The following is a 1,153,433-nucleotide window of genomic DNA, read 5'->3' as shown; positions in this document are numbered from 1 at the left end:
CCCAGCACCTCCCTCACGAACCAGACCCCTGCGGTAGTAGTGGAAATGCCGGTAGCCATCCCCTTGGCAACACCAGACAGGTACAGTGGGGATCCTAACACAGTGCAGGTATTCCTCACACAAGTGGCGCTACATTTATCGTGCAAACCAAAGGCGTTCCCCACGAGTCAGGCTCGTGTGGCTTTCCATATATCCTATTTGGCTGGAAACGCGGCACAATGGGCCGTACTTCTGGTGAGCAGGGACGACCCCCTCTTATGTGATTGGGGTGCTTTTCGCGAGGAATTCCTGAAGGTATTCAACAGAAGGGCTGACTCGTACACGGCGGACCGTGAAATGCTTGAGTTGAGACAGGGATCCAACGACCTGGTGCAGTATCTCAACGCGTTCCGAAGGCTGGTTGCGGAAACCAAGTGGCCTGTTGCTAAACAGACGGCGCTCTTCCATCAAGGGCTGTGCGATGAGCTCAAGGACGCCGTGGCTCATATTGACCCTCAACCCAAGACATGTGAGGGCCTTATCAACCTGGTATTACGGCTGGAACATAGGCTAAGTGAAAGAAAGGGGGATCATGGGAGAAAAGGAAAATCCCTTCCATCCTATATGACGGTGGGAAGTCCTGAAACTTCCACCGCATCCAAGGGAGAACCCATGGACATCAGCGCAATACGAGCGAGCCTCACAGCCACGGAGAAAGAGTCACGCCGTAAACAAGGATTGTGCCTATATTGTGGCAAAAAAGGCCACTACGTACGTGAATGCCCTGCCAAACCGAAGACGTCACGTTATCGGGCCAACCGGTCGGTAACAGCCGTGGTGGACATACCGGCGGAAAACTAGAGGACTCCAAGACCAGAGAAGGGGCATCTCGGAGTCACTCATCCATCCCTTCACTTTCCAACTCGGTCACTAAGGGACAACGACACCTGTTTATCACGGTGCACGTGGGAGTGCATGACCAGTGGATACCCGTTGTGGCCATGGTGGATTCAGGGGCCACTGGCATGTTTATGGACCACAACGAGGCATGCAGGCTAGGGCTAGTGCTTCTTCCCAAAGCAGTACCCGAAGACTTCTATGCGGTAGACGGAAGGCGATTGGTGACGGGGCCCATCGGACAGCACACGGGGGTCCTTCCGATGAGATATGGGAGGAACCATTTGGAACAAATCGATTTTAACATCATCCGAGCGCCCCAATATGGCGTCATATTGGGATTGCCGTGGCTACAGAAACACAACCCCTTTGTGGATTGGCCAACACATCGCATCGAAATGACGTCACCGTATTGCATCCTGCATTGTGGAATAAGAACGGAATCCCTTGACGCAGATGAGAGCGGGAGTCAGACGGTGGCTACAGCGGCAGAAAAAGATGTGGCTCTCCCCCAGGCTTATCACAGTTTTGAGGATGTATTTGATGAGGTGAAGGCGGAAGTGCTACCACCACATAGACAGTTTGACTGCCAGATCGACCTGGTGCCAGGGGCCAGCGTTCCCAGCGGCAGGCTGTATGCCCTGACGGAGCCTGAAAACGTGCATCTCCGGGGGTACCTGGATAAACTCCTCAAGCTAGGATTCATCCGCCCGTCCAAGTCTCCGGCCGCCTCGCCACTCTTCTTCATCCCGAAGGCTAATGGGGAGCTGAAAGCCTGTGTGGACTTTAGGGCATTGAATGCGATAACCATAAAAAAATCGGTACCCCTTGCCTCTCATCAGTGTACTTCTGGAACAGGTCAAGAAAGCTCGTATCTACACCAAGTTGGATTTGAAAGGGGCATACCATCTGGTGCGCATGAGGGACGGAGACGAGTGGAAGACCGCCTTTAAGACCAGGTTCGGCCTTTTTGAGTACCTCGTCATGCCGTTCGGTCTGTGCAACGCCCCGGCAGCCTTTCAGTACTTTTTGAATGAGGTATTCAGAGAGGAGTTGGATATCTACGTGGTCGTATATATCGACGACATCCTCATCTATTCGTCCAGTGTGGAGGAGCACGTACACCACGTCAAAGCTGTGCTCCAAAAGCTGAGGGAAAACATGCTGTTTTGTAAACTCAGCAAGTGTGACTTCCACGTCACATCCGTGGAATTCCTCGGAGTGATGCTGAGTCCAGAGGGACAGGAGATGGCAGAACGAAAGATCAAGGCGGTGAAAGAATGGCCGGTGCCCCAAAGCGTGAAGGACGTCCAAAGTTTCATTGGCTTCGCCAACTTTTACAGGCGGTTTATAGATGGATTTTCAGGAGTGGTGGCCCCAATCACACAGCTACTGAGGAAGTCCAAGGAGTTTGTCTGGTCCCCTGAAGCGAACAAAGCCTTTGAGGCCCTGAAAAGCGCCTTTGGTAAGGCGCCGGTGTTGGCTCACCCCGATCCGGATCTCCCCTACGTGGTGGAAGCGGACGCGTCGGATGTGGCGCTGGGGGCTATCTTGTCCCAACGCAACCACGACACAGGGGTGCTTCATCCCGTTGCGTACATGTCCCGCAAACTCAACGACGCCGAACGCAACTACCATATTGCGGAGAAGGAGCTTCTCGCAATCAAGGACGCCTTCACCGAATGGAGGCATTGGTTGATGGGGGCAAGACATGTGGTATCGGTGTACACGGACCATCGAAACCTACAGTTCATGACGGCCACTAGACACCTTTCTCCCAGGCAGCTGCGGTGGATGATCTTCTTTGCGGGGTTCAACTTCCGCATCACATATCGGCCGGGGACGGAAAACCGGAAGGCGGACGCCCTGTCCCGTCAATCTGCAGTTAAGGAACCATTGCCTGCAACCGAGCGTTCCATCATTTCCCCGAGGATGGTATTGGGGGTTATCCAACCGGATACTTTCCTGAGGGGAATAAAGAGAGGGATCAGGTCATTCGCATGGCGGAGGTGGCTCCTCAGTCACAGAGAATGGCAGCTGAAGGACGGGATACCCCTGAAGGGCAGGTGCCTATTGATACCCACGCCTAGGCTAAGGAAACAAGCATTCATCTGGTGCCATGACTCTCCATGCGCAGGTCATTTGGGCTTTGAAAAAACGGTGGCTAGCATGGGACGGCATTTCTGGTGGCCAACCATGAGAGTGGATGTCAGGAGGTGGGGACAGGAGTGTCCTACGTGTGCTACCATGAAGGCCGACCATGGCCGAACCCAAGGGCTCTTACATCCACTTCCGACCCCGGATAGACCATGGGATAGCATATCACTGGACTTCGTGGTGGGCCTACCGGTAGACCAGGGGATGACGGCAATACTGGTGGTGGTGGATTACTTGACGAAAATGGGGCACTTCATCCCCTGCAAGAGAGTCCCTACGGCCGGGGAATTGGCGTCACTACTCCTAAAGAATGTGGTACGACTGCATGGATTACCTGGGGTGATCGTGTCGGACCGGGGGTCGCAGTTTACTGCGCAATTCTGGAAGACTTGGTGCACTGCGCTGCATGTTAAGACCGCCCTGTCCACCAGCTACCACCCTCAAACGGACGGCCAAACCGAGCGCCTGAACCAAACGCTCAAACAGTATCTGCGATGTTTTGTGGACCAGGGCAGGGAAGAATGGGTCGACTTGCTATGGGTTGCAGAGATAGCCTATAACAACGCCACTCACAGCTCCACACAGTCATCTCCGTTCTATAGCAACTATGGCCAACATCCCAGGTTCTTGCCATTTCTACATCCGTTCAGAGAGGACAGGATTCCCGCCACAGCGGACAGGGTGGCACACATAAAAGACACGTTGATGCGCTCAAGGGCTGTCCTAATAGAGGCCAAGAGAAGATACAAGGCTGCGGCAGATAGGAAGAGAAGGCCCGGGCCACTGTACCGCACTGGAGACTACGTCTGGATATCCACAAGAAACATGAGGTTTCGAAAGAACAGTGTGTTCCATTCCAAGTAGGAATTCTCGGTTCAGTCTTCTTGCTTTTGATTGGGGTATCGGTGACGCATCACCAGGAGGTGACTCCGCGTCCCGGTGCAGTCTGAGGAAGAGGTTGAGCGGCTGCTCCCTTCAGGTAGAGACCCCGGCTGGGTGTTTCCCTGACTCCTCGATTCTCCCCAACACTCTTCGTGCCCCTCACAGCCTACCGATTGGCATTGTCGGCCATTTCATTTCTGCCCTCTGTTGGCATACGCCGGGATCGGCGTATATGCAGAGGACGGTTAGGACCATCCGTGCTGTGGGCTGGTAACGTACTTAGCCTGGAGGATTCCAGTGACTATAACTTTTGTTTGTTCTTTGTATTTTATTTGCCTTCATTAAAAGAACTAACCCTTCACAAGTGGTTGCGTCCTCATTGTCGTGTCTGTTAAACGATCCTGAGACGTTCAGGGCGTTACAGTATTCAACCCACAAACACAGTTCCCTCCTGTACCAATTATTTTTGCTTTTGCAATAGCACTTATCTTATAAGGGTTGAGTCCAATTCTTATTCTCAGTACTTCGTTTCTTAACAATGTATTATATAACACACCGTTTCCCATTTGTAACAGAATGGAAATCTAGCAGTATTCAATGTGTTAAAGATATGTCGGACAGTGGTTTGACCACAAGGTGTACAAAATCACTGGCTGTATCACCCATCCTATTAATTGCTGCAAGAATGATTTAGAAGGCATCACTAGTAAAAAAGTTAAGGAAACTGAGTTGTGATAACACGCTTTCTTTCTTGGTCCCACATAAACTACTGAAAAGGTATGGCAATAGCTTTCTTTTACTTTATGACATCTTTATAGGATGCCAAAAAACTGTTAGTTTGGGGAGCAAGTTCAACTCCAGAAAGTCAATTCTTCTGGGTATAGGTAATGTAGGAAATGAGGCTGTCTCATTTCTTTCTAAGTAAAGCACAGATAAGCCATTATTACTAAATGAAATATACTTCACTTTCTTTAAAGAAACATTTTTTCTGCTATACACTACAGTGCATGATTCACCAATTTGGCTATGGATTTCCGATCTAATCAGCATTGAGGTTGTGAGCAAAAATGGATACATTTTGTAAAACAGGTTTTTACCCCTTTGATTTAGCCCAGACGCTTTGTCCTTCAGGAATTGAAAAAATATTTGCAACAGTCCCAAACTATACTTGCATATGGTCTGATGGACATTTACTTGAAACAGGGAACACTATTCTACATTAAGACATCAAGTAATTGAATCAACTTACCTGATGACAACCTCATTTGTATTACTTAGTTCTACCACCAACACAGATGGAGATGCCTCGTTAGGAATGACTAACTGGGGTGGGTCCAGGACTGGCTCGTTTTTCTCAGACTCTAATTCACATTCCATGGAATGTTCTTTTCCAACTAGCAACCCTGGATCTTCATTTTGCGTCTGGACATTGCTGTTCGTTTTTGTCTTGATATAAATAATTGCCTTCCTGGGGTTGAGACATACATAGTCCACAGTGCATGAGTCAGACAACAAATCAAGGTTCTGCAAGACAATTTCTGGAAACTTTTCTTTGTATGTCTCCTCAAAGATTTTCGGGAGAGCATCTAGCCACAAGCCGCTGCTGTACTTTTGAAGCAGTCCAATTATTTTCTCTTTCAGATTACTGGTTGTTGAGTCATTACTAGCTGGAATACTTTGTTTATTCAATGGCTCTGGCTGGGCAGATGAAGTGTGGACCCTTTCCTGGATATTGTTACTTTCAACTGCAGACGGCTTCTTTTCGATGGTTTGCAGATTTCCTGCAGGATAAAGAAGAGCATCTGAAGCATCCCGACTGGGCACCTTTTCAAACTACAACAAACAAAACAATCCATTAGAAAGAATACAAAAAGATCCTTCAAAACAAATTCCACAATACAAACAGTTATCGGGTAAGAGGGGATTAATAACATCCAGGTATTAGAGAGTTAAGCTTGCAAACAGCTCCTCACTCAGTGACAGATATTTTGCAGAGATTGAGCAGGATCACCAAGAAACAGACCAATTTTATAACCAACCATAATGACCTACTTGTAACAAAACATGTTCAGGGTTGGCACTGCATTCAAATGAACATGTTACAAATGGTACCAGTAATTAAGGATGATTGTTTATTTTTTTAAGTTGTGCGCACTCTGTAATAGCTAAATGACTATCAACATATTTTGCCCGAGAGAGTGTTCTAGAATCCAGATTTAGAGCTTTAGCAGCTCTATCACCAAAGAAGAATCGGAGGTGTCAGAGCAGCATTCAATTTCAATTTCCTAGACAGCTCAATTTACAGTTCTCTTGGTGGATAATATAATTTTACATACCATAACATCTTCGGTCTTAACACATTTAAGGGAGGACACGATTGAGAAAAAGAACTCGCAAGACTCCCAGCATGTAATGAAGATGAACTTCAGAGTCACAGAGAATCATTAGTCAAATTCATCTTTTTGCAACAGTCTGCCAGTCTCCGGTCAATAAGGATATGTGCTGGACTTGCCACATAAGGGGCCATCTTTCCACTCAACATGCACTGCAGCCTTCTTTTCTTGTATTTCCACAATGTGAGATTTCAGAAACAGAACTCCTGCAGGTTCAGTCATTACACTTTGATAACCGCAGTCTGTTGTATTGACAGATTTGCCGTGTGGACCTCCTGGTATTTGCCATGTTCTAAAATACTGGCTTCTCAAGAGCCTGGCCTTTTATTCGATTATAATAAATTATCCAGTACACAATGTTCAACTACTAAACTTGAACTACCCGAAATGGTCTACATCAGATGCTGTAGAGTATATGTTGGCCATTATAGACTACCACAGTACTGTAGTGTGACAGATATTGCAAATAAACATCAAAAGTAAGTTAATCTTTATTTATTTATTTTTTTAAATCGGTTGGGTTTCGCCCATTAACTTAGCGAGTAAAGGAGAAAAAGATTGATTGATGAAGGTTTTCCCGATACGTTACGGAGATAATGTTAGCAATAAATCATTCTATCTTGTTTACGCTCTGTTTGGGGCAAACTTATTACTTGCACACTCCCCACCTCACTCCTGTCAGGCTCTTTCGTACTGGCCTTGCAACTGACCCTACCTGCTATGTTGTTCCCATAAGCCTGCAGACTTCTTTCACATGGTGTGGTCCTGTTCTAACCCATTCTTGGGAAACGTGGTGGCTGAATTATCAGCAGGACTGGGCCGGACGCTGAAACTCTCCCCTTTGCTGATCCTCTTGGGAGCAGATAATCGTGTTGGGGGTCTAGGGTAGACAGCCTTGATGGGCTAAAAGATGTATTGCACATTGGAAGGCTCCTGTGGTACCATCGCTGGCATTATGGAGGTGGTGGGTGGAGAGGTGCACAAAGGTAAAGCCTGTGAATGAAGCCTGGGGTTGTCTGGCTAAACATGTAAGAGTCTGGGGTAAATGGCTTGGGGTGTCGACACTGGAGTAGAATGAGAAAGCAACAATTGCCAGGTTTCTTTTTTCCTGAAAGTGCGGAGTTCATCATGTTGATGAGCTAACTGCTCATCTTACTTGTCACTGCACGGTATGCATCATGGACTGACTGCGATTTGTTCATTTAAAAAAGCAGAATAAATTGTTTATTTATAATAAAAAATAAAAAAACATTCCATCTCTCCAAAACACACTAATCAGGGAATAACTGATTCGTCTTCCAATTGGCCTTGGTTCAGGGGTTAGCCTTAATGAGAGAGAAAGACAGTGCAAGTTGTACTCGCAAATCAGCCAGAAAAATGCATGGTTTATTGTGAATTGTTGTTTAGCAGACATCGTTCTAACAGTCACAAAGTTAGTGTTCCTTGCTATAAAATCAATAAAACAATTTTTAAATCAAGCTCCTAAGTAGTCAATAGTATGAACACATTCCAAAAGCCATCTTACTTGCCCTTTCTCAACAAGAAACACACCTTTCATGAACAGACAGCTGTGCTATTTTGGCAGCAAACAAATCGTAGCTAGCTGACCTCCACAGATAAGGAAGATATTTCATACAATTTGCATAACAGATGTGTCCTTTGTTTTTAGGAACATACTGCTGCTTCAGTCTTAATTTTCCCTTCTAGGACCCAGACCACCCAGGTGGCCTTTTCTGTTGATGGCAGCAGCACTTTTGTATTATGTCAACCGTAAATCTTTTAAGCTTTATATACCTTGAAAGGTCCACTCATTTTATGAGTCTCTGCAAGTACGTTGAGTGGTCTCCCATCAGGTTATCCTGATATTTATGAAACGCAGATGGGCCATTAAAAAAAAACAACTGTATGTATAAACGCATATGGTATTTCTAATGCACGAACCTAGTCGAAAGGCAGCGGAGCGCTGTACATGGTGCATGTCAAGCATAAGGTCAATGAGTGAAAGGACAGGATGTTAGGATGTGAATGGTTAAAGCACTGTGATGTATTGTTCTTTAAAGAGGCAATTCTTCAAATCTTATCTAAACCGAAGAAGCGCTGAAGTGGTTCTGATTGATAGGAGGAAGTTGTAACAGATCCTACATGCATAGATGGTAAATGGAAAGCAATATTTTAAACATTCCTCAAGCACTGCAAGTAGGTACTGACAATGTAATATTCATGGGCTTATACATTAAGTGGAAACATTGAAAACCACTTCTACTGATCCAGAGAATGAGCACACAGATATGCACACTTACAGTTTCACAAATTTCACACACACCAGGTACCCCCCTCCCCATCTGCTGAGCGCCAGGATTCGTGTTGTAGGAAATGTAAAATATGAACATACAACAGAAAGAATAAAGCACATAGAAAATGTAATACAAAACAACATAGCACAACAACAAACATGTGTAGAAAACACACAGCTGTATGTGGTTTAAAACCACTCCAGGCCCAAGGCTTGCGCTGACAAGAGGAAGGTAAAAAGTTCACTTGTGTACACAATGGGATAGGTAACTTGAAAAGGTTTCAGTTGAAGTCCAACTCCTGTTTAGCAAGGATGAAAATATTTGTATGGGTTTAGCACACAAGATCACCAGTAAGCACTCCGTGCTTCCAAACAGATTGTAACCTGTTTAGACAATGAGTGCAGGAAAATTAAATTAGCTTAGAACACACGGAGGTCTTAGGTGCACAATGATGAAAGCGCACACTCCATTTAAAATCACATTTACTGTGAAATACACATGCATTCACTAGTAGAAGAATGCTTAATTAAGCATTGTTGGAGGTGCAATAAAGAATGTGTAGAGTATTGGGTCATAGTTTGGGGTCACAGGTCTTTAAGTGTTTTTCCATCTTCAATCTATAACCTGCAATTCAATTATTATTTACAGTTTGTAATAGTGTTTTGTGAAAGATGTGCATAAAAAGAACTGCCCGTGAAGCAGCAATTTGGGCGAGACCAGCAGAGTGTGAGAGAGTGTGATGTGAGAGAGTGTGATGTGAGAGAGTGTGAGTGAGAGAGTGTGAGTGAGAGAGTGTGAGTGAGAGAGTGTGAGTGAGAGAGTGTGAGTGAGAGAGTGTGAGTGAGAGAGTGTGAGTGAGAGAGTGTGAGTGTGAGTGTGAGTGTGAGTGTGAGTGTGTGAGTGATGTGAGTGAGTGATGTGAGTGAGTGAGTGAGTGAGTGAGTGAGTGAGTGAGTGAGTGAGTGAGTGAGTGAGTGAGTGAGTGAGTGAGTGAGTGAGTGAGTGAGTGAGTGAGTGAGTGTCTGTGTAAGTAAGGAGGGTCTTTCTCACTGATGCGATAGTCAGTAAAGAGCCGTCTTTGCATTGCCAAAAGGAGTCTATCTTTTTGGTTTTAAATCACTCTGCAACATTTCTCAAACACAAACCTATTTTTGTGTAAGATATTTCGATTTGAATTAACCAGAATGGAGACGGGTCACTTCCTTTTAAATCCAACTGATATTTTAGTTTTGTCAATTTGAGTCAGTTGTAAGGTTCAACAGGGCCCAGGTTCCTTTTAAACCACACTTTTAAAATTGAGATTTTTTTTTAGACTGATAAGTTTTACAGGTCTTAAACTTACATGATAACATACTTAGAAAGTATTCTGCTTGGAGCATATTTCTTAGTAAGCTTTTTATCATGTCGTTCGTACACTCTGTCCAAGTCTGACGAACACTGAGCACAATGTCCTTTATTTTGGTATCCGGTTGGAGACAGCTCTGAGCTGCAAGACAAACATTCACATCAGCACTGCACCTCTGACAGTGCGACTGGAACAGTGCTTTTATTATATAAACCTTCTCCGACCCACATTCAGCAGAGAATCCCAACCCACTGATGTACGTACATGACAAAATTGTTGTCCAGAGATTTTCATTTTTGATTTGTGTTTTTGGATCATTTTAGAAGTAAGTTAGCTTGGGTACACATTGCTGACCAGGGAGACATTTTTTGGGACAACATTTTTTAAAATGGCATATGTGTTGCTTTTATGATACAATATTTCAGTAATCATGACACCTATATAATTCATTTTGGTGTCAAAACAGGTTTTGGGGGGCAAGTAGTCTTAAAGACAGAAAATAAGTCCTCTGAGCAACCCTTCCGCCATTTTCCAAAATGGCGGCTGTAACAGAGGAAGAACATATACAGATATGAAACAAATGATAATGGTTTTTAATCCTTTTATGTATACACCAAACAATGTTTATGATCTGAATATGAAATAATGTTTATTGTATCGTAATTGCATTTGTACAGCGCTTACTATCCCTGACGAGGCGTCAAAGCGCTTTTTTCGGCAAGTAGCACGCTACTCCGGGACCCATAGAGGATTAGTGTTTAATGAGTATACTGAAACATGCAAGTACATTGTAAGTGGTGGATAGGTTAGTCAGTTATTTGGATTCGGAAGCAGCGTACATTCATAATATTCCTGCACCGCTATTGCCAGTGCCATATCTTACGTGGCCATTTAGGCAGTCGTACACAGCTTGTGAGCCCACATCCCAGAGGCCGGGCAGCGGTGGCAAGTTTATCATTGTACTGAACCATATTTCATTCTGTGCATTTGCCGCGAACATAGTAGGGTGTCTGCGTTCCGCTTTGAAGTTTCCTCCCCCCTTCTCCCCCACCCCATCCCTTCCCCTCCCCAGTCCCTATCCCCCAGCCTCCTCCTTCTCCACCCGCCAGTGCCCACGCCTACGACTGACTGTTCCCGGCCTTAATGTATAGTCTGGGGTACATCTCAGAGGTAAATAACCATTTACTGTGTTTGTGTGGTTGGAATGCTCCGGGGAGCAACATCAGGCTCAGAGGGCGCCTCATCCTCCTCCGCCACGCTGCTGCGCAGGGCCTGCACCAACCCCTCCCATGCTGTGGCCGCCGCCAGTGCCCTATCGTCAGCCCTACAAATCGCTAGTTGGTATCTAAGCGTGCTTTCGCTCGCCGCCCATTTCTGTAGTTCCTTAATCCACCTCCCATGTGTGGGGCCCGCCTTCGACTTCCAGAGTCTCGTCACCTCTCTCTTTGCCAAGAGGAGGCCCATATCAATAAATTTACTTGTGGTCTTGTTCTTGGGTGTATGAGGAAACCAGTGCAGGACACAAACCGCCTTGGTGTATTGTAAGTCCCTGTCCGTCACTTCAGCCAGTGTTTCGCCCACTTCCCTCCAGTATTCGCGCAGGTGAGGGCAGTCCCATAGCATATGTCCGAGCTCCGCTCCTACAACACCGCATCTAGGGCACGCTGCATCTACCACCCCGAAATACTTCCCAAGTTTACCGGGTGTGAGGTAGGCCCTGTGGAGGATATAAAAGTGTATCAGCTGGAAGCGTGCGTTCCTAGTACTTTTCCTGGCCCTCCGCACTATACCCGCCCACGTGGTGTCAGGGATCTCAGTTTGTATATCCAGCTCCCATTTTGCCTTCAGCGCCGCCAGCGGCTGCAAGGTTTCGCGCAACATTCTGGAGTACAGACAAGTCACCGCTTTATAAGTGCCGGCAGACATCATGGTATACTGGCAAGCCGCGGATGTAGTAGGCTCCAGGAGCCCCTCTCCCCAGTGCGCCTGCATCGCTCCCGTCACCGCCGCGTGCAGCAGGAAATCTCCCCTCGGAAGATCGAACCGCTCCTGCAGAGTTTGATAAGGGATCAGCGCCCCCTCTTCGTATAAGTCGCCCAACATTTGGAGGGCCGCCTCCTCCCACACCTGCAATCCCGATCAGTCTCCACCGTGCGGGAGCGCCATCACCATTCCCAGCGGAATCTCCGGCGCATACGGGCGTCGCACTCCCGCCCGACGCTGCGATCGATTCCAGCAATGCCGGAACGTCTGCTCCTCCAGGGATAAGTCTCCCAACAACCAGCCTCTGCTGTAGCGTAATATACGCCATCACATGGCGAGGGGTGCCTCCCTCCCTGTCCTGCTCCGGCCCCCCTTTCAATGTACTTATGGATCTATATATTTATCACTTTCTTCTAATTTGGCATTTCCAATGCACTACCCTATCTCTCAGCCTATACTTCTCTCAATATATCTTCTAGCCCAACTTTGACTCATCTCTAACTACTTTCTACTACTCTTTCCAATGCACTACCCTATCTCTCATCCTATACATCTATCAATATATCCTCTACATCAACTCATTTATCCTAAATCCCATACCACTACTATGATCCCCAAAACAACACGTTCTAGACTATCTCCTACTCTACCCCTCCTTGCATCATCTGACACCTCTTTATCACTCTTGTTTGAGACACATTTCCATAGTTCACTTTATTTGTTTTGGCAATCACTCGTGGTGCATTTGCAGAATGTTGAACATTTGAGAAGAGCATATCAACAGGGACATTTTTTGTAGCACAGGTTTTTCAGGTACTTGTACATGCAAGTTCTGTGGGTAGATACTTTAGAGATTTCGTAGGTTTTAGCACCCCATCAATATCTTCCCCAACCAAATTCAGACCTCTACATATGCATGATCCAAAACATTTATACATCGTCTGATCAAGTGGAACGCTCTTTTAATGTGTCCATGCACAGAATATGACATCTGTGGAAGGTCACTTAGCGGGACTGATCTCTTGAACTCACTGTACTGAAGATAGTCTAATGTGTGACAGTCAGAGCTAATTTTCCCAAGACATACATGGTATTTTTCTATGTCTTTAAAATCACATTCTTATTCTGTTTCAGCAAATCTTTTCAGAAACTTCACAGGTTCGGCAGTTAAAGCTCCAAGCTTTGTTCTAATTTTGCTCAGTGTCATTACCCGTAAGATCATGTGCCTTGATAAGAACACTGGACATCTATAGGTTAAGTTTCTTGCACAGATTATGAAGTAGGATGACGTTTTTTTTCTCGCCTGTTCCATAACATATCCATAACTCTGACAATCCTTGACTTAGAAACATTGAAACAAATCTAAGTAGCACAATAACAACATCTGTGTCATTTGACAGTACAATGACTCAGTAGGAACCATTTTGAACAGCCCACTCAACATGTGGCACAACACGAAGGTCAGCTTCCTCCAATTTGCTGTTAAGTTCTACAACAATATGGCCTGTACCCTTTGAATATCTTTCGGCAGGCACCAACCACCCACTGACAATCATTCCAGGTGCAATAATTGGAAATTTAGTGTTCACTGAAGCATCAGCAATGTTTGAGGAGTTAACATCTCAAAGTTCATCTTGTTCGATGTTGAACAAAATTTATCAAGTTACACATGTATAGGTGTCAAATGTTTTATGCAGGCAAGGTCAATTGTTCCACTTGTAGACATTTGCTGATTCTCTCACATTTTTTGACAAATAGTTCAAGAGAACTGTCAAAGAGAATGTGCATTCTTGCAAGGTGCACACTGACTTTCATATCTGTAGAACGGCCTCTCCGAAGTTTTGTATGGATGAAATCTTGACCATTTGCAATTGTGACATATAGTCCACACCAGCAGTTTTCAATGAGGACACCTTTTTCAAATACATTTCTTCAGGTGAAAGTTTTTTTTCGAACTCTTGTACAAGTTTGTGCTTCATTGGTTTGGTTGCAGCATCCCCATCAAATAATGTGTGTGTTGAAAGTAGATCATGCAACAGAATGTCCTTGATAAATGCATCCCTTTCTTTTTCTCCATCCATCTCTCTATGTGCTTGCGAAAGTTGGTTATTTGTAACCTGTTTTGTAGTGGCTGGTTGGAGAAAACGTACTAAAGCAATTAAAGTGTGGAAGTTTCACTTTAGTGATTGTCAAACAGCTTTTTCTCACGTTCAATACAAATCTCTCCTGCTTCAATTCTGCATATAGTTTCGATCCATGTTCTAGGACATTCAGTAGACATGTCTTTAAATCGTTATCCACATGCTGTTTGGCCATGAAGTTGTGTAGTCCCAAGGCACAGTGGTTTCGCAGGGGTTTCCTTGCTGCTGCATGACAAAGAAGGCTGTCAACATGTTTAATAAAATGTTCCCCTCTTTCCCACATGTTTGTGGTGAGGAACAGTTTCACAATGGTCCTTCAATTTTGAATTTGTCATCTCTCTGAAAACAATCCAACTAGAAAGGACTTCATGGTAAACTAGCTGTCATTGAACAACATTCACTTTTACGTGTCTGACCAACAATTCCCTTGGAGCTTTTCTGTGATCTCTGGATAGTCTGTTCCAGTTTCATAGCTGGCGCCACAGCATTGAACCATTCTTCCTCTGTCTTTCACCACAAAATGTCTTTGGATTCATTTTCTATAGGAGGGATGGTTTTTCCACCTCTAGCTTCTTTACTCTTTCCAAATAAGACCCATATCGCAGGTTGATAACGCAATCACGGAACACAGACTCCACAGTATTCACGTGCAGCACTCAATCACCTTCCCAATTGGCATGTACCAAGTTTTTCCACTATAGCTATCATGTGTAAAACATTTCCCCCGGACTTGCAAAGTTCTGATTTTTCTTCAAATTTTTTGACAAACCCTACAAACTTGGTGTTCAGGTTCTCATTTTGATCTGAGTGTATTGAACACTGCTTTGCTTTGCATTATGTCTTTTGAATGAAGTGCTCCCTGTGCCTTGCTCACTTCTGAGATAAGATATGCAAAACCTAATTTATCATTCCTGTTCCAGAAAGCATCCCAACACAATGTTTCTATAGCCTTAGATATGATGAGCATCCCTTGTAACAAACTAACAATGAGTTCTGCTCAATACTGACTGGAGAATTTTGCTTCTAAAGATTTCCGCCTCAATAAGTGCCTCTATGCCACATGACTGAGTTAACTTACTGCACACCGCAACACAACTTTTGTCATGTGGAAAACACCCATCATTTTATAAAGGTCATTACATTCTACTGGATTGCTCTTAAAATTGTCAGCTACAACTCAGAAAACACCTTCATCGCAGAAAATTGGCAGGATAGGCTGGTCTTCAAGGTGAGCTGTTTATGCAGTTGTGTAGTTTGTGACTGGAGATTGTATTACTAGTAAAAACCCAACCTTCTTTAGTGGGACGGTATTCTGGGAGATCAGAGCATGAGTTCCAGCCCACAGAGAAACTGACTTTTGTTCATCCTTCAGTCCACACCGAATAAGCAATACGATAAATTCAGTTAAATCAGCTTTGCAGACCGCATTATCAGGTAGAAGAAGATCCATGTCCTCAGCCACTTTCAAACTTTCTGGTAGACTTGGACGTGTTGATGGCTTGTAGCGATTTTGCACATGTTGGCAAGGCAGTTGGGTTATAAGTTTGCAGCTTCGTTTGTTTATGCCTACAGCTTACACAGCTTGTTTTCCAGAAGCGACTTCATTGGTACAGTCTTGAAAAAGCACCATGGCAGTATCATGTGTGCTAGATGTTCCATAAAAAAAGAGCCGTCTTCAAAATCAAAATGATCAAGACCAGCAATTGGAAATCCTTTCCTGGAAAAATGAATTGGAAGTGGTGTGTCGGATTCACAAGATTTTACAGCACGAGTTGCTAACAAATTCCTGCTTCATACTAGGTCATTATAACTTGTTGATACACCAATCCCATTCTTTGAAGTGATTAGCACTACTTTTGCACTTCAATCAATCAAAATATCTTTATTCGGATATTGAAACATCCAAGAAAAGAACAGTACATTTACACATTTCACAATACAATAATATGAGCAAATGATCTTAAAATATTTAAAATAAGTCATTTCTACAGGGTTTGTCCGGGGCCTTAATAACAGGATTACACGAGAACTTATAAAAAGGCTGCGAATTCATAGGATTTTAAAGTGCAGGGTGCTAACAGCTATAAAGTACGAGATACCAACACAGTAAAATTATTTAAAATGCATGATCATAGCCAGTTTAAGACAATACCTTATAAAATAAGCTATAACATATTAAAACATCATAAAACATCCCAAATACACTGTACCATACAATTCATAATTTACATACATCCTTGGTAAGGTCTACTGTTATGTGCAGAATCTATATACCAGTTTTAAGAGGGAACTTTAATCATAGAACCCAATCCTCAGTGCCCAACAAGCAAAGTTGCTTACCCCTCACGTCTAGACTTCCTTAATTTTGCAGCTAGTCTTAAAAAGTTCACGGTGCAAAACAAGGTAAGGGGTTCCGAGGAGAGTTTCAGGTATAAGAGTGCTACCCCTACCTGGGTAAATTTATTCACTCTTAGGATAGTTTTTAAGAAAACTGCCCGTGGGTATTCATATAATGGACAAAAGAATACAAAATGGAGGGTATCCTGCGGAGATCCCAGATCGCAGCTGCATGGACCCTTTGATCCAATATCTCTTGTGAACCCTGCGGGGACAGCTAATATGTGATGTAAAAGATCCAGTCTGAATCTGGTCATTAAAAATCTATCATTTTTATTATATATCTGCGCCAGGTACGGTTCTAAACCTGCAACAGATTTCGTTAATATATGTGATCGCACTGACCCTTTCAGTATTTCGCTGTCTTCCCGGGCGCAGGCTAGATGCCTGAGGTATTCTGCTTTTATAACTACTTTTAACTGGGGCGTCAGGGACGTGGGCTCATCAAAACAACTAGCAAAGCCCAGCCACTTCAACGTATCCTTCACATATTTAAGCCACAGTATCCTATGTCCTTTGTCCCTATTAATACAATCTTTGATTATTTTTCTACTTAGACTAGCCTCAGGGTTGGTCCAAATTTTAATCCAACACATTATTGGTTTAATGCTTAGTCTGTCAGTAATGTAAGGGAGCCCTAGCTCCTCGTGAACAATGTGGGCCGGGATACTTTGAGGGACTTGCAGAATCCTTCTAAGAAACTTGTTTTCCTCCAGTTGTATCATGGAAGTATTTCTGAATCCCCAAACCTCACTCCCGTACATAATTTTGGAGCAACAGATTGAGTTATATAAATTCAATATTTCATTCAGTGACCAGCGGCCTAATCTCGTAGCTCGATTCATAATTGAGCCCATTGTACTCGACTGTTTACATTTTTTTGAGATTAGTGTGTTAAAATTGAGGTGTTTGTCGAAAATTATCCCTAGATAATTAAAGACCTCGACCTTCTCTAATTTGTGACCCCCAATTTTAAAAATAAAGTTCCTCGTTGGTCTTTTTCCTGCTTCCATGACGTATGATTTTGTTAAATTGGGAGATAGGTCTAAATTTGCCATAAACCCACAGAAGCCGTCAATAAGAGACTGCAGTCCCCTCCCTGTGCGTGACAGGAGTACTGCGTCGTCCGCATTTAAGAGGACAGGTATGCTTCTATTGGCCACTCTAGGACAATCTACCCCCAGCTCTCCAAGTGCTTTGTCCAAACCGTTTATATATAGTGTAAATAAAAAGGGCGCCAGGATGCAACCTTGTCTCACACCCCTGGTACATGAGAAATGGTCAGTAAGATTCCCCTCATTACTGTATCTGACCTGGGCTGTTGTGTTCCTATGTAATGTTTTTAAGATGAATATCAAACCTGAATCGGCCCCTAACAGCTCTAAAATCTCCCACAACTTTTCCCGGTTAACCAGGTCAAAAGCTGCTGTCAGGTCCATAAAGGCTAGAAAGACTGTCCCCTCGCCTGCCACGGTGTACTTTGCCACCAGGTTGTATAGGTTAAGGCATTAGTCCGAGGTGGAACGGCCCATTCTAAAACCGTACTGGGTATCGGTAATGATTTCATGTTCCTCTGCCCAGTCCATTAGGCGGTTTAGGATTACCTTCCCTAGAACCTTTGCTGACACGTCAATTAGTGAGATCGGGCTCTAACATTGAGGGTCGCACTTGTTGCCCTTTTTAAATAGGGGAACAATGCTAGCAGTTGACCAAGACCTGGGCATTCCCATTTCAACTGCCGTGTTAAAAACTCTCGTGAGTATAGGTGCCCACAGGTCAACCTGGGACGAAAATAAGTCGGGGGGAATCCCATCCGGTCCTGGGGCCTTATTCCGTGTCAGGGCGTGTATTCCGTCTTTAATCTCACCAACTGTAAACTGCGACCAAGAGCTTGGTAAAATGCCCACAACTGTAATTTGTCGGGCAGTGGGGCTGCCATGATTATACAGATTCTTAAAATGAGACCCATGCTTCAGGCAGGACATGGCAAGCCACCTTCTCATTGTTCGGTGCCTGGAAACTGTGGTCATTAATCACCTTCCAAAATCTCGACATGTCTCTCTTCTCAGCTGCCTTCCTCAAATTCTCCCAGGCCTCGTAGTGGATAGTGTGTTTCCTCTTTTTTATGGCCAGTTTGTATTGCGCTCTGCATTCCACTATCCTATTCCTATCCTTGGGTACCGTTTTGAGTGCCCGTTTCAATTCTTTTTGGGCTCTGGAGCATGCTTTGTCGAACCATTTTGGTAAAAGATTAGGCGTAGACGATGATTTGGCCCTCAGTAACCTGTCAATGTCCCTTGCCATACTTTCAAAAGCACTTATCAGTTCTTTACCCTCAACTTCCTGATTTAAGCACTTCCATATCCCACTTTCTGAGGATGCAATGAGTTTTTTATAAAATGCTTCCCCATCTATGTTGGTCCAACGTATACGCCTGCCCTGGTCCGTTGCTTCCAGTATTCCCCTCGTCATCCTAATCCTTGGCTGCATAGGTAAATCCAAATCCCTCAGAGACATCACCAAAGGGTTATGATGACTAAAAATACTGATTTCTATACTAAAATCTATGATCTTACATTTAAAACAATGTGAAACAAAGATAAAATCAATAATTGTATCCCTGCCCCTGCCTTTAAAAGAGGGATTAATGGTATTAAAGTACCTGGGCTTGATTAAGTCCATCGTGGGGGATAAATCATAATACCCAGGATCTTACTTAGTTCGCTGCCTTCCATTGTGTGCTCTAAGTGCCAATCCTTTATAGATGGACAAGAGTCCCATTTTCCCCCTCCCCATTTCAAGTATGGGCATTGGTGACAGTTAAAATCGCCCACTAAAATCAAATTAGGGGGGCTATTTCCACTGCCGTGCACGTCTGGTAATCTGTCCTTGAGCTCGTTCAACCTCTGCATTGATTGGCCCGCATTATAAAAGTTTATCAAAACAAATTTTAAGCCCTTCTTGCAATAACTGATGCCCTGGATATTGTCCGAGCTCCAGCCCAGGACATCCCAGGACCCTTGTAGGGAGAGAGACACATACGTTATTAAACCCCCTTTAGCTCGGCCCATTGTAGATTTTCGGGCGGAAACAAAAAACATTTTATACCCCTCTAGGTGCGGGGCACTAGTGTCTGTCTCCCACGTTTCCTGAAGGCAGATAATGTGGAATTTTTGACTGAAATCCAACCATTCCTTATTTTTTAATTTGGTTGAGATCCCTGCGATGTTCCACGATACCACCCTAAGTTCCTCAGCCTCGTGATTTATCTTTCTCCTAACTGGGATGGCCTGTGTTTGAGGAGAGAGTCCTGCTAGACGACTCATTGCCAATACAATACTCTTATCTGAGGGGTTAAGCAAAACCTCATTTGGGGGGATAACGGATGAAAGAGGATTTCCCATGGGACCCACAATATCCCTTAGCATTGGGCTAGCTGGGAGAGGGGAAATCTCCCTGTTCGCACCTTGGGCCAGTCAATCTAGTTCATCCATCACTGCCGCATCAAACAACGGAATGAACCCGTTTGATACGGAACCCAGTCTGTTGGCCCTTGTATTGGGAATTTCCCCTCTTCTGCGTGTCACTTGGCCTGACTCTTTTGAGTAGTCCCTATAAAAAAAGTTCAGGGGGAGCATCTTTATGGTCGTCCCTCTGTCAAAGACCCCGTAACTGGAAATAAGCAATTCTTTTACCAGCTCCGGGTGTCTGACATTGACAATAACGCAGTCTCCTGCAAACTTTTTCTCAGAGGGACCAACCCAGGCTACCCTCTTTGCCATAAGGATGTGGCTACTCTGTAGCTTAAACTCCTTCACATTGTTGTACATCCAATGATTAACCTTATTTATCAGGGAGCTAGTAGACTCTTCTCTATCCTGGTTATGGGCTGGAACCCCCGCTAAGACTATCGTGTAGGGACAGGAAGCTGGGGGTAAATCCAACGTCTGCAGCCCCGGTGTACAATGTACCTGATCATCTAGGGAGCTGTTGACTGCTACGAGCCCTTTTTTGCTACCCTCATGTTGTGGTCCATGGGGCACAATAATAGCGGGAGTGCCTTTATCCTTACTGGAAGTGGGATCAAAGCTCCGCTTATTTCCTGCCAACCTACTTCTGTTTTCACGGGGACTGACAGGGCAAGGTACAATCCCTAACCCTTCATGTCTCGAACTCAGTGGGGGCACCGGGGGTTCACCGCTATTCTGTTCAAGAAGCCTACTAACTTTCTCCTCTATTCTCTTTATATGTTCCACTATGGGAGCCAAATGTTTAAGAAAAAGGGCTTCCAAATTGGCCTCTAATATTTTCATTATCTCCCGCGACCCTTCCGCCACATTTACAGGAGAGCAAATTTCACGGTGTTGACAGGCTGACCTATTTCTCCCGTCCTCAACAACTTTGGGATCTTTTCTAGGCCCACCTCTTTTCACTTTATTTTCTATTCTATTTTTGTTGGTCCCGTTGCTTTGTGAGATAACCGTGGTCCTTGTGACCTCTGAGGCAGCAGTTTCTAGGGGAGAAACTGGCGCCAATAACGCTTTTTTTGAGCGGGTAACCACTTCCCTTTCCCTCCTTATAAATGCGTTGGGCTCCCTCTCCCCTCCAGGTGTGATACCCTCCTGCTCTTGGTCTCCCTTTGCCCCATTGCCCGATGTTTCTACCACCAAGTTTCCCTCCAATCTCACTAGGGAGAGTTCATGTTGGTGAATAGTGTTTACAGACCCCTCCAAAATCAGTGGCTCTCGTTCCCCGTGTGCTGGCGTGTTAGTATGGACTTCTGCCGTGGTAACACACTGGGTTACGCTATGGACAGGGAGTCCCTGACTTGCTAGGGTACTTGCCCCTGGCGTGGCACACTCAGCTATTGTCCCCAGCGACGAACCTTTATGTGCCAGAAGGGAATCAAGGGACAGCCTACGCTCAGTTAGTTGTATTTCGTGGGTCAACAGGGATTCGGCTCGTGTAATAAATGCATCTAAAGTTCCCCTTACTCCACCCCCTGATCTAATTGGAGTTTTTTTTAGTTTTGCCCATATCACAACTTCAGCCTCACGAACTTATATTGTCTTGTATCTACTTCCTTGGCCTGCCAAATCTCAAGAAGACACTTGGGGGTAACCCAGAGAAAAGTTACGATGAGTACTAACCAACGCTATCAACCCAAGTTAACAGCCGAAACACAAATAACAATGCACCTCGGCAGGCCCCCTACTGGAAGTTTGAATACCTGTATCTGGGGCTCGGTGTGCCAAACAGTGGGTAACCCTCGAGGCCCCTCCCTCGACTTGTCTCGACAGTCCTCTAGTAAATACGAAGCTGTAAATGACAATCTTGTTACGGGAACCAAGAGAATCGGCCCAGCCCGGCCTCCCTCGGCCCCCGACGGCCACAGACGGTCCCGCCCTTGTCCCGGGCTTCGTCCTATTATTGTGCCCCATAGACCACAACATGAGGGTAGCAAAAAAGGGCTCGTAGCAGTCAACAGCTCCCTAGATGATCAGGTACATTGTACACCGGGGCTGCAGACGTTGGATTTACCCCCAGCTTCCTGTCCCTACACGATAGTCTTAGCGGGGGTTCCAGCCCATAACCAGGATAGAGAAGAGTCTACTAGCTCCCTGATAAGGAATATGCTACTTACCAGTATGCATCTGTTCTTGGCATGTAGAGCTGCAGAGTTGTACACTTAGCATAGGTCGCCATCTGGTGTTGGGCCCGGATGTTTGCAGTTTGTTTTTCTTCTTGGACAGTCTTTGGAAGTCACGAGTTTGGTGACTCCTCCTTCGGTCCGTACTGCGCATGGGCTTCGGCTCCATCCTCAGATTGTTTTTCGCCAACAGGGAAATGATGGAGCGTAGTAATAACAGTGAGAAACCCATGTGTTGTATCTAAATAAGATGTACTGGAACGGATACAGGTAGCCGGGGAGGCGGGTGGGCGTGTACAACTCTGCAGCTCTACATGCCAAGAACAGATGCATACTGGTAAGTAGCATATTCCGTTCGAGGCATATGAGCTGCAGATTGTACACTTAGCATAGATTATATAGCAGTACCCAACCTTAGCGGCGACCACCGGTATCCGTTGCAGCTGTTTGAAAAAGTGTCTTTAGTACAGCCTGGCCCACCCTAGCTTGCTGCTTGGAATGCACATCTACACAGTAGTGTTTTGTGAAGGTGTGCGGTGTAGACCATGTGGCTGCCTTGCAGATGTCATCTAAGGGTATATTCCCTAGAAAAGCCATAGAAGCCCCTAACTTTCTTGTAGAGTGGGCTTTAGGGGGAACAGATAATGTTCTCTTTGCCTTTTGATAGCAAATTTGTATGCATTTTACAATCCACCTAGCTATCCCTGATTTTGAAATGGGGTTGCCTTTATGTGGTGGAGAGAAGGAAACGAACAATTGTTTAGTCTTCCTGAAGGGTTGCGTTCTTTGTATGTAGTATAGTAACGCCCTTTTTACATCAAGTGTGTGTAAGGCCCTTTCTGCAACAGATTGGGGTTGCGAGAAGAAGACAGGTAATTCCACTGATTGATTGAGGTGGAAGGGGGAAATGACTTTGGGCAGAAACTTCGGATTTGTGCGAAGTATGACCTTGCTGTGATGCATTTGTATGTAGGGTTCCTGTATGGTGAACGCTTGTATTTCACCAACCCTTCTAAGGGAAGTGATAGCTACAAGGAAAGCTGTTTTCCAGGTGAGAAACTGTAGCTCACATTTGTGCATTGGTTCGAAGGGCGGACCCATTAGTCGTGTAAGAACTAAATTTAGATTCCATACAGGGGAAGGTGGTGCCCTGGGAGGAATTACTCGTTTAAGGCCTTCTATGAAGGCTTTAATAGCGGGCACTCTGAAGAGTGATAAATGCTGCCTGTTTTGTAGATAAGCAGCTATCGCTGCTAGGTGTAGGCGTATGGATGAATATGCCAGGTTACACCTGTGAAGATGGAGCAGATAGCATATGATGTGCTGTATGGATGCATCTAGAGGGTTGATTGTATTGTTACGGCAGTAAATTACAAATCTTTTCCACTTTGCGGCATAGCATGCTCTAGTGGTAGGACGTCTGGCTTCCATGATGATGTTCATACAATCAGGGGGAAGGTTAAGGTATCCGAATTCTAGGATTTCAGGAGCCAGATCGCCAGGTTGAGCTGAGCTGGGTCCGGGTGCCTGATTTCTCCATGGTTCTGGGTTAGGAGGCATGGGGATAGATGCAGTTTTTGATGTGGTACCACTGACAGTTGTAGTAGCGTGGTGTACCACGGCTGCCTGGCCCACGTCGGAGCTACCAGAATGAGTGTGAGGGAGTGCTGTTGTAGCTTCCTGACCACTAATGGAATTAGTGGGAGAGGTGGAAAGGCGTATGCAAATCTGCCTGACCAGTTCATCCATATCGCATTGCCCTTGGACAATGGGTGTGGGTATCTGGCGGCGAAGCTTGGGCATTTTTTGTTTTCGTGGGTGGCGAAGAGGTCTATCTGAGGATGCCCCCACTGTTGGAAGAATGGGTGAAGAACTTGTGGATGCAGTTCCCATTCGTGTATTTGTTGCGTTTGTCTGCTGAGCAGATCTGCCATGGTGTTTTGTACGCCTGGAACGTGCTGTGCCAGGAGAAAGATGTTTTGGGGAATTGCCCATCTCCATATGCTCTGGGCTAAGCGGGAGAGCTGGGGAGAGTGTGTCCCCCCCTGTTTTTGGATATAATATATTGCAGTCATATTGTCTGTGCGAATGAGGACTGCTTTGCCCGAAATCTGTTTTTGGAAAGATTTTAGGGCTAGAAAGATCGCCAAGAGCTCCAGATGGTTGATGTGGAGCGATTTTTGCTGTGGCGTCCATAGACCTTGCATGGTGAGGTGTAGAAGGTGCGCTCCCCAGCCGGAGAGCGATGCGTCCGCTGTTAGAGTCACTTGAGGAACCGGGTCCAGGAACGGCCGCCCTTTGGAAAGGTTTGTGGTGTTCCACCACTGCAGAGAGTGATGTGTGCGGCCGTCCACCAACACCAGATCCGTCAGCTGACCCTGGGCCTGGTTCCACTGTTGTGCTAGGCACTCTTGAAGTGGACGCATGTGGAGTCTTGCATGGGGCACTATGAAAATGCAAGACGCCATCATTCCTATGAGCTTCATAAACACTCTTGCTGGAAGAGAGTGCTGAGGAAGGAATGTTTTGCGTAAGGCTTGAATGCTTGTGATTCTGGCTGAGTTTGGATAGGCAATACCCTTGGAGGTGTCTATAGTGGCCCCGAGGTATTGCTTTGTGTGAGATGGTATGAGGTGGGACTTTTGGTAGTTCACCGTGAAGCCTAGCTGGTGGAGCAGTTGGATGGTGCTGTTTGTATGCTGCACACATTGGTGGTAGGACGCGGCTTTTATCAGCCAGTCGTCTAGGTAAGGGAAGACGTGAATATGTTGACGTCTGAGGTGTGCTGCTACTACTGCTAGGCATTTGGTAAACACCCGTGGTGCGGTGGTGACCCCGAAGGGGAGAACCGTGAATTGGTAATGTTGCCCGTCCACCACGAACCTGAGGTATTTCCTGTGAGAGGGGTGTATTGGAATGTGAAAGTATGCGTCTTTCAGATCCAAGGTTGTGAGAAAGTCTCCCTGGCAGAGGAGTGGGAGGACTTGTTGTAGAGTGACCATGTGAAAATGGTCTGAGTGTATGTAGGCATTTAGAGGCCGGAGGTCCAGAATGGGTCTGAGGGTCTCGTCTCTCTTTGGTATTAAGAAATATAGAGAGTAGACCCCTAGATTTCGTTGGTTGACGGGGACCTGCTCTATAGCATGTTTTTGCAGGAGTGAAAGTACCTCTTGTTTGAGCAGTGTGGAATGTTGTTGAGACATTGGACGGTGCCTTGGTGGGATATTGGGTGGGGTAGATGTTAGCTCTAGACAGTACCCTGACCGAATAATTTGGGTCACCCATTTGTCCGATGTTATGGACTCCCATACGTGGATAAAGTTTTGTAGTCTGCCCCCGACCGGAGTGGAATGGTCTGGGGGGAGCGGAGGGGAGTCATTGTGCGGGGGGGGTGGCAGAACGGGTGTTGTTGGTTTTGCCCCTGCCCTTATTGTTGTTACCCCTGTAACCACCTCTGTGATTGCCCTTTGAAAAGGTATTTTGAGGAGGGGACTTGTAGGAGGTAGAGGCGTTATCGGTGGAGGAGCCTCTACCTGTGCCACGAAAGGACGAGCGTCGAAAGGAACGTTTGGAGGCTTGTGTTTGGAGTGCCCCCATAGACTTTGCTGTGTCTGTGTCTTTCTTCATCTTTTCGAGCGCTTCGTCTACCTTTGGCCCAAAGAGTGTTTCCTGGTCAAAGGGGTGATTGAGTATGGATGCCTGGACTTCAGGTTTGAACCCTGAGATCCTGAGCCAGGCGTGGCGACGAAGCAGGACACTGGTATTTATGGCCCTAGAAGCAGTGTCGGCTGCATCGAGGGCACACTTAATGGAGGTGTTTGTGATTAGTTTACCCTCCTGTATGAGGTCATGAGCCTTGTGCTTGTATTTTTCTGGAAGGTGCTGCATAAGAGCCTCTAGTTCGTCATAGTGTGCTCTATCATATCGCGCAAGCAGTGCTTGTGTGTTTGCAATGCGCCACATGTTTGCAGCTTGGGAGGCGGTGCGTTTACCAGACGCGTCCAGAAGTTTAGATTCTTTGTCTGGCGGTGGGGCATCTCCTGAGGATTGGGAGTTAGCCCGCTTTCTAGCTGTGGAGACAACTAGGGAATCTAGGGGAGCAGGGCCCTTGATGTAAGCAGGGTCTGTGGGTGCCGCCTTGTACTTCTTCTCTATTCTAGGGTTCAGTACTCTGGCTCTAACAGGGTCTTTGAACACCTCTGTAGCGTGCTTGGTGACACCCTTAAGCATGGGTAAAATGGAAGTAGATTTGTCTTGTATATCAAATGTATCCAGTAGGAAGTCTTCTTCTACTGGTTCACTGTGCATGTCCACCCCATGGTAGCGTGCTGCTCTCTGCACTAAATGATGAAACCCTAAGGAGTCCTCTGGAGGAGACGGCCTTGATGGGTATAGGTCGTCCTGAGGTACATTGGGTATATCAGGGTTATTGTAATCCTCCCATGGATCTGGGGTCCCTGGTGGAGTGGGATCCATTGGGGGGTCCGCCGGGTAATTGTCCGGATCCCCATCATCTGGATCTGGGGATGGGGCCGGATCGTAGTGAGGTAAAGGTGGCGGAGACCTGTGAGGTGGAGGCGGTGGAGGAGGTGTGGGTAGGGGAGGCGGTGGTGGGGAGGGCACTCTGAGGGGAGAAGTAGCAGAGTCCTTCCTTTTGGGTGGAGGAGGAGGAGCCGGAGCATCAAGGCGTCTTTTCTTGGTAGTTAAAGTCAAAAGCCCAGTCTTTGGATCTTTGGACAAAGTCTTTTGTAAAGGGTCTGGTGTAAACAGAGCCAACGGTGTCGAGTCGTCTGTCGGCACCGGGGGTTTCGATGGTCTGTGTGCGCCATGCTTTTTTGAGGTCTCCGGGTGTTTCGGCGTCGAATGATGTTTCGGCGCCGGAGCGTCGGTGCCGACAGATTTGTGTTTGTGTTTGGTCGGCACCGAGTGTCCAGGCTTCGGCACCGGTGGTTTCGGAGTCGAGCTGGATTTTGCAGTCTTCGGTGCCGGATGCTGTTTTTCGGCACCGGGTGTCGGCTGGCTCGATCCCGAGCTGCCATGAGACTTTGGGTGCTTCGACACCGGGCCCGAAGGTGGGGTGATCGAAGTTTTGGTTTTGGTTTTGCCCAGGCCGGCAGGCGAGGGAGTAACCTGAGTCTCTTTGGTTTTCGGCGCGGGGGTGGGAGGGGGCATAGTACTCACGGCCCGCTGCGCTGGTGTAACGTCCTCCACGTCGGAGTCGTCGGCATCGGAAGCGCTGACGACGTCTTCCTCCTGCTCGGTGTGTGTTTGCCCCGAAGCTTCGGCGTCGTCTCCGAAGATGTCCGGTGGAGCTGCTGAGGATGAGTGCGCCATGGTGCGTCGAGCTCTTCGATCTCGGATGGTCTTCTTCGATCGAAAAGACTTGCAGGCGGGGCAGTCTCTAGCCTCGTGTTCCGGAGAGAGGCAAAGGTTACACACCTGATGGAGGTCGGTGTGGGGAAATTTAGACCCACATTTTGGGCACTTTTTGAACGGAGTCCTTTCCATCGGCCGGGACCGGAGTCGCGGAGGGCCCGAAGGCCGGTGTCGATGTACGGGATGGAGAAAAGTGCCGCTTCGAGAGATGAAGATGATGAAGGAACTCGAAGAATCGAGGATTTTCCGTCGAGGCTGGAACCGTAGAAGTTCGAAGCCGGAGCACGAAGTATCACATCCGAGCCCGATGGCGGAAAAAAACAATCTGAGGATGGAGCCGAAGCCCATGCGCAGTACGGACCGAAGGAGGAGTCACCAAACTCGTGACTTCCAAAGACTGTCCAAGAAGAAAAACAAACTGCAAACATCCGGGCCCAACACCAGATGGCGACCTATGCTAAGTGTACAATCTGCAGCTCATATGCCTCGAACATAAGGTTAATCATTGGATGTACAACAATGTGAAGGAGTTTGAGCTACAGAGTAGCCACATCCTTATGGCAAGGAGGGTAGCCTGGGTTGGTCCCTCTGAGAAAAAGTTTGCAGGAGACTGCGTTATTGTCAATTTCAGACACCCGGAGCTGGTAAAAGAATTGCTTATTTCCAGTTACGGGGTCTTTGACAGAGGGACGACCATAAAGATGCTCCCCCTGAACTTTTTTTATAGGGACTACTCAAAAGAGTCAGGCCAAGTGACACGCAGAAGAGGGGAAATTCCAAATACAAGGGCCAACAGACTGGGTTCAGTATCAAACAGGTTCATTCCGTTGTTTGATGCAGCAGTGATGGATGAACTAGATTGACTGGCCCAAGGTGCGAACAGGGAGATTTCCCCTCTCCCAGCTAGCCCAATGCTAAGGGATATTGTGGGTCCCATGGGAAATCCTCTTTCATCCGTTATCCCCCCAAATGAGGTTTTGCTTAACCCCTCAGATTCCCCTCAGATTCCTCAGCAGCAGTTTGTTTTTCTTTCAAATTAGTTTGGCATATGACACATTTTTCTTTGTTGAAGGATTCCTCAGATTTTGTAGTTAGCAACACTCTGTCAGGAGGTAAAGATTCTCTGCTACCACCTGCTTCGCTCATGTTAACGAATTTGAATGAACGGAATACCTGAACCAATAAAATAAATTAGCAACATGATCATTATAGAGCTGCCATTTTGGGGGCCAACTATCCCTCCTGTTACCTCAAGTAAGTCCCACACAGTGGTTTTGCGGAGAGGTTTTTGGTGGCCACGTCCATTTTCTCCTCCACTCTGCAAACGCGCCTCCTGGCGCATTACTAGTTGGTGGTTGTAGTCCCCTTAGCTCTTAAGGGTCCTTAGGGGCCAACTTGCCCTCCTGTTACCTCCAGTAAAATTCATACAGCTGGACTGCAGAGAGGTCAGAGGCCATGCCCCCTTTCTCCACCACTCTATAAAATCGCCTCCTAGTTGGGGGAATAAGTCCACTTTAGTCCTGAGGCCAGCAGGAGGCAAGGGGATCTCATCTCCCCACCCCCACCCCCACCCCCGGATGATATCAGCCCCAGGGACCCCATTCCCCGGATTTCTTTTTATATTATTTTTTCAATTCTTAAAAGAAAGGGGGGGGGGGGGGGGGGGAGTCGCGTGGCCCCTGTTACGTGGAACATTTTCAGAGTGGGTGAGAGAGAGTGAGTGTGAGTGTGTGTGTGTGTCCTGGTACCAACCCAGGGCACCTACATTTTCGACATTGGGGACCACGGGGGAGCCAGCACTGCTTTGCCCCCTAGGGAGCTGCTAATATGCAGCTCCCTGGGTGTCAAAGCAATGTGTCTGTTTCCCTGCTCACTTCACAGCGAGCTTTCAGGAAACCGCATTTTTAAAAGCAGAGCAGGTTTGCTATGGCTTTCTCCAGCCAAGCCATAGCAAACTGGAATTCCCAGGACATTGCTGGAGCCGGCAAGAGGGGGTGCCAGTCCCCAGGTCCATCTGCGGCTACTGAAAGGGGCTTGTGTGCCCCCTCCGCCTTTGTGAATTAAGCCCCGGGGAGGTGGTGGTCCCCAGGGAGGGGAGCTACAACGAACACCCTTAATTTTTGTATATGTGCCCCGGGGAGTGCAGCATTTTGTATTAATGAAAAACAGATTGCCCCGGGGAGGTGGCTGTGTGTGGTGAAGTGGATCCCCCCCCCCAAAATCATTATAATATAACTTAGCCCTGGGGAGTGGCGAACCCGGGGGCTGCGGGACATTGCTCTGGTCATCAGTCCCAGGGAAGTGGCGGTCCCTAGGGCTGCGGGGGGGGCATGATTATTTTCAAATGCCCCGGGCCCTTGCTTAACTGGGGGACTAAATTAGACAACACGTGGGAGCCCGCACTTTGTTTATTTTTCCATTCACAGCATGACTCCCGCCGAAAGTTTGAAAGAAGAAAAAAACTAAAAAACTTTTGGGGTCCGGGGGAGTGGGGCCCTGGGGGATTCTGCTCCCCATCCCCAAGAGGCCTAGGGGGTCAGGCTGGTTCTATCCTGCCGCCTTTTCTTCTTTTTTTTGTAACTTTTTTCTTGTGACTTGGTTCAACCGAGTCATAAGACGGCTGCCAACACTTCCTGATTTGAAGTGTTGACTGCCAATCAGATCTCAGACACAAGATCGGGAGGGGTCATGGATAAACTGCGTCTCTATATATACAACTGGGAATTTCTTTAAATTTCTCCACAACTACTGAATAGATTTACACCATTTAACAAAAAGGGCTCTTTTTAGACCAAGAGCTACTTTTCTGCCAAATTTGGTATAACTCCATTCAGCAGTTCGGGCTGTAGCCATGTCCAAATGGAGAAAAAGCATTTTGGGACCCTCCCCCCCCCCACATTTTTCTCAGCCCCCGGTTGGCGGATCACCACATAATTTAAGACAGAAGCTAAAGTGATTGGTGTATTAGTTTTGAAAATTTTGTGAGGATTCGTCACACAACGCCAAAGTTATTGCCAAATGAAAAAACGTGCTTCCTATGGAAACTACAACCTAACTATAACTACCTACTGGTGACCGCCAGTTGGTATTATATATAGTTATATAAATCATAAATCAGTAAATCTGCATTATTGAGGCTTAAAAGCATTGTCAAAATACAGCTCAACAGATTAACTGTAAAGCAACTAAAATGAATTTAACATGATCTAAAATGATGGTCCTGGTTTAGAACAAAAACTTAAATATGTTTTCAGGTGTATTACCATATGCAGTTGTGAGGTCTTGAGTAAAGCTCTTCCTTAGTGGGTAATCTTTGGGTCTGTTATTTAGGTAAGCATTTACCATTCCTAGAGTACAACTTTTTACTACTAATAATAAACATAATCGCAGCCCTTCTGTCAATGGCAACTCTACATCACATGGAGGGGGGTACCATACTGATGTATGTGGTACCACTGGTGGCTTACAAGCCATGGCTATACTTAACTCAGCCAGGATACATGCCAGGTCCACAAACTGTTGGATCTTTGTTTTCTGGATCCAGTAGTAAGCCCAACAATCATGGTTTGGGCTGACACGTGAAGGTTCGCTCTGTGATTTCGGAGATCGTGAATACTATCTTAGCTCACTAGCTTTGGTATTAAGGCCTTGTGAGACCACAAAATGGAAACCTCCATTAGAAGTTTTACAGGACTGGTAGAAGTTATCTTCAACCTCCTTCATCCTTTTGATATACTTGGGGTATAGGTAAGTTTGGTCCATGCAGTTGAATATATTAATTTAAGTCTCACAGTTCTGAATATCTATTTGGTGTGCTCCAGTACAACGTTTGAGTGTCAGTGCTCTTCTAGTATTCTAATATTGTTCTGAAATAGTCCCAATAGTGACCTATAAAACAGGAATACAGCTTTGCTGCCGTTTATGCAACAGAATATGCAGCATGGCAAAGGTTTGTGGTTGATTTAAATTATTTCATCATTTCTCAAAAGCAAACTGTATATCATGAATACAACCACCACAATAACAGAGCATGAAAAGACTGGAGCATTACAGCATAAGTTACCACAGCTGATGGAAGAAAAGGTTGGAGGGCAAAACAACACAAAAGATCCAAAAATAACCTAAGACAGAAGCAAGTGCTGATCTACATGATTGAGCAGAACAATTGGAATTAGTGAGGGTGTGCGTATGCACGTGGCTAGTGGCTAGCTGCATATGATAAATGCATGCGTGCGAGGTAATGGAGGACAAAGATCTGTTTTAGCAGCTAAATATGAATTTTCAAAATACGCCAAAGATGGCAAGAACACCAAGGAGTTGAGAATGATGAAGAGTCCGTACATAGGAGCAATGGTAAAAAGAGATCTAGATAAACAATAATAATGGGGGTGAGGGGAGCGAAGACGATAAAAATAGAACACAAATTAATTAATTTGAGCAAAACTTAGTAAGGGCCTCCCTTCCTACAAAGCGTTGATCAAGCCCATAATGGGGCCTACCTTCCTACAAAATGTTATCCAGGCCCATAATTGTACCAGACTAACCGAAAATATGAATAGAAGAAATAATCTTAACAGATTAAAGTTGAATTCACTAGCTGTGCTCAAAGGTAGGTTAGCCATAAAATCTTCGTGTTTCCAGTTCTTGTGAACAAGTGCTGAAAGAAACTAGTGTGCATTTGCTTTTTTTAATTTATGTATGTACTGACTTTCTCTTATAAAATGAAACAGGAAAATGTTACTTACCCAGCAAGCATCAATCTGTGGCATATTGTGCTGAAGATTTACATGCCATTAAGTGCTGAGCCTGGATGTGTGCAAGTTGCTTTTCTTCAAAGAAGTCCGTTGAGTCACGAGGTACTGTGACTCCTCCTCTTGCTGGTAATGAGCATGTTCATCAGCTCCAATGTTAGTTTGTTTTCCCTGCATGGCCAGTGAGGATGCAATGTGAAGCAAAGCAATAAATGGGGAGATGCCATGCAAAAAAGAGCAAAGTGAGATAGAAAGATCACAGCAAGGGCCATAGGCGTGGGAGGAGGGTGGGTCCATGTGAATTTACAGCACTACATGACAGAAACAGATCCTTACTCGGTAAGTTTAATTTTGCATTCAAGGCATGCTTGGCTGTAAATACACATGCTGTGCACAGACTTAAAAGTAGTCCTCCCAGAAGCAGCCCGCGGTAGTTGCAGTAGACTGAAAAAGTGTAAGGAGTACTGCCTGGCCAACATAGCATATCTGGATGCACTTTAGGATCCATCTTACAATGCATGATTTGGCTAGGGCCTTCCCATTGGAGAAAGCAACAAACAGATGTTGTTTCTTCCTAAACGGTTTAGACCTGTCAAATACACAAGGGCTCGCTTAACATCCAAAAAAGGAGAGCCCGTTCTGCAACTGAGTCAGGATGTGGGAAAAAGACAGGGACTTCAGTAAATTGATTATGGTGGAACTGTGAGACCTCTTTAAAGAGGAATTTGGGGTTGGTGTGGAGGACAACTCTATCCCTGTGTACCTGGAAGAAAGGTTCTTCTAAGGTTAGTGTCTGAAGCTCATCTCTTACACTTTGCAGAATAAAAGACACAGGTAGTAGGCCTTCTGACTTCCTTGAGAATGCTCATGAGTTCCGGTGAATGATTAAAGTACCCAAATTCTAGGAGTTTAGTAGCCAGATTGCAAGATTGAGACACCTCGGATCTGGGTGCCTGATTTGTCCATGGTTGTGAGGTAAAAGTTTTGGCCTGCTACGTAGCCTCTTGTGCGGAACACAGAGATCGAGCAGAGTGCTGAACCAGGGTTGGTGGGCCCAGGTGGGAGCCACCTGCTGAAGCCTCCGAATCACAAACGGAAGTAGTGGGAGAGAACAAGCATAGATTAATATCCCTGACCAACTCATCCATATTGCGTTGCCCCAGGACTGTGGGTGTCTGAACCTGAAGGCGAAGCTTGGGCATTTGGCATTTTCTGCTATGGCAAAGAAGCCCATCTCTGGGAATGCTTAAAGGCGCAAGTACTGGAGGAGGACGTGCGGGTGAAATTCTTACTTGTGAGAAGGTCAGCATAGTTGTTGTCCATTCTCAGAAGGTACTACACTAGCAAATGGTTCTTATGGTTGAAAGTCCACTGCAAAATGCTCTGGGCTAGGTGAGAGAGCTGGGGAGATCACTTGCCATCTTGCTTCTGAAGATAATACATGACTGTCATGTTAACTGCCTTGATTAGGACTACCTTGACAGTAAAGTGAGGAAGGAAAGCCTGCAACGCAAGGTAAACAGCTAGTAGTACAAGGCAGCCGATGAGGAGACTCTGGTGACTGGGTTCCCACTGGACCTGGAGAGTCAGATCCTGAAAATGCACACCCCATCCCATAAGGGAGGCGTCCATTGAAATGGTCCTGTGATACTGGGTCAAGGAGAGGCCACCCCTGCAACTTGTTGGTGTTCCCCCACTAATGAGAGCTACAAGTGCTGCGGCTAATCAATAGTACAATACTTGAGACCTCTGGTGCGTTAAGCACTCCTGCAACAGATGCATGTGTAACCTGGCATGGGGCACTATGCCAATACAAGAGGCCATCATGCTTAGGCGGCACGTGACTGCCCTGGCCGTGACTTGGTGGTCTGGTTGAACATGAGGGATTAGTGCCTGGAAGGACTAGCCCGGCAGCGTATGGATAGGCCATGCCAACTTCTGAGTTGAGGATTGTCCCTGGTAGGGCTGCATCTGGAGGGGTTGGATTTAGGGTTTTGTGCACCCATTGTCCAGGTCTGCGGGCTCAGTGGACTAATGCATCCACGGCAGTGCCTGTTTTCAACCTCATGGTCACAGGTTCAAATGCTGGCAGGTCCACTCAGCCTTTTCATGCATCGGAGGTCGATAGAATGATTGCCATTGAGCTGGGTAACAAACATGTTATTCAGCGCCAAGATGCCTACAGGTGAACGTGCACTAAATACACGTTATGTTGTAGCGCCGATAGTAAACACTAGCTTGTGAAGGAGTTTCATTGTGAGCTGTGTGCATTCACTGCAGCTCTAACGTGTGGCACTCTTGAGGAGCCGTCGTCCAGAAAGGGGACGACATGGTCGCACTGTCTGCGCAGATGAGCAGCCACCACAGTGAGGCACTTGGTGAACACCCTGGGTGCAGTGGTGACTCTGAACGGGAACACCCTAAACTGGTAATGCTTTCTGCGGACTATAAACCTGAAATACCGGCGATGTGCTGGGTGGACTGGTAAGTGTAAATAAGTGTCCTTCCAGTTGAGAGTCCATGTAGTCACCTTGTTGCAGCGGCGGTATGACATCGGGAAGACTAATGTAGGAAGCAGACTCTGAATATACTATACCAAAGTAAGGCATAGTGTGGACCGAGTCTGCATAGTGTGCACAGAGTCCACAGAGTCCCCAGAGGTATAGCAGAGGCTAAATTAAGTAAGTACGAACAGCTCTCTTTTTTGTAGTGTGGGCGAGCAGTTAGGCTTATCCAGAGGGTGTGTTAAGCATTTATTGTATTCACTCAATCAAGACTGATGCACACACTCAAACTGAAACCAGACCAATTGGGTAAGTATAAAAATAGGTATACTTGCATTTTAGTTCTAGAAACAAGCAGGACTAGCTACAGGTAGATAAAATATACTTGGAATGCAGGATTTCACAATTAAATACAGTTATGATTGAATTTTTCAATAGTTACAGGTTGGTAATGATTCAGAAATCAGTTTGCATTTAACAACAATTAATTTTAGAATATGTTTTAGTTACTTTTAGATTACTTTGAGTACTGGGGGGGGTATGCCAAGATACCACACATAAGGTTCTTACAATACATGGTAAGTAAGACTTTTTAGACTTTGCATGGAGAAAAGATAACTAAACAGCAAACATCAGTTTAACACTTAGGACATTTCAAGCCCAAAATCTCATCACATAGGTTCCCACAGGAGAAAAAGCGTTAGCAGTTTCTCAGGTAAGTACACGACTTACGAGTGGGAGTTTTGGGGGTTTGGACTAAGGTTCCCCAAGGTCTAGCTGGGCACTCTAGTTGCACCACCAGCGGCACTGGGGCGGCCGGTACGGTGAAGAGTGCAGGGGCCCAATGTTAACTTGTGGGGCTAAGGGGGGCTTTGGTTAGGGACTGCTTACGAGCAGGCCACTCTGGTGTGGGAGCAAAGCTCCTTTGGTTAGGTCAGCACTGCAGGGGCCAACAACCAGCACAGAAGCGGCACCTCCAACTGCACTGGAGCAGCCGTGTGCAGGGTGCCAAAAAGACGCTGGGGACCCTTTTTTTTCAATGGAGACCTTCGGATCTGTGAAGTTGCTGCAAGCTCCGGCAGAGAGACTTCCTGAAGGCGACCACCAGCTAGAGAGATAAATTGGGATCTTGAGGGATGCCTGGACACTGTTGGTTGGGCCACCCAAGGCCAGGGGGCGTTGGGTGAAGGGGTGTCTTCCGGCGTCAGCTTTTCTTACCAGCTTCAGTCGCGGTCTTGGGGACTCTTTAGGTTGAAGCTGCAGGCATCGTCTTGAAGTTTGAGGGAGGTCTAGGATGACCAGAACCCAGGTCAGGATTGCTGGGGAGACCTCCTCGAACTTGGGCCATGGGCGTCGGGTGCAGAATTGTGTAGTCCCCTGAATCCGGAATCTAGTTTTGAAGATTTTCTTGAGCAAATCCAGTGCTAAACAGGTCTGCGGTGTCGCCACAGATCTGATTGTTCCAATGGCATTGGTAACTGCTGTTATCAGCCCCCATCAGAATTAAGTCGCCCTCGAAATGAGGTCCCAAGTGTCTGACCTGGCAGATGAAATAAGAATTTTCAAACTCTGTGTAGGAACTGGAGTGATGGGTATTCTGATGTATGCATCTGATTTAAAGATTGTGATCAGGCTCCAGCTGGACGCAAGAGAAGACTAGATAAGTTAGTGATATACAACAGTGAAAACCTTTTAAAAGGGAACACCACCACCAAAGTTATGGCGTCTCATCACAAAAATGTTTCCAAATGTTTCAAGGCTGAGGAAACTCAAAGTGGCAGGCATTAATCAAATTTAAGAATGATTATGACCCAACTCTTGAACTGGAAGACTCAGGGTTTTGGTCTTAACTAGAGAACGTTATTTCCCACAAAAGGTTGGAAGACATCTGATCAATTACCTGGTGAATCTTCCATGCTTATGAAGCTAACACTGGCCTTCTGTGCTCTTGAAGCGAAAACTATTAGCTACCATAGTGTCTCTAAAATTTCTCTGAATCAATTGGAGTGGCATGAATAAAATGCTATGACAAACCCTTTCCCCTAAACGGTTCATCTTCTAGGTAACTACAAGACTGAGGATGAGAAAAATGAGCATGTCTGCCAAAAGATTTCCATTATTTCAAATTAAATTAACAAGTTTACTTTCAAATAAACCTGTTCAACTGACAACACATTGTTCTGATTTACCACTATTGTAATGTGATGCATATTAAGTGTGTTTAGTACAAATTAACGCTGTGTATATATTTCAGTGACATGTGTTTCTAAAAATAGATCAAATTTCATATTTTGTTGTTGGATGGTGCTTTGGGTTGCACTAGATAAGGATGAAAATGGTCTTCAAATTGAACTCTTAGAACATATTATGCTGAAATGTATTTTTCATCGGATACATTTTTTCCACTCAATTAGACAAGCTACTTTGTTTTGAATGCTGTTTACATGCAGTGTATACGACTTACTACAGTATTAAAGGGTATAAACTATTTACAAACATATTTATGCAATCACAAAAGAACAGGTTGGGAAAATGTTTTAGACCTTTTACTGGTATTTTCCAAAAGCGTGTTTCTCTGTTGTACTCTAAAGTTGAAAAGCTCCAGAAACGAAGATATATGTTCAGAATCACAAGGGTCGAAGATTTTACATGCAGAAAGTCTATAATCAATACAATGTTATGTTCCTTTTTGGATGGAGAAGTCCGAATTCTAGTAAACCGAGTGAACAGTCTCCTTCATAACCTCCAAAATCAAGCTAATAGTGCAGTAAAGAAAGGGGTCATCACTGTTCAGTCTTCCTTAAACTGTCTGCTGTGGAAAACGATGGGGGTTGGACGTGTAGCAGCCACCAGAGTGTGTTCACAATTTCCCCTTCTAGCCAGCAATGGTCACTGGAGGCAAGTACCAACCACTAAAGCAGAAAAATGTTTTAATTAATTGCTGGTTTCAGTTCCAGGTACCAGATGTGTCTCTCCGTAACGGAGCATTCTTAACCCAAATCTAAGTTTCAGAGACAGTTCATCGTTGCTTCTGTGCTATCACGGCATTCTACTAAAATACTAGGGAAATGTCACCTTCCTTCACTATTGCATCTAGGCCATCATCCTGGTGTATACACAGAATTTAAATTTGCTTTAGAAGATATTTTCAATGGCACTCGCTACTCGTTTCAGAGCCTTCTTTAGGGAGCCCAGGTGGTAGTTTGCACTGTCGTGGAGGAGGGGTCTGAAGATTCGGTTTGTACCTACAACCTTACAGCCAAAAATTATTATTTGAAGGCTAGAAACACAACCAGGAATGGGAAAGCTCTTGATTGGTTTCCTTTAAGCTTTTAGGAAAATAGGTGGAGATATAAGTTTTTGGAAGCATATATGAATCTAAATGTATTGCAGGAAAGGAAAGTAGGATTTATGAAAGAATGGTTTAATGGCATTCCAAATAAAGGTGTGCCCCTGTAGTGCGCTAAGGAAGCTTTATATGACAAAGCAACATGGACGTTAATGACACTAATTCCTATTGTAAACCCAGCCTTACTTAATCCTGCTGTAAAAAACATCTTATCCATGTAAAGGTCAGTTGTCTTACCTCACCTGTGGCACAAAGCATTTGTGACAAAGGAGGATATAAAGGTAGGACATGTTACTACAACTTCCTTGGGAGCCTCTACTTTAATAAACACCTGCATGATGGAGCCACCCATGACTGGCCAATATGCATGGTGAATGTACCTGGAACACAGTTGTTCTCTCATTGAGATAAAAACTGATAAACAATAAAAATGGTGTCACTGAGGATTTATCGATCCTAAATACATCGATTATTCTTTATTTTACTTATGATTTTTGTAAAGTGCTGCAAACCACTAAGAGTTGGTTTAAACTGCTGGGGAAAAGGAGTATTTCACTTAGAAATAGCAGTCAGGTCCCAATACAGGAACAGAGCAGTGACCCAATCAGGCAGGACAATATGATCTCAGTGAAGTGGTGAAGTTTTGAAGGAGAAGAGTCCAAGGCCCTGGGTGGATGGGCCAGTTACATCTGACAGATGTATATGGTGTGGCAACTATGAAGCAAAAGCCTAGGTGAAAAGATGAGTTTTTAAGGAATTTCTGAATTTGAGGCAGTCTCTTTCCTGTCTCAGATGAAGGATCAGAAAGTTCCAGAGGGAAGTGGCATGGTGACCAAACCTACATCTGAATGGTCAAATCAACAGTAAGGCTATACTGGTGAATCTGATAATTCTATCTTGTTGCAATGCAGCAGGGAAGGGCATCCTTTCAGCAGCCAAAGGTGGTGGAATGCCAGTTTGCATACTGCATTGATCTAGGGGGTGAAGGAGATATTGACACTGAAACCATGCCAGCACAGTACCACTGATGCACACTGATGAGGAGCGCCTGTTCATCAGCACCTGGTGGTCTATGGTATTGAAGGCAGCTGAAAGAGCCAATAGAAGCAGAGTGCAGGGGTGTGGTTTCAGTAAGTGTAAGGCTTTCTAGTAGGGACTTCAATCATTTTGCCTTCTGCGGAGGCCTCAAGGAGAACCAAGAATGGGATTTTTCTACCTATTTAAGGCACATTTTTGTGCTTGTGAGAGCTTTTATGGAGCAAAGTCGTCTTACCAAAGGATTATGCTGAAGTGGCTTGGACTTGACCAGCACACAAGGGTTGTAAGGACCATGAAAAAAAAGGCGGTAGACTCCCTGCTTAGCTGGTAACAAGGATTGTCAAAGAGATGGGATTTGGGAGGAGCTATATAGAGAAATTTGCCACAAGTACAATTAATCAAGGAGCTACTCGAAACTGTGTTCAGCGATTCGGGCCCCTTTCTAGCATCAAATAAACCAGATCAAATATGAAAACATAAATCATGATCAAACTTTATTCTGAAGTACGCAAACGTCCATAAAAGCACATACGATATTTCAAATTTAATTCATATTATTACATCAAACATAATTATTAAAAAGTTGAGTCATGTGTTAAAATACTTATAAGACCGCATAGACCTACGAGCATGCACGGCAGATTTAAAAAAGGCCCCAACATAAAGGACAGTTTCAGCATTGGGTACAGTCTAACAGTTTGAGAGCAGGCCTACATTGACAAATACCACTAAAACACTTTTTTTTATAACGGAATTAAAAACAACCTTCTGTACTTTACATAAACTTTGCTGAAAAAATTTAAATGTAGCATTGATTGGCCCGATACATTATCGCAGGGACATAGTTCGGCCCCTAGACTATGGGTAAAGCCCTGGGGAAAACAACAGATATTTCATTGTGTCTGACAGGAAAATAATTGCAAAGATTGTTTCCATCTACATCGTGCATTCCAAATATAATCTGTTGAAAAGTCAAGTTCACATAGACCTATTTATACAGATACCGTTGGCTTTGTCGACATACCTTGCAAACGCGGAGATTGATAATGGGAATAAAGTGCATGTGCTACTATTCTTTTGTCTAAATTAGCGCAAGATGACGGTTCTGTAAAAGCAGATTCCATTCCAAATTTACAATATTCAGCTTTCACATAGCCCAACCAAGGAATAAGTAAACCCTTTTCCAGCGAAAGACAATCCATTATAATATCCTGTGTTAGCCCAGCCTCACCGTTCTTCCAAATTGCGTGCCACAGTAGAACGGGACGGGCCTTAATGCGATAAGCTAAAAACGGAAGGCTAAGCTCTCTAAGACAAATATAGTGTGAGGCAGAAATGGGGACAGACAAAAGTTTCCTACAGAACCTATTTTTCCAACAATGTATAGCCTTGCAATTCGAAAAGCCCCAAACCTCTGCACTGTACATAGCAATTGGTTGGGGCAAGCTGCACAAGGAACCATTGGCTGAAGCGAATTTCATGGTGCTGTGCGTGGTATTAGCTGACCAAGAACCGCGACTCAAAAAGATCACACCAAGATAAGGAAAAGTGCTAGTGTGGCTCAAATGCTGAGAGCCGATCGTCATATTAATAATGGGAATAGCCTTAGGCCAGCAAGACGGAATATGTGATTTGGCAAAGTTTGTCTGCAGGTAAAGTGAAGCCATAAAATCAACAAAAGCATGCACTCATTTTTGCAGTGCCCTCGAGATGCGTGCCATGAGCACTGCTTCGTCAGCATATAATAATGTTGGTAGCAGTTTCCCCTTTATTTTTGGTACATCTATGGTTGGCTGCATTAAAAACAGATGGAGCTCATTAATATGAAGTATAAATAAAAAGGGAGCCAGTACCCACCCTGGTCTTACCCCTTGATGTATACTTATGTCTCCAGATACTTCCCCTTGGGTACTAATGCGTACCCTTGCCCTCATATCCATATGTAAATATACTCAAAACTGGACTAACACAGTATCCATGCCTCGGTCTCTAAGAAAAGACCACAGTTTTGCTCTATTTACACAGTCTAAGGCTACTGAGGGGTCTATAAGGGCTAAATAGAGGCGTGATTTTTTTAGCCACCTGCTCAATGGTACCCACTTTAAGCCAGAACTCATACTGACAAGGGTATAACACAGACTCCTCTTCAGCCCATTCTCTAATCCTATTATAGATTGTTCTCCCCAAAATTTTAACCAAGGTATCAATTAAAGAGATGGGGTGATAATTTAGGGCTTATCGATCACCGTTCTTAAAAATGGGTACAATAATTGATATGCCCCATTATGCAGGGAGTGGAGAGTATGCAGAGAGATTAAAAACTTTCTTAAGTAAAGCGCCTTCGGTGGTGCTTCTGCAGGAAACCCACTTGGTAGGGACAACCTGTAAGGCTCTAGATAGATGGGGCTTTAAATTGATAGTCCACTTGAATTCTCATCCGGTTCTCGAGGGGTTGGGATCCTCATTAAGAAACAATGCCCACTTATCATCAAACACACGTAGACAGACAAACAGGGCTGTTTCGCGGCCATGTCCTGTCATTGGGAGGGTCATTCGATTAACATTGTGACCGTATGTATACCCCCAGCGCTTCACTCTCTGGCATTCCCAGCGCTGAGCACATTCTTGCTCCGACTTCCAGAAGGAGACCTTATCCTTGGAGGTGACCTCAATGACATGTTAGATAGGACACCCCTCCGACAACAACACCAAACACATTCTCCCCTGGCCGACTTCCTTGACACAAATCGGCCTGGTCAACGTTTGGCATTCGCAATTCCCACAAACAAAACAATACACACACCACTCAGGTGCACATAATAGTCTCTTTAGGATTGACTATATACTGACATCAGCGGACAATGTGGGGAAATTTGTTGGCATGACATCTCCCATGGGGAATATCAGACCATACGCCAATAATGGTGAAATACACACGAAATACCTCTACTCACAATCGTATTTTCCAGATATATGCAGGCTACCTCAAAAATCCAAAGATCGGGAAGGGCCTAAACGTAACCACGAAGCACTATTTCAATGAAAACAAATCCTCACTTACCTCTCCCCTTACCCTATGGGAAGCATACGTTCTCAGGGGACAGGCCATATCCCTCATTACAAACCACAAGAGGAAAAAGGTGAGACTCGTATCAACACTCAAGCAGGAATTGAAAGACTTAGAATCAGTGCACTCACAGGACCCCTCAGACTCCAACACACGCCTGCTTCATCTTAAAAAACAAGAATACAAGGAACATTTATGGCAAGAAGCCAAAACTCAACTGACAACCACGTTTCACACAATTTACGGAACAGGGGATGAGGCGGGCAAGCTCCAGGCGTGGCTGGATAAGCGAGAACGAGCAAGTCGTTGGGTTGCAGAACTCCAAAACCCTACAGGAGAAATAGTAACAGAACCCCAAGCGATAGACACATTGGCACTTCACTATACAGACATCTATACCCCCACAACTCGACAGGAGGACGCAGCAACGTTCCTCCGAGACATACGGCTCCCCAGGCTCACGGAAGAGAATATGTTGTTGCTGGAAACAGATTTCACTACCTATGAACTAACAGCGATAGGGAACATACAATCTGGGAAGGCTCTAGGCCCGAACAGCATTCCGATTGAACTATATAAACAAAATGGGACGGCAATTACCCTACACCTAATAAATATGTACAACACGAGACTAGAAGTGGGAGAACTCCCCAAAGATCAGAGGACAGCCACAGTGGTGGTTATACACAAGCCGGGGAAGCCTGCCCGGGAAAGCACCTTCTAGCGGCCCATCTCCCTAATTAACGCTGAAGCTAAAATCCTGGGCAAGGTATTGGCCAATAGAATGGCACCTTACCTAGCTAAGTTAATACACCCGGACCAGTCCGGATTCATGCCGGGCAGAAACACAGCCCTTAACCTGCAGAGACTACTTAACGTACATGGGCACAAACATACAATACAGGAAAAGGCAGTTATTTTGTTCTTAGACGCCCGTATGGCATTCAACACAGTTGAATGGCCTTTCCTATTTGTGGTGCTCGAGCGACTGGGATTTGGGCCCAAGTTTTGCTCCTGGGTAAGCTTACTATACACGAACCCTCTTGCACACGTAGTGGCGAACGGCCGTATAGCCAAAGAATTCCCACTGGGACGCGGCACCAGAAAGGGCTCCTTTTTGCACTCGTGCTGGAACCACTAGCCGCATGGATCAGACAAGACCCGATCATCTGGAGACTCCGCTGGACCGAGGGCTGGGAAGACGGCATATCCCTATATGCGGATGATATCCTCCTGTATATGGCATCCCCGGATCGTTCAATGAACAGGATTCTGAATATCTGTGACTCCTACGGGAATCACTCCGGTATTACGATTAACTGCACCAAATCAACATCAAATGTATTGGCATGTCCACCGCCGATACTGCCGAGGGGATGTGCAGTAAGCATAGTTGAGGACAATTTCAAATACTTGGGAATTCATGTCACTGCAGAACAAGAGGACTTTATGACTCTAAACCTACTAACCCCTAAAAAGATTTTAAAAAGGTACCAAGCAATGGCAAGCTTTACCATTGACACTGCTGGGGAGAGCAGCGTTCTTTAAAATGATGGCGCTCCCTTGGTTTCTCTATGCTTTGCATAACACCCCATTCCTAGTCCCCCTGTCCTATTTCCGCTAAATCGAAACAGAAGTAACTAAACTCCTGTGGAATGGGAAACCAGCCAGGATAGCGATGACCAAATTAGTCAGGACCTGGTACGATGGAGGCATAGCGCTCCCCGATATACAAATGTACTACAGGGCATCCCAACTAGCAGTAATAAACCAATGGGTTCATGTTCCACAAACAGACCCAGCTTTTCGCTTGAATGGATTGGTCCTGGGTCCAGAGGGGGCTCAACCGGGCACTGTACAGCACTAATCATAAGATGGCCTTACTGGGTCCGACAAAACACACGATTCAGCTTTGGCATATAGTACAAAAAAAGATGGGGTGGAACAAGGTACTCACGCAGGCAACACCCCTGTGGGATACGGGAAAGTTAGGTAAATTGTGCAACTCCAAAGGATTCCAGCTATGGGACGCTATAGGAAAATCAAAGTTGGAGATCTCTGGGACAAGGGGAAAGTACTTCTGTTCACTCACCTCCAAGACCAATACGAGATGACACCTACGGAACAATTCCGTTATTTTCAGATCAAGCACGCTCTAGAAGCGGCCATCCTTCCGGACACTACCCTCCCTGAAGCCTGCCCTCTGGAAGACAGGCTTCTCACAGACCATATGGCCAAAAAAGCCACGTCCTTAACATACCATAAAATAATAAACAATCACCCTGACCCCACACAGTCTCTATGGGAGAAATGGCATAAAGAGGAAGGACACCTAGACGAGACGGACTGGCAGGCGGCATTAGCATCCCCAAAGGAGGAAGCGATCCCCTCAAAACTCCGCTTAGTGCAACTAAAGGTGCTCCATAGGATATACTATATAAGGCCAACACTGTGCAAAATAGTTAAGACTGACAGTCCACATTGCCTTCGACAATGTGGAGAAATAGGGAAATTTATCACATGATGTGGGAATACCCAGCAATAGCGGTGTTCTCGGAGAAGGTTATGTCTACAATTACTCGACTCAGTGGTTCCCCTGTACCACCAGAACCTAAACAATGCCTATTGAACATATGGGAAGCAACAGACCGTAACACTTCAGCGCAAACATGGGCGATGCTGGGTATGATGGTGGCTAAACGCAACATAGCCAGATTGTGGGGAGCTCGAAATACTCCCACGAATCGAGACTAGGGCTCAGACATGGATATGGCCATGGTGGCTGAAAGAGCGGTGTATATAAATAGGAGATGTACCAATAAATTGGAATGGTTATAGGGAAAATGGAATGCATTTAGAGGAGGGATATGTACCACACCTACTATAGAATCCTCACAGGAAGATAGTGAAGCATTATATAATGGGGCAATGATTCTGTTTAGTAGATTTCATCAAGATATGCTTATGGAAAGTCCAGGAAAAATAAGAAGAATGCTGTATAAGTAAGCGGTTCTACTGATTCCAGATTGTAAATGCATGCTGTTTTTGCACCAATAAAACAAATTAAAAAAAAAAACATTAAGTGGTGTCCAAAAAATAATGTTACTTTTAATCAGACCTATGGGGACACCATCTGGTCCTGGAGCCTTCCCTCCCACACTTTGATTAATAGCTTACTCGGCTTCCATCAAGGTTACCTGAAACTGTTTGACACGACTGGAATCTATGTCAAAGATATTAGATGTTAAGCATATATCTTGCTTAGTTGCTCCTCCCGTAGTTCAGAGGGGATATGACATGTGATAATACTAAGTGGCCTATTTTTCCGCTTCAGCTCAGATATAGTAAGCTAAAAAGATCTACTATTTGTTACTGATGCCTGTACTAACAGCTCCCATCGGTTCACAATTACTTCATGTCTTCTTTTAGAAGTGGTTTCTTTATATTGCTTATGCATTTGCAATACTAAGGCTGTGTCCCTGGGTTTGGAGGTCAAGGCTGCTCTTAATGCTCTATTCACCACTGAACACTCAGTGTTGAACCATCTGGGGGAGTTCTGCAAGGGTTGTGCAGGTTTTCGTAGGGCCATCCTAAATATCACATATTGTGATATATGCATCTACCACTGACCCATCATTGGCCTCTGTAGTTAAACAATGCCCAGCCACTTCCTGATTTGCTCCGATTATAGTGTTAAAAATTGGATAGGGTCCCCTAATCTCCAGACCAGACTCAAATTATCAGTTGAGGGTTCAAGATTACGAGCGCCAACATCCAGCCTGAGCCTTTCCTTCGGACAGATAGTGATAGCTCAATAGGGTTATGATTACTAAAGTTGGAAGGGACCACAGAGCCATAAGCTAGTAGATGTTCCGGACTACTACTAACAAAGATATAGTCAATTGTAGAGCAGCTACCTCTACCATGAAAGGTAGGGAGTATACGCTCATTTTGCCCAACATCTAGCAAATCAACCAAATCGAATGGAATAAAAAAATTAGGCTAGCACCGCAGCACGTGGATTACTATTAGCAGTCAAGTCAATAGAAGTCAGCATATCACATGTTACATTCAGCCGAGGAAGATGAACATTAAAATCTCCTGCCAGGCAGAGATATGCAGTATACCCAGAGTTTCCCAACTACTCTAATATTTTAGAAATAAAATGAAATAGTGGAGGAAACTTTGTGTTTGTCGTCCCGATAAAATCCTAAATTATAAAAATTCCCAATGTGTAATCTAACACCAATCAAACACTATTACTTGGAAATTGATATCTGCTGTCTCCAAAACTCTAGCATGTCCCCCTAGGGCTACCCCTTATCCATCTAGTAAGCCCCCCTGAAGCTCTACCACATCGCGATGGAATAGCTGAAACATTAAAGCATAAGAAGCCGTCCACTAATGAGGGGGCTAACTCCCAAGTTTCCTGAAACAGGATGATATTGTAACTCCTAATAAAATGTTGCCAGTCCGGTAGATTAAGCTTTCCCCGTAGGCCGGCCACATTCCAACCTAATATTTTTAGGAGAGGCCTCCCTCCATCCGTGACAGGGGTCTCTTGATCAATTGCAAACATTTTTGCAACAGAATCTGTATTAGGAGTGACGCAGGGAGGGGCAGCTTTCACCCCGGGCTGTTGGCCTGCCTGCAGACCCCCTAATATAGGGGTAGCCGACACCCCAGGCTGTTTTCCTTCCAGTAAATTCCCTGGCATGTAATAGCTAGGTGTACCAATTCGCCAACATTGAGAAGAAGATGCAGCTCTGATGGATCACTAAGGCGTCAATCAATATTTTCAAGTCCGCTAAGAGTTAAGAACCTATTAGTGCATAGTGTTTCAAATAATGATTGTTATAATACCCTGTTTCTCTGGAGCATGGTAGGAGGTTTGCAAAAATACCCTAAAGACAGGGCAACAATCTGGGTTTCTGTAAGGCAATCATATTCTTGTGGACTTAGAATTCTTCTAATACAAACAAGGTACGTGATGTTTACCACAATACAGTCCCCCGCTATGTCCTTTTCAGATTTGATGAGCCACCCCACTCATCTCACCATTATAATCCAATTGGTAAAATCCCATGCAATAAAATATTTATGAATCCAATGGCCCACTTTATTTCAAAGCTGTGTCCAGGAGTCCTGCTGACCAGCCAACAGCGGTGGGACCCCAGCCAAGAGTAGAACATTAGGGCAGGCCGCAGGTGGAAGATCCAGCATGTCATGACGTTGTGGGGTAACAATATTCACAGTATCCAGAGGGATTGAGCGCGAGGATGCCAAGTCAGGCTGGCTGGGGTTAATTGAAGGTCAATACCTTGAATTCCAGCTTTCTTAGAAATAATGTCACCAGTTCCTGTTACTGAATTAGTCGTCCTGGTGTTTGCATCAGTGCTCTTATCCACATTCAATGCAGGAATACGTTGTGAATTTTGCACAGATTGTTTGTTACCCCGCGATGAGCAACTTACAGGTGGGTCAGGATTTATATGGTCAGAGCCATTAATCAAAAGCCCCTCAATTCACTCCAGCCATTCGGTCAGTGGTCGAATTTTCTCAACAATGAGAGCACTCAGTCACAAACAGTTTGCATCGCATGTCTGGCTGGCAGAGGACTGGGTTATCGACTGCAAGGATCATGCTGAAACGGCATACTTGTACTTGAACAGCAACCAGCACAAAAGAGCTGTGAGGACCATGAAACAAAAGGTGCTAGATTCTCTGCTTAACTGGCAGCGAGGATTGTCAAAGCGATGGAATTTGAGAGGAGTTAGATGGAGAAATTTGGCACAAAGGACACAGGTGAAGAAAGAAGGCTTCTTCTGGAGGCCGCCGCGATCCTTCCCAGCAGCGACGAGGTCCGGGATCGAAGGTGCGAAGCGGTGGGGCACCGGTAAAACAGGTGGGGAAACACTCCCCTTTTTATCCTAGCACGGCTGCCCCACCGACCAAAAGTTGAAAATGGATGCCCACTTGGCGCCGCCTGGTACCGGCCCGCATCAGTCCTGTGGGCCCGCCATCGGTCGGCGTTGACCCCCCCCCCTCCTCAGGTGGTAGACCGGCACAAGACCTACCCTAACCAATACACCCCCCCCCCCCCCCCCACCCGAGTCCTCCCGAGTGGAAATTCTTGTGGGGGTAACAAAGGGACGCAGACACCATTACTGCGCAAGAGAATATACAATTCTCCTGACGTATTTATTCCATTTCCATAAGCGCGACATTCTTATCAGAAAATATCAAAACTTTCAATTGTTATTTACAATTTGTACATCAAGACACTTTTGATTGCAAGAACCAGCCTGCCGTCCATCAGTAGTTGCGCAATTTCGTAACGTGGATACCTATTTAACCAAGGGATTAAGGCCAGGAGAGATACGGGTGATGGATCGCCTAGCGCCAAGCCAAGGGCGCTCTCATTTTTGCCCTCCCATCTCCTTCGATTTTTTAAAGCATTTGAACTCGGTGTGCCCAGATGCCCCACAAAAGGAACAGCTGTGTTTGAATTTGCAAGATCCCTGGGGTCTGGGACAGGCTTTTTTGGTGAAGGCCCAACATGTCCCCGCTCCCCCCTGAAGCCCGAAAGGGCAAGTGGTTCATGACCCCTGGTTTCTTCAGCTCATGCAACGCAACCAAGCATTCACATCGGTTTGATCCCAACACATAGAAGGGTTTGTGGTTTTCTTTAACCTAAATGCCTTGTCAGTCTTTCCAACTAGACCCCCCCCCCCCCCAAACTCTTTCTAAGCTCCTACTATTTTATTAATACAATATGAAGTCTGGGGGCCTAATTCTGGCGATCCATTAAGTAGGACAGACTGATAAATGGTAAACCCTTTGACCCAATTAATAATTGTTTTGTCAACGTTAGGTTTCTTCCACTTCTGTGTACCCTCCTTGAGTTCCTTGCCTTCCCCATCAACTGGTCTCACAATAGTGAGCTCAAAAATATCCATGTATTCCCCTTTCCTAATCTTGTCCTTGAGATCTTCGGACAGATGCAAGCCTAACTGATCCCTGGGAGATAATACGTGGTCGTGAGCGCTATTAGGTTGGCGTGGTTCCTTACCTCTTGTCCATGTTGCTGGTACACAGATTAGGTGGTAGCAAGAGCCACTGAAGGCTCAGGTGGCACCACTGCCGGGACTTTCAGGGCCTCGGTATATTGCGCCTGGCCCCCCCTGAACCCCCGTGATTGTTCCACCCACCGTGTTTACTGCAGCGGGGGATCTCCCCCTGACTAGGGTTACTCAACCTTATCAGCCAGGGCATTACTTTAGCGAGGCTGCTAGCTAGGTCTGATTGTGACGGCTGGTCAACCACTAGCCCCACCCCACCATGATTTGGGCCCTCTAGTACCGTGCCTGGGGAGATTGAAGGTAAGATGTCCGCCCTTACTTGACCCTGGGAAAGTAAATCCCCAGATACGGGGCTAACCGAGGGGATTTTTGATCCTGCTGCAAGGTGTTAGACTTCCTAGGTTGCTTCGCTATGGGGCGGAAAAGGACCTAGGCGGTACCCTGGTGCGCTTTGGGCAGCTAGCTCCTTCTGTTCCCTGTCCTTCTGGTACTTGTGGGACCTGCAAGTCTGTTTATGTTAATACACTTTGGATATTTCATTTTCTTTTTATGTGGAAAGGTAAGAGCCATAAAATAAACATTTACTCAGTAATCAAAACATTTCAACGCATTATTCGTCTTATCAAAAAATTATATTGTTTCTTTTGTTTTTTCTTTTTCTTAGAACAAAACAATTATTACAAACACAAAAGACTTACTTCAAGGACAATTGTACTTAAGGCTCTATATACAGTGAAACATCAAACCTTAACATACATTACAAATTTTCATTGTATCAATTAGAATAGCCCTACTCTATGTTTGTGATGCATCGGGCCCTGTTGGTTTATACCTCCTCGATACAAACATTTTTCTTGGGTCCAAAGTGTTGAGGTCAGGGAAAAACCTGTAGAAGTCCGTAACAAAGCTGTCTGAATTCAGCTTAGACTTAATGTCTTTTAGGAGCTTGGTTTTTCATACACGGGAAACCCTTGGCCTCAGTGTAGGGGGGGGGCCGACGTGTTTCGACCTTCTTGTGGGGACCAGGGGGATTTTCGGAAGTTCTTCCTCAGGGCTGGGAAATTCAGCGTAGGACGCTGCAGTGAGGTAGGAAAAGGGGCAGGTTATTCTAATGTCAAGAAAAAGTATGTAAAAATACAATGTGCTTGTTCATTTTTAAGAATTACCCGTACTTAGGGGACGCCCAAGGAAACACCGTGCAAACCGCCATGAAAGGAACGGCTTGGACTCCAACACCCAGCAGCCCGTGAGGCAGCGACGCCTCTCGCCACGCCTGGAGGCGCGATAAAGTCTGCAGCGGGCTCTCGCAGCGGGCCCGTCTGCGACTGGAAGAGGCTGGGCTGGGACACCCCTCTTGGCTCTGGTCAAAGAACTAAGCAGATTTGGCTTCAGGACACAACTTGGCTCCAGGTCAGTGACCCATTAACTCTACATATTTAGACAGCATTGGTGGGCTCATTTGATTCACTGGGCTGTACTGCAGGGGCCCAATTGGAATATTTTTCAGAACATTAGCGGTGAACCCACAGTAACGATAGCAATTAAGCAATTGGAACCATTTTTTAAATGGGCAAGCGAACATGTATTGAAAAGAAACAAAAAGTTCCCCTAAAACCTAAACCTAAAATCCAACCTACCACCATTGATAAGATGCTGGAGAGAGCTATAGGAGTGGTAGCAACTGAAATTGAACGGACTGAGAGACGGCTATCACTCACTCCAAATTTGGACTTCCCCTTTACAGATTTGGAAGCATAACAAGATTCACAAGCCTCCGGCCCATTGACTAGCAACACCCCTAGGGCCCCGACATCCATTGATGACGCGCCTAATGCTGAACCACACATGGAGGCGATTCCCCCGTGCCAAGTGAAGAGGGGAAAACCGAAAACTCCAACAAAAAAAGGGCAAAAAAGAAGAAAGTAGAAGAAATTATGGACGATAAAGATAGAAGGGAAGGGTGTTTGTCCAGTAGCACTGAAAGGGGTAAGGAACAACCGGCATGGGTTACAAATCTAGCGGTGGATTACAATTTCAAGTAAGGGCCATTGTAAAGGATGAACTTAAAATGTTGATAGAAAGGGTTAATAAGCTGACCACACTGCTAGAGGCTAGGGTAGGGGTCACTAATGGAAGAGAAGGAATTGGTAGTAGTAATGTAATACAAGCTACACACAATACTAGTAAGGCTGGAACGTTCACATCCCAGAATAGCCCCCTACCCTCCACTGTTAATGATCAAGCAAGACAGTGTACTGCAGCCCCTAGCAGGGCAAAATCAGAATCTGTCCCTCCACAGAACAGTGGCCCGCAGCAGGAAAGTAGACAGCGGGAGAGGGTAGGTTCCACTAAAATTGCTGAAACCCTTAATCCACCACCGTGCATTAATCTACCACCAGCTTCAACCCCCTACGTTATCTTGTCGGGCATCCCCGAGCTTGGGAGGGGGCAAAAGGAATCACACCAGGAACTAAAAAATAAATGCATGTTCTGGGTAGTTAACAACAAGCAATTCCATTACGAGGATGTTGGAGAAATCTTAACGACCCGTTGAGTAGGTTGGGTGGGATGGAGACCCAATGTTTTATAGGGAGACTGTGCAGTTATTAATTTTAGAAATCTATCAGTCGCCCGAGCAATCCTAACCAGGGACAACTAGAGACAGGAGGGGACTATAAGAGCTGTCCCGCTGGGTTATTTTTTATCCCCCACGGGGCCCACAACACTGTAGAGATGGATGGGAAGGGAGGCCTCAATCAAAATTATCAAACAAACACTTTGGGATTCCAACTGCCGAGGCAATCACTTCACCATTCCTACATCTAATAGGTTCGGGGTCCTTGAAGGAGTGGATTGACTTATACCCAAGGGGTGCGGGGTGAAAGAAAATACACGCCAAGCAGGGGTGACCACAGAACAGTGCATGACAGCAGAAGAGGGTGAGCCCAGTAGGAGGCAGAGGGGGACAGCAAGAGGCAATAAGTTAGAACCCGAAGGGGCTAAAACTAACAGCTAACCCCGCGTCTCCAATTGTGAGTCTCCCCAGAAGTTAGGTTTGTGCAAAGGAGGGATTGTGCCCCCCCCCCCCCTCCCCAGAATGTATGACCAATGATAACTGGCCGGGTCTATTGGGGCTGCGAGTTATTTCTTGGAACGTGGCCGGCCTTGCCCCCAAGATGGATAGTCCTGACTGGGGGAGCTTTATTGAACCAACACGAAATTTGCATGTTCTTAGAAACATGGGTAAGGGGGTGATCTCTTCAAACTAGGTTATGCCACATATACCATACCAGCGACATCAGGAAGAAAAGAGGCCGTCTGGGGGTTGTACACTTGGGTGGGGACACACCTGGGTTGTACATCTACTCAGAAAATGTCTCAAACGATATATTGTGTGTCCTCCTTAAATTTCCCCCAAGGGCTACAGCTGCTCTAATGTCTTTTCAAGACCAGTTAGCCGTAGTCCAGAATCGAAGAACCTTGACGAGCTAACGACATTCCTAGCTACCATCCCTGACAACTACCTGTTAATTGTAGGGGGGGATTTCAACTGTCAGTATGTGCCCCTAGATGGTATGACTAGGGCTACCCCGTGTGAAGAAGATCGACATTGGGCTGTACCAGACACAACCTGTCCATTAGTAAGAGCATGGACTCCCCTGGTACTCCAGATGAATTTTCGTGTATTAAAACATTCACTAAGGCATGTAATGGCAGAACTAAGTCTGACACCCCTGGTAAGCAGACTTTTAACAGAATTGGCCAAGGCTCCTTAATCAATTATATTCTGGTTAGTATAGCTTCATGGCACAGGGTTGTTGATCTTAAGATTGTGCAGCGCCACGATAGTGACCACGACGCACTCGTTTTAGAACTACTTATACTAACCCCTAAGAGTGCCGACAATTTGGCTATACCTGCTGATGGCAGATTGACTATTACAAATTGTAGGAAGAGAGTCCAATTGGCCGAATTGAGTAAATCTCAAGAAAAGTTAGGCGTCCTGTATCAAACAGTTATCCCATTCCTCATGGACTCTATTCAATCTGTCTTGGACGATAATACACAAATTGAATTAATGAAGGTTGCCTCAAATCATACCAAGCTAACAGCTAATATGGCTGACTTTTTCTTTCCAATAAAAAAAAGTTAACAAGAATAGAATACCTCAACATCCATGGTTTAATGGAAAATGTCGAAAGGCCAAAATAGCTCTGGTCTCTGCCATCAAGGCTAAAATTGATCATTGATTAAAATCAGCAGAGCGGCCTATCGAACAAGTACTGTGGAGGCAAAAAAAGGAGTGGGAAAGTGAAAAGTGGGAAACTCTTAGAAGTTCCCTGGGAACCCGGGACATGAAGACTTTTTGGAACTTGGTGAATACGGGTTGCCCTGAAGGAAAACCGGCAATAGAGCCAAAACTAGGGGCAAACGTGTGGAGGGATCACTTTGAGTCCCTCTACTCGAGAGCAAAGTCAGAGGCTAGTGTAACGAATAATACAGGTTACTCTCTGCATCCAGACTGCTCTAAAGTAATTAAGAATACCCCTAGAGCGGTGGATGATACCCCAATGATTACCCTCATAGAGGTAACTGGTGCTCTAAGCCAAATTGCGAATGGAAAGGCACCAGGGTTAGATAAGAAACCCGGGGATTTGTTCCGAAGTGAACCAACTATCTGGGCTCCGTATTTCTGGGTGTCATTCAATGCTGTTATACAAGGTATGGCAATTCCTTCAAGCTGGGCCGGGGCTGAAATAATTCCAGTTTTTAAAAAGGGTTCCCCAATGTTGCCCACAAATTATAGGCCCATAAGTTATTGCCATCAGCCAAAAAATCTTTGGATGTGTATTCCTACACCGTCTGCAGAGCTGGATGAAGGAACATGAAGTTCTTAGTCTGTTTCAAGCAGGGTTCAGAGAAAAAATGTCCACCTTAGACCAGATCGTTAGATGTGTATAGAGGGTGGCAACCTCTATCTATTTTTTGTAGACCTAAAATCTGCATTCGATCTGGTCCAAAGAGAAAAGCTGTGGGCAGTCCTGCTAGAGATGGGGGTTCCACCATACTTATGTCAAGCAATAAAACGGCTACGCGCAAATAGGATTTGGAAAGCATGGGGAACTCACTACACCCATCCTTGTAGATAGAGGAGTACGCCAGGGCTGTGTTCTCGCCCCGACCCTTTGTAGTCTTTTTATAAATGGGTTAGTTGATTTTTTAAATTCTGAGAAAGATTTAGATGCACCTAAGCTGGCAGCACGAAATATCCCGGCCACGATGTTTGCCTGTTATTATCTAAATCTCCAATGGGTATACAGAGGGTTTTAAATAAATGTGATTCCTTCGGTAAAGAAAGGGGACTTGAGATTAATCTGCAAAAAAACAAATTTATGGTATTTAACTCAGCCAAAAGTACCCGATCAAACCCATGTTTAGACGGTAGACACCTAGAGAGGGTATCCACTTTTGATTACCTCGGCATTACTTTTACGGAAAAAATGGATTGGGGAGCACAGATTAAACAACAAGCCTGAAGTTAGTACAATCAACAGGGGGTCTGTCCAAGGTGTTCCCAAATTCTAGCCTCAAACCAGTGGGCCCAGCAGTAGAGATATATAGGGTTCAAGCTAGAGGTGCCACCTTAAGTGGAGCTGAAATTTGGAGCCACGACCGCACCGATAGTCTAACACAAACAGACAATCTTTTTGCCAGACAAAGGTCTGGTCTTCCCCGCTGCACCCCACTTATTCCGCTACGATTAGACCTGGGGGTTAGGTCAACTGCAGATGAAGCCTCTCTGAGACCACTTTTATACTGGAGGCGCCTGTGGGATACTCAAGAATTGTTCGAGTATAGGGAAGAACTAAGAGAGGTGATGAACCTACCAGGGGCACGGAGTCTACCTTGGTTTACATACGTCAGAAACATCCTTTATTTATTTATTTGGTGTTTTCTATAGCACGAACATGACTCTGCGTAGGGTATCAGAGCGCTTTACAATTGCATTTCCAAGAACAAAACCATTTATGTTTCCAAGTCATCAGTTATTGTACCATGACTAGAACAAACATGACTAGAACAAAACAAGCTTAAAATACATATATACAAACCCACAAAGGGTCATGACAGGTCAGTAGACAATAGCTATATTGTTGAAAATTAAGGAAGATATTTCCTCGTATAGACTATTTTGCTTCCTTTTTGAATGCTGCGCTGGATGGGATTCTTTTAATGTTAGGTGGGAGAGCGTTCCAGATTCTAGGAGCTGCCCCGGAGAAAGCTCGGTCATAAGTTCTTTTCTTACAAAATTGAGCCAGTTTCAGTAGTAGGTCTACGTGGCTCCTGGAAAACCGGCACCCTCCTGATAGAGTGAGTTTCTGGGCTAGGTAACCTGGTGTTTTGTAACGTATCGCTTTGTGAGTGATGCATGCCAACTTGAATTGAATTCTTGCTTCGAAGGGCAACCAGTTGAGTGCTTTAAGATGAGGGGAGATATGGTCGATTTTTTTTTATCCAGATATTAGTCTTGTGGCTGCATTAAGACAAGCTTTCAGTGGGACTGTTGAGATCTTGGGCAGCCCAGCCAGAGTTGTGCATCCATACTCCATCCTTGATATGACCAATGCCTGAACTGCTGTTTTGAGATCTGTCTTATTTAAGAAAGGTTTTAGTTTTCTAAGGTAGCTTAAATGGAAACGGGCATTTTTATGTGCGAACATGTTCAGATTTTTGTCCAGAATAATTCCCAAAGATTTAGTAGAGTCAACAATCTTCGGAATACACTTTAGAGCCGTGATTAGGTTGGTCCATTCTACTATATTTGATTTGCTTTTCTGGGGCATAATCAGCAGGAATTCGGTTTTCTGAGGGTTTAGCTTCAGGTGGTTGATGGTTAGCCATTGGAGGGTTCTCAATAGTGCCTGGTTCATGGTACTTCTCTTCTGTAGATGTGACTCTGATGTACAGCTGAGTGTCATCTGCATACATGTGGAAAGAAATGTTTGCTTTTTGTAAGATATCGGAGAGTGGTTCTACATATAGATTAAATAACGCCGGAGATAGTGTTGACCCTTGCGGAACTCCGATTGTATTTCTGGTTGGACCAGACAATGCTTGGTGGACTATGAATTTTTGCGATCTGTTCTCAAGAAAGGAACTAAACCATTTTAGGACTGTTCCCTCTAGCCCCATTCTGTTTTTCATGCGACCCAGTATTTTAGCATGGTTTTCCGTGTCGAAAGCCGACGAAAGCTCCAGCAGGATTAGAAGACATGTTTCGTTGTGGTCGAGGGCAAGTAAAGCGTCAACGATGTGCAGAATTTCTGTTTCTGTGCTATGGTTTGGTCTGAATCCTGATTGGAAGTCATTTAACAGATTGAATTCCGAAATGTGAAGGCTCAATTGTTGTTGCACACATTTTTCCAGGACTTTGGCTAGCATGGGAATGTTTGTTACTGGTTTGAAATTGTTGGGATCAGAGAGGTTTTCTGTTGGGTTTTTTTTAAGAGTGGAATGACTTGACCAGTTATTAGGCAGACCGGTATTTGGCTTTGTGTCAACGAAGCATTGATGACCTTTGTTCATGACGGGATGAGCAGATGGTTTATAGAAGACCAACACTTTTCAGGAAAAGGATCGTTATAGTGATTGTTAGGTTTAGTGGTCGACATGATCTTTGCAATGTCTAGTTCACTGACGGGCTTAAATACTGACCATCGAGCATTGTTTTTTGGTTTTTCTAATTCTAGTTGCAACTGTTGTTCATCTAAAGTACTCATCACTTTTAAGGTCTTCGGCTGCTTTTTTGAGCAGCCCCTCCAGTGAATTTGCTTTGTCTGTAAAGAAAGAGGAGAAATCTTCACTATTTAAGATTGTTTTTATAGTGGCTGGTGCCGATTTGGCAGATTTATTGGATTGATCTTTTAGTAGATCGAATAGTTTCCTTGGTCTGTTTATTGCATTATCCAGTTCTTTCCTGAAAAAGTCTTTTTTTTTTTTTTTTTTTTTTAACTTTAGAATGCTTTTATTGTAGGCTTTCCTGGACTGTCGCAGTTGGGTTAAGTGGGGCGATGAAGGGTATTGTCACCATTTTCACTCTGAAAGTCTCAGTGAATGTCTTTCTTCATTAAGGGCACTATTAAACCATTGTCTTTGTAAGAGAGCCTTTTGAATTTTAAAGGGGCTATGTCCTCAATAATGCTCGACATGGTCTTGTTCTAGTGCTTCGTGAGGTCACTGACGTCAACCATGCTCTTAGGTGGTTGCAATTCTATTTCACAGCGAGCTTCGACGTTATCCATTTTGATTCCTCTAGTGTCACAAGTCAATTTTTTGGGCTTAATAGGTTGGGAGGACGTTTTGGTTTTTATGAAGGGTATTTCGAAGGTAATGATGTGATGATCAGACCAATCGCAGGGGGTGATTACAATTTTATCTATAGCTTTTTCTTTAGCTATGATTAAATCTAAAGGAGAACCTTTGGAGTGGGTAGGTAAATGACATCCTCGGACCAGTGAGTGATCTTCCAGGAAGGCTTTGAAAAGTGTGATCTGACTGTCAGTATGATCCTCCCAATGAAGATTGTAGTCTCCTAAGAAAATATCATTAGACTACAGATTAGAGTTGGCAGTGATGATGTCTATCATCTGGTCTATGAACTTGTTCTTTTTACCCGGGGGTGGTAGAGTGCGTCAAGTTAACAGTTTTGGTTATCAGACGATCTTAAGGACATGCCCAGATATTCACAAGACTCTAAAGGGTCAGATTGTATTTTTGGGATGGTAATGTCTGATCTATGTATGCAAGCAATGCCTCCTCCCGTTTTGTCACGTCTGTCCTGTCTCAGAACTCAGTTATTCGGGGGGACTAAAAGATCTAGGCATGAGGAAGAAGAGTCAGATAGCCATGTTTCAGTTAATATAGTTACGTCAATTTCTTGGTTTAGTATGAGGTCGGCTATGTCGGCAGCATGTTTTTTTGCTGACCGACAGTTGAGTAGTATGCAACTAATGTGTTTCTGTGGATTGATCATTCACGAGACAATCTTGTCGGAAATTAATAACACATTTTTTAGGTGGCTAAAATTTAGCCTTCTATTGTTAGTCTTAGTAGTTCTGTCAGTATTCGTTGGGACTGTTTGGATATTGTTTTCACCTATCTTAGTGGGAGTAGTGGGGGTTGGTTCGTATGAAGACTATGGTTTGGATCTCACGGTCTGTCAGATAGCGGAGTTGCTTACGGGGGCGGTATATTCTGTTTGACGCAGCCATTGGGGTAGAACGAAGTTTAAATTGTGTTTCATGAATGGAATTCTGAAGAAGCTCCATTTTTGAAAGCCATTTTTCTGATAAGCACAACAGGTTCTTCATATCTCTAATAGTGAAAAGCATGGCTTTGTAAGTCTTGCTAGATTGCGAACTAAGATTATCAAATTCCCTATTAAGTTGAGGGCTTCTAATCTTTTCAGACTCTATTCTAGGTTGAGTAAAGGTGGGAAGTTGGGTGGGTGCCCCTGTTGGAGTGCTAGCTTTGAATATCTCTAAGGGATAGGGACAACTGTTAAGTTGTTTTGTGCATGTTTCTTTGTGTCTAGAAACAGTTTCGCATATCCCTGTGTCGGTCATATGCGTGCCTCTCCAGTTAACCTGGTCAAATACTGTTGATTCCAACCTACTAACTGTTCCCAGTAGCAGGTTGTGATCAGTGTTAGGGCTTGGATAGGCGCTAGAATCACTGTGGTTAGCGGTGGATGAAGTAGCTATAGATAGATGTGGGCTGATAATCCTATCTTTAGAATTACAGGCTTCCTGATTCAACTGTTGGGGCTCATCATTGTTGATTGTGCAATCTAATACCATAGCTTGATTCGTCTGTTGGGGTTCTATCGCGATGAAGTTTTCAATCACAGCCGGTTGATTCCCATGTGAGGCGATGGCTTGGGAATTCTTATTTGGTTGGATTCTTGAGGGGGGGCTTCTAAGAACATGATTGTTTAATGTTGAGAAATATTCGTCAAATCGTTCACGGTCTTTGTAGGCAGCTTGAATGAGAAACGTGGCGTTTTTAGGTCTCGCCTGCGCAGCGCGCATGCGCTGCATTGGCAAAAGACCTTTAGCAATCGCTTCGGCTTTTCAGCCAAAAACGTGCACGCGTTCCTTTGCCTTCAATGGCATCGCATGCACTTTGGCGATTCACTTGCGGGAGAGAACCGCGCCATATGGTAGCAATTATCGCTCCTGGCGCCGCTCACTCCCGCAAGTGAAACGCTTTCACTTTTGGCAACACTTTTTTTTTTTTTTTACTTTTAGCGCGTATTCTTCAAAAGCAAGAGAAAATTCACTCGTTTTACTGTGTGCTGTGTAAATGTTTATCAGTAGTAATAATATGCTGCTGTTTACTTGTTTGTACCTAGCTTTAATTTTTCGTGGCTCTAGATTTTTGTAAAGAGACAAAATTGCAATGCCTTCTCTCGAAAACAATTCCCTCCCTGTGGAGAAAACCTGGAGTCGCAAATTGTATTTATAACAGGCTCATGAGCCGATTGGGAGGTCAGAGGCACACAATTATATTGCAGTGTGGCTTTCATTGACCTGATAAATTAATAGAGGCACGAGCAGAAATTGATCCCGGGCTAAAATGTCAGCCGGGTGCGAGACTACTCAATCAGATCAAAGTGAATTACAATCAAGGCCTGATCAGGAAGGGACACGTCTCGCTTGTTCCTATGACCTTTTCAAGCTCCTGCCTCGTGTTTCTCAACAGTGTTGTTGTCCTGGAGGGCTGCATTAATAGGGTGCATTCAGAAACTGGGGCTGTGGGCGATGCGTTCCGGGGGAGGGGGGGTACAAATAGCTACAAATCCATCACCATAAATATAGGCTCAAGGTGTCGGAAAGGAAAAATGGATTCTAAATTGTGAAACATTTCGCCTGGTTACAAATGACAAGGAGGTGGCTCATCCTGTCGAATGATGTGTGGGCGCTGTGCGTGATGGAGTGATGAAGAGGACCAGAGTATTAATCACTCAAACACCTTTGCTTATAGGCTCAAGGAGACACTAACTTTGCATGCATGCAAGAGGCCCAGAGCTGCTGCTATTATGCACATATGCCTGATGCAGGGCCCGCTTTAGCGCTGGTTGCGCCAGGGGCAACAATCTCTTTTGGTCCCGCCCCCCCCTAACTTCCTTCTCCTCGGGTTCCCTCACTACCACTCTTCAACTAGCAGGGTTGGCACTTTGCCGCCATTTACTATCTGCTGGTGGAGATGCTGAATTCACACCGGAGCAGCTTCCCTGTGGAGGCACGACTCGATGGACACCAACTTCAGCCCAGCTCGTTGGCGGAACAAACGGTTGCGAAGGTAACGCACCATTAGCCCACTAATCCCATAAGATCTCGCTGCCCCCACAGCCACTTCTGCGCTGCACCTCTGTAGCATTCCAGCGTAACAACATGTTTGGCCTCGCCTCCTTTTAGCGGGTGGAGTGGTCTTTTTAAAGAATATAACCTTTACAGAATGCCCTGAAATGGAAAGCGGTGTTGTGGGAGGCGGTTGAAGTGCGTGTTCTCGCTTCATGCAGGCACCAGCAGGAGGCAAGCATACTTTTCTCTTTTTCCCGATCTGTTCTGCTATTTTCATAAAACCAAGAATTTGACAATTTATGAAACCCTTTAATTTTCGTCAACAGAAATAAACACATTTAAAAAAAAAAAAAATCAACTTGTCAGTCAAGCAACGCAATCAAATGCATGACTCCAGCACCTGATGACAGTTTTTTTAGTGTGCACCTTTTGTCGACGGTTAATTGCAAAACAGAGTAGTTAAAATTGTGAGTGCCTACAGGAAGCAAATAGGCCCACATAGCGTCAGTTTACCGTGATGTAAAGAGACAGTGTATCTAATCAAATTAATGCACCAGCAGTTAGAAGATTATGAAGTTGAATTCTTGAGTGTCGTGGAGTTCTGTCACTAAACCGTGGCCACTCTGCCCAATAGTGGTCCTTGTTGTCATTATGACATTAATACTTTTTACTTTTCTCTCTCCTTCCTTTCATACACCTCCTTCGTGTTGCCCCCTGTCTGTTGCAGCTTCCAGCCTCTTCTGGCTGCTCTTGTGTTTTGGCTTTGTTTTTTAAATTTTGGTAGGGTTTATTTATATTGTGCCAATTCGACTCAGAGGTATTGGAGCGCTTTACCTAAGCAGCTCCATTTGCAGCATTGCTACTACAGCAGGCGCGATCTGGTACTAGGGAGGGGGGAGGGGGTTAAGGGCAGGCACGATCTGGTGCTAGGGATGGGGGAGGGGGTTAAGGGAAATGCTGCCCTTCACTAAAGAGCCCGTCAGCTCAGCTGGCTTATCAACTGTCTTTGCCGGAGCACTTTGATAACATCTTTATTTAATCACAATAGAGCCCAACGCCAAGTAAGGGGAGGAATCTTCATCAGCTTGTTTTTGTCTCACCTCACTGAAAACACAAGCAGCTTGATTTTCTTTAGTCCATTGGCAATTAGTTGGCTTAAACTATATCGAGATGCTCTCCGTTTGTTGTACCGTTAAGGCAGGTAGACGATTTACATCTGAATTTTCATGATGTTTTTGTGTTCATGCCCCTCTCTCCCTCCTTCCTACCCCGCGTCTCCCTCGTGGTACCCCCCCTTCCTCCCCCCCCCCCTTATATCTGTTGTTGCTGCTCCCAGCTTCCCCGGGCCTCTCTTGCGTTTTGGCATCGTTTTTTTTTTTTTAATGTTGGGGTGTTTGTTAATTATATAGTGCAAATTTGTCTCGGAGTTATATTGGAGCACTTTACCTAACCCCCCACATTTGCAACCTCATTACTACAATATTATTTCAAATTCACAAATAATCATATTGTAATTAATAAAAGTGGAAAGTGGCACCCAGTATAATGTGAGGAAAAAACAAGCTACTCTCTGTAACACTTTGTGTGGCTTTTGGCAAGGAGTTTTCATCCCACTGTCATTGCTTAGGTTGTAGAATGACAAAGTTCATGTTGCACGCCCACTCTCCCAGATGCCTCCCAACCCACCATCCCACCAACAATTTAAGAAACAAGCATTGGCATAGCCAATAGGTCTCGCTTTTGGGACCTTATAAGTATTTAGTTATGCAGCACAATATCCTTGGTGCAACAACATCAACTGTTGCATGGCTAAACACTTATAAAGTACCAAAGGCGAGACCTATTGGCTATGCCAATGCTTGTTATACCAAGTTATGCTTAAATCTGCTCTCAGTTTTCGAGAGGGTGTTATTAGCAACTTAGTGCCATAAGGAATGTTTTTCGATTCCTGTATTTTTAGCTAGTTATTTAAGGTATTTCGCCATTTAAGCAGTAAAGAAAATAAAGTTGTTCATAATCGCACCTTTTTTAAGTTGAAAGATTGGTCTAAGATTAGAGTTTCTGGGTTTCTTCTGAGTAGGTTATGTTTAAACGTTTTGGAGGCATTGTTGGATAGATTAGGAGGGTATAGTATTGAATATGAATTCCTTCCTACAGGTTTTAGATGATGCCCTGACATGGTTATGATTAAAAGATTTGGTACCTTATTATTAAATCCACTGTATTTAAGATAATCTTGTAACAGGAGGGTGATCATGGCTGAAATGCTTCTGTAGGTAATGAGACTGCAGTACCTAGCTTCCTTAGCTGAATTAGGAGTCTATGTATTTGACTACAATAGGGCTTAAAATAAGTGCCTGAATGCTCATGGTCTTAAAGTGGACTAATTGTCTAAACAAAAATGCAAATGTTAGCAATGACTTGCCCCCACCAATATGGCTGCCATGAAAGCATCAGTCTGGTGCGTAGTCCTATGACTCTTTCACTGTTCCTAGCTTCTCTGAAATGTAGTCCTCTGTTACTTTCTATTCACCAATTCCAGAAATGTAGTCCCTTACATTCATGGGTCTGAACAATCTTTGGAATAACCCAGAAATTACATGCCCTACAGTCCCAAGGAAAGAGCTAAAGGGTCGTTACTGGGAGAATAAACTGACCCAGCTACAGGGGAACCATTTAATGGGGAAACTCAATGTAGCATATTTGGAAATCAAAGACCAGTACATATTAGAGCCGGCGCTTAATGACAAAGCTGGCTGCCGCAAGGAAGCTCTATTTACAGTTTAGGCAAGGGGTATTGCCACTGCGTGCTTTTACGAATAAATGGGTGGGCCTACAAACACTGGGTTGCCTGGCATGCGATAGTGCAGAAGAATCTGAATGCCACGTATTCTTGGTCTGTACTGGCTATAAGAGAGCAAGAAAACGATGGCTGGTCCAGATATGTAGAAATTTGGGAACTAGGCAATGCTCAGAGGCCTTTAGGCTACTGAAATATAATGCTAGTCTCCCCATAGCTTATTCAGTGGCATGCTTATTTTCCATGTGGTGTACTCAAAGAGTATTCTGAAAAATGCCCCCCATAGATGGTGACTAAACTGGCGTATACCCTGTTCCGCTTTTTAACTGATGGAATTTATATGTACGTCTATTTTAGCAGCATTTTAATAATGTATTATAATTAATGTATAAATCACTTGGTGATAAAGACTACCAAGAAGTAGTCCTGGTGGTAAAAGATCTACAACAATGGCTTTAACTACTTTTTGGTTGAAGTCAACTGTCTTTATATGAACTTTTTATCTATATTTAAGGTTCTGTAAATTCTCTATTATATTTTGCACCAGCACTTTATTGTAATCAGTGATGCTGCTAATTGTCTTATTGACTGGAATAAGCACTTTATAAAAACTTAGATATGATCGCTTATGAGTTAATTTGAGTGTCATACTAAGTGCAGAAAAACATCTTATTATAAATTGAACCCAAGTACTGCATATATAGGTAATTACAGACCGTGATACCAGCACTGACTGCAAATTAGTTCTTTGTACGCTACACTATGTACTTAGTTACAATGTAACTTAATGTATGCATACCATTTTTATTTGTTTTTTTAACACAAATGAGATGTGAGAATTTTGTTTAAAATGCTTTTATGGTCATATTGATCAAAATAAAGTATTGTGAAGTGAAACCATAGAAACAAACTGAATCGATCAATCATTTACAGGGGAGCCACTGTTTATGGACTGGCTTGACAGTAAAGCTGTCACAAGACAATGAGAGAACAACAAGGAGAGGGGCGTTGGCTCCGTCCACATTTTGGGAGTCCAGAGTACATGTTTTGATTGGGCATAAGTTGCGTGCTTCTACAAAAAAGTTCTTGCCCTCCACACAGCTGTGATCATTTTGTTTATTTATCCACCTGACTGAGCTTGAATTTTCAGGGGCACACACGACATTCTAATGCTATTGAAGTGTCTTAAATAACTAGATAACTGATAGTGCTGTTCTCTAGAAGCAGCAAGGAGGGCACTCATTAACCTACATGGAGTGTTAGGTCTGGCCTACTTACAAACATTATTCTACAGTTCTTTGTTTTCACACAAATACATACCCATTCCCATGCTATTTACTTTTAGTGTTTCACACTGCCATACAACATTTCTTTAAACCATTGCCAATGCGTGTTTCTTTATATGGCTTACTAGCAGGACTTAATAGCGAAACGATAGCGACATCTAGTGGTTGAAAAATATATAGCTCAAAGTATCGTGAAACTCAATATCTTTGCAAAGTTACATGGTAAAGTGCAGGTCACAGAACTACTCACTGACTTCTACAACAAGCATTTGCAATGCAAAAGGTCTCGCATTTTTTTTTTTTTAGAGTTAGAGCTATTGGTGCTGTAATGGAATTTTTTCACTTATGTGAGAGTGCATGGATGTGAAAGCGAAATAGATGGTATATAGAGAAACAGGTATTTCCATACATAAGTGAGAGGTAGAGTGAAGAGAGAAAGAATGAGAAAAAGTGAACGGGAGTTACAGCAAGGTAGAGTAATAGAGTGGTGTTTCGAGGTAGGTGAGGAGAAAGAGCTAGGGGGGAAAGATGATAGGATAAGAAAAAGGTACTGCGTTAGCCCCCCATGAATTTAAACTTATGCCCTGCTGGCTACGTGAATATGTTTGCAGCAGGCACACAACCTACTGATCTACTCAAGAGGAAAAGAACTTGCGACCAGCAAACTACACTAGTTTATATGCAAACAAGCTGGAACCCCCTGTGCTATTTTACTAGGACACAAACATGCAAAAGGCAGTTCACACACGGTTTCCTGCAGCAGGCCACTTAGCACTCTACGATCATTTATGACTATACAATCCTGTGACCGACAGACTGCACATAGGTATATGATTAAAGAACTGAGCTATACTGCCAGGCTTGCACAACGAGGCCTGCATTTAGCATGGCCAGGGGTAGAACAATGTGCCAAACCCGAAAGTGCGGGTCTTTCATTTAGAACGATTTCTCTATTTAGAGAAAAGGGAAATTACCACACCCAAAAATGTGGAAACCTCTTCACTGCTTGCGAATACTGTGCCCATCAGTTACAGCAAAAACAAAAAATAAAAACAGATATCCACATGTATATATAATTTCCACAAGTTGTATCCCATTTAATTTTAAATAATGTTAATAAAATGGTTCCTTCTGTGGTAAATTGATGGCAGCGTACAGGACAGCGATTGGGATCTTGTGTCAGTTCAGGAGTTTCATTCTACTCGTGTGGATAGACAAACAATCACCGGGGGTCCTTCATATCACTGCAAAAATCCTTATTGGGACGCAATCTCCCAATTTTATCTGAATCAGATTACATCTATTGTGCAAACAGCGCTCCACACTCTTTTTTCAACCCATGATTTTTGCCTGTAAACTTGGTGCAAATCATGTTGGTAAATCCTGAGTTCCTGCATCTCCGAACAGGGGAAGACTCAAGATTATTGTGATGGCTTCCCATGTGTGACACGCACCATCGTGGTCCTCTGACTGCAAGGACCACTTTTCCTTAGGGACCCAACAAAGGAACTATAGTGATATTTTATCCTTATTTGTTAACCACACAGTCAGCATCGGCTGCGCTCACACCCTCCCGCTGCTACGATTTTTAAGTACGATTCCATTTTAATTTAAGATATATGTTTTTAACTTTATTTTGTAATGATTTTAAGTAAATCACACAATAAACGTATTCATTCATTCAGTGCTGCCCACTCTCGCCACAATAATTTGCTCTGTTGATTAAGCCACTGGTGGAATAGTTGAGTAAAGATGCATTGATACACAACTGAGGTATGAATATGAAGGAACACATGCCTCTCTATACAGATGATGTGGTACTCTTCCTAGGTGATTCTCACACCACAGGAAAAGATCCCACTTACCGGCTGGAAACACAGTTATTAGACAACGAGGGTGCCCTTCGGTCACAAATACCACACTGTTGGCCTGGATAAGAGCCTTTCGACATATTACGTGGTTTAAGAGACCCACAGAGGAAACCCAGCAATGGCATGGAGACTGGCGTGCAAGCACTAATTGGGCCAGGGATCCCACACATTCTCCACCTGAATTTAACCCTGTTAGAGGCTAAACTGAACATAGAACTAATCGGTCCTAAGGGCATTTCCAGATTATACAGCACCATCAAAGCTAATGCCCTTGAACCATGCATTGAGTTAGGTACCAAACGTCAGGCTGACCTCAGGACGTTAGATGATGACTGGAGGGAGGCGAGAATGCCCCCATGCACGTTAGCTATTTCGGTATGGCTCAGACTAAGTAAGGAAGTAAAGCATTAATAGAGCGCTACGAATGCAGAGGCGTCTTGGCACGGAGTTGTAATGAGTCATGGTAACAGCTGCAGAGTGAACATGATTAAATTAGTTTAGTTGTAAACAACTAGGTTTTAAGCATTCTTCTGAACAGGAGTCTGTTTGCTTGTAGCTTCATTGCGACCTAATCCGATTTAACTATCTTCATAGGACCGGCTATATAACAGGGAGGTTCTGGTAGATGTACAGCACTGCAGCCTCGGCCTCCACTCATTGCACAAAAACACTGGGCATGCTCTTCCACGCAACTTGGGATTGTACGGTCATACAAACATTCTGGGTATGGGTGGAGCTTTCTCTGGCGGGGCTTTGGACATACCCCTTACCCCCAAAAGGACTGTGCTGGGACTACTCGAGGTAGTGGGTGGATTACTCAGTCACTACCCACCCAGCCTAGTCCTATAACTATGTCGAACTGCCTGGACATGACACCTTTGCACCTTGGAAGAGTGATGGTCCCAGGAAGTGTGGACCAGTACCAGCCTCAAGGTGTCCCTATCACGTATATGGACAGAAATACACTAGGTCACAATGAGGGTTTTCATATGCTATGTCAGTGTACACGTTTAATATTTTGGGCGTCTAGGCAAAGTAATGAATCGGGGGCGGAGGGTCCCTCTCTGAGGTATAATAAACCTGGAATGTTGGGAGTAATGATGGAGGGAGTTTTTCCTTCTTTTTTAGATCTGGTGTTAGCCAAGACCTTTTGATTTTACTAGAATTATATGTATAATATACTTAGCTAAATGGGCTTTCAGCCACCTCTCTTCATCCATTGGTCTGTTCTTGTGTCAATTACATTTTGCGTCTTCCCACTACAGCATGGGGCAATGGATAAGTCTACTTTACCACTGGCTAACTTCACTGAGTTGCTGCATTTATCCCTTTCACAAGGAACACATCCACAAACAAGGTAGTTAACTTCAGTGCCAATGTTTTTGTTTTTACTTAATTATTACTTTGATATTGCCTTTGTTTGTAGAGTCCGATGTGATAGCAGGATGCTTTTTACCACATGAAAGCAGGCGGCACATTCCAGTTTTATCAGTTCATGTCTCCTGCCAATGCTGTTGTAAATTCCTTTAAGTGGCCCATATTTATCTGACTGCTGTTTTTCCAACCCATACCAGCAGCGCACATGAACTCTGAATAGAAGCTTATATGGGGTGCTCTATCTTTGCAACCATGCGTGTCATTTATTCTTTCTTTGCTGCTTTCCTTCTTGACTTTTCTACTGGTCTTTCTTTTGTCTCTTTTTATTGTCTCCCTCCCTTTCTTTCTTGACTTTTTTGTATTTGTCCGTTTCTTTCTTTCTTGTCTCTTAATCAACGTCCTCATTTTTTGGGGTCTTTCTTGCCTCCCTCTATCTTTCATTCTCGGATTCTTTCCCAAAGGCAAGAGGCTGGAAGTCAAGGCAAAGATTGGCTTTTTAAAGTCCATTTTAGCCAACAACCTTTTTGATTTGACTAAAATGATGTATATAACCGTTATCTATAGGGGTTTTCAGCCAGCATTCATCCAACAGTCTCTGGTTCTGTCATTCACATATTTTATTCACCCACTCCAGCATGCAACACGGAGGAATAGGTCAGCCCATTTTAGCAATTGACTGACATCACTAGGAGTTACAGCTTGCTGCCCTTTCACAAGGAGAAAGTCCATACAGAAAATAGTTACCTTCAGTGCCAGGGAGTACTATGCCAAATGTGCTTTTTGAAACCAAAACATTTGTGCCTTAAGCCAATGTTTTTGTTAGATTTTAATGGCGCAGCAGCTTCCTTAACAAATTAAAAAGCCTTTTAAACCAGCTCTTCCCCATGATAGCCCGATGAGTCCGCTGGGTGATGGTAGATGTGGACGTTGACAACTCCTGCTTTGGGGCACATTAAGTCTTGGTTGTGGTGGCCTCTAAGGCTTTTTCGGTATGATGGCTTGAGGATATCCTGGAGATGGCCGATTGATCGTCTGATTCAACTTTTAGGAAATGTTACTTTAAGTCTTTCATGGGTATGGCAGCCTTAGTGGCAAGTAAGCTTTAAATCAGTATAATTCGAGCCTCCGATCCGGATATAGCACACAAACTTTTCTAGCTACTGTGAAGTAAAGTCTCCATTATGGAAAGGGACAGCAAGGATTTTCCCACGTGATGAGGATCAAAGCCATCCTTTCCAACCTTATATATGGAGTGTTTTGACGTTATTTGGGAACTAGCATGGTTCTTTCTATTATAGGTTTCAATAGTACTCTCAAGAGTAGTGAGGTTATAGCTCATGCTGTCATTTATATGACAGTCTGTTATGTAAGAGAGCTATGCTAAACTGTTGGATCGTTTTAGGAGCTCAGGGGAATTACTTAATTATATTATGTATTTTTTGGTAGGAGCCGAACAGAAACACTGCCAATTAAGGAAATATCCCAATTGGACCTATTGCTTGAAGGATGAGGAAGGACGGATCCTTGGAGATATTCATATGTGGGGCCTGATCTGTCTGATTGGTTGATCTCTGACTTTTTTGCTTGGACTCCTGAGATTTGTAGTCCCTCACTTTAATGTTGGTTTTGCATATATGTTAGGCTGCTGACCTAATAAATGGAGGAAAGTAAAATATATTCCTTGGCTTTGTGTCCTTAATTGGATTGAAACATTTCTTCACTATAGCTAGGAAGGCTTTAATTAACCAATGCACTCATAATTGGAGTGGAAGTGACTGTTGCCCTGCACAATCCTTTTACAGCACTTCATTTATCTACCTTTGCCATCAAAATGCTTTTAAACATAGGTCTGGTAGAGAATCTCAAATAACCTCATCCTCTGTTTGAATCTATAGAGCTTCCTTTTCCTACTACAGGAGTTGGCCTATGGAAATGAATCCTGCCCCCAAGTTACTGGTTACTGACTTGTTACTGAAGAGAAGACCCAAAGTCCTTTCATTTGTTTGAGAGGAAGGAAATTATAATATCACTGTACTCATACCAAGTAGCCATGTGACAAGAACAGCAATGGAGTGGCTCATGGAGAGAGATAAAGGCCCTGGTATTCACAATAGCCCAGATGAGTTTACAATTGTAAAGAGCACATTTTGTCACACAGTCCTTCACACCAAGGCAATAGGTCACCGTGGAATACCCATAACTTTAAGACTGTCACCTACTAGCATACCAACAAGCCAAGGATACAAACTACTCTTGCTCTGGAAGGGCAGTGGCTCAGAGTTGGAGTTCACTTCTTTACTCTACCTGTTTGTAGCAACATACAGGGAGGTCAACCATCCCCCACACAGTTCTTCCCTCTTCACATCATAACCCCATATACTCCTTCATACATAGCAGGCATTATGCCCCTGCTGAGTCATTCCATGCATGCAGCCCTCCAGCAATCAACCTATTTGTACAGAAGCTCCTACATTAACAATTAAACTGTGGGTGAACCCAGGCGTCCAGTGGGGAACAGAAAGGGCACAGGCTTCTTCATTTAGACTGATTTTTTTTTTCTTAATGCAGGGGTGGGGAGAAAAGAGGCAGGATTATGTTTCCCCTGAAAAATGCTTATTAAAAAAAAAAAAAAAAAAAAAAAGAAGAACAGAGTAATCAAGTGGGTGGAGGAGCCCTCAAAGAGTCTCTCCCATTCCCCCTTTTTTATAACGAAGCAAAAAGACAGAAAAAACATGAGTAATAAAATTATGCAATTGATACTGAAACATTTAAAGCATATGGACATGAAGTGCAACCACATTAAAGTGATTTTTTAGAAGGAGATTAAACAGTGCTTCTGCCACTGGAAAACAACCCCATAAAATTTTGGGTATTCCACGGTGACCTATTGCCTTTTAAAGAACATGGCAGTATATCACATGACAAAATTCAAACAGCTAAACCTGTTATTTCTAAAAACTTACCTTGCAAACATGTGGCCATTTCTCAAGCTGCCCAATAATCTTTTCATCAAGATTATGGTCAAAAGTTTCTTTGTAAAATCTTGGCAATTTTGATAACCATATGCCGTAACTATATTTCTTCAATAATTCTTTCAAGTTGTTCTGCACTACAGCCACATCACTGGAATCAGAAAGTGACTTGCTTCTTTCTTGGGTAGAGTTGTTAACTAGAAGAAAAAACATTTATGCACTTTAAAATAATAAAAAGAAACAACATATGATGGACAATTCAAATGCATCTTGCAATTAAAAAAAAAATCAAAAAAGTACGTAGTCCAGCTTTCAAATTCTTGGTTTTGTGCATGGTCGCTAACCATAAATGGTTAACAATATAAACTGTTACTACAGGAGTATAGCAACAGTAGCTCTCTACTTTGCAGCAGGATCATTATGTTAGGCCACAAATACCTGTGGTCCCTGGGTGTAATTCTCAGTGCAGGTCTGAAACAATTCTGAACTAGCTTGCCCCTCTACATAGATACAACCTTACCATTATCTTACTCATGAAAATCAAACAACTTCTCTAATTAATAAAGCAGATCTCTAGAAAGATAAACGGAGAAGGAACTTCACCTACACCATGACCATGGGGTACGACAACTTCGCCCCTCCAGAGACTTAATAAGCATTCATGAGTGTACAAACCGATGACAGGTGCATTCACTGCCTAGAGCTATGCTAAGCACAAACCCTCAATATCACTATGCCAACCCTACTGCATACAATTTCTACTATGTATTAAACATTGAGCTTGCAAACAATATGGTCCTGCAGGCACTGACTCCTCCGCATGTGGATGGTAACCAAACAGTTCCTAGCTACCGTAATGAAGTTTTCAATTTCATTTTGGAGATGGAATCAAGGATTATGCTTTAACTGTTCCTTAATAAACATCTTAACTAGCACATTTACAACATCAAGCATCAAACACTAAAAACTATATTTTCCAAAAAATCCTGGAACTCAAGTACAATGAAAGCATAAACCCAGGAATTAATCACAATAGGACAGTTCATACACAAGCTACATTTGGCTTCACCGCAGCCTTTCCCTTTGCCCAGACCAATACTTGCATCCAAAAATCACTTGTGAACCATTATGTTAAATCCCCCTTCTTTTCCAAATATGGAACAATAAACCAAAACTCAAAATCACTGCTGCCAAAAATTCAATTATTCATTTCCAACATTTCATCAACAACCAGTTCACTTTCATAAAGCTGCATGGGTTAAAAGTGCATTCAATAATCAATGCCATCAAAGCACTTCATTTAATGTACTACGCAGATACCAAAAGTGTACAATAATCCTTGCATCTCTGGCCTTCTTGCAATAACTAGGACATTTTACATAGTGTGGCAAAAACAGAGGTAAGCATTAGGAATGTGTATGCTTATTCATAAAAAAAAGCAACATCTGTGAAGGGCTTAAAATAAAACATCCTAAATTTATAATCTGATTATCTATCCGCATACCTCAGTGTAGTCTTGCATGCATCATATCTTTGAAGCCCTGGCTGCTCTCATCCATTGGGCTTCAGACATAGATGTATTACTATCCCTCCTCAATGACACTTCTAAACTCTTTGTTCAAGGGTGATGATTAGACTAACACAAAATACTTTTTAACTCCACTTGGCTACAACCATTAAATGCTGTATGTCCCATTTATTTTCAGGCACATAACAATGCACAACTTAGATTGGTTAGGAAGCAGTTGATAAACCATACATGTACTGAACTTACATTTTCTTGAAATAATACAGGTTAACCCTTCAGGGGTAATCATTCTACCATTCAAATCAATGCTTCTACAGATACTCTTAGAAGAAAGTAGACAAAGCAAAATGAACAGCTTTGATGACAACTAGATTCATTTTAACTCTATGTTGGGGGGCGTGGCTTGCCGGGCTGCGGAATGGCTGCTCCCTGAGAGAGCTCCGCCGGCCGAGACATAATCCGCACATTGATCCGGACAAATATGGCTTGAGCTTGCAATAGCTCTGATTTCCTCACGTCGGAACACCTGTGGCATGTAGCGGTGACGTCTTTGTTTGAACAGCTGCGGCGGAACGACCATTACCAGCCTGCGATGAGGTGAACGACTCACGTGCAGCGCGTTGTGGAGCCCGGAAGCGGCCAGCGTGTGTGGCTGAGGCCGGGGTTGCGGCTCGGGCCTGTGAGCGAAGGTATCGCGAAAGCACGGAGGGGCGTTGCTCTGGGCCCGGGTGCGCGTCAGAAGCCTGGGTATTAACTTTCAAGTGGCACCGGCATCCTCCAAGGCGCTGACGGTGGTCTGAGCGGCGGGAGAGTGGCGGGAGAGTGGCGCTGGGGAGAACCATGCCGTCGAGGCAGACATCTTGCTAGCAGCTCTGGGGCGGACTGACTGAGGCAGAGAGGCGGCAATTCACTGACACGAGGTGAGCTGCTAGACGGACCTTCTGGAGCGGGGGACTGCTGCCTTGGTACGGCGGCCTGCCAGATACTGCGGGTAGAGGAGCTCCGGTATTGAATGAAGATCAGGTGGGACAGAGTGAGTGTTTCCACATTAGGGGTGGCATAGAGGGCCTGTGTTGAAACTCGTGAGGAGGTTTGTGGCTCTTCCAGCCCCAGGCTATAATCTGCATACTTCTGGTGAGAAATAAAGGCACCCGGTACCTCCTTGAGTGGCCCCAACTGCCGGATTTTACTGGAGTGTGAGGAGGGGGTGTAAACTGAGTTTCACGGGCCCGCTGGGCGACTCTGACCCTACATTTTATCGGGCCTCTCGACGGGTGGTGTTGCCCAGGCAGGCTTTGAAGGTACGGTGGTGCAGGAGGGGGAGCTGAAGCCGGCTGCGGTTTGGGACACCTGAACAAATTTGCGACATGGGCAAGCAGGACGCAAAGCAGCCCAGACTCACTTTTAAACAGCGGAAGTCGTCTAGACAGCTGGATCAAGATGCGGACACGGCCTCCGGAGGAGCAACGGATGGCCGGCAAGAAGAGCAGGGTGAAGACATGCGATCCCTAATGCTAGAAATGCGCTCAAGCCTGCGTACCATAGATGCGAAACTGGACAACCTTACATCCCAGATGGAATCGGTAAAGACTCAGGTGGGAGTACATGAACACCGTATAGATGCCCTTGAGAATAAACAGTCAGACTTCCACGATTTTCAGATAGAGACAAAAGATCAACTTTCGCAAATGGACAGACTCCTAGGTGTGATACGGGCAAAGAACGAGGACTTGGAGGCCAGGTCACGACGCAACAACGTGCGCGTCACTGGTGTTCCAGAGACCACAGCCATCACGAAAATGGAGGTATACATCTCTGACCTTTTGAGGGACCTATTTGCGACCTGTCACCGCAGTTTGCTGTGGAAAGGGCGCACCGGTGGGGGTACCGCCACGATCTATATTGGTACGGATGTTAAACTATCAAGATCGAGATGCTATACTACGCCAGGCTCGCACGATGGGGTCCATACAATATCAAGGGAACCAAGTGGCCTATCCGGATTTCACACCGGCGGTCGAGGCGGCCAGAAGGGAGTTTCTACCAGCGAAACGGATTCTCATGCAATCACAGATTCCCTACTCCTTGCTATATCCTGCCAAACTGAAGGTATCACACGATGGCACCGCGCACTTTTTCACCGACGCCAAGTCTGCCCTGAAGTTTGCCAAGCATGTGGGAGGGAAGCCGAAAAAATCTAGCTCTCGACCTAGCGGTGCTACTGAAAACCAGCTAAGTGACAATGACTGAATCATGTGATGAAGCTTGCCTTTTTGCTCTGCTGTCAGCACACTGTCCATGTTGGGGAGGGCATTGTTGGGAGTCTGCTTAGTGGGAGTGATATGTCATTAATAGTGTGCTTTTAACATCGTGGATTTTTCAATCTGACTCTATATAGTCCGTCTGGAACTCATTATAGGAACTGCACTTGATATTTCCTAGTCCTTTTGTCATTATAGCATCGCGCGGGTGCTCTGTTCACGCGGTGGACTGAGGAAGGGGAATTTAATTTGATTGTAACCGCAAGTGAAGTCGGAAGTTATCATACTGTTTAAGCCATTGAGTTGTTCATGTTATGTCCCAGTGCAAGTCCTTCCATTGCAGTTTCTTGGCCACCCTGCGCAGGTAGGGGTTACCGCCTGGCATTCTCTCGTCCCCATGGGAAGTTTCCCGGGTATTTTCTATTGTATGTGTTTTGAAGGGAGGGGGTATGCTTCAACCGAGTTGGGGGGTTGATGTGGGTGGATGGGTGGGAGGGGTCAAGTTTGTTTGGTTTGGGGATGTATGGCATCGTCACGGTGGGTATGATATACACTATTACGAAACACAACAGTTTACAGAGGGAAGTTTGGATGCAACATATTTGACGGACATAAACTGCACGAGACTACCGTAAATTGTCTAACCTGGAACATACGCGGCCGTAATGATGGTAGGAAATCCCGCATGGTCCATGCCTATCTAACAAGACATAACATTGACATATGCCTACTACAGGAGACTTACCTCAGTATACCAACATCTGCAAGGCTTAGGCACAGCAGGTGGGGGTCTTCGTACTCCTCAGTATACTCAAATTATGCTAGAGGGCTGGCAGTTCTTATAAAGCGTGGGTTGGACTGGAGGGAACGTGAGGTTCACACAGATACCGATGGTCGTTACATTATACTTGTGGGATATTTGGGAGGCACGCTGCTTACTCTGGTGGCACTGTATGGACCAAATGTTGACTCGCCGGAGTTCTTCCGGGAAGTTTGGGCAAAAGTCAGGGCCACGGGATGCGCCACGATTCTATGGGGTGGCGACTTCAATGCTATACTTCATGACGATCTAGATAGACAGGGCACGGCTAGGACGCACCACACCGCGGCCAGTAAGGTCCTGAATGCACTGATTGAGGATGGTGAAATGGTGGACATTTGGCGTTTGCGTAATCCGTTGCTTAGGCAGGGTACGTGCTTCTCGGAGCATCGTCGTGCTTGGTCTCGACTAGACTATTGGTTACTGTCCAAAGATAGGACTGGCTGGGTGGTCGAGGTCGGACACCTGGCGAGAACAATCTCAGACCATTCACCTTTTCTTCTAAAGTTGTCTCTTCCCAATACTTACCGTGGGGAATTCAACAGGAGGCTAACCCCAAAGGTGCTCCTTGATGAGGCATTCGAGGAAGAAATACATACAGACATATCCGACTATTTCGCGCTGAACGCTGGGTCGGTGGCCACGGAGGCGGTCCTCTGGGAGGCCTTTAAGGTGGTTATTAGGGGGAAATGTATCTCCAGGCAGGCGGGAGTCTTGAAGGCTATAAGAAACACCTTGGGTAATATTGAATGTAAAATAAAAGAGTTGGAGGCCCGCATACATAGTGGTGAGGGCGTGGCCTTACTTGCTGATTTGAAAGGCAAGCTGTTAGAATATGAGGAAGAAGCTCATAGAGAAGTAACATTTTTAGGGAAATACACGGAAGCACGCAGATATGGTGAGGGGGATAGACCAGGCCGCACGCTCGCGGGCCTGCTTAGATCCAGGCGGGCTGCGGCCTTTATCCCAGAGTTGTCTAGCGCAGATGGTAACAAGATAAGAGGCTCCCCTGCCATCTTGGAGGCGTTCTCCTCGTTCTACACGCAGTTATATAAAGCAAGAGTCGTAGAATGCCCGGAGGGCATGCAGGAATTCCTCGACTCAGTAGCCTTGGCGTGGTTTAATGACAGACACCGGGAATACATGCACCTGCCATTTACATTAGAAGACGTTAAAAATGTTATCATGAGCCTGCCCTTGGACAAGGCATTGGGCTCAGACGGATTAACTGCGGCATTCTATAAGGCATACCTGGAGGAATTTGCTCCCAGACTCCTGGCAGTCTTTGAGGAAGCACAAGAAACGGGGATTCTGCCTCCATCTATGCGTGAAGCTATCATAATCACTTTACTGAAGCCGGGCAAACCTGATAATGAATTGGACTAATACAGGCCATTATCACTTATAAATGTAGATGTCAAAATATTGGCTAAACTGATAGCCAATAGGCTACAGCCTATGCTCCCTATGATCGCCCTGCCGGATCAGTCGGGCTTCATTCCCGGCAGATCCACCTCCCACAACCTTCGTACGGTATTTTCAGTGATACACTACCTCCATCCGGATGTGCAGGCAGCGTTGGCATTTTAGGATGCCACTAAGGTGTTTGACACGCTCGAATGGCCTTACCGGTTTAGAATTCTGGAGAGGATGGGATTTGGCCCGCTGTTTCTCAGGTGGCTAAAGCTGTTGTACACTAGCCCGCAGCCCGGGTGCGTGTAACCGATCTTATCTCAGACCCTCTCCCAAACACGCGTGGCACACGTCAGGGGTGCCTGCTGTCCCCGTTGCTAATCGCAATAGCGATGGAGCCTCTAGCTGCGCGGATTAGACAACACCACACAGACAAGGGGATCGGTTTTAGCGCTCGGAGTCTGCGAATATCTCTTAACGCAGACGACGTCACACTCTACATTGCGGAACCAGAGCGCAACTTGGATGTGGTACTGAGGGAATTTATCAAATTTGGGGGCCTGTCCGGTATATCTATGAATTAGAAAAAGTCGGTGCTTTTCCCCCTTACAGATAACACCAGGGTGGTCACCTCGGAATTTCCGCTGCGGTGGGAGAGTGATTCGGTAAAATACTTGGGTATCTGGATTAGCCGAGATGTGCAAGAGCTTTGGAACCTTAACTTTGGCAGGGCAGTGAGCTGGCTGGAAGACCAAGTAGCATTGTGGAGGGGGCTCCCGCTGACGGGCAGAATCACACTGACCAAAATGGTCATCCTGCCTAAATTCCTATATCTATTTGTGAACCTGCCACTCATACTCACTCAGTCATTTTTTAATACGCTGAGGGCGTTGCTGCTCTCGTTGGTGTGGGCAGGAGGGCAGGTTAGGGTATCATGGGACCTTTTGACGCTACCGACTAGGCAGGGTGGGCTGGGTGCCCCAGATATGAAGTTATATGCTCTTTGTACATAGGCGCAATTCTTACAATATTGGGTCCATCAGACACCTTTTCAGCCGCATTTAGCAGTAGAAGAGGATGTGGTCGCTCCGGTGCCGCTGCATGTAGCAGTATATCAAAAATATGGACGCCCCCTAGATGGGTTGGATAGGACCGAAACGCTCAGATTGGCATGGGAGGGGCTGCATAGAAGGGCACATATACCGGTACTATATGCTCCCTCGATCCCAATTGCGCAAAATCCACTCCTGCCTAACATTCGAGACGAGATAAATAATAAAATTGCACAGGCAATGAAACTCCATATCTTTGCAGACCTATACCCAGGGGGGATATTCAGAGACTACCAAACAGCCGTGGAAGGTGAAAGGGTACCTTTCAGCGAAATGTTTTTGCACCACAATCTCAGAGCGGCTTGCCGTGAATTGCACGCTAGCTTCCCATCCCAGCCGCCAATGTTAAATGCTCTGGAGAACCTGGTTACACCGTCACCACGAAAATTGATCACCCGCTTGTACACACTTATGCAGACGGACGCCCCCGCGGCGACCTCCGGAGCCTGCCCTAAATGGGACGCCGAATTACCCACACCTTTGTCTGACACTGAATGGGCCTACTGCTGTGCCCAAATGACTGAGCTCTCGCCCAACTACAAACTCCAACTAATTCATTTAAAATGTTTGCATTGCTATTATAGGACGCCTATTAGCCTACAGAGGATGGGATTAAGGGACAACGACTGCTGCTGGCGCTGCGGAGCGCCTGCTGCCTCGTTCCTACACATGGCTTGGACATGTCCGGACGTTGCTGGGTACTGGACAAAAGTCTTCGAAACAATAAACCAGATCCTTGACGTCCAGATGCCTCCATCTCCGTTACTGGGCCTGTTGGGATTTGTCAAATGCACCCACGTTAAAAAGCGTAGGCTACATGCACTACTTTTGTTATTTGCAAAGAGACAAATTGCTATTGGTTGGGGGAAGCGTAGGAAACCCACTGTCAAAGAATGGCTGAGAGAAGTCACATATGGCCAATCCCGGTGTTTTGGGAACTTATGCTGCCAACATCTAGGCACAGGGATATTTGGGAGCAGTTTCTAGACTGGACCCGGGCGCAATCTATTGATTCTGCTCCGGACATGGGCGTTGACGTAGTCACGATGCCTGGGGATCCTCAGGACTGAGGTGTATAGCTGTGGGCCCCTACGGTGCTTTGTGATAGACAACTAAAGGGTGGGGGGGGGGGGGGGGGTGAGTTACCCTCCCGGATGGTTAGTTGGGATCAGCTATGCCGGTATAAAAAGTAGAACAAATTGGTTGTGGGCTGCCTGCCAACATTGGGTAGAACGTGCATCATGTTGAAATTGATTTGACAAAATGCTTGTGTTTCGCATTTCAAGTATGTGTATGGCTGTTTCTCACCACTGTGATGCTATGTTGTACGCCCTGGTTTGTATATTTTATGTGGAAAATTAATAAACAAATAAAAAAAAACTAAAAAAAACTATGTTAAAAAAGAAAGACTACATTATTCAAATCTCTCAGCTTAATGTGCCTGCACTCTGGAAGAATCAATAATCCAATACCCAACATTATTACAGCGGAGATGGAGTTCCCCCACAACACTAATGCAACAGAGGAGGACCAATGTATCAGTCAATCTGTAAGAAATAACGAATCTATAAACCACACCAATTAGCTAATTAAGAAAAGAAATTACATTAAACCCAAGACCGCGATCTCCATATATCAACTATGCCACAGGTTCAAAACTGATTTGTACTACTTGTTGGTGCTAGCAACCCAAATCTGTAACCTGAAGAACACAGTTTATTTAATACGGCTTGGGACTTGGCAAAGTCTTTAGAAATTTGATTCACCATACAAAAATCAGGGGCAGGACAGTTTGTGCTTCTGAAAAACCTCAGTTAAAAGATTTGCGCATAGAATGCATGCTTTCTCTAATGACATATAAGTATGAACAAACTTGTTCATCTCTTAAGAGGGATCTGCAAACCACCATCCTACACCACTAATTCTGCCTCTAAAGTAGCAGGCTTCCTGAGATGGGGGTTGGGGCAGAGATAGGGCTGAATCTAAGAAGTAGGGGCATCAAGTAACCAAAGAAATTTCACAATTAGTGTTCCCTGACAGGCACACCACCCACCCAGACAAAAACCCAGGATTCACAAGCGCCCCTCTGCCCTTGGCATCCTCCAGCATAGGCAAAATCTTAGTTAGCGCCCGCCACATTTAAATATTATCCTGGTGTTCCTTTCCTGCAATATGGGCGCCATTCTTGGAATTGGCATCCATGTATAATAGACCATCTGGAACCTCAAGTTGCACGCACTGTTTGAAGAAAAAAAACTCTCCCTGGGCACTGAACTAAAGTGACCAATGTACTACATTCTAACTGAGACCAACTTTTTAACCCCATCTTCTAAGTCGTCAGAGCTCGACTTGCAGCCAACACAAGAATAAAGGAAACTAAGAGGCTTGGCTAACCCTTGCAAGCAGAAAACGCAGTTTCAGCTTTGATTCTGCTCAGTACTCTACAAACGCACGAACCAATAGGAAAAAGGCACAAAAACACAACATGTAAAGAAGCAACTTCTCCACTGATTTCGCTTTGTTTTTGGGCTAATTGTCTGAAGGAAGGTGTCATTTGTTTTAATATATTGTTCAGCCCTGAAGTCTGCAGCACCAAACACCAGAGAGGAAAAACAACTGTCCCGGATCCAAACAAGGAGGCAAAATTATGTCAAACTTTTAAACCTTTAACAGATTCACACTGCAAAGCTAATGGAAAGTCCCAGCTTAAGTCTCATTAATTTCACATTTGAGGTGGTAGTCCGTTTCGCCAGACGAAACTCTTTTGGTGTAAATTACCCACTGTGCCATTCTTAACACATGAACAGCTCTCTCAGTCTATATGCAATTACTAAACATAGAACAAGCGATCACAGATATCTTGTCTGAAAGAAGGGTTAAAGATCCTAAGCAAATTGAAAACATACACGGTTAGCGAAATTACTGAAGTTACAAAATGTGTTCAACAGATATTAGGAAATGCAAATGCTCCAATAACCGAATGGTGGGTATGAAAGTGGGTTCTTAAGGAAGACTTTTTTGTAGAGAGCAGGGTAAAGAATAACTTTGCACAAGTAACAGAATCTGCATTTAAGATGCAAGTCTAAAGTACGTCAGGGCAACATGGAAAGTGTGGCCTGAGTAGCAAGAACTTTTTTTTACTGCCAACACTTGCAAGCTCATAAATCATGTCACAAGGGCACAACAAATGAATGAAAATCCGAAAACTAGCTTTGAACTATGAAAGTAGAATAGCTTTCTCCGTGCTAGGGTATAGGGAATACTTCTGCAGGATTGTAGAAAAGCATGAGACCATAATAACATGGTGGCTTTAGAACAATTATCCACTAAATGAAGTAGTGAATTATTAGGATTTATAAAAAGTTTAAGCAATTTGGGTGGAGAGAGCTAAATAGTTCTTTGTTGAGGAGTTTGCAGTTTGAGATTATTAATTCGTATGGGATAACCGTGGGCAACTCAGCCAGCCTGGCATGCTATGTCTTGACAAATTAGATTGACTCAAAGGATGCACAATGTATTAGGATGGACTCAGAAGTCCAGAAAGACAGAGGGCTCTGGGGATTGGCCTGTTCCAACACCAGAGTGAGGTTTTCCACTTAGGATGGAAATCAGTCAAAAAAGGGGTGGGAACAAGTCACTTCACACTTTGCTGTAGAATTTTGGTGGACTTTTAAGCTAACTTACAGTTCTAAGTGAGTTTCTTGGTGGTAGAAGGGAGGCCATTCAAGGAAGTTGAAACGATGATCCAACTACTACAGACTTTGATAAATGCCACTGCTGACATGGAACATTTTGGCCGAAGGGGCCAAGATCTGGTCCCAATCACATCCTGAGCTGCACATGTAGGATTATCCCCCCATGTTGCAGGCTGGAGACCCATCAGCCTTTGAAACCACAAACCTAGTATAAGCAGACAAGGTAGGAAGAAACGGTTCACTGTAAGGCAGAGGTTACTTCTAGTTGAAGAAAAATCAGGGTTCCCAAAGAGCCCCAATGAACAGGACCGATTTAGATGCAATCAGAGAGGACTAGTGAAGATCACTGAAAAACAGAAGGCAAAGAGGGTCCAGGGGACCGTAGCTAGATTGGAAGAGACCACTGCCAAGCATGAGCTGTTATCCACAACACAATGAACCTTCTGAAGATGAAAAAGGCAGCTACTCCCCTGAGAGAATCTCAGGCACTGATTGTGGGCCTACAAAATGTAGACTTGAAAGCATATCTTTTTTAAATGTTGAATTTCAGGAAATTTCCCGTCACTAAGGTCGAATGACCTGCAGTCGATGGCTGAATAGCTTTGAAGCCTTCAATGGTTATATCAAATATTGTTCATATAACAACATATGCCAACTTTGCAAAAATAGAACAAATCTCCAATACTTTGTGAGGGACATTATTGCAGCCTAATTAAAGCAGTTAGTGCTATGGCAACATAGGCACACTAACAAATATCTCAGAGTGGCTTATGGAGAAAAAGGTTTTCAGGAGGTGCAGAAGTTAACTTGCCTTTATGAACATTCCCTCTTGGAGCATCCAGATTTAGGAATGAAGGGTGCCTTGAACAGTGGGGTGAAAGCTTTGCTGGCCACAACACTTGGCAAGCTGCACTGTGCATATTAATGACATGGTGGAATGTAAGATTGCGTACAAAATTCAAACACCTAGTGAAAAGCATGTACTCCACTGAGTACAAAGGAGTAATTTCCTTAAATGAAAAATGTTTCTTACAAACCAAGGTTCTGGAAAGTGTGGCAAATGAAAGATTATTCCCACCAAAACATATTAAAGAGCACACACACCGGAGCCAGAATGATGGAAGGGTGGAACAGACATCCACACACATCACAACTTCATTACCCCCGCAGGACATTGTACACAGTACCACAGGACAACAAACTCCTATGGAAAAACAGACATATAGAAGCACAAAACACACACACACCGGGACACAATGGAACACCGATACAGGGAGACCTGTTGTGAGAGTGGACAAAACGCTGCATACAAATTGGGACACATATCCTGCAGCAGATCAACTAAAAAGCGTTGGGGAGCAAGCGAATCACACAACGGTACACCACAACATACTTGTGCAGATGAACAACACTAACACTGATGCACAGAGACAAAAACAAACTGGGACAGGGATACAAAAACACAGCCTCCAGCACAACAAGGTGATGTACACCAACAGCCACCCTCACTTCCCAACAGCGGCATCACCACACACACAGCCATAAAAATACATGGACTGCGCTTCACAAATACACCCACCCAACACAGGCATCGCCATTCATAGTTACACAAACCGCCACACAAACAGGATATTAACAATAAAAAGGTTGTCAGTTACATAACAATGTTAGTTAACAAGCATATATTGTCATGGATTAGAACACCTTTGACATGCAAGAGGGAAATCTCAAATACATAGGAATTGACTCATATGCACCGGCAATAGCTTCAGAAGGTCATGCATAGACTTCAAACGTCCAGGTCAAAATTAATTTCGTCAGACAGAACTTCAAATGCCAAGTGCAACCACAATGTGAAGGTAATGCTTTGTTTGTTCAGTGCATCCCGTAAAGTCAGGTGTCCCCGAAAGTTTCCGACACAGGTCCAAATACTCAGTAGCGGTGCACAAACAGGTATAGGCCACTGTTGACAATGCACTTCATATGCAAGAGTACAGCACCCATAAGCACAGATTTAGCCGAAATAGCCCTGAACCATATGAACTCCAAAAAGGTTTCCAGACAGTGGAGAGAAAATGCAGGGGCAGCAGACCTGTAGAACAAGTTACTTACCTTCGGTAACGATGTATCTGTAAGAAACATTAGTTAGTTAGATTCCTCACCTTAGAATATCCCCAGGCGTCAGACTGGATCCGGAAGATTTTTCGTCAGCAATACCCCTTGCGCGTCGCTAGGCATCGTCTGCGTCTCCGCGTCAGTCGTCGGCGTCGTGCGCCGGAATGACGTCGGAGTACTTAGACGCCGCACTCGCGCGCTGACGTCAGTTCTTGTACATAGCCTTCCGCGCCAGGAACGCAGAGCCATGCAAGATACCGACACTGGTGCCAAAAAAATTCTAGGGCCCTGAAAGGGATAGCCTTAACCCTAGATGTCAGTTCGCAGAACGGGGAGGATGGGTGGGTCGGTGAGGAATCTAACTAACTAATGTTTCTTACAGATACATCGTTACCGAAGGTAAGTAACTTGTTCATCTGAAAGAAACACGTTAGTTAGATTCCTCACCTTAGAATAGATACCCAAGCAATACCAACCCCGGTGGTGGGTCTGCGAACCAAGATCACACCAGAAAGTCCTGGAGGACAGAACGGCCAAAGAAGCCATCCCTCCGGACTTGGCAGTCCAGGCAATAATGCCTGGCAAACGTGTGCAGCGAAGCCCACATTGCCGCCTGACGGATGTCCTGCAAAGGGACCCCCCCGTCCCAAAGCAGTAGTAGCCGCTGTGGCCCGAGTAGAATGGGCGCGCAGCCCAACAGGCGGTTCCTATTTTGCCAAGGAATAACAGATTTTTATACACAAAACTACCCACCGGGAGGGTCCGTTTGTGTACAGCTTTTCCCTTCTTTGCACCCACGTAGCCAACGAAAAGCTGGTCGTCCACCCGGAACAGTTTAGTGCGGTCCAAATAAAAGGAGAGCGCACGTTTTGGGTCCAGACGGTGGAGCCGCTCTTCCTCTTTGGAAGGATGCGGAAAGAAGGTGGGCAAGGTGACAGATTGCCCAAGATGAAAGGGGGTCACCACTTTCGGTAGAAAGGAAGGACGAGGCCGAAGGACAACCTTGTCCGGATGAACAGATAGAAAAGGAGGCTTGCACGATAGAGCCTGGAGCTCACTCACCCGTCTAGCCGAGGTGATGGCGACCAGGAAAGCAGTCTTAAGAGTTAGAAGATGAAGAGGACAATTGTGAAGAGGCTCAAAGGGAGCGCACATCAGGAATGTCAAGACAAGATTCAAGTCCCACTGAGGCATTACGAAAGGGACAGGAGGGAACGTGTGAGTAATGCCTTTAAGAAAGCGTGACACTACAGGGGACTTGAAAAGAGAGGGCTGATCTGGAAGCCGTAAGAAGGCAGAGAGAGCAGCAAGATAACCTTTCAAGGTGCCCAGGGCAGAGCCCTGCCGGGCCAAAGAAAGAAGAAAGAGGAGAACCTCAGAAAAAGGGGCGGAAAGGGGATCCACAGCCTTTGCTGTGCACCATGCCACAAATTTGTTCCACCGGCAGGCGTATACCGTCTTTGTGGAGGGACGCCTGGCTGCCAGAATGATATCACAGACTTCAGGAGGCAAGTCAAATGGCATCAACTGCCGCCGCTCAATCTCCACGCATGGAGGTGGAGGCTGGACAGGTTCGGGTGGAGGACCGTCACCTGCTGCTGCGACAGAAGATCCTCCCGAAGGGGCAGACGTATCGGAGGATCAGTCAACATACTGAGTAGCTCGGGATACCAGTACCTCCGTGCCCAATCCGGAGCCACCAAGATGACTTGGGCCCGGTCGTGCTTGATCTTCTTCAGCACTCAGGGCAGAAGTGGTATAGGCGGAAAGGCGTACAACAGACCGCAACTCCACTCGCGACGAAAAGCGTCGCCGAGCGAGTGCCGCCTTGGAAATTCCAACGCGCAGAACTGCTGACATTGCGCGTTCTCGTCGGTGGCGAATAGATCTAACCAAGGCTCTCCCCACTGCTGAAAGAGACCTTGCGCCACCTCGGAGTTCAGACGCCATTCGTGATCCATCATGCACCGGCAGCTGAGTTCGTCTGCTCTGGCGTTCAGAAAACCCGCCAGATGTTGAACCACCAGGGTGATGCCCTGGTGTTCCAGCCATGTCCAGAGGCGCAGAGCCTCCTGACAAGGGTACACGACCCCACCCCGCCCTGTTTGTTGCAATACCACATAGCGGTGGTGTTGTCCGTGAACACCTGCACGACACTACCCCGGACAGAGGGAAGGAAGGCTTTCAGTGCAAGTCGGATCGTTCTCAGCTCGAACAAGTTTTTTATTTTTTTTTTGTTTAATTTTTTTTTTTTAACGTTTCCAAAACCTTTATTCAGCATGAATACGAAATACACAGCCCCACGCCTACAACCATCCTGTGGCCCGCGGCTTGGTACAAGAAGGAAAATGAATGTTAAACACAGCTGCCTGCCTACAACCCTCCAGGGGCCGGCTGCGGCATAAGAAGCAGGATAATTAGCGTGCCAGTATGAAAGACCATCACCCATCACCCCCGAAATACTTTGCATTGAAACAGTCGACCCATAGTAACATGCAGCAGTGGTATACAGGCGCCTGGCAATCGCTCACAATGACCGTCTCAACTCTCATCCCCGTGTGCTGCCTGGCCAAGGGGCAGAAGGTGGGCCACTACCGCAGGAGCGGTGTCTAGGAAGGTTAAGGGGAAAGCGGGAAGAAGGCCCGCTATGTCTGTGGGTGTGACAACAGATATGCCCGTAAGGGACCCCAGATGTCAGTCGGCCTTGAAGCGGAAGGCAGGAGTTCAGCATATCGAAGTAAAGTATCCTGACAGTGTACCATATCACCGATCCAATCCTTAAACTTGGGAGCTCTGCCCCGTCCCCATCTACAGGCTATCAGACGTTTTGCCATAAGAAAGGCGATAGTGGCAAATCTGCGGACCGGTTTTCGTATAGTTCTTGTATAGCCCAGGAGTGCCTGTGTCGGAGAGGGTGCCAGTGAGACATCTATCATTTCGGAAATGCCGGAAAACACTTGTTGCCAATAGTCGGCAATTTCCCGGCAACCCCACGTCATGTGAAGGAAGTCCGCCCCCGGAGCGCGACAGCGCCAGCATAGATCATCCTCTCGAAGGCCCACCCTATGCATGTGTGCTGGAGTACAAAAGAGCCTATGTAAGAACCTATAATGAATCACCCTGAACCTGCTACTGGAGGAGATCTGTTCGGTTTGTAAGCAGCAATAGCTCCAGAGTTCGTCATCTATGGGCAGTCCTAGGTCTTCCTCCCATTTTGAACGTGCCTTGCAAGGCAAGAAGTCTAGAGTGGTGCGTAGCGAGTGGTATAGGGTAGAGACTGCATGAGCCGGAGTGGTAGCCTTAAGTAAACGATGCAAGGGTTCCAGCGTGGGTGGCTCACTAGGAAAGTCCCCTGTCGATGCACGAATACCACTACGAAGCCTGGTATATAGGAAGGTGTCCATGAAAGTGGGTGCAGAGTGAGCGAACATATGAGATTGGGAACGGAATTGTCCGCTATGATAGAGGTCTCCCCATGTTGTAATGTGGAATTTGGCCATAAAGTTTTTAAACAGTTGTTCCTGTAAAAGGGGCAACCGGGGATGGTATGCCAGAGGAAGCAGTGGGGAATAGAGCAGCGGTGCGCATGCTACCTTCGCAATGTATCGCCACGCTAGAATGGAGCTCGAGATCGTGGTGCGGTATGCCGTATGTGTCTCTGGTGTACTGAGTATCGCTCCCTCAAGTGGAATAGGCGCAACCAGCCAATGTTCCACAGCCGTCTGCGGCAGGAAGGGCGTGGGGCGAATCCAGTGATGAATGTAGTGGGCCTGCGCGCTGTGATAATAAATCTCAAAGTCCGGAAGGTTGAGCCCTCCCTGCGCGAATGGACGAGTCAACACCTCCCAACGAAGACGCGGCCTCCTCCCTCCCCAGACCAGGCGAATGAGCTCAGACCTCAAAAGACGAAAGAAGGACTTGCCAGGGTAATATGGGATGTTCATGAAAAGGTACAGGAGTTTCGGAAGAACCACCATCTTGATTAAGGAAGCGCGGCCCGCAAAGGAGAGGGGCAGCGTGATCCATCTAGACACGCATGCCTGGATATAATCAAACGTGCGGCCATAGTTCATCCGCATTAGCTCTTCTCGGTCATGAGAGAGGAGTATGCCCAGGTAGCGGACCTCATCCATTTCCCACCGTAGAGGGTAGTCCAGAGGGAAAGGCTGGGCGGCCGCAGTCAGGGGAAATATAGTGGACTTTCCCCAATTGATATGGATACCAGACATACCCGCGAAGCAAATAAACTCACGGAGGATAGGGTTGAGGTTGGCAGCGGGGTCACGTATGTAAAGCGTGATGTCATCCGCGTATAGGGAGACTAGGACCTCTCGCTGAAGACAGCGCAGAGCCTTGTCTCGGTGATGTTGGCGGAGCCGGGCCGCCAGAGGTTCCATCGCCACCGCAAACAGCAGCGGAGATAGTGGGCAACCCTGCCGGGTACCCCGCGACACCACAAAGGCGTCAGATATGCGCCCGTTCAACCCCACCCTAGCGACCGGCCGGTCATACAGGAGATCAATCCAGCGCGTGAAGCCCAACGGCATGCCCATATTGCGCAAAATACAGTGGAGATAGTCCCATTCCAGAGAGTCGAAGGCCTTGGTGGCGTCCAAAAAGACCGCCACCAATGGCAAATCCGGATCTACATTATGCATGATGGAGAATAGCGTCCGGAGATTATTGGAGGTGGCCCTACCAGGGACGAAACCCGCTTGATCAGATAACACCAGGACTCCCAGCAACAACTGCAGCCGGTTAGCTAGTATTTTTGTCAGGATTTTGGCGTCACAATTAATTAGCGAGAGTGGGCGGTACGAGTCGCAACACTGAGGCGGCTTCCCAGGCTTCAACAAGGAGGTAATCAGTGCCTCCTGCATTGACGGAGGAAGCGTGCCCGATTCATGAGCCTCCATGAAAACCTCACGGAGCAAGGATATCCATATACGCCTTGTAGAAGTCCATAGGTAACCCGTCCAGGCCAGGGGCCTTTCCCGGAGCCATCTGTTTGATCGCATCTCTAACCTCCTCCAGGCCGACCGGCTCTGCCAGGAACTCCCGGTGACGGTCAGAGAGCCATCCCAGTGTAAGCTCCCTAAGGTAGTCGTCCATGTCCAGTGCACCGACCCTGGTAGTAGAGTATAGCGTGGAATAGTGTGTAGTGAAGGCCGCCAGAAGCGAGTGAGTGTCCCGTAAAGGAGTCCCATCCTCCCCTTCCAGCTCCAGCACAAAATTAGAGCCTCGCGGTGGGCGGACCGCTCCCGCCAAAGATTTACCGGGTCGTTCCCCTTCCCCGTACGTACGAGCTTTGAAGTACTTGCCCCGGAAATTTACCTCTCTTTCAGCGGTGGACATGTAGTCCGATAGCGTTTTGCGGTACTTTGCCTGCGCATCTGTATTGGTGGTGTAGTCTGGGCTATGTTCTAGAGTGTGGAGTGTAGTTTCCAGTTTGCGCAATGTATCTCGCAAGGTCCGTAGTACCCCGGAGCTCTTAGAAATGCAGAAGCCCCGTATTGTGACCTTTAGCGCCTCCCAGAGAGTGGCCACCCGGTCCACCGTTCCCCTGTTACGGGATAGGAAATCTTCTAGCTCTTGACCCAATTCGGTTCGAAATAGTTCATCAAGTATGATGGTGGGTTGGAGTCTCCAAGTCTGAGGTCTGCCCATGATGTCGGGTAGTCGGAACTCGGCCAGTACTGGGGAGTGATCGGAGTATGTACGGCCCAGATGTCGCACCTCCACCAAGGAGGGGGATAGGGCCCTATCCACCATAATGTAATCTAGTCTGGCCCAAGTGGCATGTGCATGATTCCAGTGCGTGCCTTCCATAGAAGTCAGGTGTAAGTGTCGCCAGGTATCCACGATCTCATGGGTGTCGCATATGTCCCTTAGGTATCTGTGTGTATTAGTGTAGTGGTGCATAGAAGGGTTCGACCTATCCAAAGCGGGGTCTAAAACAGCGTTGAAATCTCCCCCCCAGATGAGGTGTGTGGATCCCACTTCTCTGACCTTGTTCCAGAGAGCAATGAAACTGCTCGGATTATCGCAATTGGGGCCATAAGAGCAGGCAAGGGTGAAGGTCTCGACCCCTATCCTACCCCACGCTATGCAATAACGACCCTCGCGATCCGTGGCGGTGCCTATGGGAACGTAGGGAACTCCCCTTTTAACTAGGATAGTAACGCCTCTTGCATAAGACGAGTAAGGCGCATGAAGTGAATGGGCAGCCCATCTGGCAGCAAAGGTGGCATTGCGAAGAGGGTCCATGTGAGTCTCCTGAAGAAATATAACCTGAGCATGCAACCTGTCTAAGGCACCCAAGATTCGCCTGCGTTTCCTGGGATCCCCCAGGCCACGAACATTCCAGGTGATAGCAGTGAGCAGTCCTCCCCCCCCTAGCTCAGTGCGTGTGGTGCGGGTCATGTGTGCCGAGAAATGAATTATGGGTTAAGAGGTGCAACTGGTAGCAGGGCCATAGATGTATTGGTCGAAAAAGGGTGGCACAGTGTGCTATTTCAACAAGTATGTTCGCCGTGTTCATGCTGAAAACCAACAACAACCCCAAAACAGTCCCTGGAACTCCCACCCCCTCGCCCACTTCAACATCCCAATCATGTCGAGCATCCCCAACCCCCATCCCACCCCCTCCCACCACTGCAGCCCAATCCTGCCGGAATTCAGACCCCCTCCCAACCTTTACAACAAACATATACGCAAAAGTGGGGTATACCCTATAGGGGACTCGCCGGTGTGCCGGACCTGCCCTTCCCAATCCCTTTTTTTCACCCACCACACCATCACCCCAGTGGGGGAGGAGTTCAGGTGGGACAGGGGGGGAGTGCCAGGGCGAATCCAGTCGTCAATGTCCAGACCAGTACCCTGTTAACAGTAGGCGATAGCATATACAGGGCCCCAAACCGTAATGACTGTTCATCCCTTACATCTTAGTGAGAGGGCGAAAGGTAAATGTAGTCCTACCGTGGGCCAACGGAAACGGTCCCTCCCAAAAACATGATCCCCCCAAGCTCCCCAGTCAAAGTACAGGTCACTCAAAGAGAAGAATCAAGAGCGAGGGGGGAGCCGACAGTGCCAAGGAAGAAGGAAAGATACATGAAGGGGTAAAGAGACAAAACATAAACCAGAACAGCGGTACTCATCAGTCTGGTGCAGACGTCGGAGAGCTGGAGCCCGATCCCGTTACAGGACCGCGTCGCCGAGGGGCCGCAGAAGGCTGTTCCTTCAGAAAGTCCTCCACCTGTTGCGGATTGCCAAAGAAAAGGGGCTTGCCATGATGTGTAACCTTGAGCTTGGCTGGATATTGCATGGAGTAAGGAATGTCTCGTTGCTGTAATTTCTTCTTTACTCCTGTAAACTTTCGACGGGCATCTTGCACTGCCTGGGTAAAATCCGGGTAGAATGAAATGGTGACGTTTTCATGTAGGATCGGTTGTTTCTCCCTGGCCAGGCGCAATACGGTGTCCCGATCCCTGTAATTCAGAAATTTGATGAAAACAGGGCGTGGCGGGGCCCCAGGAACTGGACGAGGCCCCAAGGAGCGGTGGGCTCGCTCCACCACCAGTTGCGGCGAGAAAGAGTCCCTTCCAAATTTATCGATCAGCAGCCGCTCAATGAAATCCTCCATACGGCCCCCACCGCTGGACTCCGCAAGGCCAATCAGGCGAACGTTGTTCCGTCGGGAGCGTGCCTCTAAATCTTCATTTTTGTCGGCAATGACCTTGAGCAGCCGGTCCATCTGCGTCAACTTAGTTGCACCAGCCACTGCGCCATCCTCCAGCTCCGATATTCGCCCCTCCGCCTCTTTCAGGCGCTCTCCGTGTTGGTCCAGCCGATGCACCACCGCCTCCAGGCGTGTGTTCATGTTGTCGATTTTGGTGTCAATGGACGTTAAGCTCTTCTGCATGCCGAGAAGGATAGCCTTCCAGTCCACTTCCTCCTCCTCGCTGGGACCCAAGTCGCCACTCTCCGCAGGCAGCGCTCGCGTTTTCTTTTTTGGGGGGTTGAATTGTAGAGTCGCTTGTTTTGCGTCCGCTTTGCCCATGGCTGCTTCAGACGAGAGCCTAGGTCTCAGAAAGTTAGTCCGCCAGATAAGTTCAATATTGTAGGCGACTGCGTGAGCACCAAGTCGAGGGGCCTGCCACACTCCGCAGTGCCAATACCAGCTCGCCAGACGAGCAGACCCCTCTAGACGCCGGGAGCCTGCAGGTCAGCTTGGCCTCAAGGCGCTCTGTGCAGCCACAGCACCTCCTCAACCCCCGCAAGTACAGGGCCGCGCACCTCCGCTCCGTAGGCCACGGGGTCCAGACCAGAAGAGACGTCCGTCGGGCAAGGGCCGCTGCCACTCCTCAACGCCAGCGGAGGGGCTCCGCTGACAGCCCCCCCTCGAGGCAGCTCCCGGTGCCCCCGGCCACGGCACCTCCGCGGCCCCCGGGCTCAGAAGCGCGCCCCCCCTGCCTCAGTGCGGTCCGGTCGGGCGGGCAGGGCACCTACACGCACCACGTCTGCAGCCTCGATGCAGCAAGGTCCTCTCCACGTTCCCAGCACGCCCGGCACCGCAGGTAGGCACCGGCAGTCGCGATGCAGGGAAGGGGACGTCCAGGCCCACTGTGGCCGTCCAGCAGAGCGTCCGTCGCGCCAGCCACAGTCCACGACTCCCTCGCGGCCCGCAGGGCCCGATGAATCCCCGGTCTCGCATTGTTGGGAGCCTCCGCTCCGAAGGTCCGCTCCTCTCGCTGCCCCATCCGCGACGGATAATATCTGCACCGTCAAGGCGCCCACAGACTCGAAACTTGCACCGAGTGGACCCGCGACCTTCAGCTGTCCATCGGTATCGATTAAATATCGGTAACTGGCCTGTAGGATGTAGTTGCAGGGTTTATTGTCGCCCGGCTGGCGAGAGCCTCACTAAAGCGCGGCCATGACGGTCCAGCACCACCTAGCGCCCCCCTCAGCTCGAACAAGTTGATGTGGAGGCGAGACTCCGCCGGAGACCAGAGGCCTCTGATCTCCGCCTCTCCCATATGGCCACCCCATCCCAGGAGGGACGCATCCGTCACTACGACATGCTCCGGTAGGGGTAGGGAGAGGCTCTTGCCCGTGACCCAATCGCGGTCCGTGAGCCACCACTGCAACTGCTGTGCAGTGCCCTCCGAGATCAAGACATGGTCGGACAGGTTGCCGTGATGCTGGGCCCACTGAAACTTCAGGTCCCACTGCAGAGCCCGCATGCGCCGCCTGGCGTGAGGCACTAGTAGGATGCAGGAGGCCATCAGCCCCAGAAGCCGCAACACTAGCCTGACCGAAACCCAGGATAGAGGCCGAAAGATGGGAATCAGGGCCTGTATATCCCGGACCCGCTGTTCCGGTGGATGAACCCGGAACTGCGCCGAATCGAGAACCGCTCCGATGAAAAGGAGCTTCTGAGAGGGACTCAGGTGTGACTTCGGCACGTTGATGGAAAACCCCAGCAAATGCAGGAGATCCGCCGTAGTCTGGAGGTGGGAGACGACTGTCTGGGGCGAGCCCGCCTTCAACAACCAGTCGTCGAGATAGGGGAAGACTGGAACCCCTGATCTGCGCAGATGAGCTGCGACCACCGCCATCACTTTCGTGAACACCCGAGGGGCACTGGTAAGGCCGAAGGGGAGCACAGTAAACAAAGTACTCCTGACCCACCGTGAACCGCAGGTAACGCCGGTGGGCCGGCAGGACAGGGATGTGGAAATATGCGTCCTGCAAGTCCAACGCTACCATCCAGTCTCCAGGGTCGAGGGCAGCTAGAACCTGAGCCAAAGTTAACATTTTGAACCGTTCCTTCCGGAGGAAGGCATTGACGTTCCGGAGGTCCAAGATAGGGCGTAGGCCCCCTTTGCCCTTCTTGGGAACCAGAAAGTAGTGGGAATAACAACCACGACCTACTTCTGGGCTCGGAACGCGCTCGACGGCCCCCTTGGCCAAGAGGGCCGAAACTTCCTCGTGGAGAAGATTCAAATGATCCCCCGAGATACGGTGGTGCTGCGGTGGCATGGCTGGAGGGGTCGTCTCGAAGGGGAGGGAGTGCCCCTTCGGACGATTTGCAGCACCCACCTGTCCGATGTGATGGACCGCCAGTGGAGCAGGTGATGGCGAACTCTGCCGCCCACTGGCGTGGAATGGGCCTGAAAGCTCGGACTAGGAAGGCTTTGAGGCGGATGCTGCCGGGGTGGATGTGGACTGACTGCGTCGTCCTCCAGTACTGCCTCGGCGGAAACCACGTCCGCGACCGCGTGCAGGTTGGTTCTGCGGCCGGTGGCTAGGCGGACGTGAGGAGGAGCCCCTTCCTTGGCCACGAAAGGAGCGAAAAGCGGAAGTTTTTTGGCCGCGGGGCCAAGAGGCCCAAGGACGTGGCCGTAGCCCGGGAGTCCTTGAAGCGAGCCAGCGCACTGTCCGCTTTGTCACCAAAAAGGCGAGCGCCATCAAAAGGCATGTCCATGAGGGTGCTCAGGACATCCCCTGAAAAGGACGTGGACCGCAGCCAGGCGTGACTTCGAAGCGCCACCGTGGTAGAAATCGCCCTACCCAGCGAGTCCGTAGTGTCAAGCCCACATCGGATTGCATGGCACGCTGCATCTCTCCCATCGGCCTGGGCCGAGGAAAGCCGCGCCCGGGCCTCCTCCGGGCACAGTGGCAGCACGTCCTCCACCGCATCCCACAGAGAGTGGGAATAACGGTCCAAGAGACAGGCGGTGTTCAAAGGCCGCAGGCCCAAACTGAGCGAAGAGAACAGCTTCTTACCAAACTGTTCCAGTCTCTTGGAATCCCGGTCCGGAGGAGCGGACGGGAAGGAGGATTGGGAGGTAGAGGCCTGGATAATCAGACTCTCGGGGTGGAGTGTTGGGACAGAAAACTGGGGTCGCCCGGAGCAGGGCGGTGGCGCCTGGCAACGTTCCTATCCACAGGAGGGACTGTGGAGGGCTTGGACCAGGTGCCCTGCAGAACGTCAGTGAGGGCCTCATTGAATGGCAGCAGAGGCTCAGTGGAGCATGCGGCAGACTGAAGCACCTCAGTGAGGATGTTAGTCCTCACAGCCACGGCAGGCAGCTCGAGCCCAAGGGCTTCGGCTGCCTTGCGCAGCACCACAGAAAAGGCTGCACCCTCCTCCGAAGCCACAGTCGGAGGAGAGATGAATCCAGTGTCTGGTGAGGTATCCAACCCACTGGCCTCCCCCAGTTCATCTGCCCAGTCCTGAGCAAGTTGGCTCTGAAGGGCCATAGGGTCATCAGACCCCTCCCAGTCACCCCCGTCATCCGATTCCTGGTAAACAGGAGGAATGATCGGAGCCGGTCGATAGACAATATGTGTCTCTAGCGGCGTCGGGCGGCGCCGCGACCAGACAGGGGCTGAACCGGGGATCGACGTCGACCGGAGCCGGCGTCGGGGGTGGTATCGGTGTCGGCGCCGGCGGAGGAGGCGTAACGAGGTCGACCGGCGTCGACGGGGGGCCCCGACCGAGAGGAAGGCACTGACCTCCGCCGGCGTCGCGTCAGTCCCAGGGACCGTCGGGTATGGGGACTTGCGCGGAGCCGCGGGGGTGGAACCACCCGGACCCTCGGCCGAGTCGCGCGACCGGCGAGGGGAGTCCGAAGAGCGGTGTCGCCTCTTGGACTTCTTGGAGTGCCTCGACTTACCCGAAGACTTCGAGCCAGACGAGTGACGATTTCGAGTGCGGCTCCGCGACCGATCCTGGACCTCCTCCTGGACCAGGATCGAGAGCGACGCGGAGCCGAGTTGCGAAGCTCGAGAAGCTTGCGGGACCGCTCCCGCCTAGCTTTCGAGGTCAGGGCCATACAGTCGGAGCACGACGCCGCGTCGTGGTCGAGGCCCAAGCAGTACAGGCACCGGCGGTGATGATCGGTCACCGACATCAGTCGGTGACAGTCGTCGCAGGCCATGAAACCAGGCATCCTACCGGCACCAGAGTCGAGAATTGACCAAAAAGAGTCAAAAAAGTTAGTCAAAAATTGACTAAAGGGGTAGCTCTCCCGGATCTGCGCTTACTGGTGCGGAAAAAAAGAAGAACTGACGTCAGCGCGTGAGGGCGGCGTCTAAGTACTCCGACGACGTCATTCTGGCGCACGACGCCGACGACGGACGCGGAGCCGCAGACGGCGCCTAGCGTCGCGCAAGGGGTATTGCTGACGAAAAATCTTCCGGATCCAGTCTGACGCCTGGGGATATTCTAAGGTGAGGAATCTAACTAACGTGTTTCTTTCAGATGCACCAGAATAAGACCCATAATGCAAGAATGAATTCAGCGCAGTTACAATACAGAGGTTGATAGAGATGGATAACTTCACATTTCTCCCCCCAAAAATCCAGCGTTGTCGACACTGACACAGGTGCAATAGAAGGAAACGAGTCCTTAACAGTAGGATACTTATTTTCTTGTTTACCTGAAGCATGGGAGTCCTGGAGATCAAGAAAGGTGGGTGACCTACTCATGGCGCAATAACTCACTGATACTGGTTTGTTTGGTGATAATTTGCATTCATCCAGACACGAAAGAGAAAGAAACAGCCCCCCTAGCGTCTTTTCTCACTTAGTGAATTTGACCTTTAGCAGCTATCAGAAGGAGGCTGTTGATGGTGGGCAGAGTAACAAAAGATACATTTTCTGTTCATAATCTTACCCTTAGCTCTTCAGCAGCCTAAATGCTTCTAATGGGACAGGTCAGGTCAACAGTGATGCCTCTTCCGTACCCACTTTACTTCCCGTTACTAGTGCTAACCTGACCGGTAATGAAGAGGTAGCAAGAGTGGCGCAAAGAAGATATGGTCAATTGTTGCACCCTTTGGTAAACCTTGTCCCCGGATGAAACTGTAATTTAAAGTACTTCATCCATCAGTATTAGCCACCTGTGGAAAATAGGAAAACAATGTTTTATATGGATGCTGTGGAATGCGGCTGCTCAGAGCATCTCCAAAATTCATGTGTTTGACTTCTAAAGAAGAATGGTAAAACATATTATATGGCTTTAACTACCCAAAGAAAGCTGCATTCTTTGTGCAAATTGAGTGGTCCTGCAACAGATTGGTTCCCTGATGGACCACAGGGGTGTAGAGACTCAAGGGGGTGACGGTGTCATCACTGGAAGCGACCATTAAGTAGTGCTTATTGGTGTTAATACACCCATCAAAGCAGTGCCAAAATGTGGTATAGTCTTGCGATCCTGGGGCTATTTCTTGCAAAGAGAAGGCTAGCCAACCACTGGCTATCCTCTGCTACACCCCACATTCTTCCTGGAGAACAGACCTGTGTAAATGGGCTGTGGCCGAACTAAGGAGGATCCATCTGGTGAGGTCGTTTGAAATGTGAATCAGGACCTCATTATGTGGCACGATATAATTGATCAATTCATGGGCTCTGAGGACGACCATCAAACGATGTTGATGGAACGTCTATCCAAGTAGTTCAATGGTCAAGGGGAACGTGGACAGCTAACGGGGAGGAGGGGGAGTAGGAGTTTCACAGATGGACTGCAGGGGGAACACCGGATTCCCTGGGCGAGGGTTAAAAGGGGCACCAGATGGGCACCGTATTGAACAGATATATTGCTTCTTTAAACTGGAAGCTCATTTTTAGGCCTCGCCTAGCGTTAGAGCGTGCATGCGCTCCTCGCTCTGCGAGGCGTCCTGTAATCGATAAAATTTCTGTAGTGGAGTTGAAGCCACGCCCATCTTTTTGATTGGATGGAGTCATCGTTTATGCTAAACGCTGGCCTCCGATTGAAAATGAGGCCTCTTTGTTAACGCCCTGTCTCCTTTCTGGACGGCCCATCCTGACTGGATCATTTACTTGTGGCGTTACACGGTGGGCTTTATCTGGTGGGTGAGCACTATTTTTATTTAAATGTACACTGATGGGGACAATAGCGGCTGCAGCGCTATGCGCTCTAAATTATATGTTATTAATTACTTTATTTCTGAAAACACTTTCTCCTTCCTACCTGTTGTGCGCATCTTTTGTTACGTGCACTTCCCTGCCGCCGCCACCACCCTGCATACATTATCAGCGCGGCGCCTTTATATTCAGCTTTGGCAAAGGCAGCCACGTGTTTATTTTTGTATCACGCTTTCACTTTAACTGCTATTGTCCTTAATTATCCTTACAGCAGCCCATCTATGTTTACTTGTATAAAAGCCCCCCACCCACCGATATCCTGCTCAATGCAGCACATTATAAACACTGTGCTCCATTGCGGTCTCTGAAAACAAGCGCCCAGACACCCTATGCAATGCAGTAGGTTTTATTTTACTGAAGTAAGAGCTATTGGCGTTGCATTATTATGTGCAACGCCAATATCTCAAACTTACAGTAATGCCCAGTGGCCAAAAGACATCCGGAGTGGGGCGAGGGTTCGGCAAGTATTTATTTTGTAATGTTATATGCAAGCCCCCTCCTAGATGCCCACGACCCCTGAATCAGACCCATAGGCCGACAATCTACCTTACTCGCTGCTGTTTCTCCTTCGTTACTTGCTTTAGGCGTAGCTGTATATTTCATGCAGGCGACCGTTACTGGATGCCCATAAAAATTCACATGAAACGTGCAGCCATCGATGAGCTTATCTGTGACGATCAGGGTACAATGTGAAAATAATAAATCAACAGCTCCTGAACAGCAAAAAGGTTCCATTTTCTGGCATGTCTCTTGAGACTTCATTTCCGTACTAATGAGAATTCTCTGCAAGTCAGAGTTTGTGTCACGCTCAGCCTTGGATTGTTATGAGCATTATGCTGTTTTATTCTGTAATGCCTGGGAAAAGTATAACATGTCTGAGCTCGGGTGACGGCGCAGCTCCCCACAAATCACACGGTGTGGTTAGTACAGCCCGGCCTAGGGATTAGGTATTTCCACAAAAAGTTGAGAGGTTTCCCTCTCCCTCCCCAAGTTTATTCTTTTATCTTGCATATGATTGTGTGAGAGTATACTGCGGTTGTATAAATGATTGAATGCACGAATGAGTCAGTGAGTGGATGAATGAAAGCATGAGTGCTGAGTGGCAGAGTGTATGTTTGATGACTTTTTGAATGCCTAAGCCCTTTGCTGACTGCAGAGGCACTTCCCTTTAAAAGTCAGATCAATTGGCATTGACAATGCTTGTTATGGAATGTCTTCATTTGGTCTGTTTCTTTCCAAAACTTTCTGATGTTTACAACTGTTCAAGGACAAAAATCCAACGCCTACAATGCATGTCAAGCCAGCCTGCTATGCGCCACCACACCCTGCGAGCACCATTAAAGGAATGTGTGAGGCACACACATCCAAAAACATAACAGAGCAGCAAAAATACACACAGTATTTGAAATCACACAATGTCTGGTTAGTACGGCCAAGTCTGGGGATTAGGTATTTCCACAAAAAGTTGAGAGCTGTTTCCCTCTCCTTCTCCAAGTAGGGTGCTGCCCCATCTGAGCATAACCGAAGTGCTCAGGAAAAGCTAAACGGGTGCATTTTAATTAGCACGGGAAAGATATACCTGCTGGGTCCCTGTATGCTGGGAAGACTCCTCAGGGCATCATACACATTTTAAACAAGCATACAGTAATGTTTGCAAAACAGGAAGACAGAAGCAGCCAAGCCTGCGGGATATTAAAGAGAAGGCAGACAAACAGGGCTGGCTTAATTACTGAACTGCTACGACAATGTTTGCTGCCCTGCTCCCGTCCAAAAATCTTTTTTTCCACGAATTCCAGCTAATAATACATTGGTAATATTAATAATAAGATAATTATGGCGTCTAATGCACTTGCTGAAGAGATGTGTCTTTTGCCTACAGTCACAGTTTTAAATCAAAATACCTTAAAGGGTTAATGTGCCAGTGGGCATTTTGCTGACTGCCTACTTAGGTACGACTCTCACTAGAGTAAGGTCACCCCCTGCAGTATGGTTTTGAGCCATACCTCCACAAGATATAGCTTGCGCTCCAGGATTTAAGTGTGCCAGGTCCCTCCGTGTTCAAGAGCAATTAGAAATAAAACAAGCATTTGTAATGCAATAGGTCTCACATTTACGCAAGCTTAAGCTACTGGCATTGTGAATCACAATGCCTTTTATTTATGTTTTAAAAACGAAAACAAAAATAAAAGGCAGTGTCATTTGCAAAGTCAATAGCTCAAAATCGCGTAAATACGTGACCTATTGCATTGCAAATGCTTGTTCAACTGTAATTCAACTCTCACCTCCTGTGATGTACTTCTCAGCACCAAAGTTTCGAAAGATGTGTACTGATTACATTGCAAGGAAGATACAGACATTGTCGTTTGCTGCAAATCATGTCTTTCGTTTAATGTTGTTAAATAACTTCAAAATGATTACATAAAAAAAAAAACTACCTAAAGAATGTAAAATTAAAGTTTATTTCCCTCAGGTTAATACATACTGTTTGGACTTTCACCCGGCTTCTTTGAGAGTTGAGTATTCCGATCTTTTGGAACTTGAGGTGGAATCATTGGTCTTCTTTCTGTCCTTTTAACGGAAACAGTGAGAGTACATGGGTTAAAAAAAAAAAAGCCAAGTTTGCAATCGTTGGCATGATTTGTAACTGTTCAAAGGGTACTTCCTCAAATGACCTTTAAGCTTATAAGATTGCACAAAATAAACGCAAGGTTGCAGACCAGAACACATTAATAAAGTTATATACTTCTTAAACAGGTACACACGTCAAAAACATGAATAAATGTACAACGAGCTCCTATACAATTTATTCTTAAGATACTAATTGTATGAAAACACAATTATTAAAAAAGATACTTTAGGTCAGGGAAATTGGTTTAAAAGACCAATGTATCACTCATTTTTTGATTATATGACCTATTTGAATATATGATCGTTTTTGGTGAACAATGTGAATGACCTCTCCGGATGCGCCTTTTTGAACAAGACAAATACTATCTCGTAAGCAAATATTAGCTGCAGGAGGTAGCCTAAGCCTTCTCAAATGGGATTAAATACTAGAACTGGACATGCTAGGTTCATGCACATTTTTGACAGATAAGCCAACGTTTGAACTTATGTTGAGTTTCTATAGGTCATTATTGCCCTAGAACAGGACAATGAACACTAACCACTGAGCAAGCATAGATAACAGATTTGTAACTAATATGTTTGTATCAGGCATGTCAACACAGCTCTCGTGCGATTGTTTTACTAACTCTAGCACGATATGAACACAGTAGGCGCATTTGTGCACCTATGTTGAAAGAATCACCAATGGGAGTGCTAGGTGCAATCCACGTAGCGTTACTTCTGGGGATCTAATCCATTTACATCAATGGAAGTCCTTTACTAATCAAATAAGCTCTCTCGTGTGTGTTATGGTGCTAAATTGCTGGCACGAGGTTTCTCTTGCATGTACGTTTTTAGATCCTGTGTTTATAGTTTCCAAATTACATAAGTACTACTGATCCTGTTTTTTTTCTTGCAGAATATTTTCAAATTAAAGATACTGGTGAAGTGTGTTACACTAAACCAACTGAGAGTAATTCTCCTGTAGCAACAACAAAGTCAAAAACTCAAACATATTGCTGGATATGCCCATTATTAAGGACATCCTAAATTAATTTCACCAAGAATGTGCATACTTGGAGGTCTGAAGCGCCCAGACAAAGAAGGTGGAATCTTGATACACTTCTTGATCTTTTGCGACTAGTATGGAGGTGTCATGTGTCAGGGCACCAAACCAGTGCAGACTTTATAGCTACACGTTGTTAAAACACATTTACTATAATAATTTTCAAGAAGTACCATATGGAGTTATCGATATGGACTCATAATACAGCTAGCTCTCATTTCTATATTTTCCACGATGCCCAATGCTATGTGAGACTTGGGGGCAACCTCATCTGTGCACAGCCTTCACCTGTAGCCTTGAATGGCCTGGCCTGCAGTGCAACCCTTCAACCAACCCATCTTGGGTCTACTCTCACTGCCTATGGCGACCGGCTGTGCTCAGTGGGTGTTGCCAGAAAGCCATGACCTGCAGCAAGCCCTGTACCCTACACCTCTCATGTGGCCAACCACGTACTACACAGTCAATGGCCAGCTACCCCCTTGCCTGTACCACTTTGTTGCCATCATAGGAGCATCTCTGCCCAGACTTAACCATGTGCCCTACTTTACCACTGTGCATAATGCAAGGGCAAAGCAGCAGTACTCCACCATACCCTACCGCAAGGTGTGAGCTCCTCAGCATAGTGCTCAATGGTAAACTCCTGCAAAGGCCACATACAGAGGACTGAGGCGGCTCACAACTGTCACTGTGCATTGATCTCAACAGCAAAATGGCAGAGGTCATATGCGAATTGCTCCATCCCACCATAATCCACAGCATTTATTTGGCCACAGACAGCTTATATCTCCTCTGGTGGAGTCTTTGGAAATAAAAAGGAAACATCAGTACAGCTGGTAGTTGCCACAAAAAAGGAAATGTTGCCCTCTCACTCGTGGGCAAGGAGGACTGGGAAAAGAGCCATCAATCTGTCCATTAACCAGTGCCTTTCATGAACTTACAGAATATTAGAAGGGTATAACTTCCCACCCTTACAGAAGATGGGGTAGGAATATGCCCCCCTTCCACACCTTGTTCAAGCAGGTGGACAGAAATATACCCACTTTTGGATGCAACAGGATGTAGAAATATACACCTTCCCTGCTCTTGAGCGCAGCTTCGGGCCTACATACCCTCAACGTCTTTGGGTAAGGCTAAGGTTTAGGGGGGAAAAATTTACTCCTTTATCCTTCTGCAAAGTGGGGCCAAAAAGCTGATAATGCCCATCACCCCGAGGCATTCAGCAAAGCGTGGAGAACAAATATGCCTCCCTGGGTTAGATCTTAAATACCCCCATGTCCTTGGAGAAGGAGAGGGGGCAACACTCCAACCCCACCACTGTGAAGGAGATGGTGAGTAAATAAAAAATAGACCACGCTCTTGGGCAAGGGAAAGGCAAGATTTTGACTAGATACCACAACATCCACCCTTAAGCAAGGCAGAGGGCAGGGAAACATAGCAACCTGCCATTGAGCAAGCCTCAAGTTGGCATGGGGTAAGAGGGTCTACACCCCATCTGCCCTTGAACAAGGCGCAGGGGTGCTACACACCACTCTAACTGAGCCTTACTACCATGCCTTGGGCAAGGCATGGCGGCAAGGCTAAGGAGGGATGGCATATGTATAACTCGTCTTGAGGAAGGTGCGATTATATAAAATAAACACACAAAAACCCAAAGCCTTAGACAAGGCACAAGCAAGAAACACCACTGTCTGATCAGGATGAGGGAATATACTCCACTGTGCTATGTAACAAATTTAAAAACCATGGCACTGTTAGCTGCAAAGCTCTGCAGCAGGCTCTTTAACATTTTAATCTAATCATGATTTGAGGCTACCACCATACCCTCAGACTAATGCACACGCATACAATTCTACATCCTCTGCTTTCATTGCATTAGCGGACTTAAAATGCATTCGATTAACAAATTGTAATGCAAGTCCGAACAGCTTCATTATATTTGTTCCCACCTAAGCAAGGAGAAATAGGGCTAGGAGAGCTGACGACTGCTCAGGCACCCCGTTTGCAGTAGAGAAAAACATATTTCAAAAAGGATTGCCAAATACATTACAAGAGCCTTATATCTTTATAGAAAATGCTATCAGGCAAAGGTACTTTCAGTTTCGACACAGAGTGTAAGCTCCCAGGAATAAATCAGCAGGCACCAGGGATCTCTCTATCTTCGAAAAACTTTCAACACATTAGGAGTCCTCCAAAGGCCTGCTGTCATCTATATACTCCATTCTTACAAGCACTCATCATAAATGACGCTACATGCAAAAATGGGAGAGGGCATTGGTGAAACACATCAAAAGAATGGGAAAGCCTGTGGGCTGATATCCAGAAGATGAATCCTAGCGTCCGGCACTAGATCCATTGTACAAAATTATGTTTAATTGGTACCACGCCTAAGTAAACTCAAACGAATGTTACCACATAGTGATAAGATGTGCTTGAGGATCTGTGGTATAGAGGAGATGAAAACAGGTGAAGTGGTCGTGCCCTGAGTTTGAACTATATTTGAAGGAAGTGTTGAGTTATATAAAGTTTAAGATGGTTTCATATTCCTACAGAGCCCTGATCCCAATCCAGGTACTTTGCCCTTCACACTCAAAGGGCCTCAAAGTATACGTGTGGACATTTATCTCATTTATGCTCCTGGCTGCAAAACAAGAATAAGCTACACACTGGAAGAAACTAAAAGCACCACACATCTCTACCTGGTCGAGAAATGATAAACGAATTGATGGAAATGATCATACGACTTGCGTGACGAGTTATTTGAGACTAGGTGGAGGCCACAGAGGGATCCTTTTCAATCGGATTTCCCGGCCCGGTTTTGCCTACAAACTCAACAGGCATTGAGATCAAACTGGAGTCCAGATACAACCTTTGGGGTGAGGACATGTGCGGTGGGAGGGAGAGATTGGTTTTATCAATGGGAATTACAATTCTTCAACAGTGAGCGACATTACTAAAGACATAGGGTGTGAGATTATCTGTGTTTAGAGAGTGGGTAGGTGGGGAGATCCATGTTCAATTTTGAAACATCACTGCTTTGTTATATATGTGAAAAGAAAGTAAGTTACTTACCTGTAACTGTAGTTCTCCAGTATTGGAATCTTACATAGATTCACATGTTTCAATCATTCCCCTTCGTCAAGATGGGAGTCCCCAGTACCTTACAATAGTAATGTAACAATAGACACTGAACAAAGAGGCCTTAGGCCCTTACATATCAGTTATTATTTAAAAAAGGACTAAACTTAAAGAGTCAACCAATCAGGTGACACCACTCTGTTAAACCTTCCTGAGTGAAGCTGCAGTGCCTCAGATTTTCAAAACGTAGTGTGCAAATCTAGTAATGAACTGATAGGAAATAAAGATGAGCTTCACTGGGGAGGGAGGTGGGTCACGTAAATTTATTAAAGATTCCAATACTGGAGATTTACAATTACAAGTAACCTTTTTTCTTATTCATGTATTGGAACTTTCATAGATTCACATATTTGAATCAGAGTAGATCGCAGTATTGAGCAGATTTTATATAGGCAACAGATCGTTCAGAGCAAGAGAGTATATATATATATATATATATATATATATATATATATATATATATATATATATATATATATATATATATATATATATATATATATATATATATATATATATATATATATATATATATATATATATATATATATATATATATATATATATATATATATATATATATATATATATATATATATATATATATATATTCACTGAAAAAACCATAGGTTTCACACACGTTATAGTTACGAATTAGCATTTAAAAAACCTTGCAAATTCACTTAAAAAACCATAGGTTTCACACAAGTTCTAGTTAGCTGTACATTTCACTCGTAAAAAACCAATGAACTTCCACGTTATAGTTAGATCAGGTAACTATAACTCGCGCCCCCGCACGCAATGCACTGCTGATGACGTCACATATTACATCACTTATGACATCAATGAGGACATCTGAAATGACACATTGTGCATTGCGGTCGCGCAAGTTATAGTTACCTGATCTAACTATAACGTGGAATTTCATTGGTTTTTTACGAGTGAAATGTACAGCTAACTATAACTTGTGTGAAACCTATGGTTTTTTTAAGTGAATTTGCAAGGTTTTTTAAATGCTAATTCCTAACTATAACGTGTGTAAAACCTATGGTTTTTTCAGTGAATTTGTACGTTTTTTTAAATGCTAAGTTATGTATTTATTTTTAATTTTTGCGCGCACGGTGCGCTTTGCGCACCGTGCGCGCGCTGTGGGCGGTCGGTGCACTTCGCGCCCGAGCGCCCAACGTTGCGCATTTCGTACCGTGCACGCCTCGCCATTTTTTACAAAATATCAATTGTTTTTTTCTCCCTTGGGGGTCCTTAGATTTATATATTAAATGTGATTGTTATTTTTTTCTTTTTCTTTTATTTTTTTTGTACCTTACGCGCACTCCGCGATTTTTTTTTTAAATTATTACATTTATTTTTCATACTTTTTGGTCCTTCGTGAACCCCCTGACGAACGCTAGGGGGTCTGCAACTCTCTTCGTTGCCCCCTTTTCATGTTATCAACCTTTGTTTTTCAGTGCGAGAGACAGAAAATGGCGGCCGATACTTTCTGATTTCGACCGATTCGAATGTTTACAGTCATGTAACCACCAATCAGAATTGAGCTCGCGCACGGCACCGTACGCGTACGGTAAGCTTACCGTAAGCGCACGGAGCGCGCTTACAGATATATATATTGATTTAAATGCTATTTTCTCAGGACCTACTGAACAGATTTACACCAGACCTGCAAAAGGCACATCCCTGACCTGAGGACTACCTCTCTGCCCAATTTCAAGTAATTCTGTTCAGCCGTTCGGGCTGTAGCTCGGACTAGAGGTCCTATGGGAAAATGCATGGGGAAAACACGTTTTGGGACCCCCCTTTTTTCTCAGCCCCCGCTTGACGAATCCCCCCGAGACTTTCAGAGTAGGAGTGGAGCGTAGCGTCCCATTAGTTTTGAAAAATTTGCGAGGATTCGTCAACCGGCGCCAAAGTTATTCCAAATAGAATGTTGCGGATTTCCTATGGAAACACGGTCCTAACTATATACTGGCGACCGCTAGTAGAATGAATATATCCCCTAGCCTGAAACACCTCTATTGGCTTCCCATAAGGAAACATACTTGTTTCAAAATCCTCTGTCTAGTACATAAACCTATGCACGGAAGAGGACCCAGCTATTTGGCAAAAAAACTTGGCTGGTACAGGCCAACGAGGATGCTTAGATCTAGCACTAAATCCTTTCTTACTTCATTCAGAGCGCGTACCGCAAAAAATGGCGGGAGAGCTTTTTCCTTTCTTGCCCCCACTTCTGGAACAAACTTCCATCCCATCTACTCTCTATCACAGAGCATAATCAATTTCACAGAGAATTAAAAAAAATGGTTGTTTGATCATTAGTAAAATCCCATCTTTCCCTCAGCAGGTTCTGGAGTCGTACGCTAGCGCCGCGAGACCCTCGGTGATATGTGCGTTCAATAAATATACTTGACTGACATGGTGTTTATGGGAGAGAGACAGCATAGGCTACAAGTGTTTAAAATAAGGAGCAATCTAACTAATAGAAGGCCAGGAGGAGGCCCCGTGGTGTGGAGGAAGAAGGGGAGTGAAGCAAACCCGCGCTGTGGCGTTAGAAGGCCAGGAGGAGGCCACGTGTTGTGGAGAAAGAGGGGGCGTGAAGCAAACCCGCGTTAGTAGAAAAGAGAGGCTGACAAAAAGAGCATCTCTGTGCGGCCTAAAACATTGCACACTCAACTTCACCATATTATTTGTAAAAGATTTCAGGACCTCTAAAAGAAAAGGTGCAGGATTTCTCTTATTTGCCATGGATGAAAGCATTCATCTTTCCAGCTGTTAAACAGCTGGCAGCTTGACCTCCCATTTTGGATTTCTTAACTTTGAGGAGCACAAGATTATGAGCGGGTGGGAGTAGGAGAGTAGGATCTGCTTCACATGGGTACCCCCACTTTTTGCTGGTGTTTCACTGTTTTTCGACCTTAGTCTGGCTGTGGCCCTGCTAATCAGGACCACAGCCTAGCTGCTTCCTCTATAAAATGGTTTGCATGTACATTAGGTACATATCTAATTGGATTCTGGAGTGCCTTATAAGCCCCTAGTATACGGTATACTATGTACCTAGGGCATAGGTACCTCAGAGGCCTACCAGGGGCTGAAGCATGTATTATGCACCCTTGGGAAGCACTCCAAAATGGCAGCACAGGTCTGCTACTGCAGCCTGGGTAAGGGTGTGCTTCCACCCCTTACAGTGGTATAGGCTACCTATATCACTACCATTACACACACATATAAAACCTACAAGTCACTCCTATGGCAGGCCTTAACAATCCTGAAGGCAGAGTACTTGGTTTTTATGTGAGAGGGTGCCCCTGCATGAGCAGAGCCCCTCTGCAGCGTTCGGAGTATCTCCTGTGATACTGTTTGTGGTGCAGCCTGACCATATACTCTTAAGTGCATTATAACCTTGCGGTAAATGCTAACTTTGGGATGGCTGCACGGAAACATGTTGTGTTTGGTGTCAAACGCTTTGGAATACTACGCCCCCGCCAGTTCTGGCGGCGGGGGTAGCATTCCACCCTTCTAGAGGGAGAGACATGTTCACACTGGTCTAACCCGGTAGGATTTCTACAGCCCTGGCATCACAAAATGGATGCCTCTGCCACAGACACGGGTCTGGCCTCCTGCTGCTGACCGAAACTCCTGCAGGGGAGGCCTGGACAATAGGTTTCCTGTCCCAGGGAGGTGTAACCACCTCCCCAGACAGGCAGATGTGTATTGGGGCTGGGCGGGACCACTCTCTGGTGCTTTGAAGTCCTGCACTGGGGGCACACTTGGTGTCCCTGTGAATAGTCCAGTTCAAACCGGTTGCAGTGGCTACCTGCCCCTGCTCGGGCGCGAAAATGGACAAAGGAAATGGGTGTAACCACCCCTCTTTCCAAACCCTCCCATAGGTGGGTCCCTAGAGTATGTCCAACCCCCAAACTTAGTATAAGTATGGGAACCCAGTCCTTGCGACTTTAGATTACCCTGGACGAAACTCTGCAACATATATCCTGGACCTTCGACTTTCTATCTCGAAATCTCCCTCGGGGTCAAGGAGTGACTCCCCTGCTTGGCAGGCACCAAAGAAGCAACTGACCGGTCTGCATCGCTGAAGCTCCCGCCCGACGCCGAAGTCTTTGCATCACCAGAGGTGGATTTCCAGACTTCCCCGAGGCTACCCTGAGTCCACAGCAAAGCTGAGGCCCGTGGCTGTTGTGGGTGACGTAGAACTGTGACCCCTGGACACCGTGAACTTTTGCAGCAGCACCATCTTCTGGGACTTCCTCGAAATTGTGTTTTAGGCTCTGGGTAGCCCCAGCCTTGAGCACCTCCTGCACCGAAGATTGTTGGCATCCACTCCACGAGTGACCCGTGGTCCAGTTTCAAGTACGACCGCTCGAGGCTCCTTCGTGATCGCTAGCCCGTTGGCTAATAGGTCCCCACAAAGGCAACTCCTCTTCTAATTGGGCTTTCCTGGTTGCTCCAGACGTGCCCCGACTTACCCTCGCTAGGTGAGTCCCTCAGACCTTGCTGGTCTGCACCGCAATCCTTTCTCTGATTTCCAGTGACTTGTCGTTGCCAAGGCTTGTTGGGTCCAATCTGGTTGCCGTCACGGCAGCACTCGACAGACTTCATGGGACAGCTCGAAAGCAGCTCGTGGACTTAGTCGACACCTCCTGGACCTCGTGGCTGAAGAGTCAAGACACCCATCAACTCACCTGAAGCACCCGACATCTGTGGGCATTGGTCCATCCTGCCCTCGGTCACTGGCTATTGACCCAGACTCTGTCCCCTCTGCTTTCAGGTTCCTTCCATCCTAGATCCAGGCTTGGATCTCTTCGGACACTTCTCTTCACGGCAGCAGCAGTTCTTCGCCAGCTTCCATTGTAATCGACGACGCGACCCGACACCAAAAGACACCTATGCACCCGGCTTCCCTGGGTGAGGTATCTAGAGTACTCCGGTGCTCCCGTGGGTGCTAGCCCTAGAACTTCCTAAGTCCAAAAGGGCTTGGTCCTGACTCGATTCTAAGTGTCCCTAATCTTTAAATTTCCAACCGCAACATTGACCATAGAAGCTAACGGGAGCCCGCGGTTGTGTTTACACACTGCACACAGTCCCCGTGGGTCCCCTGTGTCACTACCTTGGGTGGTCCCTTGGGGTCCCAGTGATTCTACAGGCTCTAGGCCTTGTGTCTAGTTCAGTCGTGGTTCTTATACCACTTTTTTGGTATATGGTTTGGTACGCCCCTAGGGCCCAACCGTGTATTTGTGCTATTACTGTTGTTTGCTAACTTGTAAATTAAGTACTTCGAACTCCAGTCTCATAAAGAGACTAGAGGGTTGTGTTTTATCCTAAATACATACATTTTGAATATATACCTGGTGTGGTTGTCCTTTCATTTGATCATCCAAGAGATTATAGACTGGTAAAACAAGCTGCTTTACATCCCTTCAAGACTTAGCCTGAAGGCTGCTCTCCATAGTTACCACTAGGATATCTTTCAATAAAGGTTGTCTTTAACCAATTCACCATAAGGGGTTGTTTGAACTGATACAAGGTGCCCACTAGAACTAGTGGACAGCATATATCAGGCCACCTTCTCACAGTCGGCAAATGGGTTGCTACAGGTGAAAGTTTGTTGGGAAAGGGGCTCTCTTCCATGGATTGCATAAGAAACATGGCAGACTCAAATGAGATCCTGCTCAGTTGGAAGCCAATGTAATCTATGAATGAAAACAGACACATGCTCCTGTCTCCTCAAACCAAGTATTAACTGGACGATTGAATTATGTACTACCTGAATTTTGGACAGCCCAGCATTTGAAATGCCAAGATAGAGACTATTATGATAATCCATGCTTGACAGAATGAGCGCTTGTACATCTAATTTCTGACTCTAGAATGGAATAAGCCAGTTGATAGGAGTATTGTGCCCCGTTTTCATTTTTATTGTGCAACACTGCATCCTTGGTGGTTGGAATGTTATAGCCCTTCACTGTCTGGCTATACTGATTGATGGCTCAAGTAGTCAGTGGACCATATTATGAACCACATCAATTGAAGTAATCTACCAAGGGAACTTAGCTAGCGCGGTATTACAATAGGTGCAACTGTAACGAGCCCACAAATGCTCTATGAAGCACAAGTAAAGTTAAAAGCTGACGTGTAATGGTTGGAATAGTGCTATTTGCTACCAACACCCTTTAGGACACTTCATTAGTCAAAAATTAATTGCGATTTTCCCCTGAATGTGCTTTCACGCAAGTAAAAAATAAAATCATAATAAAAACTTTGACACATCGAGTATGTTGCGCTGCTGGCATTTCAGTGACAGCAATCGGTTAAAGTCATGTGTGGCACGAAATTTCCCCAGCAAACGTTTCCTCAGATGGATAGAAGTAAATATCCTAAGCAGGGAAAATGTAGAATCCAGGACTGCTTCAGGTATCGGGCTGCACGCTGCTAGCCACGATGTATGATTTTAGACAAACAGTTTTACAGCGAACCCCTTACAAAGGCAATTCCGACAAGGCAACCATCTTACATGACTGACCTTTCCTGTCCAGCATTATTAAGTTAAGCAGCAAACGTGCACTATGTCATCGTATCAGCAGGAGATGGCACATGGTCACCCAGTTCTTGGAAATAAAAGAGCATAAAGTAAATAGGTGTCAAAACATATCCCCAAAACGAGTGGCGTAAACACCATTGGCCCTTATGTAAGCTTTTCTTAATTCTATTAAGACAATCCATATGACACGCGGATACATACAGCATGCCAATAAAAGGAAGTCACTGGGTGGAAATAAGCTCGTTAAGTAATGGCTGCACACAATAAGATAACCTCAAGGAGCTCTGACACCGACTATTACCAGCATAATTGACCAGCAAACTAAAGGTTCAGCAAACTGATGAACCAAGATGGAGAGATGCGAGGCACGTCTGTCAACAAATGGACCTCATGCACAGAGCTTTAATGGGTTCAAAACAGTGCCTTTTGGGCTAGTGTTCTCCGGTGTATAAAAGCAAGGACTCAACCCTTTAAAGCTCCAAATCAGGTACAACACTGCAGCTAGATAATCTCAATGTTAAACAGATCTGGAAATTGAGCCATAGACTTCAAGTTCTTATCACTGGGTCAATTTACGTCTGGCTGCCCGTGAACAGGAAAGTCTTTTTTTTTCTTTTTTAACCTGAGGAGTTCTGGTTTTCAACAAGCAAGCAGTGCACATATGGGAGATTGGAGTACCTCATGGCGCTGTACAGTGCCTGCTCACGCCAACCCAAAAATATCTCTATAACAGACAATAGGGGCCTTAAAAAGACTGATACCTCCTCACAAATATCAGTCGATCTAGGATTTATGAAACACGGGGACCACCAAGAATTACATGGTTCTGCTGTCAAAGGCTATTTTAAAGAACCGTTCATAGTAAAATATTAACAGACATTCATCTTTAAAAATGTTCCGACCTTTAGACTGGAGAGACCTTGCTTTTGGAAACAGAAGTACTGCACATACCTCGAAGGCACAAGAGACCTGCCCTGGACAAATGCCATTAGTTTTCATTAGCACCCTGAACAGCTTTATTGGAAGGGCTTGCATATTGTTTTCATTGCATCAAACGCGGGCCGTGAGTCACTGTCTGGCGCGGCTCCACTTACTCAGGGTCTTCCCCGCACGAGCACCTGACCCAGTTGTCTGAGTAGGTAAAAGGAAACACAGCAATAATGAAAACGAAAAACAGTGCCAAAGACTAAGAAATACATCTGCCGGAACTCGGGAAAAGTCCCCGACTCCCACACAGTGTGACATGAGCTGTCAAAACAGCAAAAGCAATGCAGCAGTGTAGTTCCCGCTATGGCGGCGTGGCCACGGTATGCACAGAGCAAAACCAAAGGCACTTCTAGGTGACCATTTACGTATTTACTGAACACTCTTGCAGCATAGACTAAACTGTGCATGTGTATTCGGTGCAGTGAGGGCCACACACGTCAGGGTTCAATGCCATCAAGGAAGGCAGTAATAGACTAGCGGGATTGTGGTAGGTGCCTGGAGGTTTGTGCGAGGCAAGACCTAACAAGCAAGAAACTTGAGCGTGCCGCCTCTTTCTCTGGTGCCCGTCCCCCATCGCCCACTCCTTTATTAAGAAACCCTTGTTAAGTAAATGGTCTTTTGAAAGACCAGTGAAGTACTCGGGTGCGGCCGCAGTAAGACAGACGACAGACCACAACAGATCCTCTCCCCCCCTCACGTGAGCCAGGCAGAGGGCCTGGTGTTGCTCTGGCCCTTGGGCCGTTCACACCTCGGTTCCCCATTTGCAGAGGCAGTGTTTTCCCCTGACACCACAGGCAGGCCAATGGTTTCTAATGCTTTGGCTCCATCAAGTGGAGCAACAACTATGAAAATCAGTGAGACTCGGTTTAAACCGGGTCAGCTGATTTTCATCTGGTAGGGTACTGTCGGGTACAGTCGGGGATGATGGTTGGGGCGGTAAGGAATCCATAACGAATATACGTCTTACAGATATATCGTTACCGAAGGTTAGTAACATGTTCATCTGGAAGAGACTATTAGGTATGGATTCCTTACCTTAGAATAGATACCCCAGCAATACCAACCCCGGAGGTGGGTCTGCGAACCAAGTTCACACCAGGAAGTCCTGAAGAAAGGAGCGCCCAAAGAAGCAGTCTCAGGACTTGGCTGCCCAGGCAGTCATTTTTAGTGAATGTGTGTAAAGAAGCCCACGTTGCTGCCTTGCAGATGTCATGATGGGGGACTCCACATCCCAAAGCAGTAGTGGCGGTCGTCGCCCTGGTGGAACGGGCACGCAACCCTACTGGATGTTCCTTTTTCACCAAGGAATATCAAATTTTAATGCAAAGAACGACCCATCGAGAGATGGTTCATTTTTGCACGCCCAACCATCCTCCCAGAATTGTTTTGTGCAATCCATATAAAATGAAAGCGCACGTTTTGGATACGGCGAAGGAAGGCCAAAATGGCAGAAATAGCCTTTAAGAGTGCCCAGAGCAGAGCCCTGCTGGGCTGAAGAAAGAATGAAGAGGGGCAGAAAGCGGATCCACAGACTTTGCTGTGCACCATGACACAAATTTGTTCCATCTACAGGCGTATATCGTTTTGGTGGAGGGACACCTGGCTGCCAAGATAACGTTACAGACTTCGGGAGAAAGGCCGAAAGCAGTCAACTGTCGCCGCTCAATCCCCACACAAGGAGGTGAAGGCTGGACAGGTTCGGGTGGAGGACCGTCCCCTGCTGCTGCGACAGAAGATCCTCCCAAAGGGGTAGTCTCAGAGGATCGATGGCCAAGCTTAGGATACCAGAATTACTTGGGCCCGGTCGCGCTTGACCTTCAGCACTCTGGGCAGAAGTGGTATAGGCGTATAGAAGACCGCAACTCCACTTGCGACGAAAACCGTTGCCTAGCGAGTGCTGCCTTGGAAATTTCAGTGCCCAGAACTGCTGACATAGCGTGTTCTCTTCGGTGGCAAATAGATATAACCAAGGCTCTCCCCACTGCTGTAAGAGACCGTGTACCACCTCTGAGTGAAGACGCCATTCGTGATCCATCAAGCACCGGCGGCGGAGTTCATCTGCCTTAGCGTTCAGGGAACCTGCCAGTTGTTGAACCATCAAAGACACACCCTGATGTTCCAGCCAATTCCAGAGACGAAGGGCCTCCTGACAGAGGGTCCATGACCCCATTCCGCCTTGTTTGTTGCAATACCACATGGCGGAAGTGTTGTCTGTGAACACCTGCACTACTCTTCCTTTGACAGGAGGAGGAATTCCTTCAGAGCTAGACGAATTGTCCGGAGCTCCAGAAGGTTGCTGTGGAGACCGGACTGCGTCAGAGGACAGAGGCCTCGGGGATCTCCGCCTCTCCCATGTGGCCGCCCCGTCCCATGAATGACGCATCCGTCACCACTGTGAATTCTGGTTGGGGGTAGGGAGAGGCATCTGCCGTTGACCGAACCCTGGTGTGCAGAGCGAATGCAGGAGGGTCCCCCGTAGTCTGGAGGTGGGCACGCCTTTAACAACCAGTCGACAAGATAGGGAAATACTGGAACCCCTGATCTGTGCAGATGAGCTGCGACCACCACCATCACTTTCGTGAACACCCGAAGGACACTGGTAAGGCCAAAGGAAAGCACGGTCAACTCAAAATGCTCATGGCCTACCGTGAACCGTGGATAATGCCTGTGGGCCGGTAGGACGGAGATGTAAAAATAAGCGTCCTGCAAGTCCAACGCCACCATTCAGTCTCCAGGGTTGAGGGCAGTCAGGACCTGAACCAATGTCAACATTTTTAACTTGTCCTTACAGAAGAAGCGGTTGACGTCCCTGAGGTCTAAGATAGGACGCAGGCCTTTGTCCTTCTTGGGCACCAGAAAGTAGTGGGCGTAGCAGCCACAACCTACTTGTGGCACAGGGACCAGCTCGATGGCTCCCTTGGATAAAAGAGTCGCAACTTCCTGACGGAGAAGGTCCAAGTGATCCTCTGACATGCAATGGAGTGTAGGTGGCAGGGAGGGAGGGGTAGTCCCTTCTGACTATCTGCAAAACCCACCTATCCGACATGATGTTGTGCCTGTGGTGGAGGTGAATGCGGATCCTGCCGCCCACTGGCAACTGGTGGCCCTGAAAGGTCAGACTAGGAAGGTTTGGAGGCTGCTGCAGAGGGGACACTGGTGGATTGGCCCACCCGCTGGCCCTCAGACCCACGCGGTGGGTCTCACGTCCCTGGCCCCAGAGGCTGCACAACTTGCGCTGGCCTGTGACTCTTGGCTGAACGTGTTGGGGCACCCCTTCTGTAGCCTCGAAAAGGTGAAAAGCAGACTTCGGAGGGGCGAGAGGTGGTAGCGAGGCCCAAGGATCTGGCCATAGCCCTAGAATCCTTGAAGCGCTCAATAACATTGTCCGCCTTGTCGCCAAACAAGCAACGGCCATCAAAGGGAATGGCCAAGAGAGTCGATTAGACATCGTCCGAGAAGCCAGTGGACCTCAGCCAGGCGTAGCATCTCAGGGCTACAGACGTTGAAATCGTTCTGCCTAGCGAGTCGGCAGTGTCCAGCCCACAGCGCATGGAAAACTTTGTTGCGTCCCTCCCGTCAGCAACCGCACAGGAGAGTACGGCCCGGGTCTCCTCCGGGCACTGTGGCAGCACCTGCGCAACCGTGTCCCACACAGAGTGGGTGTAACGGCCCAAGAGACATGCAGTGTTCACCGACCACAGTCCTAAGCTGGAGGAAGAAAACATCTTCCCAAAATGATCCTGCTTCTTGGATTCCCTATCTGGCGGAGCAGTAGGGAACACTCCTTTGGACGTTGAGGCTTGGAGCACCAAGCTCTCAGGGGTAGATGTTGGGAGAAGAAAGTGGGGTCGCCCAAGGCCGGGCGGTGGTGTTGGGCAATCATCCTATCCACAGGAACCCCTGTGGTGGGCTTGGACCAGGTGCCCATAAGGATGTCTGTGAGGGCCTCACTGAACAGCAGCAGGGGCTCCGAAGAGGCTGCTGCTGGTTAAAGCACCTGAGTCAGGAGGTTAGTCCTGACTGCCACCGTAGGTAGCTCAAGGTCCAAGGCCTCAGCCGCCCTACGCAACACCACAGCATAGGAGGCTCCCTCCTCTAACAATGGTAGGGGAGAAAGCATACCAAGGTCTGGAGATGTATCCAGACCACTAGCCTCACCCAGTTCCTCTCTCTAGTCCAGCTCTTCCAACTGGTCTGCTAAAGGGTCAATAGACCCCTCCCAGTCCTCCTCACCCTCCTTGAGCTGCCACTCAGGGAGATCGGGAACGCAGGGATATAACAGGGGTCCAAAACTACTGGTCGGCGCCAGTACCAGCATCGGTCGACGCCGGTCCGGCTTAGTGTCCAGGGGGAGACCGGGGTCGACGCCGGCTGGGGACACAACCGGAGTCGCAGGCCTAGATCCCTGCAGCGCCGGAGCCGAAGCTGCCGGCATCGAAGGCTATAACCCCAGCAGAGTCCACAGGGCCTGAAGGGGCGCCGGCAGAGTCGGACTGCCCAAATATGGAGTGGAGGTCCTTGCAAAAGCTACAAAGTTGGGCATGGGTCACACTGGCTCCCAGGAAGGGAGGAAGGTTCTGAGTCGACCCAACAGGCTCCACGGGCAGAGCCAGACAACTACTTTCTGCATCTCGTGTCGCAACGGCCGATGGACGGGGAGAAGGTGAAGAGCAACGGTGCTTCTTCTTGTGCTTTGACTTACCCGGTGTCAAAACTTCGAAGAGGAGTGATGGTGGTGACTCCGCGACCGGTATCGCGAATTCCCTCTCGACCGGGACCTCGAGCGGCCCGGAGCTGACTGCCAGGCCTTGAGAAGCTTTCGGAACTGCTCCAGCAAAGACTACAGGTTAATGGCCCGGCAGTGGGAGCACGACTTCACACAAGATGAGGGTTCGTGACCGACATAAACTTGTGACAGGAGTCACAAGGTTTGAAGCTGGTCCGTCTATGCGACATCGCTTGCACAAGGAGTCAAACGACAATGTGTAGGAAGTAGCTAGCACCTGGAGTAATTCATTGCCGGTATGGAGACTTTGCCTTGCCGTCAGTTTTTTCCTCTGACGGGGTATTTGCTGTAGTCAGCCATTGGTGGTTGTCATTGTTGATACTGGGACCGAAATTGCTAGCTATAGGAGGTGTATGTGGGCTACCAATATTTTTGGTATTCCCCTCTAAAAGATGGGTTTCTGCTTCCTCTAGCGCAACGAAAAGGCACTTTCTTGTATTGTAAGGTCCCCAATGACTTGGCCATGTTTGTGTCTGTTTTTAAATTTTTGGAGAGCTTCATCTACGCGTTTTCCAAACAAAGCTTCTCCATTGTAAGGTAAATCCAAAATGTTGGTTTGGATCTCCGGTCTGAATGAAGTTGCTTTAAGCCAGCCTTGACGGCTTAAAACCGCTGCCCCCGCCAGCTCTCTGAATCCGATGGAGGCAATATCCATCGCGTAATCTATGATCTCGGAGGACGAGCGCTCCCCTTCAACCAATACTTTCTTTGACTCCCCTTTGATGTTTTCAGGAAGTTTGCCAAGATATGTGGCAATATCTGACCACATTTGTCTATTACATCAGCCTATTAACGTCAGGGAATTCGATACTCTGAGTGCTGACAACGTTGAGAAACATTTCCCAATATTATCGAGTCATCTACCCTCTTTGTCGGGGCACTGAAAGGGGTGCAGAAGGATTCTTGGATCTGCGCTGCGCCACTTGAGAAATGATGGAGTCTGGATTGTGGTGACCCATCAGGCAGGTCGGTGCATCCTCCAGGGACTTGTATTTTTTATTTTTTTATCTAGCATTGGTAACAATGGTGGCACTGTAGCTGGATTGCGCATAATCTTTAAGCCTTCCTCCCAAATATAAACTATAAAGGCCAAGGATCTGTCTGTTTTCCTTGAAGGCTTCATAAAATCATCAAGGAAGCAGTCCAGTTGGTGTGCGGACATCGGGAATCCAAAACATCTCGCCCCTTTCTCCAATAGGTTGTGGAAACCTCCAAGATCCTCTGGAAAAGAATCAGCTAGAGACGGAGATGGCGACGCCGGGGGTGATAATATATAATCGCCCCAATCATCATGTTGATAGTGAAGTTCTCCTCTTTCATCTTCAGAAGAACAAGGGACTTACCTTTGTTAAAGAATTATCTGCTAGAGACTATCTAGTTGCAGATTGTTTTACCTTTGAATTTCCCAGGCATCAGGCCGGATCCAGAAGCTTTTGCTTGAGCAATACCCTTTGGGCGTGCCTTCCGGTGGCTCCATTCGGCTTGGCGTGACGTCGTCATTAGCGTCCGTGATGACGTTGCAGTCACCTATATAAGCGCCACCCAGGCACACGGAGGTCAGTACTTTTTGTTTTTTCCACGCCAGAAGCGCATAGTCATGAAGTAACTGATGTAACCGTGTGCAAACTAGGGCCCTGAAACAGGAATTAACCATAGCCCCAACAAAATCAGTCCATAATGCGGGAAGGCATGGTTGGGCCTGTAAGGAATCTACAGCTACATAGAGTCTCTACCAGATAATGCGTTACCGAAGGTTAAGTAACTTGTTTCATCTGACAGAGACTTCTAGCTGCAGATTCTTTACCTTTGAATTAGATACCCAAGCCATGCTCTCCCGGCAGTGGGTCGCGGACCAATTCCGCACACTAGGAAGTCCTTCAGGACCGACCAGGCAAAAGGCCCGTCCCTCCGGACCTCCCTGTACAGGCAGTAGTGCTTGCAAAAACATGTGCAAAGATGCCCGCGTTGCTGCCTGACTGATGTCCAGGACTGGGACACCCGAGCCAAGCCCGTAGTCACAGCATTTCCCCTGGTGGAATAGGCCCTTAACCCCTAAGGGGACTGCTTCTTAGCCAGGGTATAGCAGATCTTAATGAGAGAATGACCCAGCAAGTAATGGTCCTTTCTGCACAACCTGACCCTTATTAGCTCCTACGTAGCCCACAAAGAGTTGGTCATCTACCAGGAACTCTTTTGTGTGGTCAAGGTAGAACGCCACACTTTTTGGGTCCAGGCGTGATAGACTAACCCAGAAGGAATGGGGTTACCACTTTGTAGGGAAAAGACATCATGTAGGGAGGCAGACACGATAGAGCCTGAAACTCACTCACCCACCTGGCAGATATTACCACCACCAGAAAGGCAGTCTTGATGGTAAGCAGCCGGAGGGGACAACTGTGCAGAGGCTCGAAAGGAGCACACAAGAAGAGTGAGGACTGAATTAAGGTCCCACTGCAGCATAAAGGGCGTGGTTGGAAACAAGTGAGCCAGCCCCTTCAAAAATCTATTTACAATTGGAGACCTAAAGAAAGAAGGTTGGTCTGGAAGCCGCAAAAAAAGCAGATAGATCAGAAACATAACCCTTAAGAGTACCCAAGGCAGAGCCCTGCTGGGCAAGGGTCAGAATGAATAGAAGAACCAATCAATCAATCAATCAATCAATCAGGGCATTGTAAGCGCGGTACTCAGCAGTGAGGGTCTCAAGGCGCTGAGGGGGGGGGGGGGGTCCGCAGATCTGTTTAGCCAAAGAGCCAGGTCTTGAGGGTCTTCCTGAAGGTGGTCAGGGAAGGGGCGCATCTGATGTCTGCCGGTAGCTTGTTCCAGGTCTTGGCGGCAATGTGAGAGAAGGATCTTCCGCCTGCTGCTCTGTGGATGCGCGGGATTTCGGCCAGTGCGAGGTTGGAAGATCGGAGGTTTATTTTGGGTACGTGGAAGTTGATTCGGTCGTTGAGGTATTTGGGTCTGTTGTGTAGGCATTTGTAGGCGTGAGTCAGGATACTGAAAGTGACTCGTTTCTCCAAGGAGAGCCAGTGGAGACTTCGTACGTGTTGGCTGATGTGTTCGTGTCGGGGGATGCCGAGGACGAGTCTGGCGGTGGGGTTCTGTATTGTCTAGAGTTTGGTGTGGGGAGTGGGGACCTGGTGATGAGTGTGTGGGTGACTGTCTTCCTTGACTCAGTGGGGATCCACTTGAAGGTCTTGAGGAGGGAGTTGAAGCAGCTGGAGGTGACGGCGTTGACCTGTCGGTTCATGGTGAGTGAGGAGTAAAGTACGATGCCGAGGTTCTTGGCGTGGTCTGAGGGGGTAGGTGGGCTCCCAAGGGCAGTCGGCCACCAGGTGCTGTCCCATGCAGAAGGGGTGGTACCGAGGACGAGGACTTGAGTCTTCTCGGCATTGAGCTTCAGGCAGCTGTTGGTCATCCAGACTGCGACGTCTTGCATTCCTTTCTGGAAGTTGAGTTTGGCAGTGGTGGGGTCTTTGGTGAGAGAGAGGATGAGCTGGGAGTCGGAGTAGGATACGATGTTGAGGCCAGGTTGTCGGAAGATGTCTGCGAGGAGGGCATGTAGATGTTGAAGAGGGTGGAGCTCGGGGATGAACCCTGTGGGAGTCTGCAGGTGATTTTCGTGGGGTCGAAGAGGAAGGGTGGGATCTGATCCTTTGGCTTCTTCCGGTGAGGATTGATCGGATCCAGTCCAGGGCTGTTCCTTGTATGCCATCGTCGTTTAGTCTGGCGACTAGTGTGTGGTGCGAGACTGCGCCGAAGGCCGCTGATAAGTAGAGTAGGATGAGGGCTGTGGAGTGGCCTTGGTCCAGGAGGGTGCGGATGTAGTCTGTGGAGGTGAGTAGGGCGGTCTCTGTGCTGTGGTTGCTTTGCAATCCGGATTGGGATGGTTCAGGGACGGCATTCTCTTCAATGAATCGTGTCAGTTTCCTGTTGACTGTTTTCCCTGCAACTTTGGCTGCGAAGGGGAGGAGCGAGATGGGCCGATAGTTCTTGAGGTCAGTGGGGTCAGCTGTGGGCTTCTTGAGCAGGGGTCTGACTTCTGCGTGCTTACAGTCGTCTGGGAAGGTGCCTGTTTTGAAGGTGGTGTTGATGGTGCATTGTAGTTTGGGTGCGATGGCGGCTGCGGCTCTGTGATAGATGTGAGGGGGGCAGGGGTCAGTGGGGTACCCCGAGTGGATGCTTTTCATTGTCAAGGTGGTGTCTTCGGCCGTGATCGGTGTACAGTTGGAGATGGTGGGCTGGCTGGTGTTTCTGGGGGCCGGGGGCAGTCTGTGGCACCTGGTGGATGGTCGAAGAAGTTGTCGTAGAGGTTTTTGATCTTTAGGTGGAAATAGGTTCCAAGCTTGTCGCAGAGGTCTTGGGATGGGGTGATGTCTGTGGCTTTGCTGCGTGGGTTGGTGAATTCTTGAATGACACTGAAAAGTTCCTTGGAGTTGGTGGAGTTGGCCAGGATTTTGTTGTGGATGAAGTTCCTCTTGGTGGTTCTGATCTGGTTGTGGTAGTCAGTCATGGAGTCCTTGTAGGTGGTGTGGTTTTCGGTTGTGTTGATGTTTCTCCAGTTCTTCTCCAGGCGTCTGGCTTCTTGGAAAGCGGTGGTGAACCAGGCAGCTTTCCTCGGGTATTGTCGGTCGTTGGAAAGAGAAGCAGAAAGATGGTCAGTAGACCTTTCTGTACAGTATGATACAAACTTCTGCCAATGGCAGGCAAATACTGTTTTAGTGGAGGGCCGCCTGGCCGCCAAAATAAAGTTGCATACTTCAGGAGAAATGTCAAAAGCCATCAACTGCAGTCGCTCAATCTCCACGCATGGAGGCGAAGAGTTGACAGGTTCAGGTGGAGGACCCTACCCTGCAGCTAAGACAAAAGATCCTCCCGAAGGGGCAGCCTGATCGAAAGATTGATGCTCATTTTCAGAAGATCTGGATATCAGACTCTCCTCGCCCAGTCAAGAATGACTTAGGCCCAGTTGTTCCAGATCTTCTTCAGAACTGAGCAGGCGTGGCATGGGTGGAAAGGCGTACAACAGGCCTGAGCTCTACTCGTGACAAAAGGAGTCGTCGAGCGATGGCCACCTTGGAAACTCCAGTGTGCAGTATTGCGGACACTGCACGTACTCTTCGGAGGCGAACAGATCTCCCCACTTCTGAAAGAGACCTTGCGCCAACTCTGAATGGAGACACCATCTGTGATCCGCTAGGCATCGACCGCAGAGTTTGTTCGCCCTGGTGTTCAGAGAACGTGCCAGGTGTTGAACCACCATGGTTATGCCGTGCTGTTCCAGCCATGTCCAGAGATGCAGGGCCTCTTGGCAAAGGTACCATGAACCCACCCCGCCCTGCTTGTTGCAGTTCCACATGGCAGTGGTGTTGTCCGTGAACACCTGCACTAACTTCCCCTTGACAGAAATGCCTTCAATGCCAATCGAATCACTCGAAGCTCCAACAAATTGATGTGAAGCCCCGACTCCATTGGAGACCAGTGTCCCCTGATGTCCACCTCTCCCAGATGACTTCCCCATCCCATCAGTGACATCTCAGTCATGACTGACATCTGGTTGGGGAAGGGGGAGGGGTCTGCTGTTGACCCAATCACGGTTCGTCAACCACCACTGCGGATCTCTAGCAGTTCTGTCCGAGATCTGGACCACGTAGGTGAGATTTCCCTGCTGCTGTGCCCACTGGAACTTCTGGTCCCACTGCAGAGCCCGCATGCGCCACCTGGCACGCTTTACCAACAAGATGCAGGCGGCCAAGAGGACCAACAGCCTCAAGAGTCAGTCAAATCAAAATACAGGATAGAGGCTAAAACAACGGAATCATAACCTGGACTCGCTGCTCAGGAAGAGAGGCCCAAAACTGCTCAGAACGGCCCAGATGAAAGGGAGCATCTGAGAAGGAGTCGGGGTGTTTTTGGCACGTTTATAGAGCACTCAAGTGAATGCAGGAGGTTTGCAGTAGTCTGAAGGTCAGAGACGCCTTCAAAAGCCAGTCGTCGAGTTAGGGGAAAACAGACACCCATAACCTGCGCAGATGAGCTGGGACCACCGCCATCACCTGGTTTAACCCCCGAGGGGCACTGGTAAGGCCGAAGGGGAGAAAGGTAAACTGAAAGTGCTCATGACCTACCTTTACCCGCAGGCAACGTCTATGGCCTGGCAGGATAGGGATGTAAAAATACGCATCCTGCAGGTCCAATGCTACCATCCAGTTTTCTTGATCTAGGGCATACAAGACCTGAGCTAAAGTAAGCATCTCAGACATCTCCTTCTTGAGGAAGAGATTGACGGTCCGAAGAGCTAAAATAGACTGCAACCCTTTGTTCTTTTTCGGAATCAGAAAGTAGAGGGAATAAAAGCCTCTGCCTACTTCTGAATCCGGGACCCTCTCTATAGCTCCCTTGGCCACAAGAGCTGTAACTTCCTCTTGGAGCAATTTTAAAAGATCCTCTGCCAGACGTTCTGGATTTGGCAGAATGGGTGGAGAAAAAGAAAGGAAAGGCAGAAAATAGCCCTATAGATATGAAAGACCCACTTATCCGATGTTATGGACCTCCAGTGGAGATGATGATGATGGGTTCTCCCACCACCTGGAGTGATGTGGTCTTGCAGAGTCAGACTAGGAGTGCTTGGAGACTGCAGCTGCCAAGGGCAGGGTGGCCGACGACTTCTGGCGTCCACTCCTTGGAGGGAATGAACCACGTTCACGTCCCTGCACAACTTGGGAAGTCTGCGCAGGACTGTGGCTGGGATAGGGCTGATGCGGCTGGAACCCCCTTCCATTGCCACGAAAAGGGCGAAAGCTAGACTGACCACGAGGTGTGGATGTGAGGCCCATGGATCTGGCCATAGCTCGAGAGTCCTTGAACTGCACTTGGGCAGAGTCTGCCTTCTCCCCAAAAAGACGGGATCCATCAAACGGCATGACCATCAAGTTTGCCTGGACATCGCCTGAGAACCCAGTTATTCTAAGCCAGGCGTGGCGCTGCAAGGCCACTGTCGATAAAATCGCTCTGCCCAGCGAATCAGTCGTGTAAAGGCCACACTTTATGGTGAATTTTGCTGCATCTCTCTCTTCCTTAACTGCCTGAGAGAGCACTTGCACAACCGTATCCCAAAGGGAGTGGGAGAAACGGCCCAATAAGCATGCAGCATTCACCGACTGCAATGTCAGGTTGGAAAAGAAAACATCATCCCAAGTGAATCCAGCCTCTTGGATTCCCTATCTGGAGGGGCAGAAAGGGAGGCGCACTGGGAGGTAGAAGCCTACACCACCAAGCTTTCTTGAGTGGGGTGTTGGCTTAGAAACTTTGGTTTACCTGGAGCCGGGCGATGGCGGCGTGCAATTGTCCTATTCACAGGAGCCCCTGTGCTAGGCTTGGACCACGTGCCTAGAACGACATCAGTAAGTGCCTCATTGAAGGACAAAAGGTGTTCATATGTAGAAGCCCCAGGATGAAGCACTTTGGTCAGGAGATTAGTCCTGACCTGCACAGGGGGCAACTCTAGTCCGAGGACCTCGGCTGCTCTCTTGACCACCATGGCATAAGATGCACCGTCCTCCATAGCCACAGTTGACGGAGAGAGCATGTCCGTGTCTGGGGAAGTGTCCGGCCCACATAATAGTCCACCTGCTCTGCAGAAACATCCTGGTGTTCTAATGGGTCCATAGATGCCCCCCTCCCCCCAATTTTCTCTTTAGCCTAAAACATGATCCAAATGTTCAAGCAACAACATAGAACCCTTGTGTTCTATCGGTGTTGCAATCAGCGTCAGTAATAATAAGGGTGCTGGAACTGCTGGGGGAAGGGGGGGGGGGGGGGGTGATGGCCGCACCAGCAACCCCGAATGCACAGACTTCGGGTCAGACGCTGGGGAACGTCGTGTTGCAATGACCGGCGCCGCCCCAGATACAGGAGTGGATCCCCGAGGCCCCACTGATGGCTTGGCCGGAACAGATGGCGTTGAATCCAATGGGGCCCTCTTTCAACCCCACTGGGCCCGAGGGCTCATCAGAAGGGTCGGCCCGCTCAAATACGCAGCGCATGGCCTCGTAAAAATCTTATCTGAGTGAGGGTCGCTCTGGCTCCCAGAACGGGAGGGAGGCGCAAAGTCGACCCTGGCACCAGCTCTGCAGAACCGTGCCTAGAGAGTCAGGGTTCCTTACCTAGTTCGTCGACGGACGACAATCTAGGTGAAGATGAAGTCCGCTTGAACTTCTTCTTGTAACCTCGTCCTGATGACCTCGAGTGGGACAAAGAGGACTTGGGGCTCCAGGAGTGGGCCTGCAACCTCCTCCTCTTCAATCGGGACCAGGACCTCTGTGAAGTCTCGCTGGATGGTGATGACTGCCTGGCCGCAAGGAGCTTCTTAAGCCCACACCCACAAGGCCTGCAAAGCCATAGACCGACAGTCCAAGCACAACTGGGTTGTGGTCGCACGCGAGACACCAGAGACAGATGAGGTGGGGGTTGGTTACAGACATCAGGCTGTGACAGGCACCGCACGGCTTAAGCACTCTGTACCTTTGGGTCTAGTTTGCGCTATATAAAACTTCACACAAAAAAAACCCTGTCTTCCTAGAGGACATCCTCGCACACGATGGCAAAGAATTCCGAAGTCGACAAAGTCTAAAAAAGGCAAGTCAAAAAGCGACAAGGGTAGCTCATACCGAATCGGCGCTTAACTGGGGCGGAAATAAAAGAACTGACGTCTGCGCGCCTGAGTGGCACCTATACAAGTGACCGCGACATCATAGCTGGCGTCACGGGGAGCCGAATAGAGCCACCAGACAGCAGGCGCATGGGGTATTGCTCGAGCAAAAGTTTACGGATCCAGCCTCATGCCTGGGAAATTCAAAGGTAAGGAATCTGCAGCTAGAAGTCTATCAGATGAGGAGGGCTTGTGCAGAGGCAGATGATTTGACAAATGGCATTAATGGAGGAGATCGTTGTGCCGAAGGGGAAGTTGGTGGCTGAAGAGGCACTGAAATTGGTAGAGAAGGACTCTGGTGACCAAGAGCAGAAGCTGGGGGAAACCTTTTCTTGTAATCTGCCATCATAAATTGCAAATCCTATACCAGAGTTGATGGAAGACATACCATTTATTGTTGGTATTGTGGAGGGTGTTAATGTAGCGGAGGATAATAATACTCATGTTTGCAATAGTCCTGTTCATCTGAATCTTCTTTGTATTTAACATGAAGTTCTGAAGGGCTATGTGCGGTCTTAAAGAGACTGTCCGCTTCAGATTTGTCACCATCGAGAAGATGTGAAGGTAGCAATGATTGCACTTAACTTAGAGGAGTATGACATGATGTTTACCTTTTTGGCTCATCTTTTGCTTTAAAATAGGTCTGGGTCGACTATGAGAATTTCCCTATTGTTAAGGAGGGATCCACCATAGACAGGATAAGGGTTGTCAACAAGGAGCCCTCTATCGACAGAAACGGTGGTGGAGCGGTAGTCGACGAGAGAATCGTACACGAAAGCTTTTCAGTCTACTAAATTGTTGACCAGAGACTGATTTTGACCGTTGATGATACCCAAGATTGGCTCGTCGAGGAGAGTGCTGCAGTGGACACTGATAGTATTGATGGTAGGTGCTGTAGACACTGCTCATCCTGGGTATGGTGGTTGAGGATTTCTTCGTTGACCGAGATGTCGTCGACGAGCCATCAGACAGTGGAGCACAAGAGGGCTTTTTGAAAGCATTTTTCACTTTGGGTGGGGATGTCGGAGGCTCCAAAGTAGTTTTTTTAAGGGCTTTTGAGGAGGAACTTGCCTTTGTCTTCTCCTGCCGTAACAGTAGTAGTATGCTTTTGAGGCGACCGGCTCCGAGATCCGTCAGAGGTCTTTCTGGGCGCCTTTTTTGGTGGTTCATGAGACGAATGACCTACAGTGCCATCTAAAGGTCTCTTGAGAGGCATTTTGGCAGATTATCTTGAAGATGTGTCACTTTACTCATCAGACAGGATTTTCTCCGTTTTTGAGTTTCTGCAGCCACAAGAGAAGTCGCCCTTCACGGTCTTTTAACATCTTGGTAGAAAATGTGCGACATACCATGCAAACCTTGGTTCTGTGGTCTCAATAAAGACAGTATTATAGAGTCCTGATGAGGGTCGTTGATATGCAGTCTCTTATTCCTGCAAGTGCCACAGGCTCTCAAAAGCCCATTTTAGGTGTGTCTGACATAATGGGCATCACTTTGCTTCACATTAGAACACATACACAGAGTTCTTAAGTATATCTGATAATAAAAAAAGAGAAAAATATTTTTAAGAGTTGTGATAAAAAAACGAAGCAGAGCTTAGTGGGGACTCTCTAGCATGACATGCAGTAGAAAATCTGAGGAAATGCAGATTCACTCAAGAAGTGTTCCACAGGGTGGTGTCACCTGATTGGGTGACTCGTAAGTTTAGTCCATTTTAAAATAATGACTCATGTTACTAAACAAAAAGGCCTACGGCCTCTATGTTCAATGTCTATTGTTACAATTCTATTCTATTTTAACCGGATTTCCATCTCGAGGACGGGGAATAATTCAAGCATGCAAATACTAGAGTAAGGCATGGGCATTATTGTTTGGTTTTGGAAAATAAAATATACCGAAATAAAGGTGATATTTCCTAACAATCAAGGGGATTGTGGTTCAAAGATGTAACAGTTCCTGCTGTGCAAAACCTAAAAAGAACATGAAATTACCATGGTGAGGTGCTATTGTAATCTTAGTTTCCACTCACTATGTAGTCACTTGACATTAACTTGCAGCATGTCAAACAAATTCCAACATCAAACGGCTAAACATCTTTTCACACATTCAGTAAGTAGCATATCACTCAGTGTACAATATTAGAAACTGCATCTGCATTTAAAACACAGGGAAGGTGTCCACATTTACAGAACCAAAAATGTTTAACACACCAACATCAAAAACTGCTGTTATGCACTAGCATAACAAGAACCGCACACGTACTGTCATCAGTCTCCACTTCTTTGACAAAATACAAATCTTTCACAACCTACAAAAAAAAAAAAAAAATGTGCAACCGTTATTTCAATTATTTTCACTGCTACTACTCAGTCAGACCGTCATGCAAACTTACACAATTAAGTGATTTCAATGTGATAACAATTTGGTGTTTGTGTAGTCTTATTTTATGTTCCTTTCTTCATACAAGTTAAACTTTACTGCCATTTACAGTCAAGTTCATGCACTAATGTAAGTGATCTCTGTACAAACGCAGTGTTTTACCAATCAAAACCGATAATGAAAAAGATGTGAGATCTGTACTTGGTCAATGATGCTTTCATATCTCTCTCAACCAATTGCAAAGCGATTCTACAGCCCACCCCCTTTAACAGTCCTTTATAACCGTATTCATTGATTAGTGAGCAATGACACTAGTGCCAATATTTCAACTTTAAAAAGCCAGCAAACAATGGAGTCATTCCAACCTTTAAGAGATTTTAAATGTTCATTTTACATCATCAAACAAGAGTGGAGCCTCATGTCTTGGCGCACCTTTTCGAACGCACAGCTGAATGCCTTAAAAAAGGTTACTTCGTTTTTTAATTTACTTTTTCCTTTATTGCCAAAATCCAATCCTTTAGACAGTGTAGTTCTGAGGTGACAATCACATGTGTGACAGTTCAATGTATTCTCAATTTTTCAAACGTTGCAGTTTGCCCGTACAGGCCTTTTCTTCCTGCAACATGACGAGTACATTTTAACATCCTTAATCCAATGCATTTCGGGCAATTTATCTGCCCTTCGTCAGGGATTTCACTGCAGATGTTTAAAAAAAGTGTTACAACATGTGGCCTATTACATCAGTTCAATTCTAATTTTATCGCTGCCTAGTTTATCGAAGTTCCTATACCACGTTTTCCTTCTATTTTACACAGCACTCCATCAGCAAATGTACTTCAGCAGACCCCCTAAATTTCGTATTTCACGTGGTTTAACATCCGAGTGCGGGGTAATAGATATGTTAATCATTGGCAGCGTGTTTTATCGCATCAGAGAAGTGTTTAGGGGGATTGGGGGAAAAGTAGTTTGTAAACAAGGGCAGTCAAATGATTGGAGGATTAAGGGGGTGGAGAGTAGGTTCACGTAATATAAAGAAACGAGACGTTGTGAAGAGGTGGTTTACTTATTGGCAGAAAGAAAGAAAGGAAAGCACTGCGAAGATTTGTATATGTAAGTACGAGGAAGCTTTGACTGAGGGACTGTTTAGTAACATAGAAAGAGGGGAATAATCTGGTATTGCGCTGAGATTTATAAGCGTTCTGGTGGGCAGGAAAAAGTCTGCTGAAGTACATTTTCTGATGGAGCGCTGTGTAAATAGAGGGAAAACGTGGTATAGGTACTTATATAAACTAGGCAGCGATAAAATTAGAATTGAACTGATGTAATAGGTCACATGTTGTAGCGCTGTTTTTTTAAACATTTGCAGTGAAATCCCTGATGAAGGGCAGATAAATTGCCCGAAATGCACTGGATTAAGGATGTTAAAATGTACTCGTCGTGTTGCAGTAAGAAAAGGCCTGTACGGGCAAACTGCAACATTTGAAAAATTGAGAATACATTGAACTGTCACACATGTGATTGTCACCTCAGAACTACATTGTCTAAAGGATTGGATTTTGGCAATAAAGGAAAAAGTAAATGAAAAAACGAAGTAACCTTTTTAAGGCATTCAGCTTTGAGTTTGAAAAGGAGCACCAAGACATGACGCTCCACTCTTGTTTGAATTGTCATGGAAGTGGTTGCAGGGCAAAAACCACTATTTCCAGGCTGCACGCAAAAGGATTCAAACTCGAAACTCTAACCTTCTGTATTAACTTGGTGTGCATTTCGTCATTCGTGTATGCATTTTACATCATCCTCAGGGAAATGGTTGTAATGGGCGTTTGCCCAACTCAACGCTTCTAGGTGAGCAATACAGATAAAGGACACTTCAAAAATATTTCAACATTGTGTCCAACATTTAATCAACATGTTATCTAAATAGTAAATTATTCTAAATAGCTCTAAAGCAATCTTTATAATCAAATACGTCTTTTTTGGTTGTCCAAAGCCAATGTGTCTACTCATAAGTTACAGTATAATGGCACAGAAGGGGGCTCAGCACAGTACAGGTTATATTCAAATTTTCGGTGCAAACCATACAAATAGCCTTGATTTCTGTTAAAAGTAGCAGAGGACGTCCTTAATTCTATTGCTGGCACGTAATCCTGTACAGGTGAACCTCCATGTACCCGCTATTAATAGTGGCTGACGGCGTACCCCATCCAATTGCTCTTGCAGAGGCTCACTGTTAATCTAGACTACCCAAACAAACTAGGCACGTGTTCTCACTCGCACACCCTATCGTTCCACATAACTAACCTGATTGCTCCGTGATCTGGCACCTGCGCCAGCCACGTTGTTCTGAATGAGCTGGGCCCTGGCAGAAATGCAGACGTCCTGGCAGAACGCAAGTCGGGTTTTCCAGTCCATTGAACAGTCCCTTTACTTACTATCGGTAACTGGATAGGCCGATGGAAACCCATTTGGGCCGAATTCGAGAAACCCGGAGGTCTCAAAGTAGCTTTAGGTTTTCCTGCAAAACAGAGAATAAAGAACGCATGTTTAGTCAAAACAGCTATGACTTGGACCATATTATAATTTATGATGGTATAAATAATCCACATTATCGAGTTTTGAAGGAAAAAATGAACATGAGATGGAACGCAACTAAGATACAGGCGATAAGACTTGTGTAACTTCACGTTTGTAAGTTCCATAACTGGTATCTTTAAGTATTGCCAAGCGGTGGTTGAAGTGTATACAAAAAAAAAAAAAATGGGGCTGTGCGCGATAGATAGATATATTTTTTTAATTGTATTTATTTATTTTGCAGGTGTATATAGCGCGAACTCGACTCGAAGGTACTTGAGAGCTTTACATGAGCCCCAGTTACGTTACACAAGTACACATTTATTTTTGCTAGGTACGGGGAGACTAAGTGATTTGCCCCGAATCACAGGATTCTGAGCCGATGTCGTGGCTCGAACCCGGGTCCCCAGCAGGGCCGTTTCTAGGTGCTTTGCCGCCCTAGGCGAGAATTGAAAAATGCCGCCCCCTCCCTTTTACTACCATCACTCTCAGGCCTGATCACTCTCTTCCCCTGTCATCCAAGTTAGAAGAATGAATGCATTCAGCCCTGTCAAGAATCACGCATCAGGCGTTAGACTAATGCATTTCAGTGTGGTGGTCCGCATCACCGCACTGAAATGCAATGTCACGCCTTATAGTGCTCAGAGTCATTTAATGAAGTGACAACAGAATAGAACCAAACAACCAGCCGACACGTGTTTCTGATTATGTAGTGTAGAAACGCCGGGGCGGGTATGCCGCCTTGCGAGTGGACATAGTAGGCCAAGTAAAAGTGTTAGAGGGAAGACGCCACGGTACCAGTGTCCTACGACCAGCTCCGTACAGTTAACAGATAGGCGCACACACCCTCTCACTTGCCCGTCATACAGGATGGCCATCTATACGGAACAGACTGGCTTTTGAACTCTCTGCTGAAGCACGGTGCCACAGCCATCTCGCTCAAAGACACTGGACGATCCCCCATCCCTCTAACACTTTTCCTAGGCCTACTATGTCCACTCGCAACGCGGCATACCCACCCCGGCTTTTCTACACCAAATAATCAGACCTCCTGACAACCTATCCCTGACAACTACTCTCCCGCGCCATCAACTTTTCATCCACACGTAATCCCTGAGACGTGTCTACAAAGCACGAGAATGCATCCTGCTCTCTTCTCCATCACTCACCACTAATTCCTCAGGCTGGGTTGGAATTAACACTGGCCCTGTGGGACCTTCTACTCTTCCTTCACAAAAGCCATACAGCCCTGAAGAGTCACAGGACAATCTTCTTGTGATGAAACACGAGTCGGCTGGTTGTTTGATTCTATTCTGTTGTCACTTCATTAAATGACTCTGAAAATTATACTGGTGTCGACCGCAGCAACTTTGATTCTAAAGAGACTTTAATACCATTGTCATACCTCCATCACATGTGCTTATATGTCTAGTGTGGGTTCCTTGACTCACACACCTACGGGGGTTATTGGGTAACTCCCCCCGACCTGGCAGCACCGTGCATATTGTGAGCACAATCCACACAACGCATACTAGTCTGAGCGCCAATCTTTCTGATTATACTGAAAACCCTACCCCTAGATATCACGCCTTATAGTGCCTCAGCTGTCAAGCGCCGGGCAAAGCTGCCAAGGTGGGAGGCCAACAAGCGAACCTGCGCCACGGCAAATAGCGGGGCTCGTGGTGGCCGCATGAAGTCACAGCAGAGGTGCAACTAGAGACATTTTGGGGGGGGGGGGGCTAAGAACAAATTCGGAGGGGGGGGGCTAATTCTTCCAGCAATATGCAGAGTGGAGATGCAGGGGCACTAAGAAGGGGTGAATAAACAACAAAGCCTCATTAGCAAGCCAATGGTCTTTTAAAGACCTGTGAAGTACTCGGGTGCGGCTGTGTGTGTGCCCGGGACGCTGTCACAGCCCGGGCTGCCACACACGACGGGGGCTGAAGCCCTTTGAGCCCAATGGACGTTGCGCGCCAGAGTCACAGCGTGGCAATTCTGGCTCGGCACTGAGCTCTCGGCTGGACAGCACAATAGACGCACTGTTTCAGCTAGGTCCTTCGATGGCAGGATATCAGATGTTGGCATGCGGTGCTGCCAATGCCATATATTCATTGCCAGACAGCAGGCCAGTGTGCGCCGCCAGTAGCATTGAGCCTGGTGGTTTGAGGCGGGTCGAGTCCATCACAGGAATCGCCAGCATTGGACCGTGATACTGCGTAGGGGCAAGGTGTGTTGCATTGCTCACTCTCTCGGCATTGCAATTCAGGCACGCAGGTTATCGGTCCCGAGACCAAGCAGTGTGTGGCCTCCACGCTCCACATTATACATGCTGCCGTGCGGACCAGTTGCTTTGCCCCTTAGCCCCCCGCACAGAGTCGGGGCAGCAGCACCTGCTCCAGTCCAGGCGCCCTGAGGCTGGAGTCTATGAGTGGCTCAGCCAATCCCTGCAAGCGGTGCAATATAATCAGCCCCGCGACCCTAGTCGCCACCAGCCGGGGCGTCTCCCGGCCGTCTCACCTCCTATGCAGTGCAGGGACGCACGCTGGAGGCCGCAGGCAGAGATATCATCAGCACCCCTCCGGGTAACAGTTCTGGGGCGTGACGGCCATGGCTCTGAGGGAGCCTCTGCGATCTCGCGGCCTTTGTTCCGATCGTAGGGTGGGACAGGCTCTGGCTGGCAGTCTCCATTTGTGAGGCCGGAGATCTGCCCCTGAGCTGCACTGCTTCTGAAGAACTGCCACGGCGACCCGCATATTATTTCTGAAACAACTCTGACGTCTATTATTTACTTTGCACCACTTTGCAGGCCGAGCAGCTGAGCCCGAGAGCCCACAAGCCTGTCAGGAGGACCGCACTGCCACTGCAGCTGTAACTGGTGCATTATAGCAGCCCCTCTTACTCCCCAGCTCCTAAGTCGGCAGTTGTTACGGCCAAAACTATCCCCAAATGCAACGGGGGAGGGGTCTTTGGAATGTGGCTTGAGGCGTTCCTAAAAAGAACAAAATATTCAGCAACTAATTTGCTGGCGTTTCAGCTTCAGGTAAATAAATCTAAAACAGCGTTTTCTGAACTGTGGGTCGGGAGACGATTTTTGAAGGTCGCGAATGTCCGGCCAATAAATAATGCCTTTAAATCCTGCATTCATCTTGTCACACTTGCTGCACTTCAAATACCGAGGTCAAATCTATAGCTTCGGAAAAATGTTCAGTAAACATTGCTGCTCATTTTATTAACAAAGTGAAGATTGGTGTTTACAAACTTCTCTCTCTCACTTTGCAGTCCAAGAAAGAAATGTAAGTTTTAAAGTCTATGCCACTGGCGAAAGGACAACCAAACAGAAAGGACGTATAGGCTGAAGAATTGATACGGCCTGCACTCGAATGTAGTCAGGAAATCTGAAAGCAGGGCCAACGGGCGCAGGGGTTGGGGCCAACGGGCGCAGGGGTTGGGGCCACCTTGTTGGTGCCCAGCTGGGGCCCCTAAAGGCTATTATGGGCCTTTAGGCGCACCATAGTTTAGATGGTTTCAGAAAGCCAGTACTGCCTGGTTGAAGGCCACTATTTGTGTGTAGTTAGGGCCAGGGAAAGCTGGAAGCGGAGCAGTAGGCTCGGTGACTGGAATTGGCACAGGGCCTACTCCGGCAGAGGCTCCATTATGTCCATTCCCAAAGTCAGAGCCAGGGAATAAAGCCACCGACAGCGAGACCTACCTCTAGAAAGGCAGCAACACTGGAAAGGGGAGAGTTTCTCCTGTGCCTTTTAAGCGAGTCTTCTGGACAACTTCTCTCGGTCTTTGGAACAGGCCTGCTTCAAAGATGTGCCGGTCAAAGTTGAGCGAGTGGTAACTGGACTTCGAGCAACACTGCTTCCTATGGCGTTCACCCAGAGCCCGCATCACAAAAAACATACCCTCCTGCTTCTAGAGGGCCTTGTCATTTATGCGACCAAACGTCTCGCACAACCTGAAATGTGTTTGGGCCTAGGCACCTTTAGCAGAGATCACGGGTAAGTGTGGCATCTCCCTGCTATACGAATGGCACTGCTTAAAACTTCACAATTTTGGGGGCAACATCCCTAGTAAAATGCTTAAAAAAAACAATGTTCTTGCAAGAAAAAGTTCATAAGTAAGCAACTCCTATCCACTTCGAGGGTGTGGAAAAAATGAACCACCCATCTGTGTGCTGAGATGGCACCTAATACGGATCCGTGATCACATCTGGGGTGAAACTCAAGACTGAGAAGGAGCCAATGCACCAACTGTTAGCGCAAGAGAAACATTTACATTACCCAGGCCTGAATTGGCACCTGGAAGGGATTCAAAATGTGAGTAAACTGCAATTAGAAGTGTCCATCAGAATCAACAACTGTGGTGGCAAGGCAAAGCCTTGCCTGACAGCATGGTTACAAGGACGACTATGCTGTTTCCCCATTTTTCATGTATTGTAAACACTTGTTTTTATAAGGTCTTGACTGCTTGAATAAGCCAGGTGGGTAGTAGGTGTCACGAGTTGTGGTGTGTGTTGTGTGCGTCACATTCCATTACAGGTGAATTGCATTGATTTTTTGAGTTGGAGCTTATGGGAGGTGAAACAGGAGAAAACACCTCTTTTGTATCCCATCCTTCTCCTCCCCCTTTAACTCTATTCCCCTTTCACGGGTCTGCATGAAAACTGGTATGTCGTTTCAAGATTCTAGTGAGTGGTTTTACAGAAGCCAAACGGGATAGATAGAAACAAACTCTGGAGGAGCAGTGATCCCCCCCTACACCGTTCGAGTGAAGAAGGGTATGGACAACTGTGCAGTAGCAAAGAAAACTAAGGTGCGAGGCTGCCCGCAAAGTATCAAAGAATTTGGGGCTATGGACTAGATTTAATGAGTCTCTTGGACAATAATGACTGCATACTTCAATTTAACACCAGAGTAAATAAAGAGGGAGCAATTATATTGACGGTGTGGGAAAAGCATTACAGCGTTGGGGTCCACTCTTGTATTTCTGCATGTATATGCAACACAATTATGCCTTTTCTTAGCCGTCTGATGTTGTGAGACACCGTTAATGTTTAGTAGCTCTGTTGATTACCTTCATAAGAGCAATACAAATTTTATTAAAAAATGAACATTGGCATGTCAGATCTTAGCGGACTATGCCAAGCAACTGTCCAATTTGGTGCTGATCCATTCGCAGAGCCAAATGTTATAAAAAAATACTTTAAAGCGTAAGGTGCACCTAAACTAACTACACAGTAGTGACTACTACTATGTAAAACGTATAAATAGGAGGTGATTTGATTTGGAATTCTCACTAGTTTGAAAATTAACTGTGACACATCTTAAGTGTTCCCAGTTACTGAGATAAATTCTACAAGATTTGAATACCCCAAACAACGTAGTGCCAAATGAATAAAGCATTCAAGTATACATATTAGTAGAAACCACAAATAAATCATTCATGTAGTTTTCGTGAAAACAACGGTTACACTCCCTGCTCAAATGGACCGATAATCACTATGCCCAGCTTTACGATAGGGAAACTAGCAATAATAACATGCATTTGCAATGCAATAGGTCTCACATGTGTGCTAGTTTGAGCTATGGCCGTTGCAAATGTTAATGCCGGTTAGATTTTTTTTCCTTAAAATAATATCCCAACAGTAGCATAGTAATAGAAGAAAAACGAATGGAAACGGATGCTCGGCTGCAATCTTTGTTTTTGTAATTGCATTAAGGATGCAGCACCTTATGTGGCTAATACAGGTCCCTTTACAACTCCACAGGGACACTTAGGAACAGCCTTTGGTATTGCACCCTTGACTTCCTTTATGCATTTTATTTTATTACTTATGTTACTGCTGGGATATATTTTGACAATTTTTATTTTTTTTACAAACATTATTTGCAAAGCCAAAAGCTCAGCTGCCTAGAGGGAAAGTGAGAGTCAAAAGGAGCGAGAGAGTGAGAAGATTTGAAATATAGAAATAGTTAGAGCAATTTTAAGAACTAAGTGAGAGATAGTGGGAAGATAAATAGTTAACTGTGTGAGAGAATAAGATAAATACATTCAGAAAAACAGTGTTAAAGAAAGGTGGAGAGAGATGGATAGTGTATAGATAGTTTAATAATGATGGTTTTATGAAAGTGAGGTAGATTGAGCAGAGATAAGCAGGTTATAAATAGAGAGTGAGTAGCTTTAGGAGAGAGTGAGCGCTATATATAAGTTTGTGAGATGCAGGCAGTTTTTGTCTGACAAACTGCCCGCCTTAATAATTGTCACTAAAGATTCATTAACATCATTGAATGGTGATTTCTGCAATAACAGGAAGGTCCATGCAAACCGCCTGAGGCTGGTTTCCTGTGGGAGCTGCTGCTTAGCTACACCAATAAATACAATCGGCTGCATAGATGAGGTAGAGATCAGTGATACAAATTGGGGGTTGGTGGGTCACTGGTCAATGGTTCTTGAAAGTAAATAAATGGATAGCCTGGGTCATTAATGTCCCCCAGTCTTTAAACCGCCTCAGGAAATGTAATTTCCAGGCTCAGTAGCAGAGGAAATAACTCTTACGATTTTTTTTTCATCACAAGTTCAAGAGTGAAAACAATCCATTATTAAATTAGTTCTCACTGTCTCAAGTCATTGCCTTAATGAAAATATTAGATGAATTATTAAAGCTTTTACGGTGTAAAAGCAAAACACCCTAAACAAAAGCACTCAGCCACCTTACAGACTAGCTGTCACACAGTGAAAGATTCTTACTCATCACATACTAGCAGTCTAATTTTACCGACTCCCACACTGACTAAAATTTCCACAAATTCGCACACTAGTTGACGGACTCTGCACCTCTCAAAGGCCATTCATCTAGCAAAGAGCTAAAAGGGCTTGGTAGGAATGAATGCAAATTGTGTTCTGAGCTGCGACTAACCCGTGATTAGGAAGACCTGCCAGACCAGGATTGTATTTTCATTTACATCGGAATCCAAACTGATTGGTATTGCTGATGCTTTAGTTTCGAACAGCTGGTCACCGAAGCACTACGGCAAACCACTGTGACATGATGGGACTGATTTTCTACGTCCAATAATTTGCAAAAGGAAAATGCAACTTACCCAGTATGCATCTGTTCTTGGCATATAGAGCTGTAGAGCCATATGCTAGGCATAGATCGCCATCGAGTGTTGGGTCCGGATGTTTGCACTTTGTTTTTCTTCGAAGAAGTCTTTCCAGTCACGAGGAAGGTGACTCCTTTTTGGTGAGAGTGTGAATGGGCATGGACTCAATTTAGATTGTTTCCAGCAGAGGGTGATCATGGAGATAGTAGAAGTAGTAAAAGGAGATGTCCATGAATGCATGTATCTCAGTAAGATGTTACTGCAACAGGTATAGGTACCCGGGGAGGTGGGTGGGCGCACATGACTCTACAGCTCTGTATGCCAAGAACAGATCCCTACTGAGTGAGTAGCATGTTCCATAGACTATACAGTTATCTCTCAGAGCGGTGGCTAACCTGTATCTGTTGCAGTGGTCTGAAATAGTGTACGTAAAACTGCCTGGCCCACTCTAGCTTGTTGTCTTGCTAACACATCTACACAATAGTGTTTTGTGAATGTGTGCAGTGTAGACCATGTTGCAGCTTTGCATATATCTATGGGTATATTTCCTAAGAATGCCATAGAATCCCCCAGTTTTTGTGTAGATTGCGCTCTCGGGGGAACTGTTAGCGTTCATTTTGGTTTTGCATAGCATATTTGAATGCACTTGACTATGTACCTTGCAATTCCTTATTTTTATATGGGATTGCCTTTGTGTGATGGAGCACAAGCGACAAAAAGTTGACTTCTGTTACGGAAAGGTTTTGTCCTTTACATGTAATACAGCAATGCCCTCTTTACATCTAATGTATGCAGGGCACGTTCTGCTACTTAATCTGGCTAAGGGAAGAACACGGGTAACTCAACCAATTGATTGATGTAAAAAGCAGAAATTACTTTAGGAAGGAATTTAGGATTAGTGCGAAGAACCACTTTATTTTGGTGCATTTGTAAAAAGGGTTCTTCTATAGTTAATGCCTGAAGCTCACCCACCCCTCTGAGTGATGTGATAGCCACAAGGAAAGCAGTTTTCCATGTGAGAAATTGCAGTTCACATTTGTGCAATGGCTCAAAGGGTTGACCCATTAGTCTTGTGAGAAAAATGTTGAGATTTCATACTGGAGCAGGTGGACGTCTCGGGGGAATTACTCTTTTGAGTCCCTCCATAAAGGCTCTGATAACAGGCACTCTAAAAAGAGATAGATGTTGCCTATTCTGGAGTTATGCAGCTATTGCAGCAAGGAGTAAATGTATTGACGTGTATGCTAAATTGGAACATTGTAGATGTAACAAATAGCATATAATGTTCTGGACAGAAGCATCAAGCGGGTGGATGTGGATGTTATTACAGTAAATAACAAACCGCTTACATTTTGCTGCATAACACGCTCTTTTGGTAGGACGTCTAGCTTCCTTGATAATATTCATGCAGTCTGGCGGTAGATTGAGATAGCCAAACTCTAAGACTTCAGGTGCCAGATCGCCAGATTGAGTGGACTAGGGTCTGGATGTCTTATGTCTCCATGGTTCTGTGTGAGGAGATTGGGTGTTAGACGTAGTTTTTGATAAGAAACTACCAAGAGTTCCAACAGGGTTGTGAATCAGGGTTGACATGCCCATGATGGAGCAACTAGGATAAGTGTCAGGGACGCTTGTCTGAGTTTTCGAACCACTGATGGAATGAGTGGGAGAGGCGGAAAAGCGTAAGCCAATATCCCTGACCAGTTCATCCATACTGCATTGCCTTTGGACAATGGGTGTGGATACCTTGACGCAAAGTTTGGGCATTTTGCTTTTAAGTGTGTGGCAAACAGGTCTATGTCCGGAAAGCCCCACATTTGAAAGAATAGGAGGAGAACTTGAGGGTGTAGTTCCCATTCGTGGATTTGCTGTGTCTGAAGACTTAGTAGATCTGCCATCTGCTGGTCTACTCCTGGAAGGTGTTCAGCTAGGAGATAGATTTTGTGATGAATGGCCCATATCCAGATGTCCTGGGCTAGGTGGGACAGTTGGAGGGAGTGTGTTCCCCCCAGTTTTTTTATGTAATACATAGCTGTCATGTTGTCTGTACGAACCAGGGCAGCTTTGTTTGCTAGATGGGTTTGTTTGCTTGAGGGCTAGAACTATGGCGATAAATGGTTGATGTGGAGCAACGTTTGTTGGTGATTCTATAGGCCTTGTATTGTGTGTTGCTTTAGATGAACACCCCAGCCAGTAAGAGACGCATCCGCTGTTAGTACGGTCTGTGGAACCAGGTCTATGAAGGGCCGTCCGTTTGACAGATTTGGTGTGTTCCACCACGGGAAACAACCTTTACAACGCAACATCCTTTACATCGAATGCCATTACAACGCAGCCATTACATCGCATGTCACTACAACGCATGCCACTACAACGCATGCCACTACAACGCATGCCACTACAACGCATGCCACTACAACGCATGCCACTACAACGCATGCCACTACAACGCATGCCACTACAACGCATGCCACTACAACGCATGCCACTACAACGCATGCCACTACAACGCATGCCACTACAACGCATGCCACTACAACGCATGCCACTACAACGCATGCCACTACAACACATGCCACTACAACACATGCCACTACAACGCATGCCACTACAACGCAATATAAGGTAAGTAATGGGGAATAGTAATTTTTACCCCTACACTATCCAACACTTACCCTACTGTTGCACTCACTGGAGTGGGAATAGTAATGTATACCCCTACAGGGGGCGTGGCCGAGCCAGCCAAGATGGCGGACTCCTCTTCCTGAGGCTCCTGCTCGGCGGCCCGTAACACACTTATTCCTACCTGCCCCGGGCGTCCATCGGCCCCGCAACGAAGCGCACTGAATCCGACCGCAGCAGCGACACACCTGACAGTCTCCGGATCCCCGTGATCGGGGCCGGGACGGCGCTGAAGGCTCCGTGTGTGGCCTCGAACAGGCTACACACAAGATGGCGGACGGAGCGGAACGCAGCGGTGATGAGATGAGGGAGCCGCAGTGTCCCAGACGATGTGTGTGACCTGGCTGGGGGTCGCGACCGCCCGTGGAGGTGCACTGCGGCGCTGAAGCAGGAGCGAGACCCGGAGGCTCCGGGAGCGGGGTGACGGGAGAACGCTGCTCCCCCTGACCTTCCCCCCTGAGTCAGTGGATAGAAGGTACTCGGCGACCCATAACACCATCGACCCTGCCTACCCGGGCGACCATTGACCCTGCAGCGAAACGCACCGTGTACAATAACAGCGGCGACCCACCGGACCGGCTCCGACTCCACGCGGTCAAGGCAAGAACGACGCTGGAGGCTCCGTGTGTGACCTCGGACGGATTACACACAAGATGGCGGAAGGAGTGGAGCGAAGCGGCGACAAGATGGGTGAACCGCGGCGTCTCAGCCGAAGTGTGTAGCCTGACCGGAGACCGCGACCACCTGTGAGAGTGCACAGCGACGCCGAGGCAGGAGCGGGACCCGGAGGGTCGATCTGGGGGCCCCAACGGCTCCGTGAGAGAGACGGCGTTGATCCCCCTGCCCTTCCCCCCAGTGGCGGTGACCGGAGGATACCGGGCTGGATTCGAGCCAGGACGAGGACGACACGACCCACTCAGCAGGTGAGCCCCGAGCGGAGCGCGGACACCGGAGAGGCTCCAAGGGCCCCCCCCCCCCCCAGCGTCCTATATAAGGGAGGGAGCTGGTGCAGCGCTGGACGGGGGGGGGGGCGAGGTGTGGTCCGACAGAGAACTCACGACGAGGGACCCCAACCACGACCCTATCGGGAAACCTCGGACTGGGACACCGGCAGGGGAGAGAGGGGCGCCCCGACCGTGTGCCGGCACCGGACTGGTCCTGTCGAACGTGCCACGCGACCTCCGCGGGACTGGCAGATCGGGAGGTGCGTGCAGCGTGTGGCCCTGAATTCAAGAGGCCCAACGGACTCGACGGGCCTGGTCGTAACACCTGGGGACAGACGAGGAAGGCACGCACATCTCCGCCCTAGGAGCGGGGCGGACCAGCGGGTGCTGCGGGATCGCGGCGCCCCGTACACCAGCCCCGTGACCGAGCAGAGGATAGGAGGAACACGGGTGGTGCACTTCCCGACGAGACGGTGGGACGTGACCCGATGGGGATGACCGCCTGACGTGCCACGACGGCGAGAAGAGCGGACCTTCCGGACGAACCAGCGTGTGAGCATCGGTGAGTGGACGTGTTCACAGACGCGAAAGGACCCCTCCCCCTCCCACGATGGGCCGTCAAAAAACGGCGGGGATGCCGCCAGCCTCTCATCAGACTAGGACGACCGAGTCGACACCGGCGAGACCCCCCCACGCCGCGGAGCCCGTCAAGGATGACCCCATGTCAAGAAAACTGGACCAGGTCCTGGCAGCCATAGAACAATCACGAGTGGCACTAGAAGGGAGATTCGGCGAGCTGTCATCGGACCTGGGCCTCCTTCGCGACGACCACAGAAAACTGGCGGACAAAGTGGCGCACAACGCGCACGCTCTCCAAACACTGGAACCGCAGGTGCAAAAGCACGACACCACGCTCCAGGACCTACTCGCTAGGGTAAAGGTATTGGAGACTAAGACAGATGATTTGGAAGGGCGATCCAGGCGAAGCAACATCCGGATCATGAACTTGCCGGAAGGCATTGAAGGGCCCAATCCGGTCAAATACATCACGGACTGGATAGCCACATTCACACCCGCAGACGCACTCACCGCGTTTTTCTCCGTGGAAAGGGCTCACAGAGTACCGGCTCGCAGACCGCAACCGGGTATGCCCCCTCGCCCCTTCTTGCTTAAACTCCTCCATTATCAGGACCGAGACGCTATCCTACGGGCAGCCAGACAGCGGGGACGGCTACAGCTGGAAGACAAACAAGTTATGCTGTTTCCGGACTACTCCCGTGCAGTCCAGCAGCAACGGGCCACCTTCCTGGCAGTGAAGCGTTCCCTGCGCTCGAAGAACATACAATATGCGCTCCTTTTCCCGGCCCGCCTCAAGATCATCTATGGAGGTGAGACACACTTCTTCACGGACCCGGGTGCCGCGGCGGTCTGGGCGGAGCAGCACACACAACAACCCGAGGATGGCCCCGGCCCTCGCCTGTCCACGAAACCCGGGCGCCCGGGCCGCCGGACCTCGCTCAGATAATCGCGGAGCGACGGAGGGCGCTCCAGGCGGTGGCCACCTTGAGTCCCCAGGATAGGGGCTCGGATCGGAGCGAGGCCCTCACATCTTTAGCTCAGATGACGAAAAGAGCGCAACGCCAGGATCACGAGAGGGCTCGGTGACACCCCCTGTGGTGACCCCCCCAGACCGCGGACACGCTCATCTAACGAGGGACCCACGGATCGGGTCGGCGACAAAACAAGCACGACCAGCCCCGCAGACCACGAGGAACAGTATAACCACGAAGCCCGACACCGGGCAGGACATGTATAGACTTCAATGATTTACGGATGACCGCCGGAGCAGGAATCGGCAGCCACTAGATTCACCACCCCCGCGCTTACGAACTAAAGCTACGCCATGGCAACCAGTTTGGGCGCATCGCTTCGCACGATGCGCCCCCAGCATTGGGACTGTTTCCCACCCTTGTTACAGTTCATTTCCTTACCCCCTATGTTCCTTCCCTGTCATTCCCAGCGCGGGCAAGATAACCTTCGCAGACGAGGCAATACACAGATGGATGATAAGTGGTGGACGAGAGACCGGGGGCAACGGCCGAAGGGCCCACACTACTACAAGGACGTATACACATGACCTCCCACAACATATCTCACAACTCTCCCAACACGGACATAAAATTCCTGACACTTAATGTTCGGGGGATGCATACAGCCCGCAAGCGTTATTCCGTTTATGCCTACATCAAGCGACAAAAGGCCCAGATAGCACTCTTACAAGAAACACATCTGACGGCAGGGGAGGCGGACCGACTACAGAGAAAATGGCGAGGCATCATCTGTGCCACGACCTACTCCGCGTTCGCTAGGCGTGCGCTCGTCTGGATCAGACCGGGGGTACCCTTTAAAGAGCAAAACAGACTTGTGGATAAAGAGGGCCGCTATGCACTACTGACGGGACTGCTAGAGGGCCAACAACTACTGATAGGGAGTATATACGCCCCTAACACAGAGCAGGAGGGTTTCTGGGGCAAGCTCACCCACACATTGGCCCCCCACACATCGGTCCCATGGCTCTTGGGAGGGGATTTCAATTGCACCCTGGATCCACACCTCGACCGCTCACACCCGCCACAGGCCCACTCGCCAGCATACAAACAAGCCACGGACCTTCGCAACTGGGCAGACAGATGGGGACTGACCGACATTTGGAGAGCACGCCATCCCACCACGAAGCTGTACTCCTTTCACTCGATCCCACACGATCTGAGGGTCCGGTTAGACAGATTCCTATGTTCCGCGTCGCTCCTATCCTCGATACAAGAGTCGGACTACCTAGGCAGAGTAGTGTCGGATCACGACGCACACACGGCGGTCCTCAGATGGACACCCCCTCACCCCCCAATCCCAACATGGAGGATGCCCCGAGAATGCCTGACAGACCCGGTATTCCGCCAAAGCCTGGAGGAATTTATGCAAGGCCACTTTAGACAAAACGATAACACGGCGACCGCACGATCATTTGAATGGGATGCGTTCAAAGTAAGCGCCAGAGGCCACTGCATTCAACAAGTAGTGGGGGTCAGAAGAATACTAGATAGGACACTGCAAGGGGCGGAGACCCGGCTCGCGGAACTCTCAAGACGAGTAGACCAAGGAGCCGCCACCGAGGCGCAACTATCAGCGGCCAAATCCTCCCATGCCTCGGCGATGCGAGATCTGCGCAAATATAACTTTCGAGCATATGCAGCTCGGACACACAAAGAGGGGAATAGGACGGGATCCCTGCTGGCTTGGCTAGCCAAGCAAGACACAGTGTCGCGCCCGATCACTGAACTCCGGACCCCGGACGGGCAACTCAAAGGTACACAGACGGATATCCTACACATCTTCCGCACGTACTACGCGACCCTGTACCGCTCCCCACGGGTCGAGCCCTCGGGAGACCTTACCGGATTCCTGGATGGCTTGACCCTACCCCAGATCCCCCCCGCGATCGGGAAAGACCTCGACAAGAAACTCAAACCGGTTGATGTAAAACAAGCGATTAAAGCCCTGGCACGCGGGAAAGCACCGGGCGCGGACGGATTTCCGGTCGAGGACTACCACACGTTCGCGATGCTCTTAGCACCGCGGCTGGTCTCCATATACGAAGAGGCGGTGACCCGCCAAATGCTCCCGGACTCGATGCGGACGTCGATATTAGTGACATTCTTGAAGCCATATAGAGACCCCGAGCTCCCGGCGTCCTATCGGCCGATAACGCTTTTGAACACGGACTGCAAGATCCTCGGGAAAATCTTAGCGGATCGTTATAGCCAAATCCTTCCCGCACTGGTCCACGCGGACCAGTGTGGATTCGTTCCCCGGCGTAACACCTCACATAATCTGCGTCGCCTCTTCCACATTCAGGATCAGACGAAAGAACGATATCCCCGGGCGGCATGTCTGGTCCTGGACCTGGAGAAGGCGTTCGATACCCTGCTGTGGCCGTACCTCTTCGAGGTTCTACAGCTCGTGGGTGTGGGGCCCACGCTGCTGGCCTATACCCGGCTGCTGTACAATGGCCTCACCTCCAGAGTGCGACTCGGTAAACTTATATCGGCGCCGTTTCCGGTGACCCGTGGGACCCGGCAGGGATGCCCTCTCTCTCCTCTCCTTTTCGCCCTAGCAATGGAGCCTCTGGCAATACGACTACGACGGGAGGGGGACGCATGGGGGATACCCATAGCGGACGTTACCCACTGTGTGTCACTATATGCGGACGACCTCCTGATATATGTCCGTGATATCTCGGCCGACCTCACGCCCATCTGGGCAACGTTGCGAGAATACGAGGAACTCTCGGGACTCCGGGTCAACTGGGAGAAATCGTCCATTTTCCCTTTGAGCACCCGCACGGAACCCCTAGAGATCACGTTGGGCGATCGGGCGCTGCGATGGGACGGGACGGCCCCCAGATACTTGGGGGTGCGCCTATATCACTCCCCCAGTGACCTCTTTGAGGGGAACCACCGAAGAGCGCGGACGGGCCTGCGGTCGGCGGTAGGGTTTTGGAAGACATTGCCGCTAGCCCCCATAGGGCGCGTCGCTCTGGCAAAAATGATCATGGTCCCAAGGATGCTCTACTACTTCGCGAACCTCCCCGTCATACCGCCACGTTCCTTCTTCCGGGAACTAGACGCGTTGCTGACGACCCTGATTTGGGGGGGCGGCCGCCACCGAGTAGCGCTGCGCACACTGTACCTCCCCACGACCGCCGGCGGCCTGGGAGCGCCATCCTTTGAATCGTATTTTCTCGCAGCGCAGCTCCAGTGGCTGTCACACTGGACGGCGGAACGACATGTAGGGGAGATGATCACGGAGGGCGGCAAACTTCCTCTACCGATGATCCGCCGACTGCTCATGCCGGGCTCCAAACCGGCACGTACACACCCGCTCCAGGTTGCTATAGCCCGCAGATGCATGATGAGGATACACCGCATGTCGAGGGGCCAGCCAATATATTCCCCTCTGCTCCCCCTTGTGGGCTTCCCCCGACGGAGCGGATACTACACTGCGGAGGCCCTCCGGGTGTGGACGGATCACGGGGTCACTGAGATGGAGGCGCTGTTCCAAGAAGGACAACTGCGGACGTACGCACAGCTGGTGGAGTGGCATGACCTCCCCCAAGGGCAGTTTTTGAAACACAGACAGCTGCTGGAGAGTGGCGGCCAATTCTGGCACACACGCGATGGGGAACCACCGACGCATCCGGTGCTGCACACAGTGCTGCGGATGGGGGCGGGCAGCCACCTCATCACCTGGCTATATAAAGCGATTCGGGAGCTCACGGAAGTCTCCCTAGACAAACTCCAAGAAACATGGGAAAACGACGCCGGCAGAGTATTCAACGACGCGGAATGGCGTAAAGCCCTGGAATCTCCTAAAAAGGTGTCCAGGAACGCGCGTTTTAAAAATATCCAATTTAATATCCTACACCGGGCATACCTCACCCCGGACAGGCTCCACCGATTTTACCCCGATACGCGATTGGAATGTCCCCGATGCCACCAGGTAGACGCCGATTTCAAACATATGTTCTGGGCCTGCCCGTCCATACAATGTTTCTGGGGGGGGGGGGGGGGGGGGGGGGGGGAGTACACCAAGCCCTTCAAGCAACGACCGAACTCCCGCCCGCCACCACCTGGGAGGAATGCGCGTTGGGGATGACCCAGAGGAGAAAATCCGCGAAGGTACCCGGGAAGTTCATTTCCTTGGCCCTTCTCCTCGCAAAGAGGAACATCGCGATGCATTGGAGGGCCCTGGAGGGACTCTCCAGCCCGGCATGGGTGGGCGCGGTGCTCAAGTGGGGTGCAGCAGAGGAGGAGCTGCTGCGAGAGGAGGAGGCGAACGGCGCCCGCAAACACCCGATATCTATGGAGTGGGCTCAGCTCCTCATCCTTTTTAAGCAAACAGGAGCAACGGGGGAAACCCCAGACATGCCACATTCCGCCCCCCACGCCCCAGTGGCCCCCCCCCCCCGACTGCCCCGATGCGACAGGAGACACAGGCGACCCATAAGGCAGACAACATGCCTAGACGCGAGGGCAAGTATGAACCCGACCCCCCCGCCTCATGCCAAGTAGCGGGCCCGCCGCCCCCCCACCCAGGAATACCCGGGACACGCCACACACACCTACCACCAGTCCATACCTAATCTACCACGAGATTCTCTCGTCTGCCGACCCCGCACTCCCTCTTCCCCCCATACTTCCCCCCATCACCTCCTTCCCTCCCCTACTCTACCCAGTTCCGAGACCCCTCCCCTACTCAAGGGCCCTGTTCAAGCCGCCCCGTAGGCAGCAAGAGCCCCAGTTAGCGGTTTCAACACCGTTGTTTGTAGTTACATGACATGACAGGGAATCCAGGAAGGAAGGTACCGCAGCTCGGACCTCGATGGGAAGGTGCAGCCGACCCCCGACCGAGGCCGAAAAATGTAGGCACGACCAGGACGACATACATGGGGGCCAGATGGAGCCGACCACTGGGAAGACGAGTCTCTCAAGACACCATGGGAGATCTTAGCCACTGACGGACTACAGCACACGCACACGCTAACTTCCTTACAGATCCCTAATGTTATGTTGTGCCGTGGTACAATAACTTACACTTATATTGATGATTATTACTTGTAATGCATTACATGAAAAACCCTAATAAAAACATGTCAATTAAAAAAAAAAAATGTATACCCCTACACTATCCAACACTTAACCTAAAAGCAATATGCGTTGTAATGGAATGCATTGTAAATGTAGTTTCTAAAAATGCGCTGTGATGGCATACAATGTAAAATCATGCGTTGTAATGGAGGTTACGATGTAAAAACTGCGTTGTAAAGGCATGTGTTGTAAATGTTTGCGTTGTAACGTCATACATTCTTCCACCACTGTAGAGCCACTTACCAACACTAGATCCGTTAATAGACCGTGAGACTTGTTCCACTGACTGGCTAAGCATTCCTGAAGTGGACGCATGTGGAGTCTGGCATACGGCACGATCATGATGCAAGATACCATCATTCCCAGCCACTGCATGTAAGCCCGAGCTGGAAGAGATGGATTGGGTTGAAACTGAAAAACTAAAACCTGAATGTTCCGAATTCTGGCTGCGTTGGGGAAAAGCCAGAGCCTTTTGAGTATCTAAAGTGGCTCCTAGGTAGTTCTGAATATTGGCAAGTTGAAGATGTGACTTTAGCACATCGACTGTGAAACCTAGTCGATGTAACTTGGTGGTTATGGAAGTGTATTTGAGACACTGTTGGTACATGCTGGCTTTGATGAGCCAGTCATCTAAGTATGGGAAGACATGGATGCTTTGTCTCCTTAGAGGAGCAGCTACTACTGGCAGATGTTTTGTGAAGACTCTGAGGGCAGTGGTGACTCCAAATGGGAGTACGTTGAACTGGTATGGTTGGCCGGCTTGCACAAACCTGAGAAATATACGATGAGCAGGGTGGATTGGAAAATGAAAATAGGAATCTAGAGTGGACAGAAATTCACCTTTTTGCAAAAGAGGTAGTACCTGTTGAAGTTATCATGTGAAAATGATCTGATTGTATGTAAAAAAAAAATGGAGTTCTCTGAGATCTAAGATTGGTCTGAGACACCGTCCTTTTTTGGTATTAGGAAGTAAAAGGAGTACATGCTCAAACCTTGGTGTTGTAGTGGTACGGGCTCTATAGCTCCTTTTAAAAGTAGAGACTGTACCTCTTGTTTGAGGAGGTGTAGATGATCCAGTGAGAGTTTGTGTGACTTTGGGGGAATGTTTGGAGGAGTGTTGATGAACTCCAGGCAGTAACCAGAACTGATAACGTGTAGAACCCACTAGTCTTATTGACCGCCAAACTGGTAGGAAATTTGAAAGTCTTCCCCCGACAGGTGTTAGATGGTCGGGGGGGGGGGAGAGGTGAGTCACTCTGTTGTATCGGCGGAAGTGATGCATGCATGTGTTTGAACTTCTACCTCTTCCCTTACCATCATTTCCTCTGTAACCCCCTCTGAAGTAGTTCTTAGAGCCAGAGGGTTGGTTATTACCCTTGTAGGTGGAAGTATTTTCTGAGGAAGAATTCTTGGACCCCCGCTCAATAGAAAGAGTGTTGAAAGGAACCACAACCTTGTGGTGACTGAAGCGCCCCCATGGATTTGGCCAACTCAGAGTCTGTTTTCATCTTTTCGAGTGAGAGTCTATCACTGGGCCAAAAAGGTGTTCCTTATCAAAAGGTGTGTTTAAGATAGAGGTTTGAACCTCAGGTTTGTATCCAGAGATACGTAGCCAGGTGTGCCTTCTTAAAAGGACACTGGTATTTACTGCTCTGGCAGCATCGAGGGAGCACCTGATTTGATTGTTTGAAATAAGTTGTCCCTCCCTCATCAGGTCTTCAGCTTTAGATTAATGTTCTTGGGGAAGATATTGGATCAATTTATTCCATCTCGTCCCAATACGCACGGTCGTATCTAGCTAGCAACGCTTGTGTGTTGGATATGTGCCAGAAGTTTGCTGCCTGAGATGCGACTCTCTTCTCCGAAGCATCAAGCAGCTTAGATTCCTTATCTGGGGGTGGAGCATCTCCTGTGGTTTGGGAGTTAGATCTCCTGCGTACATTAGACACTACTAGCGAGTCCAACGGTAATTGTCCCCTAATGTAGGCTGGGTCCGACGGTGCCGACTATTTTTTGTCTTCTCTAGGGGTAATGATACGTGCCCTGACAGGATCACTAAAGATATCATCCACATGTCTGATCATACCCTTGAGCATTGGTAAAGTGTGTGTGATGACATTTGGGTAGTGCTAAGGGTCTCGAAAAGGAAATCCTCTTCGAGGGAATCTTTGTGGAGCTGCACCCCAGGGTAATTGGCAGCCCTACCCAGCAATTCAATGTAGCCTACACAGTTGTCTGGTGGTGAGGGTTTGGTAGGATACAAGTCAGGATCATTGCCTGTGGGCGAGGTAATGTTATAGTCGTCCCATGGGTCTGCAGGTATTGTCTGACTATCATCATCCCCATACCCATTATTAACCAGGTTGTCAGGTGTATGTGGTGAATGCTAAAGTGAAGTAAGCAGGTATAGACTGTGGAGAAGGAGGAGATGGAATAGGAGGAGGAAGAGGAGGAGGGGAAGGGTTAGTTCGGACAGTTCTCTTTTTCAAAAGGAATATGAAATTTCTCTTCAGCCCCAGTTCTTGTTTTTAGAGTCACTGTGGTGGTGGTATGTCCAGTTTTTAGATGAATGTACAGCATTTTCTGTTTCGGGTCCGGTTTATCGAGCAGGTCGTCAAAACTGTGGTTTTTTTTTTGTGATTTCGGGGTCTGAGGCTGTTTTGCCACCGAAGGTTTCGGTGAAAAGGGTTTAGGGGCTGGTATTTTCTGATCCGATGCTTGTTTTGGTGCAGAGAGTTGAGGGTCGGAGACAGATTTAGATTCCGAAGATTTCGGCTTGGTGCCCGATTTGGCGTGAGGTTTTTCGGAGCCGTAAGACTTTTTTGTAGGCTTCGGGACGAGGCGGCGTAGGCGTATTCTCGGTGTCTACCGGAGCCTGAGGGCGTAGGTTCATCCAGAGCCTTCTTTTTTGGTTGAGTTGGATTTCGGGGCGAGGGAGGATCTGTACTTACAGTACGCGGTCCATGTGTGATGTCTTCATCCTGGTCGGAGCCGTACTCTGAAACGGAGATCGGTTCCTGTTCCTCCTTGGCCCCGATAGCATCACCGGCTTCTTCCTCCGATTCAGTTCCGAAGAGGTCCGGAATGAAGCCTGTGTGCTGGCTCTGCATGTTGCGACGTCGAGCCGGACGGTCGCAAAGCGTCTTCTTGGAGCCGAAAGCTTTGCACGCGTCGCAGTCCTGTTCACTGTGCTCAGGGGACAAGCATAGGTTACACACTTCGTGCGAGTCGGTGCACGGGTATTTCGCGTTGCACAGAGGGCAGAATTTAAGTGGAGTTTGTTCCATCGACTGCAAGTCGCACCGACGCGGGTAGGCCTAACAGCCTACCACGAGCTCGCCGATCAAAAGAGGGTTTTTGTCAGTAAACACGACATGCGAGGAATGGAATACGTGATCAGAAACAATACAGTTGAGTTAGAATGTCTTGCGCACCGAGGGAAACCGAAGGTATGGTGTCGAACCGGAGCGCATCGAATAACATCCAAACCCGATGGCAGAAAAAAACAATCTAACAATAGAGTCGATGCCCATGCGCACTATCACCGAAAGGAGGAGTTGCCTACCTTGTGACTGGAAAGATTTCTTCGAAGAAAAACAAAGTGCAAACATCCGGACCCAACACTAGATGGCGACCTATGCATAGCATATGATCTACAGCTCATATGCCTCGAACACAAAGTTACCACTCACAAAACTGAAGCCCTGAGGTGCAAGCTCCTCAACGTGCTCTCCCTGCACAGACACACCGTCGAGATCTGGGACCTCTTAGACACCCTCTCACCAGACGTCGCCTTCTTTACAGAAACCTGGACCAACGCCTCCTCCGCACCTGATATCGCCACCGCCATCCCTGACGGATACAAGATACAGAGGAAGGACCGCCCCAACCACCAAGGAGGAGGACTCACCATCATACACAAGAGCTCCCTCTGACTCTCCACCTCCACCACAAATGACTCCTCCACCACCGAAGACCTTCACTTCCAGATCCAAACCAGCCCCAGACCCACACTCCGTGGCATCCTCACCTACGGACCCCCCGGACCAGACGCTTCGTTCGTCACTACCGTCGCTGACCTCATCGCACCCCATGCAATCGCCTTCATGGACTACATACTCATTGGAGACCTGAACTTCCACCTCGACAACCCCTGCGACCCCAATTCCACCACCCTCCTGGACAACCTCACCAACATCCGACTGAAACAGCTGGTCACCAGGCCCACCCACAAGGCAGGACACCTTTGACCCCCATCTTCGCAGGAGGTAACAACATCCATGACAGCCACAACACGCAACACCTTGGACGGACCACCACTGCGTACACTTCCACGTCGACAAACCCACGAACTCCAAACCTGCACCATGCCCACTACGAAGGAACTGGAGCTAAGCCAGTGAGGAGCAGCTCAACTCCACCCTTACCAGCGATGCCCGTGACGCCCCCACCATCTCAACAGACGCAAACCTCGCAGCCAAATAACTCCAACTGTGCAGACGAGCTCGCACCCCTACATAACCCCGACAGACAGCGCCCCAGGAAGTCCACCTGGTTCACCGCCGACCTCCAGGAATCAAGACGCACCTGCAGAAGTCTCGAGAAGAAATGGAGAAATAGGAAAAAAAAGTCAGAAGATCGCACCACCTACAAGAACGCCATGACTGAATACCACCAACACATCAGATCCACAAAAAGGACCTTCATCCAAAACAAGCTCCTCGCCAACTCCAGCAACTCCAAGCAACTCTTAAGAGTCACCCAGGAATTCACCAAGCCCCCCAGCGAAACCACGGACATCACCCCTTCCCAGGACCTCTGCAACAAGCTTGGATCCTTCTTCACTTCAACGATCAGACACCCAACTCTGAAACCACTTTCTTCTCCAGCAACGTCAGACAGCCCACCATCACCTCCTGGACCATACTCACCACCGAAGACACCGTCAATACACATCTAACCAAATTCATTGAAGAAAACTCCATCCTCGACCCCTCCCAATCCAGATTCCGCAGCAACCAGAGCACGGAGACCGTTCTACTCGCCGCCACAGATGACATCCACACCCTTCTTAACCAAGGACACATGAGGCCCTCATCCTACTCGACCTCTCGGCAGAGTTCGACACAGTCTCCCACCGCACACTCACCGCCAGACTCCAAGGAACAGTCCTCGACTAGATCCGCTCGTTCCTCACCGGCAGAACCCAAAGAATCAGACTGCCACACTTCCTCTCCGAACCCACAAAAATGAACTGCGGAGTACCCGAAGGAGAGTCGCTCAGCCCAAAGCTTTTCAACATCTACTTGACCCCCTCTCGCCACCATCATTAGACAGCACGGACTCAGCATAGTATCCTATGCAGACGACACCCAGCTAATCCTCTCCCTCACCAAGGACCCCATCACCACCAGACAACTTCCAGGAAGGAATGAAGGATGTCACATCCTGGATAAGCAGCAGCTGCCTGAAGCTTAACTCGGATAAGACAGAGGTCCTCGTTGTGAGAAGGCAGCCTGGAATTAGTTGTCCACTAATTAAAGTGGGCACTCTGTACCAGTCCACACGACACTTATGATGTATGAGGTCAAAGATAACCTTTAGAAAGCTATCCTAGTGGTAGCTGTGGAGAGCAGCCTTCAGGTGTAATCTTGAAAGAATGTAAAGCAGCTTGTTTTATCAGAGTATCACATCCGAAATGACTAAATGAAAGGAGAAACACAGTAGTTGTATAAAAATATGTATTTATTAATATAACACTCTCTACTAGTCTCAATACGAGATTAGGATACAAAGTACACTATACTGAATCAATAGAACATTTGTAAGTAGCAAATTACACAGCGGGCGCCAGGGAGAGACAGAACCATATCCTAAAAAATTGGTAAAACAATAACGACTTGACTAGACACAGTGCCTAGTGCACGTAGAATCGCTGGGACCCCAAGAAGGCACCCAGAGGAGTGACACAGGGAGCCCATGGAGGAAACACGACCACGTGCTCTTTACAACTCTATGGGAAAGTCGTGGTTGTAAAGTTACAGTTTAAGGACACTTCTACAATGACTCTGAGCAAACCCTTTGTAACATAGGAGGTTCTAAGGCCAACCCACCAGTGAGTACAGAGGTACCCGTGTTACCTATCCCAGAGGAGCCGGGTGCATAGGGGTCAAGTGGCGTCGGAAACCTTCGTCCTTTTCAATAGAGAGTTGCAAAGAAGCACTGCTGCCAGGAAGGCGAAGAGTGTCCGGTGGAATCCAAACCTGGATTCTAGGTGAGAAGAACCTGAAAGGAGGGGGGACAGAGTCTGGGTCACTTCAGGTGACCAGGGGCTCGGTAGTCTAATGCCCATCGATGTCGAATGCTTCAGGTGCGAAGAAGTGTTGCTTGACTCTGCAGCCACGGGGACCAGGAAACATCGAAGACGACCAGGATCCGGAGGTGAGCTGTCCCATGAAGGATGTTGAGTGCTGAGGGGTTGATGTCAGGCTAGAGCACCAACAAGCCTTGGCAAATGCAACACACGCGGTTAGAGTAAACAGGTTACGGTGTGGACCAGCAAGGTCCAGGGGACTCCCCAAGCAATGGAGAGTCAGGGCACGTCTGGAGCAACCAGGTAAGCCCAAGAACAAACAAGGTGACCCTCGCCAGGACCCACAGGCCAACGGACGAGGGATCGCGAGGAGACCTCAAGCTAGTTTGTAAAGTACCAGCCCACAGGACACTCGGTGAGTGGAGGCCGGATATCTTCAGTACAATTACTGCTCGGGGTCAGGACTACATGGAGTATAATGCACAAGCTCAGGGATCACCAACAAGCATATGCACTTGCAAATGTATGCGGTGCACAGGGGTTTGGTTTGCACGGCCCCCACGAGGGATACTGGTCTCAGAATCGCTGAGACGTCAGATCTACCTCAGGGACCTTCGGGAACCCACCTCCTGTGTTGCTGAAATCGTCGGAGTCCTCAGGAGCTCGGGAGAAGCAAACTGGTCAAATGCGTTTAGGTGCCTGCTTTTGCAGGGGAGTAACTCCTTCACTCCAAGGGAGATTCTTCAGTCGTGCAGGAAGTCGAAGTACTTAGTTTCTTCTTAGCAGAATCTTGTCCAGGTAAAATCTAAAGTCCTGTAGCCAGGTATCCCACTTTATACCCATGGGAAGGGGTTGGAAAGATTATGTGGACCCTTCTAGGGGAGGGGCAGGACAGAGGGTTGGCTACACACATGTCCTTTGTCTAGTTTCACGCCAGGGCAGGAGTCACTGGCTCCCAGAACTGGTTTGAGCTGGACTATGCACAGCGACACCAAATGTGCCCCCAGTGCAGACTTTCTGGCACTGAGTGCACCCACCCAGCCCCAATACACTAAACCCCGTCTGGGAGGTGGTCACACCTCCCTGTGACAGGATGCCTATTGTCATGCCTTCCTCTGCTCAAGCTTGGCTCAGCAGCAGGAGAGCAGAATCGTGTCTGTAGTAGACAGTGTCCATTTTGTGCTGCCCAGGTCGAGAAAGCTGGTACCAGGTAGACCGGTGACCCAAATATGTCCCTTTGGAAGGGTGGAATCATACCTCCCATCCGTCACCACTTACCCAATACAGTCTCATCCAGCAAACAACCTACCACAAATATTACTGATAGGTCCAACTTACTCAATGTATCAGCACAAAAACCTAAACGGTTCAATATATAACAACCCAATTTATTTCATAAAAAGACTTTATAGAACATGAAAAAAACGTACTTAAGTTAAATAGCTCATTCTACCACACAACCCCAAACCTCATATTCTACAAGGAGAAAATGTTTGTTACCAACACAGTGATCAGTTGGAACCCAACAGTACCACACATGCTCAACAACACAGCTTCCAGCAGAATTAGCTAATCCCAATCATATAGCTCCATTAACCTACCTACGACTGAAATATCTCATCACAATCACTTGGCTCCATTAGCCCACCCTCATACCAGCATGTGTGTTACTAAAGAGTGATGAGAGCGTAATCAGAGCATACTTACACAAAAGCCACTTTCAGTGGTAGTATGTCTACTTAGGAAGTTGCTGCAATGATCCAGTTCCCAGACAATAATTAAAAGACCTGATAGGCACCTAGTCAAAACCACTTGTGGGACACCCCCGCGCCGCACGGCCACCAGCTGCTGCGTGTGCCCCTTGCCTGCCCTGCTGCCTCGTTGAGCCTCGTTTGCCGGCTGCCGCCGCTGCGAGTGCTTTTGCCGCTTTTTTCCAGGTTTTGTCAAGCATTTGTGCTTGTCTTGCCGATCTGTGTTTTCCTCTGTTTTGCCCGTTTTTTGTCGTTTATTTTTGCCTGTTTGTATTTTAAAGTGTGCGCTCTCCTTCCTTGTTGCCCGCCTACCACGCCACCCCCCGCCCTCCCTTCCCGCCACCGCCGCTTGTCCCCGCCCCTTTTTCTTCTGTAACCCTCCCCGCTCCCGCCTCCCAGCTGCCCCGCCCACCCGCGCACTTCGCCTTAAATGGCGACCGTGCGAACGCGCAGCGGTCACGCGCAGCGGGCGCGCCGATTGCGCGCCGAAGGCGCGCCAAAGGTAAGCCCGTCTGCGCCCGTCCGCGACCGGATCGCGACCAGCGCCAGGACCCCTGGCCCCCGAAGAGCCCGACCGACCCGCCTGACGTACTCCGCCGCCACCCTCATCGCACTCAACACCGGCCGACTCCCAGAATGCCATCAAGCCACACCACGACACACCCACGGACCTTTCAGCTGCCACGCCTGCAAGTTCTCCTGCATCCGGACCAGCCCCGCACCAGCACCCGACAAGTCGAACTCCAGCAGCACCCACCTCAAGTGCATCCTGCTCAACACCCGCTCCGTCCACAGACACGCCATCGAACTCTGGAACCTCCTAGACGCCACAGCCCCTGACGTTGCCTTCCTCACGGAGACCTGGATGAACGCCTCTTCAGCTCCCGACATCGCCATCGCCATCCCAGAGGGCTACAAGATCATCCGGAGGGACCGCAACGCCAACCAGATGGGAGGAGGCATCGCCATCATCCACAGGAACACCATCCGTCTCACGACCAGCACCGACAACACCCTGACCAGCGCCGAACACCTGCACTTCCAGATCCACACCAACCCGAACACCACCCTCAGAGGCACCCTGATCTACCGACCCCCTGGACCACGCACGCAATTCAGCGAGGACATCGCCGACTTCGTCAGCCCGCATGCCCTCCCCTCCGCCGACTACATCCTCCTGGGGGACCTGAACTTCCACCTGGAGAACAACAACGACCACAACACCAGCACCCTGCTCGACAACCTCGCCAACCTGGGACTCAAGCAACTGGTGTCCACCCCCACCCACCTCGCCGGACACACACTCGACGCCGTCTTCTCATCCAGCACAGACATCAACTTCAGCCACGCCACAGAGCTTCAATGGACGGACCACAGCTGCGTCCACTTCACCTTCAAGAGAACGACGACCCACCAACACCAGCAACACACCGCCCGCAGAAGCTGGAACAAGATCACAGCAGACCAGCTCGCCACCTCCCTGAGCCAACACCCTCCTGCCAGCTCAGCGAACCCCAGCCAGGCCGCCGACAACCTCACGAAGTGGATCACCACCTGCGCGGACGAGCTCACCCCGCTGAGGACCCCGCCCAGCAGACCCGCCAGCAAGAAGGCCCCATGGTTCACCGACGAACTCAAGAGCTCCAAGAAGAACTGCCGAGCCCTCGAGAAAGTCTGGAAAAAGGACCCGACACCGGACAACAGGACCTCCTACAAACTGGCCACCCGGAAACACCACCAGCTGATCCGCGCCGCCAAGAGAACAGCATTCAAGGACCGGTTGGACAACAACGCACACAACAGCAAGGAACTCTTCAACATCGTGAAAGAGCTTTCCAACCCCAGCGCAGGAAACAACGACATCACCCCATCGCAAGACCTCTGCAACTCCCTCGCCTCATACTTCCACAACAAGATCACGGACATACACAGCAGTTTCAACAACCAACCAACGCACACCACGACCGACCTGCCACCCCCCCCCACCACCACCCTCCACGCCTGGACCCCGATCAGCACAGAAGACACCATCCGCACGATGAACTCCATCCACTCCGGTTCACCAACCGACCCCTGCCCTCACCACGTCTTCAACAAGGCCGACGCTGTCATCGCACCCCACCTGCGAGACATCATCAACACATCCTTCGACACCGCCATCTTCCCCGAAAGCTGGAAACACGCCGAACTCAGCGCTCTACTCAAGAAACCAACAGCGGACCCCACCGACCTCAAGAATTACCGCCCCATCTCGCTTCTACCGTTTCCAGCCAAAGTCATCGAGAAGACCGTCAACAAGCAGATGGCCGCCTTCCTCGAGACGAACGGATCCCTCGACCCCTCACAGTCCGGCTTCCGAGCCAAACACAGCACCGAGACCGCCCTCATCGCCGCCACCGATGACATCCGAGCCCTGATGGACAAGGGAGAAACAGCGGCCCTCATCCTCCTAGACCTCTCCGCGGCATTCGACACGGTCTGCCACCGCACCCTAACACGGCGCCTCAGCAACATCGGTATCCAGGACAAGGCGCTGGAATGGATCATCTCCTTCCTCGACGGAAGAACACAGCGAGTCCGCCTACCACCGTACAAGTCAGAGGCCTCCGAAGTCATCTGCGGCGTCCCCCAAGGATCATCACTGAGCCCCACCCTCTTCAACGTCTACATGAGCCCCCTCGCGGCCATCGTACGCAAACACCACCTCAGCATCATCTCCTACGCCGACGACACCCAGCTGATCCTCTCCCTGACCAACAACCCCGCCGCCGCCAGAGCCAACCTGCACGAAGGGATGAAAGAGGTAGCCGAGTGGATGACGACCAGCCGCCTGAAACTGAACTCGGACAAGACGGAGGTCCTCATCCTGGGCTCTTCACCCTCCGCCTGGGACGACTCCTGGTGGCCTCCCGCCCTGGGCACCGCGCCCAAACCGACAGACCATGCACGAAACCTGGGCTTCATCCTGGACTCCTCCCTCTCCATGACCAGGCAAGTCAACAGCGTCTCCTCGGCGTGCTTCAACACCCTACGCATGCTACGAAAGATCTTTTGGTGGATCCCCTCAGAGACCAGGAAGACCGTCACCCAGGCCCTCGTCACCAGCCGACTGGACTACGGCAACGCCCTCTACGCCGGGACCACCGCCAAGCTCCAGAAGAGACTCCAGCGGATCCAAAACGCCTCAGCCAGACTCATCCTCGACATCCCACGATCCAGCCACATCTCCGGTCATCTGAGAGACCTTCACTGGCTCCCCATCAACAAGAGAATCACCTTCCGCCTCCTCACCCACGCACACAAAGCCCTACACGACCAAGGCCCGAGCTACCTCAACAGCCGAGTCAACTTCTACGCTCCCAAACGCCACCTCCGATCAGCCAACCACGCCCTCGCCGCCGTCCCCCGCATCCGAAGAGCGACTACAGGAGGAAGGTCCTTCTCCTACCTGGCCGCCAAGACCTGGAACTCCCTCCCGTCCGACCTGCGCCTGACCCAAGACCACCTCTCCTTCAGGAAGAAGCTGAAGACCTGGCTGTTCGAGCAGTAGCGGCACCCCCCCTCCCCAGCGCCTTGAGACCCTACGGGTATGTAGCGCGCTTTATAAGTGTCACTGATTGATTGACATAATAGCTGTGTCAGTAATCACACAGAAAAGGAGTTAGCCTATGCTACTCCCTTTTATGAACAATCTGTATAGACAGATATGGTCTGTGATGACAAAGATTAATATCTTTTTTTAACTCTCGTCTTGTGTTTTAAATTCTGTTCTTTTTTCATAGTATGAATTTTGTGCAAATGATATGATTACTGTCTGCAATGTTTTTAACTTTGTAAAAAACGTTTTAAGAAATTGGGTTGTTATATATTGAACTGTTTAGGTTTTTGTGCTGATACATTGAGTAAGTTGGACCCAACTGTAATATTTATGGTAGGTGATGACTGTATTGGATGAGTGGTGACGTGCGGGTTAACAGGTCTCTATTAAGTATCAAAGGACACATCTTGTGCTCTTCTACAGAACCCTAGTCCTTCGGTTTGCAAAGGGTCCCTCTCACATTGTTTAAAATCTACTTCCCACACCAGTTACTGGTGTCGAGTAATGATTCCAAGATGTTTGACACCAAACACAACATGTTTCTAAGTAGCCGTTTTACAGTTAGCATTTACCGCGAGGTTATAATGCACTTAGACATACATGTCTGGCTGCATCACAGACAACCACGGAGAAGGGTCTCCGAAGGCTGCAGAGGGACTCGGCTCATGCAGGGGCACCCTCTCACGTAAAACCCAGCACCCTGCCTTCAGGATTGATGAGGCCTGCCATAGGGGTGACTGATAGGTTTTTAAGTGTAGTGGTTTAGAGAGATCTAGTGAACGTATATCTAAAGTAAGTGGTGCAAGCACCAGCTTACACAGTCTGCAGTAGCAGGCTTGTCGTGTCAATTTGAATGCCCTCTCGTGGGTGGCATAATACATGCTTAAGCCCATGGGAGGCCACAGGGGTACCTATGCCCTGGGTATATGATGTACCATATACTAGGGACTGATAATGGTACCCCAGTATCCAATCTGGAGTGTACCTAAAGTACATACATAGCAATTTAAGGGAGAAAGCAGATAGACTGGGGTCCTGGATGGCAGGATCCCAGTCAGACTTGTCCAAAAACAGTGTGACATCAGCAAAAAGTGGGGGTAACCATAAGTAGATACTACTTTTCTACACTCATCCCCTCCATCTCTGCAGGGGAGAACACCGGGTGGACCACCACCCTCGGCAGCCCCCCACGCCCTAGGACCACGTCCGAAACCTCGGCATTGTACTCTACTCCTCCCTCTCCATGACCCGACAGGTCAACGCCGCTGCCTCCAGCTGCTTCAACACCCTTTGCATCCTCCGAAAGACCTTCAAATGGACCCCCTCCCTCGTATCAAGGAAGGCAGTTACCCATGCACTCAAACAGCAGACTAGACTACGAAAACGCCATCTGCGCTCTTTTTTACCGACCCCCCCCTCCACATGCCCTGTTTCCCCCAACTGCTTGGGGAAATGCTGTCCCAAATAGTTATTAACAATGCTAAAATCATTATCATTGGAGACTTTAACTACTGGCCCATTGATGTTAAGGAGAGTACCAGCTCCTTAGAATTCACGGACCTCCTACCCTGTATGAACTGCACTCAGTATATACAGGTCGCCACTCATATTAAGGGACATATCCTAGACCAAGTCTGGACCTTCAACTTGGAAATTACCCAACCTCTAATCTCTCCATGCCCATAGTCAGACCATCATATTATATTCTGCTTGGACTGTACCCCTCTCACAAAACCGCCTCTCGCAGGCAACCACCTGGCAAGAAACTGGAGTCAGGCCAATATCGCTGAGTTCTGTACCGTTCTAAAAGCCTCATCCCCTAGTGAACAGGACTCTCTATGCGATCAGGCAACTAGCATCAAGCACTGGCTTGACTCAGCCAGCAACATGGTCGCCCCTTTTAAGAGAACCAAACTCAAACTTCCCCATGATGCTCAGTGTTGGTTCTCCGACGAGCTGAAAATAAAGAAACCAGCACTCAGGCAAGCAGAGCGTAGTTGGAGGCGAGAGAATGCCCCAGAAAAAAAAAGCCAGTTATATCACTCTGCTAAAAGGCTACAAAAGCTACATTCTCCAGACTAAGACTATGCATTTCTCCTTAAAACTCACAAACTCAGCTACTAAGACCAAAGACATCTTTTCCATAGTCGATGAATTATCACAACCGGACAGAGTAATAGCTAAACCTGTCCCTTCACAAATATTATGTGACTCCCTAAATTCGTACTTCACGGAGAAAATGGTCACCATTAAAAGCAGTATTCCCCTCCCACACCCTCAACAACTTTTCCCATCTCATTTAAAAATCCCCAGGCGTTGGACCAAATACCCCTGATCTCTAGAGAAGAGTTTCTCGCTCTACTAAAAAAAGTTGGATCAGGCTCCCCCACAGATTGCTGCCCCCCACACATTTTACGAGAAGCCTTTTCCACCTGCCCAGACCCCCCACTTCGCTCCTTAACAATTCTCTTAGACAAGGCATGTCCACGATACCTTCAAACTCGCCGAAATTGTTCCCAACCTGAAGAAACCCAACGCCGAATACTCAATGCTGTGCAACTTTTGTCCTATCTCGTTACTCCCTTACCTTAGCAAACTTCTAGAAGCCCATGTCACTAATTGCCTCAGCTCTTTTATCGAACACTCACAGTTCCTTGACCCCCAGCAAGCAGGATTTAGACTAGCACACTCTACGGAGTTAGTCATCCTAGCAGTCATGGACGAGCTTAGGAAGGGGGCGGACCATAACATCAGCCAGGCCTTAGTTCTCCTGGATCTGTCAGCCACCTTTGACACGGTCGTCCTGATCGACCGTGTCAGGAATGCTGGCATCCAGGGGTTGGCTCTGAGGTGGATCTCCTCCTTCCTTAGCAACCGATACCAGGCAGTCAGTCTCAACTTCTCAGCGGAGAAAGTTAGGCTGACCTGCGGGGTACCCCAAGGGTCCTCTCTTTCACCCCTTCTTTTTAACCTATATATGTTTCCCTGATCCGGTCCCTACGCAACAGCAACGTTGCTGCTTTCAACTACGCAGACGACATCCAGTTGGTGTCTGAGATTGACTCTTCCACCATCTCAGTCGCTAACTTTCAGACCACCATGAACCTTATCAGCGACTGGATGTATGCCAACCAACTAAAGCTCAACCTCGACAAGACTGAGTTGATTTTGACCGGAGGCACTTCCATCCCTTGGAACTCTAACTTTTGGCCTCCCCTCCTAGGCAATCCTCCTCGCCCAGCAGAATCCGTAAAAAGCCTAGGGGTCATAATCAGCAAAGATCTGTCTATGAAATCTCAGATTGGCGCGGTGGTATCGTCTTGCTTCTTCCATCTTCGAAGAATCCGGAAATTTCTAGATTCCTAACCACCGAGGCCCTAACTCTTGTTCTTTTGGCCATGGTCATCTCCCGCATCGACTATGCCAACTCACTCTATGTTGGCATCCCAGCCTATCAGCTCCATCGCCTGCAACTGGTTCAAAACCAAGCAGCTAGGCTCATCTTCCATCAACCTAGACACCTAGATTTAGTGATCTCTGGGAACTATACAGTTGAGTTCATGGGGTGTGATCACACTGATCCTTCTAGTTTCTCTCGAGGATTTAACACCAATTGTGACATTTTGCTTAGCGCTTATAGAGTCCTAGGTGGTTTTAATGTTCACTTGGGGGCTTTTTCCAATTCTGATACGATGGTTCTCCTTTCTACTATGTCAGTCCTTGGTCTATCCCAATGGATTTAGCTGGCCATACTCTTGATGGGATTTTTAATTCAAACAATCCCTCTTTAGCTAATATAAAAACTTTGCTTGTATCTTGGTCCGACCATAGAGCAATTTTCTTTGCGCTCCAGTATTCACAAGCTGATCAGGGCCCTATTGCTCATCCTATTTGGACATACTATCTCGCATGGCATGAAATTCATGCCGAAGAGTTTTCTCAACGGTTGGAAAGTACTATCCCCAATCTCTCTAATGATACAGAGTTAGCAGTTTCGCAGTACACTCAGTGGTTAGATACTGCTTCTCGCCCTTTGTCTACTGTTAAATAGACTAGGATTAAAATAAATCTATCTGCTCCCTGATCTCGGAGGACCTTAGGGCCCTCAAGCAGTTCTGCAGGATGCAAGAGAAAGGAAAAAGCTACTTACCAGTATGTATCTGTTCTTGGCATGTAGAGCTGCAGAGATTCACACTTTGTGCATACATCGCCATCTGGTGTTGGGCTCGGATGCTTGCACCTTGTTGTTGTCCTAGAAGAAGTCTTTCGTAGTCAAGAGATAGGGGACTCCTCCCTTGGACGAGCACGGGCATCGACTCCATCCTCAGATTGTTTTTCGCCATGATGGGAAATGATGGAGTTTGTTAGAAACAGAAAAGATGTCCATGTGAATGTATCTAAGATAATACAGGAACAGATACAGTTACCAGGGAGGTGGTGGGCGTGTGAATCTCTGCCGCTCTACATCAGCAGTGTCTCCCCTAGCAGTGGTCGCCTGTATCCGTTACAGTAGTTTCAAAAAGTGTCTTAACAGCAGCCTGGTCTACAAAACTTGTTGCTTCACTTGCACATCTACACAATAGTGTTTGGTGAAGGTGTGTGTAGTAGACCATGTTGCTGCCTTACAAATGTCTTCTAGGGGAATGTTCCCTAAGAATGCCATGGAAGCCCCTAGTTTGCAAGTTGAATGCGACCTAGGGAAAATTGTTAATGTACGTTTTGCTTTTTGGTAGCATATTTGAATGCATTTGACTATCCACCTCGCAATTCCAACTTTGGAGATGAGGTTGCCCTTATGAGGTGGAGAGAAAGCTACAAACAGTTGTTTCGTTTTTCTGAAGGCTTTAGTCCGGTCTATCTAACAAAGCATAGCTCTTTTGATGTCAAGCGTGTGAAGAGCTCTTTCCGCTACCGAATCAGGGTTTTGGAAAAATACTGGTAACTCTACTGATGGATTAAGATGGAAAGCAGAGATTACTTTGGGAAGGAATTGTCCTAAAAACCACCTTGTTACGATGCATTTGTAAGAATGTCTCTTGTATGGTTAAAGCCTGGATCTCACTTACTCTCCTGAGAGGTGATTGCGACAAGGAAAGCTACTGTCCATGTAAGGAGTTGTAATTCGCATTTGTGTAATGGCTCAAATGGGGGACCCATGAGTCTCGCAAGAACAATGTTTAGGTCCCACACTGGAGAGGGTGGCAGTCTTGGGGGAATTATCCTTTTAAGGCATTCCATAAAGGCTTTGATAGCAGGTACTCTAAACAATGACAAATGTCTGTTTTGTAGGTAGGCGGCAAGGGCGGCCAGATGTAGTCTTATAGATGACTATGCCAGATTGCATCTTTGTAGATGCAGCAAATAGCAAATTATGTTTTGAACTGAAGCATCTAATGGGTCAATTGTGTAATTGCAGTAAATAACTAACCTTTTCCATTTAGCTGCATAGCAAGCTCTTGTAGTGGGGCGTCTGGCTTCTTTAATAAGGTTCATACAGTTAGGCGGAAGGTTGAGGTAACCTAACTCTAGGATTTCAGGAGCCAGATTGCTAGATTCAGTTGTGCTGGATCTGGGTGTCTTATCTCTCCATGGTTCTGCGTGAGCAGCGTTGGGGAGAGACGTAGTTTTTGGTGTGGAACTACTGAGTTCGAGTAGTGTTGTGAACCATGGTTGCCGTGCCCATGTGGGAGCAACCAGGATCATCTTGAGAGATTACTGTTTGAGCTTGCGGACTACTAGTGGAATGAGTGGGAGTGGCGGAAAAGCGTACGCAGATTTGCCTGACCAGTTCATCCATATCGCATTGCCCTTGGACAACGGGTGTGGGTTCCTGGCAGCAAAGGTTGGGCATTTTGCGTTTGCGTGTGTGGCGAACAGATCCATGTCTGGGTGGCCCCACATGTGGAAAAAGGGTGGCAGAACTTGCGGATGAAGTTCCCATTCGTGTATTTGACGACGCAATCTGATGGTTCACGGCTGGAAGATATATGTTTTGTGGAATGGCCCATCTCCATATGCTTTGCGCCAGTTGAGACAGCTGCAACGAGTGTGTTCCTCCTTGTTTTTGTATGTAGTACATTGCTGTCATATTGTCGGTGCGGACTAGGGCAGTTTTGTGGAGGAGATGTACTTGGAATGACTTTAGCGCTAGAAATATTGCTAGTAATTCTAGGTGGTTGATGTGGAGCTGTTTTTGTTGAGTAGTCTACTTGTCCTGAATTGTGTGGTTTAGGAGATGGGCTCCCCAGCCTGAGAGTGATGCGTCCGGTGTTAGCACTATCTGTGGAACTGGCTCTAGGAACGGCCGCCCTCTGGAAAGGTTTCGTGTGTTCCACCACTGCAGAGAGCGATGTGTGCGGCTGTCCACCAACACCAAATCTGTAAGTGGACCTTGAGCCTGGTTCCACTGACGTGCTAAGCATTCCTGCAAAGGGCGCATTTGAAGTCTTGCGTGAGGTACAATGAAAATGCCAGAGGCCATCATTACTACGAGTTGCATAAACACTCGGGCTGGAAGAGTGTGTTGGGGCTGAAATTTGGTGATGAGGGTTTGCATACTGGCTATCCTGGCCGGATTGGGGTATGCTAGAGCTTTGGAAGTGTCTATTGTGGCTCCTAGGTACTGATGTAGGTAGGAGGGTTGAAGGTGTGACTTGGTGTAATTCACTGTGAACCCCAAGCTGTGTAGCAGCTTAATAATTTGCTAAGTGTGGTGAAAGGAGTGCCGAAAGGAGCCTCGTGTAGATGGAGACTGTAATGCTCCCATGGATTTAGCCGTCTCCGTGTTCTTTTTCATTTTTTCTAAAGCTGTATCCACAGATGGCCCAAAAAGTTGTTCGTGATTTAACGGCTGATTGAGGATAGTAGTCTGCACTTCTTGTTTGAACCCAGAAATGCACAGCCAGGCAGGTCTTCTTAGCAACACACTAGTGTTGATGGATCTAGATGCAGTGTCTGCTGCATCGAGGGTACACTTAATTGATGCATTTGTGATCAATTTGCCCTGCTGGATCAAATCATTAGCTTTGGCTTTATATTGGTCAGGCAAATACTGCATTAGGGTTTCAAGCTCGTCGTAATGAGCCCTATCGTACCTGGCAAGTAATGCCTGCGCATTAGCTATCCTCCAGTGATTAGCTGCCTGGGCGGCAACTCGTTTGCCCGAAGCATCTAGTAATTTAGACTCTTTGTCTGGAGGTGGAGCGTCACCGGAGGTCTGAGAGTTGGCACGCTTTCTAGCATTGGTCACTACCAGGGAGTCTAAGGGAAGTTGGCCCTTAATGTAGGTGGGATCATTAGGGGCGAGTTTATATTTATCAATACGAGGATTGAGAATTCTAGCCGTTACAGGGTTTTTAAATATCTGGGGCATGTTTAATGACGCCTTTTAACATGGGTAAAGTTTGTACTGTCTTTTGTGACTGTGCAAAAGTGTCTATTAGAAAGTCTTCCTCTGTGGGGTCCGAATGCATTTGAACACCATGGTTCTGGGCAGCCCTATCCATGAGCTGACTAAAGCCAATATTGTCATCTGGGGGAGATGGCTTTGTTGGGTATGCATCAGGATCACAAAGGTCTGGAGGATCTACTGGGTCATCATAGTCATCCCATGTGTCAGGGTCAGTAAAAGGATCATTGCTGCCTCCCCCACCCCCTAAATCATCATCCTGTGGTGGTGGTGAATATGGGGGAAGTATGGGAGATTTTGGAGGAAAGGAAGGTTTAGAAGGAAGAACAGGAAAAGAGGGTCATAAGGGTGAAGTTGCACAGTCTTTTCTTCACAGGCACCTCGGGGATGTGTGGGGTGTCCAATTTCCTCTTCTTGTGTGGAACGCAGACAATATGGCCTGTCTTAGTGTCCACTTGGAGGGTTTTTGGTTTCCGATCGATGGGATCTGGCAGAAAAAGTTCTTCCGCTTCGATAGTCGCTTTTGTCGCAGATTTTTTCGGTCGGAGCGGGATTTAAATTTCTGCTCTGGAGCCTTTGAAGGGGTTTTTGGATCATTCAGCTTTGGTGTCGAGTCAGAAGGAATATGCTACTTACCAGTATGCATCTGTTCTTGGCATGTAGAGCTGCAGAGTTGTACACTTAGCATAGATCGCCATCTGGTGTTGGGCCCGGATGTTTGCAGTTTGTTTTTGTTCTTTGGACAGTCTTTGGAAGTCACGAGTTCGGTGACTCCTCCTTCGGTCCGTACTGCGCATGGGCTTCGGCTCCATCCTCAGATTGTTTTTCGCCAACAGGGAAATGATGGAGCGTAGTAATAACAGTGAGAAACCCATGTGTGTTGTATCTAAATAAGATGGACTGGAACGGATACAGGTAGCCGGGGAGGCGGGTGGGTGTGTACAACTCTGCAGCTCTACATGCCAAGAACAGATGCATACTGGTAAGTAGCATATTCCGTTCGAGGCATATGAGCTGCAGATTGTACACTTAGCATAGATTATATAGCAGTACCCAACCTTAGCGGCAACCACCGGTATCCGTTGCAGCGGTTTGAAAAAGTGTCTTTAGTACAGCCTGGCCCACACTAGCTTGCTGCTTGGAATGCACATCTACACAGTAATGTTTTGTGAAGGTGTGCGGTGTTGACCATGTGGCTGCTTTGCAGATGTCATCTAAGGGTATGATCCCTAGAAAAGCCATAGAAGCCCCTAACTTTCTAGTAGAGTGGGCTTTAGGTGGAACAGATAATGTTCTTTTTGCCTTTTGATAGCAAATTTGTATACACTTCACTTTACAATCCACCTAGCTATCCCTGATTTAGAGATGGGGTTGCCTTTATGTGGTGGAGAGAAGGAAACGAACAATTGTTTAGTCTTCCTGAAGGGTTGCGTTCTTTGTATGTAGTACAGCAAAGCCCTTTTAACATCGAGTGTGTGTAAGGCCCTCTCTGCAACAGATTGAGGTTGTGAGAAAAAGACAGGTAATTCCACCGATTGATTGAGATGGAAGGGGGAAATGACCTTGGGCAGAAACTTCGGATTTGTACGAAGTATGACCTTGCTGTGATGTATTTGTAGGAAGGGTTCCTGTATAGTGAACGCTTGTATTTCACCAACCCTTCTAAGGGAAGTGATAGCTACGAGGAAAGCTGTTTTCCAGGTGAGGAACTGTAGCTCACATTTATGCATTGGTTCGAAGGGTGGACCCATTAGCCGTGTAAGAACTACATTTAGATTCCATACAGGGGAAGGTGGTGCCCTGGGAGGAATTACTCGTTTAAGGCCTTCCATAAAGGCTTGAATAGCGGGCACTCTGAACAGTGATAAATGCTGTCTGTTTTGTAGATAAGCAGCAATCGCTGCTAGGTGTAGGCGTATGGATGAATATGCCAGGTTACACCTGTGAAGATGGAGCAGATAATATATGATGTGCTGTATGGATGCATCTAAAGGGTTGATTGTATTGTTACGGCAGTAAATTACAAATCTTTTCCACTTTGCGGCATAGCATGCTCTAGTGGTAGGACGTCTGGCTTCCATGATAATGTTCATGCAATCAGGGGGAAGGTTAAGGTATCCAAATTCTAAGATTTCAGGAGCCAGATCGCAAGGTTGAGCTGAGCTGGGTCCGGGTGCCTGATTTCTCCATGGTTCTGGGTTAGGAGGCATGGGGACAGGTGCAGTTTTTGATGTGGCACCACCGATAGCTGTAGTAGTGTGGTGTACCACGGCTGCCTGGCCCATGTTGGGGCTACCAGAATGAGTGTGAGGGAGTGCTGTTGTAGCTTCCTTACCACTAACGGAATTAGTGGGAGAGGTGGAAAGGCGTATGCAAATCTACCTGACCAGTTCATCCATATCGCATTGCCTTTGGACAATGGGTGTGGGTATCTGGCGGCGAAGCTTGGGCATTTTTTGTTTTCGTGGGTGGCGAAGAGGTCTATCTGAGGATGCCCCCACTTTTGGAAGAATGGGTGAAGAACTTGTGGATGCAGTTCCCATTCGTGTAGTTGTTGCGTTTGTCTGCTAAGCAGATCTGCCATGGTGTTTTGTACGCCTGGAACGTGCTGTGCCAGGAGAAAGATGTTTTGGGGAATTGCCCATCTCCATATGCTCTGGGCTAAGCGGGAGAGCTGGGGAGAGTGTGTCCCCCCCTGTTTTTGGATATAATACATTGCAGTCATGTTGTCTGTGCGAATGAGGACTGCTTTGCCCGAAATCTGTTTTTGAAAAGATTTTAGGGCTAGAAAGATCGCCAAGAGCTCCAGATGGTTGATGTGGAGCGATTTTTGCTGTGGCGTCCATAGACCTTGCATTGTGAGGTGTAAGAGGTGCGCTCCCCAGCCGGAGAGCGATGCGTCCGCTGTTAGAATCACCTGAGGAACCGGGTCCAGGAACGGCCGCCCTTTGGAAAGGTTTGTGGTGTTCCACCACTGCAGAGAGTGATGGGTGCGGCCGTCCACCAACACCAGATCCGTCAGCTGACCCTGGGCCTGGTTCCACTGTTGTGCTAGGCACTCTTGAAGTGGACGCATGTGGAGTCTTGCATGGGGCACTATGAAAATGCAAGACGCCATCATTCCTATGAGCTTCATAAACACTCTTGCTGGAAGAGAGTGTTGAGGAAGGAATGTTTTGCGTAAGGCTTGTATGCTTGCGATTCTGGCTGAGTTTGGATAGGCAATACCCTTGGAGGTATCTATAGTGGCCCCGAGATATTGCTTTGTGTGAGATGGTATGAGGTGGGACTTTTGGTAGTTCACCGTGAAGCCTAGCTGGTGGAGCAGTTGGATGGTGCTGTTTGTATGTTGCACACATTGGTCGTAGGACGCGGCTTTTATCAGCCAGTCGTCTAGGTAAGGGAAGACGTGAATATGTTGACGCCTGAGGTGTGCTGCTACAACTGCTAGGCATTTGGTAAACACCCGTGGTGCGGTGGTGACCCCGAAGGGGAGAACCGTGAATTGGTAATGCTGACCGTCCACCACGAACCTGAGGTACTTCCTGTGAGAAGGGTGTATTGGAATGTGAAAGTATGCGTCTTTCAGATCCAAGGTAGTGAGAAAGTCTCCCTGACAGAGGAGCGGGAGGACTTGTTGTAGGGTGACCATGTGGAAATGGTCTGAATGTATGTAGGCATTTAGAGGCCGGAGGTCCAGAATGGGCCTCAGGGTCCCGTCTTTCTTTGGTATTAAGAAATACAGAGAGTAGACCCCTAGATTTTGCTGATTGACGGGGACCTGCTCTATAGCATGTTTTTGGAGGAGGGAGAGCACCTCCTGTTTGAGCAGTGTGGAATGTTCTTGAGACATTGGACGGTGCCTTGGTGGGATATTGGGTGGGGTAGATGTTAGCTCGAAACAGTACCCTGGCCGAATAATTTGGGTCACCCATTTGTCCGATGTTATGGACTCCCATGCGTGGATAAAGTTTTGCAGTCTGCCCCCGACCGGGGTGGGATGGTCTGGGGGGAGGGAAGGGGAGTCATTGTGCGGGCGGGGTTGCAGAACGGGTGGTGTTAGTTTTGCCCCTGCCCTTATTGTTGTTGCCTCTGTAACCACCCCTTTGGTTGCCCTTTGAAAGGGTATTTTGAGGAGGGGACTTGTAGGAGGTAGAGGCGCTATCGGTGGAGTAGCCTCTGCCTGTGCTACGAAAGGATGAGCGTCGAAAGGAGCGTTTAGGGGCCTGTGATTGTAGTGCCCCCATAGACTTTGCTGTGTCTGTGTCCTTTTTCATCTTTTCTAATGCTTCGTCCACCTTTGAGCCAAAGAGAGTTTGTTGGTCAAAGGGGTGATTTAGTATGGACGCCTGGACTTCAGGCTTGAATCCTGAGATCCTGAGCCAGGCATGACGACGAAGCAGGACACTGGTATTTATGGCTCTAGAAGCAGTGTCGGCTGCATCGAGGGCACACTTAATGGAGGTGTTTGGAATTAGTTTACCCTCCTGTATGAGGTCATGAGCCTTGCGTTTGTGTTTTTCGGGGAGGTGCTGCATAAGAGCCTCAAGCTCGTCGTAGTGTGCTCTGTCATAGCGCGCAAGTAGCGTTTGTGTATTTGCAATGCGCCACATGTTTGCAGCTTGGGAGGCGGTGCGTTTGCCAGACGCGTCTAGAAGTTTGGATTCCTTATCTGGCGGTGGGGCTTCTCCTGAGGAATGGGAGTTAGCCCGCTTTCTAGCTGTGGACACAACTAGGGAATCTAAGGGAGCAGGGCCCTTAATGTATGCAGGGTCTGTGGGTGCCGCCTTGTACTTTTTTTCTATTCTAGGGTTCAATACCCTGGCCCTGACAGGGTCTTTGAACACCTCTGCAGCATGCTTGGTGACACCTTTAAGCATGGGCAAGATAGACGTGGACTTGTCCTGAATGTCAAATGTGTCCAGTAGAAAGTCGTCTTCCACTGGTTCGCTATGCATGTCCACCCCATGGTAGTGTGCTGCTCTCTGCACTAAGTGATGAAACCCTAAGGAGTCCTCTGGAGGAGACGGCCTGGATGGGTATAGGTCGTCCTGAGGCATATCCGGTATGTCAGGGTTGTGGTAGTCTTCCCATGGGTCTGGGGTCCCCGATGGAGTGGGGTCCATTGGGGCGTCCGCCAGGTCATAATCTGGATCCCCGTAATCCGGATCTGGGGACGGGGTCGGGGAGTGATGAGGTAAGGGTGGCGGAGACCTGGGAGGGGGAGGGGGTGGAGGAGGCGGAGGAGGAGGTAGTGGGGAGGGCACTCTGAGAGGAGAAGTAGCAGAGTCCTTCCGCTTGGGCGGTGGAGGAGGAGCCGGTGTGTCAAGACGTCTTTTCTTGACAACTAAAGTCAATAGCCCAGTCTTTGGATCTTTAAATAGAGTCTTTTGCAAAGGGTCTGGTGTAAAGAGATCCAGTGGCGCCGAATCGTCCGCTGGCGCCGATGTTTTCGGAGCCGAGGGTTTCGATGGTTTCTGTGCGCCATGCTTTTTTGGAACCTCCGGTTTTTTCGGCGTCGAAGGAGTTTTCGGCGCCGGAGCGTCGGTGCCGACAGATTTGTGTTTGTGTTTTGTCGGCACCGAGAGTCCAGGCTTCGGCACCGGTGGCTTCGGAGTCGAGCTGGGTATCACTTTTTTCGGTGCCGGAGGGTGTTTTTCGGCACCAGGCGTCGGCTGGCTCGAGCCCGAGCTGCCGTGAGACTTCTGAGGCTTCGACACCGGGCCCGAAGGTGGGGTGATAGAAGCTGTGTGCTTGGTTTTGCCCAGGCCTGCAGGCGAGGGTGTAACCGGAGTCTCTTTGGTTTTGGGCGCGGGGGTGGGAGGGGGTACAGTACTCACGACCCGCTGCGCCGGTGTGATGTCCTCCACGTTTGAGTCGTCGGCCTCGGAAGCGCTGACGACGTCGTCCTCCTGCTCGGTGTGTAGTTGCCCCGAAGCTTCGGCGTAGTCTCCGAAGATGTCCGGTGGAGCTGCGGACGATGAGTGCGCCATGGTGCGTCGAGCTCTTCGATCCCGGATGGTCTTCTTTGATCGAAAAGACTTACAGGCGGGGCAGTCTCTAGCCTCGTGTTCTGGAGAGAGGCAAAGGTTACACACCTGATGGAGGTCGGTGTGGGGAAATTCAGACCCACATTTTGGGCACTTTTTGAACGGAGTCCTTTCCATCGGCTGGGACCGGAGTCGAGGAGGGCCCGAAGGCCGGTGCCGATGTACGGGATGGAGAAAAGTGCCACTTCGAGAGATGAAGATGATGAAGAAACTCGAAGAACGAGGATTTTCCGTCGAGGCTGGAACCGTAGAAGTTCGAAGCCGGAGCACGAAGTATCACATCCGAGCCCGATGGCGGAAAAAAACAATCTGAGGATGGAGCCGAAGCCCATGCGCAGTACGGACCGAAGGAGGAGTCACCGAACTCGTGACTTCCAAAGACTGTCCAAAGAACAAAAACAAACTGCAAACATCCGGGCCCAACACCAGATGGCGATCTATGCTAAGTGTACAATCTGCAGCTCATATGCCTCGAACATCTTTTTCGGTTCTGAGTGTTTGGGTTTCGGATCCGAGACCTTTTGTTCTTTCGGTGCCGAGGCCTTTTTTGGAGACTGCAGGAGAAGGATGTGCTCCCGACTTCGATGCCGATGGTGTCTGTGGGACTCTGACATGCGGCTTGCTGGGTCCTGAGCCGCCTGAAGGCTTTTCCTTTGTCTTCGGAGCCGCGGGCAGGGCTTCTGAAGCTTTGTTTTGGTCTTGACTGGAGCCTTCTTTTTTTCTTGTGGGGTCGGGGCAGGGGCAGTTGTACTCACTCGTTGACCGGGAGTGATGTGGTTGTTGGAGTCGTCTGGCTCGGAAACGATTATTCAGATCCTCCGAATCCTCTGCCTCCGGAACAACCGGGCCTTCATCGAGATGTCTTCTGGCACCGGAGCAGCCTGTTGCACCATAACATGTCGTCAGGCCCAGCGATCACAGATAGTCTTCTTGGACCGGAAGGAGGCGCAGGCTTGGCAAGTTTTCTCCTCGTGCTCGGGCGAGAGACAGAGGTGTCAGACCTTGTGTTGGTCGCTGTGTGGGAATTTAGCTCCTTTCCATTAGCCGTAGGCCCGAAAGGCGACGATAGGCCCAGCGGTCCGCATCGACGACTGGAATCTAGTATTTGAGCGAGCGCGTCAAAAGGCATGCAAACGAAAACAATACTGTCGAGTTTGCAATGGTTTGCGAGTCGAAAAGGTTTGGATAACACGGTACCGAACCGAAGCACTGAAGTTACGTCTGAACCCGATGGCGGAAAAAACAATCTGAGGATGGAGTCAATGCCCATGCGCACTATCGTCCTAGGGAGGAGTCACCTATCTTGTGACTACAAAAGACTTCTTCCAGGACAACAACAAGTTGCAAGCATCCGAGCCCAACACCAGATGGCGATCTTTGCACAAAGTGTGAATTCTGCAGCTCATATGCCTCGAACTGATGGAGATTGGGGTACTACAAACTTGAAAATACTAAATATAAAAACTGCCTATCTAATTACAAGGCCCTGATTCGTAAGGATAAAACATTATACTTTACAGGCAAGATTGAAGAGGCGAGTTACTGGTCTAAAGAACTGTTCTATACTATTCAAAAACTGACGACAGACACCTCTAACACTCTCAAGGACTTTACTCAGTCCTTTTGTAATAATTTGGCAGATGCTTTTTGCCTTAAAGTAGAGGATGTCTAACAATTTCGCAACACTTACTTCGGCTGCTATCTCAGCTGTGTATACGTATACTCGTCAGATTAATCTCACAAAGCTAGAGCGTTTTACTTCTCCTAGAGATGAGGCTACAAAACTGATCAAATTTTCAAAGTCTGGTTCGCCACGCGATCCATTTTTGCCAAGGGTAGCTAGTCTAGCAACAGACTATTGCGACTAAACTGACTGATATTTTTCATCTGATGTGCGGGTCGGCCTCTTCCCCTTAATGTGGAAGAGTCCCTCGATTCTACATTTAATCAAGAAACTATCTCTTGACCCACAGGTACCCAACAACTTTCCTCCCGTTTGTGATGGGAGCTGCAAAAGCCTAGAATGCTCTTCCATTTTATATTAAAACTATGCTAAATCTTTTGACGTTTAGGACAGCCTTGAAAACTTGGCTCTTCCCTGCTAAATAATTTCTTTCCTTGGGACATCTTCTTTCTGTAGCTCAGCTAGCGCCAAGACTCCTTCTGGGTAACTGGGCGCTTTAGAAAAATAAATAACTTAACATAACATTTAAACTAATGAATTTCAAATTTATGCACAGATTTTACATTACACTTCGGACTTTGGTGAAATATGACTCAAGCCTTTATAACAACAAGTGACGTACTAGAGCTGGTGGGTTTTCTTCATCTTGTATGTAAATGGTAGCTTTTGCTAAATACTGTAAGAAAGTTTTCAATTCGATGATTGAAATTGTGGATTTGTAGTCAACCTTTTATCTGTTAATGGCCTCACTATATTAAATGAAAGCTGGCACAGGTTCCCATAGTAGATGTGTATCATGGCATTATTAGCTAATTGGAGTGCATCACCAAGAAATGAATGAGCAAACTATCTCCTAGATAGGATGACAGGATCCATGACCTGATATACCGCAATGAGAGGTCAGACAATTATTCATTCGCAATACATTCTGCAGCCAGGCCACATGATTTCCTGGACCCACTTCGTAAATACTTAGTGAGAATGAGAAACTAATAAAGAACCATACATTGATAATTGTTTTAGGAATTCTTTAGGAAAAACTGGTATGCAACGTGATGTAACATATGAACAAACAACTAAAGCATTCAGTGCGCATGCCAACAACATGTAATGACATACATGAAAATGCCTAGGGAAAGGAGGATAATGTATGGACTGTACTTGTACATTACTAAACCTTTAAATAAAGTTATATAACAAAACATAGTTGGGTAGCCCAAGCTTTGTCAGATTATGCCACAGTAAACACTTATTGACATCAACAAAGTGAGTTTTCAAATGAATAAATGTGACAAAATAAACCAACTCTTCCTAAATGGATATCTTTCAGGTGCAAGAGTTGGAAGCAGATTACCCATTTTTTAGTTCTCCTAAAAATGCAAACCGTATTGGGAGATGCATATGATAATGTCCTCCCATCCAACGCTCCTGGTCAATAATCCCAATTAAAACGGTCTTTGTACTTTCCATCTCATCCACACAAGAGTACATTAACTCCCGATGTGAATGGGGCTCCAAATCATCTGAGCACTAAAGAATTAGTTTGCTGAACGCTTATAGTTGCTGATGATCAGCTACTTTTTCCCATTCTGCCTTTTTATTTTAAAATAGTAGGCCAAGTTTAAATCAGAGAACTGCTGTTCACTACTCATTAAGACCCACTAGTCTCCACATTTTTCTATGTGCATCATTCGCATTACACATCCACTTGCTGCTCAAAACAGTCATTGAAAAGAATGTTATCACAACTTCCATGAGAGTAGGAAGAGGATTCTTCACGTTCAAGATTTGGAAATCTGCATCACTTTCCATAAAATTAACAAAACAGAAAAGTATTTACATTGTTCTATATTTGAGCACTATTAAAACATGATGTAGTAAATATTTCGTGGGATTATACTGTTCACATGTTATGGGTCAACATGGAAACTATCTTTTATAGAACCCAGACCTCCTTTCTAAAATACACCCAAATCTATCCATCACACCATTGCAGAATGGTAACCACAATTTAACAAAAAATTAAATCTATGAGAGTTTAAAAAAAAACTACAGTTTTGTATCAAAATAGTAAGGATGCACGTTTATAGGTAAGGAGAAAGGAAAGAAAAATATTTTGTATGCACAAGTGTCTCATTAAGCCTTACCTACTAGTGCGAAAGGAGACGTGCTCTTTAGTCTCATCTGGCAATTCACTTGACCTCCGGTTCTCTTTTTTGAACTCCTCTGACGAGCCACAAACTTCGCAATTTGTTCAGTCTCCTTGCACACCATTGCATAGCAAAATACCTGATCCCCAAAAAGAGAAGATAAAGAAAGTGAATAATTAGGAGACCATTTTTGACATAAAGATGGTAAAAAAAAACACTCTTTAGCAATATCTAGTCACCTACGTTCTATGAATTCTACAACTCAAAATACCTTAACATTGCTCAGAAGAAAAGGCAGAGCACCTCTGAAAAAGCTTTCCTTACCCTCAAACTTATAGAATGTTTGCAGCCAAATCACAGGTACAATGCACAAAAGTCCCAGGCTCTTCGAGACCCAACTCTTATCCATCTTAGTTTTGAGTTTTCAGGAAATCGATCATTGAGGAAGTGCTCCAGTAAAGAATGGGAAACGGCCTTGCAATGTAAAATTAGAAATCTAACATAGCTAGAGAGCTGCCTTAGCCGTTCTGCTGGTGGGATCTACGTTATCAGGTACTTCAAGAAGTTGGATCTGAGCTTTACACAGAGTACAGTTGGTCTCTTCAAAAGTAATATAAATGAGGTGACCCAGGCTCTTGCTTCATGATTCTATAACTTAAGAGAGCTGCTTGAAGTCCAGCGTTACTGGCCATCATGATTGATGGTTAGTGTGAGAAAGTGCCTCTTTTGCATAGTTAGCCCCTCACTTCTTGCCTGGTTTTGATGTGGTTTCAAATATAGTGCACAGTGTCTCTGCCATCCAGGTCCCCTGTGCCAGTGCTTCTTCCCTAAAACAACCCCCCCCCCGCCAATTGGTACTTCTGCCTCCTGTAAGCCCCTAGTAAATGATGCCCTGGGTACCTAGGACCAGGAAGCTGAAGTGCGTACTCCATGTGAGTTGTGGGACACCATTTCCCAATATTGTAAATGCCTGTGAAGCCATTGAGAGTACATGGGATGGGAATCCGACAACTAGAGTTCTATAGCACCAGGATGGCTTTACTGAATACAAGAGTGTTTGGTACCAAGCTACTCCTCTCATTCAATCCTCACTGATGCTAGTGTGGGATTAATTGCCCCATGTACCCAAAGGGCACCTCAGAGGGGCCCCCAAGTCTGTACCAACGCTGGTGTGGTCTATGACAGGCTGTAAGCAACCAGCTACCACCAGACATGCTCCTGGACCCCTGGGTAGAGAGCCCCTGCTCTCTGGGACCAGAAACAATGCACATCTTGGGGAGAGCCGTCATGCATCCTCCCCGAGCATGGGCCAGTGCTCGAAGAGGGAAGCTTGAAAGGCCTGCCGCCTTTGTGATGCGACCCCCACAGCCTCTGCTGCTAGCAGCAGATGTCAGCCCCTGATTTACACCCCTATTTTGGGCGGGAAAACTCGAAAAGGTAGGAGGCGAGTCCACCTCTGCCAACCCCACCACACCCTTAAGGTGGGGTGGGGGGGGGGGGGGGGGGGGGGGGGGTTTGGGGGGGGAAGAGGGAAGCGAGGTAAAGCACAACTTTCAGTCCCTGCCATCTTAAAGATGAGGGGGACCTCTCCAATCAGGGATAGGTCTATGCCTCCTTCCATGGGAGGGTTGAATAATAGAGGGTGTAGCCACCCCAGGTAAGATCCCAATTGGCCATAGCTGCTACTCCCCTAAAGCTCGTTCTAAATTTAGAATTTAGGGGCCTCCCTCAGATCTGCAACGACCTAAGAGCAAAGAAGACACCCTGCAGCAGAAGCCTGAAGACAATAGCCATGGCCCAGCCCTACCGGCCTGTCTCCAGCTTCAACAACCCTGCAACATGTCTTGCAACAACTACCTCAAAAACCCTAGGGAGGATTGTTGCTTTCAATAAGACTAATGTCCTGAGGACAGTGGACATGTCTAGAAAAAACAATTTCAAAGATTTCAGAACCAGACGGATCTGTATCCCCAGCCCACTCTGCACCAGACACCCACGGCGCGAGTCTGAGTGGCAGTGAAGTCTCCCCGGCGATCCTGACCTCACGACCAGCGTTGGCAGACCTCTTCTGCCCTCCACGGCGGCACCTGCAGTGTGAATCCAGAGGCTACCCTTCACCCGAAGCCCCTGGGCCTTGGTAAGCTGAAACGACGATGCCTCTACGACCCCCTACATCCCAACTTACTTCTGCGGTCATTGGTCTTCCTCCTGCAACCTCCGGTGCAACCTCTTGCCATCAGGAAAATCCTCAATGAAAAGCATTGGGTTCCCAACGTCGAATTTGCACCCTGCACTCAGCTGCCCTGGGTCTTTAGAGTACCCCCTACCTGAGCCCCTGTAAGGCACAGCCATACAGTTTTTGCATTTCTTTATGAAGTCAGAGTCCAAAGACAATTGACAAAGATATTTCATCATCCCAGACAGTCTTTCCTTAACCCCTTGCCTGCTCATGACGGAACCACTCCGTCATGAGCCACGGGCGGCGTGTGCTCATGACGGAGTGGTTCCGTCATGCTGCGGCCGTTGCGGCCGCTCCGCCCACGCGGCACTGATTCCCCGCCTGTGCGGGCGAACAATGCAAGTGGGCGGAGTAGTGACGGAACCACTCCGTCATGAGCACAGCGCGCCCGTGGCTCATGACGGAGTGGTTCCGTCACGAGCATGGCGGCGCCGCGCTCACCCCGAATCCCTCCAGCGCCGCGGCAAAATTCGTGCCGCGGCGAAGGGGTTAACAAAAACGCTAGGGATCATAGATAAGCTTATCTGAGCCAGATTCCTCAGCCTTTGTGCTGGTTAACATCTAGCATAGAAAAAGGATAATAACTTGGATAAAAAAAATGAAAAAAAAGAGGATGCATGGCCAAGATGGCGCTGGAGTCAGACGCTTAGATACAGAGTTCTGGAACAGGCCTGTCAAAATCCTAACATAATCCTAGCCTACGCTGGGCTCCTATACTCTGTACTTACCTGCCGGGTCGCCTTGCTGCCACGGGAGTCCTGCACTGCTCGTGTCCCACCAGAGACTGTAATGCAGCAGTGAGACGGGAACACGGGTCAGAGCTTGGAGGCCTGCTTCACTCCTCCACTGTGTAGGCCCGCAAACTTCTGAGCCCCAGCGACTTCCAGCATAGAGTCCCCCTTGCCCCTTCCTGCCCCACTGTGGCCGCTCTGCGGCTGAATGGAGGCGACGACAGGAGACAGCGGAGGACTGCTGGAAAAGGGAGCAGGGCCTGGCTGTTGTTGGCCGCGAGGTCTCCCCGACGGGTGGCAGGAGGACGCAGAGGATGTGGGCTGGCCCCCGAGGCCGCGAGAGGAGGGGGGTGAAGGCCACCTGACGCTGCGCGACGCGGTGCCTCTGGAAGAGGCGTTCCCCCTGCTTTCTGCAGCCTGCCATCTCAGTGAGAGACGGAGAGAGTGGTCCGGTGCGTCAACCGAGTCTTCTGTACTGGAGGACCTAGTGGGGACCAGAGGAGACTTGGTGTGACGTCGGCAGATCGTGGCCTTGGAGAATCTGGAACGGAGCCTGTGAGTGGGGCCGATTGGGGGCCGGTGTGTTTGTGTACTTGGCACGGAGCTTCCCCTGCTCTAGGCGGAGACTGCTGGTGCTAGGCCGGTGCAGTTTGCTTGGGCGGAGGTGCCTACCTGCCGGCCCTGTAAAGACACAGGCCTCTTCTCGAGGTGTGGGCCCAGAGTGTACGGTGTATGGATTAGCGGCGCCATACCTCAAAGTGATAGTATCCGGTGGCGTACTCAAGCCCCCCCTCCCCTCACTGGTGCTGGCACAGAGGGTGGAGTGGCAGCTGCCTGGAGCCTGTTGAGCGCCGCCTGATGTGCCTTATGGTGTGACCTCTGGATATAGCTGTACAGTCAACAGAATACAGAAACGCTTGAAAGACTTATTGTCAGACCGCCTGCGGTTCCCTGTGGAGTGGATCAGCTTGAGACACTGGTGGTGGCCTGAGAAGGTAGGGCTGCTTCTGGGGGGGCAGACTGAGGGGTTTGATACCGACCTGCAAGTCATAGATACTGGTTCTGTGGTGACTTCTTGGGGACCATTAAGGCTAAGGACAAGGACCCTAAACTCGCCCACTAATGGCGCCTAGACCAATATGCTAGAATGGTTAACCCCTCCCTCCCCGGAATCTGTGCCGTAGCCCCCGTGCGACTATGCTAGAGGATACAGTGGCGACGCTCCGGAAAGAGGTTACGGAAACCTGTGCACGCAGACAATCTGGCTCGCAAGAACAAGCTTCGTTTTATGGGATTTCCCAAAGGAGTTGAGGACTCCGACATTGTGGAGTTCCTGGATAATATGCTCCACCTCATCAATCCCCAAGACAAGTTTTTCTCTTGCTTGGCTTTCTGGGAGGTAGACCTCTACCAGGGGCTCCCCCTAGGACTGTAATTGCACATTTTTAAACCTTTCGTGACAGAGATCTGATTCTCACAGAGGGGCACAAACTGGGAGAGGTGCAATATGACAACACAAAAATCCTAATTTTCCCAGTTTACCCCAGGGAGGTACAGAGGCAGAGCCGCACCTTTGATGAAGTGAAAGCGAGACTGCAAGGCCTCCAGCTCCAATACATGCTCATGTTCCCGGCCAAGTTAAAAATCCTGTTTCAGGGAAAATCCTTCCTAACACCTGAGAAGGCATGGGCTTGGCTGGAAGAATGGCCTCAGAAACGAAGGGAACAGAGCCGCGACTCACGTCCTTATACAATAGAGGGAACCCGTCCCAAAACTAAGCAACGATACAAGAGACGAGACTCGTGGCGACCCCTCTGCGGAGTCGGGCTCTCTGGTGATACAATAGACCTCTTCGTACTCAGAAGAACAACAACCTGTCGCTGGGTGAGATATTAACACAAACGGAGGACGCCCTCTCGAATCAAGTCAAGTCAAAGTATGCTTTATTCGAATAACATTCATAAAAGCAAAATACAATTTACAATAATACATTTCATAAAATAGGTTAAAAAACGATTAAATTCAATAATAGTTCGATTCATGCATACATAAACAAATTCTGACTTGATTACGTCCATGAAGGAAACGTTATAGTCGATTAGCGACAGGTGTTGTTTGTTGACTTCAATCAATTAGACTAGTTTGAGACCCTGGGTAAAACATTCCGCGTTAATAACAGAGGATGTTGATTATTAAAAACAGAAAGAATTAATTAACAATGATTTTAAAAACAGAGTACAAGTAATAAAATACAAGAAATAGCAAGGGGGAGAATAGTCGAAAGACTAGCAGTCTCTCCCTGTTCAAGAGAATAGTCAAACGACTAGCAGTCTCAATCTAATCATCCACGCCCATCCTAGATATTTTGCAGTGGCAACCGAAATCCAGGTCAATGTACTGGTGCATATAATACGTAGAGCTACAGTGCTACTAGTAGTTCCTATATTTTTGCACATCGGGGACAGCCATATACGCCTTGGTAAAGCATAAGCTTTACAGGAGAATAAAAAATGTCCGATGGTTTCTTTGTTAGTACCGCAGACAGGACAGCCATCGCTAGATCCCACTTCCCACTTTGACGTCAAAGATCTGAGGGGGAGTGCACCTGCTCTCAATTGGAAGAGAAGCTTCCTGTCTCTGGGCTTTGTTATAATGTCCCAGTAAGGTTCAAGATGAGGATACATCTTGGCCTCTAGGAACTCTCCGGTCATGTTACCGGTGCTGGAGCTACTCCAATGCCGCTGGGCGACCATCTCCCAGTAGATAGTCTTAAGTGTACTTTTAGAAGGGAAGGTAGAACCTGCAGGATCGTCCCAGAGTGTGCTCAAACCGAGCTCAAGCAGGGATGTCCTGAGAGCTTTTAACCAACCAATTTTATGATGGACATCGGTTCTTATAATATCTAAAAAACCTCCTGCATAATGAGAAAGCGCGGGAGTTGTCCATAACCTGCGCCAGTACAATATTGGGCGAAGCCGCGCTAAATCTGAAATGGCTTTTCTGCCCAAATCATACTTGAGGGGCAGTAGTGGAGTGCTTTTGGGAACACCTGTTATACCCCTAAGAAATTTATTCTCTGAAGATTGGAGAGCAGCCATCTTCTCAAAACCCCACAGCTCTGCGCCATAGAGTACAGAACCCAGAGCTTTTGCTTCATAGACCTGTAAAACAGGTTTTACAGGTTTAGTCAGGGATTTTCTGTGCTCTGAGCTAATTGCACCAGCCAATTGCCTATGTTTAATTGTTGCAATTTCAATATGATGTCGCCAGCTCTTCGCATTAGATATGTGCATACCCAAATAAGTGAAATTGTTCACTACCTCTAGCGGACGATTATTTAAGGTAATTTTTGTCTTAGAACTACGATAAGGGTTAAAAGTCATCAACTTGGTTTTGGCAATATTTACCTCTAGTCCGTACTCACCGCAGAATTTGTCAAAGATAGACAAAGCACACTGCAATCCACTAGGGGTTTTAGCTAGGATGAGCGTGTCATCAGCAAACATTAAAATGGGGATTTTAATCCCATCTAAAAAAGGAGCATCCACTTGTGCAGAAGTCACACGTGTTACAACATCATTGATATAAAGTGTAAAAAGAACTGGGGCCATCGAACAACCCTGTCGGACGCCCCTCTCAACAGGGAAATCCGAAGTTACCGAACCTAAACCACCCCACTGGATTCTGGCATAGTTGGATTCATGAAGCCTCATTATCATAGATAATAAATCGCTTGGAATGCCCTGCTTCTGAAGGACCGTCCATAGCTTTAGTCGGGGGACAAGATCAAAAGCGGCCCGTAGATCGACAAAGGCCGCATACAGGCTTCCTTTGCCGAGCACAACCGTCCTCCATTGTATCAAGGTAAAACGGAAGACCTGATCCACCGTACTTGTGGATCGTCGAAAGCCAGCCTGGAAAGTTGAAAGGGCATTGGTCTCTTCCGCCCAATCCAGGAGCCTATTGACGATCACACGACCCACTACCTTTTGGATGGTATCTATGAGGCTTATAGGCCTATAGTTGCCCGGCAGTGATCGATCACCTTTCTTAAAGACCGGAATAATTACAGCACCCTGCCAGGATTTTGGAACTGATGCACCCATAGCGATAGCATTAATAAGGTGGTGGATATACAAGCACCAACGCTCCTTATCATTAACAAATAAATCCGCTGGCACTCCGTCAAGGCCGGGGGCACGACCACAAGCAACCGTATCAAGGGCCGTCATGATTTCACCAGGACAGAAGAAATTTTCTTTTGGGAGATCTACACTAATTGTCTCGTGCGGGTTTACGATGTTAAAAGCAGCATATTGATTTTTAAAGAATTTTATCCATTCAGCTTCAGGGACATTGTTATGAGGGGACTCAGGGCCACCTGATTTTCCCCATCTAACAATGTGCCAGAACAGCCGAGAATCCCTGCTGTCACTAGCTGCCTTCAGCTCAATCCAATGGTGCTCATCCCAAGCTTGTTTAGTCTTGAGGATACTAGTTTTATAGTTTTTCCTAGCAGCTTGAATTAAAGCTGTTTGCCCTCCCTTGATAGCGTTACCCAGAGCAAGTCGTGACTCCCTACATTCTGCGTTATACCATTTAGCAGGCTTTAGTGCTCTGTCACCTTTGTTTTTCACAGGTTTAAGGAAATATCCCTTGATTATATCAAAAAGAGAATTATGAATTCCTTCTACCTTGTCTAAGCCATTGCTAAGTGTATTACAATGCTCTATGTCTAGTATAGCTGAGTCAACATGACTATTGATGCTAGCAATAGCCTGATGGTTAATTGCTACCTTTTCCCATCTTAATCTCCGCATGTCGTTAGTAGGAACAATCCGGGGGGGGACGGGCACAGGAGATCCTGCGGGCAAGTTGATGTGAGACCACCATTTATGCGTTAGGCACAAGGGGTTGTGGTCGCTCTCGAGCCTCCCTTCCACCATCATATCACAAATTAGTGGCCATAACTTCAAACTACATAACACATAATCGATTCTGCTGTTATGTCGGCCATTGTCAAATGTGCTTGCACCATTCCTATCTCCACTGGTCCTGCCATTTAGGGCTCTTAGACCTTTTTCGTAGCATAGGGCGTTTAGGCCAATAGCATCAGCAGTCCAGCGCGCAATGGGAGGGAGCTCTAGTTTAGGGACGCCCCATAGTCGATCCTCCTCGTCTCCAAACAATTCATCATCACTTATCAGGGGTTCAAATGTGCTATTAAAATCACCCGCAATGATAATGTTATTGTTTGACGAATGTGTGTCATTAAGACTGTCCAGGGCTCCTAATACCTCAGACCTCCCTCTCCTCTTGCTCCGAACATAAACATTGTAGATGTCTACACTGCCCAGATTATCTGAATCCAATCTAATTAGTTGTATATCCTTATTTTTGGTATCAACAACTTTGATGGCCAGCTTTAAAGATTGGCGAGCCCATATTGTTAGGCCCCCCATTGGTCTACCCCTTAGGCCTTTTACCGCAGGGACAAAGTAATTCAGATAACCCTGCGCGAAACAGGGTTCACAAGACCAAGTCTCCTGGAATATGCATAGGTCAAATTTGTTAACATAGCACATCCACTCCATAGATTCCACTTTGGAGGTCAACCCAGCAATATTCCATGAGAATAGATTCCCCGTTCAATCCTGGGTATTGACCATGACATTATCTGGTGTAGGCGAATCAGGGTCAATAAGATGGTTGGAGCTATACTCTACCCCTGCTGCAAATGGTACAGTCCTAAGCTCATTGCAGTGGATGTGTGTATTGGTCAGTGACTCATCAGATGGTTCTGTCATAGACTTATAGTTATTAAGTCAATCTACATCCTCTAAGCTTTCTAACACCTCAAATCTGTTTCTCAGAGGAATCAAGGGAGTATGTTGGGTATTAGATAAGCCCCCCAAATCAGAGAAGGCAACTGGCCTCGGTCTTGGGAAAAAATAGGTTAGTTCCCGTGTTGTAATAAGAGACTTCCTATAGTATGTGTTCCAATTTAAAATATGAGCAACAGCTCTTGGATCCCTAAAATTAATTAGGATAACATCCCCGTTTATGGTTTTTGGTGTATTACCCAGCCAAGGTAGGAGTCTTACGTGCAAAATTTCCCCGTTGATATGTGGAGGAAGAGGGCGATTTTGGCCTAGCCAATGGATGACCTTGTTTTTTAGTTGTAGGTACCCTTCAGCAGCATCTGTTTTTATCGTAGGAACCCCCGCAAGCACGACTGTCAAAGGGACAGCTTCTGGTGGCAAATTAATAGAAAACGGACCTCGTAACTTAGCCGAGGAATCCGTATTGTGACCTGGTTTAGCAGGCAATGGGCCCCCTTGCTTTGGGATGTTTACTACTGCACTATTCCTAGCCGTAGTTGGGCAAGATAATTTAGAATTAATAGTACTGTCTGTATAGCTATCCCTTCCCTTGCTTGTACTTGTATTAAGTTGAGAGACTATCTCACCTAGTGGTAAATTCGAAGATGATGTAACAGAAGCTGAGCCAGTAGAAAGTGTAAGTGGGGGGCCTACAGAGCTCATAGTTTGGTCCCTCTTGTTACCCATTAGAGTTTCTACTTTCTCTAACCTTCTTTCGATAGACTTTAAACTCTCAACAATTGGCAACATAAGTGTATTTAATAGTTTATCAATTTTATCCAATAAATCCACAGTAGTTGCATCTTGGATTGAACGAGAAGCAATACTACCGGAAGAAGATTAATTCACAATGCAAGGAGTAGGATCTTTTCCAGGACAAGCTACAGTGGAATTACTACTAGATGAGTTTTTACTTTTGCTTTTAAGTGGCTCAGAATCTATCTTCCTCCTTTTCCTGGGCAATGGTCCTGACAATGTAGGCTGACTAGGTGTAATGTCAATAGGGGGTAGCGACTCGATGACTTGAGTCAACAGCTCATTTGGTACAGCCGGGATATTACTTATGTCAATTGGTGAAGGAAAAGCAGTTAAGGACAAATCATTACTTGAAGCCCTCTCGAATCAATAAACAGGGGGAGGTCATGAAACGGAGACTCCGCACCCACTGGCGGATGTCATCACTGCCTTAGAGTCCTTGAAGAGACTTCTGAGGGCGTGCCTACTGCACTTCCTTCGGCAGGACCATGAAATACTCCTTACCCGGGGCCAGTTGACTGCTTTTCAGCTTCACTTCCATTGGATGCTGGCCCACTGAGTGCGGCAACGAACCCTTTTGGTCATCCCTACCGGATCTCTTATCAGGGATAGTGTAATGAATATGCTACTTACCAGTATGCATCTGTTCTTGGCATGTAGGGCTGCTGACATTCATATCTGTGCATAGATCGCCGCCTAGTGTTGGGTCCGGATGTTTGCACGTTGTTGTCCTGGAAGAGTCTTCGAAGTATCCTTGGATAGGTGACTCCTCCCCTGGACTACAGTGCGCATGGGCATCCTCTCCATCCTCAGATTGTTTTTCGCCATTGTGGCAGTGATGGAGTAGATACAGAAAGTGATGACCATGCTTGCAATAATTCTGAGTGCTGCAGCTGCGACAGGCGCCGGGGAGGAGGGAGGGCGATATGAATGTCAGCAGCCCTACATGCCAAGAACAGATGCATACTGGTAAGTAGCATATTCAGTTCGAGGCATGTGGGCTGCTGAATTCATATCTGTGCATAGAATACATAGCAGTGCCCTCTATTGGCGGCGGCTACCCGTGCCAGCTGCAGCGGTCTGAAAAAGTGTTTTGAGAACAGCCTGTCCTACAGCTGCCTGCTGTTTTGACTGCACATCTACGCAATAGTGTTTTGTAAATGTGTGTGTAGTGGACCATGTGGCTGCTCTGCATATATCATGCAGGGGAATATTTCCTAGGAAGGCCATGGAAGCCCCCAACTTGCGTGTTGAGTGGGCTCGTGGTGGAATAGTTAATGTGCGTTTTGCCTTTTGATAACAGATTTGAATACACTTAACTATCCATCTGGCTATCCCTGCTTTGGAGATGGCGTTACCTTTGTGGTGTGGGGCAAAGGCAACGAACAGTTGTTTTGTCTTCCTGAAGGGTTTAGTCCTGTCGATGTAGTACATGAGGGCCCTCCGTACATCTAGTGTATGTAATGCCCTCTCTGCAACAGTTTGTGGGTTTTGGAAGAAAACGGGCAGTTCAATAGTCTGGTTCATGTGGAACTGCGATATTACCTTGGGCATGAATTTGGGGTTGGTACGTAGTACGACCCTGTTGGCGTGAACCTGAATAAATGGCTCTTGAACGGTTAGTGCCTGGAGTTCACTAACTCTTCTTAGGGAAGTGATCGCTACCAGGAAGGCTACTTTCCAGGTAAGGAATTGAATCTCGCATGAGTGTAGAGGTTCAAAGGGTGGACCCATCAGGCGTGTGAGGACCAAGTTGAGGTTCCACATTGGAGCCGGTGGGTGACTAGGTGGAATGACTCGTTTGAGTCCTTCCAAGAATGCTTTGATGGCAGGCACTCTGAAGAGAGAGAGGTGCTGCCTGGTTTGCAGATAGGCTGATATTGCGGTCAAATGGACACGTATAGAGGTGTACGCCAGATTGCATCGGTATAGGTGTAAGAGGTAACATATGATGTTGTGGATGGATGCGTCCAGCGGGTTAATGTCATTATTACCGCAATAAATGACGAACCGTTTCCATTTGGCTGCATAGCAAGCTCTTGTAGTGGGTCTCCTGGCCTCCTTGATGATGTCCATACGGTCAGGTGGCAGATTGAGATAGCCAAACTCTAGGACTTCAGGAGCCAGATCGCCAGGTTCAGCTGTTGCGGATCTGGGTGCTGAACCTCTCCATGGTTCTGCGTCAAATGCGCGGGTTTGATCCGCAGCCTTTGATGCGGTACCACGGAAAGTTCGAGGAAGGTGGTGTACCACGGCTGGCGTGCCCACGTGGGAGCAACTAGGACGAGTGTCAGGGAGTGTTGTCGGAGTTTGCGAGCCACCAGCGGTATCAACGGTGCTGGGGGAAAAGCGTACGCAAATTTGCCGGACCAGTTCATCCATATCGCATTGCCCTGCGACTGCGGGTGTGGGAATCTTGTGGCGAAGCTTTGGCATTTTGCGTTTTCGCTTGTCGCGAATAGGTCTATTTCTGGGTGACCCCACTGCTGGAAGTACGGTTGGAGTACCGATGGGTGTATCCCACTCGTGCATCTGGTGGCTGTGTCTGCTGAGCAGATCCGCCATCTGGTTGTCCTTGCCGGGGAGGTGTTCCGCCATGAGGAACATGTTCCTCTGAATGGCCCACTTCCACATGCTCTGAGCCAGATGAGACAACTGTGGAGAGTGTGTCCCTCCCTGCTTCTGTATGTAGTACATTGCGGTCATGTTGTCCGTCCGGATCAACACGACCTTGTTGCACAGATGTACTTTGAAAGCCTTCATGGCCAGGAAGATTGCCATCAGTTCCAGAAGGTTGATGTGCATCTTCTTCTGTTGTGTCGTCCATAGTCCCTGCACTGTGTAGTGGAGTACATGAGCTCCCCATCCCTGGAGAGACGCGTCCGCTGTCAGTACTATTTGTGGAACAGGCTCTTGGAACGGTCGGCCCTTGCAAAGGTTTTGTGGATTCCACCAATGCAGAGAGTTGTATGCCCGACCGCTCACCAACACTAGGTCTTTCAACTGTCCTTGAGCCTGATTCCACTGACGTGCTAGGCACTCCTGAAGTGGGCGCATATGTAATCTCGCGTGCGGGACTATGAAGATGCAGGAGGCCATCATGCCTATCAACTGCATAAACACTCGCGCTGGAAGCGAGTGGTTGGGTCTGAACTTGGAGATCAGCGCTTGTATGCCGTTGATCCTCACTAAATTTGGCTGAGCTGTGGCCGCCAGAGTGTCTATAGTCGCACCTAGGTACTGTTGTACGTGTGCGGGCTGGAGATGAGACTTTGGGTAATTTAGTGAGAATCCCAGACTGTGAAGAAGGTGAATGGTACGGGACACGTGGCTTGCACATTGCTGGGCTGATCTCGCTTGAACGAGCCAGTCGTCTAGGTAGGGGTAGACGTGTATGTGCTGTCTCCGTAAATGTGCCGCCACCGTAGCTAGGCACTTTGTGAAAACCCTGGGCGCTGTTGTCACGCCGAAGGGAAGGACTTTGAACTGATAGTGCTGCCCCTGAACAGTGAACCTGAGGTATTTTTTGTGTGAGGGGTGGATGGGTATGTGAAAATACGCATCCTTGAGGTCCAGTGATGCTAGGAAGTCTCCCTGCTGGAGAAGCGGAAGGACTTGCTGTAGAGTGAGCATGTGAAAGTGCTCCGAAAGAATGTACTGGTTCAGGGGTCTCAGGTCTAATATAGGCCTGAGCGACCCGTCCTTTTTTGGAATTAAGAAGTAGAGGGAGTAAACCCCCGTGCCCCGCTCGTGGACGGGTACGACCTCGATAGCGCCTTTTAGAAGCATACTTTCTACCTCTTGCTGTAAGAGCGTCAAGTGCTCTGAGGACATAGGACGGTTTCTTGGTGGTATTGTGGGTGGAGTGGAAGTTAACTCCAGACAGTAACCGTATTTTATAATATCTTTGACCCACCTGTCCGTGGTGATGGAGTTCCACGTGGACAGGAACCGTTGTAGCCTTCCCCCGACAGGTGTTATGTGGTCGGGAGGAAGGGAGAGGGCGTCACTGCTTGTTCTTGGGGGAGGACCTGGTGTTGCCGTAGCCACGTCCTCTGCCCTTGGTACTGGAGCCACGATAGCCACCTCGGGTGTTCTTATCGTAGGTGGTCTGCGTATTACCCTTGTTATATGTTTGTTGTGACCCCTGTCCTCTGCCTGCTCCCTTGTTTCCGGGGCGACGAAAGGAGCCGCTCCGAAAGGACTGAGTTTGTAGGGCGCCCATGGACTTTGCAGTGTCCGTGTCCTTTTTTATCTTCTCGAGGGTGGCGTCAACCTCAGGCCCGAACAAAAAGTCGGGGTTGACGGGCTGATTAAGGATATTGTTTTGTACCTCAGGCTTGAATCCTGAGATACGTAGCCAGGCGTGACGTCGTAGGATGACGCTAGTGTTGATGGCCCTGGCAGCCGTGTCAGCAGCGTCTAGTGCACATTTGATGGCAGCATTTGTGAGTAGCTGTCCCTCTCTGATAAGGATTTCTGCACCTTCTTTGTAGGGGTCAGGGAGGTGTTGAAGGAGTTGCTCCATTGTGTCATAGTGCGCCCTATCGTAGCGAGCGAGGAGCGCTTGAGTGTTAGCTATGCGCCATATGCTTGCAGCTTGTGCGGCAACTCGCTTGCCGGAGGTCTCCAGCACCTTGGACTCCTTGTCCGGGGGAGGAGCGTCACCCGTTGTCTGCGAGTGTGCCCTCTTGCGGGCATTCGCCACAACGATGGAGTCGAGTGGTAATTGTCCTCTGATGTAAGTAGGATCCCCAGGTGCTGATCTGTATTTCTTATCGATCCTGGGGTTTATCACTCGTGCCCTGGTGGGTTCCCTGAAAATGTCAGTGGCTGGCTTAAGGACCCCCTTCAACATTGGCAGAGTCTTTACATGTCTTTCTGAGGATGCAAAGGTGTCCATTAGAAAGTCATCTTCGATGATATCAGAGTGAAGCTGTACATCATGGTTGTTCGCCGCCCGTTCAATCAGAGCGTTGAACGCCGCAGTATCCTCTGTGGGTGACGTTTTTGCCCCATATAGTTGTGGGTCCTGTGCATCAAGAGGTGCACTGGGGTCTGCAGGGTCGCCCCAAGTTTGGTCAGGGTCCTGCTGGTCATCAGGGTCCGTGTCCACATGGTAGGGGACTTGTTCACCCATGTAGTCCTCCAATGCATCCGTGTCGGAGCGTGTGGGGGAGGCCCGGTGTGGATCCTGGTAGGGTGAATGAAAGGGTTCATACAGGAGAGGTTCTGTGTCCACAGGCAGCTTCCTCTTTAGCGGGATCCTGAAAGGTTCCAATGGCGGTTCCGAAGTTATCCTTCGGTCGTGGAGAATCATCCTGCCAGTGTCGGCGTCGATGACGCGTGACGGAGACGGCTCGACAGGCGTAACCGCAGTTTTGGTGGCCTGTGTCCTGAGTTGAAACGCCTTCGGGATTGTGGATGGAGGCAAGCCGAAGGTAATGCTGGTCGGCACCGACGAAACCGCTGGATCGATCGAACCCGACTGGTCCTGGAGGTCAGCCTTGGTTTTGCAGCCTGGCATTGCGCCAGGCCGTACTCGGGGCGCCTTAGAGGTCGTGGCCCCCGCCAGGGTCGTCGAGGCGGCTGCAGATATCTTCTGCGCCCGTGGTGCATCGAGCCGAGGTGCGGAGATCACCGTCGACGTCTTCGACACGTGAGGTTTCGGTGTCGTCGAGGGAGTGCTGCGAGGCGTAGCAGGCGGGACGGCCCTCGGTGTCGGTGGCGTCGACGCCGGTAACCGAGCAGGTTTTTCGGCGCCGATGGCCTTCTTCCGTTTGTCGACTCCCATGTCGCCCGTCTCGAGTTCGGCACCGAAGTCCCCCTTGGTGCGGTCGGTGCCGACACGGTGCGCCGGCGTCGAAGGTGTTGAAGGCCTCGATCCGACTAGCGCCACTTTCAGTTTCGGTTTCGTAGGAACCTGAGCAGCTTTCGGTTTCGGTTTCGTGGAAGGGAAACCAGCTGGCTTAAGCGGTAATGGCTGCCGCTGAACGTCCGAGGCCGGGCCCGAGGGCGGGGCCGAAGGACTGCGTGATAGGTCTCGGGTAAGGCCCGAAGGCGATCCCTCGACCGGAGCCATAGTCTGTGGCACTGGTGAATTCTCGGTTTGAACAGGTAGGCCTTGTTCATCATCGGAGCTACTCTCTTCGGCCCCTAAGGCCTCCTCGTCGTCTCCTACCTCGGTGTCGTCTTCACCTCTGTGGAAGAGTGACTCGTCGGCCTCGTCCGATCCGGGTTCTTGGTCGGAAACGGGACTGGAGGGTAAGACTGCTACTTCTTCGACGTCGTCCGCGTCGTCGAAGATGTCAGCTGGGGCCGGTGCCGCGTGCTGCGCTTCGAGCCTCGCCGCTCGACGATTCCGCAGAGTCTTCTTTGAACGGAACCGGGCACAGGCCATACATGTCGACTCGTCGTGGTCCGGCGAAAGGCATTTGTTGCACACCGGATGGACGTCGATGTGTGGGTACTTCGCATTACATACCGGACACCTTTTGAATGGCGTCCTCGATTCCATCGTCGAAGTAGTTGATGGACAGGTAAATGCGAACAAAGTCGGTGCTGAAAGTTAGTAAACTAACAGAGAGTATCGAAAACCGATCGATAAACAGTACCGACGCGAACTAAAGGCCTTGTGGCCTCGACAAAATTTTTTCCTAACTTGAGCTAAGATAGCACATCCGAACCCAATGGCGGAAAAAAACAATCTGAGGATGGAGAGGATGCCCATGCGCACTGTAGTCCAGGGGAGGAGTCACCTATCCAAGGATACTTCGAAGACTCTTCCAGGACAACAACGTGCAAACATCCGGACCCAACACTAGGCGGCGATCTATGCACAGATATGAATTCAGCAGCCCACATGCCTCGAACACCTTGTTACAGTTGTGAGGTGAGTGAGGTTGGGTTACTGGGTGAGGGTGGTGGGCTACAGGCCTCTCAAACTCCTTGATGAGTAGTTTTCACATTTTGTGATGAGGGGTTTCCCTCGCAAGGATTCTTGTGGGTTAGGGTGGGGGTTATTCTGGAAGCTGTTGGGAGTTTTTTTCTTATTAAGTTTGTAAGAATGTACCTTTGTTATACCGACAAGTGCCTACACCGTTAATTGACAGTCATCCAGTTAGAGGAACAAACCCAAACAGTCCACCGTGTCTACATGGGCCGCCTCTTGGCCCCGGATGGGAACCCACATCGCCCCCCTCCTTTCTGCCTTCACAGCGATGGTCCGGGGACCCAAGCGGAATTCTTTACTAATAGCCTAACATGGTGACTGCCGGGATGGTAGAGTAAGGGGTGTTTTCTGTTTTGTCCTGGAACGTGAATGGCCTTGGCGATAAGAGTCAAAAGGGGTCTAGCTTCCAAGTCTATAAAGCGAGTTAAACACTCCATAGTACTCATAGGGGAAATCCACATCAAGGGATCACAGTGTACATTCCGGGGGGCATACGTCACACTCGCACACGGGGGATACACATCTGGGTCCAGAGGAGTGGCTATCCTTACCTGAAAGAACCCTCCCTTTGAGGTAATCAAATCATGGGTTGACCCGCTGGGTCGATATGCTGCTGTGAACGGGCCCTGGGGACGCAAGAATATTAAGGTAATCAGGGTCTATGCTCCTCCTCGGCTACAGGTCCCCATCCTGGAAAAAGTTGCTGCTATCCTACTTTGTTCGCCATAAGTTGGCAGGGTATGCTCAGACGTGAGTCCCTTGCTCACTTTGCCACTGGATTCAAGCAAGCCTGGCTGAAGACGGCTGAAATGCCAGAAACCGGTCCTAGGAAGCTTGTTTCCGGTCCAGGGAAGACATGGCTTGGCAGTTCGGGCTGGACTGTTCCCATGAGGCACAGGGTCAGACTGATTTGCATATGGCCATGTCTGAACTGGGGTGGCAGAGTGGGCTAAAGAACGGTGATGGATCAAACCCAGATCTGTTGACTGGGTGCGAGTGTTTGATTGGTTCTGATGCTCCGTCCATCACCACCCCCTTTTGTACCGCTTTGTTCGCCATAAGTTGGTAGGGTATGCTCAGACGTGAGTCCCTTGCTCACTTTGCCACTGGATTCAAGCAAGCCTGGCTGAAGACGGCTGAAATGCCAGAAACCGGTCCTAGGAAGCTTGTTTCCGGTCCAGGGAAGACATGGCTTGGCAGTTCGGGCTGGACTGTTCACATGAGGCACAGGGTCAGACTGATTTGCATATGGCCATGTCTGAACTGGGGTGGCAGAGTGGGCTAAAGAACGGTGATGGATCAAACCCAGATCTGTTGACTGGGTGCGAGTGTTTGATTGGTTCTGATGCTCCGTCCATCACCACCCCCTTTTGTACCGCTTTGTTCGCCATAAGTTGGCAGGGTATGCTCAGACGTGAGTCCCTTGCTCACTTTGCCACTGGATTCAAGCAAGCCTGGCTGAAGACGGCTGAAATGCCAGAAACCGGTCCTAGGAAGCTTGTTTCCGGTCCAGGGAAGACATGGCTTGGCAGTTCGGGCTGGACTGTTCCCATGAGGCACAGGGTCAGACTGATTTGCATATGGCCATGTCTGAACTGGGGTGGCAGAGTGGGCTAAAGAACGGTGATGGATCAAACCCAGATCTGTTGACTGGGTGCGAGTGTTTGATTGGTTCTGATGCTCCGTCCATCACCACCCCCTTTTGTACCGCTATCCTACTAGAAGCAGAGTCCTCTCCCCATATAATTAGTGAGGACATTAACAAAGTCATGGCGCCAGACCTGCACAGGTAGAGTTTGGTGGGTTCCCATGTTCGCACCACACCGTTGGCGGCCTTCATGAACACACTGGGGCTTTCTAACTTATGGAGGAAAGTACTACCCATTGATGGGAGCTATTCCTATTTTTCAGGAGTGCACAAGGTCTTTTCCAGCTTAGATTTTGTACTGTCCCCGGCAGGAGAAGCATATGAATACCTACGCACCAAATACCTCGCTAGGGATCTCTCAGATCACTTGCCCTTGTTGGTGAGGCAGAGAAAGGGAGTTGGGAGCGAGACAGGCTGGAAATTGAATGCCTGGGACCCAGAGGTGGCGATTGGACTTACGGTTGGCACTGACCTCTATTTTATGTAAAACGCGGACTCCGTCACCTCCAAAATAATACTTTGGGAAGCATACAAAAAGGTCCTCCAGGACAGAGCACATAACCTAGTCTCACAAAAGAAAAGAAGAGCCTCTAACTCTATGGAACAGCTGGAAAACTGGCTAACACGTGAAAAATCCCTGGGACACGAACCCGACCCCTTGGCTCTCCGCTGGTTGGCGTTACTATGTGAAGAATATCAAGCTCTGGCAACAGACACTGCCAAGACTCAAATGATGACTACTCTCCATAGATTGTACGTTGCTGGATACAAAGCAGGAAGATTACTTGCCTGGCTGGAGAGGAAAGAATTAGAGGCCCGATGGGTACACCGCACAATCCAGGCAACGGAGAGACTGCAGAATCGAATAGTGCAATTGCCAACGCCTTCACCAGCTACTACACAGACCTATACATGGCTAGAAAGCTGCAACCCCCATCTTCGCTGGCATGTTATCTAGACTCAATAGCAGTCCCCGTTCTAGACGATGCTCGAATATTTTTGACCCCCCCCCTCTCCACCATCAACTTACACATACAACAGTGGGATTTAAATACCTGGGGATTTTTTTGACAATATGTTTTAAACGCAAGCTGGGTAGGACCATGAATACCTGAAGTGGTGAAATGGAGAGTTCCACCCCTCACACTACTCGGGAAGGCCGCAGTGTTCAAAATGGTGTCCCTGCCCAAGCTACTAGACGTCCTCCAACACACATACTACCCGATTCCAAAGGTGACGCTCTCTACGTTAGAAGGAGACCTGCGGATCCTGTTGTGGGAAGGGAAACACCCTAGAGTGGCCCTACTAACCCTTCAGCAAAATCAGTATAACGGGGGCATCGTTATGCCTGATATATGGGCCTACTACCAGGCATCTCATCAATGTTAATGATTGGATTTATGCCTCCCAAGACCATTCTCTTTTTACATTAGAACGATCCCAGTGGATATCGAAATGTTTACTATTAATTATACGGTGGCCGCGAAATCAGCCAGCTCCTCCCAGAGGTTCCTTTTTCCACACAATTTGGAGTTCTCCCTGCATAAAAGACTATTGGGGGGGCAACACTGGGGAACTTAATGCCATACTTGCAGTATCCCTTCCTTTTGACCCTAAATGCCTTATTTTGGGCATCACGCTGCAGGAGTGAAAAAGATATACATATATATATTCACTGAAAAAACCACAGGTTTCACACATGTTATAGTTAGGAATTAGCATTTAAAAAATCTTGCAAATTCACTGAAAAAACCATAGGTTTCACACATGTTATAGTTAGCGGAAATTTTACTGATAAAAAACCAATGAAATTCCCCCGTTATAGTTAGTGCAGGAAACTATAACTCACGCGACCGCAATCCTCTGCTGATGCTAATACTGTATTTAGACACTTATTTGCCCATGTCTTCTTCCATACATTTTTAGCTATACATATATTACAAATATTTTTTTTTCATAAAGACACATATGTCATCAGCAGAAGATTGCGGTCGCGTGAGTTATAGTTTCCTGCACTAACTATAACGGGGGAATTTCATTGGTTTTTTATCAGTAAAATTTCCGCTAACTATAACATGTGTGAAACCTATGGTTTTTTCAGTGAATTTGCAAGATTTTTTAAATGCTAATTCCTAACTATAACGTGTGTGAAACCTATGGTTTTTTCAGTGAATTTGTACGGTTTTTTAAATGCTAAGTTACTTTACGCCATTCGTGGCGTGCGCGCCCACTTAACGCAGTTCGTTCCGTGCGCGCACGGTGCGCTTCGCGCACCGTGCGCGCACAGTGAGCACGCGGTGCGCTTCGCGCGCCCACTTTACGCAGTTAGTGCCGTGCACGCACGGTGGGCACGCGGTGCGCTACGCGCACCGCGTGCCCACGTTACGCTAGATGGGCCATGTACGCACGATGCGCTTCGCGCATCGTGCGCACATGGAGGACATATTATGCGCTTCCTTGTGATAGGTAATCTGTTGAAATTTTTTGGGGAAATGCTGTGCTCTTATATGCCATGCACAAATGGTGGCCTTCGGCCACCATTTGCACACGGGGTGGAGAGTGGTTTTTTTTTTTTTAATAATTTTTTACCGTACGCGTACGTTAAGCGTAATCGGCGAAATTTTCGAAAAATAAAAAATTACCGTTTTTTGCCTTGGGGGATCTTTGAAGACTCAACTAACATGGTTATGTGCATGGGCGCTGTCTAAACAGCCCCTTTATATGTTTTTGGCATTTGTTTATCAGCTCCCCCCTCAGAGTGCGAGAGAGAAAATGGCGGCCGCCGCTTCCTGGTTTCGACCGATTCGAATGTTTACTAAGATCTAAGGGCCAATCAGAATCGCGCTCGCGCACGCCACCGTACGCGTACGGTAAGCGCACCGTAAGCGCACCGTAAGCTGGCTCAGATATATATATTGATTTAAAGGCTATTTTCTCAGAATCTACTGAACAGATTTACACCAAACCGACAAAAGGCACTTCCTTGACCTGAGGACTACCTCTCTGCCAAATTTCAAGTAATTCTGTTCAGCCGTTCGGGCTGTAGCTGTGTCTAAAGGTCCTATGGAAAAATGCATGGGAAAAACGCGTTTTGGGACCCCCCTTTTATCTCAGCCCCCGCTTGACGAATCCCCCCGAGACTTTCAGGGTAGGAGCGGAGCGTAGCGCCCCACCTATTTTGAAAAATTCGCGAGGATTCGTCAACCGGCGCCAAAGTTATTCAAAATAGAATGTTGCGGATTTCCTATGGAAACGTGGTCCTAACTATAACTACCTACTGGCGACCGCCAGTAGGATATATATGGATATATATATATATATATATATATATATATATATATATATATATATATCTCCCACGAAAGATGCGGAAAGTCCTCGGACAGGTACTGAATGAAGAAACTTTTGACTGAGGGGGCACGAAGAGACTGCCACTGGTGTTGGACCAGCTGTTTTATTTGTCCGCGATTCGATGTGCTCTTTCACTATTATGCTACAGCTAACCCTTGTCGGAGTTTGAGGAGGGAGGGGTGACAGGGGCTATACAATTGAGTGGACCTGTACAAGCTGTGGTTTATGAGAAAGAACGTCTGTATCTTGTGGGATTCGTCCTTGTAATGTTATTCTCGAAAACTAGAATACTTTTTTTCTTTTAAATGGAAAAAGAAAAAAGGTGGTAATTAAAAGCAAACGCCTAACAATGCCAAATGCAGTGCCTCAATGACCCTGCAGTGATCGATCAAAAGGTTGGTGTTCCTGAAATTGTTTAAGGTGTTGGAGAGAGAGAGAGAGAGACAAAGTCTATTTAGAAGATCTAGTTTCCTTTTGAATCTTGGTTTAAAAAATGTATAACTGATTTAGAGGATGCCATGTATTTTTTATTTTCTGATATAATTTGTGACCCACATACAGGGTAGTGAATAGACAAGCTAGAAGCATAAGCATGTCCTCTAGAATTTATGACCTTGCAACACCCAAACAAATGGCGTTGGCATACCGTCTCAGACATGCCAAACAAAAGAAAGAAAAAAGAAAAAAAAAAAAATCGATTTGCTTAGCATTAACTCTGTTTATACAAAATAATGGGGTAACCCTGTGTCCCTCAGAACCTGGGTATATGTATTATACGGATACAATGGTTCTGTCGGGAAATTACAATTGCTTTGGGATGTTCTCAATATAAATGCATTACATGTAACATGTATCCATGATTTAGGAAAAGCAATGACAACACCCAAGCAATACTTTTGAATCGATATTTTTAAGAAAGAATAATGAATAATTAGGGCTACAAAAATACAATTGACAGAAATGTGAAGAAGAAGTGACATGTAAAGGTGAATACAAACGATACACTTAATACACTTAATATAACAAACACGATTGGGTAGAAGTCATTTTTGGAAGATTGAGTCCATATACTTGATCACATACGCATCCTGTTCATGTATGAATTGGTTTTGGAACTGAGACGTTGTGTGGACTCATGGTGTACGTCGACGTTTCGACCCTATGTTTAGGCGCAAAATTTAAAAAAGCGTCACGGCGGGTCTTCCTCGGGACGAAGGGGCAGAAGTGTAGCCCTGCGCAAAAATCAATCACTGCGCGTGAATTGGACTTCTAATTAACGAAGGTCGGTATGAATTGACCTCCAGAGTGACACGGGTCATGAAAGTCTGGGAGGGTTGCCAGGTGATTAAATCCTTTAAAGCCAGTCGAGTAATTTTACATGATCTGGTGAAAAAGCATCTCTCCAGCTCTCAGTCCGATGCAGTGAACGCTGGACAAGATACCTTTCTAACGCAAGACTAAAGCTTCACGGCCATAGACTAAAGTAAGCTGCCACACTCAGTGCAGTGATAACTCTCGGGGAGTGCCAGAGCTCCAGGAGAGATGTTGATTGTTACACCTTTACCCGCATCTGGGCCGGGGGGGGGGGTGGTTTTGAGCAGGGTTGACGGGATGCTCAGAGCGGGCCCAGGCGGCAGAAAGCCACCCGCCCTTGCCAACTTTAGGCGGGGTGAGTACTGTATTACCTATTCCTACCCATGCTGAGTGCAGGTTGCAGGAAAGCTGCCAGCTCTTGTGCTAGCCCACTAACGCTGTGTTGAGTGCGCAGGGAGACATTGGTGAGCAGAGAGCATGTGAGGCACCCCGACAGCCCCCAGTGCGAGTGCCTCACGTGCATGATTGATTTGGGGACCGGATGCATAAATTGAAAAACAGGAAAAAAAGAACCCTTTTGGTTAAGACACGGGGGTGATTCAAAAAGGAAAACACTACTGGAGGGCAAAAGAGTGCCCCAGAAGCCTCTGTGGAGCTTGGAAACTGTGTATATTGTGTTGTGTGGTGCTCCAAAGAAGGCAGTGGCACCACCAAGATAAAATTAGTGTTGGTTTGCCTGGAGCACAGCAGCTGCCATTAGAGATCTCCTTACGAAATCGTAAAGTTGCCCTAAGTGTTCAAGCAATGTTGGCCTGAGGAGGCTTTTGCGTACATTTGCAGCACTCCTGGAGCTGGGGCTTTCAGGCTTAACGCTCTAGGATGTTGGGACCTTTGTTGTTGGGACCTAAAATAGAATTGAAGTAGTGCAAAAGAAGAAAAAATGCTTAAGAGCACAGTGTTATGAATCAGGTAATGCTGGATTTACAATGATAAACTCAACAGTGAATAATTATGACCGCTGCTTTGCTTTGCGACAGATCCTACGAGAGACGACTGCAGAGACTGACCAGCGCCGAGACTTCCAGACACCTCTGACCCAGATCCACATCTCCAGCGAAGCTGAGACCCGTGGAGGCGACGAGGAACGTGGGACCGGCGACTTGGGAAAAGTGGCTAGTACCCGACTAGCGCGACTTCCGAGGCTCCCTCGAGGCTGTGCTTTGGGAATTGAGAAGCCCCCCATCCCGAGCACCATCTGCAACGGAGATCAGCTCCCCACACTTCACGTGTTCTGCGTGGGGCCCTTCTGCACCTGAGTTGCTCGACATGTTGTCCGGTTGCTGGCCCGTTGGCTAGTGACCTCTGTGACGACGAACCTTTGTTTTCACCTTGCTGGTCCGGCTCCTCCAGACTGGCACCCGCTCCTCTGTGAAAGAGAAGCACCCCAGACCTTCCTGGTCTGCACCAGAAGCAAGTCCCCCATCCTGCGTGGGTTCCGCTTGCCAAGGCTTGTTGGGTCCTAACTAGACATCGACGCCGCAGACAGCAAGAGCCTTCGTGGGACAGCTCACCTCCTGGTCCTGGTCGTCCGCGACGCCTCCTGGTACCCGTGGCTGCTGCGACAAGCTTCACCTCTTCACCTGCATCTTCACGACATCGCCTGGTTCCTTCCTGGTTCCTGCCCGGCTCCTGGCTGGTGACCTAGACTCTGTCCCTTCTGCTTGCAGGTATCCTTCCTTCTTGATCCCATCCTTGGCATCCACTGGACACTCTTCACTGACTGCCTGTCAGCAACTTTCCTTCAGGCATCCATAGGAGTCAACGACGAAATCCGATGCAAGTTCACACCTATGCACCCGCAGCCCGTGGGTTAGGTAACTTGAGCATTTCGGTGCTCACAAGGGTATTGACTATCCAAGGGTCTAGTTTCCGAGTCTCGACTTCCTAGCTATACCAGAAGTGTCCTAAAACTGCTAATTTCTAATAACTTGCATTTCTATCTATTTTTACGCATTACGCGCGAGTGTTTCCACTCTGCACCTGAATCCCGTGGGCCTCCCACTTCCTAACCTTTGGTAGTATAGTGTAGCCCCAGCGATTCCCTAGGCCTATCCTGTGTTCGTGACAGTGGTTCTTATACCACTTACTTAGTATATGGTTTGCGTGGCCCCTAGGGCCTAACTGTATTACTTACCTGTGTGACTTAATGTATGCTTAAATAAGACTGTGTTGTACTTACCTCGAATCTCATAAAGAGTGCTGAGGGTTTGACTAGAATAAATACATTCTATTTTTATATATATCTGTTGTGGTGTTCTTTCATTTGGTATTCAAGGGATTACATATGGTATAACAGCTGGCTTCACATGCCATTCAGAGTTTAGCCTAAGACTGCTCTTGTCCATGCTACCACTAGGATAGCTGGTCTATAAGGTTGACTTTACAACCAATCACCATAAGGGTTGTTTGGACTGATACAAGGTGTACACTAGAATTAGTGACATCATATATCAGGGCAACTGCTCACAACCATCAAAAAAGTTAAGACAAGATTAAGGTCCCACTGTGGCATTAGAAAGGGAGTATGTGGAAACCGGTTAGTAAGGCCTTTGATAAATCTTAAAACAATAGGAGACTTCAATAACGACGGCTGATTTGGTAGACACAGAAAAGCCGATAAGGCTGATAAATAGCCCTTAACCGTGGCCACAGCACAACCTTGCTGAGCCAAGGAAAGAGGAAACTGAAGCACATTGGAAAGATGGGCTTTTAAAGGGTCAATGGATCTCTCCACACCATTTTACAAACTTAGACCACCTGTAGGAGTAAATAGACTTGGTGGAGTGTCGCCTGGCCGATAAAATAACATCCACCACATCAGGCGGGAGAGAGAAAGAACTCCGGTGGCCCCGTTCAATCTCCAGGCATGAAGGTGCAGGCTCTGGAGGTGGGGGTGAAGAACCTGCCCCTCCGACTGTGAGGAAGAGGCCTGCCCCGAGAGGGAGACGGAGCGGAGGGCGCGATGAAAGGTGAAGTAGATCTGTGTACCACACCCTTCTTGGCCAATCCGGGGCGATCAATATAACTTGGGCCCGGTCTTGGCATATCTTCATCAGAACCCGAGGAATCAAGGGTATGGGAGGAAACGCGTAAAGGAGTTGTGAGCCCCAACTCAACTGAAATGCGTCCCCCCAACGCCCCCTGCATCGGAAACAGCAGAACGACTGGCAATGCGCGTTCTCGTGAGTGGCAAACAGGTCCACCCGAGGTGTCCCCCAAGTCCGAAAGACGTGACTAACCACCTCCGGATGGAGCCTCCACTCGTGGTCGGCGGAGACTGTCCGCACGTACGTTCAGCACCCCGGCCAGATGATTCACCATCAAGCAAATCGGATGGTCCTGAGCCCAGGACCAGAGCCGCAACGCCTCTCTGTAGACACGGTAAGACCCTACTCCCCCCTGTTTGTTGACATACCACATCGCGGTAGTGTTGTCCGTCAGGACTTGAACCGACTGACCGCGAAGGGAAGGGAGGAAGGCCTTGAGCGCCAAACGTATCGCCCACAATTTTAGAAGATTGATATGAGACAATCTTTCCTCTGGAGACCAAAGACTCTTGATCTCCAGATCCCCCAGATGAGCAACCCACCCTAAGGTGGAGGCATCAGATATTAGTGTGACCACCGTCGGAGGAAGATGAAAGAGCTTTCCTTGAGACAGGTTGCCCTCCACGTTCCACCAAGACAGATCCGCTGCAGCTTCTCTGGAGATCCTGATCGACTCCCTGAGATCTCCGTTGTGCTGATACCACTGCCTGCGGAGACACCACTAGAGTGCCCTCATGTGCCAGGGTGCATGGTTGACCAATAGAATGCAGGAGGCGAATAGACCGAGCAGGCGAAGGACCTTCAGAACTGGAACAACCGCTCCATTGTGGAATAAAGGGATCATCTCCTGAATGTCGAGAATTCTTTGCAGAGGAGGAAATGCTCAACACACAGTAGTGTCCAGTACCGCCCCTATGAACAGGTTGCGTTGAGTGCGCACCAGGTGAGATTTGGGCACATTGATCGAAAAACCCAAGTCGAATAACAGTTGAGATGTTACCTGCAGACGACATTGCACCATCTCTGGGGACTCTGCTTTCAGAAGCCAGTCGTCCAGGTAGGGGAAGACCGGAATCCCCGACCTCCTGAGATGAGCAGCCACCACTGCCATCACCTTGGTGAAGACTCGAGGTGCAGTAGTAAGACCAAACAGAAGAACCGCAAACTGGTAGTGTTGCGACCAAACTGTAAAAGAGAGATACTTCCTGTGCGACTTCAGGATTGGGATGTGGAAATTCGCATCCTGCAAGTCAATCGACACCATCCAGTCTTCTTGCTGCAATGCTTGAAGAACCTGTGCAAGGGTTAGAATCTTGAATTTCTCCTGTTTCAGGTAAAAATTCAAAATTCTGAGGTCCAGGATTGGACGCAATCTGCCGTCCTTTTTGGGAATCAGGAAATACCGGGAGGAGCATCCCCAACCCCTTTCCTGCTCCGGAACCACCTCTATCGCACCTTTCTGTAGTAATGCAAGAACCTCCCTGCTGCAGAAGTGGATGGTCCTCTGAGCAAAAACCTTGGCAAGGAGGGTAAGGGGGAGGAAACTCCCGAAAGGGAAGGGCGTACCCATTCTCCACGAGGTTTAAAACCCAAAGGTCCGTTGTGACCGAATTCCAACCTCGCAGAAAGTGGGACACCCGACCCCCAACAGGCCTCACATGATCTAGGTTGGGGAGGGGGGGGGGGGAAATAGGGCTGCTTCCCTGAAACTTCATTGGGAGCAGAGGAGGCTGAAGAGGAGGAGGGATTGCGACCAGAACCTCGCCGACCCCTTTGTCTTCCCCTATATGATCTATAGAGAGGATTTTGCTGCTGTTGTTGCTGCTGCTGTTGAGGTTGACGGAAGGAACAAAAGGATGACCTCCCAAATCCTCTATACTTACTGTAGCCAAACCCTTTTGCTTGTGTCTGCAAACCTAAAGATTTCGCAGTAGCCCTGCTAAATGTAAATCTTTGTAAGGCGGAATCAGCTTTTTCCCCAAAAAGCTTTTCCCCATCAAAGGGTAAGTCGACTAGGGTGGCCTGAACATCAGCAGAGAAGCCGGAAGAACGAAGCCAAGCCTGCCTTCTAGTGGCTATAGAAGATCCCATAATCTTAGTCACGGAATCAGCCGTATCTAGGCCCGACTGAATAACTTGCCTAGCGGCAGCTTGAGTGTCTACAACAACCTCCATAAAAGAGACCTTCACCTCATCAGGCAGTTTAGGGGCTAACTGCTTCACCGAGTCCATTAAAGCATGAACGTAGCGCCCCAATAAGCAAGTGGCATTTGTTGACTTAAGCGCCATGCTTCCAGATGAAGACCTTTTTAGCTGACTGTTCGATCTTTTTAGAGTCCCTGTCAGCTGGTGCTTGAGGGAAGGCACCTGAAGATTGCTTTGAACAGGAAGCTTGCACTACAAGGCTCTCTGATGAAGGGTGCAAAGAAAGGAAGCTCGGGTCCCCCAGAGCCACTCTATACCTCCTTGCCACAGCTCTGGAGACTGCAGGTGAAGAAAGTGGCATGCACCAAACGCCCATAACAGGCTCTAAAATAGCCTCATTAAAGGGCATCAAAAGGCTCAACGATGGAAGAAGGTGAATGAAGGACTTCAGTCAAAATGTTTGGCTTGTATTCTGCAGAGGGCAACTGTAAGTCCAACAACTCTGCAGCCTTCCTAGTGACTAAATGGTAAGGAGCAAACTCTTGTGGAGGAGATCTGGCAGAAGAATGCTCCCATTCTGGAGTAGTATCTAGTCCGCTTGCCTGAATGCCCTCAAATTCATCAGTGGAGTCACCAACTTCACCTTCCTCCACTTCTTCCCTATATTGCTCCTCCTCCATTATCCTCTGAGCCTCTCTTAGAGTATGGATCCGAGGACACGCGGAGTCAGCGGCACCGAACGTGGAGTCAGCAGCGCCGGAGGAGTCGGTGGCGCCGGAGGAGTCGGCGGCGCCGGACGCAGTGCAGATTGAGTCGGTGCCGGAGTCGAGGGAGGCTCCGATGAAGGCAAACGATCCAGTCGAGGCCGGGAGGAGGGATCTCCAGACGGCGCCGGGAACTGCCATGAAGGAGCCATCGGCAAGAAGGGCATAAAAGGTGAATGAGCATAATGTTGCGGCACGCCCAAACTAAACACCATTGGACCCACGGGACCAGAAGGTGCGCCGGATGGGAAGGCAGCTCTTGAGAAAACCCCATACATTGCATTAAGGAAATGCGTTGGATCCGCACCCGGAGTCGGGAAATGCGGGTATGGGTTCGAACCCGAATCCGGTCGAGGAGTAGCTGGAGCTGGAGCCGAAGTATCCTTAACTGGAGCCGCAGGTTCACCTTCTGGCACTGGCGAAAGATCTTCCACCTGCTCCAGCTCAACGTCGGAAGCTGGAGAATCCACCGGCGCCGGAGACTACGCCGGAGACTGCGCCGGAGTCAACTTGGGCGAAGGGGTCTTCTCCGGAGACACATGAGGAGAAGGGGAAGGCGAAGGAGAAATGAATTCCTTACTTCGACGTCGAGGCGACGGCAACCTCAAAGCCTTACTCTTAGACCATCGGCGCAGAGAGCTACATTTGCTCCTCTTTTTGTGCCTTCTCGACTTCGAAGAGTGCGAAGTAGACGACTCCGGCTTCGACTTCTTTATTCCTACCTCTGCTCTCCTTTTTCGCCTTGGCCATGAAAAGCTTTGCTTCCCTCTCTTTCAGGGCCTTGGGATTCATCTTTCTACAGCTGGAACAGTCGTCCACATCATGGTCCGATGAAAGTCACCATAAACAATCTTCGTGGGGGTCAGTGATGGACATGTGACCCCCACATTCCCTACATGGCTTGAAACACGACATCCTCGTCGAAGAAATCGCAAATCCAGAAACAGTAACCCACAGTAAGACTACAAAGTAGCAGGAGAGTGCTGGAAAACAGTTACGCGTCGACGGCGCGGAAAAAAGGGAACCCACGTCATCACGCCGACGTGGCTCTCTTATGGCTCCGGTGACGTCATACGGAGTCGCGAGCGGAGCAGAGGTATTATGATGTCCACGTCGGCGTGGAGAGCTGCCGAAAAATTCTGTGGAATGCTGGCACAGGGGATATTCACAAGGTGAGGAATCCACTGGCAGATGTATCCATCAGAAATATCGTTACACAAGTAAGTAACTTGTGCATCTGAAAGAGACACGTTTGTAATAGATTCCTTACCTTAGAATAGATACCTCAGCAATACCAACCCCGGTGGTGGGTCTGAGAACCAAGATCACACCAGAAAGTCACAGAGAACAGAACGGCCAAAGAAGCCGTCTCCAGACTCGACTGTCAAGGCAATAATGCTTAGTAAAAGTGTGCAGCGAGGCCCACGTGGCTGCCTGACTGATGTCTTGCAGGGGGGACACTATGTCCCAATACAGTAGTAGCTGCTGTCGCCCTGGTAGAATGGGCGCGCCACCCCACCGCGGGCTCCTTTTTAGCCAGAGAACAGGCTTTGATACAAAGACGACCCAGCGGGAGATAGTCCTCTTGTGTACAGCCCGGCCTTTCTTGGCACCTACGTAGCCAACAAAGCTGGTCATCCACTCCAAATTGTTGCGTGCGATTCAAATAAAATGAAAGCGCACGTTTTGGGTCCAGATGATGGAGCCTCTCTTCCTCTCTGGAAGGGTGCGGAGGTGGAAAGAAAGTGGGCAAGGTGATAGTCTGCCCGATGTGGAATGCAGTGACAACCTTTGGCAAAAGGAAGGACGAGTGTGGAGCACAACCTTGTCCGGATGAACAGACAGAAAAGGAGGCTTACAGGAAAGAGCCTGGAGCTCACTCACGCGCCTAGCAGAGGTGATGGCAGCCTGGAAAGCAGTCTTCAAAATTATTAAACGAAGATGACAGTTGTGAAGCGGCTCAAAAGGAGCGCACATACAAAGTAATAACCCGATTCAAGTCACACTGCGGCATCTAAAACAGAATAGGAGGGAAAAGGTGAGCAACGCCTTTGAGAAATCTATTAACAGGGGACTTGAAAAGAGAGGGCTGATCAGGAAGCCTGAGAAAAGCCCAAATTGCAGAAAGGTAGCCCTTAATAGTGCCCAGAGCAGAGCCCTGTCGGGCCAGAGAAAGAGGGAACAAAAGGACCTCTGAAAGAGGGACAGAAAGGGGATCCACAGCCTTTGCTGAGCACCATGCCACAAATTTGTTCAACCTGTAGGCGTATACAGATTTAGTGGAAGGACGCCTGGCTGCCAGAATGACATCACAGACTTTAGTAGACAGGTCAAACTGAATCAACTGTCGCCGCTCAATCTCCACGCATGTAGGTGGAGGCTGGACAGGTTCGGGTGGAGGACCGTCCTCTGCTGCTGCGAAAGAAGATCCTCCCGAAGAGGCAGTCGGATCGGGGAATCCATGCTCATACTGAGTAGCTCAGGATACCAAACTCTTCAAGCCCAGTCCGGGGCCACAAGAATGACTTGGGGCCCAGTCGCGCCTAATCTTCTTCAGCACTCTGGGTAGAAGTGGTATAGGCGTAAAGGCGTACAATAGACCGCAGCTCCACTCATGACGAAAAGAGTCTCTGAGCGAGTGCCGCCTTGGAAACTCCAACGCGCAGAAGTGATTACATTGCGCGTTCTCTTCGGTGGCGAATAGATCTAACCAAGGCTCTCCTCACTGTTGAAAGAGACCTTGCGCCACTTCAGAGTGAAGACGCCATTTGCGATCCATCAGGCACCGGCGGCTGAGTTCGTCCACTCTGGCGTTCAAAGAACCTGCCAGGTGTCGAACCATCAAGGAAATGCATTGACGTTCCAGCCATGTCCAGAGACGCAGAGCCTCCTGATATAGGGTCCACGCCCCACCCCGCCTTGTTTGTTGCAATACCACATGGCAGTGGTGTTGTCCGTGAACACCTGCACCACCCTCCGCTTGACAGAGGCAAGGAATGCCTTCAGTGCAAGAAGGATCCCCCGAAGCTCTAGAAGATTGATATGGAGCCGGGACTCCGCCAGGGACCAGAGGCCTCTGATCCCCGCCTCTCCCATGTGGCCACTCCATCCCAGGAGGGACGCATCCGTCACCACTGTGTGCTCTGGCAGGGAGAAGGCTCTGCCGCTGAGCCAATGCCGATTCTTGAGCCACCACTGCAATTGTTGTGAAGTGCCCTCCGAGATCTGGACGTAGTCGGACAGGTTCCCCTGATGCTGCGCCTACTGGAACTACAGGTCCCACTGCAGAGCCCGCATATGCCATCTGGCATGGTTGGTTAGCAGGATGCATGAGGCCCAGCAGCCTCAAGGCCATCCTGACCAAAACCCAGGACAAGGGCTGAAAGATCGAAATCATAGCCCGAATGTCTCGGACTCGCTGTTCGGGAGGATAAACCCGAAACTGTGCCGTGTTCAGAACCGCTCTGATGAAGAGGAGCTTCTGAGAGGGAATCAGGTGCGACTTCGGCACGTTGATGGAGAACCCCAGCAAATGCAGGAGGTCGGCCGTTGTCTGGAGGTGGGAGACGACTGTTTGGGGCGAGCCAGCCTTCAACAACCAGTCGTCGAGATAGGGGAAGACTGAAACCCCTGATCTGCGCACATGAGCTGCGACCACCGCCATCACTTTGGTGAACACCAGAGGGGCGCTGGTAAGGCCAAAGGGGCGCATGGTGAACTGAAAATGCTCCTGCCCTACCGTGAATCGCAGGTAACGCCAGTGGGCCGGCAGGACGGGGATATGAAAATATGCATCCTGCAGGTCCAACGCCACCATCCAGTCTTGCGGGTCGAGGGCAGACAAGACCTGAGCAAGTGTGAGCATCTTGAACTTCTGCTTCCGAAGGTCCAAGATGGGACGCAGGCCTTTGTCCTTCTTTGGAGCCAAGAAGTAGTGGGAGTAACAACCACAACCTTCTTCTGGCATCGGAACGCGCTCAATGGCCCCCTTGGCCAAGAGGGCCGTAACTTCCTGCTGGAGAAGTGCCAAGTGATCCCCACACATGCGGTGAGACTGAAGTGGCATGGCTGGGGGGGTTGTCTCGAAGGGGAGGGAGTAACCCCTTCGGACAATTTGCAGAACCCACCTGTCCGATGTGATGGTGCGCCAGTGGTGGAGGTGATGGCAAATCCTGCCACCCACTGGAGTCTGGTGGGCCTGAAACACCGGACTAGGAAGGCTTGGAGGCATGAGGGGTGTTTGACTGACCTGCACGCTGGCCCCGTGACCCGCCTCTACGGGTCCCACGTCTGCGGCTGCGCTGAAACTGTTGCTGCGCAGGCCTGTGGCTCTGAAACTAACATGCCTGGGCGCCCCTTCCCTGACCACAAAAGGAGCGAAAAGCAGGAGTGCATGTCGCCGAAAGGCCTAAAGACTTTGCTGTAGCCCGCGAGTCCTTAAAACGATCCAACACGCAATGCGCCTTATCGCTAAACAGGCAAGTGCCATGAAAGGGCATGTCCATCAATGTGTTCTGAACTGCAAAGAAAAGGGGCCCCCTCGTGCTAATGTGAAGTTCACCTAGACAGGGAAATACATATTATAAATGATCTAAGGCAACTTCAGAACAATGAAAATATAACATGTCAAATAAAAGTATGAGTATGAGTATTAGATTGTAGTGTGAATGTGTGATGGATGTATGTAGTTAGGATGTTGCACAAAGGATGGTTTCTGTAGGATTGTATCCATCATGTCTGATTTTAAACATAGTTATGAATTTTGAATAAATTGTTTTTGTATTTTTCTAAATACTAGTGTCAATACTTTTGACATGTTCTGATCTTTTCATTGTTCTAAAGTTGCCCTAGATTATTTACAATACATCAATGTGTTCTGGACATCCCCAGAAAAGCCAGTCGTTCTCAGCCAGGCATGGCGGCGTAGCACCACTTTCGTGGAAATCGCCCTGCCTAGCGAGTCAGTAGTGTCAAGACCACAGCGGATCGCGAACTTGGCTGCGTCTCTCCCCTCAGCAATAGGAGAGTACAGTCCGAGCTCCACCGGACACTGAGGCAGCACCTGCACAACCGTATCCCACACAGAATGGGAGTAACGGCCTAAGAGACATGCGGTGTTCACAGCCCGCAGTCCTGAACTGGCGGAAGAAAAAATCTTCTTCCCAAACTGCTACAGTTTCTTGGATTCCCTGTCCGGTGGTGCGGAAGGGAACACGCTCAGGGACGCAGAGGCCTGGACAACCAAGCTCTCAGGGGTAGGGTGTTGGGAGAGGAAAAGGGGGTAGCCCGGGGCCGGGCGATGGTGTCTGGCCACGTTCTTATCCACAGGAGCCCCTGTGTTGGGCCTGGATCAGGTGCCCAAAAGAACCTCCGAGAGCGCATCATTAAAGGGCATCAGCGGCTCCGTAGAAAAAGACGCCGGCCGAAGTACTTCTGTCAGGAGGTTAGTCCTTGTGAGAAGTTGGCCTGATGTATGATGTCACTAGTTCTAGTGTACACCTTATATCAGTCCAAACAACCCTTATGGTGATTGGTTGTAAAGTCAACCTTATAGACCAGCTATCCTAGTGGTAGCATGGACAAGAGCAGTCTTAGGCTAAACTCTGAATGGCATGTGAAGCCAGCTGTTATACCATATGTAATCCCTTGAATACCAAATGAAAGGACACCACAACAGATATATATAAAAATAGAATGTATTTATTCTAGGCAAACCCTCAGCACTCTTTATGAGATTCGAGGTAAGAACAACACAGTCTTATTTAAGCATACATTAAGTCACACAGTTAAGTAATACAGTTAGGCCCTAGGGGCCACACAAACCATATACTAAGTAAGTGGTATAAGGACCACTGTCACGGAAATAGGATAGGCCTAGGGAATCGCTGGGGCTACACTATACTACCAAAGGTTAGGAAGTGGGAGGCCCACAGGATTCAGGTGCAGAGTGGAAACACTCACGCGTAATGCGTATAATCGAGGAAAACAGTACAGTTTAGAAATAATAAGATTTAGGACACTAGGATAGTCAATAACCTACTGAGCACCGGAGTACCCAAGTTACCTAGCCCACGGGCTGAGGGTGCATAGGTGTGAACTTGCGTCGGGTTTCGTCGTCGACTCCTATGGATGCCTGAAGGAAAGATGCTGACAGGCAGTCAGTGAAGAGTGTCCGGTGGATCCCAAGGCTGGGATCAAGAAGGAAGGATACCTGCAAACAGAAGGGACAGAGTCTGGGTCACTAGCCAGTGACCACGTGGAACCAGGAAGGAACCAGGCGATGTCGGGAGATTGCAGGTGAAGAGGTGAAGCTTGTCGCAGCAGCCACGGGTGCCAGGAGACGTCGAGGAAGACCAGGACCAGGAGGCGAGCTGTCCCACGAAGGCTCTTGCTGTCGGCGGCGGCGAAGTTGGACTAGGACTCACCAAGCCTTGGCAAGCGGAACCCACGAAGAATGCAGAACTTGCTTCTGGTGCAGACCAGGAAGGTCTGGGGTGCTTCTCTTTCCCAGAGGAGCAGGAGCCAGTCTGGAGGAGCCAAACCGGCAGTGGAAAATTGAAGGTGTGTCGTCACAGAGGTTATTAGCCAACGGGCAAGTAACCGGACAGACGAGGCAAGCAGGAAAATGCAGAAGGGCCCCACGCAGAACTCGTGGAGTGTGGGGGGCTGATCTTCGGTGCAGATGGTGGGTTGGGGCTTCTCAATCCCCGGTGCACAACCTCGAGGGTGCCTCAGAAGCTGCGCTGGAAGATACTCGCCACTTTTCCCAGGTAGCCGGTCCCACGTCTCTCGTCGCCTCCACGGATCTCAGCTCAGCTGTGGATGTGGATCAGGGTCGGAGAAGTCTGGAAGTCAAGGCTCTGGTCAGGCTCTGCAGTCGGTCCCTTGTAGAACTTCAGCAAAGCAAAGGGTAAGTCTCTTGATGGTGCCTGTTCGCACAGGGTGGCCACTCGTTGGCCACAAGGGAGATTCTTCAGTCTTCTTCTTTCATCGAATGTCGAAGGTCCAGAGTTTCTGTTCAAGTTGCAGGTTCAGGATAATCTAATCTAGCAGGGCTCAGCTACCTACTGATATACTGGGCTAGTGGGCTGGGCTACCTGCAAGGTCCCTCCTATTGGTGGGACCAGGAAGGGGAGTGGTTACACCCCCTTTCCTTTGCCCAGTTTCGCGCCAGAGCTGGGGCTGGAGTGCCCCATCACCGGTTTGAACTGGACTATGCATGGAGCACCTTGTGTACCCCAGGCATGTCTCATTTCAGCCCTCCCTGCCCCAATACACTAAAGTCTGTCTGGGGAGGTGCTAGCACCTCCCCAAGCAGGAAACCTATTGTCCAGGCATCCCTGGCTGGGAGGGCTCCCAGCTGCAGGAGGTCAGACTCGTGTCTGTGGCAGCAGCATCCATTTTGTGATGCTGAGGCTTTGGTCAGAATTAAACAGCAAAGTAGGATTTTAACATGTCTCTCCCTCTAGAAGGGGGGAATAATATCCTCATCACCAGAAATGGTATGGGGGTATTCATCCAAAGTGTTAGACACCTTACTCGACATGGTTTGATAAACCCAAACCATAGTTACCATAACCGTTTAAGATTATAAGGCACTTTAAGAGTATATGGTAGGCTATATCATAGAACAGCTATAAGGACATGGTTCCGAAAGCTGCAGACAGGCTCAGCTCATGCTAGAGCACCATCTCACATGTTACCAAGCACTCTGCCTCCAGGATTGTTAAGGCCTGCTATAGGAGTGGCTGATAGGTAGGTAGGTAGGTAGATATATATATATATATATATATATCAGCAAGGGGTGATTACACAACCTTGCCCCAGCTGAGTGATCAGCCAGTGGTGTCTGATTGGAAGGCCAGACCAGGGGTGGCATAATACATGCTGCAGCCCCTGGGAGGCCTAGGGTAAACCTATGCCCTGGGTACCTAGGGTACACTGTACAGGGTCCAATAAGGTGATCCTTACCAATTGTGTATGTACCTAGGGTACATGGAGTCCATTTTAAAGGGAGAGCAGACAGCCTGAGACCCTGAATGGCAGGATCTCAGGACAACTAAGTCGAAAAACCAGCTAGACACTAGGCAAAAAGTTGGGGGTAACCATAGTCAGATATCCACCTTCCTACAGTCCTGACGCCCACGGTAGGAAGCTCGAGGTGGAGAGCCTCTACGGCCCTAAGCATCACCATAGAGTAGGAACCACCCTCCTCCGTTGCCACGGTAGAAGAAGACAGTGAGCCAGGTTCAGGAGTATTATCCTGGTCACCTGCATCCCCCGGATCCTCATCCCAGTTCAGGTCTAACTCGCATTGTGCTGCGTGAGGGTCCTCAGACACCTCCCAGTCCTCCACAGCCTACCGAACAGGTGGTACATAAGGAGGTAGGTGAAGAAAGGGAAAGAAATTCCCAATCGGCGTCGGTAGACACCCTTCCGGCACCGTCTCCATGTAGACGTCGATGTCAGTGGAGGTCGTACTGGGCCAACCAACATGGATGACGATCCATGGGGGTCTCTTGGCGTCAAGACCGAAGTCGTCGGGCCAGAGCCGGCGACGTCGAAGAACGAGGACCACCAGTTGGGCCCGAAGGCGCCGGACGGTCCGAAGACATGTGCCATGGCTGACAGGAACTCCTGCAGCTGGGCTGGAGTCGCCGATGGACCCGGAAAGGGCGGGTAGGCCATCGGCAACTGCGGAGGCTCCGCCTGAGCTGCAGGGGCGGTGCCACCTGCACCCTCGGCTGTGTCGCACGACCGGCTAGGGGAAGACAAAGAGCGATGCCGCTTCTTCGACTTCTTGTGCTTAGCCTTACCTGACTCAGAGTGCGAAGACTTGGAATGGTGGTGATGGCTCCGCGGCCGCTCCCTTGACCTCCCACGGGACCAGGACCTTGAACGGCACGAAGCCGACTCCCAGGCCTCTAGCCACTTTCTGGACCGCTCCCACAAACTTTTCAGAGCCATGGCCCGGCAAGACTTGAAACGTGGTATCCCTATGCACCTGGTGTGCAAGTATTTAAAAAACAGAGACAAAAGTCCCAAAAAGCTCAGTCAAAAAATGACTGGGGGTACCGATCTCTCCGGATCTGCGCTTGCTGGCATGGTAAAAGAAAGAACTGAGGTCAGCGCGCTTGGGCGTGTCTAAGTAGCTCCAGCGATGTCATCTCGGTGACTGCAACGCCAACGACGTACGCGGAGCCTACCGACGCGCAGGGGTACTGCTGACAAAAACTTTCCAGCTCCAGTCTGACGCTGGGCATATTCTAAGGTAAGGAATCTATCACTAATGTGTCTCTTTCAGCAGTGTCAATTTGGTGTCCTGTTCCTTTGGGGAGTAGAACCGCTCTCTATTTTTGAGAAATTACTTGACAGACTTACAATTCTATGTCAGGACCGGAGGCGAGGATTATGCTTTACTTTCTCCACTTTATTAACAAGCAGCCATTTTAAAGAAACTGGTAAAAACTAACATAAACCATAGGGAATGGAATAGAGTTTTAACAGTAGAGTATACAGACGATGTACAGAGTGTCCGTGGGAATCCACCAATCACAGGGCTTGCAACACCCAATAGTCCTCTGTCAGCCTCTACTCCCCCTCTTTCTTCGCTGCTTGCAGCCAGATAAGTGCCTTCTTTTCTCTCTAGAGAATGTTTGATTACAACAGCCTTTGATTATGTTGTTGACTTACTAGCTCACGCATTCAGCTTGGTGATATTAACCTTTGGTGTTATTCTATTGCTCTCAGTGTCGTTTTTTTCTTGGTTTCCTCAGTGACAGACATTCGCAAGCACTCGCTAGCGGTTCTATTCATTTTACCACCGCGAGTGCCTCTGAAGGTTTTATTTTGCTGTGTGCTCTCTTTTCCTGACAGGTTTTTGCTGACAAACGCGCCCGCAACTAGTGCTGGTTTGTTTATGGCCGTGGGAGCGTCATCACCCTAACGCCCGCTATTGGTGCTGGCTCATGGTCCGCTCCTCCAGCCGCTAGGGGGAGTTTGTGTGCCCTCTTCTGCGGCGCGCGCTCTATCGGCATTCCGCGCATTTCTCAGCTGTTGAGCAGCGCCGCGGTGGAGCCTTGATCTGCCTCACGCCCGCCTGGGTCTGTTCTCTGCCGTTAAGCAGCATTTTTGTCTCTGTGCACGCCCCTTTGTTGTACGCTCGTGTTTGGGTCTGTAGACTGGCATTAGGCAGTGGCTCTGTGGCAAGGGGTTAGTATTAGGCCCGTTTCTGGTAGGCAGATCGCCCATTAATATTGATTCTTGCTGTTGGGTCCTGGGCAGTAGCCCTTTTTCAACGCAAGCTCTGCTTGCCATAAGTGTAGGCTGACACCCAGCCTCCCCATATCTGACCTACAGGTCTAAACTTACCCACTTACCTTTCGAAGGTTGTTTTTTCTGCCTGGGGTCATGGATGCCTATCAGGAGACTTACCAGGATGACCAGTGGAAGGAAAAGCCCCTTAACGCCCTGCCTTGGGATGATTCTTTTTATGACAGTGGACAATTCCATTCACACTGCGGTCGCGGAAGCTATGGCGCCGTTAGAGGATCGCCTGACCCGTAAAATGGATACGGTCTGTGCGCTTTTGGCCAAAGCTGCCCAATTTGCGCCAAACCCTTCACCAGGTAATGCTGTGTCTGATGCTCAGCCCCCACCTTCTAAGCGACCTAGACTCGGGCGTCGACGCGGATGCATTCAGTCGCCCTAAGCAAGCATTCCTGGCTAGCTCGCAGGCGCCCTCAGACACTGTTCCAGCAGCACCTGTTGAACCCTCACCTCCTGCCCAGGGGGCGGATGATCAGGGCGACGCGGATGATCAGGGCGACGCGGATGATCAGGGCGACGCGGATGATCAGGGCGACGCGGATGATCAGGGCGACGCGGATGATCAGGGCGACGCGGATGATCAGGGCGACGCGGATGATCAAGGCGACGCGGATGATCAAGGCGACGCGGATTATGCTGGTTCCTCTCGCCCCTGGCGCCCTACTCGCCCATCCCCGGACTCTGCTGACCCGGACCTATGTGCTTATATGTTGAACCCCGACGGCATCCTCCACCCTCGGTCTTCGGACTGGGCCCCTTCGGTCAAGGTAGCCCAATATGTGGCCAGTGTATTCGGCGACTGTTGGAACCGGGAGTTTGCAATTGCCTCCGGGCGGAGTGTCCTCGCCCGTCCCTGGAGGGGAAGGTGGCAGCGAGCCCGGATATAGATGCCAGCATGGCCACCTTCCTACAGAAATTTGTGAATGACCTCAAAAAGGGTATAGACAGGTCTTGGCGGGCTTGCCAAGACAAGCTGTTGGATGCTTTGGGCCCTGCCACCAAAATTTTGGACATGGCCGAAGAAGCTAAAGTCTCAGGTTCCCTTATTTCCCCTGATCACCTCTCCTCTTGGGCGCAGAGGGTGGTGGTTTTCCTCGGGAACACCAACTGCGCCCCATCTATGGAGCGGCGGAGGTCCCTTCTCATTAAGATAGACACCAAGCTTGGGGACCTCGCCGATTCAGAAGCAGGCCCGGTCGCCCAGGGAGGCTTGTATGGGGAACCATTTATCAAAGAACTGGGGCGGTTTGTTAACACTTTTACATCGTTAGACAAAGCTCAGTCTTCGATCTAATGAGTGTTTCACCCTCGGGTTTTCCGCGGGGCCGAACGAGGTAGGGGCCGCTCGTCCGGCCGCCCTTATAAAAGGGGATAAGGCTCCAACCAAGGCTGTTACCAAGACCAGGCGAGATTTGGGAACTTCTACCCAACAAGAGGTCGGCGCGGCAAAGGTCGAGGCGGCAGAGGTGGTGGTGCCTCCAACTCTTCCGGTGAGTGTTCTCCCTTATTCCCATCTAAGTGTGGGGGGCCGTCTGGTGCCTTTTTACCAGGCTTGGACTTCCATCACGGGGGATGCTTGGGTGTTGCAGGCGGTACAAGGGTTCCACATCGAATTCCAGGGGGATCCGGTGCAGCCAGTCCGCCCAAGACAGCTCTGTTTTTCGTCGGCAGACGCCGCGTTGGCAGACTTAGAGGTGAGCTCCCTCTTGGAGAAAGGGGCGATCGCGGAAACTTCCCCTCATCCCAGAGGGTTTGTCAGCAACATCTTCCTGGTGGACAAACCAGATGGGGGCCAACAGCCCGTACTCAACCTTAGGGAGTTCAACGAGTGGCTTGTATATCGCCACTTCAAGATGGAAGGAATCCATCTTCTCCGCGATATTCTTCGCCCCAACGACTGGATGGCACGCCTCAACCTCAAGGACGCCTACTTGGCAATTCCCATTTTTCTGCCTCACAGGCGTTTTCTCTTGTTTTTTCGAAGGACAAGACCTTCGAGTTCACCACTGTCCCGTTTGGCCTGTCGTCAGCCCCTTGGTGCTTCACCACGGTCCTTCGGCCGGTCATGGAACGCCTTCGGCCTCAGGAGTTCGCCTCAGTCTACCTCGACGATATTCTCCTGATGGCGCAGTGCCCCAGGACATTGGTGGCTCAGCTCCAGTCGGCGGTGAACTTCCGGCAGGGGTTGGGGTTTGTGATCAACGAATCCAAGTCCACCTTGGTGCCTGCTCAGAAGGTCATCTTTTTGGGTTTCCCAATCGACTCGGTAGCATCCTCCCTCAGCCTTCCCTCTCGCAAGTTGAAGAAAATTCGTCACGAGATTCTGAGGACTCTGACCCAGTCACAAACCTCCCTCAGGCAACTGGCTCACATAGTCGGCCTGCACTCAGAATCCATCCAGGCCATCTTACCGGGCCCCTTGCATTATCGGGCCCTCCAGCGCCTCAAAGAAATGCATCTTCGCCGTGGCCTTTCTTATTCGCAAAAGGTTCCCCTGTCCGAGGATGCCAGGGAAGAGCTCCAATGGTGGCTTGCCAACATGGAGGCTTGGACCGGGAGAGCGATCTTTGGATCCACGCCAGATATCGTTATCGAATCCGATGCCAGCAGGTCCGGCTGGGGCGCGAGGTGTGGAGAATTCACCACGGGTGGTGTGTGGTCTCCTCGAGAACAATATCACATCATCTGTCTGGAGCTCTTAGCAGGCTCTTTCGCGATCCAGTGCTGGACCAGGGACTCGATACGGTCATGTGTCCTCCTTTAAATGGACAACGTATCGGCAGTCCGCTACATAAACCATCTTGGCGGCACGAGATCGAAGGACCTCTCCGATCTAGCAGCTCACCTTTGGTAATACTGCCTGGACCGTCAGGTCTCTCTCACGGCAGAGTATCTTCCTGGACGGAACAATCAGGTGGCAGACTTTCACTCTCGTCATCTTCACGATGAGTCTTTGGAAACTCCACCCAGAGGTGTTCTCGGATCTCCAGCACGTCTGGGACCCCTTCTCAGTGGATCTGTTTGCCCCCCGCCTGGATCACCAGTTTCCTCACTTCTTCAACTGGATACCAGATCCCTTGGCGGAGAGGACGGATGCGTTTCTGCAGGATTGGCGGAATGAGGCAGGCTATGCCTTCCCCCGTTCGCCATGATAATGAAAGTCTCCGCCCAAGTTCGCCGACAAGGGGCGACCTTGGTGCTGGTCACCCCAATATGGAGGTCGCAAGTGTGGTTTCCAGTTCTGCTTGAACTTTCTTGGGATTCTCCAATGCCCCTCCCCCACTTTACAGCCCTCCTGCTCAATCCGGACAAGGATCCTCACCCGCTCATTCTGCAGGGCTCTCTGGCCCTGATGGCATGGAGGATTACCGGGGACGTTGGAAGGTCCCAGGTCTTTCGGGAGCAGCTGAGAAGTTCATGTCCAAGGCCTTGGCTGACAGTACAGCTAAGCGGTACTGATCCACTTATCCACTTGGAGGAGGTGGTGCCGTTGGTGTTTGCAACGGGGTTTCAATCCCGTGGCAGCAGATGTGACTGCCTTTTTACATTTTTTGGCTGTCCTGGCGGAGGACTGTTTGGCCTATCGCTCGATCAATAACATCCGTTCTGCGATCTCAGCAGGTCATGTCATGGTGGACAGCTCCCCAGTGGGGAGGCACCCCCTGGTGTGTAGGTTATTGCGAGGCATTTGCCTGTCCTTACCACCGGAGCCGAGGTACTCTGTCCTTTGGGATGTAAATCAAGTCTTGAACTTGTTCCTGTCCTGGCAGCCGAATAGATTCCTTTCCCGCAAGGAGCTTTCGGCAAAGTTAGCCATGCTCCTCTGCCTAGTCTCCTGCAGGCGAGTGTCTGACGTCCGGGCGCTTGATGTGTCTGGGAGAATTTTTTCCCCTTTGGGAGTCACGTTCACAATTCATCAGCGGACTAAGACGGGCACGTAAACTATTTGCTACCCTGCCTTCCCGGATTCTCCTAAGCTCTGCGTGGTATCTTACCTTAAGGCGTATGAGGAGATGTCTGAAGAATTCCGCCCTCCGGGTGAGCGGCAGCTGCTTATCGCCCTTAAGAAGCCTCACAAGGCTGTTTCCTCTCTAGCAATAGCCCGCTGGGTCCGTTGGGTGATACAGGAAGCAGGCATCGACCTTCGGGTTTTTGGATGCCCATTCGGCTAGGGGGGCAATGGCCTCTAAAGTGTTTACCCTGGGAGCTCGTCTGGAAGACATTCTGAATGCTGCAGATTGGTCTTCAGACTCTACCTTCAAGCGGTTTTACTTTAACCCGGTGATTGATATGGCTCACTTGGTGGCGAGTAAGCTTTAAATGAGCATAATCCTCACCTCCGGTCCTGACATAGAATGAAAAATTTCCTAGCTACCGTAACGTAAAGTTTCAATTCTATTAAGGACTCAGGAGGCGAGGATTATCCCAGCCAGGGTACACCTACGTGTAACTTCCCACCCTCGTATCAGGGTAAGTAAAGCGTATTTTGTTTGGTTGTATTCCAGTTATAGTTGTGTTGGATTTTGCCTTTCCCCCTACAGGGCCCTGTGATTGGTGGATTCCCACGGACACTCTGTACATGGACTGCATACTCTACTGTTAAAACTCTATTCCATTCCCTATGGTTCACGAGAATGTTAGTTTTTACCAGTTTCTTTAAAATGGCTGCTTGTTAAAGTGGAGAAAGTAAAGCATAATCCTCGCCTCTGAGTCCTTAATAGAATTGAAACTTTCCGTTACGATAGCTAGGAAAGTTTTCATTACCCACTATCACAAAGACAGAAAAGAAGTCCCTCAGCTTTCCTGTGACCCAAGATGAAATTGTTGGGGCGATTAAATCTCTTAAAACTCAAAAAGCTCTGGGACCAAATGGTTTCACTGAAACTTAAATCATTTGCTTCCATACTCAGTCCTATACTTCTCAATCTTTTCCTCCATTTCCCACAATCAGGCTCTGTCTTAGGGACCGCTAGCGAGGCCACCATTGTAATGATCCCGAAAGAAGGAAAGGATCCGACAATGGCAAAAAACGAAGGGCTTATTTAAGCTAGATGCAAGGGCTATTTAACCTAGATGCAAAAATCTATGCCAAAAGTTTATACAGAAGGCTAGAACCTCTTATCGCGCTCGAATGGCTGTTCACAAGTGGGTTTCATGAAAAAAAAAAGAATGTCTAATAATAACACTCACCTTACTATAGAAAAGGCTAAATCTATGAATTCTGATACTGTGGCGATACCTTTAGACGCTAAAAAGGCATTTGACAGAGTCTCCTGGACATTCCTACTTGAAACCCTTCTAAAATTTAATCTAGGCAAAGTTTACATTAAAATGATCATGGCTCTATATAGTGGTCCCTCTACAGAAGTGGGAACTGGTGGTCTTTTATCTTCCCTTTTAGTTAAGCGAGAGGTCCTAGACAGGGCTGTCCCCTATCCCCTTTATTCATTCTGTCTCTGGAGTTACTTTTATTAAAACCACTATAAAAGTGGCAGCTTATGCTGATGATATTTTGATTGTGACTGAGAATGCCAGACAATCTATTACTGCACTATTGCCGATTGAGGATTATACTTCAGCTTCCTTTAGTTCAAATGTCTGATTTGCTCCCGCCGATCATGTAGTGTGTGGATTCCCGTGATCCCGTCCATTTCTTGTGGCTCCTTCGACTGGGAGATTTGGATCCACGGATATCAGTACTATGTCAACGGTGAGCAAGCAGTTCTTCACAGCACAGCTGTTCGCCAGCAATCCAATCTTTCCCACACCTCCTCTGAGGCCATAAAGAACCATTCTCAGCCCACAGAGAGCACTTTAAACATTTGCTCGAAAAATCATTATTGGATGTTACGTTTACACAGTTAATTTTTGCCTTGTCGAACGTGTGCCCTCGCTCCTGGACCTCTGGGTATAGTCCGGAAACACCATGAGTGTTTGATTAATGAAGATTCTTGGGCTATGTGTTGCTCAGAGGATCACAGTCCGATCTCTATAATTAAGCGATCTAGCAATTAGTGGCCTATGTAGCGCTACCAGTTTTGGCAGCACCCCAGGAATTCTATGTGCATGTTCTAAGAAAAATTGCACAGAAAGGTCTGTGGGGCAAACCACGTTTTTGAAAAGTGTTCTACAAAGTGTTCAGCCTCCCAGCCCTCGTTTTTTTCGAGGAGGCCTACTAGGCGGTTACTGTTGCGCCAAGATCTGCCTTTTGTGTCTTCCACCCTAGTATGCAAATGTGATTTTCATAGACAAGTGGCGCATCTCCATTTTGAGGGTGTTAGTGTCCGAATGCTCTGTCAGGGTGCTCTCCCCCACAATCACCCTGGTCGTTATTTTGTGTAAGTTCACTCGTAGCAAGTTTATATCAATTGCCACAATGTCAATTTTGGTATCAAGGGCTGAGCCTTTCCTGTTCCTCGGGCAGCCCAGCTTTCTTCCTAGGGATGTGTCGGAAAGCGTACTGTTCCAGACTGGTGGATTGCACCTGTTAACGAGTCTTGTCCCGACACAGGACAGGTTTGACAATGAAAGGGCACAGTCCAGGCTGTCCGGCCTGTGACTTCCCCGTCATTTAACGTGTTATAATACACAAAGGCCCTCAAGTTCCATAGAGAGATCTGTTTGCTTTCTCTGCTTAGCTTTCATCAACACTTTAGAGTAATTCCTTTTATAAAGGCTTAGCTCCAACCAGGATATGGGGTTTAGGCACATCTCCGCCCATTGTAGTCGGCGGCTGTCCGGTTGTGCTTGGGGCACCTACCTAGCCCAAACTGCTTGTTCCTCTCTCTAGGGACCCTAGCTCTTGCACCTGCCGTAGATGGAGAATAGGCACTCAGGTGCCTCTCCACGGCACTGCTGATGGGTTCTGATCAGAGATGGTTCATGACCACAGCCTCTGGTTGTTACCACCAGCGAAAGAGGCTGGTGCTCCGCATTCCAACCCTTGCGTTGGTTTACTTTACAGGCAGTGGTGGATGGTGACATTTGAGAGAGCCCGTACATTATGAGGGGTGTTCTGGGAGTCCTCCCCTTGAGCTAAGTTTCAAAAATGTGGGTGCAAATGGTGCATTTTCAAGCAGATTTGAGAAAGCGAGGTGTGCCCCCTGTCCTGCCACTTTTGTGCAGCCATTCATACACCTGCAGCCCGAAAAAGGGTGACACTGGGTAAAGAGCTTGCACCCCCCTTTAGCTCAGAGGATTGAGTGAATGTTGCAGTGATCATTGAGTTCGATGTTCAAATCACTGCCAGGCTGACTCAGTCTTTCAAAAGTCAATTTGACAATAACTATAATAACTACATACTTACCAGGCAAGCTAATTTGTGCCCGGGTTTTTAATATTAGAAACACAAACTGACAAACCAATGACATTGCACTATAGCGGCACAAATTTATTGTTGGAAATATGTATTCAGACCTGAGGGGTATTGGTTGTAACTTAAGATGTTTTCAGGTTTTTTACATTAAATGGAGGTGCACTGAACATAGAAAAGAAGTCCAAAAGTGTTTTCTATTTTTCTTTGTTTAATTTTTATTTCAGATAGATAGATACACAACCACAGCCAACGCGTTTCGTTCCTTAAAGATACAATTTCTTAACGGAACTTCTTCAGGGCTGCAATAAGAATAGAAAAAATATATATATATATATAATACAATCATTAAAACTGACGGACGTACACATATATTTACGAACATTAAAAACAAATTTCGTGTCATTTAAATCATTCCAGTTGTACAGAAATGGAATTGATATTTACAAAAATTATACACATTTTTCTTCCTATACACGTCCACCTATATTATATAAACACACAATTTCCAAAAATGTATAGTGAAATAATGAAAAAAGAAGGAACTCTAATGCACCAATAAAGTATTTCAAGACTCCCTAATTTACGGTTTTTATAAATTCTAGACAATCTCTCGCTTTGAGTCTATTTAACCAAAGCTAAAACTCATAATGTGCAGGCCATCATCTTACCTCAAAGTGACAGCAAATTAAATGCAGGCTTTGGAGTTCAAAAATTGAAAAATGACGAATAAGTAGTGTATCCCACTTGACAATGGAACTATCCAGAGATCAGAAGATATTCTAAAAGAAATTATGTGACATAATTTCTTTTAGAATATCTTCTGATCTCTGGATAGTTCCATTCTGAATAAAAACCGTAAATTAGGGAGTCTTGAAATACTTTATTGGTGCATTAGAGTTCCTTCTTTTTTCATTATTTCACTATAAATTTTTGGAAATTGTGTGTTTATATAATATAGGTGGACGTGTATAGGAAGAAAAATGTGTATAATTTTTGTAAATATCAATTCCATTTCTGTACAACTGGAATGATTTAAATGACACGAAATTTGTTTTTAATGTTAAATATATGTGTACGTCCGTCAGTTTTAATGATTGTATTATATATATATATATATATTTTCTATTCTTATTGCAGCCCTGAAGAAGTTCCGTTAAGAAATTGTATCTTTAAGGAACGAAACGCGTTGGCTGTGGTTGTGTATCTATCTATCTGAAATAAAAATTAAACAAAGAAAAATAGAAAACACTTTTGGACTTCTTTTCTATGTTCAGTGCACCTCCATTTAATGTAAATTGTTTGTCAGAATTTCCCCTCTGAGGCATCACTAGGTGAATGGTGCTGGAGATTTTGTGCACTAACAGCCAGATAAGGCAGCAGCATATTGGAAGTGAAGTGCTACCATTTTGAGTCCGTCACCTTTGTTAGTTTTGATATTGTTGTTTTCAGGTTTTTATTTCAATCAGATCAAGATTTCTTGAACTACAAATTAAAGATAAACAGTGGTAACCCAGACCCTCCTGAGTGGTAATCACTCATTTGAACAGTGATCCATCGAAGCCACTTGACACTCAGTGCTACCATGGAGTCTGCAGTTTGTCATCTAAGAGTTTTATGATGCCTTGTGATACACAGTGTGCTCGCTGCCTGTGAAATCTCTACAGCGTACAGGTTTATAACATGGTTTGAACGGGTCCATGCTTCCTCAACAGGGGGTGGGGAACCTTTATAATCCAATACTGAGGAACTACCTCAGTCATAAAGTAACAGATAAAGTATGTTTTTTATTTGTGCGGTAACCCCTCTCACATCACATATTATGCGCACTCTGTAGCAGAGCCTAAAGTGTTATTGATCTGCCGTCATAATTCGGTTGCAGAACAGGTGGGTGTAAATTCTTGACCCGGCTATCCTGATGACCAGGTTGTGTGATCCTGGTTCATCACCTTATTCTTCTGTACCTCTGTTCATTTTGGTAAACGGAAAGGTGCGAGAGTGAGGGGCAGAGGCAGGAGATTAAAACTAGTTCCAGCTACTCTGTATGATTTATTTGTGGAAATGCACAATGCTTTCACTTTTTGCCTGTTAATGGGTTTAGCCTTAATCAGTAAAGTTAAAACGCATCCCTGAAGGTTGATCAGGCTGGCTCACAAAACTACAGTATACCAGTGCAAGGCTGCTAGGCTGTCAGAGTACACGGTAATGGGTGTCATGGCTCTGCTTCAACAAAAGCAGCAAATAATGACACCAGCAGAGTGCCAGGCTGAGTGAGACTAGAGACAATTTGTTTCTCTCTTTCCTGGCAGGCGCTGCTTGAGCAAGAGAGTCAGAGCTAATGCACATGCTGGACTTGCCCAACATATCTCCTGCCATGCAGATACGTATCTGGCGTCACACACCCATCACAGAACACCATACTTATCTGATAATTATAATCAACAATTGAGTGTTTTATCCATATCAATGACATTAAATGGCACATATTTAGTCAGCAGATATCCAATTGTAATGTACAATTGACTTTTATATGTGTGTGCTGTTCTATCGTGAGTGCGAGTAAACTGAGAGGAGGGTCACCGGTCATGCTCTGCCATCTTCTTCCGTGGCACACACCAGGCAAAAGGAAGCGAGGAGGTGTGACTGGAAACAGATCAAAAGCCAGGGAGGGGACATGGAGATTCCATGGGCACAGGGCTTTGCTCTCAGCAGATTTATGTCAACCACTTTAGTCAGATTGATGCTTTAGAAGCACATTATATCACAGCCGCAGGTCCTATGAAAGTGCATCATATAAATAATAATAATGCCTTTCACAACGCAAACGGGGGAAAACCTACCAATCCCCGCCAGGCCAGTCCTCAACTTGCAGCACAGCATGGCCTCAAGTTTCTTACCACTTCTCGATCCACTCAGGGTCGGGCGGATTGTGCAGGCCACTCAGGTCCATCCTTGGAGATGGGCGAAGGAAGTCTGATGCAACTGAATGAGGGCTGCCGATTTCAAGCCATCACAACCAACAATTGTCGCAGTCTCAACAAACGAATCACATGAAAATGGAGGAGAGACTAGAGAGACAGCCTCCTGCGCCCACCCCGCGCAGCCTTACGTGCAAAACACTGCATGTAGACCCCTCCACCGTCTGACTCTCTAAGCCAATTCAGGCGCTGCTCCTCCTGTTCGAGCAGCACCAGGATGGGTTCAGGCAGGGGGTCTCACCGCTCATTACAGAGCCCGGGGGTGCAGCTTTAAGTCATCCCCCAGCTCGCCAATGCGTAGACTGAGGCACCTCTAGTACGCATGTCTGGTTGGCCGGAGAAATGCAGCCTTCCAACCTGACATGGGCACCTAGGCCCAGGTGCCCGCTGGCTATCTTCACCAATGCAAGTGTCTGTCTGTCAGTATAAGCCCCACCCTCTCAGGCCTCTTCTATATGCTGCGGGGGTGAATCAGTTTCGAGAATGTAAAAGTTTTCGGTTAGTGAAAACTAAATACTAGTGGCATACTGGATACTTGAATGTAAGTGGGGGCCAGAATATGAGGGGCAACACCCCAACACCCTAATGGAGGTGCCGCCCCTGCTTATAGGGTGAGCCCAGACAAACGCCCACAACCCCACCCGTCACAGGAGATCCAGCCCTGCAGAAGGCCTTTGTTCCAGCATCCTCTTCTCAGGAGCTGCGCTGCGGTTCAGGGCCTCACACTTGAAACTTTTCCCCGCCAGCACCCCACCATCTCAGGGAGCCTTAGTGCATAATAAGGAAGAAGATAGCCAGATCGTCGCCAGATGGCGCGCCTCCAGTGGTTTCAGTGCCGTATGCAGCCCTACCCGTCACAGCGGGTCAGGCTCTGAAGATGATATCCGCTGCTGTCTGGTTCTGAAGAATCGCTCCACGGGTATTCAAGACTGCTCACCCAAAACCGCTCCCCGCCATCACCCATCTCGGGGAGCTTTAATGCTCAATTGAGGGGGGAACTATGAAACAATGAAGCAGCTCGACACAACATGCTACTGATTTAACCAATATCTTCCAGCACTTGTCTGTTGGAGATTCAGTACTTGATCACCCAGCTTAAGCACCTCTCAGCAGGTATTACCATTTCAAATGTGAATTCGGCATAGATTCAAGGTAACATGGGTTGCTGGTTTTAGCCAATTTTCCTTTCTTCTCTTTAAAGAGCCCCTGACTAACAGATCTTTGTTTGTGGGCAGTTTTTAGAAAATCAGCAACACTCAATCCACTGACCCAGTTTTTGCTGCTTACATTTTTATGAAATGTTTATCTAAACATGGTTTGGACATTGAGGCACCTTGATCTTTTGACTCTACTGTTGTATATTTTGACCCACGTTCCCCTGGATTATAGCCTTGCTGGTCAAGCCATGTTACGATAACTAAGCCAAGGATAACTGAAAGACACTGGTTTATCTTTGTAGAATGGACTGAGGGACAAAAACTAACAGATCAACTCTTTGCACTGGGATACACATAAAATGTATTGCCAGTACTCACAATATTTAATAAGCCATCTACTAGCTCCACAATTTGAAAACTGGTCCCAGCTGTGTATTACTTATCAAATGCAGCACATGGTTATTCAATGAATCAAAACACAAGACATCACATACAGCATTAATATCATAAACTGAGCATAGTGATGCAATCTTACCACGCCACGAATACTTTCAAGTCGAACAACAGATGGAACGTTTCTCACATATGCCTCCAAAGAAGGATAACCTAGCCTCTTGAATGGTATCCAATCTCCAGTCAAGCTATGATACTCAGTTTGAAGACGGTCTATGGCCACTCCATCTTTATTTGATTGAAGTACTGCTCGCAGCATTTTAGCCACTAGATCTTTCTCTGCTTCCACCATCTCGACCTGCAATTAACACAAATGATTATTCTCAACAACTGTGCACACAAACCCAGTATTTTCTGCTGTATTCCTACTATTTAGTTGCAAACCATTAATCTGCATTAGAGCGTAGCAGTTTTATTACAATTAGTTTCTGTAGTTCACCAGCAGTCAGTCAAAACATGTTTATTTAGACCTTAGTCTTTAAAACATTCATTGTAAAAAATAAAAAAATAAAAACTTGCATGAAATAAAATTATTACAAGGAATTATAAAGCCATTCCTAGCTAAAACCATGTCTATAACCGCAGCAGGTAGCATACAATTCCATCAAATGTGTACACCAACCAATAAAATGCTCAAATATTTGATAAAATTAGTTTAGACAATAAAAAGAATCGCCCTAAGACACAGACTACATCTAAAAACGCATGTTCAATGGTAATTTGGCTACTTGTCACATTTCTCTCATACCATTTTTTTGTAAAATTGGTCTCAGCAATCTTTTTCATCGTGCTAAAAAAATCACAAACCATCTAATAAAATGTGCATTAAATTCCCTTTCATATTAGGGCAATGTAAGAATTGGGCGTCTCTAGTTGGCAATGGTTTGCACCCTGTCCAAGTAGGGATCCTTCCTTCTAGTCAGGATAAGGGAGTTACACACCCAGATAACCGCTGCTCACTTCCTTGGTATGAGCTGACAGACTTATCTCAGAGGCAATGTGTAAAGTGTTTGTACAAAACACACTAACAATGAAAACACTACAAATGGACACCACACCAGTTTAGAAAAATAAAGTATCTTTACCTAAACCAAAAAAGACCAAGACTAAAAAAAAAGAAAATCAAACCTACATATATCAAAATATCACTTAAAAGTTTAAGCAATTCTATCCATAGAAATCTATGGATGCGCGATTTTACACAATGTACCTCCAGATGTGTCAAAATTCACAAGGTCAAAACAGCCGCAGAGAAGGCATGCGTCAGAAACACACCGCGATAGTCCATTCCTGAGCCCTTGGGGATGCGATGCGTCAGTTCTGCTGCCACGCAGGAGAAGTGTTGCGTCAAATTCGGACTGTATGGGGAAGCGATGCGTCGAAATCCAGGTGATTCTGGTCTGCGAGTGCTGCGTTGGAATACTTGTCGTACAGGTGCGATGAAAAACAGGCACTGCGCAGATTTCTTCAGCCGCAGTCCCACGATGCATAGATTCTTTCAGCCGCACAGTAGGGCCTGTGTCTGAGTCAGTGCAGTGATCTCGGACTTCGGGGGTCGGTGCACTGAACTCTGCGTGCAACAGATTTTTCAGCCGACAGGCGCTGCGTCAATTCTTCGGCGCATGGCAGCGATGCGTGGAAATTCTTCCTACACGGCGGTGCTGCATCAGAAAAACGGGCGTTGGAAGATGATGCGTTGATTATAAGATTTATTTATTTGCAGTTCTCTGCAGCAGGAACAACCTACATGGGCCCAGAACTTGAGATGGTACCACAAGGCAGGTCAGAACTCCCAGCATAAATGTATGTAAAGCTTTGTGTGAAATAGAGACTTATAAGGTCTTACACCGCTTGGTTCTTGGCAGCCGCCATCTGTTATTCGGCAAGTATTTCTGTCATTTTATTTATTTGCTATTAGCCAAATACCTGGTCTCTTAATTGTGGCCTGCAGCCACTTTAGTTCAATGTACGACGTTTTGGGGAATGTAACAGTGCAATAACTATTTGCCACTACAGCTTCTTGCCACTGCCCCCAGTGCTGCCTGGACTCCCGTCTCTTACCACTCCGGGTTACGTTCTATATCTGGCCTCCAGCTAATGTCTCTACGGCTGTCTCCGGCTCATGACACCCCTTTCTGCTGCGAATGTCACGGCAGGCGGTGCCCTCCGCTGTGTGCCCCACCCGTCGCTGCACTCTCAGCACAGGCGATTGATGCTATCTGAGGCCCGGCCCGACGTCAGTCATTACGCGAGTCCGCGGCTTTCAGGACTCGTCAGGCCGCAGAACGTACTCTTCTCTGGCTGCATTCGTCACCTTCCCTCTCTCCGATCCTTCTGCTCCTGCAACGGTCCAGAGTGTGTTTTTATTGGAGACTGTGGATCTGTCTATCAGATTACTGGCAGGCAAAGACCAGGTTATCGCAGAGCCCTAGTGATGAGCGGCCATTTCGCTCGGCGTTCAAGCCACGCCCCACTGAAAGTTACACTTGTAAAGTGTTTCAAGGCAGCTTCAATGTCAGCCTATAGGAGAGCTAGCCCTTGCAAAAGTGAAATACTGTGCATTTAATTTTTCACTATCAGGACATGTAAAACACACCAGCACATGTCCTACCTTTCACATACACTGCACCCTGCCCATGGGGGTACCTTGGGCCTACCTTAGGGGTGCCTACATTTAAGAAAAGGGAAGGTTAGGGCCTGGCAAGTGGGTGCACTTGCCAGGTCGACATGTCAGTTAAAACTGTGCAGACACAGCAGTGTCAGGCCTGAGTCACACTTGAAGAAGGCTACTTCGGTGGGTGGCAAAACCAGTGCTGCAGGACCACTAGTAGCACTTGAGTTACAGGCCCTGGCAAACACAGTCATTTTATTAGGGACTTATCAGGAGATCAAATATGCCAAATCGTGGATAACCAATTAATCATAATTTACAGAGGGAGCACTCGCACTTTCCCACTGGTCAGCAGCAGCAAAGTGATCAGAGTGACATAAACCAGCAAAAACAAAATTCAGCGCACAGTCAAAAATACAGGAGGTTGAGGCAAAAAGTCAGGGGAACCACGCCATGGATGCCAGGTCTCATACGCCACATTTACACATGTCCTAGTCTAAAAATAAAAAAAAATAAAAAGAAAAAGGAATCCTATGCTTGAGAAATTAAAACCTGCATCTAAATTTCAGGAGGCTAGATCTTAGAAATGCATGTGGTAGGCTATCTAAATAGGGGAATGTTTCCTCCTCAATTCACGAGGTCATCAGAGGGGATACAGAACTCTTGTTCCGTAAATCTCTATTCACCATCTCTGGCTTTAGCTTTTGTCAGCTTTCCAAACTTTGCTTTACTAACTTTTGATAGGTCTGTCATAATGCTTTTTGTCAGTTTCTCGCCCTAGCAGATCTAGCCCAATATAATTCACTATCCATAATTTCGTTTTTACAAAGTGTTGATATTTTTAGGGACGGATTCCTGCCTATTCTGTTCCAGAATTTTAGCATTTCCGCCAAACTAAATAACTCCATGCGGTTAGGCCTACTTCAATCCTAATAGCCTGGATCATAGTAGAGGGTGGTAGGGACAGTAATCTTTTTAAACATCTACCCTTTGAGATCCCAATTTGATTTCCCATTTATATAGAGTACCACCACACCATATTGGAATGGTGGCCTAATCATCTCCCGATACGCCACCAATACTGGTCTTAGAGAGGAACCTCCATACAATTTGTCAGAGTTCTTGCCCCCCCCTCCCCCCCACACTGAAGAAAGGGCTTTTGCCTGGAGAGAATTAATGTGCTCTTCCCACAATAGGTTCCTCAAGAACTACATCCCCAAGTACTTGTAACTATTACCAGTTTCGATTTTAGCATTATTTATATATCAATTACATTTTTCTTTCTTAGAGTCATACAAAATTTGAATAAGGCAACGGGATTGGCCCGCAGGAGGTACTGCGGAGTCCGATCCTTGCCCAGTCAGGGAAAAGGCTTACCTGAACATTTCTGATGCTGGGCCTGGTGCTGACTAAGCGGCAGATCACCGTCAGTTGGATGGGAGCACAGCCTCCCAAGCACAGCCACACAAGTGGGTGCAAGATATGTCCAAATAGACAGTGGCTGAGAAAGTCAGAATGAAGCATGCGAGACGTGATGATCACTTAGAGAAAGATTTGACAGCATGGAGGCAGATACAGATGGACCTCCAAAGTGTCAAAGCGGCCGTGGTTGGCATTGGCAGTGAGACATAAGGTACAACACATTATGTGTGTGACACAGGTAGTCAAAGTTGAGCAGGAATAGTGCAGTTCTGCACATGCAGGACAGAAGGCCCACAGACCAGTGATATGCAAACTGGAGCTGCATGTACGGGTCTACGACTAAGGGAATGATGGATACACCACAAGCTTACCGATATGTTGATTAAAGATGGTAACAATGTTTATTTTATACCATATGTGCAGTCAAGGGGGGTAATGAGGGGAGTTGGGGAATATGCAAATATGTGTTGTTATGGTCTAATACTGCAGCTGTGTAAGTGTTACACTGTGTAACATTGCTGCGATGCAAACTTCTTTGAAAACATGATGTTCCAGCTTTTTTCCCCCCCGATGGGCCTGTTTCTTACTAGCTATCAAACTTTTAAGCTTTTTCATAAGGTCAATGAGTCAGGTTTTACCCTCATTAGTCTGTGTGCTTTGTAGACCTTTCTAATTTCCTTATTCACCTTTTTAAATTTCTACATTGTGCATCAAACCGAAGGTTCCTTGTTTGTTTCTCAGGCTTAGATCTATTTATTTTATTATTAAATGCTTTGAGCTCTGCCTTTAAACATACTACAGCTTGGTTTATGATTTCCTCAAACCAAGTAATAGATACTGAGGATATCTCTTCTACTTTAAACTCCTTATAAATTATATTAGAAAGCCTTTAACAGATTTAAGTATTTCTCCGATATTATCGTATGTAAACGAACCGGAAAGCCGATTTTTAGTGGGAGCACTTGATTTCTTTTACATATTGTATCCATATGTAGCGTTGTATTTGGGGGATAATGGTCACTCCCTTCAATCTGTAATAGCTCAAATTTTTCTACATGACTGTAAGCCCAAGCTTGGACAAGCATGTATTAACTGGGCAGTTCTGGCTGCCATAAAGAAATGTTTTCGTTGCCAGTGAATCTGTTGGCATTCGATGGTTAAGACTGAAAAAACCATTTGAGGCGAAGAAAGTTAATAAAGATATATTTCTTGCTGTTACAACATTTACCGAAAATATGGCAATATTTCTATTGAATGTAGATAGTAAATCTTCATACATTTGAACAGTTATCTAGGGAATTAATGTATGTTTAAAATCACCTAACAATACAAGCCCATTTTGCGGGTACAATTAACATTTTAACATTTTAACCCTATCCTCCTTAAACAAAACCATATTCTCCTCATAAACAGATACATTTTTCACTTGCAGGTAAACATTGAGAACACAATTGAATCCCGACCGGACATTGGACAACTTCACTCCACAAGCTAGGATCCAATTACTTCGGGCATTAATTTCCCATATCTTAGTTGATATTAACATTAACATGCCCCAAGAGGGGCGTCCTATGGGATTATTTGATGCTCCCTTTGTAACTTGCAGGAACCCATCTATTTTGTGGGTGCTCTGTTCACAGCCATGTTTCCTGGAAACACAAAATGCTGCACCGATCAATTATTTGTTTGAAAATAAGAGTGTTTAATCCATTTGAATCAATGCGCGATCCAGGAAAATTGTGTAATTCTGTGCATTGAACTCCATCCCTAGTCGATCTCACTAAATTCACCCCATTCTTCCTGATCTTCCTCTTCCCATCTCGGGGGGGGGGGGGGGGGGGCGAACATATTCTACACTAGATAGTACGGTCCCTCGATAATGTGCCTTCCTTGAGGCAGGGTGATTTTCAGTATCCCCTCTCTCTCGTTTAATATACACCGGGTCGTGATCTACGCACCAAATGTGTCCAATTGTAACTTGTTTTTCGAAGACCACCATGGAATTGCACAAAGCCCCCCCCCAAAGGGTGAGGAATAATTCTATCCGTGAAGCGGACCACTATTTCTTGGAGTAACAAGAATACACTCTGGCTTTTGGATTGAATTTACGCCATATGTTTTCCAGCCCCAGCCGATTACAAAGATCATTCAGAAATACTTTCAGTATTCTTATGTTGCCTGCAATTTGTGTTTGACAAATCTAACCCTGGTATGGGGAGATACTTAAAATCATCCCCTAGTATAGGCATCCCAGGAAGATTGCACAGCTCTCATAACATTAACTGAGAGCCCTAATATCGTGAATGGGACCATAGAAAGAAGCAATATGGTATCTCACGTAGGAGACTACTAAAGGGGCTATAACTCAAACCCCCATAACCCGATATGGGGGAAGACAGCTACCCTGAGCTTTTCAACTAATCACCACCGCTATCTGTCTTTGGGCTGATTCTGCAGATGGAAAAAAAAAATCACTGGCTAACCCAAGGATAGCAGAGTTTGTTGCCGCCCTTCCCCTGAATAAAATAGGATCTCTTGTACAAGAATAACAGAGGGATCATACTGCAACAAACTCAAATAGACAGCATCCCTCTTACATCAATTATTTAGCCTATTTACATTATGACAAACTATTGTGAAATCCACTGCATTTCCATTACATCTATATGTGTATATTGTATCACACTAAAGACCAATTTCTCGACTTGACCTCTTTACAGTTCTCGACCATACTTGGCTACTGTTCCCAAGCATATGTTTTCCCATTCAGTGACTCCCCTTAACACCAAACATCCAACTTCCCCCACCTTTCCTCCACCATCCCCCACTCCTTCACCTCCCAACCTGTGCATCTACCTACCCCATTATACCCCAGAAGCGGGGCACTAAATAAATCAGTTAACATGTGGTGTGTTTCTTCCTGCACCGATGGCGGCCTAAAGCATATCCAAATGACATCTTGGAGGTCCCCCCCTTTTGGGACAGAAAAAACGCTACATCGGCAGGATTGGTAAGCATATGGAACCTCCTGCCCCACAAAAGCTTTAATTTAGCATGGTGCAATAATTGTGTCTGGGCACCGTTAGCTTTGAGCGTCTCTGACAAACGTTACAGTTCCCAACACTTCCTGGAGGTTTCATATGCCAAGTCTGGAAAGGCTTTCCTTAAATGAAGAGTCGTCCCCCACTTTTACAGATTTCAGCTGAAAGGCTCTTTTAAGGATCTCCTCCCGTACTGTGAAATCTTGAAAGCAGACCAAAATAGTCTGTGGTCTGGCCACATCCTTAGGTGCCAATGGGGTTGGGGCGGGACCTCTGTGGGCCCCTTGCGATAGAAAGGTCTGAACATGAATCAGATAAAACATATATTGACAGCAACTTAATGATCTCATTAGGCAAGACTTGGTTCTGGCCAAAGGTTTCCAGGACCTCAACGAGCCTTACGTTCGATCGACAGGATCTATTTTCCAGGTTCTCTACTTTAGCCTTCATCAGCTGCACGTCTTTCAGAATACTGGTTGGAGTCTGTGAAGGAAGCTGCTGAGCATCCTCCAAGTTGGATATCCTTTCACGTCTTTGAGAAGTCTGGTTGTAGTCTCTGAATGAAGCTGTTGAGCATCCTCCAAGTTAGATATTCTCTGCTCGGCATCCATGCGCCATTTTCTCAACGTTTGCAGACCTTTAGCTATCAAATGCAGCCTCCTCTCTATTTTCTCTGTCATTTCTTTGTATACAGCTTTCATATCTTGAACCTCTACCAACAGCTGTTTAAGGATGGCACAGAGCGGAGCACTGGAATTTAAGATTCCGCTCAGCTCCCCTGCTCGCTGATCAAAAAGAATAATTTGAGGTGGCACGGAGCAAACTACTCTGTCCCGAGCAGATGGTGGATTGTCAACAAGAGGCGTTTAATTAAGCATGCCCTCTGTATTTCTGCTTGACTGAATGAAGGAGGCCACCTGTTTTGCTTGTGAATTCTCGCCATTGTCTGCCACCATATCAGACTTGGTGAGGGAAAGAGATGTGCTCACATTTGCCTCCTGTGAATCTTGTGTCTAGTTTCTGTTGAACATGGGATATTGTGGCACACGTCGGGCAGAACGTAAAACTGCCATCTGAGGGAATCATTCAGGGAATCATTGCAGGGCAGTTGTATTCAGTTTTATTGTACCGGCTACTGCAATCTCTTCCTGTCTACTCTTTATGCCAGACTCCGTTCTGAGTGAGCTGGATCCAAAGATACTTATGGGATTTACTGATCATTCCACCTGGGTAGCCCGATGAAGCCAACCTCTGATACTCTGGACTGGGAGAGCTCTACCTGGGGCTGTTGCAACAATGGCTCTGGTATCTCAGTCCATGTTTGAGGGCTTTCTAGTTCCTCGGTCATCCTCTCTTTCGACCACTCTGCCACCTGGAATTGGTCCCTCTCGCTGCTGCCACCGGCAACCATTTTACTTTTGCTTATGGAAGCCTTTACTTTGACATGAATCGGCTTACTGCGCTAGTCTATTTGAGATTTGAGGCTGCGTACCACCCGGACATTTCTCCCACAAGAAGACTTCATATCTTGAAAAAGGAGATTTTCTCTTGAAGTCTGTCTATAAGGAGGTATCAATTAGGCTGACATAGATTTGTATTAAAAGAGAGGAATAACGAAAAGAGCCTAAACACACAAGAGACCAGAGCTCAGGGTCCAGAGTGTATTGCTTTCTTCAATGCAGTTGGGGAAAAAGTGGGAGGGGGTACTAAGAGACGCAGTGATTACAGAGAAAACAGAACGGAAGAGTGCCAAGCGAGCCTCCTCTAGCTGAAGAAAAGCAGGAGCTCACTCGCCCGTCTCTGCTTCACTACATAGCCCTTGCATCCGCATAACAACTTTTCAAAGACCGATCCTCCAAGGGCCAATTAGTAAGAGACTGAAATCCTTGCACAGTGTTAAACCAGGCCACAGGTATCCTACACAGTACACTGGTTTATTACACCATGTACTGCTATAGGGCCCTTGTCATACAGGCTGCGGTTGTGAGCTTCTCCCCCTTCCCAAGATGTGGCGTTAATTCCTGGGCCCCAGTGATCCCAAGGCAAATGGTAGCCCAAGCAACTGCTACTGAGAGGAGAAATCAACATATTGGCGTTTGAGCGGACGCTGCTTCAGGCTGCCATGATGTGATCAGGCAGTGCACTTCATTTTGAAAATATCTGAAGTAACCAGGACCTATTTAGAGGATTTAACTGACCACGCCTTTTGCCACTCATTTTTTAGGTCATGTTCCATAAACCCCATAGGCTATTTGAGTCTTTACTTCGAGTTAATATTTTCATTTTTTGCAGTATGTTTTCTGGCATCCTGTTCCCACCCAATTTATTGCCCCTAACCGCGTTTGAGACAACCTGTGCATTTAGTTCAAGGATATTCTGGATATATAGTGCATTTTCCTTTCTCCCAAGCACCCCCCCGCCACTTTGCTCCTTGCCATTCTGTTTTCTGGCATTCCTCTGATCTCCTCTTAGCGTGTTGTTTCCTATTCTTACTGTATCCCTCCTACTAACCTGTAATGTCTCCCTGAACTTAGCAGTTACACTTCTTTCTGGGGCACTCTCTACAGCTTTTCTTGCACATGTCTGAGCCTGAGCATGTGACTAAATTATAATCAGGGATGCCTGTTTTTTTTTTCTTTTTATAAAACCTTTACTCAACAGATAAAGTCATCCCACAGCATTTTGCCTACATCCACTTCGGGCCGGCAGCAAATCCTAATAAGCAGAGAAAGAAAGATGTACACAGCGCAGTGCCAACAACCCTACAGGGCTGGCCGCGTAACAGTATATATGGGTTTTGCATTTTAGTAGGACAAAGATACTGTTGTCCAAAAATTAAAAACAACTAAGGGCCCCATCCCAAACTAGCCTCACGGTAAGAAAAGTAGTCCAAGAATGAAAATCTCAGAGCGATCCAGGAAACATCTTGGTCAGTAGGACTCAGTCTTAAACTCGGTACCGTGCACATCAACAGTATTATTATCAACTCTTTAAGCAGCCCCTCTGATACACCAAAATCAAAGCCGGTCGCGCAAGCTCCCCGACTGTCCCCACACCCAACTAGCCGCTACAGACGACCCGACTCCAGGAGGCCACAATAGCAGGGGGTAGGCTCGAAAACCCAGGATGCCAAAGAAAAATCCCCAGTTTCCCCAGCCAACAGCCAATCCCCGAAGGCATCAAAGATCGTCCACACCTCCTCTGTACGTTATGCAGTCTCTAATCCAGTCGGGGAGGGGGGGGGGTCGCCTCATCAGGCAGCAGTGGGTTCATCAATAGGTACGTCTTCAGGGGGTCCCATATGTCCCGGGGTCGGGAACCAGTCGGAAGGAGGTCAGAGTAAAGGGCAAGCTGATCTTGCCAAAGGATCATTGTGTCTAGCCAATCTTTGAATTTAGGTGCCCTCCCCCTTCCCCATCTACAGGCCACTCTGCATTTGGCGAGGAGGAATCGCAGCGAGGCAAATTTCCTATGCAGCATTGGGAGTGTTTCCGTATATCCCAAGATGCCCATCAGCGGAGTCGGCGGGAGCGAGGCACCCAACATTTTCCCAACTGCCTCAAAGACCTGTTCCCAATATAACTGAAGGGCCGAGCAACTCCAGGCCAAGTGCAGCATATCGGCACAATCTGTCCGGCATCTCTCACATCTAGCATCCTCTCGCAGCCCAAATCTCTGCAGTCTAATGGGGGTGTAATAGTATCTTTGCAGGAACTTGAAATGCGTGATGCGCAACCTGCCACTAGCAGACACTCTCAGTTTGTGTACAGCAGTAGTGCCATTCCCGGTCCGTGATGTCCTGTCCTAGTTCGCTAGCCCATTTAGCCCGAGCTGGGCCATGTGAGGCGCCAAGCTCGACATATACAGATCGCTATAGAGTGGACACCAAGTGGGAAGCCGTTTTCGCTCCCAGCAGGGCATGCACCTGAGGGAGCACCGTGGTTCACGTGGGTAGTCCGGCGTACAGGCCCGTATCCCCTTCCGCAGACAGGCATAAATGAATGTCTCCATCACAGTCAGGGGGGGGGTTCAGCACATAGCTAATGGAGAGTTGCGAACCTCCCATCTTTATATACATCTCCCCACATGCATGTCCCCTGCAGTCGCTGGAACTGTTTAAAAATGCCTTCCTGTAGAAGGGTCAGTTGGGGATGAAACGCCAGCGGCAGGCGGGGGGAGTAGATCATTGGGGCTTGCATTTTGCGTGCAATCCAATTCCATGCTCGCACCGTGCAGTCTACAGTTGTGGGATCTCGCTCGCGCCGCACCGCATGAAGTAAGAGCGCACCCTCCAGCGGGACGGGCTCCGCCAGCAAGTGCTCCGTGGGCACATGGGCCGTATATTTCGGGCCGTGAAACCAGTAGTGCGCATAATGCGCTTGTGCACAGATGTAATAAAGATCAAAGTTAGGGAGCTCAAGACCCCCCAGCGCATAGGGGCTGCCCAGCGTCTCCTAGCTAATCCGAGGTGGTTTGGCACCCCATACAAGGCGCAGAAGTTCGGTCCGCAATGTGGAGAAAAAGGTTCGGCCCGGATGATAGGGGATGTTCAGGAAGTAGTAAAGAAACTTAGGCAATACAGTCATCTTAACCAAGGAGATTCTGTCGGCGATGGACAATGGCATAGCTATCCACCTCGTTATTGAATCGCGTAATGAGTCAATGGCTCGGCCAGAATTATCGCGGATCAGCTCTTCCCGATCCAAGGCGACATTCACCCCCAGGTACCGAACAAAGGAGTCGCACCATTCCAAGGGAAAATCAACCGCAAAGGGGACGGCAGCAGGAATGAGGGGCAGGATCTGAGATTTCGCCCAGTTAATGTGTATGCCGGAGAGGCCACCAAAGCGTACAAATTCTCGTAGGAGCGGGTTGAGGTTGTTTATCGGGTCTTTTACGTACAGGGCAACATCGTCCGCATATAGTGAAATCAGGATGGGACGCAAGAGGCATCTCAGGGCTTTCTCCGGATGGTGCTGGCGAACCCTAGCCGCCAACGGCTCCATCGCCAGGGCGAACAGCAGCGGCGATAATGGGCATCCCTGTCTAGTGCCCCGCGACAGTGATATCGCTCGAGACATGTGGCCGTTGATCTGCACACGGGCCACTGGGTCAGTATAAAGCAATTTGATCAAGGCGGAGAAGCCAACAGGGAACCCCATACATCGAAGCACCGCGTGCAGGTAATCCCATTCCACCGAGTCGAACGCCTTGGTGGAGTCCAAGAAGACAGCTGCCAACGGCAATTGCGGGGCCACCTGTTGGATGATCGAGAAAAGAGTACACAGGTTGTGGGATGTGGAGCGTCCAGGAATAAATCCCGCCTGATCAGGCAGGATTAGTTTATCTATCAGGAGGTTCAGTCGGTTAGCTATCATTTTAGTGAGAATTTTACTATCCACGTTAATGAGGGACAGCGGCCGATAAGAGTCACACTTGTTAGCCGGCTTACCCAGTTTCAGAATGGACAGGATAAGGGCCTCTCTCATCGTGGGCGGCAGTGCCTGTGTCTCCTGCGCCTCTGCATATACTTCCTGAAGAATGGGGGCCAGCTACTAAACTCTCGGCAACCTGCTTCGGACTTTAGGATGTTGAAGAAAGTCCTCCCTCTTCTACCTGTGGAGGCAAAGCAGGTGGCCATTCAAGGCTTGATTCAGTCCCGTTTAGACTTCAACAATGTCCTTTATCTCGGTGCCCCGGAATACACCTTGCGCAAACTACAGATAGTTCAGAATTGTGCGGCTCGCACACTGCTCCAGCTGCCGCGCAGACAGTCAGCCAAACCTGGACTGAGCAGGCTGCATTGGCTACCAGTGCGACAAAGAATCACCTTTAAGGCCATGTGTATTTCTCACCAGGCCTTTTGGGACACAGGACCGATGATTGTCCGGGACCTAGTAAAACAGTACCAACCCAGCAGAAACCTCCGCTCTAGCCAGGCATGTATGGCCATAGTCCCCAGAATAAAAAAGGTAAGAGCTGGCGGCAGGACGTTCGCCTACAATGCCGCCAAGACATGGAATCGACTTCCTCTTCATCTTAGGACCAACTCCAACCTCTCCTCTTTTCGAAAACAGCTGAAGACTTTTTTGTTTAATGCCCCTCATTAACTTCCCGCTATTTTTTCCTCTGGCAAGCAACTCACTCTGGCCTCTAGCGCTTGGACGCCTCTGGGCAGCAACTGCGCTATATAAATTTCCTTTTCATTTCATTTCAATGAACAGCTTGTAAAAATCGCTCGGCAGCCCATCTGGACAGGGCGCCTTGCCAGACCGCAGCTGGAGAATCGCCTCTCTAAGTTCTTCGTTCGTAAAGGGGACACATAAGAACTCTCTCTGATTGTCTTCCAAATATCCCAGCGTGATTTCTCAAAAAAACTGCGGGAAATCCGCCATGTTGGTCCCTTTTGAGCGGTAAAGCTCCGTGTAAAAGTCAGTGAAGCCCTGCAGTATCTGAGCACTATCTTTCTGGCAAGTGCCGTCCCCATCCTCCACCTCTAATATATAGTTAGCATATCGAGGCTTTCTGATGTCCTGTGCTAAGGCTTTCCCGGGCCTCCCTCCCTCTCCGTATCGGCGCGCCTGGGCGTACTTTCCCCTAAACCTCACCTTTCTGTCCGCCGTGTCCGTATATTCATTCAATAGCTCCCTCATCTTGGCCTTGCCATCTCCATTGCCCGTACGCCAAATGTCTGCCTCGAGATCCTTGAGCGCCTTCTCCAGCAGGTGTAGCCGCCTGCGAATGTCGCGCAGCACCCCAAAACTTTTGGCCATGCCTCGTATGGTGGCTTTGAACGCCTCCCAAAGCGTGCCCACATGCTCAACCGATCCCCCTATTCCGTTCAAAGAAATCTGTGATTGCCTCCCCCAGTTGGGTTCTAAATACCTAGTCCAGCAACGCCTCAGGGGCAAGTCTCCAGCACCAGACACTGGTAGTCAAAGTCGGGACGTCGACCGTGAGGCACACCGGGGCATGGTCAGACAGGGTTCGAGCCACGTGAGTTGCATTCCGTACCCAAGAGCATACTCCCCTGGACCCCAGCCAGTAGTCCAGTCTCGACCAAGACTCATGCATTGTTGAATGAAATGTCCCCTCCCGCTTCCCCGGATGTCTGTGCCTCCACAAGTCCACTAGCCCACCGTCCTCCAACAATCCCCTTAATGCGCCCTGGCTTCTCGTATAATGATGGGGCATGTGTGAAGAGCGATCCATCATCGGGTCACAGACTGTGTTAAAGTCGCCCGCCCAGAGAACATGAGTGGCTCCTACTTCAAGTATCTGTCCCCACATTCCATTCAAGATGTCCGGGTTGTCAATGTTGGGGCCATAATAACTAACGATGACCACTGACTGCGCACCCAGGGCGCCCCATATCATGTAAAACCTCTCCTCCCCATCGCTCCGCGCACCAGCTCATCTAAAGGGGGTACCTCTCTTAACCAAAATGGCTGTACCTCGCGCATATGTAGAGTAAGCAGAGAATATCCTATACAAGGCCCATCTACTACCAAAGGTGGGAGAGGTTCTAGGGTCAGTATGAGTTTCTTGTAGTGCCACTATGCTAATGTCGTGTCGGTCAAGGTAAGAGAGTATCTGCCATTTCTTACTGGGATCTCACAACCCCCTTACCTTCCATGATAAAAGCTTCAGGCTATTTCTACGATCTCCATGGTCATATATCAGTGCATAGGAGGTGCGTCCCCTCCAACCCAGTGCGCGGTGCATCAGTCTCTAGTGTTGCACAGCGTGGCAGCGTGGTAGTCGCTGTAATGTAGTGTAGCATCGCCCTAACAGTCTCCCTCCCTCCCTCTCCTCCCACAACAGTGCCCCAAATGCGCCTGCATCCCATAACCCTCCCTCCTTATCCCCCTCCCATAACATGAATCAAATAAAATCAAACAGTAGAATGCAAACAAAGTAAGAGTGGTCCAATCCCTAGACCTTGTCTATCCCTTAACCTTTGAGTGTAGGGGACCTCCCTCAGTGGGGCGCTAGAGAGCCTCCGAAGCCCTCGTGTCCCACCATGCAGTAGGACTCTCTGCCTCCACTCCAGTTAGGCTGGTATGGAGGAGGGTTAGAGTCTAGGGTGCCCTCCCCAGTGAAGCAGACCCCTCCGAACCCAGTGTAGGCCCGCAGTCAGGCTACTTTTAGCATAAGCGTGGTCAGCGCTGCCTATGCGACTCCAGGGGTCCCTCAATTCAACATCACACAATGTCTGCCAAAACATTACGTAAAGTACTCATCTGCCGATGACAGCTCAAGCACAGGATCCTTTCAGCCCAGGCAGGAGTCCGGCGGCCCAGCGCATCACAGCGGCTTCGGCCACATCCCGCAGCGAAAGTTCTGTCCCAAGGCGCCCTCTCCCCCATCCTCTAGCTCATCGGAGGAGTCGGAGCATAACAATTAATCCTCGGCCATGGGTGAGTGAGAACCAGAATGCACAGCATTATTTCCGTGTGTCGGAGGCGGTCGTCGCAAGGTCTTAAGGAAGTCCTCCGCCTGCTGCGGGTTTGTGCAGATTATTGTGCGATCCAGATGTCGAATCCGCAGTTTGGCTGGGTATAGCAGAGCGTATTCGACCTTGGCCTGGCGCAGTTTCTGTTTCACCGCTAATTATTTCCGTCGAGCCTCTTGGACCGCCAGGGTAAAGTCTGGATAGACGGAGAACGAGTTACCTTCGTATTGCAGATTAGGAATCTCTCTCGCCCTGCGGAGGGCCACGTCTCGGTCTCTGTAATTAAGCAGTCTTGCCACTATAGGTCTCGGCGGTGCTCCAGCAGGAGGCCGCGGGCCCAGCGCCCTGTGTGCCCGCTCCACTATCAGATGCGCCGAGGAGTCAGCACCCAGCGAGGACGCAATTTCTCTACGTAGTCCTCCATCCTCCCCGTGGCCATGGACTCCGGTATTCCCACCATGCGTATGTTATTTCGTCGACTGCGCACCTCTAACTCTTCGCTTTTAGCTGCAATCACCTTCAACAGTTTATCCATTTGAGCCATTTGTCGAGCCATTTCGAGGGCGCTGTCCTCAGTGGCGGATATTCGCCTCTCCGCCTCCTTAATCTGCTCGTCGTGCTTGTCCACCTTAAGCACTAGGAAATCCAGCCGATTGTTCATGGTGTCCCTTTTCCCCGAGAGGGCGTTTAGGCTCTGCTGCATTGCGACAAGCATGGTTTTTAGTTCGTCACTGGGGAGGGCGGCCTCAGGGGAGGCAGACGGCCCCGGGGAAGGCACCTCCGCATTTTCGGTAACGGGGCGCGTGGACGATTTTTTCTGGTCATAAGGGAGCTTGGACTGACGTGCCTCCGCCTTACCAAGGACGATAGTCTCTCAGGCTTCGCGCACAGTAATGGGCCTCAGTCTCGATAGTTCAGCTCCACCTCCGCAGAGGCCCCACAGAGCCGCGTCCCAGGCGCCAGCCGCTCGCCGTCACCTTGGCCGTCTGCATGTATTGCGGCCCCGTGATATGTGCTCAGTCAGTGGAGTGCCCGGGTCCGATATCGTGGTATTTACTCTTCTGCAAGCAGGGGGGGTGCGGCAACATCACCCAGTAGCCACCCCCGTTGGCTAATGTCTCGTTTGCCTTCCCTTAGCTATGCGCTGTCGCCTGTCGATCAGACAGCATCCCCGGAGGGCCCCAGGGGGAGGCCGCCCCCCACGAAGCAGATTCCCCCTCACCAGCACACGGATCAGGGCCCACCGGCGCAGCGCGGGCCCATCAGGCGTCCAGCCCGCCACCTGTTCCCACGTTATGTTCGCTGACCCAGCACCGTGCCGCGGGCACTATGGGGTCTATAGCTTGCACACCAGTGCCCCAAGCTTGTCAGTCAAGTGGTCAGGGGGTATGGATGTATAGTCTCGTCCCTCCATGCAGTTCCGAAACCTCCCCGACACCGTCAGAGCCCGTTGTCTGGCGCTCGGTGTGAGAAATTGGCCTGATATATGATGTCACTAATTCTAGTGTACACCTTGTATCAGTCCAAACAACCCTTATGGTGATTGGTTGTAAAGTCAACCTTATAGACCAGCTATCCTAGTGGTAGCATGGACAAGAGCAGTCTTAGGCTAAACTCTGAATGGCATGTGAAGCCAGCTGTTATACCATATGCAATCCCTTGAATACCAAATGAAAGGACACCACAACAGATATATATAAAAATAGAATGTATTTATTCTAGTCAAACCCTCAGCACTCTTTATGAGATTCGAGGTAAGTACAACACAGTGTTATTTAAGCATACATTAAGTCACACAGGTAAGTAATACAGTTAGGCCCTAGGGGCCACGCAAACCATATACTAAAGAAGTGGTATAAGAACCACTGTCACGAACACAGGATAGGCCTAGGCCTAGGGAATCGCTTGGGCTACACTACTACCAAAGGTTAGGAAGTAGGAGGCCCACGGGATTCAGGTGCAGAGTGGAAACACTCACGCGTAATGCGTAAAAGTCGATAGAAATAGAAGTTATTAGAATTTAACAGTTTTAGGACACTTCTGAAATAGCTAGGAAGTCGAGACTTGGAAACTAGACCCTAGGATAGTCAATACCCTTGTGAGCACCGGAGTACTCAAGTCACCTAGCCCACGGGCTGCGGGTGCATAGGTGTGAACTTGCGTCGGGTTTCGTCGTTGACTCCTATGGATGCCTGAAGGAAAGTTGCTGACAGGCAGTCAGTGAAGAGTGTCCGGTGGATCCCAAGGATGGAATCAAGAAGAAGGATACCTGCAAGCAGAGGGGACAGAGTCTAGGTCACCAGCCGGGAAGGAACCAGGAAGGAACCAGGCAAGGTCGTGAAGATGCAGGTGAAGAGGTGAAGCTTGTCGCAGCAGCCACGGGTACCAGGAGACGTCGAGGACGACCAGGAGGTGAGCTGTCCCACGAAGGCTCTTGCTGTCGGCGGCGTCGATGTCGAGTTAGGACCCAACAAGCCGTGGCAAGCGGAACCCACGCAGGATGGAGGACTTGCTTCTGGGAAGGTCTGGGGTGCTTCTCTTTCACAGAGGAGCGGGTGTCAGTCTGGAGGAGCCGGACCAGCAAGGTGAAAACAAAGGTTAGTCGTCGCAGAGGTCACTAGCCAACGGGCCAGCAACCGGACAACACATCGAGCAACTCAGGTGCAGAAGGGCCCCACGCAGAACACGTGAAGTGTGGGGAGCTGATCTTCTTTGCAGATGGTGCTCGGGATGGGGGCTTCTCAATTCCCCAAGCACAGCCTCGAGGAAGCCTCAGAAGTCGTGCTAGTCAGGTACTAGCCACTTTTCCCAAGTCGCCGGTCCCACGTCCCTCGTCGCCTCCACGGGTCTCAGCTTCGCTGTAGATGTGGATCTGGGTCAGAGGTGTCTGGAAGTCTCGGCGCTGGTCAGTCTCTGCAGTCGTCCCTCGTAGGATCAGTCGCAAAGCAAGCAGCGGTCGCTGGATGGTGCCTGGTTGCCCAGGGTGGTCACTCCTTGGCCACAAGGGAGATTTCTTCAGTCTTCTTCCTGAGGTCGGATGTCGAAGGTCCAGAGTTTCTGTTTAAGTTGCAGATTCAGGTTAATCTCATTTAGCAGGGCTCAGCTACCTACTGATATACTGGGCTAGTAGGCTGGGCTACCTGCAAGGTCCCTCCAATGTGTGGGACCAGGAAGGGGAGTGGTAACACCCCCTTTCCTTTGTCCAGTTTGGCGCCAGAGCAGGGGCTGGAATGCCCCAGCACCGGTTTGAACTGGACTATGCATGGAGCACCTTGTGTGCCCCAGGCATGTCTCATTCCTTTCAGCCCTCCGTGCCCCAATACACTAAAGTCTCTCTGGGGAGGTGCTAGCACCTCCCCAAGCAGGAAACCTAGTGTCCAGGCCTCCCTGGCTGGGAGGGCTCCCAGCTGCAGGAGGTCAGACTCGTGTCTGTGGCAGCAGCATCCATTTTGTGATGCTAAGGCTTTGGTCAGAGTTAAACAGCAAAGTAGGATTTTAACATGTCTCTCCCTCTAGAAGGGGGGAATAATATCCTCCTCACCAGAAATGGTATGGGGGTATTATTCCAAAGTGTTAGACACCTTACACGACATGTTTTGATAAAGCCAAACCATAGTTACCATAACCGTTTAAGATTATAAGGCACTTTAAGAGTATATGGTAGGCTACATCATAGAACAGCTATAAGGACATGGTTCCGAAAGCTGCAGACAGGCTCAGCTCATGCTAGAGCACCATCTCACATGTTACCAAGCACTCTGCCAACAGGATTGTTAAGGCCTGCCATAGGAGTGGCTGATAGGTACACATGTGTCTATTTAAGGGTAGATATAGGTATACTATATCTAAGCAAGGGGTGATTACACAACCTTGCCCCAGCTGAGTGATCAGCCAGTTGTGTCTGATTGGAAGGCCAGGCCAGAGGTGGCATAATACATGCTGCAGCCCCTGGGAGGCCTAGGGTACACCCTATGCCCTGGGTACCTAGGGTACACTGTACAGGGTCCAATAAGGTGACCCTTACCAATTGGGTATGTACCTAGGGTACATGGAGTCCATTTTAAAGAGCGCAGACAGCCCGAGACCCTGAATGGCAGGATCTCAGGCCAACTAAGTCGAACAACCAGCTAGACACTAAGTTGGGGGTAACCATAGTCAGATATCCACCTTCCTACACTCGGTGTCCAGGCAGCGTCGTCTCTCCGCACCACTCTGGTCCCAGCAATTAGTCGGGGCATACACGTACCGGTCTCAGCAGTTGCAAATCCCAGGGCATTGCACGGGGCACTCAGCGCTGCGCCGCCGCTCCAGCAGCTCCTCCAAGAAGTCCCCTCGCTCTCGTCAACCGGATCTACGTTCGTTAGTGTCCCGTGCGGTCAAAATGAATCGAGACTGATTAGGGTGCCATTATATGAGGGACAGCAACCGCAGGGGGCCCACCAGCATCACTCAGCCCTTCGCCTCTCGTTATCTCCGCAATTAGTCAGCGAGCGTCTCCTCCGCGATCACTGCAGCAGCCAGATTTTGCCGGCAGGCCTAAAGCCTCGTGGCCGCACCGGCTCTCGAGTAGCTCACGCAGCCGTAGTAGTCCTCCACCAGAAAGGCGCGCTCCGCCCCCGGGCCAGGTCCGGGCCCGATATCTCCGCAGCAGGCTGACACTGCGTCTCCAAACTTACAGCGAGTCTTCTTTCGCCCTAGGAGTCCACTTTGCCACGCAGTGCCCTTGTGGATGAGGGGTCTTTATTCGGATTATTGGCAAATATCAGGGTCAGGCGTCCAGAGCCTCACATCAGTGCGGCCATCTTGGTTCGGCGCCACCTAGCGCCCCCATAATCAGGGATTCTTGTAGTTTTCGTTTTTCCTCCATTGACCAATTGGCATGTTACATTCTTTACCCTTCTTAGCTTTTTCAGTACTTTTCCTAAGTTAATCAATTCTGGGCGACCCTTCCTTCTTCCCTGACTTAATCGCACTAGAACAAAAGGAAAGCCAGTGGGGTAGCATCCCTACCTCTTGTTTACATTGGACATTTTGATATATATAAATTGTAGGTGTCGAGGATGTTGCATCTACCGTAATTGGTGGGTTGATGGTGGGTTCTACTTCCACCATCCCTACCAGTCTCACAGAGGCAGACATTGTCCTCCACGTTTTCTACTGGTCTTACCAACCTCAGCATGCAGCTATTTGTCGTAATTCTGTAGCTATAGCATGTAAATGGGTTTTATGTGAATTTAGGGTATCCGTATTCAATACTATAAGCCTCAAAAACACCTTGCAATGTTTACTGCATCAAAATCATTATATCTAGCATGGAGGAGGATGAGCAGGGTGTTATATCTAGGTTGAAATCTTAATTGGGGGGTAAGACTTTGTTGGCGGCATTCTTTGGACTTAATGTCAGATACAAATATTCTGTACCCCTGGATCCTCCTGTACTGTATGTAAGACATTGGGACTGTTGGCCCTATTGACCCCATTGGTGTGTATGCCCGGCATACTGCCTCTCGTTAACCCAATTGACAGAAAAGGCAAGGCTCCAAAAGCTGTATAGCCGGCTCCATTATGGCAAGAATCTCGCTCATGTCCAGGGAAGAGAGGGATGCATCTGTTTTTTTCTTTCTTTGCCACTCTGCTCCTGAAGTGTCTTACCATGAAGTAATTTAAGGAATTTACCAGAGGGGATGCTTTCATTCCAGTACTTATTACTACATTTGAATCACTTGAGTCCTCTAGGATTGTTTTTTTCTAGTCCAACCCCTGAACTTTCAGCTTTGCCTGTTCCGTTTTGCTGACCTTTGATTTTTCCTTTGCCCTCCGGGTCACCACAGATTTGCCAGTTTTGCTCAATGGCATTCTACCTGTTATGAATGGGCACACAATGTAACAGAACCTTCCTTCAGTTGTCCGGTATAATGTCTATCTCTACACTCCTTTACCAGTTATTATAGCCGTTACTATGGCTGCCACCGCCGACACTACCGCCGAAACCACCACCACCACCACATAATCACCGTATGAGACGTTTTTCATCGTTATTTGATAATAAGCATGCAATAGATTAGACTTTGTCAAATGAACCAGATTGTTCAAAACTCCATTAGAGCCTAAGCGGAATCTATATCAAAATAGTCCTTACTGCCTACTAAACACAGACTGGCTTAACTATACAGGATTCTCAGCGGATTATCCACATACACAAACAGACTGGGTTCATTGGGGAGCTTGCTGCCATACCGCAGCACATCAAAACCTCACCCTAGGTCCCCAAAATAGGCTGGCATGGTTACGACAGGCTCCCCAGGTTCAATTCTCCCAGGTACGGGGTAGATCTTTCCACGCTGTGGAACAGCCTACCTTTCGCTATCAGACAGAGCCCTGACCTTTTCATTTTCAGGAAAAGTCTGAAGACGTGGCTCTTTCAGCTGTGAAACTCAGAGTCGTGGTTGTGCATGGTCTGATGTTGTGGTCTTCGCTTTTCTCTTTAGCGCCGGGGCACTCCTGGGTGTAGCCGTGCACTATACAAATATAGATTAACATAACATAACTTATGCTGATTGTGCCCGATGGCCGACCTGAATGTTGACTTCTTGCCGGCTGCTTACAAAAGCATATCCAATCGATGGCAGTCGCTACGGCAGCTCCTGGTCATGCATTCTTGGAGTTGACCAGCCAGGGGGCTCAAGCTGTTGTCTTTTGGTTCTTCCAGGCTGTAATTCTTTACCTGCCAAAGCCCAAATTCTACGCTTGCCAACGAGCATCGGCTGGCATCCTCCAGTAGAGAAGGGATTCTGTGGCAGGCAGGAGTGCCCACAGGAAAAACTGGATGGAGAAGGGATTTGTTCAAGTGAACATCTCTAATATGGAGGTATAAAGGGCTGTCAAGTCCTAAACAGTCTAAATGCCGTTAATGCGCCAAGTAAAAAAAACATTTTGTGGCTTTCTAAGGTCATGTTTCTCACTCACTGTAATGTTATATCTTAGTCCAGTTTAATTCATATATTGAACGGCCACTGAAACCCAATTAGAGCTGCATATTACTATGAATCCTAGGGTGGGCACAAATTTTGTTTTTTCAACCAGCGCCCATGCAATGCATGCTATTCCACTGGATCTATAGCCTCCAGTCTCAAACTTATTTCAAAAGATTAACAAAAGTTACTTACCTGTAAAAACTGTGGTTTCTCCAGTATTGGTGTCTTTCATAGATTCACATGCTTGAATATTCCCTGTCGTCGAAGTGGGAGTCCCACGGTACGCAACATAGCAATGTAGTAATAACATAAGCCTAATAGGCATAAAAGAAAGTAAAACCATAGCATAGAGTTTTTATAGATAGAAAACTTGTCACATCTATAACATATTACTGTCATTATGTTTTAGTCCAAAATCCAGCCAATCAGGCATCGGCACCCTCTAGAACCCTCTCCCCAGAGGCTCAGGCCCTCAGATTTTCTACTGCACGTCGTGTGAAGGGAGTCTCCCTGAGCTTGCTCAGTTTTTCTTCTCATATCTCCTCAGAAGATTACCTCTATGATATCTACATCCAAGAAATCCCTCTTCAGACCTTGTGCAAGTTGTGGTAAACTGAGGCTTCATTCTGAAGACCCTTACAAGAAATGTATTTATTGCTTATATCCTGAACATCAGGTAAAGGGTTGTAAAATGTGTAGAACCTTTTCTCAGAAAACTTTAAAGGACAGAGAAGGGCGTCTCCTTTTGTGGCTACAGAAGTTGAAGACTTCAGAAAATCCTCTTTCAGATGTGGAGAGTGTGTCTTCAATCAAAACTGCTCCCTCCTTGAAGAGAACAATTGGCTCTCAGAAAGTTTCTCCAAGACCTAAAGTAGTGAAGAAACATCATGTTCATAAGCCCACTACCCACTACCCAACCTTCAACTTCAAAAGGAGGGGGCTTTCCCTCCGAAACTACTCCCTGGTGTCCAAGGCGTGGATCCCTATTTGGGGATCGCCCTCCTGAGGGATGGATGTATATAGTTTAACCACTGGCAATTGCTCAGGGAAACATTCTAACCAATGTATTTTTTGCAATAATGCCACCTCAAATTAGACCCAGCGCCATATGCAAATCAGCCTTGAACCTGCTCCAATAGGAACCATCCAGCCCAAACTGCAGTGTCAGGCAATCAATGCAAGAGAATAGCCAACACTAAAAAGCCAAGTCTTGTACGGAAACATATGGTTAACAATGAGTTCAAGGACATCTGTGAGTCAAGAAATGTCAATAAACCTTTCGTAGTAGTGTATACACTGGGAAAGACACTCCCAACCTTTCATGGTTTTCCCGACCAAAAACATCTTCACTACCATGTGAAAATAAAACAGTAGACAACAGCCTTTTACCTAGAGCCACTTCCTTGAACCATAATCTCTACATTTACAGAAACTTTGGGGCCCCAAATGCTCTAACCTGGTTTCCCTGTTTCTAGTGTGAAATGACTCATCATAAGCACATTACTCACTTCATAAGTACACATGGTCCAAGGGATCAGTGCTGCCGAGAACAGTTCTGGGGCAGCGGGACACCAAGCTTCCCCAACTCCCTGGAGAATGGTGTCATATCCTTGGTCACTTATGGTAAACTTAAAACAGGATAGGTCATCAGCCACTATGTTTTTATCCTCAGAACATGCTTGCAGGAAAAAACGTAAACTGTGGAACTGGATCCAGATACAGAGGTCCTCTCCGACTTCCTTGGAAAATCTTGTGTTGTGGTGTTTTGCCTGGAGACCTGGTATGACCCTTGCAACATTTTTTTAGAAGACTCGCCCCACTGGAATCACGCGAAGGGTGTAGCTGAGTTGGCCCATTATGACCTGCTACTGGTGAAGCAACAGCCTACATTTCTTGTAACCAATCTGACACCCAAAGAAATCAGAGGTGGCCCTATGCATCTGGGACAAGTAATCAAACAACTTGTTGGAGGGGGGTTCGGGGGGAGGTGAGGACTAAAGCAGGGAGATTTCTTGAGGGGAGTTGCTGCATATATGGAAAAACCGGTCACTCGGTTCTCAAGTGAACCACTAGACCCACAAGTTATTTGGTTTCGCCACCCTTCCCAAACTTCTTTTCCTGTAACCAACCACACCTGCTTTAATCAAATCAAACACATTGCAGGATTCGTATTTGTGTATTCTCTGCCTTCTATCCTATGAACATGACATGCCCCAGATGAAGGAACAGGGTAGCTGTGCTACTGCCTAACAGCATTGAGCTTGCATTTGAAATTGCCGGCACAGAGCCTGCAGTGGCAGGCTGGGCACTTGGAGGGCGTTGTGCTGCTGGGCTACAGGAACAACCATTAATGCCCCTATGACCACAGTTAATGGGCTGGAACAGCCAACCTGTGATGTCCAGACCTCAGTCCTGTTGAGGAGGAACCCTTCCCCACACCACAGCCTCCCTGATTCACCTAAAGGATCAAGTTAACCATAAACTGTAACTCAAAACTCTTTTCTGGGTATAACAGATTAACAAAGGGATGGACGAGTTAACTCCTTGTATTCATGTTAAGTTGCTCTCAAATTTACTTCTCCATGCCGTTGTCGAAGCTGAGATGGTGATAGGACAGGTTTTGGCTAAGCAACGTAGTGTCCATGTTTCTGTCTCTCAAACTAACTACTAAAAACTTGGTTTGCCTTTCCGGTTGCATCCAAAATGATTTGTATATCTACATACGAGGATCAGGTTGCAATATAAAGAGCAGAAGAATCCAGAGAAAACAAGCAAGCAATACGGTGAAGAAAGTATAGAAACTCTGGCTGAAAATCATCAGAAGTGCACACACAGATGAGGATACCCCACTTCGGAAGTCCTCCTCTCAGCATTCTGGTAACTTCAGGCCTCATTTTCAAAACGAACACAGGAAAAATAAACAATATGGAAAAAAAAACATTAAGCGCTTTGTTACTAATCTCCCCGAATCAAGCCCACATCCAGGAAAAAAACTAAAATTGGATGAAATCTTCTGTAGCCCTCTCCAAATGTCTTCTCCCTTTCTCCTTGGAGGTAACTATAACAGTCAGAATGTTTGCAAAAATAACTCACCCAGTTCTAGGATGAAGGACTACGAGGTACTGAACACAGGAAGAGACACAGTTGAACACTAATGCTCTTTGCAGAACATTCCAGTCCATCAGAATGACGGACTGTGAATTTGGTCAGAAATCAAAACTAATAAAAACATTTTTTTTTTTTTTAAAGCAGAATACAGAAAAGATATAGGAACTTCTGTTAAATGTCCAGTAACCGGAGATCGGAAGAAATGTTGTGCATTTCGAAGATGTGCACAATTAGTAAGCTCCTTTGCTTAGTAATGAGATTAGCCTTCCCAATCACTCTACTGTAAATCCTGCGCCAGAGAACGTGTTAACAGTAAAATGTGATCGTTAGGAAAATACCAAGCAAGTCACAAAGAAAAATCGAAACCGATAGTAAACAAGATTTCGGTTCTGGTAAGTTCCAAGGCAAAAAAATCTGGTGATGAATCTCACTTTTTGCGACGGCGGATCGCACTGAATAGACCACATTTAGCCGATCTACGGAAATTCTATAGTACCACTTTACACAGGTGCACCGGGATTTCTAGAAGCACCAGACTGTATCCCTTCAGATCACGGGGAGACTAGCATTCACGAAAAAGAATTGGGCAGATACACTTTGTGCCAGAATAAAGAGTAACATGAAGTCAAAAATGTAAAGCATCTTTGATTGGGAAAGAAAAAAAAAGCATAGTTCAAAAAGACAACAAAAGCTAAGAACTCCGTGTGGGACAAAGCTAAAATTGAAGCTCCTTGTACTTTTCCATTACACACCAGTCCAGGGATGGGGTTAATTGCCAAATAATCTAAGATGTTTAACTATTCAAACAATCAAAAGCGGCATTCAGATACACAAGTGAAAAGGAATTTTTTCCAATGTTATTATACCTTTACTAATAGTCATGCAATCCTGACACTCTTCAACTCCACTTCAAAACAATGTCGAAATATGAATACCAATTAGCGTCAATGAACTAAATAGTTTTACTAACATGACGGTTTCCATGTAATCCTTTTTTTGTAGAGTGAGGTTTCTTCACCTTGATAAGATGAAACGTGCTCACTGCTTAACAAAGAAAACAGAAATCTGTATATCATAAGATTTCACATACAATTTGCAGTTTGAGGCACTTACAGCCATATCAAGTTGTAGATTTTACACACTCAACTATTTTTACTCCTGGAGACTGCCTGCGGGGCGAACAGATCACAACGGTAAGTACTTCGGAATGTGCATTTGCAGCAGTAATTTAATTCAGTTTAAAGCACTTATTAAGTATGCAAATTGCCCATGAAAGCCTATTAAAAACATCTGCGAACACCACATTCTCAATTGTTGTACCCGGTCGCTTCGATTAAGCAACCAAATTCACACCCCAAAGTCTAAATGTTCACTAACCGCCAGACCAGTGCATGCCAGTGAATTCAGATTATATGGCCCATCATTTTTGGTCACAAGTGGCACATTTGTGTTACCGGGTGACACGTTTGCGTACACAGGTGGAACATCCAGACATAACGTGTGAATCAAGCCACTGGGGTAAAAGCAATGCCAAAACTACAGGTTCTGCTCAAGCCACATGTACAAGCACCATAATCATAACTTGGTGCCAAGTCGCGGTTTGAGTCAAAACTTTAGTTACAACCTTTAGCAGCAGAAGTTGTGAATCCTCTACGGCCAGAAAGGCCACTGGGTTGCGATTGATGCATAACTGAGAAGTGCAGAATCCATGCTGCTGTGGTAATATTACCATAAGAACCAGGGAATGCTCGGATGAACATGCCACAACCCATCACAATGATGTCCTAATATTTACACGGATGCCTGGCTCAAAAGTGATTCAGTAGTGAATTATGATGTTCCCAATTCTTAATTCGCACAAATATCTTGCAATCACTACACAATTACCTGGTTAATAAACCCAATCCACACAATGCACTTCCTGATTTTTTTTACTTATTTTTTTTCTCATACCACCCTACATTGGCTAGTGTTTTATTTGATTTGGGTTCACCAGCAGTAGGGTTTATAAACATCTGGTAAGTGGTAAAATCTGTAACAATTAATTGTGAAAAGGTTAAGCAACCCAAATGATCAAATTTGAGCTTTTAGTCATAGATGACCACTACAGAGCAGTTCACTCTTTGACTACTGACATTTTATAGGTGGTGTACAATGAAGTCGGTTGTGGGTTCATGGATACGAGGCATTTCAGCTATGGTTGTAGGAATTATTGGTTGTTCCAAGTTTCCTCAGCTATGCTTTGGCTTACAAATTCTGAAATATAAAAGTCAGCCTCTGACTCCAGGGCTGTGGTCACTTGCTGCTCTCACAGCTTCTGCCATAGCCTTGACTGAAGGGGAGGTGTGACCACTATCATAAATTCTTGTTAACCCTTTCCTTAGGAAGTAGCCACTTACAATCAATTCCTTAGTTTGCACTTATCCAGTCCATCTGTGCCATATTTCAAAAGCAGATGCCAATGTATAACCATTCTCAGTTGCTTTGAGATTCAACTGATAGTGTGGTTTACTTGGGGGGGTGGGGGGCACCGTATGTTTAGGAACCAGCACGCGATGGGGTCTAGTTTAACGAGGAAGGGTAAGCAACTGTAGATTAAATGGGCTTCGTACAGCAATACCTGCAAAGAATTAGAAAGAGGACACATCACCTACTTCACAGAAGAATACTTACATTGGTTACCATCTTTATATAGAAGATATCCGAAAAAGGAAATATTGGGGGGGTAATAATATCTTCTTTGCATTTGCAGGATAATACCAGATGGTTTTAAATCATGCAAAAGGTGGTGTACTGATGATTTGTTGCAATAATTGTCAAAAGAAGATCTTTGTAGGTTGAGAAAAGTCTTGTGTCTGTATCTTGCCATTTTGGTACCGTTAATGCTCTTGATAAAATAAAAAGAAATAAGAATAAATATTCAAGATAGCTTGGTACACTGCAGAATACCTACCACTTTTTTCCATTAAAGTGTTGAGAGCTGCTCAGATTCATGTTGGGTCAGTTTGTCAAAAATGGTCTTGTATAATTAATGTAATATCTTAAAACACATGTCTAAGATTAGCAGTGTACAAAGTGTTGGAGACCGGAAACAACCCAGTAATGTCAGAAAAGTATCAAGAATGCTGTGGTTTGGTATCACAGGTGGTACAGAGCATGTATTTATGGAATGCTTGTTGTTTTATGTACTTAAATCTCCATTCTTATTAATCAGATTTTATCCTTAGATTTTTTCTATGGAATTATGATACAACACTACCATTTCTATCAACCAGAATTCAGGTATCCAAAACTACTACTCTAATCTACTATCACCAAAAGCTTTTTCCATTGATGAACTCAACTCCAACTAGCCCCCATTGGCCATCCCTTCTGCTTTATCCGAATGAGAAAACTGAGCAACATCTGTCCTGAATTTCTTCTCCAAGCTTTTCCATTCAGTTAACTTCTAATGTGCCCTTCCATTCGGTGATTACCGTCCCAGACATTGCTGCCTACCATACGCATCAGGCCACATGGACACAAAAGTAACCCCTACCACTGACTAAGTGGTACCCCCACACTAGATACAAGGCCAAATTAGCCAAAGACTGAAGTGGTGGTTGAATTGAGAACCTCCCCTCTAACAGCAAGGAAATATCGTGAAAGTCTTATGTTGCTGCCAAGTGAATAACAAGTCTTATACATTCCCCATGGCTCTAGCATCTTTGTTGTCACTGCAAGCCAAAAGGTTACTTCTAACCCTACATTAATAACCCCAACAACTCAAAATAACATCCCAAGAACTGGGAACTATTCCACTGCCTTTCACAGCGACCCTCACCAACAAATATCCAACAACATATCTTAATTCAGAGACAAAACTCAGCCAGTAACTTTGCCAATGACATTCCAAAACCAATGACTACGACTATAGAATCCCCTTGCATTCCTATAATTTGTGAATTCACTTCTGCTCAGGAGGTTTGATCGCCCACATTCATTAGCGAGTGGCCCCTCTCACAAATCGTGTAATCCCCAGATTATAAAGCTTTCTCGACCCACCCACAAGCATCTCAATAAAAAGTTAATTAATGCCTCACACAATTAAAAAATGGAACCCTGCACGGCTCAAGAATGCAAAACAATTGCCTTTGCTAAAAAAAAAAAAAATAAAAAAAAAAAAAATAAAGTCAAACGTTAACACAAGCCTCTTATGCCGAGCCAAAGTATACAGGGAAGAGGTAAACACAACACTTCATCCATTGAGAAAATAATAATCTGAAGAGAGACTATCATTCTGGGTTCTGTCTGTGAAAGTGTCAAAGACCTCCATGTAGAGCCTCCGAGTCTAACTGTTCACCACACTGGAGCAAAGCCAGGCTTATTCTCCTTAACAGCCCAGCAGCATTCAACACAGCCAACCATAATATACTTTCAACATGGCTCTCATATATCTGCAGTGTCAGAGGTACACCCTCAAATGATTCACCCTCTTCATGTCTAAGTTCTCACCAAGCAAAACCACCCTTCAAACCAACTCCATCTCCCAATGCCACCTGTGAGGGTCATAGTATGGTCTGTGTTACCACTAGCACTTTCCAATAAGCACATGCACTCCTCTCAAATATCTTCAAGCTTCACCAAGGGATATCAACTTTATGCAATGTCCAATAAAAAAACCAATACTGCCATCAAAGGTTGAATATATCCACAAGGGAGGCTACCTCTGGTGGAATCAATATATTGAAACATTTTCGTAAGGTAGTAACAGTAATGAGGCAAGCCAAGGGTAGAGCTTGAAAGAAGATGAAGCAAGATTATCTATATTGCTCAACTACTTCAATAGGGATGGAGAGCAAATCACCAAGTCAGCCCAGGACAAAGACATATCACTTGGATAAATAAAGTGTGCACCAACAGGAAGATACAGAGAATTGATAAAGTGTAGACATTTCATAAAATCAAGAAAAGAATTATCATTATAGAGATTAACTGCTGCAGTAAGTCAGAGCTGTAGTAGCATCAAATGAAAGCTGGAAAACTATACAAGATGTCCTGACATTGTTGGGGTTGTGCAGATGCTGACAGATGTGGAGAACAAGGTATGACCGATCACTTAAATATACCATGCTGTGAATAAACCAAGAACATTGAATTTAACAGATGGGGTTAGAGTGGGGGGAATGGTCCCAGGCATACATCCTTGTAAAGTCAGCGCCTGGAGATAGCCATGATGGTGGGGAGTTGGAACTAAGAAACCAAAGCTCAGAATGAGGGGTCACGGTTGGCCGTCATACTACAGAGACATGATTTCTACCCGTTCCCGTGAAAGCGATCATTCTACTGTGATCTGGAAAGATGGAAAAGTGTCTGCAAGCTGCAGGAGCAGAGACACTGAATAGTACACTGTCTATTTGTGCAACATGCCAGCTGAATGGCCATGGGGGAAGACGGAGGAGAGGAGCCAGCATTTGAGGTCTCTAGTTAGGACACTGCAGGCTGCTTTATTTAAGGGGGTGGAGATTCACTGCCCTAGAGAACAAAGGAATGCATCATGCAAATATTTGGGGACAGGGGTTTTGAGCCTGGTAGCATCACAGAGGAAGCTGCTGAGGGCATGGAAGATTTCAATGCTATCACTCTCCACTTACGCCAGTAACTGAAGACAGCGGTGCGGACAACACACAAACAACTAAAGTGGGATTCTAAGAGCAGGAGATCTAGAGCTGAGAAGGTGCATTGCAAGTCTTCTTGAAAAAATTGGTTCCGACAGCCCATACGGATATGCAGGCTTAAAAGAAAGACACTGGCCTTCAGCTTAGGGGAAAAGGGGGTCGTGGGGAATGTCACTGCTCTGGGTTGAAAAAGGTTCATATCAGTGGGGTACAGTTGACTCCAACTGCTCCACCTCGCCCCCACTTTACTTAATTTTTCATGCTAGATCCCTTAGCAATAGCTTGTACTCCTATGTGTGAGGGACAACCCTGGTTGCATATTGCGTGCTAGTTGCTTGTTCAATAGCGATCCTGCAGTGCTGTGTGGCCTTTTTAATAGCCGAAAGAGTGTCAATAGTGAAAGTGAGCTGCTGGCATGAGCTATGGTCAGGGCTACTGAAATTACGTAGCAGGGAAGTGCCAAATTAAGCGGCAGGGTTGAGTTAATTTTGCGACAAGATAAGGCAAATTATGCGGCGTAATGCGCCACATTTTGTGACAATATTACTTATGTCATTTTTACACTTAACACTGTCTAGATATTGGTTGCACCTCACTGCGCTGTAACACTTGTCTCTGCACTTTTAGTAACTTTTGAACGGTTTGAGCTAAAAATAAATGTTTTTTAGACTAAAATATGTAAATTATGAAACAGATGATGTAGTATGTAGCAAATGTGGCAGATCTATAGGTATGCGAAAAAAGAAGCAGCCCCACAAATGCATAATTCCAGTGGCCCTGGCTATGGTCCACTGTCGGGATGATGTACATCTTCCAAAATGGCCCTTTTATTAGGTCTCACCTAAGACAGCGCATGTGCTGTAGTTTGTGAGATATTTTATATACATACATGGGGCTTAGAGCCCAGCACATTGTTTACCATTGGCTGGCTCCATCGTCACTCATTTGGGCACTTCCTTTTAGAAGCACTTGCTGTCATCACTTCTTGTGTTTAGCCTTCCCTGGAGCATGGCCAAAGAACTAGAGTCCTTCAACTGCTTGCGCTTTTGGGAGTTTGTTTTTTCTTTTTTGTTGAAGCCCTCTACAGAGGACTTCTTTTACAGCTGTCTCCCTAAAACCTTTCCTCGACTTTTCAGTGTTTGTTTGTTCCCTACCGTTGTCCATGTTGCTCCCTAGTATTCTCAGTGTTGCTTTCGCCCACCCTCCAGTTATTCGTTTCTTGTAGTCCCTCCTACTTCCCCGAAGTCCGTGCTGCTTGCAGTCTCCGATGTCCGTGCTGCTTGCAGGTCCTCTTTCTCCCCCCGATGTCCGTTTTGCATGTAGTCCCCTTTGTGCGCGCCGCTTGCAGCTCCCCTTTGTCCGCGCCGCTTGCAGCTCCCCTTTGTCCGCGCCGCTTGCAGCTCCCCTTTGTCTGCGCCGCTTGCAGCTCCCCTTTGTCTGCGCCGCTTGTAGCGACCCCTTTGTCCGCGCTGCTTGTAGCGACCCCTTTGTCCGCGCCGCCTGTTGTCCCATTTGTCCCCGTCGCCTGTGGTCCCATTTGTCCCCGTCGCCTGTGGTACCATTTGTCCCCGTCGCCTGTGGTCCCATTTGCCCCCGTCGCCTGTGGACCCCCATTTGCCCCCGTCGCCTGTGGACCCCCATTTGCCCCCGTCGCCTGTGGACCCCCTTTGCCCCCGTCGCCTGTGGACCCCCTTTGCCCCCGTCGCCTGTGGACCCCCTTTGCCCCCGTCGCCTGTGGACCCCCTTTGCCCCCGTCGCCTGTGGACCCCTTTGTCCCCGTCGCCTGTGGACCCCTTTGTCCCCGTCGCCTGTGGACCCCTTTGTCCCCGTCGCCTGTGGACCCCTTTGTCCCCGTCGCTTGTGGTCCCCTTTGTCCCCGTCGCTTGTGGTCCCCTTTGTCCCTGTCGCTTGTGGTATCCTTTGTCCCTGTCGCTTGTGGTCCCCTTTTCCCGGTTGCTGGTAGTCCCTGCTGTGTGTTGCTTGTAGACATCCTGCACAGCAGCCGTGCTATTGTACCAATCTTTGATGGAAAAAAACTCTGCCACTAGAAGTGAAGAGACATGATCGGTCGCTAACCCCTTTAAGTGGAGAAAGGGCTAGTGAGACCTACCATGTTGCAGGACCTGTTGGTTGCTGAATGGAATGCTAGACAGGAGGACCAACCTGAGCAGCACCCCAAGCCTGGGCAGAGGATAGATAGGAGTCTACTACACTATTGTGAAAGGCCTGGAACTAGACACTGCAGACAACTGAGACTTTTGGAATAATGGGTAAACCAAAGGGGCACACTGACGTTAATCCTCAATGTATGGTGGTCTCCGAGGTGACCATTACAGAGCAGACTGCAGACACCCACAAAGCTGTGCAGAGTGATGTGGTTCAATAGGCAAGCATTTAGGAAAAATCTGATCACATACTGCAAGCCATTCAGGAGACACCTGTGGCGAAAGAGATCAAGATAGACACTAACTACTGAGGCTAACCCTCTGTGTGCTGATGGGTGTAAACTAGAAAAAAAGTGGAAGAAACATTATTGCAGACGGCCCCAATGGAACCGGATATAATGGGCCTCTGTGGCCAGTGCTGAATTTTTATAAAATATAAATTCTTTTATTATTTTAGATTTTTTTTTTTTATTTCAAAAACCTTTATTGGTAAGTTCAGGCACATACAGGAAGCGACCTATTATGAAAAGGAAGAGCATGCGTGTGTACCGGGAAGCACACCATCTGAAAAGTGGTACAAGACAATATTATCCTGTTAAAGCCTACCAAAGTGCCCCTATGGGCACGCTTTAGACCATGGGGTCCAACCTGTCCACTGTTCAATTCTCGGCATGGTCCAGTGTAGTCGCATGGAGAAAAAGGGCTGCAACTAAGCATCCAGTGAAAAGGAGGGGCAAGAGGAAAGGGAAGGGGGGGAATGGGGGGGAACCTCTTTGGCCGCATCGAAAAAGCAAAAGGAAAAGCTGTTGGGGCGCAGGTGGTGGTGGGGACCCCTCCCCATTGGACGCCCATCACAGCTCATTCTCCTCTACCTCTCTACCGCAGGGTCTGGGGCTTGGTCGCTACATTGTTCTTGCAAATACCTCTGCAGGGGTTCCCATATATCCATGGGCCGCGCTTGCGTGGGCTTCAGATCCCAATACTCTGACAACTGTGTATGGCAATACACTGCATCAGACAGACAGTTATCTCTCTGAGGCCTAGGCCTACGGCCCCAGCAGATCGCCATGCGCCTCTTCGCCAACAGCAACATCATAGCAGCGAGTCGCCTGATGCTCTTAGGTAAAGGTTTCACATAGCCCAACAGGGCAAATAAAGGGATGAGCTGTACTCTATATTCCACCATTTCATCCAGAACATAGAATACACACCCCCAGTAGTTCGCAACCTCCCGGCACTCCCATGCACGGTGCATGAATGAGGCCTCCGACGTTCCACAACGCACACAGCATGCTTCCGTGCACAGCCCAGCCTTACACATCCCTACCGGGCTTCTATAGAGTCTGTGGAGAAACTTGAAAAGGACTAATCGAAGTCTGTAGCTGGGCGACAAGTCCCTAGATTTCACGCAGCAGTAGGTCCACACTCCTTCCTCAAACGGCGTTCCCAGGCACTCCTCCCAGGCAGCCTGAGCCAGGACCTCAAGCACAGGATAGTCTTGCTGCATACTGGTGTACAGACGCGTTATGAGTTTACGAGGTGAGGGGTTTGATAAAAATGCTTCCAAAACATGAAACGTGGGTGGAGCCAGAGGGAATGAGGCCATCTTCGCCCTCCTAGCCGCACGGAGCTGAAAATAAGTCATCCTGTCCAAGAGTCCCGTATGCTCCTCACCCAGAGCGGTGTCCAGGGCTATGAAAACCCCATCTGGGAATGCCCGACCCAGCGTGTGCACCTGCAAGTTGCGCAACTGCCGGCAGACCCCTGCTTCCTCCGCAAAGGGCCGTTCTGGATGGCCCGTAGCGGCACTGAGGGCACAAATAGGGTGTCTAGACCCGCTCGTCGGCGGGGAAATATTAATTCTTAAAGCAAGTTATGAAGATCCTAAGGAAAGACTGCATTATGGGCCTTCCCAAGAATTTTTTTCCCCATTGAAAAGGTGCACAAGGTGCCAGTGGCTCTGCCCAGTCTAGGATTCAGACCACAGCCATACATTGCAAAACTTGACTTACAGGAAATGCAGCCATATCCTACAGAGAGTGCGGACACCTGTGTCTTAAACACTATAAAAAAATAATTGTGCACATCTACCCTGACTATACGCTTGCAGCACAGCGTGAAATAAACTCTTAATTGGTGGTGTAACCTGGACTTCAATTACATTTTGCTTTTTCCTGCAAAACTATGCCAGAGAGAAAAGTACCACAGAATGACACTGGGCAGGAGGACACCCTATAGTAATGGTAAAACAAGAAACAGGCAGTGCTGAGAGTGGAAAGAAGACAAAAGACGACACAATCGGCGAAATACAAAGCTAAGCCAATTGGCCAAAATGAGGGAAATGAAGCACAAGGCATCTGTGACATTGCAGCATGGCTCTATGAGGTGCACTGCAGATTTGAACTCTGATCAAGAGGACTCTGCAGCTAGTACAACTGGAGAATCTTGGGAGGTTGCATTGCCTGGGGAAAGATTGTTTGACTAGCATAGGACTGCCACCAGGCATCCTGAGGTACTGGAGACTAGCCATTTGCGCCAGCTATGTGTATCAGATACTTTATTGATTCACAGAAAAGAGTGTACACTCACTTCCATACACTGTTATAACAAGCCAGAGAACAGGTGGGTGAAAAGCAAGCACTGCAGAAGAGTGAAGAACATCCCCACTCACCTTCTTGAACTTCTTGGTAGGATAGCTTATACTTTACGATCTTAGGCAATAATGTTGATGTTCTGTTTTTTCCCCATTTTTCTATTTTATTATATTTGTCCTGCTCATTTTTAGGACATAGTAGATAGCCTGGAGTCTTCTGGATGTGGCACCCTGCCAAGGAAGGCCGGAGAGAAGGAGTTCATGAACATGTGCTTAGAGTTGGTCTGTATTGTGAGAAGTTGGCCTGGCATATGCTGGTCACTAGTTATAGTGGCCACCTTGCACCAGTCCAATTCGACTCTTATGGTGATGGGTTAAAGACAACCTTTAAAGAAAGCTATCCTAGTGGTAGCTGTGGAGAGCAGCCTTCAGGCTAAGTCTTGAAGGAGTGTTAAGCTTATTGTTTTACCATAGATAACCTCTTGAAAGAGTAGTCCACACAGGTATATATATATATATATATATATATATATATATATATATATATATATTCACTGAAAAAACCATAGGTTTCACACATGTTATAGTTAGCGGAAATTTTACTGATAAAAAACCAATGAAATTCCCCCGTTATAGTTAGTGCAGGCAACTATAACTCACGCGACCGCAATCCTCTGCTGATGCTAATACTGTATTTAGACACTTATTTACCCATGTCTTCTTCCATACATTTTTAGCTATACATATATTACAAATATTTTTTTTTCATAAAGACACATATGTCATCAGCAGAAGATTGCGGTCGCGTGAGTTATAGTTGCCTGCACTAACTATAACGGGGGAATTTCATTGGTTTTTTATCAGTAAAATTTCCGCTAACTATAACATGTGTGAAACCTATGGTTTTTTCAGTGAATTTGCAAGGTTTTTTAAATGCTAATTCCTAACTATAACGTGTGTGAAACCTATGGTTTTTTCAGTGAATTTGTACGGTTTTTTAAATGCTATGTTACTTTACGCCATTCGTGGCGTGCGCGCCCACTTAACGCATTTCGTTCCGTGCGCGCACGGTGCGCTTCGCGCACCGTGCGCGCACAGTGAGCACGCGGTGCGCTTCGCGCACCGCGCGCCCACTTTACGCAGTTAGTGCCGTGCACGCACGGTGGGCACGCGGTGCGCTACACGCACCGCGTGCCCACGTTACGCTAGATGGGCCATGTACGCACGATGCGCTTCGCGCACCGTGCGCACTTGGAGGACATATGATGCACTTCGTTTTTAAAGGTAATATTTTAATTTTTCGCAATAGTTATAAGCCATGCACAAATGGTGCCCTTCGGGCACCATTTGCATACGGGGTGGAGAGAGTGTGGATAATTTTTTTTTTTTAATATATTTTTTTTTAATATTTTCGTTTTTCACTTCGGTGATAAGCCATGCGCAATTGGTGACCTTCGGTCACCAATTGCACACGGGGTGGGGTTAGTGTGGATAATTTTTTTTTTTTTTTAATATATTTTTACCGTACGCGTACGGTAAGCGTAATCGGCGAAATTAGCGAAAAAATAAAAATTCCGTTTTTGGCCTTGGGGGATCTTTGGGGACTCCCTCTACATGGCTATGTGTGTGGGAGCTGTCAAAACAGCCCCTTTAAATGTTTTTGTGCTTTGTTTGTTAATCATCTCTCTCAGTGCGAGAGAGAAAATGGCGGCCGCCGCTTCCTGGTTTCGGCCGATTCGAATGTTTACTAAGATCTAAGAGCCAATCATAATCGCGCACGCCACCGTACGCGTACGGTAAGCGTACCGTAAGCTGGCTCAGATATATATATTGATTTAAAGGCTATTTTCTCAGAATCTACTGAACAGATTTACACCAAACCTACAAAAGGCACTTCCTTGACCTGAGGACTACCTCTCTGCCAAATTTCTAGTAATTCTGTTCAGCCTTTCGGGCTGTAGCCCTGTCTAAAGGTCCTATGGAAAAATGCATGGGAAAAACGCGTTTTGGGACCCCCCTTTTATCTCAGCCCCCGCTTGACGAATCCCCCCGAGACTTTCAGGGTAGGAGCGGAGCGTAGCGCCCCACCTATTTTGAAAAATTCGCGAGGATTCGTCGACCGGCGCCAAAGTTATTCAAAATAGAATGTTGCGGATTTCCTATGGAAACGTGGTCCTAACTATAACTACCTACTGGCGATCGCCAGTAGGATATATATATATATATATATATATAGATATATATATATATATATATATATATATATATATAGTTACAATAAATAGCACTGGAATCACAGGGCCCCAGGGGGGGGACCAAACCATATATCAAAAAAGTGGTATAAGAACCACGACAATTCTACAGACAATGCCTAGGGCATTTAAGGTTGCTAGCCCCTTGTGAAACCACCCAAGGTAGTGAGGAAGGGGACCCACGGGAGACGCGTGCAGTGTCTAAAGCTACTGTCGGGATCTCTATTAAAGCCTATGGAGAATGTCGCGGTTGAATTTTACAAGATTAAAAACACTTCTAGCAGGAGTTCAAGTTCAATACTTTAGAGTTAAGCTTTTGAAGGGCCCACACCCACGAGAGTACCGAGGTACCACTGTTACCTGCCCCAGGGAAGCCGGGTGCATAGGTCGTTTTCGATGTTGGGTCGCGGGCTGATTTTCAATGGCAAAACGTGAAGAACTGCTGCTAGCAAGAAGCGTTGTCGTTGTCGTGAAGAATGAAAATGTAGATCTTGTAGAGAAGGACCTGAAAGCAGAGGGGACAGAGTCTGGGTCACGGCACAGTGACCAGGGGGCTCAAGAGAAGGAGCCCTTCAATGTCGGGTGCTTCCAGGTGGAAGAGGTGTAGCTTGGATCATCAGCCACGGGGTCCAGGAGGCGTAACCGAAGGCCAGCTTCTGGAGGGCGACTGTCCCACGAAGGATGAGGGTTGCTGCGGTGTTAGTGTCCGGATTGTATCCACTAAGCCTTGGCAACTGCAACCCATGCAAGAAACACAAAACTGCTACTGGTGCAGACCCGCGAGGTCTCCAGCGAGGAGACTGAAGAACAGGCCTGGAGCAACCAGGGGAACTCTTGGAATCGAAGATTGACCTCCGCTAGGGCCCACAAGTCGAGGGACCGCGGGAGGCAGCAATTTGGCGTGCGTAAAGATGCGCCCACGGGTCGCCGGAGCGGGCTAGGGTGTCGATCTTGGGCACAGATGATGCTGAGAGGTTGGCTCAAAAATGGCCGGTGTCCTGGGGTATTCGGGATCTCGGCACCCACGGGCTCCACGGTGCTGAGCTTTGCTGTGCACACTCACTGGCCTCTGGGATGCTTGGAAACCCACCTCAAGGTAGGAAAGAGTCGTCGATGTCCGAAGGAGCAGCGAGGTTCCAACCGGGTCACTTGCAGTGTTTCAGGTGGCTGCCAAGCAGGGGGGTAACTCCTTTACCCCAAGGGAGATTTCTTCAGGTAGCTGTGCGGCAGCAAGTCGAAGTTCAAGTCTGTGAAGTTCAAGAATAATCTGAGGCTCTGGGGACCCAGTATTCACCTTTATCCGAAGATTAGGGGAGTGTCCAGATCAGAGCCCACCAATGAGAGGTCAGGCAGGAAAGGGTGGCTACACCCTCTCCCCTTTGTGTGTTTCCCACCAGGGCAGGGGACAGGATGCCCCTGAACCGGTTCCAGGCGGTGTATGCAGAATGTAGGCACTGGAGAAGCCTACGTACAACTCTGAAAGGCATCCTATGGTGCACCCACCCAGTTCCAATCCACAGTCTGTCTGGGGAGGTGGGAACACCTCCCTGCAACAGGATCCCTATTGTCCAGCTGCCGTGGCTGGAGTTCTGCCCAGCAACAGGCAGCCAGAGTCGTGTGGGTGGCGGGTAGCATCCATTTTGTACTACTTGTGCACTTTTAAATTGGTGTCTAAATTCTGCCGCTTTTCCCATATCGCCCCTCTAGCAGGGGGGAATCATGCCCTCAGCCCCATGGCTGGATTGGGGGTATGATTCCTACATGTTTGACACCAAACAAGATATGGTTCTGTGCAGCCACTCTCAAGTTATCACGCTATCCCGATAGACTTATAATGCGGTTAAGAGTTTATGGTATGGCTACACTACAAACAACCCAGAAATGATTTTACGAAGGTTGCAGAGGGGCCCTACTCAGGTAGGGGTCCCCCCTCACACATATCTCAGCACCCTGCCTTGTAAGATTAGCAAGGCCTGCTTTAGGGGTGACCTATGAGGATATATGTGTTGTATTAAGTGGGATAAAGGACACCTATATCCCTGTAAGGAGTGCAAGCACCACCTTACCCACACTACAGTAGTGGTATGGTGATGTCATTTGGTGTGGCTGTCCCAGGGGTGGCACAATCAGTGCTGCAGCCCCTGGTAGGCCTCTGAGGGACCCATGCCCTGGGTACCATCTACAAGGGGCTGGTAGGGTGTCCTCAGTATCCAATTGGAAGGTACCTAGGGTACTCACATCAGTTTAGAGAAGAAGCAAATAGGCTGGGGTCCTGGATAGCAGGGCCACAGCCTGGCTAGTGTCATAAAACAGTCAAAACATCGGCAGAAAGTTAGGGGCAACTATGCAGTCGATGCCACTATCCTACATAACCCCCCACCAAACACAGTGACATTTAACTAACCTTGACCAGTTGAGTCTTCATGTTCTAAGTGGAAATATCTGGAGAGGCCATCTGCATTGGCATGGTTGCTCCCAGTTCTATGTTCTGCTGTATAGTCCATCCCCTGTAGGGAAATGGACCACCTGAGTAGTTTGGGGTTTTCACCCTGCATCTGTTTTAGCCATAGGAGGGGCTTATGGTCGGTTTGAACAAGGAAGTGAGTGCCAAACAAGTATGGCCTCAGCTTCTTCAAGGCCCAGACCACAGCAAAGGCCTCCCTCTCTATAGCTGACCAACGTTTCTCTCTGGGGGTCAACCTTCTGCTAATAAAAGCTACTGGTTGATCCTGGCCCTCTTCATTCAGTTGTGGTAATACAGTACCTACCCCCACCTCAGAAGCATCAGTTTGAACTATGAATTCTTTGGAGTAGTTGGGGCTTTGGAGCACTGGAGCAAAGCACATTGCCTGTTTTAGCTTTCTGACAGCTGACAGTCCACTGAACTTTCTTGGGCATCCTCTTAGAGGTTAAGTCATTTAAGGGGGTCACAATGGATTCATATCCCTTGACAAATATTCTGTAATAACCAGTCAGACCTAAGAAAGCTCGGACCTGAGTCTGGGTGGTTGGAGCAACCCAGTCCATGATGGTCTGGATTTTATTCTGTAGTGGTTGAACCTGGCCTCCACCTACAAGGTGGCCCAGGTACACAACCTGACTCTGCCCTATCTGGCACTTAGTAGCCTTGATAGTGAGTCCTGCTTTTTGCAGGGCTTCCAAAACTTTCCTCAGGTGGATCAGGTGATCTTCCCAGGTGGAGCTGAAGACAGCAATATCATCTAGATATGCTGCACTAAAGTCATCCAGGCCTGAGAGGACTTGATTCACCAACCTTTGAAAAATGGCAGGTGCATTCTTCAAACCAAAGGGCATCACAATAAATTGATAATGCCCACCAGGGGTAGAGAAATCTGTTTTGGCTTTTGCAGATTCAGCTAACCTTATCTGCCAGTAGCCTGCTGTCAGATCAAATGTGCTCAGATACTTGGCTGAGGCCAATTTATCTATGAGCTCATCTGCTCTGGGAATGGGATGTGCATCAGTCCTAGTGACTGCATTGAGTCCTCTGTAGTCAACACAGAACCTCATCTCTCCCTTACCGTCTTGGGTGTGAGGTTTTGGTACAAGGACTACTGGGCTAGCCCAGGGGCTATCTGAGGGCTCAATTACTCCCAATTCCAACATCTTTTGGACTTCTGTCCTTATGCAGTCCCTGACATGGTCAGGTTGCCTGTAGATTTTATTCTTCACAGGCAGACTGTCCCCAGTGTCCACTTCATGAGTGCACCAGGAGGTCTGACTTGGAGTCAGTGAAAACAGATGCCTGAATGAATGTAGAACTTGTCTGCAGTCAGACTGTTGCTGATCAGTGAGGCTGCCTGCCAAGGCTACTCCATCAACTGACCCATCAACAGGGTTGTGAGAGAGCAGGTCTGGGAGAGGGTCACTCTCTTCCTCCTGTCCCTCATCTGTTGCCATGAGCAAGCCCATGTCAGCCCTGTCCACATATGGCTTTAATCTGTTTACATGAAGTACCCTGTGGGGACTTCTGGGAGTGCCAAGGTCCACTAAGTAGGTGACCTCTCCCTTCTTTTCCAAAATGGTATGGGGTCCACTCCATTTGTCCTGGAGGGCTGCTGGGGCCACTGGCTCCAACACCCATACCTTCTGTCCTGGCTGGTACACCACCAGAACAGCCTTTTGGACATGCCAGGGTTTTTGCAGTTCCTGGCTTGCCTCAAGGGTTGCAGAGGGGCCCTACTCAGGTAGGGGTCCCCCCTCACACATCTCAGCAACCTGCCTTGTAGGATTAGCAAGGCCTGCTTGAGGGGTGACCAATGAGAATACATGTGTTGTACATAGGTGGGATACAGGGTACCTGTATCCCTGTAAGGGGGTGCAAGCACCACCGTACCCAGACTACAGTAGTGGTCTGGTGGTGTCATTTGGCATGGCTGTCCCAGGAGTGGCACAATAAGTGCTGCAGCCCCTGGTAGGCCTCTGAGGGACCCATGCCCTGGGTACCTAGGGTACCATCTACAAGGGTCTGGTAGGGTGTCCTCAGTATCCAATTGGAATGTACCTAGGGTACTCATCAGTTTTAGGGAGGAAGCAGATAGGCTGGGGTCCTGGATAGCAGGATCCCAGCCAGACTAGTCAAAACCATCCAAATACCAGGCAAAAAGTTGGGTCAACCATATAGTCAGATTCCACCTTCCTACATTTATTTAAGAGGGAGGGGGGGTATGTGGAGTCACTTCCTTCACTTGCAGATGCATGGCATCAGGTGCACTGCCCGTTATGACCATGTTACTTTGGCCCTAGGGCTAGACACAAAAGACTGGCGAGGGGTGTTTCATATATACAATAGTGACCTGGAATGTTTGGGGTATGGACAGCCCAGCTAAGCAGCAAAACATGCATGCCTATCTAAAGCAAAGGAGGGGCTGATGTAGCTTTTCTAAAGAAGGTACAGGTCACTGGTAGTGAAAGCACAGCCCTCAGAAGCACTGGAGGGAACAGGTGCTCTACATAAGATGCCCTGCATAGTCGAAGAGGTGCTAATATGAGTAAAGCTGGGAGTAGCTTTGCTTGTACACACAGAATGATGGATCCTGAGAGCAGGTATCTGATGGTAAAGGGCAGACCGGATTCTGAACCCACTGCGCTGTTGTCTCATTACACCTGAATGTAGTCTATGTTTTATGGCATTAGATTCGTTTCCCAACTGCTTTTGGAAGGACATGTACCTGTAATATATGGTGGACACGAATTGTGAGGCAAAACCCAAACCAGGCTAGGTTGCTCCCGCTGCAGTCAGGAGCACACAGTGGCATGACAGAAATATAATTTTGGAAATGAAGAGACAATTTTAACTTCAGAAATGTACAGAGAGACTCTCACCCCTTGGATAAAGAATATGTGTACTACATACAGGTTTATGATTTGCACAACAGGGCTAGATATATTACTTTTGTTAACACACTTGAATACCAGAATAACACAATATTCAACCATTATCCCCTCTCGTCGTTGCTGCTGCGGGGTAAACAATCCACCTGCATACCCACATGGCATCTGCAACAATATTTTTTACAAGACCTTCGAGGCCGAGATTCGAAAGGGGTGTGCTAACAAATGAAAATAAATTCTAGTTTGGTGGGAGACGTTAGGGCGGAGTGGCCAGTTTTTAATGGTTTTGGTCTGGAGTATGTGTATAAAGACCTTATGCATAGTCTGACCTGTCCTGCAGAGAGCGCTGATTCAATTGGGTAATAAGATGCTAGGATTTAGAAAAGGGATGGTTCACAATGTCTCACTTAGGGGAGACTTGCTGATATGCAGCTATGATTTGCTGTTAAAGAAATTCCGTTGCAGGAGCTATCACAGGGCTAGGTAAATGTGAAAGACAATAGACTGGGGCGGATGTTTGCTCATCTGTTTGGAACAGAAGGTACAGGCAGCTATTCCGAGACTAATATTCTTGGCTATATTCGTCTCCTGCTACTTCGACCATCTCCGAACTGGTGGCTTTTCTCAACGAGGCGCATCTTCCGGCCCTCTTCCGAGATGGTAAGAACCATCTAGAGTATGCCCTTACACCTGCACACACTAGGGGAGCCATACTGTCACTGAATGCAGTCAAGCTGCCATGTGATGTAAGAAGGCCTGTTGGTGCCTCGCTATGTACAAGTCATAGGCAGCTGCTAGCATGCTGTGTACTAAAAAAAGAGGCATAGTGGTAGTCCCGAGACTTGACTTAAACAGCTTAGCCAATGCATCCTACCCCCACATCCACATCCTATGTTGAACATAAACCATAATATTTTAGGTAAGGTACTAGAGACCATACAATTGAAATTTCTTCCATGCCTAGTCAACCAGGACGTGAGGGGTTTGTACGTAAAGGGAATACATCTCCAAATGATGAGAATATTCCACATTATACACGGTTGATGGACACTGAGGAGGCATTTGATACTCTAGGATGGAACAATATTTATATGAGACTCTGGTGCGCATGAATTTTGGGGCACACTAAATTCGCTGCATTCAACTACTCTATACACATCCACAGCATGAGGCAAGGTAGGACATGTTCAATCTGTCCAATTTGACTTTATTTTGGTTCATTAAAACCGCAAAAGTACACATTACAATTCATAAAACATAAAATCTCTAGATTAAAATTCAAAACAGTGCAAATATGGGCTTAGCTTAAGAACTAGATGCATCTCATAGAACTGTAATAGCATAATACTAAGACTAAATCACATGGGCAAAAACCTCATTAAACGACCTTCAAATCGGGCTTGAACTGATCCTCTATGCCATTTGGGAAGTCTAAGAAATACAAGTTAGGTTATCTTGTGGGTCAAGCTTAACCTAAAGCACACTGTGTATGGGCAACACCCGAAATAAACTTTGTTTTAAACTGTGGTTAAAATAAAAAAAAAAACATCAATTCATTATAGGATTCAATCGTCTGAACCGTCCAAAAATGGGCATAATTCTAGGCATCAAGGCAAGGGGTAGAATCCATACTAATTTAAAACTTAATTTCTGCCTTTATCCCAATTAACCATACAGCATAACAATGCTGACAGACCCCGTAAACAGCAACCTGTCCCACATCCAAGGGCAATATCCCATAGGCCTCTTAGAGGAGTTTCATCACAAGGTGACTGCACAAGGGTTTGACCCAAGTCTGCCACGGCCTTTGGTACCCAGGGCAAAAAAATAGAACATGTTCAATGTCCTCCCTTACACAGTTATAAAACTGACATGTTACCGTCATGGATGAATGTGATTTCCATTTGCTTGTAAATGTATTTACTAAAAGTGTGCCTAACCAAAACTCAAACAGTGTACGAACTAAAGGTGGTGAATATCATCTAGATAGGGTTCTTCCACAGGGAATGGTTTATGAGCTGAAAAATCCTCCACCCATACCCCCAGATTTGGTTTTACGGTGGTAATCTGTCAAATTCATCTCCCTAAAACCATTTTTGACTATACACTTTGCATCAGTCCCTATTGTGGTGGGATTATTCCAATAATCTCACAGGCCAAGATCTGCAAGATGGTACTTTACAAACTGGAACCAGGGAAAAGAGTGAACTTTACTCAGAGTTAGTACTTCTTCCAGGGCCAACCTATAATGTGAGAGCTCTTTGGTGGACCACAGCATAACCCAATATAAAAGAGTTCTCAACATTGTCAGGTCACCCACACTTTTTAGCCCAAGGTCAGAAGATAGAGTTAACATAGGAGTATTCTGGGGCATAGAAAAAAGATCTTATGAAATTATTTTCCTTTTTGACCAAGCTACTAACATTGGAAGCCCATCATGCTTCTGACCGGTATAGAGTTGAAGCGGGGGCCTTTGTCCTGTATACCTTCACTGCAGGAGAGAGAGATTTAGGAGTTGCTGCCCCAACTTTCTTGATTGCAGAGGCTAAGTGAACTAAAACCAATTAACTTTTTTCAATGTGAAAATTCCAGGTTCTACCTTTATCAATTCTGTTCCCAAGGTAGTCAAATCAATGAACCAATTGCAATAGCACTACTTTCATTGTAAAATGAGCTCTACAAGCTCTATGCCGGCTAAAGATCATAATCTTGGTTTTACTGGTATTGTTCTCAAGGTCACAGACATCACAGAATTCAGAGAACTTCTTTAATACATTTTGAAAACTCAGCCATGTCCGTGACAACAAAAGAGCATCATCTGCAAAAGGCAGAGCGGGTATACAGTAACCAGCTAGCCTTGGGCAATCATGGACGCACTCACTCAACATGTTAACAACACTATTTCTACGTAAAGAGAAGAGTGTAGATGCAAGGACACACCCTTGCCACACTGATATTACCTCTGTCAGATTTCCTAACATTACCCATCTGACTTGGGCAGTAGTAGTGTTATGAAGTGTTACAAGTACATCCCACAGTCATGGTCAATGCACCTTTTTAGCGAGGGACGACCACAGGAGCCGCCTCTGAACTAGATCAAAGGCCGCCCTTAGGTCCACGAAAGCCAAGTAAAGGTGATCCCCAGCCCGCCTCATATTTTGCCATGCTAAGATCAAATCGAAATACTTTATCAATAGTACTCACCCCTGCATGTAAACCCACCTGCAGGGGAGAGAGGATTGAAACCTCATCAATCCTAGCCTGTAGTCTATCTAGTATCTGTCGGCAAAAGATCTACTGTAGGGCAATTAAACAAATTGGTCGATAGTTACTAGGTGTATCCCCATCACCTTTTTTTAATACTGGTATGATTTCTGCATTTGATCAGGTTTCTGGCATTTCCCATCCTTTTATTATTTCATTTATGAGTGTATTTATATACGGACCCCAGACAGAGATCTCCGAATAATACAAATCCCCTGGGATTTCATCAGGCCCTGGGGCTTTGCTTGTATGGCTCGGATGATTTCCTGAGGTGAAATATAAAGTGAATGTCTCTAAATTACTATCAGATTCTGGTTCAAAGACTGCTGGCTTAGCCTTACTAGGGTCAAGAGATGGTGCAGCATAAATTTCTGAAAAGTGGTCTACTCATTGCTGGATCATAAACTCTAGGGAGCTTTTAGCTTTAGGACTGCCATGGTCAAGAATATGCCAGAATGTCTTGGAGTCTGTATTGTTAGAAGCCTTAACAAGTGCTACCCAATTTTCATCCACCCATCGTGGTTTGTGAGTGGAAATGAGCCATTTATAGCTTTCCGAGCATTCTGCACTACCTTTTTGGGCTCCACTTTTAATATTCTTAATAAGTAGTCTCTTGGCTTCTCGACACTCCTTATTAAGCCACATTGGAGACTGTGAGGTGAAAGCCTTTTTCCCTTGCATTCCTCGGTACAGTAATATCTTACAGCGACAAGTAGAGCTGTGTGACGGCTGATCAGTAATTAATTATCATGGGAGTTATTCTTTACAGTCAAAACGTTGATAAAACGTAGATACCTGCTAAATTTATTTTCTTCAGACTATTTTTCCCCATGCAATCCTCTTCCTATTGTTCCATAAACATATGTGGATTTTTGATTTACCCCTTACACCCCCCCACCCCCACCCCAGGGCATATTATATCACCTGAATGGCTGATTCAGAAATGCTCATAGCAGGGCTGTCCCCCACATACTCCTGCTATTTACATTGACAATGGAGTCACTTGTCTTGGCATGTAGCGAAAACCCAGACATAAAGATATGCTGATGTGGCACATGACACACCACATTGCACTGTAAACAAGCAACATACTTTTATACATGAGCAATCTATGGCCCGAAATAGCCTTAATTAACCATATAATTCACAAATGTGGATCCTTCTCAGGCTTACGAATTAACTGGACCAAGTCTTGGGTTTTGATGCAGGGGGCGATTGATCACTCTTCTTACTAAACGACTGTAGATTGCAATTGGCTCTGGATACCTTTAAATATTTAAGAATAAAGATATAGCATATAACTGAAGGTCATGGGGAGAAGCGTAAGAGTTGTTGCATCACTATGCACCATTACCAAATATCACTGATGGGACTAACGACTGACAAATATGATTGTATTTCCAAGACTCCTCCATTGCTTTGCCAACTTTCCAGTATTGCTGGCCTCAAGGTTTTTTAAACTAACTTAAAGCTTTAATTACGGACTTGAAAAGGGCAGCCCTTGATAAAAGTGCACCAGAATCTTTGAGGGCTGCTTCAGAGTCCTCGATTTGAGCACCTCTACTGGAAGTGCAACTTCTGTGGGAGGCAAAACCATTAACCAGTAATAAGACGGATGAGGCTAAGTGTATAGAGAGGCCCCTCAAGCTGATCTCATTGGCGACAGCCTTGTAGGGAGTAGTTCCCAAGGGACACACACTTTCTGCACTGGTTACAGTCACATGACAATGTTGGACTAGGTATAGTGTCAGACCCCGGTTAGGGGCCACGGAGTAAGAGGAGCTACTGGGCCTCAACCATAAGAGTGGGGGCCGTTTCACTGATGTCACTAGGTCCATCCTACTATGGCTCTTCAAACTGAACCAAGTATAACCCCTTCAGCACTTTATTCTCAGTGGCAGCAATGGCAAGCAGTCACAGGCATCTCACAGATAGTGTGGAGGTGCTCACGCTCAGAGCTCAAAAATCACACAACAGTACACTAAATGAATGCCTTAAACAGTGCTTGACTGTCAATAAAGAAAACTGTTTTGATTTGAATTTTGCATTTATCTAGTGCATGAATGCCCTGGGGCGTCTAGGCGATTATACCAGCGAGTTCAGTAAGGTGCCAATGGAACTGTAGATGAACATGTTAATTGGCAAAGAGCCAGGTTTTTAGCGATTTCCTAAAAGCTAACAGAGTAGGACTGTTCTTTATGCAGGTTGGAAGCGAGTTCCATGTTTTGACCGTCCCTAACAAAAAGCTTCTTCCGCCCCATCGAGTTCTCTTGATCCGGGGAGTTTGTAGGAGTTTGCTATGTGCGGATCTTAGATTTCTGGAAGGCGCACACCAATTCAGGTGTTTCTTCAAGAATGGAGGACCAGCGCCGTGCAATGCCTTAAAAAGGTAGGCATTGGGATTTAAACTTGATCATCTTGTCCACTGGGAGCCAATGCAGAGCTCTGAAACAGTGGAAAACTGGCTGGGACCTAGGGATATCCAGCAGTAGTCTAGCTGCTGCGTTTTGGAGGCGACGTAGCCTCTGCAGAAACTGTGATTGGATACCCACGTACAAGGCATTTCCGTAGTTTAATCGGGAGAGTGCTAATGGTGTTACAAGGGTTGTCAGGGAGTTGGTGGAATAAACAGGCGGACTTTCAGGATCATTTTTAAATTTGAAGAAAATATTAGAGGGGAGTGTATTTGATCAGATTATTGAATTTCAGTTTGTCATCAAAAATTAAACTTAAGATTTTCACCTTCTGCACTGGAACAGGATAGTCTCCCAAACTGGGGGACTACCATCTAGGTGAACAGAAGGAGGCATCTGTACCTAACGAACAAGTTACTTACCTTCGGTAACGCTTTTTCTGGTGGATACAGTATCTGCCTGTGGATTCCTCACCTTGTGAATATCCCCTGCGCCAGCATTCCACTGAACTTTTTTCCCCAGCTCTCTACGCCAACGTGGACGTCATAATGCTTCGGCTCCGCTCGCGACTCCGTATGACGACACCGGAGCCATAAGAGAGCCACGTCAGCGTGATGACGTCAGTTCCACCCATTTTTTCCGTGCCTCCGAGGCGAACAGGTGGACCGACAACAGATTCAAAGTATACACAGTATACAACATTCGAACAAATATACATAGTACATATATAAAAAAGAAAAGCTAAGGAACAAAAGCATTTCCCAAAAGTGTACCAGATAAAACAACATGTCAAACAAGGCATCCTTTAAGGTATACAAAGGTGGACAACGGGGAGGCGGGTGGGCCAGTGAGGAATCCACAGGCAGATACTGTATCCACCAGAAAAAGCGTTACCGAAGGTAAGTAACTTGTTCTTCTGATGGATACATCTGCCAGTGGATTCCTCACCTTGTGAATAGATTCCCACAGCAGTCCCACTCCCGGAGGAGGGTGTCCACCTTCCTATACCAAAAAGTCTTGCAAGACAGAGCGCGCAAAGTGGCCCTCCCTCCTCATCTCAGAGTCTAAGCAATAATGCTTTGCGAAGGTATGGAGGGAGGCCCAAGTCGCGGCTTTACAAATGTCTGCCACAGGAACACCCCTGGTCAAAGCAGAGGTAGAAGACTTAGCTCTAGTTGAATGAGCTCTAATACCCTCAGGAGGAACCTTACCAGCCAGGGCGTAGCAGATCTTGATGGCCAGGATGATCCATCTGGACAGAGTGCGCTTGTGCACAGCTTTTCCTTTAGAATGTCCAACATAGCCCACGAAGAGCTGATCGTCTAAACGAAAGTCTTTCGTTCTGTCCAAGTAAAAGCTCACAGCTCTTTTTGGGTCCAGACGATGAAGTCTTTCCTCCTCCTTGGAGAGATGAGGAGGTGGATAAAAAACAGGGAGAGTAATAGACTGCCCCAGATGAAAGGGAGTAACTACCTTAGGTAGGAAAGCAGCCCTGTTCCCGAGTACCATCCTTTCAGCATGCAAGGATAAAAACGGGGCTTTTGAACTAGGAGCTTGAAGCTCACTCACCCTCCTTGCCGAGGTTATGGCTACAAGAAAGACAGTCTTAAAAGACAACAGCCTCAAAGGGCAACTATGAAGGGGCTCAAAAGGGGACCCCATCAAGAAAGTTAAGACAAGATTAAGGTCCCACTGTGGCATTACAAAAGGAGTATGTGGGAACCTATTAGTAAGGCCTTTGATAAATCTTAAAACAAATCGGAGATTTAAATAAAGACGGCTGATCTGGAAGACACAGAAAAGCCGATAGATAGCCCTTAACCGTGGCCACAGCACAGCTCTGCTGAGCCAAGGAAAGAGCAAACTGAAGCACATTGGAAAGATGGGCCTTTAAAGGGTCAATGGATCTCTCCCCACACCATTTTACAAACTTAGACCACCTGTAGGAGTAAATGGACTTGGTGGAGTGTCGCCTGGCCGATAAAATAACATCCACCACATCAGGCGGGATAGAGAAGGAATTCAGGTTGCCCCGTTCAATCTCCAGGCATGAAGGTGTAAGCTCTGGAGGTGGGGGTATAGAACCTGCCCCTCCGACTGCGAGAGGAGGTCTGCCCTCAGAGGGAGATGGAGCGGAGGGCACGAGGAGAGGTGGAGAAGATCTGTGTACCACACGCTTCTTGGCCAATCCGGGACGACCAAAATAACTTGGGCCTGGTCTTGGCGAATCTTCCTCAGAACCCGAGGAATCAAAGGGTATGGGAGTAAGGGAGCCCCGACTCAACTGAAACGCGTCCCCCAACGCTCCCTGCATCGGAAACTGGAGACTGCAGAATGACGGGCAATGCGCGTTCTCGCGGGTGGCAAATAGGTCCATCCGAGGAGTTCCCCACGTCCGAAAGACATGACGAACCACCTCCGGATGAAGCCTCCACTCGTGGTCGGCGGAGAACTGCCGACTGAGATAGTCCGCACGAACGTTTAGCACCCCGGCCAGATGATTTGCCATCAAGCAAATCCGATGATCCTGAACCCAGGACCAAATTCGTAACGCCTCCCTGCAGAGACGAAACGACCCTACTCCTCCCTGCTTGTTGACATACCACATCGCGGTAGTGTTGTCCGTCAGGACTTGAACCGACTGACCGCGAAGGGAAGGGAGGAAGGTCTTGAGCGCCAAACGAATCGCCCGCAATTCCAGAAGGTTGATGTGAAGCAACCTTTCCTCTGGAGACCAAAGACCTTTGATTTCCAGATCCCCCAGATGCGCACCCCACCCTAAAATGGATGCATCCGTTATCACTGTGGCCACCGATGGAGGTAGATGAAAGGGCTTTCCTTGAGAAAGATTGCCCTCTGCGCTCCACCAAGATAGATCCGCTGCAGCTTCTCTGGAGATCCTGATCGACTCCCTGAGATCTCCTTTGTGCTGATACCACTGCCTGCAGAGGCACCACTGGAGCGCCCTCATGTGCCAGCGTGCATGGTTGACCAACAGAATGCAAGAGGCGAACAGACCGAGCAGACGAAGGAGCTTCAGAACTGGAACAACCGCTCCATTTTGGAATAAAGGGATCATCTCCTGAATGTCGAGAATTCTTGGAGGAGGAGGAAATGCTCGACACACAGTAGTGTCCAGTACCACCCCTATGAACAGGTTGCGTTGAGAGGGCACCATGTGAGATTTGGGCACATTATTTGAAAAACCCAATTCGAATAACAGCTGAGATGTTACCTGCAGATGATTCTGCACCATCTCCGGGGACTTCGCTTTCAGAAGCCAGTCGTCCAGGTATGGAAAAACTGGAATCCCCGACCTCCTGAGATGGGCAGCCACCACTGCCATCACCTTCGTGAAGACTCAAGGTGCGGTAGTAAGACCAAACGGGAGGACCGCAAACTGGTAGTGTTGCGACCCAACCGTAAAACGGAGATACTTCCTGTGCGACTTCAGGATTGGGATGTGGAAATACGCATCCTGCAAGTCGATCGGCACCATCCAGTCTCCTTGCTGCAACGCTTGAAGAACCTGCGCAAGGGTCAGAATCTTGAATTTCTCCTGTTTCAGGTAAAAATTCAAGACTCTGAGGTCCAGGATTGGACGCAATCTGCCGTCCTTCTTGGGAATCAGGAAATACCGGGAGTAGCATCCCTGACCCCTTTCCTGCTCCGGAACCACCTCTATCGCACCTTTTTGTAACAAAGTAAGAACCTCCTTCTGCAGAAGAAGCAGATGGTCTTCCGAGCAAAAACCCTGGCAAGGAGGGTAAGGGGGAGGAAACTCCCGAAAGGGAAGGGCGTACCCAGTCTCCACGAGGTTTAAAACCCAAAGGTCGGTCATAACAGATTTCCAACCTCGCAGAAAGTGGGACACCCGACCCCCCACAGGTCTCACATGATCTAGGATGGGGGATCTAGGGCTGCTTCCCTGAAGCTTCATTGGGTGCTGAGATGAAGATGGGTTGCGGCTAGAACCTCTTCGTCCCCTTTGCCTTCCTCTATATGACCTATAGAGGGGATTCTGCTGCTGCTGCTGAGGTTGCCGGAAGGAACGAAAAGAGGATCTCCCAAAGCCTCTAAATTTCCTACGACCAAATCCCTTAGCAGGAGTCTGTAGCCCCAAAGATTTCACCGTAACCCTTCTATCTTTAAATCTTTGCAAGGCAGAATCAGCCTTCTCACCAAAAAGTTTTTCTCCATCAAAAGGCAAGTCTACCAAAGTGGCTTGAACATCAGTAGAGAAGCCAGGAGAACGAAGCCACGCTTGCCTCCTAGTGGCTATCGAAGACCCCATTATCCTTGCCACAGAATCAGCCGTGTCTAGTCCCGACTGAATTACCTGCCTTGCAGCAGCCTGAGTGTCAGTGACCACCTCCATAAAAGAAGCTTTCTCTCCTTCTGGCAGCTTAGAGGCTAATCATTTCATAGAGTTCATCAGCGCATGAACATAGCGCCCTAGTAAACAAGTGGCATTAGTAGATTTACGCGCCATGCTCCCTGAAGAAAAGACCTTTCTGGCTGCTTGATCAGTCTTTTTAGACTCCCTATCCGCAGGAGTCTGAGGGAAGGCACCTGAAGAATGCTTCGAACATGAAGCTTGCACCACAAGGCTTTCTGGAGAAGGGTGGGAAGAAAGAAAGCTTGGATCTCCCGGAGCCACCAGATACCTCCTTGCCACTTGTCTGGGAGACTGCAGGCGAAGAGAGTGGCTTACGCCAAACATCCATTACAGGCTCTAAGATAGCCTCATTAAAAGGCAACAAGGGTTCAACATTCGAAGTTGGTGAATGCAGGACTTCAGTCAGGAGGTTTGGCTTATATTCAGCAGAGGGTAACTGCAAGTCCAGTAACTCTGCGGCCTTCTTGATAACTGAATGATAGGGGGCCAATTCTTGTGGTGGCGAAGACCTAGTCGAAGAATGCTCCCACTCCGGAGTGGTATCAAGACCACTAGCATCCTGAATGCCTTTAAAGTCATCAGAAGATGCGTCCACCTCACCTTCTTCCACTTCCTCCCTATAACGCTCCTCTTCCAAGACTCTCTGGGCCTCTCTCCTTGAACGGATCCGAGGAACCGGCGTCGGCAGCGGCGTACGCGGAGTCGGTGGAACCGAACGTGGAGTCGGCGGCGCCGGGCACAGGAGTCGGCAACGGCGTCGAGGAAGGCTCCGAAGAAGGCCGCTCCAGCCGAAGTCGAGATGGATCACCAGACTGCGCCGGAAACTGCCACGAAGGAGCCTTCGGCAAAAAGGGCATAAACTGGGCCTGAGCATAATGCTGCGGCACTCCCAAGGTGTATGCCATAGGACCCACGGGACCAGATGGTGCGCCGGATGGGAAGGCAGCCAGTTGAAAAATCCCATACATCGCATTAAGGAAATGCGTTGAATCTGCACCCGGCGCCGGGAACTGCGGATAAGGGATGGATTCTGAATCCGGTCGAGGAGTACCCGGAACCGGAGCCGAAGTGTCCTCACCAGGCGCCGCAGGATCAGCTGGTCCTGGAGAAAGCTCTCTCTTGTTCCTGTTAAGCGTCAGAAGCAGAAGACTCCACTGGCGCCGGAGACTGCGCCGGAGACTGCGCCGGAGACCGCGCCGGAGACCGCGCCGGAGACCACGCCCGGGACCACGCCGGAGTCCGCTTCAGCGAAGGCGACATCTCTGGAGACCTCCTAGGAGATGGAGAAGGAGATACAACATCCTTACTTCGACGTCGAGGCAACGGCGATCTCGAAGTCTTACTCCTCGAGGACCGACGCCGAGAGCTATGCTTCCTCTTCTTGTGTTTCTTCGACTTCGAAGAGTGCGAAGTCGACGACTCCGGCCTCGATTTCTGCTTCTTTCTACCTCTTCTTTCCTTCTTTGCTTTGGCCATGAAGAGTTTCGCCTCTCTCCTTCAGGGCCTTGGGGTTCATTCTTCTGCAGCTAGAACAGTCCTCCACGTTGTGGTCAGAAGACACCACAAACAATCCTCATGGGGGGGGGGGGGGGGGGGGGGGTCAGTCATTGACATGTGGCCCCCACATTCCCTACAAGGTTTGAAACCAGACTTCCTCGTCGAACACATGGTGAATCCAGAAACAATAACCACTACAAGACTACAAAGTAGCAGGAGAGTGCTGGAAAACCGTTACGCGTCGACGGCGCGGAAAAAAGGGAACTGACGTCATCATGCCGACGTGGCTCTCTTATGGCTCCGGTGACGTCATACGGAGTCGCGAGCGGAGCCGAAGTATTATGACGTCCACGTCGGCGTAGAGAGCTGGGGAAAAAAGTTTCATGGAATGCTGGCGCAGGGGATATTCACAAGGTGAGGAATCCACTGGCAGATGTATCCATCAGAAAGAAGGACATCCGTTTTACCGCCGTAAAGTTTTAGGCAATTGGACCTCATCGACCATTTTAACTGTGTTATGCAGCTGTTAAATGGATCTGATGTCTCTTCAACATTGCTTGACACTGACACCACTAACTGGGTGTCGTCAGCGTATGATACCACTGAGAAGCCGAGCAATCTGATGATTGTAGCTAGCAGGGTCACAAAGATTAAAAAGCGAAGGGCTCAGGGACGAGCCCTGTGGCACCCTGCAGGGTGTAACGAACACCACACAAAAATATAATCACAAAACAATTGAGTGCCCTGGTCTCTGATAGGCAGGGTTGCACATCTATCTGCTATCTCCCTGTTGCTCTCTCCCTATGGTCTAAGAATATCCTCCTTCGGGATGGGGTATTAGGATGATTATGGTTTAGGTGCACACCACCCCCTAACATGCTTGAACTCAGTCTCACACAGCTATTCTGTAACCGATCGCCATGCTGGCTGCTGGGGCACCCAGCACAGATTCAGCAGTCCTATTTCAGCACGGTCCATGGTGATCTTCTGCAGCTGTAAAGCAGATAGGAGCAATCGGCCCCGACCGAAGGCTTGATCATAGTGTGAACAGTTGATCCCCACGCAGGCCGCGTTTCAGGGCTTGGTGCTGCCACGTCGGGCTGATTCTCCAGGATTGGTTCACTCTTCTGACAGTGCACAAACTACCATTCCGACTGAGAATAACCCCACACAGGTAGCTCTTCTGATGGGTATGCGGCAGTGCTAAGGGCCCGCCTTCTGGTGGTGATGTGACTACCAAGCACAGGCTACCCTCCTGATAGAGATGCAACTAAACACAAGCTGCCCCTTCTGACTGCACAGCAACCACATACAGACTGCTCTTCTGGAGGCAAAACGGCCATGCCCAGCTCGCTTACCTGATCACAATACAGCCACACCTGGCCACTTATCGGACCATAAAATGGCCATGCCACACACAGGCTAATCTTCTGATGGCATAGCAGCCAAGCACAGGTTGACCTTGTAATGGCAATGCAGCCACACAGTGGCTGGATTAGGACTTAGGATCACAGCCCTGAATGGGATTCAACGATCAAAGTCGGAGTCTCCGCTGTTTTGTCCCGCAACTGCCATAAAATGACCGCAGAATCAGGGTCCAGAGATCGAACTCCCCAGTGTTCATCCTCAGGATGTCCCATAGATACCTAGAACACACTGCACCCTGGTCATCCTGGACAGACACTTCTCGTGCAAGGTTGGTAGCCGTCTTCTTTCTCCGAGCAGACAGGTGTCTAGGATCTTCAGGTCAACTATGCAGCTCTTCCAGAAGAGGTCAGCCTTAGGTGATGCCCCCTACTTCCCGGGAAAACGGCTGTCAGGTCCTCCAGCTATGTTTGCACAGAAGTCCTCCAAGTACTCTGGGGCAGGGCCGGCTCCGGGCGGTGCAACCAGTGCAGCTGCACCTAATGCACCTTGGGAGCACTGTGATTTGATATAAATTATGGGTTTAAAAGCACGCGCTGCAGAATTCCTTGGGTCTTGGGCAGTTTCCAGGCAACAGTAAAAATGTCAAGATAACTAGTGATTAATGTTCCTGCTAGAGAGGGATCGAGTTTGGTCTAGTGGTAGTTCGGACTCAAAAAAGTAGCGCAGAGGGTATGTATGCCTACTGCAGAGAAAAGTGCAGATTACAGAGCTGTATTTTATGGCGATAGCTCAGTGGGCTACTGGTTTTGTCACAGAGATCCTTTTGTTATTTGCAGTTAATAAATTTCAATCCTAATCTAATAAGTAAACTATGAATTGTCATCAATGAGCTGCATGCAAACTACAAGAAATGGGATTGAAACCATATGTTTTTCCGCCAGTCTTTCATTATCCTAATGTTGCTAAAAAGGGTTAGTTTGCATATGAATACATTCTCATTAGAAAAGCCAACCCCAACCAACGTGGTACATTTTAAATCCAGAGTTCTTGCTTCCCCACACCAAACAATCTTAAAGTATACTGCCTTCTAGTATGGATGACATGCGATTCCTACACCTTGTAATCCTCATTATCTTATGTAACATTTCTTATAGCCTGATTTACACACACATGAGGATTCACTGTCTCTGCATAATCTGCATATGTGATTTAAAGCATCCTGACACCCTACACTGGTATGAGTGGCGCTATAAAACGAATGAACCATGTGAGAGAGGGGTTAGGGAGAAATGAGAGGCACTGTTGGAGGGTGGTAGTGTGTGATACAGTGGAGAAGGTGGTCATGGGGGTAGGGGGCCCAAAAAGATTGTTGCACCGGGAGCTACCAGTGCTAAACCCGGTCCTGCTCTGGGGGGCACTCACTTCCTTTAAAAAGAGGACTTGAACAAAAAGTGCGGTAGTGGGGTCCCACTTTTATATAGCAAACTCAGACAGGGGATATATACCCAGTGTCTGCAGCTTCACAAACAGTTTAGGGTGATTCAACGTACAAGCATCCTTTTCAGGCTGCTCTTCAAACACAGCCTTGTTAAAAAAGCTGCTTCTCACAGCAACATAAATCACCCACAACAGAATAGAGCTGTGTGGTTTCTGCACATGGCTGTCATCAGCCAAACAAAGTGTAATCAGGAAAAGACAAAAGGATGGGTCTCACCTAAAGGTTTTCTTCACTTTGCAAAACAGAGCATACAGTCCAGCCTTTCACATCTGCCATCCCAAACCGCAGTGTTCAGGGAGATTGTAGGAACGTGCCTCTTGACATGGTTAGCCCCCACATTTTGCCTGGTGTATGATGTGATTTCGATTTGAAAATGTACTGGTTCCCTGCCAAGCAGGATCCCAGTGGCAGATCTCTTTCCTAAAATTGTACCATGGCTGGCACAAATTCAGCAATCCCTGTATGTCCCTAGTAAATGGTACTCCTGGTACCAAGGGCATTGGAACTGAAGAGGGCCACTGGGGCTGCAGCACAAACTGTGCCACCCCAGAGACCCCTCACCAAGACCATGCAAACTGCCATTGCAGGCTGCGTCTCTTTGTGTAGAGAAAACCGAAGAGTCGACATGACACACAGCCCCGTGTGCCATGCCCCCATACACTGTATGAGGTACAGGTAAGTCACGCCTTCTGTAGGCCTTACATCCCTAAGACAGGGTGCACTAGATTGCATGTGTGGACATATGATCCTACAATATCAAGTTCATTCTTTGATATTGTAATTACACAGGGAAGCGATAAAGAGTACATGGGCTGGATACTGGACTGGTCATTACATGTTTATTTTTTTTTTTTTTTTTTTTTTTTTTTTTTTTTAAGTTTTGAAAAACCTTTATTGAGACATTACGATACACAGCAAAGAGCCAACAACCCATCGGGCCGGCCGCGAAAAACACATTTGGATGAATATCTGATCACACAGCCCATTACATGTTTCTTAGCTTCACGATGGCTTCACTGTATAACCTAGGATGTTAGGTACCAAACACTTTGCCTTAATTAATTAATTATCAACATGTTGGATTTATTTATAAATGCACACAGGAGACCCTTTAGATGATCCCCTGAAAACCTACCAAGCACTAGTCTTAGCCAGCCTGCCTCCACCAAACATGTTTCTGACCTCATGGGGTGAGGACCAGAGTTCTCAGAGGCCAGGAACAAAGCCTGCCCTGGGCAGAGGTGCTTCACACCTCCCCAGGACAGGATAGTCTTCCAAAGGCAGGAAGTTTCAAAGGCGATGCCGCCTTTGAAATGAGACACAGGTAGCTCCAGCAAGTGGAGGAAGTCAACTCCTTTCCTGCTCCACATCCTGCGGGAGGACAGGTGGGAAAATTAGGAGGTGCGTCGCCATTCAGCCAGCACCAGCCCCAAGGTCGGGCAGGTGATGTGGAGTCCACTTTTCATTTTCCTCCATTGTTTGTTTGTAAGGTTATTAGCCAATTAGGGTCAGGGTGTTGTCCCTTCCCACAGAAGTGGTCCTATAGCAGGTGTAGATACCCTAAAGGTAGGTAGCCCATAGGCTACAACCTGTCGCCTACTTGAACGCCCCTAAATTTAGTATTTAGGTGGCATCCCTGGACCCCGAACTCCGGTTCAGACACAAAGAAGAAAAGCAAAAAGAAGAGCTGCCGACCAGAGTACTGAAGCTCCATAACTGCACACAAAATTAATTAATTTTGCGAACTTGAAAAATTCATAACCTAAAAAGTACTTAGAGGAACAAAGTTGTTGGTCTGAAAGAAAAAAAAAAGAAATCTGTTATTTTTATAAATTGGTCTCAGATTTATTCTCGAGTGTCTCATTTATAGCCTCTGTGAGTACAACAAATGCTTAGCACTACCCTCTGATAAGCCTAACTGCTCGCCCACGCTACTACAAATGGAGAGTATCATCTACATTTGCCTCTGTATAACAATCTCGGTTTCTCTGGACTCTCTGCACAGTGTACTTCATTTTAGTGCACTATATAGAGTGCCAGCATCCTACATTGGAGACTAATCAGCAGTTCCTTGCCAAGCAAAGGGCCTAAATGAATTCCTAAATGAGCCTTGCCTTCACTCCCCTCACTTCAGTGCCTAGGTCTAATCCCCCCCAGCTTCAGGAATGTCAGCAAAACAATTCCACTGTCTGGGAACCTCACCTCCATCTTGTCGAAAGGCTAGGTCTGGGTATCCAAAATGGATCCCATAGGTGTTCATTACTTTAGCTCACTCACACACCATGCATGTACCATGCTGCCTACACACACAACCATACACAACATACACTAGGGATGTTTTTGATAAGAGTAAGGTAAGAGCTCAGAAGCGGACCTTGTTAACAGTTGACCTGTAGTCCTACACTTTTGAGATACAGATAAAAAGGTCTGATTAAAACTATGGGTAAACAAAACACTGTATGCTCCCATCACTGCAGTAGTCACTGTGTCAATGAAGGCATGCGTGGTGCTCCCTTTCAGGCCAGGACTAGTACATCATTCATGTCAAGAGACAGATCCAGGCCTCTGTGCACAATCTATATAAGTGGGATGTCAGGGACAAACCCAAAAGCTAGGATATCAAGAGTCTGCAGTCAATCACTCACAACAAGTGGAACACACCAGTACACTATTTAGGGGACATCCATGTGCCAGCATATTCTAAACGTGTTGGTACAACGTGCATCTGACATGTTGCACAAGAGCCTCCATGGATTTGGAGCAGATGGACAGAGGCTTTTGAGAGGATATGGACAAGAGCAAGCAAAAATAGAGAAAGATAACTGTTAGAGGAAGGGCAACTTCTTACATTTGACAGCTTAAAAACACAACATGATACATGTAGCTGTTGGCCATTTTGCAAAAACAAAGTGCAGATATTATCACTTACACTGGGCATGGGGCTTAGAGCTACTGACAAATCTACTTCAGACCGCGACAGTGCACTGCTGTGCAGCTAGATGATGTGAAGAAAGGCCATGAAAGTAACTCGGATAAGACTTCCAGCGATACGGACTGTGATACCGAGGAGTGCACACGCATTTAGAAATGCCTGTTTTAAGTATACAGAATTCGGTTATTTAACAGCAAACATAGCAAATCAGCTATTGATGGCCGCTAGGGAAAGCTACTTTGGGAAGGCGCCACAGAACAGTGGTCCGAGTACCACATAAATCCTCCACTTAAACCACACTTACACATTTTCAGTGATGCAATCAATCTGGGACAATATTACAAGGATACGGATTGGCACTGTTCAATAGACACAGGTAATTGAACCCTTTTATTAATGTTCAAGAGGTTGCAATCACCTCAAGGGGCACACCCCGATACAACAGGAAAATCAAGATATATGATGCCGTGTGTTACTGCCGAGATAGCAATTGTTTCAAAAATTAAGAGAGGAAAATGCGGTAGAAGTACCCTGTGACAAACGAATACACACCTTATAACATGCTTCTAGTTTTACTATTAAAATGCTCTAATTTACGAACTGTCTGCCTTATGCATCTATGCGCTCTAGTGACAATATCACTCGCCTAGCGAAATAAAAGTTATGAAATGGGATCATACGTGGTTATGACTCGTTCATCGTGCTTCCTATCAGCATCAACACAGACGTGGTTGAAGCTCAGGATGGGTACCCACTGTTCCGTTAAACATGCGGTCTGACCTTCAACCAAATGCCCTCTGTTTGCGGCTTAAACAGCTTCTTAAAATTATATTACTTTCTCTTTCCGTTCCGAAAACCATTCTTAAACAAATGCCACTCATTCAGCAAGAGTAGGCGAAGATCAAGAGTTGGGTGGTCCGCAAAGAGAGATATTGCGCAGCTTTGGGGTTCCCAACGGCCTCCCACCGTGTCCCTATGGAAGGAGAACATGGACTGGTGCATGTTCAGGGAGAAGACGGTGTATGTGGCTCGTGGTAAACCGGGGGCGTGGGGTAGAATCTGGGGTCAGTGGAATGTGTATCGAGGGACTATCTGTTCTCCCCCCCTGGTGGATACGTCGGAGGTTGCCTTGTCCCCCTGATCCTTGAGGGTTCCTTGCTTACTCTGTTCATCTGAGTATAGATTTGGTTTTCCCGTGGCCCCCCCCTCCCTCTCAGACCCCCCTTTTATTGACCACCCTAGGGTGGTCCTATGTGGAGTTCCTCTGCTATGGTTAGACGCCCTTTCAATGTTTTTCGCCTTGCTTTTTGTTTTTCTTTACTTTGGTTGATAGTTATGTAAACAGGGTGTATCCTGACTTCCTTTATGTGCAGCTTGATCTCCTGTCATTTAGCGGAGCCCCTGCGGGCCAGTCATTGTTTTTGAACTGCTTGATAATTTCTGCATACTAGCGGCCGGCCCAGGAGGTTGTAGGCCCGTGCTTGTACCCTTTTTCTCTGCACAATAACATTTTTATAAAATTTAAAAAAAAAAATAAAAAAAAAAAAAAAAAAAGAGTTGGGTGGTCGAGCATTCGAAACAGAACGCGCAAAAAATACAATTAACTCAAGACAAAAGATTTGAATATGAAAACTCTATTGAATTCCACTTTATATTTCGAACACGGAATAAAAAGTATTAAACAGAGGACTATCAAATTATACTTACTGCTTAATAAACATGTTCTGGAACGAACAACAAATATATATTGCACCATTAAACAAGCATTGGCATAGCCAATAGGTCTCGCCTTTGGGACCTTTTAAGTGTTTAGCTATGCAACAGTTGCATAAAGTGAAAGTAATCGTGGTAAAGCGCGGCACGCGCACATGCACTGCAGCTCTAGGCTGGCAGCACTTTTTGGAGCCCTCTCAATAAGTCTCGCCAGACCAGCGCATACTCTGGGTCAGGCGAGACCTAATAAGTCTCGCAAGCCCAGCGCATGCGCTGGGTCAGGCGAGACCTAAAAATAAACGAGACCATGTGACTTGAAGAAATATTTTGGATTCGTGCCACTTATGACCGCTAGTGTGCGGGGGAAGGCCGGGGAACTGAATGAACCACTCCGCTTACGCTCACGTGATTCCCTTTCCCAGAAGCCTTCAAAGCCATTATACTCTTGTAATTTTCAGCAACCAGACACTTATTCTCCATTTTCCACACCTCAAATACAGAGCCAGATGGTGATCCCACCAGACCAGGAAGAAATAAATGCCGATGTAACAGTTATTTATCCTGTGCCAGCTTCGACTGAGCATCCATTTTAAGTGATATTTTGCCTCGTTGTATGCGTGCTTTAAGTAGGTATGATATGTATGCAGGTTAGGGTGGTATGGATGTCAACAGCCAAGAAGCCGTTTCTGATTTGGAACGGCCACTTCCACCGACGACTTTTGCTAAATTTCATAATTTTTCTACGTTCAGTACCCAAATGATCATTCTTCAAGCATTAATATCTCAATGGCATAATGTACATTTTTTCGAATATTAAACCCTACTTCTAAAGCATGTGAGTCTAACATTGACTAAGGACGCTGGATCTATCCCACATTGTGCCACATGTTGAATGACTATCTGGACGAGTCATTGTAGTAACTTGTTGTAATATATTAGCGAGTCATGGGGTGGAATGCTTTCAGTGGAATGTGGTTACATCACAGAATGTCTATATATGTGGAAACTGTGGAATGTTGATTCATTCCAGTGTGTCCTTGTTGGTACTACCAGCATCCTTATTCTCTGTACTACTTATCTTCAATAAAGAAGATTTAACAGGAATTGCATTGAGAGGATCATTTCTACAAATTTGGCGACGGGCTGGCGAGGATTCAAAGTGTGCAAAGGAAGCCTGTAACTCCCGATGTATACCACTCAACGGAACCTGTGGGAAGCATTTCGAGGAACGACGAAGAAAAAATGCTGGATGATTACAGAATCCGAAAGAAGTATTTGCGATAAATCAATCGTGAGGTGCGGTGAACCTTGGTCTTTACAAAAAATAAGTGCAACGTCGTAATAGTACTTACAGTTGGAGCAACTGCCAGCTCTTCGAGACTATTCCCGGCACGCTCGACCATTCCATGGTCATTTCAAATCCCACATCTTCCGCGCTCTGCAGTGCCATCTTTGTGTTTGCGCAGTGTTTGCGACGTCAAAGGTCATACCGCGGCCATTTTGGCTTCCATAGTAATCATTACAGCAGCTATTCGGCATCGGAGCTTCGATTTCACTTCAAGGTATTTAACAACATTTGTTTCCAGAACATTTCTTTTTCCTCAAGCAGTTTCTAAAGGGTGCTGTGCAGTGAATTTCCAAGTGAAAAGGAAAACATCTTAGAACATAAACTGTTCATTTTATGCATAAGGAACAAGTACACAGTTTTATTTATTCTTGTATGGCTACTTTACTAAATGCCTACTACGGCGAGCACAAGTGCTTCTTCTGGAGAAGCTTCTGGGCATGCTATGCACATTAGTTCCCCTAGAGAATTTTTACCCATTCCAGGTACACCACCCGTTGCGTGGAATGATTGGAAGGAATATTTCATTAATTATACTGCAAATCTAGAAGATGTCAGTGGTACCTTTTCACCTGAGAGAGAAAAAAAAATTCTTATGTTGTGTCTTGGTCCAGAAGGACTTCGGGTGTATATCAATTACAGAAACAGGACAGAGTTGGAGGTGATGTGGATGTATTCAAAGCTGCTATTCTTGATCTGGATGACAATTTTTCGCCAAGCGTATGCATAGCAATTACTAGACATTCTTTTTTTCAAAAAAAGCAAGAAAAACATGAGAGCATTGAAGATTACGTAGCGGAATTAAAGAAACTTGATGTCAAGTGCAGATTTGCTCAACTACATGACGAACTTATACGTGATCAGATTGTCATGTACACAAAAAACAAAACCATACAAGATAGGCTATGGGTAGGTGAAGGTACATTGAAAGATATTATTGCAATGGTCAAAAAAGCAGACCTTTCGGAACGTTGTGCTAAGGCTACGTTAGCTCATGAAAAAAAAGAAACTGAAGTTGTGAGTAAAATTTCTGAAGGAACAAACAGTCACAAATCCAGTCAAGATGTTAAAGTTATTGACAATAAGGAGAGTGTAGAATACAAGAAAGATAATCTGGTATGCTATAGATGTGGCAGCCGTTTTCATTCAGCCAATTTTCCTAAGTGTCCAGCAAGATCAACCAAATGTTTAGTGTGAAGTTTAATAGGACATTTTGCTAAGGTCTGCAGAAAGAAGATGTATAAGAAGTCAAAAAGGCAAGGTTTCCTGTATACAGGAAGCAGATCTTTTCACCGATTCTACGTCAAGCGAAGAAGATTTACGTACACAAATCAACAACAAAAAAACAAAAAAAAAGTGGTTTTAAACATCTCAGACACTTCTTCCACGAAGCCAATGTGTCAAATTTCATTAGGTGGTGTATCTATTCAGTTGGCTGACGACTCGGGGTCCCCGTATACTATTATTGCTCTGCATGTATGGGAGGAACAGTTCATTTCTCAGATTGGTAGTTGGCTGGAACCACCTGACATTACTCCTGAGAGCTATACGGGAGAGAGAATTGATATTCTAGCTTATTTTTAGATTTAAAGGCAGACACACAACTGGGAAATTATACATTGCCAAGGAAGGACCGTCCGTCCTAGGATGGAAGGACCAGAAAAACTTGAATATCATTCTTGACCCCAATAGCAAAGAACAGGTATTGATTTCTTGTGAAGGTGAAGACACTAAGAAATGGGTTCTTGGTGAGTTCCCTTCGTTCTTCTCAGGTCAAATGGGAAAACTCAAAGGCTTCACTCATAAAATTTGACTCAAAGATGGTGCCGTGCCAAAAATACATAAAGCACGCAACATACCTCTTATCATACGAACAGAAGTCAAATCTGAATTAGATAAGTTATTGAATTCCAATGTAATTGAAACAGTTGAGGCTGCAGAGTGGGTCGTTGCCCGCAAGGCCAATGGAAAGGCCCGCTTATGTGTGGATTTGAACTACTTAAACAATCATATACTTGTTGATCAATATCCACTCCCCAGGATCGATAAAATGTTGTCATTAACACGGAAGGCCAAGTGGTTTTCCACTTTGGACTTATCCGCTGCGTATAATCAAGTTGCTTTAGATCCTGAAAGCAGACATTTGACAACGTTTTGCACACCTTTTGGCCGTTTCAGATTTAAGCCTTAGCATCAGCGGCTGCGGTCTTTCAAAGGCTAATGTTTAAACTTTTTGGTCACATGTCTGAAGTCATATTTTTTCAGGGCGACATTTTGATCATGGGTGAAAGCAAATCACATCATGATGCTGTACTCAGAAAGGTCCTTAAAATACTAGAAGAGAATGATTTAGTTGCTGAATTAAACAAATGTAAGTTTGCAGAAAAATCAGTTACATATTTAGGACATGAAACTTTTAACATGGGCATCAAACCCAAAACAAAATTAGTTGATGCTATTGTTAACTCTCCAGCACCCAAATCGAAAGACGAACTTAGATCCTTTTTAGGATTAGCAGAATTTTATTCAAAGTTTGTCAACCAATTTTCACAGAAGACGTACGAGATGCGTGTATTAATGAAAAATAAGACCCCATTTGTTTGGAGTGATGGGTGCCAGAAGGCGTTTCTTGAAATAAAGGCAGCTATTGCAAATGCACCTATCCTACAAGGTTTTGACCCATTAGCTGATAAGTTTCTCACCACTGACGCCAGCGGCACTGGGTTAGGAGATGTCCTCGCCCAGATGTCTGCTCAGGGTGTAGAGATTGTCATAGCCTTTGCCTCACGTTCACTCTCACCATGTGAGGAGAAATATTCGGTAATTGAACGCGAGACCCTGGCTTGCGTATGGGCTATGGAACATTTTTGCAAATTTATTTGGGGCAAAAAGTTTACTCTCCGATCAGATCATAAGCCATTAACGAAACTTCTAACAACAGAAGGGTTATGCAGAGCTTCAGCAAGAATAGCAAGGCTGTCCATGAGACTTCAGGATTATGTATGTTTACGAGGTAGAGTATGTTCCAGGAGTCAAGAACGTAATTGCAGATTTCCTTAGCAGATTGTCCCTACCCCTCAGGGAGATTGATCAGAGCTCATGGAATGATTGTTGTATAGCTGGAGTAGTTTCTGATGCTGGTGGTTTATGCATGGATGAATGGGAACGAGAATTTGCAAAGGATGAAATCCTAAAAATTGTTAAAGATAAAATTACCAATGGTTGGTCCGCACAATCTAAATCTGATCCACAAATCAGACCATTCTGTGTGGTCAGAAATGAATTGAGTTTTGATAAGTTTTTGTGTCGTGGTGAAAAACTCATTCCACCTAAAGTTGTTTGTCAAAAAATTATTGACATTGGACATGAAGGTCACCCTGGAATTTCCAGAACCAAGAAGAATATTAAAGTTTTGTACCGGTGGTCGGGAATTGACTTCGATATAGAAAGACGTATTCGAGAGCGTGTAAGTTAGGAGTGTGCTGATAAAAGTCAGAAAACCTTTAATCCACCTAGGTTTTCAATTGGTTGTCCCAAGTTACCGTGGGAAGAATTAGCCTTAGACATTATGGGGCCTATTAGGTGGCAAGATGGTTTATGCAAGCACATCTTAGTTTTAGTGGATTTATTTTCAAGGTGGATTGAAGTGAAGGTAGTCGAACGCATAGACATGGACATTGTCATACGGTTTCTAAATGCATGTTTTATCAGAGAAGGATTGCCTTCTTCTATCTTAACGGATAATGGTGTGCAATTCAAATCAGAGGCAATGAAAAAATTCATGGATTCCACTGGTATTAAACAAAGGTTCACGGCACTGTACCATCCCAGGGGAAATTCAGTCGTTGTAAGAGTCAACAGGGTTATAAAAGGAACATTGCAACTTGCAAGTAAAGGTAAAAATAATTGGAATGCAGAACTAGATAAAATGATATGGTCTTACAGAATGACGATCCATGACACTTGCGGAGAAAGTCCCTTTGGACTCATAAGAGGAAGGTTTCCTTATTGCAAGATGAATCCTGTATGGATGGGTAGAAGCAAAAAGTACAAGTGGGACAGCACAAAGGTTAGAGAAAACATATACAATTCGCAAAGAAAGAACAAGTTGTATTTTGATGCAAAACATGGCACTAAGAATGTATTTTTAGAAGTTGATCAATTGGTAAGGATCAAAACTGCAAACCAAATTGGAAAATTACAACCACGTTTTTCTGAACCTAAGCCTATCACCAAAGTAATGCGCAATACTGTGATGTTAGATGATGGTAGTATCCATCACATGAGCCGCGTTTTTTTGGCTTGATTTTCTGGATCAAATCAAATGTCTAAAGAGGGAGGAGTGGGTCTTGATTACTGGTGGTTAAGCCCTACCACAGGTTCTGATTCGGTGACTGGGCAAGAAACCAGGCTCAGGAGTGATAACATTGAAAGGGAGTCCAGTGATACTGAATTAGATTCTGATGTGGTGCAGGACATAGGTGTTCAAGATACTTCTCCATCTTTGTCCACAGCAGATCCTGTCTGCGGTAAAAAGAGTAATCAGGTGTCTACCAAGTGTGGAAGGCAAGTTGTTGCACCTAAATTTTTATGGGAATTTGTGTGTGATTAAATTGCTTTACTCTTTTTCATTAGTATTTATTTATTACTTTCTTATTTCTCTATTGTTAGTTTTTTTTTATTATTAGAAAAGGGGATGTGTAGTAACTTGTAATGTATTAGCGAATCATGGGGTGGAATGCTTTCAGTGGAATGTGGTTACATAATAGAATGTCTATATATGTGGGAACTGTAGAATGTTGATTCATTCCAGTTGCGTCCTTGTTGGTACTGCCAGCACCCTTATTCTCTGTACTACTTATCTTCAATAAAGAAGATTTAACAGAAATTGCATTGAGTGGATCATTTCTACAGTCATTTAGAGCAGCACTTGTAAATCTATTTCACGTGAATAGCTTGGAAATGTTGCATGGATCCGGCCCTCCTGGACAATGCTGTTCTATGGAGATGCCATCCCAGCAACAGTCCTCAAACATGCAGAGAAATTTAACACCTTCATATGGTCTGTGCCTCTCTTACATACAGGGGGTTTTCCCTATAGAACCAAAAATAGGACGCCTTTCACTGTGCTTAAAAAAAAAAAAAAACAAGCTGGACCAGACTGACTTTGTGAAAACTCAAACCGGGCTTCAAACTTATTGTCCTTGCAAAATTAACAAAAAACACTGGAATTCCCCATTTCTTCAATTCTGGCTCAACGATGGGCATATATAGCTTGGTTCCAACATGGTTCACTTCTACTGTCAGACAGATGTCAACTTGTATAGCTCAAACCACAAAGGTCAACTGGCGCTACCTGCATATTAGAGCATCTTATGGATCCAGCCCATCCCCTAACTTAGTCAATACCCATAGTGAGGAAAATCTTTCACACTGACAGGCGAACCAGATCACGTACCACTGGCTATGGTTAATTCAAGCACTCCCGACTGTTTTTCCCCTCAGTGAGATGCCCTAAGAGTGGAGGATAAAGCCCCAAGTGTGAAGGGTATGCCCAGCAGTGGGTTCTGTGCTTATTGTGCCATAGGATTAACTGATCACTGAGGCCCAACCAGGGTTCAATCAGTCTGGGGTTTCTTTTGTTCTCGTTTAGATGCAAGCACAGTCTTGTGGTTTAGGCTGGAGTGTACCTTCTGCAGCAGGACCAGGACTAGTTTGCATAAGGTTGATCCCCGTCTCAGTAGCACAGTGAGCAAACGTAAGGATAGACTTAACTACAACAGCGCAACTGAAAGTTTCCACGTTTAAGTCAAGCATTCCAATCAACACAGTCTTTCTCCATACTACCACAAAGTTGCATCTTCATGCAGTGATATGCACATAACACGTTGGTTGAAGATGACCACCTAGGGAGGCTTCACATTAAAAAATTATCCTGGAAAAGCCCCAAATTGGGAAGGATAAATTCTTCTCCAAATTGAACACATACAAAAATGCACTGCTTACATCATATTAACGAATCCTCAAGATCTCATTTTGTAGACTTGGAATCTTTTGCCTCAGACATATAGCCAGTAAGATTTAGAGTGCCTCATGGTTCTAGCTTCTCACCCTACCAATTCAACCTCTAAATGGAGCTTGCTACTTCAAAACTCAATTAAAATTCTATCTAATCATACCAATATGTCGACGATACACAGCTTTACATTTGTTTCTTTTGAGCCACTATCATGTCAAACCTAGAAAAAACCTTTTAAAGAAACTAACCACATGGATGGACGTAATCTCTGTGGAAATGAAACTGTCCAGAACCGAATTTATTGTTCTCAAATGAACCCACCTCTAGTAAAGAAATGACGAGACTCCGCTGAACATCCCTTCTTTCGTCAAACACCCCTTAAGTCTCTTGGCTTCTTTATCAACCAGAATCCGAATGATGACTTTGCAAAACCCCAAAATCTCCCTCCTATCAACTTCATTAGCTCAGAAAATTAAAGCCATCTATCCCTTACTCAGACTTCAGAAACACAGTACAGGCACTTGTCCACACATATCTAGATGGAGGAAATGCAGCCCTTGAAGACCTTCCCAAATACTCTACTGCTACTCTCACAATTCTACATTCCATGATGGGGCTAGGCTTGCTACGGGTGCCAGAAAGTCAGACCACATCACTCCCATCCTGAATGAACTTCACTGGCATACCCTCAAAGTGAGGGTAGACTTCAAAATTACATTTCCAACCCACAAAACAATCCATAGTGGCCAACACTCCTACTTTAAGTATACACTACAATTCACAGGTGGATACTGGAATACAAACAAAAGAAACAAACCAGTTCTCCAAACCCATTTGTTTTTAAATGAAAGTACTACGCCTTATCAAGGAAATGTTAGGGAAGCACAAATTCCAGCAGAAATCAGTCAAATCTAAAGAAGACACTCAAGTTCTACTGATCTCATGTATCAATTATGGAGAGGCCTATTGGCGCATTACAATATCTCGCTCAGCAACCATTAAACACACATCATAACTCTTGAACTACAAGCTGCCTACAAAACTACACCCAACATATACAAAACAGACCATCTAAAAGGTGCCAGAATTGCAATCCCAGAGACATTAGTACAAGACTTACATTTCTGGATACAAGAAGTCATTCACAATAGAACAATAGTTCTCGGTGCATGTATTTAAAGATTTCAAATGCTCTTCCAGTGCACACAAGAAAGGCCTTTTTGAGTGGAGTATTCAAGGAGGTCCACAAACACCACCTGCTAAGCAAGATGACTAATCTTACCAAAACATACCGCTGACAGGCCTCGAAAAATCTACGGCCCATTCGCAATTGCAGTCAAATTTTATCAGGCTGAGCTATTTTTAGCACCTACTAGTCCCATCTGGCAAGTAAACTTAAGCTGGAAAGGAACATGTGTTCTGTTCATTCAGAAAGTGAATGAGAAATAAAAGGTGCCATTAAATCTGGTTTACCTTAAAACATTTGCTGTCTGTTCAAGAAAAAAGGTCAAATGTCAGTTTCTCTTTTTACTAATTGCTGTTTGGAAAATGGAGTTTATTTTTCTCTCTTTTACTACAGTTAGAGATTTTTGTCAAGTGAGCTATCTGAAGATACAAGTTCTTTTCTCTAACACATAACATGTAAATAAATACCCTGACAATAAATACTACAAATATTTCAAAAAAATGTCAGGAATTAGCACAGTTTTGTTTTTTTAAATTAAGAAGTGCGATGCAAACAGAGTTAAATGGGTGCAAAACAAATCAGAACACTTTACTTGGTGATGTTCAAATTACACACATTTGCAAAACCTCTATTCGCAAACATTGTGTGTACTACACTATATAGTTTTATCAATAAAACTGCATGTCAGTGAGAAATCTTGTGGCCATTTCAATGTAGAATCTGTAAATTACAGTGCGCCACCACTTCATGCTTTTAAGTATTTATTAAAAGCAATCGTTATTAAAACTAATTTGGAAAACATTCCTGCCCACATCCTGATGACAATGCTGTTAATGAACTCTGAGGTAAGTCAGGGGGTCATGTGTATCCTATATGTGGAGCAAAAGTTTAGTCTATTACAGTGGTACCCAAATTTTCCAACCCACGACTCCCTTGACCAATTGCCCATTGCCCGTAGCTCCCCACTGTTACTTTTTTGGCAGGGTGAGGTGGATGCAAGCCTGGCCTCGGGAGTACTTGCATTTTTGTCCTTGAACAGAACTGGGATGGAGCTGGTATAATCAAATACGCAGGGTGTTTCATATTACTTAGGCGCAGCTTCTAATAACATATTCCTACTTTCACTTCTTTGCCCATGCCTTTTTTAGAGTATCCCCTAAATGTTTTTACCCCACTTACAGTGCTAGATAGCACGCCTATGCATGAAGGCCGAATTGCCAAAGTGTTTCTGCCCTTGAAGAATATTTGCATGCACTTCCAATTCTACCCATCATACGTGCCAACACACCTGTCTCAGCTGGGTGACATGATTTTTTAAACCGCATAGAACTTTATTTTTGCTGTTTCCTCCCTAAAATTGCCTCCAAATCAATGCAAGTAAAATAAATTCCTCAGATTTTTTTTTTTTTTTACACATCCCCATTTCTTGCTTCCAAATGTTGCCATTATTCCGTAAATGGTGTTTTACTTCTCTGGGCTCAAGGAAAGAGCAGGCCTGTCTTGAAATGTGTGTGTACTGAAAGAAATTTGTACTGGAAGTACCTATCATTCAAGTAAAAATGTCAATACTTAATAATACTTGGTGTGTTTAATAGTCTAACAAAATAATTCAGTCATCTTCCGCTTACTTTGAGAGTGTTGGAACGTGGGGATCCAGTGAAATATGGAGGTCATCTCCCGCGAAATGCCATCAATTAAGCACTACGTTTACAGCTTTAGGCATGTCACTCACAAATCATCGACATCATGCGTTTAAGTCTAATCAGTTTAACTGAAGCCAACAGACCCTTCAATATTAAATGCATTAAAGTGCTTGGTGCACGGCTCCCCTGGCTAGTTTTGATGGCTCCCCAGGGAGCCATGGCGTAGTTTGGGAACCACTGGTCTATTCAATTAAACAAACAAGGGTTTTTTTACAGCAGACACGCTGAGCTCTCATATTTGAATGTGCTTTCATATATGATAATGAGGACAATGGCAGCTCAATGAATTAAAATATTTGCCCTCAATCACACCATTTGAAACTAGTTTATGGGTCAAGAGCATTACAATTAGGTCGTGTAGATTATTTAAGTCACTGACCTGCAGGTCTAGTACAATTTGTATGACTTTGAGAAATGTCTAACGTAACAATATATCTATCTGTGCACGTTCACTGTGCAAACAAGTTCTGTGCGTCTCATTATGCTAGAAGTTGTTATATATGTTGTCACAACTATGCTAATTCGCTATTTTTTCTAAACTACTGCGCTCCGAATGGTTTTCACTTTGTGCAGCAAAACCATTGTTATGAAATGCTCATACAATACAACCAGAACTAAATAAATACAAATATTTACAAATCTGCGAAGCCCAGAGTACCCAAAGTTCCTTTCCAGCCATGTCTTGGCACACATGGTCATTTCCTTTCTTCAGGCCTGTGAGGGCTTCACTGAATGCCTCCTCAAAGGATTACTGCTTTAACATAGGTTTAATTATAAACAAGTAACCAGTCGCCTGGCCAGGATCACTTCACATGGCATTTATGAACCTCACGTCCGCCTTTGACAGGGTCATTCCCAGGAAGTTGTGGGGCCTGCTTCTTGTGTGGGGATGGATCCAGATATTGTGCTCCTTTTATCAATCTTGCACTCTAACACCTCGGCTTTGGTGCAGTAGTCACTGGACGGATTGCCCCCAGCACCAGTAGGAGAGTCTGCCAGGGATGTATACTCGCCTCTTTCCTGTTCACCCTTTATATTAACGGGCTTGAACAAGCGCTTCTCTCAGTGCGGTTGGATTGCCCAAGGATAGGAACTAGACCGTTCCCAGTTTCATTGCACGACGATGATGCAGTCCACACGGGCCATACTGAGGTGGGACTGCAGTCATTACTGGACAAGTTTGCTCTTTTTATGGATAGTTTTGACTTGGCAGTAAACTTCACGACATAACATGTTATGGTGGTTTCCCCGTCCCACCAGTTCCAATAACTTTCAAGGTGGGAAATCACACATTGGCCAAAATTGGGGCTTTTTCTTACCTCGGGGTCCTATTTGATGTGAATAACAATTGGAAGCTTCCGATTGGGGGAAGGAGATGCAAGCTCGTTAAGGCCATGGGGGCAGAAGCCAGTTTTGCCCAGAGGTTTGGGCTCTTGGTCCCAAAGAACTTCAGTGAAGTTTCATTAGGCGAAGTGTGTCTCCAAGGTTCGATATGGCTGCGAGGAAGGGGATCCATGACGGTTGGTAAGATCCAGCTTGCGGAAAATATGCTTCTAAGATGCATCCTTCAGGTACCGAAAAGTACCCCAGCCTTCTCTGTCCATGACAAGCTTGTGGTAAAATATATAGGAGACATTGTTGCTCTCAGGCCTGTTTTTTAAATGCATTTCTTTATTAGCATTTGCAGGAAATATAAAACGCCACCACAAACTGGGGGTGGTTAACACTATCCGTACATAGGTTAAAATAAAGAAATATACACCACCCGCATCCTGTATGAATGCAAGGAACCCCTACACCAGTCAGGGAGTTCACCCCCAATACCTACCCTCCTCCAGACACCCGATAACATATCCCCACAGATACAACACAACAGGGGCCTGTAAATGTTTTACACAGTCAACCAAATCCACATCATATGGAGGTAAATCACTAGTTTAACAGATTGGGAACACATTATTACCCCTTCATTGTGTGGGGGAGGGGTGAAATCAGCCTGGGAGGTGGAGTCGTGGGGCCTGTGTAATGGATAGTAACATTACATTCCAAGCCAACAACACCTCTTGAGCCTTCTCATCTTGTCTAGTCCTGCTCAAGTGTGCCACCTCCACTCATGCCCACTCCACCACTTCCGCAACCCATGCCTCCAGAGAGGGAGGGTTGCACCCCCATTAGATGTATGGCTGTACGTCTCATTCTAACTATTAGGCCAGGCACCGCAAACCTTCTACTGATCCTCTTTTTTGGTAGGAGCCCCATGATACATTGCTCAGATGTACGGGGAATTTCATACCCAGTCACTCTCAGTAGGTGAGCTAGGACCTGAACCTAAAACACAATCAAGATAGGGCAGTACAACACTATAAGCAAAAAATCAGCCCCCTCCGCCCCACACTTGGGGCATCCGCTTACCCGTGAGGGGTATATCGCATGCAGTCTTTTTGGGGACAAGAAGGTCATATGAATCATATTGTATCATTTTAAATAAAGGTGCTGACCGCGACCCCACTGGTAATACTAGACCAGTCTTTGGAGCTAAGGAGCATAGTCACATCCAGTTGTAATGTACCTTCAACCTTGTGCTGCCTGGGTTGTCTATCAGAGCGAAGAGCCCAGTAAAAATGGGAGAGGAGTCTGCGTCCTCCCACCATAACGAAAAGCGCCACCAAGGTGTGTATGGGTTCTGGTGCCTTCGGAAACGTGGGCCACAGCTGCCGGGCCATTGTAACTATCTTGGCATATTGCAGGAACTGTCCATGTCCTAAATTAAATACAGCAATGGCATCTCTGAGGGACACATCGGACAGCATAATACAAACACCATCCTGCCATTTCTCTACTGACCTCACTGAGGCCACCTGAGCAAATGGGGAGATTAGCCAGAAGTTTGAGTTCAGGGGCAAATAGTGCCCTACTAAAACCATGCTTCACTACTCTCTCCCAGATTCGCCCCATCAGCCGAACCAAGTGTGGAAGGTCCCCGGGTATACCACCCACCGCACATCAGGAGGGCCCCCCGTTGTTGGTCACCATGAGTACCTGCCATAAGGGACCGTTACCAGTTGGGTAACTTGTCCAGCCAATGTATTATATGTTGCAATTGAGCTGCAAAATAATAGAGCTCAAGATCGGGGACCTCCACGCCCCCCTTATCCCATTCCCGCCTCAGAGTTGACAACCCTATTCCACATTTTTTGCCCTGCCACAGGAGCTCCAATAGTAATTTATCAAGCTCCACAAAGACTATCCGAGGAAATTCATAAAAGCAGTTTTGCATTATGTAGAGACACCGTGGCAGTACCATACTTTTTATAAAAGCTATCCTGCCCATCAGAGAGAGACGTAGCATGCCCCAAAACTTAACAGTAGGCAGTAGATTATCCAGTACTCTACCAATACTACAAGCATAGAACTGGTCACGGTGATATAAATACCTAGATATTTCACTCCCTCAACTGACCACGGCAATTAAACTCTTAGAAAGTGAGCCAGAGGACAATATCCCAGCAGCAACAGGACCGACTTGCTAGGGTTGAGTTTCAGTCCCGACATTTCCCAGAACTCTGACATCACCGCCAGGAGTATGGGGCCCACATAAACTGTTAACGCAGATAAATCATAGCGTCGACTTACAAGACTAAGTGTTCCGTCGGTCCCACCAAGATGCTCCAACTCTTAAAGGGCTAAAGGGTCCATCGCCAAGGCAAAGAGCAACGGGGATTGAGGGCATCCCTGCCTTGTACACCCCTTTAGAAGGATCTCCATCGATACATAACTTCCGGTTCACACCCTCGCCACTGGGCTTGTGTAAATTATCCGACACCATTTATAAAAATAAATAAATAAATAAATAAATAAATAAATAAATAAATAAGGGACCCAACCCCATCCGTGCCAGTACCAGGCATAGGTAATCCCATGACACGGAGTCAAAGGCCTGCTCAATGTCCAAAAAAGCAAGCGAGCAAGGAGGTCCCTGTAAGTCGGATGAGTGCAGAACATACGCTAGCCGGTGTTAAGTTATGCTGGGTGTTTCTATAAGGCATTGATCCTCATGGATCAGCTGCGGTAAACAAGGAAGCAGACGGTGTGCCAGGAGGTGACTCAGGAGCTTGAGGTCGACATTTCACATGGAGATGGGTCTGTACGACTCCAATTCTACAGGGTCCTTACCCTGCTTTGAGATCACTGCTAATAACCGCCACCCTCATTGAAAGCGGAAGAGTTCCCCTGTTGAAGGCTTCCACATAAACCTCCAGCAACTTATTCAACAAGGTCTGGGAAAAGCACTTATTGAATTCCACTGGTCAGCCGTCACTCCCCAGCGACTCAGCAGGTTTCATGACCCTCACGGCTCCCCACAGCTGACAGGAGAACGGAGCCTCCAGCTATTCTCTCACCGTGCATTCCAGAGCATGGAGTGGGAGCGGCTCCAAGTAACCCGACAGCTCTTGAGAGAGCACCATCCGCTGAGATGTCGTCGTATACACCCCCCAAAAGTGTTCCTCAAAAGCGGTATTAATGGCCTGCTGCGTGTGGCACATATTACCTGACCAATCAACTATAGCCAAGATACAATGCGGTGCAGCACCAGCCCTTATCAGACGAGCAAATATTCTGCATTCCCTCTCCTGCCACGTAATATCTTCCAAGTCGCTTGGAACCCCCACCTCCGTGGCCATACACCCCCCCCTTACCACCACCTTCATGGCGTCCCACTCCACCGCACTGCTCCCCGCTGTCCTCCAATTATCAAAATACTGGGTAAGTGCAGTAGAGACCGCATCCCGGAATACCAGTTCTGACAAGGCTTCGCTATTTAGTCTCCACATCGGGACTTTGGGTGGAAGTCTGCTTATGGAGTATGGAAGCATCAAAGGCACATGATCTGAGATATATCTGGCCAAATATCGCACATCCAGGATTCTAAAAGCAGCGAAGGACTGAAAGAAAAAGTAATCGAGGAGGTTATAAGTGCCCACAGCAGGGGTGTTCCAGGAAAACTCTTGTGTATTGGGATGGCGCTGATGCCAGCTGTCCACCAACAGTAGACTATACTGTATCTGAAGCAGGGTGCCTGTTGCTCAGGAATTGACAGCTCACGGGGCGGAGACCAATCCATGGCCCCATCCACCGCACAGTTAAGATCGCCCACCAGTATGGCCTCAGTGTCCGAGAACACCAGTAGTGCTTTTTTTAACCACCGATTCCAAAAATTCCCCATCATCTATGTTTAGTGCATACATGTTAACCAGACATGTAATGACCATCCAGCATCCCCTCTGGGATAACATAGTGCCCCTCTTTATCTGAGAACCCAAATGGGTTTAAATGGAACACCTAGGGCCACCCATATCAATACTCCTCGGGCATAGCCTGAGTTGGAGGTGGCAAATAACTGACCTCTCCAGCGCTTTTTCAAAGTGGCGATACAATCCCTCCCATCTGTGAGTTTCCTGTAAAAGTGCAATCGCCACTCCATATCTCTTAAGAAACTGTTGTACGCTATTGTGCTTTTTTAGGTTATTTAGCCCCCTGACATTCCAAGTCATGAATTTGGTTCCCATTTCACCCATGTACACACCCCGAAGGGCTGGCCTCCATATTGATGTACTAGTGGAGTCCTCCAATTTTGTATGGAGCGCCTCTTATCTGTGAAATCCCTCCCCAACTGCAAACCATATTGCCATTGAAACAGAGATGGCATGGTAACGAACTGTACTAAGAAACTGTATACCAGACACTCCCCCCACCTATGGGCAATAGCCCCCATCCACTCCTGGCACAACTCACAGTCAAGAGGGTCGTAACTCCCACCCCAGTGAACCATCCCACCACCCACTCCCTTCACCACAAACCCACTAGCGGGTAATAGGTATTGCAAAAATCCAGGTGGTTGTGCTACTGACTGGGACCCCTATACCGTAGATCGCAAGCCCCAGAGCAGCGCTCAGCAATTCTCAGCTGTCTGGGCCCCAAACCTCCCCAACCAGGGAAGCTATAATCCACATCTGCAATGCACATAAAATAATAAAATTAACTCATTTATATTGCCCTGTGCAAATCGACATAGAAATAAGGAGTAGTAGTTCAGAGCCATCATTTACATCCTCAAACATACCCCCCTACCATATACCATCAATGAAGATCCTCAGTAGCTATCTCAAAGCATGTACCAGTGCAACTCCCAGAGGGCAGACCATCACTTTGGGCTTCTGGGGCAGTGTCTAAAAGGTGCATAGGAGTTGTGTCTTGAGGGGGTTCCACGGTCGGTTTGAAGTGTACCATCCAGATTGACTAGGATCTGTCCCCTGCAAAATCCAAATTTGTTCTGCTGTGCTGAAGACTCTCAGCAATGTTGGGGCCGCCTCAGCCCTCTGCGCCTCTGTTCATGCCACTCGAAGCTACCATCTCCACACTGAAGGCCAACCAAGTCAAGCCACTCCAGTGCCTCCCTGGGAGTCTAAAAAAAGAACATCTTACCTTCATATTGAATAAGAAGATGCATGGGAAATATCAAACCATACATTATTTCTAGTGCCCGCAGTCGCCCTTTTAATTGGCAAGAAATTGTTACGTTGGTCCTGAACATTTCAAGTGTAATCTGGATATATTTGGAAAGGAGTACCCTCATAACTTGGTGGGCCATGGACCCGAACATGCTGTAATATCGCATCTCTATTCCTATTGTTAAATAGACAGGTTAGAATAGCCCGAGGGGGCACTACGGGGCGCAGTACCAGATCCAGTGCCAAATGGTCACATTCAACCATGAAAAATGTGGACAGCCTTATTGAGCCAAGCATTGTGAAGAACCATTTCTCTAAGCAAAGGTCTGCTGAGGGTTACCCCAGCCCTTTCTGGAAACCCAAGGAAGCGCAAGTTATTGTGTCAGGACCTCCCCTTGGCATCCTCCTGTCTCCAATCAATCTGTGTTGCTCTGCATTTGAGCCCAGTCACTGCAGCTTACAAGTAACGCACTGTACTTTTCATAGCCGCAACATCCTCCTCAGCCGACCACTACTTTGCGGAGGTCCGTGGGCAACAAATTAATGTCAATTGTCATTGCATCTGTTTTTTACTCCAGCGCAGCCCTTGACCCCTGAATGGCCTCCAAAATTACAGCTGTTTCCTGCTTCGTCTCACTGCTCCCCATTTGAGGATAGTCCCCTAATTCAGCCGCAGGCTGGCTTGACCCCGGGACTGTATGCTGTACTATCTTGTTGGACTGCCCAGTCCTTGGAGTTTAATCCTTCACCAATGTGTTGGCAGGGAGATGTCAGGAATAAGAGCAGAGACTTACAGGGTGGGGGGGTGGAGATACAGGGATTCCACCCCCTCAATTTGAAGGGTCCCCTGCGTTGGCAGTACATTCAGGTCTCCTCTGGGTCAGCACTCACCCACCAACAAAAATCTCACAATTTCTACTGCGGTCAGGCTTCCAATCCTCTTCCAATGCAAGCAACAGGAGACCAGAGACTATACCGGGTGCAGGTAGGCCCACTCCAGGAGTCCGGTTAGGACTACTGGCCCCGATCAAATGCAGGAAAGAAACCCTCAGGTCGTACCTTCTCCTGTTGGTCGGTTTGTCTGGAAGTCCCCTTTGTTCCTTTTTGAGCTGTTTCATGAGCAAGGCTCTGCCGCAGCACCAGGACGCGAGGGACCCAAGGTTACACCATCCAAACAGGTGGCCCGTAGCACCCAAGTTCCTTTTGAAACAGGGTTCAACCAGGAGGCAAGATGCACTCGCCGTCCAACACTTACAAAGCTTCCAGGAGGTAGGAGCTCCCCAGCCCACGCCACTTCACTGTAGCCAGTTATACAAATCAGGCTCCCTCCACAAACTCGGCAGGCAGCAGTCAGGGACCCCAACTCACCACCTCCACCTCCACGTCCACGTCAGGCCCTCGTACTATGGCTCTGACTTTATTTTCGTCCACTCCGACAGCTCGTACATCCAGAGTTGGCTCGACTACTGGCGTTCCCCATGCAGGTACCCGCTGGAACTTTGGGCATCTCCCGAGTCAGAGAAGCCCTCAGAGACTCCGGGGGGTTAAATGAAATCGGATGAACTCCCTCCTTGGTGCTCCGGCGTTGGAGTAGCATCCAGGTCACCTTTGCACTTCAATCGGCTACCCAGAGGTGCAGAGCAGCCGAAACGCCATCCCCTATTGGCTTATCGGTCGGCCGTCTAGATTCACCCAGCTCTGTTCCTCGCAAATCTATGTGGGCATCCTGGACTCTTGTAGGCTCCACCTACCTCACGTTACTAGCAGGCCGCAACTGCAGAAACACCTTTAGGGGCAGGTTCACGGCCCGCAGCACCCTTAAAGCTGCTAGGAGGCTCGGATTCCTGCTCAAGGATCACCTTTCACCATCAGGGCTTATGGTGCATGCAGAATACGGCAGGATGTGAGAGCCTGGGCTGGAAGCTTCACGGAGGCATGACTAGGCGGCCATCCTTGCAAGCCACACCACCCCTGCTCTGAGGCCTTTGCTTTGTTGGATTAAGATCTGGACTGGGGAGGGAGGCCAGCTGAACAGACAGATCCTCTCAGATTGTGCAGGGCTAAAAAAATCCACTGGCATTATTGAGCAAGATTTATTCAGGACAAGCTATTTTTCTGGACTACTGCCCTTTCTGCCAAGTTGAAAATCCTCTAACTTCAGGGTAAACTGACTTTTGACCTCAGTCTCTGAAAGCAGAGCAAATGTGACAAGATAACAAGATTTAAAGGCATCTTTATTGCTCACAAAGTGAAAAAGCAATAGAAAATGCCATTAAATCCTGTTATCTTGTCATATTTGCTGGCTTTCAGAGACCAAGGTCATAAGTCAGCTTATCTTATTACATTTTTTTTTCTTTCTGTGACTTAAATTAGAGGATTTTGTAAAGTGAACTGTGTGACAATTGAACTGTGCAAACCATGTTAAATGAAAGGCTGTAAGGTGTCAGGCTTTTTCCTAACACAACACTGAAATAGATAAGTGTACTGTTCAAACATTTCAAATATATTTCACTGGTTATGAAGACCCATTTTTGTACTTCTGTGGTGAAAAAAATATTTTAAATAAGTTTGCTGAAACCCAATTTCCAAAAATTGTTTATGCTCTAATATCGGTAAAACTACATGTTAGCGGCAACGTTTTGTGGCCATTTCAATGAAAAATATGATATTTGTAAATGACCATGCACTACCACATCATGCTTTGGTAATATACTTATGAAAAGTGAGTTTTTAAACAAACTGGGAATTATTTTTTCTCCTGTCCAGATGACAATGTTATTAGTGAACTAAGGCAAGCCAAGAATCGTGTGTACCCTATATACGGGCTCCATTTTTGTACACGGAGCAAACATTTTGTAAATAAAGAGGTTTTTTTTGTAAAACGGAAACAGTGAACTTGCCTATTTGAAGGTGCTCTCTTATGTGATAATAAAGAAAAAGGCAGCTCCATAAGATAAAATATTTGCCAAGGATCACACAATTTGAGACCAGTCCATGGGTCAAGTACATTACAGTTAGGCCGAGCAGATTATTAATGTTACTAGACCTGCAGATCTAGTAACATTTTTATGATTTTTCAAGCCCTGTTGTGATGGAGGGAAGAATGGGATGCATAAAGTAGAGACTCACGCAGATGTAAGACCCCAGACCCCCATGCAGACTTTTCGGGTTAGAGATAATTTAAAATCTAAGTAATTAGTGACAGGCCAGTACATGGAAACTGGTACGTGGTGCAATGCAGTGGGTTCAGCAGAAATAAGTCACAGCACACATTAGTTTAAGGAAACATCATGTGAATAATCTAGCTGAGCTGCAGTAGGACAATAGGTCACATTTCCCTCCAGATTCAGGAAACCTGACAGAACGTTTTGGTGGTTAGTTCACATAAGCCAGCGCACCAAATGTGTCACAGTTAGGTCTGCTAGAGGAACGAGCTGAGATGCACCAAACACATAAGAGCCCACATACTCTAAAGCGCTGTGGTCTCTTACGCCTTTTGCTTAAACACATATATAGGAAGGAACACCAAGTGTCTCATCCTGTCTTAGAACATAGTGAAGCACATGTGCATGCTTCTTCAGACACCACACGTCCACACCTAAACGCGAGATAGCTTGGCCCAATTAGCATTTAGCACAGCGTTTGGCTATATAGTGCAGTCTTACAAATAAATCTTTGCTCTGCTTAAATTCCGAGAACCAAAACCCATATGGAGGGTTTCCGCTCATCATGCAAGGCTAGGCCCGCGTACATGCACTTCTGTTTCAGAGAAATTGCTACCTCTATTGATGTTATCGTTTATGTCTGGTGTGAACATTGCATAGGCATATTATAAAAGTGTAACCTTTTCTTTTGTGGCTTGAGAATTTAAATACCCCTGCCTTTGAGCAGTACTTCGGATATCAGATTGCAGCCTCCTTGGAGGACACTGATCTCCCCAGCTGTATACGATTAAACCATATTACATTTCACTCAAACATATTGGTGAGCTCTGTAGAAGTTCCACTTGGACTCACCAATTGCCACCATCCAGCATACCGCTTCCTCCGTTGAGTGAAATTGTGCAACTTGAGAAAAAAAAAAAGGTAAGGAGAACCAATTGTACTAAAGTTCTCCTCATTCTCGTGGGTGGGCAGAACTCAGGACTTTGGCATCATTAAAGTGAGAACAGTGCGGACTCCGTTCCTTTGTATTCAAAGAGTCAACATGACATTGTATTTTGAATTATTTTTGTATTTGCATGCAAGATTGTGTATGAATTGCATGACACAATATTTAGGATCCCGGTCTTAAGTCCAGAAGATACAGAAAGCTCGACTTGACAGTCAAAAGTAGTAAAAATAGAGTAAGTTATTCGAGCCTGGGCAACCAGCGTACGTTCTGACATTGTGGCAAAGGGACAGTTGCAAAATACCAGTGTCAGTAGACTTCATCCTGAGTAAGTGCAGAACACTCGAGTCTATATATTACCCTGACCATAAGTCTGGAAGCTGCCTTTCGATAAACACATAGCGAGGAAGAGCTATACCACTATGAATCCGGAGGGAAGTGACCAATGATTATTGCCATAGCATATAGTTATGAGTTGATGAATATGTACATGTAAATAGAAATGTGGCCATAGATTGTCAGTGTATAATTTTATGTTATGTAGTGTATAACTTCTCTTTCTGGACCTCGCTGCCTTTGTCTGTGATGGGTAGAGTCGCCATTTCCAAAATGGTCATGCTTCCCCGACTCTTATATTCTTTTACTAATACCGGTTGCGATCCCAGCCAGAATCTTTAGCACGCTTGACACGCTTCTATTAGAGCTTGTATGGGGTAGGTGGCACAGACGAGTGAGTCTGGCGAAATTGCAGATGCGTCCAGAAGAGGGAGGCCTTGGCGCTCCCGACTTTCGGTCACACTGGATGGCTGGCTTATTGGCTCGCGGGCCGACACCTCCAAGAAATAAGTTACACAACACAGCTCCTTGATCAGGGCACCCTCCACTCCTTATTGCTGCCACATGCTAAGATTCCAGTCACTGCGCCCCCTACTTAAGACAGCTTTAATGTACTGGAAGAAAGCACTAACAAACACTATCAAGCATTTGCAATGCAATAGGTCTCGCATTTATGCGAGTTTGAGCTATTGTCATTGTAAAGGACAATGCCTTTTATTTCTTTTTTGGTTTTTAAAACATAAATAAAAGTCATTGTCATTTACAATGCCAATTGCTTAAACTCACGTAAATGCGAGACCTATTGCATTGCAAATGCTTACTTAAAAGCTGAGCCGGAAAGGAGGTCGTTTCTTGGCACAGACACGCTCCCTTCCATGAATAACTGGGACCCGAGTAAGGCTCCGCTTTAGTCCTGCCGGGGCTCCGAGTACAGGCAGCAGAAAGAGAGTTGTGGAAAACAGGCTGGCAGCGAGCTGTTCTGTGCCCTCAAGGGAATGCAGCGCTCATTTTGCATAACCTGCCCATAATTTAACCGGCGCTGAGAGGTGAATACCACTCCGACGACCGGCCTGTGTGCACTAGCACCTATGTTTGAAAAGAAGCGGAGGTCCCAGTGGCAAATGAAAGAAGAGCTACGTGGGATGGTAGTGTGGACGCTATGGGTGAGTAAAGCGCGGCACCCGTGTTGATAATATGAAAACAGGAGCCGTGCTGTGAGAAGGAATAATATTGAGCAGTCAGCAGGCCACTATTGTTGAAGCTAAAGCACGGCGTGCCTGCTGCTTTTCAAAACAAACTAAAGCAGCGCATGTCGTGCCTGCAGTTAGAGGAACTCATTAAAGAAAATAGTGCTTACAGGCTAAAGAAGACGTGGCTTGTAACAACCGAAGTAAAAGGGCCAGCCCTCATGGGAGGTTACAAATGAAGACAAGGCAGTACTAAGGAGGGACTAACAAGCCTGTTTATGCATCAGAAGCCAGCATTTACGAAGGACAATGACAAGCCAATGAACAATATGGACAGGGCGGGGCTTCAAGTGCATACTCCAATACTGCATGCCTTGCAGCAGTGCATGCACTGTCCAGGCTCAACCTAAAAATGGACCTTTGGATTGAAGATTATCAGGTACTCTCCCCGCTGCAGGCAGGATTTCGAAAAGGGGTCAGTACAATCAACCAGGTTTTTAGATTCTTATTAATCTACTGGAAAATTGTTGTCATACAAAAGTCCCATCTCTATCTGGTCTTTGTAGACCTAAAGTCGGCGTTAGACTTAGTCCGTAGAGCTAACCTCTGGGCTTTCCTAAAGAAAAATGGAGTCCCATATTACATTCTGGATATATTGGTCATTCTTCACCAGGACAATTCTGCCCAAGTGAGATGGGGCAGGGTAGTTGACTTACTGATTGACATCCAGGAGAGAGTATGGCAAGGCTGTGTCCTTGCTCCATCTCTAATCTCATTGTATCTTAATGATGTGACATCTTATGTGGAGGACGCCTTGAATGATGCTCCTTGTCTGGGTGGCAGAAAAATCCCTCTCCAGCTATTTGCCAATGATACCCTGCTGATACCAAGTTCATGGCATTTAGCCCCCATAAAACGTTTAGGGGCCTGATTACTTTGGGGGGGTTGTCCGTTGGGCAGGGTATGTGAGTTTGACTAGCTACGTATTAGGCTAGCTAGATCAATGTCATGGGCACCCCAGGTAGAGAGGAGGAGCTCAAATGTCACTAAACATTCTCCTATAATTATAAGACACTACAAGAAATATCAAACTAGGTGAATCTCTCATGCACTTAAGGTGTATAGAGCCAAGACTGAAGCTAGTGCCCTGAATCAGGCTTAACTATGGGGCACTTCGAATCTGAATAAAGTTGGGGGTGGCAGAGAATACGTTCCTGAGAGCATTAACCAACCTCCCAAAGAGCCCCCTGCTAATACCGCTCAGACTGGATATGGGCCTTAATTCATTGATGCACAAGGAGCAACTGAGGCTGTAACGTTACTGGAGAAGGGTAAAATGTTCCCTAGACGATCATCATGGAACATTGGACGATGTTGTATCTTTGGATAGCTTTGTAAAAATCAAGTGGTTATCCTATGTCTGGCCTTGGTGACTACTGGTCTTGCCCAACATCCACGACTCATCTATCTAAGACAGGGGTACTCAAAAACATTTCCTCAGGGGCCAAAATGCACTGTCTGGGTTATCACCGGGGGCCGCACAGATGACAGTGGGGGGAGAGGCATGCTGGTGGGGCGATTCAGGCAGGGTGATTTGGGGCCGGGGCTAAGTTGGGCGGGACATGGCATGGTGGGGGCTTTGGTGGTACAGTGCAGGGTACTGCACGTTGTCTGCTGCATGTCTCTGGTCATGGGCCTTCCTAGTGTTAATGTACAGTGCGAGAAGCATAAACATAAAACGGTATTTTAAATACCATTTTATGTTTCTGCTTCTCGTGCTGCGAGAAAGCAGAAGGGTATGCCTGGTAAGGGGCGGGCGGGTGGGCGGATCAGGGAAGAGTTGCTTGTCCAATGTTGCGGGCCCTGACTGTTTGGTTGGCCCCAAGCAGTCATGCGCACTCTCCCTATATGCGCCCGGCTGGGAGCTGTCCCCACCAATCACAACGCTACCATTGCAGCGTTGTGATTGGCTTAGGGGAGGGGAGGGTGGCTGCCCGATTCCTGTTCCTGCCAGAAGCAGGAAACGCGGGACCCGGCCTGGAGCGAAGGCGGCGCGGGACCCGGTAAGGTAGGTTTTATTTTTATTTTTAAATCCTCCCCCTGTGCGATTACCCACCCGGCACCCCCCTTCCCCACCCGAGAGTCATGCAAGCCACGACTAGCTTCTTCATTCAGAATCTTCGCACACAGTTGTCTGCACTGTACCCAAGTACCTTCGCTGAAGTTGGTCTATTTGGTGTAGGGCATTGGAGCAATAGATTGGATAGGTTAATCCATCACACCTCTCTTTTGTATGTATATATCCTTCAATGGTTAACCATGATGTGTTGTATTTGATGTGTTTTAAATATTCCCTTCCCTTATTAATTTTAGCTGCTTAAAAGTATTTATTGTTCAATAAGCTCTATGGGCTTTCTGATATTGTGATGAAATGTAATAGCATCTTTTATCGATTACAAAAACCTTTTCGGGTATGACCCAGTGCTATTTGTTTTGTTGAGTTTTGTGTCTTAGCTTTAATTTTATCTATGTACTGTATTTGCATGCACTTTCATGGTTGAAAATATCGAATAAATTATTTTGCTGATGATGAAAACGGAAATATGGCAAATTTTGTGAGGCACATACAGATGGGCGAGCTTCAACAGTGAGGACATCAGCACGTCACATTTACACGTTTGCACTGCTCAGCGGTCACCCACGCCACTCACACTTTTGAGTCTCCGAGGAAGGTCAGTGCGTTAAAATCAATTGAGATTAATTTATTTTTTGGAGGGTGAGACTTGCTTTCAATTCAGGTGACCCCCCTAAAGTCTATTGGAGGCACTTTCCTTGCTTGGAGAGTCAAGTTGAGGCAGAGGTGGCTAACATCAGGGCTGGCCTTTAGGTTGGGCGAGCTGGCCCAGGGCGCCAACCTTCTGTGGAGTGCGCCTGGCTGCCTATTAAGGGCACGCAGTCAGCAATCTTGATCTAGCTTCAGAGAATCAACATAGTTTTTTTTTTTTAATCAGTTATTTTTTTTTCGATGTACCACAGGCACCTGATTTTAACCCTCACCAAACCTCCTTTCTCAGCTACCTGGCACCCCTTGCCAACATTCCCAACCGGCCCCTCACCAACAACTTGCTGCTTGGGATTTGTGTGTGTGTGGGGGGGGGGGGGGGGGGGGGGAAGATGTTTGCGTTCATAGGCCACTCATGGCTCTGATGTAATCAGCCAATGACTAGCCTTTGAAAACAAAATGGACCTCGTGTTGCCTTATTTTACCCACAATTAGGAGCAAGGGCGCAAATTTGGTGCTGCCCAGGGCGCTATCCAGGAAAGGCCGGTCCTGGCTGAGATCATACTAACGAGGGTAAGTGGAGAGGTATGTCTCGCCCCACGCCACCTCAGAAGTAAGGAGACCGCCATACGCCCATGACCACCACTGTCCAGAAGTAATATATTTGCCGGTCATGGTATGGGAACTGTTTGCATTGCTGACGTCTGTGATTGCTGAACCGAGGTGTCAAAGACCCTATTAATCCCTCAATGGATGTTCTCGTGGTTTGGGAAGACTGGACTTGAACGGACTCTTATGAAATGTGTATCATTCAGGGGTGTGGAATTTATTAAAATATCTACTTGTCCATGGGGCAGGTTGCTTCATAAATCTACTTGTCCCGTAACAAAATCCACTTGTCCCATTGGTGCCATGTTGTGCGGCGACAAATTATGGCAGCAATCTCATTATAAAAGAGCTCTTATATAGCCTCTCTGATTATTCCAGGGCTCATACCATAGTAGTGTTTGAATACTAGCAATCCCTTTATGTTGCTACGTTTCCACAGATCTACATACTGGGACCGAAGGTAGTGGTAAACAATAGTTTAAGGGTTGGAATGTCCTTTTGAGTCTGTGAGAACCTACTAACTTGCATGTTTTAAGGGTTTTCAACAACTCTTCACTAATCTTTTCCAATACCGAGAAATGTTGGAAATTTACTCCTGACAATGGCAGAAGTAAACCTTCTTCCAGAAATGGGAAAAAAGTGGTTGGAGGGAAAATAAACTTGCAAACAGGTTTTCGCATGAGCAAATCTACACATGCATATTTGCTCATGCTAAAATGCAGTTCACAAATATTTTCAAGGAGTACTATCTCTTGCCCTACTGCTGTAAATTCTTGTGAATTCACGAAAGCCATATTGCTGCCCTTAATGCAAGGACATATACCAGGGGTACACCTTTGAGACTTTCTTTAATAATTGGGCCCCTAGTTTGGTCTGGCGTTAACCATGACCTTTTGTATTTATTAAAATTCTCTCTCTCTCTCTCTGTATCGACTGGCTTCACGGTGAGTGACAGCATTCTGCTCTTTCACAAGGAGCATATCGGCACACAAATTAGTTTTGTTCAGTGCCAGTAACTAATGTGGCAGTGTGTGCTTTTTTGAGACCAGAAACAATTTTTGTTTTGCCAATGTTTGTTATAATGGTGAGGGTCCAGCAGCTCTCACATCAATAAGGTTTTACAAAAACCATGCCAACACAAGTCACGCATTGCCAAAACTAAAAAGCTGACCACCATTTCAGACCTATTGGCTTTGCCAATGCTTGTTTATTTTTAGGTTTCCCAAAATCTTATTGAAACTGGTTACACTGATTTTCTAATATGAATATTTTGGGGAAATACTAGCATGCATCAACACATTTTACTAAATGATGCTCCAAAGAAATGGTACCTGAAATTTTACAGCAGTTTAGCAAAAAAAAAAAGTTTCCTACTTTCATTTTTTAGTAACATTTTATATTGAAAGCAAAGAATCAATAATCTTGCTTTCAAGCTTCTGCAAATATTTGCATCTAATCAGAGAGCATTCTGGGAGCATTATGCATAGCCAACTTTGAAACCGTTTGTACACATTTTTATACTGGAACCACTGTCAGTAGTGCAGTCAGAACTTACATTTACTGAGAGCGCTCACCCTAATAATAAAGGCTTTCAATTAAGGAACCATAAATACAAGTTTGAACAGCCTTAACATATGCACACAAATATTAACTTGACTGCAGGCAGTGCCCTTCCCTGATCCTTAATGGGCTACTGCAAACTGGCAGTCAAAGGGTTTGTGCTGCAGGGGGTTGGGCCTGCTTGTCCCAAGGACAAAATGCACAATTAAACTCGTTGCTCTTGACCCCAAACAATATGCCCTGGGCGTCGGGCTATAGGAATTCCACATCCCTGATCATTCTAAGTGGTTGTGACGATTGTTTTAGGCAGCGTTTTAAATGGAAATATAAAAGTGCGTGTACTCACTCCAGTACCCGTTTGCTTCTGAGAAGTGCCGGAACTCTTCCAATAAATGTTTTGCATCAGTGTTGAGAAGTGCAGGTACTTTCCCTTTCAAATTAAAGAAGGGCAGGTACTCAGTACCGGACAGTACTTGCCCATTTAAAGCACTAGTTTTATATAGTTTTCTATGCATGTATTTATAATATATACTGTTTTTTCTAATTATATACATGAAGTACGAACGTATATGCAGACATTTAAAAAAAAATGGAAACATTCTTGTAAAGCACACCTCACGCAAGACCCTGTGGGACCCATCAGCAGGCAATAGCGCTGTGCGTTCTGGGAAGTATAGTTTCACCTTTCCCATTGAAAGCAAAGGCCTACAACTACCAGAATGCAAAGTGCTGCACGAAGGGATCACTCGCCGGGTCTGCTTCTGAGTGACCTAAGTTTGCTGCCCTGAATGCTTTCCGACAAAGCGCTGAATAACTCTTCAGTGTATCCACTGGGACAACAATAGGTAAAAGGAGGCAATCCTGCCTGACCCTTCAATGGACGAACAAGGGCATTCCCACACCTCTGCAGCAGCTGTTGGAGTCCAGCGGGTGACAGCTTGACCACTGAGCTGATGAATAACCATGGGAAGTGGTTATCATCGCACTCACAGAAGCCCTCTATCCACCCCAGCCACCAGCTAGCAAGTGATAGCCAATGACGTTTCCAGAGCCTGCCCACCCCCATTTCAGAAATCAATTCTCTCATAAAACTGCGACTAAAACTGAGGCGACCAATGGCAGTCGATTCAGGGTAAAGTTCCTACGCGCGCCTGAATGAGTTAAATTAAGCGGAACCAATGTGTATCTCTGTTCACGCACTTCATAGGGGAATTTCGTCTCCTCAAATTTGTAAATGTTCGCCTCACTTCTATATTCCTCACGGTACCAGCAGTTCGCAGATTAAGTTTGAGCGGCAAACAGCATCCTGCACTGCCATATGCAGAAACTGGGAAAACAAGCCTGCGAGTGGCGCGCGCGCCACTGCGAGCCATGGCTTATTGGTGTCTATTACGCGCACCAAGCGCGTAATGGACACCAATAGGCCATGGGCAGAGCAATGCGCCCGCCTTTGGCCAATTGCATGCAGTCTTTTATAAAAAGACGCATGCGAAGGCCAATCGCTACCAAAGGATTCGCACACGCATGTGCGATTCCTAGGTCAGCCTGAATACCCCGTTTTTCACTTACTAAATGTCTCGCGCTGCGCGAGCACTGTTGCGCAGTGCACCGCTAGGCGCGAGACCTAAAAAGGACTCCCCATACTCCCATAACATCCCTTTGCTTGGAATACCTACTGCAACCACATTAATTTCAAAAAAGGCCATGGCCCCATGGGCACAAGAGGGTGTGACGACGATTGGACTGTTATTTGTAGAACGTACCCTGGCTGATCATGATAATTTTACCCGTACACAGGGAGTTCCTCCAACACTATTTCTCCTTCAAGCCGCAATATCTCACTATATTAAACTCCGCTGGTCCCCTTCTGGGATTGAACCCCCTTACACATGAGCTAGTCTACGCAATGTATCTATTGGGAACAGGACGCCATCTTACCCGCTGGTCATATCGGGGTATTAGAACACACTCAAAAACACCATTAACCCCACTCCGTACCAGATGGGACTCAACAAAGAACAGGCGGATGAAGAGTGGGCCTCCATGTTGGAATATACCAAGAAAGTATCCCGAAACTTTAAATTCAAATATATATACACAATACACGATTTTACACAGGGCATACCTCGCACCACACGGTCTAAATAGTACATACCCGAATGCGCAACTCTTGTCCTAGATGTCAGGAAACAGATGCAGACCTGCTCCATATGCTGTGGGGATGCCCGCCACTAGGAGTATTCTGGCGTACAGTCAGCAAGAGAGTGCAAGAAGTTACGGGCACGGATGTCTGGATGATACCGGATAGCTGCCTGTTGGGACTGCATAGACGCCCAAAGGGGCAGAGGGTCCAGTTGAGATTTGCGGACTTGGTAGTACTGCTGGCAAAGCCTGCCATCACCATGAGATGGAAATTCCCCTCTCCCCCTCCATCACTCTCCTGGCACACAGAAATGACACGTTGGGGCACAGCAGAAATTGTGATTCTTAGACAGGAGGAACTCCGTGGCTTGAGTAGGATTCCTATCTCTATGGAATGGGATCAGTTGTTGGAGGCATTTAAAGCTATTGACCCCTCATCTCCTCCGGCATCCCCGAGTTTGCCCAACCCGCCCACTTCTCCCGTCCCTCTAACAGCGCACTCGCCTCAGCCTGAATTAAAATGTTAGAATACTATTTATCTATGCCTAGGGAATTGCAATTTTATACGACTCTGTTATTATAAATACGACTGTAATCTATTCTTGTAACCTTGTACACTCAGGTCACCAGTGAACCCTGGGGTGGGGGGGGGGGGGTAGTAGTAGTTTTTTTCTTTCTTTCCTTATTTGTGGTTTGTTATATTTTAATGTGTTACAGATCACTTTATGGAAATGTATCTTGGTATATTTGGCTGTTTATTTAGAAGAATTATCTGAAATCCTAAACTACATGCTCTGTCCTACCACCATTACTATTTGTAATTCATTACCCAGTCGCTTTACCTGGAAAACGGATTGTTGCCTTAATAATATATTCAGCACTGCCAAGTTCTAAGATATGATTATACAATGTAATGTAAAAACTTCAATAAAATTGTGTTTAAAAAAAAAAAAGGTAGTGTATAACTTGGGAACAAGTTAACAAATTTCCTATCTTGTGAGGGATAGTGTAGAATGTTAGAAAATAAAGTTGAAGTAATTGGGTGGGATAGACAAATGTCAACTCGCGAATGCTCAATCACAACAGATTCCTTAATAATCCATTTTTATAACAGTCAGGCTGTTGCCCTCTCCAACGGTACCAAACCTAGAAGACCTGCAATACCAATACCATCTAATAATCCCTCATAACCCATGGGACAAAATGCAACATAAATCTACATGTCCTATAAGACAATCAACTTGTCCCACCTAGTCCCAAATCAATTATGTGGGATGACACAGCCATTAATTGATTTTTGTTTTAATAGAATTGACCAGTGATATCAATGATTTGCAAAAATGTTGAAGGAAAACTTGACTTTATTGCGGAGAAAAGAGATATTCTCCTTAAGAACTGAAACACAACAATAAATGATCTTCAATAAATCAATCAAATGACACTTGTTAAAGCGCACACCTACTTTGAAGTTAGCGTCCCAGTGCTCTAGCAGGCAGTAAAGGCAGGCCAAAGTAACAAGAAACTAAACTGAGTCAAATAGCCAAGTTTTAAGTTGCCTTTTGGAGGCTGACAGAGTTAATTAACCGTAACTGAAAAGGAAGACTGTCCATAATTTTGCCATGCGTACCTTAAAGGGATTGCCGTCACGACGAGACTGCAGAAATTTTGGAATCTGCAGAAGGTGACTACTGTTAGATCTAAGTGCCTTCTTTTGAGTGTACCGACAGTCTATTCAGCAGATAATGTGGGACCTCACAATGATAAGTGCTGAAAGGTAGCGTTAGCGCTTTGAAGTGGATACGCTACTCCACTGGAAGCCAGTGCAAAAGTCTCAAATGTGGAGAGATGATGGCACCTCTGCACTTTCCAGATTAGTCGTGCCACTGCATTTTGAATTAGCTGAAGTCTGTATCAAATATGCAGGAAGACCAAGATAAAGAGTGTTAAAATAGTCTAAATGGGACATAATTAAAGAATGAACTACTGTTTTCCTAGTCTCTTCAGGGACCAGATCAATACACTTCTTTATAATTTTCATCTTCAAAAGGCAGACAGAGAAAATGTGTTTAATTTGCAACGTAAAAGAGAGGGTGGAGTCAAAGATGATGTGCACATTTCTAGCAGACGTGGTATGATTGGGACAGGCTCGGCAGACCACCAGATAGAAGGTGGTGGGGGGCCATTTTGGTTAAAAAAACACAAATTTTGTTTTGTCAGAATTTTGTTTTAAACAATTTGCATCGATCCAAGTTGCAAATGCTCTAAGACATTCTTTGAAATTGTGAAAAGCTGCCAGTTTATTATCTTGGAAGGATCTTTAATAACTGACATTTACGGAATGGTAGTTTGGATAAACTGGTCCAAAATGCAAGTTACAGCATATTTGCACATCCATCCATGTTGGTTGCATGGGCTCAAATCTACTGCATAAACATCATGGTGCCAAAATATTGAGTCTGAAGTTAATAGTAAATCTTTACTTGCCAATCACCTTCTCAAAATTTTGACCCTCAATATTTTGTATACAATATACTGGTAGCACGATATTCTGAAGTCAAAATTAAGGTGGAGTACCTCAGTGTTGCTGTAAAAAAGAATGGATGAGAAATTCTGTCCAGTTGGCGAGGTGCTGTCTGTCACAACACGTCTGGCCTGCTTCCAGCCTAATTGGTTCTTCCCCTCTAATCTTGCCATACTGACATACTCAGTCCACATACACAACCCAAACACAATGACACCCTCCTGGGCAGTCAAACACACCAACTGCACACTGAAACAATGCTACTGCAGACACATAGCTACACTACAGATGCATAGATTCATACATAACTTAATGGACAGACACACAATCCCATGCAGGACCACACCCCTAGAGACATGCCCCCGTGCAGACAAACACACCCACTATATATAGACCCAAGCACTTTCTATTGACAGGAAGTGCCTAACAGTGCATAACATGTGTCTAACTTGGCCCTGGCTGGACCAGAGATGCTGCCCGCAAAGATATCCACGGATTTCCAAAAAGGCTGGAAGAAGCCACTAATTTTCTATTCTAAGGATATACATTTGACAAATGTATAAGAAATACAAACGTATGTTGCAGAGACGAAGGGTTCTAATGAAGTTTTGGATTAGATGGCAATGATGCCCAGCATAGGTCCATGAGGGCAGGTCAGAATCCATGGCCAGATTTTCAAAACTACCACTGACTATTCAAATTAGTTCCAATGAGATTAAATTCATATTTTTTTCTTTTATGTGATAATCCTCAAAATATAGTATGGGTTTGGCCTTCCGTGGACACCCCTAGTCTCTTTGGCCGTTTAAGATCTCTAGTTTGCCAATGCTTATTTGAACTTTGGTTCGCAACTAGCACAGCTTTTCAGTTTGTTAGGCCCAAAGGGCAGATGTGCACTTGTAAAAAGATCCACTTACACCTTCCTTTTCTTGTGAATAAATATTTTCTGAGGTATTTTCTGTGGCTGTTTCAGGGTCGGAATGCCCTGGGATGGGAAGTTTGTGCACACCCAGAAAATAATGCATTTGGGAGTATTCACAAGTCTTTCCACAGCCATTCTCATCATGGACATGGCCAAATATTTTATTCATATCAAAGATCGGACACAATCTGTGTTCAGGGTGGAAGTGCAAAGAAAACACCACGTCGTTTAGAGGGAATTTAGGGAAAGGTCTCACTGATGCATTGTAATTCATTTTCCAGAGAGCATGGAGAAAAATAGAGACAGTATTACTGTTGGGCAAACTAAATGTGTTGACTCAGAAGTATGTTGATTTTACTCTACTGTGCAATACATCATTAAATGATATAGTTTGGTGCAATGATTCTCCTGTTGAGTTCAGCTATGTATTTTGTAAGTGCTTAGAAATGACAGGAGTGCAGGTTGAAGCACTATATTAAACAGTAAAAAAAAAAAAAAAAGAAGCAGTAAAGTATTCTTTCAGATCATTGAATATCTATACTAATGAGATCTGAAAAGAATATCCTGACCCTACCCTCCTCATGGCAAAGTATTTTTGAGAATGAAATCAAACATAATCCAATATTGGTTAATTGTACATTACATTCAATCCCAATATTCTGCATTGGTTTCTCAGTCAGACAGCCTTACGTTCTTTACTTGTTTTCTTTCCTAAACATGCCCAGTAGTCTAGATTGTCGATTTCAGGGGTTTTGCAGCAGTTCTCATTGTTCAAAATGGGTTATTTCTGATATAAATTTCTTTACATGTCTTCGTTATTCAGTTTGCTCACTATAAAAAAACGGCACTCAAGGCGTCCAACATTTGTCAGTAGAATGTCACTTAAGTACACTGAAACTACAGAAATGTCTCACTGTAGCTATGTGCTGCAGCAGTAATTGATGGACGGAATGCTGAATGAATCAATCATTCACCCCTTGTCAAGAGATCTAGGTTAAATCCATTGTTCTTTGCTCACTATGCCACCCCAATTTGGACCCAGCTATATGCAACTCAGTCTTGACTCTGTTCCTCATGGGAACAGTCCAGTCCTCCCTGACCAGAAACAAGCATCCTGGGACCGGTTTCAGGGTAACAACCCTCATCAGCCAAGCTAGCTCGATTCCAGTGGCACAGCGAACTAGGGACCCACGTCTGGGCATACCCATCCCACTTAACATGAAAGTGCTGCAACAAATGATGGACAGAATGCTGAATGAATCAAACATTCACCCCCATTCAAGAGATTCTAAGTAAGCCTGCCCTCTGCTTCTGCCCATCAGTAGTAAGTAACCACGCATATTACCGTACAGCAACCTCTAAGCTTCCACATTGCTCTCACCATAGATGCTAAACTGGTTCCCGTTCCTCTCAAACACAGTCCATAACCCTTCCACTGACTCATCATAGGCTCCATCACCCTTTGCTCCTGTTCTTTCACACTATAAGCTTTATCCCCTTATCCATGTTTCTCAGTACAGAGTGTTTTCCCTCCACTATCCCATCACAGGCCACAGGTTCCATGCCCCTTCAACAACTACACAGAATACAGGTTTCATGCTTGGCCTCTTTGCCTCCAACGCACTACATATTCTATGCCCCTTTCTTCACTCTCTTCAGGTTCCATACCTCTTCTACTCCAATATCTTATTTGACCCCAAATCACTCCATTGTAGTTTTGTTACGTGCTTTAAATCCCTTACCATCCACTTTTTCACAATAGCCTACCTACATTTATTTAGACGATTTGTAAGTTGTGCTTGGCTAACAAACGCTGCCAGCAGTCGATAACCTCTTCACCAAACCACTCTCCTTCCTGTACACCATGAGCCCTGCAATCTCCCCCTACAGCAATCACAGTCCTGCATGCGTGCTGTAAATGACCAGTGTTGATCAAGTAACAAACCCAGATAGGCATAATAGTGTGATAAGTACAGAGGTGACAAAACGTCTAAAACAAAATATCTGTTTATGACCACTAACATTAGCATCAGCCAAATCTTATGGGAAAGTGTGCGTTCTTCATTAAAGCAGAGTGCAAGTAATTTCCTGCTGGTGCAGGACGTTAGCCATCAGCAGGAACAGGACAAGCATCATGTCTGGAGACCTACTTCTGTGACAAAACAACCAGTTGAAAGGATGGTGGAAAAAGCAGTAGAGTTTTTCTGGGTGGAAGTAAGCAGCATAAGGGACAGGTCAATTGCAAAATGCAGAACGTGGAATGGTCAAACAAGACAAAGTAAATACTGAACCACACTGGGCAGGCTAGTGAGGAGAGTGGCTTTTCCAGCAACCCACTAGTAGCACCAGTGAGAGCATGGCTATAGGACAAATCCGACAATTAAGCACACCTGAAAGTGTTGAGCAAGGTGAAGGGAGAAAGGAAGCACCAGTTGTGCACTGGTGGAAGTGATGACCAGCAAGGAAGTTGAAGGGAAGTGTGAGGGCAGATAGGAAAGGGGCAAGTTTCAGAGATTGACGAGGAGCTCCTATGGCTATATTGAGGGTTGGCTTGAAAGACTGTCTTGAAATGTCTGCCATAGGTCTAGGACACAGAAATGTGGGGCGACTCAGTGAATGAAAAATTGCAATGTAGAAAGCAGGGGCAGAAATATAATGGGAATCAAGAGAGAGAAAAAAAAAAGGCATGCAGCTCAGGTAAAGGGTGTAAAAGTGCGAGAGGTCAGAGAATCCTGGCTCAAAGGAAGAGCAGGAGACCGAATCATGCCACAGTGGGAGACAAGCACCATTGCTAGGCAAAATCTGCAAACGGGCGAGACAGCTCAGTAGGTCAGTGCTCACCTCTGACAACTGTTGTGATATGGAGATGGCAGTTCAAATCCTGATAAAGATCCACCGTCCATCATTCAAGTTCAGTAAACGGAGTACCATAAAATTGAGCCCTAGTAACATCGGTTAATTATGGCTCTTAGAAACAGACAGAAGTGTGGTATTAATGGCAATACTAAAAACATTGAGAGAAATGGATTGAGGAAGAGGGAAAGCCCACAAAAAAGGAATGACATGAGAGACCTCAGTGAAAGGAGATGTAAAGGGTTAGGGAGCTGGAAAGAAATACTGGAGAATGTGGGTGAAACAAGACTGCCTTGCAAATTAAAAGGACTTGAAATGAAGAAAGCCAGATAATATCAGGACAGAGAGAGCAAGTGACTAGACTAGTTCATAAAGGGAGAGACAGGAGTATTTGCCTGCACCTCACAAAGGCAGCATGAAAAATAAAAGGCAAAATCTGCAAACCAGCTAGGAGAGTCCGTGGATTTTGGCTTCGCACAGACAACTGGTGCAATCTGTGTGCCATGGGTTGAAGTACGGCAGACTCCCTGCCATACTCCGAGGTCGATAAATTGAGTGCCATTATAAAAATGGAGTGTACAAAGCACTGTGGTGAACGAGTTATTAGCAATTGTGAAGACCTCAAGGAATGCAAGGATGATGCAGTACTAGGGAAGAGAGCAGTGTAGTGGCTTGTGAGCATGTAGCAAAAAAAGACACTGGCGGCAGACTTACTAGTCGGGAGAACAGGGACAGATGGTGGTTGCAGTGACTTCAGAGTGAAAACATGTGGGACCTGAGGTGGGGGGTGGTGCTACAGTGACAAAGTAGTGTACAGGAATGCAAGGAGGTGTGCAAAGAGGATTCTGGGTACAGAGGTGGGCAGGTTTGTAGAACAGGAGTTGGGCCCTAAGCAGGAAGTGAGCAGCAGAAGGAAAGATGGTGGCGGCGAGAAGGGACTACAGCCACAAGCAACTGAAAGATGCGAGACAAATGGGAGGTATTCTGACGAGGAGACGGGCATCTGAAAGATTATGGGCTCAGTTTTCTTGGAAAGTAGTCAGGGGTCGGTTTATTCTGGGCAGAAAGAGCAATCTGGTTTAACCCCCAATATTCTGGTTTATAGAAGCAAGTTTCACCCCTGACAGCAGTAGACCAACATCCCAGGAGGTTGGGGAAAGCAAAATAAACAGGGAACACAACAAAAGGGGACAACAGAAACATAAAACCCAATACCCTGCATATATTGAAGGCAAATCACCACAAAAAGCAAGACACATGCAATAGTCACTGGGTAACAGACACCCTCTAGACGTGATTATTCCAGGAGAAAGTACTGACAAAGCAACCTGAAACTGAAAATTTGAAATATCTCCTTCCATATTTGTCAGTACATTCACTGTAAATTACAGATTCTAATACAGGACTATAATATAATGCACACTTTACCCACTTTTTGCAGCTTTAAATTATAGTTGATTAATCAGCATGCTCCATTTTTAAAGCAATTCGTGTGTCTATAGTGCTTTGCAGGTAAATGTTAGTGATGGTTATATGGAAAGCTCAACACCTACAGCTGCAGAAGTCCATGATCCCAGGTTATAGGCTATTTTGTTTATATTAAGCGCTGTGCAGACAGGGACCGGGCTATCATAGGTTAAGTTGGTGCATTAATCGCTCCAGACATATGTATGATGTTTGCATATTTAAATCTCTGCATACCTAACTCACAAGCAGGAGAGTAGCAACTGTGTCATGGGCGCTAGTGCAAGGAAGGAAATGTGGCCCCAGGCTACTGTTTGAACTGTGAAACACAGCAATAACCACGGTTCAGGGGGCCTCTGGGCTCAAATGCCACTGCACCTGCTGCACCAATGGAAACTACAACCTTGCTTACAAGTTGTAATAGGATTACATAGTTCACATCAGAAGTATAGGGAGCAGCCCAGTCATGGTCTTCTAGCCACTCAGAGGCCTTAAACTGCCTCAAACTGAGACATGACGTTTCACTGCCCAAGCCAATCACTGGCTAAAGACCAGTCATGGGCTTTTAGCCAATCAGAAACCTCCAAAGGTTCTCTGGCTTTCTGCCAGCATTTTAGATTGGCTGTGAACTAGGCCTGGGCGAAAATTTCGTTCCGTTCGCGGAAAATGCGATAATTTGACATTTTCGCGTTCCGCGGAGAGCGCGAAAATGTCAAAAATTCCGGTTTCCGCAGCTTGGCGATAATTTGTTTCTTGCTCGCGCTGTAAAATAATACATTCTCGCGCGCGATCGCCTTACCTGAATCCCTGCGTTCGCCGACAAGTTTTCTTGATCCGGTCGCGTTCTCCATGAGATGTTGTATTGTTTTTAGCCATTTGCACTGTCTCGCGACAGTTCGCGCCCGCAGTGACGTCATGCGTCGCGCGATCACGTCTTTCTTCTCGCGATCATGCACCGCGAGACAACTCAAAACAAGATGTCCGCGCCCGCAAGCAACCACATGGGTAAGTTGGCGACCCGCAACTATGCAGAAAATCTCGAACATGCCGGAAAAAAACTTCCGCATCTTCGCGATATTTCCGCTTGTTTGCGATAATTTTAAACATTTTCGCGATAATTTGCGAAAGTTAATTTCGCAAATTCCGCCCACCCCTACTGTGAACCCCAGAGTGCCCCCAGCTTGTGTATTATTTATGTGAGTTAAAGTCTACTTGGCTGTCTGATAAAAAACAGACATTAAATCTTCTTGCCAGTTATAAAAATCATCATGGTTCGGAAGTTAGGTGATATGCTTCTCCCACCCCTGCCCAGAGCATGAGAAACAGCTGTGGGACACCAGAGGATTCACAATGATAGGAACAGATTTAATATAAAGACAGATATCCACAAGGAAATTTGCCGTGCCCCAAGCATTGCTATTTATAGCCCTAAGCCAGCTACATTTTACTTCACACACCGCTAGAGACAGCATGTCACTCCAAATACCCTAGGATTGGTTTGTTCCGAACTTACACGAGATGATTACAATGTGTGTGCACCACGCGCCAGCAGAATTCACCAAACCCCACCTTAAAGGCAATAGCTTCCACAATCCCTCGAACACAAGGACCCTTTAAGTAATCGCACATTGATTATATGGATATGATTGGCAGGTACATTCATTATCGCTACCTAATAGCTGTAGTCTGTCCATTCTCAAGGTGGATCGAAGCAGGACCTTGTGTCCACTGTGATGCTAAGTCTGCTGCTAATTTTCTGATCCGCAAGGTGATACCCCGGTGGGGAGTTCCTAAAGGGATCATATCTGACAATGGCACGCACTTCATAAGTATCTTCTACCACCTCACCACCCTCTTAGAATTAACATATCAACTTTCATCAGCTTATCATCCCTAAAGTCATGGCATTTTGGAGTGCCTCAATGGCCTCTTCAAGAACAAAATAAGTAAACTGTGTGTAACATTGAACTAGAAATGGTTGTACTGTCTCCCACTAGCCGTGATTGCCTTGAGAAACACCCCAGGGTCAGATAACCATTTGACCTCACATCAGACAGTGACAGGGAGAATAATGAACACATTAGTGCCACTAACTAGAGATAAGTTGCAGATTGACAGTGCACCTGAATTTATACAAACTGAAATTCATGTTTATCTGGCACAGCTAACAAAAGCCGCAAAGTTCTTCTCTAAACAGGTTACACATGAAACGGACAAGCGCGACAACGCATCTACAGCAGATGACCAACAGACACCCTTGCCAGTGGGAACATTGGACAATACCAGGAACTTTGTTCGCAAGTGGAAAGAGAGCAAATTTAACTGACCCTTCCCTGTGACGGACAGCAAAGCTACAGCAGAGAAAGTCCAAGGCCACAAACCATGGTCCCACCTCACAGACATCCGCCTGGCCCCGACCATGCCATGCCATCCATCCGTCCATCTCTTCAGACACGACCAGGAAAAAGAGGGGTGGGGGACAGGAGAAGCAACCGGATTCAAGCCGCCCTTTACTCCTCCAACAGGAGACAATACATATTTCAAGTTATGTATTTCATTTTTGGTTTTTCTCCTCGGTGTACAACTACGGATGCTTTTAGTCCTTGTGCATTTCTTTTTTCTGACATCAGCTATTACTCTCAGGCACAGAGCCGCTGATAATGATGCTGACCATCACCCTCTCCATACTGATTTGTTTGAGAATATGTGGTACCTGCAAATGCACAGTATAGGCACATCCAATACCAGCTGTTACGTAAGCTCCCTCATCCCCCATGCCTCCACGGTAGACAAATTGCATTACTGAGGTATCACAAGTGTTACACACCGTCTCTTTCACATCTTTTCATGTAGAATAAAAGCACAGCAACAACTCTTTGTTTCAGAGAAAATGGGGCTGGAAGGCAGGGGAGCAGCCTCAAGTGCAACACCACCATATACAATGCCAATATGCAGGGGGGGGAACCTCCAGCCTGATGGACCACTTCCAGCAAGGTGGGGCCTGGCTCCACATAACTAACCCCGAACAGGAATGGCCTGGCCTCTGCTCACTTGTGACTCTACACACAGAGAAACAAGCATTGGCATAGCCAATAGGTCTCGCCTTTGGGGCCTTATGTGTTTAGCTAGAACTTTTGGCTATGTTGTAGAGCATTGTGGCTGCTGTGCGTTATGTTGAAAAGTTATAATAAAAAGTGTTATGCATTTTCGTTACCTTTATACAAAACGAAGACAACATTGTATACAACTGAAAAACCAGATTAAAAAAAGATTTTAACATAAATGTCTTCTACTTTTTTTGCATTGAGTGCAGTGTAATTATGTAACATATAATTATGTGGCACTGAGTGGTATTGTGTGGAGTGTATGTTGCATTCAAATAAGAGTGTAATTATGTGGCACCGAGTGGTATTTGGAGTGTATGTTGCATTGAGTGCAGTGTATTTATGAAGCATATCATTTGGGCCTTGGACAATTGAGATCTGAGTAATTCTTCCTTGGGAAGAGAGATTTGAAGATACCAATGAACCGCAAAGTGATAATGCTCAGAAGTAAGAGCATGAATGAGGATTTGAGTGATGCTTATATGAAACGCTAAAGATGTCGGTGTTTTTATTTGCATTTAGTTTTCTTTAGTCATAATAAAATCAGATAATTGCACTTTTAAATACCTTTTACATGTTAATTTGTAACATGTGGCTCCAAACTGTACAATAACAGTGCACCAGCCCCACAACATTGGCGTCTGAGCGTGCATGTCTGTAGCATGAGAATGTAAACACGCCCGGCCACTGGAGTTTAAGGGAGCATGGTGCACCCATGCCAGGGTTCTGCATGCCACTGAGGCAAGTTCGCACCAAAAGCCACCACCAATATTGATATTTTTCTTAACATTTCGGGGATGCGAAGACCAGCTTTTTAAAAATAAAGTTATCCAGATTTTTTTTTAACATAGTACAAAAATAGAGACACTTCCTGAAACTCGAAATCAGTGCAAGTTGTTTGATTATATGAGGGCAGAGTGCCTGGCGAGTAACCACAACCCGGGCTGCTTGATTTTAGTGCTGGGATTCAATGGTAAACTTGCGTAAATCCTCCCGGACATATGTTTTATGCAAAAGAAGCCCGACGACGGCAGTAGCACCTCCCGGGCATAGTGACATGCTGCCTGATCTCCTACTAACCTGGTGCAAGCAGTCTTAAAAAAAAAAAACATTAAAAAAAAGAATAGAAAAACCGGAAAAGCAAACTAATGAACTGGTGTTCTTACTCACCCACGCCGTATTTTTCCTCATTCTTGGTGGGGGACCCATCGAGTCATTTTCAGGGAGTGCTTCGGCGGGGTACCCCCTTCTTTGGAAGCGGTATCTGGGGGTGACTGACCGCCCCCTGCTCCCCGTCACACGAGCGCAGGCAGGCAGGGCGGCGGAACAGGCAGGAAACTGCACTCTTCTAAGTGGCCATTTTCCATCTCTCTGGCCAGCAGCAGGAAAAAGTTTTGCCAAGACTGTTGCACCGCTGCCGGAGAGAGGCGAGCCCCGGAGTCCAATAGGCCTAAGAGGTGCTCGGCAGCGGGTCCTTTGTCTGGTGGGAGGTACGGTAGGGATGGGGCCGGCAGGCAGCAGAGCCGCAGATTCCTGCGCTGGGAGGAAGCAGAGCTGCGGGTGCTATGACTAGGAGTGGGAGGAGCTAGGAGGGAGCTCGGCTAAAGCCGCGGGGCTAGGTTGGGAGGAAGGTCGGCTACGGCCTCTGGGAAGGGAGGAAACTCGATGGCGGCTTGATCCCGAAGAACAAACAGCTGGGCGGTCACAACCAGCTAGCGTGGCGCGTTTTCTTGAGATACTATAAGATATTCGTAGAAAGTAACACCGGGGGATGTTGACTTAGTGTCTAAAAGTGCATGGTCATACTTTATTTTACTACTATACGTATTACCTGACAAAATGTGTAAATACAATAGCGCTCGATCCCACCTTGTGAAGTTACCTTCACCTTATTACAAAGCATGGATGTACTATTCTGTTTTACAGTTTGGCTTTGCCATGTTGAAAATCAAACAAGCATACATTCGTAAAATGCACATTGGAGTATAACATTACCAAAGTTAAAGAAGGATATTGCGTTGTGAACAAAGTTAATAAACACTCATTGACAAAGCCCATAGGCTGTGGCTTGTGTATAGTGTGCTCACGTGGTAGTACACTATCGATTAATACATGGAAATAGCACGCACAAATACTGAAAGACCAACACGCATACAGACCCCAACACATGTACCAAGACTGCGACACATACTCGTGCAACATCGCACGCACAAACAGGCATACATGCAAGCATAGAGATACCCATGCACACACCGGACCCCAGATATCCAGACACGCGGGATGGTCAAACACTAACTGGCATAAAGCTACCCACGGCCAAATAGAGGACTTCTCTCTTGTGCACACACACAATAACATCACACGTTAGTCAGGAGGCACACACACAATAACATCAAACGTTAGTCAGGAGGCACACTTACATGCTTTTATTTATTGACATAAATAAATCAATATGTTGCTACCATCTTAAATTGGGGCAATATACATTAACAAGCCCAGGAGTGGTGCGGGCGCGCGCACTTGTGCCCGCTGCTGCAGCTGAATAACCAGCGTGACCAGCACTGACTGCCACTGCGCCATCTGTTTCCAATTAACGTGAACGCGAAAATTGGAAACAGATGGCATTAATGCTCGCTCCCTAGCACCCTAGGCCAGGGAACAAAGAAGGCGGGACAATCACCCGCCTTGGACCAATTGCGTGCTGTCTTTCTTAGAAAGACGCATGCAAAGGTCAATTGCGGGTGATAAAAAAAACGTACGCGCGTGTGTTTAGAATTTAAAAGCCCTTACTAAAGCCTCGCTGAGCATCACATGCGCGCTGGCTCAGACGAGACCTAAAAAACAATGGAGCACTTTGGAAATGCAGTTTGGGAAGACATTGCACAGCAACAGACTATTCAACGATATCCAGCTTTTCTTCAGCAGTATCCTATTGTTTGTTCTGGCAAAAGCAACTGCCCTCTGGCTGCAGATCATGCTGTGGGAATTGATGAAGACAATTGACGCAACAGAATATGGATTAAACGCTGTTAAAGAACTATGTGCCATTCGACTGATGGCAATGCTGCACAGATACATGCTGGACTCAATGACTGCCATAGAGGGGTGTGTGTGCCAGACAATGAGACACACACCCCTGTCCTACAAAGGAATATGGGTGGCGAGGGGGGTGCCTCTGAAGGGTGGTTCGAGAGTGTGCCTTCCTAGATGTCAGGGTTGTTCAATGCCTTGTTGTCCCTGGATGTGGTATTGCACTTTTTTTAAAAAAAAATTTTGTTTTTATAACTGAGTTTTATATAGCGCGAACTTGACCCGAATCGGGTAACAAGAGACTTAACATAGCACTAGTTGCATTACATGAGAACACATTCATTTTTGTTAGGCACTGGGAGATTAAGTGATTTGCCCAGAATCACAGGATGTTTAGCGTCATTGCTGAGACTCAAACTCAGTTCCACAGATTCGAGGTCTACCTCCCTAGCCGTTAGGCCAACTCCTCTCCCATTGACTGATCTTATTTTTCAGGTAGTAATAGCATTCTGCAAATTGGATGACTGCTGAAACGGGAGGAGCATTTATGGTTAGGAAAAGTTCTAAGAATGCCAGGGGACAAGGTAGTGAGTATCGGGTGATGCCCTATAAGACGAAAGAAGAGGCACTTGAAGAATCATCTAGAGGGGAGAATGATAGAGAGAAGAATGGGATGCATAAAGTTGAGTCCTACACAGATTTAAGACCCCAGGAACCCCATGCAGACTTTTCAGGTTGGAGATAGTTTTAAATCTATGTAACTATGACAGACCTGTACATGGAAAGATGTGGTGGAAAGCAGTGGGTTCAGAGAAAATAAATAAGTCACAGCAGACATCAGTTTAAGGAAACATCTTGTGGTTAATCTAGCTAAGCCGCTGTATGAAAATTGGCTGTATTTCCCTTCAGTTTCAGGTAACTTGATAGAACAGTTTAGTGGTTAGTTTAGGTAGGTCATCACACCAAATAAGTCAAATATAGGTCACACAAATAGGTTACCACAATCCCCATCTGCTAGGGGAATGAGCCAATGGACCAATCACATAAGAGCCTGCATCCTCTAAAGCTCTGCAGTCTTTTATACCTTTAGCTTAAACACATACATAGGAAGAAATACCAAGTGTCTCATCCAGCCTTAGAATACAGTGACGCACACGTGCATGCTTCGGCAGAAACCACACATCCACACCTAAAGGTCATATAGCTTGGCTCAATTAGCATTTAGCACAGCATTTGGTTATATTGTGCAGTCAGATGAATATATTTTTGCTCCACTTAAATTCTGAGAACCTAAATCCACATGGGGGGGTTTCTGCTCATTATGTGAGGCTAGGCCCACATACACGTGTTTCCGAGAAATTGCTCCCTCTATTGAAATTATCTTGTATATCCTGTGTGACCATTGCTTACGCAAATGATGAACATGTAACCTTTCCTTCTGTGATTTGAGTTTAAGTACGGCTGTCTTTGAGCAGTGCTTTGGACATCATATTGCAGCCTCCTTGGAGGCAACTTATCTCCCAAGCTGTAATTGATTAAAACCATATTACTTTGTAAATTGTGTCTTGGTTGTTTAACAGATTTCCCTGCAATAATTGCTTGTCCCTTGATCATGCACATACAATCCTGTGGACTACCTATGTTACGAAAGCTTTTGCCAGCCTGGATAGGGAGGACATATTTTACAATCACTTCCTGCATCCGCTGCAGCTCAAAAGAGCGAAGGATCAGTTGTTAGAACACGTATCATTGCAACAAGAACATACAGAGCTGATTAAACCTACGCTACGGGGGCACGTTTTTAAAAACTGTTCAAGGTATGGCGCCAGATTGAGCCCTCCCTTATCACTAAAAAGAGGACAGATTTTTTTTTGCCAAGAGTCAGGTTCAATCTGTTGTGTCATCTTTTTGCATTCCTCAAGGGATGGAGTCGTCCTGGATCTTTGGGGCCCTGTGGCTAATATAATGTCTCCACAGGACACCCTACTTTTTATGCAATTTTGTAAAAACTCTGGTATACATAGAAAGTTGTTTATTTTTCCGTTACTGAAATCCTTGAAATTCACTCAAGTTTGCCCAGTGCTTATGAATTTGCACTTCCTACCGAATGAACATATTTTATTTGCTGTTTCATTCTTTTTACCTGCTACAATGAGATCAAGGCGTTCTAGACATGATTCAGCTTGTGTAAATGGCAACATTTTAATGCAATGCATCATTATTAGTTTTTCTTTTAATCATTTTTAAGGTTATTATAATATTGTGTGTTCAATTTTAAGTCTTATGAAAAGTACGTATGCTCTTTCTATGGTTATACTTCTAAACGAATAAAGACCACATGACTACGAATACCCCCTTAACAAATGAAAGCGGTTACACTGCATTTTTCGTTTATAACCAGTGCTTTAAATGGGCCGGTACTGTCCGGTACGGAGTACCAGCACTTTTTTATTTTGAGAAGGAGAGTACCGGCACTTCTCAAGAGCTACATAATACTTTTAATTGGAGAGTACCGGCACTTCTCAGAAACAAGCAGGTACTCTGGAACAGAGAACCTGCACTTCTATTTTCCCATTTCAAGCACTGTTTATAACAGTGTCAAATTAAATAGCGTTGCCAAAGTGTAGCACAATCAATATTACACTATCAGATACAAAGCGTAAATCTGCACCCCCTACAACAGATGGACTCGTATATGGGTTCTTCTTGTGTTGGTTAAATGCCTAGGCGAACCTGCAGTGATGCCTTAACAAATTTGTATAACGTGGCTCCTGGATAAAATCTTATTTGTTATGTTATGTTAAAATAGTTTTATAATGCGCACAGCTACCCGAAAAGGGTTTCCCAGCGCAGAGCTGAAGGGACCAAGGAAGTGAAAGATTATTGATTTAACAACCAAGTTTTTAGTAGTTTACGGAAATTCGTATAAAGTGTTTCTCTACGAATCAATATGGGGAGAGAGTTCCATAAGAGTGGGCCAAGATAGGAAAAAGAGCGACCACCCATTCTTGTAAGCATGACCGACGCTGGTGTTCGATCATGAGCCATTAACACTCCTGTCGTTTTTGCTCATTTTACTTTGCACTCTAGTACTTTGAGTTTTACTTTTCTATTGCAGGTGCAGGATTCCAAATACTATAAAGAAAAGCGATGCTAACTTAAGAAGCTGTACTTGGTAAATGTCTTACAGCTGACATGGGATATTTTAAGCTTTCGGGTGAACTGCATTCTTCTCCTTGCGAAATGCAGTCCACGTTAAAATACACTACGGTAGAGGAGGCGTTTTAATATCTGGGGAAAGCGTAATGTCCGTGGGATTATCACACTCTTAGCAGCGCACCTGCTCCATCACCGTTTAGGACATCGCAGAGGTGCATCATACGTTTGGAACCCGTGGGCGTGTGACCTCTCACCACACGTCTTGCCAACAACGGTACAGCCCTGGACACAAGAGAACCTAGGGGTGCGCACCTTCCATTCATTATTACTACCACATCCTTTAGTCTCTCCTCTCCTGGTCCCTCACTCACCTGTTGCGCGCGAACGGTGGTCGATGCCGGGGAGACCCGCCTCTCCCTCTGAAGGGAGGAGGCTCCCTGCCCGGCTAGCGGAGCAGTACTGCGTAGACGCTAACAACGAAGTCCCTAACGCGCTACCCTTTGCCGGTCCCAGGTGATAGTGCAATGCCCGGAGTCCGCTGCGCTCGAACCCGCCCTGCCTCTACCGCTGACAGTTTCTTTTTCTCTCCACTACGTTAGCTTCCAACTTCCTTGTTGGCTCCGCCTACTGCTGCGGAGCGCAGGCGCGTCCACGCCCCCAGATTCTTAACTCGTTACTAAACCTTAGACAGGAGCCGTAGGATCTGGGCAGGTTCTATCGCATTCCATTGGAGGGCTGGGAGTCCTGCACGTAATCACGTGCTCATTTCATGTTCTGCGCCTGCGCTGTCTGTTAGGCGTTTCAGTGGGAATTGAGAAAACTGTCACTGTTTTTAATATTAGGTGGTCTTCTCCTACGAGAAATTTCGCATTCCTTATGTTTCTGCTTCAGAGTTGTTAAACGTGCCAGAACGTAATAATACCCCAAAACTCAATACTTACTTACAGTTTAGAAACAGTCAATACGCGCCTACCTAATTCCTTTAGCTCATTCAGAGGCTGCGTAAACGTCAATTATATACTAATACAGTGGAAGAAATGTTATTTGCAGTGGTCGAAGTGGCTGCATCTGAGGGGAGGACGTGCCCATACTTTTTTAGTAAAAAAAAAAAAGTTCGCCTGCTTTTGGTGAAAAGACAACTGACCCTGAACGGTTAATGCCCAGAGTTGAACAAATGCTTCAGAAGTGAAAGCCAGGGAGTCTCCTGTGCGGTGAAACCGAAGGAGGGGCAGACAGCTAACCTGGCCTTTTAGCCTGGGTGCCTGCTTGCCTGAATAAATCTAAATGTCAGTCTGCAAATGTAAAGGGTGTTTGTAAACTGGCACTGGCTTTAATGAACAGAATCACTTGAGGCTTCCTGATGACGCACATTTATGTTTTTTGAGTGTTATTGCAAGGGAGTTTCTAGCTGAACTGTGAAGTGTGTGATTTTAAAGGACAGTTTTGAACAGTTTGGGTATTACTAAAATCTATATTTTGGATGCACTCTTTCATCTTAAACTTTTCTGCGCATTTTGGAGCAGCCTATCTTATACAGTGGATAATTCAAGTTTATAATAATGATTTACATATTCACAGTGCTTTCTGTCACAGACTGGGACCTCGTAGAACTAAACATACGCAAGTCACTATTCGCAGCTGCACCAACCAGGATTCAGTTCTATGGCACTCTGGTTACACACACAGACCTCTGCAGTGCATTAACTAATAGAGGTTTTATGATGTATAATATATGCAGTTACTTGAAAGTGAAAGATAGAAAAAAGTGACAGAATATTTTGTTTTGTAGCCATGCCCTTGACCCTGCCCCCATGCTCGCTCACCTTGCCCCTTTTGTGCACAGCATCACAGCTCCAATACGTTTTTTTAATGCACTTCGACCACTGGTTATTTGCAAATCTGTATCCCCTTTCCAAGAACAGTATATTTTCCGTTCACTTTAGTGATATCCAGAGGTTGAAGGATCAGCATCTGAAGGTCACGATGCACCATAGCTTTTTAATTTTATTAACAGTTCATCTACTTTTTGTTAAAGAATCATTGTTCCTGCACAGTTATGTGAGTTGCTTTAGACTGAAAAGAAAGAACCGGGTCGTCTGCACTGTGAAGGTTAGTTTAACTTGCATTTGTTTTTTTATTTAAAGTGTATGAGTTATATTTGGTATGCAGTTACCTTTGGTAAAAGTTCAACAGTGTAGTTACAGTATATTTTGATCTTTTCTTTGTTGAATGTTTCTTTTGTCATCGCTTCCATCTGCAAATTTTAACCGTATCCAACCCTGCCAAGTACCACTCATCTGGGGTTAGACTAACGCATTTTTAGTGCTGGTGTGCGCATCACCGCCCTAAAATGCATTAGTTACACATATTAGACCTCCTGGAGCTGACATGTGACCACTGAGGAACCGCATTCATAAAAGCAGCCAGAGCTCTTCAGGCTGCTCTGCTGGATGCATGCTCAGCCAAAATGTCATCCTGAGCCGGGCCAGGTGGGGTGAGCGTTGCTAGACATCTAAGTAACAGCTTTGGCAACATTAGTTTGTAATCACTGATAAACAAACTGGCCCTGCCTTTCTGGGTCAAGTGGCTCCTACATTGCAGTGCGTCAGTGAAAGCAGTATTAAACATGTCCTGCGTGTGTCATGATACCTAATATTTGGCCCAGGAAGGTAATTTTTTCCCTCCTTTGTTGTGTGCGCGGCGCCAAGACAAGTGGCACCGAGCAACCCCATGCTGTGTGTGGCACCGGCCTGCGGATGGCCGTGCTTGCAGGCTGGGCAGTGGGCGCAAGATGTTTTTGCCGATATTATTACAGTGCAGGGAGTGGCGTTCTTGGAGGCACCTCAGTCTGCTGCCAGCTTGGCACGAGGCAGTCTGTGTCCAGTGGCTCAGAGTATTGCCCCAATTTGAAGATTCTCGCAGCTCTCTGCTGGCTCAGCCCATCGTAGCAGTCATGTCAGGTTAGTAAAGGTGAGGCTGGCAGCAGAGCAGTGTGAATCCAGTGTGGGACGTGTCAGTGTGGGTGGTGCATGCATTTAAAGACGTGACTAAAAAGTCCAAATAATTCTGTCACTATTTATGTTGGTCTTTCTAACTTAAGTAACTGGATAAAAAATAACAGTGCACGCACACTTTTAAATTAAAAATACATGCAGGTTAAGAAGTGAACATGAATAGCACTCTCTACAACGCATGCATTTACAAAGCAAGTCGTTACAACGACGCATTGTTACATCGCATGGCATTACAATGCAAGTCGTCACAACGAATTGCTGTGGGGGGGCGCTGGAGTTTGGAATAGTATAATTTACTTTTCCAACTCCAGTGTGTGCAACAGTAGGGAAGGTGATGGATTGAAAATCCAACAAATCCAACACCTTCTGCCCCCTACAGCAAGTTGTTGTAACAACTTGCGTTGTAATGGAATGCGATGTAACAATGCATCGTTATGACGACTTACGTTGTAAACACATGCGTTGTAAACAATGCGTTGTAAACGCTGTTTCCCAGTGGGCTTACGTTCTTTTACATTACAAGGCCTCCACTATTTTTCATCACATCCACCATATTACATAAAAGAATTAAAAGCAAAGTGATGTTATCGTCAGTTTTCCATTTCGCCTAACTTATGCAATATTATGTTATTATAAATGCTGTAGAGTGTTACATGATGTACAGTCAAGTGCTGAGCCCCCTGTGTGTGTTAATATCTATTGAAAACTGCTCTGTTACAACTGCGTTATAGAAAAGGGTATACCCAAAATTACTGGGACCTGGGTGTAAAACAGTATGGAACAAGGTGGTCCCAGTACAATTATATCAATCAAAAACAATTTATCAAAACAATAGCAAATAAATCAAAAGGTTTGAATAATGTTCAAGTGTTATTTAATCACACTGAACATCTGCTGCAGATTTTTGAGATCACAATATACAAAAAACATTCAAAACCATCATTGGTGTGCTCAAATGGGTGGAGAGGGAAAGGGGCAGTGAGTTGTGTGAGGTTGTGAGGTAAGTGAAAAAATATTACTAGCAGTTGTTACAATCAAATTGTAGGGCATGCCATTCAATGCCACACATTTTACACATGGTTCATATCACAATACACTACAATAAAATATATGCAGCCATGTGAGACAGAAGTCACAGTGCGACATGCGCTGTTGGCGTTACTGGCATCAATGGTGTGTCGACGTTTCGACCCCTGGATTCGTGTAGGTATTTGTCAAAACCTTACTAATGGGGTCTTCCTCAGGACAAAAGTGCAAGTGGAAGGGAGAGGGCACCTAGAAATGAAATAAAAAGTTTGGGTTGCCAGGTCTAAAAGTTAATTAGGACCAGGACAAATTAAAAAAAGGGTATTCATTTATAGTTACCGTGTCTGCCTGTGACTTCTGTCTTACATGGCTGCATATATTTTATTGTAGTGTATTGTGATATGAACCATGTGTAAAATGTGTGGCATTGAATAACATGCCCAACAATTTGATTGTAACAACTGCTAGTAATTCTTTTTCACTTACCTAACAACCTCACACAATTCACTGCCCCTTTCCCTCTCCACCCTATTGTTCATCTGTTGGTTGGCCATTTGTGTGCTATAGAGATATTTTAACAGATCACTGGCCTCTCTGCCTGGATCGAAACTGGTCCAAGTCAAGACATGGATCAATTTGAATTGCAGTATATAGTACCCAACCACTTATCCAGTTTACCCCAAAAAGTTTTTACACCAAACAGCACTACTTTTGCACATTCAATTTCCATTACGAGCCAGAGTGGTGTGGTAGATTGTAATTTATCTTCAGAATTGCATGGGTCAGTGTGGGCATGGAGACCCCAAAAATCTTACACCCCAAAATATGACCTCAACAGCATGCCTTCAGTTTAATGCATCGGAGACTGTGTTAAACTCCAAATTCATAAGGTGCTGTGTCCCAGAGATAATGCACCTCGTAGAACATCAAAAATACAGTCAATTAAGTATTCCTGTTGTAGAGCTCTACTCAGTGTTTGAGCTCTACAACAGGAATACATTTAAAAGATTTATTACAAAAAAATAAAATTGTGGTACAGGGATCACGTATGCAAAAAACATCAAGCCAATGCCATGACGGCCCCCAGACCAGGGCATTACAGATTAATGTGCAACTCATATAAAAAAAAGTCTAGGCCCAAGTTAGAAGCAAAATCAATAGAGGAATGTACAGCATTCCAAGTAGCATCAGAAAGTCTTCTGGCTCATCCCCAAAGTCAGGTGTTTATATAGGAAATCTTCTCATAGACTAACATTAAATGTGATAATTCATCATGATGTGAGAAAAAGAAATACATTCTTAGCATCAGAGTACAGCTTTATAGAGCATCATATTGTCTTAGCACCTATGTATTATTTTCCCTGAGTTAAGGCACCTTCCAACACATCAAAAATATCAGAAATGCAGTCAATTAAGTAAAGGGCCCACCCAATATCTGACTTCTAGAAATAGTTTAAAGACGTATTACAAAAATCTCAGCAAAAAGAACCGTACAGAGAAATTCAAAATCCAAAATATTTTAAGTCCCAAGAAAGTACCAATTTCAGTAGATAAGTGGACAGCATCCCTAGCAGAAGAGGAAAGTCTCTGGCTCACCTCCAAATTTGAGGGTTTTATAAAATAAATTTGCATATAAAATGAACACAACTTCAGATTAATTGTGGTATGATCAAACAATGATACATTCATAGCAAACCAGAGCACAGTCTCATGAAACGTCATATTGATGTAGCACCTAAGCACTATTCCACCTATTCTGCCCCCTTTATACTAATGTCAGATGGAGACGGTAGAACAAAGTGGATACATAAACAACAGCAAACTGTTAATAATTATTATTGAATGAATAGGATACAGAGAGCTAACAGAAGGATCTTGAAATGTAGTTAGAATTCGTAACTGAGCTGACATGGACTCTGTTTGACCGTGTGCTGCAAAAATAATAAACAGTGAGATGCGCAGTGGGTGAGAGTGGGAGAGGACAAGAGCAACAATCGTGACATTCATTTAGAAAAACGTGGCTGCTAGCCCAAATTGAGACTTACTTAACAAATATCAGAAAAATAGACTTTTGTACATCACAGGAAATTATTTTCTAAAGCAATAATACTATATCAGTGTATATATGTATAATTAAGTATAAAACGTCATTCTGCTTATTGTTAATGATTCACAAAAACATAAATGCACAATGTCTTTTACAACATCAATGAAAATAAACAAGCATGATTCTGCTTGATTGCGTGCTGTAAAAATAATGAACAGTGAAATGTGCAAGGGGAGACAGACATTTTGAACAAGATGGCGTTAGGGCCTAAAATCATGCTTAGTTTACATAAGCCAGAAAAACATACTTATGTGTATCAAATTTTTTTTTTGAGTTCTGTAGTACTATGTCAGTGTGTATATATAAAATCAAGAGTAAATTCACACCTTCGCATGTCATCAATAATGCACAAAAGCTCTCACAAACTCCCCCCGATTATTCTGTAATCACAAAAACCCACAATCAGTCTAACAGTTACAATACAGTCTGCATCACTTTCTGCTTCTTGGAAAACAATTCTTCCATTAGCTTCAGTTAATTATAAACCCGATCTCTGACATCCTCCATCTCCAGCTCGTGTCGCTTCCTCTTAGACAAACCTCTTTTCTTCTTACACCCACAATTTAGGAGTATCATTTAAAAAATTTTGAACAAGAAACAGGACAATTGCACAAATCATCACAATAATTACAGGGACTAGAAAGAACATAAACATACCATCTCCTAAACTGTCAATTCGCTCACCAACCTTGCTAAATCCCTAACCTATCTCACTAATCCAGAAATCTACCACTTCCCATATGCCATACTCTTCTAAAGCTTGGACTTCATGAGAAATGTGGTTTATATTTAACACATATGCATTAATAACTCTACTGTTATCAGAAATGAAGGTACATCACTCTTTAACCTTCGAAACCCTACAAACCCTACAAAAGAAGCTTTTCTTTCTGAAAAGGATATCTGTCATGAGGCGGCTTTGCATATGCGTTTCACACATTGCTATTAGCTCAGAATTAATCTGGGTTAGCGCTCCAGCAGTACTAGAAGGAAGCCAGCCTACAAGCATAGATATTGTCCTAATTCTCAGATTATTCGTAGCCACACCTATAGCTGGAAACATAGTCCCTAATACATCTAATAATATGTGGCCAAAACCCCACCTCACCCGCTTCAAACCAATTGAATCAATATTCTCTTTCACATGATAGACTCTAGAAAACATTAAAGCTCAATAACAAGAGTATTCCAATTACAAGGCAGTTTGAAATAAGCAGTCTTTCCATACGCAATAGATTCCGTTTTTCACCTTCATTTTCTTTTGAAACAGGAAATCGTTGCAATCCGCCAGGTGTGGTAATAGAAACCCCTGCTTATTGAATATAATAATAAATACATTACATGAAAGACCATAAGACACTAGTTGCTATAAGTAGGTAGCACCTTCACCTACAGAAGATGAAAGAAAAGTACTTACCATGCAATTCCTTTTTCCCATAATGTCAATATTCACCCACCATTTTTATATATGGATTATCACTAAATCCACTAACTAAACATTTCCTATGTGTCAGTGTCTTAGATACAGCCCCATTATATATTGTGGTTAGTTCAACCTCTGTGGAGACATATCCCACTGGAAAATTAAGGCAGAACAGTGAACCAACTTAGACTATTAGTATCAATATCAGCCAGCTAAAACTAACAGCTTTAAAGCATTTGCCGTAGGCCATTTCTATTAAGATAACAAAAACAGTTAAAAGGACGTGGAACTCCTAAAGGCTACTTTAAAAACCCTTTTTAAAAAAAACAATTATAGATCTTCTTTCTTCTTTTTTTTAAAACAATAATCAAAAATCTAAATTCAGCTGCAAAGTTTTTTCACTTCATTTACTAAATTTTCAACACTTATTTCTTCATCTGTATTCTTTTGCAAATTTCAGACTTACTCACCACTATTGGGATATCTCAAAAGTTCAAGGTGGCTCTTCTTCCTACAACGTATTTTTAAACGTTAATTATAAACAGTTTATCAGAATCCAGATTTCTTCTCCTCCTCCTCTTCCCCCTCTAGTGGTTCTCAAGACTCCAAATTTCAACTGGAGCCTTTCACTGAACAGATCAGAGATTACGTCTTCCTGCTGCCACTCTTGACTTTGCAACAGCTCTTCACTCTGACCCTTGCGTAGGGAACCACACTTTTTGTTCCTCAAGTTCCAGTGTTGAACACCATGCCTGCAATAAACTGTCGTACACATGCATACCACAGCACAGCCTCCCACCCCACACCACCCTACTCAGTCAAGGCGAAATGAGGGTCCACACTGTTAAAAATACAATATGTCCAGAAGCCCACACGTCTAACATGTGTTTAATGCAAATAAGGGAAGCAGCACAGAAGATAATCAAAACGCAATTGCCATTTCAACATACCAGGGCTCACCATAGGGATGGGTCAGTTGGAGTCTAATACTAAAATACATCAAATTAGTACAGTTTATATATGTTTTCTCTCAATACAAGTTTATGGATCCTTACCCTATGATAGAAACATGCGACTTTCTGCAAAAACGTATCTAATGGGCAGGTGGCAGGGTCTTCTCCTGGAAGAAGAGCAAGACGTGCTTGAGGAAAATATATAAATGATAAATACAATACTGAGTTCATTATTGTCCCAAAATATTGCTTTGAGTTGCCAACAATGAAAACAATGTTATGTTTACAGAAATGTGAAAATGTACTACTCTAAATAAATTGGTTTCCAGCTCTACTAGAGCCAAAAAACGTGGTAAGCAAAATTAAGACTAAAGGTCACTTCAAATCAATAAGAAATGAAATCCATATTTAGTTATAAATACACCAGTACACATATGAATATAAAGATGTGTGTATGTGTTTATATTTATATATGGGATAATCCCAGTGGTACATTATAAAGATATTGCAAGCCACCAAGAAGTTCTGTGACCAAATGGATGAACAAGTCCAAATGTCAATTTCCTTTAGAAGGTCATGGAACTCCAAAGTGATTTGCAATATCCTTATAATGTGTAATAGGAGGTACTTTATTCCTTATAATACATGGCTTATAATACATGGGCACACCATAACCACTTCAATCCTTTGTGTGGTGCTCTTTCATATGAAAGAGATAGGATATATGTAAACATTAAGAATAAAATTTGAATCTCTAGTTAAAAGTTAAACACACCAAAAACGCAGTTAGATTTTTGTTGCAAACAGATATTAGAATCCTTTCCATATAAGTCAGATTAAAAATAAAAGCTCTGCAGCTCAGAATGTGTAAAAACTAGCTTTCCTATAATTACGTAAAGTGTGGAAAAAATGAACATGTTTTCATATATAGCTCCTTTTGGCATATCACTGCTTATAAAAAAAAAACACAGACAAAAGAAGATTCAAATTTGTTTTCATTTTTAGGTCTCACCTAAGATCGCGCGCATGGGCTATCACTTGCAAGAGATATTGTAAAATAAGAGGCTTGGAGCCAGCCCATTGCTTCCTAGTTGTTGGCTTCATTGTCGTGCTTATTTGCTTCTACATAACTGGCCAGCACATGCCATCTTTATTTCCTCTTTTTTCATGTGGATTAGTGGATTATGGACCAAGTACCGATTGCTTCAGCTTTATTAATGTCCTTCTGCAGCTCCCACTGTGATTGAGGTACTATTTTTTTCTTCTTCCGCGTCGTCCTTATTCGTGTTGCTTCTCCTCCCTCCACCCCACCATTGACTTGTTGCTTCTTCACATTCCACTCAACCTTTTCTATGTTTCTTCATGTAATGTAATATAAAGTAAGTAACATTTTGCAGTATGCTTCCATAGCTTTATAGTGTTTGTTCTGTGTATGTGCCTTTTGTCTTGTTTCTTGTACTATTGCCTGTAGATTTGTTTTGTCTGGGTCTTTGTCTTTCTTTCCGGCTAGCGCTATATACTAAAAATGAATCGTTATAGTATACAAAACATTTTTAACATGTGAAGGGGGTCATATGGGATAAGAGCATTTGGAAGCTTAGTGTGTTCTCATCAGATGTAGTTTCAGCCATTACTTAGTTTCAGTCCTTTTAGAGCTAAAAAGGGTGCTCGTAAATCAACACCGAAGGTCTGTGAGCCCAGCAGATTGTGTGTGTGAAAACAAGTAGAACTGCCCCTTTTGCATCGGCGGAATACAAACAATCCGTGCAGAATGATCTATGTTGCTTGCCACTGCCCCGGTCCTGTTCCCCCCTGCTGCATAGGTTTTCCATATGGAAGCAGATTCTTCCCTTCTCTACGCTTCTCTTCTGTGGGACCCCTGTTCTTTGTATGCAGGTCGCGTGACAAGCCCGGTGGTGGTCCTCGCTTGTTTGTGTTGCAGGGTGACCACAAACCTGACACAGACTCTTCTTCGGCAATATAAAGACAGTTCTTTACTGTCACGACAGGGAGACAGACCCTCCTCACTCGCAGGCAGGCAGCTTGTCTCAATTTGCTGCCTCACAGGCAACACTTTCTATACAGAATTTACACAATGCTTTATCAAAAACAGCAAATAATAATTGATTTGTAGGTTACAGATTCAAAAATCGTAAAACACTCAAAGACCTGTGACCCCGTATCCCCAAACTCTGACCTAATCCTCTAAACATTCTTAATTGCATTTCTAACAATGCTTAACAAATGAAGCATTCTTCTACTCATCAATGTATATGTATTCATGGTAAATGCAATTTTGGTGGGTTTTTTTAGTTTTTTTTTTTAGTTGATTTTCATATAGTCTCATACAGTGCACAGGTGAGGCATTGATAAAGCATAACAATGTGAAAGAAAAAAGACATTACAATCAAACAACTTGTGGCCATAATTTACACACACAGAGGGTAGACTCCAGTTTTGGCGGTACAATAGCAAATATCATATATCGCATGCTTTGATACTGAGCGTTATTTATACAGTCACAGTTTCAGGGGAATCAGGCTGTATAATCGTGCATAGGTAGATCAATAGAGGCTCCCAAATATTATTCGGCCGGGAGGCCGCCGGCAGCTCCTCCGTGTATAGCACTAAATTCTCCCTGCAGTACGTCAAATCCCTGAGCCATAATTCAACTGTAGGACTCCACTTGCTATTCCACACCATCACCACTCTCCGCTTGGCAATAAGTAGTGCCACTCTTGCCAGCTTACCCCCAGCACCTTTCAGGAAAGGGAGTAGTCCCAATAGACACACTTGCGGTGAACAACTTAGTGCAACCGCAATGATTTTGGACAATTTAGCAACCACCTCAGTCCAATATTCTCTCACCTGCCCACAGGCCCCGGCCACGTGCCAAAAATCCGCCCCCAAGGCGCCACACCGTGTACATGTGTCCGTTTCTCTGAGACCTTATTTAAAAAGCCTGTGGGGTGTGTGGTAAACCTGATGAAGGTATTTGAAATGTATAATACGCAAATTTCAATTAGAGGTGAGGGCGCCAGTCAGATTACAGCAGTGTTCCCATTCCTCTCGGAACAGTGGTGGGTCCAAGTATTCGTTCCATTTGTCCAGGCTCTTATTATCGGAGAGGGCCCTATCCTACCTGGCAGCTCGGTACAATTTAGTGACAAGCTTGTGTCGGGTGGGGCTGGTAAGGAGAGTGTGCAACGCCAGAGACATCAGGGGTTCCACAGGGAACGTTGGGAAGTGGGCCTGTGATGCTTTTTTTAGTCTGTGAAGTGAAAAAGTAAACTGAAGTGTTTTATGCTGAATATATTCAACGTCAGTGGGTGTCAAAAAAGTGCCATTAGGGTATAGGTCCTGCATTTTATCAATGCCCGCCTGTTTCAGTGTACGCATGGCTCCCATCTCATGGGTCACTAACGGCAACTTCCCAGCCACGCAAGCCAGTGCCTGCCAGGCTGTGATCGTTGAGTTGATAGTGTTGATTTCACCACGGGGTGTGAGGCGACGTCTATGCGTTAGCATGGAGCTTAACGGGATGGGATGTGCGTCACAGTGTTCCACCCCCACATGCGAAATAATATCGTGAGACGCAAACCAAAAATGCGCGTATTGCGCGTTTGTGCGCACCGGTAATACAAATAGATGTCAAGCACACTAAATCCCCCATGTTTATAGTCAAGGGTGAGAGTCCGCCAGCCCACCCGAGCATGCTTTCCACCCCAGACCAGGCGAAGAAGCAGCGAGCGCACTGTCCTAAAAAAATGGTGGGAGAGAGGGATCGGTATGTTATTAAAAATATATAAAAATGTAGGCAACACCACCATCTTAATAAGAGCAATACGATCCGCCAGAGAAAGTGGAAGCCAAACCCACCTGTCTATTTGCTGCTCCAACAACGTGGCAGCAGTGCCATAATTCTCTCGGATAACTCTGTCGGAATGACGGTGGACCCAGACTCCCAAATACTTAACCGACTCCGATGCCCACACAAGGGGGAATTCTGGCTCATGTGGATGTGTGCAGGGGGTTAGTGGCATCACTACTGACTTGGACCAGTTAATATGTAAGCAAGAGAACCGAGCAAAAGGAATATACTCCCGCAGAACAGGCGCCAGATGAGAGCAGGGTTCCCGAATAAAAAGCAACATGTCATCCGCGTATAATGAGACAATGAGCGGGCGGTGATGTAAGTTGAGAGCTGCATATTTGTTACATTGTCGGATAAGACATGCCAGCGGTTCCAGAGTTAGGGCAAACAATAGCGGCGAGAGGGGGCACCCCTGCCTGGTGCCTCTAGTGATGGAGAACGGTCCAGAAGTATGGTCACCCACTCTGACCCACGCCGTGAGGCGTGTATAAAGTAATTTTACCCAGTTAATAAAGAAGGGGGCGAAGCCCATCCGCTGGAGTACAAAAAATAGATAGCTCCATTCAATTGAATCGAACACCTTGGCAGCGTCGAGCATGACAGCCGCCGCCGGGAGGTCAGGAGAGAGAGTGTGGAACAGGACGAACAGTGTACGAAGATTATGGGAGCTGGACCGCGTGGGTATAAATCCAGATTGGTCCGGAAGCACCAAATTCTGCATAAGTGGCTGGAGGCGGGTGGCTTGTATCTTTGCTAAAATGTTTACATCCGTATTAATGAGCGATACAGGTCTGTATGAATTGCAGTAAGCAGGCGGTTTGTCCTTTTTCAATAAGGTGATAATTAGCGCCTCACGAAGAGATGGAGGGAGTATGCCCGATTCATAGGCTTCTGCATACATTTCTAACAAAAAGGGGGCGAGCTCCTCGGCATAAGCCTTGTAAAACTCAGATGAAAATCCGTCCGGGCCAGGCGCTTTTTTGTTAGGGAGGGAGGCTATGGCCATACGAATGTTCTCCACTGTGATAGGCTGCCCCAGATAGTCCCTCTGACCCTCCGATAACCATGCTATGGCCACCTGTGATAAATAGGCATCCAATTCTGCAGTGTCTGTCTGCGAGGTGTATAGTGCTGTGTACGTCTGTCGAAACTGCTGTTATGTCTGTGGTACTATAGTGATCGTGCCCTGCACTGTCCGTGATCTTAGTGATTGTGTCCTGGCTCAGGCGATGTTTAAGTTTTGTGGCTAAGTAATGTCCCAGTCTCCCACCCTCCCCATAAGAGCGAGCTACATGACGCTTAGAGACATAGTGTAACTCTTCTTCCGCTAGTTTTGCATGCTCGAGTATGGCTTCTTTGATGTGCGCTAGGGTCGCCTCACAGGGTGTGCGCTCGTAGTCGCGTTCAAGGTTGGTCAGCATACTCTCCACCCTTGCTAACTGGCCCCGCAAATCCTTCAAGATGCCAGCCGATGTACCTATGCAGGTACCCCGAATGGTAGCCTTGAATCCCTCCCAGAGGACTCCTGCACTATCTACAGATCCTTTATTGCGATCAAAATATTGGATAATGGCCTCGCGAACAGTCTCCAAGTAGAGGGGATCCAGAAGCACCTCGGGTCTGAAGCGCCAAGTGAAGGATCGGGGGCTCATCTGAGGAATACAGAGAGGGAATCGAACAGAACAATGATCAGATCACTCAGCCCGCCACCCCCTCACTCACCAACCAATAATCAAGGCGAGACCAGCTGCCATGCACTGAGGAGATATGCGTGCCCTCAGTTTCTACATGTCTGCGCCGCCATATATCAAGTAATCCAAGTTCCGCCATACCAGCATTGATCACCTGAGCTGCTCCTGGTGACTTCCCCACTCTACCACTAGATTTATCTTTGCTGGGGTCCAGGTGCATATTAAGATCGCCTCCCCAAAGGATAACTGCATCTGGCCAATCTCGCAGCACCGTAATGAGACTCTCATACAGACTGGGGCCATCTATATTTGGTCCATAACAGTTTACAATGGTGACCAATGTGCCCGCAAGAGTCCATAGCATACCGACTCGCAGAGTCAATACGAGTTTGGTGGACCGTAAACGAGAGGCTCTTCTTTACAAGTGTGAGCACCCCCCAGCTATAGGAGGAACTAGATAGTACACAACAAAAAATAAAGAAAGAACCAGAGATGCTACACCTCACCAACATTTATGAAACAGAGTCAGCCCTGTCCATTGGCCATGTCACCAGGCCCAGTAACTTCGTCACCTTCTGCGTGCCTGGGGGACCGGTTGCGACGGGAAACCGATTTGGCGAAATCCAAAGCCGATTTCGGACAGGTGAAAAATTTGTATTTTCCATTGTCCTCCATACGCAATCTCGCCAGGCAGAGTGTATGGTATGCGTGCAGCAAGAGGCAGTTTCTTGGCAGGCTGGTACTCCCTGCGGGCCTCCTGTACCGCCAGAGTGAAGTCAGGGTAAAAGGCAAGAGTATTCCCTTCATGGGTGATGGTACCCTTCTCTCTCGCCAAACGGAGCACCACATCCCGGTCTCTATAGTTTAAAAGGCGAGCAATTATGGGGCGAGGTGGGGCACCCAGAGGGGGGCGTGTAGCCAGGGATCGATGAGCTCGCTCCACAATGAGAACTTGGGATAACTGCTCTGCTCCAAAGATGTCCTGCAAAAGCTTCTCCACAAAGGTCTCAAGGCGGCCTGTGTTCGTGGATTCTGGCAGGCCCGTAATGCGCACATTGTTGCGTCGCGATCTGTCTTCCAAATCTTCATTACGAGCCTGTATGACAGCTAGGACTTTCTCCATAGAGGCCGCCTTGTTCGTGACCTGCCGTAAACCATCCTCAGCATCCGAAATGCGCGTCTCAGCCTCCCCCAGCCGCAGCGCATGTTTGTCTAATTTAGCCAACATGTGATCCATGCGAAGGTTAAGATGGTCGATTTTTCCATCGATGGACTGCAATCTGGACTGCACAGCAAGAAGGGTTTTGTCAATGTTAGTGAGGTGCTCATTTGGAGGGTCCACCTCAGAGTCTGAGGCCGCGTGCTGAGTGGGTCTGCCGGTTTTCCAGGGTTCGAATGTGAGGCGCAGTTGTCTACGCTCACTCTTCCCCATGTCATAAGCGCAGCCCAGTATGTCTCAGTGCACAAGTGTAGCAGCGCAACACAGGCCCCCTCAGTGCCACAATTGGGAAGCTGCCCCCAGCTGATCAAAAAAGGAGTTAGCGTCTTCGCTGTTTAGCTCCACGTGTATGATAGCTAGGCCAACCCAGCCACAGTGCGACCAAGGCCCAGACTTCCAGAGCATCAACGCAATGCAGGGCTCACGCTAAATGTCTGCGCAGTAGCAAGGATTGGTCACCAAGTGGGCCCAGGAAGGTTGGTCCGGTACCCGTAGGCTCGCAAGGCTATGGTGTCGTCGCACCTGGGGGGGGGATCACCACTAGTCAGAGGTCCAGCCAGTCAGTTCACCAATGAGGCGCCCACACCCAAGAAGCCAAGACGAGGGAGAAGAGCAGACCCAGTTGTAGTCAGGAGATATACAGCAATAAAAGGCACCGTTAGGGCACCCCAGAAGACAAGGACAGCGCGATCAAGCAGGCATCATCGCACCCCCCACAGTGAAGGCCACAGGATCAGGTTCACGCCACAGCTGCACACAGCCTCCAGGTGCAAACTGCAGGGACGATGGCGGCCAAGCGCTGATACGAGGGGGGGGTCGCGCCATCAATGAAGGTCCCTGGAGGGTCGCTCAGAGAACCGGACTGCCGCGGACAGCAACGACAGAGAAGCGAGGGTCCCAGCGCCACAGTTGCACTGTATGGAGCTCAGCAGGGAGGCCCTCTCTGGTAGTACGGAAGCCCGTCGCAGTAGGATGCAGCAAGCAGGTCAGCCTATAGGGTGAGCGCTAAGCACACAGGCACACGGGAATGCCGCCCAGGACACAGGGGCCATTCAAGCAGACCCGCGCTAGCCCACCAGCCGGCCGTGAGGTCAGAGGACACAACTCAGCCCCCTATGCGAGCCCGGCATCGATAGGCCGCACAGACAGAGACCCGGAGGCGACGCGGCCCTCCAACCACCACAGCGATTAAAAGGAGGGCATCCACCAGTCCCCCAGGTCGCACCGCACCGCCCCCTAAACACCAGGCCCGGGGAGCCAAGCACAACCCGGCACTCCCAGCCCGCCAACAGCGCCAGCCGCAGCCTACCTTAGTCGCTCAATCCCAGCTTGTCACGAGCCGCCACGCTGTCGGCGCCGGCCCAGAGCCTCCCAGCCTGCGTTCTCAGTAGCGGTGATCTTCTGGCCCACAGCGCTTTTAGACACCGTAGCTGTTGGTTTCTGCAGGATTCGGGGCAGGATGGCAAGGATAATTGATGGATTTTAAGCTCGGCCGGCGGAGCAGCTCTAGTGAGTGGCCATCTTGCCTTGCGCCCTCTAGCGTCCCCCGCAATTTTGGTGGTTGGTGTGTCTTATCATTGTGCACATAAGACCTCCTTGTGTTTTTAGCTAATTGGATTTCCTGCACCCATTGTCCAATCAAGTTACAGTCTATTGTCGAAATGCAAAGTTTGTGCCGGTGAGCATGTGTGCTAAAGCTATAAATTCTTTCATGCATGCTAAACACAAGCTGGCCTTTAATTGAAACCCTTTCACATTACTTATTCCATTGTGTCCTCAAGTGAACTCTTCACCTTTCTCTTGTCAGTACAAGATTTGGGCCTGCACTGTTCCTTAAACACTTACAGCTGTGTGCTTTCTGCTGGTGTCTGCTGTCGTGCTATGTTTTAATTTTTTACATTTATCTCTGTGTGTTCATATTTTACATTTCCTACAACATCCCCCCCTCTAGTTAATATTTCAACTACTTGGTCTCTCTTGGCACTAAGTGCTATAAGCTGCCCTGAGTATCCACTACTTGTGTTGGTGTCCTAACTGGAAATATCTCTCCCGCTTTTCTGCCTATTCTCCTACAACATGCTAGGATTAACTGTACAACACAATATATTAGTAATAAGACAACAATAGTTGACAAAAGGCTCCCAACAGTTCCAACATCCAGGATGACGGTAATGAAAACCATTCACTAAACCAGTGATCTGGGGCACCTCCATTTATCATTTTCTTCTGTAAATTATGCAGTGTCTATATGGCCTCTGATAAAATTCCATTATTCGCATCATTCTCTGGGATGAAAGTACAGCACTCAGTTCCAATTTTATCGCACAGCCCTCTTTGCAAGGCCGTCTTAAGGTCAAGTACATAACAGTGCTGCATTACCATAATTCTCATAGCACGCAGTTCTTTCTTTATGGCATTGAATCTGTCTTTTGTGATACTGATACACTTGAGAAGTTCCCTCCAAGTTATTTGCAGCCAGCGAGCTGTTGCTTTCTCCTGAACAAATGGCAGAATGCTCCTAAACAAGAGTTGAGCATTACTGAACAGACGGTACTCCTGGGGAACATTATTACAAGTGGTTGTACCATATTGCTCCGCAGTTCTCTTTCTTTGATTATGATGTAGCAAGGTCATTGGATGGCTCATGGAGTGTGTTAGAAATGAGGGTCCCTAGTTGACAGTGCCTGGCGCCGATGTCGAATAGTGACCCTTCTTCCTAAGTCAGAGTAAGGGGGCTACACCCTTTGATAACCCCTGCTCAACCCTGTGGTAACGTAGCACAAGCAGACAGGCCTATCTCAGAGGCAGTGTGTGAAGCATTTAGGACCATACACAATAACACAGGAAAGACGCTGCAAAATAGATACCACAAGCAGTTATAAAAAATAGTTATCTTTATATAGATTAAACACGAAACTGAGGAATGCTCAAAGAACCACAATGCACGTAATTACAGATTCGTCTCAAGAGCGATGAAAGCACTTGTGCGTGTGGGTGGAACGAACTTAGTTCGGGGCGGAGTCTATGCGACCCGGTGATGCACAATGTACAAGGTACTTAGGATATAAAGGGACACGGTGCACAGCTCCTCAGGGAAGGTGCAGGATGGCAGGCGGACCCACAGCGGCCACAGTTCTTGGGCGGTGGCGATCCGCAGCGTGCACTCACGATAATCCTGGGACGGGCGTTAAAGCGGCACCCAGAGCGCATGCGGAAGTTGACAAGGCTCCCAATGTGGGGCTAGCGTGGGCACTCAGCGGCGCAGCTCTTCAGCTGCAGCGGCCCACAATAGTGATAGCAATGATTCTTGTGGCAAAGTAAGGATGGGCACTCAGCGGCACAGCTTCTCGATGGTGGCGGCCCAAAACAGTGATAGTAAGGACTCTCGTAGCAAAGCCAATCCGGGCCTGCAGCAACACAGCTCCTCGGCTGCAGCGGCCCACAGTGGCGATGGTTCTGATTCTCGTAGTAAGGCAAATGCGGGCACCCAGCGGCACAGCTTCCCAGCGGCAGGACCCACAATAGCGACAACAAGGTTTTTCGTAGCAAGGCCAAGGTAGGCACTCAGCGGCACAGCTCCTCGGCTGCAGCGGCCCACAATGGCGTCAACAATGTATCTCGTAGCAAGGCCTATGCGGGCACTCAGCGGCAAAGCTCCTCAGCTGCAGCGGCCCACAATGGCTATGGTTCTGATTCTCGTAGTAAGGCAAATGCGGGCACCCAGCGGCACAGCTTCCCAGCGGCAGTGGCCCACAATAGCGACAACAAGGTTTTTCGTAGCAAGGCCAAGGTAGGCACTCAGCGGCACAGCTCCTCGGCTGCAGCGGCCCACAATGGCGTCAACAATGTATCTCGTAGCAAGGCATATGCGGGCACTCAGCGGCAAAGCTCCTCAGCTGCAGCGGCCCACAATGGCGTTAGCAATAGTTTCCGTAGACAAGGCAAATGCGGGCACTCAGCGGCACAGCTCCTCAGCTGCAGCGGCCCACAATGGCGATAGCGATAGTTTCCGTAGACAAGGCAAATGCGGGCACTCAGCGGCACAGCTCCTCAGCTGCAGCGGCCCACAATGGCGATAGCAATAGTTTTCGTAGGCAATGCAAATGCGGGCACTGAGCGGCACAGCTCTTCAGCTGCAGCGGCCCACAATGGCGATAGCGATAGTTTCCGTAGGCAAGGCAAAAGCGGCATTCCCCACAGTGGATCCTGAGGCCTTGGATTTCTCAACAGAGGCCTCACCTGTGAGTAGGATTTCTCTCAATAGGAATCCGGGCTGCTGATGAATGAAGTCTAATGTCCCTGAGACTTCGGCAGGAGGCAAGCTCAATTCAGGCCCTTGGGTACTTGCTTCAATGGATGGATGAAAGTTTCAAAGTCCTTTCCCTCTCGTTTCCACGGCCAGAGGTTCGTCTTTGCATCCCGAAGTTACACACCACGAAGGGGTTTCAGCTCATATCTTTATACCCCAAAAGTCTTTGTTCTTGAGAAAGTCACAAATCACTCGACCCGGCCAGAACCAGTTTGGTGTCGACGTGGGTCACTTTATTTACGAGGCTGCATCCTCCCTTTCAGGGAGAGGGGCCCGCCATCAGACACCCAGCGGGATGTGGAGCCATCATTCACCTTGCCAGGCACAGCCCTGCTCAGATCCAAGGGGTCACCCCTCCCCATACTTCAACGGCAGATTGCTCCATTCGACCCAGGTCTGCCCCGGCCTGCCCTGGCCCTCTAAACCAGACAACCAATACACATACCAGTGAAACACACAGAAAGACTTAGACAAAAAAAAACCTACTTTCCAAAAGCGGCAGTTGCACACGCAGAACATAAAGACAATCACTACTACCAGATGCACGTTAATATTTAGAGCGGAAGCATACCAAATTCGACCTCCCTAGCATGTTCCTTGGTACTACTAGGAGTACACTGGTTCATCAGTTATTTCATAATAAGGAGCATTCGCGCTGTGTCACTGAATGGCAGTGGCACAGCGCCCAGGACATCTAACGCCAGCAACCATGAAGGAGACATGAACGACAAAAATGGAAGGGAGACCTACGCCAATGGTGCTGTGGTAAATATTCTTTTTACCGAAACTGAATTTCATACGGAATCTTTAAAATAAAGTAAAATAGCTCAGAATAACAAGAGGCAGAATCCGTGGTATAAGAGGTTTTCTAAATGGGCTTTATTCCATCCAAAATGGCCGACTCGAGTCGCGGCCTTCAGGTTCCGTCACCACGAGGGTTCAGGAAGTGAAGTACAATACTTTATTGACAAGAAGTAACTTTTATAGGTCATACATTTACAATGAAACAAGTGCAAAAAGGCGTAACAATTGATAAGATAAATTAACATAGTGATACGTAATTGAAACTAGGCGTAATAAGGAGCAAAAAGAAACGTGATTGGCTCTGATTATCTTACATAGGTGGATCTATACGATAATACTTAACATAGATACGTGCGCAGCAGCATGACGTGTGATTGACGTGCAACTAGGGGGTGAAGGGGACTTGACATTTAGCTCTACATGTGGAGACGAGAAGTCTAGGGGGTCATGTCAACCTAATCCCAAATCATATCTAACATCCTATGTTTAGAGAACTATGTTATCCACAAGGAAGGACTCTCGGACAGAATCTATTCTATACTAACTGTATGTGCGTGTACAAGCGTCTAAGTGTCTATATGAGAAGCGAGGGGCAGAAAACTTTCCATGGCAACAGGGCTATGAATCACTTGCAGGAGGACGGAAAGGCTGAGTCCTTTGCCTGTGAGCTAAAGGAAATGTTTACCTAAATCACTAGACAGGAATGCATCGGCTGAAGAGCAAAATAGATAATTCGAAGGTGAAATACAGCTTCTTGGCAGGCAGGCGAAAACTGGCCGAGGCAGGCACCGTTAGCTGCACAGGGAGTAGGACAAAGTTCATGGATACAGATGCGAGCTCAAGCTGAAACTGTCAGAGACAGAGAGCAGGGAAAGGCTTTGAGGAAAGAATCGGGCCTACTTGCCTGAACTGTAAAAATGGAGTACCTTAGCCATATAAAGTCGGTGGCTTTTCATACTTAGGAATTGAATATCCAGCCCATTGATGGCGGATCTGACAGAGAACATGTCGACGGTAGACACACATATGTTTGCGTCTTGGAAACTGGAACTGGAGGGAACATACATGTACTTGTGACATGCACATAGAATCGTTGGGGTCCAAGATAGGGGACATAACTGATCAGGAAAATCCACATTTCCACATTCCCTCCTTGTCCCCTACTTGCCCTTCAAGAGATATCAATCTTCATCATTCCATCGATTTGCTCATGGAGCATCATTTCTTCTTCCTTCTTTTTCCGGCATTTTGAACGAGAACTTTGATATGGAATGCATGATGTGGCACACAGACCACAAATAGCTGGTCCACATTGTAGGCATAAACAACAACTGAAGAGCATAAGAAGGCCAATACCTAGGAAGGATAGAACTCTCCATCCCCAGGCTGATATCACACTCCAAAACCACCCGGACCACGTCCAAGTGCCTGGATTCTCGTGTATCTGGCTTACAATCTTATGAAGGCGTGTTATAGCTTTATATACAGATGGCGAATTTTCTGGTATGAATATGCAGCAGCTGGATCCGATGACCCTGCAAGCTCCGCCCCTATCGGCCAGGATGACGTCAAGGACAAGACGATTCTGGAGAACAACAATTCTCATCACTGATTGTTCCTCTGTCAGATTGCCTAGGGCGGCTATAGTCTCGTTTACTACAGCTTCAAGAGTCTTGGTGAGTCTGCGTATCAGCTTACTATTTGATATTGTACCTATATAGGGAAAGATACCTTTATTGAAATCTACATACTTGTCCCATGCCGTCTCAGTATAATCGACAACTGGGAGATCTCTACGCTCTCTTTTGTGTACTAAATGAACATTTCGATAATAATCAGGGGGAGCTAGGAAAACAGGTGGCAAAAGGAATGCTATGTAACAGGTACCATCCCAATCTAGAGGCAGACGCATATATGCCGTCTGACCACATATAAAGTAAGAATGGCGAGAAGCTCTAAATGAAGATTTCCCTTGATCACTATATTCTACTGTAGTAACGCATTTGCTATGGCCCATGTGTATGGAACCAACTTTTCTCACACATAATTCACCCTTAACTAGAAATACTGACATAGTGGGCAGAATTAATTCAACTTCGGATTTGACGTTCAAAATCATGAGATTAGGCGTAAAATTACCTAATTTATACACTTCATTTTCTAAATCAGTTCCTGTTCTACTGGGGTGACCCTCCTTATTAGGGTGACAGACTTTGAATAAAACTAGATTCAGATTTCCCCATATCCAATGTTGTTGATAAACTGCTGTGTCTGGGTCTATGGAATTTAGTAAACTAAACCATGCTCCACAGGAGCCATTGTGTGTGAACGGATGTGGAAAGAAAGGCAGAACTCCTTTGTTATTCTGATAGGGAGGGAGTCGGCCACACACCCAACAATTGGTGGCATTACTAGTCTGATGGGAATGATGTAACATACTAATGAAGGTGTTATTGCGCAGCGCAAGTCTATAAGATAATTCATGTGGCGGTAGGTCACTAAAAGAATGTTCAGCAGTAATATTATAAACATGTCTAGAAATAGGATGATATATGTGCAAAATCACACTCGTAATGATTATTAAAACACTCAATAAAAACAGAATTAATAATGTCCTCACACAGTAGCTACGCAGTGATTTACAATACGCCTGTCGTTTCAACATTTCTCTGGTATTTTCTCTACTCAGGTCCAAGGGATACATGTCAGAGACAATTCAACCGCTTCACCTTGGAGAGGACTTAAACAATCAAATTGCTCGACTGTTTGGGCCTAAGTTTTAATTTATAGTTCTGAGAGTCATTCCTTTCAACAAAGGGAAGTTTTGAATCAGTCTGTGAGGGAGTGCAGGGCACAGTGTCTATATCCGAGGATAGTCCATGAAATTTCTTAACATGGCTGGAATGTATCCATCCTTTGCGGCCCTCCACTTTCACGGCTGTTCTTGTGGTCAGCAGGACTAGCTTCGGTGTTTTCCACCTGGGCTCCAATTGGGTTTTCCGATCGAAATTCCTCACAAACACCAGATCCCCCGGAGCAACGTCATGGGGTTTCACCTCAGTGTTGTCAGGAAAAGCTGCAGCTACCTGTGAACGACAAGATTGTAGTGCAGACATCAAGGAAGCCAGGTAATCTGTCAGCATATTACAATTAACATCAGTTATTTTACGTGGTACAGGCGTCCCCCACATATTTGGTGGCCTTCCGAAGATCACCTCATACGGGGATAGCCCTGTTCGAGAGTGTGCTACCATTCTTATGTAAAATAGTGCAACTGGTAAGGCTACTATCCAGTCAACACCTTTCTCCTTACATATTTTAGACAATCTGATTTTCAAAATTTGATTATGTCGTTCCACGAGACCTGCTGCCTCGGGGTGTCGGACACAGTGGAACTTCCACTGATATCCCAACAAAAGTGAGACATGTTTCATTAATTCGGATGAGAAAGGCTGGCCGTTATCTGAATATACAACACGTGGTAGCCCGTACCGTGGGAAGAATTCTCGAACTAACTGTTTGGCAGTAGTCGGGGCCGTGTAATCTGATACTGGGTACGCCTCAGTCCATCGGGAGAGAGCGCAGACAACTACAAGAACATATTTGAATCCTCGACATCGTTCCATCTGGATATAATCCATTTGGAGCACTTCAAAAGGATGATCAGGAGTCTGGAATCCACCCTGTTCTACGGGAACACTTTTTCCCGGGTTGAACTGACAACATATCATACAGGTACGGACCTTTTGTTTAGCTGCTGCTCGTAAATGTTTATTGAACCAAATGTGTTGAATGCTATCTAGCATAGCTTTTTCTCCTAAATGCGCCGGGCTGTGAATTGTAGCTATAATGGCTTGGACCATAGAGTCAGGAAGAAACCATACAGATTTCTCCTTCGTCATCCATCCCTGATCTGTCTGGATCCCTCCTAGTTCAGTCCATTTCTTTAATTCTTCTGCAGTAGCATGTGTCTGTATGTCAATTACGTCAAGTGCGGGATCCTTAATTGTCATACACTGTGTTGGTGTCTGAACTATTGGCTTTGTCATGTCTAATGTGCGATTCTGAGCAGTCTGTTTAGCTGTTCTGTCAGCTAAATCATTGCCTTGAGAAATGATATCAGTAACCTTCGTGTGTGCTTTACATTTCATAATCGATATAGCAGTGGGTAGATGTATTGCGTCTAACAAGGCATGAATGAGGGGTCCGTGCTGAATGTGGGCACCATGGGAGGTTAAATAACCTCTCTCTCGCCACAGTACGCCGAAGTCGTGTACAACTCCGAATGCATAACGTGAGTCAGTGTATACATTAACTTTCTTATTTGTGGCTTGAATACAGGCTTGTGTTAGAGCAATAAGTTCTGCTGCTTGGGCTGACAAAGTATCTATACAATTTGTCTCAATAACTTCAGTGTCTGTTGTGACTGCATACGCGGCCACTAAATCTCCTGTACTTGTTCTCATGCACGATCCGTCTACATACAACGTCAGGTCTGGATCTAACAATGGAACGTCTGTCAAGTCTTGTCTAGGTTTCGTCTTTATTTCAATGATTTCAACACAATCATGAGCTAGTGGGTCTGTTCCAATTACAGGTAATAGTGTAGCAGGATTCAATGTATTACACCGTCGGATCTCTATGTGTGGTTGAAACAATGTCAGTTCATAACCGGTAAGTCTTGCTATGGTCAAGTGTTGTGTTTGTGTTCGGTTCACAAGAACCTCTACTGCATGTGGTACTTGTACTGTCAATGGATGTCCTAATACTATGGCATCGCTTTGTCTGATTGCTAAAGCTGTCGCCGCCACTGATTTCAGGCATGCAGGCAAAGCCTGAGCTACGGGATCTAATGTACTGGAAAAATAAGCACATGGCTTGCGTGATCCTGCTTGATCCTGAGTGAGTACTGACAAGGCAGTACCTTCACGTTCTGTAACAAAGAGTGTAAAATGTTTGCTATAACATGGTGTTGCTAAAACAGGTGCTTGACATAAAGCTTCCTTTAGGCTTTCAAAAGCTTGTGTATGTTCCTGAGTCCAAGGGAGAACAGTCGATGTGGCTGCCTCCTGTGTGGTTAGCTGAATGAGTGGTTTTGCTAGAAATGCGTACTGAGGGATCCACTGCCTACAATATGAAGTGAGGCCTATAAAAGCCCGCACTTCCTTTTGTGTCTGGGGTATTGACATGTTAGCAATTAACTGGATGCGATCTGGTGTAAGCTGCCTTCCCTCCTTGGACAGCGAGTGACCAAGATAAATAACTCGCTGGACACAGAATTGCAGCTTAGAAGGAGACACCTTGTGCCCCTTGTCGGCTAGAAAATGTAAAACTGTCAGAGAAGCCTTTTCACATTCAGGTTCGCTTCTCGCGGTGATCAGCAGATCATCGACATATTGAAGCAGTGCAGTATTGACTGGCATGTGGATACTGTCAAGTTCTCGTTTCAGTGCTTGGCTGTAGATGCTGGGGCTTTCTGTGAATCCTTGGGGAGCGCGTGAGAATTTAAAGCTGCGCCCATTTAAACTGAATCCGAACAAATATTGGCTTTCCGGATCTATTGGGACGCTGAAAAAGGCATTCTTGAGATCAATTACAGTAAAGAATGTTGCTTCGGAATCAATTGCTGTCAATAATGATGATATATCAGGGACCACAGGAAATTGTGGTACAATGCACTTGTTTAGTTCACGCAAATCAATAACCAATCGGTATACTGGTGGGGCAGTAGGATCAGTTCGTTTAAGAATCGGAATTATCGGTGAATTACATACATTGGAGTCTGTTTCTACAACTACTCCCTGGGCAATTAGCTCATCAATGATTTTCAGCAAAGCCACTACAGCATCATGCGGTAACTTGTATTGTCGCATTCGTGGTAGTACCACTCCTGCTTTCAATGTGACTCGGTATGGTGTAATGTTCATGCAGCCAACATCCGTAGGGCCTTGTGCCCATAGATGTACTGGTAAAGTCTGTAGTCGGGGATCCATGTCCCTAGACACATAGTGACCTTTAAAATCACGTAGAAACAACCTTACTCCTTCCGGAGAACAACATATTATGGCTCCTAGTGCTTTCAGAGTTTTAATTCCTAACAGATTTTCTGGGCATGATTTAGTAAGCAATAAATCTGTAGTTCGTGTCAAAGGTCCTATCGTAAGTGGGAGAGGCTGTGATACTTCATTAACAATAGGTTTTCCTGAAAAACCAAGGGAAACATTTTGAGAGCCTGAGAGGGGTGCCCCTGGAACTTCACTACGTTTTATAGTTGTTCGACTTGCCCCTGTATCGAGTAAGAATTTTCTATCTTGACCTAATAATTCACTATGTACATACGGTCCTTCTTGATCTACAGGAATCTCGATGAGTGGTAAGTCAACTTCCCTCTCTAGGCTTGTTCATGCGTAACGCTGATACTCAGGATATTCATATTGTGCAGTCTGATACATTTGTCGTGTTGTGGTTTGTGTGGCAGTAGCAGGCAACGGTGGTGCAGCTGGCACAAACTGTATGGGCTGCTGTGAGGCTGGCATGGACTGTTGCTGAACTGGCATGGACTGTTGCTGAACTGGCATGGACTGTCCATGCTGCATAGCTCCTTGTTCATTCTGATCTTGTCTAACTAATCGTGGTCTCTCTTTTGCAATACCTGTAGCTATATTACGTTTCAGGACTGGACAATCGTGTACATAATGGCCTAGTTGCTTACAGTAATTGCAGGTTCCTTTTACAGGAGCTGCAGAATCACCAGAATGTGTCACACCCTTTTTGTGACCCTCTGCTGGTACTGTCTGAGAAACTAGCATTTTCATTTTTGTATCCTTCATGCGTCTATGCTCGTGCTCTTGTTCATCCCTAATTCTATTGTGATGATACTGTAACATTTGTAGCATTTGTGACGGAGTGTTACTCTGCCAGGTACTCTCGAATTTCAATATTCTATTCTTCACTGGAGGCAATGCATTTTCCACTAATTTTGTCACAAATAAATGTGGATATGAGTCACTACTTGCTTTTATACCACTGTTTATACCAAAACATTTTTCAAATCGAGCATAATAATCGCTTGTGTCTTCATCTTGCTTTTGTTTGCAGGCTGTGATTGCACCCCAATCTTCCTTTTTTGTAGTTAATAGACGTGGCAGTACCTGTACTAGTAAACCTGGTAACAGTTTAACTTTATCCCCGAGCCCTGAACCTGCAGTTCGGGCCCTTTCTTCCTCTGCTAATGCTGTCCAGTCTATCTTTTGGTCTCCCACTTCCCACTCTTTTTCTTTCAGTTTTTCATAGATGCCAGCAGGCAAAAGCACCTTTAATATCGTCATAATATCAGGAAAGGTGTACTCTCCCATTAGTAACATGTCTTTAATTTCTCGGTGGAAACCCGCTGGGTCTTTGTCATGACTAGGTACTACTTTCTTCATTTCTAATAATTCCATTTTTGATATGGGTGTGTAAACAAATACACGGTGAAACTCATTGTCTTCGCCTTTTATTGGGTGCACTTCTCGTAAAGGATTTTGTCTATCCATATAGTACGGCGTTCTTTCTCTGTGGGGCAGCGAGAGAGAATCCGGATTTACAAAAAGGACATACTGTTTACGTGACACTAATATCTCTTTAATTAGCTTGTTACTAGAACCTCTCCATCTGTTCGTGAGTAGTTCCGTTAATATATCAGGTAAAGGACCTGGGTCAGCATGTTGGCTCTTATATAATATAAGGAGTTGCTGAATCATATAGATTCCAGCTAAACGTTGTTCATCTGCACTGAGATTAAAAAACGTGTGTGCTACGGTCTCATCACCGTATTTTTCAGGACTGTCAATCCAGTGAACAGCTGATCTGGCTAATTCTTGCTCATCCATGGAATCGAGGAGGTGGTAACCCCTTCGTTCTCGTAGTATTTTATCTGCGGCTTGAAACAAATGTTCAGGAGACTTCAGATTTATTACAGGCGTCGGATACGTTCTGTTATTATTTGGGCATACAGAGTGTATGGGATCAGAAAAACATCTAGCATTATCACAGGATCTTCCTCTGCCTACATAGGCTATGGTCTCTGACTGTCTTGCGGAATTCCCTGATTCGGACACTTCATCTTGCTCGAACTCGTCTGTTCCCAATCTTTCTTCATGAATACGCTCTATTTCTCTACGGATTTTTCGGCACATGGCTATTATACAATTTTGCTTATCGTGTCTCCCTTCTGATATATTCTGGCTCCATCTTGTAAGAATAAGCATTGCATTCGGGTCTACCCCCGGACGGTCTTGATTTCTGATCACACAGTTTATGAGGAAACGTAACAGTTCCCCCTGTATCTCTACTTTCTGGAATTCCATAGCTCTGTTAATACATCCTGGATCTCGTCCTGTTTGAACAAAATGATATATGTTATCTAGATGCGTAGTCATTCCTGGTAACCTTGCTAAATACTCTGCGGCTCGCCTGATGCGTAATGATGCCAGGACCATTTCGTCCTCTTTACCAACCACCGGGTCATATCTACAATTTACAAGGAGTTCCTTAAGCGTACGTTCACTTACGAATTTAGGTGTACGTGAATGCGCTGATTCTTGAAAGACAAGTTTATTTATTCTGGGTGGTGTAAAGGTATTGCTAGCACCTCCCGTGGCCCCATCTGGGGCGTCGGGTGTGAATGGGTTCGTTGAACGTGACACAGCAACTATGGGTGTCGATACCACTGTAGAATCGACTGCGGGGACAGATGTGCTTGCCGAAGCTTGTATCGGGACTTGCTGTTGCACGGGGTCGGATACCTGATCCTGACGTTGAACCCCTCCGCCAGACGGTCTATGTAGTGTGGCGTTAGCATACTCGGGAGCTGTGTCGTCTAGATATGAGGAAAGAAAAACATCTTCTGCGGTTCTGGGATGCCCTTTTTGATGTACCTTAATTGGAAATAACGGGGGTGGCAAGTCTTTTGGCATCCCTGGAACAGCCTTTGGTAGTCCTTCGGCTAGAAGGGGATACATACCATTCATAAGAGCATTTCTTTGTCTATTTACTTGTTCTGACTTCACTCGGATACCTTCCTCAATTAATAGATTTTCTTGAACTTTATTTGAACTTTCTTTACTCCTCTCTTCTTGTCTACGTGCTTTTTCTGTACGTCTATGAGATTCTTTACGCCATAACTCAACAGCGTCTTTCTGTGACTGTCTGACCTTTCTTTTCCATAACTCTTCCTCCACTTTCATGATGCACTCTGCATCCCAGGTTCCCGCTGCGGGCCACCTTTGACTTTCCGGCAATCCCTTGGTATAATCTACCCATAGATCAAGAAACAATATGGCATCTAAGCCATGCTTGTGGTACATAAAATGCCCTGGAGTGTCCCTAGGAGGAATAGGAACTGCTTCTTCAAGCACCCCTTTTCTGGTAGTAATCTGTCTTAACTTCGAGAAGAGCGGCATATTGACAACTGATCTGATACTTACTCTTGAATTCACTTAATACGAAAAAACACAATAATGAACAGCGAACAAAGAACAATCATTCATACCACAATATGCAAGACATTTGAACACTTTAAACATTGAACATTAAACATTTTAACAATAACCGACAATGATGACAGTCTGCCTAACTAATCACCACGCTGAATTCTTGACAATAACTAAATACTTCGGAATACTTGATATACTGCTAAACAGTACATATACACTGCTAAACAGTGCAGACCGGATTTGTGTACCCAAATCCGTCTTGACCGGCACAACCTATGTGCGCGTCAACACGCCTCCTCGGCGATGGTACTCACCGAGTAGCTCCTTGAAACGGAAGGCCTCAGAGAATGGACAGGACTCGATGACTGCGGACAGCGGACCCTCTGGACATCGGGATTTCGAAAAACCTGGTGGGCTTCTGTATACCTCGGATCTTGCTCTCTCAGCTAGGCTCTGGTCGGGATACTTCGCACTTCTCACCGCCTCGTCTGGGTTGATCGCAGCCTCAGTCGCCCCCGCTTGACCGGAGGGAGCTTACAGGAAATCCTGCTGGTACGCGTTTATGGTCCGTCCAGCTGTGGCAGGAGACCGGGCCTGCAACGCACCGCCGGCGCGTGAGATGAGAAAGTGTCCCTGTTCGGGCGCCATTATGTGGTAAATATTCTTTTTACCGAAACTGAATTTCATACGGAATCTTTAAAATAAAGTAAAATAGCTCAGAATAACAAGAGGCAGAATCCGTGGTATAAGAGGTTTTCTAAATGGGCTTTATTCCATCCAAAATGGCCGACTCGAGTCGCGGCCTTCAGGTTCCGTCACCACGAGGGTTCAGGAAGTGAAGTACAATACTTTATTGACAAGAAGTAACTTTTATAGGTCATACATTTACAATGAAACAAGTGCAAAAAGGCGTAACAATTGATAAGATAAATTAACATAGTGATACGTAATTGAAACTAGGCGTAATAAGGAGCAAAAAGAAACGTGATTGGCTCTGATTATCTTACATAGGTGGATCTATACGATAATACTTAACATAGATACGTGCGCAGCAGCATGACGTGTGATTGACGTGCAACTAGGGGGTGAAGGGGACTTGACATTTAGCTCTACATGTGGAGACGAGAAGTCTAGGGGGTCATGTCAACCTAATCCCAAATCATATCTAACATCCTATGTTTAGAGAACTATGTTATCCACAAGGAAGGACTCTCGGACAGAATCTATTCTATACTAACTGTATGTGCGTGTACAAGCGTCTAAGTGTCTATATGAGAAGCGAGGGGCAGAAAACTTTCCATGGCAACAGGGCTATGAATCACTTGCAGGAGGACGGAAAGTTTGCCTGTGAGCTAAAGGAAATGTTTACCTAAATCACTAGACAGGAATGCATCGGCTGAAGAGCAAAATAGATAATTCGAAGGTGAAATACAGCTTCTTGGCAGGCAGGCGAAAACTGGCCGAGGCAGGCACCGTTAGCTGCACAGGGAGTAGGACAAAGTTCATGGATACAGATGCGAGCTCAAGCTGAAACTGTCAGAGACAGAGAGCAGGGAAAGGCTTTGAGGAAAGAATCGGGCCTACTTGCCTGAACTGTAAAAATGGAGTACCTTAGCCATATAAAGTCGGTGGCTTTTCATACTTAGGAATTGAATATCCAGCCCATTGATGGCGGATCTGACAGAGAACATGTCGACGGTAGACACACATATGTTTGCGTCTTGGAAACTGGAACTGGAGGGAACATACATGTACTTGTGACATGCACATAGAATCGTTGGGGTCCAAGATAGGGGACATAACTGATCAGGAAAATCCACATTTCCACAGTGCCCGGTCTAACAGTGTGCTCATGCAAAGCTGACAGTTTAATTCCGGGAATTACCAAAACCGGAGCATGCAAGCTCCCAATACAACAGATTTCACCCCAGTTTGGCGGCAACTGGGCATACAGTAGTCTCCACACTGCCAGAAATAGTCCATGAGGCTGGAGGTGCCCCCCTACATGTTGGCTTCACCTATGGTGGTCTTACAACCAATATTCTGGCCTACATTAACAGTGCCATTACCTCTGAAACAGAAGTTAGTCTCATGACAGTCTGACGATTTATTGTAACATTCAATGTTCTCGTCCCAGATATACTCACATTTTCCTGTTGCATCTTGACTAAGATCAATGCCATTCCATAAAGATATAACCCTACAGGAAACTTCATAATTGGAATGCCATTGATCATGGGCAAAGACTGACCCAGTGACTCTAAATCCTAGCCTACGAACACAATGTAAGGGTTAAAGGGTTTACCAAATAGCTTTTACGCTCAGTGAGCAGGCGTGTTACTCCTACAAATCCTTAATCTAAGACCAGCTGGATCCAATCTACAGTGGTAGGATGACCTGTCGTCTTCATACGTGATATCTCATCCCTAATGCCCTGTCTATCTGTAAGAATGTATAACACTTCTGCTCGTGATTTCTATTTTGTGGCGTTAACTAAGAAACATACTACTTTAACATGTGTCAATTGCATTTGGGCCTTAATCGTACACAAGTAGAGATGTAATGAACATTGAGCTATACTTGGGTGTACTTCTTTCGTTGAGTATAGCCTATCTGATCCAGTATAATGAGGAATTAGGAAACACACAAAACAGGATTCATTAGTGTTTTCTGAACATATATCTGACATATGATGAGACCACATATTATCTGATAGCTGAGTATGGGTGTTACAGGTCACATTATCATTAGAGATTTCTCTTCGTACATGAAAAATATTAGAACTAAAGGGCATGTTGCTATAGAAGAGCAGAAAATATAGAATCAAGAGACAAAAAAAGCATAAAAACAAAAATACATATCTTTTGTGTTGTCGTTTCAATAAATAGTCCAAAAGCAGAGGTGGAGGGGGTATATTTACGATGACAAACTTCTTCCCCCCTCTTTTTCAATTGATATTGTCTATGATTTTTGGCGATATGCTGGATCCAGATGAAAATCTGTCAGGCTTCCTGCCCTCTACTTTGAGGACAGTGGGAGTTGCCATGTGTTAGAATAGAAATATTCATGTTTGTGTATTGCCTATGTAAAGTTAGCATCGCTGTACCATTTTCTATTCAGACGCCATTTTGAACCACAATAGAAACTAATCCTTTGCTATTTCTGAGAAAAGGTCTCTGTTATGTATTGTTTCTGCAAAGTTAGGTTTTGCTTGACTAATGAATAGACTGTTCATATTATTGCATACCTTTCTTACTAGATAGAGGCCCTCTCCCACTTGTCTGGTGGCGGGTACAGGATGAAATGACCTTGGGTTGTAGTAGGTTGTGTGAGATATGAGAATCGAAACTTATTTTTTTAAATATTTCACTGTCCAGCTGCATCTGCTTGCAAAATTCCATGTGGGCCTGTTTTAGCCCAGTTGGGAGATGTACATAATGTATCTTTTTGCTTGTCGATTTCAGTCCCTCTGCAGCACTCCTAGAGACTGGGTTCTGCTCTGAGTGTATCTAATAAACAGTTATTGGTTTGTATTCTCTACTGTCTGATTGACTCTTCATTTGGTATGGAAGGCTGAGGGGTGGTCATTAGTGATCCGAGTGACCCTAATCGGGCCACTTCCTTCATATGGTCACAATAAAAGGACCTTCAAACTGTTTTTCCATCTATTTTTGAACAAAGTTCCTGATATATATCTGGTCACCAATATGCACAACTGGGATGTCGACCTCGGCGGTGGCGCACTTAGCCTTCTCTTTAGTCATCTGTTTAGAGATTAACTTTGCATCTTTCATTAGGTCACAAAATTGCATATGTATCTCATCATTCAGAATCTCTGCAGAGCTTTCTCCCTGTATATTACTTCTGACTTGTGTATTGATGGATTTACCTGTCACTATCTGATGGGGTGTCAAGTGATGGTCAGAACTAGGTGCATTCCGAAGGGAAATGAGTGCTAATGACAGGCAATACAACCACTTCTTATGCAATGTAGAGCATAGCTTACTGATTTTACTCTTCAAGAAGCCTTTCAGGCTCTCAACAATTCCATTACTTTGGGGATGGTACACAGAGGATAGTTTATCTTTTATCCTGATATGCATTGTGATATGTGTGAATATTGTGTTGACAAAATGGGTGCTGTTGTCCGTTCTTATCCCTTCTGGAATGCTACATTGTGAAATTACTTCATGAATTAGAAATGTAGCTGCTGATTTGGCATCACAATGGATGTAAAGTCCTGCTTCAATCCATTGAGAAAAAGGGCAGACCACAACTATGAGGTACCTGTAGTTACTGCACCTATCCATCATAACCACAAAGTCCATATGGAGGGCTTTATAGGGTATTTTGTGGTCATGGAATGGTAGAATTTACCACTTTCAATGTGGGATTAGGGGACAATTACTGACAGTCAATGTAGACATGAAGATACATGGTCATGTTGTGCAAATTAGAAACAAACCAGTCTTGTTGTATTTCCATAGACAAATAATCTCTTGAATTATGTGCTGGTAAATGCAACTAATCAAGAGCTATTGTAAGTAAAGCCTGTGGCATTACTGGTGTAGCTGTCGATAGTTGTCTATACATTAGGTCAACTGGAATGCATCCTGTATCATCCCATAACTGTTTTTCACGTGGAAGAGCAGCTTCCTGCAATTTTCGCAGATATAACCACACTGTCTCAGTAAAATGAGGCATGTCATTGTCTGTGGTAGGATTGGATTTAGACTCAGGTGGTGAGGCAGTCTGAGCCACCAGAACAGGGACATGTTGCGATCCTGATGACATAGGCCGGGGCTTGCGCCTAGCTGCAACTTTGGCTGCCCAATCTGCTAGTGCATTACCTCGAGCCACAAAATCCTGTCCACTTGTATGTACTGCACATTTCACAACTGCCACTGCCTTTGGTAACACAAGTGTTCCTATGCATAACAGGACTTCCGTCTGTTTTAAGTAAACCTCTTGTGCTCCATCTCATAATGTTGGACTGCACATTGGTTGTCAAATAAGCGTAATCTGAATAGATGTAATGAATTTCCCTGCTCTTTGCTTAAGAGCCGCTATTAGTACTATTAATTCTACTGCTTGAGCAGAATAATGCACTGGTAATGTCAGCTGCTCTACTATATAGAGTGTATCAGAAGAATCCTGCTGTTGTGCGACGACTGTGCACCTGTGTTTCTAATTCCTGTACCCTGGTCAATAGTAGAAGAACCGTCAACAAAATAGACAATGCTACCTGGTATAGGATCCTCTGTTGTTTGACTAGATTAATTGGGAATATAGTTTGCACAGTCATGCACATCATCCTCAGAGTCTAATATTGGATGGGCAAAGAATGTCACAGGATTCACCTTATGACTCTTCACAATCATTAAAGATGATTATGACACTATCAGCTCATATCTTGACACTCTATGTGCAGTTAGAGTAGTCTTAGCCCTCTGAATAATAGCAAATACTGCATGCTTTACAAAGATGCCCCCATGACAATGGGGTGCTCTTCTGCACTGCAAAGGCTGCAGTGGCGAGAGCTTGCTCACAATAATGTACTTTCATCACTGAAGCCAGCAGCCCACGAAAAGATGCATTGGATTGATGTCCTAAGGGATATTTCTGTGTAAGGACAGCTGTCATCACATGACCATTGCATTGGCAGAATAAATAAAACTCCTTGGTGTAGTCAGAAGTTCCCAAAACTGGAGAATTTATTTCAGTTTTTAATTTCTGGAAAGTTTTCTTCATCTCTGTAGTCCATGTTATCGTGTCACTTCTGTCTCTTGCTTGTTGAATAGAAGCTAACAAGGGCGCTATTAACATGCTATAATCTAAACCCCATTGTCTCGCGTAATTTCAGGGACCAAGAAACTTTTGCATTCCTTTGAAAATTACTGGCTCTGTCAGATGGATGCTGCTCTTTTAGAGGTTACACGTCACCTAGAGGCAGACAACAATTGCCCTAAATAATGAACTTCTTCCAGACATTACTACATTTTCTCCCTCTTTTCTTTGTATCCTCTCTGGGCAAGAGTTACTAGAAGACATACATGCCCTGATTACACTGTCAGGCAGACTTGCGTCCGTCTGACGCCACTGCGGTGAAGGAACCACCCGACCATAGGTCGGCGGTTCCTACAACCCAATTACGATGCAACTGCACATAACTAAAATTTATTATGTCATCGACATATTACAACAATGTGCCATCACAGTGGAAATTTGACAAATCATTCTTTAATATTCTGTTAAAAACACCAGGGGACTGACAATACTCTTGGGGCAACTGAGAGTACAAATACTGAGCCCCACGATAGGAGAACGCTGTCAAATAATGGATGTCCGGATGGAGGGGAATGCTAAAGAAGGCATTCTTCAGATCAATAACGGAAAAATCCTTAGCATCGCAAGGGATATTTGTCAGAATAATAGAAAGGTCAGGAACAATTGGAAATTCGGGTACCACTACATCGTTCAAGGGGCGCAGGTCGTGAACCATGCGACTAGAGATACCCTTAGACTTCTTGACCGGGTAAATCGAGGTGTTACAAGGAGGCACTCAAGGGTAAATTACTCCTTGCTCTAGAAACACCTGTGGTCAATGCCCTCATCTTCTTTAGACAGGGGATACAGCTTCACTCTGGGTAAGATGGCACCTTCTTTTAATGTAATTTGGAATGGTGTAGCAGTATGAATAAAGTCTACATCATGGGGACCCTTAGTCCATAAAGTTTCTGGTATTTGGGACAGAACTGCTTGCCTAACAAAATCTAAAGCTCTACCTGGTGTGGGCGTCCTTACTTCTAACACTGTCCTCATTGATATGTCATTTTGAAAAAAACTACCACTGTTTTCTTGGGGTCATCAAACAGTTGATCATCTAATATCTCCTTAACTATTTTTCCTGGCTCAATGAAGATAACACATGTCCATATGACATGATTCTGGTCACTGGCTATCAGAGTGCCATAGGTTGGTGTTACCTCTAAAGTGAATAAAATGTAATAGAGTGAGGCTGTTTTTCATCAAGTCTTTAAAGAGTATATAATTTTAATAAAGTTAGGAAACACAGCAGATATGTGTGTCTCTAATTCTACAGTGAAGGGGCTTTATTAATATTGCCAAGTGCAGCATGTGAGAAGGTGGCTAGGTATATGCAGTCCACTATTTAAAGAGGGTACCCTGTACCAATCCACACGATGATGATGTATGAGGTCAAAGATAACCTTTATGAAAGCTACCCTAGTGGTAGCTATGGAGAGCAGCCTTCAGGCTTAATCTTGAAGGAATGTAAAGCAGCTTGTTTTACCAGAATATCACCTCCTGAATGACTAAATGAAGGAGAACTACACAGTAGTTATATAAAAATATGTATTTATTAATATAACACTCTACTATCCTCTACACGAGGTTAGAACACAAAGCACCCAATACTGGATCAATAGAACAGTTGTAAGTAGCACAATACACAGCGGGCTCCAGGGGGAGAACAAACCATATACTAAAATAGTGGTATAACAATAACGACTTGACTAGACACAGTGCCTAGTGCACGTAGAATCGCTGGGACCCCAAGGAACCACTTAAGGTGTTGACACAGGAAACCCACGGAGGACGGGTGCAGTGAGGAAACACGACTGCGTGTTCTTTACAACTCTATGGGAAAGTCGCGGTTGCAAAGTTAAAGTTTAAGGACCCTTCTAGGAGGACTTCGAGGAAACCCTTCGGAACTTAAGAGTTTAAAGAGCCACCCCACCCATGGATACCTTAGTATCAGAGTTACCTAACCCAGGGTGCATAGGTCTGAAGTGGCGTCGTCATTCTCTATGGAAGGAAGTAAGAAGCACTGCTGCCGTGAAGTTGAAAAGGGTCCGGTGGAATCCAAGCCTGGATTCTGGATGGAAGGAAACTGAAAGCAGAGGGGACAGAGTCTGGGTCACGTCAGAGTGACCAGCGCCTCGGTAGACAAATGGCCACCGATGTCGGGTGCTTCTGGTGCGAAGAAGGGATATTTGACTCTGCAGCCACGAGGTCCCGGAGGCGTCAAGGACGACCAGGAGCTGGAGGTGAGCTGTTCCATTAAGGATGTCGAGTGCTGAGGGGTCGGTGTCTAGTGGGAGCACCAACAAGCCTTGGCAACAGCAATCCACGCAGGAAGGACAGACAGGTTACGGTGTGGACCAGAAAAGGTCCAGGGGACTCTCCAAGCAATGGAGAGTCAGGGCACGTCTGGAGCAACCAGGAAAGCCCAAGAACAATCAAGATGACCCAAAGGCGGACTCACAGGCCGAAGGACCAGGAGTCGCGAGGGGACCTCGAGCAAGTTTGCAAAGCACCAGCCCACGGAGCACACGTGCGAGTAGGCCAGAGTTTTTTGGGGCAAATACTGCTCAGGGTCAGGACCACTCGGGGTTCAATGCACAAGCTCAGGATTCGCCAACGAGCATATGCACTTGCAAATGGAAGCGGTGCACAGGGGTTCGGGTTACGCAGGTCCCACGAGGGATACTGGCTTAAAACTTGGTGAGAGGGCAGATCGACCTCAGCGACCTTCAGGAACCCACCTCTTGTGTTGCTGAATTCTTCAGAGTCCACAGGAGCTCAGGAGCAGCCACTGGTCAGTTGCGCTTGTGGTGCCTGCAAAGCAGGGGAGTGACTCCTTCACTCCAAGGGAGATTGTTCTGTTGTCTTAAGTGCCCCACAGGTCCTGCACAGAGCCTGTATGGATTCATGGCACAAACAACGCTTTGGACGGAAAAGGGGACGAAGTCAAGCCCAGTCGAGGTCCAACAAAGTTCAAGGTGTCCACACGGTCAAAGGTTAGTGGTTTATTCTTGTAGAATCTTGTCCACATAAAATCTAATGTCCTGTAGCCAGGTAACCCAATTTATACCCACGGGAGAGGGTTGGACAGATTCAGGGAAACCTCCTAGGGGAGGGACAGTACAGAGGGGTGGCTACACCCATGTCCTTTGTCCAGTTTCGCGTCAGAGCAGGAGCCAATGGCTCCTAGAACTGGTTTGAGCTGGACTATGCGCAGTGACACCAAATGTGCTCCCAGTGCAGACTTTCAGGCACTCTCAGAGTGCACCCACCCAGCCCCAATACACTAAACCCTGTCTGGGAGGTGGTCACACCTCCCTGCGACAGGATGCCTATTGTGCTGCCTTCCTCTGCTCGAGCTTGGCTCAGCAGCAGGAGGGCCGAAATGTGTCTCTGGCTGGCAGCATCCATTTTGTGCTGTCAGGGTCGAGAAGGCTGGTACCGGGTAGACCGGAGACGACCATGAAGCTCGCTTCAGAAGGGTGGAATCATACCTCCCACACCAGTTACTGGTGTGGAGGTATGATTTCAAGGTGTTTGACACCAAACTCGATATGTTTCTATGCAGCCATTTTTGAGATAGCATTTACCGTGAGGTTATAATGCACCTCTACCTAAATGTCCGGCTGAGTCACAGACAACCCGGGAGAATGGTCTCCGAAGGCTGCAGAGGGGCTCTGCTCATGCAGGGGCACCCTCTCACATAAAACCCAGCACCCTGCCTTCAGGATTGTTAAGGCCTGCTATAGGGGTGACTTATAAGTTTTAAGTGTAGTGACCATTAGATATAGTGAACCTATATCTAAAGTAAGTGGTGGAAGCACCATCTTACATAGGCTGCAGTGTCAGACCTAGATTTCAATTTTTCTTGGCCTGTCATGGGTGGCATAATACATGTTTCAGCCCATGGGAGGCCTCTGGGGTACCTCTGCCCTGGGTACATGGTGTACAATATACTAGGGACTGATAAGGGTACCCCAGTATCCAATCTAGAGTGTACCAAAGTACATGTATGTCAATTTAGGGGAGAAAGCAGAAAGGCTGGGGTCCTGATTAGCAGGATCCCAGCCAGACTAGTCAAAAACAATGAGACATCAAGCAAAAAGTGGGGGTAACCATAAGAAACAGATGCTACTTTCCTACACAGCACTTTACAATAATATTTTTTGGCCACATAGAAAACAGATACTACTTGCACGTTTATATTGCGTATTCTGTGACATATAAGGGTGGAGACAAAACTAAGCAGCTCCAGAGTCAAAATGCTTACACTGCCCCTTAAATCCCCCCTTGAACCTTTTGCATTTGTCCTTTCTTTTCCACTTTTCTTATTTTTGCATGCTTTTTTTGTTGTTGTAAATTTGCGACTCTTCTCTCTTGGTGCTTTGCTGCCTTCAGTCTTGTTGGGAACTGGGCAGTGCTTGCACTTAGGGGCTATTTCCCCATCCTCTAGACCACCATCTTGAGGCTTCAGCGTTGCTCTTATGGTCTTGGCAGGGTTACTCTGTGGCCTATGAAGGCCCACGTTGCAAGGAGGCCTTCCTCGATCAACACTGCAATTCTGTGAGCCCAGTAAATTGTGTATGTAAAAACAAGGGAATATGCTTTCCCTGCATCTCCTTTCTTCAGAACCCTCCCACTGTGTCTAATGGTGGTCACTTCATGGCCAAGCGTGGACCAATTACTGTTTTCATCCGCTTTGGTGGAACTTTTTTTAAGCGTGACAGCACCTCTGCATGCTTTGTGAGAAGCCAACACTCCTATCGCAACGTGCACTCACCAATCCCCAGGGGCCAAAGCAGGGTCCCATTCTAGTGCCTCCTTTTGTTTGCAAACAGAGCAACTCGTGAAACACCAGCAGCCAGCAGGAGCGCCGCATCAGAGGGCGGCGCTTGTTTCTTATTATACGTTTTCTGCCTCAGTGATGGCAGATACTACGGACTGTGTTCCAGCTGGTAACATGCTACATCATTTGCCTTTCTATTTGGAAAAAGCCAGGATTCACGTTTCTTGTTCTTGAAACGTCACTTAAACGCCTGTCATATCTAATTCATATGTACGTGGCTTCTGATACGTCCAAACATGATTGAGTGCTGGAAAACCATGCTGCTACAAAACATCAGGTCTTTAACTTCTTTCAGTTACTTGTTTCTCCAGCACAGTTGTTTTAGTGTTCAGTTGTGACAGAAGAGAAAGTACACAAGCTTCAAGCAATCATTCCAAAAACATGCCATATTAGTTTGCAGTAATTATACTTAGAATTATGGCTGCCCTTGCACATATATTCCAGTTATGGCACAAAATGATCATTTTGTTAGCACACGTTTCAAGCGTGCTTGCACGGGATGTGTGGCCCCACCCATGCAGCCTCTGCTTAGAACCTGGTCCTGTGTGCCCCTCTGCAGTCCTTCTGTGAACCTTGTGCTCAACCTACAGCCAGTCTATGTGACCCCTGCTCCCTACTGCCTATGTGTGTGTTGTCTTGCCTAACCTGCTGCAGTGGCTGGCTTCCCTGCCCTCTCTTTGTGTGGCCAATCAGCTTTCTGTAGCTTCCCGAAGCTTTTATATGCACCCCTTACCATTTCTGCATCTGCCCTGCCTTCCTGCCGCCCCTACGCATCCCCAATCGTCTCTTGCAGGCTCAGCATGCCAACCTGCCCTGCACCTTCTTGGTCATTTTTGTGCAATCCTACAACTTTTAAAAACCTTGGTGGGTCACCAGCATGCCCTGCATCTAGTCTCCCCATGCATATTCCCCAATTAGGACAAGGGCTGGTCTGCTGGTGGCTTGAATAGTCAGTGGAATGCCACAGACCATCCCACTAGTCCATAACGCCCTGCCCCAGCTACATACTCACCTGGGGCCCTATTTCAGCACAATTAGTAAAGCACCAGCGTGCCTTGGCAGCAGATTGTTCTAAATCAAGGCTTCTGGAGGAAGTGCAGACACCATGGACGCCGATGCTGAAGCTGAAGCAGTGAGGCAGGGGCAGCAAGGAGCACTGCTCCGATCCCCAATCCCTGAGCTCTGGACTTCTGAATCGGTTCCGGCTACTCAGGTTGCGGCCCTCTATGCTGGACGACATTGCCTAAGCGGCCGCAAAGTGAAGCACAACAGGCAGCCTGCGGAGGTGGCCCAGTGAGTTCCGGGTGCAGCCTGCGGTCCACCTGGTTGGCCCCACTCGCCATTTGTGCACCTTGGCCCCAGCGAGCGAGTGAGGAAACAAAGGAGGTGAAGCGAAGGATCTTCTGGGACTCACCAGCACCCCTTCTGACCTCTGCGCACGCCCTGCACTGGTGTCCGTCCCTGCTCGGCTACCAGTCACTGACAACCAGCACCAGCATAACACTCAGGTGCTCAGGAGATAAGAGGGTAATGCCTATGAAAATCCCAGTGGTGCCTTTTACCTGGCTGCCCAGTCTTCATTGCCTCCAGCAGAATAGCGAGAAAGCTGAAAAAGCCAGGAATAGGGTAAAGGCAGCCGCAGCTAAGAAGTGCATTTCAGAAGCAGCAGTCTGAGCCAGACTGGGTGCGACTCAGCAGTAGCGGCCTGAGCCGACCGTGTGCGACTTGCTGGTGGGTCAGGTTGGTGGGCCGGGGAAGCGTCATTGTAAGTCTCCCCCTCTCCCCCTGGGCTGACTTGTTTCGGCTGCCCCCTCCGTGGTCTCTGGCCTAGTCCAAACCTGACCACCTTCACATTTTGGCCTCCAAGCAAGCTTCCACATGGTTCACTGCCTTACCATAGCTCCACCTAACCCTGCTGAACCAGTCGAGGGGGCAAAAGACCCACAACAACTTTACCCCTGTATTATGCGGCAGCCAGGTGGTCTCTAGCTAAGGGAAAGATAAAGTCCAACAGCTCATGTCATAAACTATAAACCACAAAGTGTAGAGCTAAAAGTTAAAGCCAACTAGCAGACAGAATAATATCTCTCAAGGTCACCTGAGGATACTTGAATGCCAAAGGGGAAAAATCTTTTTGGCAAATACTTGCGTTACCCAGCCTTTGAACATCAAATTAGGACTTCAGTTCCCAAAGGGACATTGCATCCCATCTCCAGCGGAACACAGGATTGCAACAACCAACTTAGAGAACAGTGGTCGTAGCTAACAAAGCAAGAAAGGGGGAAAAAAACCTTCATAAAATCAACAAAATGTACAACTTTTATAATTAAGTACAGAAAATAATGTGGACAAAAAACTACACAGGGACAGCTTCAAGCACACTATTGTCCACACAAAACAGCAAAGAGACAAAAATCAAAGATGCTATACCCACAAGGTGGAAGGCGTGGAAAACTACAGATGTCCCATACGGCGGGACAGCAAGAAGAAGTACCGCCAGTAAAAATCATGAAGCCAGTTGAAAATAAGAAAATTAAAAACAGTAGTGGAGACCTTAGAGATTACCTGTGTCCGACAATAAGGAAAGGTCAAAAGGCAAACGAATCCCGAGGGGAGAGAGTCGACATCAACCACACACAATGTGAGGACGCCCAAAAAAGAACACCTCCAACAATTCCATTGGCTTCAGAAATAATCATTGTTGAGAAAGGAGTGCCAGCATTAAGGTTGACCAAGGTATATCGGCGATTAAAAGTCCAGAAAATTGACTCGCTGATCCCACATAGGAAGCGCCAATTAAAGAGGGAACTAGGTCCCTAAGGAAGGAGAAAATAAGAGGGGAAAGCCAACTGGCTCAGCCATACTTGAATTCTCCGGAAGATCCAGAACGACGGCTCCCTCGAATAAGCCTTCATGCAACTCAATCATCACCAATCCGGGTCTCCTCAACCTGCTTAAAGACTCCCACAAGAAACACAAAAGTCAAAATGTCTCCTGTCCTGTACAACCAAAATAAACCATCATGCAACTCAACCATCACCAATTTGGAACTCCCCGATCTGCTAAAAGAGCTCCACAAACACGACACAAGTTAAGATGCCTGTCGTCCTTCACAAAGGATATAAATTCAACAAGCGACTATCTAGAGACGCATAGTCAAGATTATCAGACAAACTCGACTACCCATCCAGTCTCACCTTTTACGGCCACTCACAATCAACAACAATAATAACAATAAAAACATTAAGGAGTTAAACCAGCCTCAGCAAGTCAAGCATAGCCAACCCACCAACAAGAGATGACCCCTTATCGTCAGTAAACAAAATTGGAGAAAATAGTAAATCTTCAAAGCACCAATCGGAGGCATCTGCCACCGAACAGGAAAAATTATGGTTATTAGCCAGCTGGTGTTTAAATCTCTCGAACTCATGCTTCTTTACTTACGACAATGTGCCCCCAAAAATCGGATCACCTCCGATGGATAAGGGCTCTGCCCTGTCGGCACTTAAGATTGAGAATCTCCTCACAGTGATCAATAAAGCATTGATTTCAATAACAAATGCGGCCCTTATGCATACCGATAAGCTGGATTTACAAATAAATATACTTCAGACAATAGCTGCCTTAATATCAGAAATTGACATCAAACTACAACGATTGAATTCTTTGATCCACAGAGTTCAGACAAGAACAGAGCAAAGCCCCAAACAGGAAGAATGTGGTTGTAGTCCTATACTACAGAAGTTGGAAAAGCTGCCTTACATAATGAGCACTCTAGTTGATGACCTCAAGAGAGAAGCAAAAGATGGCCATATAAAACAAACCCCTCCTCTCAGCAATATCAAAATTTAAATCTAAATTTAAATCAAATTTCACAAACAAATTTAAACAAAGAAATCTCTCAATGGCCCTGGAATATGGGAGAAAATGCAAGTAGACCTAGGGGGAAGAGAAAGGTCAACAACCCAAAATATCTTAGAGGAAAGGGGTAATGAACAACCCAAAAAATCTTAGAGGAAAGGGGTAATGGTAAACAGGAGGAGCCGGAGAAACCACTGAAAATTGATCAGAAGGAAGAGAGCGATATTAAACAAAAAGAAAGAAATTATGAACAAGAACCAAAAACAGAACTAAAATATGAAGGAAGAACTTTCAACTTAATATCAAGCACTTGAGTAACAACTAGCCCCAAAAAAACTCTAACAGATGTCCAGCATTTATCAAGAAAAAATACGAAAAAATTTAAAAATAAGGGCAAACGCAACAAGGACTCCAGATTGAAATTAAGGAAAGTACCGTGGACGCTGAACCCTCCCCTAACCCAAGTTATAGAGAACTGGAGTGGCGCAGCCCCGTAAATTAACACTGTCAGAATATACTCGGATTGGTGACTGCTGTAAACAGACGAATATATGACGTTACATCACGGTGTTTACACCACGAAGCCTTTACAACGCAGGCATTATAACGCAAGTCATTACAACAACTTGCGCTGGAGGGCGCTGGATTTAGGAATAGTATGATTTACTATTCCAACTCCAGTCTACGTACAGTAGGGAAGGTGTTGGAATAGTAAATCATACTATTCCTTAGGTTAGAGCACCATCCAGCGCAAGTCATAGTAATGACTTGCGTTGTAATACGCGCGTTGTGAAGGTATTTCGGGGTAAACACCGCAATGTAAATGATGTTTCCCTAAACAGACCCCCGTAACACCTCCTGAACTACAAGTCCCTTGATAACCTGCAAAATTCTGCCGTATGCACGCACGCGTGCGTCACGGTACAGTACACAAAAGAGCTTCTGGGCTATTGGACATGGCCGATTATTCTGGATCCTGGAGATGATATCTGACACGGAGTTATAGTCCGGTAAGGGTGCGGAGTGCCCAAAACCTTGGTTACAGCTTGTTGCTGCAATTACTCTGTTTTGTATTTGGTGCTAATAGGCACATCAGCGCATTTTGACTACCTCTCCAAGGAGCGATTCAAGAGGTGCTTGACCGCTATTCACTCCTGTTGGCGAGCTGCATGGCTGTGGCTCTTACAGAGTGTACGGGCAGTTTGATTTAGGCAGTGCAGTTATCCACTGTATCTGCTGGCGGAAAGCACGCTTAAGTTTCTCTGATTAGGAGGAATATACTTGTGACTAATCCTTGTATTTTATTGGATTATGTTACTTGGTGATTATCACTGTTTCAATACCCGGGGAGCTAATTTTAAGTGCTGTAAAACTATCTCTTTTTTGTACTGGATATTCCAAATACAAAGAACAATCGTTACCTTTGGTGCTATGTGAATAAGAGGCATCATTTTAATATTTGGTTATTACCTGTATTTCTGCCTATATCAGCAGTGGTTGTTCAAGAGCACCCGGATGTCAGTGACTGTCCGCCCCTGTCAGATGTTACATCTACACATTATGGGTAGGTGTATAAAAAATAGCTTCCCCATTTCCAAGAGTCATCGTATCTGATTAGGTAATAGATGGAAGCATCCGACTTGAACCTAATGTTTTCTCTCTCTATCTTTCTCCACCCTAGAACATGATGAGTGGGCTTTATTGATCCATGTTTCCTGGTTTGCAAAGGCAGAACACAAATTTTATTTCAGTTATCTCTAGCTTCATGGCAACTACTAAACCTGAGAACTTGGGAGTAAGCAATTCTATATGTGTTATTATTGTTTTATATATTACAGGTCTCCTGCCCAGATGTTTCCTACCTTACCTTCCCCCGCTTGATCACTTCAATAATCTGTAACCATACAAACCACACTTTGGGGCAATCAGGAGGTGGACCATACTTAGCATCATCCGATCCTGAGGATACAAGGCCTTGACAACCTGGTAGAACCGAAAGTGAAACAATAAAAGTACAAGATCCTAAACAAACCATAGGATTCTCGGCTGCAGAGTCAGATAGGAAAGAACAAGAGCCACGGCAAATCAATGAAGAAAATGTTCAACAGCCGGAGGGAACAGGGGAAAATACATTTCTAAACCTAACCCAAAGGACCATTCTCAAATTAGGAATTGTGAGGAAAAACACCCAAATTAGACAAGATCTTTGAAACGTTAAAAGGAAGCCCTTCAGCTCTGCACCACTGCCTATCATGGACCAAAGAGGGCAACCTAAACGGAAGCAATATCCACTAAGGAATATCTAAACCATGTAATCCAAAGGGAAAAGGCATCAAATTAAAAATAGCTACCAAAGAGATAACAACCCAAGTAAAACAGAGAGACCTGACGGGGACAAATAACAAGCATTTGCAATGCAATAGGTCTCGCATTTGCAAAAGTTTAAGCTATTGGCATTGTTCATGACAATGTCTTGTTTAAGCTATTTTATAAAACAAACACATAATGGCATTTATTTATCATTTACAAAGCCAATAGCTAGTGTTGCATTATTATTAGCAATGCCAGCTGCTCACACTTTTATAATGCGAGACCTATTGCATTGCAAATGCTTGTTTTGTTAATCGCTGGCTTAAGAAATGACAGTCCGCATAAGCATAATGTACATCCCACTTGCTCTATAACAGAATGTTAGTAAACATCGAACATCCCGTCTGGCTCTGTTCCTGGGACAGGAAACCAGGGTTCGAGCCTCGGGGTCGCGTCCACATCCTGTGATTGTGGGCAAATCACTTAATCTCCCCGTGCCTGAATATGTAATGTAAATACGGCGCTCATGTACAGCGCCCCAATACCTTCTGGTCGAGTTCGCGCTATATAAAAGATGCAAAAATTATTTTTTTTAAATGGTACGAGATGTGGAACGAAACGACACTGAACTGGCGACTTTACGGCAAGCTACAACAGGAAATGTCAGACAGAAGGCAAAGCGGTTGCAATATCCTTCCTCACTAACGGCTGGTAAAAATGAGCTGTTACTCGAACACAAATGATACGGCGAATTTTCAACAAAGCAGAACTTCTATTAGAGTTCCACATGTGCTGGCCAGTACCTGAATACTGCTCCTGCTCTTGGTCGCCATGCTGGAGTTGTTAGCTTGGGGTTGCCTCGGAAACCAAGAGGCGGGTGAGTGACAGCCGGCGAGCCTACCATTGGGCAATGGAAGTCACATGACGACAGACGAAGGCCAGTTATTTTTCGTTTTTTGCTTTTAATGGAAATGCGGCCTCTAGGTCTAGGAAAACACGGGAAGTTTCTGAAAGCTAAGGAGGAGCCCAGCAGCTGACAAAGGAAACTAACTTGAGGGCAGACTTTACAGCTGTTCCGTGTTGTGTGGGCGAACCGTTCTTTCTAAATAGAATACGTTTGTAATCGCTAGCTGTGAATAAATGGGCACAGAGTAGTGCACGCATCGCTGAATCTAAACATTCTTTTCCAGGACGCTTTAGTGTGAATGCTGTTATTCACCGCATGCTTCTCAGCAAACACAATATTTACCAGTTTAAAAGTAAACCACTTGTGCCTACATGATGATTGTGATAAAAGTATTTCGGTTTATTGGCGATACAAACAATTGACGGAAGAGGGGATGTGGTGTATGTATGTGTTATGGCCAGAGCTTGCGACTTTTGAACTGGAGAACCAGATTCGAGTGTCTGCGTCCATACTGTGAATCTAGGCAAATCACGTAAACTCCTTCCTGCCTAACAAATTTTAGGAAAAAGTGTCCTTGTGTAATACCTTCGGGTCGAGTTTGCGCTGTATAATACTAGCCACCTAAAATAAACGTTATTATTGCCTTGCGTAGTAGTGCTCATTTTATTGAGCTTAAGAGGATGGCATGCATATGTGTGCGGTACATGAGCGGCTTAAACGGCCCTGAAAGCAAAGCAGAGTAACAGCCATGGGGAGTGAAAAGCATGTGGAAAAGTGGTAGGAGAGAGTGCAGGACACAGTGACAGGGGCGCTAACTGAAACACGCGGCCGTGCGTCCGCGAAAGTGATCGCGATCGCGATCAAACTTCAAAGCGGCCGCCAAAGTGAAAGTAAACGCGTCAAGCGCGCGCGCCCGCGCACATGCACTGTATCGCTAGGCTGGCCTGGCAGCACTTTTTGGAGCCCACTCAATAACAATAAGTCTCGCAGAGCATCGCTTACGCGATAGCTCAGGCGAGCCCTAAAAAAGCAACACCTCCAGTTTTAGAATCTGCACAACCAATGCGATCTTGAAAACAAGTTGATGTAGGCATGAGGAAAAATTGTAAAATAAGTGTACAATGAGGAGGCCAATCATTGGGATCTATGTTAAGATTTCTCATAATTCACAGAATAAAAATTCCAAATCCCTCTCTGTAAATGTCTTCTGCTGTGCAACAGAATGTATTTAGGCTCTGCATCAAATGAGAATAAGTCCCTTTCCTACTAGTATCTCATCAGATGAAATGCTATATGAGATCTCATGATTTCCAGATGATTGTTCCAATAGGTGTGTTTAAATTTATTTTTAGTTGAATCGTTTTAAAATGTAGATTTAAAATCTTGGAATGTTTAAAAAACAGTCTTCTACCCTATTTGTGTGTTTTGCCTTTGAGCGATATAAGGTTTTGCAGCAATTTTCCAATGCATTTTTGATTGCAACAATCATTTTTTAAGAATATGTCCTTATATATGCAGCTCCTCCATTACCAATATTCTGTTAATATGGAAACTAGTGAGGAAGCAGTTTTCTTCACTGTTCATTTTAGTAAAGTGTATCTTTTGGCATGGCTTCCAACATTTTAGTGGATTTGCTGATAAAGTTTGGCTCTGGGTGCCAGGGAGCTGCTAAACATCTCCTAGTGCACGTGCTCTCACTACTGAAACATGGAAAATGACATTTAGGGAAGCCCATAGTAAAGTTGTGCAAAACACGTGTCACTTGTGGATTTGCACCACCCAAATGGAAGACTTTAGCACTTGGCATCATGACTGCCACTAAAGCTATAAACTTCTGTAGGTTATATTTGAAGCAGGGATCAGTGGCATAGCTAACCCTTTGGACGCCTGTGGCGGTCCCCGTGCTTGCCGCCCCACAACCACAACAGCATTGAAGAGCCGTCTCGGGACTCCAAATAAGCGCAGGAGGAGGCCGCCGCCCCAAAACTCGTGCCGCCTTGCTACGCCACTGGCAGGCATATCTAAACTTGTTGATGTGCTTTAAAATCCTACTTGTAAAAATGTATATAATCTGTGGAAGTAAGACATGCGAAGTAGGCAATGTATAATATTTCTGCTGTAACAGAATTTCAGAATATTCCTTGCTACAAAGGCTAAAGCAAGTCTTACATTTACAAAGACATGCTTTAAATATAAAATTCCGGGGTGCTAACTGAAACACGCGGCCGTGCGTCCGCGAAAGTGATCGCGATCGCGATCAAACTTCAAAGCGGCCGCCAAAGTGAAAGTAAACGCGTCAAGCGCGCGCGCCCGCGCACATGCACTGTATCGCTAGGCTGGCCTGGCAGCACTTTTTGGAGCCCACTCAATAACAATAAGTCTCGCAGAGCATCGCTTACGCGATAGCTCAGGCGAGCCCTAAAAATGATAAGGTATCAAATGCCCCCAGAGCAAGCTGTGATAGATCATCACTCTTGCACCACAGAATAAGGAGTGATGAATTACAACACGAAGCACAGTCAAATCACCCTCGAGAAGAATCGGTCACCTGGAGGAGTACCCTCCCAAAATCCATAGAGGTCACTGATGACTCATCGGCAAGATCATTACAAAAACCAGACAAAACGGATCAACTTGAGAACCCAGAAGACCTAAAGATGATACTATATCCCGAGTACATGTCACAAGGGAAGTGGGATATCCTTATTAGAGACAACATCTTGAAGCTCTGCTCAAACCTGCCAGGCTTAGAGAAAATAAAAACCACAGACATTGGCAGTATGGCATTCCTCGCCCCAGAGCTCAGCTACATAAATGAGACAACAGAAGTAATTTTCTGTAACCAGGCTATGGCAAGAGCCCTAGGGAAAAACAAAAATTGTCTGGAAGACTGGGGGATTCGAATCAGAAACACAGCAATAATAAAATATCCAGTAATTTTGAAAAAAGGAGCGCAGGAGGTAAAACAAGAAAGAGGAAAAACTAGAAAGAGAGAGCAATAAGAACATAAAATGTTTAACCCGCTGAATTCTGCACGGTACTAGAGAAGGACCAAGATTAAAACTGTGGAGAGAATGCTCAATACAAATCACAATAAGGGCAAACGCAACAAGGACTCCAGATTGAAATTAAGGAAAGTACCGTGGACGCTGAACCCTCCCCTAACCCAAGTTATAGAGAACTGGGGTGGCGCAGCCCCGTAAATTAACACTGTCAGAATATACTCGGATTGGTGACTGCTGTAAACAGACGAATATATGACGTTACATCACGGTGTTTACACCACGAAGCCTTTACAACGCAGGCATTATAACGCAAGTCATTACAACAACTTGCGCTGGAGGGCGCTGGATTTAGGAATAGTATGATTTACTATTCCAACTCCAGTCTACGTACAGTAGGGAAGGTGTTGGAATAGTAAATCATACTATTCCTTAGGTTAGAGCACCATCCAGCGCAAGTCATAGTCATGACTTGCGTTGTAATACGCGCGTTGTGAAGGTATTTCGGTGTAAACACCGCAATGTAAACGATGTTTCCCTAAACAGACCCCCGTAACACCTCCTGAACTACAAGTCCCTTGATAACCTGCAAAATTCTGCCGTATGCACGCACGCGTGCGTCACGGTACAGTACACAAAAGAGCTTCCGGGCTATTGGACATGGCCGATTATTCTGGATCCTGGAGATGATATCTGACACGGAGTTATAGTCCAGTAAGGGTGCGGAGTGCCCAAAACCTTGAGAATGTTTTCTCTCTCTATCTTTCTCCACCCTAGAACATGATGAGTGGGCTTTATTTTTTTTTTTTATAACTCTTTTTATTGAAGAAACATCGACAACAAGGCATAGTTTCATAAGAACACCGCAGAGGCATTGGCAAGCACAAGGATTCAGCAATGCATAACACATTTATACAGTTGGAGTTACGGGGAAGGGGAGACATCGTCGTCGTAGAGTCTGGGAGGGGTACATATTTCACCTCGGTATAAGTTCCAGGGGGTCCAGATTTTGGACCATTTTCTGGGGCAGCCCCTTGCAATGTAAACAGATTTTTCTCGTTGCATGCACCAATCAAGGTCCTTTTCCCAGTCATTTATTGCAGGTGCCTGGGCAGCCCCCCAGTGCTGCGCAATGTTCCTCTTGGCTATCATACAGGCAAGTGTCACCCAGTGTATGGCGTAGGCATTGAGGTCTGTGGGCTCCCAAATATTTAGGAGGCATCTAGGAGCCTCCGGCCGGATGTCAATCTCGAGGGTTTCACTCATGATGGCATGTATCTTGTGCCAATACTCCTGGATGACCCTGCAGTGCCAGAGGATGTGTGTGAAGATACCTGGCTGGGAACACCCACGTCTACATGACCCATCTGTGTGTCCCCCCATATGTACCAATTGGGGCCCCGTAATATATGTTCTGTGTAGAATTTTTAATTGCACCAGGCGGAGCCGGGCTGAGATTGCTACTGTTTTGGGGGATGAAATGGCCGTCTGCCACCCTTCGTCGTCTAGTTCTATTCCGTCCTCAGTCCATTTTTCCCGCAGTAGGGTCAGGGGGTCAGGCATGTTATTAATTATCTTCCTGTAAGTCAGAGATATGGCACGCTCTGGGAGATATCCATCAAGGAGTCTGTCCTCCAGCGGGGAGTTAGCTGGTAGGGCGGCGTCCCTTGGCAAAGCGGCCTGTAGCGCGTGGCGGACCTGAAGATATCTGAACAACTCTGAGTCAGCCATTGAGTGTTGCGTCTGGAGCGTGTTAAACGACTTCACTCCCTCCGCCGTCCAGAGATCTCCGATAGTGGAAATACCGATAAGGTCCCACTTATCAAAACCTTTTGAGTCGCCCAGGTATCCTAACTTTTGTGAGTCCCAGAGCGGGGTGGCTAGCGTAAGTTTGTTCGCCCAACCCAGCGATTTTGTCGCCGTATGCCATACCCTAACCGTGTGGTTGGTGGGCCCCGTAAGCGGGATCTTGCCAGGGGTGGAGTACAGTGCACGGTTGTAGGTCCCGCCGGGGAGTAGCCAGCGGTCCATACGAAATCCAGGGGCATCAAGGGGGCCATAAGTGCCATGGTTGATGGCTGTGAGGTGAGCCGCCCAATAGTATTTTTTAATGTCAGGCAGCCCAATTCCACCGTCATACCACCCAAGTGTGAGCTTTGTGAAGGCTATACGTGGCCGTCCATCCCAGAGGAGGTCCCTCTGCAAGCTCTCGATCTCCCTAAAGTATGAATTGGGCACAGGGTCCGCGGCGTTCTGAAGTGCGTATAGAAAGCGTGGAAGGGACATCATTTTGAACAGCGCTGCCTTGCCCAACAAGGAAATAGGGAGCGTTTTCCAATGTACGATGTCGCTTTTGAGGCGTTGCAAGGGTGGGCCCAAATTGCGGGAATATCGGAAAGTCGGATCTAGGGAGATAAATATGCCCAGGTACGTGAAACCGTCTGCGGCCACCGATATCGGGCAGTTCCGAGGCAATTGAGGGGAGGTCCCACTTAAAACATATATGAGAGACTTCTGCCAATTGATCCGGAATCCAGAGTAACGCCCGAAGACGTTTAGGATGTCGAACAGTACAATAAGGGATCTCTTAGGGGAGGCGAGGTAGAGGAGGAGATCGTCAGCGTACAAAGAGATACGGTCCTCCCAGCCCGGCGCCCATTGTAATCCGCGGATGACCACATCGTTGCGTATCCATGCTGCTAGGGGTTCAAGGGCCAGAGCGAATAGGAGAGGGGAGAGGGGGCAGCCCTGTCTGGTGCCGCGACCCAGCACAAAGGGGGCGGATTGTCTGTTATTGACGACCACCTGTGCCATAGGGTGAGCATATAGGAGTTTCACCCAATTGATAAAGACCGGGCCAAAACCAAATTTTGCTAGTACTGCAAACAGGTAGTTCCATTCGATGGTGTCAAAGGCCATAGTAGCGTCTAGGGACGCGACAATGGCGTCCTCGCGTATGGTTGGGGCCCTACCCAGTACTCCGTGCACCCTGCGGAGGTTAAGGGCGGTATTGCGCCGGGGCATGAATCCGGATTGGTCTGGATGGACAAGGTCCCCTATGACCTTGATCAGTCTGTTAGAGAGTACTTTAGCTAGGATTTTGGGCTCGGCGTTAAGTAGGGAGATGGGCCTATAGGAGGAGCAGTCGGTTTTGGGTTTCCCTTCTTTGTATATGGTGACGATGGTGGCCAGGCGCTGGTCTAACGGTAGTGTTCCCGTCTCTAGACTGGAGTTATACATGGATAGGAGATAGTGTCCCAGTTTGTCAGGGCGGAGCTTGTAGAGCTCGATAGGGATACCATTGGGGCCGAGAGCTTTACCCGGCCGAAGCGTCCGAATTGCCAGCGCGATTTCGTCCGTAGAGAGGGAGCTATCTAGAAATTGGCGACTCGTATCTGGCAGGGTAGGGATGGAGATGTCTCTGAGTAGGGCGATAGAATCCTCGAGTGTGTGAGGGGCCACCGAAGTATACACCTTTTGGTAGTGGGCCGCAAATTGGGTAGCTATGGCTTGGGGGTCTGTCACAGGGTTACCGTCGGTCCCTCGGAGTTCAGGCACCAGACGACTAGCACGTTCCCTCTTGTCTAGCCAGGCTAGTAATTTCCCCGCCTTGTCTCCCCAGTCGTATATACGGCCCAGTTTTTCCTGTCCCATTATTTTGGCGCGCTCTGTGACCAGGGCTCTATACTCGTCCTGGCAGAGTCGTAGCTCGTGTATCACATCAGGTGTGGGGTTTGAGTTGACAGTCTGCTCCAGACGGTGTACCCTATGTTCGACATCGGAGATGTCTTTCAGTCTGTCTTTCCTTGCACCCGCTATTAGGGAAAGGGCCTGCCCTCGGACCACGGTTTTGAACGCTTCCCAGAGTGTTTGGGGGGAGTCAACGGTATGCTCGTTTTCTGTGAAGTAGTCATCTATGGATTTGAGCAGATCTTTTCGTATCTTGGGGTTTTTGAAGTGCCATGGGTTGAGGGGGGCAATGCGTCCGACTTGCGCATGATCCAGGACGATATGCGTCCAGAGGGGGGAGTGATCAGAGATACCCCTAGGCAGATGTCTGATCTCGTGGACATTGGCAATCTGGGAGGCGGGGGCAAGAATGTAATCTAAGCGGGAGAGGCTGCGATGTGCATGAGAATAAAAGGTGTGTTGTATTTTATCTGGGTGGTAGGCTCTCCACACATCTACTAGACCCATTGCGTCCAGGAAGCTAGAGAGCGAGTGTGTCGCTGCGGGCAAGGGGCGCGGCGGGTGCCTGTCCAACTCGCCGGATACGACAGAGTTAAAGTCACCGCCCATGACAAGGTGACCCACTGGCAGTGTGAGTAGTAGAGCACTAAGGTCGGTAAAAGTCGTCAATTGCAGTCCAGGGGGTGCATAAACAGAGAGGAAGGTCGTAGTGTGGCCCTCCCACATGCCTGTGACACCCACGTAGCGCCCAAGGTCGTCTGTGAATGTGGAGACAATCGACAATGGGAAGGATTTCCTAACCATGATGCCCACACCCCTCGACCCAGACGTGAAGCCCGCATGTGCCGCCATCGAATACCCCCACCTATTCAGTGCCCCACAGTTGTTGCCCAGCAGATGCGTTTCTTGGAGTAAAACTATGTCCGGGGAGAGTCGTTTGACATGTTGGGTCACTACACTGCGCTTGATCTTGTCCCCCAGCCCGTTTACGTTCCAACTTAAGATTTTGACCTCCTTGTTGCGTTGCGTACCCATTTGTGTGTCGGTGGTGCATACGGTTGCGGTGTAAAGTTAGAGACCATGCCGTTGAACACATTAACATAAATACTAACCAAGAAAAAATACATTCCCTCCCAAATTCCCCCCTCCCTGCTTCCCTGCACTCTGGGCCTCAAACTGCCCATCTGAACAACAAATGCAGAGTGCCTGTCGCCCATCAAACAAAATGAGAAAAAAGGAGAAAAACCAGCTAAAGAAAGAACGTGGGGGGGAGGCTTCAACCGTGCCCCGATCCTCACTCTCAATGGTAATCACATCGGAATCAATGTTCAGGAGGGTCAGACTGAGCAGTTCCCTGCAATGCCCCAGTGAAGCACAAGTCCCAGCAGTAGGCGCCACAGGGGAGTCTTCAGGTCAATTCCACACATACCGGAAGACAGCGACATCGAGATTGTGTCAGTGTTGCTACGCCCCCGCCTCCCGCAAATCAGCTACCCGAGGGGCCGCTCCCTCCTCGGTCTCCTCGGCTGTCCAGCCAGTCCGATGCGGCCTCTGGATGGTCGAAAAAGTGTGTTTCCCCCTCCGCTTCTACACGCAATCTCGCTGGAAAGAGCATGGCATATTTGAGGTCAGCGGCCCGGAGACGTTTTTTGACTTCTTGAAACGTGCGGCGACGCATCTGCACCCCGCGGGTAAAGTCAGGGAAAAAGGTAATAGTAGCATTATCAAGGCGGAGCGGGGGGGCAACTCTGGCGGTCTGGAGGATAGTGTCCCTGTCGCGGTAGTTGAGCAGACGGGCCAGTATGGGGCGGGGTGGCGCCCCTGGCCTCGGGCGGCCCCCCGGAATCCTGTGTGCCCTCTCCACAACAAAGAGCTTGGAGAGTCCCTTAGGTTGCAGTTTAGTCGTGATTAAGTTCTCGATGAATAGGTCAACAGCAGGGCCCTCCATTTTTTCCGGCACCCCTAGGACACGGACGTTGTTGCGCCTCATCCTTCCCTCATAGTCATCGAGCTTATCTTCTGCAAATTTACGGAAGGCCTGAAGCTCCGCAACCTCTGTTTGAAGCTGAGAGGTATCGCCCATGAGGCCTGTGGTGGTGGTTTCAAGCTGTTGCACTTTCTCTCGATAATTGGCGAGGTCGGCCCTGATGAGCGTCATCTCCGAGGAGAGAGTGTCTATAGACGTGCGAATGCCCGTAATGGCTGCCATGAGGTCCTTCATAGTGGGCTCAGGGGGCGTTTGATCTGCGCCACTCTTGGGCATGTCTCCCTGCGCCCTCTTGTCGGGCAGGTCCGACTTTGTGCAGGCATAGCGATCCAGTTTGCTTTGCTGAGATGGCCTGGCCCCCTTAGCTCCAGACATCTCGCTGCCCCCAGCCAGTCCAGCAGCGTCGCTAGAGGAGAGCGAGCGCGGTCGAGATCTCAACGTGGGAATGGCGTCTGAAAAGAAGGGGCGTCCGTAAATTATCTCTGCCGCACACCCCCGGCCAGGAGAGGTCCACGTTGTGGCCGCCTACACTTATAGGAGGTCGTAAAGGGTCCCGCCAGTTGCAAGGAAGCTCGCCCACCCCCGATTCACCATGCACTCACTGCGTGAACCTGAGGGCCAGCAGGGGGTCACAGCGCGCCGGGCCGCCAGGGCCCCAGGGAGCAATGTCAGTCAAGGTCCGGGAACAGGCCACTCTCAGCGCCGAGTTCAAAGACGCGCCTCAGATAGCTCCCGTATGGGGCACATAGGCACTCCGCCACAGGCAGCCGGGCACACAGGAGGGAGCGCCCCAGTCCGCAGTCCCCCCGCAGTCACACTCCCACGCTGTACCTTGGAGCAGGGAACTTCGCTCTCCGCACTCGGGGCACACTCCACTCCGGCGACCCCCGGCAGTCCCCAGCGCTCGAAACGGATGGCGAGGGAAGAAGTCACCTCCTCAATGGCGCTGGCGGAGTCTCCTCAGCAAGGCTCGTCTCCTTTGATATGCCCCCAGGGGGTGCCTGGGGGGGGGGGGGAACAGCGCCAAGGAGCAGTGCAGCGCGCACCCTCGAGAGGAGATCCGATGAGTTGGCGCCAAAGCGCTGCCGTCACTCGATCGCCGCCTCGGCCGCTTCCGGTGAGCCGCGGCCGGACGTACAGTCACGCAATGCCGGCGTCTGGGCCACCTCAGTCCCCGGTCGCGGGAGTGTCACAGGGCCCCAAGCAGCGGAAGCTGTAGCGTCGGGACGGAGGCAGCGCCGGGGCTCCACCAAGCAGCGGCAGGGATCGCCAGTCCTGGAGCGTTGGTTCCCGGTGCAGGATGTCAGGATAGATGACAGGATGGTGTAGTGAGAGGAGGTTTACGGCGGAGCCGAGGCACTAAGCGTCCATCTTGCCTCGCGGTCAGGCCACGCCCCCCATGAGTGGGCTTTATTGATCCATGTTTCCTGGTTTGCAAAGGCAGAACACAAATTTTATTTCAGTTATCTCTAGCTTCATGGCAACTACTAAACCTGAGAACTTGGGAGTAAGCAATTCTATATGTGTTATTATTGTTTTATATATTACAGGTCTCCTGCCCAGATGTTTCCTACCTTACCTTCCCCGCTTGATCACTTCAATAATCTGTAACCATACAAACCACACTTTGGGGCAATCAGGAGGTGGACCATACTTAGCATCATCCGATCCTGAGGATACAAGGCCTTGACAACCTGGTAGAACCGAAAGTGAAACAATAAAAGTACAAGATCCTAAACGAACCAGAGGATTCTCGGCTGCAGAGTCAGATAGGAAAGAACAAGAGCCACGGCATATCAATGAAGAAAATGTTCAACAGCCGGAGGGAACAGGGGAAAATACATTTCTAAACCTAACCCAAAGGACCATTCTCAAATTAGGAATTGCGAGGAAAAACACCCAAATTAGACAAGATCTTTGAAATGTTAAAAGGAAGCCCTTCAGCTCTGCACCACTGCCTATCATGGACCAAAGAGGGCAACCTAAACGGAAGCAATATCCACTAAGGAATATCTAAACCATGTAACCATCCATCACAATGGATAAAGAAGGGGGCCCATGCCAGTGTCTGGCAAAGGGGAAGAACATACAAGACTGGACCTGGCTTCCGCGGACCCACGCTCCTACACCTAGGGAAATATCATTGATAAGAAGAATCTCCTTCCTAACTTAAAAATCTGTTCTTGGAACATTCGGGGACTAACCGATGATGAAGACAAAAGGGACGCAATACACCTCCTCATGAGCTATGGCATCATTGCATTGCAAGAAACCTAGGCCCGGCAATCAATACCATTGCAGGATTACACAGTTTACGAATTAAACGCAAAAGCCTCACAAGTAGGGGGTCATGCCCTGGGAGGTGTGTCAATTTATGTAAAAAATAACCTGGCAGTACATGTATCATTACTGTGCAAGGGAAATGGAGATTATATTTATTTCTCAAGGCAAGGATCTTAAAATCTGACACTTTCAGCCCGTAACAACACATCGTGATCGTAGGCTGCATTTACCTTCATCCATCTAGGCTATAAGTGAAGCAACGCTAAGCAAAATGCTACCAGCAATGAGAGACCTCTACTCTCAGCGCCCAAATGATCTATGGATTATAATGGGAGATTTCAATGTTAATCTAATGGAACCAGATCTAAACTCCTCTCTAGTAGCACTGGACGATCACATCTGGTCCATCCCAGACATAAGCAGTCAGTACCAACGAAAACATAACCATGGATTAAAATGAACTGCCAATGTCAATCAATTGGGCCTTCGAAACGTAAATGGAAGATCATCCACTTATTCACTTGCAGCTTACACTCACTCTTCATATCTTAGGTTGGCCACACTGGATTATATCCGAGTCTCGATCGCCCATTTCCACATAATCCAAAAATTTGTAGTAATTCCAGCAGTGGCAAGCAATCACACGGTTATCTCCTGTGAAATCCCTTTTCTACAGTGCCACCGGTCAAAAATCAAATTGAGCGGTGACGAAGACAACTTGGAACCAGTAAAAAAAGTAAGGCGGTCGACAGAACATCAAGAAAAAATTAATGAAGAATTTAAACATTTCTTGGATAAAGTAAACCAGGAATTATGGTGAAATATTGATGACAAAATCTTGGGAATTGTTGCTGGAGGAACAGAGAGAAAAATTAACCACTGGGATGAAGCCAGGAATAAACAAATTACCCCCAAAAAATGATCTTCTTATAAAACAAAAACAAACAATAATGACAATAAAATGCAAATTGAATAACATCATGTGCAGAGCCACCAACAACAGTACTGAACATAGATCATTACAGTCAAAGGTCTCAGCAACCTGCTGGGAATATAGGAAAGCAAGGTTCACCTACAAGAGAATGATGGAAGAGAAATGCTGGGAAAAGCACATGAAATTATAAAGTCAAGAGTCCAGAAGCAATTTTGGATCTGGATGAATAAATGTTTCAGGCCAAATCAGCGACCAACAGTAATAAACATTTCACCCATAGATTGCGAAAATCACATACAAGCACTCTATGTGGAGCCACCTTGTGAAGAAGGCAAAAATCATAACTTGTGGGATAGCAACAACGAATCAAGGAATGTGGAGTCACAAAACCAATCAAACGAACCAATTAAAATAACCCCAGACCAAGTGATGCACATGATCAAAAAAATGCACTCTGGAGGGGCACCCAGCCCAAATAGCATCCCGTCCATGGTGTATAAAGGGATAACACGAAAAGGGGAAACAATTATGGTGCCTTTCTTTTGGGAGAGTATAGATCGGGAGGAAGCATTCCTGAGTCATGGAGGGGCTCCCTCCTTGTCCCAATATATAAAAAAGGCTCTTGATCCAAACCTGAAAAACTACCGGATGATCGTGCTCCTAGACGTAGAAGGGAAGTGCTATGTCTGTACACTATTACAAGAACTGACGGCCTGGGTAGAAGAGCGCAAACTGATCCCACACACGCAAACAGGCTTTCAATAGGGCTGCCACATCGAAGACAAATTTGGTCTGTATATCCCACCTGATCGAGTCCATGCTAGCAAAAAAAAAGGGAAGGCTTTGTATCTAGCATATATTGATTTTTAAACAACATTCGATGGTGTGTCCCGTCTGAGTTGTGGGAAAAAATGATAAGATTGTAGCATTAACCAAACACTATTAAAAACACTTATTGCCTTGTATTCGAAGCCTGGGTTAAGATAAGAGTTTCCTTAGGATGGTCCACGACCAATTAAATAAAAACCAACACGGGACTAAAGCAAGGATGTATATTGGCCCAATGCTTTTTGATCTGTACTTGGCAGATTTACCAGAATGTTTGTTAGATGTCTGAGCTTTCTCCCCCCAAACTTGCCGGAACTAAAATTCAATCGATGCAATATGCGGATGACACAATATTTCTCAACCAAACCCCAGACGGGTACAGCAGGTTCTGACTGCACTGACACTATACTGTAAAGCAAACATTTTACAAATAAACACGGCAAAAACAAAGGCGATGATCATCACTTGACAAATAATGAGAAAGGGCTCTCGGCATGTCGATGGAAAAACCCGTTGAGATAGTCCCTGCATACAAGTACTTGGGAGTTTGGATTGACCACAAAGGAAGGCAGGCTACTCATATCATCGCCATGCAAGGGATGGCCCACTCGCTAGAGAGGGCCTTTTGCAGAGTAAGTAAATCCATGAGTACACCTGATCTAACTCCCCTAATTCGAGGAATGGGGGCACATTTTTTACCATCAGTGGCCTATGGTGCAATAGTGTTTAAAGACAAAATGTCGACATGGTTGGACAGAGCTCCCATGCGCAAAACCAATACGGAATTTAACTTGACATCTCATAAGTGGCTGTTAAAAGCTAGGTTCATAGCCTATTGCCTGAAATCCAAACAAGCCCGGGATCACACGCTAAAGATATATATTTCGCTAATGATAAGCAACCCAGGGTCAATCTGCCACAAATTCCTAACACACTGCATAGATGTACAGGAAGCTCACAAAATATGGTCTGCCTCCATACCCACAGCTGCAGCAGCCAAACTATTAACTAAACAAGCAAAATTATTGTTGGCCGACAGTGACGCACTAGCCCTGAAAAATCTGAGCCATGGTAGTTGGGTGTCAAAACTTTATAACAGCGGGTGGTTGCCATACTATTTGTCTTCTCCTTTAAAGCCAATAATGAAGCGCCAACTAATGAGACTATGGTTCGGATGAATTCCACTGCTGGCATATAAGTGTGGCCAAAGGTATAAGGAAGACATAGCCACACAGTGCAGACTATGCGGGGGAGAGGAGGAAACACTAGTTCATGTACTGTGTATCTGTGAGAAACTACGAACCCTGAGAATTTACTGGCTTCGCCAAATCTGGCTTATTTTAAACGTGCGACACGTTAAGAATGTTTAGTAGAGTGTATGAAAGGCGGCTCAGTGGAACTGGCCGCACGCTTCATGAAATTCATGACAGCAGTAAAATCCATGGTGAACTTTGATAACTGTATAGAATTATAAACACTTCATGCACAATGTTGTAAAAATGGTGAACTCATTTTTAATCCAGGAGTAACAGGACCATAAACTGTTACAAGTTTTTTACATAATGTTGGAAAGTCTGTGCTCCCCACTTGATTTTAACCAATCAATTGCAATGATTTTAAGTAATTGTGCAATAAAAATTATCTATCTTGTGCGACAGTGTCTGAACCCACCTGCTCGGGGCAGTAATATATACTTTACTCTTAGTAAGTCATTTGCCCATGCATTTTTAGCACAACCAGTGCCGCACCAGCGTGCCTTCCTCTGGCTCCATATATTACTCATTTCTGCTTCTCATCCCAACAACCTGACCCTGCGACAGCGTCTGAACCCACCTGCTCTTTGCAATAATACATACTTTACTCATAGTAAGTCGCTTACCCATCCACTTTATTTTTGCACCCTTTTGTTCTCCCTGGCTCAGCCCATTGTACTGTTGTCTCTTATTTTCCTACAGTGTCCTACAGAGAGTGAAGTATTATTATTTTCATTAAATCTATTTGGGAGCATGCGCACCATTTGCATGTTAAACCCATACCTTCTGGCATTGAGGTACCCCCGTTCAAATATTACTTTACCACATCAGTTTTGCAGCTGCTCACCAAGCTAAAACTTGCCACAAAAAAATTATTAATCACATGGGTGAAACCTATTGCATTTACCAATGCTTGTTTCCCACTGTTGCCTGTTATTGCTTGGCTTGTTACTACTCTATTCTATTCTGTATGACTTATATAAGTATAGTGTGTAACTACCCAAAGGCTTCCCGGCGCTAGAAAAGTCAGTATAATAATTAGCTTTAGAGACAACTAATTACTATAAAGCCAAGTTTTCAGGGCCTTCCGGAATAAAAGCTCATTGGATAGCAGACATAATTCAAGGGGAAGGGTGTTCCAGAGTTTGGGAGCCAGATGGGCAAACGAGCGACCACCCCAACAAGATCTGCTAAATGTGGGGATCTGCAGTAGATGTGCTGAGGAGGATCTGAGAGACCTTCCAGGGATGTAGGGAGTAGCAATCGGTCTCAGAACAGAAGGACCTTTTTTGTGGAGAGACTTATGCAGGATGCAGAGGGCCTTGAACTAAACCCTCTGCTCAACTGGGAGGCAGTGGATGTCCTCTAAGGCCATTTTGAAAGATTGATGTCTAGGGACATTCATAAGAAGTCGAGCAGCGGCATTCTTGACCATTAGCCATTGGATTATAGTTAGAAACTCTTTTATGCGTGACCCCGCATTTGTTTAGAAACATTTCAAATTCATGACTGATAAATTGTGGCCCATTATCAGAAACCAATTCAGATGGAATACCTTCTCTACTAAAAATGTTGTCCAAAAATTCTATGACATGGTTAGAGGTTATTTTGTCTACCACCTTGACTTCTGGCCATTTCGAAAAATAATCCACTAAAACCACCGCAAAGACCTGTTTAGCAGAAGAAAAATTCAAAGGCCCAATAATATCAATCCCTAATTTACTCCAGGGACACAAGGAATACTCAATAGGTGAGATCCCCACAGATAAAGGTTTGACCGATTTGTCACTCTTAGAACATTGAATACAATCTCTAACCCACCTGTCCACCATACCATCCATGCTTGGCCACCAATAGAACTCTCTCAAACGACGTTTGGTGGAAGACATTCCTAAATGTCCTTCATGTGACAACTTTACTAACTGTTCTCTAACACTTTGAGGTGGAACAATCTTATCGCCTCTAATTACGAATCCATGCAAAAACATAAGTTCATCATTTACTTTCCAAAACGAACTCAACTCACCACTCAACTTCCTTTCTTCCAGCCATCCTCCTTGTAAGTACTTTACAACATTTTGTAAAACGTCATCTTCCAACATTGCCTTAATCCAAATCTCCTCCGAGCTGGCACTCGAACTTACACTTTCCCTCACATCTTCCATAGTATAAGCTACGTCACATTCCTCAGAGGTAATACTTACACCAGAACTCTCATCTAAAGACAACCGAGACATGCAATCCGCATGAACATTCAAACGGCCAGGAACATACACAACTGAACACTGGTATTCCTGCAGTTTAGCAGCTAACCTGGCTAATCGAGCAGTCAAAGTTCTACCACCACCAGCCGCTAACATGTTTATCAGAGGTTTATGGTCAGTCCTTAATTGAAACTTTGTCCCCCATAAAAATTGCCTAAAATGCTGCGCAGCCCAGGTACACGCAAGTAATTCCTTTTCAATGGTGGAGTAATTAACCTCCGCTCCTTTTAAAGTTCTTGAGGCATACGAAACAACATACTCCTCCCCAAATTTCTTTTGTAAAAGCACAGCGCCTAAACCAGTGTTGCTAGCGTCTACCGCTACCATACATTCCCCACCAATAGTAAAAGGTCTCAAAAACGGAGCCACACAAATCTCATTTTTAAGTGTTTCAAAAGCTAACTTTTGCTCACTTCCCCAGATAAATTTAGCGTTTTTCTTCAGTAGATTGCGCAACGGAAACACTTTTGAGGCATAGTTCTTAACAAACTTACTGTAAAATTCCGTTAAACCTAAGAATGACAACAATTGATCTTTAGAAGTAGGAGACGGAGCCTTAGTAATACTAGCTACATGATCCATTTTTGGTTTGATACCCTCTCTTGAAATCTCGTGGCCTAAATATTCCACATTATCTTTTCTGAATTTGCATTTGGAAAGCTTAAGCGTTAAACCTTTGCACTGTATGTTATTCAACACCTTTTTTAGATTACAATCATGGTCTTCAAAGTCTTTCCCAAAAATCAGAATATCATCCTGAAAGGCTATGGCACCAGGGCAACCTTCCAAGACATCCTTCATGATTCTCTGAAAGACCGAAGCGGCACTAGCCAAACCAAATGGCATCCTCTTATATTGATACATGCCCTCCGGAGTAATGAAAGCTGTCAAGCATTTGGATTGTTCATGTAACATAATCTGGTGGTATGCACTCGCCAAATCAACTGTGGAAAACACACACGCACCAGATAAAGTTGATATCAATTCATGAATGTTGGGTAAAGGATGTCTATCAATCCAAATCTCCTTATTTAAGCTACGGAGATCAACACACAACCTAAGATCTCCGTTGCCTTTAAGGGAAAGAACCACCGGAGAAACCCATGGGGATGATTCTATAGGTTCTATAACATTCCTTGAAACTAGATCCTTTAACATGTCTTTCAACTTGTCACGATATGCTAAGGGAACATTACGAACCCTATGTCTTACAGGAATAGCAGAGTCCTTTAGTATTATTTTGTGTTTAAAGTTTGCATATTCCCCAAGCTGATCACTGAAAACTTTAGGAAACATTTTTTTAATGTCATCCACACAATCCCCACTAAGAATACTGTATACCGGTGGAGATGCATTGGGATCTAATTTTATGCCCAATTCTTGTTGATGGGGCCACCCAAGTATAGATACCCCTTTGGTTGCTACATATAGTTTCCCTTTAGTAGACTTCCCTTTAAAAGACAAATCTGTCCAAAAATAACCTTCCAATGCAATTTTGTGCCCTGAGTAACTACCAGGTTTAATGTCTGGAGGTAATAATTCTCTGTTCTCCCATAGTTTTATGAAAAGATCCCTACCTATAATGGAGTACCACGCACACGAATCTATCATCATCATGACTTCTTTTCCATCTATTAGTATGGATCCAGATGGAAACCCTTTACAATTGTTTTCAGAAACACAAGCAATGCAATTAAATTCATTAAACTCTGTAGCAATCTCCTCTTCATCACAGGTAATACAATTGACTTTTTGAGACCTACACATTTTTCCAAAATGACCTGGCTTTTTACATTTAATACAAATTTTAGTCCATGCTGGACATCCCTTATAGTTACCAACATGTTCAAAACTGCCACACCTATAGCAGATCACAAAGAAAGTGTGATAGGCACAAGTATCGACTACTCCAAAACGCCACTTCAAAAACGATCAAACAGCCGCAGGTGCAATCAGAAGCACATCCCATCCTCGTCGCCAGTGTGAAGTAAGCACAGGATTCACAACAGGTGGATTCCAGGTAGATTTATTACCATCAGAGAGGACAACTTAAACAACCACACAGGACAGACTCTAACTGCTAATGAACTGTCAACCCATCATGGAACCTAGAACCCTAGTGATACAATAACACTCCATCATAGAACATGACCACAGATAACATGGACACTACAGTCTGCAGCCTCCTCATCACATAGCGAGGTGAGCCAAGAAAGAGGACATTGCCATAGTTGAGTTGGGAGATGATAAGAGCCTGGACGATTAATCTTCTGGCTAGAAAAGGAAGAAGTTTAACACCTTTCTAAGTAGAACTAGAACACCAAAGCAGTTCGCCACAAGCTTTTTTGCTTTGTGCTCCATAGTGAGACTAGAGTCCAGCCACATACTGAGGCTCTGTATCACCCCTTTTGGGCTGGGTAGTCTGGATAGGCAGTCTGGTACAGGAAGTGGCTTCTTTTTATTAAAGTTGTTTGTTGCCCAATATCATAACCTCAGTCTTATCCTCTTTAAACTTCCCAAAGACAGGGGCCCGAGCTGAGCTGACTAGAGCTGGGGTCGGGGATAGAATTCACCAGCTGAGTGTCATCAGCATAGGAGATAAATGACAACGTGAAAGAAAAGACATTCTCAGCCAAGGGATACAGATAAAGATTAAAAAGGGTTGGGCTGAAGGACGACCCCTGTAGCACCCCACAGCACAAGGGAAGACTCTGAGAGTACCAGAAATGACCAAGCACCTGGAAAGTTCTATCCTTCAAAAAGGACAAGAGCCAGTTCAGAGCGTAGCCAATGACACCCACTTTAGATATCATGTGTCTAATTGTGACGTGATCAACCGTGTCGCAACCTGCACTCAAGTCCAGAAGGATAAAGGCTGCTGACCCTCCTTTATTCTCCTTTTCCTCACTCCTTTGCTGTAGCTTTTGGCACATCAAAAGTTACCCCTCAGACTGCTATTCTATTTTATGGTTATGCAACAAAAATGTAACCCTTATTTTTTTTGCTACTGTCCTGCTTCTCGCACCTCTTCATTGGTCTACCTTGGCCCTTACCTCCTGCTGAAGCTTTTTAATAAACCGTAACATTCAAAAAGTACATTTTGGCATCATGTTTCTTTTCTTACAGATATTTAAAACAGCTTAACAAACATTTCCTTTCCAAAATCTTCATGTAACATCTGCATGCTCCCAGCAGACCACAGGTTTGAAGCATCTCTTTCAAAAAGGTTTTTAAAATACAGCAATGATTTCTCGCTAAGCCTATTAAATAATCAGTCCCACTGTTCCCATCTAAGCCCTTTTTTACTGCGTTTTTCATGACTGTAGCAAGTTTTTTCCCATGCTTAAAATGTTGTTACGTACAAAATGATGTTGTGTTTTACTACATTTTAAATTATAAAGGAGATAATGTATGCTGACATCGGTACCTAGTAGCGATGTTCAAAAAGCGGTAGCCTACTACCTAAATCGTTTAAATTGTCTAGTATGCTTTATAGGGCACCAGTATGTAAAACACAATTCCAAGGCCTGTGTCTATAATGCTCCAGCATGTAAAACACTATTCCAAGGCCAGTATCTATAATTCTCCAGCATGTAAAACACTATTTCAATGCCAGTGTCTATAATTCTCCAGCATGTAAAACACTATTTCAAGGCCTGTGTCTATACTGCTCCAGCATGTAAAACACTATTCCAAGGCCAGTATCTATAATTCTCCAGCATGTAAAACACTATTTCAAGGCCAGTGTCTATAATTCTCCAGCATGTAAAACACTATTCCAAGACCAGTGTCTAGGGGTCTCCGACCTTTTCTGTTACAGAGCTACTTGTGTTCAATGAAAATCATCTTGAGCTACTAATACTAGTGATGTAAAAGTGAACAACCCATCCAAGAGTGTCAGTTGTGATCACATTGGTTCATTAGGCAGGGTTTTCAGCAGTATTGTAAACATGCTTTGACAATTTGAACTGAAATATTACATGGGTGGTACTTATACAAACCATAGCTGCATTCCCCTTGGCACCAAGGTATAAATATGAATAATAAATCTTGCCAACTCAAATATTAGCTTTAAGCATATTTTGAAAATTCAAAATGTTTCTACAGACATTTAACTTATGATTTGGGAAAATACTCACATTTTTGTCTCGAATACATGCTTTTTAATTTTGGTATACATATAATAATTCAACCAAGCAACAGTTTCTATTGTAAGGGGCTGGCCTGAACACAGGAGAGCTACTCACAGGTACCTGGAGAGCTACTGGTAGCTCACCACCTACTCGTTGGAGACACTGGCCTTGGAATGGTGTTTTAAATACTGGCGCACTATATACACTGGCCTTGGAATGGTGTTTTACATACTGGTCTTGGAATAGTGTTTTACATGCCGGTGCGCTATAGACACTGGCCTTGGAATAGTGTTTTACATACTGGCGCACTATATACACTGGCCTTGGAATGGTGTTTTACATGCTGGTGCGCTAGACACTGGCCTTAGAATGGTGTTTTACATGCCGGTGCGCTATAGACACTGGCCTTGGAATGGTGTTTTACATACTGGCGCACTATAGACACTGGCCTTGGAATGGTGTTTTACATACTGGTCTTGGAATGGTGTTTTACATACTGGTCCTGGAATAGTGTTTTACATGCCGGTGGGCTGTTTTGTATTCAGAGTCCACCCCTGGCGACCCAAGAAGGTGTTCGATATATGATGCATATATATATATATATACATACCACCTAGTAAATTCAGATTTATTTTGGAATTTAATCAGCAAGAGTCATCAGTACGTAAGATCATTAACAAAAACTGGTTTCTGATTAAATAGGACCCAATAATAGGCGAATCAGTTTCTAAGAAACCTTCTATAACATACAGGAGAAACACTTCAATGAAGAATACTTTGGTGGACAATGACCCCTGTGGCCTTACAGCTAAGGGATCATGGTTAGCTCAAAGAATCGGATTTTACAAATGTAAAACATGCAAGTCTTGTCAGTTTGGAGTAACAACCACCGAATATTCAACTCCTTTCGGAGGACCAAATAGACAAATCACTAAGGCCTTAAATTGCAAAACCGAATATGTGATATATTTATTGGAATGTCCTTGCAAACTGAGATATATCGACAGCACTATCTTGCAAGGATATAAACGAATACTCCAACACATACGGGCTATTAAAAATCATGACCAGGCTTATCCTGTGGCACGTCACTTTCATGAACAACATGACGGTGATCCAAAGGAACTTAAATACTTCCTATTGGATTCTGTCCCCAGAAACAAGCGAGGAGGCAATAGGGAAAGGACCCTTCGTATCTTGGAAATGAATTATATTCTAAACCTAGATACCAAACAACCTAATGGATTAAACAGCTCTGAAGAATTACATGCCAGTTTGTAATAAGTATGGTCCACCAACATAAGTACCAAATGAATTTTAATAATACCTTTAGAAGTACATTTTGTAATTTTAAAGTGAGATCATAATATCAAGCACAAAGAAAACTGCGATGGCCTCATATGATAGCTTCTGTAACAAATGTATTGGTGATTCAAGTACCAGAAAACCAATTTGAAGTTTTTGAAAATTTTAAGACCAATTAGTCTACCAAAACCTTCCTTTTCATTTAAATCTTTTTTAATCACTTTTTTTATATAAATTTTAGGCACTTAGCACTTTTTTATAAGCACTTATTTTTGCACATTAATGAGGGAAAAGTATAAAACATAAACAAAAAATAAAAAGTTTAGTAAGTGAAGACACAGGATATTACTTAGAGTTCAGTTTCGAATTTTTGGTCAGATCATCAACCTATTAAATAAACAATATTTTCCAGATTACCGGTATTAGAACATACAAAAATAAGGTAGTCTGGCGAATGTAAACGATAAAAACCTAGAAATTAAAATACGATCAGCCTATACTCTACATAAACACTATTTCAGTAAGGATGAGAGCATTTGGGCAGCATAAACGATTTTGGATTTATCCTTTTATACAGATTTTATGTATTTATTTGTTTATAAGGCTTTTTTAAATAATGCAATGTATTTAACTAACTTGTATGATACTGATTTTACTACTTTTATGGCTGTATTTAAACAGGAATCGTCCAGGATCTGTACATAATTATTCAATTATTTATCTAAATATTTATTTATTTAATTGCAAATTTGTACATAGTGACTTGCACCTTAAAAGTAGCTACAGGATCAATTTTGAAACCGAGTCTGAGTTGACCAAGTCTAAGATTACAACAACCAATATCAGTCCTATGTTGATGACTTCAACTTGCTCTCAATGTTGGTATGGATGTCTTTAAAATTTAATCAGGTGGTGTTCACACACAAAGCACAACCACAAACAAATAAAGATAAGGGACAATCACGCAAAAAAAAGTACGAAAAAAGAAGGAAAAAAAGTGTGTAACCTATAAAAAGCATTCCTATTCGTAAATGCGCGTCATGTGATCAAGTCCCCAGGGAGGGACGAAACGCGTAATGGCTGCTGTTCCTGTTTGTGAGATGCGTCAAATAAACTGAGCTGAATTTTAAAGGATTTTGTGATTTTGTGGTCCGTGCTCTTTGTATCCAGTGTCCGAGAAAAAGGAGAAGTGGTGGAGAGGTACTTGACCTGCTTTTAATTACATTTTGGCAGTCCACACGGCACCCCTTTACACTGACCTGCTCCCTGCTGACGAGAGGCAACTACCTCGAAACACGTGTCCAGGGATGGCTAACGCAACACATACTGTTCTATTTACATTTCGTGGCAGAGGCGTACCCGCCGTCGCCACTACATTTCCCACAGTCCTTTGGGGCAACTTGCTGGTGTGACGAGCAGTGTGCGACCTACTTTTCCTCAATTTAAACGGCTTCCTTAAGCTAACGGGCTGACGAGCCTTGAGTCTGCACCTGCGCGCCAGGAGAGGTACTTGACCTGCTTTTAATTACATTTTGGCAGTCCACACGGCACCCCTTTACACTGACCTGCTCCCTGCTGACGAGAGGCAACTACCTCGAAACACGTGTCCAGGGATGGCTAACGCAACACATACTGTTCTATTTACATTTCGTGGCAGAGGCGTACCCGCCGTCGCCACTACATTTCCCACAGTCCTTTGGGGCAACTTGCTGGTGTGACGAGCAGTGTGCGACCTACTTTTCCTCAATTTAAACGGCTTCCTTAAGCTAACGGGCTGACGAGCCTTGAGTCTGCACCTGCGCGCCAGGAGAGGTACTTGACCTGCTTTTAATTACATTTTGGCAGTCCACACGGCACCCCTTTACACTGACCTGCTCCCTGCTGACGAGAGGCAACTACCTCGAAACACGTGTCCAGGGATGGCTAACACAACACATACTGTTCTATTTACATTTCGTGGCAGAGGCGTACCCGCCGTCGCCACTACATTTCCCACAGTCCTTTGGGGCAACTTGCTGGTGTGACGAGCAGTGTGCGACCTACTTTTCCTCAATTTAAACGGCTTCCTTAAGCTAACGGGCTGACGAGCCTTGAGTCTGCACCTGCGCGCCAGGAGAGGTACTTGACCTGCTTTTAATTACATTTTGGCAGTCCACACGGCACCCCTTTACACTGACCTGCTCCCTGCTGACGAGAGGCAACTACCTCGAAACACGTGTCCAGGGATGGCTAACGCAACACATACTGTTCTATTTACATTTCGTGGCAGAGGCGTACCCGCCGTCGCCACTACATTTCCCACAGTCCTTTGGGGCAACTTGCTGGTGTGACGAGCAGTGTGCGACCTACTTTTCCTCAATTTAAACGGCTTCCTTAAGCTAACGGGCTGACGAGCCTTGAGTCTGCACCTGCGCGCCAGGAGAGGTACTTGACCTGCTTTTAATTACATTTTGGCAGTCCACACGGCACCCCTTTACACTGACCTGCTCCCTGCTGACGAGAGGCAACTACCTCGAAACACGTGTCCAGGGATGGCTAACGCAACACATACTGTTCTATTTACATTTCGTGGCAGAGGCGTACCCGCCGTCGCCACTACATTTCCCACAGTCCTTTGGGGCAACTTGCTGGTGTGACGAGCAGTGTGCGACCTACTTTTCCTCAATTTAAACGGCTTCCTTAAGCTAACGGGCTGACGAGCCTTGAGTCTGCACCTGCGCGCCAGGAGAGGTACTTGACCTGCTTTTAATTACATTTTGGCAGTCCACACGGCACCCCTTTACACTGACCTGCTCCCTGCTGACGAGAGGCAACTACCTCGAAACACGTGTCCAGGGATGGCTAACGCAACACATACTGTTCTATTTACATTTCGTGGCAGAGGCGTACCCGCCGTCGCCACTACATTTCCCACAGTCCTTTGGGGCAACTTGCTGGTGTGACGAGCAGTGTGCGACCTACTTTTCCTCAATTTAAACGGCTTCCTTAAGCTAACGGGCTGACGAGCCTTGAGTCTGCACCTGCGCGCCAGGAGAGGTACTTGACCTGCTTTTAATTACATTTTGGCAGTCCACACGGCACCCCTTTACACTGACCTGCTCCCTGCTGACGAGAGGCAACTACCTCGAAACACGTGTCCAGGGATGGCTAACGCAACACATACTGTTCTATTTACATTTCGTGGCAGAGGCGTACCCGCCGTCGCCACTACATTTCCCACAGTCCTTTGGGGCAACTTGCTGGTGTGACGAGCAGTGTGCGACCTACTTTTCCTCAATTTAAACGGCTTCCTTAAGCTAACGGGCTGACGAGCCTTGAGTCTGCACCTGCGCGCCAGGAGAGGTACTTGACCTGCTTTTAATTACATTTTGGCAGTCCACACGGCACCCCTTTACACTGACCTGCTCCCTGCTGACGAGAGGCAACTACCTCGAAACACGTGTCCAGGGATGGCTAACGCAACACATACTGTTCTATTTACATTTCGTGGCAGAGGCGTACCCGCCGTCGCCACTACATTTCCCACAGTCCTTTGGGGCAACTTGCTGGTGTGACGAGCAGTGTGCGACCTACTTTTCCTCAATTTAAACGGCTTCCTTAAGCTAACGGGCTGACGAGCCTTGAGTCTGCACCTGCGCGCCAGGAGAGGTACTTGACCTGCTTTTAATTACATTTTGGCAGTCCACACGGCACCCCTTTACACTGACCTGCTCCCTGCTGACGAGAGGCAACTACCTCGAAACACGTGTCCAGGGATGGCTAACGCAACACATACTGTTCTATTTACATTTCGTGGCAGAGGCGTACCCGCCGTCGCCACTACATTTCCCACAGTCCTTTGGGGCAACTTGCTGGTGTGACGAGCAGTGTGCGACCTACTTTTCCTCAATTTAAACGGCTTCCTTAAGCTAACGGGCTGACGAGCCTTGAGTCTGCACCTGCGCGCCAGGAGAGGTACTTGACCTGCTTTTAATTACATTTTGGCAGTCCACACGGCACCCCTTTACACTGACCTGCTCCCTGCTGACGAGAGGCAACTACCTCGAAACACGTGTCCAGGGATGGCTAACGCAACACATACTGTTCTATTTACATTTCGTGGCAGAGGCGTACCCGCCGTCGCCACTACATTTCCCACAGTCCTTTGGGGCAACTTGCTGGTGTGACGAGCAGTGTGCGACCTACTTTTCCTCAATTTAAACGGCTTCCTTAAGCTAACGGGCTGACGAGCCTTGAGTCTGCACCTGCGCGCCAGGAGAGGTACTTGACCTGCTTTTAATTACATTTTGGCAGTCCACACGGCACCCCTTTACACTGACCTGCTCCCTGCTGACGAGAGGCAACTACCTCGAAACACGTGTCCAGGGATGGCTAACGCAACACATACTGTTCTATTTACATTTCGTGGCAGAGGCGTACCCGCCGTCGCCACTACATTTCCCACAGTCCTTTGGGGCAACTTGCTGGTGTGACGAGCAGTGTGCGACCTACTTTTCCTCAATTTAAACGGCTTCCTTAAGCTAACGGGCTGACGAGCCTTGAGTCTGCACCTGCGCGCCAGGAGAGGTACTTGACCTGCTTTTAATTACATTTTGGCAGTCCACACGGCACCCCTTTACACTGACCTGCTCCCTGCTGACGAGAGGCAACTACCTCGAAACACGTGTCCAGGGATGGCTAACGCAACACATACTGTTCTATTTACATTTCGTGGCAGAGGCGTACCCGCCGTCGCCACTACATTTCCCACAGTCCTTTGGGGCAACTTGCTGGTGTGACGAGCAGTGTGCGACCTACTTTTCCTCAATTTAAACGGCTTCCTTAAGCTAACGGGCTGACGAGCCTTGAGTCTGCACCTGCGCGCCAGGAGAGGTACTTGACCTGCTTTTAATTACATTTTGGCAGTCCACACGGCACCCCTTTACACTGACCTGCTCCCTGCTGACGAGAGGCAACTACCTCGAAACACGTGTCCAGGGATGGCTAACGCAACACATACTGTTCTATTTACATTTCGTGGCAGAGGCGTACCCGCCGTCGCCACTACATTTCCCACAGTCCTTTGGGGCAACTTGCTGGTGTGACGAGCAGTGTGCGACCTACTTTTCCTCAATTTAAACGGCTTCCTTAAGCTAACGGGCTGACGAGCCTTGAGTCTGCACCTGCGCGCCAGGAGAGGTACTTGACCTGCTTTTAATTACATTTTGGCATTCCACACGGCACCCCTTTACACTGACCTGCTCCCTGCTGACGAGAGGCAACTACCTCGAAACACGTGTCCAGGGATGGCTAACGCAACACATACTGTTCTATTTACATTTCGTGGCAGAGGCGTACCCGCCGTCGCCACTACATTTCCCACAGTCCTTTGGGGCAACTTGCTGGTGTGACGAGCAGTGTGCGACCTACTTTTCCTCAATTTAAACGGCTTCCTTAAGCTAACGGGCTGACGAGCCTTGAGTCTGCACCTGCGCGCCAGGAGAGGTACTTGACCTGCTTTTAATTACATTTTGGCAGTCCACACGGCACCCCTTTACACTGACCTGCTCCCTGCTGACGAGAGGCAACTACCTCGAAACACGTGTCCAGGGATGGCTAACGCAACACATACTGTTCTATTTACATTTCGTGGCAGAGGCGTACCCGCCGTCGCCACTACATTTCCCACAGTCCTTTGGGGCAACTTGCTGGTGTGACGAGCAGTGTGCGACCTACTTTTCCTCAATTTAAACGGCTTCCTTAAGCTAACGGGCTGACGAGCCTTGAGTCTGCACCTGCGCGCCAGGAGAGGTACTTGACCTGCTTTTAATTACATTTTGGCAGTCCACACGGCACCCCTTTACACTGACCTGCTCCCTGCTGACGAGAGCCAACTACCTCGAAACACGTGTCCAGGGATGGCTAACGCAACACATACTGTTCTATTTACATTTCGTGGCAGAGGCGTACCCGCCGTCGCCACTACATTTCCCACAGTCCTTTGGGGCAACTTGCTGGTGTGACGAGCAGTGTGCGACCTACTTTTCCTCAATTTAAACGGCTTCCTTAAGCTAACGGGCTGACGAGCCTTGAGTCTGCACCTGCGCGCCAGGAGAGGTACTTGACCTGCTTTTAATTACATTTTGGCAGTCCACACGGCACCCCTTTACACTGACCTGCTCCCTGCTGACGAGAGGCAACTACCTCGAAACACGTGTCCAGGGATGGCTAACGCAACACATACTGTTCTATTTACATTTCGTGGCAGAGGCGTACCCGCCGTCGCCACTACATTTCCCACAGTCCTTTGGGGCAACTTGCTGGTGTGACGAGCATTGTGCGACCTACTTTTCCTCAATATATATATATATATATATATATATATATATATATATATATATATATATATATATATATATATATATATTATCTACTGGCAGTCGCCAGTAGATAGTTATAGTTAGGACCGAGTTCCCATAGGAAATCTGAAAATTCTATTTTGAATAACTTTGGCGCCGGTTGACGAATCCTCGCGAAATTTTCAAAACTAATGGGGCGCTCCGCTCAGCTCCTACCCTGAAAGTCTCGGGGTGATTCGTCAAGCGGGGGCTGAGAAAAAAGGGGGGTCCCAAAATGCATTTTCCCCATGCATTTTCCCATAGGACCTTTAGTCGAAGGTACAGCCCGAACGGCTGAACAGAATTACTTGAAATTTGGCAAAGAGGTAGTCCTCAGGTCAGGCATGTGCCTTTTGCATATATGGTGTCAATCTGTTCAGTAGTTCCTGAGAAAATTGCAGTTAAAAGTACATAAATATCTATATGCGCACACCATGCGCGCACTGTGCCGTAATTCTGATTGGTGGTTAGATGTCAGTCAACATTCGAATCGGTCAAAATCAGGAAGTGTTGGACGCCATTTTGTGTGTGGCAGTGAAAAAGAAAGGTGGAGAACGTGAAAAGGGGGCAGGGTAGAGAGTTCCTGACCCCCTAACCTTTGTCAGGGGGTCCCTGAAGGACCCCGAAGGGTGAAAAAAACATTTTATTTTTTTTCAAAAAATCGCGGGGTGCGCGCACAATGAAAAACACTTAAAAAAAACATTTTAAACTGTTTATAAGTTTATAGAAGATATTAACTATGCTGTTCAACTTTATCCAAATTCAAAATAAAAGAGCTGAGCCATTCCATATTAAAGGATACAGTCAATCTATAACTATATACATAGGTAGTTTATTGTAAAATAAATATGTAAAAAATATAATAATACATACATAAATTAGCATTTAAAAAAACCTTACAAATTCACTAAAAAAACCATAGGTTTCACACACGGTATAGTTAGAAATTAGCATTTAAAAAACCTTGCAAATTCACTTAAAAAACCATAGGTTTCACACACGTTATAGTTAGGAATTAGCATTTAAAAAACCTTGCAAATTCACTGAAAAAAAACATAGGTTTCATACATGTTATAGTTAGCTGGACATTTCACTCGTAAAAAACCATATTACATCACTCATGACATGGTCAGTGACATCACTCATGACATCATTGATAACATCTCAAATGACATCACTGATGACATCACTGATGACATCATCCAGTGAATATGTGTCTTTCTGAAAAAAAAATATTTTTTATATATGTATATCTAAAGGTTAATGGAAGAATAAATGGGTAAATAAGTGTCTAAATGGATGGTTTTTTTTGTAAAATTAATTGTATAACTGACTTATTAACAGTATCTTAGTGAATACAGTGATGTAATATGCAACGTCATCAGCAGTGGATTGCGGTCGCGCGAGTTATAGTTAGCTGAACTAACTATAACGGGGGAATTTCAATGGTTTTTTACGAGTGAAATGTCCAGCTAACTATAACATGTGTGAAACCTATGGTTTTTTCAGTGAATATATATATATATATATATATATATATATATATATATATATATATATATATATATATATATATATATATATATATATATAATCTACTGGCAGTCGCCAGTAGGTAGTTATAGTTAGGACCTATTTTCCATAGGAAATCCGCAACATTCTATTTGGAATAACGTTGACGCCGATTGAGGAATCCTTGCGAAATTTTCCAAACTTTGGCTCCTATCCTGAAAATTTCACGGTGATTCGTCAAGCGGGGGCCGAGAAAAAAGGGGGGTCCCAAAACGCGTTTTACCCATGCATTTTCCCATAGGATCTGTTGACGCAGCTACAGCCCGAACTGCTGAACGGAATTACACCAAATTTGGCAAAGAGGTAGTCCTCAGTTCAGACTCGCGCCTTTTGCTTAAATGGTGTAAATCCGTTCAGTAGTTCCTGAGAAAATCAAAAGTAAAATCACATATATATCTGGGCGGAGCCTAACCACACATCTCATCGTGAGATCTGATTGGCTGTCAGCACTTCATCCAAGAAGTGTTGGCAGCCATCTTGGGACCAATATACATGATAGCACCTCATTAAAAAGCATTGCAGTTAATAGAAGGTTTTAAGACTTTAGTTACATTATAAATCATTTGTTGATGGTATCATACTCATTTTAGGAATTGTGGTGTGTTCTAAGGTGATTTTACCATGTGAAAAAGCCTTCTGCTGTGATATCATGAATCATGTTTGAGAGAAAACTATTTTCTCATGCTTTTCCCAAAGAGGTTTGGAAGGTGATCTATAAGCTAAATTGAGAGCATATTTTCTGTAAATTCACATTATCTTTCTCAGTCATGGGAGAATGAATTCTGACATTCTCAGTAAAACATGTACATCCAATAAGGGCAGAGACTGTCAGTTGATTCCTTTGTGTTCTACTGCAGCTTCCCAGAGTGTTCCAAAGAACAACTAGAGCGCTAACAGTCCTACTTATGACAAACGTATGGCACACCTGAAGCCATCTTGATTGGAATAAAGTGGTAACTCTTAAAACATTACATTTAAAAAGGAACAAAATGAGGGGGTTCATTTTGCCATAGAAAGCATGATTAGTGCTGCAGGATGAAACATTAGGGCACATTTTGAGTGACTTCTCAAATCCTCTTTTATTTCATTAAAAAATTCTGACATGCAGACTGAAACATGCACTTTCAATACCCGCAGCAGACTTCCCTGGTGAGCAGTAGCTTTACTACAGTGATCTAATAAGCAACTAGAGTGCTAACATTCTGAATTTATGGCAAATGTGTGACACATCTGAATGCCTTCTTGATGGAACCAAAGTAAAACACTGAAAGTATTTCCTACTGAGGAGACTGTAGTAAATGAGGAAATTAGGAAACTTCATAACAAATAAGTCTCCCAAAATGGTCACCAGAGACAAAAGAGCCCAAATGTAGCCCAATTATCACCCAGATGTAGCCCAAGTATAGCCCAATGACAGAATGTCCCAGAGTGATCTTGGTGCAGATCAGAACGCAAAATCTCCTCCTGCTTCCACGGACGGAATGATTCCGCAGTCACACTCACATACACACATCACACGCTGGTGGGGCCCATAACACCAACATTCATTCACCTCAAACTATCCGTGCCTTTACAGAGGAGATAGATATCCTGATACTGAACTGCAGCTATTCACTTCGGATAGAAGAAAACACATCTATTGACTTACACTAACAGTTCCTCTATCCGAAAGAGGTCTAATAGATCATTTTAGTTGATTTGGTAATTGATGAAAACACCTTAACTCACATAGTTTATCAATAAAATATCACAAGAAATAATCACCCGACACAATTCTTAAAATAATAATTTTCTTTATCTAATTAAATTTGCAAGTTAAATTCTAACAATGTCATATTATCTTTTGTCATAATTACCTATTCTGGCTAATTGTCGTTTTCTAAGTCAGCATCAGTCCTCAGAATGATCATCAGTATTCTAATGTCCCGTCCTCTTCTGTCAGCATGGCATGTCGCATAGAGTAGCATCGATCAGAGTGCATCTCAAGCTCTCAGGGTGATGACCTCATGAACCACTTTCCCTCTCTAGACTACTAATATTTATACCAAAATTTACATATCATAGTATCATTTTATTATTTGAAGGTTGTTGATTGGTTGAATTCCGCCTCATTCCAATACTTTAAGCAACATTTTAAAATATTCTCATACGGATGATGAATAAACTAGGCGCATGGGAAAGGATGTTCCCAGGTCAAGAAAGTATCAGTCTATTGTGGAAAGGTGGATTTTGGTTCCCAAATGGCAACACTTTCTTCATGTTCAGGGACATTGGCATCTCGCCCAGAGTAGTCTTCATGGACATGGCATATCAGGTCACACAAAGGACACGAATGAAGTCAGTGCAGGCGCCTTCCTCCATTGTTCAAATGATGAATTAATTTACTTTAGTTAGGCTTCAACCGACGGCCATCTTTTGGGTAGGCCAGAATAGTCAACTTTAAGCAAAGGAAACACAAATCATAATTAATACATGTAAATGAATAAAACAGTGTTAATCCCTTACTAATACTAATATGTGCGTGCATTTATCTAGCCATATGCAACATTTAAAGCCATTAATGCGTGTTTATTTAAGTGCAAATCACATTAGCAATGCATAAGCTAAACATTTAAATTTAATATGAGTACAAACTTAGTTCACTTATTATTTTAGCCATGCCAATGCATTCCCACATGTATTCTCTTGGTTAATAAGGTTGATTAGTACCATCACATCACTTAATTAATTATTAGAATTAATTTATTTAGTCGTTTTAATATAAACTTATATAAATGGATTGGGTATACTAGAATTTCTATTTTTCCCGCTCCATCAATCCCCCCTTTGGTGATTTTATCACCAACCAAAACCCACACATTTTCAATTTATTTCCCCTTTTATAGAAATTTGAAATGTCTTCTTGCTCAATTAAAATTCTGTTTCTCTTTCATCGTCTCTTTTAGTTTTGTCATACATACTCTCCTTCCGTTCTTCCATTTCTATTTCATTGAGATCTTTTTCTGGTTTCATTTCTCTCTTTTTGTAAATTTCTAGTTTAGCCTTCTTTTTATTTCTTCTATATCTACAACACATACATCCTAATCTAAGTATCAATAATACGAAAATCACACAGGTTAATGGAAATAATATTTTCCCAATTATAGTACTACCTAATTTACCTATGAAAGCTTTAATGGTAGCCATCTTATTACTAGTTCTAGTCCAAATATTTTCAGCCTCCAGTGGTTTTATTTCATCATGCAATTCTGTAATATTCTTGATATACACTTTTAGATCTTTGCTTTCATCAGGAATGTAAGTGCAACAATGTTGAACTTTCAGCATTCCACAGACTCCACCCTCTTTTGCCAATAAAATATCAAGGGCAAGTCGATTTTGCATATTCATAGCACGCATAGCAACCATTTCAGTATTTACCAAAAGGAAACCTCCAGCGGTGCTTGTGGACAAGCGATCCACTATGGTTGACAATTTTCGAATACTATTTGCATTCCAAGATATTCCCACTGCTGGTATCAAGCCTCCAAAAATATCAGCTACAATTTCTAACCAGGTTTCTCTTCTGCTACGCATTAGTAGGTTATTTGGTCCACTATTTTCTACTCTATCCATGTGAAAGATCTTTGGAAAGACCAGGCCAACATAACATGTGCCATACCAATGGTCGGGCAACCTGTAATAAGCCTTATTCCCACAAATATAGTATAGTCCAGGGAAAACCGGATCTTCTCCACCTCTAAATCCCCATCCGGATGCAATGAAATATGTATCATGGCACTCACTTGTCCCTATATAGATATAATCATATTGGGATCTTTCTCTCATGATGCATAATTTGCCTTTCTGGGGTGAATCTATAGCTATTGTTGGTTTAACTCCACCCGGTGTCTCCTTTTTCCCATCTATTTCCCAAATGTTCTCCCCTTCCTTATGTCCCTCTGCATTCTTGTGTATTTTCAATCTTCTCTCTTCAACCATATCCAAAAATATTTTCTCTTCTGTTTTCAAATTACATGTTAAATTGTTCTTAAAAATATATTCTAAAGTTAGTCCTTTAGTTTCTATAAAAATTTCTCCTAGCACATTAGCATCTTTAGCTGGATTTAATTCTTTATTCATGGGCAATCGTCCAAGAATATTATCTATATTAGACAAATTATATTCTAATTTTCCTACTTGATAAAATATACTAGTTAAAATGCTACATGTTATTCCATAAGTTGCTGTGAGGTGATGATAAGTCACCCCTTCTGAAACAGATGCAGGTAATTGCATGCAGACATAGCAATCCCTTACTTCCATCGTTTTAACATATTCATACAATAATTTTGAAAACACATTGCTAGAAAAATCATTTATTGACCTATCTTGATGCACATGCTCTGTGCTTGTTCTAACCGGTATTACCTTTTGTGAGTTTTTCACTATATTAGTCATATTCTCAGTATGTCCTGCTAGTGTATCTAGAGTTACTTTGAAAGAGATCAAAAGAGCGAGTACGCTCCAAAGAAGCATTAATAGTCCTGTATAGCAGCACCATGTCTTGCACCATCTTCTCATGAAGGTACATTTATTCTTGTTATCATCTATGTTAGCCATCTTGTTAGAAATAACCGTGTCTTTTGACTTAGCCTCTTCTACTCCTCCTCTTGTAGCTTTCCTACAAGATTTAAGATCTTATCGGGTGCTCCAACTATTTTCAATTTTCTTATTCAATCCTGTGTATTCCTACAAGGATCGATTTAATTTACTCAGCTCGGCCTTTCGTCGTTTTTTCACTTCTTTTTCGTCATCCACATGCAGGATTTCCTGATCTTCCGCTTCTTCTCCGATGTCGGATAAGATAACTCTCAGGATCTCCCCTGTTTCTTCTTCTTTTATAAATCTCAGCAAAGTCTCCTCTGGATTTCCTTGACTATCTGCCTCTTCCCTTTGTTCAGGCAGTGCCACGTACGTCCATTCAGGTGACTTATACTTCTGGTTTGGTTTTCTCGTTCGTTTGTTTGCTTCTGATACTTCTGTTTCTCCCTCTTTCTCTGGATGCTGACTGGTTACTTCATTCACTTGTTCAGCCTCTGAGGGTTTAGCTCGTATCAATCGATATCTCAGCTTCTTAATTTTGTTTGGCCAAAGATCACCTTTAGCATTTCTTCTTGGTTTGCCGTTTCTTTCCTCAATCCAAGTTCTCTTTCTCAGAACTCGACCCTCTGGTATTTCGGTTTCACTGTCCTCAGATTCTGTCTCATTTGATTTTTCCTTTTCAGAAGTCTCCTTTTCCACCTCTTGAGTTGGCCCTACTTCTGTCCCTCCTCGGATCTCCGGCACGCAATCTTCCTGCTGACTATTTGTCCCTTCACCTAGCTGGGTGTTGCAGTTCCCTACACCTCCTCGGGGTTTTTCCGCAATCTGTCCCTCTCTTTCTGTGACTGTCCCTTCTTCTTCTTCCAGTATTTTCTCAGGTGGAATTTCTCCTATTCTCTCATCTGGTGTATCTTCCAGTATTTTCTCAGGTGGAATTTCTTCTATTCTCTCATCTGGTGTAAGAATTATTTCTGACTGGATGTTCTTTTCTTTTCTTTTCTTCTTTCTGTGTTCACCACTAGCGTTTTGCTCATCTCCAGAATCTGAACCATCGGAAATATGCAATCTTTTCCTCAGAATTTCTCCTCTAGGGGTCTGAACTAGTCTTGGCTCATTTTCCCCCCTTTCAGGATTTTCTTTTGAATTTATATTCTCATTACTTGACTCATCACTTGATTCTGATTCGTCAAAGTATTCTTTTCCAATGCCGTCTGCTGGATTTGGAACTCTCAAAGTGTGACTTGCATGTATCCAATTTTTCAGTCCAGCACACTTCACAGCAGTTGTTGTGGTTAAGATGACCTGTCTTGGCCTTCCCCACCTTGGAACCAGGCAATTTCTTCTTCTGTGGACTTTTATCCTCACCCAATCTCCTGGGCTTAAATCATGGGCCGGTTTCTTTTCAAGTGTGGTGGCATCCGCTCCAACCTGGTGAAACACAGAATGAACTGCGTCAGCCGGGCCTTTACAGTAATCCAAAATCACGTCATCAGTTATAGTCATCAGCTTGTTGACTGGTACAAACTAAGCCTGGGCAAAGCACTACGCTACGCTCGCGTAGTTTGCGAAGTTCGCGCTACTTCGCACTACGCGAACTGCACGTAGCACAGTGCGAACACGCGTAGCGTAGTGTTGCGTAGTGCTGCGGTCATTTTTTGCTTGCTCGCGGTCCTGAACGTCAAGTTGGCGACCGCGAGCAAGCAAAATGACATCCCGGCGAGACTTTTTCCTTGTTCGCGATCAGCAACTGCAAGTTGGCGATCGCGAGCATGGAAAATAAACCTCCCGGCGAGATTCCCAACGCGAGGAGGTCAGGTTTCTCATTGCGAGTGGTCGCGTATGCTCGCGACCGCTCGCGATGAGAAACTACCAGTTCGCGTTGTGAAAGCTGAAGCTCGAGTAAAAATCTACTCGAGCAGCAGAAAACTACAGCTCGCACTGTGCAAGATGCCATTTTCAATGATTGCACAGTGCCGGTTGCTTGTCCGCACTGTGCAATCATTGAAAACGACATCTGGCACAGTGCGAACAAGGTACTACGCAGTTCGCGAAGTGCTACGCGTAGCTCGCGTAGTGCGAACTTCACTTTGCGTAGCTTCGCGAAGTGCTACTTCGCGAACTACGCCCAGGCCTAGTACAAACACATGTCTCATGGCGCGTCCCATGATGATTTCGTGTGGACTCAAACCTGTAGTTCTGTCTGGAGTAGACCTAATGGTCATCAAAACCAGAGGCAAGACATCAGGCCATTTCAAACCTGTGGCTAAGCACATTTTTCCTATTCTATTTTTGATAGTACCATTCATTTGCTCGACCACACCAGAAGCCTCTGGTCGGTAAGCACAATGCAGTTTCTGTTGTACACCCAATGCTTCACAGATTAATCTCATGATCTCATTGTAGAAATGTCCTCCTCTGTCTGACTCAATGGTCACTGGGAACCCGTACCTTGGGATGAATTCCCTCAACAATAGTTTGGCCACTGTGATCCCATCATTTCTTCTGGTTGGATATGCTTCCACCCACCTAGAGAACAGACAAACTACCACCAGAACATACCTCAGTTTGTTAAAAGGAGGCATTTCAATGAAGTCCACTTGCATTCTGGTAAAAGGTCCTCCCTCCCGACCTATGGTGCCTAGACTCACCACCGTTTTCCTTCCAGGGTTGTACTGCTGACATGTCAGGCATCTCTGACAGAGACTTTCTGCAATCAACCTGAATTTTGGATTATACCAGGTCTGCTTAAAAGCCCTTATCATGGCATCCCTTCCCAGATGTCCTTGGCCATGATACATCTGTGCCATGGTTTACATCATGCTATCAGGCATTACTGGTCTTCCATCCCGATAGACCCACACATGATCCTTTTCCCTGGGTGCACAACCTGCTTTTACCCACTGCCTCATTTCCTCATCAACTGCTTCATCCTGCAACTGCCTCACCTCTTCCCATGTTCCCACAACGTTAGTAAACATTATGGAGCAAGAAGTCATTTCCTTTTCTTTTGACCGATTAATTGAATACTTATTTCGGGCACAATACTGAGCCATGTCATTGGCAAAACGGTTGCCGGTAGTGATGTAGTCACTACCCTGTCCATGAGCAGCACATTTTACCACAGCCAATTATTTGGGCATTTGTATTGCCTCAAGCAATTTTCCAACCACTTCTGCATTCCTTATGGGAGTTCCACTTGAAACCGCTTTGCGGCCATAGTTGGCCAAAATCATGGACAACTCCGAAGCCATACTGGCTATCAGTTATCACAGTCACTCTCGCATTTCTCCCAATCTTGCATGCCTTGGTTAATGCCACAATTTCTGCTACTTGAGCGGATTTAACTCCTTTCAAGGGTGATGCTTCTACAACTCCTGAAAACTGTGCATACTGCATAAGCTGCGCTCAACACTCCTTCATCCGTTCTCAAACAGGATCCATCCACAAATAACACATGATCACTTACTGGCAGTGGCAGATCTCTTATATCAGGTCGAGGTTTTGTGCAGTAGTCAAGCACATCCAGACAATCATGATCAACTTCTTCTCTTATTTCCACTCTTTCTGCATCCGGTAAAAGTGTAGCTGGATTCACATTCACACATCTTTCCAGACTCACATTATTTGCACCTAGAATGACCTTTTCATACTTAGTCAGCCGACTATGTGACATGAACTGTGTTCGGCTCCTTGTTAAAAGGATCGCCACACTATGAGGTAAAACACTCTTACTGGATATCCCATCACAATTCCCTCACTCTGCTCCAGACTTCAACATGTAGCCGCAACGGCTTTCAGACATCCTGGCAGGCCTATCGTCACTGGATCTAGCATTGACGAAAAATAGGCCACTGGTCTCCTTTGTCTTCCATGTTTCTGTATTAACACTGAAAGTGCGCATCCGTTCCGCTCACTACAGTATGGCTCAAACTCCTTTTCATAGTCTGGCATACCCAGTGCTGGGGCCTCACACAGACTGTTCTTCAACTGTTTAAAAGCTGCCAATTCCTCTTTGTTCAGTTCAAAGGGGTCTTTTACCTCACTTTTTGTCAGTTTCACCAAAGGTTTGGCAATCAGGGAAAAATTACTTATCCACTGACGACAGTAACCAACCATTCCTAGAAACATTCTCACCTCTCTCTGGGTCATTGGAGCTCTCATTCCTTTAATGATTCGGATTCTGTCTATGGTTACTTTTCTTAGGCCTTTCTCAATATTATGACCCAAGTATGTCACTTCCTTTCTACAGTATTGCAATTTCGTTGGAGATACTTTCAGTCCTCCATCTGCCAAATGATTTAACAAAGCTATGGTGTCTGTTTCGCAAGCCTCACTTGTCTTTGACACCACCAATAGCTCGCCAATATACTGGACTAAAACTGAAGTCTCAGGCATGGTCAGGCTTTCCAGAGATTTCTTTAACAACTGATTGAAAATGGAGGGGCTCTCTGTGTACCCCTGTGGGATTCGGCACCATGCCAAAATACGATTTCCAAACCGAAATGCAAAAAGCGGCTGGCTGTCATGATGCAACGGAATGGAAAAGAAAGCATGACACAAATCAATTACCGTGTACCATTCGGCATCATGGGGAATTTGATACAAAATCACTGATGGGTTTGGAACAATTGGACAACATGGGACAAAAATCTTGTTAATTTTTCTCAAATCTTGTACAATCCTGAATTTCCCACTTGGCTTTTTCAGTCCCATTATAGGTGAATTACATGGGCTACTCATTATTTCCCTTAACACTCCTTGCTGGATCATTTTCTCAATCAAAGGGGTTACTCCTGCTATTATTTCAGGTGTCAGTCTGTATTGTGGAATATTCGGATAAACTGCTCCTTCTTTTACAGCTATTCTTACTGGGTCTATGTTTCTCATCAGGCCTACATCTTCACCAGTGAAATCCCAGACTGCTGCTTTCACTGTCTGTTTTAATTCTGGGGGCAATTCGTCTGGATTGAATACTTCATAGGTGCCAGCAACCTCACACTCTCGGTTAGCTATGGTCATTTTGTACAGAACATCTTCAGCTGGTGTTTCAAAAGCTATTCCGTCTGGTGTACAGAATATGGGGCAATTCATTTTGCACAACAAGTCTCTACCTAATAAATTCACAGGACTAGTGTCACACAACACAAATCGGTGCATGTCTGAAAATTTACCTATTCTGATCTTTACCGGTTCAGTAAGGTACGTTCTAATCTGTGTATTCGATACACCAACTACTTGGATTGTTTCATCCGAAAGAGGAAGATTCTTCACATCTGCTGATCTGACTGTAGATCGTGTAGCTCCAGTGTCTACTAGATAAGTAATGGTCTCGTCATTAACTTTCCCATCTACAAATGGTCCAGTCTGATCTATTTCAAGAGATGCGCCAAGTACGCACTCTGCTTCCTCTCTTCGGCACCGTCAATAAAACTCCTCTGGCTCACTTTCATCATTTTGCAGCCAATATTGTGATACAGCGCTCGCGCGAGTCGGTTTGTTTACCTATTCTTCATTGTAGAATCCCGCTTCCTTGCTATATCTTTGTACACTCCGGCTCTGTGGTAAGGGCGGTTTCGGCACCTGATTCTGTGGATTAACAGCCTTCTGCTGTTGCGGCGGTGGGCCACTCTCCTCACACTGCATCTGTGGATTCAATGATGGATTTTCATTATTAGTACTTGGTGGATATTTACACTCGGATTTCCAGTGCCCTAATCTTCCGCAATTGTGACAGGGGAACTTCTTTTTTGCTTCTTCTATGTTACCCTTTCCTTTACCTGGGCCAAATCTTGATTTAATACCTGGGTTATTAGCTTGTTCCACCAGCTGAGCTTCCTGTCTCTCTGCAACTTTCACTTGAGCCCACATTGCCTTTTCCTTTAATTTCCTCTGCTTTGCCTCAATCTCATCACTGAAGTATTTAGCATGCCTCAGAATCTCATCTATTTTCTTGCTCTGCCAGTCCACTGTATGCTGCTTGATCATGTCCCCAATCTCGGGACGCAGACTATACACAAATCTGTACACAAAATGACTCAGGTATTTTTCTCCCAGACTGTCATCCCCACTAAACTGTTTGAAAGCCAAAATTAGCCTCTCATAGTACGCGTGGACTGACTCCTTTGCTTCCTGATGTGTTCGATCTATTTTAACCCAATCTGTCTCTTTTGGAGGTACTTTGTTTTTCAAGAATGCCATAACCTGCTCATACTTTTTCATAACCTCGGGGTCTGGGGCCCCTGTTTTGGGATCTCTCGGATATTCTTTAGTGGGCCAATCTATGACTATCTTAAATTCTGCCCATAAGTCTGCTGGCACAATTATATCAAACAGACTATTCAAGTCGATCCACAGCACCTCTGACAATTTCACAAATCTGTCTACTTGTCTATACCACTCAACCGGCTTTTCCCGTAGTCGAGGGAAGTCATTGGTAAATGACAAGATATCCTGTCTGGTCCAGGGGACATGTACATATCCCCCTCCTGGAATCTCTCTCATAGGGAACTCCATCACCACCTTCTCTTTTTCTCTCACAGGAAATGCTGAATATGTTCTGTCTGAAGGGTCATCCCGTTTCCTATACCACCTGCTCTTCCATTTGTCCACATCTCCCTATTTCCTTAATACCGAGATTATGTCCCTAATCTGCCCTATTCGCCCTGCAGCGTTCAGATTCTCAATGTCTTTTTCTGTGAAGTCCACTCGGTATGGTTTCTGTAAAGCTTTTACTTTCTCCATGTCAATTCCCATTTCCATCGCTATTTCCGCTAGTTTGTCATGTAAATTCTTTGCTCTCCAAGTGATGCTTTTACAGAGGAACAGCAGTTCCTCATCTTGGAAATTTTTCAGTTTCTCTGTGGGGATAGTCCCTACAATCAACTCTTCTAACATCATCCGTAATCTCGCTACATCAACGGTATGAGATTCCTTTTCTTTATCCTGCAAAACTTTTAACCAGTTATTTAAGTCTTCAGTAGTTATGCTCACTGACTTCTCTACATTTCCTGGTTCTGTCAGTCGCTGTGGTTCTAACATCGATCCTTCTACCATTCTGCTTCTCTCTACAGTGTCTGGACAATAAAATGGATTCTTTGACACATGTAATTCACCTTTACCCATTGTATGTTCCCAGGAACTTTCTCTCGCTCTCATCAGGGGCTGTTCTGCCTGTCTTGGATTCACATATGGAACTGTTAATCCGTGCTCACTGTCTTTCTGCTTCTCAAAAATAGGCATAACTGGACCAATGGTTACAGGGACTGTGACTGCTTCTAGATTTTTCGTCAATTCTCTTATTTTCTCTGTTAGCTCTAATGTGGTTTGTGCTAGTTCCTTGGAATTTTCACTCTCAGCTCTATTTTCCTTTCCCCTTTCCTTAAGAGAATTTCTTCTTTTTACTTCTGGGGTCACAACTTCGGTTTTAATGATTCTCAGAGTTTCCCTCACTGGTGTGCCCGAGGTTGGCGTTTCTGGTTCCTGCCTGTATGGAGGTGGATTTTTGTAAAACATATCATCTAGGACATCATCATCTGTCTCATTGGCCCCGTACCTCCGAATATCTACATGATTTCTTTTTTTTAGGCATTTTCTCCCTTCACTTTCCCCTTCAGTTCTAACGGGAAACAGTCCTTCAGTCATACTAGCATCTCGCCACCTCCTCATCCGATCACTATGAATTTCACGATCGTTTGGCCGTCCAAACATGTACTTATACCGGTTGCCACTTCTCTGCTTCTCTCGCTCATGCATCTCGTCTTCCCACTCTGTCAATGCCTCAAACTGCGTAGGCCTAGGTCGCGGATCTAAGCTCATCATTCTCCCGCGTAAGTTCCTCAATATAGCCAAATTAAAGGACCCATCCTCTGGAAACGCTAGAACTCCGTCTTCCTTTGTATATTTTGCCCAGTTATCTAACCAAATGCAAGTATGGTACCCATATTTCGCAACCATAAAGGATGCAGGGGTTTTCGCTGGGGGAAGTAACTGTCCTTCCCTAGTCACGATCTTTTTGTCTTTCACGAACCAACTTTTCATTTTTCCAAATAGCGATTTTTTCTTCTTTTCAGGTGAATGATAATACATTCTCCCTTCTTTCGTAAACCCTTTTAGTCTTTCCTGCTCTAGTCCAATAGCGACGCAACTCTCACTCGCGCACCAATCCTAGCGTCCCTACGTCACTGTCACGTTCTCCAATCCCTGCGTGACTCACATCAACACACCAATCCTGGAGTGTTTACGTCGCTGTCACAATGTCCAATCCCTGCGCGACCCACACTAACGCACCAATCCTGGGGCGTCTACGTCACCGACTAGCTGTCCAATCCCAGTGCGGTCTTACTGACGTCAATAGTCGCTGCAGCTGCTCCTGCTCCTGACTTCTACCTCCAGTCTACCCCTCCTTTACAAAACTACTCGGTAGACTTTTGTTTCAATTTTACAATACTTGTTAGTTACAACGTACAAACATCTCCATTGTCTGCTCCGCTAACCACAGAATAGCAAAGACCTTTCCCACGAGAATTCTGCTTCCCGAGAGCAGCGCTTACCTCTGCCCTACTACAGAATAATTACATACGTTAGCAAAGTAGCACATCCCTCTACTTCACCCTTCTATCAAGCATCAATTAACTGCTTTCTCTGGAATTAAAACACATAGTTGGAAACGCAATGCTCCTGAGAAATAAAACCAGAGTTCTACAATCAATCCGAATGCTATTTCATTCACGCACTTCCACACAAGGAAATTACCGTTCATTCACACAGAATCCTGCCTTCCCGAGAACAGCGAACAGTCTGTCCTACTACAGAATTATAACATACGTTAACAAAGCAGTGCTTACCTCTACTTTGTCCTTCTTACAAGCTCAGAGAACACCTGCTACCTTTTCAGTGATAAGCGTTATTGGCATACCATTTGGTTTCCTGGTACCTAAGACCAAATTTTCACAGGTAACCCATTTGCTATCATACGTACTTCTCGCACACAGAAAATGTCTCTAATGGCAACACACAACGATGTCACCGAATCGAACCCAGACAATGTGACGCGCAACTTCAATTGTCACACGTTCTTTCCCGTGTACCTACGGGCAACCGCAATTCCGTCTTTCCCGAGAACAGCGCTTACCTCTGCCCTACTACGGAACTGTCACCGACTTCTTACTTCCCAGAAGTCGTACAGACCACATAAAACTCAAGACGACTTCAACATATAGTGTTAGTACATACATCAATACTAATCAATAATCGATAAGCTATATATACATCGCAAATCATCAAACCAAAACAATAAAAACCATCATTCTGCTACCAAGAAAACTGGTGCAGATCAGAACGCAAAATCTCCTCCTGCTTCCATGGACGGAATGATTCCGCAGTCACACTCACATACACACATCACACGCTGGTGGGGCCCATAACACCAACATTCATTCACCTCAAACTATCCGTGCCTTTACAGAGGAGATAGATATCCTGATACTGAACTGCAGCTATTCACTTCGGATAGAAGAAAACACATCTATTGACTTACACTAACAGTTCCTCTATCCGAAAGAGGTCTAATAGATCATTTTAGTTGATTTGGTAATTGATGAAAACACCTTAAATCACATAGTTTATCAATAACATATCACAAGAAATAATCACCTGACACAATTCTTAAAATAATAATTTTCTTTATCTAATTAAATTTGCAAGTTAAATTCTAACAATGTCATATTATCTTTTGTCATAATTACCTATTCTGGCTAATTGCCGTTTTCTAAGTCAGCATCAGTCCTCAGAATGATCATCAGTATTCTAATGTTCCGTCCTCTTCTGTCAGCATGGCATGTCGCATAGAGTAGCATCGATCAGAGTGCATCTCAAGCTCTCAGGGTGATGACCTCATGAACCACTTTCCCTCTCTAGACTACTAATATTTATACCAAAATTTACATATCATAGTATCATTTTATTATTTGCAGGTTGTTGATTGGTTTAATTCCGCCTCATTCCAATACTTTAAGCAACATTTTAAAATATTCTCATACGGATGATGAATAAACTAGGCGCATGGGAAAGGATGTTCCCAGGTCAAGAAAGTATCAGTCTATTGTGGAAAGGTGGCTTTTGGTTCCCAAATGGCAACACTTTCTTCATGTTCAGGGACATTGGCATCTCGCCCAGAGTAGTCTTCATGGACATGGCATATCAGGTCACACAAAGGACACGAATGAAGTCAGTGCAGGCGCCTTCCTCCATTGTTCAAATGATGAATTAATGTACTTTAGTTAGGCTTCAACCGACGGCCATGTTTTGGGTAGGCCAGACTAGTCAACTTTAAGCAAAGGAAACACAAATCATAATTAATACATGTAAATGAATAAAACAGTGTTAATCCCTTACTAATACTAATATGTGCGTGCATTTATCTAGCCATATGCAACATTTAAAGCCATTAATGCGTGTTTATTTAAGCGCAAATCACATTAGCAATGCATAAGCTAAACATTTAAATTTAATATGCGTACAAACTTAGTTCACTTATTATTTTAGCCATGCCAATGCATTCCCACGTGTATTCTCTTGGTTAATAAGGTTGATTAGTACCATCACATCACTTAATTAATTATTAGAATTAATTTATTTAGTCGTTTTAATATAAACTTATATAAATGGATTGGGTATACTAAAATTTCTATTTTTCCCGCTCCATCATTCTAACGAACAACTAGAGCGCTAACAGTCTTACTTATGACAAAAGTATGGCACACCTGAAGCCATCTTGATTGTAATAAAGTGGTAACACTTAAAACATTTAATTTACAAAGGAACAAAATGAGGGGGTTCATTTTGCCATAGAAATTAAGATTAGTGCGGCAGAAAGAAAAATTAGGGCACATTTTGAGTGACTTCTCAAATCCTCTTCTATTTCATAAAAAAATTCTGACATTTAGACTGAAACATGCACTTTGAATATCAGCAGCAGACTTCCCTGGTGAGCAGTAGATTTACTACAGTGATATAATGAGCAACTAGAGTGCTAACATTCAGAATTTATGGCAAATGTGTGACATATCTGAATGCCTTCTTGATGGAACCAAAGTAAAAAACTAAAAGTATTTCCTACTGAGGAGACTGCAGTAAATGAGGAAATTAGGAAACTTCATAACAAATAAATCTCCCAAGATGGCCACCATAGACAAAAGAGCCCAAATGTAGCCCAAATATCACCCAGATGTAGCCCAAGTATAGCCCAATGACAGAATGTCCCAGAGTGTTCCAACGAACAACTAGAGCGCTAACAGTCTTACTTATGACACAAGTATGGCACACCTGAAGCCATCTTGATTGGAATAAAGTGGTAACACTTAAAACATTTAGGTGCCGATTCCGATCCTGGAAAAACCGGGTACGAACCGTCGGTCGGAGGGTTTTCTCCGTCCGACTCGTACCCGGTAAAATAACCCTACAAACTTGCAAGTACGATTCGTACGGAAACACCATTTCCGTACGAGTCGGAAAAATCACCGACCAACTGTAAAAACACATACCAATGTGATCCGGGACAGCGCCGACGTGACGTCGGGACGCATGCAGGCTGCATTCCACGAACCAGGAAGTACGAATCGTACCAACACCAGTCCGGACGGCAATATTTTTACGGCACCCAAAAAGTGCCGGAAAAGCGAAGTACGGCGCGATGCGAGCGGAATTGAGGGCCCGGTACGCGCCGAACCCCCCCAGACCCCGCGGATGTACGTGCCGTACCCCCACCCGTGTATGTACACCCGTGTATGTACGAGTCGAACCCCCATCTGTGTATGTACACCCGTGTATGTACGAGTCGAACCCCCACCCGTGTATGTACACCCGTGTATGTACACCCGTGTACGTACGAGTCGAACCCCCACCCGTGTATGTACACCCGTGTATGTACACCCGTGTACGTACGAGTCGAACCCCCACCCGTGTATGTACATCCGTGTACGTACGAGTCGTACCCCCATCTGTGTATGTACACCCGTGTACGTACGAGTCGAACCCTCTCTTCTATTTCATAAAAATATTCTGACATGCAGACTGAAACGTGCACTTTGAATACCAGCAGCAGACTTCCCTGGTGAGCAGTAGCTTTACTACAGTGATCTAATGAGCAACTAGAGTGCTAACATTCAGAATTTATGGCAAATGTGTGACACATCTGAATGTCTTCTTGATGGAACCAAAGTAAAAAACTGAAAGTATTTCCTACTGAGGAGACTGCAGTAAATGAAGAAATTAGGAAACTTCATAACAAATAAATCTCCCAAGATGGCCACCAGAGACAAAAGAGCCCAAATGTAGCCCAAATATCACCCAAATGTAGCCCAAGTATAGCCCAATGACAGAATGTCCCAGAGTGTTCTTAAGAACAACTAGAGCGCTTACTGTCTTACTTATGACAAAAGTATGGCACACCTGAAGCCATCTTGATTGGAATAAACTGGTAACACTTAAAACATTTAATTTAAAAAGGAACACAATGAGGGGGTTCATTTTGCCATAGAAATTATGATTAGTGCTGAAGAAAGAAAAATTAGGGCACATTTTGAGTGACTTCTCAAATCCTCTTCCATTTCATTAAACAATTCTGATATGCAGACTGAAACATGCACTTTTAATACCAGCAGCAGACTTCCGTGGTTAACAGTAGCTTTACTACAGTGATCTAATGAGCAACTAGAGTGCTAACATTCAGAATTTATGGCAAATATGTGACATATCTGAATACCTTCTTGATGGAATCAAAGTAAAAAACTGAAAGCATTTCCTACTGAGGAGACTGCAGTAAATGAGGAAATTAGTAAACTTCATAACAAATAAATCTCCCAAGATGGCCACCAGAGACAAAAGAGCCCAAATGCAGCACAAATATCACCCAGATGTAGCCCACATGTAGCCCAATGACAGAAGTGTGCAAAACACTTATTTGTTGTGTATTTGCTGTTTGATATAGTGCAGACTTGTCAGGTATTGGAGTGCTTTACATGAGCATTGGTTACATCACACAAGATCAAATTCATTTTGGTTGTAGACATTGGGAGATTAAGTGATTTGACCAGAATCACAGAATGTTGAGCTGAAGCAGAAACTCCAACCTGGTTCCCCAGTTGCAAAGTCTGCAGCTCTGGAAGTAACACCACATCCTCTACCCCTAAGTGCAACATTTAATCAAGTGGTCAACTGGATAAAAAAACATAAAGATTACAAATAATTTAAACGTTCTTTGTCGCTATTTGAAAACTCAGAAAATATGTCCTCATTTTAGTTTTTTAGAGCACTAACCATAATTTTGATGCAAATAAGACCCTCTCATATATGTAATTTCTAAAGGAAATGCTCTAGGTATTACAGTTTTGATTACATCAAGATGACGTCAGGCGTTCCACACTTTTGTAATAAATATAGAATGTTAGCAATCTAGTTGTTCATTGGGATACTGTTGAGAGGCAGAGGCCAGGGGCACGGACTCTGAAAATGGAAGGCAGGTAGGAGAATGCAGAGGCAACAATTTGACCACACTGGGCAGGCAGGAAGGGCAGTGGCAGCACAACAGACTATGGAGGGCAGTGGAAAGGGGGGCAGGGGCAACAAACTAACAATACAGGACTGGCAAGAGAGGCTGTTGCAATATAATAGACCATTGTGGGCAGAAGGAAGAGGCAGTGGTAGTACAACCATACATGCCAACAGACCCGTTTCAGCCAGGAAACGTCCAATGTTTTTAAGCTCAAATGGGCTTTATTTGATCTTTCTCCTGTCTACAATCTCCTCTTTTTCAATGTAACTCAAAGGTGAAAATCAATACCCCAGTTTCTTTTCAAAATCTCCCTCTTATCAAGTTCAAAATGTTCGCAAGTATGGTACATTGGATCATGGTAGGCAGGAGGAATTGGGGTAGGGACATGGACTAGGATAACAGAGGACAGGAGGGACATGGAGAGGTGCACCAAACTGACCCTTCAGGGCAGGCATCAGGGTTTGCAGTAGCACAATACACCACACAGGGCATGCGGGACGGGAGTGCAGCACAACAATCCATTGAAAGCAATAGGGAGGGGATAGGACCATGCACATGGACAACAGAGAACAGAGGGGAAAGAGGCAATGGTAGCTAGCCGACCATAATGGACAGACAGGAGAGAAAGCTGCAGCATAACAGACCATAAAGGGCAGGAGGGATGGATCATGGGCATTACAATGGAACAGACAAGCCAGGAGGGAGGGAATAGGGGTCTGCACATGGACACTGAGGGATGGGGGCAAGGGGGCAGGGCAGGAGCAGCAAGATGACCATGGAGATCAGGCAGGATGGGCACTAGAAACAAGACACACCAAGAGAGCAACAGTGAGACTATGATGGCATACACACAGACCGTTTAGTGGAGGGAAGGTGGGAGGGGGTCATGGGCAGCCAGCTGACCACAATGGGAAGGTGGGAGGGGCCATGGCAGCACAGAAGACCATGCATGGCAAGCGGAGCGTTAGTGGCAGCACAATGGCTATGATGGGCAAGAAGGAGGGTGCAGGGGCATGCACAAAGGACCATGGAGGAAAGAAGGGAGGGTCAGGACCTGGGCACAGACAAGAGAGTTCAGGGGAAGGGGCCTCACAACAGACCGCGTGGGGCAGGCAGGAGGAGCAGTTGCAGCACAACAGACCAGGGAGGGCAGAAGGGTGTGGCAGTAAAATGGACCATGGAGGACAGGAGGAAGGGGATAGGGGCATGGCATGTGGACAGGCAGGATGGAGGTGGCAGGGACAGGTTACAGTCATCTGACAATGCTAGGCAGGTGGGAGGGGAGTGGCAGCTCAACAGAACACTCAGAGTAGATAGGAGTGGCAGGTCCATGGAACACGGTGGGCAAAAAGGATGGAGCAGGGGCATGCACAAAGACATCGGAGGGCAGGGGGAAGGAGAATAGGGGCAGCAAGCTAAGCACAGAGGCTAAGCAGGAGGTCAATGATGGGCCATAGAATTGGGCAATGGGGGGCAGGAGGAGTGGACTGGTAAATGGAGGGCAGTGGCAGCACATCAGACCATGCATGGCGGGAGGGAGGAGGCTAGTCCATGGATTCAGACAACAGAGGATACGGAGGAGGTGATGGGTCAGCAAGCTAACTGTTCAGAGAAGGTGGGTATTAGGAACTTTATTGTTTCTAAAATGTGTGTCTGTGCGAACTACTTAAAATATGAACAAGTATGCAGCATAATCTTACTTTTATTCAGGAAGAAGAGGACGTTTGTGACTGTGACTTCGGGCTCACTTGGCAGAAACACCCCCTGACCCTCCACCTCCCATCGCAAAATGTAATGCCCGTGAAAAGGGTAGGTGGACGCAGTGTTATATAGAACATAGTCCTGAGAGCACGATGGAAAATGAAAACTAGATATAGTATATGGTATAAACTATGCACCAAAAAGTGTGATATAAGATGAACCGGGGCGTGAAATATAATATGCAATACATTGTGCACAATTACAGATTCATTGGAGAGCGCGAGATAGCACAGGCACTGGCGCGTGCTATGCGATATGCGCCTTGGAGTGTAATATGCACAGGGCAGTGTTGTGTAACCTAACTAGTCTCTAAAGTTGTAATATAAAATATGTGCTGGGGAGTGTAATGTTGCATATGCACTGTGACAAAGATATGGATCCCAGATTGTAATATGTATGGCATAGCGCTGTGCGTTATAACATAGGCATCGAGGAAGGCACGTTAGATGGGGCAATATAACCCGTGCGAAGGCAAGTGTGGCATGACATATTCACGGGGTGGTGTTACAGTGCACATGGGCCAGAGAGTGTCATAGCATACGCACTAGCTGGTGGAATACAACACAGAGGTGTGTGGCACTCGGCGGGCACTGGTGGGTGTAACACAGCATTGGGCTCAGCCAGTAGCACGCTATGACTCTCAAGTGAGGTTCGTCTCCTTTCCAGAGAGTTAAATAAAAAGTATTACACATCCGGCGGTGGATGTGTGTTTTATTAACCGTGAGGGGGGGTTTCTTGCATAGGATGGTCGAATTTTTGTCGAATCACCTTTGAATGGCTTGGTGTGCGTGTGTATTAAATGTGCCCGTCAATAGCTACCCATGTTTGTATAAATAAATGACAAGGGTGTCTACTTGGAGAGTACCCACCGGCGGGGGCGCCGGGATTAGTCACGGTAGGGCGTCAGACACGTCAGAGCTTCACTAGCGGTGTAAATACATTTCACGTGGATTCATTGTATTCATAGTCGCCTTTTAATGAATATCACGCAAATCGTCATGGTGATAGGTACATACGGTTTGTCCAGCATGTCCTAGGTGTTTCTATAAATATATATATTTTTTAAATAATAAAAAACAAAGGCCGGCCCCTGGGGATGGGGTCCCCGGGGCCATAAGTGACCTGAGGAGGGGGGCAACGCAGCCCCCCTCCCAAAGAATAAAAAAAAAAAAAAGGCCATGACCCGGGGGTTGGGGTCCCCGGGGCCGATTAAGGCCTTGGGAGGGGGACCACGCGGCCCCCTTCCAAATTTATTTTGTTCAACAAAAAATATTAGGGTGCAGGCCCTGGGGGATGGGGTCCCCAGGACCAATAAATTAGAAAAAGAAGGGGGGCCACACAGTCCTCCTTCTTAAAAACATAAAATAAATAAAAGACAGGCATCGCGCTGGAGGCCACGCCCCCTCCTTGCAGCACTCTGCAAACGCACCCCCTGGCCAGTTGTAAGTTGGGAATTAATACTGAGGGTCCCTGAGGGCCAACTAGCCCAACAGGTATCTCCAGTATGCGCCAGGGAGCTGCGTTGCAAACAGGTGTTCTGAGGCCACGCTCCTTTTAACACCTCTATGTAACGCAGCTCTGTGGCGCTTACTGGGGGTACCTAGTAGGCTAGTTTGACCCTAGGGACCCTTAGGATTCAAGGGGACTTAATCTCTCAACTTAGAACGGCCACAGGGCGCGTTTACACAGTGGTGAAGGGAGGGGACGGGGCCTGAGGTGACGTGTGCAAACACGCCCTGTGGCGCATTTTAAGTTGGGGAGATAATTCCCTTTCAATCCTGAGGGACCCTGGGGGCCAACTAGCCCACCAGGTGCTTCCAGTAAGCGCCACTGCTCTGCGTTGCAGAGAGGTGGTGCAGGCCGTGCCCTTTTTACACCTCTCAGCAATGGCGCTTACTGGACGTACCTAGTGGGCTATTTTGCCCCTAGGGAACCTCAGGATTCAAGGGGACTTAATCTCCCAACTTAAAACGGCCACAGGGCGTGTTTACACAGTGGTGAAGGGAGGGGACGGGGCCTGAGTTAACGTGTGCAAACACGCCCTGTGGCGCGTTTTAAGTTGGGGAAATAATTCCCCTTCAATCCTGAGGAACCCTGGGGGCCAACTAGCCCACCAAGTGCTTCCAGTAAGCGCCACTGCGCTGCGTTGCAGAGAGGTGGTCTAGGCCGTGCCCGTTTTTACATCTCTCTGCAACGCAGCTCTGTGGCGCTTACTGGAGGTTTCCCTAGTGGTCTAGTTGGACCCTAGGGACCCTCAGGATTCAAGGGGACTTAATCTCCCAACTTAAAACGGCCACAGGGCATGTTTACACAGTGGGGAAGGGAGGGGACGGGGCCTGAGATGACTTGTGCAAACACGCCCTGTGGCGCGTTTTAAGAGGTAGTTTTAATCCCCTGCCCTATTATATACTAGGGGCTTACAGAGGAGGTCATGCTAATCACAGGGGGACCCCAACGCATAGTGTTCCCTAGTGTATGTAGGTGTTTTCACTGTATTCTGAGTGTCTTTTAACATAGCACTGGCTCTAGGACTGGTTAGTCAGACTCAGTTACCACCAGTATCTGTCTGAAAAAGTTGAGGGTACAGGATGATTTTGCAACAAGGCTTCTTTCTGCTCTTCTGTTTGTTCTTTTTGCACGTTATCCTTCTTCCTGCACTTTTCTTCGTCTTTGAGGACTTCTGTTGCTTCTTTCTGCATTTCTTCTTTTTCTTTCTGTGCGTTTTTCTTCTTTCTTCACATGTCCTATCTCTGTAGGCATAGTTAGAAATTAGCATTTAAAAAACCTTTGAAATTCACTGAAAAAACCATAGGTTTCAGGCACGTTATAGTTAGGAATTAGCATTCAAAAAACCTTGGAAATTCACTGAAAAAACCATAGGTTTCAGGGGCGTTATAGTTAGATGGACTTTTCACTCGTACAAAACCATTGAAATTCCCCCATTATAGTTAGTTCAGCTAACTATAACTTGCGTGCCCGCAATGCACTGCTGATGACGTCACATATTACATCACTCATGACATGGTCAGTGACATCACTCATGACATCACTGATGGCATCTCAAATAACATCACTGATGACATAACTGATGACATCATCCTTGTGATAGAGTGGCAGACCTCCTCTCCCCCTAATATAACCTTTGATACACACATTCAAAAATAGAAACTAAAATTTTCAAAACAATGGACATACCAATACCAGTTACAACAACCTATTCAGTAATTCTAAGATCCACATACACATCCACTCATTCACCAACAGTCCTATACAGTCACTCATACATGTACTCACTCATCATATGTACTCATACACCTATACATCCTGTTACACAGCGCCACTCATCCATAGAGTTACTCACACACATAGTCACTCATGCTAATAAAGAATCAAACATCCATTTACTTGCATATACAGTTATACACACACCACCACACTTACTTCTACAGAAACTTACACATACTTAGTCTTTTAAACAATCACTTATAGAAACACATACTTATTCATACAGGAACTCTTCCAATCTCTCACTCTCACATATACTCACTTATATACACCGATAGTCACATATACTAGTTTAAAACATATGTAGTTACTCATAAAGATACTATTGAGATAGTCATTCACTCACTAACACACCCATGCACACACTCATCCACCCATACAGTCCTGCACACATGCTGTCTTCAACACATACAAACAGTGAGTCACTCATTCATGCACCTATGCACTACATAATACCCCCGAACGAACCATACAGACACTCAGACACTCATACTGATACTCAAAAAAACAACTAATAACCTATATAGACACTCATGTAGCTACTCACCAACCCATCCAGCCACTTGTACACAAAGTGAGAGACTGATACAGATATTTACATATTTAAACATTACTCACTAAGCCATGTATTCACTAAGATACACTTAATCAGTCAGTTATACAATCAATTTTTCAAAAACAAATCATCCATTTAGACACTTATATACCCATTTATTCTTCCATCGACCTTGAGATATACATATATAAAACATATGTAATTTTCAGAAAAACACACATTCACTGGATGATGTAATCAGTGATGTCATCAGTGATGTCATTTGAGATGTCATCAGTGATGTCATGAGTGATGTCACTGACCATGTCATGAGTGATGTAATATGTGACGTCATCAGCAGTGCATTGTGGGCACGCAAGTTATAGTTAGCTGAACTAACTATAACGGGGGAATTTCAATGGTTTTGTACGAGTGAAAAGTCCAGCTAACTATAACGCCCCTGAAACCTATGGTTTTTTCAGTGAATTTCTAAGGTTTTTTGAATGCTAATTCCTAACTATAACGTGCCTGAAACCTATGGTTTTTTTCAGTGAATATATTTATAGATATATATTTTATTTTATTTTTCTTTAAGGCTAAAGAATGTCCATATCCACTTTCTTCTTCTCTTTCTTGGCTCACTCTCTTTTGATTTTGTGCAGAGCTGGTTCTTACCTGTAAGCGGTCCTTGGTGGCAGCTTGTTGTACAATTGTGTGTAGAGAGGCTGCAAGTAGTATACAGTCTCGTAGAGACACATAAAGTATTATGGAGGCAGCATAAAAATTTACAAATACAAATTGGTTCCTTAGCTGACTTCATGTTCGCAGTCGTTTATTTCTACAGTTGTGTCCATGCACAAAACTAGCACTGCCATAGCAAAAAAAAAAGCATTTGCAATGCAATCGGTCTCGCCTTTGGGATATAAGTATTTAGCCATGCAGCAGATAATTGTGAGTACAGCAGCATTTACTGTTGCATTAAAAGCTGGAGCGTGGTGGTACTTGTTGTCACAGTGGTCTGGAAACTGCAAGGTAACGGAGCTGCATTATCCTTACAGTTGAACAGCCAGAGCGGCTGACTTTGAAGCTGAGGAGTACTGAAAAGAGAATGAGCAGTTCCTAGGAGTAGCTGATTAGGGAGAGGGGAGAAGTGGGGAAGAACAGGTCTTTCTTCGAAATGCCCTCACACACCCCAAGGGATGTCATGCTTCATCATTTGGGCATTTGCCCCTCGTCAGGCCGGCGCTGCAATGCCTGACGGACTCCTGAAACCGGGGCTCTTTATCGGGGATCTTTTGAAGAAGCCGTATGGGTGCGTGTGGGTGTGAGGGCAGGGTAGTGCAGAAGGAGTGAGGTATATAAAAAAGGTATAGAGCCGTCCTACTTGATTTAAGTATTTTATTGCTGAGGTAGCTCCAGCCTTATTAAAATTATGTAAAAGCCCTATTTAGGAGTGATGTTCCGTGAGGGCTAATCAAGTGTGGGTGTGGTCAACATGTTTCGTGCCCCAGCTGCCCCAGAAGGGGTCAATGGCACTTCGTCAGGACCAATTAGAACGTGTAAGGTGAGTGCACTACCGTTTAGCACTAGTTGCTAGAAACGGTAGGGGGTGATTGAAATAGGAACTGGTACTGGAATGAGGATAGACCTGTGGGAGAGGGGAGAAACAACAAAGAAATGGGGGGGGAAAGAGAGGCATAACCAGCGATTAGACCAGCCTTAGGCATACGATGCATGCACTGGAGGGTGGTGCGCATAAGTGAAGTAAAAAGATAAACAAGTGTACTCACTGTTTCTCCAGTATTTGGGGTGTCTTTCATAGATTCACATGCTTGAATATTCCCCGTCGTCGAAGTGGGAGTCCCACGGTATATATAAAAAGCAATAAGTATCATGTATATATACATATACACATACATAACCACATAAGAGTATATACATACCCAAATAAACTTATATATATATAGTTCAAATAACATATCAAGTTAAAAATACCATAGGATAGCATTGAGACATAGGAAAGCATTGAGAAAAAGAATCACTTTGCTAACATATCACTGTCACTTTATAGTCCAAACTCCAGCCAATCAGGCGCTAGCACCCTCTAGAACCTTCTCCTCAGAGGCTCAGGCCCTCAGATTTTCTACCGCACGTCGTGTGAAGGGAGTCTCCCTGAGCTCTGCTCAGTTCTTCATCTGGTTTGAGGTTTTTTATCTCTCATCATGTCTGCAAGTAAGAAATCTCTTTTCCGTCCTTGTTCATCTTGCGGAAAGTCAAGACTTTTCTCTGAGGATCCCCATGAGAAATGTATTTATTGTCTGTATCCTGATCATAAGGTGGCTAATTGTAAGATCTGCAGAACTTTCTCTCACAAAACTTTGAAAGATAGAGAAGGTCGCCTTTTAATATGGCTTCAAAAACTAAAGGACACAGACAACCCACTTTCTGAGGTGGAAAGTGTAGCCTCTGTCAAAACAGGAGTCTCCTCAAAGCGTGGAAGTGTCCAGGACTTGCCATCTCCTTTTCTGAAAAAGAAGAGACTTCACCTTGAGGAAGTGTCTACAAGCAAAGTCTCTGTCACCACGTCTGCGCCCCCGAGACGTAGCTCTCAGGCGTCTGTGACTCCGTCAGCACATGTTTCCAGTCAGAAACTTTCAAAACCGTCGACGGGCCCGTCGACGGCCCCTCCGTCGACGAGATCGGCTACTTCATCAGCCTCGTCGACGACGGTGACGACGGTATCGAGTAGATATCCTTCGTCGACGACACTGACTTCGTCGACGTCTTCTCCGTCGACGATTGTATGTGTGTCTCTTAGAACTGTCTCGTCGACGATACCACTCACTTCTTCGTCGACGACTGGGAAGCTGGCGCTTCCGTCGACGTCTACAACTCCGTCGACGATGGGTAAAAAGAAGAAGAGGAAATCTTCCTCGTCGACGACAGCCTCGTCGACGACAGCCTCGTCGACGACAGCCACACCGTCGACGACAGCCACACCGTCGACGACAGCCATCCCGTCGACGGCAGCCACCCCGTCGACGGCAGCCACCCCGTCGACGGCAGTCCCGTCGACGGCAGCAACCTCGTCGACGGCAGCTCCGTCGACGATTGCTTCGTCGACGGTCGCCTCGACGACGGTAGGGTCAAATTTTGCGACAATGCCATTGGTGCCAATGTCAACGCCAGCACCGGGGTCTGTGGACAGCTCCTTAATGCTTCGTCGTAAGGCCATGCTAGACCCAGTTATGTTACCACCTGGACCACGGCCACCTCGTCAACTATTTCCCTCAGGGGATGAGGACGATTCGGATGAGGGCGATCAGTCTCTTTTTCGGGATGCTCATAGTCCTTCGGAGCTCCATATAAAATGCCAAGAGTCTGAGGAGGATGAATTCTATGAACAGGAAGAAGAGCAAAATACCTCTGCTCCGGTTCCTATGATGCAGCTTCCTGTGCAGCTTGTTTCCAACCTCCAATATATGTTGGAAGACTATAATCGTCGTTTTCCAGCATCCCCTCAAAATACTCCACGTGAAGCGCCATCTGAGGTTCCACCTCATCCTATATTGCCAACGATACCCACGCCCTCCACACCTGCACTGCCTTCCAATGCAGAGGATGATAATATGGACAATCCGGATACGGAAGAGGGCGAGCTCCCAGAGGACGACACTATGGCGGACTGGGATGATTACCAAATCAATTCGCCCGCATCACCGCCAAGGTCACCAGTCAACTCGCCACCTGTCGACATAACAGGGTTCCATCAGCTGATGGAGAGAGCAGCACAACGCTTTCACCTTCCCATGGTGGTTAGGGAAGAGGACTGTTTCTTATATGACTTCAAGTCCCAGCCTCAGAAACAAGTACGAGCTGTGCCAATCATAGACTTCATATGGAATGAAGGCTTAAAATTAATGAAGACACCTAATTCTATTCCGGCGGTGCTCCCACGCCTGGAGAAAAAATATAAAGCTCCGGATTCTTCCCCAGCCTGCTTGGTGTCTCAACCTAAGCCGGACTCAGTGATCACACAAGCGGCACAGCGCCGCTCCAAGAATCCATCATCTCCAATGTCGGCGCCTCCGGACCGCGACGGCCGTCGCCTGGATGCCATAGGCAAGAAGTTTTCAACCATGGCGTCAACAACGGTCCGGGCTGCGAATTCCTTGGCTATCCTCGGCCGTTATGATAGACAGATGTGGTCGGACATGGCTGCATTGGTCAAGCTTATACCGGAGGATTCAAGAGCGGAAGCTCAGAAGATCCTGCAAGAGGGAGAGAGGGCGTCATCCGAGATCATTGACTGCTCTGTTGACATCGCATCCACCGGTTTTCGCCAATTGGCGGGAGCAGCCGTCCTAAGAAGACAGGGCTGGCTTCGATCAACCTCTTTTCGGCAAGAGGTCCAGGCTAAGATTTTGGACATGCCATATGACGGGGAGTCATTATTCGGCCAGCATGTAGAAGATGCCTTGCAAACCATTAAAAAGGATACGGATACGGCTCGTTCCCTCGGCACTCTACAGTTTAAGAAGCAGCCCTTTCGAGGTGCGCGCGGCCGCGGCACCTCCTCATCATCATCTTTTCGTGGCTCCTCGTCCCAATACCGCTCGTACAATCAGGGGCAACAGCGGTACTATTCACAACCGCAGCAGTCCTACAGACAGCAAACTAGCAAGTCATACAGAGGAAAGTCGAATTACAGAGGAAATTCAACCAAGAAGCAGTGACTCTGTACGGAAAGAACTTCCTTTTCCCAGATGTCCTCTAGTTCTTGTTGGAGGAAAAATCTCCCAGTTCTTTTCAACCTGGTCCTTAATCACTTCGGACCGCTGGGTCCTGGATATTATTTCAAGGGGCCACGCCCTAGAGTTTGTGAAGGTTCCTCCACGCACACCTCCATCCGGGCCACCACCCGCCCATCTCAGAGAACTTTTCAAACAAATCCAAATAATGTTAAACAAGGGTGCCATCGAAGTGGTTCCGAAATTTCAAAGAGGGTTGGGATTCTATTCCCGTTTTTTCCTCATACTAAAGAAATCAGGGGAATGGCGTCCCATCCTCGATCTCAGATTGCTCAACAAATTTCTCAAGACTCAGTCCTTTCGGATGCTCACATTGAAGGACATCCTCCAATTCTTTTCTCAAGAGGATTACATGACAACGATCGATCTGCAGGACGCATATTTCCATGTGCCCATTCTGCCACGTCACAGGAAATACCTACGGTTTCGAGTGGGCCACAGGGACTACCAATTCAAAGTCCTACCCTTCGGACTCTGCTCAGCCCCGCGGGTCTTTACAAAATTCCTAGCCCCGGTGGTGGCTCACTTACGACAAGAGGGTATTCAGATATACCCCTACCTGGACGATTGCCTCATCAAAGCTCAATCCTCCCACCAGGCGGCCCTCGATACCCAGCGCTGTCTCGATCTGTTTCAGTCCCTGGGGTTGTCGATCAATGTACAAAAATCTCAACTCACGCCGACTACGTGCAAGACTTTTCTCGGCGCTTGTATCAATACGAGCACAACCATGGCCTTCGCTTCAGCAGAGCGTCAGGAACGGATTCAACAGCTTGCGAGCTCCATCGCAGCAAAGCAGTCAGTTTCAGTCCGCATATTAAAATCCTTTCTGGGAATGGCGTCCTCATGCATCGCTTTGATCCCTCTCTGCAGACTAAAAAGTCGCATCATCCAAGAGGAGTTAGACAAGCAGTGGCGCCAAGTTTCCGGTTCCTTCAACGATCAGGTCGTGGTGTCACCCCGCATGGCTCAAGCGCTGCATTGGTGGACTTGTCCTGCCAACATCGCAGCAGGAACATCCTTTCTGTCGTCAACCCCAGAACTCGTCCTTACCACGGACGCATCCATGGAGGGTTGGGGCGCACATTTTCAAGATCTATCCGTCAAGGGCCTATGGTCAGCAGCTCAGCGTTGCTGGCACATCAACAGACTGGAACTGATGGCCATTTTCTTGGCGTTGAAATCCTTCCGCCTGCAGTTCCAAGGGAAGTCAGTCCTCATTCAGACGGACAACACCACGTGCATGCACTACCTGAACAAACAGGGCGGGACAAGATCTCCACTGCTCTCCCGTCTGGCGCAGAGGATTTGGAGTTGGGCCATACTCCATCAGATGACGTTACAAGCAATTCATCTGCCCGGCATTTCCAATACTCTGGCGGATGCACTCAGTCGGTCAGCATCATCAACCCACGAGTGGGAGTTACATCAACCGACGCTGGAATTTGTCTTCAACCTTTGGGGTCACCCGACAATCGACCTCTTCGCAACCCCGCAGAATGCAAAATGCCAGTCCTACGCAAGCTGGTTTCCCCACCAAGGGTCGTGCGGAAATGCCCTTTCGATCAATTGGTACGGGATATTTGCGTACGCTTTTCCGCCGATTCCGTTGATTCCGCGAGTGCTGCGGAAGATGAGACAACAACCGTGCCATGTACTTCTAATAGCTCCACGGTGGCCTCGGCAAGCATGGTTTTCGGAGTTGCTTCTCCTATCCCAACGCGAGCCCATCCTTCTCCACCTGAAGCCGGATCTGCTGACAATGAACGATGGTCGGATATGCCATCCGAATCCCAGATCTCTCAGCTTGTCGGCTTGGAACCTGAGCACCTTGAATTTGCTCATTTGAACATTCCTCCAGCCTGCAGGGAGGTGTTAGCTAAGGCAAGAGCTCCATCCACAGTGAAAACGTATAAGCTCAAATGGAAGCGATTTTGTCATTGGTGTGCTTCCGCCCACATTCATCCTGTGCACGCTCCCCCAGAACACATTCTGCCGTTCTTCCTACAACTAGCGCAGTCTGGATTATCGCACTCTACCTTAAAGGTCTTTCTAGCAGCAATATCTCGCTTCCGACAAGACGGCTCGTCCTCTCTCTATTCATCCAGAGTCATGCAACAATTTTTCAAGGGTCTCTTCCGCATGTTCCCGCCCATTCGGCGTCCTCCACCCACGTGGCGCCTGAACATCGTGCTGGCTCAACTCATGAAGGCGCCCTTCGAACCCATCCACTCTGCGGATGTCAAATTTTTAACTTGGAAGGTGGCCCTCCTCCTGGCTCTGACTTCTTCCCGCAGAGTCAGTGACATTCACGCATTTACTATAAAGCCTCCGTTCCTTCAATTCAGGTCGGATTGTGTCATCCTCCCCACTAATCCGGTTTTTATACCTAAAGTGCCATCCGATTTCCATCTTAACGAACCGGTGCTCTTAAAGACTTTTTTCCCGCATCCACAAACCCCGGCGGAGCAAAGCTTACACTCTCTGGACTTGAAGAGATGTCTAAAATTCTACATTAGCAGAACTCAATCCTTTCGCAAATCTGACCAGTTGTTTGTGGCCTACGGGCGTGCTTGCAAAGGACAATCTGTCACCAAACCTACTATTGCCCGTTGGGTTTCATCAGCAATCTCTTTTTGCCATCAAAAGGCTGGTAAGCCTCTGTCTTCGGGAGTGAGAGCCCATTCAACGAGGGCTATGTCATCTTCCACTGCCCTGTTCGCTGGTGTGCCCATCCATCAAATATGCCGGGCAGCTACGTGGTCCAGCAGGCACACGTTTACGAAGCACTACTGTCTGGAATCCATTAACGAAGCAGACACGGCTGTGGGACAGGCAGTTCTACGAAGTCTGTTTAAATAAGGTGAGCCTCTGCTACTTCCCTCCTCCTGGGGTATTATTATTATTGCGCTTTAAATACATTGTTTGTATTACATGCAATATCAATACGGCTTGGTCAGCCGAATACTGTTTACTGCTTACTATTCTATTCAAGCATGTGAATCTATGAAAGACACCCCAAATACTGGAGAAGAACAAATGTTACTTACCTGTAAACTGTGGTTCTCCAGTATTGGTGTCTTTCATAGATTCACATGCGACCCACCCTCCTCCCCTCAGAGGCTCTCTTCTCCTCTTTCGGCTCTATGGTCACTCTCGTGCTCGAAAATCTGAGGGCCTGAGCCTCTGAGGAGAAGGTTCTAGAGGGTGCTAGCGCCTGATTGGCTGGAGTTTGGACTATAAAGTGACAGTGATATGTTAGCAAAGTGATTCTTTTTCTCAATGCTTTCCTATGTCTCAATGCTATCCTATGGTATTTTTAACTTGATATGTTATTTGAACTATATATATATAAGTTTATTTGGGTATGTATATACTCTTATGTGGTTATGTATGTGTATATGTATATATACATGATACTTATTGCTTTTTATATATACCGTGGGACTCCCACTTCGACGACGGGGAATATTCAAGCATGTGAATCTATGAAAGACACCAATACTGGAGAACCACAGTTTACAGGTAAGTAACATTTGTTCATACTCTCAATTTTCGGCCAGTGGGTGGTGGGAGGACGGAGTCAGTCCGTCGTGATAATTATAACGACAGAGTGTCAGGGGTGGTTACTTAGCCGACGATACTGTGCAGCGTGATCGGACTACAGTCGATCTGAAGTGACTAAGTAGAATGACAATTTGTATCTTCTAATCAGTTGTGGTCTATAGTGCAGTACTCTAAAGTAATCCTTCACTGTGCACATGTGTGTCGACCAATAAAGTATTCAAAAAAAGGGAAAGAGGGTATTTTTGGAATCATTAAAACCGGTAACGTGACGAAACCGTGATGCGGAAAATAATAACAAATGGTAACAGTACAGCCAGTTTAGGTGGAAGAAAGCGGAGGCTGATGGTGAACTATTTTGCAAACTGGTGTAGAGGCATACAACTAAACGTGCTAGTGTCAAAGATATACTGCGCGAGACACGCGGCAATATAGAGACTCACCCCTCACGACCTAGTTCCGGACAGACCGGGATGAGAACAGAGCACAATAGTTGCTCCGATTTCTATGGGGATACAATTGAAAGGGAAAAACGGGGGAAAGGTTGTCAAAGTTACATCAACACGATCGCCAAATCTACATGGCGAAAAAGGCTTACCGTCGAGATCCAGTCTTACGATAAGGTACTCACGGAGGTAGACTGGCAACTTGCTGGTGTACTACCCTCGCTCTGGGCCCCGTGGGGAACACTTCCCTGGTGATTCTTTTGTAGCGTTGTTGAAAGACGTCCCTGAACGTGGTGGCCATTTTGGATAGGGCTACCCTGGCGCTACTGTCATGTGACATCCGGGAAGTGGGGAGGTCGTGGCGGCCATATTAGAACGGGACGAATGAAAGAATGGGATTGGAAATATTAAGGTTTATCCAAAAGGGGGGGGGGGAGGAAAAAAGGTATAATCTAAATCACGTGTAGGTATAAACACGTGTAGTTTTTTATTTTAGAGATACCTTAGTTGAAAAATATTTTCTATTCTTTTGTGTGTGGTGCCTTGTGGTATTTCAGATATAGATGGTCAAAAACCACTAGGGAGCGGCTGAATGTGATTATTGGAGGGGAGGATGGAAGGGGATCATGAGGAGGAGACTGAAGGAAGGCAAGGTTGGCAACATGCTGAATTTGACATTGGGGGGCTTGATTTAATGATTCAATTCAGCCCAAGGTATGTCATCGTTCAAACCCCTTGAGTGTGACCCCAGCTTGAACACCCAGCATTGTTCCTTCCTAAAAAGGGCTTCTTTTGTGATGACTGGGAAGGCCTCTAGAATAGTCCAATTTAGGTCATTTGGCGTGTTATTGTGTACCGCATAGTGTGAACACATTTTGGTATTCGTTTTTTTACAACGTGCATTGCTTCTGTGTTCGGTTAGTCTTGTCTTTACTGGGCGTGTGGTCATCCCAATGTATTGTAAAGAACAGGGACACGTAATCAGGTAGATACAGTTGCGTGTGTTACAATTCGTGTGTTTTTTCTGGGTCCAAATCCAGTTGGTAGTTAGTTGGACTGTTTTGGTAGCTCGGGTCAGTGGGCAAACCACGCATTGGCCACAGGGGTAATGTCCGCTGACCGGAGGTAAGTTCCATAAGGTAGTCGAGACTGCAGGGGCAGGTTGTTTAGGTCTGGTGTTAATGACACTCTGTCGTTATAATTATCACGACGGACTGACTCCGTCCTCCCACCACCCACTGGCCGAAAATTGAGAGTATACAGTGAGTACACTTGTTTATCTTTTTACTTCACTTATGCGCACCACCCTCCAGCGCATGCATCGTATGCCTAAGGCTGGTCTAATCGCTGGTTATGCCTCTCTTTCCCCCCCCGCTGTCTTTGTTGTTTCTCCCCTCTCCCACAGGTCTATCCTCATTCCAGTACCAGTTCCTATTTCAATCACCCCCTACCGTTTCTAGCAACTAGTGCTAAACGGTAGTGCACTCACCTTACACGTTCTAATTGGTCCTGACGAAGTGCCATTGACCCCTTCTGGGGCAGCTGGGGCACGAAACATGTTGACCACACCCACACTTGATTAGCCCTCACGGAACATCACTCCTAAATAGGGCTTTTACATAATTTTAATAAGGCTGGAGCTACCTCAGCAATAAAATACTTAAATCAAGTAGGACGGCTCTATACCTTTTTTATATACCTCACTCCTTGTGCACTACCCTGCCCTCACACCCACACGCACCCATACGGCTTCTTCAAAAGATCCCCGATAAAGAGCCCCGGTTTCGGGAGCCCGTCAGGCATTGCAGCGCCGGCCTGACGAGGGGCAAATGCCCAAATGATGAAGCATGACATCCCTTGGGGTGTGTGAGGGCATTTCGAAGAAAGACCTGTTTTTCCCCACTTCTCCCCTCTCCCTAATCAGCTACTCCTAGGAACTGCTCATTCTCTTTTCAGTACTCCATTTGTGCCTTCTGAGCAGGACCTCATAAAACTTGGCTCCGTGTCCCTCCTTGATTAAATTTGAAGCTGAGGAACCAGGTTTGAGTCTGGGGGGAGGCTCAAACATCCTGAGATTCTGGGCAAATCACTTACTCTCCTAGTGCCTAGAAATAAATGTGCCCGTCTGTGTTGCAACTGGTGCTCATGTAAAGCGCTCTGATACCTTCGGGTCAAGTTCGCTCTATCTAAAACTGCAAAAAAAATACCTGCACTCTAGCATGGGTTTATAATTGCCCTTACTTGGAAGGCACCTAATCATAGTAGTGCCCACAACCCTTCCCTAAACGCATGAAGAATGCCCCTGGCCGTGATGGACACGCCTGAGTGTGTTATGGGGGACCCTGAATCTCCCATTGATCACAGAAGTTTATTGGGCTTGGGTTTGTTGGCATTGCCCCCGCCAGCAAAATGGCTGGGGGAAGTTGGGGGCCAGGCTTATGCTCATGGCCACTCGATTCACGTCTACCTTTGAAGTTTTCTGCCGGTAGATATCTGCAGGGAGCCACACTGTTTGCCTTTTGCTGTTTATGCTTTTTAACTGCAGCTGGGATGCTTTTCTAATTAAATTCGTTATGCAAGCATGCACGCATTGTTTCCATAAACGTGCTGCAAAGTGGTTCACGAGGCACTGGGAGCAGGCCGAGGCTTATGTCATGTACCTGGTGTTCTTATCACACCACTGCATCTGCCACGCCTTAACTGTGTTTAAACCATATGCTGTCAAGAATCTTCTGTTGACATCCCAGCCCCTTTTTTTTAATGCAGATTTATATAGCGCAAACTCGACCCAAAGGTATTGGAGCGCTTTACATGAGCACCGGTTACGTTACACATTCAGGCACGGGGAGGTTAAGTGATTTGCCCAGAATCACAGGATGTGGACGCGACCCCTAGACTCGAACCCTGGTTTCCAGCACTAAAGTCGGCAATCTAACCGACGGACCACATCCTCACCCCTTCACCTCCCTCAGGGTGCTGCCCTCCTTAACGATTACTGCTTTCAACTGCCCTCACACCCGATGGATTGATCACCAGACAGTTGTTGTTTAAACACATTTTAAAACATTGTCAGAATCTTAAAGGAAACTGCTTTTATCGCATGTTCAGTTCCAGTAAAAGTAATGCAAAGTACTGGCCCTGCAGCCTGAGTTTTGCCGCCGCAAATAGCTCAGACTTTAAGACATGTGTCCCTCTGTGTATGCTGTGCATATAGTGCTTAGAAATAAACTGATAGAGTCTATGCGTTTTAGGTGGTGATTAATGCTCTTTTCTTTATTTTCCCTTGTTCTGTGCCACTTGTGGTGGCTTGAATCGACTGCTTGCAGAAGCTTACAGAAGATTGCGGCTGTCCGAGGCCCCCCCAGGGGGCCAATACAGAGGGCAGCCCTTTTAGTGCCATTTTGGGCGCCACTCACCCCATTCTAGTGGTTGGGGGCTCCAGTAGGAGCTCACCCGCCATGACGCCACAGTGGCGTCAGTTCCGGTGCTCCAGGTGGGGTGAGGGCATATAAGCCTCCCCCGCCCCTCCTGACGGCCTCTGTCCATCAGCCACGCCGTCGTGTTGCGTCGTTCGCTGGACTCGTCGTCAGTCGGGGATCTGCGATTGCGAGGTGAGTTCCCCCCCTCCACCCCCGATCCCAATTGCAGGCCACCAGTGGTAACCTCGTTCCAGTGGTAGTTACACCCACGCCTGGTGTTGTCGTGCGGCACCGCGGGGTGGCCAGGGCCTGCGTGCAGTGTGGGATCAGCCGGGGGTCTGGGTGAGGGCTCTCGAAAGGCTCTCGACTGGCTGGCCTGCAAATAGGCCATGTTAGTGTCGTCCCGAACTCTCCTGTGGCCAGCCTCATCCACTTCAGGTTTAACCCGTGCCGTACTAGGCAGGCTTTTCGCCTCCCGCCCCGACGGTGCTGGTAGCGCTAATGCCCCACTGCCGTGCAGCCTGGCGTGGGGGTCGAGCCGAGTGGTTGAAGCACCGAGCCTCGGCACCTTACCAGGCTCGGCTTCTGGGTACATCCCTCCCTTCACGGGCCCGGACTGTCCCGGGGGACAAGGCGATAGATTAGATGAGCAGCGCGTCTAAGGAGGCATTGTTGCTCGTTCCAGCATTCAACGCATACCACCGCGCGACCTAGATCCCACATATTGCATACTCTGCAAACCCCGCCCCCCTTGGGTGCACGATGCTACTCGCGGCCCGTGAAGCTTAAAGGTTGATAGCAAGGTGCGGGTGTACCATGGTTGATGGCCCGTTCCAGGGGCATGGACGCGCTGCCTAGTGCATGTCGCCACGCGACCAGACTGCGACCGCCCCCCCCCCCCTTTGTGCGGGATGTTGCTCGCGGCCTGGGTAGCTTTGGTGTTGGTAGCAATGCACCGGTAACCAATGAAGATGAGCCTATCCTCGCCGGGACATCCGGGCATCTGGACGGGGGACGGAACTCGGCGTGAGGCCCGGGTTCACCCCCTCATACCTCCTGTATTATTCGGATGGTGCCTCTGACGGAGAGAGTGGCTCTCCGCGCTGGCCTGCGGGCTGTGATGCGTGTATATTAGTGTCCGGGCATGCTAGCAGGATGTTATGCTGGGTCAGCGGTGTAGGGAATATCCGCCTCCCGTAGGGCCCGGGCTTGGGACCATGTGATGACGGGCTGCTCTCGCCTGTGCCTCCCGACAGCCAGACGGGGGATAGGACCCGGCGCTGGGCCTCGGGGTCACCTCCCCTACCACCCGACTTTGGTTGCATGCTGACGGCTAGACTGGCGCTCCGCGAGGGCCGGCAGTGCCGCAACGTGGACGGGGCGTGTTCTGGTGCATGCTGGCGAGGGTTTGCGGGGCCAGCCGGGGGTGGCCCGCCATCCGAGCGGCCTGGCCTCGGGACGTTGAGGGTGACGCCCTTCCTGCTAGCGCCCCCTTCCCCCCTCCACCTCCCCAGCACCAAAATGGGTGCTAGTGCGCCACTGACTGAGGTGCATGGGGGGGTGTTACTGCCCACAACAGGCAGGGCAGCAGCACCTGAATTTGCGGTGCGCCGTTACCAGTGGCACCGGTAGGTTTAAAGAGGACTGTTCGCTGAAGAAGGCAATAGGTATAACCCGGTGCTTAATTTTCCACCCTGTACACCTGATGTATTTTGGGTACATGAGGCCTCCTCCCTCATATTCACAGATTAGAGAGGTCTATGCCCGGGTCTACTCATAGTGACAAGCCGGCATAATTACTGCAAGCTGTGAGAAATAAATCCAACTGCAGCAGCACCACAAGAAGCTTCTCTCTGCTAATAAGGCAGGAAGATAATTGTTATTTTCATAAGCAGTAAGCAAAAGAATACTGCTTTTGCGGTTTGGGGGCAGAGTTAACGCAGGATAGCGAGGTTATCATCGGGGTCGATTTGAATAATGCGGCAGCGTTACGGGTGATGTTACCCCTACACGCTTTTAACAGCCACCCAATGCCCCCCCCCACTCCAATATGGTACTTGTCCATGTCGCCTAGTGGTGGTATACCTGGCCCTCATTCCCCTAAAGTTATGTTTCAAACATGTTTCTGTGGTGACTTTTTGTTATTTGACTCAAGTGGGAGTCCATGATGCTGCTATGCCTAACAAAACACGCTGTCTTTGCCACCCCCCCCAGATTAACGTCAAGTGTAGCGTGTGGATGCTACAGGTACAGGCTAACAGCCTAAGGCAAGGCAGAAAGCGGGACATGATAGCAGATGCACAGAGGTATTTTGGGCGGACAAGCAGAGTGGGGATGGGCTAGCTGTGGTGTGGGGGGCTCCAAGGGGGGATGGGAGTCATGGCTAGAAGTTCATGCAAGGGTGCGTCAAAACAGGGGGCATCGAGGCGGCACCAGCAGGGGCGTAACCTCTGTCAATTTTCTCACCAAGGTTACGGACAAATCGCCCACGCCCCAATCAAGAGGACGGACGGAGTCCACCGGGCCGCGCAAGCGTCAGAATCAGAAGTTGTCGTTGACGTTTCACCCCCGCAAGCGCGCCGACACCCACCGCTCTGACACGTCTTCCCGCGACCGTTCAGGAGTTTAGGTGTCAGGAATCCAGAAGTGAAGTAACTACTGGGGTACGAGTGCGTGGGACATGCGCCGGGGAAGGGAAACGGGGCTTCATGTGGCCCAGCGGTGTGGCGGCACCCCCAGGAATGGAAGTGGTTGTGGTGAAGTGTCTCATTTTACTATTTGAATTGCAGCCACCTGCTCACCTGGGTTCCGTTTTCGTGGGTGCTCTGCACCTGCAAGTGTGTTGACTACCCACCACTCTGACCGTCCTTCCCGTGACCGTCGATGAGTTTAGGTGTGAGTATTCTAGAAGTGAAGTAAGTACCGGGGCACAGGCTGGTTGGACACGCACTGGGGATTGGGAAACAGGGCTCCCCCTGCGGCCCGGCAGTGGGGCGGCACCCTCAGGAATGGGTGGGGCACGTACTTACAATTTTCTCTCCCCCCAGTGCACGACTAGGCAGTCTGCTAAATAATACGGAGACATGGACAGCCAGGGAACTCCTGCCCCACTGTTCTCACAGATCAGCTGTGTAGACGAGTCCCAGCCCAGCACGTCGCAGAAGGCACTATGGGAGAACTTCATGGCCATGGCCAAGGCTAAAGGACCGGAATGGGCACAAGGATTCCTCGACGCCCGAGGGCAGGAGGATTCCGGGGTGGTGGCCGACATCCCACAGGTGACACAGGCGGGGTTCGTGGATCAAAGACCAGCCAGATCTAAGCATGTGCGCAAGCCCACCAACAAGGAATTTCCTATGGACATGCCCCCAGGGAAAAGCAGGGCAGTGAACACCCCGCGAGAACCAGAGCCCTCAGGGGTACTGGCGGCCGTACCGAACACTATCGCATCAGGTGCCGAGAACTTTGAAAAAATGGGTAAGGTGATGGACAATATGATGATGTTGATGGGGCAATTTCAGATGCAGCTAGACGCCATGGCATCTACACCTCCAGTGCTGACTGCAGCGCCCGCGGCGCCGGGGGCACCCATAGTATTGCAGGTTTGGGGGGGCCAGGCAAGTTGCGCGAATACAGCCGCCAGGGGGGTGGGGTCTGGGACCAATACGGGGCTAGGGCTAGGGTCCGATGCAGAGTTATTGCCTGACCCCACACCAACAGCCATTTCTGCCACCGGTCAAGGGGGCAGCCAACTGGTGACACCACCAGCAGATGCTAACTAGGCGGCCGTGACTACTTCCCCGCCGACCAGCGGCCCGGGGGCTGTTGCAACCACCCAACCTCAGCCCACCACCACTCCCTCCCCCCCTGAACCCCCAAATCACCAGCAGTGACGGGACCCCGGCCACCCGTCACGGTAGCACCCTTGGCCTTGGGGCATTTCTCTCTGTCTTGGCAAGTGCCCCAGGCGGCCAAAGAGGGGATATCGAGACGGGAATGTATTGATATCCTGACCCTACTCATGCACGGGGCAGCAGGGGCAGATATTAGGAAAACGGGAGGAAAAGAGGAGGAGAAGAAAGTGAGGTACCAACGCTGGGCCGAGAAAACAATTGAGAACTGGGTTGAGGCGTTCCCCATACTGTCGGCAGTAATCATGGAGAAGTATCAAGAGCAGGGGGAGGCGCTAATGCAATATTCTCACACCATACAGCATGAGGCTAAAGTGACAGGAGGGGTCGGGTGGTTCAACTATGATCAGGATTTCCGTAAGCGAATGGCCATATGCCCGGAGCTAGAGTGGGATCAAAAAGAGATCCAGCTCTTGGTTCAACACATGTGTAAATTTACCGCTGAACACAAGGATGGGGTTGCCGAGAACCAGAAGGAGGGGGATAATCAGAAAGGGACCAAGCAGACTGGGAAACACCCCTACAAACAGCCTTTTCGAGGAAGCCAGGGAGGGGGACGGAAGCAAGGGAGCAGGAAATTCAACTACGGCACCTGCAGGCTGTACATTTCAGGGTCCTGCTCCTGGGGCAAGGCCTGTAAGTTTGCCCACAACTGCAGCAAGTGTGGAGCTACACACCCGGCCATGTCCTGCACAGTTAGGCGAGAGGGTACCCCGCCTCACAAGGGCAGACAAGACAGCTAGAAACATAAAGGAGATAGAACCGCCCGCTGCCTACCATCCCACTCTCCCCTGCTGATCCCCAAATTGCCAGCAAGCGCCATTCTGCCAACCTCTAACGTCAAGGGGCCCTGCCCCATCATCATACGCAACCTCCTCCCCCTGCTCAGGGCCTACCCCAATTCAAAAGACAGATTGCTCTTAACCAATGGCTTCATTGAAGGGTTTAAGATTCCATACCAGGCCCCCCTGGGCTGCAGGGATGCAGAGAACCTCACGTCAGCCAGGGGCTTGCCAGGGGTAGTGAGGGAGAAGGTCCGGAAGGAAGTGGCACTGGGCAGAGTAGCGGGTCCCTTCAGTCACACCCCCCTGGAGCACTTTTTAATCTCCCCACTAGGTGTGGTCCTCAAGAAGGAGCCTGGAGCTTACCGATTGATCCACCACCTGTCCTACCCTGAGGGCGACTCGGTGAACCACTGGTTGGATGAAGCGTCATGATCAGTCTCTTACTGCTCCCTGGACATGGCAGTGGATATGGTCAGGAGGTCAGGGAAGGGGGCTTGGCTGGCCAAGGCTGATATTGAGTCTGCCTTCCGCCTGCTCCCGGTTCACCCTGACAGCCAGCACCTCCTGGGGTTCAAATGGCAGGGCGAAGTGTTCTTTGACCTTTGCATGCCCATGGGCTGCGCAGTATCCTGCGCGTACTTCGAGGCATTCAGCTCGTTCCTATAGTGGGCGCTCTCCTCTGCTTACAGCATAGAAGGAGTGACACACTACCTGGATGACTTCCTGTTCAAAGGGGGTTTAGGGACCCAGGAGTGCAGTGAGGGATTGCAGTGTTTCCAAGATCTGGCGGGGAATCTGGGGGTCCCCCTGGCACCGGGTAAAACCGAGGGTTCGTCCCAGGTTCTCATGTTTTTGGGCATCGAGCTGGACACCATCAAGGGCGAGTCCAGGCTCCCTGCCGTGAAGGTGGAGGATCTGCGGCAGGATATCCAGGCGCTACTGGGCAAGGACAAGGCCACCCTGGGCCCAGTCCAGAGCCTCCTGGGAAAACTGAATTTCGCAGCGAGAGTTATCCAAGCTGGGAGAGTATTTTCCAGAAGGCTAGCTAGACCTACTGCCAAGGTACATAGGAAACATCACCTGGTGAGGCTCGGCAGTGGACTGAAGGAGGACTTATCAATGTGGTTTGAGTTCCTACTCGACTTCAATGAGACAGTCATATGGAGAGCCCCCTGGGCAGGCAGCCCCGAACTGTGCCTCTTCACAGACGCTTCAGGGAGAGAGGGTTTCGGTGCCATAATGGGGGAGGAATGGTGTGCTCAGAAGTGGCCTAATGCATGGTGGCAGTGTAAGATAACCTTGAATAACACGGTACTCGAGTTGTACCCCATTGTGATCGCCCTGCATTTATGGCCCAAAGCATTGGCGGACAGGAAGGTAATATTCTGGTCCGACAACATGGCTGTGGTGCAGGCAATCAATGGCCAGACAGCGAGGTGCCACCTGGTGCTGTGCTTATTGAGAGAATTGGTTAGGGCCGGCTTGCGCAGCAACATCGAGTTTAGGGCTAGGCACATCGAAGATGTCAAAAATGTGACAGCTGACGCTCTCTCTAGTTTTCAGTGGCTCCGTTTCCGGGAGGCCTGGCCGCGAGCAAGAGCAGAGATGACACCCTTCCCAGCACACCTATGGCACATCCTGCACTGGAGCAGCAGCTGAGATCGTTGGGCGAACGCTCCTTGGCACCAGGGACCAGGAAGAAGTACAAGGCCCATCTGGACACATTCTTAAGCGTTACAGAGACTCTGAGCACAGGCTCGCTTGACTTGGACTAGCAGGTTCAGGCGTTTGTTTTATGGGCCAAAGATCAGGAGAAGAGCCACTCGTGGGTCTGTGGCCACCTGGCGGCAGAGAGCCACAACACCAAGCTGAGGGGGAGGGGGCAGGACCCAACCAAGTCCTTCTTGATCAGAGTGGCCCTCAAGGGATGGGCCAGAGATGAGGTTAGGACCCCGGACTCTAGGGCCCCCATTGACTTCCATACCTTACAGGGGATGCTAGATGTAGTAACCCAGGTCACCCACTCGCAATTTGAGGCCAAGCTATTCTCATCTGCCTTCTGCCTAGCCTTCTTTGGGACATTCAGGATGGGCGAATTGGTAGCCAGGTCAAAACAAGCATTGGCATAGCCAATAGGTCTCGCTTTTGGGACCTTATAAGTATTTATTTATGCAGCGCAATATCCTTGGTGCAACAACATCAACTGTTGCATTGCTAAACACTTATATGGTCCCAAAGGCGAGACCTATTGGCTATGCCAATGCTTGTTTTTAAAGTGCATAACACACTGTGAACCCCTTTCCTAATGTCATTAGGCTTATAAAAACTAGGCTAAAAGGCTATGTCTGGAAATTCACCAATGTCGTTGATCTGTAACTAAGAGAGCAAAATGAATACAACGCTGACTTGCATACAGTGTAAGATGCTTGCATTGGGTTTGGAAATTTCTCATGACGATTAATGCTCACACCGTCTTAATTTATTTTTTTTAACTCAGACCTACATTAATAGTGAACAATAAATGGGAAAGAGCAACGTCACAACCTCCTGCCCCGGTTAAACTCAAGGACATCAGTAAACTTTACATGAAGGATAGTGGGAAAATGTGCAAGATCGAGACAGAAATTCCAAAAGTCCATTTAAAAATGGCTTGAGCTGTAACATAATACAGGTTTTTGCCACTAGACTATACAGTGCAATGGGTTAAACAAGGGCAGTGCTATCCAATTGAAACCATTCGCTACTGGTGAAGTGGAATTTTCACAGCGCTCTTCAACATACCTCAATGAGCTTGTCATGATCCACCCGAATTAAAGCAGCGCCTTAGTAACCAAGCTTCTACTCTCATAACAATTTGGCACTATCCTAACATCTCACTTTTAGGTTGCCCTCCTAGTAACCAACGTTTGAAGCATAATGACACCACTGGTGCGATATGTAGCGCTACACACACAAAAACAAGGAGGGTCATTGTGCTGTGCGCAACCCAAAGCCGAGTCTGTGAATGTCTGCATAAGGGGCCTGCAGTGAATTTCGACAGCGTCCTCCGGCTCTAAGACACCCCTTGTTACCCCGGTACATTCACAAGTGTTGGACAATTGTGAGAAGAGGGATATTTTCGTGTTAATAATGTAACCCGCTGCAGCGTGGGCTCACAGACATGCCTCGTGAAGCGCAAGCTGCCTGTTCAGCTGAAGAACCGCATCAGCTCCAAACAAGGGTTGACATGGGACTACCATGTACGACTGCTGGTATAAAAGGGTCTTTTCACCAGCTGCGTTTCCCAACTGTGTGCAACAGAGATTCAGTAAACAGCACTGAGAGGACTTGTGTGTAGGCGCACTAACTGCTGCTCTGTGTGCTTTGAAGTTCCATTCACTTCGAATCGCACTTTCCATGTTTACGTTTGCGCTATTCTTTTTAGTGTGGAGAGCTCTGATAGATATCACAGATATTGTTTCAGCGAAACGCAGTTATAAATTCAGATAGATGCACATCACATCCACAGGACATAGTGGACTGGTCGTGCAAGCCCTATGATGTACTTTCATTTGTATAATCTGCAAAAAATAAGCATGTCAGTGGCATGCATGATGGCCAGCATTGAACTGTGCTCCACAATCACTTGGAAGGGGAGGGACAGATGTTTCAGCTTGAGCCCCCCTCCCCCGCCCCCACTCTCCTCCACCCGCAAGCGCCATGCGCCCTTTCCGAAAGGAGGTGTGAACTGCGTCAGTGACAGCCCGACCCTTGGCAGCCAGTGCACAGACAATGGCCAGGAAGGGGGCCAATTAATGGCCCGCAGGGGAGCACTGTGCCTGCAGCAGAGAATAAAGGTCACGAGTGAATAAAGGTCACTGCATGGGTTGGAACAGGCCTTCACACCTTGAACAATACACCGACACACCCACTTACACTATTAATACACTGTAAGGAACGAAGGCCTGTAAATGTACCCTGCCTAGCTGTCCCTGCAAGTGTAGTTCATTTATTTGCACTAGTGAGATTATGCATTTGTGTCTGATGGAACAGTTGCACTGAACATGTCAAGGGCAGTTTCCCAGCACTTGTTTGTGAAAGGAAGCCCAACAAGCATTGGCCGCGCAAAACGCGATGGGGGGGGCGGGGAGAATGAACAAGCATTGGACGCGCGAGACGCGATGGTGGGGGGGTGGGGGGGGGAAGCGGGAGTTCTGATGAAAACGTGTGAAATAGCAGCAGGGAAGGGGGCGGAGAGGGGCTACGAGGGAGAGCGACGTAAAGCCATATGGCTGCTTTGCGCGCGTGCATGCCTCGTGAACTGTAGCTCTATGCCAGGGGAAGCACTTTAAAAACCCACTTACAAAATGTCTCAAAGAGACAGCTTTCGCTGTCTCAGCGAGACCTCAACAGACGCGTCTGGTGCCGGGAAGCAGACTGGTACAGTAAGGGTACCTCTGCAGTAGACCGGTACAAAAAGGGTACCTCTGCACGGCACAGTAGGGGTGCCATAGCCAAAGACCAGGAGCCTCAGGGCAGGTTCCTGGAAAACCGCGATGGCGCCCCGTTAGTCCTTCGGGCGGTTGGGGGCCTGACCAACGGGGAGGTTGCCCTGCTACGCTCTGCCCTGGAAAGGGCGTGTGTAGAAGAGACCAACATGTCATGTGATCTGGAAGAGGAACATCAAAGGTTGCACTGACTGGGTGTCCCACAGTGCCGGCTCACCAGGTGGGCGGGGGCAGCATAGGTTGGTACAGCTGCCCGCCCTTGGATCGCCCGTAAGATAACCCACATATTGCATACTCTTGTATGGAATAAACCTGCAGCAATATTTTCCCAGAACAAAAGTTGTCTTGTGTGTTTATTCATCCATGCATGCTCAGACTCGGGGTGGGGGAAGTTGCCGGTAATGGCACTATGCATTTTTCTGGACTGTAAGACCCGCATGCCAGCATCTGCCACTCTGAAGAAGTCATGGTGTGTTTCACATGATATACCGTTAACTTTCTCCCATGTGTTGCAGTATCATAACAGAACGACAAGCAATGTGGATGATAGTCACTTAAGCCAATGATCGATCTCGGAAAGATGAGCACCTAACTCAAACAAGTGAAATGTGAATGGGGACTTCCGGTCTACCTATCTGCTAGGCTGTACCACTTACCAGACCTCCTCTTCCTTAGAGCAAGCACGCGGCCTGGCGCGCACTGCAAGAGTCGTAGATAACAGCTGTCTCTCTTTTTTATCAACCACGGACAGATAAACAAGGTTGATTGCTCCATCCAGACATCCCACAAGGTTATTTATCCGTAGCAGGTCCTTTAACCCACCTCGCTCTCCGAGTAGTTTACAGTGTTTAAAAGGCACACTAAGTTGCTCATCTTTTAAGTGCATACTTTTTATAGAGCACTTTTAAATGTGATGTTTTATGCTGCTTTTCCTGCGGCAGCCTAACAGGTCTATGGTGCGTTAAAGAACGAGCGTTGCTTTTGCATAATTAACGGTACTCCTGTTATCGGCTTAAGGCACAAGGTCCGAGTCTAGGCACTGGGAATGTATAATCATACTTACAGGTTACACACAGACTTGGTACTTTAAAATGACACAAAGATCGCAAAAGCGGTTACAATAACTCACCAATACATTTAACTTATTTATTTTACGTTCACCAATTTTGTTCATGACAATGTTGCAAACAGGAATGAAAAGATGGAGCGCAGACAGTGCTAAGGACAGGCAGACGCTTATGTCAGGTACCCCATACAGAAACTTGTAAGAGCTTCAGACTGAAAGGCCTGTGCACAGGGCTGCTCCCGGGAGACATCCTTCCATTGTCTCCGAGATGTCTTCCCAGAAAAAGATATATGCTGTCCCTTTGCGCGCTTTGTGAAAATCTATTAATTCAGCTGTTATGTCAAACTTCGAACATGAATCGGCGGTACTTACCCTCCCGCAGTGCAGTCATGTCAACACGAGACTACCGTGCTAGCCACAGTGAGGTCAGTGGTCTAGAGAGTCCCCAGCCTCTCAGGAAGTGCACCTGCTAGCCAGGAGAAAGGAGGTAACAAGGACAGAGAACGGGCAATTGGGGACACACACCTGTGGAAGGCTAGCTCCTGCATTGGTAGGCCAAATGCTTGCAGTGTTAGGAGTCTCCAAATAAAGAAAAAGGTGAACCACAGAAGAGTCTGTGCACCTGCTGCTGGGCCTGACTACCTCACACACAGCTATAGCCACGAAAGATACTGTCCATCAGACAATGGATGGTGATGAATGATGGAGGCTCTTGCTGTCAGTCACTGCCAGTGGGCGGGTATATCCATGATCACATTTAGGAGGAACCCCATGGAGAGGCGAGGTGCCTCACTCCCACCATCTGAGTGCATCCTGGATGGTGCGTTAGTTTTTTTTTTTATGTAAGTGCGTACTCCATCCAGTAACAGTCCAGCTTTTTATGGTCAGTGGGCATTGGTGAGTCTCCGCTGACATTTAAGAGGTTCTGGGACTTTTTGTTGACACCATAGAACGCACAAATGTTGCCTGCTGAGAGAAAATGGCTTGGAAAGAAATAGGTGCGCTTGGCCTTGTTTTCTGTCCATAGTCTCTCCCACCTTTGTACCGTGGTCCAAGGTGGCGGGTGTTAGTTACATTATGAGACCCATCAGGTTCAAATGTTGCCTTCTTTAAAGCTACACTGTGGGTCAATGTAGGAAAGTAGAATCTGCTCTTCTGGTTACCCCCACTTTTTGCCTGGTGCTAAGTTGTTTTTGACTAGTCTACTGGGATCTTGCTAATCAGGACCCCAGTCTCTCTACTTTCTCCCTTAAATTGTTATGTTCAGTACTTAAGTGCATCACAGATATAATACTGGGGTACCCTTATACGTCCCTTGTGTATGGTACTAAGGTACTTAGAGCATAGGTACCCCAGAGGTCCCCCATGGGCTGAAGCATGTATTATGCCACCCATGGGAGACCATTTAAACTGTAACTACAGGCCTGCCATTGCAGCCTGTGTAAGCTGGTGCTAGCACCACTTACTAAAGATATAGGTTTCCTATATCTAGGGTCTCTGCACCTAAAACCTATAAGTCACCCCTATGGCAGGCCTATGCAAACCTGAATGCAGGGTGCTTGATTCTAAGTCTGAGGGTGCCCCTGCATAAGCAGGACACCCCTACAGTCTACAGAGTTCATCATCCCGGGTTGTAAGTGAAACAGCCATATACCATATAGAGGGGCACCACGTAATTATGCGATGACCATCTCAAAACTGGCTGAAATGAATCCTATCATGTTTGGTATTCCAAGCACTGAAGAGCCCTCTGTTAGGCTCTCCATGTCCCCGGTACCAGTCTTCCAGACCCGGACAGCACAAAATGATTTTTGCCCACCAGAGACACGATTCTGCCCTCCTGCTGCTGAGCCAAGCTGGAGCAGGGGAAGGCAGAACAATAGGCATCCTGTCACAGGGAGGTGTGACCACCTCCCAGACAGGATTTAGTGTATTTGGGCAGTGTGGGTGCGCTTGCCAGCACCACTCCATCTGCATTAGGGGCACATTTGGTGTCCCCATGCATAGTCCAGTTCAGACCAGTCCTGGGAGCCGTTGGCTCCCGCTCTGGCTCCAAACTGGACAAAGAACAAGGGAGTAACCTACCCCCTGTCCAGACCCTCCCCTGGGAGGGTCCCCTGAATCGTCCCAACCCTTTCTTAAGGGTACTTAAGGGCTTACCTGTGGGTGGGTCTCTAGATTTGTTGTGAGACAAGATTCAGATCAGAGACCACTTCTTTTTCTACCGTCTGGGCACTCTGGACTTCGCTGGACTTCGTTTGGGCTCAACTTTGTCTCCCCTCCAGTCTGCTGCCTCGTCTGTGCCAGTGCACCATACAGGAACCTTCCAAGGGCTGTGGGCATCAAAGACACCTGAGGGAATCTCCCTTGGAGTGAAAGAGTCACTTCCATGCATTCGCAGGCACCACAACTAAGTCGACTGTTCTGCTGACTCTGAGCTCCTCCAGGCTCGGAAAGGTTCTGCAACACAGGTGGTGGTTTTCCCCAGCTCTCGAGGCCTGCCCTGCCCTCTCACCAAGTTTGAGGCCAGTATCCCTCGTGGGGGCTGCAATAACCGAACCCTTGTGCAAGGTGCCAACTTGCAGTTACAAAGGCTTGTTGGCTTCCTTCTAAGAAGATCTTTGGGCTTCAAGTAGCCCTAACCTCGAGCATCTCCAGAGACCAGAATCTTGGCCACACCACACCGTGTGCAACGTGGCATGCATCTTTTGATGAGCTGCTTGAGGTCCTCTCACCACTTCAGTGCCTCCGGCCTCTGGGTCCATTTGAGGGTCACCTTTTCTTCTGTTGGGCTCCACTGATTGCTCGGGCCTGCCCTGAGCCCCCTGCTTGTGGTGAGACCCCTGGACCTTGCTGGTCCCGATACTGCACCTTCTTCGACTTCTGCATGGGTTGCATTTGCCAAGGCTTGTTGGTGCGCCCACCAGACACCAACCCCTCAGCAATCGTCACCTGACATGGGACAGCTTGTGCACAGCTCCTGGCCTTCCTCAGCATTGCCTGGTCCTCAAAACTGCAGAGTCAAGGTACTCGTCAACTCTCCTTCAACTCCGTACATCAATGGGCATTCATCTTCCAGATCTTCTGGTCACTCCTGAGTGACATAGAGTCTTTCCCCTCTGCTTGCAGGTGCCTCTCAACTAGAATCCACCTTCAGATTCCACTGGACACTTTCTCCTTCGTCAGCAACGGTACTTTCCTGAAGTCCTCCATTGGGTTTTTACGGTGGTTTCCGACACCACTTCCCACCTATGCTCCCGGCTTCCCTGGTGTAGGTAATGTGGGTACTAGGGTATCCATGGGTGGGGTGGCTCTCCAACCTTCTGTCTTCCATGGGGTTTCTTTATGGTCCACTGGAAAGGGTCCTTAATATTTAAAAATCCAACTGCGATAACTGCCATTTACACGTTAACTTGTACAGAGAACTCGTTCGTGTTCCCACACTGCACACGATCTCCGTGGGGTTCCTAGTTACTCACCTTGGGTGGTTCCTTTGGGACCCAGCACTTCTACGTCCTCTAGACCTTGTCTTGATCCGAGTCGTGGTTCTTATACCACTTTCATAGTATATGGTTTGGTCCCCCCCGGGGTCTACTGTGTATTTGTGCTATTTTCTGTGATTTCTATGCAAAGTATTGTTTGCATTGTGTATATCTCCGGGTAGGAGATATCTAAACGTATTAGAGAGTATAATATAATAAATACATATTTTTATAAATACCTTGTGTGGTACTTTTTCACTTGATCAATACATATAAGATTGTGTTCTGGTAAAACAAGCTGCTTTACACTCCTTCTGGACTAAGCCTGAAGGCTGCTCTCGACAGCTACCACTTAGAGAGCTTTCTATGGTTGTCCAAGACCTCCTAAATCACCATAAGGGTTGTCTGCACTGGTGCAGGGTGTCCCAGGGTGTCCACTTACATAAGTGCACATCATATACCAGGCCAGCTTCTCACAGTCAACATCCTGATTCAACCCAAGAGACCATAGGAAGCAAACCACTTTAATAAAACATTATTTATTTAAAAAGTACTTTCTCATGAAATAAAAAAATAAATAAGAGAACAAAAATCAAACCATAAAACTCAACTCTACCACTGAGCTAAGATGTTGTGTCTCCTATTCCACCTTCCAAGCATTTATCTAGCGATTACTTACAAAGTGTTGTTCACATATTGGCTGGCACCTGTGGAGGCCAGGGGTAAATCAGGCAGATCTTTTGGAGTGGCCAGGTGTTTACTTTTTCTGCTTCGGTGTTTTCGCCCTAAGTGACTTGCTTGATATTGACCTCATCATCCAAGACATAGCCCTAGAACCGGACAGGCCATTTGTTATGTAAAGAAAGTAATCAGTTTGGCCCGTTCCTTCAGCCAGATTCGTCTCCTACTCTCCTTCGAAGATCCGCATGGCTAGCATTTCACGGGCCATTACAGGGACTGCACACCTGTCTAAGTGTGGAAGTAGCACTGCTGTCAAAATTACCTGCTCGTATTTGCTCTGTATTAGCTGTGGTGCCTTGTCTGCCGGGGAGAAATATATTGGCACATACTGCACCCGGTAATTACGGGGATGTTTGATAGCACTACAAAGAGACTAACCAGTGGAAGTGGGTTAAACACCGAACACCATTATTGAACGCGTTCGGCGTGCGCCTGGCTAATGATCACAATCACTCTCACCCACCTGAGTGAGGGGTTTACTAAAAGGATTTCATCCAACTATTAAAAACCCAATTAAAGGAAATAAAGCCACTGATGTGTTTGCCTCTGGGAAAATATTTATTTAATTATTTAGAGAGTCATCACCAGTGTCGCTTAAACTCAGATAACAAGAAGCCAAGCCAGCGGGGTCTCTGATAGGTCTTGACAACATCATTTGAGGGGAAGATGCCCAAGGATAGAGAAGGTATGCTCTGTGATGTGACTCACACAGAATTAATGAAGAGACAACCAAGAGAAACAATGAGTGAATACTTCAGGGGAGTGAACAACTTCGAAAAAAAAGATGAGGGAGGGGAAGCCCCATTACCCACTGACAAGTCAGGATTTTTTAAAGTCAACCAAATAGACAAATCCAAACCCTTGGGAGGAGTCATAACCCACAAAGTACATACAACAGATCACCAGTATGTCTAGGCTTGACCTAACAAAATAGTAGAAACCAAAAGCTAAAACATGCTGGATCCCAAATAATTGTTTCATAAAAAAATGTGCGATCTGCTTTATACTCTTATCATGCCATGATGGTGAAAATAGAACTGGGCTAGTAAAACATTTTATTGCAAGTGTACATATAAATGGCAGCCACATTTTATAGCACTACAGTGCATAGAGAACCATCACATTCTTTGCAGAAGATAACAACCAGTCATACATTCACAGGACATTGTCTCTGATGAAATGCCTTTGTTTACCACTTCTACACGTGAAAATAACATTATGGTATAAACCTTATATGCAGATCCACTGAGAGTACAGTGTATGTATACTCCACTGGTTTGAATAATATATATGTCTAGCTTTGCAGCATTCAACTAAAGGAGTGGAATGCCCCCTCTGTATTGTTGAATAGTTCAAGGTTAGTTCTTGAGTTCTGGTACTTCGTTTGAGAGCCTTTTTGTTTTTAGCTCTATGGGCCATGCTGCAAAAGAAAAGAGCCACACGAGAAAGTAAACAGACTAAACACAATTCCCTCCAATTTAGCCTGCATAATTTTATATCACTAAGTACAACAAGGCAAAAAAAATAAACAAACTGAAGTTACATTGTTTTTGTTGTTTTTACGTAACAAGGCGTGGAGCAAATACATCTTTCTGTTTTTTTCTGAATGTGAAAATTGAGGCCAGTTAGTTTGCTGCATTGTTTTTGTTCAGTAATCTGCGGAAATCGCCCACCACCAGTTGGCTTCATATGTCATGCAATGGCCAGGGTTACTTTTTTAAATCTTCTATTAGACAAAAAATGGTTTAGAAGCAACAGGTGTCATGGGTTATTTACAACATTTTCATTATCAATTCACAAGAACTTCATTCTTTCCTACTATGCAAGCAAAACTGGTTTCTTCCATGCCCAATTGCCGCAGTAACAAGTAAGTGCAAAGCGGGTTTGCTCCAGTGTATTTTCAACAGTGCAAATTTGTTTTGTTTCCATATGTATACTAATTGGTGTTGTGTCCTTTGGTTCACATACAGTTTAAATTACTCCCATTTTTTGTCTGCCTAGCTCACTGGCAGCCATGTTGCATCTAGACGTCTTCAATGCATAGTATCAGCGTCCCTCTGTGTTTAGGCATCTAATGCTTAGGAACACTTATGCGGCTGAGTCATCTACCTCTGGCATGATGAGCCAACCCACACTTGATGTCTCTGAAGGTGCGTCCTCTGATAGCACGACTCCGCTCGCTTCCACTGGCCTCTCCTTGTGTTTCATCTGTGCCGTCAGCACAGCAGCCTGGAGGTGTCTTTGCTGTACTGCTGTGCTGTTTACACCACTGCCAGAGTCTTCTGTGAATTTCCTCAGCATGATAAGCTTGGGATTTTTTAGAAGAGTGTAGAACAGGAACCACCTTGTCCTGGCCCTACTTGACGATTTGGGATCTGTAACAAAAGAGCATTTCCAGTTATCTTTACATACATATTTACAAGCTTGATAAGAAAATAAGCACCGTCTGAGCAATATCATCTGGGCAAATTTCTGCATAGTCAATGGCGCAGACCCGGAACTACGAAGAAGCAGGTGCACTCGGAGTACCGTATTGAGTAAAGGGCCCCAGGGGTGCAACATGCATCTGTGCCTGCGTTCTGTGTTCCAGGGGCACTGTGGTATTACAGAAGTGGCTGGGGACCCTTGCGCAGGACATCTGTAGTAAAGATAGAGCCGGCACACCTGGAGTGCCATCACTATCTGATGAGGGTGTTCCCTTATTTGCATGAGTGTGTGGCCCCATGCAATTGAGGGAAATGATCTGCCTTTATGCCCATGCGGTTTTATGGATGCTGGCGCAGAGGCACAGAGACCGTCAGGAGACCCACTGACAGTGCATCACAAAGACGTGGTGCACAATCAATTCCTCCCCCCCCCCCCCCAGGGTGTCCCTCTGAAGGTGGTAAAAAGTGTCCCATGGATGCCCCAGACATACCCCTGCAGACCAGTGCAGTGATGTACTGCACCATCTTGCAGGGGGGTCTAGGTGCCTCTTGAAAGTGCAGACTGGCTGCCACCTGAATTGTGAAAGGTGGACCATGTGCTTCAATGAGCTGTTCTGTCTTTCACTAATTTGCTGCCTTCAGGGCAAGTCCATTATCAGTGATAGAGTACACCCTCCCTGCTTGCAGCTTGCATACCTAATTAAAAGTGTGCCATGGTGCAAACAGGGACAGTGCACCCCCTCTATAATCCAGATTTTGTGTTTTATGATTTAAATTTGCAGATGCTGTGCTGCAGTTCTAAAGCCATGTTTTTGTAAATGTAGTTTACGTGCATGTTTGTTCTCTCATTCATTTAGAAAGTAGAATTCTAAAGCTTAAAAGAACATGGGTAGGTAATCATTTGTAATCCCATTCTGATAGACACAAAGGAGGAGTGATGATTTTTTGCCATAAATACCTCAATGCTGAAATCAAACGAAGATGTTGATGAGAGCAGAAGGATCCTTGGCAGTTTCGTGGTTAAAAATAATATATTGTCAGTTTTAATTTTTTTGATGCTGTGCAGTATAATCCTTATTTTTGGAGTTATATCACAATTAAAATATTGGTTTATCATTGTGAAAAACGTATTTTTATAGCGAATTGCCATCAGATTGTTGATGCCAGTCAGGCAGACACATTTAAATATTTACCAGATAAAGCCCAAAAGGCCTTAAATAGTGTTACCACAATCAGAAGAGTATCTGCTTCATGACAAATATTTGAAATCCTGTTGTAAGAGAGCTCGCTTTTTTGTCTTCGCATGGATCTTAGTCCAAAATGGGTTAGATTTTGTATCAGTAAGAGTTCAACAATCTACTTTGTAAGATCAAAAATTGGTATCATGTTCATCTCTGATCATGTTCATGTTATATCTCCATTGGATTTTAATATGATTTTGAAAGTTATTGAAAGGTAGAGATTTCACAAGTCTTTAACAACTCATTTATAGTATTCAATAATGATTTGTTTTACTTTTAACAATTGACACCTCTCTATCTAATAAGTTTGAAGACTATAAAGCATCATTATGCGCTTCTGGTCATTATGTTATATTGTTCCTCTGGAATCTGAAAAGCTCTCTAGATCTCTGCCTGGTGGAGATAAATGTGTTTTCCAGAGTATCTAATTATAAACTTAATTTAGACAAATAGTGCTCTACCCTTAATATTATGTGCAAGATATACATGTTTTATTGATCTGTGCTTTAGTGGGCATCAAACAGAGTCAAATATTTAGGTGTTTCATTTATTAAATATATTAAGGGCATTATTAGCATTTTTCATATTGTTACGATGAAACTGAACACTGGTTGTTTTGTGATCTCTGCTTAATTATCCCGTTAGAGTAGGCTTGCCTCTTTTCAAATTATGTTGGATCCCATTGGTTTGTATATTTAAAAGTTTCTAATTGTTGCTCAGAGGGGCTTGAGTCAATGCTGTTTAAGTATTGTAAAATGAAATAGGTTTGCTGTGTTGAAATAAAAAAAAATGGTAGGTGATGTTAGATTTCCTGATTTGAAAACCAATTACACTCCCGTTTTTATTATAGAAGATTGCTGTTTCATCTACTTGGAAGGGGAGCAACTCCTGACGGCCAATGGAAACGGCTGTAGTTTTGCCATGCATGAACTGCATGAGACTGAAAGATCTTTCTTAAAAATATCTGATATAAATTGACTGTGGTACATTAATGAAAGAAAATGTGCTCCCTTGAATATCTTTAATGGTTTCCTTTCACTGCTTCCCTTTTCTTCAAAGTAATGCATAAAATACATAGGTACAGGCTTGTTTTCTGAAAGAGGAGGAGATACAAGTGTGTTATTTGGGCATCGCAACTGTTGATTACTTTTTTATCAATGGGCAGACGCTTGCGATTTCCATTGTTCATTTCACTATATCTTTTTGGGTATGCTGCTGTAGAAACTGTAACAAACAATATGGGTATGAGCATAACAAGGTAGTCAACACGCTCATCCTCTTAGCAACTTGACTCAAGTGACCTTCTTTCTTTAAGTGAATACAATTCATACTGGACTGCCTAAACTAAATTTCTGATAAATATATAAAGGAGTTTCAAAAGGAAACTAAAAAGATATGGGTAAAATCACGCAAGACAAACAGATCTGTGAGTATTAGCCAAATACGCCTATTACTTTACACAAGATGAATAGGCATGTTATGGTTTATGTTGGTCATTTCATTCACACAAATAGGACAATTTTATCTTTTACTTTTTCGGATTTGTTTTTGGGGTACCTATCTGTTTCTCCTTATTTATGACAACCTGACTACTTAATTGTAGGCTTATTAATTTCAGTTATTGTTCAGAAAAAAAACTCTTAACTCTAAATTATTACTGCATTCGTTTAATAAATTAAATTACTTATTTATTTGTTTAAAAATCTTAATAAACTTATCAAACTAAAAAAACGATGTATGAATATGACATTGATTTAGTAAAGAATTGCATTGATGTATTGAGATCAGTTACATTAGTAACTATTAAATATGATTGTTAAAAATCATTGGACAAGTTTTCAAAAATATAAATAATCAAGTTCGGTTTTGTATTAAAGGATATTGAAGAATAAATATGGATATGTCCACTCAAATTGATAAAAAAAATATAAAGGAATTAGTACATAGCCAGGTGTTTCCACGTCTTTTGGAGTTAGGTGGAAAACCATTTTTATTGTGTGTGGAGAAATCAATAACCAGCACAGTTGAAAGCAGGGGTCTCCCATTGTTTTAGAAGGGGCCAAGTTGAAATGTTTGTTATAACCAGTGTGCCACATGAAGGTAACACACGTTCCCTATCCTGCCAAGTAGGTTTGGAGAATCTCCCCTGAGAAAAACTGCAAAACAGGTGAGTGAAGTCGTGCACTTTTAGCTCCACTTGTCAGAAAATGATCACAAAGTTATAGATTTTATTTAGAACGTCCTCTCTGCAAATAGAAACAGAGGTGCTTTGTGTGGCCTCAGGTAAGTGTCAGCTTATAGGAAACCAGTGTGTATGTAAATTTCCCACCCTCACAACACTTCTGCCTCCCTACAAGCTTAGCCTTCAGGCACCTGTATTCACTCTTCAGTGAATGTGGGTGAACTTGTGTTTTTTACAGGCAACTGGTTACTGCAGTTGTGCAGTTTTGTAGCAATGTTGATGTGCTTTCTGCGCCTAGTGTCAGTAACCTCCAGATCACTGGTTCAGATCTTAGTGGCATAGCTTGGTTGATTCATGGAGCTATTGTATCCTGAAAGATAGCTCAGTGGGCGCTGCCACTGCTGCAAACATCTGCATACTACTTGAGTGGCTTGAACTTGAATCCTTGCAGAGCTTCCTTCGTCAGATGTTGATAAAATTAATGCCATTGTGGAAGGGGCCGGGGGCCGGCATGGTTCATGGATGACATCTACAGCCCTAGGGCACGGACAGTGGTGTATACTGAAGAGGCTGGTGTCATCCGCAGCATAAGTCCGAAACAGACTTTCTTTGTGATGAGAGAGGGGTGGGGGCGGAGGGCGGGCGAGGTGGGGTGGTGCTCAATACTGACCTGTTTGTTTGGTTGTTTTACCCTGTGTGTAGCTGTAAACCAAAAATGCCAATAAAAATGTTTATAAAAAAAAAATAAAAAAAATTAATGCCTTTGAATTTGGCTTCATCGGAAGTTACTTTTTGTTAAGTTAGTAGTTACTTTTATAAAGTTGGGAGTTACTATTATTCAATGTCACATCCCTAACATTCTGAATCAAGTCCATATTGCTGTCTCGAATCTCTTCCAAATCAACAACTTTTCTATACCAAGTTCGCTTATCTTACACATAGTGCCAAAAGCCTTCTTCTAAAGGGAGTGCAGTGCTTACATTGTGTTGGTGGTTACAGGTGGGGGCACTGGCACTAGGTTTATGTGACTGGGACCTGCTTTTTATCATCATCATTTCACCCAGATCAAAAGAGACAAAGGTAGAATAGAGAGAAAGGAGGAGGCCGGGACAGACAGGGAACATTGACAAAGGATGCAAGCAAGAATGATAAAGAACCTGCACGGGAGAGATGAAGAGACAGAAGGTGTAAGGTGGTGGAGGAAAAAAGCATGAGGTGGAATTAAGAGTGGGCAGCCTTGGAATGCAGCCACCCCGATTGGCAGCGGGGACTTAGGAAAAACTTTGGCTACATGCACTTAGTTTTTTTTCAAACTAAGCAATGAGCATATGCAGGGATTGTCTGGACATTTTTTAAAGGCAAGGGAGACTGAAAGGAGAGATCTAGAGGCTGTGAGAGAAGAGGGTGTGCGGCAATGTGACACCTCGTAGACAAGGCGTGACAGTGTTTTCATCTCATGCATGCAAAGTGCAGAGTGGCAGATATGAATGACTTGCTAGCACCTAAACAGGCTACAATAAAGAATGCACTTGGGGGCTCTCATTTTTGTTTGCTTTGCTCTTGCAGCCCATAGCTAAGCTGCACAGTAGATACTTCCAGAATGCAGGTATGGATGGGCTTTCTGTGGCAATCCAGGGCTAATGAAAATAAACAAAAACACACACTAACAAGATACATAAGAGTCAATGTGGGGGTCATATCGGGGCTTGCAGGCCATACGTTGGATAAGCCAGCTCTAAAGGACATGGCTTTTGGCATTGGAAAGGGCAGTGTGCTACCTGGAGATCCAGAATCTAACCACTGATCTTAGGCAACCTGAATAGGACATATGCGGATAAACTATTACTCAAACAGAATGGCGTAGTTCTCAAGTTTAAAAGAAGATTTTTTGGGAGATTTACTTAGCACAAAATTTACACTAAGGTATTGGAGCGCTTTACATGGGCACCGGTTACATTATACATTCATTTCTGTTAGGCTCGTGGGGATTAAGTGATTTGCCCAGAATCATAGTATGTTGAACTGATGCTGAGATGCAAACCTGGATCGCTAGATCCAAAGTCAGTAGCTCTGTCCGTTACGCCACATCCTCTCCTTATTGTGCAGTGGCAACTGCCACAAACAACAAGCATTGGCATAGCCAATAGGTCTCGCCTTTGGGACCTTATAAGTGTTTAGCCATGCAACAGTTGATGTTGTTGCACCAAGGATTTTGTACTGCATAACTAAATACTTATAAGGTCCCAAAGGCGAGACCTGTTGGCTATGCCAATGCTTGTTTTGTGTGGGATGGGCTTATTTTTCCCCCTCAGAAAATTAGACAGGGGAGGAAGAAGGCAGGTGAAATAGGAAGACAGGTGGAATGTTGGGATGAAAAAGAATTTACACGAATGCCATATGAAAGGATAAATAACAGGAAAAAGAAAGAACCAGGGTTGGCACCAAAACAAGACCGTTTTGGTATTTGACGACCTTGCATTCGGCAGTGCAGACGGTGGTCTCCTAAAGAATATCAGGGGCTCTGCACTTTACTTTTTTCACAGCGTGCCAGAAATGTTCAATATCAAAATCATTACATACAAATGGAAAACCACCAGCAAATATGTACATCAACAGAGTACAAGTTAAAAACTCCTTTCTAGTTGCACAATACCCCTGGGGCCTATGTAAATAAAAACACAGGAAGGTATGTGCTATTGCAAAGTAGCACACTGTTTGCTACGTTGGACTTGTTTCTATTGCTGTTTCACGGATCACCCTCTGAAACGCCACTTGTAACATCTGGATCAAGTTAAAAACTCCTTTCTAGTTGCACAATACCCCTGGGGCCTATGTAAAAAAAAACACAGGAAGATATGTGCTATTGCAAAGTAGCACACTGTTTGCTACGTTGGACTTGTTTCTATTGCTGTTTCACGGATCACCCTCTGACACGCCACTTGTAACATCTGTATCAAGTTAAAAACTCCTTTCTAGTTGCACAATACCCCTGGGGCCTATGTAAATAAAAACACAGGAAGGTATGTGCTATTGCAAAGTAGCACACTGTTTGCTACGTTGGACTTGTTTCTATTGCTGTTTCACGGATCACCCTCTGAAACGCCACTTGTAACATCTGGATCAAGTTAAAAACTCCTTTCTAGTTGCACAATACCCCTGGGGCCTATGTAAATAAAAACACAGGAAGGTATGTGCTATTGCAAAGTAGCACACTGTTTGCTACGTTGGACTTGTTTCTATTGCTGTTTCACGGATCACCCTCTGAAACGACACTTGTAACATCTGGATCAAGTTAAAAACTCCTTTCTAGTTGCACAATACCCCTGGGGCCTATGTAAATAAAAACACAGGAAGGTATGTGCTATTGCAAAGTAGCACACTGTTTGCTACGTTGGACTTGTTTCTATTGCTGTTTCACGGATCACCCTCTGAAACGCCACTTGTAACATCTGGATCAAGTTAAAAACTCCTTTCTAGTTGCACAATACCCCTGGGGCCTATCTAAATAAAAACACAGGAAGATATGTTCTATTGCAAAGTAGCACACTGTTTGCTACGTTGGACATGTTTCTATTGCTGTTTCACGGATCACCCTCTGAAACGCCACTTGTAACATCTGGATCAAGTTAAAAACTCCTTTCTAGTTGCACAATACCCCTGGGGCCTATGTAAATAAAAACACAGGAAGATATGTTCTATTGCAAAGTAGCACACTGTTTGCTACGTTGGACATGTTTCTATTGCTGTTTCACGGATCACCCTCTGAAACGCCACTTGTAACATCTGGATCAAGTTAAAAACTCCTTTCTAGTTGCACAATACCCCTGGGGCCTATGTAAATAAAAACACAGGAAGATATGTGCTATTGCAAAGTAGCACACTGTTTGCTACGTTGGACTTGTTTCTATTGCTGTTTCACGGATCACCCTCTGAAACGCCACTTGTAACATCTGGATCAAGTTAAAAACTCCTTTCTAGTTGCACAATACCCCTGGGGCCTATGTAAATAAAAACACAGGAAGGTATGTGCTATTGCAAAGTAGCACACTGTTTGCTATGTTGGACTTGTTTCTATTGCTGTTTCATGGATCACCCTCTGAAACGCCACTTGTAACATCTGGATCTTTTCAGAGCGCTACACTTGATTCTCCCAGACATTCAACTATTTAAGAATACCCGTAGCGCTTGGAAGCCGTCTAGAGGTTTTGTGCTCGGGCCGCTTCATTAAGTAGCCTCCTCGTGTGACACAGAGTTGTTGGCCGGCTGGCAGCCCCACGCCCGGACGGCCCAAACCCGCTAGAGAGGAAGACGGGTGGGTCTCCGCCTGGAACCCCGAAAAAGATGCAAAGTCTGCACCTCTTATATGGCCAACATAGTTTTTAACTGCTGTGCATGTCATAAAACGCTGAGTATTAAAATGTCCTTTAAAATAAAAATCAAACAATAGAATTGTGTGCAGATGTTCAATAAAAAAAAAAGCATGTTCGGACTATAACATAAAACCCAGGCACTAATGTACAAATGGCCCCCATTCGCCAATCAGATAGCTAACAAGTGGCCCATGATTGGAATCCTGGCAGTCTTGAACTTCCAAGCACAAATGAGGGTCCGTCTGATGGACTTTGTGTGTTTTGCGAGATTGCCTGAATATAAGAGACACCACCTGTAAAAACCGCCCATGCAAGACACAAACCAGACCCACAAGCAGCCCAAAAAAGCCCACACACTGATCTGGCAGACCATCCCGTTTGGCAGTGCCAGATTGCCACATAGGCCAGCCGGCCTCTGAAAAACGGTGTCTGAGTGTTTTCTCCAGTAGAAACTCAAAACACTTAATTGGAAGAAAACAAACCCCTCGGTTGCCTGCAAAAAAATAATCAAACTTTACTTTATTAAAGCTATTTAAAAAAAGAAGTGAGTAGCCAGCCCCATGGTGAATCCTCGTAACCCCCATACCGCCACACACCTACACAAACTCATTGGAAACAAGAGATCGATTTTATAAACAAGTTCATAGCGCCCAGCACCAACTGATTTGTCTCAGGGTGCGGACAGATAACGCGCTCTTGAAATCCCATAGAACGGTAGATACCCTCTTCACGAGCTCGCAAGGATGAAAGGCTGCGCCGGGTCTGACAAGATTCGGTTCCATGAGCTGCAGGGCCCTAGGCTGAATGTCACTGCCTGACCTCTTATCGAGATAGTGCAAACATTAAAATACATCGATATGCAACTGAGTTTGTGTGAGGTGTAAACAATTAACTCTATTCGAGTCTGCAACATGTTCTAATAATTTAAACTATTAAATTCCAATATTTCGGGTTTAGATTGCAATATCCCTGGGCTTTCCTTTAAGCAGAAGCAATGTCTCTTCCCACTCGTATTATCCCAGAGTATAGCCATCACCTAGTTACGTTCATTCACTTAACTCTGTGTAAGATGCGCCTTCTCCACGTAAAAGCGGCGCACTCAGTGTTAATTAAAAAAATAGTATAATGTGAGGCGGAGTCTCGGTGATTTACAAGCTCGCTGCTGACATCTACTGTAATCTGCACGGCACACGTTCGAATCCTGGTAGGATCAAAGCCTCCTGTCCTTCTAAGGTCGATGTGTGCAGTAATATTGCACTTTTGTAACTGTAAAATCGTACTATTTGCAGCGCATAGAACCTAAGGGGAACTTCAAGCGCTATGTGAAACAAGCGCGGGAGGTGTGTGCGCGCGCTTAAAGAAAATTATAAACAAGCATTGGCCACGAAAATCATCACGATAGCTGTGAAAGCGAAAGTGATCGCGATGACGCGCTAGTGCTGCTGGCTGGCCTAGCGCATGGCGGCGACGTAGAGCCATATGGCTGCTTTGCGCGCGTGCACGCCTCGTGCACTGTAGCTCTATGCCAGCGGTAGCACTTTGAAAAGTCCCTTACAAAATGTCTCTCCGAGCCAGCGCATGCGCTGGGCTCAGCGAGACCTAAAAAGGAACTGAAGGCAACTACAGAGGAACTTAAGGATCACAGCTACAGAAAGATCACACTACATGCCAAACACAAGAACATTCTGTGGCAATGGAGACCGGCTCCAGCTGGATGCTGTTCTTATATGCCGATGCAGAGGTTGACATCCACCACCCACAGGATTCCAGCATTCAAGCAAACTCCAACATAAAAGCTGGAACCTAGAAGTAACCGAAAAGAAGGAAGAGGAACTCTAGTCATATTTAAATATTTTTTCACACATACCTCACACAGCTCAGACTCGAAACTACTGAAACAGCTGTTAACATGTTCAAAATATCTTTCTGTGGGCCAAGAATACCAGCCTGATATTTTTGATTATTTAGATTTACTATTTGAAAGACATGGTAGGCTTTGGATGCTCGCCAATTATGTACAAAGCTTTCAGCATGTCAGAGACAGGAGAAATTGGAAAGATGAGCTGCAAAAACAAAACAAGCGTTGGCAAAGCCAACAGGTCTTGGTTTAATTTTTGCACGCATTGAAACATAGCGTTAGCCCATTAGAGCCAGACACATGTAAGAAACGAAAGCTAGTCTATATTCAAGGCTCCCCTGCCTTTTGCCCTACACAAAATGAAGGCCAGATGGCAAGGGAACCTTCATTTTAGTGATTTTATTGTCTCTATGACAGGCAAGGGTCCTTACCTCCTGTGTTACATTTCACCTTAAAACAAAAAGAAGACTGTATTGGAAGTAAGGATGAAGGGATAGCAAGGGAGCCATATTCAATAAAGTTGCCATCAGCTTGAATAAAGAAAGAAAAAGCAATACTGGACCGGGAGAGACTAATGAGAAGTCACCAGGTTAGAAGGGTGTGTGAGGGACACGAGGATCAACAAGGAGGTGAAAAGGGCAGGAATGGGAGGGTGGCATGAGAGGAGGTGGAGGCGGCAGAAACAAAGAGTGAGACACCTAGGAAAGAGGGAGGGGTCAAAGAGAGAAACAAGAGGGCGGTGTAGGAGAAAGGAACGAGGACAGAGACACATGGGAAATGGGACAGAATGGGGCAATCTGGAGCTGGCACAAGAAGGGAAGTGGACGGGGTGGTAATGAGGAGAAGACAGAGAGGCTTACTGTTGTAAAATAATCCCTTATGCATTCAAAGCAAGTACTCCATTTCAGGTGGAAATATATATTCTAACAGACAATTGCTTCAGGTAAAAGAGGAGGCTTCTATTGGCGGAGCCATGATGTGATTAGGAACGTCTCAAGTCAATGGTCGAAAGAGACGGGCCCAAAAAAGTCAATTATCATAACAAGCATTGGCCACGCGCGCGGCGGGAGAAGCGGGAGTTGTGTGTGCGCACGAAAGTCATCGTGATCACGATCGCTGTGAAAGCGAAAGTGATCGCGATGACGTGCTAAAGGCGTTCCTGAGTGCTGCTGGCTGGCCTAGCGCACGGCGGCTGCGCGCGTGCACGCTCACGTGCACACAAGCGCTAGGCCAGCCAGCAGCACTTAAAAAACTCACATACAAAATGTCTCTCCGAGCCAGTGCATGCGCTGGGCTCAGTGAGACCTAAAAAAGTGGTGGGGCGGGTGGACGGGGCAGGGAGGGGTGTGGGAGAGGAAGCACAGGGGTAGTCTAATAGTCATTTTTTAAAAAGGAAGACTTACCTGGAGCTGCCGACCGACTCCCGCGTCGCGCCTCAGTGTTCTTGTTCCTGGTCGCATGAGAGACTCCCTGTCCAACTCCCATGCTGCTCTCATGCTATGAGTGCAGCCAGGGGATTGGCCTGAGTTGGCTGCTTTGACGCTCTGCTCAGGGAGTCAGTTCTGTTTCTTCAACCTGGCTTTTCAAAACAGTCAGGTTACAGAAACCTAAGTGCGCATGTGTGTTTGGCCGGCCTGAGATGGTTGCCTAAACCCACATGCGCCCTTAGAAGTGCACAAACCAGTCCTCCTTCCCCCTCCCATGGCCCTGCCCAGTCCCTCCCTACGCACGCTGGCTCAGCCAGAATGTGAAAAATAAAAAGTTGATAGAAAATCGTTTTATTTTTCACCTGCTGGCTCTGAGCCAGTGGGGCAAGCTCCTTCGCCATTGCAGAGGACCCTCCCCTGCTATTGTGGCAAGTATAGATATTGGAAAATGGAAGTCAAGACGCAGCATCAGAAATTAAGCATAAGGTACACGCAGAGACAAAAACAGAAAAAGGCTGATCACAAAATTGGAGCAGCCTATTTGGTTCGAGTACTCCGCGAGGGTAGATAGGCTGAATAAAACAGCGCTAGAATGGCGGGCAAAAGCAAGTTACAAGATAGGAGTACACAGACCTGGCAAACAGAACAGAATAATGTTAGAACTAGGAACATGAAAAGGCTAAATCAACCAAACTGGAGAGTAGGCCCAGAAGCAGTGAGTAGGATACAGATGTGAAATATTAAGAAACTGCAATAGAATCAATAGAAGGGCGATGACAGGAGGCTGTAGGGGAAACCCCAGAAGCAGCAGGTGAATGCACATAAAGCTGCAAGCAATAGGGCGGTGCACAGGAGTCAGTTATAGTTCTCTGATGCGAATCTACAAAGAGAAAGCTGGATGTTTCTGATCGAATGTATTCAAAGTACAAAAAAATCACACTGGCTGGAGTCTGCGGGAGGCTGATGGAGTAAGATATGGCTGTACAGAAACATGTATTTATACATCAATATTACTTTTAAAGAAGGTTTTGAAAAGGTTCTCTTTCGGCACGATAGCTCTATGGCCTTAGGCACTGCACTCAGCACTTTAATTAAATGCTTCCCCTCTTACTGCCGCCAAGGATTCCTCTGATTTTTGTACTTGGTAATCATTTTTAAGCAACTGTGACATTATGAACATGTATTTACTTAGCAACGTTACTTTTAAGGAAAGTTTTGAAAATGTTCTTTTTTGGTATGATAGCTCTATAGCTAGCTCTATGGTTTTGAGCGTTTTTTGCACAAAATAAACATTGTTATCATTATCATTGTACAGAATCGTAGATTGAGGTTCAGCAACATCATTACATCAAGGGAAGCAGTGCGAAATACAGGCAGTGGCAAAGCCAAAAGGTATGGCATAGGCAAGATGGCGCAGCTGTTATACGTATGATGTGATGTAATTTGAGATGTCATGAGGGATGTTATTAGAGATGTCATGAGTGATGTAATTTGAGATGTCATGAGTGATGCAATGACGATGTCATGTGAGGCCATAAGAAGTGCATTGCGGGGGCGTAAGTTATAGTTAGTTCAATTAACTATAACTGCTGAATTTCTCTGGTTTTATGAAGTGAAAAATCAGCTTAACTATAAAGTTCCTATCACCTTTGTTTTTTCAGTGAATGTCTAGTGTTTTTTAAATTCTATTTCCTAACTATAAAGTCCATGGAACCTTTTTTTTTTAATGTGTATTTCTATGTTTTTTTAACTAGTAGTCGCGTTAGTCGAGTGGTGGAGAAAGGGGGTGAGGCCTCCAACCAGCTCTCATGAATACCGCTGTAATACACTTAGTAACGGTAACAGGAGGGCATTTTGGCATTGTATGTCATGTAAATGAGTACGTTTGATATCGCAACCACTATGGCGTGTATTTACAAGGAAAATGCGCAAATGAATAACATGATTGTGGCGCTACATAAAAAAATTGTAAAACTAATTAAAAAATGTAAACAAAAAAGCAGGAGGGCATTAGATTCTAGGAGGACTTCATTCGTCCAACCAGCAGTGCATCAGGAGGCGTCTTTACAGGGTGGCGGAGAAAGGGGGCATGGCCTCCAAAGTCCTCTCAGCAAACTCGCTATCTGGAACCACTGGAGGAAACAGAAGGGGTTCCTGGCCCCCAAGACCGTCAGCATCCAAGGGGATTCATTCCCCAACCAGCAGTGCACCAGATGGTGCATTTGCCGAGTAGTGGAGAAGAGGGGCGGGCATCCGGTAACTTGCTGGTCCCACATTTCTTTTTTATGGGAGGAGGGATGTGTGGACCCCCTTCCCTGAGCCGATTTGGGGCTCGGGACCCCATCTCCCGGGCCAGGTTGTTCACCCACTCACCAAAGATGGGAAACGCGGGGAGAGCCGGAAGGCCTCGTGGTCCCTGCCGGCTCCCCGCCTCCTGCAGGAGCCGGCCTTGCTTTTACACATAGGGAGCTGCTGACATGCAGCTCCCTGTGAGTAAAAGCAGGTGTACTCTGCTTTGACCATGCAAGAGAAAAATGCTCTTGCTTGCTCAAAGCAGAGCACATTTTGCTATGGCTTGGCAGAAGCGGAAAAGCTCCTACCAAGCCATAGCAAACAACTATGTCCCCCGATCGGCAAGACTCCTTTCTTGTTTTAGGGCCTGCTCTTTGGAGGTGATGGCCCGTGGGGCCCAGGGGTGGGGGTCTGTGAGGCCTCCAGCTCAAAATTAAAAGCCCCAGGGAAAGGGGGTCCGTGAGAGTCCCCCACTGCATTAGTCCCAGGGTGGTGGCGGTCACTGGGGCTTCGGGGGAGACCATGGGGGTCTCTCCCGCACTAATTCATTCAGTAGCCCCGGGGAGGTGGTGGTCCCCGGGGCTGCAGGGGAGGCAGTGCAGGGCCCCGCATGTTTAAAATTGTTTGCCCCGGGGAGATGGCGGTCCCCTGCGCATGTGTACCCCTGTATTATTATAAAAGCTGTCCCCGGGATTTTGGTCCAACTGGGAACTTCATCAAAGAAACAAGTGGGAGCCCGCACATCTTTTGAAAAAAATATTTGCAGTGGATCTGCAAGTTCGCCGCATATTTGCAGCAAAGTTCAATAAACAGAATGCTTTTAACCCACAGCGTGGTCTCTGTGGGATGCCCCCACAACATGGGGGAGGGCGGCGGGTCAAGATATTCCTACCCTGCCACCTTTCCTTTTTTTTAAACTTTTTTTGTGAGGCTCAGCTTCAAACTGAGTCCCAAGAAGGCTACTGCAATACTTCCTAGTTGGTGTCGGCAGCCAATCACACTTCAGTAGGATCGGTGAGTCCACTGCAAGGACTCACACCCCCAGATATCTATATAGTTTAAACTTAAATATCTCTGAAACTACTGAACGGATTAACACCAAATCACAAAAAGCAAACTTTCCGGACCAAAATCTAGCTTTCTGCCAAATTTGGTGTAATTCCGTTTAGCCTAAATAACATGGGGAAAACGTGCCTGATATCCCACAAGGACCACAGGGCAAAAAAAGCATTTTTTTGTAAATTTTCGGTGGCATTCGCAGTGAATCTGCAAATCCGGCAGAATTCTTTTTGCTTCAGGGACCCCCCTCATGGATCCGTAAATGGCCCTAGGGAGCGGCACCCAACAGGGCCGGCTTCAGCAATGTCCTGGGGTGCCCACCTCTGGGACATTGCAGTTTGCTATGGGATGGCAGGAGCACTGCTACCGCCATCCCATAGCAAACACGTGCTCCGGTTTGAACGAGTAAGAGCAGTTTGCTATCGCTTGTTCAAAGTGGAGCACTTTGCTTTTTACCCCCAGGGAGCTGCTAAGATGCAGCTCCCTGGGTGTAAAAAGCAATGCTTGCTCCCGCAGGAGGTGGCTGGGACCAATGGGGGCTTCAGTGCGATCTCCAATCTGAGATGTCATCAGTGTTGTCACTGACCATGTCATGAGTGATGTAATATGTGAGGTCATAAGCAGTGCATTGCGGGGGCACGAGTTATAGTTAGCTCAGCTAACTATAACTGCAGAATTTCACTGGTTTTGTATGAGTGAAACCTGAGCCTAAGTATAACGTCTCTGTAACCTTTGGTTTTTTTCAGTGTGTGTACACACACAGGTGTGTGCGTGCACGCGCATACACACACACACATGTTGCATATTATTTGAATACAACTCAATGGGTGCTTTTTTATAAGTTAGCTGTACTTGGAACAGGTATATAAACCCTTTGTTTTAATGGACATCACAGGATTCTAATAGATGCAAAGAAAAGGTTCTATTGGCTTTGAATTACTGTTAGCTGAAGGCATAGTTTGGAAGAGGATAATGGAAAGCAAACAGTATTGGTCAAGTCTTGGATCACCCCCCCCCCCCCCAGGACCCTGTTGCACTTGTTTTTAAGAGGCTGAGGTGTCTGCTATTGTTAGGTTGGTTTTTGGGTTTTGATTTTAAGCACTATTATTATTAATGAATGATATTTTCGAATATTTACATAGACTGAATTGGCATAATTGCAACTGAAACAAATTTCATATGACGTGTAGAAATATATATATATTTTTTTAAACATTCTTTTTTATTCACAACTTGTTGGTCATTGCGATACATAATCACATTTACGTATATTGCAGCAATTGCAGCCCAGTATACACACGTTGCACTTAAGATACTATAGCATATAGTTTACTGATGTTACAAGGGTCGTCACTGCGTTAAGGGTTCGTCAAGTGAGGGAATTGCGGGGGGTTCACACAAGCGCCCACGATATTCATTCCAGTTTGACCAAATTGCCACCCATTTCCGAGGACACCCCCGGGCCACATAGACTGTTTTCTCCTGCAGCATACACCAGTCTATATCTCTTTTCCATTCACTGAGCGTCGGCGGTGTGCCCGCTCCCCACATGCGTGCTATATTACGCTTTGCGATCACCTGTCCGAGCGTAGCCCATAGTTTGCCCATTACTGATAGGTCCGTGGGCTCCCAGATGTTCAAGAGGCATCTCTTAACCTCGGGCCGCAGGTCAACCTTCCATACCATACGTATACATGCATGCACCCGCTGCCAGTATGCCTGTATTGCCGGGCACTCCCAAATGATGTGAAGATACGTCCCCACCTCCCCACACTGCCTCCTACATAGCCCATCTGCGCTCCTACCCATCAACACTAGTCGTGTACCCGAGATGTAGACTCTGTGGAGTATTTTTAGTTGTATCAGTCGCAGCTTAGCTGATATCGCTACTTCTTTGGGGGATGATAAGGCCTCCCTCCACTCGTCATTTTCAATCTCCAGACCGTCGTCCTCCCACTTCCTCCTAAGTGCCAACAAGGGGTCTGGAGTGTGGTTGATGAGTTTTTTATATGTGAGGGAGATAGCTTTTTTGGGCAAATGACCGTCGAGCAGCCTGTCTTCAAGGGGAGAGGACTCAGGAAGCATTGTGCCGGGTGGGATGTTGGACAGGAGTGAATGCCTGATCTGCACATATCTATAGTACTCAGTTTGCGCTAAGTCGTAGGTCTGCCGTAGCGAGGCAAAAGTCACCACTCCCGTGGGCCCCCACAGATCCTTTATGCGGGAGATCCCTATCAGATCCTATTCACGGAACCCTTTTGTATGCCCCAGCGCCCCCAGTTTTTCGGAGACCCAAAGTGGGGTGGCCAAGGTAAGTTTGTTAGCCCATCCCAGGTTACGGTTCACACTATGCCAGAGCTGGACCGAGTGTTTGGTAGGGCCCGTGAGTGGATATTTATTAGGTTTGGAATAGAGCGCCGCTTCAAAGTTTCCCCCCGGGAGGAGCCATCTGTCCATACTATAGCCGGGGTCGTCTCCGCCACTATAAGTTCCCTGGTTTATGGCTGTGAGATGTGCCGCCCAATAGTATTTCCGGATATCTGGAAGCGCTATACCCCCAACGTACCACCCCAGTGTGAGTTTTTGAAGCGATATGCGCGGCGTTCCAACCCATAGTAGGTCTCTCTGAGCGGCCTCGATGTCCGCAAAATACTTTTGTGGAACCGGGTCTGGGTAGTTTTGTAAAGCATATATGAAACGCGGCTGGGACATCATTTTAAACAGGGCTGCCCGACCCAACAGGGACAGTGGGAGCCCCTTTCAATTAGCAGCATCCCTCTTGAACCTCTCCAGCGGCGGCCGGAGGTTATTCTCGTAGCGAGTCTGCACGTTCGAGGAGATAAAGATGCCCAGGTACTTGAACCCCTCCTCAGCCTTTTTATTCGGACAGTCACGGGGTATTGAGGGGGGGGCCCCTGCAGGACATAAAAGAGTGATTTACCCCAGTTAATTCTGTAGCCCGAATACCTCCCGAAGCTTGCGAATATGTCTAATGCGACTCGTAGGGATTTTGTGGGGGAGGCAAGATATAGAAGAATGTCGTCCGCATAAAGCGAAATCCAGTCCTCCCACCCGTCTGCCCATCTGAGCCCCCGGAGTGAAAGGTCTTGTCGTACCCAAGCCGCAAGAGGCTCCAGGGAAAGGGCAAAGAGCAAGGGCGAGAGGGGACACCCCTGGCGCGTCCCTCTCTCCAGAGAAAAAACTTCAGAGATCTTGTTATTTACCACCACCTGGGCTAGCGGCTCAGTGTAGAGGAGGCGTACCCATCCGATGAAGTTAGGGCCAAAGCCCATCCTTTGGAGGACCGCCATCATATAGGCCCAATCGAGAGTATCAAATGCCATAGCGGCATCTAAGGATACAACCACTGCATCTTCCTGGATCGTATGACAGCGGCCCATTACTCCATGGAGACGTCGAAGGTTGAGCGCCGTATTACGGTGTGCCATGAAGCCCGACTGATCGGGGTGGATCAGCTTTGTGATGATCGGTTTGATCCTGTTCGCCAGGATTTTGGGTTCAGCGTTGAGTAGCGATATAGGCCTATAGGAGGTGCATAACTCTCTAGGTCTCCCTTCTTTAGGGATGGCCACCAGTGTGGCAATACGCTGGTCCCTCGGAAGCCTCCCCCGCGCCTTACTGTCCTCAAACATGTTCTTAAGATGCGTGACCAGGCAGTCGGGTTTGAGCTTGTACAGCTCAATAGGGAGGTGTGAGAAGTTGGCCTGATGTATGATGTCACTAGTTATAGTGTACACCTTATATCAGTCCAAATACCCTTATGGTGATTGGTTGTAAAGTCAACCTTATAGACCAGCTATCCTAGTGGTAGCATGGACAAGAGCAGTCTTAGGCTAAACTCTGAATGGCATGTGAAGCCAGCTGTGATACCATATATAATCCCTTGAATACCAAATGAAAGGACACCACAACAGATATATATATAAAATAAAGTGTATTTATTCTAAGCAAACCCTCAGCACTCTTTATGAGATTAGAGGTAAGTACAACACAGTCCTATTTATGCATACATTAAGTCACACAGGTAAGCAATACAGTTAGGCCCTAGGGGCCACGCAAACCATATACTAAGTAAGTGGTATAAGGACCAATGTCACGGAAATAGAATAGGCCTAGGCCTAGGGAATCGCTGGGGCTACACTACACTAGCGTTAGTTAGGAAGTGGGAGGCCCACGGGATTCGTGTGCAGAGTGGAAACACTCACGCGTAATGCGTAAAAGTCAATAGCAATAGTACAGTTTAGAAAACGGTAGATTTAGGACACTTACGGAGTACCTAGGAAGTTGAGACTTGAAAACTAGACACTAGGATAGTCACTATCCTGATGAGCACCGGAGTACCCAAGTTACCTAGCCCACAGGCTGCGGGTGCATAGGGGTGAAGATGCGCCGTTTTCGTCGTCGACTCCTATGGATGCCTGAAGAAAGATGCTGACAGGCAGTCAGTGAAGAGTGTCCGGTGGATCCCAAGGCTGGGATCTAGAAGAGAAGAAACCTGCAAGCAGAAGGGACAGAGTCAAGGTCACTAGCCAGTGACCACGTGGAACCAGGAAGGAACCAGGCGATGTCGTGAAGATTGCAGGTGAAGGTGAAGCTTGTCGCTGCAGCCAGGAGGACCAGGAAGCGTCGAGGACGACCAGGACCAGGAGGCGAGCTGTCCCACGAAGGCTCTTGCTGTCGGCGGCGTCGAAGTTGGACTAGGACTCACCAAGCCTTGGCAAGCGGAACCCACGAAGAATGGAGGACTTGCTTCTGGTGCAGACCAGGAAGGTCTGGGGTGCTTCTTCTTTGCAGAGAAGCGGGAGCCAGTCTGGAGGAGCCAAACCAGTGCAGAAGATTTCAGGATGCGTCGTCACAGAGGCCACCAGCCAGCGGGCAAGCAACCGGACAGACGCGGCAAGCAGGAAAATGCTGAAGGGCCCCACGCAGGACTCGTGGAGTGTGGGGGGCTGATCTTCGGTGCAGATGGTGCTTGGGATTGGGGCTTCTCAATCCCCGGTGCACAACTTCGAGGGTACCTCAGAAGCTGCGCTGTAAGTTACTAGCCACTTTTTCCAGGTAGCCGGTCCCACGTCGCTCGTCGCCTCCACGGATCTCAGCTCTGCTGCAGATGTGGATGAGGGTCGGAGAAGTCTGGAAGTCAAGGCTCTGGTCGGGCTCTGCAGTCGGTTCCTCGTAGAACGGTCGCAAAGCAAAGGGTAGTCTCTTGATGGTGCCTGTTTGCACAGGGTAGCCACTCCTTGGCTACAAGGGAGATTCTTCAGTCTTCTTCTTTCGTCGAATGTCGAAGGTCCAGAGTTTCTGTTCAGTTTTGCAGGTTCAGGATAATCTAAAGTCTTGAGGCCCAACTCCCACTCTTATACTAATCTGGGGGGCTGGGATACCTGCTAGGTCACGCCTTATGGGTGGGACCTGGGAGGGGGTGGTTACACCCACTTCCCTTTGTCCAGTTTCGCGCCAGAGCTGGGGCTGGAGTGCCCCAGCGCCGGTTTGAACTGGACTATGCAAGGAACACCTTGTGTGCCCCAGGCATGTCTCATTCCTTTCAGCCCACCCTGCCCCAATACACTAAAGGCTGTCTGGGGAGGTGCTAGCACCTCCCCAAGCAGGAAACCTATTGTCCAGGCCTCCCTGGCTGGGATCACTCCCAGCAGCAGGAGGTCAGACTTGTGTCTGTGGCAGCAGCATCCATTTTGTGATGCTGAGGCTTTGGTTAGAGTTAAACAGCAAAGTAGGATTTTAACATGTCTCTCCCTCTAGAAGGGAGGGATAATATCCTCATCACCAGAAATGGTATGGGGGTATTATTCCAAAGTGTTAGACACCTTACACAACATGTTTTGATAAAGCCAAACCATAGTTACCATAACCGTTTAAGATTATAAGGCACTTTAAGAGTATATGGTAGGCTATATCATAGAACAGCTATAAGGACTTGGTTCCGAAAGCTGCAGACAGGCTCAGCTCATGCTAGAGCACCATCTCACATGTTACCAAGCACTCTGCCTCCAGGATTGTTAAGGCCTGCCATAGGAGTGACTGATAGGTACACATGTCTATATATAAGGGTAGATATAGGCATACTATACCTAAGCAAGGGGTGATTACACGACCTTGCCCCAGCTGAGTGATCAGCCAGTTGTGTCTGATTGGAAGGCCAGACCAGGGGTGGCATAATACATGCTGCAGCCCCTGGGAGGCCTAGGGTACACCTATGCCCTGGGTACCTAGGGTACACTGTACAGGGTCCAATAAGGTGATCCTTACCAATTGTGTATGTACCTAGGGTACATGGAGTCCATTTTACAGAGAGAGCAGACAGCCTGAGACCCTGAATGGCAGGATCTCAGGCCAACTAAGTCGAAAAACCAGCTAGACACTAGGCAAAAAGTTGGGGGTAACCATAGTCAGATATCCACCTTCCTACAGGAGGCCATTAGGTCCTAGAGCTTTCCCGGGGCGGAGGTCCTTGATTGCTGTGGAGAGTTCTTCAAGGGTAAGGGCACCGTCCAGAGTCTCCCGGTCTTGCCCCGAAAGAGTGGGCAGCCCAATATCTTTAAGAAACTCGGAGGCTCCAGGGAAAGGGCAAAGAGCAAGGGCGAGAGGGGACACCCCTGGCGCGTCCCCCTCTCCAGAGAAAAAACTTCCGAGATCTTGTTATTTACCACCACCTGGGCTAGCGGCTCAGTGTAGAGGAGGCGTACCCATCCGATGAAGTTAGGGCCAAAGCCCATCCTTTGGAGGACCGCCATCATATAGGCCCACTCGAGAGTATCAAATGCCATAGCGGCATCTAAGGATACAACCACCGCATCTTCCTGGATCGTATGACAGCGGCCCATTACTCCATGGAGACGTCGAAGGTTGAGCGCCGTATTACGGTGTGGCATGAAGCCCGACTGATCGGGGTGGATCAGCTTTGTAATGATCGGTTTGATCCTGTTCGCCAGGAGCTTCGCCAGGATTTTGGGTTCAGCGTTGAGTAGCGATATAGGCCTATAGGAGGTGCATAACTCTCTAGGTCTCCCTTCTTTAGGGATGGCCACCAGTGTGGCAATACGCTGGTCCCTCGGAAGCCTCCCCCGCGCCTTACTGTCCTCAAACATGTTCTTAAGAGCGTGCCCAGGCAGTCGGGTTTGAGCTTGTACAGCTCAATAGGGAGGCCATTAGGTCCTAGAGCTTTCCCGGGTCGGAGGTCCTTGATTGCTGTGGAGAGTTCTTCAAGGGTAAGGGCACCGTCCAGAGTCTCCCGGTCTTGCCCCGAAAGAGTGGGCAGCCCAATATCTTTAAGAAACTCGGAGGAGGCCTCCTCCGGCTGCATAGATCCCTTGCGGTATACATTTTTAAAATGTGATGCGAATTCACTAATTATTTCCTGCGGCTCGGTAAGGATAGCGCCCCCGTCAGTCCAGAGCTCCGCCACCACCCGCTGCGCTTTCTGCTTTTTGTCCAGCCAGGCTATCAATTTGCCCGCTTTGTCACCTTGATCATAAAGCCGGCCGTCCCTGTGACTTGCTATGGTTTTTGCGGCGTCGGTGGCGAGCTCCTTGTACTCGGCCGCCTTGAGCTGCATCTTGTGCAACACTTCCGCCTGCCTGTCAATTTGCGCCTCCCCCTCCAGCACAAGGAGATCACGTTCGATGTCAAGCATTTGGCTCTCCTTTTCTTTGCGCTGGCCGGCGATTATGGAGAGGGCCTCCCCCCTCAACACTGTCTTAAATGCTTCCCAAAGGACAGCCGGGGAGTCCACCGTCCCGGCATTCTCCTGGAAGTATTGGTCAATCGAACGGCCAATCTTCTTTTTGGCTTCAGGATTTCGAAAGTGCCAGGGGTTGATGGGTGCCACACAGCCTGCCCTCTGTTCTCCTATGGTAAGGTGTGCCCATACGGGGGAGTGGTCACTAATACCCCTCGCCAGGTGATGGATCTCCCGAACCATAATGTCGGGTTACATCAATGTAAGGATATAATCTATCCTAGAGAAGGTGCGGTGTGGCCCCGAGAGAAATGTGTACTGCTGTAGGTGAGGGTGGCGCATACGCCAAAGGTCAACCAGGCCGAACGCCTCCAGGAGATTGGAGAGCCACATTTGTCCAGTCGTCATGTCTCGGGTGGATGTCTGTCTAGTCCTCCCGACACTACTGCATTGAAGTCGCCGCCCACTAAAAGCTGACCCTCAGGGAGAGAAATGAGCTGCCTACCAAGATCAGTGTATGACTGTGTTTGGAGACCTGGTGGTATATAAACCGTCACCAAGTCAAGTATGCGCCCCTCCCACCTCCCCGAGAGCACCGCGTAGCGCCCCAGTGGGTCAGTCTCCGAACGTTCGGTGACAAACGGGAGGGTTCGGCGCAACAGTATACCCACCCCGCGGGACCCTGATGTGAAGCCTGTGTGTATCGCCAGTGTATAGCCCAGTCTATTGAGTGCGTGACAAGTATTTCCAATGAGGTGGGTCTCTTGCAAGAGGACAACATCTGGGCGGTGCCTCTTAATAAATTGAAGCACTATACTCCTCTTAAGCTTGTCCCCCAGCCCGTTGACGTTCCAGCTAAGGATCTTAAGACTTTTATCCCGGATGTATGACGTTACAACGCACACTATTACAACGCATGCACTTACAACGCATTTTTTACAACGCATAATCCATTACAACGCATGACATTACAACGCATGACACTACAACGCATTTTAAAAAAATACCTTTACAACGCACTACCATTACAACGCATACTACCTTTACAACGCATACCATTACAACGCATAATATTAAATTACATTTAAGGTAAGTATTAGATAGTATAGGGGTAAAAATTACTATTCTAACTCCAGGGGGTGCAACAGTAGGGTAAGTGTTGGATAGTGTAGGGGTAAAAATTACTATTCTAACTCCAGGGGGTGCAACAGTAGGGTAAGTGTTGGATAGTATAGGGGTAAAAATTACTATTCTAACTCCAGGGGGTGCAACAGTAGGGTAAGTGTTGGATAGTATAGGGGTAAAAATTACTATTCTAACTCCAGGGGGTGCATCAGTAGGGTAAGTGTTGGATAGTATAGGGGTAAAAATTACTATTCTAACTCCAGGGGGTGCATCAGTAGGGTAAGTGTTGGATAGTATAGGGGTCAAAATTACTATTCTAACTCCAGGGGGTGCATCAGTAGGGTAAGTGTTGGATAGTATAGGGGTAAAAATTACTATTCTAACTCCAGGGGGTGCATCAGTAGGGTAAGTGTTGGATAGTATAGGGGTAAAAATTACTATTCTAACTCCAGGGGGTGCATCAGTAGGGTAAGTGTTGGATAGTATAGGGGTAAAAATTACTATTCTAACTCCAGGGGGTGCATCAGTAGGGTAAGTGTTGGATAGTATAGGGGTAAAAATTACTATTCTAACTCCAGGGGGTGCATCAGTAGGGTAAGTGTTGGATAGTATAGTGTAATATTATGCGTTGTAATGGTATGCGTTGTAATGGTAGTATGCGTTGTAATGGAATGCGTTGTAATGGTAGTTTTTAAAAATGCGTTGTAGTGTCATGCGTTGTAATATCATGCGTTGTAATGGATTATGCGTTGTAAAAAATGCGTTGTAATGGTAGTGCGTTGTAAAAGTTGCGTTGTAAAGGTTGTTCCCCTTTTATCCCACCCTGTAGCCATCCCTGGAGATTGTTTGAGTGTGTAGTCCTGAACTCCTGCAACGCCACAAAGTCACACCAGTGTACATCTCACCAGACCAACGCAAACCCCACCCCCCCTAAACTGTGACCAAGCGTCAACAACAAACACGAAAACCCCTTACCCCCCACCCTGCAACCCTGCCATGCAGGTTTACAACTACCCACATCCCCATCTAGCAGAGCGCCTTTCGCCCTAAAAGGAAGGAGTGAATAATCTGTTCCCCCTCCCTCACCCTCCCTCGGGAAAACTGTTAGGCGGGGAAATGCGCCGGCGCCAACTCCATCCGCGACGCGCCCCTCCCTTTACCGCAGAAATTCGAAGCATAGGCACACTGATATTATGCATCAATTCCAACCCCACCCCAAGGTACAGCCGGTCACCCGATAAATACAAGTACAAATGTCCTGGGGCCGTGTTAAACAGCATGTCCTTGCCCCGCCACCGAAACAAGCCAGGGAGTGCCCACGGCCACCCCCCCCAACCATCAAGGCGGACTCGCACCAGGCACAGTGCACACAAGAAATATATGTATTAATATGTTTTAATTATGCCAGGCTCATTCTCATGCAAAACGCCATTTTAAACAAGTTGAATGCCATCTCTGTCACTCACTCCCGCTCCCCCATACCCCCAAGCGCACATCTTCTCCCCATAGCTCTACAGAGGACAGTCAAGCTAACCTGTAGTAGTTTATTTCCACTGTTATGATTACATTTACATTACTTTCGATCAACATTTCCCTGTTCCTCATCACTTGTAACATTGCCAAAGTCCTTTCCCCTGCCTTACGCTGTGGTCACAAGTCTATTTGTTCATTGAATGTTGTATTGTTCTATGTTTCATATAAGTTAGACCATCTTGGATGACATTACCATAGAGGGTGCTGGGCGGAATTTCATGTAACGCTGGAGTAATAGGAGAAATCTAGGTAATTCTGTGTTACTCTTTTACGTGGATTTACCAATAATTATACGATTACTCTGGCTCGTGTAATTTGGAGGAAAAAATCCTAGCGCAAAAGCGGATTTAGTGAGTACGAGCGGTTGTTCAGGCTCGCTAATCATGTTCTGCTGCATTTAGCACTATTTCTTAGCGCAATAATGCATCCTCACACCCATTTTGGACACAAAGGGGCATTTTTGCATCAAGAATACAGCTAAATGCTGAATTACTCTTCTGGTGTAATTCCACGCAATTCTTGGGTAATTCTGCAAGATTACGCTACATGGAATTTGATGAGTTACTCCCACGCCTAGTGTTGAATAATATTTTTAAGACTGGGATGGTGTTTATATGTTAAGGTAATTACGTGTTTTATTCTTGTGTTGTGATTTGCTGAATAAATCATACTTTTGCTCACACCACGATTTCACAGTTTCACTAATTTGTCATGCAAGAATTGTGTATATGAACTCCTTGATTTTGGGGATTAGACATATTTTGAGAAGACTTTCCTACACTAGGTTCAGCGCAATTTCCTTCAAATGTTACTGTTTATTTGGGACTTAGAAAAATTCTTCCATTTTACAGCCTTCATAGCATCGACTCTTTACTGCTTATTTTGAATGCTCGCAGTAAAACCCTTAAACTGTTCCATGGATCCAGAACTCAGTTACTGAGTAGTCCCCATCATTTAATAAACTCTTTTACTCTGCTAATTGATGTTTGGGGAGGTGCTTTGACGTGCAGTTCAATCTGTGGAAGAACCATATGAGGTAAAAAGTTTGGGGTATTCAATCTCTGAGCTGCCTAGGTTTTGGGGTACCATTTTGCTTCCACCATATTATTGCGTTGGCACACAGGCCTGGCGCAATGGTGCCTGGGCTGAGGTGCTTTGGGACCCTATGGTGCTGGGCCCTGCTCCTTGTTATCATTAGGTGGACTACTGCCTCAACCTTTATGACTCTGTCTTTCCACAAGCCCTGACTCTAATTAAAATGATGCGGTGTCCATTCACCAGTCCAAGCTGTTTCCCCCGCCGCTCCACCTTACAGCTCTTTCAATCCAAACATGGGCTTTGCAGGTAAATGTAATGATTAGGAAAAGGAAGCAGGAAAGCCATCTCCTCCCTGTAGTCTCCCATGGCAAACATCAGGAAACACACCAACAACAAGGCATGGAAATACCCTGATACTTGAAGAGGGAGTGCATTTACAGTAGGGCACTAGGATGCCCATGACACAACTTGGATGTACTGGTGAAAAGTCAAAAGATCAGAACACCTATGGAGACAGCCATAGAGATAACCATAAACCTATAGATATCGTTTAAGGGGACATGAAGGCATGGGAAACATCAGGAAACACACCAACAACAAGGCATGGAAATACCCTGATACTTGAAGAGGGAATGCATTTACACTAGGACACTAGGATGCCCATGACAAAACTTGGATGTACTGGTGAAAAATCAAAAGATCAGAACACCTATAGAGACAGCCATTTAGATAACCATAAACCTATAGATATCGTTTAAGGGGACATGAAGGCATGGGAAACGGGAGAGAATATAGACTTACCCCAAGAGCACGAGAATAAGGAGCGAGGTTAACAGGGATTAAAGTCTACCTGGGGCCGACAGCTCTACAAGCCTAAAGCTAAAAATACACAGACGAACGAGCGTTGCAAAGTTTATGAGATCAGATGACCCCATAAGATTACCTTGCAGTGGGACAACCCAGCACTAGGCTTTCATAGACACCAGGCAGTGCCAAGAGGCCCTGGGGGGTACTTGGGCTGCACTATACAACAACTGGGTAAATTATCCTAATACAACTTCAAAGTAGAGTTCTCGGCATGATACACAACAGTGCATTGCACCAACACTGACATACAACATCAGTCTTTTGTTTTCATCCCTGGCGATTCTAGTAGTTCAGTGGATTGTACGTGCCTTGAAATTCATATTTTGAACTTGCAACTTTCTATATTATATGAGTAAAAACAGGGTTTTGACATTCAGAGCTTCTCTCTTTTTCTCGTTTAAAGCATCAGCAGTCTTTTGCAAACAGTTCTACGCCATTTATTGATGTCTGAATGGACGCTGAACAAACAGAATGACTCTGCAGAGTTGACACATTCTAGATAAAAATAATCTTTGTTTGATAGAGAGCCCGTTCAAATAACGGGCACTGTGAATAATACAACTGCTGAGGAGGCTGGTGACACGAGAAAAAGCCATCGAGATATTTGGATCAGCACAACCGCTGTCATACTGGCGATCAGCAGGACTTGGGCTAGTAGAAAACACAGCCGACATTTCTGTTATTTTCCAGAATATGGGTTTTAAAATGTTTATGGAGCTTCTCCGGTCTCACTAGGGAGCCCAGATTTTGGGAACCGCAATCTATAGAGACTACATCGCATGGAAAATACGGTCATTTTGTGATTTGTTTGAATTATTCTTTTATTTTCAGTGAGATTTTATTTTATTTAATGAATTGCACGTAGATTTCTTGTGCAACTCGGGGAAACTCAACAATATTTACGTACACAATGCTTTTGAGTCTCCTAAAAATGTACAGTTGTCCTCTAAACACTTGAACAAGCATTGGCAAGGCTCACTGGTCTGGTGTTGGCTGCCAGTCTTTTGGCTTTGTCAATGCTCGATCTTTCATTTTTTTTAAAAATAAAACACTATGGTGGTAGCTGTCTCATTTTTACGAATATTAAGAAAAAAATGAACAAAAACAAAAATATTTTTTGGTCTCAAATCACTCATTGCCATAGTAGTCCCCTGCACTGAGAGGAAATACTTTCCTACTTTATGTACTGATATACTCCTTGTGAAAGGGCAAAATGCCCTCACTCACAATGAACTTTGACAATATCAGAAGAGGGCTGACCCACTGCGCCATACTGTAAGCTGTAGTGGGTGGCAGAAAAAGCTGAATAGCAACGCAACAGACCAATGAAAAAAGAGCACTAGCTGAAAGCCCTTATAAGTAAAAAAATAAAATAAATATATATATATATTTTTTTAACTTATAAGGGCTTTCAGCTAGTGTATATATATTATATCATGGCTGCTGTATTATTTGGAGAGTTTAAATAAAATGCTGAGGAGCCACGGTGGTCCACGCTCTTTCTTTTGCTCGAGGAAGACTGGCGGATTGGGAAGGAGTTAATTTGGATATTATATATATATATATATATTCACTGAAAAAACCATAGGTTTCACACATGTTATAGTTAGCGGAAATTTTACTGATAAAAAACCAGTGAAATTCCCCCGTTATAGTTAGTGTAGGCAACTATAACTCACGCGACCGCAATCCTCTGCTGATGCTAATACTGTATTTAGACACTTATTTGCGCATGTCTTCTTCCATACATTTTTAGCTATACATATATTTCAAATATTTTTTTTTCATAAAGACACATATGTCATCAGCAGAAGATTGCGGTCGCGTGAGTTATAGTTGCCTACACTAACTATAACGGGGGAATTTCACTGGTTTTTTATCAGTAAAATTTCCGCTAACTATAACATGTGTGAAACCTATGGTTTTTTCAGTGAATTTGCAAGGTTTTTTAAATGCTAATTCCTAACTATAACGTGTGTGAAACCTATGGTTTTTTCAGTGAATTTGTACGTTTTTTTAAATGCTAAGTTACTTTACGCCATTCGTGGCGTGCGCGCCCACTTAACGCAGTTCGTTCCGTAGGCGCACGGTGCGCTTCGCGCACCGTGCGCGCACAGTAAGCACGCGGTGCGCTTCGCGCACCGCGCGCCCACTTTACGCAGTTAGTGCCGTGCATGCACGGTGGGCACGCGGTGCGCTACGCGCACCGCGTGCCCACGTTACGCTAGATGGGCCATGTACGCACGATGCGCTTCGCGCACCGTGCGCACATGGAGGACAATCATTTCATAAACACAACGGCTCTTTTTAGAGCCCCCTAATATCTAAACACTTAAATCTGAATTTCATTTTTTTTTTTTTTTTTTTTTCTACCGTACGCTTACCGTAAGCTTACCGTACGCGTACCCCGTGATTTTTTTTAAAATCCATAAATGTTTTCTTTGTACTTTTCTGTCCTTCTTTGACCCCCTCACAAATGTAAGGGGGTCTGTAACTCTCCTCATTGCCCCCTTTTCTTGTTTTCACTCTTTTTTTTCTGAGTGAAACACACAAAATGGCGGCCGCCGCTTCCTGGTTTCGGCCGATTCGAATGTTTACTAAGATCTAAGAGCCAATCAGAATCGCGCTCGCGCACGCCACCGTACGCTTACCGTAAGCGTACGGTAAGCGTACCGTAAGCGGGCTCAGATATATATATTGATTTAAAGGCTATTTTCTCAGAATCTACTGAACAGATTTACACCAAACCTACAAAAGGCACTTCCTTGACCTAGGGACTACCTCTCTGCCAAATTTTGAGTAATTCTGTTCAGCCGTTCGGGCTGTAGCTCGTTCTAAAGGTCCTATGGAAAAATGCATGGGAAAAACGCGTTTTGGGACCCCCCTTTTATCTCAGCCCCCGCTTGACGGATCCCCCCGAGACTTTCAGGGTAGGAGCGGAGCGTAGCGCCCCACCTATTTTGAGAAATTCGCGAGGATTCGTCGACCGGCGCCAAAGTTATTCAAAATAGAATGTTGAGGTTTTCCTATGGAAACGTGGTCCTAACTATAACTACCTACTGGCGACCGCCAGTAGGTAATGTGTATATATATATATATATATATATATATATATATATATATATATATATATATATATATTTGAGGTTCCAGGTAACTGCCAGAGAACACCATACGCCTGCCTTCAGTCTCGGTGCCTGCGACTATCAGATAATAATTTAAATTTGAGTTTCACTCATCAAATAAGTGATACTGCTTGTGAATTTCTTGATATCAGAGTCACGGTAAAGACCAAAACGTAAATAACCAATCTTTTCAGAAAAGACGCTTCAGGCAATACTACCTTGCATGCACGCAGCCATCACCCTGCCTCCCTTCTCAACAGTATCCCATATGGGGAATTATTGCGTGCCCGTAGGAATTGCAGCACTGATGAGGGCTTTAAAAATGAAAGTAAAAACATAAGACAACAATTTAGACAGAGAGGTTATTCCGAAAAAATCCTGTCACAAGCAAGTGACAAATTACTCGGTGTAAAACAGACGGATGTCCTCTTTGAAAACAGAGAGACATCCCGGGAAAAAGAATCAGCCAACATCCCTTGTATGATCAACACATACAATGCAAGATCAAACAGGCTCAAAACCATCATGAGGAGACATTGGGGCCTCGTTCAGGCAGATCCTGTAATCGACAAAATTGTAGACAATTCCCCCGTCGTAACCTATAAAAGACCAAGATCCCTTAAGGATAAATTGGTCCAGAGTTTCCATCAATCGGAACCAGCTACCACTTGGTTACAGGTCAAAGAAAGGTTTCACAAGTGTAATTCCTGAAAAGCCTGCAAACTTACTTCCAGCTGTAAAACATTCAAAACACATTATGGCAAAAATAGATCTATTGCTAAATTCATCACATGTACCATGGAATTTGTAATTTACTTGTTAGAATGTCCGTGCGGTCTTTAATATATAGGAAGCACCAAATTGCAACAACAAAAAAATGCATCCTAAGAACACCAAAGGGCTATAACTAATATGAACTTCAGCTATCCCGTAGCAAGACATTCCTATAACTCCCTCAACAGTAACAATAAATTACTCAGTTTCTGTGGGATCGATAGAGTAATGAAACACATACGAGGAGGCGAAAGGGAGAAACAGCTACGTATTCTTGAATCCAGGTACATTATTGATCTTAATACCAGGATGCCTTTTGGGCTGACTATGGAGGAGGAATTGTGCACACACATGGAAACTTAATGGTCCATTCTCCTATGTTATCTCCGCATTCATGATTACATATTCGGACAATAGCCCTTTTGAAATGTAATGTTCCTTCACATTTAGATACTTTCCTTTCTTGCTTTCTTTTCGATAAGGGATCCTTATCTTTATTTTTAGGTCTCGCGAGCCAAAGGCTCGAAGAGACATTTTGTATGTGGGCTCCAAAAAGTGCTACCAGGCCAGCCTAGAGCTACAGTGCATGTGTGCAGGCGCGCGCGCCGCGCTTACTTTCACTTTCGCGGCCGCACGGCCGCTTTGATCGCGATCGCGATTTCGCTTAATTTAAGGAAAGTGACGCACTAGTTTCATAAGCAAACATTTCTTAAATCTGCTCTCACACTAAAGCTCATAACCTTTTAACGTCAAATTACTTACAGAGCCAAAAGACAGCACTAAACTCTCTCAAAAAAATCCAACGCGATTGCTTGCCAAAATAATCATATGTGGTCGAGAGACCTGTGTATGCAAAACAACTTTCCTGTCCGTCCTGTGAAAACGCAAGTTAACTTTGTGTTTTCTTTTACTAGCAAACGTCATGCAGTTAACAACACTCTGATGACTTTTACCAACAAAGCAGGCCAAGTAATGACGAGATATGAGTCAGACTGAAAAGAATCCCCAGGTAGGATACCGCTCTGCCCGATTCCACTGACATAGTGTTTCTGGACCCGAATTTACCAGCCAAAAAATCTGCCTTTAAAAATCGTATGAGAAACGCGCTGCAAGCCCAGCTCGTCCCTGCCCCTGTCTTGTTTTTCATTGTTGCAAATAATGTTCTGTACATCCCTGCGCCACGGAAAGGCTTCTTTTCAGGCTATGCCAGCATTAATAAAGTCAGCGAGACGGGGCTCGGCTATTATCTGGCGAAACGTCACGGGGCTCTAACTGTATTTTAATAAAACGGACGGCCAGCTATTCCTAGAAACGGAAATACTTTGTGTATTATAGATAATGTGTGATTTTTCGATTACACTAAATATGTAATCGTGTAGACAGCTTGAGAGAGGGAGCTAATCTCCTCTACACGGCAAATGAATGCTGAACCCTCACTGAACTATCATTTATAAATGCAATGTCACGTTCACAGCTCTCTGAACCGCAGCATTCTTCTACAGTCTACTCTGCTTGGCTCCTTGAGGTAAGCCTGGGGTGGATAGACAATGGCGTTTGCCCCCTTATGGCCAAATCAACAGTTTCATGCTGCCTGTCAAACACTTTTTAGGAACTGATCTGCAACAACATGTATGGAGGCTGGAAAATAAAGAACAGCAATACTACCACTTTTTATACATACTGGAATAGCGAAAATATATGCCGAATGTAACTAGAACAAGCATTTCAATGCAATAGGTGTTCCATTTATGCAAGTTTGAGCTATTGACATTGCAAATAACAATGGCTTTTATTTTTGTTTTCGTTTTAAAAACGTACATAAAAGGCATTGTCATTTACAATGCCAATAGCTTAAATTTGTGTAACTGCGAGACCTATTGCATTGCAAATGCTTGTTAATTTTGGGTGCACGCAGAAATAGTCAGAATTTGTGTGATGCATACATATACCAGCTGGGCATTGGCCAATGATTGAGTTATGATCGACAAGAAATTCTATTATGTGATCATATTTGTGAATAAGCTGCATGTGCAGACTATTTCTCAGCTTACATTTCGATATATGAAGGGTTGGATGCTACTCACAATAGGATGGATGGCACCTATTTGATCGCCCGCCCCAGACGTTTGTAATTTTCACTTATAGAACACTTGGAAACTATAATTAAATGCATATATTCAAATGGCAATTGATTTTTAATAATTTGATATTGTTTTCAAGATACCAAGCGATAAACTAAATGTTCACGTTATAGTAACTTTTCTATGTCCATCATGACATCATTTGTATTTAATGGCTTGCCTGGAGCTGCTTTGGTAACTTGACAAAGGCCGCCTCGGCGTTGTTTTTTTCATGATTAAATCACTTGTAATGGAATTGGTGTGCCACTTCATTCCTTCAGGATTGGATTTCTTTGATATATAAATATGGGTTGCAGGTGAATATCTTTAAACAGTGCATGATGGGGTTTGTAATTTTTAAATTACACCCTTCGGTGGGTTGTCTGCGCAGCATTGATGTTACTTATTAAGAATGCAAGTTTGCCGGTCCCTCTGAATAAATTATTCTTGTGAATTTTACCTGCTGGTGAGTGCCTCTTTTCTAGCAGAACAACCTTTTAGACATTTCATCGCGGCACGTTCTGAGCGTGAAAGATTGCACCATTGTGTAAAATGCATCACGAGGCCAGGAGTTGGGAATGTTTCTAACTTTGAAAGGCACAGCAGTTCTTTAGAATTTTACCGGACATTTGTTTATTGAGGCCCACTGGAGGGCTTGAAAAAATATAGAAAAGAGAGCAGCTGCGCAGTCAACCCACCGTAAGGGTGTAATTGAAAAACTACAAACCCCGTCATGCACTGTTTAAAGATATTCACCTGCAACCCACTAGAGGGTAATGATTTGTTAACATCTGACTATAAAAGAGGTAGTAGTTTGCCTGCACAGTTGTTTGTCTCCCATGAAGAAGGAGCTGGGGGCTCTGAAACGCGTTGGTGTTACTTATCAAGAATGCAAGTTTGCCGGTCCCTCTGAATAAATTATTCTTGTGAATTTGACCTGCCGGTGAGTGCGTCTTTGCAGAACAACCTTTGCGATATATATATGCTCAGGAAATAAAAAGTTGAGCAGATATAATCCTTACGAGCGCTGGTCGATTTCATTGGAGAAACGGGAAATTGATGAGGCAGAGGTAACACCACACAAGCTCAGGTAAGAGAAATATATCAGTATAGATAATATAGATAAACACCTCTAGTTTTGGAATGCCCTTGTAGACCTGCCAGTATCAGAAACCAAAGTGGAGCCAACACGTTCAAAGCTATAAGACAGGAAAGTGGGAGTTTTGCAGCACGTCCAGGTTATTCTTTTCTGGCTGTCCTCAGCTCGAGGCTGCCTTCCTGAAAGTAGGATAGAGCAGCATCAATTTATAGTCCAGAGTTTGAAGGCCAAAGGAGGAAGAATTCGAGAACCCCCTTGGACACACAGCACACTGTCACAATAATGCCAAAGGACATAGGAGCACTTAAGTCTGAGCTATGTCTGATTGTGAGACAAAGGACATCGTTGCTTTAGAGCAGGCGGAGAAGAGAGACTTTACAGACCATGGTTACTATCTGTCTGTGATAGACTTGGAACTATGTGTCACAGCCGCAACAGCAAACAAGTACAAGCAGAGTGGAGTGCAGACAATTGGTACAAGAGATGTGGGTTTTCTGCTTGCTATGGACCCCAAATGTTTTTGAGAACATGGAGCAGAACTGTGGAACATGGGTGAAGAACCATATTAAACTGCAACATCTGGCCTATTGAAGCACTGAGCTTCTAGACCATCCGCACAAACTATCGAAGGTTGTCATCCACATCCTGCCAGAATCACTCAGATGAACTATGAAAGGCTACCAGTATCACCCAGATTAATTATCGAGGCAGTTAGCCTCACCAAGATGAACTATGGAAGGTTGTCAGCATTAATTAAAACATTTGACAGCCTCGCTAGACCCTCTATAAACACCATTTCAAATGGATGAAGTAAATGTTATGGTGAAGCAGCATGAATTCAAGAACCAACTTTCACAAGGCGCAAAAGAAACCATGAGACACTCAGAATGGTACCTGAGACAACAACCTGATTTCCTGAGGCTGGTGAACTCAGCGTAAGAGGCCAGCACCTCCTGTCATACTCAACACATACTGATTAAAGACTCTCCTCAGAGCTCTTACCTCACATTTCTGTTCTGCTCTATACAGACCCTGGTGAATGGTCTAGTGCAGCAGTAACACAAGTGGTGCCTAGAGACCAGTGGCTAATAAGACAGGAGAGAGGGAGACACAGCTTGTCTGAAGTGCATGTACTATACACTATCCCAGAAGAAACTGAAGGATCTGGCCTAAGTGACAATTATGAGGGAGCCAGCAGTAAGGAGATCAAAGAGAGCTAGAGTACACTGTCGGAGGTACTTCTCAACTGAATGGACATATTTGTCTGCTAATGACTGGGAGAGAGAATTTTGGACATTTTACTATAACAATTCACATTCAATTGATCCTTCCTGAACTGAACTTTGTGGCTGAACTGAGCTTTGAAATCGCATTGCAAATACTGGATGTGATCATAAGTAGATCTGAACTGTACATTTATTAGAAAGAGCTTAATAGATTTTCCCCAAACTACTAAGAAGAGTACTGAGACCTTAGTCTGCTGAAGGAGTGTAAGGTTGTACATATTTTGCTGAAAAGGCACTTGAACTTAGTTTTTTGTTTGCACGGGTGAAAACCCACCGAGAGGACTGTATTTCTATATTCCACCCTAACTGTCTGACCTCTGAAAAATCGTGGAGCCTGGTACTAATACTGGTAGACGTAAATGTGTGTGTGCAGGAGTAGTTGTTGTTGTGACATTGGTATTTATTGCTTTGCTTGTAATGTTGAGCTAACCCTCATCTTCTATTGTAGAAGAGTTTAGGTCTACAAGTGCCCCTCAAATACCATTTCCTACTGACAGTAGTTTACCTTCAATAGATGAGAAAGACTTACATATAGATGCATCAAGAGGGGACTATTCATTGAATGTTTATTTCAAATTGCTTTACGAATATGTTGAAACTTTGAATGCTCGGGACTGTTATGTGTGCATGCAATCATCATATTCCTCTGACTAATGGTGTGTCTTTGTTGATGAGTCTTTTCTATGGAAAGGGACATCTTCAATATTATTATTCAAATTGCGACTTAGTCTTTTCAAAAATTCCCTTGCTGAAATATTTGAAACATCAGCCTGATGCTAGAAAACCGGATATAGTTGGACATTTCTTTAAACCCACCAGAACATTAGATGCAGCTTATGCCCAATAGACACAATTTGACTTGTATATTGACGGATGTTGAAAAAAATATTTATAGATTCAGTAGAAGATAGGAGAAGAATTATTATGGCTAGAGCAGCGAATCACACGACTGCACCAACATGGACTAAAGCAGAGCTTGAGCATAAGATAGCTGGAAAAGTAGCCACATTAGCATTAGATTGGCTACATCATGTGTGTATATATTAGTTAGATACTTATTTAGTTGTTAGGAGTGAATGTGACCACACCTTAGAAGCGCATGGGAATTGGGGACTATATTTAGATGGAGCAGATCCTGTTATTCCAGGAGTCAACTATATTTGTGGGAAGAATGCTTATTAGAAGTTGCCCAGGAGATGGTAAGGAACATGTTACATGGGGACAGATTTTCAAAAAAACTATTGCGTGGGACATCATGATGACCCAACAGGGGAAGAACATGTGAGAACTAAGAGAGGTGCCAATGCTAGTGAAATTGGTGGAGAAATGTTTGGTGCCATAATCCCATCTGTAGGAGTGATACTGAATTTGCACAAGATTAGAAAGCTTTCTACTGTAGTTGATAAGTTGTCTACTAGTATGGCTAGAAGAATTTTAGTTGTAGATACTGAAAAGGTTGCCATCAGATCAATGGTTTAGCAAAATCGACTTGCGTTAGACATTCTCCTCGCAAAGGAGGGTGGAGTCTGTTGGATGTTAAAAGTTCAACAATGTTGTACTTACATTCCTGACAAGTGTAAGGACTTGAAGAGATATATTAAGAACATTACTGACTTGAAGAGAGATTTGAAAGGGTTGGAAGCAATAGGTGCTCGGGAAGCAACGGGGAATGGATTCTTTGCTGTATACAAATGGTTTGGAAACATAGGAAATGGAATTGTTGGAAGCATTTTGAGACCTTTAGTGATAATTGCTCTGTATGGGTTAACCCTGTTTGTGATTTATAACATTTACAAACGTGCTCAAGTGAAAAGGGGATTGAAAAGAAAGAGAGCAGGCATAGAATTAGAAAATAAACAGAATAAATACTATTATGACATAAAGTGTTGGAGGAATCCAGAAGAAAGATGATGAAAACAACTAGAGTGTGATTAGTTTATCTGATAAGAAATCCCTATCTTGATGCGATGGCTTGATTCGCCATCAGAGGGAGGATTGGCGCAGCGTAATTTTGGCCCCATACTTACATGTCACAAATACGCAATATATACGTGCACTTAGCACTAGTACTTTATGTGTCCTAACAATATTAATGTAAAGTGTTGCACTTGACATTACTATTAAAGTGCATTCACTGTAGGATTAGCGACTCAAATATGTATTGTGTGCCTTAACTTTGTTAAACAACATTTATTGTTTAGGAGATGGAGTAAAACCATCCTTACACTATTAAAATGTATGTACTTTAGAAACGAGAAATACATATGTAATGTGCACACTAATGTTCCACATTTACATTTATAATGTAGTTCTTAGTCACATCTATATATATGCACTCAACTTATTTCATCTATATGTAACATGAATCTAATGTACTGACATTTTACATTCATTTGTGGACTGAATGGGCACATGTATATTAAATGTGCACCATTGATTTAATATGCTAAAGTTGTCATGACTAGGCCCGTATTTCTTTCTGCACAAAATGCTGTTTTCCATTTTCTGCTTGCGTTTCTTTTTTCTTGCAGGTACATTCTTTGTTTTTTTAGTTAAAGAATAGATGTAACACTACTAGCGGTTGAAAGAGCCTGGGAAGAAGACATGGACAAGGAACATGGAGAGCCAGAACGTTAACTGAAAGTTTCCATTTCTTAAATGTTGCATTGAATACAGGTAATCAGGACAATATGGTCCCCAGGTTTGGCCTGGGATGTTTGGTGAATGTTACAGGTCACAACGTGAGAATGGAAAGGACAATGGACCTCCTGATGATGCAAACAGAGGGGTGTTACTTTGGAGACTTTTGCTGTAATAACTGGTGTTCCCACTGTCTGAGGATATGACACTTTTCCTTTGGACTTTGAGAGTTTTCCCTTTTTGACTCTTGCTGAGTGTGGCTTAAGTTAACACTCATTTCCCTGTCCCAAGAAGACTATTGACCAAGCTTCTGAAGTACTGACACCATCCCGCACTTTCCTGCATTTCCCTATTTTTTGCATTTCCCTGATTTTGTAGACCCTTTTAGGTTTTAAACCATCGTCTATAGTTTGGACTTAATACCCATATATAGCAGGGAGAACCAGAAACTCTTCTCTGGGCACCAAATTCTGTCATTGATCTTTTGTATTGCTGTATCTGAACTTCTTGTTTGCCTTATTCTGGTACACCTGAACTTCTTTAGGAGGTTGGGTTATCCAGTTGTTATTCTGTATATTTATAGCATGGTATTGAGATTTATGTACCCTAACCTGACTGCTAGCTTGTAATAAACCTTCTTAACTGCAGTCACCGGTTCCTGGTCCTTATTGTGTAGCCAAATGGGTTGCATTGTTATTGAGATGGTTTGTTTAAATGCTAGGTTTGTTTAAATCCTGCCCTTTATCACTCTCATGTGGCTTAGACATTACTAATCACATGTCATTTGCGTTCGCCCCGGTCTCCTTAGATGAAGTAAGAAATGATGTACTTCAATCTAAGTCTGGTTCACCATTGGATCCTTGTCCACCGACTTTCCTCAAAGAATTGGCAAATTTGGTGAGTCCAGGCCTTACAGATATCTTTAATTTGATGTTTTCCTCTGGTGTTTTCCCGATTTGCTGGAAGGAGACATCTATTTTGCTTTTATTTAAAAAATCCACCTTAGACACCACAAATCCCATCAATTATCGACCTATCGCTAGACTGCCTTTGCCTGCAAAAATAGTGGACAAAATTATGAACAATCAACTGTCACAATTCATTAATGCGAACAGCTTGTTGGATCATTCCCAGTTCGGCTTCCGCAAAGATCATAGCATGGAGACCGCACTGATCAAAGCTTCAGAAGAGATCAGAGCAGTAATGGATGGAGGAGGCGCGGTGGCCCTCGTGCTTCTTGATCTATCCACTGCTTTCGATACGGTGGATCACTCCCTCTTGCAAAATTGCTTGGAGAAGTTGGGAGTAGGAGAGATGGCGCGGGCACTTCTGGCCTCCTTTCTTACGGATCGAAGATCCACCGTATCTATCGACGGTTTTAATTCAGACCCCTACACTCTACCATGTGGTGTCCCTCAGGGCAGTTCACTAAGCCCCTCATTGTTCAATATCTACGTCTCTGAATTGGCCCCTCTCATCCGGGAATTTGGGTTCAACCTGACCACGTATGCCGACGATACCCAGATTGTGATAGCGGCACATAAACCTCAACATTCCCCGGCCTCGCAGTTTAGATGCTGCATGAGTGCCATTAAAAGATGGATGAAGGCACACTGCCTAAAACTCAATTCCAATAAAATGGAAGTCTTGTTCTTTGGCAGTATACAGCCCCCCTGGAATGATCTGTGGTGGCCAGCGGAGTTGGGCCCACCACCAAAGCCAGTGGTCAAAGTAAGGAATCTGGGTGTGCTAATGGATAATAGATTGACCTTTTGCCACCACATGAATGCCGTGGTGTCTGCCTCTTACTTTCTCATAAAGAAAATAAGGAAAATATTTCCTTACATTCCCGAAAATACCAGGAAAACAGTAGTTTCTTCCCTTATTCAATCTAAGTTAGACTATTGTAACGGCCTATACCTCAAAGCCCAGAAGCAGTGTCTGAGGAAACTTCAGATGATTCAGAACTCGGCAGCTCGCCTTTTATCTGACACCCCCAGACATTGCTCAGTTTCTAATGAAATTCGCAATCTTCATTGGCTTCCAGTATCTCGGCGTATTGAATTCAAGACACTTTGCATCGTATTCAAAGCTCTGCATCTCCTAGGCCCATCTTTTCTGCAGGATCTTTTTACATGGTACCAACCAACTAGACATCTTCGGTCTTTGGGGGCACGACTATTGTTGGTACCGAGAATTCACACGGCGCACTGGGGAGGCCGTAGTTTTTATTATGGTGCATCTAAATTGTGGAACTCCCTTCCTTTTCAACTCAGGAATGTTAGCTCCTTGACGGTCTTCAGAAAGCAACTAAAAACCTATTATTAGGGGCGAGTTTGCGGCTGGCATTCCCTAGCGCCAAGACACCTCCGGGTATTTGTGCGCTCCTATAAATCTTTTTAACATAACTCCCTTTACCACCCAGTCGGTGAAAAAGGTCTTTCGAATAACAGATCGTAAGATGGTTGGCCCAACCCTGGATCACATGGTAGTATGACTTTATGGAGTTCTTCGGTCCCTGACTGCAGACTGGTGTTTGCTTCGTCAGACTGGGGTGGAATTATGGCCCTCAGTCAGCTGTGTTGCAGGGAGGGCCAAAAGGAAGGACAGCAACGCTCTTAAGCGAGTTATTGCTCCCGCAGTGCAGGTAACATTTTTGGAGTTCTCCTGTCCCTGGCTGCAGACTGGTATGTTCTTCATTGGACTGGGGTGGGACTACGTCCCCCAGTCTGCTGTGCGGCAGAGCGGGCCAAGAGGAAGGACAGCGGCGCTTTTAAGCGCCTTACTGTTTCAGCTGCATGGGTAACATTTGTGGAGTTCCCCAATCCCTGGCTGCAGACTTGTGTTTTCTTCATCAGTCTGTGATGGCACTACGTCCCCAGTCAGCTGTGCAGCAGGGCAAGCCCAGAGGAAGGACAGTGGTGCTTTTAAGCGCCTTACCGCTCCCTCAGCGCGGGTAATATTCGTGGAGTTCTCCTGTCCCTGGCTTTAGACTAGTGTTTTCTTCATCGGACTGGGGTGGGACTACATCCCCCAGTCAGCTGCGTGACAGGGCAGGCCCAGAGGAAGGCCATCAGTGATCATATGCACCGTACCGCTCCTGCAGTTTTGGGACACGCCCAGGCGTGTGCTCAGGTCGAGATTGGGCCAAGAGCGGGCCCATCTATGCCCATCCATGCCTGGACGATGCTAGGTCCCGTCTCTTGGTTCTAGTTCCTGGTAGATTTTTAATTACACGTTTCAGATTACATTTATTTAATAATTTATTGGCTGTACCCTCTGGTTTTATTGCACACACAGATTCTAGAGGTCCCTGTGGCTGCGACAATAGGTCTCCACAGGATACCATACATTTTGTCCTCCGCTGTCCGCATTATGCATATCCTAAAATGATTTTCTTTTGGGCCTTTTAAGAAAGCTTAGATTTAAACAGGCATGTGTTGCCTTATTGTTCTTAAAACTGTCATCAGATGTTTTCACACTCTTTAGTGTTTCCAATTTTTTAAGATCTGCTTTAAGGTTAAGACTCACAAGGGGTATTGGAAGCCCATAAGAATTCTTACTACTTTTTGCACTAAGTCTTGCTGCTATATAGGAACCAGTGTACTTTTTAACCTGAATTGAAAATTTGTGGGATGCATCTTGAAACCAAGAGACACTGGGGGGCTATGCCAGTATATAAATGCGTTTTTAATGTATATATGGTTGTTTTTATGGAGACTCCGTTTTCCTGATGCATGTAAGATGTTTCTTTTATGGTCATATTTTTATATGCCGAATAAAGATTGTTATTATTATCATTATTAGTTCCTGGTATTATTTTCTCACATTTGGCCCCTTAAATTGTCTGCACCTGGACCCTGGGCCCTGGGCACTATGAAGATCAGGCAAGTTCTAAATTCCATCAAAATGTTTGCATGCCTGCATCATCTAATTATGGGGAAAAGACTACTGCAACAAGGAATCCCCGTGAGGATAAAGGGGTCAAAGCGGCTCTCCACACCCCCCTTATTACAACATGTTTAACTCCTGCGATGGGTGCCATGTCCCCTGAACTGGAGATTGTAAAAAAGTTGCATTGATGCAGTACAAAAGTTGATTGTCCTAAAAGACCCACTAGTCTATTCGAAGTAGAGAAAGTACACCCCATGAGCCAGGGGGGCGTTCCACCTACTCCGAGTTTACACTTGGAACCTGTCATTATTATCCAAAATTCACACATTCCCCCCAGTTGCTCCTCTTGAAAACCAACCTCCCAATGAAGTCATCTCTCAGGTCACCAAAGCCCCCCAAGTTAAAAGAAAAAAGCGGAATAGCACTACAATAACCACCATTGGAGCCAAAAAACCACTTACAAAACCTTGTGCACAGCAAGTTGCTCCTGATCTATATATTCCCTTGGATAACAAGGCTGCTCTTTTGGTGGTGTGTAAACCCCTCTTCTCAAATCTTGAATCTCTTTTGCCTGACTTTCAAAACGGTATTCTGAATCAGTGGAATCTTTTAGGGGCTAAAGTTCAAGCACTTATTGCGCAACTTGCCATTCCACCCTTGACCCCGGGTAATCATATTCTATCACAGCCCCGGCTCTGAATATCACCACCCCTTTAAGCTTGACAGAGGGACAATCACTTGAGTCTGGTCGCACCCACCCAATAGTATCAGCTCAGTCTCAAACCCTTAATACAGGGGCTCCAATATCACCTTTAATCATTCGCCCTTCAATTTCCCCGAACATGGCCGATCCCAAAGTCATCCCCATGGTGAAACAAGTTGGTGGACACCCGGACCTCGAGCTTGGGGGCGTAGGTATTGTCTGCAACTTCCATCAAACTGCTCTCCTTATTTTATTATTCTTGCTGGCTTCCCCCAGAGCAGACAAGCGGTCAATAAAATTGGCGCAGCCTGAAGAACATGGTCGTCCACAGGTGCAACAGAAACTCGGGTTGGCAAATGAATTCTGCAAATGATATCATCATGGTTGGAAGAGTAGGGTGGGTGAGGCCTTCTAAGAGGTCCATTAAAGGAGATTGGGTTGGTATAAACTTTAGAAATCCCAATCTTGTTGGGCAGCTTTTACATAGGATTACCAACTCTCCAAAAGGCCATGAGGGCATAAACTCAAGCATAAACTCAAGTTCCATCTGTGCTTTACCATTGTGTTTTGTTTATCAGCCTTCAACATCGTACCTCCCTTTTTTGAGAAGGCCTTTGAGAATTGGTAGCCCAATATCTGCTCCATCTTTCCTCAGTCTCAATCGCTTTGCTGTTTTAGTAGGATTGTCAGAAATCGATTGACTGGACGAGACACCCATATTTAAAACATTTCCTCCTGCTGAAGATCCTCATCCCATACCCATTCATAGTTTCGAACCAGTTCAACTTCACTTTGTTTTATTTTATGGAACATCGCAGGTATCAAAAATAAAATGAGTAATCCAGACTGGTTAGAAACCATTAAGGACATTGATGTGGTCTGTTGTCAAGAGACTTGGTCCCAGGAGGACTTTTTTATTGATGGGTTTCAATCTTTTGTTTACCGGTTGTACCATCTACTTCAGGTCGAGCTGAGGGGGTTTTTGGGGGATCTTTGGTTCCCTACAAAATGGGCTCTTGAAAACAGAGAAGCTATGGGGTTCACTTTGTTCCCAAATATTGTGTCTCGAAATTTCTGGTCCCCTGTATATACTACTGATTCATTTTTACTTTGACTATTTTGTTAACCATCCTGTTAATTTAGTTAAGGAGTTAGATACATTTGTGTCGGACTATCTACTGAGTTACCCAGATAGGGAAGTGATCTAATGGATGGGCAATTTTAATTCCATAGTCTGCCCCATAGGGGACAAGCGGGTGTGTGGTGTCTCTGACAGTACCAACAGGAATCTAACCCATTTTTTACACACCATTTATGGGGACACCCTGAACCAGAGCATCAGGAAATGTAATCTTCATTATATTTCTGATTTTTCAGAGGGAAAGGGGCCCCCTTGCCCCACATTTACAGGTAAAGGAAAAGGTTCTATTATCGATTTTATGTTCCTCTCCCCACACCTAGTGCCGTATGTTCTTGATCATAATCCTTTTTTTTGTATTTTCAGAACTTTTAAACAATTGTGGTAAAATGCCCAATTGAAATAAATTATTCAGTAAGCAAGATCATCCACCTTAAATGGGCCAAAGTTGACCAGAATACATTTTGGAACAACCTTATTTTTCAGAGTCAGCTAGATAATATGGTTTTTCTGGCAGAGGATGCCAACCCTGTCAATGTGGTCCAGAGGTTTGAGACTATTTGTAACCAAGCTGCAAACCATTTTTTATTCATGTCAACCTAAAGAGTGTCATCCTTTTAAAATATTCTCCTCAAATTACACAGCAGCCCTAAAACTACTCGAAGAGGTTCTTAATGAATTCTCATGAAATGCTGCCCATTCAAATCACTCAGGACTTCGTACAAAACAATTCTTGCATTAGGAAACAGGAAGTGAGGGACCAGGCTTGGGACAATCTGCTTAGGGCACCTTTGTTCCGAGACTCCAAGTCTTTTTGGGAAGTTATGTTAGCGATAATAACTCTCCCATGATTGAAGGTCGTATTCCAGCTGCAGATTGGTTACATCATTTCTTGGAAATCTTTGGTAACTGTAGTTTAGTCCATGACAAACAAGTGGTTCCCCCTACCCCGGACGAAGTCCTAGCTCTGAGTAATGATATTATTGTTGATATGGCAACGATAGCCATTTCCAAGTCCTCCTCAGTTCTGGACAATGATGGGGAAAGCTGGAGTAAACCTAGCATTAATTGACCTTTTGGGTAGACTACATGAGGGAACAAAGACACAGGTCAGCTTCGACGCCAACAGAGATTGTATCCCTTTCTTCTTCTCTAATAAGATATATAAATGCCCTAGAGAAAGTATTGGTTTAAAGAGGCAAAGATCTCCCACGCGTCGGGGACCGCGTCATCCTCATGCTTTTTATGGAGACGACACGGTCCTATTTGCCCGTAAAGCAAATGGGCTTTGGTTTTTATTGGATATTTTTAATGATTTTATGAGGGACTTAAATCTGAAAATCAACCATGCAAAATCTTACACCATGATCTGTGGGCCCAAAAAGACATTTTCCTGCCCACATACTGTTGTTGTGATTCCCATCACTAGAATTCAGAATTTTAATTATCTTGGCATTTTGTTCTCTTCTGATTTAAAATGGGAAAAACTCCTGACTTTGAAAGTAGGTAAGATGGAGGGGGCAGTAGAGGCCCTATTCCGTTTCTCAAAGAAATTAGGTCATTAACATATCCAGGAGTTGATTGCCCTGTATAAGGCGAAATGTGCTCCTTTGGGAACTAATGAGGACAGGATTCTGAGGTTATAATCTTCCAGGTCCATTACAAACAATCAACAATAGGTTTCTCTGTAGGTCGTTAGATATAATCAGGAGTACTGCCAGATTAATTACCGGTCTGGAATCTGGCCTTTATGCAGTTTCAGCTGCCCCTTTGTTCCTGTGGATCTAAGTTTGGACCGCCACATTTTTTTCTTTTACTAAAGAGATCCTGGTGGACTGTCTAGAACTAGAACAAGGTAAGCCATCCTCTGGATGACTTATGTCAGAGAATCCTTCTTGGATCTAGAACTTTCCCATTTTTTCTTTCCCTGAATGAACTCACTGATAGTGCAAAAGATGAGGTGCAAATTGCTTTTTCCCAACATAGAACCCAGATAAGACTCCATAATCAACGTTCTTCAGTTACAATTTTGCGCTTTTTAGGTCTCAAACAAGATGGTCAGGGTTGAACACTATCTCCTTTGGGTTACTAATATAGAATATAGGTTCTACCCTACCCTTTTTAAATTAGGCACTGTCCACTTTTTGGAAGTTCACCCCCTACTAGGTTCATGGTTTTACAGTTTACCCCTTTGTCCTTGTGTTGGCATTGCAAAACAAACACACGCCCGCCCATGTTTTCTTTGTAGGTTTTATATCCAAACTAGAAGGTCTTTTTTACGACGCATTCTTCTGTCTTTTGGGGCCAGAAGTCATAACACCTGTCTATTCTGCCTCTTACGATTAGAATCAAAACGTTGTTTTCCTATCACTAGTTTTATGGGGTAGGATGATAACTACAGCATATAACATTGTATTTCCAGCAGTTTCCTTTTTAAACAGTGAAGTAACTAATTTGTTATCCTTAATCGTGATGGCAACATTTAGGAATTCACAATAAGTTCTGCTGATTTTATGGGTGAAACTAAGATTGAAATCATTTTTTGCTAAGACATTGATGCCAAGTGCCAAGATTTCAGGTTCATCCAAGATTACGTATTGATGTCTTAGCAAACAAAGTTTTAAATCTTATTTTCACTGTTTCGAAAGGAAACTGCTGGAAATACCATCTTACATGCTCGTAGTTATCATGCTACCCTATTGATTTGTAGTATTCCTTCTGGGGAAATTGTAAGAGCACTACAAAACTGCAGCACTGAAAGTGATAAAGTCTTTCGCCATTTTTACAACGAAGTCAACCATGCTGAGCTGTATAATGACACAAGCCTTTTACCCCTCCAGGCACTTTGCTAAAAAAACAGACATTTTGGGTGATCGGATTCACAATGTTGCAGGTGTTATAGATTGCTCTTTATAGCAGCTGCTCCCCACCTAAACTTGGGAACTACTCAAAAGTTCATTGCTTTATCTTTTGCATAAAACTAGTGATGCAACTTGTCGTTGTAATTAATTATTACCTAGACATAACACAATAACTATGAGGAAAATTACACATTACAAATTGTTTAGGGAAGCTGTGATCTTTATAACTGTGGAATGCTCAAAATATAGCCAACTCTAGCTTCTAGCCTACAATTTTACACATCCCCTACTTTAAAGTATTGCTGTTGTCTCTTGTCAACTAGTAATCTTCAAGTGTAAAAGGGTCCCAGCACTGGTAAATTAAGAGGGAGATTCCTTTCGAGGAGACATTTCTAAAGATTCAATACATTTCTGACATTTTGTCAGTTTCCCTTTTATTTTCCTTTGCTAACTCAGATTTGTGCAAATTTGACAGATGTATAATGCACTGTTTTCAGAGGGCTACATATAGTAATATTGCTCATATATCCGTAACACTGCTTGTTTTTAAAGTCGCATACTTGTAACAATACCTGCCAAAGGTCGGAAGAATTTACACTGAGGAGCTGAGTACAAGGCCTTTCCATTCCTTCTCGTCAACATTATGTGACAAAAGCTAAGCAGTACGGGGTTCGTGTGGTAATGGTCCACAAATAGCATACCAATCCACGTCTTGTATCCTGTAACATAAAGATAAAATAAAGTATTATACCTCAAAGTTATGGGAGATGGAGACTAGGCAAGCTCTTGCTCCTCTATGTCTTTCTGTTGAAAGATGTACCTTACAGGCAGGGCCCCTGGAAATATGCAGCAGGGGAGGGCTAAATTGTGTGGCAGGGTTGAGTAAATTATGCGGTAAGAGAAGGCAAATTAGGGAGCTTTGCAAAGGGCCTTCCATCACCCTACAAAATGTGTCCCTTCATTTTTAGTAACGTTTGAACCTTTTGAGCCAGAAACTATTTTTGCGGGTAAAAATCTGCAGACTATGCTGCAGATGATGAATTATGTGGCAAATGCGGCAAATCTTAAATTATGTCAAAATCGTCTCAGCCACACAATCGCTTAATTCCAGTGGCCCTGTTTATAAACCAATGTGTTACGATTGTATATAAAGGGCAACTATCTGATGAAGGAGACATGTAAGTTTTAACCTTCATCCAAGAGCCGCAAGGACCCCCTCAATGCCAATGAGGCATCATAACCGTGTACCAGCCCCCCCCCCCACACTCTTTAGTAGCTCAACTGTCGAGGACTAGCAGGGGAATTCAGAACTAAACCGCAGTTGATCCATCTCTCCTCACTGGAAATACCCCCTGATGACAATATCCCTCAACAGAGGTGTAAGTGTCATGTTGAAACTTCACAAAACAAATAAATACATAAATGATTAAATGGAGCCACTGATGTCCTCTGTGCGTTGATTGAAAGGTGTTCTGCTAATGAAATACTTTCACACATAAACTAGAGATTACAGACACTAGTGTCTGAAGTAGCCTCTTGCCTTACCTAAATGTGTGAACACCTGATTATAAATGATATTGTGATAGCACCCAGCTTCCAAGGACTATTACTGCTGGAAGAACCTCCTCTTCAGACCCGCAGTAGGGACCAACCATAGGCACACAGACTTTATCAAAAGATGAAATCGCTCAGTTCTTTCTAAATCTGCCACTGCTGCCATGTTAGATATGAATGCGCAAGTATGGATAGCATTAGCTCAGAAGGAGCCAGATACCTTCCGGAATCAGGATACTTTATAGGGCCTTATGAAGTCTCTGGATTTTCAACTGCTAAAATTCCAACCTAAATTCCCCAACCCCCCTACCTTGAAATTTAGAATGGGATCCTGGAGTTCCCTGAAAAGATCAGGACTTACTGGAAAAATCAAAAGTTCCACTCCCAATTCCCTATGTGATCCCGCATTTTCAAATGGAGTTTCACCCAAAGATTTTAGGTGATTTCAGCAGACTGAGCCGCAGATAAAAGGCCCTGGGATCACGGTGTTCTAGCAAACCTTGCAATTCCCAAAGAGGTCGGTAACTCTATTACCAGCGCCACCTGATAATGAGGCCTTCAGAAGGAGTAGTCCTGCCAAAAAGTGCTCCATTGCTCAAGAGCTCAAACTTACCAAGATCGACTCCTTCATACCCCTTCTGCAGAATTGTCCGGTCAATTCGAGCAATGAGCCAGGTGCCCAGGAAAAAGCTGCAAAACAGCCTGAACAGGCACGCGCTCAGGCCCAGGATGACGTTGTAGAAGAAGAAGAAATAATTGAAGTTATTAAATGCCTTCCTGTAAAACAAAATATGAGACAGACCAAGTCAGAAATCCCAGGTAGCACAAACTCCATTCCGTTAAAAGAGCCACAGTTGATTTTCATCTTGTCATTAGCAGATTTGCCTTTTGTTATGGATTAACCTTTATTTACTGACACACTGATTGACCTGGGTTGCCAGTTATTAGGTCCTCCTCTCAAAGGACAGGAAACACCATTTGCACCTTTTAAATTAGTCCAGTTCTGGCCCTGGCAAGTTTTATTTTAAGGATTGCTATTAGGATTGTATAGTGCACGTGTATGATCTTCCACAAAAGTAGGATTTTTTGTCTTTATTATTTCTGGAATTTTTTATTGAGTTTAATTTTAAGTGATCTTAATGTACAAGATATACTAAAAACCATTTGTTAGACCAGATACCCACAACCAGGGTCGGACTGGGAACCAAAACCGGCCCTGACAAAGTGCTCGGCCAGGGCCGGCTGTCGGCCAATTTTGTTGCAGGGCCGATTTTGCAGCTATGCTGCAAAAACGGCCCTTTACCAAAAACGGCCCCCAGGGGCCCAAAACCGGCCCCCAGCCGTGCGGCGCACCGGGGATTGCCGGGTGCCCGCTACGGCCAGTCCGGCCCTGCCCACAACCAGTTCCAGATTACCAAATATGCAAAGTAGTCACTGGACTATGGGCCCCACTCCTTTTAGGGGCCAGCAACAACGGATCAAAATAATATTGATTTGATCTTGAAAGAAAATTACAATTAAGATTTCTTAAATATTGTTTCCAAAAGACATAAAAAAATGAATCAACTCAAAGAAACGAAAACTTTACATGAAAGACTCTATAGAGAAAATACAGTATTAATGTATGTAGTTGTTTATTAAAATTGTTTGTTGGTAAAATGAAAAACATATTAGAAGATAATTTGTGAGGGGTGCCTAGGGGCCTCCACAGGGTGTAATCTGGCACTGCCCACAACCATAGTTATCCCTTAACTCCCAGGTCTGAGTGTCCTCTTGTGTTTAGAGAGTCTGTTTCCCTGGAGTGCTTCGACTTCAGCTACATCCAATTACGAGTCTGTCGTCTTCTTGTATATTTGAAACATATATTTGTCGCCCGAATATTAATGTTTTTTGATCAGCATACTAGTTTTCAAATAGGAAGAAATCAAACAAGGTGGAATCGTGAACTGGGTAGTCTCACTTGAATATGTTATCGTATCTAAAATAGAAAGGTGTATCATGTAATAGTTTCATTAATGCAAGAGCTTTATACAAACACATTCCGTCAACAGAACGGCTTGTAATAAGAATAAACACTGGCAACGTCATTAGGTCTGGCGTTGGCTGCAAGCCTTTTGGCTTTTTCAGTGTTTTAAAAAAAAAATTGTAAACCTTTATTACAAAACCACTCAAAATAACAAATGAGATTGCATTGTTTCGATAAAAAGCACTTTGCCCCACCAGACCCTGGCAGTGAAACTGACTACTTTCTGTGTGGGTGACTACACTGTGCTTGGATAGAATATGTCACTCACACAGAGAGGAAACGATAGCTGAAGTGGGCTGCCCCCCTGCCTCATGCAGTATGTTGTGGTTGGCAGAAGCACAATGTGAATGACACTACTGCAGACCAATGAATGAAGAGGGCAGGCTGAAAGCCTTTCTAAGTGTATTTTTTGCAGCCGCCCGGGGAAGGGGGGACATCTTTTGGGGCGCGGTTAAAGACCTGCGTTGCTCGGGCCAACTTGCGACTCCAATGGATTGCACTATCCCTGGAGCCGCATGGGTGGACCATTTTTCTAAGATCTACGCGGCCCCACCCTCAGGGGCGGCAACCCCAATATTTAACAGCCCCCCACGGGTCGATATATTATTATCTGAGGTGGAAGAGGCCATCGCACAGAGCGCGGGGAATAAAGCCCCTGGCCCAGATGGCCTCCCAATCGATATTATTAAGGCTCACCCTGACTTATGGGCCCCACTTTTGCTGAATGTTTTTAAGAACTTACAGCCTCATGCATCAACCCAAAATCCAGTCGGTAAAATACCGATTCGGTAATAGCTCCCGGTATTAAGAAAAAAATACCCAATCCCAATGCATCAACCCAAAAGCAGAAATCGCTATTTAAGGAATCCTTAAATAGCGATTCTTTAAATAGGGATTCCTTAAATACCGATTCCTTAAATAGCGATTGCATTTAAGGAATCCCAAAGTGAGATTCCTTAAATGCAATGCATCAAAGTTAAAAAATTAGCGATTTCGCTAATAGGGGGAGCAAATTACCATGAAGATGAACTGCATGGTAATTTGCAAAAACTTTGAAAAATGCACTTTTGTGCATTTTTCAAAGTTTCATGTTGCGCACACACATGCCCTTAGAGCATGTGTGTGTGCAACATATGTGCACATATCATTTTCAGGGGTGCAACAGGGTGTCCTTTTGACACCCTGGCACCCTTGAAAGTGCTCCCGCTATTAGCGATTCGGTAATACCGAATCGCTAATACAGACTGGCTTTACATTCATTCCTATGGGCCTCCAAGCCCATAGGAATGAATGGGTAGGTATTCCTTATTACCGATTCGGTATTACCGATTCGGTAATAAGGAATATTAAGGAATCGCTATTTGAATAGCGATTCCTACATGCATAGCCTTTTGCTATTCCTTATTAGCGATTCCTTATTTTTCGCTAATAAGGAATCGCAAATGGCATTGTTGATGCATAGGCCCTTAATTTTTACTTCTCCACCACCATTAACCTGGTCATCTAGTATAATAGTGCCTATCTTTAAGAAGGGCGACCGTTCCCAACCGGCATGTTACAGGCCTATCTCCCTTATTGATAACACTTTAAAGATTTTAGGGAGAGTATTGTACAATAAAATTTTATTATGGGCCGAGAATAACTTAGAGAGCGGCCAGTTGGGTTTCCGCAATAAAGTCGGAACCGCGGAGCAGTGCCTTAATCTGAACCTTATTTTGGGCAAATACACCGTAGCACGTAATTGCCCAATTTATCTGGCCTTTATGGACCTATCCACCGCTTTTGACCTTGTCAATAGGTCATTACTATGGAAGGCCTTATTGGATTACGGTCTGGACGAATCCTTGGTACATTTCCTGGCCTATTTGCACAGAGATTTGAAGGCCTGTGTCAGGATTGGTATTGGGGGCGAGGTCTCTGAGCTAGTTGGAGTTAATAGAGGGGTTAGACAGGGCTGCGTCCTTGCTCCCCTCTTATTTATAATATATATCAACGGCCTTCACAAACCCCTGGTTTCCCTAACTACCGATGTCCCGACCATAAAAGGTAATCATCTCCCCGCTCTGCTTTACGCAGATGATGCGGTCCTTATGGGGCGCACCCCAAACGCTTTACGTATCTTAGTGAATGGCTTTGTTGCGCATATGGATTCCCTAGACTTGAAGACTAATTTTAAAAAGTCTTTTTTAATGTCTTGTGGCCCGAAGAGGCGTCATATTGGCAGTATAGTTGTGGGGGCTGAAAGATTGGGCTCTACTAGCAGTTTCCCGTATTTGGGTGTGGTCTTTGCTGCGAACAACTCCTTGAGTGGGCATATAGCCCACGCCAGGAGTAAGTTCTCAAAGTCCATTGACTCCATTTTGAGCCTCCCCCATCCAAAATTAACCGGGGCATTGCCTGCTATCCTAAAAATATACAAAACTCAATGTGTCCCGGTTGCTACTTATGGTGCTGAGGTTTGGGGAACTGCTAGTTGTTCCGATTTAACTACCGAGGAACATAGATTTTGTAGGAAACTTCTCTGTGTTCCCATCACTTCCCCACATTTTATATGTCATAGGGAATTGGGGTTGCATTTTATAGGGGATTTTATTCGTGCACGTCCAGCCCTTTTTTGGCTAGCGATTTGGAAAAACCCTGCCGCCATTTTGACTAGGGATATCATCGAGAATTGTCTACGCTGCGACAGGGGCCAGGCCATCCCCTGGTTATCATGGGTGTCTAGCGTATTCCGCAGCGTGAACCTTGAAAATATCTTCCTAAAACCAACTACCACTGTGCTCCCCACTAAATGTGAACTTAAAAAAGCACTTTATATGTTATTTGACGCTGAAAGGGTAGTAAGGGAGTCTTTGAAACCTAGTGTCCGTGGATACCTAGCCCGTAATCTTACAATTTATCCGACACCCAGTTATTTAACTCTCCCGTTGAGCCATTGGGAGCGTGGCCTTATATTTCGCCTTAGGGCAGGCACTATTAAATATGCACTTAGCTTTCCTTTATGGAATTTTAATGACAAATGTGTTGAGCCATGCCCTTGTGACTCTCAGAGTAGTCAAACAATTTTACATTTCTTATTTTTTTGTAAATTTTACATGAAGTATATTAAATGGTTTTTATCCCCGTATTTTAAAAAACTAAAACCCCTTAGCCTGGAACTTGCATTTTCAATGATTTTGTCCCTGGATGACGATGAACTTGTTTTTCGCGTGAGCTCTTTTCTAAAAACTGTGGTTCGTGCCCGGTTAACAATGTCCTAAAGTAATATGGTTTACTCCTCATGTGCAAAACAGCATTTTATTGTTTAATTGTATGATTTTATAAATGTTTTGTCTTTCTTCTGTACTTTTATGGATTGTAATGATCCGAATAAAGTTTTCATTGATTGATTGATTGATACAAAACCACTCAAAATAACAAATGAGATTGCATTGGTTCGATAAAAAGCACTTTGCCTCACCAGATCCTGGCAGTGAAACTGACTACTTTCTGTGTGGGTGACTACACTGTGCTTGGATAGAATATGTCACTCACACAGAGAGGAAACGATAGCTGAAGTGGGCTGCCCCTCTGCCTCATGCAGTATGTTGTGGTTGGCAGAAGCACAATGTGAATGACACTACTGCAGACCAATGAATGAAGAGGGCAGGCTGAAAGCCTTTCTAAGTGTATTTTTTGCAAAATCAAAAGGTCTTTGCTAACGCCAGACCTAAAAAGGTAACACCGCTTTTGTGTTCTAAAATATTACAGGCGACTTCTGATGCCATTGACATCTTGGATTGTGGACACAGAAGTGCAATTGAGGCTGTGAGACGCCAGGCTCGGTTTCAGTTTGAGGTCCTATTGGAACCTCACGTCAAAAAGAGATGAGCCTACATGCAGCTTCTATCTCCCATAAAAACCTCCTCCACCGGAAGCAGAGAAGTTGCTGACCATATGGGTTGTGAGTGAAGACCCAAGGAGAGAGGGACATTATACTAATGATTTTTCACACAGTTCCTTGCCAAACATTTTCACACAGCACTCTACTGTCTTGGGTTTCGGCCAGTCTGAACTGCCACCCTTACCGCTAGAAGGTAATGAAAAATGCAACTGAGCTTTGCTTTTTACTTGTGTGTATGAGGACATGTAACTCTGTTCAATGATAGGGACCTTTGGTTTTGTTAATAGGAGTTATTGATTTCTCTGTTGTGTTCTTCTAAGCACAGTCCCTTTGTTAAGCTAAGGGATGCAGTGATATAAATATATAAAATGAGTACCCTACTCCTCCTTAACTTAATTTGTAATTTTTCCAGCCAGGCTTCTTGTGCCAACTTGATTTAACATTTTGGTGTACTTATTTAACAGTGTGCTGATTCAGTTCCTCAAATAATTTAATAAAAAGTATTAAAATGTGATGTAAAATGAGAAGGCAAAGCAGATACTCTTCTAGTGACAGAATTGCATAATGTGAATCAGAAAGTCTGGTGCGCCTGCCATGCACAGTGTTGTTATCAATGATGTCATTTCAGATGTTGTAGTTATATTATCAATGATGTCATGGAACATGCCATGAGTGATGTTATATGTGACGAAATTAGCAGTGTGTGATGAGGGCACAAGCTATAATTACTTTAGGACACAAGTTCTAGTTACTTGAGATAACTGTAACTGTTGAATTTCAGAAATTTTATTGGACAAAACAGTATGTTTTAACTGACATTATCACTTCACTATAATGTCCCTTTAACCTTTGTTTTTTTAGTGAATTTCTAAGGTTTTTTTTAAATGTAAAGTAAGATATTATTTTAATTCATAATTATAATGTCACACCAACCTTGGTTTTTTTCAGTGAATTTCTATGTTTTTTAAAATGTAAAGTAAAATGTCCATCGCCAAGTGCAGTGTGGGGGTTGGGAACCCAACCAACTCAATGTCTACATTTGCAGCCAGGCCCAGCAACCACCCCCCACATTGGCCCTCCCCTCTGCTGTGCCCAGCCTTAGGCTGAGATCTACATAAGGTTAGATGCGCATGGCTGATTATATGATGTAACTATTTAAAGAGTGTCATTTTAAGTAAGGCAGGCATCCTGATTTTGGCAAAGGATCAGCATGCCAAAATATAAAAAGCGCAGGCCTATTGACTGTATCAAAGGGTCAGCATAGCAACATATATAAAGAAGGCCTCTTGTCGTGTTCAAATCATATGCATGTTTTATAAATTAACACATAACAATATTCAATAAAAGTGATTGTCATAAAATATTTTCAATTAAGCCTTATTAAATAGACTAATAACATGTCTTTCAGTCTTTTTAAAAAAACATTTTTGAGGCCACAAAGTGCAGCCATAGAGGAAACCACAGGGGGCTCTGGACTCCAGCTGAAACGCATACAGCTCCAGCTCGGAGTGCTTTTAAAACATTTGGTAAGCTCTCCTGGGGTCATGTATTGAATGAACCAGGAGACTTACTGTATTTTTTAAATGTTGCTGCAGGGCTACTGAACTCCATGCAGCCCTTCAGAACATTAAAAAAATACTTGTCAATGCCCCTGCCCCTTTTAGGGGCACCCCCAGGATGCAAAAAATTGTTGTGTGTTTCCATTAGGGCCCACTTAGTTTGGTCGTATTTTAGTTTGCTTGCCCGTTCAGGCTGCTTTGGCTTGCACACGTTATACTTAGCACGTCTATTTTTGTGCCACAACATTATTTTAGCAAAACGCTACTCATGTTTTTGTTATTGGTTCAGACTCTGTCTGAACATCTTGTACAAGGGCGAACAACACTGTGCCTGGTCTTTTTGTGATCAGTTAGAAAACGTAGCTTGGCATTTAGACACAACATACATTCACATCTGCTGTTTTTGAAAAGACACCTCGTAACATATACACCAAGCTGTGCCATTTTGAAAACAGAGAGAAGACATTCTAGCACAGCAAAGGTCCAGAGACGAGAGAGCTGTGCCAGCTGAGACATAGAACAACTATTTATGCATAACAGGTATGGGGTTCACCGTTAGTCCCAGAGATCTATAATATAACACAGTGTTTCCATAGGAAGAGTAGGCTGAGGCACATATATAATTCATCATGGTAGGGCTCCTTGACTTCTTATTGTTTATAGTTTACTTGTAATGCTCCTCACTCTGTTGGGATGCATATGATTTCTAATTGCAGTGCAGATGTTTTATATTAGAGCACAATAGTTTCAATAAATATTGTAAACTGTTCTTGTGTCTTTGTTTTGTATACTATGGACATGCATGTGTGAGAAAATAAAGGTTGACAATCTGTTTCCACGGTTCCCTGATGGAACTCGAGTATTGTTTTCTCGGGTGCCAACTTGCTTGTCACTCTGGGAAAGTTATAAGGGTTTTAAAGCACTATGAGCTAGTCTGGATTGGGGATCATGGGTACTGATGTGGTATGGTGACTCAGTCCCTACATACTGACATTCTGTATTGCCAGGCATTCTGTTTACACAGAATCCCTGCAACAAATTATTTGTGTTGATGCCCTTTCAGGGCGTTCTGGGGCACTCTTGAGCTGGAGCAGTGAATGTTAACTGACCAACTACACTACTCATGTCAAAATCTATTTTATTTATTGGATAGGTGAGCATGTGGACCCCTTCTACCAGGGCCAACATTTATTGTTGGGGAAGGGTGTGTGTGGCCCCTTCCCCAAGCCTTCTGTAGGCTATGGGGATCCCATCTTTCAGGCCATTTCTTTTTTTTATTTGGGGAGGGGTCCCATCTCCAAGCCATTTAAAGGCCCCAGGGACTTCATCCCCCTGGGCTGATTTTTCTCATTTTGGGGAGTGGGTGGGGGATCCCCGAGGATCCCCTCCCTGACCACTGAAGAGCCCTGAAGACCCCATCACCTGGTGCCAAGCTGTGTTTTTGGAAAGGGGACACGGGGCCCCCCTCACGGAGCCATCCAGTGGCCCTGCTGAACCCATGGATGATGGCAGCAGTATCCCGGGGACCCCTACCCTCGAACACCACAGTTCCCTGCATGCAAAAGTGCAGGCAGGTACAAATTAAACTCCCTGCCTCACTCTTGCAGGTAGCGAACACAGGTTTGCTTCCGCTCGATGGGAGCAGAGAAAAGCTGCTCCTACCAGGAGGGATCAAACCAATACATCTGGCTCCTGCCACACCTCAAACGGTACACGCTTGGGGGCCTGCCACGGCCCCATGGCCCAAAATTGCTGTGGGTGTCCAGGGTGGGCACAGTGGCATCCACGGCACTCTGGGCCAGATGGACGACTGTGATTTGTGGTCGCAAAGGGGACCGCAAAATGAGTCAGCCCAAAGTACTAACCCTATTTTGCAAGTCAATAGTCAATTAGCGACTCGCAAAATAGGGTTAGCGACTCGCTATTATTAAGGGGTGTGCCAAGGGCATCCCTTCCTAATAGCGAGTCCATAACCTATGTATGAATGTTTTGCGACCGCAATTGTGGTTGCAAAACACACGCAGTTTATCACCCTTCTCAGAGGGTGGTAAAGCACTCGCAAACGGGAAGGAGCCCCAGGGGACCCCTTCCCCTTTGGGAATGGATGCAATATATTTTTTACGAGCAGGCAGAGAGCAGGCAGTGGTCCCTTAAAAAATAAAACTGAAATGTTTATTTTTTATATTTTAAATGCATACTGTTGTCCTTTAATGAAAACGGGCTGCATTTAAAAAATAAATGCTTTATTGACAAAGCGGTCCCAGACATGGTGGTCTGCTGACTCTAGCAGGCCACCACCCCCGGCAGTACCAGCCATTCCCAATGGGGTCGTAAATTAAATTAATATTCATGAGGCATGCAATTTGCGACCCCATTGCGAATCGCAAACAGTGTCTGAGACACTGTTGTACATTGGATTTTGCGAATCGCAAAGTGTGAGTCGCAATTTGTGAGTCGCAAAATCCAATGGTCGTACATCTGGCCCTCTATGTGTGCATGCGGCCCCTGGTAGTGAGGTGCCTGGGCCTGTCATTGGCTTCGGAGTTGGGCCACACGCCCACTACCCTAAAAATGAATGTGACTCTGGGGAATTGGGTCCCCAGGGCCTCCGTAAGCCTCAGGGAATGGGGCTACGTGATCTCTTTCATCAATAATGAATGCGGCCCTGGTGGATGAGGCCCTCGTGGCTCTGTAAAGCTTGCTCCCCCTACCCTAATTATGAATGCTGCCCCTGGGGATGAGGTTCCGGTGCATCTACAAGGCTCAGGGAGTAAGCTGCATGACCCCCCTCCCCTAAAGATTATTGTACAGTGTCCCCCACTCCAGGCTTTTTTTTTTTACAAAAAGGGTGGGAGCCTTATATGATTTTTAGCCCATGCAGCACATGCGCTGTCTCTCCGAGACATGTCGTATTCCCTCTGTGAGCTTACAGCCCCCCCATTGGCTTTTTATTTGTTACTTTGATTGTCCTTTAAAAAGGTTTGCTTGCTAGTGGGTAATCTTTCCTCTTTGTCCCTCCTTGTGCTCATTTGTTTCCTATCATGGACCAGCACCTAACTATGGATAAAGTTTGATGTTAGTGTTTATCTGTTCCTTTCTGGGACTATTTGTTTCTTTCTTTCCTGCTTGCTTTTGTCATGGAAGCTTAACGGCATCCAGCTGCTACCGCATCACCGCAGCACTCACTCCAGGCTTCCCCCATAAACAGGCCTGTAAATATTGTTCTTATCTCATCACATTGGCTCACTGTTTTCCGAGGGCCCCCGGCATGCGCTGTCAGTCCAGACTTGCCCCCGAAGCGCTGCGGGCCGCTCCCAGGCACAACTTGTTGCCATCTCTGTACACCGGGCAGGAGGGTTTCCAGGGCAGCTGTGTGTCCACCGATATGTTCGGGATCGGCTATGAAGGTAGGGCGCCCCAGTGTCATATTTACTATTTAGAAAACGCACTGGTATACTTTTGGCTGTTATTTCAATTGCATATATTACCCTTATTATATGTCCCATTAGTATTTTTGTTACAAGTTATGTTAGCTCTGTTATTAGCAGATGTGGCATTGAAACAACAGGGCACATTACAAACAGACCAAGTGCTGGGCCACAGCAGTAGCAGCAGGGCCTGCCAATAACTTCATTCACTGCTTCTGGGCACTTTACATTCTATTCCCAGCCTCAGTAAGTGGATGCAAATCGTATGATTTAGCACAAATCATGTCCTCGCCGTGTTTTACATTACAAATGAGTGACGTGTAACGTAGGACGCAGAATAGTGCATGTTATATTCACCTCCCCACATGCCCAGCCAAACTCTTCAGACACTGTGTGTATCATTCAATAATTAACAGGAAGGAGACATGTCACAACAGGTAGGTGACATAGATTACACTGGGACATAGATATTTTAGAAGTCATGTCTCATACATGAACAAAGCACTCAGTATTCTAGAAGTTGGTGTGTACAATTTAACGTTGTGCCTAATTTTGACACCTACTTCGCATTTTGTATTTTTATTGCACAAAAAATGCAAACGTTTTTTTAAAAATCCCCAAATGGCAGAAATAATTCCACAGAAATTGTGTTGCTCCCCTTTTTATGTTTTGTAGCTTTTCTGCTTAATTGCTTCAACATATGATCTGGAATAGAAAAAATCTAAAGAAGTTCTCTTGCAGTTTGCAGAAATCTTCCCAGAGTTGGGGCTGAAAATAATCCAGAATATTTGCTGCTCTTGTGTACTTCCTGGAGCCCAAGGTCACACTTGCATTGCATGATACGTCCAGGTCCTGTGAGTTACCAAGGTGCTTACTGTAGGTCCCACTCCCCAGTATGTTCTGCTTTTTGATGTCTTGGGGACAGGAAGTGGACAGGACACCCCCATCACCCCCATGGCTGGGCCAGCAGTACATTTGTACCCCAAAGACCCATCACCCCCATCCTCAGACTAACATTTAAGGAGCAGTTAAAGGTGTTAACCTGGCCCAATCCACTCCACCCAGACCAGACACCTTGGTTGGAGGGTGGCAAGGTGTGCATCTCTCATGGCCGCCAGCTTTGAAATAGGAGCAGAACTTCCCTCAACCATCTCCATAAGAATGTGCTGTTAATGAGGGGGATCTGCATTCCTGAGATAAGACAAGCAACAGGGACGTCTGGCGCACATGAGCACTTCAGAAAAAAATGGAAACCAGTCATTACTTATCGGCAGTAAATGTCTGTGAGACGGAACATAATGGAGGGCATTGCAGCTGAATATCGGAAGCCTCCTACGGCAGCAGGGACTGGATTTCTTCTATCAGCACAGGCCCTTTGGTTTGCTTCTGATAATTGGGAAAGGCCAAAAATGAAACCGAATGTTCAGCAGTTCATAATTCGGAAACCAGATGTGCAAGTATTGGGCAGCTTGTAAAGTGGCATGGCATTATTTAGAGCCTTTCCCTCAATTCACTGAAACTCACAACAGGAGCCGCTCAGTGCGAGCAATCTATGTCTGTTTTTTTCCGGCACAGTACTGGGAGTAGCGAAGAGTTACTGTAAATGTAGCTCATATTTTTTGAGTGCGCCACAAGCTCATTAGGTGCTTCAGGCTTTTTCTAGAAGGTAGTTGATGGTTATCAGACAGTTTTCATTTAATTATTTTAGGTTTTGTGATGCATTGGGTGGTCTGATTAATTCATTAAGTACTCTTCCATGGCACACTATACGTTGAACATGGTGCCTTTATCTGGCCATGAATTGCATTTCCAGTGTTTATTGAATAGCATTAAAGCCCGACCTTGGTTGTGTGGCTTTTCACCAGTGGCACGTGAAGTAACAGTAGATGTTGTAGCACCCAGGATAATGTGCTGCATGGGTAAACATTTATAAGGTCCCAAAGGTGAGACCTATTGGCAATGTCAGTGCTTTTTTACATGTATTCTTAAGTTAGGGGACGGAGTTCTTGAATCCTAAAATGGGTGCTGCCACATCGTTCTTGATATTGTGGCAGCCAATCAGATCTTATCTAGCGGTCTGTTGATCCTCCGCTGTGTGAAATGTCAAACTTTTTAAAACTAACATTTCTCTAAAATTACTGAACGGTTTTACACCAAATCACAAAAAGCACAAATTCTGGACCAAGATCTAACTTTCACCTAAATTTGGTAAAATTCAATTAAGCAGATTTTGTGGGATCCCTGTTCAATTTTCTTATAGAAAAATTAATGGAAAACCTCATATTTGGACTCTCCTCCTTTCTCTCGGATTCCATTTGAAGGATGACCCTGAAACTTTCCGTAAAGGAGCTAACATGGATGAGCCTCTTTTTTGGAAAATTTCATGACATCACATATTACATCACTCATGACATGGTCAGTGACATCACTCATGACATATCAAATGACATCACTGATGACATCATCCAGTTACTGTGTTTCTCTAAAGTTTAAATATGTTTTATATATACATATAGGCCAAAGTGTATTGAAGAATGAGTGGGTGTATGACTGTCTGAATGGATGATTTAGTAGGTGCGTGACTGACTGTATAAGTGAGTGATTAAATGTGTCTTACTGAATGCATGGGTTAGTGACTAAACTGTGTAAATGTCCGTATCAGTCTGTCTGTGGGTGTGTATGCGGCTGCATAGGTTGGCGAGTAGCTACAAGAGTGTTTATATGGGTCATTGAGTGGTTGTTTGAGTATCTGTATGGGTGCTTGAGTGTCTATGTGGGTGGGGTGTGTGTGACTCCCTGCATGGATGTGTGATTAGGTGATTCACTGGGTGTATGAGTTCAAGAGTGCATCTGTGAGGGGCTGTATGGGCGGGTGAGTGTGTGTATGGCTGTGTTGGTGAGTGAATGGATGTCTCAGCGGGCATGTGTGAGTATCTACACATGTGAAAGGCAGTAGATGTGAGTGTTGGAATATATAAATGAATATGTGAGAGTGAGTGATTGTAAGAGTGGCTGTATGAATGAGTGTGTGCTTATATCAGTGATTGTATAAGAAAGTAAGTATTTGTTAGTACATGTACGAATAAGTGAGGTAGTGTGCGTATAACTGTATAGGTGAGTAAATGGGAGTGTGATTGATTCTTTTCATGTCTGACTTGCTGTGTAAATAAGTGTGTGGGTGAGTGGCGGTGTGTGAGTGTCTGTATAGGTGTATGAGTGCATATGATAGTGGCTGTTTTGATGAATGACTGCATGTATGAGTGACTGTATGGGTGAGTGAGTGGATGTGTGTCTAGACCTAGGAATCAGTGAGTGGGTATGTAGTAATTGGTATTGTGTGTCTATGGTTTCGAGAATGGTAGTCTGTATTTTAGAGTGGGGGTTTCAAAGGTTATATTAGGGTGTGAGGAGGTGCATCAGATTATCATGTGGATGATGTCATCAGTGATGTCATCCATGATGTCATTTGAGATGTCATCAGTGATGTCATCAGTGATGTCAATGACCGTGTCATGAGTGATGTAATATGTGATGTCATCAGCAGTGCATTGTGGGGGTGTAATTTATAGTTAGCTGAACTAACTATAACAGCCGAATTTCTCTGGTTTTCTACGAGTGAAATGTCCAACTAACTATACCGTCCCTGAAACCTATGTTTTTTCAGTGAATTTCAAAGGTTTTTGAGAAGCTAATTTCTAACTATAACGTCCCTGAAACCTATGTTTTTTTCAGTGAATTTCTAAGGTTTTTTAAATGTTAATTAGTAACTATGCCCACAGAGGGAGGACCTGTGCAGAAACTGAAAGAAAGGTACAGAAAGAATCAAGAGAAATGCACAAACAGACAACAGAAGTTCGGAAAGACAAACAAAGGTGCAGAAAGAAGCAACAGATGTGCAGAAAGAAACAACAGACGAGCAGAAAGAGGCCTACATTGACTATACCTTACAACACACTCACACAAAGTACCCTAATCAGTAATGTATCTCTCAAGACGTCTTAAGTCTCACTTTTCTCTTGAAAGTTTAATATTCATTGAGTGCTCAGAATGTTATGCCTACGAAATATAAAATAGCAATCTCAAGCATAACACTGTTTTTTATATGTACAAGTTACTATTTTTGGGAAATAATTCTTTTAATACTGTAAAGTTGTTTTATTGTATTGTAATCCATTTTTTATTTCAAAGGAGTCACACAGCCTAAGCAAACCTACTCGATGGATGCACGGATTAAAAGTGCACAAACCCTGCTATCGCGCATTTCAGATGTCGCGCTGGAGTTGCGACTTCGGCGTAGTTTCAAAAGTAATAAATATCATTGTAGAAATTATAAGTATGAGTTTTGGTTAAAGTCTTGGACTAATATAACTTAGAAAACAATTTAAAACAGTTTTGGAAGTGTGCTATTAACTATACGAAATTTCACTAGTGCGCGACGTCTGCACGTGTGGTGCGCGACCCCGCCCTGCACGTATTTCCAGGGTCGTGCCGGAGTTGCGCCGTGGTCACGACTTCGGCGTATTTTCAAAGTTTGAAATATCACTGTACAAAGTTAAAATATCAGATTTACATAAACACTTTCCCTAATATGCTTTTAAAAATATTGTATAACATCTATTTATACTTTATAATTATGTATACAATATTTTGCAGGTGCGCGACATGTAAGCGACGGGTGCGCACACCCTACGCGACGCCATGTCACCACAAAAGAAACATTCTGATTGGTTTAAATCATTTTCATTTTGTAAGAGGGAGGATCCATCTTTGTTATATTATTCTCATTATATGTCTGTCTTGCTGACAAGACCTGCTTGTTGTACCTCTCTTCATTTTTTCAATATTTGTGTGTTTCTTTTACTTTTATTTTACATCATGGAATCTAGTCATGGAGATATTGATCCACTGGAACTGGAGGATAATGACATTGTGGAGCCAGTCAAGAAAAGGAAGGAAAGTGTGGTATGGGCCTTCTTTAGTGTGCCAGAGGGAGAAAAGAAAGTGAACACGTGAAAAGTCACATGTAATATCTGTAAGAGAGTCTTGTCAAGAGGTTCTGAAAAGAAATATTCATGCGAGACATCAAGCATGAAGAAGCATTTGGAGACTATCCATCCCTTACATCTGGCAAGAGAAGTAACACGGAGAGTGCAGAATGACGCTGCAGAACAAGACCTTAATGCCCCTTCAACATCCTCTCAAGGACTTACAGCAACACCAAGGCCTCACATTGTTCCAGTGCTGTTGGAAGTGGCCATAATTTGTAAGAAATGTGATTCAAAACTGTGCATCGGGGAGCAGTGCATGGACGTTATCACCAATGCAATCATAGCACATATATGTTAATTTTTTTTTTATCATTTGCTCCCAAATGTCCTTTTAGTTTTTTTCTCAAACAGTTCCTTTGCAGTCTTCAATTTTATTTTGTTTAAAAAAAGAAAAAAACGTTAACAAAATGCAATAAAAAAAAAAAAAGCAACGGTTCTTACGGAACCACATATATTGGTTAAAAATAGAAAAATTACTGGAGTGATTGCATGAGTGCAAGGATACTGCCTGAGTGATTGTAGGACTACTTGTATAGTGTCAGAATGATTGCATGTGTGCATGGGTAGTGCTTGCATGATTGCATGAGTGTGTGAGTAGTGTTTGAGTGATTGTATGAGTGCAGGAGTAATGTCTGGTTGATTAGAAGAGTGAATGGGTAATGTTTGGGTACATGGAGGACTGCATAGGTAGTGCCTGGGTGATTGCATGAGTCCATAGGTAGTGCCTGGGTGATGGGAGGAGTACATGAGTAGTACCATGGTGATTGCATGTGTGCATTGGTAGTGCTTGCATGATTGCATGAGTGTAGCAGAAGTAAGTGACTGCATGCATGAGTGCATGGGTAGTGCCAGAGTGATTGCATGAGTTTGTGAGAGGTGCTTGGGTGATTGTATGAGTGCAGGAGTAATGTCTGGGTGATTGGAAGAGTGCATGGGTAATGTTTGGGTACATGGTGGACTACATAGGTAGTGTGTGGGTGATTGCATGAGTGCATAGGTAGCACCTAGGTGATTGCATGGTTGCAGGGGAGTGCCTGGGTGATTGCATGAGGGCAAAGGTAATGTCTGGTTGACTGGAGTAGTGCATTGGTACTGCTTAAATGATCGAAGGAGTGCATAAGTAATGTCTGGGTGATTGCCTGATTGCATAGGTAATGCCTGGGTGATTGGAGTAGTGCATGGTGATTTTGTAAGTGCATGGGTTACACCTAGGTGATTGCATGAGTGCAGAGGTATTGTGTGGGTAATTGGAGGAGTGTATGGGTAATGCATGAGTGATTGCATGAGTGTATGGGTAGTACCTGGGTGATTGCATGAGGGCAAGGGTAATGTCTGTGTGACTGGAGGACTGCATAGGTATTGCCTAAGTAATTGAAGGACTGCATAAGTAATGTCTGAGTGATTGCATGAGTGAGTGCATAGGTAGTGCCTGGGTGATTCCAGAACTGTATGGCTAATACCTCAGTGATTCCATACATGTAGGAGTAATGTCTGGATGATTGAAGGAGTGTATAGGTAATACCTGGGTGATTAAAAGAGTGTAGGAGTAATGTCTGGGTGTTTGCAGGAGTGCATGGGTACTGCCTGAGTGATAAAAGGTGTGGATTGGTAATGCATGGGTGATTTTGTAACTGCTTGAATAATGCTTTAGCGATTGAAGGAGTACATGTGTAATGCCTGGGTGATTGGAGCAGTGCATGCATAGTGCCTGGGTGATTGGAGGAGTGCATGGGTAGTGCTTGGGTTATTGCATGAATGGAAGGATAATGTCTGGGTGAATGGAGGAGTGCATGGGTAGAGTCTGAGTGATTAGACGAGTGCATAGGTAGTGCTTCTGTGATTTTATAAGTGCATGGGTAGTGGCTGGCCGATTACACGAGTGCATAGATAGTGCCTGGATCACTGAAGAAGTGCAGGGATAGTGCCTGGGTGATTGCATAAGTGCATAATTAGTACCTGGATGATTGGAAGACTGCAAGGGCACTGCCTAAGAGATTGAAGTGCACGGGTAATGCGTGGTTGATTGCATGAATGGAGGGGTAATGTCTGGGTGAATGGAGGAGTGCATGGGTAGAGTCTGAGTGATTAGACAAGTGCATGGGTAGTGCTTTGGTGATTTTATAATTGCTTGGGTAGTGTCTGGCCGATTGGAAGATTGCATGGATAGTGTCTGTGTGATTGCATGAGTGCAGGGGTAATGTCTGGGTCATTGAAAGAGTGTATAGTTAGTGGATAGGTAATGCCTAAGTGATTGTATGAGTGTATGGGTAATGTGTAGTTAATTGAAGGAGTGCATGAGAAATGTATGACTGATTGCAAGAGTGCAAAAGTAATGTCTGTGTTGTTGCATGACTGAATTCTTAGTATGTGGGTGATTGCAAAGTGTAGAAGTAGTGTCGGGGTGATTTTTTAAGTGCATGACTACTGTCAGGATGATTGGAGGACTGCATGGGTAACGCCTGTATGATTGCTTAAGTGCATAGGAAGTGCCTGTATGATTTTATATATACTGCCTGAGTGATTGAAGGAGTGCATGGGTAATGCCTGGGTGATTGTATGAGTGCAGTGGTAATATCAGGGTTATTGGAAGAGTGCATGTGTAATGCCTAAATTATTGCATGAGTGCAGAGGAATGTCTGTGGCATTGCAGGAGTGCATGGCTTATACCTAAGTCATTGGATGATTTAAAATTTGTATCTGTACTGCCTGAATGAATAGAGCATTGTATAGATACTGCCTGGATGATTGAAATACTGAAAGGGTAGTGTCTAGGTGATTGCGTCAGTGCAGGGATAATGTTTAGGGGATTGGTGTAGTGTATAGCTACTACCTGGATGATTGGAAGAGTGTACTGATAATGTGTAGCTGATTGCATGAGTATACAGATAGTACTTGGATGATTTGAAAAGTACATAGGTAGTGTCTGGGTGATCTTATAACTGTATGAATACAGGCTAGGTGATTGAAGAAATACATGGATTGTGCATGGGTGATGGCAGGAGTGTAGGAATAGTGTCTAATGATCTAGATCAGTGCATGGGTAGTGTTTAAAAAATGGATGACTGCAATAAAAGTGACTGTAAACATTACTTCATATTAATATGCTTATTACATTATTTCATCTTACCTTCTTTATTATAAGTAGATACCAAACTCTTGAAACTATTTTACAGTAGTTTCTTCTAAACTGAATTTTCAAGCTTTAGTATTACTTTCTGTAAAAAAAGAAGAAAAACTGTTATTGCTTATAATATTATGGTTTTAAGAACACAGCATAATTTTAGAATTACATAACATATTCAGTTTCCCTTTTTAGCTCAGATTCTATTGAATTCCACCATTTACAGTGATTTCAATGTAGATCATCATATAACAGCAGGGAAACAAATACAATCAATGAGATTGTAAAAAATAAAATCTGTATTGAAAACATTTACAAGTTCAACTATCTATTCACCTATCTACAGTTTCTAAATTATATTTTTCCCATAAAATAAATAATTTTTTTCTCTGAAGTACATTTCTGAAATATACATTTTCATTTACATCACATATAATATAAAGATCAAATATATAAACTATTTCTTTCAAACACAATTTTGCAAATGCAATGACAATTAGCAAAAAACAATAATCCAAACAGTAATTTTTCACATCTTCCCAATAGGCCGAATTATGTTTCCAAACCAATTTCCATTGAAAATATCCAAAATAAACTCATTTATTTGTGTTTACATTTTCCCAATAGGCCGAATGATGTTTTCAAAACTTTGGCATCAAAAATATCAGATATGAATCTAGTAATTGGAAAGGCAACCTACCTTTAAATTGGAAATGTGCTTCATTGCAATGTGCCTATCCTTTATTGCAGTTTAAATACACAGTATAGTGTCCAGATGTTGTAGTAGGTCCATTATGGAATATGATAGTCACTGCTTTAAAAGTTCTTTCTGATATTGACACTTGACTTGCTAAAATATTTTACATTTTTGTTTCCGATTTTCTTCCATTTGCTCTACAACGAAGCATTAAGATATTTTCCCAATCTTTCTATATATAACGTTGACAACATTTCTGATTTACAATTGGAACATTTCATATTGTGATTAGCTGTTTTTAATAATTTGTTAAAAGATACTGATTTGCAATCTGATATCGTCAAGTATATGAATCGTTCAGTATCTATTCCAGTGGTTGAAGACAATGAACACTCTTCACATTTATGATCCCATATGTAACTTAGGCCAAATACATTTTCAATTTCTATTCCTTCATCTTCCAATACACCAAGCATAAACATAAGGAATTCTTTCGCATCTTGTTGTATATTGAGTGTAAATTGTGAAGAACCAGTAGATATATCCAAAAGATGCCGAATGCCAGAAGTTGTATGGATTTTACTTCTATCAGTTACCAACTTTTGAGAAACATTATGTAGTAAAGAACAGAATCTTTTTTCACGATATTCCATAATTTGAAGATGAAGATCTTCCAGATAATACACAACCTTCATAATTACATTAGCATAGCAGTTGATACCTGAACTATTTTCTAACTGGTATCCTACAATATAATCAACAGTGTCCATTTTCATTTACTTTGTAGCTTCATCATTCTCTTCAATTGTTTTCTTTTTTTTCAACTTCACTAGAATGTTTGTCATATTTTTTGTTTTGCACACACTACACGCTTTTCATATACGGGATATTCACCTAAGTTAGGAGCATGCAGTCTTCTTAACCGATTATAATCTCTTACACAATTTGCATCAGCACTAACCTTTTTCTCATCAAAATCAATTAAATACAAACCAGATAATGTTCTTACTCAAGACAATTCAACATATGCCCTGCCTTCTTTAAACACCGTACTTCCAATATTTACCAAAGCACTGTCTACACTTAAACCTTGGGATTTATGATTGGTTACTGCAATTGCAAAAGAAAGAGGAAACTGTTTTCTACGAACATACAACTCTTTTACAAGCAAAAAACGAACAGCACAACGTCCAATCTGTTTTATCTCTTCAATTTGATCAAATTTTATCTTAAATTCAATTCCATCTCTGTTCTGATAATTAACAAAATCAATACTTTTTCCCATTGCTCCATTTACTAAACCTTTTTCTACATCCAAATTACGTCGTAAAATTACCTGACAGTTTTTTACATACATATAAAGTCTTTTCTAAACCAACAGTCTTAGACACTGACTTTTCCAAAGAATCTAATTTTGTCTGTAATGTCTCTGAGAGAAGATTAGTAACTCCTTCGTGTTTTATTTTATCAATGGCTTCCATTTTCAGTATTGGTTGTTTTTCCAATTTCAAAAGTTCATGCTTGAATGTAGAACACTCTTGCAGTGTTGGCATTAGACTATATAGACTTTTTTTCTCCAATTGTTTTGTACATTATATCAGGTGCAATGTTTACATTTGGAAACAAATTCGTTAGTAGCCGACTTTGTAAAACTTATTTTCCATGTTGTGTCAAAACTCCAATTCTTATATCTTGAAGAATGTTTCCATAGTGTTCATCACTTGCTTGTTGCATATTCTTAATAAGTTCTTTATATTCAAAATGAGGCCAAATGTTTACATTTCCGATACTTCCCAAATATTTCCAAGTATCTGCATGGACAAGAGTTTTAAAAACTAGTTGTCCTTTCACAGGAGTCAGTTGTAGTAGATCTCCGAATACAATTACATGTTTTCCTCCAAATAAAACATCGTAATCTGTTTTTTAAAATCTGTTACATTCTTAAATGTACAAAGGCAAGCATTAATTTTGAGACCATGCTCACCTCATCAATGATTAGAAGGTTAATTTTCTTTAGTACTCTTGAGACTTCATAACAAGCTTCTCAAGATAGTTTATGATATTTCAACTTATTTTTATGTTCTACTGGTAGCATGAGTAAACAATGTAATGTAATCCCTTTAATGTTGTTTTCTCCTAACCCAGTTGGAGCTGTTACAACACAAGATACATGTGATTCAGTGGTTTTCTGTAGATAACTGGTCAAAACTTTAATTAAGAAACATTTCCCTGTTCCAGCTTAACCACTGATATACATTTGAATAGGTTTAAATGATGTGCAGTTGCGCTCTTTTTTCATGAAGTAAACTATGCTGTATCTGTTGTGTCACTTGCTGATATATTTCTTTTTGTTAAAAATTTAGTTGGTCTTCCAAGTTTCCCAACTCAATTATATCATGTTGTGCTTGTTGCATTGCCATTTTTACTTCATGCATACCTATTGCTGCTTCATTTGCAAGAATTGGTTGCCCTAATGGATCTTGACTTAGTGGAGCAGAACTTTGACTATCTTGAGAACTGTCTCTAGCTATTTCAGCTGCAATAGAAGTTTCTTGTTCAATCTCTTCATTTAACATTTGTAGATAATTTGGAACAATTGTGCATTGAATACTATCTTTAAATGCATTAAAAGAATCTTAATAGCAGTCAAAATCTCCAAGTAATTCCATTTCACTTCGCCAAGGCTTGAAAAGTTGCAGAAGTGCTAAATAGAAAAATTCCCTTTTATCTGGAGTTTCGCAACTGAGTTTCCTGTGGTTAATAAGATTTCCTTTGGCATGTTATCCAAACATCCATCACATCCAATGACTGCATATTTTTCTTCATTTATATTTTCTTTAATATTTCTCTTAAAACTATAATGTTGTAGTACTTCATAGAGACACATGTTTTCCAGATGTGGACTCCTTTTGGGATAGTACGTGCCCAATATATATTCTTTCACAATATCTGTACTCTCTGGTTCATTCAATGCTAAATATTCAATTTCTTGTACAGATTTCAAAACTCGATTTCATGTTGCAGCAAGACCTAGACTTACCCAAATGACTCCTCTTGACTTTGAAAATAAACTTGCAGAGGTCAACCGATCTGAACATTCGTAGGATCCAATTTCTCGATTGGAAAGCATCTTCAAACTAAAGCTGTACAATTTGGTACTAAGAGTCTTCTCTTGTGAAATTTCATCCCACATTTCTTTCAACTCTGTCTTTTCAGATTTGGTTATATATGATGTAACATAACGAGCAACAGCAGTCAAATTATCTGCAACATATTGGATATCCATGTTTGCATTCCATATTGGCAAAATCACTGGATTTTAGTCATTAATATACTTTGAATTTGCACTTCTTTTTATGTTGTAAGTATTCTTTGGAGATTTTCATGTTATAGTATGTCTTACTGCTGACATGAAACTGTTGACTCTTCCTTTTGAAATTACTGGACGTGGGAATCCAAAATGACATTTTGTATAAAATCTTCCCTTTGCGTGTATTTACGTCGACAATATTTTCCACATCGATGACTTTGAAACCGTAAAACTTGTTGTCTTAAGCTGTTTTCTCCTCCTTTTTATGGAATGACACAGGTAACATAGTCTTCAATGAAAGACAAAACAGTTTCATCTGAATCGGTTCCAAATTTAGGTGCATTCTTGATCCATAATAGCATGTGTATATGAGGAGCACCTCTGGCTTGGTACTCCTTTCTCCAAAAGAAATCAATAACTTTTCCAAGAGATGGATTATTTTTATTGCAGATAAAATACATCATAGCTTGAAACCTATGAATAAAATATCTGCACAAATTTACAGGATCCAAAGAACAGAGTTCTCCAGCTGTCTTCAATTCAATGTTTTTTATATTTAAATTTGCTTCTTGTAGAAATTCAAGTAAATCATCCCTTGCGTATTCAGCACAACTAAGCGTAACAAACCACACAGGGGTTCCTAAGTTCCTTTACATACATTTAAGTTCTCCGTGACGAGGATACCAATACTCATTAGTACCACGTTGACATGCCATCAAATTATTTAACTGAGATTCTAAATGATCATCTCTTTGTTGAACTTTGTCCAAAAAATCCTTTGCAGAAAGATGTGTAAGATGAACTCATGTTTTCAATATGTGGTTCACTGCATATGAAAGTCCATACAAGTCACTTTCAAACAGAAGATGAAATAAATATGGAATACACTGTTGAAAGCTTGGATCTTCTGAGTACAATCTAGTTGTAGGATATTCTGAAGGTGGAATCTGTACTGGTCGTTCATCATATCGTCCACCTTTTCCAGTGGGGAAGAGCTGTGGAAAACAACAAGCTTCTAAACTTTTTTCCCATACACTCATGGGAGTTCCCGTCGCTTTCCTCATTTAGAATAATTCAATAGTGTTTCCTATCACTTATTTTGAATGTAGAGGGTGTATACTATAATGTTTATAAATTTCTTTTCTCCTTGAGTTGTCCACTTTTTCTATTTGGCCAGTAGAAATTTCTCTTTCATCTTCTATAAATAATTCTTCTTCTTCCACATATACATTTTTATAATAAGTATTATTTTGTACAGGATATAAAGTAACCTTTTAAAGTTTGGTGATATCTACTAACTCTTGCCAAATTTTCCAACTCTTTGTTGGTACACCATTTACTAGAATAACTACAGGTTCAGTTTCCTCTCTCTCTATACTAACAGTTTTAATATTTTTCTTAAAATCTGAAGGTAAATACACAACTCTCCCTTTTAAACCTCTGTGTAAATCTGTTGGAGGCAGCTTACCTGTTTTAGGCTCCATACGAACTATAGCCTGAAACGGATGCACAGATTGGACTCATAAGTATTTAAATCTACCAGTTCAGGAGGAATACCTGTCAACTCTAGGTTGTTATGTACAGCTCTAGCTGGCATTTTATTCTCTTCTAATTTGTTGTAACAATATTTACAAATTCGTTGATCACTACCCAACTCAAAACAACCTTCCACCAACAAATAAGCACCAAATTGCTCCCACTTATTGTTGTTTTCCTTTTCACTTTTAAGATACACATCAGCATTCCTAGTTTGATTTCTATAGTGAGTACGTCGACAACAAATACAAACATAGTTTGGTTTCTCACAAAAAACGACCTTAAACTGTGTAATTTCTTCTGCAAACTTCTCAGCAGTACTATCTTCCACCTCTTCTTCAACACCTACACTTATCAAACTCTCACTTTCTCTACACTCCTCTTGAGGTCCAAAGAAACAAAACTCTATATCATTTAAAAAAATGTTATCCAATACTGAACCATGCAAAAGAGCTGTGTTTATTTCACTTAAAGTTAATGCAGGACGTTTTACGTAGTACAAGCTTCTCACTAACTTCCGCATTTCTGAGTGATGTACTGCTAGCATTCTTAAATGATGAAAAGTACTTCTATACACTTTTCTAGAAAGACCAGCCAGAGAAAGACCCTGCAAGTTACTATATTTTTTCACTTTACAAGGATCTAGTCCTTGCAACAACTTAATCTTTTGTTTAACACTTTTTTTTACCATAATCTCGTAAGAAATTTGATAATATATCAATAGATTCCTGTCGTATATTACAAATACTACTACAATCCCACCTATACACTGGAGCTTGTGTACGTCTGCCTTGAACTTCTTCAACTATTACTTGTTGCACATTTCTAGGAAGCATCTTTTCTTTTTCAATTGGACAACCGTTTTTCACTTCATAACAACGACCCCTGGTATCAACTGCATGAACTAATGTAATTTGTTGAAAATAGTTTTCTTCATTAAAAAAAGGTTCAGTACTAGAAGTGTGCTTCCAATCACCCGAAATATTTTTGCAGAAGTTAGTTTTATTAACGAATCTTTTTCTTTTACTTTTCTCCTTCATAAACTGCATTGTTTTATTCAATGTCTTCATTCTCTTCAATACTAATATAAACAATCTTCTTTTCAATTCAAAAGCCTTTTCGACTACACTTTCAATCTGTTCTTTCTTCTTGTAAAATGTTGATCTTCTTTTATATTTTTTGCAATCTTTCAATACGTTTTGTAGTACTCTGCTTTTATACATTTGTTTTCTTCTGATTGGTTATACAACTTTTTTTTCTAATTTCTACATATTGAATTTTTTTTACATTCTTAAAAATTATTTTAACAAATTATTTAGTTTTCTTACCAGATGTTTTTTTCTTCAATGTCACATGTTGTACTTCATCTAATTTCTGCTTTTCTCTCTGCTTTAAACAGTACTGTTTTTTTGTTGTCTTTTCTTTTGCACTTTTCTTGTCATACTGAATTTTTCTTAATTATGGAGAATATTTGAAAAAAAGAAAAGTTTAAATAGTTTTGTTAAATAATTTAGTATTATTAAAATAATTATATACAAACATTCTTACGTATAAATTAACAAATATTTTTAATTGCACTCTAAACCTATATCAGGCACTGAATAATCTTTTCAATTAGAACAAATCACAAGCTATACAACAAAATCACAGAGCACAACTAAAGAATTTCTCTACTGCTACCCAAATCAAATCTAAAGTGCAGTCTGTCAACTTTTAAGGCATACTTAATGTCTGATTGGGGTATGTCTCTACTAGCACATATATTTTCATATGTGTTATACATTTGAAGATACTGTAGAGATAAAACAGAAGTATACATATATTTGTATGCTTTTTCGTGTATAGTACACTAGCAAAAAGCACAAACTCATACATGCATGGCTTCAAAAATATTTTACATTTTACAGCAGAAACATCTAAAGGGTTGCTACTTTGTTTTTACCTATACTCAATACCTAACTATTACTCCTTTCTATATCCTTTCTCTTTCTTTCTACACCTCTCTTGTTTCTTTCTTCACCACTGTTCTCTCTTTGTGCACTTTTCTTCACTGTTTCTACACCTCTCTTGAATGTTTCTGCACTACTTCAATCTGTTTCTACAACTCTATTCCTCTTTTTGCACCCCCTCTGTCTCTTTGTGCACCTATTTCTTCTTTCTGCACCTCTCTTACTTCTTTCTGCATACCTTTTGCCTCTTTCGGTACTCCTGTTCCTCTTTCTGCTCCCTTCTTCCATCTTTCTGCATCTCTGTTGTTTCATTCTGCACCAGTGTTTCCTCTTTGTGTATCTCTGTTGCTTCCTTTACAACTTTTCTTGCTTCTTTCTGTACCTCTATTGCTTTTTTCTGAACCCTTGTTACCTCTTTCTACATCCTTCTTCCCTCTTTGTGCACCTCTGTTCCCTCTTTATGCACCCCTCTCCACTCTTTCTGTACCTCTCTTATCTCTCGCTACACCTCTCTTGCTTCTTTCTGTACTTCTCTTCCACTTACCTTTTTCTACATCTCTCTTAGTTTTTTCTCCACTACTCTTGCTTCTTTCTGCACTTCTATTACCTTTTCTGCACCCCTGTTATCTCTTCCTACATCCTTCTTCTTCTCTCCTTCTGTGCTTATTTCGTGTTTTTCTGCACCCCTGTTCCCTTTTTCTGCACCTCTCTTGCCTATTTCTGCAACTGTCGTGCCTCTTTCTGCAGTTGTCTTGTCTTCTTCTGTACCTCTGTTGCTTATTTCTACACCTCTCTTGCAAATGTTGACACCTCTCTTGGTTACTTCTGCACCCCTCATGCCTCCTTCTACACCTCTATTGTTTCCTTCTGCACTGCTCTTCAATCTTTCTCCATTTTGTTTGTCTGTTTGTGCACTTCTCGTGCCTCCTTCTGCACCTCTATTACTTCTGTCAGCACTTCTCTTGCTTCTTACTTATTTATTTTGACTCTGTTCAATACTTAACTGCTAGTAAAATAGTAAAGCAGAAGCAGCAGAAAAGTAATGTTTAACATATGCTACGTGACAAATTAGTGATTATAATAGTTTGAAAGACTGTCTGGAAAGCTCCACTTGAAGTGCACTAAATAAGTCTTAGTATCTCTTTGAAATATGAAGTAGACTTTCTCAACTTTTAACATCTTCATGGTCTACTGTTTAAGATATGTCTGATCTTGTAAATATAGTGATATGAATTATACATCTGAACATAGTACACATATAAAACACAACTAAACATCTATGTATATGTTTCTTTGATATATGATACTACTAACAGACAGTACAGACATATGCAAGCATGTTTTTAAGAACATTGTTACACTTACACCAGAGACATATGAAAGCTTGCTGCTACATATTTTACTAGGCTCAGCACCATATGTACTCATACTGCCTGAGTGATTACATGAGTGTAGATGTAGTGTCTATGAAATTTACATGAGTACCACAAGAGTGATTAAAGAACTGCATAGGTAATGCTTACGTGATTCCATAACTGCATGGGTAGTGCCTGGGTGATTGGAAGAGTGCATAAGTACTATCTGAGTGATTGAAGAATTGCATAGGTAATAACTGCAAAGACAATACATACATGATTAGACTAATACACATATACTGCCTTGGTACATCGAAGAATACATGGATAGTGCCTGACTGAATGGAAGAATGCATATATAGTACGTCAGTGATTGCTTAATGCAAGAGTTATGCCTGGCTCATTACACAAGTGCATGTGTAGAGGTTGGATGATTGAAGCACTGGTTACATAATGCCTATCTGATTGCATGAGTGCAGGGGTAATGCCTAGATGATTGCATGAGTGTAGGGATAATAACTTAGAAATTACATGTATGTAGAAGTAGTGTCTAAGTGAATGCATGGCTGCAAAGATAGTGCCTATGTGATTCTATGAAAATGAGAATACTGCCTTGGTGAATACAGGTGTAGTAAGGTAGTGCCTGGGTGATTGCATAAGTGCATAGGTAATGCTTGATTAATTTTATAAGTATATAGGTAATGGCTAAGTGATTGAAGGTGTGTATAGATACTGACAGGGTGATTGGAGGAGTGCAAGGGTAATGCATGAGGGATAGGACCAGTATATAGCTAATAAATTGGTGATTGCATGATTTCAGGGGTAATATCTGATGGACTACGTGAGTACATAGAAAGTCCCTAGGTGATGTCATAAGTTCATCGATACTTTCTAGGTGATTAGAGTACTATTGTGGTTGGAGGACTGTAAAGGTACTGCCTGGGTGATTTTATAAAAGCATGAGAACTAGTTAAATGTTTGAACAAGTGCATAGATCATGAGAGGCTGATTGGAGGAGTGTAAGGATAATGCCTGGATGATTGAAGCACTGTATAGCTAATGCACTGATGATTCCATGAGTGCAGAGGTAATGCCTAAGAGATTGCAGCATTACATAGGTAATCTCAGAGTGTTCATCAGTTAAGGGATAATATATCCGACATTATAATAGTACATAGGATGATTTTATAACTCCATCGATACTGCCTAGGTGATTAGAGTACTATTGTAGTAGTGCCTCAGTGATTGGAGGACTGTAAAAGTAGTGTCTGGGTGATTTTATAAGTGCATGGGCACTGCCTAAGTCATAGGCCGAGTGCATAGATTGTGAAAAGGTAATTAGAGGAGGGCAAGGGTATTGCCTGGGTGATTGAACCAATATGTAGCTAATGCATTGGTGACTGCTTCAGTTCAAAGGTAAAATATGGGGAGTACAGGAGTACATAGAAAGTGCCTGGCTCATTTTATAAGAGCATTGGTACTGCCTGGGTGATAGGAGTAATACTGTGGTAGTGCCTCAGTGATTGTACGAGTGTAGAGGTAGTGCCTAGGTGATTTTATAAGTGCATTGGAACAGGCTAACTGATTGGAGGAGTGCGTAGATTGTGAAAAGGTAATTACAGAAGTCCAAGGGTATTGCCTGGGTGATTGAACCAGTCTATAGCTAATACATTGGTGATTGCAAAATTGAAGGAGTTATGTCTGGGGGATTAGAGAAGTACATAGCTAATACCTGGAGATTCTATAATTGCAAGGGTAATGTCTGAGAGATTACAGGAGTACATAGGAAGTGCCTGGGTGATTTTATAAGTGCATGTGTACTGCCTGGGTGATTGGAGTAATACTGCAGTAGTGCCTGAGTGATTGGAGAAGTGCATAAGTAATACTTGGGTGATTGCATGAGTGCATGCATAGTGCCTAAGTGATTGCAAGAGCGCATGGGTACCCTCTGAGTGATTGAAAAACGGCATACATAATACCTGGGTGATTGCATGAGTGCTAAAATAATACCTGTATGAATAGAACAATACACAGATGGTGCCTTCATTCATCAAGAAATGCATGGGTACTGCCTGACTAATTGCAACAATGCATAGGTAGTATCTAAATGATTGCAAGAGGGCAAAAGTTGTGCCTGGACGATTGGAAAACTAGTCCTTGGTTGATTACATGACTGCAGAGGAACTGGCTGATTGTATCTATTAAAGCATCAATAGTGGCTCCGTGAATTTATAACTGCATCTGTACTGCCTGGGTGATTGGATGAGTGCAGAGATAGTGCCTGACTGATTGCATAAGTGGCGGAGTAGTGCCTGACTGATTGAAGAACTGTACATATAGTGGCTTAGTGCATGGATTAGCGCATAGATAGTCCCTGGGTCATTGCAGACTTACAGCTGAGACATCTCTTCATGTTGCTGCTTTATATTTGCCTACACCCAACATCCTAAGTAGTCAAAGAATAATCAAATAGCAACACAAAAGTGTGGTTTATAACATGGTGTACACTTTTCTAGTACAGGTTCACCATTCTCTAACTGCTCAGGGTATCGTGTCTACCCAAGTAGAAAACATCAAACCAACGCATATCTCTCTTATAAATCTTACCATATTCATAAAGGCATGTATGCATGTGTCTCTACCTTTTACTAGTACTATCATTTTTAATAGAAACATACTTAAAAAAATATATCTCTCTTTTATACATATAGGATCTTGAGATGCATAATACATATGAGAATACATATGCAACTAGGAAATTCATCAATCACACTACCATGCAGACCATAAAAAATGACACACTACTCTTTAGATTTGGAAGAGACACCTAGATTTATCTGGCATTCATCAAATAGCGTTTTACATATTTAGTTTTAAGCCATCATAATCAGTAATTCCTCACCCAACATATATTAAACATCACTTTACTGCTCCTGCTACATAAACATCCTACTACTAATCTACTACTACTCAGATGTGCAGCCTACCAAAATACAAAGCAACATCCCTTCACATATCTCTATTGTAAGTCAACCCAGCATGGATGCATGAGTCTCTACCTTTCCCTAGTACCATCATATGTAAAAGAAACATGGAAATAGATATATACCTGTATTTTATCTTTCCATACATAACGCATATAGAAATACATCTGCAAATACAAACATACCTCAGTCACAAGATAATGCACACCATCACACTTAAAAAGCTGCACTTTTCATTTCAAACACAGATCTAAAAGAATATGGTATATTGCAAGCACTCCACTGCACAGGTAGTGCCTGGGTAATTAGAGGAGTGCAAGGATAGAGTCTAGAAGATTTTATATGTACATATGTAGTGGCTGGGTGATTTTATAGGTGCATGAGTACCGGCTGAGTGATTACATAAGTACAACAGAAGTGCATCCATGATTTAAACCCTAGAAGGACACTGCAAGGGTGATTCAAGCGCTGTATAGCTAATCCATTGGTGATTACATGAGTACAGGGGTAACGTCTGAGGGATTAAAGAAGTACACAGGTAAAGCCTGGGTGATTACATGACTACAGCGGTAATATCAAGGGATTTTCATGACTACATACAAAGTGACTATGTGATTTTATAAGTGCATGAGTACTTCTTAGATAATTGCAGGACTACTAAAGTAGTGCCGGAGTGAATAGATAAGTTCAAAGGTAGTGCCTGGGTGATTTTGTAACAGCATGACTACTGGCTTAGTGATTACATAAGTACAAGAGTAGTGCGTCCGTGATAGAAGGACTGCAACAGTAGTGCCTGGCTGATCATATAAGTGCATGATTCGCAGAGTGCATGGGTAATACCTTAGTAATTGCATGAGTGCAGCAGTAATGTTTAAGTTATTACAGCAGTGCATATGTAGTGTCTGCATCATTTGAAGACTGCATGAGTAGTACTTCGTTTTTTTTTTATAACTGCATGAGTGTTGCTCCTTGCCAAATATAAAGCAGCAGACTATTACATAAGTCAACCATAAGTCTCTATATAATGTTAAAAGCAATCATACATATGTCTCTACCTTTTCAAATCATCATATCTAAAAGAAATATATAAATAATCTTTCTGGAATATAGTGAAACCTACAACTAAAATATGCAATAGATCTGCCTCATTGATTGCACAACTCCATAGGTAGTGCTTGGGTGATTGTATGAGTGCAACCGAAGTCACTGGGTAATTGCAGAAGAAGATGGATAGTGACTGAGTAAGTGCATAAGTGACACATACAAGTTGAGGGCATGGATAAGTGTTTGAATAACACTTGAAAGCATAGATAAGTCATGGAGTAGTGCCTAGGTGAATACATAAGTGCAACAGTAAGGCCTGGGTGATTGTACGACTGCAAAGCTAGTGCCTGGGTTATTACATAAGTGCATACGTAGACTCTGCATGTTTCTGTGACTGCACAGTGTTACATAACTAGTGCCTGGGTGAGTCCATGACTACAGGGGTAATATCTACAGGATTACTGGAGTACATACCAAGTGAGTAGTTGATTTTATAAGTGCATGAGTACTGCTTTGGTTATTACTGGAGTACTGAGTGATTGGAGGAAGGAAAATATACCTGGGTGTTTTATAAGTGCATGGGTACTGGCTAAATGTTTGGACGAGTGCATAGAATCTGAGAAGCTAATAGCAGGAATGTAAGAGTAGTGCCTGGGTGATTGAACCCCTGTATAGCTAATGTACTGGTGATTGCATGAGTGCAAAGATAATGTCTAAGGGATTGCAGGAGTGCATAGGTAATCTATGTGTGATTCCCGATTTAAGAGATAATACCTAGGACATTATAAGAGTACATAGGAAGTACCTGGGTGATATTATAAATCCATCGATACTGCCTAGCTGATTACAGAACTATTGCGGTACTGCCTCAGTAAATGGAGGACTGTAAAAGTTGTGCTGGGGTGATTTTATAAGTGCAGGGGCACTGCCTAAGTGATAGGCCGAGTGCATAGATTGTGAAAAAGTAATTGGAGGAGTGCAAGGGTATTGCATGGGTGATTGAACCAAAGTGTAGCTAATGCATTGGTGATTGCATGAGTTCAGAGGTAAAATCTGGAGAATATAGGAGTACATAGAAATGGCCTGGGTTATTTTAGAAGCGCATTGGCACTGCCTGGGTGATAGGAGTAATTCTGTTGTAGTGCCTCAATGATTGTAAGAGTGTAGAGGTACTGCTCGCGTGATTTTATAAGTGCATTGGCACTGGCTAAGTGATTGGGGGAGTGCATAGATCGTGAAAAGGTAATTGGAGGAGTACAAAGGTATTGCCTGGGTGATTCAACCAGTGTATAGCTAAAGTATTGGTGATCGCATGATTGCAGAAGTTATGTCTGGGGGATTAAAGAAGTACATATGTAATACCTGATGATTCCATGAATGCAGAGATAATATCTGGGAGATTACAGGAGTACATAGGAAGTCATTTTATAACTGTATGTGTAGTGCCTGGGTGATTGAAGTAGTACTGCAGTAGTGCCTGAGTAATTGGAAGAGTGCAAAGGTAGTGACTTGGTGATTGAATCATTGTATAGCTTATGCATTGGTGATTACATGAGTGCAAACATAAAGTCGTGGGGATTAAGCAGTACATACATAATGCCTGTGTATTTGAATAAATTGAGTGACAATATCAGGGGGATTACAAGAGTGCATAGAAACTGCCTGGTGATTTTATAAGTGAATGGCTACTGCCTGAGACATTGGAGTAGTACTATGATAGTGCCTGAATGACTGAAAAAAGTGCAACATCCTGAAAGCATGCATGCATATATCTCTACCACAACCCTATGCACAGCTCAAACATTCATAGAACAAACTTCAAATTTAAAGCAAACACCAAAACTTATGTGGCATATTTCAACTGTACCTCTCTAGAGACTTATAAAAAATAGCATAGTCACTAATACCTAATCTCAAAAATGTTTAAAGCACACTATTACGCTGCATCTTCACCATTCCACTACTACTCAAAGTCTTGAGCCTACCACATAAACACCTTGTTGTTATACATCATGCACCTTCAAATGTATAAGACATATGAAAATACATATACAGGTAGAGACATACTTGAGACAGAAGTCCATACACACCTTAAAACTTGACAGACTCCACCTCCAATTTTAAAGCAACACCTAAAATTATGCGGTATACTACAAATGTACATATCCATACACTAAAACAAACTACCATTATCACTAATCCATCTTCCAATATACACATATTACTATATAAAATCTATTTCAGACATTTAACTACAATAAAACAAACTACAATACACATCTCTACATTTAAAAATATATTTCAAACATCACAGTTCATCAATAATCTTTAAAGTTTAAAAATAAAACTAATACATAATACACCTCAGAAATATATAACTCACCTTCCAAATTGATTTGTAGAATATCAAATATCAGAAAGTCACAAAAAAAAATCTTATGCACACAATCAATGTAATGCACCTCTCTCAATAAGGTAAAACCAGTAATGGTAAACTTTTCCTCTCTTTCTCCACACAAATACATGTAAGTAACAAATCACATTGCTTTCTACATACTTTCAAATTGTAAAACACATTTCTATTGGTTACACATATTAATCCTTACCAACTGACTTCTAAAAGTTCCCAAACTGATTCTGGAATGTTTTGGGAGTCGCAATGCCACCGTGCACCATGGCGGTGGAACAGCAAATCCATACGGGAGTTCAAAAATATATTAAAAATAAAAATACCACTATTTTTTAATAACACACCACTTCTAAAGATAGTACTGACTTGGGAAATCTTACTTTAATAACATTAAACTTCTATATAAATTACAATACCACATTTTAAAACCTCAGATAACATTCAACCCTTCCCCCCTTCTGCCTAATGCCAGTTTCCATAGCAACAGTTCATGGAACATTGAAGTGAACTGTCAGGTCACAAGTTCACAATATCTTCAAGTTCAGCATACTAGCTTACAAATGCAAACAGCAGGTGTTGTTGACACTTGCAAAATATGACCTTATCCTATCTACTGTAAAATATGTTTTACTATCCAATAAGAAAAGTGCTTTTTAAAGAAAGTAACATGCACCCTATTTTTGAGTGTAGTGTTCATAAACAGCCAATCAATTATCTCCTTTTTTTAAAAACAACATCTTGTCCAGCATTTTAGATACCTCTCATTCTACCAACTGACTACATCAGCTACAGACATCTTTTCACTCCTTCCAGACATCACTTCAAGATGCTTACAGTGTGGATTGTTGGACACAGCTATGTTTTCTGGTGCTAAACGTATGCTGAATGCAGAGGTATTGACAAAGACAAAGACTTAGTTTAGCAAAATGTGGATATTAAATGGATTGCACAGAGAGGATTAAAGTGGCACCAATTGATGCCTTTGGATAAAACCTTTTTGCATGTCCAACCCCCTGACCTCATGATTGTGCACTGTGGTGCCAATGACCTAGGCATATTGACTGGGGTAGGTCTGGAAATGCTCATGAAGGAAATCTTTGCCCAATTGATGTTGCTTTTACCTCAAACTGTTTTTGTTTACTCTAATATATGCCAAAGACAGAAATGGAAGTGGTCAAATCAATTCTGTCCACAGATTGAAAAAGCTAGGAAAAATGTAAATAAAGCTGTTTTTGCATACCTAAGACATCATAGAATGTGGTCCATCTACAGTAACAATATATGTTTTGACATGGATGACATCTACAGAAGTGATGAAGTACACCTCACAGATTAAGGATACAGAGTCTTTCTCATCAGCACTTACATGTAGCTACAACAAACTCATAATGAACACAAGGGCTCTTTTTAGAGCCACCCTATAAAATAGTAGTGAATGTATATATATTTTTCACATACATTTATTTTTTTGCGGATTCGCGCACCCGACGCAAATCTGAAAAAGCATGAATTCAATGTACTACAACACAATAGACTTTTCAAGTTTAAATATTATTTTTTAATTTTATATATTTTTATCAAATCTTACAATTCTAATCTTGTCATTAACTTCAATCACAGAGCCTCATTAAAACAACTTCACACAAATACAACACAACCTTCTAAATTATATACTACTAAAATATTTATTTAAGGTGAATTTGCTAATCCAACGTGATGTTATATGGGGGGCCGCACTGAAAGCCGCATCGGAGTCGCGACTCCATTTTTCGGTATTTTCCCCCGGGACTCCAAACAAAAAATATGGAGGGGGGTGCCACGTGGTCCCGCCCCTAAGGCCAATTATGGCACCGGGAACCCCATTCCCCAGGGCCGGCCCTCAAGTTCGGGACCGTGGGGGGAGCCCCAATCCCCCACGGTCCCTGCCGGCTCCACGCCTCCTGCGGGAGCCCGGCATTGCTTTTGGACATGGGGAGCTGCTGACATGCAGCTCCCCTTGCCTAAAAGCATTTCTGCTTTGCTTTGTTGAAGCGAGAGCAGGTTTCCTATGGCAGTATGGCAGGGTGGGAGCTGTGCTCCCACCCTGCCATAGCAAACAGCAATGTCCTGAGGCTGGGCACCCTGGGACATTGCAGGAGCTGGCCCTGGGAGGTGGCGGTGCCCAAGGCCATCTAGGGCTCCAGGCAGCTCCTCTCCCAACTGTATAAAGCCTGTGGGGTGGTGGTCCCCGGGGCAGTGTGGGGGGGCTTGAGCCCCCCCACACATTGATTTTAGGAGTCACCCCGGGGAGGTGGCAGTCCCCGGGGCAGCGTGGGGGGAGGAAGGAGCCCCCCATGCATATTAAATGAAAAGCCCTGGGAGATGGCGGTCCCCTGGGCTGTGGTGGCCCCTGCGGGCCCACACTATATAATTATACATTACCCCCGGCACCTGGCCCACCGGGGGGCTTAAGGAAAACAAACCGCAGGCACCCAGCACAAATTCGAACGATTTTTTGGGGAAACATGCTTTTTGTGGCCCTGGGGGTCCTTGTGGGACCACCTGAGCAGGCCTAGGGGGTCAGGGTGTTTCTACCCATCCCCCTTTTCTTCATTTTGCGCTTTTTCCCCCTTTTTCTAGTGACTCGGTTACAGAGTCACAAGATGGCTGCCAGCACATTCTGCTTTAGAGTGTTGGCCGCCAATCAGAAGTCAGCTCGTGCTTGGGTGGGTTTGCGAATCCTCCTCAGTGCTCAAATATATACATTTTTATTTTTTTAATTTCTCAGCAACTACTGAACGGATTTACACCATTTAAAAAAATGGTTGCTTTCTGGACCAAGAGCTACATTTTTGCCAAATTTGGTGTAATTCCGTTCAGCAGTTCGGGCTGTAGCCGTGTCTAAATTTCCTATGGATCAACATGCATTTTTATATGGAGCAAACTCGATCCGAAAGGTATTGCAGTTGTTTACATGATCACCAGTTACATCAAACAAGGCCACATTAATTTTTTTTAGGCACAGGGAAATCAAGTGATTTGTGCAGAATCACAGATTGTTGCGCCAACACCAAGACTCAAACCTGGTTCCTCAGTTTCAAAGTTGCCAGCTCTGGAAGTATGCAAAAACAACAGTTGATGGTCAGAATGCAGAACAATGTCATACATTCACCCCAGTACAGAGATCTGGGCCTAAATCCATTGTTTTTGTGCTCACCATGCCATTCCAGTTTGAACCCAGCAATATGCAAATCAGTCTTGACCCTGTGCCTCATGGGAACAGTCCAGTCCGAACTGCCAAGCCAGGTCCTCCCTGGACTGGAAACAAGCATTTTAGGACCGGTTTCGGGGTTTCACCCCTCTTCAGCCAGGATAGCTTGATTCCAGTGGCATGAAGAGCACGGGACCCATGTCTGGGCATACCCGTTCCACTCAGGGTGACAAATGCAAAAACACCAGTTGATGAACAGAATGCAGAACAATTAAACAGATTAAACCCAGATCAGTTGACTGGGGGTGAGTGCTTGCAATGTTCAACACTCCGTCTATCATCCCCTTTGGTTTTGCTTTGTTCGCTCTAAGTTGGCAGGGTATGCCCATACGTGGGTCCCTTGCTCACTTTACCACTGGATTCAAGCTAGCCTGGCTGATGACGGCTGATTAGCCAGCCACCGGTCCCAGGATGCTTGTTTGCGGTCCAGGGAAGACATGGCTTGGCAGTTCGGGCTGGACTGTTCCCATGAGGCACAGGGTCAGACTGATTTGCAAATGGCCATGTCTGAACTGGGGTGGAGGAGTGAGCTAAAGAATGTTGATTGATTAAACCCAGATCAGTTGACTGGGGGTGAGTGCTTGCAAAGTTCAACACTCCATCCATCATCCCCTTTGGTTTTGCTTAGCTCTGGCAGTATGTCAGATCTCTGATTTCATGGTCGGAGTGCCCCTTTCACCCCGTTTCATGTCATGGATTAATACTGTCTTCTGCCACCCAGATATACATTGTATCTCTGGTACCAGAAGGGTGGGCAGAGAGATTGAGGCAATCTGGCGGGCATCATTTGTAAAAAAAAAAAAAAGATTCATAAGAACTTACCTGTTGTTCAGAGCTAATGGTTTCTTCTTGTCTTCAGGTGACATTTTTGGTTGAAGGAAGAAGACAGAGGCTATTGTAGTCTGTATTATCACAAGCACAATGACCAATGCAACTGTCAGACTAGAAAGAAATATAAGTGCATGAAATATTATATGTCACACAAAAAGTTATGAACAATGAAATTATATTGATATTATATCTTAATCTCTATATCTTCCAGCTAGAGGAATGTTTTTCTCCCCTGTTTTACATTTTGCCCAGAAGAATGTGCCTTACATCTTGGTTTCAGCACAAAAATGTTAATTAATCAGATTAATAGATATGTTACATCTGACCAGACTGATAGATATGCTGTATCTAAAATAACATGGAGATGCCCATAAGAACTGTGCTTTGATGAATTTTCAACTTGAGATAATAAATATTTCAAGAACATTGTCTATTGATACGTGTGATTGACTGACTCTTGCTATGCAGGAATAAGTAACTGATTGAGAGCAATATAAGTTACTCCAAAATTGTGAAAATATTTCAAAGCATCATCAGTATTTATTTAACCGATCACCTGCATGGATTTATATTCTTTTCCCTCACTCATGTGGAGAATCTCAAATGTATTTGAAAGTTATTTGTTATTTTATACTGAATTACAAGAATTCAATTCCTAAGACACCATAGTACGTGGCATGTCAACCCATATCCACAGGTATTTTATGCAACCTATTGTCCACCTAGTTGAAGGTTCTATCTACAGGTTCAATCCTCTCACTGGGATAGAGGTCAAGTGCTTCTGCTTTCTATCCAAGAGTTGCTAGCTGGAAGGAATGCAACTCTGGTTCAATGTCCGCTACTTGTAAGTGCGGCCCTTACTCTTGTGAGTTGAGACCATTAACATTGAACATAATTTCATAAATATTCATCAAATTTGTAATATTTGCTTATACAGTACCATGATAAAGACAAATATTTCACACCCTTTCAACACTTTTTAGTCCCATGCTCCATAACTGGAGAAGATTTTACTGAAAACTTTCGATACACGGGTAGCTCTAATGAAATCCTTTTTACAGAAAATACTCTCCCATGCCACCATCGATTACCAATATTTTGTGCAATGTTACACAATTATATGTATTTAAGGCATAGGCTCTTTTTCCCAGAAACCCTCCCCCGCTATACACTTGAAAGAACTGTGTAGTTTTTCCTAATCTCGCACTACATATCAGTACAAGGCAGAGGTTCAGTCTGTATGTGAACCAATGGGATTCACAGAGATCGGATTGAGAGTAGTGATGGGCTTGTTGAACCACCAATAAATAAAATCCAGTCAGATTTTTAGGATACCCAAAATGCATATGAGGAAAATGTATTCAAGTGCAGATATTATTCACATATTTGTAAGTAATACAGAAAACCCAAATATATTTTACTATCCATTGGGTTCACCAACCCTGATTTAGAGAGCGTCAAATCTATTTTGGTGAGCTACTTGAGTGTCCTGTAACCATCGAAATTCCATCCACCATCTCCAGACGGAGAAACTCTGTACCTGATTTAGAACTCGTCACACAGGTTACTCGGTCACAATGGTGACGGATATTCTGTTTGCTGAAATATAAATCCCATAGGAAATAATGAGCATTATGTTGTTTCCTCGTATACTAATATTAAAGTAAACAAATGATTTATTCTTTTTTTCAGACACCTTTTCCGATGCGCGTTTCAGAGCGTGATGGAGTTGCAGGTTTTCTTTTTTAAACCTTCATTTTTCAGTTTTAAAGAACAGAATACGGCTGTTTGTGGGTCACTGTACACAATACATGGCAGATCGCGCTGGAGAAGGCAGTCATTCAACCATAAAACACACTGCGTCTTATCTCTGGCACCCAATGGTAAATTCCAGCACTCCAAGCTGGTGAACAAATCACCATAATACTGCTAAGACTAAGTTCCATCACTCCCTGGAGACGACTCATCACTTACGCTCTCACCCGGGGCATCACTGTCTGTGGAATCCGTGTCTGCATGTGGATCTAGAAATGTATCACATAAGTCCCTCCAACCCTAGATGGTCTTCTTCCAGTTCTTCATCATGCCTACTCATCTTCATGTGCATCTCCTCTGCTAGAGACCACTCCTATACATCTGTATACCAATGTTCACCTGCGGGTGTACGCTGTCCCATCCAGATGATAGCTACACTACGTCTGTCCAATACCAGCACTAGCTGCATAAATGTATAGGCCATCTTACAGCCCTTTGTCTCCTTTACATAGCCCAGTAGACAATTCAGGGGTGTGCATTCAATTTGTAGGTGATTGGTCCTCTATAGATTCATCACCACCTGAGCCCAGTAGTCCTGCACTGCCATGTCAGGTGCAGGAAGTCCACCCCACCGGTTTTACAACGCGGTCAACTGTCCTGTCAGGTAGGAGATATTCAGTGAAGGCCCTTAGTGGTTAGATAGGTCCTGTGTAGGAAATTGTAGTGTACCAGCTAACAGTGGGCATTAAAAGATACTGAATGATTTAGTTAGCAGATTTCAGTCCATACCGTGTCATCCAATGGGGTGTCTAAGTCAGCATCCCATGGTGCGTGGGCCTAAAGTTGGGACCCACTGCATCCACGCTCATCGCCTTATATAGTAGTGTAATCAAGTGCCATCCTGCACCACCAGACAGCAATGTGACCAAGTATGAGTGGATTGAGGTGCAGCCGGTATGTGGACCAGGTCAGTTGAGCCAACTCAGCTATTCCAGCATAATGTAAGAAGTGCCCGGGCCCGAGTGCGAAGTCCTCGCAGGCTTGTTTGAAGGAAATAAAAATCTCACCGGGATATAAGTCTCCCCGAAGGGCAAAACCACCATCTTTCCAAGGTTGAAAGGACATATTATCCATTGTTTGCCTCACCAGAAGGTTGCCCAGCCAGACGTTCTCAGGGGTATTGAGCCTGCTCCATGACCGCTTTAACAAAGCTTTGCCATATTGGCGAACAACGTATGGCATGTCCCTCGCAACTCCTGCTCCTTCCATTAGTGCTTTGGTTAGTTGATCTGGGGCCATAAACCCTTTGGATACTGTCACCCTCATCGAGCCACCGGCCGGGTGTTGTAGATGTGATGTATAGTAGTACAGATCATGTCTCTGCACCTCCAGGCCCCCGTCGTCGTACCGTTGGGCGAGTGTGGTCAACGCCACCCTACTGCGGCAACCCACCCTTAAAAATGAAATACAGATGGGTTTTAATTACTTAAATACCTTCGTGGGTATGGGACAGAGTGAGTTCTGTAGTATATACACACATCTCGGCAATAACACCATTTTGGCAATAGCTAGTCTGCCCATCAGTAAAAAGGAGCAATGTGTTCCAGAAAGTCACTTACTCTCTATGGCATTTAGCACCCTGTGAATATTAAGGTGTAGTTGCTGCATCTCGGTATGTGCCACCGGAATCCCCAGATATCGGATTGTGCCAACTTCCAGCACAGTCCTAGGCTAGGGAGATAAGCTATTGGCATACCGACCAGGGCCTCCAGAGATAATAGCAGAGATTTATTTGGGAGTCTGGACAGGTCTCCAAACTCATCTAGTAGTTGCAACAATATCAGCAGCGCTACACATGGGGAAGCAAGATAGAAGAGCGCAACGTCCACGTACTGTGATACTATGTATCTCCCAGGCGTATGCCCCAGTCCCTCAGCATCCGACATGCCCATATCACCAGCGGTTCCATCTCTTGCACGAATAGGAGTAGTGAAAGAGAGCGGTTCTGCTGTGTCCCCCGTTCCATGCATCCGCACAGCTGCAATCCATGCGTACTCTAGCGCTAGTATCAGTGTATAGCAGCCTGACCCAACATTGAATATAAGGACCAAATTCCATGACTCTCATCACTTCGAGTAGGTAGCCCGAGTCCACCATGTCGAAGGCTTTTTCTAGATCAATGGAGACCAGAGCCAACTCTTCATTGCATAACTCCACTTCATGGAGGACGTGGGCTGGACGTCTAAGGTTCATACTGGTGTCCCAGTCAGGGATAAACCTGCATTGGTTTTCCTGTACCAGTTGGGGCATGTGGGGTTGGTGAGCAATTTGCAGGGTATCTTCGTGTCCGCATTAATTTTGGTGAGCGGCTGGTAAGCAGAGGGTTCGGTCTTGTTGCCGCCCGGATTAAAGAACATACAAATCTCTCACTCCATCATGGATGAGAGTAGCATTTCTCTGCTGCGATCCTCTAGAAGGACCTCCAAAAGACCCTGAGTAACCGTGGCCGAGAATGTCTAATAAAACTCAGGCAAAAAGCAATCTCTTCCCAGCACCTTTGCCCGTGGGAGCATACTCAGAGCATTACGAAGTTCCTCTAACACTATCAGAGGGTCTTGGCTGCCATCGGTGCGAGTTAGGGGTCATCCAGGCTCTCTAGGAATGGTATATATTGAGTCAGGGTTATGCCAGTGTCTGCAGTGTAAGCGTGTTGTAAATGCTACCAAATTATGCCCACTATTCCATCCATAGTGGCGACTCTGGTACCATCAGTCAACATCAGATGTGTTGCAAGTGGTGATGGGTGTTTCCTACATAGGATCCAGGCGAGCAGCCTACCTGATATGTCTCCTTCTCTGTGTAGTCTCTGTCTATATTGTTTAAGTGCATATTTATCCAGGTGGTCCCACATGTCTGCCATTCTTCTACACACTGCCATCTCCCTACAGCGTGCATCAGGGTGCGACTGCTTCCCAGGTTTCAGCATGGCCAGCACTGCTTCCGCCCTGGCTAGCTCCACCTGGAGATGGGTATGCACTACGCAGGTTAAGCCTGTACACGTCCCCTTCAATATCGCTTTGAGGGCTTCCTACTCAGTAACCCTTCTGGTTGTGATATCGCAGTTATCCTCCATGTAATCTCACAGTGCTTACAATATTGCCTCCCTCCCCACCGAGTCCATTTGACTTTCAAACGGCATCCTTCTGGACCTAGCTGCTTGTGTGGGTTCACCCCACTGCAAGGCAGAACTGACCAGGGAATAATCCAAAAGGAAACACACTATGTGTGTTACCTCAATATCTTCCATGCAAGCAAATCCTGCCACCAGTATCCTAACCAGTCTACTGTATGTGTTATGTGTGGTGGCGTAGCAAGTGTATACCTGCTGCGCAGAGTGGCTCAGTTGCCAGATATTGTCTACCCCCAGGGTTTGCATTACCCCACTAAGTGCAGCCATCATTAACAGTTTGGCACCCGCCCTGGGGGGGGGGGGTGTTGCCCTGTTCTGGATGGAGTCCAATATGCAGTTGAAGTTGCCTAGCCATATCAGGGGCAAGTCAACATCACGTATAAACAGTTTCTGAATCTTGTGAGAAAAAGTGGAGTCATCTTATTTTGGGGCTTGGTGTTCAGTATGGTCAAGTCACGTCTGCCCAATCATCCCCTGTATCAGGACAAAACCGCCACCCAAATCAGCCTCCATATACGTGAGGGAAAATGGTGCCCCAGGCGCCGCTCAGATTAGTGTATCCCTGGCATAAGTTGAGTAGGAGGAGTGAAACACTTGTCCTCACCACTTTTGGCTAGATGTGTGGCACCTGCATTATCGAGATGTGCTTCCTGTAATCAGGCTATTGTGATTTTGTGTTGTTTTAGGAAGGTGAGTACCCTGTACCTCTTGGTGTATGTCCCTAATCCTTTGACATTCCATGTCAGGATTCTGAGAGCAGCCCCAATCATAGTTTGTGGTGTTGGGTAGGAGCTTCTTTCCTCCCCACCATATCTGAGCCCCCGCTAACTGCTGCAAAAGTATAAAGACTAACATACAATACAAATCCAATTGGTCGCACACTGCTCGTCCTACCAGCGTGTTACCCCAAAGCATTGTGGTCCATGAAGTCAGCATCAGCGGGTGCGCCTCTGCCAGAGTATTAAGCAAAATCAAAGTCGCGTTGGCCATCCCTGGACACGTGTTTCGAGGTTATTACCTCTCGTCAGCAGGGAATAGGCATGTGTGTAGGGTTGCTGCGTAGGCTGCCAAAAATTGTTCCCAGGTCCTGTACCGCTCGTGGCACTCAGGTGCGTAACCATGAGCTCGTCAGCCCCACCGGCTCAAGGGAGCCTGAATATTAACACAAATCCAATTGGTCGCACACTGCTCGTCCTACCAGCGTGTTACCCCAAAGCATTGTGGTCCATGAAGTCAGCATCAGCGGGTGCGCCTCTGCCAGAGTATTAAGCAAAATCAAAGTCGCGCTGGCCATCCCTGGACACGTGTTTGGAGGTTATTACCTCTCGTCAGCAGGGAATAGGCATGTGTGTAGGGTTGCTGCGTAGGCTGCCAAAAATTGTTCTCAGGTCCAGTACCGCTCGTGGCATTCAGGTGCGTAACCATGAGCTCGTCAGCCCCACCGGCTCAAGGGAGCCTGAATATTAACACAAATCCAATTGGTCGCACACTGCTCGTAGGTAGGAAGAGCAGTGTGTGACCAATTGGATTTGTGTTAATATTCAGGCTCTCTTGAGTTGGTGGGGCTGACGAGCTCATGGTTACGCACCTGAATGCCACGAGCGGTAATGGACCTGAGAACAATTTTTGGCAGCCTACGCAGCAACCCTGCACACATGCCTATTCCCTGCTGACGAGAGGTAATAACCTCCAAACACGTGTCCAGGGATGGCCAACGCGACTTTAATTTTGCTTAATACTCTGGCAGAGGCGCACTCGCTGATGCTGACTTCATGGACCATAATGCTTTGGGGTAACACGCTGGTAGGACGAGCAGTGTGCGACCAATTGGATTTGTGTTAATATTCAGGGTCTCTTGAGCCGGTGGGGATGACGAGCTCATGGTTACGCACCTGAATGCCACGAGCGGTACTGGACCTGAGAACAATTTTTGGCAGCCTACACAGCAACCCTACACACATGCCTATTCCCTGCTGACGAGAGGTAATAACTTCGAAACACGTGTCCAGGGATGGCCAACGCGACTTTAATTTTGCTTAAAACTCTGGCAGAGGCGCACTCGCTGATGCTGACTTCATGGACCATAATGCTTTGGGGTAACACGCTGGTAGGACGAGCAGTGTGCGACCAATTGGATTTGTGTTAATATTCAGGCTCTCTTGAGCCGGTGCGGCTGATGAGCTCATGGTTACGCACCTGAATGCCACGAGCGGTACTGGACCTGAGAACAATTTTTGGCAGCCTACGCAGAAACTCTACACACATGCCTATTCCCGGCTGACGAGAGGTAATAACCTCGAAACACGTGTCCAGGGATGGCCAACGCGACTTTAATTTTGCTTAATACTCTGGCAGAGGTGCACTCGCTGATGCTGACTTCATGGATAATAATGCTTTGGGGTAACACGCTGGTAGGACGAGCAGTGTGCGACCAATTGGATTTTTACTAACATACAATGCATAATGAAGCCCGCACAGACATAGTTCAGCAATTCGACTATAGATCCCCACCCCATGCATGTGCCAGCACATGCACAGCATTCCAGCCAATCCATCAGGGACTGGCTAACTTACTCCACCGGTCAGCTTCCCAGCCAGTCATTCTCATACAATTGATTCATAATTAGTTCCATTCATCCCAGAGCATTCTCAACCAGGGCTCTCCCGCGCCCCATCTTTAATCTTGGCTGCACACTCTTGTGTCCCAGAGGTCAGCACAATGGAGCTAGGCCTCCCACCACCACACAATATGGTCAGTCCCTTCACACTCATCCCCAACAACTCTCAAGCCCCTCAAGTTACTTGGCAGGCATACAGTTGTGCTACCTGAGAGGTACCAACATCAACTCTCCCATTCAGACTTCTCCACTCGCCTCCTCCTGGGTGACCAGAGTGTCAGCATGGGGCTCAAAGCCCCATTCTCATTTCTATCAGTCGCTGGTAGCATATAGACATCCTGGGCCACCGCCTGCATTTCCATGGCACTGAGCTGCATGGTGCCGTCCTCTTAGACCATGACCCTCCAGTCGCCCAGTGGGGTAGTTTTGGGGTTGTCCCAGGCTGGGTTGCGTTGACGTGGCTCTCCCCTGGTGCAGGTGCCCCAGGTTTGCTTTTTGCTGTGTCCCGAGTGTGGTGGCATCGCCTAGGATTTCTACCCATTCTCACACCTCCTAATGTCAGTCAAAGAAATGTGCTTTCCCTTGTGAAAGAACATTCAGCTCCGCAGGGTACATAATCATATATTGAAGCTGGAGTGCCCTCAGTTTTTGTTTGACTCCAAGAAAGGATTTGCATTGCACCTGCACCTGCTTAGTGTCGTTTGGATAGATGGTTATCTTGCTGCTGCCGAAGATTGGGGCTGATCCCTCATGAGCTGCTCGAAGGATGCAGTCCCTGTCGGGATAGTTGATGATTTTGGCTATGATGGCCCTCGGAGAAGCCCCAGGTGGTGGTTGTGGTGGCACAAGTTCTCTGTGCATCTTTCCCCTACGAAAAAGTCAGATAGGCCCTGCGGCTTAAGTTCAGTCCACACCCAGTCCTCTAGGAACCTTTAGGTGGAGCTCTCTCGGGGAAATCCTGGACACGAATATTGCTGCACCGGGAGCAGCCCTCCGTATCTTCTGCTCGCCGTTCCAGCTCCTTTGTGACAGTGGTCATCTGGGCTATTTGATGTTTGAGGACAACCACTTCCATCTGCAATTCTGCAATGTTGTCTTCTGGAGTCGTGATTTTGTTCACAACTTTCTGTAGGTCTGCCCGCAAAAGATTAACATCAACTGACACTGTCTCTATCTTATGTTCAAGTGGGGTTAGGGAATCCTGAATTGCTGTGAGTAATTCAGCCCTGGAGGGCTCTGTGTCACCCTCCGATGCTTTACTCAATTCACTCGGTCTTGTCTGCCATGTTATTCTTTGGGTGGGCTGGCGTTGTGTGGTGTATTAGGTTATGGTGCTCGCTGGGTTTGAGCGTGCTGGCTTGTTCTTACCCATAATCACCTGGGAGGGGTGGTCCTCCTCACCTCCGGGTTCCAGATGAGTAAGGCTACTCCTGCCACTGAAATCTCCAGGGGCAGCAGGCTGTCTCCACCCATCTCTCGGGGTCACCGAAACAGGGTGGCAGACGGGCCACAGCAACCAGGTCTGTCAAGATTTGAAGACCTCGCAATGATATGGGGGGGGGCAAAATAGCGCTGTTAGCTCCTATACCACCCTTGCGATCGTGCCTTACCGTCCGGGACCCCACAGCAGTGTCACTTCATCAGCCGGAGCAACAATGCTCCAGTCGAGGCATGGATTGAATTGATGGAGGCGAGTGTGGAGCAGAGCGTGGCCCTGAACGCTCACCCTGTGAAAAGACATGTGTTAGACCTGAGCGCACCCATGGGGACCAGACTGTTACAGTTCCAGGAAGTTGCCTCATCCCCTGATAGCATCTCTGGAGAGGACTGGTCCCAGTATTGCCAAGAAGATTTCCCAGGTGGTCCGCCAGGTAGCACAGACAAGGCCTGAGAAAAGCCAGGCCACACCAGTCCTCAACAGTGACTGGGCAGACCCCTCAATCACCGATTGTCGATTTAAGAACTGAGGGCAGTTGTCCAAATGCCACCACTGGGAACAATTGAGGGCGCACCAGTGACAAGTCCATAGATGCCCTACTGAGAATGAAGGCTGGTGCATGCTCCCAGGCACCATCCAGAGGGACACACCAGTGCAACCCTGAGGCTGACTCAGGGGATGCCAAGCACCTCCACCTCTACTCAGGGCACTAGAGCAAGCACTCCAGGCCCACCGCATGGTGCCGGAGGCGGCTATGGATGATTCAGTCGTAGCGTGCTGCAAGGAGCCGCAATGCAGCAGGAGGAGGGTGGACTGCCTCAGAAATTGTGGCTCCAATTCCCTAGAGGTCCAACCTGCGGCAAACTGTACTGGGTCTGCGGCCTCTCTGGATCACTGTGGAGCTCTTTCTCCCTGGGCCCCCTCCTTGCCGGGCGGGTACCGGGGCAAATGTTCCGGGTCCGCTGCAGGGCACTGGCAGCCACCAGCACTGGGCTGTTTGTGGCACACCCTGAAGAGCCGCACTGCAGCAGGGCGAGGGAGGGCCGCCTTAGTGACTGCTGCCCTGCCACTCTCAGGGTTCCCTCATGGCAGTCAGCTCTGGGCCCATAAGACCCTCTGAGGCACCCCGCAGCTCCCACACCCGGGGGCCCCCTCTCCGACAGGCACTCCGTCAGTTGCGCAGGTGATGAAGGGGGGAGCGGGATCGTACCACTGACACTGGTGCTCCCGGCTGACTCCAACAGGGGGCTCACCTCACCTCCGCGCACCAGCCAGGCACCAGGGCAGCCATGGGTCTGAGCGGAGCATTTTCAAGGCCTCCTGCAGTCTCACAGACCATTGGCAAGGGCCGGTCGGTGATCTCCGCCGGCAGCTTGATGCCGCAGCTGCGTCCAGGTCCCTGGGACAGCCATGCCACTTACGCAAACTTAAGCGCTCGATAGCAGTTTTCGCCTGATATCCAGTACGGCTCTTAGCTGCTCTAGGATGTCAATGTCCCTTATGTTGCAGGCAGGATTTGTCAGGATTTAGCAGGATTATGTGAATGGGCTGGCCGGGAGCTCAGGGGCTCACGTCCTGTTGCCCATGTTTCCAGGACATGCCCCCAATGGTGTTGTAGGATTATCTCGGTGAAGCCATTACTCAATTGTAGCCTGTTTTTCCCTATTTTTCAGCATCCAGGATTTGTTAATTGCTACAGGCCTCTCTTCAGTTTGACTAATTACTTTATTACACAAATCCATAACATACTGCTTTCATTTTAGCTATTTTCCAAATGACTCCTGACCTGCAAATTGCTGCATTTCAAAAGGGCTTCAGATATATAGCATTTAAGAACATCAAGTCATGCCGCTATGCTCCTAATTTTGTTCAGTAGAACCATGAGTGGCAATTAGACGATGCTAACCAAGATCTACCCAATGGATCCTGTTCTCACCAATGCTTTTACCCAGTTAAGACTGAGTATTTTGTGCCTTCTCTTTGTATTCAGCCTTCCACTGTTGCCATTGAGTTTTCCAAGTAAATGAGTGCTTTAGAAGAAAGTAGCTGACCTGGGACATTGATGTAGCAATCATTCTTAGGCCTTCCAGCTGCTGTTTAACACCAAAATCTGAGGGAGGGGAGAGCAGTCCTTTATCTTCTGGCTGATTGGGTTTATGAAAAAGGATACTATAAATGAGAGCTGCAAACATTTTATAAACCTCAGTGATGCCAGTAGTGGTTAGGTCATGGCTAGTTAATGCTCTGAACTTGAAAGCAGGCCTTTAATTTCTTCCTTATCCAACACTCACTGTAAAGTGGTGGTTCAGGAATGTAAGACCACCCTACACACCCAAAGAGAGCAAGAGATTCAGGTCAAGTATTCTACTGTCATGCAGAGGGCCGAGAATCCTTCCCTTCCTTTAACAAGAGCTCTACCATCAGGAATCATATTCAACGTAAGAATCCAACAACATCTTCAGAGTGTCTGCAAACATACACCAGCTCTTGTTAATTGAATACGATGATGCAAATGGGAGTAGGATGGATGGATGGGGAGTTGTAGAGGAAGAGAGTTCTTAAATGAGATTACAGCCATTTTAGCTTCTCCCCAATTGTCACTTTTTGAAGGAAGGTTCTTAATAGATCTCCATGGGTGCCAATTTTTCGGTAGAAGAGCAGACATGCATCAATTCAAAATAAAACAAATGAAGATTCTGAAATTTCTGACTGCAGTTCATTGCCAATTGGAGTGTGTTTTTTTTTCTTTCTTCCTTTCTTTCTTTCTTTCTTTCTTTCTTTCTTTCTTTCTTTCTTTCTTTCTTTCTTTCTTTCTTTCTTTCTTTCTTTCTTTCTTTCTTTCTTTCTTTCCCCACCATATGTCTAAAAGGCCATGGGCATATGCAGATGGTCTGCAGGATTTGTTTTTGTATGCAGTTCTTAGTGAATCGTTTTTCACTTAACAGAGATTGATATTTATGAAATATAAATGACCTAAGAATATACTTAAGATTGCCAACGGATGACAAAAAGATTTGATTAAATGTAGACTAAGTTATGCACACTTACAATGAAATCCCCAAGCCTTTCAGCGTTTCCAATGCTCGGTTGTCTGTGATGGGCACTACAAAAATGTACATGATGGCCAGTCCTATGAGACACTGGATCACATGATTGACTTGATATCCTGTGAAAATAAAGTATAAACAAGTTAAAAAATATAAAAATCCAAAGAGCATTGTAATTTTAGAATTATATATATTTTTGTTAACATACCCCAAAGGATGTATGCAATTTGCCAGCCTGAGTATGTTGCTATCGCAGCCTGTTTGAGTAAAAGAAAATCATTTGTAAATATAATCTCATACGATAGATGCTACTTTCCTAGGTATTGTTAAGTTATCTTCCAAGTGTCTAAACACAACGCACTGCAGTTGATAGTTATTCAAGTTTTCCCTGGCAAGGTTCCTTGGAAAGATCAGTCTTCTAATGATCAGTGATAAGGTATCATCAATATCATCAAGCACTGCACAAATTCTGTCTTTTCCGGGCCTCCCTGAGCATAGATTCTGTTCGTACAATATCAGTGAATTTTCTGAATGATCTAAAATTGCCATATTAACTTTATCATTCTGAGGGTCATTCATTTCCGTGTTAAAACAATTACAATTGCTCTAGAGAGATAGTCTTAATTTATCTGTCTCGATAAAATCCGACATCCAGAGGTTCAGAATGTATCCCCTGATCAATTTTGGTATATTTGACCTGCTGGAATTTAACGAAGGGTACACACTTTATTGCACCCAGCGATTATCAGGTGCCACAAGCATAGCACCACTTATAATTGCAATCTCTGTGCAAGTAGGCTCATGTGCAGGGATCACAGATATATGGGCCTGTTGTGATCAGCCCTTGGTGACTTTTCTGCAGTCAGAAAATGTATATTTCAATCATTTCCTCTGTTAGTCATGCATTAGCCAGTCTGAAGGAAATATACCAAATTGCCTTTTTTAATGTATTTATTTCAAGAATAGCTGAAACACAACCTGGCCCATAAAAAATAATGTAAATCAGAATTAATTGGCATAACATTTGGCCTTCGACATTTCATGCATCTTTGCTTTCATTATCAGATGGTAATTCGTTCTCCATATGTAACGTAGCTGGATATCCATATCTTAACACTGCTTTTTTACCTTCTAGCATCCACTATTCCCTCTCTTAAACCGCTCTTAGGTAGTAAGAAAATTAGCTCCTGCATAATGTTGGCTGGAGGCTGGGGTAGGTTACTCCTCTAGCAATCCTTCATTTCACTGCAGTCTGTTAGCAGACTGTCTGTCTACCAGAATGGCAGTCTTGCAAAGGAATTCCTTCTGCATTTTGAAATCTCTGCAGGGTTTCTTCTTCAAAGTTTCCCTTTTCTGCCGCATTTTGTTAACTCTGCCGTAAATTCTGCTAATGTTTGTTTTGCATGATGGAAATTCTCCCATGGAAATGTACCATGACTGTCAAGATACATTGCATTTGCCCACACATTTATTCTATCCCAACCTGTTAGGAACGCTTTTCTGTGACAGTCCAACACACCTTCCCTGCCCATCTAACTATCTCGTGGTGCACTTGATTGGGAAGGCAGCAGTTTAACTTGCTGAGGAAAGCCATGAAGGCATCTACAAGTATGGCAATGTGCTGAAGACACAAATGGAGGATGTTCTATTATTTTGCAGATCCTCAGTTACCACCCTCCTATAAAGCAGGAACGGAAAACGTTTCCCAGCTAGCTAGATCCAGTGAGCTCACCCTCATCATCCACAATTAGGCTTTCCTGTTTTAGTTTTTTTAACCTTACATTTTTTTTCTTGCTTTATTCAAAGTGTACAACTTGTAACTAATACCAACGACAGTTCGGCATAGTAGAACACAGCATGAAACAAACTGAACATTATTGACAGCTGATATTGGTCAAATAACACACACAGTTCACAATGGCAATACTAATTGAAATACATATGCGGGAAGACCTGCACGTCCAAGTGCCTCATTACATTTATAGCAAGTTATACATCCTGAAATGCCGAAGCAGGTCAAGAAAATCCCTACATCAAGTTGCAAAGAACATAAAATTGGCGATACAATAATAGGTGGGCCATCACACAGGCTGTGTTTTCAAAAGGTAGGATCCCAGAGGGTCCCAAAAGTCTCTGGGGGAGAAGCCGGCGGAAGGGATGCAGCATAGGTCTCAGACCAATCCTCACACAATGACCTCCGTTAACCATTCCTGAAATTTTGGAGCTCCCTGTACCCCCCCACATCATGGCCACCCTATGTTTACCTAATAGTAGGCCGGTGGCCGTAAATATGTGACATTTCTTAGGTACCTCCTTGACATAACCCAACAAAATATTCACCGGAGTCAGATGAACAACATTATCTGTCATGTCTAGCAAGGCAGTGCTCACACGAATCCAAAATGTAACCAGTGCTGAGCAGGACTATGCCAAGTGAAGAAAGTCTGCCCCGAGTCGCACATCTCTTAGATTTAGTATCCTCTGTGCCATAATATCACGCAGTCTGAAGGTGAGAGGTATGCCCTTAATGCAAACTTGTACTGCATAAGTTGGTATCTACTGTTAAGAGATACCTCCTGTGTTTGCTGACAACAAAATGTCCATAGTTCATTGGAGATACCATGACCCAGATTGTTCTCCCATGCCAGGCGGGTCTGGGTGGCCTCTGAAGTCTCAAGCTTCATCATCGCAGTATATAGTCTGGTAATTAATTTGTGAGACTGCAGATTAGACAGCAATACTGTTAGAACAGAAAATGTCGGAGGCTCCTCCTGGAATCCAATGAACTAACAGCAAATTTCTTGAGAGAGTTTACCATGGATTAGCACACCCAACATTGTAGCAGGTAATTTACCCAAACAGATTGCTTAGTGTCTCAATGCCCTTCTGTGCAAGAACTCTTGGCAGTCATGGGATATAACTCAAGTGCAGCTTGTGATAGAACTTAATAGGCACCAAGGGAGAGTACAGGGTTGAGACACCACACAGAGAAGCCAGTCTATTTCAGGCCCAAACAGTGCAGTGGACAGTATGGATCTCTCTGGAAGGCCTCGGAAAGGTCACAAATGGCGCAGCAGGCCAGGGAGTGGGGAAAATCAAGCATCTCTCATGAGACACCTGTAGATAATTATGAAACCAGTGATGAATTAATTGTATCTGCGTCACCAGATAATACACTTCGAAATGTGGGGTAGCAAAGCCCCCCCTTGTGATATGGAGGAGGGGCCAAGGAGAGGGGCAGGGTGATCCAGCGATCAACTTAAACCTGCAGACTGTCCATGAAGGGTCCATAATTTTCTCGGGTCACAGTGGGGATGTCTGTATGGTAAAGAATGCCTAGATATCTGATGGGCGTAGTTCGCCATGGTAGCATATTCAACATTTCTGGTCTAGTGGCATCGCTGGTCAAAGGGCCCATGGTGGACTTGTCCTTGTTAATCTACAAGCCTGACCAGCGTCCAAACTCCACCATATCCTCAACAATAGGAATCAGATTAACCACCGGATCCCTGACAATTAGCATAGCATCATACATGGATAATAATTTGTGCCGCAACCCCATGCTCACTCCCCGTTGACAATGGAATTCACGCGAGGCTCATGCCAAGGGTTCCACAGTCAAAGCAAAAAGAAGGGGCGAAAGGGGGCTCCCTTGTTGCATCCCTCTACCAATTTGACGTGATGCAGACAATCCACCATTCAGACGCAACTGAGACGAAGGGGCAGTGTACAAAAGGTGGACCCATTTTACAAATGCTCCGCCGAGGCCTGAGATGGACAACACCATAAGCAAAAATGCCCATTCAACAGTGCCAAATGCCTTATTGGCATCTAAAAACACAGCAATAATTTGAATGTCTTGGTTCACCTGATGCATGAGAGCAAAATTGAATGAAGATTATCCACCGTAGATCGTCCAGGTATGAAGCCGGACTGGTTGGGGTGGACCAGACATGACATTAGTGGAATCAGGCGATTTGCCAAGATCTTGGCAAGGATCTTACTGTCCTCATTAATCAGTGAGAGGGTACAGTATGATTCACATCTGGACGGGGATTTATCAGGCTTAAGAAGAGTGGTTATAATAGACTTTCGCATTGTTTGTGGTAAGAGACCTGCCTCAAATCCCTCCTCATAGAGCGCCAGTAGTAAAGGCAACTATTCTGACACATAGGTTTTATAAAATTCATCAGGGAGGCCATCATTCCCCGGTGCATTCCCGTTTCAATTGCATAATAATGGTTTTCATCTCCACGACAGTCAGAGGCTGACAGACGAGCTCGAGCTTCTCACGATCCAGCCATGCCAAGGTCAACCTATTTAAATAAATAGATATGTCTGCGGGAGTCATCTGTCACTGTGAGGTGTATAGCCATCGATAAAAGTTTACAAACATCTACAGTATATACTCTGGTTTTTATTTTTTTCCATCAGCCGTGTCCAGATTATAAACGTTATTGGAGGCCCATTTAGGCTTAAGTAGCATAACCAGGCTGTGGCCTGATCTGCTGCCCTCTTAATATCTTCTAGCCCACGAGTATTTACCCAAAAAGTTAATTTCCCTTTCAGCCTCCTCATGAGATTGAAGGAGGAGCAAATGCACGGTATGTAAAAGTTGATTATCCTTGGTTTCATCATATCGCACTTCCATGGAACAAAGGTCATCCTCTAGTTTTGCAAGGTTACCCCTGATAGATTTAAGGATGCTGTGCCCCTTAGTCACACAGTCCCCCCAGATAACAACATTGAGGACCTCCCAGAAGTTAGCAACAATCAATCAATCAATCAAAGAATTTGCAAAGCGCGCTACTTACCTGTGAGGGTCTCAAGGCACTGGGGGGGGGGGGGGTGCCGCTACTGCTAGGTCTTGAGGAGTCTTCTGAAGGTGAGTGGGTCTTGGGTCTGCCGTAGGTGGGTCGGGAGGGTGTTCCAGGTCTTGGTGGTGAGGTAGGAGAAAGATCTGCCGCCAGAGGTCTTTTGTTGGATGCGGGGGACAGTGGCGAGGGCGAGGCTGGCGGAGCAGAGCTGGCGGGTGGGGGTGTAGAAGCTGAGTCTGCTGTTCAGGTAGGTCGGTCCGGCGTTGTGGAGTGCTTTGTGTGCGTTGGTGAGGAGCTTGAAGGTGATCCTCTTGTTGACGGGGAGCCAGTGTAGGTCTCTCAGGTGCGGGGTTATGTGGCTGCAGCGGGGGACGTTGAGGATCAATCGGGCGGAGGCGTTTTGGATGCATTGTAGTCGACGCAGGTGTTTGGCTGGGATGCCTGAGTAGAGTGTGTTGCCGTAGTCCAGCCTGCTGCTGATGAGGGCCTGTGTCACTGTTCTTCTGGTTTCGGTCAGGATCCACTTGTAGATCCTGGGGAGCATGCGGAGGGTGTTGTAGCAGGAGGAGGAGACGGCGCTGACCTGCTTCGACATGGAGATGGAGGAGTCGAGGATGAATCCTAGGTTGCGTGCGTGGTCGGTGGGTGTCGGTGCTATTCCCAGTGTGGTCAGCCACCAGGAGTTGTCCCAGGCTGAGGGGGTGGGTCCCAGGATGAGGACCTCCGTCTTGGCCGAGTTCAGCTTCAGACGGCTGCTCCTCATCTAGTCGGCGACGGCCTTCATTCCCTCGTGGAGGTTGGTTTTGGCGGTGTGCGGGTCCTTGGGGAGGGAGAGGATAAGCTGGTTGTCGTGGGCGTAGGAGATGATGTTGAGGTCGTGCTGTCGGGCCACTTGTGCGAGGGGGGCCATGTAGACGTTGAACAGCGTTGGGCTGAGCCCTGGGGGACGCCGCAGATGATGTCGGTGGCTTCGGATCGGAAGGGTGGGAGGCGGACGCTCTGGGTTCTGCCGGAGAGGAAGGACGTGGTCCAGTCGAGGGCCTTCTCTTGGATTCCGGTTTCTTGGAGACGTGTCTTTAGAGTGCGGTGGCAGACCGTGTTGAAGGTGGCTGACAGGTCTAGGAGGATGAGGGCTGATGTTTCGCCATTGTCTAGTTGGAGCCTGATGTCGTCTGTGGCGGCGATGAGGGCTGTCTCGGTGCTATGGTTTAGTCTGAAACCGGACTGGGACGAGTCTAGGATGTTGTGGTCTTCGAGGTGGCGGGTCAGTTGCATGTTGACCGTTTTCTCGATGACCTTCACCGGTAACGGGAGTAGGGAGATGGGCCGGAAGTTCTTGAGGTCCTTGGGGTCTGCCTTGGGCTTCTTGAGGAGGGCGTTGATTTCGGCGTGCTTCCAGCTGTCTGGGAATGTCGCTGCTTCGAAGGAGATGTTGATGACCTTTCGTAGTTGGGGTGCGATGGCTGCGTTTTCTTTGTTGAATACATGGTGTGGGCATGGGTCTGACGGAGATCCTGAGTGGATGGAGTTCATGACCTTGCATGTCTCGTCGTCGTTGGCGTTGGCCCAGGAGGTCAGGCGGATGGTGTGGGTGGTGTTCGCAGGGTGGGTGGAGTCCGGTGTAGTTGTGGCGGTCGTGGTGTAGAAGCTGTCATGGATGTCAGCGATCTTGCGGTGGAAGTACGTGGCCAGTGAGTCGCACAGTTCTTGTGAGGGCGGGACGTCATTGGTGTTGGCGCTGGGGTTGGATAGTTCCTTCACGATGCTGAAGAGCTCTTTGCTGTCGTGTGCGTTGTTATCCAGGCGGTCTTTGAAGGAGGATCTCTTGGCTAATCTGATGAGGTGGTGATATCTGCGGGTGGCGACCTTGTGGGCTGAGTGGCTGTCCGGTGTGCGTTCGTGGAGCCATTTCTTCTCCAGTTTCCGGCATGCGTGTTTGGAGTTCTGGAGCTCGGTGGTGAACCAGACCTAACAGAACTAACAGGGTCCTTATTTATAGCAACATATTCATTAATTGCAGCACAAATTTGTTCCTTAAAAACAGTATCCAGTAAGTTTTTGAATTGGAGGCGCCATAGAGGTTGACACTTATATCTGTTGGCTACAGCAATATGTAGTATCACCGGAGAGTGAGCAGATAAGGTTTAGCCTAGATGCTGAATAACCCGTGTCCACCTCAGGACATCCCGCGGGCCCACCCAGAAATCAAGCCTGGAGGAGGTGTTATGTACAGAGGAGTGGAAAGTGTACTCACGAGACCCCCAGTGTAGAGATCGCCACAGGTCCACCTAATTAAACTGCGCCATTATATCAACAAAGGCAGAGCGGGACTTGGTAAGGTGGTGCTCATGACAGTCACAGCAGTCCAGATTAATGTCTAAATCAAGGTTATGACCTCCCCCCCAGATAATTGAATGTGGTTCGACTTCCAGGATGTTCTTAAGGACGGAGAGGAAGAAATCAGGGCATTCTACATTAGGTCCATATGCATTAAATAATGTAACATGTGTGCACCCAATAAAACACTGCACTAGAAGATACCGGCCTTCCTGGTCAACAAGGGACCTAAGGTGGTGGAAGGGAATTTTTGAACGTATTATAATGGCGACCCCCTCTGGAGTAGGAGACGTAGGATGCAAAATATTTAAAGGGGCCCCATGTCGCATATAAACCAGACTTCCTCCCAGGTAATAATTGAGTCTCCTGCAAATAGATTATGTCAACCTGATGCTGATTGAGATATGGCAAGATCTGGCGGCACTTCCGGTAATTATTAAGGCCTTGGTCATTCCAAGTAAAAAATTTGATAGGAAAATCAAGAGTGCCCATGTGTGTGCACCTTGAGACTTAAAGAATATAATGTTGGTGAAGATGCTTAAGAATGCTCTTGACATGATACCAGATGATGAACAATGCATGTTGTATTGCCAAACTGCCTGAGAACCCCCCACCAACACCAAGACCCAGTGACATACCCAAACAGGAAAACCAATCAACCATTGAAGAAAAGGAAACATGTTTGCAAGCTATACTACAGATTACATCATGCAGCATGAAGCTGGGGTGGCCAGAGGACAAACTAAAACAAATATATATATCATCAGCCAACCGTTTGACAAGAGCATAATGCAGATTTCAATACCCAGAAGAACTCAGATAAGGTGAACAGTTGGAGCCCAACAACATGTCGGAGAGACTACAACAAACATTATTAGTGCAAGTTCAGTCACTTTGGACAGAATTCCGGGCCAAATGATGGCAATGACCAGAGTGGCTTAAACGTGGTGGCCTGGGAATAGAAGAGCAAGTGTGGTCAGTCATTCCACCTCATCCAGAGAGGATCTGGTGTTAGACGTTGAGTGAGGTGGTGATGTTCCTGGTGATGAAGACTGCTGCAAGAACGTTAGTGATGGGGCGGGATCAGTGAAGAATTATTGTTTGCCCTTCCAGTAAAATGCAATTTAGCTGGGTATAACGTGACGTAGGCTATTCCATGCTCCTGCAGTTTCTTTTTCACTGAAAATAACTTTCTGCAAGCTTTTTGGACTGATTGCATGAAGGCGCACTTCCTTAGCCTCTCACGCCAAATAAGGCACTTGATCAAGGTCTCTATAATTTAGAAACTTAACAATCATGGGCCTAGGAGAGGCTCCAGGGACAGGTCGAGGGGCGAAAGATCGATGTGCCCTCTTGATCACAAAGGCCTGAGAGAAGCATTAGGCACCAAACAAAGCGATGATGAGCTTCTCAATGTGATCCTCTGTACGCCCCATAGCAGTAGATTCAGGAATGCCAAGAATTCGAACAATATTTATCCTAGATCTGGCTTCCAAATCTTTGTTTTTAAGTTGCACCTTGCAAAGCTCAGATTTTAAGTCTGCCAAAGTCTTGCCCTGCTGCGTTTGCACGTCTTCTATGTCGGAGATGCGCTGTTCAGTATCCGATAATTTTATGTGCAGTTTGTCCATACGGTCTTTCAGGTCATCCATGCGCCTAATGAGAAAATTTAATTTATAATCAAAAACATTGAGACTGGTACACAAGTCCAGAATTAGAGTTTTAATGCCCTCCTCAGGGGGAGAGTCACCTTTGGAAGCTGGTCTTCAGATGCTTCAGGTTGCCCCGCCTGCTGTCTAGACTTAAGAGTCAGGCGCTGTTGTTTAGCATCCGTTTTGTGCATTGTTACATTGTATATATCACTAGTCAATTAGTAACCAACAATAGGAGGTAGTGTGCCAGGAAGATGCTTGTGAATAACTGGATGTCCAGGCCAATGACAGCGAACATACTCCCCCTCAGCCAACATAATACGTAGCACCTGCCGTAATCAATCCCAAGCAAGAGTTACACAGCGTTTCAAGTCTCCAATGTTGCTGTAGAGAAAACAAGTGGCAGAATTATGAAAAAGTCCATGAGGTGTGTAGCAGGTAGCAGCAGAAAGCAAAATAAGGTGTACAACACTTACTGACCAACCGGAGACGACGGAAGGCAAACACTTCCCTACCACGTGTCAGTACTGCCCATGACCGGATGCAGTGCCAGCATGAGACAACAAGGCCTCTCCACTCGAGCCCAAGAATGATGTAAGTAGTCCCCGACTATGCCATGGGCTGCTCCACTGCCGAAGGCACCACCGGCTGTCACCAGCCCTTCCCACACCGATGGCTGCTCACCACCACGATCCAGGCGGTCCAGTCCAGCGCCAAGTGGCTTACCCTCACAAGTCAGTGGCACACACCAGCACTGCGCCGCAAGTGCTAGGAGACCAGTGCGGAAGCCCATCAGTGCAGGCCCAGTCCGGGTGATCTTCCTCCGACCCTCATATGATAGGCGTCCAGTGGGACCGAACCGTTTCCGCCAGCACTGGGTATCAAAGGTTGGCCACTCGCATCCCGATGCCATCAAAAAAGCAAGCGGCAGCGCAGGATTGTCAGTGAGGATAGTGCTCTGGCCGGCAGAGCTCACTCAAAATACCACCATTTTGGATCAGTGCTAAGTCGCACCTCCTTTTTAGTTTTTATTTGCAGTCAATTCTGTTTGCTTTTTCAAAGTTTTCCAAATCACTGGATGTTAGTGTTTACATTTTTTGTGCCATAAAATGTCACGAAGACAGTATTTATAGACAATATTGCTTTAATTCCTTCCCTCCCATGTTCATTCCTAGTATCAATTCTTCCTTCCTTGTTTCCGGAGCCTCACCTATTTCTTTTACCCTTTACTTGAATTTGTTCTTTCATGTAACAGTTTGTTAATTCTATCTCCTCCCTGTCTGTTTTGCACCAAAATGTCTCTTCCCAGAAGGACATTGCCACTACATATCAAGTACGAGCATGGCTGGGAATATGTTTGCATCACATTAAGATTTGATTTCAGCAGATAAGATATTAATGGTGGACATTTAATGCACCATCCTGCTGCTCTTCTGTTTAGTCAAATGGCAATGACTGACTGAAAAAGGATTTTCTACTAAGGATATAAGGTATATGTTGTGGGGATTTCTCTACCATATTATTCCAAGCACATGTTACATTAACCATTTCTTTATCTCATGATACTGAGAAAGTGTAATCTTGATCCAATTTGAGATAAATTAGCAGTGTGTATAATCATACGGAGTCAACAAAATTTCAGAGTAATTAATCATACTAATGAGAGTGCGATATTGCATATTTTAAGTATTCCACAACTAAATATTGGTGCATAGAATGTGATTAATAAAGTTATGTAACCCTTACAAATTTTGATATGACTGGAGAAATTATAATGAAAATGTCTTATTGTGAAATTATTAACTAAGATGTGTGCAACTAGTATTTGACATTCATACATATAGCCCGAATTAATCTTGTGTAGGTATATTTACAATGACACTTTCATAATTTGTTGCATTTTATTCATTCTTCTGAGAAACTGCATTTATTTTGTTTTTGTAGAAATGGACATTAATTTGTAGTGTAGTGCACTAGCCAAGTTAAATTGAGGCCTAATGTGTATATTAGCCTAACTTTATGTGTCATTTTATTTTGGCCTAACCTTCCCTGTATCAGTGCAAGCTCGAGTTGTAATCTCACGTTTTGTCTGTGTTTAGCCTTCAATGCGGAATGCTTAGTCTCATTTTGTTTCCACTGCTGGTGTGGCTAAGCCTCATTAGTTGGAATAAAGGAGTTTTGTCTTAATTGATAGCAAGGCATGAGAAGAAGGAGCCAGCTGAAGAAATCGCAGTAACAAGCAAGGACAGTAGTTCTCATGGGAGACAAGAGGAATGACCCAGGATGAGAGAAGATTACGGCTTATCGAAGTGGGAAAGGTGGTGAAAGTATACAGTTATGCCAGAGCTATGGAAAATTTCCAAATAAGAAGTCACGTGGGAGTGTCAACTCGACTGCAGTTGATATTATGTGCTGCACTTAATGAGGGAGAAGGTCCATCTTAAGTTTTCACAGAGAGCAGACCCATGCTTCTGCTAGCTTCCTGGTACTAGACCCATTGTTTGAGTGTTTCCTACTGAAGACTCTGACGGCTGACACCTTTCTTCTTTCTTTCCTGATCATGCCCATACCCAAATACTTTTAATTTAAGTTTGTCCTTGTTATGGTAGTGTAGGGAAACATAGTTTGCTCATTCTCGGTAAAGAGAATCATCTGATGCAATTTAAACTTCATTTATTTTTCCTGATCGTCAGCATTATAATCTTGGAGTTTGTTATCTGCATTATACTATATAGGGTAAATCCCTTACGGAGATTTGGACTTATTCTGATCTTTTTGTACTTTTATATGATTATTTTGAGATTAAGCTACATTGATTTATTTCTAAATTTATAATTAAACCATACTAAACTCAGTTCAAGTCGTCGAGTATATTAATGTGTGGCCACATTGGTTGCACTGTATTGAGATTAGCATAACTAGTGATTATCTCTCCATCGCTCACTCTTCTAGAAAGACCAGTCCCTCTAGAGAAATTGTGTAAATGGGTCCAGACTTTATCAGCACCAAGAAAGGAATGGAATAATGCATTATCAATCTCTGATCTGTGCCTTTCCCTGCTCTCCTTGGCCATGCAGAAGAAATCTGCTGAGGAATTAATAAGCAGCCTGCTGACTGCAAGAGCTTTGATGACGTCAAAATGTACTGCGATACAGAAAACAGCTGAAGTAGTAAGAAAAGTTCATAAGCTACAGGAGAACATTGGTTGTTTGACTGTGTAGGTCACTGTGTGGATAATTGAAACTAGTGCAACATAAAAAGTGACCTGCGAATTCTAGCAAGACTACAAAGCAAGGTTTCATATTTTCGTGAAGCTTTCCTTTTCTTCTCCTCGTATTTTTTACACTGTGCCCACTGGCTATTGGGCCCAATTCACAAAGGTTTTGCTGTGACATATTGTTGTAGTACTTTGGCTGGCTCCTGGATTCCAGGAGTAAACCAGTAATTCAGGAGTAAGTCAGGGTACTATAAATGTAAATAACATCTGCTTACCATTGAATATGTTTGACTCAGGCTCATTGTGTTTATTAGGAAGTCAGTGTGATGAGAGCTAAGTAATGACTTTTGCCAAGCATATACTTTTTGATTGTATGAAAGCAGTACAGGGACTGCTGTGCCCTGTAAGCAGTGTTTAGGTGAGAGTCACATCATTACTTTTCTTTCTGTTTTGTGCAGCATTTGCTTCAAATGTACTGTTTTTGTGTAGTTTCCATCTTGTACTAAAGAACAAGTACAACTACTTGTGTTGGAATTAAATGCAGCAATGCTGAGAAAATCTGGCGGAAACCAGATGAGGAAGAATGTAATGCCAAAATGTCAGGGAAGGGGAATTTGAAGTAAGTACTAGGAGCCTAGGGACATGTTCATGGTCACAGGGATATATTTGGTGTTTTAGGCCAGATTTGCATAGCAGGAGCAAGATTCATAGAAAAGTACTTTAGATGTAGGGGTTGCACTTATACTAATTTGATATCACAGGAAGCCAAAGCAGTATAAATGTGGCCAAATTCTGTGATTTTCAATTTCCACTAGAAAGGAAATATTTGCTTCAGTAGGGTTTTGTGAAGTATTATCAGTTTTAAATGTATACTAGAAATCTAAATCGTTATTTAATTTTTCATTTTAGTAATAGCAACCCAGTGACTCTCACATGAAACAATTGTAATTCTTTTACTTTGTCAGCAGAAAAGTAAGCAGGGCAAATAACTGGAACCTATAAAAATTGAGTTTGGTCCATGTGTATTTGGAAAAGGCGTTTTGGTACTCCCCTTTTTCTCAGCCCCTGCTTGATGGATCACCCCGAAACTGTACTGGATGGAGATGAGGTGGATGAACTTTTTTGAGGAAAGTTTCATGAAGGTTCGTCAAAGGGTGCCAAAGTTATTAGCAAAACAAAAAATGCTCTTTCTATGGAAACTCTGACCAATTTATGACTAAACAGTGGTGACCACCACTGTTTAATACATATATACACACACACAGACACACACGTGCACACACACACACACACATATATACATATATATATATCAAACATCACCAAGTTGCCTGCTGTGGAAGGCGCCGCACCACAGGTAAGTATTTGCCAAAATCTGTTTATTGATGGAAGCAGCAGCGTGAATCACAACTAAGTCCACCAAATTCAAAAGTCCATTCCCGACGCGTTTCGTGTATCACTTCCTCAGGGGCATAGGGCTTGAAGGCAACAGCAAGGCATTTCTGGCGGCATCTTTTTTGAATTCCAAACACCCCGCCTCAGTGGGCGTGGCCCTCGAAGTGGCCTGCTGGTACTTGTAGTGCCCACCTTCTTCCTCTAGTGAGTTGCTTGCTGTTGGCAATCAGAATCAATGACATCACAGTGGATCGTGGCACCAGATTGTAGTTCACTGCCAACGCTTGTATTCCCCTCAATAAACGGCACCCGTGCCATTAGCAAATCCGCCGGTTGACGGGTTCGCAGGAATGCTGTGAACAGCATCGGGTCGTCTTCCGCGGCTCAGGCAAGCCGCTAAACATCAAACATCACCAAGTTGCCTGCTGTGGAAGGCGCCGCACCACAGGTAAGTATTTGCCAAAATCTGTTTATTGATGGAAGCAGCAGCGTGAATCACAACTAAGTCCACCAAATTCAAAAGTCCATTCCCGACGCGTTTCGTGTATCACTTCCTCAGGGGCATAGGGCTTGAAGGCAACAGCAAGGCATTTCTGGCGGCATCTTTTTTGAATTTCAAACACCCCGCCTCAGTGGGCGTGGCCCTCGAAGTGGCCTGCTGGTACTTGTAGTGCCCACCTTCTTCCTCTAGTGAGTTGCTTGCTGTTGGCAATCAGAATCAATGACATCACAGTGGATCGTGGCACCAGATTGTAGTTCACTGCCAACGCTTGTATTCCCCTCAATAAACGGCACCCGTGCCATTAGCAAATCCGCCGGTTGACGGGTTCGCAGGAATGCTGTGAACAGCATCGGGTCGTCTTCCGCAGCTCAGGCAAGCCGCTAAACATCAAACATCACCAAGTTGCCTGCTGTGGAAGGCGCCGCACCACAGGTAAGTATTTGCCAAAATCTGTTTATTGATGGAAGCAGCAGCGTGAATCACAACTAAGTCCACCAAATTCAAAAGTCCATTCCCGACGCGTTTCGTGTATCACTTCCTCAGGGGCATAGGGCTTGAAGGCAACAGCAAGGCATTTCTGGCGGCATCTTTTTTGAATTCCAAACACCCCGCCTCAGTGGGCGTGGCCCTCGAAGTGGCCTGCTGGTACTTGTAGTGCCCACCTTCTTCCTCTAGTGAGTTGCTTGCTGTTGGCAATCAGAATCAATGACATCACAGTGGATCGTGGCACCAGATTGTAGTTCACTGCCAACGCTTGTATTCCCCTCAATAAACGGCACCCGTGCCATTAGCAAATCCGCCGGTTGACGGGTTCGCAGGAATGCTGTGAACAGCATCGGGTCGTCTTCCGCGGCTCAGGCAAGCCGCTAAACATCAAACATCACCAAGTTGCCTGCTGTGGAAGGCGCCGCACCACAGGTAAGTATTTGCCAAAATCTGTTTATTGATGGAAGCAGCAGCGTGAATCACAACTAAGTCCACCAAATTCAAAAGTCCATTCCCGACGCGTTTCGTGTATCACTTCCTCAGGGGCATAGGGCTTGAAGGCAACAGCAAGGCATTTCTGGAGGCATCTTTTTTGAATTCCAAACACCCCGCCTCAGTGGGCGTGGCCCTCGAAGTGGCCTGCTGGTACTTGTAGTGCCCACCTTCTTCCTCTAGTGAGTTGCTTGCTGTTGGCAATCAGAATCAATGACATCACAGTGGATCGTGGCACCAGATTGTAGTTCACTGCCAACGCTTGTATTCCCCTCAATAAACGGCACCCGTGCCATTAGCAAATCCGCCGGTTGACGGGTTCGCAGGAATGCTGTGAACAGCATCGGGTCGTCTTCCGCGGCTCAGGCAAGCCGCTAAACATCAAACATCACCAAGTTGCCTGCTGTGGAAGGCGCCGCACCACAGGTAAGTATTTGCCAAAATCTGTTTATTGATGGAAGCAGCAGCGTGAATCACAACTAAGTCCACCAAATTCAAAAGTCCATTCCCGACGCGTTTCGTGTATCACTTCCTCAGGGGCATAGGGCTTGAAGGCAACAGCAAGGCATTTCTGGCGGCATCTTTTTTGAATTCCAAACACCCCGCCTCAGTGGGCGTGGCCCTCGAAGTGGCCTGCTGGTACTTGTAGTGCCCACCTTCTTCCTCTAGTGAGTTGCTTGCTGTTGGCAATCAGAATCAATGACATCACAGTGGATCGTGGCACCAGATTGTAGTTCACTGCCAACGCTTGTATTCCCCTCAATAAACGGCACCCGTGCCATTAGCAAATCCGCCGGTTGACGGGTTCGCAGGAATGCTGTGAACAGCATCGGGTCGTCTTCCGCGGCTCAGGCAAGCCGCTAAACATCAAACATCACCAAGTTGCCTGCTGTGGAAGGCGCCGCACCACAGGTAAGTATTTGCCAAAATCTGTTTATTGATGGAAGCAGCAGCGTGAATCACAACTAAGTCCACCAAATTCAAAAGTCCATTCCCGACGCGTTTCGTGTATCACTTCCTCAGGGGCATAGGGCTTGAAGGCAACAGCAAGGCATTTCTGGCGGCATCTTTTTTGAATTCCAAACACCCCGCCTCAGTGGGCGTGGCCCTCGAAGTGGCCTGCTGGTACTTGTAGTGCCCACCTTCTTCCTCTAGTGAGTTGCTTGCTGTTGGCAATCAGAATCAATGACATCACAGTGGATCGTGGCACCAGATTGTAGTTCACTGCCAACGCTTGTATTCCCCTCAATAAACGGCACCCGTGCCATTAGCAAATCCGCCGGTTGACGGGTTCGCAGGAATGCTGTGAACAGCATCGGGTCGTCTTCCGCGGCTCAGGCAAGCCGCTAAACATCAAACATCACCAAGTTGCCTGCTGTGGAAGGCGCCGCACCACAGGTAAGTATTTGCCAAAATCTGTTTATTGATGGAAGCAGCAGCGTGAATCACAACTAAGTCCACCAAATTCAAAAGTCCATTCCCGACGCGTTTCGTGTATCACTTCCTCAGGGGCATAGGGCTTGAAGGCAACAGCAAGGCATTTCTGGCGGCATCTTTTTTGAATTCCAAACACCCCGCCTCAGTGGGCGTGGCCCTCGAAGTGGCCTGCTGGTACTTGTAGTGCCCACCTTCTTCCTCTAGTGAGTTGCTTGCTGTTGGCAATCAGAATCAATGACATCACAGTGGATCGTGGCACCAGATTGTAGTTCACTGCCAACGCTTGTATTCCCCTCAATAAACGGCACCCGTGCCATTAGCAAATCCGCCGGTTGACGGGTTCGCAGGAATGCTGTGAACAGCATCGGGTCGTCTTCCGCGGCTCAGGCAAGCCGCTAAACATCAAACATCACCAAGTTGCCTGCTGTGGAAGGCGCCGCACCACAGGTAAGTATTTGCCAAAATCTGTTTATTGATGGAAGCAGCAGCGTGAATCACAACTAAGTCCACCAAATTCAAAAGTCCATTCCCGACGCGTTTCGTGTATCACTTCCTCAGGGGCATAGGGCTTGAAGGCAACAGCAAGGCATTTCTGGCGGCATCTTTTTTGAATTCCAAACACCCCGCCTCAGTGGGCGTGGCCCTCGAAGTGGCCTGCTGGTACTTGTAGTGCCCACCTTCTTCCTCTAGTGAGTTGCTTGCTGTTGGCAATCAGAATCAATGACATCACAGTGGATCGTGGCACCAGATTGTAGTTCACTGCCAACGCTTGTATTCCCCTCAATAAACGGCACCCGTGCCATTAGCAAATCCGCCGGTTGACGGGTTCGCAGGAATGCTGTGAACAGCATCGGGTCGTCTTCCGCGGCTCAGGCAAGCCGCTAAACATCAAACATCACCAAGTTGCCTGCTGTGGAAGGCGCCGCACCACAGGTAAGTATTTGCCAAAATCTGTTTATTGATGGAAGCAGCAGCGTGAATCACAACTAAGTCCACCAAATTCAAAAGTCCATTCCCGACGCGTTTCGTGTATCACTTCCTCAGGGGCATAGGGCTTGAAGGCAACAGCAAGGCATTTCTGGCGGCATCTTTTTTGAATTCCAAACACTCCGCCTCAGTGGGCGTGGCCCTCGAAGTGGCCTGCTGGTACTTGTAGTGCCCACCTTCTTCCTCTAGTGAGTTGCTTGCTGTTGGCAATCAGAATCAATGACATCACAGTGGATCGTGGCACCAGATTGTAGTTCACTGCCAACGCTTGTATTCCCCTCAATAAACGGCACCCGTGCCATTAGCAAATCCGCCGGTTGACGGGTTCGCAGGAATGCTGTGAACAGCATCGGGTCGTCTTCCGCGGCTCAGGCAAGCCGCTAAACATCAAACATCACCAAGTTGCCTGCTGTGGAAGGCGCCGCACCACAGGTAAGTATTTGCCAAAATCTGTTTATTGATGGAAGCAGCAGCGTGAATCACAACTAAGTCCACCAAATTCAAAAGTCCATTCCCGACGCGTTTCGTGTATCACTTCCTCAGGGGCATAGGGCACGGGTGCCGTTTATTGAGGGGAATACAAGCGTTGGCAGTGAACTACAATCTGGTGCCACGATCCACTGTGATGTCATTGATTCTGATTGTCAACAGCAAGCAACTCACTAGAGGAAGAAGGTGGGCACTACAAGTACCAGCAGGCCACTTCGAGGGCCACGCCCACTGAGGCGGGGTGTTTGGAATTCAAAAAAGATGCCGCCAGAAATGCCTTGCTGTTGCCTTCAAGCCCTATGCCCCTGAGGAAGTGATACACGAAACGCGTCGGGAATGGACTTTTGAATTTGGTGGACTAAGTTGTGATTCACGCTGCTGCTTCCATCAATAAACAGATTTTGGCAAATACTTACCTGTGGTGCGGCGCCTTCCACAGCAGGCAACTTGGTGATGTTTGATGTTTAGCGGCTTGCCTGAGCCGCGGAAGACGACCCGATGCTGTTCACAGCATTCCTGCGAACCCGTCAACCGGCGGATTTGCTAATGGCACGGGTGCCGTTTATTGAGGGGAATACAAGCGTTGGCAGTGAACTACAATCTGGTGCCACGATCCACTGTGATGTCATTGATTCTGATTGCCAACAGCAAGCAACTCACTAGAGGAAGAAGGTGGGCACTACAAGTACCAGCAGGCCACTTCGAGGGCCACGCCCACTGAGGCGGGGTGTTTGGAATTCAAAAAAGATGCCGCCAGAAATGCCTTGCTGTTGCCTTCAAGCCCTATGCCCCTGAGGAAGTGATACACGAAACGCGTCGGGAATGGACTTTTGAATTTGGTGGACTAAGTTGTGATTCACGCTGCTGCTTCCATCAATAAACAGATTTTGGCAAATACTTACCTGTGGTGCGGCGCCTTCCACAGCAGGCAACTTGGTGATGTTTGATGTTTAGCGGCTTGCCTGAGCCGCGGAAGACGACCCGATGCTGTTCACAGCATTCCTGCGAACCCGTCAACCGGCGGATTTGCTAATGGCACGGGTGCCGTTTATTGAGGGGAATACAAGCGTTGGCAGTGAACTACAATCTGGTGCCACGATCCACTGTGATGGCATTGATTCTGATTGCCAACAGCAAGCAACTCACTAGAGGAAGAAGGTGGGCACTACAAGTACCAGCAGGCCACTTCGAGGGCCACGCCCACTGAGGCGGGGTGTTTGGAATTCAAAAAAGATGCCGCCAGAAATGCCTTGCTGTTGCCTTCAAGCCCTATGCCCCTGAGGAAGTGATACACGAAACGCGTCGGGAATGGACTTTTGAATTTGGTGGACTAAGTTGTGATTCACGCTGCTGCTTCCATCAATAAACAGATTTTGGCAAATACTTACCTGTGGTGCGGCGCCTTCCAAAGCAGGCAACTTGGTGATGTTTGATGTTTAGCGGCTTGCCTGAGCCGCGGAAGACGACCCGATGCTGTTCACAGCATTCCTGCGAACCCGTCTACCGGCGGATTTGCTAATGGCACGGGTGCCGTTTATTGAGGGGAATACAAGCGTTGGCAGTGAACTACAATCTGGTGCCACGATCCACTGTGATGTCATTGATTCTGATTGCCAACAGCAAGCAACTCACTAGAGGAAGAAGGTGGGCACTACAAGTACCAGCAGGCCACTTCGAGGGCCACGCCCACTGAGGCGGGGTGTTTGGAATTCAAAAAAGATGCCGCCAGAAATGCCTTGCTGTTGCCTTCAAGCCCTATGCCCCTGAGGAAGTGATACACGAAACGCGTCGGGAATGGACTTTTGAATTTGGTGGACTAAGTTGTGATTCACGCTGCTGCTTCCATCAATAAACAGATTTTGGCAAATACTTACCTGTGGTGCGGCGCCTTCCACAGCAGGCAACTTGGTGATGTTTGGTGTTTAGCGGCTTGCCTGAGCCGCGGAAGACGACCCGATGCTGTTCACAGCATTCCTGCGAACCCGTCAACCGGCGGATTTGCTAATGGCACGGGTGCCGTTTATTGAGGGGAATACAAGCGTTGGCAGTGAACTACAATCTGGTGCCACGATCCACTGTGATGTCATTGATTCTGATTGCCAACAGCAAGCAACTCACTAGAGGAAGAAGGTGGGCACTACAAGTACCAGCAGGCCACTTCGAGGGCCACGCCCACTGAGGCGGGGTGTTTGGAATTCAAAAAAGATGCCGCCAGAAATGCCTTGCTGTTGCCTTCAAGCCCTATGCCCCTGAGGAAGTGATACACGAAACGCGTCGGGAATGGACTTTTGAATTTGGTGGACTAAGTTGTGATTCACGCTGCTGCTTCCATCAATAAACAGATTTTGGCAAATACTTACCTGTGGTGCGGCGCCTTCCACAGCAGGCAACTTGGTGATGTTTGACATATATATATATATATATATATATGCAAACGAAAATACGTACTCCTCAGTAACGTGAGACAGGCCACACCAACGATGCTCCATACATTCTTTATTCTGAGGCAGGAAAAGCATTACGCGTTTCAACTCATGCGAGTCTTAATCATATGCAAATGTTCAATAGGTGGGTTCGTTAGTTTTTAAATAACGTAGCTCTAAACATTGAAGAAGGACCACTGCCCATAAGTTAGAATTAAAGCGACAGTAAGCAGCAAATATTAAAGTTTTGAATAGTTCCGTTTACACAAGGATGGTAAGTACTGTTTTCAAATTTCGTTCAGGCAAATACCTGTAACATGTAGTATTTTCGTAATTTATGTTTCCCATCATTGCAGTCATTATTTCGATATATTTCGTAGTCACCTGGACCACAATAACCATAATGCCACATTACTGCCTTAAATGTTCCCACTTAGTCTTTCAATGTTGATTTTGGCAAAATTCAGGCTTGCTTTCACTGTTTACCGGGTATATCAATAATGCCTTTGAAAGGAAAGTTCCATTTTATGGCTGAGTCAAAAGGTCACAGTGTATTGCAAGCAAAATTCCGCTACCACCAAGTTCTTATTTGGTTTGTTACTTGCCTTCACAATTAATGTCCACAAGCACGAAGTGCACAGGGAAATCCCTTTTGCAAACCCTGGCTCTTTGAAAGTTCACTTTCCCAGTCGAGGCGGGCCTTCCAATCGGGCCCTGCCATCATTACTCAGTCGGTGTCTCACGTTGCAGCCGGCGGGCACTCCTTTATAAGTATTATCAGTTTTAAATGTATACTAGAAATCTAAATCGTTATTTAATTTTTCATTTTAGTAATAGCAACCCAGTGACTCTCACATGAAACAATTGTAATTCTTTTACTTTGTCAGCAAAAAAGTAAGCAGGGAAAATAACTGGAACCTATAAAAATTGAGTTCGGTCCATGTGTATTTGGAAAAGGCGTTTTGGTACTCCCCTTTTGAGGTGGATGAACTTTTTTGAGGAAAGTTTCATGAAGGTTCGTCAAAGGGTGCCAAAGTTATTAGCAAAACAAAAAATGCTCTTTCTATGGAAACTCTGACCAATTTATGACTAACAGTGGTGACCACCACTGTTTAATACACATACACACACACACAGACACACACGTGCACACACACACACACATATATACATATATATATATATATATATATATATATATATATATATATATATATATATATATATATATATATATATATATATATATATATACATACACACACACATATATATTTGTGCCTCCACCATGCACAATGTTGTCATCAGTTATGTCATTTCAGATGTTGTTGTAATGATGTTATCAAAGATGTCATAGAACATGCCATGAGTGATATAATATGGTAGGTAATTAGCAGGGCACGGTGACGGATCGAGTTATACTTACTGTAGTGCACAAGTTATAGTCACTTCGATTATTTTAACTGTTGAATTTCAGTGGTTTTGATTATTTATAATAGTATGTTTTAACAGACATTTTCACCTTACTATGATGTCCCTTTAGCCTTTGACTTTTTTAGTGAATTACTAGGTTTCTTAAATGTAAATTAAGATATTATTGCAACTCATAACCATAACGTGACCTTAAACTTTGCTTTATTCAGTGAATTCTTATGTTTTTGTTAAACATAAAGTGAGATATACATTATTACCCATGGTGTGCGGTTGGGCATAGGGCCAACCCCCCTGCACCTAATCCCCCCACCACTGCGCACTGTGACTATGTCATATAATAATATAAAGGATGCCATTTCAAGTAAGGTACACCTACTGGCTTTGTCAAAGAGTCAGAACACCCCAATATAAGAAACAGCATACCTATCGGCTTTATCAAAGAGTAAGCACAATCACTATTATGAAACATTGCAATGTGGGAATTTACTAAATATACATTTGATTATAGTTATAGTTGTATTTTTGACAAAGTCAGTAGACATTTTCAAAAAGACAACAATACTATAATCAAATGTATATTTAGTAAATTCCCACATTGAAATGTTTCATAATAGTGATTGTCAATTTTTTCTTCTTCAATAAAGCATTTGAAAAACAAACATTAAACATGTATTTGAGTATTTTCTTTAAAAAACAATTGGGCCACAAAGTGCAGCCATAGAATCAGCAATAAGGCGGTCTCTGCACTGCAGCCGAAAAGCATACAGCTCCAGCTCAGAGTGATTTAAAAAATATGGTGTGCTCTCCTGGGGTCATGGATGCAATGTAATTTCAAGACCTGGAACACCATGCCGACCCACCTACGGCAGACCCAAGAACTACTCACCTTCAGAAGGCTCCTCTAGACCTGGCTCTTCGAGCAGTAGCGGCACCCCTTCCCCCGCCCGATTCCCCCACCACTATAGCGCCTTGAGACCCTCACGGGTGTGTAGCGCACTTTACAAGTACCTTGATTGATTGAATGTTTCAGGAGACTTACTGTGTTTTTTTTTAATGTTGCTGGTTGGCTGGTGCAATCCCTACAGCCCTCCACAACATTAAAAAAAAAGTTCTTAATGCTGGCCCTGTCCCATCTAGGAGCACCACCAGGAACCAAAAATCTCAATAAATGTCCCTTAAAGGGCATTATGGGGTGCTTCTTGCTTGGAGCAGTAAAGAATAAATGAACAGTTCCTACCGCTCATTTATTATACTTTTTTAAACATTTCTTGGGGTGCCCCAGTCCCACTGTGACACCCAAACTTTATATTAACTTTGGGGCTGTGGGAAGAGCCCCGAGGCCCTCAAGGTCCCTGTCAGCTTCCCAGCTAACCCCCATAGTGGGTGTCGGTGGGAGCTGGCCATTTGTTTAAAGTGGGTGCCCCGATGCCCACCTGGGCACTCATGCCATGGCCAATCATGGGGGGCCGCAGGTGGGAGCCCCAAGGAACTTGTGGCCTCTGCCATCTCCTCAGCCAACACCCATCCTGGATTCCAGTGGGAGCCGCCCATTATTTTAAAGTGTGTGCCCACCTGGGGCATCCAGAACATGGCCAATCATTGGAGGCCGCAGTTTGAAGCCCCAAGGCCCTTGCCTGCTTCCCAGTTATCACCCATCCTAGGTGCCAACGTAAGGCAGGTCCATTCTTTTTTTCCCACCGGGGATTATTTCTCTGTCCTGCCGGACAGAAGTAATATTGTGTTCCCTGCTCGAAGAGCGGGGGCAGGGAATTAAATGTGTATTCTCCACCCGAACTCTCATGGGGAGCGAGCAGCAGTGTCCTGACGGATGTGATCCCTGGGATACTACTATGATTGGGCCTAGGGGAGGGGTTCCTCAGTGACTGTCTATGGCTCAGGGGGTGGGCCGACACCCCTCCACATAAAAAACTGACCCCAGGCATGGAGTACCCAGGGCCTCTCTGAGGATCGGGTGGGGGGCTGCATACCCCCTTACCCATAATTAAGGAATCAGCCTCTGATTATGAGGCTCAAGGAGGGAGGGTTGCGCAACCCCCTAGCCAAAAAAATGAATCAGCTTTATTACAGAGGATTTGGGAGGGACGCTTCATGCCCCCTACCCCATAATAAGAGAATTGGCCCTGGGGCATGCGGTCCTCTGGACCTCCTAAAGGTTTGGGAGGGGGGCACAGGACAGGGCACTGGGGCCCGAGTCCTAAAATGGCTATCACCACTTTGTTGATGTGGTGGTAGCCAATCACATTTTACCTTTAGAACTGTTTGATCCCCAGGCCCTCTGCGTGTCTACATATACATACATTTTGAATGTTAATTTCCCCCTTGGCTTCTTTTTAGGTACTTTTTCAATATTTCTGCATGTTGCATCCTTTTTCCTTGATGTCAGTTCTGTATTAGGAAGAGCCACACCTTGTAGACTTTATGTAAGTAAGGCTTTTGAATGTTAAATTCACCTGAATTGATCCAGATCTGTGGGGGACTACAAAGCACCAGTGCTTGATGAAGATTTACACTCTATATTGCTCACCTATAATGGGAAAACAGAAAATTATCCATTTGGCCCCCCAAGGCCATACAACTATTGACAGCTTTCTAGTACTGGCTGTTGGAGTCATGTCTAAGGAGATTTAACTGGCTGAGCATCAACTTTCACTCACTGCTCCATACCTTTGGCCTCTCAGCACCATAGCGATGTTTCAGTTAGTGACTAGGTTTGTCCGGGAGCGAGAACTGCGCAATTGAGTGTGGCAACAGGCGGGGAAACTATAACGAGGCTGAAACTGACTTGAGATCCCCTGAATCTGTCCTAGTGGTCAAACAAAAAAAATAATGGTGACGGGTGTGGGGCAGTTCACGCTGGGCAGTTACCCAGGACAGTTTCATCCCCCTTTCAAGTGGTCTCTTGGATTACTACAAGGGAGGCACATACTAATGGAAATCAGCAGAAGCTTTCTGGGCTGTTTTGGGTGCAGAAATTAGATTTTTGCGATGTATGCTTAGCCATTGGCTCCTTTATAAAATGAATACTGCAATTGCGTAACTCAATGTTTTAATTATATGCCATTACAAATTTATGGGGTAATCCAAAATGGCCAAAGTGTCTGGGTATTATTCGATACAAGCAACAATTGGTCCTATTGGCAAGGAAACAAAACAACAGACATGATACCCAATATCGTATTTGACATAACTATACAAGCCTGGATTGTTTCCTATTATCCTAAAGATGGTTGTGCTTCGATTCATTGGCCACCCTTTTTATATGAATATACTTTGAATACTTGAGAGATTTGTCCTGATAGGCTTATTGCAGTGGCACTTTCCCTGCTACTGTGCTTATTGTTTTCTGTAACTTTCAGAATTTTTCTTTCGTCCTTCATGGCACTTGAGCACCCATACGAGCACTTTTTGTTATGCACAATAAGGAGCAACCAAAATGTAGTTATTGATTGTATGCATATATATATTTTCTATTGATAAAATTAAATAAAGAATTGAATTGATTTTCACAATTTATTGTCCATTGGATTACTTTTTATCTTTCTTTCTATCAAGAATCAATTTATGTTGCTGTAAATACAAAATTGGGTTCTGTGCCTGTTGTTTTGTATCCTTGTCAATAGGACCAATTGTTTCTTGTATCGTTTTAATTATGTGGTCACATAGTTTTGTTATGATCAATAACTGTTTTTATATATTTTGTTCCATGTCTTATGATGTAGCTTTTATGATCTGCTTTTAAGTAAGCGAATAAAGAAAGAAAGAAAGAAAAAATTATAATTTCTCAAAATCTACTGAACAGTTTTACACCAAATCACATTTAACATGCTTGCTGGACCAAAATCTAACTTTCTGCCAAATTTGGTATGATTCCCTTCCACCATGTTTGTGGTATAGCTGTACAAATTTCCTATGGAAAATTGCATGAGGAAAAAGCTTTTTGGAAACCCCCTTTTTCTCGCCCTGCACTTGGCGGATCACCCCAAAACATTTGGGAGAATTTTGTGAGGATATGTCAAACAATGCCAAAGTTATTAGCAAAACAAATATTCAATTTCCTATTTAAAACTTGGTCCTAACTATAACTATGTCCTGGGTAATATATATATTACCCAGGAAACCTGAGGAAACCTGCGTTTATTTCATTCCAAACTGGCAGCATTTCTTTCTCTTTTCTCTTTTCTCTTTTCCTGACGCGTTTCAGTTGTCCCAGCAGCCTTGTTCACAGGTGAGCGAAATTGTATGCATCGTGTAGGAGGCTTAAGCACGTGACTTGTAGTGCAAACATCAAGTTCCACAATGCACTTGCAATGTAAAATACACTATGAAATGTAATGTTCATATCTAACTTGCTGAATAGCTTCAAAATCATCACATTAAAAAATAGTCCAAATGAAAAATAAAAAGTCACGTTTAAAATTGGGCTGCTTTTAGTTATCCAGTTTATGCTCAATATATTTGGTGCCAGTCTCACATCCGTGTAATACTTTAAAACACAGTTTCATCAGAAAGTGCATGCGGAGAAACTTCCTCTCCTGCTCCCTTTCCCACCCTCGTACTCATACCCGATTTCCATCATGGTGTTTGCAAGAAGAGGCGAGCACGACTTTTAACAAAGAACTGCGAGCAATTTGAAGGTGTATCCTTTAAAAATGGAACATTGTGTGCACAGTGAGTCTACTGTTAATATAAATATAAATAATGACACTGGTCAAATGAAATGTAAATATTGAAATGGGGAGCAAGAGCCTGAAATATTACCAGTGGATTAAATTGAACTCACGTGCAGTGAAAATAAATCAGGGCGCTCCTTCACATTTGACAAACGCTTAGTGCTGAGTGCAGACATTTCTCTTTATTGAGAGGATATATAACATATATATTCTATGAAAAAACCAAAGGTTAGGAATAAGTTATAGTTAGGAAAGCACTATGTATTCTTTCCATACAAATGATACTTAACTATTAAAACATTAGAAATTGTAATCTATAATAAAACACATATTTACACTAGCACCTACGTACACAGTGCTACTTATAACTTACATTTTAATTGAACACACCACCTTCAAATTACTAAAAGGCACGCACCTCTGTACGTCATACTACATTAACTATAACTTACCCCTACTCAATGCACTGGTTATACTCTTGCATATGACAGCACTTATACCATTTGAAATCATAGCTTTCATAAAAAAAACGTATGACCTCATTTCAGAAGATTTTTTCAGAACGTAGTACATGGGAGAGTTACAGGTTATAGGGATGTAATATGCAAGGTCATAAGCAGTGCATGACGTGGGCACAAGTTAAAGTTAGTTCACTAAACTATAACTAGCGGATTTCCCAGGCTTTTATTTTTTAAGCGTTCGTTTTTATCTTAATTCGGCATTCAACTATAACATCACTATAACCTTTGTTTTTTTCAGTAAACATATATAGAGAACCAAGATTCAGAGAAGTAAGAGAAACTGGAAAAAACACAAGGAGAAGAAAAGAGAAAATAAGAAGATTGAAATTAACAAATATGAGCAATGAGAACCTTGTAATTAATCTTTCTTCTAAAATCCTCACAGAAGACCAATATGGGGCATTGAAAGAGAGCTTATCTATTTGTCTAGAGGCAAACTAGAGAAGAGAAGTTAATGAAGAGGATGAAACAGCGGCCTCCATGTTGACAACGAAAGATATACCATGTTTAAAAGCTTTAGCAATCTTGAAAGAGGAATCTCAAGAGACCTATAGTGGGCAGCCCTCTCAGATGACACCGGAATTGCAATTTTGTCAAGGAATGGGTTTTGCAAACCTCATTCATTATTCTGTCCCCAAATACCTACTGTTAGAATCCGGGGTCTCTGGTTGGCGCAGGTATGCACTTGCGACAAGCAGGGACCCTTTCCTCTAAGTCAGGGCAAAGGATTACTCTTAGAAAATATCCCCTGCTCACCCTCTAGGTAGTGTGGCGCGAGCAGTCAGGCTAAACTCCAGAGTACATAAGGTTAAGCATTTAGGATGTCCCACAACAAACACCAACCCACCACACAGAGACACAAGACTTGTATTTTGTAAAAATAAAGCTCTTTATATAAAGGACTCTTCAAGCAGGCTTCAAAATACAGTTCTTCACTTTTCAAGAGGGTTCCAGTTACTTGTACTCAATGTTCCATGATGCCACAGTTCTTAAACGGCAATTTTAGCAGTAATGCAGACTTCTTGGGGTCTGTGCGCACCGTAGCGCTGAGGGTACGCTTCGTACCGGCGTCAGTACGCGTCGTACCTGCTTCGGTACGCTTCGTACACCACAAGTATGGTTCTTTCTTCGTCGTACGCTTCGTACACCACCAGTACGGTTCTTTGTTCGCCTCACGCTTCCCGCGTGAGCAGGCGGATAGATATTTACACTGTACGGGCCGTACAGGTGCAGGGACGTGCCGTACGGACTTGGTACGAACCGTGCAAAGCCTCACGCTTCCCGCGTGAGTAGCGTAGCGGGACGACAGCGCAGTACGGACCGTACCAAGGAAAGTACGCGTCGTACAGGGGCGCTTGGGAGGCACAGTACCTTATTCTTGGGGGCAAAGTTCGTGGCGGCCTCAGCAGTCTCAGGAGGGGCGTCCCACGGCGCGTTGTAGTCCCGCTTGGCAGTGGACGACGGTGCTTGGTGGGGCGCCTCAGGACTTTCACGGCTCACTCCGAGGTTGGTGGAAGGAGGGGCGGCTCGGGGGCGATTTCAGCACACAGCGCTGCAGCGTCGTCCAGAAGCGGCGAACCTGAGAGTCGTCGATCTTTGCAGTGGTCTCTACGGCTTGGGGTCGCAGAGGCTCGGCGCTTGGAGTCAGACAGTCTTTCCTTTTGTTGCGAGCTCCGGCTCGAGGGGGCAGCAGTTCACTTTGCTCAGGCCAGGCAGGGCAGGCCTTCACGGTGCTCACAGCAGCACAGTCGATCAGAGGTCACGTTGCTCGGCAAGATGGGGGCACACAGGTCCTCTGGGGTCAGCGGTGGCAATCCACCCACAGCAGCTTCCTTTCTTCCAGGGAGGGGTAGCGCCCACTGTTCCTGGGGCGCAGTTCAGGGGGCAAGTTCACCAGCAAGCCCTTGGAGATTGTTCACACAGCACAAGTTGATTCAAAAGTCTCTTTTAGTCTTTTCCTCTCCTTCTTGCAGCAAGGCACTCACCACAGGCCCGTCTCTCAGGCTCAGAGACAGTAGTCCTCCATGCAGCTTTCCCAGGTCCTTCTCTTCAGGCAGAGTTTCTTCTTGGCGCAAACAGGATCTGATTTCTTAGGAGCAGGGTTCCTTCTTTTGTACACAGTTTCTTTTGTTCTTTGTCGCCAGGGGGCCTGTGCCTGGCTCAGTCCGGTTTTGGAGCACTTTGTTGTGGTGACTCTGCTCTTTCCCTTCAGTGCACAGGGCAGAGACATCAGCCGCTCCACAGGGGGCGGAGCCAGCATTGTGGTGGCAGAGCACAGGTCTATTCAGAGTCAAGGTGTACTCCTCCCACCCATCCTGGTGTAATCTCTCTACCCACCAACTGGCAGCCAGCCCGTCTCCTGGAATTCCCCAGCCCTGCCCCTCAATGAAACTAGGCAGCACACACACACAAAGCAGAGGCGGACTGAAATGGCTAAGCAAGTAAATACTAACTTTCTAAAAGTAGTATTTACAAACACAGGATATTAAAATAAACTTTACTAAAAGAAGTATTTTATTATTCTGAGTTCAGGCATACCAAACTTGACTTTCTACCATGCTCTCTGAGTACACTGGGATTACATCGTGTAGTAATTCCAATAGCCCATTCTGGCCTATGGAGAGCAGGTAGCCTTCAATAGTGAAAAACGAAAATGGCTATAATTCACTATTAGGACATGCCACACACATCAGGGCATGTCCTACCTTATGCCTACAGTGCACCCTGCCCTTGGGCCTACCAGAGGGGTGACTAATATGTAGTTAAGGGAAGGTTTGGGGACTGGCAAGTAGGTGCACTTGCGCAATCAGCATGACAGTACCAGACTGCACACAGGTTCTGCAATGGCAGACCTTAGACACATTTTACTAGGCCACTTCTGTGGGTGGCACAACCAGTGCTGCAAGCCCACCAGCAGCATTTGTATTTACAAGCCCTGGCACTCCTGGTGCACTTTACTAGGGGCTGATAGTAAAGCAAATAAGCCAATCATGGAAACCAATCAATGTATACATTTTACCATAGGGGGAGCATATGCACCTTAGCACTGATCAGCAGTGGTAAGGTGCCCAGAGTCATAAAACAGCCAACAACAGGTCAGAAAAAATACAGGAGGAAGGCAAAAAGTTCAGGGATGACCCTGCAGGAAGGGCCAAGTCCAACACCTACTGGTAACAAAACTGATATTTTTTTTTTTTAACAACACTTTTTATTGGTCAAGAAGGCAAAGGCTGCAGGCCCCTGTATACCCAGGGGATCTGCCACATAATAGCTAGCAACAGCTCTTGACAGTTTATCAGATAAAGGAACAATGGAGAGCTATTCATACATCAACAATCAAGAAAACCCCCCTCCCTTCCCATCCCCCAACCCCCCCCCACCCCCGGACCGCGCCACCGCCAGACACCACCAGAACCATCCCAGTACAATTAGAGCACAGCACCACGCTTGACCTTCAAATAGGCCCCAAATCTCCATCCGCAGGAACCGGTGCAAGGAAAATGCCCCTATAATCCGCCCACCGCTTCCAGATCTTGAAGTGTTTCCGAGGACACCCTCGCGCCCTAAAGATCGGCAGCTCCAGGCCCATATTGAAATCGAGGCCTTGTTTCCAAACATTAAGAGAGGGAGCTGCCGGGGCCTTCCACGCCCGAGCCAGATCCCGCTTGGCCGTCGTTAGACCCAGGAGCAGCAAATTACGTTTATAGATATTACCCCCAATATCCGCCATAACATGGAGCAACACCAATCTGGGGTCTACCGGGAGATCCCAGCCCAGCACTTCTGATAAACACCCCAACACTCTCCCCCAAAACCGGTGTACTGTAGGACAGTGCCAGACTGTGTGCACCAATGACCTTCACCTCTCGCCCACACCGAAGACAGTCCGGGGAGGCTATGAGACCCGCCTGCCACAGCCGCTGTCGCGTGTAATAGGTCCTGTGCAGATATCGAAATTGGACGAGACGCAAACGGATCGCTATACTAGCCTCCCGAGGGGAGGCCAGCGCCTCCCTCCAATCCGTCTCGTCCAAGGGCCCCACGTCTGTCTCCCACCGCTCACGCAAACCCTGCAGGGACGGAGTACTGTGGATCACCAGAGACCGATATATTTTAGAAACTTTCTTGTCTTGGAGATCCCCCATAAATACCTTAGCCTCAAGGGGACTGAAGTCAGGGAGGGGTAGGAGACCCTCCAGCCTAGGGGCGAGGGTGTGACGTAACTGGAGATATCTAAAGAACTGCGTCCGTGGCATTAGATACTCCCGCTGTAGGTCCTCAAAGGACTTCATCGCACCACCCTGAACCACCGATCCCAATGTGGAGATACCTATCCTGTCCCAGTCCCTAAACCCAGAAAGGGTCGCCAATGGAGGGAGCAGCCCGTTCTGCCACAGCGGGGTTTCCATGGTCAGCCTACCCCACCAGCCAATATGATAGAGAGCCCGGCGCCACACCCGAAACACCACTTGAGTGACCGGTGGCAGCGCTTCCCGCAGCGCAGTCGCGTACAGCAGGGTATGTGCAGTATGCGGCTCCATGAGTCGCCTCTCCACCGCATATGCCGGGTCCCCCCGATCCCCATACCACCATTCGTTTAGGACCAATAAATGGGAGGCGTAGTAATAGGATAAAATATCGGAGGTGGCCAGTCCCCCATCGTATACCGACAAAAAGCAGACCCTCAGCGAAACCCTTGCCAGGCCCCCCTCCCACAAGAATTGACTCAGCACCGCGTTTACCTTCCGAAACCAACTGAGAGGAATCTCATACGGGTGGTTTTGGAGCTGGTATAGAAGTCGGGGTAGCGCCACCATCTTAAAGATGGCAGAACGGCCACAGATAGTGAGAGGCATACGCGCCCAGAGATTAACATCCCGACATACTTTCTCCCATACCGGCACCACGTTGCGCTCCCAGGCGACCGTCGGAACGTCGGAAAAACTGATATTTTTAAACAAATTATGGCAGAAGAAATTAATCAACTGGCTAATAAAAGGCTAATCAACAGAAGAAGCAATTTGGCTAATAAGAAATAGCAGGCAATAAAGGATTTACAAAAGAATCAGCAAATCCTTATTAAGGCCTCTGATAAGGGAGGCAATAGTGAGTCAGAATTTCTCAAAGTATATATTGCAAGTTGGAAAGCAGCTAACAATTGTACACCATTATATTAAATTGAAAAAAGAATCCAACCAAGGACATTACTATTGAATATCATCCGAAACTTGCCAAATCGGCGGAACTGGATTTGATTGGCCAAGAAGAATATAGTTATCTAAAGACAGATCATCCAATTACCCCAACTATCTCATTTCTCCCTACGTACATAAAAATATAAAAAATCCACCAGGTCACCATATTGTCAGCTCTATCGAGGCCCTACTGGAAAATAAATTAGATTTGTTGATATTTTCATCGTCCTTTATGTGACAGCACTTCCATCACATTTGAGAGACTCAACTGACTTTCTGAACAAAATCCATGATATACCTTGGAAGGACAGCTATATAATGGCTACTATAGACATGCTATCATTATACACATCCATCCAACACTCTGATGGTCTTAATGCTTGTAGATATTTCCTTAGGGCCAGATCTGTGAGCTATATGGAACACTCAGCTATGCTTTTAGAAATGTGTGTATTTTGCCTAAATCATAATGTTTTTATTTGCTATGGCACCCATCACCTCACCAGCCAGCAATGGGGACTTCTTCGGCTCCTACATATACATATTAAATGATGAGTTGGTGGGAAGCAGACGTTGTTTTGCTAGAGAGAAAATTAACCTCATTGGAACATATCAAACTATGTACTTGTTTCATCGATGGTTAGTTTATTGTTTGGGAAGGATATGTGCAAAGCTTAGAATCAGTCATCTTCTCCTTTAATGAAAATGAATACAACTTGAAATTCACCCATATCATCAGTGCTGAGAAAGTTTACTTTTTGGACATTGAAGTTTATATTAAATCCATAGAATTTGCAGCAAATTTCACCGCAGGCCCACGTCTTGCAACAGTATTCTGCATGCTAACAGTGGAGATCCTAAAACTTTGAAATGGAGTATGCCATTTAGAGAATAATTACGTGCTAGGTGAAATTGTTCAGAAATGGAAGATTTTGAATGTCAGGTCACATAAATATTAGCGATTTTGAACAGAGAAGCTATCTATTTAATGTTCTTCAAAATGCTTTACTAAGAGCTCGAGCCAAGACCAGGGAGAAATTATTAATGATCTGAAACAAGAAACTGAAAGAGAAGAATAAAGTTTGTTTTATTATAGATTACAATACAAAGCATTCTGAATTAAAGAGAATTATAAGGAAGAATTGCAAGTCTTATTAATGGATGAACATCTCAAAGGAATCCTCACTGATCACCCAGAAATCACCTATAGGAAATGGCTTCTCTGGGTGACCTGCTGAAGCTTGTGAATATGGGGTGAACACAAGACCATATAAACTATATAATAATAAACAACAGAAAATCAGAGAACACATTACATGTGAAACAGACCACATTGTTTATGTGCTGCAATGTACCTGCAATTAAAGCTATGTAGGTATCACAACCAATAAAGTCAAACTTAAGATTCTTCAGCACATATGTGCAATAAAGAACAGGGATATTTCATACCCCATGGCAAAGCATTTCTGGGAGGAGCACAAAGGCAATCCAAAGGAATTAAGTTACTTTGGGATTAAACACATCAAGAAAAAGGAGAGAGGGGCGTGGCTTCGGCGACGCGCAAGATGGCCGCCTAGGAGACGAGCTCTGCTACGCCGGGACCTTCCTGCGTCTTTTTTGACAGCTTGGAGGCTGTGCACACGGCTGCTTTCATAAGGAGGAGCTGTCAGAACATGGAGAGATGCTCCCTCCGCTAATGCTCTTTTCTGCACTTAAACAAATATTGGGCTTGTAATTCTCGTCGCAGCCGTTTCCTCAGAAGCGGCCGCCATCTTGGAATATTTCCGAATGCCTATTTCGGCATGAATAACACAGTATGAACTTGCTATATCTTATTGTCTCTCTTTTTTATTGTGACAGCCTTGTAATGCAGTTTGTATTACTGCTATTTAATTAAGGGCTTTATTCCTTTGCACATGAGTCAATGGGTTTGGCTTCATTTCTCTAACCCTACTGCCTGGCGCAGGTGAGGACTATTTGAAGGTCTTTGAACTCTGGTTACTGGCTGCTGTTCTTTGATGCTGATTAGAATTGTATTTATTCTCCTTTATTTATGGGCAGATTAAAAAAGCTGCAGTTTGTGTTCGCACCTAAATCGCAGTCTACTACTATTTCTAATAGTAGTTTTGCTACATACAATATACTGTTAGAAAAGTTTGCTTCCTTTGGAGAGATGGCCACTTCTGCTGCTCCACGTACTTCCTCCATTCAACCCCCCTCAAGTAAAACTCAGTCACCCTGTTTAGCTAATAAGAGGTTAAAGGAAGATCCTCCAACACCTGAGAAATCTCCATCTTCTGTCACTTTAGAAGTATTATTTGAGGAAATTAGGGCGCTGAGCGACTTTGTAGAAGAGACTAATAAACGTACTCAAAATGTGGATGATAAATGGGCATCAATAGAAAATCGTCTGTCCTTGGTGAAACAGCAGGTAGTGGTTTTACAGGATGAGACGTCCAAAATTACTCGCTTGGAAAAAGAAGTTGGTCAACTTAAGAAACATACGGAAAATTTGGATAATAGGAATAGGTGTAATAATCTCTGCATTTATGGTCTTCCAGAGGCCCTTGAAGGTGAAGATCCTGTCTCCTTTTTTAATTCCTTCCTTCCAAAACTGCCAGATATGCTAACCTCCACCTCGCTCAACATGCAGAAAGCTCATAGGTTGGGTTTTCATCTTACTTCTTCTATGTCACCTACAAAACCAAGAGGAGCCATCATAATATTTTTACAATTCACAGATTTGCTATCATCATCATAATAATAACTTTATTCGGTCATTTGTGAAAAACCATCAAAGTATACAAGGAATAAAACATAAATATATCTACAATTAAAATAGTATTAAACCATTGCAATCGCAAAAACAAATGACATCTTGAATCATTTTAAGAAAATAAATACATGTACCAACAATCTAATCATGCTAGGGGAGGGGCACAATGCAGTCAACAAGCATATGTAAACTAAACCATGTAAGTCAGCTAAGAATGTAAGCTACATATATATCATGAAAGGATAGGTAAGACACGTTTTAAAATGGTGTCATGATTAGCAAGGACATTTTTTACGAATCAAACAAAAAGATAACAGAAAACGACTAAGAGAAAACACAATTGGCCCAGAAGTGTCTGTTTTTAAGATTCTAAATGCAAACTGGTACTTCCTAATACTCATGTTGAGGCATATAGGTATAATCCATCTCCTGCGTACCTGCCTATACTTGGGGCAGACAAACAGAATATGTTCTTCCGTTTCGGCAGCTGCGCAGCATGCCTGGCAGGTTTCTATAGTTAGGCCCTTCGCTTCTTTCCCCGGAAATTTCAACAACAGATTACCATACCTAAACCTGATGTACAAGCTTTTAGCAAGAGGGGGCGAGATCAGGTCAAGGAACGGTTCAAATAGGGAGCAAGATTTTATGATTAGGAAGTTTGTACTTAACTGGCCGCTAGTTGGGTTGTTCATATAGTGCTCGCCCACCACCTTCCAGTAAGTAGCTTTGAGAGACAAAATGTCACACCTGGTAGTTCTTTCTGGATACTCCCATAGACCCATTAGGTTCAATAACTTGCACCATTTAGCGATGTGCTTGAACCCGGGGATTTGTTTAGACCCATTCAGCGGTAGTACCTCCCGTAAAGAGTTACGATATTCAATTAGTTGGGGAGTAGTCCATAGACGCAACCAATAGGTTAAGGGTTTAAGGGCAGCCAGATCACCAAGATCACAAAAAAGTGGAAAAAGAGGTGTTGTGACAGGTAGTACAATCAAAGCCCTGGCAAAGTTGTTCTCACAAGTTGTTAACTGATTTACAGGAGTGAACCCCCAGATCTCCGCTCCGTACAGTGCTCCATTTTGGGCCTTTGCACAGTATATTTCAAGGGCCAGGGAGAGGGGTTGGGTGTAGGACTTTAAAAAAAATCTTAAAACAGATTTCGATCTCTGACATAATGTTAGGAGACTCTTCCGCAGCTGGTATTCCCAACTAAGTGACTCATTTATGCCAATGCCCAAGTAATCAAAATCTTTTACTCGATCCAGGGGTTCCCAATTGATCTTAACCTGTTGTATGCCACCCCTTGATTTACCGAGCACCATAAAGTTTGTTTTTGTAGTATTAAGTTCCAGCCTCCTCTCCTTGCAGAAGCTCAAGAATGTATTCAATAAAACTTGTAAACCCATAGGAGTAGTGGATATTAATAATTAATCAAGTGTCGTGGTTGGGAAACAAGATCTTTTTGTCTCAGGACGTTTATAATGCCAATGCTGCCAGGAAAAAAGAATTCCTTAATCTTCGACCTTCTTTAAGGAATTTAGGCGCCAGATATGGTCTGTTTCATCCTTGCATTTTTAAAGTGACTTATCAAAATAATACTACTGTGTTTGAGGATCCAGCAGAACTCAAAAAATGTATACAATGTCATACATCGGATACCATGGATACTGGTAGTCCTTCGCGTTGACTTTATTTATTGATACTGTTTTGTCTAAGTTGAACTTACAAGTCTATATAACTTTACATCCTGGTTATTGTAGTTACACTAAGTTCACTTCTGAGTAGCTATTTTTCTTTTAATATGGTTAGTTAAATGTTCTACTAGATTTTCTTTATTGTTTATCTTTTGACATATTGTAATACTTTGTAATATAATTTATCATATTCTCCACTTTTATTTTCACAGAATCATTTTCTTTGTCTGCAAAATGCAACATCCCTCCTGAATGTATATTGGCCTGATGTGGCGCGGGTTCCTTCCTTCCGGGTGTGTCATCTTTTTTTGTGCTGTCATCACCCCATTCCCTTTTGTTCATCTCTTCAGGTATGTTTTCTCAGTCGTCCTGTTTCGACATTTAGTGTCTTCTCTTCTGGCTCATTGTTTTCCTTTCATACTTCCTTTGTATCTTCCTTTCTTGCCCATTTTTTCCGTTCGTGTATTGCTTTTTCTTTTCTGTATCTTTCTTTTCTATATTATACTTTTTTCTTTTCTTTTTCATCTTCTGTGTTGGCTCTTTCTTATATGCCTTAAAGTTCTTAATCAGTTATTATATATCTTTATTTTGTATAATTCCGAATAATAGCCTGCAATATTAAAGGATCTCTTAATCATGTTAAATGGCAGAGAGTATTATCTCATTTAGGTCAATCTAATCCTGATTTGGTTCTTCTTCAAGACACTCACCTTGTTCACTCTGTATCCTTGAAATGTAAGCGGGCTTGGGTGGGACATGTGTTTATTTCCCCATCGAGGAATAAAAAGTATGGTGTGGTCATATTGTGTAAAATGTCCCTTAATATTACCACGGTGTCTCAAGAAGTAGATGATATGGGAAAATGGGTTATTGGAAATCTTATTATAGAAAATGTTCCACTTATTATAATGAATGTTTATGCTCCTACACAACCTGATTTTACTATTTGGCCCTTCATTGCACAGAAATGCACACCATTTTATGATACACACTTTGTGTTAGGAGGTGAGGTACAATCAAATAATGGATCTGTTTTTAGATAGGCAAGCTTCGTTTCAGTTTGTGCCTAATAAAATGTATAAACAATTTTATTCTGCTATATCTAAAGGTTCTTTGATAGATTCCTGGAGATTGTCTAATCCTACTGCGTGATATTATTCCTTTTATTCAGCTTCTCATGGTACACTTTAAAGATTAGATCACATATTTCTTTCTAAATCTGTTGCACAATGTATTATACAATCTCATTTAACCCCAATTGTTATCTCTGATCATGCTATGGTTGTAACAGACTTGGATTTAGTTCCCCCTTGTTCCCTTTCGAATAGATGGAGATTTAATAATTCTCTGTTGCAGGATGCTCAGTTCTCTTGCTCGTTTATTTCTTTTGCCTCTGAATTTTCTTAATTTAATGATGACATGGATGTTTCTCCTTCTTTACTCTGGGATACATTCAAAGCCTTGGGTGAGATTTTATTTTAAATTATGTATCCAAGAAAAAGAAAAGTTGTGCAAAAGAATATACTAGACTGCTTTCTTCTATAGAAACGTTGGAAAATAAATATTTCTCTTCTAAATTATCTTCTGACCTTCATACTTTGCTTCAAGCCAAACTACAATTTAATACTATTTCTACTGAGGAAGCTGACTCTATCCTTCTTAAGAAAAATGCGCATTACTATGGGGGAGCGGAATAAAGCTGGTAAACTATTGGCAAATTATCTTAAAGGAAGAAGGGAGAAACATATCATTGATTTGATTTCAACGTCCTCGGGACAGTCCACTTTTAAGCATCAGGCTAGTTTAGAGGAATTTGTTGAATTTTATAAATATCTTTAGAGCCCAGAGTAAACTCACCATCTCTCTCTAATTGTAGATTACTTAGAAAAAAACCCTCCTTCTATGCTCCAAAATCTGGATTTTAACTCCTAAGAAAATGACCTTACTTTTGAGGAAGTAGCTGCAGCTCTAAGATTGCTGAAGTTGGGGAAAGCACCAGGACCGTATGACTTCAGAGTAGACTTTTACTTTCACTTTTCTAATATTCTTCTTCCTTATTTATTTGGGATGTTTAATCATTTTATTGTATCCTCGTCCACTTTTGGTACCTTTCAGGAAGCCATAATTTGTCTTATTCAGAAGGATGGTAAGGATCATCATGAATGTAAAAACTATGGACCTCTCTCCTTGTTGAATGTTGACTATAAAATGTTTGCTAAACTCTTAGCTCTTTGTTTGGAGTCCTTTCTTTATCTCCTTATAGGGAAGGAACTGTAAAGATGTATTAAAGTAAGACATATCAGATAACGTTAGATTATTTCTTAATGTTTTAAGTAAGGCCCCAACATTTAAATCCTCCCTTGCAGCTATTACAATAGATACGGAGAAAGCATTTAATAGAATAAATTGGGATTTTTTGTTTCATTCTGTAAAATGGCATGGATTCGGCCCAAAATGTATTACTCTAATTTCCCTTTTATATCATGCCCCCCCCCCCCCCCCGGGCATCCCTACTGGTAAATGGCCTGACATCCTCATATTTTCCTCTCTTTAGGGGAGTAGGACAAGGCTGCCCACTTTCTCCTTTACTATTTGTTTTAGCTCTTGTGCCATTTCTCTCTCGGATTCGTCTTAATTCTTTTATTTCTGGTTTTCCTTATGGTGATCGTTATATTTTTATGCCTATGCGAATGATATTCTTCTATTTATTTCTTCTCCTGATAGTTCTTTACCTCCTCTTTCATATGAAATTTCTTTGTTTTCAAACGTTTCTAGATATAAAATTAATAAGGACAAAACAGAAATTCTTCCACTTAATAAATATGCTTTCAGTCATTCTTATTCTATTACTGGTTTCAATGGTCTACATCCACCAGTAACAAATATTTGGGTGTTTGGTTTACAAACTCTATTTCAGATACTATTAAAATAAATTTTAAAGGGCTTAATACCACAGTCAATAGTATTCTTGGAACCCTTTAATTTTTATCTTGGTGGGGTCGTTTAGATTCTAATAAAATTATGATTTCCCCCTTATTGTTATATCTTCTCTCTATGTTGTCAGTGCATATTCCCATATCCTACTTTTAAAAAAATGAATTCTTCACTTATTACATTTCTATGGAAAAATAAAAAGCCAAGATTAGCTTTAGCTACTTTGCAACGGTCGAAAGTTGTGGGAGGGGTCACAGAGCTTTTGCCTTACGTCAAGCAGCTCTTTGGACTCATGATTTGACTTCGTCCTTCTCTACATTATGGCTTGATATTAAAAAAGCTTCTCCTCTTCCTTTTACTTTTAAAGGGGTGTTATCTTTGTCTTCTACAAAGTTGTTTCTTCATTCATCTTCATTTAAAGAACACTGTCTCGATGATTAAATCTACATTCCTCCCACTTACTTTGACTAAGTCTTTGTTTTTGAAAATGCCAATTTGGTATAATTCCTTAATTCAGATTAGTAATAGGCTTGTTTTTTGGCGTACTTGCAAGGAGAATGGTCTGATTTGGGTATCTCAACTTTTTCCAAATATTCTCCGATCTCTTTTCCTCAATTCTGTCGTATGTATCACTGCTATAAATCTTTCTATAATTGTTTTTTTATCCTTGATGAATGTGATTCTTGATGTTTATATCTCCTCACAGAATTCCTCAAATTTAGTTACTTTTTCTTCTGGTATTACTGAGTTTCGGGCAACAGGACCTAAAGCATCATCTATTTATAAATGTCTTTCTCTTCGAGGTCCGTCCCGAACCAAGTCCAAGTCTGAGCTTTTATGGGAAAAGGATTTGGGGGTTTCTTGGATTGTCCCTTTTTGGAACAAGGTGTGGGCACGTATATATAACATTTTTAGGTCTGCAAGTGTTAAACAGTCTCTATTTCTTTATTTATCACCAGCTTTATTTTAATCCTTTACAATGCTCTAGGTTCTCCTCGGACACTTCTGCTAATTGTTGGTCTTGCCATTTTCCTGTTGCAGATTTTTTACATATTTTGTTTAAGTGTCCCAATACTCTTGCTTTCTTGCACAAGGTATGGACTCAAATCAAAAAGATTTTTAATTTAGGTCACTCTTTTAATATTCTCTATCTTTTTTAGGAACATTGACTAATTCTCTTATTCCATCGTTCTCTCAGGATATGTTATTAGGGGCCTCATGTAGGAAGCCAAATACCGGTCGGTAACGGCCGATTTTCGGTAATTATACCGTTACCGACCGGTATTTTGGCTTTTGGTATGTAGGGAGATCATTTTTGTATTCGGTAATTTACCGAATCGGTAAAATTACCGAATCGGTAATTTTACCGATTCGGTAAATTCCGATTACAAAAATGAGATGTAGGGGGAGTGTGTGTGTGTGTTTTGGAGTCGGTATTTACCACCAACTATTAGTTGGTGGTAAATAATGAATGGATGTGTATAAGCGTTTTAAAGCGCTTAGACGTGTGCAATGTGGCAGACATACATGCCCTTAGGGCATGTATGTGTGCCACATGTGCACACATGGCCGTCTCAGGGGTGCAACAGGGTGTCAATGTGACACCCTGCCACCCTTGCATGTGTTCCCCTAATTACCGAATCGGTATTTACCGATTCGGTAATGAGGCATACCTTCCCATCAATGGGAAGGTATGCCTCATTACCGAATCGGTAAATACCGATTCGGTAATTACCGACTTTTACCGAATCGGTAAATAATACCGACTCATTAGCTACATATCATTTACCACTTCATAAATACCGAATCGGTAAAATTCGGTATTTATGAAGTGGTAAATGGGTCCCTACCTACATATGGCCCTAGATGTTTTATTAGCAATTGCTCTTCAACACATTAGTTGTAATTGGAAAATGTCTGCTAAGTTATCATATATGATATGGTGAGATTAAGTAGGTGCACATCATAAGTTAGATACCATGGCACCATGCAATCTATACCCTCTCATAATGCTCCTTTGTTATAGTTACCTCCTACTACGTTTCTAAACCAGGTTGAAAGTGACATTTCAAGCACTATACCTATATTATCTGAAAACTTTTATCCTCCTTGAGTTTTTTGTCTCTGTCCTTTTTTTATTACGAATGAAAAGTTATTGGTTTATTTAAATAGTTATTGTTCAATTTGAGAGGCTCGATTTCAATGCTATTCTTTGCCATTACATTTGTAATATACTAGATGATGTTTCCTGTTATCCTTTTCTATTTTCCCCTTCCTCCCACCCTCTTTGCCTCCACTCCTCTTAAAAGTATAAAGACTTTAATAGTTTACACCTAGGATTTTAATACTGTATGTTCATTAGTGATTCCTTATTAGTTTAGTTTGTATTTGTATTGCTTTGTATAATGGATTAAATAAAGCCTTTTAAACACAAATAAAGAGGAGAGAGGAGGCAATCGTGAATTAAAATAGAGAAGAATGGAATCAAGATTAATTATACTCATGGGAACTGAAGCTCTTTAGGTCATAACTTAGATGCAGAGCTACAGGTCCATTTATAAGTTAATAGCATCAAGTATATAAAATGGACACATCTTCACCTCTCTCTCTTGAAATGTGGCTTTTGAGATTAATGGACAATGACAAATGAAAGTATGTTTTATGGGCATAGGAATTGAGAATATCTGATATATTTTGTGGTTTTAGGATGATTACGTGAAATGAGATCTGACATGCACCTTATTGTCTAAAGCACTTTAACACAAAAACAACAATTGATGGGACAGAATTCAGAACAATGTCATGCATTTACCCAGTACAGAGATCCAGGCCTAAATCCATTGTTGTTTTGCTCACCATGCCATTCCAGTTTGAACCCAGCCATATGCAAATCAGTCTTGACCCTGTGCCCAATGGGAACAGTTCAGCCCGAATTGCCAGGCCAGGTCCTCCCTGGACTGGAAACAAGCATCCGAGGACCGGTTTCGGGGGTGTACCCCTCATCAGCCAGGATAACTTGATTCAAGCTTGTCTGGCTGATGAAGGGCGTTACCCAGAAACCAGTCCCAGGATGCTTGTTTGCGGTTCAGGGAAGACCTGGCTTGGCAGTTCAGACTGGACTGTTCCCATGCGGCACAGGATCAAGACTGATTTGCATATAACTAGCTAAAGAACGATGATGAATTCAACCCAGATCTGTGACTGGGGGTGAGTGTCTAAAAAGTTTCAGCGCTCCGTCCATCATCTCCTTGTGTTTGCTTTTAAGCACTTTAACATCATATGAGATGAGATCTAACATGCACTTTGGCAGCTAAGCACTTTAGCATAGACACTTCCGAATTATTAGAAATATTAGTGCACTTTAGTGCTTGTAATACTTGTATTTGTAAGGGTTTAGGAATTGAGAATATCTGATGTATACTCGATATATTTGATGCTGTAGGATAATTAAATTAAATGAGATTCAACATGCACTTCACTGTCTAAAGCACTTTAGCATCGTTTAAGATTAGATCTAATATGCACCTTGGTAACTAAGCACTTTAGCACATGCACTTTCAAACTATGAGAAATCATAATGTACTGATAAAAGCTCAATTGGCCAAAATTGACTCATAGCATAATGCTTATGCAATAAAATCTGTATTAACGAACTGATGGAGGTTTTTACCAAATCACAGAGACTATAATCATGTACATTAGTGAAACTGGGCTATTGCCAAGTACTACATGTCTTCATTCTTTTAATTTGCTGTTACTTTTTTTATGGTATGGTAACAAAGCACTCATACTTTTCATTTATTTTACAAGAAACAGCGTATACTGAGTGGCGCGAGCTGATAACACACATTTTGTAATGGTTTTTATTAATTATTACATAAAGCACTTTAGAGCTTCATACTACCTTAGTGTGGATGTGTTTAGACTATAGGAAATCGTTATTTTAAATTATACAAGTGGAATATGATGTTTTCTTTAACCTCCCTGTAAATAGGTAATCCCTCTGGAGTGCTTAAAAATATAAGCATTATATTTGCATCAGCATTTTATCAATTTTAAACACATATTTATTCAATTTTAATCTCATTAGGCTCTCAATAAAGAATTTTGAACAGTGATTAATGAGTGATATTAGATACCCCTGTGATTCATACAAAATTTATGAGGCATTTCCAAGTGAAAGAAATGTTGGTTGCTGTTATACACACTGGATGGTTCACCTCACCTATGTGTAGCCAGAACGAAGAAGAAATGCATAAAATTGTAGAAAGGTCAATGTAAAAATATTGATATCAAAAGGCTGTCTGCCAGGTCTAGGCTCCTTTCATCTGTTATCGGTAAGAAGATGACGTTTTATTTGGGGGACATATGAAGGATTTTTTTTTACTTTACAGTAATCATATGAGTCCCCTTAATAGACATTTATCCCAAACTTATTTTTGTTGGACATTTCTACTTTTGTTATTGTGTTAGGGGTTTCACACACACACACACACAACAATGTGAAAATACAGGAATGTTATATGTAACAATTCTGGTGTTAAGAGTCCAACACAATAACAATAAGAGAGAGTAAGATCGAAAAAAATCATTGTAATGGAGGCTGGAGATGGACAATGCTCTGTATTTAGTACTTGAACTAAATGATATATTGACAGACTGCAATTTTGTTTGATGCTATTCAGCAAGATTGAGATTTATATGGTAGTCCAGGACTATGTGACTTCAATGCAACTGCATTCTGGGATCTGTATGATCAGCCAAGAGTCATGTGAGAATGAAGATTAAAGGCGTGCACAAAACCTGTATGATTATTTGGCTCACCTGTGAACAAGGCTAATATGTGTAGACAGATCTACTAGGAGTTCTGATAATCTTCTACTTAAACCACAACGTTTCTCCAAGAAAAAAAACATACAATCTTACCTTCTCAGGAATGGCCCCCAGGATTTGGAACGCCTTGCCCCCAGAAACAAGACTTAATCCGTCCGCTGCTTTCTTCAAAAAAGAAGTGAAATCGATTCTCTTGTCCAGATTCACCTGAACTTTCTATACACTCTTGAAGATATGTGCTAGTCTCTAATAGTTACCAATAATATATTCGCATAATTCATTGCATTTATATGTTTGTCATTCACCTGTATTTACCCTGTAAAGCACTCTGATACCCGCAAGGGTCTTGTTCGCGCTATACAAAACCGTCAAAACAAACAAAACAAACAAATATATATATATCTTATCTACTGGCGGTCGCCAGTAGATAGTTATAGTTAGAACCATGTTTCCATAGTAAAAGATTTTTTGATTTGCTAATAACTTTGGCGTCGTTTGATGAATCTTTACGAAATTTTCCAAAAAGTTTCTCTTTTTTGATCAGGTTCTATCTTAAAAGTTTGGGAGTGATTAGTCAAGGGGGGGCTGAGAAAAAAGGGGTGTCCCAAAACGTGTTTTCTCAATGCAATTTCCATAGGAAACTTTAGACAAGGCTACAGGTCAAACTGCTGAACGGAATTACGTCAGATTTGGCAGGGAGAAAGGTCTTGGTCCAGAAAGCACACGTTTGTTGAAATGGGGTAAATCCGTTCAGTAGTTTTAGAGAAATATCAAAATGTACAGATCTCGATATTTGAGAATTCTGACATCTGATTGGCTGAGGCATTACGAGCACGAGCGTGAGGCTGCAAACTGTTGAAACTAGGAAGTGTTGGCAGCCATTTTGTGACTAGGTTGAAAGTCATAGGGTAAAAAAACTGAATATTTGTATAGGAGGGTATAATAGAAAAACTGTGGTCATAGTTTAAGCAGTCTGTACGGTGCAGAGGCAGGGAGGTTGAATGTTGCGTAGGCCGTGGAAATTACATCCGCAGAACAACGGTGCGCGGTATTGCGGCAATGTTACGTAGGCTCTGGAAAACAATGCGCCATATTGCAGACAGCAGTGTGTAGGGTGCACACACAGGTAGTGTGAATGTGTGGTATTGCGGCAATGTTCAGTAGGCTGTGTAACAGGGCACACACAGGTAGTGTGAATGTGCGGTGTGGAAAAAAAGAGAATAATTGTATAGTAGGGTATAGTAGGAACAGTGTGGTCTTAGTTTAAGCAGTCTGTACGGTGAATATAATGCGCAGTAATGTTTACTTATAATGCGGTGTTCACTTTTATCACGGACAGTGTCACTTTCTTAGACAAAATTTAATATTATGTGGGACTATTGAAAGTAGAAGTGTTGTCAGCCATTTCCTCCCCTTCCGCGGAGTAGAAGGGACATCTGATTGGCTGACGTGTTCCAAGCAGGACCTTCCCAAGCTTAATGTTCATTGGCTGCGAACCATTGAAAGTAGAAGTGTTGGCAGCCATTTATTCCCCCTCTGCGCAGCATCAGGGACATCTGTTTGGGTGACGTGTTCTAAGCAGGACCTTCCCAAACTTAATGTTCATTGGCTGTAAACCATTAAAAGTAGAAGTGTTGTCAGCCATTCCCTCCCCCTCAGCGGAGTATCAGGGACATCTGATTGGGAAACGTGTTCCAAGCAGGAGCTTCCCAAGCTTAATGTTCATTAGCTGCGAAACATTGAAAGTAGAAGTGTTGGCAGTCATTTCCTCCCCCTCCGCAGAGCATTAGGGAAATGTGATTGGGTGCCGTGTTCTAAGTAGTATCTTCCCAAGCTTAATGTTCATTGGCTGTGAAGCTTTAAAAGTAGAAGTGTTGGCAGCTATTCCCTCCTCTTCTGCAGAACACCATGGACATTTTATTGGCTAAAGTGTTACGAGTACAAGATTGCTCCTTATTGGCTGGGAACGGTTCACTGTTGTCAGCAAATTTTGTGACGCAGTTTAAAGGAGTACGGGAAAAAAAGTAGGGGAGGTTAGGAACACTATTAACTCTGTACAGTGCTCACAAGGTGGTTTATAGGGACGGTAAAGGGAAAAATAGCTTTTTATATATTTTAAGGGCCATTTATATCATTTGCGTGGGCCTTACAAATCAAGGCGGGAAAATAACAGAGTGTGTTGTGGACTTTTCTTTATTAAATCTGCGGGTGGGATACTTTCCAGAAGCACTATTTACTTAGAATGTGGTGTTTACATTTCTGATGGGGAGGTGTGGTTGCGCTGCAAACATTTCAGTCTAGGTTTGAAACAGTTTTTATTAAGCAATCACTAATATACTTTCTTAGGAAAGTGAAGCTGTATATATCAAAGGGGTGACAAATAAAAACGCAATTCATAAAATATCCCTTAAGCGTGGCCACATCCTCCCTTTTTTTGTCGGCTATAGCTTGTAAAAGTGTTGCCCCATATTCTTGTTAATATACAAGGGCATCAGTTACTTTTAGATAAGGTAGAAAAGAAGTGCTACAAGAAACACTCCCGCACTACATTATCTGAGGTCACAACAACAATCACCAGTAAATAACTGTTAAACACAAATGACGTGATATTACATAGAAATTTACGCTTCATCAAAACATTACATGAAGCACTATGTATACAATTTATTTTTGCAACTACTTTTTGACGAAACATTAGCCGTGTAACAAACTGTGAGTTACTAAGTTATCTACGGAAATAACTATAGTATGTATTGTAATTTTGTCCCACAGATAGATGTTCAAACCCTTTGAAGTACTATAAACACACAGTATATGAATATACAGGGTGAATTTATAGTATTCCACAGGAGAAGAAGAATAAGGGTTTCTACAAACAATACAACATTTTTACAATTTGTATTCTGTAGAACACGGGAACGTTTTGTCGTAGTGCTTAGAGGTCGCTGACTGCTCCGCTGATAGATAAGGTACTCCTTTAACAATATATAGGATAATAGTATAATATACACTACTATTCCAATATATTCTATAAGGAGACGGAGAATAACGAAATATTTTCCAGCTGTGAATATGTTCAAAGCTTCTTTTACCCGGGACTTCGAAATCTTTCGTCCTCGCCCGACTGGTCATGAAATCTTCTGAGATCAAAATGACTGTGAATATTAGAATATACATACTCACACTATATTATCCCAGGGGAGGAAACAAAGTTAGAACGAGAAGCTGCTGACGTTACATATAAATCTTGAGTTTTGGTGCCCACGGGTCACCAACACGTCTGTGGTCAAGTATAGTGGCACTATTATAATATAGAAAATCACACTATATGAGCTCAAAGGAGCCAGTAAAGGAACAGTGTATCCTCTATTCTGTCTGTTTCTGAATACAAGCTGCTGACGTTGCATATAAATGGAAATAACACTTTTTTTGTAAATACAAATCTTTAAATATTCACAAATAGCTACGTATTATAAGTATCTACTATGCCATAATGAAACAACTTACAACTCCGTAATATCTTTTTTTGTCGCAAAAGAAGAATCCGACGCTAGAAAACGGAGCCTGCATCACAGAATGGACACGCGAAAATAACTCGCAAAAACTAATCGAGCAACGGGTGTGGTTTATATACTTTATGGTTATTCAGTAGTCTATGGAAGGAACATGTGGCTCTGCCCATTTGGATGTCACGTTTTACATTTGACACGTGCCCACGTTTTCTCTGTTTAACTTGTGCATATGTTGGGAAAAGTTACAAAATGTGAAGCTGTAAAGGTTTCGATTTCGATCCTCACACGTATTTGTATAACGTTGGAGAGATTAAAAACTGTTACCCGGCAAACCGTGTCATTTCCTTTCTCGTGACTAAAAACATGTATTAATTGCCGTAATTCTAAATAGAAGACATTAAAAAAATATCGTTTAGAATAGAAGAAAACTAAAATATGTGCTTATATTTGTCATCACTATATGGTTTTATATGAGTCAAATGTCCAACTAACTATAACGTCCCTGAAACCTATGGTTTTTTCAGTGAATTTCTAAGGTTTTTTAAATACTAATTCCTAACTATAACGTCTGTAAAACCTATGGTTTTTTCCAGTGAATTTCAAAGGTTTTTTAAATGTTAATTCCATATTTTAATATTTATAAAACCTATATTTTTTCTAATTTTTGTTGTAATATTTTGCAACTCTATTATCCTTTTTTTAAAATTTGAAAAATTATGTAATGTTTATTATCTTCCCAAAAAAGTATATATATATTTATTTCTTTTTAAAACTAGACTCCCGTACCGGTAGTGTATCAAGCTCCATCACCACGCGAATCCTATCCGCGATATTGCGAAACTCGTTAAGGATGCGCATTTCGTATCCGATGGCTTCGTAGCACCGTGTCCCGCCTAACATCATATACGTATATGGTCGCGCCAGCTCCTAGTTTGGCATGCGACAGCTGCGTGGTACCAATACGCGTGTTACGTCATCTACGTATAGGGTCGTGCCGGCTGCGCGTTCCGTATGCGACGAGTGCATGCTGCCAGGCCCTGTGTTACGTCATAGACGTATGTTATCGCGCCGGGTACGCCATTCCCTCATGTATTTTTTTATGTCTCAAAACTATATCTAAATAAGTTTAAAGTGTATGTGAGAGCAAGCGATAATTTAAAATATTTTCCACATTTATACATTTCTAACTGTAATAAACTTATATTCTGGTAAATATATTTTCTCAAAATTGCGTCGGGTGCGGCCACACAACATGCAACGATCATCTTGATCAATAATCATGCTCTGTACAGTAGCCTTCCACGTGTGATAGCCATGCATCTGAAACGTTACATCAAAAAACAAATATGTGTTACACGATGCCCCTGGTGTGTGTGTGCGCGCATTATTGTGCTGCCTTTCGGCCTGGGTATTGGTGACTCGAAGGGGTATCATCAGCCACGGTCACATGTGACAAACAGTAAAGAGTAATGTGTTGATTTGTGTTGCAGTATGCTCTGTTGTCAGGCTTTACCAGTATAGTAGTGTGTCATATGTGAGACTTTCAGATTCACGTTTGACATGCATTGCTTGACTGTAATAAGCGTTATCAATGTGTATGACGTAGCCTCACTGCTGATCCTCCCTCCATCCGAGCACATTCACATGTGTGCGCTTCGCAATAGCAACACTTTCAATAATACCGCACACCATTGACATGCGTGTCTGCGCATATCCACAAGCTTGACAACGACATGTGATGTTGTCCATTCAATGTTTTCGGACAGCATCTCATTAGCGATAGTTGCTGCCCTCCCGGTACATGCTACATTAATGTAAATGGCGGATTGTGCGACATCAAAACTAATACAGGGACACACACATAAGTACACTTCCTGCCCAGGCAGGAACTGAACAACGCCCTGGTCCCCGGAATAATTATTCACACCCCTACGCTGGCCTGGCATACGCAAGCCCAGCCCACTTTGCGTATGTATAAATAGGGTAACGACGACACCACATGTCCCAGTTCTTCCACACTGCTTCAGGTGATATGGCCGCATCCACCTCGCATATCACAATGCGCAATAAAAAAAAAGGATCCTTGAGGTGTACATCATCCTGGCAATATATTAATATTTACCCTTGTGTATTCTCGTGCACTCCAACTCCTCTTTGAACCACGATTACCACTAACAGTTGGTAGATCGTACTTCAAGAAGGAAGGATACACTCAGCTGGTGTTCTCTCTTAAGCTTGAAATAAACCTTCATTTACCTTAAGACGTTTCCACCATTATATTATTTCTCCCTTTTCAGACACTGAGTTAGTTGCACGAAAAAGCACACAGCAGGTGCTCAACCGGTGCTGATGCTCTGGCCTTTCTGACGCCTTCCATCGTGGTATCAAGACACCGTCCCCGACCGGAGACCTGCTGTGCCACCCTGAGAGCGGCACCCTGGAGTTGGAGCTCGCACCGGCACGTCGTTGGACACACCGGTTGTGGCAGCTGAGCAGTGAAGCCTCGGTGCGCAGAAACTGCAATTGAGCACAGTGCGGGGGAAGGGGCTGGGATGCAGCAGCCTGGGTGCACAGGTGCAGACAAGCGATGTTGCCGTAGATAATAATATAATCTCTGGCCTCATTCATATCTCTATTTCATTTGAAAGACTTGCTGGACCGCACTGTTTCTCGCGGACCCCAGCATCCCAGACACACGGGTGATGGGAGGTTAACAGTGAGGGCTGGGTGCATTAGGCCGACGCTCTGTCTCCTCCTCCCTCTGTTCTTTTGACTCTCCCTCCCCTTCTCCCTTCCACCCACTCGCTCTCTGTCCCATTCTCACTTTCTTCCTTTCATTCTGACTACCTTTCTTTTTAGGTCTCGCCTACGCAGTGCGCATACACTGCATAGGAGACCTTTAGTCGTCGTGCAGCTCTTTTTACAAAGCACATACTCGTGCTTGTGGCGGCATACGGCTTGCGGGAGTGTGCAGCCACGCACCACAAGCACGAGTATGTGCTTTAAAAAAGAGCAGGATGCACGATCACGCACCCGCTCATCGCCAGCGCGCTCACTCAAGCGCCTCTGAGCACCACTCGCATGCTTTTTTAAATGTTATTTTAGCGCGCACACGCACACAAAACTCCCGGGCTTGTTATTTCATTGTATTTAGTTTTACGTTTTTAGAGCGCCTAAGTGGCGCCTTACGAGAACTTCAGGGCGCTTGCTGGTATTGCATCTTTACTGATGCCAGCTCATGAGCGCGGCTTAAGGTTGCCTCTGGTCTAATGCGGTGAGCCAATGGTGGTGGGTTTTAGGGATAGGAACCTCATACTGTGAGCAGGAGCCAGTGTCACTGGGCAGGGTGCCTTGGGTCAAAGTGCAAGGAGCCTTTAGTCTCATGCAGAGGGCGCTTGCTTGAAACGTACAGTGCGCAGGGCTTTAAGTGGGCCGGGTGCCTCCTGGTCGTAGACCTGCCAGCAATTAACAAGCATTTGCAATGCAATAGGTCTCACATTTACACGAGTTTGAGCTATTGACAATGCAAATAACAATGCCTTTTATTTTTGTTTTCGTTTTTAAAACATCAATAAAAGGCATTGTCATTTACAATGCCAATAGCTTAATCTCGTGTTAATGCGAGACCTATTGCATTGCAAATGCTTGTTCTCTTGGACATGGCACACATACTTATGTTTCTTTTTTCTCTTGCAGGTTTTGTTCGCTGCTTCCGGAAGAGTCCCACCCACTTCTTTCATATTTTACTGTTGTTCGAATAAAGTTACGTTTCCATTTATTTGTGTTGTTTTAATAAAAGTTATTTTTTTTACCAATAAATAAGTGAGTGTATGGGTCTTCTTTTTCTGACAACACTTGTCTATACTTTATTGTGAAAATCGGCGGTTGATAGTAGGTTATGAGGGAAAACATTTTCAATTTTGCGGTGCACCTACCAAATATAAACCAACAGACTATTACATAAATAAAGCCTGGGTAATTCTACAACGGCAAGGGTTCTATGAGTGTATCCCTTAATAACACCATGAGTACTGCCGGTGTGATTTCAGAACCAATAAGGCACTGCCATGGGCCACCAAGGCTTCAAGGACTGGCGAGGCCCACCCTGCATATTTAAGTAAAACCCCAGGGGTTGCCGATCCCCGGTTCTGAGTTGGCCTCGAAGCCCCCCGAACAATTCGTAAACAATACCCGGGGAGATGTCGATCCCCTAGTCTGCGAAACATCTCTGTGCCCTCCCGCGTCTAATTTACATATGAGATTAAGGTCCCCGGTGCTGCAGAGACCCCGCAATATAATAAAAGGATTGGCCCCGGAACATTACCCACCAGTGGGCTCATTTAAATGAGCAGGTGAGACCCCGCTTCATTTTTTTTCTCCATTTTTACCATCCGGATCCGCTTTATTGAAGCGATACGAGGTTTTCCTCCTCTCGCTTCAACGAGGCAAACAAGAATTTACTATCACAGGGTGGAAGCAATGCTCCCGCCCTGTAATAGCAAACATAAATGTCCCGCGGATGCACACCCCGGGACATTGTATGACCTGCGCCTGGAAGGTGACGCTCCATAGGGCCATGATGCATTGGTTAATGCATAACTATAGAATTAGTATAAACGCATACTAACACTACTTGCACACGTGTAGTAAAGCAACCAGAGTGTAGTGAAGAGGCAGAGCAAGCCCAAAATCAAAAAATATAAATCCTACCAGAGGTAGGATCACATAGTTCGATCAGCCGACGACCCTGGGATGAGTCGTAACAGCTCCACCAAATAAACGGGCCTTCAGCAGAATGCAAGCAAGCCCAAAATCTTGGTGAGTGCTCCCTTCTTTTTACCTTCTCCAGCTCGTCACCAAATTTATGTAGTGAAGAGGAAGACAGCAGTGGATCAGATACGTAGATTTATTGCAGGAAAAGAAGACAGCTTAAACAGCCACCAACAGGATCAGGCAGCAAGACAACCATCTTCTCCAGCACCGTGTACAAACTCCCCAAGATTCCCCTCATGACAGCCCTACATTCTAACAATACATACTTACATTATAGTAGCATTACATACTAATATTCTACTATGACTTACATTGGAATACTACACAGAGCACATGACTTTACAGCAATGAGCTCATGGTTTCATCCACGAGTCTTGAGACCGGTAGGGGTGAGTAGTTCACTTCCCACTCCCTGTATTGTATAAACACAAACTAACACTACTTCCACAGGAATGCTACAGCGCCCAGAGCACATCACTTTACAGCAATGAGCTCACGGTTTAATCCCCGAGTCTTCAGACCAGTAGGGGTGAGTAGTTCGCTTCCCACTCCCTGTATAGTATAAACGCATACTAACACTACTTACACAGTTATACTACAGCGGCCAGTATGCTACAGCGCCCGCAGCCCATCACTTTACAACAGCCAGCTCGGTTTGATCCCCGAGTCTTCACACCGGTAGGCGTGAGTACTTCGCTTCCCACTTCCGGTATAGTATAAACGCACGGTAGAGGTCAGTAGTTCGCTTCCCACTCCCTGTATTGTATAAACGCCTACGAACACTACTTCCACAGGTATGCTACAAACACCAGAGCACATCACTTTACAGCAATGACCTCACGGTTTAGGCTCTCGGTTTATAGCAGCATCTCATCTCAGCACCATGTCACTCTTAGCAACACCGCACTTTCAGTCCGGTAGGAGTGACTACTTCGCTTCGCACTCCCCCACAGAGGTTACAGTGCTCCTATCCTCCTGTTTCCTACTCTTTTTGCCCTTTTTCCCCCTTACTCATTTCAATGGAATCACAAAATGTCTGCCAACACTTCCTAGTTGCAACTGCTCGCACTGCTCGCAGCCAATACGCAGCAAGCTCGTGCTCGTAACGCCTCAGCCAATCAGATGGCAGAATTCCCAAATATCGATATATGTAAATTTCAATATGTCTCCAAAACTACTGAACAGATTTACACCAAATAAACAATAGCGTGCTTTCTGAACCCTTCTACCTGCCAAATTTGGGGTAATTCCGTTCACCCGTTCGACCTGTAGCCTTGTCTAAAGTTTCCTATGGAAATTACCATGGAGAATACACGTTTTGGGACCCTTTTTTCTCGGCCCCCCCTTGATGCATCACCTCCAAACTTTCAACATAGGAGCTGATATGGACAAAGAATTCGTTTGGAAAATGTCATGAAGATTCATCAAACAATGCCAAAGTTATAAGCAAAACAAAAAATGTTCTTCCTATGGAAACTTGGTCCTAACTATAACTATCTACATCACATTGCAGGTGCGCGAGTTATAGTTAGCTGAAGTAACTATAACGGTGGAATTTCTCTGGTTTCGGCGATCAAAAGTATCTTTGAGAATACATCTAAATATGTAGATTTTTTTCTCCAAGACTTTTTGGTCCAATTACCAGCATATATTAAGGACTATTGACTTTTTATTTCAATTGAAATTTCAAATTCAAGTGTGGTCAGATGATTTTATTTTCCTTACCATGGACATCACTGCCCTATATAATAGCATAGCCCATGTAGATGGGCTTAAGGCAGTTGGGTATTTTTTGGGCAAAAGACCTATTGAGATGTATTGTCATAACCGAATGCTTATACAAATGATACATTGGTGTTGGTACAACAACATATTTATGTTTGACAATACAGTATTCCAGCAGCTACGGGATTTGGCCATGGGGGCATGCTTCTCCCCCAGCTATGCATGCTTGCATGTGGGCTGGTGGGAGGAGCATGTCCTCAGGGTACAGCACGCCCAGGAATGGTCTGAACATATAGTAAAATTGTGGCGTTACATTGACGATATTTTTGTGATTTTGAGGGGTACAAAGATCAGGCCCAGAAATTCGTTGATGGTATTAACATTAACATCTTAAATCTACATTTTACTGCCCATATAGATGATGTCAGTGCCAATTTGTGGGATATTACAGTTCAAGCCAAACATGGCACAGTGTAAACAAGCCTATTTAGGAAACCTACATCAGGGAATTCAGTGTCATTAAGAACCAGTGGCCGATAGTTTTGACAGATGTAACATTAAAAAAGGTCCTTCCAAAAAGCCCCACCATTCCATTCCGCAAAGCATACTCTATGCGGAATGCTTTAGTTAAGAGCAACCAAGAAACGATAAAAACAGAAAATTGGCTTTCACCTAGAAAAGGGTTTTTTAGGTGCAGCATGTGTAGAACCTGCAAATTTTGCATCAATACCTCCACATATAAATCACCCTTTTCTGACAAATCTTACACAATAAGGAAACACTACACATGTAGGACCGACCATGCAGTGTATGTGCTTAGGTGTAGCTGCAGGTTGTGTTATGTGGGAAGCACTAAGTTTCAAGTACACGTATGCATCCTGCAGCACGTCCATGCAATAGTGAAGTCCGACCCAGCATACCCCGTTGCCAGACATTTCAAAGCGGTACATGACAACAATTTGAAATGTCTACAATATTTTCATAGACGCTGTATCCCTTAATAAAAGAGGCGGCAATCGGGAAAAACAGTTGCGCTAGCTAGAGTCTAAATATATTGTAGAGCTGGATACCAAGTCTCCATCTGGGCTGAATATCGGAGAAGATTTACACAATTTTCTATAAGACAGGGGCTTCAACCATGTGAGTGGCAACAGATCAAGTTTCTTAATTACATCGAGATACTCCTTTTGTTTGCAATTTAGTAAAATTCCAACGTATAACATCAGGTGCAAATTGATCCATTGTGTTGGCTTAGCAGATACAATATGAATTTGTTATAATAGGTTTAATACAGGAATGTACAGGAAGTTGAAAAAAGGTATTTGTACCCGATCAATATTAACATTCCTGTATTTCAGTATATATAGACATAACTGCCGCCATGTGATCCCTTTGATTTTAGACTTTTTTACTGCACTTTTGCAAATTAATTGCTTAATTTGCACTGTTGCACTTTTGCACGTCCCACTACTGTTTAGGCATTGGCACTTTGTATTAGGCCCTGTCTCTTCTTTTGCAAATTTGCACTTAAATGAATGACACACATGAAATGAAGAAATGATGTATATAAAGTCAGTATGTATTTATATGTTACATTTTTTACGGGTTATAAAGACATATTGCTGGAACGCACATGGATTAAGATCAATTTATATACTAATAGGAAGTTGTTTTAATAATACAGGTAATTAATATTTTCAGCATTTTTAAAGAAGTATTAATATATTTTCCTGTCTATTAATTGTATCTGTATTTGTACATAGTATAGAACATATCTACCATCATGTATGTAATGAGTATAGCACAACTAGCACTGTGCACTTTATTCATTGTAAGATTGTTTACATCTATTAATGTTCACGATACTAGATGCATACATTACAAGGCCAAAAAAAGTGTTTGTATTACCCTTTCCAAACGATAGACCTTAATGTATAGTATGATTTCTGTGTCTATTCCGTTACCGGAAGTTGTACGTTGTCTGTAAAAATCCCGCTTTTGGGGGGGTGTGGCTTGACAGGCCATCATGGCGGACGCAGCTTAGCTAAGCTCCGTCCACCCACGCATTAATCCGTTATACATCCTGTTAAATCCTGCCCGGTAATGCTCTCCCAGCTCCGCCGTATGCCCTACCTGTTCCGGTGTGTGGAGATCGGGGCAATCCGAAGATCGAAGACACAGCTGCCGTGAAATTCACCGATTCTCCGGCTGGACTGCGGATTGCCGCTCCCACGAGAGCTAGCGGGCCTGGCGACCGTTGGAGGGAGCTGCGCAACGAGTTCTGGGCGGCGCTCCGGAATCGGACCCCGGTGGTGGAGAGTCCCGTACCGGTGGCGGGCTGCCTGAATTAGATACAGCGTGCAGCGATTGCCAGTGACCCATCCCCCTCAGATTGGTGGCCGCCATTATGATTATGCGGTGCTGGAGGTGAGATGACGCCCGCCTGCTGACGCTGCCCTGACCTTCCTTGAACGCCGGCGCCTGGGGCGCGATACTGCTGAAGTGAGCGCTGTGGATCCTGACACAACGGGGGGGCCGAGTGTGTTTGCCGTGCTGTGAGGCTCGCCAGCCGGCGCCCCCTCCCCCTCCACCCGGCGAGTGGCATTCCTCTGTGGCTGCGCTGGGGGGGCGGCGGTGCTTGATTGTGGTGTGCCACCTGGCTTCCTGCGGCAGGAGACACCTAGATTTTGCTGCCCCCAGAGCCAGCGACCGTGGTGCTGCAGGCTGCTGCTGATGTCGACAGACCCTGGCAAGAACTTCTGGGCAAGACGCCGGTTGGTCACTAGGGTCAGGTCGTGACCCGGACGGTGAGTGACCCCATCGTCTCCCTGGGGGCCCCACCTCCCCCATGGCCGGCGCTGGATCGGCCCGGTCTGGTCCGGACTGGCTGACTGCGGCACCATCACGCTTGAGACTGCCCTCCACCCTGGATTACTACGCGGGTGGACCTGAGGTTGCCCCGACTGCTGTGGGCCGGCTCACTTTGGCCCCCCTATTTAGCTAGCAACATTGTGTGCACCCTACGCTCTGCCTTGGGGGAGAGGTCTGTTGGCGCTGCGGTGGGCCCGCTGCTTGCTGCGGCTAACGGCCCCTTTCGGTGCCCATCTCATCTGGGCTCTCCCTCGGCCCGAGGGGCTAGAACCGGCACGTCGGACAGCCATCCCGCTGCCAGATCCTGCTCTCTGGCCTGATCCCTTCAGAGTGCCTGGTACTATACCCCAGACTGCATCCTTTTGACGTCTGCCGTCCTGGTTTCATCTGCCCCGAGGGTGCGGGCTCCTTGCATCCTCTTCATTGCTTCGCGGCCAGGGCTGGCCAGTCTGATGGGCAAGGGTGGACCAGGTGGTGCTGGCCCCAAGCAGGGCACTATAGAACAATACACTACGGCTGCCAGAGGCGCCATTGGCGGTGATGGGGGTAGCTCGGCCGCTGAAGACGCGGCCCTCCTTGCGGCAATCAACAATGCCGGAGACATGCACATGCTGGAAGCCAAGATCGGCGCGGTGGGATCCGAAGTTTCATTCCTGCGCCAGGACCTCCGTAAGGCAGTGGACCGGATCACCAAGGCCGAAACTAGAGTCTCTACGGTAGAGGACTCGATGACCTCCCTTCAGAAGAAAGTGAATAAACTAACGGTGGTCACGCAGGAACTGGCTTCTAGGGTGGAGGATGCGGAGGGCCGCGCTAGGAGGAACAACCTGCGCTTCGTGGGCCTGGCCGAAGGTTGCGAAGGGTCTTCCATGACAAACTTTATCATACAGTGGCTTAAGGACATCCTTCCTGGCGACCTCCTATCCTCTGCCTTTGTTGTCGAGAGGGCACACAGGGCCCTGATGCAGAGACCCCCCCCCCCGGGCGAGGCCCCGAGGCCTGTCATTGCGAAGATTGTGAACTACGCTGACCGAGATGCTATCCTGCGGTTCGCCAAGACACACAAAGATGGCTTTCTACATGACTCTCGCTCAATCTTGGTATTCCCGGACAACATGCGCCCTCTGCAGTGACAACGCCAATCCTTCATGGCCGCGAAGCGCAGACTCAGGGTGTTGAACGTTCAATACATGCTGCTATATCTGGCTCGGATGCGTGTAATCTACAATTACAAGTCCTACTTCTTCGACACCCCCGAGGCAGTCTTCGCTTGGTCGGATGAGTGTCCCCAGCTCCGGGCGCACTCTCCATCAGCCATTGACTCGGACTCCTCTCGTAGCTCTCGTACTCAGCGGCCCCACCGCAACAAGTCCCAGAAGCGGCAGGGGCCGGCGTCTGACAGAATATCTCCGAGTCCTGAGCGTCCACCGTGATCAGTCCAGATTGCTCCACACGTCGAATGGTTAACTGTAAGACATTATGTAGGGTTAACTGCATATCAGTAATGTTAATCCCCGGGTAGGTGTGGGTTCTTGACCACGGGCTGCTGGGTTGTGTCTGCCTTGCACTCCCTGTCCTCTCGGAGTTCTGGTGCGGGGTGGGATTCATTGGTGTGATATCTGGGGCTCCCCGTTGGGGGTCCACAGCTCTTTACACTGCGACAGATGGTCCTTGTTTTTGGTAGTGTCGGGCGGGGGGGGGGGTGGGGGTGATGCTTTGTTGGATGTGTTGGTTTATGCAGTTTTTTGGTTTTTTATACATGCAGAGGGCGGGATATTTTTCATATTGCCTTTCATGCAGATGGTTTAGCTCCATTCAGTGTGTACCTCAACTCTTATGACACCTGGTGACGAGGACCCGCCCAGAGACCTAACAGTGGTATCTTGGAATGTCCGGGGGCTACTAAATAAGGTAAAACGGGGTGCAGTTCTACGCCAGGCAAAGAGGTATGGGGCGGATGTCCTGCTCCTTCAAGAAACCTATTTAATGGGGACAAAAGCCCCAAACCTCGCCCGCTTCAGCTTCTGTCATATATATCATACAGGGTTTATGAGGGGCTCCAGGGGGGTGGCGGTACTTATCCATCATAGGGTTCAGTTTAAATATGTCGCACATAGGGCAGATCCTAGAGGGCGGTTCCTGTTTGTCACGGGCACAATATGCGGTGAACTGATCACTATTGGTAGCATTTATGCCCCTCCACCATTAGGTGACACATTTATTGACAACTTATTGGGGGTCTGGAGTTCCCTCCCAGTGGGATTGGCCCTGATGAGAGGAGACTGGAACGATACCATGGGGCCCTTAGACCGCCAGCGCATCCTCGATTCCCCACAGCCATTTGGCCCGACCAAATTGTTTACTCTTTCGTCGACGATGGACTGGGCTGACATATGGTGGGAATTTTACCCTACTGAACATGCATACACATATCTCTCGACGGTCCATGGGTCACTGTCCCGCCTAGACTATTTTCTTGTTCCCTGGGTTTTTCTACATAGATTCTTGGCAATACAACATAGACCTCACGGTCTCTCTGACCATTCCCCGGTTACCATTCAATTCCACACATGCTCCCGCAGGCCCCCATTCCGCTGGCGAATGTCCCCGTGGCACCTCCGCAGTCCAGGATATGCTCAACACTTCGATCGTTATATATTTAGCTGACAATGGCCCCTCTGCCCCTTCGAACACTGTCCTCTGGGAAGCCCTCAAGCCGACGGTCCGGGGCTGTGAAATAAGCTATCGTACACGAGAGAAACACGCACGTCGCAAACAACTTGATGCCCTAGAAACACGCAAGGCGTCCCTCTCTTCCCAACTCAGTGCTAATCTCTGCCCCATCATTCACCGTAATTTAGTTCTTGCACAGCAAGAACTGCGTCATTACCTATTGGGCAAAGACATCTTGGAGGCATCACAACATCGGATTTATCAGTGGGGGGATAAGTCCAGCAAAATGCTACACAGACTGTGCCAAGCAGACGGCACCCCTGTCGTTACACCCACTATTCGTGGTGTTGACAGGTCTTTACACACGTCGCCAGAGGGGGTAGCCGACGCCTTTGCGATACATTTTACGTCCCTCTACGCCAGGCAGGAGCAAGTCTCTGCAGAACTCATAGCGAAATTCCTTAGTGACATTCCACCTCGCAGACTTCCCGACTCCGTTCAGGACCTTCTGGAGACTCCAATAATGCTAGAAGAATTGACTGGTGCCCTCAACGCGCTCCGACCAGGTCACGCACCGGGCCCCAATGGTTTCCCCATGGAATTCCTCCGATCTCATATGCCCCTTCTAGGGCCCTATTTATTGGCTACCATTCTGGACGCTTCAGACCAGGCAAGGTTACCAAGCGACTGGCGTCACGCGGAGATAGTGCTCTTTCTCAAAACGGGCCGACCACCTGAGGACCCATCTTCTTATCGCCCAATTTCCGTTATAAATTTTGAACCCAAATTGTTAGGGAAAGTTTTGGCCGACCGTCTTAGGGGGTGCATTACCGATTTGATCCATCCCGATCAGTCGGGATTCATGCAACGGAGGGCTACTAGACATAACATCAGGAGAGTCCATAATGCCATCGCCGCGGCCCCCACTCTAGGCCGCCCAGCTGCCATCCTTTTAGCCGACATCGACAAATCATTCGACTCGCTAAGCTGGGTCTATCTTTTCCAACTGCTCGAGGCAATTAACTTTGGACCCCGTTTCCTGGCATATATACGCCTGACGTTGACAGCATCGGTCTGAATTGCAGGACACCGAACCCGCCCTTTCCAGATCCAGAGGGGCACCCGTCAGGGATGCCCACTATCCCCATTGTTGTTTGCTCTGGCGGTTGAGCCCCTGGCGTCCTGGGTCAGAAGTGACTCGGTGCTCAGAGGATTCGATTGGTCCCGTTCAAGATCTGATCGCATAGCATTATATGCGGATGATGTTCTCTTTTTTATGACTGACACGTGGTATTCTGGACCCCGGATATTGGAATTTCTCAGAGTATTTGGGAGCACCACCGGCCTTCACCCCAATCCAGCCAAATCTATCCTCTTCCCAGTGTGTGGACACCAAGGACGCGAATCGTGGGCCGCACAGTTGTCTAGGGCCACAGATGGTTTCAAGTATCTGGGGATTTTCATTTCCCCATGCCCCAAGATCTCTTGGACACATAATATCACCCCACTGCTGATCAGTCTCAAAAATGAAACGGCAATATGGTCTGCTCTCCCTTTACCCCTTTATGGGCGCTCAGCCATCTTTAAAATGGTTTCCCTGCCTCGAATTCTATATCGCCTCCAAAATTTCCCTTATCCTATTTCTCGTGCATGGTTTGCTCAGGTAAACGCAATACAAAATAAATTCCTCTGGGGCGGTGGAGCTGTTCGCGTGGTGTTCCGCACTTGCGTGCAATCCACGTATTATGGGGGGATTGCGGCCGCTGATATTTATTCCTATTATGTTGCGTCTCACATCCTTGTAATTAATGAACTATAGTATAATTCCCCCACCGACCCGGCATATGCCGTAGAACATGCCGCGATGGAGCACGTCCCCCTTCTCCATTTAATAATAATAATAATAATAATACCGAAGCTTATAAAGCACGACAGCTACCCCAAGCAGGGGTGTCCCGGCGCTAGAGCAGCAGGTAACCATAGCGTCATAAAGGGTAGAGAGCCGCCTCCAATAGATTAATCTGTCCTAAAAAGCCATGTCTTCAGCGCCTTGCGGAAACAGGGTTCCGAGTTTGCCTGTCGCAGATGACTATGCAGGGAGTTCCACAGTAAGGCTGCTCTGACCGTGAAAGTTCTGCCGCCCATGCGTGATTTCCTGAAGCGGGAAGAATGCAGCAGATTGAGGGAATTAGAACGTAGTACACGGTTCTGCTTGTAGGGACACAGTCTATCTTTCAGATATCTTGGGCAATTTCCGTTCAAAGCCCTATAAGCCAGGGTCATGGCCTTGAATATGATTCTTTTCTCCACTGGGAGCCAGTGGAGCTTCTGAAGGTGCGGAGAGACATGGTGTCGAAATGGAACACGACAAACCAGTCTCGCAGCCGCGTTCTGTATCATCTGGAGGCGATGAATGGCATATTTAGGATGGCCAAGATACAGGCCATTAGCGTAGTCCAGCCTGGATGTAACTGTGGCATGAACTACTATTTTACGACAATCTTCCGGGAGAAGATGCAAAATTTTCCGTAGGTTTTTTAATTTACTAAAACAAGTTGCAGAGACCTGCTGTATTTGGGCTAGGAGGGAGAGATCAGACTCCCATCTCACCCCAAGATTACGAATGCATTTAGTGGGGGAAGGTGGTGGACCCATTTCTGCCAGCCACCACAAATCTGCATCAGGGGCACCGCCCTGCCCAAAAAACAGAACTTCGGTCTTCCCCGCATTAAGCTTTAATTTATTCGAGTTCATCCATACAGCTATGTCTCGCAAGCAACCTTTAAAATTCTTAAAAGCCTCTACCGTCTGCTCCTTAAATGAGAAGAACAACTGGGTGTCGTCAGCGTAGGAAATCGCTTTCACACCCCAGTTGGCAATCAGAGAAAAAAGCGGGGCTAGGTAGAGGTTGAAGAGTAGGGGGCTCAGGGCAGAGCCCTGAGGGACGCCGTACCAGAGCGGTTTTGGATTAGACTCAAATGGCTTAAGGGCGACCCTCTGAGTGTGCCCACTCAGATAGGATGTCAGCCAGGCCAGAACCTTCCCCCCAAATCCCACGCCTTGTAGTCTCTGGACCAGTCTGGAATGGTCCACGGTATCAAAAGCCGCCGACAAATCCAGGAGCACCATCAGAGCCGAAGCTCCTGAGTCCAGCGACCATCTTACTGACTCTGCAACTTCAAGGAGAGCGGTCTCTGTGCTGAAGCCGGCCCAAAAACCCTATTGTGTGTCATGCAGTTACACAAAGCTGGACCATTTACCACCAGCTGGCAGGGTAGTCATACAGTTATGGAGGACAACAACCAGACTGATGGGTTGGAAAGGGCGACTAACTCGACAGACCCCCCTGTGGCAAGGTACATACCTCAGGACTGCTAACACACTGAGCGGGTTCCGGGGATGGGACTTGGTAGGGATATCGACCCTTGGTGATGTGTGGAGGGACTGAGTTCAGCCTTCACAAATCACAATTTTTTTTATTTCTACAGCTCCGACACGCACTCTCTCCCCAGATCCGAAACGTGGAGACCCTCCCGGAGTTTCAGCCCTTAGAGGGACGACAGTTGATGGGAGACCTTGGACTGCACAAAATTAGACAAATATACCAAACGTTGACAACGCACACTCCCACCACGCTAGATAGAACCCGACTGGCCTGGCTGGCCGATATTACAGAATTGACTGATGATGATTGGGCAGAGGCGATTGCCAGCCCCAGGGGCGCGGCGGTCTCCATGCGTTATCAGCTCATTCAATTCAATTATCTGCATAGAGTTTATTACACAAGGGTACGACTGTGGCGAGTGGGAGTTATTCAATCCCCAGTATGTTTGAGGTGTGGCAGAGATGAGGGGTCCTTTTTCCACACGGTATGGACTTGCAATGCCTTGCAGCCCTTTTGGTTTAGAGTTCGGTCATGTCTTAGCGAGGTATTGGGGTGGGTGCTCCCATCGGACCCACAACTGTTTCTGCTGCATTTTACTGATGACATTGGGGGGAACCGATACAAGCAACATCTACTATTCCTCGCCCTTACTATTACCAAACATGATATTGCACAGGGATGGAAGGCATCCTCTCCTCTGACTATAAGCAAATGGAAGACCGAATTAGATAGGTGTATGGGAGCCGAAATTGCTGTGTTCAAAGCCAGGGGCTGCCCACGGAAACATCGCAAGATATGGTCGCGGTGGGCGACATATCGTGGGATCGACTTGCCCCCTCTACCTGAGGAGGACATCTGAGCGGGATCCGCCATCCTCTGCCAAGGGTCCCCCAAGTTCTTACTGCTTGCCTGTTCTACTATTTCACTGGACTGAACTTTCTGTATCTGCTATATTATGTACTGTACCCCGAAACTTGCTCACTGTCTGCATATTGTTTCGATTTTTATTTCACCTGCATGTTCCGCAGGGACTGTTTGTTTTTATGGAAATGGTTATTGATGCACATATTGTCCGAATGCTTCAACGAGCTAATACAGGATCACTGCCTGTTGTATTGCAAAATGACCAAATAAAATCTGTTGTTAAAAAAAAAAAAATCCTGCTTTTGAATACGTTCGTTATGTGATCAAGGACACAGCCTGTGTCCGAAAAGCGTCAGAGGCATCACCCTTTCACTTTGAAAATAAATCACTTATATTTGGCATCAGCGATATACAGAGTCCGTGGTCCTGTTTGTGCATGCATGCACGAGGATGTTGCTAGTGGATATAAATATATATATAATTTATATAGCTATCTATATATATCTATATATATATTCTTTTGAAGTCCTTGAAAATCCACCAAATGACGGAAATAAGGAGCAGCGCACCTGGTGTGCCGCTCCTTATTTCTGTAATTTGGTGGATTTTTGAGGACTTCAAAAGAATTCAATTACAGCTGCTGTCGCCGTCAGCTGGCACCGGCATCGAAAGGACTGGTAACCGCTGGGAACAGCGAATCGGTGAACATATATATATATATATATATATATATATATATATATATATATATATATATATATATATATATATATATAACCTACTGGCGGTCGCCAGTAGGTAGTTATAGTTAGGACCCCTTTTCCATAGGAAAACCTCAACATTCTATTTTGAATAACTTTGGCGCCGGTCGATGAATCCTCGCGAATTTCTCAAAATAGGTGGGGCGCTACGCTCTGCTCCTACCTTGAAAGTCTCGGGGGGATCCGTCAAGCGGGGGCTGAGATAAAAGGGGGGTCCCAAAATGCGTTTTTCCCATGCATTTTTCCATAGGACCTTTAGAACGAGCTACAGCCCGAACGGCTGAACAGAATTACTCGAAATTTGGCAGAGAGGTAGTCCCTAGGTCAAGGAAGTGCCTTTTGTAGGTTTGGTGTAAATCTGTTCAGTAGATTCTGAGAAAATAGCCTTTAAATCAATATATATATCTGAGCCCGCTTACGGTACGCTTACCGTACGCTTACCGTAAGCGTACGGTGGCGTGCGCGAGCGCGATTCTGATTGGCTCTTAGATCTTAGTAAACATTCGAATCGGCCGAAACCAGGAAGCGGCGGCCGGCATTTTGTGTATTTCACTCAGAAAAAAAAGAGTGAAAACAAGAAAAGGGGGCAATGAGGAGAGTTACAGACCCCCTTACATTTGTGAGGGGGTCAAAGAAGGACTGTAAAGTACAAAGAAAACATTTATTGATTTTAAAAAAAATCACGGGGTACGCGTACGGTAAGCTTACGGTAAGCGTACGGTAGAAAAAAAAAAAAAAAAAAATGAAAATCAGATTTAAGTGTTTAGATATTAGGGGGCTCTAAAAAGAGCCGTTGTGTTTATGAAATGATTTTTTAGTGGTACCTACAAGTAAGTACCGATGCAGAGTCTAAGGTTCAAGAGGAAGACTCTGTTCCCTTCATCATTGAAGTGCACACCATCTCCTCTATAAATGTCTTGCATGTCATAACGCAAGTTGTTGTGGTAAATGGCACCCATACCATAGTCACGGAGGAAAGTGGGTGGGCGTAAAGTGGGCGCACGGTGCGCGAAGCGCACCGCGTGCTCACTGTGCGCGCACGGTGCGCGAAGCGCACCGTGCGCGCACGGAACGAACTGCGTTAAGTGGGCGCGCACGCCACGAATGGCGTAAAGTAACTTAGCATTTAAAAAAACGTACAAATTCACTGAAAAAACCATAGGTTTCACACACGTTATAGTTAGGAATTAGCATTTAAAAAACCTTGCAAATTCACTGAAAAAACCATAGGTTTCACACATGTTATAGTTAGCGGAAATTTTACTGATAAAAAACCAATGAAATTCCCCCGTTATAGTTAGTGCAGGCAACTATAACTCACGCGACCGCAATCTTCTGCTGATGACATATGTGTCTTTATGAAAAAAAAATATTTGTAATATATGTATAGCTAAAAATGTATGGAAGAAGACATGGGCAAATAAGTGTCTAAATACAGTATTAGCATCAGCAGAGGATTGCGGTCGCGTGAGTTATAGTTGCCTGCACTAACTATAACGGGGGAATTTCATTGGTTTTTTATCAGTAAAATTTCCGCTAACTATAACATGTGTGAAACCTATGGTTTTTTCAGTGAATTTGCAAGGTTTTTTAAATGCTAATTCCTAACTATAACGTGTGTGAAACCTATGGTTTTTTCAGTGAATATATATATATATATATATATATGTGGCAGTCACCAATGTGCAGCTATAGCTAGGTCAGAGTTTCCATGGGCAGAGTCTTTTTTGTTTTGCTAATAACTTTTATCCGATTTGTGAATCCGCTCCTAACTTCCCGGAAAATAAGTTTACCCATCTCAGCTCCATCCTTGAAACGTTTGCACCAAACAATCAAGCGTGACCTAACAAAGGGGAGGAGGCAAAAATTGATTTCCAATGTTAATATCCTTAGGAACCTTTTCTCACCGATACAGAACAAAATGGCTCAACAGAATTACACCTAATTTGGAGAAAAAGTTTGAACTTTACTCAAAATGCGTTTTGTGATTTGATTTAAAGCAGTTTTTAAGAAATGTGCATTGAAAGAGGTGCTCGGGTTGAGCTTGATGTGATTAAAAAGTTAGGTATATCTGGACGCTCTGGTCCTATGGGAGTCCCGCAATACCTAAAATAGGGCTCTCTGATTGGAGTTGTGCACAGCTAAAGGTCGTAGGGGATTGGCAGTTCTGCATCCAACATTCCGCTGCATTTTGCCAAATAGCACCGTTTAACAACTATTTAGTTTGACATGTGCCCAGATATCAACTGGTCGATAATATATTGTGAAAAGAAGCTTTGGCTTTTATCACATTTTTTTTTGACTCGCTTTGTCTTTAAGCCATAACCTACTTTGAAACATGCTTCCCGCAAACCCACAACAGTTGTGCTCAGCCTTTGCCTTGTTTAACATGGAATAATACAGCTTGTACCCAAAGCTTTACTTGTTGGTAAACCATGCTGAATATAACTTTCACTGTGCACAGCCAGAGTTGCTTCCAGAACTTATGCTACTTCCATTATGTGCATCCACAAGTGTACACACAGTAAACCAATGCTGTATATGACTATAGGCTCTTTGCTGCCAACATTCCTTTTTAAAAAGATGTAAGGGTTTATGCCATAATGTGAATAGCAATATAATGAATGATGTTATCATTGATTTAATCAGCCAATTCAATTAATGATGTAATTCAACATGTCATTGGCAATGTCATATGCATGGTCAGGAGCAGTGCATGTGAGGGTGCAAGTTATAGTTAATTCACTAAATGATTCCCGGAAAAGTTCATTTTTTTTCCCAGTTTTTAAGTTGAGTGTATGTCTAACCCCCTCAGGAAACCTGCGCCCAACTCCCTTGGGAGCAGCCATTTCCTGCTGTGCACGTCATTCAACCATGTACAGCAGGGGTTGGCCACAGGGCTTGGCTTTTGGCAAATCCCTGCCCGAAATACCCCAGGTGCAGTCAAACCCTGCTCTGCACAGCTTTGAGCCATGCACAGCGGGATTGACTTGAGGGCCTGGATTTTACCCAGCCCCAAACCCCCCTGGGAGTGGCCAACCCCTGCTGCACACAGGCTTTGAACATTTACAACTGAGTTTGGTTGCAGGGCCTAGGTTCTAGCTTGTCCCTGTGCCCAACCACATGGTAGTACCCAACTTGCTGCAAGGTCACACCAACCCTCACTGCGAATGCCCTTCGGTGCCCTCCCCCACCCCGCGGACACCCAACGCCTCTGCGTACTGGCATACCTGATACTGGTAACACAGTACCAGCAGCCTGAAATATTAGCTTTTTCTGAGTCCCACACATGGCACTCCTGCCCCTTATGAGGTCATTTAGAAAAATGTTAAGGACTCGAGGACCGGGTGCCTGAGTCTTGCAATGGTGGTCAGAACATTTTATTCAGTGTTGTGGCCAGTCAGTCAGATCATTCAGTACCGTGATACAGGTATAATGAATAGGAGGAAGAAGCTCCCTCAGAGATTCAGAATGGTTTATTTTTTTACATTTTTGCGTACCACAGAAGTGCCATTGAACTCCCACAGGACCAACCATCCAGATATGCTTATGTTTTTATGAGGGTTAAGCCCTTCATGCCCAACCCAAACCCCTCTTTAAATGCTAATTTCTTGAAAATGGCTGAACTGATTCACACCAAATCACAACAAGCATTGGCATCGCCAATAGGTCTCGCTTTTGGGAACTTCTAAGTATTTAGTTATGCAGCACAATATAATTGGTGCAACCACATCAACTGATGCGTGGCTAAACACTTATAAGGTCCCAAAGGCGAGACCTATTGGCTATGCCAATGCTTGGTGTGGTTGTGTGTGTGGTTGTGTGTGATTGTGTGTGTGTGTGATTGTGTGTGTGTGGTTGTGTGTGTGGTTGTGTGTGTGTGTGTGGTTGTGTGTGTGGTTGTGTGTGTGGGTGTGGTTGTGGGTGTGGTTGTGGGTGAGGTTTTAGGTGCGGTTGTGGGTGTGTGTGTGGATGTGTGGTTGGGTGTGGTTGTGTGTGTGGTTGTGTGTGTGTGGTTGTGTGTGGGTATGTGTGTGGTTGTGGTTGTGTGTATGTGGTTATGTGTGTGGGTGGTCGTGTGTGTGTGTGTGTGGTTGTGTGTGGTTGTGTGGGTGGTTGTGTGTGTGGTTGTGTGTGTGTGGTTGTGTGTGTGGTTGTGTGTGTGGTTGTGTGGGTGTGGTTGTATGTGTGGTTGTATGTGTGGTTGTATGTGTGGTTGTGGTTGTGTGTGTGGTTGTGTGTGTGGTTGTGTGTGTGTGCGCAGTTGTGTGTGTGGTTGTATGTGTGGTTGTGTGTGTGTGGTTGTGTGTGTGGTTGTGGTTGTGTGTGTGGTTGTGTGTGGTTGTGTGTGTGGTTGTGTGAGTGTGGTTGTGTGTGTGTGTTTGTGGTTGTGTGTGTGTGGTTGTGTGTGGTTGTGTGTGTGGTTGTGTGTGTTGTGTGTGTGGTTGTGTGTGTGGTTGTGTGTGTGGTTGTGTGTGTGGTTGTGTGTGTGTGTGTGTGGTTGTGGGTGTGGTTGGGTGTGGTTGTTGGTGTGGTTGTTTGTGTGGTTGTGTGTGTGAGGTTGTGTGTGGTTGTGAGTGTGGTTGTGTTTGTGTGTATGTCGTTGTGTGTGTTTGTGTGTGTGGTTGTGTGTGGTTGTTTGTGGTTGTGTGTGTGGTTGTGTGTGTGGTTGTGTGTGTGGTTGTGTGTGTGTGTGGTTGTGTGTGTGTGTGGTGGTGTGTGTGGTTGTGGGTGTGGTTGTACATGTGTGTGTGGTTGTGGTTGTGGTTGTGTGTGGTTGTGTGTGGGGTTGTGTGTGGGTGTGTGTGGTTGTGTGTGGTTGTGTGTGTGTGGGTGTGTGTTTATTTTGTGGTTGTGTGGTTGTGGGTGTGGTTGTGTGTGTGTGTGTGGTATGTGTGGTTGTGTGTGTGGTTGTGGTTGTGTGTGTGGTTGTGGTTGTGTGTGTGGTTGTGTGTGATGGTTGTGTGTGTGGTTGTGGTTGTGTGTGTGACAGTAGTACTAAAAGCATCTCAAAATAAAGGAACACAAACATCGAGTTTGTGGAAAGACAAAGCACATTGTAAGTCAAACGGGCGCAGCAAAGCATTAACACAACAAAACAAACAAGATCACTTAGCGAGTGCTGATAATGGATACACACAGCCCATCATCTTAAGAGTTTGATTGCAGCCAATGTGCACTCAAACCTGTCCCCTCCTTGTGAGTTGCACCCCATATTTCATGAGTTGTAACTGCTGCACCCACCATAGCGCTTTGAGATCTAAAGCGCTACATAGGTCTAATCGATTAACCATTCGCCAACATGCTGTGCTTTTAAAGAGAATGTGCCAAAAGTTTCCAGCTTCCTCATCATGTCCTCATGAAAGCGCCAACAAAAGGACTCCCTGAATGGTGCAACGGACATGAAGCAGCCGCTGCGATCAGAAATAAACACTGTGAACGTTGTCCAGTTTCACAGTAACATTTCCTTAATGTTCTTTAAGTCACAAAACAGTAATACTAAAACCATCTCAAAATGAAGGAACACAAACATCGAGTTTGTGGAAAGAGAAAGCACATTGTAAGTCAAACGGGCGCAGCAAAGCATTAACACAACATGTTCTTTGATGTTTGATGTTCCTTGAACGAGAACATCAAAGGGGCGCCGCGAAAGTGATCGTGGGCGAAAGTGATCGCGGGCGCTTAATGAGCATGACGAGGTTTGCCAGCCCCTGCTCCTAAGCACGCGCCCGCGCACATGCACTGTAGCTCTAGGCTGGCCATGGTAGCATTTTTTGAGCCCTCACAAAAGTCTCGCCAGACCAGCGCATGCGCTGGGTCAGGCGAGATGTAAAAAGCATGCTTTCTGAGTAAAGTTATAGCTTTTTGCCAAATTTGATGTAATACCGTTCAGCTGTTTTTTCCGTATTGGAAAGACAAAAATTCCTATTGGAATTAATGTGGAAAATCGCACTTTTGGGATACACCTTCTTTATTGCCCTTTCCCCCTCCATCGGATTGGCATGAAACTTTCCATGAAGGCACCTGCATGGATGAACTTTTTTTTTTAAAGTCTTGTGCAAATTCATCAAATGGTGCCAAAGTTATTAGGAAAACAAAAAATACCTTTTCTATAGAAGGCCTGACCTAACTATAACTATACAGTGGTGACCACCTGCAGTTGCCCATTAACTTCCACAGGTTAGGGGCTGTCCCTATCAGAAGCAACTAGTTACAGAGATGATGTGTGAAGGGATGGCAAGGCTGTTCTTGTCAGCATGTGTGTTTTGTGTCTGTTACATTCAGAACCAGTCTTAGCCTTAGTTTGGGCCGGCTGCATGAACGGAGTGGTCTACGGAACTGGTTTGGAGCCCCCAATGGACCAGTCATGTCTGTTTGTCTACGTTGCAGACTCTACGTTTGTCTGCAAATATGGATTATTGTTGCTGCAGGCAGAGGGTATGCACAGAGGATATCACTCAGGCATGGGAACGACCTCTCTTAGTAAGTCCAAAGGGGACATGCTGTTTAGTCAGTCCACCATTGATGTGCCCAGGGCTAGGGTATATGTTGTGCGTATCAGGACGATTGATTGATATATGGCATGGTCAGAGGGTGGATATAATTTGAACTGAATATTAGAATAGGATGGGGCTTCTTTACGTAACGCCAAGCCTACTAGGCCTTCTACCAAGGATTTGGAAGCAAATTTCAGACAAACATAATCCAAAGCCCCACAGTTTGCTGAGAGATCTTGAGCCCGTTTTGCATCTACAATATCTGATTGAATGATCAAATAGCAACTGCGCACAGACCTAATGTAGTATATGCACTTATTAATCAACAAGTTTTCATCCTCATATGTTCCTATAGCAAGCCGGGGCGCCCTAGTCATATAAACAACACCTGTGTTTCTTTGCGGGGGCCCACTGTGTCTTTCCAGCACTGACCTGTTTCCCAGGGAACTGTCTAAGGGTAGTCTCTGATGGGGGAGTAAATTGTTCACTCTTCCCTTAGGGTCGGTATCAAAGGGAACAGGGCAAGAGGGGGCTCTAGTAAGATGTAGATCTCTGTTGGGGCAGTGGCGAGATCCTGAGGCTGGTTGGGGCCTTACACTGCTATTATTTTTCTGTTCATTTCGTTCCTCACTGAGGGATGAGAACGATTGAAGGGAGATATTTGTTTTCTGCATGATATGGGTGGGGGGTACGGGAGGTTTCAGTTTACACAATTCAGCTGTCAACAAGGCTACTTGAGATCTTAAGTCAATGACCTCGGCCTGGAGTTGGTTGATCAATGCAAGAACATTAAGCAAATCCAGAGCAGAGTTGTTCACAGCTGATGCCTTAACAGTCACAGAGTGGGAATTTGGCTTATCCTCACCAGATGACACAGCATTACCCTCCACCGGATCATCTGGTAGGGTTGCTAAAGCAGCAAACCTATTTGTGTACTCTATTGGGGTAGCCAGTTTCACAGTATTGGGACAGGCGGTGACTAAGGTTTCGACTGGTGGTACCGGGGCTACTATCCCACCGTCAGGTAAGATCACAGTATCCACTGGTGAAGTAGTAGGTAGAGTGGCAGCACAAGGGCGAATTTTATGTCTCAAGAACATAGGGTCCACTATTCCATAGTAACATCAACTCTTACTTCTTTTCTCACTGTGCCGACCCCGTTTACAGTCCCGAAGGAAGACTACTATTATGCTTACAATGACCATTTTTGACCAAGAACAGCAGATAGATTTTTGTGAGTTTGGCTGTTCAGCAAGAAATGCTCCTCATTAATGTTATTTTCAGACTAGAAATCATTTGTACTATAATTCACATCAAAGACTTAACAGGCCATATATGCAAGGGACTGAGTATTAGAGGAAGAGTCTGTACCAGGTCTTGTCTGACCTAAGAGTGTTTGTAATGAGTATGAAGGGTCTCAATGTTCCTTCCTGCCTGATCATCCTCTCTGATTCCATCCTCTTCAAAGGTGTCTCAGGGATTATGTTCTAGTTCTTGAACTTCTTAAATTCCTTGTCAGTCAACCAAACTATCCAACTTTGTCATTCTGCTGTCTTTTGCTGGATGAACTATAATCAACTGAAGTGCAATGCTAAAAAGACTGAGGTTCTTAGTGTGGGACACAACTTTGATCTTAATCTGGAAGTTCACTGGCCAGAGGGGCGTCCCCATCCAATATTTAAGTTGAAACAGTTAAAAACTTGAGGATCAAATTTGACAAAAATGTGTCATTCCACAATCAAATCAACTCCGTGGTTGGTACGTGATTGGACTTCTTACTTATGATGAAAAAATTCCTGTATTTCCTTTTAGTTCAGCCTAGGATTACAGTGGTTTTGGCTTTGGTCATGTACAGGCTGGGCTATGCCATGCTTTATACTCTGGTTCGCCGTAACATCAGGTGAGGAAATTACAGACTGTGCAGAATGCTGCCACCAAGCTTGCTCCCAGTCTTCCTAGAAGAGAGCACTTCACCCAACATCTTCGGAATTTCCACTGGCTTCCTGTGAACAAGCTGATTTTATTGAAGACCCCTCTGCTTACGCATAGAGCGCCTCATAACTCGGGCCCAGATTACCCATCCTCCAGGATCTCTCACTATAACAATGTGAGAGCCTTGCGTTCCCCTAATAACCATCCGGCCACAATTCCAAGGTTTCATCTTGCTAAAGCCGGTGGATGTTCTTTCTCCTTTTTGGTCCCGGTGGGCTGGAACAATCTTCTTCTTACACTGCACCAGACAGACAATGAAGGATTATTTAGGAAGAAGCTCAAGACATGGCTCTTTGCTCAGTAGCCAGCTTTCAGTTTCTCTCTTGTCTGCTTCACCACTCAGCACGGGCCATTCTTTTGAGTAGCCGTACACTCAATATATCCCTATACATAAACATAAAGATTACTGATGCTTTTTTTTGGGTCAGGTTTCTGGTCATAACAGGCAGCTAATACCAAGTAGGCTGTACCTCACAGTCCTCTAAGTAGACAAGAACATCCTAAACATGTTCACAGAAATGTACACACTCTGGTCCATTATGGAATCATTTGGAGGGGTTGAACAGCCCTCCCTAACTTACGCTAGCAGTGCAAGACCATTCTAATGGCAGACTGCACTAAAAATGTGACTATAACACAAGATACAATAGACCTGCCTTGCGGGTGTGGAAGTCAGAGTAGATAGACTGTTTGAGTATTCATCTCCCCATCACATCCTCACGTTGTCATATTAATGAGTACCTCAGTCTGGGAAACCAAAACAAGAAACGTTTGTAAGAGCTGTAGAATTTTTGTAGCAATAATGCTGGTTATAACGAGGTATGGCTAGGGTCTCTGGTGAAATGTACAATGTATACCATGTTTAATTCAGCCAAATGGGGTGACTGTCATGGAAATTCTCCTCCCAGATGTACTGCACATATGAATCAGTTTAAAGATGTATCAAGGTCCTGATTCAAAAAGAGAATGATAAATTCGCATGTGTAAAAATACTTCAGTGCATGGCTGCAGCTTTATGATTTTCCCCTATTTACAAGACTCAGGATTAGTATGTTTGGAAAGCTGCTTCAATAACACTTTTTTAGCTAAACAAATGATTACTTTATGTGATTTTTTTTTAAACAATGCTATTTTCCCTTCTTGAAATTGTGTGCATTGTACAGTTTTGCATTCGGGAAAGGAAGCAACATTCTGGAATTGCAAATTACTTTCTATTTTTTTTCCTCTCAATACTGTTTTACAACACAAAGATTCTACGGTTATATTTCTTGATACCTGTAGGACCTTACTGGTTCTGAATATAACAATGGTGTGGAAAAATTCAAAGCTCCTTCTTGTTGATGTTAGAAGGGCAATCCTATTGAAATTGTAAAATACCCCGCACACACTGAAACCTGATTCAGTGTCATGCTTCATCATTGGGGTCTTCCCGTCCCTCTAAGGGGCGAGGCGTGCTACGACCTACGTAGGACGATTCTACCATTTTCCTCTTCACTCCCTTTTTGATTTCTAAAGTATTTTTTTTCCTCCACAGAGAAAACATTTTCATCGCGATTGGAGTTCGGGGTACTATGTTTTCCCCTGCAGCCCTGGAATGGGATGTACACCTCTCTTTTCTTGCAGCAGATCCTGAAACATTTTGAATGCTAGCAAATATCACGGTTATGGACGTTCACAAACTTAGAGGGCTAACCATGCCTTATTACCTCCACTTCCCACCCCTTGCATATGAGTTACATTTGTGTAATGCGATGCATTTGCGGCTTATGATGCTTTCACTTTAAGTCTTTCGAGATTCTTTTTTTCATTCTTTACGTGAGGCTATGGGCTTTTCCATTTTTGGTAAGACAATTGGCATATAAGTGAACAAATCCTTGTCTCACAATTAGTGGAAGGACACTGCAGCACAGAATCATTGTATTGTAATCTACTGAGTTACTGATAGCATAGTTTTAAGGGTGTGTTCAGAATTCATTTTAATATCATTCCAGGTAAAGACTCAATAGACAACGCAGAGACTTTGTTGTAATAAAATACATATTGACTTAACAATGAAATACAAAATAAAATGTGATTGCCATTATGTTGTAACAGGATTTCTCGAGTCAATAAAGACCTCATCAGGAGGCCACCAGAAATACTGAGAGCTAATACCATACTCTGTTAATTTTCAGTTTGTGTTACTTGTGAATGTGTGCATGGTAAACCTGCAGAGTGTGGCACTTGTGCATATGTTGGAATCTACAATTAAGCACATAGTATAGTTTGTCCACAAATCAGGATATCCTAAGGGACTCATCATGAGGCGCTTTGTCAGAGCCTCGATGGAGTTGGTAGAGGGCTATTATAGCGTCTCCATAGGCTACAAAATAAAGCATTTACCCTTTGTAAGAATTCATAATGATTGAAACAAAGATATTGTGATCATAACTCTGTCGAAAATGGGTAACTAACTGAAAATTGTAATATGCCATCAAAAACTCTGAAAGCCCCAATCATACCATAGCTTTATGCTAAACTCTTTAACCCTATATATACTTTGTGAGATAATGAACACACTTACCACACTTTTTTCAGGTGAAAATTTGTGATATTTTTCAGGAAGAAAATTTTTCGTCCCTGCCCAAAGCCGCTTCATGTGTTTTCTAGGAAAAATACAAACAGTGAAAATGTTGCACTAACTAGGAATCATAATAAATCATTTTTTCAGAGAGTTTCCTAATGAAAGCGAGGCTGAGTCAATGACGATGCACTTTCATAAAGGTACAGCATTCACAGCATGAGCCATGCAGACATGTTGTTGCTCTGCTGACAGTGGGGCAACCAAGACCATACATCTAAGATAATCAAATGCCCCCGATTTTCCGGGACAGTCCTCATTTTTCACCACCTGTCCCAGCAGAATTCAGTAAATTTAAGCACCAATCACGGTTTTTTTGAGGCAGGGTTTCCTGAAGACAGAGGAAGGCAGTTTTTCGTGTGTTTCAGCGCAGAAATGATGAGCAACATTGAGCAAAAAGCAATTTAGTTAACATGGATGATACTGTATTTAATATAGTTAGCGTTTTCCTCACTTCTTCGTTGTCTGTGTTCTTTGCATGTCAGTGGACCCTAATAATTGAGTCATGTTATGCCCCTTCGAGTGGAGTGTGATGTGTAGCTGCTGTTGAGACTACTTAACAATTCCATAGAGAAACAAGATATTATTTTATAAGTCAGAGATAGAATCAGCACTGTTCAATTAGTGGAAGTATTTTGTAAATGAACATGAGGAAATAATTAGAATTTTAAATGCGAAAGTTTCCTTGGGTTTTGCACATGCTATAGCAGTAGGTATTAGTTTGGTATCAGTTTTCGATTTTGTAATATGACTTTAAAAACAGATAGGCAAAATCGGCATTCAAGAATATAGTATATATTGATACAATTTGCACATCAAGTTGCTGTTGGTGTTTTTTTTTTTAATTAAAATTTAGATTGAACATTAGAAAATAAATCATGAGAATAACGAATGAACTCTCATTCGGTCTAATGCTTATTAGTTTACAGGATTAAGAAAGTGTTTGATAATCATGTTTCCGTTGGATGCTACAGTAAATTAGATTCAAATTGGATGGAGATTGTAAATACTGGATTTTGTTTACAAATGAAAATGATGGGTGACCTAAAATGAATTCTTACTAGGTCGTCTTAAATACATCGGGAAAAAATTGGACACAAATCATCATTGTGTTTTTTTTTAGAACTTCAACCAGAATTTGATCATTTTGTTTTTGCAGAGCAAAATGTTGTGCTGCAGAGTGCTTTAGCGCTGGGCAATGTTTCCGTTATCCTGTTGGAGACTTTTTCACTTCTATTTGTGTGTGCAACCCAATGGAAATGTAAAGATCTATGTTGAATGACAGATGCTGGAAGTGTGCAAAGATTCATCTTAATTCAGTGCTTTCCAAACCTTTTACACACATGACCAGTTTTTAGGATGACAACCGTTTGGAACCCACTTATCCTTAACTGATGTGAGACAGGGGCTTTTGTTTAATGTAGTAGTAGACTTGCTTTCATAATGCTAGGAATTTCTAAAATTGCTTGTAAATGTCACGATCTTGACCACAACCTTGACATGTCTTTATCTGACTGGGGCCAGGATATTGATATGAACATAAAAGTGGCAGGTGGTTAAATACCCTCGAGGTAGAACACTTTTGATAGTGGGGTGTTGGCCTGTGACATCTGTTCACTAAAATCAGAAGGCTTCTAAAAAATCTTGGTGTTTATATCATTGATCGTAGCAAGTTGGAAAAAAAGCCTTCTGCAATACAGAATGGAATAAGGTTTCATATCCATTTTTGTGTTAAAACAAGGCCAAATGGTGCATTTTATACTATATAAAACTGCCCAAGGGCATTGGGATACTTTACACGATCAACAGATTACATTGCATAAGGTCAGATTCCTATTTTTTTGGACACAAGGTCATTAAGTGATTTGCCCAGAGTCAATACTGTGACTCAAACCTGATTCCCCAGACCCAAAGTCAGCAGCTCCGGCCATTAGGCCATATCCATATTTCTCAATTTAGGTGTGAACGTCATAAACAAGTGGGATGATTGTGTATAATTATATGAGCACATTCTTTGTTGAAATGGCTGTGAAGTAAAAAAAAAAAAAAACAGCAACACAAAATACTGTAAGGTTCACCCAGAGTCTTGCTTTGGAACATTTTCACCATTGTTTTAAAACAGGACTTAGGGACACAGTTCAGCACCTTTGCACCAGTTGTGCTGGAATAATTTTCAGAATGTGGGTGATGACTTCAATGTTACATCACTAAAGTCATAGCCTTTGTGAAAAATCCCAGCTTCACACAAAGTGTACCAAATGTATTCAACAGGAGTGGTAAGGGTGTAGTATGTAGCTGGTGGTGCATTTTGGTGCTTCCTCACAAATATATTATTAAAGCATCGTGCAATAGCGCACTGTCATTACAGACAGCATATTTTCCATTGAACTGGGCATTATATTTGCACAGATATACAGTTTTACTGATCAACCTATGTAGCACTTTAATGATAATGTGTGGAAATTGGGTTGTAGTGAATATCTATCATTTGCACGCCACCAACTAAAAGTGTCTTTATTTGTTTTAATTTTATTAATATTCTTTGTTTCCATCACAATTCTGAGTTACAAAAAATGTGCTTTATTTTTGCTTTCATAACTGGTGATATATTCTGAAAGTTTTACAGTTTGTTACAGATATTTTCATGTTGTTGTTGGTTAAAAAAAATAGCATTCTACTGCCTTTCCTCTCAGACTCCATGTACCCCAGAAGGTAAACAACGTTTACCACAAATCTATTTCCCCGCAGGGAATCACAACGCGGTTGTTAAAGCGGCCGCATTGTGATTCTGCATACCATTACTCCGCAAGTCGGAACAACGACTTGCGGAGGGGGGGGGGGGGAGGAGGTGTTGGATTTAATATCCAACACCTTCCTCATTGTCCACACAGACTGGAGTTGGAATAGTAAATTATACTATTCCAACATCCAGCGCCCCCCTCCGCAAGTCGTTGTTCCGACTTTCAGAGTAATGGTATGCGGAATCACAACGCGGTCGTTGTAACGACCTCGTTGTGATTCCCTGCGGGGAAAAAGACTGCGGGATAAGAACGTACATTCACCCCAGAAAGATTGTCACATAGTTCACTTTAAAAATTCCTCTCACTCTGCAGTCAGAGAAACAGTAAACACAAGTATCATGTAAAATGAACAGGTAGCAATTTGTCAGAAGACATAGCTTTGCATTTGATCTCCGTCTTTGAAGCACAGCAAATGTGACAAGAAAAATACAAAAAGTATTATTATCTTTATTTATTACTCTTTCGTGACCCACCAGAAATCGGATGGTGCCCACCACAGGGTCACGACCCACAGTTTGGGAAATGCTGTCCCTCTAGAAAAAGATAATGAGCTGACCTTATCATTGGCCAGCCAACATTTTAAGATCAGCATGCATTTAATATTCTTCAATAAGCCTGAGTTGCTATACCATCTTCAAGTTTGGGGTGCTGATAAAAACACCCCCTTGTGCAAGACTGCCTTGGAAACAAGTTCTGTAGCCATGACCAAATACTTGTTGTAATCCATATTGTGGTACGTTTACTGAAATTAAAATAGCAGTTATTCAGCCATTCGGTCTGTCTCAACCTCCTGCAAACGGAGCTCCAAATTTTGACAATATTTTGAATAAGTTCAAAACTATTGCCACTGTTTGTGTTACTCCATTGGTGGACAGATTGCATAACCGGGAAAATGCTGTTCTGGAACTAACTAAGCTGCACGGCAATCAGAAGGCTTCCCCTGATCCTGCCTACACAGAGCTTCTCAGTTCAGCAGGGGCTTTGGGCACAATCACTGATCCCATCACCTGAAAATAGTGGGAGATCCCTTCAATCAGCGCACTATTTTTGTTGGTTGGAGTTGAGGTTTTACATTTTGATTTGATTTTTATAACACAGAACATGGAGCAGTTTGCTCATTTGGGGGAGGCAGGGTGTTACAGAAAATTGCTCTACCGACCATGACCTCATTGAGTTTGCTTTCAGCCTACCGGGCTACTCCTGCTCCCCTATCTCCTCTGGCATAATCGACCTGTCCCAGAAGGACAAGGGCCTCAGCCTAAATTGGAGAGCACACATTCCTACTTTGACACACTCTCTAATGATGTTGACTCTGAATATATTAGTTGATTGCCTCTTAACTACTAACTCATTTTCCACTGTCAATGTAGGTGCCTTTCTGACCCTAAATCAACCCAACAGAACAATCATGTTAGATCTCTCTGGATCAAAAGGGGTACGTAAATCTGGATGGTTTGACAAAGGGTGTAGGATTGCTAACTATAGGCTGCGAGAAGTCCTTTAAGCTTTCCCTGGGAACCAGCAAAGTATCATGGAAGCAAGGCTAGCATATGAAGAGGCCATCAAGTATTGGAAAATAGCAATAAAGTAGGAAAGATCAGACCATTCAGTTTCTACATGCAAAGCAAGAGATACAAAGGGGTTCTAGAAGATTGTTAATTGTAACCAGGCTCCTCTACAGATCCACTCATTAGGATATAGTGCTATAGTAGATCCTGAAGAAGAAGAGCCCCACAATTTTCCTTGGAGATATCTTTTGAGTATGAAAACATCATTACTGCCATTCTAGCTAGCCCATCCAATAAGGCCACTGGGCCAGATGGGGTGCCTATGGACCATTATAAGGCTAACATCTAGCTATGGGCACCTTTGATCACCAACATTTTAAATGCTGTAGCATCTTTCAAAATACTTGATTCGCGGAAGACTGCGACTATTGTCCCAGTGTTTTAGAAGGGCAACAGAAAGGACCCCTGCTCCTACACACCAATGTTGTTATTAGATTCTGTAGTTAAGATTGTGGGGCGTATTATCTTGAACCAAATAGAGGTCTGGGCACAGCATAACAATATCCTCTGTCCAATCCAGTATGGTTTCAGGGAAGGCCTGGGGACCCTGGGATAATGTTTAAACCTTAATCTTATTATTGAGAAATATGTAACAGCAAAGAAAAGGACACTTTACTTAGCGTTCATGCATTTAAGCAGCGCATATGACTGCGTTAATCGGTCTAAGCTGTGGGGCATTTTTTCAAGCTCTGGCTTGCCTCCTCCCGTGGTTGACTTTGGGAATTAGTGGCTCTGTTAGATACGGCGTGGGGAGGGGGAATGCACTGAACTCCTTGGCCTATCTCGGGGCGTTTGACCAGGTTGTGTTTTGGCCCCTATTTTATTTCTGTTACACACTAACGGTCTGAATTCAAGTTTGGTTTCCAAAGGGAAGGAAATGCCAAAGGTGAAATCCGCTTTTCTCCCCACACTTCTTTATGCTGATGACGCACTCTTGCTCTCTTGCACCTCTAACGGTCTTAGGAGCTTCATTGACACCTTTGTTAAGTTTATGAATGACCTAGATGTGGATACTAATATCGCTAAGACAAGTTACATGGTGTGTGGGAAACATACTTGCAATATCAGGACAATTTCCATAAAGGGCAAACACATTGGAATGGTCAGCGAGATCCCCTATCTAGGCATCACTTTTGATTCCCGGAACTGTTGGAAACCTTGTATCTCAAACTGCCGTTTGCGTTTCAATTATTCATGCAGGGAATTGTTTATGTTTGCTGCTAGTGTTCAAAGTAAACCTATCCTGCCCCTGGTGGAGGTATATAAAATTAAGTGTCTCCCCGTTCTGACTTATGGCTTCAATATGGGGATATCAAGAGTGTACGAAATGACAGCAGGAGGTGAATCGCTTCCTCAAAAGGCTGTATGGTTTGGGCAGTCCTAATCTTCTTGTTCATGAAGAATTGCATCTAGCATATGCTGAAGAACTTATTAAACTTGCTTCCTATAGATGGCGATTTGGAGTAATCAGCATACTGCCTTGAACCATGATGGGATTTTGGATTTCCTAAATTGTGAGCATTGCCACAAAATCCCATGGCTTGACTATGTAAGGAGGACTACAGAATCATTGGGTAAACCTGATTTGTATACTTTCCCTCATATAATGAGTAAGGAGAAGCATGCAAAAGTTAAGGAATTATTTATTAAGCACGCCTCAGAAGCTAGAGAGACTACGGCCCTGGGCAAACCAATGTTGAAGACTATCTGATCATTAAAACTAACGATGGGCCTGAGCCTTATCTTTCCCTTGTGAGAAATCCATGGGAAAGTTCCTTTTAACTATATTTCGATTAAAACCAATCTTTGTTTCCCAGCGGACCAGTTTGATCCAAACTCTATAGGGATTTGCCCATGCAACACAATTTCCCTACAGACACTAGAGCACTTTACTTTATTTCGTAACTATTATAAACCACTCTGACGTAGGCACTTGTTACCAACTCTTGGAACCCGTGTTTTTTGTCAATACAGACCAGCCTTCTATTAGCTTTGAATGTTATCTGAAGAGGCTGTTTATTATGCTGTAGAGCTTTCTTAAAAAGTGCCCTGCAATGGCGTAAAACCATGAATTTTTAGAATATCTCTTTTTAAACAGTGTGCGTTTTTAAATTAGCAAGTTTAATTTAATGTTATTTTTTTATTTTAGATTTGCTATCTATTTATGGAGGGTGGAGGAGATCTAGCTGGCTTTCTTGGAAGTTTGCTTGATGAGGGTTTCTTGAGGGGGCCAGTGTGTTAGCGCAGTTGGAGATCCAGCGGTGGAGGTTGCATGCTGAGGTGTGGGTATCTGTGATGTTTGTTGTGGGGTCTTGCTGAGAGAGGTGGTAAGCTGGTCTTTGGTGACCTTGTTCCAGCTTCTGCAAATATCGTGGTATGCATGGTGGAGTACGTTGGGTCCAAACCCTGAAGAACTGGACGCAGGGGTGGTCAGTCCAGTGTGGCTGACGGAGATGTTGCTGCTTGCAGAGAAGATGGGGATGAGCTTGTTTCCTGCTGAGTGGGTTGGTGTTGTGAAAAGTTGTTCTGATGGTCTGATGGTGGTGAGGTTTTCCAGTAGGTATGGGGTGTTGCGGTCTTCGAGGTTGTCCAGGTGGAGGTCACCGAGCAGAATGTAGTCCATTGAGAGGAGACCGTGGCGAGCGATGAAGTCGGCTATGGCTTCACTGAAGGGGGTGCGTGGTCTGGGAAGTCTGTAGATGAGGGTGGCGATCTGGTTGGACTGGATCTGTAAGTGGAGGTGGGGGTGCTCCATGTCGAGTGAATGGTCGTTTGAGCTGGTTGTGATGCAGAGGGTCTCTTTGTGTACGATGGTGATGCCTTCTCCCGGTTGGTTGACTTGGTCATTGTGGATGATTTTGGATCCATCGGGGTTTGCTGTTGTGATGTCCGGGGCTGAGCTGGGGTTCATCCAGGTTTCTTTGAAGAAGGCGACGTCGGGGGAGGTGGAGTTGAGGAGGTTCCATATCTCCACAGCGTGTCTTTTGAGGGAGCGGTTGTTGAGTAGGATACATCTGAGGTGGTCAGGTCTGGTTCTAGAGGGTCATGCGGTTGGTAGGTCTGGTGTGCGGAGGCCGGTGAAGGTGCAGTTGCGGCACGTGAACGGGCCTAGAGTGTTCTTCGGAAACGCGAGGTGGCATGCAGAGTGGCGTCCAGTGTTGAGGGTGTGGAGGGTGCTGGCGTCGTAGCAGTGGATGGCCCGAGGACCAGGGTCCACTTTTAGTGGGGTGGGGCCGCGGGTGATGAGCAGCGGCAAGGACACAGTGATAAAAAATGTGCGAAATTTGCAGATATGCTGAAAGAGAAAGAAAGTGACAGAAAGGCAGAAAAGATGAAATCACGGAAAAGAATAGATCAGAGGAGAAAAGGCAGAAAGCAGAGATAAAGAGGGCACAGGAGCAGCAGAGCAGAGATGCTGCCCACTAGACCACCAGTGATGAGGTGCAGGCGAGTGCCTGCGAGTGGAGGAGGGCCTACAACTTAGGACCTAGAACTAGCTATGTGGCGAGGGAAGCTACTTAGTGACAAATATCCTGCATATAGTGAGTCCATTATGCACCAGACCAGGCTCCTTCCCGTCCATTATTGCAGAGGATTAAGATCTATGAGAAATATTTTTGTAAGAGGATATTTGGGGAGTGCATGACAAAGATAAATTGAGAGTACCTATAAGGGGTCCTTTAACTGCAATGCCTGTAAAGCATGTGAACTAGGTCCTAAAAGGATGGCTTATGATGTACCTGGAACCAAATAACTGAGTACTGATAACTCTATCATGTGCACCACGCACATTGTTTTTTTTTGTATCAGACCCGGGGGGGGGGGGGGGGGGGTGGAAAGGAACTGAGGTTGTGAAAAAAGGAGTCCTGTTATCTTATATCTTTAGATATCTCGGTTTCTAATGGGCTCAACATTAATGAGAATATACAGCTAAGTGAATAGGCTCCATTTGTTCATGTATGTTTTTCACTATTGATATATTGTAAATGCTTGTTATGCTTCTGTGCCAATGTATTCAACCTGTTTTTAACTTTACTGCTCCTTTGTTTGCACATCATAAGTAGTTGAAGATGATCTTGTGAAAATCGGATACAATGATGGATTTGTCAAGTGGGTTATGAACTGGGAGATAAATTTAATTTTTGCCAACTATTGCCTTGAACACTTGGGCTTGATTTGACTGTTGTTATGAGCATATCATTGTTTGTTTCTATATGACATGCATGCAATGGCCACTCACTTGATGCTATTTTCCTTAAATAATGGATAAATATGACAATTACTTTTTCTTTAAGTAGATTGTTTGAAATGGTGTATCCCATTTGGGCTTTATTGTTTTGGAATAAATAAATAGATAATGAAATTAAATAATATGGTCTGGTGACAAGCGTTAAACACTTGATCATCATAGTCATTTGTTGCTATGCATATCTTCAAGCCCTCATTGTGTTTGTTGTATATCTTATCTTATCTCTTGTCCTTGCATCTTAGTCCTTAAAAGGTATACAACGATGGATTTAACAACTCTTTCTTGCTTGGCTAGGACAGTGGTGACTACTTAGTGCTATGATATGTGAAAATCCCAAATTAATTACCCGCTCATGATCGATTCAGAATAATTGGCAAGTAGACTTTATATTTCATGTTGGTGATGGTCATATTAATATTTTTATGTTTGTGTTCAAATTTGTTTTTATTGTTGCCATACAAAGGCAGCACAAATCAATGACTTAGACGAGATCGCCCGAGGGTGCACTCCCGAGGTTACACAAGCATCTTTTAACCAAACCTCAACTCCCACCCCACTCCTATGCTGCCCCCTCCCCCCATGGACATTGAACATATAATCAAAAATGTTAATGTTGACTACATGTGAGCAACAACTTACGAAGAAGAGCCCATCCAAGATGGTGTGGATGTCAGGTAAGTTAGGGGAAGTAATCTAAGGTACCTAGGGTAGGTCAGTTCCATAAACTCCTGAGAGAGGAGTGAGATTAAAGACCCCAGAGCCTCCTTGTGCTGATAGTATCAAGTTAATCGTATCCACTGTAGGCGGACAGGGGTCAAATTCCAATATGTGGCAATCTTAATGGAAGCTTCCTTGCCTGCCATGTTACTAGCCGTATGACCTGCTCTAAAGTATATATCCTGCCATTCCCCGGGGGACAGCTGTCTGCTTGGTTCATATTACCATCTAGCCTGCGCCACCATCTTGGCTTCGGGGGCTGGGCAGAGCAGCATAGCATAGAGATCCGTCATCAAGTGTTTATCTGTATCCTAGGTGAGAAGCCACTTTTCATACCTCGTGAGGTGCCTCCGCGCAGCCTCCCTGACCGGGGGATGCACAAGCCAATTCCTTATGTGGAGATAGTTAAATCTTTGATTCTCAGGAATGGAGTAATCCTGGTGTAGCTCGTGGGAAGGTATGGGGCCCTCGACGGTGAAGAAGTGTTCAATCAAACAGCAACTCGCTTCCTCCCACACCATGAATGCCACCCTCATGAGGACCCTGGAAAAGTCTGGGTTGCCCACCACTGGGGTAAGGGGAGATGGGTACAGCGAGAGTCCATGTCAAGTTGCCTGGTTATTCCACACTCTCAAGACCGATCTGGTTATTGGAGAGACAGAGACCCAGTGGGCGATGAATATGAGGTGTGAACGGAACCCTCCACAGAGGGTTGCCCGCCACTGCTCGGTCCATGAATAACCAAGGCTTCTCAAATTCTGCCCGGGACCATTCGACCAAATATAGAAGTTGTGATGCGTTATAATAGTGCAGGAGACTTGGGATGCCCAATCCCCCCACCCTCTGTGGATACCAGCTCAACTGCTGACGCATATGGTACTGCACGACAGCCCACACAAAACATTGTATCACCGTTTGCAGGGATTTTATCCACACCCAAGGTGGCTGAGGTAGGAGAACCTGAAAGAGGAAGAGAATTCTTGGAAGTACTACCATATTCAACGCTGCAATAAGGCCCAGAATTGAGAGAGGATACAGCCCCCATCCGGCCAAGTCAGCTTGGACTCGCTCGTCAAGAGTATGATAGTTTAGAATACTGGTTTTCTTTAGTGTGGGCACCAGCTGTATGCTGAGATAGGAAAGAGGGCCGGGCGTCCATGGTATCAAGTGGTTTTGGGCGATAGGGGCCATAGAATCGGGCGGCACCGAAATGCTCATGGCCCGTGATTTTGATGTGACAACCCAAAACTTCCCCAAATTGGTGTAATTCTTCTAAAAAAGTTGAAGGGCATCCCTGGGGTTATCGCTCGTCACCCCCAAAGCGTCCCGGGCTGCCACACACGACGGGGGGGGCTGAAGCCCTTTGAGTCCAATGGGTGTTGCGTGCCTGATTGTGTCTACTACTGTTCTGCGAATAAAGTGTTCCTGCCTCTCCTTGGGGGAATACAGAGAGCCTAAGACCAGTGTGTGCGACCCCATATGTATCCTGTAGACCAGAAGACGGCTCCTGATGTCTGCGACCTTGGAGTCTAACCTACCCTTAAAGGAGTGTGAAACCATTATTGCAACCGCAGCTGACTTGCTTGGTATGGAAGAAAAATACTGGTGTGGAAAGGCCCTATTTTTAAGCTGGTGCCAATCCCTTGCCGGAAGTGCGTCTCCTGAAGCAGACAAATATCAGCCTTTGGCTCTGCTAGATAGGTGAGGATGGCACACCTTTTAACGGGGTTGTTAAGCCCTTTAACATTGAGAGTGACTACTCATAGAGTACCTTGAGGCATAACAATGGTTTATGTTTGTCACACAAAGTTCCATCGGCCACCCATGCCTCCCAAAATGCCCCGGAGACTGGCCCATCCAGCTAAAAGACTCTTGTTGAATCTTTTCCCAGCCGGAGTCCCCTCCGCAGAGGCGGAGCTGTCGCTCTCGATCTTAAGCAGTTCACAAGCTTCCCTGAGGGAGCGGATCTGGTACATCTTCCTTCCCCATCGAAAAATTATATGGAAGGGTTGCCCCCAGGAATACGGAATGCTTTTATCTCTAACGAAGGACATCACGGGCCTGAACTCTCGCCGCTTCTAAAGCATTGTGGCAGACTGGTCCTGAAATAAATGCAGTGCCTGGCCCTGAAAAAGCACCGGCTGAGAGTCTCTTGCTTTACCTAGTATCATTTCCTTGAGGGGAAAATCATGCACACAAGCCAGAATATCAACGGGCGGGAACCTACCGAACCAGGAAGGCCCACATGGTGGACTCAATCTAATCGCAAGTTGCTGGTCTGCATATCCCCCAGAATTTGGGTAAGGAGGACCATCACATAGCTTCTAATGTCATCCCTCTCTGCTCCCGGAGGGACCCCCTGTTTCTGATGTTGTTTTTCTGGGAACTTTTTTCTAAATGCTCAGTGTGTGCTTGAAGGTCAAGCTGTCAGTCAGTAAGGGGAATGATTTCTTGCTGTAATTGTTTGATTTCCTCCTCTCTAGTAGTCGTGTTATTCCACGGTGTTGACTCAATCCCTAATATCAGTAACTTCCTTCCAGACCACTTGTATTTCCTGAGCAAGGTCCTTCTTGATCTCTTAAAGATCATCCCTCAAGGAGGAAAACAGAAACTCCAAGTAGGAGCACGTGACAGGGGCCTCAGCATCTCCCATCTCCGGTGATGCCTCCCTACCGGGGCCAATTGGCTTGTCTCTGAGCGGTGGAGAGGGCAGTTTCGCAAACATATCCTTGAGAGACCTTGATTTTTAATTTCGTTTGGAGGTCATCATTGATAGCCTTCTTCAAATGCAAGGGAAGAGGAGGAGAGGACTCCTCATGGGGCGGAGAACGACCGCAGCAGGTCACCGAGCAGGTCACAGCAGGAGGAGCGAGAATTTTCCACAACTCCCCTCACCAGCAGCCCCACAGCGAGGTCACCAGATTGTCAGTTTTGCCCTATAGTCAAATCCCAGGCGGACCTACTCACTAGGCCGCATAGATGAGCAGGCCGGCCCTCGAGGTCAGCTGGCATTGCAGGGAATGCGCAGGCAGGAGGGAGCAACCCCCAGTTTGACCAGCCTCCTAGAGGTGATCATTGAAATTGAGCCCCAGGACTCGCGAACAGCCCTGGGCGGAGCGTGCACTGTTCCAAACTCCCCCAGGAGAGCCTTTCACCGCCACGGGCACCTAAGATGCAGCACTACTTTCTGTACATCAATGTCCCAGGACACAGGAGGAACCAGGGCCTCAGCAGGCTGTTTAGAATTCAGGAGGGATGGTCGCCCAATCTACAACCTCGGCCCGCTCAAGCCGCGGTACATCTCCCAGGTCCAGTGCTCCCACCTCCTTTGAGGGGTGGGCCTATTTGTTGTCCGCTCCTCTCAGAGGCCATCCCTCACTCACCAGCCTCGAAGGGCAGATCTCGTCACTCTTGAGGTGCCCTCCTCCCGTCTCTGGTCCTGCGCTGAAATGGGCCTCCACCAATCTGAAAAGCTAGAAAGGGTGTAGGGCGCGTCTGCGGTTGGCAGGTAAACACCAGCCAGCGGAACCCCTCCTTCCTCCTCCACACAGCAAGCTGCAGCGTGTCTCCAAACCTCCGGGTGCACTCCAGTCTCCCTGGACCTCTCCACCAGCCAGGAGACCACCGCTGACTCCCCGACCACTATGCTAGCAGGTCAGTGCCAATTCCAGGAGAAGCGGGCTCCCAGTCGAGGCTCTACTCCATCTCGAGCAGCAGTCCTACCTGGGTGCAGGCCTCGATGCCAGGCCTCCCCTCCTCCGTGTCTCCGGGCCCAGAGCAGAACAATTACTCAGTCGCCGACCGGTACCACAAGGCTGTTTCCGACCTCTGCCAGGGCTATAGCAGGCGAGGAAACAAGGGGGTTCACCGGGCTAGGCCAAAGTTGGGCAAGAGGAAGACTGAGGCACGTCCTACTCGCTCGCCATCTTGGCTCCGCCCCCGAAATTTTTATGTTTGTGCTGGTATTTCTTCTATGTCTATGTGTGCATGATTTTTGTTTTGGTTTCCTCGAGAAAGACCCACTGTAGGGTTGAAACACATTGGTCTTAATCAATCTGTGCCAGTAAGGACCTTTTGCATTCACAGTGAATATTGTTTAACCCCCCTATTTTTATAACAAAATATTATGAAGGCAGTAAACTTTGTAAAACACTATCAGTCCAAGGTGGACAACTTCAACTTTCGTGTGGGGCACATTGACTGGGGAGGTTAACTTAATGGTACCCATTTGATTATGAACTGAAATCAGACTGATGGGCCCAAAAACGGGTTTTAACAGCTCTCATGTGATAAGAAAATGAAAATACATTTGAAGTGCATGGCTTTGTGTGTCATATTCTCCTTCAGATGCTTTTCTAAGGGAATCCACAGCACGACGTGTGACAAGCCTACTTATTGATATACATGAGCAAACCATGTCAGTGCTTAGCGTCCAGAAGATGTGGTCGGCACTCCACTGGTTCATTCTGCAGTGTGCCAGACCTACCCCCATTTGTGGAATATCCCCTGAGCTGGACCTGCGAGGGATGCAGGGAAGCTTTCAAACGATGCAACAACTCTGCAGGGAAAACAGTTCTCCTTTTATTTTATTATAAACCTGTTGTAGTTTACACAGCCTAAATGAGGAGCTAGCCCCCTCCAGTGGTGCCTCGTCGTAGCCCAGCAGGCTACTGCCCACTTCCTGCCCCTTTCCTGATAGCCCAGGAAATTCCTGTTGATCAGCAGCTAGACCACTGACTTCCACTGTGCTAGGCTCTTTATGGCCGACATTACACCATTCATAATGCAATACCAAATCCAAGCGCTTGTGCCGCTCAGTCCTCCCACTCAAATCCAACTCAATTAGGTGAATTCCCTATCTAGGGTTAAAGAAGGCTACACTTTCTTTCCCCCCTTGTTTCTATCCCCTTTTCTTCTCCTGTCTCTTTCTCTTCTTCTCTAACTATCGTCAGGTGGGGTTAGCTAAACATACGGGACATAAACGTCCCAACATATTGAAGTATAAGCTGCACTTGATACAACTCTGCTAACCCTGTAACAGAACCGCCAAGATGTTCATGTACAAAAATGTAATAAAATATGTTGAAATTAAAAATATATATATATATATATAAAAAAGAAGGCTACACTTTAGTAACATTTTTCTGAATACGCCCACATAAAGATGGGCCCCAGAATGCATAATTACAGTATTCATATGAAGATGAATGAACATGTATCTGTTATTGCTCAGCAGCCGATGTAGAGTTCAATGTAACAGGCTTGTTCCAAGGGGATCTGTTTGCAGTGTTTAGGTTTAACGTGCTACCTTGTCCTGTCCACCCGCTGCCTCAAACTGGGCTTGGGCTGTAAGTGCCCTTTCTGCATGGTTTCCCCATGCCCTTTAATCATCTACTTCCCCCTTCCCCCACTGGCCCTGCCATCTGACAGCCTAAGGCTCAAGGGTTGAGGGGTGACCTCCCCCTTGTGGTCGTTCCTGCGACCAGGGGCCTTGCTACTGAGAGACTGACTGCTCTTTTACCCCTGTGGATCTGGCACTTGCGGCCTGGTCTCTTAGCTCCTAATTTGACTTCCAGACATGGGTGGGTCGCTCGGCAAGGCTGCAATTCTGTTTGGGCTCTCTAGGCGCCTGTAAGAACCCTGACCTCAGCACACTGCCTTTTGCTTTCCTTTCTTTTGGGGTGGTTGGTGGGGGGGGAGCAGACGTTTTGAGTATGCTCACCAAACACCTTCGCTTGGGTTTATGGCTCCAGCCCTCTGAGGCCAGCTACACTGGTCGAGCTCTCTATTTTTTTGTTTGATAGGGTCCGCTTTTTTTGGTTGATAGGGTACTCTCTTTTTTTGGTTGATAGGGTACTCTCTTTTTTTGTTTGATATTGTCCTCTCTTTTTTGGTTGATAGGGTACTCTCTTTTTTTGGTTGATAGGGTACTCTCTTTTTTTGTTTGATATTGTCCTCTCTTTTTTGGTTGATAGGGTACTCTCTTTTTTGTTTGATAGGGTCCTCTCTTTTTTTGGTTGATAGGGTACTCTCTTTTTTTGGTTGATAGGGTACTCTCTTTTTTTGTTTGATATTGTCCTCTCGTTTTTTTGGTTGATAGGGTACTCTCTTTTTTGTTTGATAGGGTCCTCTCTTTTTTTGGTTGATAGAGTACTCTCTTCTTTTGTTGGATATCTCCATAGTATAGCGTACTCTACAGAAAATGTTACTTTTTTGTAAGTTCAATATTTTAATATAGAGACTTGAACTCCGGATGTCTAAAATTGAGGCCTAACAAAGCCTAGAAGCAAGCCAGCTGTAGAATACTTGAGTACATTTTAAAAAAACAATGCTGTATCATTTGAATGTGTCATTACACCTTACCTGTAGCAAACTAAAATATGGACCACGTAAGTCACAGATGAGATAATGGCCGAGAAAGTGCTGAAAAACCAGTTACCTAAAAATAATAAAAACAAAGCGTGCTTTATTCATTGTACATATTTTGCTCAAAAAGCGAGCATAACTAAACACATCAGCGGTTTGTTCCTTGACTCAGACGACTCTGCAGCTCCTAGAAGTCCTTAGAGGTTACAGAACTTTCTAACTTTCTATAAGTTATGTAATGCTACATTATGTTATGTTGTGTTAGGGCGATTTGTATAGCTCAGTCATACCACAACAACTAAAAACATCTAATGTAAAGGTGAAACTGGTCTCGCAATCAGTTTCAAGGTGTAGATCTAAATATCAAATACACAAACTTTGATGCTGGTATATTTTTTTATCCCATTTTGAAAACTACGGATTTTTGTTTTTGGAGAAGGGTTCGATCCTGTTTTATTTATTTTTCTCTGCAAGGGATGCACTTTCAATTTTTCAATTTGACCTCTGCGGACACTCCTTACTTTTTTTTACCTCAATTTATTTTTACATGTGCCCAATACGGAAATGATTAACTTCAGATGAAATATAATTTTCAATAATATTTACAAGACAAAGACACGGATTGATAGAAATGTGCTGCCGCTGTGTGGTCCAACAGGTTGAAGCAGGAGTAAAGGACTATAAGCTTTTCACAGTGGAATACCTACATTTTAGCTTCAATAATTCTAAACAAAGATCGCATTTATGTCATAGTCTAAAGAAAGCGTCACTTCAACTGTAACTCTGCCAACCGAACGTCTGTTCAACAACCTTACATGTGTTCCACACTGTTTGAAAAATGTTGATTTCTTTACTAATTACACAAAGTGGAGACCTGGGACTGGATCATGATGGGCTGTGCCTTCCCAGCGCAGAACAGTGCGCCTGTTTTTATGCTCCTGCAGGGCGTAAAGTGAATATATTTAAACTGATAAAGCCTTGCTTGTTTCCAAGATTTACTGTCTGAAAATAAAGCTTTTACTGAAAGAAATCTATGGTGAAATGAATTGCCCCTACACACTGCATGCACATATAAATAGGTGCCCGGCTCTGCAATGCCCCAGAAAAACCCATCATGAGCCACATCCCTGGAGCTGTATCATGATGCAGGATCTTGCACGTGGGTAAGCATGAAAGCAGATGGGTGCCCTGCGGCTATTTTTAAAGGATTCACTGTTATAGATGTACAATTTCTAACCAAAAAGGATTCAGTGTTATAGATTTACCATTCCTAACCATTTCCAACCCCACATCTACGTATTTTGAAGATATATATCATCACGGTACATATATGTGGAGTTATGAAGAAAATCTATACTTAATTACCTTTAGATATTTTGGATTCAATATTTTCAGCCTTGATATTCAGGATTCAATATTCAGGGTGCTCATGCTTAATAATTTGTATTTTCCAAAGAGTCCACAATCCAGAATTAATTATTTTACCTTTTTGAGTTTCAGAGGCACTTCATACCACAGACTGGCCACTTCCTTGGAAAATGTTTAGCATAAGGTCCTCTGTGCCCAGTTTGCTGTGTCTGGAAATTGTGGCACACCCGTACGTGGACCGAGTTTCAGTCAGATTCCGAGGAGTCATTTTCAAAGGTAATCAAGATTCAGATGATAGAGACATGTGCTTAGCATCACTGTTACACTCCATTTTTCTGCCAGACACCAATATAAATCAGTGTGTGTTTACGTTTGTCTCAAAAACTCAGGGGCTTATTTACAAGCCCCTTGCGCCGCTGGTGCATCTCGTTGCGTGACTAATCGGTGGCGCAACCTGCTGCATGATATTTACAAACACACGTAAAGCCACCCTGCGTGGCTTTCTGTGTGCTTGTAAATATCGCCCCTTTTCACGCAACACTTTGCGTGTTAGTGGTGCGACATGGGTGTTGCTGTTGGTGTTCCCACGCAACACCCATGTCCACTGATGCATTTCCAGATTTACAAGCAATCTTAGAACTGGAATTGCGTCAGAATGCTACGCCACCCCAGGGGGTCAGAGCGAGGCAAAATGAGGAGAAATGTTTTAATTTCTCCTCATTTGTTTCCTCTTTCAATGCGTGCTGCATTCTACAGCAAGCATTGGAACAGGAAATCACCTCAGCTGATTGTTTTTGTGCAGGAAGGTGCCCTTTCCTGCACAAAAACAATTACCCCATGATGTAGGCATCCTTGCACCATGGTGCAAGTGTGCCTGTGCTGGCGCATGGCAGCAGTTTGTACGCCAAGGCAGGGAAAAGCACAGCGATGCGACATATTGTTGTAAATAAGTTGCATCCTTGTGCTTGAAAACGAATGCAGTGCAGCGCGGCAAAATGACTTGCGGCACTGCACTGCGTTAGTTTCTCGTAAATGGGGGCCTTTAGACTGCATAACTCAGTTGTTGAGGTGCGCTTCAGAGACTGCTAGCCAGTGCAAGAGGGCAAAGGTCACATCGAGTGTCCATGACCATATTGGGGTGAAGGGACATTTGTTTAATATACTTCAATAACAAGACTGTTGTATACAGAACCAGACCAGCATATTTATGCTGGGAACAATATAACAGTATATATACATACCACACCAGGTACTGGAGGTTGGAGGTGGCAAATTCATACTGCCTCAGTCTCTGTCGCTCTAAAAACATATATATATTAGTAAGAAAATCCTCACCCACCCATAGGTGGCATGCTTCATCACAGGGTTCCTAAACACTGCATAAAAATGATCTATAAGGTGGGCTAAAACTCTCAAGCAGGAGAGGATCTCTTAAAATGGGTAATTCCTTAGTGGGCTAGTGGTATGGGTGAAGTGTGCAGAGTCCAGTGGAAAATGAAATGAGATTAAAACTACCTCTTGGTGGACCTAAGACTGACTTTATTATGTTCCCAAGGCATAAGATTAAAATCAATGGGGACATTTCTTCAACCCAAATGTGTGCGAGTGGTCGACATGTTTCTGCCTGTTATTACCCTTTAATAGGTGTCTAGGCGTTCAAAAAGGACCTATAATGTAGTTACTCTGCAAAAATGTATAGGGAAAAGATTCTAAATAAAATTGTGTGTATTACAACCAATGGTCTGCGAACTGAAGAGTGGATCGATTGTTGTCTTTACCTGAAAAAAATAAACATAGTAGTCTAGAGACACAAATATTATGATAGTTAATTTCTTTTCACTGTGATCATCCCATGTCATAAATAATAGGAAGAACCCACTCAAAGTGTGGCAAAGACACCATGCCTTTTATGATCATTGCTAGGTGACAGCAAAAAATCTTGTCAGTGTGTACAAACGTATATCATGTATACACTTATCCCCAAAAAGTACAATGCAAATATGTTTTTAGAGCCATAGAGACTGAGCCGATATCATTTTGCTACTGACATCTCTAAAACTAGGGTACCTGGTGTGGCATATGTCTATTAGTTGGGAGTTAGTACTTATGAGTCTTTAAATACTCTCTGGCCTTTTTTGTATTTGTTGTAACAATATAATAGTTACCGATCAAGCAAGATTTAGCATTTTATACAGGAATACAAGACCAATGGGATCCTTACTCAGGAGCATCCATGTTAGAGATTTAGGGCCAGATGTAGGAAGACAATTTGCGATCGCAAACGCTGAAATCCACAGAATTTCAGCGTCTGCAATCTCAAATTAGCAGTGTGCTATGTAGCATACAAAACCCCCCTTGCAAAATAAGGAATCTCAAAATTTGAAATTCCCTATTTTGCGATTGCATTTAGGGAATCGCAAATTGTGATTCCTTAAATGCACTGTAAGAAGCACAAAAGAAAGTGTGATTTAGCCTTAAGTAATCGCAAATTACCAACTTCAAGTTGGTGGTAATTAGCAATTTCCTTTAAAAAAGCACTTTTTTGCTTTTTTAAAAGTGCCATGTGGCACATATTAATGCCCTTAGGGCATGTATGTGCACCAGATGTGCACACATGCACATTTCAGGGGTGCAAGTGGGTGTCCCTCTGGTACCCTTGCACCCTTGAAATTGCGCACGCAATTTGCGAGTACCTATTGGGTACTCGCAAATTGCGTGCGCAATTCCTATTCATTCCAATAGGCCTCTTGGCCCATAGGAATGAATGGGAAGGTATTCCTTGATTGTGAATCGCAATTTGCAAATCGCAATTAAGCAATATTAGGAATCGCAAAAAATATTGCGTTTCCTACCTACATGGCATTTTGCGAGTCCTTAATAGCGATTCTCTAAAATTCGCTATTAAGGACTCGCAAAAGTGCTTTTACCTACATCTGGCCCTAGGGGTAGAAAGGCCTCGCAGGAGGAAGTACTTTTATTCTCTCCCACTGACAGCCAGCATCCAAAGGGAAAAAAACCCTATTATGTGTTTCCTGAAAAGTACGTAGGCCCTCACCAACTAAGATCGCATCATTCGTTTTCAGGACCCTCCTCACTGTGGTTTCCAAGGTCCACATGGTGAGCTCCCTCTGGAGTTCTTTAAAAGGATATTTATATGCCTCCCTATCAGTGAGGTGTGTGGGACCTAAGAGGAGAAAAATGTGTGAGAGAAGGCTAACTTTGTAAAAAGTTAATTAGTCCCTCTCTATCACATGACTAAAAACTGTTTACCAATGAAAATGTTCTAAGCAGACCCTCAGTTCACTGTGATAATCTAACCCTGACTTATGGTGTTGACATCCTATTGTCTCTTGTAGTGCGCATGGAAAGAGGGAATATAGTGTTAGACCTTGCATGTGTGGTGCAATGTTCTGGTCGTCTGACGTGACGAAAAGGAAGCAACAAAAACACTTCCATTATTATCATGGATACCAGTCAGATGTGTATCCTGTACTTGGAATTAAACAATGCAAATCTCCAAAGGTTAGAAATGTGTTCCTATAGTTGTGTAGAACATATTTGGTCACTGCAAAATGCACACATAGTGGTCAGCCAATACAAATAACACCATTGTCCAACACGGAGGCTAGATTTCTAAGTAATAAAAAATCTGTGTTAAATATTGTGGGCCTTTTTTGTACAACATGAAAGTACCTAATAAGTACATTAGACCCATTTCTTTTCAAAGTAAAGGCACTGTCTGGACCTTAATTTATTAAGTTTTATTAATGAGTGTTGCAAAGTTTTAAGTTTCCAGCACACAGCACCACCCTGTTTAATCCTTGGACTGCTCTGCCTTGCCACCCTGAGAGTCAAGCGCTAAAGGGGTGGCATTGTCTGCAGTTTGGGACTTGCAGTAAGAAGGCAATATGCCAATAGAGGCACATGACCCTATCTGTTGCAACTGGAGACCAGTAGTCTCTGGTTGCCCAGGGATCCCTCTGAACTGGCTTTCTCACATTACAACAACACCATGAACGAAGCAGCCATCAGAACCAGAAGGCACTTCAAGGCACCAAACATTGCATCGACCCTCTGCCAGACTCAACAATTTCTACTGATAAATGCAATGGGATCACCTGCTTCCTAAATGGTAAAACAAAATCAAATGATCCAACAGCACATAACAGAACTAAGGCTGCTTCCCCACCAGCACCCATCCCACCATCAATCATCCAGTAATGGTCACTCTTCTATCTCCTCTCCCTCACTGGCATTAAAACATCCTCAACTGCCTCAAACTCACCTCTTATGAACATGCTATCTTACCCTTATACTTCCTCTAAACCTCACTGGTTATTCTATATCACCATAGTAAAAACCTTCCTCATGAAAGACATCTTTGCAGAAGCTCTCAAGATGGACCAGTTCATCCCAGTCTAGACGAAATCCACTCTATATCCTGATGATCTCTGCAACTACCGGCCCATCATCCATCAACGTTTGATCTTAAAGACCATCACAAAATCAGACTACGTACAACTCCAAGAGCACATGAAGACCAGCCATCTCCTAGACGACTACAATCAAGCTTTAGGTCATGATGCAGCACTGTAACAGCCACCGTACAAATAGTAAGCAATATCCCTCACAGACAAATATGATCCCTGCTTCCTGAAACTTATGGAAACATCTTCAGAATTGCAGTCTAGGTCCTTGTATTCTCTAATAAGGGCAGCTGCAATGACCTGCTCCACAATCTCCTATACACTACACTTGCCCTCTTGTAAAGCCTCCTACATGCCACAGAATATCACATCAGGGGTGAAATAATACAACATCACTTTTACCCTGATTGCACTCCACTGGCTCTCCCTACTGGCACACATCATTTTCAAGGCTAGCGGTGCTGTCAACAAAGCCATCTTAAATAGCACCCCTGCCTACCTGGCTAGCAAGTTCATGTTCTACGGCAGTTCTCAACAAACCCACAGCCAGGATAGAGATGAAGAATGGTGAAGAATAAAATAAACAGGAAATAGTTTTTTTTTCCATCTATGGCTACTCATCTAGGATCTTGACTAACAACCCATTAACCATCAGGGCTATCCCAAGCCACCTCCAGTTCAGGAAAGTGCTAAAGGCACTCCTCTTCCAACAATCCTATATCAGATTGCCTTTGAAAATCCCCTTCCGCACACCAAAGTCAGCACCTGCATCCCAGCTCTCACCCCCCTTTCCCCATCATGTTCACAATAACTGATCATACTCCTTGCCACTCAGCCTTCTACAATGCTCATTTGTCAACATTTATTCCCACTAAAGTGAAGTCTAATATCCAAATAGTCAGTCAACATTAGTAACAAGATGTGTTTGATGGCCTCCAAGGAGAGGAGTTGTAACCCTGCAACCCTGAGCAGAACTGACACATTGCAGCTGCTGAGTAGGTTGGTCCCATTGCAAAAACCTACATTGCCGCCACAGCCTGCAACCTTTCCGGAACCGCCACTGCACTATGTATCCTTGGCCCAGGCCCTCACATCCCTTGCATCCCTTGTTGGTGGTAGCCTTGACGATGATGACAGACTCTGCATCACGGAACTGAAGCATCACCCTGGCTGCGAGATGCACCCCCAACGCTGGACTTCACATTGTGAGCCCTTGTTGACAGGATCCTCGACGACGATGCAGGAACTCGATTCACAGCCTTGCTCCATCTCAGAACTGACACATCTCTTCCGCTATGTGATGCATCTTCAATGCTGATCCTTGCAATTCTCTGCAAACCAGGATTTAAGGTACTTTGGTCAGCAGGCACAATTGGGTACTTGCAGCAGGGCCACACCCCATCGCAATCAGCCTGAACTTGTGACTTTGTCCTGGTCCGGGTGACCAGATTTCCACAGTTTTTTTTTGTGCTTTCTAGTGCTATTTTCAGTGAGATTTTTAAAACTGTATATCTCTAGTTCCTCTGACTGAATCTTTGTCATTTTGGTCTTGTTTTATTTCAAATTTTCTTATTTTTCTAACTTGGTGTGGGATCCTTTTTGTGTGGTTTTTCCACTTTATTACTGTTTGAAGTGTTCCACAAATCGTTTCACATTGCCTCTAACTAAAGCATGAGTTCTCTGTTCCAAGCTCCCAGAAGGTTCAGCACAGGTTAATTTAGAACAGGGCCGGACTGACTACCGGGCGTTTTGGAATTCTGCCGAGCAGGGGGCTGATTTCACTGCGGTGGGGGCTGATTTCGTTCATGGAGACATGCGTGTACTTCGAAATAACTAAAGCAAAACGAATTTCGTTTAGTACACGCAGGTCCCCATCAACGAAATCAGCCCCCAGCTCAGCAGCATTCCAAAACGCCCGGTAGTCAGTCCGGCCCTGATTTAGAGGTGGCTTGTGCCTCACCCTGACAAGGATTGTGGTTGCTGCTTGACTCTGGCTCACACCTCGAGTCAACCAACAACCCAATTTCTTACATCTGGATTTCAATTCATTCTTCACAGAATGTTGTGATCCCTATTGCATATCAGATAACAGCACCCACTGTGACACCAAAGACTTTACTACCACCAGCATGTCATACCAACCCCGTGATCTCTTACCTTGCAAAATATCAGTGAATCTTTTAAACTGCACAACAGCATCTTCAAATGCAGCAGAGTCATTAGAAGTAGAAACAACGTCTTCAAATCTCGTTGCGAGAGATTTCAGTTTTTCAAATGCATAAGCATACAGGCGAATTTCCAGGACGACAAACTGTGTGAGGAGGCAATAAAAGCATTATGCAGTGTTTATTTCTTATTGTTGCCAGTAGTTTAGCGCTGCATATCTTTTATAACACTGTTCCTAGGTTACATAGTCTCACATGTTTAAAGCTGCCATCCACCAATGAAGTTCGCAGGACTGATTTAAAAAATTTGCAATTAATTGCTTCCACAGATTTTTCTCCTTCGAATCTGGCCCAGGCTGAGTAAGGTTGATCTTTTTGCCTGTATTTTGGCGTTTTATACACAATTGGACAGATTTACATGAAACTGACGCATCTGTACAGATGTGTCAGTTTCCCTACGCCTTCATATGAAACCCTTGCGCCACCACGGATGCGCCTTATTTACATACAGCGCACCATGGCGCAAGGATTGAGAGATGTGTCAGAAATTCTGTTGCATCTGTTGACCCAAAAGGGACACATTGCTGGAGTTGCTCATGAAAGTGATGCAACTCCAGCAATGCGCCACAGCAGATAGGTGAGTCCCATTTAAAAAGCCTTGCATCATTCCTTACACCTGGTCTGGGCAGGGGTAGGGATTTTGATGCAGTGAAGGAATAGTGTGACGCAGTGAACTGTTGTAAATTTCCCTGTGGTAGTTCTACGTGGCTTTTGCGTGGGAACGCCCACCCTGCATACATTATACCTTACGCAGGTATAATGTGGCGCAGGGCTTTACAACGTGACACATCTCCCTAGATGCGTCACGTTATAAATGGGCCACAACGTGGCACATTGGTTACGCCGCTGCTGCATCAAAAAAAGTGACGCAACAGCAACGCATAAGTGTTGCAAGGGGCTTGTAAATTTGCCCTAATGTTTTTATTTAAATGCATTGCTCTACAAATACCATATATGCGTTTTAGCTCTATTTGAATTACGCTTCTTGTGATCTTGCTCTTGGCCTCACCTACCACAGAGGTTTGATGAAGTTACAATATTCCGTCTCCTTTTCTTGTTGTGATAAAGAAAAAAGTTTTTCATTTTAAGAAAACAACGTACAATGTAAAGGCACAGCAGGGTGAGCACGGACGTGAAGACCATCCTGCTGGGGAATTTAAAATACGGATCCCATTCGTAGATCTTTCGTTGAAACCACGACTTCTCGTGCCTGTAAAACAAAGAAGGAAACGTCAAGCACTCACGACAAGTGGATTACACAAATTATTTTTTTTTAGAAATGTTTCCACTTTTCATTTTGCAAGACGGTTACAATTGGCTCGAGTCAAAATCAAATGAACCACCAAGAGCACATGATTGGCATCCATGGTGAAGCTTCAAAGGATTTAACCTTGAGGGAAAATTCAGAAGATAATAAAAGATAAATAAAAACAGCATTAAACTGTAAAAAAAAAACTCATTGCAATTGGAAGACTGATTTTAAACAGAAAAACAAAATGACATATACTGCTGCTCTCTGAAGATACACAAACATGATTATCAATGCATGTTCTGCATATCATGAGAAATGTATCAATCTAGCTTGGTATTCCTCTAAGGCTATTTTCAAGACTATGAGCTCTCTTACCTACCCCTATCGTAAGGAGAACCAAATACATAAATTAAAAAAAAATGCCATTAAGTTGGCCGCATTTTCCATAGCAAAATTGACAATGTGCTCAGACTACCTATTCTTCTTTCCTCAATGCATGGCGCTTTATAAGAGTCGAATATCTTCAGGACATTACGCTACCGTCCTTGGAGTCTTTAACGAGATATCTCACAATCTCCATGCTGCCAATTATAACATTAGATTCCCACAGTAGGCCTATCCTCGCTGAGTTCTACATCTAGATTTAAAAGGTTCCAGCTGTATTTTCACTCCAATTTGTAATGCCCCTACTCTACTGCTATGGCATTAGTGCCCCCCTTGAAAGTAAGCTAGAAATTACCGATGATCATAAAATTACTTGAAAACTAATTTATAAACATTTCTCTACTTTTTAAAACAGGCAACAGCGTTGGGCCCCATGTAATTGTGGTTTAGATTTGTACATAATACTGAGTCAGCTGTTTCTCCATGGTGGATGATATCTGCTGGATACTGATAGAGAGCAGCAGAGTAGCACTTATGAACATCCTAAGCAGAACAGTATACGAATGTGGCATACGCGGCTCAGCTTTAAACTAGATCTGTTTGCATCTCAAACCAAGCAGTCAAAAGACGATCCTTTCTTTGGGATTTTAATTTAGTAACCCAAGAGGTACCTCAGATATCTGCTTTAAGTTCCCCACTGTTTAATATATATGTTGCTCCTCTCAGCCGAGTAGTTGACTCTTTTGGATGTACATCATGATCAATGGCGATGATGACGTCAGATGATTTTTAGCTGGCTGTCTCTTTAAGACGCATAATTCAAATCTTAAAGCTTGTTTATTGGAATTAGGTGTTGGATGGAAACAAGAGAGTAGTACTCATTTTTAGTGTCATAATGATTGAGTGGTTTTATGACTGGTGGTCTCAGAAGTTGGGTATCCTACCGGAAACAGTGATTTCAGAAAATAATTTGGCTGTAATCAATGATAATTATTTATTCTTAAGACCTCAGACAATAAGGCACCGCTTCATATTATTCCTATATGAAGCTTCTTTCCAAAAATCTGCCCATTTTTTAGCTTCATGTAGTTTTTCAGGCTCCATTCCTGTCACGTTTAACTGATTGTAATACAATCTATCCACGCTTTCCTAAGGAGGTTCACACCTATTACTGATAGTCCAGAATTTGGCTGCACGTTCTCTACAAAGTTTACAAATGCATACAAGGATAACTCCACATTTTGAGTGAATTGCATTGGCTACTGTCAACGTTAGTATTAGTTAAAAAAAAAATTGCATCATTCTTCGGGTGAATTATCAATAGGGACCCACCTACATTCAAGATAAGATGCCATCATTTTGAAGCACTACTCTAGGGGGCCACTGTTATTTGTATTTGCGACCAAACACTAGAATCTTTTGCCCACTCAGTTAACAACTCAAAAAGATATTACTTAACCTTCAGAAAGGTATTATAAAATATTATTTTCTTTTCAGCTCATAATTCAACAACTTTTTATGTAGCTGCTTTTTTCATACCTAGCACAAGGACACCGTTGGGTAATTGCCGCACATAAAAATGTTTTGTAATATATATATATATATATATATATATATATATATATATATATATATATATATATATATATATATATATATATATATATATATATATATATATAATATTCACTGAAAAAAACCATAGGTTTCATACACGTTATAGTTAGGAATTAGCATTCAAAAAACCTTGCAAATTCACTTAAAAAACCATAGGTTTCCCACATGTTATAGTTAGGTGGATATTTCACTCGTAAAAAACCAATGAAATTCCACCGTTATAGTTAGTTCAGATAACTATAACTCGCGCGCCCGCAATCCACTGCTGATGACGTCACATATTACATCACTCATGACATGGTCAGTGACATCACTCATGACATCACTGATTACATCATCCTTGTGATAGAGTGGCGGTCGCGCGAGTTATAGTTATCTGAACTAACTATAACGGGGGAATTTCATTGGTTTTTTACGAGTGAAATATCCACCTAACTATAACATGTGTGAAACCTATGGTTTTTTAAGTGAATTTGCAAGGTTTTTTAAATGCTAATTCCTAACTATAACGTGTATGAAACCTATGGTTTTTTCAGTGAATTTGTACGTTTTTTTAAATGCTAAGTTATGTATGTATTATTATTTTTTTATATATTTATTTTACAATAAACTACGTATTAAATTTTTTTTGGGGGGGGTTTTCACCGTTTTTAAAAAAAAATTAAATTTTGTTTTCTGCCTTCGGGGTCCTTCAGGGACCCCCTGACAAAGGCTAGGGGGTCAGGAACTCTCTACACTGCCCCCTTTTCACGTTCGCCACCTTCCTTTTTCACTCTCGCACTGAATACAAACAAAATGGCGGCCAATACTTCCTGATTTCGACCGATTCGAACATTGACTAACATGTAACTACCAATCAGAAATACGCTCGCGCACGTTAGGGTGCTCGCATGGTGCTCGTACGGTGCGCGCGCGGTGCACGCACGGTACGCGCTTATAGATATTTATATGCTTTTAAATGCTATTTTCTCAGGAACTACTTAACAGATTGACACCAGACCTGCAAAAGTCACTTCCCTGACCTGAGGACTACCTCTCTGCCAAATTTCAAGTAATTCTGTTCAGCCGTTCGGGCTGTACCTTCGACTAAAGGTCCTGTGGGAAAATGCATGGGGAAAACGCGTTTTGGGACCCCCCTTTTTTCTCGGCCCCCACTTGACGAATTGCCCCGAGACTTTCGGGGTAGGAGCTGAACGGTGCGCCCCATTAGTTTTGAAAATTTCGCGAGGATTCGTCAACCGGCGCCAAAGTTATTCAAAATAGAATTTTCAGATTTCCTATGGAAACACGGTCCTAACTATAACTATCTACTGGCGACCGCCAGTAGATAATATATATATATATATATCCGAAGTACATGCAAATGAGCCACGCACTCTCAGTAGCAGTAACGAGTTTAATAAACACTGTTACTGCTACTGAGAGTGCGTGGCTTATTTGCATGTACTTCGGATTACTATTGCCGGCGGTAGCTCTACCGGCTTCACGCGCCACCCAACCACAGGCGAGATCCCCAGGAAGAGCTGATCTCGTTTACGCATATATATATATATATATATATATATTATCTACTGGCGGTCGCCAGTAGATAGTTATAGTTAGGACCCTGTTTCCATAGGAAATCCGCAACATTCTATTTGGAATAACTTTGGCGCCGGTCGATGAATCCTCGCGAAATTTTCAAAATAGGTGGGGCGCTACGCTCCGCTCCTACCCTGAAAGTCTCGGGGGGATTCGTCAAGCGGGGGCTGAGAAAAAAGGGGGGTCCCAAAACGCGTTTTTCCCATGCATTTTTCAATAGGACCTTTAGACACAGCTACAGCCCGAACGGCTGAACAGAGTTACTTGAAATTTGGCAGAGAGGTAGTCCTCAGGTCAAGGAAGTGCCTTTTGTAGGTCTGGTGTAAATCTGTTCAGTAGTTCCTGAGAAAATAGCATTTAAATCAATATATATATGTGGGCGGAGCCTAACCACACATCTCATCCTGAGATCTGATTGGCTGTCAGCACTTCATCCAAGAAGTGTTGGCAGCCATCTTGGGACCAATATACATGATAGCACCTCATTAAAAAGCATTGCAGTTAATAGAAGGTTTTAAGACTTTAGTTACATTATAAATCATTTGTTGATGGTACCATACTCATTTTAGGAATTGTGGTATGTTCTAAGGTGATTTCACCATGTGAAAAAGCCTTCTGCTGGGATATCATGATTGAGAGAAAAATATTTTCTCATGCTTTTACCACAGAGGTTTGGAAGGTGATCTATAAGCTAAACTGAGAGCTTATTTTCTGTAAATTCACATTATCTTTCTCAGTCATGTGAGAATGAAGTCTGACATTCTCAGTAAAACATGTACATCCAACAATGGCAGAGACTGTCAGTTGATTCCTTTGTGTTCTACTGCAGCTTTCCAGAGTGTTCCAAAGAACTACTAGAGCGCTAACCGTCCTACTTATGATAAATGTATGGCACACCTGAAGCCATCTTGCTTGGATTAAAGTGGTAACTCTTAAAACATTTAATTTAAAAAGGAACAAAATGAGGGGGTTCATTTTTCCATAAAAAGTATGATTAGTGCTGCAGAAAGAAAAATTAGGGCACATTTTGAGTGACTTCTCAAATCCTCTTCTATTTCATTAAAAAATTCTGACATGCAGACTGAAACATGCACTTTCAATACCAGCAGCAGTTTTCCCTGGTGAGCAGTAGCTTTACTACAGTGATCTAATGGGGAACTAGAGTGCTACCATTCAGAATTTATGGCAAATGTGTCACATCTGAATGCCTTCTTGATGGAACCAAAGTAAACAAGCATTGAAAATGCAATAGGTCTCGCCCTCGTTTAAGTTAAAGCAATTCTGTTTGTAATTAGGTGGCTTCTTAGCTTTGCTTTTATTAGTGTTTTTCAAAATTTCATGTACATAACATGGATATATGTATATGTATGCATGCATTTATATTTGTATTTATATAGATATGCAGATTATATATATATATGTTTATATATGTATGCATATATACACATACATATATATAAATGCATATGCATATATGTGCATATGTGTGTGTGTAGAGAGAGGTAGAGAGAGGTAGAGAGAGGTAGAGAGGTAGAGGTGTAGAGGTAGAGACGTAGAGGTTAGAGAGGTAGAGGTAGAGAGTAGTAGAGAGAGAGGTAGAGAGAGGTAGAGAATAGAGAGTAGACAGAGAGAAGTAGAGAGTAGTAGAGAGAGTAGCAGAGAGTGAGTAGGAGAGTGCTAACATTCTGATTTTATGGCAAATGTGTGACACATTTGAATGCCTTCTTGATGGAATCAAAGTAAAAAACTGAAAGTATTTCCTACTGAGGAGACTGCAGTAAATGAGGAAATTAGGAAACTTCATAACAAATAAGTCTCCCAAGATGGCCACCAGAGACAAAAGAGCCCAAATGTAGCCCAAATATCACCCAGATGTAGCCCAAGTATAGCCCAATGACAGAATGTCCAAGAATGTTCTTAAAAACAACTAGAGCACTTACTGTCTTCATTATGACAAAAGTATGGCACACCTGAAGCCATCTTGATTGGAATAAACTGGTAACACTTAAAACATTTAATTTAAAAAGGAACACAATGAGGGGGTTCATTTTGCCATAGAAATTATGATTAATGCTGAAGAAAGAAAATGAGGGCACATTTTGAGTGACTTCTCAAATCCTCTTCTATTTCATTAAAAAATTCTGACATGCAGACTGAAACATGCACTTTTAATACCAGGAGCAGACTTCCATGGTGAACAGTAGTTTTACTACAGTGATCTAATGAGCAACTAGAGTGCTAACATTCAGAATTTATGGCAAATGTGTGACATATCTGAATACCTTCATGATGGAATCAAAGTAAAAAACTGAAAGCATTTCCGACTGAGGAGACTGCAGTACATGAGGAAATTAGGAAACTTCATAACAAATAAATCTCCCAAGATGGCCACCGGAGACAAAAGAGCCCAAATGTAGCCCAAAATCACCCAGATATAGCCCAAATATAGCCCAATGACAGAAGTGTGCAAAACACTTATTATTTTGTGTTTTTGCAGTGTTATATAGTGCAGACTTGTCAGGTATTGGAGTGCTTTACATGAGCATTGGTTACATCACACAAGAACAAATTCATTTTGGTTGTAGACATGGGGAGACTAAGTGATTTGACCAGAATCACAGAATGTCGAATGAAGCAGAAACTTCAACCTGGTTCCCCAGTTGCAAAGTCTGCAGTTCTGGAAGTAACACCACATCCTCTCCCCTAAGTGCAACATTTAATCAAGTTGTCAACTAGATAAAAAAACATAAAGATAACAAATAATTTAAAAGTGCTTTGTCGCTATTTGAAAACTCAGAAAATATGTCCTTATTTTAGTCTTTTAGAGCACTAACCATAATTTTGAAGCCAATAATACCCTCTCATGTATGTAATTTCTAAAGGAATGCTCTAGGTATTACAGTTTTGATTACATTAAGATGATGTCAGGCGTTCCACACTTTTGTAATAAATATAGAATGTTAGCAATCTAGTTGTTCATTAGGATACTGTTGAGAGGCAGAGGCCAGGGGCACGGACTCTGAAAATTGAAGGCAGGTAGGAGGGTGCAAAGGCAACAATTTAACCACACTGAGCAGGCAGGAAGGGCCGTGGAAGCACAACAGACTATGGAGGGCAGTGGAAAGGGGGGCAGGGGCAACAAACCAACAATACAGGACTTGCAAGAGAGGCTGTTGGAGGGAAGATCTATTACGGGTCAAGGAAGCTAGGGGCGGTCCCCAGAGCCCCGGGAGCCACCACAGAACTGAGCAGGAGAGTGAGTCAGGGACAAAAGGGGCACCTTAATTTGAGGCGGGGTGCCTAGGAACGCTTGCTCCAAAAATGAAGAAAACAGACATATGAGACATGGAATTGGAGGCAGAATACAATGGCAGTTTAATGAGAAGATGCAACTTCAAAGCGCAGAATAGAGACATAAAGTACAAAATACAGAATCCAGATAATCATACAGCTGTCATGATATTCTCTGTATCTCAATTAATGGACTGACAGAGAGAGAGAGAAAACACATCTATAAATGCATCATGAGAAACAAGTTTCACCAAGGAAAATGTTACCTAGGGACACTCACATTTACTCTTAGAGCAAGCATTCCTGCAATTACAATACAACATCTTTTAAATGCAAAAGTAAAGAGAACAATGGTTAAACATAACATGACATTTCATATAGGTAAAATAGAATAAGATACTTCAAGCAAAGCAGAGCAAGACATTTTAAGCAAAGGAAGACAAGAGCTCCCAGTTCTTGGGGAAAACCTGCACAGCCTGTTAACCTACATACAGACGGCGAGGTTGTCCGTCGATATCTGTGGGTGCTCCCTTTTTATATCATTTTGTGGGCTCCTTTGCACGCTACATCTACCTACGTATGCTACCCAAAAGCTTCGTCTGCAGATTTTACCAGACATTTCGTCATTTACCCACTTAATGCTGACAATGGACTGGGTGAAAAGGTCAGTCTCTCAGGCCAATCGCTTATCGTAAGTTCCATAGAGCAAGCAGAAAATAATGGGTGTTGTACAGGAATTCAATATATTCATGTATAAAATCTCCTCAGTTCTCCTAACTTGACGCTCTGCGGTTGCCACTTCCTTAAAAGCGGGAAACCTGCCCAGGAAGCAAGTACCAGTCCAGGATGCAGCCTACTGTATGTCGACAGCTTCAGGGGGATGTTGAACTTTGATACCGAGCACGGAGCACTCGGGTAGGGTGGGGGCTACTAGTTTGGAGCAGAAGGCCTCGCAGACCTGCCTTCAGACTGCTATACACTAAAATTGCAGAGCTATGGTCAATTTAACAAAGAGGCCTACATATTGAACAGAAGGGCCTACACAGGGGTTTTATGCTGGCTGAGTGGTAAGGATGTCTCAGGGTAATTATATAGCAACACAGGACCCGCTGGTCAATTTAATACGGCCTACAAATGCGGCTGGCAGGGCAAGGACAAGGGTCTCATACTTCAGGTGTGGACAGAACGGGCCAGGGGCCCCCTGTGATACAAAATCTACCCTCCTTCAAGGCTGTGGCAATGTAATAGACCATTGTGGGCAGAAGGAAGAGGCAATGGTAGTACAACCATACATGCCAACAGACCCGATACAGCCAGGAAACGTCCAATGTTTTTAAGCTCAAATGGGCTTTATTTGATCTGTCTCCTGTCTACAATATCCTCTTTTTCAATGTAACTCAAAGGGGAAAATCAATACCCCAGTTTTTTTTCAAAATCTCCCTCTTACCAAGTTCAAAATGTTCGCAAGTATGGTACATTGGATCATGGAAGGAAATGGGATAGGGACATGGACTTGGATAACAGAGGACAGGAGAGACATGGAGAGGTGCACCAAACTGACCCTGCAGGGCAGGCATCAGGGTTTGCAGCAGCACAATACACCACACAGGGCATGCACAACAATCCATAGAAAGCAAGAGGGAGGGGACAGGACCATGCACATGGACAACAGAGAACAGAGGGGCAAGAGGCAATGGTAGCTAGCTGACCATAATGGACAGACAGGAGAGAAGGCTGCAGCATAACAGACCATAAAGGGCAGGAGGGACGGATCAGGGGCATTACAATGGAACAGACAAGCCAGGAGGGAGGGAGTAGGGGTCTGCACATGTAAACAGAGGGCTGGGGGCAAGGGGGCAGGGCAGGAGCAGCAAGATAGCCATGGAGGTCAGGCAGGATGGGCACTAGAAGCAAGACACAACATGAAGAGCAACAGTGAGACTGTGATGGCATACACACAGACCATGGAGGGAAGGTGGGAGGGGGTCAGGGGCAGCTAACTGACCACACAGGGAAGGTGGGAGGGGCCATGGCAGCACAGAAGACCATGCATGGCAAGTGGGAGGGTTAGTGGCAGCACAATGGCTATGATGGGCAAGAAGGAGGGTGCAGGGGCATGCACAAAGGACGATGGAGGATAGAAGGGAGGGTCAGGACCTGTGCACAGACAAGAAAGTTCAGGGGAAGGGGCCTCACAACAGACCACACGGGGCAGGCAGGAGGATCAGTTGCAGCACAACAGACCAGGGAGGGCAGAAGGGTGTGGCAGTACAATGGACCATGTAGGACAGGAGGAAGAGGATAGAGGCATGGCATGTGGACAGGCAGGGTGGAGGTGGCAGGGACAGGTTACAGTCATCTGACAATGCTAGGCAGGTGGGAGGGGAGTGGCAGCTCAACAGAACACTCAGAGTAGATAGGAGTGGCAGGTCCATGGGACATGGTGGGCAAAAAGGATGGAGCAGGGGCATGCACAAAGACATCGGATGGCAGGGGGAAGGAGAATAGGGGCAGCAAGCTAAGCACAGAGTTTAAGCAGGAGGTCAATGATGGGGCATAGAATTGGGCAATGGAGGGCAGGAGGAGTGGACTGGTACATCATACTAAATTGAGGGCAGTGGCAGCACATCAGACCATGCATGGCAGGAGGGAGGAGGCTAGTCCATGGATTCACACAACAGAGGATAGGGAGGAGGGGGATGGGGCAGCAAGCTAACTGTTCAGAGAAGGCGGGTATTAGAAACTTTATTGTTTTTAAAACATTTTGTCTGTGCAAACTACTTAAAATATGAACAAGTATGCAGCATAATCTCACTTTTATTCAGGAAGAAGAAGACGTTAGTGACTGTGACTCCGGGCTCACTTGGCAAAAACACCCCCTGACCCTCCACCCCCTATCGCAAAATGTAATGCCCGTGAAAAGGGTAGGTGAACACAGTGTTATATAGAACATAGTCCTGAGAGCACGATTGAAAATGAAAACTAGATATAGTGTATGGTATAAACTATGCACCAAAAAGTGTGATATAAGATGAACCAGGTGTGAAATATAATATGCAATACATTGTGCGCAATGACAGATTCATTGGAGAGCGCGAGATAGCACAGGCACTAGCGCGTGCTATGCGATATGCGCCTTGGAGTGTAATATGCACAGGGCAGTGTTGTGTAACCTAACTAGTCTCTAAAGTTGTAATATAAAATATGTGCTGGGGAGTGTAACGTTGCATATGCACTGTGACAAAGATATGGATCCCAAATTGTAATATGTATGGCATAGCACTGTGCGTTATAACATAGGCATCGAGGAAGGCACGTTAGATGGGGCAATATATCACGGGGTGGTGTTACAGTGCACATGGGCTAGAGAGTGTCATAGCATATGCACTAGCTAGTGGAATACAATACAGAGGTGTGTGGCACTCGGCAGGCAATGGTGGGTGTAACACAGCATTGGGCTCTGTCAGGAGCGCGCTGTGACTCGCAAGTGATGTTCGTCCCCTTTCCAGAGAGTAAAATAAAAAGTATTACACATCCGGCAGTGGATGTGTGTTTTATTAACTGTGAGGGGGGTTTCTTGCATAGTTTTGGTCGATTTTTTGTCGAATCCCCTTTGAATGGCTTGGTGTGCATGTGTATTAAATGTGCCCGTCAATAGCTACCCATGTTTGTATAAATAAACGACAAGGGTGTCTACCGGGATTAGGCACGGTAGAGCATCAGACATGTCAGAGCTTCACTAGTGGTGTAAATACATTCCACGTGGATTAATTGCATGCATAGTCGCCTTTTAATGAATATCACGCAAATCGTCATGGTGATAGGTACGTACGGTTTGTCCAGCATGTCCTAGGTGTGTCTATAAATATATATTTTTTAAAAATAATAAAAAACAGTGGCCGGCCCTGGGGATTGGGGTCAAAAAAATATAAATGGAGACAGGCCCTGGGGGATGGGGTCATCAGGGCCAATAAATTAGAATAAGAAGGGGAACCACACAGCCCCCCTTCTTAAAAAAATAAAATAAATAAAAGACTGGCATCGTGCCGGAGGCCATGCCCCCTCCATGCAGCACTCTGCAAACGCGCCCCCAACAGTCATCTCCAGTATGCGCCAGGGAGCTGCGCTGCAGACAGGTGTTCTGAGGCCAAGCCCCTTTTTACACCTCTCTGCAACGCAGCTCTGTGGCGCTTACTGGAGGTACCTAGTGGTCTAGTGTGACCCTAGGGACCCTTAGGATTCAAGGGGACTTAATCTCTCAACTTAGAACAGCCACAGGGCGCGTTTACACAGTGGTGAAGGGAGGGGACGGGGCCTGAGGTGACGTGTGCAAACACGCACCATGGCACGTTTTAAATTGGGGATATAATTTCCCTTCAATACTGAGGGCCCCTGGGGGCTAACTAGCCCACCAAGTGCTTCCAGTAAGCGCCACTGAGCTGCATTGCAGAGAGGTGGTCCAGGCCGTGCCACTTTTTACACCTCTCTGCAACGCAGCTCTGTGGCACTTACTGGAGGTACCTAGTGGGCTAGTTGGACCCTAGGGACCCTCAGGACTCAAATGAACTTAATCTCCCAACTAAAAACGGACACAGGGCGTGTTTACACAATGGTGAAAGGAGGGGACGGGGCCTGAGTTAACGTGTGCAAAAACGCCCTGTGGCCTGTTTTAAGAGGTAGTTTTAATCCCCATGCCCTATTATATACTAGGGGCTTATAGAGGAGGTAAGGCTAATCACAGGGGGACCCCAACGCATAATGTTCCCTAGTGTATGTAGGTGTTTTCACTGTATTCTAAGTGTCTTTTAACATAGCACTGGCTCTAGGACTGGTTAGTCAGACTCAGTTACCACCAGTATCCGTCTGAAAAAGTTGAGGGTACAGGATGAGTTTGCAACAAGGCTTCTTTCTGCTCTTCTTTTTGTTCTTTCTGCACGTTATCCTTCTTCCTGCACTTATCTTCGTATTTGAGGACTTCTGTTGCTTCTTTCTGCACTTCTTTTGTTTCTTTCTGTGCATTTTTTCTTCTTTCTTCACATGTCCTATCTCTGTAGGCATAGTTAGAAATTAGCATTTAAAAAACCTTTGAAATTAACAGAAAAAACCATAGGTTTCAGGCACGTTATAGTTAGGAATTAGCATTTAAAAAACCTCAGAAATTCACTGAAAAAACCATAGGTTTCAGGGGTGTTATAGTTAGCTGGACTTTTCACTTGTACAAAACCATTGAAATTCCCCCGTTATAGTTAGTTCAGCTAACTATAACTCGCGCGCCCGCAATGCACTGCTGATGACGTCACATATTACATCACTCATGACATGGTCAGTGACATCACTCATGACATCACTGATGACATCTCAAATGACATCACTGATGACATCACTGATGACATCATCCTTGTGATAGAGTGGCAGACCTCCTCTCACCCTAATATAACCTTTGATACACACATTCAAAAATAGAGACTAAAATTTTCAAAACAATGGACATACCAATACCAGTTACAACAACCTCTTCAGTAATTCTAAGATCCACATACACATCCACTCATTCACCAACAGTCCAATACAGTCACTCATACATGTACTCACTCATCATATGTACTCATACACCTATACATCCTGTTACACAATGCCACTCATCCATAGAGTTACTCACACACATAGTCACTCATGCTAATAAAGAATCAAACATACATTTACTTGCATATACAGTTATACACACACCACCACACTTACTTCTACGGAAACTTACACATACTTAGTCTTTTAAACAATCACTTATAGAAACACATACTTATTCATACAGGAACTCTTTCAATCTCTGACTCTCACATATACTCACATATATACACCAATAGTCACATATACTAGTTTAAAACATATGTAGTTACTCTTAAAGACACTATTGAGACAGTCATTCACTCACTAACACACCCATACACACACTCATCCACCCATACAGTCCTGCACACATACTGTGTTCAACACATACAAACAGTGAGTCACTCATTCATGCACCTATGCACTACGTAATACCCCCACCGAACCATGCAGACACTCAGACTGATACTCAAAAAACCAACTAATAACCTATATAGACACCCATGTAGCTACTCACCAACCCATGCAGCCACTTATACACAAAGTGAGAGACTGATACAGATATTTACATATTTAAACATTACTCACTAAGCCATGTATTCACTATGATACACTTAATCAGTCAGTTACACAATCAATTTTTCAAAAACAAATCATCCATTTAGACACTTATATACCCATTTATTCTTCCATCGACCTTGAGATATACATATATAAAACATATTTAATTTTCAGAATAACACACATTCACTGGATGATGTCATCAGTGATGTCATCAGTGATGTCATTTGAGATGTAATCAGTGATGTCATGAGTGATGCGGGCGCGCGAGTTATAGTTAGCTGAACTAACTATAACGGGGGAATTTCAATGGTTTTGTACAAGTGAAAAGTCCAGCTAACTATAACACCCCTGAAACCTATGGTTTTTTCAGTGAATATATATATGTTAGTTCAGCTAACTATAACTCGCGCGCCCGCAATGCACTGCTGATGACGTCACATATTACATCACTCATGACATGGTCAGTGACATCACTCATGACATCACTGATTACATCTCAAATGACATCACTGATGACATCACTGATGACATCATCCAGTGAATGTGTGTTATTCTGAAAATTAAATATGTTTTATATATGTATATCTCAAGGTCGATGGAAGAATAAATGGGTATATAAGTGTCTAAATGGATGATTTGTTTTTGAAAAATTGATTGTGTAACTGACTGATTAAGTGTATCATAGTGAATACATGGCTTAGTGAGTAATGTTTAAATATGTAAATATCTGTATCAGTCTCTCACTTTGTGTATAAGTGGCTGCATGGGTTGGTGAGTAGCTACATGGGTGTCTATATAGGTTATTAGTTGGTTTTTTGAGTATCAGTCTGAGTGTCTGCATGGTTCGGTGGGGGTATTACGTAGTGCATAGGTGCATGAATGAGTGACTCACTGTTTGTATGTGTTGAACACAGTATGTGTGCAGGACTGTATGGGTGGATGAGTGTGTGTATGGGTGTGTTAGTGAGTGAATGACTGTCTCAATAGTGTCTTTATGAGTAACTACATATGTTTTAAGCTAGTATATGTGACTATTGGTGTATATATGTGAGTATATGTGAGAGTGAGAGATTGAAAGAGTTCCTGTATGAATAAGTATGTGTTTCTATAAGTGATTGTTTAAAAGACTAAGTATGTGTAAGTTTCCGTAGAAGTAAGTGTGGTGGTGTGTGTATAACTGTATATGCAAGTAAATGTATGTTTGATTCTTTATTAGCATGAGTGACTATGTGTGTGAGTAACTCTATGGATGAGTGGCATTGTGTAACAGGATGTATAGGTGTATGAGTACATATGATGAGTGAGTACATGTATGAGTGACTGTATTGGACTGTTGGTGAATGAGTGGATGTGTATGTGGATCTTAGAATTACTGAAGAGGTTGTTGTAACTGGTATTGGTATGTCCATTGTTTTGAAAATTTTAGTCTCTATTTTTGAATGTGTGTATCAAAGGTTATATTAGGGTGAGAGGAGGTCTGCCACTCTATCACAAGGATGATGTCATCAGTGATGTCATCAGTGATGTCATTTGAGATGTCATCAGTGATGTCATGAGTGATGTCACTGACCATGTCATGAGTGATGTAATATGTGACGTCATCAGCAGTGCATTGCGGGCGCGCGAGTTATAGTTAGCTGAACTAACTATAACGGGGGAATTTCAATGGTTTTGTACAAGTGAAAAGTCCAGCTAACTATAACACCCCTGAAACCTATGGTTTTTTCAGTGAATATATATATATATATATATATATATATATATATATATATATATATATATATATAATCTACTGGCGGTCGCCAGTAGATAGTTATAGTTAGGACCGTGTTTCCATAGGAAATCAGAAAATTCTTCAAAACTAATGGGGCGCTCCGCTCAGCTCCTACCCTGAAAGTCTCAAGGGGGATTCGTCAAGCGGGGGCCGAGAAAAAAGGGGGGTCCCAAAACGCGTTTTCCCCATGCATTTTCCCATAGGACCTTTAGTCGAAGGTACAGCAGAATTACTTGAAATTTGGCAGAGAGGTAGTCCTCAGGTCAGGGATGTGCCTTTTGCATATATGGAGTCAATCTGTACAGTAGTTCCTGAGAAAATTGCATTTAAAAGCACATACATATCTATAGCCGCGCACCGTGCGCGCACCGTACGTGCACCGTGCGCGCACCCTAACGTGCGCGAGCGTAATTCTGATTGGTTGTTACATGTCAGTCAACGTTCGAATCGGTCGAAATCAGGAAGTGTCGGCCGCCATTTTGTTTGTTTTCAGGGCGAGAGTGGAAAAGGAAGGTGGCGAACGTGAAAAGGGGGCAGGGTAGAGAGTTCCTGACCCCCTAGCCTTTGTCAGGGGGTTCCTGAAGGACCCCAAAGGCAGAAAAAAACATTAAAATTTGTTTTTTTTTAAATCGCGGGGGTGCGCGCACGGTGAAAAACCATAAAAAAAATTAATATGAAGTTTATTGAAAAATAAATATATAACAAAAATAATAATACATACATAACTTAGCATTTAAAAAAACGTACAAATTCACTGAAAAAACCATAGGTTTCACACACGTTATAGTTAGGAATTAGCATTTAAAAAACCTTGCAAATTCACTTAAAAAACCATAGGTTTCTGTCACGATCCGCGCTCGGGTGGCGCTGAGTGATGCATCTCCTCTACCCCTGGACTACGGCCGAGCAACTCGGCGACCGCAAGCAACTACATCCCCCAGAACTCCCGGTAGTTCCCGTCCCACGTGACAGTTCACGCTGCCGGAAACACTGAAAAGCGGCCAATCCCGGGGAAGCGGTGCCGATGATTCTCTGAAGCCTTCGGTATCGGAAGACCCGCGTGGATGGTTCTTCTCAGCGGCTTGACTTCCAGACCACGTCTCGACTACTACTTGTTCCTCGCTCGGCAGCCGGTGAGTATTGAGACAGCCACTGCCCGACTTTAGCCCTTCGACTTAGACGCGACCTCGAACAGTCGAGGGAGAGCGCTAAGAGACAGACAACGCCCACGGATTTCCGGGCATCTCCACCTGGGGGTTTCGCTCCTCTGCTCCCGGCTCCTCCTGGAGCACTGAGTCGCAGCGCAACGCCACAGGCAGCGCCCACGGATTTCCGGGCATCTCCACCTGGGGGTTTCGCTCCTCTGCTCCCGGCTCCTCCTGGAGCATTGAGTAGCAGCGCAACGCCACAGGCAGCGCCCACGGATTTCCGGGCATCTCCACCTGGGGGTTTCGCTCCTCTGCTCCCGGCTCTTTCCGGAGCATTGAGTAGCAGCGAAACGCCACAGGCAGCGCCCAAGGATTTCCGGGCCCCAGCTTTCCCACAGTAACGCGCTCCTCGGCTCGAGACCTTGCTGAGCCTAGAGTAGCAGCGCAGACTCTTGACACAACCCATCTCCGCGACTCGGATCGCCACAGCGAGGTTCTTTCAGTTCCGTGAAGTAACGGTGCTGGAGAACGTCGTGCGCTCAGAAAAGAGGAGAAGACAACCCTTCTCGTTTCCCCACAGTTAGATGAAAAGAGACGACCGGTAAGAGAGCTACACACAAGGGGGAGCCTGGGGAAAGGGTAAGGGAGCCATCACTCATTGTGTGTTTGTCTATTCACAGGTCTCCCGCCCAGCCGTCCCTTTCCGTCCTTCCCTCGCTCACCTACCCCTTTCGTCCGAGTGTATTACACATCCGCCGGACTAGGGGCAGATGGGAGGTGGACCCCTTTAAGCTTCAGCGTCATCCTGAGGAGCGGAACCAGTGGGATCCCGACAGAATCATCGGCCCACGAATTATCTCCTCCCGATCACGCTGTCATAGACCATGACCACCTTAGAGGACGTGGTAGCCGCTCTTGCCCTAGTGCAAGCAGAATTAGTTGCTTCTCGTTCAGACACCGCCGCTCTACATACACGGATAGATCGGCTCCAAAGGAACCCCTTCGATGCAGGGACCCCGTTCCCGTCAGCGACCCAACCAGTAGTGGTAGAAATGCCCACACACGTCCCGTTGGCCCCTCCTGAACGATTTCATGGAGACATACAGAAGGTGCAAGTCTTCATGACCCAAGTCCTGTTGCATTTTCATTGTAAACCAAAACTCTTCCATACTAACCAAGCCCGGGTGGCCTTTCTCATTTCCTACTTGGCAGGGGATGCGGCTCAATGGGCGGTTCCCATAGTCCGTCGTGACGAAGCCCTGTTGTACGATTGGGATGCCTTCCGCATCGCCTTTGAAAGAACATTTGAGCGCAGAGCGGATACCTTCTCGGCTGACCGAGACCTGCTGAAACTACGGCAACACCCCAATGACTTCCTAGGCTACCTCAACAACTTTCGTCGGTTGGTGGCAGAAACCGACTGGCCAGAAACCAAACAGTCTGCCATCTTCTACGGAGGGCTAACGGACGAACTCAAGGACGTCATCGCCCAAATTGATCCCCAACCCCAGACCTGTTCAGCGATGGTAGAATTGGCCGCTCGTTTGGAGCATCGGCTCAGAGAACGAAAAGGGGACCAGAAGCGGAAAGATAAAACACCGTTCCCCTACGACCATGCCCGAGCTTCGGATCAGACGGCCTCCAAGTCTGAGGCCATGGAAATCGGAACGGTGAGAGCCTCGCTAACCCTGAGCGAACGTGATCACCGCCGTAAACAAGGCCTGTGTTTGTACTGTGGGAAGAAGGGGCACTTCCTTCGGGAATGTCCGGTGAGACCCAAGACGAGCAGAACACGCCCCGGACAAGCAGCTATGGTCACAGAAGAAGGAATCGCGGGAAACTCCAGAGCTTGAAGGTACCGGAAGGGAAACCTCCAAGCCACCACTCCATCCCTTCCATGGAATCCGACACCTCTCGAGAACCAGATCACTTCTTCATATCCCTGGAAGCAGTGATCAACCAGCAACCACAAACCATAAGAGCCATGATAGACTCCGGGGCTACCGGATGTTTCCTGGACAAACAGGAAGCAGAAAGGCTGGGGATTCCATTATCGCCCAAGGAACAGCCCGAACTCGTTTTTGCGGTCGACGGGAAGGAACTGGAGTCGGGACCCATCCGATTCGTCACCCCGTTTCTCTGGATTACCATAGGAGGGGACCATGGCGAGTGGTTGCAGTTGAACATAATACAAGCTCCCCGATGCAATCTGATCCTAGGTTTGCCGTGGTTACGGAAACACAAACCTACTATCGAATGGTCCACCAACACCATCTCGTTCCACTCCGCCTCATGCCAACAACGGTGCATCAGCCCTACTCCACACCCGAACACGATCCGAACCTCTGCTCAACATGTGGCGACTGCCGCGGAAAAGGACGTGACGCTCCCTACTTGGTATCTACCCTATAAAGAGGTGTTCAATGTGCAGATGGCGGAAGAGCTACCCCCGCACCGAGAGTATGACTGCCGCATCGATCTAGTGCCAGGCGCGGTTGTTCCGTGTGGTAGGATATACGCCCTCACCGGGCCAGAAACTCTCCATTTGAAGGAGTATCTAGACACCTACCTCCGGTTGGGGTTCATCCGTCCCTCCCGGTCGCCCGCAGCGTCCCCGCTCTTCTTCATCCCGAAGACCAGTGGTGAGCTGAGATGTTGCATCGACTACCGCGCCCTCAATGCGCTGACGATTAAGAACAGATACCCCTTGCCACTGATTCCGGTTCTCTTGGAGCAAGTCCGCGAAGCACACATCTACACCAAGCTGGACCTCCGAGGGGCGTATCATCTGGTGAGAATGAGAGAAGGCGATGAGTGGAAAACCGCCTTTAAAACACGGTTTGGACTCTTCGAGTACTTAGTGATGCCCTTTGGACTGTGTAACGCCCCGGCGGCCTTCCAGTTTTTCCTCAATGAGGTCCTACGAGAATTTCTGGATAGGTTCGTCGTGGTGTACATTGACGACATCCTGATATTTTCCACCACCCCGGAGGAGCACATCGTTCATGTCAGGCTCGTGCTACAAGCATTGAAAACCAACCGCCTCTTTTGTAAACTCACCAAATGCGAGTTCCATGTGACGACAGTGGAGTTTCTTGGAGTTCACCTAACTCCCACAGGTCAGGTCATGTCCGTCCGCAAGGTGCAGGCGGTGGAACAATGGCCCCAGCCCCAGTCAGTCAAGGAAGTCCAAAGCTTCCTTGGCTTTGCGAATTTTTACCGCCGGTTCATTCACCACTTTTCTCACCTGGTATCACCTCTCACCAGACTAACGCGAAAGAACGTGTCGTTCCACTGGTCTCCCGACGCCCAGCACTCGTTCGAACAGCTCAAGACGGCCTTTACATCCGCACCCATCCTGAGACACGCCCGGCCCGAGCTTCCCTTCATAGTGGAGGCAGATGCGTCCGACGTCACCGTGGGAGCTGTCCTATCCCAACGCCATCCAGACACCGGCCACCTCCACCCAGTGGCCTACATGTCCCGGAAATTGAACCCCGCCGAACGCAATTACTCTGTGTCCGAAAAAGAACTTCTTGCGATCCGGGAGGCGTTTGTGGAATGGCGACACTGGCTCATGGGAGCCCAGCACCAAATCACTGTTTTCACGGACCACAGAAACCTCCAGTTCCTGCGATCTGCTCGACATCTCTCTCCCCGGCAACGTAGATGGATGTTGTTCTTCGCAGAATACCACTTTATAGTCACCTACCAGCCTGGCTCACAAAACCAAAAAGCCGATGCCCTTTCCCGGCAAGGTACGACCAACATGCCGACGGCGGAACCAAAAAGGGCTATCCTGTCCCCAAGTCAAGTGGTAGGAGGGGTGACAACAGACACCTTTCTGAGGGCAGTGAAGCGCGGACTCGCCACATTCGCTTGGAGATCTTGGTTAAAAGGACACAAGGAATGGACCCTACGACATGGCGTCCCCATGTGTGGCTCCAGAATGCTAATCCCCACGCTTCCTCTGCAGAAGCTCGTTTTCCATTGGTGCCATGAACTACCCTGTGCAGGGCATACGGGAGGAACGAAAACCCTGGAGAAGGTATTAAGACAATTCTGGTGGCCGTCAGTGAGACCAGATGTGTTACTATGGGTAAAACGCTGCGACATCTGTTCCCAAATGAAATCAGACCATCGTAAACCACAAGGCCTCCTACGTCCCCTTCCTACGCCCCAGACACCATGGGACAGAATCTCAGTGGACTTCATCGTTGGATTGCCCAAAGACCAAAACTGTACCACTATCGTGGTGGTGATCGACTACCTTACCAAAATGGGACACTTTCTACCGTGTAAGCAGGTACCCACGGCAGGGGCATTGGCAAAGCTCCTGTTGGTGAACGTGGTGCGACTCCATGGCCTCCCCAGCAGCATTGTTTCAGACAGAGGGTCCCAGTTTACGGCGCGGTTTTGGAAGGTCTGGTGTGCCGAACTGGGCATTCAGTCATCCTTGTCCACCAGTTTCCATCCCCAGACCGACGGGCAGACCGAGAGACTTAACCAAACCCTGAAACAGTTCCTCCGGTGTTATGTGGACAAGGCATCAAACGCCTGGGTGGACTGGTTGTGGGTTGCCGAGGTCGCCTACAACGACTCTGTCCATACATCCACACAACACACCCCTTTCTTTCTTTCCTCGGGGTACCATCCTCGATTCACCCCATTCAAACTCCCTCACACGAATCTCAGCGTTCCAGAGGTACAGGAAAGGCTTTCGGCGATTCGCCTAACCCTCACCAAGGCCCGTGAGAACCTGCGACTGGCCAAGGCCCGATACAAACTTCATGCAGACAAACGTCGCAGACCCGATCCGGTGTACCGTAAAGGGGATAGGGTATGGCTATCCACAAAAAACATCAAATTCAAACGTCCTAGCGTCTTTAATCCGAAGTTCATAGGTCCCTATCCCGTGGTGAAACACGTCAACCCGGTATCGGTGCAACTGAAGCTCCGGAACCATTTGCGCATTCACCCAGTCTTCCATGTCTCCTTGCTGAAGCCATCGTTCAGTCCAGTGCGTAAGCTACCCGCTCCCGTATGGGTTCACCATGAACGCGAGTACGTGGTGCAACGCGTGCTGGACTCCAAGACTGTTCGGGGTAGACTTTGGTATCTTCTGGCTTGGAAGGGGTATGGCCCGGAGGAGAACTCCTGGGAGCCCGCTTCCTCCGTCCATGCTGCTCGCCTGGTGGCGGCTTTCCATCGCCGGTGTCCTGGCAAACCGGGTCCTGTCCTCAGCGCCCCGTGAGGGGTGAGGGGGGATGTGCTGTCACGATCCGCGCTCGGGTGGCGCTGAGTGACGCATCTCCTCTACCCCTGGACTACGGCCGAGCAACTCGGCGACCGCAAGCAACTACATCCCCCAGAACTCCCGGTAGTTCCCGTCCCACGTGACAGTTCACGCTGCCGGAAACACTGAAAAGCGGCCAATCCCGGGGAAGCGGTGCCGATGATTCTCTGAAGCCTTCGGTATCGGAAGACCCGCGTGGATGGTTCTTCTCAGCGGCTTGACTTCCAGACCACGTCTCGACTACTACTTGTTCCTCGCTCGGCAGCCGGTGAGTATTGAGACAGCCACTGCCCGACTTTAGCCCTTCGACTTAGACGCGACCTCGAACAGTCGAGGGAGAGCGCTAAGAGACAGACAACGCCCACGGATTTCCGGGCATCTCCACCTGGGGGTTTCGCTCCTCTGCTCCCGGCTCCTCCTGGAGCACTGAGTCGCAGCGCAACGCCACAGGCAGCGCCCACGGATTTCCGGGCATCTCCACCTGGGGGTTTCGCTCCTCTGCTCCCGGCTCCTCCTGGAGCATTGAGTAGCAGCGCAACGCCACAGGCAGCGCCCACGGATTTCCGGGCATCTCCACCTGGGGGTTTCGCTCCTCTGCTCCCGGCTCTTCCCGGAGCATTGAGTAGCAGCGAAACGCCACAGGCAGCGCCCAAGGATTTCCGGGCCCCAGCTTTCCCACAGTAACGCGCTCCTCGGCTCGAGACCTTGCTGAGCCTAGAGTAGCAGCGCAGACTCTTGACACAACCCATCTCCGCGACTCGGATCGCCACAGCGAGGTTCTTTCAGTTCCGTGAAGTAACGGTGCTGGAGAACGTCGTGCGCTCAGAAAAGAGGAGAAGACAACCCTTCTCGTTTCCCCACAGTTAGATGAAAAGAGACGACCGGTAAGAGAGCTACACACAAGGGGGAGCCTGGGGAAAGGGTAAGGGAGCCATCACTCATTGTGTGTTTGTCTATTCACAGGTCTCCCGCCCAGCCGTCCCTTTCCGTCCTTCCCTCGCTCACCTACCCCTTTCGTCCGAGTGTATTACACATCCGCCGGACTAGGGGCAGATGGGAGGTGGACCCCTTTAAGCTTCAGCGTCATCCTGAGGAGCGGAACCAGTGGGATCCCGACAGTTTCACACATGTTATAGTTAGGTGGATATTTCACTCATAAAAAACCAATGAAATTCCCCCGTTATAGTTAGTTCAGATAACTATAACTCGCGCGACCGCCACTCTATCACAAGGATGATGTCATCAGTGATGTCAAGAGTGATGCCACTGACCATGTCATGAGTGATGTAATATGTGACGTCATGAGCAGAGGATTGCAGGCGCGCGAGTTATAGTTATCTGAACTAACTATAACGGTGGAATTTCATTGTTTTTTTACGAGTGAAATATCCACCTAACTATAACATGTGTGAAACCTTTGTTTTTTTAAGTGAATTATATATATTACCTACTGGCGGTCGCCAGTAGGTAGTTATAGTTAGGACCTATTTTCCATAGGAAATCCGCAACATTCTATTCCCAATAAGTCTGGCGCTGGTTGACGAATCTTCGCAAAATGTTCCAAACTTTTGGCCAGCTCCGTATCCTGAAAGTTTCGTGGTGATTCGTCAAGCGGGGGCTGAGAAAAAAAGGGGTCCCAAAACGCTTTTTCCCCATGCAATTTCCCATAGGACCTGTTGACGCAGCTACAGCCCGAACTGCTGAACGGAATTACACCAAATTTGGCAGAAATGTAGACCTTGGTTCAGAGTCGTGCCTTTTGCTTGAATGGTGTAAATCCGTTCAGTAGTTCCTGAGAAAATCAAAAGTAAAATCACAGATATATCTGGGCAGAGCCTAACCACACATCTCATCGTGAGATCTGATTGGCTGTCAGCACTTAATCCAAGAAGTGTTGGCAGCCATCTTGGGACCAATATACACGATAGCACCTCATTAAAAAATATTGCAGTTAATAGAAGGTTTTAAGACTTTAGTTACATTATAAATCATTTGTTGATGGTACCATACTCATTTTAGGAATTGTGGTATGTTCTAAGGTGATTTTACCATGTGAAAAAGCCTTCTGCTGGGATATCATGAATCATGTTTGAGAGAAAACAATTTTCACATGCTTTTCTCACAGAGGTTTGGAAGGTGATCTATAAGCTAAACTGAGAGCATATTTTCTGTAAATTCACATTATCTTTCTTAGTCATGTGAGAATGAAGTCTGACATTCTCAGTAAAACATGTACATCCAACGAGGGCAGAGACTGTCAGTTGATTCCTTTGTGTTCTACTGCAGTTTCCCAGAGTGTTCCAAAGAACAACTAAAGCGCTAACACTCCTACTTATGATAAACGTATAGCACACCTGAAGCCATCTTGATTGGAATAAAGTGGTAACTCTTAAAACATTTAATTTAAAAAGGAACCAAATGAGGGGGTTCATTTTGCCATAGAATGTATGATTAGTGCTGCAGAAAGAAAAATTAGGGCACATTTTGAGAGACTTCACAAATCCTCTTCTATTTCAGTAAAGAATTCTGACATGCAGACTGAAACATGCACTTTGAATACCAGCAGCAGACTTCCCTGGTGAGCAGTAGCTTTACTACAGTGATCTAATGAGCAACTAGAGTGCTAACATTCTGAATTGATGGCAAATGTGTGACACATCTGAATGCCTTCTTCATTGAATCAAAGTAAAAAACTGACAGTATGCCTACTGAGGAGACTGTAGTAAATGAGGAAATTAGGAAACTTCATAACAAGTCTCCCAAGATTGCCACCAGAGACAAAAGAGCCCAAATGTAGCACACATATCACCGAGATGTAGCCCAAGTATAGCCCAATGACAGAAATCCCAGAGTGTTTTAAAGAACAACTAGAGCGCTAACAGTCTTACTTATGACAAAAGTATGGCACACCTGAAGCCATCTTGATTGGAATAAAGTGGTAACACTTAAAACATTTAATTTGCAAAGGAACAAAATGAGGGGGTTCATTTTGCCATAGAAATTATGATTAGTGCTGCAGAAAGAAAAATTAGGGCACATTTTGACTTCTCAAATCCTCTTCTATTTCATTAAAAAGTTCTGACAGGCAGACTGAAACATGCACTTTGAATACCAGCAGCAGACTTCCCTGGTGAGCAGTAGCTTTACTACAGTGATCTAATGAGGAACTAGAGTGCTACCATTCAGAATTTATGGCAAATGTGTCACATCTGAATGCCTTCTTGATGGAACCAAAGTAAACAAGCATTGAAAATGCAATAGGTCTCGCCCTCGTTTAAGTTAAAGCAATTCTGTTTGTAATTAGGTGGCTTCTTAGCTTTGCTTTTATTAGTGTTTTTCAAAATTTCATGTACATAACATAGATATATGTATATGTATGCATGCATTTATATTTGTATTTATATAGATATGCAGATTATATATATATATGTTTATATATGTATGCATATATACACATACATATATATAAATGCATATGCATATATGTGCATATGTGTGTGTGTAGAGAGAGGTAGAGAGAGGTAGAGAGAGGTAGAGAGGTAGAGGTGTAGAGGTAGAGACGTAGAGGTTAGAGAGGTAGAGGTAGAGAGTAGTAGAGAGAGAGGTAGAGAGAGGTAGAGAATAGAGAGTAGACAGAGAGAAGTAGAGAGTAGTAGAGAGAGTAGCAGAGAGTGAGTAGGAGAGAGTAGTAGAGTTAGTAGTAGAGAGTGAGTAGTAGAGAGTGAGAAGTAGAGAGTAGTAGATAGTAGTAAAGAGTGAGTAGTAGAGTGAGTAGTAGAGAGCAAGAAGTAGAGAGTGTGTAGTAGAGAGAGTAGTAGAGAGTGGGTATTAGAGAGTGAGTAGTAGAGAGTAGTAGAGAGTGAGTAGTGGAGACTGAGTAGCAGAGATAGAGTAGTAGAGAATGAGTAGTAGAGTGAGTAGTAGAGAGTAGTGGAGAGTGAGTAGTAGAGAGTAGTAGAGAGATAGAATAGTAGACAGTGAGTAGTAGAGAGTAGTAGAGAGTGAGTAGTAGAGGGTGAGTACTAGAGAGAGAGTAGTAGAGAGTGAGTAGTAGAGAGTAGTAGAGAGTGAGTAGTAGAGAGTAGTACAGAGTGAGTAGTAGAGAGTGATTAGTAGAGAGTAGTGGAGTAGTAGAGAGTGGGTAGTAGAGAGTAGTAGAGAGTGAGCAGTAGAGTGAGTAGTAGGGAGTAGTAGAGAGTGAGTAGTAGAACGAGTAGTAGAGAGCAAGAAGTAGAGAGTGTGTAGTAGAGAGAGTAGTAGAGAGTAGTAGAGAGTGAGTAGTTGAGAGTGAGTAGTAGAGAGTGAGTAGTAGAGAGTAATAGAGTAGTAGAGAGTGAGTAGTAGAGAGTAGTAGAGAGTGAGTAGTAGAGAGTGAGTAGTAGAGAGAGAGAGTAGTAGAGAGTAGTAGAGAGTCAGTAGTAGAGTAGTATAGAGTAGTCAGTCAGTGTCAGTCAGTGTCAGTCAGTGTCAGTCAATCAGTGTCAGTCAGTGTCAGTCAATCAGTGTCAGTCAGTCAGTGTCAGTCAATCAGTGTCAGTCAGTGTCAATCAGTGTCAGTCAGTGTCAGTCAGTCAGTCAGTGTCAGTCAGTCAGTGTCAGTCAATCAGTGTCAGTCAGTGTCAGTCAATCTGTGTCAGTCAGTGTCAATCAGTCAGTGTCAGTCAGTCAGTGTCAGTCAGTGTCAGCTAGAGAGAGTAGTAGAGTAGTAGAGAGTGAGTAGTAGAGAGTGAGTAGTAGAGAGTAGTAGAGTGAGTAGTAGAGAGTGATTAGTAGAGAGAGAGTAGTAGAGAGTGAGTAGTAGAGTAGTAGAGTAGTAGAGTGTGAGTGGTAGAGAGTAGGAGAGAGTAGTAGAGTGAGTAGTAGAGAATAGTAGAGAGTGATTAGTGGAGCGAGTAGTAGAGAGTGTGTAGTAGAGAGTGAGTATCAGAGAGAGTAGTAGAGAGTGAGTAGTAGAGAATGAGTAGTAGAGAGTAGTAGAGAGCGAGTAGTAGAGAGTAGTAGAGAGAGAGTAGTAGAGAGTGAGTAGTAGAGAGAGAGTAGTAGAGTAGTAGAGAGTGAGTGGTAGAGAGCAGCAGAGAGTAGTAGAGTGAGTAGTAGAGAGTAGTAGAGAGTGAGTAGTAGAGAGTGAATAGTAGAGAGTAGTAGTAGAGAGTAGTAGAGAGAGAGAGTAGTAGAGAGTGTAGTAAAGAGTGAGTAGTAGAGAGTAGTAGCGAGTGAGTAGTAGAGAGTAGTAGAGAGTGAGTAGTAGAGTAGTAGAGAGTGAGTGGTAGAGAGTAGTAGAAAGTAGTAGAGTGAGTAGTAGAGAGTGAGTAGTAGAGATTGAATAGTAGAGAATAGTAGAGAGTGAGTAGTAGAGAGAGTAGTAGTAGACAGTGAGTAATAGAGAGTAGTAGAGCGTGAGTAGTAGAGAGTGAGTAGTAGAGAGTAGTAGCGAGTGAGTAGTAGAGAGTGAGTAGTAGAGTAGTAGAGAGTGAGTAGTTGAGAGTGAGTAGTAGAGAGTGAGTAGTAGAGAGTAGTAGAGTAGTAGAGAGTGAGTAGTAGAGAGTAGTAGAGAGTGAGTAGTAGAGAGAGAGTAGTAGAGAGTAGTAGAGAGTCAGTAGTAGAGTAGTATAGAGTAGTCAGTCAGTGTCAGTCAGTGTCAGTCTATCAGTGTCAGTCAGTCAGTGTCAGTCAGTGTCAGTCAATCAGTGTCAGTCAGTGTCAATCAGTGTCAGTCAGTGTCAGTCAGTCAGTCAGTGTCAGTCAGTCAGTGTCAGTCAATCAGTGTCAGTCAGTGTCAGTGTCAGTCAATCTGTGTCAGTCAGTGTCAATTAGTCAGTGTCAGTCAGTCAGTGTCAGTCAGTCAGTGTCAGCTAGAGCAGCTCTGCTGACCTCGTTCTCTGGCTCTAAAGCAGCTCTGCTGACCTGGTTCTCTCTCTCTAAAGCGGCTTTGCTGACATGGTTTCTCTGGCTCTACAGCAGGTCTGCTGACCTGGTTCTCTGGCTCTAGAGCAGCTCTGCTGACCTAGTTCTTATGCTACAGAGCAGCTCTGCTGATCTAGTTCTCTGGCTCTACAACAGCTCTGCTGACCTGGTTCTCTGGCTCTAAAGCAGCTCCACTGACCCAGTTCTATGGCTCTGAAGCAGTTCTGCTGACATGGTTCTCTGGCTCTAGCGCAGCTCTGCTGACCTGGTTCTCTCCCTCTAAAGCAGCTCTACTGACCTGGTTTCTCTGGCTCTGCAGACCTGGTTCTCTGGCTCTAGAGCAGCTCTGTTGACCTGATTCTTAGGCTCTAGACCAGCTCTACTGACCTGGTTCTCTGGCTCTAAAGCAGCTCTGCTGACCTGGTTCTATGGCTCTAAAGCAGCTCTGTTGACCTGGTTCTTAGGCTCTAGAGCAGCTCTACTGACCCGGTTCTCTGGCTCTAAAGCAGCTCTGCTAACCTGTTCTCTGGCTCTAAAGCAGCTCTGCTGACCTGGTTCTCTGGATCTAAAGCAGCTCTGCTAACCTGGTTCTCTGGCTCTAAAGCAGCTCTGCTGGCCTGGTTCTCTGGCTCTAAAGCAGCTCTGCTGACCTGGTTCTCTCCCTCTAAAGCCGCTCTGCTGACCTGGTTTCTCTGGCTCTACAGCAGCTCTGCTGACCTGGTTCTCTGGCTCTAGAGCAGCTCTGCTGACCTAGTTCTTAGGCTCTAGAGCAGCTCTGCTTACTTGGTTCTCTGGCTCTACAGCAGCTCTGCTGACCAGGTTTTCTGCACTCACGATGCACGCACCCGACTTCGCGAAAATATATTTTAAAATAATATACGTTTATTATAAGTACAAATATATTATTTTGATGAATATCTTACATAATCTCTTGCCTTAATATGTATATTATAGACACATACATATCATTTTGGAACATACATTTTTTTTGCGGGAGTCGCGCTCCCAGGGCGCCTCAGCACGTATATGATGTCACGCGGGACCCGCAACCGCGCAAACATCTCGTACCGTAATGCGCATGTGTCGCAAATGCGCGGGAGCAGGAGTCGCAGACCGGTCGCATACCAATCGCGCATATCACATGATATTAAATGTATATGATGTAACTGAAAAACACGCAGCCGTCGCACACCATACACGGATACTTCATGACTTTTCTAAAATGGCGGCTAGAATGTGCGCACCCACCGTGATGTGTACACTTTGAGTGCGCTACTCCCAAAAAAATTGGAATTTTGTTTTTTAAAGAAAATAATATAAATATAATAAAATAAAAAATGAAAACAAGAAAATTAATCAATATTTCAGTTTAAATAAAAAAAAAATTGTTGCAATTTTCAGAAAAATATATAATGTTATTTAATGAATAAAATATTTATAAATAAACAGTTAAAAAACTGTAGAAAATCAGTACAAAAAATAGATATAACTACTCTCACACTTAAGTTAGCATTTAAAAAACCTTTGGAATTCACTGGAAAAAAACATAGGTTTCAGAGACGTTATAGTTAGAAATTAGCATTTAAAAAACCTTAGAAATTCACAGAAAAAAACACAGGTTTCAGCGGTGTTATAGTTAGCTGCCCATTTCACTCATACAAAACCATAGAAATTCCTCCGTTATAGTTAGTTCTGCTAACTATAACTCACGCGCCCGCAATGCACTGCTGATGATGTCACTTATTGCATCATTCATGATATGGTCAGTGACATCACTGATGACATCACTGATGACATCTCAAATGACATCACTGATGACATCATCCACTTGACAATCTGATACACCTCATCATACACTAGTATAACCTTTCATCACTCACTGTAAAATACAGAGTACCATATTAAAAACCATTGACACACCAATACCAGTTACTACATACCCACTCACTGATTCCTAAGTCTACACACACAACTACCCATTCAACAACAGAATCATCTATACATGCAGTCATTAATTAATAGAACACTATCAAATGCACTTATACACATATATAGACATTGACACATCAGCAGTCATCTTAGTCGGTTATGCAGTCATCCTACTCACTCATGAAAAAAATGCATCGCACTTAAATTTACTCACTTACACAATTATCCAACAACACCTCATTTATTCAAACACATAGTAAATCATCGTTAATATGTTAAAAAAGCACCATTACAATTATACACTCATTCATATAGTTACTCTCACAATCACTGTCTCTTACACCTACTTATTTATATACACCAACTCTCACATACAATGCCTTTTATTTTTTTACTTTGTTGAAGATGTACAACTAAAACATATATTTGCCCACCAACACACAAATAAATACACTCAGTCACCCAAACAACTGTTTCCACATGCACTCTTAAACCCATACACCTAGTCAATCAACCATTCACACATCGATGCATAGAGTTACACACACCCCATCCAACCACACACAAACTCAGTGTCCCATACAAATACTCACCCAACTAATCAATAACTAATATACACACTCATGTAGTTAGTGACCAACTGATGCAGCATGTTATACAACAACAGAGACAGCGCTGCACAAATTCACATAGTTTAGTTACTAATCCATGTATTAAGTGAGACACTTTTAATTACTCACTTAAAAAGACAGTCAGACAGCTACTAAATCCTCCATCTAAACAGTTATATATCCACTCATTCTTCAATACAGATTGGTATATATATAATACATATTTAAATTCCAAACTAAACCACATTCAGTGGATGATGTCATCAGTGATGTCATTTGAGATGTCATCAGTGATGTCATCAGTGATGTCACTGACCATGTCATGAATGATGCAATATGTGACATCATCAGCAGTGCATTGCGGGCGCGTGAGTTATAGTTAGCAGAACTAACTATAATGGAGGAATTTCTATGGTTTTGTATGAGTGAAATGGGCAGCTAACTATAACACCCCTGAAACCTATGTTTTTTTCTGTGAATATATATATATATATATATATATATATATATATATATATATATATATATATATATATATATATATATATATATATATGTAGTTATAGTTAGGTTAGTTAGTTTCCATAGGAAAAGTGTTTTTTGATTTGTCAACATTTTTGGCGCCCTTTGACGAATCTTCGCAAAACTTTCAAAACTAATGGCCTGCTCCGGTCAGTTCCTGTCTTGAACGTTTCGTGGTGATTCGTGAAGCAGGGGCCGAGAAAAAAGGGGAGTCCCAAAACCCGTTTTCTCCATGTTAATTTCCATAGGAACTTTTTTCGCCGCTACATCCCGAACTGCTGAACGGAATTACACCAAATTTGGCAGATAGGTAGCTGTTGTTACAGAGTGCACTCTTTGCTTTAAATGGTGTAAATCAGTTCAGTAGTTCCTGAAAGATTCAAATATAAAAAATAATTATGCACATGGTGACCGCGGTGGATCCACGAACCCTCCTGAGCATGAGCTTCATTCTGATTGACTGCCAACACTCCAAACCAGGAAGTTTTGGCAGCCATCTTGTGACTCAGTAAAACCGACTCACAGAAAACAATTAAAAAAAGGATAAAAAAACAAGAAAAGGGGGCAGGGTAGAAACACCCTGACCCCCTAGGCCTGCTCAGATGTCCCACAGGCATCCCTAGGCCCAAAAAAAGCATTTTTCTTAAAACAAAATCGGCAGAATTTGCACTGAGTGTGCAAATCTGGCCCCCCAAAAAAAGAAGAACAAAGACCCCGGGTGGGTCAGGTCCCAGGGGCAATGTTCAATTAATTAGCGGGGGACCACAGGGACCCCCGCAGCCCCAGGGACGGCCACCTCCCCGGGGCTTCATCAATAATGTGCGGGGGCATGCAGCCCCCCGCTGCCCCGGGGACCGCCACCTCCCCGGGGCTTCACTAAAATATGGGCGGGGGCACCGCCACCTCCCCGGGGCTTTTTGAAATACTTAGTGTGGGGGGGGCATGAGCCCCGCCACACTGCCCTGAGGACCACCACCTCCCCGAGGCACACTTTATGGTAATATGGGGGTCTGTTGCGGACCTGCCCCCTCCCTGCACCACTGTGCAAACGCACCTCCTGACGCATTCTGGATTGGTGGATTAAGTCCCCTTGAATACTAAGGGTCCTTAGGGGCCAACTAGCCCACCTGGTACCTCCAGTAAGCCCCACAGTGTGGGACTGCGGAGAGATGGTCCGAGGCTTAGTATATACTTATATGTGTTTGTACTTTGTGGGCTCTGGAGATCAGCCCTAGGACTTGCCTACTTCCGCTTAGGGATTTTTTTTCTGTTCATCTGCCTCTATTTAACTATCTTGATAGAAAACGACCAGTAGAGATCAGTAAAATACCAGAATTGCTTTCTGCTTGTTCAACTGCCCCTATTTAACTGTCCTGACAGAAAACGACCAGTAGAGGTCAGAAAAATACCAGAATTGCTTTCTGCTTAGGGACTTTCTTTTTTTAAAATTGTTCTGGCAACTGCCTCTTTTTAACTTTCTTGATAGAAAACGACCAGCAGAGGCTAACAAAATACCAGAATCACTTTAGCATTCTCTAGATTCCAGTCCATAGAAACTGTCTTCCAAGAGCACCCGTAGATAATAATATTTTTTTCAATTCTTGTATTCTCAGTGATATGACCACTGAAGGCCCTGATTTTATATTAAAAACAGAGCTTCGGACTATACCATTTCCTGCTCAAAGGCAATATTTCTCTCCAGTGTGTTCCCATACCTGGCATGTTACGCAGTTTGGTGCTTACTTTCCCTCCATGTTAAAGAACAGTAGATGTTTCAGCACCCAGGCTAATGCATAGCTAAATACATATAAAGTTCCAAAGGCGAGACCGATTGCATTGCAAATGCTTGTTTTTAAATGTAACTAAAGTAATGTGTGATAGCGCACTGTCATTTACAAACAGCACATTTTGATTGAAATGGCAACTAAATTTGCACAGACATACATTTTTACTGATAAAATATTATTGTGCACTGATGATGATGTCTGGAAGTCGGGTTTCAGTGAATATTTATCATTTGTGCATCACCAAGTAAATTGGCTTGATTTGTTTTGATCCTTTCAAAATATTTGTTTCCAACACACTTCATAATTACAAAAAATGTGCTTCATGTTTGCTTTCCAAACTGCTAAATGTGTGCAGTTCATTTATAATTATTTACACTTTCTTGTGCATTACTAAAAACAATATCCTACAGCCTTTCCTTTCACACTCCCTAAACCCTACAAGATTGTCACATAGTTCACTTTACTTTTTTTCTATGACTGCAAAGTGAGAGGAGTTTGTAAACACCAATCTCCATGTTAAAAAGCAACAATTTGTCAAAAGACATAGCCCAACATATGACCTCAGTCTTTGAAGCGCAGCAAATGTCACAAAATAAATACAGAATTTCAAGGCATCTCGATGTATTTCTTGGACTTTCAGGAACCACCACAAATGGGCTTCTGACAACCCCCAGTTTGGGAAACCTGCTTTAAACTGGTTTTAGAAAGAATCTGGGGATCATTGTCCCTTTTCTGGGTGCTCCCTGCATGCTCTTCTGTGTTGTAATGTGTAGGCTCCTCTATTTTGCAAAGGCTGGGCTGCCCTTTGAAGTGACACAGAATGCCCTCATGATTCATCATAAATTCCCTAGTGATCAACATAAATGCCCAATAACGGCCATGAATTGTCCCACAAAAGGAGACTGGGCACACATCATGCCAGGAAAGTATTGAGCATCAACACCATAAAATACTGCTCGTCAACTCAGCGCCACGTGACACATACCCATCCATACTTCAGAACATTGATCACTGGCGCAAATGTGTATGTGCTGTTAAGGTATATAGAGAATTGTCCACCAGTGCCTCAAAGAGTTGTCCATCAGTGCAACAGAGCACGTTGCCATAAAATGCTTTCTATCAATATTACCTCATAACTGCCAGGCAGTGCCTTGTGGTATTCTCAATCAGTGCAACAGTATTCCTTCCTACCAGTGTAGCTGAATATTATTTTCCTGTTAAGCAGTATGCTTTTCTATCACTGCCCCTGAATATCACCTTCCACTACAACAGTAGGAATGCCCATCTTTGCAATTCAATATTGGTTTTCAGTCTAATGGTGCGCATGCCCATCTTTGCCTGTGATTAACCCTCAAAATTGCCTTGCAATGCAACAGTATACAAAGACCATCATTGCCATTTAGTATTCATTTTCAGTTTAACTGTATAGACACCCACCCCTCAATATCCTCAAATGCTGTCTTTGTGAGCAACAGTATACAGGGCCACTGGAATTATGTGGCAGGGTTGAGTAATTATGCAGCAGAAAAAAAGGGAAACTATGCAACATAATGCGGCACTTTTTTAATAGTATTACTTCATTATTTTGTAATTGTTACACTTGTTAACACTGTCTAAGCATTGAGTGCACCTGATTAGTACCAATTTAAAACACAAATATATCAATAAGCAACAGAAAGGTGATTATTCAACCTTTGCAAAAGGCCTTCCACTGCGCAGCAACACGTGTTGCTGGGGCTTTAGTAACTTTTGACTTGATTGTGCTAGAAACTTTTTGTTAAGATTCTGCAGGTTATGGAGCAGATAATAGAGTATGTGGCCAATGCGGCAAATCAATAATTATGTGAAAATCGCAGCAGCCGCACAATTGCATAATTCCAGTGGCTCTAAGTATACCTTCCAATACATGTCAATAAATATTTTCATAAAGTGTGACAGAACGCATGCCCATTGTTGCTACTGAATTTTGTCTTGCAGTGCAGTAGTATATCTTCCCATTATTACCACTGCATATTACCTTTCAGGACAACAATATACCTTCCCATAATTGCCCCGGATATTTTCATTCAGTGCAATAGTATGCATATCACAACGCGGTCATTACAATGACCGCGTTGTTAGTACGTGATGCATTTCCATCGCCAGCCATTACAACGACTTGCTGATGGCTGAATCCATGGAAGGATGGAGAATGATCAGATGGGGAACAGGGAAAGGTTGGATAAACAGGTCGATGCATATAATGATGGGTGAATGGTTCAACAAATGTATAACTGGATGGGTGGGTGGACGGAAATGTGAACAGATGGACAGATGAATGTAAGATTTCAGAGAAGGTTGAAAGGATGGGCAGATGGATAAATAGAAGTGTGGAAGGAGGAAGAAAGGCTAAAGGGAACTTTCCTAACAAGAGTCACGTCTGCCTGCTTCATGTGCTTGTGGAGATTAGAGGTATGGTTCAAGTGGGGATATTTTCATTTTCTGACTACTTCTTTGTTTTAGGATGTTCTCTCATCAATGCGAACACTCATTTTAGTTGCTTGAGTCCCATTTTTTGTAACCTAAAATGACGTTACTTACCTTTCTGACTATATCTAAAGCTCTGAGCTTTGTCATAGTACACTGGGTTCTGCAGGCATTGATGGATAATATTACTTTTTAAATGACACTTTTAATACATAATCTCTACAATTCTGAGGCTCCACCATCACTGAGGCCAGGCTGTAAAACTGCCTTTGCAATAAAAGAAAAGGTGATGGATGGAATGCCACATGTGAGTTTATGATTTCAGTCATAGTTTTTCACCCACCATCATGCCATTTTGCCTTATCCAAATGAGTACTCACCCTGCTCCTCATGGAAGCTGTCTATCTTGAAATGCCTGAACTGCCAGGTGAGGTATCCTCCATAAGGGACAAAAGCAACCCCAGACTGATTTCAGCCTATTTGGCCCCAGTTAGTAGTATAAAGCTTGAGCCTATGGTACAGTGAGCATTGGACCCATCCGTCGTGCTTAGGGCATCAACTTCAACAAGCAACAAGATGATGGATGGAACGCTTGAGTTAATTGCAGCCACGAATGATGGCACAGGGCCACATTTTAGTCTGCTGTTTTTCATCCATCTTTCCACGCTGGACAGAGGCCCACTGTAAGCCTTTGCTCGCAGTTTGGGCTAGACTGTTCCTATTGGTGCTGGATCAAGGCCGATATGCATATTGCTGGTTCCTATCTGATGTGACATGATGGGCAAAAAACAGTGTCCTGGAGTGCGGGCCGAGCAATTACCAGTGACTGAGAGTGAATCAGGCGTTCCACCCGGATCTTTTTTGTTTTCCTCCGTAACCTGCCTGTCAGCATTCAGTTTGGTTAGAGTGATGTCAAAGCCTCAGAACTGCAGCTAGAGGTGGTAGGACACTGCAGTAAGGTGGTCCAGGTGGATGAAGAAAGGAGGCTGGCGGTTTGACAGTGGGCGTGCGTCATCAGTCAAAAACTTGTGTATTGGAAGGTGTGCGCATGTCAGGTGCAACTCGCTGATACAGCTTTGCATTCTGTGCATGGAACTTGAAGGGATGGGTATATAAATGGAAAAGTGAAACTACATACACTTTACTTGGCATAGCGTATCTGCGTAGGGCTGGCTCAGTTGATCATCATGATGAGGTCAATAACATAAGCGCACTTTTTAAGTGCCTAGGGACAATTCCTTTTGTACTTTGTAGTGTATGTCGTAAAAAATGGCTGGACAGTGTTTTAACTAGAGTAAAATGAAAGGGGCTATTTGGTTTAATGGCAAAAATACAAATTGTCTCCTGATGTAATGGTTACAGGTGGGAAACAACCCTTACAATGCAGTCATTACAACGCACTACCTTTACAACGCAGTCATTACAATGCAGCCATTGCAACGCATGTCACTACAATGCATGCAATTACAACGCATGCCACTACAACGCATGCATTACAACATATTATAAGGTAAGTAATGGGAAACAGTAATTTTTACCCCTACACTATCCAACACTTACCCTACTGTTGCACTCACTGGAGTGGGAATAGTAATTTTTACCCCTACACTATCCAACACTTACCCTACTGTCCCACTCACTGGAGTGGAAATAGGTATTGTTACCCCTACACTATCCAACACTTACACTACTGTTGCCCTAAAAGTATTATGCGTTGTAATGGTATGCATTGTAATGGTATGCATTGTAGTATAATGCGTTGTAAGTGTAGTTTCTAAAAATGTGTTGTGATGGCATGCGTTGTAAAATCATGTGTTGTAATGGATGCTGCGATGTAAAAACCGTGTTGTAAAGGCATGCGTTGTAAAGGTTTGCATTGTAATGTGTCCTATTCGTTACAGGTAGCTGCTAAAAACGTTCAAAAACAACAGAGAGCGTAGAGGGCAAGTGGGGCAAGCGGGGAGGAGAGAGGGTAGACATGGCAATAGGAAAGGACAGAGGGCAGATGTATTGTATTTGAGTAAGGGTCTCCGTGGCAGCAACTGGATCTGCGTACAAACAGATGTGCATACCCTCAGCAACCTCACAGCGAGCTCAATGCTTACATCGTTTATTTTCTCCTTACCTATCTCTGAACCTGATCTGCACATGGTATGCACCACATGCTTTGGATTGGCGGTTCTGCTTTCACTTCTGGAGCTAGACAGACAGCAATCACACTCATGAGGAAACTCCAGACCATTCATAAGGCAGCAGCCAGTCTCATCCTCGACCTCCCAAGACAGACGCACATCACCCCTCACCTCAGGAAACACCATTGGCTACCAGTCGCTAAAAGATGCTGGTTCAAGCAGCTCACCCAAGCGTACAAAGCAGTACACAATGAAGGACCGTCATACCTCAACAAGCAATTGAACTTTCACCAACCCACCAGGGAGCTTTGTTCTGGATCCCTCTCCCTAGTAACCACCCAAAGCATCTGCCGAGCAAACAGCGGAGGCTGCTCCTTCTCCCACCTGGCGGCTAAGACTTGGAACACCCTCTGCTGCACCTCAGAGCCTCACCATCGCTCCAGCAGTTCACGAAGGATCTCAAGACCTGGATCTTCAACCAATAGGTACAGGTAGCATGATCCAGCAGTATGATCCAGACAAGCTTTATAAATCCTGATTGGTTGATTGAGATGTGATTGACAGCACTCAGGCCCCGACTATAGGTCCAGCACTCTCAATCACAGTGAATGGGTGTGTTATATTCCATATTGGTACCATAATATAGGCCCCGGTAACTTTATTACTCTTCACCTATATTCTTCCCTACATTACACTTGTCATGGTTTACAGGGACTGACCGTTTACCTAGATACGACATTGCATTCAGAACATGGGTTTTCCCTAGTTCGAGATCTCATACATTATGCAAAATCCGCCACATCTGAGTAGGCGAAAAATCCTATTTATTAGCTGTTGGTTAATCAAGCTTGAATGACACAGTGTTCCTAAAAAAAATGTGCAAAACACTTTAGCTTAGTTCCCTTCAAAAGTTATTTTGTGTCTAAACACAATGACTCACCAGGTCTTAGACCCACTAGACCAGCCATTACCGCTCTTGGAAGACGAAGAAGATGCAAATGCAATACATATTGCGGCAAACATTAGAAACGCAGTCACCCCGAAACTGCTTGCGCATGGTCTAACACCTAGGGGTGGCATAGTAGCTTTCGTGATTGAGGCACACGAATCATACAGAACAAAGGAATTTTGTTCGTGGGTTACATTCCCAGCAGCAAATGCAAGAACAAAAACATTTCATTACTACACAGAAGATAAACCACCAGCGGAATATTGCCCGGATGAGGACATTGAAGTTCCGCTCATGTACCAGGAACACTTATACCGGTTTATAGGCGCCCTACCCCATACAAGGAGTAGAGTAAGACTCGGTCCGCCAGGAAGAGAAGGAGTAACATGGCCAATATTAGCTGCCTACACACAACATCCTGACATTGAAACAATGCCAGGAGGAGACTTACTCATACTTCATAAAGAATTAATAAAAATGTACAGAAACATGGCACATGTTTGTCATGAGGACACTTACGCTCCATCCGGCAACGGTTACAACAAAATACTACTCCAGTTCAAAATACAGCAACTAAAATAACATCACAAACGTTATACGCAGTAATGGGTAAAATGCCTGCAAAATGTGAGCAAATGCCATTCTAGGTAGCTCAGAAAATAACACAGCTAGAAGCAGTATTTACGAATACTAGCCCATATGAAAAACACAGAATGCTGACAATCTGCTTGCCCATGGGGATAACACCACAGATAGAAGATTGTACCTCTTGGGGTACAGCTTTCGCTGCCATATATACCAGAACTCATGGAATCCCATCATTAGCAGTATTACCAGATGTATTAAGACAAATGCAAATGAGTACGGAGCAGAGCCTGCTCTGAACGTAGGGATTAAATTAATAGGTAATTATGCCCAGGTATCAGCCATAATATTAGCAAATATTAAAGGGGAGGCAGCATCAGTAGCTATCCGCCAACGCCTAAGGGAGTTCAGTCCTTTACAACAGGAGCATGAACTACCTAAAATAATCTAAACTGCATATGCAGAATTAGGCAGGGACAATTTGGGTGGAAGAGCATTAAAACCACAACTGATGGGTAATCCCGAAAAGGAGACCATCAAGCAGACACCTGCTTCATCAAAAAAGAAGTGGCACAATAATAGAAAACAAAAAATTAAAGAAAACATATCTCAATCCAGAAATAGATCTCCTCCACAGGAACCCTCCGAAATAAGGTATAACCTCAGGAATAGGGACAATATTAGGAAACCTGACAGGTATCAGGATACTGATACAGGTTCCTCTAGTTCCTTTCAGGGTTCAACGAAAAACTCTGAGAGGGAAGGACGGTCAGATAGACAAGCGGAGCGTACAAAGTCCAGAGACAAGCAACACGCTCAAGAATATACTTCCAAAAAAGAAGATAAACCAAAACCTTAGTTCAAAAAGAAGAAGGTTGCAGGTCTGAGGATCAGACATACCCAGAATTCTGAGGACTCAGCTACTGAACGGGGAATGGTTTCTGACGGTGCTAGACAGTGTGGCAGAAGTAACAATAGCTCGCCAGAACCTGATGGAAATTCTGGTGAAAGCGGACTTGAATGATTATATCACAGTAGAAACAACTGATACTAGTGTAAGTGTCCTGCATAAGTTATATGAAATAACACTCCAAATAGAGGGGGATAAAATGCAGGACAGTTAGAGGTCTCTCCTGGGAGAACCTAACGTTTGGCTATGACATTTTGTTAGCTGAACAGGATTGGCCACCAGCATTCGTCATGGACTGCCCTAGAGGAGAAACGGTAATTTTCCCAGCATTCTCAGACAATTTTCCAAAGCACCTAAAATATATATATGTCTGGGAGTGGGCGGTAGCCCAAGCCCCTGCATTATACGAAAACCATGTTGGATGGGATGAGGATTTAACCCACCACATAATTCCATTAAAAAATACGGCAACTGCACAAAGGCAGTATCCAATAAAGCAAGAAGCTAAAAAACAGGTCAGGGAGATCTTTAATCAACGTGAATACCAAGGGGTGATTGAAACTTGCACCTCTCAAATGAATAACCCTTTGATTCCCGTATCAAAACCAGACAACTCATATTGTTTAGTTTTGTATCACAGACATTTAAACTCTTGCACTAAGACATTTGCAGTTCAAAATGCACACAGTGCTGCATTAATGAATAACATTGTGCGGAAAATATACAAAACGATAGATATCTCAAATGGATTTTTCTGTCAAAATATAGCACCTGAAAGCAGGTATTTAACCGCATTATCCGCGTTAGGCTCCCAGTGACAATTTTGTAGACTCCCCAGGGGTATAAGAACATCCCGGGGTTATTTTCAGCCAGAATAACTGAATTACTTCAAAATTTGGATGAAGAGGCATTGTCCTATGTGGATGATATTTATCTAACGGATGATGACCTAGAGGAACACTTGAACAGAGTAAATACCATAATTTTGGGATTCGCCTCTGAGGGTTACAAATTCAACTTTAAAAAATCAAAGATAGCCCACCTCAATGTCCTTTTTCTGGGATATGAACTTTCAAGTGAAGGGAAAAGCCTAGCAGCTGACTTTTTAGAAAACTGTGCACTGCTCCAACCTCCAAAATCATTAAAAAAACTTACACTCAATACTGGGATTCCTGAACTTTGGCAGAACATACATTTTGGATTACGCAGAAAGGATAAAACCTTGCTACGATTTAATAAAACCTGACTTTTCAGTTAGACAATGGACACAGGAACACACAGATATCCTTCATTCTCTGCAAGCTGATATGATAGCTTCAAAACATTTACAGACACGTGTAAACGTACCCAACCTGGTGATCGTGGCAGGTCAATCAGGATACACCTATCTATCATATAATGAAGGTGAGGCAGTACCAATAGCATATAAATCACATTTGTACACAAATGCTTAGATGCTCTTTGCTTCACCTGAAAAAATTCTAACAGCAGTACAGACTGCTGTAGTAAGAGAAAGAGACCTGGCTCAAGGGAAGCGTATAATTGTCGTTACCCCAGTTCCAGCCCTTAAAGCTGCGACAAAGGCGAGGGTTCCCAACGCTAAAGCCTTACATCCAAGATGGATACAATGGGCTAATTCTCTCACTGCAACAGTTGTACAATATAGGTATGACCCAAATCTAAAAACACAAGCATTCTTGCAATACGAACAAGATTATCCTCTACCAAATGAAATAAAGCCTCTAGATCAGTATGAATATATAATTTACACTGAACAACAATACAGTGCTGCGTGTGCTATCATTAAGGGACGCATGCAGGATGGGAAGTTTTGTCAGAGTTGTACAAATACGCAATCTCTAGGAGACTGCACGGCACAGCTGGCAGAATTAAAAGCACTCTTACTGGCACTGGTAAATAAGGATCGAGAATTCCCTACACTGATCATGTATGATTCCTTTTACTGTGTACAGTCATATAATGAATATTTACATCATTGGGGACAGAATGGGTTTAAAGATGCAAAAGGTGGCACAATAAATCACAAAATGGTATGGGAACAGGTAGTGGAGTTGAAAAACGAACTACCAAGGGATTACGTGATACATACACTGAGTCATCAACGTGATAGCGTTCACGTTAAAGGGAATTCATTGGCTGACGAGGCCGCAAAGGGAGATGGATGCAAGGCTTCCATAGCTGCAATGACTCATTCAAAAATGAGAATAGATGGTGAGATAATGGTTGCGATTATTGCCACACGCAATAACTCGGCAGTACCAAAAAGATTTCCACTCAAGTACTCCTACAAGTTAGATGCAAACAATTTTCCATTTGCTCAAATTCCTGGAGTTGGGGATAGAGCAATACCAAATATGGATCGCAGGTTAGAATTAATTCTAGCAGCACATGAGGGTATAGGCTCTGCACATGCAGGAGTTACAGCGACTGTTTCTCTACTAAAACAGCGCTACTGGTGGCTTGAATTAACAAAACAAACAAAGGACTATGTCTTGAAATGCGACATCTGCCAGCAGATGAAAGGCTCCACTGTAACACGTCCAGTACACACACCATTACTAATATCAGACAAACCGCTCATGTGTGTTTATTTGGACCACTGCGGCCCCTTACAATCTGATGGGGCTTGCAAGTATATCATGGTAGCAGTGGATTCCTGCTTAAGATTCCTATGGGTGTGGCCCCAGCGCTCGGCTGCCGCTCAAACTGTCATAAAAGATTTGATAGCCTTTATAGGCACATATAGGCACATATGCAATTGGCACATTACATTCTGACCGTGGCCCCGCGTTTGGCTCTAGGGCTTACAAGGAAGCCATGGGAAGTTTGGGTGTAACATTGCGGTACTCCTCTCCGTACCATCCCGAGGGAAATTCGTCATGGAGAGGAAAAACCGGGACTAAAGCAGTCTTTAAAAGCTAGAGTATTAGGCTCAGGTAGAAGCTGGGTAAAACATCTTTGTGGAGTTCAAAGGGCATTGAATAGCCAGCCAAGAAGCTCTCTAGGGCGTGTCACTCCTTATGAGGTCCTATTTGGAACGAGAATGTGGGTACCTGATCTTGATTGTGAAGGCACAGTGGCGTATGAAAAACCTTTTGACATCCATAAATGTTTGGCTGTTTTACAGGGCCTAAATGAATCCAGGGCACTACAAAGTAATGTGCTGGTGAAAAGGACTGCCACTGGGAAATTCAAGTCTTTCACGACAAGACCTGTCTGGATCCCTAAAGTCGGGGACCTGGTCAGTGAAAATATTGTGGACAAAAAATAAACTGGGCCATCATACAGAAAGCCTGTACCTGTCCTGGCAGTTGAAGGAACAAGAACAGTACTTTGCCACCCCTTGCCGGTAAATGGAGAAGAGATTTGTCTCCATTGACTTAATCAAACCACACTATGTGGCCGAAACTGAATAGTAGGCCACATGGACTCTGGAGTAACAGACACCCTCCTCTCGCAACTATACAAGAAGTTCAAAAAGAAAGACTCATCACATTTGAAGAGTCACCTGCACGGAATGATGGACTATGCAACAATGCCATGGAACTCGTTCCTCTTGAAACTGAAGTTCAAAATCAGAACTTAAGTGAAAGACAAATTTCTATTCGACCAAACACGGATATCTACGTCAAGATGCCCCAACAAGAGCAAGCTACAGTTTCCACTAAACCTGCAGAATTACAGAAAAATGATCGAACTGCATCCTGCTATTTCATTGACTTTGATACTTTTTCATTGGATCCAAGTGAACTGAAATGATGCCAGCCCAAAAGACTGATTAACAGTTTTATGAATTTTCTTAAAAAGTCTTACCTAGTTTCACCTCGGGGGTGGAACTCTGGGTAACTATTGGGATACTTTTCTTAGTGACTGTCTTTAGTATGCTTATAAATGGAATTTATCTCTGAGAAAGCTCTGCAGCACAAAAAGTGAATGTGATTCTGAAACCGCATCTATCATCACATCATGAAAAAAGAGACATTTCATCAGTGAACATTACAGCAGTTCCTATACCTCATGGTATAGTGGGGAAAAGGTTGATTACGATATATTTGGCCTGACTGAACTTTTAAAAATACCACATTTAGTTAAAATTTCATTGAGTGCTATCATTACCCCGAGTACATTTTACGATGATTGGGATTATGAAACTGTAAATAATATGTTGCCTGATTTAGAAAAATCTGCTGCCTTTTCTAATAATGAAATGTTGGAAGACACATCAGATTTTGAAACAATGTATTGCTATGAACATTATGGTCATCACTTTTTGCATAAATCTGCTAACCACAGAAATGTTTTCACATACCACCGATGGGAACATTGCCCGACACCACCGAAAAGCAGTTCAGAGACATTTGCACAGAAATGTGCATATTTTTCAGGGTTTAACATGTCAGACCCAGCCTAATTTTTTATAAGGTTCCACCTACACCAGCACAGAAAAATATGTTCACAAACACCAAACAGATTTATTCTGCTTCCTTTATTGCCCTGTTATCTGAACAAGGTTTCGACTTGTGAAAAGCCACCATAGACTTAAAATCTATCTGGGGTACTAGAGATTGGCAGGTCCAGGGAACAGAGGCACTATTTAGAGCAAGCCTTATTCCTCAGCAAATAATGTTCTTGAATGAAACAGTGCAACAAACGACCTGTCTTGGACTAGCCAAAAACAAAGATTTAAATACACCTCAGATGCCCACACCATCACACATAACATCACAGGAGGGAATTACGCTAGATGAGATCATGCAATACAATAGATCAGACCCCGATTGGAAGGGATGGCTGATTTGGCCCACAGACACCAATAGCTGTCAGTAAAGATTCATGGATAGAACCAAAGGGTTTAGTACCAACAGGCCAGATCCGCGCTATGTACAGAGACAACACCCAGGGGTAGTGACATCATACAGTGTTGGGAAGTTATGCCTTGATTGGCTAAAGACCTCAACACTTACACAGGTGAAACATCACTTATCCTTACTTACAGAGGATCTGGACCCATGGGATTTCTTTATCAGGTCCTATGAAGCCATGTCATAAACGTTTCTATTATGCTGTCTATAATGAGATATAGAAAATATCACAACAAGAGGCCGCGGAAAAATTACGAGAAATAGACCGTATAAACCTAGAGAAAGCTCTAGCAGTGGTCGAAAATGGGTTAACGACACTAACCTCCGGGATATATTCACTAGGCAACATTGTATCTTCTGCTATTGATGTACTAGAACAGGATTTGTCCATATTACAACATGGGCAATCACAATTGCGTTCTATTATGTTGTTAAGCTGGACGCTGCAATCTTTGTGCGCATGCTATGCGCCCTGGCGTTTCATAAACAGTACGTCTCTGTTTTCCTTGTACAATCTGACAGAAAAGCAAATAGAAATGGCACAAAGGTGAGCAAAGTATACAATGCTGTGTATTAAAAAACTGGACAGATTAGCATTTACAGTGCAAAGTCACCGTCCCCAGAATGGCTAATCCATGGCCACATAACTCTTTCGGTCACAACTTTTCAATTCCAATATTGCCTTGAACAAATGCAGGCAGGCAGATATGAAGAAATGGGTAGGGAATTCATCGAAGAATCTTTGGAATTACCGTTCAGATTTCGATGCCGGAGTGGGGAAAAAGAAGTGTTTTTAAGCTGTACAAACTACGAGAGTACTTTAAGTGGATCACTCATATGCCAGGATATAATGCTTCATGGGGACTGTAACGGTTCAATAGCAAACTTATCCTGTCACTTAAGGGGTGCCCCAGCTGCCGTGATCAATCCAGTGTTCAGGATACTTTTGAATGAGAGTTACTTGATGCTGAACAATCAAGGTTGCTGTGGGATGCTTCCGGGCATCGCATATTTGGTAACCGGGAGCTCCAGGGTTACTTGCTGTATGCAAGTATTGTTTCCACCAACACATACAGTCAGGGAGGCGCCGTTATGGCCTTCGCTAAATGTTTCATTAATACGGTTTGATGCTTTGAGCAGAATGAAAGTCATGCTTATTCAGAAATCCGAGCCCTTAACCTCCGCTCAAGAGACTTTTGATCTTCAAGTCCCAAGGTCTTCGGCAGATATACAGGCACTCATACGCACAAACTGCTCCTTCCATTTCGCAGAAATGGCAAATCGTATCTTTAACACGTCTGCTACTACAGGCATCGTCCACCTATTTAAGACCATAGGTTCTGGACTATTAAGCACCTTTCAGATGGTCCTCGGAGTTATACCAAACTTTATACACTCTGAATTTGGAAGTATATTTGGAGGGCTGCCGCTGATCCTGTTTCTAATAGCAGGTATCCTGATTGTCATTTTTCTGCTATGCAATGGACGTCCTAGTCACCAAGGAGATGGAAACAGTACTCCTGGAGCGAAAATACCGTGATCGCATGGTACAACATCTAGGCACACCTCATCTAAGCGAACTAAGTGCATCTTGATTCTTGTCATTTACACCAGTCTGGATGGACTTCATCTTACCTGTCCTCCGATGCCTGTTTTGCGGAGAAGAATGTGTGTTGGATCTCTGTCTGACACTCCCATCATGTGCGCAACCGTACGTTGATGCTTTACTGGACCTGATAAAATCCCATGTTCTGCAGTGTCCCCAGCATATTCTGATGTTGATGGCGACATTCCGAGAGCCACCACAGGTAGTATCAGCTCCTGTTGGTATGGACATCGGCTCCTCCTCTGACACCCAGGCCTTGGATGGCACACAGGCTGCCCCAGCATCGGTTTTGGACAGTACAAAAGATCATCTGTGCTCAACTGACATAATCTTCGAGGTGTTACAGGGACCGTCGTCTGCAGAGGCAGGCAACTAGAATGTTGCGTCTACCAGCCTGGACACATAAACATTTGACTCATTTGGCCCGTCGTGTGCTGGGAGAAATTCGACCTTTTTATTTTGAGAAACAAACTGAAAATTGGAACTCCATAACAAAATTGACATTCTTTTGAGCAAGCATGGCTTTCAAATGCTTATAGTAGTTCAGACTATACCTACATACACTTTAGGGCTATGGCTTGAGTGACAATTTCCTTTTAAATTTTTTAAAGATTTTTTAGAACTTTTTAAACATTATTTTTAGCATGACTTGAAACTAATTTTTCTTTTTAAAACTATTTTGGCGTACCAGTATCTAGTATGCCTAGTAATACGTTTAGACTTTAACTATGTCATCCATTCGGAAGAGGAGTGGGTGTTATATTCCATATAGGTACCATAATATAGGCCCCGGTAACTTCATTACCCTTCACCTATATTCTTCCCTACATTACACTTGTCATGTTTTACAGGTACTGACCTTTTACCTAGATATGACATCGCATTCAGAACACGGGTTTTCCCTAGTTCGAGATCTCATACATTATGCACGAGGATTCTTGGAAGCACAGAAGGACGACCATCTCCTGTATATTATCTATGTATAAAGTTCATGCCCGACGTCATCCTTAGGCCGACACAGTAACACAGCGAGGTAGGACCCCTGGGGAGACCTAAGGGGTATATATACATCACATTTTGCTTAGATAAGAGAGAGGAGTCCGAGACTTCCCATCCGACACACTGACCAGAGACGCTGAGGTTCCTGCATGCAGACACTCTAGCTCGCAGTGGTCTAACATCCCTCGCGGGGTGTCCAGCTCAAGACCAAGACTGGGTCCCACAGTCTCTCACTTCAGGTAATGGGGTTGACTAAATCCTAGAGGGATTCTTGGCTTAACACCTACACACATGCTAGGTACATGTAGGTACATCTAGCTAGGGAAGCATTATAGGAGTACGCATCCTTTTATCTGGTGTTTTATATACTCGTACTTATTCATGACTATTGTAAGATGGTAGAGCTATACCATCCATTCACCTTTATAATACTGCTAATCATTTATATCTTATACTGTCTAACGGTTGTTGCAGCTCATCTATTCTACACAAGAATAACAACTGCTCAATAAATACTTATTGAGAACGACCAGCCTGTTTACTCTGTGTATCTCTCTGAGAAAAAATAAGTAAGCATGAGTGACTGAGCAAAAAGTAGTATATTGTTTCCACGGCCCTGAGGGATCAGGGTTGTCATGTTCGATGGTTGCCAATAACTATCCTCTCCTTGGTGAGAGGAGATTCCAGTGGCACTGTGAGCTAGTTGGTACAAAAGGCCAACTTACCTGGTGGGGGTGTCCGGAATCAGTCAGACACCAATCCTACAGTGTACGTTGTCTAAACGTGCAGATCCTGTATACTTTTTATAGGAGCTACACGACAGGTGAGAGCGAGTCGAGCAAGCCCAGTAGCACCTTTAGAAACAAAAAAACCAATCATGTGCTGGCTGTGTTCTAGTGGGGCAGGTACTGAAAGCGTAGGGGTGCCCCAGGGCTAAAAAGGAAAACAGGGGTGATACCCACCCTCTTTGCTCCTCTGCTGGCTCTGTTTCTGTCTGAACCCCGATGGTAACATAGGACCATATTACACATTACTTGGTATGCATTTTTTCCCATTAGTAATTATTTTGGGGTAGTGAGCTTGAAAAAGGCGTTTTTACAAAACAGAAATTGTTGAGGGAAAACGGAAAGTGAAAAATGGACTATGGCTGTCTGCAGAAAAAAAGAGAGGAATCGAAATTATGTAGTGAAGAAGGTACAATTTTAGAAAAAACACACCCTTGCTCTGTTAAAAAACACAATCTATAGAATGATAGAGATTGTAAAAGTTGTTTTATGCAAGTCCCAACAAACGATGGGTTTGTAAGCACACAATGCTGTGCAGATACAGCATACAAGGTCAGATTGTTGTGAAGAGGTGCATATAGTTGTTTACCCCATCTAACGCATTCACCCTGCTGAGCTTCTTTAAGACTTTGCAACAACTGTATTCACATATCAGGTTACCGCCCTTCTGGATTTTAGAATTTGAATAATGATTTACAGAGTTCAATGCATGCTCAGACAGTGCTTTAAGGCGCTACAATCCCACAATGCTAGTGTAGGAGAGTACGGCGATCCATCTGGGTGGAAGCAGAAAACAGAAGAGTTGATTATTAGAATAACGCCAAGTTTTCAGATTCTTTACAAATCTCACTCGATCGGTTTGAGAACAGAGAGTTAAGGGAAGCGAGTACCATAGTCTGGCTCCAGCAACTGCTGCTGAGTGTCTTCCTCTCCTGATGGAACGGAATTTGTGTGTGTAGGGGGTGGGAGAAGAGGTTTAGACTATCTGAGTAATCTTACAGGAGAATGGAATCTAAACCGTTTATGAAGGCTGCACTATGTGTATATATAAGAGACAAAATCTTCAAATTAACCCTCATTTCTATGGGAAGCCTGTGAAGAGCCTCTGGTTTGGATGGCACCGAGCAGTGTCTGGGAAGGTGAACCAGCAGTCTGGCTGCCGAATTCTGTACCTGCTGAAGTTTATTGGTGAGTTTTTTAGGGAGGGCTGTGTATAAGGAAGTCCAGCGGGGACTCTATTAAAGCATGGATCACCTTCTTTCTGACCTTATGAGGAAGAAAGTCTATAGCCTTATGAAGAATTGTAAGTAGCTTAAAGCAGGCGGATGTGACTGTTCAAGTCTGCAGCAGTGTCTCCTCATTAAGGGAATGTTTAAGATGCTCCAACATTGAAAGAAGGATAGACTCTGTGCAATGAGAGGCACAGAAACCAAATTGTGATGGGTCTAAAAGATTATTAGTTTCAAGGTATACTCAAAGCTGACAGTTAAAGTGCATTTCAAGCATCTTTATGGGTACTGGTAGCAATGAGATGGGCCTATAGTTTGTGGGTACATTAGGACCACCACTTTTCTTCTTGAGAATCTGGGTGACATATGCCGATTTACAATTGTCTGGAATACAGGCTGACTGAATGGAAGAGTTCAGAATATTACAAAGCACTGGGATGATTATGTCCGATCCTAGTTTTACGATTGAAGGAGTACAAGGGTCCGCAGGTGAGCTGGATTTGCATTTAAACATAAGATTCTGCATTTCTGAAGGTGAGATTGCTTACAATTCTTTGAGCCTAGGTGAATTTTTTGGTTGCGGTTAAATGGGAGGGCAACTTTCAGGTGTCCTGTAAGAGTTCTGGATGTCCTGAATCCTATTTGTAAAGTATCCAGCTAGTGAGTCACACGCCATCTGAAAGTGTGGCGTCTCCTGGTTCAAGGGAGCTGGGTTAGTCATGGATTTCACTATAGAGAATAATTCATTTGAGGACTGTTTAGCAGTGTCTATCTTGCTGGCATACAAAGTGGATTTTGCTAATCTAATCTCTTTTTAATAGATATACGATGCAGATTTTTATCTGACTCCTAAAAGGTGTTATGCCATTTAGTTCCTTATTGGTGGCACTTTCTTTTGAGCAACAGGAGTTTCTGGTTGATCCAAGGGGCTGACTTGCTCCTATGTGTGCCTTTCTTTGCTTCAAGGGGGCTAAAGAATTCTGAGTAAAATGCTAGCCAAACCTGATATGATTTAAAGTATGCCTCAGTGTCTCCAGCCAATCACTTAAAAAGGTCATGGGAGGAATGCTTGCAATGTGTCTAACCACTGACAATCGCTCTGGGTAGTATTCCAACCCATCATTATTTTGCCCACCATGCCACCTCAGTTTAGACCCAGTCTTGACCCTCCTCCAATAGGAATAGTCCAGCCCAAACTGCAAGACAAACACTAGATTCACCATGCCCAGGACTGATTTGGATATGCATATGCATATGACTGGGTCCAAACTGAGGTGGCATGGTGTCCAAAATAACGATGGACTGGGATGTGGCCCCAAGTAATTACCAGTGGCCGAGATTAATGCAAGCATTCCATCCGTCACTTTTTGGTATTCTTCGGAGTGAGGTCCTAAGTGGGATGGGTATGACCAGATATGGGTCCCATGCACACTGCCACTGGAACCAAGCTATACTCATCTGGTGAGCTCTAATATGGGTGAAGCAGACCCTTGGTTGCTTGTGTTCCATTTCCGGAAAGTCCTGGTATGGCATTCAGATGTGATAGTTCCCATTGGAGCAGGGTCTAGACCAGGGGTCTTCAAACTGTGGGGCGCGACCCCCAGGGGGGGCGTGGAGCGATGCAAAGGGGGTCGCGCAATCCCAAGCACACTTCTGCCGAGGCCCAAGGGATTCAGACCCCCTCTTCCTCCATCCTGTGTCTCAGCCCGGGCTGCTGCAGTGCAACTCGAGCTGCTGGAGGCTCAGCTGGGCAGTGTCTGGAGTCTTATCTCCGGCACACCCGTCCGAGTTTTTCACAGGTCTTTAAAGTCCATTTGCATATTTGCATGCCTTTGTGAACCGGTTACAAAGGCTTAGTGTCCCCCTCCCCTTCCAGTACCCCCTGGGTCCTCACTATGCCTATTCCTTACATTTGTATTTTAGATTTACTGCTGTAGTGTGAGAATGCATTTAATAAAAAGGAATATAAAGTAGGGTTGCCAAAAGAAAAATGCGAGCCATGTGTTATTTAAAGAGCCTACAAAGACCCTCTCTTGACACCTAATAGACTTATAAATAAAAAAGTATGTATTCATTTGTTATGTGACTTTTCTGTCTTTGTTCTCTTTAATTATCAGTCATGGATCATTGCGGCAGCCCTAGACCACAATTAAAAGTGCTTTCTATTTATATTTGCTGTTCTAAGTATGCACTGATACGTGCTTAAAATACTGTTTTAGGTGATTGCTTATTTTTGGACCAACTGGGCCATCAAAATAATCTACTGGCTACCCTAACCATAGGACTGGAAGTTTGTTGCAGGATCAGCACATTATTTATTTCCTCCACCCTTAATCCCAGATTGATGCCATAATAGCAATAGTTGAACTTAGATCTTAAACCCTACGCTGCCTCCAATAACATGCTGAGTTACTTCAAGTGCCTGGGAATAAACCCTGCATTCAGACAACTTACTCATCATTCTCGCCCTTCTCTTTCACGTTTACCCTGCACTCACAGCATTCACAATGAACTCACACTGATTACCATTTACTCACACCATTCACCTGCTCACCCTGCACTCACAGTTATCACTTTGCACTCACAATGCACTTGCGCTGTTCACCCTATACCTCACCCTGCAGTCACACAAACACACTACTCACCCTGCACTCATGTGACACTTCACTCACCTGTCCCCCTCACTGCTCAATATGCAACTCACTCAAACAAGCCCATCAGTAATCATACATTCATTCGTCCCATTCTGAACTTGCATCCACACTCAAATTCGTACGGCCACCTCACTCACCCTGCAGTCACTCCTCTCACCCTACTCTCACACTGTTGCATCTCTCACCGTGCACTCACCTGGGCACTCTTGTCACCCACACAGTGCAGAGGGTTAATGTGCCTGCTACAAAGAATATGTACCATGCCGATCACAGAAATGAGTGTGACTAAAGTATGAGTAGCGCTATAAAAAATGAAATGTTTGTCAGAAAGCTGCTATAGAGAGATGAAGTGCATTGTTGGTGAGTGGTAGTGAGGGAATTCATGGAGAAGAAGGAAACGGGGGTGGGGCACCAAAAAAGACTGTTGCACAGTGTGTAACCAGTGTTAGGGCCAGCCGTGGCTAGGAGTGTTAGCCCCCACCCCCCGAAGTTATGATCTAGTGGCTCCCCTGCTTCTCCCTATTATTATTATTTACATTTGTAGTGTGCTACTGTTACCAAAAGATGTCCTGCGGCTAATAACCATCTGCTGCCGGAAGGACAATAAGAAACACACAGAAGGAGAAGGAGAACCAGCCAAATGGGGTGACTTACAGAGCATAGAGCCAGGTTTTTATATCTTCCTAAAGCATAATAGATTCTTGGTGGAGCGAAGTAAAGGAGGGTGCAAGTTCCATAACTGCGCGGCCTGCACCAAAACAGCGTGACAGACAACTCATGCCTTCTTGAATTAGGGAACAAAAAGCAGATTGGCACAGGCCGAGAGGAGCATACGGGCCCGACCCGTATGCTTGGTGAGGAGCGATGAGAGAGGACAGCAAGGGAGTGAGAGAGTTAGATAGAAGAGGTCAGGGATGAGGAGAAATGTGAAGTGCCGAAGAGAAGTGTGGACACGCAAAAAGTGAGTGTGAGCCAAAGGTGAGTGCTTCTGTTAGAACAAAGGGTAGATGTGAAAGATGAATGGGGGGACTGGAGAGGTGTAAGATACAAATAGACAAAAATTTGAATGGAGAGACGAGGTGAATGAGAAGTGCTGAGGGGCACGGGAGGTGACGGGCCAGAGAGGCCATGAGATAAATGCGAGAGACTGTTCGAGATGAGGGCAGTGAAAAGACAGAATGGCAAGAGGCGATTAAAGGTGAAGTGAGAGGTTGAATGGGGAGAGTTCAGAAGTTGTAAAAAGGGGTGAAAGAAAATGGCCTGCAAAGTGAGAGAGGGATCCGGGTTTGGGAGAGTAGAGAGGGATGGAAGGGAGGGAGTGAGTGAGTGAGAGGAAAGCTGCATGGATAAACTGCCTAACTCTGCACAAAACCGCCAGGGTTTAAGGGACCCCTGCTTCTCCCGGCCCGGGCCAGGTGAGCTTCTAATGTGGCAGCACGTATTCCTGCGGAGTGGAAGCCCCTTCACAAAGGTTGACTAGAAATCTTTCTGATGTTAATTGCTGTATTTTGATTATAAACAGGTACTGATGGGGTGGAATCTTTCCTCTGTGTTACTGTGTGCATAAAATTAATTTCATAATAATGAAGCAATGCTATCCCAAAATACGCTGCATCACATAACATCATTTACATTTTCTTCCCACACAAGTCGCGTAATTTGGTCCTCACCTGCCTCATAATTCCAGTAGCCCTACCTACAGGTTTAGACATTTTTGTCAGGAGGGGGTCCTTACACCTCAAAATGTTGACAAGGGGGTCTCGGCATCCAAAAGTTTGAAGACCTCTGGTCTAGACTGATTCACATATGGCTAGGTCCCAACTGAAGTGGTATGGTGTGCAAAATAACAATCGATTGGGATGCGACCTCGAGTAATGACCAAGGGCTGATTTTAATTCAAGCATTCCATCCATCACTTTTTTTTATATTTGTCAGTGTTCCCAGGCAGCACTGGCTGATTAGCAGTGAAGGCCATGTTGAATCCCGATTCAGTTACATGCTGCCATGGCCTACGCATTACAATGTCCAAGGTGCACATGTTTTTTTACTCAGAATTCAGAGGGAGAAGGGAATTTCTTGATGATCGCTCCAGATGAGTGGTATTGGGTTTGCACAATCAACATTATCAGCGTTAGGAAAAATAAGGTCAAGAAAGTGACCTGCAGTGTGAGTGGCTGTTGGAAATTTGCCTTTTCTGTAAGGTCACCCCAGATTTTTGCCTTTGTTCTGGTGAACGTTTCTTTGTTGGCCTTAAGACTTTGTGCACTTTACCCCGCTAACCTGTGGTAAATTGCTTGTGCTCTCTCTTTTAAATATAGTAAAATTGGCATGCACCTAATTGATACATTCAATTTACTTATAAGTCCCTAGTTAATGTTTCTATATGTACCCAAGACCTGTAAATTAATTGCTACAAGCAGGCTGCAGCACGCGTCGTGCCACCCACTAAAGAAGCACTAAGAACATGTGTCAGGCCTGCTGCTGGAGCCTGTAGTGCTGTTTTAAACTGCCATTTTGACTTGGCAAAATAACCCTTTTGCCAGGTCTAAACTTTCCTTTTTTATTACTGGTATGTCACCCCTAAGGTAGTCCCTAAAAACTCCTAGGGCATGGTGCATGTATTTATAAAATGGGATATGCTGCTTTAAGTTCTACATGTCTTGGCAGTGAAAAACATCTAACGTTGTTTTTCACTGTTGTAAGGCCAACCTATCCCATAGACCAATACTGGGTTGCCTTATAACATTTCATAAGTGCTAACTTCAGATTGGCAGCAGGTAAAAAAATACGTCTTGGTCTCTTTTGAATTGTAATTTAAAATTCTCTTTAATAATAAAGTCTGATTTACAATTATAAAAATGTCACTTTTATAAAATTGGCATTTTTGTGCCCAAATGAGCTGTGCCTTTCTGCTAGTGGCCTGGCTCACATGGCTCCGCTGTTGTGGGTTGAGTATTGCTGCCAGACAGTGAGTCAAAGGAAACATACGTGTGAACAGGATGGGCCAGGATGGCTTGGGTGGGGCTGTACCCAGCCCCGCTTGCACTTCAAAGGGCCTTGCCTCCAGCACACACACAAGGAACCCAACAGCAGACCTGCCCTTACTAATATCACCCAAGACAGTTTGGAGCCAAGATCAGGAAGGGAAGATAAAGGGGGAACCCAGGAGAACCAAAGTGACTCCAAGAGCTAACTGGCTATCCTCCTGTGTGAGGTACAGGGACACAACAAGCTTCCTGAGACCTCATTCAACTGCCCAGCTGATCTGCACCAACTGGGCCTGCCGGGCCCTGCTGCTAGCCCCTGCCTGGAGTGAGTCCTGAACTACAAGAGGTGCCCCTCAGGTCCTGGACCATTTATTGGTATCAGAGTGCACTCCTCCTGAAGAAAAGGTGAAAATCCTGAAGTTTGGTCTCTTCGTAACCATAAGCAGGCCTGTTCGCGTCAATGTTCTGCTGCTTGTGATGACCACCAACACGAAGATCCAAGGAGACCTGCTCTTCGCGCCGACAGTGACCGCCCACAATGAACAGCAACAAATTGAATTAAATTTAATATTGTACTTGTAGAGCGTGCTGCCACTCCCAAAGGAGCATCCTGGCGCTGAGCGGCAATGAATGTGGCTGTCTAAGCATAGTCAATCTTGGGGGAGAGTGCATAAGAGAATGAGTGAATACCACAAAGCATTGGAGATGCCAAAAAGCCATGTCTTAAGCTGCTTTCTGAAGATCCTTTCTGATTCAATGAGTCTGCTTCTGGACGCTATTTTTACTGAAAACTTTTAAAATACACATCTCCGGTTCTACTGATTGGGTTTGGTTCATTGTGGTGTGATTTTTTTATTTATTAAAATATACTATATCTTTCTAAGTTGGTTTGGGACTTTTCTTGTGTTTTGTTTTCACTTTATTACTGTTTCAGTGGTGCATACAAACTTTACACATTGCCTTTAAGTTAAGCCTGACTGCTTTTGCGTCAAGCAACCAGAGGGTTAACCACAGGCTAAGTTAGTGACGTACACCCTGCTGAGGAGTTTGTTTATTATTTGAGTGCAGCTTGCATCCCTCTGAACAAATAACTCCCAAATACCATGAAATGTTAAGACCACGTAAGGGCCATTTTAGGTCAAAGGAAGAAAAGGCTTAGAATAACATTGGAAATGTTTTTTTTTCTAGAAGAAATACCATAATCTTACTTTAATATACTCACTCATTTCAAGGACAGCATATGGTTGCACAACCTCCATGTGTGCATGGATACTTCAATGTGCATTGTTTGTCTAGGCTCGACTAGAATCCTAACTATTGATATATTATTGCTGTGTGTTAGATTTGGGGGTTTCTAGTTGGCGGAGGTAGGTACTTTTGACAAATAGGGACCCTTGCGTCTAGTCAGGGTAAGGGGGTTCACTTCTAAAATAACCCTGCTCACCCCCTTGGTAGCTTAGCACGAGCAGACAGGCTTATCTCAGAGGCAGTGTGTAAGGCATTTGTGAACACATACAGTAACCAAGTGACAACACTACAGATGGACACCACTCAAGTTTTATATAAAAAATAAGTATTCTTTATATAGACTTATCACAAGCCCACAAACGACAAAAATCCACAATACTGTCCATAAATGGTAGAATTAGCTTAGTTCTCTTTAGATGTTAAAATGCGACACTTTGAGCTCAATGTATCTTAGGATGCTTAAAGCTATACAACAAGTGTTGCAGGGAAGGTGATGCGTCGGTTCCTTACACGCAAGAACGGTGATGCGTTGGGTCCCTACTGCTGCGTAGGGGATGCATAACCATAGGGAATTTCTGTTGACCCCTAAATCTAAAGAGACCACCAAAGAAGATCGCTTGGTGTGTGTCACAACATTCTGCACAAAGAGCAATGAGATCAAAAAGATAGTTAACAAACATTGGCACTTAGTGTCCGACGAATTGGATAACATGCCCATCCCCCTACATGCATTCAGGAAGGGGAAAAACATACGAGATCATTTGGTCAAATCTCTATTACCCATGCCACCTAATATCGGTCAGACCACTTTATGGGGTGTCCCGTCCGTTACGGGACACCATAAGTGTGGATCTTGCAAAGCTTGCCCTCTGACCAAAGAAACTAACACATTCACATACCACGGAAAGGTACACACTCTGAAGGGTTTCAGTAACTGTAACTCATCTGATGTCATATACGCAATTGTCTGCCCATGCGACTTTATGTATGTGGGTCAGACGACTCAAAAAGTTAAGTGTCGCATTCTCCAACACTGCAGCCGTATACGCTGCAAAACAGTGGGAGCACCCTTGGTCGACCATTTTACAAAGTTCAATCATGCGGCTGACAGTTTTAAATGGTGGGTCCTTGAAAAGATCAAGCCAAATCCCAGGGGAGGTGACCTCAGCATTACACTTAACAGAAGGGAATGTAGATGGATAGATTCCTTGGACACCATCCACAGAGGGTTGAACGAGCTGGAGGAGATCAATAGACAGATTTCCATTATGAGTACCGGTTAGGATACCATCTCTGGTTACACTGATTAATAGTGTGAAATATGTTTCTCTTTTCTCTCCCCCCCGTATTGAGTGCCCTGGATCTCATTTGGTCGATACTGTAACATTTAGGCCTCTACATTTACAGCCTATGCCTAATTGAATGTAATTGTATGTATTGTATACGTGTTGGAACTGCTGTTCTACTGTCCGTCGCCGTTAGTCCTTGGTGTTAATTACGTATTTGAAGAAATGATGGTGCCTCATGAACTGTATATTCATCTAAATGGATCCCTGAATTGCCTAAAATTATCATGATTGTCATATTTCATCGATGCGTGACATAACCAATGATTTTATTGAACCACGAGTCATGCCCCCAATTTTAAATCATTATGCTCTCCTGGTACTATGGATCCCTGAATTGCCGAGAATTATCATGATTGTCATATCTCATCGATGCGTGACATAACCAATGATTTTATTGAACCACGAGTCATGCCCCCAATTTTAAATCATTATGCTCTCCTGGTACTATAGACCATGATTCAAGTCTTCTGGAGTTCAGACTTAGATCAGTAGCCCTTTTGGAACTACAGACCTAACGCCTCGGTGAGTCTTTTCACTCTGACTCTTACCGACGCACCGTCACTACGTGTACGGTTACCCGGTTGCTATATGTCTAGGGCGCATGCGCCCGTATTTCCTCCGGTTGAGACGCCGGTTGAGACGCCACGAGCAACACATCCTGTACTTGAGACAGGTAAGGACGATGGTAGGCCCTCTTGACCTTTTAGCTCACCACGCTGTCCAATTGATACTTATATCAATCACCTTGTCCCTTAGAATGGCCAGCACTCGGAAATAAGAAGCTTAAGTTGAAGTCCTTTCCCTGTGAATACGCTGCAGAACGGATTGAGTCCGCGCCGCAGGTATTATTATTATTTTAACATCACTCTCCCTTTCCATTCTCCATCTCCGTATTTGAGCGAATCGACTTCGCCCTTACACTGTTCATTTATTTAATTTTCAGTTCCGGTGTTTCATGAAATATAATCCGACCAGAGCACACGTATGGTCAGTGTACTACTGCCACTAGCAATCCATGGTTGAACCACCCCTGGAATTACACTAGGTAAGCACACACCCGCCTTGCCTGTTGCTAATCGCATCTGCGATACAACATCCTGATCAATTGTTTTGCCCCTTGTTTTTAGATTCTCAAGCTATGCTGAGGAACCCGTCAGGTTGCCCACCCCCCTTGTTGTCCTGAAGAAGACCCGCATGGTCAAGGCATTAAATTACCTCTGTACCCTAAGACGGGTCGAAACGTCGACACCCCCTCATAAATGAGCCTGGTACACGTCCCTCACCCAACGTGCTAAATATGAATTTGATTCTGTACATGAAATTATGACTGTATTCATTGTTACGTGACCAGGACACCTTGTACGGTGAATTGTAAACCGTGTACTTTTGTTAATTACCTTATTCTCCACTATTCTCTGAAATCTCTCACCTTACACATTCACTTCTTAGCACCCTTATCTTATGCACGTTCCCTCTGGAGCAACCATGCGCCGAATTTTTATATAACCAAAATTGTTGTACATAAATAAATATCGTTTAATTAATCAGTGGATGTTGTATCGCTTCATGGTGAAGTATCAAAATTGAGTTTTTTGAGCTCTACGAAATGGTATTTAGCTCTTAGCTTAACAAATAATGAACTGGATGACATACTGCTGATTCGTAAAGTTCTGAGTCAGGACCATTGTCTGTTGTACTAATTCGATTCCCAGGTCCTTGACTTCCTTGGGAAAACCCCATTTTTGTAATGGCGTAGGGGATGCGTCAGTTCTTCTCTGCGAGGGGAGGTGATGCGCCGGTTTCTTACTGCGCTTCAGTGGCGATGCGGCTCGCAACGCCGTGATGCGATGAAGATCCAGTACAATGAGACAAAGATGGCGTCTTCTTTTTGATGCGAAATGATGCGTGCACACCCTGACGGCTGTGCGCCGACTCAACGATACTTCTGAGCCGCGACAGGCCCTGCGACACGCTTCCCGGTGATGCGGCGGCGTCTTATGCGACGTCGATCCTCTTCTCCGGCGATGCGAGACACTTCAGCAACGATGCGACAGCCGTGCGGTGACTCAATGATACTTCTGAGCCGCAACAGGCCCTGCGACACTCTTTCAGGTGATGCGGCGGTGTCTGATGCGACGTCGATCATCTTCTCCGGCGATGTGAGGCGCTTCGGCGGCCCTGCAAAGACAAAACGATTCTTCTGAGCCGCGACAGGCCCTGAGACACGCTTCTCGGTGATGCGGCGGAGTCCAATGCGACGTTGATCCTCTTCTCCGGCGATTCGGGGCACTTTCACGTTGTGAAGCGACAGCGGCAGTTCGGCGTCACGCTTCTTGCTCGTGAGTCGCGCTTCCAGCTCCTTGCGACACGCAGTCCCTCAGAAAGCCCAGCACAACCGCAGGCACTTCCAAAGAACTCTTGGGGAGCTGGTTGGTAAAGTCTGTTGTCCCTGAGACTTCAGCAGGAGGCAAGCTCTTTTCTCAAGCCCTTGGAGATCCTTCACAAGTTGATTAAAAGTACACACAAAGTTCCTTTCTCCTCTCTTTGGCAGTCAGGCAACAACTGCAGGCCAATCCCTCAAGTTTAGGGATAATCTCTCCTCAGTCTCTCTGGTTCCTCTCCTCATCAAAGGTTTCTTCTTGTTTCCCAAAGTGATCTAAAGTTCTGGGGTCTGGGTCCCAATATTTATACTCAGTTTCTCTTTGTTCTCTGAAGGCAAAGAGGCCTTTGCCTAGTCCAAACCAGTTCTGGTCAGTCCTGGAGCACTTTGTTGACATGACTCCTTCTTTCCTTTCACAGTGCAGGGCACAGACATCAGACGCAACACAGGAGGTGGAGCCAGCATTGTGGAGGGAAGGCACAGCCCTATTCAGGTCTCAGGTGCAACTCCTCCCACCCATCTACATGCAAATCTTTCTATTCAGCCCTGTGCTGACTCACCCGGTCTCCTGGAATCCCCCAGCCCCTGTCACTCAAACTCCAGACAAGGAATACACAACCTAGCAGAGGCAGGCTTGGATGGTTAGACAAGAAAATACCTACTTTTTAAAAGTGGTATTTTCAAACACAGAATATTAAAACCAACTTCACTAAAAGATGCATTTTATCATTCTGAGTTCAGGCATATTAAACTTGAATTTCTACCTAGTTCCCTGAGTCAGTTAGGATTATATGAGGTTATAATATAACTGCCCATTCTGGCCTATGGGGAACAGGTAGCCTTGCAATAGTGAAAAACAAAAATGGCTGTAATTCACTATTAGGACATGCCACACACACCAGGGCATGTCCTACCTTATACTTGCAATGCACCCTGCCTTTGGGCCTACCATAGGGGTGACTAATATGCAGAAAAGGGAAGGTTTAGGGACTGGCAAGTGGTGCACTTGCCCAGTCAGCAAGGCAGTACCAGACGGCACACAGGCTCTGCAATGGCAGACCTGAGACACACTTTTACAGGCTGCTTCTGTGGGTGGCACAACCAGTGCTGCAAGCCCACCAGAGCGTTACAACAAACAAATGATGGACGGAATGCTGACAATGCAGACATTCTCCCCCAGTCAAGAGATCTGGGTTAAATCCATCGTTCTTTTGCCCACTACGCCACCCCAGTTCAGACATGGCCATATGCAAATCAGTCTTGACCCTGTGCCTCATGGGAACAGTCCAGCCCGAACTGCCAAGCCATGTCTTCCCTGGACCAGAATCAAGCATCCTAGGACCGGTTTCTGGCTATCAGCCGTCATCAGCCAGGATAGCTTGACTCCAGTGGCGTAGTGAGCACGGGACCCACGTCTGGGCATACCCATCCCACTTAGGGCGAAAAGCGTTACAACAAACAAATGATGGACGGAATGCTGACAATGCAGACATTCTCCCCCAGTCAAGAGATCTGGGTTAAATCCATCGTTCTTTTGCCCACTACGCCACCCCAGTTCAGACATGGCCATATGCAAATCAGTCTTGACCCTGTGCCTCATGGGAACAGTCTAGCCCGAACTGCCAAGCCATGTCTTCCCTGGACTGGAATCAAGCATCCTAGGACCGGTTTCTGGCTATCAGCCGTCATCAGCCAGGATAGCTTGACTCCAGTGGCGTAGTGAGCACGGGACCCACGTCTGGGCATACCCATCCCACTTAGGGCGAAAAGCGTTACAACAAACAAATGATGGACGGAATGCTGACAATGCAGACATTCTCCCCCAGTCAAGAGATCTGGGTTAAATCCATCGTTCTTTTGCCCACTACGCCACCCCAGTTCAGACATGGCCATATGCAAATCAGTCTTGACCCTGTGCCTCATGGGAACAGTCCAGCCCGAACTGCCAAGCCATGTCTTCCCTGGACCGGAATCAAGCATCCTAGGACCGGTTTCTGGCTATCAGCCGTCATCAGCCAGGATAGCTTGACTCCAGTGGCGTAGTGAGCACGGGACCCACGTCTGGGCATACCCATCCCACTTAGGGCGAAAAGCGTTACAACAAACAAATGATGGACGGAATGCTGACAATGCAGACATTCTCCCCCAGACAAGAGATCTGGGTTAAATCCATCGTTCTTTTGCCCACTACGCCACCCCAGTTCAGACATGGCCATATGCAAATCAGTCTTGACCCTGTGCCTCATGGGAACAGTCCAGCCCGAACTGCCAAGCCATGTCTTCCCTGGACCGGAATCAAGCATCCTAGGACCGGTTTCTGGCTATCAGCCGTCATCAGCCAGGATAGCTTGACTCCAGTGGCGTAGTGAGCACGGGACCCACGTCTGGGCATACCCATCCCACTTAGGGCGAAAAGCGTTACAACAAACAAATGATGGACGGAATGCTGACAATGCAGACATTCTCCCCCAGTCAAGAGATCTGGGTTAAATCCATCGTTCTTTTGCCCACTACGCCACCCCAGTTCAGACATGGCCATATGCAAATCAGTCTTGACCCTGTGCCTCATGGGAACAGTCCAGCCCGAACTGCCAAGCCATGTCTTCCCTGGACCGGAATCAAGCATCCTAGGACCGGTTTCTGGCTATCAGCCGTCATCAGCCAGGATAGCTTGACTCCAGTGGCGTAGTGAGCACGGGACCCACGTCTGGGCATACCCATCCCACTTAGGGCGAAAAGCGTTACAACAAACAAATGATGGACGGAATGCTGACAATGCAGACATTCTCCCCCAGTCAAGAGATCTGGGTTAAATCCATCGTTCTTTTGCCCACTACGCCACCCCAGTTCAGACATGGCCATATGCAAATCAGTCTTGACCCTGTGCCTCATGGGAACAGTCCAGCCCGAACTGCCAAGCCATGTCTTCCCTGGACCGGAATCAAGCATCCTAGGACCGGTTTCTGGCTATCAGCCGTCATCAGCCAGGATAGCTTGACTCCAGTGGCGTAGCCCACCAGAAGCATTTGGTTTACAAGCCCTGGGAACTCTTGGTGCACTGTACTAGGGTCTGACAAGTAAACCAAATCAGTCAATCATGGAATCACTAATCCATACATCAATTTACAATAGGGAGCACTTGCACTGTGGCACTGGATAGCAGTGGCACAGTGCCCAAAGCATCTAACACCAGCAAAAACACATGAGGCAACTGCAAACAAATGGAAGGGAGAACCACACCAAGGGGCCAGGTCTAACACTGTGTGTATCATTATAAATGTTTCCATAGAATTTAAAGGATTGACGATACACTTACTCAGTAGGGTTTCTCATTAGCCTTTTTACGTAATCAGCCTGGTGACGCAGCAGTACCAAAGCTTCTTCCTGCAAAAACATAAAGTAGATGTGTTACTCTATTGATTTTCACACTTTAATGTTAATACCAACAGTACCGCCTCATTGATTTAGGTGCATGCATGCCCTCACCCGTATTTTCAATGCCATGAGGAATATATGGATTTTGTTACACAGTGAATATAATTCGTAGCCAGTTTTAGCTAAATGTGTGTCCATCGTGGTACAAGTCCGGTTATTTACTAGTAATGTTCATTACTCTAAGTCTTAATCTGCTGCATCACAGTCCTTACTAAGGCTACTACCTCCCACACAGAAGTGCTTTACCAGCCTAAAAAACCAAATTAAAACCCTTAGGAATACTTCTCACTTAAACTCATTATAGCGTGGAGCTTTCCAATGGAGTTCCTGTTTAAAACCAAGCAACTAACTGTGTGTTTTTCCCTTTTGGATACCAGAAACACCATAGAAAACAAACCCCGGAATGGTTGAAGGGATTCAGGCTTGTGATGAGGAAGGATAGGATTCAGAGGAATGAAGATTACAGGTAAGCAACCAGGTAATACCTCCTTGTCCCAGTCCTCATTAGAGGAGGATATACCAAAGCTTTCCTGGATATTCAAAAGGCATCACAAACAAATGCACAAGATATTTACTGTGGTGTTGATTAGAATATTGAAATGTTGACAGCAGTGGGGCTATACCACTGTTCATATCCCACTGCTGTTCCATCATCTTCAGTGGCGCTCTCAACATTCCAATGTTCTAATAAAGCCGTATAGCCTGCTTCTGAAGGCTCTACCAGTTGTTTAAGGCCCTGCACCATGATGACCTTTGACAAGGGTGAAGGCCCTTCACAACAGGTATAACCAGAGACATAAGGGCTATAAGGCTATTAGAGCATTCCACCCACTGAGGGTAGATTGTTCTAAATTTAAAAGGGAGATACAAAAGACAAACATTGGAATGTTGGAGCAGAAGGCTTATACCAGCCATTATAAGCTACTCTATTGTCTTCAAGGGACCTCTTAATATTCTAAGATACTAATCAATTCTTAAGAACTCAAAAGCTTTGCTTTCAAAACAGCATTCAATATATGTGTTTCAAAATTAGAAGACCAAGAACCCGCCAATTGCAACTGATAATAGTTTATAAATGGGTTAGGTGATGCCTAAGTAGCATACAGCACATATCTCTGATGCCCCCCTCTGAATACCACCCAAGAAGCTGACAAGATCTTTGTGGATCCACCTTGTATAAGACCAGGCAACTCCAAGCCTTAGTTTTGATAACCAGATGTTATAAAAAATGCAATCCAGTGACTCTTGGTCGATGTGGATAGACTTTCACTTTGCGAAAAAAAAGAGCCTCAATTTACGTAAACTGAGAAAACTCTTTGTACATCCAGTGTATGCCAAAGTTTTTGTTCCACCAAAGAAGGGTAAAGCAAAAATAAGGGAAGAACTACATTTTACATAAAGTGAAGGAATCTTTGGCACAGAAGATGAAGAAGTCCTAAGAACTTAAGAACTGTCTTCATCAGTAAAAAACGCAAAAAAAGGATCTAAGCATAGCAAAGCACACTGTTCCCCAATTTGCTGACCTGAACAAAAGATCAATAAAAAAATTAACTTGACTTTTGCAAACTTCAACTTTACTGTTTTCTATATTTTCAAAAGGCAAGAACTTTAGGGTCAGATGTACGACCCTTACATTTTGCGAATCGCAAAGTTTGTCGCTTTGCAACTCACAATTTGCCACTCGCAAAATACAATTTACAACAGTGTCCCAGACACTGATAGCAATTCCTAATTGGGTTGCACTGGCTATTGATATATTAATGCTGCATGTATCACTATAAATGTTTCCATAGAATTTAAAGGATTGACGATACACTTACTCAGTAGGTTTTTCTCATTAGCCTTTTGGCTATCCAACGACTTGGAGGCTTCTTTGGCCGCAGCCTGCTGCTTTGCCCCGCTGAGGATTTTTGACTTCCATTCCAGAGACTAAGGGGCACTACAGGCTTGTGTTGTCCTTCCATCACACAATGCGATGCAAGGCAACACAAGCCCTTAATTGGGATTTACTATGCCATTCAAAGCCACCTTATGTGGATCTGTGTGTTTTAATAAATTCAAAGTAACACAAGGCAGCACATTTCACTGCCTTGCATTGCGTTGCTGCAGGGAGGTGTTCCATGGGTGGAGTGTGAGCATTTCCATGCATTCACCCATGGTTTTTGACACAATCCTAAATTTGCAAAGGTCTGTAAACCTTGGCTTGTGCCATAATGTCCTCAGTGTAATGAGGAGAAATGTCTTTATTTCCATAAGGGCACCAGTGCTAGGAGACAGAATATATGCTCCATGTCTTAGTTGATATGGTGCATTTCCGCTACCTTTGCTTTCATGTAACGCATATTGCATTTAATATTGGTAAGTCCGAAGGCAAACCTTTTCACGGGGACGAACCTGGTCACTTGTATCTGACTCATCTCTATTGAGATTGGCCTTAACGTTTGACTGTCAAGCAAAACTTGATGAATGCGGTTGGCGCTTAATACTTTTTGATGCTATCTTGAACTTTAGACTTTCAAACTTCAAAACTCTGGTTCTACTTATCTAATTTTTGTCAGTTTGATGTTATATTATGTATTAAAATGTACCCTATTTTTCTAAAGGGGTTTGGGATTTTTCTTGTGTTGTATTTCCACTTTATTGCTGTTTGACTGCTGCATAAATATTTAACTCATTGCCTCCAAGTTAGGCCTCACTGCTTTGTGCCAAGCTACCAGAAGGTTAAGCACAGGTTTATTTACTGACGTTTGTGGCTCACCCTCACAAGGATTGTATTTATTTTAAGACGTGGGTTCTCAACAGCTCAACTAATACCCTGATCTCTTACAGGATATCTGAAAGATGAGGAGCTCAACAGGGTGATCCAATGAGGAGTTATTGATAACTGAAGAAGACTGGAAAACCACAGCTGTCGTAGATTATAAGGAGCTATCAACAAAACCCTCACTTTTTTAGATCAAAATAACCTGAACATGGGGAAAGGGTGTAGATGACCCCTGGGCCACGGAAAAGATAAAGCATTCAGACCCCGAGCTCTTTTGCTCAGAATTAGAGGATAGCAGTTCAGAAGAATAGCATTCACCTCTGAGGCTAAGAGGGGCAGCAACAGACAACCACAGGTGACCACAATGTCTTGAAACACAATTGATTTGAGACACAACAAGTTTGATGAGAGAAAGATCTGACTCAACTGATACACGTGCATTCTTCTTCCCCTAGTAAGTAAATCGCTCTCAGTGAAGGAAGATTCCTCTCTGCCCACAAATTTCGCCAATGACGGATGCAGACTTTGAGAGTAGCAGGGCAACAGGATTGTTGAATGCACTGAGCTACCTCAACAGAACACCCCTTAGCCTGTAGTGCTAACCTTTAACATTCCAAACCCTCAGAGAAAGAAGATTCCTTTCTGCCCACAAACCTATCATCCAATCCTCTTCTAACAGGCTTGGAATTCGAGAACACAGTTGGTGATTGACATATTTGTGAGCCACCTGATTGTCCATATGAATACACACATCCTTTTCCCTGAGCATGCAAGAAAACTGTACAAGAGTTTTGAGGATCACTGAGAGCTTCCTCCAATTGGAGGAAATATTGATCTCCCTTGGAAGCCGCTGTAGTGATAGATCCTCTAGTGTTTCTCCCTAAGCCAACTTCCTGGCATTCGTGGCAAGTACTAGAGCTGATGGGGGAATCAGTGACATACCATTCTTTAGGTTTCTCAGATCTAGCCAACTCTGATCTCCTGAGTCACTGGAATTATAACATTCCCTGTATGGAGCCGAAGATAGTTTCAGCAGGGCTTGAATATGAGAGGACAACCGTATTGCTCTCAACCCTGGGAAGAACACCTTCCCCACTTCTGTTCAAGGTGAAAGCGCTGATAAAGTCTTTGATAGGGCTGGTTTTGATATCCTGATGCTGACCAGAAATATGTCTTCCTGGACAATTCTGCATACTCTTCCAATGTCCAAAAAAGCCATGGAAAAAGTAGATGATGTTACCAACCAGTCATCTAGCTATGGAAAGACTTGAAAACCTTCAGAATGCAAAATACGCACCGATGCTGAAAGGACATTCATGAAGACCTTTGGACCAGGGGCCAACTTGAAGGGGTGGACACAAAACTGAGGACAAAGTAGTGGATAAATCTTTGTGCCTCCAGATAAATTGGAATGTGTAGGTAGGTACCCTGGAGATCCAAGGATGTTCCCCAGGAGTCATGAAGGATAATTGTTTGGTGTATCACCATCTTGAAATTTAACAATGTATTATTTTAAAGTCCAAAGCTAGTCATTAGTAGACCTTATTGCACCAGACATATTATTGAGTAGCAGCCTTGCTTCCATTTTGCACATGGCACTGGCATAATAGCTGCTTTGACTAGAAGTTTCTGTATTCCCCTTCTTAGAGCCTGCTGATGCTCCAAGTATTGAAATTGCTTTGGCAGAACATCCAAGAGCTTAATTGTGCAACCATGATTGTTGATGTCTACTTGAGAGAATTGTCCAGACGTTAAATAAACCATTCTTACTCCTGTTGGCAACAAACTAATTAATATCTTTTAATAGGCATCTCTTCATATGTGATTTAGAAAAGACTAGCCAGCCCACCTTCTTCCATTTTCTTGTCAGCACTTTCTGTATTGCAGCATGTAGTGGAAGAGACTCCGGTTCTTTACCCTGATAATGTAAAAGAAAACCAACCCCATACTACTGTTCAGATTCTGGGAACAAGAAGTTGCTGTCAGACCTCATTGAGATCCATTCGCTGTATAACGTGCCTTCTGATAGCTTCCTATTCCTGGATGTCATCCTGGTTCCCCCAACTAGATTGTTTGGAGGGGATTGCCTGCCTTGAAATGCTGCAACATATTCCGGCTGGATCATGTCCTGCAGTGTAGCCCAGGAAGGAACTGTGTTAGTTCTGGGTTAGGTCTGCGAACAAGCAGGAAACTAAGGGGAACCCTCAACATGATGTCTTTTCTAGAGCATTTTTTAATCTCCTTATAGGAGAATGGAGCAACTCCAAACAGTACCACGGGTCAATAATATCCAAGTATTCTGCACCACAGAGGGCAATACAGGCAAAATCTTGCAATGCACACAATCTTGCAGGAAGCCGACACCCAATAAAATGGAATCAGTGAACTGCATAAAGTCACTTTCACTATGCACTCCCCGCACCCCACTCCACAGTCAGCCTGAATGCACAAACTTTGTACAAACTATGCATGTCAGCATGTAAAGCACTCTGTGAAGTAAGAACGGTCACTGGACTTTGCAAGCAGGGCAGCTGGAATAGGTCCCATTTGTAAGTAATGAAAAGCCAGATCATCAGATTTCCCTCACACTGACTCAGACACCGACATGGGGATGCTCATAGCCCTCGTGTTCCACATAAATCATTGAACTATATTTAAATATAAATCCTACACTTAGATTATTGAACACTGTTGATGGACAAAATAACAGACAGGAACTGCACTAAATAACCACATCCTAAAGATGGTTGGTAATTTCCTGTCTTTTTAGACAGAAACGTACTGTATCTTTAAGGGTTTAAATTGTATTTCTTAGGCTGATAGACCACTTCTGTATAGAAGGCAGACAGAAGCCTCATTTAGTAAGGACTTGCTGTGGGGAGGAAACGGACGAGAAGGTAATGGATGGTAGTATAGCAAATGTTCCCTACTTGAAATGAAGATAGCATGGTGTAAGGAACTGAATTATTAGTTGGTGTGGATGATAGTCCACCAACCACAAGTAATAAAGTCATTGACATGTGAGGTCCAGTCAAAGGTTTAATAATTTAATAATTGAGCAAAACCCCTGATAGCTATGGCACAGACAGACAGACTTGACTTAGAGAAAGTGTGTAAAGGAATTTGTAGTATCAAAACAATTAAGAAGTCAAAGACACAACACAAGAAAAATTCTACTTCAATTAATTAAAAAATAGAGAACATTTTAATAAGCAAAATGACACCAAAATGACAATAATCAAAACGGGGAACCGATTATATGAATTTTTACAGATTTCATTGCAAAATAGCAAAACACCTATGGATGTCAATGGTCAATGGCCAGGGGCCTAGGTGTACTTTGAATTAAAAAATAAAATAACGCTTTAGTTAATGATTTCCAACAAAAGAAATGAACGGGAAAAACAGAAAAAAAGAGGGATGTGGTTATAGACATTACAATGGTAGATTATACACACATCTTGACACAATGATATATTGAGGCAATGCCCCACATACAGAACAATAGCAGTAGATTGTTGTTTGGGGGGACATAGAAAAAGATGCTTGTGTTAAGTGCCGAGTATTGAGAGTTTTAAGTGAATTCAGGTATTGGTGTCCAGGATGGTATGACATGAGGTTAGTGTCATAATGGTTGTTAATGGGGTTGAGGCCGGGGAGTCAGAGTCTGGGGAAAGCAAGTAGGAGCAGAATGGTTGCCAAATATCTTTGGGCCAAGCAGATGGAGGTTGCAGAGTAGCATAGACCTCGCCTGTTACGTCACAATAAGTCATGCTGGGAATCCCAACATTGGAGGTGAGGTGTATGGCATTACCCCAATTTTTGCTAGTAGCAATGTAATAGCGGATAGCCTGCAAACATTTTTTGCAATGGATGAAACATTGCCCAGCAATGCCATAAATAGAGAGGGGTTTAGCATTAGTGAAATCATCTATGAAAGGATACCGAACACGTCAGTCCAGTATTTGGCAATGGCGGGGAAGGTCCAGTTCATATGCGGGAAGTCTGATCCAGGAGAACAGCAGTTTGGGCAAAGGGAGGACCTGGAGGGGTCAATCCTGGCAAGCCCAACAGGGTTGGTGTAGGTTCTGTGCAGGAAGCAAAAATTGAATAGTTTATGATCGTGACTGAGGGATACTAGTTTAATTTGCACCCATCAATACACCCACTCCTTATCGGTTATGGGAGGGCCTATATCTTCCTCCCAGCGCAGTCGCACCCCACTGTCGTGGAAATGTTTATGAGCCGTGCACACATGGTAAAGCTTGGTGACCAAATGTGACCCATCTGGGTCTCTTACTAAAAGAGTGAGCGGGGAGAAATCTTCGGGCGAGGTGATAAGTGGCACACATGATCGCAGTGTACCATGTAGTCTGTTGAAAACAAATTTGTCCATTGTCGGAATGTCAGAATGCATGATGTTCCATTGGGGAACAGATCGCCGCAAGTGTGAAGATTATGTCTAGTCATGGTGCGTTGCACCAATTTTTCAGTCATTAGTGATAACCATGGGTTCCAGGAGAGATGGAGAGTGGGGGAGTATAAGAAATTTCGACCCAGTGTCCCACTAAGTTTCCGCCAGGCCCAGCAAGTGGTAGATAGCGTCTGAATGTATGTTGGGTCCAACAGGCGGCCCTGTGCTGATAGCGCACTTCAAGGTATGGGGTCTGCCAAATCACGCTCTGGTTTAAAATAAGGCAGATGAGCATCTGGATGAAACCACAAATATGCAAATTGTGCCTGGGCAACCAAGCAATAGATGCCTTTATCATACAGGAGAGTGAGGGTGTCCCAGGTAACCCAAGGTCTGCGGCAAAGCCCATACTAGTTTTTGAAGGAGGCTATGCAGGAGGGTGAAGAATGAGTTTGTTAAGGGGCTAGGGATGTTTAAGAATAAATATAGAAATTGGGGAAAGAACCGTCATTTTTATGATGGCTATGCAGCCGGCTATTGAGAGGGGAAGCCGTAGCCAGCGTTCTATTTGTGCTGTAAACCCGTGCTCATTACGCCACTGGAGTCAAGTTATCCTGGCTGAAGAGGGGTGAAACCCCGAAACCAGTCCTAGGATGCTTGATTCCGGTCCAGGGAAGACTTGGCTTGGCAGTTCGGGCTGGACTGTTCCCATGAGGCATAGGGTCAAGACTGATTTGCATATGGCCATGTCTGAACTGGGGTGATGTGGTGAGCAAAATAACGATGGATTAAACCCAGATCTATGACTGGGGTGAATGTTTTGCCAATGTGCAACATTCCGTCCATCATCATGTGTGTTTTGCTGTTCGCCCTGTGTGGGAAGGGTATGCCCAGATGTGGGACCCGTGCCCACTACGCCACTGGAGTCAAGCTATCCTGGCTGAAGAGGGATGAAACTCCGAAACCGGTCCTAGGATGCTTGATTCCGGTCCCGGGAAGACATGTTATGTTATGTTAATAGTTTATAAAGCGCGTGAATCACCCCCAAGGGGGTCTCTCGGCGCTAACAAGGCAGTGCGGGGCGGCTGAAGCAATATCATTCTGCGAAGAGGGTGGTCTTCAGTATCTTTCGGAACCTAAGGTAGTTGGAGCATTGCCTCAGGGGAAGGGCGAGCTGATTCCAGATCATAGGAGCTTGATAGGAGAAAGATTTACCTCCTAACCGTGTTCTCTTAATTCTCGGAGTAGGTAGCAGAGATTTGGAACAGGATCTCAGGTCGCGACTGGGAGTATATTGGTGGAGTCTCGCAGCCAGATATGGGGGGCCGGGTGCCCACAGTGCTTTGTGTGTCAAGCAGCAGAGCTTAAACTTGATCCGTTTCCGCACTGGCAACCAATGAAGTTGTCGGAGCAGAGGGAGTGAAGCTGATCTATACGGGGCATTAGTAACTAATCGTGCCGCAGTGTTTTGAACCACCTGCAGACGGCTAAGCGCAGACTCATTAGCAGAGACCAAGAGAGCATTACAGTAGTCCAATTTATTCAGTACGAGTGCCTGAACAAGTGTCTTGTGGAGAGAGTCCGGGAGATAGGGAAGGGCTTTCCTCAAAAGGCTCAGAGTAAAAAAACATGCGCTAACTGTATGAGATACATGGTCCTTCATAGACAGAGCCTGATCAAAGCGCACACCCAGATTTTTTGCTGTTGACTTGGGCAGAGGAGCAGGGCCCAGTTCCGTTGGCCACCAAGTGGGAGAACACATGATGGGGGCATCTCCGAAGAGGATGATCTCCGTTTTATTTGCATTCAGCTGGAGAAAATTGCTACTCATCCACTGCGAGATGGCCAACATACCTGAGGCAAAAGATGTATGGGCTGTCAGAGAGGATTTATTAAATGGGAAGATAAGTTGGGTATCATCCGCATAAGATATGGGGATGAACCCGAGAGATCTTAAAAGAGAAGCAAGGGGGGCCACATAGATGTTGAATAATGTGGGGCTCAAACAGGAGCCCTGTGGCACACCCTTGGTCAGATTTTCGGTGGTAGAGCGAAAAGGGCCTACATTGAGTGTTTGTGTGCGGTTGGAAAGGAAGCTGGTAATCCAGTTCAATGCCATTCCTCCAAGTCCAGTCTCTTTTAGTCTTCCGAGCAAGGTCAGATGGTCAACCGTATCGAACGCAGCGGAGAGGTCTAAAAGGACCAGGATGGCAGACTGTCCCTGATCAAGAGTAAGTCTAATGTAGTCGGTTACGGCTACCAACGCGGTCTCTGTGCTGTAGTTTGCGCGGAATCCTGATTGGGACGGATCCAGGTATCCGGTTGCTTCGATATGGTTAGAGAGATGTTTATTCACATGCTTCTCCAGGACCTTGCTCAGATAGGGCAGAAGGGAGATAGGACGGAGGTTGGAGAGGTCATCCATTGGAAGTTTATTGTTTTTTCGCAATGGAATGACCTGGGCTGCTTTCCAAGTGGGGGGGACCAGACCCCTTCCAAGAGAAAAGTTAAAAAGAGGACTAACAGAGTCTGCGAGTACCTGTGCGAGAGGCGCCGAGATTTTTGCAGGCATAACATCTAAAGGGGAACCGGATTTAACATTGCACAAAAGTGTGATGGTCTCATCCCTAGAGAGGGGTGGGAAAGTCAGTAGAGTTGTATGGGTGGCATTATGGGATTTAAGGGTGTCATCAGGCAAGGGTGCATGACGGGTACTTGCGAATTTATCGTAAATGGATCCATTTTTTGTATAAAAAAAGAGCTAATGTTGTTGCAGAGAGACTGGGAGAGGTTGTTATCCAATTCACATGCTTTTGGACAAATGAAATCTTGCAAAATTTGATGAAGGATTTTAGGGGAATTACCTGCCTGTCTTAGTTGCTGGGCTATGTGCGATCTGCGGGCTTGTTTGATTTTGTTGTGGTATAGGGTGAGTGCGGCTATGTAATTTGCTTTATCCGTGTCTTGGTGGGTGCGACGCCACCTTCTTTCCAAATTTTTGCAGCAGCTTTTTGTCGTGCCTAATTCGGGGGTAAACCAGATAGCCAGAGTATTCCTAGGGGCTTTAGTACAAGTCTTTACCGGGGCAATGGAATTGATGGTCGCTAGGACAGTGGTGTTGAAGAGGGTAAGATTTTCTTCACTATTATTGGTCAGAGGATACCTGGGGGGTATAAAGACCGATGAAAAGGACTCATGGTTGATTTTGTGCCATTGTCTGTAGGCCAATTGGGTGTGTGCTGCCGTTATAGTGGGCGCCTGGAAACACTGCACTTGAAAATTAATGAGTGCATGGTCCGTCCAGCACATAGGGCGGGGAGCTCCACAGGTAAGCCGGTCAGTATTGGCGCAGATGATATCAATGGTGTGGCCTGCTGTGTGTGTAGGGCCATCATTCTTTTTTGTGAGGTGAAGGGTGGAAAGGTCAGCGAAGAAGGATGATATTTCGGGAAGCGAAAGATTTTCCCTATGTATGTTAAAATCTCCTAATAATAGGAAGTTATTAGAGGCAATGACATGAGGGGCTATTATTTCCATTAATTGTGTGGAGAAGTCCTTTAAAGGGCCCGGAGGCCGAAACACCAGAGCCCCTCTCCATAGATCATGTGGGGCAAAGCAAAATTTCAATTTGGGAGTTGGTACGTTGGTCAAGCATCGTAATTTGTGCATGCTCATTATGAATGATTGCAACCCCCCCCCCACCCCCCCCGGTTTTCAGCTGCCGATCAAGCCACAAGATTCTGTACCCCTCTGGAATGGCGATCTTAATATCGGGACAGCTGGAGGGTTTCAGCCAAGTCTCAGTCAGGAAACCCACATCAGGAGAATCAGTGTTTCATATATCCCAGATCTCTAAAGCGTGTTTTGGGAGCGATCTAACATTACCCAGAAGGCCCTTCCAGAAGTGGCCATGTGTGGTCTGAGGGATCGGGGTATTGCCTGCGGTATTAGTGTCTAGGGGGACAGAGGGTGCGATATCACACTGTCCACAAGCTGATGTGGTAGGGGCATTTTGTGGGATTTCAATATCACAGTTACTTTGGAATTTGCATTGTATACAGGAGATGGGCCCTTCCAAGGAATGCAGCCCCCCGTTGGGGCAGGTCAAGCTGGTCAGGCGACACTCACCTTGAATGAGCTTGAGTTCTGCCCCACTATATGTGTATATGCACTTCAAGTGATTGAGTGTAGAATTGGCTTAATCCCTGGCGCCTGGCGGTGTCCTGGCGCGGATGGGCGCCGACGGGCTTGCCTTTGGCGCGACTTCGGCGCGCCGCCAGTGCGCCCGCTGCGTGCGTCCGCTGCACGCATGCGCCATGGCCCTCTAAGTAGCGTGTGGGAAGCAGACGCTAGACTGCTCCCCACGTTACCTCCAAGATGGCGGGCGGACAGCCAGGAAACGTAAGTGCAGCGTTTAAAATGCCTCAATGAAGGGGAGCGGGGAGAGAATAAATGTGCCTTAAGAGTGAGTTATTTTAAAATGCTTAAAAACACAGTAAATGCACACACTAAAAACGATATTAAAAGCAACCTTACAGCGAGAAAAAAAATCCTTCAATACCCCTCGCACAGCGCAACAGCCTCAATCTCCCGGCTCAAGACATGGCTTGGCAGTTCGGGCTGGACTGTTCCCATGAGGCACAGGGTCAAGACCGATTTGCATATGGCCATGTCTGAACTGGGGTGGTGTGGTGAGCAAAATAACGATGGATTAAACCCAGATCTGTGGCTGGGGGTGAATGTTTTGACAATGTGCAACATTCCGTCCATCATCGTGTGTGTTTTGCTGTAAACCCATCCACGGCAGGACCGTATTTTAAGTGAATAATTTGTTATATGTCCCTTTACAGAACAATGCTCAAGTATCTAGTGGTATCCGCCAGCCATTTAAAAGGGTAGTCGCAATTGGGAGGAACACTAGTATTGGCGAGAGGGAACAACTCTGATTTTCCCCAATTTATACACGAACCCGAAAGAGTACTGAATCTAATGATATACCGCACTAAAGGGGTTATATTATCTGAGGTGTGCCTCACAAATAATAGTATGTCGTCAGCATACATTGACACGAGAAGTGGCCCTGATTTATATTGAAGGCCTGGTGCAGGTGGTGTTCTTGTAAATGATTAATCAGGGGGTCCATGGCGATAATGAATAATAAAGGCGACAAGGGTCAGCCCTGTCTAGTGACTCAGGAAATAGGGAAGGGGCTGGATATGGAGCCATTAATTCAGATACGGGCAGTGGTGTTGGAGTATAGCAGAGAGACAAGGGTGTTGAATCTCGCAGGAATGGTGAATTTTTGTAACGTCGCATGGAGAAAAGGCCACTATAAAGAATCAAAAGCCTTCTCTGCATCTAAAAGTGCCACCACCTCAAGTGTCTCTCGGGAAACTGTACTCAAAGCAGAGAAGACGCGCAGAGGTTAAGTGAAGTGGATCTCTGTAGTATGAATCACGTTTGTATGGGGCAAAATATTTGTTCAAGTAACAACGATAGTTTGTTAGCCATGGCTTTGGCAAGGATTATATTGTCAAAGTTAAGCAAGGAGAGTGGCCTATAAGATGAACAAAGAGTAGGGTCCTTGCCGATCTTAGGCAGTAGGGAAATAGCTGCTTCGTGCATGGTAGGGGGAGGACCCCTCTGTCGAGGGCCGCCGCATAAACATCCCATAAAAGGGGAATCAGAATGAGTGTATACGCTTTTTAAAATGCGTTAGTAAGGCCATCGAGGCCAGGGGTCCTCGAACCATCCAAGGAGACTATTGCCTGAGCAATCTCTTCAGCAGTGAAGGGCACATTTACACATTGGGATTGACCAGTGGTAAGCCAGACCATGGCAACCTCTTCGAGGTAGGCCTGTCGTGCTGTGGCATTAGAGGTCAATCGTGTGGAATAAAAAGATTTGTTGTACAATACCGTCTCTTGGATTATGTCTTCATTTGTCGTGACTCGGGAGCCATCATCCAGGCCAAGCTCAGTAATATATCCAGAACTGTGTGGTGGGTGCAATAGACGTGCTAGGGTTCTTCCAGGGCGTTCACCCTCGCGTATCTGTGAGCTGCAGTATGTTTACTGAGAAACGCAAATTTCCTTTTAGCTAGATCATGAAATTCCTCCAAAAGGACAGAGCTTCTGTGTGAAGATGAGGGAGAGGGGAGAGAGGCTCGGTTTCCATCCATGTCCGACTGCCGCGGAGAGCGCGCAATACTTTTATAAATGCAGATCCTGCCTGTATTGATTTCAAAATACTCAAAGATGGCATTGCGGAGCTCAGACCAACAACCTCGTCCAGCAGGGCGGAGGCGGGAAGGGCCAGTGATGCTTCCAACCCTCACCATACGGGTGGGTGGGTAGCAATTTTATCAGCGCCTGGTCAGAAAGGGTTTGTGAGAGTACCTACATGTTGCGGAGCCAGGGACTACCGTCCACTGATATAAATCAGAAGTCTAGTCGTGCCCACACTGCGGAGCAGAGTAAAAGTAGTAGCCCGGGGCTGTGGTGTCTCGAAGGCGGCAAACGTCTTTGAGGGCATATGTGTGCATGATATCTTGAAGGGTGCATAACGAGCGTGGCTGGCCTCCCGGACTAACACTTGAGAAGTCTAAAGCGGGATCTAACAATAAATTCAAGCTACCTCTCAATAAAATAACATCTGAGTGAAACTGATCCAACAGAAAAGATATATTTTGGGAAAAAAGGAGGTCGTTGGTGTTTATTGGGTAGATATTAAAGAGGAGAATCCTTCTCCCAAGCATAGTCCAGGTAACTAAAATGTAACGGCCTTGGCCACCTATAATGGTAGAATGGCGCATGAAGGGGAGGCTTTTATGTAAAATTATACAGACCCCCGGGAGTAGGAGTTATAATTAGCAAAGTAGCAGTGGGGGCCCTACGGTGATGCAAATGCCGGAGATGTTTGGGGAGGAAGTTTGTTTTCCTGCAGGTATGCCATTTTAATACTGTGCTGTTTTTTTCCTTCTTTTTTAGAGTTTTATATAGCGCAAACTAGATCCGAAGATATCAGGTATCAGAGTGCTTTAAATGAGCACCAGTTGCGTTCCAGACGGACACATTCATTTTTGTTAGGCACGGGTAGATTAAGTGATTTGCCCAGAATCACAGGATGTTGAGCATCGTTGCCGAGACTCGTACCCTGTTCCCCAGCTTCGAGGTCAACCGCTATAGCCGTAAGGCTTCATACTCCCCGTTGAGGATATGATAGCACCAATTTGCCCTATTGGGTATTGTTCAATCTGCAGACATTCCAGGTAATGGATGCCAGGTCCACAGATCGGTTAGTGTCCCTCATCAATGTAAAGTGAGTCATTGTCAAGTGTGCCAGGATGTATAGAATATTTAGCAACCTGCCTCATCCAGCCTACTAGAAGAAAAGGAAGGGAAGAGCTACAGAAACAGAGAGTTAGAACAATCTCAGTGAGATTCCAAAAGTCCCCCACACCAGGCATAAGAGAGCTAATGGATCCCAACAAAACCAAATCAACGAACAAAGGCCTCAACAATTTGAGAAATGGAATCCTCCTCGGGGAGCGTGCAATGCATCGGAGTTCGATGCCCATTATAAAAGAGGATAACGAACAATACAGCAATGAAGAGAGGGAGGGTTACACATGGGGAGAGGGTAGGAAACAAACATATCACAAGGCATTGACAACATTATAGTGTGAATATAACCATCCATAAGGTGTGGAGAAAAAACAGCCAGGTTAGCTGTGGGGAAAGAGTACAGCACATTGAGGTCTGGAGAAGCCCTTTCTTGGGTGGTGCGTCTCGAGGATGGTCTGCTGAGTCCCAGCTGTTTGCAAATCAGCAGAGGTGTCAAAAAAACGTGATTTGCCATCTGTCATTACACAAAGTCTCGCTGGGTACAACATACTATATTTAAGCTTGTGCTTTCTAAGCAAAGCCTTCGTATCTGCAAACTTTCATCGTGCTTCCTGCACTGCCATTGTGAAGTCGAAATAGATCTAGATTGTGGTGCCTTGGTACTACAGAGGGGATTTTTCCTGAGCCATACATAGGATAGTGTTGCAGTCTCTGTAATTTAAAAGGCGAGCCACAATGGGGTGAGAGAGGTACTCCTGTGGAGGGCGAGGATCCAGTGATCTGTGTGCCCTCTCCCCACCAATGTCAGATGAAAATTGTTGGGCATCGAATAAATCGTTTAGGAGGATTTCTACAAAGTGTTTAGGGCACCCCATATTGGTCATCTACGCCAGGCCGACAATGCGTAGATTATTCCAGCGGGATTGTGCCTCTAAGTCCTAATTTTTAATAGCTACAGCCTTCAAGAGGCGCTCTGTCTTATTCAATTGATGGGTCAGTGTGGTGGGGAGTCTTCCAGACTGGAGAAGCATTCCTCCACGGTGTCCAGATAGGTGCCATGCAAATCTAGGCGCTCCTCCATGCAATCGAGCTGGCATGCAAGAGTGTCAAAACATGCATTAAGGGCAAGGAAGCCGGCCTGCAGTTCAGCCATGATTGATGCCATACCTTCTGTAGGGTCGGTGTGCTCTGTTGCCTCGCGTTCGTCCTAGCATCCAATGTAAGGTTGCTATGTCCGGTTGACTTGGAGCGATTGAAAGTAAGCTTAAGGTGCTTGGGGTCTCCACGACCCATTATGGCACAGCATTGGGAAGTGCTGAAGGATAAGGTCAGACGAAAGGCAGAGGTAGTCGCCAAGCTTGTGTGCAGTGGGGGGTCCCGGCTCCACTGATGGAAGGAGAGACCGCCCAAGGTGTACCTCCCGATGAGGTGCCAGCAATGAGGCTGGTAGAGCAGTAGGCGCAGGCAACAGATTGTTGTGTGGAGTAGCAGGCCAGCAGAAGCAACAGTGCTTAGTTCTTTAAAGTGGGAGGGGGTACCCAGTCAGGCCGAATACAAGGCGTGGGGAGAACTGCAGGCAGGTACTTACTGATTGATGTCCTAAGGTGGCAACGAGCTGATCAGCGAAGGGCTCCAGTCCTAAGCTCAAGCAGGGCAATGGTGGGGCAGTATGCCTCTTCAGAGAAGAGTAGGCCAAAACGCGGCCTAGTGGGCCCTGTCGTGCCGTCTGCCAGCACATGATGAGGTTGGCCGGAAGCCACGTGATGGGCCTCCGAACGCGGACGATGAGGGCGGTTAGCCAGATACAGACATGGGGAAGGCAATAAAGACGTGTCCCTCCACCCCCTACAAGCCTCCGTAGGAGCAGGTGTAGCGGACTGGCTGGTGGGGTCGCAGGAAGAGGTCTGAGCCTATAGCTGTTGGTTGGTCAGGGGTGGGGAGCGAGCCACTGCAGACTCAGCTTCCGGCTCACCCGCGACCCCTGTCGCCGCAGGGCCTCCAAAGCAAGCCGCAGCAGCTCCCCCCGGTCGGGAACAGTACACTGCAGGGCCAGAGAAGCACAGGGTGGAAGTGCTGAGAGGGCGGGTCAGGCCTAACGAGGCACTGCAGCCTCGGCCTCAGGCTTACCGTGGCCCCTGGTGCTGCAGGGCCTCCGAGATGGGCTGGACCGCAACCTCCCTCAGCAAAATCCAGCAGTCGAGGGAGCATCAGGTGCCTGGAAGAGTTCACTGCGATCCCGGGGGACCGGGAGTGAGTTCTCCCCATTGCTGGTCGGCTGGAGGGAGGATGGATGCAGTAACCCTCAAGAGAAGGGCTATCTGCTCCAGAGCTTCACAATGGCCATAATGGTTGGTGGCTTGGCCACGCCCCCTAGGCGTAATTTGTGACTTACCTCAATGGAACATGGGTTGGATACACTAAGAAGATTGGTCCTGGTGAGAGTCTGGAAGTAAAAACATTTTTAAAATTTCCACTTCATAAAGGGATTGCTATTTAAGAATAACACTTACATTTCTTCTTAGTCCAAATGCAGAATGAGGTATCATTTTTTTAGAAGAAAACCCCTTTATGCATGGAACTGAAGGCCAGATACCTGAAGTAGTTTTGGTCTGCTGGCGCTCAGACCTTTGGAGACTTCTCGCTGGAAATTTTCTCAGAATGGGACTTAGTCATCATCATCATCATCAAAATAACTTTATTCACTTGAACTCAGTAAATCATAAAAGTGCTTAATAAAAACATTTCAATAGCATCAGTTAAAATCCTTTAAAAACAAAATATTACAATTTACTAATAAGAATGAAACACCCCTGCTAAGAACCATGCTAAGTTAAAATAAACATAAAAACTATCTAAAAATTGAAGCTTTAGCAGAGCAGGCCTCACTTGGATAAAAATTAATTGGCAAAAGGAGGGGACGAATTCGCCTAAAACGTAAACTAGCCAATTTAGGACAGACAAAAACAATACATAAAGTGTCCAGTGCAAAAGCCATTGAACATGCTCACTGCAGGGGATCCGTAGGTGTATGCCACCCCGCTAAAAGTTGTGGCAACAAATTCAGGCGAAAATATGTTAGGAGTTGTCTGTGCAAAACTGGCATATCCAGCATTAAATTTAAATACAATTACATTTTACTCACAGATTTCACCATTGCATGCTGTGTGCACAAACATTTAGACAATGCAACCTTTTTTCTTGAATATGTGCATGGAATACCTCTTTCACCCATACAACATCTGATTTGGAGTCAGTTAATAGTTCTGGCCTATACAGATCTTCCAAAATGCCCCTAACATATTGCACCCATGGTATCCGATGGCAATGGTCCAGACCCAGGCAGGGTTTTAGTATCTTCCTATTGAATTCCAAATTGCTTTTCAGCCAAACAGATGAACCACAGTAATATGGTACGGGTTTGGATATAATCAGAAATGTATCCTGCACCCAATTCATCATGCACAATCTCTGAAGGAACACTCAGGGGATCCTCAAAATCCTCCTGAAGAATTTGTTCTCTGCAACTTGTATAGGGTGACAGGGCTTATAACCCCATGTCTCAGCGCCAAATAACACTGTTGACACACATTTAGCTGTATAGAGGTCCATTATAGACTTAATATGAACATGACCAAAGTGCCTAGAGAATTCATCAATACTATGCGCTGTCCTATTAAATGACTGTACATGTGCATCATTTTGCAATCTAGCAAATTTCCAAGATAACAAAATGTATCCACTTTATCGATGCCATGACCGGTAATTGAGTAGGATTTAGTTTTAGTATGTTTCAGCCCCAGCACCATGGTATATGATTTTGTATTAATACACCCAGATTCTCCATAAAATTATAAAATCGGTCTAACAAAAGCTGAAGGGGGTTTGCTGTATGTGCTCTAAGTACAGTATCATCTGCGTAAAGTAATAATGGGATCTGTTTGTTCCCAACCTGTGTGACATCTTTACAATGTTCCCCTAAAACTTCTCTAACTGGTTAATATAAAGAATAAAAAGCATGGGAGCCAATATGCAGCCCTGACGCACTCTCCTCTCCAACTGAAAGTGTGTGGTGCATTCTCTCCATTGGGCCTGAATCTTACAGAGGCTTCAAGCCCTGCATGCAATTCATGCAGAATGGTTACAAGGACATCATCTACCTCCATGTCCGTCAGCACAGCCCAGAGCTTCAATCTGTCTACTGTAGTAAAAGCTGTGCTGAGGTTCATGAAGGCCAGATGAATGGTTTCCTTCTCAATTACAGTGTACTTATTAATCAACAAGTAAAAGTTCAGATTTTGTTCTACCGTACCTCATCCCGGTCTGACGCTATATTGTATTTCTGACATTATATCTATTATATTTTATTGGTTAAGCAGGACCCTTCCAATAACTTTCACTTCAGCATTTAATAAAGAAATAGGCAGATAGCACGCTGGGTCCACTCGTTCCTCTTTTTCAAGATGGGGGCAACAATCAATTTTTGCCAAAACGGTGGAAACGGACATTGCGCTGCTGCATTCAAGTGTCGGGTGACTAATGGTGCCCAAAGATCAACACATGATTTAAAAAGATCCCCAGGCACTCCACCCGAACCAGGAGCTTTACCTGATGGAAGAGCCACTATTGCTTCTGTCACTGCAGCCACGACAAACTGTAATTTTGTCCCTCTCGCAAAAGTTGTAATAGAAGGGAAATAACTATTATTCGAGTAGATGGACTCAAAGTGCATGACTCACTAAGCTATATATCACCAATTTATAGCAATTTCATCAAACTAATAAACATTTATGTGTGTCACTTTTCACATTTATCTTTACAAAGTGTAATCAGAAACAAACATATGTTAACAATCACCTGTGGTTACTGCATAATTCATACATATGTGAATAAGCATATTCTCCATTTTTCTAACACAAACTTGAGTTACAACATTAAGGTTAGCTACTTGATTTTTCCATATATGATTTTTCCCTATGACAGACAGCATACGTACCAGTGTGGCACACTGGTTCAATTAGATCAGTGATTGTTTATAATTTATTTATTTTAAGGAAGGGAGTGCACTATACATTTTTCTGATCTGAAAGTGCATGAGCTATTCCTGATCTGGAATGGAATGGGCCATATCTGGAACAGCTACCTCAGTAAATAGGGGCTGGGTCACTACTTTCCAAAAGGCCGAGCTATCTCTCGACATACAAGCAGTTCTTAACTGTTCCAAAGCTTCCCTTTTAAGGACACTCTTCCGATTCCGGCAGGCCATATGATACTGCCTTCTAGCCTCATTTATTGCTTCTTTGGGTCTTGGGTTCTGGTGAGGAGCCCTCATCAGATCTTTACGGTTCTGGGTACAACTCTTATCAAACCACCTTGGGCCAGAACTGTCTGCCCTTCTCCCCTTCCTAGAGAGGGCAGGCAGTCTGTACTTATTTGCAGATATTTGTGAACGAGTCCAAAATACCTTGGTCAGAAGTTTCCAAATGAATGCAAACTTCGAATTCAGTTCTACATCTTTGCATCAAATTCCCCAGAAAATTCTCTGGAATAATCTTACCCCAGCCTATTCTGCGACCCTGCTCCTCAGTTTCTTTATACATATTAGAATTCTTACCCCTGGAATGATATAATTTAAACTCCTCAATAAGCGGATTATGGTCACTATCTGCATCCCATTTGGGCTTAAATTTAATAAGAGAGGTCAACATGCGAGCAGATACAAAACTAAAACCGATAGTAGAGCTATGGCCTCTTCCCTTAAATAAAGGGACTAAAGCGGGAGAATCATACTCATCCTTAGACAAAAGGTTAATAAGATTGGATTCTAATAACATAAGATTCAAAATATCACCTTGTCGGGAATCAGTGAAATGTACCTGCTCTAGACCTACAGGAATGTCATGTTCTCCCCTAATGGAACCACATAAAGGGCATGAGTGTATGTTAAAATCCCCAGCTAATAAAATAATTAACTAAAAAGAGACCTCCTTTCCCCTAGGGACCACCTTTCTTCCAACTTCAACCAAGTGCTCACTCTCACAAACAACAACGGAATGAGAACCAGACTCCCCCCATCGAGTCAGTCTATATCCTCTAATGCATGAAACCTATTATGGGTCAGAATCCCAAATAGAGTGGCTTTGTAGGTATTTGGTGCAATTGGGACTGATGGCATAGGGGCCTCTCTGCACCCAGTTGCTGTCCCGGGAAACCCGATGGTCTGGTTTATAATAATAGCCCAGAGGCAAACTAACAATGTTACTATTATCATACTGGGTGCTCATGTGCCCAAAAAGTAAACTATGAACCAGAAAGGGTGATCTGAAATTGACAATAATACAATCTCATGGACGATCAACCGGCCCTACCCCAATCCAGCCCACCCTCCTTGTCAGCAAAATATTATTAGCCATAAAAGATGGAAAATTTCTGTAGTGACCCAGCCAGTTCAAAGTCTTGTTAGACAGATCTTGTTGGGTCTCCTTTTGGTCCTTCAGCAAAGGTGGTACTCTCTAAAGAATTATCAGATAAGGACAGGAAGCAGGAGAAAGACCTATCACTGGATGCTTTATCAGTAGCGCATGTCTACTACCTTGCTTTGCTACAATTCCTGAGTCCTGTGCCATTTGGTTAGAATGAACCTCCGCATGGTTGGAGCTAATATGCTTGGAGGAGCAACATTGACTATTTTGCTTAGCAGGGTGTGGTGAATCTTCAGTAGGTTAAATGTTGAAGTTGAAATTAGTCTGGAGATATGCCTAGATGGATTATTTTGTTGAAAGCTTTGAACTGACTGACATACTAGAACCCAGACCACATAAACCCCATGACTGTTTGAGGTCCAATAACAAACGTTGAATAGCATCCAGTCGGGTAAGAACTAGGGCCAGTTCGCTCCACAAAAACTCCATTACTTTGTCCAAACAGACCTCGATCAGACTCCTTGTTCTACAGGGATCCGGTACAAAGTCACCCTCCCTATTCCCCATGGGTGATGTAATTGCCTGGGCTGTGGGTATAGCTGGAGCAGCAGCAAAACACTGCGATGGGTGGATGGTCTGAATGGCAGTTTCAACTAATCGGAGTCTAGTTGTTCTCTTTAAATGTTTAGCCACTCCTCGAGGTTGTGGACTATCGTGGAAGCAAAAATATCACAGCAGGGTGTACAGTGTCTAAGTTAGGCACAGGAGAAAGCAACGAAGACTGACCTGATTCACTTAAGGGATGAGCAGAAGAACAGGTTGGTGAAGAAGGAAGAGGTTTATTTTTCAGGCCGGTCCCATTGACTGAGATAAGGGAGAGTCTTCTTTCTGTGAGGTCAATATCATTACTGATGACACTCGCCGCTCGCTGGATCATCCTATCGATCTAGGTAGTAACAGGTGGGGATGTAGCAGTACTTGGACCACCTCCTACTTTCCTCTTGCCCATTATGATTATCTTGCTCACAAGCAAAATGTTGCGGCAAACTTCAGCCAGTAATATGGTGAAGCCAGAGGAAAAAGGCACGTACCTCGAATATAAAATCCAAGAGGGGTGGCCCAGCCTCCTCCGGGCTCTGACGGGCGAGGACGGACCCGCCTTTGGCCCTGGTTCGTCCCGCGTGGCAGGGACCGATGCTGCGCTTTAGGCGCACTCCATTGTGGGAGAAGTGCTCCTCCTCTCAGGGCAGGCAGAAAAGTGCAGCTTGGGACAGTGAGTCCCCTGTGAGTCTCCTTGACCCACCACCCAGTCCTCCTGGGTGTTCCAATCAGCGGGAACTGATGCTGCGCTTTAAGCGTGCTCTGCCATGGGAAAAGTGCCCCTCCTTTCAAGGCAGGCACAAAAATGCAATTTGGGACAGTGTGTCACCTGTGAGTCTCCTTGACCTATCACTGAGTTCTCCTGGGTGGCCTGTGCGACGGGAACTGATGCTGTGCTTTAAGTGTGCTCGATCACGGGAATAGTGCAACTCCTTTTGGGGCAGGCAGAAAAGTGCAGCTTGGGACAGTGAGTTCCCTGTGAGACTCCTTGACTCACCACCGAGCCCTCCTGGGACTTAGTCATTTTTTCAGAGGTAGGGGGACTTCTGAGTGGGATGAATTTAAAATCCAAACTTAATTCTGGTGTTCAAACAAATACAGAAGTATACTTATAGGCCCTCAGGACCACAGGGAAGGCCCTTAGAGACTCTCAAGGTATCAGGCAGAGGCTATCACCAGAGTCTGGTGCAGTCCAGGTCCAGTTGTTACTGGTCAGCTAGGTACTCCAGAATAAAGGCCTCTTGCAGTTTATTTTGTCCCTGTAGCCACAAGTACACTTTTTTGTCCTGGATATAAGTGGGAGCAGGTCCGGCCATTCAGGTCTCCTCACAGGTCTCAAACAGCAGGTGCAGTCCTACTTCTGTTCTTCCACAGGTCCATAGAGAATTCTGAGGATGCTGACCTGGGGTGAAAAATTTAGGCCTGGCACCGGCTAGTGGGCGGGGTGACTCCTAGCTCTTCCATAACCAACAGGGTAAGTGTTTCCTGGGGTAACCCGCCCACTTTTGCAGGAGTTAATGTGTGCCTTACAACAAACAATCCTACAGTGCACCTTGTTCCCAAAATCCAAGTGTGGGAACCCCTTCTCTACTTTCGGATAGCCTATGTCTCCACCCAGGGGAGTGGCCAGGGTAATGAGCAGTCCCCTCCTCTTTGATCACTCAAAATCAGTTCTGGAAGCAACATTCCACCCATTGGGTTTGATGTCGGCCTGACTGTGGGGACAAAAGCAGTCACTTGACCTTTACATGTAATGCGGCAGGAGCCATTGAAGTTAATTCAATGTCTGGGGCCACCCCAACTGGTCTTCCTGCCAGGTTACGAAAACACTTCTACACCACCAGCCCTTTTTCCCTGCTCTTGAAGCAGTTTTCACACCGCATTAAGGTCAACCAGTTGATTGACAGCCGCTGGGGACCACAGTTAAATTAGCCGACAGGAGCTTTCAACAGCAAAAAGATTACTTTCTAAAAGTTACTTTTCCTAAATACTTATTCAAATCCAACTTCACCATTGAATTGGGCTTTTGATAAACTTTAAATGGAGTGGTTGGATTATTCTTGTAGCTGGTCCCAAAACCCCGATACAGAATTAATATTTTAATCTGTACTCTAGTTTTCTTGTAGGAAAGCCAGGGCCTTCCACAGTGAAAACAGCTTTTGAAGGCTTATCACTTCAGGGACATGGTGACATAAAATGTCAACATGTCCCATTTTTAAATACTCTGCACCCCACCGTTTGGACTACAAGGGCTACACAGGGTTGATATCTTAATATTTAAAGGGAAGTTTTTTTCCCCCTTCAAAAGGGTTATTTTGGCAGGTTGGGCTGCAGGTTTAAACCACAGCAGTAAGGCTTCAATGATCGGCCTGAACCCATTTTTTCCTTGAAAGACTAGTGAATGGTACAATAAGTGCTGCAGTCCACAGGTGCCATTTAACTTTCTAAGCCAGAGATGTTTTTTTCTGCACCCTTTATTCTGGCCCTATAAGAAATTTAAATAAGTCACTAAGGAATTAGACAATTTCTACGTGTTTTTGGGATCAAAGCACATACACTGGGCACAGGACAGCAGTACTCAAGTGTACAGAGCGTCATATCTAGCAATAAAATTCAGCAGAAAATGAGGCTGACCACACAAAAAATGGCCTTTACTCAAACATTGGTATTTTTATAAGTCGTAAATCTAATTCTCATGGGTTTCATTATTAATCTGAGTAACATATGTATTCTATGGGAGTTACGAAAATAACAAAACATACACTAGACCTTAATCTATGAAAATGTACATTTCTGCTCTTATGCCTAATGTTTATAAGACAAAAAGTCTACCAACAGAAAATCAACCTCTTTGGACGTATTTGCAATGTGTAAAAAAGGCACATTACATTTTCCCTTTCTTTCCTTCACAGTCAAAATATTTGGTTGAATTTCCTAATTCGCAAATTCAGGCTGAGAGAAGGGATTCTGGACCTTTCTTAGAGCTCAAGCAACAACAGTTGCAGACAAACACAAATGTGAAAGTTTATGGGTATTTTTCAATGATGTGCAATAGTGTCCTACCCTTGAAATATGTAGATGTTTATTCCTCACCAGGACAGGAGACATTTTTCTCAGGGGTGAAATAAAGATTAACACCACAGAGTTGGTAGGAATATAGGTTATAGAGTATACACCTGAAAAGAAACATTTTCTCTGTGGAAAAAAAAATTAAGTGTTTCCAAAATATTTCTGCATGCAGAAATACTTTCTTGTTTGATTACTTTTGGACATTTATGACTGTGATGGATTTTGTTAACTTCTCCTGGAATGTTTGAGACTTCTAAAAAATTAAGAAATGCTCCAAATTTAAAAGTGATAATTTCCAGTTAATTGGATGACGTTTTGTGAATTAGCTGTAGCAACATCAGATTTCAGAATTCCAGGTACACAAGCTAAATGGCATGTGCAGTGGCCCTTGTACAGGCTTGTTTATGTTGGCACACTGAGTGCATTGCCAATTACCTGTCACGTGGATCTGAGCCGCACACTTCTCGATCTGCAGCGGAATAAGAAAGAGAAAGTTTGCCAGATAATCATACATTGGCTATAGTGATCCCAGCACTAACTGATGATAGTGCTGGGGGGCGGGGTGATAGCAGGTTGGCGCCAGTTGCCAGCATTTAAAACCAACAACGCATGGTGCCGTCTCCCGGTTCATTTAGTGCAGGCCTACTGCGGGGTGATTTTCTCACTTAATAAGAACTGTTGTAGGTTGTCCTCTGTGCAGCCCTGCCAAGCTGTGACAGCCATGTCACGTGAGGCTGCGCCACGGCCGTCCTGAGAGTGAGACCAGCTGATTGAATGCAGCCCACCCCTAGGTCGCAGCACGGTGGGTGCCAATTCGTTTGCAATGCTTCCCAGTATGTGTGCAGCAGTGCGTGGTCAGACAACACACAGTGTGTGCACTGCATTCTGCCAATAGCGCACAGGCTCATTACTTGTTATTATTATAACAACAGGCTACAGCCAGTGCACGGGCCACAGCGCTTGACAGGCACAGATGCTAATATACGTGACTTCGAATTTCAGTGCGGTGATGCGGACGACCACGCTGAAATACGTTAGTCTAACGCCTGATGCGTGGTACTTGACAGGGCTTCTTTTCTGGTTATACAAGAGGAGAGGTTTTACTTTATACTTGCAGTTTGGTTAGCTGAAACAAGCTCTAGCTGTAGCCAGGACTACTAGTGGCTGAATGTCATCCACATTGAGAACTCCCAGTAAAATTACGCCACTGTAATTTCAAGTTCCGGGGCTTTGCAAGCTCCAGTCCTGATAATTTGAACTTATTGGAACTTTATCTACACTTCAATAATTTAATGTGAGATTGTTAGCATGAGTAGTGTTTATTCCGCAGTGCTACATTTGTAGAAGACGATAGGAAATTTTTTGAGTTGGGATTTAGTCATGTAAAATGTTTAAATTGTAATTACATACTTATCATTTCCATTCAGATCCTGTGATGTGGCATCTACACACAAACCCTACAAAAGCACAATGTATGCCAATTCAGGCTCTGTATTTAGCTGTGCATGTTACATGACATGCATGAAATGCCTGGCTTTAACCACAAGGAGAGCCACAATCACACAAACACAAGGGAACACTGGAAAACTTCATACATTATGGAATTAGTTCTGGTATATAGTGCTTGAAATAATCCAATTGACATGTGCTCACAAATACTGGGGGTATTTCACAAATGGTGTATTCATATATAATAAGAACAACTGTGTGCAGATATGTGAAAAAATTGCAGGTTTCTTTATTTAGGCACTGAAGTTGTGTACTGTAGAAAGACAAGGTGAAGTGTACAGTGCTGCAATACCTCATTAGGAAAATGAGCAACTGTGAAATATGTAAGTAAATATGCATATAGTTCTTGCATACAAAATAATTTGTTTCTAGATGCTAGGCGGTGCAATCAGATAAGCAGAAGGGGCCAAGCAGACATGATCCTCAAGTGAACATGAACACTTCCAGTTGTTTCTGAGATAAAATTAATCTCTTCAAGGCTGATCCAAAACACTATTGTTTCAACCACAAACCCTAAATTGACCATGCTTCAGAGCCTTCTTTTGAGAATGTTCAAAATCCTTCAGAATATAAAAGTCAGATGGTGCTGGAGCACCTGACTAGCTCTTCTTGTCTCACCAGCACCAGTTGGGGAATGTCTGACCCCCTACTTGCTTATACGACCTTCTTGCAGGGATTCCGTTTGGAAACAGAACTGTGCCTGGGATCACAGGACATCAGAATGTAGGGGCTGAGTCACCATACCATGTCAGTACCTATAGGCCCAAATCGAACTAGCTCTCAGTGCCTTACTTGTCCTCCTAAACTTTCCAGAGTATTAGGTAAATTGGGATCCTAGAACACAACTCTCTAGTCCCCAGGGGAACCATGGAAACAGTTTGTCAATTTTTGTTTCTCAATCATGCATGTCCATTATAAATAATAGAAAGACACAAGGAAAAGTTTGCAATATTTATTGAAACTATTGTGCTCTATTGTAAAGCAACTGTGCTGCAATTAGAAAATATATACAACTAAGCAAAGTAATCAACATAACGAACAAACTGTATACAATAAAATGCCCTACCATGGTAAATTATATGTTTGTCCAGGCCTACCCTCACTACGTGAGCACAGGATTATGTCAGTGATCTCTGGGATTAGCTCCAGACCCTATACCTGGCATTTGTAGTTAGGGGGTCTGCATCTTAGTTTGAGCAAGGCTGGTGTGCCCGTTCCAAGACTTTTCCCCTCTGCTAGATTCCTCCTCTCTGTTTTCTAAAAGGCAATTCTTGGTTTATATGACACGAAGTGCCGTGTTGGAAATTAGCAGCTGTGCCTTGTGTTGTGTCTAAACGTTAGGAGATGTTGCTTTACCGAGCACAGGAAAACAGGGCACTATGTTGTTTGACCTTGTGTGAAATGTTCAGACTGAATCCCAAGAAGAATAACTGAATAATAATAACATGTACTTGGCTGGGAACCGTGAGCTTTCCTGCAGGTCATGAAAGCTCCAAACCCATGCCTCTGTTGCAGGCATTGGATTCATGCATCTCTGCCAAAAAAGACCCAGCAGCTAATACCAGTCACCATTGTAGTTTGGAATCAACTCATACTACCATCATTTCTGTAGCTCTCCTTTTCTAAAATAGAAACACTCATCTCGCTGCTCTCTACCTTGACCTTGTAAAACAAAAACAGTGATTGTTACAAAGATCCTCATTTAGTGGTGGACAGCAATGAGCCGTCGGACAAATATTGGTGGCTCTTTTGTCCTCCCACCTGTCACCTCATTTAGAGGTGGTGGAAATGCTTTGTTTTTGTTAACAGAGTTCAGCTGTCAGATGCACCTATGTTGCAAGCTGGCTGCCACAGAACTTCAGACCTGAATAACTCTTCAGAATCATATAAAATCAGTCCTGTGCCACCCCACCATCAGCTCTAAATGAATTCCATTGGAAGAAATTAGTCAAGCTCTTCGTTAACAAGTTAAAGGTATTGGAGATGACATTAATAACTCTATTCACCCTGACACTGGATCTCTTGTATTTTTGAGAAAAGCTTTCTTAGTGTCATGGATAGCCCTCAATTTGATCACAGACATGGAATTCACATATTGCATACAACAAACCATCTCAGTTCTCCTCTGACCATGCTGAAATTCTTGTACCTGTCTGGTTGGATATCATGACTGCTACTCTTGAGCAGGTTCTTTCCTTGACTCAAAATTAGTAATGTCCACCATTTTGTAAACATCTCAATGCTGACCCAGAACAATCAAAAACTGTAAGCCAATAAAAGGCCTTTCTTTTTTGCTTGACTCTGACCTCCGCTTGGTGCCTGGATTCCTCTTGGGGGAAGCCGCCGTGAGCTGCTGGGGAGACTCCAACTCCCAGAAGCCCCTGCAGCAATTGCGCATTAAAGCGCGCACCGCGCGCACGCCCTTGTAATCGCCTGCTCGTCTGACTGCTATTTGGTGCCTGGATTCCGCTTGGTGGAAGCTGCTGTGAGCCGCTGGGGAGACTCCAACTCCCAGAAGCCCCTGCAGCAATCGGACATTAAAGCGCACACCGCGCACACACCTTTGTAATCGCCTGCTCCTCTGACTGACATTTGGTGCCTGGATTCCGCTTGGGGGTAGCCGCTGTGAGCCGCTGGGAAGACTCCAACTCCCAGAAGCCCCTGCAGCAATCGCGCATTAAAGTGCGCACTGCGCACGCGGCGCGGGCCGCACCCGAGCAAACCCGGGCGAAGGGGGAGCCCGTCGACGCCCGTCGGAGCCCAGAGGAGGCTGGGATGGGCCACCCCTTAACAGCCGCCGAACAAGGACATCCATTCTTCTGTGCACCACAGGAAGGAGCCCCACCGACTATGGGTAAGCGGAAGCCAATAAACTGAAGCCCAGGGAGGGGTAGTAGTGACTACACTGGACGCATTTTTAACACGGGCAGCTAACGTTCTGTCGCAAGAAATTGGGCTTACTGAGCGTCAGCTCTCTCTGGAAGAGGGCAGAAGGAGCATAGGCACGATTTTACTACAATCCAAGGCCTGTTGTGAACTGAGTGCCCTAGCCTCAACTGAGCCTCAAGCCCCCTGCTGTGATGGCCATCTGACTGCGGACTACGAAATCGAGTCTGCTCCCATCGTGGAGGCTAACATCAGACCAGCAGCTAAGATAAAAAGATATGGGGAAAATGCAAAGCCCAACGTAACAAAAAATCTAAAACCCAAAGGACTTCCGACACCAAGTGAAGGAGAGCCCAGTACGCATCAGCCACCCTCCGTTAATCTATGCCCAGTTATGATCGATGAGTCTGGATGGAATAGACTGGAAAACATGGAGACCATCCTATTGCAGCCTCTAATTTATAGACTGACAAAGATAGAAGAGAGTTTAGTCTCTCTAGGGACATTGGGGTCCACAGGGGGAGGGGCTGTAGGAAAGTCTGGAAACTTCAATAATGGACCCAACCTGGGGGTGTGTGCAGCCCGAAGGGGAGGGGGACAAGAGGAGGGAAATATCCGTACCACACCCAAGTTACCACCTGTAGCTATCTTTCTCCTTGTTGGCCCCCTGCCAGTAGCACGTGGTACTTGTGGTACTGCTCAGCATGAGGGGGTAGTTGAGGGGGGTAACATTGCAAGGAAGAACACACTCCAATTTGAAAGAGAGGGGGGAATTACATGAGGCAAGGGTATCGCAATTGCCGGAAGGTGAGGTAGAGCTTAATATGCAGCAGCAGCACCAATCCCTAGATCTCCCTCCCGCCGCATCACCGCTGGTTCTGGACTTGGCAAATGTCCTGGTATGGTGAGAGGGGCAGAAAGAATCTTCAGAGCAGCTGATGGATAAGTCACTCTATTGGCTTAACTCGCATGCCTACATTGGGGCAAGAAGAAATGGAGGCTTAGCCAGTCACATTATCATGGCCAGTAGAGTGGGTTGAGTAGGCAGCTCAAACAAAGACTTAAAGGGGGATTGCATAGTGACCAACTTTAACGATCACCAATTAGTGAGCTACCTGAGATGCCAAGTTAATAATGTTGCATTCCCTGGCACATAGAGTTTTGCTTTATCCCTGGGTTACCTTTATAGCTCTGTCCCCTTATGTAATCTGGCACCTTGCGGAAACGTCTCCGGGAGGTAGAGAGACCAGCAAACTGCCAAGATCATTCTGGGAAATATGGGGAGTTCCAACTGGGGAGCAGCGAATAGGTTTGTCCCCTTGTCAGGGCTAGAATCTTGCGATTGACTGCCCATAGCTGAAACACATCCAACAGGGCTGGAGCATATTGGGGCAAATGATAGCTATAAACCAATTATCTTAGTGGACCCAGAAGGGGATTTTGGAAGGTGGTTAAAGCTAGCCTCCTGGAATGTTGCAGGTATTCAGGCAAAGGTGGGCAATACGCATTGGCTGGCTGTTTGGCAAAAATATGATATAATTTGCCTACAGGAGACCTGGGCAACCGATCAAATGTAGATGGGTATCGCTCGTTCCAGACGGCGGCCGTCCCATCACAATCTGGACGAGCAAAAGGTGGCCTACTAACGTTAATATCTACTACCTTCCCAATAAGATTAAAAAGAATTGTAAAGGCGTGTGGTTACTTTCATTTTCTGCTAATCGGGGGGTCATGTGGACAGGTTTGGCTATTAATAAACTTCTACAAAAACAACTTTGGAGAGAATATGCACTCGGTGGTAGCTTTATTGGAAAACAAGCTTAATAAAATTGGTAGCGGATTTTTGGAGAATTTTAATATTGTGTGGGTAGGAGACTTTAATGCACAGCCGTGTAAATACTCTACCACATGGTTTGTGGCATTATGGATGCGGAGGGTGACCTGGTAAATCCTTTATACACCATGAATATGGGCAGAGCCTAAACAGACTACTCTCCATTAGAAATCTGGAGAGAAGAAATAGAGTTGATATATCTTCCGGAGAATTTATAAAGACCTTTACTCGTAACGAGTACGAATCAACCATTAATTTCGTACCTGCTTCAGAATCTCTCAGTGGAAAGTTGACACAAGTAGAGACAATATTTACAAGCTTTAGTGATCACGCCATCCTCTTCTTATCCATGTTAGTAGGACCCCTCGGGGACAGGCAAACACAAATTTGAGAGAAACCCGTCATGGGAAGAAAAAATGGATACCAACTAAAATGGGAAAGAATAGACAAGGAAAAAATAATCCCACAAATAGTTTTCAAGAATATGGAGTATATACAAAAATGTCTGGATGTAAATTTCCCGGATGACCAGCTCATTCTCGGTTTTTCAAGATTATTGGATGGAGGGAAATATGCCCTGACTTGTAGTAAAACCAGAAGTAAGGCCCCGAATAGGCGTTGGTTTGATCATGCCTGCTCCCAATCTTTAAAGGATCTCCACAAAGCCCTGAAAGTTATACCTAGAGACCAATGGAGAATAAAGTCGCTGCACATGGCATACAGAGAAGCAAGGAAACAAAATGAAACGGCTCTGAAAGATGAGGCTTGGGAACACCTGGAACAGGCAGCATCCACTAAAAATAGCATGGACTTCTGGAGGGTAGTAAATAATCCCTATTTTAAAGACGATAAGGACCCAACTTTGGATTCCCATGTGGGCGAGGATGCAAGGGTGACCCATTATGAGAAGATTTGCGGATCAAAGGAAATATATCCGATTAACCAGGCATGCTCCCCAGCTGTACAAACAGAGTCCCTCATCTTTTCTGTTGAAGAAATAATAAAGGTGCTGGGTAAGTGTAGTAAGGAAAAGGCCCCGGGGCCAGATGGGGCCTCAATTGATTTATTTTTGGAAGATCAAGATTTATGGGTCCCATTATTGCGGAATGTATTTAATGTGATAGCCAAGGTAGGTCCCTTGGCCTCATAGGGTACTAGCATAATTGTACCAATCAACAAAAAAGGAGACAAACATGAGCTGCGTAATAATAGACCTATCTCCCTATTAGATAGCACCTCAAAACTAATGGGACGGCTATTGTTACATAGGCTGGAAGAATGGGCTCAGGAGAAGAACATATTAATCCCGGCCCAATATGGCTTTCAAAGGGGGAGGGGCATGATCGACCCATGCCTGAACGTGAGCCTAATTATAGAAAAATACACCAAGGCGAAAGGGAAACAAATCTACATGGCATTCATAGATCTAACCGCAGCATTTGACTGCGTGAGTCATTGCAAACTATGGGAGATAATGGAGTGTGTAGGGATTGACCCACCAATACTAACCTTCATTTGCCAGTTGTATTCCCAGTCCACCTCATGTTTTCGATGCGGCAAAGTAGGGAAATGCACACGCCCGTTCCGGATACCAAGGGGGGTTAGACAAGGATGCGTTCTTGCCCCATTTTTGTTCTCAATATACACAAACGGTGCTGAGGCAACACCAGATGTCCCGAGATTTGGCACTTTTATCCTACCATTATTGGCCTATGCTGACAATGCAGTAATAATTGCCAGAATGGCAGGGCCTTGCAATGTAAGATAATGGCCTATGCAACCTTCATGACATCCCTGGATTTAAGGGTCAATGAATCTAAATCCTTTATATTGATAGCAGGTCCAACAGGGAGCAGGAAAGTACCATCCTTTCATATAGTGGCCCGCAGACTAGAATTGGTAGACACATTTTCCTATCTGGGGGTCTAGTTCGACAAAGGTCATACTTGGGCTAACATGGTGAAAAATAGAGCTCTGATGATGGAAGGCGTATGGCAGCCATAGCCAAATTTGCTAAGAAACTGGGCACAAAACCTATAAAACTTGTAAAAACAATATACAGAGCAAAGACAATATCAGCCGCAGGTGTACAGCTGCTACCTATGGAGCAGGGGTGTGGGGGATGGACCATATAAAGCACTTACAAAAACGTGATCCCTTCCTGCATCTTCTCTAATTTTAATTGCCACGCCAAATTGGGATTACTCTGTCGTTGACCCAATAAGGCCTGCCCCAATATTATTATGGCACTCAATTTGGAGGAGGGATACAGTACACCTGACCCAATCCATCATAAATAATTGCCTAAAATTAGACAATGCACACAAAATTGAATGGCTCCATTATGTAACTCTGAACTCATTGGGCCTACAGCATCTATTAAGAAACCCCAGCGCATGCCTCCAATTTTCAAATAAATAAATAAAAGCAAAATTCCTAGCAAAGGTGGCACATGATAGACTGGGAGCAAATTAAGATAAACCATCAGTAAGGTTATACCATCATCTCCCGCCAATAGCAGAGGGAGCTTATTTTTACTTAGAGGAAATCCAGAATTTACACCACAGATTTATTCTAGCAAGGTTTCATATGAACTTGATACCTTTGATGGTGGATTATCCCGCAGAAAGATGTAATCCCGCTAATTTGACTGCCTGTCCTTGTGACAGGAGATCAGAGCAGTTAGAACTCCACATGGTTTTATTTTGCAAATTATATAAAGCAGAAAGCACAAGATATATTTTTACCAATTTTAAGACAACACAAGTTTAGACAATGTTGAGTGGCTTTTAGCTTTCTTAAAAAAATTAGCAACCCACATATAAGCTTTTCAATTGCTAGCTTCTTGTGGGCTTGCATAAGGAAAAGGAAGCTCACTTTTTAGACATTTTAAGCACCCAAGTGATGAATCTGTGTTATAAAAGCAGTAGTGCTTAGCAGTTTTTGGAGGATGATGAGGATGATACTAGACTCTTGAAGGGATGTGTTGACATCCGACTGATTAAAGTACCTGTTAAAACCAGCTTTTGGACAAGCTCCAATATATTTTCATATCTGAACACAGCCCCAAAACCTCCCTGCTCAAGATTGTTAATGATGCATGTAGGAAAGTAGGATCTGCTTTCATGGTTACCCCCACTTTTTGTCTGGTGTCAGTATGTTTTTGACTTAGTTTGCTGGGTTCCTGCTAATCGAGACCCCAGTATCTGTGCTCTCTCCCCTAAATTGGTTCAGGTAAGTACTTTGGTATCTCCACAATTGGCTACTGGTGTACCCTTATAAGTCTCTAGCATATGGTACTGAGGTACCCAGGGCATAGGTACACCAGGGGTCTCCCATTTGCTGCAGCATGTATTGTGTTACCCCTGGGAGACCACTTAAGCTGTGACTACAGGCCTACTATTGCAGCCTGTGTGAGATGGCACTTGCACCCCTCATGACGGATATAAGTTTCCATATATCTGAGGTTGGTGCACTTAAGTCCTATATGTCACCGCTATAGCAGCCTCCTGGTCACCACCACGTAGAAGACTCTGTCCCCCTCTGTTTGCAGGTTCTTTTATTCAAGAATCCACCCTTGGATTCCACTGGATTCCTTCACAGTCCTCTCCAAAGACATCTTCTTCAAAGTCTCCATTGTCATCTACGGCAGGTTCTGATGTCACTTCATCCCTATGCTCCTGGCTTTGCTGGTGCAGGTAATCTAGTTCCTGGGGCATCCACGAGCGGGGTGGCTCTCCAACCTTCTGTCTGCCAAAAGGTTCCTTCGGGGTCCTCCAGGGAGGGTCCTTCTTCTTTAAAGCTGCAACTGCGACTTCTCAATTGACTTACATTGGGCACCCGGCTGTTCTTTCCACTCTGCACACAGCCTCCGTGGGGTTCCTGTGTACTTACCTTGGGTGGTTCCTTGTGTCCCTAGCTCCTCTGAGTCTTCTGGTCCAAGTCCTGTTCTCCTTTGCAGTTCGCATCCCAATTTCTTAGTATATGGTTTAGTCTCCCCCTGGAGGCCAGTGAATAATTGTGCTACTTACCTGACTATTTTGAAGTATTCTTGTGTGTATTGTTGATATCTCCGGGTAGGAGATATACCAATGTGTTAGTGATTGTGTTAGTGATTGTGTTGTGTAATAAATCATCTTATTTTTAATAAAACAATGTGTGTTTTTCCATAAAATCTACACTGACAATTAAATGTGGTAAAACAAGCTGCTTTACACTCCTTCAAGATAAGCCTGAAGGCTGTGCTCCACAGCTATCATTTTGAGAGCTTTCTATGATTATGAAAGACCTCTAAAATTACCATAAAGGTTGCTTGGATTAGTGCAAGGTGCATCACTCCTGGGAGTGTGCATCATATACAAAGCCAGCTTCCCACAATCCATTACGTACTTTCAACTAAGGGAAGTACTGCCTCCTAACAATCGTAAATCTGACTGCTGCATTTGACACCCTTGAGCATATGATATTCTTTAAAAAATACTAAAAGATACAATGGAAATTTGAGGCAATGACCTGAACTGGTTAAAATAGTATCTATCGAAATAGGTTAAAATGCAGGAAGATGGAGCATCAGTATATCAAGGATTCAGACTGAGCTTTCTTACCATTTAACTTTATGTTGAACATTTGGGGGAAATACAACGGCCATCTTCTTCCATCAGTATAGTGATGACACGCAGCTATAGCTAAGGACTAATAAGACAACCAGCCTCAAAGTGCTAAATTCTTGCCTAGATGAACTGAAGTCCTACATTTTCCAAATAGAGCTCAGTGTTAATCTTCATGACACTAAGGTGGGCATCCCATCTCAAAATAGAATGTGAACTGTGATCAGATTGGTTAAAAAGCTATTAGACGTTATTCTACTTTCTTGTGTTTAGAGTTGCCCCCTCAGGCAAGTCCTTCAGTGCTTCAACCATGGTATTGTCACATTCTGGAAGGAATCAAGAACTGTCTGCAACAACATGAATGAACTGCCACAACAACCCTCCCCAGCTCCATTACAAGAAATCTTTGCAAGCCCCAGCATTCCTTGGAACTCCGCTGGTGGCCTTGTAGCATTTCTGTAGCTGAGTACTATTATTCCTAGACACCCTGTCTGCAGTCTCAGACCACTATATGCCCAAAGTGCCTATCATCTTTGGCACTCCTGCTCAGGTGTCATCATCATCACCATCAAATAAGCTGTATTTCGATTGGAATATTACAATCATAAAAGCACAGTTAAAAAAAAATGCTAAAATAATACACAAATTTACTTTAAAATTTGAATACAACACCCAATAAAAGCTGTTTTGAACTTGATGTATAATTCATAAATACATATTTTTTAAATATAAAATAATGAGCATAAAAGCAATCACCTCCTGAGTCCTAGATCAAGGACTTTTTTTTAAAAACATACATATCCTCCAGGCCACATGTTCATTCTCTAGGAGCTGAAGCTTGATAAAGGCCAGGCGGCATTGTCTCAACCCCCAAGTTTTTAAAATTGGAACTATCCAGATGTTTCTTAGCTCAACATAGAATTTGCAAAATAAGACTAGATTGAAATGAGGATTGAATCGATTGGTTGTCACATGGACATGGTTGTAACTCACTTGCCCAGTCATTCATGTTTGGAAAAGAAACAAACCTGTGGATGGTCCCCAGTCTGAGTCTTATTAGTAACAACCTATCAAAACCTCTGGGTACAAAAATTAGGTATGGCTGCAAACTCAAAGTAGTAAGGACCATCTGATGTTGCTGGACGATAGGCTTTACAATTTCGAGTCTTTGCTTATTCAGGAATTGCTTATTCAGGAAAAGGAGGGCGTCCTTTCTTAGGCTTTTCCTGGAGATCAAAGTAATCGTACTAGTATTGGTGAAGTATTACGGGTGGCCTAGGTCTTTCGTAAACTCTTGGAGGAACTTGACCCATGGGATTTTTTGCGCACCGTCCAGCCTCAGACTATCCTGTAGTAGTTCTCTGTTTAATTTAGTCTCGTCCTTTGAACAAATCCTGTGCCAAAGAAGAATTGGCTCCAATTTTATGAGGTCAGATATGTGTGAGAGAACCAACTTGGCATGATAAACATACGTGGAGGTACTAGAGGGTGCTGACAAAATATATTTTAAAAAAGTATTCTCCACTGTTTGGATTGAGTGTGTGTCGGCAAAACCCCAAATCCCAGCTCTATAAATAACAGTTGAAAGACATTTTGCTTGATATATTTTCAAAAGTTCTCTCAGGGGTTTCTGTCCCAGTTTTTTAGCATAGCTGGCAAGAGCAGTCATTGTTCTAATCAGTGCCAGATTTTTTGCTGTAACTGCTGGAGCCCAGGTGTCATTATGGCTAAACAGAATGCCTAAATAAGAAAAGCTGTTGGTCGGGGCTATTGGGTATCCCTCTACATACATATCCCTATGCTTCTGCTTTCAGCGTCCACATCTCATTATAAAAGTCTTTGAAATATTAAGTCTACGATCGAGGTCCTCCATAAAATTAGAGAAATTGTTCAGGGCCTTTTGGAGACCAATCTACGTGCGGGACATTATAACAGCGTCGTCTGCATATAAAAGAGCTGGTATGGGACGATTGCCTATTTGGGGGAAATCTTGGGCATCCTTGATGAGTGCCTGCCCTAACCTGTTAATATAGAGATTAAAAAGGAAGGGGAGGTTGGAACACAACCTTGTCTAACCCCCTTCCTAATAGGGAAAGGGGCGGTGCGCACTCCCCCCACGCCAAAACGCACACGTGACTTTGCCCCATTATAGAGGCGCCTAATAAAATGGATAATATTTATGTTGACCACCATTGATTCTAAAATCTCCCAGAGCTTTACATGCCGCATGCAGTCAAAGGCAGCCGTTAGGTCGACAAAAGCTAAAAACAAGTTGCCCTTTTTTGCCCTGATATACTTCCCCATAAAAATAGCTAAGTTTAAGCTCTGCTCTACAGTCCTTAGTCCTTCCCGAAATCCATATTGAATGTCAGATAAGATGTGGTTATCCTCGGCCCAGAGCTGAAGGCATTCCAATATAATTCATCCCACAACTTTTGCCATGGAGTCCAGTAAGGAAATGGGCCTGTAATAGGTGGGATCCTGACAGTCCCTCTGTTTAAAAATGGGGACAATAGGGGGGGCGTGGCTTGGACACCGTCTGGAATGGCCGCCTGACCTCGGAGCTCCGCCGCACCGAGACGGATTTTCACGCCGTAAGGAGGCGTTTTTTAACTTTTTTCATTCCTTCTGGCATCTCTCAGCGTCGGAACGTCATGTGCACCTGGTGAGGTCTGGGGGGCTGCTCTTCTGTCAAGAAATGCTTCGTTTTCGGCGATTTTGCTAACCCCCTCAGCACGTCCGCCATTTTGTCTGCATTATGTCGACTTTACGATGTCACCACGTTTGAGGAGAATGCATCTGTTGTGCTTCATTGCTGCTCCCTGAGTCTGTCACGTTTGCCTTCAACACTCCTGAGAGGTGATTTAAATTGATTTCTTCGCAATGTGGATGCATAAAAGCAGATTTTGTACCAGAGACTCTTTTGCCATGACATTTGCGTAATTTTAATGTGCCATCATAGATTTTGTTCAAGTCTCACATGGCGCTAATCCTGCTATTGGGCAATTTTATCTAACCACCAAGTCTGTCTGAATTGTTTCCGGTGGCTGCGTCAGAGGGATATGTCATTTGACCACATGAGGTGTGTTTATTAATGCTAGCTTCTCTGAAGCTCTCTTGTTTTTTCTGGAAGTACTGGGAGTCGTTGTGACATCTTCGCTGACAGCCAGTATGGTGTTCCTGACAGTTAACATCTCTGAATTTTAATCACCCTTGAACTTCACTGAGTATATCAAGGATTCAGACTGAACTTTCTTACCATTTAACTTTATGTTGAACATTTGGGGGAAATACAACGGCCATCTTCTTCCATCAGTATAGTGATGACACGCAGCTATAGCTAAGGACTAATAAGACAACCAGCCTCAAAGTGCTAAATTCTTGCCTAGATGAACTGAAGTCCTACATTTTCCAAATAGAGCTCAGTGTTAATCTTCATGACACTAAGGTGGGCATCCCATCTCAAAATAGAATGTGAACTGTGATCAGATTGGTTAAAAAGCTATTAGACGTTATTCTACTTTCTTGTGTTTAGAGTTGCCCCCTCAGGCAAGTCCTTCAGTGCTTCAACCATGGTATTGTCACATTCTGGAAGGAATCAAGAACTGTCTGCAACAACATGAATGAACTGCCACAACAACCCTCCCCAGCTCCATTACAAGAAATCTTTGCAAGCCCCAGCATTCCTTGGAACTCCGCTGGTGGCCCTGTAGCATTTCTGTAGCTGAGTACTATTATTCCTAGACACCCTGTCTGCAGTCTCAGACCACTATATGCCCAAAGTGCCTATCATCTTTGGCACTCCTGCTCAGGTGTCATCATCATCACCATCAAATAAGCTGTATTTCGATTGGAATATTACAATCATAAAAGCACAGTTAAAAAAAAATGCTAAAATAATACACAAATTTACTTTAAAATTTGAATACAACACCCAATAAAAGCTGTTTTGAACTTGATGTATAATTCATAAATACATATTTTTTAAATATAAAATAATGAGCATAAAAGCAATCACCTCCTGAGTCCTAGATCAAGGACTTTTTTTTAAAAACATACATATCCTCCAGGCCACATGTTCATTCTCTAGGAGCTGAAGCTTGATAAAGGCCAGGCGGCATTGTCTCAACCCCCAAGTTTTTAAAATTGGAACTATCCAGATGTTTCTTAGCTCAACATAGAATTTGCAAAATAAGACTAGGTGGAGTGAGGATTGAATCGATTGGTTGTCACATGGACATGGTTGTAACTCACTTGCCCAGTCATTCATGTTTGGAAAAGAAACAAACCTGTGGATGGTCCCCAGTCTGAGTCTTATTAGTAACAACCTATCAAAACCTCTGGGTACAAAAATTAGGTATGGCTGCAAACTCAAAGTAGTAAGGACCATCTGATGTTGCTGGACGATAGGCTTTACAATTTCGAGTCTTTGCTTATTCAGGAATTGCTTATTCAGGAAAAGGAGGGCGTCCTTTCTTAGGCTTTTCCTGGAGATCAAAGTAATCGTACTAGTATTGGTGAAGTATTACGGGTGGCCTAGGTCTTTCGTAAACTCTTGGAGGAACTTGACCCATGGGATTTTTTGCGCACCGTCCAGCCTCAGACTATCCTGTAGTAGTTCTCTGTTTAATTTAGTCTCGTCCTTTGAACAAATCCTGTGCCAAAGAAGAATTGGCTCCAATTTTATGAGGTCAGATATGTGTGAGAGAACCAACTTGGCATGATAAACATACGTGGAGGTACTAGAGGGTGCTGACAAAATATATTTTAAAAAAGTATTCTCCACTGTTTGGATTGAGTGTGTGTCGGCAAAACCCCAAATCCCAGCTCCATAAATAACAGTTGAAAGACATTTTGCTTGATATATTTTCAAAAGTTCTCTCAGGGGTTTCTGTCCCAGTTTTTTAGCATAGCTGGCAAGAGCAGTCATTGTTCTAATCAGTGCCAGATTTCTTGCTGTAACTGCTGGAGCCCAGGTGTCATTATGGCTAAACAGAATGCCTAAATAAGAAAAGCTGTTGGTCGGGGCTATTGGGTATCCCTCTACATACATATCCCTATTCTTCTGCTTTCAGCGTCCACATCTCATTATAAAAGTCTTTGAAATATTAAGTCTACGATCGAGGTCCTCCATAAAATTAGAGAAATTGTTCAGGGCCTTTTGGAGACCAATCTACGTGCGGGACATTATAACAGCGTCGTCTGCATATAAAAGAGCTGGTATGGGACGATTGCCTATTTGGGGGAAATCTTGGGCATCCTTGATGAGTGCCTGCCCTAACCTGTTAATATAGAGATTAAAAAGGAAGGGGGGGTTGGAACACAACCTTGTCTAACCCCCTTCCTAATAGGGAAAGGGGCGGTGCGCACTCCCCCCACGCCAAAACGCACACGTGACTTTGCCCCATTATAGAGGCGCCTAATAAAATGGATAATATTTATGTTGACCACCATTGATTCTAAAATCTCCCAGAGCTTTACATGCCGCATGTAGTCAAAGGCAGCCGTTAGGTCGACAAAAGCTAAAAACAAGTTGCCCTTTTTTGCCCTGATATACTTCCCCATAAAAATAGCTAAGTTTAAGCTCTGCTCTACAGTCCTTAGTCCTTCCCGAAATCCATATTGAATGTCAGATAAGATGTGGTTATCCTCGGCCCAGAGCTGAAGGCATTCCAATATAATTCATCCCACAACTTTTGCCATGGAGTCCAGTAAGGAAATGGGCCTGTAATAGTTGGGATCCTGACAGTCCCTCTGTTTAAAAATGGGGACAATAGGGGGGGCGTGGCTTGGACACCGTCTGGAATGGCCGCCTGACCTCGGAGCTCCGCCGCACCGAGACGGATTTTCACGCCGTAAGGAGGCGTTTTTTAACTTTTTTCATTCCTTCTGGCATCTCTCAGCGTCGGAACGTCATGTGCACCTGGTGAGGTCTGGGGGGCTGCTCTTCTGTCAAGAAATGCTTCGTTTTCGGCGATTTTGCTAACCCCCTCAGCACGTCCGCCATTTTGTCTGCATTATGTCGACTTTACGATGTCACCGCGTTTGAGGAGAATGCATCTGTTGTGCTTCATTGCTGCTCCCTGAGTCTGTCACGTTTGCCTTCAACACTCCTGAGAGGTGATTTAAATTGATTTCTTCGCAATGTGGATGCATAAAAGCAGATTTTGTACCAGAGACTCTTTTGCCATGACATTTGCGTAATTTTAATGTGCCATCATAGATTTTGTTCAAGTCTCACATGGCGCTAATCCTGCTATTGGGCAATTTTATCTAACCACCAAGTCTGTCTGAATTGTTTCCGGTGGCTGCGTCAGAGGGATGTCATTTGACCACATGAGGTGTGTTTATTAATGCTAGCTTCTCTGAAGCTCTCTTGTTTTTTCTGGAAGTACTGGGAGTCGTTGTGACATCTTCGCTGACAGCCAGTATGGTGTTCCTGACAGTTAACATCTCAGAATTTTAATCACCCTTGAACTTCACTGAGTCGCTACGCAGTTGGAATGTTGTGAAGAATAACACCTGTGCTTTCCATCACCTTGCCAGAAATGCATTCAGGTTCAGTAGATCACTAACAACCAATGCTTCACTCATGCTGATTTCTGCGCTGCCTCATTGGTCTTCCTGATGGTTCCTGGCTTTCAAACATACCTTTCCTCAGTTGCCTTTATTAGGCGTCTCATTGCACAGTTCTTGCTGTTTTTGCTGTGTTGCGCTTTTCCAACTCTGTGATTTAAGATAGGTTTACGCAAGGCTAACGTGCCCATCTGGAGGAACTCTTTCATGTTCATGCTTGCATCTTTTTGTGCTGCGCACCTCCATTTCCCATACTGTGACTCCCACATATTCCACCTAATTGTTCCTGCTGGGAGTTTGCGTGATTTAGTCACGTTTGTGCATGTGCACGCTGCAATACCTCCTCCACCTAGTCTATTGTCTGTCTATTCAAGTATCTATGGGCAAATTACGCAATCCAAAGTTCGTTTTTGTGCCCTCGAAGAGTTCTCCTTCAGTACCATCTTCATCATCCTCAACAGTTGACTCTTCTTCTATCACGGATCAAATGGCGTCACCAGCTCCTAGCCGCCCTTCCTCATCCCAGTCATCTTCAAGTAAGTCCTCTCCTCCTATCGCGTCATCTAAGCGCCTGAAACAGGACTCTCCCCCGCCGGATAAACCGTCATCTCCTATCTCCTTGGAACTTCTTCTGGGGGAGATACGTGCATTACGACCGTTTGTTGAGGAGACCAATAATAAAATGCAACTCTTTGAGGCAAAATGGTCGACTATGGAAAATAGAGTCTCTTCTGTTGAGCATCAGGTTTCAGAGATCCCAGTCAATTCTCAGCGTATTTCCTCTCTGGAGAAGTCTGTTCTCGCCCTCCAGCAACATACTGAGGATTTGGAAAATAGAAATAGGAGGAATAACTTACGTATTTATGGTCTACCTGAATCTTTGGAGGGAGACGATCCTGTTTTGTTTTTCTCCTCCTTCCTCCTGAAATTGTTGGACATGCCTGCTACCACCTCTCTTACTATCCAACGAGCTCACAGACTTGGTCCTCGCTCATCAACCTCAACTAAGCCTAGAGGAGTCATTATTTTCTTTCTGAAATTCACAGATCTACTTCTTGTCCTCTCTGCGGCTCGCTCCAAACGCCAAGTCTCCTGGTTGGGTCAGAGGGTTTTTCTCTCTCAGGATGTTTCTACTGTTACTGCAGCAAGAAGGAAAGAGTTTCTGAGCCTTCACGCCCCTCTACGCTCTCTTGGTGCCAGATATGGTTTATTTCACCCCTGCACCTTCAAAGTCACTCATCAGAACCAGACTTGGTCCTTTCAAGATCCTGCTGAACTTAAGAACTTTATTCATATTCAGACTAATGCTGGCATGGATACTTCTACTTCTGCTAGTGGCTGATTGTTCAACTCTATTTTTTATTCTTTTTTTTCTTGCAGGTTCTCTCTGATAATGTTTTTTACATTGCCCTTGTTTATTATATTGTTAATTCGCCTTTTGTCTATCTATTCAGCCTTTCTATATGATGTTTTTCATTGTATGTTATTATTTTGCTAATTCTCATTCTTTTGCAATCTCTTTTATATTTCGTTCTGAATACCATTTTTACCTGTTTTATGGCCTGTCTTGTTATTATAGCGTTTCTCATACTTATTTTTCTTATCCAGATCGATTGGTGTCCTCCCCTACTCCCTTATATGACTCATCCTCTCATCTCTCGTCCTGATGCGGTCTGGTGGTCTCCTGGTCCCGGAAGGTCATTCTTGTTTCGTCTCTCCATTGCCCTGTTGTCCTCTTCATGTTCCCTTTAGGTATGTTATCTTCAGTCGTCCTTTTTGGATTTGTGCTGTCTCTTCTTGTATCTGTCTCTGTTTACCCTCCCCCTCCTTTCCCTTTGCCTCCGCTCCACTTATTATTTCTTTTTACCTTTCCTTTGTATATCTTAATCTCCTCTCTTTTTAGTGGCTATTTTTCAGTTTTGAATTTTTTATTCTTCTTATCATCTATTTTCACTCAATCTTCTTATCTAGCTTCTATTCTTTTCCACTTTTTGTCATTATCTTCCCTTCTATTTGCTGCTGTAGGTATTGTTCCTGTTCATGTTTTTCAGTGTTTAAATTCAGAGTAATTTCCTGGAATGTAAAAGGTTTTAACAATCCCATTAAGCGTCAGAGGATTCTCTCCCATCTCGCCTCCTATAGTCCTGACATAGTTCTCTTACAAGAGACTCATCTCTCTGAGGCTGAGTCCCTCAAGTTAAAGCGTGGTTGGGTGGGTACGGTTTTATTTTCTCCTTCAACCAATAAGAAGAATGGTGTTGTTATTTTGTGTCATAAAAAGTTAAAATGTAAGGTTTCACTACAAGAAACAGATTCTGATGGTAGGTGGATATTAGCTAAGTTATCAATCAATTCTGTTCCCCTGACTGTACTTAATGTTTATGGTCCTACACAACCTGACCTGTTTTTCTGGCCCTCAATTACGAGCAAATGTATTCAACATAAAGATGACCTCTTCATTTTAGGTGGTGACTGTAACCAGATTGTGGATCCCTTTCTTGACCGAAAGTCAACGGTTCGGTTTTTACCTCACAAACCTCACAAGCAATTTCTAGACACCATTTCTCAAGCACGTCTCACTGATTCCTGGAGGCTCTCACATCCTGACACTCTCGACTTCTCTTTTTTCTCTCCTCCTCACTCATCTTTCTCTCGTCTCGACTATATTTTTCTTTCTTTCTCCTTATCACAAAGCCTGCTTTCTTCTTCTATTGAACCTATACTTATCTCGGACCATGCTCCTATTGTTACGGATCTTGACCTCCTTCCATCCGCATCCCAAGCCCTCTCGTTGGCGATTTAACAATTCTCTTCTTAATGATTCTTTCTTCTCCTCTTCTTTTCGCTCCTTTGCCATTGATTTCTTCCTGTTAAATGATACTTCTGATATTTCCCCTCACCTTCTCTGGGACTCTTTTAAGGCTACAGCTCGAGGGTTTGTTATTGATTTTGTCTCCAAGAAGAAGAAACGTTTCCTTCAAAAACAGAAATCTATTCTTGCCCAGATTAAATCTTTAGAGCATAAATTCTACTCTTCCCCTACTAATTCCGTGTCTCCGGATCTTATTCGTGCCAAGCTTGAATTCAATAAATCTACTACGGATAACGCTTCGTCGATGCTTCTTCGTAGCAGTGCTCTTTACTATGGTGGTCGTAACAGGGCAGGGAAGCTTCTGGCTAATTATCTTAAGACACGTAAGGAACGCTCTTTCATCGACTCTATTTATTCTTCGGACAACACTTTATTACATAAGTCTCAGGATATTCTTGACCAATTTCAATTATTTTATCGTAACCTTTATACACCGGAATCCTCTCCTTCTTCCTCTCTTATCCAAGCTTATTTTGTCAATCTTCCTAAACCCTCGCCCTCTCATCTGAGTTTCCCAGACCTGGAAGTTGATCTTTCCTTACATGAGCTCTCTGCAGCTTTGAGGACTCTCACCAAGGGTAAAACTCCAGGCCCGGATGGTTTTTCTGTTGAATTTTATTCCCACTTCTCTGACCTCTTACTCCCCAAACTTCTTTCTCTCTTTCAATCGTTTTATCTGTCGGGTAAGGCAGAAGGCACATTTCAAGAAGCTACCATATGTCTTATTCCCAAGGATGGTCGCGATCCCAAATTTTGCAAGAACTATCGTCCGATCTCTCTAGTAAATGTGGACTATAAGTTGTTTGCTAAAGTATTGGCTTTACGCTTAGACCCTCTAATGCCCCATCTCATTGGTAAGGAGCAATGTGGTTTTGTTAAAGGTCGGCTTACCTCTGACAATTCTCGCCTCTTCCTTAATGTTCTAAATAAGGTTTCTTCTCTTTCTATTCCCTTGGCGGCTATTTCTGTCGACGCAGAGAAAGCCTTTGATCGGGTTGATTGGTCTTTCCTATTTGCATCACTGCGTTGGCATGGTTTTGGCCCTCATTTTATCTCTCTTATATCTTTGTTGTATTCTTCCCCTAAAGCTTCGGTTTTGGTCAATGGTCAGGTTTCCTCATATTTTCCTCTTCAGCGAGGCGTTCGTCAGGGTTGCCCCTTATCTCCTTTACTCTTTGTTCTCGCACTTGAACCCTTTTTGTCTTCCATCCATAATAATACCTCCATTTCAGGTTTTCCTTATGGTAATGATCAGTTGAAGCTCTCTGCGTATGCGGATGATATTCTTCTATTCATCTCTGCTCCAGACACTTCTGTTCCCTCTCTGCTGGCTGAGTTTGATTCTTTTTCACAGGTCTCGGGATATAATATTAATTCGGATAAAACTGAAATACTTCCTCTTACAAAATTTCCTTTATTTAAACATACTTTTTCTCTCTTACAGCCTATTTTCAAGTCTACACTTATTACTCGAGAATCCTTTCTAGCTTCAACGGTTTGGTATAATTCACTCATCCTTATAAATAATAGGCCCATTTTTGGGAATTCTTGGAGATCTAAGGACATCATATGGGTAAACCAGTTTTTATGACGGAGCATCTGCTTGTTCCTTTCCCCAATTTCAGAAGTCCTATGACTGTCCTCGTTCTTTTTTGCAAAAATGTGTTACCCTGGCCTCACTTATCCTTGATATTTTTATTCTCTTCCTTCTTCCCCTCCCTCCGAGCCCCAGGCCTCTCTTCTCAAAATTCTTTCAACCCTTCCCAAAGCCTCGCTCATTTACAAATTCTTTCTATCGCCTAATCCTGATCGCCTTAAGTCTAAAACTGAACTCTCTTGGGAGGCGGATTTGGGATGTGTTTGGTCCGTTGCTCTATGGGATAAACTTTGGTCCAGATCTTTGAAAATTTCTCGTTCTGCTTCCCTCACTCAATCTTTGTTTTACATGTACCACAGACTATACTTTTCTCCACTTTCTCTGGCTCGTTTTTCTTCTTCTTTGGAGTCTAACTGTTGGACATGTTCTACCCCTAACGCTAATCTTTTTCATCTTTTATTTTTATGTCCTTCTGTTTCTCAGTTCTGGAATAATGTTTGGCTATACATCTCTCGTATTTTCACACTCTCGTCTCAATACTCGATTTCTACCCTTTTCCTAGGCAGTTTATCTGACTCTTTAGATCTTCCTCTACATTTTCATGGTCTTTTTGACCTTATGCTTGCTCTCGCCTTTCAACACATTTCCTCCAATTGGAAATCCCTCACAAAGCTTTCCATCCGTCATTGGTGGAACTCTCTATGTCACTTTCATAGGCTTGATATTGCTTTCGCATCCTCCTGTAACCCTACACATAATAGGGATCTCTTCTGGTTACCTCTTACTTCATACTTAGATCGGATGGTTCGAAAGAATGTATCACGTGTCACTTCGGAAAATTTTGAGCCACCTTGAGGATGTTGCCTCTTCTTTTCACTATATTCACAGTATACGATTTACTTATTGTTGTAGTTGTTCTTCTTGGTTCTATTTGATTATTGATTTGCTTACAGCGCTTACTCTTCAGACGTATTTTTATGCTTTCATAATATGTTGTTGACATTTTCCCCTTTTTTATTTTTTATTTTTTTTCCCCTTTTTTATTTCTTTATCCTTCCCCTTCCTCCCTTCTTTTCCCTTTTTTCCTTAAAACTGTATAAAATGCTTTTGCTCATTTCTATATGATATTAGCTTGCTATTGTTATTTTACTTCTATTTGCTTATTCCTTAAACCTTTGCTGATATCTTTGTAATGACATTTTCTTGAATATAGCTTTTCAAACATAAAAAAAAAAATGGGGACAATAATGGATTCTACCCAAGTTGGTGGAAAAACTGCCTGACAGCTAGCATTAATTATTTGTGTAATAATCTGAGCCCACAGAACGACTTTGGACATATATAGGTCCACAGGGATCCCATCGGGTCCCGACGCTTTGCAACCTGAGCTTAAGGAAAGTGCCCTGTTTACTTCATCTATGCTGAAGTGTAAGTTCAACATGTGATTAGTTGTTCCAGAGATATCGCTATCATGGCCAATGGGAGTACATTGACCATTGTATATCCTTGAGAAGTGTTCAATCCATTGGCCCTCTGTGATTGCTACTTCAATGGATGGGCCACCTCCCGAAGATAAAAATGGTCTTTTGACAGCTTTCCAAAAAGTGGCGCTATCTTTCGTTTGTGAGGCTATAATAAGCAGCCCCAAGCTTCATTGCTTAGAGCATTCTTTCTATTTATAAGGGCCAGTTTATAATTCTTTCTAGCCTGCTTGATCTTGATGATGTTCCTAGGGATATTATGCAACTCATATTTCAGGGATGAGTATGCTCGAGAGCAATTTGAGTCAAACCACTGCTGGGAAGCAGACTTTTTTCCTCCTTGTTTGAACAATTCATCCCGGACCGTGCCTACTATGAGTTGAAAGGAAGATAGAATACTTTCAGGAGATGCTGATTCGTTCAGGCAGGTATCAAAGGCCAGCCTACACCTGGTGATTAGTTGTTTGTTTACCACGTCTGGATCCATCATATTCCAGCGAAGGGTATACCCGTTAACATTATCGATTTTTAGGTTGGCTAATGCCTCGTCTACCGCTTGTTCCTCCCTTCCCTGTCTACTAGCAGTGAGTGTCACCATTATGCATAATGGAAAATGATCGCTCAATGAGTTGGTATCGACTGAGAACGTGAGCAATCTAGATGCATGCATGTTTGATAAGAGTATGTAGTCTATTGTGGAACAAAGGCCCCTACCATTAAATGTCTGCGGCATAGGAGCAGGTCTAGTGCAGAGTTCATTAGCAAAACCTAGATATAAGTTAAACACAAGTTCCTTAATAAGTTCCCCTGTGTTTGAGTGGCAGAAGTGAGTGTTACTTATGCCTTCTTCCACATTAAAACCACATATTGTGTCATCCTCATAAGGACACAAGGCACAGTTAAATTCCCCACACATAATGAGCATATTATTTTTAGCATTTGCATTACACATACTTCTTAGTTCATTGCACAGTTTCTTAGACACCGTAGGGACACTATTAGGTGGAAGGTTGTTATAAAAATTGACCAGTATTGTACAGTGAGAAGCAGTTGAATACAATAATTACGATTGGTAGTAAGGTGACTCAAGGTAAGATTCAATTTTAGTGAAATTTAGCTTATTAGAGACGTATATACAGAGCCCACCTTTGGCTCTACCGTGTAGGCCCCCTATGGCATGCGTGTTAAATGTTCTAAAGCCATTCATGTGTATTGGGTCCTTCAACCACGTTTCCTGAAAGCGAATAATGTTATATTTTAAAATATAATCAAACCATTGAGGATTGCTGATCTTAGAACGTAGGCCTGATATGTTCCATGATACAAGGCTACACCCCGAGCTCATGGTAATAAGTGGGGGACGGGCTACCTCCAGGTCGTGGGAATTACAATCTTTGTGACATATCTGCTGCTGGACTGTAGTCTGGAGATTAGGTAGTTCAGGTAGCGGGGCCTGGTCCCAGGAGGTAAGACCGGTGACCTGGGTCTCTTCCACTGGGATTTGAGAGGTTAGCGAGTCCAGGCGAGGGGTCTGATCCCCGGATATAAGTCCCATGACCTGTGCTTCTTCTGCTGTACCTGCCATATATGATATAGGGTTATCCTGCTCTGATGAAGTCGGAGGTCTATTTTATTTTCTTGCCTTGGCACCCAATTTCTAATATACCCTTGCCTGTCTGTGTGCCTTTTATGGTTGCATTTATAGGTCAGTCAGTCGACATCTTCTAAGGTATTAAAGATGTCAAAGTGATTGCTTACTGGAACTGCATATCTTGTCTGATTACCATAAAAGAGCACCTTCATCTCGGCAGTATGCAGTGGGTGTGCAAGTGGAGGATAGAAGTACCCCACGGATAATATGGCTGTCTCATCTGATCTAACCGGCCCTTTACCTGCCCTATCAAATATTGACTGTACCAGATCAGAGGACCTAAATGATAGCACAACACAGTCCCCATTGAGAAACTTTCTGGACTAGCCAACCCAATCTATTCTTCGAGCCATCTTAAGTTCTGAGAATAAGAGGTTGATGGTAATCCCAGACCTTACGCTGAGGAAGTGGAGAGATTTATTCATCAGTGATGACCAGTGCTCATTAAAGCTGGGTGACATTGTGGGGACATTTGCCAACACCACTGTATACGGGGTTACTTCTGTGGGTAGATGTAAATTTGTGGCTGGCTTCTGGGAGACCACATGTATGGGAGACTGTCTCCTCATAGAAGTTAAGGACTGGCCTCTCACAGATAGGATGTGATTGCCCCTGCCAGCAACATCCCTAGATGAACCCTCTGCGGATAAGAGATGTCCCTGTTTCGCACCGTCTGTGACCAAGGGGGGCTCTGCACTTAATCTATCCATAATTCTGGATTCGGATACGGGAAGAATAGGCCTAAGGGGAAGGGCAGGATTAGAGTTAGGCTGGCCCCCATCAATTCCTCGACCCACCGGATGATTAATTGTTAAGATATCTTCGCTCCTCCTTCCAGGGCTATCTAATGATGTATGAGAGGGGGCCGGCTGGAGTCCCCTGCTCTCCCCGAGAAAGTGCTCTGTGCAAGAAATGTTCAGACTGCCGGGAACGGGCTCATGTCTCCACTGGGCAAGCCCAGTGACTACAAGCGTGTCTAGCTTCCATGATCCTTAGCCTAACACCCATTACTCCAAGCAGTGAAGGTGCCACAGCATGACTCAAAATGTAGGAGTTTGTTAATAATTTTGAAACATAATGTCAAAATCATCGACAAGGCTATTCCAACTCAGGAGATCCATCACTATGGCGGGGGTGCCGGGGCCAAAGTACAAGGGGTCGTGGTTACGTGTTCCAGGCCGGCAATGCTTGCCTGGGGGCAGCTCTGCTTCTATATCACCCCCGGAAGGGCATAGTCCTCCAAGAGTAAAAGGCAGTTTTCGGCCTTCCCACGGCACGAAGGCACTGCCTTTAAAGCGACGGTGCTGAGGGGAGTGGGCCTATTTGTGCCCACTCCCAGTCACAGACATATTGCACCACTGAATCAATTCCGGACGCCCGCATAGGACACCAGCTGCTGCCAACCTCTCCATTCCTGCCCGCCAGGAGCCACATGAGCAGGGTGCTTGTTTCCCCACCCACCATCCCCAGAGCAAGGGGCTTGGGGATGGGCTAGAGCACCAAGAGGGTGTTATGGCATTGTAAGATTGCCTTTTCAGATGTTTAGGTCAAGATTGTCATTTTGATGCAGAATTGTTGTAATTTTCATGTCTAACATTTTTTCTTCACAGATTTTAAGACCAGGAGCGTCATTTTGATGTATATTTATCGTATTTTTCATGGGGTTAGGTCATGATTGGCGGGGAATCTTTGGGTCTCCTGCAACATCCTTTTTAGCAAAACAATGGGTAAAACATCAACGTCAGTGGAACCTCAAAGGGGTGCTGGCAGCAAATCGTAAGAAAGTTGCAGTGGCGCTGGGGGCGGTCACTGACACGCGGTCCGTACCTGTCAATCCCCTGCGCACGCACAGTGGGCGCGACCAAGCACAGGACCTTTATGGGATGAAAAGGTTGGGTTTAGGGGATGCACAAGGTAAGTATCCTAGGGGAAGCCGGGTCCCCCTGCAAACAGCTCCCGGAGCGGAAAGGTTCACCCTCTGGACTGTGGGGTGCAAAAGCAAGGGTCACAGAGTCGGTCATGATCTCACTCAGGAACTGTTTTTCTAATTCGGCTGCATAGGAACTAAGTATTATGGTTTGGTGAGTCCAATGTATTAGAGCCTCTGTTAAGGATAGGCCTTCCTTTGTAACAAACATGAAAATTGGAAATGTGGTTACTGTGCCGAGAAAATTATGTTATTGCATAATGTTTTGTATGTACAATAAAATATGGTCTGAGATCTTTCCATCTGAGCTCCTAAGGTGGTCTCAGGCTAAGTTATTAGCGTGTGTCAGGTGGGTATGGGGGGGCAGGGTAGTGGGTCATGTAAATCCCGGGACCTCGACGCTTCCATGCTCATATAAGTGATCATAGCAAACAGTACTATAAATATCAGTGTGCCCTGCTTGCACCCTTCGACAAATCAGGAACAAGCAATGAGACATTTAGCTCTCAGATTCTCTGGGTCTCGCTCCATGACACTAGGATACATTTCTTGGCAAAAGTAAAAATACTTATCCACTTCACCCACCGGTGTTCCTCCTTCTTCTAATCCTAGATGAACCCGCATGGCCTTTATGAACATGTGGAGGAATCGTCCCAATAGGAAAACGAGGCATAGAAGGGAAGGCCAGATTATGACGACCTCTTGATATTCGCCACTCTGTAGAGAGAATACAAATGCACAACATGTAAAGATGCTTCAGACATGTAAAGGCTAATGGGATTTTGAGGCACTTTGGATGAGTGAGAAGAGAAGCAACTGAAGCGATTCAACAGTAACATAAAGAAATACTTTAATTGAAGATTAACCTAATCTGCTACATTTACAATTTGAGTTACTCTCAGGTTTCTGCAAAATAAGGTACATGTGATATCACGTGTTTTAGTTCATGTTACTCTCTTTTATTGTTTACTGGTAGTGTGCTCATGCCTCACTCCTTTCTCTGAAGCATTTCTCACTGTTATTCTCGTGTGTCTATTTCACTTAAACCTATTATGCTCACCCCCTTTCTGTAAACTGTTGCGCACAGAAAACCATTTTCGAGTTTAATTCGTAGAAGAATAAGTGCTGGGAACCGAAGTTTTGTTCAGGAGTCCGCAGCGTGTGAGATTGAAAGTCACGGTGCCAACTACCAAGGCTGCGTAGTCTTGATTCCACCTCATGTCTCTTTCGCCCACCACTGAACACTCCCTGCCCATGTATCTCTTTCTCATCGCTGCTTTCTCTCCTTTGGACTATTTTTCTGACTTTTTCTTCCTCCTTCTCTACCCATTTGTGTTTTACTCTCTCTTGCGCTGGGTTCAAGCATGATGAGAAAACATAAAGTGCCGGTACCCTGTAATGAGTGCCAGTGCCCCCATCTGCCACCAGTTCAAATTAAGCACTGTGGCTCACCTGTATCCTGTCTTTCCTAATTCGGGGCATTCATATTTATATCTCTATGTATCAATTTTTTATGCACATCCATGGACTAATTACAATGACGTCGGAAATCCTTCGGCCACTGGTCATTATAATACAGCGGTTCTGAGTTTAAACAGGCTGGAAAATCCGACTCAGTTCTGACGGGCTCAAGGCGCACTTCGACCAGTCGAAAAGGCCTCATATTCCCTAAAGGACGAGGGTTCTGCCATGGGGATCATGATGGCACTTTTCGACAGCAGTTCCATGTCGGCCTTTTCGACATGGAACTGCTGCCAGAAAGTGTCTTTGGGGGCCCCTAGAAGGGCCCCATTCCCTCCTGGCCCTCCACGTGGAACCCTGGAGGGTGCCTATGATGCCCCCTTCACATCCCTACACCGCGTGGTAGGCACCGTGAGGTTATAGTTATAGCTGCGACAGAGCAGTCAGACATCTCCCTGTCCTGCATTTCTAGTTCAGAATGGGCTTTTCTTTCTACAACTTCCTTCCCTACAAGTTTGGAGGGAAATGTGTTGTTAGGTGCCCTGCAACTGTCCAGCGATGCCGTGTGTGAGCATGAAACTACATACCATCAGGAATTTGAGATTGTGTGTACTGTAGCCGCGCTCACTGAAATCAATATCACGGCCAGGGCGACTGACTCTGGAATCTGGGGATCACGGTTCGATCCCCGGTGCCGGCGGCAGATTAGCCCAGCACCATGTGACTCTGGGCAAACGCTTGCTTAATCTTCCCGAAGGCCCCCAGCGCCTAGAGACCCTTGCGGGTGATTGTTCGCGCTTTACAAATGTGGATTATTATTATTAATATTATCCTTCCACCATTGACTAAGGAATCATTCTTCCGCCCCATGATCCCTCCTAGCTGTCAGTGTAGTGTGTTGATGCCACGTCGGGTTTGAGGTTAAGAGGCACGCCTACAGGGGCTTCTTTGATGATCTCTGTCACTTAATTTGTGGCACATTTCTGTTTATTGTTTACCAAAAGAGCTACTGTGCACACTGTAACCATGGAGATCTCTCCTGAAGAAGTTTGAATGAAGTGCTAAATCCGAAGTGGAATCCGTCTCTGGAATTCCCACCATCAGACTACTACTAGGTTGGATGCCCCCTCCACATTCATCAAATGAGAGGATGTTTTTATTGTCACCAACTCTAAATCACGCCCTTTCTCTAAGTCCCATGAAGAAATACCTTTACTCGGTAGTCCCAGGCTCACTACCATAAGGTTAAGGCACAGCGGAAACGACTGGGCAAAAGGGAAGCTATAAGATACCTCAGTTTCCTGTCTGCTGTCGAACTCCACACAAAATTCACTAATAAATAATGTAGCTCTGAAATCTGGATTATCCATAAAATATAGTTGTATATTTTCAAGATGTAGTTGACATCGCAGTCAAATTAGGTAAGAGCACAGCATCATCAAGGCTTGAGACAAGTGCTCAGTGATGGGGAAAAGAATAGTTCAAGAAGTACAAGAAACAACTTCACTGGAGCCTTCGCCCTAATGTAGCGCCCTAACCTGAAAGCCCTTCATTTATCCTGAAAGGTGGGTCAAAGAGCGTGCTTGATGCTCATATTTTAGCCAGGGAGGGACCCTACCTTCAAGTTTTAGCACAATATATTTATTTTATCTCATTTACTTTTTAAAAATGCCCATTGACCAACTAACTGGACTTCAGATTTTATGTCAGTTTTTGTTTGCACACTTATCTAGATCTCCTTCTGTTTCTGATTTCAAGCTTAGACAGTGTCATTTCATTTCGTGGACGTTGTTGTGAGATGTGATGTTGAGAGATTCTTTCAGCCATGAGCACTTCTGAACATGGCACAGATTAGGCAGACACTGACAGACCACAGAGTACTGCTTTCATTGATGTCATAGGACCCATGGGCATGTGTGTGCAGAGAACTGATCATTTACAACTTATGTTCAGAAACGCTGTCCTCTGTCACAAAATGTTCTAAAATAACCTTACCTGACCATGTGGGCAGGTCACAGTATGGATCATGGTGATTATAAACCTGCAAAACATTGAGCAATAAGAATGATGGCAAATTAAAAAAAAACTTGCATTGCATGAAGTATCAGAGCAGCCTCCTATGGGAAGCATTGGATGCTGTGAAGAGAATGGATGTTATTAGATGTGTGCCAGGAGTGTCGGATTCTAAGTGAACATAAATAAGGGATTACATTGAGGTATGGAAGGCTCGAGAAATGTGAAGTTCGTCAAACTACGAAGATGGGCGTACACGTAAGAACAGCTTTTGCTATCCAGTTTCTGAAATATGAGGCCACACATGTCCCTCCACGTCCACCCCTCCCCGCAACCATGATAGAGTGCGTGCAATGATTAAACTGCAATATCACCACCATCGTTTTCAAACAGAGATTAATTCGTAATTCTTAATTTCTTCATTTATTAAATAAACTGCTATTGGTCCTAACTTTGACTTTCTCCATCATATAGAATGGCCCTACAGCTGATCACTTCTATAAAATGGCATCCCTGATGATTTGTCCTGCATTAAACTGTTAAACTGTATGTACCCACCAGAAATTTAAGATCCATGAACAAAGACTTGCTGTGTGCCACCCGTATTCTCTTTTCTAGATTTGGACCAAGATCTTTTTTGCATTCGTGCTTGTTCTAATTATTGCCAATTTAGGAAACTATTGAAAGCTTCCCTCTTCTAATGAGCTCTTGGGTAGATGACAGTCTGCTACTGTGTGCAGCGCCGAGATCCCCCTGGTGATTCGAGCGCTATATTAAATTCAACAAATAGCAACTAACAACAGTTGTTAGTACGAAGCCCAGGGGTTTCACAAAGATATATAAAACCCTTACCCTTACCCACAGGGCTGGGGGAGGGGGGGGGGCAAAGAGACACAGGCTATCTTCGAGCTCTCTCAGCACTCAGAAAGACAGACTCATAGGTAAACAAGCTTTTCTATAAGGTATTCTTGGCTCACCTTGGGCAACATTACTTAAACAACACCACTGTCCTCTAAGAGAAAGTGTATGGGGAGTGTGTGTCACATTCTAGAACAAAATTGTTACATGAAATAAATACGATTTAGTCTAATATAGAAAGTTTATTAATACAAATGTAAATTAGTAAAATTAGCAACTTTGGATCAGTAGTTCAGGACTTACTAACAATCAAAAACCTTGACTAAAAAGAAGGATGCAGCTAGCTAAGTGCTCATTAAACAGGGGAATGGGTGACTATATAAAAATATCAATAAAGTCAATTGAGTTATTGCCCAACCTGTGTTCTCAACAAGGTGTGCTTGAATTGGAAGATGGTGTATTAAATCTTAGTGAAGAAATTGCGAAGATGAAGGCAGATATGGGGTCGCATCACTTGCGAAATCATCAAGTCTCAAAGCTGCATCAAACTTGTTTGAAATTGTAATAATGCATGGGAAATTGGGCTGAAATAGACTAGTCCAGGTAGCATCAATAGACAATGAATGTCATGTAAACTGTGCACAGGCAATTTTAGTCCCCATCAAGCGCTCACCTGTCCTGGACAGAGAAGATTGTTTCAATCCAACAATTCAAGTCATTGTGTTGAATTTCGAAACCCCTCTCGCTGCATGCTGGCTGGAGTTTCAGTAGGAGCCGGAATTACCAAGAAGTTGAGTTGTGTCGAGCTTGGTTGTAATGTCTGAGTCAGTGGTTCAATCCTGCTACAATTTTTGGCATGAAATTGTCAAAATCTGGTGCAGTGGATTTCCTTGAATATAGAGTTTTAAAGGGCTCTTTGACTCTTGGAAGCCTTCCAATTACCTTCTATAGAGCCCAAGCCACTTGGAAAGCAGTTGTAGGCATTTTCCCACAGCACTCGACTGCTAGGGTCTCCGCAACGCTCACTAGTTAACCCAAAAGAAGACCCATATGGTATTCCCTTACTGTAAGTCTCCGCAGACTACTTGCCCTTAGGACTCTAAGCCAAGAAATTGCTGTGCACAACTCTGAGAGCCATTTTCTGAAGCACAACTTATTTCAATCTGTGAGAAGTTGGCCTGGTATATGCTATCCACTAATTTAAGTGGGCACCCTGTACCAGTCCGAGCAACCCTTATTGATGATTAGGTTAAAGACAACCTTGATTGAAAGCTATTCTAGTGGTAGCTGTGGAGAGCAGCCTTCAGGCTATGTCTCGAAGGAATGTAAAGCTGCTTGTTTTACCAGATCAGAACCTCCTGAATGACCAAATGAAAGGAGAACCACACAAGAGATATATAAAATATATGTATTTATTACTAAACACGCTCTACTAACCTCTTTATGGGATTAGAGCACAAAGCACACAATATTAAATCACTAGAACGACAGTAAATAGCACAATACACAGTGGGCTCCAGGGGGAGACCAAACCATATACTTAGAAAGTGGTATAGCAACCACGACTTAACTAGGTACAGTGCCTAGAGCACGTAGAATCGCTGGGACCCCAAGGTACCACCCAAAGTAGTGACATAGTGGACCCACAGAGGACGGGTGCAGTGTGTGAACACAGGCGCAAGCTCCGTACAATCCTATGGGAAATTCACGGTTGGAATTTTAAAGATTAAGGACACTTCGGAGAGAACTTTAAGCAAACCCTTTCAAACATAGAAGGTTCTAAGGCCAGCACCCTTGAGAGTACTGAGATACCTGTGTTATCTATCCCAGATTAGCCGGTGCATAGGGGTCAAGTGATGTCAGAAACCATCGTCGTTTTCAATGGCGTGATGCGAAAAAGTGCTGCTGCCGGGAAGATGAAAAGTGTCCGGTGAGATCCAAGCCTGGATCCGAGGTGAGAAGAACCTGAAAGCAGAGGGGACAGAGTCTGGGTCACTTCAGGGTGACCAGGGGCACGATAGACGAATGCCCACCGATGTTGGGTGCTTCAGGTGAGATGATGCGATGCTTGACTCTGCAGCCACGGGACCAGGAGATGTCGACGATGACCAAAGTCCAGAGGTGAGCTGTCCCACGAAGGACGTAGAGTGCTGGGGGGGTCAGTGTCCGGATGGAACACCAACAAGCCTTGGCAAATGCAACCCACGCGGGCAGAGTAAATAAGCTTCAGTGAGGACCAGCAAGGTCCTGGGGACTCTCCAAGCTATGGAGAGTCAGGGCACGTCTGGAGCAACCAGGAAAGCCCACTGAAAGTCAAAGTTACCTTCACAGAGACCCACAGGCCAACGGACCAGGGATCGCAAAGGGACCTCGCGCTGAATCACAAAATACCAGCCCACGGAACACTTGTGGAGTGTAGGCCAGAAATCTTCAGTGGAATTACTGCTCGGGGTCAGGACTACAAATAGCCCAAAGCACAGCCTCAGGGATCGCCGAAAAGCATATGCTGCTGCAAAAGTACACGGTGCACAGGGGTTCGGGTTGCATGGTCCCCACGAGGGATACGCGTCTTAGGATTCTTAAGAGAAATGATGGACCTCAGGGACGCTTGGAAACCCACCTCCTGTGTTGCAGAAATCTTCGGAGTCCTCAGGAGCGCGGGAGGTGCAAACTGGTCAAATGCGTTAAAGGTACCTGCCTTGCAGGGGAGTAACTCCTTTACTCCAAGGGAGATTCTTCAGTCATCCAGCGTAGTGTAGATCGTCGAAGTACTTGGTTTCTGTAGCAGAGTTTAGCCCAAGTCAAATGTAAAGTCCTGTACTCAGGGGTTCCTACTTTATACCCAAGGAATGGGTGGGACAAACTCTGGGGACCGACCTATGGGAGGGTCAGGACAGAGGGGTGGCTACACCCATGTCCTTTGTCCAGTTTCGCGCCAGAGCAATAGCAAATGGCTCCTGCAACTGGTTTGAGCTGGACTATGCACGGGGACACCAAATGTGCCCCCAGTGCAGACTTCAAAGCACTCTCAGAGTGCACTCACCCTGCCCCAATACACTAAATCCCGTCTGGGAGGTGGTCACATCTCCCTATGACAGGAAACCTATTGTCAGGCCTTCCCCTCCTCGAGCTTGGCTCGAGTCTGTGGCTGGCAGCATCCAATTTGTGATGCCCAGGTCGAGAAAGCTGATACCGGGTAGCCCGGTGACCCACAGTTGTGGTTTTAGAAGGGAGGAATCATACTTCCCATACCAGTTACTGGTGTAGAGGTATGATTCCAAGGTGTTTGCCACCAAACACGACATGTTTCTAAGCAGCCGTTTTAAAGTTAGCATTTACTGCAAGGTTATAATGCACTTAAATATATATGGTTGGCTGCATCACAAACAACCCCGGAAAATAGGTTCCGAAGGCTGCAGAGGGGCTCTGGGCATGCAGGTGCACTCTCTCACATAAAACCCAGCACCCTGCCTTCAGGATTGATATGGCTTGCCATAGGGGTGACTGATAGGTTTATATGTGCAGTGATTTAGAATAGATATAGTGAATCTATATCTAAGTAAGGGGTGCATGCACCACCTTCCACAGGCTGCAGTAGCACACCTGTGGTGTCAGTTTGAATTGTCTCTCAGGGGTGGCATAATACATGCTGCAGCCCCTGGGAGGCTTCTGGGGGACCTATGCCCGGGGTACATAGTATACCATATACTAGGGACTGATAAGGGTACCCCAGAATCATATCTGGAGTGTACCTAAAGTACATGCAATCAATTTAGAGGAGAAAGCAGCTAGACTGGGGTCCTGAATAGCAGGATCCCAGTCAGACTAAGTCAAAAACAGTGATACATCAGCAAAAAGTGGGGGTAACCATAAGAAGCAGATCCTACTCTCCTACACAATCTCTTCCAATATTTAAAGAGAATTAAGCTTTATCATTGTTGGAAGCCTACTATTCCAGCATCCCCAAAAATTCTACACCAAACTGTCAGGCAGCAAGTACCTAGATGATCTATTGTGATCCATTTCTGGAGCAACAATAGATCACAGCTGATGAAGTTTGTTCCCCGCCCTGTTATGAATCCCTAAGGAACACTTGGGGAATCAAGATGCGAGTAGGAACACAAAGTCTCTGCAGATACTGAGTTTGTTGCTCTATCAAACGGAGAAATGTGATTTCTGGATGTCACAGTAGGGCTGGGAAATTATAGGCCATATGTACAATGATTGGCAGAGCGCAGGTTAGCTCCAAAACTGCTAACACAGCGCTCCATCGGTTAACAAATGCAGGGATGCGCTGTATTTACAATGATATGGCGCACCCCTGTGTTTCCCCTAGCACTGGCACTAAATTAAGCTGCCTAGCGCCAACGCAGGCACCCTTGCACCATAGTTCAAAGGTGCCTTGCCTTTGGCCATGATGGCAGGAGTGGCACGGAGAACTGCAGCCCCGGTTCCCAAGGATGGAGCACTGTCAAATGACCATCCTGACCCCCACCTGAGGCTAATGCAGGAGACAACACAAGCAGTCAAGGTCCGTAGGCCCCCATTGGGCATGACAGTGTGAGGAGCACCATGAAGGTTTAGGGGGATGATGTAAAATGTCTTAGCATGAGGGTGAGAGGGTATATTACAGCAAACCGCACCAAGACCTGGCTTGGTCGTCTCTGCCGCAAGTACTCACCCCCACAGCATGACCCCTCTAGTGAGTTCACACGCTGTAGCAAGCAGTAAATTATCCCCTGTAGAGGCTTCAATCTAGAGACATTGCTAAAGTGAGCCAAAGGACCACAACTGGACCGTGGTGATTCCTAGGAGTCACTTCACATATCACAGGTATTGTCACTCTACCCGGAGACCTTCACCCCAGCGATAGGGCACATAACTTGTGTGCTGCACAAGGCCCAAGGGCCAGGGTGGGGGTCACATCAAGCAACGTTTGGTGCATGTTGTCAGGCCAGGGGGCATCCGCAAACTCCTAGGCGCTTAGTGGTCTAAGGGAGAGGGCACATTCCACGCCAAGTCCTGCTATGTCCTCTGCACCGAGAAGGGAAAAATGGAGATTGTCTCAAAGGTCAGGCGGGGAAGAAGATCTTTAGAGCCTGCCGCCTGAGTTATTTCCACCAAAAGTTCACCCCAGTTCCCGCCTTCACCTTACCTGCATTAGGTGCTCCTGCCTCGTGGGAAAATCTCAGAATCTGCTTCGGGACCACCGCCAGCGAGCGGGAAGGAAGCTTCTGCTTCTGTCGATCGTTGGAGGGGGGCCTCCAAGTGGCACAACCTCTATCCACGAGCCTCGGTGAGGCAAACTTCCTGTACCACGGGCTGCGCCATCCGCTACAGGCTGTACCTCATGGCAGCATCACGAGCCATGATCGGCGTCTTGGCCGCTGTTAGACCTGACCCACTTGAAGTGGTTTCCTCTGACTTTTTGACTTCTTGTCTGCTGTTTTGCTGACTTTATTTTTGCTGGCCTTAGGATTCTGGGAACTTTACTACTGCTAACCAGTGCTAAAGTGCATATTATTTGTACTCTAAACATAGTAACTTTGGCTTAACCACAATTGGCATATTTACTTTACTTTTAAGTCTCTAGAAAAGGGCACTGTATGTGCCCATGGCCTGTAAATTAAATGCTATCAGTGGGCCTGCAGCGCTGATTGTCCCACCCACTCCAGTAGCCCTTTAAAATGAGCCTGTGTGTGCAGTCCAAATTGCCATTTCTACCTGGTAAGTTAACCAACTTGCCGGGCTCAAACCTTCCCTCTTGTTACATATATCACCCCTAAGGCAGGCTCTAGGCAGTCCTATGGGCAAGGTGCAGTGCATTTTAAAAGGTAGAACCTGTACTTTTGAGTTTTACATGTGCTGGTAGTGAAAAACTGCTAAATTCGTTTTTCACTACTGTCTCCCCCCATAGGTTAACATTTGGATTGCCTTAGCACATCTTTTAAGTGTAATTTCAAATTGGGAAAAGATAGAGATGCGGAGTTTGGTGTCTCTGTACTCACAATTTAAAATCACAACTTATGGCGAATTTGGATTTTAAATTGTACACCTGAAAATGCCACTTTAAGAAAGTTTCTGTTTTCTTACTTTAACCATGCTGTGCCTTCTGCCTGTCTCTGAATACATGTATGGGTTGGGTGATAGCTCGGCTTTGTGCATTGCCTCTGGACACTCGAACATAAATGAGCTGGGGTGTGACATTTGCATGCTCTTGGCCCATCACCAGGCTGATGGGCCTTCCTGAGGTTGATTGGGAGGGAGGAACTGACACTTGCACCTGAACACGGCTGTGCCTTTTCCCACACAAAGAGCTGCATACCTTTCTGTAGTGAGTCTAGAAGGAAAATCGGGAACCTTGTGATCTTTAAAGGCCTCTTTGAAGTCTTCCACACTTCAAAGGCGCATTTGGGTGCAAGTCCTGGACCCCTGACACCACCAAATCAGAACTTTGCTGGAATCAAGAACATTCTGCCTGGAAGAAGAGTTTCTGTGCTGCAGGACGGACTGCTACTGTGCTAAATGCTTTCCTGTGTTGGCCTGCTGCCTACTGCTTCTCGTCTGAGAGTGAGAAGGACTGGACCTGTTTCTACATCCTTGAACCTAAGTTTCTCCATGGGCTTGCTGGCTTGTCTCCTGTTCTGGAAGTCTCAGGGCCATCAAAGACTTCCTTCAACCCTGCTTGAGCAGCTAGACTCTGCCAACTGTGAGTCCTGCTCTACCAAGAGGTGCCAATCCAGTCTTGGGGATTGAAAGAGGGTTTTGCCACTGTTTTCCTGCAAAAATCGATGCAGTGCTGGCTTTGCGCCTATCGGAACTGACGCAGTGCCCTTTGATCCGACGACATCCCTGCGCGGCTCGCGGCTCTACGACAACGTGGGACCTGACTGCGAGGTACGGTGATGATGCAGAGCCAATCCGAGGTCCCAACTGCGAGGTTTGACGATGTGGCACCTATCCTTTGACACTGCTGCGGGTCTTGACAATGCTACAGCGCCTGCATCCTAAGGGGTTTTAACGACAAGTCGGGACCCGACTGCAAAGCTCGAAGCTGACGCATTGCCCCAACTGAATGAATTGGAACCGATGCATCGAGTCTTGGATCCATCCAAGGTATTACTTCAGCGGGCCCTGCGTGGTCCGCCTGAATCTTTGGATTTACTCCGGTTATCATGGCCTCATGTAACCCCTAAGTGCTATTGACTTTTAAGCACTATGGGACATATTATCAAGACAGGCGATAACATTATTGCCACTTTAGCAGCAGAAAACTGCCGCTAAAACGGCGATAATGGGCTTGATAATATGCTCTATGGAATTCCAATTGAAGCCCATGTCAGATGTGAAGGACATCTAACATGGGCTTCAATAGGAATTCCATAGAGCATATTATCAAGCCCATTATCGCCGTTTTAGCGGCAGTTTTCTGCCGCTAAAGCGGCGATAATGTTATCGCCTGTCTTGATAATATGCCCCCAAATTGCAGTTTATTGTTTTAAAATTCATATCTCAAGTTACACTTATTGGGTTTTTGTTATTTTGCTCTTACTTAGATAAATATTCTCTATTTTTCTAAACTGGTGTGGAGTCTTTTTGTAGTGTTGTCACTGTGTTACTATAATTTAAGTGTTGCACAAATACTTTACGCATTTACTCTTAAGTTTAGCCTGACAGCTCTGTGCCAAGCTACCCGAGGGTGAGCACTGGTTAATTTAGGCCGAGTATCTGACTTACCCTGACTAGGATTGTGGTCCCTACTTGGACAGGGTCCAAACCTCTGCCAACTAGAGATCCAATTTCTAACAGCCTCGCCCCCGACTGGGGCATCTTCATTATTAGGATTAACTTCTTTCATGAACGCGCTATATCTTACACAGCTCGGTCAAAATGTGTCAGGCTTGTCCCATGTTGTTGGAGCTGCACTGAAAGGCAGGTTCAGCACTATTTTACAGCTGAACACATATTAATATGGTGTGTTTAGCAGGCTTTAGTGTGAAAGACACAGGGAAAATCAAGGATTGGCAAATCCAATACTTCTGGCGTTGGTTGCCAGCCTTTTGGCTCTGTCATTGTTTGATTTGTTTTATCCTGGTTTTTATTTTTGGGGAAGATGCTAAGCACTTATCAATCTAAAAACAAAACATTGGCTAAAAGCAAAAACATGTTTATGTTTGAAAAAGCATGCATTGCCAAGGTAGTTCCTGTCATATAAGAGAACCACTTTGTCCGTGGATGTGCTCCTTGTGAAAGGGCAGAATGCCATCAATCACAGTTAAGTTAGACAATGACTGAAGTAGACTGGCTCACTGCAGCATGATGAATGCTGAAGGACGTGGAAGAAAATGTGAGTTGGTAATGCAGCTAGTGTAAGATAAGAGGTTTTATTTATTTTTATTTTATTTTCCCTCATCGTCGTCTGTTGACTTGCCCCCCACCCTGCCCCATCGCCTCAGCGCTCTAACCTACACTGGCCATCACTGCCTGTAGGCCAGTCCATCTATGAATATGGCTGGAGAAGGATGTGCAGGGTGACACATGTTGTGAAAGATGCTGTCTAGTGCCTGTTATGGTTTTGATTGTTATTGACTTAAACTGAAGTTGCACTGACCACAGTGAACATGGTCCCTCCCTATGTAAACTGGTGACGGTGTTGTGCTGTCTATCAGCAACCAAGAAGGGGCCTTCTTTGGGTAAAATGTAATTCTTACAAAACTGAGGTCATTGTTGGCAGTGACTCTGATTTCAGACCTCAATGGTACTGGTCTATTGAGGTCTTCTAAAGAAGGTTCCAAACCAAAGACCTAAATTCTCTTAAAGTCTTAGCTAGATTCTCAAATGTTGGCTGCAGCTAACTCCTATTTCTTTCCTACTAAAATGTTGATGAAGATTCTGAGAAATCTGAGACGCTTCCATGGTTATTAATGCTTTAAAAAGGTCAGGATCTGGAAATGTCCTAGATTTATGTCCTAACCATGGATGCTCTAGCTCATACTCAGTTGATTCAAAATGGTGTGACTTGATTGATACGAAGCCTCTAAACTGACTTAAGCATAAATACAAAACACTTGATTGATGGAGGCTAGGATCATTTTCAAGGGCATGTGTATAACACACATATCTATTTCAGATGAAATTAATAGCTGTAGGATACTGTTTTACACCTGAGGTAGCAAATATACTCATGTCTGAATTTAAGAACAAATTGATTTTGTAGCTCATTCTTTGAACAAAAATGCAAATCTGCACTTCAGCAACAAACTTGTGTTACCAGGTTTGGGGAACATGTGTCACAAATTTGTAAAAAGCTATAATTAAGCCATTGCACATCCTGAGGGTGTTCGAATAACTACTTCAGAAGCCCATTTTTACATATGTTGTAACAAATCTACAGGATTAATATGTAGGAGCACAAGAAGGTTACTGTGGGATGAGTAATTTATGATTCACTTGGAACCTTCTACCAATCATGGGCGTTTACAGATGTGGAACTTGCAATGTAAGTCCCAAGACTTGGATAGGCAGTGAATTCTACTAAAATGAAGTCAATATCAAACATGAACAGTTTACTGATCATAATTCTCAACATGAACTTTACACACTACTTTATGAAAATAACCTGGCATAACTTGGGAAAACCGACAAATAAATCATAACCAGAGTAATACAATACAATTGGAAAATATGCTGGAAAGCTCCTGATGCACTGTAGTCGACTATTGTTTTCTTATTAAACAAACATTCACAACAGGAACTAAAGTAATTTCTCAAGTGAAACCTAACAACAGAAGAGGAGACATGGAACAGCAGCACACAGTCAACCTGGAGACACACATGGTTTTGACCTTCAAAATTTGTGAATATGGGCTAAATGAGGATGATAAAATGAGTTATCAACTCTGAATTTTATGGCAAGACCAGAGGCTCCTGGTATGTTTCTCTTAACATGCTTGTTTTTAATAGCAGCAGTTAAGAAAATTAAAAAAAACTACATTTCCCATGAGGTTTAGGGTCAACAAGCCAATGGAAGAACAATAGTAGTATAACATTGAAGCAATCAGAGATAAAGGGTTCCATTATAACACCTATCTTGGCTGCAACAATCCTCTTTTCTTGTTGCTTGTAGTCATGATAAGTAGTTATTTCTTTATCTAGATATCAGTGTTAATTGTTCTGCCTTGATTGTTTAAGAGTGTTTAAGAGCATGAGCAATTCCTCAGGAAACCACCTGATTTGTTTTGTTTCATTGGCCGCCTTCAAACCTCACACAGCTTCTACTGCTCCACGGTCGGCCAGTGTTCTCCCCCACGTATGTCCGAGCGGTGGACAAAGAAGTAGTTGGCACTTAGACCCTCCCACTGAGTGCGGCCTAGGCCAACTCTGCCCATATTTGTCTGGAGAGGCATTTGCAATAGGAGATTTTCTTCTTCTGACCCCTCTGTTTCCTTTATTGCTTCGTTATACAAACCAATTAGCCTTTTATCTTTCTCATTCCTTCCATCATCCTAATTTTACATAATGGCTTCCTAATGACCATGTAGGGGAATACATTTCAAATAGATTGTGTTTGGCATTAGATAAGCAAAACAGGGCCAATTTGAGATCTGAATGCCCCAGACTTTCGCTACTTTCCAAAATCACTACAACTCTTACTACAGATCAGAAGACCATAACTTTCTTTTCTAAATTTGCCATAGATCCTAGAAAAAGAGTGGATAAAGCCTGGTCCAATTGTCAAGATTAATGTTGGACATAGTGAGTCCCCTAACTCGTATTTGGGATTTTTCTGAATGCGCCATGTTAGACAATTCCATTAGAAATGCCGAAGAATTGTCCATGTGGCCCCAGAGGGCGATATGTCTTCTGGGGAATGGTAATTCTGCCATTACACATGAAAGGAGAAAAGGTCTCCTTCTGGAAATAAATCTTAAATTGGCTAATTTTGCGTTGGTAGACGCTGGAGGCAAAGCAGAAGGATTATTACTTGGAGATTCCTTTATAAAGGAATCAAGTAAATGTGTTACTACTTTTGCATCTTTGGGTAAAGCTTAACAGTCCCTTTGTAGAGGTTTCGGACAACAGGTTTTTGCTAGGGCTGATAGATGCAGAAGCTGGTTTGCCAGCCACTTCAACAGAAGTCAGAATTGCAAAGGCTCCTTCTATTATAGATTTCAAGACTTTTGACCCTAATTCTGCCCTCAATGAGGAAGGGGTTTCCAGAATCGGGGCTCAGGGGAGCACAGAGTTGCATATTTAACAGGTGATTCAAAAGTTTGGTCATCATATTGTAGTGGGTCGTTTATGACATTTTCCTCAAAAATGGCAGTTTTTACCAGCAGATACTTGGGTGTTGAACACTGTGCAGGGATATTCTATAGAAATCTACGCAACTCCTTTTCAGTCCCTTCTACACAACAAGTGACTCAAGAAATGTATTTACACTGAACAGATTCTCTAAGTACTATTTTCCTGGTGCAAAAGAAAAACAAGGAACTACAGCCAGGGATCCTGTTAGAAACTGTTTTCTGGTTGGCAGAAGTATGCACCCTGTTCAAGAAGGAACCACAATCCTAGTCAGGGTAAGTCAGATACACACTGTAAATTAACCTATGCTCACCTTCTGGTAGCTTGGCACAGAGCAGTCAGGCTTCACTTAAGAGGCAATGTGTAAAGTATTTGTGCAACACTTCAAACAGTAACACAGTGAAAACACCACGAAAAGGCTCCACACCAGTTTGGACAAATAATTAAAACAACAAGACCAAAACGACAATAATTCAATAAGTAGAAGTCAAGTGATTAAATGAAAAAATAGCGCTTACAAGCAGTAAGCGCTTAAAGAGTTAATTGGTCACGCTGGACCAGGCTAAAGTCAAGAGTTCAGGCCGACCTTGATAGAGCACGAGCTGGATATAGGACCCAAGCAGGCTCTTCTGAGCAAAACTACTTTAATCCTAGTCTCAAACAAAAAGAAGAGGCATGCAGCTGAGCAATGAATTGGCGTCAATCACACAGTTGAGGAGATGCATTAGGTTTCTACACGCAATGATGGCGATGCGCCGGTTCCAAGATGCTTTGTTTCCTAAGCCAATGCGCCGGGTTTCTCTATACAGTAAAAGGGATTCATCAATCGTCCTTCTGCCGTGGCGGAGATGCGCTGGTTCTGATGCATCATTTCCAATGGAGATCCGCTGGTTCTGAGTGTGATGTGCCGGTTCTGGTCCTGCAACAGCAGCGATACATTGATTTTGCTGTTGCAGCAGAGGTTTCGCTGGAGCAAGCACCTGGGTCCACTTCCAATGTACCGGGTATAGGAGCAGGATGGAAGACTTTGATGTCCCAGAGAGAGCAGCAGGGCAGCACAGCAAGTCAGCATTCTTCCAGAGCAGCAGTCCAGCAGAGTGGCAGTCCTCAGTACAGAAGTTCTTCTTCTTGGCAAGTTGGTTTCAGGTCTAGAAGTGTACTGATTTGGTAGGGTCAGAGGTACAGTACTTATACCCACTTGTGCTTTTGAAGTGGGGGTCACTTCAAAGAAGGGTCTTTGAAGTGCACCAAGGTCCTTTCTGTCTGCCTTGGCTTCAGTCTCACGTCAGGGGGGTATGCAGCCCTTTTGTGTAGGCAGGGTCCAGCCTTTTCAGGTGCAAGTGTGAGTATGTGCCAAGCTTCTCCCTCCCTTTCTCCCAGGAAGATGCATGAAGTCACAACCAAACTTCCTTTGTGTTTGGCTGTCCAGAGGGTACTGTCACCCAGCCCAACCAGTGATTAAAGACAGGCAGCAGACACCAAGGGGCTTTTATATAAGCGCCTTGTGCCGCTAGTGTGTCACTTCTCATGTGATAAAAAAGTGATGCACCGGCTGTACATGGGGCTTGTAAATAAGCCCCCAAATGCCTAAAATTACGAAAATGCCTAACACTTAAAAAGTGGCATTTTCAGAATAGGAATGGAAAATCCAACTTTACCATTTAAGAGGATTTACCATTACCATTCCATAGGTACTAAACATGACATTGGCCTGGTGTTGCTGTGCTGTGTTGCTGATACAGATTGGGAGCGGAAAGAGCGGAGTTAGAGTGAGAGCGAGCAAGCCAGTGGGGGTCATTGCAGCATCCTCCCCCTGACACTCTGCACGTTCTCTGCAGTGGATTCAGCAGATTCCATTGCCAGCAGCCCTCATTAGTGGCCAACAGCCCTCTACACCCTACCCCCAGTGGTCCATTCCATCAGGCCTCCACGGAAGGTCGCAGCAAGGGAGGATCAGTGTCCGGTACCACATGGTGCACCCGGACCTCCGAGGCCATTGGTGTCATAGTGCATCACAGGAGCCTGAAGTGTTGGAGAGGTGGATGCGTTGTGCTTGTATCACCTATCTAGTGCACCGCCTCCTTCACTCTTCCCACACCAAACCGCATCAAGCTGCTCCAAGCTGTATTACGCTCCATAATCTCTACACAAAGCACTGAAGTTCCTCCAGCACGTTACCTTGCCTTGCATTGAACAGGGCATCTATGCTAAACAAATGCAATAAGTCCCCTGTATTACAGTGCCACCAGCAATATGCAAGCATTAACCATTTCTGCTCACAAGAAAACAGGAAGACTCTGCAAGTTCGCTATACCTCCATCAGAAATTCTGCAAGAGGATTGGGGCTGGCTGCCACCCTGGCTGGTCCCTCATCATCAAACTGACTCATCTAAAAAGCACTCCACCTCATTCCCAAGTTCGGAGGAAGAGCCCAAGCATATGAGTCTACTTTCCTAAAACATGGCTAGCCTTGAGAACATCTTAACAGACTTGGATGCTAAGACTTTTCTAACATCACACAACATTATATGCATCCAGGAATCATGGCATAAAGTAGAAACCCCACTAGAATGTTACCATGAATTCTTTAATCCTGCCTTGAGACAATCCGCCAAGGGACATGCAATGGGTGGCCTATTTTCTTATCACGCTGGGACTTTATGACCTCAGCCCGTGCCACCTGTCATCACAACCTCTTATGTGTGGAACTCAAGAACTGGAATCAGAATGCCTCAACTGGTAGATTGCTCTTGCTAAATGCATACATTCATCCGGCAGCCCCTGAGAAGAAGCAAAAAGTCAAGGAACTTGAGCTCCTAATCTCAGACATCAAGGCTACCCGTCTCAAAGACCATCTCATCTTGACCAGAGACTTCAATCTAAATCTGCTTCAAAACCCGTTTCAAAACACCTCCATCAAAGTTGCGGACTTCAGGTGGCTGATTCCAGTGCAGGTAATAATCTTACAAAGAACTGATGTTTCAGGACAGAATCTGACAGCCGCTTTAGAGGGAATGTCCCTGCTGGCTCTCTATGGACGCTATCCTGATGATCAACCATCCTGGCACAAACACTTCTCCATGAAAAGATCTGCAGTCTTAAACTACATGTTCTGTTAAATTCCACTGATCAAGGCAGTCAAGTCCTTCTCCATTATTCTATGCTGTGAAAGTGACATATGCCCCAGAGCATGTGCCACATTGGAATAAGGCACATAACATCCTAAGGGCTACTGGCTCAAGTGGCATGCACCAAAATTTGAAGAGAATTAAATGGTCCTCAGAAGTCCCCGCGAAATACTCGACATGGAAATCTACTTTATCTAACCAGAGTCTTCTGCTGTGCCAAAAAACTTACCACTGGGCTTGTGCAGCAGCTTCTCTGTGCCCTTCAGTACTCAATGACTGAACCCATGATCTAGTCTTGCAGGGTCCACTTCGCCATGCCCCTGGTTTACAAAATATCTTAAACTCTTGAAAAGCTCCTTCAATAAAAAGCTCAGATCGCTGAAATGTGAATTGAACACAGTTTCTCTGGATGAGATTCACACTTTTCGCAGGTGCTACAAAAAGAAAATGTAGCAAAAGAAAGAGAGATATGAGTAAGCACTTCAGTTAGAGCTCTTTATGGCCTGCTTTATGGCCTGCTGTACTAAAAACTCCAAGGAGTTCCGGATTATCATTAACCGTTTAAACAAAGAAACTGAATCTGTCAAACTAAATGGAAATAATGTCACGGCTGAAAGAAGGGCCATGTACATCAGCACCATTTACACATCTAGACTGGATAGTTTCAGCTCACCAATCTGGCACCTCAAAGCTACTGGGGCATGGAGAAGATCCGAGACTGCTGAAGCACAAAGCTACCAATATTCGTTATCTTTCTCGGCCAAAGGAATAACTACTCTGATTATGAAAAGCAAAGCCGAAGGTGCTCCAGGACCAAATGGCATCCCTACCTCAGTCCATAGTCAGTCGTAGTCGGAGTGATGGCAAAGCTATTCAGAATCTGCCTCTACACCAAGTCCTTTCCCTCATCCTGGCAAGGATCAATATTGCATCCCATATACTAAAAAGGCTCAGTGGTGAGCCCCGAGAGCTATCACCTTATATCGCTCCTGGATGTCGAAACTAAATACTTCACTTCCCAGTAGGGAGATTTGGATGCATGGGTAAACTCAAAAAAATGGACCCACTTCAACCTGATATAGCGAAAAATTTGTATCCTACATGGGTAACTGTTAGGAGTGCAATGTGATCGCTTGTATTATGCATTCACATATTATTCAATTTATAGAATTTAGATGCTAGAGGAAACGTGAATCAAGCAACATGTTCCCATGAAATTAATGCATTCTACTGTAAAGCTTAATGATTAATGCATAGAACTTGTGCTGAAAAAATTTAACCAATTTAACCCGTTCTGATAGGCTTCATTAGTGATGTGACCCAGTGATGTATCAAATGTGTTTGAACGCTTCCCAGGCTAATGATGTAGTTGCAATATACATGTTAATGTAGTTAGGGGAAATATTCCTATTGAACGCTAATGTTTCATTTAATTAATAACGTACATAGCATGGTAAATTCATTTTTTTAGCCTAAGTCGTAAGCCTGAATCTGAAGTACATTTTGAAATGTCCTTGTTTCTGAAACTGATGTTTAAATTCTTATGTGAGTTTCGTAAAATGCTTTCTGTTCCATGTTTGCATTTCAGGTGGACAATGTTTATTAATGAAGAGTAGGGGTATTGTTCTATTAGATATGTCACGGAACAGCTTGGGCTGGAGAAGATAAGGTGGAGGTAGGTGTTTTCACATGGTAGAAGGAGAGGAGACCAAGGACGAACTGCTGCCAAGGGGCGTACATGGAGAAGGTCGTGAAGGGAGTCGACGTCATGGAAATGTTTTGTGGCTGAGCCTGCTTTAGAGTATGTGTGAGAATAGCATTATGGGCCATTTCCTGAATACAACTTTAAGTATATGATGCATGGTAGAGAGGGTAGGCCACCCCATTCCTGCTTCTCTTCCTGGTGGAGAGCACCTGAGTGCTAACTTGCTCCCTTACTTGCTTGTGGCTTCATGCCTCAGACCCATCTTATGGCGGAGTGACTTCTTAGAAAGGCTCTACCCACTGACACCTTTTCTCTTGCAAACCTTTTGCTAGTATGCTAATTTAGGGATGCCATCTCTAGTGTTAGATTAGGGAATGGTAGAACTAAATGTTGCAATCTGGAGTAGTGCCGATTCAGGGGAGCCTTAACTTTTGTTTTCTCATTTCCTGCACAATTGCCATAGAACGTATTGTCCTTTTCATGCTACACCGAGTAAATATCTTCAGAAGGTTCGAATGTCTCCTGTTTCCCCCGCATTTCTACAATCTTATACTAAGCTTTGTGTATGTCCAACTATTTTTGAATTTGTAATAAATTTGACTAACCTTCAATTGGTTGTCGACCTGGGTTCTTGTGTAGCCTCTCTGTGTTACACTGTATTTTCAAATGACTTATGAAATTTTACTCTCCATTACACGTCCATGCTGCTAAAAAAAAATGTTGGAAGACTGACATTGAAGTAGAACTGAACATATGGGCCCAGGCTCTTTCAAACCAAACGGGCTTTAGGCCCATGTTGGGCACCACTGACAATCTAGTGCCCATCAGGATGCTAGTTGCAAAGCAGATAAGGAAAAAACAGCTCCTGTGCTGTTTCTTTATGAATTACAGCAAGGCCTTCGACCTCATTAATCGTTAGTTACTCTGGCCTACGTCATGACAGCCAGGGAATCAAAGACCCCATGATGTCATGGTGAGTTAAGGAATAGAATCTGGGAGAGTGCATAGGGATCTGTGGTGTCTTGTCCGAGATATAGGTGGGGCAGAGCCTGTGGACCGTGCACCCAATAATGCGTGAATGTGCTCTGTGCGGCCCTATAGTACATCTCAAGGTCTGATGCATTGAGGCCACCTATGTCATATGGCAAAGTGAGAATTTCCCATCAAACCTGTGGTTGTTTACCAGCCCAGGATAGTTTGATCATGAGGGTATGCAATTTGTTGAATATAGCTTGTGACAATAGCAATGGGATATTCTGAAATGAAAACAGGAATCAGGTAGCACAACCGTTTTCATTATGGCCACACGCCCTACTAAGGGCAATGGGAGCTTGAACCATTGTTCCATATCGCCTGCGAGTTTCTGTATTGCCGTTCCATAGTTATCGAGCAGCCCCACTGTTGGATCTGTGTGAATTTGTATCCCTAGATAGCGCACCAAATCAATTGTCCACTGAAATTGGTATTCCAAAGTTATTGGGGTCATAGTGGGGGTAAGGAGGAAAATTATAGATTTATCCCAATTAACCTCGACACCTGAGAGTCCCCCAAAATAGACCACTTCCCTGAGTGTAGGGGTAACATTGACCACTGGGTTGCGAATAAATAAAAGTGTATCATCTGCATATGCCAATATAATAAGGTTATAGCCTGGGAAGCACAAACCCCTGTCTCCATGATACTCGAGTAGAGTGCTAGCCAATGGCTCAGCCACCAACGCATATAGAAGACGTGACAGGGGTCAACCCTGCCAAGTGTCTCTAGTGATGTTAATAGTGGAGGAGACAGCATTGCCTACTCGTATTCTAGCCGAAGGGTGGGTGTAAAGGACTGAGATTACACTTAGAAAAATCTCTCCAATGCCTATTCTGTGGAGAACTTCGAACGTGAACCCCCACTCAACAGAGTCAAATGGCTTTTTTCGGCATCGAGGAATACAGTGGTCGCATTGACCTCTGGGTTCACCCTCTAGATGGTACTGAAGAACGCTCTGTGGATATAAGCTATGCTCCGGCCAGGAACAAATCCTGCCTGTTCTGGGTGCACCACGCCCGGCAATATGGGCGCTAATCTGTTAGCTAAAGATTTTGGCCTATATTTTAGTATCTACATTTAATAATGACAGCGGTCTGTATGATGAGCAAAGATTGGATTGCTTCCCAGGTTTCAATAGTGTTACTATTACCGCTTCACACATTGTAGGGGGCATTATACCTGACTTCACCATCTCTTCATATAATGTCACTAAGTTTGGGTTCAATAGGTCTTGGAAGGCCTTGTAAAAAGAGACTATAAGGCCCTCAGAGCCCTGTGCTTTACCCGACTGAATTCCTTGAAGTGCAGTCTTAATTTCAACAGGCTGCAATGGCGCCATCAGGTGTTCCCTGTGCTCCATGGCAAGCCAGAGCATCCATGGTTTCGTTGTCTATTGGGAGACGTGTTTCAGTACAAATCCTCATATTAGCTGCGAAATCTCTCTGCAATATCATCCGCTCCATGTAGAGTCAGTCGGTCATTAGTCCGTATATCTCTGATCATATCAGAAGCTCTCTTGGGTCTTAGAGTACTTTCCAGTACAGCTCCCAGGCAATCTCATTCCCCTTAGGTATGCGCTATAACATATTTACCCATATGTTTGATCTTCTCATTGGCTGTCTCATGAAATTCTTCTAACTTTTGTTTGATATCTGCCAGGATGCTGAGATCTTTCGTGTTCTGAAATTTACTTTCCATGCTGCCTATCTCCTTTTCGAGCCTGGTCAATGGGCACCTTAAAGAGCAGAGGACTTCAGCATGTTTGGAGATTGTCACCTCTCATATAAATCTTGAATGTTTCCCATACAGTAGTAAAATTATCAACTGAACCCACATTGTGATTAAAAAAAACTCCTCTATGGCCTGTGCAATTTGAGCCATGAAGACTGAGGCTAGCAAGGAATAGGGCCGGAAACACCAAGTGAAGGCTGAGATTCTACGAGCCTGATATGCTAATATCATCAACACTGGGGAATGATCTTAGTAAGTTCTCGAGAGGGGTTCACAACTTTGGACCTGGGCAGCCAATACAGTAGAGAACAACCAGAAGTCTATGTGGGTTTGTATGTCATGTACCGAAGAGTAATGTGTGTAACTCGTCCCAGAGGGGGATCTACACCTCCATATATTCAGTAAATCGCCCTGTCCATTATGTCTAATATGGTGCACAGTCCCACCAAGGTTTGTCTAGGAAGCCCCCTGGGGCAATCTAGTTCCTTTCTTTCTTTCCTCATGACGTTGTTTTTAGTCATTGAATGATTAATTGAGTTCAGGATTTAAAATGCAATTATAAGCACCTCCCCAAAATCTGTGGCAGTCCAGAACATTGGTACAAACGCACCTCAAAGGAGTGATACAACTGGGGATCATCATTATTTGGACCATAAACCCCCACCAGCAAAAAAGCAAGGACGAATTTACAACAACGGGCTACAATGTATCTACCTCTTCTCAAGCTTGATCCAAGCTCCCTGGCTGACCCCTATGAGGACTCCCCTAGAGTGTGAGGTAAAGCTAGCGCCATAACAGTGCCCCTGCATTCTTCATTGAGTCAGAATGATAATACCAGGTTTGAGATGGATTTCTTATAAAATGGCCACATCTATTCTGTGTCACTATAATTATGCAACAACTTTCCGTATCTTTCTGTTATCGTTGAGAACCCTAACGTTCCAGGTATTAAATCTTTGGGATCCGCTAGCCCTTTGGCCTGCTAGGTCCTGGTCTATGTTGGTAATTGGTCTCCACTTATCATATTGAGTCGGTCATACCTGGTCTTAGAACAGTTTATATGTTTTCCCCTGGTTAAGCTAACTAAGGTTTAACTAACCCAATACCCTCCCATGCTATGTAAATCCCCAACATTCATAGCCTCCTTGATGCCCACCCACCTCTCTAATCAACCCTCCCAAACAAAACAACAACCCGCATTGAATAACAATGAGTGGGCCACACATTGGGGTGGATGTTTCCAGGTCCTTAGCTTCCACACAGCACCAGCCCCAAATAACTTTCACGTAGAGTATAGTGGATGCCCCTGTTGATCCGTACAGACAGCTTAGAGTCTTTCACAAATACCAACCCCACTGCGTCTTGCATCACATTATGATGTGTCCTACTATGTAATAGTGTTTGACTGCATCAGCTAAGGCCCTGGGAGTCACTTTCCTTGCACTGTGGAAGCGACCGTGTCTAATCAGAAGAAACTGGGGCAGCCTTACCCATATCACGACTCAGTGTCTCTTTGCAGAGGTGACTAATATCTCAAGCGCTGGTTGGCACAGACACATAGATGTCACCTGCGCCATCCTCGCCCCCTCTGAAGTGCCACTGTCACAACCCACAATCTTAAGGAATATTATAAATCCACGGGTAAGGTCATTGTTCCTCAATATCTTGTGCATCGCTTCCCTCTCCATTAGCCCCCCTCGGAGTGCTGTGTCGACTGTTAAAAACCTTCTTCTTGATGAACTTCCGAACCAGCTTAGGATCTGTGAAGTAGTGTGTCTTGCCCTCCGACATTATCTATAGTTTGGTAGGATAGAGCATTCTGTAGTCTATGTTGAGTTCTTAGAGCCTCCTTTTAGCAGGGACAAATAAATGATGTGCTTCCTGTACCTGTTGGGTAAATCAGGATAGAGGGTGAGCTTGGACCCCTCATGCTGTAATGTTTCCAGGTCTCAAGCTCTCAGTGGGACTGCTTCTCTATCTCTATAGTTTAACAGTCTTGCTATTACTGGTTGTGGGTTGGCTCCGGGTATTGGTCGTGGTGCAAGGGAGCGATGGGAGCTCTCCACAACAAACATGTCTGAAAAGATGTCTCTGCCCAGTAACTCTGTCAATACTCGCTCTAAGTAATATTCTATATTGGTTATGATGGGCCTTTCAGCAATGCCCACAATCCTTATGCTATTTCTTCTTGATCGGGCCTCTAAATCTTCCGTCTTGGCCTGTGGCATCAGGAGAAGTTTATCCATTTTCTTGTTCAACACTTTCTCAGTCTGTAACATATCTTCTGCATTTGAGACCCTCCTTTCCACTGTGTCTAGCCTCTCCGAGTGTTTGTCTATCCGCTCTGACATCCAGTTCATTCAAAATGTGAGTGCATACATTTTGCTGTCAATTTTGGATAGACTCTGTTGCATGGCCATTATTCTGCGTTTCACGTCTGCCTCCACTAGCAGTTCAGCGTTGTCTGATGCAGCACCGGTTTCCGAAGCATCCGCCTCGCGGGACCTGGAGTCGTGCACTGGTTGACCTGTAGTTTGGTTTGTGGCTTGTCTGTTTTACCCATTATGAGTGCCTGATGTTATCCAAAACCTCCTTTGGGTGATGCCAGTGTAGCATATTGTTTCTTTCTCCTAGGGCAAATGAGCAGTTCACCAGGCTTACTCAAGTTGCACCCACAACTGCAAACCACCAGGGCTTCAGGGCATTCCAGGTCTAGTAAGTCTCTTTGATAATGTCAGAGATATGCCGCAACACAGGATTCTTGGGTGTTGATGTTCCACCTGTCTGCTGGCTGATCCCGTTGCCGCACAGGGAATACAGTCCACTGCAAGTGGTTCTCTCCAGGGGGCAATATCCCCAACTTCTGTGGCAAGTGAAGGTGTTTCTATGGCCAAGGACCCTGGAGAGCCCCCCCAGTGCCGCCACAGATTGATTCACCTGTGTGCTGCACATGTGCCAAGAGTGTCCATGGCAAAGGCTGACACAATACCAGATTGCACATATATGTAAATTGAACAATGACAACTCGTGTATGATTTTTGGGGGGGAGCTTGCCACTAAGATGTAAGCAGCGTTGCTGCAGAACTCCTCACACAAATCATTAATTCCCGGCCCCTCACAGCCCCCATACACTTCTAAATTTTGCAAACTCAGGCCAGAACACAGGGGGCGACCATAGAGGTCACAAAGGCTGCGGGGACATCGCCAGGAGTCTGATAGTGAAAGGCGAGGACAGCATCGATGTGAGAGACAAAATGGCGGACCCTCGATAGCAGGCGCCAAACGGCAGTGCCAGTTGCTACTTGGCAGCACTTCCCTGACCTGCATCTGAGGTGGCAGGTGAGGCGCGCAATGCAGGGGCAGTGATTCCTCTCCCGAGTTAATATTGAAGAAAATTTGGTTGTTGCAGGCACCGCCCTGATTCTCCATGATCAGCCGGTTCAAAGGAGACCGCAACAGTGCGTCAGAGAGTGCTCATGCCTGCTACAACCAAGCCAGTATTGCCCGACAGCCCGGGCATCTGTAGTGCTGGCGCTGCCAACTGGGGACTTCTGGGACTGTCCGGCAGGAGCATTGAACAGCAGTATTGTGTCCTCATGGAGAGACATTGGATAACCCTGCCGCCACCACCGCCTCTACTCCAGCATTGTTTGGCATCGCTGAATGGACTGCTAACTGCATCCCCTGTGGGCCCTTGGTGGGTTATTGGATACGCCCCGGATTGTGGATGGTGGGTGGCATGTGGAGCACCTGCCCTCTTGGAGAACACTGAAGTGGCCCTTACAGAGCGCACACTGAGTGGAAAACCCGTGCTTGTGACTACCGGTGTCTGCTGCTCGGGTTTGCCTTGGGTTGTGCTGGTCTGCCTTTCCCTCCTGCTTGTTTTGTGGAGGGTCCAGCCCCACACTACGTCCTCGACACCCCATAGCACCACACGATGGGCCGCTCCCAGAGACAAAACAATGACGCTTAGGAAGGCACCCTCCAAGAACCGATAAAACAAGATGTCAGAGGTGTTGACACTTTGCAGCTTGACAACCAGTTTGATTGACTGTTGGTGGCGATCAACGCTTCTAGCGAACAGTTGGCTGGCACGATTGACTCCATAGCAGTGGAACTGAGCCTCATATGAGAAGATTCAACAAAAATGTCAGAACAGGTGCCTGTCTGAAGACATCAGTACAGACCTTGCTTCCCAAGACATGAACCATGGATCACCGCATCACCAACCTGGAGGTGCACACTTGTTGATTGGAGGCCAAGTCTGATGATCAGGAGGGAAGTGCCCACTGCAATAACATTTGTATTGTTGGATTGCCGGAGAGAAGGAGGATGAGTTCATATTTGGCTTTCTGGAGGACTAGCGGCAAGAGGTTGTGGCTCCGGAGGGCTTACCCAGACTTTACACACTGGAACATGCACATAGGGAGCCTGCCTGGCCACCCCTGCTAGGATCCCCCTAGCTGGTAATTGCCCGCTTTCTGCATTTCCACGACAAGGTCTTAATTTTCAGGAGGCATGCAGCACGTGCCCCCTTGATGTGGAGAATGCCAAGGTCTCCCTTTTTCTGGAATTCACCATGCAGGTGCACACCCGGAGGCCCTCATTTGCTGCCATGAGAAAGAGGCTCCGGGAATTGGGGTAACCCTATGCCCTGATGCTACCAGCAGGCCTGTGGGTGCAGGAAGAGGGTAAGACTTATTTCTTCACAGACCCTGAGGTGACTTGGGACTGGCAGGAACTCCTTGATGCAGCAAACGAGCGGCCGACTCCATCGGAGCAACCCGGATCACATCGGCTGAGGCGTCAGCGATCCCGCAGGCACAGAGCATCCCGACCAACTACGCACCAGGATGAGGAGCAGATGAAGGCGATCGGGGTGGTGACGTCTTTGGGATCCAGAGAGGGCTTGCCACACCCTGGTGCACGGTCAAGCAGGTGATCGTCCTCAAACTCGGCAAACTCTGTAATATCGTGTTTAGAGAACACCTTACCTGGGGTCACTCGAAGCACACCAGAGTACCTCATTTGACTCTCTCTTGAATAGCTGGTTCGTGGTCTAGTGCATATATGTGATATCGTATACGTGGGCCTGGTGTTCATCCTTGCTATAAATTGTTATCCATCTTGTGGGGTTGGTGAGGAGCTGGGTGTGGGTAGGGGCTTGCACTGCGTTGCGTCTTCCATTAGACATTCCTCTGGTGGACATTTTTGAACTGGCGAGACTCTTTCCCCCACAAACTCTTCGTTTACAGAACCTGTTAGCCCCTGGCAAAGGGATTTAATTTGTGCACCATTGCCTACTTGGTTTGGACAGGATGTGTTTATGTCACAGTCCGGGGTGGGGGCTTGGGGTTTTTTCTGTTTTATTTTCATTATTGGTGTTCGTTCAGCGGATGAGGTTGTACGGAATGACTGGCTGGTGGCATTGCAGCTGAGTAGCTGTCAGAGGGGCACTGGTGTCCTGACCCACACACAATAGTACGACAATAGCAGATCACATTTGGTTGATTACTTGAGATGTGTGGGGACTGAACAAACTGTCCAAGAGTTATAATGTCCTTGCATACATTAAGCATAGGAGGGTACAGATCACCGTTTTACAAAAGACACAATTGACAGATTCTGAGGGTGGGGCTCATCGAAGGAGATGGAGGGGGCAACTTCACCACACATCTTACTATTCATTCGCAAGAGGGGTCTGGATCAGGCCCGGGTTCCCTTTCAATTGCATAAGGTGACGGTAGACCCTGAGGAATGCTTTGTCTTGGTTCTCGGTCGGCTTGATGGCGCGTATGTGGCACTGCCTAAACTGTATGCCCTGAACTCTGAAGCACTTCTTCCTGCTAGTCTGATGCCCCTATTGACTACTGCACTGCATTCCCCGAAGATAATAGGTGGGGATTTTAACTGTGTGGTGGAACCCACTTAGATAGGTCCTTTCCCTCATTTCCAGCGTCCCCGGAACACAAACTGGCAGGGCTTTTCCGCATGTGGATAGGGCACTGGGGGTTCATAGATAATTGGAGGACGCACAACCCGGGGGCCCAAGCCTACTGCTTTCACTCTGGCTTGCACGTACTTGATGCTCCTTTGGATGCAATGCTGAGCAATGTTGAACTGCGATGAGATGCATGCACGGCTGGAAGGTGCGGAATACTAGGCATGGACGTACTCGGACCATAATCCTTTGCTCTGTACTTATCATTGGTCACCCAATAGGCCTAGTGCCCCGACCTGCAATTGAATTTCACCCTCCTAGAGGACCCGGTGTTTTGGGCATCGCTTGGAAAGATGATTCATAATTATTGGAGGGAGAATACTGGGACGGCGTCGCTGGTTGTTTGGTGAGTGGGAGGCCCTCAAGGAAGTAGGGTGGCGGCACTGTATCTCCAACTATCTAGGTGTATGCACCCAACTGCATTCGGACATCAAGTGGTAGGAGGGGGTACTGAATTGGTTGCCCCCAGATCTGTTTGAGATGGCTGAAGTTACGGTACAGCTGTTAGAGGAATGGGAGGTATTGTATACTCTGGTGGAACGTTTGAGGCAGTATGACTACAAGACCTACATTGCGCAGGCTCATGAGGAGAGAGATGGCGGGGAGCAGGGGAGCTTAACTCCTCCGTGAGGAGACCAAGGGACATAAGATACATCAGATCCGGGATAGCGCTGGACAGGATGTGTTTTCCAAGCAGCAGATAAATGGGTTCTTTATTCAGTATTACCACGTGTTGTATGCCTCCAGTGGGATGGCAGCGGGGGAGGGCGTTCTGCAGTATGTTGGGGATTCCTCCCCTCCTGCTCTGGATTCTGATATGGCACTGAGGATCGGCATCATTATCACTGTTCAGGAGGTGAGGGGCATGATTAAGGAACTGGTACGGGTAAGGTCCCCAAATCAGAAGGGTTACCTATTGAAGTCTATGCCACCTACGCTGTGGTCCTGGCCCCTAAACTAGAGGACATCTTCAATAGGTTGTTAGCACAGGGTGTGCTGCCGCCCTCAATGAGGGACGCTGTGATTGTGTCCTTGCATAAGAAGGACATAGACACAGGAATAGTGGACTGTTATCACCCAACCCTCTCTATGCTCAATGCCAACTACACCGGATCTTACCTCTGGTTGGTAATCTGATACCACCCAGATCAGATGGGGTTTGTCCCCATCCAGGGCACCATGCCCAACATACACTAACTGATCTATGTTCTGGACATGCATGAAGGCTTCCCAGTGGATTCTCTAATGCTGTTGGTAGACATCAGGAATACGTTTGACTCCGTAGGCCGGGAATTCCTATATGCCAACCTGCTTGGGATGGGCCTCGGACTACAATTTGTAAAATGGACTCGATTATTACATACCGTGCTAGTAGCGAGGGTCCGGTTGGGGTCGGTAATATCAGACTCCTACCCGGTGGAGCAGAACACTAGGCAGGGTTGCCTGCTCTCCCCGCAATTGTTTGCCTTGGCAATGGAGCCCTTTGCACTGACTGCGGCAGGGGAAGCACTACTGGGGACTGTAGATTGCAGTGGATTGTCTGTATATCTTGCTATACATGGATGATATGCATTTATATATGCACGGTCAGGCGCCTGACCAAGAGAGGGCACTCATGGCCCTGTCCGTGTTTGGGCAGCAATCAGGCCTTGCAGTAAACTAGCATAAATCTAGTGCTTACCCTCTACACACAGACACCGAGGGGCCACAAGCCGTTTGGACCCCACCGGTGCTGTGGTGGAAGCAAGCTTCCTTCCAGTACCTGGGGGTGGCGATATATAAAGCAGTGATTTGAGAGTAATTATGGTAGGGCTCTATCCATGTTGCAATGCTCAGTCACCTTTTGGAGCACCCTCCATCTCTCGATGAGCGGCCGGATAGTGGTCTCAGAAATTGTGATACTACCACGCTTTCTTTACCTGTTTGCTGCTCTGCTGCGGAACTCCCAAGGGGGTTGTTCTTGGAATTGGACTGTATCCTTCTGACCCTATACTGGGGCTCCTTCAGATGCCTAGTGGCAGTGCAGAAGCCATGCCTTCCCGTGGATAAGGAGGGAATGGCAGCCCCGGACCACAAACTTTATTCTTTGGCAGAGCAGCTGCAGTGGGTGGCCCGCTTGCTAATGGGATGGCCTGGGCCACAGAGAGCATGGCTTGCCCTCATGGAATCTTTTGACCTGGCTCCTGTTGAATCCAAACCCCACGTGGATAGTTTGAGGCGAGAATATACCCATCAGGATGAAAAGACATGTTTGGGCCAGGACACTGCAGAGGACTCATACAAGGGTCCTTTATTCTTCTGATGTCCCCTGGATGACTGCACAGTCGTGACCCTACCAAGGGAACTGGGGAAGCCTGCACACGTGTTGAGTCGGGTCTTACTATAATGGGAGATCTGTTCACAGGGGGTGTGTTAGCCTTGGTATCTTTGACGTGGTTTCCTCTGAATTTTTGCCTCTACCTCCTGTAATTTTGACGCTGTGCTGGATTTCATTTTTGCTGGCTCAGATGCTTTGGGCACTTTTGCCACTGCTGATCAGTGTCAGAGCACAAGTGCTCCTGGTGTAAATTGTTATTACAATAAGTTCTCCCTGATTGGCATATTTGATTTATTAGTAAGTCCCTAGTAAAGTGCACGGAGTGTGCCAGCGCCTGTAAATCAAATGCTACTAGTGGTCTAGCGGCACTGATTGTGTCACCCACATGAGTAGCCCTGAAAATTTATCTCTGACCTGCCACTGTAGTGTCTGGGTGTAGTTTTAAACTGCCATGTCGACCTGTCAAGTGCACCCACTGGGAGGGCCCCGACCTTCCCTTTTCTTACATTGGGATAAGATAGAGAAATAAAGTTTAGGCTCTCTGAATTGAGAATGTAATAACACATCCTTTGGTAAAGATGGCAACACAGTCATGGCCCTACCAAGGGAACTGGGGAAGCCTGCACACATGGGTGGAGGCGGGTCTTACTATAATTGGAGATCTGTTCACAGGGGGTGTACCCACCCCCTTAAATCTGCGGGAGACCTACAATCTTCCGGCTGGGCATTTTCTTTTATACGGGGCCTTGACGTGCAGGGTACTTGGCTGGTGGGGTTAAGGGAACTGCAGAACCCCTAGAACATGACTGCCTCTGTTATCTCTTCATTATATCAGGCAAGACGAAGGCCATCACACTCTTTTTTTAAGCCCTCTTGAAGGGTGTCCAGATGGATTTGGCTCTGTTAAAACAGCGATGCGTGGAGGATCTTGGGCCCGCCTATGATGATGCGGCTTGGAGGAGGACACTGGCCTGTACACCCAAAGTATCCTGCAATGCGAGGTTTCAGCTGATTCAGTTTTATTTTTGCACAGGGCGTACCTCACACTGCGATGCATTCATGCCATGTTTCCCAAGGCTTCTTTGTCGTGCTTCTGCTGTGGGGGGGGGGAGGACGCAGACATTTGCCATATGGTCTGGAACTGTCTGGTGCTGAACCCCACTGGGATATGGTATTACAGGTTATCCGTAGAGTCACAAATAGGTCCTTCGAGACCCCCCCCCACAATTGTTCTTGCTAGGCTCACACAGGTGTGGTGCAGTACACAGGGTAACTGATAGTTTCACGGGTATGGCACTTATTCTTGCCCACAGATAGTTATCGATGAGTTGGAAGTCAGCCGGAGGCCCTGACTTACATAAGTGGTGGAAAGAAGTGGTAAATAGGTGGAACGTGAGCGAGAAGCGATCTGGAGGGGGGGAAGACAGGGGGGTGCGCATGACCCCAATCTTGCCACCATGGTATGCAGTGCTGTATGCTTGCACTTGGATGGTTCTGAATAGAATACTGAGGGAGGAGGGAATACCTGGGGAGCCACTGACAGACCCGACCTCACCCCTAGTATTAGTGGCGCCACTGCGAGCACCTGAGTTGGGGTGGGTGTAGGTCATTTGACACGGTGGGCCTGACTGCGGAGAGCATGAGGAGGTGAGCGGGTGGTAGAGGGTCCTGCCATGTAGTGGTGCATTTTATCTGCCTATGTTTGCAGAGAGCTTGTGCAGGGGATCATCGCACCGGTCTTCTTATGCTTGCGTTGTAATGTAAACTCCTGATAGAGCGCTTACAGTACTCTAAATTGTATGGGTGCACTATACTCATGGTTGAAACGCACTCACATGTATTTTGTCGTTTGCAGTGCTTCATAATTATTAAGATGCATTTATTCATGTTCTAGTAGCACTAAATTGTAGTGTGCACATTCAAGTAGGATTTTACATGTATTAGAGACACTTATAATTCCTGTATGTGTAAAGTGCAGGATAAAATTATACTCGTGCTGTGTATACTGTGTTTAGTTTAAGTTGTCTGAATTGTAGGCCCAAACTGTAAGTTGTTTTGAGTTTTGTTTCTCCTTGGTTGCTCAAGAAATAATTAAATGAATCCTTTTTGTGCTCGAAGACAGTATGTTCTCATCCTACTGCAGGTGCAGGAATTTGGCCTCGTTATTCTTAGATTTAAGGAGATAACCGGAATGTCTTTGAAGAAGTCTGAAACCCAAGGCCACTGGAAGACGAATTAAAATTAATTAAAGCTCCTGTGGAAATCTACTGAAAACGCTGTGATTAAAAAAGTTCATGATGTGACGTATTGTGGGTTGAACATTGTCTTTTTGTATGATGCGCAGGGACAGATTCGGGAGTCTTCTGCCTGTTTTCGGAGGAGAAGGACCATCTTAGAGCGAGCTCCATAGCTTTAAGCTATCAGACCCATTTGACGTGAGTACTTCTTAGGAAGTCAACACGTTCTGACACCTTTGGGATATGACAATAGAGATTGGTAGGACCCTCAGTTAGAGCAGTGTAGGGAAAGAGATTTTGTTTTTGTTTTCCTCCCAGATGAAAAGAGAATTGGACTCAGCTTCTATTCTATGCTGTATTCTGATTTTGGAGTTCATCACTTTATGCCTTTTATGCCGAATGAATTATATTCGTAGACTCGGCTCTGTATTTCTTTTCATGTATCTATATACTCTGATATTGAGGTGTGTTTATATTCAATTATTTTTGGCCTCATAATAAACCCACAAAATTGAAATTCGGAGTCTGTGTCCTTTAAAGTATGACTAAATGGAAAGTATAACCTTGAATTGTTTTACTCCCCTCCACCACTTCTAGCAAGCAAATAAAAGACCATCAGTCTTAACTTTAGTAGAGAAAGCAGGGAATATAATTTGACGTAATCACTCCTATATCTCCTTTTGTTTTAATGCCTCCTTCACATACCATGACTGTACATCTCGTTGTTTGTTTATTTGCGTGAATTTGTTTGAAAACCAATCAAATGTTTTACAACAAAAAAACGTGTATAACAGAACTCCTATCTCCTTTTGATAAACGTACTAAAAGCCAGTAGGGGTCCATGGAGGGAGTTCGGTGAGGCAGTGAGGCGGGGCGGGGGAGGGGCAGGGTGGGGAAATGTAAACACCGGAATATGGATGAACGGAGGTAAGTACACATTTAAATAAATAAAACAAATTCCTTTGCGCTTGCTGCATCGCAAAATGCGATGCAGCGCGCGCAACAAAATTTGTCTTATAACACCCCATACACCCCCCTGAAGCTACGCCCCTGTAGGAGGCTGCTCTTTTATAGGGAAGTATGGATGGTCATGTGGAGATATGCAGTTCAAAGGAGATGAGGAACGGCAGAAGCAAAAAGTAGGGTTACTCGTGACTCCATGTTGTTAGGATGCTGCTTACACTCCTGGCTTCCAGTCGAGCTGGAACAATTTTCAAAGGGGGGTTGCAGCCATCAGTGTTACATCACTGAAGTCATAGGGATTGTGAAGAATCCATAAGTCACACAAAGAGCAAGTATAGCAAATGTGCCATTCCCATTCAGCAGGAGAGTGGTAAGAGTGTGGTATATAGTGAGTGGTGCATATGATACTAAAGCGTGATGTGGTAGCACACTGTCACCTACACACAGCACATTTCCATTGAAATGGCCACTAACTCTACACAGACATACAGTTTTATTGATAAAACTCCATAGTGCACAAACAATAATATCTGAAAATTGGGTTTCAGCGAATATTTGCCCATCTTGATTTCTTCTGGTTCTATTGAAATCTTTGTTTCTATCACTTCAGAATTACATAAAATGTGCTTCATTTGTGCTTCCAAAATGCAAATATATACTGAAATATTTGTCCAGTTTATTTACAGGTATTTAAATTGGCTGCCGCTTTTCACAAAATTCATCCTAAAAGCTGATAGGTTGTTGTCAGATAAAGGGTTAGGCGCTGCAGTGTGAAGGTAGAATGTTCAAGAGCTCCAGACTAATGCCATTCAATGTGTACAATGTCCCCTGTTGCACTCTCTAGAGACTTTGTACAGTTACTGTAGCACTTTATTCTAGATATTATGGAAGCGCCATCACAGGACATGATGTGGAACAACAAGGGCCAAGGGATCATGAGAGGTCACTATTTGAGGAAGGTAAACAACGTTTACCACAAATCTTTTTCCCCGCAGAGAATCACAATGCGGTCGTTACAACGACCGCATTGTGATTCTGCATACCATTACTCCGCAAGTCGAAACAACAACTTGCGGAGGGGGAGGGAGGTGTTGGATTTAAAATCCAACACCTTCCCTAGTGTCTGCACAGACTGGAGTTGGAATAGTAAATTATACTATTCCAACATCCAGCGCCCCCCCTCCGCAAGTCTTTGTTCTGACTTTGCGAGTAATGGTATGCGGAATCACAACGCGGTCGTTGTAACAACCGCGTTGTGATTCCCTGCGGGGAAAAAGACTGCGGGATCAGAACGTACAGTCTTTGAGGAAATATCCGGTTCTGATGCATTTCAGAGTGAATTTTGCACCAAGTGAGAAAGTAGACAGGTCACTGTCAGACAAAATGTTAATTGCAGGTAGTTCAGAGTGAGGGGGCTTGAGCAGATTTTTTTTATCTCGATGTCTTTCAGTTTTAACAAATTTTATTACACCTGCATTTTATATTTGGTATGGAGGAGGCAGTCTAAGTCAACAGGCAATAACGCGGAACAGGAGAATATTGGGCGATATTGTTGCACAGAATGAGTTTTACCCTTTCCTTCTTTCTATTTTTTTATGTGACCCTTGCACTTTTAGCACATCTTGTGCTGTCACATGTGCACTACATATCCGGTTTTATGGACGGTCATTGTGAGTTAAAATGTTAATTGCAAAAGTTGCAATATGAGGGGGTGGGTTAAGTGAATGTTTTTTTTTGTTTTTAACCTCATGTCTTCTTCCTCCACTTTTAGCAAATGTTATCTTGTCGCACCTGTACTGTATAGCTGGTTTTATGAAGGGGGCATTGTAAAATAATAGTCAACAATGTAGAACAAGAGTAGAGGAGGCAATACTGCTGTCCAGATATACGTTTACCCTTCCCTTGTTTCACATTTAGGCTTCTCTTGCACCAACAGCACACTTTGTACTGTCACATTTGCACTATATTTTCCCGGACTTACGGAAGAGGTATTACAAGACGGGATGGGACACATTGTGAACGAGATAATACGGGTTGATACTGTCCCTCTCAAAACGGCTATTGTTTTTAATTTTTTGTGATTTATTTCTATTGTGATGTGTAAATCTGTGGTTTTAATTAACCGAAATAAACTTGACTTTGACTTTGATAAGGTATTTAAATGTTGTTGAGTGTTAGAAAAAGGCTGACATCCTACAGTCTTTCCGTTTACGTTCCCTGCACCCCAGCAGGATCGTCTCATGTGGCCTGATACTCTGTCACAAACATGACAGATAACCTGTTCGTCTTTTTACAAGTGCCATAGAATGTAATGCTCGAAGGCGAACTAGATATCTGTTAGGTTTGTGATGGAGTAACTAGTATGCTACACTCTAAATGAGGCAATAGTTCACTTTACAAAGTCCTCTCACTTTGCAGTCAGAGGAAGAAAAGTGATCACCAAGGGCCTGATGTACGACCCCTGTAAATTGCGCCTCGCAATTTGCGCTCGATTGTGAGTCGCAAATTAGGAGGCGCAATTTACAATGTACTACAGTGTCAGAGACACTGATTATGATTCCCAATGGGGTCGCAAAATGCGAGGCTTAAGGGAAACGGGAGGCATTTAAAAAAAAAAATGAAACTTTTTTGTTTCATTTTTGAAGGGCAGGCAGTGGTCCCTGGTACCACTGCCTGCCCCTAAAAAATATTTTCCCCTGCATTTACAAAGGGGAAGGGGTCCCCTGGGGAACCCTTCCCTTTTGCAAGTGCATTACCACCCTTTTGAAGAGGGTGGTAATTTGTTAGTGTTTTGCGACCGCAATTGCGGTCCTAAAACATTCATACATGGCATTGGGGTCGCTATTAGGAAGGAGACCGCCCCTACCTAATAGCGACTCGTAATTCGTAAATAGTGAGTCGCAAATAAATTGTGACTCGCTATTTAGGAATTGTACATGACCCTGGGACATTTTGCATGTGCAAATGGGTCGCATACCTGTTTGCGCATGCAAAATAGGGTCTTACATCTGGCCCCAAGCTGCCTTTTTGAAGAAATTAGCAGTAGTTTGTCAGACTATAGCCTGACATTTGTCTTCAGTCTTTGAAGCACACCGAATGTGACAAGAAAAAACTAAATATAAACGCATTTTTATTGTGCATTCACCCTCTGAACTCCAGCATGTTAGTGAGTGCAATTTGGGGGGTTGTTATACCTTTTCAATTGAAGTTATTGGGCTGACACATTTTGTTGCAGTAGGAACATTAATCAACTAAGTCATCTGCCCCTGTATTTCCTGCCCAAGTGTATCTTCTTGAAAGACAGTTCAATGGGCTTAGGCGCAGTGAGGAGATCTGTTAGGAAGGTTTTTGAGGCACCTAGGTCAAAGGTCAATTCGAATTATTTCATCATTATCCCTATTGCCTTTTAGGAGCCTTGCCTCTGTTGGCCCCTGTGGTTACCCTCTCATTATCTTGATATATATTTATGTTTTTGTAAACATATTTTTATTGAGATTTACAAACATAATATGCAGACATGTGGTATATTTCTTAGTTATCCCTTAGGCAGGCCTACATACGTTTCAATCTGGGGGCAGATCACAGCTTCCCGTATCTCCTGCATGTCTACTAGCTCACAGCCCAAATTCGCCTACGGTTCCTGTGGCCCCTGCCTATCGCTTCTTCACCGTCCCGTCTTGGTGGACAAATCTGGCCGCAGACCAGGGTCCGGGTGTTGTCCCCATCAGAATTACTCATGTTTAATTAAACATAAACATTTAAACCCCCCAAAAAAGAAAGAGAGGAAGAAAAGAAAACTAATGAAAGAACTGTGTGCGTAAGGGGAGCAGCAGAGTATCTGGATCTGAGGGTGTGCGTATTATTCTTAGTAATTGAGTGACCTATACCATGCAATGTATGTTTCCCGGGGGGGGGGGTGTCTCTGCCCATAGGCCTTAATCTACAGCCCTCTGCTTATCTATCTCACAGCTAGGACTGTGCGCCCGCGCTCCTCCGACTAATAGTCTGTGCATGTCCCACTCTTCCGAGGCCTTGACCTCTTGTGTGTCAATGCGCGGGTCACTCACTATCACTCCCGGTCCCCTGCCCCACGTCCTGTTCTCGCTCTGGATTTTCCCAGGTCGCCAACGCCTCCTTCCATAAGTCTGCTATCAGCCGTCTCGGGATACCCCTTGCTTCATTCCAACTCAAGGCCATGCCCTCCGCTCCTACCCAACCAATAACATCTCTGTTCCAACTGGCTATGTGTGGCCCAGAAGGGGATTCCCACGCCAATGCTCTCCGCCTTTTGGCTAGGCCTAAGGCCAGGTCTATTAGTCGATTCCCCACCTTTCGTTTAGGGGGTCGTGGGAAGAGCCCTAGTAAGCAGACTTCTATAGTAGGTGCCAAGTCCCTTCCCAGAGCGTCTTTGATCTTAGCCAGGATCCCTTCCCAATAGGCCCTTACAACCCTACAACTCCAGGCCATATGTATAAAGCCAGCGTCTGCGTGAGCACACCTCGGGCAGTTTCTTACTTCGCCCCCATATGCACCATTGAGTCTATGGGGCGTCATATAGACCATATGGATATAGTTGAACTGCGTATACTTAAGTCTGGTATTCCGCGATATTTTCTTGTGAGGCTGTAGGACTTTACCCCAGTCTCCATCAGTAAGTTCCCTGTCTACCGTCCTTTTCAACTTACCCCGCAGATCCCCCATGGGGCTAAAAGCTGCAGTGACCAGGGCCTCGTGGTGCCATTTCACCTGGTTCCCCGCAGAACCCAGAGTGATCAACGCATGCATTACCGGGTGAGTCGCCGGCTCATCCCTACCCAGTCCCCATAACTGCCCAAAGGTACTGACCAAGGCTTCATACTGCTGGAATTGGTCGCAGGGAAGGCAGCAACTTTTTAATCAGATCCGCGAGCGGGATTAGTGAGCCCTCCTGATAGCAGTCACCCACTGTATCCAAGCCCACCTCTGTCCATGTCTCCAGCTGCTTGGCCGTAAATGTTGTCACCGGGTTTCCATGGGGGAGCCCAACCATCGGCAGCAAGGGGGAATACCACAAGGTCCCAACCAGCCTACGCATGCAGCGTTTCCAAGTATGTATAGCTGAAAGTTGTAACACTGACCTGTATGGTGCGACAACTGCCGGTCTCAACAATTTTGCTAACAGTACATATTGCTGTCTACTATCTTGTTTTATATAAATTAAATCATTCACATATATTTACACATTTGTAAACAAGGCTATCAATATGAGGTGAGGTTTGCAGGTGATAAGTGATCAAGTTACATTTGTGCTCAGTGCTGGTGTTTAGTGCGCAATATGTACATTGATGATCCTACCACCAGGCTCCACAAGATAAATGATTAACCAGGAATCACTCTGTTTTTTTGTGGGCTGTTACCCCCTACCCCCGTTTTTGCCATGATGAAGACCCGCCTTGACTACCTAATGGAGCATAGTTTGGATTGAAACGTCGACGACCTCGCATGGTCCAGATTGACCAAGGCTCTGCATGCAAAAGAATAATTAATATACAGCAGAGCCATTGTTTTTGCCTAATATTCTGGCCTACTCTTTCCCATGTACAAATCTTAACCACGCTGTACATATTGTGCACTAAACACTAGCACTGAGCACAAATGTCACTTGATCACTTATCACCTACAAACCTCACCTTGTATTGACAGCCTTGTTTACAAATGTGTAAATACATATGAATGATTTAATTTATATAAAACAAGATAGTGGACAGCAGTTTGTGTCACGTGTGTTACTAGTAGCTATGTGTTCCATATGTCTAGACAGTGGAGATACGAATGTTTAAAGAATACAGAATAATATATCGACACTAAGCATACTCATAAGAAATAGTTAGTAGACCCAACAGAACCATTGTTTTTGTTTACATATCCATACCCAGGTTCTGAGGGACACAGGGTCGCCCCATTATTGTTTAACCACAATGTCTTGGTGGCATGATCGATTAGCCAACATTTCTTTACAATTTTCAAACCCCTAAAGAGGTTATTTATTTTTTCAAAAATGCAAAATCAATTTCTCTGATGCACCTGGACAGTGCTTGTTATTCCTGCAAAGGATTTGGTTGTCAGACAGAGAAAACCCGCGTTAGAAGTCCCACCCTAGTTAGGCCGGGATTTCCGATGTCCGAGAGGTGGATGTTCTGTGGTAGCTGGCCCACCGCAAAAGTGATGCCTACTGCAGAGACAGCTGAGATCTGCATCTGAAACACAGCAGTTTCTGCCTCTAAATGAGAAGTGGTACTCAGCGGTGGGAGGCTATGACATCCACCAGTTTTTGCCAGCTGCCTCCGTACCACCCACCTCTAAATTAGGGCCTTTGTAATATTCACTGTTCTCCTTTTGCTATCTTTTACTAAGCCCAAAACTAAGTCCACTATAGAAATATTTCAAAATATAAATTTAAATATTATGCTACACCCTCACCTTTGGAATATATGTTAGTAGCTGATATGGCTAAAAAGTCAAACTATACATCAAATTATAAAACCCTATACAATAAGAATTAAAAATGGGTGTAATTAACCAATTCTTTTTCCCTAAAACCGAAAGTTAATTATATGTGGCAGACTCGTGACACAGTCTCCAACAAAATACTACTGATCATTAAAATCAATAAACAAAAAAATGGAGAGAAAACTAATCTATAAATAAGGCATCTTTTTAATACCTTTGCTCCACTTGCGGTGCACATTTTTAAAAATTACTTAAATGGAAATTGCAACGTGGTGTATGAACAGGTACTAATGCATTATATTCCTACAAATACTCTTCATATATCTCTTACCAGCAAGCACTATAGGCAAATCCTAAAATGGATCCCACCATTTTGGAGCTGGATGACAGGCAGGCAAAGAAAGGGTAGTAGGAGAAGCCCACCTCAAGCCCAGCCAGGAGGAGCACAGCCGCTGTAAGAAAAGCAATGATCGGCCCACATATTAAATAATGTGATGAAGAGGCAAAAGGCAAAATTATAGGTTTATTTCATAACATGTAACTCACACTTCCATCGAAATCAGCACACCTCACTCTGCATTAAAACAAATCTATTTCACAGGAAAGCACCCGACCTGAGGATCATGTGCCCTCAGGGGGTATCAATCATGAATAAAACCTGTGAGCCACACAAAGTCATCTCAACTACAAGCACACCTACTGTGATTGAAAAAAAGGAAATATCATGCAATGAATCAAAAACCTTTGAAGGTATCTTAAATTCTCTTGCTATGACATGAATGCTGGTAATCGTATATTTGGCTAAAAAAGAAAAATCTCAACATTGGGACCGGATTATGCGAAAAGCGACTCTATCTACTAATTAAACACAGGGGAATTCTGAATTCTAAATTACAGCTTCTCTGTTGCTTATTGTATTACAAAAGTCTGGTTTTTGGTACATAAAAAGTGAAATGTCATCCTAGAGCTCCAGCCTGAAGGGCTTCCAGGGCCATCAGGAGGAGCTGTCAGACATTGGGCTAATAGGGTTAGTCAATTGGAACATCTATATTCCTCCAAACATGATAAAATGTATTGCCAGAACATTTCTAAATGGTTTCAGAAAGTTATTTTTGGCTGTCATGCATTGATCCCACATCAACTTTGAATGAGGTATTTTAATTGATTCACTGCTGTTAAATAGGCACTTTTGATATATCACTTCCTATCCGGCTTTTTGTAGACAAAGTACCAGAAGGGGGTCTTGGGGGCAGACGACCATAGGGAGATCTCCCCCCCCCCAGGTATTAGAGGAAGGGGAGAGGTCCAGGCGACTGCTCCTCCCCTTTGGGCTAGTTGGGATGTTTTATAGCAAAGGGATATATATGCCCCCATTTAGTTTGACCAGCCACCCTTTTGTGGTATACACAGTGGCTGGTCATAGGTATAGGAGAGCTTTTTTTCTGGGGAGTTTGGTATTAGGGTTTTAAGCGTTCTTTATTAGCATCCCTAGTGAGCTGTAGTTAGGTGTTCTTAGCGCAGTTAGCATGTCGGTGGAAGAAAAATCCAGCAGGTGCTCTAGCTGCTTGAAGAAGCCGTGGGATGTGAACTGGGTGAGGAAGGCGTCTGTCGGGGTTACGGTGGCAATTTGTGCATGCTCGCTACCGCGTAGACCTGCTAAGGTGGATGGTATGCAGGTGAGGGATTGGAGCCGCTCTCAATTTCAGTGAGCGACACCAAGGGGGCTTTCAACAGGCCACAGGGAAGTGGCTTTAGCTCGAACGGCCTGCAGTGGCAGTGCGACACTTCGGAATGCGAGGGCCCCCCGGGAAAATTGATTATGAGCAGGCTAATGCCCCATTGTGTGCATTAGGAAGGGGGAGCAGTGTGTGGCGAGCTGTCCCTCCCTCACCGTTTGAAAATCAGCGAGTCGGTGCAAACTGGGGGCGGGGCATTTTGGGGTGGAAGGCATCATTCCAAACGGGACAATGTAGCTTGGGCAACGGGCCCAGTCAGGGTGGGGGGTGGATCAGGGCATGACTCCAGCGCCTTTTTGTGGAGAGGGAAAGACAGAAGGGGTGGGTTTGCAATAGAGTGCTTTCTTCAATGGCATAGCCTCATGGGCAAAATTATGTTGCGTAGGAGGCGGCCTTGGTGGGTGGCTCCTGTTGGGAGGGGAAGAGTCCTGAGGCAAGGGCAAGCAACATGGAAGAGGAAGGTTCAGCAGCATCAATGGCTTTGGAATTTCCCGGTGGGGTCAGGGATCTTCCTTGAGGGAGCTTCAGGGGGAGGGCAGCCCAAACCCAGGAAGATTCTATGGGAAGATAACCACGGAGCCAACTAGTGTGTGCGTCCAAGGGTGGGTTGAGGCAGTTAGGGAGTGGAATACGTTCGGTGAAAACGTAGGCGAGGGAAAAGTCCAGGCCAGGAAACAGTTTGTGACCAGCACACTGGACCATATAAATTTTTGTGGCAGGATCATTTCAGCAGTATTCCAGACTCAGGGTACCACTGTGCGGCTCCATTACCCCGTGATGAAGAGAAGGCTGGGCCTAGAACAGCCAACTGGAAAAGGGTGGGCAACGACAAGATCCACACAAAGGCCTGGAATGGCCTTGACGCTGCACCCAGCCAAGGGGGACAGTAGTACCCCTGGTGGAAGTGGACTCGGAACGCGGTGTTTCGCATCAGTTGAAGAGTTGGGAGGGTATGGTCTGGCCCCCCAACTTAGGCATTCCGTGTCCACGGATAATGGTGAAGCGGTTAGGCTGCGTTGGCAGGAGGCAAATACTGCCACACATGAGGTGTGTGCTGACACAGATGTCACAATCCTGATTACGAGGAGGAGAGTTTGGAGGAAGGGGAGTGTTTAGATGATGATGATCAGCAAGAAGTGGAGAATTGGTGGAGCGGGGGTACCGTTGAGTGGAGGAGTCTCAACAATCTGTTCATGCCATTTTCCAGGGTACTATAGCAGGCAATCTGTGACAGGAAGGGCAGTGGCATCAGGACAGCAGTGACTGACCTGAAAAGAGGAGACGGGTGTCAAATGGCGGGCTCCAGAACGGGCACCTGTTCTAGCACCAGGTAAAGAGCACAGCTGTGTAATCAAGGTGACAGCAATGGTGTCAGTGGGTGTGGATGCGAGGGAATTGCACCTTTGGGGTTGCAATGTGGCTGCATAGGGGTTGGTAGGTATCAGACATAGTAGTTGGCAAGGATGAGTCAAGCGTAGTTGAGGAAGGAGCCTCGAAGCCAAGAGAACAAGAAGGGGATAAGGTACAGGGAAAGGAAAGCTCTGAGCACAAGACCAAGGAACTACCCTACATAGGTGGTTCAAAGCTGTTGGATGCCCATCTTATGCTGGCAACTAAAGAGAAAAGCTGGAAGGGGTCAGAGGTGATCCTGCTGGTGCCTTCTGGAGCTTTAATACAGGAGGGTGCACCTGAGATTTTTGTAGGTAGGCACAAAGGTTTAAAGGCACTGGAAGCACAAACCCCTTACCAATTATTACAGCAGAAGCCGCTAGACCAGTCTTTCAGCTGGGCAGTGACAACAGCAGCAGGTGTCCGCAGGGACACGGCAGCACGAACAGGCATCTGGGCTACAGGGGGAAGGGAGGGATGAGGAGTTGGAGCAAAAAGCTCATACGCTCATTAACCTCGGCCTTTAAATAATTTTAATTATTGATGTCTATTGACAAAGATGACGGCAACTATTGAGGGTAGGCCTTGGCGAAGTTCGTGGAGCTCCACTACACAGAACTCTGTGAAGTGACGAAAAAACACCACCAAGCTAGGAGGAGTTCCGCGAATGGCGGAGTGTGTTAACTCGTGCTGTTCGCGCTGATTTTTAGCCCCGGGTGTTTATCCTCGCAAGAGGGCGCTGCTTCTTTCTGCAGCTCAAGTAGGAGTTCTACTTGACTGTCAGCCTCCTCAATGCGAATGGAAGGTTTCTCAGCGTGAGTGGTAGAAACCGTCCGCGACTGCCTGCGTTGAGAAATCTTGCTGGGAAGCGGTCTCAAGTTGGGGTTCACCCACCAGGCCTAAATGGGGGAAGGGTTACACATGATTTCCGGCTAGGGTATAGAGGTACGAGAGTACATCGGAGGGCTGACAATACACCTTGGCGTATCTTTGGCAACATAAAAGACAGTTTGCCCAATACGGCACTGTCATTCCTGGGCATTGACATTGATTCTGTGACTATGGAGGTCAAGTTTACTGATGGTGATTATAGCTGACAAGCCCAGTTCTCTGGAGTGCCAGAGGATGCTGGATAATTCTGGGAGCTCATTGCTGAACTTGGGGTACCTTTGGCAACATAGAAGACAGCTATAGGTAGTACGGTGCTGCCACTCTTGGGCATTGTGATTGATTCTGTGGCCATGGAGGCCCAGTTACCGAGGGGATAGAACTAACAAGTCAATTTCTGTGGACAGCAAGAGGATGTTGGATAGTTTTGGGCAGCTCAGGGATGACCTGGGTGTACCTTTGCCGCAGCCAAGGGGTTAAAGAGGGGCAAACTTTCTGGGACAGCTAAATTTCACAAGAAAGTTTTATTTCACATTCATGACATAGCGGTGGGGCAGTGGGTAATCAACCGTCTGTAAGGTATGCGCAGGGACTGAAATTGCTGCAGGTTTTTTGTGAACTTTTTGAAATTTGATGGCATGTTCAGAGCGCATCATGTGCCTTGGTAGGACAATGACATCGCAGATGCTTTCTCTTGTTTACAGTGGGCGAGGTTCCATAGGATGGCCACGGTTAAGGAGGCTTAAGAGGAGGCCCTGATTAGTGGTGAGTGATGGAGACGGGAGGCCTGATGGAGGACTGAGGATGTGGTACAGTTTAGTTTGCAGTTGATTGAACAGGGACAGTCTAGAGAACCTAGTGCTGGAAAACGGGCAGGCATTGTATTCATGGGTAAGCTTTTGTGGAGCTATGCCTCAATGGCAGGCGAGTGGTGTCCAGGATTTGGGAGGGCTGGGTTAGAGAAACTTAGCTTGGGATCCCCTCTGGGAAGCCGCTGACATGGGAGCTATTCTCGGAGATTATTGGATCTTTATCTGTGATATGCTGTTGGGAGCACAGAAAGGTGTTGTTATTTACCCTCATAACTAGGATGTTTTGGGGCATTTTTAGGGTATCTGAATTATTGGGGGTGTCAAGGGGTCATTTGGGAGGAAGTCTGTCCAGTTGCAGCAGGTGTCCAGATTTGGTTGCGTAAGTCTACGACGGATCAGAGGGGTCCTGGCAGTACCATATTGTTGCATAGGTAGCCAGTTTCAATTTTGCACTGTGAAGTGAGCCACTTCCCTACGAGAAGAGTCGCACAGTGTGGAAGGTTGGTTTTTCGTCACAGTGGTGGTACACAAGTGAAAGTTTTTCCACTTTTGTCTGTATTTCTGAAGGGCTATTAACACAAGGTCTTGGGACACATTCCTATTGTATTGGATGGACCATGGAGGCAGGCAAGTGCGGACGGAGTAGGGCAGACATGATGAGCTTGGGCAGATGAGCATCAAGCTGCATTTAGCAGTACGTGGGGGTTGGGGAGGAGGTTTGCGAAGACATTTAGTGTTCTTAATTTTTATTGTTGATTTTCAGGCTCAGTTCTAGGTTTGGAGATCACCGGTTTGTCTGTTTGCATAATTGAGCATTCATTAGTACAATGGACTGAACAGCAAGCAAAACGGAGCAGACTCTGGGTCACTTAAGGATTCGCCCCTCATCGCTTTCACATCTGATCTTATGGTACAGGGGATTTGGGTGGAAGCTGCTACTACCCTCTTTGAATAGATTATTGGCAGGGGAGGGGTCGATGTTAGGATTTGCTACTACACCAGGGTGACAATAATCTAGTTGTGTGAAAAGGGGGTATTTTCCTCAAAGCTATGTAGGAGGACTTTTAGATGATTTATGCCAATGGTCAGGTTGCACGCTAGGTGGACGTAGTTTATTCCCTGAAGGGAGTGGCTTGCGGCTGTGAAGATGGCGGTAGTAAGAAAGAAAGGGTTACTAGAGATATGAGGTATTTTTGTAGAGACAAATGGACAGGTGCATTTGAGCAGTCTGGCTTTACATATGACACGGTTGAATCCTTAGGGGGGTGGTCTTCTCTATCTTATTTTGAGATAGAGTCCTATTTGTTACAGATTCAGGATTTCCTTGCAAAGTCTTCGAAGGTGCCTTAGGTTTTGTGGGATAATCACAGGAGTTATACCCATAGACCCAACTGAGATTGGGTAAATACTTGTAAATGCGACAATATCTCAGCAGGATGTACTGAATTATTTAAAAAGGTATGTACAAGACATTACAAGGAACACAAGAGAGGAAACTCAAAGTTATTTTTTCAAAAGCGCCAATCGGCGTCATATATTTGGTAGATTAAAAGAGCACAACAGGGTATAAAATACTCTGGCAACCCTAGTGAAAAAGTGTACAAAGTGCTCGTGCTAGTGAAACAACGGCGCTAGTGACAACGTGAAAAAACAACACAACAGCCGGCGCATGAAGGCAATATATACAATACAGGGTCCATATAACAATTTACTCGATAGTAAGATTGGTATTTTTCTTTTTCCAAATGAACCAAGTTTGTGTGCGCCAAGAACGTTTAGGCTGGTGGGTAATGGTCAACGGCGTTTCGATCCTGTCAATTTAAGGATCATCATCAGGACCTGGGTTGCTTAAATTGGGAGTGCTCTGTAAAGAAATAATTAACGAATCAGAGCGGCGGCCAGGAGACAAGAAAAGGGGAGAGTGTAGGCAAGATAATGCCAAGAGGGATGAGGAGTGTAAAGGAAAGAAGGGGGGGTGGGGGGGGGGGGGAAGGGAAACAAAAGGGGGGGGGGTTGGTATTGGGGGGGGGAAAGAAAGGAGAAAAGGGGAGAAAGGGAGGCGGGACGGGAAAAAGGGGAAAAGGGGAAGGAAAAACAGGGAGAGAATAGAAGTGGAACAGGCAATGACTAGAAGCCTACCTTGTGCATGGGGAGAGGGCTAAGTGTTCAGCAATAGGTGAATATAAATGTAGAGGGCACGGGGACGATGCCTCCCTCGGAAAGCTGTGAAAAGGAAGGATAAGAGAATTGGAATAAGAATGGAGCCGCAGTCAAGGATCTGGTCGCGTAACCAGATCCTTGACTGCGGCTCCATTCTACTTTGGGTAAGCTTCTAATGGTCCTTGTTCGTTCGCAGTCATAACCCCACGGTACAGCCGGTAACGTTCTGCCCCCCTCTCTCCCCCCTTTCCTAGGCTGCATACCGGTCCTCCCCCTGCATCGGTTGTTTTTCCCGCGAAGTTCCTTTTTACTTCGGTGAGTCCCTCTAGCTTTGCCACCTCCGTTTCCTCTGTAAGTTTTTACTTCCACCCCTTATTCCAATTCTCTTATCCTTCCTTTTCACAGCTTTCCGAGGGAGGCATCGTCCCCGTGCCCTCTACATTTATATTCACCTATTGCTGAACACTTAGCCCTCTCCCCATGCACAAGGTAGGCTTCTAGTCATTGCCTGTTCCACTTCTATTCTCTCCCTGTTTTTCCTTCCCCTTTTCCCCTTTTTCCCGTCCCGCCTCCCTTTCTCCCCTTTTCTCCTTTCTTTCCCCCCCCCAATACCAACCCCCCCCCCCCCCTTTTGTTTCCCTTTCCCCCCCCCCACCCCCCCTTCTTTCCTTTACACTCCTCATCCCTCTTGGCATTATCTTGCCCACACTCTCCCCTTTTCTTGTCTCCTGGCCGCCGCTCTGATTCGTTAATTATTTCTTTACAGAGCACTCCCAATTTAAGCAACCCAGGTCCTGATGATGATCCTTAAATTGACAGGATCGAAACGCCGTTGACCATTACCCACCAGCCTAAACGTTCTTGGCGCACACAAACTTGGTTCATTTGGAAAAAGAAAAATACCAATCTTACTATCGAGTAAATTGTTATATGGACCCTGTATTGTATATATTGCCTTCATGCGCCGGCTGTTGTGTTGTTTTTTCACGTTGTCACTAGCGCCGTTGTTTCACTAGCACAAGCACTTTGTACACTTTTTCACTAGGGTTGCCAGAGTATTTTATACCCTGTTGTGCTCTTTTGATCTACCAAATATATGACGCCGATTGGCGCTTTTGAAAAAATAACTTTGAGTTTCCTCTCTTGTGTTCCTTGTAATGTCTTGTACATACCTTTTTAAATAATTCAGTACATCCTGCTGAGATATTGTCGCATTTACAAGTATTTACCCAATCTCAGTTGGGTCTATGGGTATAACTCCTGTGATTATTCTACATTGTGAGCAGCTGCTTAGCTGCGAGAGTAGGTCTTCTGACCCTCATCTCCAACTATTTTTAGTTGATTCTTACAGTATTTCTTTCCTGATTGAATATGTCTAGAGAGGCCCCAAATTACACTGAAGATTACATTCAACGTATCTTGAGCGGTCCTTCCCTCCTCTCTAATTCTGGTCCCTCCACCTCCACGACCACCCCTACCACCAATTCCTCCAAGATTTTGCTAGACAGACTTGAAAAACTAAAGAAGAAACAGATTCGTACTACCCTTCATGCCCGGATGCTCACAGAGTACCTCAAGGCAGGGATTATTCCATTGGGTCTTCAAATACGTAACGTTCCTGCCATCTTCACCCAGGACCCAAAATTTCGCACTGGTTTCAGTCATTTGGCCACTACGTGTTCTCGTCATTGGATGGTTCTGGGTATTGATACAGCTATAGAGCACAGCCAAAAAGAACTAGAAGAGATTGCTGAGATTGAAAAACTCATTTTGGAAGACAACTCCATACCTGAAGCGAAAAACCTTTTGGAGAAAATCAATTCAACTATAGCTACTTTCAATACCTTTGAGCTTAACAAAAAAGTTACCAAAATACAAAAGGATATCAAATACTACAGTATAGACAAAACCTATCCATACCTGAAAGACGAATTCTATAATACCCCCTACAACCCTCCAAGGACACGCAACTGGGGCAGATTCAGAAACAACCAGCACATCACCTTCTCGGACTCGTCCAACACCTCAATTGAAGATTCGGAACATAACGAAGAGCCTAGCACCTCTAGGAACCAACACAAACTTCCATCCTTGTTGCCACCTGGTTTTTTAGAACAAGGCCGCGGACGCGGCCAGAACCGTCCACGCACACGGAACAACTACCAAAACCAATACTCCGGCGAAAGGAAAACCAGAAACAAGTTTTACCGTTGGGGTCCTCAACAATAACTACCCCAAGTAACACCATGAACGTACCTGTCAACGCCAAGGAACCTAATGACTCCCAATCCAGTACTAACCCTGAGGTGATCCCCATATTCAATCTTTCGAAACATATTCTGTTGGAAGAAGAATCCAATCTGCTCAGTAGAGGCTTGAGCTTTGTACCTACGGAACGCAGTAACTTTATTGATCTACATGCACATTTACTACAATTTTTCAGACGAATCAGACTACGACAATTTTTTGCAGACAGACCGAATCCTTTCCACACTGATGCCCCACGCTTCCACCTTCCTTCTACCTTCCATCCCCCCTCACACACCATGCCTCCTGAAATACTGTCTTTTGAGCGGTTGGTTCTCCATGAGATCGCAGATGTACAAAAAAAGTTTGAATATGTCCCTTACAATCTCCCGCTGGTTGAAAAACAGGCCTTACTTACCCTGAAAAATAGATCGGAACTCACCATCAAACCGGCCGACAAGGGAGGCGGAATTGTCATCATGGACAATGAAAAATACGACTTGGAAATCACAAGACAACTCTCTAATGTGGCCCATTATCGGAAGCTCACTTGTGATCCCCTGCCTGACTTAAAGAAAAAAATATACCATATTACGAAACAAGCTCAAACCAACAATATTATTTCCTCTAAGGAATTTTCTTTCCTGAACAATGCCCACCCACGTACACCAGTGATCTACGTCTTGCCTAAGATCCACAAGGACCTTCAAAATCCCCCTGGAAGACCCATTGTGTCTGGCTGTGGTTCCGCCCTGGAACCCTTGGGGAAATACATAGACTCTGTCATTAAAGAATTTGTTCCTCTCACCGACACCTTTATAAGGGACAGCATGGATCTCATCAAGACCATAGAAGACAGACCTTTTGATGTAGAGACGGAATTGATGGCTGGTCTGGATATAGAGTCCCTATATACGAACATCCCACATGAAGAAGGACTTTTAGCCATCTTTGAACTACTAGAAACCAGACCTAAACCTACCCGCATTCCTACAGAATTTGTGATGGACTTATTACACATTGCCCTAGAAAATAATTATTTCTTGTACAAAGAGGACTTCTACTTGCAATTCAAAGGTGTATCGATGGGAGCATGCTTTGCCCCGAATTTTGCCATTCTCTTTGTTCACAGACTTGAAACTTCGCTTATACTCTCGCCCATCAACCCATTCAGACATCAAATTTCCTTATGGCGTAGATACATCGACGATGTCTTGCTACTCTGGAAAGGATGTGCCGCCACTTTGTCCTCCTTTGTTAATTGGTTGAACAATTCCCAAACCCACCTGAAATTCACATGTGAACAAACCACCAATGACTTGCCTTTTTTAGATCTCACCATACACGCAGAGGATGGTCTAATTGGAACATCATTATACCGGAAGCCTACCGAGAGAAACACACTGCTGCATTACTCTAGTTATCATCCACGGGGGCTCAAAGATGGGCTACCCTATGGACAATTCCTCCGGATTCGAAGAAACTGCAAGTGGCGCAGAGATTACTTCAGAGAATCGGAAGTCCTATGCAAGAAACTTACAAACAGAGGTTACCCACGAAAATTGGTCTCACGGGCACGAAAGAGGGCATGGTACTGCCACCGTGATCTCTTACTTACACCTCAACCTAAGAAAACCAATTCTAGGATTCCATTTGTCTCTCAGTTCAGTCCGAGTAGTAACCAGGTCAAGAAAATTATTACTCGCAATTGGACATTGCTGCGGACTAACAAATCCTTCCAAGAACCGCCACTCTTCTCATACAAACGTGGCAACAATTTATCGAACCATCTTGTCCACGCCATCACCTGGCCCAATAAATCGACCACAACCAATACCATCACCTCGAGTTGGGGTTTACCACCCATACTGGGCCACTACAAATGTCAATCATGTAGCGTATGTGAATTAACAACCAACACTAAAGATTTTAAGTTCAACAACCAATCACATACCCTGAACACATTTACCAACTGCCGCTCACAGAATGTGATCTATGCCATCGAGTGCCCTTGTCATCTAGTCTATATTGGACAAACTACTCAGATGAGTAAGAAAAGGATCATCCAACACAAGAGCAGAATTAACTGTAAAACCATTACAGCACCTTTGGTCTCACACTATCTGGAACAAAATCATGATGCTCTGGACATGAAATGGCAAGTTATTGAGCAGCCCCGCCTGCCTCCCAGAGGTGGAAACCTTCAAGCTCTCCTTGACAAAAGTGAATGCAAATGGATAACTCGTTGTAACTCTGTACACCATGGCTTGAACACGATTGATGAGTGGAATGGTACCATTCATTACACTACCTGATATGCAGCCCCTCCTATACGCCTTCCAGACCATACCTTGTTACTCCACTTTCCCGGGTCCTTTGTCCGATGACCTCCATGTCCTTTCAGACCCATAAATCCCTTGCCCTCTTATTCTGAATGGTAGTCCATAATTTTAAACATTGTTGTTTTCTACTTATGAATTGATCTCCATGATGTTTGTTCCTGCATTATTGTTTACATCACACTGTTGTTTACCATAACTGTGGTGTGTTTAAGGTCAGTCTTTACCTCCTCTTGTTTACTTCCCTTTTATCCGCAAACCAGTCTCTCCCCCCCTTTTTTCCCCCTTGTCTGCCCCCCTCTCTGCCTATTTTTCCCTATCCTTCACCTTGCTGGTTCGATCCCCAGCAACCCCGTCCAAATCTTCCCTTTCTTCTCCTTTTCCCGTCCATTTAGCGTCCATAGCAACCGGGCTGCATTCCCACTACCTTAGTTACCAGAACGCTGACTCATTCCCCGCCTCCCGTTAGCGCCGTCCTATAGACGACGGCTCCGCGTCACGCCCAGTCTGCCTTCATTTAGGCAGCTCCGTTGCTCCTCTCACTGTCACTAATCGACCCAGTTGGTGCACACGTAGCTGGCTCCTCTAGTCTCCGCGGTATTCTCTCCCGCTCTGGATTTACTCCTGATTTGCTGTCGATCGCTAATTAACTACGCGACCAGATCCTTGACTGCGGCTCCATTCTACTTCGGGTAAGCTTCTAATGGTCCTTGTTCGTTCGCAGTCATAACCCCACGGTACAGCCGGTAACGTTTTGCCCCCCTCTCTCCCCCCTTTCCTAGGCTGCATACCGGTCCTCCCCCTGCATCGGTTGCTTTTCCCGCGAAGTTCCTTTTTACTTCGGTGAGTCCCTCTAGCTTTGCCACCTCCGTTTCCTCTGTAATTTTTTACTTCCACCCCTTATTCCAATTCTCTTATCCTTCCTTTTCACAGCTTTCCGAGGGAGGCATCGTCCCCGTGCCCTCTACATTTATATTCACCTATTGCTGAACACTTAGCCCTCTCCCCATGCACAAGGTAGGCTTCTAGTCATTGCCTGTTCCACTTCTATTCTCTCCCTGTTTTTCCTTCCCCTTTTCCCCTTTTTCCCGTCCCGCCTCCCTTTCTCCCCTTTTCTCCTTTCTTTCCCCCCCCCCCAATACCAACCCCCCCTTTTGTTTCCCTTCCCCCCCCCCCCACCCCCCCCTTCTTTCCTTTACACTCCTCATCCCTCTTGGCATTATCTTGCCCACACTCTCCCCTTTTCTTGTCTCCTGGCCGCCGCTCTGATTCGTTAATTATTTCTTTACAGAGCACTCCCAATTTAAGCAACCCAGGTCCTGATGATGATCCTTAAATTGACAGGATCGAAACGCCGTTGACCATTACCCACCAGCCTAAACGTTCTTGGCGCACACAAACTTGGTTCATTTGGAAAAAGAAAAATACCAATCTTACTATCGAGTAAATTGTTATATGGACCCTGTATTGTATATATTGCCTTCATGCGCCGGCTGTTGTGTTGTTTTTTCACGTTGTCACTAGCGCCGTTGTTTCACTAGCACGAGCACTTTGTACACTTTTTCACTAGGGTTGCCAGAGTATTTTATACCCTGTTGTGCTCTTTTGATCTACCAAATATATGACGCCGATTGGCGCTTTTGAAAAAATAACTTTGAGTTTCCTCTCTTGTGTTCCTTGTAATGTCTTGTACATACCTTTTTAAATAATTCAGTACATCCTGCTGAGATATTGTCGCATTAGGTTTTGTGGGGGCAGGAAAAGGGGTAGTTACCCCCTTAGTGTGGGTGGGGGTTGGCGGCAGTCAAGTTGGCATGTTTAGCCAAGTTTATTCCTTGCTGACAGAGGCAATCCAGGCTGGAATGGAACGGGTAGACAAGTTCACACCTGGAGGAGGTAGGATCTTTAAGGTACATAAGGAAGTTAGGTTTGTTACAGGTTATTAGTCATAAAGGTTAAAGTTGAAAGGTTAAAAGTGAAAGGTTAAAGATCAAAGGTGAATGGTCAAATGTGAAAGGTAAAAGTTAAAAGGTGAAAGGTTAAAAGGTCACAAGGGCTGAGTAGCGGCCTAGGAGGGGGTACTGAATTGCAGGTTCAAAATGTTGTGGAGGGCGACTTTAGGGGTGGGGGACAGTTTAACATAGGTAGCATCTTATATAGTGAGGTTGTAGTCTTGTGAGGCGTCAGGCCAAGGGCTTTACTTATGATGTGCACGTTTCAATAAAAGCAGCCTTTTTCACAATATTTCGGTGTCAGTGGTCTGTGCTGCTCCTCATGTTCCCCAAGGGGGTCTTGGGGGGCAGCCAACCATAGGAAGGTCTGCCCCTAGGGAGTTTGGGGAATGGGAGTGGTCCAGACAATTGCTTCTCCCCTTTGGGTTAGTTGGGCTGTTTTACAGCTAAAGGGATATATATGCCACCATTTTGTTCGACCAGCCACCATTTTGTGTTACATTTTGTGTTATACACAGTGGCTGGTCATAGGTTTAGGACAGCGTTTTTTCCCCTACCTTCCCACACCTTTAACTTACGTTTTGCGGGTTAGTTAATTGTACCGGCTATTAATTTTGGTTTTGGTTGGCTTTGAGTTGGAACAGGCAAACTAAGTGATTTTTTGGGGTTGTTGCTTTGAAGCAGGTGCAGGCGCAGTTAGCAGTCAAGTTCGCATTTTTTATCAAGTTTATATGCTGTTGACAGAGGCAATCCAGGCTGAAAGGGAATGGATACACAAGTTCAAGCCTAGAAGTGGTAGAATCTTTAAGGTGCATTATGAAGTCAGGTTAGTTACAGGTTAATAGTCGTAAAGGTTGACGTTGAAAGGTTAAAGGTGAAAGGTTAAAGTTCAAAGATGAAAGGTTAAAGTTCTATGGTGAAAGGTTAAAAGGTCATGTTGTGGGGGGGGCACTTTATGGGTGGAGGGCAGTTTAACATAGGCAACATCTTGTATAGTGAGGTTGCAGCTTTGTAAGGCATCAGGCCAAGGGTTTTAATTGTGATGTATATCTGTTTCAGTAAGAGCAGCCTTTTTTCACACTATTCCGGTGTCAGTGGTCTGTGCTGCTCCCCACACAGTTATCACACTAATAGATATGGAGAGCCCTACAACCAGTGTGCTGCTGCCCCAACATCCAGAAGGCCTTCAGCTTCCATCATTCCCCCAGTGTCCATTTCTGTAGCCTATGTTGTATCTTTGTCATAAGGTGTTCTGAAAGGTATCTGTCCATCTCTGTTATCTCTTCTTTTTGCCTTCCTGCCTGAAATGTCAGGATCTTGACAGTCTCTTCTGTAATTGGACAGCATGATCAAACCAGTCAATTTGTGAACCTTTAAGTGGTTTTGTTACTGAACTATCCTTCTCAAAATCGTTGCTCATAGTCTGTAGTAATTTGTCATAATGGGGTAGAGTATCTTGAATGTCATCAGGGCTTATTTTCCCACAGTTCAATCACTACTGGAGTAGCATGGATTCTGGGGAAATTCAAGGAATATAACACTGCAGGATGTTTATTTACTGAGTTATCACTCTGCGAAGACAAAGGCTTGATAACAAAGTATGGAGAATTAGCACAAAAGGTAGAGGTAAATGATTACTCTAATGCCAAGCATAGACATGATAATCATAACAATCAGAAAAAAGGCCAACATCAACCGTGGTATGATCTATTTCAGATCGAGACCTCTGACCAGAACAAGTTTGAGTTGCAGGGGAGTTCCTAGCAAAGCAACTTTTCAGAAGCAGAACATGATGTTCTTATGGAAATGCTAGGCCCAGATGATCACCCTGATGATCTGATTTAGAGGCAACTGTATGGGGTACAGAATCCACGTCTCTGACAATTATAGTTGTTATTTTGCATGGGAATTTTAATATTAAAGTCGCCAATCCAAACACAGGAGTCACTCATGCATGAGGATGACAGATGCTACTCAACTTGGTCAACATTTATAAATCATCTAGTTCCTCTGGTGCTACATGTGAGTTTGTCAGATGGTAACACAGGCCCTTGTTGTCATTTAGTAAAATGGACATAGGTTGTATCTTGTTAATTATTTTTACTGTGAACTAGCATTAGTTTATTTTTACACTGCTAATTGCATTACTTTGAAATCGATGTGTTTTTCACTGAAGTACATTAAGGGTAGTGTTACTGTGAAAAGCCACACTTCACTTTATTCACGAATAGATAGGCTAAAAGTAGCTGTAAAAACATCAGCACATCTTAAATTAAACACATTTCAAAATGTGACAATAAATAAATGCATCACAGGGTTTATCGCTTTACCCTCAATCCCTAACCTCTTAGCGCCTAACCGCTGTACTCCAAACTGTATATTAAAAATCCTAAACCCACAATCTTATACTTGAAGCCCTTAATCATTTTTCCTTAACCCTGTACACTAAACCCTTAACCTCTAACCCGTAACTTTAAGCTCTCTACCCATATCCCTTAATACCTAAACACCCCATTAATCATCACTCCAACTCCCACACCCAAAACCTGTAAATATTAATTATATATTTAAACCCTAAACTCTACTCCCCAAACCTGTTCCCTACACCGTAAATCCTTAACCCATTATCCTTAACCCTTTACCCTTAAGACATGTCCTGTATACCCCTAACCGTACAAAGCCTGCAGCTCAAAGCCTCTCTACCTGTAATTTTTAATCTAACACCTGACCACTACACAGTTAACCCTAGTCCCATAACCCTTATCCCTTAATCTCTTACACCACAACCCCAAACCCTTAGATCTTAACCCTGTACCCCAAATTATTAATACTATTCTCTAACCCTTATAATCGTATCCCCTATACACCAAACCCTTAAAACTATACCTTTAAATATGTACCCCTAACACTTCCTTCCTACTCTTAACCTCTATACCTACACACTTACACCGTAACCCTAATCCTTAACTCACAATCCTTCAATGATTAACCCACATACCTCAAAACCTGAACCCTGTGCCCAAGCCCTTAATTCTATATCCCTATACCCTTACCCTTTTACCCCTACCAACATACTTTTAACTTGTATACCCTATGTCTTAATCACAATCCTTTAACCACCTTAATCATTTGCACACTCTTGTTACTGCAATATGTTTTGCAAACAAACATTTTGAGAAGTGTTGCTTTTTTTGTCAAACATGCTTTTATTGATTTTCCAATACAGAACATGGCAATACATTTGATAAAGGGATCCCCTTATGGATTTCCATATTCTATATCAATATACAGCATTTGTCGGACAGTCAGGGTACCTCCTTCTCTCGATTCTTATTAATCTTTGCCAGAACTAAGATACTATTGTCCCCACAACACCCACAAATTATGCCCCCCCTGCTTCCATGTCCGCCCTCCTCTCTTTGAAATTGAAACAAAGAAAAAAAAAATGCAGGAAATAACCTAAAATGAAAATAAGGCTTAGCAGTAGGCTCGGGTGATGTGGGGTTGAGCATGAATCTTACAGTCAGTACTCTAGTGGTGGGGTCTCACTGTTTAGAACTGGAAGAGATGAAGCGATCTCAACTGCGAGGGGCAGGCTACTAGTGGGAGACCTTTGGAGAGGTAACTGATCAAGGGGCCCCAGGCATATTCAAAGTTTTTTAAGTCGTCTCTAAAAATATTACTCTTTCTTTCCATTGTAACTGCTTGCCAGAGTCGTGCATGCCATTGTGTCAAAGCCGGTGCGTCCTGCTTTTTCCAGGCTGCGGCAATTGCTGTTTTCTCATTATTGCCTGGTATTATTTTGTTTGATATTTCAGTCAGTTATCTCCTAGGCCCAGGAGTGCGAATTCAAGGGTGTATGGAATAGAGTATCCTAGCATATCTTTGATTTGGGCTAAAATTTCAGTCCAAAAGGGCCGGCTCATTGGGCAGTCCTACCAGATATATCGAAAATCCCCTAGTAGGCCACAAACACTCCAACATAAGTCTGATGTATCTTCCTCAGTTTGGTAGGGTACAAATACCAGTCGTAAAATATTTTATAGTGCGCTTCGCAAAGTCTTAGAGAGTGGTTGTGCAGCGTTATGTCTTTCCAAAGGGCCTTCCATTGGGTGTCTAAAATGCCATGCCCCAGTACGCGCTCCCCAAAATTGAAGGTGGTGTGGTTGTCAAGAGCGTAGTGTGTGTAATAGGAAAGAATATAGAAATGAAATGGTCCCCTTAGCAGTCCCAGTTCCCTTCACAAAGTGTTCTATTGGTGTAAGCTCCCTGGTAGCCGCTTCCTAGATCTCCGGTTGGAGGACCCAATGACATAGCTGAAGGTAGTGGAAATATTCTGTGTTCAGGAGGTGGAAGTCACTCTGGCAGTGTTCAAAAGTTAGTATATCCCAGTTGTGGAAGATATCAGATAGGGTGAGGCAGCCCTCCTCCCTCCTCCCAGCAAATGGGTCTGGTTGTAGCGCTGGTGAAAAGGCTGGGTTATAATGTATGGGAGTAAATGCTGAGGGAAATGCCGTCCACGCCGTCAGTCGTAGTACCTCATCCCAGGCTTTTAAGGTTGTACTCGTGGGGGTGCTTAGATAAGCATTAGGGGGGACGGTCTGGCTTTGGTTTCCAGAGGACATCCCAAATGACTCTCCCCACTGTTGCCCTGTCCATGTGCAGCCAGTGTTTGTCCGACACTCGCTGGGACCACTCAGTAATGACTCGGAGTTGGGTCGCTTTATAATATAAGGCTAAGTCAGGAAGTGCCAGGCCTCCTTCGTCTTTTGGTTTCCACTCGAGGCTAAAGAGTAGACGTGCTCTTTTATTTTGCCAGATACATTTTGAAAAGATTACCTAAACGCCAGGTAGGTAATCTTGTTCTAACTCATCAGGCAGGCTCTGGGAGAGATTAAGACATTTTAGTAGAACCATCATTTTAATGGCATTTATTCTCCCAAGCCATGACATGTACATGGGAGCCCACCTCTTAAGATCGATCTTTAATTGGCGAAGGAGTGGCGGGTAGTTAGCTGTAAACAATCCTGAGATCTTGGGGGTTTATCTTTATACCGAGGTATGTGAGCTCTTTCTTTGCCCACTGGAAGGTTGACCACATCTCCGTATCAGACAGGATCAAGTCAAGGAGGAAGGATTTGGGTACATTAATGCTTAAGCCCACTACCTCTTTAAATCGTCTCAGCACCACCTTCAGTGTTCCCAGGGATTGTTGTGGGTCTGTAAGTGTCAGCAAGATGTCATCGGTGAACAGTATAATCTTATAATCCTCGGACCCAAAACCAATACCACATTTCATCGAGGTCTCCCTTATCTTTGCTGCCAGGGAATCAATACTAATTGTGAGGAGGAATGGAGAGAGCGGGCACCCTGTCTTGTTCCTTTGCCCAATAGAAAGGAATCCAAACTTACCCCATTGATCAATATCCTGACACATGGCGCCTGTATAATTACTATAAAGGTTTCGCAAAAGCCAAATCTCTGGAGAGTGTCAGCAAAAAGGACCAGTCCACTCAGTCAAACGCCTTCTCGGCATCTGAGCAGAAAGGCTGGGATGTGTTTTTTATGGTTGCCTTCTCAATCAAATGGATCACTCTTCGTATATTGTTGTGTGTTTGTCTGCACTTGATAAAGCCGGACTGGTCCGGGTGGATCAGACCAGGCATGTGATCTTCTAATCGTGAGGCCAAGATTTTGGAGTATTACTTTGCATCTAGATTAAGCAATGCTATAGGGAGGTAGGAGCCTCAGGGCTGTGGGCTCTTTCCCTGGTTTGGGATAACAGTGTTAAGGGCCTCGCTCTTTGTAGAGGTCACACGTTTGGTGTCTGCTATGTGGTTAAAAGGACAGATCAGGTGGGGAATTAGTTCAGTGCTGAAGGTTTTGTAGAATTGTGCTGTCAGGCAATCCGGGCGGGAAGACTTGTGTAGTTTCAGGGTCCCTATGGCCTGTAGTACCTCTTCCTCCCTTATAGGTTCTCCCAGTTGCTCATTTTGGGCTACTGGAACCTGTGGGAGTGTTACTGAGCTTAGGTAGTCCAGTTGTGTTTGTGTTCTTGTTTGGTCAGCCAAATATAGCAAGCTATAGAACTTCTCAAAGACCCGTGCTTCCTCCAGGTCCTTCACCACTATATTCCCTAAGGTGTCCTGTAGGTCCCCAATATAGTCTTTCTCTCTTCTAATTCTTAGTTGTTGCATTAAGTGTTGCCATGCATGTAGAATGTGTCCCTGAGACGTAATAATGTCAATTCTGCCCTGTTATTGTAAATTGCATTTAGTTTTTCCTTCATGGCGATGACTTTTCGTTGGAGGGTTAGTGTGGGTGTATTTTTATGGGCCTGTTAGAGAGTTCTCAATTCCCCTTCTAACGCTAGGCGTTCTTTGGTTCTCTCTTTATTAAGGGCCGACATCAATGTCAGACATTGTCCCCTTACTACCGCCTTGAATGTGTCCCAGTTATTGGCGGGTGTGGTGTCTTAGGGGTTATTCAGTTGGAAAAATTCCAAAATGGTTTTCCTCAGGTCGTCCCGGAGATTTCTGTCATGGACCAACACGCTCGCGAAGAACCAACAACTAGGTTTAGGCATGGTATTGTGCCACTCCAGGGAAACAAGCACCAGAGCGTGATCAGAGATAAGAATGGGATGTATTGTCGCTTCTCTAATTTCCCTAATAAGGCCTTGAGTAAGGAACACCTAGTCTGTCTGTAGTAGGTACGAAGGATGTGGGAGAAAAAGGCTTAATCCCTTTTCTCTGGGTGACTCTCCCTCCAGGCATCAGTAAGTCCCATTTCTCGCATCGCCTCTTTCAGGCTTTTTGGGAAGCTATCCGTGGGTGACCTGTGGAGGTGGGTACTGTCAGTTACAGAGTGCCATGTGAGGTTGAAGTCCCCCATCAGAATTATGTCTCCCTCTTCCCAGAAGTGCCAACATGGTAGCTATGAACGCTGCCTGGCTAGTGTTGGGGTGTAGGCTTTAGCAATTGTGCATAGTTTTCCCCTAATTCGACCCTTCACCAACGCTACCCTCCCCTCCTTGTCCATTTTATAGCCTTCTGGTTGGAATTTTTCCAGAGGAAGGCCATCCCATTATGTTTTGTAGAGGCAGAGTATTTTTGTATATGAGAGGATATGACTTGGGTTTCAGCCTATGCTCTTCCGATCGCTTGAGGTGGGTCTCCTGTAGTGCTACAGTATTATAGTGCCGATCTAGCAAATATTTCCAAATCCTATGATGCTTAGTTGGGGCATTCATATCTCGAACATTTCATGTGAGAGTGTTGATCATCATGATAACTGTAATTTCTCCTTGTCTTGCCCTTGAATACTCTCCTCACTTAGACTATCCTTTACCATCCCCCTGCCCCCTCCACCCCTGTTCCAGCAAGTCTTCCAAAGCATACAGTTTTAGTTCTAGACGATCGATGTTGTTCCCCCATAACTCCCTTCACCACCTGAGTTCCTGCAAAAGAAAAAATCATAAACCCTAAAATATATACAATTGGGACAACAGGTCCCCTGTACGGATTACTTGAGTGGTTTGTGTAGAGCATTGGAGGCGATTCAGACCACTGTTGCTAACATAGCTCCAATGCAGCAACTGTTCGGAAGGTGGAATTACAATGATGGCCTTGTATGTTGCGGCGTTTATCTTCAGCAGGAGGCCATTGGAGAGTGTTCATGGGCAACACCACGGTGAGTACCAGTGAGGCCTGTGGGTCAAATTGTAGTCTAGCTGGGCTTCAGCATAAAGATGATGATGTCATCGTTTGTCGCTTTGGAGTGCTCAGTTTTGCGTGTGTTCCTACTTTGTGGTCAGTAACTAATAGGCTGCAAGTGGTGGTTATGTTCCAATGAGTCAGCATTTTGGGAGGGTGTCAGATCAGCCACGGAGGTTGGCTTTCAATGTCTTGAGGAAGGTGGAAATGTCGGCCCTGAGTGCCTCCCTTAATTCTTGCTTGAATTTGCGAATGCAGGTGAGGAGATCTTCTTTGGTGAGCGCTATCTTGTACTCTTCCCCCGTAGCCACTTGGTTTCCTTTAGCTGGTGTGGGGTGAAATAGCTGTTATTCTGTAGTTTTTTGAGCGGCATAAAGAAAATCCTCGAATGCACCTGTGTGTGCAGAGATAGTGTCCAGGAATTGCCATGAGATTTAGTTCTTCGTGGAGGTAGGCCTCTAGGTTAGGCAGCAGGGCAGGCGACATTGATTCTGTTAATTATATTAAGATTCCCGGAATGGCCACCAGAGTGGATCCCCGCATGTCAATTCTAGCCAGGTACAGGGCGCACATCAATTACTTAGGTGTTGCATCAACCACCATGGTTTTCCTGACTGTATATTGGTCCTACCCACCACTCAAATGCTCTTTAAATCATTTGGGCCCATCTCGTACACTCGCGTGTCCCGTGTCTCAGACCTTTAGCTGTCCCGTAAGAAAAGCTTGCCTCTGTGTTGGTCATTTCTTGGGTGCTGTCCCGACAAGTTGCCCTAACGAGGTCATACATCTTTCAGGAACGTCTCTCAGGCTACCACTCTCTCATGAGGGGTAGCCTTCCCCCTCCTTTGGGCAAAAGTAACCCCTCTGATAACTCAGTGCAGCCACGCTGTGGGGAGGTTCCAGCCCATGCTAGGCCATGCTTGCCTGCGGCCTACACCGGGAGTCTGACATCTTGTAGTCAGGCAAGCAGCAAATCTCCAGTTGCCCAACCCCTCTGTGCCGGGAAGACTTCTGTGTCCTTCCTTGCACCACCGCGGGCTCTGCTTGCGGTCAGCGCTCCTCAGGACCAAGGGGCCTCACGCTCTACTTCCAGAGTTGGTCCACCAAGAAGTCTGCAGCACACCGGTATGGCCCGTGTTCCTCGCTCCCCACTCACTGTCCTTTTTCAGGAATCCAGGGTCGGTTCTAATGTCTTCGGTGAGCGGGAAAGTCAGCGTCTGTTCGCTACGTCCCGAGTCACTCTGAGTCCTCACCGCCTGGTGTCTCAGGGCACGTTGGGCTGGTCGCAGCTATGGGAGGCTACAACCATCAGACCTGCGCTTTACGAGGCCTCTCAGCATCTGTCATCATCGGGTCATATCCTCACCAGCAGGATCCGACGCCTCTTGGTGAGTTAACTATTTTTGGATGGTGGGATTCGTCTTGTCGTTGGTTTTCCTTCCATTATTGCTCGGTAGCAGCAGACCCACCGTGGATCACGTCCACACGGCCATCTTGGCTGGACATGCCCCTGTTTTCCTTTTTCAAGTATTCATTTATATTAGGCCTGGGTAAAATTTTAATTATGCTATGTAATTCACATAATTTTGGGAACTTCATGTTATGCTTGAAGCAAGCAGCTGTTGTTCGCTGTGGTTTTTTTGTTGCACTAATCTTTTAATGTACGAGTCCTTACATCAAAAATTAACTCAAGGACACATTTCGTACTAAAATATAGCACTAAATGACAGATTTGCATTTCACATAATTATTGGAATTTCATGGAATCAGTCCGAGATTTTGTGTAATTATGCAAAATCAAATTACATGAATTTCACATACCTCTAATTTATATTACCAATAATTGTGCAGTGTTATTTTTATATCCAACAGAGAGAACGAGCTTGCTCCCATGCCAGTCAACTGTCATTCATGTCTTCAACTGAAGTCCCTGAGAAACCTTTAGGTTTTTTAAAAGAATCCTCACCCACCAACCTAATTGGTGGCATGCTTCATCACTGGGTTCCCACCTAAGATGCCAAGTGCATCTTAGGTGTGCTACGATGCCTGTTTTTGTCACGTTGTGAATTTTAAAACTACCTCCAGGATATCCGTCCCTAGGGAAAATATTTTAATTGTGGCTTCCTTGGGTTGAAGCTGAAGACATTAAAGACAGTTAAGTGGCATGATAGCTTGTTCTCTCTGTTGGATACAGAAAAAAAGGAAAGAAGGACGGGCTTTTCTTTTTCTTCTCACTCCATCCTTTGTTTCAAGTATTATTTTTAGTAATGTTGCTTTCAAATTGTGGATATGAAACCGTTAAAAAAAGATGCTGTTTTATAAGTGGATTGGTATGTAATTTGAAATTGCATCATATCATCAATATGCTTGTTAAAAGAGTTTGCCAGACCACAATACAGGTCTCCTCGACCCTCTTTAGATGATGGAGAGACAACATCTTTTCTGCTACCTAAAATAGTCCACATATTTTCAAGAACTCAGTGCATCTTAAATGTCCAGAACAAGAAGGAACACATACGAGAGGACTGTTAGAAATGGGCGTCCCGACCAGTTCTTCTTCCAGAGGTACCGCCCCAGTTGGTAGGGAGCAGGGTTCTGGAAGGGGGTGCAGAGGGTGGGAGAGCCCACCTCTGCCCCCGGTACAACCTGAGGGGTTAAACCCTGGGTTGGAATGGCGTTCTAGGTGTACCCCTCGCCAGAGGAGGAGGAACCCTAGGAGAAGAGGTAGGGGGAGGAGAGCCTTCCCTGAGACTCCTGGTCCGCCTGAGGGTGTAGACCCTAGGCTGGAGAACCAGTGGCAGTCTAGTCCTGTCTTTCAGAGAGGAAGAGTGGAGAATGGCCGCTATGTGCCAGGGGTTACTACCCCCCACTCTGTGGTTAGGCAAAGACCAGTGGCACCTGGGTGGCCTAGGGCCTGGTCTTGGCCGCGGACAGCTTGGGAGTACCAGTGGGGTAGCCCAGTTGGTCCAGACAGTGGTGTTAAAAAGAATTCCATGGGTTCACCGTGGCGTAGAACCGGAGGGTGTCCATGCAGTTGCGGGCCCGCGTTCGTGTTCTATCGCCCCAAGCAGGGAAGTCCATCACGGTGGTGATTGGTCTGCCCTGCGTTTTGGCTGGAAGGGGGTTGTGTTGGACTTGGCCCTTCTGGCAGGTTCACCCCTGAACTTTTTTCTTTTTACTGATGACTTGGTGTGGTGATTGTTTGGTTTCTGCGCACTTTCCCTGTGTCCCAGGGTAAAGTGCGTGCGTGCTCTGAGTGCATGTGGTGAGATAGGCCTGCCCTCCCATAGGAATGCATGGGGAATGTATGTGTCCCTAGTAGTTCCTGATGCGTGGGGTGTGCAGGCCCGAGTTTGGTATGTGCGGACTCGTGGGAGTGAATGCTGCGCGATGATGTGTGCGGCGTGCATGTACCTAGTGTGGAAGTGCCACTTCTAGAAGTGGGCACTTCTGTGTGCAGTGTGTCTGTCGCGTGATTGGCTGGTCATGTCATGTGACGGGCTAGGGATTCCCCAGAGTCAGGATGAGTCACCCAGTGGTGAATGGGGAGATCAGCAGCTAGATGGGTGGGAGGAGTACACCTGGGTCCTGAATAGGACAGGGTTTTCCACACACAATGCTGGCCCCGCCCCCTGCGGTGCGACTGACGACCCTAGCCCTGCCAATGAATAGAGTGAGGGGCTGAGCACATCAAGGGTGCTCCCCAACCAGCTGCGACTGGTTTTCCCCCTCACCCTGAACCCAGAACAAAGGGTTTGCCTGTATAAAAATGGGGCTGTGTCCCCACAGAAACTGTTCTTTGCCAGGATCTTACCTGAGGGGGGCTGCTGCTGCTGCTGGACCAGAGGACCGCCACCTGGACTACCTCCCTGCCTGGAGGCCCAGTGAGCTGGCTCTGGGTCCAGCCTTGCCCCCCACCCCTGCCCTGCTGCATGCAGGGAAGAACTTTGCTGGACTTTGTGGTAATTTGCCCCAAAGCGCTGGGAGCGCTTTATTGTGTCCCTCAAGCGCCTGGAAGCGCTTTTATTTGCCGTTTAGCGCCAGGAGCGCTTTATTGCTGGACCCTTTTGCTTGTAGCGCCTGGGAGCGCTGGGATTTACTGCATAGCGCTAGGAGCGCTTCATTTTGAGGCCCGAGCGCTGCCAGCGCGCTCCGGTGTCGCCCCGTCACAACCGAGGGAATCCCCGGCGTAGGGATTCCCCCCTGGGGCATCGGATTGAGCGGGAGCCCACCCCGCGTTTTGCCGGTCCAGCGGGAGCCTACCCCGCTTTAGGGGAACCTCGAAAGCAAGCGGGTGCCCACCCCGCAGTGGTGTACCTTAAAACGGGAGCCTACCCCGTATCGCCACCGCCGAATCCCTGAGGGCCGCCGCGCTGCCCGCGGCGACCCGGAAACAAAGGCCGGCAACCTCTGCTTAGGGGCGGGGCCGGAGGTGGCGCGGAAGTTGGCGCCGGCTGGAGCGGGGCTCCCAGGAGGGAAAGGGAGAGCCCCGCGTATCGCGTCTGCCCAACTAGCAAAGACCCAGGCGGGAGCCTACCCCGCGCTGGGCCGGACCGGGAGAGAAGCGTCGCCTCCTGACTCCCCAAGCGGGACTCCACCCTAGCGCCGGTGACCGAGACCGGCACCTTCTTTCCGGTGAGTGGGGCTCTGGCCGGGAGGGTGCTCAAAAGAAGGCTGAGGTGGCTGCTGACCGCGTGTGCGCTCCAACGAGGGCGCACCCTGGACAAAGAGCCGGCGAGGTTCCAACACGCCCCCCCCCACTATTTCAGAGCCTGCAAGGCTCAGGGGGGGCATCAGTGTCCTTAAAGATTCCCCAGAGTCCAGAGGGACTCCGCCGACGGGGACAGTGTTTCCGAGCCCCGAGAGGCTCCAACGAGGCCTACATTGTTTTTATAAGAGCCCAGGGAGGCTCTAAACGTACGGGGGCATTTCTCTGGGTGAGAAGAGCGGCCCCACCTGCCAGAGGGTCGCTCCAACGTTTTGGGAGACTTCCTTCTTGTAGAGCCCAGAGGGGCTCAGGGGGCCACAAGTATTGCGTATTTAGAGTCCAGGAGAGGCTCCAACGTATGCCATATTTGTTCAGAGGCACCGTGGTGCCCAGGCTCAGCTCCCAGCTGCCCAGCACTTAGTGGGCAGCTGCAACGTTTAGGTTGTGGCCTCTGCGTTTTGGCTTGCGCAGCTTGCGCAGCCTTGCCCTGTCTCTACTGGACACAGGGCGTCCTTGCCCCGACAAGGCCAGTTGGCCTAGGGACTGCCACAGGTAGTGGCTTATGTGAGTTCTTGCGCAATTGTGTTTCCCTGCACCTCTGAATGTATGTTTATGCGTCATGTGCTTTGCTTTACACCTCTGAATGTTATGCATCATGTGTTTATGTGCTTAGACCCCTACAGGTATAGTGATACTTAGGTGGTTGTTTTCTCCCTAGTACAGGTGGTGCCAGTGAGGTCCTGATTCCCTGCGCAATATTTTCCTAAGGTGGTTAGGGTTGCGTAGGTGGTACTTACCTGATACCAGTAGTGACTGGTTGTGTGCTAGGTGTAATTTTGTGCAACAGGAATTTTATTTCCTATGTTCTAAGAGTGCTAATCCCGGACAGTGGTCCAGGTGGCCCTGTCCCCTGTATATATAATCCCTTGTAAATTCTGCCCGTGCCTGTTGGCACATTGTAAAGTGTGTGTTTTTATCTAATGTGTTTGGTATAATACAAAGGCTATTTTTATAGAATACCTTGTGTGGAGTTTCCTTTGTGGTGGGCCTTGGGTGTTGTTGCTGGGTGCGCGCGCAAACGCTTTACACATCGCCTCAGGGATAAGCCTGACTGCTCGTGCCAAGCTACCAAGGGGGTGAGCAGGGGTTATCTTTGGCGTGTAACTTCCTTGCCCTGACTAGAGTGGTGGTTTCTGCCTGGCTTTGGCGCAAGCCCTAGCCAACCAGAAATCCCATTTCTAACAAGGACCAAAGATCAGGAATTCGTAGTAATTCTACATGCAGCTAATTAATTCCAATTGCCCAGTCAGATAGCACTTTTTGGTTGGCCTTTTCTGGTTTCACCATCATCAGTATTTGGGCTGTAGTAGCCAAGGGGATTATAATTAACATCTTCTGTGAGTACGAGAACTCCAGAGAAATGACCAGTATTTAGCTGAGAAGTATTCCCAACCTTAGAATATTCCTTTTCGTTGTGTGTTCTCATAGAGCTAAGGGGTGCGCATACAATCAGCCGTAGCCCATGGATCTTCCTTCTCTTGTCTCGAAATGACCAAACCAGCTCACAAGCTGTGGGAGTGACATGCCCATAAATAAGGTGGATGAAACAACACATCACCTGTCACCAAAAGTATGGCTGCAGTTTTTTAAACCACAGGTGAACGGGTATGCATGATTAAAAGGCTCTGAAGTGAAGATGAAACTCTCCCTCACAGAACATGCAAAGAAATTCAATGAATTCACTATAAGGATCGAACCTCATCTGCTCCCCTAATAAAAGGCAATATAACTGTTGTAGCTGCAACAGAAGGATTTTCTGCTTTTAAATAGAAGGTGTGTTGATTAGCTAAAAAGCCTGATTTATTGCTAAATTGAGTACATTATGACTGACAGTTTAGGGTCATTTGGATGCAGTTCTCCCTTGGATGCAGTTTGAGATGGATATTAACTCACTCTCAGCTGCTTCACTCAACTTTCAAGATCAACACCAATAATGACCACACGGAGGCACTGGAGACGGCCTTTCAAGCCCTCCTTTTTGCTTGCCCGTTTCCAATGGTGTTGGGCCCATCTTACTGTGCTGTAGACATACTGGACTATTCACAAAGGTGACTTTTGAGTAAATTTACAAGTTTTGGCTACAAAATCAGAGTGTAAAGTGGCGCACAATTGTAGACTAACACGTCTCCACCTCCTAAAAAAGGACGTGGAGCCAAATGTATACATGTAAGTTACTACTACCAAAAAGAAACAATAGTAAGTCCAGCACCACACGTAGCCAACCACTGATACTTCAGCACCTTCCAATAGAAATGAAGACACAACCTTTAAATAAAACTTTATAGGAAATTATTTTATATGAAAATTTAATTATTCTAAATAGTTTAAAATATAAATATACATCATTTATTGTTAAAATATATATGCAAATAAAATTAATTTAGTATTAATACGATCTAAAATATTTTAACAATCTATTTTAATGTATACATTTACGTAAAACTAATTTTTAGCAAAATTATTACTTTAAAATAATTATATAGATCTGTTTTATTAATTTATAATAAAAAATATTTTTTTAAGTTAGGTGGGAATTTCTTTTGTAATTTAATTAAAGCAGTACCTTTGGTTTGGCCATGTGTGGTGCTGGAGCTCTGAGCTGCATTATATTTAGAAGTGCATTGTTGAAGAGCAATGGGCTTACTCTTTTGTGGGTGACTGGATGTCTCTCCCTAACCCCTCCCTAATCCTCCCTAAACCCCTACTTACTTCTCCCTAAACCCCTCCATTTAGTAGTAAGCATGCCCCTTTCATCAGCCACTCACCTGTTACCTCTCATGGTTACTACTAAGTTGTAAATTTGCATGTGTTAGGATCTCTCCATAGAAAAGATAGGAGAGATGCAGATTTACACTCGCACAAATAATAATACTAAACGTACTACAAAATGGAGTTTGTTACCAGACCCCATAGTTTTTCAAATCAACTCCACTTCCACTAATTGACCACATCAAATGATCTGTGCCATTGAAGCAGCTTATACAGGCTTTATGCCTAGAAAGAGATAACCTCCATATGTGGGCAATTTCTCAAAATGTTCCTCCTTTTAAAGATCTGTATGACATTCCTTTGAATCCCCTGTGCCATATATTAATGTTTCTCACTTCAGTTACCTCCTTGATGCGTTTATGGACTCTTCATCTCGTCTGCCTTATTTGCATCCTATCACATCATTTGACCCTGCAGTCTGTTCTGGTTTTGTGATTTTTACTGATAGTTCTGCCCCTTTTATTTTACTTAGATCGGGAGTTGGTCCTGTTGCTGGTTCAGGGGACGGGGATGTCTTTTGCTCCTCAGGAAGTTTTTAAACACAGAGATATGTATTTTGTTTATGGGTGGTCAGTGAATGAATTAAACATTGGGGTAAATTATTCACAAATTGTGACAAAGTTTTAGATGTTTGGAGGTTTGAATGTAAGGAACTATATTGGGATGGTGACTGCAGTGTGATAATAGAAATATTAAAATGTTAGTCAATTACCGATGGCTAAAATGAATTCAAGCATCCTAATCCAACACGTTTTCGTTTCCCTAAGAGAAATACAAAATGTATTTATTGTCACAGAATTCATAAGAATCATTAGTGAGGCAACCAATTGTGAAATTTAGCTAGAGCGTCAGTGAGGGGAGAAATGGCCTGACATTGCTATGAAAGATGGCCTACCTTTTGCCCAACTGGGCACTTCCGCTCGGGTGAATCCCTCCGAGAACAGGAACATGATCTTATTCGCTATGGCCCCAAATGCAAAACCGAGTGTCCAGCGATTGTTGAATGCGCCAGCAAAGTCTAAGGGTCTGTCAAGGCAAGAGAATGGAAAGAAGCTCTTAATCCCTTTGATACAGAGATCATCACCAACAAACTGACTTAAGGTGGAGTTGGACATTAATGACCATAATGACTGTTACCTTTGTTTAAATTATCACTTAGCAAAAGTAAAAGAATGTTCATTTGTGATATGTTCCCAGCAGCAGAGGAAGAAGTGTTATTTACCTTTGGAAAGTTGTAACACTGATCGCAAAAAAAACAGTAAATGATAGTTTGATATAAATGTTTTATTTACATTGGCTCGGGACGCGGCGACAAGAACGTGACAGCCTTTTAAAACCTTCCCTTCAGAATGTTTTCAGGAGTTAGCCGCTTCACTGCCCACTGCTCAGCAGGTCACTGTAGCAAATCTGTGATAGGAGCTTCCACTTGTAGAAACGGAGGCAGGGATGTAGGCGCCAGAGATGCATATAGTCTAACCCCTGGGGCGGTAGGAGATCATGGTCAGGGCCGGACTGGCCGTAGCGGGCACCGGGCAATCCCCCTGGGGGGCGTTTTTGCTACAGGGCCGTTTTTTCTGCAAAATCGGCACTGTAACAAAATCGTCTGACAACCGGCCATGGCAAAGAGCTTGCTGGCACCCCCCCCAGCGGGAGGGGGCCGGCCGGACACTTTGCCAGGGCCGGTTGTGGTTCCCAGTCCGGCCGTGATCATGGTACTAGGCCGAGGGTGGTTCTTTTGGAGTTTCTGTAATTGGACCTGTAACACAATTCATCTCTTCAATGCCCAGCCACTGTGCTCCATTGTTCACGAATTGCCAAACAATAGGCTGCAAGAGATGGGTTGGCTCATGGAGATAGATGTCTGATAAATAAAAACACAACTGCACAATTTTCCAACTGCAACAACGGCGGGCCCTTCTTGCCGCACCTCACACCAGTTCTTGAGATAAATGTGATGATTGTCGTGCAATCCACCCCAAACGCTAGCCGCTGAATGGCGCTACTGTGCTCCAGATAAAACGTCAATAGAAAATGAAAAATGGGCGTGCACGAATAAGATAGTCCAATGAGTCAAAAAATTCTTTAAACTAAATGTCCACTTTAATTTTCATTTAAATTTTGTAGGTAAAAAGATTGGTCAGCCAACGCGTTTCATTCCCTCAAGGGGAACTTCATCAGGGCTGTAACATGATAAGACAACATAAATATTACAAATAAATCATAAAACACAGGACTTACAACATGAACAGATGACCATATAGTATGAGAATCATACAAACAAAACAAATTTTCAACAACATTTAAAAGTGCCCATGAAATTACACAAATCGACATCGGACACATTTACATCACGATAAAAACATATGTACAAACAAAATTTTTTGGGTAACGACAATTTTTGTTGTTTTTTTCTTAGTCTTTTAGAGAATTGTCAACCTGTTAGGTATTCGTAAACACCTATTAAATGAACCTCATCAGGTATTATGAACATCAAAAAGAAGTCAGAAAATATTTATGAATAATAATAAAAAATGAGAAAAGTAAAAGAAAAGAGAAGAAAAAAGAAAAAAGAAAAGAAGAAAGAAAAGAGAAAAAAAGAGAGAAAAAAAAGATAAGTGCAAAGTATCGTGAATGTTTGAAAAAAGAGGAAGTGCAGTCCAATCCAAAGAAGTAAACATACCTTGAATCAGTATGTATTTTCCTGTGAGAGGACAAGTCTTATAATTTCCACGAAGTCAAGTACTTCAAGTTTCTGTAAGGAAGCATAATGACCCAATTCTTGATAACTGGTAGTCCAAGACAGAGTAATATTGCTAATATAACTATAAATTATCTACATACAATCTCTCTAAATTATCTACATAAAATCTCTCTAAGTGCATTCACTATATGGCGGCAATGTAGCAACATGAAAGTATGTCAAACAATTGTTCCAAAGCGTATAAACCGGTGGAAAACGAGAGCTGTAAAGTGCGCACAACAGCGCTGAAAACAATCCAATCCGGTAGGCACAAGAGTAAGCAGGGCGCGCACCAACCAACCAGTTGCACACACGAGAAACAAGTGAAGCGCCCTCATTGATAATCATCATCAATACTAAGTCTGAATCAAATCTTGCCGTGTCGCACACAGAGTGCCCATAACCACACAAAATAACACCAAAAACATATGCATAAATACATATCCCAAGCGTGAGCTATAGAATCGGCATCCTGATGGCAATTGCTTTAAAACCGAAACTCTAAAGGCAGTACATGCGATAACCAACAACTACGAGTACAAGCTACAGTACGTTCCCACGGGCATAATCACATTCCTACAAGTGTAAACTTACCGGCAATAGCCTGGACAGAGTAATAGATGCGACGGCGTGTTCCTCGTTGCAGAGTAAACAGCCCGCCATGGTAGATAAATATACGTGACTCCGCCCCCTCAGCTGGAAACAGCCAATCCAAGTGAATGTAAACCAGGGTGATGGTCCATTGGATCCGAATCTAAGTCAGTGTCCATTAGTAAGTGGTTAAGAAAGTACCAACATAATAGTGTTAACGGTATTTAATCTGAAAAGAATATCTAAAGGACATAATACATTTAAAAATTATTGTCTTCCGAAATTTTAGAAGTATGTGGATAGTTGTGAAAACGTACGGTATTAATGGTACGTTACTCCATTTAATCAAAATCGAAAACGCAATATTACAAAATAATATCATATTAGTCGTGATTCATCTTAAAAACAGGGGAAAAGAGCAGGGATGTACGTATGCATATATAAAAAAACGAAGCGCCATTTTGGAATGGGCAATCTGTTCCGAACGTTTAGAAGTCTGTGGATAGTTGTAAAAACGTACGGTACTAGCGGTATGTCACTCTATTTAATCAAAATCGAAAACACAATATTGCAAAATAATATCATATTAGTCGTGATTCATCTTAAAAACAGGGGAGAAGAGCAGAGATGTTCGTTTGCATATAAAAAAAACGAAGCGCCATTTTGGAATGGGCAATATGTTCCGAACAAAGTTAGTAGATACATATAACCCGCAATGATTCAAAAGTATACATCCTATGTATAATAGAGTTTCTTAATCCATGTCATGTAAGAAGAAAGAAAAATAGGGTACATGAAAGACACTGATGTTCTATTTGGAAAGGGAAACAATGGGGGGGGGGGCAGAAGTGTTAGTCATCGGTGCAATGAAAAAACGGTCGCCATCTTGAAACAGACATTCTACGGGTAATTGCTTGTCATAGTGAAGACCTGTGAGCATGTCAGGTAAAATTCTGACAGAAATAGTGCATAACGTTTTATATACACATAGGAGATTGAAAGTACCACCCATGCTGGATGCAGCTCAATGCATTGGGATAGAAAAAATGTCTCCAGGAAAATCCTGGTCAATTTCAATGGATAAACAGACATTTAACAATCAATATACAAAATCATAAAAATCTGACTATAACAAGGCAAAAACGGATATCTAAGATTGGAGTATCATGCTCAACAAGAAAATTAACTAGGCTAAGTAGCAATAAGAGGGGAAGAGAGCATGGAACGTTAACAGAACAGAGAAATCTGCACAAGTAGATTTAAATCAACCCCAATAGTGCTTAGCATGTAATATCCAAGTAACAGATGTTACGAGTGACCATGAGGGGGGTTCAGATGTGTAAGCGCATGGGTAGTTAATCATATCCCATCAAGCATGAATGATGGGAATGTAGCTTCACAACTTCTTTTTGCATGTAAAATCAACAAAAAATACATAAAAAATAAATAATAAAAGTAGACCCTAAACGGATAAACAAGAAAAGGAATCCAGACCCTTGTCATACACAATGGGACCAGACAAGGTGTGAGGGAGTGCTAGGGGTATGAGTTAGGAACAGATGTTAAAATATGTACCCCATGTATCATAGTCAATCACCACGTGTATATAAAGAAACAGAAATAGAAGGTATGATGGAAAAGAAAATAAGTCACTGGGGAGGGTTATAGCCACCGATTTGGTCACATCCATCTATAATTGTGCCAATTTCTGATAAACAAATATCCTATTTTACACCATTACTGAGGATCACAAAAGTTCCTGACCATTCGTTTCCGTACTTTAATCATTTTCAAGAAAGTAGTGCATTTCATTGTCACTGTTAAATCCTTGAATAGCACTACGTAATCTGCAAATCCATTTTGCCTCACATTGCCTAAGCTGCAGTTCACGATCACCTCCTCTTTCTGCACTTTCCACATGTTCAATAGCATGGAACCAGAAATTGGCAAGACCCTCATGCTTATTAACAAAATGTTCCATCATAGGATATCTGGAGTCACGTTTGAGTATAGCCCTCCTATGTTCTTGAATTCTGATCTTTAAGCTACGTTTAGTACTGCCTACGTAAATGGTTCCACAAGGGCATCCAATCACGTAGACAACGAACATAGTATTGCAATTGATGAAATTGTAGATGTTATAGTTTCGGGAGCCATTGTATGAAAAGTTCTTAATTCTATTGATCCCCAGTTCACAAATGTTACACATTGTACAGGTAAAGAAACCTTTTGGTTTGGATGGTAGCCATGTTAATTGATTGTTATTACTTTTTCTAATGTAACTCGGGCATAAATCATTTCTTAGAGTTTTCCCGCGCCTATATGTGATTGATGGATTTATGTGAACCACTTTCTGTAGACCGGGTATCTCACATAGGAGATTCCAATGTTTCTTCAGCAGCTTAAAAATAGCACTGCTATGTGAGGTGTACTGGGTCACGAACCTGATGTTATTGTCACTATTCTTGTTTGTACTCCTGTTCTGTTTTTTTGTTGATATTAAGGTGGTCTCCCTAGTTAGTACACGTGCTCTTTTTTCTGCCTTTTCCACAATCTCTTTTTTGTATCCCCTGGACAAAAACCTTTTCTTAACTTGTTGGAGATTTGTGTTAAAGTTAGATTCCTCACTGCAATTACGTCTGACACGTACCATCTCCCCATAAGGAATATTTTTAATAGTAGAGCTGGCATGTGCACTTTTTGTTTGTACATATGTTTTTATCGTGATGTAAATGTGTCCGATGTCGATTTGTGTAATTTCATGGGCACTTTTAAATGTTGTTGAAAATTTGTTTTGTTTGTATGATTCTCATACTATATGGTCATCTGTTCATGTTGTAAGTCCTGTGTTTTATGATTTATTTGTAATATTTATGTTGTCTTATCATGTTACAGCCCTGATGAAGTTCCCCTTGAGGGAATGAAACGCGTTGGCTGACCAATCTTTTTACCTACAAAATTTAAATGAAAATTAAAGTGGACATTTAGTTTAAAGAATTTTTTGACTCATTGGACTATCTTATTCGTGCACCACAACTGCACAATTGTTGTGCCAAGCCCCACCACAACCATCGATGTCTATGTCTATAGAGCAATATTATGATGGCGTTGGCTACAGAAGCCTGTATGGCAATGTCACCATTTTCATCCAGAGAATTGTTTAAGATGACATTAATTCAAACTGCTTTTAGGAAACATGGCCCGAGGCTTCCAAGCAAATGCTCCTTAGGAAACCCACAGCCATGACTGATCGAATGCACAACCCACGTGAAATTAGCCACTTGCTCGCGTTGAGTGACTCAACGCGAGCAAGTGGCTGATTTCACATGGGTACGACGACTCTTCTTGAGTCATACCCCAAGGACCATCGTGTCCTTGTAGGTAAGTGCCTGTCACAACAAAGAGAAAGAAGGCAAGAGGAAAGGTGCTCCAGTTACCGCTTACAGGTTGTGGTGCTCCGCTCCACATGTGCAAAAGGATGAGCATACTTTTCAAGTACACAGCTGCTGCTTCTCAGGCACTGTATACAAGGCACATCACATACATTTACTCTCAAAGAAATCATCTGGAATTATTTGTATATTTCATATTGCCCCTACTCTTGCTATGAAGCAACGAGACTTCTTAGCTGTATCTCTTTAATCATGTTCTCCCTGCTGCTGGCTGTGAATGAGCTTCCCAGATGCTTCCGGACTGAGGACAAAACTCTACAACTTTCCAAGCCTCTGTAGGGTCTATAAAGAGGTGCCCTCTGCCCTGTATTGATCTTCGAGCTTCAGGATTGAACATAACACACTTTAGCTGTCTTTCTCTGTGTGCCTGTGTTGTAGCAGGGACAAAAATTTAATAAAAATGTAATTTGACCATGGGAAGCCCTCCGATAAAACTACTCTTTCTATTATGAAATCCCTTTATAAAGTTGGGCTCTGGTCAATGTGATGTGGAGGCAAGTTTCACACAACACAACATGTCTGTCTCCTTTCATTTCATAGGACCAACAACGCAAGCAAGAGTTTGGCTGAACCCCTCCTACACAAGATAAATACTCACTTCACTGTTAACAATTACCACAAATAAAAAGATGAAATCACGCCCATATGAATACATTTGTGCTAGATTATGGTCTCATATAAATATAACAATTAAGAATAAGTGCACTTTTTATCCTACAAAAACAATCCATACAAATACACAACATGCCAGAAAAAAATGACGTGCTTGCCAAATTACACTATACCTACCATCTATTCTCTATTATTCGGAAACAAAGGGAAAACAATGATCCAGAGATCGAATACTTTACAGTGGCAGCATTTGTGTGGTGCCCCTTGTAACAAAAACGGCCTCCCAGGGTTCAAAACTGGACCCCACCCTGGTGGCCCACCAGGGAAATGCCCAGTGCCCGCTGCGGCCAGTCCGGCCCTGGTTCCAATTCACACCTTGTTGTCCATCTGTTAACTGTCTGATCTTGTAACCACAGGGCCAATTCACAAACAGTACCTAGTCCCGCCTGCGTAAAAGTGCCAGCCTGAGGATTTGCTTGTTTTTAGGATTCACAAATGTGAAAGGCATACTATAAAATAACACTGCAACTTTCCTTGTTTTCCAGAGGTGTGACTGCCAACCCCATCTCTATGACTGCAAAAGGCTGCCTAGAAATAAAATAACAATATCAGGTAACTCTGAAGATTATTCTGCAAATGATGGGGCACAAACACTGCACAGTGACAGTGCATTAGTCCAGAATGGCTTATGTTGGTATTATTGCTAGGGTTGGTGGAACAGTACTTAAGGGAGACTGTGATAACACTACCCTCCATTCACTGCTTATTTTGTGCCGGTGCTTGCTGGTGGTGATCACAGCACTGATTTTTGGTGACTGGAACTAATTTATCATCTTCAGACTTTGATCCAAAGCAAGAGCAAAAAAAGCAGAAAAGAGATGGAAGTAGGAAGAGAAACATATAGAAATAGAGGCAAAGACAGAAAGCAGGGATGGAAATAAACAAGCAAGAGTGAGATAAACAGACATAAATTATTGTAGGGTGGGGGGTAGAAAGAGGCACAAGGGAATTGAAAACTAGGCAGCTTGGCGTTTGGAAGCCATGGCATTTGGCAGTGTCGGGCTCCTACGAAAAACCTTTGGACGCAGCTTTTGTTTTTTCGTAACTAATCAAGTCCTGCCTTCAGACATAAACAGTGAGATTTATTTAAACTCACAAATCAAAATTCTGACAACTGGAGAAGCTTTTTTCCTGTGTCTTCTGCGTCACTGGAGTTGATTACAAAGTTATACAAAATATGTTCTCAAAGAGAGCCGAAGAGCCAACAAGAGACACAAAACAAAAGATAACAGTGGTTCTATTTACGGAAACAAATCAAAAAGGCTGCATTAAGGATGCGCTTGTCCTCTGTAGATGGCTCTTACTGCATCTGTAGTCATAAATCAGCTACTCCCTTTCTTTATACGCCTCAATGGGATTTAAAGCTAAATAAATTGTTTAAATGCTAAATATCAGTAGCTAAGCATTTTCACTGATGTTGTTCATGTCATTAATTTAAACCTCTGTGAGGTTTAGAACGCACTGTAAACCTGTTGTTAGGCGCCAACCGCACCTAAGGGCGTGGAGCCATTAGAGGCCTCCCCGTTCGTGAGCCAGGATAAGTTTTCCGGTTAAGAAAGAGGGAGGGGGCGTCGCCGGAAGCATAGGGGGCATTCAAAGTGCGTCATCAAGGTGCGCGGCAGGCGACCCTCCTAAAAAAGGTGATAAAAGTAGGAGGCCGAGAGGGGAAATCCCTCTTTTTTCCTCGCCAGGGGATGCCAACGGAACGGACCAGCAACGTGTTACCAGCTGGCGTGCGGCATCAGTCCAGGTGAGGGCCTCACAGCGTAGTTAGACGAGGGTTTTATAAATCTGTATTGCGTAAGATAGTTATGGTGCCCGTGGGTGGTCAACAGAGGTGGAAAATAATGCATTTTAAATTTCAAAAAGTTAAAAGTAACCTGTTGCCGGGTTCAAGGCCTTCTGCAATGCTCAGGGGGCCGGAGCCTCCGGGTGAAATAGGGAATGTGATTGAATGCCGCCAAGACCTGGAACACCCTCCCCACCCACCTATGGCAGACCCAAGACCTAGTGACCTTCAGAAGACTCCTCAAGACCAGGCTCTTCGAGCAGTAGCAGCACCCCCCCACCCCCAGCGCCTTGAGACCCTCACGGGTTAGTAGTGCGCTTTACAAGTGATATGATTGATTGATTGATTGATTGAATGCCCGGTGGAGCAGGACCGGCGTGACCGATGCGAGGTGTCGGCTGCGGTAAGAATAAGAAGTTTATGAGTTCAATTCCTGTTGTGCAAGAGGGGTAGTCACTGAGATTTAAATATAGGCAATGGCACTTTTTTGGCAAATCTCGGTGTTAATCTTCAACCGCGATAAGAATTGCAGCAGCGGTTGAGGGTGGGCGGGGTGAATCACCCGGAGTTAGGAATCCCGGAGTTGATTATTGATGAGCACAAGTCCGGGCACATCTAGCTTGAGGATGGGGTTTTTTCATGTTAGCAACCATAGGTTCGATCCCGCAGTGCTCTATACCTTCTGCGAGATCACGAGTCACAGTGGCCTAGTGGTTAAGGTTTCTGCCTCTCACCATAAAGGTTATGAGTTCAATCCCGGGTGGTACAATGGTGGGGGTCGCTGAGTTTAAAATCATAGGCTATGACACTTTCTTTCCAAATCGCATCCATAATCATAGTTAAGCGTGAGATGCATATTAACAATAAAGTGGGTGTGAGTATTCCGGAACAGGAGGCAACAATCAGCATGCAAATTTGCGGTATGGATAAACAAACCAGCAGAGCATGGGGTCACGCATGGGGGCATGATTGCATGGGTAGCACATGATGGGAGGAGTGGGCCTAACCGGTAGTGCATGGACCCGGGAAGTAAACAGTACATCTAAATAGGCATGGCAACCTGGGGCGCTCGACTTGTGAGTAGGCTGAGCACCTCGGGGGGATGTAAAGCATGGTTTGGCGGGCCAACAGGGGATACCAATCTAGATGAGGCACTGGGCAGTGGGATAGTGATAATTTCCGGTGCCCTGGGGTAATTTGAGTGAATTGTGAGCAAGCATTTCATTCTTTTTTGCTTTCTTTAGTGAATTGGTGCAGAGGTGGGCTTTAGTTAAGCAAGATGCCACCAAAACGTGCGCGAGGCGGCAAGGAGGCCCTAGCCACCGTGGAGAAATTTCGATCGCTGTCGGCACTGTGGGAGGTCGCAAAGAAAGGAGGCATCCAGTGGGCACTGCGGACATTATCGCATGGGGCCAGAGCGAACCCACAGCAGGAGGCCTCATTACCCAAACACACGAGACGAACTCCGGAACGTTATAGGGGAGCGCATCAGGAAACGGTCAAACAGGTCGCAAGCAAGCACCAGAGGTGAGGCGGTGGCGGCGGGCCAGCCTGTGTTCACCATAGACAATAATCAGGCTTCTGGCGCAGCAGCGCAGAAGGGTCAGTCGAACGTAGAGCCGCTCCCAATAAGAGAGCATCCACAAAGTAATACACCCAATACGCTACACTCCCTATAATGCCAATTCCAGTAGCAGCAAGTGCACTCCAAGCCTCAGCAGCACGGGGGGTTAGCTGCAGCACCCCCACTTATCGCGCAAGCTCCTGCACCTTTAGTAGCGCATCAAGGCAGCGGGGTAGCACAAGTATGGGTGCAATCGGGGGGGTGGCACAATCTCCCATGGTGGTCGCCGCTACTTCGCTGGGGCCAACCAATGAGCTGGGTGTTGCAGGGCCGGGGATACTCCCAACAGTACCCCCAGCGGCACCGGTGGCGGTGGTATCGGTGCAGGTCCCTCTGTCACAGAGCCCGGTGCTCTATGGTTCTGCATCGCCCGCATTAGCCCCAGAATTTTTCAGGGGGAATTTATTGATGGTTTTGACCTGATTAATGCGGGCCTGGTCCCAGGGAAGAACAGGGCTGGTAAGGAGGATGAATTCAAGCAGAAGAAAGTGTGGGTGGAATGGTCTATCAAGAATTGGGGTACTGGGTTTGCCATTTATGCAGCAATCATGGTAGAGAAGTTCCCGGCAGTGGCAGCCCAGATATTTAGCTACATGGCAATGATTCACGGCGCAGCGTCAGAATTCCCAGGCATGGCCTGGATGCAATAAGACAAAAAATTTAGGCAAATGAAGGCAGTAAGGCCAGAGATGGCATGGGATCCTAGAGAGATCAACATATGGCATGCTGAATTCTACTCGGCGCCACCAGTTAACAAGACAGTTCACTCCTTTCGTGTAGGACAAAGGGGCAGGGGAAAAGAAACAAGCTTGCTGGCAGTTTGATACAAATGAATGCAGTAGGGCATTGTTTCCCAAACTGTGGTCCGCGGACCCCCAGGGGTCCGTGTCACGTTCCCAGGGGGTCAGCAGGCAGCATTTTTTAAAAGCACTGCAAAGCTCCCTCTATAATGAGCAGTTTTCGAGCAACAATAAACGTTTCAAGATAATACCAGTAACTAATGTACCTGCTGGAGAGAGATGAGAGTTTTGTCCAGTGGCAGCTTTCAGTTATCTAATGTAGCACAGAGGGTTGACATGCTACCATGCACTGTAAAAAAACTGTATTTTATGTGCATAGGTGAGTGGGTTACTGCTTTTGTCACAAAGATTCTTTTGTTCCTGTGCAGTTCATAAGTGACAACCGTAATCTAGCACAGTGACCTATAAACTTTCATCAAAGAGCTCTGGCAAACTGCATGGTAGAAGTTAGTATCTTATGTTTTCCCCAGTCTTTCATTATCCTGATACTGCTAAAAAGTTTTTTTTGGGTGGAAATACATTTTTATTGTTCAAGTCAATGCTAACCACTGTGTTATGTTCTGAATCCCAAGTTTGTGCTTCTCCAGACCAAGCACTCTTTAAAAATGCCTACCAGTATGAATGACGTGAATCCTACACCTTGTAGTCCCCTTTGCCTTATGCAACATTTAATATACACTGATTTACATGTATGATTCATTGTCTCTATATGTGTGTGATGAAAAGTGCTCTGACATCCTACAATGGTACGAGAGATGCTATGAAAAAAATGAAATACGTGTGACAACCGGGGCTATGGAGAGATGAGAGTCACTGTTGGAGGGTAATAATAAGGGAACCATTGAAGAACCTCAACAAAGATTGTCGTATCCTGGTGCATAGTAAGGTCTTCATTTACTATTCATTAAAAGCTAATACAATTTAATATATAATGATAAATGTGTTTTAGAGTGCACCATTGTTTCCTAAATCTCTTGGGGTGATAGCCTCTCAAAGCCCCCTTTGTAGTACTCAGGCTCACACACTGCACTTGGTGTGCACCGTATGGGGACTGGTCTGAAAACATTTGCCAGGGCCGCTTTGGGTTTCCAGTCTGGCCCTGGCAGGAGCAGGAGACTCGTACTGCGAAATAAAACCAACCATTTAAGAGTTAGTCACAGAGATGCAGCACCAACCTTCCCATTAAAATGTTTAGGGGCAGATTTATGACGACTGGCGCATCCCTGCATATCAGCAGGGATGCGCCAGTTATTATGCGCCACAGCTGCGCCACCATGGATGCGCCGCATTTATAATGCGGCGCACCATGGGGCAAAAACGGCACAGATGCGTGACGCATCTGTGCCGAAAAGTGGCGCATTGCTGGAGTTGCGTCGCAAGCGCGACGCAGCTCCAGCAATGATCTGGGGGGCCCTATCTGTACAATGCTGCGTCAATCCTTACGCCTGCTTCAAGCAGGCGCAGGGTTTTGACGCAGCATGGGCCTAAAAGTGACTGAGTGAAATCTTGTAGATTTCACTCAGCCACTTTTAGGAGGCGTTCCTGCGCCGGAACGCCCCCACCTGCCCTGGAACGCCTACATGTGGCGCAGGGCTTTACAACGTGACGCATCTGGGAGATGCGTCACGTTTGTAAATGCCCCGCACCATGGCGCAGGATTTGCGCCGCTGCTGCGTCACAAAAGTGACGCAACGGCGGCGCAAAAGTGCCGCAAGTGCAACATAAATCTGCCCCTTAGTTTTTTGCAAATTCTTTCAATATAAAATATTAAGGGGGATATTCACAACAGAAGTGGCGGAGCGTGTCGTTGGCCTCCTTGGCTTAACGACACGCTCCGCAACTTCAGAAACGCAGGACTGTACCATATTTACAAGAATATGGTGCAGCCCTGCATTTCCTCCCGAGCTGGCGCTACACTTAGCAGTGTAGCGGCAATGCAGGCACCCTTAGTGCAAGGGTGTCTGCATGCAGGGGAAGATTGTTTATGTACAGGAAGGTCCCCCTTCTTCCACATAAACAATCTTGAAATGCAGTTTTGTCACTACTATGTGTGCTGCTTAATGCAGCACACATAGAAGATACAAAATGCAATTAAAAAAAAAAAGATTGTTATGTGCAGGAAGGATTACCTTCCTGAACATAAACAATCCGACGCGTTTTGCACGAGGCAGCACACATGGAAGAAGCAAAACGAGGAGAAATAAAGTGTTTCTCCTTGTTTAGCCAAGTGAAGACCTGGTTTTCCCTGGTCTTAATTTTGATGCCGCCTCCTATTTACACTGCCCTTGTAAATAGGGGGCGGCATCAAAATCAATAGGTGTTGCGGTGCAACGCCCACCGCAACACCCACTGCCCACCGCTTTCACGCTAAGCATTGCATGGAAGGGGGCCTTCCACGCTTCCAGTGGTGACTCAATGGGGGTCCTCAGGATACAAAAGTTTGGGGACCACTGCAGTAGGGGATCTACATGCAAATTCAAGCATGTATGTTCCTTCTGTGGAATCCAAGGTCAACCAGAGAGCAAGTGCTTCAAGAAGGTGGGAAAACCTAAAGAACAGCATACCCCCTCCCACGCATAGAACAGGGGCCGCCATCCTCAGTCATCATGATAACCTACCCACGCCCATACGCCTGCATGTCCTGGTCAACCTCCTCAATAAATACGAAAAGAGGCAAGAGGCTCCTCTGTTATATCAGGGTTTCAAATTTGGCTTTCAGATTCCATCTAACGCTCCGCCTTCCACAGTTCCCCCACGCAATCAGCTCTCAGTCTTGCGCAACCCAGAGGTGGCTAGGGAGAAAATCATGAAGGAGGTAGCACTAGGGAGGGTGGCTGGCCCTTTTCAGCAAGCGCCAAGACAAGACTTGGTTTGTTCACCACTGGGTTTGGTACCTAAAAAGGAGGCTGGGAAATACCGCCTGATACATAACCTATCATGTCCGTCTGGGCCGTCAGTCAATGACAGGTTAGATCCGGAACTGTGCACAGTGCATTACACCACATTCGATACGGCAATTCATAAACTACAGAGACTACGAGAGGGCGCGCTGATGACCAAATCCGTTATAGAAGCCGCCTTTCGCCTCTTGCCAGTGCATCCGGAGGATACTAGGTTGCTAGGTTTTACGCTTGAGGGGAGTTTCTTTATGGACCTGTGTATGCCAATGGGGTGTTCCATCGCGTGTGCGGTGTTTGAAACATTCAGCCGCTTTCTGGAATGGGCGGTACAAGATCTGCTGTCATCACGAGGTGTGGTACATTATTTAGACGACTTCCTATTTTTGGGCCCTCCTGGCTCGCTGGCTTGTGGGAAGGCCCTGCTGGGCTTCCAACGGTTAGCGGAGGCATTGGAGGTACCACTGGCGGAGGAAAAAACTGAGGGCCCAGCAACTTGCCTAACCTTCTTGGGCATCGAAATAGACACCAGAGCAGGGGGTGCAGGCTCCCACAGGAGAAAGTAAGAGCATTTGAAGCCTCCATTGACGAGTGCTTAGCGGCACGCAAGGTTACCTTGCACCAGTTACAGGTCTTGGTGGGACAATTGAATTTCACCCTCCGGTTGATACCCATGAGCAGGGCATTCTCAAGGAGCATTGCCAGGGCAATGTCTGGCTTGCAGGAAAACATCACCACACCAGGCTTTCCGCAGAGGTGATAGACGACTTGAGCATGTGGAAGGAGTTTTTGGTGGGGTTCAATGACTCGATGCTTTGGCAGCAACCGGAGCAAGCGAATGCTGAGTTAGAGCTTTACATGGATGCAGCAGGCAGCGTAGGGTTTGGGGCAGTGCTAGGCTCGAGGTGGTGCATGAGGCACTGGCCGAAGGAGTGCGTCAAGACAGGATTGACCCGCAATATAACATTTCTAGAGCTGTTTCCTATCATTGTAGCAATACATCTCTGGGGCACCCTCCTAAAAAATAAGCGCATCGTGTTCTGGTCTGACAGTATGTCTGCAGTGTTGGTGGTGAATAATCAGAGGGCAAAACGCCCATGGGTACTTTGATTGCTTAAGGAACTTATTCGGGAATGCCTCAAGCACAATGTGTATTTTTTTGACAAGCATGTGCCAGGGGTAGACAGCGCAGTAGCTGATACCCTGTCTCATTCTAAGTTAACAGAATTCAGAGCTCGATTGCTGCAAGCGAACAACCAGATGGTGATCTTTCCGGAGGAACTATGGAAGCTTGATGCCCCATTGCCCCCGATCTTATAGCGGCTTCCTTTGCTCCCAAGACTAAGAGTATGTATGAGAGTGCATGGTGGTTATACTTTGAGGTCATGAAGAGAGCAGGGAGGACAGAGAAATTCACGCCACAGGGGGTGCTGTTCTTCATAGTCCAGCAGAAGGAGAACAGGAAGTCATTATCATTTGTTAGGAGACAGTTCAGCAATTGCCTTCTTTGCAGAGTTGGAGGGGTTGTCAGACCCTACCAAGGACCCGAGGGTACGATGGGCTTTGAAGGGCTGGGAACGCTTGGCCCCGGGGGTAAAAGATGGTAGGAGACCTATAGACGCCAGTGGACTAGCAAGGATTTTGGGGATATTACCTCAAGTTTGCATATCCACTTATGAGACGCAATTGCTGAGGCTAGCATATTCCCTGACATTCTTTTGGGCATTCCGAATTTCCGAACTCATACCGGCCTCAAAGGCAGATAGAGAGGGAGGACTTAGCCTGGAGGATACGATAGTTTCAGAGGACATGCTGCGAGTCACAGTAAGAAGATCCAATTCAGACCCGCTAGGGATAGGAGCATGGGTGCAGCTAAGGGCAGTCCATGGGGCCGCTTACTGTCCCGTGACTTTGATGCAGACCTTCAGACAAATGCGCCCTGGGGGTGGAGATGCTAGGATGTTGTTACATGTAGATGGTACTCCCCTGACAAGGTTTCAGTTCACGCACGTATGCAAGCACTCCCTGATTTTGCTGGGTGAAGAGACGGCCCAGTTCACGTATCATTCATTTCGCATAGGGGCGGCCACAACAGTTGCTGCGTTAGGCCTCCCAGCTGAAGCCATCAAAAGAGTAGGCAGATGGAAGTCATCCTGTTTTGAGCGGTATGTGAGACCACAGTTAGCTTAGACAGCTTCTGGGTCACGGTAGCATGAGGTGTCTCTGGCCTAATGCAGTTTTTTCTCTTTCTCAAAATGTTTACTTCCATGCCGTGGTCAAGAGGCAATCGACGCAAGTATGCTGGTGTGGCCATTCTTTTATATGCAGAACAGGGCAGTTCTTTGGCAAGTCCAGGGTGGAGAGATCGCAGAGGGCATGGGGAATCGACCACCACCGGATAGGGATTGGAGGGAAAGATCTCAACCATTAGTTACAGAGTACATTGGAAAAGGGCATGCCCATTCCAGACATCCTGGTGATTCATTCAGGGGGCAACAACATGATGCCGGCGGGCCGAAGGGGGGTTAAGGAAGCACTCTTCTCTATGTTCTCATGGGTGAGGAGGGCATTACCGACACAACTAAATTCTGGTCGGAGGTTATTCCACGCCAGGTTTGGGCTAATAACGCTCCCTCAATAGTGATGAACAGGTCGGTGAAGAAATTAAATAGGGCAGTGGTGAAATTATTGGCGGGCTCACCCATACGTACCATCAGGCATAACTTGATACAGGTCTCAAAGATGGAGTTGTACCTGGCGGATGGAGTACATATGTCCAACACAGGGCTGGAGCTGTTCATCCAGAACATCTTAGGGGCCATTACATTAGAGCTAGATGGTCAAGCATTTGTGGGAGGAGGGCGAAAGCGCCAGTAAGCTCCTCGTCCTGTGGCGGGGTCCCGGGCAAAAGAAATGGCGGGGACTCTTTTTTGGCAGGAACTGTCTGGTACAGGAACAGAGCGGGCAGTCAATGTGGGGCTCCGGGCAGGCGGGAGAGGGGACTGACCTGCTGGTGGTCCTGGACTCTCCTGCCCTACCCGAGACGCCGTCGCGTGTAGTAAGCATCTTTGGAGAGGGTATCTGGTGTGCAGGAACCCCAGAGGGGGGCAAGGCGTTAAGCAGTGCCCCTGTGGGAGCGTCTAGGGGATGGACGACTGGTAGTTACTCCAAATGGGGACAGTACAAATTGGTTGTGGCCTACTGGCACAACCCGCATCAAGTGTGTCTCTGGAAATCCTGCATTGTAAATACAATCTGAACCTGTGGCTGAAATGTATACCTCATAAGCCTACTTCTTTTATAACAATGTGTGTTGGTTTTGGTTTTATCATAAAAGTTTGGTCAAGTGTTGACGGTTAGTCAACAATTAAAGATTGCGGTATCTGAAGGTGTAATAAAGACTACACAGTGAAGACCAACTCTTTGCCTAATGTGTTTTTTGGTACAAAGGGGAAGGGGGTGGGGGCTGGCAGAATCTGGCTGGGGTGAATCGCACGTAGTATACCCGCTATTATATATGGGCACCAGCCGCGGCCCGTGCAGGTAAGAATGGTGGGGCCGGGTAAGGGGGGGGGGTGGTGGATGGTATTTTGGCAGACGGTGACAAGGGAAAATGTATTATTTATTGGGCACCCACCCTCGATCCTCATTAATGAAATTCCATGGTCCTAAATCCCATGGTCACCTTTGCAAGGGATCCGAGCTGCTTCTAGCTGATATATGATCCACATAGGCAGAAGTTAGTCTGCGGCTGCTTGTGTTCCTGTGCAGGGGACATGGGCAGCTAGGTCAGGCTGAACTGTTCCTCTTGGAGCAGGACCAAGACAGATCTGCACATGATATCGCGCACATGGCATGACAAAGTTGGCAAAATAAACTATGATGGACTGTGTTGTAGTCCGAGTGATTGTCAGTGGCTGAGACTTTCTCAAGTATCCGACCCATCATTGTTTGCTGTTGTAATATCACGTTTCCCTCACCAACATTAGGGGTGAAGCTATCAGTAGTGCAACTGGTGCAGTGGCACCAGAGGCCAGACATCGAAGAGACCCAAGTGACCTGTACTGGCTGCGGTAAATTAAAAGTCCACTTATATAGGCAAGGTTGTTTTGTACTAGTGCATACCTGTGACCTGTCTCAGTTTCCAGGATGAGGGGTGGGGATGAAAGGGCTTGGGTTACGTTCACTGGGAGTGAACTAGGATCTAGGCAGGCACTGGCATGAAGAAATCTAAAGGGGCGCAGCTCAGCTATCATCTGTCTAGAGGCTGCACAGGTGGGACAGAGCTGGCCTGTATCACACTTCCACATGTGAAGTTGCTGGCTGTACACTTCAGAAGTTATGCAGCAAGTACAGCAGTTTTAAGTCGTGTCAGGGTCCACCTACATATGCCCAGCCAGGAGAGAGGACACGCAGTCGTCACAGGGGCAAAGCTATCAATAGTGCAGCAGGAGCAGTAGCATTGGGGCCCAGGGCTGCCAGAGACCCACTGTTCTCTAACTAGTCACTATTTTGTATTACAAAACCAGGAATGGGGGTCCTGTATCCTTGTTTGCAATAGGACCCATGGTACACTTGCTACACCACAGTCCTGGATGCAAGAGAAGGTGTAGTGAAAACTTTGCTTAGTGCTCTGGTGCCTCATTCAGGAGGCCAAGTACTGTACAGGTGAGCACTTGCACCAAAGCCCTTTCAAAAGACAGATACATTTTAAGGCATGGGCAAAGTGGGCAATTGCCCAGGGCGACCCCGTCAAGGGAGGCCCTGGGGAAGTTACATTTTTCTTTCTTGACCTCATCTTTGTCTATTTCAACCTCATCTTGCCTACCTCTGCCTCTCCCTTTTTTTCGCTACCCAGTGTCATCTTAAGGACTTTTGGGGCCCTGGCCAAGATATATTTCAGGTGTATTTATCTGACCTAATTTCGGAACGTGTAAGTGTAATTAAGTATTGTTTGGCATTAAGTTGATTTCAGAAAATGTGTATTAAAATTCAGAGTTGTTCCGAACAAGGGGCCTCAAAATATGTCTTGCGCGGGTCTCAAAAATCCTTTAAAGAACACTGTCAAAAGACATTCTAAAACTCACAGTAAATACATTTAGGATTAGATCCTTTGATTTGAGTTAAATAGGCAGTACGTTAGAAATGTTTTCTGAAGGAGGTCTCCTTTGAGCCACTCTAGCTAATTACACTCTCAGATATGCCACTCTCTGCATCTCAGCCTTCAAAGTACAAAAACTCTTTCCTTACTCTGTTATCCATCATAACACAAATCAATGCAAATGCAATTTAAGTGATCTGATACCAAGAATAACAGATCAGTTGGAACATTTCAATTTTATAAAGTGTGTAATGGAATTGTCAAAAATCTAAAATATAGTTATAAGTTACTTAATGGAAACATTTATCTAGAAGTAGGATTGCTATTCCCCTGACCCATGGAACGTTTATCTTTCTTTAAGATAACAAATCAATAAAAATAAAATTATACAAGGATTGTTATTGCATTTATATTTTGATAAAATAGTTAACATCAATCTCTGGAAATGCATTCACCAAATTGCGTTATATCAGAGTTATCATTAGGTTAGGCTTCACGAGCGCTTACAACATTGTTTCCATATTTGTATTTTTTCTTTGCCTCTGCTGCTTAGTTTGATCTTCTCCGCATCCTTTGTTGCAGATGTGCATTGTGCTCTATCTCTGGAAAAATATCTTGCCTGGATATGCATAGCCTATGATTGTCCTGCTGGCAGACTATGACATTGTAGGGATGACAGAAACCTGGTGCATCATTCCATGTGATGCAAGTATAAATATCTACAATCTACATAGAACCCACAGGGAAGGAATAAAGATGGGGTGGTCTAGAAAGGGGTACTATTTCCACCAGCTATACCTTATTTGCTTTCTCTCATACATCCACACACATGCTCACGTATACACATACGCTAATGCACACATATTTACCCACAAATGTGCATATCCTCACTCACTGTTTGCCGACCTAATTTCTTATTTCTATATTTTACAGTGAGAACATCGGAAATCAGCATTGTACACTAGTGGATTCATATGTTTGCTTTCTCAAAGATTCAGGAAAAGTATTCGTGGACAGCTGCGCAAATGAAAAATAATTTAGCATCACAGACCAACCGACATTCACCAAGAAGGAAATGTGGCCCACTGTTTCTATCAGTTCGTCAAAAGATTCTTTATTCGGCTAATAAAAGCCATAATAGTTCAAAAATAAATATATATGTACCAAGAGCAGTTATTATAACAAGACATTTAAAAGCCAAAGATGCGTGACAGGTACTATGTGCACATATACATCTTCCTAAAACCATATTTACAGATGATAAAATAAAACCTAGTCAAAAATGACAATGCCCTTTCCACCAAAATGCATCTTATCTTTTGTTCAGTGACAGATAGCGCTGATACAGAATACCAGACTTTATGGCACGGATCTCTACCCCGCATGCCATTACTCCAAGAGGCATTACAACACTGTGACCTATACAACATGTTGTAATATATAACACATGGTGGTAGACATTGTAGTAGTTATACATGAGTCAAAGTTTCCATTAGAAGAACGTTTTTTGTTTTGCTAATAACTTTGGTACAGTTTCACAAATTTTAACAAAACTTTCCCGAAAAATGTCACCTACCTCAATTCTTCCCTAGAAAATTTCAGGGAGATCTGTCAAGCAGGAACTGAGAAAAAAGGTGTGGGGGAGGGGGTGTTCAAAAAAACTTTTCCTCCATGCATTTTTTATGGGGAAAATTAGACAAAGTCACAACAAAAATGGCTGAACAGAATTACACTGAATTTCAGGAGAAAGTTAGATATTTACCCAGAAAGTCTACTTTTTATGATTTGGTGTAAATCTGTTCAATGTTTTTTGCGAAATTATGGTTCTAATGTTATGGATATCTAGTGTGGATGGAACTCCGGCAGAACTGGCAGACAAAACCATAACAACTGATTGGCTACCGACAACATCAACAAAGATGTTGGGCTGCCATTTTAGTCCCCAAGTCCAACAAAATATTAAAATAACATATAGGGGTCAGGGTAGGGATAAGCTGACAAAGGAGGGCCACAATTGGAACCCCCACCCACCTGGGTGAAAAGAGCGGGGAGCGCAGGTAACAGCTGCTCTCGAAGTTGAAGCACATAAGGAGTTCCTCCTGCGCTGCGAGAGCAGAAACCAAGAGGTTGGCTCCCAGACAATAGAGAGCAGTGTGCAGGGAGAGCCAGCGAGTTCAAGAGGGCCTCGGGGCTTCCCTTGCAGCCCCAACACTAAATAGGGTGTTTGGGTGGCCCAAGTAGGACCCGAGCACCTCTACTGAAAAAACTGAAAAAATGAAACAAAAGGGAAATACTGCAGTGCAAAGCCATTGTTTGATGTAAAAGTAGAGTCCAGCAGCATCTCATTATTAATCACTAGTTTCCAAGCAGGGAGTTCCCCGTAATGCCCTACAAAAGCTAATTAACATATTTTATTTGTTTGTGGTGCCCCAAGGAGGGACAGGGGCACTACTAATGGTTCTGTGAAGGATGGCGGGCCTGCAGGAGGTGAAGCAGCATCCCAGAATTGAGGTAGATAATTGATTATCTGTAACTACATGGTTTCTTGCCCACACAGCCCCCCTGCAGCCCTGGGGATTGCCACCTCCTTGGGGTGAAATTCATTAATGTAGGGGGTTCGTCGTGGACCCCCATCCCGGGGGACCACCACCTTCCCGGGGGTAAATTCTACAATGGAGGTGGTCCCTTGTGGAGCCATGGATGGCCCTGGGGATCGCCGACCCCCAGGGCCGGCTCCTGCTACCTCCTGAGGTGCCATTTAAACCTGTAAATTAATCCCACAAAAAATGTTTTAAAAAAAAGAAAAGGGGGCAGGGTAGAAATACCATGACCCCCCAGGTATGGTGGACGGGTCCCACAGGGACCCCGCCAGGGGTTAAAAGCATTTGTTTGAATCCAATGTTGCCGCAAATTCACGGGTGGACCTACCGATCCATGGCAAAATTGAAAAAGATGCGCAGGCTCTTATGTGTCTTTCAAAGGATGCCCCTGGGTGGAAAGTTTCCTCATTAATATTTCATAAGAAAATTCATAGGAAAATTAGACACAGCAACTGACAAAACCGCTGAATGGATTTACACGAAATTTAGAAGAAAGGTAGGTCTTGGCCCAGAGAGTGTAATTGTTATGATTTGATGTAGATTTATTCAGTAGTTTTTGAGAAATGAAGCCTCAAAAAATATAGATATCTCACCACGCGGACGATCCGAATAGCCAACAGATTTCCAGGATGAGATCTGATTGGCTGCCGCCACATCAACAATGATGTGGTGACAGCCTTCTTAGGACTAAGTACTCAATCTGAGTCTTAGAAAACTTTTTAAGTCTTAAGTGGGTGGTGTTGGGATAACCTTCCTCCTCAGAGAGGCACCTCAAGGCCCAACACTTTTTTTCAATTTTGCCACAGATTTGTGGTAGATTTGCAAATCTATAATACTTATACATTACATATTTAGGAGAGGAGGGCACATGGCCCCGTCCCTCAGCCTCTAGGAGGCACTGGGGACCCTATCTCCTGGGGCTGTTTCAAATTAAAGGGGAAAGGGCCTTGCAGCCCCACTACACCAGCTTGCAAAGCCCCAGGGACCCCATCTCCTTAGCAAAAATTATTTAAAAGAGGAGGGAACCCGCTGCCTCACTTCCTAATCCTTTCAGGCCCACAGAACCCCGTCCAGCAGGCTGCTATTTCCAAAAGGGGAGGAGGTACACAGCATCCCTCCCTGAGCCACTAACAGCCTCAGTGACCCCATCTACCAGAGCCAGCTCAAAAGATGTGCCCTAAGGAGACCACTTCCAGCACACAGTTTCTCTGCCCCAAGTTATCGGGCAGGGTAAGAAACTGTGTACTCTCACCTAATGGGAACTGCAAAAATGCTCCCACGGGTGGAAGTGCACATTTATTTCCCTACCCATGCCCTTGCAGGCAAGGAAACAGAGATTGCTCCGGCCCAGTAGAAGCATAGAAAAATATCTTCTCCCACCAGGCATGAGCAATGGCGATTTCCGTTGTACCCAGGATTGCCGGCAGGGCTGTGGTGGATCTGGGGCTCCCCCCACATCCCCTAAAAAAGGTAACTTGTTGGTGCCCCAGGATATCACTGGCCTTTAGAAAAGAAGGGGGGAACCCATAATAACCCTTTGGCATCTGGGTACTTGAACAAGTATAAAGGAAAAACTAACGCCTAGGGATTAATAATATTTCTACGTTCTGGTGACGAGAAAGATTAATTATCTCCTCCCTTGAGTTATTTTATCCTCAATGTAAACTATGTTATCATTATTCTTAATAGTCATACATGGAAAATCCGACCCAACAATGAGTATATCTTTCCTTAGATCTGTGTCTAAGTATATTTATTGTTTTGTATTTCAACATTAATATATAGAGAGATTAATCTTTCAGACATATATACAAAAACATTTATAATATTTACAATCTTTACTTACAAAAAATCAGAAATCAATAAACATGTACATCTATGAAACCCTATATTTCAATTAGGATGCTTATAGGATTAATCTACTCAAGCATTCCTTTCTAATGAAGATCAAACCTATTCGAGAACTTTTGAGATCTTTTTTAATTATGATCTCTACTTTCATAAAAGTACTCTGCTAACGTGAATCCAAAATAATCAATAATTCAACTGAATGTCTTCCAAGTCGTTGTCGACGCGTTTCAGCCACAAAACTCTTAAGGCCTCATCAGGACTAGGGTACATGTATATATAATTTCTTCAAATTTCACCTATAGATACAAATTCAATATTTCTGTATTACTAATTTTATATGTACAATATAATACAAACATATATCATTATTTACACTGTATATACACATCGGAGCATAAGACCGTACTTTTATGAAAGTAGAGATCATAATTAAAAAAGATCTCAAAAGTTCTCGAATAGGTTTAATCTTCATTAGAAAGGAATGCTTGAGTAGATTAATCCTATAAGCATCCTAATTGAAATATAGGGTTTCATAGATGTATATGTTTATTGATTTCTGATTTTTTGTAAAGATTGTAAATATTATAAATGTTTTTGTATATATGTCTGAAAGATTAATCTCTCTATATATTAATGTTGAAATACAAAACAATAAATATACTTAGACACAGATCTAAGGAAAGATATACTCATTGCCAGGATATCACTGGGGCACACACATTAGGCCCTACTGGATGGGATCCCTGGGGCCCATAAAGGCTCTGCAAGCGGGACCATGCGCAACCTCCCCTTAAAATAAATACATGTCCTGGGGATGGGGTTCCTGGGGCCTGTAAAGGCTCGGGAGGGGGGTCACGTGCCCCCCTCAAAAAACAATACAGCCCCATGAGATGGGGTCCCAGGGTCTGATAAGTCTTGAGGAAGAGAGCAACAAGCACCCCTCTCAAAATAAAAACAAGAATTGCCTGCTCCAGCCAGCACACAGGATGGGTTCTTGTCGGCAAGGGAGTTCACAGGGCCTTGGAGGGCCTGGATCTTGTCCCTTGTGGTCCCCAATTTAAAAAACATATTGATATCCCAGGTGGGTAGGGGGACACACATTTAAAAAAAAAATGAATACTAAATGTGCTGCAGGAGATGCTCATTTATTATTTCCTGCTTCCTGCAAGAGCTTTTTAAACATATTTTTTCAGCTTGGTGGTGCTCCTAGAAGGGGTAGGTGCACCACTAAGCATTTGAATCGTGTTGTGGATGGCTGCAGGGAGTGCAGCAGTCCCCCAGCAGCACTAAAAAACAAGAAACAATTGTAAGTTTCCTGGTTGTTAAATCCATGACCCCAGGAAAGCTTTCCATATTTTTAAAGCACTCCTGGTCTAGCTTTTCAGCTGGAGTGCAGTGCACCCTTATGTTTAGTTGCGACCAGACCATGCATCCAACCCAACACCAAGCACAGATGAAGGACATGAGTGGCTTGGGGGGTGGCAGCCGGTGGGGACGCAGGGCCCAGCTGCAGAACAGGCCCTTTGCCCAATGCCATGCATGGCCAATGCCTTGCATGGAATGGGGTTGGCTGCCTGCGAGTTGTACACAGAGCCTGGCCACAGTCCAGGCCCTGCTTTCAACCCCACATGAGATGCGGGGTTGGCGTTTTACGTTAAAAAAAAGTAGAAATTCACTGAAAAAAGCAACGGTTAAAGTCACGTATAGTTAGGTATTGTAATATTATTTTACTTTGGATTAAAAAACCTTCGAAATTCCCTGAAAAAACTACAGTTGAAGGGACGTTATAGTTAGGTGAGAATGTCAGTTAAAACATATCTTTTTAAACTAACATAACTAGTGAAATTCCCCATAGTTATATGTAGTAACTATAACTCGTCCCCTAAGGTAATTATAACTCGTGCGCTCGCCATGCATTGCTAAGTACCACACACATTACATCACTCATGACATGCTCTATGACATCATTGATAATTGTGCAATATTTGCAATGACATCATTGATAACGAAACTGTACATGGCAGGGTCGTGAGTTTTAATTACCACATAGGGCAAGAGTTATAGTGGCATGGCTTAACTATAACTGTTGAATTTCAGTGGTTTTGCTTGTTTAAAACAGCCTGTTTTAACTGACATTTGCACCTAACTATAATGTACCTTTAACCTATGTTTTTTTCAGTACATATAATAAACTTGATTAATTTTTCCTGTACTTTTCTTCAGGTAGAGCTCTACCTTGGTGGTGGAGATCTGCACTTCTTTGTGAAAAGTTACTAGTAGTTACTTTAGAGTCGTAGATTCAATCTTAGAGGTCTCCACTCCCTGAACTGTGGGGGTAAAGAAATGTAAGTCTACACTTAGGTGTATATTTACACTCTGAAATGGTGAATAACTCAAAAGTGTTATACATACATGTTGGAGTAGATTTACACTTTGGGAAAATTTACCTTTGTGAATAGGCCCCAAAGAGTTTAACTAGGCGGAGAAAGAAAGTAAGGGTGAGAAGCTTCGGTCACACTTGAGACAAGTTTGACAGGCGTGGTTAGGCTCACAAACAACTCAAGGTCTGGCTACTCGGGGCAGGCAAGACTGATACATGCAGAATGCAATATGGACACAGATAATATGGTACTCACTCATTCTGCATGAGGTGGTATCTTAAGCAACATTGTCTATTATGTTGATAGAAATATTCATGAAGGTAGAGATCTAATAGGTTTCAGTGCACTTGCACATAGTCACACTGCTCCCACAGGGATACCCTCAATTTCTCCTATTTAGAGGGCTGCTGACATGGTCTCAACTAGTTGCTAAAAGGGGGCCACAGGAGAATATCTTCACACTCATCTCCATCATAGTTTTTTAGATGCAACGTGGATTTTGCTTCTCGTGTAACAGCTTGACCAAGAGGGCCTGGGTAAGGTTTTTAGGACTATTTGTGTTACCCCAAAAAAATAATATGAAACATAACTAGGAAGTCAAAATGGTGAGTGATAGGGGAGGGAGGTTAGCCTCCTCAAGAGCTAGTGGCCAGCCTGAGCATTCAAATACTCATTTCAGTAGGGAGCCTCTCTTTTACAGGCGAATGTGTGTGGTGTGCATAGATTAACATTTTCAAATAATTGTCTTCAATTTTCTGCACTTAAATTTTAAGTTTGGGACCTGAATCTGGACTGAAACCGTCATGTAGGTGGTGGGGGTTGCCCATAGTCAGCCAGCTAAGTTTTGGCTGCACGTAGCTTGGCCTCTACTTGCCAGGTCATTTGGTCGCACCAATTATGTTTGTTGTCCAACTAATACTGTGATGGGTTCCCAGTTAACATGAGTGTAGGAAATTGAGGGTGTATAAAGTTGAGGGCCTGCTACATTTTGAATGACTGATGTTTGGGCAAGAATTGTATCTGCTGACCTTCATCAGGAAGTGATTAAGATGTTTGCCTGGTAGAAGCAACACCATAATGGCGCTCTCAAACTTTCATCACCCTGCAGTTTGGTCTTGAGAAATTGCAAAATTGGATGCCAGTAAACAGTTTGAGAATAAACCCATAGAAAATGGAATTTAGTTTGTTTTCACTCAAATCCAATACAAAATAGACTCAAACCTAATCTCAAAACGTAAGAGTGAAAGGCTTCAGCACAGTTGTGCAATCGGCAAAATTTCCATCTACATTCACTAAACAGAATAAAGCATTTACTCTAAAGAACAGCTGAAGACAGCCCTTATGCTCTAATTATCAGGATTAATTTTGACAACATCATTGTGGTGTGCCCACCCCGCCTGATTGATTTCTGAGGAAAAGACATTCATCTACCTCTCTCCTATTCCCAGGGCATTCCCTTAGCGTCCGATGGAGGGCCAGATAAAATTTAAAATCAGCTGTCTGAACTTCAAAGCAATAAACCTAGGTAGACCTACCTACTGCATTTAATGACGATATCATGAGGTTCAAGAGCGTCTCTGAGCAAGAACATGCTTCACCTGGTAACGCCAAAATCCAGAATGACACAAGCAGTGAGGCAAAGGTTCTTCAGTGCTTCAGCGAACATCTGGAACGCCCTTAAAATACTACTATGAACTTTGCATGGCATCCTGGTGGTCAGAAAAGTTCTGAAGAGTTACATTCACAAGTTACACGTGGGATGTTAGTGTCTAGCTGTTTAGAGTAAAGAAGAAAGGCAGAATTGAATTAGCTCCCCATGCCACATTGTAAAATGTAGTTACATCCGCTGCTTTTTATTCAATTCCATTCCTGACGGTTCTCCTGCTCTCACTCCTATTCAACTCTACATACAGCAATTACAAGTATAGTAGGCGACCTTTCTGTCTTTCCACTCTTCCACAGCGAAGTACATTATGTATGTTAAAATGGATCCTTGTATTCTTTGTAAACTCCAGTACTGGTTGGTATAGTTGGCTGTAGAATAAATACATAAATAAATAAGTTAATGGGTTGTGTCTGGTTTCTGATCATCCTCATTCTGGTTTTGCTGACTTGTTACAAGCGGTCAAGACACAGAACGAATGTCTTTTAAATACAACAAATCAAATTCTATCCCACGCAAAGCTACTGAAAGTTATATTTCTACCATGAAAGATCAATTGAGTCTATTGATAAGAAATATTTGCCAGGTCATCACTGGTTTAAATCCACTTCCTGAGTCTGTGGCCCATTCAGGTCAGCTAGGCGTAAAAGGATTCCTGGCTAGCGTACAGGGTTTCCTATCGCAGCCGTCTCTTTCGCGAGTGCAGAGAAATCTGCAGTAGTAAAGCCCATGCAGGGGGTGGGGAAGGGGCTGAACAAGGTGCGGTTTGTTTTGTAAATTTCAGAATGTCCACAAACTCCTGAGTCCACCTGGAACATGTTAGAGGTTTACTTGAGTCCAGGGCGGACATAACTGTCCTTCTGGAATGGGTAGGGGGAAGATCTCCCCCAGATTTGGTGGCGTTCTCCAAGGTCAAAAATGTTTTCACCATGTATGCAGGGCAGGCTTCAATCCCCTTGTGTGTAATTATGCACAGGTCAAGTAGGAGCCTGTGGGAGATGTCAAATTACATTTTCTGTAGTACGTCTAGAAACCTGCACCAGGCACAGCTTATCCAGGCATACTGCAGGGAATATATGGGAACTGGAAACACTTGTACATTTGCACCATGTGTAGGCATGCTTTCAGAGCTGCAGATTTACTACTAGTGTTGGATGGCCTGATGGCATACTATGCTCCAATCTCGTCATACATTGGACATAGAAGCATCAATTTAGAGGTTAAAAGATTGCAACAAACGGGATACATTTTATCAGAATGTGAAGCACATGTTTACATCTGCACTTGTTCATATCAATTTGCTTCCAGGTGAAAACACCGATCTTCTGTACATTCATTTTTTTAATTTCGATTTTTTATTTTAATTTGTGAGCTCCTTTTTGCTCACACTGTGCATTTTTCATGGTGTTCTCTCAGAGGCAGAATTTTCCTTTTACTAGCTCCATCCCAATTTTACATCCCTACTGATCCCACTTACCATGACTTCTGTTGTTTTCTTGGTGCACCTCTTTTCTGTTTCCTCCCATTTGTTCATTATCAGCAAGAAGGGGGGACCTCCGGAACAAAATGTTACCTGGATGGGTTTTTAAATAAAATGACGATGCGACTCATGAACATCAGTCACCAAGGCATAGCTACGAGGTAGTTCACTCTTCATCACTATTCTGCCCACTCCAGGAAAACTTGCCTATGAGAGTCAAAGCGTTGCTGTTTCAGGTTTTGAATGCAATGCACTAGCACTGTTGTGAAACACAAGACTCTTCCTGAGAGATGCAGGTAAGTGACAGATGTCCCTCAAAACGCAGAGAGTTGGATAGAAAAGACTGGAAAACCAAAGCTGACTTTCAAATGCCGTGAACTGTCCCAAACAATAGGACATTTACACATACATCTTCTCAAAGTTCAGTAGGTGATTCTGGTGCAAGTGTAGTAGTTGTGGTGATATCATGAAAGGTTCATAAACCTTAGGCGGGAGGCCTCAGAGCCTGTTGAGTTAGCAGGACCATTGCCTCCAACGCCTCTATGGAGGACCGCCCACTCTATCTCGAGATCCTCCTAGGCCTGGCAGGATCCCTGTGGCAAGAGTTCACCTGTGCGGCAGAAGCACTTTCTTCACAAACAAATCTTGAGCAGGTGACCAATGGGATGCAACCTGGTGTGCATTCACTTTTGCTTTTCAGACACAATCCCCAAATCCAGATTTTATTTCTTGAAAGCAAACAAACCCAAGTTGGCTAGACGGCAGGGAGTTTGTTTGCTGTGAATGTTCATTTTTCAATTGGGAGGGCTGATAACCCTCCTTTTACATGACCCTGTGGTGATGAGTCTTCGACTTTGGCGGCTCCATCAATTTATTCAGTTGTTCTCTTACCGCTAAATGCAGGAGAGGAGTCCCCAGTTTGGTGGGTGATAATTTACGGCAGTTCTCTTCTCTTCGAATGCTTATTTTAAGTTGCTTTATGAATATATTGACATGATGGATGCAAAGGACTGCTACATTTGTACGGAGTTACCTGCATCGACTGCAGAGGGAATTACCTACCACCATATTCCATTTACATATGAGTCCATGAGTGTCAAGGTAACTCGCTGAGCCCTCTCATGCAAGTTTTTCCCAAGTGGTACAGGTTATTTAACACTGACTCCTAAGTAGACTTCAGATACTGAAGTGCAAATTTACTTACGCACAGGACAGGTGAAAATATGTATAAATTGTCTCAGTTCAGAGTAAAAACAGCAGTTTTTTTTATTTTAATGAGGTACTGTGGTATTCCACATATTCCAAATATGTCTTCCTGGATAGAAGCTGCTGTGCCTTATATTTAGTAATACAGTGGAATATGTATCTTTAAAACAACAACAATTTTACTTGTCTTTTACTACTCTGGCTCATTCGCGCTTTTTAATGACAAGATTTCGTTTAAATACATTGCATTTTCTTGTGGCTTATGCAAAACAGAGGGGATGGTGTGAGAGACTTTCCCCCTGTCCATGTAATAACACAGCCCATCAGAGCACAATGCATCTTATGCTTTTTTGTTTACTTTATAAATATCCGAGAGCCCGTTTTCTTAAGCCCATTCTAAGGGACATTCGTCCCTGTACTTATCAAGAAGGTTTTAATTACCTGAGGTCATTATCAACCGTTACCATTTGTAGCTCTGTGCTCAGTTTTATCAGAATTGTTCTTTTAATTAGGAAACATTATGAATCATGAACAAATTTTATTGATTTTATGTAACTCAATATCAATTTTTTTTTTTTATATTCTGTTCTCTTGGGCACTCCTAATTGTAGCGTGCCATATTCTGTTGAACTTGGCCCATATTATAGAAAGGGTGCACTGGCCTGGTCTGCACTGCAGCGCACCTTTAAAAGGTTGCGCTGGGCATGTACCGGGACCGTGCCCTGATCCGTAATTTCGATAGTGCGGCCACCAACTCGCACCCACCCTGCTGGCAGAACACTAATGAAAGGTGGGTCAGCTGTTTGAAGTCACTGGTCTGCCTTTCACTGTGCAGAACACAATCCAGCCTGCATTTTAAATGGCAGCAGCACATATCTTCCTGCAGGTGGGTGCAATGAGTGACTGCACCTGCCTGAAGAAGGTGTTTGTGGGGTCCTTAGCCCTTACAACCACCATTCCACCCTCCAAGGAACATCTTTGGGGGCCTGGAGGCCTCGTTACCTCAGTGTCCACTTCTACAATATGGTACAGACCCAGAGGCATATTGTTTTCTCATTTGCTTGGCCATGCCCCAATGCAAATGAGGGAACGCCCCAGTGAGATTGCACTTGTTCTACATGTGCACTGGCACAATCTGTATTACAGAAGAGACCACACAAGCATATCCAGCCTCTTCTATTATGTCCCTAGGGCACAAAAACAGGTACACATGCCCGTTGCGTCCATTGGGCATTCTTGACAATATACCCTTGGCATCCTAGGAGGTATATGGAGCCCCCTGAGACGCAGCTAAAATAAACATCTTCCTTATTTCATCCCGCATTTTACCTTGCCGTACGCGTGCATTCTCTACAGGTGCATATGAATTAGTGTCAGTTTCAAGATCCAAATATGGGTTCTGAATGAAGGATGGGTTTTTGTAAACTGGTTTCAGAAAGGGTGCTAAAAACCTACCTTCTGTTTCTGCGATGGGAACTGGTAACATCACTGCTTGAGGGATTCACTGCACAGAGTTTACTTTATAGGTGTGCCAATACACTTAAAATCAAAGTTTTCTTGAATATTGATGTCTCTTAACCAAACTAGGTAGCAACTCCCCACAAAGATCTATAGTTATTCCATGTACCTATGGACATCGTAACATACAGAGCAGATCAACTACTTACATTACAATTCCAAAACGTCCTTGTAGGGGTAACTTCTCATCTATCTTCATTCTGTTCACCCGCTTCTCAAAGTAGGACAGCACCACCATGATGACAAACTACAGCACGATAAAAGAGTGAAAAGTAAAGTTTTTTGGGGTCATATTCAGACTTTCTGCAAATGTCCTGTAAGATATACAGAAAGGATCAAATTCATAACCTTCCACATTTGAGTTTTTAAAAAACCTGTTTTGCTGTTGATTGCAAGTAATACAACCGTTACTCAGATCTCTTGCCCTGACTGGTGGTAGCACACACTGACAGCAGCGTGCACTGTCAGGGGTTGTGCTTTGCACCACGCATGTGTTGGTGCTAGATTTCCTGAGTAATGCACACTGTTACATTCGGTAATCTCTTTTCAACCCCCCCAACCCCTGTAACGAACACCTTGTACATCACCAATAATGCCCACAAGAGGAGCCGTGATAGCTTTTAAGGCAAATACTCGAAATGGACGCTTTTAGGACCACTGTGACTAATACCACATTACAGGTAGGTTTATTCAATATCCTTATAATGTACACTAGGGAAAACTTTATCCCATATATAAAAGGCAACAATTGACACTCCCAGTTGCCTATTATAAAGAAATGCCTTAGGTGCCCAAATATAATAACGTATTGACATTGAGTCCTGAAATCAAAACGCCTGCCGTCAGAGCCAGCAGCAGAGGGGAAAGGCAGGTCAGGTCACAAAGCATAATTAAAGCAGCTATTTAAAGAGTAGAAAACAAAATATTGCTTTTCTTTCTTTTGATTTGTTTTTCTAGCTCTACAGTGACAAGTAGCAAGGTTATATTTATGGCAACATTTGTTTGTTTTTTTAGACTCCTTAGGAACTTACAGAAAAGTTAGAATCTTTCTGCGTATTTCTTCTACACATTCAGAGTTACTGCACCCTTTAAAAAAATACTGTCTAGTAGTAAACAGGTTCTAATATCTTTTTGCAACAAATATCTAACAGTTTTTTTGATGTGTTTAATTTTGCACTGTACATTGTATTTTTATTCTTCATATTTGCAAAAAACGCTCTCTTTTTCGTATGGCAGAGCCACACACTAAAGATATATGTGGTTTGGTGATGGGGTGACCATGTATTATAAGGAATAAAGTACTTCAAGTTGTACATGATAAGGATATTGCAAGTCATCTCAGAGTTCAATAACCTTATTAAGGAACTCAATATGGTCATAGAACTCCTCATTAACTTGCAATATCCTTATAATGTACTGCAGGGGTATTATATCCCATATATCCTTTATTTCCTCATTAGTGGTTCAGCAGTGGATTATTGATGCTAGAGATAATTGTTGGATAGATCCAGAAATTACTAGGATCTATTCTCTCATAAATCATATTGTTATGATTTTATAAGCTAGTACGTTTGTTTTTGTATAGTAATGCATGACGTTAATTGTCGCTTTGCTGGACTGGTAGACCAAACTGACTGCCTGAACATACCAAAAGGTGGCAAACCAGTTGAGGGGCATCACAAATGCGGAACTTGTGCTGCATGTGACTCCACAATAGAGGGATTGAGTTCTCAGACAAAGACATTAAATGGCGTAATTCTGACATTAAATGGCGTAATTCTGAATTCACAAATTGCAAATCCAAGAACATTATTTATGCGATACTTTGCCCCTGTGAGAAATTATATGTTGGCAAGACAAATCAGAAGATCAACCAGCGCATCACGCAACATCGTTCCAGGATCAAAAGGAAGGTGGTTACTGCACCAATGGTGCAACACTTCATGGATAACTTGCACAGTAAAAGAGACTTTAAGTGGACAGTCTTGTCAGGTCTGGATACAACCAAACGTCTGATAGACATCGACAACGCGTTGCTACAAAAAGAAGCTTACCTAATTCTAAAGTTTAATAATGCAGTAACTAGGTTGAATGGGATGACAGAACTCTCAAGAGTATAGCTCAGAACTTCATGTCCCAAAAGGCACTAGTCCGGTCTTAACAACAATGGAACCTGAATGTCAATGTGATTGGTCCAAAACATTTTCCCATGATTCATAGGGTAAAAATACAGGAAGTGTTCACACGGGGAATGCCTAGCTGACAGTGAAGTTGCGGTTCATATCGGATATAGAATATGGATGTGCTCAGACTTAAAAACAGTAAGTGAGCTTCATGCTGAAATTTAGCATGTTTATAAAATCATTGACAAGTTTATGGCTTCAGTAATATGTCCCCCATTTGTTTGTAGGGATGCAATGATTACAGAAATAGATGCCTGCCTCTGAGTAACCCGGTAACGTTTGAAAGGTACTTTTTAACCATGTCTCGTCGAGTTGCCCAATGTCCATGTATTTTAATATACTAAAATAGACACAATCATTTTAATGTCTTGTAGAAATTCCCCCCGACATATATAACGAAGCACACTGCAGTAATTTCCGTTTAGAGATTCTGGTTACCACGCAAATAGGAGTCTGAGCAGCAGCTCTGTCTGAGAATCAGGCAATCAGGTACAGAAAATTGAATTAATCATATTTAAGGAGAGTAGTGTTTAGTTTTCATTTTCACTGATGCGGAGCTTGCATCATTCATTTATGTTTTTTAGAAATTGCTGACAATTAACATGAAGCCCTGATGAGAGTCCCGGTACCAGAGGACTGTGTCTTGAAACGCGTTGTCACTTTTTTTCAACACGGAGGAATTTGAATAAACTTGTTGTGACGTGAGGAATTTGCATTGAATTGTATGCCCCACACACACACTCTAAACATTTTCCCGTGTTTGGCACCTTTGGCCCCAAAAACAAGATAGCGATAAGAGTAATCTAGTTTCTGATGTTATGATGCAAAAGTTCAACGTTGTTGTGTATAAATGTGTTTGTATATAAGTATTTCATGCACTGTCTATTGTGAATTGTCATAAGTATTTTTCATGTTTTGTATGTTAATTTGAAAAATGTGTGTCTCTTCACTTCTCATGCAGCTAAAATCTTTTTGGTAAATATAAACAATTGCAAAGAAAGGAATGGTTTAATAAAAATTCCATTTGAACAGAAAAGACAGTGGTCTGTTTGGTGCTCAAAAATAATAAGAGCATAGCGTCAAACAGAGCCAGGTTCTCCTTTTTGTATCCAAAAAAAAGCACGCATAAGATAGAAGTGGCCAGCCTAGTATCTTCTCCTCTTTGGATTCTGAGACTATATATCATCCCAGAGAAATACTATGCATTAAGCCTCATCCATGTAGTTTTGCTGCAATCTTCTTGTCACGATCCCACCTAGGAGCGGTAGGTAGGGGATTACACCTACCAGCATGCACCTGGGCAGGCAACCGGTTCTTCCCTGGAGGCGGGGCTGCTATATATGGCCATCCTCTAGGGGGATCCGGTGCTTGTCACTGAAGTCGTCAGAGGCCGCCAGGATTCGTTGGAGCAGCACTCTGGCCGTTTCCGATGGGGAGAAGAGAACGCGGTGAAGCCCAGTAATTGCTCCTTGCCGGCCGCGCTTTCATCCACTTCCACAGGAGAACTGCCATTGCTGCCTGCCTGTCTTTCACGTGTCGTGTGAAAGACACTTCCTGGAACCACCTGGGGTTTCACGCGTATGCGGTAGGAACCGGGTGAGCTCATGCTCTTCGAGTCACCCGCAGTCCCGCTATTATGCCTCGAGAGCCGCTTTATTACGAGACATGTGTCACAGGTGTGTGTGCACGAGGAGAGCTTCCTCTCTATGTGCATACGCAAGCTGTAACTTTTTGACCCAGTTTTCATTTGTCTTCAAGGGGAGAAACAGTGCTGCAACCCAGACAGGAGTGATTTACCTTGTCCTGGACACTTACCTATTTTTGATTGGTCTTTGGTTATTGCGCAAGCTTTCAGGGAGAGAGCTTTTCCGCGCACTCGCAGTGACTACAGGTGTGAGACTTGTCCCACCCACCTATCTTGCTTTGACTTCGAAATATGCGCAAGCTCTCAGGAAGAGAGCTTTTCCACGCAACATTACTTCTTGCTTTCCTCCAAGTCCTTCCCGCTACTCTTTGTCTGCCAGCAACCCTAAGGATTTTGCCACAGACGTGCATGTAAGTTCCCTGACGATAGAGGGAGGGGGGTTGGCTAGCGTAGAAAGAGGGGGAGAGGGTGTGACTGTGCCTAACGCAGTCAGGTTGTTTATTGTTGTCCCACCTGCAGCACCCAGTGAAGAGTCGATGGTATTGCCCAAGAGTACGCACAGGCGTTGTGCTCCTGAAACTGTGATTCACTAGGAAGAAGGCAACGGGGTTTTCCTTCCGTTACTCTTTGTTCTTTGTCCCCTATCCCCTGCGCACTGCAGTGCAGGGTGGAGTGTTTGACATCCCCTTGTGGAGTAGTGCAAAGTTGCTTCGGGAGCTACGCATCGCCCCCGCTGGATCTGTCTGTGGAGGTTAGTGTACCCCTAGCATAACCTGACACTTCTGTAGCCAAGAGGGGGTGTCAGAGGAGCCCTGGCACTGCACACCTCTCCCATCTTCTCACGATCAAATTGACCAACTTGACTATGGCCAGGGTGGAAAATGACGCCATTGGATCTGGTCCAACACCGCCATTGAGGACCTGTGATAAGGAAATCTAATTTCCTAAGAGACTCAGTGGTTAGAAAGACCTGCGGTGATTCTGTTCTGCTGTTTACTAAAAAAAGTACAGCAGGAAAAAGCCCAACTCAGATAGGCATACAACATTATGTCAAAGTAACAAAGTGACATGCACAGAACTAAAGTAGTCATGTGAGGCATTTTTTGATCCACAAAGGGCAAGCCATGATTTAATGTTCAAGGGGTAAATATATTGTAAGCTCCCACATTGTACCTATGTGATGATATATGATTGTATGCTACACAATGTCATGCCTGGACTATGTCATGCTACTATTTATTGCAGTGTTAGACTAGGCTGTCCAATACTTGGTTACATTAGTCTATGTTTTGCAAGGCTATACTATATTATGCTATTCTAAGCAATGCTGTAATATGTTGTTCCATGTTATCCTGTACTATGCTATAATTGGTAAGTTGTGCTATGTTACTCTATGTTCTGCAATGATGTGATCGACTATGTTATCTTATGTTCGACAATGTTAAACTATGCTTTGTTCTTCAAGGCCATGTTATATTCTGCTATGCTATGTTATTCAATCATATTGTAGTCTATCTTATGTTATCACCTTCTATGTCATGTTTTATGTTGCGAGGCTACGCTAGGCTTTGTTATGTTTTTCTAGCACAAGTAGGAAGAAAAAAGGATGAAAGAGTGAGCAAACCAGGCGAGTCACCGCATTCCAAGCTACAGGTTTAGCAGGTTAAATTAAAAAAGGTTAGAACATAGGTGTTTAAAGTTTCTTCTCATATTTTATTTCTAACATATACAACCAAATCCCTATCTTGATTTTGCAGGGATTGTTTTTTAAGAAATTGCTGTGGCGACAGCGTGAAGAATGTGGGACTAATGTGGCGGTCAGTGCAGTTATGCCCTTCGCCCATGCACTGCAGGAACAGAGATAGGCACACAACTACCTTCTGCATCTAGAGACACTCACATACTACATGGCGCTATGACCCCTGTACCTCAAATCTGTAGCCTTTCCTCTAACATTAACCATTATCAATCACCAACCCAGCCCATGCACAGTTTGACAAGGTATTTTGTTTGCTGTGTTACTTACCGAGGGAATGAGGGAGTAATGCAGGAACAGGTCCATGTCCACATAGCCGGCACACGTGCTGTTGTGAGCAGCACTCCTGCAATATACATACAGGGATAAAGTAAGGCACAGGCAATGAGATGCACATTACAAATAAACTATCTTGAAGGAGCTATCTTGAATAAAATAATAAGGGCCTGAAAGAGGGTAAACTTTTTTACATTTTCCATAGGTAAATTAGAAAATGTAAACGCTATGAAAACACACAACCGAAAAGGTTGTGCATCCCAAAACTAACACATCACCACCCTTTCAAATGATAGCGGTTAAATATTCAGTTTGCCGAAATAATTAGCTATACGGCTGCATCAGATCACACCAATGAGACTGTTTATACTATAAATGCATTTCTCAGAAGTAGCCAGATGTGTAATTTAATTCCACCAGTTTTAAGTCCCATTTTAAGTTCAGTCAGTTCATTTTTTACTTGTGCGATAATGTTTTTTACTTGTACGATAATGTTTCCCCCTGCACTGGCACCATGCCATTGTGCAAGGGTGCCTGCCTTGAGGTGAAGTTTTGTTTATGTGCAGGAAGATGTCCCTGCCTGCACATAAACAATCTAAAATGGCGATTTGTAACTTCTATGTGTGCTGCTTTGTGCAGCACACATATAAGTTGCAACTCGTCATTTTGTTTTAAATGATTGTTTATGTGCAGGAAAGGACACCTTCCTGCACATAACCAATCAATGGCGTTTTGATGTTTCTATGTGGCTACACGACGCAGCACACATAGAAACAGCAAAAACGAGGATAAATAAAGCATTTCTCCTTGTTTCGACATGTTAAGGGTATTGCTATGGAATGCCCACCACAACACCCATTGTCCGCCGCTAAGTATAGCGTGAAAGGGTGCCTTATTCACAAGGCGGTGTTAAGCCATGTTAAGTGGCTTAATTCCACCTTGTGAATAAGGCAAAGCCTCCATTGGCACAGGAACATCACTAAAAGCGACGTTCCTGTGGCAATAGGGGCTTGTAAATATGCCCCTTAGTGTCATGCATAACTATTGACAATGATCTTGCTGTAACTACAAATGCATTTACAAACTTGCAGAGCCATATTTCGACATTTATGTATCTGTTTTTTTATTTTTTTTTACAAACACTTGAAAAAACACACCAAAACATCAATAATTGGCGTGCTGTATGGCAAAATACACATACTGGATTTTTCCATGGGTTGGAGGCATGCAGTCTTTCTTTGCAAAATTTGCAGTACAACTGGAAACGTAAGTCAGAGTTGTACCAGTTTTGGCTCCAGCAACAACTTAATAAAATAGTAGGCCAATAATGAGGCACGCCATTATTTTACACAGGCCTAAGTAAAATATGTCATGTGGTGCCCCTCATAGCGCATACACCTGTTTTTAAGTTAAAAAATCCTTCAGCTAAAGGTAAAACACAGCAGCTCCAGTATCTGATGCCATCTAGTGGTATAACCTTGTTTGCTGCTGCATCATTAATAAACACAGCAAGCTTGCTTCAAAACCTATAAAATATTTTGCAGCATAAACTGAAAAAAGCACAGGGCACCATTCTTGATAATTCTTGATAATTTAAACATTAGAATTGGCATCGGATACCCCGGTGCACTTATATGTCTAGACTTATCGCTGCATTTGACACTGTAAACCATAACATCTTAAACAATAAATTGAAACACTGCTTTGTCAGAGGTATTGTTCTTAAGTGGTTTACTTCCTTTTTGTCTGGGAGATCTCAAATAGTCATGATTGAAAATGTCACTTCCTCCTCTGTCCACGTTGGTACTGGATTTCATCTTAGTTCCATACTTTCACCACTCCTTTTTTGGTATCGCCTGCACAGCACTTGCACTGTGCTTGTGAAATCTATTGTATTTAATATAAATCCTAAAAGAGGCCTACATTTCGCCCTCACTTTTAATTTGTTTATGTGCTTGCCACTTACTTTTCCTCCATTTCTATTGATTGGAGCATGCTGTTACCTGTTATTATTCGTGCGTGTTTCTTATCAGTATCCCACTGCACCAGTAGTCCTTTTCCTCCTTTTTTTTTCTTTTTGAACTACTTTGCTATTTGAAAAAGCCCATCTGTTGTTTGTGGCAAAGACATTTATCTGCGAGGCACTGACAGGCGCATGCTCTGGACGGACAAGAGCACTCTCGCCAAGTTGACCGTAGCTGTTACATTTTTCCCTATACATCCCTTTCACCCCCCACTGTTGAACTCCCTGACATTGACTTTTTAAATGTATAGATGCATTTTTTAAAATGTCACTGGAGCACTCCAGAAGAGTGCACAAGTTGGCAGGCCTATATACTCCTCCTTGTCCCTCCTGCCCTTGTTACTTGTTCCCGTTCCTCCCACCTGGGCTTCATTCCGCAACATTTGTGACAGCAGCAGGAAAACTGACTTGTCTTGTTTCAGAGCACTATACGATGCTGAAAAGTCCACATTGATATATTGTGCTGGTCATATACAAGTGATCACAGTGTTTACAGCGTGTGCAAACCAGAAGAGGTCACAGTCTTACAGAAAAATCAGTTGCACAGGGAAGGGCAGAATGTTGCAGGGAAGCACCCATTTCAAAGCTGAACCAACAGCAGCCCGCTGCATGATTAGGGGGGGACATATATCTATATACATTGCTTTTCTGCTGCGATTTCCTAACTGCAAACAGTCCGCCATTCTGGAACGGTTTCATGATCCATGTCTAAGGATGTTACACATTCCTTTTATTTAAATGAGTTTCCTATAGAACAAATATGGTACCAGGAATAGCATGGCAATATTATTCACCTTCATCACTGAGAGACATTGTGTGATCCTGGACAAACCATTTTTCCCCGTCTCTTAGTTTGTGGGAAGAGTTTTAAGAAGTCGCTAAATTGCTGTTAATGTGTGCTTCGGGATTTGTTAAATAATTATTGCTTGAAATTAATTTTGCAAACTAAAGGGGCAATTCCTTTTCACTTTTCTTTCTATATGCAGTGTTAAATAGCTTGCCAAACAGTAAATATTTGAGGAATTGTATCGGCAATATGCAGTTTGGCTCTCTTTCGAAGGATAAGACTAGAGCAAAAGAAAAGCAAGCAAATGCTATTAACAAGTTGGTGTATGATACAAGGACAGCACATTGTGCGCATATTTTAGTGCAGATTGCAACTGCTCAATAGTACGTCATGGGTTGGCGTGTCTTCAGTGCCCACACTGCATGTACTTTTCGTACATATTAGTTATTACACCACTAAATGGACACGTCTGATTTAACAGTAAGCGGCATCTGGCACCATTCATATTAAATAATCAGATTCCACTTCTCTGGATCAGTTATCTTTTTTAAAAATCACTCTTCTGTTCTTCGCTGCTACTTCCACTCCCATTTTCTTTTCAACAATAAGATCCGACAGAGGAAAATACCAAACTACAATTTTCACATCGCGGCCTATGGAATTGCCCAGTATTAATGCACAACTTTGGAGTGCAGATATTTATCAGTCTGCTTAATTTACTGCTTTTTAACTCTATGATTAAAAAAATCTGCAGCTGCAAGCTGGCAAAGGAGATCTGTTTATTTAAAGCATGTCTATTTTATAAGCAGTGTCTGAGCTTTCACCATTAGTTTTTTTGGCTGCTATTTTAATTGCAATCATTGTTTAACCATCAGCACTTAACACATACAGTATATTAAAAATGAATATGTCCTCACTGATATTTATTTTACGGGCCTCAGGAGGTTTAAATGCCATTGTGCCCCAGAATGTTACACATAATTTCAGCTGTTGGAGTATTAAACAATGTTCTTTTTGTACAAAGAAACACGCATGTGACAAGGAGGGTGAACAAGTATCTCTGTATAAGATATGTTAACACACTAACCTGGGTAACGCTAAACGGGATTAGATACTTGGACTTGCTGTTTATATGCAAACCAACAATAGCAAATGATGGTTCTGACATGCAACTTACACAGTTATCTCTGCAGAAGGCACAGTACCCATGAGCAATTTTACCAGAGTTCAATGCGGTGACCTGCAGCTTTAACAAAATTCTATTCTGCTACCAGTAGGGCACACACAAGTCTCTGTAGAAGGTACTGAACCTGTGGTCGGCTCGATGTCTTCAACAAATTGCTGCACTGTTTCTGCCTTTTCATTGCCTTATTCCCGTTCTACTCACCTCTTTTGTTGGCACCCTTTCTCACTGCTCCTCAGTCTCTCCCTCTTAACAATACTTTTGCAACTCTTCTTTCCTTTCTTGGTTAATATTCTCCTGTGCCCCTTTCTGTTTGCTAAAACTGTTTCTTCTGCCTCTTCTTTCTCTCTACCTTTATTCGGTGTATACTGGTGAAAGAAGAAAGTGTGTTAATCACCTCAGGATTATACAAACAAGTGAAGCAAGTGAGGGTGCCTTCTAGGGGTGTTTGGGGAGGTAGCGTAAGATCTTTTGGCTTTGTCAATGTTTTTTTAGACATGTTTAACAGTAGCGTGTGCTGCTGTGCAACATGGCTTAAAGTAAGTTGCTTCTTTGGCACGGTGTGGGGTGCCAGTGTTGCTTAAGTGAAGCACCTCTCTTGAGGACAGGTCAACTCTGCATCTCTAAAGATGGGTGTCATCTGCAAATTTTTCATTGGGCAGTTGTGGCTATGACTGTTTCCCTTCTGATTCTCTTCCCTTCTCACTCGCTCACACTCCAGGTTCCCTCTCTCTTCCTCTCCAAGTTACACCTTTCATCGCTCCGTTTCTCCACATCACTCTCCCAAACTCTTGTTATGCATACTTTGTTTGCTGTCTCTCCTTCGCTCCCTCTCAGTCTCTTCTGCTTTCTTATTCACCTTCTGTTTTCTATCTCTGTCCCCTCTGGCTGTCCATCTTTCTTTCTCTGTCTCTCTGCGACTCCTTCCTCACTCTCTCTCTTTTTCACTCACTGTCTCTTTTCCGCTTTAAACCTGCACCCGCTCTTTCTCTCCTGTAGTTCTGTCTTGCTCCTAATCTCGTAGTGTGCCTGTTGTTACTTCTCCCTCCCACTCACCCTCTGCACACTTGTTTGTATTGGTGCTAAATAATGGAAGGACGGTAAAATATCTTTACAAATTTCTGTAACTCTTAGGGTTTAAATATAAAACGCCCGATACCTTGTGAGTTTAGTAGAAATATCACTTGACTAGGTCTAAACATAGCCATTGCTTTAAATGGTCCAGTACTCACCTTTTTATAGTACCATCAGTAACAGCACAATATATTGCCTTTCTCAATAAACAAGTCATAACACTTTAACAGTGTTTTAGTAACTTATATTGCACAACTGCTTACCAAGCTACAACTTACAACAAAAAATAGCTTATTATTAATCACATAGGCAAAACTGATTGCATTTGCCGATGCTTGTTAAAATTTATGTTTTGCCTTTGGCACATCTGATTAAGAAGCATGGATGCTCTTTCTTCACTTATGTGGATGATACGAAGCTCACTTATCAGCTTAGTAAGAACAATCCCCAACATGAGGCCCTTATCAATTGTCTATGTGATGTCTATAAATAGACGGCCCTTAATTGGTCGAAATTAAAACTGGATAAAACAGAGATTCTTATATAGAGAACTGTCTGCCTGTGTGGTCATCTTCTATGTGGTTGAAATCTTTGGGTCCTTTTTCCTCCCAAACCAGCTATTAAATGCGCAGGAGTCAAATTGGATTTCAAACTGATATTTTACATCCAAATCTATTCAGTAATCGAGTTGTGTTTCTTCCATCTTCCCAAACCTAGACTGGTCCTCCATATTATTACTGCCGAATATGCAACCCATAGATTATAAGTTATCCAAAAATAAGCAGCAACAGTGGGGGGCTCACTGCTTGATTTTCTCATCTGCTAAGCCCCTGCTAATTACTTTCTTGATAAATTACATTGGCCTACCGACCAGAAAAGAGTTATGTGTGGTTTACAAATGATGAAATGGAAGTTTACCACTTTTTTTGAGCTCACAGTTCTTCTACTTTGGACTCTCTTGTGTTCTCCACTCGTCTGATGCCAACATTTGTGTTGTACCCTGGTTAAAAAAAAAGTTTATGGAGGCACAGCCTTTGCCATGATACTAGCCACACTTTGGAATAGCCTCCCTCTCCATTTGTAAGTATCTCCTTAATATTTGTTATTCGTGAAACATTTGAAAGCATACTCATACACAGTGTAAAGAGCCTTCTTAGACTCTGTCTTTCTTCTATTTCAGTGCAAAGAGAACTGAGGATTGTTGTTGCACAGTGGAATTTTTTTTTAACATAACATTTTGAATTGGCTGCAATAATATGTTGATCAGATTGTGCGTTTGATGTCTGCTGCAAAAGAATTGTGTTGTGATATATTAAATATTGAATATTGAGAACCATAATGCCGTGAATTTAACTATATATAGGTACCTAAAGACCTGTGATTCGCGAATTCTACATAAAGGTACCGTGACTATATATATATACAGGTTACGGCGGGCATCACATCTCTCAACCACAAAGTGCAAAATACAACCAAAAACAAAACAGACAAACAAAAAATACAGTACCACCAGCTCATGAAGAAACTCAAGACTAATCCCCAGATAATCCTTCGGAACGCTGACAAGGGGGGCAACCTTGTAATTTGGGAAAAAGCACAATACGTTGAAGAAGCCATGAAACAGCTATCAGACCGCAACTGCTATGGCTGAAGTGACAACTTAAGTTTAAAATCCACTTACAATGTATACTACACAAAACTGTTGGCTTGGAAAAGTGCGGGGCTAATTTCCATTGATGAATACAAATTCCTCAAGAATGACACCCCTACAACTCCAGTTCTTTACTTTATTCCCAAACTACACAAGGATCCTGTTAAACCTCCAGGAAGACCTATAATTTCTGCGCGTAACAGTCTAATGGAAAAAACTTCACAGTACATTGACTATTTTCTGCAGGAACATGTTCGAGGATTACCCTCCTACCTTAAAGATACCAGCGATTTCCTTTCAAAAATTAATGATTTTATCTGGTAGAAAGATTTTGTGTTGATGACAATGGATCTTACTTCATTGTATACAAGCATCAATCATAAAGACGGGACAAGGGCCATCCAACATTACTTAAATAGGAGACCCCTAGAACAAGAACAAGACAACAAAATGCTTATTCATATGATTGAATATTGTTTACACAATAATATCTTTCTATTTCAAAGTACTCTATTTCAACAACTTCACGGAGTGGCTATGGGGGCCAGCTTTTCCCCCAGCTATGCCTGCTTGCATATGAGCTGGTGGGAGGAGCTGGTCCTCAAAAATAACTATGAGCCCATTCTACGCAAAAATGTAAAACTTTGGCTGAGATACATTGATGATTTGTTCGTAATTTGGGATTGTACTGTAAAAGAAGCTCAGGAGTTTGTCAGTAATCTCAATGTTAATGACCTCAATTTGGAATTTACTGCACACATTAATCCTGAAAAAGTCGTCTTTCTAGACGTTGAAGTATACATCAATGAGGGAACATTAGTAACCAAAGCATTTAGAAAACCCACAGCAGGGAATTCTGTACTACATGCTTCCAGTACCCATCCTCACCACCTTATCCAGAGCATCCCTTATGGCGAAATTATAAGGTTACGGAGAATCTGTAGCAACCCTAGAGATCTTCTTACTGCACAGCAAGCAAGTAAAAGACAGGTTTTTACAGAGAGGGTACTCCCAAAAATGCATTGATAAGGCAATCCAAAAAAGTATGAAACATACGAGGGCTCAATTGTTTTCAGCAAAGCTTTTGCCTGTTGACACTAATCAAGAAATCCAAAACGTCAACAACCAAACAGACATTTTCAGGATAATTTTGGGTTACAGCAAACAAGAAAAAGAGATATACCAAATCATCAAAAGAAATTGGCCTATCCTTATAAATGACCCTGTGATAGGTCATCTGCTGCCCAAAAAACCTACAATAACCTACAGTAAAGCACCTTCGATGAAGAATGAATTAGTGCAGAACAATCCCATTGTAAAAGCACAGGGTAATTGGCTCTCAAGTAGAAAGGGCTTTGTAAAATGCAAAACATGTAAGGCCTGTCAAACTGGTATCAACAAAACATCATACATCACACCCTTCAGTTCACAAGAAATCAAAATTGACAAAAACGTGGTGTATGTTCTGGAATGTCCCTGTGGTTTGAAATATGTGGGAAGCACCAAGCTACAGGGATTCAAAAGAATATTACAGCATATCCGGGCCATCAAGAACGCGGATCAAACATATCCAGTGGCCCGCCACTTCAGAGACTTGCATCAATCCGATCCCAAGTTTTTAACATTCTACGTGATTGATGCAATACCCAACACAAAAAGAGGTGGGGACAGGGAAAAGGCACTACGCAGGCTTGAAACCAGATATATTTTGGAGCTTAATTCCAAATACCCGGGAGGCCTTAACATGACTGAAGACCTCCATACCTATCTTTAGTAACAACTAGGCTTTATTGAACTCTATATCAGGGTATTATACCATTACAAAATTCTTCAACAACAAGCAAATATATCGGACATTCAGGCAGCTTGTCCAAAAGATCACCTCAAATTGAAACCATTATGGTTCTTATACACTATGATCATGTTTTTAATCCTTTTTTCGATAATTTTTGACATACACAATAGAGAGTATTCTTTGCACTTGCACTTTATTTACATAGCACTTTCATTTGGTGAACAACAATGCCCATCAATCTACAATTGCTCTGAGAACCAAAGATTGACATGACCTTGACTAATATCAATACTATATATTTCTAGATTAGAAACACTATGCTCAATTTGCACATTTTTTACTATTGAAGGTGGTTTTAAATGAAACATCAGATAATGAGCACTGTTTTGGAGAACCTTTTATTATAAATTAATTTTAAGAGATGTTTTAGAAACAGGTATTCTATGGGGCATTCAAGCCGGGATAAACAACATCTAATATATATTTTTGCCATCTTTGCACAGTTTAACCTAAAGGTATTTAGACCAATATGTTTCTATTTGCACTGTTTTGCTATTTTGCACGTAGTTGGCTGTATTGAATCTACGGACAATTCTAATAACGTAGTTATAATAGCACAGGTCAGCTATACTGTTGAGAGCTTTCATTTTAGATATATGCATTGTTGTGAAGGTTTTTAAAGGGCATAAAGCACTGTCACTTTAAATTTACTTCAAAAAAAGAGAGAAAAAATGGTTTAAAAGTCATGTGATCCATGTTGAGCGCGTCATGTGATCAAGGCCCTCCGGGGCTGAAACGCGTAACGGCTGCTTCACTTTTTGCTGAGGAACAATAAATTATTCATACGGCTAATTCTGTGGTCCACGCTCCATTTGTTGCAAGACTGAAAAACGAAAGTGGAGTTGACGATATATATATATATATATATATATATATATATATATATATATATATATAGAGAGAGAGAGAGAGAGAGAGACAGAGAGAGAGAAAAAGAGAGAGAGGTATAACATATATATATATATATATATATATATATTTTTTTTTTTAACCCCTTCAGCGCGGCGGGAATTCCCCCGCGGTGCTGAAGGGTTCGAGCGCGGGCGGGGCCATGACGGAACGGTTCCGTCATGAGCACAGCGCAACCGATGCTCATGACGGAACCGTTCCGTCATGGGCATGGAAGGTGTTAAACTGCCAATTTTGCACAACGATGTCCGTCTTTGCACACATAGGAGATTATTTTACATTCAAATGTATTTTTAAATTTTTCTCCTTTAGTTTTACCTTTGAATAATGACTACACATATTATGTGTCTTTAAAATGTTCATAAGGATTTTTAACTAATTACTTTGTGTGCATTCTCTGTGTTGTTGATTTTCACCAATTGTGAACATTATCATTCTTAACATGCATTTATTTATTCTATGTCTATTGTGCTATGTACCAAAGAGCCAATCGTGTCACAGTTTTCATTAGCACTAAAGCACTTTTAAATGCGGTCTCGCAACTCCTAGGGCGTCATGTGATCAAGGCCTCTGGAAGGCTGAAACGCGTCATGCAGGCATTGCTGTGAACTAATTTAAAATCATATTACTCACTCGCACTCTGGGTCAGCTATCGTCTGTTCTTGTATTCTAGAAGATTGCTGGATTTCAGGAGCCTCTCTGGCGAAATTCCCGACATTTATTTTACCGGTATTGCTTCTCCGGTACTTCAACTGACCCCTCCTTTGAAACGGGCTAAGCGGCAGGAAGCAGTTCTTTTCGGTGCTCCGGAAGGTCTTTTTTGTTCCTGTCAGGATCAGCCGCCGCAGCCCCCGCACTTCATACATTACTCCCGGAACCGGCAGCGAGAGCTGAGATGCTGAGAGTCGGACGATATCGCAGGCACCAAGGTACTCACAGCAGGAGGGAGTTTGTTACACTGTGCGGTTAAGGAGCGCAAGGGTTCTGGACAACGGGATTATCTAATTTGTCCTTCGACCTTGTGAGTTCACATTAGTGATTTATCATACACAGCGCCATGTCTGCAGACGCCTTGAGGAGCAGGGAGGAGGCGGCCATTGATCTGTTTGATGACTCACCGGCCGGTGGGTCATCAACAATTACACAAACAGCTAATACATCTAGTGGGATTTCTAGCCCACGTGACATATTCAAACGCTTGGAAAAGTTAATGAAGGCCGAACAGGCCAAATGGTGGGAGCATCGCTCCCTGAGCCGATATCTGGAGGTGGGGCGCATACCCCGTGGACTCAGAATCATGCTGGCACCCAGCTACGAGCAACCTGATCCCAACATGCTCAATGAATGGGCAGGACGTAACTTGGAGTCTTCGCGCAAGTTAGTAGCCATTCTAGTCAAGTACGCGGAAAGTGATCGCGCTGCATTACAAGAAAAAATTGATGAAGTAAATAAAGAGATTCATGCACTTGACACCTCGGTCGACTGTACAAAATATAGGGATGAGATGATTATGCGGCTGCGCAAAGAGGAGGAAATTATAAAAAAGCGCAAGGCATTCAAATTTCAGCAAGATAAAATCGACTACCAACAGGGCCGTATTTTTACTTTCGCAAGGAAATTCGATGCCATCAAAGCCTCTAGAACTCCATTGGCGCAACCCTCCTCTGAACAAAGCTCTAGTGCCACACTAATACCTCAACCAGCGTCCTCAGTATCGGACCTCAGTTCAATACCCGACAGTGAGTCTGATACGGAGCTAAATAGAAACGCATCGCATCTGGGGTTTACCAAGTTTTCCCTAGCGCAAGAGGTGGACTGCTTGCGACTAGATCGACGCGAAACCCTAAGACCGAGACGGCCAAATCCCAGCAGTGCAAAAGAAACAATCAAAAAAGCAGAGCACGCCGACAAGCAGGCTTCAAATGCCAAGCCAAAAAGAAAGAACAACAAAAGATGGAACAAACAATGAATGAGCTACACGTGGTTGATGACCAAATTGGATCTTCATCAGTTTTAAATCTTACTGATATCCAGTTGAGTCAAGCTGAGACCAAAATTCTCCATCTTGGTCTCACGTACAGTCCATCAAGTAATTTCAACTATTCAAAAACGCGGATCGATCTTTACAAATTTACCCGCAAACTGAAACTCCAGAAGTTCTTTATGCTCAATCGACCTGCTCTGAGACCCCATCCTATGCCTATTGTAGGGATGCCACAGGGGTTATGTGTCAACGATCTTGAATTATTGCAAAATCTACAGCAATTACACGATGAAGCCCCCAGTTCTGGCAACACAGAAGAAGAATTGGTTTTAAATATGCCTGGCTACACTAAATTCAAACCAAAATCAACTTTCACTCCTTTAATGCTACATGACAACATTGATATTTTTCATGAACTGTCCATCTCAGGGATTAAGAAATTGTATTCATCTACCCTACGTGAAAAATTCAAATATACAGCGCAGAATAGTTGTTACACTCAGCTTGTTAAAAAACTGCAGGCTAATGATAACATCATAGTCGGCCAATCAGATAAGGGCAGGAATGTAGTGCTGTGGCCTCGGGAACTTTACCTGGAGGAAGCTTACAGTCAGCTCAATGATTCCCAGTGCTATAAGCGTTGTGATGCAGCTACAGTGAAAACTGCACGAACTGAATTTTATTCTCATTTGGTTGCCTGGAGAAGCACAGGATTACTGAGCCAAGATGAACTTAAATTTCTTAAGAATGACTATCCAGTAACTCCTGTAATCTATTTCATCCCCAAAATTCATAAGAATATTGAAAAGCCTCCAGGCAGGCCTATTATTTCGGCACGTAATGGTTTGTTTGAAAATACGTCTGTGTACATTGATGCTTTTTTGCAGGAGCATGTTAGGGCTTTACCGTCCTATGTCCAAGACACAGGCGACTTTCTTAGGAAACTAGCAGGCTTAACGTGGGACCCCTCATATTGGTTGATAACGCTGGATGTGACAGCTCTTTACACCAGCATCCACCATTCTGATGGTTTAAAAGCAGTCAATCACTATTTGGGTACTAGGCCAATTCTTTTGTTCAATCACAACAAAATGTTGCTTGCCATTATCACTTTTTGCTTGCACAACAACTTTTTCATGTTTGGTAACCAATATTTTCAAAAGGTCAGAGGCGTTGCCATGGGGGCCTGTTTCTCTCCCAGCTATGCCTGCCTCCACATGGGCTGCTGGGAGGAACAGGTCCTCTTTGGCCAGCATCACGATACATTTACTAAACATGTTATCCAATGGTATCGCTATATTGATTATATTTTTTTGATATGGCAGGGTACCAAACAGCAAGCTTTGGACTTCATTGATGTACTTAACACCAACACAGTGAACCTTAATTTCACTTCCAACATAAGTCAGGACCAGGTGTTCTTTCTGGATGTAGAGATCGTTGTTAGCAATGATAACCTCTTGACATGACTCTTTAGGAAACCCACTGCGGGCAACACCGTGCTGCATGCCACTAGCCATCATCCAGTGCACCTCATACGCAGCATTCCCTATGGGGAGATGCTGCGTATCAGGCGCATTTGCAGCACGGAGTTGGAATGTCTTAGAGCACAGCAAGCCAGCAAATTGCGATTTCTGGCCAGGGGCTATACTACCTCCACGATTGACAATGCAATTCATAAGGCCAACTGCATTCCTAGAAGTGTAGTCTTGAGCAACAAAGCACCCAAAGCAACAGTGGTCGAAACCAAAGAGCCTGTCAGATTGATTTTGACTTATAACCGCCAACACCAAGCTCTACGTAAAATCTTAAAGAAAAATTGGAGCTTGGTATGCAATGACCCTGTCATTGGGGATCTGATGACAGCCAGTCCTGAAATCGCATTCAGGAAAGCGCGCTCTTTGAGCGACTCTCTAGTCAAGTCTATTCCTGAAATAGGCTCCAGTAAAACATGGCTACAGGCGAGCAAGGGTTTTAAGAGATGCACTAGCTGCAAAGCTTGCAGGCATGGTGTTAGCAGAACGGAATTTCGTATTCCTTTTTGTGACACCCCTCGACCCATAACTAAACTGCTCACTTGCAAGATTGACTTTGCTGTTTATGTGCTGGAGTGTCCGTGTGGCCTGCAATATGTTGGTAGTACCAAGTTGCAGGTTCACAAGCGGGTACTCCAGCACATTCGGGCAATCAATGGCAGCGATGCTTCATATCCGGTTGCACACCACTTCAAAGAGCGACATGACAACAAGAGTGAACTTCTTAAGTTCTTTGTCATTGACACAGTCCTACCCTTGAGACGGGGAGGTAATCGTGAGTCTTTGTTGCGTGCACTCGAAACCCGATACATTCTAGAATTAGACACCAAAACGCCGCAGGGCCTTAATTCTAGCGAAGATCTTTATACTTGTCTTTAAATAGGTCTAGTTCATGACTTCCAGCACTCTATACTGATTTGTGTATTTCTCACGCCTCCTGAAACAGCTATTAATTTTAATATTTTTATACAACACTTTTTTATCACGTTTTGCATTTTGCACATTATTTTGCACTGAGACTTGCACAGGGACATAGCCATGTTGTTATCCACTTTGGACTGATTATTCCATTGTATGTTTATTGATTAGCAACACCTTTAGGTGCATTTTAACATTTCCTGACACTACTATACTTATAGTCATGTTTGTCAGTGGCATTGCAAGTCCAGCTGATATCATTGGACTTTACCCACTCGGGTAATATTCTTAAATTGCCAATTTTGCACAACAATGTCCATCTTTGCACACATAGGAGATTGTTATTGGACTTTACCCACTTGGGTAATATTTTTTAAAACTGCCAATTTTGCACAACGATGTCCATCTTTGCACACATAGGAGATTATTTTAAATTCAAATGTATTTTTACATTTTTCTCCTTTAGTTTTACCTTAGAATAATGACTACACATATTATGTTCATAAGGATTTTTAACTAATTACTTCGTGTGCATTCTCTGTGTTGTTGATTTTCACCAATTGTGAACATTATCATTCTTAACATGCATTTATTTCTTCTATGTCTATTGTGCTATGTGCCAAAGAGCCAATCGTGTCACAGTTTTCATTAGCACTAAAGCACTTTTAAATGCGGTCTCGCACCTCCTAGGGCGTCATGTGATCAAGGCCTCTGGAAGGCTGAAACGCGTCATGCAGGCATTGCTGTGAACTAATTAAAAATCATATTACTCACTCGCACTTTGGGTCAGCTATCGTCTGTTCCTGTATTCTAGAAGATTGCTGGATTTCAGGAGCCTCTCATGCGAAATTCCCGACATATATACATATATATATATATATATATATTATCTACTGGCGGTCGCCAGTAGATAGTTATAGTTAGGACCGTGTTTCCATAGGAAATCCGCAAGATTCTATTTGGAATAACTTTGGCGCCGATTGATGAATCCTCGCGAAATTTTCAAAATAGGTGGCGCGTTCCGCTCCGCTCCTACCCTGACAGTCTCGGGGGGATTCGTCAAGTGGGGGCTGAGAAAAAAGGGGGGTCCCAAAACGCGTTTTTCCCATGCAATTTTCCATAGGGACCTTTAGTCCAAGGTACAGCCCAAACGGCTGAACAGAATTACTTTAAATTTGGCAAAGAGGTAGTCCTCAGGTCAGGGATGTGCCTTTTGCATATCTGGAGTCAATCTGTTCATTAGGTCCTGAGAAAATTGCAGTTAAAAGTACATACATATCTATAGCCTCGCACCGTGCGCGCATGGTGACGTGCGCGAGCGCAATTCTGATTGGTTGTTAGATGTCAGTAAACATTCGAATCGGTCGAAATCAGGAAGTGTCGGCCGCCATTTTGTCTCTCGCAGTCTGAGGCAGTGAAAAACAAAGGTGGAGAACGTGAAAAGGGGGCAGGGTGGACAGTTCCTGACCCCCTAGCCTTTGTCAGGGGGTCACTGAAGGACCCCCAAGGGTGAAAAGAACATTTTTTTTTTCGAAAAAGCGCGCGGTGTGCGCACCGTGTGCGCACGGCACGCACAACGCATCGTGGGTGCTCGTTGCGCGCAGCGCACCGAGCGCCCACAGCGCGCGCACGGTGCGCGCACTGTGAAAAACCTGAAAAAAAATATGTATTAATAAATACATAACTTAGCATTTTAAAAACCGTACAAATTCACTTAAAAAACCATAGGTTTCACACAAGTTATAGTTAGGAATTAGCATTTAAAAAACCTTGCAAATTCACTTAAAAAACCATAGGTTTCACACATGTTATAGTTAGCTGGACATTTCCCTCGTAAAAACCCAATGAAATTCCCCCGTTATAGTTAGTGCAGGCAACTATAACTCACGCGACCGCAATTCTCTGCTGATGGCGTCAGATATTACATCACTGATTACATATGTGTCTTTCTGAAAAATAAATATTTGTAATATATGTATAGCTAAAGATTAATGGAAGAAGACATGGGTAAATAGGTGTCTAAATACAGTGATGTAATATCTGACGTCATCAGCAGAGGATTGCGGTCGCGTGAGTTATAGTTTCCTGCACTAACTATAACGGGGAAATTTCATTGGTTTTTTACGAGGGAAATGTCCAGCTAACTATAACATATGTGAAACCTATGGTTTTTTAAGTGAATATATATATATATAAATATTCACTGAAAAAACCATAGGTTTCAGGCAGGTTATAGTTAGGAATTAGCATTTAAAAAACCTTAGAAATTCACTGAAAAAACGATAGGTTTCAGGGTCGTTATAGTTAGCTGGACTTTTCACTTGTACAAAACCATTGAAATTCCCCCGTTATAGTTAGTTTAGCTAACTATAACTCGCGTGCCCGCAATGCACTGCTGATGACGTCACATATTACATCACTCATGACATGGTCAGTGACATCACTGATTACATCACTGATGACATCTCAGTCACAGTCACAAACGTCCTCTTCTGCCTGAATAAAAGTGAGATTATGCTGCATACTTGTTCATATTTTAAGTAGTTCGCACAGACACACATTTTAAAAACAATAAAGTTCCTAATACCCACCTTCTCTGAACAGTTAGCTTGCTGCCCCATCCACCTCCTCCCTATCCTCTGTTGTCTGAATCCATGGACTAGCCTCCTCCCTCCTGCCATGCATGGTCTGATGTGCTGCCACTGCCCTCCATTTAGTATGATGTACCAGTCCACTCCTCCTGCCCTCCATTGCCCAATTCTATGGCCCATCATTGACCTCCTGCTTAGCCTCTGTGCTTAGCTTGCTGCCCCTATTCTTCTTCCCCCTCCCCTCCGATGTCTTTGTGCATGCCCCTGCTCCATCCTTTTTGCCCACCATGTTCCATGGACCTGCCACTCCTATCTACTCTGAGTGTTCTGTTGAGCTGCCACTCCCCTCCCACCTGCCTAGCATTGTCAGATGACTGTAACCTGTCCCTGCCACCTCCACCCTGCCTGTCCACATGCCATGCCCCTATCCCCTTCCTCCTGTCCTCCATGGTCCATTTTACTGCCACACCCTTCTGCCCTCCCTGGTCTGTTGTGCTGCAACTGCTCCTCCTGCCTGCCCCGCGCGGTCTGTTGTGAGGCCCCTTCTCCTGAACTCTCTTGTCTGTGCCCAGGTCCTGACCCTCCCTTCTATCCTCCATGGTCCTTTGTGCATGCCCCTGCACCCTCTTTCTTGCCCATCATAGCCATTGTGCTGCCACTAACCCCCCTGCTTGCCATGCATGGTCTTCTGTGCTGCCATGGCCCCTCCCACCTTCCCTGTGTGGTCAGCTAGCTGCCCCTGACCCCCTCCCACCTTCCCTCCATGGTCTGTGTGTATACCATCATAGTCTCATTGTTGCTCTCCATGGTGTGTCTTGTTTCTAGTGCCCATCCTGCCTGACCTCCATGGTCATCTTGCTGCTCCTGCCCCCTTGCCCCCAGCCCTCTGTTTCCATGTGAAGACCCCTATTTCCTCCCTCCTGGCTTGTCTGTTCCATTGTAATGCCCCTGATCCGTCCCTCCTGCCCTTTATGGTCTGTTATGCTGCAGCTTTCTCTCCTGTCTGCCCATTATGGTCAGCTAGCTACCATTGCCTCTTTCCCCTCTGTTCTCTGTTGTCCATGTGCATGGTCCTGTCCCCTCCCTATTGCTTTCTATGGATTGTTGTGCTGCACTCCCGTCCCGCATGCGCTGTGTGGTGTATTGTGCTGCTGCAAACCCTGATGCCTGCCCTGTAGGGTCAGTTTGGTGCACCTCTCCATGTCCCTCCTGTCCTCTGTTATCCGAGTCCATGTCCCTACCCCAATTCCTCTTGCCTACCATGATCCAATGTACCATACTTGCGAACATTTAGAACTTGGTAAGAGGGAGATTTTGAATAAAAATGGGGTATTGATTTTCCCATTTGAGTTACATTGAAAAAGAGGAGATTGTAGACAGGAGACAGATCGAATAAAGCCCATTTGAGCTTAAAAACATTGAAAGTTTCCTGGCTGAAACTGGTCTGTTGACATGTATGGTTGTACTACCACTGCCTCTTCCTTCTGCCCACAATGGTCTATTATATTGCCACAGCCTCTCTTGCCAGTCCTGTATTGTTGGTTTGTTGCCCCTGCACCCCTTTCCACTGCCCTCCATAGTCTGTTGTGCTGCCACTGCCCTTCCTGCCTGCCCAGTGTGGTCAAATGGTTGCATCTGCACTCTCCTACCTGCCTTCAATTTTCAGAGTCCATGCCCCTGGCCTCTGCCTCTCAACAGTATCCCAATGAACAACTAGATTGCTAACATTCTATATTTATTACAAAAGTGTGACGTCATCTTGATGTAATCAAAACTGTAATACCTAGAGTATTTCCTTTAGAAATTACATATATGAGAGGGTCTTATTTGCATCAAAATTATGGTTAGTGCTCTAAAAAACTAAAATGAGGACATATTGTCTGAGTTTTCAAATAGCGACAAAGAACTTTTAAATTATTTGTAATCTTTATGTTTTTTTATCCAGTTGACCACTTGATTAAATGTTGCACCTAGGAGAGAGGACTAATCATAGTTTCTATGGCAAAATGAACCCCCTCATTGTGTTCCTTTTTAAATTAAATGTTTTAAGTGTTACCAGTTTATTCCAATCAAGATGGCTTCAGGTGTGCCATACTTTTGTCATAAGTAAGACAGTAAGCGCTCTAGTTGTTCTTAAGAACACTCTGGGACATTCTGTCATTGGGCTCTACTTGGGCTACATCTGGGTGATATTTGGGCTACATTTGGGCTCTTTTGTCTCTGGTGGCCATCTTGGGAGATTTAGTTGTTATGAAGTTTCCTAATTTCCTCATTTACTGCAGTCTCCTCAGTGGGAATACTTTCAGTTTTTTATTTTAGTTCCATCAAGAAGGCATTCAGATGTGTCACACATTTGCCATAAATTCGGAATGTTAGCACTCTAGTTGCTCATTAGATCACTGTAGTAAAACTACTGCTCACCAGGGAGGTCTGCTGCTGGTATTCAAAGTGCATGTTTCAGTCTGCATGTCAGAATTTTTTTATGAAATAGAAGAGGATTTAAGAAGTCAAAATGTGCCCTAATTTTTCTGTCTGCAGAACTAATCATAATTTCTATGGAAAAATGGACCCCCTCATTTTGTTCCTTTGTAAATTAAATGTTTTAAGTGTTACCACTTTATTCCAATCAAGATGGCTTCAGGTGTGCCATACTTTTGTCATAAGTAAGACTGTTAGCGCTCTAGTTGTTCGTTAGAACACTCTGGGACATTCTGTCATTGGGCTATACTTGGGCTACATCTGGGTGATATTTGGGCTACATTTGGGCTCTTTTGTCTCTGGTGGCCATCTTGGGAGATTTATTTGTTATGAAGTTTCCTAATTTCCTGCAGTCTCCTCAGTAGGAAATACTTTCAGTTTTTTACTTTGGTTCCATCAAGAAGGCATTCAGATGTGTCACACATTTGCCATAAATTCTGAATGTTAGCACTCCAGTTGCTCATTATATCACTGTAGTAAAGCTACTGCTCACCAGGGAAGTCTGCTGCTGGTATTCAAAGTGCATGTTTCAGTCTACATGTCAGAATTATTTTATGAAATAGAAGAGGATTTGAGAAGTCAAAATGTGCCCTAATTTTTCTGTCTGCAGAACTAATCATAATTTCTATGGCAAAATGAACCCCCTCATTTTGTTCCTTGGTAAATTAAATGTTTTAAGTGTTACCACTTTATTCCAATCAAGATGGCTTCAGGTGTGCCATACTTTTGTCATAAGTAAGACTGTTAGCGCTCTAGTTGTTCGTTAGATCACTCTGGGACATTCTGTCATTGGGCTATACTTGGGCTACATCTGGGTGATATTTGGGCTACATTTGGGCTCTTTTTGTCTCTGGTGGCCATCTTGGGAGATTTATTTGTTATGAAGTTTCCTAATTTCCTGCAGTCTCCTCAGTAGGAAATACTTTCATTTTTTTACTTTGGTTCCATCAAGAAGGCATTCAGATGTGTCACACATTTGCCATAAATTCTGAATGTTAGCACTCCAGTTGCTCATTAGATCACTGTAGTAAAGCTACTGCTCACCAGGGAAGTCTGCTGCTGGTATTCAAAGTGCATGTTTCAGTCTACATGTCAGAATTATTTTATGAAATAGAAGGTGATTTGAGAAGTCAAAATGTGCCCTAATTTTCCTGTCTGCAGAACTAATCATAATTTCTATGGCAAAATGAACCCCCTCATTTTGTTCCTTGGTAAATTAAATGTTTTAAGTGTTACCACTTTATTCCAATCAAGATGGCTTCAGGTGTGCCATACTTTTGTCATAAGTAAGACTGTTAGCGCTCTAGTTGTTCGTTAGAACACTCTGGGACATTCTGTCATTGGGCTATACTTGGGCTACATCTGGGTGATATTTGGGCTACATTTGGGCTCTTTTTGTCTCTGGTGGCCATCTTGGGAGATTTATTTGTTATGAAGTTTCCTAATTTCCTGCAGTCTCCTCAGTAGGAAATACTTTCAGTTTTTTACTTTGGTTCCATCAAGAAGGCATTCAGATGTGTCACACATTTGCCATAAATTCTGAATGTTAGCACTCCAGTTGCTCATTAGATCACTGTAGTAAAGCTACTGCTCACCAGGGAAGTCTGCTGCTGGTATTCAAAGTGCATGTTTCAGTCTACATGTCAGAATTATTTTATGAAATAGAAGGTGATTTGAGAAGTCAAAATGTGCCCTAATTTTCCTGTCTGCAGAACTAATCATAATTTCTATGGCAAAATGAACCCCCTCATTTTGTTCCTTGGTAAATTAAATGTTTTAAGTGTTACCACTTTATTCCAATCAAGATGGCTTCAGGTGTGTCATACCTTTGTCATAAGTAAGACTGTTAGCGCTCTAGTTGTTCGTTAGAACACTCTGGGACATTCTGTCATTGGGCTATACTTGGGCTACATCTGGGTGATATTTGGGCTACATTTGGGCTCTTTTTGTCTCTGGTGGCCATCTTGGGAGATTTATTTGTTATGAAGTTTCCTAATTTCCTGCAGTCTCCTCAGTAGGAAATACTTTCAGTTTTTTACTTTGGTTCCATCAAGAAGGCATTCAGATGTGTCACACATTTGCCATAAATTCTGAATGTTAGCACTCTAGTTGCTCATTAGATCACTGTAGTAAAGCTACTGCTCACCAGGGAAGTCTGCTGCTGGTATTCAAAGTGCATGTTTCAGTCTGCATGTCAGTATTTTTTTATGAAATAGAAGAGGATTTGAGAAGTCAAAATGTGCCCTAATTTTTCTTTCTGCAGCACTAATCATAATTTCTATGGCAAAATGAACCCCCTTATTTTGTTCCTTTGTAAATTAAATGTTTTTAGTGTTACCACTTTATCCCAATCAAGATGGCTTCAGGTGTGCCATAGTTTTGTCATAAGTAAGACTGTTAGCGCTCTAGTTGTTAGTTAGAACACTCTGGGACATTCTGTCATTGGGCTATACTTGGGGTACATCTGGGTGATATTTGGGCTACATTTGGGCTCTTTTGTCTCTGGTGGCCATTTGGGAGACTTATTTGTTATGATGTTTCCTAATTTCCTCATTTACTACAGTCTCCTCAGTAGGAAATACTTTCAGTTTTTTACTTTGATTCCATCAAGAAGGCATTCAGATGTGTCACTCATTTGCCATAAATTCAGAATGTTAGCACTCTAGTTGCTCATTAGATCACTGTAGTAAAGCTACTGCTCACCAGGGAAGTCTGCTGCTGGTATTGAAAGTGCATGTTTCAGTCTGCATGTCAGAATTTTTTAATGAAATAGAAGAGGATTTGAGAAGTCACTCAAAATGTGCCCTAATTTTTCATTCTGCAGCACTAATCATACTTTCTATGGCAAAATGAACCCCCTCATTTTGTTCCTTTTTAAATTAAATGTTTTAAGAGTTACCACTTTATTCCAACCAAGATGGCTTCAGGTGTGCCATACGTGTGTCATAAGTAGGACTGTTAGCGCTCTAGTTGTTCTTTAGAACACTCTGGGAAGCTGCAGTAGAACACAAAGGAATCAACTGACAGTCTTTGCCCTTGTTGGATATACATGTTTTACTGATCATGTCAGACTTCATTCTTACATGACTGAGAAAGATAATGTGAATTTACAGAAAATATGCTCTCAGTTTAGCTTATAGATCACCTTCCAAACCTCTGTGGGAAAAGCATGAGAAAATAGTTTTCTCTCAAACATGATTCATGATATCACAGCAGAAGGCTTTTTCACATGGTAAAATCACCTTAGAACACACCACAATTCCTAAAATGAGTATGGTACCATCAACATATGATTTATAATGTAACTAAAGTCTTAAAACCTTCTATTAACTGCAATTCTTTTTAATGAGGTGCTATCATGTATATTGGTCCCAAGATGCCTGCCAACACTTCTTGGATGAAGTGCTGATAGCCAATCAGATCTCATGATGAGATGTGTGGTTAGGCTCCGCCCAGATATATATGTGATTTTACTTTTGATTTTCTCAGGAACTACTGAACGGATTTACACCATTTAAGCAAAAGGCACGAGTCTGAACTGAGGACTACCTCTTTGCCAAATTTGGTGTAATTCCGTTCAGTACTTCGGGCTGTAGCTGCGTCAACAGGTCCTATGGGAAAATGCATTGGGAAAACGCGTTTTGGGACCCCCCTTTGTTCTCGGCCCCCGCTTGATGAATCACCGTGAAATTTTCAGGATAGGAGCGGACCGGAGCTGGCCAAAAGTTTGGAAAATTTCACGAAGATTCATCAATCGACGCCAACGTTATTCCAAATAGAATGTTGCGGATTTCCTATGGAAAATAGGTCCTAACTATAACTACCTACTGGCGACTGCCAGTAGGTTATATATATATATATATATATATATATTACCTACTGGCGGTCGCCAGTAGGTAGTTATAGTTAGGACCCTGTTTCCATAGGAAAAGCGCGACATTCTATTTGGAATAACTTTGGCGCCGGTCGACGAATCCTCGCGAAATTGTCAAAACTAATGGGGCGCTGCGCTCCGCTCCTACCCTGAAAGTCTCGGGGGGATTCGTCAAGCGGGGGCTGAGATAAAAGGGGGGTCCCAAAACGCGTTTTTCCCATGCATTTTTCCATAGGACCTTTAGACACAGCTACAGCCCGAACGGCTGAACAGAGTTCCTTGAAATTTGGCAGAGAGGTAGTCTACAGGTCAAGGAAGTGCCTTTTGTAGGTTTGGTGTAAATCTGTTCAGTAGATTCTGAGAAAATAGCCTTTAAATCAATATATATATCTGAGCCAGCTTACGGTGCGCTTACGGTGCGCTTACCGTACGCGTACGGTGACGTGCGCGAGCGCGATTCTGATTGGCCGTTAGATCTTAGTAAACATTCGAATCGGTCGAAACCAGGAAGCGGCGGCCGCCATTTTCTCTCTCGCACTCTGACAGGGGATTGAAAAACAAAGGGCAAAAACATGTAAATGGGCTGTTTAGACAGCTCCCAAGCACCTAGCCATGTTGAGGGAGTCCCCAACGATCCCCCAAGGCAAAAAAGGCAATTTTAATTTTTTCGAAAATTTCGCCGATTACGCTTACCGGACGCGTACGGTAAAAAATATTTAAAAAAATAAAAAAGTATCCACACTCTCCCCTCCCCATGTGCAAATGGTGCCCGAAGGCCACCATTTGTGCATGGCATTTTTATTTCAATAAAAACTAATATATTATCTGTCACAACGATGCTCATCATATGTCCTCCATGTGCGCACGGTGCGCGAAGCGCATCGTGCGTTCATGGCCCATCTAGCGTAACGTGGGCACGCGGTGCGCGAAGCGCACCGCGCGCGCACGGAACGAACTGCGTTAAGTGGGCGCGCACGCCACGAATGGCGTAAAGTAACTTAGCATTTAAAAAACCGTACAAATTCACTGAAAAAACCAAAGGTTTCACACACGTTATAATTAGGAATTAGCATTTAAAAAACCTTGCAAATTCACTGAAAAAACCATAGGTTTCACACATGTTATAGTTAGCTGGACATTTTACTGATAAAAAACCAATGAAATTCCACGTTATAGTTAGTGCAGGCAACTATAACTCATGCAACCGCAATCCTCTGCTGATGACATATGTGTCTTTATGAAAAAAAAATATTTGTAATATATGTATAGCTAAAATTTAATGGAAGAAGACATGGGCAAATAAGTGTCTAAATACAGTATTAGCATCAGCAGAGGATTGCGGTTGCGTGAGTTATAGTTGCCTGCACTAACTATAACGTGGAATTTCATTGGTTTTTTATCAGTAAAATGTCCAGCTAACTATAACATGTGTGAAACCTATGGTTTTTTCAGTGAATATATATATGAGTATCAAGCGCATCCTTCCACTTCCCAGCGGGCGAGGAGGAAAAGCACACGGACACCAGACGTGCTTCACAAAGATTTATTCAAAGGTTAGTAACGGCGTGGCATGTCATTACGCGTTTCGGCCACCAGGTGGCCTTGATCACATAAAGTAACAACCTTACTGAATATCCTTTTATACAGCATTTCAAAGTCACGTGATGATTAGTTTGAACGATATAGAAGAAATACTCTTGATTTGCTTGTCATAATGCATCATAATGAGGGTGTACAAATACATGATCAATGATAAGGTGCAAATGCTTGCTGTTCAAAGTGCGTAGGTTAAAGTGCAGATTGCAAATGATATTATGTGCAAAACATGCTGCAAAGTGTAAAATACAAATATTTGCATGGGATATTTAATTTATAAATAGGGGATAGCTATAAAGATATTTGAAAGTGCAAAATACATTTAATAAAACCCTCAAATCTGATCGCCTATAGAAAAATATCAAGATGTTTTTGTGCAAAATACAAAATAATAATATCCACATTGATCAGCAAAGAAGAGATTGTCAACCTGATTCACAAATGATCATGAGTACAGGTTTCAATAATTGACAAGCTAAAATAAAGATTCAAAAACCTAATGACAATATATCGTTCATATAAATCTTAATTTCCCCAAGGAATATAAATAAGTGCAAAATGTGACAAAATAACAGGATAGGAGAACACGAGAAAAGGACCATTATGTGTTTGACAATGGAGATTCTTAGAGTGCCACGGCCTGAACATCAGATAAGTCCAAAATCAAAGTCCAATTTTCAAATATAGGGATTGATTTAATGAGCGTCTGCACAAAGGTAAATGATGATATGAATTTCTTCAATCGCGACGTTCCCAGACATATGGTGACTTGTAGACTTAGAGGAGGCCAAATTGGGTGTATCATCCATAGAAGATGTTACAAACATCGGTACCAACAAGAATATGGGAGACAGTCAAGATAGCAGTAGACTAAGTGAAAATGAGAAATAAAAGACAGAAAGAGGCGGGAGAATAAAACAAGGAACAAATATGCATTTAGAAGTCAGTAAATGGTTCATCAATTATAAACCCACATTACAATATTTGAGCAGTAATAAATAATGTTATACTCTGTTTATCCAACTATGTGTGGTTAAAATTGAAAGAACATAGGAAAGACTAAAATCAAGGAACAGCTGACAATATACAAAAAATGTTGATGGATATCTCATTTGACTTTTTCTGATTTCACTCTGAAAGAATGTGTGTATGTTCGCGTAAAGACAATCAGATACTGTCATATGCAGTTATACAGGTCCTCAGAGTTGTTGAGTCCTGTAGGGGCCTTGCTGTCGAACTCAAGGATGTACCTTGTTTCGAGCTGTCTTAAAGATTTTTCTCTATTGCCCCCTCTGCGTTGTGCAGGAATATTGTCAATAACAAAGTACTTAAGACAATTTAGGTCATTGTTGTGGTATTTTTTAAAATGTCGCGCAACGGGGTAGCTGGAGTCATTGTTGACAATTGCTCTTAAGTGCTGAAGGATCCTGGTGTGGGCTTGGAGTTTTGTACTGCCTATATAGTTTAAACCACACGTACAGTTTAGGACGTAAACCACGAATTCTGACTTGCATGTGTAGTGGCCCTTAATTTGTCTTACGGTGGGGCTAAAGGGTACAAGATATTCAGTGGTGTTTTGACCGAATTTGCATGCCCTGCAGCTTGTACACTTAAAGAATCCATTTTTTGGTTTGAGCCACGTGCTGTTAGCAGGTTTGTCCCTGTTGGATCTCATGAGTTCCCCCTTCATTGTTTTAGCCCTTCTGTATGTAATCACAGGTTTAGGAGGTAACATTGGGGCCAGTACCCCATCGGTAAGTAGAATGGGCCAATTTTTTGACACAATGGCCCTTATTCTGTGGTGTTGCCTACTGTAAGTTGTAATTAAGCGTGGTACGTCCAAAATTGGATCGTCCATCACCAGATCAGGTACATTGGTAATAGGGATACTGGACTTTTCAATTAATAAAGTATCTCTGGGCATGGTTTGTACTTTATCATAGGCCTCCCTCAGGGTTCTCTCAGTGTACCCTCTTTCCCTCATCCTTGTTATAGCCTCCTCCGAGCATTTTGTTCTCTCCTCTGGTGTACTACAAATACGCTTTATGCGGAGGAGTTCCCCGTAGGGGATACTTCTTATCAGGTGCTGCGGATGAGCACTGCTGGCGTGCAGAATAGAATTGCCAGCAGTGGGTTTTCTGTATAAGGTTGTCTCAATTTTGTTGTCAACAATCATGACTCTAGTATCAAGGAACTCAACTGAATTGTAATCTACGTGCGACGTGAATTTGAGATTAAAAGTATTATTGTTTAAAATCTCAATAAAATTCATTACACTAGAATGATCCCCATTCCAGACCATGAAAACATCATCAATGAACCTGAGCCATGTGACAATCTGGGAGTTGAATATTTCCGCATGTGTCCCCATGAGAACCTGCTCCTCCCACCAGACAACATGAAGACGGGCATAACTGGGGGAGAAGCAAGCTCCCATGGCGACTCCCCTCTTTTGGGAATATAGGTCATTGCCAAACATAAAATAATTATTGCACAGAGCCCATTCAATTAATTCCAAAAGCATAACATTATGATTATGAAATTTGATCGGTGCGCGCAAAATTAAAAATAAATACATAACTTAGCATTTAAAAAACCGTACAAATTCACTGAAAAAACCATAGGTTTCACACACGTTATAGTTAGGAATTAGCATTTAAAAAACCTTGCAAATTCACTTAAAAAACCATAGGTTTCACACAAGTTATAGTTAGCTGTACATTTCACTCGTAAAAAACCAATGAAATTCCACGTTATAGTTAGATCAGGTAACTATAACTTGCGCCACCGCCACTCTATCAAAAGGATGATGTCATCAGTGATCTCATGAGTGATGCCACTGACCATGTCATGAGTGATGTAATATGTGACGTCATGAGCAGTGGATTGCGGGCGCGCGAGTTATAGTTACCTGATCTAACTATAACGTGGAATTTCATTGGTTTTTTACGAGCTAATTCCTAACTATAACGTGTGTGAAACCTATGGTTTTTTCAGTGAATATATATATATATATATATATATATATATATATATATATATATAATCACTGAAAAAACCATAGGTTTCACACATGTTATAGTTAGCTGGACATTTCACTCGTTAAAAACCAATGAAATTCCCCTGTTATAGTTAGTGCAGGTAACTATAACTCACGCGACCGCAATCCTCTGCTGATGATGTCAGATATTACATCACTGATGACATATGTGTCTTTATGAAAAATAAATATTTGTAATATATGTATAGCTAAAGATACAGTATTAGCATCAACAGAGGATTGCGGTCGCGTGAGTTATAGTTGCCTGCACTAACTATAACGGGGGAATTTCATTGGTTTTTAACGAGTGAAATGTCCAGCTAACTATAACATGTGTGAAACCTATGGTTTTTTCAGTGAATTTGCAAGGTTTTTTAAATGCTAATTCCTAACTATAACGTGTGTGAAACCTATGGTTTTTTCAGTGAATTTGTACGGTTTTTTAAATGCAAATTTTTTTTTGAGATTTTTGGTAAACCTATGTATAAAATAATATATGTACTATATCCTGCATTATGGAATGGTTAATTTTTTTTTAATGCATTTTTTGCCGTGCGCGCACGGTACGCGTAATAGTTACGCGAAGTTCGCGGAATTTCTCCTCGCGGAATTTCTCCGTTTACGCCGTGCGCGTACGCTACGCGCATTCGGCGATTTTTTGAAAAAAAATTAAAATTAATTTTTGCCCTTGGGGGTCCTTCTGGGACCCCCTGACAAAGGCTAGGGGTTCAGGAACTATCCAGCCTGCCCCCTTTTCACGTTATCCACCTTTGTTTTTCACCCCCTCAGACTGCGAGAGACAAAATGGCGGCCGACACTTCCTGGTTTCGACCGATTCGAATGTTTACTAAGATCTAACAACCAATCAGAATCGCGCTCGTGCACGGCGGCGTGCGCGTACGGTAAGCTTACGGTATGCGCTCGGAGCGCGCCCATAGATATATATATTGATTTAAATGCTATTTTCTCAGGAAATACTGAACAGATTTACACGAGACCTTCAAAAGGCACATCCCTGACCTGAGGGCTACCTCTCTGCCAAATTTCATGTAATTCTGTTCAGCCGTTCGGGTTGTAGCTGCGACTAAAGTCCCTATGGAAAAATCCATGGGGAAAACGTGTTTTGGGACCCCCCTTTTTTCTCGGCCCCCGCTTGACGAATCACCCCGAGACTTTCAGGGTAGGAGCGGAGCGGAGCGCCCCATTAGTTTTGAAAATTTCGCGAGGATTCGTCAATCGGCGCCAAAGTTATTCAAAATAGAATTTTGAGATTTCCTATGGAAACTCGGTCCTAACTATAACTATCTACTGGCGACCGCCAGTAGATAATATATATATATATATCAAGCAACACAACCTGCAAAACCCTCAAGTGATGTAGAAACAGAATCAGATGTCAGTGGTAGTGAGAGTGAAAAAACTTCCAGTACCAACCAACCTACCAACACGACTTTTTTTAGAGGAAATGCGACTCGTCAACCTGGACCAGAACCTATTCCGGACCCGGGGGCGAGGCAGAGGCAGAGGACGAGGCAGAGGGTATGGAAGAGGCAATTCAAAGTTTTCAGAATCCTCAGGAAAACCCGGAGATCCAAACGAAAGAAGAACATATGGACTCAGAAATCGCACGAAGAAGAATTAGGCATGGAAAACCTAATAATCAACTTATCAGACTACGTGCTGACAGACACTGAACACAAGATCCTCAATAAAGGCCTATCCTTTTGCCCAGAAAAACATCTCGACTACACTACTACCAAAATTGACATATATAAATATGTGCGGAAACTAAAACTTACCACAATACATGCATCAAGGAAACTAAATACCCAGCACTTGGAAGAACATGCTAGCAGTAAACAAACTGAGGAGGACCCACTCACAATTGAGGAAATTCCACATCTTTTAAGTCTATATGACCTAGCCAATGATTCGGAAAGCGATCAAACCACTAATTTGGAAATTCTAAAACAACTCGAAATTAACACCAAGCAACACGAACCTAGTGGTCTAAAACAAAAATCTAAATACAGTCCTCAATTGTCACCAGGCAACAAAATTGATTCTTTCTCTGAAATAATCATGAATTAAATTGACAAAATTGATAAAACAAGGAACAGCAAAACCAGGGAAAATGTCTCCAAAAAAGAAAGCCAAGCAATTCGCAATTTGGCAAACAATCCCAACATTATTATAAAACCGGCTGATAAGGGCGGCAATATCGTGATTCTTAATACCAGGGACTATGTAGAAGAAGCCTACCGCCAATTAAGTGATACTGAGAAATATGCTAAACTCACTAACAATCCCATTTTTAAAATGCTTCAGGAGATTGAAAAAAACCTTAACGAATGGCATGAACACAACTTACTCAATATTGAGGAGAAAAAATTTCTACTAAAAGAAAACCCAACAATTCCCACGATATATTTTCTGCCGAAAATACACAAAACACTGATCAAACCACCAGGGAGACCAATCGTATCCTCCTGTGATTCAATATATGAAAACATCTCTTTGTATATTGACCGGTATCTCGCACCTCTGGTAAGAAATTTGTCTTCATACATTCAAGACACAAGCGACTTTTTACGGATTCTTGCTAACACATCGTGGCACCCCAACTATCTCATGGCAACCATAGATGTAGTATCATTGTATACATCCATAGAACATACTATTGGCCTGAATGCCTGTGCCTACTTTTTGCGTCAAAAGAGCAAACATGAACTGGAACACTCAGCCATGTTATTGACAATGATTGAAATCTGTCTAAAGAACAATATATTTCTCTTCAATCATCAATTATACCATCAACTATGTGGCTGTGCCATGGGAATTTCCTTTTCGCCCAATTACGCTAACCTCACAATGGGATGGTGGGAGAAGGAAATAGCATGGGGCCCACAGAACAACACAGCACTAGATAAAATCGTTTTGTGGTCACGATACATTGACGATCTGTTTTTAATTTGGAATGGAGATGAAGAAGACTTTATGACATACTTCAATACACTCAACAATAACAACGTTGGACTCTCATTCACGTGCAACACTAGCCGTCACAAAATTGACTTCCTGGATATATCAGTGTATATCGAAAATGACCAAATTGTAAACAACTTTATTTAGGAAGAAAACGGCCACCAACAGCATCCTGCATGCAGACAGCTTCCACCCTAAGGCTCTACTTAGAAGCATCCCCTACGGCGAATTCATCCGCATGAAAAGAAACTGTTCAAAAGATGAAGATGCTAACAAACAAATTCTAGAGTGTACCAGCAGACTTCAAAAACGTGGTTACAGAATGAGAGACCTCAATAAATGCATGGAACGAGTACAAACAAAAAGCAGAACAGATATTCTGGTCAAGAAACACCCGGAACAAAATAATCAACATACCATCGCACGTCAGACAGCACCGCGATTGGTACTCACATACAGCAAAGAATCGTATAAAATCCGACAAATCATCCAGAAGTATTGGTCAATACTACAACAGGACCAAGATCTAGTGCACATCATCGGAACACAACCATCGATTGCATACAAAAAGGTCCAATCTATCAGAGACCTTACTACAAGGAGTCATTTCCAAACTATCCAAACTGCAGAACCAAACTGGTTTACACTACAACAAATAGGCTTCAGAAAATGCAATAATTGCAAAGCATGCAAAATTGGGAAAAACATGAGAACGCTCGTAGACCCAGAAGGCAAAACCATTCACATCAAACAGAAAATAACATGTACAACAAAATTTGTAATATATGTAATCCAATGTGACTGTGGCATGCTCTACGTAGGCAGTACTATTTGCATGCTAAAAAAGCGTATTTTGGAGCACGTCAGAGCAGTTAAAAACAGAGACCTCTCCTATGCTACCGCGAAACATATGCTGGCATGCCAGAAAGGAAATTGGATGAATATGTCATTCTTTGCTATTGACTCCATTGAAATCAATGAAAGGATGGGTGACCGACAAAAGAAACTAAGACAACTTGAATCGAAATACATAATACGACTACGAACTAAATACCCGAGAGGGATGAACTCGGATGAGGAACTTTATGTACACCTCTAGTAGAACTCAGCAATACAAGGACTTTTGGCATACGCACCCATTCTTCCAGTTCTCTCCTCCCCCCTTTTCTGAGCAAATTGCTACTAATAGCTTCTGTAGATTCTCTGATCAATCATCAACTTTGTAACACCTTCCGAAAGACTGAGACTGGTCACTAATACCAGTTTACTGATTTGAACTGTTATACGCAACCATTCAAATTGCTTTGTAATTAGGCTACTGAAAGCTATTGTATATATTTTTTGTTAGCAAGCAGCATTGCGAAACAATTCTCCTTAACATTGAAACTGATCACTTACACTAGATTATTGATTTGTACTGTCATTGACAACCGTCCTAATGCCTGTTCAGTTAGAAACCTATTGAATACGTTTTCCACTGTTACTAGGTGATCACCCAAAATTTAATTTTACTTCATTTTGTCAATATTTTGAAAAACTTCAGTTCCCAGAATCCTATGGGGCCCTCAACTTTGTACAGGAAATGCTTTAAAATGTAACAGGAAGTAGAATCACCTACCGTGAACAAGGCCGACAGGGCTGAAACGCGTCGGTGTAACAGAAGGGAACTCTGTTAACAATAAATTTTGCCAAGGTTCCTGAGTGCGAGTGTCATTTGCTTAAAAAAAAATATATATATATATATATTAACCATTGATAGCTAACTGAGGTAACTATAACTTGCACCTCTGCCATGCACAGTGTTGTCATAAATGATGTAATTTCAGATGTAATCAGTGATGTTATGCATGGCTATCATAGAGAGCTCCATTGTTTATTTAAGTTTCTGAAAGTCATAATTCCTTGCTATGACATCACACCAGTTGATAACAAAACTGGTTAACAAACATTGTGATGTCATAAAGGCCTTCTAGGCCAGTCTGACAGATGTCCCTGAGAGCCTGTCATTGCAGCTTTGATTGTGTGCTTTGACTGAAAGCAGAAAGCACAGCAGCAGGGGGTCTATTTGATTTCCCTCAAAACATCCTCGTTATTCACTGTTACCCATCTATAATTCTACATGTTATAGAACCTGTAATGAGTGATGTAAGATGTGAGGTAATAAGCAGTGCTTTTGGAGGGTGCAAACTATATTTATTTCAGTTAACTGTAACTGGTGAATTTCAGTGTGTTTTTTAGTTTAAACGTTATGTTCTCACCTAATTAAAACATCACTTTAACCTTTGTTTTTTTCAGTGAATTTCTGAGGTATTCTTTTAATATAAAGTAAGACACTATTATAAGATCTAACTATAACAACATTTTAACGTCCGAGGATTTTTAGCGTAAAGTAACAATATAAAATGGCATTTTAAAGTAAGGCAGGCAAGAAATCACCATAATAATTTGTCAATAACTATAATCCAATGTATTTTCATGTACATACAGAGCAATGATAAAAAATATATCATTGTCTAAAACTATTTCGAATAAAGCACCTTTATTGAAAATAACCATAAACATATGTGAGTCTGTTTTCACACTCTTCAAGTCACGAAATGCAGCCTTAGGACCAACCGCAAGGGCTCCTCACACTCCAGTTAAAGAGCATACAGACCTAGCTCTAGGTGCTTTAAGAAATATGGTAAGCTCTCCTGGGGTCAGGTATTCAATGACCCAGGAGACTTAGCACTCACTGCCGCCCCCCCACAAATTTATAAACATGCTTGTGGTGCCTCCGACCCTTCTGGGGGCAACCCGAGGATGTATACATATATGTAAGTAACGCTTGCAGGACATAATGAGGGGCTCCCTGGCAGCAGTAGTGAATATAAATGTGCTGCTGTTCGACTCATTTCAGATTTATACCTTTGTTTGTATTTTTATTTTGTTGGTTGCCCCAGTCCTACCTGGGGTAACCAAGAACTGGTCAATACATTGGGCCTATGGGGGAATGCCAAAGGCCCTGCGACACAGTCGGTTCCCTGCTTGCCTGCGAGCTGGAGGAAGCCATACTATTTTTGAAGCGATCAAACAACCTTGGATTCTCTCAACTGGTCTCTGTCCCCATACACATCGCCAAACCCACACTGGACCCTATATTTTCCTCCAGCGACAGAATTAAGTTCTCTCATACTACAGAACTGACCTGGACCAACCACAGAATCGTTCACATCACCCTCACCGGCGCCCAATGCCAACCCATCAAACCTCCCTTCCGACAGAAATTGAACAAAGTCACAGAATCCTTCTGGACCTCCCCCCTCACAGTAATCACGCTCGCCCCCTACGACTGCCTTGAACTCAAAGCTCAAAACCTCTCAAACTGGATCTCTTCAGCCGCAGACATTATTGCTCCCCTGACAGACTCCCACAGAGATGGACCTGCCAAAAGAGCCAGCTGGTTCACCCAAGAGCTCCAGACCCTCAAATACCACTGCAAGAAACTTAAGAGATGCTGACATTTCAACAAGAACCCCCCCAACCTCATCGCCTTCAGTGCAGCCCTCAGCAATTACCACCGCCACTTCAGAAAACCAAAAAGAGCACCCTCACCAACTGCATTGAGGCCAGCTCCAATCAAGCCAAAGTTCTCTTCTCCATTTTCAGAGAATTATCCAGCCCAGCAGCCCCGAGAACACCATCCATCCCTCCCAGGATCTCTGGGACTCCCTAGCGTACTATTTTCACCAGAAGATCTCAGACATCTACATTAACTTCAACCCCAACCCACCAACCTCAACTATCTTCACGCTAACACCAATACCACTGATGCCACCCAACTCTCTGACTTGAAACAGCTCTCAACTCAAGAATCCTCCAACATCATGAAGTCCATCCTGCCCTCACCACATATACTACCTAAGGAGAGAAGAAAGCAGTACCCAATCAAGCCTCTTCTGAAGAAGCCCTCCGCCAACCCCAGCAAACTCAAGAACTACCATCCCATCTCGCTACTCTCCTTTCCAGCCAAGGTCTTGGAAAAAGCCATCAACCTACAGCTCACAGAATACCTCGAACACAACAACCTTCTCGAAGCCTCTCAAACAGGATTCAGGGCCGAGACCACCCTGATCGCAGCAGTGGACGACATCAGACGCCTCCTTGACCAGGGGGAAATGACAGCCTTCATCCTCCTCAACCCCTCTGCGCCCTTGATACCGTCTACCACCACACCTTCATCACCAGGCTCCACCACAACGCTCTCGACTGTATAGTCTCCTTCCTCTCCTATGGAACTCAGAGAATCCACAGTTCTCCTTTCTCCTCTGACTGCAAGAACATCATCTGTGGCATCCTCCAGGGCTCCTCCCTCAGCCCCACCCTCTTCAACAATATATGACACCCCTCGCAGACATCGTCTGCACCCATGGCCTCATTATCATCTCTTACACCAACAGCACACAGCTCATTCTCTCCCTCACTGATGCCACCAACACCACCAGAGCCAACTTCTAGAACACCATGTCAGATGTTGCCAGCTGGATGAGGGCCAACTGCCTGAAACTCAACTCGAACAAGATTGAGGTGCTCATCTTTGGAAGCAACTCCTCCCTCTGGAATGATTTCTGGTGGCCCACCGCACTCGGCCCAGCACCCACACCCTCCAACCATACATGCAACCTCTGAATCATCCTTATAATAATAATAATACAGACATTTATAAAGCGCGCAGCTGCCCCAAATGGGGTGTCCTGGCGCTTATACAGACAGTACCCAAAGGGGAGGAGAGCGCATATCTAGTCATTACGACTAAAGAGCCAGATCTTCAAGGCCTTTCTGAATTCCTGATCAGACTGCATCATTCCAGCATTTGGTGGTCCCCACCTCGAATGTCCTACCCCCATTCTTGCCTTTGCAAAACGGGTGCTGGAGAGGTAACATTTGTGATTAGACCTTAGAGATCTGTCCTGTTGATATGGGCGAAGTCTCTTCCTCAGGTAGTTAGGTCCTTTCCCTTGATACGCTCGGAAGGCAAACGTAAGGGCCTTAAATTCAATAAGTTTGGCTATCGGCAGCCAATACAATTGCCTGAGGTGGGGTGAGATGCGTTGGCGGAGCGGGACCTTACAGACCAGTCTAGCTGCCGCATTCTGAATAATCTGGAGTCTATGGATCAAGCCGGTCAGCCCATGTACAGACCATTAGCGTAGACGAGGTGGGAGGTGACTAAAGCATGGACCACAGTTTTGCGATCTGACTCTGGCAAGAAATCAATACATTTTCTGATGTTTTTAATTTTGCCAAAGCAGGCCGTAGATACCAGTTGAACGTGAGGGGCGAGGTATAGGTCTTTGTCCCATCTGACTCCCAAGTTCTTGACAGAGTCCTTCGGAGTGGGAGCATCTCCCAATTCAGCTGACCACCACGGTTCATTGGTGGGGGGGATAGCTTGGTTAAAAAACAAGACAGAGGTCTTGTCAGCATTTAGCTTTAAGAAGTTGCGGTTCATCCAAGCTGAGATGTTTTTAAGGCACTCTTTTAGCGGGTCAAAGGTGGAAGCTGACACTCCGCTGAAGTTGAACAGCAGCTGAGTGTCATCCCTGTAGGATGTCACCTTGATCCCCATTTTGGCAATGAGCTCCACCAGGGGTGTTAGGTAGACATTAAAAAGAAGCGGGCTCAGGGCCGAACCCTGCGGTACCCCCATTTTAATGGTTTAGCAGGCGAGGTGAAAGGGTGGGTCGAGACCTGTTATTCTCGGTCATGCAGGTAAGATGTAATCCAATTCACTACCGTCCCCTGGATGCCTATACAATTAATGCAATCTAATAAGATGGGATGGGACACCGTGTCAAACGCTGGTGACAGGTCTAAAAGCACCAGCATGGCCGTGGAGTCTCCATCCACCGCCCAGTGTATGGAGTCGGCCTTCTCGATCCAGACGGATTCTGTACTGAATCCAGGGCAGAAGGCAGACTCGGACTGGTGCAATAGGCCATTGGACTCGATGATCCTTGACAGAGAACTAACCATGTAGAACTAAGTCAACGCCATCTCCTCCTCCTGCTTCCACACCCTCTGCCTTCTCTGCAAGTTCTTCAGTTGAATCCTCATCCTCACCAGGAAAGCAGTAACCCCGGCCCTCATAGCCAGCCACCGTGACTACTGCAACAAACTCTACCCCGGCACCACCAAACACCTACTCAGCCTCCTCCAGACCATCCAGAACTCTGCAGCAAGACTCGTCCTCAGCCTCCCCAGAAGAACCAGCTCCTCACTCCACCTCAGAACCATCCACTGGTTCCCCGTTCACAAAAGATGTGTGTTCAAGATCCTCAGCCACGTTTTCAAGGCCCTACGCAACATCAGACTTGCAAACATCAACCATCGCCTGTCATTCTATTATTCCAAAAGAGAGCTCAGTTCCTCCTCCCTCTCCCTAGCCCAAACCCCTCGCATCCACCGGAGCTCCTGCAGAGGTTGTTCCTTCTCATACATCGCTGCCAAGCCCCGGAATGACCTCCCCTTCACCTGTGCACCTGTCCTTCTCTCCCAAAATTCAGAAAAGGGCTCAAGACGTGGCTCTTCAACCAACGTAGGAAGAAAGGAAGAAACACATATAAAGGACTTGGATCATAAAAGAAAAATGAAGGCCTGTTCAGACAAGCGCTGACATGCAAAAGACATTACGTTCACCAGAAGAGATCGATCGAGTGCTTGTCTGTCAGCCTAGAAAATGGAAATCTGATGCTCCCTTTGATGCTGAGCCATTTCATGCTGTGTCGAGCAAAGGACAGATGGTGACTGGTAAACGTCCTAGGAAGTTTATCATGCAAGATTCCTTGCATTTCTGACATGAAGCTCATCGCTCATCAGGTGCTGATGTCAATTTAGGAACTTGGTCTGAAAGGACAATTGAAGACCCCTTGACTGCTGTTGTTCCTACATTGCCAACGTAGATCATGGAGACTTTGACGGCCTGTCCCCAGTTTACAAAGACACGGTTAGGATGCGTAATAAGGGTGCTGTGAAGACTCATTAAAGAGTTATTATTGTATATATTGGTAAAAAATATTATTTTGTTTTAACAGAGGGGGACATGTAGTGTCATGTGAGTTAGCAATGAAGGAAACCTTTTTGCTCCTGATGGACTCTGTAGAACTGTGAAATAAGAGTGTAGTGAATGCAGGTTTAGAATGTTGAGTTCGCGGTTACACGCAGAAGAATAAAGACGTGTTATACTAAGATTTGTGTGTAGCGTTGTCAGTAGTTGTCCTCTCGCGGATGAAACTCGTTTAGTCTGGGTCCACTAGCTACGTGCCTAAGGTGGAATGCCAGGATGCTTTTCGAGAGATTAGGGTCCACATTCAGAAATGATAGAAGCCTATTTGAAGCACACTGTGGGTCCTTACCTGGTTGGGAATTACAGTAGCGACTGCCTCGTTCATAGTGGGTGTCAGAGAGCCAGTAGAAGTGAAAAAGTTAGATAGATGTGTCAAGAGTGGTGTTAGGTGAGAGCAAAACATTTTATAAATTGCTGTAGTGAAGCCATCTGGTGCTAGAGATTTTCCATTGTGCAATCCAGCTATCCTAGAGATAACCACCTTAAATGTGAAATCTTTCTCTAGGGAGATGGCCTGCTGGATCGCAAGGGATGACAATCGAATTGCAGATCTATATTATGCTCTAGGCTCTATATTATGTGTCGGTAGAGATTCAGTGGGGTACAGGTCTGCATAATATTGACAAAAAACATTTGCAATCGCTTCATTCTCATACAGCACCTCTCCTTTTCCAATGACAATTTGTTGTTTGAGCCCTTTCTGCATCTTAGCCCGCAAGTCAAGAGGTTTACCATCTTTGTCCTCCCCTATAGTGCTGCTGATTGCGATGGAGGAGTGCATACCCCTCTCTATCTATATCTACTGCTTTGAGTTGTTGCCTGGCCAATGAAAGTTGGCAACATATTTTGCAAGAGTCTTAAGATTTATTTGCATTTTCTAATTCTTTCACCTTGCTTTCTAGTTCAAGCCGCTTGTCCCGCTTTTCCCCTTTACATCTTGCTGCCAGTGAGATCAGTTCCCCCATACAACGGCCTTGAGAGTATCCCATAGGTCTGTGATCTGGGTCTCCAATCCTGTAAGAAATATACAGTCTTTTGTTGGTTTGTTGTGAGGGCAAGGCCATCTTCAAGCAGGTTGTCATTCAACCTCCAAAAGTGAGGGGCAGTATGATGACCTTGCAATGTAATAGTAGGTGGTGAGTGGTCCGAAAGAGCCGGTAAACAATTTATGGACCATATAGGATTACAGCTCCCAATGAAAAACTGCACACTTGCAGAGTCACACTCAACAACAGATTTCATCAGGTAATATCTCTTAAAGACTTTGGGTGGTAAACAAAACGAAAATAGAAGCTTATATCTTAAATGTGGCCCACTCATAGAGTTGATCATCTTTAAAACCTAGCATGAACAAATATCTAAACTATCCTTAGGTGTGCCCTAATTCAGCCTACATTTGGGGCAGAAAAGTCACTAGCAAGATGCCCTTTCTGCCGGAGGCTCTTAAATCTCCTCCCTGGGCTACTGCAAATCACAAATTAACAGGAGCATTTGTTTCAATTTCTAATTCAGTGGAAAGTAAATGCCAAGTATTTGCATTTCAGTTATGACACTTCTTATGATGGCTTTTATGTTCTTTTAGGTACCTGTAATTAGTCTTCTGCTATTAAGCTGGACCATGTGCAACAGGCGTTTTATATTCTGTTCCGTTTGCTGCGTGAAATTTAAAAAATAAACCATACCTTTTACAAAGATTGAAATTATTGAATTTAGTGTTCAATTTTAAGATGCTTAAGAAACATGTTTGCTTTTCCCACTTATCACTCACATTATAAGGGTGAGACCTATTGGCTTGGTTAATGCTTGTAAATAGATGTTGTAACTAGAACACAGGACCCTCAATAAGTGTGGGACCTGGGACAACTAGGTCAGACTGCTTCCAATTATGATGGCCCAGGATTATCCCTTTATCACTCTCCTACCTGTTTCAGTGAAACAGGCATGTGCCTCTAAGCTTCCATAAGTGTCACAGACTTTACATCACAATTGTAGCAGTGGTTACTAGTTGAATGCACTTTACCATCAGGTCACCTTTTGTGCTCCTTTCACTCAATTGTGGCTTCACAGAGCATTCTTCCTGTACATATGTTTGTTATACTGCACTTGTGTTACTGTGCACAGCTGGTATACACTGGGTCATATTATGACTCTTTGATTATTATCTGAAAATAGACATGATTCTTGGAAGCAACCAGACTGTACTGCTTTTATAGCTTTTCCTGCGCATTTGTTAGGGTGGACTGCAATCTTTTGTGGTCCAAATGATCAAATTGATGAATTGTGTCAGCACTGCTAAAAGCAGTACAGCTCTTACACCTAGATACATGGCTATGGGGTCCTTTGTCGAACATTATGCTATAATTCCCAGAGAATTGGCCTCCAGCATGGGTGTGTACTTTTCTCCCTGCGGCTCTCCCTACATCTGGCAGACTTGCTGAGTCATTGAGAACTATTTGATATTCCCCCGCAAATTTAAGAGTGACGATATCAATTTGCTGATGTATGCCAATGACATTTCTGAATAAAATTTTACTTCCATTGGTATTCCCAGGAAATCACTTGTTTTGCAAGAATTTGTTGTCCACCATTATTTCCGTAACAACTTGAAAATAACCAAGACTTTGATCTCTCGGACGGTGCATGCTCAGAAAAGGCATCGGACAATAGGCCTATGTAAGGATGCTATGTGATGATATCAATTTCTTTCTCTACATCACCACTATCTACCACACCTCTCTCTCTACTCTTTCTCATTCGACATACCTCATCTCTGTCTCTCTAATTTGTGTGTTTTCTTGCTATACCTCTTCTCTTTCCATTCTTCACCACTTTTACTGACTTTCTCATTTCTCACTGCTCTCTTTACTTGACCTTCTTTCTATACTCATTTCTCATTTTAGCCCTTCTCGATCTCAATTCTCTCTCTTGCACTTCTTATACATCTTTCACTATCTTACCTCTCAACCTGCCTCTACCGCTCTCTAACTCACCTCTTTCTAATTTACCTTCCTCTCAACCTCACTACTCAGTGTACCCCACCCCTTTCTCTACATTTTGTTCTCACTATCTCTCTCAATCTGAAACCATTTATATATCTCTCCTACTCTCTTTTTCTACCTTCTTCTTTCTCTTTCAATCTCTCTTGTATCTTTCCCTCTAGCTACCTCAACTTTCTCTCCTTACATTACATCTCTCCATACTTCACATTTCTTTCTACCTCATCTCCAACTCTACCTCCTGTGAAAAAGTAATCACAAATTCCTATGTACATTATTGTTTTTATGTGCATATCACTGTGCGGGCCAAAATATGTTACAGTCAAATATAAAAGTCATTTCTAATGGATCTAAAATGTCATTTTGCTCGATTATGCTTGCTAAGTTTCACGATTCTAGTAGTCCCTGATGCAATTTTATTCTGAGTTGTACATTCACACATTTCTGCAATGCATAACCTCGTTTTCAGTTTGACAACTGGAAGAGGGATTTTAGGAGAATAATTAACTCATTATTATATTTATGAATGATAAATTCTCAGGGAATTCTCATGCCTTTTCCAGGAGATCCTTCTACCGGCTCATTACATTTTGCTGAAAATAACAAGTCTGTGCCATGTGATTAGGTTCCATATCCTTGTATTGAGGGAAAACATCAATAAACTGTCCTAAATTACCTGTATTTTAGCATTAAGCTCCAACTGACCCTTTTCCAGCAAAGTGTCTGGACAGCTGTAATGGCAATTGTTCATTTTATCTACAGACTGTGCTGCTTGCAAGTTTTGAATCAAACATGATAGGCTGTAGGTTTTCCAATGTGTTGCATTTTTTTAACACTCCCTTCTCCCGTTCCTTTATCTCTCTTCATATACTGTTCTCTTTATGGCTCTCTCTCTCCTTTTCCTGTTTTCTGGTCTTCTGCCCCCTCACTTTTATGTTACTTAGCATAGCAAGAGATAATTGTGTAACACGAAAAACATATACATCGAAAGCAGAAAGGAGGGACAAGGCAGGAGAAAAGAAGTAAGGAGAATATGATCAGAGTTCATCCGATGGATAGGCAAAAATCCTAGCAGTAGTTCTTTGCTTTCTTGTTGCAATGATAATGTAATTTGTTATTTTTTTGTGTGATTACAAATATCCCGGAATTAAAGCTATAATTTCAAGAGATGTATGCAGTAGTCCAATAATTATTCTTCAAGTCATCAAGTCACCCTTTTCGCGCCTTTCATATAATGGGGGAATAGACAATGTAGTCTACATAAAATACTGTTGTTGCCAGAAGAAAGTCTAGAGTCAAGTGGAAAAAGAAATGGCTTCATCAAGGCTTATTTAAGCTTTCATTTGGAACTATTTGGCTGTTGTACACATGGCACCTTGAGCTTTCAGCTCCTTTTCTGTACCCCGTTTCTGAAATGTTAAAGGATATTGCCATGTTGTCGACATCAAGAGGGTTTGAATAGCTAAAAGTGGGAAATGCATTTAAAATTGTTTAGAACATGGGTCCCTAAAATATATCCTGCTCAGGGCCCCTAAATTACTAATAGTGGCAGTGACTCCTCCCCTTGCACCCACAATTCCACCACTTGAGAACCCTTGGTTATATAGATCAAACTTAAAAAAAGATCCTGAATAATAAAGCCTTGACATGCCTCACACCCCAACAAAACAGATAATCCTAGGGTCTTGGACCCTTTCACAGAACCTGTCAAGAAGATACAAACCTGTGAGTCCTGGAGGGTTATGGTGCAGTGTTGGGCTGACCCTCTTACCATGATTATCTGGTGGACCTTTTTTTTACTGACTGAGAAGTAAAGGGAGTTAGCATTTAATACATCACTTAAATTAACAGTGCAACTCATTTGGCTACTCGTAAGGAACAGGAATCAGTGACTATATTTAAGAAGATTTATTACAAGGTAGCAGCCAAGTTAGGTAAGCAAATCTTAAAATCATGCTGTAAAGATACAAAATAACAACTAGGTAACCGAACCTCCTAAAGACTTCCAGGCGTTCCAAAAAAAGACAGCCAATAAGTTCTGTCTCAACAATACCAAAAATCAATAACAAAATTTGATGCTCAGAGAAGAGTTTTTTGTTCCCTCTTCTATACATAGGTAAAGTCTAAAATCATCTAGACTAAGCACAAACTAAGGGGACAGTTTACAACCCTAAAAGAATATTTAAAAAACGAGGGAAATGTAGAAAGATAGAAAAATGTGGGAAAGTGGGGGGATGTGCCAACATTTCAGAAGCTCAGTAAAAAGTCTTCTTGAATGAACTTCTGAAATATTGACACATTCATGGAAATGAGTGTAAGCTTAAGCCACACGTCTGCAAGAGTCAAAAGGTAATGTTAAAGGTCTAAACCTCTCAAAGTCCAAAGGAAAGTGGCATAACCTCAGACAGTGTGAACTCCAGTTATTTCCACCAGAATCTCCAAAGTAACACCCCTCTGTTTGCATCATCAGGGGCCCCATTGTCCTTTCTATTCTCACGTTATGAGCTGAAATATTAATGATTTTTCCCAGGCCTGACATGGTAACGGTATTGTCCTTGGTCACCTGTGAGCCTTCACAACAGTGCTGAATAGAAACTTTCAGTTAACGCTCTGGCTCTCCATGTTCCTTGTCAAGGCCTTCTTCTCAGGCTCCCTATCACTAGTTCTCAAACTAACAAACTATGTGAATGTTCATGCAAAGAAAAGACACTCAAACAGAAAATGGAAAACAGCATTTGATGCAAAAATAAATACAGGACTTTTTAGGACAAGTTAGCGTATTAAATCAATGCTGCACATTTAATATGTGTGTGTGCATTCAACTACAAGTGAATACAACTGTCAGTACATTAGATTAATTTTACACGTTACATACAAAAAAAATAACCTGAGTACACATATAGATGTGACTAAGATCTACATTACAAATGCAAATATGAAACATCAGTGCACACATTAAGTAAGTCTTTTCGTTTCTAAAGTAATAATATGAGGATCAGATTTTTAAGCACCATATTTAATTTAATTTGGTTGGCACACTGTGTATGTACAAAGCTCTAATCCTACAGTGAATGCCCTTCAAACGTGATGTCAAGTGCAACACTTCACATTAATATTGTTAGGACACACAAAGATAAAGTGCTCCTTGCACATATATATTGCACATTGGTGACATCTAAGAATGGAGCCAAAGTTAAGCTGCTCCAGTTATGAATTGCTAGTGGGCCCAGCTATTGCTTATTTGATGCAAGTCATATTTTTCCACTGAAATCAAAACATAGATTTAACGTTTGATAAGCTTCCAACATGGGAAAACAAAAACTAATGGCACTTGTCCTTACTGGGATCGATTGTGTATATTTCATTCTCCCTGTATGTGTGTTACATTGCATGCAGCACCTCTAGAATGTTTCAGCAGAACGTTTGCTACATAAAAGGCGCTGTGATCACACATTTCACCTTAGATTATATGCTTTGACAGCCTGTTTTTAGTGCATAATGTTCAAAACCCAATCAACAATGAAACTTCTACCACAAAATCCACTGCTCCTGATCACAAAAGCAAGGGTAAGGCGACCCTCAACAAGCGTTCACTCTGCTAGCAAACTTCAGCTATTTGTTCTTTACTTCAAAATAGAATGTTCTGTGGGGGATCTGCCTCTTTTGGTGCAAGAGCTAAAACCGTGAGGCAACCTAGCACTCTGTGCCACTGGCCATCACTTTTCATTCAGAGTAGCTCATCCTTATTCTAGGGGTCTGTCTATCAGGGGTGCAGAAGGTGTATTAGTATTGGGTACAGGACTGCAATGGGCCCACTGCACCGCAATAAAGACTATCTTTTACTACCCTAGCAGGGAAGGAGAATATTTACTCATCTTGCATTACGGCTCATGGTTCCCTTGCAACGCTACTGCCTCATTCCTTGACTCATGCTTAAAAGCGGATAGGGTGCTCAAAATGATCCAGTTGCTAATTTGCTGAACTTTGCAGCTGGAGTATTTATTTTTTATTTTACAGAGTTTTATATAGCACAAACTTGACCCGAATCGTGTATCAGAGCGCTTTACATAGCATCAGTTGCATTACATGAGAACACATTCATTTTTGTTAGGCACAGGGAGATTAAGTGATTTGCCCAGAATCACAGGATGTTCAGCATCATTGCCAAGACTCGGACCCAGTTCCCCAGATTCGAGGTCGACCTCCAAAGCCATTAGGCCAACTCCTCTCCCGCTCTGAATTCCAAATCAAGTGTTGACTAAAAATCTATCTGATTCAGGTTGAAAACGCCCGTGCCACAAATAATAATAATAATAGTAATAATAATTATATGAATAATACTTGTTTTATATAGAGCTTCTTCCTGCACTTTTGCCATTTCTAATTTCCCAGATTTACATAGAAGTTAAGCAAAGCGGAGCAGCAAATGCAGTTACTGTGCTGTGTTGTACAAACAGGAGACAGCGGAACAGGGCCATATCTACTAAGATGCTGCACTATTCTGCTTTCTCTCTGCGCTGGCGCACTTTTGGCTGCTGTGCGTCAATGCAGACACCCTTGCACCATAGTGCAAGGAAATTAGAAATTGGATTTCTGGTTGGCTAGGGCAAGCGCTGAAGCCAGGCAGAAACTACCACTCTAGTCAGGGCAAGGGAGTTACACACTGAAGATAACCCCTGCTCACCCCCTTTGTAGCTTGGCACGAGCAGTTAGGCCTATCCCAGAGGCAATGTGTAAAGCGTTTGCGCAACACACTCACACAGCAGCGACACACTAGGCACACCACAAAAGAAACTCCACACAAGGTTATGTAAAAATAGCCTTTGTATTACTCATAAAACACATTAGAACGTAATCACATATATACACTGTGCCACCTGGAACTTAGTATGACTTTACAGGGGATTATATACACTTACAGGGCCAATCGGGCCACTGTCAGAACCATCACATCACAGTTACTGAAAACAACCAGTAATTACTGGTAAAAGTGCACTTAGCAACAACATACAGCCTAAACATCAGTGCATCCTAGTAGGAAGCATTACGCAAACATCATAATTAGCAATAGGGCCCCACATGGGGGCTCAGCACAACACATGCTGTAAACACAGTAAGGGTATTTCACATAGCACATCATGTAAACCCTCAGTCCCAGTGCATCACCGTACGCACTTTCAGAGGGCACACCTTAGGCAAAAAGCATTCAGCATAAATTATCATCAGTAACGCACCCACTTCATAACACACCATGCCCCTCAAAGGCATGAACATCATTGCAGCACATAACACGGGCAGAGTGCGCATATTAGGGAAATCCCTGAACATGATCCGGCGAACACCATTCCTCAGAGTGCACATTAGTAAGCTACTTTGCCCCCAATTTGCCCACCACTCGGGGTGTAGCTGCCGTAGTAGCTGAGGCGGGTGCCCGCTTCGGACTCTCCCCGCGATCCCCACAGGACCAATCAGAGGCCCCTAACAGGGCACCCGACTGCCCACTGCTGGTGCCAAACACGTTGGAGACCTTTCTGGGTCTCATGCACTCGAAGTCGGGGTAGTCCCCGTAAAACTGCCAAGGGGCAGCGCAATGCCGCCCAGGATAGAGAGACCTCACCTAGCTTCCCTCACAAAGTCAACTCCCCCACTGGCAGCCACATGCGAAGCCCGGACTCCTCAACACTCCAGTGGGTCAGGATTTCAAGGGCAGGCTGCTACACATGGAGCGAGGTCTCCTTCAGCTTTCCCTTCTTCGACCCCACCCTCCACCAGGCTTCACCTGCCTGGCTTCCTCTCCTGGGGGCGGGACGCTCCACCCACAGTCAGGCACCCACTGCCTGGCTTCCTGGTGATTCCTCTGGAATCTCGGCCCCAGCATAGGGAGTGAAGTCTCCGCACCATCTTGGGCCTGGAAATGCAGCCCAGAACACGGTGCACGGTCAAGCGCTGCTTCAAGCAAAAGGCTGCACGGCACGGCTCTCTCTGAGGGTTGACAGAGCCCTCTCCTCAGGGTTGACAGAGCCCTCTCCTCAGGCTCAGAAAGCACGCGGGGCTCCCCTCATCACCACGGGATCCCCGCCCACAACCAGGCTTAGCCTTTGCCTGGCTTCCTGTAGCTGCTTCCTGCCACACGGTCTCCTCTTATGGCACAAACCCACTCCGCGTCCGCTGTTTGGGGGAGATTGAGCCCGCTTATGGGGCTTGGGAATGAAAGTAAAAAAAAGAAATGCCCACCATGCGCTTCTAGTGAGTGAGCCCCATACTTCGCAGCACACAAAGGATATAAGAGCTCCCCGCGCTGTGCTTGCAAACACCTCCTCGGGGGAGGATGAAATACAGCGCTCAGCCGGTCTCCACCCTGGGGACACCACACAGAGACCCGGCAGCACTCTCCTTCGCCGGATGCTCTTTTCAGAGCAAGGGCCCTCAGTCTCTTGAAGGCAGGGTAAAAATCCAGCACTCCTCATGCGCTGAGTTCAGGGTCTCAAGGGGCAGTGCTGGGCACAGGCAGGTCAGCACTTAGGGCCTCCCAGCAGAGGACAGCAGCTGGGTCCCACGACGGTGCCTCCTGGCAGAGGGCTCCTTCCAGTCCCAAGTAAGCAACCAACAGCCCTTACATGGGGTCACAGTCCCAAAACTTATACTCATGAAGGTCTTTGTTTTCCCTCTGGCCCAGGGCTCTGCGCCCGGTCCAAACCAGTTCTGGGGGCACCTACACATGTGCACAACATCCTCCTTTGTCAGTGTAGGCTCTGGCCCCAGACACAACACATGGGGGCGGAGCCAGCATTATGGAAGGCAGGCACAGTCCCATTCAGTCTCAGGTCCTACTCCTCCCACTACTCCAAATGCAGATTGGCCTATTCAGCCTAGCACTGACTCACCCAGCCCCTCTGAAGGCACTGCACCTCCCCAGCCCCTGACACATAACACACAGAAATACCCACTTCTAAAAGTGGCATTTCTAAAATAGTGATAATAAATCTGCGAACACCATCCCACAGCATTTATTACCACTATTCCAAACATACCAAACTTGATCACGCTGCTCCTCTCATGTCAGGAATTATCACTGAAACACTTATCAGGGAATCCCCAATGCATTCCTATGAGAGGGCCGCCTCACAGTATTGAGAAACCAAAATGGCTGTTTGTCACTACCAGGACATGCGGCACAGTTAAGGCACATGTCCTACCCTTTACCTACATTGCACCCTGCCTATAGGGCTAGCTAGGGCCTACCTTAGGGGTGACTGATATGTAGTAAAAGGGGAGTCACAGACGTAGCACCCACTTTACGTGCCATGTCACAGCGGCAGTAAACTGCGCAGGCAGGCCCTGCAATGGCAGAGGCCTGAGACAGGTTTGAAAGGCTACTTTGGTGGGTGGCACAAGCAGCGCTGCAAGCCCACCAGTAGCATTTAATTTACTGACCCCGTGTATGTGGGATACCACATTACTGGGGACTGATAGGTAGATTAAATACATCAAACAGATGTTAGACCAATCTTACCACGTTTTACCATAGAGAGCACATGCACTTTACACTGGACAGCAGTGATAAAGTATCCAGAGTCCTAAAACCACCAACACCAGGTCAGAGAAAATACCAGGAGGAAGGCAAAAAGTTAAGGGATGACCCTGCAAAAAGGGACAAGTCCAACAAAGGGTGCCTGTGTTTTTGTTTTTAAACATTTGTTATAGGTTTTATCAACAAATAGACAAACACATGTTACATGTCCAAGATGCAGAATAGTATGGTGTATGAATAAACTGACTCCAGGATCAGCAGTCCATCCGATGGGAGTAGCCTAGTAAAGGGAGTGAGTGCAAGGAGAAGGAGGATCGCAGTATTATAGCATATTCCGGATCGTGGTATGGCATAAACAAACTAATGCGTCTAGGTAAAAGGGACAACCAGAAGCGGGAGAGCGCAGGGACAGCAGGGGAGGGAGAGTGGGGGGCGTAATGGGCCCAAAGAGTCAATGACCAGTGGTTGTATATCAGGAGGGCCATTAGCTGGAGGGGTGAAGTGGCTTGTCTGATGGGAGTCTAGAGTGGTGCTACGCCTTGTCTGTCTTGTAGCAAGGTGTAGTGATGAGGTCCGTAGCCAAGATGTAGTTTCATGTAGATTTATTAAGTTCAGTTACAGGAAGTTGAGTTGTAGAGATGCAGCCCCACCAGGAGCAGTCTGCCTGCTGTTCAGCCCATACTTCAACTGTCACACTCAAGCATCCAGGCACCCAAACATTCCATTCAAGACCATCACACCAACATTCCATGCATCACATTCACACTGGCTGAGCAGCTAGGGAGAAAGTAACAGAATATAACCAGATAAATATAATATAGGTTAAAACACTAGGGCTCTCAGAAGTAGGCAGGGACAAAGAAACAGAAGCTGTGGGGGGTGGAGTGGAGGGCAACATCTGCTATTCGAGGTCATGAAGAGAGGGAGGAGGGGGTTTCCAGGTCACAGCCAAGGAACAGTGACAGCAACTGGTCCCATAGTGAAGCTATAGGACAGCAACGAAGGCCTCCGGCATCCTCCTTGTGTAGTGCTGTCTCCAGGCTTCACTGTTGGGAGGGGTAGAGCTCTTCCAACACAGTCACGGCACGCTTCCCGAAGGTAAGTGCCAGTTCAGTGAAGTGGGCCACTGTTTTATACTTCTTCTGCTTTTTGTAGATTCCCAGGCGCACGCCCTGGTGTCCAAGAGCGGGCGACCTTTGGTCGAGGAAATGGTTGAGAGGACATTGTGCCAGGCAGTCCCCCAAATCATGCTTGAGATCCACAGTTGGGGCCTGACATCAGGCAAAAGTCTCTGGGGCTTTTGTATTATATAAAATGGAATCAATTGCAGTCGGATGTTGCAAAAGATCTTGTGTGGGTGTTTCAGCAAACTCGTCCACTCCCTGTTGTGTAAGGCCCTTCCGAAGTTTGCCTCCCATGTGTCGCAATGAAACTGCAAGTGGAGTTGTGTTTGTGGGATCGTAGCCTTTGTAAGCCTGGCTACAATTCTCTTTCCATCCCCAAGAGTATGGCAACTGTCGACCAGGGCATTAGTACACGGTTCAGAGTAATCAACGTGCCATCGCTCTCTCAAAAGGTTGCGGAGGAGGCCATATGTCATGGGCTGTCCCTGGTGACGTCTGTACTGGTTTACCAGCTCTTCTAAGAAGAGGTGTAGGCCATTGGCAAAGATATGATCAAGGGTCAATAAACAGAGCTGTTCCCATGTCCGAAGGTCATCCGGACCCTCCAGGAAAGCCCATTAGGAGAATAGAGGAAGCAAATGAGGGGATCTGCGAGTGAGTTCGAAACCCCTCCAGACACACTGAAGCACCACCCACACTAGGTGCGGCAGCGCTTCAGGAGGCCGAACTCTAGGGACTGGAAGGGTCAGGACCCCCACCACACTCAGCAAGTCACCACCGTGCTAGTATCTGCTAGTTAATTGCCCACCAGTCAGCAGGCGAATCGTTGCAGTTAGGCTGCTAGGCTGGGTCTGGTGGTGTGGTGGATTAATGCGTCCACTGTAGGGGCCTGTATGCGATCTCATGGTCACAGGTTCAAATCCTGAAGGGTCCATTCAGCCTTTCATTCTTCTGAGGTTGATAAAATGAGTACCATTGATCTGGGTAACAATAAACATCTGTTTTTCAGGGCCAATTTACCGTTCTGGGTGAAAGTGCGCTTTACAAATACACGTTATGATAAAAGTACAGTTTGGAATTAGGGGTTCCACAGCTGCCTGATTCTGGTGGGAGCTGTAACTTTGTAACAGCCTTTCTGTGCCTATTGCAATGACAAATGAAATCCCCCAACTGTTATTGTAGCTAGCACAATAGCATCTGGTCAGTTATCACCAGGAGAGTGGTAATGTAGTATTACAGGTGAGAGAGAATTATCATCTTCACAAGGTCTATGCACCCTTTCACAGAAAGGTGAAGTGTTTTCCAGAAGACACCCACTGCCCGAACAGAGTACACCATCCTATTCAGGTTGCCATCCAAGAGAAAGTGTTGATGCCAAGGATGGAAGGACCCATCTTCCCACTGCAGGGGAATTCCACCCATTATGAATGGGGTGTAGGGCGCTGATGGCGCCAGGGGATAAACACAAGAATTCACCCAGCTCACTCGGAGCCTGAGAGATCTCCAAATTGGACAGGAGATTGGCATTGCTGTAGAGCTCAGCAGAGAGATCATTAATGTAGAGCAGGATGTTGTCATTGTATGAGAAAATTATGTGGTTGCCGTCTGGCAGGGGATGCCACAGTGATTTCTGCTTGCCAAGTGTGTATGGCCAGTGGCTCAATTATGAGGGTAAATAGAAATAAAGATAACAGGCAACCCTGATGAGTGCCTCTCCCCATCAGAATGGCGTGGGATATAAGGCCTCCTGTACAGACACCTACCATTGGTGCTTCATCGAGCAACCTGTAGCAGCATAGCACAGCAAGCAGGTAGTCCCAACCAAGTGAATCAAAGGCCTTTTCCAGATCTGGGAGTAGTTCAACCACCCAGGCCAATGAGTTTGCACACCTTCTATGATGCAAAAGGAGAGTCTAATATTAAACACAACATTGATGCCTAGGAGGAAGCAGCACTGATCTGGATGAACCAGGCAGGGGAAAACCAACTGGATTCTAGAAACTAGGATTGTAGCAAAGATATTATCTGAGTTAGGACAGCAATGGGATGATAGGAGTTCAGGTTCAAGGAGTACTTTCCTGACTTTGGCAGGGAAACCAGTAACACCTCACAAAGAGACTCTGAGAGATGTTGAAACTCCAACACAGACTCAAAAGGTTTCACTAGTCGGGCCATGTTGGCCGCGTATTGCTTTTTGAATTCTGCTTGGACCCTATAAGTCCCTCGCATTTTCACAGTCACCATTTCTGTTATTGACTCCCTGACATCCATCACTGTCACATGGGCAACAATTTCTAGTCTCTCAATGGCTGGGAGGAGGCCAGCAACCAGGAATCATTGTGCGTCCACCTCCGAGGCACTCAGGAGTGGGGAGTAAAGTGAGGCATAGAAGGTTACAAAGGCCTCATGGATGTCCCCCTGAGAGCAGAGGATGGTGAGGTCAGACTGAGAAGCTGCGGTATTGCGGGTTTTTGTGATTCATTTTTGACCCAACCAGGCCAAGAGATGGCCCGAATTGTCTCCATCTGAGTGTGATGTAGCAAAGTATCACTGGTAGTTCAGGCAACGCATGCGCGCCGAATAGCTGAGCCTCTCGTCCCCAAAACCAAGTCAGGAAATGCCATCACCCAGAGTAATCCACTACCTGTCGTTCCATGACAACATAGGCTAGAGCCTCTGAGAAGCACCAGTGCCCACCACAGACAGTACTGATACAGGATCCCCTGAGGACCACTTTAAAGACCTCCCATTGAACGGTCAGGAGGTGGTGGAATGGTCATTATGCTCAAAATAGTCTGCGATCTTGTTGGAGATCATGGTCCTAAAGATTGGGTCCCTCCAGGGCGGAGGGTTGTAGTTTCCAAGTGGGGATCGGGGAGGAGGTTTGCCCCCATCATAGACCCGTCAATAGGGGATAGTGGTCTTAAATTTTGAGTCCGGGTGGGAAACCAAGAAGCATATCAAGGTCGAGCACACTACCCAATCCGAGCAGACATAAGGGTCATTAATGAGGGAGAGAAAGCAATGCTTGGAGGTGTTCGATAATGTCATTGACAGTTTGTGGGGTCACTTGTGGCAGGGGACTCAGGCCATGTGGGGTCAATGAGAGGCTAGAGTTGTCTCCAGAATCTTCTCCAGAAGTGACAGAGGACGTCAATCGAGAGTCACGGAATGTAGCAGCAATATCCAGGGCCAAGGTTTGGTTATTCTGCACCTGTGCTGGGGACGGTGCAGCTGACAGCAGTGATGTCCATGCAGGGCACCCCAGGGTTCAATAATGGCACCTCTGAGGTGACCATTTGGGGGGTCTTGGTATATGCCAGTCACCAAGGGAGCATCCCAGGCTTCTACTCATCTCCAAGGGTCTGTTAAAAAATAGGGACTTTGGTCTGCTGTAACATGGAGCTTTGCTGGGAAAAGCAGGGCATACGCCTGGCCTAGGTCTCAAAGTCGGCGCTTAATCCCCAGAAAGGAGGCCCTCTTCTTCTGGACCACCAGAGTATTGTCTGGAAAAACAAGAATTCAGTGGTTGTCTTTGCTTATGGGGTCTAGCTGCCTAGCTCAACGCAAGATAGTGTCCTGTTCCTTCCAGTGTAGGATCTTGGTAACAATAGCTCGGTGTAGGGGCCCAGATGGAGGGTGCTGCAAGGGCACCCTATGGGCTCATTCCACTCAAAAGTATGGGGTCAGATCTTCACACTGGACCAGCTCACAGATCCAGGTCTCCAAGAAATCCTCCGTTCACCAGCCCTCGGTGCCTTCCGCAAGGCACACCACTCTTATATTGTTGCAGCGGGAGCAGCCTTCTGCATCCTCTGCTCAGGTCGCGATTTGTGTTGGACTGTAAATCACACCACAGCACTTTCTGTCAGGTTTACATTAAAAAAAAGGGATGCCAACCCAAAGAAAAGTGTTTGTAAAGATGGGCCCATGTGTTTTATATAAAATTTACTGATCTCTGTAGGATGGAAGGCGGTGTCTACCTTGTAAGGATTCAAACTCCTGATCTTCAGAACGCCATCATCCACAGAGGCATCTTGCATGAAACGAAATGAAAAATGTGTGCTGTGATAATACCCAAACTGTACATTGTGCTGCCCGGCATTGTCCCAAATATAGGTTAAGTCTCCATCACATCTTGCTTCATGTAATGCGGTCTAATTCATGTACCAAACACTATGCTTCACTATGCATAGTACCTCATGCACATGCAACTTTAGAAATGCTCTTAACACACTATCCTACAACTTATTACTTCTGGGCTGGCACTGTACAGTGTGTGCAACATGCAAAATACATTTGGGCCTGACCCTTTCCATACAACTATTGGGTGGACAGTGAGATTTCCATAATGTATGGCTAGATTGTAAAAAATCTCAGTAACTTTTCATTTTATAGACATTGCAAAGGGAAGCTCAGCTCCAAATGACAGTCTATTGACATTTACGGAAATACTTATAGGTACTCCCTGACATGAAAAGATGTTTAATCACAATACAAACACATGTAAGCTTACCACCTATCCCCACATATTCCATGCCTGTATGCATTTGGCAAATTAAACTATTTTAACTGGTTGGAGTTGCATTTGTCTCATTTCTTAGGAGAAAATTATTGGTTAAAGATTTGCCAATCTAGAGGTTGACTTCATGCTATAAGGCCTAGAGTTTCTAATTTTCCATGGAGCTCAGCACAGCAATCACATTTGCTGAGATGTATTTCACAAGAACACAGTACAGACTCATATCTACAAAGACTGATGTGCTGCAGCTATCATCCTCTGTGCAGGCTCTCCAACATGGCGCAGAGTTGAGTGTGCGCTGTCTAGTGTAGGATTTGCATGGACATATACCCTTACAATGCAAATTTCTAAGGTCCTGATTACGAGTTTGGCATTGCAGCGCCAGGTTCGTCCTGTCGCTGCACTGCCAAACCCATGGTTGGGCCGTCACCAGATTACGAATGTTTCTCGTGTATGGTAGGTTTTATGTAGCCTTTTTTTTAACATTCCCACGGCTGCGCCTCAGAAAAGGGGCACTGCAATGGGAACGCCAAAAACAGTTCCTGCATGGCATGGCATGGCCTGTAAAGTTGATGCTGTGCAGGAACTGGGGTGCATGCACACCAGGTGTACATGTTGTGCCCCCTTGCATGCACCCCATGGCCCAGAAGCTAAAGGGGGCCCTGTAGGGCCCCCTTTATTTCCTCTCTGCCACGGTATTCATGGAGGAGAAACCTCCATGAAAACCATGGCGGAGAGGAAAATTGTAATATGCTTTGTGGGACGGCGGTGGTCCCGTCAAGCATATTACTGCTTCTACACTAGTGCACCAGTACAGGGCACAGCGGATCCCTGGTGGCTGTGGCGGGGCAATGGCTGTCTGACTGCCCTAATTGTAATAGGGCGGTCTGAAGACAGCCACCACCGTGCCCCCGCGAGCAGACTCATAATCGAGCCCTAGTCTACATAACTCAGAAGCTTCCCATGCATTGGATGTGTTTTGTGTACTGCAGCACACATGTAGTGCGTCATTTTATTTGAGAAATTACAAACTTCCCTCTTGTTTATTCCCTTAAATCAATTAGTTTTTGTTGCAAAGCCTGTTGTGGGTATCTTAATGGATCAGGCTTTGCATGAAATGTTTGCACTGATCCAACCCAGAGTAATCACAATTGATGCAAAGTGATGCAAAGAATCTTTGCACTGAGAAAAGGGCACCTTCTCACTGAAAACCACCTTTAGCACTTACTAGTTAATACTGTGTGACATTTTGCATTGCTTTGTGTCGCTTTGTACTGGCACAAAATCTTAGTAACTCTGAACCTTAATTCTGTGGCTTTTGTATCAGTTTTATTAGAAGATTTACCAATTTTTGACAAAGTTGGTGGTAGACTAGTGGAGTTTGCACAACGGACTTTGTACCAATTGCTGGAAACTCTACACAAAGTGAAGGCTTACTTGTGGTACAAATCAAAGCTGTGCTCTAAAACCAGCACAATTTCAATTAGCATTCTTCACTAAATCAGACACCTTTGTGTTTTTAGATCACCGATGCAACCTCTGTGGTTAGTGCACTAAATTAATAAATTGCTGAATTTATTTTTGAGAAAATAATCTTCCCAGTATTGAGTAAACTGGGGCACTGGTTGGCCTCCTGAAAGATGGCCATATTAACAGGCACTTCTTATCATAATGTTTGATATAAGGTAAGCCAAGTCAATCAATCAATCAGGGTTGGTAAAGTGCAGCTACTCACTCTTGAGGGTCTCAGGCACTGAGGAGGAAGGAGGGTGGCTAAGTTGAACACTGGGGTCATCAGAAAAGCCAGGTCTTGAAGTCCTTTCTGATCTGGGGCAGTAAGGGAGATTGCCGAAGGTGGATGGGTAGGGTGTTCCAGGCTTTGGCTGCGAGGTAGAAGAAGGACTTTCCTCCCATTCTAGTATTGCTGATACGTGGGGCGGTGGCCAGAGAAAGCTGGGCAGATCGGAGGTGTCTTTTGGGTGCGTGGAAGGAGAGGCGTCTGTTCAGGTATGCGGGTCCGGTGTTGTGAAGGGCCTTGTATGTGTGGGTGAGGAGTTAAAGGTTATTCTTCTTACCACTGGAAGTCAATGGAGATCGCGGAGGTGTTGGGGGGATGTGGCTGCGACAGGGGATATCGAGGATCAGTCTGGCTGTGGTGTTCTGGACAATCTGGAGTTGGCAAAGGAGTTTCTTGTTGATTCCGGCGTAGAGAGCGTTGCCGTAGTCCAGTCTGCTGCTGATGAGTGCGTCCGTGACAGTTTTTCTGGTTTCGGTTGGGATTCATCTGAAAGTGTTTCGAAGCATGCGAAGGGTGTTGAAGCAGGTTCAGGAGACGGCATTGATCTGGCGGTTCATTGTGAGCGATGGGTCTAGTATGATGCCGAGGTTTCGTTCATGGTCCGTCGGGGTTGGGGGATGTCCAAGGGCGAAGGGCCACCAGGAGTGAGTGAGGATCCCTGGGGCACTCCACAGTTGGTCTCTGTCAGTTCCGAGAGGGAGGGAGGGTGTCTGATCTGCTGAGTTCTGCCGGTGAGGAAGGAGAGGATCCAGTCGAGGGCCTTGCCGCGGATGTCAACGTGGTGGAGTCTGGTGGCTAGGGTGCGGTGGGAGATAGTGTTGAATGTAGCGGAGAGGTCAAGGAGGATAAGGGCTGCCATTTCACCCTGGTCGAGGAGAGAATGGATGTCGTTGGTGGCGGAGAGTATGGCAGTCTAGGTGCTGTGGTTGCTACGGTATCCGGATTGGGAGATCTCCAGAATGTTGTTTGCTTCGATGAAAGTTGTTAGCTGGGTGTTGACAACCTTGGCTGTGATGGGAAGCAGGGAGATGGGCCTGAAGTTCTTGAGGTCTGTCGGGTCCGCGGAGGGTTTCTTTAGGAGGGTGTTGACCATGGCGTGTTGCCAGTCATCAGGTAAGGTGGTGGTCTCGAAGGAGCAGTTGATCGTTCAACGTAGTTTGGGTGTGATGGCTGAGGCGGCTCTGTGGAAGAAGTGGTGTGTGCATGGGTATAAGGATACTCCGGAGTGGATGCTTTTCATGGTCTTTAAGGTGTTTTCTTTCATGAGTGGGATCCATTTGAGCAGGGTCTGTGGGGTGGCATTGCATGAAGGAGGAGCTGGAGCGGTGAGGTGGTCTTGGTTGTCGAAGTTCTCGTAGATCATCTTGATCTTGTGGTGGAAGAAGGTGCTGAGTCTGTGGCAGAAGTCTTGGGAGGGTGGGACGTCTGTTGTTTCACTGCTAGGTTTGGCGAATTCCTTGATGACAGAGAAGAGCTCTTTGGTGTTGTGTGCGTTGGAGAGGATTCTGTCCTGGAGGGATTTCTTCCTTGTGGAATTGATGAGTTGGGGACGTGCGATGGTGACTGCTTTGTAGGGGGAGCGTTTTTCTGGGGTTTTGTTGTTCCTCTATGTCTTTTCGAGTCATCTGCAGGAGTGTCTGGATTCTTGGAGTGCGGGTTGAACCAGATTGCTTTCTTGCTGTGTCTTGTGGCTTGCTTGAGGAGGGCATGTGTATCAGTGCAGTCTGTGATCCAGTGATGGAGGTTGCATGCTGTGGTGTTTGCTTAGGACGTGGTCGGTGGTTGGGTGCTGACAATGGCAAAGGTGAGCTGGTCTTCGTGATTTTGTTCCAGCTTCTGCAGGAGAGGGGGTGGGCGTGCTTGCATTCGGTGGGTTTTTTGAAGGAGAAGTGGATGCAGTGGGGGTGATCTGTCCAGAGGAGTTCCATAGTGTGGCTGTAGGAGACGTTGTTTCCTCCGGTGAAGAAGGGGTCGAATGTGTGTCCCGCTGTGTGCGTGGGGGCAGTGACTAGTTGTTCCAGTCCTATGTTGGCAACGTTCTCTAGGAGCGAGGCGGTGTTTGACTCATCATGGTTGTCCAGGTGGAAGTTTATATCTCCGAGTGGGATGTAGTCTGTTCTCATATTTACAAGTTGCAGGATAAATTGTGTCCAATGTTTCTGCGTGAACACAGTTATAATTATAAGAGGCTGGGGTCCATTATTACCTCTATGCTGACAGCACCCAACTCTACCTCAAGATGTCCTCCGTACATGACATCTTCTCGCTACCACCCTGAACTCCATCCAAGAATGAATTATGTCTCATCACTTAAAACTGAATCCCTCTAAAACTGAATTCCTTCTTTTCACTACCTCAGTCTCTCCACCTCCTGTTCAATCATGGATGGATAATCTGAACATTCTTAACAGTAAATTTACCATTGTTGACAGTGCCAAACCCCTAGGTGTCATCCTGGGCAAAAGACAACCTACAATCCCAAATCAACACCTGGGCAAAGATTGCACGCTTCCAACTGCGCCTTCTCTGGGGCATTCAATGTTACATTCCTGATCACGTTCTGAAAACTCTTGCCCAATCTTTGCTACTCTCCAGATGGACTACGGTAATTCTGTCCTTGCAGGCCACCCCAAGACCCATATATCACCTTTAAAATCTATCCTCCACTCAGCTGCACACTTCGTCTAAGGGGCCAAAAGAAATGACCGTATCACATCTATGCTGATAACTCTTCACTGGCTTCCTATTGAAGCTAGGACCATATGCAAGACTGTATCGCCTATAAAACCATTCACACTTCCACCCCTTGCTACCTAGCAAACAAACTCAAGATTTCAGGTGGCTCTTGACTTTCAGAAAATGCTGAAAGTCTGCTGCTCGAATCTCCAACTTTTGAAAGGGAAAGACTTATGGGCTTATTACGAGTCTGGGTTTACACGGACCGCCTGACTCATGGGGGTGCAGTGGTGGCAGTCATCCGACCGCCCTATTAGGACCAGGGTGGTTGGGCCACCCTGTGACCACCGTAACCACCAGAGATCCCTAGCAGTGGCACAGAGGTATTAAGGCAGCAATATGCTTGGTGGGGCCGCTGAGGCCCTGCTAACCATATTACGAATTTCCTCACTGCCACACTATTCATGGCAGTGTGACCACCATGAAAAGTGTGGCGGTGAAGAAACAAAGGGGCCCTACAGGGCCCCCAGGTGCTTCATGGCATGTGAATGCATGTCCTGGACTGCAGCAGTTCATGCCGTGCAGGTACTGCATTTGACATTCCTATTGCGGTGCCTATTTCATAGGCACCAGGCTGGGAATGCCAGTGAACCGGCCACCAGACCAGGAGAAAAATCCTGATCTGGCGGGCGCTTTCTACATAAGGGCGGTCCTTACCGCCAAACTTATAATAAGGCCCTTAAGACGCAATCTTTCTCCAGTAATGCGACTAGAATTTGGAACTCGGTACCTCCACTGTTGTGGTTGTTTTATTTGTGATGTTTATTAAATAACATGCTCTCAGATGTGCCAGGCAGTTTATTATTTGTGAAGGAGAGAAGAACAAATCACCACCTAAACAAACTCTCAAATGGCAAGCAACTACAATGTTACAGTGTGACCTAAACACTTTATAAATCACCAACTAAGTAGGCCTCCAAAATGCAGGCAAAATGAATGACTGAAGCCGACCCTAAACAACGATGTTATGGCTAAGCATATGTTCCTAAAATCATCTAGGGATGCTGATATGAAGAACAATTATACAACAATATTTAAAATCCCATAGATTACTAACTACAGAAACATTCTTAAAAAGACAATCTTACAACATAAAGTACTGCATGATCAAAACTTTCCATTAATTATATCAGCATCAGGAGGAATTGGGAAATGGGTCGTATAATCAGCAGTCCTACAGATGTCGCAGACTTTAAGATCCTGTAGTTACTTCATAAAGTGCTGTGCAATTGGAAATCTAAAATATCAAACTTAAAATTCTCTAAAGTACACAATTTACGATTCCGAATTCTACATCATGCAGTCTACTGTTATTTAGTTAATGCAAAAGTACATGTATTTTGCTGATCGATAGACCAATTGTGTGTCTTTACCAATAAAATGCAGCTAAAGCATTATTAATAATTTGAAATATGAAGTATGGCCTCAAAAAACTTTGGAGGTCCAGTAAAAATGGACAAATACAAACGAAGTGTCAGGGATTCTTGATGATAGCCACAACCTTTAAAGCACTTACATGTATTAGAAAATAATGGTTTCCATCCAGCTTTGATATCAGCTGGTAGCACTAGTACCTTAATCTCATGTATTTTTGTTTTAGTAAATTGTTTCAAATGTATTCTTCGATAATTCTGAACTGAAGCTAAGGTGAAGGTGGGTAGTAGCGGTTTCCCTCGGTTCAGCTTGTCTAGTTCCTGTATGTTCTTGCTAAATGAAAACCCAATTGCCTGTTTCCGAACGTGATCTTGAAAACGCTATACCGCCTATTATTATTCCATTCTTCGGCCAACCCTAGCATGTTCAGAATTCTATTCAAATTCAAAGTGTATTTTCAGCTGTTTGAGAGCTCTTCCCAAATAATTTTTTTAAAGGACCCTTCCTCAGCGGTTTTTAATCTTCAAAATTATTTGTAATGACATTTATATAGCACTTACTACCCTTGACGAGGTGTTGAACCGCTTTACGCCAGGCAGCGATCTGCCCCAGAACCCACGCAAGGTTAGTGGTTATTTCAGTGTTATTGGGATTAGTCTTGTGCCCACAAGCCAACCATTCCATACAGTCATTCCAGTTTCTTTATGGTGGACCAAATTAATTAATATGGGTTATTTGTGATCACTAGTGAGGGTATATGAGCTCACCCACCTGGTTGGTGGGATTAATTGATGAGTTAGAGGTGATTAGGTATTGTTAGCATAGGTATGACTGCAATGATACCCGCAAACTGGAGAGTAAAGGGGGCTGAACTATTTCCTTATGCAGCATGCTGGAAGCAAAATGTTAAATACAGTTTAACAGTATCAATGAAAGAAGCCCACTGACCAAAAGCCCCTCTATCAACATACACTATGCACAAGCGTTTTAGAAAACAATAATCGGGCAAGACAGCTAAATCTGTCTCAGTGGCCAAACAGAAAAAGAGTGAAGTCCAAAATGTCATCATGTTAAGCAGCCTGACTGACTCTTTCTTCAAAACCAATTTTAGGCCCACTCGCCCAGTTTGGGCCACTTATTAGTGCGTTAAAGCTAGACTCTTCTTAAATAACAATACATATCACATTCATGTATTCCTTTTTGTTTTATTTTGGGTATTAATGAATAAAACTGCGTGTTGCAGAAGGGTACAAAGATAATATAATATTAAACGTCTGTAGTGGTAGGTCCTTAAACTCTGTGTGCCCGAGTCACAGAACTGACTTAAGACAAAATCCTAAACATACTACCATTTTGGTATTCACAGAAGGCACTTACTCATTTTGGTATTCACAGAAGGCACTTACTCATTTCGGTATTCACAGAAGTTAGGAGTCCTAACTTTAGGACTCCTAAATGCCTTCTGTGAATACCGAAACTCTTAAAGTTAGGATTTTTCTCAGTTTAGGAGTCCTAAAGTTAGGAGTCTTAACTTCTGTGAATACCGAAATGAGTAAGTGCCTTCTGTGAATATCAAAATGAGTAAGTGCCTTCTGTGAATACCAAAATGGTAGTAAGTTTAGGATTTTGTCTTAAGTTAGTTCTGTGAATCGGGCCCCCTGTTGACTTCTTGCTGCCCACGAAAAAAAATAACACAGCTCTTACGGTGCATAATATGTGAAATGTTATCTCATAGCCTGTTAAATGAGTCCAACGCAGGTATATTTGAGATACAAATATTTTTAAGTTATCACTTACCTTAGGCCAGGAAAAGACATGTCGATATTGATATCGTGAAACGTCAGCACAGTGATAAAGAAAGATGCCAGAGGTATCTAGTCAGTCAGGCTTGGTGGATTTAAATGAAGACCCTACTAAGGAAGTTTAGCACAGGGTGCCAGACGGCCCCTTCTTGGTCGCTTGGATGAATCCCATTGGGCGGTCTTTCACCGCCTGCAGATCCTGCAGCTGATGTGATGTTGCTGTCAGGGAGAGCGCCAAAGCCCTTGGTGTTCCTCGGGGTGAACGTCCAGTGTGAGTAAGACAGCAAACACCCCATCAAACATTAACCTACTCACTAGAGGAAGCCTGCATGGGAGTCATTTCCGGGTCGCCGCATGATTATCCAGACTGATCTTCACTCTCCATAAAAAGCGACACTCCATTGTTACGCCTGTGCCTTGTGTCTTTACAATGCAAATGGCAAAACAACCAGATTAAGAGAAGCTGGATCAAAGTACAATCGGCAGCAATTGTTAAATAAACATGTGATAAGGAGTATGCTGTGCTGAGTGTGGTGAGGGCGGATGCAGGTGTCTAAGTGAAAGCGATGAGCTCAGTCGATATATCAGTACATTTGTTAATGCATGTATTGTGTATTTATCAAAGTCAGAAACAGCTACTCCCTAAATAAGGGTGATATTATGAGGACAAACAAGACGGTGCAAAATTCAACTCTACATTGGTGGACATTTGGCCAGAAAATATAAAATGCTTGCCGAGTAGTAAATAGAATTTTGTTTTCTTGGAATATTGATTTAAAACTGTGCACATTACACACATTTAAAAGTGAATTGTCGTGTTTAGCAATGGCTAACCGGTTTTTCATAATTAGATTGCAAGCTGCCAGAACTGTATATGGAATGTGTAGAACTGCGGTTTTATATTTTCCTTTGAAAACTACCTACTTCATTTTTATGCTGTAGTGCTATCTATCAAGCAGGGATTCTCACTTGCTGTGGTGAGTCACTGCTCTACCTGATACAGACTTGTATCCTGGTGGCTCCAAAGGAAAACGCAGAGCCAGCCTTTGACATTGGCGACCTGGGCCCAAGCCCTGGGCGCCAATCTTCAGAGGGGCGCAAGCAGCTGTTTGCATGAAGGTCATGCAGACAGCAGAGTCCCTGTCACCTGGCTCCAGTGATTCACATTAAAGTTGCTTTCATTGATGTTTTTTAACACCAAACAATTTAGCACCAGTGAGAGGCGGTAATTCGTATTTAATTAAGGTGATTGGGACAGATGTAGAGATATTTGTGTTCATATGCCTGTCACAACTCTGATGTAATCAGCGAGGGACTGGCCTCTGAATACAAAAGGGGCTACCTGCTGCCTCATTTCATTTACTAGCAGCAGTGAGGGCACCACATTTCTTTCCACCCAGGTCGCCCTCCTGGCAAAGGTTGACTTTGAAAACATGTTGCACTGAGGACACGGTGCATGCCGATGCATGATCACAGCAGTGGCGATTTTCTCTGGTCATCCCACCTTTAGTGCTTCACCATTTGTCTGTCTCTTTATCACCTTTCTCCTACCTGTCTCCTTCTCTCTATAAGTCGCCTATTTCTTTGCATCCTTCCTACTTCTCTTAGGTGCTTCTCTCTAACCCATCTCTTTATAATTCTTCTCTTCCTCACCTGTTTCAAATATGAGACATTATCCACGCATAATTACAAGGTTGACCTTTATATAGAGCAGGGGTACTCACAAACTTTCTCTTGGGGGCCAAATTTACAGTGTGGTTTGTGGCCGAGGGCTGCACCTTGGGGGCGGGGTCATTGGGGGAGGGGGCGGGGCCAGAGCAACAAAAAAAACTGTGACCATGAGGTGGAACACAGGTCCCTGCAGCGGACGCCTTCGTCCACTGAGCCACCGGACCCGGCATACACATATCTCTCTCTCTCCCTCTCTCTATCTCCCTCCCTCCCTCCTCTGTCTCCCTCCCTCCTCCTTCTCCCTCCCTCCTCCGTCTCCATCCCTCTCCCTCCGTCTCCCTCCCTCTCCCTCCATCTCCCTCCCTCCTCCGTCTCCCTCCCTCCTCCGTCTCCCTCCCTCCTCCGTCTCCCTCCCTCCTCCGTCTCCCTCCGTCCTCTGTCTCCCTCCCTCCTCCATTTCCTTCCCTCTCCCTCCATCTCCCTCCCTCTCCCTCCGTCTCCCTCCGTCTCCCTCCATCTCCCTCCCTCCTCCGTCTCCCTCCCCCGTCTCCCTCCCTCCTCCGTCTCCCTCCGTCATCCGTCTCCCTCCCTCCTTCTCCCTCCCTCTCCCTCCGTCTCCCTCTCCCTCCTTCCATCTCCCTGCCTCCTCCATCTCCCTCCCTCCACCATCTCCCTCCCTCCTCCGTCTCCCTCCCTCTCTCTCTCTCCCTCCCTCTCTGTTTCTCTCCCACCCTCTCTGTCTCTCTCCCTCCCCATCTCCCTCCCTCCTCCATCTCCTTCCCTCCTCCATCTCCCTCCATCCTCCGTCTCCCTCCCTCTCCCTCCGTCTCCCTCCCTCTCCCTCCCTCCTCCGTCTCCCTCCCTCCTCCGTCTCCCTCCCTCCTCCGTCTCCCTCCGTCCTCCGTCTCCCTCCCTCCTCCGTTTCCCTCCCTCTCCCTCCGTCTCCCTCCGTCTCCCTCCCTCTCCCTCCCTCTCCCTCCATCTCCCTCCCTCCTCCGTCTCCCTCCCTCCTCCGTCTCCCTCCGTCCTCCGTCTCCCTCCGTCTCCCTCCGCCTCCCTCCCTCTCCCTCCCTCTCCCTCCGTCTCCCTCCCTCTCCTTCCATCTCCCTCCCTCCTCCATCTCCCTCCCTCCTCCATCTCCCTCCCTCCTCCGTCTCCCTCCCTCTCTCTCTCTCCCTCCCTGTCTCTCTCCCACCCTCTCTGTCTCTCTCCTTCCCCATCTCCCTCCCTCCTCCATCTCCTTCCCTCCTCCATCTCCCTCCCTCCTCCGTCTCCCTCCATCCTCCGTCTCCCTCCCTCCGTCTCCCTCCCTCTCCCTCCGTCTCCCTCTCCCTCCCTCCGTCTCCCTCCCTCTCCTTCCATCTCCCTCCCTCCTCCATCTCCCTCCCTCCTCCATCTCCCTCCCTCCTCCATCTCCCTCCCTCTCTGTCTCTCTCCCTCCCTCTCTCTCCCACCCTCTCTGTCTCCCTCCCTCCTCCATCTCTCTCCCTCCTCCATCTCCCTCCCTCCTCCGTCTCCCTCCCTCCTCCATCTCCCTCCCTCTCTCTCTCTCCCTCCCTCTCTGTCTCTCTCCCTCCCTCTCTGTCTCTGTCCCTCCCTCTCTGTCTCTCTCCCTCCCTCTCCGTCTCCCTCCCTCTCCGTCTCCCTCTGTCTCCCCCTCTCTGTCTCCCCCCTCTGTCTCCCTCCCCCCTCTGTCTCCCTCCCTGTCTCCCTCCCTCTCTCTCCCCCTCTCTCTCTCCCTCTCTCTCTCCCTCTCTCCCTCTCCCTCCCTCTCCGTCTCCCCTCTCTGTCTCCCCCTTTCTGTCTCCCCCCTCTGTCTTCCTCCCTCCATCCCAGTCTCCCTCCCTCTCTCTCTCCCTCCCTCTCTCTCTCCCTCTCTCCCCCTCTCTCTCTCTCCCTCCCCGTCTCCCTCCCTCTCCGTCTCCCTCCCTCCCCCTCTCCCCCTCTTCCCCTCTCTCCCTCCCTCTCCGTCTCCCTCCCTCTCCCCGTCTCCCTCCCTCTGTCTCCCTCCCTCTCAGTCTCCCTCCCTCTCCCCGTCTCCCTCCCTCCCCGTCTCCCTCCCTCCCCGTCTCCCTCCCTCCCCGTCTCCCTCCCTCCCCGTCTCCCTCCCTCTCCCCATCTCCCTCTCTCTCCCCGTCTCCCTCCCTCTCTCTCTCCGTCTCCCTCTCTCTCTGTCGCCCTCCCTCTCCGTCTCCCTCTCCGTCTGTCTTTTTGCCTCTCTGTCTGTATCTGCCTCTATCTGTCTGTCCCTGTCTCTGCCTATCTGTCTCTGTCTGTCCCTGTCTCTGTTAGTCTCTATCTCTATCTGTCTCTGTCTGTTTCTGTCTCTCCCTACTGCCCTCTGTCACCCTCTGTCCCCTTACCCGACTCTCACACCCTGCTGTTCTCTTGTCATTCTTTGTCACCTCTCCCCCCCGCCCCCCCCCCTCCCTTGTGTGGCAGCTGAGGCACCTTCCCTTCCAGGGCACACACACAGCCCCACCCGAGTACTTCACAGGTCTTTAAGAGACCATTTGCATGATAACGAGGCTTTGTTGTATTTCACCTCTTAGCGCCCCAGCAGCTCCACTGGGACTATCGCTTGAATCCCCGGGCCCCCACAGAGCAGAGTCTGTGTTTGCTGACACTGTTAAAAAAACAAAAAAAACCCGGTACGATGTCTGCAAGGTCCGCGGGCCGCCAAGAAAGGCTTGCCGGGCCGCTGGCAGCCCGCGGGCCGTACTATGAGTACCCCTGATATAGAGTCACTAAAATAACAAAGAATAAAGAGATGTTATAGTTGGGTGAAAATGTCCATTAAACCGTACCGTGTTTGTTATATCCTGATTGTATTAGTATATGTTTTCCAGCCTAGCTGTCTCCCTGCTGCTCAGCCAGAGAGTTGGTATTGGAATGTTGGTGTGACTGTGATGCATGGAATGCTTGGGTGCCTGTGTGGATGAGTGGTGAGAGTTGGAGATGGGCTGAGCAGCAGGGAGGCTGCTCCTGGTGGGGCTGGTGTATGAGCTGAAGAGGCTGCTGTTACAGGATTACCAGGATTAAGGACTAATGTACGTATTTACCATCCTGCAACCAAGAAGTTAATAAAGTTATTCTTACAAGACAACTCGGCTACGTCTGGTAAGACTTAACAGTTTTAAACTAACAAAACAACAGAAATTTACCAGTTATAGTTATCTCATGGTTCTATAACTCGTGTCCAAAGGAAACTTTAACTCGCGACCCCGCCATGCACATTCTTGTCATTATTGATGTCATTCCAGATGTTGCAGTCATGTTATCAGTGATGTCATAGATCATGTGATAAGTGATGTAACATGTGGGGTCATTAGCAGTGCTTGGCGAGGGCACAAATTATAGTTACCTTAGTGCACAAGTTATAGTTCCTTCAGCTAACTATAACTGATGATTTGAGGGGTTTTGTCAGTTTAAAACGGTATGTTTTAACTGACATTTTCACCTAACTATGGGGTCCCCTTAACCTCTGTTTTTTTCAGTGAATTTCTAAGGTCCTTCTTAATGTAACTTAAGATATTATTACCATATATAAGTATAACACCACTTTAAACGGTGTGCTTTACAGTTTATTTCTAGGTAGTTTTTAATGTAAAGTAATATTTTACTACCTTATTTAACGTCAACCCCATGCTGCCCATGGCCCTTGGCCTTGTAAGACCTAGGAATTTCCGCAGGGCCTGTCCCGTGGCCAAGCCCTGCAACCAACCACTCATTGACAGCCATCTCACCCTGCACACGGCCTTCTGCGTGTCCTGTGTACAGCGGGGAATGGAAGCAGTGACTGGCGCCTTAACTCCAGCAGGCGCAAATGGCTGAATATAAAGGGGGTCATTTTAAGTAAGGCAGAGCTACTGACTTTGTTAAACGGTCAGAATACCAAATTATAAAAAGTGGAACTATTCCCTTTAGTGAGGGGTCAGAATATCAACATATATAAAGCATATGTAATGTCTATGACAGAAAATTACCAATAATTAAAATGAAATGTATTTTTCAATAATTCACATAGTTCAATGTTCAATAAAAGTGGTTGCCATTAAAACATTTAGTAAAGCTTTATTAGAAAATAGCATCAACATGTTTTTGAGTCTTTTTAAAAAAAACATTCTTCAAGCTACAAAGTGTAGCAATAGAACAGACCACAAGAGGGCTCTGCACTCTAGATGAAGAGCAAAGATCTCCAGCTGGGAGTGCTTTATAAAATATATAGTTAGCTTTCTTGGAGTCATGGATTCAATGACCGGGGATGGGGCTTACATGCCATACAAGGTTGCGGCAATTCCCTGAGCCCCCGCATATTGCAAAGCTTGTCTCCTAATTTAATGCAGTGGCGCAATCCTTTGCAAACCATGCCCCTCCTGCTCCGCTTGTATTCCTGAATGCCAAGGTCTTTCAGCTTCATCTTTTTCAGGTGGCGTTCGTCTCCCAGAGCCGCAGTGTTGTTTTCACAGTAATAGCATGGGCAGCCGCCATTTTGAGCAATGTGCCGCCCACTTTTTTTCCTCTCCTTATAACGGCAAATGCAATAACTTTGATGCCAATAGACTTTGGCGCACACATGCCATCCCTTTTCATCTCATTTATTAATACAGATTTGAGGCTACTATTCTATACACCTCTTCTGTGCCTGAGACATGCAGCGAGTGATTTATGCAAATAAAGTGCATGATAGCTTTTCAGTCATTGTGTCAACTGCAATCTATTTTTTGTTTGCCTTGATGCGGTTGCTTCCTCCACAGCTGTTTTTTAGCCTTTAACATTACAGTTATATGCAGGGATTTGCATGTATTTTGCACTGTGGCCTATGAAACTTTTTTTCCTCTGCTGACTGCAGTTTCCAGTAATTAATGAGCAATGTTGTTATGTTGCCCTGTGATCCTCTCCTCGGGATGACGTTGATGCTAGGTATGGGTCCACCCCCCATCCGTCCCCAGTCCGGCGTATGTATAACACCCTCGGACTCGGAAGACAGGTGGGCGAGGGAAGGAAGGATAGGGACAGCGGGGAAGGAGACCTGAAAAGAGAGAAGGAGACAGGTTACACCAAGGCGGTCCTTCAGGGTTCTGCCACCACCCTGGGCCTGAGTTCCTCCGCTCACTGACCTGGGTTCCCTTCCTCCCTCCAATGTAGCTCCGTGTGACACCTGAACTGCGGCGTCCCGCTGAGGGGGAAGCGCTTCGCGGGGCTGGTGCAAGGCGGAGCGGAGTCCGGGTCTACCTCGTTGCGTCACGGGTAGCCAGGAAGGAAAGCCAAGGGACAAGAAGGGGTTAGTAGTTGACTGGTGGGGCGCTGCCACTCTACGCCTCTCGGTGCCCCCAAGGGCGGAGGAGCGCTGGAAATATCCCGGGCTTCTACCGTTCCTTCACGGGGAAGCCTCAGGCCAAACAAACACTGCTCCTGGCGCTACTACGTCACGCCCGGAATCCCTGGGCGGAGGAGCGCTAGGAGCCGGAACGGGTCTCTCCCGTTCCTGACGCGGAGGACTTGAAGAGATTCCCGGTGAGGGAACCCGGCGCTTCGACGTCACGCCCGGAATCCTGGGGCGGAGGAGCGCCGGGGAACTCACCAGGAGGAGAAAAGAGTCGCTTGGAGGTTCGCTCGCTGCCTCGCTGCCCGTAGACAGAGCGTCAAGCGGAGACGAGTCTTCGGCTTCGTGGGCGGAGCCCGCTGGGTGAGCGTTTCACCGTGGTGCCGAGCCCAGGGAGATTGTAAAGGCTTCTAGGGTTCCCCGTCAAGCGGGAAGCAGAGAGTGCTCAGGATGCAAAGGGCAAGCTGGAAGCGGAGATCGCGTCCGGGTTCACTGACGCAGACCAGATGAGTGGAATCATTGGCCCCGCCTCCAGGGAGGATCCGCGCTTTATGCGCTTTCGGAGGTCACGGGTTGCCGGCCGGCGCCTGGACTTCTGGAAGTTGGTGTTTAACTCCCGATGTGGGGCTCGGCGGCGATTCGGATCATGACAGCACACCCCCCCTCACACCGGCGCCTCCACGTCCTTTGGGGCCCCCCGGCCGGGAGGGAGAGCGGCGGTGGAAGTCCGCCACCAGGCGGTGCGCATGCACCGCCGAAGCCGGTTCCCAGGAGTTCTCCTCCGGGCCATACCCTTTCCAGGCCAAGAGGTACCATAGCCGACCCCGCACCACCTTGGAGTCCAGGACTCTCCGCACAACGTACTCACGGTCTTGGTGGACCCACACCGGAGCCGGAGCCTTCCGAATGGGGCACAGCGAAGGTTTGAGCAGAGACACGTGAAACACCGGGTGGATGCGGAGATGGGGAGGCAGCCGAAGCTGTACCGCCACCGGGTTCACGTGTCGCGCCACCGGGTAGGGTCCGATGTACTTAGGGTTGAAGACGCTGGGCTTCCGGAATCGGATGTTCTTGGTGGACAACCACACCTTGTCCCCCTTGTGGTAGACCGGAGCGGGCCGACGATGCCTGTCGGCCTGGGCCTTATACCTCCCTTTTGTGATCTGTAGGTGGGACCGGGCTTGTCGGAGAGCAGAGCGAATGGCCCCTAACCGACACTGGAGATCGGGAAGGGACGTGTTCTCACGAGGGAGTAGGAAGGGAATAAAGCGCGGGTGGAACCCAGAGGCTAGGAAGAAGGGAGTGTGTCGTGTAGAGGAGTGTCGTGCGTTGTTGTAGGCCACTTCCGCCACCCAGAGCAAATCCACCCAAGAGTTCGCCGCCTGGTCCACATAACAACGCATGTACTGTTTAAGTGTCTGGTTGAGACGCTCGGTTTGGCCATCTGTCTGCGGGTGGAAGCTCGTGGAGAGGGAAGAGCGGATGCCGAGTTGTTCGCACCATACCTTCCAGAACCGGGCGTGAACTGCGAGCCCCTGTCAGACACTATCCCTAACGGAAGTCCATGAAGCCGCACCACGAGTCTCAACAGGAGAGATGCCAACACCCCAGCCGACGGGACTTGTTTACAGGCGATGAAGTGGCCCATTTTGGTTAGGTAATCCACCACCACGATGATGGCGGTGCATCCCTGGTCTTTTGGCAGTCCCACCACAAAGTCTATGGAGATCCTTTCCCAGGGATTCATCGGCGTGGGGAGCGGCATTAGGAGCCCCTGCTTCTTCAGATGGTCGGTTTTCATTTGCGCACAGATCGTGCACTGCTGGACCCACTGCAACACGTCCGGTCTGACGGAGGGCCACCAGAATTGCCTTAGCACCCTTTCCAGGGTCTTGGTCCCTCCCATGTGCCCCGCACAAGGCTGCTCGTGACACCAGGAGAAGACAATCTTGCGAAGCCGGGGCGTGGGTACTAGGAGCCGGGAACCATTCAGGGGAAGGCCCTGGTGGATGCGCCATTCCTTATGGCTCTTCAACCATGTGGTCCAGGCGAAGGTGCCAAGGCCTTGTTTCACCTTCTGCAAGAAGGAGTCGGTCTTCACGCGACCAATAACCAGATCAGGCGAGACTATGGACTGTGCGGAGGTGCCTCTGGGAAGATCCTGGGTGTTCTGGCGGGAAAGGGCATCAGCCTTTCGATTGAGCGCTCCGGGTCGATAGGTGACCAAGAAGTGGTACTCCGCAAAGAAGAGCATCCACCTCTGTTGCCTGGGGGATAGGTGGCGGGCCGATCGTAGGAATTGAAGGTATCGATGGTCCGTGTACACCGTCACCTGATGTCGGGCCCCCATCAACCAGTGTCGCCATTCCAGGAACGCCTCCCGAATGGCGAGCAGTTCCTTCTCGGAGATGGTGTAGTTGAGTTCGGCCGGACTTAGCTTTTTAGACATGTAGGCGACCGGGTGGAGCACTCCAGTGTCGGGTTGCCGTTGGGAGAGGATTGCTCCGACTGCTTCGTCCGACGCGTCCGCCTCGACCAGAAATGGAAGTTCAGGGTCGGCATGTCGCAAGATGGGAGCGCTGGTGAAGGCTCTCTTCAGTTGTTCGAACGCCCTCTGGGCTTCTGCGGACCATATAAAGGGGGTTCCTTTGCGCGTTAGCTTGGTGAGTGGTGTTACCAAGTGCGAGAACTGGTGGATGAATCTCCGGTAGAAGTTTGAGAAGCCCAGGAACTTCTGAATGTCTTTCACGGATGATGGCCGGGGCCACTCGGCAACCACCCGCACCTTGCGCTCCGTCATGATCTGTCCCTCCGGTGTGAGTAGAACCCCCAGGAATTCCACCGAGGTGACATGGAACTCACACTTGGGGAGTTTACAAAACAGTCGGTTTCTTTCCAGGGCCGCCAGCACCTTTTGGACGTGATCGACATGTTCTTCCTGAGTTGATGAAAAGATCAGGATGTCGTCGATGTAAACTACGACATAGCGGTCCAAGAACTCCCTCAGTACTTCGTTAAGGAAGTATTGGAACGCGGCCGGGGCGTTACATAGTCCAAAAGGCATCACTAAGTATTCGTACAAGCCGAATCGGGTTTTAAAGGCGGTCTTCCACTCGTCGCCAGCACGGATCCGGACCAGATGGTATGCCCCCCGGAGGTCCAGTCTCGTGTAGATCTGCGCCCCCTGTACTTGCTCCAAGAGCACCGGGATGAGAGGCAAGGGGTACTGGTTCTTGACGGTCTGGGCGTTGAGCGAGCGATAATCGATACAGCATCGTCGTTCGCCGTTCGCCTTGGGAATAAAAAACAGGGGAGAAGCTGCTGGGGAGCTTGAGGGGCGGATGAACCCCAGTTTGAGATACTCATCCAGGTATGCTCTTAGATGGCTGGTTTCCGGGCCCGTTAGGGCGTACACTCGGCTGCAGGGGAGTTCGGCTCCTGGAACCAGGTCGATGCGGCAGTCATAATCACGGTGGGGGGGCAGCTCCTCGGCCTTTACTTTGTCAAAGACTGCCGCATACCGCGCATAGCAATCGGGGAGAGACACTTCCTTCTCCGCCGCGGTGGCCACGTGTTGAGAGCCTCTTTGTGAGTTCTCCTCCGAGGCCCCCCGTAGGCAACACTGGGCCTGACAAAAAGGGGATTCGAAAGAGATTGAGGAGGTGGACCAGTGGATGGAAGGCTCGTGTCTCCGTAGCCAAGGGAGCCCAAGGATGAGCTTGCATCTTGGTGCTTGAATGATGTTGAGAGCTATCCATTCGCTATGGTTTTTTCCTATGGTGAGCCATAGTAACGGGGTTATTTGTCGAATGGGACCGGATTCCAGCTCTTTGCCGTCGACCGCATACACCAGCTCGGGCACGGGTTTCGTGTGCTGAGGAATTCCCAACCGTTCCGCTTCTGTGATGTCCATAAAGCAGCCTGTGGCTCCCGAATCGATCATTGCCCTTACCGCCATGGGGCTGTTGTCAAGGGTTAGCTGCACGGTGAGAAACATGTGGTCGGGTTCTGTAGAGCCGTCAGCTTCCAGGGAAGGGATGAAGTGACAGCTTGAAGGTTTCCTTCCCAGACCCTTCAAGCGCAGAGGTTTCCCGACGCCGTTTCCCCCATACAGGCCGTGGCTAGGCTAGCTCTCGGCCTATTGGATTTTGGACGCACCGGGCATTCACGCAAGAAATGCCCCTTCTTGCCGCAGTAGAGGCAGAGGCCCTGCTTCCTTCGGTGATCCCGCTCAATAAGGGTCAGGGACGCTCTCACCGTTCCGATCTCCATGGGGTCACCTCGGGAGGCTGACGAGTCCGACGACCGGGGGTCTCCCGCTGCGAGGAGTACTTGTCCTTTCTGTGGTTTTCTCCTTTCCTTTCTCGAAGCCGGTATTCAAGCCGAGAAGCCAGTTCTATCATGGCTGCGCAACTGACCGGTTGCGGGTCGATTTGGGCAATGACGTCCTTTAGTTCCTCCATCAATCCGCGGTAGAAGATAGCCGTCTGCTTGGACTCCGGCCAGTCTGTTTCGGCCACCAACCGTCGGAAGCTGTTAACGTACCCCAAGTAGTCCGTACTGGATTGACGCAGGTCAAGGAGATCACGATCAGCGGAGAAGGTGTCGGCCCGGCGGTCGAAGGTCTTTTCGAACTCCTGCCGGAAGGACTCCCAGTCGTAGAGGAGGGCATCATCTCTTCTTACGATAGGGACAGCCCACTGTGCTGCCTCTCCGGTTAGGTACGATATCAAGAATGCCACGCGGGCCTGGTTCGTGAGGAATAGTTTCGGCTTGCAGTGAAAGTGCAGCTGTATTTGCGTCAGGAAGACCTGCACCTTCTGTATGTCCCCATGGAACCTTTCAGGGGGGGCCAGGGGAATTTGAGTGGGCATCTCAACCACTACCGGGGAGATAGGGACCGGGGGGGGGGACCTGCATCAAAGGGGTTACGCTGTAAGCGGTCCAGGCGTGTGTGTAAGGCTGCGGAGTCCGCTCTGGATGCTGCTAATTCTAGTTGTACTTGGGCCAACGCCGCTAACACGTCGTCCAAGGAGGCCTTGACCAACACCAACGCAATCAGGAGGAGGAAAATTCGTAGGCCAATGATTCTGTTATGTTGCCCTGTGATCCTCTCCTCGGGATGACGTTGATGCTAGGTATGGGTCCACCCCCCATCCGTCCCCAGTCCGGCGTATGTATAACACCCTCGGACTCGGAAGACAGGTGGGCGAGGGAAGGAAGGATAGGGACAGCGGGGAAGGAGACCTGAAAAGAGAGAAGGAGACAGGTTACACCAAGGCGGTCCTTCAGGGTTCTGCCACCACCCTGGGCCTGAGTTCCTCCGCTCACTGACCTGGGTTCCCTTCCTCCCTCCAATGTAGCTCCGTGTGACACCTGAACTGCGGCGTCCCGCTGAGGGGGAAGCGCTTCGCGGGGCTGGTGCAAGGCGGAGCGGAGTCCGGGTCTACCTCGTTGCGTCACGGGTAGCCAGGAAGGAAAGCCAAGGGACAAGAAGGGGTTAGTAGTTGACTGGTGGGGCGCTGCCACTCTACGCCTCTCGGTGCCCCCAAGGGCGGAGGAGCGCTGGAAATATCCCGGGCTTCTACCGTTCCTTCACGGGGAAGCCTCAGGCCAAACAAACACTGCTCCTGGCGCTACTACGTCACGCCCGGAATCCCTGGGCGGAGGAGCGCTAGGAGCCGGAACGGGTCTCTCCCGTTCCTGACGCGGAGGACTTGAAGAGATTCCCGGTGAGGGAACCCGGCGCTTCGACGTCACGCCCGGAATCCTGGGGCGGAGGAGCGCCGGGGAACTCACCAGGAGGAGAAAAGAGTCGCTTGGAGGTTCGCTCGCTGCCTCGCTGCCCGTAGACAGAGCGTCAAGCGGAGACGAGTCTTCGGCTTCGTGGGCGGAGCCCGCTGGGTGAGCGTTTCACCGTGGTGCCGAGCCCAGGGAGATTGTAAAGGCTTCTAGGGTTCCCCGTCAAGCGGGAAGCAGAGAGTGCTCAGGATGCAAAGGGCAAGCTGGAAGCGGAGATCGCGTCCGGGTTCACTGACGCAGACCAGATGAGTGGAATCATTGGCCCCGCCTCCAGGGAGGATCCGCGCTTTATGCGCTTTCGGAGGTCACGGGTTGCCGGCCGGCGCCTGGACTTCTGGAAGTTGGTGTTTAACTCCCGATGTGGGGCTCGGCGGCGATTCGGATCATGACAGCACACCCCCCCTCACACCGGCGCCTCCACGTCCTTTGGGGCCCCCCGGCCGGGAGGGAGAGCGGCGGTGGAAGTCCGCCACCAGGCGGTGCGCATGCACCGCCGAAGCCGGTTCCCAGGAGTTCTCCTCCGGGCCATACCCTTTCCAGGCCAAGAGGTACCATAGCCGACCCCGCACCACCTTGGAGTCCAGGACTCTCCGCACAACGTACTCACGGTCTTGGTGGACCCACACCGGAGCCGGAGCCTTCCGAATGGGGCACAGCGAAGGTTTGAGCAGAGACACGTGAAACACCGGGTGGATGCGGAGATGGGGAGGCAGCCGAAGCTGTACCGCCACCGGGTTCACGTGTCGCGCCACCGGGTAGGGTCCGATGTACTTAGGGTTGAAGACGCTGGGCTTCCGGAATCGGATGTTCTTGGTGGACAACCACACCTTGTCCCCCTTGTGGTAGACCGGAGCGGGCCGACGATGCCTGTCGGCCTGGGCCTTATACCTCCCTTTTGTGATCTGTAGGTGGGACCGGGCTTGTCGGAGAGCAGAGCGAATGGCCCCTAACCGACACTGGAGATCGGGAAGGGACGTGTTCTCACGAGGGAGTAGGAAGGGAATAAAGCGCGGGTGGAACCCAGAGGCTAGGAAGAAGGGAGTGTGTCGTGTAGAGGAGTGTCGTGCGTTGTTGTAGGCCACTTCCGCCACCCAGAGCAAATCCACCCAAGAGTTCGCCGCCTGGTCCACATAACAACGCATGTACTGTTTAAGTGTCTGGTTGAGACGCTCGGTTTGGCCATCTGTCTGCGGGTGGAAGCTCGTGGAGAGGGAAGAGCGGATGCCGAGTTGTTCGCACCATACCTTCCAGAACCGGGCCGTGAACTGCGAGCCCCTGTCAGACACTATCCCTAACGGAAGTCCATGAAGCCGCACCACGAGTCTCAACAGGAGAGATGCCAACACCCCAGCCGACGGGACTTGTTTACAGGCGATGAAGTGGCCCATTTTGGTTAGGTAATCCACCACCACGATGATGGCGGTGCATCCCTGGTCTTTTGGCAGTCCCACCACAAAGTCTATGGAGATCCTTTCCCAGGGATTCATCGGCGTGGGGAGCGGCATTAGGAGCCCCTGCTTCTTCAGATGGTCGGTTTTCATTTGCGCACAGATCGTGCACTGCTGGACCCACTGCAACACGTCCGGTCTGACGGAGGGCCACCAGAATTGCCTTAGCACCCTTTCCAGGGTCTTGGTCCCTCCCATGTGCCCCGCACAAGGCTGCTCGTGACACCAGGAGAAGACAATCTTGCGAAGCCGGGGCGTGGGTACTAGGAGCCGGGAACCATTCAGGGGAAGGCCCTGGTGGATGCGCCATTCCTTATGGCTCTTCAACCATGTGGTCCAGGCGAAGGTGCCAAGGCCTTGTTTCACCTTCTGCAAGAAGGAGTCGGTCTTCACGCGACCAATAACCAGATCAGGCGAGACTATGGACTGTGCGGAGGTGCCTCTGGGAAGATCCTGGGTGTTCTGGCGGGAAAGGGCATCAGCCTTTCGATTGAGCGCTCCGGGTCGATAGGTGACCAAGAAGTGGTACTCCGCAAAGAAGAGCATCCACCTCTGTTGCCTGGGGGATAGGTGGCGGGCCGATCGTAGGAATTGAAGGTATCGATGGTCCGTGTACACCGTCACCTGATGTCGGGCCCCCATCAACCAGTGTCGCCATTCCAGGAACGCCTCCCGAATGGCGAGCAGTTCCTTCTCGGAGATGGTGTAGTTGAGTTCGGCCGGACTTAGCTTTTTAGACATGTAGGCGACCGGGTGGAGCACTCCAGTGTCGGGTTGCCGTTGGGAGAGGATTGCTCCGACTGCTTCGTCCGACGCGTCCGCCTCGACCAGAAATGGAAGTTCAGGGTCGGCATGTCGCAAGATGGGAGCGCTGGTGAAGGCTCTCTTCAGTTGTTCGAACGCCCTCTGGGCTTCTGCGGACCATATAAAGGGGGTTCCTTTGCGCGTTAGCTTGGTGAGTGGTGTTACCAAGTGCGAGAACTGGTGGATGAATCTCCGGTAGAAGTTTGAGAAGCCCAGGAACTTCTGAATGTCTTTCACGGATGATGGCCGGGGCCACTCGGCAACCACCCGCACCTTGCGCTCCGTCATGATCTGTCCCTCCGGTGTGAGTAGAACCCCCAGGAATTCCACCGAGGTGACATGGAACTCACACTTGGGGAGTTTACAAAACAGTCGGTTTCTTTCCAGGGCCGCCAGCACCTTTTGGACGTGATCGACATGTTCTTCCTGAGTTGATGAAAAGATCAGGATGTCGTCGATGTAAACTACGACATAGCGGTCCAAGAACTCCCTCAGTACTTCGTTAAGGAAGTATTGGAACGCGGCCGGGGCGTTACATAGTCCAAAAGGCATCACTAAGTATTCGTACAAGCCGAATCGGGTTTTAAAGGCGGTCTTCCACTCGTCGCCAGCACGGATCCGGACCAGATGGTATGCCCCCCGGAGGTCCAGTCTCGTGTAGATCTGCGCCCCCTGTACTTGCTCCAAGAGCACCGGGATGAGAGGCAAGGGGTACTGGTTCTTGACGGTCTGGGCGTTGAGCGAGCGATAATCGATACAGCATCGTCGTTCGCCGTTCGCCTTGGGAATAAAAAACAGGGGAGAAGCTGCTGGGGAGCTTGAGGGGCGGATGAACCCCAGTTTGAGATACTCATCCAGGTATGCTCTTAGATGGCTGGTTTCCGGGCCCGTTAGGGCGTACACTCGGCTGCAGGGGAGTTCGGCTCCTGGAACCAGGTCGATGCGGCAGTCATAATCACGGTGGGGGGGCAGCTCCTCGGCCTTTACTTTGTCAAAGACTGCCGCATACCGCGCATAGCAATCGGGGAGAGACACTTCCTTCTCCGCCGCGGTGGCCACGTGTTGAGAGCCTCTTTGTGAGTTCTCCTCCGAGGCCCCCCGTAGGCAACACTGGGCCTGACAAAAAGGGGATTCGAAAGAGATTGAGGAGGTGGACCAGTGGATGGAAGGCTCGTGTCTCCGTAGCCAAGGGAGCCCAAGGATGAGCTTGCATCTTGGTGCTTGAATGATGTTGAGAGCTATCCATTCGCTATGGTTTTTTCCTATGGTGAGCCATAGTAACGGGGTTATTTGTCGAATGGGACCGGATTCCAGCTCTTTGCCGTCGACCGCATACACCAGCTCGGGCACGGGTTTCGTGTGCTGAGGAATTCCCAACCGTTCCGCTTCTGTGATGTCCATAAAGCAGCCTGTGGCTCCCGAATCGATCATTGCCCTTACCGCCATGGGGCTGTTGTCAAGGGTTAGCTGCACGGTGAGAAACATGTGGTCGGGTTCTGTAGAGCCGTCAGCTTCCAGGGAAGGGATGAAGTGACAGCTTGAAGGTTTCCTTCCCAGACCCTTCAAGCGCAGAGGTTTCCCGACGCCGTTTCCCCCATACAGGCCGTGGCTAGGCTAGCTCTCGGCCTATTGGATTTTGGACGCACCGGGCATTCACGCAAGAAATGCCCCTTCTTGCCGCAGTAGAGGCAGAGGCCCTGCTTCCTTCGGTGATCCCGCTCAATAAGGGTCAGGGACGCTCTCACCGTTCCGATCTCCATGGGGTCACCTCGGGAGGCTGACGAGTCCGACGACCGGGGGTCTCCCGCTGCGAGGAGTACTTGTCCTTTCTGTGGTTTTCTCCTTTCCTTTCTCGAAGCCGGTATTCAAGCCGAGAAGCCAGTTCTATCATGGCTGCGCAACTGACCGGTTGCGGGTCGATTTGGGCAATGACGTCCTTTAGTTCCTCCATCAATCCGCGGTAGAAGATAGCCGTCTGCTTGGACTCCGGCCAGTCTGTTTCGGCCACCAACCGTCGGAAGCTGTTAACGTACCCCAAGTAGTCCGTACTGGATTGACGCAGGTCAAGGAGATCACGATCAGCGGAGAAGGTGTCGGCCCGGCGGTCGAAGGTCTTTTCGAACTCCTGCCGGAAGGACTCCCAGTCGTAGAGGAGGGCATCATCTCTTCTTACGATAGGGACAGCCCACTGTGCTGCCTCTCCGGTTAGGTACGATATCAAGAATGCCACGCGGGCCTGGTTCGTGAGGAATAGTTTCGGCTTGCAGTGAAAGTGCAGCTGTATTTGCGTCAGGAAGACCTGCACCTTCTGTATGTCCCCATGGAACCTTTCAGGGGGGGCCAGGGGAATTTGAGTGGGCATCTCAACCACTACCGGGGAGATAGGGACCGGGGGGGGGGACCTGCATCAAAGGGGTTACGCTGTAAGCGGTCCAGGCGTGTGTGTAAGGCTGCGGAGTCCGCTCTGGATGCTGCTAATTCTAGTTGTACTTGGGCCAACGCCGCTAACACGTCGTCCAAGGAGGCCTTGACCAACACCAACGCAATCAGGAGGAGGAAAATTCGTAGGCCAATGATTCTGTTATGTTGCCCTGTGATCCTCTCCTCGGGATGACGTTGATGCTAGGTATGGGTCCACCCCCCATCCGTCCCCAGTCCGGCGTATGTATAACACCCTCGGACTCGGAAGACAGGTGGGCGAGGGAAGGAAGGATAGGGACAGCGGGGAAGGAGACCTGAAAAGAGAGAAGGAGACAGGTTACACCAAGGCGGTCCTTCAGGGTTCTGCCACCACCCTGGGCCTGAGTTCCTCCGCTCACTGACCTGGGTTCCCTTCCTCCCTCCAATGTAGCTCCGTGTGACACCTGAACTGCGGCGTCCCGCTGAGGGGGAAGTGCTTCGCGGGGCTGGTGCAAGGCGGAGCGGAGTCCGGGTCTACCTCGTTGCGTCACGGGTAGCCAGGAAGGAAAGCCAAGGGACAAGAAGGGGTTAGTAGTTGACTGGTGGGGCGCTGCCACTCTACGCCTCTCGGTGCCCCCAAGGGCGGAGGAGCGCTGGAAATATCCCGGGCTTCTACCGTTCCTTCACGGGGAAGCCTCAGGCCAAACAAACACTGCTCCTGGCGCTACTACGTCACGCCCGGAATCCCTGGGCGGAGGAGCGCTAGGAGCCGGAACGGGTCTCTCCCGTTCCTGACACGGAGGACTTGAAGAGATTCCCGGTGAGGGAACCCGGCGCTTCGACGTCACGCCCGGAATCCTGGGGCGGAGGAGCGCCGGGGAACTCACCAGGAGGAGAAAAGAGTCGCTTGGAGGTTCGCTCGCTGCCTCGCTGCCCGTAGACAGAGCGTCAAGCGGAGACGAGTCTTCGGCTTCGCGGGCGGAGCCCGCTGGGTGAGCGTTTCACCGTGGTGCCGAGCCCAGGGAGATTGTGAAAGCTTCTAGGGTTCCCCGTCAAGCGGGAAGCAGAGAGTGCTCAGGATGCAAAGGGCAAGCTGGAAGCGGAGATCGCGTCCGGGTTCACTGACGCAGACCAGATGAGTGGAATCATTGGCCCCGCCTCCAGGGAGGATCCGCGCTTTATGCGCTTTTGGAGGTCACGGGTTGCCGGCCGGCGCCTGGACTTCTGGAAGTTGGTGTTTAACTCCTGATGTGGGGCTCGGCGGCGATTCGGATCATGACAAATGTATACTCCCTCTGCTCTTCTCTCATGTTTTTCCTTTTTCCTCAAGACCTTACTTATTGGATGTAAATATCATGGTGTCCTTCTTTGAAAATTTGATGGTACCCTCTCAGTTCGTGATGCTGTAATACCACCTTATTGTGCATTCCACCCTGTTCAGCTCTGTAATTACAACTATAAAATCACTACAGAATTGGTTTCAAGGATTACAAGCATCCTTTTCCTACACTCAAACTACGCTTAAATCAATATTTTTTATATGATTAGAACAAAACTCATTAAGTCTACTTCTAGTCGCACTGTTCACTACGTCAAGATGGCCAGTGACCTCCTTGCATCTGCAAGACCACATCTTCCTGCACAAAATCTAAGAAGGTGAAAAAATATCCTCCATCACCTATTATGTCTCTCATAATCCAGTTCTGGACAAAATTCTTGCTGAGGTGAGGGGCTGAAAACCGTTTATGGGTGCTACTAATGAAAAGCTTCAGAAAATTGAGGACCTCTGGATCATTATGGAGGGCAAAATGGTCGAAATGGAACAACATGTGAGCTTTCTTCAGGATGTAGATACTAAGATTCCTTTTCTCGAGCAGGAAATCCTAACACTCAACCTGCATACAGAGGATCTTGAAAACAGGAATCACCAACCTTTGTCTGTATGGTCTGTCGGAAGCTCTTGAAGGTCCAAACCTACTTGAATTCCTGAAGAAATTCTACCCAGATCTTCTTGGACTTCCCATTACTTCTCTGCTCAATATTTAACAAGCATATCACCTAGGTCATCCTTATTTTCACTCTTCTAAACCTAGAGGAATCATTATGCTCTTCCTTGAATTCACAGACCATATTCATATCTAGAAAGTTGCTAAGGAAAGACGTTGTCTTGTCTGGTCTGGCCACAATATCTTCATTTCTCAAGAACTCTCTAATGCGACTAATGCTGACAAAAGGAGTTTCTTGCTCTATGATCTTAGATGAGACAGTTGAATGTCCGCTACGTCCTCTTTCATCCTTGCGTATGCAAAATCACTTATGAAGGCCCCTCACGTTCTTTTGATGATGTTGTTAAATTAAAAACATTTCTTAAACCATTCCATCTCACGCTATGGACGCTAATGTACAGATATCTTAGCATTCTGTATTGCGCTTGTTTTTTAATTTAAAAAATGTTTTTAATACATGGCTTTTTTCTACTTCATTTTTTTCCGCTGTTGTTCTTGTTATGGTGTCAACACTTCACACGCTATGTTTTAACACTCTTCCTTTTGAATCTGGATTTCTATCCTTGATTTGTCTTTTCTTTAACTTTTCTATATTCGCTTTCTCCTTTCTGTCCTCTTCTTCTCTTTATATTCATTATGTGAGTGCTCACTTGTCATATAATATCATTATGTCGCTTCAGTCATGCTTTATAATGTTTTACTCTACGGGGGCCGTTTCTGATTTAGGATCATGTTGGCCGGATTCCTTTCCGACCGTGCCATTCTGATGGGCTCGGTCAGAAAGGAATCCGACTCGGATTTCCGGATTGCGGACCACAGGCTCGGAAATCCCTCAGTACTCCCCCGACCACCTCTTTGCGACTGAGGGAGTACGATGGCAGGTTTTCACTGCCTTTTCGTGCTGGAAACTGTCTTTGGGGGCCCCCAGTAGGGCCCCCATGGGTGCGAGGCTGTCGTATGGCGGCCTGGGGGCACCTATGGTGCCCCTCTGTGGATTCCTGCACCCGGTGGCAGGCACCTTGGGGTGCCGCCCACAGGGTGCAGGGATGAACTGCACCCCTGCTTTCCACAATGCAAGCATGCATTCCGCTCAGAATGCATGCTTGCATTGTGATGTATATGAGTGCGACCGAACCCTGTTCGGTCGCATCGTACGAGCAGGGCCGTAAATAACGACAGCAGGTCGGTCGGTCGGTTACGGCTCCTGACCGATGTCGGACGGACCTGAGTCCGTCCTACATCGGAATCTGCCCCTCAGTGTCATTTTGTTTCCTATCCCGTTTTGGCAGCTTACCAGCCATGTTCCCATTCCCTCCTTCCTGTGTCTTCAATATGTTAAAAGACAAACTGAATTTTTCATTTGTCCATTCTTGCCCCCCAAATTGCCTTCTTACAGTAGACTCACTGTAATGTTGAATCGCTTAAATTGAAACGACAATGGATTGGTCAGGTTTTTTTTACTCCAGCTATTGGTCTCAAGGGTTGTGTTGCTATTCTGTCATAAAGCGTTGAACGCACAAATTGTATCACCTGATCGTGATGTTGGTGCGCAGACAGAATATCGAGTTTTAAATATCAAGTTGCACAAATATCGAGTCAGAAATATTGTGATTGAGATACATTGACAGCAAGAATATCGTGTTCAAGAATATCGACTTAAGGTAAGCAATATCAATTTAAAAAACTCTCAAAGTGTTTAATATAATTTGCAAAAACATAGTTGCTAAAAATATCGATATTGTAATTAATATTATGTATTTTAGTATATATTTTAAATATATGTTTTTTTTGTATAAGAATTGTTTATATTTTTTAATATATGTGTTACATTTTTAGTAGTTTTTCTTTTTCTATATTTGGATTTTTTATTTTTTTTGTTCTGTAGAGGGTTGTGGGTTTATAGAGGAATAGGGTGGGAAGTAATTTAATTATATTAAATTAATGTTTATTTTTTTGTATAAGAATTGTTTATGATTTTTAATATATGTGTTTCATTTTTAGTAGTTATTCATTTTTTGTAATTTGAATTTTGTGTTTTTTAGTTCCGTAGCGGGTTGTGGGTTTATAGGGGAATAGGGTGGGAGGTAATATAATTCTATTAAATTAATGATTATTTTTTATTTATTCATATTTATTTCATTGAGATGTTATAGTGTTAAATGCGCAAATAATGTATTAATAATTGGTTAATTAATATTAATTCATGATTTGGCAATTAATTATTTTTAGGTGTGTGTTTTGGTGTATATAGCTGTAAAGGGTGGGAAGTAATTTTCTTTTATTGATGAATTAATAATTGGTTATTTATTAATATTAAATATGAATTGGTAATTATTTATGGTAATTGTGTAATTAATTCTAGGTGTGTGTTTTGGGGTTTATAGGGGTGACAGGTGGCAAGTAATTTGTATTTAATTAATTAATATATAGTTGGTAAATAATTGTTTATTATTCGATATTTATTGTGGGCAATTGTTTATTTTTTGTGTGTTGTTTTTATTTTTAAAGGGTTAAAGGGTGGGTATTAAATACATTTTACTTGCTTCATAATTAGTTGTTTAATAGTAATAGTTTTTAATTTTAAATAAGTCTTAATTGTGGAATGTATTATTTTACAGTTTAATTTAGGTGTGTGTTGAGGGGATTATAGAGTTAAAGTGTGTGGTAGTTAATTAATTTTTATTAATTTTATTTTTTATTACTAATATGTTTTTAATTGATAATTAATTATGTTAAGTATGGAAGTGTATTTTCAAACATTATTTAAAAATGTTTTGTTATTTGTGTGGTGTTATAAGGTAGGTAATAAAAGAAATAAATGTATGTAATAAATAATGTTTTTGTAAAAAATGTCTACTTTAAAATATCAATTTTTTGGAAATGTATTTATTATTTTATTTTATATAATATTTGTAGGTATTTGTTATATGTATTAATATAAAATGTTTTTTATATATGAAATATACAGTTTTTATAATTTTTTACATATTTATACATCTATTCATTTATTTATTTTTATAATATTATTTTTTGATTTTTAAATATTTATTAGTTTTTATTTTTGAACTGCTTGGAGTGGGAATAGTAATTTTTACTTCTACGCTATCCAACACTTTCCCTACTGTTGCACTCACTGGAGTTGGAATAGTAAATTTAATCCCTCCACTATCCAATACTTACCCTACTCTTGCACTCACTGGAGTGGGAATAGTAATTATTACCCCTTTGCTATCCAACACTTTCCCAACTGTTGCACTTATTGGAGTGGGAATAGTAATTTTTACCCCTCTGTTATCGAACACTTTCACTACTGTTGCAATCACTGGAGTTGGAATATTAAATGTAATCCCTCCACTCTCCAACACTTACCCTACTGTTGCACTCACTGGAGTGGGAATAGTAATTTCTACACCTTCGCTATCCAACACTTTTCCTACTGTTGCACTCACTGGAGTTCAAATGGTAAATTTAATCCCTCCACTATCAAACACTTACCCTACTGTTGCACTCACTGGAGTGGGAATAGTAACTTTTACCCCTTCGCTATCCAACACTTTCCCTACTGTTGCACTAATTTGAGAGGGAATAGTAATTTTTACCCGTCTGCTATCTAACACTTTCCCTACTGTTTCACTCACTGGAGTTGGAATAGTAAATTTAATTTCTCCACTATCCAACACTTACCCTACTGATGCACTCACTGGAGGGGGAATAGTAATTATTACCCCTTTGCTATCCAACACTTTCCCAACTGTTGCACTTATTGGAGTGGGAATAGTAATTTTTACCCCTCCGCTAGCCAACACTTTTCCTACTGTTGCACTCACTGGAGAATGAATAGTAATTTTTACCCCTCTGTTATCCAACACTTTCACTACTGTTGCAATCACTGGAGTTGGAATATTAAATGTAATCCCTCCACTTTCCAACACTTACCCTACTGTTGCACTCACTGGAGTGGGAATAGTAATTTCTACACCTTCGCTATCCAACACTTTCCCTACTGTTGCACTCACTGGAGTTCAAATGGTAAATTTAATCCGTCCACTATCGAACACTTACCCTACTGTTGCACTCACTGGAGTGGGAAAAGTAACTTTTACCCCTTCGCTATCCAACACTTTCCCTACTGTTGCACTCATTTGAGTGGGAATAGTAATTTTTACCCGTCTGCTATCCAACACTTTCCCTACTGTTGCACTCACTGGAGTTGGAATAGTAAATTTAATTTCTCCACTATCCAATACTTACCCTACTGTTGCACTCACTGGTATGGGAATAACCATTTTTACCTCTTCACTATCCAATACTTTCCTTACTGTTGTACTTATTGGAGTGGGAATAGTAATTTTTAACTCTCCCCTATCCAACACTTTCTCTACTGTTGCACTGAATGTATTGGGAAATTTAAGTTTACATATTTTTTATTAGTTTAATGTTTTAATCTTTTATAGAATGTTTTTATTTTATATTTAAAATTATTAATATATATATTTTTTATATCATTTTAAACTTTTAAAATAAATTAAAAATAATGGTTTATTAATTGTTTTCCCGGCCAGTAGGACTGCACTGCCACGGATGGAAAGTGTGGGCTGCTTCGTACAGACCGGCTGTACTTGAATTGGCAGAGAAACAGTTGTTGCATGAAATTGAACCAGAGTTCCTTGCCTGAGGCTCACTGGAGAGCATTAAACTTGCATAAATGTAATGTGATATCGGCAGAATCCACCGAAGGAATTAATTGGTGAGTACTACGAGTCCCAGAAAGCTGTTGTGACTATTAAATTCATCTGATAGGCCCACCAGAGGGCCATAAAAGTAATGATTCTAGTGACTTGTACTCTCACTCTTTTTCTGCCTAATCATATGTGAAAAAGCCAGTGAACAAGGAGCAGGGGCTCCAAAACGTGTAGGGCAATTATTAGAATTGGAGAAGGTTTGCCGTTTTTTCTGAATGAAGAATGCTGCTGGAAATTGCGGGATTTGGCTGTTTTTGAGTGCGTCCTTGCAGGGGGACACCTTTGTTGAAACAATATATATATATATGTGTAAATTATATAATATATTATATATAAATTTAAATCAGTCGATATTTTTGTAGTCCATATTTTTTCAACAATGCTTTTTACATCGATATTTGTGACATCGATGTTTTATCAGTGAACCGTTAAAGGTCAATGGTTATTGGTTAATGCCATTATTCATAATAATCATATTTCCTTATTTAGGTGCCGATTACGATCCGGTAAAAAAAATTCCCGTACGACTCGTATCCGGTCTTTTTACCGCACGATTCGTACAAGTGCCGTACAAACTGCCAAGTACGATTCGCATGGGAAAAAGTCCATACGAATCGCATTGGGAATTATTCCCCACACGTCCTCGGGTCGGAAAAAGTGTCCGACACGTCCTCGGACGATTTACCGTACAAACGTGAAAAGCGAAGTCCGACCGTGCAAGTACGATCCGTCCCGGGCGTCCGATTTTACAACCGTATGGTAAAAAGACCGTCCGGAGCGAACTCCTATAGCAACCATGGAGACGTCCAAACAGGTGCCCGGTACGCGCCGAACCCCCGCCCCCCCAGCCCCCGTATGTACGCGCCGAACCCCCACCCGTGTATGTACGCACCGTACCCCCACCCGTGCATGTACGCACCGTACCCCCACCGTGTATGTATGCACCGTACCCCCACCCGTGTATGTACGCACTGTACCCCCCACCCCAACCATGTATGTACGACACATACCCTCACCCGCGTATGCATGGAGCGTACCCTCACCCCAACCGTGGATGTACGACATGTACCCACACTCGCGTATGCATGGAGCGTACCCCCACCTCAACCGTGGATGTACGACATGTACCCTCACCCGCGTATGCATGGAGCGTACCCCCGCCCCACCCGTGTATGTACGACACGTACCCTCACCCGCGTATGCATGGAGCGTACCCCCACCCCAATCGCGGATGTACGCACCGTACCCCCACCCCAACCGTGTATGTACGACACGTACCCTCACCCACGTATGCATGGAGCGTACCCCCACCCCAACCGTGGATGTACGACACGTACCCTCACCCGCGTATGCATGGAGCGTACCCCCACCCCACCCGTGTATGTACGGAGCGTACCCCCACCCCAACCGTGTATGTACGACACGTACCCTCACCCACGTATGCATGGAGCGTACCCCCACCCCACCCGTGTATGTACGCACCGTACCCCCACCCCAACCGTGTATGTACGACACGTACCCTCACCCGCGTATGCATGGAGCGTACCCCCACCCCAACCGTGGATGTACGCACCGTACCCCCACCCCAACCATGTATGTACGACACGTACCCTCACCCGCGTATGCATGGAGCGTACCCCCACCCCAACCGTGAATGTACGCACCGTACCCCCACCACAACCGTGTATGTACGACACGTACCCTCACCCACGTATGCATGGAGCGTACCACCACCCCAACATTCTAAGTACTGAGCGCACCCCAGGCCCCAACACCAGCACCTCCACACAACATAGCGCATGTACGAGTCGTATCAAGCCAGACACAAGGACAGCACTGTACAACAAAATGCCCAAAGTACACACCGTACACACGGAAAAAACTCATGTTCACAACCAGGACAAAGCACAACAACACAAGAATACACAATTCGAATGGCACAAAGCCACAAAACATGTCCAACAAGCACAAATACAACACATTCACTGACCTGCAACTGCCAAAATCCCAAACAGAGGCCCAAAACACAACCACTCCTTATAACACACCCACCCAAACTTCAAACACAGCCACACCCACCAATGGACCAATAAAAAGGGCCCACACACACAAACCATGAGCCTTTGCAACAGACTTACTGCTGCCAGACCCCACAGACAACCTACAGCACCAGACTTGAACCATTAATACACCTTACGCTTGCACACCTTCACACACACACCTTCACAAACACCCCCTCATCACATTCACACACACACAAACAACCACACCCACACACCCACAACCATCCACACCCACACCCCCCACAACCATCCACACCCACACCCCCCACAACCATCCACACCCACACCCCTCACCATGCCCACTAACAAGAATCCAAAGTTCACTAGCCGAGAGTTGGAGGTCCTCGTCGATGAAATCCTCAGAGTCGAGCCACACCTCTTTGGAACATTGGTCAGACAGACCAGCATCTCCGACAAAACAGCCATGTGGCGGAGGATCGTCGATGCTGTCAATGCTGTTGCGGACACCAGAAGGACCAGGCAGGAATGCCAAAACAGGTGGTACGAGCTGCGGAGGAGGGTCCGAGCCAAGATGACCGACGACCACAACAACACCAACATCACTGGAGGAGGGCCACAACGCAGACCGGTACACTACCAGCCCTGGGAGGAGAGGGTGATGGCCATACTGCCGGTGGTGGCAGTCGACGGAGTAGAAGGACTCCGAGAGCCTGGTGAGTACACAAACAACTCACCTCACATGGGGGGAACGTCATCCACAACCAAACTCACAATCATGCACGCAACCACTCCAAGCTATCGCATGACTCCACCACACTCCATAAACACGCACATGCCACTAGCGCCACCATGCCACATGCACCCAGCTGGGCAATCCCAAGTCACAGGCCACACAAAACACCAACACAAGACACGGGAACCCGGATGGCGGGAGTGTGGGCCTCAAAAATCACATAGTGCAACTCAGAAGCAGACAACAATGCCCTCTGCCCATATGGCCTAGGTCACAGCCAGACAAACAGTGTGTCCCCACACAGGAAAGACTTGCCTGCAAATGGCGCACGCCTTGCATGAAGACATGGGGGTGAAGGCACTTTTCGCACATGACAGCAGCTAATGAACAGCCAACACTGTGAAAGAGTGGCAGCACACACCACCACAGCAGCAGCGCAGACACAGACACTACACCCAATGGTTGCCTGGAGATCACAAACACACTCACATGAACAAGCCAAGGGCCATTCAAAGATCTGCAAAAAGTGTGTGCCTAGGAAGCTGGGCTGAGGTGACAGAGGGTGACACACAGAGGGAGGGAGAGGGGGAGAGAGAGGGAGGGAGACACAGGGAGACGGACACAGGGAGGAGCCTGACACAGGGAGGGAGGGAGAGGGGGACAGAGAGGGAGGGAGACACAGGGAGACGGACAGAGGGAGGAGGCTGACACAGGGAGGGAGGGAGGGAGGGAGGGAGTGGGGGACAGAGAGTGAGGGAGACACAGGGAGACGGACAGAGGGAGGAGGCTGACACAGGGAGGGAGGGAGAGGGGGACAGAGAGGGAGTGAGAAAGGGAAACACAGGGAGAACAATCCAGCCCTGGGTGGTGTGGGAATGTCTGCTCGTCAGCAGGTGGACTGCGTGCATGTAGACAAGGGTGGCCAGTGCATGAATCCCCCTCTCTTCTCCATGGCAAAACACTGGGCCATGTCTCAACCTGTGCACGAGCACAACGACAGCTACCTGCATTACATAAGTGTGTGGAACAACTCCATGTGCCCACGTACAGTGCAACACGGAAGGCGCCAATGCATGGCATGCCACACCTGCCCACTCCACTGTTGCCTGCTGTCACAATTGACGCAGCAAGTAAGACTGTGTCACACATAGGTAAAGTCTCATAAGCTGTGGACAAGGGACATACTCATGCACAAGTGCACTGTGAGTGGAATGCAAGACATATCCAAATACCCAGAGGAAATGTGCTAACTGTGAAACGAATTAAACATGGATGTTGCATGGAACTATAATAACATTGTCTCTCACGCACACAGGTCAACGTGGTGGATCACCCCCCAACACTGGGGGGGAAGACTCACAGGACCCGGCTCTGCGGGATGACGACCCCACCGGCAGCAACGACTCACACCACTCTGTGGACGACCCCGACCAACCTGGCCCCTCTGGTGTCCAACCACCTGCAGCACCTGCGTCAGGTACAACTGGGCCAACCACCACCCCCACTCCTGCCACATCCCAGGAGACACCCAGGATCCCTGCCCCACCACCACAACGCAGCCAGGCTGTCCAGGAGGGACACGGTGTACCGGGCACCCAGGAGGAGGCAGGCGACAACGCAAATGCCACCCCTCAGGGGTCCCGGAGACCCGATGTGCCCACAAGGGCAGGCCAGGTGCAAGTGGGCAGGGGTGGTGGGAGTGGAGGACGGCAGAGGCGCGAGCCTGACCAGTTGGCTGCGGAACCGGTATATGCCCATGTCAGAGGCATCATGGACACATACCGGCAGGACACCACGGGCATGAGCCAGGTTGTGACCACCCTCAATGAGATGAAGGGGACCCTCGAGGAGATGAAGACCCAGCAGGCCCAGCAACATGCGGAGCAACATGCCTGTCTACTGCGACACCAAGGGCGGATGGAGGACAGACAGGCTGAGCTCGTGACGGTGTTCTCGGGAATTCACAGTACACTCCGTCGGATAGCCGACAACATGGGCAACCCTCCCTGTGCCATCAGGCGTAGAACATCACCACCCACAGGGAGGGATCAGGAGGAGGAGGAGGAAACATCCGACGGAGCTTCCCAAGCATCGTCACGGCCTGCTTCCGAGGGTTCCCGCAGGAGGGCGGGTCATCCACGGAAAAGACCGTGAGGGTCGGCGCTACAGCACCATCTCCCAGGACACCTGGCCTGGCACCTGGCCCACTGGAGCAACAGCAGCACAGCAGCAAAAGACATTCTCTGCCACATGGACTTGCTGGTCACTGTCTGACCAATGTTGACAAAGACTGTGGCATGGACTCTGAGGATTTCAAATGGCAAGGACACCAACTCCCCTAGTGAACTTTGGATTCCACACACCCGGAAAGCCCCTCTTGTCAAACCCCCCCCCCACCCCAAACAAAATAAAAAGTCACACCATAAAGAGAAGATGCCTACTGATTGCATTCTTACCTTACATGTGTCTTGTAAAGTGTAACCATGCCTGAGTTCTCATTTGACTTCAAATATCCACACCCTGGGGCCAGAGTCTGGCACAGGAAAAACACATGGGTCACATTGTATTAGGCAAGACAGACATGGAGCACCATACACACCCGTGATGGGCCCAAGCAGCTGAGGGGGTGGCTGCACAACCGTGCAGACAGACATATTGAGTACAGCGACAGCCATGCGCAGAGGTCAGGGATCATGTGGAGTGGCCTGGGGGGCACACAGGTATGGGTGGACAGGTGGCAGAACCATGTCCTGCAAGCTTGAGTCAGGTGGATGCAGAGAATGGTGTGCTGGCCAATGTTGGATGCATGGGGATGGCACAAGTCACAATACCCACACAGTCATGGACATCATGCACAATACACAGTCTAATCCCACACAAACAGCTTGCATCTTGCTACTCGACACATAGACACATAGCCACTATCACGGAAAACCATGCCAGACATGCCGGATGCACTGTGGCAACACACCAGCATTGACTGAGAAGAGGCACCTTTGAGGCATAGGGACACCTTTATTAGTCATGTATTCGGGATTGCAGAGGCAACTCGGAGTACACATGAACGGGTCATGTGGAGTAACATGTGGGTCCAACACTGGCACCCCCCTTCTGCACCACAAATGCGTGATAGCCATGGAACTGGCACACAAGTGTCGGCTAACAGCTAAACAACCCCTGCTGCTCACGGAGAGACTGCCATACACCATTGATCCGCTGATGTGGAAGTCCCACACCATGTCAAGCCAATGCAAACCGTATGTGTCCGAGGGCAGTGTAACACACATTGATGCCATCATCACATTCCACAATCCCATCACTGATGACTGTCAACAAGTCAGACCATCTATTCAGGTGTACCCAGCTGCATGTCATGTGTACCATGGTTATGCGACATGTCTGCAAAGGAACCAAACATCGACAGGAGCAGTGTGCATACATCGTAAACAACTGCCACACCCAATACACCCCTGATGCATCCCTTACCCTAAGGAGACTTCCAAACTTGTAAGTGCGTGTAACGCTGAGTCAGCACACGATGACGTGTCCATGAGGAATAGCAGTGCCACAACAATGCAACCAGCAGACGCCATGCGCAAGTACCTGGGGAAGAGAGACACACAAGAAGTCAGCCACAAAAAGCACAGCCACTTGCAGGTGCATGTACTCGACACATGTAAGGATGACAACATGCTAGGTCACAATTATGACTGGGGAAATTCACATCACTGGCACCATCACTCCAGTGACACATCCACACACACCTCTGACTCAAATGGCATACATGCAGATGGACACACACATCGCAACACATGCCACACGGGGACCAATGCGTGCACACACAGACACTGGTACTCACCACTAAGCAAAGAAGTCGCGTATGAGCCGAGTCCGGATGTCCTCTTGCGGACCCACATCCTCCACATCACTAGCCCCATTGCCAAGACCTTTGTCCTCCACGGGTGGATGGTCCTGATCATCTTGATCCAGGATGAGTGGCACAGCTTTCTCAACTGCCATGTTGTGCAGCATGCAGCACACCATGAAGATTTTGCAGACCTTCGCCGGGGCATATGGGAGGGCGCCGCCGGTCTTGTGGAGGCATCGGAATCGGCTCTTCAGGAGGCCAAATGTCCTCTCTATCACACGCCTTGTCCGGCCATGGGCGGTGTTGTAGCGGAGCTGGGGCGGCGAGATGGGGTTGCGGAGAGGTGTGATCAGCCATGGCATGTTGGGATAGCCAGCGTTCAGGCACCCTGCTACGCCTCATGATGTAGGCATCGTGTGCTGATCCTGGAAAACGAGCACAGACATGTGAAATCACCATGTTGGACAGACACACCACAAGGGCATTGATGGAGTGGTAGTGCTTGCGATTACGGTACGCTACCGCCTGTGCCTGTGGTGGTACCAAAGCCACATGTGTCCCATCTATGGACCCAATGACATGGGGCATCCCTCCCAGGGCATAGAAGCCACGCTTGACAACAGTCAACATTTCAGGAGTTGGGAAATGGATGAACTCATCCAGGTGAAGCAACATGGCCTCCAAGAAATCATGCAGCACACGGCTGAACATGCTCTGGGACATGCCACCAACATGGGCAATGGTATTTTGGAAGGTACCCGTGGCAAAGAAATGTAGGGCTGCCATTACCTTCAGCTTGGGTGTCAGTGCCGTAGGATACCTGTGCAGCGGTTGCAGGTGTGGTGCCAGCCTTGCCGTCAACTCCAGAATCAACCGTTGGGGGAAGCGGTAGCAGCGGATACAGTCATTCTCCCGCATGTCAGCCAAGTCCGGAATAGCTCGGGGAAGAGGCGGCGCCCTGCATTAATTTGGAAGTGACAAGGAAGAGTGAGTGCACTACAACAACAAAGATTTGGTGCTGAGCACATGTTAATCTGTCAATACACATATACGACATACAGAGGCAGGTATGTGCCACATGTCCTGGACACGTATGGCTGCCAGGTGTCACTCCTACCAAGACCCAGCTACACACGGAGATTGTGAACCTCCACATGCCATGGCATGGGATTAGCTGTGTCCCAGTGTAAGTGAACAGCCAGACGCAACACAGGAGTGACATACATCCACACATCAGCAGAAGTAGGATGTCGATTGCAGAGACTGGTAGCGGAACACTAGAGCCACAGGTCACATGACATTACACTAGGACAGCCCACACACCTTGCCATGAAGGTGTACATGTAATGACTCACCACACATTCATAGAGAGGATGCAGACTTGTCCTTGTTACTCTACTCCGTGTCCCATGCATACATAGGCACCTCACATCCAATACCGCATGTGGCCTGGTGTGCGTAACAGTGTGCCATGTCCATCTACACACAGACACATGTTGGTTGCTGCAACAGCTGATGCTTTTGAGGGAGCTCCAACATCAAGCTAATGGGAACCCCCGACACATACATGACATAGTCACTTCGTGCACCGTGGGTAGTGACATGTCTGGTGTGGTAACCCCTGTAGCGGCCATCAGGGGACACTTGCGTGTGTTGTTGACCGTGCCATGCCAGTGACGCTCATCCCAAGTGTGCAGTACCACATGCACACATGTCAAAGGAGTCAAGGGCATGCCTGGCACACATTGCACCGTCACACATAACACCTGTACACATCTCATCATACATCTGGTGCCATCTTGACTCTGGAGTAATGTGCCACATCACAGCCTTTCACACCTGTGCCCCACACATGTAGTAATGCCCAGACAATGCCTTGATGTCCATCCATGGCAGCCCTATTCCCTCCTGTGTGCTGCCTGTCACCACTGTGATGTGTGAAAGGCACCGTACTTCTGCTAAGAGGGCCTGTGTACGTTCCCTATCACTATGGGAGTGCTGCCGTATGTGTACCCATAGTGATACGGACCGTACACACGCGTGTACGCTCACTATCACTATGAGTACGCATACGCGAGAACACCCATAGTGATAGTGAGCATACACGCGTGTGTACGGTCCGTACCACTATGGGTGTCCTCGCGTATGCGTACTCATAGTGATAGTGAGCGTACACACGTGTGTACGGTCCGTACCACTATGGGTGTCCTCACGTATGCGTACTCATAGTGATAGTGAGCGTACACGCATGTGTACGGTCCGTACCGCTATGGGTGTCCTCGCGTATGCATACTCATAGTGATAGTGAGCGTACACGCGTGTGTACGGTCCGTACCGCTATGGGTGTCCTCACGTATGCGTACTCATAGTGATAGTGAGCGTACACGCGTGTGTACGGTCCGTACCACTATGGGTGTCCTCGTGTATGCGTACTCATAGTGATAGTGAGCGTACACGCGTGTGTACGGTCCGTACCACTATGGGTGTCCTCGCGTATGCGTACTTATAGTGATAGTGAGCGTACACGCGTGTGTACGGTCCGTACCGCTATGGGTGTCCTCGCGTATGCGTACTCATAGTGATAGTGAGCGTACACGCATGTGTACGGTCCGTACCACTATGGGCACGCATACGCGAGCGTACCCATAGTGATACGGGCCATGCACACGCGCCTACGGGCCGTTGCCATGCATTTGGGGTACTCTAGGGCACCGGTACGCACCGTACCTGTGTGTGAAACTCCATATTACATAGGGGACACATGAGGGACAAGTATAAATGCCTACATGCATGCTGGTTGTCATGGAGACCAATTTAAAAGTTTGAATTTCTTCTGGAAGGTGCACAGCAGAAGTCAGTTTGAATGAATCTACTTTGTTGCAATGTGGTTCTGGAGTTGACATCATGCTGAAGAAAAAAAGTATGAAAAACAAATGAGTGTGCTAGGTTTGAAGGGATTGGAGGAAACATAGGATGCAAATGTGAGTGACCAATCACTCAGTACTCCTCTGCATGAAACAGGCCAGCAATGCAGATATAAGGCAGCCAGGTCCCATGAGGGATCACTTGCCTGCACATATTTCGATTCTACCACACTGCTGCTGCTCCTGATTCCCTGGAACCATGTCAAGGTCTGTGGAGAGGTCACAGCCATTCACCCTGGAGGAGAACCTGGCATTGCTGGATGTGATCCTCCCACAGTACCCCCTGCTGTATGGGCGACCAGGGTATCAGGTGAGTGCAGAGGCTACTAGCACAGACTGTGTCCCTTTTTTGTGACTGTGACTTCTGCCATTGTGTCCAGGTGTGACACACATGCTATGTACTGTAGGGGGGGTCCCAGGGGGGGAATGCCTGATGTCTCCCAGCCAGTGCCCAGAGTCAGGAGGGGTGGGTGCAGAGTCCTCCCAGCAGTGCCCAGACGCAGGAGGGGTGGGTGCAGAGTCCTCCCAGCAGTGCCCAGAGACAGGAGGGGTGGGTGCAGAGTCCTCCCAGCAGTGCCCAGAGACAGGAGGGGTGGGTGCAGAGTCCTCACAGCAGTGCCCAGACGCAGGAGGGGTGGGTGCAGAGTCCTCCCAGCAGTGCCCAGAGACAGGAGGGGTGGGTGCAGAGTCCTCCCAGCAGTGCCCAGACGCAGGAGGGGTGGGTGCAGAGTCCTCCCAGCAGTGCCCAGACGCAGGAGGGGTGGGTGCAGAGTCCTCCCAGCAGTGCCCAGACGCAGGAGGGGTGGGTGTGATGCACAGTGTGAGCTTTGATAATTTATTGTGTCTTTGCCCTCATTCCACCTGTGTACTTTCACTGGCACGTACTGCTTTTGCCCTTCCCCAGAGGAGTATGTCCCTATGGCAAAGGTGCAATGCGTTGGCTGCATGACATGCCTTGTTGTAACCAGCTAATTTGTTCTCATATGTGTCTCTGTGACATGTTGCAGGTGTATTGATGTAGTGTCACTTGTTCATCCTCACAGGTAGGCGCCTCTGCCAAGCAGCAGATCTGGCTGACCGCCGTCAGTGCCGTGAGGAGTGCGGATGGTCGCGAGCGGCGCCTGTCCCAGGTGAGGAAACGCTGGCAGGATATCCGGTGCCGGACGCGGAGGATCGCACGGGTCCTGCTGGGGGACTCACCTGAGAGCCATAAGAACCGCGGGCGCCGCCGTCTCTCCCACATCCACAAGCGTGTGCTGGCGGTGGTATTTCCAGACTTGGACAGGCGCTTACAGGAGATGCAGCAGCAGGAAGGGGGTAGGTACATGTGTGTTTGTTGTGTTTCACCAGCATTTGTAAGTGCACTGTTCCATGGATACACTGCCAGGGTTTAATGGTGCTGTGCAGATCCTGTTACCCACAGTATTGCAGTGCTCTCCTGCCTCCCTTCCCCTCCTTGCAATGTGTTCCCTGGTCTGTGTGTAGTCACTCCGTCACAAGGTTATGTAGCCTGGCAACTTCTCCACGTGTACAATGCCTGCAGCATCATGTGTGGGGGTGGTGTGTAACAGGTTTTGGGACCTTGCCTGTGCCCTGTCCAGTTCTGGTCTTGTGGGTTCCATGTCAGTTGGCACTAATGCTGAGTCCAGACATGGGAGTTAGTCTCTCAAGTGTGAGGCCGTACAGCACGCATGTCCTATGTGGTGGCCTGTGACATGATGTGCATAAGTGTGCGGTACGCATAGTGCGGGATGGTAGCGTGTGTTGCAGTCATTCCCATTCAGGAGCATGGAGTTGTGTGGCCACTACTGTCCCCAGGGGCATATTTTCCTAGGTATCATGTGTGTAATCCGAAAATGTCGACAATTTCTGTGTCTACAGCATAGGTTGTGCTCTGTGCCATTGTCCCCTAGCCAAATGTATATTGACGTGAAATGTAGTACAAGTGTCCACTGTACAGCCTGACCTGATTTTCCTTGTTCATACTCACGGTGGACATTGCCTGTGTGTCTTGTTACAATCATCTGATGATGCCCATTTGTACATGATTATTTGGACAGGCGCACCTTGGGTATTTTCTGTGCAATCTTGAATTGTTGCATCCCATGTGTATTTCACCCAGACTAAGAGATGTAAGTGCTTCCTGTGTCTCCAAATAATTGTCTCATGTAGGGGGTGGGTGGTGCGGGCATGGCCTACATGTCACAACCTGATATCTCCTTGCTAGGACTGGCCAGTGTGTGATGTTTGTCTGGACATGCACTCAAGGTGCAGTGAGCCAGTCATGGTGGGCATGTTTTCAGTATAACCTATGCTGCATGTGCCTCTTGTTCCTGGATATGGTCCCTGCTCATCCCTATTTCCTGCCACGCTGTGTGGTGCAGATGCAGTGCTGGATTGTCCCCAGGGCCTTGCTCCTCAGTCAAAATTCCATTCCATCTCATTTGCTATTGTGTCATGCTCTCCATAGTTTTTCAGTGGCATGGTGGGTCAAACAACTGTGTCTTGCATGCCCTACATATGTACCTTGTTTTGTAGATGTAACTCTTCTTTTGTTTCAGGCTATGCACTGTAACCTATGTAGATTGGACTCATGTGACATATGTATACAGGTGTATGATTAATTTCTGTCTCTTCACCCTGCCCACAGCATCGTCGGGGGACACAGAGGGAGACATGGGCACAGACGGAGCAGAGGGACCGAGCACCAGTGCCAGCGGTGACATGGTGGCTGGCACATCAAGTGGGACTGAGGCGGAGGAGAGTGAAGCCGGGGACCTGTCGACTGGCACAACAGAGTATGAAGCTGACAGGTCCGAGGATGATCTCTCCGAGTGGGCGGAGGCTGCACCAGCAGCTGACAGCGGCACTACATCTCGCCCCGCCCCCTCCATTGCCATCAGCCGCCTCCCACTTGCTCGTGTCCCTTCCCAGCGTGCCCAGTCACCGCATGTCTCCTTCATGCCAGGCACCGCACCCCCTGCCCCTGTCTCCACTGCTGCCGCCAATGCCGAGTCTGTGGACATCCAGCGGCAGTTGCAGGTTGGTCAGGCTGCGATCCTTAATGTCCTCCATGGCCACAGCCAGGTCCTCAACAACATGGAGGCATACTTGGAGGGCATTCATTCATCGCAGGCTGACCAACGCAGCTTGCTGAGGTCGATAGACTCGACACTGACTGCAGCAGTGGGTCTCCTGCAGCGCTACGTCCCACCCCCTACCCCTGCCCCATCCACACTTCCCACTCCCATGCCTGTCCCACGTACACCCAGACGTCAGCATGCACCCACCACAACACACACAGGCACCACACCAGCAGGGAAGGTCCACCGCACACCTCCTGACACGCACACACAGGGTGAAGTAGGCACACCCACTGGGTCGGGGGGCAAACGTGTGACACGCAGCCAGAGTGGGAGTCCGCATTCCACAAAATCCACTCCCTCCAAATCCCCTCCCCTCAGCTCTCCTGGCCACATCTCCCCCAAAGACTCCTTCATGGCCGCTCTGTCCCTGAGCCCCACAGTGACACCACCACGCAAGCGGTCAAGGAAGTCCCCGGTCAGGGTGGTTGAGTCCCCCCCCCCCGTCCACACCCTCCCCCAGTGGCGCTGCGACCCATCCCTCTGACCCCCCCCCCTCCTTGTGGCCTGTGGTTCCTTCGGGTGCAGGGGATTCCCTGGAGGACCTTGCTAAGGTGTGCAGCGAGATCCTGGCCTCCGCCTTTGGCCCTGCCCCACCCCCTGTGGTGGAGTCCTCCATCCCTGCACCCACGTCGCCTACCCTTCGCCCTCATGTCCCTGCGGTGCCTGGTCCTTCCCCCCCACATGATGCCCTCACCCCTGTGGAAGACGACGGAATCTAACTGTGCAGGCAAGCTAGGGGACACGCATCCCACTGTGTGCCCCATCCAGCTGTGACTTCTGGACTGCCCTATGGGCTTTGTAAATATTGACCTTCCTACATACAAGATTTTTTTCATCATGCTGAATAAAGCAATTTATTATTTTCCCTTGGACTCTCCTGCTTTGCTGGTATTGCTGTTGGTGGAGCTGCTACATGGTTTTGGGTGGTGTTCATGTGTTGGGTGTGTGGGAAATGTAGTAGTGTGCTGCTCATTGGGGGGACCCTGGGATCTGTGTGCCATCACAAGGTGTTAGCTAACTTTCTTTGTTCATGTAAGCAGTTACTGCATGGTGAAATTGTCCCAAGGTGTATTCCTTCCTCTGTGTACCCTGATATCTTCCCTGCAGGGTGTTCCCAATATTTAGCCCAGAGCTGTGTCTACATTGGCTGGGTGTGTGACGGACCACTTCAACTTTGGCCATGCATGCAGGGCGATGTCTCCAGCTGCATCATTCGTGGCATCCTTGGTGATCACTGTACTTGTGTATGTAGTCCCTCGACATGACTTCATGTTGACATGTTCCCTTTTCGGCTGTATGCATGTGTGTACTCCCAGCATCGCACACATGTGTTACATGTACTGCAGGGTCTTTGTGCACCTGACTGACAATTGTGTCAATTGGATCTGTGGGTACTCCAGCCTTTTTCTGTGTCTGGGCACTGCTGGGAGGACTCTGCACACACCCCTCTCATGTCTGGGCACTGCTGGGAGGACTCTGCACCCACCCCTCCTGTGTCTGGGCACTGCTGGGAGGACTCTGCACACACCCCTCTCATGTCTGGGCACTGCTGGGAGGACTCTGCACACACCCCTCTCATGTCTGGGCACTGCTGGGGGGACTCTACACACACCCCTCTCATGTCTGGGCACTGCTGGGAGGACTCTGCACACACACCTCCTATTTCAGGATATGTACGCTTGGAACATACACGGGTGGGGGTACGCTCCATGCATCCGCGGGTGAGGGTACGTGTCGTACTTACACTGTTGGCGTGGGGGTACACTCCATACGACCGCGGGTGGGGGTACGTGTCGTACTTACACTGTTGGGGTGGGGGTACGCTCCATGCATACGCGGGTGAGGGTATGTGTCGTACATTCACGGTTGGGGTGGGGGTATGCTCCATGCATACGCGGGTGAGGGTACGTGTCGTACATACACGGTTGGGGTGGGGGTACGGTGCGTACATACACGGTTGGGGTGGGGTTACGCTCCATACATACGCGGGTGAGGGTACGTGTCGTACATACACGGTTGGGGTGGGGGTACGCTCCATGCATACGCGGGTGAGGGTAGGTGTCATACTTACACTGTTGGTGTGGGGGTACACTCCATACGACCGCGGGTGGGGGTACGTGTCGTACTTACACTGTTGGGGTGGGGGTACGCTCCATGCATACGCGGGTGAGGGTACGTGTCGTACATACACGGTTGGGGTGGGGGTACGCTCCATGCATACGCGGGTGAGGGTACGTGTCATACTTACACTGTTGGCGTGGGGGTACACTCCATACGACCGCGGCTGGGGGTACGTGTCGTACTTACATTGTTGGGGTGGGGGTACGCTCCATACGTCCGCGGGTGATGGTACGAGTCGTACTTACACTGTTGGCGTGGGGGTATGCTCCATACGACCGCGGGTGGGGGTACGTGTCGTACTTACACTGTTGGGGTGGGGGTACGCTCCATGCATACGCGGGTGAGGGTACGAGTCGTACTTACACTGTTGGCGTGGGGGTATGCTCCATACGACCGCGGGTGGGGGTACGTGTCATACTTACACTGTTGGGGTGGGGGTACGGTCCGTACATATGCGTCCCCATGCTATGTGATGCTTGTGCGGGCCGTACCCAGGCCTTTGCCACGTGGGTACGGCCGTCCAGCCATAGTTGGGATGACGTGGGTGTGGGCGGGGTACGACTCGTACCCACGCTCTTAAGGCGTGGGTACGGGACGTACCTGTATGGTTGTGTTGCCGGTTCGCGTCGTCAGGCACTTCCGTTGTGGCGGACGCTGGCGTTGCTGGACACGCCCCCACCCCCTCTGAGTGACCAGGGCCTGGGGGTCAGGTATGTCCAGGGCATGTGTGCTGTGTGACTTGGGTGGGGGTTTTGTGGCCTGCCCATGCTCCTGCCCCCCCCCATTTCCCCCCTCCCTTTGTTGTTCTGACCTTCTGCGGCGTCTGCGTCGTAACCTGTAGAGGAGGTCGACTGCTATGAGGGCCGGGAGGACACGTAGGTTCGGGTCCATGTCTGTCCGTCACGTACAGGTACTCCTTGTTCGCGTCGTCCTGATTTCCCGGGAGTTTTTGGCTGTCGGAAAATATTCACCGTGCGGGATGACGTCGGTGCGAATCGTGATTCCTGGTTCGTGAATGGCAGGCTGCGTGCGTCCCGACGTCGCGTCGGCGCTTTCCCGGATCACATTTGTATGGTTATTTTAGTCGGTCGGGCTTTTGTACGATTCGTACGGAACTGTAGCGTCCGTGCGAATAGTACTTCCATGTTTGTAGTTTGTTACGACCGGGTACGCGTCGGACGGAGAATATGCCCCGTCCGACGGTTCGTACCCGGTTTTTGCCGAATCGTGATCGGCACCCAAATATCTATGGCCCAGTCCAACCTGAGCCTGCTTTCAGGCATATTATTAAAGTAAAACTTATATAGGTAACTCCAACATCATTATAGCAGTTGACTTTAACCAATGGTTGGACCCCTTTACGGATAAGTCTAAATGCAAAATTAACCCTGACAAATCTCATAAGGCTTTCCAATCAGCCACCGCCTTTCGACCATTATTTGATGTTTGGAAAACATGTAATCCTGATAAGTGTGAATTTAATTTTTTCTCCAATGTGCATCATACAATGTCTACAATTGATCATATTTTAGTTACAAAATCCTCACTCCCGTCTTTACAATCATCAGAAATAGGTTCTATTTTTATTTCTGATCGTGCACCAGTAACCAGTAATGTCCTCCTTTGATTTACCTCTTACTGACTCCAAAACCAGCAGATAGAGTTTTAATAATTTCCTAATATCTGATAATAATGCTACAACTGTTGCCACTGCTTTTATTCAGGATCTGTTTCAAATTAACCAACCTACTGATACCTCCATTCCCAACAACTGGGATGCTTTCAAACCCTCATTTGACTTCACTATAGCTTATTCTGCTAGAAGGAAGAAGCAGTTACATTCTCAATATCTTACAACTTTAATATCTTCAACAAAATAAAACACTGGAACATACTTATTTTACTTCTAAATGTTCTTCAATTTTACAAGAAGTAATCACAGCCAAATCCAACATCAACAAATTTGTGACCATTGATTCATGCAACATCTTGTTTAAAGTCAAATTTAAATTCCATAGAGGTCAAAATAAGGCTGGTAAAATGCAAGCTAACTACTTAAAATGAAGATAGAATGTAACAATATAGGCCCCATTTATAATGAATCTACTAATACCACTGAGATTTCTGATTCTGATTATATTCTAATAACATTACAAATCACGATATACCGAGGATACCACCTCATCAGAACATAATATACAGTATTTTGTAATGGTCTCCCTAAACCTCCCTCACTTTCCAACTAATTTCAAGAACTAGAACTTTTATGGAAGTTTTGATTGTCATTATCCTTAAACTAGATAAAGACCCTACCCTTTGCCAAAATTACCAATCCATATAATTGATTAATTATAGTTGCAAAATATTTCGTTTTGAAACTATTGTAACCCTTCTTGTCAAAACTGATCAATCTGGCTTCCTTAAGTGCAGACTTGCTGCTGACAATGCCAGGATGCTTTCTAACATTCTTGCGTTGGCTTGTAAAAACAGTACTGCTCTTGTGACCCTGTCTCTAGATACTGAAAAAGCATTCAACCGCATTAATTGGCATTTCATGTTCACCACTCTTCATTGGTTTGGCTTTGGCCACAAATGTATCTCATTCATAAAATTATTAAACTCCGACCCTCGAGCCAGTGTTTTTGTCAATGGTCATTTTTCCCCTTATTTTAATTTACATAAAAGTACTCGACAAGGTTACCCCCTTTACTTTTTGTCCATTGTTTAGATCTATTCCTTGAATGTATTCATTATAATACACTTATCTCTGGATTTAAACAAAGATTAAATTATCTGCCTATGCTGCCGATGTTCTCATATACATGTAAACCATTAGACCTTCCTGGACCCTTTTTTTCCAAGAGAACATTGGATTTGCCACTATTTCCAGATATAAACTTAATTTTTCTAAAATTCAAATTTTACCATTGAATTCCCTTTGTTATAAATATATGTTTGCCAATACTGATTTTACATGATATGTCTGTGATGTGCTCAAGTTAGATATTTGTTTATCCACACATGGAGGGTATTATATTGTCATACCTTTTTGGACATTTGTATGAACATGTGTCCATTTTCCTGTGTGTACCCTACACCTACTTTAGTTAAATGTGTGACAAATGATGTTAGTGCCGTGTTTGCTTTCATTACTTGCACTTACACGTTACCCATGCATGGCATTTGGTTATGCTTTTGATTGTCCCTGATGTGTTTAATTCCACAGGTACTGTGCACATAGAGGTTTTAAGGCAAGTGCAAACTGGATTGTGGCCCAGGGCCCCAGCCTTTCAGGGTTCAGCCTGGTAAAGTCACACCTATTCTGCAGGGAGTGTTTACATTGTGCCCTTTGAATACTTCTCACACTGGTTATTAGCAATCCCATTTACTGACCTTACAATTTGATTTGGGGGATGTGTGAGAGTCCAATACAGAGTTGTAGCAGAGAAAGTATGTTTCAGATTCATGTCGCATCCATACAGATGCATATTTTATCTCACAACAGGACCTAGGGCGCATGCAATGTGAGGTTTTCACAGAGATCGATAGGTGTGATATTGATGAGAAGGTGCTGTTGTGTGACACAATTTGATGCACACATCACTATCACTGATTATGAGAAGTAAACACATGTCTATTTGTGTAGATGGTGCCTCTACAGTGTCACTAACCTGGCCAAATAGGGCATCATAGAGCAGTATTTGGGTTATACATTGAAAACAATTCCAAACAGGGTCCCACAAAATATGTTTAACCCAAGGACACCAACCCCCTTGCCAGGTCCATGGTGAAGCATCGGTTTGCTGAGGAGTTTATATAGAGACAGATAGGAGTATAACTTACCATTGATTGCATCCACAATGGTGTTGGTTTTCGATGTCTTCCAGCAGGTACAGCAGTGGCAGGAGGTGGACGATTGGCTTCATGGCGGCACAGGACGTGTGAAGATGAGCACAGGTAAGTTTCGGCCTTATATCTCTCCCTTTCCGACAGCTCAGATGCTGTGGTTGGACCGCCACATTCCCGCCAGCTTTAAGGCACCTCGTAATTGGGCCGGCTTTAACACTGGTGGTCTGCCCTCCGACAGACAGATTGGCCTATCCCGCCCCGGTCTGGATTTCCTGGCATTGGCGGCGGGACCGCGGAGGTCTTTTATGTAGGTAACCACATTCCTTATTATACAGTGGTCAGACCGCCAGCGCTGCTGCAGTTAATCTGCCGCCACGGGTGTTGCATGACCGCCAAACTCTTAATCAGTACCTAAGTGTTATCTATGTATATATTTGGGACTGTAATGTATTGTACGGGTGGAAGTTTAACGTTTCATTTACAGGATTGTGTTTACGAACAATTTTAATGGGAAATTGGCGTTGACAAAAAAAATGTAAGGAAATCTGTTTTGGTTTATTAGAACCCAATTGTTTTTACTTAGATTTCCTTATTGTTGAGGTTTCCTGGAGCGGTTGATTTTTTTTATATATATATTTTTTTATGGAACCTCCAGACTTTGGATTACTTTGAGGGATTTCCATTGGATTCTTAATATGTTAGCATTTTTTCTGACATGTTTGTATTTGTTTTCTCAATTTTTGGTGTGGATTATTATTTTTTGCTATGTGGATTTAGCAAGAGATTTGCAGCTACAGAACAGTACGGTTTATTAAAAAAATTTGTTGTGGGTGGGAAATGTTATATTGCATTGTTTATGTTATTTTAATGTTTTTAAATGTGCTATTCTTTGCATAATGTATTGTGTTTTTTGGATTTTATGGATTTAATCTGTTTTTAAATTGGTTAGTTGGTTAGTATTATATATATTTATTTATATTATTATTAATATTTGTTATTATATCAGTGATTAACAATTTTTCTATGTTATATAATTGTTTCACTGACATAAAGGGGTCGATTCCGATACTGGATTTTTTTTCCCCGTACGACTCGTATCCGTATTTTTTTACGTATGAATCGTACAAGTCCCGTACAAACGGCGAAGTACGATTCGTACATGAAAAATACATACGAATCACCTCGGGAAAAGTCTACGAGACGTCTCCGGACAGTTTTACATACAAATCGTAAAACTGAAGTCTGAGCGAGCAAGTACGATCCGTACCGCCCGTCCGAAAACACAAGCGCATGGAAAAGGCTCCGTACGGAGCAAACTTTGTACGAGCCCTACCCCGAGTACACTTGTGCCCGGGGTTCGAGTTGTACGGCCCCCCCAGCCTCCCACCCCTCCCATGTATGTCCGCACCGTACCCCCCACACCCTTATGTACGGGCCGTACCCCCCACCCCCGTATGTATGGCCCGTACCCCCCACCCCCGTATGTACGGCCTGTACCCCCCACCCTCCCCGTATGTACGGACCGTACCCCCCACCCGTGTATGTCCGCACCGTACCCCAGGCGTACCCCCACCCGTGTATGTCCGCACCGTACCCCAGGCGTACCCCCCACCGCGTATGTCCGCACCGTACCCGAATCCTCGCGTATGTACAGTCCCGCGAGGATTGGGGTACGCCTGGGGTACGGTGTGGACATACGCGGGTGGGGGTATGCCTGGGATACGGTTCGGACATACGCGGGTGGGCGGTACGCCTGGGGTACGGTGCAGACATACGCGGGTGGGGGGTACGGTCCGTACATACGGGGGTGGGGGTACGGGCCGTACATATGCAATGTTGGGGTACGCACCGTACATGATGACACGTACGATGTGGGTGATGGTGTGTACGTCGCGTAGCGGGCCCCCTTTTCCTTGTGCATCGCAGCGTACTTAGCTTTTCCGGCACTTTTTGGCTCCCGTAAAAATATTGCCGTGCGGAGTGCTGTAGGTACGAATCGTACTTGCTGGTACGTAAAACGCTGCCTGACTCCGTGCGGACGTCACGTACGCGCTGTCCAGGATCGGAATTGTATGTATTTTTATGCCGTACGGTGTTTTTTACGATTCGCATGGAAATGGTATTTCTGTGCGAATCGTACTTGCTGGTTTGTACGGTGGAATTCCCGGGTACGAGTCGTACGGAGAAAACGCTCCGTACGACCATTTGTATCCGGGTTTTACAGGATCGGAATCGGCACCAAAATATTTAAATTATTATTTTAAAAATATATATATATATTTGGTTTGTTGTGTTAGAGTATGTTGTTGTTGCTGAGGTTTTGGGTAGGTTAATATTTATTTTAGAGGAGAGGTGTGGCTATTACTTCTAAATAGTTTAGTCCTTTGATATTTATTAAAATTTTGACTTTACTTTGTAGCATGTTGTACATTTTTTCAGCTTGTTTGTTGAGTTTAAGGCCAACTTCATTTACAGACTGTTCTATTCTCAGTTCTTGGTGGTATTTTCTTTTTGTAATGCTTCGCTTTTTGTATAATGTAGGTTGAGTTCTGCCTAGTGTGGGTTGGAAGGCATTATACCATCCTTCCACTGCGTTGTGTGTTTCAGCTTCCTGTGCCAGGGTGCTGTCATAGACATTTCACCATGGTATCTGGAGTTTTGCTTGGTGTCTATGTCCTGACCGATTCAGTCTGCCAACCTATGTCTCTTTGAAATAGTCCATTAGGGGACTAATTTTGCCTCCCTTTTGCTGGTAGAAAGGGCGTTCTATTGGTAAGTTATAGTGGTTGACAACCTCTGTGACAGGGACTCAGGCTAGTGCGATAATTGTTTTGGATTTTGAAAACAAATTGGCTGTTAGTGGTATATTCTACACTTGGGGGGGTCATTAGATGGCGGTCGAAAAATCACCCTGACCACTATCGTAGCGGGAAAAGACCGCTTGCCAGGACCGCTGCATAACCGCCGGTTCAATTAATATGCTCCGCAGTCGAAATCCGACCGTGGCGGTACGATCGCAGCCTTTAACATTGCGGCGGTTGCTGCTGCCAGCAGCACCGCCACGATGTCAAAAGGAGCATGTCCTGCACATCCCTGCATTACGTGGCAGGCACTGCAGTGTGCCTGCCACCTGGTACAGGGACACGGTACCCCCCAGCGCACCCAAACCCCCCCAACACATTGGGGGCCCGCAATGGGCCCCCGGAGACATTCTCCGCATGCCTTTCCAAGACGGTTCCACCGCAGCGGAAAGGCTGGCTACCGCTGGCATCATAATCATGCCGGCGATGCATGGCCTTGCACTGGCCCCATTTTAACGGTCCAGCTCTGCCCACCAGGCAAGCGAGTGGACTGCTACCAGCGGAAAAGTGGCGGGCGGAATTTCTCACCGCCGCAGTCATCACCACCATGCTAATGTGACCGGCGGTTGTCCGGGTTTCGATCGTGGATGGATGGCCGCCGCTGGCCCGGCGGTTGCCACTGCCGGCCCGGTGGCGGCCATCCTAATAGACCCCTTAGAGTAGCATTTTGGAGTTGCCTCCATATACTATGATTAAAGTGGTAGTAAAAGCCTTCTATGGCTGTGGGGGGGGGGGCTATATTTTTAGTAGTGTTTGAATCATAAATTGTGAAAAGTCTATGAATTTTTTCTGGGGGTAGTACTTATTCTTTTGCTAATTTATGGTGTATATCTGAGTGAATGGCTTGGGGCACATTTTGAAGGCCGCATCCATTACCCAGGTTTGGCACTGGGTAAGTTTCAGTAAGTTGTTTGCAGTGAAGACGATTAGCATTAGTTTTTCATTATTTTTACTGTCATGCAAAAGGAAGGGTTCCTCTTTATGTGTAATTGTCAAATGGTCTGGTATGTTTAAGTACTGGTATTTCTAGGAGCAGGTGAGGTTTCGTTGGTGGTTTTCTTACTGCGTGTAACTAAACTTTTTAAAGTGGGGATAGATGGTAGTTGGCCAGTTATGTGTTCTGGGGCTTTGGGTAGTATGACTTCAAGGATTTTAGTTTTGTGTTTCTGAGAACTGGTGCTTTCCTCTCTTAAGTCTTTTAAAATGTATCTAACTTCTATTTCTGTAACATTTAGGGTGTGATTATGCTCTTTTACATTAATACAATTTTCTTTTGTAGTTGTCCTTCCATAGCATGCATTAGAATAATATTTAGTACATTTCCAGCTTATAGTTTCTGTCAATGCACTTTCTTTGCTATAGGTGTAGCCCATATGACTCAATAATCGCTTTCCTTTTTGCGAAGATATAAATTTGGCACCTTCTGTCATTATATCTGTAAGTAGTATAATCATATAAATATATATCATAGTTAAACTTTGCCTGTTAGTCATTAATGTATTTTAAAAGGTAGCTACATTTATTTTATTTACTTGCATGTTTTGTTGAAATGTTTGGCATGGTTTTGCAGCTTTTCCTTTCAGCTCGTTTATACGTGGAGCAGATGTATGTTTTCTGTTGAAAGAGGAAAAAAGTTTGAGTTTGTTAATTGGTATTTTTTGCTAGTTTGTCGAGGTTTAGGGAGTTTGTTTTGTTTTTGGGCGCTGTTTGGGTAAGTTTCTAACTTATTATTTATGTATACTTAGTTTATTTTATAATATTGGTGCTTTGTTAAAGTTGAGATTTTGTAGCAGCTTGTAGGTCTGTAAGTATTTTTAATTTTCTTTCAGGTAGTCTGTGTAAAACAATAAAAGTTACAGAGTGTGTACCATTTACTTTTTAATTAACAATTTTTTAGTTTAATTATTATTTCATTTTTAATTTTCAGTGTAAGTATCACTTACTTGGATATGTAGTTGTAGAGATGTATATTTTGTTCTATAATTATTTGCAGCGAGAATCCCGCAGAGTTTCTTCCTCTTGCTATTTTTGTAGTTTTTGGAGTAATTATTTGCTTTAATTAGTATTCCTTTTATATTGTTTGTTTAATGGGTTGAGTTGTTTGATTGGTTAAAGTTGTTTATAGTGTTATTATATTGGTTGATTTAGTATAATTTGAATTTTTTTCTCTGTTAAGTGTTTGTTTGGTAAACGCTAATTTATGTTTTCTTTTAATAGTATTATATATATAATTGTATTTATTTGTTTTATAAAATATTTTAAATTGTTATTTACATTTAAATGTTCAGAGTTAAAAATAATGTTTTAGGTGTATTTATTGAATATTTTATTTATGGGGCTAATGTTAAATTTTTGGGTAATGTAATATATTTTAATTTAATTATTGATTTTTTTGAAGTAATTGATTTATGTAAAAATAGTGTTTTTGGTGTTTTTTATTGAATGTATTTGTTAATATGACGATAATTTTGTAGTCAATATTGCGGTAATCGATATTTTCGACATGATATATGTTTATTTATAGGCAACAATATTTATGTTTCCGATATTTTTGTTATCGATATATGTAAAAAGCAATATTTTTGTTAACGATATTTGTGTGCTCGATATGAGTGATTTTTATAGTTATGTATATGGAGTCGATACTTTTGTTGTCGATATTTAATTTCTGTGCATGTGGAGTTCAATATTAGTTGGATCAGTATTATATTCCTGATCCCTCTGAGATCTGTTACCTATTCTTCCTCTTTGTCTTTCTAAATTGCCTATTTCTTTACTGCCGCGTAGCTCTCACCTATAAATCATCTCTCAGGTGTCTTTTTCTCACCAGTCCCTATCTCATCTGTGTCCCTCACCGGTCTCCTTATCACCTCTTTGTCACTTGTCTCCCACCTCTGTCTTTTCATGCACCTGTTTCTACCCTTTTTCTCGCTATATCATCACTCTTATCTCTCTCCTTCCCCACGGCTCTCTCAGCTGTCTCTCACCAGTTTGCCTCTTCATCAACCCTCTTTCAACTCTTTTACCATCTCTCTCGACTGTCTCTCACCAATTTCTTCCCGTCTGTCCTCCCAACGGCTTAGCATTTTTCTCTCTAACCTGTCAGTCATTCCCCTTATAAGCTCTCTTTCACCAGTCTCTCTTTATCACGCCTCAATCACATCTCCCACTCTCCCTCTCTCAACTGTTTCTCTCCCTTCTCTTGTGGATGTCTCTTTTTCACCTGTCCGCAATCTCAGTTGTCTCTCTCAAGCCTTTCTCTTTATCATCCCTTTCTCATACCTATCTCCATCTTTATTTCTGTCTCTTCTCCATGTCTCTTTCTCATCTGTTACCTCTCATGCCTTTCTTCCCATCTCATTCTGCTCTCTCTTTCCTACTGTTCTCTGTCTCCATCAATTCTCTCACCTCTCTATTTCTTCAACATCTGTCACCTCGGCTGTCCCTCTTATCGGTCACTTTATTATTTCTCTCTCTATATCTGTCACACACACACACACCTCTTTGTCTCACTATCTCCCTTATGTCTGTTTGCAGAATCCTCCTTCTCTCATTTGTTCTCTTCTCCCTGGTAATCTATTAACTCTCCCTAGTCTCTCTTGTCTTTGCTGTAATTCCATTTCCTCTCACTTAGTATGAGACATGGAGACATGTTTATGCCACGCATTTTCTGTTCTAGCAAGAATAAAATAATTATGTTGCAAGTTTGTTACATTCTGCTTGAAGACGCCATGCTATGGACTTGCATGCAGATTATTTTTTGAGGACGTCACAATGCACACTGCAAAGGTAGCTGTGGAGCACCTCGGACCAGAGCTCTCGGGTCACAAATGGTGTCACTGCCCAGATGCAGGACACAACATATTGTTTTAATGCAAAGTCTCTGTTGCACGCAGGCTACAGAAGTTACACAAGGCTCACAAGCCCCCCGCATTACTTCTGTTCCTAGCATGCCTTTCAGGGGAAGTTCCTCTGCTATGACAGAGAAGCGTTGTCCCACTGCTGAATTACAGTATACAGAAGAAAAATAAATTGACAATAAAACTATTTTATTGTCATTTTATTTTTCTCTTCCATGGCACTAGTCTAGGGTGGGGCTGACCATGTTCATAGCGTCAGCAGCAGGGGGAGGAGGTGCTGTAGGTACTGAAAGTCCACATCTCAGTTTGACCGGCCGTCCACGGCCGGCCAAACCGACATGCGAACTTGGCTATTTCCAGCTTTTCCTTGGAGACAGCTGCAGTGCTCAGGGGTACAAGATTTGCTGGAGCAGGAAACATGCCTGCTCTGTCCAATCCAAGCATTTCTCTCATGCTGGGCGTAATAGCGTGAGAGAAGCCCCGGGTCTCAGTGGGGTCTGGCAGCCAGTGCTCATGGGAATTGCAGTGCCGGATGGGAGTAGAGGAGCAGTGCAGTGTGGGAGAATACACTTGCGGCGGCCGGCAGGAAAGGTAAGCCTATTCTTTTATTATTATCCCCCCCTGCTCCCCCATGCCTGATTGGCGGTAGCCACCGCTGATTCCTTTGCAACTTCTTGGGCCAGGGATCACAAGGCGAGTGCCTGGGGTAGGAAGAAGCAAGCCTGGTGTGCACAGCTGCAACCCCTTGTGACCCTAAAAGAAGTCCATAGGTACAATCTTATGTACTATTTTGGAGATTAGTTATCATTTTTTTTTTTACATAGGAATGATTATATGCTCTTGCTTTAACTCTTAGCCCAGATGCTTGGCCGAGCTCAAGCTCAGCTCTCCCTGCCAGTTTGCTAGCTTGCCCACCTCTACTACGGAGCACCGACAGGTGGAACCTGGCTACAATGCTGCAATCTAACAACAAAATATAAGTGATGGGTGGGAGAGATTTTAAGCACTGAAAGACGAGCAGATGGGAGGCAGTTTCCCTGATACAACAGGCAGAGGTCGAAGTGAGTAGGTTCTTTGGGGAACAATCTGCCCATACGTTTTTTAATTTGCCAAGAACAGTATACCCTACTATTTTGTCAAAAGACACCCGTCCTGGAAAGGTTAATAACAACTGGACTGAAAGGGAGGTGGGGTCTCCTGTGGTGTGGAGCCAGGAAAGCGACATACAACTAAAGAAGTGGCAAGCTTTCTCACCAGGGTGTCTGCTCCCTGAAGGAACTGTGTGCAATTCGTTAATCAGAAAATGTAAAAGCTGCTTGTATTGGCTTAAAATGCTTGAATCACTTGAAGCTTCATGATGACAAAGATGTATTATTTTTGAGAAGTCGTGTAAGGGTGTTAGCATCTGCGTTCTGGAGTAACTGCTTTTAATGGGTACATATAAAACATTTTAGCACTAAGTACAGTCTGAGTATTATTCAATTCCAAATTTTGAAAGCAAACCCAACGCAAAGTTTTTGTAATTCTGGGCCTAATTGTAAGCACTATAAAATGCAATCTCTAAGCATTTAACCTACATCTCATCTACAATGCCACATGGGTAAGGCGCCTTTATGTTATGCTCTCTTCTATTCCACTATGCATTTATCATCACAAAATTGTACAAATAAAACCAGCCTACATGCAGTATGTCTGAAATGGCTGCAATTTCATCTTAGAGCGATGCGAGTTTTTTTGCATTTAAAGTGGAAACGGGACATACCATTCCCAGAATTGTGAATGCAAATCGATAGAACTGTAAAACATACGACTGGTGAATGAACTTCCAGACAATTTACTCAAAGTTCATTGGCAAATAACCGTGGATGTCTGCTCTGCACTGCTGCCTGCAGCTGGAATCAGATTGGACCTCAATAACACCCCACAATGGCATGCTCCAGTGGTATGGTCATCACATGGGCAGCAGAATGTGAGGTAACTGGGAAAACCAGTAAAGTGCTGGCTCCTGAAAAATATCAGCGCGCGGGCAGAACTACAATCACACGGTTTGCTGCACCCAATTGTCTCTAAGTACACAGCTCATTAGGATGAAAGCATTTGCCTACATTTGCAATAGTCATTTTCCGCTGCAGTAATCAGCATGATGGTTTGTTTGGGTGCAAATACGGTCAAGCAGAAACGGATAGCTTACCACCAAAAAACAAGCGCTTGTTGGTATAAAGTAGTGCCAATACTGTAACAGTCTCTCTAGGGTGTTCTGAAAGCTGATGGTTCAGTAACTGCGGAGACGTGTATCTGAAAACACCAATATTTTAAGACATCCACTGAGCTTTTCAGAACATTTATACAGAATTTGTAAAAACACTTTTATATAATTGCAGCATTGATCGGCTCGTGGAGGGAGTTCGGTGGGCAGTGAGTTGGGGCGGGGGAGGGGCAGGGTGGGGAAATGTATTAAAACGAATTCCTTTGCGCGCGCTGCGCGCAACGAAATTCGTTTTATTTATTTAAATGTGTACTTACCTCCGTTCATCCATATTCCGGTGTTTACATTTCCCCACCCTGCCCCTCCCCCGCCCCGCCTCACTGCCCCACCGAACTCCCTCCACGAACCGCTACTGTCTTTCTTACATCTTGCCCACGTTTGACACTGCACATTTCAATTTAAAGCTAGAGTGGAAATGAAAAAGAAAGAGAACAAGTAAATATCTCTACCATCTCATATCTGTATCTTGTTGGAGAGGGAACCACATTTAAATATTTTATGACATGAGAACCAAAATTATGACACCTGTGAGAGAAAATTAATAAATATGCACCAAGTACATATTCAAGAAAACATGACAAGACAAGAGAACCTTTAGTTGCTGCATCCTAAAAGTATGCAGAAAAGATGTAGCCTAGATGATATCATTCGTGTCAATAACACAGACTGTGATTTACTAATTGACAAAGCATTATATTTCATTAACACGTGCTAGAGAGGGGAAAATGGTGAACTCTCACGTTATGGAATTTAGCTCTAAGAATTTCTAAAATCATTTATATGCATTAATAACTCATGAGAATTTATCAGATATTATGATTAACCCTGATTATGATGGTGAATGTTACTAAAACCCATCTTTTGTGTGTGAAAACGTGTGCACCGAAATGACAAAAAGAAAGTAGGTTTCACACATTCCTAATTAATGATACATCTTTGAAATTTTCAGAAATTGAATTTCACACATGTACTAACTTTTTAAACTTAAAACGAATTCCTGAATTTATGGTTTAAAATATATTTACTTTAGTACATTTGAAAAGTAGTAGTGTACCATACTGACACAAGTTATTTGTAACCATACCAAGGGGATGATTTGGATGGTGGGTGACCCTGCAGCCTACATAGAGAAAATCCAGAGTGTGCATGACTGGTTTGGTCGGCCCCAGAGGGCCGACCAAACAATCAGGGCCCATAACAGTGGGCAAGCTATCCCACCCCAACCCGCATATCCCTGCACCACGCGGCAGGCACCATGCGGTGCCTGCCACATGGTGCAGGGGTATTTAGGGGCACCCCAACACCCACATCCAAGGGCCAGGGGGAAGGGGGCCCACTATGGACCCCCAAGTCCCTTTTCACCAGCCTTTTCATGGTGGGTAAATCGCCATGAAACGGGTGGCGTCGATGGACATCATAATCCCTATGGTGGTGCCTGATAGGCACCGCCACCATTGTAGGGATTATACCTGCCTCCGACACACCGACGGGCTCCTTGAGCCCGTCGAATGTGTGGCGGTTGGGATTTCTGACTACCATCCTTCCACCTGCCATTATTATATGGCGGGTTGAAAACAAGCACACGATGGCGGTGACACCGCTGCCGACAGGCTGTCGGTGGCAGTCTCACCGTCATTGTATTCGGCCCCTAAGTGATTTCAAGTGCAACAGAATTATACTAGCATCATGATGTCTTTCTATGAATGTATGTTTAATATATATATATATAGTCGGTGGACTTTGTCTTGAGTAGCTGCGGAGGTTGGCGGCACTTACGTAAGGAATATCAAGTCTGTGAGTGTAAATACACTGAGATCACAAGGCTGGCGGTTGCCGTGTGACTAAATGAGTTTAGTCACAGCTGTTATTTAATGTGGATAAGACTGGTGGTTACCAGGGTTAGGGTACTTCTTTGGAGAAAGCACCCTATAACTTGCTAAAATGCTGGCAAATAGAGAGGCAACACAACGTGAAGCGGCAGAATTTCTGTTTATACCAATTCCTAACAATGTTACAGATGGTGATAACTCAAGCAGCACTAAGGCGAAAGAATTTCAAACAAAACGTCAACTATGGGATAACTTATGGAAAGCGGCAAAGACAGACAAGCTAAATGGTGGGAGGCAACAGCCCTACAAAAGTATGTGGACCACGAGAGAGTCCCAAGGGGCTTGCAAATTTTAATTACTCCTACCTTTAATGACCCTGATCCCGATTTGATTGAAGAATGGGCACAGAATAATCACAACTGTTCAACCATCATGTTAAAGCTATTGATTAAATACACAGTGAAGGATACACACAAATTTCATTGGAGATGGAAAAACGATTAAATGTATTTTAAGAAAAATTTACTGATAGTGAGTTTGACGCCGAAATGAATACATTGAAATTGCACTTGGAGAAAGCCGAGGAGGAAATCAAATTAAAGAAACAACGAAAATTTCATAGAAACCAAATAGACTATGAAATGGGACAAATATTCACGTTTGGCAAGAAATTTGACCATTTGGGAGAAACTTCCAAAACTCAAATCGAAATGACTCAAGGGCCTAAGAATGGGAATATCGCAGGTGGAAGTGAAGTGGCTACTACATCGCGGATCAGTTAAATGGAACCTACAGAGAGTGAAGTCTTGGGAGACAAGACTCCAGAACAGAAGGAACAATCGGGTGTAAAATCCCACATTTTAAAAGAATGCGACCTGCTAATAACGGGGAGACAAGGATCAGCGAGTCTGGGACCCCAGGCAAACAAAGGTTGAGGTCGAGGAACCAAAGGAGGCAACAAGCGAGAGGCAAAACAGCAAGGCAATTTAGAAAGCTTCATGGGAATGACAACAATGGGCAAATCGGCGACAAAATGAAGGACTCACTCACGGTAGTAAATCTATTTGATATTTTATTGTCCGAAAGCCAAGTTGATGTTTTATCTTTGGGGTTAACATTCTGTTCAACTAAAAGATTTGATTACACTGAGAGCAGGATTGACTTGTTCTATTTTACGAGAAAATTGAAACTTAAAAAATGGTAGAGTAGACAAAAGCAAACATTGTCATCTGCTCCTAACGTGGAGTCAAATCTCACTATTGAGGATATAGACACCCTACATACCCTTAGAGAATTGGAGGGAGCTGAAGATTGGGTAGATGATCCTTTGATAAGTCTAGCACAAGAAAACGTAAGAATTGATCAAGCTAGTACCAGTGGTATCAAACCCAAATCATGGTTTTTACCTCAAATACACAACAATGCCATTGAGGTGTTTGAGAAGGGTGTTAAAAATGAGTTAAAGAAAACTTGCAAAACATAAGGCCACTCACGTAGTAATCTCACCCATGAACAACAAAAATCTGTCAAAGAACTGCAAGATAATAAGGATAAAGTGATAAAAAAATCCGATAAGGGTGGGAACATAGTTGTCTGGCCAAATAAGATGTACTGAGAAGAGGGGAAAAGACAACTCAGTGATGTGAAAAGCTATGTGAGAACAGACAGAAAGAGCTATGAGGCGAGCAATGAACGATACAAAGCCAATCTTGTAAAGTGGAAGAATGACAAACTGATTACTAATGATGAGTTCAAATTTCTATACTGCGACTTTCCTAAATTATTCGCAATGTATTTATTGCCTAAAATTCACAAGAACAATCTAAATCCTCCAGGAAGACCAATCGATTCTTCCATGGCAAGTTTGTACGAAAACACTTCCAAATATATTGATTATTTTTTAAGACATTGGACGTTAACAGTCTGTATTCTTGTGCACCACATAATTTGGGCATGGAAGCATGTCGTTATTATCTGTAAAGTTGTGCGATATCCTATCTGATGCATACTGAAATGCTATTGAACATGATGCATACCTGTTTGAAAAATAATTTTTTCATTTTTGATCACGTGATCTACTTCCAAACCCAGGGGACAGCAATGGGGACCTGCTTTGCCCCCAGTTATGCTGGTCTGTACCTAGGCTGGTGGTAGGAAAAGGTGGCAAGTAACATCGAAGCCTTTAACCACCATGTTGTCCTCTGGGCCAGGTACATTGATTATGTATTTTGTGTTTGGAAAGGGACTGAGAACGAAGCTATCAGCTTTGTCGAATCCCTGAATGACAACAATTTGAATTTAACATTTACATGTTCAATGGACAGGAGTGTTATTGAATTCCTGGATGTAGAAGTGAAAGTGAGTGGTAGCCAGTTGGAGAGTAGATTATTTAGTAAAAAGACAGCTGGCAACAGCTTGCTACATGCTGAGAGTTGTCACCCCATTAACCTTATAAATAGCATACCATATGGGGAGCTATTAAGGTCGAGGATAAATTGTAGCTCTGATTTAGCTTTCCAGGAAGAAATTATATCAATGAAAGCTAGATTTACGGAGAGGGGTTACTCTCAGAAAGTAATAAAACAAGCATGTGAAAAATTGAAAAGCATCAAAAGGGAAGATTTGTTAACCCTAAATGTGAAGCTAGTGACAAAAAATAACCGATAAGATTTATAACATCATTTAGCAATCAAGCTTGGGGGGTGAAAAACTGCCTCCGAAAATTTTGGGAGGTGTTGGGCACGGATGAGACATTAGCCAAGTTTGTAGGTGAAAAACCTAGGATTACATTTAGGAGATGTACAGCTCTAAAGGATATGTTATGTAAGAGTACATTACCAGTAGCTACAAATTGACAAATGACAACACAAGGTTTCTTTACATGTAGGTCGTGCAAAGCATGTCAGAACAGTACCAATTGTAAGCAGATAGAGTTATCTAAATTTCAGAAACCATTTGTGATCTCGAAATATTTAACATGTAAATCTGATTTCTGTGTACATATTTTTTAATCTGATCTTGCTCATTGGTGTATATTGATAGCACCATCCATCAAGTTAAAAAACGCATCTTGGAGCATATGAGAGCGATTACAAATGAAGATAGACAATATCTCGTTGCTCGACATTTTAAGGAGTTTCACAATAAAAATGAAAAGTTCTTGAAAAATTGTGCCCTAGATAGAATCCCTATATCCAAAAGAGGGGGAAACAGGGTTCGTCATTAGAGGCGTTTGGAGTCTAAAATGATCATAAGATATGAAACCATGTATCCAGTAGGTACATTTAGGCTAAAGGATTACATGTTATGATCAATTAATGTAGAAATATGTATCATCAAGTGCTAGGAACAAGGAATCACGCATTAGCCTCCTGTGTATTTTTATAGTCATGGAGTGATCATTATTGATCGGTGCACTAGTTGTTTTTATCTTACAGGAGACTGAGTCAATACCTTGTTATGAAGAGAAATGCAAAAGAGCTACAATATGGGGTGTAAAAGGGTAGATATGAAGTATTATATGTTTATGTATACTGGTTTGCCCACTTGGGCTTGAGGGTAACGTGTAATCTACTCAGGTAGTATTCTGCTGGGAAGCATTTATAAATTGTCATATGCCCACTTGGGCAGAATTGTAACATTCCTGAGAACTATCTAGAAACTGATAGTATCGACAGTAACGTGGTGGGTTACGCCCACTTGGGCTGAATTTGCAAATACCAGCACAAACGTTGTAACATGGTATTAATAGGATAACATTTGTAACTGAGTTGAGTTATGTGCTTTCAATATATGTTGGTCACTTGCTATGTATTCCAGGCTAAACATATTGATAGATTGTATGAAATTACCCCTTCAAAATGAATGCCGTTTTTGTACAAAATTTGAGGTGACAAAGTAGTCCTTTCTTATTGTTTACACTTTGAATGCACTACATGTTTATGGTAAAAACAAATGTTTACTGACCCGTGAGAAAGGAGCAGCTGCTCCGAAACGTGTCGGGTGATATTTGCCATAAGGAATAATAGTAAACCACGTTTGAAAACAAATTTGGGCTTGGCACAATCTGTGTATATTCACAAGGATTGGTGTGTGTGTATGTATGTATATATATATATATATATATATATATATAAATTCACTGAAAAAACCATAGGTGTCAGGGGTGTTATAGTTAGCTGGACATTTCCCTCGTACAAAACCCTAGAAATTCCCCTGTTATAGTTAGTTCAGCTAACTATAACTCGCGCCCCCGCAATGCACTGCTGATGACGTCACATATTACATCACTCATGACATGGTCAGTGACATCACTCATGACATCACTCATGACATCTCAAATGACATCACTGATGACATCACTGATGACGTCATCCATGTGATTATCACATGGATGACGTCATCAGTGATGTCATCAGTGATTTCATTTGAGATGTCATGAGTGATGTCATGAGTGATGTCACTGACCATGTCATGAGTGATGTAATATGTGACGTCATCAGCAGTGCATTGCGGGGGCGCAAGTTATAGTTAGCTAAACTAACTATAATAGGGGAATTTCTAGGGTTTTGTATGAGGGAAATGTCCAGCTAACTATAACACCCCTGAAACCTATGGTTTTTTCAGTGAATTTCTAAGGTTTTTTAAATGCCAATTCCTAACTATAAGGCCCTGAAACCTTTGGTTTTTTCAGTGAATGTCAAAGGTTTTTTAAATGCCAATTCCTAACTATAACGCCCCTGAAACCTTTGGTTTTTTCAGTGAATTTCAAAGGTTTTTTAAATGCCAATTCCTAACTATAACGTGCATGAAACCTATGGTTTTTCAGTGTATTTCAAAGGTTTTTTAAATGCTAATTCCTATCTATAACTTATCTCTGAAGATATCATGTTTAATGATTTTGATTGGATTTGTATATTTTTCAAATTCAGTGTGTCAATTTCATTAATTAAATTTTTTTAAAATACTTTTTTATCACCATTTCTTAAAATTATTTTTTCAATTAATTTTTTTAAAAATTAAAAAATATTATTTGAACTTAATGGGTTTTTCAAACATACTTTTTTATATTTTTCAAAATATTTTTTTAACTATATGTGCAAAACGTTATTTTATATATTTTTTTCAATGTTTTTGGATCCGCGCACCCTAAACGCACCGTTCCCGATCCCTACGCGATAGCATCCGCTCATGGTATGCGTTGGGTACGTGTTTAGTGCGCGATCGCAATGCGACCGTTACGCGACTCCCAGCATATACGCGACACGTTCGATGTACGTAACGCGACGTTTACGCGCTTCCGCGATGCGTCATCTGCGTCTATGACGCGGTAGGTGCGCGGATCCAGCGAAATATTTAACATTTAAAAACACATATATATATGTATTTCATGTGAATATTAATTGAAGACAAACTCTAAACTAGTCTTAAAACTAATATATTTTTACATCTAATTATACATTTTTTTAATTCAATTTCGCGGATGCGCGCTGGGTGTGTGCTGCGTAAGCGCAGGGTGTGCGGATCCCATGTGACCTGCAAAAAAAGAGATTTGATTGGTTCATTACACTTCCTCTTCTAACTATTGAAAGACCCCACCCATTTCAATCATTCTTCTTTGACCTTCTTTAGAGCACCATCTCTTTGGAGAGAAGAAGATTTTTTAGACTAAGTTTACACTTAGCTCTAACTTTTTTCAACCAAAAATGGCTTCAGGGCAGCAGGCATCACCTGCATCACCTCATACTTCTGAGGATGAATTTTTGGCGGAGGCACCACCCAAAAAACGTTTTCCAGGGGCAGAATAAGACCAATGCCACCTTGGTCACGTGCAAGATTTGCAAAAGAGTCCTGTCGCGAGGGGATCCTAACAAGAAATACTCTTGCGGCACGGCAAGTATGATGAAGCACATGAGGACCCTTCATCCAAACAATCTTGCACGAGAAGAGTGCCGACGGATGAGAAACACTCCTGCTCCTGCGCCATCCACCTCATTGCAGCCGAGCACATCAAGAGTGCATCCATCAGCCCAAACCTTGGACATCCATCCTCAATTTCAATTTTTAAAAGTGCTCTGCACTAAGTGCAATGCGACTTTGTGCTATGGTGAGCAGTCGATCGATCTGTTCTGCCGCCGCCAAGAAAGTCACATTTGCTAAGTTTTTTTTCTTCTTCTTTTTATTGTTCCCTGAAGTTCATTGTTTGGTCTCTCCTGTTTTTTTTTGTGTTTTTTTTTTGCAGAAAAAACAAAGAAATTTAAAAATTGTTCAGAAAATCCAAAAAAAATTATAAAAGAAGAAAGAAGAAAAAAAAAAGTTCTTGTAAGAACCAACTTTCTTGGTTTAAAAAAAGAGCTACATTTCTTTGTTAGTGTTAGTTTAGATGAATGTATGTGTAGTACGTAATTGACTGAATGAATGCATTAGTAACGTATGGTGAATGTATAAGTGCAGAAGTATGAGGAAGTGCTGCAGCATCACACAGTAACCTCTTTAACTGCAGTGTGCTGTAGTACTTCCGAAGCACAGGGATGCAACATATGTACATAAATATGTTGCAAATCTATGCTTCTGTCTGCACGGCTGCTTAAACTGCAGCCATGTGGTGACACAAGCACCCTTGCTCCATAGTGCAAGGATATCTGTGTCATGTGCTGTTTGTTTTTCTGCAGGAAGAAACACCTTCCTGCACAAAAACAATGAGAAAATGCATTTTTCTCCTTCAATGTATGCTGAACATTTCAGCATGCATTGAAGATATAAACATGTGGAGAAATGAAAACAATTCTCCTTGTTGTGCTTTCCTACACCAATTTTAGAATGGTGCACCATTCACACACATATCGAGATTTATGATTTCTGATAAATCTAGACATGTGTCTTGTTCTATGAGTATTCAATGCAATCATGCACAACAACAATTATAGAAAACCCTTTCAAAACAAAGTGGTCTGCGTGATGAGGTTGTATTTACATGGAGTATAAAAAGTGCACAGAGTGCCTTTTCCTCTCTTTGTAAATATGAAAGAGTATCTTACACAATAACTCTGTTACAAAAAGTGACATATTTCCGTTTTTAAAATTCCTTGCGAATGATAAAAGGTAAGCACAGAGTTTTTTCTGCAAAGATGTTCAAAGAAGAATGATTGAAATAATAGCGGTCCTTCAATAGCTAAAATAGGAAATATTATGAACCCCTCAAATCTCTTTTTTTGCAGGTCACATGATATCTGATTATGGTCAGATTTCAAAACTACATAGGTATAAACAGAGGGTTTTTAGAAACATGTTTCCACTTTGTAGCTTCTTGCAGACCTCCTCATTCAGCATATTGAGACTTAGTTAAACTTACCTTCACAGTAATAGGAATAAAAAATGGTACACATTTTTTTCACAATTTCATTCCAATCTAAATTCTTAAAAATTGCTTATTTTAAAATTTGGATCTGTGAAAGAAAAGGAAAAAAAATTATAACATGTAATAATACATTTTTTACAACACAGCATCATTTCCACAAAGTAATTTTTTTGCCTTTTTTGCTGTTTTCAGAATATATTAAATTTCACTAAAAATAGTGATTTCAATCGTACTCATCACTTAACAGCGGGCAAAAAAACACAATCTCAAAGATTGTTAAAAAAACCCAAAAAACATGCTATTCTCAAAAAAAAAACAATATACAAATCACAGATATATAAAATGCACACAGCTAACAATTTTTTTTAATTTTAACTTACAAAAACTGTAAATGATGTCGCTTTAAAATATTCACCGACTCTAAAGATGAATTTTTGGAGGATGCACCACGCCCACAACGTTTTCCTTCAGTGATGTGAAAATGTTCTACTTTTCTCAAAGGGGCAAACAAAGACCAATGCCACCTTTGTCACGTGCAAGATTTTCAAAAGAGTTCTGTTACGAGGGGATCCTAACAAAAAATACTCGTGCGGCACAGCAAGTATGATGAAACACCTAAGGACCCTTCATCCAAACAATCTTGCACGAGAAGAGTGCAAACAGATGAGAAACACTCCTGTTCTGTATCTGTAAAAAAGAATCACAAATAAATGTATATTAATAACTTTCAAATGTATACTATTCCATTACTGTACAAACACATTTTATATAAATACTGACTAAGAAACTATAGCCCTGAACCACAAGTGTGACGATGGTTAAAACACTACATGCATAGTGCATACTACTTTGAAGCAGTTCATGCCCTAAAGCCTACCTCACTAAAACACTACATGCTAACTGACTAAATGATTACAGTACTACAAGGAGACACACTGGGTGAGTGACAGGGTGTTTGCTAGAAGTGTATGAATACTAACTAGGGAATTGAAGGTGTGAAACACAACTGTGTAGGTAATTAGAGGACTGCATCCATACTGCATAGGCATTTAAAGCAGTCCATTTGGTAAGGCCTGGCTCACTGCATGACTACTTGAGTACTGACTGAATGATTAGAGTACAGCAAGGAGAGTGCCTAGGTGAATTTATAAGTGGTAGGCTTTTCGCACAGGGAATGGATTACTACTTGGTACTGATTGGGTCACTAGAGGAGTGCAAAGGCAGTGACAGGATGTTTGCTGGACTGTATGGATACTGACTAGGGAATTGAACGTGTGAAAGACAAGTGTCTAGGTGGTTAGAAGACTGCATACATAGTGGATAGGGGTTTGAAGCAGTCCATGTGCTAAGGTCTGGCTCAGTGCTTGAATACTTAGGCACTGACTGAATGATTAGAGTACTGTAAAGATAGTATCTTGGTGAATTTATAAGTGTTTGAGTTTTCGCACAGTGAATGGATTAGTAAATGATGCTGAATGGGTCACTAGAGGACTGCAAAGGAGTTACAGGGTGTTTCCTGGAAGTGTATGGATACTGACTAGCGAACTGGAAATGTGAAAGACAAGTGTATAGTATGTTAGAAGACTGCATGCATACTGCATAGACATTTGAAACAATCTATGTGATAATGTATGGTTCACAACATGAGGACTTGGAAACTGACTAAATCATCAGACTACTACTAGGTTAGTGCCTGGGTAAAACTTTTACATTTTCAGTTCTGGCACAATGAATAGAATAGTACATGGTACTGCACTTTAGTGTCAAACCCTGACCCATTTTATCAATGCATAAGCAAAGAATAGCTTTTAAAGCTACTAAAACTTGACAACATGACCGATTTTAAAACAGTTATCTGTCATCAAATACACTATGTTACCAAATGCTTCTCTCACAATCCTTACCCAAATGTACACAGACTTACAGTGTGATTTTAGACAAGCAACACTATCCCTAGCAGTTTACCAAAACGAATTCACTAGTCTAGAAGAGTTAATGGTACTGCACACAATCTACATATTTAAGTACAGCACATTAGTGTCAAAGCATGACTCATTTAATCAACGCATAAGCAAAGACTGGCTTCTAATCCTACTAAAACTTGACAACATGACAGGTTTTAAAACAGTTATCTGTCAGCAAATACATGATGTTACCAAATGCTTCTCTCACAGTGATCCCAAATACACACTAACTCACAGTGTGATTCTAGACAAGCACCACTATCCCTAGGAGTTTACCAAAACTCATTCACTACAGTGCAAGTGGTAAGGGAACTGCTCACAATCTACATACTTCAGGACTGCACTTTTCTGTCAAAGCCTGACTCATTTAATCAAAGCATAAGCCATAACTGTCTTCTAATGCTACTAAAACTTCACAACATGACAGGTTAAAACAGTTATCTGTCAGCAAATACACAATGTTACCAAATGCTTCTCTCACAGTGGTTCCCAAATACACACTAACTCACAGTGTGATTCTAGACAAGCACCACTATCCCTAGGAGTTTACCAAAACTCATTCACTACAGTGCAAGTGGTAAGGGAACTGCACACAATCTACATATTTCAGTACTGCACTTTAGTGTCAAAGCAAGAATCATTTTATCAATGCATAACCAAAGACTGGCTTCTAATGCTACTAAAACTTGACAACATGACAGGTTTTAAAAGAGTTATCTGCTAAAAAATACACAATGTTACCAAATGCTTCTCTCACAGTGGTTCCCAAATGCACACAGACTCACAGTGTGATTCTAGACAACAACCACTAATACCTAGGACTTTACCAAAAATCATTCTCTACTGTGGAACTGATAAGGGAACTGCACACAATCTATATATTTCAGGACTGCACTTTTCTGTCAAAGCCTGACTCATTTAATAAAAGCATAAGCAAAAACTGGCTTCTAATTCTACTAAAACTTGACAACATGACAGGTTTTAAAAAAGTTATCTGTCAGAAAATACACGATGTTACCAAATGCTTCTCTCACAGTGATGCCAAATACACACTAACTCACAGTGTGATTCTAGACAAGCACCACTATCCCTAGGAGTTTACCAAATCTCATTCACTACAGTGCAAGTGGTAAGGGAACTGCACACAATCTACATATTTCAGGACTGCACTTTTGTGTCAAAGCCTGACTCATTTAATCAAGGCATAAGCAAAAACTGCCTTCTAATGCTACTAAAACTTGACAAAAAGACAGGTTTTAAAACATTTATCTGTCAGCAAATACACAATGTTACCAAATGCTTCTCTCACAGTGGTTCCCAAATGCACGCACACATACTCACTGTGCGATTCTAGACAAACAACACTATCCCTTGCACTATACCAAAACACATTTCTTCATCTAGAAGAAGTACTACATTTTAGTATAAAAACATAACATAACTCATTTCACAAATTCATAAACAATGACTGGTTTCTAATTCTACCAAAATAGAAAAACTGCACAGTTATCTGTCTGCAAACACATGAAAAACACAAATGCTTATCACAGAATGGTTTCTACATGCACACACACTGTCAATAAGATTGTAGAGAAAAAAAAGTACTCCCTACACTTTAGCAGGAGAAAAACATTAGTCTGAGTAAAATCAAAATAGTCTACATACATCCCCTCACAATTAAATAACTCATCTTTCAAGTTGTTTTGTAGATTAAGAAGTATATCAGTTACTCACCATATTTTCTTTTACAGAATCTCTGCACTGTGCACCTCTCAGCAAAAACAAAGAATGGAAAAGTTTCCCTTTCATTTTCCACACATACATGTAAACATCAAATCACAATCCTTCACACATAAACTCAAAAGCAAACACACATTTCTATTGGTTAAACATTTCAACCCTTTCCAACTGAAATACCTTTCAACCCTTCCCCCAATCTGCCTTCTGCCTGTTACCATAGAAACAGGTCATGGAACACTGCACTGAGCACACAGGTCAGAAGTTCAGCACACAATGTTGCTAAACAAGAGAGGAAGTGTGCTTCACTTTTCAACATATCAGCTTATCATATATAATGTTCCTTACAATCTGTTTTTGTTAACCAATAAGAATCATACCTTTAAAAAACAGAAATATACACCCTACCTTTCAGTGTACAAAGTAGTCATACAACCAATGATTTCTTGTCTTTTTTTTAAAAAGAATTCTGTGGATCCGCGCACCCAATGCGATAGGATGCACGCACCGTGCGCGCATTTCGCCGTTTTTTTTTTTAAAGGGGGCCCCAGGGGGTCCTTCTGGGACCCCCTAAGCACCTCTAGAGGGTCAGAGTATTTCTACTCTGCCCCCTTTATATGTTTTACACACTTATTCCCCTTGCTTCTTCAGCCTCGCTTCTACCGAGGCAGAAAATGGCTGCCAACAGTTCCTGGTTTCGAATGTAGACAGACACTCGACAGCCAATTAGCATTCAGAGCGCTATCAGGAGGGTGAGCGCTCTGTTCGGGGAGGGTGCGCTTACGGTGCATGTAGGGTCCGCGGATCCTCCCCGGCCATAGATATTTATGTACATTTAACTCTAATTTTCTCAGGACATACTGAACGGATTCATACTATTTATGCAAAAGGCACGACTCTGAACTGAAGACTACCTCTTTGCCAAATTTGGTGTAATTCCGTTCAGCGGTTCGGGCTGTAGCTGCGACAACAGATCCTAAGGGAAATTGCATGGGGAAAACGCGTTTTGGGACCCCCTTTTTTCTCGGCCCCCGCTTGACGAATCACCACGAAACTTTCAGGGTAGGAGCGGAGCGGAGCTGGCCAAAAGTTTGGAAAATTTTGTGAGGATTCGTCAACCGGCGATAGACTTATTGGGAATAGAAAGTTGCGGATTTCCTATGGAAAATAGATCCTAACTATAACTATCTACTGGCGACCGCCAGTAGATAATTATATATATATAATATACATATATAAACGCTTCGTGTCTCTGCCCGTAGATCCCGCACTCGCGAGCAGGTGCCAGTCTAGCGGCGGCAGTACCGCTCTTACACTTCAGCTCCCCACACAAGTAGAAATTGACCAGCACTCGTGTTACTATAAATCTTTATTATTTTTTCACCCAATAAACCTATAACAGATTTATAGTAACACGAGTGCTGGTCAATTTCTACTTGTATGGGGAGCTGAAATATATATAGTACCTACTGGCGGTCACCAGTGGGTAGTTATAGTTAGGACCTATTTTCCATAGGAAATCCGCAACATTCTATTCCCAATAACTTTGGCGCCGATTGACGAATCTTCGCAAAAGGTTCAAAACTTTTGGCCAGTTCCGGTCTACTCCTATCCTGAAAGTCTCAGGATGATTCGTGTAGCGGGGGCCGAGAAAAAAGGGGGGTCCCAAAACATATTTTCCCCATGCAATTTCCCATAGGACCTTTAGCCGCAGCTACAGCCCGAACTGCTGAACGGAAGTAGTCCTCAGTTCAGACTCGTGCCTTTTGCTTAAATGGTGTCAATCTGTTCAGTAGTTCCTGAGAAAATCAAAATCCAAATCACATATATATCTGGGCGGAGCCTAACCACACATCTCATCTTGAGATCTGATTGGCTGTCAGCACTTCATCCAAGAAGTGTTGGCAGCCATCTTGGAACCAATAAACATGATAGCACCTCATTAAAAAGCATTGCAGTTAATAGAAGGTTTTAAGACTTTAGTTACATTATAAATCATTTGTTGATGGTATCATACTAATTTTAGGAATTCTAGTGTGTTCTAAGGTGATTTTACCATGTGAAAAAGCCTTCTGCTGGGATATCATGAATCATGTTTGAGAGAAAAATATTTTCTCATGCTTTTCCCACAGAGGTTTGGAAGGTGATCTATAAGCTAACCTGAGAGCATATTTTCTGTAAATTCACATTATGTTTCTCAATAATGTGAGAATGAAGTCTGACATTCTCAGTAAAACATGTACATTCAACCAGTGCAGAGACTGTCATTTGATTCCTTTGTGTTCTACTGCAGCATCCCAGAGTGTTCTAAAGAACAACTAGAGCGCTAACAGTCTTACTTATGACAAAAGTATGGAACACCTGAAGCCATCTTGATTGGAATAATGTGGTAACACTTAAAACATTTAATTTGCAAAGGAACAAAATGAGGGGGTTCATTTTGCCATAGAAAATATGATTAATGCTGCAGAAAGAAAAATTAGGGCACATTTTGGCTTCTCAAATCCTCTTCTATTTCATTAAAAAATTCTGACATGCAGACTGAAACATGCACTTTGAATACCAGCAGCAGACTTCCCTGGTGAGCAGTTGCTTTACTACAGTGATCTAATGAGCAACTAAAGTGCTACCATTCAGAATTTATGGCAAATGTGTGATACATCTGAATGCCTTCTTGATGGAACCAAGTAAACAAGCATTGAAAATTGAATAGGTCTCGCCCTCGTTTAAGTTAAAGCAATTCTGTTTGTAATTAGGTGGCTTTTTAACTTTGCTTGTATTAGTGTTTTTCAAACTTTCATGTACATAACATGCATATGTATGCATATATGTATATGTATGTGCATGCATGCATTTATATTTGTATTTATATAGATATGCAGATTATATATATGTTTATATATGTATGTATATATATGTATATTCACTGAAAAAACCATAGGATTCAGGGGTGTTATAGTTAGCTGGACTTTTCACTTGTACAAAACCATTGAAATTCCCCCGTTATAGTTAGTTCAGCTAACTATAACTTGCGCGCCCGCAATGCACTGCTGATGACGTCACATATTACATCACTCATGACATGGTCAGTGACATCACTCATGACATCACTGACGACATCTCAAATGACATCACTGATGACATCATCCAGTGAATGTGTGTTTTTCTGAAAATTAAATATGTTTTATATATGTATATCTCAAGGTCGATGGAAGAATAAATGGGTATATAAGTGTCTAAATGGATGATTTGTTTTTGAAAAATTGATTGTGTAACTGACTGATTAAGTGTATCATAGTGAATACATGGCTTAGTGAGTAATGTTTAAATATGTAAATATCTGTATCAGTCTCTCACTTTGTGTATAAGTGGCTGCATGGGTTGGTGAGTAGCTACATGGGTGTCTATATAGGTTATTAGTTGGTTTTTTGAGTATCAGTCTGAGTGTCTGCATGGTTCGGTGGGGGGTATTACGTAGTGCATAGGTGCATGAATGAGTGACTCACTCTTTGTATGTGTTGAAGACAGCATGTGTGCAGGACTGTATGGGTGGATGAGTGTGTGTATGGGTGTGTTAGTGAGTGAATGACTGTCTCAATAAGTGTCTTTATGAGTAACTATATATGTTTTAAACTAGTATATGTGACTATTGGTGTATATAAGTGAGTATATGTGAGAGTGAGAGATTGAAAGAGTTCCTGTATGAATAAGTATGTGTTTCTATAAGTGATTGTTTAAAAGACTAAGTATGTGTAAGTTTCCGTAGAAGTAAGTGTGGTGGTGTGTGTATAACTGTATATGCAAATAAATGTATGTTTGATTCTTTATTAGCATGAGTGACTATGTGTGTGAGTAACTCTATGGATGAGTGGCATTGTGTAACAGGATGTATAGGTGTATGAGTACATATGATGAGTGAATACATGTATGAGTGACTGTATAGGACTGTTGGTGAATGAGTGGATGTGTATGTGGATCTTAGAATTACTGAAGAGGTTGTTGTAACTGGTATTGGTATGTCCATTGTTTTGAAAAGTTTAGTCTCTATTTTTGAATGTGTGTATCAAAGGTTATATTAGGGTGAGAGGAGGTCTGCCACTCTATCACAAGGATGATGTCATCAGTGATGTCATCAGTGATGTCATTTGAGATGTCATCAGTGATGTCATGAGTGATGTCACTGACCATGTCATGAGTGATGTAATATGTGACGTCATCAGCAGTGCATTGCGGGCGCGCGAGTTATAGTTAGCTGGACTAACTATAACGGGGAAATTTCAATGGCTTTGTACAAGTGAAAAGTCCAGCTAACTATAACACCCCTAAAACCTATGGTTTTTTCCAGTGAATTTCTGAGGTTTTTTAAATGCTAATTCCTAACTATAACGTGCCTGAAACCTATGGTTTTTTCTGTGAATTTCAAAGGTTTTTTAAATGCTAATTTCTAACTATGCCTACAGAGATAGGACATGTCAAGAAAGAAGAAAAAATGCACAGAAAGAAAAAAGAAAAAAAGAAGTGCAGAAAGAAGCAACAGAAGTCCTCAAAGACGAAGAAAAGTGCAGGAAGAAGGATAACGTGCAGAAAGAACAAAAAGAAGAGCAGAAAGAAGCCTTGTTGCAAAATCATCCTGTACCCTCAACTTTTTCAGACGGATACTGGTGGTAACTGAGTCTGACTAACCAGTCCTAGAGCCAGTGCTATGTTAAAAGACACTTAGAATACAGTGAAAACACCTACATACACTAGGGAACATTATGCGTTGGGGTCCCCCTGTGATTAGCATGACCTCCTCTGTAAGCCCCTAGTATATAATAGGGCAGGGGGATTAAAACTACCTCTTAAAACAGGCCACAGGGCGTTTTTGCACACGTTAACTCAGGCCCCGTCCCCTCCCTTCACCACTGTGTAAACACGCCCTGTGTCCGTTTTTAGTTGGGAGATTAAGTTTATTTGAATCCTGAGGGTCCCTAGGGTCCAACTAGCCCACTAGGTACCTCCAGTAAGTGCCACAGAGCTGCGTTGCAGAGAGGTGTAAAAAGTGGCACGGCCTGGACCACCTCTCTGCAATGCAGCTCAGTGGCGCTTACTGGAAGCACTTGGTGGGCTAGTTAGCCCCCAGGGGCCCTCAGTATTGAAGGAAAATTATATCCCCAATTTAAAACGTGCCATAGTGCGTGTTTGCACACGTCACCTCAGGCTCCGTCCCCTCCCTTCACCACTGTGTAAACGCGCCCTGTGGCTGTTCTAAGTTGAGAGATTAAGTCCCCTTGAATCCTAAGGGTCCCTAGGGTCAAACTAGACCACTAGGTACCTCCAGTAAGCGCCACAGAGCTGCGTTGCAGAGAGGTGTAAAAAGGGGCTTGGCCTCAGAACACCTGTCTGCAGCGCAGCTCCCTGGTGCATACTGGAGATGCCTGTTGGGCTAGTTGGCCCTCAGGGACCCTCAGTATTTAAGAGGTATTAATTCCCCAACTTACAACTCGCCAGGGGGCGTGTTTGCAGAGTGCTGCAAGGAGGGGGCGTGGCCTCCGGCACGGTGCCAGTCTTTTATTTATTTTAATTTTTTAAGAAGGGGGGCTGTGTGGTTCCCCTTCTTATTCTAATTTATTGGCCCTGATGACCCCATCCCCCAGGGCCTGTCTCCTAATTATATTTTTTTTACCCCAATCCCCAGGGCCGGCCACTGTTTTTTATTATCTTTAAAAAATATATATTTATAGACACACCTAGGACATGCTGGACAAACCGTACGTACCTATCACCATGACGATTTGCGTGATATTCATTAAAAGGCGACTATGCATACAATGAATCCACGTGGAATGTATTTACACCACTAGTGAAGCTCTGACATGTCTGATGCCCTACCGTGCCTAATCCCGGTAGACACCCTTGTCGTTTATTTATACAAACATGGGTAGCTATTGACGGGCACATTTAATACACATGCACACCAAGCCATTCAAAGGGGATTCGACAAAAATTCGACCAAAACTATGCAAGAAACCCCCCTCATGGTTAATAAAACACACATCCACTGCCGGATGTGTAATACTTTTTATTTTACTCTCTGGAAAGGGGACGAACATCACTTGAGAGTCACAGCGCGCTCCTGGCAGAGCCCAATGCTGTGTTACACCCACCATTGCCTGCTGAGTGCCACACACCTCTGTGTTGTATTCCACTAGCTAGTGCATATGCTATGACACTCTTTAGCCCATGTGCACTGCAACACCACCCCGTGAATATGTCATGCCACACTTGTCTTCGCACGGGTTATATTGCCCCATCTAACGTGCCTTCCTCGATGCCTATGTTATAACGCACAGTGCTATGCCATACATATTACAATCTGGGATCCATATCTTTGTCACAGTGCATATGCAACGTTACACTCCCCAGCACATATTTCATATTACAACTTTAGAGACTAGTTAGGTTACACAACACTGCCCTGTGCATATTACACTCCAAGGCGCATATCGCATAGCACGCGCTAGTGCCTGTGCTATCTCACGCTCTCCAATGAATCTGTCATTGCGCACAATGTATTGCATATTATATTTCACGCCCGGTTCATCTTATATCACACTTTTTGGTGCATAGTTTATACCATACACTATATATCTAGTTTTCATTTTCAATCGTGCTCTCAGGACTATGTTCTATATAACACTGTGTTCACCTACCCTTTTCACGGGCATTACATTTTGCGATAGGGGGTGTTTCTGCCAAGTGAGTCCGGAGTCACAGTCACAAACGTCCTCTTCTTCCTGAATAAAAGTGAGATTATGCTGCATACTTGTTCATATTTTAAGTAGTTCGCACAGACACACGTTTTCAAAACAATAAAGTTCCTAATACCCGCCTTCTCTGAACAGTTAGCTTGCTGCCCCATCCCCCTCCTCCCTATCCTCTGTTGTGTGAATCCATGGACTAGCTTCCTCCCTCCTGCCATGCATGGTCTGATGTGCTGCCACTGCCCTCAATTTAGTATGATGTACCAGTCCACTCTTCCTGCCCTCCATTGCCCAATTCTATGCCCCATCATTGACCTCCTGCTTAAACTCTGTGCTTAGCTTGCTGCCCCTATTCTCCTTCCCCCTGCCCTCCGATGTCTTTGTGTATGCCCCTGCTCCATCCTTTTTGCCCACCATGTTCCATGGACCTGCCACTCCTATCTACACTGAGTGTTCTGTTGAGCTGCCACTCCCCTCCCACCTGCCTAGCATTGTCAGATGACTGTAACCTGTCCCTGCCACCTCCACCCTGCCTGTCCACATGCCATGCCCCTATCCTCTTCCTCCTGTCCTACATGGTCCATTGTACTGCCACACCCTTCTGCCCTCCCTGGTCTGTTGTGCTGCAACTGCTCCTCCTGCCTGCCCCGTGCGGTCTGTTGTGAGGCCCCTTCCCCTGAACTTTCTTGTCTGTGCACAGGTCCTGACCCTCCCTTCTATCCTCCATCGTCCTTTGTGCATGCCACTGCACCCTCCTTCTTGCCCATCATAGCCATTGTGCTACCACTAACCCTCCCACTTGCCATGCATGGTCTTCTGTGCTGCCATGGCCCCTCCCACCTTCCCTGTGTGGTCAGTTAGCTGCCCCTGAACCCCTCCCACCTTCCCTCCATGGTCTGTGTGTATGCCATCACAGTCTCACTGTTGCTCTTCATGGTTTGTCTTGCTTCTAGTGCCCATCCTGCCTGACCTCCATGGCTATCTTGCTGCTCCTGCCCTGCCCCCTTGCCCCCAGCCCTCTGTTTACATGTGCAGACCCCTACTCCCTCCCTCCTGACTTGTCTGTTCCATTGTAATGCCCCTGATCCATCCCTCTTTTCCTTTATGGTCTGTTATGCTGCAGCTTTCTCTCCTGTCTGTCCATTATGGTCCTGCCTCTTGCCCCTCTGTTCTCTGTTGTCCATGTGCATGGTCCTGTCCCCTCCCTCTTGCTTTCTATGGATTGTTGTGCTGCACTCCCGTCCCGCATGCCCTGTGTGGTGTATTGTGCTGCTGCAAACCCTGATGCCTGCCCTGCAGGGTCAGTTTGGTGCACCTCTCCATGTCCCTCCTGTCCTCTGTTATCCAAGTCCATGTCCCTACCCCATTTCCTTCCATGATCCAATGTACCATACTTGCGAACATTTTGAACTTGGTAAGAGGGAGATTTTGAAAAAAAACTGGGGTATTGATTTTCCCCTTTGAGTTACATTGAAAAAGAGGAGATTGTAGACAGGAGACAGATAAAATAAAGCCCATTTGAGCTTAAAAACATTGCACGTTTCCTGGCTGAATCGGGTCTGTTGGCATGTATGGTTGTACTACCATTGCCTCTTCCTTCTGCCCACAATGGTCTATTACATTGCCACTGCCTCTCTTGCAAGTCCTTTATTGTTGGTTTGTTATCCCCTGCCCCCCTTTCCACTGCCCTCCATAGTCTGTTGTGCTGCCACGGCCCTTCCTGCCTGCTCAGTGTGGTTAAATTGTTGCCTTTGCACCCTCCTACCTGCCTTCAATTTTCAGAGTCCGTGCCCCTGGCCTCTGCCTCTCAACAGTATCCTAATGAACAACTAGATTGCTAACATTTTATATTTATTACAAAAGTGTGGAACGCCTGACGTCATCTTGATGTGATCAAAACTGTAATACCTAGAGCATTTCCTTTAGAAATTACATATATGAGAGGGTCTTATTGGCATCAAAATTATGGTTAGTGCTCTAAAAGACTAAAATAAGGACATATTTTCTGAGTTTTCAAATAGCGAGAAAGCACTTTTAAATTATTTGTTACCTTTATGTTTTTTTATCCAGTTGACCACTTGATTAAATGTTGCACTTAGGGGAGAGGATGTGGTGTTACTTCCAGAACTGCAGACTTTGCAACTGGGGAACCAGGTTGGAGTTTCTGCTTCAGCTCGACATTCTGTGATTCTGGTCAAATCACTTAGTCTCCCCATGTCTACAACCAAAATGAATTTGTTCTTGTGTGATGTAACCAATGCTCATGTAAAGCACTCCAATACCTGACAAGTCTGCACTATATAACACTGCAAAAACACAAAATAAAAAGTGTTTTGCACACTTCTGTCATTGGGCTATATTTGGGCTACATCTGGGTGATTTTGGGCTACATTTGGGCTCTTTTGTCTCCGGTGGCCATCTTGGGAGATTTATTTGTTATGAAGTTTCCTAATTTCCTCATGTACTGCAGTCTCCTCAGTAGGAAATGCTTTCAGTTTTTTACTTTAATTTCATCATGAAGGTATTCAGATATGTCACACATTTGCCATAAATTCTGAATGTTAGCACTCTAGTTGCTCATTAGATCACTGTAGTAAAACTACTGTTCACCATGGAAGTCTGCTCCTGGTATTAAAAGTGCATGTTTCAGTCTGCATGTCAGAATTTTTTTAATGAAATAGAAGAGGATTTGAGAAGTCACTCAAAATGTGCCCTCATTTTCTTTCTTCAGCATTAATCATAATTTCTATGGCAAAATGAACCCCCTCATTGTGTTCTTTTTTAAATTAAATGTTTTAAGTGTTACCAGTTTATTCCAATCAAGATGGCTTCAGGTGTGCCATACGTTTATCAAAAGTAGGACTGTTAGCGCTCTAGTTGTTCTTTGGAACACTCTGGGAAGCTGCAGTAGAACACAAAGGAATCAACTGACAGTCTCTGCCCTTTTTGGATGTACATGTTTTACTGAGAATGTCAGACTTCATTCTCACATGACTGAGAAAGATAATGTGAATTTACAGAAAATAAGCTCTCAGTTTAGCTTATAGATCACCTTCCAAACCTCTGTGGGAAAAGCATGAGAAAATATTTTTCTCTCAATCATGATATCCCAGCAGAAGGCTTTTTCACATGGTGAAATCACCTTAGAACATACCACAATTCCTAAAATGAGTATGGTACCATCAACAAATGATTTATAATGTAACTAAAGTCTTAAAACCTTCTATTAACTGCAATGATTTTTAATGAGGTGCTATCATGTCTATTGATCCCAAGATGGCTGCCAACACTTCTTGGATGAAGTGCTGACAGCCAATCAGATCTCAGGATGAGATGTGTGGTTAGGCTCCGCCCACATATATATATGATTTTACTTTTGATTTTCTAAGGAACTACTGAGCAGATTGACACCAGACCTGCAAAAGGCACATCCCTGACCTGAGGACTACCTCTCTGCCAAATTTCAAGTAATTCTGTTCAGCCGTTCGGGCCCCACCTATTTTGAAAATTTCGTGAGGATTCGTCAACCGGCGCCAAAGTTATTCCAAATAGAATGTTGCGGATTTCCTATAGAAACACGGTCCTAACTATAACTATCTACTGGCGGTCGCCAGTAGATAATATATACACACATACATATATATAAATGCATATGCATATATCTGCATATATATATGTGCATATGTATGCATGTAGAGAGAGGTAGAGAAAGGTAGAGGTAGAGGTGTAGAGGTAGAGAGGTAGAGGTAGAGAGGTAGAGAGTAGTAGAGAGAGAGGTAGAGTAAGGTAGAGAGGTAGAGAGTAGAGAGTGAGTAATAGAGAGTAGAGAGTGAGTAGTAGAGAGTAGTAGAGAGTAGTAGATAGTAGTAGAGAGAGTAGCAGAGAGTAAGTAGCAGAGTGAGTAGTAGAGTGAGTAGTAGAGAGTGAGTAGTAGAGAGTTGTAGAGAGCGAGTAGTAGAGAGTGAGTAGTAGAGAGTAGTAGAGAGTGAGTAGTAGAGAGGGAGTAGTAGAGAGTGAGTAGCAGAGAGAGAGTAGTGGAGAGTGAGTAGTAGAGAGTAGTAGAGAGATAGTAGTAGAGAGTGAGTAGTAGAGAGGGAGTAGTAGAGAGTGAGTAGTAGAGTGAGTAGTAGAGTGAGTAGTAGAGAGGGAGTAGTAGAGATTAGTAGAGAGTAGTAGTAGAGAGAGTAGTAGAGAGTGAGTAGTAGAGAGAGAGTAGTAGAGGGTGAGTAGTAGGGAGTAGTAGAGAGTTAGTAGTAGAGAGAGAGTGAGTAGTAGAGAGTGAGTAGTAGAGAGTAGTAGAGTAGTAGAGAGTGAGTAGTAGAGAGTAGTGGAGTAGTAGAGAGTAGTAGAGAGTGAGTAGTAGAGTGAGTATTAAAGAGTAGTAGAGTGAGTAGTAGAGAGCGAGTAGTAGAGAGCAAGTAGTAGAGAGTGTGTAGTAGATAGTGAGCAGTATAGTAGAGAGTGAGTAGTAGAGAGAGTAGTAGAAAGTGAGAAGTAGAGAGAGTAGTAGAGAGTAGTAGAGTAGTACAGAGTGAGTAATAGAGTGAGTAGTAGAGAGTAGTTGAGAGCGAGTAGCAGAGAGTAAAGAGTAATAGAGAGTGGTAGAGTGAGTAGTAGGGAGTGAGTAGTAGAGAGAGTAGTAGAGAGTAGTAGAGTAGTAGAGAGTGAGTAGTAGTATAGAGTAGTAGAGAGTGAGTATTAGAGAGTAGTAGAGAGCGAGTAGTAGTGAGTGAGTAGTAGAGAGTGAATAGTAGTAGAGAGTGAATAGTAGTAAAGAGTAGTGGAGAGTAATAGAGTGAGTAGTAGAAAGTGAGTAGTAGAGAGAGAGTAGTAGAGAGTAGTAGAGAGTGAGTAGTAGAGTAGTAGAGAGTGAGTGGTAGAGAGTAGTAGAGTGAGTAGTAGAGAGTAGTAGAGAGTGAGTAGTAGAGAGTGAGTAGTAGAGAGTAAAAGTAGAGAGTAGTAGTGAGTAGTAGAGAGTAGTAGAGAGTGAGTAGTAGAGATTGAGTAGTAGAGAGTAGTAGCGAGTGAGTAGTAGAGAGTGAGTAGTAGAGAGAGAGTAGTAGAGAGTAGTAGAGAGTGAGTAGTAGAGAGTGAATAGTAGAGAGTAGAGAGAGTGAGTAGTAGAGAGTGAGTAGTAGAGAGTAGTAGAGTAGTAGAGAGTGAGTAGTAGAGAGTAGTAGAAAGTGAGTAGTAGAGAGTGAGTAATAGAGAGTGAGTAGTAGAGAGAGAGAGTAGTAGAGAGTGAGTAGAAGAGTAGTAGAGAGTAGTCAGTCAGTGTCAGTCAGTGTCAGTCAGTCAGTGTCAGTCAATCAGTGTCAGTCAGTGTCAGTCAGTCAGTGTCGGTCAATCAGTGTCGGTCAGTGTCAGTCAGTGTCAGTCAGTCAGTCAGTGTCAGTCAGTCAGTGTCAGTCAATCAGTGTCGGTCAGTGTCAGTCAGTGTCAGTCAGTGTCAGTCAGTCAGTGTCAGTCAGTCAGTGTCAGTCAATCAGTGTCAGTCATTGTCAGTCAGTCAGTCAGTGTCAGTCAATCAGTGTCAGTCAGTGTCAGTCAGTGTCAGTCAGTCAGTGTCAGCTAGAGCAGCTCTGCTGACCCGGTTCTCTGGCTCTACAGCAGGTCTGATGACCTGGTTCTATGGCTCTAGAGCAGTTCTGCCGACCTAGTTCTTAGGCTACAGAGCAGCTCTGCTGATCTGGTTCTCTGGCTCTACAACAGCTTTGCTGACCTGGTTCTCTGGCTCTAAAGCAGCTCTGCTGACCCGGTTCTATGGCTCTAAAGCAGTTCTGCTGACATGGTTCTCTGGCTCTAGAGCAGCTCTGCTGACCTTGTTCTCTCCCTCTAAAGCAGCTCTGCTGACCTGGTTTCTCTGGCTCTACAGCAGGTCTGCTGACCTGGTTCTCTGGCTCTAGAGCAGCTCTACTGATCTAGTTCGTAGGCTACAGAGCAGCTCTGCTGATCTGGTTCTCTGGCTCTACAACAGCTCTGCTGACCTGGTTCTCTGGCGCTAAAGCAGCTCTGCTGACCCGGTTCTATGGCTCTAAAGCAGTTCTGCTGACATGGTTCTCTGGCTCTAGAGCAGCTCTGCTGACCTGGTTCTCTCCCTCTGGAGCAGCTCTGCTGACCTGGTTCTTAGGCTGTAGAGCAGCTCTGTAGACCTGGGTCTCTGGCTCTAAAGCAGCTCTGCTGACCTGGTTCTCTGGCTCTAGAGCAGCTCTGCTGACCTGGTTCTCTGGCTCTAAAACAGCTCTGCTGACCTGGTTCTCTCCCTCTAAATCAGCTCTGCTGACCTGGTTCTCTGGCCAGGGCCGGACTGGGAACCAGAACCGGCCCTGGCAAAGTGCTCGGCCGGCCCCCCGGGGCTTGGGGGTACCGCCGAGCTCTTTGCGAGGGTTGGTTTTCGGCCAATTTTGTTGCAGGGCCGATTTTGCAGCTATGCTGCAAAAACGGCCCTGTAACAAAAACGGCCCGCAGGGGCCCAAAACCGGCCCCCACTTGTGCGGCGCACCGGGGAATTGCCCGGTGCCCGCTACGGCCAGTCCGGCCCTGTCTCTGGCTCTAGAGCAGCTCTGCTGACCTGGTTCTCTGCCTCTAGAGCTGCTCTGCTGACCTGGTTCTCTGGCTCTAGAGCAGCTCTGCTGACCTGGTTCTCTGGCTCTAAAGCAGCTCTGCTGACCTGGTTCCATGGCTCTAAAGCAGCTCTGCTTCCTGATTCTCTGGCTCTAGAGCAGCTCTGCTGACCTGGTTCTCTGGCTCTAGAGCAGCTTTGCTGACCTGGTTCTCTGGCTCTAAAGCAGCTCTGCTGACCTGGTCCTCTCCCTCTAAAGAGCTCTGCTGACCTGGTTCTCTGGCTCTAAAGCAGTTCTGCTGACCTGGGTCTCTGGTTCTAGAGCAGCTCTTCTGACCTGCTTCTTAGGTTCTAGAGCAGCTCTGCTGACCTGGTTCTCTGGCTCTAAAGCAGCTCTGCTTCCTGGTTCTCTGGCTCTAGAGCAGCTCTGCTGACCTGGTTCTCTGGCTCTAAAGCAGCTCTGCTGACCTTGTTCTCGGCCTCTAGAGCAGCTATGCTGACCTGGGTCTCTGGCTCTAGAGCAGCTTTGCTGACCTGTGTCTCTGGTTTTAGAGCAGCTCTGCTGACCTGCTTCTTAGGTTCTAGAGCAGCTCTGCTGACCTGGTTCTCTGGCTCTACAATGGCTCTACTGACCTGGTTTCTCGGCTCTACAGCACCTCTGCTGACCTGGTTCGCTGCACTCACGATGCACGCACCGACTTCGGAAAAATATATTTAAAAATAATATAAGTTTATTATAAGTACAAATATGTTATTTTTATGACTGTCATATATAATCTTTTGCCCTAATATGTATATTAAAGACACATACATATCATTTTGCAACATACAATTTTTTTGTGGGAGTTGCGCACCCAGCGCGCCGCAGCACGCATATGACATCACGCGGGACCCGCCACCGTGCAAGCATCTCGTACCATAATGCGCATGTGTCGCAAATGCACGGGAGCACTGGTCGCATACCAATCGCGCACATCACGTAATATTAAATGTATATGATATAACTGAAAAACACGCAGCCGTCGCACACCGTACGTGGATCCTTCACGACTTTTCTAAAATAGTGGCTAGAATCCGCACCCCCACCGTGATGTGTACGCTTTGAGTGCGCGACTCTGAAATTTTTGGGGAATTTTTTTTTTTAAAGAAAATAATATAAATATATTACAATATTTTTTTTCTGTTTTTTTGCAATTTTCAGAAAAATATACAATGTTATTTAATGAATAAAATATTTATAAATGAACAGTTACAAATATGTAGAAAATCAGTACAAAAAAATAGGTATAACTAGTATCACACTTAAAAATTTGCATTTAAAAACCTTTGAAATTCACTGAAGAAAACCATAGGTTTCAGAGACGTTATAGATAGAAATTAGCATTTAAAAAAGCTTTGAAATTCACTGAAAAAACCATAGGTTTCAGAGACGTTATAGTTAGAAATTAGCATTTAAAAAACCTTAGAAATTCACAGAAAAAACCATAGGTTTCAGGGGTGTTATAGTTAGCTGGCATTTCACTCGTACAAAACCACAGAAATTCCTCTGTTATAGTTAGTTCTGCTAACTATAACTCACGCGCCTGCAATGCCCTACTGATGATGTCACATATTGCATCATTCATGACATGGTCAGTGACATCACTGATGACATCACTGATGACATCTCAAATGACATCACTGATGACATCACTGATGCCATCATCCACATGACAATCTGATACTCCTCATCATACACTAGTATAACCTTTCATCACTCACTGTAAAATACAGAGTACCATATTTGAAACCATTGACACACCAATACCAGTTACTACATACCCACTCACTGATTCCTAAGTCTACACACACAACTACCCATTCAACAACAGAATCATTTATACATGCAGTCACTAATTAATAGAAAACTATCAAATGCACTTATACACATATATAGACATTGACACATCAGCAGTCATCTTAGTCGGTTATGCAGTCATGCTACTCATTCATGAAAAAAATTAATCACACTTACATTTACTCACTTACACAATTATCCAACAACACCTCATTTATTCAAACACATAGTAACTCATAGTTAATATGTTAAAAAAATCACCATTACAATTATACACTCATTCATATAGTTACTCTCACAATCACTGACTCTTACACATACTTATTTATATACACCAACTCTCACATACAATGCCTTTTATTTTTTTACTTTGTTGAAGATGTACAACTAAAACATATATTCGCTCACCAACACACACATAAATACACTCAGTCACCCAAACAACTGTTTCCACATGCACTCTTACACCTATACACCTAGTCAATCAACCATTCAAACATCTTTGCATAGAGTTACACACACCCCATCCAACCACACAAAACTCAGTGTCCCATACAAATACTTACCCAACTAATCAATAACTAATATACACACTCATGTAGTTAGTGACCAACTGATGCAGCATGTTATACAACAACAGAGACAGTGATGCACACATTCACATAGTTTAGTTACTAATCCATGTATTAAGTGAGACACTTTTAATTACTCACTTAAACAGTCAGACAGGTACTAAATCCTCCATCCAGACAGTTATATATCCACTCAATCTTCAATACAGATTGGTATATATATATATAATACATATTTGAATTTCAAACTAAACTACATTCACTGGATGATGTCATCAGTGATGTCATTTGAGATGTCATCAGTGATGTAATCAGTGATGTCACTGACCATGTCATGAATAATGCAATATGTGACATCATCAGCAGTGCATTGCGGGCGCACGAGTTTTAGTTAGCAGAACTAACTATAACGGAGAAATTTCTATGGTTTTGTACGAGTGAAATGCCAGCTAACTATAACAACCCTGAAACCTATGGTTTTTTCTGTGAATATATATATATATATATATATATATATATATATATATATATATATATATATCAAACAAGACAGTCCTGCTCCAACAAAGAAGAGGCACGTACTCGAGGTAAGTAGGTATAGGGCTAATTTATTATTTTTCAGGTCTCCCACGACCACGAAATAAACGAGAGACGCATTTCGGCCGCATAGCTGCCTTTATCAATCTAGTTGGCGCCATAAACTTTCGAGTATATATAGTCCTTCCCCCACTGAGCCATGAATAGACATAGATAGTAGACTGGGCTGTTATGACGAAATGCTGATTACCAACAAATTCCTGTGTGTAACCAATGTACATTTTGAAAGTTTATAAATCAAAAACATGACTGGTAAAACATGCAACATATTTGATGTAAATAAAGTGCAAAGTGCAACAAGACAATAAATGCAAGTAACAGCGTAGTGCACAATCCGCATGTTTTAACCAAAGAACAAAACGTAATCAACCTCCTGATGTATGCCCAGAAAAATATGTCGCCTGCTTTAGAAGGGAGCATGCCATAGTGACAAGCCAAGGTATTGTGATACATATTCAAAATATGGTGTCAATGCCCTCTAAACATCCTGCCCTATTAATAATGCTCAAAAATACAACTGCAGTGAACGAATCTGCAATAAATAAAACCGTGCTGCATGTTATTAGCAAATAATTCCCGAGACCACATTGACTAATATTCTGAAAAGTGCAAGGTTATCAGCAGACACAGCGGAAACAAAATTAGGTTTAGAACATAAAACGCAAATGCGTGTTTAAATCAAACACTCAGGAAAGCAAAATATTGGGACTAGTAGCATGACCACGGATCTCTAATTCCACCACTGTGAGTGTGACCTACATTAATGCCCGCCATCAGGGTAATCACTGTTCGATTCACCAGGACTCCAAGACCCATAATCCCCTTTGACGGCCATGCGGATTCACAGTTCGTTAATACATAACCTGTGTGAAAGTTCAAATTGCAAATGTTCCTTATATTGGTTGTATCCGTACCTGAATAATCATATAGGTGCCGATCACAATCCTGTAAAAACCGGGTACGAACCGTCGGACGGAGCATATTCTCCGTTCGACGCGTACCCGGTCGTGTAAATATACAAACAAGGAATTACGAATCGTACGGAAACACCTTTTCCGTACGAATCGTAAAAAAGCCCGACCGAACAAAAAAACACCTACCAATGTGATCCGGGAAAGCGCAGACCTGACGTCGGGACGCTCGCAGCCAGCCATTCACGAACCAGGAATCACGATTCGCACCGACGTCACCCCGCACGGTGAAGATTCTGCGGCAGCCAAAAACTGCCGGGAAATCAGTACGACGCGAACAAGGGACCACCAGTACGCGACGGACAGACGACGACGCGAACAAGGAGGACCAGTACGCGACGGACACACAGGACCACGCGACCAAGGAGGACCCGTACCCGACAGGACGACGCGATCAAGGAGGACCCGTACGCGACAGGACGACGCGAGCAAGGAGTACCAGTACGCGACGGACAGACATGGACCCGAACCTACGAGTCATCCCTGCCCTCATAGCAGTCCACCTGCTCTACAGGCACCGACGCAGACGCCGCAGAAGGTAAGAATAACTAAGGGAGGGGGGAAAGTGGGGTGGGGTGGGGGTGGCACGACCAGGGCAGGCCACAAAACAACCACATAAGTCACACATGGCCTGGACATACCTGACTCCCATGCCCTGGTCACCACGAGGGGGTGGGGGCGTGTCCTGATAAGCCAGCTACCGCCACAACGGAAGTCCGTCACCACGCGAACCGGCAACACAACCAGACAGGTACGTCCCGTACCCACGCCTGAAGAGCGTGGGTACGAGTCGTACCACGCCCACACACACGTCACCCCAACAATGGCGGGACGGATCGTACCCACGTGGCAAAGGCCTGGGCACGGCCCGCACAAGCATCACAGAGCGTGGGGACGGATATGTACGGACCCTACCCCCACCCCGTATGCATGGAGCGTACCCCCCATGCCAACAGTGTAAGTACGACCCGTACCCTCACCCGCGTATGCATGGAGCGTACCCCCACCCCAACAGTGTAAGTACGACCCGTACCCCCACCCGCGTATGCATGGAGCGTACCCCCACCCCAACAGTGTAAGTACGACCCGTACCCTCACCCGCGTATGCATGGAGCGTACCCCCACCCCAACAGTGTAAGTACGACTCGAACCCTCACCCGCGCATGCAAGGAGCGTACCCCCACCCCAACAGTGTAAGTACGACCAGTAACCCCACCCGCGTATGCAAGGAGCGTACCCCCACCCCAACAGTGTAAGTACGACCCGTAGCCCCACCCTATATGCATGGAGCGTACCCCCATGCCAACAGTGTAAGTACGACTCGAACCCTCACCCGCGGACGTACGGACCATACCCCCACCCCCACCAGTGTAAGTACGACTCCTGGACTCACGGACCGTACCACCACCCCAACAGTGTAAGTACGACCCGTACCCTCACCCGCGTATGCATGGAGCGTACCCCCACCCCAACAGTGTAAGTACGACTCGAACCCTCACCCGCGTATGCAAGGAGCGTACCCCCACCCCAACAGTGTAAGTACGACCCGTAGCCCCACCCTATATGCATGGAGCGTACCCCCCATGCCAACAGTGTAAGTACGACTCGAACCCTCACCCGCGGACGTACGGACCATACCCCCACCCCCACCAGTGTAAGTACGACTCCTGGACTCACGGACCGTACCACCACCCCAACAGTGTAAGTACGACCCGTACCCTCACCCGCGTATGCATGGAGCGTACCCCCACCCCAACAGTGTAAGTACGACTCGAACCCTCACCCGCGTATGCAAGGAGCGTACCCCCACCCCAACAGTGTAAGTACGACCCGTAGCCCCACCCTATATGCATGGAGCGTACCCCCCATGCCAACAGTGTAAGTACGACTCGAACCCTCACCCGCGGACGTACGGACCGTACCCCCACCCCCACCAGTGTAAGTACGACTCCTGGACTCACGGACCGTACCACCACCACACCAGTGTAAGTACGACTCGAACGCACACCCGCGTATGCAAGGAGCGCACCCCCCACCCCAACAGTGTAAGTACGACCCGTACCCCCACCCGCGTATGCAAGGAGCGTACCCCCACCCCAACAGTGTGAGTACGACCCGTACCCCCACCCGCGTATGCAAGGAGCGTACCCCCACCACACCAGTGTAAGTACGACTCGAACCCTCACCTCGAATGCATGGAGCGCACCCACACCGTGTATGTCCCAAGCGTACATATCCAGAAATTGGAGGTGTGTGTGCAGAGTCCTCCCAGCAGTGCCCTGAGACAGGAGGGGTGTGTGCAGAGACCTCCCAGCAGTGCCCTGAGACAGGAGGGGTGTGTGCAGAGACCTCCCAGCAGTGCCCTGAGACAGGAGGGGTGTGTGCAGAGTCCTCCCAGCAGTGCCCTGAGACAGGAGGGGTGTGTGCAGAGTCCTCCCAGCAGTGCCCTGAGACAGGAGGGGTGTGTGCAGAGTCCTCCCAGCAGTGCCCTGAGACAGGAGGGGTGTGTGCAGAGTCCTCCCAGCAGTGCCCTGAGACAGGAGGGGTGTGTGCAGAGACCTCCCAGCAGTGCCCTGAGACAGGAGGGGTGTGTGCAGAGACCTCCCAGCAGTGCCCTGAGACAGGAGGGGTGTGTGCAGAGTCCTCCCAGCAGTGCCCTGAGACAGGAGGGGTGTGTGCAGAGTCCTCCCAGCAGTGCCCTGAGACAGGAGGGGTGTGTGCAGAGTCCTCCCAGCAGTGCCCTGAGACAGGAGGGGTGTGTGCAGAGTCCTCCCAGCAGTGCCCTGAGACAGGAGGGGTGTGTGCAGAGACCTCCCAGCAGTGCCCTGAGACAGGAGGGGTGTGTGCAGAGACCTCCCAGCAGTGCCCTGAGACAGGAGGGGTGTGTGCAGAGTCCTCCCAGCAGTGTCCAGAGACAGGAGGGGTGTGTGCAGAGTCCTCCCAGCAGTGTCCAGAGACAGGAGGGGTGTGTGCAGAGTCCTCCCAGCAGTGTCCAGAGCCAGGAGGGGTGTGTGCAGAGTCCTCCCAGCAGTGCCCTGAGACAGGAGGGGTGTGTGCAGAGTCCTCCCAGCAGTGCCCTGAGACAGGAGGGGTGTGTGCAGAGACCTCCCAGCAGTGCCCAGAGACAGGAGGGGTGTGTGCAGAGTCCTCCCAACAGTGTCCAGACCCAGGAGGGGTGGGCGCAGAGTCCTCCCAGCAGTGTCCAGACCCAGGAGGGGTGTGTGCAGAGTCCTCCCAGCAGTGCCCTGAGCCAGGAGGGGTGTGTGCAGAGTCCTCCCAGCAGTGCCCTGAGACAGGAGGGGTGTGTGCAGAGACCTCCCAGCAGTGCCCAGAGACAGGAGGTGTGTGTGCAGAGTCCTCCCAGCAGTGTCCAGACCCAGGAGGGGTGGGCGCAGAGTCCTCCCAGCAGTGTCCAGACCCAGGAGGGGTGTGTGCAGAGTCCTCCCAGCAGTGCCCTGAGACAGGAGGGGTGTGTGCAGAGTCCTCCCAGCAGTGCCCTGAGACAGGAGGGGTGTGTGCAGAGTCCTCCCAGCAGTGCCCAGACACAGGAGGGGTGTAACACATGTGTGTGATGCCAGAATTACCCACATCCATACTGCCTACAAGGGAACATGTCCCCATGAACTCATGTCAACTGACTCCACACACAAGTACAGTGATCACCAAGGATGCCACGATTGTTGCAGGTGGAGACATGGCCATGCATGCATGGCCAAAGTAGAAGGGCTCCGTCACACACACAGCTCATGTACACACAGCTCTGCGCTAAACATTGGGAACACCCTGCAGGGAAGAAACTGGGTACACAGAGGAAGGAATACACCCTGGGACAATTGAACCATGCAGTAACTGCTGACATGACCTAAGGAAGTTAGCCAACACCTTGCGATGGCACACAGATCCTAGGGTGGCCCCAAAGAGCAGAACACTACTACAAATCCCACACACCCAAAGCCTTAAACACCACCCAAAACAATGTAGCAGCCCCACCAACACCAATACCACCATAGCAGGAGTGTGATAATGACAACAAAAATAAGCTTTATTCAGCATCACAATGTCCATGGATCAAAGGCAGTTCTAAATCAACAAAGGCCATAGGGCTGTCAATGATTCCCAGCTGCATGGGGGACACAGTGGGATGTGTGTCCCCTACCTTGCCTGCACAGTCAAATGCCATCGTCTTCCATACTGGTGAGGGCATCAGGGGGGGGGAAGCAACAGGCACCGCAGGGACATCAGGGCAAAGGGGCGGCGTTGTGGGTGCAGGGATGGAGGACTCAACCACAGGGGGTGTGTCATGGCCAAAGGCGGAGGCCAGGATGGCACTACACACCTTAGCAAGGTCCTCCAGGGAGTCCCCTGCACCCGAAGTGACCTCAGGCCCCAAGGAGGGGGGGGGGTCAGAGGGATGGGTTGCAGCGCCACCGGGGGAGGGTGGAGACAGGGGGGGAGACTCAACCACCCTGACCGAGGACTTCCTTGACCGCTTGCGTGGTGGCGTAACTGTGGGGCTCAGGGACAGAGCGGCCATGAAGGAGTCCTTGGGGGAGATGTGGCCAGGAGAGCTGAGGGGAGGGGATTTGGAGGGAGTGGATTGTGTGGAATGCGGACTCCCACTATGGCTGCGTGTCACACGTTTCCCCCCCGACCCAGTGGGTGTGCCTATCTCACCCTGTGTGTGCGTGTCAGGAGGAGTGCGGTGGACCTTCCCTGCTGGTGTGGTGCCTGTGTCTGTTGTGGTGGGTGCATGCCGACGTCTGGGTGTACGTGGGACAGGCATGGAAGTGGGAAGTGTGGATGGGGCAGGGGTAGGTGGGGGGAGGTCGCGCTGCAGGAGACCCACTGCTGCAGTCAGTGTGGAGTCTAGGGACCTCAGCAAGTTGCGTTGGTCAGCCTGCAAAGAATGAATGCCCTCCAAGAATGCCTCGATGTTGCTGAGGGTTTTCCCGTGGGAATGGAGGACATTGAGGATCGCAGCCTGACCAACCTGCATTTGCCGCTGGATGTCCATAGACTCAGCATTGGCGGCAGCAGTGGAGACAGGGGCAGGGGGTGCGGTGCCTGACAGGAAGGAGACATGCGGTGACCTGGCACGCTGGGAAGGGACACGAGCAAGTGGGAGGCGGTTGGTGGGAACTGAGGGGGCGGTGGCAGGTGTTGTCCCACTGTCAGCTGCTGGTGCAGCCTCCGCCAACTCGGAGACATCCTCCTCGGACCTGTCAGCTTCGTAGTCTGATGTGCCAGTCGACAGGTCCTCGGCCACACTATCCTCCGCCTCTGTCCCACTCGATGTGCCAGCCCCGATGTCACGGCTGGCACTGGTGCTCGGTCCCTCCGCCTGGTCTGTGTCCATGTCTCCCTCTGTGTCCCCCGACGATGCTGTGGGCAGGGTGGAGAGACAGAAATTAATCAGACACCTGTACACATCTGTCACATGAGTCCAATCTACATAGTCAACATTGCATAGCCTGAAGAGGAATATCCCTAACATCTGCAAAACAAGGTACCGATGTAGGGCATGAAACACAGTTGGTTGAGCCACCATGCCACTGAAATACCATGGAGAGCATGAGACAATAGCTGAAGACAGGAAACGGAGTCTGACATAGCACCCAGGCCCTGGGGACAATCCTGCACTGCCTCTGCACCACACAGCGTTTGTGAAAATACCGATGACCAGGGACAATTACCATGAACTTGAGACACATGCTGCATAGGTAATGCTGCAAACATGCCCAACATAACTCGGTCACTGCACCTTGCGTGTGTGTCCAGTAACATCACACACTGTCCAGACCCAGCAATTAGGAATCAGGATTTGACACATAGGCATTGCCCGCCCCAAGAAACCCCCACACGATGCTAATTGTTGAGACACAGGTGGCACCAACATCTCATAGTCTGGGTGATAAACACAGTGGCAGGCAAAAGGCAAGATTGGACGCAAAACAGCCAAGGTGCGCCTGTACAAATAATGAGGTACCAGTGCCCATCCTCAGATGAGTATAACAAGACACACAGGCACTGGCAACTGTGAGTATGAAGAAGGACAATCAGGTCAGGCTGCACAGTGGACACCTGTACATAATAGCACGTCTATATACATGGTGACAGGGGACAATGGCACAGAGCACAACCTACGCTGTAGACACTGAGAGTGTCCACGTTGATGATGACACAAACAACACTGAGGATCAGGTGCCCCAGGGGTCAGTAGTGGGCACGCAACTACATGCTACTGAATGGGAATGACTGCTACACACGTCACCATCCCTGCACTATGCGTAGCGCACACTCATGCACATCATGTCACAGGCCACTACATAGGACATGCGCGCTGTAAGGCATGACACATGAGAGACCAACTCCCATGTCTGGAGCCAGCATCAGTGCCAACTGACATGGAACCCACATGCAGTGAACTTGACAGTTCACAGGCAAGGTCCCACAACCTGTTACCCACCACCACCACACATGATGCTACAGTCATTGTTCTCGTGGACAAAGCGCCAGCCTACATTACCTTGTGAAGGAGTGACTACACACAGACCAGGGAACACATTGCAAGGAGGGGAAGGGTGGCAGGGGCGCAGCGCTACACTGGGGCAAACTGGATGTGCACAGCACCTTTAAACCCTGCCAGTCAATTAATGCCACTGTGCCCTTACAAATGCCGGTGACACACAACAAACGCACATGTACCTACCCCCTTCCGCCTGCTGCATCGCCTGTAAGCGCCTCTCCAGGTCTGGAAAGACCACCGGCAGCACACGCCTGTGGAGGTGGGTCAGACGGCGGCGGCCGCGGTTCTTGTGGCTCTCAGGTGAGTCCCCCAGCAGGAGCCGTGCAATCCTCCGCGTCCAGCACCGGATATCCTGCCAGCGTTTCCTCACCTGGGACAGGCTCCGCCTCCGACCATCCACACGCCTCACGGCACTGACGGCGGTCAGCCAGATCTGCTCCTTGGCAGTGGCGCCTACCTGTGAGGAAGAACAAGTGACACCACATCAATACACCAGCCACATGTCACATAGAGACAAATGAGAACAAATTAGCTGTTCACAACAAGGCATGTCATGCAGCCAACGCATTGCACCTCTGTCATAGGGACATCATCCTCTGGTGAGGGTAAAGCCAGTACGTGCCATAGTGGGTACACAGGTGGAATGATGGCTATGTCACAATCAATGATCAAGGCTCACACTGAGCATCACACCCACCCCTCCTGTCTCAGGGCACTGCTGGGAGGTATCTGCACACACCCCTCCTGTCTCAGGGCACTGCTGGGAGGACTCTGCACCCACCCCTCCTGTCTCAGGGCACTGCTGGGAGGAATCTGCACACACCCCTCCTGTCTCAGGGCACTGCTGGGAGGACTCCGCACCCACCCCTCCTGTCTCAGGGCACTGCTGGGAGGAATCTGCACACACCCCTCCTGTCTCAGGGCACTGCTGGGAGGACTCTGCACCCACCCCTCCTGTCTCAGGGCACTGCTGGGAGGAATCTGCACCCACCCCTCCTGTCTCAGGGCACTGCTGGGAGGAATCTGCACACACCCCTCCTGTCTCAGGGCACTGCTGGGAGGACTCTGCACCCACCCCTCCTGTCTCAGGGCACTGCTGGGAGGACTCTGCACCCACCCCTCCTGTCTCAGGGCACTGCTGGGAGGGATCAGGCACCCCCCCCCCGGTACCCCCCCGACAGTACATGGCATGTGTGTCACACCAGGACACAATGCCGGAATTCACAGTCAGAACATAGGGACAGTCTGTGGCAGTGGCCTATGCACTCACCTGATACCCTGGTCGCCCATACAGCATGGGGTACTGTGGGAGGATCACATCCAGCAGAGCCATGTTCTCCTCCAGGGTGAATGGCTGTGACCTCTCCACAGCCCTTGACATGGTTCCAGGGAATCAGTAGCAGCAGCTTGGTCGACAAATGCAAAGATGTGCAGGCAAGTACTCCCTCATGGGACCTGGCTGCCTTATATCTGCCTTGCTGGCCCATCTCATGCACAGGAGTACAGAGTGATTGGTCACTCACATTTGCATCCTATGTTTCCACCAATCCCTTCAAACCTAGCAGTCTGTGGGTTCTCTATCAGTTTCATTCTCCTGCATGATGTCAGACCCACAAACACATTGCAACAAAGTAGAACAATTCCAACTGACTTCTGCTGTGCACCTTCCAGAACAATTGTGAAAATTGAACTTGGTCTCCATGACAACCAGCATGCATGTAGGCCTTAATACTTGTCCCCCATGTAATTTGGAGAATCACACACAGGTACGGTGCTTTTCGGGGCCCTGGGGCACCCAAAATGCATGGCAACGGCACGTACATGCATGCCTACGTTCACTATCACTATGGGTCTGCACGCGTATGCGTACACGTAGTGGTAGGGACCGTACACTCGCATGTACGCTCACTATCACTATGGGTCTGCACGCGTATGCGTACACGTAGTGGTAGGGACCGTACACTCGCATGTACGCTCAACATCACTACGAGTACGCATACGCGTGCATACCCATAGTGATAGTGAGCGTACATGCGAGTGTACGGTCCCTACCACTTCGTGTACGCATACGCGTGCAGACCCATAGTGATAGTGAGCGTACATGCGAGTGTACGGTCCCTACCACTACGTGTACGCATACGCGTGCAGACCCATAGTGATAGTGAGCGTACATGCGAGTGTACGGTCCCTACCACTACGTGTACGCATACGCGTGCAGACCCATAGTGATAGTGAGCGTACATGCGAGTGTACGGTCCCTACCACTACGTGTACGCATACGCGTGCAGACCCATAGTGATAGTGAGCGTACATGCGAGTGTACGGCCCTCTCACTATGGTTCAGCACGCGTATGCGTACTCGTAGTGGTACGGACCGTACAAATGCCTGTACGCTCGCCATCACGATGGGTACACATACGTCAGCACTCCCACAGTGATTTGGAAACATACACAGGCCCTCTTAGCAGCAGTACGGCGGTTTGTACACATCACTGTGGTGAAAGGCGACACACAGGTAGGAATAGGGCGCACATACATGTCCATGGATGGACATACTTGTCCAGGAATGGACATCAAGGCATCGTCTGTGCATTACTACATGTGTGGGGCACAGGTGTCACAGGCTGTGATGTGGAACATGCCACCTGAGTGGAGGAGGCACCAGATGTATGATGAGATGTGTACAGGTGTACTGTGTGAGGGTGCTATGTGTGCCAGGCATGCCCTTGACTCCTATGACATGTGTGCATGTCGTACTGCGCACTTGGGGTGAGCGTCACTGGCATGGCACGGACACCAACACACGGAAGTGTCCCATGATGCCCGGTACAGGGGTCATGACACATGACTTGTCACTGCCCACAGTGCACAATGTGACCATGTCATATATGTGTCCGGGATTTACATCAGGTTGATGTAGTAGCACCCTCAAAAGCTGCAGCCGTTGCAGCAACCAACATGTGTCTGTGTGTAGATTGTCACTGAACACTGTTCCGCACACCATGCCACATGTGTTATCGTATGTGAGGTGCACATGTATGCATGGGACACGGAGTAGCGTGACAAGGCCATGTCAGCCTCCTCACAAGGAATGTGTGGTGAGTCATGACATGTGCACCTTCATGGCAAGGTGTGTGGGCTGTCCTAGTGTAATGTCATGTGACCTGTGGCTCTAGTGTTCCGCTACCAGTCTCTGCAATCGGCATCCTACTTCTGCTGATGTGTGGGTGTATGTCACTCCTGTGTTGCGTCTGGCAGTTCACTTGCACTGGGACACAGCTATTCCCATTGCGTGACATGGGGAGGTTCTCAATCTCCGTGTGTAGCTGGGTCTTGGAAGGAGTGTCACCTTGCATCCATACGTGTCCTGGGCATGTAGCACATATCTTACTCCCTATGTGGCATGTGTGTATTGCCAGATTTACATGTGCTCGGTAGACATGAGTTGTTGTCGTAGTGCACTCACTCTTCCTTGTCACTTCCTCATTGCTGCAGAGCACCGCCTCTTGCCCGGATTATTCCAGACTTGGCTGCCATGCAGGAGAATGACAGGATCCGGCTCTACCGCTTCACCCAACCGTTGATTCTGGAGCTGACGGCGAGACTGGCACCACACCTGCAACCGCAGCACAGGTATCCTACAGCACTGACACCCCAGCTGAAGGTAATGGCTGCCCTACATTTCCTTGCCACGGGTACCTTCCAATATACCATAGCTCATGTTGGTGGCATGTCCCAGAGCATGTTCAGCGGTGTGCTGCATGATTTCTTGGAGGCCATGTTGATTCACCTGGATGACTTCATCAAGTTCCCAACCCCTGAACAGATGACAGAGGTCAAGCGTGGATTCTATGCCCTGGGAGGGATGCCCCATGTCATTGGGTCCATAGATGGGACACATGTAGCTTTGGTACCACCACACGCACGGGAGGTGGCGTACCGCAATCGGAAGCACTACCACTCCATCAATGCCCTTGTGGTGTGTCAGTCCAACATGGTGATTTCACATGTCTGTGCTCGTTTCCCAGGATCAGCACACGATGCCTACATCATGAGGCGTAGCGGGATGCCTGATATGATGATGCAGCTGCGCAACGAACGGGCATGTGTTGTTGGTGGGTACAGTCTGTGTGTCCTGTATTCTGTATAGCCGAGCAGCACGACCGCTTCGCCAGTTCTAACGATATCCATGTGCTTTCCATGTAGGGGACGCTGGCTATCCCAACATGCCTTGGCTGCTGACACCTCTCCGCAACCCCATCACGCCGGCCCAGCTCCGCTACAACACCGCACATGGACGGACAAGGCGTGTGATAGAGAGGACGTTTGGCCTGCTGAAGAGCCGATTCCGGTGCCTCCACAAGACCGGCGGCGCACTCCCATATGCCCCGGCGAAGGTTTGCAAGATCTTCATGGTCTGCTGCATGCTGCACAACATGGCAGTTGAAAGAGCTGTGCCACTCATCCTGAATCAACATGACGAGGACCATCCACCCGTGGAGGACGAAGGCCTTGGCAATGGGGCTAGTGATGTGGAGGATGTGGAGCCGCAAGAGGACATCCGGACTCGGCTCATACGTGACTTCTTTGCTTAGTGGTGAGTACCAGTGTCTGAGTGTGCACGCCTTGGTCCCCGTGTGGCATGTGTTGTGATGTGTGTCTCCACCTGCATGTATGGCACGTGAGTCAGAGGTGTGTGTGGGTGTGTCACTGGAGTGATGGTGGCAGTGATGGTAGTATTTCCCCAGTCATAATTGTGACCTAGCATGTGGTCATCCATACATGTGTCAAGTCAATGCACATGCAAGTGGCAGTGCTTTTTGTGGCTGACTGCTTGTGTGTCTCTCTTCCCCAGGTACCTGCGCATGCCATCTGCTGGTTGCATTGTTGTGGCACTGCTATTCCTCATGGTCACGGCATCGTGTGCTGACTCAGCGTTACAGGCACGGACACGTTTGGAAGTCTCCATGGGGTAAGGGATGCATCTGGGGTGTATTGGGTGTGGCAGTTGTTCACGATGTGTGCACACTGCCCAGGTCGGGGTTTTGTTCCTCTGCAGTCATGTGGCATCCCCATGGGACACGACATGCAGCTGTGTACACCAGAATAGATGGCCTGCCTGGTTGTCAGTCATCAGTGATGGGATGGTGGATTGTGATGATGGCATCAATGTGTGTGACACTGCCCTCGGACACATAAGGTTGACATTGGCTTGACATGGCGTGGGACTTCCACATCAGCAGATCTATGGTGTATGGCAGGCTCTCCGTGTGCAGCTGTGGGTATTTAGCTGTTAGCCAACGCTTGTGTGCCAGTTCCATGGCTATCACGCATTAGTGCTGCAGAAGGGGGGTGCCAGTGTTGGACCCACATGTTACTCCACATGAAGTGTTCATGTGTACTTCAAGTTGCCTCTGCTATCCCAAACACATGACTAATAAAGGTGTCCCTATGCCTCCAAGGAGCCCCTTCTCAGTCAATGCTGGTGTGTTGGCACGGTGCATCCTGCATGTCTGGCATGGTATTCCCGGATTGTGGCTATGTGTCAATGTGTCGAGTGGAGAGATGCAAGCTGTGTGTGTGGGCTGACACTGTGTATTGGGCATGATGTCCATGACTGCGTGGGTATTGTGACATGTGCCATCCCCATGCATCCAACGTTGGCCAGGCCCCCATTCTCTGCATCCACCGGACTCAAGCTTGCAGGACATGGTTCTGCCACCTGTCTACACATACCTGGGTGCCACCCAGGACACTGGACAGGATCCCTGACCTCTGCGCATGACTGTTGCTGAACTAAATGTGTCTGTCAGCACGGTTGTTCGGACACCCCCTCAGCTGGTTGTGCCCATCACGGGTGTGTATGGTGCTCCATGTCTGTCTTGCCTAATCAACTGTGACCCATGTGTCCTGTGGCAGACTCAGGCCCCAGGGTGTGGATGGTTGAAGAGAACAGATAACTCAGGCATGTTTAGACTTTCCAAGACGCATGTTAGGTAATAATGCTACCAGCAGGCATCTACTCATCATAGTGTGATTTATTGGTGGGGGTGGGGGGGCCAAGTAAGGGTCCATCCGGGATGTATGAATCCAAAGTTCAGTAGGGGAGTTGGGGGCCTTGGCATTGGAAATCCTCAGAGTCCATGCCACAGTCTTTGTCAACATTGGTCAGCCAGTGACCAGCAGGGCCATGTGGTAGAGAATGTCTCTTGATGCTGTGATGCTGTTGCTCCAGTGGGCCAGGTGCCAGGCCAGGTGTCCTGGGAGATGGTGATGTAGCAGCCACCCTCACGGTCCTTTCCGTGGACGACCCGGCCTCCTGCGGGGAACCTCAGCAGCAGGCCGTGACGACGTCTGGGATGCTCCGTCGGATGTTTCCTCCTCCTCCTCCTGATCCCTCCCTGTGGGTGGTGATGTTCTCCGCCTTCTGGCACAGGGAGGGTCGGCCATGGTGTCGGCCATCCGACGGAGTGTAGCGTGAATCCCCTGGAATGCCGTCACTTGCTCAGCCTGTCTGTCCTCCATCCTCCGTTGGTGTTGCAGTTGACAGGCATGTTGCTGGGCCTGCTGGGTCTTAATCTCATCGAGGCTCCCCTTGATCTCATTGAGGGTGGACACAACCTGGGCCATGCCCGTGGTGTCCTCCCGGTATGTGTCCAGGATGTTACGGACATGGGACAATGCGGGATCCCCAGCCAACTGGTCAGGCTCGTGCCTCCGCCGTCCTCCACTCCCACCACCCCTGCCCACTTGCGCCTGGACTGCCCTTGTGGGCACATGGGGTCTCCGGGACCCCTGAGGGGTGGCATTGGCGTTGTCGCCTGCCTCCTCCTGGGTGCCCGGGACACCGTGTCCCTCCTGGCGAGCCTGGCTGCATTGTGGTGTTGGGGCAGGGATCCTGGGTGTCTCCTGGGATGTGGCAGGAGTGGGGGTGGTGGTTGGCACAGTTGTACCTGACGCAGGTGCTGCAGGTGGTTGGACACCAGAGGGGCCAGGTTGGTCGGGGTCGTCCGCAGAGTGGTGAGAGTGGTCGCTGCCGGTGGGATGGGTCTCCTGCAGATCCGGGTCCTGTGAGTGTTCCCCCCCAGTGTTGGGGGGTGCACCACAACGTTGACCTGTGTGTGAGAGAGACAATGTTAATTTTGGTCCATGCAACATACATGTTTCATCCGTATCACACTTGGCACATTTCCTCGTGGAATTAGGATCTGTCTTGCATTCCACTCACAGTGCACTTGTGCATGGGTGTGTCCCTTTGGCACCAATTTGCCACCTTTAACTATGTGTGGCACAGTCTTACTTGCTGCGTCACGTGTGACTGCAGTCAGCAGTGGAGTGTGCAGGTGTGGCGATCCATGCATTTGCGCCTTCCTTGTAGCACTGTACATGTGCACATGGAGTGGATCCACACACTTATATGATGCAGGTAGCTGTCCTTGTGCTCGTGTACAGGTTGTGACATGGCCCTGCTTTTTGCCATGTGGAAGAGGGGGGGTTCTGGCACTGGCCACCGTTGTCCACATGCACGCAGTCCAGCTGCTGACGAGCAGACATTCCCACACACCGAAGGACTGATTTGCTCTCCCTGTGTCTCCCTCCTTCTCTGTCCCCCTCTCCCTCCCTCTCTGTCCCCCTCTCCCTCCCTCTCTGTCCCCCTCTCCCTCCCTCTGTGTGTCAGCCTCCTCCCTCTGTCCGCCTTCCTGTGTCTCCCTCCCTCTCTGTCCCCCTCTCCCTCCCTCTCTGTCCCCCTCTCCCTCCCTCTCTGTCCCCCTCTCCCTCCCTCTCTGTCCCCCTCTCCCTCCCTCTCTGTCCCCCTCTCCCTCCCTCTCTGTCCCCCTCTCCCTCCCTCTGTGTGTCAGCCTCCTCCCTCTGTCCGCCTTCCTGTGTCTCCCTCCCTCTCTGTCCCCCTCTCCCTCCTTCTCTGTCCCCCTTTCCCTCCCTCTGTGTGTCCCCCTCTGTCACATCGGCCCAGCTTCCTGGGCACGGACTGTTAGCAGATCTTTGAATGGCCCTTGGCTTGTTGATATGAGTTTGTTTCAGATCTCCAGGCACCAATTGGGTGTAGTGTCTGTGTGTGCGCTGCTGCTGTGGTGGTGTGTGCTGCCACTCTTTCACAATGTTGGCTGATCATTAGCTGCCGTCATGTGCAAACCAGTGCCTTCACCCCCATGTGTTGATGCAAGGCGTCCGCCATTTGCTGGCAAGTCATTCCTGTGTTGGGACACACTGTTTGTCTGGCTGTGACCTAGGCCATATGGGCAGAGGGCATTGTTGTCTGCTTTGGAGTCGCACTATGTGATTTTTGGTGCCCAGCCTCCCGCCATCCGGGTTACCGTGTCATGTGTTGTTGTGTTCTGTGGCCTGTGACTTGACATTGTCCAGCTGGGTGCATGGGGCATGGTGGCAGCAGTGGCATGTGCCTGCTCATGGAGTGTGGTTGAGTCATGCGATGGCTTGTGGTGGTTGCGTGCCGGTTGGTAATTTTGGTTGTGGTTGCAGTTCCCCCCATGTGAGGTGCGTTGTTTGTGTACTCACCCGGGTCTCGGAGTCCTTCTAATCCTTCGACTGCCTCCACCGGCAGTATGGCCATCACCCTCTCCTCCCAGGGATGGTACTGTACGGGTCTGCGGGAGGGCCCTCCTCCGGTGACGTTGGCCTGGTCGTGTTCCTCCTGCCTCTTGGCTCTGACCCTCCTCCGCAGATCGTACCACCTGTTCTGGCAATCCCGCATGGTCCTCCTGGTGTCCGCAACAGCATTCACAGCATCGACGATGGTCTGCCACATGGCTGTTTTGGCTGCCTGGCTGGTGCTTCTGACCAATGTTCCAAAGATCTGTGGCTCGACTCTGAGGATTTGATCAACAAGGACCTCCAACTCTCGGTGACTGAACTTTGGATTCTTGGTAGTGGGCATGGTGAGGGGTGTGGGTGGGGATGGTGGGGGGGGGTGTGTGGATGTTGGGGGGGGGGGTGGATGGTTGTGTGTGTGTGTATGAATGTACTGAGAGGGTGTTTGTGAGGGTGGTTGTGTAAAGGTGTGCAAGTGTAAGGTGTGGTGTAGCTTGTAGTGTGGTTCTGTGGTGTCTGGCAGCAGTGAGTCTGTTGCAAAGGCTCATGGTTTGTGTGTGGGCCCTTTTTATTGGTCCTTGGGTGGGTGTGGCAGTGTTTGAAGTTTGGGTGGGTGTGTTATAAGGAGTGGTGGTGTATTGGGCCTCTGTTTGTTTTTGGCAGTTGCAGGTCAGTGATAGTGTTTTTTTAGTTGTTGTTGGCCATGCTTAGTGGCTTTGTGCCTTTCTAATGGTGTATTCTTGTGTTGTTTTGTTTTGTCCTGGTTGTGTACGTGCGTTTTTAGCGTGTGTAGGGTGTGTACATGGGCCATTTGGTTGTACGATGATGTCCTTGTGTGTGGCTTTGTACGACTCGTACATGCGGTTGTGATGTTGGGGCATGGGGTGCGCTCCGTACTTAGGTGGTTGTGTTGGGGGTGCGACTGGAACGTACTGGGGTGTACATAGACGGTGGTACGACACGTACAGGGGTGGGGGGGTGTACATTGACGGTGGTCCGACACGTACTGGGGTGGGGGTACGACTGGAACGTACTGGTGTGTAGGTACACGGCGGTACGACACGTACAGGGGTGGGGGGGTGTACATTGACGGTGGTCCGACACGTACTGGGGTGGGGGTGCGACTGGATCGTACTGGGGTGTACATAGACGGTGGTACGACACGTACAGGGGTGGGGGGGTGTACATGGACGGTGGTACGACACGTACAGGGGTGGGGGGGTGTACATTGACGGTGGTACGACACGTACTGGGGTGGGGGTACGACTGGAACGTACTGGTGTGTAGGTACACGGCGGTATGACACGTACAGGGGTGGGGGGGTGTACATTGACGGTGGTACGACACGTACTGGGGTGGGGGTACGACTGGTACGTACTGGTGTGTAGGTACACGGCGGTACGACACGTACACGGGTGGGGGGGTGTACATTGACGGGGGTACGACACGTACTGGGGTGGGGGTACGACTGGAACGTACTGGTGTGTAGGTACACGGCGGTATGACACGTACAGGGGTGGGGGGGTGTACATTGACGGTGGTACGACACGTACTGGGGTGGGGGTACGACTGGAACGTACTGGTGTGTAGGTACACGGCGGTATGACACGTACAGGGGTGGGGGGGTGTACATTGACGGTGGTACGACACGTACTGGGGTGGGGGTACGACTGGAACGTACTGGTGTGTAGGTACACGGCGGTACGACACGTACAGGGGTGGGGGGGTGTACATTGACGGTGGTCCGACACGTACTGGGGTGGGGGTGCGACTGGATCGTACTGGGTTGTACATGGACGGTGGTACGACACGTACAGGGGTGGGGGGGTGTACATTGACGGTGGTACGACACGTACTGGGGTGGGGGTACGACTGGAACGTACTGGTGTGTAGGTACACGGCGGTAAGACACGTACAGGGGTGGGGGGGTGTACATTGACGGTGGTACGACACGTACTGGGGTGTAGGTACACGGGGGTACGACACGTACTGGGGTGGGGGTACGACTGGAACGTACTGGTGTGTAGGTACACGGCGGTACGACACGTACAGGGGTGGGGGGGTGTACATTGACGGTGGTACGACACGTACTGGGGTGTAGGTACACGGGGGTACGACACGTACTGGGGTGGGGGTACGACTGGAACGTACTGGTGTGTAGGTACACGGCGGTACGACACGTACAGGGGTGGGGGGGTGTACATTGACGGTGGTCCGACACGTACTGGGGTGGGGGTGCGACTGGATCGTACTGGGTTGTACATGGACGGTGGTACGACACGTGCAGGGGTGGGGGGGTGTACATTGACGGTGGTACGACACGTACTGGGGTGGGGGTACGACTGGAACGTACTGGTGTGTAGGTACACGGCGGTAAGACACGTACAGGGGTGGGGGGGTGTACATTGACGGTGGTACGACACGTACTGGGGTGGGGGTACGACTGGAACGTACTGGTGTGTAGGTACACGGCGGTAGGACACGTACAGGGGTGGGGGGGTGTACATTGACGGTGGTACGACACGTACTGGGGTGGGGGTACGACTGGAACGTGCTGGTGTGTAGGTACACGGCGGTACGACACGTACAGGGGTGGGGGGGTGTACATTGACGGTGGTACGACACGTACTGGGGTGTAGGTACACGGGGGTATGACACGTACTGGGGTGGGGGTACGACTTGAACGTACTGGGGTGTACCTAGACGGGTGGGGGTATACATCCACGGGGGGTACGTGTCGGTCGTACGGGGGCTGGGGGGAGTGTTGGGCGCGTATGCGGGCACATGTCTCCATGGTTGCTATAGGAGTTCGGTGCGGACGGTGTATTTTTCCATACGGTTGTAAGCTCGGACGCACAGGATGGATCGTGATTCCTGGGTCGGACTTGGCTTTTCACGTATGTACGGTAAATCGTCCGAGGACGTGTCGGACACATTTTCCGACCCGAGGACGTGTGGGGAATGATTCCCAGTGCGGTTCGTATGGACTTTTTACCATGCGAATCGTGATTGCCAGTTCGTACGGCACTTGTACGATTCGTACGGTAAAAAGACCCGTTACGAGTCGCACGGGGATATTTTTTAACGGATCGTGATCGGCACCATAGTCTTTTCAGATAGGTAATTGTGAAAAATGTCTCAATGTCACTAAACGTGAGCAGCACGAGATGTAACTTCGTAGTGGGCACACAAACGAGGTCGGAGGAGACCGATAAATATAAATTTGATATGCCTGAACGAACCTCACTGCTTCCGCATTGGCATCCACAGTGCCGAGTCACCAAAGGACGCCAGTATCCCGGGCAAGGCATTTCTAGCTGAAGAAATGCAGAACCAAGTGCTGGCAGTCGAGAAACCGCCCTGCTCCTCAATCTGGAATCCCCACAGCTGTCATCCTTGTTCCTCTTCCCGGCGCACTCTCTGGGGGCTAAACCGCATAGCACTCCCATGCTCATCCAAAAACAGTAACGGTCAAAGTGGAGCCACAAGTCGACTGATGTTACGTGTACAGCGTCAACCGTAGACGCTGAAATTAATCAAACAAGACAGTATAGGAGTATATATATATATCAAACTCCAAACCCTGGCCTGACACTCCAACAGGAAACCCAGGCACGGACCTCGTTGCGCTCCAAAAATAATCACAGCAGCGTTGAAATGTGCAAAAGTGGTGAAATTTATTCTAACATAATCTCCACAGAATAACCAGGCATAGTGCCTGCCATGACGCGTTTCGCTCTCATCACGGGAGCTTGATCATATATATATATATATATATATATATATACACTTTACATTATATTAGCTCAAAATAATGTGGCTTGACTGCATTCATGAAGTCTCTGAACTTGCTGAATCCAATGCTCATGAAAGTATTCATCAGTATAGTCAATACCGTGAAACAGTGTTTTCTTTCCTGAGTTCTCATGTACTTCACAAAATACTTTGCTAAATTTTTAATTACAATCAGGAACAGCTGCCTTGGAAACTGTCCTCTTTAACTAGTTTATGTGCTCTCGCTAAAGGAGCATTGTTCCGACGTTTTCACAAATTTTACTGCGTAAATGTCCCACCTATTTCTCTATATTTTGTGTCTTCTTTATGTCGCCTGACACTTATCCTATACGGACTGACCAATGAACTGAGTGGTCTGACCAGATGAGGTGACTCCAGGAGGGGTCACCCCCAGAACTTTAAGAATATATTATTGCACGGGAGCACCTGCCCGCCGGTTCTGAAGGACTGTCTTCAGAGTAGGAGTCACTGTGAGAGGGTGTGCAACGATTACGTACACCTACAATCCCTTACCTCATGCCCAAGGGACATTTGGTCACCCTTCAATGCCTACCTACAATCTATTGAACAGGACAGCACTGAGTGAGATCCCACTTGCTGGAAATACTGAGATGACTGCTGCCCTGTGTGAGGGTTACACGTATGTTCCTTGACTACTTCTACTACTGCCTAGTAAAGCATATATATTTGAAACACACACTTGGGTATGAAATACTTAGCCATTAAACTTATTGTTGATGTGATCATGTCTATGTTTTTCTCTTCCTTGAATGACGTGCAATGTCATGGTTGCTAATTTAGAAAATCAATAAAGATTCTTTTTTTTTTAAAGAATATAATATTACCCTATATTGGACAGGCGGCTGGCTTTTTTGGCGCGGATTGTGAAGGCTGGGCTGCTGGCTATTTTCTTACTTTCGGAGTTCTGGTGGTGCAAACAAATCCTGTGGCCGTGACTTAGCAGAACTTTACTGGCAACCTTGACTTGCCTGATGAGGACTCAATTGGCTTTCTATCCGAACTGACACATTCACCACATGCACCTGGTGGTCTCTTCCTTCTTGAGAGACTGCTTGAACTGGCATGTTTCCTCTCCTTTCCTGAACTCTTGAGCCTTGGCATCTTGTTAGAATTTAAACAAATCGTCTTGATGCAAATTTACTGATGCATTTGTCTTTCCGTAACCTTTGATAAACTATACTATATTTCCATATCAACTCAGCTATTATGATTATTTCTAATCAAGTGTATGTGCATTCATAATTTGAGTTTATCAATGATCAGGGGAGATCATTTTAGAGAGATCTCAGAGCAACAAATACTAATGCTAATATTCTGTATAGCTTGAACTGAGCTATTGGTGATTATGATTTTGGCTTGCCTACGTTTATTCAGGAGATTTGGGCTTGCAGTGATAATCCTTTACCTTTACAGCATTGTTTTGAAAGTAATTTACATGAGCTTAATTTTTAGTTTGTAGTCCAGTTATCCAACTCCCGGTCCTCATTGAATGGCTGTTGAGATTCTTTACATCCGTCCCCTCTCAGCACAAAACAAAGTCCATCAGAGGACCAAGAGAGTGGTACAAAATAGCAAAGAAAGTGTAAAGAGAATTAATGGGCCCAGAAATGCTACAACAGTTATTCTGGTAGCGTGTTGGATGATTTCCTGTCTGGTGAAGTTAGGATATAAGGGTGAATCCCTACTAGGATCCCTATTGAGACCCTGATTAAAATTAGACAGAATACAAAGCTCTATGTGCAGTTGAAGGTGAACAAGTGTCAGTATTGGAGGAGTGCAACGAAGGCAACGAGACAGTAGTGTGAGTATTAATAGGGTAGCGTGTTCCTATTGCTTAAAGCTTAGATTGCGGAAATATAGCCGTGTAAGGTTATGGGAAGTACTTAGAGTTTATATTTGAGTATTGCATTGTATTGTATTGTATGCAGTATTTATAAAGCGCAACAATCACCCAACGGGTACCTCGGTGCTACAGTACATGATTCATTATCAGATGGCAAGGGAAAAGCGAAAAATAAAGCAGGTGGAACACTTCCAGAGCTGTCAGGCTCTGGGAAACAGCCATGTTTTAATCTTTTTTCTAAACTGCAAAAGATCATGAGATTGTCTGAGTTCCAAAGGGAGGCTGTTCCAGATCTTAGCTGCAGCAAAGCCAAAGGCCCTACCCCCTGACTTGGCTCTTCGAATCTTGGGAACTTTCACCAAGTAGGCAGTGGCGGAGCGAAGACACCTTGTTGGTGTATACCAAGTAAAGATCTCTTGAAGGGGTGTAGGTCCCAAGCCATGCAGGGCTTTAAAAACCAGGCATAGGGACTTAAATTGGACCCTTTGCATTAACGGCAGCCAATGAAGCTCTGCAAGGGCCAGCGAGCCTGATGAACGTCGTGGTTTCATCAGAGCCAGTTTAGCCACCACAGTTTGCACTCTTTGGAGACGTTCAATCAAAAATGAAGGGGCCTCCAACAGTAAGGCGTTACAGTAGTCTAATCTACTGAGGATGATACCACCAACGACGATCGCTCTGGCTGTCTCTGGTAGTAACTGGAGAATCTTCTTCAGGGATTTAATCAAAGAAAAACAAGTCCCCACCACCTTGTTTACGTGCATCTCCAAAGTTAAAGTGGCGTTGAGCATAACTCCCAAGTTAAGTACAGCCTTGGCCGGTACCAGGGTAGACGAGGATGAAGAGGAAAGGGGGAGGGACCCTCCCCGTAGTACAATATAAAACTTCAGTCTTATCTGAATTAAACTGAAGTGAATTAGCTCTTAGCCAGTGAGCAGTATCCCGCATACAGTCATGGAAGGCTGTAAACGGAATCGACTGGTTTCACTCTAAAGAAAAAAAGATTTGGGTGTCTTCAGCATAGTTCACCAGCCTCACACCATGCGCCTTTATGATTTCCATCAGGGGTCGCATATAAACATTGAAAAGAATAGGGCTTATTGTTGATCCCTGTGGGATGCCATGGTGGACACTGGAAAACTTAGATTGATACGGCGGGAGAGAGACCGCCTGACACCTATCAGAAAGATAAGAGCGAAACCATTCAAGAGCCATCCCTGACACCCCAACTTCTTCCAGCCTGGTCAGCAAAATATCATGGTTGACCGTATCGAAAGCGGCAGACAGGTCAACCAAGATAAGAATGCCTGATTGCCCCCTGTCTGCCCGCAATGAAGGTCGTCTAATACGGTCACTAGAGCAGTCTCAGTTGCGTGGCCAGGTCGGAAGCCGAACTGGACATTATCCAGCCTGGAGTTGGATTCCAGGAACTGAGACAAACTTTTGCTGACCAATCGTTCAATGATTTTTATCGGGTATGGGAGAAGAGAGATAGATCTATAGTTAGCAGCGCAGGTCAGGTCCAAAGTCGTTTTTTTCAAATGTGGGGTAACCACTGCTTGTTTCCAGCATGCTGGTACTGATCCAGAGGCTAAAGAGCTATTACAAATCTGACGCAAAAGAGGAAAGAGCTCAGAACCCAGCTCCTTCCAGATCTTATGTGGAAGAGGATCCAAAGGGGACACCGAAGACACACTTGCAGCAATTCTATCCTCCGAAAACGGCTCAAAGTGGTTCATAAAGGACATTAAACCTATCTCTGTTCTTTTTGCCTTTCCCAGCTCCATTGCCTCATTGATTTTATCCATGGAACCCTCTTTGCTAGGCGGATCAATCGTCTTTAATCCATCAATGATATTGCTTATTTTTTCCATGAAAAAAGTTGCTAAGCTATCGCACAGGGCTTGGGTTGGCATAATTTTAGATTGTATGCACTCAGGGACAGTCATATCTTTCACTATTTTAAAAATTGTTTGAGAATTATTTTTTGAGTTTAAAATAATATTAGCAAAGTATTCAGATTTAGCCAAATCAATTTCCTTCCTGTATTCCCTTAGTGCAGCCTTCCAAGGGGATTTATCCTCATCCGAGTAAGTCCTCCTCCATTTCCTCTCGGCCTGCCGGCAGCCCAATTTCAAAGATTTAAGATGATCATTGTACCAGCAGGCAGACGGCCTACCTATCTTCTTACAATTGTTTACGGGGGCGATTTGGGCAAGTTGGCTTTTAATCTGATCACAGAAGTCAGTATAATTATCTTCCGCTGTTCTGCCATTATTAAAATTATTCTCAAGGGAGAAAACCGAAGAGGAGCTGGTCTTCCTTTTGAGGAGTCCATTCCAGTCTCTACTTCCGAACATCCTCGCCTCTCTGGTGGCAGGCTGTACTCTTCTGAGGTCAAGTATCTGAAACTTGACCAGGTGGTGATCGGACCAGCCAACCCGGAGGATCTCCACTACTCCCAAAGCCTGCTCCTTGGAGAAAATTAGATCTAATGTATTTCCTCCCTCATGGGTAGCCTCACTAATCCACTGGCACAATTCCAAACTCTCACAAGCCTGGATAAGATTACTGTAACCAGAATCCAGAGTTCTGTTACACCATAAGTTAAAATCGCCCATTATAAACAGGTTAGAGTGGGTGATGGCCTTGTTGCAGATAACATCTATTAAACCCTGCAGGTGAGATGAACTCACCATTACTGGCGGTCTATAACAGACAATACCCACCAATAAACAGCCTTTAGGATCTTTAAGTGAAAAACCAAAAAGTTCGAAGCCCTCCACTTCATCAATCTCCAACTGAGTGAAGTCCAGGGCTTCCCTAAAAATAATCCCCACTCCACCTCCTTGTCCTCTGTTTCGGGGCTTATGTAAAATTTTATAACCCAGCGGGCATGCCAACCCTAGTTCTACCTCCAGGCCTAAGTGGGTCCAGGTTTCTGTCATGAAAAGGACAATGAAATTCAAGCAACAGTTGGACCTCCACCTGATGTTTTGGCAGAGATCTGACATTGAGCAACCCTCCCAGTATAACATCTTTCCTAATGAAATCGGCCTTAGTACCAGCTGTGCCCTCCAAATGGGGTATACTGATCCTGTCACTCGCTGACTTACTGATCTGTTTTAACGCCTCACTGGAAAAACTAATTTTCTTATTACAGTCACCCCCTTCGTCATTTCGGGCAGCATGGCTGGCGCTGTGCGAGGCCGATGCGCGGACGGGCGCAGACAGGCTTGCCTTAGGCGCTCCTTCGGCGCGCCAGCGTTCTTCTTAAATAGGGCAGGGCGGAAAAACGACTGCTGACCTTGATATTAGCAGGTCCGCGAGGTCGTTCTAAAAGCTAAAAAATAGCGTAGCTATAGTTTCAAGTAATTTTTAGTTGTCAGACAAGTCAGTGCAAATATTTGTAATGAATACAATCACAATTTTTTAAAAGGCCAATACAAAATGTGCAAAATCCGCAATTAGCATTCCCCCATCATGTAACTGTCATGTAGCGTTAGCGCGCGGCCACACCAGCGTGCTTCTTAAATAGGGCAGGGCGGAAAAACAACTAGACTGCTGACCTCGATATTAGCGGGTCCGCGAGGTCGTTCTAAAAGCTAAATAATAGCGTAGCTATAGTTTCAAGTAATTTTTAGTTGTCAGACAAGTCAGTGCAAATATTTCTAATGAAAACAATCACAATTTTTAAAAGACCAATAGAAAATGTGCTAAATCCGCGATTAGCATTCCCCCCACCATGTAACAGTCATGTAGCGTTAGCGTGCGGCCATGCCAGCGTGCTTCTTAAATAGGGCAGGGCGGAAAAACGACTAGACTGCTGACTTCGATATTGGCGGGTCCGCGAGGTCGTTCTAAAAGCTAAAAAATTGCGTAGCTATAGTTGCAAGTAATTTTTAGTTGTCAAACAAGTCAGTGCAAATATTTGTAATGAACAGAATCACAATTTTTTAAAAGGCCATTACAAAATGTGCAAAATCTGCAATTAGCATTCCCCCCACCACGTAACAGTCATGTAGCGTTAGCGCGCGGCCACGCCAGCGTGCTTCTTAAATAGGGCAGGGCGGAAAAACTACTAGACTGCTGACCTCGATATTAGCGGGTCCGCAAGGTCGTTTTAAAAGCTAAAAAATTGCGTAGCTATAGATTCAAGTAATTTTTAGATGTCAGACAAGTCAGTGCAAATATTTCTAATGAACACAATCACAATTTTTAAAAGACCAATACAAAATGTGCAAAATCTGCGATTAGCATTCCCCCCACCACGTAACAGTCATGTAGCGTTAGCGCACGGCCACGCCAGCGTGCTTCTTAAATAGGGCAGGGCGGAAAAACGACTCGGATGCTGACCTCGATATTAGCGGGTCCGCGAGGTCGTTCTAAAAGCTAAAAAATAGCGTAGCTATAGTTTCAAGTAATTTTTAGTTGTCAGACAAGTCAGTGCAAATATTTCTAATGAACACAATCACAATTTTTTAAAAGACCAATACAAAATGTGCAAAATCTGCGATTAGCATTCCCCCCACCACGTAGCAGTCATGTGCTTTGTGCAGTAAAGTTGAATTTGTTATCGGGTCCGAAGTGGTATAAGATCCCGGGATATGCACATACAGGTGGTCTCAGTGTTGCATATACTGAGTAAGACTGTCTGCTGTGGTCTAGAAGGTACTGTGAGTGAGTCATCGTTGGCAGTACCACTAAGTGAAAAGAACTTTCCATTAGTGCGGTAGAGTAATCACGATCATTGCAATTGTTCTCAGTGCACAGGGAACAGTTGTAACAATTAGAGTGAGGTCGTGCTGGTTAAGATTTCACCCAGAGTGTGTGTTAGATAAAGGTAGATCGGTGTGGTTATTGAATCTTTTGATTGAGTGGAATCAATACTTTTCTTAGTGGAGCAGACAGGTTTTTTGAAAATGCTTACATTTTGTAAATATTGCTGAATCAATCAATCAGGGGTGTATAAAGTGCGTTACACACCCGTGACGGTCTCAAGGCACTGGGAGGGGGGGTGCAGCTCCAGGTCAGTCGAAGAGCCAGGTCTTGAGACTCTTCCTCAAGGTGTTCAGAGTGGGGGAGCCTCTGATGTTGACTGGGAGCTCGTTCCAGGTCTTTGCTGTGATGCAGGAGAAGGCTCTTCCACCTGCTCTGGTTCTGCGGATGCGTGGGGTCTCAGCCAGGACGAGGTCAGCGGAGCGGAGGCTTAGAAGAGAACACGCACAGAGGATTGTGAAGAAAGGGTAGTTGCTACAAAGAGTGAGGTGACATCACAGGGTGCAGTGCTGATATTGATTGGTTGGTGTAATGCAGTGCTGGGATAGGTTGACAACGTCATAGGGTGCCAAGCTGGTATTAGTTGGTTGAGACAAAACAAGAACGTACATATCAGAGTTATTGAGCGAACTATTTGTGAAGGACATTATTAGATTTTGAGGAAAATAAACATTTTTTAAAACTTAAAGAGTTTGATGCAGGGAGAGGTGCCCATGCCCACTATTGAAGGGGTACCTATACCACCAGAGTGTACGCCAGCTATACACAAGACACAGGAGAGAGGATATCACATGTGTACATAGCTTGAGAACTGGTTGAAATATACTGAGAAAGACAGACCTTTAGCTTTCCCACAGTATGGAAAAGTTAACATTTTAATTCTTGGAACCTTGCAAAAGGATGTGTATGAAAGCAAACCACATCCGAGACCCATGCAATTTGAAGTCTTTAGTGAATAGGAATGCATTGCCCATCAAAAAGAGAAACAAACATTTCAAGGAAGATACAAAAACACTTTAAATCGATTTGTTGAGGCTAGATGGGATGCACAGCAGAAAGCGTGGAGAACAGATGTTGCTGAGGGAACTCGTATGCATCCTGTACTAGTTGCAGAGAAAGAAGATGGAAAGAAATGTAAAGAAAAGAAAAAACATCTTGAGGGTTCACAGATACTGACATAGAATGACAGTAGTGAGGATGAAATTGATGATGAATTCTTAAATGAATTACTATTACATTATCCACAATGGGAACCCAAAAAATAGCAGGAAGAAGTCTTCAGTTGGGATCACCAGATTGTGACATGTCCCTTTTACCATCCACTCCCATTACAGGTGCAGAAGGATGAACCGAAGATTTGCTTGGGAATACACCTGAAAGACAGATAGGCCTTTCACTTCAGGAGCTTGACGATTGGATCAGAGACAGAGCTCCTTCTATATATGATAGGCATGCTGGAGCCCAAGGAATTACGGTTTCAAAAAAATAGTAAGGACAAGACTCTTGATATAGCAAAACTCAAGGTAGAACTAGAAGAAATGATAATGGGAACTATAATTCCCGCTAGGATAGCTGCTTATCAGGGCAACAAACTACTGTTCGTTTGCAAGGACATTACCAGACGTGCTCGGAGCACACATAAGAAACTGTCTGTATTGGCACAGAGTTATAGGGTGGACATACAAAGAACAAAGACATTGCAGAAATCATACAGAATAGACTTTAGTGACAGAGACACTGAAAACATGAGACCTCTGGGACTGAGATTACAGATCAATGAGTTATTAACTACACTCAGGAAATGGGGAGAGTTGGAAACGTGGGAAGGCAGATGGCTACAAAGTACGAAGCAAAGAGAGTTACAATGCAGTTGTTCCCAGTCATTGAAGATGCTGGCGGTGAGGAAGTAAAAATGCTTCCTATGAGAGAAGTACCCGGAAGAGGGCATGTACATGCCACACGGGCAAGAGCAGATATATTGTCCTTTACAAATGATTTCCTGAGAGGGAGAGAAAATCCAGTAGAATGGTACAAACAAGTTGAGAGATTTGTGAAGGCATCAAAGGTTTTGTTGAAAGATTTGGATACTCTGTTCAATATTGTAGTTCCAAGTGTTTTGTAGGCAGAATGTAAAATTGCTATTGATTGGCTGAGACTGAAGCAGCTAGACATCCACGTACCAATGCACCATCACCTGAAGTAATGAAGAAATATAATCAAGCCATTACCTATTTGAAAGGAAAAATCTCTCCTAAAGAGATCGATTGGGTGAAGATGGACATGACAGCACAGGAGACAGTGCATGCCTATTATGATTGGTTGTTGCAGGCATTTAAGCAATACAGCGGGATGGAGAATGTGTCAGGGAAGGATTTGAGACATTTCCTCTATCGGTTTGTGTATGGGTTGAGACCTAAAATCAGCAGCATATGATTTGCTGGCAAAGCAATCCTACAGACAAAATTCTCTTATATGCCAAGTATTGTGGAGATGAACATGAGACCAAGCATAAGAAGATTAAGGAGAAGCTGATGATAGCTCAAATGAAAGCCTCTAAGAAAGGTTACAGTGGTGCTGGTGGTGATTTCACAAATATGGTACAGGGAGATTGTAATTCGAATTATGGGATGTTAGGAGTAGGTGGAGGACAACAGCAGAGTATGCAACCACAAGGTATAGGTAGATGCATTTCAATTGAGATGATGAAAAAGACTAATCTGTGTCACATTTGGGCATTGGAAATGCGACTGTCGATTTAATCCTCTTAATCAGATAAATGGACAGGTTCAACAGGTTTGGAATGCACAGTCACAAGGAGGTAACATGGTACAGAGTCAGCAAACTCATACGCAGATAAATCAGAATCCAAACATGCCCCAAGCCTCAATGCCTCAAATGAATGGTCAGATTCAGAAATATAATTCAAACAAAGGATTTCACACAAACGTTCAAGTCGATCCAAATCAGAATATGGTCCAACAATATTTGATCCAGATTGAAGACACATATTCAGACATGTCCCAATGACAGTGCCTGAGGGGGGACGAGGAATGTGTGCTCGGCGCATCCTTAGAGGTAGAACAGAGTGGTCCCTACATGGATGGCAAGGTAAATGGGATTCCAATCTTATTTCATGTTTTTATTTTTAAATCTTTTTATTGATTTTTCAAACATACAACCACCAGAATTACTTGTCCAGCAATGTCGTATTTAGTACATTACAAAGTTGCATGACCCGACATAACACAATTCATTCTTTTCTGTTCGAGTACTTGTCTTATTTTGGATTTTGAACAGTGATATGCCCCTCCGCTCACTCCCATTTTAACTACATGTCCCTGATCATGTTCTGTAATTAAGTATCAGAGCCAATCTCCTTCCATGTTGACACTGGTGCTACCCGTTCCACTGTGAGAACAGTGGAAGTTCCAAACCTACCCCTCACAGGAGAAAGAATTCAAGTCCTGGTAGTTTCAAATCGATTCATGTCTAACCTAGCAACAAAACCTATACCAGATCAAATTGGGTCATTTGAGGACTTACATAGATTTGTGGTGTGTGATTCAAGCTCGGCAAATCTGTTAGAAAGAGACTTGCTGTGCAAGCTCAATTGCACAATTTACTGCACACCTAAAGGAATTGAGTTCCATACTAATGATGAGGATAATGTTTTTAAATCGGCTAAACAAAATTCAGAAGTTGAAGGATTATTTCCAGTGATAACTAGTGATGATCTACCTCTGGAATTGAGAGATACTGTGTCACCGGAAGTTTGGGATTTTTCAGGAAAAGACATTGGCCTAATCAGAGGTGTGGCTCCAGTACAAGTTACTGTGAAGCCCAATGCTGAATTTCCTCAAATTCCTCAGTACAATATGAGTCTATAAACTATGGCATGGACTACTCCATTAATTGAATTAATGATTGAGCAGGGAGTTCTAAAGGAAATCATGGGAAGCCCATGTAACACTCCTATCATGGGTTTGCAGAAAGCCAATGGAAAGTATTAGATAGTTCTGGATTTGTGTTGAGTTAATCAGATTGTAATTCCATGCTGTCCTGTTGTGCCAAATCCAGTTGTGATTCTTTTTCAGCTTCTATGTGAAGCTGAATGGTTTACTGTCATTAATTTGTGTCAAGTCTTCTTTTCCATTCCGTTGCATCAGGACCGTCAATTTTTACTTGCTTTCCAGCTCGGTAATCTTGTCTAGGCATGGTGCTGAGTCCATCAAGGGTACACGGAAAGCCCTTTGATTCTTAATTGGATCTTGAAATAGAATCTGGAGTCATTAGTGATGCTAAATCACTCCGTACTTGTCCAGTATATTGACGACCTGCTGGTAGCATCAAGTACTCAGGAGACTTGCCAATGTGATCCCATCACATTATTGAACCACTTGGCAGAGAATGGACATAAAGTGTCATCACTTAAATTACAGTTTTGCAAAAAGGATGTTCTATATTTAGGACACCACATTGATGAAAGGATCTAAGAAGGTGCAACAAGACAGTAACACTGAGAATTAATCCGCTTAGTACCCAAAAGGAAGTCGGTATGTTTTTTGGAATAGTTGGCTAATGTCGACAATGGATTCCCAATTTCTATTTGACAGCAAAGCCTCTTCAAAGGCTTACTCACAAAGATGTGTCAGATCCAGTGCCTTGGGTTGATGAATGCATGCACTCTTTTACTGAACTGCGAGGGAGTCTTTGTCCAGCTACAGGTTTGTGAATGCCCGATTACAACAAAAGTTTTACTCCGTTCTGCAGTGAGTGTGAAGGTTGCGCATTGTCAATGCTATCTCAAATGCATTGTACTGCGCGTAGACCTGTGGCATATTTTCGGCTACTTTTTATCCTGTAGCTGCTGCTTTAGCTGGATGCCTTAAAGCTGCTGCTGCAACATGTGTGAGCTTGAAACAGAGTGAGAGCATTTTGATGGCACATCCGTTGAGAGTGCACATGCCACATTCCGTTGAGATATTGCTTACTTGTACTCGAACGCAATATCTCTCTAGCAGCTGTCTCACCAAGTACGAACAGGTTATTTTGGGAGCGGAAAATGTGACTCTGATGAGATGTAAGAATCTGAATCCTGAGACTTTGATACCCATGCCTGGAAATGAGATTGTGGCTGATGAAGCAGATCATGATTGCTTAGACGTGACTGAGTTGTGCAAAAAATCAAGGCCGCATATTTTTGATACTCTGTGGCCTGAATCTCATCATGTGCTGTTTGTTGACTGATCTTGTCTACGTGATGCAGAAGATAATCTGAAAGCTGCTTATGCCGTGTGTATGGTTGCAGGTGTGACTGAAGCCTCCTGGTTGCAGGGTGTATACTCTGCCCAGATGGCGGAGTTGGTTGGTTTGTCGCAGCCAGTAACCTATCTGACAAATTGAGAGGTACCATCTTCACAGACAGTCAGTATGGATTTGGCGCAGTACATGACTTCGGGCAGTTATGATCATGGGGTGGGTTTATGACAGCATCTCCATTTGAAATGGGGAAAGTGTGAGGAACCTTCTGCTCTCATTACAACTACCTTCTCAGATTGCCATGCTGAAATGTACACATTCGGCAATGGCTATGTAGATGAGACTGCACGCTATTACACATTCAGCGGAGATCCTCTTCGAGAGAACACTGATGTCACTGATTATAGGCTTTTCTTGTCAACTATAGAGACCTGGGAGGAAGGGAAGACATTGCATGATGAAGTACCAGATGTGGAAAGACAGGGATGGGTAAGAGCAGGTTATACCAAAAGACAAGATGAGGTCTGGGTATACACAGATGGGAGGCAAGTTTTACTAGATAGTTTGCTTCCTCCCATGTCATGCCACTATCGTGGTCCTAAACACATTGGGAGGGGTGCTACGATGCATCTCTTTTGCCAGACATCGTTTAACTCCCGATTCAGAGCCGTAGCAGAAGCATTGTGCCATCGGTGCATGGTGTGTCAACAACAAAATGTAGGCGAAAGGACACCAGTTACAATGAGTCATGTAGGAAGAGCTGGGCGACCGTTTATCAGGATGCAACTTGATTTCATTGAGATGCCTCCTTGCAATGGTCTGAGATACATTCTTGTAATTGTATGCATTTTCTCACAGTGGGTAGAGGCTTACCCTACATGGAAGAATGACAGTTTGACTGAGGCCAAGCTGTTATTGAGGGAGCACATACCGCATTTTGGATTTCCGACTTCTTCGTAATCAGACCGAGGGACACACTTCAATAATGAGGTCCTAAAGACATTATGTGCAGCATTACAAAGTTATCAGAAGCTACATTGTGCTTACCGTCCATAAGCTGCTAGAATAGGGGAGCACGTTAATGGAACATTAAAGTCCAGGTTGGCAAACATGTGTGCTTCAGAATCTCTGAAATGGCCTGATGTTTTGCCTCTTATGTTGATGAGTTTGAGTAATACCCAAGGCAAAAGATCGAGACTGTTCCCTTATGAAGTTATCATGGGGAGAACTATGAGACAGCCTGCAGTTCCTGCAAATAAATTAGTCAATTTAACAGATGATTTGGTGCTTGATTATTGTAAAAGACTGGCTGACGTGGTACGATCTGTGTCTCAGCAGGTTGGAGAAGCTGCAACTTCACCTCAACAAGAGCAGAGCCATGACCGCAGCCCTGGTGACTAGGTCCTGGTGAAGAAGCAAGTATGCAAGTCGTGCCTGGAACATTGTTCGCATGGGCCATTCCACGTAATTCTGGTAACTACAACTGCTCTCAAATGTGGTGGTCTTCCAAATTAGGTACCCGCTCCACACTCACCAAATCCCATGTTCCCTTGAAGATACAGTGCCTGTTTCGTATGTGCCGGTGGTTACAGTGAGACAGCCATCTGAAGTTAGCCAAACTGTAGAGGGGGCTCCAGCTACTGGGACTATTAGCACTGGTTCTGAGGAGGGTCCGAAAAGTCAGCTCTTGTTTGTACAGAAGGGCCACGAGAGTAAGAGTTGATTAGGTTAAACCAGTGGTCCCAAACTTTATCGACCTGCAGCTCCCTTGACCCATTGGCCATTGCCCGTGGCTCCCCACTGTTACTTTTTTTGGAGGGTGGGGTGGATGTAAGCCCGACCTCGAGAGTACTAGCATTTTTCTCCCTGAAAATAATTGGGATGAAGCTGATGAAGGTATTATAATCATATAAGCAGGGTGTTTGGTATCACTTAGGAATCGTCTCTAATAAAACATTCCTAGTTACACTTCTTTGCCCATGCCTTTTTTAGAGTACCCTCTCAAACGTTTTCATCCCACTTACAGTGCTGGATAGCACCCTTATGCATGTAGGCCCCATTGCCAAAGTGTTTCTGCTCCCGAAGAATATCTGCATGCACTTCCATTTCTACCCATTTCATTTGTGCCAAAACACCTGTCTCAGCAGGGTGACTCTTGATTTTTTAAACCACATACAGATCTATTTTTGCTGTCTCCTCCCTAAAATTGTCTCCAAATCAATGCAAATAAAATAAATTACTTGGATTTGTTTTTTTCAAACGCCCCTCTTTCTTGCTTCCAAATGTTGGCATTATGCTGTATATGGTGTTTTACTTCCCTGTGCTCAAGGAGAGAGCAGGTCTGTCTGGAAATGTGTGTGTACTGAACGAAATGTGTACTGGAAGTACCTATGATTCAAGTACAAATGTCAATACTTAATAATACTTAGTGTGTTTAATAGACTGGACAACTGTACTTTCCTAATAACTTGCATTGGTGTAAAATGCATTTGGAAAAAAACAAGACAATTAACGAGTCTAACAAAATAAATCAGGCATCTTTCACTTACTTTGGGAGTGTTGGAACATGCGGATCCAGTGAAATATGGTGGTCATCTCCCTCGACATGACATCAGTTAAGCACTACGTTTACGGCTTTAGGGCATGTCACTTACAAATTATCGACATCATGTGTTTAAGTCTAATTAGTTTAACTGAAGCCAACATACTCTTCAACATTAAGTGCATTAAAGTGCTTGGTGCGCGGCTCCCTGGCTAGGTTTGGCGGCTCCCCAGGAATCCACGGTGCACAGTTTGGGAATCACGAGGTTAAACATTGACCTTAACGAAGGTAACAGTGCATCTGAAATATGAGTAGTAAATGGAGATTGTTGGCCCAAAAGAACAGACAGACTGAGATGCATTCTAACTGAAGGCAGAGTACCACAAACAACTACAGAAGTCTCCAATCAGTTGGAGCAAAGCAACAGTGATGGCGAGGGACCGTCAGTGGGAAGGTCCAAAAAGAGCGAAGATACCAAGTCGCAAATATGCTGCAGCAGAGTGGACTTAGCTGGCATTAATTGATTGGGAAAAAACATGGTACACCTTTTTGTTAAACAATTCAAGCTCCTATGAACCAACTTGAGAGACTGTTGTGCTCAAATTGAGCTTTGCAAACAAAAATTAAAGTCAATAAAAAAAGAGACAGGAGTACAAGAATCTATACAAATCTATGGACTGAATGTACAACGTTGTGAGTACATGCGAACTGTGATCAGGAGAAGTTCAAGGCTATTTAACAAGTTGCTAATCTTCATCTGTGCGGCAAAGCTGCTGACATCTAATCTAAATTTTAACAAAGTCGTGCAGTCTGATTCTCGATAAGTCATGGATTCAAATCCGGTATCATTGAAAAGCTAACGCAATGTGCATGTATACTTGCTACATTTTCTATAATTCTTGTCACATTTCTCATAATTCTAAATTTACCTCATCATGTGTATTTAGAAAAGATTAAACCTACTTCTGTTCCTAAATCTCCATTAGAAAATAATGCCAATAGATTAAGCATGTAAGCTGACAAAACTTTACATGGAGATCAGTCTGCTAGTGATTTCTCATTGAATGTTTTTACCAAACTTCTGTATGAGTATGTCGAAACCATGGATGCCCGAAACTCTTATGTGTGCTTACAGTTACCCACTTCGGTTTCAGAAGGGGTGACATACCTTCATTTCCTTGCTACTTCTGAAATTGTATGCAGTATACTAAGTAGTCTGTTTTATTGCATAGGAAAATTTCAGTATTATTATTCTAGCCTTGACCTAGTCTTTTCTGAAGTGCCTATTAGAAAACACTTAAATCCTGTGCCTAATACACAAACTTCTGAAATGATAGGGGAATTTTTCAAACCCACTCAAAGCCTCGACATTGCATATGCACACCGTCACAATTTAACATGCCTCTTGCATAGAGTAGAAAAGGAATTTATAGATTTAATCGAAGACAGACGTAGAGACGTTATGGGTAAAGTCGCAAATCACACAAAAACCACACCATGGGCTCTTAAACAACCTGAACGTAAGCAGACGGGAACACTAGCTGCAATTGCTTTATACTGGCAACTACGAGGAAAGCTATGCATATTATGACTTAAAACTGAATATAGTAATCACTATGTTGGTTCCAGCGAATGTGATCACACTTTCCAAATTGTAGGTGGCTGGGGATTATATTTTGGAGGTGTAGATCCTGTTTTCCAGGGATGCTAGTGCTGCTGAAATAATAGGAGATATATTCAGTGCAATAATTCCATCTGTGGCGGTGATACTAAATTCTCACAAAATTCGGAAACTTTCTACTGTAGTTAACAAACTGTCAATTGATACTGCGGGTGGGTTCATGGCCATATATATATACTTTATGTTATATTAGCTCAACTTAATGTGGGCCTGACTGCATATGTGAAGTCTCTTGACTTGCTGAATCCACTGCTTGTGAGAGAATTCCTCAGTATAGCCAAGACCGTGAAACAGTGTTTTCTTTCCTGAGTTCTCATTTACTGTACAAGATATTTTGCTACATTTTTCATTACAGTCCGGAACATCTGCCTAGGAAACTGTCCTCTTAAACTCGTTTATGTGCTCTTGATAAAGGAGAAGTGTTCCAACGTTTCACATATTGGATTGCTTAAGGAGTGCGTAATTGTCCCACCTATTTCTCTACTTTTTGTGTCTTCTTTATATCGCCTGACACTTATCTTATACGAACTGACCAATGAACTGAGTGGTCTGACCGGATAAGTCGACTCCATGAGGTGTAACCCCCAGAACTTTAAGAATATAATATTGCCCCACATTGGATGGGTGGCTGGTTTGTTTGGCGTGGATGGGGACGGATGGGCTGCAGGCTATTTTCTTACTTTCTGAGTTCTGCCGGCGCAAACAAATCCTGTGGTGGAGACTTTGCAGTACTTTTCTGGCAACCTTGACGTGCCCGATGAGGACTCACTTGGCTTCCTTTCTAAACTGACGCATACACCGTGTGCACCTAGTGGTCTCTTCCTTCTTGGAAGACTGCTTAAACTGGCACGTTTTATGTCCCTTCCTAAACTCGAGCTTTGGTATCTTGTTAGAATTTAAACAAATTGTCTTATAACCTGATGCAAATTTACTGAGGCCTTTGTCTTTCCTTAACCTTTGACAAACTAAACTAAATTTCCATATTGACTCAGCTATCATGATTATTTCTATTCAAGTGAATGTGCACTCTTAATTTGGGTTCATCAATGATCATGAGAGATCATATTAGAGAAATCTCTGTGCATCAATTACTTATGCTATTATTCTGAATAGCTTTAACTGAGCTGAGGTGTGTAAGATTTTGGCTCGCCTACGTTTCCTCAGGAGATTTGGGATTGCAGTGATAATCCTTTACAGCATTGTTTTGAGAGTAATTTACATGAGCGTAATTTCTAGTTTGTAGTCCAGTTATCCAATTCCTGGTTCACATTGGAGGACTTTTGGGACCCTTTATATACGACCTGTCTCAGCAAAAACAAGGTCCTTTGTAAGACCAACAGAGTGGTACAAAATAAGAGTGAAAGAGTAATGAAAATTCATGGGCCCAGAAACGCTACAAAGGTCTGCACTATAAGCAATTTTCACATTTGGAGCAGAATTGTAATTAGATAGTCACCCAAACAAATTTTTGTTTTATTTACCCTTCAGCGCTGTACCTTTAATTCACTTCTTCCATTTTATTAAACTTTTCATTTCACATCATCAACCTACCGCTAAGAATTTAGTAATACTAACACAGAGCAAGTATAAATGTAAGGGCCTAGATTCATCACTGCTTGAGTCTTAGTTCATCATATCCTTCCACTTAGACAAATTTTCGTCAACCTTATCATATGCCCTGACTAACCTCATTCTAATTTCTTCTGCTAGTACCCATTCAAGCAGGTCCCTCCTTCAGTCTTCTGCTGGACCCATATGGCACATCTAGGCCCAGATTAACAATACTTTGTGTCGGGATTTGCATTACTTTTTTTTGCACAGACCTGACGCAAAGTTTTGGGTTGGTATTTACAACCCAACACAAATCACAATGTGCTTTGGATTGTAACCCAAAGCAAAGCGACGCAGTGCAATGCACTGCCTTGTGTTTTTTGTGTCGGGCTGGGGTGCATGGGCATTTCCAGGAAACAACTGACGAATTTTGATGCAAATCCATCTCTACAAAAAACTGTCAACAGCAATTAACACCGAAATCCTGCACTTCTTTTTTTAATTTCTCCACTTGTGTTAATTTTTGCATGTATACTGCATTCTACACCACACAGTCAAAAATGAAAATGTCTTAAACCTCTGGAGCAAGTTGCAGGAGAGACTTCCATTCGAAGTTTTGATACTGCAGGAGTTAAGTGCAGGGCTTCGTCTCGTAGGGAAGATCTTTCAATAGACCACTTGACAGTGCCATTTTGAAAATTTGCAAAATCTGTGAAGGATTGTTGGAGCACAGGTGGAGTGATGATGTGTCACATAGATAGGGCTGAGGTGCCTAGATTCTAGATCTTTCCATCTCCACTTAAAAAGCACTGCACAAGAGTGAGACTTATGAATACAGCCTGCACCTAGGGAAAGCGACACTGGAGGAATGCCCAACTGGACGAGAAAAGATACCTGACCCCTGCTGCAAGGATGTAGTCAAGGACTTCAGCTGTCACCCAGGAACCTAGATTTGTTTATGCAGGGCCACTGGTGCTGGGCCCCCTAAACCCTCTAGTAGACAGTATAGGGATGAACCTGCTAGAGGGGGACTCTGGAGGACTCCCCTGGATCCTCTGTGGACTGATCCTGCAGAGTGTGATCTCCAGAAGCATGGGAAACCTGACTCCCGCTGCCCTAGGTACTTTGCAAGTTACCAACCAGGAGGCGGTGGGACCTGGAGGGTGCAGGCAGGGAGTACATTCTGCCTTGGGGCCTTACTATGCTGCTGAGGAAGATCCTGGGTCCAGGACAGGTGTCATGCACCCAGACAAGAGATAGGTCCTGCCCAAGAAGGAGTTTAGTACAAATAAAGCTCCCAGAAGAAAACTAGTTAGAGGACAGGAGGTTGTAAATCAACAGTCCTGGTGGCAGCTAGCCACCAGGAGCAAAACAAGACCCTATCCATTAACAATTTGCCCACAGAACCTGAGAAAAGCATGAAAAAGCTTGATCCCCAGTGGGGGACTGATTCTGGCTGGACGTGACTAGCATTACCTCTTGTCCCTCCGGGATGCCTCTAGGGAGGGCCAGGAACCCAGGGGTTGACACATGCAAAACTGAGGATGGTTGGGAGCATGCATGGTGTCCTCTCCACAGAAATGTCCTTTGTCCCCTGGGTCTCGCAGTTGCTCCAAGAATTGCTGCGACCAACGCCGTAAGCAAAAGAGGTCTGCAATGCTCCCATATGTATCAGGTCCCCAGGGGCCCCCAGTGTCCAGAGACCAAAGGTACAGGAGAATGTGTTGAGTGCTTTCAGTGCCCCCTTGCCCATGTGTGGTGTCCGGCACACCCTGCATCAAGCCTTTTCCCAGCCGTCACAGTGGGCAGGCAGAGTACCAAATCCTGCTCCTGCCCTTTCTAGTTGCTAACAGGCAGGAGAACAGAAGGAGCTGGCTCCCACACGGTATTTCACAAATGGTTCTGCAGTGCAAGGAGCTGGCAGGGGTTGCTGGGGCTTTAGGGCCCCCCAAAATCCCCCAATGAAAATATTAGTCGTTTAGAAAAAAAATGTATTGTCGCAGCTTGAGGCCACTGAACTAATAGAAAAGACCCTGGTAAAAGGATCACCCCAGACACCTCTGAGGTGCTGGGGAAATCTACCTTTTGTGTCTCCCTGGAGCAACATACAGGGTACAGGCACAACCAATAGTTTATTGGGCATTGTGGGGACTGCCAGAAGTGCAGCAGCCCCAACAGACTGCCCCAAAAAAGAGATAGTAAGTATCTAGGGGGTCAAACTAGTGACCCCGGGAGAATGGGAGAAGATGCAGCTAGTTTCAATCCCTCCTGGAGCTTGGGCTTTTTTCCAAAGGCTCTAGAGTGTGGGAAACCCTGTTGTGTGCTAAGGCTGTTCTTGCAGAATTTTAAAGGTAAAAGAAAGACTTATGCGCAGTTTATTAAACTGAAATGCTGTACTGACAGTTACAAAGTTAACAGCGAATTCCAACATGTTTTAATGAATGAAATTGAAATGTTTTTGAATGCTTGATTGAGCATCACAAAGTTGAACGTGAGTCATCACATGTTTTAATGAAGGTCATTGTAAGATGGATCCATCCCTTGTGGTTTCAGTGGTGTGGCACTAGCTTATTGGGACATATTTCTGCTTTTATTAATGTGGTGACTCCCTGACAAGGCAGACTGCCTTTTGACAAAGACGCCCCCCATTACATTATGTCTAGTTTATGTGAGGGGTACATATTTCCACCTGCCATCCTTATATATTTATAAATTATTGTGTAATATTGAGTAATGTATGCGTAAGAAAGTACTTTTCCATTTTATAAGTAAAAGCCCTGACTGGGTAAAGATGTATTTGTTGTCACTTGTTGTGTGCCTGTGGGCTGAAGTCCTAGCCTACACCACCTCCCCTGGGTAAGCCTTGGAATGACCTGCCTCTCTACCCTGAGTGAGTCATGTGCTACAATGGGGTCTTTGGTCCTTGTTGATAGATGGTTGTGGACTTATTACTTGTGAAGGACCAACATCCTTCACAACTAATAACGGTCTTTCTTGCAGAGCTCCATTCTGTTTGCCCCCCCATTTTATTTATGAGTCCTTACCGACTGTGGTCTGCATCACAGAGCATACATCTACAGAATGCATGCACAAGTATGCTAATGCTCCAATATTTTCACTGTATGGTGTATATGCAATGATGCTCAGACAACATTTCTGATTATCCAACATTCTTATTGCTGAATCAAACTACAAACGTAACCCCTCGCCGTGTTAAATACTCTGCAAACTCCAAGTAGGTGTCTCTGTTATTGACTCTTGCAATAAATGGAAAAAGAAGGAGGTGGATTCAATCACAGGTGCAGTTGCTATGGCAGCTAAGGCTGCTCGCTAGCTTACAAAAGTGTCCCAAGGGGGCTGCAAAAAGTCAAAGGAATCAACATATGAACTTCATACAAATTGACCAATAAAATTGAATGCTTATTTGAGAGTTGTTTTGATCAGTGTTTATAAGGTTGACCTTGCCACTTTGGCAGCAAGGGCAAGGGTGCCGCCAAAGCCAGTCTGTGATTCGGAAACCAGTAGGGGTGCCTTGTCTGGGTCGTCTGGTGAGGGCATTGCTGAGGGGGTTACATCGCATTTCCTATGCTCGAATTCGGGTGATCAAATGAGCAATCCCCCTGTGCTTTGCTTGTCCTATGCATGTGCCATTTCCACCTACCCCCAGGACTGTTCCTCTGGCTTTGATCCTCCCTAACCCTTCTGTTATAGGACCCACTTACCATCCTGCCTCATCTCGCCAAGTTTCTTCGGGGTATAGAGCTGGATAACCCTCATCCTGGCCACAAAGGTGTGGCTGTTCCCCTGTAGGCATAGTCTTAAACCTGCCACTTGATGTTACACCATATGTAATTATTGTGGGTAATGTGCCACATCTACAGGTTAGCAAAAGCAAAAAGAACAGATGATAACGGAATGCTGAACAATGTAAACATTCACCCCCTGTCACAGATCTGGGTTTAATCCATCGTTTTTTGCTCACCATGCCACCCGTTTGGACCTAGCCAAAATCAGTCTTGACCCTGCTCCTCTTGGGAACAGTTCAGCCTGAACTGCCAGGCAGGTCCTCCATGGACCAGAAACAAGCATCCTGGGACTGGTTTTGGGGTATCACCCCTCATCAGCCAGGCTAGATTGAATCCAGTGGCACAGTGAGCATGTGACCCACGTCTGAGCATACCCTTCCCACGGAGGGCAAGGAAAGCTAAAAGAACAAATGATTGACGGAATGCTGAATAATGCAAAGATTCAACCCCAGTCGCAAAGATATTGGTTTAGTCCACTCCCCACTTTACTGGGGACGACGTGGTTCCCTTAGCCAGAACCCTGTGAGGGCTTCAAAACCTACCGAACTCATTTGTGGCATTTCTGGATGCATTGGCCCTGTCTACCAATTAAAATACGTTTTTACTGAAGGTCGCAGGCCCTAGTTCTACTAAGACTAGATCTTTCCCAGTCCAAGGTCATGACCTGTCCAAGGTAAATTATTTTCTGTACCTTGTACAATGTATTTGACGGTGCGGGCCCTTAATTCCCTCTTATTGATGGTAAGAAGAACACCTTTTTGAGGTCCATTGGTGCAGGTTTTGGCTTCGCCTCTCGGTTGGGCAGAAAACGGATAGGTGTCCTGTTGAAAATATTCCAGGCAAAATGTGTGTCCTTGTTTGTGTATGGCATGGGGCTGCGTTGATACCTCCTCCGTGCAAACTGTTGAAAACGAATTCCATGGAGCCTATTTAGCGTGACACAATGCATCCATTCAGAAATAGTGACGCGAGAACTGGGTTTGAACTATCTTTTGGATATAATAGGTCTTCGCCCTCTATTGAGATGGGTTACAATCTGGGCGAGGTCTGAGTGTGATAGGGCAATCTTGAGTGACTGTCTTACTCTTGACAAATAGCAGTCCTTCTCACGGCACAATACGTAAGGAATTCCCTTCCCCTTATGGGCAGACGGATTTATTTGAGAGCCATAACAAGATTACTAAATCTGAACCTGGCCTGGCAAAACAACCTGTTTGCTGGTCCCTACAGCTTGTTTTTTGTCAGAATCGTTAGCCCTTGTGGCTACGACTCTTTTGTCTCCACAATACACCATTCACTTTCTCATGTTTAATGGATATTATGTTAATCCCTGTAAGGATTTTATACTTCCCCTTTTGAGGGGAATGGAATTTACTCAAGTATGACCAGCCCTAATATTCTTCCAATTGTTGTCTGAGGAACTCACGTTATTCAATCGCCTGATTTATATCTGCTGCTGTTAACCTTAGGAGGTCACTTGATGAGTAATAGTTTATTATTCAACTGTGCCTTCCAGATCGATGACTACATATTGTGGAAAATGCTTTATTGCATTTTTTCTAGTACGTCCTGATAGGAATGTTAAACATATAAACGTGCCTGTTTATGACACGTTATAGAATTGTTTATAGATTTTTATGGTGCTTACCTGGCTGTGTTTTTATGTATTTAATTTTATGCATCATTTATGGTTATATCGTTTTTAATCAAATAAAGAAATTTTAAAATAATAAAACTCTTGCAGAGATGAACAACATTCACCTATACATGTATTTTATCTCTGTAAAATGTTTGCTGATGTGAACCTGAAACACATCCTAGGAAAAATCTAACATTCGTGGAGGTTGTGTCTCCTCTACCATCGCCCAGACCCGACGAGTATGTTGGCAATAATAACAAGCATTGGCATAGCCAATAGATCTTGCCTTTGGGACCTTATAAGTGTTTAGCCATGCAACAATTGAGGTTGTTGCACCAAGGATACTGTGCTGCATAACTAAATACTTATAAGGTCCCAAAAGCGAGACCTATTGGCTATGCCAATGCTGGTTCTTTTTTCGGTGCTGGCATCGAGCTGTTCAATGATTCAATTTACTAAAGCAATACACTGTAGCCAACACATATTTGAAGATTCTAACAATCTTAGGACGTGTTGGCTTCAGTTCACTTCAAGCGATGCAAGCTCTAAGCAATCACCTCACATCCTCTTTTCAGGACTTCCCTGAAAATCCATCTTCTAAAGGAGAGCCAAAGCGGAGAACGATCACCCTTCTTGCACAGACCTAGCACCCTCGACATGAAACTGTACACAATTCAAAGCTGTGCCACTTGTATTACACTTATATGTACTTACATGGTAATACACTGGGTGGGAAATGTGACATGGCCACGAGGACAGCAAGAGGAATTACTAATATGAGGGGAGCAAGAGCTACTGGGGAAAGGCTCAGTGAGCAAAAACCTGGGAAGCTGCACTCCCTCAGTACACAGGGTTGTGATGCCACACACAGAGCAATGGCATGCCTTTAACTACACGAACTCTGCCTGTGGTTCTGTGCCACTGATGAGACCCAAATCACTATCCCTCCCGCAAAACAAGGCAGGGGTCAAACGTCAGAGGAGCTCAGTGAGACCACTGTGGGCACGAGGGACAGCCCGCAGCCTCTGGGAGACCCAGCACTACAAGTACCAGCATGCACATCGAAATCTTGGCTTGACAAGTGTCAGGAGAAAGTCTGGGTCATAACAGCTTACCTTAGATAGGAAAGGGGGCTGCGACAGCCAAAAGTGGGTTGGAGTAGAAAGAGAGGAAGCTGAAGTAGTGGAAGGAAAAGAGGCCTGAGGCAGAGAAAGGAGGGAGGAGAGAGAAGGACTGAGGCAGGGAAGAAAGAGAGAAGGGCTGAATCAGTAAAAAAAACCATCACAATGGTAGCAGTGAACACAAAATACCCGCAATATCGACAAATGAAGATGGTCAGTATTGGAATAAGGTGAGGTCCAGACTGATGGTGCAACAGAGGACACGCCTGCAACCATAAAGTGTCTACAGGGGGAATTGAGAAAGCAATCCCCAATATAAAACATCACACGTGTTTGGAGCATGCAGCAATGTTGTACAGACAGTATATCACATCATATGTGGTAAAAAAAAAAAAGTTATAAAATGTATTCACAAAACTAAAATGTACAGTATACCACGGGAATGCATGTATGAATCCCATTTATGAAAATACAGCCCCTCCCCCTTTCCTCAGTGTTGTGGGGCGCTTCCTGGGCCCCCAGTTTGCCTATCGCGCATGTGGGTACAGCAGCGCTGACCCACGCGTTGCTACTATTGGGAATGACCTCGCCCCCGAGCAGGTGGCCCCTTTTATTAGATCCCCGCAGGCCACGCCTGGCCGGCGGATGCGGTGCCGCAGTCTGGTCGATGACTAGACCACTAACTATTACATCCCTATCCAACTTGGTCAATGAAACAAAACAACTTAAACAGTTCAGACAGTTCAAACACATAGGTGTTGGTACTTGCGTGGACTCCACGTGCGGTGGCCGGGTGTCCTCAGCAGGCAAAGTCCTTCAGGCGCTGACTCGGACGAGGGTTCGGTCTCAGGCTGTACCTTTGTGGGCAGCCCCGCAGCCGCGGGCTGTTGGGAGTCCCGCTCTCTGGCGCTGAACTAGACGGCGTCACGGTGTTGGTCTCTGTGGTCTCTGGTGCTTGAGTATTTGTACCGTCTGATTGTTTGTCAGCGGGCCTCCAAGGGTGCTCTGTTGGGACTTCTTTGAACCATGAAACATTCCGGGACACCTCCTCTCCTCCTCTTTGAGCGGTTACCATGGTCCCCCGGTTTGCGGTGACTGTCCAGGTCCCCGGTTCGTAGTTCGTTTTGAACTTCCCTCCAGGGCGACGGTCTCGCAGAAGGACGGTAGCCCCCGTGCTGAGTGTTCTTGGTGTGGCCCGGCGACGGAGCCTTACTTGTTGGTTCCGGCGGGCTCTCCGGTTTTGCGCGTTCTCGGCCTCAAAAGGGGGTGGTGACCACCCCGGGAAGAGGGAAGTAGATCTCTTCTTGGGCAATGGAGCATCAGTGCCCACAGGCTCCTCTGGGTGGTGAAGTGGGGTATGCTCCGGTATTCCCGCAAGAATTTATGGAGCCTCTTTTCCGGGTCCACTTGTTCAACTCTCGATATGCGAAACATCTTGTTTAGCGTGCGCATAAAGCGTTCGATGTCGCCATTGGCTTGTGGCCACTGAGGGGTTACTCGTCGGTGGTGTATTCCTCTCTGTCTTAGAAAAGTGGCAAACTCGGCACCTTGAAATGGTGGTCCATTGTCGCTGCGTATCTCGTGGGAGGACCCGAACATAGCAAACACTTTTTCCAGGATGAGTTCCACGTGGTTGAGCGCCGTGGATGCAACTGGCTCTACTATGCGGTATTTCGAGAAGGCGTCTACGAGTCTAGCGTGTGCTTCCCTCCGGGGAAACTCCCGAAGTCTATGCTCACTCTGGACTAAGGGACGGTGCACGCGTCTTCGGTGATCACCGGAACTGGTCTTTCCGGGCCACTGGTCACTTGGCACGACGGACAGCGCTGGACATATTCTTCCACCATTTTGTCTAACCTTCTACCTCATTCGTGCCTTCATTTTGGTTATTCCTTGATGCCTTCCGTGGGCCAATCGAGTCGCTCTGTGTTTCAGGGCTTGTGGTATCACTAGCCTGGGCCCTCTTAGCAGGATCCCGTCACTTGTGGCGCTGAGTTCGTTCCGTATCTGCCACATCTTCGTCAGGTATTCATGCTCTTCTTGGCTCCAGGAGTTGGCTTGCCGCAGGTAGTTTGTCCACGACCCTTCTTGGACTGCTTGCAGGGTCCTGGTATATACCGCATCAGTGGTGGCCGCTTCTTTGACGTCCTCCAGGGTCATGTTCTGGGGACAGGCCGCAGTGGATACCAAGTGAACATAGTGTTCCGCGTCTTCGGTGTCGTCCTGTGCCTCGACCGGGACGGGGTGCCTGGACAAAAAGTCTGCAGGGTTTTTGGCTCCTGGCCGGTATATCACTTCCATTTCGTACGGCTCTAGCAGGACCGCCCATCTCTCAATACGCGGAGGGGGGTGGGGTGCCGTCGTTTTGAAGAGCGGAACGAGGGGCTGGTGGTCCGTGACCATTGTGAACGGTTGTCCTTTTAGGTATAGATGGAAGTGGTTGCAAGCCCACTTGATGGCCAACGCTTCTCGCTCGACTTGGGCGTATCTAGTCTCTGTGGGTGTTAGGGACTTGCTGGCGAATGACAGGGCTGGCCAGGTTCATGTTCTTGGGCCAGTACCGCACCGAGCCCTACTTGGCTTGCATCGACAAGCACTTCCGTTCTTTTAGCTGGATCAAAGTATGCCAACGTGGCTTCTCCCAGAAGGGCATCCTTTATTCCTTGAAATGCCTCCTCTTCTTTCCGTCCCCATTGCCACTTTGCATCTGCTCTTGTGAGGGGCCGCAGGGGTTCCGCTCGGGTGGCTAGTCCTGGAATGAATCTCCCGCAGTACGTAGCCATGCCTAGAAAGCTACGCACTTCCGTCAGTGTTGTCGGCGCGGGCGCGTCTTTGATGGCCTGTGATTTCCTCGGGTCCACTTGGATGCCTTCTTGGTTGAACACGTACCCAAAAAACTCCAGGGATGGCTGAAAGAACTGGCATTTGTCCTTGTGTAGGGTGGCTCCATGTTCACTGAGGCGTTTCAGCGTGTTGCGGAGATGTTTGTAGTGATCTGCGGCTGTCGCCGAGTGGATTAAAATATCGTCGCTGACGTTTAGCACTCCAGGTAAGCCTGATAGCATTTCTCGTATTGTGTTTTGGAATACTTCTGCCGCCGAAGATATTCCGAAGTTGAGCCTTTTGTATCTTTGTAACCCTAGATGGGTGCTGAAGGTGGTGATGTAACGGCTTTCTTTTGATAATGGAAGCTGGTGGTATCCTGCGTTCAAGTACATTTTTGAGAACCATTTGGACCCATTCACATCCACGATGATGTCATCCATTGTTGGCGTGATGTGACGTTCCCTTCGTATAGCTTTGTTCGGCAGCCTCATATCGATACAGAGGCGTATGGCTCCTGGCTGCTTTGGCTTTTCCGCGATAACCATCGGGGACACCCAGGGCGTCGGTCCCGACACTTTTTCAATGACGCCTTGTTTTTCCAGAGTCTCTAACTCTTCTTCTACTAGCGGCCGCAGGTGGAATGGGACCCTTCTATGCCGCAGCGCAACTGGGGCAACTGTTTTGTCAATGTGTAATTTGACAGGGTCACATCTGATGCGTCCGAGCCCCTGGAACAATTCAGGGAATTGACTGAGTACCTCCTCCACTTGGTGAGACTGGATTCTCCTTGCGAAAGAAATGAGTCCGAGATCTTCTGCAGTGTGGCTGCTCAGTAAAGTGTCCGCTTCCCTGTCGATGACGTGGATTGTTGTTGTTACTTCGAGGTCGTCTGCTTTGATGGGAACTACAATCTTCCCTTTTAAAGGGAGAGGAGTGTCTGCCCCGTAGGCGTAGATTCTGGTCTTGGATGGCGTCACTGGAGGGCATGGCCGTAGGCGGCAATACTGCTGGAGGCCCATAACGTTAACTGTTGCTCCAGTGTCAATGACTGCCTTTATTTCTGTTCCCGCCACTTGAATCATGCACGTTGGCTGATGCCTGCAGCGTTGCTTGAGTTCCTGCGCAAACGAGATCAGGTATGCCTCTCCGTCATCGTCGTCTGAACAGTCTTCACTCGGTTCTTGGTATCTCCTGCCCTTTCTTTGCATGTCTTCCGGTGGCGTCGATTCTGTCACTGACAGTTGTCGCACTGCCCGCGTTGGGGGTCTTTGGTTCCAGAAGTCACGACCTCTGGCGCGCCTCCAGCACACGGTGGCGAAGTGGTTGGGTATTCCGCAGTTGGTGCACGTCTTTTCTTGCGCGGGGCAGTCTTTTGCGGCATGTGGTTCATGTCCACAGTATCCGCACCTTGGCTTGGACGTTTCCGGCTTCGGTCTCCTGAACGAGTCCCCTTTTTGCTTGGCTCGGATGGCGTCTGCACGCTCCGTCTTGATATTGTCAGACCGTCCTTGGGGCTTGATTAGCGCTTGGTCCATCTTGTTTGCCCTGGTTGCCGACAGGTCATGTGATCTCGCCAGTATCAGCATGTCTTCGAGCGCGATCTTCGGTTGGCGCAGGATGAGCCCCCTCAGCGTCTTGTCCCGACACCCCTGGATCAGTTGTGCACGGATCTCTTTCAGTTGGTCATCTTCCGTGCACGTGCTGGCGAGTTCACAAAGTCGTGCATAGAATGCGTCCATTGACTCTCCCTCTCTCTGCCGTGCTTGGCGTAATTTGAATTGTTCGAAATTTGGGTTCAACTGCGGGTCAAAATGGGCATCCAGCGCGGCTACCGCCGCATTATAGTCAGCCGCAGCTCCTGTGTTGGGCAAGTGCTTGAATAGTTTGAAGATTTCGTCTCCAGCGTAGTGCAGTAGCAGGGATCTTTTTATTGCCTCATCTGTCTCCCGGGATACGATGAAATAGTTGTTGAGGGGCTCAATCCAGATTTTCCATCGGGGAGAGGCTGTCGCGGGGTCCTCCAGTTCACTGAACGGGGGTAGGACCCCTGATGCCGCATGCTGGAACGGTACGCGGGCCGGTGCCGCCGCTTGCTTGTTGTCTGGTGTCAGAAACCACTAGGTATGTTGGGGCAAGTGACTTACTCCTCACTTGCCTGATGGCTTCAGCAGAGGTGGTGGCACAGGGCGGAGGGCCCGTCTTCGTGCTGTGTAGGCGCGTGGCGATGTGGGTCTTTTGCAGTGGGCGCGGCAGTAGCTCCTCAGGGTGTGTCTTGTGGGCATACGTGCCTATCAGCAGCTCCCCTGTGAAATCACCCACTATGCAGGGGCCTTCCGCCCGGGCTGATTTGATATTGTCCTTATTATAACTGTGTGTTTGTCCTTCCTTTCTTTTCTTTTTTTTTTTTCCTCTTTTATTACTGGACTGGCCTCGTGTGCAGTTCTCCTGTGTGTCCCTCACGCTGCTGGGGCCTTGTGCAGGGTTGTCTGAATGTGGTGGTTTTATTGTGCTTTCCCCTTTGCTGCTGTCTTGGCTTCAGGCATGGGGTAGGCGCGTGAGAGTGCATTCACCGTGTTCCTCTTCGTTGCCTATGATTCATCCGGTCGGGTGTTCTTCCGCTAGGCCCGGTGCACGCGTGTGCGCGTGCACCGATCGTCCGCTCCGTCTTCTTTGTCTGGCCGAGCGGTGTGGTGTGCGACGGCCGGTGCGCAGGGTCCCGATCCCCCAGCTCGTCGCCAGTGTTGTGGGGCGCTTCCTGGGCCCCCGGTTTGCCTATCGCGCGTGCGGGTACAGCAGCGCTGATAATAACTAGGCCCACGCTTTGCTACTATTGGGAATGACCTCGCCTCCAAATGGGCGGTCACTTTTATTAGATCGCCGCATGCCACGCCTGGCCTGCGGATGCGGTGCAGCGGTCTGGTTGATGACTAGACCGCTAACTATTACACTAAGCAGCTTCTTGAGAGGAGGTCTTGTAAACGCAGAAGGCCTGCGCTCCGAGGGCTGCCGCCTGGCTCTTGGCACTGGACAGCTTCAGTTCAGCCTCAGAGGAGCGGCAGGGTAGAAAGGGGTCTCGGGAAGGGTCCTTTGGCGCGCGCGTGTGTGAAAACAGATGAGGTGAGAGTAGAGAAAAATGACTAGTAAGATAGAGGAGTGAATGGTATAATGGGAAGAAGAGTGGCGATATATAGTGGAGAGTGGAAAGAGGTTGAAAAATAGAAAGCGAGATACAAATGTAGAGCGAGGAGGAGAAAGTGAGGATACACAAGAATAGATGTAAGATCGAGTCAGTGACTCAGTGACCTAATGCATATTACTCCAGGGATCTGTTTGACCTCATGTTCATAGATTCAAAGCCCGGCGGGTCCACTTAGTCTTTCATCCTTCCCAGGTCCATAAAATGAGTACCATTTAGTAACAATAAACATGTTATTCTAGCGCTAATAGATCCAAGGCTTGGGTGAACCTGCTCTTTAACAACAGGTGTTATGTTATATTAAAGCTACTTGGGGAATTGTAAGAAAGGTAAGAGGACTACAGGGGGATGTGGGAGAGAGTCAAAGGTGTAAAGCGGCTGGATACAAGTGGCTACTGAGATAAAGGGGGATAGAGGAGAAAAGCAAAACGTGTAAAGCGGCTCGATGAAGATGGATAGTGCCATAAATGGTGACTTGCGGAGAACGGAAGGCGGAAAATAGCGGGAAACATATGGAGAAGAAGATAGGTGAGTGGTCGAGAGCAAACTATTTAAAACTGCTAGATACAGACGGAAACCGGGCTATGTGGGAGAGCGTAAAGTAGCAATATACAGATGAAATAGGGTATATAGGGGAAAGAGCTAACGACAGAAGATAGCTATATACAGATGGATAGCAAGATGAAGGAGTGAGTGAAGAGAGCAGTGTAAAGCAGCTCGATGGAGATGGATAATGAAATGCGGCGCAGAGTAAAAGGTGTAAAGAAGCTAGATACAGATGGATAGGAAGATGCAGGGGGTGAGTGAAGAGAGCAGGTATAAAGCAGCTCGATGGAGATGAATGCAGAAATGCGGCGCAGAGTAAAAGGTGTAAAGAAGCTAGATACAGGTGGATGGAAACGTACAGGAGAGAGCAAAAGGAGCAAAGCAGCTACATAAATATGAAGACCAAGATACTGGGTAAAATGGGGAACATCGAAACGCTAAGAGAAGGAAAGAGAGGTAAAAGGTACTAGACTGATGAATTAGAAAAAAAGAGTAGAAGAGTGCTGCGGACCAGAATGGAGAGGTACAGGTGGGAATGGGGAGGTGAAACATAAAAAGTGACAAAATACAGTGGAAGCTACAGGACGGTAGAGTGGACATATGAATGGAAGAAGGTAAGGAAAAAAGAGGAATAGGAAAGAGTTAGCAGAGTTTTTTTTATATAGCGCGAACTTGACCTGAATCCAATCAGGTATCAGAGCGCTTTACATAGAACCAGTTACTTTACATGAGGACACACATTCATATTTTTTTTAGGCACGGGGAGAATAAGTGATTTGCCCAGAATCACAAGAGATTTAGCGTCGTTACCGAGACTCGAACCCAGCTCCCCAGGTCCGAGGGCGAGCGCCCTAACCGTTAGGTCAACTCCTCTCGAAGGTAATGCACTACAGGGGACAGAAAGGTGCTGATGGATGCAGGAAAAAAGGGAGAGGGGACTGGGGAATTATAGCCATCAATAGCAAATGAGAGGCGGAGGGAAAGTGGAGAGGTAGAAAGGGAGTGGGGAGAGTTAAAGGTAGCGTGATACAGAGGACAAGAAACAGGAGGAGCAGCTGGAGTTATTCGAGGAGTGATGCAGTGGTGGGGGAATGAAGAGATTGGAACATGACTATAGCAAGGGACATGCAGGACCACTGCAGCTCAATGCCGGCCTTTTTTCACTAGCTAGCCATTGGGATGGGTCCTGGTTCCTTCACTTTTATTAGGGCCCAACCCACCATGACAGTCTTGCTTCACCACTGAACATAGGCCAAGAGCTCTATGGCTTTTGGGATACACTAATGCACAATGGGGCTTCTCGTTTATCTAAGCGTCCTGTCTTGGAGGGAGATTGCTGCTTAGTAACCATGGCTCCTTTCTGCAACCGACTATTTTTAATCAGTCTGAAACTATTCAGAGAAAAGTAAATCGTGCATCTGCGACCTCAAGCGTAACCGCGTGAAGCACGGCAGCCGCATGCTTTTTTGTATACTTTTCTATAACAATGACGGCACCCGCGCTTAGGCTTTGAACATCTTAAGCCAAATGGCCGGTGCCTCGATTGCTGTAAAAGTAAAGATTTTTCCAACTTCTTTACTTTTAAAGCTATTGCGACACCCGCGCTTTAGCTCAAGATGTTTAAAGTCTAAGCGCGGGTGCCAGCATTATAAAAGAAAAGTAAATACATTTTTTAAAAAAGGTTGGCGCTAGATTCGGGGATCGCAAGGAAAACAAGCATTGAAAGTGTGCGTCATCGCGATCGCTCTGAAAGCGAAAGTGACCGCGATCGCGATGATGCACGAGTTTTCAAAGTGCTGCTGAAGGCTAGCGGTTCACGCGTTCACGGTCGCGTGAACGCAAGCGCTAGGCCAGCCAGCAGCACTTTGAAAACTCACATGCAAAATGTCTCTCCGAGCCAGCGCATGCGCTGGGCTCAGCGAGACCTAAAAAGTGACCATACTCTTCGGGGTTCCTATCCTTCTTATCAAATCCTACCATACCGGAGATTGAGGTCTACCTAATGCTAGACTCTCCTTGACCTTTAGCAACACCCTGGGGCCAATTCACAAAGGGCCTTCTGCACTCGTGCAGGGCGGTGGACCACACTTGTGGTGGACTCCCCGCAATGAGTAACTGCAGTACTGAGGTCCCGCCACAACTGCTGGGCCTCTGCCACGCAGGGGCGTAACACAGGCCCCCTGAGCCCCCGTGGTGCAGGGGCCCCCCAATCTCCAGGGGGCCCCTGAGCACCTCACTTCAGCTGGAGAGCTCCAGATTGAGTATGGAAGGGGCATCTCCACTACCCTGCAGGGAAGCCCCCTCAAGTTTTGTTACGCCCTTTGTGAATCGGGCCCTCTATTTTTTATACTGTTTACTCCGGTGAACCACAACAGTTGTCTTTACATTATTCTTTTCATACTAAAATCGTTCCACATCCATACAGGCTCTTTCAAATTCACTGGGAAACAGGGCACCCTGTAGTAGCGTGCAGCAGACCCTCTCAGGTCTCAGGCATCTCCACCAGCTAGTTCCGGAAGCTCAGGCTGCTCTGCAGTTTCTTCCTCCTCTAGTTCAGGAGCATCCATTGAAATGGATTCCAATCTGATGGTATCTGATTCTTTTTCTAAATGTATTGTGCAATCCAGTTGCACAATTATTCTACTGCTGGCAGGGCTGGCTTTAGGGCAGTGCGACAGGTGCGGACGCACTGGGTGCTGACCTGTGGACAGGGCACTGACCTCAGGAGGGGTGCTGTGTTAAGCAAAAACTTATGATTGGACAGATGAGGGGCACTTTTACCAAGTGGTAGTGAGAGAATCTCAGGTGGCGGTCATAGAGTGCGGGGGCGCCACAAACGATTGCCGCCCTGAGCGTCACCAGTGCTAAAGCCGGCCCTGACTGCTGGTCTGGGTTGGTCCCATTGCTCTTCTTTCGAGTTGGCTTGCAAGCTGCATAGTTGCATATCTCTCCTGTGAGCCAGTGCAGTGCCAGCACTGCCTCCAAGTGCAAGCCACTCCCACACATCATTTGGGCACTTAAAGGCGGTGGTATGTGTTCCTATGTATTATATGTAGCTTAGCAGGAAATTGAAGCATTTACTCAGGTTCATTGTCCTGAGCTTTCACTACACTGCATCAAATTATATCTGTAGTTTCTGCACGTTTTGAGTCTAGTCTGGAACAATGCATATCATTCATCCTTCGTATGTCAGTTGTACCTTTGGCTTTGTGTCCTTTTACTTCAAAATTCTGGGTATTATATCTCTGCACTGAGCCCTAGGTGGTGACACAGGGGACAGAGCTCTGTGGGCCCTCTGCACTATAGACACAGCAGAGAGGCCATTCGGTTTTAGAGACTCTCTGATCCACTGTTCAATACAGTGCTTCTGGGAGCTGCACTCTGGTTGCTCTGGGAATGTAACAAAACCCGGGTTCTTGCAGCAAGACCTGCATTCTGAGCCTTCCAGTTCATTGTCTAAGAAACAAGTGATGTCTGAGAGGTCCTGCACTGTGTGTCTAAGCTCTGCTACCTCTGTTCGGAGAGTTTTCAAAGTCTTTTCACTCTCAAAGGACCTCTCAATCACTTTGTGGAGCTCCACCAGCAGGAGGTTGACTTCACTGAAATGCAGTATTTTCAAGCATTTGCATTGAACATCCTGTCGCTGCCAGGATCTCAGTACCCATTGGCTCCATCGGTGTAGTCTGATCCCCTTGCATGCTGGTGTATTCTAGTTTGATTGGATGCTCTATCATTCCATATTAACAGTACATCTTGATGGGTCACCCTCCCCTTGTCTCTCCAATACCACTGTGGGCACTTCGGCCGTCTGACACATACCTCCTCAGCTATTTATGTTTTGCTGCTATTCTCACACCAGTAATTTCCTGGATGCAGTGCAGCTTAGTCTATGCACACTTTCTGCTTCCTCTCAATGCCTTCTGGGGCCCCCTGAGCTCAATTAAACTGCCTTTCCAGTCCTGTGGTTTCAGTACTATCTAAAGGTGTGGGTTCTTCCCGGTCGAGCCAACATCAGGACAACCAGATAACCAGTGCCTTTTGCCCATGCACCAATCGGAATTACGATAAGGGATCCACACCTACCAGAGAAACTACAGGCCTTACTGTCTAGGGGCCTGTGGGTGATGCCCAGTTCAGGCCTCTCACCAGAGAACTGCATCAGCTGGGTTCCCATGAACCTTCCCTCCCAGGAATCCACTGATCCTCTCCTCACAGCTATTCTTCACACTACGCTGGGTCATATTCAGAGCATGGCTCAGTTTCAGCCACTCTCATTCTTCCAGGGCCTCACGGGAGCAGGTCCTAGGCAGTACATCAGTCACCAGGCTCCATCCCAACCTTTCCTTACTGGCGCGACAACAGCTTCATCCTAAATGCTCCTGTTGAAGTATTACACAGTAGTCAAATCTCCACTTTAGCATGTCAGGGCACCCTTATCTCAGTCGGGTTTCATGTACAGGGCAGTGTCGAAGACAGTCGAGATAGCGAAAGGAGATTTTGGTCCTCCAGGGTGCAGCATTATGTTAGGGGTCCCGGTAGCACGCTACTAACCCCTTCGCTTCCAGGCCTTCACCTCCATGCCACCCCTTTTTTTGGCCACTTTGGGTACTTTGCGCTTAAGCCCCCATAACGTTTGGTCCACATAAGATATCCATGCCAAATTTGCTTCCTTTTCTTCCACCATCCTGAGGATTCCAAAGCTATCCAGGGTTTGTGGATTTCCCTGGAGGGAACCGAGAAATTAGGCAAAATACAGCAACATTTGTTTTTGTGGGTGGGAAATGGGAAAAAGTGCTGCAGAAGACAGCGTATGGTTTTTCCCTGCAAATAGTATCAACAAATAGTTTGTGGTGTTAAAATCACCATCTTCCCAGCTTTCAGGAACAGGCAGCCTTTTTTGGCATTTTACTTAGACATAGCCTATTTTTCCTATTTATTGTGCTTTTAACCGCCTTCCAGTTAGTGGTAGAAATGGGTATAAAACCAATAATGGATCCCAGAAAGCTATACGTTTATGAAAGGAAAGCAAAATTCTGAATTCAGCAAGGGGTCATTTGTGGAGATCTTTGAAGGCTTTGCTATAGAAAGTAACAGTTGAAATAAAAGAATATTGAAATTGAGTTGAAAAAAACCCAGCCATTTGGGCCTACATTTTCACTTGTAACTTTTTCTAACAATGCTAGATTTTTTAAAGTGATGTACTGTTACATCCGTGGGACCTTTCTGGTTGCGGGGATATATCGGGCTTGTAGGTTCACAAAGAACCTGAGGTACCTAGAGCCAATAGCTGAGCCACACCTTGCAATGTTTTTCATTGCTGGGTATATTGCAATTCATTTGGTAAAATATAAAGAGTGAAAAATAGGTATCAAGGAATCCTATGAATTTCCAAAATGGGAACAAGACATGGAGTTTAGAAGCAGTGGTTATTTGCACATCTCCAAATATGTGGGTAGCGATACTAGCAGGTGAATTAGGGGGCATTTTTCAAAATGTTTTCTTTCTTACACACTGTCTTACACTTGGATGGCAGAAATGCATAGCAAGACAACTGGTAATAACACGTTTTCTACTATCCTGTGTTCCACTAAGTCGCCCGATAAAAACGGTACCTCACTTGTGTGTTTAGGCCTAGTGCCCGCGACAGGAAATGGGTCAAAGCGCAACATGGACACAGCACATTTTTCCACAGAAAACCACATTTGTCCATAGAAAATTGACTATTTTTTGCAGTGTGCCTAGCTGTGGATTTTGGGACTTAGCTCAGCCGATACTTAGGTAAACCTAGCAAACCTATAAAAACAATTTAAGTAGACACCCAGGGAAATCCAGGATGGGGTGACTTGTGTGGCTCACACCAGGTTCTGTTACCCAGAATCTCTTGCAAACCTCAAACTTTGTCAAACAACACATTTTCATCACATTTCTGTGATGGAAAGTTCTGGAATCTGCAGGGGGGCACAAACTTCCACCCACCCAGCATTTCCCCAAGTCTCCCAATAAAAATGATGCCTCAATTGTGTGGGTAGGCCTAGTGTTCGCAGCAGGAAATGGCCCAAAACACAATGTGGGCACATCAGATTTTTCCACAGAAAACTGACCTGTTTTTGCAATGTGCCAAGCTGTGGATTTTGGGCCCTAGCTCAGCCGGCACCTAGAGAAACCTAGCAAACCTGTACATTTTAAAAAAACATATAACCAGGGGAATCCAGGATGGGGTGACTTGTGTGGCTCTCACCAGGTTCTGTTAACCAGAAGGCCTTGAGAAGCTCAAACTTTGTAAAACAAAACACATTTTCCTCACATTTCTGTGATGGAAAGTGATGGAATCTGTGGAGAGCCACAAACTTCCACCCAGCCAGAATTTCCTCAAGTCTCCTGGTAAAAATGGCACCTCACTTGTGTGGGTAGGCTTCGGCCCGCAACAGGAAATGGCCCAAAATGCAACGTGGACACATGAGATTTTTCCACAGAAAACTGACCTTTTTTTTTTTGCAATGTACCTAGCTGTGGATTTTGGGCCCTAGAGAAACTTAGCAAACCTGTACATTTTTGTAAACCAGACACCCAGGGAAATCCAGGATGGGCTGACTTATGTGGCTTTCACTAGGTTCCATTACCCAGAATCCCTTGCAAATCTCAAACTTTGTAAAAAAAAAAAAAAAGAAATTTACCTCACATTTCTTTTACGGAAAGTTCTGCAATCTGCGGGGAGCCACAAAATTCCACACACTCAGCATTCTCTTAAGTCTCCCAATAAAAATTGTACCTCACTTCTGTGGGTAGGCCTAGTACAGGAAATGGCCCAAAATGTACTATGGAGACACCTGCGTTTTTGGTCCTGAGCTTGGCAGCCATGCAGGGAAACCAAGCACACCCAGACATATATGAAAATTAGACGCCAGAGGGAGTCAAAGGATATGTGGCATGCGTGGATCCCCCAATGTTTTGTACCCAGAATACCCTGCAAAACTCAAATTAAGCTAAAAAACGAATCACATGGTAAAGTTGTGGAATCACTAGCCAGCACAAATGACCTACCACCCAGAGTTCCCCCAAGTCTCCCGATAAAAATGGTACCTCACTTGTGTGGGTAAGCCTAGTGTCCGCAACAGGTAATGGCCCAAAACTTACTGTAGAGACTTGAAAAATATCGATCACTAAAAGACCTGGTCTTGCGAGGGAGTCACCTGAGTTTTTTGGTCCTGGGCTTGGCGGCCATGCAGGGAAACCTACTAACCCAAGACTTTTCTAAAAACTAGATACCCAGGGGTGTCCAAAAACGCATGGCTTGTTGGATCGCCCAAAGTTTTCCTACCCAGAATCCCATGCAAAACTCAAATTTAGCTTTAAAAAATCACATTTTCTTTACATTTCTATCTAGTATCACCACGCCGGCACACATTTCCTGCCACCCAGCATTCCCCTTGGTCTCCAGATAAAAATTATTCCTCACTTGTATGGGTGTCCAATGCAAAGTCAACATAAAAATGTATGTAAACAAAAATATAGCGCTTAGACCTCCCTGTCCTATCCCCTCAATCTCTAAGTTTTTTACTTTTCCCAGTCGCAGGGCCTTGGCCCACCCACACAATTAAGGTATCATTTTACTCTGGAGACCAAGAGGAACACTAGGTGGTAGGAAATGTGTGCCAGCACAGCAATTCCCCCTCAGTAATGTGAGAACATTTTGATTTTTTAGCAAAATTTGAGGTTTACAGGGGATTCTGGGTAAGAAAACGTTTGGGGGTCCATGCAAGCCACACATCCTTGGACTTCCACGGGTGTCTAGTTTCCAGAAATGTCTGGGCTTGGTAGGTTTTCCTACATGGCCGCCAAGCCCAGGACCAAAAACTTAGGTGAACCCCTTGCAAAACCAGGTCGTTTTGTGATTGATCATTTTTGATGCCTCCACAATATGTTTTGGGCCCTTCCTGGTGGCCGACACTTGGCCCATCCACACAATTGAGGTACCATTTTTATCGGGAGACCAGGGGAAACACTGGGCAGTAGGAAATTTGTCTCTGTCTGGTGATCCCACAGCTTTCCCACACAGAACTACAAGCACAACAGCTCTAACTAAATACATCACTTTTATGCCAACCATGAAATCTGAACGGAAAATATAAAACGATACAGACCAGTCACCTTACTTTTACTCTCACAGTTGCAACCAAAAACTCTGCTGCATGTGGTACAATTCAAAACATGTGGGCACACACAGCCCAGAATTAAGAGGACAATAGGGGCAGTACATACAACTCTCCTTCCGCACTCCTCTTACGGCACAGACTCTACATTTCTTAATAGGAAAGTCTTTTTTGGCTATGGGAGGAAGGTAATCAGAAAAGTGGTGATCTATCAATCTAGCCACACCCTCCACCACTGCTTCTCTAGGAACTCCTGCCTGTTCCACTAAAACAAGGCTGCCTATCAGATACTGCTGAAAATGAGCAAATGTCCTCTGGAGAGCAATCCTTAAATACAACAATGGCATTGTAGCTTGCTAAATGGAATAAATGCATAGCCAACTTCTTATACCAAATGTACATCATTTGAACAGCTATGTAAGGTATCTACCACTGATCTACAACACCCATATGTTTATTGTAGTCTAAAATGCACACAGGTTTGCGCACCTCAGCAACCTGACCGCAAACAGTCACAGGTGAAGTACTTTCATCATGAATGGTAGTCAGCATATAGACATTTCTCCTGTCAGAAGATTTCAGAGCTAGAAGCTCATCACTATGTGTCGCGGTTTTCGTGATCTTCTCCTCGGGATGGCACTGATGCTAGGTATGGGTCCCCCTCCCATCCGTCCCCAGCCCGGAGAATGTGGAATACCCTCGGACTAGGGAGACGGGTGAGCGAGGGAAAACGGGATAGGAACAGCCGCGAGAGGGAGACCTGGAAGAAAGAAGCACTGGGTGAGAAGAGGAGCGAGGACCCCTGCACCCCTCCCAATCACCCCCTTGGAGTGTTAAGACCCTAGTACCTGGCTCTCCTGTCTCTCCGAGACCGCGGGTCGTTGAGCTGAACAGGGAGGCTTTGTGGATCACCACGACGAGTCGAACCAAGGTTTTGGGTGGCGCTACCACTTCAACGCTCGGAACTCCGTGAGCGGAGGAGCGCCCAACAGGGAAGGGTCTCTTCCCTCCCTTCACGAAGTGTGGGCTTGGCGGGTTCCGCTCGTGTCCCTCCCGACAGTCTGGGGAGACACAACCAGAAAACAGTGGAGAGATGGCAGGAGATCCCGTCGGAGATGTCCGCGCTTCCACTCTATGCTCCCTGATCCGCCGGGAGCAGAGGAGCGCACTCCGAGGGACGGTACGCCCGGAACTCCGAGGGCCGACTTGAAGAGTCGTTCGCCTGGGAATCCGAGGGTGGTGCTGGGTTGCGGTGAGCCCGGAAATCCGTGGGCAGTGATGGGGAGAAGTATGCCCGGAAATCCGTGGGCCTAGGAGGAACTCCGGGGTTCCGACGAGGGGAAGGCTGCGAGGGTTCAGGCGAGCCGGGGGACTGGTCTTGCGGCGTTAGCGAGGTCCACGGCAAGCACAGAGACACTCACCGAGCGGTGCGGGCTTCGGCAACGTCACTGACACAGGATGAAGGAAGCTCCGAGGGCCGCTGGAAGTTCCGACGATCCGCTGATGCTGGCGGGCTGGAAACCGCGAGGATGTCGCACTGGGGGCCGTTGCAATGATTATGAGAATCATAGGCAACGCCCCCGTGGTGGTTGTGGGCTTTTATGCGCAGAGGGGAGGTGACGTGATCGCGCGGCCGCCGCGCCTCTGGGGCTTGTAGTTCTTCGCGCAGGCGCCGGCGATCACGGATCATGACAGCACACCCCCCTTCACTCCGCCTCCGCCGCTTCCGGCGCCCCCGGGCTTGGCAGGACAGCGACGGTGAAAGTCTGCTACCAGACGTTTGGCGTGCACGGCAGATGCGGGTTCCCAGGAGTCTTCCTCAGGACCGTACCCCTTCCAGGCCAGAAGGTACCACAACTTCCCTCTCACCAGTTTGGAATCAAGCACTCGGCGAACCACATATTCCTGATCATGGTTGATCCACACCGGAGCAGGAGCCCACTGTACTGGACAGTTCGAGGGTTTGAGGAGAGAGACGTGAAACACAGGGTGAATGCGCATGTGTGGCGGAAGGCGCAACTGTACTGCCACGGGGTTTATGTGTTTGATGACAGGGTAGGGCCCTATGTATTTGGGGTTGAAAACACTGGGTTTCCGAAAATGGAGGTTCCGTGTAGACAGCCAGACCTTATCTCCCTTGTGGTACACCGGAGGGGGTCTGCGATGCTTGTCCGCCTGGGCTTTGTATCTGGCCTTGGCTAGCCGAAGGTGTTCACGGGCTCGTCTCAGGGCCGTGTGAATGGTTTGGAGTCGGCTCTTGAGATCGGGAAGGCTGATGTTTTCCCTAGGGAGGAGGAAGGGAACGAAGCGTGGATGGAACCCTGCGGCGAGAAAGAACGGAGACTGCATTGTGGAGGAGTGCTGGGAGTTGTTGTGCGCCACCTCCGCCACCCAGAGCAAGTCTACCCAGGTGTCCGCAGCTTGGTCTGCGTAGCAGCGCAGGTACTGTTTGAGTGTCTGGTTCAGTCTCTCCGTTTGCCCGTCTGTCTGTGGGTGGAAGCTCGTGGAGAGGGAGGAGCGAACACCCAGTGCTTCACACCACACCTTCCAAAACCGTGCTGTAAACTGGGACCCTCTGTCGGACACAATTCCCATTGGTAGTCCGTGAAGCCTCACCACGTGTTGCAAGAGGAGTTTTGCCAACGTGCCTGCTGTGGGCACCTGTTTGCAGGCAATAAAGTGTCCCATCTTGGTGAGATAGTCGACGACCACTACTATTGCCGTGCAACCTTGATCTTTCGGTAACCCTACAACAAAGTCGATTGAAATTCGTTCCCAGGGGTTCATAGGCGTGGGTAGAGGCATTAGAAGGCCTTGGGTCTTTTGATGGTCGCTTTTCATTTGAGCGCAGGTGGCACATTCTTTCACCCACTGTAATACGTCTGGTCGAACGGAGGGCCACCAGAATTGTCGCAACACCTTCTCCAGGGTCTTGGTACCTCCTGTATGTCCTGCACAGGGTAGGTCATGACACCATGAGAAAACGAGTTTTCGGAGTCGGAGAGTAGGGACCAGCAGCCGGGATCCGTTTAACGGGAGGCCCTGTTGTATACGCCATTCTCGGTGTCTTTTTAACCAAGAGGACCAGGCAAAGGTTCGTATTCCTCGCTTCACCCCTAGCAGGAATGGTTCGGTGTGCATGCAACCGATGATTTGCTCAGGTGATAGGATGGGCTGGTCAGGTGCCTCCAACGGGAGGTTTGGAAGGGTCTGTCTTGATAGGGCATCGGCCTTTTTGTTTTGCGTTCCTGGCCGGTAGGTGACAAAGAAGTGATACTCTGCAAAAAAGAGCATCCATCGCTTCTGCCTGGGAGAGAGATGTCGAGCTGACCGCAGGAACTGGAGGTTGCGGTGGTCCGTGAACACTGTCACCTGATGCTGGGCCCCCATTAACCAGTGACGCCATTCCAGAAACGCGTCTTTGATGGCGAGCAGCTCTTTCTCGGAGACAGTATAGTTACGCTCCGCTGGATTCAACTTCCTGGACATAAAGGCCACCGGGTGGAGTTGACCTGTATCCGGGTGGCGTTGGGAAAGAATAGCTCCTACTGCTTCGTCTGACGCGTCGGCTTCCACTATAAACGGAAGATCGGGTTGTGCATGACGTAAGATGGGCGCGGTGGTGAAGGCTTTTTTGAGCCGCTAAAACGCTGTTTGGGCCTCAGGCGACCAGAGGAAGGGTATTCCTTTCCGTGTCAGTTTGGTGAGTGGTGTCACCATCTGGGAGAAGTGGTGTATGAATCTCCGATAAAAGTTGGAGAAGCCCAAAAAGCTTTGGACTTCCTTCACGGTTTTCGGCTGGGGCCATCGCGTCACAGCCTGGACTTTGCGGTCTGTCATGACTTGTCCATCGGGGGTTAGCAGGACACCAAGGAACTCCACTGTGGTGACATGGAATTCGCATTTCGTGAGCTTGCAAAACAGTTGGTGACTTTCTAAGGCCTGCAACACCGATGTCACATGGCCCACATGTTCTTCTTCCGAGGATGAGAATATTAAGATGTCATCTATGTACACCACTACATAGATGTCCAGAAAGTCCCTCAATACCTCGTTTAAAAAGAACTGAAAGGCGGCCGGGGCGTTGCAGAGCCCGAAGGGCATCACCAAATACTCGAACAGGCCGAATCTTGTCTTGAACGCCGTCTTCCACTCATCCCCCTCTCGCATCCGCACCAGGTGGTACGCCCCCCGGAGGTCCAATTTGGTGTACAACCGTGCTCCTCGCACCTGTTCCAACAACACGGGGATGAGCGGCAGTGGGTATTGGTTTTTGATAGTCATGGCGTTGAGGGCACGATAGTCTATGCAGCAGCGTAGCTCCCCGTTGGCCTTCGGTATGAAGAAGAGGGGAGACGCCGCAGGAGATCTGGAGGGGCGAATGAACCCTAATCGTAGGTAGGTATCTAGGTATTCACGGAGGTGACTAGTTTCCGGACCGGTGAGGGCATACACCCTGCTACACGGGACAGTGGCTCCAGGCATTAGGTCGATTCGACAGTCGTAGTCGCGATGCGGAGGGAGAACCTCAGCCTTCTGTTGATCGAACACTCCCTTGTAGTGGGTGTAACAGTCCGGGAGCGTCACGTCCTTCTCCGCGGCTGTGGCTACGTGGTGTGCTGTTGGTTCCTCTGGGTCCGTAGCGGTCTCCCGCCGCAGGCAGTGGGTGTGACAATATGAGGAGCAGAAGGTTACCGAGGTGGAAGCCCAGTGTATCCGAGGCTCGTGGATTCGTAACCATGGTAATCCCAGGATAAGATGACATCGGGGAGCTTGGATGATGTTGAATGCGAGCCACTCGCTATGTTCCTCTCCTATGGATACCTTTAGGGTTGGTGTGATGTACCGTATGGGCCCGGATTCCAGCTCTTTGCCGTCCACGGCATAAACGAGTTCAGGGGTGTCTTTGGACAGTAGCGGAATCCCCAACCGGTGGGCTTCTCTGGTATCCATGAAGCAACCCGTAGCTCCCGAGTCGATCATGGCTCCTACTTGGTGGAGTTTGGGGCCTATCGCAAGCTGCACCGTTAGAAAGAAGTGGTCGGGTTCGTTGGAGATGTCTGCTTCTAGGGAAGGGATGTAATGACAGCTTGAAGGCGTCCCTTCTGGCTCCTTCAAGCGTTCGGGTTTCCCACCGGTCCTTCACGGGCTACGATGGCTGTTTGCCCTATCCTTGGTCGGCTGTTCTTTGGGCGGACTGGGCATTCCCGCAGGAAATGGCCTTTCTTGCCACAATACAAACAGAGGCCCTGTTTACGCCGGTGGTCTCTTTCGCTGAGGGTGAGGGAAGCTCTCACCGTTCCGATTTCCATGGACTCGCTCTGGGAGATGCTGGTTCCTGTGAGCGAGGGGACTCGTAGGACAGTGGTGTCTTGTGTCTGCGCTTGTGTTCCCCCTTTCTTTCTCTGAGTCTATATTCCAATCGGGAGGCCAACTCTATCATGGCCGAGCAGGTGTTGGGTTGAGGGTCTATCTGCGCTATCACGTCCTTCAACTCCTCGGTAAGCCCTCGGTAGAAGATAGCGGTTTGCTTCGTCTCGGGCCAGTCCGTTTCTGCCACTAGTCGACGGAAGCTATTGAGGTATCCTATGAAGTCCGAACTATTTTGGCGCAGGTCAAGGAGGTCTCGATCCGCAGAAAAGGTATCCGCCCGACGATCGAAGGTCTTCTCGAATTCTTGTCGGAAGGTGTCCCAGTCATACAGGAGGGCGTCGTCTCTGCGAACGATGGGGACCGCCCATTGCGCCGCTTCTCCCGTCAAATAGGAAATTAGAAACGCCACCCTGGCTTGATTAGTGAGGAAAAGCTTCGGTTTGCATTGGAAATGCAAAAGTATCTGGGTCATGAAGATTTGTACCTTCTGAATATCTCCATGAAATCTCTCTGGGGGTGCCAACGGAACGTGAGAAGGCATTTCCACCACTACTTGTGGGGTCTGAGATGGGAGCACGGGCCCTGCATCGAACGGGTTGCGTTGGAGGCGGTCCAGGCGTGTATGTAGGGCTGCTGTCTCCGCTCTTGATGTTGCTAACTCCCGTTGGACTTGGGCCAGAGCCTCTAAGATATTGTCTAGCGTGGCCATGGTATGTTGTCAGTGCGATCAAGAGGAGAGAATTTTCGTGGGCCTATGATTCTGTCGCGGTTTTCGTGATCTTCTCCTCAGGATGGCACTGATGCTAGGCATGGGTCCCCCTCCCATCCGTCCCCAGCCCGGAGAATGTGGAATACCCTCGGACTAGGGAGACGGGTGAGCGAGGGAAAACGGGATAGGAACAGCCGCGAGAGGGAGACCTGGAAGAAAGAAGCACTGGGTGAGAAGAGGAGCGAGGACCCCTGCACCCCTCCCAATCACCCCCTTGGAGTGTTAAGACCCTAGTACCTGGCTCTCCTGTCTCTCCGAGACCGCGGGTCGTTGAGCTGAACAGGGAGGCTTCGTGGATCACCACGACGAGTCGAACCAAGGTTTTGGGTGGCGCTACCACTTCAACGCTCGGAACTCCGTGAGCGGAGGAGCGCCCAACAGGGAAGGGTCTCTTCCCTCCCTTCACGAAGTGTGGGCTTGGCGGGTTCCGCTCGTGTCCCTCCCGACAGTCTGGGGAGACACGACCAGAAAACAGTGGAGAGATGGCGGGAGATCCCGTCGGAGATGTCCGCGCTTGCACTCTATGCTCCCTGATCTGCCGGGAGCAGAGGAGCGCACTCCGAGGGACGGTACGCCCGGAACTCCGAGGGCCGACTTGAAGAGTCGTTCGCCTGGGAATCCGAGGGTGGTGCTGGGTTGCGGTGAGCCCGGAAATCCGTGGTCAGTGATGGGGAGAAGTATGCCCGGAAATCCGTGGGCCTAGGAGGAACTCCGGGGTTCCGACGAGGGGAAGGCTGCGAGGGTTCAGGCGAGCCGGGGGACTGGTCTTGCGGCGTTAGCGAGGTCCACGGCGAGCTTCGGCAACGTCACTGGCACAGGATGGAGGAAGCTCCGAGGGCCGCTGGAAGTTCCGACGATCCGCTGATGCTGGCGGGCTGGAAACCGCGAGGATGTCGCACTGGGGGCCGTTGCAATGATTATGAGAATCATAGGCAACGCCCCCGTGGTGGTTGTGGGCTTTTATGTGCGGAAGGGAGGTGACGTGATCGCGCGGGCGCCGCGCCTCTGGGGCTTGTAGTTCTTCGCGCAGGCGCCGGCGATCACGGATCATGACACTATGAGAAGGCACTGCACTGTCTCTTTTGGGTAACTTTTACAGTTAGAGCAGATTGTGCCACAAACAACAGTGTCCACTTTGAACAATTCCTTGAAGAATGGCACACCAGTGTAAAAGTTATCTACATATAAATGGTGACCTTTGTTAAAAAGTCCTCTACCAAGTTCCCACACAATTTTCTCTATAACTCAGAAAGTGAATGGACAACCAGGGGGGTCAATACTGGAATCTCTACCAGTGTAGACCCTGAAATTATAGACATATCCAGTACTACTCTCAGACAGCATATACATCTTAATTCCATAATAATATAACATAACATAACGTGTATTTGTAAAGAGCATGTTCACCCCCAAAGGGGCATCTTGGCGCTGAATAACATGTTTATAATGTGCCCTCTTGCTAGGAATGCACTGCTTAAAAACCAATCGGCCCTTGAACAGGACCAATGACTCATCCACAGCTATTTCTTTTCCTGGCACATAGATCTCTGAAAATCGATCTACAAAGTGATCAAGGACAGGTTGAACCTCAAAAAGACGGTCACAATCAGGGCTATCTCAAGCAACGCAAAAGCATTATCAACAAGATGCAATCCCTGAAGAAAAACAAATACCGATTACGACTCATGGTTGCGGGAAATATAGCTGTTGCCATCAAGAGATTAGTAGACCAATATGACGTCAGTGATGGCTTCCTTATCAGGCCCATCAAAAAAGATAAACCCATGTACTTCTTCAGCTCATCCAGATTTGTGGGAGCCCACCGGGTTGTTCTAGAGTGGGGCTTAAGTCTGGCACTGTTGTCCCTCAAATACTGTTCAGCGTACAAATTAGTCTGCTCAACAATCTCAGCCAAAAATACATTGTCCATAAACAACTAAAAGAAATTTATAGGCAAAAATTTTTCACAATTCAGTCCACACCCTGCAACACCACTAAAGACAGGCAACACTGGCTGCACCATATTTGGGTCAACCCAGAGTCCAGCACTTCCAATGGGAAGCCTTGCAGCCCTGGGATGGAATCCAGATGGCTCTCGCTGTACTATCGACACATCAGTGTCTTCCTCTGAAACAGCTACTTCATCTGCACTGGGAGTAGCTTCATCCACACTGAGACTAGCTTCACCATCAGATGTTTCCTTTCAGACAGAAAATTCACTGCCAGAATCCTGGCCTTCCTCCTCTGCCTCAGATGCAGAGTCAGTCTCATAATCATGGTCAGAAGAAGACTCGAAAAGCATCCCAACAACCTGCTGAGTGGTCATCCTGCACCTAGCCATAAATCTTAGTTATACAAGTAACTTGACAAATAAGTCAACAGTACCCAACACAAAAAAAGTAATAAATAAAGTGTGGATTTATAAAACAAAATAAAAACTACAGGCATATAGCATTTGCAGGGCAAAGTCAATCAATACAAAGGACACAAAGACCTATATACTGTAAAACAATACCACTCACTTACTGGAGGCCACTAGACTCACCAGCATCTTCTCTGCACAGACACAGCAAGCGCTGATATCCCATTAAAAATGAAAACAAAAGAAAATTACACACAAAGCAACACAATACACATTGTGCACAAATACAAGGAATATGTCACACACATTCAAACAGAAGCTAAATAGGCTGCTAATATTACAACATTTCCAAAAAACACTTTAATGCAGGTCATTAATACTCATTTGTAGTAAACAATATAAAAACATGTTTCATTACCAAACACTTGCAACCTAAACAAACTGCAGCTCTACCAGTGGCAAAACCGCAAGCACAAGTTACATCAAAGTAAAACAAAAGCTTTGCACTAAAATGAAAAGGAGAAAAAAATGTTTCTATGACAAATAATGACAAAACAGGCAGACCAGCAGCCGAACTACATTTAACACACAAACTTTCCCTGGTGGTCTAGTGACTTCTGCCCCATTAGGGGCACGTGGTCTTAAAAATACAAGGCCTATCCGGTGGGGGCAGAAACAGACAGAATACTCACCCCCAAAAAGGGGAGCGACCCTTGCCCAAGGGGCCACTCGCCAAAACATTTTGCACCATAAACAATAAACTCCCTGGTGGTCTAGCAGCTTCTGTCCCCCTTGGGGCAGATGGGCCTAAAGATATAAGGTCGATCTGCCCCCAAGGGGAGCAGCAATAGGCATAACAGTCACCCCCAAAAAGGGAGTGACCCTTGCCCAAAGAACCACTCAGCAAAACATTTTTAAATACCAAAAAATCCCTGGTGGTCTAGTGGCTTCTGCTCCCCTTGGGGTCACATGGACTTAAAAGAAAAAAGGCCTATCTGCCCCCACTGGGGGTAGAAACAGACAGAATATTCACCCCCAAAAGCGGAGCAAACCTTGGGGCCACTCCCAAAAACATTTTGCGCCATTAACAATAAACTCCCAGGTGGTCTAGCAGCTTGGGCAGAAGGGCCTAAAAATATAAGGCCCAAAGGAGGCAGAAATGGCCAAAATATTCATCCCCAAAAGGGGGTGGCCTTGCCCCAGGTGCCACGCCCCAAAACATTTCTTATTGCATACATAACAAAATTACATGTGTTCTAGTGGCGTCTTTCCCCCCGTAAGGGGCAGATAGGCCTAAAAAATATAAGGCCGATATGCCCCCAAGGGAGGCAGAAATGGCCAAAACATTCATCCCAAAAATGGGAGCAATCCTTGCCGAAGGGATCACTCCCCGTAATTATTGAAAAATGAATCCCTGACCTCTAGTGGGTTTTGACCTCCTGGGGGCTAGATCGGCAGGAAAAACAGCTGATCTAGCCCCAGGGGTCAAAGCACGGAAAAAGGGAAATAACCCCCATGGGAACGACCCTTGCCCAAGGGGTCGCTCCCAAAATGCACTAAAATTAATTCCCTGGTGCCTCGTGGGTTTCAGCCTACCTGGGGGGGCTGACTGGCCAAAACATGGATAAACATGTCCCCAGGGGAGCGACCCTTGCCTAAACTGTCGCACTACCAGCTAAACAAAAAATCATCCCTGGTGATCCAGTGGACAGATTCCTGCACCACGATTGCGGGTGGAGCAGGAATCCATTCAAAATAGGCTCAGTGGGAAAGGAAAAACTCTTTGCTTTCTTTGGATCTTATCAACAGAAACCTGAAATTCTTATAATTTTTTAATTAATGCCCACAGTAGACCAATAAATGGGACAGTCACTTCAGCACTCTGTGCTGTAGTGATCTAAAGGTCATAAGTTTAAAGGTCGACTCAGCTGTCCAATATTCAGAGGTAGATATAAAGGGTACTATTAAATTGAATAATCATAACACTTGTTATTTCCTATGCTTAAACCGCAATAGTGAGTGGAAGGGCTCAGTCGTTTGACTAGTTACTGTTGAATCATGCAGTGATCTGCAGGTCACAAATTTGAACCCTGCTAAGGCCAGTCCACCTTGCTGAGGTCTGTACATTCACTGCCAAAAAATTGGGGTAATAGTAATGCCTGTTGTTTATAGAGCTTAGAACTGAGAGAAGTCAGTAATGAAGTTTTGTATAAAGACAAGTTCCTCAATACCTTTTTTCCGCATCCCGACTCATTAAGTTCTTCAGTCCAGATTGCTCTAAAAATCGACAGAACAATTTTTGGAAAAGGAGCATTCTTCTTCAATGGAGATCAATACATTTCCTCTCCAGGGGCTCTCAGTTGAATTTTTGGAGAATCTTCAAACAGTTGAAGAAGTACAACAGGCAATTTGGGTTTTGGATTCCTCACCTCAGAGTTCTGAATCAAAGCCTGTTGCCTCTATGTCCCTTGTCTTTGTCCCAGTCATTACTTCAGAGTTAAATAGCACCTCCAGAGATAAGAAACACCAGAAAATGCTAAAAATGCAACCACCACCCAATACTAGACTTCATCATAACACTGGAATTCCTAGCACCCTCCTGCTTGTTTCCTGTCTCGTCTGAGACAAGGACGCCATCAGCAGAGGTCCCTGCTGAGCTTGGGCCTTCATCTCGATGACAGAAAACTCATTTCCTGCTGGGCTTGGGAGGAGACAGCAGACCATCGAGGGAGCAGCAACTCCTGCAGGACTATTGAACAAATCCCTGTCCTGGCAGGCAAGATTATTGTGATAAAGTACCCTGTCCATCAAAATGTTAATCAGGCCCTTTATTCAACTCAGATCATGATGGTATTACATGCGTATGTATGTAAAGGAATTAAACGACAGCCATCTTCCATCTTGTGTGGAACCCTTCATTCTCGAGCTGGGGAATGGAACCACAGCCCCTAGGCTCCACCGCTGCTCCTGACGTCACTTCCAGCGCCCGAAGGTGCATAAAGTTTGCCGCAAGGTCCCACTGAGTGAGACGCTCTTGGACTGCACCCGGGCCAATCCTTGCCCGTCACTGGATGGCTGAACATTAATATATTTATTCCCCTAACTTTTCTGGTCCTTTTTGAAAAATTTGTGACGTCTACCCTTTTTATATTTTTTTCCAAATCCTCTCCGATCTATCCATTTCTAAATTCTTGTTATCGCTGCATTATTCTATTTACTTATTTTCTGTATTTCAAGTTTCTGTACTTATCGTTAAACTGTCTCTAGTCTGTAGTTACTAGTCTGTCTGTAGCTTCCTTTCTTCTGCATTGTCAGTCAGCTTTCCCTCTCCCCTTTTGTGGACAGCCGAGTGGTGGTACTCTAAGACTCAGAGAACCCATTGGTCACATCCTACTACTACTACTACTACTACTCCTCCTCTGCCGTGCAGATTGCATGCCCATTGCCCAAGTAAGGTATTCTATGCATGTTTGTTGAGAAGAGAAGGCTCAATCACTAAAACAAGAGAGTGGCCATGGTCATGTTGGACACCCCAAAGTTGCATCTTCTTTTCAGTTAGGCCAAGTATTATTAGCAGCAGTTGGTGAACTGATGACTGTGCACCATATCTGGGAGGAAGTGCGAGGAGAAGAGCCCCATTACATTTGCCAACCAAGGCCATGTGCTATTTTTTCTCAAAACATCAGCTTCATCAATCGATAGCTCCAGCCACTCCTAAACAGCTTGTCTCTTGACCTGAGGCTTTTTAAAAAATTGCCACCAACAAAATGCCCTGATATTTTTGATAGAAGATGCTGTCTGTAATGTATCCAAATTGTAGTGAATGATGTGTCTAGTGTATTTTGCTATAAAATCGTATAAAGGCGTATCTAGCATCTAAGAAATGTGTAAACAAAAATTCTAGACGCACCGACCACCAGTGCCGAGGCAAGCAGTGAGGGCGCCAGCCAGTCTGTAGATGTGGCAGCGGAAGGGGGTGAGCCAGCGATAGTGGCGGGCGGTGGTAAGTCACATTGCTTGCTGGTTGACAAATAATTATATACTCACTGTAAAGGTGTAGTGTTGTATACTTGTGAATAACAGGTGAATACAACAGGAGTTCAGCTGCGTAACTAATGGCCGCTCCTATCTTCAACTCAGCAGAGAACGTTTCATGAACAAGACCTTTAACTATTGGTTGATGGAAAATGTAATGATGGAAGGGGAAAGGATGGGTGAAATGTAATATATATGACTGAAAAAGAAGGATGCATGGGTAAAAGCGCTGGATGCATATACTATAGGTGGCTGATAGCTAGGATGCATGGGTGGGTGAAGGATGCAGCAAAAGTATACGGGTAGGAAGCCTGCCTGGGTGGGGGAAAGTGTATGTGTGAAATGATGCCTGCATAGGTGGGTGATTGAAATAATATGGTGGTTTCTTTTGATCGAAATAAACTTGAGAACGCATCGGTGGGTAAATGACAAATGTATGTTGCTGAAAGGTTTGTTAAGATGAGACTAGAGTGAGACAGAGAGCCATGTTTGAATGGATGGCTATATGGATAGATGGGTAGTTTCAATGGTGAAGAGTGGATTGAGAGAATGTAAAACTTAAATGGTGGTGAGTAACAAAGCCAAGGGTGAAGAATTAAAAATAAAATACTAGAAGAAAGATGCAATGATGAATGGAAAAATCCTTGGGAAGGACAATAAGGGACTAGGGTGCTCTTCTGCAGTGGTGTTCTTCTCACCTTTACTTTCCTGGAATGTTTTCTTTTGCATTTATTTGTATTCAAAGGGTTAAGGAGGTGGTATTTCAGACTCCTCCCTGGACTCACAGTAGCTTTCAAGTGTAACATTATGTATCCTTCCAACCCACCCATCATCAATCACCTCCCTCCCTCCATACCCATGGCATTATTTTGTATGTGTTTTGCTAAAAGCATTGTTTACAATTTGTCTTTTTTTTTCTTCGTATGTAGCTACTCCTGCTTCTGATCCAAAAAGACCAAGCAGGCAGGAGATTGCAGCTTAGACCCGGCAGCGGAAACTGGAGGCCATCAGAGCCGAGTACTGGCGGCTGGTGGCCTTAGAGGATGAGGAGGCAGAAGCTGCTACAGATGCCCCAGACCCCAGCTAGGCCACAACAACACCTACACAACACCATCGCTGCAGTCCAATGGGCGCCCGCCGCCATTCCACCATCACTGCTGCTCCCCTTTCTTTCAGCCGAGTTGAGCGCTGCATCATGCTAAGGCTGGCGAATATTGAAGCCAGGCAGGAACAGATGGACAAGCACATGAAGAAGCTCCTAACCCGCCGTTTGTGTCCTCTTCAGCCCCTTTTTAATCTGTTTTTGGGTGGGTGGGAATTGGGGGATTGTTGTGTTTTTCTATATTTATAGACAATTTACTATTGGACACTACTTGGACATTGGTTGGGGTTAGGGAGTTGAGAGTGTCAGTTGTGGGTTTGGTTTAGATTTGTTCAGGGAATAACGTTTTCATACATTTACATTATGATTCTGAATGATTTAAAAAACAAAACTTGGGGCTATTGTTTTACTTCACACTGCTGCCTTTGCAGCAGCCAGTTTTAAAAATCTGCTGGTAGTGTAAACAAAATAGTTATACGGTACCCTCTCTTGTTCTATCATTCCTCTCTGTAGTCTACTCTGCTACTATATATTATTATTAACCCCCAAGGATTCGGAGGGGGTGGGGGTGAATTTCCATTGTATAGAATGAATCAACCATAGTTCACTTTACTTACCTGATTAAATGAATCAAGGGCTGCATGGTTTGCCAAGGTGCCATGGTGGTGGTAGTAGTAGCAGCATGCATTGCTAGCGTTTATTTTAACATTGAAGGCAAAGTCATCAGAACTGAAGGGAGGTCCCACTCCCTCCTAGTTGAAGTCGAACTGTAGGATAAGGACTTGGAGAATGGAGGCCCATTGGTCCATCTCAATGGTCATGTCTTTTACAGTTAAACCTAAAACAGAACAGGTATTAGGGGAAAATACGCGCAGGGGAGTGATAACGGTAGCTTCAAAAGGTATCCTGTTAAATGCTAGTGCTCAAAGGTCACCATGCAACGACCACCTCACGTTGCAAACTGTAGGAAAAATGCCCACGTCAGTACAAAGTAAACAATTGGCAGCCCAAGCAAGTTGCATGCAAGTGGTAGTAGCAAATAAAGTCCAAATATCAGTCCTGGGTGTATTCTTCTTGTTTATTCCAAGGTGTCAAGGTATCTTTCAATGGTATCCATCTTCTTTAACAAAATGACTTTAAAGCACAGGCCATGCCAACGCGTGTTTCATCCATGTGGCTATACGCCTTGGACTTCATCAGGGCAGTATTTCGAAAGCACTAGGTAATTGAAAATCATGTCAAGATAAATCATTGGTAAACCTAAAATTAAAGTAAATCCTTTCTTCTGTTAGCACCCATGTTCCAACGTTCAATAATGTAAGTTAAAGTTCATCGTAGTCAGCCACATATCCTGGAACCGACTTCATTGGCAGAAAGACCTCATGTAAGAGTATCGGCGTTCAAAGCCTGTGCTTTAAAGTCATTTTGTTAAAGATAATGAATACCATTGAAAGATATCTTGACACCTTGGAATAAACAAGAAGAATACACCCAGGACTGAGATTTGGACTTTATTTGCTACTACCACTTGCATGCTACTTGCTCGGGCTGCCAATTGTTTACTTTGTCTTTTACAGTTGCATCTCCTCTTTGATTGACATATTCATTGATAGGTCTGTACTGCTCAAACAGGCGTTCAAGCTTGTAATAAGTGTAGTTCCAGCATGTTGGCACCTCCTGTATGAATGCTTTAACAGGCATTCTATTATCATGCCGAATGATCCTCAGCTGTTTCCGGGCTTTAAATGAATGGCTGAAATGAGTGCAGATTCTTCTGCAGGTTTACAGTATGTTGCTTACATGGTCTTCTTTTCTGAGAGAGTCCTGTGTAATGATGTTGATTCAGTGCGCCAAACACAGGACCCTGAAATACCCACCATGGGCCATGGCCTTAACTATATTACTGCCATTGTCTATGGCAACAAATCCAATCTTAAGTCTTCTTGGTCACAGCCATTCAAAGACCTTGTTGTTAAAGTCTTCCAAAATGTTTGCAGATTTATGGGATTTCTCCATTGGGAACATCGCTACTGTGGCATACTTCTGAGCAGCATTAAAAATCTCAGCACTGTCAACACCTGCAGAGATTTTTTCACTAGCCCCCACAAATAGATCCAGTGTGCAGTAATGCACATGTAATCAGTCTCTTGGCAACTGGTCCACATGTCTGTTGTCAGGTGGATAGTGTGGACGGCACTCTGCTGCAAAGCTTGTCCAAGCACATTGTGATGTAGCGCTAGAACAGAAACTATGGCAAAATAGGACCATCTGGAACCTTCCATTTTGGGCAGATGGTTGCCACAAATTCAAGACTACCCACCCCTTCAACAAAAGAAAAAGGAAGGAGGTCCAGCGCTAGCATTTTAGCCAGCTTCGCATTGTACAAACGTGCCATTGGGTGGTTGAGTTCATACTGCCCCTCTGGCCTAAACATGGCAGGAACAGTAGCCTGAATGTTTTTCTTTCCTGATGCCACTGATGCAGGGGACTTCTTGAGGCCAATGTACTTTTCAGCGGGGCAGTCACTGTCCTCTGTTGCCTTGGTGTCTCGACCTGAGTCTTGTGTCATTGCGATGTTGCTGATGTGGGCGATACTACTACACTGCTGGGGAGGGCTGCTTGGTGTAATTAAGGTGTCTTCTTCTTCTTCTTCTCCGTCCACCGTGATCGGATTCGGATTCCCTGCTCAGCCAGCTTTCACCCCCTTCTCCAAAAACACTTGCAGTTTTTTGGGCCTCTAAAGAGAGCCTCACAACGGATTGTATGATGCTTTCTCAAATGGGTCGTTTGGCCCCCGGTACCATAGTTTGTACCAAGCTTTCCCCGACTAACACTTGATAGGCAAATGGAGCATATGGCAATGTTCGCCTCTTTCTGGCTAACTGAAAAGAAATCCCAAACTGGGGAGGTCAACTTTCTGACGCTGCTGGTGCCACTGCCAATGTCGGATGAACTGGGGGTAGGTGGGCGTTTTGACTCTTTGGCTCTGCAGTACCTACTTCTACTGAGGTGGTTGTGGATATAGGTCGCTGCCAGGACTTTGCAAATATGGCAGCTGACAGTGGTTGGATCTATGGTGCCACTACCACATCCCCCCCCGGAAATTTGGGATGGGGCAACGTCAGTCTCCACTGGGGCTGGGCTAACATCCATAATGACTGGCTCGTCGTCATCCTCCTCTTCTACATCTGCCTCCATAACTCTAAGGCTTTCTGGAACCTTCCTTTTCCCTAGCCTCGTCTGAGTCATCTTGTGGTGTGTCTCAATCTCAGACTGAGTCAGGATCCAAGTGCCGTCTAGATTATCAGAAGGGAGGCTTGAAGAAGAAGATGATGCACCACTAACCCTCTTTTTTCTAGCTGGAGATCTGGAAGACAATGGATTTTCTGAAGCAGATTGCTCTACTTCCTCAGCATGAAGCTCAATCTTTTGAACTGCACCTACCTCGGGAGGAACTACTGTTGGCGGTTGTGGCTGTTGTTCTTGTTGTTGTCCACTTCTCTGACTTTCCTGCAATGATTGGGTCTACTTTGCAATTGAGATAAGTCAATGTCAACATCACTGCTCGTCGGCGTTGCCGTGACTAGACTGGCTGCCTCTGTGACAGACATGGGCTTGGACCTAGATTGGGGTGGGTCCACTGATTTGGGAGTGCTGCTCCCAGCTTGCTCCCCAGAGGCCGCTGTGGCAGGCACAGTTTTTTGTTTTCTAAAAAACATCTGGGGCAACATACCAGTGGTGGTGGTGGCGGTGGTGGTGGTGGTAAGCTCCGTCTTCTTCTCACTGGATACTTTCTTGGTGACAGTTTTAGACTTAGCAGTGGCACCTTTCTTTGGAGCCATCTTGAAGCTGGTAGATACTAGCAGTGGCACTTCACAAGTTAAAGAGATGTCTGATGTGCGGGTCACTCACGAATATATACTGTTACTTTGTATGCATTACATTGCATGCTTTTACAACGCGGTCATTACAACAACCGCGTAGTTACAATGCGAGCCATTACACCGCAAATGATTTCAATGACTTGCTGTAGGGGGCACGCTGGACTTAGGAATAGTATAATTTACTATTCCTTCTCCAGTTTGAACAACAGCAGGGAAGGTGTTAGATTGCAAATCCAACACAAGTGTGCCCCCTACAGTAAGTCGCTGAAACGATTTGCAATGTAATGGCTCGCGTTGCAACAATGCAGTCATTGTAACGACCACGTTGTAAAAGCATGCGATGTAACGCATGCAATGTTATAGCTGTTTCCCTCAATCACGCGCCACGCCGTTCACAAATCTTCTTTCTAGCAGTACTGTGAGTGATGTGTTGTTTTTTTGTGTGTTTTTTTTAATTGTCCTCATTCGCTATCAGATAACTCAGAGCAGTTCGATTAACTCCCGTGGCCCCCCTCTTAGATAGCACCAACTGGAGAACTCTGTATCTAAATGGATGCACTTCACACAGAACCTCTCTGCTGGCTTATTCTGTATCTCTCTGGGAGCCTCGCAGAATGAACAGAGGGGTGAAGTAAATCAGTGTAGAGGCATAATCATTGAACTGATACACCCTAATGATCAAAAAATATCCAACCATTCCTCACATGGGGCCCAAAAATCTTTTCTGTTACTATTATTTTTTTCTAATATGGCTCTATCAAGCTTCATCGTATATTTAATGGAAAGCAGCCACTCTAGAAATGTCAGAGATGTACTTTTGACCCACAATTTACAGATCTCTCTCCGTGCAAGTAAAACCAGGTAGAAACATAACTTATTTTCCTCCCGAGATATTGACTCATAGTATGGAGACAACCCAAAAAACACCAAGCTTATGTTCACCTGGATACTTAAGCCAAACATACTTTCCATGCCTCTACTTACAGCAGTCCAGAAATTATGCAACATTGGACAGGTTAAAAACATATGGACATCATCAGCATTGGTCTGGAGACATTTTGGACACTTTGGCGCAGGACCTTTTGTAAATTTAGATAACTTTAAAGAAAACCAGTACACCCTGTCGAGACAGAAAATATGGTTTCTCCTTAAATTTGAAGGTTGAACTGTAGTATACAAAATGTCGTGAGATACTTGCCATAAATCTTCAGGATAGGCGCCAGGCAAGTTCTCTCCCTACAGCTTTGATGGCAGTTTGAATTCGCCCCCCGCCAGGTCTAGCAATAACCAATTAAGGATCGACACCTCTTTCTTTTTTGAGATTTTTCTTCTCAGCGTCATTTCCAGTACATTAGACATGCCAACAGCTATACCAATGGCTTGATGCCAGCTTTTGATTTGCCAATGCTTGAATTTGGACAAAGCTGATCTGGAATAGTTTTTTAACTTTAGACCACGTACAGGCTAGACCCTTCAAAATCTTTAGGCGAACTTTCTTAAAGAATCTTGGGTCAATGTATTTATATAAGAAGCCCTGATTTCCTCCCTCAAAATCTAACAACATTTCCTTAAACATTATGCCTATATCTGAGCTGTCTGGTGCATCCATCAGCATTTTCCCGGCCCTCAATAGGAATACCCTTGCATAAGAAACTAAGTCTGGCATAACCCTCCCTTGTTTTTTTTTCTGCGTAGTTTCTTCCATGATATTCTGATACCTTTCGAGGGCCATATAAAACTGTTTATTTTTGCCTGGAGCTTTTTCAGGCTTGCTTCGTTAAATGCCAGAGGGATGTTTTGTAGTAAAAAGATTATTTTAGGAAGCACCATCATTTTTACTAAATTAACTCTGCCAATTATTGACAGAGGTAAATAGGCCCAACTGTTGTGCTTCCTTATAAATAATTGGGATTGCGATGTTTAAGTCTGATGAAAATACCATTAAATCATCGGCGTATAGCGCCACCTTCCTTTCTCAGTTCTTAAATTTAAAAGGGGGTATTCTAGGATGTTGTCTGATCTTTTCAGCTAGGGGCTCAATGTATAAATTAAAAAGTAACGGAGATGATGGGCAGTCCTGCCTTGTACCTCTACAGATTTTAACTGGGGCAGATAGGTCCCCGTTCACTAGAATTCTGGCAATAGGGGCTTGGTATATCAAAGAAACTGTCCTGCAAAAACTTTCACATAAATTACATATTTTTAGTATATACTTTAAGTAGGCCCAGTTTACTCTGTCAAAAGCCTTCGTGGCATCTAAAGTAATTATAGCCAGTGATGTTTTATAGAGGGTTGCTATATCAATTGCCCCAATCAGAATATAAGTAAGTTCCCGAATTCCTCTCCCCGAACGAAACCTTTTTGATCCCTATGGAGCAGGCCCTCTATCACTCCATTCAACCTCTCTGCGAAAATGTTTGCGAAGATCTTGTAATCAATATTTAGCAGAGAGATTGGCCGGTATGAATCACATGAACGTGGTGACTTTGAGGGTTTAAGAATTAATGCTACTGTTGCTTCATTCCAAGATGGCGGTATATTCCCCCCCTCCTCAAAAATATGAGAAAATATCTTTATCATAACAGGGATAAGTACTCCCATTAATGCTTCATATAATTCCGCAGGCAAACCATCTGGACCTGCGGCCTTCCCAGCTTTACCAGTTACTAGAGCTTTTTTAATCTCAGTACTTGTTATCAGCATATTCATATTAAGGGATTGGTCCTCAGCGATTCGGTTCGGGAAGTCTCGACCTAACCAGTCCCTAATTTCTTCTTTCTGAACAATTAAATACCACTGTAAAGTTATATGCATGACATTTAATTTTAGCTATGGCCCATCTCCCCATCTTGTCGACAGTACTAGACTCTAGAGAGATAGCTGATTTTTTCTTGATAACAATACCAACTCCCTTAGGTGGAAATTGTTGGTTGGTACAAACCACTTCTTAAATCCACTTTCTAGATGTACACAAAGTTTTTAACTCGCTTTCTGTTAAATGAGTCTCTTACAGTATGAGAATCTGTTCCGGAGCATCTCTCAAATATTCAAAACTTTTCTCCATCCTATACTTTGTTCTTAAACCATTCAGGTTCCAAGACAGTACCTTTAAGCAAATATTTTGATCTTCTAATGGATGGGCCATCTCTCTAATGGCTTTTCTATTTTAAGCGCTCTATTAAGGCGAATTGGACATATTTTGGGGGTTTTTCCCACTGCGCCCTACCATGTGCTCCCCCCCTCTCCCTTCCTCCCTCGTGACCACTGCCCTGGAGAACCCCCACTTTCCTCTTCCATGTCCTCTACCCTGGCCTTTGTCCCCCCCTTGAGCCAGGAGCTTAAACACTAAAGAGAAAGTTCTCATCCTGGGAGATTTCTCTATATATTTTCTCCCTCTTTTTTTTCCTTTTATCTTTAGGTTATTTCACTATAGATTCCATCCAACAATGTTTAGTCGGCAGTTGCGAAGAAGAAAAAAACGGGAAAAAAAACCACAACATTTTTTTACCGAGCTCCTCCCTAATCTACTTATCTTCCCACTTCCCCAGTACCCCCAGAAATAGAGTGTAAGAAATTATCAGCATCCTCAACTCGTCGAAATGATTGCATTCTATTATTTTGCATAACTTTGAGCATAGCAGGAAATTTAAGATGTGCTGTTGCACCCAGCTTTCTGAGGGGTTCAAGTAACTTTTCCAACTCCCACTGCCTAGATGCTGTGATTGCTGAGACATCTGAACGTATTTGGAAGGTTACGCCTTCTGCAGATAAATAATTTAACTTGAGGGCCTTGTTGAGGATTTCTTCTTTCAAATTATATGTCAAAAAATGAACTAACATTTTTCTGGGTCCAGTTTTATTAGGATTCTGCCTAAAAGAGTCCCTATGCACTCTTTGTATGTCGGCCATGAGAGCCTACTCTGAGCACTCCACGTGGGTAGCTTGTTTGATTAATTTTACTACATATTCCTTAAGATTGCTTCCCTCAGCCCCTTCTGGTATTTTAAGTAGGCAAATGTTGTTCCTCCTTTGGGAAGTCTCAAGAGACTGTAATTTATCTTGAAAGCCCATTTCTTTCTCTTTTAACAACGCTATATTTATCCTCCGACTGAAAAGCTAGTTCCGCCACCGTGAGCTCCAGTGCCGTAGTCATAACTGCTACTGAATCCAATTTGGCTTCTAATTTTTCACATGATACCTTAATATCGGCTTGATTACCTTCTGAGACCACAAATCTGTCCCTTACTTCTTTAGCTAGTGATTGCAGTAAGTCAAAAACTGATCGCGATGGGGAGTGATCTACAGTGTCCCTTTTATGTGCTTCCACTGTCTCGGACTCTAAAGAGGTGCCCCCAGACAAACCAGCCTGGTTTTTACCCATGGATACTTGAGATGCAGTTATTTTGGAATGAACCATCAATGCCTCTGTGAGAGTACACAAGTCTCTCTGCTCTGCCATTTCTACAACTTTGTCTGCTTCATCAGCCATTATCGATCCCTTTGCGTCCTCTACTTTTTGCAAGCCTGACTAGTCCGTGAGTAGTTGAAACCTGTTTGAGGTTGGTATTCCTTCCAAAGAGTCAGATATCTCACTGGGGTTGCAGATGGATTTTACGCCTGTTGGTTTTAGTGTTAAGGTACTGGGGGTAATCTTAAAGTAGCTTCTTAATGATGGGGTTATTTTAGGATTTTGCCGTTTCAAGGATGAATTTTTTTTCTTACATGAATTTCTATTTTTACAAGTTAACCAGTCCCCAGTAGTTAATTTGTTTTGAGGAGGTAATTTTTTATCATGCCTATTAACTTCTTGCACCTCTTGCTTTTGTATGCTTTCACTAAATTGTGAGTCCACCATGGACAGGTTCAAATTTGCACTTCTCAGTACGTATCTGGATTGCGCCGCCGTCTTAACCCCTAAGGAGCTTTTGTCTGGTTTGCCCCCGAAACCAGCCGGGATCTCTCTGACATTCAGGCAGGATGTTCATTCGACTCCTGCAACCTTATTTCACTGCTAGCTCTCACCCAACATCCAGCGCTGGTCCTCCTCGTCCCTGGCTCCTCCGATGAACTCCCCTAGGATTCCTGCAGCCGTTGTAACGCAGGAGCAGCAACAGTGCTGCCCCTGCTTCTCCCGCTCTGGAGAGGGAGCCTCGCGACGGCCTTTCGTCCGCGACCCAGCACGCGGGCTCGCATGAGACCAGCATGACTCCTGCCCCTCCTGAAATTCCAGAGGCCGCAACTTCGCAGCTGCCGGCATCTCCAGTCCAGTCCAATCCGCCCTGCCAACTCCAACTCCACCACCTCCGTGTCGACACTTCACATCGAGGTTCTGAAGGTGAAGGCATAAACAGGGCGACTTCCACAGCACCGGTAAGCGCCTATACGAATAAGAAAATTATCTCCGATGTCGCCCGACTGCCGTTAAGCTTTAATTATTCTACACAATTTAGCTTTCTATCCTTCTAAATGCATTTTCAGCAAATGCAGCTTTATCCTAGGATATATATGATCCGCTCTTGCTCCTGACTCGCGGGAGCCTCCGCGACCCGCTACTCGCCGGCCACCATGTACTCCGATCTCCCCCTCTGAGAGTGATGTGTTGTTGTCTCTTGTTGTTGTTTTCTTGTCGTGCACCTAAAAGAAAAGAAGCAAGAAGGACATCAGTGAAACGTGGCATTGTTGCTGTTCAGTTAGTAGCAAAAACAGAAAAATATAATTTATTTTGTGGTAACTGCTGTTACTCCCTTAATTAACAATACACTGTAAATATATCTACTCATTCGTAAAATGGAAAAACACACCAACATATAACTACTTTCATGGTGACTGACCACTCAGGAAGAGAACAAGAGAGCAAAAACAACAACAACAACATACAAATGAAACTGCTCACTTTATGTGCGGCATGTGATGTCACGTCACTCACGACGTGATGTGGCACTGACTCTGAGGGTGGTGCACCTGACAAATGAAACGACAATGGAAGGTATTATCTCTAGACAATGAATGCTGCTGTTGTGCATCTATAGCAGACATGGGGTTCATTTGATTGAAGCACGATGTAGTGGGAAATGGCATAAACAAAGATTTTTTTAAATTATACAAAAAAAGTTTTAAAAATGGACCACTAGACCACATGGGACACCAGGCAAAAATTACCCATCAACGAGAAGGAGGACCACCTGGGACCCAATGAAGAGAAGATCTGCTCTAATATGCAGTAGGTGGACTCCTGGATCTCATGAAGACATGATCCACCCTACACAAAGATGACCCCCATGGGGCACCATATAGACATGATCCATCGGGTGTTCGGCAGGAGGACCCCATGGGATACCATTCACAGATGACTCACCATAATATACAGTTTTAGGACATAATTTACAAATTAATTTAAAAAAGAAAACTGGAAAAATCTAACTAAGTAAACATAAGTGAAGTTATCCTCAAAGATATAATAATAAGTTATTAGCAAACTGCTATCTCATTGCTCAACCATCCATGCAGCCTATGGCAACAAAGGACTGAATTTGTTTGGACGCACAAAATGGCTGCCATCCAGTGCCACATTGCCATCAAGAACAACAGTGAACAGGAAGGCATTCATTTGGAACAAGGAGAAGACATGCGAGCCTATAGGGAAAGCACACTGGCTGGATCCCCAAAATGGCCGCCAGCCGCATGGTCTCAACAAGAAGCTGGAGGCCTACAACAATGAACGCATGCAGGCCTATGGCAAAAGCACACTGGCTGCCTACACAACATGGCTGCCAGCCACATGGTCACTCACAAGAAGCTGGAGGACTAAAACAAAGAACTCATGCAGGCCTATGGCAAAATCACGCTGAATGCCTGCACAAAATAGCCGCCAGCCACATGGCCACAACAAGAGGCAGGAGGACTGTAAAACAATCAAACAGCACATGCAGGACAGTACACTGACTATACAAAATGGCCCCTGGCCAGTGGCCACATGACATCTGGAACAAAGGCAAATGTTGGCCAATGGCAAACACACACATTGGCCAGACAAAGGAGGCATTGTAAATCAGAGAAAACATAATTAATTCTGCAATGCCAAAAACGAAAATTATTGGGCTAATTTTTTTTTTTACAGCAAGACACATCCTTCAAAGGCATTACCCCACCTAGTCTTAACTCCTATACACTGTTTGCATATAAAACAAATGAAATACCACAAAAAGCACAGTTTGTATTTCAATTCAAACCCATCCACAGCCTAAATGCTGTAAACACCACATAAACTGTTGTTTATTACACCCAAGACTAGCACTGGGCTTGCTGGCTGGAAGGCCAATTGGCAGACTACTACTAGGCCACATATTAGATCAAAATGTCAACTGTATTAAAAAACATGTAGAATTGTAAAATAAAATTCTTTACAAAAGACGGAAAATTAAATGCAAAGAAATCACTAGGCCCCTACTGAAACAGGCCACTCGCCACAATAAATTTAAAAAATCGATTAAAAGTACAAATAATTCCAGGTGCATGGCCCCAATCAAACAAACAAGTCCAGTTTTGCAACTTACTTGTGAAAACTCAAATTCAAAGTCCTTAAATTTAATGGGATATGCAGCAGATACAAACAGTGATCCTTCCAGCTCCAAATCCAAATGAAAAGTGACCAGAGATGGACAAAGCACTGGGAGTAGCCTGCTGGACAGGAACAGGAAGTTGGAGACTCTGGGGTACTTCATTCCAGTTGAAAAACAAGTAAAAAAAACAAAAGAAGACTCCTCACACATAAAACACAGCTAAATGTCAATTTGAGGAGGTTTATAACACCAAATCTGCAGTTCGGAAAGATGTTGATGCTGCTCGAGGAGAGAATCTTCCCCAGATTGCAGCCGCGGTAGATCTTGGGCGTTCGGGATCTCGTACAGCAGATAGGTTCCGCTTCAAGTCACTGGCGTGCCCGAATGATGTGTTGGCGAATGCAAAATCTCGCTGGAGCATGTGGGCAGCTAGCAAATCTCTTGGTGCCCACGAAAGGCCCTGAAAATCTCGTAGGCGATCGTGAGCGCCTGGCAAGTCGCTCCCACAAGCGAAATTGCATTTCGACTGCGTGGACCAAAAAAAACCTACGCTCCGTTGCGGAATGCAGAGTTTACCGGTAATTCTGCGTTCTCCGCGGAATGCAGAGTTGCCAAATTCTGAAAACTCTGTGAACAGAGCAGAGTTTTACACCCAGGCTTAATGATTAAATAGTTGTATTATACAGCAATTCATTCTGCTGATGAGGTATAGTAGAGGCACATTTTCAGATGAGTGGAATGCGACTCTACGGGTGTGTCTCAATTAAAGGGGGCAAGTTTCTGATGTGGCCCATGTGGGAAGCCTTTCATATATGCAATGACCTGAGCTGTACTCTTATTGGGCTTGAGTTACCCCGACCACATGAAGCGAAGGAGTGAGAGATAGGATTCTTAGGCTTATAAGACACAACTGTATGGAGAAGTGTGTGAATGCAGTACCAAGTACATGTGGAATGCTTTAGTTTTGTGCATTTATGGTAGAGGCTGCCCATGACATGTTGAAGCACAAGCGTACAAAAACTTTGCATTGAGTTACACGAACGGGAGTGAGACACAGCTGAGCCTACCATTCTTAGGAATGAGTCGAAGTAGAGCCCACCACGGCCCAATCAGACTCACTAACTAAAGCAGACGTGAGGAAGGGACTCTGGGCCTCATTCAGAGCTTGGCAGATGGGTTAATCCATTACAACGTGACAGATATCCCATCCGCCTTATTGCAAGTGTCATGGAATCTAATGCACTTATAATAAGGCAGACAGGATATGCGTCATTCTTGTGACGCAGTAATCCCTCTGCCAAACTCAGGCCCTCAGAGTCCATTTTAACATGCTCAAAGCCAGTCTAAACATACCCAATACAGTCAAAGCTCCATAGACTTGATTAATCAAATATCCACAAGGGTTTAGACAACGTCGGGATGTGATCCCACTAAGGGCCAGTCAATCCAACTAGTCTGAGCTGTGGGAAGGGAGTCAAAGCCCATTTAAACATGTCAGTGGCTGTCAGCAGACCATTAGGAAACATTTACATTTCATTTAAAGCGTGACCACCTACACTCTTAATTAATACTTTGCTTTTCCCTAGACTGTAGCTCAGAGATATTCAAAATTGTGCCCCAAGGAAAAATAAAAATAGTATTTCTATGACAAACTCATAATGTGTTTTTTTTTTTTGAAACTTTTTTTATTGGCATTTGTTAATACAGTTGTCGCATATTGGTATGTGACCACATTAACATTAAGAATGTCTGTCCAGTCAGGTGATATCAATCTTGACATTTACAATTGCTTCAGCTTCATTTATATACTGTATGTTGTATAACAGGTGTTTGCCAAATAAAGAAACAAACTCATAATGTATGTGCGATTTACTCATTTTCAGGGAGCAAGGCTCGCCTACAGGAAATACCGGGTTCTTTCAGGGTAGGGCTAGGTTTTCATGTCTGATTAACCTAATGCGGAAACTCACACAGAACACAACATTGCTTTGCACAAAGTTAATTATTCATCCTTAGCAGGCCATTGACAGAAGGCGTTTAAAGCCAGTGTCAGGTCGTGATGTCTCTTCTGGTATAAAACCAGCTGCCATTGTAAACTGAAATAACATGGAAAAATTACAACACCCAGAAAATAGATAAAGGTCTGAAAATGAGATCATGGCCACATTCCGGAGCGACTGCATTCTTTCATGGCAGAAAGACAAATGTTGCCCTTATGTACGAACTTTGCACATGTTTCTCAAGAGTTCAATGGCATATGAAGTCACATCTTCAGATCACATTTCTGAATCGAGAATAGTACACAAGGTCCCCACTGTAAACGAGCACAACGCTGTTTGGCAAGACTTAGGAAATGATTCTGTGGAATTAAATCAATAAATCAAATTGTTGGCTTTGTCTGTGATAACGGGTGGGCAATGAACGTAAAAACATCTGATTTCGTAGAATTGGGTCAACGCAACTGCTCACAACATTTTCTCATTCATTCACAAAATAATTTTTCAAACTGTATTATGAGGTTTCATTTGTTCCATTATGCTTACAGACAATGACAACGCAGTGGTAAGTAAATCACACTTGATAACCCTTGCCAAGTTACTATACTGCAAGTGTATGTTAGTCAGGGCCACTGTAATTATGTTAAAGCACAGGAGAATAGTGGTATTGGGCATAGGCAAGGCGCCGCTGGAAATATTCACTAACTTATCCTGATATGGAATAGTATTGTACGGTGCTACAAGGAGGAGAGAACCACCCACCTCTCCTGAAACTGCGGCCTAAGCTGCAACACAAATATTTACCAAATTCCCTAGCACACGTGAATTTTGAGTTAATAACAATGTAACAACAGTAACAAAGTAAATCAAGAAGAACATGTATCCACAACACAAAGTAAGTTTCTTAGAATCTTCAGTCTTTAATTCTTTTGATGATTCTTCTTATTATGTCAATCATGTGACTGGTTGAAAGGCGAAAAGCCAACACGTGTTTTGTCGCATACATGGGGAGTAAACCCACGACTTTTTCAAGGCTATTATTTTTCTGTGGTGAAATTCAATTTTTGGTGATACTTCCAACCCACAAAGGGTGTCTGTCTTTAGGGGCCTCCTTAGTTAAGGTAACTGTACATCCAGGGATCCTGATGCATCCCGTTAATAAAGACTAATGCTGCAATGATTCACATTGGCAGATATGTGCAGCAATTGGGTATCTTAGATCACCCTGTTTTACTGCCTTTATGTGTTCACCCATTCTTTCTCGCAGGGTGCGTATTGTGCTACCAACATATTTTTTGTTGCATCTGCACTCTATTATGTACACTACATATTTAGTGCTACAGTTAATATTGGTAAAGATCTTATAACGTTTGTCCCCAGGGCCCACAAATTCTTTTTTGCCACTACTTGCCCATTTGCACGCCACACAATGTCCACAACCATAAAACCTGTAGTCTCTATTTTGAGCCCATCACTATTTCTTTTAGGAATGCGGTAATTTGGACTCAATAAATTCTTCAGACTTACGCCTCTCTTGTAAATTATGTCTGGTCTAGATTTAATGAAGTTACTAAGGTGAGTATCCCCCCCTCAGAATATGCCAGTGTCTTTTAAGGCTTTTGACAAGTATTTTGGATAATGTGTTGTGATTAGTAATCATTCTTATTATGTCATCATTTTTCTTGTTATGTTGTTCAGGACATTCTCTCAACGTGTCTTACCTTTTGATTTTGCTGTCCCGTGATCTCGCAGAATCAAGAACACAGCTATCATAACCTCTTCTTCTGAAACGTTTCAACATATTGTTAGCACACTCTTCAAACTCTGGGTCATGGCTACATTTACACCTAGCTCGGATAAGCTCTCCATATGGAATCGTTTTAATCAGATGTGAGGGGTGAGCACTAGTAGCGTGTAGCACAGAATTGCACGAGATTGTCTTCCTGAAAAGTCGACTATGTATTCTACCTTCTCTGATATACAGTTCTGTGTCAAGGAAGGCAATCTTGTCTTTACTATTCTCATACGTAAATCTGATATTAAAATCATTGTTGTTGAGGTGTTTAACAAACTCTTCTAGTTTTGTGTTGTCTCCTGTCCATACCATCAAGCAATCGTCAATGTATCGCCCCCAGTATAAAATTGAGTCATTCCATTTGCTACCAACGGTGCTCAGAGTCCAGATCCACACCTCCTCCAGCCAACCCATGAAAAGGTTAGCATACAAAGGTGATAACCTGGAGCCCATGGCAACGCCTTGCTTTTGTCTGTACCAATTGACTTTAAAAATAAAAATATTGTTATCAAGAATAAGTTTGATCATATTGATAACCATTTCAGTGTGTTCCCATGTGCTTGCAGATCTAACACTGAGCATCTTTCTAATATCCTTAAGCCCGTCCTCTCTTCTAATGCTCGTATACAGAGCAGTGATGTCTAAAGTCACCAATGTCATGTCATCCTCCCAAGTCAAATCAGATAGTGTGCCTAGTACGTGTTTCGTGTCTCTAACAAAGGATGGCAAGTTATTAACCAAGGGCTTCAAAAACATTTCAACATATTCTGACAAGGTTTCTGTTGGTCCTTCATTGCCAGAAATAATCGGTCTCCCAGGTGGAAATGGGAGCTCTTTATGTACCTTGGGAAGTGTGTAGATACATAGGTACCTAGGTCGATCTACCCTGAGATAACTCATATCCTCATCATCCAGCAGGCCCCTACCATACCATTGCTTGAGGTGTGTGTTGATGTGATCAGTGAGTTTCCAAATAGGGTTCCCTGTAAGTGACTCATAACATGTAGTATCATTCAATTGGGAGAGAATCTCTGTATCATAGTCAGTACTTGTCATAACCATAATATTACCCCCTTTGTCCGCCTCCCTGATAGTAATGCTGTCATCTTTCATCAAACTCTTCAGTGATTTTCTCTCACCAAGAGAAAGATTGTCATACCCCTTAACAGGTCGCTGTGTTTTGTCATTATATGTCCAGATCAGCTAATACCAACTTGTGGAAGATGTCACTGACTGAGTGTGAGGAGGAGGTTGTGAGTGCTGATATTGTCATGCGGGATTTGAATTTGATCAGTGACACGCCTGTACCTAGCGGCCTTAAAGATAAATCAAAATGGACATCAACCTTATGTATGGGTAACAACATTGACATCTTCCACAAGTTGGTATTATCTGATCTGGACAGATATAGACCGTTTATTAGTCTAAAGAAATTTCCAGCTCATAAAAATGGTTTTCTACATACTGATAAGTACTTTTGTGGTCACACCCATTGAGATTTTGTGACACAAGTTCTTCATGCTAAAATTGTCTCAGATGCAGACACCAACTTATGGGGCTGAAGGTTCCAAATGTTTGGATGTTTCCAGTTATTCTGATAAACTTGGCACACAATGCCACTCCATGAGATTTTGTGACACAAGGCCCTCATGCTAAAATTGGCTTACATGCAGGCACCAACTTATAGGGCTGAAGGTTCCACATAGTTGAAAGTTTCCAGTTATTTTGACAGACTTGGCACAGAATGCCACTCCATTCCATCTTGGGCCAAGACATACCAATTTGGCAGGCCCTTTATCGAACTGTCTCGTGCTCCACAAATGCTCCTACTCCTTTACATTTACCTGCAAATGTGACTAATGATAAAGATTATTAGAACCTTTGCAAGATTAGTTATAGCTGTTTACTTTTCTAAAGTTATATATTCATTCTTACTCAAAAAGCCATGGAAATGTACAAGGGCCAGATATAGGATTACTAAAAGGCTCCATGTTATGGGAACACCTCTTATTCTGTATCAGATCAGTGCATTCTGGAATTACTAATTCTGTTTCAGTTCAATTAAACAAATCAGGCTAAAACACTTGAAAACAATGATTTGTAAAAGCAAAACCCAGACATGGACAGGTTGCATCCCAGTAACATCGAGCCATCTAATATTTAGGGTGATTGTATTGCTTTTTTTTTAGTTGCTGATGGTGTTTGGCCAGCAGATTTGGAGGATTTTCATCAGATAGGTGTTGATGAAGGTCTGGACTTTGTTGGTTGTGGTCGCTATTGTCCTCTATGTTTCTGCTCCATACAGAAGGACCAATTTTATGGTGGTGTTAAAAAGCCTGATCTTGGTTTGCAGCATTAGGTCCTTGGAGCTGCAGATCTTCTTTAGCTGAATAAAGGCAGCCCTTGCTTTGCTGATACTTGCCTTGACGCTGGTGTGCGTGCCGCCCTGCTTGTCTATGACACTGCCCAGATAGGTGAAGGCCTCAACCTCTTCCATTGCATCGCCTGCAAGAGTGACTGCTGTAGTGCTGGCTGTGTTAGCATTCAGGAACTTGGTTTTTCCCCTGTGGATATTGAGGCCAAGTTGTGCTGTTGTGGCTGCCACTTAGTCAGTCTTCTCCTGATTCTGCAGGTGGGTATGGGAGAGTAGGGCCAGGTCGTCTGCAAAGTCCAGGTCATTGAGCTGCGTCCAAGGTGTCCACTGAATCCCATTTCTTTTCCTTGTTGTGAATGTCTTCATGATCCAAAGTATATGGCCAGCAGGAAGACTAAAGGTGAGAGAAAACATCCATGGTGGACTCCAGTCCTCACTTGGAAGGCTTCTGTAAGTTGTCCTCCATAAACTATATTGCAGGTCATTCCCTCGAAAGAGTTCCTGATGATTCTTGTGAGTTTATCTGGCACACCATAGTGGCAGAGAAGTTTCCGAAGTGCCTCTCTGTCCATGTTGTAGAATGTCTTCTCATAGCCGATAAACTTAACATAGAGGGGTGAGCAATCTGCAACAACGACCTATGGCAGAAGGCTTTCCAACTTTCTGTTCATGAAGAAATCATAAAAAGACGTTGGTGTTGGATAGGTCACACCCTCCACAAGCCTGCATCAAACAACACCAGGCAAGTCCTCACCTAGAACCAATGTTCCCATTAAAAAGCACAGAGCCTGTGTGCATTCTTTTCTAAGCTGCGCGCAAAACCTCTGTTTCGTTTTTTTTAAAGAAATGGTCTGAAAGGTAAATATTTAACTATTAGTTGTCTTGCTAAAAGCCACAGATTTTACAGAAAAGTCTAGATCAGGTCGTGGAGTTTCTGAAAATATTCCAGTATTTCATGATCTACCAGCGCATCTAGAAGAATTATTGTTCTCAGACACAAAATTCCTTTATGTACATTGTTATTTCTTTGTAGAGTGGAACACACAAAACCGGTCTTGGGTTGCTTGAGTTACGGTTCTGAGAGGACCAGACTTAGCAGTTTGGGATACTGGTGGTATTGGAGCAGGTATTTCACACAAGAGGGCAAGAGAAGGTTTAGAGACCTGCAAGGGTTGACTCCCCTATCTAATACATAAACCACCAAAAAGGAAACCCTTGGGTCTATAAGAGATGCTATCTTAGCTATAGACCTAGCCATAATGGAGGTTCCCTTTTAAAGGACTATTTCCCTCACTAGCCGTAGGTGGCATGCTTCATCATTGGGAACCTCCTCATACTGTGATGCCTAATCTAGGTACAGACTACAACCCCCTATGTGAGAGGGAGGAGTTCAAGGATGTTTTGTGGAAAGAAAGGTATGATAATTGCCAACGAGATGAGCTAAGGTAGTGAGGGTAGCAGAGCAAAGTGAAGGTGATAGTTAAAACTTGCTACAGAGTCTGAAAATACCTTTATTGGTGCATCCCTAGTGCCAGGATTGAAAACAGGGCACTATAGGGGAAGAATAAACCTACTTTAAGTGTCAAAAAAGATTGACATGGTTCAGCCTGTAACCCTCAACAGAGGCATTGCGGCTTTCTTCTGGACCTAGATTCAGAGCTGCTGCTCAATGTGCTCAAAATCAAAAACAAATTAAATTAAAGGGTAGTTGAGACTAATTGTAATGGGGTGTGTGGCAGGGATTGCTATCCAGTCTGATACCCTTGCATTGATCTTCCTACACATAGACATCTCATGCATGCTAACCTAAGTATGATCATTGACCTAGCTGTTTTGTCCTAGCCTTGTTTTTCTACACACTAATGTATACATAAAACTTTCTGAACATGTTTTTTTGCAGGTTACTGCCAGTGAATCCTTCACCTTGTGGCGTCTCATAGGATCACTGGACAGTTTTGCATAAGTGATCATTTTATTTGTTTTTGATTTTGAACACAGTGATGGGTTGGAATACTACTCTGAGCGGTTGCCAGTGGTTAGACATATTACAAGCATCTTCTCATTGGATTTTGTGTGTTTGATTTATTTGCCAGATGCTGTTCAGGTGCATGGTAAAACGTATTAGTAGCACAGGATTAATCATGCTAATCTGCGAAATGAAGCCATGACTTATAGTATTCCATCATATATCCTATGACATGAAATGTAAAGGCTGTCTAATGTATTCTCGGTTGGCAAAGTGAGCGAAAGAACGATAATGGATTCAACCCAGATCTGGGACTGGGGGTGAGTGTCTGAAAAGTTTCAGCGCTCGTCCAGCATCTCCCTGTGATTGTTTTAGTTGCCCTAGGTTGGCAAGGTATGCCCAGACGTGGATCCAGTGCTCACTTTGCCACTGGATTCAAGTTAGCGTGGCTGATGAGGGGTGTTACCCTAAAACCGGTCCCAGGATGCTTGTTTTCGGTCCAGGGAAGAGCTGGCTTGGCCGTTTGGGCTGGACTGTTCCCCTAAGGAACAGGTTCAAGACTGATTTGCATATGGCTGGCTCAGAACTGGGGTGGCAAAGTGAGATAAAGAACGATGATGGATTCAACCCAGATCTGTGACTGGGGGTTAGTGTCTGAAAAGTTTCAGCGCTACGTCCATCATCTCCTTGTGTTTGCTTTGTCTAGTACATGGGTACTCACAAACTTTCTCTCGGGGGCCAAATTTACAGTGTGGTTTGTGGCCGAGGGCCGCACCGGTGGGGGCGGGGTCAGAGGGGGAGGGGCGGGGCTAAAGCAAAACAAATTGTGACCATGAGGTTGAACACAGGTCCCTGCAGCAGACGCCTTCGTCCACTGAGCCACCAGACCCGGCACACACACATCTCTCTCTCTCTCTCTCTCCCTCCCCCTCCCTCTCCCTCCCCCTCTCTCCCCCTCTCCCTCCTTCTCTCCCCCCTCTCTCTCTCCCCCTGTCTCTCTCTCCCTGTCTCTCTCTCCCTGTCTCTCTCCCCCTGTCTCTCTCCCCCGTCTCTCTCCCCCTGTCTCTCTTCCCCGTCTCTCTCCTTGTCTCCCTCCCTCCGTCGCCCTCCCTCTGTTGCCCTCTCTCCATCGCCCTCCTCCCTCTGTCTCCCTCCTCCCCCTCTGTCTCCCTCTCTGTCTCCCTCCCTGTCTCTCTCCCTCCCTCTGTCTCCCTCTGTCTCCCTCCCTCTCCCTCCCTCCGTCTGACTCCCTCCCTCTCCCTCCCTCTCCCTCCGTCTCCCTCCCTGTCTCCGTCTCCGTCCCTGTCTCCGTCTCCCTGTCTCCGTCTCCCTCCCTCTGTCTCCCTCCCTGTCTCTCTCCCTCCCTCTGTCTCCCTCCCTCTCCCTCTGTCTCTCTCCCTCTGTCTCCCTCCCTCTCCCTCTGTCTCTCTCCCTCTGTCTCCCTGTCCCTCCCTCCCCCTCCGTTTTCCTCCCTCCCTCCGTCTCCCTCCGTCTCCCTCCCTCCTTGTCTCCCTCCGTCTCACTCCCTCCCTCCGTCTCCCTCCCTCCCTCCGTCTCCCTCCCTCTGTCTCCCTCCATCTCCCTCTCTAAGTCTCCCTCCCTCCGTCTCCCTCCCTCTGTCCCCCTCCCTCCGTCTCTCTCTCTGTCTCCCTCCCTCTATCTCTCCCTGTCTCTCTCCCTCCCTCTGTCTCCCTCCCTCTCCCTCTGTCTCTGTCTCTCTCCCTCTGTCTCCCTCCCGGTCTCCCTCCCTCTGTCTCCCTCCCTCCCTCTGTCACCCTCTGTCTCCCTCCCTGTCTCCCTCCCTCTCCCTCTGTCTCTCTCCCTCCGTCTCCCTCCCTCCGTCTTCCTCTGTCTCCCTCCGTCTCCCTCCCTCCCTCTGTCTCCCTCCATCTCCCTCCCTCCATCTCCCTCCCTCCGTCTCCCTCCCTCTGTCTCCCTCTCTGCCTCCCTCTCTCTGTCTCTCTCTGTCTCCCTCCGCCTCCCTCCCTCTCCCTCTGTCTCCTTTCCTCTGTCTCCCCCAGACTGCGCCTCTCTGTCTCCCTCTCTCTGTCACCCTCTGTCAACCTCTGTCTCCCTTCCTCTCTCTCTCTGTCTCCCTCTCCCTCTGTCTCCCTCTCCCTCCCTCCGTCACCCTTTGTCATCTCACCCCGTGTGTGTGTCAGCCCTCAGTCCGGGCTGAGACAGCTTTGTCAGACCTCAGCCCGGGCTGAGACAGCTTCCCAGCGCGCACACACAGCCGCACGGAGTACTTCACAGGTCTTTAAAAGACCATTTACATGTTAATAAAGCTTTGTTGTATTTCACCTCTTAGGCCCCTGCATCTCCACTTTGACAATCACTGGAATCCTCCGGCCCCCACAGAGCAGAGTCCCAGAGTCCGGGCTGCTGCAACCGGCAGTGTTTGTTAACACTATTTAATTTTTTTTTTTAAAACACAGGTAGGATATCTGCAAGGTCCGCGGGCCGCCAAGGAAGGCTTGCTGGGCCGCTGGCGGCCTGCGGGCCGTACTATGAGTAACCGTGGTCTAGTACTATGACAGAAAAGTCCATCAGAATTCATGTGGAAGGAGAATACATCCATCAGCATTACCATGTCACAGAATAAGTCAATTAAAATTTATTTGCACTTTGAAGTTATTGATCCTGAAGAACAGTGCAGGGGAACAGCAAGCTGTCAGCAGAGTTATGTACAAACCTACATTTCATATGATAAGCTTATGAGTATCTAATTAATCTAAATATGCAAATCAGAGATAATGTGTCAATAAGCTTTTTCCACATGTCATGTATAGCTTTATTCGGAGTCATAACAAACGTCCATAAAAGCAGTTGTATAAGTGAAAAACATTCATCGATTTCATTTTATTACATCTAATAAAATACAGTTAAGTACATTTAAAAAAACAATATAAACATAAGCTCATAATGTTAAAAACATCTAGCTGCCAGATTTTCCATTGTATGTTTCTACAGATATATTCATAAAATTATAAAAATACATTAGTGCAATATTTTTCATATTAATTAACGATTTCACTTATTCCTGTGGCCCTTACTGCCTATGACCCTCGAGTACCTGCTCTTTTTGCCGTGTTCTAGGTAGTAGCTAATGTCATGCTCTTCCTAGCATAAAAAACAGCCCATAAAAATGATGACATTCCACAACAAATTTCTAGCGTTGGCAATGATTGCAAAAACAAATATGCAGGATGACATTGTGTAAAACACAACTGTCTAATAATCGGTAAAATATACCGCTTCCCATAGTGGGAATAAAATGTACTAAAGAGAACCACATGAATGGTGTTCTGGGGCATCCTGTCATCGCAGGGACAGTTTATCAGTTTTCTGGACCAATGATTCATAATAGGGAAATTACATAATCAGTGAAATATATCCAGTCTTAAACGCGTAAGAACACACCTATGTCGTGAGTTTAAGACAGTTTTGAGATAAGGCTGAATATTAAAAGTAGTTAATATCAATTGATTCTTTCAAATAGTAGGTTGTGGGAGTTCAATTATCAATTTAGGATTTTCCAAATGTTTCATAGCATCCCTTTTCAATGTTTCTCTGCTAATAGTAACTAACAGGTCTCATTTCTCAAAATATTCAGGGTGAGCCATGTCATAAAAGAACCGCTGGATGTACGCCAACCGCGCAATGCAAGTATATGAAGTTGATTTAAGGCAGTAGGCTATAATTGCTTGGTTGCGGTCTGTGTATTCTGAGGTCTAGATTTTATGCCACAGCAAAATTGGTTCGAACTTAATTAAATTTGCAAGAAAAGGGGCACCAAGTTCTGAGTGGGATACGTATACTGAGGTACTTTTGGGGGTTGCTAAAAGGTGTCATTTTCTATTAATTGCAACTCTGCACATTTCTTGTGTCCCTATATACCTGCCTTATAAAGTGCTATTCTGAGGCAGTTTGCTCTGTATGGTGTTTAGCCAAAATATCGAGTTTTAAATTTCGACCTACAATAATATCATGTTTTTAATATCGTAGGTACAGAATATCGAAGTCAAGAATATCGATGGACAGAATATCGATCCCAAGGTAAGTAATATCGAAGTTAATAATATCGAAGTACTTAATATCGATGTAAGTAATATCGTAAGTAAAAATTTCGATGTCAATAATATCGATATTTATTTAGTGTAATGTCATTTAATATGTATTTTATTTGTATGTTAAAGATTATTGTAATGTATTTTAATACATTTAAAAATAAATGTTTAGAGATTTATAATTATTTTACATTTAATTTAGCGTTTTAGTATCAGAGCGGGTTGTGGGTTTATAGGGGAATAGGGTGGGAAGTAATTTAATTATAATTAATGAATTAATATGTATTGTTTAATTGGTATTTATGATTAATTAATTGGTAATTAATTAATAATTGGTAATTAATTGATTAATTAATTGTTAATTAATTATTAATTGTAAAATTATTTTATTAATTGGTTAATTATATACATTATAATTACTTTATCATTAATATTTATTTATTGTTATTGTTAATTAATTAATTGTTAATTAGTAATTAATTGGTGATTTAAGTTTATTAGGTGATTAATTGATAATTAAATTAATTATGTGAATTTTTATGTGTAGTGGGTTGTGGGTTTATAGGGGAATAGGGTGGGAAGTAATGTAATTATAATTAATGAATTAATATGTATTGTTTAATTGGTATTTATGATTAATTAATTGGTAATCAATTATTAATTGGTAATTAATTTGATTAATAGATTAAATAATTTTTAATTAATTATTAATTGTAAAAATAATTTATTATTTGGTTAAAATTATATAAATTATAATTAGTTTATTAATAATATTTATTTATTGTTATAGTTAATTAATTAATTGTTAATTAGTAATTAATTGGTGATTTAATTTTATTAAGTGATTAATTGATAATTAAAATTAATTATGTGAATTTTTATGTGTAGTGGGTTGTGGGTTTATAGGGGAATAGGGTTGGATGTAATTAAAATAAAAAAAATAATGATATATTTTATTTATTTGTAATTATTATTAATTAATTGTTATTAGTTAAATATAGTAAATATAAATAATTGATTATTGTATTTTATTTGTTGTTATTGCTAATTAATGTATTGTTAATTAATAATTAATAGGTGAATATTTGTAATTTCGTAGTTAATATGTATTAATTAGTGAATTAATAACTATATTAATTATAAAGAATGTATTATTAATTGTAAATAAGAGATAAATTGATATTTAAATCTATTGTGTATTTTGTATGTGTAGTGTGTTGTGTGTTAAAGGGGGAATAGTGTGGGATGTAATTTAAATTTATTTATTTAAATATTTATTTTACATAATTGGTATTTAATAATAATTATTTTTTAAAAACATTGTTAACATGCAATTTTTTTATAACAAATTATTGAATTGGTCATAATGTTCATAGAATCACTATGCTATCTAGTGCTTTCCCAACTGTTTTACTATCTGGAGTGGGAATAGTAATTTTTACCCCTACGCTATCCAGCGCTTTCCCTACTGTTGCACTCTCTGGAGTTGGAATAGTAATTTTTACCCCTACGCTATCCAGCGCTTTCCCTACTGTTGCACTCTTTGGAGTTGGAATAGTAATTTTTACCCCTACGCTATCCAACCTTTTCTCTACTGTTGCACTGTCTGGAGTGGGAATAGTGAATTTTACCTTTACGCTATCCAACACTTTCCCTACTATTGCACTCTCTGGAGTTGGAATAGTAATTTTTACCCTTACGCTATCCAACACTTTCCCTACTATTGCATTCTCTGGAGTGGGAATAGTAAATTTTACCCTTACGCTATCCAACACTTTCCCTACTATTGCACTCTCTGGAGTTGGAATAGTAATTTTTACCCCTACGCTATCCAACGTTTTCCCTACTGTTGCACTCTTTGGAGTTGGAATAGTTATTTTTACCACTACGCTATCCAACGTTTTCTATACTGTTGCACTCTCTGGAGTGGGAATAGTAAATTTTACCCTTACGCTATCCAACACTTTCCCTACTATTGCACTCTCTGGAGTGGGAATAGTAAATTTTACCCTTACGCTATCCAACACTTTCCCTACTATTGCACTCTCTGGAGTTGGAATAGTAATTTTTACCCCTACGCTATCCAACGTTTTCCCTACTGTTGCACTCTTTGGAGTTGGAATAGTTATTTGTACCCCTACGCTATCCAACGTTTTCCCTACTGTTGCTCTGTCTGGAGTGGGAATAGTAATTTTTACCCTTACGCTATCCAACACTTTCCCTACTATTGCACTCTCTGGAGTGGGAATAGTAATTTTTACCATTACGCTATCCAACACTTTCCCTACTATTGCACTCTCTGGAGTTGGAATAGTAATTTTTACCCCTACGCTATCCAACGCTTTCCCTACTGTTGCACTCTTTGGAGTTGGAATAGTAATTTTTACCCCTACGCTATCCAATGTTTTCCCTACTGTTGCACTCTCGGGAGTTGGAATAGTTATTTTTACCCCTACGCTATCCAACATTTTCCTTACTGTTGTTTTTGTGGAAGTTGAACTAGTAGTTTTATTGTGTCTGATATTAAATATGTTTTGTAATATTTTAGCTATTGTAATATATAATTAATCATAAAAATTATTCAAATTAAAATTATTGATTATTATTTGCTATATGTAATTACTTAATATTTATTAATGGTATTGTTTTATGTGTATAGATGTATTGGTAATTTAAATAAATATTTAATAATTTATATGTTACAGAAATTATTATTAAAAGTAATTATTAAGTAAGTGTATATATTATATATTATATATATATGTTTCATTAAAGTTTCATTTAATTATATATATTTATTATACATTTTACATATTATACAATATATTTAATTATGTTTCTTTGATTTATAAGTATTATTTGGTTTATTTTACATATATTTTTAAACTAAAAAAAAAACGATATTTTTGAATTACGATATTTTTGACATCGATATTAAATTATCGATATTTTTGTACTTACCATGTTGTAGATAGGATGTCGATATTCTTGACCACGATATTTTTGTTGCGATATTTTTGTAGGTCGAATTTTTGTCTTTCGAAATTATGTCATACAATCGCTTTGTATACCTTCACCATCTTGTCTGGCGGGTTAGTTCCCAGTCGTATTGTGAAGGCTCTGAGGGCCCAACAGGCCTTGCTAAAAAGAATCTTTCCATTGTCAATGGCCTTATTCCACAAACCATCCTTGTCGAATAGGACTCCAAGGTAAGAGAAAGTGTCGGTGAAGCCAATCTTTGTTCCGTTTATTGTTATGTTTCTGCATTTCATATTTTTCTTCCCGCACTTCATAATAAAAGTTTTAGATTGGTTAAATTGGAGACCCAATTCCTTCATGTATTCGACAAAGTGTGTAAGCAATAACTGTAAGGCTAGTGTGGTGCGAGCCATAGGAACTGCGTCATCGGCGTAGAGGAGGGCCGGGACAGGGTGCGTACCTATTTGCGGAAGGGCTTTAGAGGCTGCCACAAGCTCCTCCCCCACACTGTTTATATATAATGAAAACAGGAAGGGGGCCAGGACGCATCCCTGTCTCACCCCTCTCTCCATGCCGAAACCTTCAGTACATTCTCCACTGGAACCATATCTTACCTTAGCTCTACAGCCCGAATATAGGCCTCTCAGAAAGCAAATGATTGGCAACTCCACCCCCTTATCTTACAGTTTTGAGCAGAGCTTAGCGTGTATTACACAGTCAAAAGCCGATGAAAGATCGACAAAGGCTAGGTAGATTTTCCCCTTTTTAATCTTAACATATTTACCAATTAACATATTTAGATTGAGACTCCGTTCTATCGTCCCAATCCCGGGACGGAAGCCGTATTACAGGTCTAACAGTTTACCATGCATTCAGCCCAATGCTGTAGTCTTTCCAAGATTATGCGTCCAGCTATCTTTGCTAGGGAGTCAATCAAGGAGATTGGCCTATAACACGCTGGGTTTAGGCGGTCTCCTTTTTTGTATATGGGTACAATGATTGATTCTCCCCACGATGGCAGAAAACCTACTGTACAACTGGCCCTTAATACATGGGTCAACAGGGGTCCCCATAAGTCGGTGTTATCTTTGTACAGATCAACTGGGATTGCATCTGGTCCCGGGGCTTTGCTGCTTTTACTTCCTTGGATTGCGTTGCTAACTTCCTCCAGAGAAAAAGGAGCAAAAGAGGGCGTTTGGAAGGCAACTACATTGTTGTTTTCAGTTTGTCCCCAGTCCTGTGAATTTGTTGTAGCAGGAGCAGAATAGATACTGACGAAATGCCTAATCCATTCTTCCTCCAAAATTGCAATCTCGATCCTCGGGGACACATCTGTACTCCATGGTGAGGAGTTAATTATCCTCTAAAAGGTTCTATCATCTAGCGATAGCCTCCTGTAGGGACTCCCAGGCAGTCTCTGTTAGGTGTAGTTTCCTCCTCTTCACAGCCTGTTTGTAATCTGCTCTACAATGGTGAACCTCACTGATGCTCCTAGGCGTTTTAGGTAATGCCTCCTTCAAGCGTTTGTGGGCTTTGCTTCATAAGACCTCAAATCACCCCTTTTCTACCTTTTTTATTTTCCTTCTACTGACAAACAGAGTCTACTTTACGCCCTGTGAGATAGCCAAAAAGGCCGCAATGATTTCATCGGGGGGGGGGTTCATTTAAATATAGCTCAAAGTCTTCTTTGTTATTGCATATTAGCTATATAAGAAAGTCTTTCATAATGATCTGTGTCCAATGCAAAGTGTAACCATGGCGCTGTGCTAGTTCAATCCCCTCTGCCTGTGAAATGATTTTATCGTGCCCTTGTTTGAAAAAAGGTACAACCAATTTTTGCAGGCTCAGTGGAAAGTGATCACTTAATGAAATCGAGTGTGTACAGAAGTTGAAAGTAAAGCCAGAGCAGTGGTTTGACAATAGGACATGGTCAATAATGTTGTTTGTTGTCCCTTTAAAAGTTTTCTTACGAATCACATAGGGTGTAGAAATTTCATTTGCAAATGACAAGTCAAATTTGAGTATCAATTCATTAATCTTATTGTCATATATACTGTGCATAAAATGGGGCCGCTCTACATCCTCTGTATATGTCATTCAACACATTTTACCCGACTGAGCATTACACAGATGCTTATTAAAATCAACTAAAATCATAATGTACTTTTTATTGCCTGCGGCACCGCGTTCCAAGTCATTATTTATTTCCTGTACGACCTTGTTTATTACTCTCATGGTAGCGTTATTATAGAAATTGATTATTAATAATCTGGCAGGGCCTTTCAAGTTACATACCATTAGTTGATAGTGTGGGTTATCTGTGACAATTTTATTTTTTTTAATTTTTTTTTCACAATCAGCAACTACTGTTAGACTGGTAGAACAACCCGCTCTAAGGATGTATTAGGATATTATTCAGCTACCTACTTATCAGGTGGAATATCAAAGATATTGAAGTAAAAGCCTCACTCACATAATAGTGACATGCTTCATCATAGGCAGATACTCCACACCCAGAGAAGATGGTACTCTCTGGGCGGACTCAACCAAAGATGTTATGGGAGTGCTTAGATAAAGGAATGACTGGTTAAGCAGGGAACCAGATTAAGTTAAAAATACCTATGAGTATACCCCTCCTGAATCCTTTATTCTAGGGTACTCATGGTATCAATAAAAACTGTATTTTGGGGTTGTTTTGAACTTAATTATGTTCAAATGTACCCTCAATTGATTGCCAACATGTTTCGGCCCATATAGGTAGCCCGGTCGGGTCTGTGGGCCTTCGTCAGGGCGTTATGTTTCTGTGCCTTATTCTTAAGGTCCCTGCCGTGTAACAGTGCATGTACTACATGCAACCCAAACCGTGAGGCCTAATGCACTCACCTGTCCGTATTTTTGCTCCAACTTCAGTAGATTTTCTAATGGGAAAGGGGAAAGACAATTTAATATATTTCCTATATGTACAATAATGATACTGTCTGTGGCCCATCTCGTGCTCATATTCGCTGAACTACGGTTGGAGTGTTGGTGCACCACCTGACTATGTGCTCACTAATTAGGGCTTAGTGGACTACACTAATCAATCCATCTTTAAAAAATGCCATTACACTGCAAAAAAGTCACCACATGACGTGATCACACTCAAAGAGACGTTGTCTGTAAGTGAAAAGGCCGTGCCTATATATTTGTGTAAGCCACCCATCATAGCAGTCTATATTCTCCAAGGCCATTTCCTTAGCGTGTTATTTTTTGTTGTGGGAAAGGTTTTTTTTGGTGTGGGAAGGGTTTTTTAAATTAATTAATCCAAAGAAATCCTACAGAAGCTCACCTACTGATTGATGCCTACTAGCATCATGCAGTTCTCATGTGTTAGGGTGCTGTCCTGTAGTCAAACACTAAAGACAAAAATGTAGTGTTCGTTCAGCACCAACAAGCAGTGGTTTGACAATAGGACATGGTCAATAATGTTGTTTGTTGTCCCTTTAAAAGTTTTCTTACGAATCACATAGGGTGTAGAAATATCATTTGCAAATGACAAGTCAAATTTGAGTATCAATTCATTAATCTTATTGTCATATATACTGTGCATAAAATGGGGCCGCTCTACATCCTCTGTATATGTCATTCAACACATTTTACCCGACTGAGCATTACACAGATGCTTATTAAAATCAACTAAAATCATAATGTACTTTTTATTGCCGGCGGCACCGCGTTCCAAGTCATTATTTATTTCCTGTACGACCTCGTTTATTACTCTCATGGTAGCGTTATTATAGAAATTGATTATTAATAATCTGGCAGGGCCTTTCAAGTTACATACCATTAGTTGATAGTCTGGGTTATCTGTGACAATGACACTGTTAGTAAATTGTAAAGTGTTTAATACATAGATGCACAGACCCTCCTTTGCCCTACCGTGCCCTGATGGAATGGCCGGTGTAAAGTATGTCCTATACCCGTTTATATGAATAATCTCTGTGAGCCATGTCTCTTGTAGACAAATAATTTGATAGTTGCCTATGAAGTTTAGCCATTCTATGCTCTGTGTTTTACACCGTAAACCTGCCACATTCCAAAACAGGCATCCAAAAAATGTGATTTTAACTTGTGATGGATTTTGTGTATGGGTGTCTATCGTGGGAACTAGCACATTGCTGTTAGCTGATTGGGCGACTCTTTGTTGTCTATGCATAGGTCTCCTCCAGTGATGTAGTGGAAACAATAATGGGATCAGCAGAGCTTCCAGTGACAAGACTTTTCTGGGGGTTCTCCTCTCCAGTTAAGTGTAACCCCCCATAAATCAATCCTGTCCATCCAATGACGATGAATGTTGAAACCTATTATAAGTTGGCACTGTAAAATTTGGAAACCTCGGTCTCTGCTCAAAACTGGGTTGCGAGCGAAAGTTATTTCTTTGGTATAAGGGGCGGCAAAAGTAACCCAGAGGGAGGGAGGAGATTCCGTTCCCATACATGTTGGAGGACCCAGTCCTATTCAGGACTGCTTCCTCCAACTGGGGAGTTTCAAGGGTCAATACCAAACAATCGCCACTCTGGTTTTTATTCCTTCTCCCTACCCATTTGACTCTCCTTACCATCTTGAAGTCATTAAATAGGTGTCAATTAAACCCGTTCTGATGCCTAGCGAATTTAGAGATTTATTTCTCAGCAAAATCCAATTCTCGTAATAGTTTGTAGGCAAAGGGGGAACATTGTTCAAAACTACCACATATGGGGAGGCTGCTGGTGGGAGGTCCAAGCGATCAGATACATGTTCTGCTGGCTCTTCAAATTGATTGCTAATGACTGGAGTGGGTACTGCTGGTCTGGTGTCACTACTGTTCCCGTCCCCATCTCCTAGCCTTAATCTATCCCGCACCAACTCTCTAATGTTCTTGGTGCCTGTATTACTAGGGGGTGTATTGTGGGTCCTATTGCTGCATTGTTGTTAGTTATACTCTCGATTGGGCTTCAGTTGGGGCTTCAGATACAGGGAATCTGTGTTATATGGGACCTTAGCCTTTTGCCCTGTAGAGACAATAGTCAAGAGTTCCAAACATGAATTAGTTCTTATTTCAACTTTCGTTAATCTGGATTGTATTGTCCCCATGATGTCATTCACATGCTGGTCCAGAGTCTTAAACGCCTCAACTAAGGCATCTAGTTTTCCAATGATTATGTTATAATTGGGGTCTGGGTGAGTTTTCGTTGCACTTATTTCTGTTTGGGCCAATCCCTGTATTTGGGTATTTTCCTTCTTATTCCTAGTTAAATCTCTACTAGGGAGCCCCTACGCAATGGGGTCGGGGTTTTTTGACCCTTTTAGTTGACAGAGAGTTGGATTTAGATGGGGAGACACAGTCAAGTTGATACTTTATACAACCATTTACCTTACTATCCCCTTCCCCTTTGTTCTCCCTCCTGGAGTACTTCTCTATCAATGTACCTCTAAGGGTGTCAGAGTAGTTGGCATGTATACCCTCAATTATCTTTATAGCCTTAATAACCCCTTCCCCTTCGTTCTCCCTTCAAAGACCCTTCTCTATTCTTGTGCCTCCAAGGTTATCATGTCTGTTAACAAGGATGTGGGCTGTTGTTACCATGGCCATTTAGCTTCCCTCACTTGTTAACAAAGATTTCTCAACAGTTGAAATCTGTTTCTTGATGGCTCCTAACCACTCCCGTTATATACTTTAATAGCGACTATTGCGACTTATCTGGGGAAGGTATTTTTCCCACGGTGGCTATATGCTTTCTTTTGCCCATGTTTAACAACAACTATCTCAAATATAACAAATGTACAGTTATCTCAAGAGTAAGCTCAAGCTGATAAACTCAGTATTGGGTAAGACGTCTTGGGGGGAGACATACAGTTTTGGTGTAATCACAATATTACTCAGATGTTAAACCACCTACCAGCCTGTGGGGTATTTACCCAGGTATAAGTGCCCTTATCCCCCCTTCACTTCCCATACGGTGTCTATATAAACAATAAATGGCAGCTGAGAGACTGAAGGAGTCTGTTAACTAATGACTATCGAGATAGCACGATGTGCTTCCCATACGTGTTACTACCACATAAAAGAGAGAAAACAATTGGGGGCAGAATCAGCTTGTTTTTAAAATAAAAGTCGTTGAGAGTACCTTTATTCTAAAAGGTCCCAATATCAAAGGTTACTTGTATGTCCAGACCAAGGCTCCACAGCTTAGTTAAAGCGAACGACTCCGGTCTACTCCTGTCTGCTGTTATATTCCAATATTCCAATATAGCTAGACCACAACACAACCTCTTTGGTTCACTCTGGGACAAAGAGATAGGAAAGATTTACAGACCTTGATGGTGCCCCTAATTTTCAAAATGTCAAGGGGGGTGGCCCCGTCCCGCCTCCTCCTGTTGCCGATGGGTGCAAGACAGCCCACCCTTGGCCCGGCTTTGCCCGGGTGTGGCCCGCACCGCGGGGCAGCACGCCTGTTTTTATGCGCCCCCTGGAGCATTTCCTGGCATCACTCAGAGGATTCTGGGGATGAAGTCCCCTGGTCTGGTGCCGGTACAAAGTGCTGGTCCAGTTCAAAGGTTCTCCGTGCCGTGGGGCGGCAAGCCTGTTTTTATGCGCCTCCTGGCGCATTTCCTGGCGTTACTCTGAAGATTCTGGGGGATGAAGTCCCCTGATCCAGTGCCAGTACAAAGTGCTGGTGCTGTTCAAAGGTTCTCCGTGCCGTGGGGCGGCAAGCCTGTTTTTATGCGCCTCCTGGCGCCTTTCCTAGCATCACCCTGAGCATTCTGGGGGATGAAGTCCCCTGGTCTGGTGCCAGTACTTCAGTTACTTCTCTACCAAACAAGTCTCTGTGGCCAGCCATCTCCAGCATGTAAATTTAGTCTTAGGCGCATATACGCCCATGTTATTGCTACTGTTCAAAACTTTGTATTTTTATGTTTACATTGTTGAGAGCCATCTGTGCTCTTACACACTCTCAGATATGTTCTCTCTCACTCAATCAAACTAATTATTTCACTCATTCTATGTCTCTCTTGCTTGTTTTCTAACTTACAACAAACTCGTACTCTTTCTTACTTGCTTTTGCTGTTTTACCAACGGGGTCACTCAGGCCCTGAATTCAATTGGGCTGCTAATTGTAAACTTCCACTTATAGCTGAATTTGTATTAACATTCAAGATGTTTTCCCTCTGGATTTTCACCAGGTACAGCCTAGCAGAAATCAGGGGTTAAATAGAGTAAAATACCTATTTATACATCATGGGCTGCATAAAAATATGAAATTTGCATGTAATGTATGTATTCCTTCTTCAGAGGGCTGCACCTCAGAAGTGGGTGCAAATTGTGCATCTGCTAATTCCCACACTGCAAAATATTGTTAGATGTTGTGCACTTTACACCACATTGTAATTAGGCCCTCGCTCTCCTTCACTTCCTATCTTGCTAATTCATTCCATTTTTAGCTTAGATGTAACTCTGTCATTCTTTCAACCAAAAACATCTGCAATGCCAGCTATCAATCACACATATATATTTGCTGAGTAATTAGCCATCCTAACAACTGAGGAGATATGTGAACATTTTAGTATAGCTCTATAGTCTCTGCCACTGCCCAAAGTTAAAAAGTTATTAAAACCAATACACACATTCACGCATCTGCATAAAAACAAATCAGATTCCAGTGCGAGATGGAAACATTTGGAAAGTCATCTCCTGGACGAAGGAAAGGTGCTCTATTGCAATGCTAGTGGCAGACTGTGTGCTGTAAGAGTTCTATTTAACTATAAAAATAACTAAAACCCTCTCCATCTCAAATACATTAGAAATAAACAGAAAAATAGAGATTGCGGCACTGTTAAAATACGTACACATTATTTGTTGCAACACTGAAAACTGTATATGGAAAAGACAAAAAGGCACCAGGCTCAGTGCAAGGATAAAATGGCACAAACCGTGGTAACTTCAGAGACAAAACAAAAATCAATACAATTGTATGACAAAAATTAATTAGAATGAATAATTTTATTTAATATTCTTTTTTTGTTTTCATTGCTTTGTTAATATACATGATAAATGCTTCTATATACATGGTTATTGTTGCTTAAATCAGAGAATAGATTTTGTTGTGAAAAACACATTCGTGATTGCCCTTTGAACCCCAGGATATCGACTGAGGCTTTAGACACATAACTACTGATCTTCAGTACGAGACATGATTCTATAAGCATTAATTATTTTTGGGATGTGAAATTTGGAGCATTTTATCACATATAACAGAGGATTTATCGATCATCAAGTATCACTTGCCTGTATACCGGGTATGTATGACTAGTCAGGTGGTGTTTATAAAACGGATTCTGAATCTAAATATCCCATTGATGATTCTTTGTTCTAGAAATACAAGGGTGACATCGTTAATGAGGACACTTATTTCATCATTTCTTTTAGAATTTCATATTGACTGAATGAGAGTCATATGCTAGTACACTCGGACTTACACCAGCCCTCGAGCTTTATCGCAATCCACTTCAATCTGGTAAAAGCTTGCGACGTCCATTTCTCCTTTGACTCATGGGATCTCAGAGATCCTATATTATTTAGTATAGTTCAATCAGAATCATATATCCCTTTACTTTTCTTTGAAGATTATTTATGACTATTTGCTGGCTTCATGATCAAGAAATTTTCCGCTTCTTGAACGAATAATTTACCACCCTATAGCTAGGAGTCATATCATATCTCTCCTATATTGTTTTAGTATTCTTTATTTTCTCCTTTAATCCTTCCACTTTCATAATGGATACATGTGGTTGTTTCTTGTATTATCTATCAGTTATTCACTTGGATGTTGGAGTCTCACGACACTACTTGGGTGTGGGTTTACGGACTTGTACAGTGTTTGTTACTGTTTTTAACATTTATAATTCCCTAGTTGGGATTGAGTCATTTGACTCATCTATTCATTGTCAATGAAACCCTGTAACTTCAGAGTGAAATTGTGTATATCAACTGGTTTTAAGTAAATTGTTTTTCTCTTGTTTGTTCTATAAAAAACACTGTCTTTTACTTTTTACAGTAATCACTGACAAGAATATTCTGAAGAAGGCTTTCATATTTTTGTGTACTTGTTCAGTGTTTTATAATCTCATATTTTCGTGTACTTACTCAGTGTTTTCATGCCATTGAATAGATTATTTATCAATTGAATTATTCATTCATTTTTGTGATGTGTTTAATGGTTGATCATTGATTATCCTATGAATGTGTTTTTCACAACAAAATCTATTCTCTGATTTAAACAACAATAATCATGTATATACAAGCAATTATCATGTATATTAACAAAGCAATGAATAGAAAAAAAGAATATTAAATAAAAATATTAATTCTAATTAATTTTTGTCATACAATTGTATTGATTTTTGTTGTGTCTCTGAAGTTACCACGGTTTGTGCCATTTTATCCTTGCACTGAGCCTGGTGCCTTTTTGTCTTTTCCATATATTGTATTTCCCTGCCAAGGCTTATCCTTTTTGCAGGGGACCGCTTTTGTTTTCCAAATATAACACTGAAAACTGTACCATAACTTTTAAACCTATCTGTCAAATTAGTTAAATATGATTTTCAGATGAAGAACTAACATAACCTGAGAAACCTGCACTGGCTGGCCGTCAACAAGAGGATCACCTTCAAGCTCCTCACCCACGCACACAATGCACTTCACAAGACCGGCCCAGCCTACCTCAACAAACGACTCTCCTTCTACACACCCAACCGCCAGCACCGCTCCACCAACCTCGCACTCGCCACCGTCCCACGCATCCGAAGAACAACCACCGGCGGGAGGTCCTTTTCCCACCTCGCTGCCAAAACCTGGAACACCCTCCCACTGAACCTTCGACAGACCCAAGACCTGCTGACGTTTAGGAGGCTACTCAAGACCTGGCTGTTCGATCAGTAGCGCCCCCCCCAGCGCCTTGAGACCCTCACGGGTATGTAGTGCGCTCTACAAATGTTGTTTGATTGATTGATTTGATTTATATGGTTTAGAAGCACATTTCATCTTAAAAGTGAATAGTTTATTTTTTGTAGCTTTATGTAGTGCGAACAAGGCCTAATAATTACCAGAGCGCTTTGCACAGATAAGACAAATGTGAGTCTGAACATAAAATAAAGACAAGAATGACAAAACATGAAGAGGCACAGCAATATTCAAAACCAAGTGCACATAGAATATGAACTTTCAAGCGAGGAACAGAAAACATGCATAAACTATTTTCAAAATCGTTAGACTGAATGGTAAATTGTGGTGCATTCAATCAAAGTTTCTTCCCCCAGATAGACAGTCACAGTTATGCACAAATAGTGAGAGGAATCAACTTCTCTCACTTGAAGCAAGAGCTTTCACTTAACTTTGCTTTTGTTTTCTTTTCAGATCTTCATTTGCCATTTACAGGGTGCTTCTGTTGCTCATCACATCCCAAAGTGGAAACAGCCTTTACAACGAGGTTTTTACCTTGGCAAGCCTTTACAATGTATTTTTAGCGCCGATATTTTGACCGCGAATATGCATTTAAAATGCACGCCAATACAGCGCATTTAAGGTAAGTTGGGGGGAGTGGGGGTCTCCCCCCACAAATACATTGTTTTTAAATATAAAAACAATGCGTGATATTGGCATGCGTTTTAAATGCATTTTGACGTAAAAACATGCGTGTAAAAGGCATGCGAAGTAATTGCATGCGATGTACCGTCGTACATCCATCACAAAGGCCCTTTGTAATGCGGGCTCATGCAGGCCCCCTTCGTGGAGGTCAATGATAGCATGCACCTTACAGGGAACTGTGCCTGGAACCCTCAAGAGAAAAGGAAAAGAGGAAGGCCAAGAAACACCTGGCATTGAGGCCTCGAGGCTGACTGCAAGGAGATGGGTTACACCTGGAGTCAGATTGAAAGACAAACCCAGGACACAGATGGCTGGGGAGTCCCGGTTGATGTCCTATACCCCAGGAGTGGTAGTAGGCATGTCTTATAGTAAGAGAAATCTTATTCCATCATATATGCTATGATATGAAATGTAAGTAAGTATCAACATAGAAACAATTGCATAAGGCCCTTATGAAATGACCAACACAGTATAATTAAGAGGCTTCATTTCAATCTCATGACATAAGTAAGAAAAACTATGGGCTCGATTTAGACTTTGGAGAATGGAGCTAATCTATCAGGATGGCAGACAACAATTCCTCTGCCATCCTGAGATATCTCTGCCCACCAAATTTAGAGTTGTCCGCTAGCTCTAAGGGCAACTCTCTACATTGGAAGGAACTGCTGTCATGGTGGTTCCTGTCTATGCACAAAACATTTGAAGGACAGTGCAGTCAGACATGATAGCTAACTAGCAAACTTTTGAAATGTTTTTGTTTTTCAAAAACATAACTCCCAAAGCAGGAGTTTGTTTTTGAAAAACTAAAGAAAAGTATGGTCCCACACTTTGTGAGTTTTCTCCCAGGGAAACGGGGGTCACTATTTTTTCCTGTTCCTTATAGTCAGGTTTTCATTTAAAAAGGGTAGATGGTATAAAATTCTTCCTTTGACAGCCTGTACTTTGTTGGCCCATCAGAGGAAGTATTCTGTTGAGAAGCCACAAGCAAAGCAGTAGGACGATACTTAGTTGAACCGATTGTCATTGGAATATGAATGAAATTTCTCATTAAATCAGAGAAAGACATATATGCATCAAAGACAACTGAAAAGAAGAAAATCAAAGAGATTTTTATTCATGGACTTTATTACAAATCATGTAAGAAATAAGACACTGAATAAACAGAGACATTTTTTACCTCCATTCTTGTGACCTACTGATCGATCACTTCAGAGTTCCACTTTAATACTAATTTATCAGACAGGGGATGTGGATCCACTATTGAGTTTTTAGATATGATTTGGGGTGTTTCTCTTTCAAATATCATTTTCTGGCTGTAGCTCAGACACAGCCTTTGTGCTAGGTGATGGCTCTCACAGCAGTAGCAATAGTGCTGGTTCCAAGCAGAAGTATCCAAAACAAGGACTCAATGAATAATAGATCTAAGCATCTGGCTGTTATTAGCCTTTCTGAGTAGTTATCAGACACAGACAAAACGACAGCCCTGCTTAGAAACTTGTCACCTTTAACAAGAGAAACCTATGGCCTACCCCTTACTTCTATAATCTACCCTATGTCATCACTCAGGAAGAACTGATCAGCAGCCCTTTGCTAAAGAGGACCTCACAGATCATTTTGGGTAGCATTTTCTCCTTCCTCCCTCATTCCTGTTATGGGTCTCCACCGTCTATCCAAAGGGATGCAGTTAATACACCGTGTAGAGAAGCTGTATCTACTCTCCATTATGCCATGCTAAATGCATCCCACCAGTCCATGCACTAAGATATTTGCACAAGCAGTATCACTACTATGCACTTAAGGCCAGACTTACTAAGGGTTTGTGTTGCCTTGTGTCAAGCAAGGCAACGCAAGCTCTTAAATGCGAATTACTAAGCCACGCAAAGATACCTTGCGTGGCTATGCGTGGCTTAGTAATTCCAGAGTAACTCAAGGCAGGGCAGATCACTGCTTTGCATTACCCTGTGTTAAGAAGGCATTTCATAGGAGGGGCATGGGCATTCTCATGCATCCGGCCATGAGTTTTGATGCAATCCGAGATTTACTAAGGTGAGTAAACCTGGAATTGCGTCAAAATGGTACCCCTTCCCAAGTGAGATGTAACAATGATCAATATCTGTATTGCTCCTCGTTACTTCCTCTTTCATTCTGTAGCACACAGAGAAAGATGAGAATGCCTCAAAAGATTTCTTTTGTGCAGGAAGGTGCCCCTTCCTGCAAAAAAACAATGCTATTCATAATGTAGGCACCCTTGCACCATGGCACAAAGATGTCTGTGTTGGTGATAGGCAGCATTCAGTGTGCCAGCGCAGGCAGAGGGCAGAAATAAGCCAGATCCTAGTAGACATGGTGCATTTCTGCTATCCCCTGTCACGCAATGCAGTGCAGAAAGTTATCTTGCTGCCTTGCATTGGTGACTTCTTAGTAAATCTGACCCTTGATACATACTCACCTCACATACACACACGGAATGTCAGCACAAAGATCTAGCGCTCACACAGAATCCCTCTTGTGGCATCTGAGACGATCTATCTGGAGCCTCCATTACCCCCCCTCCTGCTCATCAGAGCTTTCTTATGATAATTACCATATCCCTTTGACCCCTTTGGTAGCCGCCATTAACCATTTTTCCTGATTTCAACCCATCTGAGTTTCTCAAACCCATTCTGCCATCCTTCACAGACCACACTCATTTTTACCTATCCACCTTGAAACTCTTCTGCCCTCAAAACCACCCTCAGACTACTGTGCCAGCATCAGACCGTGTCTTCTACATTCAGAGGTCAGTTTATGATAGTCCCATCTTTTTATTCACTTTGCATGCTCTGATTTTCCAGCAAATACTTACCAGTTCTACACATGGACTGAAGAGGTGGGGGGTTCTTGGGGTTGTTAGTATAGAAAGCATGAACACAAACCATTTCCAAAAGGCATATCTTAATATATGTGCACTAGACTCACATTGGTATCCTCCTATTCCTGGTCTTCTTCCTTGAATTCCAGGCCCTTCTGTGCCCCTAGCCCTGTTCTAACTCCTCCTTTTCAGGGTTGTGTTGGTTCTCCTGCTCCTCATTCTGGCCTTGTTCTAACTAGTTCTGGTCACCCTGGTAATGGTCTCCTATGTCTTGGGGACCTGCTTATCGTCCTTTCTGACCCTAGTCTTCCTGGCCCTGCTCCTGGCTCATCATTGTATTTGCCCTTCCTGGGGCTCCTGGTCCTGGCACTAATGATTCTCTTCCTGGTCCTGCAGGTTTTCTAGGTCCTTATATGCTAGGTCCTTATATGCCTAGCCCTGTTGTCCTGGGTCTCCTAGGGCTGGCACTTCTAGTCATCCTGGTTTTGGTCATCCCGATTCTCATTGCTTTGGTCCATGTGGTCCACCCGGTACTGCCCCCATTGGTCCTTGTCCTCCTTATTAAGACCTCTTGGGTTGGGCCTGGTGATTTTGGTCCTGGTCTGTTCCCATTGGTCTCTGTGGCTTTGGTTGGCCTGGTTCTCCTGATTCTCACCAGCCTAGTCCTAATACCCCAGTTCCTAATTCTCCTGCTCCACTTGGAACTTCAGGTCCTGGTCCCTTGGTTCTAATCTCTCTGGTCCTCCTAGCCCTGTTCCTGGTCCTGCTCATTCTGATCCTTCTTCTCCAACCAATCCACCCCTATGTGGTACCTCGTCTTAATGGCCCTAGTCCACCTACTCCTGACCTGACTGGTTCTTTAGGTCCTCCTTCAATATGTCATGATACTCTTGGCCCTGGTCCTCCAGTTCGTTGTCATCTTGGACTAGCTTGTCCTCTTTTTCCTGATCCTCCTTCTACAGGTCATCCTGTACTTTGCCGTTCTTAGCCACCCAGCTTGGTCATCATGGCTTCTGTCATCCTGGCATTCACTGTCCTGGTCCCCCTTTTCCTCCTCATCCTGGTCCTGCTTCTCCTGGTATACCAGGTCCTGAGGGGCTGGGCCTCTGGGAATTGAGCTTCCTTTTCCCCTTGGTTGTGGTCTCACTGGTACTCATTGCCCTGGTTCTCTTAGCCCTGGTCCTGCTGGCTCTGGTTGCCTGCCCATCCCCTCTTTATTCTTCAGGTCCTGTTCTCCTAGTCTTCCTCACGTTCAGTCTGGTTTGCCTAGCAATGGTCTTCCTATTCCTGATCCTCAAAGACCATATAATCTTCCTGGTTTTGTGCCCACTAGACTTGAGCCTTTTGTTTCTGGCCCTCTTTGTTTGGGTCTTTGTATGCCTAATGCTCTTTGGTTCTGGTCCTTCTGGTAATCTTGGGCCTTTCAGGCCCCCTTCTCCTAGGTCTTTGTTTTCTTTTGTTATCCTCTTGACCCTCATCTATTTTACCTGGTCCTTCAGATACTTCTCACCCTGCTCATCTGATTCCTAGTACATGTGTTCCTGGTCCTGTTGGTCCCCTCAGTCTACCTGGCCTCTTGTGTCCTGGCCCTCTTAGGCCTTGCCTTCTTAGCTCTTGTCCTCCTGCTTTGGATCATCGTTGTCCTCCTAGGCTGTGCCTTGTCTGCATGGTCTTTCTGGCACTACACCCAATGGTCTGGGCCCTCTTGGTCCTGGGTCTCTTTGTTTGGGTCCTTCTGAGCCTCTTCATTTTGGTCCTGGTCCTCTGTGATATCCAGGTCCAGCCACCTTGGTCTTTCTGGTCCTGGCTGTTCTGGGGCTTCTGATCTTCCTCACCCTGGTCCTGCTACGCCCAGGTCCTGGTCTTTCTGCTCCACATGAGAAAGGCATTGCAGTGGATAACGGAGGCTCGGCAGTCATGATTCTTTTAGACTTATCTGCTGCATTCCATACAGTAGATCATACAACTCTCATCCAATGCCTAGAGGAAATAGGAGTAAAGGGTGTGGCGCTGGATTTATTCACATCCTTTCTCAGAGATAGATCACAGACAGTAACGTTAGGGAAATTTAACTCTACAACATTCTCCTTACCTTGTGGAGTCCCTCAAGGGTCATCGCTGAGCACAACGCTCTTTACTATTTATGTAGCAATGCTGGCCCCTCTCATTAAAAGCTTCAACATCCTATGCCGATGATACCCAGTTGATAATTGCAGCAGCCAACAACGATACATCTGGCCCTACAAGATGTCGAAACTGCATTAAGGCGGTCAGTGGCTGGATGAGTAGATATTGCCTGAAACACAATTCAGGTAAAACCAAGATCATTATCTTTGGGAACCCTTCTCCAGCTTGGTCCCTTAATTGGTGGCCTGAGAATTTGCCTCATCCTCTCTTTCCTTTCACTAAACCTAAGAATTTAGGAGTTATTATTGATGACAACCTCAGTATGAACGACCAAACTTTGGAACAGCCTCCCACCATATATTAGAGCAATCCCCTCTCCTACGGTGTTTAGGAAGGAGATAAAAAACCTGGCTATTCAACCTTTGAAATTGTCTTTAACCTGCCTTTCAGATAGCGCCAAGACACCCCTGGGTAATCGCACGCTTTAAAAATTCCTAACATAACATAACGTGGAACTCTGTGCCCTGGTTCTATAGTCATAGCCTCCCTGACACTCCCAGGCCTCTTCTTGGTCCTCTTGGTGCTGATCCTTCTAATCATCCTTGCTCTAGTCCTGGTTTTCGTCTTGGCTCTAGTCCTTCTGGTAATCTTGCTACTGACTCCATTGTTTTCCTGGCTTAATCTGGCCTCCTGTCCTATTGGCCTGGATCTTTTCTTCCTGGATCTGGTCCTGACCCTCTTGGCCCATATCTTTCTGCTGCTTATCCTCATGCTGCTTCAAAAACTAATCATGGTCTTCTTTTAACTGGTCCTCCTGGGCCTGGTCATCATGCTGCTCATCTTCCTGGCCATTCTGTTCTTAGCCTTGTCACCTGGACCACCAAGCTATGATCATCCAGGTCCTGATCCTTATCCTCCTTTTCTCCTCACCCTGGTCATCCTGGTCCTGATACTTAAGGTCCTGATCCCCTTTGCCCTAATCTTCCTGGTCCCCTTAGTCCTTTGTTTCCTGGCCCACCTAGAACCTTTCCTTCTGACTCTGGCTGCCTGTGTCCCTGGTCTATGCTACCTGGCACTCTTGGCAAGAGCATACTAGTCTTGTTTTTCATTGTTTTTGTCCTTCTTAAGATTCTGTGCCCATTTCCCATGATCCTCTTGGTCCTGTTCCTTATAGTTTGGATACTCCTGGACCTAGTTCTCCTGGACTTGACCCATCTCCTATCTTAGTCTTGGTCTTCTTAGTTCTGGCCGTCCTTGTCCTTTTTGTTCTATTTTGATTGTTACCATAAACCTTGCCTTCTGGCCAACATGGACCCTCCTGGCCTAGTGTTGGACCATCTGGCCCTATTTCTTTGTGGTCCTCTTGGTATTAGTCACCTTGTCCTGGTTCTCCTCATGGTAAACCTCGTAGCCCTGGTACCACAGGTCCTGGTCTATCTTGCTTCTCGTGTCCTGCACTATTAGTCTTTGCCCCCCTGGTTTGTTCTCCTGGTTATTTTCCTTGTCCATTTAGATGTCTGTGCTCCTAGCCTTCCTGTCTCTGGTCCTTCTCTCCATTGGTCTCCTGGTCCTCCTTGGTCTGTCTACTTGGGTCTGCTACTTGTGGCCCTGGTTGTCCTTGTCCATCTGGTCTGGTCACAGGACCTCATAGTCCTCCTTGTCGTTATTTTCCAGGGCCTTCTTTTCCTTCTACAGTTGGTTCTTCTTTTCCTTCGGTTCCTTGTCTACTGGGTCCAGATCCCCCTGTTCCACATCCTCTTTGCCCTCGTGATACTTCGCACCCTGGTCCCGGTGCCCCAAGTGCTGTTTTTCATTGTCCTGTTCCACAACATCTATTTGTTCCTGGTCCCCTCAGGCATTGGTAACCCTGGTTCCCATAGATCTCCCTGGGCCTGGTTCTTCTTCTCCTGGTCGTTCTAAGCCTCCTAGTGCCCCCTTGGCCCTTATTCCCCTACTTTTCACCCCCCTCCTCCTACTACTTCCTTCCCCAGCACCCCATCAACAAAGACTGTAGTCAGATACAACCTCCAAGCCTATCACACAGATTGTTATTCATTTAGTTAGTTATTTTTGACTTCCAAATTGTATTTGCTGAGACAGCACTGTCAAGTATAGAAATAAGTGCCCAGCAGATTCATGAGCTTGCCCACTTAAAGCACTGCTTAACATGTTAAAAATCAAAACTACCGTTCTCAAGATGCATTGCTCGGGTGACTAAAATGTCAGCGTGGCTGAAGGGGCCACTCATGATATGGGGCCAATAAGCATTAACAATCTTAACCATCTCTGTTGGGTGACTAGTATGAAAAGTGTGTTTATTCACAGGCAGCAAAGTGAACCCCCCATGTGAATTACCCAGATACAATACTTACCTGTCTTCTGCTTTCTATTCCCCATTCCACAGAAGCTCCATTAGTGTCTCACTACCTTTACCTCCTGCAAGTGTCCCAAAGCACTGTGCCCCCAAACACCAATTGCCTACTGTATATGTTCCTCCCTCTGGAGCTCAAATACCACTTATCTTTCTGCATTCTTAGTTTTCTGCTGGTTGTTGACTGCTGCTGTGTTGCCAGATATAAAATACTAAACAAGCACAACCTCACTTAAATAGAAGCCTAAAGTTAGCACAACCCCTTCCACAAGAAGACTAAAAATAGCCCAGCCTTCAAAAATCATCAAAAGGAGCATTGTGAACATTAAAAAACACAATGTCTTTTCATGAGTGAATAAAACTATTATGTAACATGCTTTAAAACCATACTCAGTATTCGTTGCTGTCAACCAAATACTCGCTGACTGAAGCACAAAATATTTGTGTGACATATCCTGAAGTTTCCGTCCGATTCTTACATGTCTTATTTGAATAATAAAACAACGTAAATGTTTTTATTCCAAATTGATTTTACGTTTTTTTCCTCTGGAAACAGCTTAGCTTAATTCTTGCACTTACCTATGGCCAGCTAAACAGCAGAGAATAAGTACTATTCTGTCGGCTGCTGGATAAATAGCACAGATTTTGTACTATTTGGCCTGTGACTGGGTAATTAAACACTTGCTAGCATCCGTCCTTTCTCTGGTTGCTTACCCAGTCTATCACTGTTACAGTAACCTTTCTTTCATATAAAATTAATTTTACTTCTTGCAGTCCCTTTGTGTCTCTGGGTGATTTCAACTGCAAATACAACTATTGGTAATCCCAATAGTTCTGACTTTAATGTGCTAATGCATGGGAAAAGCATTTGGTCATGTCTCTGCACGTGTTGCCTTTTTAAAGCTAGACTGATTGGCTCTTGCAACTTTTTGTTTCATGAAAACATACCAAGATCAATGTATAAGAGACTGATGGAGAAAACAATGGGAAAATTCATACTGGGAAAATAGCAGGAAATAAACCAGCATGCAAATCTAAAGGACAGACACAGATGTGGAAGAACAGAGTGAAAATCATGCACATGAGTCCAGTCTAAAACATAAAAAGGCAGTGAAAAAGACAAAACAAAAATTATTGTTTTTGTATACAATGCATATATAAAAGTCAAACAGGCAGATATGCTGTCAAGTGAGACCTAAAAATAACAGCAAGTCAACTCCTGCCAGTCCAGAGCTAAACAGAAAGTCTACTGCACATGGATATCACCTTCTTATAGATGATCAGTTTTAAACTCTGCAATTGATGCTGCTTCTCAGCAGTATATACAACTGGCAGCCATCTGGATCAAGTTAGTAAGCACATATTTCCGATTCCGATTTCCCCATTTGCAAAGTCTAGGAAAAGTTAAGGGGAAAATGATTAAAAAAACAGAAAAGAAGAAAACAAATGTAAAAAGAGTGTTTACCTTTGGAGGCCATGTCTGACAAGCACTTTCATAAAGCCAATGAAAAAACTGAGCCTCAAAAGGATTTCATAAAAATGCATTTTGCCAAGGAGCCCTGGTGTATCAGTCACTTAGCCATTTTCTAGCTTTCTGTAGCGAACAGGTTATCAATTCACGGAAATGACCTGCATGGAATTACATTTTTACTGAATTAAGTTTTCATTTATGCTACTTGAAGGCTTATTTTATACTTTTACAGACAGTAAGGGCCACCACTTCACTGTGAGTTGGCTATCCTTTGCGCCTTACTTTGCAACTTCTCAGCTGCCATGTGTCTGTTATTGTAGACTGGGTATCACTGTACCGTGCTTAATTTGAGCTGGTGGTTTCCAGTGCTCAGCACCAGTACTTAATTGTCAGCACCGGCTTAAGTGACAGTCCACCATCCACATGGTGGTTCTGTCTTTTTAATTTTGAGATGAGCACAACAACTGAGGGGGATATTCTCAAGAACGTGTGATAAACATTGCAAAATTAGCTTAACGCAACTCTTCACATCGCAGTCCATCGCGGGAAATTAACTCCGTTTCAACATGTTATTCTCAACACATCGGTACCATGCGATAGACCCACGATAACGCATCAAATGAACGCGTTAAAATTAACACAACAACGTGAAACACGAACGTGAAAATAGTAGCGATGACACCAATCGTGATACAAAAATCAGCGAAAACCAGCCACAGACCTGCAATTCCCACGCGTCATGCGGGAAAATGCACTATAAAAGCAACAAAAAAAACACACCCAAACCAAATCAAACTGCGTAGCACCATGAATGCACCCGGACCGAGTGCAGAGAAAAACCCGAACCCCACAAGCCCCATGGAGGACCAGCCAGGAACCCCGTGTTCGGGGAAGGGCAAGGAGAAGATGAAGAGGAAGACGGAGTTCAGGCCGCAGCAACACTGGATCCTTGTCACGAAGGTGATAGAACACAACCAACAACTGTTCGTCACCTCCACTGCGTCATTGGCGACACAAACGGAAATATGGCAGACCATCGTCACCAACGTGAATGCAGTCGGAGTGACGAGGAGGTCAATGGAGGAGGTCAAGAGGCGCTGGCATGAAGTGCACTGCCAAACCAAACAGAAACTCGCTGCCAACTGGAAGGCAGCAAAGGCAACTAGAGGTCGGAGTCCTGCGCCACTGGAGGAGCTGGATGAGCTGGAGGAAATGGTGGCCACAGTCATCAGTGTGGAGACGGTGCAAGGAGTTGGGGGTCTGGACACAGCTCGGTATGACCTGACCCAACAGCAACAGGGTGAGTAACGACCAGGGACTGGGGGGACAGAGGGAGATGGGCACAATGGCACACATGCACAATCATGTGCAGCACACTGCACACCCACAATGAGTGTGGAACATGTCCCTCTCCGCAAATTCCCAGCAGCCCAGCCTTGGGATACGTTGCTGAATAGCTTCACACAACACTGCAGCACTGACGCTCAGCCCCCGCACACGTCCTCCACCAATGTGAACTCTTAAGCACTGTGCCCTAGCGGCTTGACACATAGATAATAATTGTGCGTAATGCAAGGCTACTGCCCTTGGCGATCATTACCTGTTCTTCATTTGTTGGCCTGTAGAGCATGCCGTGTGACTGAGGGTACTGTCTGGTGCACCTTGGGTCCATCTCACACTATGGTTCTTGCTGGGGAAGGGAAGAGGCGGTTTCTTGGAAGTCAGCAATATCTTACCGGGACACCCGGGGGTTGAGGATATAAAGGCTAATTTTGAGTTGCAGTTGTTCTATTTATTGTTTCTTTTTCTTTCTGTTGTGGTTGCTGTTTCTATTTTATTTTTTTCCTCGTTTGTGTTTTGGATTCTTTATTGGCACCTTATAAGGTATGTGTATATAGTTTCACGACGAGTTGGTACAACTCAATACCAGCATCCACAAATGTTACCCGCCACTGAGGTTCTGTCCACTACGCTAATCATAGATGTTTAACTCCCCTCATGTGCAAGGCGGTAGGTGATACGTCGGCGTTGGCAACACATGTGGCCATGCTGAACATGGTGGACTATGACATAAGAGGTGATCTGTCATCAATTCCTTTACATCGCCATTACATGGTAATTCGCTGGCATGTTTTGAAATGGACACTTGGTCAATCGCTGGGTATACCTGTTAAACTTACTTCTGGCAATATTTGGCGTAAGCCCTGTACGGTCTGACATGCTAGCCAAAAATGCTGTTGTACCATACCATGTACTTATTCATTTGCTTGTTACTGAGTATGCTGTTTATTGAAAAATGGAAAAAATGTCAATAAAGATATTTAAAAAAAAAAAAATGAGTGTGGAACATGTCCCTGATACCCTTGGCACACTGCAGCACACATAGAAACACCAAGTTGGCCCCCGTCCACTATGTGCACAAAGGGGACCCCCTCCCTATCACCAATCTCACAACCTACCCATGCACATGTGCTGAATCCAGCAAAGCCACACTGACAATGCAAGTGACACTGCATGACATATAGCATGGCTGCAGTCACAATACATGACATGGTGCACAAGACGACATTGAGGTGGCTGAGTGTGGACCACATTCGTAAAGGAGCAGGTCACACTCTGACACATCCATGTGCACCTACAACCAATGACGTCAAAAACACATCTGCAGACACACAATGCACAAGAGTACAAAATTTGTCCAAAAACACAAATGACACAAGTCGCAAACATCCCAGCACCCGAAAAGCACACAAGTCAAAGGCACACCGACTCAAAGGGATAAGGGGCCGCCAAATCAGAGCTTAATGGGCAACTCAGCCACAATGCAGCACACACACATAGCAATCAGAGTACATCAACATTGACGACAATGTGGTACAAAGTGCAACCCTTACACCACAGGACAGAGGACACAACTGGTGCTGCTCGTGCGTAGAATCTGGCCAATCACATCTGCCATTGCATGACACTGTGAGATGACAATGTACGAGTACAACCACACATCCGTCATCTAGTCAAAATGTCCACTGTCTCCCATCAA

The 1,153,433-nt window shown here is 45.4% G+C and overlaps 2 protein-coding genes across 3 annotated transcripts in view; both read right to left on the bottom strand.

Moving 5' to 3' along the window:
• TDRD7 (tudor domain containing 7) overlaps window positions 1-338,067 on the bottom strand; it is a 991,711-nt gene extending 653,644 nt beyond the window's left edge. The window contains exons 1-7 of the mRNA XM_085636595.1: window positions 337,805-338,067; window positions 228,257-228,472; window positions 177,054-177,195; window positions 130,394-130,607; window positions 100,340-100,425; window positions 70,949-71,154; window positions 5,165-5,748 (exon numbers count right to left, since the gene is read on the bottom strand). Coding sequence (XP_085492721.1) covers window positions 5,165-5,748; window positions 70,949-71,154; window positions 100,340-100,425; window positions 130,394-130,607; window positions 177,054-177,195; window positions 228,257-228,466 — 1,442 coding nt within the window. The 5' untranslated portion in view covers window positions 228,467-228,472; window positions 337,805-338,067. The remainder of the gene's footprint in view (window positions 1-5,164; window positions 5,749-70,948; window positions 71,155-100,339; window positions 100,426-130,393; window positions 130,608-177,053; window positions 177,196-228,256; window positions 228,473-337,804) is intronic.
• A 128,104-nt stretch (window positions 338,068-466,171) lies between these two features.
• LOC146866499 (stimulated by retinoic acid gene 6 protein-like) lies at window positions 466,172-951,114 on the bottom strand. 2 transcript variants are annotated; one of them, XM_085636594.1, is made up of 19 exons: window positions 950,772-951,053; window positions 889,300-889,375; window positions 883,595-883,692; window positions 853,761-853,832; window positions 851,976-852,106; window positions 822,637-822,757; window positions 784,520-784,565; window positions 781,649-781,780; window positions 729,393-729,460; window positions 666,752-666,860; window positions 665,583-665,736; window positions 657,628-657,703; window positions 641,873-641,954; window positions 566,150-566,198; window positions 565,943-566,060; window positions 553,885-554,004; window positions 516,076-516,239; window positions 514,481-514,627; window positions 466,172-467,508 (listed from the first exon to the last, which is right to left on the bottom strand). In XM_085636594.1, exons 5-19 carry the CDS (start codon window positions 852,028-852,030, stop codon window positions 467,222-467,224), a joined length of 1,728 nt encoding a protein of 575 aa, XP_085492720.1. In that variant the 5' UTR covers window positions 852,031-852,106; window positions 853,761-853,832; window positions 883,595-883,692; window positions 889,300-889,375; window positions 950,772-951,053; the 3' UTR covers window positions 466,172-467,221. The 2 variants fall into 2 exon arrangements, with proteins under 2 accessions (XP_085492720.1, XP_085492719.1); XM_085636593.1 differs by lacking the exon at window positions 853,761-853,832 and having other exon boundaries at window positions 950,772-951,114.
• Window positions 951,115-1,153,433: the final 202,319 nt, after the last annotated feature.

This window comes from Triturus cristatus, chromosome 2_1, assembly GCF_964204655.1.
Source record: "Triturus cristatus chromosome 2_1, aTriCri1.1, whole genome shotgun sequence".
NCBI classification, from domain to species: Eukaryota; Metazoa; Chordata; class Amphibia; order Caudata; family Salamandridae; genus Triturus; species Triturus cristatus.
Note: the sequence above shows the minus strand (reverse complement) of the source record. Positions and strands in the feature narration are given on the sequence as shown.

What these genes read in the sequence shown, in the direction of transcription:
- LOC146866499 (XM_085636593.1), bottom strand. Translation starts at nt 950,791, where the DNA reads ATGTCTTTTCCTGGCCTAAG. An exon ending in CCCTGCTGTGCCTTTACATT is followed by an intron (nt 665,737 to 666,751) that starts GTACGTTGTTTT and finishes CTCCTCACACAG; the next exon opens with TTTGTCGTCCTGGAAATTCG. An exon ending in AATTGCATACATCCTTTGGG is followed by an intron (nt 566,061 to 566,149) that starts GTATGTTAACAA and finishes TTATTTTCACAG; the next exon opens with GATATCAAGTCAATCATGTG.